The sequence below is a fragment of the Phyllostomus discolor genome, chromosome 2 (genome assembly GCF_004126475.2).
Source record: "Phyllostomus discolor isolate MPI-MPIP mPhyDis1 chromosome 2, mPhyDis1.pri.v3, whole genome shotgun sequence".
Taxonomy (NCBI): domain Eukaryota; kingdom Metazoa; phylum Chordata; class Mammalia; order Chiroptera; family Phyllostomidae; genus Phyllostomus; species Phyllostomus discolor.
Window position 1 is genome coordinate 106,870,756 of NC_040904.2, and position 1,153,433 is coordinate 108,024,188.

Consider the following 1,153,433-nt stretch of genomic DNA (forward strand, 5'->3'; position numbering starts at 1 on the left):
TCCTTTAGCACAAAAAACTGCTATGTTCTTCCAAAAGCTTTCTGTGCCAGTATTTAATTTTTGGGAAATGACACTCGCTAGAGCCATAATCTTCCTATTCCATATGTTGTATAACCCCAAATTCCTTTATTATTTCATTTTATTTTAAGCTCACAGAAAGAATGATAAAGGCAAAAATTATTTAAATATCATTTTCTACTTAAATTTCATTTAACTTAGATTAATTTCTTCCAAAAGATAATTTTACCAACTGGGATGAACTATTTGTAATTAAAACATCTGCAAAAAAATCCTCTTTTATAAAGTGGGCTAGAAACTTGCAAATATGCTTTTTTAAAACCCTGCAAAAATTCTCCAAGTTGGATATCATTTCAAATTGCTAATTACTGTGTGAATAAATAAATCCAAGCCCAAAGCAGGCAGAGGATAACAAAATAATAAGTACAAACACAAAAATAAAAGGGGGCATAATAAATTGCTAAGGAAGATGAATAAAATAATTTAAGAATAAGGGAGGAGCAAATATTTATTAAGAAATGCTACCATAATAATTTAAAGAAGCTTGGATTCAAGGGAGCAGAATAAAGTGTGTCTGTTCCTTTTTTCTCTCAGATAATCATCCCCAAGATATTAGACCAAGAAGAAATTTGTTCCTTCATCCTCAATGAAAATAAAAGTGCTTAGTAACCCCCAGCATGACAGGAAGTAGTTGTAGAGTTGGTCAAATTCAAGTGCCAACTTGAAGTTGGCATTTGGGGGCTGGAAGTTGGGAGAGTGGTAATACTCCTCCTTAAACAATGATACCAAAAAAAAAACCCCCAAACAACAACAACAACAACAAACTCAAAACCCCCCAAACTCCAACACAAAAACAAAATAAAAATAAGTAGGACAATACCTCCAACTTTGTTCTTCTTTCTTAAGGTTTCTGAGGCTATTTGGGGTCTTTTGTGGTTCCATATACATATTTGGAATATTTGTTCTAGTTCTGTGAGATATGCCATAGATATTTTAATAGGAATTGCTTTGAATCTATAGATTGCTTTGGGTATTATGGATATTTTAATAATGTGAATTCTTCTAATACATGAACATGGCATATGCTTTTGCTTATTTGTATCTTCCTCAATTTCTTTCTTCAGTATCTGACAATTTTCTGAATACACTTCTTTCATCTCAGTTAAATTTATTCTTAGGTACATTATTTTTTGTTGTTGCAACTGTAAATAAAACTTTTCTTAGTTTCTCTTTCTGGTAGTTCCTTATTGGTGTATAAAAATGCCACCAATTTCTGAATTTTAATTTTGTATCCCTCTGCTTTACTGAATTCATTGGTCAGTTCCAGTAGATTTTTGGTGGAGTCTTCAGGGCTTTCTGTATATAGTATCATGTCATCTGCAAACAAAGACGGCTTTACTTTGTTTTATTTCTTCCATTCCAATTTGGATGCCTTTTATTTCTTCTTTTTGTCTGATTACTGTGCCTAGGAATTCCAGTACTATGATGAATAAGAGTGATGAAAGAGGACATCCCTGTCTTGTTCCTGATCTTAAGGGAAATACTTTTAGTTTTTGTCCTTTGAGTATAATGTTGGTTATGGGTTTCTCATATATGGCCTTTATTATGTTTAGGTACGTTCCCTTTGTTCCACTTTGCTGACAATTTTTATCATAGGTGGATGCTGGACAAATGCTTTTTCTGCCTCTATTGGTATGATCCTGTGCTTTTTATTCTTCATTTCACTTATGTGGTATATCACATTTATTGATTTGCAAATATTGTACCAACCTTGCATCCCTGGTGTATAATCTTTTTAATGTATTGCCGGATCTGGTTTGCTAAAATTTTGTTGAGGATTTTAGCATATGTGTGCATCAGGGGTATTAGCCTATAATTGTCTTTCTTTGTAGTGTCTTTATCTTGTTTTGGAATTAGATTAATGCTGGCCTTCTAAAATGAGTGTGGTGATCTTCCCTCCTTTTGGATTTTTTGGAATAGTTTGGGAAGGAGAGGTGTTAGTTCTACTTTGAATGTTTAGTAAAATTCACCTGTGGAACCATCTGGTCCAGGACTTTTGTTTGCTGGGAGCTTTTTACTTACTGCTTCTATTTCATTAGTTGTAATTGGTCTATTCAGATTTTCTGATTCTTCCTGATTCAGTTTTGCATATGATTATATGTGGAATCTAATGAACAAAGTAAACTAACAAACAAACTATAAATAGACTCATAGATACAGAGATAACAGACTGACAGCTGTTAGAGGGGATGGGGGTTTGGGAGCTGGGTGAGAAAAAAAACAAACACAGTCAACAGTTTGGTGATTGCCAGAGGGAATGGGAAGTAGGGGGAGGTAGAGGAAGGTAAAGGGGAGATAAATGGTAGTGGAAGGAAGCTTGACTTGGGGAATGAATGCAAATACAATATACAGATGATGTATTATAGAGTTATACAGTTGAAACCTGTATAATTTTATTAACCATTGTCACCCCAATAAATTCAGTAAAAATAAAAAACACAAGTAGGGGAAAGAGAGAGACACGTTAACATGTGGTGAATACAAGATTGTTCTATTTATCCTCTATACTCTTGTGAATATTTGAAAATATTCCTTAATTAAAATTTTAAACTTAAAAAATAAAAGCAGGTGATTTGCTTGAAGAGCTCTAAAGAGCTAAAGAAATAGAGGCCTCAGATTCCACTGAAGATGAGGTGCAGCTAGATATGGTAAATGGGAACTGAAAACAAGAGTATGGTTAAGTACCCATACGGGTATAAAGAGAAGTTACATGCGTGTTCCCACACACTCAGATAGGTGTGGGAACCTTTTCCTATTCTCCAAAAAGACAAGAGTTTGTTTACTGGAGAAAAAGAGGCTTTGGATTTTGGGACAGAAGGCACAAAAGATGGTGGTGAGTTAAAGTATCCAAAACAGGAGAATGAGGGAAAATCTACACATTAAACAACAGAGATTCTTCCTCACCAGCCCCTTCCTTCTCCTAGATCCAGGAAAGCTTAATTGCCTGAGAAAAAAAAAAGATCAATAGAAACTTACAGTTGGGAGGTTCTCAACAAAAGTTAGGCTGAGTCATCAAAAAAATGCAAATCAAAACCACAGTGAGATACAACCCACTAAGTTGACTATAATCAAAAAGACATATTTGTTAACACATAACTTATTATAACAAGGACTATCTAGAATGTGCAGCAATCAGAACCATCATACATTGCTCATGGGAATGTAAAATGGTGCTGCCAATTTGAAAACATTATGGAAGTTTCTCAAATGGTTAAACGTACAATTATCATATAACACAATAATTCCATTCCTAGGCATACACCAAAAACAATTGAAACATATGTCCATACAGATGTACACAAATGTTCGTAGCAGTTGTATCCATAATAGTCAAAAGGGGAAACAACCTAACGGTCAATGAACTGATGAATGGATTAAAACTGTGAAATATCCATACAAATGTGAGATATCCGTACAATATAAAAATATAATGAATTATTATTCAAGAATAAAAACAAATGAAATATTGATATATATTACAACATAGTTGATCTTTGAAAACATTATTTTAAGTGAAAGAAACCTGTTACAAAGGACCACATATGATCCATTTATATGAAATGTGAGAACAGGCAAATCTATAGAGACAAGAAGTAGATTATTGGTTGTCTAGAGTTGAGGGGTATGAAGAGGCGAGGGGTTCATGGTAGAAGACTAAGGGTGAGGATTTTTTTGAGGTTAATAAAAATGTTCTTAAATTGATTGTGGTGATGGGTGCACAGCTCCGTGAATATACTAAAAGCCATTGAATTATACACTTTAAATGGGTGAATTGTATGGTATATAAATTATATCTTAATAAAACTATTTTTAAAAAGTCAAGTTAGCCAATTTATTGCTTTTCAAGAATGCTTTCCAGTCAACAAGCCTCTCCCATGCACACAGAACTTCCAATCAGCTCAGCTTTCAACAGGAGGAGGAAACCAAGGATCACCAGACATTTGGGGAATGCCTCCATCATGAAAGATGGAGACTAAAAATGGACAAAAAGGGGAAAATAAACCTCAAAGGAAACAGGAGATCAGAGTCAATGCAAGGAATATAGAAAAAATAAACAAATTATAATGAATATCCTCAGAGAAGACATAGAATCCATAAAGTGAAGACTATAAACAAAAAGGGGGAAAAAAGTCCTTTGAAATTAAAATTTTGAAAACAAAATGTAAAATTCAATAAAAAGTTGAAAGATAAAGTCAAGGAAACTTTCCAGAAGAAAAGAAAGAAGGAAGAAAAGAAAGAAGGATGGAAGGGAGGGAGGGAGGGAGCAGGGAAGGAAGCACAAAAAAAATGGGAAGGAAAATGAGAGGTTTGGTAAACAAGGGACATTAAATAACAGGTATTACAGGAAAGAGATTAGGAGAGGAAATTAACAAATAAATACTATAGGAAATTAATGAAAGGAGGAAAGGAAGTTAACAAGTAAATATATATAAGAAATTTAACAGAACCAAGAGATATGAATCTGTAAGTCAAAAAAAAAAAAAGAAAGAAAGAAGAGCTGAGCATCAGCAATAATGAATGTAAAAAGACCCACAGCAAAACCCATCATTGTGATATGGTAGAATACTAAAAATGCAATGTAGATTCTAAATGCTTCCAGAAAAAAAAACAACAGTTCACATACAAAGGACTGGAAATTAGGAAGGCATCAGAATTCTCAATACCATTGGGAGGTAAAAGATAGTAAAACAATGCATTTAAAATTCTAAGGAAAAAATACTTTTCCTCAGGATTATATGCCTAACCAGATTATCATGTGAGTACAATTAAAAAATTGTTTTTCAGTGTCTGAAAAAATTTATCTCCCATGCATGCTTTTTCAGAAGGATTCTAGATGGATGTGCTTCAGCAAAACAAGGCTGTAAATCAAAAGAGAAGGAGATGTGGATCCAAGGAACAGAATCCGAGAGGGACTAGGTAAAGGGAATTATCAGAATACTGGTTTAAGACAATTTTAAGATTACAACAGTGTAGTAGGACTTTGAGAGGAAACAGTGCAGATTGGAAGGTTGGAGTCTTCACTATTGATGTATCCAAGATAAATGTGGTATTGGTAAGTCAGCTGATAGTTTGATCATAAGGAAAAATGTATCAAAAAGAGTTTTTCAGAGTTGGTGTGTGTAGGACACCTTAAGATGTTGAAAGAAAACTAAAATAAAAAGCATCTAATTATTAACTTCAGAAAAATAAATTGTGTAAGGAAGAAAATATGATTGTTATAGGCTTTTTGGCTCAAAAATACAATATTTTTGTAGTACAGTAATTAAAACAATATAGTGATGGAAACTGATTAAACCAAAAAAGAGAGACATAATTAAAATAGGAGAATGAGAATCAGTAAACTTAAAGTTTCACCTCTCATAGTAGAAAATCAATTGATGATATCAGTTGCTGAACAGATGTATCAGTCCTTAATATTATTTAGTAATATAGAAGTAAATTCTAGAAAAAAATCTAAAAAATTGTAGGTTTCTCTATAGGATGGGAGCAGTGGGGAGAGGAGGAGAGAACAAGGAACTACTTTTTAATTTATGCTATAAGACTTTTGGCAATTTTTGACCTTTAAATTATATTTGCCTGCAATAAGTTGATTAAAGATAAAGATTCTTTTAAAATTTTTATAAACAGAAGGTAGGTGATACTTATTGACTTCCACTCCACACTGAATCCTTAATCAGAATTCCATTGCTTGCCCTGGCTGGTGTGGTTCAGTGGACTGAGTGCTTGCCCGAGGACTGAAAGGTTGCCAGTTCCATTCCCAGTGAGGGCACATGCTTGGGTTGTGGGCCAGGTCTCCAGCTGGGGGTGTGCAAGAGGCAGCTGATGGATGTTTCTCTTTCACATCAGTGATTCTCTCCCTCTTTCTCTCTCCCACCTCTCTAAAAATAAATAAATAAAATATATTCTTTAAAAAGAATTTCATTGTTAAATGTAGATTTAAAGGATCCAATTGCTACTGCCATCTAACGTTTCTGCTGCAGCCATCCCTCCTGCAGAATGAGCTTGCTGGAGGAAGAGGTCATCACAGGACCAGAATGACAAGGGTACAGAATCTTCTTTCTTAGGAGTCTTTCATGTTTGCTCTAGACAATTTTAAAATTGCTTCTCAGAAGTTTTCCAGCTTATTATGTGCAAAATTTCTAGAAATGACTAGAAGATCTTTTGAGAGTGAAAATTTTAAGTTTCTTCTGCTACCATAAAAACTCCAAATAAGATCACTCTGTTAGCATCCAGTATTAAAATATTAGTATGCCTTAGTTTATATTCTGGTGCTTTCTCTAAGGGTATATTTTAAAAGAAATGTACATTTAAAAAATTATATAGCTAATATCCATTTAGGTTAAAGAATAAAACTACATTTAGAAACAATATTTGTTCTCTCCATCCCCTCCCCCCACAACTCACACTCTTTAAGAGTGGCTTTTAATAACTTGGTAAATCACTTTGCATGCCACTGTATATTCTGAGATTTCAAGGGGGATGGAAGTGAGAAAGCAACTAAGGAAATTGACTGCTATATTGAGAGACTGAATATATACACAGAGATGGGCTAGACTGTATATGATAATAGATCTCCAACCCAGGAAACCAAACCACCATCTCTGCAGCAATTAGTCTAGAATTATTAGGACTTGGTCAATGACTGCCAGCTTCCCTTTTTCTTTCTCTTGCTTCTAACTCAGGATTAACCAGAGAAAACCAAATATGTTCTCCAAATCAGTCATACAAAATGCCCTGCTTCTAGTTATCTAGCCTCCAGCTTTCCCATTCCCCTGCCTGCCTTTAACCAAACACAAGTGATGATAGTTGACTTCTGACTCACAGCAAGCTCTGGATAAATAGCCACTGTTGTCATTCAGGTAGTCATCATTTATTTCCTCAATGACAAGAAAAAGTTCCCAATAAGAACAAAAATAATGTTAGAATAACTGTTTAGTCTATTACTTTAATAAAAGCTTCATTCATTAGGTTCAGCTAATATGTATTATGCTTGTATGAGTCAGGCACAAAAACAAATTTTATTTCTCTAGGACAAAACTTGTCTAAGAAGGAAACTACATAGTTGAATCACTTGGAGTTGAAAATTCAAATCTTGAATCATTGTTTTTGGTCTGTAGTAAACAAAGTACTTACTTCAAACTTCTCAAAGTTCCTTGGTTAAACATGAATGAAAAGAAGGTCTCAGCAATTAATGTAAGGGCAGAAAAAGAATGACTACTAATAATGTTTTTCCTGCTAGCCTTCTTATTTTTAAAAATCTCTTAGTACCCCCAAAAGTTTGCAACACTATCATTAGAGTTGTTTTTCAAAAAAAAATTATATAAATAATCACTTGTGTAAGGACTATTATCCCTACCTCCCTCAATTATGTTCAATTTATTATTCCAGAGCACAAAGTTTTTCATTAATAAAAAAGTTGGCAAACAAAGCATCTGAAAATATTTTGCTTCAGAGAATGATATTCTGGTTTTACTAAGTATGACATTTTCATTAGCACTGCTAATGAATTATACTTCTTCCTTTTGGGAGTCATGATTTATTAAAATAATTAAAAGTTTAAAAGAACACCAAAAGAATTACACTCATTCATGTTGGATATGACTAAAGTATTTGCAATAAAAAAATTACTCAGTATTCCCTAAAGTCATGGTGGCTTTTAAAACACTGAATAATTCTGGATATTACTGTCAGAAAAACGTTGTACTGTTGCTCATTAGAAGGACAATGTCATTATAATAGCTTTGCTCTAAAGCATAAACCAGTTAAATGAAGCACTAGAAAAAGAAAGGCAAAAGTTCATTTGTTGAATCATTCTTGTTCTACAGTTGGTTGACTCCACACTGAGCCAGAAGGAAATGCTCCAAGAGTATACAATTATTATAATGGGTCTCTAGGCTTCTTTATCTCTGTTCATGAAGCTGTCTGTTCACACTTAGCTTTAAAAGCTAAACATGAACAAATCAGGGGAGAATAATAACTCAAACATAATAAAGCATTTAGGAAGATCTCCTTGGGCCAGTGCTTTGGTTCCTTCTTTGCATTGTGATCTTATACTAGAAACTTGGGTGTGACAGTGCTGTTCTGGTCCAAAGTGCCAGGAAGTACAGATCAGGTCAAAGTCAAGCTCAAGGCAGGTGACTTTGGGGTCAGCCTATTCACAAGTCCTTTTTTAAGGAATCACTTGAGGAACAAAGGGTACTGGGGGTCAATAGAACCCTTCTCCAAAGCCAAACCAGTTGGCTTGTCAGCAAAATTGTCCAGTGTGTTGGGTCTGGACTCTTGAGCACAGAATCCTGTTCACAGAAAGTTCTTTCCCAGAATCCTCCATACTCAAAGAGGAGACTTCTTTACACTTTTTAACGATGGTCTTCTTTCAGTAAAAGATAGCTTTCTAGAGAAGGGATTAGTTTAGGAGCTTAAATTACAGTATAACAAAGCTTTACTCTATATAACAAAGATTTGAGCCAATTCAGAACTAGTTCTGGCAGAACTGCATTAGTTCTTTTGCCCAAATGCCCAAGGATTCTCTTGGGGATGGTGCTGAAGGAGATTGGGTCTCTGGCAGCACTAGAGGTTGGTCAGTGCACCAAGCTCAGTTGTCATGGAAAAGTTTGCTCACCTTCAAGTAGGAAATGTGAAAGCATTACCAATAAGGAAGGCTTAATTCTTCAATCAGGTCTATTCAGTTCAAGCAATATTTGATATCTCCTAGTATGTTCCGGGCACTGTGACTACAACGATAAATGTGACCCAGTTCTTGCCATCAAAGAGCTTATGTTTAAATGAAGGAATTCAATACAGATAACTTAAGTATAATGTGATGTGTGATAAGAAAGCAAACACTGGACTGAGTCCTGAAGGATAAATTAGCCAAAGGAAGAAAGGTGAAACAAATTTCCAAGCTGAGAAAAGGAGGATGAAAGGCAGCGATGAAGTCTGGGAAATTCAGAGGCAAGCTAGGCACAGTGAGGGACCTTCATAGTACAGATTTAGGATTCTAGGTTTTCTCTATTTTCTAAGAAGAGGAGTCTGATTCACTAGTTACATGTGATGGCACAGTGGCCTTCACAATCAGAGGCTGTATTCAGCATCTCATTGAAGTCCCTACTGAAGTATGTACTATGTCCTACACAGAGGGCTGGGATGTAGCCTTCACACTCCCCTCCTTCCTTCTTCCCCATATACATTTCTCTGATCTTTTGGCATTTCTCTGTCAATCTTATTTCCCTCCCTCTTCTTTGCTTCCCTCTGGAACTTCTCCAAAGTGACCTCATTTCATAAAGCGGGTTAATTTTGAGCTGAATTTAAGTCCCTAACATGGCCCCGTTTGTAAGAGACCTTGGGGTTCCCGACATACTTTGCTCCCGGAGTACTTAAGTACCCTTGTATCAGGTTATTTGGGGAATGATCCCTTCAAGCAACTTAATTGAGCAGGAGAGTAAAAGGGATTGATGGCCCTAGGAGGAAGTGAGGGAGGGAGAGAAGAACAGAGCTCTAAAGGCTAGGATCTTCCTGGGTTAGCAGCTGCTCTCTGACATTCCTAGTTCCTAAAGATCCAAGCCAACATCGCAGGAGCATTATTAGCTTCTGGGCTCAAAAAATTATGTTGACACAGTTACCAGAGAATTCTTGGAAAATTTGCCATCTGATGGAGTGAATCCTAGGATTGCTTTTTCTTCACTTACACTTTATTCTGGTTTATGTGCTCAGTAAAGTAACATTAGAAAATGGAAAAGTACTAGGAAAAAAACAAAAATTAACCAAAATCTCACAGCCCAAAGATAACTTTCAATATTTGCTGTATATATTTCTAGCATTTTTCAAAAAAGGTATCATACATGTTATTTTGAAGCATCCTTTTTAAAAACAGGAGTTACATTTATTTTTCAGCTCCAAAGAACTTAACTAGTAATAATGACAGAAATTTAAGGCTCTATCTGAGTGATATTTATTCCTTGGAAATGTGTGCTACAATTCAATTAATGGGTTAAATATTAAACATTGCAGTTTTGGTATTTCATATATATTTTTACCCATTTAAGATGATTATTAAACACATAGCATATATGTACTTGGAGGGGGGAGTAAAAAAAACCCTGGAATTTTTTTTAAATTGTGTATTCATTTTTACATGTTTAAACTTTAGTCACCTTGAAAATACTCTTCATTTGATGCAATACACCTACTGAGATGTTTTTTCCACTGCTCAAAATAGTTTTCGAACTTGTCAATTTTGATGCTTTTTTTCTTTTGTTAGTTTCTGCCATTTTTTGTTTCACCTCTTCCACATCTCACTAGGGGCAAGATCAGGTCAATAGGGAAGGTGGGGCACAGGGGTCATGCCATTTTTGGTCAAAAACTGCTGAACACTCAGCGTGGTGTGGGCAGATGTGCTCGTAAACCACCTACTGTGAAATGGCAAATGTACTGAAAGAGTCTTCAAAAAGAATGCACTGAAGCTGAATGTAACCTCTCACATACAGATGGGTTTCTAGAACACTCACCTAGTGGAGAAAGTCTGTACTACAAGGGGTCCACCCTCCAGAAGAGAATTCTGGGGTGTTTTGGTCCCCCCTCATATAAAAATATATTCTCTAGCCTGGGAATCAAGAGATCTGAATGATCCTGTCAACATTCTGCTCTTGACTCAATAAGCAATCTTAAGCAAATCAACTCAAATTCCTTTTCTAGATAAAGTCCAAATTCTTTTTATTTTTTAATATTTATTTATTTATTTTTAGAAGAGGATAAGAGAGGGAGAAAGAGAGGGAGAGAAATATTGATGGGAGAGGGAGAAACATCTATGAGTTGCCTCGTATACATGCACCTTTGGGGAATGAACCCGCAACGCAGGCATGTGCCCTGATGAGGAATCGAACTGGAGACCTTTTGCTTTGAGGTATAACACCCAACTGACTGAGCTACATTGGTCAGGGCTAAAGTCTAAATTCTTAAACATGTGTATGAGGTCCTATATTGTCAGGTCCATCCAGGCATATAAAATCAGATGCAGTTCCCAGAATGTACCATGTTCTCCTGTCCTTGCATATTTTAGTAACATGTTTTGTGTTTTGTTTTTTGTTTTTTTGCCTGAAGCACTACTTCCATATGCCTTTTTAAAATACTTAACTGTGGCCCTGGCTTGTGTGGCTCAATGGATTGAGCATTGGCCTGCAAACCAAAAGGTCACCAGTTCGGTTCCTGGTCAGCACACATGCCTGTGTTATGGGTCAGGCTTCCAGCTGGGGACACGAAAGAGGCAACCAGTAGATGTATTTGTCATGTGTGCATTGATGTTTCTCTCTCTATCTTTCTCTCTAAACATAAATAAATAAAATGTAAGAAATTAAATATTTAATTGTGGTAAAATATATAACATAAAACTTACCATCTTAGCTATTTTTAAGCATACAGTTCTTTGGTGTTAAGTACATTGACATTGCTGTGTAACCAATCCCCAGAACTCTTCATCTTGAGAAATTGAAACTCTATATCATTGAACAATAAGTCTCCATGCCTTCCTCCTAGCCTCTGTCAAACATCACCCTAATTTGTCTCTGTGAATTTAACTGCTGTAGGTGCTTCCTATAAACTGAGTCATACAGTACTTGTCTTTTTGTGACTGCCTTATTTCATGCAATATAATGTTCTCAAGGCTCATTTGTATTGTAGCGTGTGTTAAGATTTCTTTCCTTTTGAAGGCTATATAATACTCCATTCTGTGTACATACCACATTTACTTATCTATTCATCTGTTCATGGATGCTTGGGTGGCTGCTATCTTTTGGCTATTGTTAGTAATGCTGCTATAAATATGGACATACAAATACCTCTTCAACATCCTGCTTTCAATTGTTGGGGGGGTGTGCATTCAGATGTGGAATTGCTGGATTATATGGTAGTCTCTTTTTGTAACTTCCTTTTTAAACTTTACTTTTTTATGTTTGAATTTCCCAGATTAATAATAAGCCATGTCTTTACAGAATGGCTTTTACTATCCATAGAGTATTTTATCAAATGAATATAATTATTTAATTGGCTGCTTCAAATTTTTCATCATTAAAAACAGTGTCAGATAAATAAATATTCATTCATAAGGTGAATTCTGAGAAGTGGAATTGCTGAGTTAAGGGGTATACATTTTTAAGGTTTTGATATACAGTGTTCCAATGCATGCACAAACTTCTAAAGGCTTCTTTTTAAGGTATATGAGCCTCTGTTGCCTCATATAAGGGCTAGCAGTTTGATGTTCCTGTGATCTCTTCAAACTTTACCCCTAGGCCTGGCTGGTGTGGCTCAGCGGACTGAGTGCCCACTTGTGAACCAGCGGGTTGCCGGTTTGATTCCCAGCTGGCCACATGCCTAGGGCACAAGCCAGATCCCTGGTGAGGGCACATGAGTGGCAACCACACATTGATGTTTCTCTCCCTCTCTTTTTCCTCCCCTTTCCCTCTAAAAATAAATAAAATTAAAATAAATAAATAAATAAACTTTACCCCCAAAGAAAGTAAATATTTATATCAAAATTAATGTTCAGAAGTGGAAGGGATTATATAAGTCATCAGTCACAAGAAATAAAATAAATGATCAGAACTTGCTGCTTAATTTTTTAATTAATATAAGTGATAGAACCCAATTTTTTAGTTTTTGTTTTTTATTGTTATTGTTATTCTATTGCAGTTGTCCCAATTTTCCTCTCCTTGCCCTCCTCTTCCCAGCCCACCGCCCCCCACAACAGTGGGTTCTCCCTAAATAAATATTCAAATTCCCCTCAAGTTTGTATATTATATTTCAGTTTACAAACCACTTCCACTTTTGTTTTCTTACATATTTCTTATAATTAGTTTTTATTTCTTCTAATTTACATATGAAAATTGAGACCCACAAAGTGACTTGCCTGAAGTCACAGAGCTGATAATCAGTGTCTTGTGGCTCACAGTTCGTTGCTTTTCAAATTATAGATGATTCATTTATCAATCTTGAGATCTAATCATAATGAGTAAGTATTGTACAGACCTTTCCCCCCTGCCCCTTTGAGCTGGAAAGAGGTGGTAATGGTTTGACGGCAGTAGCTAAAAGCTGTGATTTAAACGGAAGCCATTTTGTGGTTGATGCATACTATAGAATTACAAAGAGCATTTTCTTTCACCTTTCCCCAAGCTTGGGTGAGGTCTTCCTGGTACTGGTCTAGACTGTTGTTAAGTATGATGGGCTCTGGGGTCACCTCACTTGGTTTTGAAACTTGGCTCTACAGCACAAATTATGTGATTTGAACAAGTTAACTTCTTTATATTTTTGTTTCTTCACCTATAAAGTGGGTAATAATAGCTCCCACCTCACTGGATTATTGTAAAGAATAGATGTATTAGGCAGTTAGCCTGGCACCTGCTAACTGCCCGGTACATTACAATTCTTATTGCTATTGTTGAGGACTTAGATAATACTGTTCTGTTTTTATCCTGAGGAGGAGGGTACATGGTAGGGGCTGCTCAGAAAATAGAAGCCTTCTATATTCACTGTTATTTAAAAAGAAAATTAAAAAGGCTTCTATAGTAGAGTATCACTGGTTTTCAGAAATTTGACTAGGATGTAGTCTACTGTAGTTTACTTTGTGTTTATTCTGTCTTATTGCTTGTTGAGCTTCATCTATCTGTGGGTTTGTAGTTTTCATCAAATTTGAAATACATTTGGTCATTATTTCTTCAATGACTTTCTGCCTTTGTCTCTGGAACTATAATTATAGGAATATTAAACAGTTTGATACCATCAGACAGATCACTAAGATTTGGTTCAATTTTTTCTTGTCTTTTTATCTCTCTGCGCTTTAGTTAGGAAAACTTGTTTGGAAATTTTTAAGTTCACTGACCTTCTATTTTGCAATTTCTAATCTACTAATAATCACATGAAATCATAATCATTTCATTTCAGATGTTGTATTTTTCAACTCCACAAACTTCCATTTAGTTCTTTACTATATCTTCAATTTCTCTCTTCATGTCATTCATTTTCCATTAACTCTTTGAGCACATTTATATTAGCTATTTTAAAGTTCTTGTCTGCTAATTCCATCACTGGTTATTTATGGGCCTGTCTCCATTTACTGATTTTTCCTACTTATTACAGTTTATATGCTCCTGCTTCTTCATATGTCATATGGATCGCACAGGAGTGGACTGACTCCCTGGAATCAAAGGCAAAAGGAGAGAGAAGGAGAACAAGTAAGAAGTGACACTGTCGGAGATAGGCCCAGAACAAGAAGATTCTGCCAGAGCAGAAGTGACAGCAACAGCACCTTGCATTCGTATGGCATTTTGGGGTGCACAAAGCACTTTCACCTTCATTATCCTCCATAATTTACGACATGTATTGGGACAGGTATGACTGGTAATTGGAACAGGTATTACTATCACCACTTTACAGATGAGAAAACTGATGCTCAGTTATGTTTAATTGACTTCTCCAGACTCATAAGTCTAAGGGCCATAGTTAACATTTTTACTGACCTAACACCATTAGGATGTTTAGGAAAAAAAAGTTTAGATTCTATGCTCAAGATATTTTAATGCACACACAGACCTGATAGACTTTCATAGTTCTTTAACCTGACTCCATCCCTTTGTTAAATTATTTATGGAAGACTAAAAGATCTTTTTAACCACTACCAATTTGTTAGTTTCTCTCAGAATATAAAAGTCTTTTATATTATATTCTGTCTCTTTATATTGTATGTCTTTTATATTATATTCTTTCTCTCAGAATATAAAAGGCATTGTGTAATGTATTGAGAGAATTCAATAGTGCTTTTCTCATAAACATACCAGCATTTACCCACAGGAAGTCCACTTATGTCTTAAGATGATTCTTGGACATTTGTCTCACCTCTATTCATTAATTAGCCTTTGCATCACTGCTATATTTTAGCCCTCTTTTCAACTTAGGGGAGTCTATTCTAAAAATGGTTGAGTGATTTATACCTACTATAGTATAAATTGAACTAGGATTCATTCTTTTAATTTTTTCCTTTTTCAAGGAATTACATCAGCAAATCAGTTTCTACATCAGTAGTTTTAGAACCTTTTATCTGTAGAATAACACATTTAAAAAATGAAATTTTATGTGGAGCCAACTATATAACACAGATAAAAGTGGAACTGATCTGGCTGAAGATGGATGGGGATGGGAGAGTTGGAGCTGCCAGAGTCTTGCCCACTTGGAAAGTCCCATAAATTCCCACATGGTAAACTTGAGGCCCTTCCATTGAACCCAGAGCTCAGAAGAACTTGGAAAAACATTGACCTGTATAATAAAATTAAAACATTCAAGGCTGGCTGGTGTGGCTCGGTTGGAACATTGTCCCATAGACCAAAAGGTTGCGTTTTGACTCCTGATAAGGGCACAGACCTAGGATGTAAGTTTGATTCCTGGTCTGGGCATGTGCCAGAGACAACTGATCATGGCTTCTCTCTTGCATTGATGTTCTTCTCCCTCATCATTTCCTCTCCCTCTCCCTCTCCCTCTCCCTCTCCTTCTCTGTTACTCTCTCTCTAAAAGCAATGACAAAATATCCTTGGGTGAGGATAAAAAAAATTAATTCATCCATCCATTCATCCTTCCTTCTATCCACACAACGTTAACTGGAGTATTTCACTATGTGTGAAATACTGTGTTGGATCTTGGGTGATGGTAAGGAATAGTGATGAGATTGTAAAGATGAGACAAAGACCCACACATTAAGGAGTTCACAATCTAGGACGAGTAAGTCCACAAGGGACTATAATGCATGGCAGCAGGGCTAAATGCCAGAAGAGAATTTCGGAGCAAAGGCCATGGAAGCATTCTCTGGGCTTGAGGGCACAGGTAAAGTTCAGGAAATCCTACAATAATAACAAAGACTATGAATGGAGGTGATTAACCTTGCCCTGGTAAAACTTACAAGAAAGATTTCAATGTGTGGCAGTTATCTCTGAGAGGAAGAATTATGGGCTGATTCTTTCATCATGATTTAAAAAAAATATTTTTCAAGTTTCTATACATTACATATATTCCTTTAGCTTTCAGAAAACCTTATGAAAAATGAGGGACCACAGTACAAATTTCATGAAGTGATATTATCTCTAATATTGAAGTAAAACAGCAGATGAAATGTGATTTTAACTTCACATGTATTATTTTAGTTTGGATGAGATTAAAAGAGATAAACAGGAAAGGTGATTGAAGTGTTAAGCCCTGTTTAGAGACACCTGTGGCTCCATTGCTAGGCCACAGCAATACTCTAAATATTCCACCATCTCCGTCCGTCATCATCCTCACTTCACTTCCCAGCCATAGCAACCTCCACCCACCCCAGTTCTTCCTATAAACTCTAAATTCTGGAAACAACAAGTGATATTCCTCTAGCAGACTCTGTACTTTCTCATTACATATCCTCTCTCATTGTTTTCTCTGCCACAACACCTTCTTTCCCTTCTCTCCACTTGTTAGAATCCTATCTATTTTTCCAAGTCCAGCTCACCTGCCACCTCCTCTGGGAAACCTTCAATATCTCTGTACCCCTCACTACCATCCTTCTCAACCCAGAATGATGCTCTGTTCTCTGTTGTCATACACATTGGTGCCTCTGTTACTAGATTTATCACAGTCTGCTGTGCAATGTTTGTTTGTTTCTTTATTTTGCATTTCAATGCTGTCACTAACATTGAAATAAGAGCACTTTGAAGGCATGGATGGTACTATTTTCATCAGTTTCTCCACAGTCCCTAACATAGCTTCTGGAACCTGGTAGGTGCTAAAGAAATGTTGTAGAGAAGAGGTGAAATAAGCCTGCGGAATTGAGGCTGAATACAAGAAGAATTCTGAGACTAGAACAAAAAAAAAAAGAAAGATCAAGAAAGCAGGCAGAGTCAGCAGGAATAATACCTTTCCTCAGGTATTTCCTCTTCAAAGAAGATGTCTTGTTGAACTTCCCTTTTGTCAAGATCTGTTGCCACCTCGTTTCCTGGGTTACCACAACTCTATTTCTCTTAACTTCACATAGTGGTGCAGAACTAGTTAAGGCTGTTTTGCCTTAAAGTAACAGAAACTTAATCTGCTAATAAAGATATAAAGTAAAAATGAGTTTGGGAAGAACTTTTATTGGAAGGATATTCGGGAAACTATTAAAACTTCATGATGAAAAAAACAAGCAACCCAATTTAAAAGGGTAAATATTTGAACAGGCAATTCACCAGAGAAGATGTATAGATGGAAAATAAGCACATGAAAAGATGCTCAATACCAGCAGTCATTAGGGAAGTGGGAATTAAAACCACAATGAAACACCACACCTCTTAGGATATCTACAGTTAGAAACACTGACTAAATCAAGTGTTGGCAATGATGTAGAACAAGTGGAACTCTCATATACTTCCAGTCAGAAGTATAAATGATATCATGACTTTGCAAAAATAGTTTGGCAGTTTCTTAAAAAGTTAAATACGCATCTACCACTTAACCCAACCATTCCATTCCTATGCATTTATACCCTAGAGAAATAAAAGCAGACTTACATTCACAGAGTTTTCACATCAATGTTCATGACAGCTTTAGTTGCAGTAACCAAAATCTGCAAATCACCTGTATGTTCACTAACAGAATGGGCAAACAAATTGAGTTGTATCCATAAATGGAATACTACCTGGCAATAAAAGGAAATTAATTATTGATAAATACAATAACAGCAATGAATATCAAAATGATTATGCTGAGTGAAAGAAGTCAGACAATGCCCTCACAAAGAACATGTTTTCATTTATATACAATTCTAGACAATGAAAACTACTGTGACAGAAAGCAGATCAGCAGTTTTCTCAGAATGGGTTGGAGGGCAGCTCAGGGCAGGAAGAAGGGATTACCAAGGGCCATGAGGAAACTTTTGGGGGTAAAAGATACATTCATTATCTTTATTATGTGATGGTTTCAGGGTATAAACTTTCATCAAAACATGAAATTGTACAAATTCAATACATGCAGTTTATTGTATGTCAATTAAACCTAAATAAAAGGTTTTTTTAAAGCTAATAAATAGGCAGTTTCTTTTAAAACTAAACATTCACTTATCATACTCGGCAGTTGTACTCTTGGACATTTATCCCAGAAAAAAATGAAAACTTACGTTTACACAGAAACCTCCACATGAATGTTTATAGCAGCTTTATTCATATTAGTAAATAAAACCTGGATACAATACAAATATCCTTCAGTGGGTGAATGGCTGAACAAATTCTGGTATATTCATCTAGTGGCATACTACTTTGTGGGATTCTCCATCCTGTGGAGCTCTCCTGGCTGCCTTGGATGAGAATAAGTGATCCCGGACACAATCTTGTTGTTCCAGTGGGAAAGGGGGTGGCGATTCCCTCTAGTGGGGAATTCCCCCAGTCCTTCTCTGAAACGGCTTTTATTAGGATCAGTAGGTGCAGCAGTATACAGTATGCAGGCATAGACCATCAATCAATGTCAAAAGGTATTATCTATAGATAACAATTGAAGAAACACAGAGATCTGCCTCAGGGTCTGAGAGACATGCTGACACCAGATGGTTGTAAAGGTGTATTTCATGATGCAAGGAGTTCACTCCGTATGCTTTGAACTTAATCATCTGGTTTAAATCAACAGGGCTATACCAAAGCAAAGCAAGCTTCAAAGGATACAATGTATTTATCATGTCTGATTGCCCACGGGTGCTCTAGGTGTTAGTGTTGGGTCATGCCTGCCACCTGTGTTTCTTGGCTTTCCAGTGAGACTTACTGGCCTCTTTCAAGGCCTGCTCTTGTGGGGCTACAGTTTCCAACACCACACTGAGTGGTCCCCAACACTACTCAGCAATAAAAAGGGACAAATTATTGATATATGCAACAACTTGGAAGATCTTAAGGGTATTATGCTGTGTGATAAAAGGCTACCTGAAAAGGTTATATACTATATGATTTCATTTATAATCATCCTCAAATGATAAAACTTTAGCAATGCAGAGAAGATTAGTGGTTGCCAGGAGCCAGGAATAGATTAGGGAGGTGTGACCCTAAGAGATACATGTGGGAGTTCCTTTGTAGTGATGGAGCAGTTCTGTAGCCTGACTTTTGTGTTGGTTATATAACCCAGATGAGAAATGAAATGACATACAACTACACACATGCACACACACAAATGGGGGCATATAAAACCATGTGAAAACTGAATGGGATCTGTAGTCTACCTAACATTATTGTACCAAATTCAATTTCCTAGTTTTTATATTGTACCACAGTCATATAAAATATCACCATTGGGAGAAGCTTGGTTCAAGGAGTTCTATGAGCTACTTTTGCAACATCCTGTGATCTATAACAATTTGAAAATAAAAAGTTTACAAACATGCATAATGGAAATAAGAAAACATTTTCTGGAAGCATCAGGTTGGGCTGGTGTAGTTAAAACTCTCTAAGACACATTTTTTCCCACTAGCTCTTTTTAAATGCCTTTAATTAAGGTTTCAGCATGGGACAAAGAACAAATGAACTTATATTCTTCCCCATACTAAGCAACAGGAAAAATCCAAAATTGTTAAACAAATCTTTGAACATGTAGTATTGGTTTTATTTCTTCAAGCCAGAAGGCACTAGAATATGAGTTTATAGAACAGAGACTGTGTCTTGATAATTCCAACCCCTAGCACAGAACTTAGTGCATAGGAGGAGCCAGCAAAGGCTTTTGGTAGAAAAGAAGATAGAGAGGAAGAGGGAAAAAAGGGGTAAAGAAAGGGAAATGACCTTGGATAGTCTTCTCTTTCATGTCAGTGGAGAAAGGCCATGTTTAGTTAATGACAGATCAGTGTATGGGACCAATTCCATGTGATGGAGGGAATTTGGACAAGAAGGGGGAAAAGGCCCACTGTATAAACATCTGCATCCTTATAAAATGAAAATTGTATCTCCTGGACTTCCCTTTTTCCAGGGGCAAAGGTGCCCATCTGAGGCTACATCTACCTAGGCTAGAGCCATGCTGGGAATGGGAAGGTCTGAGAGGGTCACTGAAGCAGTCTGCAGTGAAAGGGTTTAAGGGATGAATATGAGCTGAGGTCTTGACAGAGAGCCCAAATTCAGCCAAATATGAACAAATACTGAACACGGTTCAGAAATCTAGAGTGAAAGCCAAGGGGAACCTAGTCAGGAGTCAGAAGGGGATAGGACTGGTATGATCAAAGAAAAGTAGGCAACATCTCAACAGTGAGGTGGTGCTCCTTGCCCTCACCTGTCCTGGTCCCCTCGTGCTGGTGGATTTACAGACACTGTATAGGCTGGCTACTTCATTGTGACTTGTTTCATAAAGGGGTTACAAGAAGATAAAGCTTTCTAGAATATCTTAGACTCCACAAAATGTTTGGAAAATAATGAATATTTATTCAGATTCATAGTGCTCCTTTCTTCAACACTATTTTTTGGAGAGTGTGTAATTCAGCTTTGGTAAGTTCTTTGGGTTCAAAGTCAATAACATGACGAAATTGCCTCCTTGTTCTAGTTCATACATCCTTCTATCCCAGGACTCTACGGCTTTGTGTTTTAAGTAGTGTCAGCTTATTTGGGAGCCTCTTCCCACTCCATTATTTGGTTATACTGCCTCCCCCTATGCTATGAGACTCCAGCTTCCACATTTTCTCTTATAGTCCTTTACACTATGGCGTAACTAATCAGTTTTTATAGGGTTCATGGATATAGATTTAGCAGAAATATGGATATCCAGTTTTTCTAATACATTGAATGTAGTCGTGACTCTACATTTTCCTTCATGACAGCTTTTGACTTACACTTCTCATCCATCTTCTTAACCTTTCACATCATTTCCTGAAGCCATTTCATCTTCCTTCTAAAATGCCAACCTAAAAATAAGTAATCACACTGAAAAGGATCCAGATGGAAATAGAAAAACATGGACACACTCATTTGGTACGTGAAACATTTTCTATATTTGTCATTAGACTTAAGTTTGCTTCTCATCGTCATTTCTGCTTCATCAGAGGGGGGTATTTATTAGAGCTTAACAGAAATGTTTTGGCCCATTGAAACGAAATTCATTGTATAGCCCTTTTGACTTAGGTGGTAATAGTTGATTTTGGCACTGTGAAAGCTTAAGAAAAATGACCTGGAAATGAATGTGACTAATTTTTATCTTTTTATTTAACAAACTAAGACTTCAGAATATTGTATGTGTTCTTAAGAAGTATATTTTTGTTTGTGTCTTTCAATCAGTTGGGAAAAGAAGGCCATGTCAAGCTCAGAACTTGGCAAATCCTCTAATTTTTCTTGGTGTAGAACTATGGAAGACTTTCTGAGACAAGTCTTTAGCTTTTCAGACAAAGATAATCAAGACATTAGAGTCATAAAAACAAGATGAATGCTGTAGATTACAAACAAATATCAGACAGATCAGAATACCTAGTTAGCTATTATTAAAAGAATTATCTTGTCAAAAGAAGAGCAGTATATACACACAGAGAGATGAGAGGGGATTTAGTGAATAAGCTTTTTTTAATGTTGAACTTTTTTTTTACATTCAGTATTATTTTGTATTAGTTTCAGTTGTACAACATGGTGGTCAGACAATCATATAGTTTACAAAGTTTTCTGCCAGATATTTTTAGGACCCACCTGGTACCATACTTAGTTATTACAATATTATGCTGTACTTTACATTCCTGTTACTATTCTATAAATATCAACCTGTACTTCTCAATCTCTTTACCTTTTTCACTTAGTCCCCCAACCCCCTTACTCTCTGGCAATCATTAGTTTGGTGAGTAAACTTTTTTTTAAAGGAATCTTTTGGTATCAGTATACATTCACCTACATCTTTCTTATCTGCAGTCTTGTTCAATGGTGACTGGAATTCAGAATGAGAAATTTGAGACACCACAAGATATTGAATCACCAAAAAATAATTTATTACCAAAGCAAGAAATACTTCCATATCATATTAGAACATATATCAAAATAAAGAGTTGAAACAAAAAGTATTTACTAAATAACTATCTTTTAGTCAGGAGGGGTCTCATTTCTTAGACAGTGTAAGGAATCTTTATGAGATTGTATCAAAGAGTTATAAATTTTAGGACTAAGCTAACAATTTAAGCCATGGAGGTCTGCAAATTATTCCCCCATGATTTGAAGAAAAAAATAGCCCTTAAATTGTGTGGCTTTAGAAAATAGCCCAATTGTGAAACTCAGACTTACTATCAGTAGGTGTAATTCTACATGAATTATGGGCCACAATTTGATCATTTTTACATTCCAAAAGTGTTCCTAAATTTCAAAATACAGTGAAATGGTTGGTATGTACATCCTCCTGAAGAAGATGTTGAGCCAGAAAACCAAGAAAGCACACCCTTAATTGAAAATCCTGAAGGTGACAAAAGTACAACTACTGTATACTCCATATTCACATGTCCAATTTCTACCATTTAGGTCCTGCCCAGACACAGCCCTGGCCACAGATGGATATGGACTCTCCTGCTTTCGAGCTCTCTAAACTGTGAAAGTTACTGGCATGTGACTCCATGATGGCAATTCATTCCCTGGTCAGGGATTTCTTCTTTTTCTTGTGACATGCACCATATTCTATTTTGTAATGCAGTAATTTATCTACATACTTCATCACTTGTACTAGATTGTAAAATTTTGAGTGCATTCACCATATCTTTTTTATTTTTTATTTTTGAAATAACAACTTCCAGCCAAGATGGAGGCATAGGTAGATACACTGTGCCTCCTCCCACAACCAAGATAGAGACAACAACAATTTAGAAACAGAATAACAACTAGAACAGACAGAAAATTGATCTGAATGGAAGTCGGACAACCAAGAAGTTAAAATAGATACATTCATCCAGACCGGTAGGAGGGGCGGAGTCAGGCAGCTGGGCTTGGGTTGCAGTGAGGAGAGCAGAGAGTGTTGGGACCAGCGTGTAAGGTATCCAGGGTGTGTAAGACTGCAGCAGGTGGACTCTGAGTGCACAAGCAGCAGCTGGCAGACCCTGGCCAAGGGGTGCACCAGGGGTGGCAACAAGCAGACCCAGTGAAGTGACTATTGTGAAGCAAGGCACTGCACACAACCCAGGATCACAGCGCTGGGAAATAGAGCCTTGTGGCACTGACTGAAAACACCTCTGGGGGGTGAGGTGCAGGGAGAGACTCCCAGCCTCACAGGAGAGGTCCTTGGAAAGTCTCACGGCATGCACAAGCCCACCCACATGGGAATTGGCACCAGTTCCCAGTTTGCTGGGGAAGCAGCGGAAAGGACTAAGGTCCCACAAAGAGCAGAGCAAGTGCCATTGTTCCCTCTCAGACCCCGCCCTCACATACAACGTCACAACCCAGGCTGGGGTGCCCCACCCTGGTGAACACCTAAGGCTCCGCCCCTCATATGTAATAGGTGTGACCAGACCCAAGGGTGGGGGAAAATGGCTCAAACAGAATTGAAAGCTCCTCAACCAGTTTTTTTTAAACAACCGAGAGATAGCTAACCTATCAGATTTACAGTTCAAAGCACTGGTGATCAGGATGCTCACAGAGTTGGTTGATTTTGGTCACAAATTAGATGAACAAATGAAGGCTACAATAAGTAAAATGAAGAAAAATGCATAGGGAACCAATAGTGAAGGAATGAACACTGAGTCTCACATCAATGGAGTAGACCAGAAGGAAGAAAAAAAACATACAACCAGAAAAGAATGAAGAAATAAGAATTCAAAAAAATGAGGAGAGGCTTAGGAACCTCCAGGACATCTTTAAACGATCTAACATCTGAATATAGGGGTACCAGAAGGAGAAGAGGAAGAGTAACCAGTGGAAAAGTTATTTGAACAAATAGTAAAGGAGAACTTCCTCAATCTGGCAAAGGAAATAGACTTCCAGGAAGTCCAGGAAGCTCAGAGAGTCCCAAAGAAGTTGGACCCAAGGAGGAACACACCAAGGCACATCGTAATTACATTAGCCAAGGTAAAAATGAAGGAGAGAATCCTAGAATCAGAAAGAGATGAGGAGACAGTAACCTACAAAGGAGTTCCCATCAGACTGTCAGCTGATTTCTCAAAAGAGACCTTACAGGCAAGAAGAGGATGGAAAGAAGTATTCCAAGTCATGAAAGGCAAGGACCTACAACCAAGATTGCTCTATCCAGCAAAGCTTTCATTTAGCATGGAAGGGCAGATAAAGTGCTTCCCAGATAAGGTCAAGTTCAAGGAATTCATCATCACCAAGGCCTTATTATATGAAATGTTAAAGGGACTTATCTAAGAAAAAGAAGATAAAAAAACATGGATAGTAAAATGACAGCAAACTCACAATTATTAACAGTCACACCAAAAACAAAAACAAAAAGAAACTAAGCAAACAACTAGAAAAGGAACAGAACCACAGAAATGGAGATCACATGGAAGGTTATCAACAGGGGAGTGGGAGGATGAGAGAGGGGGAAAAGGTACAGAGAATAAGTAGCATAGATTGTAGGTTGAAAATAGATAGGGGGAGGGCCAGAATAGTATGGGAAACATAGAAGCTAAAGAACTTATGACACGTGGACATGAACTAAAGGAGGGGAATGTTGGTGGGAGAGGGTGTGCAGGGTGGAGGGGGGTGAAGGGAGGGAATGGGACAACTGTAATAACATAATCAATAAAATATTTTAAAAAAGAAATAACACAGATGAGAGCTCAGTGTAGACTTTGAGATACTTTTACAGGTCTAAGTTTCTATTATTGTAAAATGATTTGCATCTAGCAGTGCCTAACACATTGTAGATACCCAATAAACATTTGTTGACTGAGTGAATGAAGGAGTAAATACCTTCAATTATTTCCTTTAATGACCAGCTTTCCATGTGGTATTTAGTAGAGAGAGACACAGCAAACAGAAGGTCAACTCTCTAAAGAGCATTCATTGGAATGGAGCCTGGCAGGCCAAACTGCCATTCTCGGTTCACTGCCCATCAGACAACAGTGCCACCAACAATTCTTCCATTTCACACTATAGGATTTGGTTGCACCATGTGGCATCCTGGCAAGCTGTCCAGGAAAGTTTCTTCAGGAAAATGAGGATGTCTGACCCCAGGCTAAAAAGGTACTTCAGGGCTAGTGAGTTCAGTGGTTACCCCAAACTACTCCCACCATTTGGGTGTGCAAATAGCAATCATTAGCACAGCTCCTCCCCTAGGAAATAAGGGAAAACTGAAAAACTATTAACCCCAAAAGAGTACCTACAGGATCAGGCAGAAGTAACGCCTGCCTCAGTGTGGTTGGTAGGGTGACATCATGGGTGTATTGATTTATAGTTTTGATTTGAACATTTCACCTAAAATGTCATTTGGTGTGCTTGAGTGTGATATGGTTATGTTATAGAATTACATACTTATAATTTTATAATTAAAAAGGGATGTTATTTATGCTGGACCCTGTAGTCAAAGAAATCAACTTGCGCATTTTGCTTTGTTGTTGTCTTTATGCCAAATGCAAGTGACTAAATAAATGGAGAGAAAAATCTCCTGCTTTCAAAATGCTTCAGAATTTTGCAAGGCATTCTAAATTGTTTTTTCTATAATCATAAGCTGTCCTGGAACAGAGATGTTACCTTTAGGGGGAAAAGCATAAACTTGTGTATGTGGAAAAACTCTAAATAAATCATTTTCATTACAAGATACTTTTTAAATGTTTTATTGTTTATGCTATTGTAAATGTTCCATTTTACCCTCTTCACCAACCCCCACTTCCATAGTCAATCCCCACAACATTGTCTATGTCCATTGGTCCTTCATGTGGGTTCTTTGATTAATCCCTTCACCTTCTTTTAGTCAGTCCTCCCCTCTCCCCTCTCCTCTTACAGCTGTTAGTCTATTCTATGATTCCATGCATCTGGTTCTATTTTGTTCATTAGTTTACTTTGTTCATTAGATTCTTCTTTTAAGTGAGATCATATATTTGTCTTTCACTGACTGATTTATTTCACTTAACATGATAGTCTCCAGTTCCATCTGTGCTGTCGAAAAAGGCAAGAATTCCTTCTTTTTCTGCTGTGTAATATTCCCTTGTGTAAATGTGCCACAGTTTTTTATCCACTCATTTACTGATGGTCACTTAGGCTGTTTCCAAATCTTGGCTATTTTAAATAGTGCTGCTATGAACATAGGGGAGCATAGCTTCTTTTTAATTAGTGTTTCAGGATTCTTACAGTGTGATCCCAGTAGTGAAATCACTGGGTCAAGAGGCAGCTCAGTTTTTAATTTTTGAGGAAACTTCATATAATTTTCCACAGTGATGGCACCAGTCTACAATCCCACCAACAGTACATTAGGGTTCCCTTCTCTCCATATCCTCACCAGCACTTGTTTGTTGCTTTATTAACAATAGCCATTTGACAGGTGTGAGGTGATATCTCATTGTGGTTTTACTTGCATTTCTCTGACAGCTAGTAATGTTGAGCATGTTTTCCTGTGTCTACTGGCTATCTGTACACCCTCCTTGGAGAAATGTTTATTCAGGTCCTTTGCCCATTTTTTAATTGTATTGTTTGTCTTCCTATTATTGAGTCCTAAAAGTTCTTTATATATTTTGAAGATTAAACCCTTATCTGATATATCATTGGCAAATATGTTCTCCCATACAGTATGTTCCCTTTTCATTTTTATGATGGTTTCTTTAGCAAAGTAGAAGCTTTTTATTTTGATGTAGTCACATTTATTTATTTTTTTTCTTCATTTCCCTTGCCTTAAGAGATGTTTCACAAAAATGTTGCAGCAGGAGATATCTGAAATTTTGCTGCCTATGTTTCCTACTAGAATTTTTATGGTATCATGATTTGCATTTAAGTCTTTTATCCATCTTGAGTTTATTCTGGTGTATGGTGGTATAAGTTGGTGGTCTAGTTTCTTTTTTTTTTTTTTGCATGTACCAGTCCAGTTCTCCCAACACCATTTATGGAAGAGACTGTCTACTCCATTGTATGCTCATGCCCCCTTTGTCAATTATTAACTGAGCTTAGAGACATGGGTTTATTTCTGGGCTCTCTATTCTGTTCCATTGACCTATGTGTCATTGTTATGTTAGTACCAAACTGTCTGGATTACAGTAGCCTTGTAGTATAGTTTATATCAGGTATTGTGATCCCTCTGACTTTGTTCTTCTTTCTCAAGATTGTTGAGGCTATTCAGGGTCTCTTGTGGTTCTGTATAGATTGTTCTGGTTCTGTGAGATTTGCCATTGATATTTTAATAGGAATTGCTTTAAATCTGTAGATAGCTTTGAGTAGTAAGGACATTTTAATGAGGTTAGTTCTTCCAATCCATGAACAGGGTATATGGTTTCATTTATTTGTATCTTTCTTTCTTCAGTGTTCCATAGTTTTCTGAATGTAGGTCTTTTACCTCCTTAGTTAGATTTATTCCTAGGTACTTTTTTGTTGCTGTTGCTATAATAAGTGGTGTTTTTTCTTAGTTTCTCTTTCTGATAGTTCATTGTTGGTGTGAAAAAATGCCATCAATTTCTGAATATTAACATTGTATCTTGCTACTTTGCTAAATTCATTTATTAGGTCAGGTAGTTTTTTGGTGGAGACAATAGAGTTTTCTATGTACATTATTATGTTGTCTGTGAATAATCACAGTTTTACTTCTTCCTTTCCAATTCGAATGCCTTTTATTTCTTCTTGTCTGATCACTGTGGTTGGGACCTCCAGTACTACACTGAGTAAGAGAGGTGAAAGCAGATGCACTTGTCTTGCTCCTGATCTTTAGGAAAATGGTTTTAGTTTTTTCCCATTGAGTGTGATGTTGATGTTGGCAGCAGGGTTTTTTTTTTTTTTTTTTTTGCGGGGGGTGTATATGACCTTTATTTACTGCTCCTGTTTTAAAATTCAGGAGGAAAAAAAAGATTTTAGAATGGGCATTTTCTTTATTGAATTGATCATCTAGTGGCCCACTGGTCATCTGCTCATAGCCAGTCCCTAATTTTTAGCTCATCACAGGTGAAGTCAGAAGCACCCTGATTCAGTAACATAGTTTCAATGATTTGCTTAGAACATTTACCAAATGCTGTGGTGTTTTTTTTTTTTCACAGAGTCACACTATTTCACTACAAAGGCTAAAAGAACAGGCCTCTTGTTCTTGGACAAGAAAACACAGAAGCTGCATTTGTTTATTATTTTTAGCCACTATGCATTTTTGTGCTTTATAGCTTCTTGAGTGATTATCTAATTGTGAGTAGACTGGCATGTGATTTTAGGTCAGCTGTTTGTTCCCTGGGTGGTACAGTCAATCTATAATCCTGACAGGAAGAAATTTCAGTAAAATTCAAGCTTCAAATTCTATGCTATCAACATGTAATCTTCCGCTGTTCACATCCTCTCTCTCTCATGAAAATATTTGTTTGAATATTATTTAGAATGTAGTTTTTAAAGCATCTTCTCTTTTCTTTGTCGTTTTAAAAAATTTAGATTGGCATATAGAAAATTGCCTCCAATTGTCCCATCTGAATATAATGACAATGAATATTTTGGTGCATAGTCTTCTCAGATGATTGAGAGAGTTCTTTTAACAAGCACGGAAACAAACTCAGACTAAGCTTCACCAGTGTTGCCACATTTTTCAAATTTTTCTTTTAAAGCCAAAATCACATGAAGTAAGATTTTTTTCACTTAATGTTTTTAGTCTGCCACTAGTATATAGCTCAAATGGCCCATCAGTTTTGGAAAAATGGTCATTTTTAAGAAAAAGGTAGATTTCTGCTGTTTCAAAGCCCTTTACAAAAAGACCTTGAATGATTACATTTCACCCATTTTCTGCTCCTTTCAGATCAGCCCCACCCCAGCATTTCTTAAATACCTACTCTGGGGTCCCTTCATCTTGTTCTTTTGCTTCTACAATAGTTTTTTGTCTGAGGTGTGAGAATAGGATCAAAGTGATTAGATTAAAAATAAATACAATAAAATATTAATAATGATCAACACTAAGCAATTTGAATACAAGTGCTGGTTATTTTAGTTTTTATTCTTTCTTTTTGAGAGGGGGGGAGAGAGAGAGAGAGAGAGATCAATTTGTTGTTCCACTTATTCATGCATTCATTGGTTGACTCTTGTATGTGCTCTGACCAGAGATCAAACCTGCAACCTTGGAATACCAGGATTATGCTCTAACCAACTGAGCTACCCTGCCAGGGCCAGTTTCTATTCTTACAGATATTTTTAAAGTTCTAAATATTAACAAAACAAAATGGTTTTGTTTTGCTCCTGATCTTTAGGAAAATGGTTTTAGTTTTTTCCCATTGAGTGTGATGTTGATGTTGGCAGCAGGGGTTTTTTTTTGGGGGGGGGTGTGTATGACCTTTATTTACTTCTCCTGTAAGAAGTAAATAAGATATGGTCTCCAAAAGATATGGTTCTTGAGTTCAAGTAACTCAAGGTATGATGCAATGGGCAGACAATTACAATGCATTCAAGACTTGCAAACAGATCATTGCTCTAGAGAGCTTTCTAAGAGAGGTTAACACAATGTGCTAGACTTTAGCAGCAAGAGGAACATAGAACAAAGAGCACCCTCATCTTCCCTGCTGTAACTTCTTAGAGAATATAGGAAGGCTTCTTCAAGGAAGCAAATCTTGACTTGAGGCTGGGAGGATGCATAGGTTTCCATGGTTTCAAGTGTAAGAGTACATTGCAGAAAAAGCCATGACCTGTGTGAAATCAGACTCTGAGACCATTCTGTGTGCTTGGAGAAGAGAGTATGTTTTCAGTATGGCTGGGGTTGCTCTGTGTCACAGATGAGCTTGGAGAAGTGGGCATTTATCAGGTGAAGAGTCTCATATGACATGCTCCCCAGTGGTTGACGAGGAACCAATGAAGCAGCTGAAAGGTCTAGTGTAACTTTTCTGTTGGCAACATCCTTCAGGGGACAGCGTGGAAGATAGATGGGAAGGAGGCAGAAAAGAGGCAGGGAAGCCAATTAGGTGACTACTGGAATGATCTAGGTGAAAGATGATGCTCACCTGTAATAGGGCAATGGCAGAAAGGAGGAGGGGACAGATGGAAGTACTTAGATAGAAGTCAATCTGCATGGAGACAAATTAGATGGTGGAGGGCATGGCATGGAAGAAAGCAGACTCAAGAGTGACTGTTGGGTTTCTGATTGGGCAGTGACTTGGATGGTGATGTAAATTCACTGAAATTGGGAGGAGCAGGAAAGCAGAGGGACAGATGAGTAACATGCTGAGTTTGGGAAAGCTGTCATATAGCTTGGTGTTGCCCAAGATATCATAAAGTATAGAGATTTGGAGTCAGCACAGCATGCGCACTCTCTAGGTTAGAAGTAGACTCATCATGGGAATGCCATCATGGCTGAGGTCATGGTTGTACTGAAGGTGTTCTGGGAAGAGTGAAGGAGTGCAGATGAAAGCTGGAGCTCTTGGGGAGCTCAATGTTTAAAAGACTGAGAGGTGGTCCAAGGTGAAGGAGGAAAACCAGGAGAGAATGACATCAGTCAGTGTAACATCTGCTAAAGGAGGAGATCATTTTAAGAACAAAGGGACAGTTACTCAGTTAGAGCAGGCAGACAAGTCATTTAAGGCATCTTGTCCCCAAATAAAATACAGAATACCCAGTAATTTTTTAAATTTTCACCTAAGGAAACTTTTTCATTGCTTTTAGAGAGAGAGGAGGCAGAGGGAGAAACATCTATGTGAGAGAGAAACATCGATTGATTTCCTCCTGTATGTGCCTGGACCAGGGAGTGAATCCACAACGTAGGTATATACCATTACTGGGAATCAAAGACACAACCTTTTGGTTATGGGAGTTTACTTCAATTAACTTAGCCACACTGGCCAGGGCAGTAATTTCAGACATGAATAATTATTTTTAGTATAAGTATGTCCCCTATTTTTATTTGCTAAACATGGTAACTCTAGTAAGATAAAGACTAAAGTTTGCATGTGGATGTGTATGGTAGTTAAAGCAGACTCAGAGGACCACAGGGTGCAAATGCAGGAGGGAGCTGGGAGACAGTGCCTGTGAACCCATCTTGCTAGAAATCAGGCTGCAAAGCAATAGGGTAGGTAAGACAGGGAGGAGTTTCTTAATGAGAACAGGCATTGCATGTTGTATCATCTGCCCCATCATCTGTCCTTCTCAGGCAGAAACGACATGAGGTTCAAGACCATGTCTTATCTGTCTTTGTAATCAAAACGCTGACCTGTCCAGACCCTTATGTATCAGGAGGAACTCAATAAATGGTTGATAAATTAAATTCTTCAACTGGGTTTCTCCAAGTCTGTAGGAAAGAACTGAGATAAGCAAGGAGATGGGTTACCTTTGCTTCTATCTCAAAATTAGGACCCTGCATATTTTGGGCTAAAACTGCTTATATTTAATAATTTGAAATATGGCATTAGCCTTCCAATTCTATTTACTGGTGAATGTACATCTGAGAGGTCAAACATCCTTTCTCTCTGCCCTTGTTCATACACAGTAGCAGCAGTAGTACCTAGGAACCTCTGGACTGCCTGGTGCTTGTGAAGACTATACAACTTTCCAGGTGAGTAAAACAGATTCTAAATATTTGGCTGAGGGAAAAAAATAAAACACAGCTTGTACCAAACCAGCAGAGCTTGCCTGTGGGAAACTTCAGCATCCTTCAGCCTGATCTGATGTTTGCTGATCCACTTAGCTCACAGACTGTCTCTCCTCCTTTACACAGCTTAGTGAAATCTACTCGCCTTATCAGAGGAATAAACCAACCACAAAACCTTATGTGATTTAAAGCAGGCAGGCAAGCAAATGCACACGTGCTTTTAAGGACAAATCTTCCACCTTTCTGCCCCTAATACACTCTTGAGTTAGTACTGGAGATACTGTGGGCTTTGTTAGGCCAGGAGGGAGAAAGAGGAGCTAAAGTGAGGGCCCTGGGACTCTTGCATCTGCTGTGTTATAGAATGAAGGCCCCCAGATAAGTCTCGAAGGGGCAGGGTCTGAGGATGCTTTCTTCTGTGGAAGGAGAAAGAGAAAAATGGTTTAATGAAAAAGCTTGGATTTTGTGATTAGATTAGACCTGGGTTCAGGTCACAGACCTCCCCTAGTCTAGTTTTGTAGTGTTGGGTGGTTAAGAGCAAGGATTTAGAGTTGGACATTTTGATTGAATTCCTAGAGCTACAAGTGGAACAAGAATACTCTTTTTCAGAATACTTTCCTTACATATTCTTGCAGCCATTCTGCCATGATGGCTCTAAAAAAGGAAAAAAGATTCCGGAACTCTAGGAAGGACAGAATGTCCCTGTCAAATAGTGGGAGGGAAAGGAAGCCTTTTCAATATGAGGACAAAGGGTGGGAGGCAAAGTGAAAAGGGGAGGAGAGGGGCAAATGGCAAGAAGAGGAGCATTAGAAGCAATCAGGTCAGTTGAGGGGAATTCCAAAGCAGTTACCTGTACTCCTCTTCCTGCATAAGAGAGTCTGGGAGGACAGCCTTTAGAGGGCTCTGACTGACCTGGGTGGGCTCACAGAGCAAAGAGGGAACCTGAGGTTGTACTACCCCCTCAGCATGGTACCCCCCACCCTGAGCCAAAAGCTCCTGTGGCCCTCAATGGGGAACGAGAGCTGAGGACAGCAGGCCTGCCATGGGCCTCCCTGGCAAGGGGAAGGTGCCTCAAAGCAAAGACTGTGAAGAATGCTGACCATGCCACACGGATAGGGCTGGGGTGCCCCTGAGCCAGCAGCAGGAAGGAAAGAGGGAGGGGGCACCAGGCCTTGGCTGAGCCCTGCAGAACCCAACCAGGCCAAGAGAAAGGGCCACAAGCTTCCATGGCATGGACTTGGTTTGGGGCTCAGGTGTGGATAGGGCCCCTGTGAGCAAACGCAGAGGAATTCCTCTACTCTGCACAGTGAGAACCTAGAGAGGAGAATGAAGAGCAGCTTTACTGCTGAGGTACGCAAGAGACAAAACTTCAGAGGGGGAAACAACCTGGTAGGGAGTTTGAGCCATAAACTAGTCACATGCTTGTTTAAAAGAAACTGAGATAATTGGAAAAAAACAAGTTTTACTCCCATCCCTCACCCTCCCCAAAAATCTCCGATATCTTTGACTTGTTTTGTTTTGTTTTGGGGCTCTGGAGGACAAAGAAATTGGTTATTGAAAATAAAGAACCCGCTAATTATGCACATTTGAGGTACAGTATATAAATTTACAATCCCACCCCACTCCCAGATAAGCTTTGTAAACTTGAGTTATCTATATAACTTCTTTGAGTCTCAGTTTCTTCATCTAAAAAATGGGTATAATCCTACTTTAATAAGGGTTGTTGTGAATATTAAATGGAATGATGTATGCAAAGCCTTGGGAACAGTGCCCAACACATAGCTGTTAATTAATGATTACATAACATTATTACTTAGGTTCCCTGAGCTTCATTTTCTGCCTCTGTAAATTGGGGATTTCAATATCCATCTCATACAATGTATATACAAATAGTGTTAATTTCCCTTTCTACTCTGATCCTTTTTTCTGAGGAGCTATAATTTATTTTACCTTCTATGTCAAATAATCTCTATTCATTTATTCAATCAATAATGTTTTCTGAGTGTCTGCTCTATGCAAGCCCCTCTCCTGAGGGTTTCTAACATGATACCTGTACAGGATATGCCATTCATAATCTCCTGGGGGTGGGGGAAGAGCAATACTCTTAGTTCTTGAAAATAGAAGGAAAACATGATGAGCAAGGCAGCCAAAAAGTACTGTGGTAGCTCAGAAGAGGCAGTGTTGATTTTCAGTTAGAAGTCCGGGAATGTTTTCTGCATAACATGGCATTTAAACTGGACCTTGAAAAATGAGAAATACTTAGGCATGTGGAAATTGGAGAGGGCAGTCTAGGCAGAGGATTAGAAATCAAAGGCACAATGTAGGGCATCCCTTGAATAAGGGTGAATTGTTCTGTGTGACAAGTTCAGAGAAAATGAAAGATTGAGGAGTAATGATAGGCTGATATGATGGGCTCGTGATGCTATCAAGCTTACAGTTGTCAATTTTTCACTTTCTCTTTGTGAAAGGAAAAAGGAGAAGAAACTAAAATCTTTCCAGACACATGTGATCCACTGCACTGAGACCATTGTTCTACATATAGTATCCCTAAACCTCATGGCCATGTTAAGAGGTAGTTATACACACAGGAGGAAACTGAGGTTTCAGAGAGGTTAAGTAACTTACCCAAGGTCACACAGCTAGAAACAAATCCACTGAGAATCAAATCTAGGTTTGCCTGATCCAAAACTAGTGCTATGAGACAAGGCCTTCAGGCCTTACCTATTCTATGTTTCCTTGTGAAAGCACAACTTCTCTCCAGCTCCTATGTTTAAGGAAGTTCTGTTACCAATAAATTAGCAGAAAGGGTAGGCTGAAAGCAGCCTGAGGACTTTAGAACCAATGGGGAGATGTTTTGGTTTCAAGATTCAGGGTCATGGAAAACTGCCAAGAAGGAGTGTTCTGGCAATCTTGAGCCATCCAGAAAGAAGAGAATCAGGGATTAACACCCAGCTTAAGAGGGTAATGGGTATCTAAATGTAGGAAACCCCAGGATACCTGCATCTGCTGTGCATTTATGCTCCATTTAAGCCCCATGGGATTACATTTTGGGGTGGATTTCCACTCAGGATATATGATAGACTAATGTTTATTTGTGATGCAATGTCCAGAAGAGGAGGCTGTCTCATCAGTTGGAAATGACACAATGAGACTCAAGACATTTTTGGTTTTATACCACAAAGCTTCTCTCTGAGGACTGACAAACAAGGTCTGACTTTGTGATTCCTGGGGAAGAGACTGAGGCTCAGAGAGATATGCTGACTTATTCAAACTCACACAGATGGGAAGAGACAGTCAAGGTAAGAGTCCAAGCACTGTGGTCCTGGCTTTGTTACTGTGATGCTCAAAGGAGAATAAACTCATCTAATTGGAGGACTGAAAAGTGGTTTACTTAGGCTCTCAACAGTCTGTGATTGGTTTTATGAGAATCATAGAATTTTTACAACCGGAACAGTAACTGTTCCAGTTAACTCATTTATAGATTAGAACACTGAATGCAGTTCAGAATAGAAAATTGACTTGCCTAAGGTCACAACCACTGTAGTGGTGGAGCCTGGTCTAGATCACAGATTCACTGACTGTAGTCAGTGCTTTTTCCACTAATGTTTTAATATTATGTGCTCTTAGTTACCCTCCCTGCCATACCTCCTCCCTGCACATTTGCACGTGGAAAGCCATAGGTAATCAATCACTTCCTTACACTTAGACAAGCATATCTTTTCAGTGTTATGAAGGAGATAAAAATGTGTCTAAATTTCAAATCAACCAGTGAAAACAATTCCCAAGAATCTGGTGCTTTTCTGGTTTGAAAGCCTGTACATTTTTTCCCACATAAGTCTTAGAAAATCAAAGAAGAGAGTTGGCTTCCATGCTCCATCATATTTTTTCATGAAGCTCTGTAAATGCTAAGCAGATTTCTTACACTCTCAGTAACAAGAACCTCTTCTTGGGCCAAAATCCTGCCCCATTTTTTTCACCCCAGAAGTATGCCTGGCCTAACATGCATCTCTGCCTGTCTCCTGCCTAGGCAGCCAGTAAGCCTCCCAGGCTGTTTTGCCCTCTGGAACAAAAAGTCTGGAGTCCCCCTCTTTCCAAGGCTTCTTTTTCTAGGAGAGAGCCATGACTTGCTCCCATTTACCCAGCAGAGGCTATTCCCCAATACTTCCTGCATAAAATATTTCATAGAGATTGGGGGAAGAAAACCTGGTCTCTGTTCCCCTTGGGCATAGTGCTGTTCTGTCCCTCTGTTCTTCTAGAAGTCCCTTTCCCTAGGTCTGATATGACTCTTCTCCACGCCAGGCCCAGTGAGGGTCCATTTGTGTTCTTATCCTGCATTCGTGCAGAGCCCCTCAGGCACTGTGGCTGAAAATGATGTGTGCAGGGAACTCAGCCAGCCTCCCTTTTAATCACTCACATACTCACAGACACAGGAATCCCTCCCCACTCACCAGAGGATGGAAGGAACCTCTCTCATCTTGATAGGGTCTCCCTAAGTGGTGGCACAAACAGTGAGTCTACTTTTCAGGAAAGATGTTATAAAAAGCCTCATTCTCTGAGGCTTAATTATAAAATCAATTTCTTCAGGGGCTTCCCTAGAGTTTCTGTAAAGCAAACACTGCTCAAATACTGTTCTAGCATCCATTCACCTTACAGTGCTTCCTAAGTACCACTCTGACTGGGGAGGAGGTTGATATGAGCTCGGCCTGGAAGAATGGTTGGGATTTGCTTAGGAGAATCAGGGAAGAAGAGAGTGTAAACCTAAGCCTGGAGAATGAATGACCTGGGGTTGGGTGAGGATGAAAGAGACTCGGGGGGCAGCTGGAGAGGAACAGAGGTACTTGTTGGGGAGAAGGGAGTGATAACTAGTCAGGAAAGAGAGGGCACAACCAAAATGGGATAATTTGAGGAGGGTTTATTTGCAAAGGTGTGGGCATAAGGGAACCACAAAGAATAGTGCAGTAAACTGGCTCAGTAATCCAAGGTGGTAGACTGTAAGCACAGAGACAATGACCAGAACAGAGTCAGGCAGAACAGCTGCTTTAGAGGGAACAGAGGCAGCTCTAAATCAAGACAACCTTGTCAGGAAGAGATCCAGGCAGAGGTGGGTATACCCTGAAGCTTGAGAAGTTTAGGCTGTAGCATCCCACATTTGCAGAGGTTCCTTCTCAGGTATGGGGAGGAGCAATGTACTCATATGTCACATGTTTTTGTTAATTCTTTGCTACATTTTATAAAAGGAATTTTTAAGTATATTTTATTGATTATGCTATTACAGTTGTCCCATTTTTTTCTCCCATTTATCCCCCTTGGCCCAGTACTACCATTCCTTCCAGTATTCCCCACACTTAATTCATGTTCATGTATAGGGAACCTATCCATGTGGAATGGCAAATGTAGCCCAGCCCTACTGGAAAGCTGATAGGTGGGTGTTGGCACATAGGAAGCCAAACCCATGGATTGGCTTTCCCGTGGGAAACCAGGCCTGCATTATACCTAGGCTGCTTTGAGGCTTGCTCTTGCTAAAACGCCCTCACCCTGAGTTGAAGCGGCAAATATTTACTGCATATCTTTAAAGTAACTTCCTGAAGTCTGTGCTAATTCTCCCAAGGACTGAAGTGTAACAAGACAAATCACTCTTATCGTTCCCTTGCATTTGCAAAATTTTCCTTGTTAATCTGTAAGAAGTAATTAGTAACATCCTTTTCCTTTGTTATTTGTAAAAAGTAATCACCTAAAGCAAACCTGAGCATAGTGAATGAAAACCTTCTTTAATGTATGCTATTAGAAAGCAATAAAAGCCTGTCCAAACAAGGTTTGAGGCACTCTCCCCTTGAGAGAGTGGCCAAGACATTCTCCTTTGAGTGGCTGTGCCACCCCTTTTTCTCCACAGGACTTCAGTAGTCCGTGTGAATTTGTTTGCCGTATCCACAACAGACTCCACAGGACAGAGTCTGCATCATCCATGGGTTGTACGTATAAGTTCTTTGGCTTCTCCATTTTCTATACTATCCTTAACCTCCCTCTGTCTATTTTATACCTACCATTTATACTTCTTACTCCCTGTACGTTTTCCCCCATTTCCCCCCTCCCCTCTGATAACCCTTCATGTAATCTCCATTTCTGTGGTTCTGTTCCTATTCTAGTTGTTTGCTTAGTTGTTGTTTTTTTTTTAAGTTCAGTTGTGGATAGGTGTGTTTGTTGTCATTTACTGTTCATATTTTTGATCATCTTTTTCTTAGATAAGTTCTTTTAACATTTTGTATAATAAGGGCTTGGTCATGACGAACTCCTTGAACTTGAACTTATCTGGGAAGCACTTTATTTGCCCTTCCATTCTAAATGATAGCTTTGCTGGATAGAGTAATCTTGGATGCAGGTCCTTGCCTCTCATGATTTTGAATACTTCTTTCCAGCCCCTTCTTGCCTGAGAAATCAGCTGGTACTCTTATGGGAACTCCTTCGTAGGTAACTGTCTCCTTTTCTCTTGCTGCTTTTAAGATTCTCTCCTTCTCTTTAATCTTTGGCATTTTAATTTTGATGTGCATTTGTGTGGACCTCTTTGGGTCCAACTTTTTGGGATTCTCTGAGCTTCCTGGACTTGTATGTCTATCTCCCTTTCCATATTGGGGAAGTTTTTGTTCATTATTTTTTCACATAAGTTTTCTATTTCTTACTCTTCCTGTTCTCCTTCTGGCACCTAATATGATTCAGATGTTGGTAGGTTTAAACTTGTCCTAGAGGTTCTGAAATCTCTCCTTATTTTTTTTTTTTTGAATTCTTGTTTTTTCTTTTTGTTCCGGGTGAATGTTTATATCTTCCTTTTGTTCCGAATCATTGATTTGAGTCTTGGTTTCCTTCCCTTCACTGTTGGTTCCCTGTATATTTTTCTTCATTTCACTTTGTATAGCCTTCACTTCTTCCTTTATTTTGTGGCCATACTTAATCATTTCTATGAGCAACCTGATTATCAGTGTTTTGAACTCTGCATATGAGATTGTCTATCTCCTTGTCACTTAGTTCTTTTTCTGTAGTTTTGATCTGTTCTTTCATTTGGGCCATGTTTCTTTGTCTCAGAGCACCTGTTACACTGTAAGGGGCAGAGCCTTAAGTATTTGCCAGGTCTGGGCAAACTGCTTTGCAGCATTGTGATGGTAGATGTGGGGGGAGGGCGGTCAGAGAGGAAACAGTGGTGCTTGCTCAATTCTCACCCCCTTTCAGTCATTTCCCCCACTTCCTGCTAGCTACTGCCACCCTTCCAGTTGCTGCCATGGTGCTGATTCCATGAGTGGGTGGTCTTGTGTATGTTCTAGGACTTCATGGGCCCCTCAAATGGACTCTACTAAGAAACTGGCAGTTTCTTTCGCTGCTACAATCCCCACAGGTTTTGACAGCCAAGGTTCTGAGGCTTTATTTCTCAGCTGTGAACCCCTGGGTTGTGTGGTCTGTCTTTCTTTCCTGTTGTTCCTCCCAGTTTTTATCTGCACACAAATGTGGAGCTGCCTGGTCTGCTAGCTGCTGTCTCACTATACATCCATACTCTGTGCCCCAGTGGCTTGTCCCCACCTGTCCTACTAGTCTGGATGAATGTTTCTTTGTTAACTTCTTGGTTGTCAGACTTCCATATAGTTCGATTTTCTGGAAGTTCTGGTGTTTTTTTGTTTTTAATTTGCTGACATCCTTCTTTTGGTTGTGCGGGGAAGTGAAGTGTATCTACCTATGCCTCCATCTTGGCTGGAAGTCAAAAGTAAGACATTTTTGATCCCAGTTTCTCTCTGCCTCACACACACATTAGGTGACTTTGGAATTGTCATGAACATTTTTAGGATCTCCTTAAGAAGGAGATGAATTTGGGTTTGGTGGGATATATTTAAGCTACTCATAGTCACTTCTGTATATATGTGACTCATTGCTAGCTATCCGATTGTAGAAATGGCTTTCCAGGAATACTTTTACATCCAAATCACTAATATCACAACCTGAAGATGCATAGAGGTCATATAATATGAATGTTGCCTTTGGGGCCCAGCATGGAAGGATGTGGTAGTGAAAAGAATAGAGGTTTGTAATGCGTGAAACCAGAAGCTGGTCTGTGGCCTATCATCAGACTTATGAAATTTTAAGTATATATGTTTAGCAAAGTTGAGAACCATATATCTGCATCTACTTTTTTTGCACTACTATTAATAAGCTGATTTTCAAATGGCTGAAAAAGAACATACAATAAATGGGATCTATTTGAGAGAATCTGTAAGAATCAGTTGGGGAAGGTGGGGGAAGTTTGGTTATTCCTCTGGATGGTGCCATAGACATAGCATTATGCAGAACAAAGAAGAAACATACTGATCATTTTCCCAAAAGACTTTTTTCAAATACATAGGTTATGTACATTATGAACCATATACTTGTATTATCAATCTATGTGTTCTGTAACAGTGTGCACATCAAAAATTTTATATCATTATAAGAAACAAAAACAAAGAAACCCCCCAAAAGAAAATTCAGTTCTTATTGTCAGAAATAAAATGCAGTGCATGCAACTGTAAACACCTCATACTATTTACTTTTTGAATGGAATTTCACAAGTTGGTTTTTAGATTGCTATGTTTGTAGCAGCATAAAAATATGTCAAGATCACACCAAAATTAGTACTTTATTAAAAAAAGAAAATCCAAATAGAAGTAAAGAACCTTAGATTATTTAATAATTTTATTGATGAAGTGAAGTACAGCATATGAGCTCATTGGGAAAAATATTTAAATTTCTTGCTGCTTTGATACAAGATTCTGACATCTATGAAGATGTCTTAGATCGAGTTCCCTGGAAACTGCCTATGATATGGAAAGTTGCATGCAGGAGACTTACTGTAGAGAGCTCTCAGGAGACATACTTATAAGGAAATGAGGCTGGCAGGAGTGGAAAAAGCAGACCAGCACGTGAACTCAGCAGATCTGATATTCCTAGCAGCTGAGGTATGGCTGCAATGGCCCCAAAAGGGGATCTAGGCAGAGCCTCACAGCACCCTCTATGAAGATAACACAAAATTCATGACTGCCACTATATGTGGGCATGAAAGACAAGCTGGTTTATGTGTCAACAATTCAAAAAGTATTTAAGATCAGTTCCTGCACAAGGAAACTTGAAATGCCCCAGATCTTAGTTACTACAGAAGAACATGATAGAGGTCTTCCAAAATTGGACAATAATCTCACAATTTTACATGATATTACAAATGATGAGTTGTGAAACCAAAATGGTTCTACATCACCAATGATAAAACAAAATTTCAATCAAATCTACTAGAGGAAAGACTGGATTATATTTCCATTCTTTCTGTAGAAAATTGTGTTACAAACTTATCCCACAAAGAGGCAAAGAGTATGAAGCTAGAATATATAGGGAAAAAGTGTCAGAGAGGTTTTTCCAGGCAATTAATTAAGAAAAATAATGTCATTTTTCTGCATTTGTGATGTCTGTGGCATTTGTAAACTTTTAAAAATAGCTCTCTTTGATGGATCTGTGTGATGCTTTGTCCTCCACCCAGAAATGAGGATTCTGCTATTTCCAGCCACCTGGCCTCCTAAATTCCTTTGATCCAACTTCCTCTTTTATTCAACACTCCTCTGCTTGAGTGTCCCAAATCCTTTTGAGGTACTATATTAAAAATGAAGCCCTGGCTGGCGTAGCTCAGTGGATTGAACTCGGGCTGCAAACCAAAGTGTCGCAGGTTCGATTCCCAGTCAGGGTACATGCCTGGGTTGCAGGCTGTGACCCCCATCAACCGCACATTGATGTTTCTCTCTCTCTCTCTCTATCTCCCTCCCTTCCCTCTCTAAAAATAAATAAATAAAAATCTGGAAAAAAAAATGAAACTCATGAGATCCTGACAATTCTGCCTTCGTAATATTGCTCAGACCTGCTCTTCCCTCTTCTTTCTCCCTGTCACTCCCTATGTGTTGAGAACTGCCCTGCCTGGTTTCAGAAGCTTTAACTCTCCATGGCTAAGGCTGAGTAAGCAACGCTGAGACCATACTCCACTAAGGAGACAAAGCTTATCTCCCTGGCAGGGGTGCTGCCTATGCCCACTTTTACTTCACCCTGCTTGGCCCCAGGTGGATGACTGGTTAGCCAGTGATGGGTAAGATTCTTCAAGGCAGGGACCTAAGACAGGTGTGGTCAAGAAGGGGCCTTCAGGGAAGGATTTGGGGGGATATAGAAAAATGGGGTGATAGGCCCTTGCCCCTTGGCTTTGACATAGCCTGAGTCCTCATTCTGTCTTTGAGAATCTCCTAATCTCTTGACTGCCTTACTTCCCCTGCCCGATTTAAGCCTGAAACTATGCCAGAGGTGGGGGCAGCCCTGCGCTGGAAAGGGCAGGTTCCCCAGGGCAATCAGGCCTAAGAAAGAATGTATAAAATCCTGTGAAACCTGCTTTGCTAATACCCTCAATTTAAATGATAAGGGTTCAAGCATAAAATGAGTTTGTTTCCCCAAAGTTTTATGGCTCTTTAGCTATCTGACCTTGACTCAGAATAAGCCCTCTTTGAATGTTATCTATTGTTTGATCATTACTGCCTGACAATGATTGATGAGCTTTACTTATATTCCTATGCAAATTGAACCCAGTAAAAGCTCATTGAAGAACAGGCTCCTGGCCCTTCTCCTTTGAGAGATCAGCCACCTTTCCTCCCCAAGCAGATCAGGTCTTGGTAGGCTTATTCTCATCTGTGGTGGCCAAGGGAAGGGGATGGGAGCTCCCCCACACCTATGTAGGCTCTGATTACTTCTTCTCCAGACCATGGTAAGAACTAGTCATAATCCACCCACACACAGTGCCCTGGTGAGATTCCTAAATCTAATTCTATCACTTCTCTCCTCAAAAACCTTCTGTAGCTTCCTGTTGCTTCATAAATTGGATCCAAATCTCTCAGCCTGGACATCTTAATTCTGTGGCAGTTACTTTTAAAATAGATATTCATGTATTTGGCATTGTTTGCTCCAGACAACCCCACCCTCCCACCAGACAGTGAAATTTTTTGGCACTCAGGAAGTGTTAGCTCACTAAATGAACACTTTTGCCCTGGTTTCCTTTTCTAGATTATCCTGCCCTACTCACTCTCCCACCGTTAAGCTACTTAAACTCAACTTCTCCCTCCTACCCAAATTCTCCTCTCATCTGCACTTTTATACATAGGTTCCCCACTAGAGGTCTTTCTTTACTAGCCCTCTGGCCACTCCTTCCCAAAGTCTGTCAACATATGTGTATTTTGGGGCATTTGTACACACACACACGCAAGCTGCTTTCTCCATGAAGACTTTCTTGCTTCTTTCTCCTCTCCTCTTCTCTCCCCAGGAGCTAACCTCCTCTCAGAACTCCCTCAGCATTTGTGTGTTTGCCTCCTATGGCTCAGATCATATTTTGCTAGCACATTTCACTTACTGGTTTACAAGTCTTATCTCCTCTTCCAGACAGAGAGTGCCTCCAGAAATCAGCTGTTTATGATTCATTTTTTTCTCCCCAACAGCTACTGGCCTATAGTAGGCATTTATGAATGGATTAATGGACAATTGGCCTCCAAAGCATGAAAGTCCTTCTTCCTGTTATGGGTTAAATGTATATTTTAATTCAACACATATATGTATGATTACATTCTTGTTATAAACCACTCAAACAATACAGATAACATTAAAATTCCCTCTGCTTATCCCCAGCCTGTCCCCTCCCCATCTATATATCTATACAATAAAAGTATAGTATAGTTTTATGGGATTTTTTTTACAAAAGTGATATACTATATAAATTAATCTGTAGCTTGGTTCTTTCACTTTACAATGTGTCAAAGATATCTTCATTTTTCAATACATTAACTATATGGAATCCCATTCTTTCTAATAGCTGTGAGATAGATCCCACAGTTTGAGTGTGCCACAGCTTATTTAACCATTCCCTTATTAATGGGCATCCACATTATTCCCAATGTTTTGCTATGAACATGCCTCTTTGCATACAAGTGTCTTCTTTTAGAATAAAGATAAAGAAGTAGAATTTTTGAGTCAAAAGAAATGTACTTTTAAAATTCTAGTAGATTCAAGTTATGAAAAATTGTGTTAGATATTTCCAAATTGACTTCCAAAAAGGCTGTATTCACACACCCCCTTGCCAGTGCTCAATGTTATACATTTTTAACACTTTGGCCAGTCTGATAACAGAAAAATGACATTGTATTATATTAATGTGCAATTTCCTACTTACTCTAAGTAAGATTGAACATAATTTTATGGGTTTGTTGACCATTTGGCTTTTCTCTTCTGTGAAACATACATATCCTTTGCCTGTTGCTGCATTGGGTAGTTTGGTTTTTTCTTACTGATTTGTAGGATAGCTTTACAAATTCTGGATATTAATTCTTTGTTATGTATGTTGTAAATATTTTCTTTGAGTCTCTTGCTTGCCCGTTGACTTTTTTGAGGGTGCCTAGTTTGCTACAGATATTTTATTTTTGATCCAAATTTGAATTTTTCCAAATATATATTTTATTGTTCTAACACTCTTTATAAACTATCCATCTATTCCCTGATGATGTGCAATGTTGCTTTCGCCAGACAGTAAAATTTCCCATCTGCATGGTTCTGTTTCTGACGTTTAACTTTTCTTTATCACTTTGTTTAAGGCATATTTCTTTATGCAGCATGATGATAAATTTTCGGGCTTTTTAACCTAATCTATAGTTTCTGTCTTTTAAGCAAAGAATTTAGTTCATCCACACTTAGGATAACCACTGTTTACTTGATTTGATTTCTTCTGGCTTACTTTATATTTGTTATGAACATTTTTCTTTTTCCTTAATTTTGCTAGCTTTCTCAAATTTCTATTCCTTCACACCCTTGTTAATGTGGAAGTTCCAATGTACTTTTCCCATACCATTGATAGTTATCTCCCCCTGCCCTTTTTTTTCTGGTACTCATAATCAAACAATTTTTTTTACTATCACAGGAAAATGAGAAATTTCTCCCACTTAGATACTCCATTCCCTTATTACTTCTCTCATTTAGGTGCTGCTTCCTATGAGTTATTTAGAATACTTTTACTTTCCCTGTTTTCTTCTCCTTGCCTCAAGAGCCTTTGGGAAGATATTACTCTGCATGCCCTGTTCCCAACTCCTAAGTTTTGCTGAAATTGCATAGTACTTTTATTTCTAGATCTTATTAGAATTTTCTTTGCAGAAAAATTATGGACTTCTGGCCAATATGGAGGCATAGATAGATATACTTTGCCTCCTCGCACAACCAAAAGAAGAACAACAACAAATTAAAAAAAATAACCAGGACTGCCAGAAAATTGAACTGTATGCAAGTTGGACAAACAAGGAGTTAGAAAAGAAACATTCATTCAGACTGGCAGGAGGGGCAGAGACAGGTAGCAGGGGTAGACAGGACTCGTGGCAAGGTGGTGGCTGGTAGAGCAGGAGGTCCCACATTTGTATTCAGATAAACCAAGAGGAACAGCTAGGGAGTGAGACAGGCCATGCAAACCAGGGTTCCAGCAGGGGAGAAATAAAGTCTCAGAAACCTCTGACTGAAAAAAACTGTGGAGGTTGCAGCAGCAGGAGAAACTCCCAGCCTCACAGGAGAGTTCCGTGGAGAGACCTGCAGGGTCCTAGAACATATACAAGCCCATCTACTTGGGAATCAGCACCAGAAGGGCCCAATTTGCTTGTGGGTAGCAGAGGAAGTGACTGAAAGCCAGCCAAGAGCTGAGAAAGCAGCGTTATTCCCTCTCAGACCACTTCCCCACATACAGTGCCACAACACAGTGAGGTGGGTTGCCCCGCCCTAGAAAATACCTAAGGCTCCGTCCCTTACTATGTAATAGGCAGGCTGAGAACAAAAAAAAAAATTATTAATTAATTAAAAGGCCCAAATGAAAGAACAGATCAAAGCTCCAGAAAAAATACAACTAAACAATGAAGAGATGGCCAACCTATCAGATGCAGAGTTCAAAACACTGGTAATTAAGATGCACAGAAATGATTGAGTATAGTTGCAAAATTGAGGAAACAGTGAAGGCTATGAGAAGCGAAATAAAGGGAACCAACAGTGAAGGGAAGGAAACTGGGACTCAAATCAATGGTCTGGAAAAGAAGAAAGAAATAAACACTCAAACAGAACAGAATGAAGAAACAAGAATTCAAAAAAATGAAGAGAGGCTTAGGAACCTCCAGGACAACTTTAAACATTCCAACATCAGAATCATAGGGGTTCCAGAAAGAGAAGAGGAAGGGCAAGACATTGAAAACTTATTTGAACAAATAATGAAGGAGAACTTTCCCAATCTGGCAAAGGAAATAGACTTCCAGGATGTCCAAGAAGCCCAGGGAGTCCCAAAGAAGTTGGGCTCAAGGAAGCATACACCAAGGCACATTATAATTACATTATCCAAGATGAAAGATAAGGAGAGAATCTTAAAAGCAGCAAGAGGAAAGAAGACAATTACTCACAAAGGAGTTCCCAGAAAAGTATCAGCTGATTTCTCAAAAAAACCTTACAGGCAAGAAAGGGCTGGAAAGAAGTATTCCAAGTCATGAAGGGCAAGGACCTACATCCAAGATTACTCTATCCAGCAAAGCTATCATTTAGAATGGAAGGGCAGATAAAGTACTTCTCAGATAAGGTCAGGTTCAAGGAGTTCATCATCACCAAGCCCTTATTTTATGAAATGTTAAAGGGACTTATCTAAGAAAAAGAAGATGTTCAAGACTATGAATAGTAAAATGACAACAAACTCACAAGTATCAACAACTGCACCTAAAAAAACAAAAACAAAAGCAAAAACACACTAAGCAAACAACTACACCAGGAGCAGATTCACAGAAATAGAGGTCACATGGAGGGTTACCAGTTTGGTGGGGGGAGGGAGAATGGGGGAAAAGGTACAGGGAATAAGAAGCACAAATGGTAGGTAGAAAATAGACAAGGAGAGATTAAGAATATTATGGAACTGGAAAAGCCAAAGAACTTATATGTACAACCATGATACGAACTAAGGTGGGGAAATGATGGTGGGAGGAGGGGTACAGGGTGGACTGGAATAAAGGGGAGAAAAAATAGGACAACTATAATAGAATAATCAATAAAATATATTTTAAAAAGAAAGAATTTCCTTTGCAGTATTTCACTTAAATTTTAAGAATCCTTATTCAGCATTGCATACTGTCAGTCTATCATTATTCATTTATATTGAGCTATGTATATATGCACATATATAAATATATACATACATATGTAGGTAAACATGTATAGATACATGTGTATGTGAATACTGTGTATAGTTAAACATAATTTATGGTTCAGCCCTGTTTTCTTTCTGTTCAGAATTCATTTGATTTTGGTTATAGTCTTTTAAAAATTATTTTCTTCAGAAGGTGCTGTAAGTTTTTAATCCTTGTATATTTGTAATGATTATAAATTTTGAATCCTTGCATAAATGTAAGATAATTTTTTAAAACTCCTGTGGGTGAATGGCTACTGAACTGTAGTTCTTGATCCCAGGAGTCTGTACATGTTATTACTCCACTGACTTTTTTTGGCTTTTTGTCCTTTGGAACTTAGTTAGTCCCATGTTAGGTCTCCCAGGTCTGCCTTCAAAATCTCATACATTCTCCTATAAAGGACACATGGACAAAACCAAGGGGGAGGGTAGAAGCAAGGGAGGGAGGGGTTTTGGCTGAGATGGGGGTAGTGGTGGGGGAAAAATGCAGTAATTGAGCAACAATAAAATAATTTTTAAAAAATCTCATACATTCTCTCTTGATTTCAATTTCTTTGTATTTTTTCCTCTGTGGTTTGTGATACTTCCCATATTTTATCTTCTAAGACACTACCTCAAGTCTCATTCCTATCTTTTTCCCTAAACCATCCATTTCCTTTTTTGGTTAGATAAGGCATGTGTTTTAGTTTTAGGACAATTTCATTGGGCTTTTGTTGTTGTTATCCTCTCCTCTGGTGACCCTTTAGAAGCCTGTTCTGGATGTTTGGTATGTTCCTCCCCTTGTGGCTACCAGCCTCTTGAGTATGTTGTTTCCTTTCTTTGCCTGATCCCTGTGGCTAGGAAACTGACATGGTTATGGAAGAGATGGGTCAGAGCAGACAGACAGGTAGGCAGTCTTTTGTTAAGGCAGCAGGGAGAACTCTCTGCTCCCAGGTCGCAGAGCCCCAAAGGTGTAGTGCCCTATGCACCTGGTCAGTTCCTTCTTAGATTCCCAGGGTCCAAGAGATTTGAGTGTGTGCCCATGGCCAGAATTGTGTTTCTTTCAGAACCTCATCCTGGCTCTCTGAAAGGGAGAAAGCCCCACATCAACTATCCAGTCTGTTTCCTCCAGGCCCTTGCCTGCCTGTTGGCCTCAGTAGCTAGTTGGTTTAGGAATGGTGGGTAGGAACTGGTGTTGTATGTGGAGGGAAAGTAGACACATTAAGCTGCTCTTGTCCCAGGCTCCATTTTGTCACTCTCTGTTCAGTTTTTCTGATCTCTTTGTGCGTTCCTGTGCCACTACCTCAGGGTTTTAATTTCCATAGCATTAAAGTGAAACTTGCTCTTTAGTAATGCATATCTTCCCCATTTGTTTCTCTTTTCCAAATTTGCCTTGGCTCTTCCTACGTATTTCTCTTTCCTGATAAATATTAGAATCAGCCTATTGTTCTTTTGAATAGCTCTTTGTTGACTTCTTGGAAAGGACTGAACTGAATTTATAATAAATATGGAGAAGATGGACATCACTCCAGGATTACACCTTCTCCTCCAAGAACAGGATAAGCATTTATTCAAGACATTTTTTATATCCTTTCGTAAAGTTTTATGGTATTTTAAATCTAGACTTAACACATTTAAGTTTATTATTAGATGATTTTATAGTTTTGTGTATGGCACATGTTTAACTTTTTATTATAGAAAATCCCAAATGCATTCAGAAGTCAGAATAGGATAATGAACACTCATATGACCATAATTCAGCTTAAAAACTTTTAATTAAAAATTTTAATTGTATTAAAATATACATAGCATAAAATGTACCACATTAGCCATCTTAAGTGTACAATTTAGTAGTGTTGAGTAATTTGCATTGTTCTACAACCAGTCTTAAGGACTCTTCTCATCTTGCAAAACTGGAACTCCACCCATTTAACATCTCTCGATTCCCTTCTTTCCCCAGTCCCTGGCAACCACCATTCTAGTTTCTGTCTTGGCAGATTTGATTACTCTAGGTGGCTCTTGTAAGTGTCATCATACAACATTTGTCTTTTTGTGACTATCTTGTTTCACTTAGCATAATGTCCTCAAGGTTCATCTATGGTGTAGCATGCCAGAATTTTCTTACTTTGTAAGGCTAAATAGTATTCCATTGTATGTATGGACCACATTTTGTTTGCCCATTCATCTGTTGATGGACTTTAGATTGCTTCCACCTTTGGCTATTGTGAAAATGCCATCACCCAGCTTTAACAATTATCAAGTCAGAGGCAAATCTGTGTCATGTATAACCCCTCCATTTTCCCCTTCTATATTATTTTGAAGCAAATCTGAATGGGGTATTTTACAAATTATATTTTCTATTTGGTTGAAGATCATTCCAAGGGAGAATCAGAGTCTAGAAACCAATACTATTTCACCCCAAATAGCTTAAATCTCTTTGGCATGAAGATGAAGGGCAGATAAGGTGGGAAAACTGTCACAGAAAGGATGGATAAAGAAAAGTAGGTCAGTGAGTGGCTAAGGCTTACCATGTATACATGAGCTTCTGCTCTCCCTTACTGTCACCTCCTTTGCCCTCAAACCGCTTATTCCCAGGTATCTGAAGCTCACAAACAACTGCAACCATCCTGGTTTGGGGCCTCAGAGAAGGTTCTGCAAATCTCAGTCCACCTGCCTATAGCTGGGGTATTTTGCTTTGGTGGTGCTAGAGCTGGAGTCAGGCTATGCCCTGAACTTGCTGACACTACCTTGGGAGCCAAGGTCTATTCCTGGAGAAAGGATTAGTGGAAATTCCTTAGGAAGAAATTGGCTGCCTATGAGTGCCAGGAAGCATCACTAGATAACCTACCTAGAAACAAGTGTTCTGATGTTCATTTCATTTTAAAATTATGCTGAGCACCTGGATATGGCATAATTAAAGTAAATTCCCTTGGCCTCTGTTGAACCAACCCCCATAGCAGACAGAGGCTCTCTTCTGATATTTACTTTGGAGGGGATGGTGTCCCTTTGCCCTTGTTACCTTGAAAAATGGGACCTTGTGCTAAGGGAACATGGCATTAGCCATTTTGGAAAGGCCTGAGTTCATCTTCCCTGTGACCTTGGAAAAAACAAACAGAATCATTCTTACTCTTCATTAAAGGTCCCTTCACTTATGGTCCCTAGTTTTCTCTTCCACAGACTTTCAATATCATAAATGGCCCCTTAATATTTTCCCATAGGACTTCTGGCCAAGATGGAGGCATAGGCAGACACACTGTGCCTCCTTGCAAAACCAAGATAGGTACAACAACAATTTAGAAACAGAATAACAACCAGAACTGGCAGAAAATTGAACTGTATGGAAGTCAGACAACCAAGGAGTTAAAATAGACATGTTCATCCAGACCAGTAGGAGGGGTGGAGTCTGGCAGCTGGGTGCAGAGGGGTTGCAGAACAAAGAGTTTTGGGACCCAGTGCAGAAGGCAACCCCGGTCACCCAAGACCGCAGCAGGGGGACCCTGCGTACTCAAGCGGCGGCTGGCAGACCCTGGCCAAGAGGTGGCAACCGGCAGACTCAGCAAGGTGGCGATTATGAAGCAAGGCACTGCATGCAAGGCGGCTGGCTGACCGAATGGTCCCAGGGACTAAGTGCCTTGGGGCACTGATTGAAAATACCTGTGGGGGTTGAGGTGCAGGGAGAGACTCCCAGCCTCACAGGAGAGGTCATTGGAAAGTTCCACGGGGTGCACAAGCCCATCCACATGGTAATTAGCACCAGAAAGGCCAAGTTTGCTTCGAGGAAGGGGCAGAAGGGACTCTAGTCTGACAGAAAGCATAGCAAGTGCCATTGTTCCCTCTTGGACCCGTCCTCACATACAGCGTCACAACCCAGAGACTGGGTTGCCCCACCCTGGTGAACAACTAAGGTTCCGCCTCTCATATGTAACAGATGCGACCAGACCACCCCCCGCCAAGATGGCTCAAACAGAAGAAGAAATGAGAGCCTCAGAACCAATATTTTTAAGTGGCCGAGAGATAGCCAACCTATCAAGTGCACAGTTCAAAACACTGGTGATCAGGATGCTCACAGAATTGGTTGATTTTGGTCACAATTTAGATGAACAAATGAAGGCTACAATAAGTGAAATGAAGAAAAATGCACAGGGAACCAATAGTGACGGAAAGAAAGCTGGGTCTTGCATCAATGGAGTGGACCAGAAGGAAGAAAAAAAAACATACAATCAGAAAAGAATGAAGAAATAAGAATCCAGAAATGAGGAGAGGCTTAGGAACCTCCAGGACATCTTTAAATGTTTCAACACCTGAATTATAGGGGTACCAGAAGGAGAAAAGGAATAAGTGGAAAAGTTATTTGAACAAATAGTAAAGGAGAACTTCCTCAATCTGGCAAAGGAAATAGACTTCTAGGAATTCCAGGAAGCTCAGGAACACACGAAGGCACATCGTAATTACATTAGCCAAGGTAAAAATGAAGGAGAGAATCCTAGAAGCAGAAAGAGATAAGGAGACAGTCACCTATAAAGGAGTTCCCATCAGACTGTCAGCTGATTTCTCCAAAGAGACCTTACAGACAAGAAGAGGATGGAAAGAAGTATTCCAAGTCATGAAAGGCAAGGACCTACATCCAAGATTGCTCTATCCAGCAAAGCTTTCATTTAGCATGGAAGGGCAGATAAAGTGCTTCCCAGATAAGGTCAAGTTCAAGGAGTTCATCATCACCAAGCCCTTATTTTAAGAAATGTTAAAGGGACTTATCTAAGAAAAATAAGATGTTCAAAACTATGAATAGTAAAATGACAGCAAACTCACAATTATTAACAGCCACACCAAAAACAAAAACAAAAAGAAACTAAGCAAACAACTAGAACAGGAACAGAACCCCAGAAATGGAGATCACATGGAAGGTTATCAACAGGGGAGTGGGAGGAGGAGAGAGGGGGAAAAGATATAGAGAATAAGTAGCATAGACAATAGGTAGAAAATAGACAGGGGGAGGGCCAGAATAGTATGGGAAACGTAGAAGCTAAAGAACTTATGACACATGGACATGAACTAAAGAAGGGGAATGTGGGTGGGAGAGGGTGTGCAGGGTGGAGGGGGATGAAGGGGGGTAATGGGACAACTGTAATAGCATAATCAATACAATATATTAAAAAATATTTCCCCATGGACAACTCAAACCTGGACTGGCTTACATCCAAAGGAAATTCTTGTTGCTGTAGTAAATTTCATGGTCTCTTCCTAACCAGGCCAGTAGCCCTGTCTCCTCTTTTCTATTCCACTGGCCTGAGATGTCTCTCTACCCTTGTGAGGAGCATCAGTAAGTGTGGGTCAGTCCAGGGTTTGATCTTGAACATAGTCCAAAAGAAGCTGAAGCATCTGGGGCCAATTTGCCCCCCAAACAGTTAGTAGATGTGTATCTTGAGCTGGTGACATGATGTTTTTCTTGGATGTCAGAGAGGCAGTATCTTGTATTGCAGATTTAGCTCCACCCCATTCTCCCACCAACTCTCTAATGAACACACATGTATCACTTCTCCTTTCACCTCAGTTTTCCAATCAAATCAGGGTCCTGAAGTTTCCTTCTAGTTCTGAGTCTGTGAAAAAATCTTACAAAACCTGGAAATCAGAAACACCAGTGTGGCTCTAGGCCCTAATTCAGAAACCCTTAGAAGCCATCTAGGTCAAAGATGGAGCTGGGAAGGAAGTGGGAACTTCAGATGTGGCTTCCCAAGGTGAAATCTGGAAGGTGCTTTAGCATATATGAAAAAGAGACTTGAGAGAGTGGAATAGCCAGTGAGCTCTTCCAGCCTGGGGTAGGCCTGGGCCAGGCTACTTCATTTATCAAGGCCTGTTTCTGACATTGCATGGATAGGGTCTTGGGTCACCACAGGGTTTAGGTGGCTATCGACCTGAAGTCCAAGGTGGACTTGGGGCCACAGCAGAAAAGATTCCTTTTTCTTCATGCATAAAGGCAGCTGCAGTAGTATGCCAGCACTCCAAGATTTAGAACCCAAGGAGGGGTTTTATAGAAGCTTCAAAAATGAGTGTCCATAAGAGAGCAACAGAGGCTCTATATTCTAAAGCAGTGGTTTCCAGGCCTAACACATATCAGCATCTACTTTAGGGCTTGTTAAAACAGAGCACTGGCCCCACCCCTAGAATTTCTGATTCACTGGGTCTGAGGTGGGGATTGAGAATTGCATTTCTAACAAATTCCTGGGAGATGCTGTTGCTGCAGGTCTGGGGGCCACCCCTTGAGAATGAGTTCATTAAAGAGACTGGGAGGAAAAGTCATAGGGGTTGGTGATGAAGAGCACAGACAGCAGCAATGCTCTTTACCAGACGTGTGCAAGCCCCATAGCTTCTCCAAACCTGTTTCTTCATCTATAAAATGGGATTGATAATAAGTGAGGAGTAAGGACTTGATACTTGTAAATAACTCTGAATAGTGTCTGCAAAGTAAATGCTCCATAAATGTTAGCTCTTTGTTCCTCTCTATATGGTGGCTAATAAATGTGAAGCCTCTGGCACATGGAAAGTGCTCAGTAGTGTTAGTTTTTGTATTTATTAGGCTTGTGCTCAGATACAAGTAACAGAAACCCAACTAAGCAGCTTGAGCTATAAGGGAATCTTTTCCTCCAGTGACAATATACAAAGAAGGTGAGCAGCCCAGGAAGGTGTGGAAGCTCTGCAAGGGCCTCTCAGGGCCCAGGTTCTTGCTACCTGACTGCCTGGCTTGCTTGGCAAGTGGCTTTTGTCTTCATGGTTGGAGGATGGCTGCTGCACCTCCAGTCCTCATTCCAGGTAGGAAGGAGAGGAAGCCTAAAGGACAAAATGGAAAAACTTTCTCCTTATGCTATATATATTTGCTTTCATACTCTTGAAGAGTAGTCCTTCTTATATTATGTAGCTGCTGAGGAGGCTGGGAAGTTTTTAGTTTTCCAGATACTATGGCAGTACTACTTATGGTAGTATCTGGAAAGGGGAAGGAGGAAGGAGGTTGAAGGTTGGAGGTATTGAGAGAGCTAACCAAGGTTTCTGCTATTTGATGGTTCAAAGCTTAAAAACCATGGTAAGTTCAGTGAGTCACACAATTCATCCTATGCCCCCAATTGACTCTGTGTATGGGGTGGAGGAAGGGAAATTTACTATTTCTCTTAGAAAACTTATGTTACTCAGCATTGTAGCATAATTTGTGAGCACACCTTTTGGTCCTCTTCCTTTCTCCATTTTGTGGTCTACCCTCAGAACATAGGATCTTCCCCAGGTTCATAATTTTTAAATTTTTTTCATTTTTATGGTATTTTTTCATTGTCATTTAGTTCCCTTATAACCACCCTCCCCCCAGCAATCACCACACTGTTGTCCTTGTCCATGAGTCCTTTTTCCTTTTTGCTCAACACCCCCACTGTGTAACCTCCTGTTCCCCTGCTTCCCTGTCATCCTACTCTCTATTATGAGTCTGTTTCTGATATCCTTGTTAGTTCAGTTTATTAATTAGATTTCACATGAGTGAAATCACATGGTATTTGTCTTTCTCTGACTGACATTTCACTTAGCATAATGTTCTCCAGGTCCATCCATACTGCCACAAAGGGTAAAATTTTCTTCTTTTTACCATTGAGTAGTATTCCATTGTGTAAATGTCCCATAGTTTTGTTTTGTTTCTTTTTTTTTAATCTAGACATCTATTGATGGACACTTGGTTTGCTTCCATATCTTGGTGATTGTAAATAACACTGCAAAGAACATAGAGTTGCCTAAGTTCTTTCAAATTAGTGTTTTGGATTCCTTCAGATATATTCCCAGAAGTTGGATTGCTGGGTCAAAAGGCAGATGTATTTTTAATTTTTTGAGGTATCTCCATACTGCTTTCCACCATGGCTGCACCAGTCTGCATTCCCACCAACAGTGCAAAACAGTCCCCCTTTCTCCACATCCTTCTCAGCACTTGTTGTTTGTTGTTTTGTTGATGATGGCTATTCTGACAGGTGTGAGATGATATCTTATTGTGGTTTTAATTTGCATTTCTCTGATGATTAGTGATGTTGAACATTTTTTCATATGTCTATTGGCTATCTGTATGTCCTTTGAGAAGTGTCTATTCAGCTCCTTTGCCTATTTTTTAATTGGATTGTTTGATTTTTTGGTGCTGAGTTTTGTAAGTTCTTTATAAATTTTGGTTACTAACCCCTATCAGGTGTATCAGTGAATATGTTCTCCCATTCTGTGGGTTATCTTTTTATTTTGTCAATGTTTTACTTTGCTGTGCAAAACCTTTTTATTTTATTTTATTTTATTTTATGTATATTTATTGATTATGCTATGACAGTTGTCCTAATTTTTTTCTCCCTTTTCTCACCCTCTGCCCTGCACCCCCTGCACCTGCCAGTATTTCCCCCAGTTAGTTCATGTCCATGGGTCATACATATAAGTTCTTTGGCTTCTCCATTTCCAATACTATTCTTAACTTCCCCCTGTCTATTTTATACCTACCTATTATGCTTCTTATTACCTGTATCTTTCCCCCCATTTCCCCCCTCCCCTTCCCTACTGATAACCCTTCATGTGATCTCTATTTATGTGAATCTGCTCCTGTTGTAGTTATTTGCTTAGTTTGTTTTTGCTTTTGTTTTTGTGTTTTAGGTTCGGTTGTTGATAGTTGTGAGTTTGTTGTCATTTTACTGTTCATATTTTTGATCATCGTATTTTTCTTAGATAAGTTCCTTTAACACTTCATATAATAAGGGCTTGGTCATGATGAATTTCTTGAACTTGACCTTATCTGGGAAGCACTTTATCTGCCCTTCCAGTCTAAATGAAAGCTTTGCTGGATAGAGTAATCTTGGATGTAGGTCCTTGCCTTTCATGGCTTGGAATACTTCTTTCCAACCCCTTCTTGCCTGCAAGGTCTTTTTTTAGAAATCAGCTGACAGTCTTAAGGGAACTCCTTTGTAGGTTACTCTCTTCTTTCCTCTTGCTGCTTTTAAGATTCTCTTCTTATCTTTTAATCTTGGGTAACTTAATTATGATGTGCCTTGGTGTGTTCCTCCTTGGATCCAATTTGTTTTTGACTCTGCTGGACTTCCTGGAAGTCTATTTCCTTTGCCAGATTGGGAGGTTTTCCTTTGTTATTTGTTCAAATAAGTGTTCAATACTTTGCTCTTCCTCTTCTCTTTCTGACACCCACAAGATTCAGTTGTTGGAATGCTTACAGTTGTCCCAGAGGTTCCTAAGCCTCACCTCATTTTTTTGCATTCTTGCTTCTTCATTCTGTTCTGGTTGGATGTTTGTTTCTTCCTTTTGTTCCAAATCGTTGATTTTATTCCCTGTTTCCTTCCCTTCACTGTTGGTTCTCTGTATATTTTCCTTTATTTCACTTTGTGTAGCCTCCATTTCTTCCTTCACTTTGTGACCAAGCTCAATCAATTCTGTGAGCATCCTGATTACCAGTGTTTGGAATTGTGCATCTGATAGTTGGCTGTCTCCTCGTCACTTATTTCTTTTTCTGGAATTTTGATCTGTTCTTTCATTTGGGCCATATTTCTTTGTCTCAGCATACCTGTTATGTGGTAAGGGATGGAGCCTTAGGTATTCACCAGGGTGGGCAACTCTCTTTGCTGGGTTGTAGCACCGTCTGTGGTGGAGGGGTCAGAGAGAGAACAATGCCTCTTGCTTGGCTCTTGCCCCACTTTCTGTCACTTCCCTTGATTCCCACAAGTGGATCATGCCCTTTCAGGCAGGTGCTGATCCCAGGTGGGTGGATTTGTGTACATTCTAACCCTGTGGGCCTCTCCAATGGACTCTTCTGTGAGTTTGGAAGTTTCTCCCTCTTTGGCAACATCCATAGAATTTTACAGCCAGAGGTTTTGAGTCATTAGTTTCCTGTGCTGAAACCCTGGGTTGTGTGGTCTCTCTTGCTCCCCAGTTGTTCCTCTCAGCTTATCTGTATGTGAATGTGGGACTGCCTAGTCCACCAGCCCCTGCCTTGCCTACATGGTCTGCAGCCTTGCTGCATGTCCTGTCTGCCCCTCCTACCAGTCTGGATGAATGTTTCTTTAACTCCTTGGTTGCCAGAGCTCTTTGTAGTTTGGTTTTCTGGCAATTCTGGTTGTTTTTTGTTTTTACATTGGTTCTTGTCCTTCTTTTGATTGTGTGAGGAAGTAAAACATTTTTACTTATGCTTCCATCTTGGCTGGAACTCCCAAAACGTTTCAGTTTGGTGTAGTTTCATTAGTTTATTTTTTTCTTTTATTTCCCCTACCTGGGAGATAGATCTGATAAAATATTGCTATGAGCAATGTCCAAGATTTTGCTGCCTATGTTTTGTTCTATGATTTTTATGGTTTGAGGTCTGACATTTAAGTCTTTAATCCATTTTGAATTTATTCTTGTGTGTGGTGTAAGAAGGTGGTCTAGTTTTTATTCCTCTGCATGTATCTGTCCAATTTCCCCAGCACCATTTATTGAATAAACTATCTTTAGTCCATTATATGTGTTTGCACCCTCTGTCAAATATTAATTGACTCAAAAGGTGTGATTTTATTTCTGGGCCCTCTATTCTGTCCCATTGATCTATGTGTCTGTTTTTGTGCCAGTAGCAGGCTGTTTTGATTACCATGGCCTTATAGTATAGTTTGATAATAAGTAGTGTGATTCTTCCAACTTTCTTCTTTCTCCGATTTGCTGTTGCTGTGCAGGGCCTTTTGTGGTTCCATATAAACTTTAGAAATATTTGTTTTAGTTCTGTGAAATATTTCATTAGACTCTTGATAGGAATTGCATTGAATCTATAGATTGCTTTGAGTAGTATGGACATCTTAATAGATGTTAATTCTTCCTATCCATGAATATGGTATGTGCTTCCATTTATTTGTATCTTCTTCAGTTTCTTTCTTTGGTGTCTTATAATTTTCCAAGTAAGGTCTTTTACATCCTTGGTTAGGTTTATTCCAAGGTATTTTATTCTTTTTGTAGCAGTTGTGAATGCAATTGTTTCCTTAGTTTCCCTTTCTGTTACTTCATTATTGGCATATAAAAATGTAGCTACATAATTTCTGGATATTAATTTTGTACCCTGCTACTTTGCTGAATTAATTTCTGTTTTAGTAGTTTCTTGGTGGAATCTTTGGGTGGAATCTTTGGTGTTTCTTGGTGAAATCTCTGCAGTATCATGTCACCTGCAAATAAACACAGTTTTACTACTTGTTTTCCAATTTGGAATGCCATTGATTTTTTTTCTTTTTTTAATTACTGTGGCCAGGACTTCCAGTACTATGTTTAATAAGAGAAGTGAAATCAGACATCCCTGTCTTGTTTCTGATCTTAAGGGGAACACTCGGCAGTTTTTGCTTATTGAGTATGATGCAGGCAGTGGGTTTGTCATATATGGCCTTTATTATGTTAAGGTATGCTCCCCCTAATATCACTTTGCTGAGAGGTTTTGTCATAAATGGGTACTGGATTTTATCAAATGCCTTTTTGCATCCATTGTTATGATCAGGTGGTTTTTATTCTTCATTTTGTTTATGTGGTGAACCACATTAACTGATTTGTGAATGTTGTACCATCTTTGCATTACCAGAATAAATCCCACATGATCATGGTTAATGATATTTTTGATGCATTTCTGTGTTTGGTTTGCTAATATTTTGTTGAGAATATTAGTGTCTATGTCAGGGATATTGGCCTATAATATTCTTTCTTTGTTGTGTCTTTATCTGGTTTTGGAATTAGGACAATGCTGGCCTCATAAAATGAGTTTGGGAGTCTTCTCTCCTCTTGAATTTTATGAAATAGTTTGAGAAAGAGAGGTGTTATTTCTTATTTAAATGTTTGGTAAAATGCACCTGTGAAGCCATCTGGCCCAGGGCTTTTGTTTATTGGGAGTTTTTTGATTACTGCTTTAATTTCACTAGGTGTAATCTGTCTATTCAGATTCTCTGATTCTTCCTGATTTATTTTTGGAAGACTGTGTGTTTCTAGGAATTTATCCATTTTGTCCGAGTTGTCCAGTTTGTTGGCATATAGTTGTTCAAAAAGACTTTCTTATAATCCTTTGTATTTCTTTGGTGTCAGTTGTTGTTTCTCATCTTTCCTTTCTGATTTTAATTATTTGGGTCCTCTCCCTTTTTTTCTTGATGAGTCTGGGTAAAGTTTTGTCAATCTTGTTTATCTTTTGAAAGAACAAGCTCTTGGATTTATTGATTTTTAAATTTACTTTATTCATTCTTAAAAAGATTTTGTTTATTTATTTTTAGAGAGGGAAGGGAGGGAGTAAGAGAGAGAGAGAAACATCAATGTGCGGTTGCTGGAGGTCATGGCCTGCAACCCAGGCATGTACCCTGACCGGGAATTGAACCTGAGACACTTTGGTTTGCAGCCCACACTCAATCCACTGAGCTATGCCAGCCAGGACTTATTGATTTTTTAAAATCATTTTTAAAAACTCTATTCCATTTATTTTTGCTCTGATCTTTATTATTTCCTTCTTCTACACACTTTGGGCTTTGTTTGTTGTCCCTTTTCAAATTCCTTTAAGTGAGAAGTTAGATTGTTTATTTAGGCTTTTTCTCTTTCTTTCTTTCTTTCTTTTTTTTTTTTTTTTTTTGAGATAGGCCTATAACACTATATGTTTCCCTCTTAGCATTGCTTTCCCTTTGTCTCACAGGTTTTGGATTGTTGTGTCCTCATTTTCATTTGTTGCAAGGTATCTTTGGGTTTCTTCCTTGATCTCATTTTTTAACATTTCATTGCTTAATAACATGTTATTGATTTTCTATGTATTTGAGTGTTTTCCAGTGTTCTTGTGATTGATTTATGGTTTCATAGCATTGTTGTCAGAGAAGATGCTTGATATGATTTCAGTCTTCTTAAATTCATTGAGACTTGTTTTGTATCCTAGCATATGGTCTATCCTAGAAAATGTTCCATGTGCACTTGAAAATTATGTATATTCTGCTGCATTGGGGTGAAATGCTCTGAAGATATCAATTAAATCCATTTGATTTAGTGTGTGGTTTAAGGCTGCTGTCTCCTTGTTGATTTTCTGTCTGGAAGATCTATCCATTGAAGTTAATAGGGTGTTAACATCCCTGTCTATGACTGTATTTCTGTCTCTTTCTCCCTTTATGTCCATCAAGATTACCTTCACATATTTAGGTGCTCCTATGTTGGGAGCTTAGATGGTTCCTAGGGTTATATCTCTTGTTTGATTTTTCCCTTTGTCATTATGTAGTGTCCTTCTTTGTCTCTTACTGTAGGCTTGATTTTAATGTTGATTTTTTAAAATAAGAGGATATGATTTTTAAAAAGATTTAATTTAATTATTTTTAGAGAGAGGGGAAGGGAGAGAGAAAGAGAGGGAGAGAAACATCAATGTGTGGTTGCCTCTCACATGTCCTCCACTGGGGACCTGGCCCACAACCCAGACATGTGCCCTGACTGGGAATTGAACCAGCGACCCTTTGGTTTGCAGGCCAACACTCAATCCACTGAATCACACCAGCTGGGGCTTAAAGTCAATTTTGTCAGATATAAGTACTGCTATTCTAGCTCTCTTTTCTTTTCCATTTACATGAAATATCTTTTCCTATACCTTTACTTTTAGTCTGTGTGTATCTTTCTATCTGAGATGAGTCTCTCGGAGTCAGTATATAGGTGGGTCTTGTTTTTTTATCCATTCAGTTGCCCTCTGTCTTTTGGTTGGAGCATAAGTCATTTACATTTAAGGTGATTATTGATAGATATGTTTGTAGTGCCACTTTGTCGTTACACTGCTTTCCTCTGTTTTTTTTTTTCTTTTCCTTTTTCTTTTTCCTTTTCTTCTTAAAGCATACCTTATAACACTTGTTACACTACTGGTTTGGTGTTAACAAACTCCTTTAGGTTGTTCTTGTCTGGGAAACTCCTTATTTCTCCTATGATTTTAAATGATAGCTTTGCTGGGTAGAGTAGCCTTGATTGTAGGCCCTCACTTTTATCACCTTATTTCATGCCACTCCCTCTGGCCTGAAATGTGTCTGTTGAGAAATCAGAATACAGTCTAATTGGTGCTTTCTTTTATGTAACTGCCTGCTTTTCTCTTGTGGCTTTTAGGATTCTCTCCTTGTCTTTAAGCCTTGCCAATTTCATTATGATGTGTCTTGGTGTAGGCCTTTTTGGGTCCAACTTGTTTTGGACTCTCTGAGCTTCCTGAACTTGTGTCTTTTTCCTTCACCAGATTAGGGAGGTTTTCTCTCATTATATCTTCAAATAGGTTCTCAATCCCTTGCTCACTCTCTTCTTTTTCTGGTTTTCCCATGATGCAGATGTTGTTATGCTTCATGTTGTCCAAAATGTTTCTGAAGCTCTCCTCATTTTTTTTAAATAAAGATTTTATTGTATTTTTTAGAGAGAGGGGAAAAGACGGGGAAAAAGGAGAGAAACATCAATGTGCAAGAGGGAAACATCAATCAGTGGCCTCTCACACATCCCAACTGGGGACCTTGCCTGCAACCCAAGTATTTTGCCTCCCTGGGTATTGAACCTTCAAGCTTTTGATTTGCAGGCCAGTGCTAAAGCCACTGGGCCACACCAGCCAGGGCTCTTCTCATTAAAAAATTTTTTTTCTTTCTTTTTGATGCTCTGCTTGGGTGTTTTTTCTACCTTATCTTCCAAATCACTGATTCGATTCTCTGCTTCATCTAACCTATTATTTATTTCTTCCAGTGTGTATTTATTTCAGATATTGCATTCTTTATTTCTGACTGGTCCATTTTTATGGTTTCTCGGTCTTTTTTTCATGCTGTCGAGTATACTTATAATCATTACTCTAAACTCTGTATCTGATAAATTGCTTGCCTTCATTTCATCTAGTTCATATTCTTCTAGAGAATTCTCTTCTTTCATTTGTGGTCTCTTTCTTTGTCTTCCCATTTTGGCTGCTTCTTGGCTGTTTGTTTCTATGTATTGGGTAGAGCTGCAATAACTCTGGTGTAGACCTTTGTCAGATGCTGTTTGTGATTGGCCTTAGTCAATCTGTTAGGAACTCTCAGTGATCCACAGCTTGTGACTTCCTCTGCTGGGCCTGCTCGTGTACAGAAAGAACCAGGCTATATGCCAAGGCCAGTTTTTATCAGGACCACGCCTGGGGAGGCTCAAATGAAGTCTCAGAGCTCCCCAAGATCCACCTTAATTGTTAACTAATCAGTGATATAGCTTCAAGCTGTACTCAGCAGCCTAGCTTAAGCACCACAGGGTGGGGCAGAGTAATTCCTATGGGTGGAGCTAATGCTTTCCTGCAGGCTGATGCCATTCAGAGGGGAGTGCTCTGTCTGAGAGAGATGGCTCCTGCAGTATGGGGGGTGATTCAGCACAGGGATCCTAGAGGCTATTCCCTCAGTTGTCTCCCCAGAGCCACTAATACCAGACTCTTCTCAAGTGTCTCTAGTCCACTCTTCCCTCCCTTACCAGCACCAGGGCAAGTGGCTACAAAAAAAATTTGTGCTTTGGTCCTTTAAAAGGCTCTCTGCATCTCCAGCTGTATCTAATTGGCAGAAAGAAACCCTGTTGCTTTTCACAGTTGGATGTTACCTGGGTTCCTTTCCTGGATCTGGTGCTGTAGGCTGCAGACCCCAGCTTGCAGACCCCACACTTCTCCAGGGAGTCTCCCTGGCTGCTGAAATATCTCTCCAGCACTTCAGTTACTACCCATAAGAGTCCAGTCATGCCTCTCATGCCTCTTTTGCATTCCCTACCAGCCTTGTTGTGGTGAAGTGGCTTCTTCTGACTGTCTGTTGTAATCAGCAAACTTTTTTTTCATCATTTTCTTGACTGCTCACTAGACCAGAAACCATCTCATTGTTGGAGACAGATTATGCACAAGACTTTTCTCTAGCCCAGTCCCCATGAAGCTCAGTGTCTAGTAGGAAAGACATTAAAAATTAAAAATAAAATGCATTTAAAATCATTTTGATTGTCTCCAAAAGATGGGTACTTGTCCTGAAATTAAACAGAATCTGGTTCACTTGAAAACAAAACAAAACAAAACAAAAAACGAGTCAAACTTTGTCATCAGGCTTCCTCCATAAAATCTTCATAGTAATTCCTCTTTGTGAATGTCTGGTCCCTAGTAGATCCTCAAAAAAAAAAAAAAAAACAAACGTGCTGACTGTTGAGTGACCCTCCCTTTCTGAGTAATTAGTCAATCTCCCTTCCTAGAGTTGTAAGCTATTTTAGGTCAGAGGATATAGCTAATTTATATCTTTACTCTCATTCACTAGCTCAGTACCAGCACACAGTAGGAACTCAGCAAATATGTGTGGTATGGAATTGAGTTTATGTCATCAGTAAAGACTACCAAATTGATAATTGGGCCAAAATCAATGTGAGATGTGTTTTCTCTGGGTTGCTGTTGTATAATCAGAGTAATGAAAAAATTTTAAACCTCGTACCTTTTTTATGTGAAGCCACAGTCTCATCCTGGCACCATATTGTCATGAGGTCACTGCAGAGAGAAAGTAGGCTTGGCTGTTTTAAATATCCCTGAGCATGTGCAGCACAGTGCAGTGCCTGGCATGCTTTTGTATTACCCTTTCTTCCCTTGAATTTGTAGAAGTAAACGACTGTGAATGGAATTCTCTCTACTGAAGGAAGTAATGCAAATCTACAGATAGAATGACCAAGTGTTTTTTTCTACCTTCTTATTTCTGAAGTTCTCTCTAACCTGAGAACTATAAGGCACAAGAAGCCCTCCTAATCACTGCTGATCAGAGGAGAAGTTACAGTTGAAAGGAAGTCTCCAGAGAACCCTCCCTTCCCTTCTTAGACTTTGAAAATTAATCTTGGGGGGAAAAGTCTTTTGCCACAATAATGGGAATAATGTCAGGTTTATCCAGACTCAAAGAAAAGAAAAAAATTATAGTCAATTTAAAATTTTTCTTTCACACATTTTTCTTAAGCTTTTAATGACTGTTTTGTGTGTGTGTGTGTGTGTGTATGTGTCTGTTCTGGTTTTGTTTTGGCCACTGTGAGATGAAGGAAAAGCAAGTAGACTATTTCCCACAACTCTGTAGACATCACTGTTGGCCTTTGCTACCTGGACAAATTGAAACAGCACTGGTCCTGGACATGCTCAGGTCCTACCTGCTGCATGGAAGATAGGGAAGGGAGGTCAGCTTGACCTGGTACTTAATTGTGGCCAAATGTCTCTATGTTCTGATCCACTCATAGAAAAGACACTCAGGTATAAAAACAACCACCTCTACTTGACTGAAAGTTTTTCTTTGGTGTGACAGTGGGGCAAGTATGTGGTTTAAAGTTTGACTGTCCTGACTTCTAGCAAGATGGAGGCATAGGTGGATGCACCATACCTCCACGCCCAACCAAGATTAGAACAACAACAATTTAGAGGCAGAATAACACCCAGAACTGACAGAGAATTTATCTGAATGGAAGTCGGACAGCCAAGAAGTTGAAGTAGACTTGTTCCTCCAGACCAGTAGGAGAGGTGGAGAGGAGCAGCTGGGCGCAGGTTGCAGCATGGGTTGCGGCATGGAGAGCAGAGAGCAGTGGGCACATAAGGCAACCGGAGTGTGTAAGGCATCTGGGGCATGCAGAATTGCAGTGGGTGGACCCTGAGTATGCGAGCAGCAGCTGGCAGACCCAGTGAGGGAGTGATTGTGGACCAGGGCAGAGCACGCAACCCAGGATCCCAGGGAATGGACTGAGGTCCCAGGAGAGTGGAGCTACCACCATTGTTCCCTCCCATCCCCGCCCCCATCCCCACATACAACGTCACAATCTAGTGACTGGGGTGCCCAGCCCCGGTGAACACCTAAGGCTCCGCCCCTCACCATAACAGGAGTGACCAGACCAAAAAAAAAAAAAAAAAGAGAGAGAGAGAGAGAAAGAGACTGTCTCAAACAGAAAAACAGATCAATGCCCCAGGGCTCATCCTTTTGAGTGACTAAGAGATAGCCAATCTATCAGGTGCACAGTTCAAAACACTGGTGATCAGGAAGCTCACAGAATTGATTGATTTTGGGCTGAAATTACATGAAAAAATGCAGGTTACCATAAAAGAGATGAAGGAAGATGCATGGAGAACCAATAGTGATGGAAATGAAACTGGGACTCAAAACAATAGAGTGGACCAGAAGGAAGAAAAAAACAACCAAACAGGAAAGAATGAAGAAATAAGAATTCAAAAAAAAAAAAAAAACAAGGAGAAGCTTAGGAACCTCCTAGACATCTTTAAATGTTCCAACATCCGAATTATAGGAGCACCAGAAGGGGAAGAGGAAAAGCAACAGATTAAAAACATATTTGAACAAATAATAAAGGAGAACTTCCCCATTCTGGCAAAGGAAATAGACTTCCAGGAAGTCCAGGAAGCTCAGAGAGTCCCAAAGAAGTTGGACCCAAGAAGAAACACACCAAGGCACATCATAATTACATAAACCAAGGTAAAAATGAAGGAGAGAATCCTAGAAGCAGCAAGAGATAAGGGCACAGTCACCTACAAAGGAGTTCCCATCAGACTGTCAGCTAATTTCTCAAAAGAGATCTACAGGCAAGAAGGGGCTGGAAAGAAGTATTCCAAGTAATGAAAGACAAGGACCTACATCCCAGATTGCTCTATCCAGCAAAGCTTTCATTTAGAATGGAAGGGCAGATAAAGTGCTTTTCAGATAAGGTCAAGTTAAAGGAGTTCATCATCACCAAGGCCTTATTATATGAAATGTTAAAGGGACTTATCTAAGAAAAGAAGATAAAGAAAAAACATGTATAGTAGAAGGACAGCAAACTCACAATTATTAACAGCCACACCTAAAGCAAAACCAAAAGAAACTAAGCAAACAACTAGAACAGGAACAGAACCACAGAAATGGAGATCACATGGAGGGTTAGCAACAGGGGAGTGGGAGGAGGAGAGAGGGGGAAAAGGTACAGAGAATAAGTAGCATAGATTGTAGGTTGAAAATAGACAGGGGGAAGGCAAGAATAGTATGGGAAACATAGAAGCTAAAGAACTTATGACACATGGACATGAACTAAAGAAGGGGAATGTGGGTGGGAGAGGGTGTGCAGGGTGGAGGGGAGTGAAGGGGGGGACATGGGACAACTATAATAGCATAATCGATAAAATATATTAAAAAAGTTTGACTGTCCTGTGTTATACTCTTAGCTCTTCTATTCACTAATTGTATAAATTTTGGGCAAGTTACTTAACCTCTCTGAGTCTTAGTTTCTCCATCTGTAAAATGGAGAGATGACTACTTGTTTAGGATTTTTGGTAGAATTGACTAAGATAATATACAAAGAGGGGCCGACAATAACACTGAACCAAGAGAAATGGCCCTTATTATTATTCTGATTCATAGATTGGATGCTCGGTGGCTAATTTGGGGGTCGGTGTAAATTAGCCACAGTTGTATATAGTCAGAAACTCTGGATCCAGCCATCCTTTCATAAGCTTTCAGGTCATGGGGACCTGTGTTGTTTTTACCTATTATATCCTCATTAATTCTTTATCCACCCCTCAGCTCCAGCTCTGTTCCTTCCCACTTACTTAGACAAAGCAGAAACCTGTGATTTTCCTGCTGGTATTTTGTTCAGACTCTGGTTTCTAAAGGTCTTTCCTGGCACTTGGAAGAACCAGAGAATACAAGGAACGACAATGCTGACTACCTAGAGGCTTCACAGATTTGCTGACACAGCACATTTCTGCCTTTATGCTGTTGCTTAGGGCAAAAGGAGATGGTATTACTGTTGCTTGTGAAATGAGCACGAATGGAGTCTTGCTCTGCATACCCAGAATGCCTGTTGTGCCACGCTTTCTCTCCCTGACACTGGCTTCATGTGGCCAGAGGGAAAGATTCCCAGCAAAACTGTTGTTCTAACCTGACACATTGATTTAGTCCAGCAGTCCACCTTGCTCTGTTCTATGGAGCCCCAGAGAGGGCCTTGGTCCTACTGTATATTTTGTCTGGGCATCTTTATTCAAGGATGAGAGAGAGACAGAGAAACAAAGAGGTATGAGAGGAAGAGAGAGAGAGAAAGAACAGATCTAGGGAGGCAATAAGAGACAGAAAGACAGAGACAGGAGACTAAAAGGTAAAGAAAGAGAGAGACAGAGAAACCTAGGTAAGACAGAAATAGGCACATGCAGAGGAAGAGACAGGAGAGGAGACAAAAATATGGAGAAAAACACAGAGAGAGGCTTGCAGAGATGGAAAGAGCAGAACTATAGTGAGGGAAAGCTATGGAGTGAGAGACAAGAGACACTCAGAGGGTGAGAGAAACATGGTTTAGAGAGAGGTGAAACTAAAGAGGGATAGGCAGGATGAGCGGTGGCTAGGCTAGGGATGTGCAGTTTGCACTCAGGAGTCTTCAAACTGAAGTGGTTTCTTAGCTTTCAGCAGCCAGCTGAGTGTCATGTTCAGACTATATAATTCAGAAGGTGGGCTGGGCAGACTTAGAGGCTGGACAACAGGCTTTGGCTGTGGTTTACAGTGGCCAGCCCTTTAATCCATGGACTGGAGCTGCAGTCAAGGCCTGGGCACTCAGGGCAGGCTTTCCCCACAGTTCCCCACAGGACCAGACAAGGAGCTTTTGACCGCAGGCAGCTGGACTGACTGAGCTGAGGGAGGAGTGACCTCACCCACACTTAAGCGTCTCTTATTCAAGAACCTATAGGGGAATTGGGGCCTGCACCGTGCAGCTGCTGGCTCAGCCCTGGATGTGAGTACAGGCCTCTGCTGTCATCTCGGAATGTGGGGAGCTGCCAGTCCATTTCCTAAGCAAATCCCTCCCCCTCTGGCATGCATATACCCACATAGACCTATATGCTTTCTGATCTGCTGGGGGAGTGGATCCTCTTAAACAAAGAGAACTTGATGTTCAAAGTGAGCCATTGCAACATTTCCATATTTTTTCAATGCAGTGTGACAAAATCAGGTGACAACAGCTTCATCTAGGAAATCCTAGCTCATTTCAGTGAGGTACCCTCAAACACCTAAGATGCTAAGAGATCACTTGGGGGCCCTGTTCCCAGAACCTCTCCCTCACTCCAGCCCCATCCTCATTCCCTGACCTGTCTTGTGTTTCCCTAATTTCTCCCTGTTTGCCTTCATGCTCAAAGGGCTGCTGAAGCTTCTCTTCCTCCCTCCTTGCTCTCCTTCCCTCACAGTGTTTGCCCACTCCTTCTGCCCCAGACTCTTCTGAAGCTTGTCTCTGCCTCTAGAATCTACTGTGGGTGGCTGGCTCTCATGCTGGCCAGACCCACTCCTTGACAGGGGCATGAGGCATTGTCCTGAGGCTCCAAGAGATGTGCTACCATCTCCTTGTTGTGAAGGAAGGTGATACTTAAAACATGCTGCCACTGTGACCCTGGAACCTCAAAGTAGAAATGGCAATGTAAACAAAGCCCATCTATGGATTAGGAAACTAGGTCCAGTAACTAGTAGAAATATGTTCCTATGCCTGTTTTCAACTGCCCACATGAATCAAAAGGGGTTTGAAGCAACTCAGCATGGTCAGTTCACCAGAGTGTGAGGCCTGTGCAGGACTTCAGTGTAGTGTTACAGCTGGAACAAATGCACCATGGGGACCATCAGGTTGCTGGCACACCATGTGATTTGGTCAACAGGCTGGCTCAGAGCCCACATCAATACTAGCACTCATGCTTTCTTTCTATTATACTTTACTTCCCAAAGCAGTTTCTTACTCATTATCATATTGTATTCTCCTAACAGTCCTTAGGAGGTAGGCAAGCCCTTACCTCTTTTAGTAAATAAAGTGGTAATTGGAAAGGTGCATGTGCCAGAGCCACTGCCCAATCTCTAGATTCAAAAACCAGGGGCACCTCTCACCCTGTTCAGCTGCTTTTATGGTTCAGCCCCATCAGCATCCTGTGTTGTGTCCTTTATTTTCCCCTTAAAAGGAAAAACCAGAGTGGCAGGAGAGGCCTTGCCTGTCATTTCTCAGGCAATCCTGGAATCATACAGAAAACTTCTAGCCTGATGGTTTCCTTTGCAGTAGTCAGACCTCCCAGTCTTTGCCTGGGATACATTCAGACTGCCCTGCCCTGCCCTGAACATGGGCCAGAAAAAGGCACAAATGCTTGTTCACAGAAGGAGCACTGGCGACTTGTTCTAGGGTGGCACAAAAGGGCCAGGGGACAAGAGGAATTTGTTGTGTCTTGTCGCTGGTTATTGATGAGCTACAGGAAAGCTACTGCTCTGGCCTGTGTATCTTAAATCCAGCCCTCTACTTATTTCTTGTTAATACTGGTGTTTTCAGTTGATTCTGTGACATTTCCTAATAATAATTTTCTCTAATTTCCAATGATACTACTTCTTATTTCTATTTTATTGCATTCATTAATCATATTTTCCCAGTATTAAAGAAAAATAGTAACTGCAGAAATTTTTGTTCCTAGTTTTAGTGAGATTATGTCTAATGTTTCACAGTTAAGTTTATGTTTATGTTTGCTGTTGTCATGAGTTGCATTTAATGGTGTTAAGGAAGGACTTTCTATTCCTAGTTCAAAAATATTTTTTTCACAAGTCATGAATAAGTGTTAAATTTTTTGATAAAGATATAGTAGCTGAGACTAAAGATGGTGGTGAGGTAGGCGGGAGAGAATTCCACTTTCCCCTATACACGAGGGAAAAACCTAGCTGATTTATGGAGGAACAGAGCAAGCAGCCAACAGTGCCTCAGTATATATGAAGATAGGAGAACAAAAATTTTAGAGGACGTTGAAAAACCAGATGGTAAGGAAAGTGCTTCAGGAAAATAAAGTCCCTGGAACCAGCGCAGGGACCAGGGTGGCTGCAGTCCCAGGCCTGGTGCCTGCCGGGTCTGCCACAGGATTCTTGGGAGACAATGGGATCAATGGCTCACTTCCCTGCCAAACAAGGTTTGAGCAGCACCAGAAGAGACCTGGTTGCTTGAAGTCGCAGAGAGGGGAATAAGGACTAAGTGGCAAACACACAGGGGCTGTGAGCACTCATGGAGTCTGTGGACACTGACTGAGGAGAGTTGAGAGTTGGGCTGTGATGGGCCCTGACTCGGATGGTCCCTGGTCTGGTTGGAGAATTGGGCTGTGTGAAAGGCCAGGCCTCTGTGTGGAGTGGCAAGTTTGAGTAGGAGGAATTTCTCAAAAGGAAAAAGTGGAAAAAGAGACACTCAGAGACTGTTTGGAGAATTCACCTGCAGCAGGCACTCTGGCCTCCTCCCCACTCAGCCACAAGGTACTCCCTCCCAAAGTGGCAGTGGTACAGAAGGCCCTGTGCACACTCCTGCAGCTCAGAGGAAAGTGCATTCTGAGGAAACCCCCTAAGTCCACACCCAAAGTGAGGGAGAGGCACCCACACTCACGCCCATAGCCCCACACCTGTAGCCCTGGGAGACTGCACGCCTGAACATGTGGAACCTGTGGAGCCTGCTAGACCAAAGGCTCCTGGAAACTGGGCTGGAGGCTGACTGAGTGCTGATCAGGAAGGAGAAAAGCAAAATCTTGAAGTCAGCAAGAGGCTTTTTTTTCAAGTAATCCTTTTTTTAAAAAAAATTATTAATTTTTTTTATCTTTTAATTCCTTTTTCCTCTCTTTCCTTCTTCCTGTTTTATTCCTTCTTCCTTTCATTCCCATTTTATCTCTTCTTCCTTTCTTCCTTCTTCTTCTTTGTTTTTTAATTCCCACAAGTGAGACAAAAAAACCTGGAACTGTGAAAAGACCAGAGTTGGACCCAAAGAGAGGTCATCTCAACAGTTGAGACAATGAGACAAATTTCACTTTGCTACTACACAGAACTTGCAAGTTATTGTATATTTGCATTATTATTTTTTCATTATTCTTACATCTTTTATTTCATTAGTATTTTTGTATTTCTCTTCTTTCTGTTTAGTCTTCACTTCATTTGTTAAATTGCATTGTTTGACTGCTTACCCTTGTTCTCTCTTTCATTGTGTATTGCTAATTTACTGTCTTTCACTTCATTTGTGTTCCATTAGCACACTACTCTGGGTCCTATACTTCCTTCCTGTTCTTGTTATCCAGATCACATAGAGTCTGTCATATGATTGTTGCTCCATTATTACTGTAAATAATAGCTGTTCCATACAGTTGTAAATACTACACAGTCCCCTCCCAGATCTTAGCCCACTTCACAATTTCTTGAACTCTATTACTGTTGTGGTTAACTCTATTCCCTCACACACTGCACTTGCTTTCTATCCTTTACTATCACTTTACCTCATAATCTGAACTCCCACAAGCTCACTGCTTTCTAGATCTAACTCACAATCCTTCCCTCCCCAACAAGAGTCTTATCTTCTTTCCATCTTTTCTAAAAAGTGGCTAGTTGGTGGAATACCACTGTTAACACTATACATATCCAAAGGGTCTCCTATCTCTTTTCTATGGGCTGGTACTGTAAATATAGAATACACACTTGCTACCTTAAACCATTTTTCCTTCCCCCTGCAAATGATCACCAACAAGAGTAGGTGGAAGCTGTGAACACCAGCTGTGAACATCTGCTGGAAGAGGAAACCCACAACAAAGGAACCACCAACAGATAACAACAGAACAAGGTTAAGGAGGGAGTGGAAGCCACACTAACCTCAATCCAGGACCTATCTGGAAATACAATAAAATAGTTGAGAAATTACCCAGAACAAACAACTGAACAAGAGAAAGAGAGAATCCTCAAAACCTTGTACACCTGGAAAAAACAGCTTCAACAAACCTGCCCACACCAGCACAATAAAATACAAGAGGTGGTGGACAGAGTGACCCTCAAGTTAATCAGCTGGTGGGAAGGACCCACCAAAGAAAGCCCCAATAGCAATCAAAACCCAAAGACAAATGCAGAGCCAACATAAATGACAGCCCAAGACCAGGGAGCTCAGGAGGTCAAGGAGATAGCACCACTGAATCTCACAGGTATTCTACCATAGAAGTTCAAAAAATAAACCCAGGGAGTCAGAACAGATCAATTTAAGAAGCAGAGGCTAACAAGAAGAGTCTCACAAACAGTGGGAAGATAAAGAAACAATCCCCAAATGAAAGGAAAAGAGGGAGACTCAGAAAGAATGCTAAATGAAAAAGAGGCAACTCAACTATCAGATATTGAGTTCAAAGCAATGGTATCAGAAAGCTCAATGAGCTCACAGAGAATTACCAAAAGCTACAGGGAAACTACAATGAACTTACTGCAAACTATGTGAACATAAAAAAAGGAAATAGAAATTATCAAAAAGGGCCAAGAGGAGATGAAGACTACAATTCCTGAACTGAAGAACACAGTAGAAGGAATCAAAAGCAGGCTCTGTGAAGCAGAGGATCATATCAGTGAGCTTGACGACATGGTAGGAAAAAAAACACCCAGAATGAGCAAGACAAGGAAAAGAGGCTTAGAAAGAATGAAGAAGAGTTCAGGGAAATGCAGAACAACATGAAATGTAATAATATCTGTATAATAGGAATACCAGAAGGAGGAGGAGAGGAGCAAGAGATAGAAAACCTGTTTGAAAAAGTAATGATGAAAAACTTCCCTAATGTGATGAGAGAAAAAGTCACACAAATCCAGGAAACACAGAAAGTCCCAATCAAGAGGAACCCAAAGAGGCCCACTTTAAGACACATCATAGTTAAAATGGCAACATTCCAAGATAAAGAGAGAATCTTAAAGGCAGCAAGGGAGAAACAGGAAGTATAATATACAAGAAAGCCCTGATAAGACCAGCAGCTGACTTCTCAATGGAAACGCTCCACTCCAGAAAGGATGTCAAGAAATATTCCAAGTAATGAAAATCAGAGACCTGCAACCAAGACCACTTTATCCAGCAAGGCTCTCAATTAAAATGAAAGGCCACATAAGGAGTTTCCTGGACAAAAGGAGCCTCAAAAATATACCTACTCCAAACCAGCTCTGCAGGAGATTCTAAAGGGTTTGCTTTAAGAACAAAGGAAGAAGAACAGTGAAAGAGAGAGGAACACAGGTACTAAAAAATGACAATGAATAAGTACCTCTCAATAATAACCTAAATTGTAAATAGATTAAATGCCCCAATCAAAAGACACAGAATAGTTGGATAAGAAAACATGACCCATACATATGCTGCCCACAGGAGAACCACCTCAGAACAAAAGACTTACACAGACTGAAAGTGAAGGGCTGGAAACAAATATTCTAAGCAAATAGACAGGAAAAAAAAAAGCCAGGGTGTCAATACTCATATCAAACAAAATAGACTTCAATAAAAGACTACAAAGAGAGACCCAGAGGGTCACTTCATAATATTCAAGGGAAGAATCCATCAAGAAGACATAAACATAGTAAATATATATGCACTCAACATAGAAGCACCAAAAACATAAAGAAAATCTTGGAGGACTTCAAGAAAGATATCAACAGCAACACATTTATAGTAGGGGATTTTAACACGCCACTGTCAAAAATGGACACATCTTCCAAACAAACTATCAACAAAGATATTGTAGCATTGAACAATACCCTAGATGAAATGGGCTTAACCTATATATAGAGAGAGCCCTTCATCCCAAAGAAGCAAAATACACATTCTTTTCAAATGCACATGGAACATTTTCAAAAATAGACCACATGATAGGACACAAAACAAGCTTCAACAAATTCAAGAAAATTGAAAGCATATCAAGAATTTTCTCCAAATGCAAGGGACTGAACCTAGAAACCAACCCCAAGGAAAAAAACCCAAAACACTGAAACTCATGGAGATTGAATAGCATGCTATGAGACAATGAATCGGTCAAGAATGAGATCAAGGCAGAAATCAAAAGTTTCTGGAAACAAATGAAAATGAACTAACAACAATCCAAAACTTATGGGACACAGCAAAGGAAGTCCTGAGAGGAAAGTTCATAGTGATACAGGCCTACCTAAAAAAAAAAAAAAAAAAAAAAAAAAAAAGAAACATTGCAAACAAATGACCTAACCCTACACCTACAAGAACTGGAGGAACAAAAACAAAGACAACCCAGAAAAAGTAGAAGGAAGGAAATAACCAAGATCAGAGCAGAATTAAATGACATAGAGACTAAAAGCACAATTCTAAGGATCAATGAATTCGGGAGCTGGTTCTTTGAAAAGATAAACAAAATTGGCAAGCCTTTAAGCAGACTCATCAAGAAAAAAAGAGAGGACCCAAATAAACACATTCAGAAATGAAAGAGGAGAGATTACAACTGATACCACAGAAATACAAAGGATTGTAAGAAATTATGACAAAGAACTAGATGCCAAAAAATCTGAAAACCTAGATGAAATGGACAAATTTCTACAAAAATATAATCTACCAAAACTCAGTAAAGAAGAAGGAGAAAGCTTGGACAGACCAATAACAGCTGATGAAATTGAAACAGTAATTAAAAAGCTTCTGACACACAAAAGCCCTGGACCAGATGGTTTCACAGGAGAATTTTACAAAGCATGTAAGGGAGAGCTCACCCCCATCCTCCACAGATTATTTAAAAAAAGTCAAGACAATGGAAAACTCCCAAACTCTTTTTGTGAAGTCAACATCATCCTAATCCCAAAACCAGATAAAGACATAACAAAGAAAGAAAACTTCAGGCCAATATCACTGATGAACATAGATGCTAAAATCCTCAACAAAATACTGGCAAACTGCATACAGCAATACATTAAAAAGATCACACACCATGATCAAGCGGGATTCATCCCAGGGATGCAAGGATGGTACAATATTCACAAATCAATAAACGTAATACATCACCAACAAAATGAAATACAAAAATCACATGATCATATCAACAGAGGAGGAAAAAGCATTTGATAAAGTACAGCACCTGTTTGTGATAAAAACACTTAGCAAAGTGGGAATAGAGGGAGCATTCCTCAATATAATAAAGGCCATATATGAGAGACCTACAGCCAACATCATACCCAATGAACAAAAACATAGAGCTTTCCCACTAAGATCAGAAACAAGATAAGGATGACCGCTTTCACCACTTCTATTCAACATAGAATTGGAAGTCCTAGCCACAGGAATCAGACAAGAAAAAAAAAACAAATAAAAGGCATCCAAATTAGAAAGGAGGAAACAAAACTGTCATTGTTTGCAGATGACATGATAGGGTACATAGAAAATCCTATACACTCCACCAAAAAACTACTCAGCCTAATAAATGATTTGGCAAAACAGTGGGATACAAAGTCAGTATTTAGAAATCAAAGGCATTTTTGTATACCAACAATGAAACATCAGAAACAGAAATCAGGGGGGAAATCCCATTTGATATAGCAACAAGAAAAATTAAATACCTAGGAATAAGCCTAACCAAGGAGGTAAAAGACCTGTACTCAGAAAACTACACAGCACTGAAGAAAGAAATTAAGGAAGACACAAACAAATGAAAACATATACTGTATTCATGGATCAGAAGAATTAACATCATCAAAATGACCATACTACCCAAAGGGATTTATAGATTCAGTGCAATCCCTATTAAAGTACCAATGGCATATTTCAGACATAGAACAAATACTTCAAAAAGTTATATGGAATCATAAATGACCCTGAATAGCTGCTGCAATTTTGAGAAAGAAGAACAAAGCAGGAGGGATCACAATGCCTGATACCAAACTGTATTACAAGGCCACTGTAATCAAAACAGCTTGGTACTGGCATAAGAACAGACACATAGACCAATGGAACAGAACAGAGAGCCCAGGAACAAACCCAAGTCTCTATGGCCAGTTAATATTCAACAAAGGGGGCAGCAACATAAAATGGAGTAAAAACAGCCTCTTCAACAAATGGTGTTGGGAGAGCTGGATAGCTACATGCAAAAAAAAAAAAATGACACTCAACTACCAACTTACATCATGCATAAAAATAAATTCAAGGTGGATAAAAGACTTAAATATAAGTCTTGACACCATAAAAGTCCTAGAGGAAAACATTGGCAGGAAAGTCTCAGACATTTCCCACAGCAACATCTTCACTGATATGTCCCCTAAGGCAAAGGACATAAAGGAAAGAATAAACAAATCAAACCTCATCAAAGCAAAAAGCTTGTGCATGGCTAAAGAAAACAGCATTAAAACGAAAAGAGAGCCAACTGTAAAGGAAAACATTTGCCAATGACACCTTGGACCAGGGCTTGATCTCTAAAATATATAAAGAACTCACACAACTCCACTCTCTAAAAAGACAAGCAACCCAATTAAAAAGTGGGCAAAGGACCTGAACAGACACTTCTCCAAAGAGGACATACAGAGGGCTCAGAGACATGAAAAGATGATCAGCATCACTAGCCAACAGACAGATGCAATTAAAACCACAATGAGATACTACCTCACACCATTGAGAATGGCCATCATAAACAAGTCAACAAACAAGTGTTGGAGAAGATGTGGAGAAAAAGGAACCCTAGTGCACTGTTGGTGTGAATGCAGACTGGTACAACCACTGTTAAAAACAGTATGGAATTTCCTCAGAAAACTAAACATGGAACTGCCTTTTGATCCAGCAATTCTACTGCTGGGATTATAACCTAAGAACCCTGAAACACCAATCCAAAAGAACCTATGCACCCCAATGTTCATAGCAGCACAATAGTCAAGTGCTGGAAGCAACCTAAGTGCCCATCAGCAAATGAATGGATCAAAAACTTGTGGTACATTTACAGAATGGAATTGTATGTAGCAGAAAGAAAGAAAGAAAGAGCTTATGACCCTTGCAACAGCATGGATGGAACTGGAGGGCATTATACTAAGTGAAATAAGCCAGGTGGTGAGGGACAAGTACTGTATGATTTCACCTTTAACCAGAATATAATCAACAAAAGAAAAAAGCAAATGAAATATAAGCAGTCATTGAAAATAAGAACAATCTAACAATAGCCAGAGGGGAGGAGGGAGGGGACAGAGGGGAGAATGGTTTTCAGGAACTACTGTAAAGGACACATGGACAAAACCAAGGGGGAGGTGGAAGCAAGGGAAGGAGGTGGGCTTGGAGTTAGTGGGGGCAAGGGTAGGGGGAAAATGCAGACAACTAATTGAACAACAATAAAATAATTTTAAAAAGATGTAGTAGCTGCAAAATATCTGAGTCAAAGGGATGGATCAAAAAGAATGCCTGTTGGAGTGGTGTAGTGTAGTGGTTGTCAGTGCAACCCTGGAGGTCTTATAGCCTTTGATGGGAGACCTGGGGAGCCAAAGCTCTACTACTTGTCACCTGAGAGACCTTGGAAAGTCCCTGAACCTCTGTGAGCCTTAATCAGCTCACTCGTAAAAGGGGATAACAATGGCCTGTACTTGCTAGTTTTACAGGGATGAAGTGAGATTGTATGTGTCAAGTACTGAGATAGCCTGTTTCCAAGACGGCCCTCAATAATCTTCACCTCCTGATACTTACACCTTATGCATTAGGATTGGTCTGTGTGACCAACAGTAATGGCAGATGTAATGGTGTGTCACTTTCAAGGTGGGGTAATAAAAGGATATTGAGGCTTCTTGCTTGCTCAGTTTCTTTCTTCATGACTTGCTCTTGGGGTCGTCTGCCAGCTGCCATGTCATCAAGAGAGCTGTCATGAGGTTAGCATCCCTGTGGAAAGGCCCACACGGTAAGAAACTGAGGCCTGTTTCCAACACACTGCGTGTAAGCTGTTTTATAAGTGGTCCCTCCAGCCCTCAGACACTACAGCCCCAGTTGACACATTAACTGCAACTTCAGAGACCCTGTTAAAACCAGAACCACCCCACCAAGTCACTTCTTACTTCCTGACCCTCAGAAACTATGGGCCATAATAAATATTTATTGTTTTAAGATGCTGAGTTTGGGGATATTTTGTTACATAGCAGTAGATAACTAATGCAAGTACCTAGCATATAGTAAGTGTACAATCAAGGTTGTCTACTTTATCAGTATTAATATTAAGACTGATAATGAGCATCCAAGTAACTAAAAAATAGTCCAATTGACCCTACATTGAAAACTAATATAAAAATTGAACAAAACCTTCCATTCTTCAAAAGATCTTTTTTGTTATTCGGGCTTAAAATTCCAATCATGTCAGGGTTTCTTTCTATTAAGCACACTTGGCCTCAATTATACAGAAAGAGTTATATGAAAATGGAATTTTTGCAAATTAGCTTATATTTTGGACAAAATAATTTTGCTGAGACACTTTGTTGATTTCTTCACACATGAACTGAGAGGGTTGGAACAGATCTACCCTGTCCAGAACTGTAGCTACTGACTATATGCAACTATTTATATTCTTTAAATTAAATGTAAATAAAATTAAATCTTCTGCTTCTTAGTTGTATTAGCCACATTTCAAGTGCTTGATAGCCACATGAGGTTAGTAGCCACAGTGTTAGCACAAAGAGAGAACATTTTCATCATCACAGAAAGTTCTATTAGACAGCACTGGTTTAGATGTCTAGTAAATGGTAAGCAGCTGGTGTAGAGCAGTTGGCACAATTCCTAGAACATACTAGGTTCTCTGTCTTTCTGCCTCTTCCCAGCTCTGAGGCAGGCACAGCTGGGCCTTTGTCCTGACAGAAACTGTCAAGAGATGCTGAAACCAATCTTAGGAAGAGCTTTTCTAAGAACTTACCATCACGATTCACATTTCTGTTTTGATCATAGGTGTCTTGTCAATGATTGGGTCTTGCATCCTCAATAATCAGTTATATAGTTCCAACTTGTTGTCCAACTGGCACTTCAAAAATGAAGAAAACCAAACTCAACCTCACTCTCTCCTTCAGTCAGTCTGTCTTCTTGATGTCCATGTTTCATCCATGGCCACCTCCATCCTCTCTTGGAGGACCTCTCTTTGGCTCCTCTCATGACTTGCTGCCTTGGGTCTCTACTGATCACTCACCTAAGGTCAAGTTCTCTTGATTCACCCTTCAAACCGATTTTCGTTCCTGTTTCCTCTTCTTCATCTCTACTGCCAACACCCTATTTTGGGCCCTCATAATCTCGGTAGTGAGTGGTCTGACAGGTGTTTTGCTTTGTTAAAGATCCAGTGGAAAAGTAGGAAGGGAGCTTGGAAAGGAAGGCAGACTGGTCATGTGGGGGCAGAAATAGGGAATCTGCAAGAAGCCAGACACAGAAAAGTGACTTGGGAAACCAGTAAGTCAAAATGACTTTCATTTCTAATGACAAGTCATGTGAGCAATTGCCAGGGGAAAAGTGAAGTCCCTAAGAATGTCTAAAGCATGGAGTGTTGAGGCAATGCACATGTTCATCAGTTCCCTCCCTTCTCTTCCTGCTGCTCAAAAGCTCCCCTTTCATCCTAGCAATCAAATCCTATTCCCCATTACTCATTCATCCATTCAAGTAACACATCCTGAGCCTCCACCCTGACGAGGGCTCTGAATTGGACTTTGCTATTCAGGACCCAGAGATAAATAAGAAGTGTACTTTGCCCTCTGAGAGCTCACAATCCAATTGGGGAAAGTGAGTGGACAGTTTGAAGACAAAGGGGCTCCAGAGAATTATGCTTCATTTTCTTTTGTCTATATCTTTCCCCCTCAAAAGGGACTTAGTGAACTCAGCAGGGACACTCACTTCCACAGCAGGGACTTGAGGGAGTAGAGACAGAGTGTAGAGAGTGAGGTGCAGCAGAGCAATACACAACCTGTGCACTGTTCATGAAGGCTCTGGGACTGATTCAGGGCTGTATGTGTCACAGTGTACCAGGATAGTCAGAGGTCTGTTTAATAGTCTGAAGATAGGGCTGACTCAGTAGTTGCTTAGAGTATATGTTGGATTCTTCTTGGTTTTTTATTTATTTGAGTAAATATTTTCTCCTGCCCTTTCTCATCTCCAGCCTAATGAAGCATACAGTGAGCTGGGGTCCAGTGTGCAGAGCTGGATGACTGAAAGTCATCTCCATGCTGGCACATGGCCCAGGGCATCAGGCTGGAAGTGTTTCCCATGTACCATTGTGGGAGGTGGGGGAGTGGTAATGGTAAGGCTGGAGAGTGTTATATAGACAAGTTGTTTGGCCATATATTTGTCAGAATCATAAGCCAATAAAATACATTTGTGTGGATTAGAAAAAAACACTTCCTGCTCTGGGTGGACACAACCCCACAATCTTTTGATTTGGTGAGAGGAAGTCTGGATTTTAGCTCCCACTTATCCCTCCTGTGTCATGGATGACACATACCACTGTACTCAGAGGCCTCGATGCCTATCATCTGCCCCTTGAAGCTGTGTCTCCTGTGTACTGTGAGCTCAGGACTGGACATAGAAGAAAACTGGATGAATTAATGAGAATAAGTGGGAAGCTTGAGGAATAGTTCCACATCAGAAATCAGCCATCTGCCCTAGCTGGTGTGGCTCAGTGGATTGAGCACTGGCCTGTGAACCAAAGAGCTGCCAATTCAATTTCCAGTTAGGGCACATGCCTGGGTTGTGGCCAGGTCCCCAGTAGGGGTCATGTAAGAGGCAACCACACATTAATGTTTCTCTCCCTCTTTTTCTCCCTCCCTTCTCCTCTGTCTGAAAATAAATAAAGTCTTAAAAAAAAAAGAAATCAGCCATTTAGAAGACACTAAGCCAGTTTCTAATATTAAGACTAATGTCTCACTTCTTTGGGGGCATAGGAGAGGCTGAGGGCAGGGAGAGACCTTCCAGGAACAAATCCGCAGATACCTTCCTCCCTCACTAGTCCATTAAATGCACTTACTCCTTTTACTTGCACTTAAAGACTTATGTGTTAAATAGTTTATATTGTTTATATATACATATATATTTATGATTTATGTATATGTTTAATACATGCCTTCAATATCTGTCCATAATTTCATTCTCTATCTTGATTTCTAAGCTCCTCGAAAATGTAGATTCTGCATTACATAATTGATATTGCTCAGTAAAATGCCTGGCACATTGCCACCTGGTGCTTTTAGATGATAACAATGATGATAAAGTTCAAAGTCTTCACTCTGGCTTTCCAGACTTTCTATCGTCTGACTCCTCAACCTACTCCTCTCCCCACTCCCCAGTATTCTATACAACAGCCAAAATGGCCACATTTCTTGGGCATCCAATCTCCATGACTTATCTCAAGTTGTTTCCTTTCCCCTCTCTTATCCCTGAGTAACTACATCCAACCCATTTTTGGAAGGTTGTCTCTAATACTCTTCCTTATGATATTTATCCTGATTCCTTGAGCTTGAAAAATCTTGTATGTTTACTCTCCATGACACTTCATTTCAAATTTGTATGGATCTAATGAACATTATACTTTTTAAAAAGATGTTATTGATTTATTTTCAGAGAGAGGAAGAAGGAAGAAGAAAGAAAGGAAGAGAAAACTCAATGTGTGAGAGAAACATCCATTGGTTGCCTCTCACACACCCCCAGCTGAGGACCTTTTGGTTCATAGGCTGGTGCTCAAGTCACTGAGCAACACCAGCCAGGACTGAATGTTATACTTTGTATCATTGCTTCCCCTGCTAGTCTGGGACTTCTTGAGGGCAGAGGCTGTGTCCTATCCATCTTCTACTCCACAGGGATCACCCTAGGCGGAATACCTGGCATTTAGCTCTGCAATCTGACTGAACAAGTTCCATCTCAGCTCTGAGTCTCAGTTTTCTCATCAGTAAGTGAGCGGTTGGACAAGGTGACCATTAAGGAATATGGTAGCTCCGAGGCCTGTAGTCTATAGCCCACCAAAGGTTCATTGACTAGAGGTTACAAAGAGGGTGTCTCCTACCAGAAAAAGTGGTGCCCTGGGGACTTGCTGTTTGTGAAGGCCTAAACATTCTTGGATTGCCAAGAGGTTGGAAATTCAAACCTTATGAATCAGATTTCTCTCTTCCCATGAATGGGAATGACATTAAGTGACTCAGAGAATAGCTGGCACAAAGACTCAATCTCTCTTCTCCAAGTTGAAACTGAGGACTTTTTTTTAAAGAAATATTTTATTTATTTATTTTTACAGAGAGGGGAAGGGAGGAAGAAAAAGAGAGATAGCAACCTCGATGTGCAAGAGAAACATCGATCAGTTGCCTCTCATACATGCCCTGTCTGGGGACCAGACCCACAATTCAGACATTTTCCCTGACTAGGAATCAAACCAGTGACCTTTCAGTTTGTGATAGGACTCCCAACTCACATTGCCACACCTGTCAGGACAGCATTAAGGGCTTCTTTCTGCAATTCCTTTTCTTTCCCTCAAGAACCAAAGGTGGGGTTATGATAAACCTCCTGTGGTGGTTGGGTGTGCCCTAGTCACTGGGATCCAGGCTCCCCTTGTGGTGAGGTTTGGACTACACACAGGTTATTCAGGACCCTCATCAAAGGAGCTGCCACTACAGCCCTGGAGACCCTGAACCAATACCCCTTGCTAATAATTATCAAGCATTTTGTAAGAGCCTGGGTACATAAGCAAATCTTTTAAAAATAAGCCTGTATTGTTTCCCTGGATTCCTGGTGGTAACTCAGCACACTGTACAGTAGCTGTGATTCATGGAATGCATGGATCCTGAAGGCCTGAGGGTGAGTTTTGGCAGCTGTTCATCGCTCCCTCCTGGAACCCAAAGGGTTACAGTCAAGGAGAGGTGGTACACATACCCCATAGCCACAGTCTTTTGGAATGCCATTGTCACCACTAAACCACAGGTTTATCTTTGCTTTATAGATGTGGCCAACCATCAAAGCCAAGAGCATTTGGCTGGACAGCTCTAGAGCTAGGACAAGGTAGGGAGATGGGGACATACAGGGACTCTGATAACCAGTGTGGGGGCAGATGCCTCCCTATGGGCTGGGGAATGAGGAGAAGGGGTCCACAGGAGAGAGAGCGGGGAGGAGATGGGAAATACTCTAATACAGGGGCAGCCAAGAGTCTTGGGCTTTGAGCCCAGCTGAGCTGCTGACTCACCATGGGCTCTTAATCTCCTGTAGAGAACAGGCCCAGCTCCTGGAAGCCTAGAGGGCTTAGTGGTGTTTGTGTAGCTATAGAAGCAGAGCCTGTGGGCTGGCACAAAGCCCTTCCTGGCTATGGACAGGAGGGCAGGCAAGCAGGACAGAGTGGAAGACAGCAGTGGGAGGCAGGATGAGCTCTTAGGGAGGGAGAGGTGAGCCTGCACCAACCTGAGTCAGGAGTGTTTCCAGAAGGGACTCACAGACAGACAGAATGTGGGGGGTTTCGGTGGGAGTGGGGGAGATTCAGGGAAACCAACACTCATGAAGTCAGTCCAAACTGTCTACTCAGGTTTAAGAAGAATTAGATTATATCTTTTTCAGTTTTCATAGCTGAGTCAAAGACTCAACTTTTTCAAATACACTAGCTCTGCCTAATATGTTAAGTACATTCATAGAAACTGAGGTCTCACTTCATAACTCTTGTTTCTTTCCTTCTGGCCTCTCTACTGTACCTCCCGCCCTCTGAGGGCCCCAGTATTCACTTAATTCTCTCCTCTGCCTTATTGTACAAATATGAGATGGGAATAAAAATGCCCTGTTTCTACCTGTCTCTTCAAACACTGAGAATATGATGAATGAAGATCCAGGAAGAGGTCTGTGCTTCCCAAGGCTCTGTGTAAAATGCTGAATCTTGGCACAAAATGTGCAGAGTGGAGATGATGTTGTTCTGAAATATTTTCAGAAATGTTTCTATCTCCTATAAATCTTTTGCTTTGAGAGTGACAGTGTTTCAGAGGAAGGGCACATCTCTGCCATTGCTAAGGTTTCACTGTCAAATTACATTTTTGTGAGTCCCAAAATGGCAATAGGCTTGAAAGGCAGACCTAAAAGGCTGGAGGGTCACAGAGTTGTATCAGTGGGAGGTCACTACAAGGCAGGAAGAGAAAGGGGAGAAGCCCATCACTGTATTTCCAACAGATCACGGTACAGGGAGACAGGCAGGGCAGTCAAGTACTCAGATAGGTATGTGTCTATTTCTCCACCCCAGGTTCCAGTGTGGTGGGAGATGTTTTTGATAAGTGTAAGAGAACACTTTGTCCTCCTTCAGAGTCTACAAGGACCACCTCATACATTCTGTGCACCAACTTGGGGGTGTCTGCGGCCACATCAAAGGAAATGCAGCTAGAATCTCTGGTGCTCCTAGAGGCTGATAAGGAACTTAGCTACAAGTCTGGCTGGGGAGCTAGGGATGGGGATGTGCCTGGCACTGTAGTCAAATCAGACCTCCTGGCTAAGTCAGCCTAGGAGTCCAGCCAGACCTCAGGCCTTGGGGAACCCAGAGAGAATCCTTGAAGGGCCAACTCAGCACAGAAACAACTGAGCCCAAACCAAATTATAGCAAATATCAGCAAAACATCCATCCATTACCTGTGGCCCAATGTGAGCCCTCAGACTAGCAACTCTCAACCATAGCTGCATAAGCTGCACAAGAGGCTCACCTGGGATAAGTGAACCCAGACTCCACACCCAAAGATTCTGATTTCATTGGGGTGAGGCTGCAGGATTGCTATGTTTATAAAAAGCAACCTGGGCTTATGAACCAAGGAAGTTAATTGTTTTCTTCAGGGTTAGAATTATTCTCCACAACAAGGCCAGGACTATAGTGAGGCAAGTGAGGCACCTAGGATGCAAAATGGAGGGAGAAGCTCACTGCCAAGGTTGTGTAAGTACAGGGTGGGTGTCTGAGAGTGTCTTCTTCCATGTATGTTCCAAGTGCTATCTTGCCTCCTCCTAGCCCAGCTGTACCTCCTCTCCAGACAGGCTCCTTACCTGGCCCAGTCTGAAGAGGTGGCCCAGGCTATGAGTCCTTTTTCTCTGTAAGTCACCAGAAGGTTGCAAAAGTGTCATGTGGCCAAGAGACCTACTGGGGAAGGTGCATAAAACCAAAGAATGAAGCAGACTCAAAGCAGACTCAACTATTACCTTAAGTGCTTTGCTGGTTTCCGGGATGAGAATGACGTAACATGACTATTGGTTGCAAAATGCAGTTTAGTCATTTCTACCAGTCCTCTGAAGCCAGGATATTTTGGTTTAACTAATTATTGGGGGTGGTGGACAAGGTCCAGGGTTCTTCAGAAAGGGATTCAAGTTACATAAATCAATATGTGTCCGTGGTTGTTAGAGTCACAAAAACAAGGAGTATGTGCCTGTCTCCTACTAGTGTGTGGGCGAGACTTGGGGCACCCTGCACAGCTCTATGTTGTTCACCATTTGTCTCACCCAGACATTAGTCTCAGTGAATCAGAAATTGGCACCCCAGAAGGCAGATTCTTGAGGAGCATTTGGAACTGATTATATTGTTAGTGTGAGCTCAGGGCTCCAGTGAATGGCCCAGTACTGTGCAAAAGCACAGGGCTTTACACACTAAACAAATGCGTTCTTTGTGAATAATAAGTGACCTTTGTCTCCCTCTGCCTGGCCTCTTCCTCCTCCCTGCTTCATCCTGGCCTCAGCACAGATCCTGAATCCTCTAGCAGGAAAGCTGACCTCGCACTGCCCAAGGAATCTGGCACTCTGAGCCATGATACAACTGGGATGGGGGTGTAATTCTGTGTTTTAACCCGAAGTCCTTCCTACAGAGGTAGGAAGAAGGGCCCCAGCCTTCAGAGGCAGAGCTGTGCTCTGTTTCTAACATCTCCTGTCATCGTCTCAGCATTGAAAGCAGTGGGGAGAGCTTTCAGAGTCCACAGAGGAAGAGTAGGTAGGCAGGAGACTTAACTCCTGATCACAGCACTCCCAGTTGATGCTCGGGCCTTGTTACAGCCTCTGTTTCCAAGTCACAAACCTCCAAATCCTGAACCAATTTTCTTTAGAAAAAGAAATGAAAGACTGAGTTTCTTCAGATCTGATGGCTTGGCCAGATCTGCTGGTAGAGGGGACCTGCCTGCTCTTGGGGCTCTGGAGAGGATTAACATATGAGCAGCTGTTGAGGCTCTCTAATGAACTAGGCCACTTCAGCTCAAGTCCTTTCTCTCTCAATCTTGATTTCTGCTGAGAAAAGCAGTGTCAAAACCCCATAAAACTCGAGAGCTGTTTCCTTTACCCATTTGCTGAGATCTATTAATCACTTCCGATAGCCAGCAGCTCACCCATCTGCAGGACACATGGTCTTGATTTAATTAATGCGCTAAGCAAAAGAACATCAGGCAGGTAAAAATCCGTAATTAACAAGTCTTTCATGATTTTCTCTGTCAGTTCCCCCGTCCTCCACTTTCTAGGCAGTGGGAGGGGATGAGAAGAAGCCAAAGACAAATATGGTTTAATTCCATCTTGAGTAATTACTCTGGAAAGCCCTCTACAGAATTGCTGGCTGTTTAACTCAGCAATGTCAGCTTGCATTTGGGAATACCATCAAACTGTAAATGCTTTGATCCTTTTTATGCTCGTGTACATAAAGAAAACCAAGTACACCTAATTCTTATACCATGTTGCCATAAGCATTAGAAACTCGTGGCACATGGCCACAGCTGGGCTTGAAAGGGTCTGGCTTTGCTGGAGAAGAAAACAGTGGGATGCCTTGGAGCAAACATCAGAAGGGGAGCCAAGAGGTTGAGACTCTGGTCCCTGCTCCTTAGTGACTCATTAAATGACATTGGGCAGGTCATGCCCCATCCTGATCTCCATTTAAAATAAGGGGTAGGGAGAGATGATTTTTAAATTTCAAAGCCCTCCCTCCTTAACCCCCCAAACTCTGCCATTCTTTGCTTCTGAAAAACACATTTTTTTCCAACACCACAAACCCACAGATGAGGCAGGTTAGGCAGGGGCAAAGGTAACTTGGTAAAGAGACTTGCTATACAGGTTTGGTTATCAAAATATTAAGGAAAAGATGACCAATTGTGGATTATGAGATTCCTTTAAACAGGGGCATACTATGGATGTAGTGTAAAAACTATAGCCACAAAAAGAAAAAAATTTTATTTTTTTATTTGAATTGTTGTTCAAGTACGGTTTTCTGCCGTTTACTCCCATCCCAGCCAACCCCCCAACTCTCCCCACCTCCCTCCTCTTTCTACCCCCCTTTTTTTTGTCCATGTGTCTTTTATACTTGTTCCTGCAAACCCTTCCCCTTTTCCCCTGAAGTTTTCTCCCCTCTCCCCTCTGGTCACTGTCAGCCTGTTCTCTATTTCAGTGTCATTGATTATATTTTGCTTGTTTGTTTGTTTTGTTGATTAGGTTCCTGTTAAAGGTGAGATCATATGGTATTTGTCTTTCACCACCCAGCTTATTTCGCTTAGCATAATGCTTTCCAGTTCTACCCATGCTATCTGTCACAAAGGGTAGGAGCTCTTTCTTTCTTTGTGCTGCATAGAATTCCATTGTGCTGCATGGAATTCCAAATGTACCATAGTTTTCTGATCCATGCACTTACTGATGGGCACCTAGGTTGCTTCCAGCACTTGGCTATTATAAATTGTGCTGCTATGAACATTGGGGTGCATAGGTTCTTTTGGATTGGTGTTTCAGGGTTCTTAGGGTATAATCCAAGCAGTGGAATTGCCAGGTAAAAAGGCAATTCCATTTTCAGTTTTCTGAGGAAATTCCATATTGTTTTCCATAGTGGTTGTACCAGTCTGCAATCCCACCAACAGTGCACTAGTGTTTCTTTTTCTCCACAACCTCTCCAACACTTGTTTGTTGCTTTGTTTATGATGGCCATTCTCAATGGTGTGAGGTAGTATCTCATTGTGGTTTTAATTTGCCTCTCTCTGATAGCTAGTGATACTGAACATCTTTTCATGTGTCTCTTGACCCTCTGTATGTCCTCCTTGGAGAAGTGTCTGTTCAGGTCCTTTGCCCACTTTTTTTTTTTAAATTTTAATCATTGTTCAAATACAGTTTTCTCCCTTTTACTCCCAATCCACCACCCTTCCCAACCCTCCCCACTTCCCTCCCATTACCACCCCCCCTAGTTTTTGTCCATGTGTCCTTTAAGTTTGTTCCCATGAACCCTTCCCAATGTCCCCTGAAATTCCCTCTTCTCTCCCCTGTGGTCACTGTCAGCCTGTCCTCTATTTCAGTGTCTTTGGTTATATTTTGCTTATTTCTTTGTTTTTTTGTTTAGGTTCCTGTTAAAGGTGAGATCATATGGTATTTGTCTTTCACTGCCTGGCTTGTTTCGCTTAGCATAATGTTTTCCAGCTCCATCCAAGCTATTGTGAAGGGTAGGAGCTCCTTTCTTTCTGCTGCATAGAATTCCATTGTGTAAATGTACCATAGTTTTTTGATTCATTCATTTACTGATGCCTTTGCCCATTTTTTAATTGGATTCCTTGTCTTCTTAGTGCAGTTGTGTAAGTTCTTTATATATTTTGGAGATTAAACCCTTGTCTGAGGTATCATTGGCAAATATGTTTTCCCATACAGTTGGTTATCTTTTAATTTTGATACTGTTTTCCTTAGCTGTGCAGAAGCTTTTAATTTTGATGAGGTCCCATTTGTTTATTCTTTCTTATATGTCCCTTGCTCTAGGGGACAAGTCAGTAAAAAAGTTTCTGCGTGAAATATCTGAGATTTTCCTACCTATGTTCTCCTCTAGGACTTTAATAGTGTCACGTTTTATATTTAAGTCTTTTATCCACCTTGAATTTATTTTTGTATATGGTGTAAGTTGGTGCTCAAGTTTCACTTTTTTGCACGTGGCTGTCCAGTTCTCCCAACACCATTTGTTGAAGAGGCTATTTTTACTCCATTTTATGTTGCTGCCTCCTTTGTCAAATATTAATTGACCATAGAGACTTGGGTTTATTTCGGAGCTCTCTGTTCTGTTCCATTGGTCTATGTGCCTATTTTTATGCCAGTACCAGGCTGTTTTGATTACAGTGGCCTTGTAGTATAATTTAGTGTCAGGTATTGTGATCCTTCCTACTTTACTCTTCTTTCTCAAAATTGCAGCAGCTATTCGGGGTCGTTTATGATTCCATATAAATTTTTGAAGTGTTTGTTCTATGCCTGTGAAATATGCCATTGGTACTTTAATAGGAATTGCATTCAATGTGTAAATTGCTTTGGGTAGTATGGACATTTTGATGATATTAATTCTTCCAATCCATGAACACAGTATATGTTTCCATTTGTTTGTGTCTTCCTTGATTTCTTTCCTGAGTGTTATGTAGTTCTCTAAATACAGGTCTTTTACCTCTTTGGTTAGGTTTATTCCTAGATATTTTATTTTTCTTTTTGCTGTTTCAAATGGGATTTTTTTCCTTGATCTCTGCTTCTGCTGTTTCATTGTTGGTGTACAGAAATGCCATTGATTTCTGGATATTGACTTTGTATCCCACTGTTTTGCCAAATTCATTTATTAGGTCAAGCAGTTTTTTGGTGGAGTCTATAGGATTTTCTATGTATACTATCATGTCATCTGCAAAGAGTGACAGTTTTGTTTCCTCCTTTCCGATTTGGATGCCTTTTATTTCTTTTTCTTGTCTGATTGCTGTGGCTAAAACTTCCAGTACTATATTGAATAGAAGTGGTGAAAGTGGGCAGCCTTGTCTTGTTCTAACCTTAGTGGAAAATATTTTAATTTTTTCCCATTGAGTATGATGTTGGCTGTAGGTCTCTCATATATGGCCTTTATTTATGTTGAGGAATGCTCCCTCTATTCCCACTTTGCCTAGTGTTTTTATCATGAATGGGTGCTGTACCTTATCAAATGCTTTTTCTGCATCTATTGGTATGATCATGTGGTTTTTGTCTTTGCTTTTGTTTATGTGATGTATTACATTTACTGATTTGCGAATATTGTACCATCCTTGCATCCCTGGAATGAATCCCACTTGGTCGTGGTGTATGATCTTTTTAATGTATTGTTGGATGTGGTTTGCCAATATTTTGTTGAGGATTTTAGCGTCAATGTTCATCAGTGATATTGGCCTGAAGTTTTCTTTCTTTGTTGTGTCCTTATCTAGTTTTGGAATTAGAATGATGTTGGCCTCATAAAAAGAGTTTGGAAGACTCCCATATTTTTGGATTTTTTGGAATAGTCTGTGAAGGATAGGGGTTAGCTCTTCCTTAAATGCTTTGTAGAATTCTCCTGTGAAACCATCTGGTCCAGGGCTTTTGTGTGTTGGGAGTTTTTTTATTACTGATTCAGTTTCTTTTGTTGTTATTGGTTTGTTCAGGCTTTCTGCTTCTTTTTCATTGAGTTTTGGAAGATTATTTTTTCGAGAAATTTGTCCATTTCACCTAGGTTTTCAAATTTCTTGGCATATAGTTTTTCATAGTAATTTCTTACAATCCTTTGTATTTCTGTGGTATCTGTTGTAATCTTTCCTCTTTCATTTCTGATTGTGTTTATTTGGGTCTTCTCTTTTTTTTTTCTTGATGAGCCTGCTTAAAGGCTTGTCAATTTTGTTTATCTTTTCAGAGAACCAGCTCCTGGATTTATTGATCCTTAGAATTGTGCTTTTAGTCTCTACATTGTTGAATCCTGGTCTGATCTTGGTATTTCCTTCTACTTGCTCTGGGCTGCCTTTGTTATTTTTCTTTGAGTTCTTGTAGGCATAGGGCTAGGTTGTTTATTTGAAATGTTTCTTTCTCTCCCTCTCTCTCTCTCTTTTTTTTTTTAGATAGCCCTGTATCGCTCTGAACTTCCCTCTCAGGACTTCCTTTGCTGTGTCCCATAAGTTTTGGATTGTTGTTAGTTCATTTTCATTTGTTTCCAGGAACTTTTTATTTCTTCCTTGATCTTATTCTTGACCCATTCATTGTTTCATATTATGCTATTCAATCTCCATGAGTTTCAATGTTTTGTCATTTTCCCTTCAGGTTCAGTTCCTTGTGGTCAGAGAAAATGCTTGATATGTTTTTAATTTTCTTGAATTTGTTGAGGCTTGTTTTGTGTCTATCATGTGGTCTATCTTTGAAAATATTCCATGTGAATTTGAAAAGAATGTATATTTTGCTTCTTTGGGATGCAAGGCTCTCTCTATATCAGTTAAGTCCATTTGATCTAGGACATTGCTCAATGCCACAATATCTTTGTTGATATTTTGTTTAGAAGATGTGTCCATTTTTGACAGTGGGGTGCTGAAATCCCCTACTATAATTGTGTTGCTGTCAATGTCTTTCTTGAACTCCTCCAAGATTTTCTTTACTTATTTGGGTGTTCCTATGTTGAGTGCATATATATATTTACAATGTTTATGTCTTCTTGATAGATTCTTCCCTTGAGTATTATGAAATGACCTTTTGGGTACATTTTTATGGCCCCTTTTTTGAAGTCTATTTTGTCTGATATGATTATTTCTACCCTGGGTTTTTTTTCCCTTTTCGTTTACTTGGAATATTTGTTTCCACTCCTTGACTTTCAGTCTGTGTAGGTCTTTTGTCCTGAGGTGGGTCTCTTGTAGGCTGCATATGTGTGGGTCATGTTTTCTTATCCATTCAGCTACTCTATGTCTTTTGATTGGAGCATTTAATCCATTTATGTTTAAGGTTATTATTGATAGGTACTTATTCATTGTCATTTTTTAGTGCCTGTGTTTCTCTCTCTCCCTCTCTCTCTCCCTCTCTTTCTCTCTCTTTCTCCTTCCTTTTCTTAAATCAGTCCGTTTACCATCTCTTAAAGAGCTGGTTTGGTGTTTGGTGGAGGTGTATTCTTTTAGACCTTTTTTTGCCTGCGAAGCTCCTTATTTGGCCTTCCATCCTTAATGAGAGCCTTTCTGAGTAAAGTAGCCTTGGTGGCAGGCCTCTGGTTCTCATTACTTGGAATATTTCATGCCATTCTCTTCTGTCTTGGAGTGTTTCCATTGAGAAGTCAGCTGCTAGTCTTATTGGGACTCCCTTGTATGTTACTCCTGTTTCTTCCTTGCTGCTTTTAAGATTCTCTCTTTTTCTTGGAATTTTGCCATTTTAACTATGATGTATCTTGAAGTGGGCCTCTTTGGGTTCCTCTTGATTGGGACTCTTTCTGTTTCCTGGATTTGTGTGACTTTTTCTCTCATCAGATTTGGGAGGTTTTTCATCATCACTTTTTCAAACAGGTTTTCTATCTCTTGCTCTTCTTCTCCTTCTGGTATCCCTATTATACAGATATTATTATGTTTCATGTTGTCCTGCATTTCCCTTAACTCTTCTTCATTCCTTCTGAGCCTCTTTTCCTTTTCTTGCTCATTCTGTTTTTTTTTTTCTATCTTGTTGTCCAGCTTGCTGATCTGATCCTTTGTTTTATCAAGCCTGCTTTTGATTCCTTCTACTGTGTTCTTCAGTTCAGGAATTGTAGTCTTCATTTCCTCTTTGCCCTTGTTGGTAGTTTCTATTTCCTTTTTCATGCTGATATAATTTGCAATGAGTTCATTGTTGTTTCCTTGTAGTTTTGGTAATTCTATGTGAGCTCATTGAGCTTCCTGATAACCATTGCTTTGAACTCAATATCTGATAGTTGAGTTGCCTCTATTTCATTTAACATTCTTTCTGAGGCTTCCTCCTTTCCTTTCATTTGGGGATTGTTTCTTTATCTTCCCACTGTTTGTGAGACTCTTTTTGTTAGCCTCTACTTCTTAAATTGATCTGTTCTGACTCCCTGGGTTTATTTTTTGAATTTCTATGGTAGGAGACCTGTGAGATTCAGTGGTGCCGTCTCCTTGATCTCCCAAGCTCCCTGGTCTTTGGCTATCATTTATATTGGTTCTCCGTATATGTCATTGTGTTTTGACTGTTTCTTTGGTGGGTCCTTCTCTCCAGCTGGTTAACTGAGGATCACTCCATCCACCACCTCTTGTATTCTGTTGTGCAGGTGTGGACAGGTTGTGTTGAAGCTGATTCTTCTGTGTGTACAAGGTTTCAAGGCTTCTCTCTTTTTCTTGTTCAGTTGTTTGTTCTGGGTAATTTCTCCACTATTTAGTTGTATTTCCAGGTAGGTCCTGGGTTAAGGTAGTGTGGCTTCCAGTCTCTCCTTCACCTTCTTCTGTTGTTATCTGTTGGTGGTTCCTTTGTTGGTGGGTTTCCTCTTCCAGCAGATATCCTGGTGTTCACAGCTCCCACCTACTCAGGCTTGTATTGGGTACCCACAAGCTGAGATCTCCACTGTCCAGATTGCCAGGATCTTAAAAGTTTACACGACAGCCTAAATGGGGTTCAGTCATGTGCACTGTCCTGTTGGTCTGGACACCTGGCTCTCTCAAGGCTGTGTCTGGAAAATGGCTCCAGCTGGGGGCACACCAGGGGGAACCCAACCTCAGCCTTCATGAGTAACACATGCTGTCCTACAACACTGGAAAACCACATGGATTTTAGGCAATCATCCAAGTTAAACCAATCCCCCTACCTTTCAGGCTATTTCATGCTTTTCTCCTATTGGCAAATTAACGCAGATCAAGGGCAGAGATTTGTTTGTTCATTTCTTCACTCAGGCATCCCTTTAGCAGATGCTAAGTCCCTGTAATACATGGGGCCTTGGAAGGAAGTAGGAACTGAATTAAGCTTAGCCAGACGCTGCCAGAGAACTTCTCTCAACTTCTATGTTTACTTCTTTGGTAAGTTACAGTTATGTACTGTACTAGATTTGTAACAACACAAGTCATTCATAAGGAGACATCTTCTAGTTCTTAAATGCTTGGATGGCCACAGGTCCCAAACTAAGAATGCTAAACTCTTTTGAGTTCTTATTCTTTTTTCAAGGCCCAATTTTGTGCCAGCTCCCCTGGGAAGCCTTTCCTGGTATCTCTAGGTAGACGTGATTTCTTTTTCTTCTGGTCATCCGTGGCATTTAGTTGGTCCCACTCAATTGGTGGGTTTGGGTTTTATATCCAAACTTGCACTTTCTTTTGATTCTGTATATGTCTTATTTTCCTTTATACTGGTGTCTTATTCTCATTTTATCCTTCAAGGGTAGGTACAACTGAGGCACAGGAAGGGCATACTTTGTTGGAGTGGTCAATATGCTGGTTGTGAGATTGTACTGTAGTTCTGCAAGTCTTACCATTGAGGGAAACTGAGTAAAGTGTACATAAGATCTCTCTGTATTACATCTCATAACTGTATATATATTACAGTTATCTCCAAATAAAAAATTTAATTAAAAACAGAACACAGAGAATCATAACACCTTGGAGCTGGATGAAGAGTCCTGTCTTTACCCAATGTGTGAATTTTTGCCACAGCATCACACACAGATTTACCCAGGCTTTTTTCAAATTCCAGCAATGGAGAATTCACTGTCTCATGAGAGAACATTTTATTTGCAGACAATTCTGATTCTATCCTGAAATAATATTGTCAGGCTATAATTTCCACCTGAATTTCACACAGAACAATTTGCTCCCTTATCCCCGTGACAACTCTTTAGGTACATGAAGATGGTTGTTATATCTATTTGAGTTTTCTCCAGGCTGCAGGATTTCAGTTCTCTTATATGCATAGTTTTGTGATTTCATACCATTCTGTAGTCTTTTCTCTCAATATACCTCATATGCTACTCTGATCTGAAACAGGATTAACAACTTTCTTTGTTCTGGACAGTCCACTGGCTCCAATGTAGTTAAAGACCACGTTAGTACTTTTATGCTAACTCTATACCTTTGGCTCATCTTAAAGGTGGAGTTCACAAAAACCCTTCAACTTTTTTGTTACACCAGCTGCAGTTAAGCTTACTATACCCTATGTTGGCAACTATTGTTTTGTTTTGTTTTTTTTACTCAAAGGTAGGGCTTTATAGTTCCCTTTATCCAGCTGAAATTGTAATCATTCATCAGTTGGAAACTTGAAGGACATAGGAATTTGTAGGGAGATGTAGAAGACCATGAGTGAGTGCACTATTGTGCATGCTGCTATACATTGGCCAGCATCCTGTAGCAGTGTGCCCAGAGATATACAAGTATTTCTAGCATTGGCAACCCTAGGGTACTGCTCATTGTTGTTGAATAGCAAGATAGGTTTATTTTTATAACAAGCATTTACTGCAGAACAGCCTAGCAGAATCTCCTGGGTTTCAAAACTCTTCCAGCTCTATTACATATGCAGAATAATGCCAGCCTGGCTGCCATCCTCATTCCCCATTTCCATAGAGACATAACTGGGAACCAGAGCATCAGGTTAAGGCCCAGTGTCAAACATCTTTGTTCAGGACTCAGGGAGGCAGGGAGGATGCCTCCATGGGACATTAGAGGGCAGGGTCTCTCAGCTCCAATTAAATGAGAAGAGGAGGCAAGGCTTTTAGGCTACTCAGAACAGAGTGGCACAGAGCACCTGCTTATGTAAAATCAGTGAGGTCCAGCGCTTCTTGGGGAAGGATAAAATCAGTCTAGTGTCCACTGGCCCAAAGCTTCATCTTATCCTGTGTTCTCCTCTTTTGTGGGTCTTGGCATCAGAGCATTGTTGCATTGGCCCATGAGACACAAGGGGAAGCACATCTCCCTATCCCCCTTGTTCTAACATCGCCATTGACTCCTGTTATCATGAATTCCATTCCTGCTCTCTTCACACCACTGATGTGTCTTTTTAGTGTGCCCTTGCTCCCCATGTATTGTCAAGTCCCACCCATTCCTTTGGGACTAGGCTCAAATGCACTCTTACATGAAGCCTTCCTTAGTTCTTCCCATGATTGTAATCTCACTGTTCTCTGTGCTTGTCTCTTTTCACCGTCCTGGGAGAGTCATGGTCCTGACCAGATTCACAGAGTAGCTGCTGTGCTTAGTATCTGGACTTGCCTGACATGAACCCTATTTTGTCATGCTTCTATCTAGTCTTTGCCTGTGACAGAATCTGCTTGGTGTCCCCCAACACCTATTTTTCCTTTTTCCATGGCAGTAGAAATTTTAGCAGAACATATGATCACCCAAAATAATCATGACAATACTCCTCTGTAGCTACTCATTGCTGTCTGACCAAGTTCTGGCCAATGGGATGTGAGTGGAAATGGTGAGAGCAAACTCTTCTTCTTAAAAGAGAAGGAGGCTTCCCTCCCAAAGCTCCTCTCCCACTTTCCATTGGCTGGGATATGGATGTGGTGGTAAGCCATGCTGTGATGTGGACCTCAGCTTGTGGGGTCTGCCACATTGTGGATGGGGGAGAGACATTCACACGGACTACTGAGTCCTGTGGAGGAAAAGGGAGAGCATGGCTTTTCTCTCAAGGGGAGAAAAAACCACGGGCCTTGCTGTGACCAGCCTTTATTGGGTTTCTTGGCACATTACATGATATTCCTCATTTACTATGCACAGGTTGGCTTTAGGTGGTAACCTTTTACAGAAAACAAAGGAGCCAATGCCACTAATCACATCACAGAAGAAGGATATTTGCAAATGAAAAGGGAAAAGTAGTTGAACCAGTTACACTCATCCTTGGAAGGTTTAGCATGGATTTTAGGAAGTTGCTTTGCAGTAAATGTCCTCAATTCAGGGTGAGGGACTTTCAGCAAAAGCAAGTCTCAAAGTGGCCTTGGTACATTGCAGGCCTAATTCCCCATGGGAGAACCTATCAGTGGCATGGGTCCTGTGCACCTCTGAGTGGGAGCTGGGCCCATGCCATGCAGAATGGTCTCCTACAAAGCTGAACCATACAAATGAGGGCAACAACCTAGAGATGATAGAGCAAGAAGAGAAAAAAAAGCCTGTGCTTCTGATGATTCACTGAACAGAACCATTTTACCAGTTCAGAGTTTACCTGAGAAAAACTCCTCTATCTTTTTAAAACCACAGTTACTCTGGGTCTCTGTCCCATATAGCTAAGCCTACGTCCTCCCTAATATGGTGTCTTACCAGACTTAACTTTTGGTCTCTGTTCTGTTTCTACCCCCTCCCTGCTTTCTAACTTTCAGCCCACTGCTCATCTCCCAGCTTCTTGGCTTGCCTCCCCCAACATGGCCTAATCTGTTCTCTCAATGTAGCCTTGAATCCTTTCCCTGGCACCACCCTGATAGGCAAGTATGGGTGAAAGAGTGGTTGGAGCCAAGCTGACATTTCTAGATTCTGTTTGCTCTCTGGTTCCAGCCTCTGCTACTTGGATGTCAGACACCAAGCACTTAGTTCCTCCTGATCCCTTCTCTTGTTTACTTGTCTTTGAGTTGAATCCTTGCCATATTTTTCCTGTGACCAGACTGAGCTCCTTGAGGGTAGGCATTCTCTTGAAAGATATTCCAGTAACTTATGCATAGCAGGACCCCAATCTGTATGTGCAGATTCAAATATTAGGATTCTTAGAGCCTGGGCATGTGCAGAATACTGTGGGGAAAGTGCTAGATTTTTCTAGTCGGTGAAGCCTTCCTAGTTGGAAAAGGAAATTGGATGAATAAACCAATACACTAGATGCTTCTCCATTGGAGTTCTTCCAAGAAGTTTTTCTCTTCACCAAAAAATGAGAGGGTTATGGCATTAGCCCTACTCAATCCCCTAGAACTTCAGCCTCCTGAGACAAACTATGCCCACCCACTGCTGACTTGAAGTGTTAAGCAACAAACCCAGAGCAAGCTAAATCCTTGTCACTGAGCTGAGAAGAAAGAATTGGTCTGCACTGTAATTTTTGTAACACCAAAAAATAACTTCTCCCCCTGTACCTGAGTAGAGAAAATGACTGGAAAATGCAGTAGAACACCAGAATTAAGCAGCTGAAAAAAAGACAGGTATACCCTATACCGGACTTACCAAGGCTGAGGGAACTGGAAGACTTGGGCCTATGTACTGGAGGACATGTTAGATCAAATCGAAGATTTGAAGACAAGGAGGCCCATTGTGGTGGGGCTTTATTATTCTCTTATAGTGACTACTGTGGAGGAGATTCAGTGGGAAATTGGACGCTATTGGATGCAGAAGACAGAGTTTTGGCTTAGAAATGAGAAAATCAAGTCCCAAGTACCAGCTCTGTCACTTCTTGCTTCTCTAGGAGGGTGGTTCTGAACAAATCCCCAGAATTATCTGGACCCTTTTTTTTCAGTCTTCTAAATGGAAAAGTGGATGAGATGCTCTCCATGTCCTTTCCAGCCATAGCACTCTTGGAGTCTGGTTGTTTCTCATGGTTGGCTGCTTCATGGTTTCCTTCAGCCTCTCTCTGCCTGCTCTCTGCTTCCACCCTGTGCCTGGCCACCCACAGGCGCTGCTGCCTTTCCTCACTCCTCCCTGACATCTGCTCCTCCTGACATTGGATCAGAGTGTTGGGTACAATCAGAGTTTCCCCTAAACACAGACTCCCATGAACACAAAACTGAGGGATGAGGTTCTAAAGGCAGTGTGCAAGCCAGGCCCTGTGGAGCTCCCTTAGTGATTCCTGTTCTGTGTGCAGCCAGGGGCACAGAGGTAGTAGCATGTGGCAGCTTGGACCTCTCTATATATGTGAGGGATTTCTTTAGGGCTCTGACTTATTTTTGTTTTATTTTATTTTTCTGGCCTGTTCCAAAGTCTTACCATGTATCCTTACCACCTCATCTACTCATCAATATGTACCTTCTTTTATTCCCTCTTTTTCCTAGCCAAATGAATACTCATAAGCTGCAATTAGCTCCCAAGGGAAAGAGTACCAAAATAGTCAATATCTGGACCCTGCTTGCCATCTCCCAGCATACTTCCTAAAAAACTATGCTCTGTGACAACAACCCAGCCTTATTTAATTAAATTTCTGTAAACCCATGTGGCAAATGGCAAGGATAGCCACAATAGTTTGCAGTTCCTCTCATTAAAAGAGTAGTCTATTTTCCCCACTCTTTATTATGATAAGATATATATAACATAAAATTTATTACTTTAACCACTTAAAATGTACATTTCTGTGGCATTAACTACATTCACACTGTTGTGTAACCATCACCACCCTGCATCTCCAGAACTTTTCCATTGTCCCAAACTGAAACTCTGTAGCCACTGAACACTGACTCCCCATCCCTGACCCTTTTTAAGGATGAATAATACTCCATTGTATGCATACGCAACATTTTATTTAACCATTCATACTCTACTTACCCATTAAATACTTGGGCTGCTTTCATATTTTGCCTTTGTGAACAATAATGCTATGAACATATACATACAAATATCTATTTGAGTCTCTGCTTTCAATTTTTGGGGGTATCTACCCATAACTGGAATTACTGGATCCTATGGCAATTTTATTTTTAAGTTTTTGAGGAATCACCATATCATTTTCCATAGTGGCTGCACCACCCCCACCAGGAAACCACAAAGATTCCAATTGCTGCACATCCTTACCTACACTTCTTTTTCTGTGTTTTGGGGGATAATAATCATTCGAATGGGCACAAAGAGGTATCTCATTATGGTTTTGATTTGTCTTTTCCTAATGATTAGTGATATTGCACATCTTTCCATGTGTTTATTGGCCACTCATATATTTTCTTTGAAGAAATGTCTAGTCAAGTTCCCATGTTCTTTGAATCTTAACTGGCCATTATAGAGACCAACTGTCCTAGCTTGTTCAGAACTTTTCAGGCTCCTATTAAAGTACCAATGGCATATTTCACAGGCATAGAACAAATACTTCAAAAAGTTATATGGAATCATAAATGACCCTGAATAGCTGCTGCAATTTTGAGAAAGAACAACAAAGCAGGAGGGATCACAATGCCTGATACCAAACTGTATTACAAGGCCACTGTAATCAAAACAGCTTGGTACTGGCATAAGAACAGACACATAGACCAATGGAACAGAACAGAAAGCCCAGAAATAAACCCAAGTCTCTATGGCCAGTTAATATTCGACAAAGGGGGCAGCAACATAAAATGGAGTAAAAATAGCCTCTTCAACAAATGGTGTTGGGAGAGCTGGACAGCTACATGCAAAAAAATTAAACTTGACCACTAACATACACCATACACAAAAATAAATTCAAGGTGGATAAAAGACTTAAATATAAGCCTTGACACCATTAAAGTCCCAGAGGAGAACATAGGCAGGAAAATCTCAGATATTAAATGAAGCAACATTTTCACTGATATGTCCCCTAGAGCATGGGACCTAAAAGAAAGAATAAACAAATGGGGTCTCATCAAAATAAAAAGCTTCTGCATGGCTAAAGAAAACAGTATTAAAATGAAAAGAGAACCAAACGTATGGGAAAACATTTTTGCCAATGATACCTCAGGCAAGGGTTTAATCTCCAAAATACATAAAGAACTCACACAACTCCACTCTCTCAAAAGACAAGCAACCCAATTAAAAAGTGGGCAAAGGACCTGAACAGACACTTCTCCAAGGAGGATATACAGAGGGTCGAGAGACACATGAAAAGATGCTCAGTATCACTAGCTATCAGAGAGAGGCAAATTAAAACCACAATGAGATACTACCTCACACCATTGAGAATGGCCATCATAAACAAAGCAACAAACAACAAGTGTTGGAGAGGTTGTGGAGAAAAGGGAACCCTAGTGCACTGTTGGTGGGATTGCAGACTGGTACAACCACTTTGGAAAACAATACGGAATTTCCTCAGAAAACTAAAAATGGAATTGGCTTTTTACCTGGCAATTCCACTGCTTGGATTATACCCTAAGAACCCTGAAACACCAATCCAAAAGAACCTATGCACCCCAATATTCATAGCAACACAATTTACAATAGCCAAGTGCTGGAAGCAACCTAGGTGCCCATCAGTAAGTGCATGGATCAGAAAACTATGGTACATTTGGAATTCTATGGAATGGAATTCCATAGAATTCTATGCAGCACAATGGAATTCTATGCAGCACAAAGAAAGAAAGAGCTCCTACCCTTTGTGACAGATAGCATGGGTAGAACTGGAAAGCATTATGCTAAGCGAAATAAGCTGGGTGGTGAAAGACAAATACCATATGATCTCACCTTTAACAGGAACCTAATCAAGACAACAAATAAACAAGCAAAATATAACCAATGACACTGAAATAGAGAACAGGCTGACAGTGACCAGAGGGGAGAGGGGAGAAAACTTCAGGGGAAAAGGGGAAGGGTTTGCAGGAACAAGTATAAAAGACATATGGACAAAAACAAGAGGGGGGTAGAAAGAGGAGGGAGGTGGGGAGAGTTAGGGGGGTGGGCTGGTATGGTAGTAAAAGGCAGAAAACCGTACTTAAACAACAATTAAAATTTAGAAAAAGTAAAAATATATATTGAAAATTTAAAAAAAAGAACTTTTCAGGTTCCTGTCCTGGGAAACCCTTTAGTCCAGGGCATACAGTTGGTCACTCCAGCTGGCCTCATGTCTTGCTTTGATCAATTGAATGCTTTGGAAGTGACAATGTATAGGTTTCAACCTAGGCCTTAAGGGGCTTTGCAGCATCCTGTCTTGCTGCTCTTAAAAATCTGCTGCTGCATAAACAAACCTGTGTTAGCCAACTGGTTGATGAGAGGCATGTGGCCTAGGCACCTCATAACTCTTGCTAACAACCTGCTAGCCAGCAGACATGTTGAGTGAGGCCAACCTCAATCAACAACTGCCAGCCGATTCGCCAACTGACCACAGATGCATGAGCCTAGCAGAGTTCAGCCAAGCTGGCCCAGACCAGAATTGCCCACCCAGCCAGAAGAACTGGGATCTAAATAAACAGCTGTTGTTTTAAACCATATATATTCATTGTTTCTGTGAGATATTTGCTGTAGACAGGACACCCCTCTGCTCCCATGCCCTTATTCTTAGTGAGAAGAGTTTTACTTCTTTATTGCAGCCTGGTCACTGAAGCAGCCCAGGGGCCATTCATTGTCTTAGCCAAAAGCAGCAAAAGCTTTCTGCTCTTTGCACCCCTTTGTCATCCCCTCATCATCACTTTTCACTGCACAAAGAGAGATTTGCCCATTAGATTTAGAGACTGAAGTAGCCATAAGGATCCTCTGTATACCATAGATAGCCATGTTTTATTACAGTTTCTGTTTTTTCTTTCCAATCTTTTCTTCTTGATCACAGCATACACAGGAGAATTCTGACTTGCTTCCAGTGCTCTTTCTCCAGTTGACTGAAGCTTTGATGACTCACTTGTGTTCAGCTCGTTTGGTTCTCTGGGCAGTGACAGTGAGAGGAATGGTTTTCATGCCAGACTCTGATCATTGCCACCCATATATCTAAAGAAGCCCTGCTTCTTGCTGGAACTTCCTGGCTCTTAACCCTTTTAAAAAATAATGAACCATTATTGTTTAATGATGAAGGCCCAAAACAAGCAAATTTTTTTTCTTATAATCCTTGATGAACTTGTGTTCCTGCAGTGAGAGTGATCTACTTTGTTCTCCAGGGTTTCTAGGCAGCTGGCTTTCATGGCAGAGCTGATTCTTAGCCTCTGTGTCAGTAAAGACAGAACCATAGAAATGTCAGAACTTCAAAAACTTTAGAAATCACCTGGTCCAACATTGTCATTTTACAGATGAGTAAGCTGAGGCCCACAATTGCCCAAGACTGCCCAGCATGGTGGTGGCAAAGCCAGGGCTAGAGCTGTGACCCCTTGATTCTAGTTTGGTGACAACTCAACTAAGCATTGCTGCTGACAGATGTTCTCTAGGTGTTTTCCAATAGGCAATTTGCTTTGGTTGAGCTCTGAAAAACGAATTAGGAGGAGTGAAAAGAAGCAGAAGATTTTCTGTGGAGCAAACTGTTAGGTGGCAGAAACAGAGGGTGGAGGGTTGTGCCACCAAGGGGTGTGCCATCTTAGGCTGCTCCTGTCCTCTCCTTGAGATGAGAACTCCCGCAGGACAGAAATAAAACAAAGGAAAAGAAGCCAGTCTACTTACTCATGTCAGCATAGGAACACCTACCAGAGGTGAATGCCTTGTCCTCCCACATTTCTATTTTATTTAAGAAATGCTTTTCCTATGAATTTACTTTTCCAGAGGAAAAAGCCATTGTATATTAAATGTCTGTATTTCTGTTAATTCCCTTCTGATGCTTGTCAAGTTTGCACATTGTGCAATCAGTGTGAGTATAGCCTTCTTAGTGTTTTTTTCCTCTGATATTATTTCATATTCAGATAGTTTGTGTTAACAGAGTCCTCATGTTTATTTTAGTTGTAATATTGTGTCCATTATGTGGGTACATCATTATTTGCTTTCTAATTTGCCTCAGGTTGAATATTTGTATTTTTAGTTCACTAGTATTAATAATATCAATGTAGCAATTTTTGTTCTTTAATATTAATAACATCAACATGTTTTATTTGTTTGAAGTGTGCTTTCCTAGGTTAAATGAATGGGTCACAGCTATGACTCAGCTCTTGCTATTGCCAGACTACTTTCTGGAAAGATGCAACCAATTTGTAGGGCCACCAACCCCATTTAAATGTACAGAACTATGCTGTCGTTGAGTGTTGTCTTTTATATTCATTTTTGCCATGTCAAATTGGAGAGTACAGAATACGAATTAAGGGAGAGGATCTGCGATGAAGGCAAGAAGCAGAATTGTGCAGAAGCTAAGATAAATGCTCCAGGTGGGATGAAAAGAATTAGATTCATGTTTTATGGCCACTTGTTCCTAGGTAGGTTGTAGTCTGGCCTGGGTTGAAAATTCCAAGTCAGAGTGGACACCAATTTACCAAATGTATAGTGGGACCCAAAACCTATTTCTAGCTTTGCATTTCTTTCCTTTTTTGTGTGAGACTATACATTTTACTGTGGATAGTTACTACTGCAATATTTCTGTGTGTTATTTTTTATTTCTTATCCCGAGGGCTCTTTTGTCTATTTTTGCAAGCAAAAGTCAGAGTCCTTGAATCATAAAAGGATGTAAGTACCTTTCCTTCTAGCTTCTCCTTACTCATGGCCCCCATGGTTCACAAGAAGGCATAGCAGAGTGGTTTCCAAGTGTCATTTTCAGAAGAACAGCTCTTCCTAATTATGTTTGGTCTGGCCAGGTTGACAATAGCTGAACTGAACTTCTTGGAAGCTCCAGGGAGAAATTAGTAGCTCAGGGAGCAGAATTGGACAAGAGAGAGAATTTGGCCCATTCAGCCAATGGGAATTTGGGCCCATTTCTGTCTTTGCCCATTTTCTCACATACATACAACTTCTTTTCAGAATGGTTTAATACAGCCAAACCTTCAGAGGTTCTTTCAGCGACTAGTAGGCCAAGTTTAGAGCCCATATCAGGAAGTCTGTTGATGACATGGTCTGTGCTGAAGCCTACAACATGTGCAAAGTTATATTTACTTTCCATGGGAAAAACCAAATATAAGAAAGCTAACTTGTGGGGTGCAACTGCTATTTTTTGTAAGAAGCATCTCTTCCTAAGTATTTGGTGAACTCTAAGACCTTTAAAATTGGACTACAGAATCTCTAGTCTTAATTAGACATGTGGACAGCAGAGGCTTTAAGAGGTAGAACATTCTGGGGCCCTAGACAGCCCTAAGCAAGGTTGTTGTCATCCTGCTTGATCTGGACTTGACTGGCATGAGAGCAGACTGTGTGAACAACTCTCTCAGTCAGCCCAGCATCCTGTCCCATAGCCCTGACTATAATCCTCTTTATTTCCAGAAAGTCTGGAATTGATGAGGGAATAGACCAAATGGAGTTGATTCCCTTGGCCTTACAGTCCTTGGTGATGAGAAAATGGAAATTCACAGTACAACCCATGCCCATGTAGAACCCCAACACCATCAAAGGGTGGATTCTATGTTTGGAAATCCTTGGCTCTCTCACAGAACTCAGTTTTCAAGGTTTCGGCAATGAGTCACCTAATTCCCTCTCACCAGCTTCTATCTTTAACCGTGACCCCGACATGTCTGAATCTGTAAGCACCTCCAGAGCTGAAGCACCCATCATCTTCACATCAGATGACTCACTATGGCCTGTTCACAGTCTCTTAATTATCACAGAACAAAAATGCTACCTGCCTGCAAGCTGAGGTCCGTGAACAGTGGGTTTAAAGAGCAGAACAGACAAGAAACAACAGGGAAACAAGGTGGTAAAGAGCTAACCTTTGACAGGACTTTGCAGTCCTCAGGAGCACAGGCCAATCAACCAAGGATCCAGATAGGGTTTTCTCCTTGGCAGGGCTGTACTGTTAATATCATTCATTACTGCCTCTGATTAGGCTCCCAGGCTCATTAAGATCTGTGTGCCTTTGACTGTTTCTCTTGGATCAGATTGGATTCCACTTTGCAGAGAATTGTCAGGGCTTTCTAGTGTCCAGTGCAGGTCAGATATCATCTCTTGGCTTGACTGCTTCCTAAAGCTTCTCCCTTGTGCTCCTCTGTGTGTGCTGCTGATGACGCAAGCTATCATTCAGGCATACCGGCTAGCAGACTCACTGCTGCCAGCTGAACCAAGGGCTCTGATAAAGCTAACATAGAAAGTCCATAACACTTAAACTAAACTTACTCCAAAAGCTGTGGAGTTACAAGACAGGGAAACACACTTGGGTTGGACACAGAGAACTACAGCCAAGCAAACTTACAAAAAGTAAAGAGGGGCTCTTGCCCTTCCTGATACTAAGACATTATACAACCATAATGATAAAAACAGTAATTAAAAAAACCATACAAATAGACCAACAGAATAGAGAGCTCAGACTCTTGAATATGTTAGAACTTAATATAGATTAACTTGTTGGGGGAAGAACAGATTGTTTGGTAAATTTGGAAACTGGTTTACTACATGGAGAAAAAAAAAACTGGATCCTTATTTAATACCACATACAAAAGAGGGCTCTGTGTGGTTTAAGGACCTATGTGTAAAAGGTTAAAGAAAATTGTAGAAATAAAATTAGCAGAATTAAGTACAGCAAAATATCTCTGTGATTCAGGGTTGCCCTTTTAAAACAAAATTTCAAAAGCATAAATATAAGACAAAATTTTATGAACCTGGTTACATCAAAATTAAGGATATCTAGTCAACAAAAGAACCCAGGAAAAGAAAAGAGAAAATTAATAGATTATTATTTTTTTAAATTCCCACAAGGGAGACCATTTTTCACAGGGTAACAATCTCACAATGTCATTAGACCATGACTTTTTTTTTTTGATATACAAGTTGTCCTTTATTTACTTAATTTTTTGCAGAACAGCACTTATCTAGTACTGATATAATTAATATTTATTTTATTATTATTTTAAAAATTTAATTATAGTTGGTATGTAATATTAGTTTGAGGCATACAGTATAATGATTTGATATTGATATACCTTACAATGTGATCCCATGCTAAATCTAGTAGTCATCTGTCACTGTGAAAGTTTATCACCATATTATTAACTATATTCCCCTTTGCCTTTTTTCTTTTTAAAAAATTATATTTTATTGATTATGCTATTATAGTTTTCCCAAATTTTCCCCCTTTCTCCCCCCTCCACCCTGCGCCCCCAACCCTGCAGCATCCCCCACTTAGTTCATATCCTTGGGTTGTACGCATAAATTCTTTGAATTCTCTGTTTCCTATACCATTTTTGACCTCTCCCTGTCTATTTAATGCCTACCAATTATGCTTCTTCTTCCCTGTACCTTTCCCTTACTATTCCTCCCCCCTCCCCACAGAAAACCATCCATGCAATGTCCATTTCTCTTATTCTGTTCCTGTTCTAGTTTGCCTAGTGTTTGTTTTCATTGTTTTTCTTTCTTTTATTTTTTAGTTCATTTATTGATAGTTGTGAGTTTGCTGTCATTTTACTGTACATGTTTTTTATCTTCTTCTTCTTAGATAAGTCCCTTTAACATTTCATAAAATAAGGGCTTGGTGATGATGAACTCTTTTAAACTTGACCTTATCTGAGAAGCACTTTATCTGCCCTTCCATTCTAAATGATAGCTTTGCTGGATAGAGTATCTTGGATGTAGGTCCTTGCCTGTCATGACTTGGGATACTTCTTTCTAGCCCCTTCTTGCCCATAAGGTTTCTTTTGAGAAATCAGCTGATAGCCTTATGGGCACTCCTTTGTAGGGAACTCTTGACTTTTCTCTTGCTGCTTTTAAGATTGTCTCTTTGTCTTTAATTTTGGGTAACTCAATGATGATGTGCCTCTTTGTGTGTTCCTCCTTGGGTCCAACTTCTTTGGGACTCTCTGGGCTTCCTGGACTTCCTGAAAGTCTATTTCCATTACCAGATTGGGGAACTTTTCCTTCATTATTTGTTCAAATAAGTTTTCAAGTTCTCATTGTTCTTCTCCTTCTGGCACCCATATAATTTGGATATTGGAACATTTCAGGTTGTCTCAGAGATTCCTTAGCCTCTCTTCATTTTTTTTGGATTCTTGTTTCTTCATTCTGATCTGGTTGGATGTTTATTTCTTCCTATTGTTCCAAATTTTTGCTTTGAGTCCTGGTTTCCTTCCTGTCACTGTTGGTTCCCTGAATATTTTGCTTTATTTCATTTTGGGTATCTTTCATTCGTTCTTTCATTTTTTGACCAAGCTCAATCAGTTCTGTGAGCATTTTGATTACCAGGACTTTAAATTCTCCATCAGATAAGTTGGCTATCTCCTTGTTGCTTAGCTTTCTTTCTGAGGGTTTGCACTGTTCTTTCATTTTGGCCCTATTTTTTTGCTCAGAGCCCCAATAAGTTGTAAGGGGGCAGGGCCTTCTGTAATCACCCAGGTGGGGCAAACCTCCTTGCTGCACTAAGGTGCTGCCTGTGGGGGAGGGGCTGGAGAGGGAACGGTGTAGCTCACCTACTTGTCTCTAGGGCACTTTTCAATGAACTCTGAACTCTCATGTGAGACTGGAAGTTTCTCCTACTGTGGCAACCACCATAGGCCACCAAGTTAATAGATTCTTTAAGAAATAGGAGAATCTGTCTGTAACACCAAAAAACAATGAGGTATTACATATATAACAATGAAATATTATTCAGCCACAAAGAAGAATGAACTCTTGCCATTTTTGACAACATGGAAGGACCTGGAGGGCACTATGGTAAATGAATTAAGTCATAGAGAGAAAGGCAAATACCATATGATTTCACTTATGTGTGAACCTAAAAATCAAAATAAACAAAACAGAAACAAACACACAGATACAGAGAACAAATTAATGGTTGCCAGATGAGAGGAGCATTTGGAAGATGAGTGAAAAAGGTGAAGGGTTTAAGAAGTACAAATTGGCAATTTTAAAAAATAGTCACAAGGATGTAAAGTACAGCAAAAGGAATATAGTCAATAATATTGTAAAATATGTGCAGTGTCAGATGGGTACTGGACTTACCAGGGTGATCAGTTTGTAAGGCATATAAATGTCTAGTCACTATGTCATACACACAAAACTAATATAATATTGTATGTCAACTGTTATTGGCAAATAAATTTAAGTAAATAAACCCAATGGGGTATGCAAAGATATTGGACATTTATGACTGTAAAAAAAAATAGGGAAAGGATATAAACAGACATTATACAGAAGATGAAACTCCAAAAAACTAACAAGTTGATGTAGGTCAGTTTTCCTGAGAAGCAGATTCTAAGATGGAGAGTGGTGAGGAGGAGGATTATTCGAGAGTGGTTTTGGCAGCAATGCTGTGAGGGACGGAGGGGAGCAGGATTGGGTAGAGTAAGAATCTGAACTGCGACGCAGTTGCAGCATAGGCTGATCTCATGGGTGTCCTTTCAGAGATATCTGGAATTTATGCAAGGAGACCAGGCTCTATTCCCCAGCACTGACTAGTCATTGGATGGCTGCTGCCCCTAAGGAGGGCTCATAACCTTGGGTGAAGCAGCTTCCTTTGGCTAAGAGCAATAGCTGGGGAGGGTCACACCTGTGAGCCATCAGCAGCCAGCACTTCTGGCAGCTGGTATAATGAGGGCCTTGATCTAGGAGCAGGGATCTGAGCCTACCCTGGCAGATATGAAGGGAGACTTGAAAGCATTAGTAACACCAAAAAATGCAAATTGAAACAGCAAAGAGATATATCACTATGTGTCTTGTATATTAGCAAAATACAGAAAGAAGGTAATGCCAGCTATTGGCAGGGATGTGGGACACGACTACTTTCACACATTGCTGGTAAGAAGATGGGACATTCCAGCATTATGAGTCAAATTTAGTGTAGCACACTAGCTACACTAAATTCCTCTGCCAGGGATACATCCCAAGAAAATCTTACACATCTACATGAGGAGACATGTATGCAAATGTTTCCTGCACAGTTATTTGTGGTGGGAGTTGGGGGCCCCTCAGTTTCCATCACTGAGACCTAGAAATAAAAAATAATGAGTGCACATCAGGATGTACTATTCAGGAGGATTAAAGCAAATGATCAGATGTACGCATAGCAACATGGGTGGATCTTGAGAACGATGAAAAGAACAGGAGAAATAAACTATAATAAAAGGTAAGAAACCTAATGGGATAGATCATTTATATAAATTAAAAATACTGCAAACAAATAATGTTTGTATGAAAACATGCAAACAGAAGCATACACACTAAACATAAAAATCATTGCGGGTGAGAGAGGAGAGCAGAATTGTGGATTGGGGGAAAAGGAATAAGGAAGTAAATAAATCCAAGACAGGGGTCTCACAGGGACCAATAATGCTAATATCTGTGAACCAAGGAGTCAGATTAACTCAAGTCCCTACACATAATTTCTAAAACAAGCAGCAGTCAGTGACAACCACCACTTGAGCCTTGGGAAAGTGAGCCCATATTCTTCACCTTCTTTAACTCTTGAGATCTCTCCTGAAAGGTCACAGGCTTTATCACTGGGAAACCATAGGGCCCTACTGCACGCACTCCTTGCTCTTACCTGTGAATGAAATGACATCCACCCCTGATCTTCAGGGAGATGAACAGGTTGGCTCCTGGATAAAGATTCACACCTCTCTCAGGCAGAATGACTTTGCTCACAGGATGCCTTTTCGTTTTCTATCCCATGAGCATTCCCACCTTTGATTCCAATCAAAATCATCACCTTAACTGAAATACAATAGGCATAATCACCAATGCCCCCCCTTTGATCAGGACTGGTATGAAAGATAGAGGAAACAACCGGCTAGAAACAATGTCTTAGATCTTGCCCACTTGGGAGAGGGCCCAAAATAGCAAGATGCCATCCCACTGGGAAATAGGCATGCTTTGGCCCACTGTATGGCAAGCTCTTTCTGTTAGTGGGGAATGGGTGAGGTATGAGGTCCTCTTGTGAAATCCAACCTGCATGACCCATTAGTCCCAGAAATAGTGGAGATCCTGAGAGAGCCAGAAGGGCAATGAGGCTTATCAGTTGGTCTTGGGTCCTGTTCCCCATGTTGGTTATTTCAACTTTTGACTGTTGTCTTTGAAATCCCTAACTCTATCCCACAAGAAACTGAGAACCAAGATCAGGTTACCAGTCCAAAGTAAGGAACACAAAGGTTAAGATCCATGGAGGCAGAGGAGAGCAGAGCTGGGAAGACTGAGAGAAGCCCTGCCTCTTAGACTTATAAGGAGGAACAAGAAGGTCAAAGTACCCTAAATACTGCTCTTGAACTTCTTGGCTGGTATCAGGCCCTGACTCCCAGGTTAACCCTTACTTTCCCAGACTGCACCTTCCTCAGTCATCACTATATAAAAGGTTGCTTCTAGATAGCAACATTGTGTTCCACAAACATGTGTCTGTAATAAATAGAATCCCTAGGATGAAAACTATGCATCGATTCTCATTTTTGCATCCCTAGGATGTAAAAATGAGAAGCCTAAGGTACAGGGTGAGGGAGTTTGTATGCGTATCATTTTTATCATGTTTCCTTCTGGGTCCAGAAACTTCTGTGCCTGCTTTAAGGCTTCTAATTCTGGAAAACTCAGGGTAAAATAGATCTTGCAGTTTAAAGGCTTTCTAAAGGTAGATATTAGCTCATCAATGTATAAAATGCCTGTGCACAGTAGGCCTTCTGCAAGTGTGAATGCCCTCCACACTACTCTTTCTCCTTGTCCATGTGTTGAGGAGTCATAATGCACCCAGGAGATCTGCCTGACATCCTTTTACAGAATGATCTCAAGCAAAAGGTTATCCTTCCTCCCATCCCACTGCTTCCCTGACTCTAGTTTCTCACGTTTAGAAGTAGAGCTAATAAAAACTGTCTTGGTGGTGGCCAGGTTGGTCCCTGCCTCCTTTTCTCTAGCTTCTAAAAAATAAAAATATTGGATTTGAATTTTCAAATAGAAAACTATAAAGAAGAAGTAGAAAATTAGCCTAATTTCACAATCCAGGTAAATTTTATTGGCATTAAAAAGGGTTAGGAAATAGAGGCAATATAGAAACAGAGAAAATTAAAATTGAAAGTCATCTTCTCTCATTTCCACAATCCATAGTAAATGACTACTTCTCTAAAGTAAATAACTACTATTAACAGTTTCTTACAGTTCTATTCAGGAAAATTATGCATATATTCTTTCTAAAAGGTATGCAGAAGTGATCATACCTTATATGCTATTATCTAATTTGCTCTCTTTTAACTTAATATATCATATATCATATATATGCATATATCTATCAATCTACTTTATTCTTTATAACAGCTAAATAATACTTCATCAAATGAATGTATAACTCAGTCCAGGAGGATTGTAATTTTCTCTCCTTTTTTGAACACCAGCTCAGCCTCTTGTTTCTTGATTTCTTCCAAGGTTCAGAGTTGGCCAGGAGCTATGATTTAGCTGCCAACTGAGACTGAAAATGTTCATGGTGAAGTAGCTGTGAAACTCCATGGGTGACATGTTTGCTAGTTTCCCTTTCTGAAGAAATGTCTATGAGTCAGTGACCAATTTGCTACTTATGTTGATGGCTGAATATTTTGGGTAAACTTCAATGTTTTCAAATTATGAAATTTGAGATTTGCAAAGGACCCGGAGGTTATTCAGCTTACCTCCTTAAACCCATTATAGGAATCCCTTCTACAAATTTCTGTATTATTATTTAATTACCATCATTATATCACATCGTAGAACAGCTTTTACTAACAAAAATTTTTTCTAATTTTCCCAAACCAGCTCCTGGGCAATGTACCTACATTGGTCTTTAACCTGCCCTTTGAACAAATGTGTTTCCTCTTCCACTAGCTGTCCTCCAGAGCCTGACAAAAATGCTCAAATCCCCTGAGTCTACCTTCATTCACTTAACAAACATTCCTCCAAGCACTGTGTTAGGCACACTGTAAATTCCATGAAGGCAGAGAGTTTAGCCTGTATTATTTTGTGCCATCTCCATGACATCTAAAAAGTCTTGCATACAGTAGGCATTTAATAAATATTTGCTGGATGAATGACTACAAGATAAATAACAGTTTCTGATTCAAGGAACTCTTAGTCTAGTGGGAGGGGGGAACAGAACTATAGACAATTCAGGGGCAAGGATAGAATGTGGGTAGGAGAACCTCAAAGGAGAAGGTCCTTAGTCATTGTAATGTTGATCACATCATGTCTGATATGTCTGCATGTAGATCTTCCCCCCACTGGACTGTTAACTCTGTGAGGACAGAAACTGTGTGTCACCTAATTTCATATCCTTCATTCTTAGTACAGGGTCTGGCATAGAGGAGATATTTTGTATTTGTTAAATGATGTGACTAATTAATGGATGGCTAAATGAATTAGTATATTAATATTGCCAGGAAAAAAATTAAGGGAACTACTTTTATTGGCCTACATTAGTGTTACCTTAAGTTTTACCAATACAAGAAATTTGAGAAGTAGAAGTAACAGAAATCTTGGGAAGAAGTGACCACAATACCCTAGGGCTCCCTATAGCCTCATTGTTGCAACAAAGATTTAATGAGTACCTACTCTGTGCTAGGCACACTGACAGACTCTAGGACAAGAAAAACCAAGATATAGCTCCTGTCTTTAAGGAGATCCCAAAGTAGCTAGTGATGACTACTCTGACAATGTGCAGAGTTTGCTGTGAGAGGCTAGGGGGTCAGGAAGGATTTCTGAAAGAGGAGATGCCTAAACTGAGGGCTAAACTGTCCAGGTAAAGAGATGGAGAAAGGCCATTCTAGGCAGAGGGACAATGTGGGCAGAGGCCCAGAGGTGTGAGAACACAGCAGTTTGGGAGCGTTGTGTCTGTGGAGTGGGTGGGAGAGACAGAGATGTAGTCAGGGCCAGATCAAGAAGAGCCTCTTATGGCCCTGCTGAGGAATTCCAATTTTACCTCAAGAACATGAGGGAGCCACCAAAAGAATTTTAAAATCTCATAATGATCAGGTTTGCACTGTAGAAGATTATCCTTATAAGAGTGTAGAAATGGATTGGAGGAAGAAGAATGCTGTAAGCCATCAATTAGGAGACTATTTGGAACATACTTGGAAGGAGATGGAGAGAAGAATAGATATAAAAGGCAGTCAAGATTAGCTGCCAGAATCACTGGCCAGGTGGTTACTCTGACTCTCAGGCTTCAGACTTGGGTGACTGGGTGGGTAGAGATACTATCATCCAAGGAGGAGAAAGGATAAAGAGCAGGTTTGAGAATAAAGGCAATCAGTTCCTTTGGGGCAGGGGAGTTTGATGGGCCTGTGGGACACCCAGGCCGATCCACAAGAAAAGTGGACATATGGATCAGAAGTTCAAGGTGTAACAGGGGGATATGGCCAGATCACTGGGGAGCAGGGGAGAAACCCTGAGAGCCAGCACTTCCTCCCCAGAAGGGAGAGGGGCGCAGGAAGAACTGATGGCTGTAGATTGAAAAAGCAGCTGCATGTGACATGCCTTGGGCAACTGTAAACAAAGCAATGCTACTGTATGGGCTGAGAAGGTCACAACACATGTGCAGCAAAGTGATGCCCAACCCTGGGCAAACTGACACTGCACTCCTGCTCATGGGAGAAACTTCTGCCCCCTTCTGCAAAATGGTGGCTGGGAGAGGGTCAAAGACACTGAGGAGCTGACAAAAATGATGGACATTGGCACACATCAATGAAAAAGCCAGATGCTCTGTTGCACAGAGATTTCTGGGCCAAGTCTTTAACATACAATGCACAGGAAACACCGAGGTGGCTTTTCCTCCTCCGCTGGCTAGCCTGGTTGGCCACAGCAGGTGGGTTCTTGAGATCAGTGGACCCTGGGGGCTGTGTGGTCTGGGAACATTCTTGGAGCCCCTCCCACACAGAAAGCAGAGGCAGTGCTGGTTGCACTTCATGGGACTTCAGCAAGCACACACAGATTTGTGAGACATCCCTGGAGCTGAACTATGATCAGGAACCAGCTAAGCCACTTGAATAATCGTGCTGCAGACATCTGCATTTCTTAAAAGATGGTACTTTTAAATGGGAGAAAAGATTCCAGGCACATTCTGAAACTGGTCTGGGTTGGCAGGATTATTAGCCTTTGGGTGTTTTAAAGAGAGCAGGGGTCTGAGGTAAAATCCCTCCAAACCTACATTCCAAAACTATATAGCCTTTAAATAAACAGCCTCTTTCCTTTTTCACCAAACTTCTGACTCCATAGTTTTGCCTTTAGGTAGCAAACAGTAGAACCCCACTGCCTATTCTGGAATAGCACTGGCTGTTCTGTAACAAAGGGAGAGAACTGGGCATGACACACATCCAGGAGCCTCCAAGGGACATGGGCAGAGGGTGAAACTGTGCTAATGTGTGAATCAACCAGGAAGAAGGCATGGGATGGAAAGAAGAAAGGACCATCTGAGAGTCTCAACCATCTTTTGTGAATATTTCTAAGACATTTATAAAAATTGATTGGGTATCTCAGAAGTATTACCAGTTAAGAGCAGCCTTCTGTCCCAAATCAAACGTGACAATTCATGAGACAAGCAATTAGGAAAAAAACAGCAGTACTGACAGAGGAGCCTGATTTTCAGGTGTCCCTCTGTACATCGAAACAAAGGAGCATGAAGTGAGCTTCATGAGAGAAAAGAGGAAGGCAACTGGATAAGGCCTGCTTGAGCTATGTGGATTTTGCTTATTTGAGACATGCTCAGGGCATGCTGTACCCCACCCCACCCACAGGTCCAACATTAAGCTATAGCAGGGGTGTCAAACTCATTTTCATTGGGGGCCACATCAGCCTCGCAGTTGCCTTCAAAGGGCCGAATGTAATTTTAGGACTGTATAAATGTAACTACTCCTTAATAGTTTAAGTGAGAGCTTGGTGCTGCTGCCAAGTAGGAAGAAGGTGCTGGGCCAGATAAAACAAGGTGGAGGGCCAAATTCAGACCGTGGGCCTTGTGTTTGCCACCTGTGAGCTACAGGTTCCCCAGGTGTTTCTACCCAAGCCTGCAGCCTTGCTTCCTGGCTGCTTCAGTCTTCTGCAGACTGAAGGGCCCATCAGATCTTTACAGGTTACAGGCATCTGAAGCTCATGATGGCCTGATCATGCCAAATTCTTATTTAAAGCTGTCTCCTGACTGGGGGGAATAAAAATCAATATTTCAAAATCTGAATTATTCAGATGCTGTACTCCAGAGGTGATTCGTAACTTGAGGAGCGTCTCAGTAGGAGAACAGCAACTGAGGAGTTGTGTGAACACAGCTTAGCCCACAGTTTCCCATGCAATCAGCTAAAGGCCTGGCAAAAGATAAAATAATAGACTTGTTCTCACATGTATCCTGAGGGGAGCCCAGAGGAGCTAGGCTGCTCCTGCTAAGAAGTTGGATGGTCACAATATACAGCTCGCTCTAATGGATAAACAGAGGGTGGTCCCTGAGCTCACCAGTGCTGGTGTCTTAGAAAGGTCCTAGGGTGTTGTGTTTTTTTTTTGTTTCTTTGTTTTTTTGCACAAGGGAAGACTGGTTAAATTGGGGAGAGGGGATTATCTCAAATACTCTCTTTCAGAATACAATAAGAGCTTCTCTGAGAAAAGAGTCAATAGTTTTATATCCCTGACCTGAAGTTACCACATCGTGTAGGCAGTTAAACCTATTACTGGGACTGGTCAGTGCCTGTGTTACCAAGGTCATGAGTCCATGTCTGGACTGACATAGGAGAAGCGGAGGAAGCTGGAGTGTGGATGATTTGGTGAAAACTCACTTCATTAATGGAGAAAACACCAAAACCCATTCTGTAGAGAGGGAGGCAGTGTGGGCACAGTGAAGACTTGGAGGGATTAAGACCTGAGTTCTGAGTTTCTGGCTGCACCACTGTGTGACCTTGAACAAGACAATTCTCTTTCTCAGTCCAGTTTCTGTAACACTAAAATGCTGATAACAGCCCCCTGCTTACCGAGTTCTTGGGAAGATAAAATGAAGTTAAGATATTCAGAGGCACTGTGCTGTCCCCTCAGACTGAGTGTTAGTGAGAACATTGCTTTGGAGGCTGGAACAGAGGCCAAAATAACAATGACTTAAACAACAAAGACATTTCTTTCTCTCTCATATAAAGCTCTAAACTGGCATGGCAGCTTTGGTCTGAGAAGTCGTTAGAAACTCAGGATTCTTCTTTCTCATTGCCAAGGGTGTCACCTCCTTAGCTCCAAGAAGGCTCCCTGCCACAGCTGTCTTACAGCTCCAGAAGGAGCAAGGGGGAAAAGAAAGCCAAGTCTCTTCCCCAAATTCCAGAAGCTTATGCATCATTTCCTTTCATTTTCCATTGGCTAGAATGTGGTCACATAGTCACATGTGGGTGTAGGAGAGGCTGGGAAGTATAATCTTCTGCACATATTCAACTGAAAGTTCTGAGATTATGGGAGAGCAGGAGATGAACATTGAGAGACAATAATTCACAGTCCCTGACAATCCCTTTTTGTTGTCTGATTTTTTTTGTCCCCAGATCTCAGATTTATGTCACTTTTTGGGGGGGTCTGTTCCCCAATCCTCCTTAAAACTGTAGTTTCAGTTTTCTGTCTATTTTCTGAACCAGAATGTCAATTCCATGAACATAGGGCTGTGTCTGTCTTCTTCCCAGTACTCTTCTTGTTCCAGCCTAGAGCTAGACACAGAGTGGTTGCATAATATATCTGTGCTGACTGACTGACGAAGTCACCAAAGGGCCCTGGAAGTTCCTTAGGTGCAAATTTATAGCTCTGAGGTCATTAACCAGTACTCTTCAACCCAGGACTTGGTTGATGATGGAGGAGCTGTGGTAATGCAACAGAACAGAAATTGGGTTTTTGCTGCCTGCTGCTGCCCATAGGCAAACTCCAGAGGCAGAGGTTTGGTGAATAAGGAAAGAAGTCTTTTATTCAAAAATTGCACAATTTGGAAGAATGGCAGGCTTCTACATCAGAGCCCATCCCCTCCAGAACACCCAGAGAAAAATCCAGCCACCCTCTGCCAGATCAGTCCAAGGCTATGCCTGAAGTTCCTTCTCCCATTTAAAAATACCATCCTTTGAGAACTGCAGGCGGGTGCAGCACAATGATCCAGGTGGCTTAGCTTGTTCCCAGCTGCAGTCCGCTTCAGGCTTCTCCCTGGAGTCTGCGCACTTGGCCCATACTACCACACTGTCACTGCGGCTTCCTGGCTGGGGGCCTGGGACCACTGCCAACTACTGCAGCTGGCTGTGAAGGGGCTCCAGTGTGCCAGCAGGGAAGCCTGGCACCCAGTGCCCAGTCACGTGGCTCCCAGGACCCATTGGTCCCACAAGCATTCCAGCTCATGGCACGTCTGTACCATGGATCCCGAGAGGAAGAGAAAAGAGTCTCTGCCTTTTCTCCATTTAAATCTCCTGGCCCAAACTTCTGTGCACTCTAGAAGGGCTCAGCTCCCTCAGCCAATCCCATCCTTTGCCTGAGCTAGACTGACAGGTCTTAGTCCAGTGCAGCACCTCCCCTGCCACCATGTTGACCTTTACAGTACATGCGCCCGTATCCTCTGGTTTCCCCTTCAGTCAGGAACTGGAAGAGGGTGGGAGGGCTTTTCCCTTTGCCACTCACTCTCACTAGCCTTGCATAGACTCTGTGCAATGACTTCCTCCAGCCGAGTCTCTGCCGGGGGTAAGGAAATCAGTCATCAAACGCCTAGCTAGGTTAGTTACTGGGCAATGCAACAGCTGCCATGCACTGGACAGATAGAACTTTCCTTTCACACTGCAGTCCTCTCTTTTTGTAGGCCTTTATCACTGTCCTGTCATGCTAATTAGACAAAATGGGTGACTATTCTCTTTCATAAAAAGCATTTGCTTTGCAGCTCTTTTTTTTTTTTAGATCTGGGAATGAACAGAGTTTTGGGAAGAGTTTCCATAGCAGAGTAGCCTGAACTGAAAACACAAGTAGAGACTGGGATTCCCATTTTCTGCCTGATGCCTGCTGTTGAGGAAGAGGAAGGAACCTCCTTGGAGGATGTCCCCAGGCAGTCAGCCTGCACTGCTCATGGGGGCAAATGTCTGCCTAGAATGCGGGCCTTTGTAAACCCACTGTTCTGTCCCTCAGCTGCCCCCTGGGGCTCCGCTTTAGTGATGACTCCTTACTCTTGATTTGCCATAAACCTCACCATTTTCTTAAAAATATCCTTCTTAGCTCATTTGCTTTGCTAACAGGATACTTTTAGGGAATCCCATCAAACATGAATCTGGTTCCCATGTCACATGGGGGGCATACCCTAGGACTGATCAGTAGCCCATCAGACACATTCTTGTCATCCTCCTTTTTTTTTCTTTGAGTGGAATTTGAGGACAACCAGGCTTTGTCTCTGAACTTTTTGGCCATCTCTAGGGTCACAGAAGGGGGAGGTCACCAGAGACCAAGACCTGGGGGTTGCTAGGTGCTCAGGTTACACTGGCATACAAAATGAACCTATTCAAGGGCCAAGTTCAAACTTCTTGCTTGTATTTTTCCAGAGTGTAGGGGAGAGAGCAGCTATATCCTGCCAGCAGCCCCTCAGAACTCTTCCCCCCATGCCTGGCATCAAGGGAATATTTTCCCACTGGACTGAGGCATTTGACCAAGCTGGGAACAAACACAACTACAGCTTCATTCCAGTGGGTACCCCCCCGCCCCATATAATGGCAGTGTCCCTTTAAGTCCCTGCAGGTTTCCTCTCTTGGACTGGCTGTATGTTAAAGGAATCAACTGACCAGACTTTCTCACTGGGGGTTCTCGGCTGGAAATTCCTCCTACTTGCTTCAGTTTTTGTGCAGGAACAAAGAGTAGTTAAGAAGAGATTAACTTTTCCCTCTGTTGGTTTCTCTCTTCTTTTTCAGAATAATTCCATTTCTAATTCAGCCATTTAGTTTCCTCTGGGAACACTGCTTTTTTCCTGGTTCTTTCCTGGTCAATAAATTGACTGGAGAGCTACAGAACATTTCCTAGCTGCGCATTGGTCTTCCCTGCACCCACCATGGGTAACAAGTTTTCTCTTGTGCGGATTTCTCAGCCTGGCTTCTTACATCCCTGGCTTCTTGCATCTGTGATACTCTTTACCCATTTCCCTCCAGCACAAACCCTGGACTGGCCTTCTGTACAATCCGAATAACATTCTATTCATAATGTTATTGCCCTAAGTGGCCCCCTCTTCTGGGAAAAAATGTGTTGATCAACTTAAACACATATTCCCATTCTCATTAAAATTTGAAAGTAACGGGTGGTACAAAAAGCATTGTTTGGGAGTTGGGGTTTCTGGGTTATCATTCTGCCTCTGGTGTTAACTAGTATATGACTTTGAGAAAGTCGATTCTCTTGTCTGAGTCTTACCATCCCTTCCATAATGTAAGAGGTTCCTACTGGTGGTAACATTCTAACGTCTATATTAAATAGTTTTGCAATCCCTGTGACTCTGGACCATCATAAATATGCACAGATGAAGACTTGCCCAGGGGACAATGGTGATCCAATAATGAGCAGGATTCTGAAGCGCCTGGCCTCAGTGGCCGGTTACCCAGGTTAGATCTTGCTCTATCTGTGCCCTTTATAGAAAGGATCTAGTAGATTAATGGGAACCCAATGATAACTAGGAACAGACTCAGAATAAACACGGAATCAGACCAGAGGCCTGATATCCTGGGATCTATGCTGTTCCATTTTTATTTCCCAAAAGGTCACCAGGTGTTTCTGTAGTCCCATGCTGAGTAGAAGTCTGAACTAGAATCTGGTACCTGGGACATGATTGGGGTTAGGGTCATGGGTGGGGAGAGGGTTCAAGACCACCATTACCTTGTTCAGCTCTTCTCTTTGAGGTCTCTGCAGTCAGAAAAGTACCACTCCCAGCAGTCCCTGGGACTGTCCTATATCATACTTACTCCTCCTTGTCCTGAGCATGGCCTAAAAGGTAGGTTTGGCTGTGCTAGAAGCAAACGATGTTTGTAGTCAGCAACAATAATACTCAGCAACCATGTGTCAATGACTTCAGGTTTCTGAAAACCTGGAAAGAAATCTACACTCCAAACAAATGTGAAATATTTGTAAGTTTTCAAAAGGAGCTGGGTCTGTTTCTAAGGAGAGAAAAAGCAACTGTAAATGTAGTAATTAGAAGCAGACATTTCTTCCATTCTTTTAAAGCAATAAAGATGTTCTAAGGCTTGCTGATTGGACCTCATTGTGAGAAGGACCATTTGAGGACACATGAATTTGGCAAACAAATTCAGGAAAGCAGGTTCTGCCTCAGCAGGGAAACTGCAGACCTGCAGCAGCCAGGATGTCTTTTCCGGAGCATGGTTGTTCCCAGTAAACAACTTCAGGATTGGCTCAGGGTGTGTGTTTGCGGATGGGAGGGAGAAGTGGTATAGTAGGAAAACATCTTTGAGATAGATGCTTTCTATCTCAAAGGAAAACCACCTTCAGGTATTATGGAATTATCAAAAAGAAGATGCCACAGTCTTCTGTGGTCCCAATATCTATGAGAAAGTTGTGTCCTGGGTCTAATCTCATCCCCTGGTACAACAGCTAGACCTTTGGCTTTCACCCTGGCTCCCTCAGTTGAGAGAATGAAGGGTGAATCAGGACGACTTCCACATGCACACAGCCCTGGCCCTACTAAAAACATGACAAACAGGAAACCAGTTACTAAAACTTATTTGCCCAAATTTGTGATTATTTCACTGCCTCCAAAGATCTGGCTAATCTAGGTAGCATTGGAAGAAGTATCTGTGTTTTTCACTATATAGATATAGCTTCCTGTTGGTTTTATTTGACTTAAAGTGTGACTATGTTAAGTTTTATACAAATACTAAGTCAACAATTATGTGAGACCTATAATGCAAATTATATTATGCAAAACCTATCATTTTGGTAGTGTTTAAAATAGTGATTTGCTTCCATGGCTGCACATTGGTAAACCAGGGAAGCTTTATAAAAATTCCCAAGGCTGAGACCCACCCCAGATAAAATATTTTTATTGATTTGGAGTGGGGCCTGGGTATTGATTTTTTTTAAAGCTCCTCAGATGATACTAATTGCATCCAAGATTGAGAACCATTGTTCTGAATGATGCCTGAGAAATGTGCTAATTTAGTAGGAGGAAAGCAGTCAAATGGGATCTTAGCTTGAATTGGCTAGCTGTTTTGTCAGTGTTTGGCCTTGTATCTGGATAGGAACAAAGCCAAGGTTACATACAGTGCAGCTATGTAAAGTTTGGAGGGTACGCCACGTCTCCTAACACTGACTCATTACTGTATGTATATTTCTTCTAGAGCAATAATTTGGAAATATTGGGGGAGAACTTGATGTTTTGTGTATATATTAGAGCTCATTAATATTCAATAATAATCACCCTATACTCTGAATAGACAGGAGACAATAAAAAGGAACTCTCTCATTTAAACTAATCTGCACTAAAAATGTTTCTGTTAATACCAACTCATAATAAGCCAAATGGCACAGGTTTATATGGCCTTAAATTTCAACACATCACTCAGGGGGTTTAGATGACCAGAGGCTCAAATCACCATCTCTTGCCCCTGAAATGGATTTCTGGTTCACTGTGTCTGAAGGTGGAGCAGGGAAGACAATCAAGGAGCAGAGGAGACCTGAACAAAGGACAATTACTGAAAAGGTGAATTGTAAGGAATTTGAGTTGTTGGTGGGCTGGGACTGATTACTGCTCGGTGAGATTTTCAGAAACTGCAAATGGTTTGAACCTTTATTTTCCCTTCTCTGGGAAAAGCAAGTCCATTAGCTCTCCTGCTGCCTTAGAGTTTAATTTTTTTTTCTGACACTATGGAGGGGACAGTACATTCCAATAGTTAGAGGAAGCTAAGGGAGATTCCTCCTCTTTATAGCATATCGGGAAGCATATGGTGCCTCAGGGGGATGGGGAAGGCCATTAACAGACAGGAGCCAAGAGAGGGATTAGCTCATAGAAGAGATGGTGGTTGAGGGAAGCTGAATTATATACAAGAAGAGCTGCCAGGAAGAAACCCAAGTTTGGGCATTAAAGTTCAGGTCTAATTGTATGTTTTTTTAAAAAAATCCTTACCTGAGGACATTTTTCTTCATTGTTTTGAGAAAGAGAGAGAGAGAGAGAGGGAGAGAGAGAGAGAGAGAGAGACATTTCTGTGAGAGGGAAACATGGAAAACATGGATGGTTTGCCTTCTCATACATGCCCCAACCAGGGATCCAACCTACAACCTGGGTATGTACCTTACCAGAATTGAACCTGCAACCTTTTTGTTTTCAGGACAACACTCCAACCAAATGAGCCACACCAGCCAGGACCTAATTGTGTTTTGAAAGAGTTGCCATCTTTTGAATATACAAAATAAAGAGTTAGAAGCTACCCTTAGGAAGGAGATACATTACTCTCACGGAGGACAAAAGCCCCAAAACCTTCAGTAGGGTCATTTCCCTGGGGCTGATTCCAGAACAGGGTGTCTGGCTGCTCCCAGCTAATGTCAGGGAGCTCAAGTCCCAGTGTAAGAGTATAGGCTGAAGTAATACTCAGGGGGTTACCTGATCTCACGTTTGCACAGGCAAGAAACTGACATTTAAGGCTTGAATAGTGTTCCTTTTTCAAGTAAATGACAAGCTAGAGAAAGGACTAAGCCAGGTGCTTGACATTTTTAAAGTGACTTCTATTCAAGGAGACCCAGGAGATTAACTTTCACTCCCATCAGGCTCTTGCCTAGCCTCTTAATGAAAAGGGAATCCTCAGATGCATTGTGGTTCCTGAATGATGCTCAGTCATGCCATGCCTAGCCTACTCTCTTTAGTGGGATGAGAAAGACTTTGGCAGAGGCTTTTGAGCTAAGAAATAAGCCAAGAGCATCTGATTGGCAGTATAAACTGAACACAAAAAAAGATAAGGTGAGAAAGGGGCTGCATAAATTGCAGAGTGAGGCAAAACTTTATGAGACTGAATTGTGGGGAGGACCTGTTCTCATGGTCCTCATTTGATGGTTGAGAATTAAATATAAATACCTACCTAACACTATAGAATGAATTCACCTCCTTTACTGAACAAAAACCCAGTATCTATAAAGGTAGATCTCCTTCTGCTAAATTCTGCAATCCCTGACCTGCCCCAGACAGGGCAAACCACCTCTCCTCTGTGCTCCTCAAGCAGAGCCTTCCATGGATGTTACTGAGCTTGTAGCCTTGAACTGCAACTGGCTGAGGAAGTACATCTCCCAGGCTACAAAGGACCAGTGTGTTTCTCATCTTGCATCTTCAGCAGTGGAAGCCTCTTGGCAAATGTTCATTGAATGAACTGGTGGGTCTATGTCTTCTGTCCATTGCCCGTCATAAACATGGAAAACCAAAGGACAAGGAACAGAAAATGAGATATCGGGTAAAGTAGAAGTACATGTAGGATTGAAATATATTATTAAACCATTCTGAGTAAGTTAAATTCTCTCTTTCCCCATGTCACCTCATTCCCCACACCTGCAAAGGAGTAAGTGCAGTGGACAGGTCTTGGCTGAATGTCCAGGGGACCTGGATTCAGAGTCAGGAGAGCTGTCTTCTGTCTAACTAACTGTGTCCCTCTCCTTTTCTGGGCCTCAGTTTTCCCTCCTATGGAATGAGAATATTACACTAGATGATCTCTTAAGGTCCTTACACCACTGCATTTTGTAATTGTGTACACCTAACACCATAATATCAAAGTATTTTACACACACACACACACACACACACGGGGTAGGCCAAAGTAGATTTACAGTTGTAAGTACATAAAACACAGTTTATCCTTGTACTATTATTTATTTATTAATTATTACATTAATTATTATTATTAATTATTATTATTAACCTACTTTTGGTCACCCCTGTGTGTGTGTATATATATATGTACATCACAACTTTTTTCATTTAATTAAATTAATATATATATATATTTTTTTAACCTTTGACTCCAAGGTACTGAAGAAAAGGCTGTAACTGTGGTTTGAGGGCCAGAGGACACAGCACAGAATGCACTGGTCCTGCATTACCAACCAGCTCTCAGTTCTGGAGGACCCAAGTGAGGCTCAGCTTAAAAACACTCAGTGTCACAAATGCCAGACCACACAGCTGCACAGAATAGGGAAAATCTTGTTAGGAAATGACCATTGCCCCCTGGAACTGTGGAAAACATTGCCTCAGACCAAACAGGACTTTTCCAGTGGAAAAAAAATATTCAGCAGTATTGTGTCTGCTAACACTGACTGCCCAGGAGGTGCTCACTGAGTCCTGCCTCCTCAGGGCGTGGGCTCTGGGCAGTTCTTTTCCACCATGTTAGTCCGAATGATAAATGCAGACTCTCCCCTCTTCTGGCCCCAGCTGTGACAGGAATAAGACTTGGAAGTCATTTTTCTATTTATCTTTGGGTTGCCTGACTTTTAAATGCTCCCCCCAGAGGCAAAATCACAAAACACTTTCATTAGAATGGATCTTACAAATAATCCTGGGGTCCTAATTTAACCCCTGGAGAAACAAACATGCTCTTGGTAGGGCAGTGCCTTGCTCAAGGTGACATAGAGAGGTGGGGAAAGGAGTTGATGCCCACTTCAGAGTTCTTTTTATTCCCGCGCTGCCTCTAACCACAGGGTAAAATCTCCACTATTTTTTCATGGAAGCTGTTTCCAAAGCGACCAGCCAACTACCCCACCTGCAAGTCCTTCCTACAGGCCTAAGACTGTGCACTCTCTGCTGCAAATAGTTTTTGTTTTTTACTGTCCCAAAGTACAACAGCAAATACTCACATTTTAGTATAGAGAAGAGCTGGCATGCATCTTTGAATCTTCTTTTTATGTCTGCAACTGAAAGTTAGTGTTCTACTTGTTCCTTGAAAAACACCTAGAGTTGGTTAAAAAAAGTTTCCTGTTTTTGTGTGGGTCATACCCCAGTTCTGTGATGCTCAGGACCACACAAGAAGCAGCACCAGGCCAAGCAGCACCAATGGCTCCCTCAGCCAGCTCAGGGGCCCGCCCCAGTTCAGACCTCTCTGACTGCCACAGTCATGCCTCCTTTTTCTGAGGTTCTAAGGCTAGACCAAGGGTAGCCCAGGCAATGTTTTCTGGGCTCAATCACTCAAAATGGGAGTAGCTCCTTTCCTTCTAAAGCCACCATAGACAAGACTGAAATTTTTGACGAAATTTTTACTAAAATAAAATAAAAATAAACAAAACGTAGATACAATAATGTTTATAGACTTAAATTGTAAAATAAAATTTGAAACACATGTTTGTGGTAGATAGAAAACTTGAAAAATACTTTTTAAGAATCCACAATCCCATCACCTAGTAGAATGTTGTTTAATATGGTCACACTAGCCATATGTTGCTACTAAACATTTGAAATGTGAAAATCTGAATTGAGACATGATGCAGGTATAAAATATACATTGGCTTTCAAAGATTTAATACCAAAAAAGGGGTATAAATATATCATTAGTAATTTTAAAAATACTCATATGTTTGAAATTATAATATTTTAGACACATTGGGTTAAATAACATATTACTGAAATTAATTTCACCTGTTTCTTTTATTATGTAGCTGCCAGAACAGGGATGTCAAGCTCATTTTCACTGGTGGCCACATTGGCCTCACAGTTGCTTTCAAAGGGCCGAATGTAATTTTAGGGCTGTATAAATGTAGCTATTCCTTAATAGTTAAGCAAGAACTTAGCACTGCCATCAGTTAGAAACAAGGTGCTGGGCCGGATAAAACAAGGTGGAGGGCCGGATTCGGCCCATGGGGCTTGTGTTTGCCACCTGTGTGCTGGAAGCTATAAAAGTACATATGTGACCCACATTACATATCTATCTGATAGTTCTGATCTTGAGGAACCATTTTGGTGTATTTCCCCCACTTTGTCTCCTGTCTCCTGGTTAAAAACTTAGGTGTGTGTCCTGGCTGATGTGGCTCAGTGAGCACCGGACTGTGAAGTAGAGGATTGCTGGTTCAATTCCCAGTCAAGGCACATGCCTGGGTTGCAGGCCAGCTTCCCTGGTGGCAGAGCGTGCAAGAGGCAAACACATATTGATGTTTCTCTCCCTCTTTCTCCTTCCCTTCCCCTCTGTCTAAAAATAAATAAATGAAATCTTAAAAAATAAAAACCTAGGTGTGATTTTTCAGGCCTGATCCTAGAAGATTGCAAACCTGGTAGATCTCCATGGGAAAGCTGTCCTGCCCACACCAGACTTGGTGCACAGCCTCTGCATCACAGCTCTGGAGGAAGTTGCTGTCTAGGTCTTGGGCCCCTAGCCCATCGTGCTCTTTACATTCGCAGCTCCAGTGTCTTCATTCTTAGATCTCCATGTCGAAGGCCTTGGGCAGAGGTCTTCGGGTACCTCTGCTGAGACCTCCTTATGGAGGGAGGAGGGAAAACCTTAAAAAACACTTTATTCCACTGCGAATCAATACCTAGCACTTTTCTACCCCCGCGCCTCCCCCCTCTCTTTCCCACTGCAACCTCCATGAAGCTGCTGGCGCCTCTTATTCAGGGCTCCCTCAACAGTGAGACGACCCCGTGTCTGTGCCAGTCCACCTGACCCTCCACTGGTGCGCCACTACTTGGGGAAAGTGAAACAGAGGCAATGGTGTCTTCTGCAGTTTTAGCCTCTTGCTTATACTGTCACCGTAAATAATTAAAGGCTTCACTGTTACTTTCATTTTGGCTCATTGTTGCTTTAATCAGCTGTTGTGATACCTGAGAGCTCAGCTCTCTGTCCCAGCTGAGATGAGCTCCTAACAGTATTTTTTAAAACCACATGGGGATCTTACTGGAATACAGTTTTCTAGCTGTAGCAGTCAAAGTTCCAACAGGAGACAGATAGCAATGTCAGGTTAGAATAACTGAGGAGGTTATTTATAAAGAAGCAAACTATGAACAAAGATATGGTTGGACCATGGGAAAACCACAAAGGAGCATCAGAAACCCAGGTCCAGCAGCAGCGCCATTACTCTCCTTGAGTTCTAACGTACCAGGGGAGGGGTGAGTTCCCAGAACCATGAAAAAGACAGCTGTGTGGAGCTGGGATGCTTTGAAGAAAAGAAACAGCCAGACCAAGGCCATGCCATAGGAATGGAGCTGGGGGAATAAGTACCTGACATCCCTCTCCTTCCTTGTTGAGGCTCTTTCTTGGCTGAAACCAATTAGAAGTCAGAGGGCATGAACCCTGTGGCTGCAGTCCTTTCTTAGTGCAGAAAGCAGAGTGGAGAAGGTAAGAGTGAATCAAGGGGGGCAAATAGCTATCTGGCACTTTTCTCATGTAATATTGCCCTGCATCGTAGCCTAATAACGTGGCTTCTTTCTTAGCATAACCAGTGTTTAGTCTTAGTCCCTAGAGTCACTGGGTGGGCACAATTTACTGGACACTGAACCACAATACCTCAATTCTGTCTGAACTTCTCATCTGGAGTAGATGGAAAGGGTTCTGTTTGTTACTGTATGTGCCCATGTGTGCACAAATGTGTATGTGTTATAATCTCAGTCCCTCCCAGAACATGCTTCCTTTTATACTAGTCCTGGGTAGGAGCCCCCAGCATCTCTGTTCCTCTGGCCTTGCAGGGGTGACCCCCCCAGTGCAGCTGGTGGCCTCATTCCCTTGAATCTTGCCCTGGTTCCCACCCACCTCCACCTTTTCTTTCTTTACCTCATTCTGCACCTCCCACCTACCTTGTCCTGCTCCAATACTTTTTCTCCTTGATGGCCAACCACAAGCAACTGGTGCCCTCCTAGATAATCTACTAAAAGAAGAGTCTGGGAAGATGTTCAGAACTAAGTGAATTCCCCTGGGACAGCATGCAGAACTCCCTACTTCCTAATAAAAGATTCAATTGTCCAGTCCAACTTTGCTGTGAAATTGGATGAAAAAACTACCTAGGCTCAGCAAGTCTGGAGCTGTGGACCTGGGAAGGTGGCAGGCCAAGGATTGCATGTGAGAAAACAGGGTTGACCTTGCTCTTTTATCATCTACCACAAAGCCAAGGGATACTGAGTTGAGGCTATGTCCTACCAGATGCCCAGTAAGAGGTTCCAGGATCAGCTGTGGGGGGGGGGGGGCTGTACTGAGGCTTAGGAATAAGGGAGCTTATCTAAAAAGGAAGAAGGAGCCCAAGAGAGGCCTGTAGAAAACACGGAGAGAAGGTAATGCCATGAGGGGGATGTAGTGAGCAGATGGGAACCATTTAATAGAACAGGTAACAATCTGTTGTAGGAATTTTTATACCTCCAGAGGAAGAAAAGAATGTAAACAGATGATGATGCCATCTCAAGGAGCATTCATTCTGTGCTTGTGAAGGCCCTGAAAATGCAGGAGGACCCATATCTTACCAGGGGAAAACCCCAGGGGCAAAGAAGCCTTTCTGGCTTGAGGAAGGTAGGCAAACAGCAGTGGTGTCCTTCTAGCACCAACCTGGCACAAAGTAGGCCCCTGGCACACTGATACCAAATTCATTGTCTGTATCTGGCCAGTCACCTGACATGCATATCAGATGTACCTTTATGCTCCTTCATTCGGCCCCTCTTTCATCACTTGTCCAACAAATGTTTAATGGAGCACCTCTACTCAGTGCTGAGCATAGTGCTAGGCATTGAGAGAGAAAAAAGAAAAACAAGCCAGGGCCTTCACCCTCAGGGAGGCGAGAGTGTGGCAGAGCATACCAACAAACACACTCCCAAGTTCCCAACACAAGAGGGGGCTGTGTCAGGGAAACACTAAGTATGACTGGAAGAGTTAGAGAGGAGCTGAGGAAGACTCACCTAGAAATGCGGAGCTGAGGAAAGGGAGCAGGGACTGGGAGGAGGAGGAGAATGAGAAACAGCTTGTTAGGCAGGTGCTCAGGGACTATTTCTTGACCTCCTAATAAAAATGGAAAGCATACATTATAAGGATTTACTAATATGTATCGTGAATCCTGTCACAGATAGTGGTTTTGTCTTGGATTTACATAGCCAGGTGGAATTTACTCATTAAGTTTTCCATGGAGAAGGATGAGGGACCCTGAGATCCCTTTGAGTTCCTGACTCCTCCAGGGGCTGGTGCTTGGACAGCTGCTGCAAAGTGAACAGACCTGAGAAATTGCTAACAAGGGAGAGCTGTGAAAAAACCCCTGGGAGAGGATGGCAAGTTTCCAAACCAGGGGGCCTGAGAACCTAATAATGGCAGCTCAGAGCCTTTACAGTGTTTCTGGGTGAGAAGCTGAAAAGCTGATCCACTGAGCCACTAGGTTTGAAAGACCTCTTAGATGGGAGGCCTCTGCTTCTGTCTCCCTTGTCCAGCTGCACCCTAGGTTCACACTTAGTTTTGTCTCCTGCCTCTTGGAAGCCTGCTCTCCCTGGAATGTGACTCAGCTCACTTCTTGTTCCCAACCGGCCACCCCCACCACCCCATCCTGTCCCTGGATTTTGGCAAAGTATCTTCAGCTATGGCTGACCTTGCAGGACTCCAGGTTCCATTGTTATTAAGGCCAGGAAAGTCTGGACACAACAGAAATAACAGCACTCACTTTTTCTAGCTAACACTACCATTTTTTTCCTCACAGGACTGGACCTTCTGGCCTTTTCACTGTAAGTCACAACTGGCCCTTTGAGAGCCTCCCTTTCTGGAATGTGCTCTCCCAGCCACAGGCTTAAGATTACCAGTATCCTCAAGCAGGAAAAATTTAAAATAATGAAGCCCACATAGATCTTTTCACAATGAGAATGAGTGGAAATGATGCCTCATTTGCAAGTAGCCCAAACTGCCTGTATAACAGACACGAGCTGACCACCTGAGATAGCTGTGACAGAACCGAGGACCCTGAAAGAGGCTCTTGAAAGAGCCAAAGCAACAGCAAGAATGTGAGAAATCTGGTTAACCCACCAAAGGCATATCTACATGTCACCAAACAACAGTGTCTTGTTCTCCTCTGTGTTCCCTGGATGGTTGCTGGCACATGCAAGATGCTGAGGGTTTATTTTTCAGATGAACAAATGAATATGTGAATACTTAGGCTGATTCATCTCCAATTGCCTGAGGTTTTGACTACTCTGATTAGATATTTAGGGTCATGAAGACCCAAGCACTGAATATTTAAATACATCTGTATTTCAGATGTAAGCATCTGAAGTTCACAAATTTTCTTGTTTGCACACTAGGAAACGATGCACTACTGGGCAGAGGCAGGGGAAAAAATACTTGGTACTTGTTGATAATCATGAGGGAAAGAAGAAATTGTGAAACTGTGTGTGTGTGTGTGTGTGTGTGTTTAGCTGAGGGCAGGGAAGAGGAGAAAATTATTCAAAAAAGGAAAATTCAAATTTTAAATATTTTTCTTTATGAGGACACCCCCGATCAATTCTCTTGAAGAGGACCCCATCTTTGCTGTTCACATCTTTAGAGTGTGCTCTGATTTTGTAGTTGATGTCCGCTTTCCCAGATCTGGGGCCTTCCATGCAGATGTCAGGGCCTTGTGCAGGAACAGTGAGAGCATTTAATTTTGTGGCTCTGTCACTGCAAAGAAGAACGTCCTAACTGTCCATGAGGTGCTTAGCTTCCCCTTCCAGGGATAATGATGTGTTGGGTAATTTAATAATTAGGTGGAAGCCCTGTTTGAGCCCCAGGACTTACTATTGGCCAATGGAATAGTAGATTCGCCTTTCACTTAGTTGGGGGACCAAAGGTGCTGAGAAGGAGGCAGGCACCTAGAGTGGTATAACAAAGGAAGAGATTGTTCCAGTGGACTCAGAATGAGTCTGAGTAGCAACAAGGCATGGTGAGTGCCAGGGCAACCTGCCAGCTTCCCAGGGATCTGACTTCTGCCTCCCAGCTGATGCACAGGCAGGGGTATGCCACAGCTGCAACAGGAAATGGGATACTCCTGGGGTGCAGCTGCCACTGTGGTTGGGGAGGCTCACAGTCGTGCTGCCCTGGAGCCGGGCTCAGGAAGGAGAGCTGTGGCTAATAGGGTTAGAACAGGCCACATTTGAAACGTCTCTTCCTTTCCTCAAATCACAGACTTTCCCTAAACACTAACATGAAGCTGTTTATATTTCCTAGCAAAAGGTGATATATTTCACTGACCAGATTTGAAGAGATTGCAAACTTTCTTTCTCTTCAAGTGGCATCAAGGCGGGAGGGGATAGAGACATTCATAGAAACACACACAGACAGACACAGCCATGATGAATTAGTCTTTCTATGAAGTATTTGACCACACACATTAAATTAATTGGAAACCAGCAGTCAGACCTAATATCTCTTTATGCCCTAGTGAAAAAAGTCTGACTGTTAAGTTTCTGTTTTTCTGACATTTTAATAGCATGAAATAAAAATCCAACAGTGAGAGACAGCAAATGTTTGTTTCCTTTTGCTGTGAGATGGGGGAGTGGCGAATAAAAATATATTGCAAATCCTTGTCAGTTAATAGATTTTAGTGGAATTGCCAGGCCAGAGAGTATCCTATTGCATGGAAGGAAACAGACAGAGTTTCCAGTTTATTGCTAACTCAGGGACCAACTTCATGGTTTTGGCTGATATTTTCTTTTTCTTTCTCTTTTCATGAAAATTGAAGTCCTTTGAAGGACTTCAAAAGTTTAGAGAGATTGAAGTGCACAAGCTCTCTAAACTTTTAGAAAAATCTAATTGTTCTTAAGTCACATGTTTCCTGTGGGGACACACAAAGGGCACTTCTGAACCCATAACCCTAAACTATAAAAAGGATCTAGGGAGACTGATCAAAGGTGAACTGTCCATTTACAACCTCTTTCAAGACCTCTCCCCATCTCCCTGATGATTTTATAGATGTTTTTCTCTTTTGCTTCAACCAGATCAAAGATTGGGAAACAAGTGGTCTCCCTACCTTCCACCTGGTATGGAAGGAAGGGATTGCCCCAGGAATTAAAAACCCCAGTGAAGTGGGTTTACCCACCTCTGTAGGGGCTGGCGGGTGAGGCCTGGAGCCCTCCCTTTTTTTTTTTTTTTTGACCAAGTTTTGAGCAGAGCCAAACATAGGCAAATAAATTCAGGGAGCCCTCTCTGTCCTTGTAGCAAAGGAGATAAACTGTCTTCCAGCCTTCAAAGAAAAATTCTCTGATCTTTTGTATACAGTTTTAGTTAATATCTACAAGTTGCCCGAGTCATGTTTATTTATTGGTCAGTGACCTTCTCTTCCCTCCTACTCATAACAAACCCAAGCAACAGCCCCACCCAGGCTGTGGAAGTGTCCCCTAAACCCCGAGTCTGTGGTCTCAGTAAGCAGAGAGGAAAGTGGGAAAAAGCTGCAGCGCATATTGCATCGATTCAGGCCACCAACTCATCAATTTCATAATTTGTTTTCAATACGACATTCTACCTTTTCCTGGTACACTTGCATTTGCTTTAGCTCTTAATGGTTGAGATAAATTTCCTTGAGAGCAGGAACTGCCTCAGACCCTGGGAACTCAGCTCGTAATCCTGTAAAGAGGCACCAAGAGGTGGGAGCAGGAGAGCCATGAAGCTCCTCTTGATCTGGGGACCACCGGGTGACATTCCCCACTCCTCTTCAGCCCTGACACAGCACACTATGGTATGGTTAGTGCAGACCCTCATGGCCGCGGTGGAACACTTTGTGTGGTGTAGAACACGCAGCTTGACAGAGGTGGAACACACAGCTTCCTAAAACTGTGGAGTCTTTTTGTTTGAAGAGACTTGAGAGATCCTCTAAGATGCCATGTAGCATAGAGGAACCCTACAGAGAGGCAGGACAAAACTGGTTCACCCAGAGTCACCCACCCAAGCCAGACCCTGAAGCCAGATCTTCTAACTCAGACAGACCTCTGATACCCCACCCTGCTGCCCTAGAGGTCAACACAGGATGCCCCTCAAAGGAAGTTAAACTTCTCGAGTGTTTGGTCCCTTGGTCAGTGCTAGTTTGACTGCATGATCAGGGTGTAAATAGCAATGGGTATAAAAAATTGCTTTGGGCGATTTGTATCCCCAGCATACTCTCCAAAACTATTACTTCGAGGGAAACGTTCAAGCCTTCTGCATTCTGCATTCTGGTGCTGCCAGTCTCTCCTTCCTCAATGCCCTCTTCCCCAAGAAGAGCCTCTGCTCGGGCCAAATCCATCTACTCACTGTTCCTGCTACTTCTTCTCTTCCTTAGGATTCCTGAGGTGCAACCTACCCCTGTCTTCACTTAAGCAATTAAATTCCCATCCATGTACCCATCTCAAATCCCACCCCTCTTCCTCCTCTATTACTCATCATGTACTCTAGATCCATCTACTGTAGTCCATTACTGTAGACCCTTGCTAGTCAAAGTGCTTGCAAACCAGAAGTACCAATCCCACCCCAAAACTACTTAATCAGATTCTGCAATCTAACAAGATACCTTGATGATTTGCACCAGTGCTGCTCAAAGTGTAGGGCCAGGATCAGAAGCACCAGCATTACTTTAGGATTTGTTAGAAATGCAGATTCTTGAGCTCTGCCTCAGGCTTATTGAGTCAGAAATGTAGGGGGGTAGTATCCAATAATCTGTGCTTTTATAAGCATTCCACATGATTCTGATGCACACTCAGGTTCAGGAAACCACACACAATCATCTTATTTAGGGGCTTCATGGGTGCATGACCATGGTATAATGCTTCTTGTTGCTGTCTTGAAATTCTTGATTTTTATCTTTGAATTTGCGTTTTGCAAGTGAAATCTGATGAGGCACAGGAGTGCACACATGAACAGAGGAGTTACAGTGTTCACAAGGCCCATTAGTACAGAATTCCAGTGGACCCTCATGGAGTTCAGTCAGACTCAAAGTGAGTACAGGTGTGTTACATCCACGACTGAGTGAGTGGGGTGAGGACAGATCTGAGAAGCCACATTTTCCCTTAGAACCAGAACTTGCTTTGTACACAGAAGAAGACAATGGTATTTTTAAGAAATGCCAGTGACCAAGGCACTCGCACCCTTTCTTACTTGTGTTACTTCTCTGTTAGCTACTCACTTATGTTGATATTATGACATAGAAGAAAAAGGAAAAATAAGATAGCCCATAGTTCTTTTTCCTTTTGGTCTTCTCTTTCTCAATAAGCTGAAGGTAAAAAAGTATTGGCACAATGTGCACATGCTCAAAGGTTAAGTCAAAACTGTTGAGTCTCTTTTGTTCAATGTTAAGAATAAAATACATATACATGTATGAACAATGAAATATGAACTGTATAATTTTGGTGATTCCACATACAAGTTAAATGCTCTTGTTTTGTATTTAAAACTGGTATTATACAATACAAAGATGAAAAGTAAAATTCATGTTAATGATTCATATTTTTCTTTACTTGGAGCACCATAAAATAGCAAGTAAAAACCACAATGACAGGTCAAGAGAAAGTGCAGATGAAAGGAAAAAGTTTTATATTTTAGTACCTTTAATAGTACTTTATTTCTTACATTTTGAACAAGAGCCTCCACATTTTAATTTTGCACTGGGTCCAACAAATTATGCATCCATCTCTGTCCTATCTAGACCACTATGCAAAGTGAGACCCAGACTGAAAAGGATATGGAACACTATTAATTACATGTGAGCCACAGGTATAAACTGGGTCTATCCTAAGCAGCCTGGGATAGATGGTGATCCTAAATTTCAGCCAATAATGGTGAAGAAGAAAGCAAAATAGGAGTAAAGTTATTCTGCTTTCTTTCTATCAAGTGTAGGAAATTTTACAAAATGATATTTTTATGGTTTTCTTTTTTAATTATGCATTGTGTTAACTAGTTGTTTTAATAGACTATATGATACACTTAGAAATGGATTGTGTCTGTTTTTTCCGTATTCTTCAGTACATAGTCAGAAGAATCACTTGGCTATTTCTTTAGCTCCCTGCAACCCTTGAAAATTTAGGTTTTTATATGCTTTTTCTCTCTTCTGATATTCTTAAAAGTTAGTGAAATTCTTTTATATATGAGGTCTGTCTGGAAAAAGTCCAGCCATTGTTAATATAACAAGAATGGTTTGCACCTGGCAGCTGAGGAGAGTTGACTGGAATGCACATGCATGAACAATGATGACTTCAATGGGCTAGTCCATGGAGGTGGTAGACACCATTGAGTGAGCATGTGTGCTGTGTGCCGATCACATTCAAAATGGCTCACCTCTTTGCACAACCATATCAAGATTACAACTAAAATATAAAACAACCATCACTCAGGACCATCAGAAATTGAGTTGAATGGAAGTCTGACACCTATGCAATTAAAGAAACCACATCCATCTAGACAGAGCCGGCAGGCTGATGCCATATCTGAGATTCCATCAACAAGGCTAACACTGTTTGACTGGCCTTGGAGATCCCCAGAGACTTTGCCCCACCCAACTTATGAGCCCACCCCAGCTTCTTTTCCATGTGAATGACTGATCTTGACTCAGGCTTCACAACTTCCTAAATCCTATCGAACAAGCAACAGCTAGACTCATTGAGCCCCAGGCCCAGAACTAACGGAAGCCAGCCTGGATTCACGACTTGGCTTCATATGGGAATCTCCAAGCTCTGCACAAGTAGTGGCCATCTCAGATTGCTTTATAACCTAGGCAGGGTGACCCCAGGCAAAACACAGGTGGGGGCTGACCTTGGCCGGCACCACCTGGGAAACCCCAAGGTCAACATAACCAGTGGACAGCTACAGGCCATGTTGGAGTGCCACCACCCTGCCCCTGCACAGCTGATCCACCATGGAGGGCAGAGGTTTGTGGTCAGTGACAACAGCCAGTCCTTTCAGCTGACTGGCCTGGGTAGATCCCTCCCATTGATCTGCCAATAGCAACCAAGGCTCAACTACAAGAGAAAGGTATACTCAGCCCATACAAAGGGTGTACCTTGAGTACCCAGCTTGGGTGATAGAGGAGGATGTGCCACAGGACCTTGCAGGAAATCTACTACATTAGGCCACATATCCAAGATACAGAGTCAAAGCACTTCTATCTAATACATAGAAACAAACACAGGAAGGCTGCTGAAATAAGAATTTAAAGTAATGTGGCCCAAATAAAAGAACAGATCAAAACTCCAGAAAATGAATAAACAAAACAAAGATAAGCAATCTCTCAGATGCAGAGTTCAAACCACTGGTTATAAGCATGCACAAAGAACTTTGAGGACCTCAACAGCATAAAACAGATCCAGTCAGAAATGAAGGATATAAAGAATAATTCACAAGGAAACAACACTAGAGGGGATGAAGCTGAAAATCAACTCAATGATATGGAACATAAAGGAGCAAAAAACAACCATGCAGAACAATAAGAAGAAAAAAGAATCCAAAACAATGAGGATAGTATAAGCAGCCTCTGGGACAATTTCAAGCATTCCAATAATTGCACCATAGGGGTGCCAGAAGGAGAAGAGAAAGAGTAAGATTGGAAACCTATTTGGAAAAATAATGAAAGAAAACTTCCCTACTTTGGTGAAGGAAATAGACATGCAAGTTCAGTAAGCACAGAGAGTTCCAAACGAGATGGATGCAAAGAGGCCCACTCCAAGACACATAATAATTAAAATGCCAAAGGTTAAAGATAGAGAATCTTTAAAGCCACAGGAGAAAAGAAATTAGTTACCTACAGGGTAATTCCCATAAAACTGTCAGCTGATTTCTCAAAAGCAACTTTGCAGGCTAGAAGGGGGTTGGCAAGAAATGCTCAAAGTCGTGAAAAGCAGGGCCCTACAGCTAAGATTGTTCTAGCCAGCAAAGCAGATAAGGAGCTTTCCATACAGGAAAAAACTGCAGGAGTTCATCATCACCAAACCATTATTATATGAAATGTTGAAGGGACTTATTTAAGAAAAAGAAGAAGATCAAAACTATGAACAATAAAATGGCAATAAATACATATCTATCAACAGTTGAATCTAAAAAAACAAACTAAGCAAACATGAAGAACAGAGGCAGAATCATGGATGTGGAGAGCATTCTGATAGTTGCCAGATGGGAGGGGGATGTGGGGAATAGGCAAAGAGGTGAGGGGATTAAGAAATACAAATAGGTAGTGACAGGATAGCCAGGGGAATGTAAAGTACAGTACAGGAAATGGAGTAGACAAAGAACTTATATGCATGACCCATGGACATGAACAATGAACTTATATGCATGGCCCATGGACCCATGGACATGGTGGGGGGATTGGCTGAGGGAGCTGGAGATCCTGGGTGGAGGAAAGGAAGGCAGAGGGGAAAAATCAGGACAACTGTAATAGCATAGTCAGTAAAATATAATTTAAAAAATTAAATTTTAAAAAATGACTGAGCGAGTAGAGCAACGAATCTGCATCAAATTTTGCATTAAGCTTGAACATTCTTTCACAGAAATTATTTGGATGATTCAGAAGGCCACAGCTACGGACAAGTGGTGATTGGCAGCTTCATCTCCACAATGCACCTGCTTATGCATCATGTCTCATGCAGAGTTTTTTGGTGAAACATCAAATCATCCAGGTGACTCAGCCCCCTACAGCCTAGGTTGGCACCCTGTTACTTTTGGCTTCTCCCAAAACTAAAATTGCCTTTGAAAGGGAAGAAATTTCAGACCATTGATGAGATTCAGGAAAATATGATGAGGCAGCTGATGGTGATTGGGAGAACCGTGTGAAGTCCCAAGGTGCCTCCTTTGAAGAGGACTGAGGTGTCATTGTCATGTTCATAATGTTTCTTGTATCTTGTATCTTCTTCAATAGATGTCTCTATTTTTTATATTACATGGCTGAATACCTTCTGCACAGACCTCGTCTGTCCTTGGTTTTGTACCCCTCCTTCCATCTCCATGTGTGTTCTCTTACAATCAGAGCTCATTAGCAGACATGCTGATTTCTTTAGCTATCTCCTCTTTTTTTTCCTCATCAGGATTGTTAACAATTTTAGGTTCTGAATTTTATTTTTAGAGCCATCCTTTTTTAGCCATACTATCTTTCAGAGGTTCTCACCATGGTATCATCTGTTTTGAACTGTTTGAAGTTGATAAATCCTAAGGTACACATATGACTTGTCCAGTTTTAATAGGATGGGCACTTGGACTCTCAAGCTCTCAAGAGTTTCATATGATTAACAGTTCTTTGCAGACAGAATCAAGTCTGGAGTATCAGTTTTCCTTGCTGTAATCTGTTCTTTTCAAATGATGAAATTTTCAACCAGGCTACTTAAGAATTTACTAAATCCTCTGCTTTTAAGAAAAGTAGCAGATGTACAGACTTCCAAATATGTATGTTTAAACAAATCAACACTTGTCATTGTATTTTGTCTCTGTGCTAGATTTCCAAAAATGTTTCCCATTTGATTTAATACTCTTACTATGTGACTTTGACATATCTCCCCTCAAAAGGTGGGATTTGTGTTCCCATCTCTTAAGCTGGGTAGGCAGAAGGGATGCTATGTGAATTTGCAGTCTAGATCATAAAATGTGGTATGGATTCTACTTGGTTTTTCTCTGGAGATGTTCACTCCTTGGACCCAGCATCCATTTTGTGAGAAAGACCCAATTAGATCATGTGGAATAACCACACAGAGAAGTCTCATGTAAGTGTTCTGAACGAAAGGTGGAGCAAGGGACCAGCCAATAACCCAAAACAAGAGCCACACATATGAGTGAAGAAGCCTCCCAAATCAGATGATTAGAGACCCTGGTCACACCCAGACTTTATGTCTTCCTGACTGAGGTCTCAGACATTGAGGAACAAAGACAAGCCATCTCTGCTGTCTGAATTCCTGACCCACAGAAACCAAGAGAGAGAATGTGGATTTAAGGAACTGGGTTTTAGGGATGATTTGTAATTCAGCAATGGAGAACTCATGCAGTAATTAAAAACACGTATTACCTAGGAAACAAAAATTAAAACTAATTAAGAATGCGCCATCTAAAAAAAAAAGAACACATCACCTACCCTTTTTCTGACTGATCATTCCCATTCTTAAAAGCTATCTGTGCAATTTAAGTCCAATTTCACTAGGTAGAAGTGAAGTGTGATGGCACAGTTCCCAGTCACTGGGCATAGATTGCATTACCTTTTCTAAACCATACTTTTGTATGACTTTTAATCTTGGTTATTAAAGCAATTAGAATCATCCCTGCTTAGTATCCTATGTGAATTTAAGAAAGAGCACAATTAAGGATTTTTCACATACTTCTCTAGCTGATTAACACAATCCTATCTAATTTCAGACCTCCTGCTGGAAAATGTTCCCTCCTATCCCAATTTATTGAGTCAGAGATCATTTGGTTGCAAGGAATAGAACCCGTTCAAGCTGACTTAAGCAAAAAAGAAAATTTATTATAAATAGAGGGATCTGGTGGAAACCAAAGGCAGGAAATGAGGCCAAATTCATAGGGACTGATGCCAGAAATTGCAAAACTGGTAAGAGCCAGGTTGGCTTGTCTCTCCAAATTTCTTTCTCTCTAGAGCTATATTGTCCACTGTTTCTGACTCTTTAGGGAACATGCTTCTTCCCTCTCTCTCTCTCTCTCCCTCTTTCTCTCTCCCTCCCTCTCTCCCCTTCTCTCCCACCCACCTTCCAGAAAACAGTTCAACATAAGATTAAAGGCAATCTCTGGATTCAAAGGCTAGCTCCATCCCTTAGTTGCTCATGATCTTGGGCAAGCTCCTTATAACAGTGGCACTTACCTTGTAGGAGCTGTGGAATTGAGTGAATCAATACACATAAAGTTCTTCGAAGAGTGCCTGGAACTTTGCAAATGTTTGCTTTCATTATTATATTTCTCTGCTCACTTAACCATGTCCAAACATGAGTGTCTCAGTCCCAACTTCATATCCAACTTATAGTTCATGTGCCTAGTAGAAACTTACTATGTTTCTGAGACCCAGTTCCACATTCCCAGGAGAGAGCATCTGATAGATCCAGCTGGAGTCACATGTCTACACATGGTCAAATCATCTGAGCAGAAGGTAAAGGAGTAGGTGATGAGAGGTCTTAGCAGGGACAAGGGGAGTAGATTCTCTGAGAAGGGGTCATGGGTTGGTTCTCAGAAGAGAGCTTGAAATCCCAGTCTCCCATATACGTAACCACCTGTATTTTCAATATGGCAGCTCTGGCACTTTGAGCCTCAGCACTAGCTCTCTGTTCATCAGGGGCCATTCCTATTATTGACTGACACAACCAGCATGAAGAAAGTGCCTTCTGTAGCCAAAAGGTGTGTCCTTCTTCTGCATATGATTACCTCTTCTCTTTCTGCTTGGATCTTGTGCTCTGTGATGTCAAAATGTCTCTGCATATTAGAAAACAGTTCCTGCAAGTCTTTACCTCACCTAGATGTCTCCCTCTGAAGTGACAGTGAACTTTCCCTCTGACAGAGAGGACAAAAGGGAAGAATCACTTTAAATCCCTCCCATGTGGTATTGTGAGTTTAAGCTATTAAGCATGTGGTGGCTATTTGCTTGCTAAGAGTCCTACCGGTAATGGAAACTTTGAGAAACAATACTTAACATTTTTTAACTCACCATAAAGAAAAACAGAATTAAACAATTCTGAACAGAAAGCTAATTGATTTATCAAAAAGATAATAAGATTTAAGGAAATAACTGTTCAAGTTTCCTTTCATTTCTATATACCATTCTAATCACCATTAGATTTAATCATTTGGGGTAAAATGCTCTGAAACTGCATATTTCAAACCCTAATCTTCAGAAACACTTGAATGTCATGGACAAATCAATAGCATTTTAAATGAGGGAGTGGAGATCATTAGCAGTCCTCCCTGGGAGGGGGAGTGGCTGTATCTGCCTACTCAGTGCCAGGCCAGCCTCCACACTGGCATGAGCTGATTCCTTTCAAGCTCACTTGTTCTTGTATGGGTGATTCTTTTGTTAAAATCTCAGAAAACTGAGATTGCAAGGGATACAAAGGCTGACACTCTTATTGTTTTAGGGTATTACCATTTGACTTTTTCTTTGTGTCTGAAAATTGTGCCGTCTTAAGAGGAGGGTAGGGAAGCTAGCTAGCTTTTGGGAAAGCCAAAAGCAAATGTTTTTTTTATGAGTGTTCCATTCCATAGCAGTACTCTGTGAGTAAATCAGTTCAGCATCCCACTATTAACAGGAGATAACCACATTAAGGGATAAAAATAGCCACTTCAAACAATGGCCTGCATCAGTGTTCCTAGGTCTTGCTCAAGGCTCATATGTCATGGAAGGGCCATTCAGTTCCTGAATACCCCTTGGGAAATAGAAATGGAAGCTGAGGTACAAGCCTGTGGGCATGACAGGAGGCTCCGTGGTGAGCTCCTTAGTTTGGATGGAAGCAGTGGTTGAGACTTAAGTTGTGAGCCAGAAAGGGAAGTACCTCAGGCCCCAAATGAACTACAAAGTCCCCCATGGAAACCAGAAACTGATCAGATACCTGGTTGGCAATAGGAGCCCACAAGGGCTCTGAGGTCAGCACAGTACAATCAAGAGGTCCAAGGCCATTTCCCATACACCCTGCCACCATTGTGGGGTAGGATGGTGGGGTGGGGAGAACAGAACTTCTGAGCATTTACCCCAATAAGCTTCTCAAAACTGTAATAGACTGAGCTCCTATTGATTGGCAAGTTCCTGTTATCTTTACTCTGATTATAAAACAAGGACAAGATTCATGAGGAAGATTATGTCAATCACAGAATAAACCTACATTTTCTCTTCACCTCTGTGTAGTTATGTATAGATTTGCAACTGTTTTAAACATATTTATCAAGTATTTATTCTCTTTTCATCCAAAGATTCATTAAACAAATATATGGTCTAGTGTTACGACTACCAGTGATGCCAAAAACTGGGTATCTTTAGAACTCCTTTAGGAATTAATACCTAGCAAATGAATGTGCTTCCAAGATAATACCAAATTTGAAAGAGTACTTCAGTCTCTAGTCATTATGTTAGAGACATAGGACCTCTCTCTGTGTGGTTTGTACAAAGCCACAGTAGGGTCTTCATTTGTACTAAGATAAGTTCCAGCCTCCTCCCCTCCTCCCCTGTGAATGGCAGTGAGATTTGTTTTTGAGAGAAAAGGAAAGCAAGGTGGCATGGAAAGGGAGAAAGCTCTGACAAAAGAAGGAGGTTGATGACATGCCTGTTTATCACAGCATGAACTTCTGCCTTTTCATCTTATTAATGTTTGTGCTCTGCTGTGTATGCCACTCTGTCTAGGGGAATGAGTGTACTCGTTAGCAACCTGGCTACTGAGTGATGATGACTTAGGTAAAGAGCTTCAGACATAACCTTCCCTCACCTCAACCTGTGCTCTGGTCCCCAATCTTCTGGAAAGAGCATTATGTATAGCAGAAGGGGATGGGACCCATCTGTTGGTCTCCATCCTTTTTTTTTGTTTTAATATATTTTATTGATTATGTTATTACAGTTGTCCCATTTCCCCCTTTCACTCCCCGCCACCCTGATCCCCCTCCTACCCACACTCCCTCCCTTTAGTTCATGTCCATGTGTCATACTTATAAGTTCTTTAGCTTTTACATTCTCATACTATTCTTGCCCTCCCCCTGTCTATTTTCTACCTACCATCTATGCTACTTAATCTCTGTACCTTTTCCCCCTCTCTCTTCCTCCTCCCACTCCCCTGTTAATAACCCTCCATGTGATCTCCATTTCTGTGGTTCTGTTCCTGTTCTAGTTGTTTGCTTAGTTTGTTTTTGTTTTAGGTGTAGTTGTTAACAATTATGAGTTTGCTGTCATTTTACTGTACATGTTTTTTATCTTCTTTTTCTTAGATAAATCCCTTTAACATTTTATATAATAAGGGTTTGGTGATGATGAACTCCTTTAACCTGACCTTATCTGGGAAGCACTTTATCTGCCCTTCCATTCTAAATGAAAGCTTTGCTGGATAGAACAATCTCGGATGTAGGTCCTTGCCTTTCATGACTTGGAATGCTTCTTTTCAGCCCCTTCTTGCCTGTAAGGTCTCTTTTGAGAAATCAGCTGACAGTCTGATGGGAACTCCTTTGTAGGTTACTGCCTCCTTATCTCCTGCTGCTTCTAGGATTCTCTCCTTAATTTTAATCTTGGGTAATGTAATTATGATGTGCCTTGGTGTGTTCCTCCTTGGGTCCAACTTCTTTGGGACTCTCTGAGCTTCCTGGAATTCCTGGAAGTCTATTTCCTTTGCCAGATTGGGGAAGTTCTTTATTATTTGTTGAAATCACTTTTCCACTTGTTCTTCTTTCCCCTTCTGGTACTCCTATAATTCAGATGTTGGAATGTTTAAAGATGTCCTGGAGGTTCCTAAGCCTCTCCTAATATTTTTGAATTCTTGCTTCTTCATTCTTTTCTGATTGGATGTTTCTTTCTTCCTTCTGGTCCACTCTGCTGATTTGAGTTCCAGTTTCCTTCCGATCACTATTGGTTCCCTGTACATTTTCCTTTATTTCACTTAGCATAGCCTTCATGTTTTCATCTAATTTGTGACCAAATTCAACCAATTCTGTGAGCATCCTGATCACCAGTGTTTTGAATTGTGCACCTGATAGGTTGGCTATCTCTTCATTGCTTAGTTGTGTTTGTTCTGAAGCTTTGATCTGTTCCTTCAATTTGGCCTTTTTTTTTTTTTTTTTTTTTTTGGTCTCAGCGCACCTGTTATGTAGTGAGGAGCAGAGCCTTAGGTGTTCACCAGGCAGGGCAAATATCACTTCATTGTGACACTGTATGTGGGGAAGGGGTCCAAGAGGGAACAATGGTGCTTGCTCTGCTCTCTGCCAGATTTTAGTCACTTTCCCCACTTCCCACAAGCAAATTGGGCCTTTCTGGTTCTGATTCCCATGTGGGTGGGTTTGTGTGTGTTCTAGGACCCTGTGGGTCTCTCCAGTGAACTCTCCTGTGAGGCTGGGAGTTTCTCCCATCACCACAACCCCCCACAGGTGTTTCCAATAAGTGTTTTGAAGCTTTATTTCCCAGTGCTGGGAGCCTGGGTGGCATGGTCTGTCTTGCTCCCCAGTTTCACCTGGTTTATCTGCGCTTGAATGTGGGACCACCTGGTCTGCCAGCCACCTTGCGCCATGCCCCTCCACCATCTGCCACCTCACTGGGTCTGCCCACTGCTGCCTTGCATGCCTAGGGTCCGCCAACATCCACTTTGCCGAGAGCACTCTCTGCCCAGCCACCTGACTTCGCCCCTCCTGGAGTCTGGATGAAAGTGTCTACTTTAACTCCTTGGTTGTCGGACTTTCATACAGTTCAATTTTCTGTCGGTACTGTTTGGTTTTTGTTTCTAAATTGTTTTCCTTATTTTGGTTGTGCAAGGAGGCACAGTGTGTCTACCTATGCCTCCATCTTGGCCGGAAGTCCTCTCCATCCTTTATTATCTGTGTATTCCCTTCTACTGTGACCTCTGGAAGGTCATTTATCCATCTTAGCACCTTTGGGCTATTGCCTCCTATATTTAAAGAATGAGTGATGCCTGAAAGAATGCATGATTGAGTCTGAGTCAGGGTGATAGCCCAAAGGTCTCTTATAGGGCAGTGAATCTCTGTGGATTTACTTTGACTGGGGAAAGGCCAATAAGTGTACCAGTTTGCCACAGAGAAGGTTTATTTGTCCCTCTCTTCTCCACACCTAAGAAACAGGTCTGGGGATGCTACAGAGGATCCTGAGGTAGCCTGGATCCTGGCATGACTGTGAGAGCACCAGTGTAGTCCAGATTATGGCTGATCAAGAGGAGCCTCAAAATACTGGGGTAATTTTAGAGCTGTGTCTTCAAAGCACACTTGGCTTTCAGTTACATAACAAGAACCCCAGAGGGAATTATGGGACTGCATGGACTGTTGGGAAAGGAAAGAGAAACCCCACATATCTAGAGCAGTCATTTCAACCAGAGAGACGAGAGGTGGAAGGAAATTTCCTTGAGGAAAGCTTTCTGAGAAGAGCAGGGGAACAGAGGTGAGAAAAGGGGATGGTCTTAAGAAAGGGCTGAGGACTATAGAGGCAGGAGAGAATGATAAAGGGTTGGGATCACAAGGGCTGTGGTCCTCACTGTTTGAAGGTTTGGAGTCACAGCTGATGTGGGGAGGAAGAAGGAAAAAGATGCTGCATCTTGGAAATTCTAAGGAATCCTGAAACCTTAGTGAAATCATAGACATTGAGAGCCAGGGGGCCTCAACTGACCAATACTTCGCTTTTTTAAAAATGAACAAATGAACAAAAAACAAACACAAGGCCTTGAGAGGTCAAGCCACTAGATCAGAGTCACAAGCCAATAGCCCTGGGATATGGAGGCAGGGCCGGGGTCAAGGCCAGGCCCAATGGCTCCCTGTGCAATGCTCCTTGAATCTTGTGCAATACCCCTGCACACCAAGAAGAAACAGTTTAACTGAGAAAGTAGCCAGAGTAAAGAAGAAGGACAAGTAGGATAAGAGAAAAAGTCAGGCACTTCATAAAACATTGCCCAAGATTAATAAATAGCATGCAGTGAACAGTATTTAATTCTGTGAAAGCTTTGGGAAGAACTGGCAAACCACTGAGCTCTCCTTTAATAGAAGGGAATTACTAATGAAAGAATTGAATTCGAGGCAAATGTCCCTCCCCAAAGAACCCCAAATCTCCTCAATGTGACCCCAAGGGCAGGGTAAATGTGTTGCCAATGAAGGATACATTCATTATAGGTTTAGACTTTACTGTTTCTGAGGGGGGGAATTGTTTTCCTAGATGTACTTTCTTTAATTGGTCAACAACTGAAGGAAGAACTAGGTCAGATACAAAAATTCACATCAGAAGCTCCTATTGTGTAGGACCACAGGTCCACAGCCCCAACCCTTGGGGCCATGAGACAGGATGGTAAAAATATCTATGCATGTTCCTCTACCGCCTGGGTTTCTCTGTTGCCAGGGTCTTCATGACTCAAGAAGGATCCAGAGAGAGAGAGTTCGTTCTTTTTTTTTTTAATTTAATTTTTATTACTTTTTATTTTTTAAATATTTTTTGATTATGCTATTACAGTTGTCCCATTTTTTCACCTCTTTCTTCCCCTCTTCCCTGTACCCCCCTCCCAACAGTGCTTCTGCCCCCCCATTTAGTTCATGTCCATGGGTCATACCTATAAGTTCTTTGGCTTCTCCATTTCCTATACTATTCTTAACAACCCCCCCTCTATTTTGTACCTACAAATTATGCTTCTTATTCCCTGTACCTTTTCCCTGACTCCCCCTACTTCCCCTCCCCCTCCCCCTCCCTGCTAACCCTCCACATGATTTCCATTTCTGTGGTTCTGTTTCTGTTCTTCCATTTGCTTACTTAGTTTGCTTTTGTTTTTGTTTTTGTAGGTTCTGTTGTTCACGTGAGTTTGTTGACATTTTACTGTTTATGTTTTTGATCTCTTCTTTTCCTTAGATAAGTCCCTTTAACATTTCATATAATAAGGGCTTGATGATGATGAACTCCTTCAACTTGACCTTATCTGGGAAGCACTTTATCTGCCCTTCCATTATAAATAATAGCTTTGCTGAATAGAGAAATCTTGGATGTAGGTCCTTGACTTTCATGACTTGGAATACTTCTTTCCAGCTCCTTCTTGCCTGCAAGCTTTCTTTTGAGAAATCAGTTGATAGTCTTATGGGAACTCCTTTGTAGGTAACTATCTCCTTTTCTCTTGCTGCTTTTAAGATTCTCTCATCTTTAATCTTGCATAATGTTATTATTATGTGCCTTGGTGTGTATTTCTTTGGGTCCAACTTCTTTGGGACTATCTGAGCTTCTTGGTCTTCCTGGAAGTCTATTTCCTTTGCCAGATTGGGGAAGTTCTCCTTATGTTTTCAACTATGTTTTCAATTTCTTGGTCTTCCTCTTCTCCTTTCTGGCACCCCTATGATTTGGATTTTGGAATGTTTAAAGTCATCCTGGAGGTTCCTAAGCCTTTCCTCATGTTTTTTGAATTCTTATTTCTTCATTCTGTTCATGTTGAATGTTTAATTTATTTCTTCTGTTCCAAATCATTGATTTGAGGCCCAGTTGCCTTCCCTTCCTAGTTGGTTCCCTGTATATTTCCATTTATTTCACTTTGCATAGCCTTCACTTCTTCCTCTATTTTGTAACCATACTCAACCATTTCTTCAAACATCCTGATTACCAGTGTTTTCAATTCTGCATCTGATAGGTTGGTTATCTCTTCATGCTTAGTTCTATTTTTGGAGCTTTGATCTGTTCTTTCATTTTGGCCAATTTTTTTTGGCTCGGTGTGCCTGTTATGTTGTAAGGGCCAGAGCCTTAGATATTCACCCAGGTAGGGCAACTCACCTTGCTGTGTTTTGGTGCTGTATGTAGGGAGGGGGCCTGAGAGGAAACGATATTGCTTGCTCCACTCTGGGCTGGCTTTCAGTTACTTCACCCACTTCCCACAAGCAAATTGGGCCTGCCTGGTGCTGATCCCCAGGTGTATGGGCTTGTGTACATTCTAGAGCCCTGTATGTCTCTTCAACTAACTCTCCTATGAGGCTGGGAGTTTATTCTGCTGCCACAGTTCCCACAGGTTTTTACAGCCAGAGGTTTTGAAGCTTTCTTTTCCTGTACTGGAACCCTGGGCTGCATGGTCTTTCTTGATCCCCACTTGTTCCTCCTGGTTTATCTGCATGCAAATGTGGGACCACCCAGTCTGCTAGCTGCTGCCTTGCTGCGAGTCCCCTCCACCCTGGCTGCCCACTTCCACCCCTCCTATCAGTCTAGATGAAAGCTTCTTCTTTAACTCCTTGGTTATCGGACTTCCATGTAGCTTTATTTTCTGGCAGTTCTGTTTTTTTTTTTTTTTTAATTTGTTGTTGTCCTTCTTTTGGTTGTGCAAGGAGGCAAAGTGTATCTACCTACACCTCCACCTTGGCTGGAAGTCCCAAAGAAATTTATGAATTTTTGTTTTCAAAAGTTAGAGATTGTGTTGAAAAATCTGAGAGCAGGAATCAGGTTAGGAGAAGGAGGAAGTGCTGTCAGGAAAAGCTGACTGCATCATTGTTATATGTGGCAGGGAAGTTAAGGTCACCCAGAGTTCATTTGGGGAGGTGAAGGGGGAAATCTGTCTGGAAGTGTACACTGCAATATATGTGAATCTTAAAGGCATGGTTATGGGAGGAAGAAGGGAGAAGCAGAATGCACTATCTGACATAGCACCATTTACATAAGATAAAAACAAATCACACGAAATATACAAAATGTGCACATTAAATCCATGGTTCACTATAGGGAAGGAGAATGGGAGGGTGCATGCAGAAAAAAGTGAATAAATAACTAAGACAAGAGCAGGGCCTTGAACAGACCAAAGAGGACAGTGTGCCTCTGCACTTGAGGTCTGAAAAGAAAAAGAGAGAAGTGACACCCAAGTGTGCCCTCCCTAGGAAGAACAAAATCTTCCCTTGTGAGATCCAAGAATAAGGCAACATAAACTAGTGCTCTACCTTCTGTTCCTACTCCCTGGAGTTGCCCTAATTCTTAAGTAAAAAACAATCTGCATATGTATGCAGTGTGATCTTATGGAGGTTGAAGGGCCAGTGGGTCAGAAGAGGGGCCTCTTTCATTCAGTTGCCTGTTGGGTGCCAGGGAGACTTCGACTCAAAATTCCAGGTGCCTTTGGGATTACAGCAGGATGGCCCACAATGAGAGAGCAGCAGTAAAAAGAAGTGTTGCTATCACAAGAGAGGGTGAAGCCCATGACACTGATGAAAACTTCTAATTATCTCTGAAACAAATTTTATGCTCTGAGAGGAGAGGAAGTGGTGCCCAGAAAATCCTTGGGGTACATGTTATCATTAATTTGCAGAGAAGTAAGCTGAGGCTTAGAAAGTTTAGGCAGTTTGCCCAAGGTCACACAGCTAGTAAGTGGCAGAGGTGAGCTTTAAATCTAGGTGTGAATGATTCTAAAACTTGAGCTCTTAACCACCATGTTAGATATATCCAACATAAGTCTTTGTGCCACGTATACACATGTGCACACACTCTTACATAGGCATGTTACCAAAGTTACATATAGTGAAACAAATTTATACTCTGGGAGCTTCTTCCAACCTGGGCTCTTGAGAGCACCATGGAGAGGTATTTCTCAGGGGCAGAAATGTCATTTGAAATGATCACAGAGTTCTTTATGTCAAACCAACAAGAAGGATGACAAAAGGAAGGCAGGGTGGAAGGTTGAGCAGAGGGGAGAAAATAGTAGAGTCTCACAGTGTGTTATGTTGCTTGAGCAATAGCCATTGAAGACAGATTAGAGAAATGCTTTGCGGCAGATATGTCCTTGAGTGCAATTCCATCTGTGGCCAAGATAAGTGATGAAAAAAAAAATGTGCTTCATCTAAGTAGTTCTGATACACTAATCATACCTGAAGTACCTCTTGTTGCTGTTGAAAATGGTAGAACAGACAGTAGTATTTCAGGGTCTGAAGGGATATTTAGCAGTTATCTCAGTGGATGCTGGAGAAAACAGTGACTTGCAGCAGGCCACACAAGGACAAGAACATAGGCTTCTGGATCCCTGACCAGTGCTTGCCCACCTGTGTCATATTGCTGTCCTTTTCCAAGTCAGGTTGGAGGGGATGACTCCTTCTGGCCACCCACAGACTCTGCTCCTTCTCCGGCATTTCTACTCTTTCCAGAAGATGACTGCTTCTCAGGAAAAGTGTGAGGGTCAGGGAGGCCAAAGGATGCCTTTTGGGATCAGACGGCAAGCACTCAGGGTTGAAATTCTGGACAAATGAGCAGTTTGGCAATGTTTGGCCATAGCTGACTTCCCTCTATACATCCTTTCCAGCCTCTTCCTTATATCCTTGCACCTCTCCCAGACCCTTCTAAGCCCCTACTGTTACTTTTTAAACCTGGGGTGAGGGGCCATGACCTTAATCTTCAAAATTCTGGTCAGTTTATTTTTCAGAGAAAGGCCTGGGCCCTTATACAACCACAGCAGAAGCTTCCTCAGCAGGAAACTCAAGACCTTTCACAACACATTTTCTTTCTTTCCACCAAAGCAAGAGAAACTTCCTGAACACAAAAGATACTTAGAACCCTGTCTTCTTGGGGGAATTTAATTATTGCCATTAATTGCTCTTCTCTTCAGTGGTGGCATCTTCGCCTAACTGCTTCTAGAGAAGAGGGGCACAGAATTCCAATTCTTATCCAGGCTGGGTGGGAGAGAGTCCTACACAGGTGCACAGTGAGAGGAAAGATAAGTGGCCACCTACACAAGAGGCTTTCAAGCTCCCAAAATACAATGACCTTTTACTAGCTTACTCTCAAGACTACTATCAGAGTGCATTTCCTTAGCTTTGGAGTTCATTGGACAGTCAAAATTTGTATTTGCCTGGAAGGGCTGATGGCTATGACCAGCCATTTGCAACTTACTATGATTTTTTTTCACATCACACTCCAACACCATTTTTAAGAGTGAGAACGAAAACAAGATTGCCAAGGAAGAAAAGAAAGTGGAGGGAGAAAAGGACCCACAAATTAGAAAGAAAGGTAGGGCCCAAGAGTAGGCTGGGCACTGAAGGCAGACTGAGCCTGCCTCGCAGTTGGCCTAGAACTGTGGACCTCAGTGTGGGCCCAGCATCAGCAGCAGCATTTCACAGGTCCAGAATTAGACAAGCAGACTCTATGGCTCCATCCCAGACCTACGAAATCAGAAATTCTGGGGACAGGGCCCAGAAGTTTGTTTTAAAAACCTGCAGGTGACTCTGATGCATCACCAAGTTTGAGAACCACTGGCTGGCAGACTCTGTCCTCAGCCCTATCCCTCTGCTCACGAAGCTCCTTTCTCTGATTTGCCTTCTTCCCTCTACTCTGCAAGAATGAGGCATGAGAAACCACCGCTGAGTGTGGCAAAGACAGTGTTTGGCACATTGTAAAGCTCTATAGCCATAGGAGGTGGGATGGTGGCAGAGAGCAGGACTGCCTTTGTTCAGAAGGGCAAAGTGCTTGGGGTGGAGCCTGGGGAATTGCTGATGAAGTTTAGTGAGTGATTGTGAGTGATCAGCTGAAGAAAGTTCCCCAGAGTAGCCGTCTAGGCACCTGAGAAACTCAGGGATAATGTTGAGCGAGGAGACAGAAGCATGCTGAAAACAGCTCAAGCCCTGACTAGGGTTCCGTAGGGAGTGGGTTCTGGGTCATGAGGCTCAACAGGATGGGCAAGCTTACCTCCTTCCTTCCCTCAGCATGTCCTTATTTTGGGTCAATATGTTCAAGATGCATCTCTCAGGCCTGTTCATCTCCTGGTTATGCCCCAACATCCATTCTAGCTCCCAGCTCCCATCCCTGGCCAGGTCATCTGCCCTTTTGGCAGAGGCAAGGAGGAGCCCCAGGGAAGCTGATGGTGAAGCTCGGAACAACTCTCCATAATCTGGACATGTCTTTGAAATCACCTTCCCTGCTCTATTCTCCTCCATAGCACTTGTCAGTGGCTGAAATGCTAGAATATGAGCCCCATGAGGGGAGGGAATTTTTACTACTCAATCCCCAGGGCCTAGAGCAATGCCTGGCCCACAGTAGGCATTCAATCAGTATTTGTTAGAAGAAAATGAATGGATATTAAATCTGTTCAAATCTTAAAATTTACTCCATAATCTCTAAATATTTATTTTGAATATAAAAATGATTTTCCCTCAAATGTTTGAGTAGAAATCAATGTCTCATGTCTCCGACAAAGCTGGGGTGTCAGGTCCCTTGCACACACCACCGTGCTAGATCCACCACAGAGTGAAGCTTCACTGATGATCAGACAGCAAGGATGAGAGGACAGGGCTGTGATTGTCAGGGCCTCTTTGTGAAGAGAGAATCAGTGTATAAAGGCTGTGTCCCTGTGCCTTAGCCAGATCAGTGTTTCTGAGAGGTGGAAATATAGGAAAGTTATAACCAAGCAATAAGACAATGTGCACAAACTTATCTGTTCAGTGCCTGACACACAGTGGGGACCCAATAAAGTTAGAACAATCTCTGAATCTGAACTACAGTGAAATGTTGATGAACAAGACACTCAGAGAACAGTCCTTGCAAGCAAGACTCCTTAACCTCAGAAACAGGGTCTTTAGTCCCTTTGTTTTCCTAGTACTTTGCACAGTACATGCCTAGAAGACCCTAAATGAATACTCAATGAACAAAAAGTAGGGTGCCTCCATTCATTTTTCTGGATATTATATGTCAGAACTTGTGGTTGAAAATCATTTTAAAATGCATTCAGCAATATTTCTACATTAGCAAGAAAAGAGTAATGAACTTTCTTACATCTGCCTATGGAAAGTCTTAAATATGGTCATCAGCCAGTACCCTGACTGTCCTGACCACATGTTACAGTGGAACGGTTTGGGAGGAATTAATACAAAAGGAGTATGAGGTTGAATGGTTGAATTACCAAGAAATCATGGAGCATGGAAAGGATGCTCTGATATTTTTTCCTTGAATATCAGGGTTAATGTTTATGAGGGACTAAGGTCACCGAGCCCAATATCCTAATTTGGCAAGTGGAAAAACCAAGGCTGAAAAAGAGGGAGGGGCTTCCTGAGGGCATTCGCTATGTAAAGCGAATCCATAATGATGATGATAATGATGATGATGATGACAATTTTTAAAAAATATTTTATAAGTGTTGCAGGTTCGATTCCCAGTCAGGGTACATGCTTGGGTTGCAGGCCATGACCCCCAGCAACCACACATTGATGTTTCTGTCTCTCTCTATCTCCCTCCCTTCCCTCTCTAAAAATAAATAAATAAAATCTTTAAAAAAATATTTTATATATTTATTTTTAGAGAGAGGGGAGGGAGAAAGAGAGAGAAACATCAATGTGTGGTTGCCTCTCGCGCCCCCTACTGGGTAGCTGGCCTGCAACCCAGGCTTGTGTCCTGACTGGAGATTGAACTGGCGACCCTTTGGTTTGCAGGTCAGCACTCTATCCACTGAGCCACACCAGCCAGGGCATAAGTTTCAATTTTTGAATACCTGTTATGTACATACAAGCTTTGGATGCTTTACATATATGACCACAAGTCATTCTCCCAACAGCCTTATAAAATAGATTTCTATGTTGTCCCTCTGTGGTTTGCTCATGACAGAAACTGAACTCAAAACAAGCTTTCAAAAGTGAGGCATTATTTGCCTAAGTAAATGTAAATACCAGGAATTGTCTAGCTTCTGGCTAGGCTGGATCCATGTGCTCAAACAACGTTGTCAGAATCTCTCTCACCTACTATCTTCTCTGTTAGCTTTAGTTTCTATATCTTCTTTCCATGTGATGAAAAAGATGATCCCCAGTAGGTCTGGCTCCCAGGAACCTTATGTTATAGTTCCAGAAGAAGAGAGTTATGTTCTGAGTCAACATCCACATCAGTGCTCCTTAAGACCTTGACTGAGCCTCTTTGGGTCCTGCAAACACACCTACACCAGTCCTTAGGTATAGGAAAACGGGAAACTTTGGTCACTCCATATCTCTGTAGGGTGGAGGAGGAGAGCCTCTTTATCAGTAGAATGGAGGAGGGACAACTCAGCGACTCAGAGAACCATGCAATTGCCCAAGGCCACACAGCACCTGTTAGAGGCAGAGCTAGGACATACACTCAAAATATTTGCTTTCAAAGCCTGTGCTTTTTATTTTTCCTGGGCTTGGGGTTTTCTTTTTGGGGTAGGAGAAGGGAAGGGGAAATAATTCACATACCTTAAAATTCACCATAGTAAAAGTGTACAATTCAGTGAAAAGCCTATTTTAATCATCAGGCCAGGTGTTTTCACATTTCATGTGATCAGTGCCCAATTGTGAAATATGTGGTTAGCAATTTCTTTCTATTAATGGTTGAATTACCAAAATTACTGAACGATTTACTTTTAAAAATAGAAATCAGAATCAACGACTTCCCCTCTAATAATGCCATCCTCATTTCCTTGTACTCTGATGTACTCTTTTAGGTGTAGCCACCAAAACTCCTGCCGAAGAGGGTACTATCACCTGTTTGAGTGTTTCCAAAAGGGGGATGGTAGATATCTGCTACAACTTGTCATAAATATTGCTTTCCCCTTGTAAGACACCGCAAGAAAGATATGGCATATTCTAGGAATATGTAGAATGACAGATTTGTTCAGCAACATTGCAGAGTATAAAATTAAAATTTAAGCAACGCCATTTCTAGATTCCAGTGATGAAAATTAGAAAGAAATTGCATTAAAAAAAGAAAGAGAACCTCATTCCCTAAAGAATCCAAAACATTAAGAATTTTGGAATAAGGCCATGGCTGTGTAGCCCAGTTGGTTAGAGTTTGTCCTGATATGAATAAATAAGTGAAACAACAAACTGATGTCTCTCTCTCAAATCAATCAATCTATCTAACTATCTATCTATCAATAAGAATTTTGGAATTAACCTAAAAGGACACACACAAGTTATTAAAAGAAAATGAAAAACCTCTATTAGGGAAAAAATGACATTGGACAGAATAGAGCTTCTGGTTGGGGAGATTGTACTTGGTAGATGGCACAAAAGCCCACGCAATTTTGAGCCACAGTAATACTCTGCTTTTGAAGGAGGGAGGGGATGGCCCGGATCAGACTACACTCTCAGGGAAATCCAAACACACTAGAACATACCTTTGGCTGGGGTAGGGTGGGGGAGGTTGTTGTATGTGGCCAGGCTGGCAACAGGTTTAGAAACCATGACACACAAGGAACTAACTGAACAGGTTAATCTGGATGTTGGAGCACTGGGGGCATTTCCACTACATAAGAGGAAATCTAGGGGTGGGGTTGAAGCTCTGTGGGGCAGCAGTGAGTGAAGATTATTGGGAGAGAGATGTTGGCTGAGACAAGGTAGCAGCTTTTGAAAGTTAGAACTGTCATTGACCTAAATTAACTTTGCCAAGCGGGCAGGCTGATGACATTATCATCCCAACCAAAAAGATAAGGAAAAGGTCCAGCAAGCACAAAAGACTTGTCTATAATCACCTGGAGTAGGGTAGGGGGACACATGAGACAGAGGGCTCCCCGGTGCTGTGCCCACTGGCCCAGGCTACTTTCCAGCCCAGCATTAAGCTTGAAAAGATGCCACAAAATAGGTGGAAGCAGCCAGCAGTGAGGAAGTCACAGGAAAGCTATCAATGTCAAAGCACGACAAACAAGCCTGAATATCCTGTGGAGAGAAGGATCAGGCCAGGAGCAGCGGTTTCCCAGAGGAAAAGTAATGACTTTTGACAAGACACAGGGATCTCTTTCAGGAGAACAGGAGTTTCTGACAGGAGACCAGGGATTTTTGACAGGAGAGCAAGGATTTCTGAAAAGAGTGGTGATTTTTCACAGAACAGTGGTTTTTAAAAGAAGAGTGGTGATTTCTAACACAACAGTGATTTCTGACAGGAAAACTGTGATTGCTGATAGGAGAGCATGGATTTCTGAGAGAATAGTAGTGCCCACTACATAGCAGAGGAGTGATTTCTGGCAGGAGGTTTTATTCCTGAATGAGGGTTTTGGGAGGACATAACACAGCTGCACAGGAGATACTGGATGACAGAGAGAATCAGATTCCCTCAGGAAATAGCTGTTGGACCCAGGGGTGGAGGAAGTTACCAGCAATAAGAACAAGGGAACAACGTAGATGGCTGACTCAGGCAAGATCTTGGGTTCACTACCTCATTTAGCAGAGGGGGTAGAATGGGTTGGAGGAAGAGTGCCCAGGAGATTTCTATCACTGTGAGTGTAAAGGACTAGGAAATGCATTCCCATCAAAATACTCAGAGGAAATTGAAGAGAGGGAAATCTGCTGCATTTCCAGTCCCCCAAAACCCAGAAATAACACAGCTTTGGTTTTGATTCAGGAAATTCTAATGAAAGCTTTTGACCTTTTAATTAGTTACATATTCTTCGCAAGGGGAGCAGGACAAGAAAGATGTGTTCTTTCTAAAGTTGAAGCCCTGAAGTCATCCAGGAACCAGATCCTCGCCTGTGTGGAGAGAAGTCATTATTGTGGCAGCAAGAAAACTGAATTCACGGAGGAAGTATCAGTAACGAGCTTCTGATAGAAGTGGTAGCCTGGCAAAATCTTGGTCAGAAGGAAAAGTGATCCCCGGTGTCCCAGAAATCTAGCCTGGGTCATTCGCAGGATCCTTTTCCTGCAGGTAGTTAAGTTTGCTGTGAGCACAACTGCAGCAGGATATGTCTCAGAAGGGAGAAATGCTTTTTCTCTCAGACTGAGCTCTTATTGACCCCCACATCCATTATGTGACTGGATTCCTGTGGGCACTGAGCTCTAGGGGAATTCTAATTGTGCAGATCCCCAGAACAGCTGCAGCATCCCCAGCCAGGAGCTCCAGACTTGTACTTCTGACCATATGTGGGGCTCAGCCCTGCTCTCCACACACAGCCCTGCAGGCCTGAGGCAAAGATGAATACGCTAGGCCTCCTGCAATCACTCTCTCTTGGGGTCCCTACCACTTTCTTTCTACAGGCCCAGCGAAGATGGTCTGTTCTTTCCAGCTGCCACCACCTCTCCTCCCTCTTGGGGTTCCTTTCAACCCCAGACTGGATCCAGAGGACTCAGAATTCCCCAGCTTCTCTCCTCACCCCTGTTCCTCTGGATGGAGCTCAAGCCATTTTATCACTGCAAATGCCAACTGGGAAAAATACAATTACAGATGAGAAAGCAGATTTGAAATTTTTTATCCTAAAAAAATTTGCATTTCTTAAGAGAATGGTGACTTTTCTCAGGGGATGCTATGTGGCTGGTCCTTTCTCACTGTGATAACTACCATAACAGACCTCCCCAGGCAAAGCCCTTTCCTGCATTCCTGCCTGAGAAGACAGGTGAAAATCTCCCTTGTCCTCAGCAGCAATTCTTATTCTTTCATTGTCCAGGTCACTGCTTATCCACAACTTGTTGGGTAGAGTGGCGCTGGGTGAACTGGCTGGAGCCACCAGACCCCTTTCTGTGAAGACTTACTTACCAAGTTCTCACTGGGTGACTTTGAGCAAGTCACCTCATCTGTAACATGGGGATAAAAATGCCCATTTCACATGATTGTTGAGGTGATTAAGTGAAATTAACAAAGTATTAATAAAGTAACAATGCATCTGGCACCCAGCAGACTTAATCATTTTGGTACCCTTCACATTGTGGGAGAGCAGTACCCAGAAAAAAGGGCTACAGCAGGAAGGGCTGCACAGTTTTTGCCCTTCCAAAGGCACCCAGATGAGCAGCTGGGTAGAGACCTAAATACCACGGGGTGCTTCACTTGCAGTGTCAGGTGCTCTGGGTGAGGGTTTTCTGCACAAAGGCAGTCTCTCCTTTAGTCACAGGAGGGTAAGCAGCAGCTGCGGTTGTCTGTGATTGATTGCACCAAGCCCACCCTGCTGGGGAAAAAATGAATGGCACTTCCAAAGTGGCCATTAACATTACCTCCTTCCCCATAGTGAGACCAGGTTCCTCTCCTTTTCCTGTCATCAGAAGCCTTGGCAAGGTGAAGAGCAGCTGCTATTGCCATGGGTTCCCCTGTTCTTGTCAGAGGGGTCTCCTTGAGTGGGGACTAGCTTGCCTGTTTTGGGGGTTTGACAACCACTTGTCCTCCCAGTTGGCCTCCCATTGGATGATTTACAGGGTCTGACACATAAAACCTCCTACCTTTATATCCCAGGGCCCCCAAAGGGACTTTCTTTAATACTATGGCTAAAGAACCAAGCAAGGTTTTCTTTTTTCTTTTTCTTTTTCTTTTCCCTTTTCCCTAGCAGAAAAATTCTAAAAGTTGAAGTTCAAGGCCTCAGCCATCCTGAGATGTTGCATGTCTCAGTGTAATAGGGCGCAGCCAAGGGCCCCCAAACAAAGGATTTGAAACGAAGTCCAGAACTCGGGGTATCCAGAAAATATAAAAATATAGGATGTACCCATCCCCACAAGTCTGGACTGGAGGATGGGACACATGGAGTAGGGCCATTGAGAGTTATTTTGCATATCAACAGTTGGCCAGCTTCATAGTTGATATGCAAAAATGGTTATTTTACATATCTATAACCATTAAACATCTATAACCCTGATAGCTGGCTAGCTTCATATACATGTTAAGTAGCTGTGGCCAAGCTTTGAGCCAGGGAGGTGGGAGTGACATTGACCCATGACATAACTGGGAGGCAGCTCCCCGCCTGATTACAGTACCTATGGGACAGTTTGGAGATGGTTCGCTCTATGCCATAGGGCCACATCTGCCCATACTTACTATGGTAGCCCAGAAAGGCTGGAAAAATACAGGAGTGCTGGTGTCACAGGTGGGCACAGGTAACCAGGTTCTTAGTGATCGAGACAAAGAATTGAACCGAACACCCAGAGTTCATAGAAGAGAACATGGGAGCAGGCCAACTCCAAGCAGAGATTGACCTCATGGGCTGGAGGGACTCTATTCTCAGAGGGAGGATCCTTTCTGGCTAGTTTTGGTGGGCTTTTACTGAGTATGTACAAGTAGTTGCATTACTTTAAAGCTACTGCGCATGTGGTTTCCCATGATCCTCCCCGATTGGCCACCAGGGAAGAGGGTCCCACAATGCTATGGAATTAATCCCCGTTTCTCCTGGGGTCCCCTGTACTAGGTTCACCTTTCCCTTCACCAGAGAATTATAGCTCTCCATGCTAGAGATTGATGAAAAAGGGAAGAGTTATTTATTCAAGTTATACAGGCTAAAAGTAATGACTTAATGTCTTTGTCAAAGTCCCAAAGCCCCTTGAAACACCCACAAACACACACAGTCCTTCCTTCCCCGCTTTGCCCAGTGTGGGGTACCATATCTCAGGAGAAGAAATAGAAGTCCGTGGCTTAGGCAGCTCTCGGTTTTTCCTAGTAATTTGTGCTCATCTGGCAGGCCTTCCTTAGTTCCCAGCACCATTGGTTGTGTTGCCAGGATCTACAGCTAAAGCCTCGTGGTGATTCTTCTCATGGCTGCGGGGGGGCGGGGGGGGTGATCCCCCTTTCTGGGAGAGCGACAGCAGCAGCAGCAGCAGCAGCAGCACCAAGAGGGCCAGCGTGGAGCGCATGGTGTCCTGGCCAGAGCAGGTGGCTGCAAGGCTGGCTGAGCCTGAGCGGTGAGAATGCAGGCGCAGCATGCGGAGGCCTGGCGGTGGCTGCAGCAGCCAGGCAGTGACCCAGTGCTCCCAAGTCACTTACTGGTGGCCCCTTCTCACAGCTGCGGCTGCAGAGCTGGCTGGGGCTTGGAGCCAGGTGGTAGAGGAGCTGCAGGTGGCTGCATCGTGGACGGTGCTACGGGAGTCCCCACTCTGCTAAAGCCGCATGGTTCTCTCTTCAGTGACTGCGGTCCTCCCTGCACTGCCACAGCTGCACGGTTCTCTTCTCAATGGCCGCCAAGTCTGGGTTTTAAATCCCCGCGGCCAATCTTCCTCTGCAGCCCCATTTCCGACTCCTCCCACACTTGTCTTCACATGCCAGAACTCATATCCTTCCAGCTTTACTGGGCTGCCATCATGAGTATGGACAGGCATGGCCCCATGTCATGGAGCCAATCTTCTCTGAGCTCCTATGCAGGCGCTGTAACTCCGGGGACCTGCCCCCCAGTTACATCTGGGTGGGGAAGTTACTTCCATTCCCCTAGCTCAGAGCTGGTCACAGCTATTTAGCATATCTATGCAACCAGTTAAAGGTTATAGATATGTTAAATGACCACGCCAGAGGGTAGCTGCAAGGCTGTTGCTATGCGAAACAGCTCTCAATGGCCTTGCTTCATTTGTCCCTTCCCCTGGGGTGGAGGGTGAGGACATTCTACATATTTTTCTAATATTTCCTGGACACCTTGAGTTCTGAACTCCATTACAAATCCTTCTTTTGAGGACCCTTTGGCTGCACCCTCCTACACTGGTAGGTGTAGCTGATTGTGGGAGGAGTTGGAAATGGGGTTGCAGAGGAAGATTGGTACTTGGATTTAAACCCAGGCATGGCAGCCATGCAGAACTAACCACATGGTTTTGGGGCTCCCTTTACCACGCAGCTTAGGAAGCAGGAGAGCAAGATGTAGCAGACATGCAGGGCTCTCTCTTAGTGGTTTGGAAGAACGCAGGAAAGGCAATGGGGGACTAGGGACAGAGATAATTTGAGGCCTTGCAGGGAAGGAAAGTGGTGAAAGGACTCTTACTGGTAGGCCATGAGAAGGTGCCATGTAGTTTTGGATTAAGAAGTGGAGATCTCGCAATACAGCTGAAGGTGCTGGGGGCTGCGGGAGACCTGCCTAGTCCAGCATGGGTGACTGAGAGGAACCGGATAAGTGAGATGTGGGCTTCTGTTTGTTTTTTTTTTATTTCTGGAGGATGGTACTTCTGATTGGCATGTTCTGAGACTGGCCTGCCTGGGCAAAGAGGGGAAATGAAGGACTGTATGTGTTTGTGGGTGTTTTAAGGGACTTTGAGATTTTTAATGGTGACCTTCTGCCATTATTCTAAATCTGCATAACTTTTTGTAGGGTAAGTGGAGGCAGTCTGGCTTCCTCACCCAGGTATCTGGGTAACTAAGGGAAGGAGTGTTCCCACAGCCTTGGAGGGGCCTGATAAGTAGTGTACTTATAGCCTTGAGACTGGGTCCTATAAACTGTTCCCATAACATGAAATGGGCTCATATGCACAGGGTTATGTTATGTTATGTTATGTTATGTTATGTTATGCAATGTTCTGGCATTTTTCAGGTTTTGTTTGACTCCCTGCTGGGTGCCACAATGGGTGACATGCTGGGAAGCAAGGGCCACAATGTGTGACATGCAGGGAAACACATAGCTTGCAGCATGCATGGCTTACCCACACATGAATAAAGGCATGTCAGATATCCCAATGGCTGTGTGAATATTTTCCCTCTGTACAAATATCATGAACCTGCCTGGCCTTGAATGGTTGCAACACACCTTTGAATAAATAGTTACTTTCCTTTTCACCAAAGTCTGGCATTGAAGAGCCATAATTCCAATTCCCTGGTGGCAGGCAAAGATTTTACGGTGACAGAGGGACCCCATAACCCCCGGGTCCAGTCTATAACATCAGCAGTAGCTCTCATGAGAAGGGGCTTTCTGTGCAGGGCTGTTGTAACAGTTACCCCTTTCTATCTTCATTTCTGTCTCACATAGTTGGTAAGACAGAAGACAAGGTCATATCTCCAAGAGTCAATCTATGTGTTTTCCTTTCATTCTGCTCTCTCACTGGTAGCCACAGGTACCTTAGTCTGCACTGACCAGAAACACATACAAAAGCTGCAGAGGGTTTAGATGCAAGGCTCAAAGTACACTTGCAAAACCAGATTTTTCTCTCCCAAAGACTAGACAAAACCAGGCTTGGGGAACAGGCAGAGGTAGCTGGACCCTGACAAGAAGAGTGAAGGCACCTGTGTCCTTGAAGGGAGTGGGAGTGGGTGGAGTAAGATGGGAGCAGAGGGAAGGGCACTCATTGTGAGGCTCAGTGTGGACCCCCACCCACCTAGGGGCTTATAAGACCTGGAACAGCAAATGGTGGCTTGGGAACCAGGAGAAAGGATGAGGTCAAGAGAGAAAACCTCACTCCTGAAGAGAACCAGGTGGAAACTTCTCCAGAAGTAGGAGCATTGATGAACTCTACACTGCTGAGGGGTTTGACTGTGGTGAGAACCTCTTCTCAAATAAAAAAGTTTCCAATGAAAAAATTCTTTACAAAAAGCTGTAACCATTTTAGCAAAAATTCTCAATTAGCATCACAAAACTAATTGAATTTCTCAGGTAACTGGAATATCTTTTCATACCATTTTTAGAAAGAAGAGGTAAATAATAAGAAATCAAAAAAACAAATCAAGGATTTGTTTTTTAAAACAACAAAATATCAAAAACTTTGAGGAACTCCCTGGCCAGAGTAATCCATCTTATTGCACACTTTCAATAAGAACCATTGTTGTTCAGAAAGATGACACTTGAATCACTGGGTCATCAGAGGAAAGTTTCAGTTTATTCAGCTGCCAGAATCCCTATTTCCTTTGTGTTATAGTGAAATAGAGCCTGACCATATTTCTAAACTAACTACAAGCTTCTTGAAATTGGTTTTTCAAGAATTCTAACATCCTTTGGAAAAAGACGACACTGTATATAAATTGAATGTATTATGCATTCAGGAATGAGTTGGTCTTTGAGAGGAACCTAATATAGTTGCATCCTATAGATCATTTGACTGGAATAATCCATGCTAGTGGTTCTCACCTGGGGAAAGGGAGAGACTTTTCCCCTAGGAAATATTTGTCAATATATGCAGACATTTTTGGTTGTTATAACTGGGAGGTGGGAGTGGGGTTGGGTGCTACTAGCATCTAGTAGAGAGAGACCAGGGATGTTGTTCAAAATATTGCACCACAATAAACAAAACAGCCCTCAACAACAAAAGAGTATCAGACCCAAAATGTCAATAGTATTGAAGTTGAGAAAACACGGCTCACGGTGATGCAATAACAAGATATACTTGGCTGCCCCAAGCTATTTACAGGTCTCAAGGCCAGGCTCCAGAGGCCTTCCCTGTCAGCTATTGCTTGGGGCTGGTCTCACCTTACCTAAGCTCTTAGGGCGGTTATATGATCTAAAGCTGGGACATCCATCTGCAATGAAATACAACCATCAGAATGTCTGCCTGCTCTCTGCTGGCAACAAGGACACTCAGTTGAGCCTGGAGTAGAACATAAGGCATTAGTTGTGTTGTCCCAGCAGGAAATAAGGCTGAGTCCCTAGGTCAGTGTACATCTTTCTTGGGTAGGTCTGGGTGTGTGCCATGAGGATCACCTGGTGGAGCTACCTATTTTGGCTTTTATTGGCAACCAAGTCTTTTTGTGACCGAAATCTTATTTCTTTGGATGTGTTTATGTCATCAGTAAAATCTTTCTTCAACCTGGGGCCAGAGTCCACTTAATATAATTGCATTACTTGGCTGTGATTATTCATTATGTTTACATTTTACAGTTTAATAAAGGATTTCACTGATTTGAGAGTAGAGGAAATTATTTTGAGAAGCCAGCTAATCTGTGAGTTCCTGAAAGTTGTATAACTAACATATTGTAGTTTGCTCTGTCTAGTATTTGTCAAAAATATTAAGACCCTAAGATGGTGGCCGAGTATGTGGAAGATGAGTCCACTTGCTTGTGCCCCCAACTCAGATTTTCAGCTGATTTCACAACAATTAACCCAATCAATCAATGGAGTCTTAGCTGATACAAAGTTTTGAAGACAAGGAGTTCAGAAAACATTTCATATCATCTGCTAGCAGGGCAGAGCAGTGATGATCATCCCAGACTCAGCGAAACCTGAAGGAGAGAGCCACAGATTGTGGATCACTTATAGCCTTGAACAGGCAACCCCTAGATGGGGTTGGTATCTGATATTTCCAGAGTCACATCTAGAAGGAGAGGCCAGCAGGCAAGCACTGGACCCTGCTGAGATGAATTCTACCTCGTTCTTTTTCATTGTTTTTTCTTTTGTACACATTTTAACATTTTTTCTTTTCCTTCAACTTTGTTCCTATTATTTCACTATGTTTTTTTAAATTTCAAATCTCATATTTTACTCTTCCCTTTTCACCTTCTTCCTTTCCTTTCTTACTTTTGGTATAAATTTTACTTTTTTCCTTTCTTCACCTGTTTCCATTCCCTACTCTTATTATTTCTCCTCTCTCTACCCTCTCAAGATAACTTGAGTCATCTCATATTCTTTCCTTTAGTCATCTCATATTCTTTTTTATCTTTCTTATAATAATCTTATTCACTTTCCAACTTTATTAATCTGCTCATTTGTCACTGATGTTGCTGTTGTTGTGGAGTGAGTATTTTTGCTGGTGTGGGTTTTATCTTCTGTGTTGTTTTGTTTTGTTCTTTCAGCACTTGTATAACAGCACAGGAAATCAAGGATACTGCACAACTGAATCCCACAGGACTCCTAACACAGAAAGACACTCACGAAGACATGGGGTCAGAGCAGATAAATCTAATACAGAGAAACAAACAAAAAGTCACCTAAAATGGGGAGACAAAGAAACAACCCCCAGCTTAAAAGAAAGGAGGAATCCCCAGAAAAAGAACTAAATGAAATTGAGGCCAATTTACCAGACATAGCGTTCAAAGTAATGGTTATAAGGATACTCCAGGAACTTAGTGAGAACTACAAGGAAGTTTGTGGGTACTACAGGAAACTTCATGGGAACTACATAAGCATGAAAAAGGATATAGAAACCATTAATAAGAACCACATGGAAATGAAGAATGTATATCTGAAATGAACAGTACACTAGAAGGAATTAAAAGTGGGCTAGATGAAACAGAGGATCAAATCAGCAAGTTGGAAGACGAGGTAGAAAAGAAACACCCGGTGACAGCAACACAAGGAAAAAAGACTCAAAAAGAACGAGGATAGCTTAAGAGAGTTTTGGGACAACATGAAACAAACAATATTTGCATCATAGGGATACCAGAACGAGAAGAAATGGAGCAAGAGATAGAAAACCTGTTTGAAAAAAATAATGACAGAAAACTTCCCTCACTTGGTGAGAGAAAACATCATGCAAATTCAGGAAGCACAGAGAATCCCTCTCAAGATGAACCCAAAGAGGCCCACTCCAAGACACATCATAATTAAAATGGCAAAATTTAAAGACAAAGAATCTTAAAGGCAGCAAGAAATAAACTGCTAGCAACATACAAGGAAGCTCTGATAAGGCCATCAGCTGATTTCTCAACAGAAACCCTAAAAGCCAGAAGGGACTAGCAAGAAATATTCCAAGTATGAAAATTAAGGAGCTGCAACCAAGACTACCCTATCCAGCAAGGTGTTTATTTAAAATGGAAGGAAAAATAAAAAGCTTTCCAGATCACCCCCACCAAAAAGGCTAAAAGAGTACAGCTCCACCAAACCAGCATTGCAAGAGATGCTAAAGGGACCACTTCAAGAAGAAGAAGAAGATAGGAACACAGGTACAAAGGAAAAAATGGCAATTAAAATACATCAATACTAACCTTAAATGTAAATGGATTTACTGCCCCAACCAAAAGACATAGAGTAGCTGAATGGATAAGAAAACATGATCCACTTATGCTTTTTACAAGAGACTGACCTCAGAAAAAAAGATTCACACAGGCTAAAAGTTAAGGGATAGAAAAAAATATTCCATGCACATGGGCATGAAACAAAAGCTGGGGTAGCAATTCTTATATCAGACAAAATAAACTTCAAAACAAAGGCCACAGCAAGAGACAAAAGTCACCACATAATACTTAAGGGAGTAGTCCAACAAGAGGATATAACACTTGTAAACATATATGCACCCAATATAGGAACACCTAAATATATAAAGAAAATCCTGGAGGTCTTTAAGAAAGAGATTGACAGCAAAACAGTCATTGTAAAAGATATTAATACCCCATTGTTAACAAGGATAGATCTTCAAAAAATCAACAAGGATATCACAGAATTAAATGACACTCTAGATCAAATGGACCTAATTGATATGTACAGAACAATTCACCGCAAAGAAGCAAAATATATGCTTTTTTTTTTTCAAACTCACCTGGATCGTTGTCAAAGACAGGCCACACAAAATAAGTCTTAACAAATTCAAGATAATTGAAATCATATCAAGCCCCTTCCCAGATCATAATGGCTTGAAACCAACCTCAAGAAAAAAACTCAAAAACATTCAAGTACATGGAGACCTACTAGCATGTTATTAAATAATGACTGGGTTAACAAAGAGATCAAGGAAGAAATAAAAAAGAATCTGAAAATAAATGAAAACGAACACACAGCAATTCAAAACCTCTGGGACACAGCAAAAGCAGTACTGAGAGGGAAATTCATACTAATATAGGCCTACATAAAGAAAATAGAAAAATCTCAAATAAAAAACCTATCCCTACATCTAAAAGAATTAGAGGACCAACAACAAACAAAGCCCAAAGTAGGAGGAAAGAAATATTCAAGATTAGAACAGAATAAAATGACATAAAGGCTACAAAGTATTTTTAAGGATCAATGAATCCAGGAGCTGGCTCTTTGAAAAGATAAACAAAATTGACAAACCTTTAACCAGATTCATCAAGAAAAAAAAGAGAGAGGATCCAAATAATTAAATCAGAAATCAAAGAGTACGAGTAGAAACTGATACCACAGAAATACAAAGGATTGTAAGAAATTATGATGAAGAACTATATGCCAAGAAATTGGACAATCTGGGCAAAATGGGTACATTTCTAGAAACATAAAATCTTCCAAAACTGAATCAAGAAGAAGCAGAAAACTTGAATAGACTGATAACAACTAGTAAAATTGAAGTAGTAATCAAAAAACTCCTGACACACAAAAGCCCTGGACCAGATGGCTGCACAGGTGAATTTTCCTGGGAACATGCAAAGAAGAACTAACTCCTATCCTTCTCAAACTATTCCAAAAAAAAAAAAAAAGTCAAGAAAAGGGGAGATTCCCAAACTCTTTTTACAAAGCAGCATTATCCTGATTCCAAAACCAGGTAAAGACCCAACAAAGAAAGAAAATCACAGGCCAATATCTCTGATGAACATAGATACTAAAATCCTCAACAAAATATTGGCAAACTGGATCCAGTAATACATGAAAAAGATCACACACCATGATCGATTTGGATTCATTCCAGGGATGCAAGGATGGTACAATAGTCACAAATCAATAAACATAATACATCAGACAAACAAAATGAAGGGCAAAAATCACATGAGTGTATTAATAGATGCTGAAAAAGCATTTGATAAAATCCAGCACCCATTTATGATAAAAAACACTCAGCAAAGTGGGAATAGAGGGAGTGTACCTCAACATAATAAAGGCCATATATGAAAAACCTATAGCCAACATCATACTCAGTGGGTAAAAACTAAAATCTTTCCCCTTAAGACCATGAACAAGACAAGGGTGTCCTCTTTCACCTCTATTATTCACCATAGTACTGGAAGTCTAGACACAGCAATCAGACAAGAAGAAGAAATAGAAGGCATCAAAATTGGAAAGAGGAACTAAAACTGTCATTATTTGTAGATGACAAGATAGTGTACATAGAAAACCCTATAGACGCCACCAAAAAACTATTTGATTTAATAAGTGAATTAGGCAAAGTAGTGGGATACAAAGTCAATATTCAGAAATCCATAGCATTTTTGTATACCAACAATGAACTATCAAAAAGAGAAATGAAGAGAAAAATCCCATTTACCATATCAATGGTAACAACAAAAATTACCTAGGAATAAATTTAACCAAGGAGGTAAAAGACCTATACTTGGAAAACTATAAAACACTGAAGAAATAAACTGAGGAAGATACAAATAAATGGAAGCATATACCATGTTCACAGACTGGAAGAATTAACACTAATAAAATGTTCATACTACACAAAGCAATCTATAGATTCAGTGCAATTCCTATTAAAACACCAATGGCATATTTCACAGATCTAGAGCAAATATTCCAAAAATTTATATGGAACCACAAAAGAACTCAAAGAGCCTCAGCAATCTTGAGAAAGAAGAAAAAAGTCAGAGGGATCACAATACCTGATATCAAACTATTTTATAAGGTTCAGAACAGTCTGGTACTGGCATAAGAATAGACATGTAGATCAATGGAACAGAATAGATATCCCAGAAATAAACCCATGTCTCTATGGTCCATTAATATTTGACAAGGTGACAGGAGCATACAATGAAGTAAAAATAGTCTCTTCAATAAATGTTGTTGGGAGAACTGAACTGGTACATGCAAAAAAAAAAAATGAAACTAGACCACGAACTTACACCATACACAAAAGTATACTCAAAATGGACAAAAGACTTAAATATAAATTGTGATACCATAAAAATCCTAGCAGAAAACATAGGCAGTAAAATTTCAGATATCTCACATAGCAATATTTTTGCTGATATATCTCCTAGGGCAAGGGAAGTAAAAGAAAAAATACACAAATGGAACTACATCAAATCAAAAAGCTTTTGCACAGCTAAAGAAACCATCATCAAAATGAAAACAGAACCAACTGTATGGGAGAATATATTTGCCAATGATACATTAAACAAGGGCTTAATCTCAAAAATATGTAAAGAACCCATATGACTCAACACCAGAAAGACAAACAATGCAATTGAAAAATGGGCAGAGGACCTGAATAGACACTTCTCTAAGGAGGACATACAGAGGGCCCAGAGACATATGAAAAAATTCACATCACTAGCCATCAGAGAGATGCAAATGAAAACCACAAGGAGATAACACTTTGCACCTGCCAAAATGGTTATTGTTAATAAATCAACAATCATCAAGTGCTGGCAAGGATGTGGAGAAAAGGGAACCCTAATGCATTGTTGGTGAGAATGCAGACTGGTGCATACATTGTGGAAAGCAGTATGGAATTTCCTCAAAAAACTAAAAATAGAATACCTTTTGACCCAGCAATTCCACTGCTGGGTGTATACTTTAAGAATACAAAAATACAAATTCAAAAGAGCCTATGCAGCCCTATGTTCAAAGTAGTGCTATTTACAATAGCCAACAATTGGAAACAGCCTAAGTGCCCATCAGTAAATGAGTGGATCAAACAACTGGGATACATTTACACAATGGAATACTATACAGCAGAAAAAAGAAGGAATTCCTACCTTTTGTCACCACATGGATGGACCTGTAGAATATCATGCTAAGTGAAATAAGCCATTCAGAGGAAAACAAATACCATATGATCTCACTTGTAAGAGAAATGTAATGAACAAAATAAAATAATGAGCAAAATAGAACTTGAGGCATAGAATCACAGAATAGACTGATAGCAGAAAGAGGGGAGGAGGGAGGTAAAGACTGTTTGACAGGTGAAGAGATTAGTTAAGGAACATGTATGAAGGACCCATGGACAACGTGGTGAAGATTGACTATGAAAGTGGGGGGGCAGGCAAGGCAGAGGGCAGGTGAAGGGAGAAATAATTGGAACAACTGTAAAACATAAAAAAATAATAAAGACAGTCTGACCAAAAATAAATATTAATATGAGGTAGCAATTAATAAAATGTATACAATTTAAAGGGTGATCAAAATTCACAATAGCTTTTTAAATATGTATTTTCTCAATCAATAAATATAAGAGTATAACTAATATCATGTGGGAGCAGGCCTGGGAATATTGATGCTAAAAAAGACTTATACTGGAAAAAGCTGGGAACTAGTGATTTGTGTCTCTGAAGGTTAATTTCCCATATATCTTAGTTCTTGAGCAGGGAGGCATAGAACCCCAAGTTGGTTCCCCAACTCATGCAACTAATTTCTATAAGGGAATCAAGATCAAGTACAAAACACTGGTTTACAATTGATGCATTATAATTGTCTTACAATTGATGTTTTAAACCACTTTTGATGAAAAGTTAAGAGCTCTTCTACTGGAATGTAAAGTATGCAGGCTAAAAAAACGTCCTGCAAGTGACTCAAATTCTCTGAATTCTAAACAGACATTCAAATGGTATAGTGTTTACAGAAAACTAGTAATGGAACTCTTTGCCTTCAGTTCTTTGTGATGAGAATCGAAAATCCCATCAGAAAAACTTCAAAACATGTTCTAGTGCAACTATCGCAAGGGCAAGAAAAATATATTTGTTAGATTTAATCTAGAGTCTGGTATTGACTGCTATCCACTTAAGTGACTTTCTTCTTGTCATTAAAAATTTTTATACAGTAAAATCCTATTATTCATACAATATCTTCTTATTTGATCAAAAACTACATTGCATTTGTGAAGTGGTTGTAGAATGGATTTGGAAATGGAAACCATGGATATATTTCTATGGATATTTTTCCTTTCACTGTTACATGGAAGATGACAAAGTGAGGCAGGAAATTATGAAAGTCTGTGACACAAAGAAGGAAATTACTTGGTATCTGTGTAGAGAGGATACACCGAGGACACTGAGGAGGTAGGTGCTGCAGACAGATAGAGTGAGGGGCTCAGCAAGCTTTTCTTTTGTTCCTGAGCATCCCTGCCCACATCAATACCAGGTGCCATGCCCTGACTGGGGGCACTAAGATGGGTAATATGCTGTGCCTGTTATTGAGATGCTTGTAGTTTATTGGTGGGGGGGTGGGGAGAATAGGCCAAATAACTGGACAGTTCCAGCCCAGCGTGATCAGGACTCTCATGGGGCCAGAACTAGGATTGTGGGGTACACAGCAGGGGTCTCACTCCCAAGCTGGGGTTTCATGGGTGCTGCCATGTTAGGAGTCTCCCTAACATGCTTTTCAGGACTGATGTTTCACATGTTGCTTTGACGAGAAAAATAAGTACAGAATCACAAGAGGGTGCTCAGTATCTTTCAGAGGAAAACCCAGGATATGAAAATACTGTCAAATCTAAATTCCTTTTCTCATTTGCACTTGGAAAGAAGAGACAGGGAGACAGAGAGGCTCTGTAGTAAGCAACACTTTCCTCCAAGGTTTGCACAGGTTGTGAAGGAATCTCCAGGGACATCCACTCTTCCCATTAGCAATGAAGTGACCAGAGGATGCAGCACAGCTGCACCATTATTTGCTGTATTGGGTTACAAAGCCGAGTAATTGCCATTTAAGTTTCCAGTCATGGTGAGGGCATTCATCTGTGCTTTTGTTCATTTGGATGGCAATTAATTTGTACCTATATTAACACTAAAAATAGTTATGTGATCCAATAAAGTAGTAATGATAGCAGGAAAAAGGTAACCTAATCTGTGTTATCCCACTAGAAAGTGCAACTCACTGTTTTCCCTTTCCACTGTTGTTTGTCTCCCTGGAGAAGGTTGTTTTTAGGCGGGCAGAGCGGGAACCAGCATGTGTGCTGTCACCTGCCAGGGGTCCAGCCTCAAAGGCCATGGACAGGAAAAAGGGAAAAGGGATTTGTGTAATGAAAAGCGTTGTTGACTTGAAATGGTACACGCGGGTCACTATTGCAGCATGCTCCCCAGTAAGAACAGGAAACGGGCCCTCTGGAATTGTTCAAGGTAAAGATAGATACAGATTAACGCAGAAGAAGTTCGCAGAGAATTAGCAGACTGGGGATCTTGGGCAGCACTGGCTAGCAGACACATTTTGTTTAGCATGAAAGGGTTTTAAAGTTTTTAGATTTGTTTCCTATGTTTAAAGAGTAGGACATGTCACATGAAAACTCAGATTTCAAATTCTTTTGAAAAGTTGGAAGATTGTTCACATTACATCTACATTTTTGCCTGACAACACTTTTGTCTGGAGCAGAGTGTCACTGTCCCCTTGAGTCAGGCAGAGCTTGCGAACTTACTATAGTGCCCACCGCTCCCTACTGCCCTATCCTGTGCCTGCCTCTTCTGTTATTAGTTTGCTTGGCTTCTACAGGATCTGAGTGTGACCCCTGTCTTAGAATTTGCCTAGTCGCTTATAGAAGTAACCTGCTTTGGTTGCTGTTAATATTAACTTGATTTTTTAACTTCCTGAAGCTTTTTTTTTTTTTCAGTCTGAATGAATGTCTTGGGCATGGAGAGTACTCCCTGAACAGAACTTCTTTAGTTTTGGCATTGAACCTATTGCCATAGAAGTTATTCAAAGGGAAGTTAATTTGGAGAACCTGCCTCATTTAGGAACACAGGCTCAGGGAGGCTGAATTCGTTCAAGGTCACACAGCGATGTGGGCCAGAACCAAGACTAGAACCAATTCTAATACTATTCCCACTACATTTTGGCCCTTCTGGATACTCATTCATGATATTGCCTGTTTCAAAGCAAGAATATAATTTCCCAAGGTATTGTAGTATTCCTACCATGAAAAATTTGAACAGTATAGGCCTGTTGGGCATGGCTATCTGTTCTCTAAGATGACCCCTGGAGATGAGATGCAATGTTTAAAGCTTAGTTTCTAATTCAGTCTGTTAACTTCTGAGAGCCCTGGGCTGGGAGTGAGGCCAAGTGGGATCAAGTCCCAGCTCTCCCTCTTACCAGCTGTGTGATCTTGGGCAAGTGTCCTCACCTCTCTGAGTCAGAATTTCCCAAGGATAAGCCACAAACGCCTACCTCACAGGATGTTGTGACGATCATGGGACACAACACACACCAAAGTTCTCACAAAAATATAAAAAGTTAAACAAATGCAAGTTACTATTATAGGCTATTGAGAATCTCAGAACTCCCTTCCTTTAACGGTAAGGCAAGAGAAGCTCTGGGAACCAGACCATCCAGCCAGCTATGGACATTGTTCAGATTAGCAAGCAGGTCTCACATCTTCCCTGCCACGTTAGACTCTCAGATCTCAGTTAGAGCCATGTAGGTCCCAACACTTGGGCAGCAGAGGAAATATCAGCTGGCCGTGGGATGAAATAAAAATGCTTTAACCTCCGCTCATTAGGGTGTGTGGAAGCAGAGTCCCAACCTCAGAAATAGAATAATTCTAAGGGCTTTCATTCTAAGGGCAGAGGCAGAGAGGGAGGAAGAAGATGTTGGCACCCTCCCTCCTTAGCATCCCCAGGCTATGCTCTGGGTAGCACCACCTGACTCAGAGTAGGAGGCTCTGTGACCCTGGGGAGAAAAGCCCCACATTGGCTGGTGACTGAGTCCCTGTCCATGAGCATGGACTTGGGAGGTATTATGCTGTGCAAATAAACACCGATTTTGCAAATTTGTGGGACCCACCAGCTCTCAGTCACTAGCTTAACTCTAGTGGCACCCAAGCATATTCTGCATTAAATTGGAGCTGATAATTTCAGAGGGAAACTGCTCTGAAATGGTATGAAAGACAAAAATCTGTTCTTTGAAAAATGACACCATATGTGCCCGCATTGCTGCAGTTAGGGTAAAAGGCTTTTCCTCCCTTTGTTACTCATCAAGCTGCCAATGTTAATGTCAGATTTGTAACAGAACCATATACTAATGGAACCCAAATTAGCTCTAAAATGAGCTCTTACCAAGAAACTGGAGGCTAGCTCACAGCAAGCAGATTTCTCTGACTGTGGGAGACAGGAAGCATTTTAGCAAAGTAGCTGCATATTGATATTCTTGATCCTCAGAAAAGATCACTCTTTGCTCTGAGTGAATTGCCCAGGAAAAATTGTGGACAGCCTGTGTTTGCTGTGTGTCAGGAACTAGCAGCTCAATCTGCAGTTTCAAGAAAACCTTCCCCCAAACAAAGAAGCTATTGAGTGTCTGGAGTGTGGGTGAGAATGACAGAAGGATTGAAGGTGTCAAGTTTGGGTTGAGGACTGGATCTTGGGAGTGGCAGCATTCTGGATTTTAGAGCATATTCTGTTATCCCTGTTTATCTAACACCTTCAAAGGACCCAGAGACTACAGAGAAACCAGTGATGGCAGAAACTCATGTGGATGAACAATGTTGGGCATCTGAAATTGATCATTGTGAGTTGTCTTCTACCACTCTGAAAAACTATGAACCAAAAATTTTTTGAAGCACATCCTATCTGTACTAACATTTCTGCAATATTTAATACAGTGGTAAACTTCATGAACAAGCCAAATTTTTACTTCCCCTGGCCCCTCAATTGTCCCAGGTTGGAATTTGAAGATCAATAGGTCTACATTTTGAAGGTCATTTAAACATTTTTATCCTCACCTGTGGACATGTCTATTAATTCTAGAGAGAGGAGAAGGGGTGGGGGAGAAACATTAACGTGAGAGAGAAACATCTATCAGTTGCCTCTTGTACATGCCCCAACAGGGACCGAGCCCATGACCCAGGCATATGCCCTGACTGGGAATTGAACCCACAACATTTTGGTTTATGGGACAACATTCCAGTCAACTGAGCCACACCAGCCAGGGCTTGAAGGTCATTTTGATTTGGGAGTTCACTCCAGGTTTGTGGGACAGGGCTGGGGACAGAAGGAGGGTGTAGCAGGGAGGAAGGGTAAATAGAACCACTGAAACCTGCCCAAGGTAAAAACAAAAGAACTAGGAAAGCAAAGTATAGATGCAATCAGAGACTAGCAGAAAGATGGCATTAGTTTAGGTGCAGGGTGGTTTGAATTAGGTACACCTGTATCCAATTCCTTGACTGAGGCACCAACGTTCCCATCCACTTCCAGAAAGTAATGGATTCCTGTCTGGTCAAGGAGCACACTGAACCTCACATTTGGGGCATGTGAATTCAATTCAGCCTCACACCCCACACATGCATTGAGCACTGGGGTGGTTGGGCTAGGTAAGTTCTCCTCTCAGCTTTACAGAGCTCAGTCTATTGGGATGACAAGATAAGTACATAGATAACCAAAATATAAAAGAGAGGGGATGAGAGCTCTAGGAAGGGCCCAAGCTTGGGGCTACAGATGAAGGACCAATTAGGTCTGTGTTGTACTGGGGAGTCTGCACAGAAGAAGTGATATCAAACTGGGCCTGGAAGAAAGGATAGAAATTAGTTACAGGACTCTTAGACCATCAGAAGCCAAAATGCTAAGCCTATTTATGAAGAAAACAGATGGTGTCATAAAAAAAACTTTTGTCTGGGGTTGTAATCCCAGTGTAGCATTAAATATCACTGTGCATCTTAGACCAATTCATTTAACTTCTTGCATTTAACTCCTCTGGCAATTAAACAAGATGGAGTATATGAATGTGATTTGTGAAAGATAAAATACTACATAAATGCTAGTTAATAGAAATGACACATGCTCCACAGGGTTGTTATGGGACTTCTTTGAAAGTGCTATTCAAAAGAAAGTTATTATAAAAAATTGTAGAATCTTCTGGCCCCAGAAAGAACTGCAGATGTAATAAAGGTATGTCAAATTATTAACAACTGAAGGAAAAGTTAAAGCCTAGAACATACTGTGTTAGAGTAACTAGAATTATAACTGACAGAATCATATTTTTTATTAAATAAAAAGGGAGCCTTTTCAGTGAGACAAATATCAAGTTCTCTAACAATGATTATAAATCATTTTTTAAAGTAAAGAACTTGCTATAACTCGCTATCACAGTTGCTCATTTTCCCTGCCACTGCTTGGCAGGGCAAATCTCATAAACTCACAGTCTTTTGTGCTGACAGACCTATCTTCTCAGATTATCTCTACAGTTAGAATTCGAAGTGCAAAGGTACCAACACTGGTGAGCATGGGTTTGCATTTTGTCCTTTTATTTTTTTAAATATATATTTTAAGATTTTATTTATTTATTTTTAGAAAGAGGGGAAGGGAGAAAGAGAGGGAGGGAAACATCGATGTATGGTTGCCTCTTGCACATCTCCTACTGGTGACCTGGACCACAACCCAGGCATGTGTCCTGACTGGGGTCAAACCAGTGACCCTTTGGTTCATAGGCCCATGCTCAGTCCACTGAGCCACACCAGCCAGGGCCATTTTGTCCTTTTCTAAATCTGCCAAGAGCTTCATGAAGTGGTTTCTGATAACCTCACTCATAAATATAAAACGTTCTCTTTGAATGTATCCCTTAAAGTGAAGAAAAAGAGGAATTCCCAATTAAAAACATCAGACCACAAAACTTGACAGTACATAAGTGAGATATATTTTAGTTTGCTAGGGCTGCCATAATGAACTACCATAGACTGGGTGGTTCAAACAATAGAAACGTATTTTCTTGTGATCTAGAGGCTAGGAGTTCAAGGTCAAGGTCTTAGCAGCATTGGTTCCTTCTGAGGCCTTGCTTCTTGCCCTGTAGTTGGCCATCTTCTCCCTGTGTCTTCACATGTCTCTCTGTGACCACATTTCCTTCTTATAAGGACACCAGCCAAACTGGATTAGGACCCATTTATACAACTTCATTGTACTTTAATTAACTCTTTAAAGATCTTATCTCCAAGTATAGTGACATTCTGAGATACTGGGGGTTGTTCATGGAGGGAAGGGGTGTCATGATTCATCCTATAAGAGGAAGCCACTCAGTACCTCATGTAATCTCTGAAAAAGCAAAAAGCTCATAGATGACTTATACAATGCCAGTATAAGACAAAGACACTCATACCTTCTTCTGCACACATTGCACATGTCAATAACATGTGTTTTGTGTGGCCCAAGCAAGAGCACAAATTGTGCAATGTAGTACCTTTCCATTACAGCAGCCCCATGGGAATGGGCTGTGGGAGAGGAAATGGGACTTGCCTGTCAAGGTTAGCTGTGCTGGCATCTGAAGAGTAGTTGCAGGAGCAGTAGGGAGGAATGAGAGCCATGCAGTTTTTCCAAGAACCATGTTGGTTGTCCCTCCCCTGACAATGTTTTTTTTTTCCTAAAGGAATTCCTCGTAGCCAGTTAGGAAACCAGGTGAGCAGATCCTAAATCTCTAAAGATCTGATCCCCTTCCCCACCCCCAGGCCTAATAGACACCACCATCCGATGGGGAAGACACAGATGAAAAACACTCTCATTAACAATAAGCCCTGCCCTTTCGGATTTCCAAAGGAATCTGCAAAAAAAACAAGTGTGTTCAAACACCACTTCACCCCACCCTGCAGTCGGGGCCTGGGCCCATCGGTCCGGAAGCTTCCTGATTTTCCTATGGGAACAGTGAGTGTGCTCTAAGGCATGCTCCAGAATGCCTGTAATTTTTCACCTGTGGACTCCCTGACAGATACAAGCCTAAACAGGAGTGATAGGGAATCAGGGAAGCCCAGCTTCCAGTCTAATGAAATGGGATCACCCAGAGACACTTGGAATTAAATTGGTCAGAACAATGGCCAGAATTATTGAATGCCTCTTGTGTGCCAGGCATTTACATGTATGATACAATGCAATCCCCTCACTCTGAGGTAGATATTATTACCTTCATTTTACAGAGGAGGAGGCGCAGGTTCAACAAGGTTATTTCTCTAGGGCCAAGAACTGTAAGTTATAGCACTGGGGTTTGAACCAAAGCAGGGACAGCTGTTCACAGCACTGTGCTACCTTGCCCTGCACCCAAGCGACTGTTAACAGAACTCCCTGGGCCCTGTAGGCCTACTGTACTGCAGAGCCACAGTCCCTGGAGTCAGCACCAAATGGTCCTCCTTTCACCTCTGCCAAATGTAGACACACATGGCCACTCAGGGCGCTGCTCAGGAAAGCACATAGAAGGCCCATAATAAAGCGGTACTGAACTCAAGCATCACTAGGTCTTGACTGACGCCGCACTCAGTCATTGGGGTGAATGCCAGCACCCTGGCTGTGGACAAAGTTACCAGGAGGCCCAGGAGAGTCCTTGCTGAGTTAATGAAGTGCTGGCCTGTCAACCACAGATAAGTGCTCAGCTTTAGTCCTGCCAGGTGAGGTACAAAGAGAACAAACACAGATTTCCAGACCCTGAAGGAATGGTCCTCTGCCATCTATGGTGCTACTCTTCTTCCCCCTTTAAAATGTTGGTGCTTAATCCAGAGTCTTTACAGTGATTTCTAGTCAGAAACAACAATTCAACCAAGAAGACAGAAAATGGAGAACAGTTATGCCGAACACTGTCACCGTTTTCTCTTGGACAAATCATTTCCCCATCATGTGCTTTGCTTCTCTGACTGCCAAACTGGGCCAATAAAGCTGACTCCCCTTTCCCGGAGGGGAAAGGAGAAAGTGTTTACATTCAGCAGAGCTTGGAGCTCTTGAAGAAAAGTATTAGATAAACACGGTACCTTTCAAATGGGATCTGGGCTTGTTTTTCCTTCCTCTGCCAAACTGAAAGTAAGCAGCATTTCAAATGTGCCCTGTGGAGCTTTAAAACCTTTTTTATTTCCCAAGTGCTTTGAAAATGAAGGTACTTCTGTGTTTTAGAAAACTATGTATTTTCTCTTTTGAAATTTGGAAATTTTTGGATAGGTAAGGGAATATCAATCAGATTAAGAAATTAATCTAGTTGTTAATTTCTATTCCCACTCAGACACTCCTTGGCAGGTGTTGACCAAAGGTTTATAGAAACACTGTCAATCTAGGGGAAATCTTCCCTCAGTCTCTCATCCTCATGAAAAGCAAGTATTTATTTTTTCCTTTTTCTTTGGAAACCAGTTTCCAAAACTGGTTTCTTCTCCAAACCCTATCTTAAATAGCTATTGATTTTCCCTGGCTTGAATAGGCCCTTATTAACGCTGGGTCCTCAGGAACCCCTTTAACACCTGTTTTTGTTTGGGGTTACATTTGTTCGCTGAGGCCCTCTAGGGGTCTGCCTGCCAGTTGAGGTGAGCCCAAAATGGGCTTTCAGGGTGATTCACATCACAGTCACACCCCAACCTGGGTCAGAGGGTGAAGGAACGAGCTTGTCTGAGGCCCACTCTGCACCCAACACCTCCAGCTGCAGCCAGGTCCAATCAGCGCTTTGCCGGCAGGGAGGTACTTACTGCAGAGCTGACTGGTAACCAAGGCATGACCTGCATGACCTGCTAATGAAATGAAGGGCTGTCCCTGAACCAGATACCTTTTAGGCATCTCTAAAAACACTTTGGCATCTCTAAAGGCCACTTATTTCAGCCCCAGTCTTCACTGCAGTGACCAGCTCTGCGTGGGCCCCAACCACCTTCACCCGGCCAGTCCCCACAGTGCCTCACCTCCAGGCCGCAGACTCCGCCCACAGTCATGGGGTTTCCCCGTTGACCCTGACACAGGATGCCTCTGGCCTGCCTGGTGCTCTTAAATGTGCAGCGCAGAGGAGTGGGGCAATTCACACCTCATGGGCCAAATGTCTGTAGTAGTTGTGTTACTGAACAAAGAGGGGGATCCGAAGGGGGCCAAGGCAATAAACTATTACCAAAAGGAACCCCCCAGGTTGGTTATGGCCGCCTCCAGAGGAAAGACGTCTCCAATGCCAGAGATTCGTGAAAAGGAAAGAAAATGTTTATTTAATGCTATACAAACTTAAAGTAGTGACCTAATGTCTTCATCAAAATCCCAAAGTCCCTTAAAACACCCAAAAACACACATAGTCCTTTCTTCCCCACTTTGCCCAGTTTGGGGTACCATATTTCAGGAAAAGAAATATAAGTCCGTGGCTCAGGCAGCCCACAGTTCTTCCAAGTAATCCCTCTTAACTGGTAGGCCTCCCTCAGTTCCCGGCACTATCAGCGGTGTTGCCGGGATCTCTGCTAAAGCTGGGTGGTGGTTCCCCCTTCTAAAGCTGTGGGGGTCCCCACTCTGGCAAAGCCAAGAGGTTCTCTCTCCACTACCCCAGCCTCGTGGTCCTCTCTGCACAATGGCTGCGGGAGTCTCCACTCTGCCAAAGCTGTGTGGTTCTCCCTCCTCATTGGCTGCAAGGAGGGGGATCGCCACTCTGCCAAAGCTGAATGGCGGTTCTCTGCTAAAGCTGCATGGTGGTTCTCTCTCACAGGGCTATGGGTGTCCCCACTCAGCCAAAACTGCGTGGTTCTTCTCCCATGGCTGCCGCGTCTGGGTTTAAATCCTCACACCAATCCTCCTCTGCAGCCCCATTTCTGATTCCTCCCACTGTTGATCACACTTGCTAGCATTCCCATATCCTTCCAGCTTCACTGGGCTGCCATCGTGGGTCTGGGCAGGCATAGCCCCATGACATGGAGCCAATCTTCTCCAAGCTCCCAAGCAGGCGCTGTAACTCAGGGGATCTTCCCCCCCAGTTAGTCTTGGTAGGGAAGTTACTTCCATTCCTGTGGCTCAGAGCATGGCCACAGCTATTTAACATATCTATGGAACTGGTTAAAGGTTATATATATGTTAAATGACCACGCCAGAAGTTAGCTGCAAAGCTGTTGCTTTGCAAAACAGCTTTCTATGGCGCTGCTCCATTTGTCCCTTCCCCCAAGGACATCCTAATATTTCCTGAACATCTTGAATTCTGGACCCCATCCCAAATCCCTATTTGGGGTCCCCCCTCTTGTCTGCACCCTGTTACAGTTGGGATGCTGCAGGTACATTGTTCTCTTCTTCCTCCAGACTGAGAATCAATGTTGTATATGGTTGTTACGTGGCCTCAGAAGATGGTCTCATTAACAAGCAGTTGTAGTTTATTCAGGTTGTGTCCAGCTTGAAAAAAATGCCCTCCCTCGGCTTTCCTTCAGCTGCACTCCCTTTGCCCCTTACTCCTGCTCCTTGGGATTGCCCTCCCTTAATAGAGCAGATATAGATAAGCATTTACTTCAGGCTTCACTTTCTGAGGAATCCAAGGTGCACAGTCCTTCATAAGTATGTGAGCATTTTAAAAGAGGCATCTTGAAGGAGGAGCTATTAAGACTCAAAGGAAGGCATTCTAATGATGAAATCATGGACAGTGTGGTTGAAGGTTGGTGATGTCAATCCTGATTTTCAAAGACAGAGTGTGTGTTGGGGTGCGAAGACGAAAGGTTTCCTGACTCAGTATCAGCATATGTACGGAGGCTCCCCTACACCAACATGCAGTTCTCGAAACCAGCAGGGTTGTAACAGGGTGCAGCCAAGAGGGGGGCCCAAAATAGGGATTTGTAATGCGGTCCAGAACTCAAGGTGTCCAGGACATATTAGAAAAATACATAGGATGTCCTCATCCCCCCCATTAGGCTGAACTGGGGGATGGGACACATGGAGCAGGGCCATTGGGAGCTGTGTTGTATAGCAACAGCTTTGCAGCTAACCTCTGGCATGGTCATTTAACATATATATAACCTTTAACTGGTTCCATAGATATGTTAAATAGCTGTGGCCATGCTTTGAGCCAGTGGGATGGAAGTGACTTCCACCCAAGATATAACTGGGAGGCAGCTCCCCCTGGTTACAGCACCTGCGTGAGAGCTTGGAGCAGATTGGTTCCATGCCATGGGTCTCACAACTGCCCAGACTCACGATGGCAGCGCAGTAAAGCTGGAAGAATACAGGAATGCTGGCAGGTGTAACTGATTGCAGGAGGAGTCAGAAATGGGGCTACAGAGGAAGATTGGTACGGGGATTTAAACCCAGACGTGGCAGCCATAGGAGGAAGAACCTCTCGGCTTTGGGGTGCTCCCTTTTGCCACATGGCTTAGGCAGCAAGAGAAACTTTGCCTGGAAGAAAAAGGGTGAAAGGACTCTTGCTGGTAGGCCATGAGAAGGTGCCACATGGCTTTGGATTAACTAGAGATTGTGGTGGTGACACAGCTGATGGTGCCAGGAGCCCGAATGATAGACTTCTACTTCTTTTCCTGAGATACGGTACCACAGACTAGGGCAGAGGGAGAAGGAAGGACTGTGTGCTTCTGTGGGTATTCTAAAGGACTTTAGTATTTTAATGATGACATTAAGTCACTACTCTAAGTCTGTATAGTTTTTAAATAAATAATTCCTTTGCTTTTCACAAATCTCTGGCATCGAGAGACGTCTCTACTCTGGTGGCGGGCAAAGCGAACCTTAGTAAGGGCAGGGAGAACCCCTGGAGAAAAAGGAGGGGTCTTTTATGTCTTCCAGCCCCGTGCCCGGGTCATTCTGTAACAGGGTATCCAAGAATTCAACTCAGTTCTGACACTGTCTACCCAGAGACAGCATCAGACTCCACAGGTTGAGGGCTCAATCCTACAGGACTGCCCCTGCCTCCAACTTCACACCCCAGTTTCAAGCCCAGGCTGTTATCTGTATTTCTGACCAACTCACTATAAATCAGAGGTTCCATGACACCCTCCCTAGGTTTTATTAATGTGCTAAAACAGCTTACAGAACCCAGGGAATCCATTGACTCACTAGATTACTGATTTATTACAGAGAATAGTAAAGGATACAAATCAACAGTCAGATAACGAGACATGTAAGGTGAGGTGCTGAGCACAGAAGCACAGGAGCTCCTGTCCTGTCCTCTTGGAAGCTCTCAGAAAACAAGGACCCTCTTGCTGTCCTCCTGCATTTTTATGGAGGCTTCATAGTCTTGATCGACTAAGTCATAGGCCATTGGCAATTGCACTAAATCTCTAGTGCCTGTCCCCTCCCCGGAGGTCAGGGGGTGGGACTGAAAGTTCCAAACTTCTAATCACATGGTTGGTTCTCCTGGCAACCAGCCTCCACCCAAAGAAGGGGGTAAAATGACCTGATTAACATAACAAAGACAACTTGATCACTCTCAACCTAGGAAATTCTAAGGCTTTGGAGGACTCTGTGCCAAAAACAGGGAATAAGACTAAATATAATAGTGTATTTCTTATAAGTCACAGTCCTACCTTATCACCTCATGTCAACTAGTCAGTCTCCTCTTCCTTCTGCGCTTGCTTTGACCCAGGCTTCTCTGCCTGGCTGTGCTGTGACACACTTTTTTCCCACTTGTACCTTCTGCTGCCCAGCACAGATGCTTCATCCCAGAGAAACACCTGCTCCCTCTGAAGGAGGGAGCCTGAATGATCCTTTAACAGAGAAAGATATGCTTGAGAGGAAAAAGAAAAGCAGGTAAGTGAGTGGATCACAATGTTTCTCTGAGTATCTCAGGATGTTGTAAACTTTCCTTTCCCTTGGCCCCTTGTATGAACTCTGAAACCCTCAGGATGCTCTGCAATCATCTTGATCACCACTTCTTCATGCACTCTGGGCTTGTCCACCCCTATTCCTTCCTTTAACCTCTCTCCTCTGCTCATATGTGTTCCCTTTCCCCCTATCTCTACATGTCCAAATTTTATGTGTTTTTCAGTACTCAGAACATGATGCTAGCTCCTCCAGGAAGTTTTCCTGGGTTCACCAGTTGGGCTTAATGTCTCAGTCTCCAATCCTTTCCCTTCTTAACTTTCTTATCTCTGAAAGTAAACATCCTATTTGCGGAGCTCTACCTGATTCTCCTCTGTGAGTTGGTCAGGAAATAATGAGGAAAGGCAGGAGGGAAGGAGACTCGTGGGCACAGACAAGTACATCCTGAATCTGGGATATGCAGGGACAGTGAGAAATTTTTTTTTTTGCCTTGCTTTCTCTTTTGGGTGCACTTCTGGTACTGCTAATGACAAACTGCAGCAGAAAATCTCAAATTTGCTGCCCTGTGGTGAGGCATTGCCTTAGGTAATTGTCTCTTTCTGCTTCCCTTCACCTTGCTGAAAAGCCTGTGTGTCCAAAGCCCATTACTAACTCCAGTGTGTGCTGTGCAGAGAAAAGCTGCAAAAGGACATGGCAGATGCTGTGACAGGGTACCCAGTGCCCAGTCACTGGGGAAGGAGGCCATGCTGAGGGCTGGGAAGTCCCTGAACCTTACTTTCTCCTCAGTCCTTCTCCCCAGCTCACACTCTTGTTGTCCTCCATGAGTCTGGTCTCCTCTCCTTCCTTTAACACTGAAGTTTAAGTTCATGGGCACTAGATCTAGTGTCTCACACACTCAGACAATGCCCTTACACACACAGGGAGCTCTTGAATATATATATTTAGTTAGCAAAGACAGACTATCCTTAATCCAAATTGATTTAAGAGTAAGGAGACGTGGGTGAGGCATTCCAGAGATCCAAGTGACCTCCACACCTGCTGAATCCTTTGCTTGATGTGGCCCAGGTATCCTGTAGAGTTGCTGGATAAAATAAGATACTCCCCACCTCAAGCACAGGATAGGAAGGTGGACAATCACTATCATCATTTCATACATAGCGAGGGAACCTGAGGCCCATGTTGGTCAATGACTTGCTGACAGTCCTGGGAACAGTGCTGAGGGACCCAAAACAAGCCCTGAGTCTTAGGCTCCATGTGCAATTCTCCTTCCCCTAGTGTAGCCAGCCTCCACTCAGGCCACTGGGCTCCAAGTTAATTAGGCAGTAAAGAAGTCTTTGAAGGAAGCTGAAAGTGAGGAACTGGTGTGGGGAGAGCAAACCAGAGTGGCATGTTCAATTGATCTTTGATTGTGCCAACAACTGCCAGCTCCCCGGGCAAGCAGCTGCTATTTCTGAGTCAGCACCCTCGGGAGACTAGGCCTTCCCAGGGAGCAGGCATTTGTGGCTCTCCCCACCCCACCAAAGTTCTTTGGGTGGGAAGTGGGTCTGTGCAAAGCAACAGGTTTCTTCTACTTTCTTAATTAGCAAGCAGTTTGGACCCTGGAGTCTTGGGAATACCATCCAGGGTCACCTACAGCTTCTGCCCACCCTTCCACTCAGTTTATCTTGGAATCGCCCAGAGACTCAACTCTGCTGATAAAGGTAGACACAGCTTTGAAGATGCTGCAGGAAACTTTTGAAGCACAAATACTTTGTGAAGGAGTATGAAAACTTCCATGCTACTTAGCAAGTTTCTTAGCATTAGTAGTTATTCAGGGCCACCCAGGGTGCATTTCCCCAGGAGAAAGAAAAGGCTTCCAATAGGAAGAAAAAAATCTTTCTCCATCTCATCAGAGGCCTTGAGACAGTGTGAAGGACCCTGGGTTTGGGGGCCCTCTTGCCACTAAAGTCACATAGCTAATGGCTTGCCTGAGTCTCCACAAAGATGTTTAACAGGCATCTCAAACCTAACAGAACTCTTGGTTCCTTCCCTCTTTCCCCTATATGCACCTCCCCTAATCTCCATTTAAATAAACGGCCTTGCCACCTACCCCATAATAAATGTTTTTTCTTAAACCAAAAATCTGGGTTCACCCTTGATCCCTCATTTTCTCACATCTCCACAGCAAGATCTTTGGGTTCCATCATCATCACTACCATTCTCTTCCAAGCCACTGCCACCTGTCCACAGCCACCCTCGCTCCAGGACAATCCCTTTTCTCGTACATCATCCCAAGGCCCTACGTGATCAGGTTCCAGCCCACCTTCCCCACACTGGCTTTCTCCTCCTGCAAGTAAGACCTGAAATGTCACAGGACTCTGTTTAATCCCTTCAGCACTAGAATCTACCATTTTCATATGTATTTATCCATGACTATTGTCATGCCTTCTTAATCAAAATGTACATTCTATTAGGGCACACTCTTGTCTTATTCTCTGCTAGATTCCCAGTAAGCCACTGAATTAGTTTCCTAGGGCTGCTGTAACAAAGTACCACACAGTAAGTGGCTTAAAACAACAAAAATATATTCTCTTACAGTTCTGGATGCTGGACATCCAAAATCAAGACCTTGTTAGGGCCATTCTGCCTCCAAAGGCTCTGGGGAAGAATCCTTCCTCATCTCTAGATTCTAGTAGTTGCAGCCCTTCCTTGGCTGTGGCAGCATAACTCCAATCTCTGTCTCCATTTTCACATGGTAGTCTTTCCTCTGGGTCTGGGTCTGGGTCTCCTTTTCTGACAAACACACAAGCTGTATTGGAGTCTGGAAAGCCCACTCCATTATGGAGTATGATAGGGCTCATCCTTCTCCAATATGACCTCGATTGTATTTGCAAAGACCCCATATCCAAATAAGGTCACGTTCACAGATGCCTGGGGTTAAGACTTTAGCATATCTTTTCTTGGGGGAAAGGGAGCACGATGCAACTTATATCATGCTAGCATAGTAGATGTTCAAAAAATGTTTTGGACATAAATGAATTTTTCCAACTGGAGTCAGTAGACTACAGTGACGTGTGACAGACCTAGGCAGACCTAGGAGGAGTGGAAAATCAGCAGGTGGGAAACTGTACCGTGGGAAACTGTAGCCTGGGAAACTGCCTGCCGACCCTACCCAGGACAAACAGATGCCCGGCTAAGATTAGGGTCTAGGGCTGGCCTATCCATCATAACAGGATGCAGCTTTAACTTGAGCCTGACAAGATGTATCAAGAACAGGGTAACAGAAACGGCACCCAGCAACCAGCTCAAGCCAATCAGACTCTGACACCCTAACCAGTTATCCTTCACAAGTTTTTTGCACTTAAAAACCCTGCCCTAAGAACAACGGAGCAAGTCTTAACCTCCCTAGGATGGCTCCACTTTCCCCCATGAATCTTAACCTCCCTTGGTTGGCTCCCCAAGCTCCCTAGGTTGACTCCACTTTCCCTCTTATTCCCCGCTAATAAACCCTGCTCCTTGGCTTGCTTCATCTGTCCGGTTTTTTGAGTGACTCCAACCTCACAACTTGGCTTCCAGAGCAGCCAATACAAGGGCCTCAGAGCTGAACCTGTGAGTAGAAGGAAGCCTGTAACTGTACCAAGCCAAAGTAGCTCACTGGAAAGAGAACATTCAGATAAACCAGTTATTTGGTATTACACAATTTTTTTAAAACTTAAAACTGATTTTAAATTTTTTCCCCACTGATTTCAATAATCTGGCCAAGAAGGCAGCCTGCAGTTTCTAAATGCCTTTACATACACTCTGTATTTGCCTCTGCACGGAGGAGTGAGTATGGTATTGGCCAAAGGAGCAGAAGCTCTGAGGGAAAACTGAGTTGACTAGGAAAGAGCAGGGCTGGGACAGAGGCCCAGCTCACTTGGAGCCCTTGGCCAGTACCGACGAAAGCAGCTGTTGTGTTGGTTTCTCAGGCCCTGGTCAAGGTCCACCAGGAACAGTGTTCATGTGGAGCTGCGTGACATGCACTTGAAAATAAGGGCAAGGACAAAATGGGAGAAACTTTGTTTAGGTTTAAAAGAATCTAACTAGTCAGGACTCAGGTATTCAGATATGAGACTAATTTGGTACATCAATTCCATTAAAAAAAGACTGTACTTTAGAGTAACACCTTTGGAGATCAGAGCTTCATAGTATTTTAGAGCTGGAAGAACTGTGTTAGCTTCTTGGAAGAGACTTTGGCCTCAAGAAGAATAAAATCTCAGGAGTGGGATTAAGCCCTAAATGGCTGTAAGACAAGGCAGAACATCCTACGAATGTCACCAAAGTTTCCAGAAGCAAGTCTTTTTAGCCATGACCCTTAAGGAAGGCTTCATGGGGAAGGAATAGCCTTTTGACTTAGGTCTGGAGGAAAAAACTTGCAAGTTTCCCTGGCAGACATGCATTCTGAGAAGAGGGGAGAGCTTGAGCACAGGAGACTAGAAAGGATAGTGTGTGTTTATTAGTAATATGGGGAACGGTGGTAGACATGGCCAAGAAGTGAGTTGGCTCAATTGGCTCATTCTTCATCAGGACCCTTTAGTAGGAACGTGGCGGGCTCGGGGTTCGAGACCCAGCTCAGGCACTGATTCCCTGAGGGAACTTGCTCTGGACCTCTGGGCCTGTTTCCCATCTGTAATTACAAGGATTTTCCAAAGATGCTGAGTGAGGTTTCAAGTTCTACAAAGATGCCATGTTGTTAGGCTTTCATATTGAGCTGCCTGGTGAGACTTTATTTTAAGAATGGCTTTTGTGCTCAAAAAAGAAATTTAAAAGCCAGTAGTCTCAGTAAATGAGTTCCCTCTAACCGCACAAATCCATTTCTTTCTGCTGCAGGCTTGAGCATTCCTCTGGTTTGTATTCAAATGAAATATGACTCACTTAGGATTTACTAGGTCCCTCTGAATTGTATATGGCTATATTAAGTCATTTGACCTGTTTCTAGCAGAAAATCCATTTTTATTTATATCCTTAGGGGAAAAACCTAGTGTGGCTAAAAGAGTCTTAGGAAGAAAGTCAGCAGATCTGGCTGATTTCATGCTTTAATAACAAATATCATTCATAAATAATTATAAATAAAACAATGAATATTTGTTGAATAAATGCTCACTAGCAACACCTACTGAGCAAGTCTCCCTGCCTCTCTGACACTTGCTTTTACCATCTCTAAAATGCCTGCCTGGCCTGCCTCAGAGCACTTTTATGAAGATCGGATGACAGTATATGCTTGAAAGCTCTTTACAAACTGTAAAGAGCTGTGCAAGTGTAAGGTGCCTGGGGGTGCTAAGGGGCTTGAGACAGCAGCTCTCCTTGGTGTCTGTGGAAGAGTAGTTGGACTCTGAGACCTCAGGAAGTGACTTAGTGCCTTTCTCAGCTTGTTTGTTTGAAAAGATAAGCAAAAATAAATAAAAAATAAAAAAATAAATATCTGTGCTTCTCATTTTAGATGTTTCGTCTCACTCCAAGTCCCAGCTAGACTTCTTAGCCAGGAGGTAATGGAAACTAAGACGTCATGAAAACTGGCAGAAGCCTAGAGGGAGAAGCCTTGGCCAGACAAACCCCGGAGAACACAGAGGCAGAAGGTCTTATCTGGCTTCCACCGATATTTATCAGTTTTTTGCATTAGTTATGAGCTCAAGATAGAGCACTTTTTAGTTGTTTTTGGGTTCCTGATCAAAGCCATACCATTAGACAAATGAATTAATGGGCACATTTTTCTGTGTCAGTTTAAGGAAGCACTACTTTCATCAAACTTATTCACTGACAGTTCTTCTATTTACCAAAACCTCACCAATGATATCTGTTCCTCTTTGGCCCAAACCACCATCCCGCAAGTTTCTTTGGCCCTGCATTGCTGGAGCTGTTTCACAGATGATTCAAATATGCTAGTCTTCTCAATCAGGGGGTCGAAAGAACCATCGAGAAGCTGCAATGTAACATGGACTGTCAAACTAGAAGGCCAGAAAGACTGCCTTCGCCCAGACACACTCCGTGGCCTTCCATCTGGTGGAACTGACAGTTCTAGGCCTGGCTGAAGGTCTCTCCAGTCTGCCCCCATTTGGGATATAGTAAGGTTTACTGGCAAAAGTCCTGAGCTGGGGAGAGGAGATAGGCCTCAATTCTTGTCTCCCTCTGTTCCTGATAGCAAATGAACATTAGCATGTACCTTCTGTTGTCTGTGCCTCAGTTTCCCTGATGGTCCAGGAAGGAGGTTGAACTAGTCCAGGGTGGGAAGCTCCATTAATACTTGGGAGGGGGGAGCTAGCACTGGGGTAAGAAGGAAGCTGAGATAACAGAGCAGTTCTGTTTTTAGTATGTTGATGCATTCTGAGTAAAGTTTCCTTTGAGAATGATTCTGCTGCTAAAAAAAAAAGCTTTAAAAACACTGACCTTCATGCGTGACTCTGTGGCTATCCCTGCAAATTTCCTTCCCTCTGCCCCTGCAAGAATCCTATGTATTCTTGCCACAGTGACTGTACTCAAAACGCCCATTCCAATTTGTAATCCCAGTTCCAGCCTCACCTTCTCCAGGAAACCAACTTGTCAGCAAGGCTCTGTTTCTCCTAAACAACCTCTCTGGTGTGCGTGTAGCCATACTGTCTTGGAGTGCCCCATGCTGGGTGTCTCAATGTGCCTCACTCCCCCAACAAGATCTTAAAGAGTCCTGGGGATAGGGATCAAGGTCTGGTTCCAGCACCAATCTGGAGATACCAGAGATACTCAGGAAGTGTCTGTGGACGTTGTAGGAAGTGACATCACTGACAAGGCTTTGAGGTTGGAGGCTGCTTAGAAAAGGTCACTCCCATCTCTGGCCTTTCCCCACCCCTAAAGTGGGGGCAGTGAAAAGGACAGAGACCAGGCGGGTTCCCAGGGCTGGCAGAAAGTGAAGCAAGTCGGAGCCAGCACAGAGCCACCCAGACCCCCTCACTCCCTTACTACTTCCCTGCCCCACCCCACTTGGGACATGCCTTCAGTGAGGCTGCTGCCGCCCTATAATCAGACTGCAGCTGCACTACATTTCCTCAGGTCTTGCTACAGCTCCCTCTTCTCCACTCTGTTCTAAGCCCATCTCTCCCTCCTGTAAAGAGACCGACCCTACCTCTAATCCATGCGTGCTCTGACAGTGAACTTGAGTGGATCCCTTCTGTTTTCTGGACTTGTTTCCTAGGTCTTGCCTCACTGATTTTTCCAGAATTCTGTCATCCCTTTGCACATGCCTTGCTAGTCTCCATTTCGCCTGTGCCCTGGCGTCCTTACTCTAGGCTCTGCTTCAGCTCCAGCCTAGGGCCCTGCCAGACCATAGACACCAGCCTAAGTTGATGCCCCAGACCTAGCCCTTCCAGCAGGGGAGTTGGGATAAAGGCAGTTTTGTCTCCTCTGATGTTGTTGACATCAGAGATCAGGGGAATATCCCTGATCAGGGGAACATCCCCCACTGGGGCCCTGCTGTGGAACAGCAAATGCCTTGGGGTTTGAAGGTATCAGTGACACCTTCTGGGCAAGAGGGACAGCAAGCTGAACCTGTTGAGAGCATAGCCCAGGACTGGCAATGCTGAGAAGTGGTCTGAGGAGCGGCTCCCGGAGGCTGGGAGGCCTGCTGAGAGAGGCCCTTAGAGTGAGGTTCGGCTCTGCCACTGCTACCTTTGTGACCTCAGGCAAGTGCCCTCTCCCTCCCTTCCTTCCTTTCTTAATTTTACAAACATTTATGGAGCATATTCTATGGGCCAAGTCCTCTGTTCTGCTTCGAGGCTTCAAAAACGTAGTCCCAACTCCAGAGAACTTTGTGATCTAATCACAGAAGCAGAAATATGAATCAACAACTATATTATCCTCCCTGTGCTTCAGTTTCCTTATCTGTAAAATGAAGGAGTTCCAGCCCTTACACTCTGATCCTCGAAATTCAAATGCTACTTTGTGATGCTCTCATCACATTAGACCATCTGTTTCCACCAGTTTGGTGAAGTGGTATCCACAGTCAGCAGCTAATCCACAGTCAGCAGCTAATCCGCAAGTTAGTCATAAATGCTGACTTGAGCTGCACTGAAGGCAGTTTGCAGTGTGGCTTATTGTAGCCAACAGATTGCTATGGTGTGGTTCTTGCTCTGCAAATTTCCATTCTCTCAGCTACTTCAGCCAGCAAACAACCCTAAAGATGCCAAAGATTATTTCCAGCATGTCCAGGGAATGTAAGAGAGATCCTATGACAGACGTTATACAGTCAGTGTCTGAGCCAGCACCAAACTTAGGCTCCCTCTGATTGTTGGTCCAGGCTAGCTGCAAGCCCACCAGGTCCACATCCTTCCCTTCCTTGGCTAAGTACTAAGGAATATGAAATACCGGGACATGTCTGTGTGAGTAAGAGGCTATCAGGTGGGGAATGTTGCACAGGATTTCTGAGGGCCTTGAGTTGGGTGGCTCAGGGTAGGGCTTAACTAATGTTTTTCTGACTGGTGGTAGCTGGAGATATTAGCTGGAGAATTTCTTTCTTTCACATTCACATCTTTCTCTTGCAACACCATACACACACCAATCATCCTCTCTCTTCTCTGTGTCTCAAGATGGAACCCAACAAAGGGCAAAGAAGAGACCCAGGTTATCGGACACACCCAGGATATCTTCACAATCCAACAGAGGGCTTCAGCCTGGGATGAGAACCAGCTCTACAATGAGCTCCTCTGGGGAACAAGTGTCATTCCACCAATTCTGTGTTTATGCACCAGGCTTGGCCACTTGTCTTTCTTTTTCTCTACCTGTCTCTTCTTGATATCTTCTAGAATTTGGTTTTCAAGGTCCTTGCCTTACATTTGCTAGGACCACCTGCAAAAGAGGTGGTCCTAGCCAGCCCTAGCTTCCATTAGCTGGTAGTTCTAGTTCTCTGGCCAAGGAAGGCACACCTTTCAGGTACACAGAAATGCAGGGCTGCTGGAGCACTTCTCAGTGCATTGTTCAACTGGAGTATCAGGCCAGAGGCAGGGACTTCAGGGGTAGTTATGGAGCTATCAAAAGTGTTGTGATGAAAATAGGTGTAGAACTCTGGATGTTTTGGCTCAGCTGGTTGGGCATCATCCCACAAAGCAAAAGGTTGCCAGTTGGATTCCTGGCCAGGGCACACACTTGGTTTGCAGGCCTGGTCCTCATTTGGGGGCATGTGAGAGGTGATTGATTGATGTTTCTCACACATTGATGTTTCCTTCTTTCTCCCTCCTTTCCCCAATCTCTAAAAATAAATAAATAAAATCTTTAAAAAATGGGTGGATCCTTATTCTCATCCATTTAAAAAATAAAAATAAAAATAGGGCATATTACATAGTTATTGAATTATCAAGCTTCTGTCAACATCATTATTATTATCAAAATATGGCCCAGGTGTTCAACTGAGCAGATCCTCACACAAAGCAATTTAAAGGAATAAGCACACTTCCTTCTGTCCTTTGAGAATTCAGCTGAAAAGCAAAAAACAAAACTGGTGTGGATGAAAATGTGGAAAGACATGCAGACATGCACCATGTACACAAAATCTGAGCCTACAACATCATGAAGGAATGAAAGGGGAGACTGCCTAAACCTCAGTCAGACCCGTATCCATCTGATGGTTATCAGTTTGGGCTGCTGGAGAAAAAAGAGTTGATTTTAAGAGTCACTTTAAACTCTTTTGAGTCAAAATGACCCAGATTCAGAGCTCCTGAAGAAAGAGACCATGTCTCGTTTATGTTTGAATCCTCACCACCCAACACAGGGCCCAGCACTCAGACTGTAGTTTGATTATTAAGAATTATTTTATTGTAGCCCTGGCTGGCGTAGCTCAGTGGATTGAGCGCGGGCTGGGAACCACAGTGTCCCAGGTTCGATTCCCAGCCAGGGTACACTCCTGGGTTGCAGGCCATGACCCTCAGCAACCGCACATTGATGTTTCTCTCTCTCTCTCTCTATCTCCCTCCCTTCCCTCCCTAAAAAAATAAATAAATAAAATCTTAAAAAAAAAGAATTATTATTTTATTGTTATAATCTCTGTTGTGAAGCTCCCTGTATCACATATTAACTATCCTACCCGATGAGGCTGTCATAAGGGGCTGGGGAGTTCAGTCTGATCTCTTTTACAAGGGCACTAATCCCATTTGTAAGAGTTTTACCCTCATGACTTAAGCATCTCCCAAAGGCCTACCTCCTAATACATATCCTTCAGGGATTAAAATTTCAACACATGGATTTGGGGGGACATAAACATTCAGTCTATAACAGGCCCCCTCTCCACTCCTCTGTCTTTTCCTAAGACCTGACAAATCAATATGCAGGAGACACACCAAGGAGGACAGCTTGGCCAAGGGCAAGCTCAGCTTGAACCCAATGGCCTGTTTCTCCCACCAGCCCCCAGCCCCACTCCAGTCAGCCCCAACCCAGGCAGAGCAGACACCTACATGGCCAAATACCTGTCCTGTCTTGGAGGCTGAGGGCACAAGGCAAGACCTGGGAGTGGGAGCAGCAAGGTGAGAATCTAAAGGGATGGGTTTTGGGCTGGAGGGTGCTGAAAGGAGAGAGGGTCAAACGCAAGGTGCTCTCTGGCCTCACTTGAAGGACCTAGGGCTGGGGAAGGCACAGGATCCTCGACTGGAGTACAAGAGCCACTTTGACTCCTAATCTCAGAGCCTCTGACTGGGTCAGAAGATACAACTCACATCTAAGGAGCTGTTTTATACATTCTTCTGGACTCTATGGTATAAGGATAGGCAAAGAGTAAAGTTGTACAGGAAACTGAAAATAGCTCTTCCCTTTTACTCTGGACTTGTTTTATGTGCATTTTTCCCCTTTCTCCCTTAAAATAAAAAGAACCATATTGTCATCAGTTTTCAAAAGTTGGTGTTCTATTCCCTCCACTTTTCCTGTGTCTGATAGAGGCCAGTCAGTCACAGGGACCTCACCACACAAGTAAGATAGAGCTTTCTAAGTAGACAGGTGTGAAGCCTTGGGTGCTGGCTGGGCAGGAGAGTTTGGAGAAATGCATGGCACCCCAGGCACCAGCCTCTCCTCTCCCCTTCTCCCCAACTCTGGCCGTCTCCACCCGGAGTTGAAGGAGCCCCCTAACTGTTAGTGGAGATTTGCCCTGTTGGCCCATGTGGAGAGAAGGGAAGAGGCTTGGACTGGAGGTAATGCCCACTAAGTCATCATGCAGAAGGAAACAACAGAATATGGGCGGCTGCCTCTGCTGGTCAGATTTAAAGGAAAGGTGTCTCAGGGCCTGTGAGTTAGGTGGACAGCCAAGAAAAGGAGAGTCCATGGCCAGTCGAGATAACACTCTGGAAGTTATGCTTCCTGTACACTGGGGCAGGCTCTGGGCTAGCCAGAAGGGGCCTAGTCTGGGAAAAATGCATCTGAGGGACAGCCCACCAGATTCCAAGCAGAGATGGTATGGGGGCTGGGGAAACTAATGATAAGTAGATACTTTTGCAAACCTGGGGTTGGCCAGTAACCTGGAATTGGGTGGGGAGAAGGGGGACTACATGATATTAACCTAGCTAGTGAGTTGCACTTTACAAAGCATGGTCACAACCATCATGCCACAGCCTTAGGAAGGTATGTCCTCATCACGTCACACCAATTTTATGGACAAGGAAACTGAGAGGTGTGCCAGCACTTGCCTGCAGGGATGTTCCTCAAAGGGAGAGGACCACTGGTTGGTGCATGAGGTGATTTACTGGGGTAGGGTGAACATACTTCACTAGGCATGTACCTTTTTTACTGAGTCTTTAAAAATATAAATATAAATTTAAAATATAAATATATTTATAAAATATAAATATAAAATAAAAATATAAAAAATATAAATAAAACCATCAAACCTGAGATTTCATGAATACCGTTGCTTAGGAGGCACAAGTGAGTTTATTTAAAGTTAGTTTAAATATAGTATTAAATAAATAATATTACATATAATACTTTATTTTGATGCAAAAAAACCCCATGAAGGTGGGAGACCAAGTACTGATGATGACGAAGATGATGACAGCTATCCATTTTATAACACTTACTATGTGCCAAAAAGCCTTTACAAAGCCTCGCTGACAGCTCCATGGGGTTGGTACAGTCACCACCCTCATTCTACAAAGAGGATGGAGGGACGTGGGGGAGGACTGTATCCAGGTGCTCAGGTGAAAATACCTGGCTAGGGGCCATGGTGCGCATGTGGGCATTGAGACAGCCTGTTGGGATAGAGAGGGGTTGGTGGGCCCTCCCAACTTCCAATGCAGCACATAAGAAAATGGATTTCACAACAACATTACTTCCCAATGCAAATGAAGACAAGCCAGTGACAGCGAGGTGGTTTCATTACCGGCTCCAGACTGGCCTGTGTTCTGCATCGGGCTGTGGTTATGCCACATAGTGGATAAAGGTCTCAGGCAGAATCCTGGCTAACTCAGTAGCAAGCTGGCCTTCCTGTCTGCCTGCTAAACTCTTCCAGATGATTCTGGCTGGACTATCAGATAGGTAGTCTCTGCGTTAGAGGCGGGGAACTCTATGTGGAAAATGCCTGAAGAGAGGAAAGGAGAGAAGCTCTGAGCTCAAAGGCCTGCAGAATCAGTGTATCAGCATGGACATGGAGAGAGGAAAGTAGAAGCTAAGAAGCTAATAGGTCACAGGGATCTCTCAGCTAAGAGTATAGAAAACAGCTGTGCTTCTTTGCATTTCACATGGTGGTTAAAATCTTCCAGGTTAAAAATCTTCCAGTACATCCTCCAGTTCAGTGTAGTGCTCATGGGCAAAAGCTTTGGAAACTCAGATTCACCTCTCATTGGCCAGGTAGTCTTGTCTCTGGCCACTTAACCCCTCTGGGCCTCAGTGCCTCCAGGTATAAAGTGGAGATGATAAAAGTGCTCTCCCAGAGAGGACTGTGAACATCAAATGAGACAGCCTTGGCTGGGAGTATGGGACTTGTGTTAAGTGCTCAGTCATGGTAGTTGTTACTGTAACTATTGTTACCCCCAGGATGCTGTGAAGGCTCTCACCTCTCTGAGAACTTGCTGAGATCTAATGTCCAGGCTGATGTACCAAAGCAAAGCAAATTTTAGACGTTACTTATTTTGATGTAGTTAATGCCCTCAAGATTATACAAAAGAGGCACATAGGCAAGTACACTGATTCAATGGAACATTTTAGCTAAAGGTGAAAAATCAAAGTGGCCAGGAAAGAAAGCCAGAGTTGAACTAAATTCATGTTCTCTCTCCAGTGCTCCCTAGCTCAGTAAATTGACCTCTGAATATTCAGGCTGGGGGAAGGGGAGTCAAGAAAATGACACTCCTCTTCCATTCTCAGGTCTGAACCATGGTTCAGAGTTGGTTGGACTGGTTATGCCACCCTGAATTGAACTGGCCTCCCAAGCTGCATGCTTCTATCACTGGGATAGAGCCGACCCCGTTAAGCTCACTGCATGGCTAGACAACAAACTGGATCATACCTACAGGGAGAGGTGACTAGAAAACCTGGAAAGCTCTGAGCCACACTAACCCAGTTCCTTTTCCTTAATGCCCCAATCATATAAGAAGTCAGGGAGACAGGGCTTAGGAGTGTTACTCTCATCAGAGTCCCTCCATGTGGAAACACAGAGAGTGAGAAATGAGAGTTCTCCTGACATCACCCACCTGGTAGCACAAGTCGCAATCTCAGAGTCATCTTAGACATATAGTCTCTCTCACCCACCTCCCCATCCCATATTCTGCTCATCACCAAGTCCTGTCAATTTCACTTCCTAATTATGTCTTGAACCTGTCCTCTTTTCCATTCTATTGTCACTACTTTGTAGCACAAGGCACTACTGTCTCTCACCTGAATCTCACAAGCCCCCTCATCCACTTTTGCTGTCTCGTCTGTTTTCCACACTGCAGGCCCCAACTCCTTATATATATATTTTAAAACAGTTCCCGTTGGTTTGATAAAAACTAAAATCAGCAATGTGGGTCCAACATGACACTTCCTTTCACAGTAGGTGCTCCAGCCACCCTGCTTACTTTGACTTCCAGGAGGAGAAAAGCTTCATTCTGCTTCTGAATCCTTTTCCTATGCTTAGAATGCCCTTCCTTCCTTCCTTCCTTCCTTCCTTCCTTCCTTCCTTCCTTCCTTCCTTCCTTCCTTCCTTCCTCCCTCCCTCCCTCCCTCCCTCCCTCCCTCTTTTCCTTCCTTCCTTTTTTCCCTTCTTCTGGCTAACTCTTGTTCTTTCTTTTCATGTTAACTCAAATGCCATCTTTGCAGGAAAGCATCTGCTTTAGTAAGGAATGTAGGCCTCTTTACTAAAGCATTCAAGGTTTTTGTGAGCTCTTCCTTCATTCTATTTATCACAAGATATTGTATGATTCTTTGTTTAATACCTGTGTCCCCCACTATACCCTAAGCCCCATGAAGACAAGGAATCCTATCTCTCAGCATCCAGCACAGTCACTGGCGTATAGCAGATGGCCAGGAAACATTTGCTGATTGATTGGATGAGGGAGAGATTGACTGCAGAAAATGGTGCTATCTTAGTGGATGGTTTTGGAGATCAACTGCCCTTCTTCTGGGAATGTAGGGCAGCCTGGGGAAATATGGGATAAGGTGTTGTGTATGAGTGGGGACAAGGGGCACAAAGGTTGGTTTAGAATCAGGGGCAAGAAGCCAGGAGATCCACTAGGTGTATGTATGTCGCATCATGAGAGATACATAGGGTAGAGCAAAGGAGATGACATTCCTGGTAGGATCCTTCTCAGACAGGATACACACAGGATTTGAAATGTGGCTAGAAAAACAGAAAATGCAGTTATTGGCAACAACCACAGCAAAAATCACCAACAATATTTTTCTGGAATGTAGACTTTTACTGGTTTCTGTATCCACAGGTGAGTGAAGAATGTGTCATTTTATGGAATGCATAGCATCTAAATCCCCTTTTTAATTTTTAAGAATCCCCATGGCAAGGGTCTTTCTAGGAGGCAGCCAGCTCTGTTTCTACCCATTTCCCAGGCCTGGTTTTCTAACCTTCCTGGTGAGTTTCAATGCTTCCCCACATCCTTGAATAAATTCCTTTTCTGCTTCTATCAGCCAGAATTAGTTTCTGTTGTTTTCAGCCAAGAACCATAACTGGTAGATTCTGGGGCGAGGAGGGCAGTGACATCTGGCTTTTCTGTGTAGCCAAGCATATAGGTACCATGATGCAGACACCCCAGGAGTGGCAGGACTGCTTTGGCATCATGGAAGTTAGTGGCTCCTCAGGAACAAGGAGGAAAAGTGGCCATTTTCAGCAGGACATAGTCTTTGGGTAGAATCAGAGTCCCTACAAATCTGTGAGGAGAGGCCACATCAGAGAAATCGCCCAATTGTCAGGATACACCCATGGGTTTAGTTACCTAATACACCCCAGAGTGGTGGTCTGGGAAACACCTTGAAAAGTGGAGGCCCGGAGAACTCAAAGTTCATTCATGGCCTCGAGAAAATGCAAAATCCTGCCCCTCCTGGGCTTTCTCATAATTGTACTTTTCCTGGAAGAGACTGCACTCTGATAATCAGGTCAAGATATCTTCCACTTCTAGGATCCTGGGTTTACTATAAGGAATAAGACCTGGGAGGACATCAGCAGTGAGTCCAAGTGCAACTACCTCTTCCTGCTGCCTTGAATAATGGGATGTTGGAGCAGGACAGGCCCTTGAGACCATCCAGTCTTATGTCCTCAGGGGGCCTCAGAATCTCCCAGGGAACTAGCTAACAATGTAGGTTCCCACAGATTTCCCCAACCCCATGCCTGGCCCACTAGGCCTGGGTAAAGCCCCAAGATCAAAGTTTTGTACAGAATCTCCTAGGCAGTTCCAATATGAGATATTTCAGAATAGTGATTCTAGTCCTTTTTCCCATCTTACAGACTCCAAAAGAAATGTCTTCCTCACCATAGCCCGCCAGAGAATCTGCTGTTGAGTTGGGTACCAATTCCCAGACTTCTGACTCCCACTCCCCTGGGCTGGCCAGGGCTAGGATAGGGCATGGAAAAGATTTCTTTCCCAAGTCAGTTGTGTGACTTTTGTCCCCAAACAACCCCCACCCCCCTTTCAGATTGTAAGTGGAGCTGCTTGTTGTAGGGAAATGCCAGAAATGAGGGTGGATACTCTGGTCTTACCTTTGCTAGAGAGGCTGACAGGATTGACACAGTAAGGCCACCAGCCCAACACAGCAGCATCCCAGTTCCAGTTCTGGGTCTTCTAATGCCATATGTGACTTTGGACAAGTCATTCCTCTCCCTGAGTCTCTGTTTTGTCCAGTCTATAAAACAGGGATAAAGCTACTGTCTATTCTGCCTGTCTCCCAGGCCTCTGGTGTGAATGTGCTTTCTAAACCTCAAGTGCAGCCCAAGTGGGAGGGATTACAGACACCAGAGATGTGACTAGAATATTGATTTCCACTCAGTGTTCCTTGAGGACAAGCTGGGCCTGTCTTGGAAAACGTAGAAGAACCTAAGAAATTGCCAGTGGTGCTCATGGGAGATTCTCAGAGCCTTATGTGGTGGCTGGCAGGGAAAGCCCTTCAGCTAACAGTGCTCCAGTGCCAGGGAACTTTCCATGGATGAGGACCTCCTCATTGCCAGGTGTGTGTGTGTTAGGGGTGTGGGGAGTCACAGGATCAGGGCCCTCCTACCTGTGGCCTGGTCTAGCCAGTGCACTCTGTTTGTCTCTTACAGTGTCCTGGCTCAGGAGCCCTAGGAAGTGTTCAGAGGATCCTAGGGGATCAAGAGAAGTCACACCCCACACTTTCCTGCCTCAGCCTGTTTTGGCTATTAGAGCAGATTCAAGGGGGTGGCTTAGTTCAGCCAGAGGATATCTTCCCTCTCACCATATCACACCTCTCAGCACCATCCCCTGGCTGGCAGGAGTCCCGGCTCACCTAAAGTCATCAGGATGCTGGGATTCTTATACCATTTTCCCAAACACTTGCTTTGTCATTTTGCTCAATGCCTTCCTCTCTTTGACCCTGTTTTCTCATTTGTAAAGTGGGGAAAATCTTTCTTTTCCTCCCTCTGTTATAGGTTTGTTGTGTCCAATGAGAGTACGTTGCTGGTATCATTACTTGTAAGAGAAAAAGGCAGAGGAGGCCTGGAACAGGAGGGAGGGGTGGGAATAGAAAGACCTTCAACCTCAGGAGGCAGGAAAGCTTTGCAGAGTTATTTAATTCCTCTCCTTGCTTGGGGCTATCCCAAGGCAGTGGGTCCTTTGCATTACGATGCCCCTCAATTACCGGTGCCGTACTCAGCCTGGTCACCCCTGAAGAAGACATGTGAGAGTCAGGGACCTCGTGGTGACTAAGCCTAAAGAAAAGTTTCCAGTCAGAGACCTAAACAGATAATCCATTGACACAGGTGTGAAATCATCTAGGCCAGTGGTTTCCAAACTTTTTTTTTATTAGAACACTTTCTTCATAAGATCTTAAAGCAAACCCCTTATCAGCTACTTCTGAAGAATTGCTGAGACTCCAGGAAGAACCACTGATTTATTGTGCACATGGAAAAAGGAAGCTCGAAGAGAGGATGGAATGTGACCAAACCACACAATAAACCAATGGTTAAAACAAACAAATTCTACAAACCACCTTCAGCTCAGGCCTCTAACCCTCAGCACAGGTGTCTCTAGCTCAGCGGCACCTCAAAGGAAAATGGACAGTGTTTTCACTGCCATACTACTTACACATCCTGAAGAAGAAGGCTCAGAAAGGGGGCCTGGCGTAATAAATGGGGGCAATGGACTGACACAGTTGTAATACACAAATCTTACTGGGGCACTGGGGGCTGTAGTCTCCTTTGAAAACAAGAAGGTTTGGCAGGATGTTTCCAAGTGCTGAGCCCCTTGCTGAAATAAAGCAGAAGCAGGCCCTGAAAAACTACACAAAAGGGGATTCCTTCCAGCTGTCTTGGCTCTGCCTTCTCCCTTGCTCCTCTGAGACCTGGCAGCCAGGCTTTGTTGGTGGCCAATATAAGACTGACCCAGCTGCAGAAGAGCCCCAGATGTCTTCCACCAGTGGTTACACGGCATGTCATGAGCCATGAGGCAGAAAGCAACTTTTGGTGGGCTTCTTGGGTTGGCTTCCTGCCCTGGGAAACTGACAGCCTGGGGTGGGGAGTGGGCAGAGTTAACCCACAACCACTCCACATGGTAATAAGGGAGAGGTGGACAGGGACTGAAGACCAGGCACAGGGCGTTGTTACTAAGAGATTTAGAAATCTGACCTAGGTCCCAAAAGAGCTGAGGGAGGCAATTACTCTGATATCCATCCATGTGGCCCGGAGAGGAGGGAGGAATGCACCCCAGCTGCCCAGCTGGGAGGCAGGAAGAGGCAGGACTGGTAAGCATCAAGAGGAGACTCGTGGAACCAGCAGGGCTCCCAAGGCCACTGGGATGTGTTACCTCCTGTATGTGAATGGGTCCCCACTACTGGCACCTGTGGAGTTGTTGAGGAGGTGAGCCCGGCAGAGGACAGGTGCTACTGGGGGCTGACCAGGGAAGGCTGCAGAAGGTCCTGCGGCTGTGCACGCTGGCATCTGCCTGCCCAAATGACATGGCTGCTTCATTTCTCTGATCTAGGGAGTAGGTATTGCCACTAGTTTAAAGAACATTTGCTTTATTAAAGGAGTTGAGGTTGAGTGAGAGGTTCCTGAGCCTGATCTCTCCAGACGGAAATTTTGCTCACCTAGAAAAGAGACAGGTCATTTTGTAGAGGAACTCACAGACAGGTTCTGAGCAAACCCTTAACCCCAGCCTCTGCTGGGATCCGGCAGGCCACCACATCCTCTGTGTTCAGGGCCTTCCAAGCCCCAGCTATTTCTGGCTATGAGAAACCCTCAGAATGTTCCAGCTGGAGCGGCCTTCAGTGACTAAAGAGTTTTGTGGCTTTCTCAGTATTCTAGAACTAAGGAGAGGCCTCCACCATAGTGCAAGGGAGGCCAAGGGGTGAGAGCTTAGACTCTCCCCTATTCTACTCAGGACCCCAACTTTGATCTTCACTACATTGAGACTCTGTATGGGACCTATGTCCTCTTTAGAGTTTATTGTTCTCATTTTCACTTTGTAGTGCATGACCTTGAGCAACTTAAAGACCTCTGTGCCTCAGCTCCTTCATCTGTAAAATGAGAAGGATAACAGTATTGTCTTCATAGGGTCATTGTAAGGATTAAGTGAATTAGTGTATGTAATGCACTTAGAACATGTTGAGCCTAAGTTACAGTAAAAAAAAAATGTGTGTTTGAAGTGGTTGTTATTGTTATCCTTACTATTATTTTAAGATGAGGAGAGTGAGGCCCAGAGAGGAGAAGGGACTTGCCCAAGTGACAAGGGAACTTGGTAACAGAAAGGTGATGAGCACCAAGGTTTCCTGACTATCTAGTGCACAGGTGGCAAACATAAGGCCTGTGGGCTGAATGCAGCCCTCCACCTTGTTTTATCTGGCCCGGCACCTTGTTTCTACCTGGTGGCAGCGCCAAGCTCCTTGCCCCTAGTTAAGGAGTAGTTACATTTATATGGTCCTAAAATTACATTTCGCCCTTTGAAGGCAACTGTGAGGCTGATATGGCTCCCAGTGAACATAAATTTGACACCCTTGATCTAGTGGAATCCTTATGTCTTAGACATTTTGAGGTTGATCCTCCATGGAAATCTTTGAAGATAAACAAAAGCCCATTTAGGGGAGGCCATGCTGTCTAAGGGGCCTCTGGCACAACCTCTATGGTCCTCAGAAGAAGAGGAGGGGGAATGAGGGTCAGAAGAGGAAGAGGAGAGGAGAAGGAAGAAAGTAAAGAGGGAAGAAGAGGAGGAGGGGGTGGAAGAAGAGGAGTCTTGAGCTATCTAAGAAATGGTTTCTTAGCTTGGCCTGCTGTAACAAGGTACCACAGACTCGTGGCTTATAAGCAACAGAAATGTATATCTCATAGTTCCGAAGGCTGGGAAGTCCAGAAACAAGGCGCCAGTATGGTTCAGTGAGGGCCCTCTTCCTGGTTCATAATTGGCTCCTTTCATTGTGTCCTCCCATGCCTGGTAGAAGGGGCTGGGGAGTCCTCCGACTAAAGTACTATAAATTACTACTTTATAAGGTACTAATCCCATTTCTGAGGGCCATACCCTCATGACTTAAGCACCTTCCAAATGCCTCACCTCCTAATACTATCATTTTTGAGGGATAGAATTTCAATATCTGAATGGTGGCTGGGGAGGGAAAACAAACATTCAGCCCAAAGCAGATGATCTCCCTGGGGATGCTCTTCTTTTTCAAAGATTTTATTTATTTATTTTTAGAGAGACAGGAAGGGAAGGAGAAAGAGAAGGAGAGAAATATCGATGTGCAAGAGAAACATCAGTGGGTTGCTTCTCACACACCCTCAACCGGGAACCTGGCCTGTAACCCATGCATGTGCCCTGGACAGGGAATTGAACCAGCAACCTTTTGGTTTGCAGGCTGTCACTCAATCCACTGGCCCACACCCAGCCAGGGCCTGGGATGCTCTTGAGGGAACATCTTCATTAGGTAGAGGAACTAGACCTCAAAAATATTTCAAGTCTAAGAATTTTGTGTTGGGGGATAAGTACTACACTCTTGGTGGCCCAGGGTCTCAGCCTGATTTATGGCCAGTTTCAGTGCAGTCATAGCCTCCTTTCCATCTGAGCTGAGCCACAGCCCCCAGTGGTCCAAGACAGGTCAGAGAGGTTGCAGCCAGCTTGGCAGGAACCCTGCTCTTTGTCTGAGAAATAGTCAGTGCTTGTGCTCAGGAGTTAAAGAGAATCTGGTTCTGAATCCTGTCACTTTCTGACTGATTAGGTAAGGTATTTGAACCTAAGCCTCAGTTAAATCATCTATAAAACTGGGATTATAAATCTTGCCTCATAGCATTACTGGGAGGATCAAATGGGATAATGCGCATACTGGCACATAGGAAGTGCTCAGTAAATGCTTATGATTATTGTTATCAAATGTGGTTTCCTGCCCCTAGGTGTGTGCAATGGCTTCCCCATTCTTGGTCCAGCTGGGGCCTATGCTAGTTAGGATTTAGTTTGCCTAGAAAAAAATAATTCCAAAATAGTGGTAATATAGAAAAGACAGAAGTTTATTTCTTTTCACATAAAATCAAGATGGGTGGTCAAGAGTGGAAAGTAGTTCCCAGTGTCTGGCATCCAGACACTACTTTGTAATGTCCATACATGACCTTGACCTCATGGTCCAAGATGGCAGCATCCAAGTTTAAGGATGAAGGAGCCAAAGGGGGCTTATAGCTCTGTCTTAAGGAAGGTTCCCAAAGACTGTTGTACAACTATGCCTGCTTATACGCCAATGGCCAGAACATAGTCACATGATCACCTGCAAGGGAACCTGGGAAATGTAGTCTTTATTATGGATAGCTGTGGGCCCAGCCATATATTGATGTATATATTCCTATAGAAGGGAAGACTGGATATCAGAGACCTGTAGCAGTCTCTGCCCCCAAGCCTCTGGCTTGTCCAGGCCAGCTAGGCAGCTGGGAGCCAGATACCTGAGCACTAAAAAACTGAGAAATGAGCATCAGTCGATGGGATTATGCTGCTTCTACTCAGCCACCAACAGTGGCTCAGTCTGCACTAAGAATGTGGAACTGGAATTGGAACTCAGTCCTCCTGCCATGGGTCAGAGAAAGCTGACCCATTCTGTTTAACCACCCCCAGAACTCTCCCCAGCCTCAACTCTAAAGGCAGGAAGGATACTGGGGAGGCAGCTGACTGCTTCCTCCCAGCCAAGGAGAGGACACTGGACAAAGCACATGTTCTGAGGGCTCAGAGTGGCACAGGAAGTTGGTGGGCTTGGCACAGCTTGATGGCTTTGGCCACAGCAGAATGCATACCTGAAAATTGTGGGGAGATCAGGACACCAAGAAATGCCACAGTCCAAGTGGTAGAATGAACAGGCAAATCTGCAGAGGGTCTCTAGACTTCTTTTCCTGATAACAATAACAATCCAGCAGGCCACCTAGCCTCTGTCAGGGGTTCAGGGAATACTTCCCCCCCTCTCTCTTACCCTCTTTCACCACACAAAGGTCTTTGAAAAGGGAAGAAAAGTTCACCAGCATCTCCTTACCCTGGTGCTTCTGAAACAAGCCCCAGACCCTTTTTGTTTTAGGAGTTACCCCTACTAGTAGCTCCAAGAGGACAAGCAAACCCACTATGACAGATTTGCCAGCCCTCCCTTCATTTGTGTGCAGTAGAAGAGCATAGATGAGAGGAGGGACATCTAGTTTCTAGCCCCAGACCTGTCACTAATTCAGATGAGGGGTCCCCTCTTCTTTTACTGCCCCTTTCTTGGCTGTGCCTTAGAGATACCTCTTAGAAATAAGGTTTCTGGGCTCCACTCCAGACTCACTGGTTCTGTTTTAACCAGTTTCCCAGGAGTTACGCATGCAGTTAGTTTGGAAGACAAGGGGCTAGTGGCTTTTAAGGTCCAGCTTGGAGTGACTGTTCTGATGGTTCAGAGGGTCAGGTCTGTCCGAGATATCAACCCCTCCACCTCCCACCATCCTTTTATCCCAGGGACTGGAAATCTTCAAAATTATGCAAAGTCTTCAAAAGTCTGCAAAATTATGGCACTTTCCTTTCAAGAACTCTGTCCTTGCTGGATATTGGGCTTGTTCCATGCCACTCCCCTCAGTATGAATTGCCCTGTCAAGTGCCCTGCTCCTATTTCCACCTGTCAAAATCCTCTTCACTTGTTAAGGCTCCTCTGAAACATGACTTCTTTTAGGAGGCATCTGGAATCTTCCCAGTCAGAATTCCCTTCTCTGGGCTACCACAAATTGTTGTACATCCACTGCAGCTTGCTAGGTTGGGGCAGAGCCCACCTGCCCCACATGACAGGAAACCACTTGAGGCAGGGAGTCAAATCTTACTGCAGATCCCCTGCAGCCTGATTACAGGCAGCACTTACCCCTCAGTCTTTGGATGCTGAAAGAGAAAAGACAGAGAGGAAGGCAGGCCTGGCTAAGGCACAACTGAGAAATAATGGGAAGAGCCAACACAGACAGTGAGGTGGGAGGAGCTGGTTCATCCCCATCCAGGTGGAATGAATGGGCTGGATTCCTAGATAGTTTCAATGGTTTTTACTTCAGAAATACCCCCTTCTCTACTTGGGATGCACTTGTCTGGGCTTTGGGGCCTAAGCCCTTCTAGCCAATAATTCCTCAATCTACCTAGCATCCCCTTCAGGAATTTCCAGCAAGGAGGTGATGGAGGGATGTAGTTTATTCTGCATTTAAAATGCAGAAAGGGGCACCTGGAGGAGAAAAGTTCCTCCTCTGTACCAAGCCCCTGGAAGGAGAAGGGCAGGCAGAAAGGTGGTCTCTGGCTATTGTGGTTCAACCTTGACTGTTTCTCAGTTTCTGTCTCTGCCTCTGGAACAACCTTGCACTAAGGCTTATGCATGTCCAGAAAGGTTGGGTGGGGTTGGGTGGAGCCCTGGCTATGCTGGGTCATGCCCTGAGTCTCTCTCCCTGTGTCAGGCACAGTACTAGGGAGATTACACACTCACCTGATCTACAAAACAACCCTGCAAGGTACCCATTGTCATTCCTACTTCAGACATTTAAGAAACTGAGACTGGAAGAGACTAGATTACTTGACAGCATTATGCAGTCAGATTCAAAGTCATTTGGCTCCAAAACTGTGTTCTTTCTACTCAACCAGAATGAGATTTCCAGCAACTTGTTTCTTTCCCATCCCTCTGGTGGCAGGGTCTCCAGGGTCCTTCCATCTCTAACAGGGCATCACCAGTGGACTCCCCTCCCCAGGGGCTGACCCCTCAAGGGCCCCCAAGTTTTCCTCTTCTTTTTCTGCTGCAAAAACCCAGGAGCATCTTTCTAGTGTTCTATTGTATGTGTTTGTTGTATACGTAACCTCACAAAAAATAAACTGCAAAGCTAAAAACTTCAATTGGTCACACTCCTTGAGGTGGCATCCACTCTTCCATGTCTCTGCTCAGCCTGAGCATCTGGTCTGATTCTGCCTTCAGCCTTCAGATCACATGTGCAGCCCCAAATGTTGCAGAGGCCCCACCCAGTCATTCTGCAAGTGGTCCCACCACCATGTGCTTGGTCATCTCATATTGTAAGCTTCTGGGCAACGCCCAGAGTACTTTTTCAGGGACACTCACTTTTAATTTTTTCTTTGAGAAAGTGAGGAGACTCATCAAGTAGGGAATGACCCTTGCCCACTCATGCTCCTCACATACAAGGTTAGTCCGGAAGGTATCCAGCCATGTAATGTGAAAAATAAAGACATTCATTGAGGAAGATACAAAATACAAGAAACATTGTAAAGAGAACAATGACACCTCAGTCCCTTTCAAAGTAGGCATCTTAGGACCTCACACAGTTCTCCCAATTGCCATCAGCTGCCCCATCTTATTTTCCTGAATCTCATCAATGGTTTCTCCCCTTTCAAAGATGATTTTAGTTTTGGAAAAAGCCAGAAGTTGCAGAACACCAAATGTGGGTTGTAGTGGAGCTGAGTCACCCAGATGATTTGATGTTTGGCCAAAAAACTGCATAAGATGTGAAGCATGAAGCAGGCACATTGTCATGATGAAGATGCTGATCACCAGCTGCCCATAGCTGTGGCCTTCTGAATCATCCAAATAGTTTCCGTGGAGGAATGTTCAAGCTTAATGCAAAATTTGATGCAGATTCATTGCTCTACTCATTCAGTCATTTGAATACAATGGACGCACAGTACACATACTCACCCAATGGCATCTACCACCCTCACTGACAAGCACAGTGAAGTCGTCATTGTTCACACCTCCCAGTCCACTTTCCTTAGCTGCCAGGTTACATGATGTTGTGCAAACCATTCTCATTATATTAACAATGGTTTGACTTTTTCTGGACAGATGTTGGTATGCCATCGACCTAGAGCTCCAAGGCTGGGCAGGGAAGAAGACAAATTAAGTTGTGTGTAGCTTAAGTTTTATTTATTTCTGGTAGAATATAGCATTTCACTTCCTCCCCCAAATCATGGGTTAAACTTTCTGGCCTCCTGAGCTCTGGGAGGGCAGTGGATGCCTGCCATTGGACACGCCTGCTCAGGACAGGGCCTGGCACAAAGAAGAAACTCAAATAATAAAGGGAACAAGGAGTGGAAACAGATGCTACTAAGCACAGGGTTGACATATGAATATGGGAACACTGAGGGCACTTGGATTATCATCAGCAATTGCTCCTCCATTCCCATCAATACCCCCTGAAATCACATCATGCCTACTGCCAGTCTGTTCCATTGAAACAAGTCTGTTGACCCTGCCAGCCCACAGGAAAGTTTAAGATGCCCTTCATAATGTCATAGAACTTACATCAGGTCCTAGTGGTCTGTTGCTCTTTATGCTGTTTCCTTGAATGTGCCCTTGAGTCTCCCTAAATCATGTGCTTTCCATTCAAGACCATGCTCTTTCTTTTTTCCTTATGGCAAGTCCCACACCACTTTGTACACCTTTGGTCAAATATTTGGTCAAAACCTTTGGCCAGAATACAATATATGTCGGAGAGAGAGAGAGTAAACAACCCAGTAACAGAACTCACAGCCAGGGGCGCAGTAGAAGCCCACTGGCTGAGAGTGGTCCCAGCCAGGCGGTAGCCACAGAGCCCAGTGCAGTCTGTCAAGTCAGCTCACATCGTCTGAGAGCACCACTTAGCAGCACTGACACCCCAGGAAAATGGACAGTTCCTCTTGAAACAGGGTTGAGGTGGGGGTGGGGCTGACTACAGCTGAGGTTGGAAGAGCAGCCAGCTCACTGCTATTTCTGAAGGACCCCAATGTGGTTACTCAGGGAGCTGTGATTAAGCTCATCTATAAGTTGAGGAGTGGAAGCAGCCTCACATTTTATAGAATATTAAGTCTCACTGAGAGAACAGTACAAGGTGTTTTGGGGCCTCAGCATCCCCTAAGGTTGGTCCCCATTTACATTCTCTGCTCTAACATATGTCCATTGATGCCAAGGCCAGGATGGTCCTCAGCCACAGTACTGAGAATACTTTCTGGCTCTGCTTTCTACACCTCCAGCCCTCCAGAGTGCCCAGGCCACTGACAGATCTCACAGACACAATGGACACAGTTGCAGTGAGACACAGGAGACTCAGCCTCTTTTCTGTGCTGCTCTCTGCAAACTGTGGGCTAGGAAAGAGTTCAGTTTAATGCTCCCACACCTCATAGGCTACATGGTCAGCCTCTGAGTGAGCAGAGTCCATCCCAGCTCAAGGTCCCTGATGGGGAGACTGAGGTCAGCTGGGGGCTAGAGGAAGGGGTCCTAGGGAAGGCCTGGGATTCTTTCTTGGCTCTTCCACTTTCTGTATCTTGGGCAAGTAGCTTTACCTTCCTGAGACTCAGTTTCCTCATCTGTAAAATGGGAATATGGTCTTACCTAACTCATAAGCTGTGTATGAGGGTCATATGAAAGGTAAGTTGTAAACACACTTGATTAGTTGTGAAGGGACATGTGCATGTGAGGATTTGCCAACAGCTCCCCAAATGTATTCAAACCTGGGTCAAAGCTTTTGGCTGCTTGAGGGGACTCAGGTGGCCACTCAGCCTGGTGTGTGTCGTCAAGAATGAGGGCTGAGAAAACCACAGCTGCAACCTTCTGCTCAGACAGTGAGGAGTATGAAAACCTTGCAGAATGAGGGCCCTGGGCTCTGACCTGACTGGGCCATTTCCAAGTATCCAGTGGACTAGTTGAGATTTGAATTGTGGGTCTGAGTCAAGCCAAGTGTCAAAGGAGTTCAGTTAGAGGTGGTAGATTTCCACTCAGTCTTTGGATAAATTTTCCCCAACCAAGAAAACACCATCTGGGGAAGTGATGAGTTCTCTGTCACTGGAGGGTTTCAAATCCTGGCCAGCCCCCAGGAGGCCCCCAGGAAGTGGAGAGTCAGGCTTGATGAAGGCTGAGTCCCTTCTTTCCTTCTCTGAGTTTTGGGGGTCCTGGCAGCCTCTCCCAGCCCCAGCTCCTGGCCTGGTCCTTGGTGCTTACCCTATACCTCTAAAGTCACCACTCAGAAACCACCTCCTTTGGAGCCTATAAACCTGGGGAAGGCCTTATGGTGCTGGGGGTTTGTCTGTCAGGCTCCATGAGAGCACACAGCACCACGGCCCTCCTTGTTCCAGCTCCTCACCTGAGGGTTCTCAAGCTCTGTGCTCATTAACCCTCAAGCCCTTTGGGGGCAGCTCCAGAATCTCTCTGTCCAAGGTTTGGGTTTGGGTGTTCATGAAGCCCTCAGAAATGCCCCAGATAGGGGCAGTGTTAGCCCAGACAAGGCAGAGTTCCTGCTGGAGGGCTGCTGGTGAGCTCCTCCAGTACCTTCTCTCCTAGGTAGCGGCACCCAGAGCCCAGAAGGGAGGGAAGCAGCAGCTGGCTCACGTGGTGGCACACTGCAGTTGTTACTGGACATGTGTGTGCAGATTTTCCCAGTTACACATGGAGGTATTTTCCCCTTCTTATTTAGGATCCTGATGCCAGCTGCTCTGATTTTCATCACTCATAACCTCCAACCCAGAGCATCACTAGCTCTGGGTTGGAGGTTAAATCTGATTTGGCTGTCCAGCTGAATCCCTTACTTGCTGAGGGACTTGGAGTAGTCTGTTTCCTTAGGTATAAAATGAGATACTGACTCCACCCTGCCTACCTCCCAGGGCTGCTGCAAGAATCAGGAGAGAGAAAGGGGTGAACTGGCTGTGTAATGGGTCCAAACTATACAGATGTCTCTGGTTGTTACCTGGCATCCTGATCCTGGTGCCACCTGAGCTGGGAGAGCCTCTGCTTGCTCATATCAGCACCTATACCAGGTTTGCACAGCTTTGCAGAGCTGGGCACTGTTTGAAACAGGTAGTGAACAGGCCTCACAAGTGGGGACTCTTTGGCATGCCCCCTGCTGTGGGCAGCAGAGGCACAGCCCGAGCAGCTTGAGGTAGGCAGGGCCAGGCCAGCCTGTCACCTGCTCACAGCGCCTCTTGGCCCTGGGGTAGAAAGTTAAGCATAGCTCTGGAATAAGGCATTGTCAGGAACATCTTGCAAAAAAACCCCTCCACAAGCCTCCAGCCATCGAGGGAGGTTTAGTGCCTGCTGAAGGCAGCAGGCCATGGGTCTCACAGACAGATGTGCTACTGGGCAAAGTCCAGGGTGCAAGCTGAGCCTCTCCTGACACCTGTCTCACAAGTTCTAGGCTTTATCTACATGCTTCCCCTCCTCCAGCCTGAGGCTCCAAATGAGGCCCTGGACTGAGAGCCACCTGCTGAAGTTCACACCACAGTGGTGGCAGAGTGGGACCGGCAAGGGATGCTGGACCCTCTCCCCACCTCACAGGCTCTGGGGAAGATCAAATAAGATCAGGAATCCTTGGTCCCTGACCCAGGCACCTGCTGACTAGGAGATGGGTGTACATATCAAGGGCCCAGGCCCGTGCTACAGGCTCAGAGCGGGAGAAGTGTCTTCAAGCCTCCCTGACCCAGTGAATCCTTCCAAGGGGTAGATGCTGCAGATGGTGCTCCTGCCCAAGGCAGTGTCATTTGTTCCCAGTAGGACTGGATAGTGAGAGCCAGGTGACAGCCTCTGAAAAGTCTCCTCCTTCCTCTCAACCCCACAAGGAGGGGCAGCTCTCAGCTGACAATGAGTGAAGAAGGTTCCCAGGGCTGTTGGGGCCACAGGGTGAGTGAACAGCAGCACTCAGGAGCCTTTCATGTTGGTGCTGGGTCTGCCCTGATCCACTGTGATGCCAGAGGCATCGCTTCCCCTTTTGGGAACCGCCATCTCTTCTGTTCTGCCCACCTCAGCAGGCTCTTGTAAGGATCAAAACTAGACTCTGCACCTCCGTAGGCACTAAGCTGCCAAAAAATGAATGGTAAATATGAGGTTTTAACTAGTACTGAGATTATCTGGAAGGGGAGATTCTCTGGATTTTCAGTCATGAGGATAAAAATTAAAAATCAGGGCAGCCTGCAGGCCAGCCTAGCAGTTTTCTTTCTCCTGGAGACCCCAGCAGACTTGGAGGCAGGTTCTCCAGTGTTCAGCTTACTGCTGATCCCAACTCAGAGCGTGTGCCCATCTCTGCTTCCTGCTAGTTCCCAGCCATCCATGAATCTGTGTGACAAGTGTTACATTCATTTCCCTTTAATAAACTTAAGCGTGAAAACAGAAGATGTAAAAATGCAATTCTGAAAGGCAAGCTCTGTGAGACACACAAGGATCTTATTATTATATAAACATGATGGCCATCAAATGTCCCTCTCTGGGCTCTGGAGAATTGCAAGACCTGTCTGCCCTCCCTGTCATCCCTGCAGGCCCTCTTGGCCTTGCTTTGCAGAAGGGAGCTGGGACAGGGCATCCATGATTGAAGACAGGGGACTAAGGCCCAAGGGGCAGGGTGAATTTGCCCATTGTGAGATCTGCTTTTCCTTAAGCTCTGTCTGAGCCCCATGGCCAGTCTCAGCTACCCAGGAATGCTGTTTCTAAAGGGCCTTGCATATTTGTGCCAGTGGGGATCAGGAACCTCTGAGACCTCAGGCTTGAGTGGAAGCTCCCAGCGGGGAGCAGAGGCTGCGGAGGCAGCACACACTCTACCAGCAGGCCTGGCCCTCCCAAGGAGAATGGAAGGGCCCATTTTTGTGGGAGTGAGCACTCGGGAGCCTGTCCTAGGCCTGCAGCCACTTAGGATTGTGCCTGGTTTTGGTCCAAACTTCCAGACCCTGGAAAACTTCAAGGACAGCAGCCTTCAAACCCAAACCCTAGAAGCAATGACACAGGCTCTGCCTATTGGTGACCTTGCTTACTAATTAAAAATAAGGCCACAGCACGAAGGCTAGCCATCAACAAAGGCCACCTTGAGCTCTACAGAATACGTGTGTGAATGTGTGAGAATGTGTGTGAATGTGTGTGAGGGTGAGCACCACGTGAGACAGGAAGAGACTCCAGACCCACACCTGGAGGAGAAGGAGCCAGTGTCTGGCCTTTGTACCACAGCTCCTGCCAAGGATGCCCCATTAACGGAGTTTCCGCCCCAAGCAAGACTAAGTAGACTCAAACTAGAAACCACCCTCTTAGTCAAAGAGCACCTCCATAAGTCTGTCCTAAGTCTTAAGAGGTTGGAGAAATCTGCAAATAGAAATCTTCACAATGTCCCCACTCTCTCCACATAGTTCTGAATTGCCAGCCATGGTGGCACACAGCAGCAGCACCCACAGGCAGAGAGGTGAATGACGGGTACGTGGAGAGTAAGGCCCCGGCGAGGCTGCAGAGCTCTCAGGGGAGGCTCGGCCAGATCCAGAGCACCCTGTAACACAAAGTGTGAAGCAGTGCCACAGCAGGGACAGGAACACATGGCTTGGACCATTTATAAGCAATAAAAAGATTAATCACGTATCCAATTTGGGCTACAAATTCTTTGCGTACAAAAGAAAGAAATCAGTTCCCTTATTCATGAGGTTGGCTTAAGGATCAAATGAGATAAAATTTTTGAATGGGGATTTTGGCTTAAAAATCTAAAGGATCTGGACTCTATTTTATAATAAATTGGCTTTTAATATAAAGATGTTTCCCAAAAATCTTTGTATGAAATCAACTCTAGAAAGAAATGCAACATGTTTGCCCCGAGGAATAGGGGCCCCACTCACCATTCTGTAACCCTACTGAGGAGGCCTGGGCCGGCCACCCCCTTGGCTGACACTAAAACTGGTAGTGGGGTCCTCCAGGTACGGTGGATTACCCACAAGTGGGTAATGAAGAGGCGACTGTACAAGCTCCTTCCTCCCTCCCTTCTCACCCCTCCCACCAGGGCTCCTGGCAGGGGCCAGCTGGAAACTCTTCAGTGTATATAGATCCTGTCGGAGATTGCCCCAGGCAAGTGGGTCATGATCTGCATTCGCAGCCACCAGTAATAGTCCATGGGGTGGTAGCGGGTGTAAGGCTTGGCAGCAGTCAGGGCATGGGTGACAGCGTCGATAACAGGGGACGTGTCGGTGGAACCACTGTTACAGTAGGTATGCATGGTGGCGGTCTTCTCATCAAAGTACTTCTTGCCGTAGTCCTTGCGCACCACCTCAGGCAGCTCATTCCACATCTTATCAGCGATGGCCTGGATGCGCTCGGGGCTATAGAGGCTTGTGGCAGCGATGAAGTTGCCAGGTTCCACCACACAGACCTTCACACCCAGAGGATGCATCTCGTAGCGCAGGCAGTCAGAGAAAGCCTCCATCCCGAACTTGGTGATGCAGTATGGGGAGCGGGCTGGATTGGCCATGCGGCCCAGCATGCTGCTGATGTTGATGACGCGGCCTACAAGGAAGACAGTAAGCACCTACTCAGAACGCGCTGCCTGGTGGGGCAGAGGGCCTATGCCTGGCATGTTTCTAGACACCTGGCTAGACCCTGGTCTCCTGGCCCTTGATACTTATTTTGTTGCCTGCCAGGTAAGGGCCGGCCTTCTGCACCACCCAAGATCGGGGGGCTTTCTTGTTCATAGTCAAGGCCAGGTCAGGCCCACACACCAACATCAACATCCCTGACATTTTCCATGTAGCCAGCTGTACTGGGTAGAACAGGGGAGGAGAAATCAGTGAGAACCAGGCCTGCATATGAGGGGTACAGTGTAATGTGCAACACACAACTAAGTTGTGTCTCACCTCTCCCATTGTATCTTCCCCCCAAAATGTTATCACCTGGCAGCGCTCTCTCAGCCCGCAGGGATGTGCAAGGGCAGGGGCAGGGTCCCGAACCTGTCTTCAGGACTAGGATACGTGAGCAGAGTCTCAGGTGCTGGGAAAGAGGGATGACTTCAAGCAGCCCTCCCACAGGTCCAGCCTGGGTGTGCTGGGAGCTGACCACAGCTTCTCCCAGCCCTGGGGGTGGTGGAGTGGAGGTGGAGCCCATCCAGACAGACAGCCCAGGCAGACCTGGTGCCTGTTTACCCTAGGTGTACACCCAGGAAGTAAAGGCACAGCCCTATCCTGGGCCCTATGAGAGGCTCCTTTCAGAAACCTCTAAGTTGGAAGTCACTGAAGGGTTCTTCTAAAACCCTTAGCCCCCTGTGGGTTCATCCTATCATTGCTGGGACCTTGGGATAGATCACATGGATCTCCCCTTCTTGCCGTAACATTTGCTGTTCTAGGGAGAACATCTGAATTAGTGACTTCTTAGGTGGTTTGGTTACATTTGGTTACCTAACATGGTTTGGGCATTTTGCGCTCTCCAAATTTCTAATCTCATTATTGTTTACTGATTAGCACAATTGTCTCTCTTTCTTTTTTTAAGTATGGCATAGTAACACTAGAGTAGATATACCAATATTTACCTAACCATATCCTTACTGATACTATGATATATACAAAGCTCTGTACACAAGGGTGGTTATTTCTCTAGATCAGGTTCCCAGAGTAGGATCCTTTGCTGCATAGACTGCCTCTCACAGGCTGCATTGCTTGCCTCTCACCTGAAATACCTTCTTTTCTTTCCAAGATTTTATTTTTAGAGAGAGGAAGGGAGGGAGAAAGAGAGGGAGAGAAACATCCATGTGTGGTTGCCTCTCGCATACCCACTACTGGGGACCTGGTCCACAACCCAGGCCTGTACCTTGACTGGGAATTGAACTGGTGGCCCTTTGAATTGCAGGCCAGCACTCAACTACTGATCCATGCCAGCCAGGGAGAATCTGAAATACCTTATGAAAACCACACATCCCTTTCTGCCTGCCAAGTGACAGCTCCTCCACCCACCACCACCCACAGGTCCCACCAGCCCTTGGGAGTCATGTGCTCAGCCTCACTAGGGTACCCACTAGGCTGTGGGTATTGGATATGCTGAGACCTACTTCCATTCTGAGCAAAGATGAAATTGTGGGGCAGGTCCAGGGGGCAGAAGGGAGGTCCCTTTCCAACTCACCTTTGGCTCTTCGGATGAGGGGGAGAAAGGATTTTGTTACCCTCACTGTGCCCCAGAGGTTCACTTCTGCCACCTCCTTGTAGGTCTCCATGCTGGTGAACTCCACTTCCCCGAAAGTTGAGATGCCTGCATTGTTAACCAGGCCCCACATGCCTGGATGGGAGGGTGCAGAACCGAGGTCACCACATGTGCTACGTCACCCATCAGCCTGCTGCCCACTCTCCTCCCCACTTTCATCCTTTTTCCCTGACTTGCCAGCTTTGTTCCCAAGGCTCTGGGGATACCTTCTAGAATCACCAAAGAAAACAGGAGATAGATAGTGCTGGTAGTAACCCTCCCTTAGTCTAGACTGTCCAATCCTTATCTTTTTTCCTCCTTAAATGAGCTTCTGGGCCCACGATGACCCAGGCCTGCTGGTGCCCCTAGCCTGGAGTCCCACCTCACCTCACACACTTCCACTCTATTCCAGCCCCACGGGCTCAGCCCCACACTCCTCACCCAGGCAGCTGTGTGTTATCCCTGCCTCTGAACCTTTGCTGGTGTTCTCCCTCTTGCCAGAGGCCAGGGGAAACTCGGGAGCCTTCCCGGCCAAGCTCTTCTGGAAGACCAGAGAGCTGACCCAGCATCCAAAGTCACACAGCAAGTAAGAGGCTCAGCCAAGCCTTGATCTCAGGTTGGGCCCCCAATCCTACTTCACCCTGAGACCCACCTAACCATGGCTCCATGCTCTGACCTCCCTTCTCTGAACCATGCACTGTTGCTGGTTATCATGTGGTGAGCCCCTGTGATCCAGTAATCTGTTCATCACTAACTCATCTGTATTCACCTGGTCTTTGCAGGTATAGAACACCCCTCAGACTTGTGTGGTCCTGTGGGGCTGAGCACAGGGCAAGAGCAAATGCATAGTCTCCAAATATACCTGGGTTGATTGTCTCCAGTAAGACCAGCAGCTGGCCTTTACAGACACAGAACACTGGTGCTAGAAGGCTCCTTAAAGGTCACTTAGTCTGATAACTAATCTTACAAGTAGGGACACAGAAGCCCTGAGAGGAAAAGACTGGCTTCAGTGTGCCCAGTAAGTTAGAAGCAGAAGCTTGTTGGGGAAAGTGGTGGTGAGGAGGCAGCCATACAATACAGGGCCCCCTTTGAGTTTGGTTTTTTGGATTGCAAGGACAGGACGGGCCAGAGCCTCAGGACAGAACAGGGCCCTGCCACTATGGTGTGGAGACCCTCGGGGTTCAGTCTCCAGGGCCCATGAAAGCCCCTGTCTTGGTGCAGCAGCCTCAGGGCAGGGCTGCCCTCCCGGGGGCTGTCTAAGGGAGCTCTGGCCAGCTTGCTTCTGAGTTATTCATGGACTTTGTGTAAATGACAGAGTAATTGGTCTCAATCTGCTTCCCTTTCGTGTTACCCAAATTAAAGCCTTGTCAACTGACCTTTGGTGTCTTCTCCTTCAATTATGGAAAGTTAAGGACATTTATTAGGGAAAGGAAATTGCTGGTTAATATAGTGCTCGTGGAGTTCTCACTCCTACTCCCCAGCAAGAGCTAAAGCCTCTGTTCTCAGATTTCACTGGTGACCTTGCACTGACTCAGCTACTACAACCCCCACAGCTGCAGCCCAGCCCTGCATAATTCCCAGTCATCCCCCCGCCCCCTTTCTAGGAGGCATCTCTCACCACTTGGCGAGGCTGACGCTTTACCCTCCACCTTCCTAATGGTAAGCCATCAGTCCTCTCTCCTTTTTGCAACTTCAACTCTTCCATTGGTCCAATCTCCTTCCCTTCAACATTGTACACATTAGGTGCTTAATAAATGGTTGTCAAGTGAATGCAAATACAATGTCTTCATATCCTAAAGAACCTTCTCATAATCATGCTACTCCCTCAGATATCTGCTCCCTGTCCCTCAGCGGCCAGACTTCTGAGAACACAAACTAGCTCTCCAGTGCCCCACTTCACGGGCACCCTGGATCCCAGCCCTACCACTGCTCCGGTGACCCAGGGTGCTGCATGCTAAGGACACCAGACTCTGTCCTTGCTCTCAACTTCTCCACAGTATGGGTACTGCTCACTGTTCTTGATGCTCACTCCTCCCTTGGCACTAATAAAACCCACACGTCTCCTCCGCCCTCCTCGCCACCTTTCTTCTGCCTGCCCCACCAAGACACAGGTGTCTGGTCCTAGACTGCCTCCTCTGAAATCACACTCGGGGCTTAGGCAGCCCCTTCTCTTTATGTTCATGGAGTTTTCCAGCTGCTTTGTGTTTGATTTGTATGGGACAGTATCATACAACCCAAAATAAATCATCTTTTTTCCATCTAACGTTAATTACAGCCAGGAGCTGACACTGATATCCAAAAACGTTGAACTGCACTTGACCTGTGAAAGCACATTGCTCCTGGATGACAGCTCCATGGCCTTGATCAGAAGTGACAGTGTGTGGGCCCAGGAGCTTGCCCGAGTCCTTGGCCAACATTCTGGGTAAACCCATGACATTCCTGCTGGTCTGGGTTCCTGCAGTGACCCCCTTGCTCCTCTGAAGAGGGGCCCCATGTACCCCTCAGAGACGTGGCTCTCTCCTAACCCCAGCCTCCTCTTTCTGACAGTCAGTTTCACCCAAATGCCCCACCGGTCCCCAGCACACCCTAACCACACTGGTATATCCAGTTCCCAGCTGCCCAACCCCGCTCCTACTCCTTGTTCATAGTTCCACTTTCATTTCTGACTCCTCCAGCTCCTCTGTTTCTCCTCCCATCTAATGAGCACTGTTACCGTTACTGATAAAGATGAAAAAGCAGCTGCCAGGCCCTGACCTAAACATTTTGCATCTATTAATTCACCTGATCCTCACAACCAACCTATAAAGTAGATATTAAATTGTCCGATGTCTGAATGAAACAGCTGAGACTCAGAGAGGTGGAGTGCCCTGCTCATGTTGCCGACAGTGAGGGGACAGGGCAGAATGTGGATCCAGGCCTATGTGAGGACACAGTCCTTATGCTTAACCCTGTGCTGCTCTTGGCTTCCTCTGTGGTGTCACCAGAATCGATGTCTTCTTTCCTGTTTCCATGGCATGGCTTGGGTCCTTTATGCCTCCCTCCTGTATTACAGGAGAAGTTTCTCCTGTGTTTCCCTGTCTTAGTCTTTTCTCCACCTTCACCCTGATCCAACCTCTTTAACCAGAGGTGCCTCTGCCAGTCACTTCCTGCTCCGGAGGTTCCCTTCCGTAGTGGAGTGTGTCAAGTCTTTCCAGGCTTTTCCCACCCAGTCCCTTTCAAGTAGTCTGCCTTCATGAAGCCCCACCAGCCTGCTGCTCCTCAGACATCACGGCCCCTCCTGCCTCTGCTGCTTCCTGGCTCTGTGCAGCCTTCCCCCTCCTCGGCTTGAGAGCAGCAGACAGGTCTAGGTGTGAGTACTGGATGGCTAGCAAAGTACCTTTTCCACTTCACAGATGGGCAAGCAGAGGCCCACCACACAGGTGAATACACAATCCCAAGGTTACACTTCTAGTGAGAGGTGAAGCTCAGAGAAAAGCCAGTCTTCTCACTCCCAGACCAAGGGTATCACAGACAACATGGTCTTCCCTGCTCATGGCATAAGGTCTCCGTGCTACCACAGTTGCCTTGCAGGTTCTACCATGAACTGCCAGCTTCCACTTGGCTGCTGTCCAACTGCTAACTCCTCCTGCCAGGTCAAACCCCTGGTGCTCAGCAAGTACTCAATAAATGTTTACTGACTGTGAGGTGAGTGGTTTCAAGATTGGATCATGCCCAAAGCCTGTTGGTAGGCCCACTCACTCAGCCTTTCCCTGGGGTGGAGTCACATGCTCCAGATGTCCAGTCCCTCGGAGTCCTGCTGGGGAGCAAAGGGGCTGGTGGCAGCTGGCTCACAACTGTAGCAGACAATCCCCTTCATCTCACCCCTGAGACTGGCTCCCCTGGCTTTGGCAGCAACTGTTCCATTGAGCCAGGGTGAAGGACACCCAACTTGCCATCAAAATGTGCCCTCCACTTGCCTCCTGGGAGCTTCCTGCTCCTGCAGAGGTTGAGTCTGAAGCCGCCACCCCTTTAGGAACCAGGAGCTGGTCTGAAAACTCTTGGGGGGGCGCCACCTGGAGTTCAGAGACAGTACTGCCAGAGAAGGAGAGAATTAGAGCTGCTTTACCTACCAGGAAGACAGCCCTGGGAAAGAGGCAGGGAGCAGCTGGGAGGGAGGGAGACAGGGAGGTGGGAAGGGGTGATCTGTGCAAACATATACCTCACAGATTTATTTTCTTTTCAGACCTAGAAATCTTCAAATCTTTCCCCCCAAAATGGAGTTTTGGTTAAGTAAGCTCATGTTGATTGGTTTATCAACCTTCACTGAAATGGGTCATGAGGAAAAAGCAGGGAAAGGTTTTTGCATCACGGGTGGTACTGAGGTTTGGGCACCATCCAAGGACAGTGGTTTGAGCGCCTCGCTCCTGTGGCTCTGGATTCACTCTGCTCTTGCTGGTTAGGCTATCTGCTCAAACCAAAGCAGGGAATGGAGGTGGTTCTGCCCTGGTGGCAGGGGATAAGGACTAGAGCCCTGAGCAGCCCCCAGACTTGGTGCAACTCCATGTTATGCTCAGTTCTAGTGATGATTCCTTTACACGGGCATTTTAAACCACTACAAACCCACAGGCCAAAATGAAGTGGCTTTATGGTGCTGACTGCAGCTGTTTCCCTGCCTGGTAGTTTATGAAGGCAGCATCCCAGCTGCCAGGGAAGGCGGAGAGGAGGAGGATTTACCACGGAGAGTGGGCAAAGCAGAGGGGGCAAAGCAGGCTGCGCCGTCTGCACTGGTAATCATCCCAATGGATTTCCCATCCAGACTTTCTTAATGGGATAGGAGCTCTGGGCTGTCTGGTAACTACTAAACAGACATTCTGGAAGTCACAGGCCTCTGCTTAGAGAGCAGAGATGCCTGGGAATGCCTGCTGTGGGGTGGGGATGGCACTGGGCTGAGAAGGTGACACATCAGTGATAGGCTGGCCGCCAGAGCAACAGCTTCTCTAATATCCACACAGTGCAGGAGCTGCTAAGGTGGGTGCTGGGGACAATGGCATGCCCACCTGACTGATAATGCCCAGCAGAGTGCCCAGCACAGGTCCTGGTCACCTACTTTTTTCCCTCCCCACCCCCAGCAACTGAAGTCACTGCTCAGGAAAGCTCCCACCCCATTCTGGAGGAAAGCAGAGGGCTGAAGGAGGCATGCTATTTCCAGCTGGGCTGTCAGGAAGCTCAAAGGTAGATGTCATAGATGAAGTCAGCAGACCAAACTGGCTTCTCCAGGCAGCACCATCTCCCACTGCGCTGCGTTCTCCATGAACGGTGTCCCCTCCCCTCTGATGCACAATAGAGCCCTGCCCACCAGGGTCCTCCACCGGCTGAGCTGGGAGGACACTTGAGTAATTACATTACGGAAACTTTCTGTAGCATGTGCCCATGTTGGCTACTGCTTCCCAAACTTTATGTCCCTTTGGCTTCTGGGCCACGTCCCCAACCTCTCTGACAGTTGTCTCTTCCCCTTCTCTGGTACCTAATTGTTCATGTTCCCCAGTAGATCCTCCTTGCATCTCCCCCCTTCCTAGTCTGGCCTCCAACCTTGGGCACCCAATCTCCAGCCCAGATACTCTGCCCAGGGGCACTTGAGCATCTCCACATCCCTCGACCCTCCATGCGGGGGTACCAGGTGTCCAGGATAGAGGCCTTTTGTCTCTTCCTCATCCTCATGTGCATCAGTCACCAAGTCCAGCCAGCTATGTCTTCTCAGTACTTGCATCTGATCCTCCTCTTTCCCAGTACTCACTGCCCTCGTTCAGGACTCTTACACCTATATTGTCCCTTTAAATCCACTCCACACTGTCAGCACAGCCCCCAGAGCAAGCTTTCACAAGTCTGACCAGGTCATTCCCTTCAGGAAATCCCCTTTAGTGGCTCCCACTGCTCTCAAAAGAGTGGCTACTTCCCTTGCCTGGCACCCCAGGTCCTGGACAAGTTCCCTCCCAATCTAATTTGCTGCAATCACCTTCACCAGACTTGACCCCTGACTTGTACCCCCTGTCACACCTTGTGTGCTTCCCACCATTATTCATGGGCTCCCCTCCTCCTGGAACACCCTTCCCAGCACTCTGCCACAGTCTGCCCTAACTGACCCCTTTCCCACCTCACCCCGAGGTGTTCAGTCCCTCTGTCCTGTACTGCTCCCCAAGAAGGGACCTGGAAATCACCTGGTTTAGTCCCCCAGTGAATTGCGAGGTTCTCAAGGTCAGGGACTATGTCTTGGCCATCTGTGTTCCCAACCCTTAGGCCCAGAACCAGGCTCTGAGTGGGCAATCTATGGGTATTGGCTAAGCTGACCTGAACCAGCACATCCATTCATCAATCTTGTAGATTCTGAAATCACCTTTGGCTTTATTTCGCAAAGTGTGTGTCATTTAACCTACTGTGCAGGAGTTCGAACACTAAAGAAAACAGTCTTTGGCAGGAAACCTGCAAATAGAGGGTGGTGTTTAGAAAGGGCTCCTGTGAAGCACCTCGCTGCCCCAAGGTGCCCCCTACCTTTCTCAGGGTCCTCTAGGCTCGTGCGGACAATCTCCACCACTTTCTCTACCTCCTCACTTTTACAGACGTTGAGCTGAACAGTTCTCAGTCGATCACTTTTCAAGCTGTCCAATTCCTTGACTCCAACATCCCCTTTGTCCTGAGGAAGAGACAGAAGCTGCTTCACCCCCCTGCCTCCAGGCTGAGGACAAGGGCCAAGGCAGGGAGCTGGCCCCAAGTCCCTGCTGAAGTCAGGGCTACTGACAACTGAGGCAGTGGTCCATAGAGGCCCACTGCCTACTCCACCAGTTGGCGGGGGGGGGGGGGGGGGGGGGGGGGGGGCTGAAGATGTATCAAGCACGAAACTAAGTGCCATAGACATAACTATGAGCCCCTAAATCCTCACTGGCAGGACCATTTCTCTAAGCAGAGGTCGAAAATTCAATACCTACCAGTTCCAGACCTGTGGGTATCACATGGTAAGAAGGGGTGATACTCAGGAGTGGAGCACAAGTCTTGTCTCTCAGCGCCTGCCAGCTGTTATCCACATGTACATGCAAGCTCAGGATTAACAGACACTTGTAACTGGAATTTCTGTGTAAAATCTCTTAATTTTTTAAGTGTTCACAACTTATTTGTGTTTTCAAAAAAAAAAACAATACGTGGGCCAAAGCACATCCACAAGCCACATGTGACCAGCAAGCAGCATTTGCCACCTCTGTTCTAAGCCAAGGGCCTATCACCTGCCAGAGCCAGGCTCTGCTGCCAGCTTGGTCACTAACCAGGCTCTGCACACTCAGGTGCACCCTTTAACAGGTGCCCGGTTTTTCCAGCTACAGTTAGGCATAAGGACATTGCCACCTATCCTGACCTGCTCAGGTTAATGGAATGAGGAAACTGCTTTTTTAAAAGCCTGCTAAGTGATAAAGTACTATGCAAATTCAGGTAATATTACACATGACAAAAGTATCACTCACTCAGCAAACATTTCTTGGGCCTCTATCATATTCCAGCACTATGCTAAGTACTGGAGACACAGAAATAAATAACAGTGCCTGTTCTCAAAAGTCCACATTTTAGGGAAGGCAGCAGATGAGTAAGCAAACCGCACAAGGAGTATTTGCTGCAGAAAACCTTGTGGAAGGTGGGGGGCTGCATAGAAGGTGGGGTGGGCAGGCAAGGCTTTCCAAAAGCAGTGACAGCTCAGGACAGGGGCTCCTGAGGCAGCTGTGGGGTGTGAGGCTGGAGAGGTGGGCAGAATCTGTGTGGTGAGCTGCAGGAGGGTTCACATAAAAGCAGGTGTCATTTAGCGAGTGTTTACTGCACTTCCCATTGTGCTAAGCACTTGACATACATTTTCTCATTAGTCCTCACTCACATCATGAGACAGTTTGTATTATCATATTTCATCTCTTCTATGACATATTTTTTCACAATAGGGATGAGCTACACACAATGTGAAAATGAAACACTGGAGCCAGTATAATTGGCAGTGATTTTCTCAATGGTGATGGAACAGTAATGCATCTTACAAGAGGATAGGAGGAGCTACGGAGGATAAAGTGGTAAGAAGATTGCCTGCTCTCAGACCAGGGCTTGCCCGGGGCATGTACAACTGGTACTAAAGCAAGAGCTAGAGTAGAAGGCATAGGGATGGTCAATATGTCAGGGGAAAGTTCTCTGTGAGTTAGGCAGAGTCTTGCATAAGCAGTTTGAACCAGGAGGACCCACACCCCAGGACTGGAGCCAATGTCAGAGGGACACTGTCAGAAGAACTCAGAAGAGAACGGTGAGGGACCGTGTCCAATTGGGCCAAAGGTGATAGAGATTAATCATTCTGGAGAGAGAATTCAGAGAGAACATGGTGGCAAGAGACCAACCTGTGCTATGCAGCCCAGAAAACAGAACCAGGGCCAAGAAGTCAAATTCGGCTCAAAATGATGAGTGACTTTCACAGGCCAGAGGTGGCATGTACCACCTAGGAGGTGTTCAGACAATGAGGGTGGAGGTGGGGGTTGGGGCAAGGTGGGGAACATGGTGCAGAGAAAACCCAGGCATCAGACAGGAAGTCAGGCTGATCCCCCTCCTTTTAGGTATCTTCCACTCCTAAATTGCTATCCTCTCCAAGGAGTTCCCCACACCCCACCCTAGTGGCCCTACTGCAGACGCAACACACATGGCTCCTGAGGCCCAGTCTGGCACTGGGAATGGCAGCTACTCCCAAAATCCCCTCTGTACACAGCAGCCAGGTGTGGGGCTTGGTTCACTCAAGGCTTGGCTCTGAAAGACCTGGATGTGCCAGCCTTCCCAAATGACACGGCAGGTGTTCCATCCACAGGACAGACAGGCCTGGACTTTCTGCTGCCATTCCCATAGAGGGCTCACCAAAGAAGAATTCCCTGGCATGCCACCTTCAAGGCTGGAGGGGCTGGTGCCTGAGGCACCTCTCTTTTCCACACACAGCACACGGGCACCAGGAAAACACATCTTGTTTTAATGCAGTCTTCATATCATGGCTCCTCAAATGCCCCTCAGAGCTAAGCCCAAGAAATCTAAGTCTTCAAAGGAGTGCTGATGTCTACTTCTGATACGAGCGAGTCCAGCTGAGAGAAGCACCTGAGCATCCTTTCCTCTTCCTGGATTTGGCTAATCCTGCTGCCATTGTCAGCAACTCCTGGATGCCACCCCTGACCTCTCTTTGGGCCTGCCTCTAGCTAGCATGAAGCCAACGCTCCTGCAGCCCCCAGGGGAAGCCCCTCACCTCAGGTCAGGGTGTCCAGAAGAGGTTGGTATGGCAGCTTGGCAGCTAAGAGCTTACTCTCAAAGGAAACTGCCCACGGCCTCGAGTTCAGCATTCAGGCCCCCAGGAGAGAAATCCTACCCTCCCACCTTCACCTGACAGACTCCCCAGGAGTCCTCATCCACCTCTGAGCAGCTTCCACACCCTGCTCCTGACAGTCACCTTAACAGGGAAAGGGCCTCTGGTTTTGTCCCCAGCTGTTCCAAGGAGACCTTTCCCAACTGCCCTCAGCCTGCGAGCTACAGACAATGGTGGCTCATCCCCTTCCAGATCCACCTGTCCTCAGGCCACGGGCCGCATTGCCTGGGCCACAGTGCCTCCCTAGCTCCAAGGTTTCTGTCTTTGTCCACATCTGTCTTGATACTCAGAGACAAGCTTTCAGTCTTGCTGCATTGGTGCTGGTGTAACTAGTTTATTGGTAAACCCACTTCTTACACTATCCTCACTTTATACACTATCATATGTAAGCTATTTTTTCCACCCCAGATGAAATTTTAGGCAAGTCTTATAGCCTTTCTACTCATTCTCAGATAATAGAGAACCTCTTGTTTTGGAACAAAGAGTCCAGTTCAGTCTGGTAATCTAATAACTCCTCCCCAGCCTGGTTTGAAAACTCATACTCTCAAACTTGTATCCACTTTAGATCTTGTCTGTCTCAGGCCTGCAGGACTGACTGTGGGAAACCAGTGTGACACCAGGTAGAAGGGGTGGAGGTTGTCTTTCTCACTATGTTCCAGCTCCCTCTCCTCTCTCATTCCTTTGCCTCAGACCTTCTCAGGTTAAACCCAGGGGCTGACAAATGAGGGAGCAAGACTATAGTCTTCTGACTGGTACCATTGCTGTCTGTGGCTGGTACCCTGGGATGGCAGGTGCACTAGGGCTGGCCCTCCCTCCCTGGTGCACTTTGGTGGGTTCTGGAAGATCCCTCCACTGGAGACTCCTGTTCCCTTCCCTCCTCCAGCTAGGCATCTTCTTCCTCAGCCTGGGCTTTAGTGAGGCACCCCCTGGTCAGGTCACGTGGACCCCTGGGAGTTTCACAGGGCTGGTGCCCTTAAGATGACTCCAGGAGCTCTCCCCACTATTCATGTGGGGTTCAGGCAATGGTGTCTTGCTCAGGTAGGACAGCCCTTCCCCTATGCAGCTTTCTCTGCTCTGCTTCCAGACGAGTCACTCTGGCCTCTTTCTTAGGCCTTTAAACTTCTTTTGGTAAACATAACACTCCATTCTGTGGCCTCAGACTCCAGGGCACAAATGGTAAGCTCTTCAAGGAGTTTTCTTGAGACCCAATGGAAAATATCACAGCACATTAACATCTCTTTTCAATCTCTCAACATCCTCCACCTCAATTGATTACAATGGTGAGGCAGGTGATGAGCTAATCCTGGCAGAAAGATCCCACGGTCTCTCAGCATTTATTGTCAGTGATCTAGCACCTCAAGGCAGGATGGAACAACACTCAGCCTGTGTTACATGTGAGCATCTTTTCTAAAAAATATTTTATTTATTTATCTTTAGAGAGAGAAGAAGGGAGAAAGAAGGGGAGAGAAACATTGATGTGAGAGAGATACATTGATCAGCTGCCTCTCACATGCACCCCAGATGGGGACCTGGCAGCAACCCAGGCACATGCCCTGACTGGGAATTAAACTTGTGACCTATCACTCTGCAAGATGACACCCAACCAACTGAGCCAAGCCAGTCGGGTCACATATAAGCATCTTGTCACATGTATTAGAAATACTGTGACAAGAGAAGAGAGCCTGGGACATAGTAATAATTACCGGAAAAAGCGCAGGAGGAGCTAGCAGAGAAGATGGAGAGAAATCAAGGGAGCAGGGCGCCCACAAAGTCAAGAAATAAAGTTCTACAAACAAGAGCAGTTTGGCAAAGTCTGCTGATGGGTTGAGTGTGACACAGGCTGAGCAGTGAACAATGGATCTGGCAAAATGGGGACTTTTGGCCTCCTTGATAAAAGCCATGTCAGAGCCCCTCCTGGTCCAGCACTGCCCTCCTTTCCCAGCTCACGTCCTCTTCTTCCATGAGGACCACATCAGACTACTGGCAGTGCCTGGATATGCCACCTCCACTCATCACAGCGGACTCCTGCTTATCATTTCAGATGGTGATTACACACCACCTTGGCCCGTCAAGGCTTCCCTATGATCCCAGAGAGATGCAATCTGTTTCCTCTCTTATACAAAATCTTATATTCCCCTCCACACGCCCCTCCCACCCCCGCCATTCTCACCTCACACTCCTTCTCACTCACTTAGCTGCAACCACAGAGGCTTCCTGCTCTTTCCCTAACACACCAGGCATCTGCTCTCCCTAGAGCTTTGGCTTAGCTGTCCCCTCTTCCCCAGATATTTTTCAAGATTGCTCCCTTGCCTTCTTCCATTGTCACCTTCCTGGTAAGGTCTTTCTACCCTCTTTAAAACTGAACACCTCCTCTATCACATTCACCCCTCCATCTTTTCCTGCTTTATTTTTCTCCATAGCTTTTTACCAACCCACAGAGATGCAATTTACTTATTGTATTCCTTGTCTATTTCCCCACTATACCCGCCACGTAAAATCCACAAAGGTAAGAATTTTTCACTGAATTGTTATATGCACTATTGTCACAGAATTTTGTCAGCTCACAGTAAGTATGCAATAAATATTTGTTGAATGAATGAAAAAACAGAGTGGTACAGGCAAAAACCCAGTCCAGGCAGGTTGGAAAGAAAATTTAAAGTAAAAAGGTGAAAACATCTACTACAAACAAGCTGACAGGAATGCTTTTCCACAAAGACAAGCAGAAAAATGGGGCAGCAGTACACGTAGGGTGTGGGGAGTGGGGCACACACCTTCACCACAAAATGATCCAGTAGAAAGTGAGGAGTTAGCAATATATGAGGGTTAAGACATCTGCTATGGCCAAGTCCTTGAGGTGGCCTGATGCACTGAGATCTGAAGCATGAGAGGAGGGGAATCTCTAAGTAATGGCCACAGTGTCTGGGTGCAGAGGTAGCTGGAATCTGTCATGTGGCTTCACATCTCAGAAGCAGGCTGTAGACTAATCTCCCCATTTTTTAAAGCCCTAGTGACTTCTTCTTTCTCTAGTTTTTCCCCAGAAAAGATAGATCACAACACTGAAATAGTCAAGAGGTCGACACCAAGCTGACAGTGAGTGGAACGACCTAAGATTACCTAATCCAACCCTCTTACTATAACAAAGAGTAGACTGGGGCTCAGGGAAGTGTTTGCCAGTCCCTGGGTTAGTGACTGAACTGGAACTGGAACTCAAGGCCCTGACTCTGTCTCCAAGGCTCCTTCTTCTGCAGCACTGAGCAGCCTCTGCCCTGCACTCTGGAGTCAGGTTCAGCCCCTTGTATCACTGGACAAGCCAGCACAATGGTTTGATTCTATTATAATGCTGTGTTCAGCACAAAGGTACTGAACATATGGACAAAGGAATTTAAAAACACGAAACATTTTGTGGCATCATAGCTCCTGACAGGCCTGCTGGCAGGTCCACATTACACAGAGAACCCAGGTCCAAATCCATGCCATCACCATACCCCAAATCCCTCCCAAAACAAGTTCCTTCATGCACTGTCAGAGGGAGCAGGCATTGATATAGCCTTTTGGGAAACAACTGGGCAGATTTAAATAAAATCCAAAGTCTATAAACCTTTCCACCTAGCATTTTAACATCTAGAATTTTTTCTTAAGAATTACTAATGAAACTATGCAAAGATATGTGGCTTTGTTTATAATAGCAAAAGTCACAAATAATGTACATACATGCATTTTAATTCCTTTGGGGCAAGAAATTGAACTGAAAAGACTTCACTTTTTTACGTCATCTACTTCTGTATTGTTTGATTCTATTATAAATATGTATTACTTTCATAACACAAAAGAAGTAAAAATTAAAAGGACAAACTCTTCTCTGATCTAGAAATATGTTCAGATCACAGTAATGCAAATTACTTTATTATTTGTACATTTTTATATTATAGAAATTTTTACATTGAATAGATATTGTTTTTAAGATATTAAACCTAATATTTAAAAAATCCTTCCTTGGGTTACTATTACCTTCAAAATAAAGAAAAATGTCTTAACCACTGAGCAAAGGCAGTAAGTTGTCCCAAATGCCCATCTTTCCTTCTATCATAGTAAAACCTCTGACTTTAAACAGGGTACCCATTGTCTCAGAATACCCACTACATTTCCCAGCTTTCCTAGCAGTCAGTTAAGGCCATGTGACTAAGTCCTGGCCAATAGAGTGAGAAAGCAGGTGATATTTATGTAACTTCTGGGTCATGCCTTTAAAGAATAGGGGTGTAGGGAACAGGCTCACTGAGACCAAAAAATAAAAAATAAAAAAAATAAGGCCCAAATGAAAGAATAGTTCAAAGCTCCAGAAAAAATACAACTAAGGAATGAAGAGATACCCAGCCTATCAGATGCACAGTTCAAAAAACTGGTTATCAGGATGATCCAGGAACTCACTGTGTACTTCAACAGCATAAAAAAGACTCAGGCAGCAATGAAGGTTGCATTATGTGAAATAAAGAAAAGTCTACAGGGAACCAACAGTGATAGGAAGGAAACCAGGACTCAAATCAACAGTTTGGACCAGAAGGAAGAAATAAACATCCAACCAGAACAGAATGAAGAAGCAAGAATTCAAAAAAAAAAATGAGGAGAGGTTTAGGAACTCCCAGGACATCTTTAAATGTTCTAACATCTGAATAATAGGGGTGCCAGAAGGAGAAGAGGAAGACCAAGAAATTGAAAACTTATTTGAACAAATACTGAAGGAGAACTTCCCCCATCTGGCAAAGGAAATAGACTTTCAGGAAGTCCAAGAAGCTCAGAGAGTCCCAAAGAAGTTGGACCCAAAGAGGAACACACAAAGGCACATCATCATTAAGTTACCCAAGATTAAATATAAAGGGAGAATCCTAAAAGCAGCAAGAGAAAAGGAGACAGTTTCTACAAAGGAGTGCCCATAAGACTGTCAGCTGATTTCTCAAAAGAGACCTTGCAGGCAAGAAGGGGCTGGAAAGAAGTATTCCAAGTCATGAAAGACAACAACCTACATCCAAGATTGCTCTATCCAGCAAAGCTTTCATTTAGAATGGAAGGGCAGATAAAGTGCTTCCCAGACAAGGTCAAGTTAAAGGAATTCATCATCACCCAGACCTTATTATATGAAATGTTAAAGGGACTTACCTAAGGAAGAGAAGGTAAAAAATAGTAACAGTAAAATGACAACAAACTCACAGCTATTAACAACTGAACCTAAAACAAACAAACAAACAAACAAACAAAGCAAACAAGTAGAACAGGAACAGAATCACAGAAATGGAGATCACAGGGAAGGTTATCAGCAGGGGACGGGGAGGGGAGATAAGGGGAAAAGATAGAGAATAAGTAGCATCAATGGTAGGTAGAAAATAGACAGGGGGAGGTTAAGAATAGTATGGAATGTGTAGAAGCCAAAGAACTTATATGTATAACCCATGGATATGAACTAAAGGGGGGGAATGTGGGTGGGAGGGGGTTTGCAGGGCAGAGGGGAATAAAAGGAGGAAAATGGGACAACTGTGATAGCATAACCAATAACCTATATTAAAAAAAGAACAGGGGTGTAGACTCACAATAAGATAAATACAAACTACACTGAGATGTCTTTTTCACCTATCAGATCAGTAAATATCAAAAGCTTGATGCACACTCATTTGTTGAAACTGTGAAAAGAGGAATGCTCATACATTACTTATGGGAATATAAAATTACACAGGCCCTTTTATAGAAAATTTGGAAATATCTTTTAAAATGAGGACATATTTTTTAAGCCTTTGACCTAAGAGTAATCTCATTCCTAAGAATTTAACTTAAACATTAGCCCCTCAATAATATAAAAATATATATGTACAAGATTATTTATTGTAGCTTTATTTGTAATTGCAAAATATTGAAAAACAATGTTCATATGTAGAAGACTGGTGGAGTAAACTATAGTCCACCCACACAGTAGAGTACTGTAATGCTGTTTTAAAAAATGAGAAAGATCTCTATGAACTCATATGGAGTCATTTCCAAGATATATTAAGTGTATTTTTAATTGTAAAAGGCTATGTGCAGCATGCAAACATCCGTGTGAGAAGCAGAATGAAAGGACAGAGTGGCAAAGACAGGTGGGCAAGGAACACTGCTCAAAGCACAACTTTTTAAATAATTCTGATTTTAGAGCCTTGTTAATGTTTTACATATTCCAAAATTAAATTAAATCAACAAGAACAAAATACAAATAAATGAATCAAACTGTATTTCAAATAACTAATACAGTGATAAAGGCAAAAAAGAGTTAGTCCAAGTAAATTTTAAATACAGCACTTTGTATACCTTCAGTCAACAGATAAAAACACTCTAAAGAAATCTTAAGCTGTACCATGGTGACCATAATATGCCTCCTTCAGGACAATCTGCCGTGGGAGCAGCTGACGGAAGCTGTCCAGGTGCCACACCTTCAGAACCACCACAGCATGGATGCCACAGCCACAGCTATGCTTGCCAGGGCTTCTCTCAGCCAGTGGCTGTGCATGGCAGGTATACTGGGCCATTCCTGCCTGAGGCGGGTCTCCTTTAACAGGTAACCTTGGCTTGAAGACTCCCCATCACCCCAGCTAAGACTCTCAGATCACAGTTGAAAGTTCTGCCTACGTAATGCTCCTTCTTACCAATTTCTTTTCACAGACCTGCATTGCAATCTAAAGGGTTTCCCTGCCTCTACATGCCTCATTCTACTTTAGCCTCTACAGGCATTTCCCAAATCAACCTCTTACACATCGAATCCTATTTCAGTATTTGCTTCTAGAAAGATCCAATCTGAGACAACTACTTAGTAGGTTTGCTGTTTGTAATGTAATGGGATGAATGTAGCAATTCTGAAGCTATTGTGTAAATGTCATAGGATTAACCAAGTGAGTAAATATATTGATACAGTTGGGAATCAGGGTTCTAGCTGCAGGAGAAAAAAGAAACAAATATGGAATGAGGAAAGCAAGAAAGAATGCTGTTGTGTTGAAGTGAAATAGGAGGTCAACACAATCTCATAAATTAAGTGTGTGTGATATTTATAGGAAATGGAGATAGGAGATAAATAGATACAATATGTAGATATGTATATATATGTATGTGTATGTGTGTGTAATTATTTATACATCTTCTATTTCTGTCCACTGAGAGGGACAAAGAGCAGAAATGCCCCATTAGCAATGAGCACACTTAATGCCCAGATGTTGGTTTCTAAATTCCACTAAAAGGAAACAGGTAGAAACATATCTACATGGAAAAATGTATGTGAATGTTCATAGCAGCATTATTCTCAATGCCCCAAAATCTAAACATATATTAAAAATGAATGAATTTTTAAAATGTAATATATCCATACAACAGAACATTATCCAGCAAGTAAAGGAACAAACTACCTATACATTCTGCAACATGGATGAATCTCATAAATGTTATGCTAAGTGAAAGACATTTGGCACAAAAGCCTGTACATTATATGATTCCATTCATATGAATAGTCCAGAAATGACAAATCTAAAGAGATAGAAAAAAGTAGCTATTTAGGACAAGAGGAAGGTGTGGTAGTTGTGCAAATGCTCAAGAGGGAAATTTTTGAGAAATAGAAATGTTCTGAAAGTGAACTGTGGTAATAATCTCTAAATTGGGAAAACTGTCCCCTAATTACTCTTGCAACCTCATGCCCCAGTACTCTCCTTCATGCACCCTAAATTCCACTGACAAGAGTTTCAGGACCATTCGGTGGGGGAAAGGACAGTCTTTTCAGAAAATGTGCTGGGAAAACTGGATATCAACATGCAAAAGAATGAGGCTGGACCCTTACCTAACACCACATACAGAAACTCAAAATGGATTGAGGAACTAAATATATGAACCAAAACAATAAAACTCTTAGAAGAAAATGGTACAAAGGCTTCATGACATTGGATTTGGCAATGATTTCTTGGGGATGACACCAAAAGCATAGGAAATAAAAGAAAAATAGGCAAATTGGACTTAATAAAAATTTTTAAATTTTGTATATCAAAAGATACTACCTACAGAGTAAAATAATAACCCACAAAATGGGAGAAAATGTTTGCAAATCATACAACTTGTAAGGGACAAATATCCAGAATGTATAGAGAACCCCTAAAACTCAACAACAACAACAACAACAACAAAAAAAAAAAACCCAACCCAATTAAAAAATTGGCAAAGGGCTTGAATTGACATTTCTCCAAAGAAGATATATGAATGACCAATGAACACATGAAAAGATGCTCAACATCACTAACCATTAGGGAAATGTAAATCAAATCTATAAGATACCATGGGTATTGGGACCATACCCATTAGGATGGCCACTATCAAAAAACAGAAAACAAGTATTGGGGAGGATGTGGAGAAATTAGAACCCTTGTACACTGTTGGTGGGAAGGTAACATGGTACAGCTGCTGGGAAAGAGAGTTTGACTCAAAAATTAAAATAAAATTACCATATGATCGACAATTCTACATCTGGATATATACCTAAAAGAAACGAAAGCAGGGTCTTGAAGAGATATTTGTATACCTATGTTCATAGCAGCATTATTCACAGTAGCTAAAACATCGAAGCAACCCAAGTATCCATCAATAGATGAATGGATAAATAAAATGTATTATACACATACAATGCAATATTATTCAGCCTTGAAAAAAGAAATTCTGTAAATTGCTACAACATGGACAAACCTTGAAGACATTATGGTAAGTGAAATAAGCCAGTCACAAAAAGACAAGTACTGTATGATTCTACTTATATGAGATACTTAGACAATGTAAATATATTTAATACCACTGAGCAGTACACTTAAAATGGTTAAGATGGTAAATTTTATGTTATGTGTATTTTACTGCAATAAAAGCACCCCTACAAAACAATGACTATGTGTGAAGGACAACGGTGACGAAGATGACCCATCTCTTACCTTCATCAAGCAGCCAGCAAACACAAGGAAGCCTTTTGAATGCAGATGCTTGGCCAAGGAGAACCCAAATCCAGAGTCACAGCCGGTGACTAGCACAGCTTTGCTGCCAACCTATTTGAGAAGATGAGGCCCCATGTTAGGAACTAGGATCCTGAGGGCAAAGTGGCCAAGCCTCCTCTGGGCAATAACAACTAGTGCTTCCTGAGTGGACTAGGCCTGGCCCTTACTGCCTGGCTGTTTCTGTCTGGAGAAGCATCCTAGTATGGTGGGAAAAGCTTGGACTCAGAATCGGGAGACTGGGTTCTAACCCAGACTCTGCTGCCAGCTAATAATGTTGCTTGGGAAGTTACTTCCCCTTCCTGGGCCTCAGTTTTGTCACCTGCAATCACCTGTATCACCATCACCATCATCACTGTCATCTTCATCATCACTTACCACATGCACAGCACTGTGCATGCATTATTCTTAATTCTCACAATAACTCCATTTAGTAATTATGATTATTATACCATGTTATGAGTGAGGGAAAAGATAGTTTTTAAATGCCCAACATACTAAGTAATAGAACTAAAACTAAAACCAGGCCTGAGGGATTCTAGAGTCTGATCTCCTAACTTCTAAAACTCATTTGATGGGAGGTTTTTAGGGGGAGCAAGGTGGGGGTCAAGAATGCAAGAAAGTGGTTCTGAGTGTCCTGGAAGCTCTAAAGCCCTGCTCTGAAGGCGGCTCAGGGCCTGGGGGCTCTGACCACTTGACTGGTTCCCAGGTAGCTGGGCTGCCACTCACTGGGTTTACTGCATCGGCATAAGTACGATGACCCACAGGGACGAAGGACGCAGGATAAAACTGCAGTGTGTACCTGCAAGAGAAAAGGAAGCCATGAGCACAGGCTGAGGTCACACCTAGACCTTGTTCCTGGGGCAGAAGCAACTCAGAGTACCCTCAGCCACCAGTGAGCAGCATTGACTGTCTCCCCACGCTGAGCCCCTGGGGACAGCTGCTGGTACTACTGAGGAAGAGGTCCTCTTTCCTCCAAGGGCTGCTAGGCTGGTAGAAAGTGGGACATCCGTTGCAGTGACCATTTTTGCCACTGTGTAGGAAGAACATTCAGGTGATACAGCTTTGTTAACAAAACCTTTTGCAAATTCCATGATTTATCCCTTGAGTTTTATGTTGCTTTCTGATAGTTTGTTTAATTTAACATTTCATTTTGAAATAATTATAGACTCACATGCAGTTAAGAAATAGTATCAAGAGATATCCTGTACCTTTTACCCAATTTCCCCTCATGTTAACATCTTGCAAAACTACGTATGACACCACAACCGGGATACTGACATTGAGGCAGTAAAAATACAGAACATTTCTATCACCACAAGGATTCCTCAAGTTACCCTTTTATAGCCACACCCATCCTCCCTCCCACCCCACATCCTCTTTAACCCTAATCTGTTGTCTATCTCTATAATTTTGTCATTTTAAGAATGTTATATAAATGGAATTTTACACTATACAACCTTTAGGAATTGCTTTTTGCTTTTTAAAAATTATTAAATGGAATTTATTGGAGTGATATTAATAAAATTATATAGATTTCGGGTGTACAATTCTATAACACACCATCTGTATATTGTATTGTGTGTTCACCACCCAAAGTCAAGTCTCCTTCCATCACCATTTATTGGGGGGTTTTACTCTGTTCTACCTCCCTCCACCCCCTTTCCCACTGGATCACCATACTGTTGTCTGTCTATAAAGTTTATGAGGTTGTGAGGTTTGGTTTTTCCTTATTTCCTTCCCCTTTTCACACAGCCCCATGGTACTCACCTCAACAGCCATCAGTCTGTTCTCTGTATCTATGAGTCTGTCTCTATTTTATTTGTCAATTTATTTGTTCATTAGATTCCACATATAAGTGAAACCATATGGTATTTGTCTTTCTCTGACTGGCTTATTTCACTTAGCATAATGTTTTCCAGGTCTACCCATGCTGTTGCAAAAGGTAAGATTTCCATTTTTACAGCTGAGTAATAGTCCATTGTATATATGTACCACAAATTTTTTATCCACTCATCTACTGCTGGGCACTTGGGCTGCTACCAAATCTCAGCTACTGTAAATAATGCTGCAATGAGCAAAGGGTTGCTTATATTCTTCTGAATTGGTGTTTTGGGTTTCTTCAGATAAATACCCAGAAGTGAGATCACTGGATTATAAGGCAGCTCCATTTTTAATTTTTTGAAGTAATTCCATACTGCTTTGCACAGTGGCTGCAAAAACCCCCATTCCCACCAACAGTGCAAAAGTATTCCCTTTTCTCCACATTCTAACCGGCACTTACTATTTGTCGATTTATCAATGATGGCCATTCTGACAGGTGTGAGGTGATATCTCATTGTGGTTTTAATCCACATTTCTCTGATGATTAGTGACGCTGAGCATCTTTTCATATGCCTATAAGCCATGTGTATGTCCTCCTTGGAGATGTGTCTATTCAGGTCCTTTGCCTATTTTTTAATTGGATTGTTTGTTTTCTTGGTGTTGAGTTTTGTATGTTCTTTATTAATTTTGGATATTAATCCCTTATCAGAGGTATCAGCAAACATGTTCTTGGGATTGCTTTTTTCACTCAACATTATTCCTGGAGATTCTTTGAGATTGTTGTATGCATCAAAAATTTGTTTCTTTATATTGCTAAGTTGTATCTAAAGTTTGCCCACTATGCAGAGGCAGTAAGAAGAGCAGGTTTCAGGTGTCAGGGCTGGGACCACACCTAGACACTCCTGCGGAGGCTTTCATCTGGACAGGTGGTGTGTACTGGGTGACCACTGCCCTGAGGCAGACACACATGGGAAGGGGGGTGGTGCTCTGCTCAGGGTGCAACATCTCAAAAAGGTGCTCAGGCCGAAAGGACACATTCAGGTGGGAGACCTGGATACTGATTGGGGAAACCATAGGAGATGAGCAACAAGAAAACATGTAGGCGAATGAGAAGTCAGAGCGGTGGGGGATAGGGCTGAAGTGTCAGGGTATCCCTAGGGATAAACATTAACTTGTTCAGTGTGAATAGAGAGGGCAGACCCAGGAACAAGGGTTGGAATTTACAGGAGAAATTATTTCTGTTTGATATGAAGAAGGACTTTATGAGAGCACTACCCGAAGGCAGGAGGCCTGCTGTGAGAGGTACTGTACTGTTTGCCCCATAACTGGAGATACAGGGCTGTAAGGTCAGTTGTTAAGGATGCTATCACAGGACCCACCCACAGGTGGGGACAGAATTGTGAGGCCCTTGCCAACTGAGATTCAAGCAAAATGACCAGGCCATAGTTCTTCCCCACCCACAGTCCTTCTGTCTGATGCAGGCACAGTGACCCCTTCCATCCTCCTCACCCACCTGGGCCTCCCTCCTAGGCCTCTGCTGACACATTTGCCCTGAGGACAGCTAATGCTCTCTGACTCAGCTCTGTCCCCTGATCGCCCTGTGCCCAGCCCCTTCAGCCTAACCAGTTATTTCTACAGTCCTTCCCGAAGATTCAGAATCTCCCCATGACAGTTTTCTTTACCCTGAAATGAGCCAGAAGCTTGACCAATACCTCCTTCCCCTTTAATTTGAGGATAAAACCTTTGTAAAAGTATTTAATTTCTTTTGGGACTATTTTCTCCTCTATAAAAAATAATCTCTAGCAATCTCTCAAAGTCACATTTGAGACAGGATTTTGCCATTTCTTTTTTAAAATCATTTTTTTTATTGTTCAAATACAGTTGTCTCCATTTTCCCACCAGGATCTTGCCATTTATATGAATCACTCACTGAAAAAAAAAATTCAGTAATTCCCCTTTTCAAAAGCTTTTCAGTAGAGCCAGGCTATGTTCCCTCTTCAGAGGTGACAGGGTGTCATTTTAACTAGAAGGGCCATTTTAACTCTTGTTACACGGTGTCCTCTGTAGTTGAAGCCCCATCTCCCACCACGCTGCTGTGTCCTGAGGAAATGCTTTTAAGTGACTGTTCCTATAGGCCTAAATGCATGCTTTTCTCAACATATTAATTGGTATAGAAAATACCCATCAATTTTCTAGCTGCTGGGACTTTGAATTTAACCTAACACTTAATTTCATTGCTCTTAAACATAAAAGAAAAAGGTATTATTTTTTCTTGCTCTGGCTGTGACAGAGGAAAATGAGGTAGCAGAGTGCACCAAATCCCCTTGGAAAAGGCAACCCCAGAGCTCTCAAAGAAAAGCTGATCGTTTAATTCGCACTTATCTTTCTCTAAATCACATAAGCAGTTCAGTGAAGTCTCAGGACATTTTAGTTATCTGGCTTCATGTGTAAGGTTTGAAAAGGGCAGTTACCCAGGTGATCAAAGCAATGGCACACATCAGACAAAAAAGTCCTGGGCCTCACGATGCAGTGCACTGAGGTGACACCACCTCACATGGGTGGCACTTTCTAACCATGAATACCTAACTCTAAACAGGAGGACATCACACAAACACACATTGAGAGACTTTCTTCCAAAGGTCAAGTTCAAAAACAACAAAGACTCAGAAACTGTCCCTTAATAGGAAGAGAGTAAGGAGACAAAACAACTAAGTGCACTGTGGGACCCTGGTTTGTATCCTGGACCAGTAAAGGTCCATTAGTGGACCATTTGACATTTGACTCAAGTGTGTAGGTGTGTTAATAGCATATCATGGTAATTTCCTGCTTTTCATGACTGCACTGTGGTTTTGTAGGACACTTGTAAGACATTTGGGGAAGTTAGGTAAGGAAGATAGTAAAGGGTTTCCACCCTTTTACTATTTTGGCAACTTTTGTATCAGTGTAGTTATCTCAAAATAAAAAGCTTAAAAATCTGATGAAAGATATTCTTCTGTGCCCTGTGTGGGTCTCTGTCTTCTGAGGACACCTTTGCCGGTCATGGCAGGGACTGAGAGACATTGTTGAGAGTCAGGCTTTAGGACCACCTGTTATCCTTGTGTGAAGAGCTCTGCTTTGCCCAGAAAGTGTGTCCCTCGAGGCCAACTTCACCATTCAGTTTCTTACCTTGTTCCATTTTCTCTGTTAGGGAAACTCAGGGTTTTCCCTGGGAGCTTTGACAGGGGTCTAGAGAGGCGGGCAGTCAGCATTGTGGTTATACAAGATGGAATGACCAGCCTCCTCCTGGTGAATTCTGAAACACAAAATGCACTATCAGTATTGCCTTGTTGCCCTCAGAGGTTTAGGCAAGAGGGACCATTTTTCTTGCAGGTTGTGAAAGTCAAACTGAGCCCTGTCCATTCGACCCAGGTCTGATTAGGCAGGCCTTCCTGCACCTTCCTCTCAAGCTGCAGCCTTGTGTGATGTAAAGAGTCAGGAGGATGGGCCATCTAGAAACCTGGGTTCTGGTTCTGGCTGTGCCACCAACTCATTGGGCAACCCTGGACGAGTCATCACCCATTTATGCATGAGGAGGGTAGATCAGACCAGTGATCCTCAAAGGCCTATCCTCTCAGGGATTCCAACTCCATGAGCCTCTGTGTTCCTCATACCCAGCAAATCATCAATCTGTGTGACCCAGGACAACAACCTTCAGCCTCAGTTTCCCCACATGCCTCCTCAGACTGCTTTTCCAGCTCCGTATCCTGTATCATTTGACTTGGCTCCTCACCTCTCACTCCACCCCCACCAAACACAGGGCCTGGCTCTGAGGCTGGGTTCATCCATAACTCATTACTGCATGGGGACTGCAGTTATATTATAAAATGAGCACACTTTAATCAACCTAAATGAAAACACACACACACGCAGTCTCTCCCACCACCCTACCACTCCCTTTCAAGGTTAAATCAACCTTATTGCAACAAGGCAATGTAGACTGAGTGTCTCCTTAAGGTTACTCAGCACCATAACTACTTGTGTATTAACTGTTCATCATGGTGTGGCTTGGTTGCCTCCCTGTCCTAGTCACTTGTTATGACTCCTCCTGGCCTCAGAGAAAAAAGGGAGCCTGGGAGGGAGCTGAGCAAGGCAACCATAGCCAAAGAGAGATCGCCCTTTTCTTGGTGAACCTTCCTAGCCTCTGCTGTGCTTCTGCCTGGAGGCAGCTCCTATCCTGCCCTTTTGCCGTCTTCACTCAAACCTAACTTGGCCAAAAGGTCTGTAATAAGCTCATTAACTAGCCAACCACCGCAAGTTCACTGCAGGAAGCTGATGCGTGGGTCACTGGCCAGCAGTGATCACGGAATGCTGCGGATGGCTCATCGAAACTCAAGAAAAAACATGCACAGAAACAGACCAGTTTCTGTGGAGAAATAGGGGCGGAATGGCCACCCCCTCTAGTGGGGAGCACCTTGGCCACCCTCTCTCCTGGAGGGCGCCACTTCGGCCACCCTCCCTGGTAGGGAGAGTGAGCTGTTCCCCCTCCAGAGAGGCTTCTTATTGGTTTCGTTTGAATAAGAATTCAGGTAAAAGCTCATTACTCATTGCTAGGAAGTAAGGATCAAACAATAGATAACGAGGAACTCTGAGGGTCTATTTTGAGTCAGAGTCAAACAGCTGTAAAACTTTAAAGAACAAACTTACTTCTTCCTTGGACCCTTATCATTCAACTGAGAGCATTCTAAACAAAGCAGGTTTCACAGGATTTTACATATTCTTTCTTAGGCCTGATCACCCAGAGAACCCGCCCTTTTCAGCACAGACCTGCACCACCCTGTCATTGTTTCAGTCTTAGGTGGAGCAAGAGAACTAAGGCAACCAAGAGATAAGGAGATTTTCTCCCAGATGATGAGGACTCAGGCTATGTCAAAGCTGAGGAGCAAGGGTCCATCACCCCCTTTGGCTGTAGCCCCCAAAGTCCTTTCTTGGGGGCCTCCCACGTGATCGTGCCTGTCTTAAATCGTTCCCCCCTTGGGGAATCTTACCTGTCATTGGCTAACCGACCAAGCTTTGGGGTTCAGTTATGAATGAAGCAGCAGAAGCAGCGCTCCTGCCAGGGAGATAAGCTTTTGTCTCCTTGCTGGTTTATGGTCCAAGGCCACTCCCTCAGCCTTAGCCTTGGTGGGGTTACAGCTTCTGATACCAGGCAGGGCAGTTCCCAACAGGAAGCAAATAAGGTTTAATCTGTTTAATACTCACAAAAGGAAAACAAACAGGATCTCTTGGTTTATGTGATCTTTCCTGGATCAGGCAGTAGGCTCCTGCTTCCCCTTTGTCTCCTACTCTCCATACTCCATTGCCAGCACTGCAGTCAAGTTATGTGACTCCCTTACCTAAAATCCTCCTTCCCTTACCTGTTGGAACCGCCTCTGCCTCCCTTCCTAACCTTGTCTAGTACTGCACTCCCCTGGGCTCACTACATTGTAGCCACACTGACCTTCTGGAAGTTTCTTGTGTATGCAAAGCTCTTTCCAGCCTCAGGCCCTGGTTCCTACTCTTCCTCACTCTAGATGACTGAGTTCTTCTGGGCTTTCAGACTTCACAAAGCCTGTCCTCAACCCCCCATGCAAGACACAGAGGTGGTACTCTTTAAGATCACTCTTCAATCCAAAATTGATATCCTATTTCATTACTTTATCTTCTCCTTCTAGATCATAAGCTTGGTGAGTCCAGGCACCTTGTCCATCTTGTTCTTCACAGAATCTCCCACGCCCAGAAGAAACCTGGCACCAAGGAAGCACGCAGTGAGTCTCTGCTGAATGGGTATAATCTGTGTGCTCAGAGACCCCCGCCCCATCCAGACTGGCTCTCCATGGAAGGCCAATGCCCATCATGCCCATGCTGGACTCAGATTGTTTACCTGGGTGACCTCCACCCCACCCAAGCACAGACCAGCTGGCTGAGCACACACATCTTCACCTTCTCTCACCAGAATTGGAGTCTGAGGCCACCACCACTGGGTGTTTTCAAATCCAGTTGACTATAATTAAAGACCTTTCTATCCCTTATGTTCAATACTTGTGGCAGAGAATGCTTCAATATTATCTCCAAATAGAGGTCTGCTTTGAATTTTATTTTCCTCATAGTCAGCAATATCCAAAAGTGCTGGAGTCAAAATAAAGTGCACAAAAGCTCAGCCCCTTGAATAATGAATGCACTATTCACAATGCTGTCTCATATGAAGAATGGTAGACCTGTAAATCTTTTTCTTCTTTTTTAAGGTTTTTTAAAAACATTGCTATTTTCACTCCAAACAGTACTATAGGCAGTGGGATTCCCACATACTCTCCAGGGTTCTTTGCCATCTTAATGCCTTGAGCTGGGCTTCATTCTCTGTAAATATTAAATTCTCAAACTTGAAATGCTCCTCACTCACCTGTTGGTTTAGAATCAGAAATGACTGTGGGAAGTAGGTGCCAGAGAATGGCAGAGGAATTGTGGGGTTTGGGAGATAGTCTCCTTAGTTTTGAATTCAATGAGCTGTCCCAGGGAGACTTGACACAGGGGGTCTTGATTCCCAGCAACCAGATTTATAAGACACTGTGGCAAAATCAAAATTCTCTTATGTCAATTGTAATCTGGAATAAACTTCACTGAGAACACTTGCATCTGCTCTCAGGAGCACCTCCTTTCAATTTTTAATGCATAACCCATTGTAACCGGTGAGCACCCCTAACCAAAAATACAGTGTGCATCCTTGCCCTGATGCTGGGCTCCATTGATGCATTTGGACAGGATTATCTTACAGATGACATAGCTGGGTTTATTCCTGTGGGTCAGGGTCAAGGTGCCCCCTGCAATGGACAGACATTCCCAGTGCTGACATCCTTGAAAAAGGTGGGGCATCATCAAGAAACAAGTAACACAGAAGGCAGGCCTTAGGCAGGAAAGAGAACTCACTTATTTCTGGACAGGAAGTCTGAATGGGCCTTGGCACAACCAAGTGGGAAGGGAAGGCACTGTCCCACTGGGGTGGGCAATCTGGGTTTAGGCAGGAACCATACCATGTAGGAACCCCAAACTGAGGACCTTAAGACCAGCTACGGTGAGACCCCAAAGCCTAAAAACTGGCAGTCTCTATTATACTTAGCTGTTTCATTTGGTCAGCCTAGTGTTTTAGCTAGGCAGCTAAGTTATGCTTGAACTCAATACAAACAATTTTCACTTACTATCTTAAGCCTACCCAGATCACCACTGCTAACTGCCTGGACACCATGGGAATCTCAAACTCACCAGATTCCTCATCAGATAGATACATACTATCCTTTGGCTATCTCCCTTCTGATTGTTTATTATATATATAGTGTTGCCTAAAAGTTCCAGCTCAATTTAGCTATGCCTGCTAACTGCACAGTTAATGGGGGCTTCCTTGAGGCCCTGCAAAAGAGCACCCTGACAAGTTTCAAAGCCCTCATTCAAAAAGATGCCTGTTATTCCTTAGAAAAATAACTATTATGGAACAAAAGTCTAAAAGCATTATATAGGAACATCAAATGATATAGTAGACATTGTGCTCACCACCATTTTATCATAAATACAGCAATGACTCTTGTGTAGCTGTATTTAAGAGATGCTAATTTGGCAAACCTCATGCCGACATTTGGATTAGTCTGAGGCACTCCAGTCCCATTAGATTTGGGAGATGGCCAGTTCTCTCCAGTGAATACTTCACAAACACTCTCTGCAGTGGTCATCTTTTGGATGTCTGTCCTGATCACTTTATCCCTATTCTCAGACCTGCCTTTCACCCCCATGATTTGGCCTCTGCAGCTGTAGTTGCACAGTGAGACCTCCCCCCAACCATGACCTACTGGGTTGGGGAGAGACACCTGACCAAAGATGACTCCATCACTCTGTCCCCTGGCACTGATTGAGAAAGAATGCAAATCAGCCTCTGTGGGCAGGAACATGTGGAGAAAGGGGGCAGTTATGCTACATTGGGCCTAATGCCACAGAGAGATGGAGAAAGCCAATCTGTAGAGAAAGAAGAGCCAGGTACACATGCAGAAAGGAATGGAGTTGGAGGTGGAGAGAGAGAGAAAAAAACAACAGAGTGCCCTTCAGCATGTGGATCCTTAGAAAGAAAATGCCTACTAAGTAGGGCTCCTGGTGGCTAACTAGGCTCAAATTTAAAAAACAGAGCCTATCAGCCATTTCCACACAGAGGCCTCTCATACAAACTGCACTTCAGGGAGAAGCCTGCACTGAACTGCTTGCCTCTGCACTGAACTGACTGCCTGCACCGTGTTTCTGCCAACTGAGTCAGACCTTACATAGGAATTCCTGGAATCCCATTTCAACCAATAGGACTGAGGCTTTCCCCATCCCATTAGAACTGCACAGCTATATCTCCATCAGCACCTTCACCATCTAATCAGAGCAGCTTCATTGTGACAAATCAGGACCATGCCTTTTGGACCAAACTTATGAGGATTTGGAGTCCTCATTTGCATGAGGACAGTCCAATCAGGGGCCAGGGATAGGGACTTCTGCCTATATTAAAGTCAGCTCCCTTCTGGCTCTAGAAGCATACTTTCCCTTTCCACTGAAGACTGTCTCTCTGTTGGGGCTGAAACCCTAGAGATGTCTAACTGGAGCAGAGCAGACCAGACCAGGCTGGAACAGAGCAGAGCAGAGCTATTTAGCCAGAGAGGGGCTGGCCCCAGGGCTGCCTCATTCCAGTGCCTCCTAACAACTGTGCTGCTTCATAATTGAACTGTAATATCATTAAGCTGTTCTCACAGTGGTGCTGTTCTCATAGCCATGCTATATCACAATTGAGATGCTCGCACTGAATAAAATTTTTCTTCACCCCATCCCACACTGGGGATTCCTGTTGGTGTTGAATTGATGCCAACCACAGGTTGACAGGCAGATCTGCGTATGAAGCTGTGGTGCTCTCCTATCCCTCAGCTCTGTGTAGTATGCAAAGTCTTTATTCTCCATGTGGATTTAAGCAGCTTTGAGTTTCTGTTACTTGCAGCCAAAACAGTATTGGCTAAAACCCACTGAAAGCAAGTTCTTTCTCAGATTATTATTAATTCTTACACTTGTTCCACATTCTGAGAATGCCGCACTGTAGATTTTATAATGATAACAGGAACATGGGCCCCACCCTCTCTACTTCTTGGTTTGCTACTGGACTGAACCTCGTCCTCTACAGTTGCTAGCCAAAAGTAAACTCTGAGGTGATTTTATGAGAAGGAACAAATTTTATTTCCAGCTAGCAAGCAAGGACGCACCAGGAGTTCATTCCCAAAGTGGCACATCCATGAACAATTCATCTTTATTCTGGGAAATCATGCATACACTTCAAGGTGAGAATCGTCACCCCACATGTAGGTGGGGACATTCCTGTGCATGTACAGTTGGAAAACATGCCTATACACATGTCACATATTCAAAAATGGTAGATGATGTTAGTTTATAATGAGGGTATAATAAGAATAGTTCAGGAGGAGGTCAGTAGAGGGTCCTCCAGGCTACTTTGGCTGGGTTCAGGCAGTCTGAGCTGGATCAGGCCCCTGGTCTTGCAAGGCACCCTGGGCTTATTCCTACAAACCACTCTGGCAATCTTCAATGTCAGGGGTGGTGTACATATGGAACAAATGACTACTAAGCCTTTCTGTTAGATGCTTTGCAAATTACAAGATAACAGTCACACAAACCTTACAGGGGTGTCCAACCCATAGCCCGTGCCTGTGGGCCGCTCACAGCTGTGGATGGCTATGAATTTGGTCCAACACAAAATTGTAAATGTACTTACAACATCACTTTGTTTTATACTAAGTTTTATTATTTAGATATGTGCATTTTCTATATTAGTGATCACAAACTTGGGACTTGTTTGATTATTTTAAAAGATTATTGAAAGGGCTGCTGCATAATTAGGGTTATTATGGTGAGGACTTTTTTGCTTATCTGTGGTGGAAGATATCACAAAAATTTAGCACAATCTTTTTTTTCCATCAATTTTCATTAAGTGTTTGTGTATGTAACATGTGGCCCAAGATAACTCTTCTTCCAGTGTGGCCCAGAGATGCCAAAAGGTTGGACACTCCTGTCTTATGACATCCAGGGTGAACTAAGTGGGTTTACAGGTTAATCTAAGCAAAGTTATGGATTCTAAATAAAAATTAGTCTGTGTGTGTATTTATTTATTTATTTAAAGATTTTATTTATTTACTCTTAGAAAGAGGAGAAGGGAAGGAGAAAGAGAGGGACATAAACATCAATGTGTGGTTGCCTCTAGCGCACCCTTTAGAGGGGACCTGACCTGTAACCCAGGGATGGGCCCTGACTGAGAATTGAACCAGTAACCCTTGGGCTCACAGGCTGGTGCTTAATCCACTGAGCCACACCAGCCAGGGCTTATTTATATATACACATATGGTTACAAATTGGCCTCCCCTGGGGGAAAGTATTACCAGAGCTACCAAAATTACAATTGCCAGAGTAAGTAGGAATTCCATCTTTAGGAGAACAGGGCTTGCCTACCGAATTCAGGTCAGACCACTAAACGATGAAGTCTCAGGGCTGCAATCTTGGCCTCTTCTCACTACCATGGCAAGCTCTCACAGCATTAAATATGATCAACATCCTACCAACTCCCAAATGTTTATCTCTAACCAGGCTTTTCCTCTGAACTCCAGACTTATATATCCAATTGCCCACCCAAAATCTCCACTTAAATGTTGAATAGGTGTTGCAAATGTCACCCATCCAAACTGAGCTTGTGTTATGGCCCTTAGCATCTGCTCCTTTACATCCTCTTCATTCTTGACTCCTTTCCTTCTTACACACCCCACAGCCAAGCTATCATCAGCCAACCCTGACACCACCTTCACCATATGTCTAGGATCCTCTGCTACTATTTTTTTTTAGAGAATACAGTGCTTTACCACTTATAAATCTTTCACATACATTCCATTTGACCCTCACAACAACCCTGTGAGGTAGGCTGCACAGATATTACCATATTTTGCTGTGTATAATGCACTCCAGTGTGTAATGTGCACCTATATTTATGGCCCAAACTTTCAGGAAAAAAACCTTTTGATTTTTAATTTTTTTATTTTTATATAATCTTTATTATATTTTTCCATTACCATTTAGTCCCCTTATACTCCTACCCTCCAGTTGTTTTAATTTTTTAATTCAATGATTTATTTATTTATATTTAGAAACAAAACCAACTATCACATTCAAGGGTATTATTTTGCATACAGATAGCATTATCGCTTTCTAGAGTTACTTTTAATGCATAAGCATAAATAAAAGAATTAAAAACACTTATAGCTACAGAATTAGCATTACCCCTGTATAATGCACATCTTTATTTTTCCCTCAAAAATTTGGGCAAAAAAGTGCACCTTATACACAGCAAAATAAGATATTCTTCTCATTTAACAGATGAGGAAAGTGAATCTCAGAGCAGTTAACTGATGTGCCAAAGATTCTCAGTTAGTAAATAATTTCTGTTAATATCTGTCTTTGGCCTAAAAATTTAGCACCCAATCTTCTCCTCATACTCACCCTACCTACTTCACAGGGACAATGAAGATAAAATGAATTCAAGGCCAGAAAAATACTTTGGAAGAAAAGAAGCACTGTATAATTATACTTGCAAGCTATAATTTTCCACATCACTCTTTTCATTTCAAGTTGTATGTAAATCCAGAATTTAATGTTGTCTCTGTTCTGTGTTCAACTAATCAACTAAATAAGGCAGGGAAAAAGGGTGCTCCCGTTTAGTTATATAAATTACAATTAGGGTAACTTGTTATTATAGAAAATTGAAAAGCAGCATGAAAAGGCCAGTGTGTGAGTAGGACCCAATGAAGCACAGAGCAAGCAAGGCAACATTATCAGATAGGGCAAGCTTGCATAGAATGAAACTGTGATGTCAGAGTTCAAACTGGCACACACAATGGTTAATTAATGCTTGGTGGTGGCAAAGAAGAGTTATGTGTTCTATATTATATAAACAAGCAAAAGATTAAATGGGAACCCATGCAAAAGTATTTCACATCACACAGATCTCTCCAGCTGCCTATGTTACTGGACTTAAGGGGTTCACTGCTTGAGATGTTCTAGTCAAGTATGAAACATGGTTGTTGCAAGGTAGTTTTATTTACTTGCAGCAAGTAAAGGAGACAGAGGATTCATATCCAAAGCTGTCTCACTGAAAGGAGGGTTAGCCATTGCTTATATATACTACTTGATCATTACATGCTGATTTCTTCTTTGCAGTTGGCTTCACTTACCATGTTGGGTTTTTGTCAAGCTCATCCTGCTTCCAATTGGTCTGCACAATACTGTGCTACATTTTAACATTTAGCAAGCATAGTATTTAGTAAAAATGGCCCAGACCTTGAGACCCTGGTCCTATCTAACATCTACAGAAAATATAAACAACAGCATCATCTTCATTTTAAAGAAATGTGCTCATATCCTAAACTAACCAAGGAACGGCTCCATGCTAACCTTCCCTGGCTAAAACAAACTATGTAGTACCATAATTCCTAGTCAGACTAATACACAAAATATCTTTTCTTTCAGCCAAAGCATTTATCTCAACAGAATGTCTTTTAAGGTAATGAATTAGATGGCTGTTTAGGTTTATTTTTCAGGATACACTGTGGATTCTCTTGCTTTTAAGACCCAAAGAAAATTGAGTTTTTGTAGGGGGATCAGCCACTTTTCCTCCCCAAGCAGACCATGTCTTGGTAGACTTATTCTCATCCATGGCAGCTGGGAGGGCCCTGTATGTGGAGCCCCCCCACCCCAAAAGTTTTTATCGGTGATTCTAAGAACATGTGTTTGTAACATTTGATGTGTAATAGGTGAATCTCACATATTAAATGTTCTATAGCATGTGTTCAGAAGATTATACACTATATAAACTATTCAAGTCATATAAAACTATTTTTAGGGTCTTTTTAACTGAGAAGAATAATATTCAGCACATTTCTCCTCCTGTGATTCATACCGAGCAAGTTTTGTCCTGTTTTTTCTTTTCTTCTATAATAGTTTCATATTTCTCTTTCATTTCTGCCCATTCTAGGTGAAGCAGTTCTATTTCAAGATTTTCTGGGCTGGCAGCTCCTAAGTGATGCTTTAAAAAATCCAAAGCACTATTAGGTATCTCTGATTCTTCATATAAGGGCTACCAATACCTGTCAGCATGTCCAGCACCCTTGACTTCTTAAAGTAACTCCAGAACTGCTCATGCTTTGAGTCAGCAGCTTCATAATGGGCCATAATAATAGTGGCAGCTGCGTAGCTAGCTCCAGAGACTGTGGCTATTGAGCTCTGAGCAGTACTTCCCTCTGCTATCATCTTTGTCTAAGCCTTCATCCTTTCTTGCCTGGATTATTACAACAGTCTCCCAACTAGGCTCCCTGCTTTGAAGCATCCTTGCCCCACTTCAGACACTGTTCAACATTGCCTATATGATCCTGTGAAATAGAAATCAGACCATGTCAGAAGCTAGGGGACTGAGTGAAACAGATGTAAAGACTGAGAAATACAAATTGGTAATTACAAAATAGTCATGGGGATGGAAAGTGCAGCAGAGGGAATATAGTCAATAATACTGGAATAACCATGTGTGGTGGCAGGTGGGCACTGTAAATCCTGGAGGGAATACTTTGTAAAAGTGTGATTGTCTAATCACTATGCTGTACACCTGAAATCAATTCAAAATAATATTGAAAATAAACTGTAATTGAGAAAAATAAAAAATGCAGGAAAAGGGTGAAGGTGCAGAACGAAAGAAAGGAATCAGACCATGTCACTCCTGTACCAAATTCTTGCTCAGAATAAAAGTCAAAAATAGTATAGACTGCCTACAAGGCCCTACATGATCTGGGTCTCTGTGCCTCTCAGTTCTCACCACCCTTGTTCATAGCACCTCAGTCACAAAGCCCTTCTTGCTGTCTTTGGAACATGACAGGCAAGCTCCTGCTTCAGGGCCTTTGCCTGTACTTTTCCTTCTACCTGGAACATTCTTCCCCTCACTATCCACAGGGCTCATCCTCTCCCTTAGTCTTTTACTCAAATGTTTACTCAATACGACATCCCCTGGCCAACATATCAATCCCACCCTGACGTTTTGTATCCCCTCTCCCTACTTCCATTTTTTTCTTCCTTGGCAACTTACATCATAACATTACATGTATTGTGCTTATTTATCTTATTTGTCTTTTAGTCCTATTAGAATGTAAAATGTGAGACCAGGGGATTTTGTCTGTTTCATTTATCATTTTATCCCAATACCTAGCAGTGCCCTGTACACAGAAGGCACATAATATTTAAATGCATTAAGAGGTTTGAGCAGAAGGATACCATGATCAGAATTATATTTTAATATGATAACTCAGTGGGTTAAGAAGCTATGGCAGTAATCAGGGGCCACAGTGTACAACCATGCAGGTTGCATACTGCACAACTCAAGTGAAATGATGAAAGTTACTCACCTCTGGGGAGACATAAAGGGCTACTAGTCCTGGTGAAAACCTTGGAGGTAATTAGAAGTGGTCAGTCTGGCTATGTTTTGAAGGTAGAGCCTACTATGATTTGCTGGCAAATTAAATGTAAAATGTGGAAGAAGAAAGAATTACAGATATTTTCAAGATTTTGTTGCAGATCGGGTCAATCCAACTGGCAGATTAAACTAAGAAGACATTCTGTTTATAAGAGCTTACCACATTTTGAATCAGAGTATACACACTGAGAAACCTGATCCTTACCAGGGCCCCTTCAAATCCCATCTCCAGCTATACTTCTTCCATCTACTCATTATACCACTTGCTACACCATCCCTCGACAAGCCCTATACTTGTCCAGTTTACTGGTTTTGCTCATCCTATACGAAATATGACTTCTTCATCTGACCAAGTCCTACTGATTCAAATTAACACCTCCTTCAAGATGTCTTTCTTGATCTCTAAGTCAAAAAATCAATCTCTCCCCAAATTCACATTTCACTCCTTGCTTCTGTGCATCTGTAACAGCACTTACCTAGAGAGGGTACTATTAGAGTTATGTATTTCTGTTTACAACCATTCACAACCCCCATGTAACTACCAATCCCCACCTGGACTGTGAGTGCCCCACACAAAGGACCCACGTGTTGAACCACTGATTTCTGGCTCCTGCAAAGTATCTATTATGGTGCCTGATAGGAAGCAGAGGTTCTAGAAAAGTGTATAGGACAGACAGTATGAAAGCTACACACATTTCAGAAGTCAGCTTCCTTGCCCGCCACGGGTATATGCCCTGTACCGGACCGGAAGCCAACGCTTGGGTAGAAAGTACATTAGCTGCGTCATACAAGATCCAGGCAGCAAGAGGCTTGCAGGTGGCCATATACAATGAACTATTTGCCTGTGCACCCCCTCACAAGGTTAAACGGAGACTCTACATCAGCTGACTATGTTCAGAATTTGCATGACCAGCTGGAAAAAACAGCACAGAGCTCAACTACGCCAGCAGAGATCCGCGCCAGAGGCTCGCAGACCGCCCTAAACCGCTGGGTCTCAAGCCTTCTTCCAGCACGCTGCAGAGCGTGCGACGCCTGAAATGCGCAGACGCCGCTGCACGCTGTACCACGCAGCCAATCTGAGCCAACTTGCCTGGGCGGGCCTGAGGCGGGTAGCCGCAGGGGCTCGCCCAGAGCTGAGCTCCCATTGGCTGAAGCTGCATCGCGCGAGGAAGCTCCGCTGCATTCCCACCCTTGCGCCCCCTTGGCTCCCGTCTTCCCACCCCTACACTAGACTCCCAAGCCTGCCCCTCAGTGCTGCCACCTTGCTTGGTCCTCTTCCGTTCCCAGTCCTGTGACTCACCCAGTACTCCAGCAGCCGCCGGCTTGGCTAGTGCTCAAAACAGCTGTACCGGAGGCCTGACCTCTGTCTAGCATTCTTCCCAAGGCCACAGTACTAGGGAAGGGAGCATTCCTCACGTCCTTGAGAATAGAGCCTCCTGGAGGGCACCGGAGCGTTAGGCGCGGTGCGGGGCATTAAGAGGAGATATGGCGGAGAGGGGAGCAGTGCTCAGGGCCCGGGACTGGAAAGCAGCAGTACAGTGTGACCTCGGTCCGGTTCATTCCCTATTTGGGGTCGGGACCCCTTTCTGTAAAATGCAGCAGCAGGGAAGGATGAGTCCGGAGAGTTTTACGGGAGCCTTGGGACCGTTTTTTCCAACCTGGGCCTCCTCCTGCAGAGCACCGAATAATGGCGAGGCTCCAAGGCGGACAGAAGGCCCAGGAGGGCAGCGGGTGAGGACCATCAGAGGCTGAAACGGGTATGGGTGGGATCCGACCATTTTACTGCCTTGTCCACTCCGCAGCCGCCCGTCCCACTTACAACCCCCGGCAGGGAAGGGGCGGTGCGAGGTCAAACCAAACTAAGCAGAGGGCGCCGGCGCACAGCAACAGAGATACAGACCCCTCCTCTTACCCCAAACCAAATGGGCGGCTGCGGAGCGCTTTGCTGGTGCGCCCGCCTTAATCCGGCGCTTCACAGGTACCGGCGCTTCACAGGTACCAGCGCTCCTAGCTTGGTGGACGCACTGGGGGCACTGCAGCCGTTTCCTTCTCTAAGGCCCTTCACCTCTCCCGAGGCCTCAGATACCCGGATGCTCCTAGACACCTCGGGTGCTGGCGTTCTGGCTGCGCAGGCGGGTCGAGATGCGGGTGGCGATGGCGGACGTTGCCAGGGCGGGGGGTGCTCCTGTGCCACCTCCTGGGCTCTGGGGCATCCGGCCTGGCCCTGCTCCTACAGAGGTTCCCCCAATCGTTAAGCGCCCAAGCTACCCATCCTTGCTAGGCGCCCCCTGCTGCCAGTCCGTCTCGCAGCTAAGCTGGGCGCAGATCTCACCCCAGTCCGGCTCCTGCAATTGGCCGGGGAAGAGAAGTCACCGCTTCAGGAAATGAGGAAATGCTAGTGTGGAAGAGGCTCCTTCCAGGTCCTATGCATGTTTGCTGTCTTTAGAGCTCACCAGGGTTGGTTGATTGGTTGGTATTTATTATTTTAATATTTAGTATTTTTTTTAATTGGACATCTCGGCCAACAAATATCTTTGTAAAGATACAGTCTTAGTGGGGCTGGGGGGAGGGGAAAGGGGGAAAATTGGGACAACTGTAATAGCATAAACAATACAATATTTTTAAAGATACAGTCAAATATTTTTCTTCAAAATATAAGGCTATCAACATTATTTGTGTTCAATCCAACACGTGTATATATAACTAAAATAATAACAACATAGTAACACCAAAAATTGTAAGTTATGGGCTAAAGAGTCATTCTCACATTTGAGCTTTTTTTTTTCATAAAGGTGTGTCCCTGTTTTGCATGATAGGAATTGTTGTGAAATCTATATAGAGTCCAAAGAATATACCAATATAACCACATATAGTTTAGGACTAGATAATGCTTTTAAATTCCATTGTGTATAAAATAGATTTAATTATGTTGAAACTGATGTACAGAAGTAACTCAGTTACCAAGTGTAGCAAGCAAAATTTCAGCATTCAAATCCCATTATTGCATAACCATTGCTATGTATTCATAACAAATTCAGTAACTCTCAGGAAATTAAATTCTACTGAGTCTTGTATGAGTGTATAAACTACCACAGTATTCACAAATTTAGGAATCCACCAAGCTCCCAGAACATGTTTCAAAGGTACAACATGACCTTATACTCTAGTTCCCTAGTCAGCGTAATACTTAGAGACATCCCTTTCACTCTTGATAGGCTCTCTTTAGATGAGAGATTAAATGGTTTCCCTGCTTGGTTAGTTAGTTTTTAAATTTATATTTTAATCAGATGAAATTTATTTAAAGATTTGCTCTGAAGAGTCTTTAAAAATAGTTGAATAGCCCAGCTTCCCAGAGTTGCAGCAGTACAATGACAGAAGATGGTGGGCACAGATCAGGCTGCCTGACCTACAACAAGCCTCCAGAATAAGAAATAAGCTGAGGAGGAAAGGAAATTATTGGGGCAAATTATTGACAGAGAAGGACTGATTGGAAAGGGCCAGGCAGATAAAAATGGGGGAAGGGGCAGTGTTGCAGAGTTAACTGGCCTGGTGGGACTTTAAAGAAACTGTCAGCTCCATACCATGAGCTTCAGGGCCAAGGCTATGCCTTCTTTATTCCCATCTCTTGGCACACATAGCCTTGAAAACTGGCACAGTCATGGAAGGAGGATGCACTTGGTTCTCTGTACCCATTTCACAGACAGACTCAAGGCAGAGTAGTTGCTTCAGTGCTGTGTTTCAAAAGGGTTACTCTCTGTGTAACAGCCATAACAATGAATTGCTACTTTGAGCCAGCAGGTTACACTTTTAGGGTTAGATATTGCCGGAAAAGCAGTTAATTAAAGGGGAATTAATATCCCACCTAGGAAAACTGTAAGTCCTACTTTGGACTGAGAATTAAATGAAAATATAGTCCTATTGATAAAGACAGGAAAAGAATGTTTGACCTGCCTGTGGTTATATCAGACTCTTCCTGTGGCCAACCTCATCTTCCCAGTCTATCTTTTTATCCCAGCTTTGCTGTGACAACCAGCTTCATACAGGTGTAACCCAAGAGCATCTTGCCTCAGCTGCACCTGGTATCTTCTTGCCTTAGGGCTTCTCTGTCACTGTGGCCTGGGACTCCTCTAAGAAGAGACTTGCCATTCTGACATGTGCATAAACCCAAAAGTGCAAAGGAACTAACACCTCATGGGACAACCCTTGACCAAGGCAGACAGGAGCTGGTGGAGAAATCCTCTCCTTTTCTTCCTGAAGTGGGAAATTCTGCTCCTAAGATATACTCCAGTTGCCCATGGTAGTGCCCAACTTGAGCAACTCAATAATGCACCCTTGGATTGCCTTTTTCTCCCTCCACCCCTTGCCTGTTTGACTCTTCCCAGTCTTCCACTCCTGTTTCTTGGGATTCATTCCCAAAATAAACTACCTGGACCAAGTCCTTGTTCAGGGTCTTCTTGGGGGAAACTCAGATTAAGCCAAAAATTAACCCAAAATATATATCTCAGTCCACTTTCCAGAACTCATTCTCACCAGAGCTTTCCCAGCCTGCTAACAAGGAATTGATTTGTTCAGTTTGAGCTTTTGCTCCTTTTCTTTCCCAGTTGCCTTGCCCTCCAGGACATCACTAATAAGCTCTCAGAGACAGGCAAATCCCCTCAGAAGATCCCACCACCCAGAGAGTCACAATGTTTGCTCCTGTCCCTGTATCAGCAACAAAGACTCCCAGAAGAGAGGTCCCACTGAAGGGCTAGACTAGGTAAGAGTCTCACAAAGCCATTCTCAGCCCCACCTTAAACCTCTCCCCTCCTTTCATGGTCCTGGCTACTCACTTTGAAACTGCAAAAACTCAGCTCTGGAGTTGAACACGGATGCAGAAACGGTGTGGGACCCAGGTCACTCCCAACACAGCCTGTGCCAAGATGCTGTCCCCTTCCTACGGCCCCCTAGCCCACCCCCAAAAGCAATTCCTCTGCCTGGAAAAGAGGCCTCAGGCCAGGGTCTTAGGTACTTAGCACATTTTCATCTCATTTCAACACCAAGAGAGTGTTGTTGCTAATTATCAAGTTAGGTTTGGGAGAGAAAGAGCTCTTAGTCCCTGTCTTCAAAGAGGTAAACAAGATATGCATATAAGCTAAACAAACTATTAGAAGTTTCCTGTAAGTCTAAAAAAGGGACATGTCAGTGTAGTGGGAGTTCTGGCAGGTGTTCAGGACAGGCTTTGTAAAAGAGATAGCATCCTAAAAGACTTAGTAGGAATGAAGCACCCTTAGAAGATACCACTGGTCAGAGAGCCATAGTGGTTTCTCCTGTCCCTGTATCAGCTCCTAATTGCTTCCTAGCCCATGCCATTCTTGAGTCCTAGCTCAAGTTACCCATTGCCTCATCTTCCTAGGCCCCAGCCCTCACATGTTAGGTCTAGCCCTGCCCCATCTTTGAATACCCCTGGTCTTCTCTGCTTTCAGTGTTAAGCATTGAATGTCAGATGGTGCAGTGAAATCCTGCAGAAAGCCAGTCACCTCAAAGCCCTGCAGGACCCCATCCACATGTGCAGTGCTCTGTGTTTAGTTCTGCTGGAGGTAAAGAATAATATCGCCATCTCGTACTATCTCAAACCCACAGTCTTCTGTTTGTCTCAATGCAATTGAATTTTCCTTAAAAATTTTTTTTGGGGGGGCAGGAAATCTAACCCTTAACCTGAAGAATTTTTGAACTATCAAGCGGCTTTTTCTATAAATTGACAGTGAAGGAAAGAAAAGGCCCGACAGAGTATTCTAAAACAGCTGTGACGCTCAGAATCTAGTGTGCTGAAAAGAGCCCATGGTCTTCACATAACTGTAATACTGAATTCTACCAGTGAGTGAGAACTGGAGACCCAGTGTTTTCCCTGAAGTGAATAAGCAAGGAAGACAAGTTCTGGGACCTTAAGGGAGAAAGAGGAGCAGCATCAGTACCTGCATCCCAACACCCTTTCTGTCTCTTAACTTTTTTAGATTTAATTAATTAAAATGTTTGTTTAAGCCACAGAGTTGGGGGTCATAGACTGGAAATTTAAGCAAAATTCTTATGAGGTAATTGGGATCTTTAAAGAGGGTAAAACATAAGGAGATTAAAAAAACAACTGTGACCCCACCTCTGTTCATCCCACCCCAAGCTACAGCAACCGATAAATCTTCCTTCCTTCAGGCGATGTGTACTGAGCTCTTATTATATCCCAGGCATTGGGCTTTGTTCTTGGAACAAATGCCATGATAACCCAGTGTAGGTTCCTGTCTTCGGTAACGCAACTTGGCAGTCAGTGACCGATTGCTGTGTACCACACACTAGGCCAGGTGCCTTGTGTGCATTGCTTCACTTAATCTCTGCAACAGTCCCAAATGCAGCCAGATATTATCCTCATTTTGCAGCTGAGGAAGTTGAGGCTTCGAAAGGTTAAATAACTTGCCCACAGCAACACAGCCAGGAAGTGACAATGACAGATCCGACCCAAGTCTGTCCCACTAAGAGGACTTTTTTAAGCACACCACCAATTGTCTGAAGGTTTTTGCTTTGAAAGACAAGGATAAAAGTCCACATTTATATGCTATTTGGAGAACATAATTTTTTTAACCAGTTGGACATTGTTTCTGTGAGTAATTTAACAAGCTGGAATTACTTAGAAATTATATGGCAACTGCTTTTAGTGAGGATAATACAGGTGCCATGATCTGATACCCTCAATTAGGAAAAGTAATTATAGATCCTAACCGATCATATAAACTTTGAAAGATAAAAATATAGAACAAGATTCTTAACCCTTAAATCTGATTTAATTTTCTGAACTTCAAATTCTATTTTTTTTTCAAAGAATATGTTACAATAAACTGTTTTTAAAGCCAGGATACAAAATCATATGCTTACTTAATATATTTTCAATATTTTTCTAATGAATGTCTATTTCTGAGTTTATTTTCTGCTTATTCTACCAAGGACAGAGCCTGCTATTTCAGAAGGGAAATTGAATAGTGAAGCTGCTGCCTCTTGTTTTGGGGTTGCCAGTACTTCTTTCCAAAAGCCCATTGTCTCCTCAGCCAGTCCCCTCCCTTCACACCAGGCTTTTCCCAAGACTTGAAGGTTTTTCTTCTGCAGATAGTTCTCACATTCAGCATTCTCACCTTAGTGGGCAGTAGCAAGGGTCCCTCAGCACTATCAGCACACAGGATCTTCTCCAGGAAAGTTACAAGCCAGATACACCTATAATCCTCTTAATTTGCAGTTAATGGGGTATAAAAGACACCCCAACAGACCCTTCCAGGCTTTATATGTGTTATTTCAATGCTTGCCTTTAGCTAGGAAGGGAATTCTCATACCCATAATAACTGAAGCCAACTAATGATAAAATACAATTTGGAGTTTTGGATGTTTGTGTGTTTGTCATTGAGGCAAAGTTCAGCTTTGTAACTGTTTATTTTAAGATTAAAATGTCTGTGAGTTTGGCCTTCTGACAAGCAGAGAGGTCAAGGATAGATGCCTCTGCTTGGGGGCACATAAAAAACATTACACTAGGCCCTGGTTGGCATAGTTCAGTAGATTGAGCATGGGCTATGAACCAAGTGTCGCAGTTTCGATTCCCAGTCAGGGTACGTGCCTGGGTTGCAGGCCATGACCCCCAGCAACTGCACATTGATGTTTCTCTCTCTCTCCCTTCCCTCTCTAAAGAATAAATAAAATCTTTAAAAAAAACCCATTATGCTAAAGGGCAACTCTAACCAACTCCATCTGGAGCTCTCCCTGCCAAGTATGTGTGAACAAAAATGAGCACAGGAACTGGCCTGGACAGAAGGAGAGTGTCCCAAACATGACCCAGAATCAGGACGTGAGAAAAAATTCAAGATGGCTAAGTGACTTTGGACTGGCTCAGATGCAAGAAGGTGGGGCCAAAATATAGCCCTCGAACATCACAGTGGAGGTAAGGAGTATATCTGGAATACAGCTCCCTTAGGGCTTCTCTTAGTATTACCATGCTCTGTGATTAAAGTCAATGGGAAACTACAACAACTGAATTCAGGCAGGACTACTAATGGCCTAGATCCTTTGTGAATGAAGCTTTGGGTCACCCCACCAGGCTAAGAACCATGACCAGCTGAGAGCAAAGGGAAAATGGAATGAGCAGTGGAAAAAGGTAATTATAAAGACCAGCTACAACCATGTGACCAGTTACACAAACAAGGGCTATAATTGTCATGAGTATTTCTTCCTTATTTTGGGAAAGGAGAATGTGTGATATCTTTTTTTTTCTTTCTTTTCTAATCCCCTTATCATGTAACATAAAATGTTTTGACTTTATATTCTATCAATGAGGTTTTTCCGGAAAAAGTCCAGCCATTGTTAATATAATGAGAAGGGTTTGTGCAACATTGATGTAACCTGGCAGCCAAGGAGAGTGGACTGGAATGCACATGTATGAACAATGACAACTTCACTGCACTAGTCAGTGGGGGCAGTAGACACCCATTGAGTGAGCATGTGTACTGTGTGATTGTTGAATTCAAAATGAGCAAGCAGAGCAACAAATCTGCATCAGATTTTGCATCAAGCTTGAATATTCCTCCAAAAAAACTATTTGGATGGTACAGAAGGCTGCAGTTATGGGCAACTGATGATGAGCAGCTTCATCACAACAACTCACCTGCTCATGCATCATGTCTCATGCAGAGTTTTTGGTGACACATCAAATCATTCAGGTGACTCAGCCCCTCTACAGCTCAGATTTGGCACCCTGCAACTTCTGGCTGTTTCCAAAAGTAAAATCAACTTTGAAAGGGAAAAGATTTTGGACCATCAATGAGACTTAAGAAAATATGATGGGGCAGCTGATGGTGATTGGGAGAACTGTGTGAGGTCCCAAGTTGCCTACTTTGAAGGGGACTGAGGTATCATTGTCCTATGTACAATGTTTCTTGTATTTTGTATGTTCTTCAATAAATGTCTCTATTTTCCATATTACATGGCTGGATACCTTCTGGAAAGACCTCATATATCATAGTATTATTAATTTTACATCATAGCATTTAAGTTATGGGCTATCAAATAGAGTAAACTTCATAAGGGCTTTTCCTCCTCATCTGGGGAAAGGATTAGTGCTTTATCAGTTATTTACAGGATAGTTATATTAGGTGGAGTTATGAATTTATTATTGTCTTTATTTGGAGATTAAGTATTGTTAAGCTGATTTGCATAAGTGCCAAGTTGACAGGGAATGGACAGTGATTGTTAAATTTATAAGTCAACTTGGTTAGACAACAGTGCCCAGATATTTAGTCAAACCTTATTCTAAATGTTCCTGTGAAGGTGTTTCTGAATGTGATTAATATTTAAGTTGGTGGACTTTGAGTAAAGCAAATTAACTCCATAATGTGGTTGGACCTCATCCAACCACTTGAAGACTGTAATAGAAAAAGACTGACTTCCCAGAAGGAGAGGGAATTCTGCCTGCAGATGACCTTTGGACTTGAATTGCATCTCTTCCCTGGGTCTCTACCCAGCCAGCCTGCGGATTTTGGATTTGTAAAGCCTCTACAATCATGTCAGCCAATTCCTTAAAATTAATCTTTCTCCCTCTCTCTCTTCCTCTCTCCTCCTATTCCTCTCCCTCTCTTGCTCCTTCTCCTACTCTTCATCCATACACATCCTGCTGGTTCTGTTCCTTATGATAACCCTGACAAAAATACCCATTGTGGTCTGCTACTCTGATTGGAGCCTGACACAACATTGAAATAGATCCTTCTGCTCCAAAATTGGTTCATCTTTCTATGTAAGAGGGGAGGACCCAACAGCAGCAGGAAGAGCCCTTACTTAGAGGCCTGGAGCACAGGTCAGAGGCAGAAGGGTTGGTCCCAGGCCAAGGTGAGACATGGCAAGGCTTACTTTTCAACCTCTCCATCACCTGAGGTCTCTTTTGCCACTGCCCTCCAAGTGCTCACAGCCCAATGGGGCAATGCCAGGGATACAGACACCACTGCAGTTTATTCTTAAAGCAGAACTTAAAACAGAAGGCTAGAAACAAAAGGGGAGAAGCACTCACTGATTCAGCAGTCCTGAGCCCAGTATGGTAAGATTGCCAGGCATTCCAAACATTATAAGCAAGACTATGATAGTGCAGGAGAAGGGGAGCCCTTGAAATTCTGTGTGTATCATCTCTACTAGCTGGGAAATAAAGCCTTTATAATTGCCCCAATGTCTGAAAGGGAGAAGAGGAGGAAGAACCTAAAAACTGAGGAAAATATACAACCCCTGAACTTGAATAGTTGGCACTCAGATTAGCTGGGTGCCTGCTTGTAGCTTCTGGATCAAGTGTATAAAACAAACTTACTAACACACTTACTAACAACTTTATTTCCTCTATATGTGGGGTATTCAGATTAGCCAGATGCCTGCTTGCAGATCCATGCTTATATGTATTTCATAAATAAACATCTCATTTCCACTACACGTGCTGTCTCTTGTCTCAATTCTTCTCTTGCAAGCAAGGCAAGAACCAAAGAGGAGGATCCCCTGATTCAGGTCTCCCCAGTAACTTGGAGCTCACCCTTTGTCTCCAGTTGCCCAGAATGCAGTGATTATAGTACCACTGGCAATGTTTTATTGCCTGTTACACCTTTGGGGTTAAAAGCAAGATGCAGCAGTGAGAGGATGGGTTATTCAAACACTCAGGGCCTGTGTTTGGAGGCAGAAACAAGGATAAGATCTAAAATACATGCTCAGGTTTTCCTGGGCTCTGAAGACTGAAGAAGCACATCCTCCCTTCAGTTTGAGTTTTCAGGTGTCCCTATGTGAGTGGGGGACTCATGGAGGTGACTGGGGTCAATCCTTAAGACATGCAGGGGCCTCACAGGGAACCCTCATCACAGTAATGTAACTTTTGCTCCTCTGGGGATGTGCAAAATAACAGTTGGTGACCCAGCACTTCGAGCCCCCCTGGCTGTTTTGGAGGACCAGGGGAGAAATAGGCACATAAGAGAGCTGGGGATGACCAAAGGGGTAACAGCCTTAAGGAGCCCCTCTCACAAAACAGCCCACTCAGACCACTACTCAAAATTCCCTGGTCCTTTCTGCCTCTACACCATGGCCAGGGAACAATTAGTTTGAGTCATTAACCTGTTGCGAGCCTGCTACTTCTCTCCTCAGAGGGACAGTGTTGGTATTTGCCAGGCAAGTGTCTCGCTCTCTCCCTTTTGAGAAATAGCTGTGCGCCTTCTTAAACATAAACATTTTATTACTTCCTAAATTCTAAGGGTCCCAAGGGGACTTACAACCGGGGGAGCACTCTAATAAATAAATATTGTGCGAACCCCCTTCTCTGGTGGCCAATCAAGAAAAATCATGGGAAAACACATGCACAGTAGCTTTACAGTAACATAATTAATTGTTTATGTACAATAAAAGCCCACCAAAAGTACCCAGGAAATATCTGCCCTATAAGAATAGAATCCATTCAGCCCCTGAGGTCCATCTCTGCTCAATGTTGGCTCACTCCCATGTTCTGTGTAGTGTACTGTCACTTAATAAATCTGCTCTCCTTTCTGCTATAAATTCTCTGTGTGTTCGGTTCAGTTCTTTGTCCGTGATCACCAAGAACCTGGCTACCTGTGCCCACCTGTGATTTTCCTCAGTGACAGTTCTATATTTTACTTGTAATTTTGATGTAGTTGTGCAAAGAGGTGAGCCATGTCTACCTACACTGCCATCTTGACCAGAAATCCCCAAAACTGGTATTTTTAAAACTGAGGCAGCTGAAGGCCAGCCAACCCTGATATCTCCCCCTTCCTTCTCCAGCCTCCTTGCAGTTGTCACTAGATAATAAAACCATTCACTTTTAAGCACTGTAGCTGCCAGTGGTGAATAGAACTGAAACTGGGTTGATGATTTCTAGATGAATTAAAAAGGGACTAGGAAAGTTGAATGAGGATTGCTTACATTACAGAAGGTCCATGCAAATCATAGAGGGTATGTGCAAATTGGAAAGAGAAGGAACAAAAAGAAAGGATAAAGGAAAGAGACATACAGGAAGAAAGCTCATTGGAGTAGGAAAGTCAAGAAGGGAAATGGAAATGAGGAAACACTAATAATAAGAAAGAAAAGGAAAGGTACATAAACAAATGGCAAAGATAATTTGAATGGCAAGTGAAAAAGCCAAAGGCTCCCTTTAATTTTCAAAAGTCAATTTTATTTCCCAGAAACCCCAGGTACAATTAGATAGTGGGAAACAAATTAATTGATTCAAAATGTTGTTAGAAAAAAGTAAATTCCTTTCATACAGTAATCACTGACTTATGACCTAACTTAGAATGATTTGCAAATTATTCTCTCCTACTGTTGCCTGATCCTAACTGGGTCTATCAAACTAGGATAGATGAAGGACAAGAGGAAAAGAATAAAAATCCTGCCCTTTTCCAGGGAGAATTAACTGAAGCTTTACAAAACCACACAAACATCAGTCCTGAGTCTGCTGAGGGCTGAACACTTCTGGGGATATATTTCATCCAGCAGACAGCTGCAGACATCAGGAGAGAGTTACAAAAGCTAGCCTTGGGACCCCAGACCCCCACTGAGAAATTGGTAGAAATAACTTTCAGTGTTTTTAACAAAGTAGGGCAGAGGAAGAGCAAAAAGCCACCACCTGATGGAAACAAAAGGCTCACTTGTGTGCCATAGCTTTATGCCCTATGTCACCTCAGGGCCACCCAGCCCCCAGACTACCACTGAAATAAGAGGGAAAGTGCTATTCCTGCAGACAAGGAAGGCTACCCTAAGATTCACACCATACCCTAGACCACTAGCATTTCCTTACATTCTAAATTCTATCCTCTCCCTCTCTCTTTGGTTGAGCCTCTCTGGCTCCTGGAAGTGACCATTAAACTATGGAGATCTTGCTGATTGGTGAACTCCTTCTTATTGGTTGAAGTAAGGTAGGGATAAATGCTCTCATCCCCTGGAAGGAACCATCCATAATGGAGACATCAGTTCTGGAAGTGCAGGGTCTTGGGTCCTGGGACACCAAGCCCTCAGATTATACCCCAGGATGCTGGGTTCTCTAATCTCTTGGAGTTTTTTCCTTCCAGATGGGAGTCCATTCATTCCAGGCTGGATCCACTGGGCTATATCTTTCCAACTGGTCACAGTTTGATACCAAACTGTACAGAAGAAAAAACTGGTACACTTTTGCAACACTGCTTGGCTTCGATATCAATTACCTAATGGAATTCTGGCCACTACACAGAAGCTTAAATAACAAAACCATATTCCAATTTGATTTCTTTTGCAAATGCCTAGTCAGGTGGTCAGAAATCCCATGTTTGAGGGGCAGAGGGATTCTAAGCTAGAAATCTAAGCTAACTCCAACCACAGTACCATCCAGTAACCATTCCACACCCCTGCCTTTAGGAAAGATCCCTTTAGAACAGATGCCTTCAACATCCTCATCACTACTGCCATATATGGGACCTCTAACTCAATGAGCAACCTTCACACCTTCCAGCCCTAGGCCCTCTCTACCAACTAAGCTTTTACCATTAATTGAGGCTGCAGAAGAGCACACTTTCAGTAAATAACCCCTTCTCCCTCATAGAAATTAAATACATTGAGGCAGATTTGGTAAGCTACTCCAACAACCTAGATAAGTACATAAATGCATTCCAACATCTTACCCTAGCCTACGAATTAACCTAAAAGGACACTATAGTTGTCTTGAGGCAGCCTTTATCAGATCTTGAGCAGGAAAGGGTAATAAAGGAAGCCAGAATGATTACTAACAACTTACACCCATCTGATAGCAAACACCCTATAGGAGGGTCAGTCCCACTGGTAGACCATGAATAGGACTACAATAACTCCTCCCCCAAATGGGAAGGAAATCACTTTCTAATTTGCATTAAACTGGTTCTCAAGGCTACTAACTATTTCAAGGTCAATGCTGTCAGCCAAGGACCAGATGAGAATCCTACCACATTTTTGGAAAGGCTGTAAGAGGCACTTATCAAGCACACCAACCTAGATTTAGAATCACATGAAGGCCAGATCATGCTAAAACATAGGTTTCTAACACAATCTGCCTCTGATATTAGGGGAAAACTCCAGAAGCTTATCTAGAATCCTGGAATCTCCTTAGAGGAGGTTAACCACAGCCAATTTAGTCTTCTACAACTGGAATCAGCAGAGGCCCGAGCTCAGGAGAAGGAAAAAAGGGAGGAGGTTAGACACACCCAGATTTTAGCTGCCTTTGCAGGACAGCCATATCCCACTAGCCTTTCCAGGTCCATTACCAAGGACACTAAGTGCCTTATATGTCTAAATGCAGGGAACTGTGCCAAGGAATATCCAAACTGGGAAAAGCTACCTCAGGCACCGTACCATAAGTACAAGGGGGCAGGACACTGGTGACACTCTGTCCCTTGGGCCAAAGGGCCCCCTGGCTTGAGGCTGTGACTATCTTGCAAATGGTAACTCAGGACTGAAGTTGCCTGCACCAGTGGGCCCCTCCTCAAGACGTCACCATTACTGGACTGGAACTTAGGGTATTTGTACATGTGGCAGGTAGTATTGTAGATGGAGATGGGGTCCAGGCTCTTGGTGGTTGCAAACAAAGAATTAGACTGACCACACAGATCTTATAAAGCAAAGCAAGTGGAGAATTTATTAAGGAAAGTACACCTCCCAAGACATGGGAGTGGGCCATCTCTCACCAGAAAATGGCCCCCACAGAATGGTTTCCTTCTGTTGAATAATTACAGGCTTTATAATGTTTTCACTTAAGCTTCTACACATGTGCTTTCTCACAATCCTCCTTGATTGCCCTCTCTGGGGAGGAAAGTACAATGTTAATTATTATCAGGTATAACAAGGTGATTCTTGGAAATTGGATACTTACTGATGACAGCAGCAGTGTCTCACAGTTTCCTATTTCATTTCCTGCCTCAAATTCCCCCTAAGACAGGGATGTCAAACTCATTTTCACCGGGGGCCACATCAGCCTCGTGGTTGCCTTCAAAGGGCCGAATGTAATTTTAGGGCTGTATAAATATAACTACTCCTTAACAGTTAAGTGATTGCTCGGTGCTGCTGCTGGGTAGACACAAGGTGCTGGGCCAGATAAAACAAGGTGGGGGGGGGCCAAATTCAGTCTTCGGGCCCTGTGTTTGCCACCTGTGCCCTAAGAGACATGGTTTTCAAAAATTCTTTTTGGGGAGTTGCTGGAGAAGGATGGTCAATCTTCTGTATATACTTCCTGCTAAAATGGAACAGTAAACCCTGCCTGCTGAGAACCACAAATCTCTTGCCCTGTCTTATCTAGTGGTTGGGGAGGAATTCCTGAGACCGTCAGGGATGCTGGATGTTGGAAGGTGTTGGTATCACATTCCTTAGGGTTTGGCTAAAAACTCTGGAGCATTATCATTTGATGCGGTCAGTTGGGAAGATATGAATCTAACCAACAGGTTAAAGATTCAAGGGCGAGAGATTAAAAAGTCCCGACAGAGGTAGAAACAAAGTTACTGAGGGAATGTATCCCTTAATGTTTCCCAGATAGTTTCAGGGTTCCCAGGATACAATCCTTTTAGCCACGTTGCTTACTGTAATGATTTGCCAGCACTTGTTTCTATTTTCTCTGATGAGTTTATCAGGAATTATTAGCTAGAGCATAAACCCCACCCTCCTGGGCCAATAAGTTATCTGCTTAAAAGACCACTTGGGTTTCTGGGCTGTCAAGAGTACTTTGAAGCTCAGATTGTGTGTTAGTTTGTTTGGCCCAAAGTACTGTTAGGGATATTCCCCCTAATGCTGTCCAGATTTTCTGTCTTGACCCATGTCTGGATGCTGAAGTTGGCATAACTGACTTGTTTTTCAATCAGGTCACCCACTGTATTGTGGCCGATGATGGTAAACCCAGCAGTTGTTAAAAGTGTTGCCCCAGAGCAAATCCTTGGTAATTCGGAGAAGAGAATGATTGACCCAAGATGGAGTAGCAACAGTGCAGATTTTTAACAAGAAGTTTTATATTGACCTGTCTTTAAGGTTTCTTCTTCTTGAGCAGAAATTTGAGGTCTTCTAATGCTTCAAAGTCATAGATGGAGTCAGGATTCTTCTGCTGGTCCTGGAGAGGATCTGCTGGTTTTACTCTAGAAATATGGACCCAGCTATCTACCCTTAGCAGCTGGACAGCCATGGGGGTATTTAGGACAACCTGATAGGATCCCTTCAACTTACAGCTAAACTTATCTGTAGGGGACCCCTCTTTTCAAGTTTTGAGAAGTACTCAATCCTCTGGAGATCCAGTGGCCTGGAATTTTCCTCTGGGAGTAAAACCTTATTTCCATATTCCTGTAGTGATTTTTGTACTTGTCCTAAATGTGTAATATACCTAACTGCTTGATGGTCTCTGTATTAAATATAAGATCTAGAGTTGAGAAAGACCCAGCATATAGCACCTCAAATGGACTGAGTCTAGTATTGACCGAAGGGGAGTCCCTGATTCTCATGAGTGCTATAGGTAGTAATTTAACCCGACATTGAGAAGTTTCTTGAGAGAGCTTTGCCAATGCCCTTTTTTTGGCCTGATTTACCCATTCTACCTTCCCAGAGGGCTGAGGTCTCCAAGTGGAGTGAAGGTAATATTTTATGCCTCAGAGATTGTTTGAATGATCTTGGATGTAAAGGGCGGCCCATTATCACTTTGTAGGAAGGGAGCATGGGAGACCAAATTGGGGTATTATTTACTTTAGGAGGGTTTTTGCTACTTCTGTGGCTTTCTCCTTCCTTATTAGAAAAGCCACAGTTCATCCAGTAAAGGTGTCTATCAGAACAAATAAGTATTTATATCCTCTACAGGGAGGCATTTTGGCAAAGTCAATCTGCCAATCTTCTGAATAGGCCCCTCTTGACTGAATAGGCTCTAACAGCAGAGGAAGGGATGATTTTTTCCCCAGGGTTGGTGTAGGCACAAAGGGTGCAGGCCTGGCAAATATTCTGAATAGTAGTTGTTAGTCCTTCATCTACAAATAATTTGTTAACCATTACCATTGTGGCATCCCTTCCTATGTGGAAGGAGTCAGGCAAAGCCTTTAAAACTTTCCACTAGGGGGCCTGGGGTAGGAAGCATTTTTGGCCAATGTATATCCAAGGTCCTTCATGGATGCCCCCTTGCTCCAAAGCCCAAGATATCTCCCCAGATGTATATTTGGACTTGATATCTGAGCCATTCACACAGGGGAATCAGGCTAGTTGTTTGGCAGTCCCTAGTGCTTCCTTCTTTGTCTCTTGGTCTGCTCTTTTATTTCCCTGGGAGATAGGGGACATATCCTTCTGGAGACCTTTGTAGTGCATGCCTGCCACTTGCTCAGGGAATTTAACTGCTTCTAATAGATTTAGGATTTCTGGTCCTTGTTTAATGGGGGAATTTCAGTCAGCAAGGAGCCCCATTTCTTTCCATATGGCAGCATGAGCATGCAGAGCAAGGAAGGCATATTTGGAATCTATACAGATATTAATCCTTTTTCCTTGTCCTAGAATAAGGGACATAATTTCAGCCTGTTGGGCCAAGGTTGAGGGTGGAAGGGGTGGTGCCTCAATGATGCTATGTAAATTAACTACTGCATATCCCACATCTCACTGCCTGTTCTATGCAAAGCTGTTTCTGTCAGCGAACCACTCTTTATCAGGGCTTTCTAAGGGTTGGTCTAGAAAGTCAGTTCTACTGAAATAGGTAAGATAAATAATCTTTGAGCAGAAATGGGTCGAGTCTAGAGATGATTCTGTAGGCATTAAGGAGGCTGGATTTAAGGTATTACAGGTTTTTATAGCTACTTCAGGAATGTCCAGAGGAAGGGCCTGATATTTACTTATTTCCTGTTAGCCATAAATGCCCTTTCCTTTTTAGCACTCCTTGTATCTGATATGGAGTTAAGACCTCTAACCTGGGCCCAAGAGTTAACCTAGCAACTTCCTCTGTTAGTACAGCAGTGGCTGCAGCTGCTCTTAGAAATGGAGGCCATCTGGTTGCTACATTGTCTAGCTTTTAAGAGAAAAATGAAACTGGTTGAGATTCCTACACTAGTGTTTGGACTAAGATGCCTAAGGCTAGTCCCTGCTTCTTTGTTATTTATAAAGAGAAAGGCTTGTTTAAGTTACTAGGGCTGGGATCTCAACTAGGGCATGCTTGATTTTATTAAAAGCCTGATCATGGTCCTTTCCCCACATAGTGGATTTTGTGTCTGGTCCCTTGGTAGCTTTTTATAAAGGTTTTGAAATTAATGAAAAGCTTGGGATCCAAATTCTGCAATATCCATCCATTCCTGAAAAAAGCTTAATTGTTTGAGAGCGGGTGGTATTCATCAGCGATTGTTTTTATTCTTTCGTGTGATAGTTGTGTAGATTCTCGAGTTAGGATATCTCCTAAATAGTTTACTTTTTATTTAGTAATTTTAGCCTTTTTCTTAAAGACTCAATATTACTAGTCACCAAGGAAATTCAGAGTTTGGATAGTATTACAATCTGAGGCTACCTTTGAAAGGCTGCAGACTAGATTATCCACATAGTGTAAGACAGTTCCCTCTTGTAATTGTAATTCCCTTATATCTTTTTCTAATGCTCTTGAGGACAGGTTAAGGCTATCTCTGAACCCTTGTGGTAGTACCATCCAGGTATATTGCTGATGGGTCATTGGTTTGGGATCTGTCCACTCAAATGCAAACAGGTATTGGGAATCTGGGTGGACAGCGATGCCAAAGAAAGCATCTTTCAAATCTAAAACTGTATACCACTGAGAATAGTCCGGAACTTGAGTTAGCATGGTGTAAGTATTGGCTACAAGAGGATGGAGGGGAATGACAGCCTCATTAACTAGCCTTAAGTCCTGGACCAATCTGTACTCCCCCGTGAATTTAAGAATGGGGAGGGTTGGAGCACTGCAGGGGGACTGACAGGGTACTAGCAGCCCACGTGTTAAGGATTTCTCTATCATGGCCTGCAGACCCTCTAGTGTCTCCTGCTTGATGGGATATTATTTCCTATGGGGATGGGCTGTCCCAGGATTTAAGTGAATTTGAACTGGTTGGACAGTTTTTGCTTTTCAGGAACTCCATAGTCCCAAACTAGGGGATCTACATTCTGTAAAATTTTTTTCTGGAATGTCATTTTCTAATTTTATTTTACTGGCTAACATAATTGTAAAGATCTTAACTGGGACCTCCTCAAACTTCAAAATGGCCCTTAATTTGGCCAAGAGGTCTTGTCCTAGCAACAATATAGCACATTGAGGAATGATCAGAAAAGAATGTTTAAAAATTTGACAAATTTAACTAAAGTTGACAGGTAACAGGGGTTATGTAAAAACAAGTTTAAGATTTCCCTTCAAACCCCATAATGTTAAATGAACTAGAGGAGATTGCATAAGAATCAAGGACAGAGTAAGTGGCCCTCATATCAACAAGAAAGTTAATTTTCTTACCTGACAGATCAAGGGTTACCCAGGGTTCCTCCTTAGAGATCAAAATGCTGGTGCAGGCTGGAGCCAATCTGTTCCCTGGGCACCCTCAGTCCTCAAGTGCTGCCATTACCTTAGGTGATGGCCCCTTTCTTCTCTGGGAATGGGGGAAGTCTGCCTTCCAGTGCCAGGGGTCAGGGTTTGCACCTTTGCACATGGGACATGGCCCTGGGGGTGGCCTAGTGCAACCCAGTGTCCAGGGTGTTTGCATTCAAGGCATGTTTGATCTTTTTGCTGTTGGTGTTTTTGTGGCTTTCCTGGGTTACCTAAGGTGGCTGGACATTGCCAATGACGCTGCTAACAGCTAGAGCTATTAACTCAGTTTGCCTTTCTTCCCCCTTTTTCCTATACTGGATCTTTTCCTCCCTTTTCTCAAGGTCTCAGTTGTTAAAAACCAAGAAGGCAGTGTCTGTTAGTTGGGAATAGGAGTTTGTGGACCCATTTGTAATTTCTGAAGCTTTCTATGAATATCTGGTGCTGACTGGCTAATGAAATGCTTCCCCATTAATACTTGACCTGGAGAGGACGGATCTAGATTTGTATATTTCCTGAATGTCTCAATCAGGCTGTTAAAGGAGAGAGCAGGATTATCTTCCTTTCCTTGTGCTATTTCTCTGATTTGTCGTAATTTATAGGCTTCCTAATCCAATGTTTCATCTCAGCTAATGAACACTGAATCATGGTGTTCCTGTTTCAGTTTCCTCCCTGAGTATTATAGTCCCAGTTGGGCTCTTGATCAGAGACTGTTTGAGATGCTGGTCCTATATCATTGGTGTTTTGAGTATGTAATTGTTCTGCATGTTAGCAGGCCTCTTCCCAAACCCATTGCTTATCTTCTGGAGAGCAACAGGTAGTCAGGATTATTGTATTTTTCCATGTATAATGTATAATGTGCACTTTCTTGCCCAAGTTTTTGAGGGAAAAATAAGGATGTGCATTACACATGCATAGTACTAATTCCATATCTATAAATGTTTTTAATTCTTTATTTATGCTTATGCATTGAAGTATAACTCTAGAAGGTAATAATGATATCTGTATGCAAAATAATACCCTGGAATACAGTAATTGGTTTTGTTTCTAAATATAAATAAATAAATAATTGAATTAAAAAATTAAAACAAAAGATTTTTTTCCTGAAAATTTGGGTCAAAAATATGGATACGCATTACACAGAGAAACACATTATATACAGCAAAATATGGTATATAAAGTTCTCTCCAGGACATATCAAAGGCAACAACTAAGGTTTGGAAGTTACTAGTGAAGTGTGAGGGATCTTCACAGAAGTTTCCTAGTCTATCTTTGCATTGCTGCGGGTCAGCTACTGGAAAGGGCACATGTACCCAAATAGGGCCTTCTGTACCTGCTAAATACTTTCTTTGGGGGCAAGAGCACAGGAGCTGTAGGGACATATGAGCCTCCACTTCAAGTATGCCCCAGGTATCACTGAACTAGGTTTCTGGTGATGGAGTGGAGAAGAGGTTAATTCCTCTGAGGTGGGAGCAGAGGCTTGTGAACTGGGGCCTACTTGGTCCCCCCTGAGAGACAGGAGGGAAACTCAGAAGGGGGTCATCTAGGATGTCATTGTTGACCCCTAGAGAGGCTACCTCCCTTGTCTCAGAACAGAGGGCTTGATTGTGATACAGTGCCATGAAGGCTCGAACATATGGAACCTCTGACCATTTGCCCAACCTTTTACAAAACAGGTCTAACTGGATATGGACTTGTAATTGCTGCTCCCATTTTCAGGCCAAACTTCCCCATTTCCTAGTTTATACTAAAGCCTAGCCATGTTACAAAAGAAGATCAGCCTCTCTTTCTTGAGATTTTCAGGGTCAAATTTTTTTCAATTTCTAAGAATGCATCCCAACAGGGATCCTGAAGGAATGGAGGGGTATTACCCATCTTGTCCATGGTGTACCTGAAGGAGAAAAAGAGTGAAACTTCCTGGCTCCCTAGAGGCGTACCTCTTCATTTGTCCAAGGAGTTCCCTAGTGGGTTACAGGGCATCCCCAATCAACTATTCTGGTGGGTTACAGGACATCCCTCACTACCCCCCATTCTAAGCTACCAGGCATCTCTGGTGACACTAAGATAGAAAACAAACTAGAGTTGCCATGAACTAATTGCACCCTCTTTCCTGGTATGTAATTCAGAGGCTTTGGTAAGAAAATTAGTTTCTGCTAATTTCCTTTGCTCCTAATTCATTAACTTGGCTAGTTTTCTTTGCTACTTGATTATCTTGGGTTAGTTTAATTTGGGCTCGTTCCTTTGTTCTTCATAACTTGGGATAGTTTCCTAGTAATTGATTAATTTGGGAATTGATTCTTTAAGTTGGAACAATCTCTTCAAGAGGCAAAGGCAACTGGCTGTAGCACATGTGGTAAATAGAAAACTCACAATAAAATAATAAGCAAACCCAGAATGCAAATGGAGGAAGGGCTGACATTCTACAGGGGAGGTTTCAGGGTGAGGTGACTGTTGAGATGAATGGGGAGGAAAAGCATTTGTCAGGCAAACAGAATGAGGAGTGAGGATTCTTAATATCTGAGGTGGGGGGATGAATGGTAGAGGGCTAGGAGGTAGGATGCAGGGTGGACTTGGGCAGTGGAGAATGAGAGGTGGGAAATGAGGTTTAAAAGTCAGTTATGACCCCCCGTAACTCCCCAGAGCAGGATTAGACCTTGAACCCATGCCTGAAGATGTACACATGGCAGATACCTAGAGTTTATGGTGTAGTATTCCCTCACCTCTTTTAAGTTTTACTCAAGTGTCACCTATTTAGTGAGACCTCCCCTAAAAAATTTCAGTTCACCTCCCTGGTATTCTCAGCCCCCTTATCTATCTTTTCCTATAGTACTCATCATCTAATAACATGATATAATTAACTTATTAATTTAATATTTGTATTCCTTCACTAGAATGTAAAGCCTCATGATAGCAGAGAATTTCTTGTTTACCAATGTATCTAAAACAGTGACTCATGCATATTAAGTGCTCAGTAAATACTTGCTAAATGACTAAATGAATGAACAGAATGATGAGAGCATTCCCCCAGCTTTCATAACTTTACATTCTCACAGTTGTTCCTCAGGAGGTGTAATAGTTTTTCAGTGTTGGGTAACAAATTACCAACAATGTAGGAGTTTAAAATAACACACATGTCTTATCTGACAGTTGCTGTGGGTAAGTAGTCTGGGCAGAGCTTCATGGGGTCCTCTCTCTGGGGTCTCACATGTGTCCCAGCTGAAGCTCTAATGGAGAAGGGGCTACTTCCAAGCCCCTCACATCATTGGCAGAGTTCAGTTCCTATAGCTATGTAATGCAGGGCTTCAGTTTCTTCCTAGCTATTGGCTAGAGGCTGTCCTCAGTTCCCAAAGCCCACCTGAGTTCCCTGCCATGTGAGGTTTCCAAACATGGCCACTGCCAGAAAGGGAGACAGAGACTCCAGAAAGATGGTCACTACAACTGTATGTAACACCATAATGTAATCACATGCACATAATTATCCACATCCTATCAACACTGCTGTATTCTATTGATTAGAAGCAAGTCACATGTCCACCCACTCAACAGGTCGTGATCACACAAGGCATGAACATCAGGAATTGAGGTCAAAGAGGCCACATTAAGAGAAAGTCCACCATGGGGGATGACAGCTGGAGGTGATGCTTCTCCTTTGAACACCATCAGTCCCTTGGTCTTATGCATACCTCAACCTCTGCACAGGTTAGAGTTATTTACACATGTGTCTTGGGGGCAGGGACTGTTCTCATTTGTCTTTAGAGTCAGTTTCTAGTGCAGAACCTCGCATATAGTAAGACACCAGTTTTAGAGGAATGGGTAGAAGACTGGATGGATGGATGGATGGGTGGATGAATGGTTAGATGGCTAGCAAATGGATTTATTGATGCATAGATGGAAGAAAGGCAGAAAAGAAGGGAAAATGTGGTAATAAAACAAGGGTGAAGGCAAAAAATACCTGGACAGAAGGAATACAACCCTCACCTGGCAGTGAGACTAATCACTATGAAGTGCAAAGATATAAGCAATAAATTATACATGTGCTCCAAGTTATTCCTGGAACTTCCACTTGGAGTCTTTCCTTTCTTAAATTTATTTTACTGGATTGATATTGGTTAATACAATTATATAGGTTTTGAAGATCAAGATAGCAGAGGAGTGAGTGGAAGCTACATTAACCTCCTCTCAGGACAAGTATGGAATTACAAATAAATTGTAGAGAAATCATCCTGAATAGCCAACTGAACACCAGCTGGAGAGAAAATTCATGACCAAGGATAGACAGAAGAAAGCACTTAACCACAGCACTGGTAGGGAATGTGGAGGAGGCACGAGAGAGCAGCTGGGCTCCAACAGGCAGCAACTGAAGTTCTGGAGGGATATTTCAGTGGCCAGGGTGTTCCCTTTGAGAAGTGTGGGGTCTAAACCACAAGCAGGGTTCCTCAACCTACAGCACCAGAGCCAGAAAGGAACCCAGATAACACCTAGCTATGAAAAGCAGCACTTCTGTCTGCCAGGGAGAGACAGCTGGAGATGCAGGAAGGTCCTTAAAGGGCCAATGCACAAAATTCTGTTTGCAGCCACTTACCCTTGGCTCTGGTAGAGGGAGGGTAACATGGCCTAGAGATGCTTGAGTAGAGTCTAGGTGGATCTGGCGAGAGAACTGAAGTAACAGACACCCATTTCCCTGTGCTGAGTCATTCCCCATACAGCAGAAGCAATTTTTCTCAGGCAGACACTCTTCTCCAAGTGGCATCAGCCTGAGGGGAAGCAATAACCCTGCCCTGCCCTGTGGTGCTTAAGCTGCTGATTATAGCTTGAGGCTATATTACTGATCAGTTAAACAACTAAGACAGAAAATATAAAGGAACCAAAATGGAAAGACAAAGAAACAGACCCCAAATTAAAAACCAAGAGATTTCTCCAGAAGAACTAGACAAAATGGAGGCAAGGAGTTTATCAGATAGAGAGTTTAGAGTAATGATTATAAGGATACTAAACAGCATGAAAAAAGACATAGACACCATAAAAAAGGACCAGTCAGAAATAAAGAATGTAATATCTGAAATAAATAATACACTGGAAGGAATAAACAGTAGGTTAGATGAAGCAGAGGATTGAATCAGTGATTTGGAAAACAAGGTGGAAAAAAAACACCTAGGCAGAGCAGCAAAAAGAAGAAAAGAATTTTAAAAAAATGAGGAGAGCTTAAACATTTTGGACAACATGAGGTGTAACAATATATGCATCATGGGAATACCAGAAGGAAAAGAGAGCTCTAGAACACATTCAAAGAAATAATGACTGAAAATTTCCCTAATCTGGTGAAAGAAAAAAACCCACAAGTCCAGGAAGCTCAGAGAATCCCAAAGAGGCCTACACCAAGACACATCATAATTAAAATGACATGGCTTAAAGACAAGGATAGCATCCTAAAAGTCACAAAAGAAAAGCAGGTAGTTATATACAAGGGAGCACTAATTGATAGTCATCTGATTTCTCAACAGAAGCATTTCAGACCAAAAGGAGGCGGCATAAAATAATCAAGGTGATGAAAACCAAGGTTCTACAACCAAGGCTACTTAACCAAGCAAGGCTGTCATTTAAAATTGAAGGAGAATTAAGAAGTTTCCCAGGCAAGAAAAAGCTAAAGGTGTTTGTTAACACCAAACCAGTTGTAGGGTAAATGGAAACAGTCTGGCTTCCTCACCCAGGTGTCTGGGTAACTAAGAGAAGCAGTGTTCCCATAACTATGAATGGGCCTGATAAATAGTGTTCTCATAGCCTTGAGACAAGGTCTGAAAAACTGTTCCCATAACATGAAGTGGGTTGGCATGCACAGAATTATGCTATGTTATATAATTTTCTGGCTGGAAGCTGCTTTTGTTTGCCTCTAGAACTTAAGGCAGTATGGAGTTTCCTGCTGGGTGCCATGCTGGGGAGTAAGTGCCACCCTGCATGCCACACAGAGGGGACAGGTGACATGCAGAGACTTGCAGAGACATTCAGGGAGACACACAGCTTGCAGCATGTGTGGCTTGCCCACCCACAAATAAAGGCATGTCATGAATCCCCATGGTTCCACACATTTTTTGTCTCCCTGAAGCTGCAGTAGACCTGCCAGGCCTTGACAGGCTGCAAAACACCAATAGTGCAACAAATGTTAAAGTGCTTAATAAGAAGAAGAGCCCTGGCTGGTGTAGCTCAGTGGATTGAATGTGGGCCTGCAAACCAAAGGGTTGCTGGTTCGATTCCCAATTAGGGCACATGCCTGGGTTGTGGGCCAGGTCCCTAGTTGGGGGCACGTGAGGGGCAACTACACATTGATGTTTCTCTCCCTCTCTTTCTCCTTCCCTTTCCCTCTCTCTAAAAAATAGATAAATAAAATCTTTGGGAAAAGAGAGAGAGTTCAGTCACAAATGAAGGAAAAAATAAAGTTTACTCAAAGCAAAATAAATACAGGGAATCAACAGTGAAGGGAAGGAAATTGGGACTCAAATCAACTATTTGAAACAAAAGGAAGAAATAAACATCCAGCTGGAACAGAATGAAGAAACAAGAATTTGAAAAGCTGAGGAGAGGCTTAGGAACCTATTGGACAACTTTAAGCAATCTAACATCCATATCATAAGGGTACCAGAAGGACAACAGCAGCAAGAAATTGAAAACTTATTTAATCTGGTGAAAGAAATAGACTTCCAGGAAGTCCAAGAAGCCCGGAGAGTCCTAAAGCAACTGGACCCAAGGAGAAATACATCAAGACACATCATCATTAAGTTACCAAAGATTGAAGATAAAGAGAGAATCTTAAAAGCAGCAAGAGGAAAGGAGAGAGTTACATACAAAGGAGTTCCCATAAGACTATCAGCTGATTTCTCACAAGAGACCTTACAGGCAAGAAGGGGCTGGAAAGAAGTATTCCAAGTCATGAAAAGCAAGGACCTACATCCAAGAATACTCTATCCAGCAAAGCTATCATTTAAAATGGAAGGGCAGATAAAGTGCTTCTCAGATAAGGTCAAGTTCAAGGAGTTCATCATTACCAAGCCTTCATTATATGAAATATTAAAGCGACTTATCTAAGAAAGAGAGGATCAAAGATATGAACTGTAAAATGACAGCAAACTCACAAATATCAACAACTGAACCTAAAAAACAAAAACTAAGCAAACAACTAGAACAGGAAAAGAACCAGAGAAAAGGAGATCACATGGTGGTTTTCAGCAGGAAGAGGGAGGGGAAGAATGGGGAGGGAAAGGTACAGGGAACAAGAAGCATAATTGGTAGGCATAAAATAGATGGGAGGTTAAGAATAGTACTGGAAACAGGGAAGCGAAAGAACTTATATGTACAACCATGGGCATGAACTAAGTGGGGGAATGCTAGAGGGTAGGGGCATCCAGGGCAGAGCGGGGGATAAAGGGGAAAAAAAAATAGGAAAACTGTAATAGCATAATTAATAAAATATGCTTAATAAAGAAGGAAAAGAGAAAGAAAAAAAGATGCAAATAGCTTAAAAATAAAATGGCACTAAATATGTATCTATCAATAATCACCTTAAATATAAATGGCTTAAACGCTCCAACCAAAAGACAGAGGGTAGCTGAATTGATAAAACAAGACCCATACATATGCTGCTTCCAGGAAACCTATCTCAGATCAAAACATATACACAGACTAAAAGTAAAGGGATGGAAAAAGACAATTCATGCAAATGGAAAAGAAAAAAAAGCTGGGGTAGCAGTACTTATATACAACAAAATGGACTTTAAAATAAAGGTTTTAAAACCAATTAAGAGACAAAGAAGAACGCTACATAATGATAAAGGGAACAATCCAACAAGAGGATGTAACCCTAGCAAACATCTACACTCCCAATATTGGAGCATCTAAATGTGTGAAGCATTCTTGATGGACATAAAGGGAGAGATCGACAGAAATACAGTCATAGTAGGTAGGGATTTTAACACCCCATTGACTTCAATGGATACATCGTCCAGATATGAAATCAACAAAGAGACAGTGGCCTTAAATGGTACACTAGATCAAATGGAGTTAATTGATATCTTCAGAGCATTTCACCCCAAAGCAGCAGAATATACATACTTATCAAGTGCACATGGAACATTTTATAGGATAGACCACATGCTAGGACACAAAACTAGTCTCAATAAATTTAAGAAGATTGAAATCATATCAATACTATGAAACTAGAAATCAATCACAAGAAGAACACTGAAAAACATGCAGATGTGGAAGCTAAATAATATGTTATTAAATAATGAATGGGTCAAGGAGAAGATCAAGGACAAAATCAACAGATACCTGGAAAGAAATCAAAATGAGAACACAACAATACAAAGTCCATGGGAGACTGGGAAAGCAGTCCTAAGAGGGAAATGCATAGCATTACAGGCCTATCTCAAACAAACAAACAAACAAACAAAAACACAAAACAAGAAAAAGCTTAAATAAACAATCTAACTTCCTGCTTAAAGGAACTTGAAGAACAACAAACAAAGCTCAAAGTGAGTAGAAGGAAGGAAATAATAAAGATCAGAGCAGAAAATAACTAAATAAAGTCTAAAAAAGCTATACAAAAGAGCAATGAATCCAAGAGCTTGTTCTTTAAAAAGATTAAAAAGATTGACAAACCTTTAACCAGACTTTTAAAGAATAAAAGAGCAATGATCCAAATAAATAAAATCAGAAATGAAAGAGGAGAAATAACTGACACCTAAAAAATACAGAGGATTGTTAGAAATATTATGAACAACTATATGCCAACAAACGGGACAACCTGGATGAAATGGATAAATTCCTAGAAACATATGGTCTTCCATAACTAAATCAGGAAGAATGAGAGATCCTGAACAGACAGATTACACCTAGTGAAAGTAAAGCAGTAATCAAAAAAAACTCCCAAGAAATAAAAGCCCTGGACCAGATGTCTTCACAGGTGAATTTTACCGGACATTCCAAGAAGAACTAACACCTCTCCTCAAACTATTTCATAAAATTCAAGAGGTGGAAAGGCTCTCAAACTCATTTTGTGAGGCCAGCATTATCCTACTTTCAAAACCAGATAAAGATGTAACAGGTGTGTCAAGGCCAAAAAAAAAAAAAAAAAAAAAAAGCCCGAACAAAAGAACAGATCAAAGCTCCAGAAAATATACAACTAAGCAATGAAGAGGTCACCAACCTATCAGATGCACAGTTCAAAACACTGGTAATCAGGATGCTCAGAGAATTGGTTAAATTTTGTTACCAATTAGATGAAAAAATGAAGGCTACACTAAGTGAAATAAAGGAAAATGTACAGGGAACCAATAGTGATGGGAAGAAAACTGGGACTCAATTCAGTGGAGTGGACCAGAAGGAAGAAAGAAACATCCAATCAGAAAAGAATGAAAAAATAAGAATTAAAAAAAAAAGGAGGAGAGGTTTAGGAACCTCCAGGACATCTTTAAATGTTCCAACATCTGAATTATAGGGGTACCAGAAGGAGGAGAGGAAGAGCAACAAGTGGAAAAGTTATTTGAAAAAATAATAAAGGAGAACTTCCCCAATCTGGCAAAGGAAATAGATTTCCAGAAGTCCAGGAAGCTCAGAGAGTCCTAAAGAAGTTGAACTCAAGGAGGAACTCACCAAGGCACATCATAATTCCATTACCCAAGATTAAAGATAAGGAGAGAATCTTAAAAGCAGCAAGACAAAAAGAGAGTTACCTACAAAGGAGTTCCCATCAGACTGTCAGCTGATTTCTCAAAAGAGACCTTACAGGCAAGAAGGGGCTGGAAAGAAGTATTCCAAGTCATGAAAGGCAAAGACCTGCATCCAAGACTGCTCTAACCAGCAAAGCTTTCATTTAGAATGGAAGGGCAGATAAAGTGTTTCTCAGATAAGGTCAAGTTAAAGGAGTTCATCATCACCAAGCCCTTATTATATGAAATGTTAAAGGGACTTATCTAAGAAAAACATAAAAAATATGTACAGTAAAATGATAGCAAACTCACAATTATTAACAACCACACCTAAAACAAAAACAAAACCAAAACAAACTAAGCAAACAACTAAAACAGGAACAGAACCACAGAAATGGAGAACACATGGAAGGTTATCCACAGGGGAGTGGGAGGAGCAGAGAGGGAGAATAGGTACAGAGAATAAGTAGCATAGATGGTAGGTAGAAAATAGACAGGGGGAGGGTAAGAATAGTATGGAAAATGTAGAAGCCAAGAACTTACAAGTATGACACATGGACATGAACTAAAGGGGGGGGCGATGTGGGTGGGAGAGGGTGTGCAGGCTGGAGAGGAGTGTAGGGGAAAAACAGATAAAGACATTACAAATAAAGAAAATATAGGCCAATATCACTGATGAAAACAGACACTAAAATTCTCAACAAAATATTGGCAAACCAAACACAGCAATGCATGAAAAAGATTGCACACCATGATCAAGTTGGGTTTATTTCAGGAATATAAGGTTGGTACAACATTTGCAATGAATAAATGTGATTCACAGCATAAACAAAGTGAATGATAAAACCATGTGATATTACCTGGCTGGCAAAGCTCAGTGGATTGAGCGCAGGCTGGGAACCAAAGTGTCCCAGGTTCGATTCCCAGCCAGGGTACATTCCTGGGTTGCAGGCCATAACCCCCAGCAACCGCACATTGATGTCTCTCTCTCTCTCTCTCCCTCCCTTCCCTTCCTAAAAATAAATAAAATCTTAAAAAAAAAAACAAAAACCATGTGATATTATTGATAGATGCAGAAAAAGCATTTGATAAAATCCAGCACCCATTTATGATAAAAACTCTTAGCAAAGTGGATTAGAGGGAATATACCTAAACCTAATAAAGGCCATATATGACAAACTCACTGTCAGCATCATACTCAGTGGGCAATAACTACCAGCATTCCCCTTAAGTCTGGGAACAAGACAGGGATGTCCACTTTCACCTCTTTTATTCAACAGACTACTGGATTCCTAGCCACAGCAATCAGGCAAGAAGAAATAAAATGCATCCAAATTGGAAAGGAATAAGGAAAAAGTAAAATAGTCATTATCTGCAGATGACATGATACTGTACATAGAGAACTACAAAGATTCCACCAAGAAACTACTAGAACTCTGAGAAATGAATTCAGCAAAGTAGCAGCATAGAAAATTAATATGCAGAAACCAGTTGCATTTTTATATGCCAATAACTAACAGAAAGAGAAATTAAGAAAACAATCCCATTCACAATTGCTTCAAAAAGAATAAAATACCTAGGAATAAACCAAACCGAGGATATAAAAGACCTGTACTTGGAAACTTACAAGACACTGAAGAAAGAAATAGAAGATACAAAGAAGTGGAAGCACATGCTGTGTTCATGGATAGGAAGAATTAACATCATTAAAATGTCCATACTGACCAAAGCAATTTATAGATTCAATGTAATTCCTATCAAGATTCACAGAACGAGAACAAATATTTCAACAATTTATATGGACATACAAAAGGTCCCACATAGCAAAGCAATCCCGAGAAAGAACAAAGTTGGAGGAATCACACTGCCTATTATCAAACTATAATTGGACAGATGTATGCAGAATAATGAAACTAGACCACCTTCTTACACCACACATAAGAATAAATTAAAAATGGATCAAAAGCTTAAACGTTAGACCCCAAACCATAAAAATCATAGAAGAAAACATAGGCAGCAAAATATAGGACATTGGTTGTAGAAATTTTTTTATTGAATATATGTCCCCAGGCAAGGGACACAAAAGAAAAAATAAATGGACCATCTAGAGCTGTTTTGCATAGCAACAGCTTTGCAGCTAACCTCTGGCATGGTCATTTAACATATCTATAACCTTTAACTGGTTGCATAGATATGTTAAATAGCTGTGGCCATGCTCTGAGCCAGGGGAATGGAAGTAACTTCCCCCCAAGACATAACTGGGAAACAACTCCCCTTAGTTACAGCACCTGCATGAGAGCTTGGAGATGACTGGCTCCATGAGATGGGGCCACACCTGCCTAGACCCACTATGGCAGTCCAGTAAAGCTGGAAGGATATAGGAGTGCTGGCAAGTGTAGCCAATCGTGGGAGGAGTCAGAAATGGGGATGCAGAGGAGGACTGTAGTGGGGATTTAAACCCAGACGTGGCAGCCATTAGAAGAATCACTCGGTCTTTAGCAGAGTGGGGACTCCTGCAGCCCTGTGAGAATCACCATGAGGCTTTAGCAGAGAACCACCACTTGGCTTTGGCAGAGTGGCGAACCCCATCTTCACAGCCATTGTGGAGAGAGAACCACTCAGCTTTGCCAGAGTGGGGACCCCCATGGCCATTGTGCAGAAAGGACAATGCAGCTGTGGCAGTGCAGAGAGAGGACCACTCAGCTGTGGCAGTGAAGGAGAGCCATGCAGCTCTGGACAGGTAAGAGAGCCATGCGGCTTTGCTAGAGTGGGGACCCCCACAACTTTAGTAAGGGGAACCACAACCCAGCTTTAGCAGAGATCTTGGAGACACAGCTGATGGTGCCAGGAACCGAGGGAGGCCTCCCAGCTGAAATGGATTACTAGGAAGAACCGGGGGCTGCCTGACCCACGGACTTCTATTTCTTTTCCTGAGATACAGTACCTCAGACAGAGGCAAAGGGGGGAAGGAAGGACTGTGTGTGTTTGTGGGTGTTTTAAGGAACTTGGGGATTTAGATGAAGACATTAGATCACTACTTTAAGTCTGTATAGCATTAAATAAACATTTCCTTTCCTTTTCACAAATCTCTGGCATTGAGAGATGTTTTTCCTATAAGGCGGTGGACAATCGAGCCCGGTAGGGGGTCCTTTCCATAATAGTATATCGTGCCCCCCCACCCCCGTCTGTTCTGTAACAAGCTCACATTGTTTTTCCTAATAAGAGTCTTATCCCTTTTCACATTTTATAAAAAGTGGCTACTTGGGTGAAATATTATGGTTTTTGCTATACTTGCCCAAAGGATCTATCTGTTCACAACTTGTTAATACTTTACTTTTTTTATTGTTGTTCAAGTACAGTTGTCTCCACTTTTCCCCAACCACTCCCTGTTACCCCTATGTTCGCTTCCAACCCACAATCTTATCCCCTTTGACTTTGTCCATGTGTCCTTTACATATGTTCCTTGATGATCCTTTCCCTATTTTCCCCCATTATACCTCTCCACTTGCCCCTCTAGCTACTGTTTCTCCTTTATTTCAATGTCTCGTTGTTTTTTGCTTGTTTGTGTTCTTGATTAGGTTCCACTTATAGGTGAGATCATATGGTATTTGTCTTTCACTGCCTTATTGCACTGGCTTATTTCACTTACCATAATGCCCTCCAGTTCCATCCATGCTGTCACAAAGGCTAAGAGCTCCTTCGTTCTTTCTGCTGGGTAGTATTCCAATGTATAAATGTACCATAGTTTTGGATCCACTCATTTACTGAAGGGCACTTAGATTGCTTCCAGCAATTGGCTATAGTAAATTGTGCTGCAGTGAAAATTGGGGTGTCTAGGTTTTTTTTTGCTATTGTTTCAGGATTCTGAGGGTATAGTCCCAGCAGTGCAATTACTGGGTCAATAGGCAGTTCCATTTCTAGTTTTCTGAGGATATTCCATGCCATTTTCCACAGTGGCTGCACCAGTCTGCATTCCAACCAACAATGTACTAGGGTTCCGTTTTCCCCACAACCTCACAGGCACTTGTTTGTTGATTTGTTTATGATGACCATCCTGACCAGTGTAAAGTGGTTCTCATTGTGGTTCTAAATTTGCATCTCTCTGATAGCTAGTGTTGCTGAGCGTCCTTTCATATGTCTCTGTGTCCTCTGTATGTCTTTCTTGGAGAAGTACATGTTCAGGTCCTTTGCCCATTTTTAAATTGGATGGATTGTCTTCCTGGTGTGTAGTAGTGGGAGTTCTTTGTGTATTTTGGAGATCAAACCCTTGTCCAAGGTATAATGGGGAAATATATTTTTCTGAAATGGCTGGTTCCCATTTCATTATGCTGATATTTTCTTTAGCTGTACAGAAACTTTTATTTTGATGTAGTTCCATTTGTTTATTCTATCCTTTATGTTCCTTGCTCTAGGGCACATAACTGAAAATATTGCTGCGTGGAATATCTGAGATTTTCCTGCCTATGTTCTCCTCTAGGACTTTTATGGTGTCACGACTTATATTTAAGCCTTTTATCCATCTTGAGTTTACTTTTGCATATGGTGTATAGTGGTAGTTGAGTTTCATTTTTTAACATAGAGCTATCCAGGTCTCCCAACACCACTTGTTGAAGAGGCTATTTTTACTCCATTTTATGTTTCTGCCCCTTTGTCAATATTAATTGACTATAAAGATGTGGGTTTGTTTCTGGGCTCTCTGTTCTGTTCCACTGATCTATGTGTCTGTTCTTATGCCAGTACCAGATTGTTTCGACTACCATGATATTGTATTATAGTTTCATGTCAGGTATGGTGACACCTCCTACTTTGTTTTTCTTTCTCAAAATTGCTGTGGCTATTCAGAGTCATTGATGGTTCCATATAAGTTTTTGAAATGTTTGTTCTTTATCTGTGAAATGTCATTAGTATTAATGGCAGTATTAATATTAATAAGGATTGTGTTGAATGTATAAATTGCTTTTGGAAGTATGGACACTTTGATGAGGCAAATTCTTCCAATCCATAAACATGGTATATGCTTCCATTTATTTGTATCTTCCTTTCTTTCTTCAGTGTTGTGTAATTTTCTGAGTACAGGTCTTTTATCTCCTTGGTTAGATTTATTCCTAGGTACTTTATTTTTCCTGTTGCTATGGCAAATGGGATTCTTTTCCTGAATTCTGTCTCTGATATTTCATAGTTGGTATACAAAAATGCCCTCAATTTCTGAATATTGACTTTGTATCTCAGTTTTGCCAAATTCACTTATTGGGTAGGTTTTTTTTTTTTTTTTTGTGGAGTCTATAGAATTTTCTATGTACACTATCATGTCATCTGCAAACCGTCAGTTTTACTTTCTCCTTTCCAATTTGGATGCCTTTTGTTTCTTTCCCCTGTCTGATGGCTGTGGCTAAAACTTCCAGTACTATTTTGCATAGAAATGGTGAAAGAGGATGTCCTTGTCTTGCTCCTGATCTTAGTGGGAAAGCTTTTAGTTTTTGCACATTGAGTATGATGTTGGCTGTAGGTTTCTTGTATATGGCCTTTATTATGTTGAGGTATGCTCCCTCCTCTCACAGTTTGCTGAGTGTTTTAATCATACATGGATGCTGTACCTTATCAAATACTTTTTTCCAATCTATTGATATGATCATGTGATTTTAGTCTTTTGTTTATGTGATGTATTATGCATATTGATTGGTGAATACTGTAACATTCTTGCATCCCTGGGATGAATCTCTCTTTTATCATGGTTACATCATATTTTTCAATTAGCAATAATTGCACTTTATAAATAAACTTCATTGGCTATGATACTGCCACTGCGCAAAGCTGGTATGTATTTTTAATATACTGTTGGAAGCGGTTTGCCAATACTTTGTTGAGGATTTTAGTGTCTATTTCATCAGCAATATTAGCATGTAGTTTTCATTTCTGTTGTGTCTTTATCTGGTTTTGGGATTAGGATGATGTTGGCCTCATAAAGACTTTGGGAGGCTTCCATCTTCTTGGATATTTTGGAATAGTCTCAAGGATAGGGATGAGTTCTACCTTGAATGTTTTGTAAAATTTCCCTATGAAACTATCTGGTCCAGGGCTTTTGTGCACCTGGAGCTTTTTGATTACTGCCTCAGTTTCACTAGGTGTTGTCTCTTCAGGGTTTCTTTTCTTCTTGTTTCAATTTCAGATTATATATTTTTTAGAAATCTGTCCACTTCACTCAGGCTTCAAATTTCTTGGCATACACTTCACAGTAATTTCTTATAATCTTTTGTACTTCCATGGTATCAGTGGTAATCTCTCCTCTCTCATTTCTGATTTTGTTCATTTGGGTCCACTACTTTTCTTGATGAGTCTGTTTGAAGGCTTGTGGATTTTATTTTTTCAAAGAACTACCTCCTAGATTTACTGACCCTTTGAAATGTTCTTTTAGTCTCCATGTCATTTAATTCTGCTCTGATTTTGATCATTCCCTCCCTTTTACTTGCTCTTGGCTTTGTTGTTGTTCCTCCAGTTCTTGTATATGTAGGGTTAGGTTGTTTACTTGAAATGTTTCTATCTTTTTTGGAAGGCCTGTATTGCTAGAGACTTCTCTCTCAGGGCTGTCTTCACTGTGTCCCATAAGTTTTGAATTGTTGTGAGTTCATTTTCACTTGTTTCCAGAAACATTTTTTGTCTTCCTTGATATCATTATTAACCTATTCAATGTTTAATAGCATGCTATTCAATCTCCATGAAGTTGAGTGTTTTTTAGTTTTTTCCTTGAGCTTGGTTTCGTTTCAAGCCCTTGTAATCCAAGAAAATGCTTGATGTGTTTTCAATTTTCTTTAATTTGTTGAGTCTTGTTTTGTGTCCTATCATGTGGTCTGTCTTTCAAAATGTTCCATGTGTACTTAAAAGGAATGTGTATTTTGCTTCTTTGGGATGAAAGATTCTATATATATCAGTTCAGTCCATTTGATCTAGGGTATTGTTCTATGCTACAATATCCTTGTTGATATTTTGTTCAGAAAATCTATCCATTTTTGACAGTGGGGTGTTGAAATCACCTAATATAAGTGTGTTGCTCTTTATATCTTCCTTGAAGTCCTCCAAGATTTTCTTTATATATTTGGGTGCTCCTAGTTGGATGCATATATGTTTATAATGTTTATGTTCTTGAATTATTCCCTTGAGTATTATGAAGTGTTTTCATGTGTCTCTTTTTATGGTCTTTGTTTTGAAGTCTATATTGTCTAAGTATTACTACACCAGCTATTTTGTCCTGTCCAATTGCTTGGAATATTTTTTTTCCAACCCTTCACTTTGTGTAGGTCTTTTATTCTGAGGTGGGTCTTTTGTAGGCAGCATGTGTGCGGGTCATGTCTCCTTATCCATTCAGTTCCATTAACCCTGTGGAGCATTTAATCCATTAACATTTAAGGTTATTATTGATAAGTACTTATTCATTTTCTATCCTTTGTATGTGAGTTCCTCTCTTTCACTCCTCTTCTTCCTCTTATTACAGCAGTCTCTTTAGCATATCTTGTAGTACTGCTTTCGTGGAGGTATATTCTTTCAGCCTTCTTTTGTCTGGGAAGCTCCTTATTTTACTTGCCATTATAATTGATTGCCTTGCTGAGTAGAGTAGTCTTGGTTTTGTGCCTTTGCTTTTCATTACTTGGAATGTGACTTCTTCCAACAAGCTATTCCTTTCCACTTTGTAGGGTTTCTGTTGAGAAATGAGCTGCTAGCCTTATCAGATCTCCCTTGAATGTTACTTCTTGTTTCTCCCTTGCTACCTTTAAAGACTGTCTTTAAAACTTGGAAGTTTAATTTTGATGTGTCTTAGAGTATGACTTTTTGGGTTCATCTTGATTGGGCCCCTCTGTGCTTCTAAAGCTTGCATGGCTTTACCCCTCTCCAGGTTCAGGAAGTTTTGTGTCATTATTTTTTTTCAAAGTGTTTCTATCCCTTGCTCCTTCTTTTCTCCTTATAGTATTCTGATGATTTGAATGTTGTTGCATTTCATGTTTTCTTGCAGTTCCCTCTAGCTATCTTCATATATTTTGAGTCTTTTTTCATGCAGCTGCTCTACCTGCGTGCTTCAACCTTATCTTCCAGCTCACTACGTTGGTCTTCTGCTTCATCCTGCCTGCTTGCAGTTCCTTCTAGTGTATTTTTTATTTCACAAATTGTATTCTTCATTTCTTTCTAATTCTTGTTTATAGTTTCTATTTCCATTTTCATACTGTTGTAGTTCCCACTCAATTCCTTGCAGTTGAGTTCATTGAGCATCTTTACAACTATTCTTTTGAAATCTATATCTGATAGTTTGCTTGCCTCCATTTTATTTAACTCTTTTACTGGGAAGTCTTCCATTCCTTGATTGCAGGTTGTCTCCCCTTTTTAGATGACTCCTTTTGTTTGTTTCTGCAATTCCTAATGCTCTACTTTGCTAGCTGTCTTTATAGGGTGAACTTCTATGGTAGGAATTTTATAGGATTCAGTAGTGTGCTCTCTTTGATCTCCTTGTCTGGATGCTTTAGGGTTGCCCTTTCTTCCATTTGTGTGGGCTGTCTTGTTCTACTTGGGTTTTACCTATTGGTGGCTCCTTTGTTCATGGGTGATCCCCTTCAGTGGGTTTACTGGTGTTCACAACTCCCACCTTGTATTGTATGCTTCTGTACAGATGTTCATTAACAAAGCAGTATTACCAGACCACCGAACCTATGCCTACGGAAAGAACTCTCCTATCACATAAACAGTCTCAACTGCAATTGAACTAGGGTTAATAAAGGTGAAGAGAGATTATGGGTACCATAAGCTAGGACAAAGGGAATATGATATGACTAAAAGAAGGGGAAATGTTGCATGATAAGAAGGAGGAGAATTGATAAGAGTTGGGACAGAACCAAGGAGAAGAAAGAAAAAGAGCAAAATTCACAACATAAGTAAAACATGAAAGGGCTATGGGAACAATGGCGTAAGAAGAGAGAAGAGTATACCATGAGGTATACCAAGTATACCAAGTATACTTCAAACCATGAGGTTTGAAGTAAAATTGTAAAGGTACTGCACCAACGGGAACAAACTTGCAAAAAAACAGGTAGACAGTAATGACAGGTGAATAAAGTTTGATAAAGGTGGAACAAGAAAAAGAATATTGTAGAAAAGCAAAAAATGAATTGAGATCTCTATAGTTAAAAAAATGATTTTGAGAGGATGGGGTAGCAAACGAGTAAGAGTAAAGAGTAAAGTCCAGGTTGAGATGAGAGAAAGGAAAACAGAAAGAGAGGAAAAAAAGAAAGAAAAAAAGAAAGAGAGGAAACAGTGAGGTAAAATTCCTTACTCTACTGGTCAGGGTCAGGGAGAAAGCAAAATGAAGTAAGACAGCAGGAGAGTATTCTATGGGATTTAAAATAGTAACAAGCAGTCATCAAATAGGAGAACCTTTGGGGAAGTACAGCAATAACTGTGATATTTCACTCAACTAGCCACATTTTATAAAAGGTGGAAATGAGATAAGACTCTTATTATAAGGGGAAAAGAAAGTGAGCTGTTTTTAGAAAGCAGAGTACTTATACGAGTTAGGTGGAGGAGAAATAGTGAGAGTAAGGGATAAAAACTGGGCATAGTGTGTGAGAGAATACAGTTAACCACAACAGTAATAAAACTAAGGGATTTGGCAAAATGGATTAAGACCAGGGATGGTGCTATTGGGATCTGGAATAAAAATAGTATGATAAGAAATATATAATCTGAATAAAAAGAAGAAAAAGTAAAACACCAAGAATAGCAAATTATTTGTAATACAAGTGAAGTGAAAGAAGAAAAATTAAAATTCAATCTGAAATGAAGAATAAAAAAACAAACAGTAAAATCAAACTAAACAGAAAGACAAAAGAGAAATAAAAAAAACATGTTAAGTTCTGCTGAAGAACAAAGTGAAATTCTCAGCTCTTGGTGTTCATCTTCTGACTTGTTTCTGGATCTGTCTGTTTTTCCCTCAGCTCCAGATCCTACTGTCTTGTTTTTGAGGAAAGAAAAACAAAAACAAAATCCTGCCCAGACAGTTTTGCAGATCTTCCTGGTTCCTGCAGGCAGAGGGTGGCTGGGCTTCATTTTTTCCTTTTCTGTTGTTCTGCAACGATGGGGCTCAGTCTGGGCTACAATAATCACAGGTGCCCAGTCTCCAGCTGTGTTCTCAGAGCACTGGGTAGCCCACACTCTCCCCTCTATGCATTTTTTTCCCAGTAAGTGCCAATAAGCCACATTTCTTTTGACCTGTCCATGAGGTGGGCTGAGTGGGAGCAAACTGCATCCCTACTTCTCCTGCTTTGTTGGCCAGGCTGCCGCGTTAACAAAGTCCCTGCACTGAACACTTAGTTCCCCTTTTGAAAAAAATCTCTTCGTGAGCTGCTGCCAATCCAAGCCTCTGCCCAACTTTCCACACAGTCCAACGCTCTGGCAAGTCCAGAGTCTATCCAAGTCATGGCAAGTTGCTGCCCACCTCCTGTCCCAGTTCCAGGTGTCCCTGAGATCCCCCAAATTTTCTGGGAATATGCCAGCTGGTGACCACCACCCTAGCCTGGTACCATTTCAGCTATGTTGCTTGCCACCTTCCGCCCACCCCCGCCCCTGCAACAACTTTATGTGTTCAGGTCTCTCCTGATACGGGTCTGGGACAACTCTGACCTGGGAGGGGAGTGAGCCACTTGGCTATATCACCGACCCAGTTCTCCTCCTAGGTACCCACAGCATCCACAATCTCCAGCACTGGGCCCAGCGACTTTCCCGTAGGCCTATAGAACCTGCTTACTACACGCTTTGAAGCATCCTCTGCATGCTTTGGCTTCCAAACTTCATATGGGCTGAGATTCTGTTGGCTGTTCACTTTACTTTTCAGAAGACTGCCTAAGTGTCCCAGTTGGGTGCACCAGCAAGTGGACTCAGTTCTCACCTATATAACCACCATCTTTGACTACCAATTGTGGTTGTTTTTTAAGTCCTTCCTTACAAGGCTGTTATCTAGTCTTCAGTTGGTAATTAAGGATAATTTTACTATAATTTTGTTGTAATTTTAGTTTAGTCCTGGGAGAAGGTTAGTGTAGCTTCCACTTAATCCATCATCATTTTTGATTCAGTTATATTAATTTTAGAGAGTAGGTTTGGGTTGAAGTTATAATTCAAGTTAATGCTAGACTTCAGGTAGTTTATAGATTGATGTTAAAGATAGAGATAGTGTTGGTGTTATGGTTAAGCTGAGGGCCTTACATAGAAGCATATGTTAGAATTTGTTTTGGGTTACGATTTGTAAGAACATTATAATTACCTTTATGGTTCGGTTTGGTTTGAAGTTAAGATTTGGATAATTTGGACTTCCGGCAAGGTGGAGGCATAGGTGTATGCACCGTACCTCCATGCACAACCAACATTAGAACAACAACAATTTAGAGGCAGAATAAGACCCAGAACTGACAGAAAATTTATCTGAATGGAAGTCCGACAGCCAAGAAGTTGAAGTAGACCTGTTCATCCAGGCCAATAGGAGGGGCAGAGAGGAGCAGCCGGGCATGGGGTGCGGAGAACAGGGAGAACTGGGCGCATAAGGCAACCAGGAGTGCATAAGGCATCTGGGGTGCACAAGATTGCAGCGGGTGGACCCTGAGTATGCAAGCGGCAGCTGGCGGACCCAGTGAGGTGGCATTGTGGACCAGGGCAGAGCACACAACCCAGGATCGCAGAGAAGGGACTGAGGTCCCAGGAGAACGGAGCTACTGCCATTGTTCCCTCCCGCCCCCGCCCCCACATACAACGTCACAATCTAGCGACTGGGGTGCCCAGCCCCGGTGAACACCTAAGGCTCCGCCCCTCACCGTAATAGGAGTGACCAGACCAAAAAAAAAAAAAAAGAGAGAGACATGTCTCAAGCAGAAAAACAGATCAATGCCCCAGGGCTCATCCTTTTGAGAGACCAAGAGATTGCCAATCTATCAGATGCACAGTTCAAAACACTGGGGATCAGAAAGCTCACAGAATTGGTTGATTTTGGGTGCAAATTACATGAAAACATGCAGGTTACCATAAAAGAGATGAAGGAAGATGCACGGAGAACCAATAGTGATGGGAAGGAAACTGGGACTCAAAACAATAGAGTGGACCAGAAGGAAGAAAAAAACAACCAAACAGGAAAGAATAAAGAAATAAGAATTCAAAAAACTGAGGAGAAGCTTAGGAACCTCCACGACATCTTTAAATGATCCAACATCCGAATTATAGGGGTACCAGAAGGGGAAGAGGAAAAGCAACAGATTGAGCACGTATTTGAACAAATAATAAAGGAGAACTTCCCCAATCTGGCAAAGGAAATAGACTTCCAGGAAGTCCAGGAAGCTCAGAGAGTCCCAAAGAAGTTGGACCCAAGAAGAAACACACCAAGGCATATCATAATTACATTAGCCAAGATAAAAATGAAGGAGAGAATTCTAGAAGCAGCAAGAGATAAGGGGACAGTCACCTACAAAGGAGTTCCCATCAGACTGTCAGCTGATTTCTCACAAGAGACCTTACAGGCAAGAAGGGGCTGGAAAGAAGTATTCCAAGTCATAAAAGACAGGGACCTATATCCCAGATTACTCTATCCAGCAAAGCTCTCATTTAGAATGGAAGGGCAGATAGAGTGCTTCTCAGATAAGGTCAAGTTAAAGAAGTTCATCATCACCAAGCCCTTATTTTATGAAATGTTAAAGGGACTTATATAAGAAAAGAAGATAAAGAACAAACATGTATAGTAAAAGGACAGCAAACTCACTATTATTAACAACCACACCTAAAGCAAAACCGAAAGAAACTAAGCAAACAACTAGAATGGGAACAGAACCACAGAAATGGAGATCACATGGAGGGTTAGCAACAGGGGAGTGGGAGGAGGAGAGAGGGGGAAAAGGTACAGAGAATAAGTAGCACAGATTGTAGGTTGAAAATAGATAGGGGGAGGGTAAGAATAGTATGGGAAATGTAGAAGCTAAAGAACTTATGAGTATGACACATGGACATGAACTAAGGGGGGTGGATATGGGTGGGAGAGGGTGTACAGGGTAGAGGGGAGTGAAGGGGGGAAATGGGACAACAGTAATAGCATAATCAATAAAATATATTAAATTTAAAAAAGACTTGGATAATTTGATTAGTGTGAGGAGTAGAATTTATATAATCATTATATTTTAATGTAGCTTTTTTTTATGAGTTTCAGATTTGAATTTGTGGTATACTTAGTGGGTAGACCTGATATTAGTTTTTGGTATGAAATTAGGGTAGGTTTAGAATTAAGGTTTGTAAGCAGTCATTGCAAACCAACTTCAAAAAGTTTTCCAGTGAGTACGTGTAAGTAAGGAATAGTTTTTAAAAAAGCTATGTTTGCCATAATGCTGCCCCAGTAAATGGTATTGTATTATTATGGTATCTCAAAGAAGATTCCAGCATTCCCCACATTAATTTCAGCAAAGTACCTTTTTAAATTGTAAAACATTCAAACTAAAAAATTCATATATAGTTTATAACATAATCAATAGCTTTCTAAACTCTAGAAGCATCTACTTTTAATAGTAAATATGCTTTTCATTATGCAAAATACTTTAATTATGAAGTGTTCTAACACTTACAATTAATTTGTACTAAATGGATTTGGACAGCCTGTCTCCAGCTCAAAATATAATCATTGAATGAAACTCCTGCTAATTATGAATGTACCAACATGTAATGTCATTATATTTAAAATAAGATATCACCGAACAGCCAACAATTTTGGGAAAGAAGAACAAGTAGGAGGGATCACAATACCTGATATCAAAGTATATTACAAGGCCACTGTAATCAAAACAGTATGGTACTGCCACAGCAACAGACACACAGATCAATGGAATAGAATAAAGCCCAGAAATAAACTCATGTCTTTATGGTCAATTAATATTCGACCAAGGGGCAGAAGCATAAAATAAGTAAAAATAACCTCTTCAACAAATGGTGTTGGGACATCTCGACAGCTACAGGCAAAACGATGATACTTGACCATCAACTTATACCATACACAAAATAAATTCAAGGTGCATAAAAGACTTAAATATAAGTCATGACACAACAAAAGTCCTAGAGGAGAACATAGACAGGAAAATCTCAGATATTTCAATCAATAATATTTTCACTGATAGATCCCCTAGGCAAATATCCCCTATTTGCCTAGGTGGCAAACAGAAGGCCCGCAGGCCAAATTCAGCACTTCTCCTTGTTTGGCCTGGCACCTTGTTTCTACCTGGCACAGTGCCAAGCTCCTTGCCCCTAGTTAAGGAGTAGTTACATTTATATAGTCCTAAAATTACATTCAGCCCTTTGAAGGCAACCACAAGGCTGATGTGCCCCCTGTGAAAATGAGTTTGACACCCCTGCTCTAGAGCAAGAGACATACAGAAAAAATAAACCAATGGGATCTCATCAAAATAAAAAGCTTCTGCATGGCTAAAGAAAACAGCATTAAAATGAAAAGAGAACCAACTATATGGGAAAACATATTTGCCAATGATACCTTGGACAAGGATTTAATCTCCAAAATATATAAAGAAGTTACATGACTCTACTCCAGGAAGACAAACAACCCAATTAAAAAATGGGCAAAAGACTTGAACAGATACTTTTTCAAGGAGGACATACAGAGGGTCCAGAGACATATGGAAAGATGCTCAGCATCACTAGTCATTAGAGAGATGCAAATTGAAACCACAATGAGATACCACTTCACAGAGGTCAGAATGGCCCTCATATACAAATCAACAAACAAGTGCCTATGAGGCTGTGCAGAAAGGGGGAACCTTAGTGCACTGCTGGTGGGAATGCAGACTGGTACAGCCACTGTGCAAAACAGTATGGAATTTCCTCAGAAAACTAAAGATGGATCTGCCTTTTGATCCAGCAATCCCACTCCTAGGACTATACCCTAAGAATCTTGAGTCACCAATTCAAAAGAACCTATGCACCCCAATGTTCATAGCAGCACAATTTACAATAGCCAAGTGCTAGAAACACTCTAAGTGCCCATCAGTAATGAGTGCATTGGAAAACTGTGATACACTTACACAATGGAATACTACACAGCAGAAAGAAAGAACTCCTACCCTTTGTGATAGCATGGATAGAACTGAAGAGCATTATGCTAAGTGAAATAAGCCAGGCGGTAAAAGAGAAATACCATATGATCTCACCTATAAGTGGAACCTAATCAACAAAACAAACAAATGAGCAAAACAGAACTAGAGACGTGGAAATAAAGAACAAGTGGACAGTGACCAGAGGTGAAGGGGAAGAGAGAAAACTGGGGAAAGAAAGGAAAGGGGTAAGTATAGGAACACAAATAAAGGATGCAATGGCACAGACAATGGGGGGTGAGGGGTATTGACTGGGAGTATGGGGTATGGGTGTAGGAGTGAGCAACGGGGAAATAAGTGGGACAAGTGTAACCAAAAACAGTAAATTTAAAAAACAGAACAACAAAAAATAGCAAAATGAAAAAGTAAAAACTGGAAAATGGCAAGTGAGAAAGAAGAACTTGAACTGGTGATTCCAGCCTTTTGAACTCAACTGAACAAAGAGAACCTGTTGCTGACAAGGGACTTCTATGTCACAAGGCCTAGAGTGAAGCCCCTTTCCTAAAGGCTGCTCAAACGCGATGGGGTCAGCATGCTTTCCAAGCTTCCCCTTGCAAAGGAGTTCCATGCACCTCCTTCCCCCAACAGTGTGAGAAAATATGTACTCTCCATTTTCTTCAAGATGCCTCCTTGTCAATGTTTAGAACTTTTGAGTTTCACTGAAAAGTTATTTCCAAAGTTGCAATATTTGTAAACTTTCACCTTTTGAAGATCTGCTACGAAAACCCTGGCAGAATGTTCAGGCCAACCCCACTAAGCCAGTTCAGGTCTCAGCATTCCCAGTCTTTTCTTTGCCTTTTTCTCTCATCACAGGAGATTACAATTTATACTTGGGAAAAAGATAAGCTGCAATCTGGCTTTCTCCTCCCACCTCGAAGCAACATCTACAGTGGGTTTTTGTGGGGGAGAACCTCAAATCACCCAGAAACCAGACTAAAGTTTAAAACCTGCCAGCATGCATTACATCCAGCAAGTAGCAGAAGGAAACCTGGAGAAATGCAAAGGCCTGTTAGTGCCACCTAAAGACACTTTTTCCCCCCTCACTTCAAAAGTAGAGGGCAATCCTTGCAAAGAAAACAGGTGGAAAAGCTCAGGTGGAAAAAAGCATATGTCGTCAGGTAACAAGCAATGCTGTTTTCCACCCATCATCACCTGAGAGAGATAAAAAACAGGACTCGTAACCCCCATGGCTCTGCAGTGGCCACCTGCTCCTCAGGTTTCAGGGCCTTCTTCTTGCAGGGTGAGGACACAAGGGACTGGAAGCCATCACCAAAGAGTGGTTGTTAGGGTCATGCTGTCTTCCATTAAAGGCTGGTTCTGAGGACAAACATGACCAGAAGGGTAAATACAAACTGTGCCATTTTATATTCCCCTCTGTTAAATGTTTCCCAGTACATGTTTTTAGTGCACCTTGACCTAGTCTGAATGGCACACATACAGCTTTCAAGCTGTTTCTTGGGTAATGTGTAGTCTAGTAGAAATGGTCATCCATGCCTGAAACAGGCCCCACAGGCTCCTGCCACAGAGGTAGCAGCACAGGCCGCAGTTTCCATTGCAAGGTTTCCTAAACTGATAGCACATCCTCCAATCCCAGGTTTCAGAAACTCCATTCTCTCTCTCTTCATCTCTGTTTAGAACCTGGGATCATGTCAGGCAGCAGTGCCCAGAGGTCAGGTCTAGAAGAGGCTCCCTCAGGCCAGGAGAAAGACCTTCAGATGAAGACTGGGAAGCAATAGTTCAACTTGAAATAATTCCAGGTTCTACATCTTCTGGAAAAAATGAGAGTTGTTCAGCAATGTCCTGTGGCCTAGGGGATGGCAGCAGCAGAGAACACCGTCCCTCAGGATGTACGGTCCAGAGGATGGGCACAGATGTATGCTCGCCTCTCTAGGATCTGCTGAGACACTTTCTTGATCTGTTCATCTAGATTATCTGGAGAATCTGAGAGGGGAAAAGAGACACTAGATGATCTTTCTGCATTGTGACAGCAGAAATATTGCTGGGGCATTTTTTCCAGTAGTCAGCCTGGGAGTGACCACACCACTCCTCCCACTCATCCAAAGCCCCAGGAAGTGATTCTGAGCTAGAAAAGCTTCATTCCAAATAACAAAGAGCTCATCCTGTTAATCTCTAAAAACTCCAGATTTTGTGGGAGAAGGCACTTTCTCAATAAAAGACCCCTTTGTGATTCAAACCTATTATTGCAGAGGAAACTATTTCCTAGCTCTCCACAGCACATTAACAGTCAGGCCAGCACTGTGGAGGGTGCCTGGCCAGCAAGCAGAGCCAGGACCTACACAGAATTATGTGCCCCTCTCCACAATCCTTAGCAACAGGGCTGGTCTCTTCAGGGGAGCCTTGAAGACCAGCAGGACTGTAGGGTCAGAAAGAGAATTTAAGCTACATATTCTAAGATATGGCCATATGGCTATGAAAGAGGATGAGCATTCCAGACAAACTGAAAAGACTGAGCAGCAAAAACAAAATCCCTGCACAGTCTAGGGAAGCATCCTGAGACATCTGCAGGTAGGGCAGTTTCATTTCCACTGTAGTGCAGGGGTAAAAAAGCAGGAGAAACTCCTTCTTCTTTTGTGAATCTACCCTGGGCAGATGGCCTTCAGCAAGGCCTACTCAGAGACTCTGGCAGAGCTCTGAATTCCTCAGCACAAGTCTTACCCAGCCCTCACTCAAGGCAGAAGTTGTGAGCAGCCAGCAGGTCATGGGAGCCTGACAGGGTCCAGAAACAGCTCACTGGAATCAGTCGCCTGGAATCAGACCCTCTCTCCCGCCCCCTCCCAAGACAACCCTACTCACACTTGTCCAGCTGAGATAAAGTGAAGAGATTCTGGGAATAAGCTTCTGTGCAGAAGATGTTGGCCAGCAGAACCTGCCAGAACCAAGGTCAGAGAGAACCCTCTGTGGATCAAAGGGCAACCCCTGGCTGGTGACTGACCTCTAAGCTTCACAGTACTACTGGACAGCTTGGCTAGGGTCAAGAGGCCTGGCTCAAGAGTCACACTATTTTAGGTTCTAATTCTAGCCCTAAGCCAAACCAGCTCTGTCCAAAGGGCAAATCATTCAACATCTGAGTCTGTTTGCTCTGCTGAAAGAAAGACAACACAATTCCTATGGCCACCAGGTACATCAAGGCACATAAATACCAAATACACAGCAGGCACTCAGTGACTGCATCCACCCCCTCCAGCAGGATGAGGAGGACAGACAGGGTGAGGGAACTAGGTTTGAAACCCCACCATTCACCCATCTTTCTCTTTCAGGGAGGAAAATGAAAGGGAGTGGCTCTGTGTCCAGAGCAACAGAAACCCTCATACCCCATAGGAGCTTCAGTGCTCACAAAAGGCCACAGCCACAACTCGGCAAATCCATCTGCCTCCTGGTCAACTGCTACATGGATGCTGCACTTAACTCACGCTCTCTGGGACCACAATTGGGTGCCAAGGCCCTTGCTTTGTATAGGCCCTCCCACATAAGATTCTTCAACTGGGCCATATCACCAAATGACCCATAAACCCCAACTAATGGGCCTCAATAAAGTGCAGCAGGACCAAGTCAGTGGGAAGCTGCCTGTGTGGGGGCTAAGTAGGGCAGGGCCGGGAATGCTCACCTCATGGTCATGGTTCCGAAGTCCTGCTCGCATTGAGCGGCTGGCCCGAGACAGCACAGCTGTCATGCCATACAGGTTGATGAGGATGTTGGCCACACGCTTCAAGACCATCTGCTCTTCCACAATGGTCTGGGAACACAGATGCCCAGGTTGGAGTCTCATTACCTGGGACACACCCCCCACCCCCGACAGTCCCTTCCTGAGCATACCTTTACCCATCTCTAAGCCTCACTTTATGCCTCTGGTTAGAGGTGCTAAAGTTGCCTTTCCCCATGGAGTGAGAAGTTGGTTCATGGCTACCTTCTATTTTCCACTTACTCTGTCTAGATTTGGGGAAGGGTCAAGGCACGACTAGGTCCAGGAACCTGGCTGAGACCGGAGGCCGGGGCTTAATATACTGACAGAAGCAAGAGCCTCACAGATCAGGTCCTGAGATTCAGGCCCAGGCTGCCTCCACCAAATGCAGGGAGCTTCTGTTCACCTAGGGGGTGCTCACCCCAGCTAGCTGAGTGGTCCACAGGACAGGCAGCCACAGACAGCCCTGCCTCCCCACCCCACCTTCTCCAAGTGAGCAAAATTTCTTCCTGGCCCTATTTCTAAAGGTAAGTACTTGTAAAACATTTCACAGATGCTGGCCCCATATCCTTAACTCCAAAGTTGGAGGGCCTGCCACCCCAGGTCTGGCAGGGGACCAATACCTTGCCAAAGCGGAGCAGCAACGTCTCCACAGTGCGCCCAAAGTAATACACGTTCTCCTCGAGCTTTCTGGCGCTGTCCTGGTAGGTCAGAGGAAAGGACTCAGTGCAGTACCCCCTCCCCATGATGCCCATTCCGTCCCACTGGCACAGAGCATGGCAGGGGATGCGGGGTTAACATGCAGGCTGTTCTCCATCATGACAGTGTGGAGACAGGGTATCAGCTGTCCCTCAGACTGGATGGTCTATCCCAACGCCCCTGGTCACTTCCCTCTTGGGGAGGAGATATCCAACATGCTACACCCTCTGGGCTCACTCACCGCAACACTGGGGTGTACAGCTCCAAGATTCCCCGTCAGCCCCAAGTCCACGGTTCGACCCAAGGAGTCCCGAAGCCGCCGGCCAACAGTATCCAAGACAGTGGTCACATTACCCTGTTTAAGTTCACTGCAGAAAGCCCATGGACCCATGATCTGAGGCCCTACCATTCCTCCCACTGTCCAGCAACACAAACCCCCACTGATAGGTATCCCGGAGCTCTAGGGCACCCATTCCTTCTCCCTGACTATGCATAGCCATAAACGGCTAACTCAGGCCCTAACTATATGACCTTCCCCCAGCCTTGCTGGACACCTGGCTGCAGGATGAGCCCCTCCAGCCTGTCAAGACCAGCCAGTCTCCTCTGAGGTAGAGCTGCACTTGTGCTTCCTCCATAGAGAACTAAGTCACAGCCAGCTTTCAGGTCATTCTCTTACTATAAGTGCTCTGCAAAATGCTCGGCATAACCTGTTCATGGGGTCCGGCAGTGATTTCTAATTGCCCTAGCCCCAGGATAGGGACTGAGGAGAGAGCAAGAGACAGAGAACAAGGGAAAGAGAAAAGAAATAAATTGGTCTGCATTGGTCTTGACATTGGCATCTGTTTAAGGAGCACCTCTCATTCCCAGATTCTGAAAACACAGCTCCCTGCAGCATGGGAAACAAGAACTGTCAGGGGAATGGCCATAAGGACAGGGCACTGAGGGATTCCTGAAGCAGCGGGCCCCTCCTATCACCTTCAAGTAAAGGCTAAACTCTGGAGCCTGGCTTTCAAGGCCCAACAGTCACTGGCAAAGGCTCCTGCCCACCTTCCCTTTCTCCAGCCACCCAGTGAATGATTTCAGCTCTGCCAGGTGGGACCTGAGGAACAACGAGGGGAAAGGGCACCTACTTGATCCTTGCAGTCAGGATGCGGCCAGCATGCTGCAGGCCTGTCAGGGCAATGTGCATCCGGAGAATCTCATTGGTTCCCTGTGGTCAACAGTGGAAATGTCAAAGCTGCCCCATGAAGTTAGCCCCAGTGTACTGCATATGTGACCAGGCAGACCATGCCATTGTCCACTCACCTATCCTACAGAACTATTGCAAACAGAGCCATGACTTTTCATAATTTCTTGTCCTCAGAGTAAGATCCAAGGTCCTCTACAATGGGGCTACTTGTCTCCCCTTCCATCCTCTCCTCACCTACTCCATCACCTGCCCTAGTTCCACCAAGCAGGACTGACTACTTCTCCAATAAAATTTGCTTATTCTCTCTCCATTCACATAGAGCTGGCAGGTAAGGTCCTGTCTAGGCCTCCTAGCATGTTCTGTTTCCCTGTCCTTGGCCCATACAGCCCTCCCCAGGCCTGGTCAAAGTCCCCAAAGGGCCAAGTACATTTGCTTCATGAGACGTCAGTCCCCTTGGGAGAGATGCACCTCTGTCCCTTACTCCTTGCTATTCTGGTTTCCTCCTGGGTCGGTCAGTCCACACAACCAAGACAACTAGCACTCCAAAGATAGAATGGTGTCTGAGGTGTCTCTCTGGCCCCACCCCCCATTTGTTCCCCACCCAGATCCTCCTCAGCATGTTTACGCTTGTGAACTCACAGGGGAAAGCAATTAAAAAGTGAAAAGTGCTGGGCTAGGAAAGCCCTCAGAGATTATCCTCTTATGAGAAGATCTCTGCTTGTCCCACCACACCCAGCAGAAGTAACTTGGCAAAGACCTCTGGCGGGTTGCCAGGAGGTGGTAGGCTCAGCGGAAAGGGCCGTTGGGAGTGGGACCCTTGGTGAGCTGCTTGGCCTCTCAGCCTCAGCCTCTTCACTGCAGAACAGAGTCTAGGCTGTGCTGTGAGGAAGGTTAAACGAGAGAACGCACAAGCCAGCATGGAGCCAGAACCAGGAGGCTCAGGGGGTCCATGGTGAAACAAGATGGAGCTGGCAGCACAGCACCCACCTCAAAGATGAGCAGGATGCGGGCGTCACGCAGCATGCGCTCGTAGGGGTAGTCCCTCACGTAGCCTGAGCCTCCAAGGATCTGCAGGGCTTCACTCACACACTGCCAGGCAGCCTCTGAGCTGAACACCTACCACAAACCAGGAAGCAAGGTCAGCACAAGGTCGTCCTGACTCCCTTCCAAAAGGAGGACCTCAGAACAAAGGCAGAGTGGCTGGCGATGAATGATAGGCTCGAAGGAAAACTGGGCTTTGTGATGAGACCAAGACAAGCAGGAGCCCTGATAGTCTTGGTCTCACTGGGTAACCTCAGGCAAGTCCTTTTCCTTCCTTGACCACAATGACCAGCTGTAGCTAAGGAGCTTTGCTCAACTTCCCTCTGATGTGCTAGAATTACCTTCACCATGGCAGTCTCAATGGAGCAGTCAGGAAACCCTGGTTGATCCAGCATTCCGGCAGTGAGGTAGGCCATACTTTCCATTACATAAGTCTTCTGAGCCATCAAGGCAAATTTTTCCTGCAGTAGTCAGAAAAAAACACAATCAAGAAACATTTTAAATGTGCTAAGATCCAAATTTGCCAATAAACAGAAAATATAATTAAGCCCAAAGCCTCACACTGAACAAGAAAACCAAGTCCTAGCATTCACAAAAAACTATCATATTAAATAAAGCCTTGCCACTCTGGCTGGTTGGGCTCAGTAGACTGAGCACCAGCCTGTAAACCAAAGAGTTACTGGATCAATTCCCAGTCAGGGCACATGCCTGGGTTGTGGGCCACGTCCCTAGTGGGGGGCATGTGAGAGGCAACCTTACATTCACGTTTTGCTCCCTCCCTTTCTCCCTCCCTATGTCCATCCTGTATGTCTAAAAATATATAAATAAAGTCTTTTTAAAAAATCAAAAGGAGAATACTATTTTAAATAAATAAATAAATAAAGCCGCGTGGCATCCAAATTGGAAAGGAAGAAGTAAAGCTGTCATTGTTCCCAGATGACATGATAGTGTACATCGAAAACCCTACAGACTCTACCAAAAAACTACTCAATCTAATAAGTGAATGTGGCCAAATACGGGATACAAAGTCAATATTCAGAAATCAAAGGCATTTTTGTATACCAACAATGAAATATCAGAAACAGAAATTAGGAGAAAAAATCACATTTACTATAGCAACAAGAAAAATATAATACTTTGGAATAAACTTAACCAAGGAGGTAAAAGACCTGTACGCAGAAAACTACACAACACTGAAGAAAGAAATTAAGGAAGACACAAAGAAAAAGAAGCATACAACATGTTGATGGATGGGAAGAATTAACATCATCAAAATACTACCAAAAGCAATTCGTAGATACAATGCAATTCCTATCAAAATACCAATAACATATTTCACAGATATAAAACAAATATTTCAAAAATTAATATGAACCATAAACGTCCCCAAATAGCCGCAGCAATTCTGAAAAAGAAGAACAAAGTAGGAGGGATCGCAATACCTGATATCAAACTATATCACAAGGCCATTGTAATCAAAACAACCTAGTACTGGCATAAAAACAGGTACATAGACCAATGGAACAGAATAGAGACCCAGAAATAAACCTATGCCAATACGGTCAGTTAATATTTGACAAAGGGGGCAGGAACATAAATGGAGTAAAAATAGCCTCTTCAACAAATGGTGTTGGGACACATGGACAAGTACATGCAAAAAAATGAAACAAGACCACCAACTTACACCATACACAAGAATAAACTTAAGATGGATAAGAGGCTTAAATATAAGTCAAGACACTATAAAAGTGCTGGAGGAAAACATAGGCACTAAAATTTCAGAGATTCCACACAGCAATATTTTCACTGATACATTCTCTAAAGCAAGGGACGTAAAGGAATGAATAAACAAATGGGATCTCATCAAAATAAAAAGCTTCTGCACAGCTACAGAAAACATAAAGAGAACCAACCATATGGGAAAATATATTTGCCAATGATACCTCAGACAAGGGTTTGATCTCTGAAATATATAAAGAACTCATATGACTCCATACCAGGAAGACAAGCAATCCAATTAAAAAATGGGCAAAGGACCTGAACAGACATTTTTCCAAGGAGGACATACAGAGGACCCAGAGGCATGTGAAAGGATGCTTAGCATCACTAGCCACCAGAGAGATACAAATTAAAACCACAATAAGATTCTACCTCATACCGGTCAGAATGGCCATCATTAATAAATCAACTAAATGCTGGCAGGGTTGTAGAGAAAGGGAACGCTAGTGCACTGCTGGTGGGAATGCAGACTGGTACAGCCACTGTGCAAAACAGTATGGAATTTCCTCAGAAAACTAAAGATGGATGTGCCTTTTGATCCAGCAATCCCACCCCTGGGAATATACACCCTAAGAATCCTGAGTCACCAATTTAAAAGAACCTATACACCCCAATGTTCATAGCAGCACAATTTACAATAGCCAAGTGCTGGAAACAGCCTAAGTGCCCATCAGTAAATGAGTGGATCAAAAAACTGTGGCATATTTACATGATGGAATACTACACAGCAGAAAGAAAGAAGGAACTCCTACCTTTTGTGATAGCATGGATAGAATTGGAGAGCATTATGCTAAGTGAAATAAGCCAGGTGATGAAAGAGAAATACCATATGATCTCACTTATCCATGGAACCTAATCAACAAAACAAACAAATAAGCAAAAAAGAACCAGAGAGCTGGAAATAAAGAAATGGCCATTGACAAGAAGGGAGGTGGCAAGCAAAGGAATAAGAATAGAGAACTCATGGACATGGATAATGTGGGGGTAGTGACTGTGGGAGTGGGGATGGTGGGGGTGAGCAATGGGAAAGAGGCAAGATAACTATAAGTCAACAACAATAAAAAAATAAATTTACAAAAACAAACAAACAAACAAATAAAGCCTTGTCTTCTTCCTCAGTCACTGCATAGGAATCGTCAGTACAGACACCCCAAGCACACATATAATGCTTACACAGTGAAATCAACAGATGTACCAATGTACAACCATCAGTACCTGAATTAATCCAAATTCACTGAGGTTCCTGTTGAACTGTTTCCTCGTGCAGGCATATTCAGCAGTCATTTCTGAAAAAGAGCAGAGTTTTTAAAAAGAACAATTTTCTGGTTGTCCTAAGATGATTTCCTAAGTCTATCACCATTACCTTTCAAACACTCATGCAGGAACTATGTGAAACAGGTCTGCTGAGACCAAGTACCCCAAAAGGCAGAGCCCCTGCTTCCTAGTGAATCCAGACTGGAGGAGGGACTATCCACTCCTAGCGGTGTCTACGGCAGTGGACAGATGTGGAAGCAGAGATTGAAGTCAAACACAGGTTTGAATCTGGCACTCTTTCCTTACCAGTTGCTCACCCAGGCCAAAGAACTTTACTTCCCTGAACAATACCACCAACCTCACAGAGTTTTTAAGATTACATGAGATTCAGGTAGATGGCATCTAGGGTAAAGCTGGGGACCCAGAAACACCCTAGACAGAAGTAGGGTCTGGTTGACACCTGTCATAGCTGTTCATCACCGAAGCAAGGTGGTCTTTTGAAAACTTGGGCCTATGGCTTCTAAGTATATAGCTGTAAACATATACTGAGTCATCAGCCCAGCTTGGAAGTTACCTAACTGAATACAGCAGCATCCTACCCAGTCAGCAACACTCTGCTCCCTACACTCAGTGTTCTCCAAACACTTTCATACGTATGATCCAATCACAAATGCTCCCCATGGTGGGCCTGTAAGGTAAACAGGCACTCACATTCACACATTCCCGGAACTGAGGATCTCATCAGAGGTTCTATATCCTTTGGGGAGAGGCTGACCATGAGTGTCCCTGCAAAGTTCTTGTACTGAGAAATTTCCAGATGGGGAAGAAGTCCAGAGGGCTTTGGGGCCTTGGGAGCTTGGGAGCAGCTTGGCAGAGTGCGAGTAGCACTCTGAGCAGAGTGAGTTGGGAGATTGACAAGGTCAGCTTTGAGAGCCAGGTGCATGGCCTCAGGCAATGCTTACCCTCTCTGAGCATCAGTCTCTTCATCTATAAAATGGAGGTAAGAACCCAAAAAAAAGCCTTCTTGTCCACAACTTGCCCTGAACTTCGTAAGTACTCTGAGCAAACCCCAGGGCCCCCTGCATATCCCTCAGTCACTTCCACAAAGCTAACATAGTAATAATGTTCTGTGCCCAACACACCCTTATAGGGTAGCTAAGTTCACTGTCAAAGGAAAATCCAGATTTCAAGTATCCTAACAGAAAAAAACAAAGGGAAGATCAAGAGGCTAAGAGATCTGAGTTCCAAACCTGCTCCCATTCCTCACCCACTGTGAAAAGTCACCTACAAACAGGGGTCTTGTAAAAATCAGTGCTAATGTTTATGAGTGTCTGGCTCACGCTAGGATGTTCACTAAGGGTCTCCATTTGTAGTAGTCAGAGCAGCAACCTCTCTCCATCTCTAACAGAATGTCCACTCCTCCTCCCCACTTAGGTAAAACAGAGGAATATTAAAACATGAATACCCTTTGGGGACAGACTGAGTATATTCTTTGGTCTAAACAAAAACCCAGGTTCTAAACTTGAGTGGGACCATTTGTTCAGGTGGCCTGGCTCAGCACCAACTTGCCCTGAGGACATGTTAAAGCCTTGAGACTGGAGTACAGGCAGCAGGGACAAGGCTGTGCTGCATAGGGTTCCTGTCCCTGACTTACCTACCGATCAATTTCTTGAGCATCCCAGCCACAGAGCTGCCCATGCTGAACCGCCCACTGTTGAGGATGTTCATGGCCACCTGCAGAGAAAGCATAGGAGGCTCACTGTGGATTCTATTCCCTCAGAGGCCTGCTTACCCACGAAAAGCCCAAGGGCCCTGGAGGATCAGAGGTGACAATCACAACAGTACCGGCAGGTTTGAAAAAAAAAAAAAAAAGACAAGTCTCTGAAGACTTGGGCATCTGGGCCGAGTCAGTCCTCCTGCCAATCCTCACTGAGCAGGGAGAGAGTATACTCCCAACACTTCAAAACAAGGTCACTCCATCCTTGTTATGGCTCTCATAAACATCCTTGGAGTCACCACTCAAAAAGTAATTGGACAACCTCATTCCAAAAGGACAGACCATTTCTCTTAGTCCTTAGAGAAAGGAGTAGTAACTAAAATTTACTTCACGTTTCTGGGTACATGCTGCAAGCTATTTAGACTTTCCCAGTTAACGCTTCAGTATCAGGATCCTCATTTTACAGATCAGAACCTGAGGTTCAGACTGGAGAGAGGATTCTCTTAAGGTCACACAGCAAGCATCCTGTCTGACACACAGACCCATGCTCTCTCCACTAACATAACATGCTTCTCCTCCACTGAATTCCTACAATAATGACACACTTCTTAAGGAGCTTTGTCAGCTTCTCTCCTCTTTTCCAATGTTAACTTCCTACCTAATGCAGATGGTGAGCAGCTGGGGAAGAGAGACAGGCACACATTTGTGTATACACACTGCTTCCTGAGTACTAGACTATCGAGATTCATCGAGGTCCCTTAGACCACAAGGGGCAAAGAGGCAAACAGCGGACTAGGCAACAAGTGGTCAGCGGTATAATGGTAGAATAAAGAGCAGGCACACAAGTCCAGTGGGAAGGGGTGAGTGCATGTTTCTTTTGGTGTGGGGAGAGGGATGCTGGGTAGCAAAGGTTCTCAGCCAAGGAGATCCCTGAGCTGGGTCTACCCGGCCATCCCAGGGACAAGGGCATTCCAAGTCCAGCATCAACACATGGCCACCAGCACAAGCCTCCTAAAGGACGGTTGTGATATGTCAAGCCTCTGATCAAGCCCATGATGCCCAAAGGCATGGCTGAGGTCTGGGGGAGGGGAAGAAAGGTGTTTCTGAATTCTGTTAATTTCCTAACAGCTCAACTGCAAATGCAATGCTACTTTTTACAGATTGCTTGACTATGTGTGTCTTATATTAATCAAACATGCAAATTTATCTGCATTTATAATTACTTGTTAAAAAACCTAATGGGAGAATCCTTCAACAGATCCTGTGGGACTAGTGAGATTGGAAACAACTGCTCCAGCTACTAGGAAGGGCAAGTGTTGGTTTTAAACCACTCAGTCAAAGGCAGCTGGGACATGAGGAAGACAAGGCTAAACCCTGAGGGTCAGGCCCAGCCTGAATGAGAGGGCTTGGTTAAGTCACACCACTTTCTCAAGGGCCCTCTAATTTCTAATTTCAGGCTTCACGTGTCTCACTCAGGACACGGGAAGACACTGACCAGAACATGAAGAGGAACTAAATTCTCCCATCTGTATTCCCTTTCCTCTTTCCAAATGAGCTTTTAAAAGCCAGCTCCTAGTTTCATAAACAAAATTCACTTCACAGCCCCTTTATACTTTATTCTTAACCTCACTTAAAACAACAAACAAAAATAAAAGGAGGACTTCCGGCAAGATGGAGGAATAGGTGGACGCACCGTACCTCCTTGTACAACCAAGATTAGAAAACCAATAATTTACAACAATAATTTACTATCAGAATAACACCCAGATCCGGCAGAGGATTTATCTGAATGGAAGTCGGGCAGCCAAGAAGTTGAAGTAGACGCGTTCATCCGGACTGGTAGGAGAAGACGAGCCGGGTGGGCACGGGGTTGGCTCGGGTCGGCGGTGCGCGGAGGTCGGGGGAAGGTTTGGCGCGAAATCGGCGAAAAAGCCATCCGGCGCGCAAGAAGGAAGCGGTGATCCCTGAGTACGCAAGCTGCGGCTGGCAGACTCAGAGGGGTAACGATTGTGGACCAGGGCAGAACTCGCGGCCCAGAAGCCCAGACAAGGGTCTGAGTCCAGGGGAACGGAACTACCGCCATTGTTTTCTCCCGCCCCGCTCCCGCTCCTGCCCCACCCCCACGTATAATGTCACAATCTAGCGACTGGGGTGCCCAGCCCCGGTGAGCACCTAAGGCTTCGCCCCCCACCGTAACAAGAGCAACCAGACCGGAAAAAAAAAAGGAGGGATGGGGGGAAAAAAATGTTTTCAACAGGGCAGATCAGTCCCCCAGGACTCATCCTTTTGAGCGACCAAGAATTAGCCAATCTATCAGATGTGCAGTTCAAAACACTGGTGATCAGAAAGCTCACGGAACTGGTTGATTTTGGATGAAATTTAGATGAAAGAATGCAGATTACCATAAAACAGATGCAGGAAGACATGCGGAGGACAGCCAATAGTGAAAGGAAGGAATATGAGTCTCAAAACAATACAGTGGACCAGAAGGAAGACAGAATCAACCAAGCAGGAAACCATGATGAAATAAGAATTCAAAAAATTGAGGAAAAGATTAAGAGCATCCAAGACACCTTTAAACGTTCCAATATCCGAATTATAGGGTTACCAGAATCGGAAGGGGAAAAGCAACAGATTGAGCACGTATTTGAACAAATAATAAAGGAGAACTTCCCCAATCTGGCAAAGGGAACAGTCTTCCAAGAAGTCCAAGAAGCTCAGAGAGCCCCAAAGAAGTTGGACCCAAGAAGAAACACACCAAGGCACATCATAATTACATTAGCCAAGGTAAAAACGAAGGAGAGAATCCTAGAAGCAGCAAGAGGTAAGGGGACAGTCACCTACAAAGGAGTTCCCATCAGACTGTCAGCTGATTTCTCAAAAGAGACCTTACAGGCAAGAAGGGGCTGGAAAGAAATATTCCAAGTCATGAAAGACAGGGACCTACATCCCAGATTGCTCTATCCAGCAAAGCTCTCATTTAGAATGGAAGGGCAGATAAAGTGCTTCTCAGATAAGGTCAAGTTAAAGGAGTTCATCATCACCAAGCCCTTATTTTATGAAATGCTAAAGGGACTTATCTAAGAAAAGAAGATAAAGAAAAGACATGTATAGTAAAAGGACAGCAAACTCACAAATATTAACAACCACACCTAAAGCAAAACCAAAAGAAACTAAGTAAACAATTAGAACAGGAACAGAACCACAGAAATGGAGGGCACATGGAGGGTTAGCGGCAGAGGGGTGGGAAGAGGAGAGAGGGGGAAAAGGTATAGAGAATAAGTAGCATAGAATGTAGGTTGAAAATAGATAGGGGGAGGGCAAGAATAGTACGGGAAATGTAGAAACTAAAGAACTCATAAGTATGACACATGGACATGAACTAAAGGGGGAAATGTGGGTGGGAGGGAGGTACAGGGTGGAGGGGAGAGAAGGGGGGAAATGGGACAACTGTAATAGCATAATCAATAAAATATATTAAAAAAAAAATAAAAGAAAAAAAAATAAAAGGAGAAAAGGATTTGACACTAGGTCTCAATCCCTGTCATCAAACACCTGATGGGTTTAGCCATATCTGACAAGGGGCCCAAGAGCTTAAAGGCTGATCTTCCCATTTCATTCTCTCCTCCTGTGACTCTGCACTGGCATGCTTTATCACCTCTCTACTGCAAAATAGTTTCTTTTTGTAATTTCTACAACTACAGTCTAGATCTCAATTTTCCCAGATGCAAGATGCAAACCATTCCTTCAACAGCCCCTGTCATTTAACTGCCTCTATGCCCTAAGTAGTCTGGCCATTGACTAAACCTGACTACACCAGAGAAAGAAGTTTACTTTTGCCTCCCATCAGCCACTTAATTTTCACCTGACATCTGATCATTCCATGACCTCTGGAATCACCAAATGTATCACATTGTTTAGTACTTAAGCTAACTGTCAAGCAATCCAACTAATTAAAAAAAAGGGCTTTATAAATCTAGTTTTCTTGCATATTAAAATAACAATCACTTTCGCTAGAACAATGGGGGAAATTTTAATGCAGTGTTGGGAAGTATTGGGGACAGCAGCATCCTCAACAGTATTGAAGGACAGACATTGGTCCAACTTTCCAGCCGGCAACTGGGCAACATGGATCAAGGACTTGAAAACATTCACACCTTCAGACAGTGGCTTCACTACTGGTGTTTAAACTCACAAAATAATTAAGCAAGTGTGTAAAGGTATATACAAGGATATATGCCACATGATATATGGTGATAAGTAAAAAAGAAGTGAAAACAATGTTAAATTCCCAAATCTGAGAACCTGGTAAAAATTAAATTTGGCATCATGACACGAAGAAATGCAATGGAACATTAAAAACTTATAGCAACATATATTTACTGGCATAACGATTATCATGTGGACCTTAAGTAGAAAGTTTCATTTGATATGAGCCCCGAAAAGGAATTTACCTGCTAAGATGGAATCCCCATGCCCAACTCAGGACCCAAGTTTTATAAATAATAAAAGCCTAGCTGACATTTGTTGGCAGGGGCTCCTCACATACTCTTTATACTGGGAAGAATCTCAGACTGAACTCATGGCTTCCTGCACTCTGTCCCAACTGCTTATGCAAGCTGGTCAAACAGTACAGGGAAAACTGGGTTTCCTATTTCTACCAACTGACTGAGAACTGCCCTATTTAATCAGAATGGTAAAATTGGATATCTTATTTATATAAAACAGACCTGAGAACTTGGGTGAGAACATTTGCTATAAAAGGCAGCCTTCCCTGAAAGGGTCAGGCCAGTTTTCCAAACCCACCAGCTTGCCCATGACTCAGTTATCCCAACTCACTAGGTTGCCCAAAGCTTAATCAAAACTCTCTCCCACCACACACAATAGACATCTGGCACCAGCCACAATAGCCAGTGTTTAGACTAAACCTCCTGTACCTGGGAACAGCCCGGCCCTTTACTTAACCCATTGTCTGGGCTCACATCCCGGAACCCTGAAGCACCGGCCAAGAAGAACAAGAGACCAACCCCTTCCCTATCTATCTTCCCACAAGCTCCGTGCTTTTCCTTTTAAAAATCCCATTCCTGCCTCCCCACCAAGGCTGCAGTCAGTCCAGACTCAGCCTGCCTGTAAGCACAGCATCAAATAAAGGCACTTGATCAGTTCCTCTGGCTCCTCTAATCTCTATTTCTTGGGCATTTCTAACATCCCCTTTGTCTCTGTGCAACACAACTTAGTCACCTGAAACCATCTCCAGAACTGCAGTTCTTTTTGTTCTAATGAATGCTTTTGTTTCTTTATTACAGTCTAAAATTAATTTTGGATTATATTAGGATATACTGATAAATGCAAAAATGCAAGCCATATTACACACACACACCAAATATTTGTGAGGAATTGTCTTTATAAAGATCTAGAACAACATGGAAGAAAAGAGGTCACATTTGAAACATGACAAACTCAGTAGAGGCCTGTGTGGCAATTTTACAAACTCAAAGAGACTGAAAGTAACCACATGGGAAGGTCTGAAAATTAAAACTTTCTAACAAAAAGCCATTTATGGGAGGTAGTCCTAGGCCAGTATTTTTCCCAAACAAAGGTCAATCTTTACCTTAACTGAACCTGTCCTCTTTTGCATCTGTGATAACATACCTCTGGAATGTCAAATTTCCTTTTTCCAGAACCCTCAAAACACAGGCACCGCACCAGGGGGAGACCACTGATCCCCTCATTGTTATTGTTATCATTTTAATTGTAGACTGTTCACTATCCTTTATCTACCTCTGTAAAAAAATATGTCTATCATTTTACTTTTTATTTGATCCCAGAGTTTTCCTTGCTTTGCTTCTCCCTGCTTCCCTAATCTATCACTAATAGATTTTATGGAACCCACTTATGCCCTCCTCTTTTGATTTTAAGGTATAAAATAAAGGGCAAAACAGCCACATTATCTCAACTCACTGAGGTTTTGCTTCCTGACAACTGTTGTCAATTTGGCTCAAATAAACTCACAAGAATTCTCTATAGGTCCAAATGTTTCTTATGTTGACAAAAGCAAGCACCAAAATTGTGAACAATGAATGCCAACTGTCTTGGAGACAGGTTTCAGTGGGTTTCATTTTATTTTCTCTTTCGCTATATTCTCCAATGTGTGTATCTTCTGGGTTACCTGAATAACAAACAAGCCTATCACTGCACAAAGACTGCTGCTCCCTTGTTTGTCCTTCCACTTCTACAACCCTTTTTTCCACATTCACTGAGCAGCCTCTTTTTTTTCAATCCTCACCCAAAGACATGCTTATTGACTTTAGAGAGAAGGGAAGGGAAGGAGACAGAGAAAGAAACATGAATCCACTCTCATCTGTGCCCTAACCAGGGCACCAAACCTGCAACCCTGGCATGTGCTCTGACCAAGAATCAAACCTGCAACCTTTGGTTTACAGAATGACATTCCCACCAAATGAGCCACAGTGGCTAGGGTTCACTGAGCAGCCTCTTAACAAGAGCACTGGCTGACGGCATTTATCTGATTCTCATGATACCCAGGAGGGGAGGAAGGCAGGTGTCACTTTGTTCCTTGTTTCACAGCCAAAAGGGAGAGGGGACACACCAGAGTAAAGATACTTATCTAGGTGACCCAGTACATTAGGACAGGGAAGTAAAAAAAGGCAAAGAACCCAACTTGAAAATGAGCAAACGATTTGAAAAGATAATATTCCAAAGATATACAAATGGCAAATACACACATGAAAAGATATTAGTCATTAGGAAAATGTAAATCAAACCACAATGAGATACCACTTCACACACACTAAGTTAACTATAATTTTTATAATGGACAATAACGTGTCAATAAGGATGTGGAGAAATTAGAACCCTGTTACGCTGCTGATGGGAATATAAAGTGGTACAGACACGGTAAACACCCGGGCAGTTCCTCAAAAAGTTATACATGCAGTCACCACGTGACCCAGAAATTTCACCTCTAGGTAAATACCCATAAGAACTGAAAACATATTGTTCACATAAAAACTTGTACAAGAATGTTCAAATCAGCGTTACTGATAATGGCCAAGCAGTAGAAACAATACTAATGTCTATCAGCTGATATTATAAATGAATAAACAAAACATGGTTGGAATATTATTCAGCCTTTAAAAACAATGATAAAGGCTACAATTTGGATAAACTTTGAAAACATGCCAGTGAAAGAAGCCAAACACAAAAGGTCACACATAGATTTCATTTATATAAAATGTTCAAAATAGGCAGATCCAAAACAGAAATAAAAATAGTGATTGCCAAGAGATGAGGGAAAGGGCAAATTAAAGGAATGGCATTTTTTTCTGGGGGGGATGGAAATGTTCTGGAATTAGACCTCGGTGATGGCTGCACAACATAGCAAATATACTAAAAACAACCAACGTATACAATGAAAAGTGGTAAATTTTATGTTATATGAATTATTTGTCAATAAACATTACAATAAATCTTACCAAAAAAAAAAACAAACCCAAACCCAACAAACAAACTTAGGGACTCAGGATCCAGGGTTGTGCACTTAAAAGAACCTATGCTTCTCCAGCGCCTGCTGGCCTGCTTTCTTATGCTTTCAGGAGAGAGGGATAATGTCCCTACTCAAAGCAAACAATGCTCACAGATAAATGAAGAGACTCAGTTTTAACCACACACTCCCTCACCTGGGAGCCAATTTTTCCACTTTCCACTTGGCTGACTTCCCAACAGAGGACACATGGTCACTCGGCCAACAGAAACTGGTCTGCTACAAGCAGGGATGAGACAGAAGGCTGGTGCCAACAAACTGCACTATGAAACTGCACAGTAGTCACAGAAGCTGCTGCTGGCAACTCACCTTTAGCCCACCTCCAACTTCTCCTAGAACATTTTCAACAGGCACCTTGGTGTTTTCAAAATGGACTTCGCAAACTGAAACACACAAAATTGAAGACCTTAAATGCAAACTACTCTGCACTTGATGCACTGGCATGAAATGCAATTCATTCATTCATTCAGTCGGTCAGTTGGTCACTCAGTCACTCTACATCTATGGATAGGACAGTACAGAAAAACAAGGTTTCTGTCCCTGTGGAGTTCATACTTTAGTTAGGGAGATAAACTATAAACAAGATGTTATAACACTGTGTTAACTGCTATCGATGAAATAAATACAGCATGGTGACAGAAATGGAGGTTGGAAGGGGTGGGTAATACTGTTTTTACTAAGGGTTTATGTGAGACTTTTCTAAGGTGAAGTTTGAAGGATAAGAAAGAGCCAGAGACATTGTTAGGTGGTATTGCTCCTCCTAAGTTCCCCAGTGCAAATGGGAGTATTGGTTCTATCTCACTCTGCTTTAATGCAGCCAAACCCTGAACTGTGGCTCTGTGGGAGGAGCAGATTTGCCTTTCCTTACCAATAATGCCAGGTTTGGCCATGTGACTTGCCGTGGCTTCAGGGGCATGGAGCCAATCCAACAAGAGCAGACAGGTCTTAACTGTGTTAATCCAGTCTGGTTTGGCTCCTTGGGCACTTATAATCTGTGTGAGAACATGCTCCAGAACGTTCAAGCAAACATATGGCATGCCTGAACCCAACCCAGAGCACCTGGAAACCATGGAAGAGAAATAAATGGCAAGTTCTCAGGAGGGTTACTGCAGTTATGGATGACTAGCAGTCCTTAAAGTGAGGATGTACCTGGCATGTTGAAGGAAGTGGAGGTCAGCGTGATGCGAGCAGTTACAGTAAGCATGATGGGTGAGGGAAGAGGCAGGAAGGGACAGAAGCCTCTCAACTTTGTTCTTTATAATAGTGGTGGCTCCCAGCAACTAATGCCAGAGAAAAGGGAGGCTCAGGACAGGGAAGTCATGGCTCAAGTAGCCAAGCAGTAGCCAAACAAAGTGTGGGCAACCAGGGTCTGGTGACTTTTTCTTCTATTATTACAGCTGTGTCCAAATAGCCTGGTTATGAAATACAACAAAATACCCATGACTCTGGCCACTGGGTCCCATTTATGGTTTAAGTACATGGGCTGAGAGGCAAGGCCCTTCTCCTAACAGCTCTTGTTCCTTCACAGGCTGCTGGATGTGGAGAGGACCCTTCTTCCCTCTCTGATCTCATCTTATGCCGCACAAGCCCCTCTCACAGGACCATTACATAATCCCAGTGGGCACCACCTACCCAGACATCAGTATGGACAGTGCACCCATAGTGGTACACAGTGGCAGCCCTGTTCTCTCCTACCACTTCAGTCACTCTGGGTGCTTTTTCCCACCAGCACACCAGGATCTTTTTATCTCAGGGCCTTTGAGCCTGCTCCTTCATCTGTTGGAACATTCATCATGCAATAGGCAGCAGTACCAGTCATGGTGGTTAATACCAGTAACAGCACAAACATTATCAGCTTCCACATAAACTTAGCATTTTACATATGTTGTAACCCTCCCTTTTCATATCACCTCCACAATGTAGGTTCTATTATCATCTCTTTCTTGTAGGTGAGGAAACTGAAGAAAAGCCAACTAGCTTCTCAAGGTCACAAAGCTTCTATGTGCCAGAGCCAGGTTAGAGCTCGGGCCCTCTGTCAACCCTCGCCCCCACCAGGCTAAGCGTATGTAGTGGCAAATACCACTATCTAGAACACAGGGTCCCCAAAGACAGGGTGGCAAACAGAAGTGGGTCTGGAGGTGCCAGGGTGGTATACAGAATCCTGTAGCAGACTCTCCATGATCTGAATAGGAGGCCTATGAAAGAGAGCCCTCTGAGGACTCCACTGCAGCTCTGGAAGGGTTGAAGGCCACTCACAGGACCCAGCCTCAAATAAACTTAGTGCAGACCAAGGGCCACAAGCAGGCCTGGGTAGGCAGAAAGGGAAGCGGGAGAAGGGGGGGGTTCCAGGCTGGGAATACAGGGTTTCCTGTAATGGAATGTTAATAACCTAGGACACCCCACTGCCCTTTTTGGTGTCCACTATGCCTCCCTCACAAGGCTGAGAGCTCCACAAGACTGTGACTGTTTCACTAACCTTAAAATCACTGATGGTCATTACATGGAGAAGTGTAGTCACTGTGGCACTTTATTTTTAACTTTTTAAATTTAAGTACAGTTGGTATATAGTATTATATTGGTTATATTAGTTTCAGTTGGACAATATAAGTGATTCAACATTTTTAAAATTATAATGTAATCACCACACTAATTCTAATAACCATTTGTGCAAAATTATCACAATATTATTGACTATATTCCCCTTCCCCTTTTCATTCATTCTCCCATACTCTCCCTTCAGGTAAAACCCTTTTGGTCTCAGTTTAGGATTCTGATTCTGTTTTGTTTGTTCATTTGTTTCTTTTTTTTTTAGACTTCAATATAAGTGAAACCATATGGTATTTGTCTTTTCCTGCCCGACGTATTTCACTCAGCATTATAGCCTCTAGATCAATTTATGTTATTAGAAATGGCAAGCTTTCATTTTTATTGCTGCATAATATTCCAAATATGTAACATACCACATCTGTTTTTGCCCACCAACAGACACCTAGGTTGCTTCCATATCTTGGATATTGTAAATAATGCTGCAATGAATATAGTCATTCTTCCCAAAACTAGAACAAATAATCCTAAGATTTATATGAACAACAAAAAATCCTGAACAGTTGAAGCAATCTGAAGAAAGAAGAACAAAGTTGCTGGCATCATGCGCCCTCATCTCAAACTACACTGCAAAGCTATGATAATCAAAACAGCATGGTATTCACACACACACACACACACACAAAAGACACATAAATCAGTGGAACAGAACAGAGAGCCCAGGAATAAACACTCACTTATACAGTCAGCTCATCTATGACAAAGGAGATAAAAATATACAATGGACTGACCACAGTCTCTTCAACAACAGGTACTGGAAAAATTGCACACAACATGCAAAAAAATGAAACCAGACCACTCTCTTGCACCATATACAAGAATAAACTCAAAATGGGTTAAAGACTTAAATGTTAGGACTGAAACCATAAAACTCCTAGAATAAAACATAGGAAACAAACTATTTGACATCAGTCTGAGTAGTATCTTTTTGGACACATCCTATCAAGCAAGGGAAACAAAAGCAAGTTAAACAAATGGGACTACATCAAACTAAAATGCTTCTGCACAGTGACGAAAACTGCCAACAAACCAAACAACCATTTACTGAATGGGGAAATACACTGGCAAATTATAATGGGTTGATATCCAAAATATAAGAGACTCATATAATTTAATGACAAAAAATAAACAATCTAAGAGAAAAATGGGCAAGGAAATAAAAAGATATTTCTCTGAGGAAATAGAGAAAAGATGATATCACTAACCATCAAAAAATGCAAATCAAAACCACAATCAGCCATCACTTCACTCCAGTTAGAATAGTTATTATCAAAAACTCAACAAATTACATGTGTTGGCAAGGATATGGAAAACAGGGAACACTTGTGCATTGTTGGTGGGATGTAGTCCCTATAGAAAACAGTATGATGATTCCTCAAAAAACTGAAAATACCATATAACCCAGTAATTGTACTTCTGAGAACTTTTTCAAAGAAAATAAGAGCACAGATTTGAACAGATATAAGCGACCCTATGTTCGTTGCAGCATTATTTACAACAGTCATCTTGGCATTCTTAATTTGATTTTGCTAAAATGCTTAAGTACAATTAAAACTACTTTTTTAGAAAAGGACTTTATTTACTTATTTTTAGAGAGAGGGCAAGGAAGGGAGAAAGAGGGAGAGAAACATCAAGGTATCATTGCCTCTCACAAGCCCCCAACTGGAGACTTGGCCCGCAACCCAGGCATGTTCTGACTGGGAATGGAACCAGCGACCCTTGGTTCACAGGCTGGCACTCAATCCACTGAGCCATACCAGCCAGAGTCAATTAAAACTACTTCAACTTCACTGTATTTTGATGCTTGAATGGGGCTAAAGAGCTCGTGCACTCACTCATGCTCTGTCTGTCTGTCTCTCACACACACACACACGCGCGCACACACACAACTTACTGTTGGAGCCACGGATACCTAACTTATCCTCAGGTTTCCCGTTAGTTACTCCACCAAAGTCTCTCTCTACTATAAATGCTGTAATTTTGTCTTTTACTGAGCTGTCAGAATCAACGTTGGTTTTAGCAAACACGGTAAAAATATTGGCAAGTCCTCCATTGGTGATCCAGACCTGAAAGAAAAAGCAAAAGAACTTTGGAGAAAACTAAACTATTATGAGCCACTTCTAAGCCCCATCTTTTCCAGAAGAGACTCCAGCTTCCCATCAAACCTCAGGCTAGACTGTAAAGCCTTGGCCCTGGGGAAGCCAAGACTGCATAAACAGAGTACAGAATCCAGTCTCCCCATAGCAAGGATTTTCCCAAGAGACACAGGTGACCGTGAGTGTGAGTGTGTGGGGATGCTGTAGAACAGTATCCAATGGTACTAAGATAGTTCAAGCTCTAGCACTGAATGGTTTCCTCAGGAAAGGGCGATGGGGACAGAAAGGAGCGAGGAGACAGGTATAAGAAAGGAGTGAGGAAAGAAGAGATAAATATAGAAACTTGTCAACAAACTGCAATATATAGAACTTATATGGATCTCAATTCAAGCAAATGATTTGGAAAAAAAACGTTATAAGATAATCAGAGAAATTATGCTATCTAGAATGCTATCTAGATAGTAAGGAATTATCATTTTTTAAAAAATGTGATAATGGTATCATAACTTTTTTTATAAAATAGTCCTGTCTTTTAGAGGCATAAACTGAGACAGTTATGAACGCAAGCCAGAGGTGATGATGCTGACACAGAAACAATTGGCTAAGAGCTAGTAACTGCTGAAGCTGGGTGACAGGTACATTCAAGTTCACTATAGTGAACTTTGTATATGTTTCAATTTTTGCATAATAAAAACTTTTTGAAAACAAACACCCAACAGAAGCTCAAGGAGGTAGATGGTACAACAGAAGCACGTAAACTGTGGAGCCAGAACTCCTTGGTTCCAATCCTGGCTCTGCTACTAAGCATAGGACATGTGCTGAACTCTTTGAGGCCGTTTCTTCTTCCAAAGAAGGCAAGTAGCATCCACCCAAGAAGTGATGGTCAAAAGATGATGTGTATGCTCTTTGCAATCCCTGGTGTATGCAAAGTGGTCAATGAGTAGTAGTGAAGGTCATGACTGAGACCCCAGAGGAGCTGTACCTTGGAGCCGCTGAGGATGTAGTGCTTTTTATCTTCACTTAACGAGGCCCTGGTCTGGATGGAGGCAGCATCACTCCCACTGCAGGGACAGAAAGAGGCTATTGAAGAAAGTAATGTTGGGAATCAAGATGAATGGTTTGGAGGGCCCAAAAATAAAGGTTTTACTTTAATACAGGAGTTGGCACACTTTTAAAATAAAGGGCCAGATGATAAATATATTCAGCTTTTTGGGCTACAGCCCAACTCCTCGATTCTGCTATTGTGCATGAAGGCAGCCACAATTTGTAAACAAACAGGCATGTTCCAGTAACACTTTCATTACAAAAACAGGAGGCAGGCTGGACCTGGCCAACCCCTTATCACATCAGATAAAAAAGGTGGTGGTGAAAATTCAAACTTAGATTTAAACATGAAAATGTGTACTCAAAATAAACTCATCTAAACTCCTTTCAGGATGAGTTCAGGACCCCAAGTTCCCAGGCGGAGGGAAGTAAGGTGAAGTGTGGTCCAAGTAAGAGACCTCGGTGCCCTCCCTGTTATGTCCTAGCTGTGTGACCTTGGGCTTATCACACAACCTCACTTAACCTCAGTTCCTAATCTGTAAAACAGGGCTATTACCACCCACCCTCATACTCTGAAAGTTGCTTCAAAGCTTTGAAAGCACATGTCAGGTGTGTTGCAAACCACAAAATAATTATTTAATAGGCACTGTCAGGTGTGTTATTGCATTTATAAATCTCACTGGGACAGAAAAATAAAGATAAGAGAATTGGCAAGAAAAGTTGCTGATTTGACTCCTGGTGAAGATTTCAGAGAGGCAAGAAATAAAAGTCACCACCTATTCAGCACAAACTCTAGCCCTCTTTCCATGCCCCTGGGAGACGCTATTCCATGGCTGTTCGTGCCAAGGGCAGACCTGGCTGGCTCTGTCAGGCAGAAGGCGGCAATGTGCTCCCCAGATGCCAGTTTGGGCAGGTATCTGGCCTTCTGCTCCTCACTGCCGGCCAAGATGATTCCCTAAACAAGACACAAACAGGCTGATTTCAGCTGTGGGGGAAAAAGACTATGACAACTATGCTTGCAGAATATAGCTTCTAAAGGAAATACTTACGGTACTTCATGCAAGAGGAAACACCCTAAATCAGAGCTGGCAGCTTCAGGTAAAAAGTGGGGAGCCAGACTGCTAAGGACCCACCCTAAAGTGCACCATCAGGGTGGCCTGGGCCTGGAGTCCCAGCAGAACTTTGGGGTCAGACTCAGGGATGTTCATCACAGCTCCTGTTTCCTGGCTAGGTAATCTTCGGTAAGGGATGTCCCTTCTCTAAGCCTCCATATCCTCTTGTACATATAGGCGATAATCTTACCCATTGGAGGGGTGGTTTGAATGATAAAATGTGAAGAGGTGGGAATGCTGCACCCACACCTGACATAAAGAAGGTGTTCAGTCAATGTCAGAACTGTCCCACACTCCTTCTCAAGTTCCCTCTTTCCACTGAGTGAGTGTATGGAGCACAAAAGCTCTTGGAGGGAAGCCGAGTATGCATGCTGTGCACTCAGCTCACTCTGGTTTCTACATTGACCAGAAACAACACAAGTAATGGACTGTTGATTAAGAGTGGTGAATCTGGACCTGCCCTAAAATTCTCCAAGCCTGGTGGGGTGAGAAAGACAACAACAGTAGGGAGGACATGCTAAGGCCCCAACTGACTCAAGAGCACAGTGGGAGAGGCTCATATCCAGCCTGAAGTGGAGACAGGCTCCATGGAGGCAGCAGCATCAGAACTGGGCTTCCAAAGGATAGGTCAAAGGCAATGAGAACATGAGGAGGATTCAAAGGGAAGGAACAGCGTGATCAAACGGCTGCTGCTTACGTAGGAGCTGAGCACTATATGGTGTAGCTGAGAGAGGACGTGCACAAATGAGGCACTGCAGGGCAAAGATGCAGGAATAGGATAGGCTCTCCTCCAAGACCATGAGATAGCAAGCACAATTCACTTCCTGAAGGTCTTCCTGGAGTCACAGAAAGCATCCCCAGATACTTGACCTTGAGGCCTATAGCCTGGTGTGCTTCCAGGGTCATAGCGATCGACCCGTCCACGCTGACAATTTCCCGTAGCCGTGCATACATGGTGTTGGAAAGGCCCAGGCCACCTAGAGAATAAAGAGACCTGCTTTACTTATGGCCCAGCCCCACATTACTCCCATTAAAGGCAAATGGACTTACTAGTCTTTTCTGATTATAAAAGTAATGCCAGACCACCATTTTCATCACAATACAGAAAGGTACAAAGAAAATACACGTCACCCACAAACAGCAGTCAGACCATTTTTGTGCATATCCTTTCAAACTTTTCTAGGCATACGAGCATATACAGAGATATATGTTTTTAACATAAAAATATAATCCATAATACAAAAATATAAAAATACCTTTACATCATTTAATAGGTTGTATCTCCTGTCAAATATAGATCTTTATAAATGAAACAGCTTTTCCAGTGCCTCATTCTCAGTATCTAGTGGATTCTAGGACAGAGATTTTTCTGCAGTGGCACTACTCATATTTTAGGATCCAACATTTGTTGTCATGGGTGACTCTTCTGTACACTGTAGAATGTTTAGCAGCATCCTTGGCCTCCACCTACTTGATGCCAGAAGTACCCCCCAACACACACACAGTTTTGATAACTAAAAATTCTCTAGACATTGTCAAATGTCTCTTGGGGGACAAAATAACTCTAGTTGGAAATCACTCTTCTGCAGTAGAAAGACAAACATTAAAGAAACAAAAACAAAAAATCCACTGAACTTGTGTCTTCAACTTCGACAGATGGCTGGGTGACTGTATATGCATCATACAAACAATAAACTGAAGCCTAAGGTCACGTGACTAAAATGTAGGAGGGCTGGGTCTGAACTCAGGGTGTATGTATGGGTAAGGGCCCCAGAGCCACCATTCACACACAAAGGAAGGGATGAGTCCCTGCAGAGAAGTAGAGTGGCCTGCCTAGTAATGCAGTCCTGTGGGTTCAGGGGTGGTACCCAGGGAAGGCCAGGGCTCTGCAGTACCACTTTCCCCTTTCCACTTGTTTCAGTCAATACTTATTTCACATACTAAGGGAGTAAGTTTTGTTTGTTTTTAAAAAAAAATAAGTTCTGATGCTTTTCCCCCCAAGGAAGTTACCATTAGATCATGGGGACAGCAATCACATGGGAAAGGATGACAAGTGGGTGGAGACTGTTGGTGGAGTTAAAGCTGAAGGGCAGGAAGGAGCCACATCAACCAGCCATGGACATGCCATTGACAGGATACTGACAGGCTGGGTTGGCTGCAGGGAACCAGGAAGGAAATGCAGGCCCAGTTGGTAGAAAGGAGTTCATTCTCTGTGCCAGACTGGGAACAGTTCCCCAAACCATTTGGGTGCATGAATATAAGCTTGCTATTGCCTTAATTTCCCAAGGAAGGAAAAAGAACCAAACATGACTATTATCATCTCATGAAAAAAAGAGTATTTTTGAACATAATACATCACATAAACAAAAGACAAAAATCACATGATCGTATCAATAGATGTAGGAAAAGCCTTTAATAAGGTACAGCACCCATTTATGATAAAAACACTTAGCAAAGTGGGAATGGAGGAAGCATTCCTCAATATAATAAGGGTCATATACAAGAGACCTACAGCCAACATCTTACTCAATGGGCAAAAACTTAGAGCTTTCCCACTAAGATCTGGAACAAGACAAGGATGCCTGCTTTCACCACTCCTATTCAACATAGTAGTGGAAATCCTAGCCAAAGCCATCAGACAAGAAAAAGAAAGAAAATGAAATCCAAATTGGAAAGGAGGAAGTAAAACTGTCATTGTTTGCAGATGACATGATAGTATAGAGAGAAAATCCTATAGACTCCGCCAAAAAAACTATTCCACCTAATAAATGAATTTGGCAAAACACCAGGACACAAAGTCAATATTCAGAAATCTAAGGAATTTTTGTATACCAACAATAAAATATCAGAGAAACAGGAATCAGGAAAAAAAAACCCATTTGATATAGGAACAAGAAAAATAAAATACCTAGAAATAAACCTAAAGAAGGAGGTAAAAGACCTATACTCTATACAATAATGAAGAATGAAATTCAGGAAGACACAAACAAATGGAAGCATGTACCACGCTCATGGATTGGAAGAATTCACATCATCAAAATGTCCATACTACCCAAAGTGATTTACAGATTCAATGCAATCCCTATAAAGTACCTATGACATATTTCACAGATATAAAACAAACATTTCAGAAATTTATATGAAACCATTAATGACCCAGAATAGCTGCAGCAATTTGAGAAAGAAGAACAAAGCAGGAGGGATCATAAGACCTGATATCAAACTGTATTACAAAGCCGCTGTAATCAAAACAGCCTGGTACTGGCATAAGAACAGACACATGGACCAATGGAACAGAACAGAGAGCCCAGAAATAAACTCAAGTCTCTATGGTCAATTAATATTTCACAAAGGGGGAAGAAGCATACAATGGAGCAAAAATAGCCTCTTCAACAAATGGTTTTGGGAGATCTGGACAGACACATGCCAAAATATGAAACTCGATCACCAACTTACACCATACACAGAAATAAATCCAAGGGGGATAAAAGACTTAAATATAAGACGTGATACCATAAAAGTCCTAGAGGACAACATATGCAGGAAAATCCCAAACATTCCATGCAGCAACATCTTCACTGGTATGTCCCCTAAAGCAAGGGACATAAAGGAAAGAATAAACAAATGGGACCTCATCAAAATAAAAGGCTATGCATGGCTAAAGAAAACAGCATTAAGATGAAAAGTGAACAAAGTATATGGGAAAACATATTTGCCAATGATACTTCGGACAAGGGCTTGCTCTCCAAAATATATAAAGAACTCACACAACTCCACTCCAGGAAGACAAACAACTCAATTAAAAAATGGGCACAGGACTTGAACAGACACTTCTTCAAGGAGGACATACAGAAGGCTCAGAGACATATAAAAAGATGCTCAGCATCACTAGCCATCAGAGAGATGCAAATTAAAACCACAATGAGATACTACTTCACACCAGTGAGAATGGCCATCATAAACAAAGCAACAAACAAGTGTTGGAGAGGATGTGGAGAAAAAGGGAACCCTCGTACACTGTTGGTGGGAATGCAGACTGGCATAGCCACGTAAAAAACAGTATGGAATTTTCTCAGAAAACTAGAAATGGAACTGCCTTTTGACCCAGCAATGCCACTGCTGGGATTATATCCTAAGGGCCCTGAAACACTAATCCAAAAGCACCTATGCACCCCAGTGTTCACAGTGGCACAATTTACAATAGCCAAGTGCTAGAAGCAACCTAAGTGCCCATCAGCAAATGAGTGGATCAAAAATCTATAGTATATTTCCACAATGGAATATTACACAACAGAGAGAAAGAAGGAGCTCCTACCCTTTGAGACAGCATGGATGGAACTGGAGAGTATTATGGTAAATGAAAGAAGCCAGGAGGTGAGGGACCAATACCATATGATTTCACCTTTAACTGGAACATAATGAACAAAAGAAAAAAGCAAACAAAATATAACCAGAAACACTGAAATTAAGAACAATCTAACAATAGCCAGAGGGGAGGGGGAAGGAGACAATGGGGGGAAGGGTTTTTAGGAACTACTATAAAGGACACAGAAACAAAACCAAGGGGGAGGGTGGAAGCAAGGGAGGGAGGTGGGTTTGGCTGGGGTGGGGGGGAGTGGTGGGGGGAGGAAATGCAGACAACTATAATCGAACAACAATAAAACACTTTTTTTCAAAAAAGGCTACTTAATAACATTTATTTTAAAGATTTGGAAAAAAAAGAGAGTATTTTCATACCAGAAAATAGGACTTAAAACAAGAATAACTTATGGAAAGTTATGTAATCTCATATCAACTTAGGCATGCATGTGCACACACACACCCCTAATACATGCTGGCATATATGACATGTAGATATAAAAAGATATACCTCAATTTTACATGGAAATTGTTTTGGAGAAAAATTAAGCACTTTCATCAATTAGGAAATGAGTTTAAAGGATCTTGAAGGGTACCCTTTAAAGGAGAAACATACAATACTACCAACCTGGCTACATCTAGAGGCTTTCTCCTGGTATTCGTTTTACTCCAAGCACTCATGTTTTCATTGGATGAGAGATGAACTGTCACTCTCCAGCTCTATCTCCAATGGCTTCCTAGTCTCATATTCAATACAGCCCATGTGTTATGGCCAAGAATTCCCATCAATTTTAATACTGACAAGTCTCAGATGTCTGGGAAAGCTCAAGCTCCCGACACCTCACTCAGATGCTGCAGATTTCTGTTAAGAAACAGGATGTATAGCTTTTCCCTGCAGATATTTGTTCTATGCATTCCACCACTGAATTAGCAACATCACTGATTTTATGTCTTCTGCCTAAATGAAAAAATGTTTTTATACATTTGGAAATGTGATGAAAGGTATTTCATATAATGACAGTAAGATACACCATTTAATAGTTTAAAACAAAGCAAAAAAACATACACATAAACTAAGATTTAACCTGATTAAAATATGCTTCAGAATTAAGGAAATTTGGCATCAAACTAGTTTGTCCTAAATTTTCATATTTTGTCTCAAACTGTACCAGCTCCAGGCTGGGTACAAGTGGAAACTTATTCTACAAACATTGAGGGCCCCCCACTTGTGGCTGCCAAGGTTAGGGTACAGAGGTGGAAGTGGCCTAACTTTAGTGTCTTAGGTAGGAAGATAGAACATGAAGACAAGCTCCTGGCTTTTGTGACTTGCTGTGCAAAACCTAATTTGAAATCTAGCTGGGAAAATGCCCCAAATATTAAAAACCTCCAAATGACCAGCTCATACTGATGAAATATACCTAGCCATTAAAGCACCACTAATTCTCCCCTAAACTCCTGTCCCATAGCTGATCAAACCTGGAAGCAGCCTCAGACAGCAAAGGCTCTGGAAGAGGGCTCATAGAGGTTGGTGTAGGGCGAAGGCTGAGAACCTAGAGCCACACTTTTATGTCAAAAGGGTCCAAGAGTAAAAGTGATGTGTGGGTGTGCATTCACATGCATCAGCCTGTGTTCTGGCTCTTTGAGACATTTTCTATTCCTCTCCGCACAAACACTTCTTGCCTGTCCCCTTAACCCACAGAATTAGGATGGCCACCTCTGGATTAGGCAAAAGAAAAAAAAAGTGATCAGCCAAATCTGACAAGGCAGAATTACCCTGGGATGCTGAAGAGAAAGGCAAGGAAGGGCCTTCTACCTAAAGACTAAAAACATCACTACAATACTCTAAGAGTGATGTGCATAGTCCAAAGGACAAAGGGCCCTGCTCAAAGGTTCCCCCTAATTAAATCCCCATATCTACAGGTTTAACACCTATACATTCATTACAGTAAAACTGAACAATTACTAGCATTAGGTCTGTAAATGTACACTTCTGTATGGAGCAAGTTAGTGTTTTTTTAGATGCACCTTGTGTCCCACAGCCATATATGTCTTACTTGTTTGCACCAGGATGAGAAGCCAAACTTAGTGGAACCTGGCACCTGCGCTCTTACCACAGGAAGCACAAGTGGCTCCAGAACAACTTCTGAGCCTGAGAGACCAAAGGGCTGTGCAATGGAGATGACATTGAAATCAGCCAGTTTCACTCTGATTCACCCACCTCCTCCACCTCCACAGAGACCCAGCGAGCACAGCTCCTGTGATGGTTTTTGATCCATTTCAGAGAAAGAAGCGCAAAACTCCACAGCACAAGCACCTGAGATAGTGCACACACACTCACTAATCAGCCACCCCATAGTTAGCCAGTGATAGACGTTTTTATTATTTCCAGCAGTTTTACAGCTCGATTTTGGACATACTGCATTAAGGGCCATCCTTCCCAAACAGAACCCTTTTTTGAAGAAACACAGACTATTTTCTTAAAAGGCAACCAGCATGAGGGTGGTTTCCTTTACTCACCATATTCTTCTGGGACTTGCATGCCAAAAAGCCCCAGGCTCTTCAGCTTCTCTAAAGTTTCCTTTGGGATTTTTCCCTCTTGGTCAATTTTTCGAGAGTCCACTGCCAAGAAAAAATATCATGATTAAACAAAATAAGCTACCATTATACAAACAAAAATAAACAGAACAATTTTTGTATAGTATAAAATCCCAGTGTCAAAGACTTTAAAACTAGAAATTACCTAGTCATAATCATTCAGCATGTGTTCAATTTTATCTAATTATCCTGTAAAGAACTGTATTTTGAAAAATTACCAATACCAGGTTCTATTGTTTCTTCATCTGGGTGCTATTCACATCTGAGATGTATTCACTGTGTAAAACTGCAGCAAAATATATTATTTATTAGATGTAAACCTTTCTGCATACTAAATTTAAATGTTTAAATTTAGTATGCAAAAATTTAGTATGCATCTTCTAGAAAATTAGAGAATAAGTATGTAGCTCCCAGAGCTGCCCTAAAATGCTAGGCTAGATAGCCAAACTCGAAGCAACATCTGGGTCTAAAACTCCTCAGTTCTCAGAATCCAGGACTATTTCACCCTAGTCCACACATTCTGAAAACAGCTCAGTCTGTTTAACACCACTACTCACATTCATCAGAACAAAACCGAACAATGACTAGCATTAGGTCTGTAAATGTACACTTCTGTATGGAGCAAGTTAGTGTTTTCAAACTGCCAAGAAATTAAACATCACAATTATAAGTTTTAAAACTCACCATAACCTACACTAATACATTTTTATACACATGGGTCATCAATGAGAAATATCAGTTCCCCAAGTAGAGTCCAAACTCCTCATTTTATTTACTTTTATAATTTTATGGCATATATAATTGTCACATAATAAACTTCACATATTTAATATATGTTTTCAAATTCTGACATCTGTTCACCCATGAAATCATCCCCACAAACCAAAGGAAATATTTCCTTTCCCACCAAAAGTTTTCTTGTGCTCTTTTGTGATTAGTCCTTCTCTACATCTCATTCCCAGGCAGCCACTAATCTCCTTTTTATCTACAGACTAACCTGCATTTTTGAGTTTTCTATAAGTGGAATCATACACATGGTTTTTTTTTTTTTTTTGGTCTCGCTTCTCCAACTCAGCATAAGATTTCAAGACTTATCTATATTGTTGCATGTATAAATCCTTCATTACTTTTATCGTTCTACTGAATGGGTGTAAAATCATTTATCCATTCACCTCCTGATGGACATTTGGGTGGTTCCCAGTTTTTGGTTCTTAGAAATAAAGCTTCTACTATAAACATTCATATTCAAGTTTTTGTGTAGTTATATGTTTTCATTTCTCATGGGCCAATACTTTGGAGTGGAATGACTGGGCTGTATAGTAGGGTACGTTTAGCTTTTGAGAAACTGTCAGGATCTGGGGAGACTTCCACTTCCAGCCAAGATAAAGCAAAAAGGAACTGGTTGTGTCCTAGCCTTAAAATAGTAAAAATATAGGGCACTGGTCACTATACTCAGAAGAGTAACATTTTACTAATAGAGAAGAATTAGCATTAGACCATGTATTTCAACTGAGGTAGTATCACCCCCGAGTAAATAAAAGTTGTTTTCGGGGGGGGGGGGGGGTCAGAGGGTGTATAAAGCACAGAAATATAACACATAAGAATATATATAATAAAGCATAAAATTTCAAGGGGCACGATGGTGAACAGGAAAAAAGGATGTATAAAAAGGTTTGGAGGGAAAAGTACAATAATGGGGAAAAAAAGTTGCCCTACACACTGCTCTGGTCTTGCTCAACAATACTTAAAGGAAACTTTGAAAGGATCCAACTCTTCCTAGAAACTTAAAAGGATGGTACCAAAGGGAATATGATGGTACTTGAGAGAATGAAGATCAACAGAAACATTAACTAGATGTGACCTAGAACAAAGCTTAAGAACATATTAAATACATACACATAGACACACAAAATATCCAGAACCAATAATGTAAAATCTACAGTGTCTGGCATCCAAAAGAAAACTACCAGGCACATAAAGAGGCAGGAAAATATGATCTATACTGAGAAGAAAAATCAGTTAATTGAAAATGACCTAGACATAACACGGATGAGAGTAGACAAGCACATTAAATGACCTATTATAACCACATAATGAAGTATTAGCATGTTAAGACAAAATATGGAAGAAATAAAAAGATATAAATCAATTCCCAGAGATGAAAGACAAAACACTTGAGATGAAAAACACTGGATGAAATTAAGAGTAAACTATGGTAAATACCATAGAAAAGATTAGTGAACTTAAAGACGTAACAATAAAAACTACACAAAATGAGACAAAACACCAAATGAAAAAAATAACAGCATCAGTGAACTGTGGAAGAGGATAGAGTGGGGGATGTAGTGTAGTTGATGATAAAAATTTTTTTTTAAGAAATAATAACCAAAAAGAAGAGAGTAGAGTAACACCTATAAAGGGCTGAAGGACAAATAATGTCAACATAGATCTCTCTTAATGAAAAAGACATTTTCAGATACATAAAAGCAGAATTTACTCATCCCTTGCAAAGCTGCACTATAAGGAACATTAAAATAATTCTATCCCATGGAAGAATGATGGTACCAAAGGGAATCTGATACTACTTGAGAGAATGAAGGTCAATACAAACATTAATTAGATGAGTAAACATAAAATGATTTTTTCTCATTTTAAAAATTACACTAAAAACAAGAAAATTTACAGCATGATGAAAAAGTTTTGGAAATGGATAGTGGTGATGGCTATACAACATTGTAAGTATACTTAATGCCAGTGAATTGTACACTTAATAAGGATTAAAATGGTAAGTTTTATGTTTTGTATATTTTACCACGGAAAAAAAAAGAATAGCAAGGTACTGTAAGGTTTATACTGAATGTAGAAATAAAATGTATGAAACAACAGCAGTTGGGCTAGGAAAGCAGACACGTAGTAAGGCTCCTCCACATGAAGTGGTATCATATTGGTAAGCCAGAACTATAAACTCTAAAGCAACCACTGAAAAACAAAAGAGGTATAATTAATAAACCAACAAAAGAGATTAAATGGAATAAAACAATACTTGATTAATTCAAAAGAAGACAGAAAAAAGGAAAAAGGGAACAAAATAGAAATGGGACAAATTAAAAAAAAACAGCTAGATGACAGAGTTAAACCCAACTATTTCAATAATCACAATAGTTACATATGAAAGATCAATTAAAAGGCACAGACTGTCCAATTGTATTTAAAAAGACAACATTCAACTGCACTGCCCTGTAAGAAAACCACTTATTTTTCTTTTATACCTTTATTATGAAACAATATCAGTTTTAAAGTTGCAAAAATAGTACTGAGTTCCCATATGCACCCTGCCCAGCTTCCCCTAACAGGACCTTATAGAACCATGGAAAAATTATCTAAATTACGAAATTGACATTCATATAATATTAACTAAACTACAGGATTAATTTCAGTTTCATCAATTTTTCCATTAGTGTCTTTTTTATGTTCCAGGTTTCAATCCAGGATCCCACACTGTATTTTACTGAATGTCTCTTTATTGCCCTCCAGTCTGTGAGGGTTCTTCCGTCTTCCCTTGTCTTTCATGACCTTGACACTTAAAGCACTGTTACTTTGAAACATGTCTCTCAATTTAGGTTTGCCTATTTTCTAATGATTTGTTCAAAGTTACATGCTTTGGGAAAGACTTACATGTTTGGGGAAATACCCCAGAAGTGATTGCCCTTCTCAGTGTATTATATGAGAGGGTATGAGATATCACTAAGTCAGTCTTATAACTAGTGATGCTCACCTTGATCACTTGCTTAAGGTGGTGTTTGCCAAGATTCTCCACATAGTTACTTTTCCTTTGTAATTAATAAATATCACAGGATAGCTACTTCAAGATTACATGAATAAACTGTTTCTCCTCAAACTTCCACCCATTCATCCATTAGCAGAACCTGCCTACATGAAGTTTCACTATAGTGGGTGCTTATGATAACTTTGTATTCCACCTGTGTTCATTAGGTGGAAAAGAAATCCAAAGTGCTTTCAGTTTAAAAGCACAAATCAGTCAAGAAGATGAAAAAAGATATATCATGCTAACATTAATCAAAAGACAGTTGGAATAGCCACACTAGTATCCAAGTAGATTTTTAAGCAAAGACTACTCCCAGGGATAAGGAAAGTTATTTCATAATGACAGAGGGGTGAATGTATCATAAGGATCTAACAATCCTCAATAACAAACCTTCAAAACATATAAAGAAAAAACTGATAGTAATTAAAGAAAAAATATATAAATACACAATTATAGCTGGAAGTTTCAACATCTTTCAGTAATTGTTTAAAAAAGTAAATAAAAATTTGTAAAGATACATTAAATTTGAGTAACAGTATCAACCAATTAGCTCTAAATGACATTTGTAAAACACAACCAAACAACAGGAAAATATTTATTGTTTTCAGGTACACATGGAAAAACATTTACAAAAATAGGCCATATTATGAGCCATAAAAAAACTCTCAAAAAATTTAAGAGGATTCAAATTACATAAAGCACATTTTCTGATCACAAATGGAATACTTACTAGAAATTTTAAAAAATGGGCATATGACTACAAGATCCAACAGACTTTAAAAAGATAACAAATTAAGGGAAGATTATAAACACCATTAAGTCAATAAAACCAACAACTTTGATTAAATGGATGAATTCCTTAAACTATCAAAGTTCACAAACAAACTATCAAAACAAACTATCAAAGTTCACAAAGGAAATAGATAACCTGAATAGTACTCTATCTGTTAAAGAAATTGAAAAGTTAAAATTACCCCACTAAGAAAACTACAGACTTAAACGGCTTCACTGTTGAACTCTGTCAATCATTTAAGGAAAATGTAGTACCAACTTATACAAAGTTTTAAAAGAAATACTTTCCAACTCATTCTATGAGGCAAGAATTATCCTGATATATCATAGAAAATTAAACTACAGATCAACATCCATCAGAAAAACAGATACAAAAATTCTTAAAATTTCAGCAGATTGAATCCAACAATATAAAAAATGATAATATATCACAACCAGGGGGAATAATCCTAGGAATTAACAGTAGCTCAGCAGTCAAAAGACAATCAATGTAAGTTATCGGGTCAACAGAATAAAAATGAAAACCATAGTTATCTCAAGAGATGCAGAAAAACAATGGAAAAATTGTGATACAATTTATGATGAAAACTCTCAGCAAACTAGAAATAAAAGGAAACTTCCTAATGTAATAAAGAACATCTACAGAAAAAAAGATGTACAGCTAACATCATACTTAAAGTTGAAAGACTGATGTTTCCCTAAGATCAGGAATAAGAGAAGAGAGTCTGCTCTTACAACCCCCATTCAACACATCATATGGGAGATTTTAGGCACTGCAGTAAAATAGAGAAAAGAAAGGAAAACCAGAAAAAGAAACTGTCCTTATCACCAACAACACAAGTGTCTATGTAGAAAATCCTCCAAAATCTACCTAAAAAAAACCTCCTAGAACTAATACATGAGTTTAATAAAGGGTGCAGGATATGAGACCAATATACCAACTGTATTCACTAAACCAACTGTATTCACTAAAGAGAAAAACTAAAACATGAAAAAATGTTCATCATCACTAGCCATTAGTAAAATGCAAATTAAAACCACAATGAGGTATCGCTCCACAGGTATCAGAATGGCTAAATTAAAAAAAAAAATTTAACAGAGCACAATGACAACACCAAATCTTGGCAAAAAGGCACAAAAACTAGGAAAACTACACATTGATGGTGTAAATATTAAAGTGGTACAGCCATTTTGAAAATAATGTGAACCACATGATCACATCAATAGATGTAGAAAAAGCATTTGATGAGGTACAGCACCCATTTATGATAAAACCACTCAGCAAAGTGGGAGTAGAAAGAGCATTCCTCAATATAATAAAAGCCATATATGAGAGAGCTACAGCCAACATCATACTTGATGGGCAAAAACTAAGAGCTTTCCCACTAAGATCAGGAACAAGACAAGGATGTCCACTTTCACCACTTCTATTCAACATAGTATTGGAAGTCCTAGCCACAGCGATAAGACATGAAAGAGAAATAAAAGGCATCCAAATTGGAAAGGAGGAAATAAAACTGTCACTGTTTGTAGATGATACAACAGTCTACATAGAAACCCCTGTAAGCTCCACCCCAAAACTTCTCAACCTAATAAGCAAATCTGACAAACTAGCAGCATTCAAAGTCAATATTCAGATATCAAAGGCATTTTTATACACCAACAACGAGAGATCAGAATCAGAAATCAAGAAAAAAAATCCTATTTGCTATAGCAACGAGAAATACAAAGTACCTAAGAATAAACTTTACAAAGGTATGAAACATCTGTACTCAGGAAACTACACAATACTGAAGAAAAAAATTAAGGAAGACAAATAAATGGGAAAATATACCATCTTCTTGAATTGGAAGAATCAACACCATCAAAATGTCCAGATTACCCAATGATTTGCATGGAATTTATGGATTCCACACAAACCTATTAAAATATCAATGACATACTTCACAGATATAGAACAAACATTTTAAAAACTTACATGAACCATAAATGACCCCAAAGAGCCACAGCAATTTTGAGAAAGAAGAACAAAGTAGGAGGGATCACAATACCTGTTATAAAACTATATTAAAGGCCACAGTAAACAAAACAGCCTGGTACTGGCATAAGAACAGAGACATAGATCAATGGAACAGAATACAAAACCTAGAAATAAACCCAAGCCTCCATGGTCAATTAATATTTGACAAAGGGGGCAGAACCATAAAATGAAGTAAAAATAGCCTCTTCAACAAATGGTGTTGGGACATCTGGACAGCTACATGCAAGAAAAAGAAACCTGATTTCCAACTTACACCACACACAAAAATAAACTCAAGGTGAATAAAAGACTTAAATGTAAGTTGTGACACCATAAATATCCTACAGGAGGACATAGGCATAAAAATCCCAATTATTTCACAAAGCAATATTTTCACCAACATGTTCCCTAGAGCAAGGGACATAAAGGAAAGAATAGACAAATGGGACTTTATCAAAATAAGAAGCTTCTGAACTGCTAAAGAAAACATCAGCAAAATGAAAAGGGAACCAACTGTATGGGAAAATATATTTGCCAAAGATATCTCAGACAAGGGCTTGATCTCCAAAATATATAAAGAACTCACACAACTCCATTCCAGGAAGATAAACAATGCAATTAAAAAATGGACAAAGGACCTGAACAGACACTTCTCCAAGGAGGGTTTACAGAGGGTGCAGAGGAAAGGATGCTCAGAATCACTAGCCATCAGAGAGATGCAAATTAAAACCACAATGAGATACCACTCCACACTAGTAAGAATGGCCATCATAAACAAATCAACAAACCAGTGTTGGAGAGGTTGTGGAAAAAAGGGAACCCTAGTGCACTATTGGTGGGAATGCAGACAGGTGCAGCCACTGTGGAAAACAGTGTGGAGTAACCTCAGAAAACTAGAAATGGAACTTCCTTTTGACCCAGCAATACCACTACTGGGATTATACCCTAAGGATCCTGAAACAACAATTCAAAAGAACCTATGCACCCAGTGTTCACAGCAGCACAATGTACAATAGCCAAGTACTGGAAGCAACCTAGGTGCCCATCAGTAAGTGAATGGATCAAAAAACTATGGTACATTTACTTGGTGGAATACTATGCAGCAGAAAGAAAGAAGGAGCTCCTACTCTTTGCGACAGCAATGGATGGAACTGGAGAGCATTATACTAAGTGAAATAAGCCAGGCGGTGAATGACAAATACCACATGATCTCACCTATAATTGGAACCTAATCAACAAAACAAAGAAGCAAGCAAAATATAACCAGAGACATTGAAATTAAGAACAATCAGACAGTAACCAGAGGGGAGGTGGGAAGGGGTAATGTGGGGGGCAGGAAGGGTTTTCAGGAATATCTATAAAAGACACATGGACAAAACCAAGGTAGGGGTAGGTTCAAGCATGTGAAGTATAGATGGCTGGGTTGCAGCAGGAGTGGTGGAAGGAAAATGGAGACAACTATAGTTGAACAATAAAAAAAAATTAAAAAAAAAAAGAACAGTTCTGCTGAATAAGAGCTTCTTAGTTTTCTTTATTCTTCTAGCCTTTGAATATATTAGCCCACTGCCTTTTGGCCTCTTTTTGATGACAAATCCACTTATCTTATTGGAGACCCCTTATATATGATGAGTTGCTTCTCTGTGTCTGCTTTCAAAATTGTGTCTTTGGACAGTTTAATTATAATGTGTCATAGTGTGAGTGCCTATTTGTTTATCCTGTTTGCAGTTTATTGAACTTCTTGGATGTTTATATTCATGTCTTTCACAAAAGTTGGGACATTTTCAGCTATTATTTCTTCAAATATTCTGTCTGTCCTTTCTTCTCCTGCTGACACTTCACAATGTAAATGCTGGGGTGCCTGGTGGTGTCCCACAGGTCCCTTTTAGTTCACTTGAATCTTTTTTCTGTTTCTCGACTTGATAATTTCCATTGCTTTACCTTTAAGTATGCTGATTCTTTCTTCTACCTTTATATCTGCCTTTTAATTCTTTTAGTGAATGTTTCATTTTAGATATTGTACTTTTCAGCTCCAGAATTTTTATTCTTAGATTTTTCTCTTTATTAACATTTTCATTTTGTTAATATATCATTTTTTCTTACTTTCTCCACATCTTTTCTTAATTATTTGAGAATCATTAAGATAGCTATTTTAAAGTCTTTGTCTAGTAAATCCTTCCACAGGTCTTTCACAGGAAGTTTGCTTTGAATGGCCCACACATTCTTGCTTATTTGTGTGCTTTGTGATTTTTTTTTTGTTGAAAACTGGACATTTAAATCTAATAATGTGGTAACTCTAGAAATGAGATTTTCCTTCTTCCCCAAGATGTGCTGTTTTTGCTTTTGTATTTTTGTCTTTTAAATGGAAATGTATTTGACATATAACAGTGTGTAAGTGTAAGGTGTACAACATATTTATTTGATACATTTCTTTGTCACAATATAACTGTCTTTGTTGCCTTAACTAACACTTTTATCATGTCACACAATTATCATTTTTTTGTGATGGGAATAATTAAGATCTAGTCTATTAGCATGTTTGATGTTTATAATACAGCACTGTTACCTATAATCACTAAATTGTGCATTAGGTCTCTATCTACCAGTTGCAAATTTGTACCCTTTAAACAACATCTCTCCTATTCTCTCACCCCGCAGTTCCTGGTAACCACTATTCAACTCTGTTTTTACAAATTCAGCTTTTTCAGAGTCCACATATGAGCAATATCATACAGTATACATCTTTCTCTAACTTATCTCACTTAGCATAATGTCATCAAGGTCCCTGTATGTTGTCACAAATGGCAGGAATTTCTGCTTTCTCATGGCTAAATAATATTCTACTATATGTACATACATACACGTGGGCACACACACACACTTCCATTCACCTGTTGACAGGCACTTAGACTGTTTCCATGTCTTGGCTATTATGCAATAAACATGGAGTCCATATACCTCTTTGATATCCTGTTTTTACTTCTTTTGGGTATATATGCAAAAATGTAATTGCTGGATCTTGTGGTAGTTCTATTATTAATTTTTTTTATCTTTACCTGAGGACCTTTCTTCATTGCTTTTAGAAAGAAAGGAAGGAAGGGAGAGAGAGACACATCAATCAGTTGCCTCCTGCACTTGCCTGGACTGAGGATCATACACACTCATACCATGCACAGACTAGGCAGCAAACCTCCAACTCAGGCATGTGCACTGACTGAGAATCAAAACTGCAATCCTTCAGTTATGGGACGACACTCCAACCAACTGAGCCACACCAGCCAATGCTATTTTTAATTTTTTGAGGAATCTCCATACTGTTTTCCATAGTGTCTGTACCAATTCACATTCCCACCAATAGTGTATAACGGTTCCCTTTTCTCTATATCCTCTCCAACACCTGTTATCTTTTGCTTTCTTGATGATAACAGCCATTCTAACAAATGTGCAATATTATCTCATTATGGTTTTTAGTTGCATTTCTCTGATGATTCATTGAGTATCTTTTCATGTTCTTGTTGGCCATCTGAATGTCTTCTTTGGAAAAATGTCTATTTCATTCCTCTATTTTTAAGCAGTTTTTTGTTACTGAGTTGTATTGAGTTCTTTATATATTTTGGATATTAACCCCTTACTAATGTATGATTTGCAAATATTTTCTCCCATTCTATAAGTTGCCATTTCATTCTCTTAATTGGTTCCTTTGCTGTGTAGAAGCATTTAAGTTTTCTGCCATCCCACATAGTGATTTTTGGTTTGTTTGTAATTTTGGTTTTGTTTTGTTGTTGTTAATTATTGTGAGCTATGTCTATGCCAAGGATCAGCCTGAGATATAAATTTAAGGTCTTCTCAGGTCTTTTGAGTCTGTGCCTTTCCCTGGGAATGTGTGGTGATTTTCTAATTTCCTACATATATGTGGTTGCTTTTGAAAGTTCTAGTCTTCAATCTGGTTCCCAGAAGAGTGGAAAAAATGATGGAGGAGGTACAGTCTTTTAAGTCCCCTGGAAGTTATTTCAGCCAATAGGGGATGAACTTACAACAATGAGGAAAGGTACAAAAACAATGACTTCTGTCTCTTTGTCTGCACCTCTTGTGATAAAAGCAGCAATCAGAGCACAGATGCCCAGTACTTGATGGATAGAGTCCTTTTTGCCCACTGGGGCTCCCAGAAGCTGTGTTCAAACTGCTCCGAGAATAAATTTACAGGGCTAGAGTTAGCTGTGACTCTGCTCACAACTACAATGTATCCAAATTAACTGAAATTCACTGTTCAAGTCTTCCCCTAAAATTGTAAACCTTCAATAGAATCCAGAGTTCCAAAACAGATTTTTGCCAGTGCAATTGCTGTCTAGGTGGGGAGACAGATTTCTGGTGTTCCCTATACTATTGTCTTCCCAGAATCCTCTGGTCACTTGATTTTTGACAAAGGTACCAAGTCAATTAAATAGAAAAAGGACAATCTTTTTAATAAATGTTGCTGGAACAATTGCGCAGTTGTATGCAGAAAAAAATCATCCTCAAACTTTACCTCACATCATATACAAAATTAACTGGAAATGAATCATAAATCGAGAAGTTAAAAGTGAAAAATATAAACCTTCTGAAAGAAAATATAGATAAAAAATAACCATCATGACCTTGACTTCACAGATATCTTATATATAAAATACAAAAATCATGAATTAAGAAAGAAAAAAATATATTTAATCAACATTAAAAACTTTTGCTCCTTAAAAGATACTTAATAAAATAAAAAAGTCAAACCAGGAACTATGAAAAAATTTTGCTGAACATATATTAGACAAAATACTTGTATCTAAAATATAAAAAGACTTCTTACAACTCAATAATATAACATACCCAATATTTTTAATGCATAAAATATCTGAAGGACATTCACCAAAAAAAAGGAATTCAGATGGCAAATAAGCCTATGAAAAAAATTCCCAACATCATTAGTCAACATGCAAATCATAACCATAATGAGACAACACACCCACTAGAAGGGCTAAAACTAAAATGACAGATCATACCAAGTGTTGGTGAAAATGTAGAGCAACCAGAACTTTAATACACTGCTAGTGGGAATGTAAAGCAGTAATCAGTTTGGAAAATAGTTTGGCAGTTTCTTAAAGAGTTAAACACACACCAATCATATGGCTCAGACATTCCACTTATAGGTATTGTCTACACCAGACTCAGAAAAATGTTCATGACATCTTTTTTAATGATAGATGTATGTGGATACCAAATGTTAATGAACAAGTGAATGGATAAACGAAGTTTAATATATTCATACAAAGAAATACTACCCAGCATTAAAAAGGAATAAACCATTGGTATATGCAAATAGTGAAAATCAAAATTATGTTGAAAAAAGCTGGATAAAAACATACATAATGTATGATTCTATTTAAATAACATTCCAGAAAATGCAAACTAATGTACTGTGACAGAGAGCTGATTAGTGATGTGCTAGGGACAGGGAGGCAATGAAAAGGACACGAGAAAACGTTTAGGAATAATAGATATGTTTATTACCCTAATCGTGTTGATGATTCCTTGGAGGTACACATATGTCAAAATTTATCAAACTCTACACTTTAAATACCTCAGTAAGGCTTAAAAAATCCCTGACAAATCAGATAGTGAAAGTTTAAATAAAACAACAAGGGACTAAGGAACTGAAAAAAAAAAGATATAAATAAGAAGATAACTAAAACAAAAATAAAAATAAACATATCTAGATATCAAAAGATATATATACAACTAAGCAAATTTAAACTAACAACATACCATCAGTTAATGATATAGAGCACCAATTGTCAAAATGTGTCTGGGGGGGCCTAAGACACTTCCAAGGAGTCCAGTGTCGAACTATTTTAATTCAGATTCTGTCACAAGTGTACAGTGCAGTTTTCCAAAGAATTCATGATATGTACCACAGATTAAATGTATATACACAGATATGAGAATTCAGCTAGATTCCATCTAGTGCCAACTACAATTCTTATCTGTTGCTGCATATTACAGTAAGTCAAATGCTTAAAAGATTCAGAAAACTATAAAAAAACCACTATTCACTATTTTTTGTTTGGAGATATTCTTTTTTCATTAAAAATATTTGTTAATATATAATGGGTTTATTATTTTTTTTAAATAAATCTTTTTTTTAAGATTTTATTTGTTTATTTTTAGAGGGGAAGGGAGGGAGATAGACAGAGAGAGAGAGAAACATCAATGTGCAGTTGCTGGGGGTGATAGCCTGCAACCCAGGCATGTACCCTGGCTGGGAATCGAACCTGGGACACTTTGGTTCCCAGTCCGCGCTCAATCCACTGAGCTACGCCAGCCAGGGCGGTTTATTATTTTTAAATAAAGAAATAAATGAACACAGTATTTTTAAAATTTGTTTTAACTTCTCATAAGGCACATATTACTAGATAAAACCCACACAAACAAGAACTCTTTGGCGCCCTCAGTGTTGGAGAAGCCCTGCTGTCAATCTGCTATCACTGCTCCCCATTGAGCTCCTCAGGGTTGGCTGACCACTCTTAGGGCGGGATCCTACACCCTCACTTGTACCCTCAACCTGCAATCTGCAGCCTGCTGTTGGTCCACAAACTATTCCTGGTTCATAATAAGCTAAGTACAGAAATCGAGAGTAAGCTTTTTTTATTTCATTTTTCTAATTGTTTTTGTATTGATTTGTACAAAAATGTCAGTCTGCAACACTCTGGAAATGTTTAAGCGTGGTCCTTCACTAGATACTTTGAGAAACACTAAACTAGATGTCTTTAAATCAAATATAATTAAATAAACATTGAGACAATCCATAAAAAATATTGTCAACAGACACTATTTCCCCATGATTAATGGCACTCAAGAGAGCTTCCCCTCTGCATACAGCTTCTAATATAAACACCAAAGCATTGCCCTTAAAATGGAAATGGGTACTAGTAAAGAAAATCATACGTACCTTCTTCAGTGAAGAATTTTTCTACGGGTCCCACAAACTGATTGATTTCATTAAGTTCATCTTGGCTAACTTCTGGAAATGGGAAAACTTCTTTCTAAAAATGATAAACACTTAGTGAAAATGAATTTTTTGCAACTTTCTAAAGTGGTAATATTAGTCGAAAAGGAAACAGATTTGCTAGAATCCATATCTGGTAGGCAGAACATTACTGCTTGAAGGAATTAGAAAGCAAACCACAGAAGGTACTTTAGATGCAGGAATTGTATCTTGGTCTCCACCACCTAGATATATCCTCCTCCCCTATTCAAGCAGATTTAGTACTGAATTTGATTGCTTTCCCTAGCAATAACAAGTTATGATGACTTTCCCATAAAGTAAAGAGCCTTGGATTAACATTTCAAAGCCCTAGGTTCTGTTCTTTGATCTGCAGCTTACCAATTGTGCAGCCTTCACCAAATCTCTACCTCTCCACAATTCCATTTTCTCACCCATAATATGGTCATAACATTTACTCAGGGTCATTGTGAGAATCATGGAGGACAATTGGTGTAAAAACTCTTTATGAAAACGTAAAATTTTACATTAGTTATTTTGTGAGTTCAGAGATACTACAGCTGCTGTGGCTGGGTAGCTCAGTTTGTTAGTGTTGTTACATTATGCCAAGGTTGAGGGTTCAATCCCCAGTTAGGGCATACACAAGAAGCAACTAATGAATGCATAAATGAGTGAAACAGCAGACTGATGTTTCTCTCTCTCTTTCTTTCTCTTTCTCTCTCTCTCTCTCTATATATATATCTTTCTCAAATCAATAAACAGAAAAAGAAAATGCTGCTGCTGATTGGAACATACTGTGATTACAAAGTCTGATATCTTATCAGATTCTCATCCAGTTGCATACTCCAGACTCCATTCCCCATTTGATGACATCTGTTACTTAGGCTGAAAGTGTAAGGTAACAGGGTCACTGGAGGAGGCACAGCTGTTACAGCAGATCAACTCTGATTCATTCGGCCTTGGCTCTGCCCCTTCTTAGATGTGTGACTTGGATAAGTCTCACAGCCTTTGTTAGCGTTAGTTTTTCTTCTGTTACAGATATCTCAGAAGATAGCTGTGAGGCTCAAACCAGATGTGTCCTGGAAAATAAAGTGACTGTAATTATTTGTATCAGATACTGGCTCTTGCCTCAACCTCATAACTGGAAAACAAATTAGCTTTAAACTTCTATCTCAAACCAATGGGTGGCCAATATTTCTGATTGTGCCTACTCCCCAGTAGGCTATCATTACATATTACCTAAAATCATCCCACTGTGTTCTCAGTCCCTCCGGATTTTAGGGCTCCAGATACTCCTGCCTGCATGACATGAGTATTTGGATTGGGACCTACAGCTGCTGAGAAGTGATGTCCCAGATCATAAGCTGCCAGCCCCCAGAAGTGCAGCCTGCCTCTCCTCATGGCACCTCTCACCAAATGTCTCAAGACAAGGTCTTCAAAGCAGAGGAGTCTTCAGTCTTCCTCCTCTAGCCTTTAAATATCTAATCAGCCACAAAAGATTATATTTTTTAAAGCAGAAAAACAAATTTTTCAACTAAATCTGGTACAGAAACCAAACATATAAAATAGGTAAAAGTCAAGGTGCTCTGGTTATGACTTCAGATGGAGACAAAGGCCACCCAAATGTCTCCCACTCACCTTCCCACTGGTCCCAGCAGTAGCCCCAGAGACACCCTCCATGAATAGTGAGGGTTCAACTGAGGGAGAGTGTGACAACTACTGGCCTAGATGATCTTAAAGGTCACAGATTCTAAGCATTTCAGATGCCATGTTCCTGCTCAAACAACAGTAATGCGTAGGACATGACACTGACATGAATAAGGGTAAGAGTGGTGAAGGTGTTTAAAAGCAGTCAGATTCTAAATATAACCTTAAGGTAGAGAAAACAAGGTGACTTCAGGTATCTGGCCTAACAAGTTGAACAACAGAGTCACCACCATCTGTGATAAAGAAGACTGGTGCGAGGAGCAGGATTGAGTCGGGAGACCAGGAACTCAGTTTTGCATATACTAAGTTTGAAATGCTATCAGGCATCTAAGTGAAGCTTTTAGGAGAAAGGACTCTAGAGTTCAGGGGAGAAAACTGAGATGGAGAAATAAATATGCCACATCAGAATAACGATGGTATTAAAAGCAACAATACTGAGTTAAATCTTCCTAGGTAGGATTATAGATGAAAAGATCTACAGGCTGAGTCTTAGAGAACTCCAGTTCTTGTAGCCACCATTACTGGGAGGAGAACAAAGCCACAAATGCACAAACCAGCTTCTCCCAGTCCACCCGCCCTCACACATCACAGCAGTGCTCAATGGAAGCATCTGAGACACCTTACATAAGACAGCGCTGCTGTTAGCATCTAGTTGCAAAAGGCAGTGCTAGGATCTCAAGGGATGGGGACCTCTTCATTTACCATAATCCCTCATAGAAACGGTGCCCGGATACTGAGGCAACCTGATTACAGAGGAGGATGCCCACATCCCCAGGGAATACAGAGCATTTTCCACGGCCCAGGCAACAATGCCCCACAGAGATCCCTGAAGCACCAGACACACAAGAGAAAATGAAAATTTACACTTCAGTGCCACCTACTGGAAAAGAAAAGAAAGGTTTCTTATTACCAACCTGCTAAATACAAGTGTCAGAGACTTTTAAAGAGCAAATTTCATTCCCACAAATGTCTGGGCAGAGAAATAATTCATCAAATACCATGAACAACCAAGGTAGCTTAGAAAGAAAATGAAATATCTTCATAAAATAAACTTAAAAGCACAGAAATAAGTTATTTAAATGACAGAATTCAAGATTGCAGTTCTGGGGAAAAAAACAAGACACATGAAAACTCAGAAAGGCAGTGTAATGAACTCTGAAATAAAGTCAATGAAAAAAGGACTACTTTACCAAAAAGACTGAAATTACAGAAAAGAACCAAACAGAAATTCTGGAGCTGAAGAACTCAATCAAAGAAATAAAGTATGAACCAGTGAGCTTAGGAAATAGAGAGGAACAAGTGGAGAAAAGAATTAGGTATCAAAGACAGAAATCCAGAAATGACTCAGATGAAAGAAGAGATAGACTGGGGTCAAAAAAAAAAAAAGAAGAAGAATAAATGAACTCTATGAGAACTATCTGACTCCATCAGAAAAAACAATATAAGCATAATGAGTATACCAGAAGGAGAAGAAAAAAAAAAGGGAACAGAAAGCCTATTCAAACAAATAATCAATGAGAACTTCCCAAACCTATGGAAAGAACTAGATACTCAAATCTAAGAAGCAAATAGAACATCTAATTATCTTAATCCAAAAAGGCCTTCTGCAAGGTACATGATATTAAAAATGTAAAATATTAATGACAAAGAAAGAATTCTCAAGGCAGCCAGAAAAACAAAGCTGGTAAACTATAATGGAAATTCCATTAGATTATCATCAAAATTTCCAACATAAACCCTACCAGCTAGAAGACAGTGGAATCAAATATTCAAATTATTGAAAGAGAGAAATCACCAGCCAAAAATAATATATACAGCAAAATCATTCTCTAGATAATGAAGGAGAAATAGACTTCCAGACATAAAGAAGCTGAGAGAATTTACCAACACAAGACTTGCACTACAAGAAATACTAAATGGTGTTCTTCTACCTGGAATGAAAAGACAAAAAGATAAAAAACTATGAGTAAGACAACTAAAAGAAGAAAACTGCAAGACTTGTTCAGAATATGGCATTATACACTTAAATATAACACAGGATTAAAGGAGTTAAAAATACTTAAAAAATAAGACAATGGCTACCACAATTTGGAAATGAACACACAGCATTAAAAAAGGAGTAATTTATGACAAAAAACAATAAAAAGAGAGGGGGTGAAGCTGAATTTCCAAAAGGAAATGGATATAAGATGCAATGAGAAGAAAAAGAACTACTGTACGAGGTCTGTCTATAAGGCATCCAGCCTTGTAATATGAAACACAGAGGCATGTATTGAAGATACAAGTTACAAGAAACACTGTACATAGGACAATGATGCCTCAGTCCCCTTCAAAGTAGACACCTTTGGACCTCAGTTCTCCCAATCTCCATCAGCTGCCCCATCATATTTTCTTTTCAGTTATATTTTGATTATGCTATTATAGTTGTTCTGATTTGTCCCCCTTTAATCCCTCTACTCAGCACCCCTACTCCCTCAGGCAATCCCCCTACCATTATTCATGTCCATGGGTCACCTTATAAATTCTGTGGCTCCTCCATTTTCTATACTGTACATCCCCATGGCTATTCTGTAACTATTTGTACTTCTTAATCCCGTCACCTCTTCACCCATTTATCCCCTCCTCCTCCCCATCTGGCAACCTTCTGATAACTAACTTATTTTCTCTTGCTTTTAAAAGTCTCTCTCTATCTTTAACCTTTGGTCTTTTGATAATGATGTGTTTTGGAGTGGACTTTTTGCATCCATTATAATTGGGATTCTCTGCACTTCCAGGACTTGAATGTCTATTTCCTTCACCATATTATGGAAGTTTTTTTCAACTACTTTTTCAGATAGATTTCCAATTTCTCACTCTTTCTCTTCTTGTTCTGGCACCCCTATGAGGTGAATCTTGGACCTCTTAATGTTGCCCCAGAGACTGTTTATCCTATCTTCATCTTGGGGGATTCTTTTTGATTCTTGTTGTTCTGCATGGCTATTTATTTATTTATTCATTCATTTATTTATTTGCTTCCTTATGTTCCAAATACATTGATTTGATTCTCAGCTTTATCCATTCTGTTGTTTTCCTTTAAATTGTTCTTTATTTTAATTAGTGTGTCCTTCATTTCTGACTGGATCTTTTTTATGCTGCTGAGGTCCTCGCTAAATTACCTGAGTATCCTTACAAAGAGTGTTTTGAACTCAGCATCTAGTAGATTGCTTATCTCCATTGCACTTAGCTCTTTTTCTGGAGTTTTGATCTGTTCTTTCACTTGAACCATGTTTCTTTGTCTCTTCATTTTGGCAGCTTCCCTGCATTTATTTCTATGTCTTAGGTAGAGCTGCTTCAACTTGTGTCTTGGTCATGTGGCCTAATGTATCGGCTATCCAGTGGGGTCAAGTAGCATAGCCGGGAGGTGTCCCCACTATCACCCAAGCTGGGTATTCATGGTGCGCCCTTCATGTGGGCTGAGTACAATCTCCTCTTGTAGTTGAGCCTTGGTTGCTGTTGACAGATCAATGGGAGGGACTTACCTAGGTCAGTCAGCTGCATGCACTGGCTATCACCACTGACCACCAACCTCCAACCTCTGTGCAGAATCAGCTGTGCAGGGGTAGGGTGGTGGTGCTCCAATGTGGTCTGTAGCTACCCACTGTGTGCATCTGCCCTGGGGTTTCTCAGGTGGTGCAGTTCAAGGTCAACTTCCAATGGTGTTTTGCCCAGGGCACCCTGCCTGAGCTGTAAAGCAATCTGAGATAGCTGCTATTTGTGCTGGGCATTGAGATTCCCAAGTAAAGCCAAGCTGTGACTCTAATCTGGCTGCTGCTAGGGCTCACTGAAGCCATTTCTTGATTGTTTGATAGGACTTAGGAGCCAAGATGAGCCTTTCTTATAGAAAAGCAGCTCGGGTGGGCCTGTAAGTTGGGTGGGGTAGAGCCTCTGTGGATTGTGAAGGCGGGTCACACAGTGTTAGCCAGGTTGATGAAGTCCAGATACCGGCTCTGTCGGGGGAGAGCTCAGCAAAGGAACAATGGCCTCTGCTGGCCCAAATGCCAAACACTTCAGTCTCTTCCTGTATTCCACTGGTGCCCTTCAAGCTGCCACCCCAGTGCTGGAGATCAGAGGGAGCAAATCTGAGTAGATGAGTCTGTGTGTGGGCTGTCCAAGAGGAACTGTTTAAGACTACAGCAACCTCCTCCACTGACTCATTCCCCACTGGTTTTCGCAGCCATAAGTTGTGGGGACTTATCTTCCTGGCACTGGAATCCTGGGCTGGGGGCCCTTTTGTGGGTCTGGGACTTCTCACTTCTGAGATATCCCTCCCAAATTTTTATTTACACAGGTGTAGAGTCAGCCCGTTGCGTATCCACACCCCTCCTACCAGTCTGGAAGAATGTGGTTTCTTCAATTCCATAATTTTCAGACTTCCATTCAACTCAATTTCATAGCTGTCAAACTTCCATTCAACTTGATTTCTGATATTCCTGAGTGATGGTTGTTCTATATTTTAGTTGTAATTTTGATGTGGTTGTGGGAAGAGGTGAGCCATGTCTGCCTATGTCACCATCTTGACAGGAAGCTGAAACTGCCCCATTGTATTTTCCCCAATCTCATCAATGGTCTAAAATATCTTTCCTTTCAAAGGTGATTTTAGTCTTGGGAGAAGCCAGAGGTTGCAGGGCACCAAATCTGGGCTGTTGGAGGTGGAGGGGGGGGCAGTGAGTCACCAGGGTGATTTGATGTTTTGCCAAAAAACTCTGCATGAGATGTGATGTGTGAGCTGGCATGTTGTCGTGATGAAGCTGCCAATCACCAGTTACCCACAGCTGTGGCTTTCTGAACCAAAGAAATAGTTCCTGCAGTGGAATATTCAAGTTTAACGCAAAATTTGATGGAAATTCGTTGCTCTACTCATGTAGTCATTTTGAATACGATGTCCACACAGTACACATGCTCACTAAATGGTGTCTACCACCCCCACTGACTCGTACAGTGAAGTCATCATTGTTCACACATGCACATTGTAGTCCACTCTCCTTGGCTGCCAGGTTACAACAATATCATACAAACTATTCTTGTCTTATTAACAACAGTTGTACTTTTTCCAAACAAACCTCATATATATGAAACTTTCTTTTATATAAACCTAATGGTTCCCACAAAAAAAAATATCTAGAACTAAGACACTTTACATTAAAAAAAAAAAACAGGGGAAAAAATCATATAATACCACCAAACAAGTAACAGACAGAACATAAAGGAAAAGTAACAATGGATACACAGAGCTACCAGAAAACAAAAAGTAAAATGACTATATTATATGTCAATAATTAGCCTGAACATAAATAGACTGAACCCTCAAACAATGACAGAGTAGAAGGTTGGATTAAAAAAAAAAACCCAAAAACAAAACCCCAAACATGCAGCCTTCAGACAATATATCTCAGCTGCAAAAACACAGACTCGAAGTGAAAGAGTGAAAGATGATACTCCAAGCAAACAGCATCCAGAGAAAAGTAGATGTAGCTGCGCTTATATCTGACAAAATAGATTTTAAGATAAAAAAGGTAATAAAAGACAAAGATGGACATTTGATAATGATAAAGGGAACAATACATCAAGAAAGCATAACACATTAATATACATGTACCCAATCTGGGAGGACCAAACTATATAGAGTAACTAAGAACAAAAGGGAAAAACTGACAAAAAACAATTATAGTATGGGAACTAAATACCCCCCCATTACAGCTACAAATAGATCATTCAAACAGAAAATCAATAATATCAGCCTTAAATGACATAGTAGAGCAAATGGATATAATCAATGTTTACAGAGCCTTTTACCCCCAAACCCCAGATTACACATTCTTCTGTAGTGCACATGGATCATTCTCAAGGATAGACCATATATTGGGACACAATGAGCCTCAACAATTTAAGAAGACAGAAATCATACCAAGCATATTCTCCAACCACAATGCTTTGAAATTGGAAACCAACTGAAAAAAGAAAGGGGGAACAATCACAAATATGTGGATATTAAACAACATACCACTAAACAATGACTAGGTCAAAGTAGCAGTAAAAAAGATCAAAAGTTACAGAGACAAATGAGGATGACAATACAACACATCAAATTTGGGGGATACAGCAAAAGCATTAATAACAGGGAAGTGTACAGCTTCACAGCTTGCCTTAAAAAACAAGAAAAATCTTAAATAAAGAAACCCAACATTCAGCTTTAAAAACTAGAGAAAAAAAGAACAAAGCCCAAAGTCAGTAAAAGACAGAAATAATAAAAATTAAATAGGAAACAAAAAAGACAATAGAAAAAATATTAGAAAAAATTAATTAAACAAAGAAATTGTTCTTTAAAAGAATAAAATTCACAAACCTCAGGCTAGACTCACTAAGGAATAGAGAGAAAAGACTCAAATAAATAAAATTGGAAATGAATGAGAAGTCACTACAGATATCACAGAAATATAAAGGATTATATAAGAATTCTATGAGACAATATGCCACCAAATTCAATAACCTACAAGAAATGAACAAGCTTTTAGAAATAATATAACAATTTTAGTCTGAATCACAAATAACTGGAAATTCTAAATAGACAGCTCAACAGTGAGGAAATAGAAACAATCATAAAAAAATAAAACCCCAAAGAGTAAAGGTCCAGGACTACAACAATTCAGTAGTGACTTCTAGCACACCGTCAAATAAGATTTAATACCTGTCCTTCTCAAACTCTTCCAGAAAACTGAAGAGGCAATATTTCCTAACTGCTTTTATGAGGCCAAGATAACTGAAATACCAAAACCTGGCAAGGATAACACAAAAAAAGAAAATTATAGACTGGTATCTCTGATGAATACAGATGCAAATCCTAGACAAAATACTAGCAAATCAAATATACATTAAAGACAACACATAATGATCAAGTGTTTATTCCAGGGGCACAAGAATGGTTTAACATATTTAAATCAATCAATGTAATACACATTAACAAAATAAAGGATAAATGTCATATGATCATATCAATAATGGAGAAAAGCACTTGATAAGATACGACATCCATTTATGATAAAAACACTCAATAAAATGGGTATAGAATAAAAGTACCTCAACATAATAAAGGCCATATGTGACAAACCCTCAGCCAATATCATACTCAATGGAGAAAAAACAAAGAAAACTTTTCCTCTAAAGTCATGAACAAGACAAGGATGACCACTCTCACCACTGTTATTCAAAACTGTACTAGAAGTCCTGGCCACAGCAATCAGGCAAGAGAAAGAAATAAAAGGTATCCAAATTGGGACTAGGAAAGTAAAATTGTCACGTTTACTGATGATGTAATTGTTTATATAGAAAACCCTAAAACTCACTCCCAAAACTATTAGAAACAATATAAAAAAACAACCCAGTAAAGTTGCAGGATACAAAAGTCCATTGTGTTCCTATATACAAACAATGAAATTTCAGAAAAAAAATGTAAATAACAATTCTACTTGGAATTGCAACAAAAAAATACCTAAGACTAAACTTAACAAAGTAACTTCCAGCCAAGATGGAGACCTAAGCAGACATACTATATCTCCTTGTACAACCAAGAGAAGGACAACAACAACTCTAAAAACAAAAAACAACCAGAACTGCTAGAATATCAAACCATATGGAAGTCAAAAAACCAAGGACTTAAAGAAGAAACATTCATCCAAACTGGTAGGAGGAGTAAAGACAGGCAACCGGGGCACAGAGGACATGGAGCAAAGTGGCAGCTGGTGGTCCTACATTTACGTGCAGCTAAACCAGAAGACACAAATAGGGAGCAGGACAGACTGTGCAACCAAGGGTTCCAGTATGGGAAAAGAAAGCCTCAAAATCTCTGGCTGTAAAAACCTGTGCAGGTTGGGGCAGTGGGAGAAACTCCTAGTCACACAGGTGAGCTCACTGGAGAAACCCACAGGGTCCTAGAACATACTCAAAACCACCAACCCAGGAATCAGCACCAGAAGAGCCTAATTTGCTTGTGGGCAGCCGGAGAAGTGACTGAAAGCCAGAAGACAGCCAAGCAAGCAGCACTGTTCCCTTGCTGACCTCCTGCCCCATATACAGTGCCACAATACAGTGAAGTGGGTTGCCCTGCCCTGGTGAAAACCTAAACTCCACCCCTTACAATGTAACAGGAACAGAGACAAAGAAATATGGCTAGAATGAAAGAACAGATCAAAGCTCCAGAAAAAATACAACTAAGTGAAGAAGAGATAGCCAACCCATCAGATGCAAAGTTCAAAACCCTGGTAAATAGGGTGCTCACAGAAATGGTTGTATGGTCGAAAAATAAAGGGAAAACTGAAGGCTATGATAAGTGAAATGAAGGAAAATATACAGGGAACCAGAAGGGAAGGAAATCAGGACTCACATCAATGATTTGGACCAGAAGGAAGAAATAAACATTCAACTAGAACAGAATAAAGAAACAAGACTTCAAAAATATGAAGATAGGCTTAGGAACCTCCAGGACAACTTTAAATGTTCCAACATCCAAATTATAGGGGTACCAGAAGGAGAAGAGGAAGAGCAAGAAATTGAAAACCGACTTGAACAAATAATGAAGGAAAACTTCTCCAATGTGGCAAAAGAAATAAACTTTCAGAAAGTCCAGGAAGCTCAGAGAGTCCCAAAGAAGTTGAATCCAAGGAGACATATACCAAGGCATATCATAACTACACTATCCTAGATTAAAGATAAGGAGAGAATCTTAAAACTAGAAAGAGAAAAGAAGACAGTTACCTACAAAGGAGTTCCCATAAGACTCTCAGCTGACTTCTCACAAGAAGCCTTACAGGCAAGAAGGGGCTGGAAAGAAGTATTCCAAGTCATGAAAGGCAAGGACCTACATCCAAGATTACTCTATCCAGCAAAGCTGTCATTTAGAATGGAAGGGCAGATAAAGTGCTTCCCAGATAAGGTCAAATGAAAGGGGTTCATCATCACCAAGCCCTTATATGAAATGTTAAGGGGACTTATCTAAGAAAAAGAAGATAAAAATATGAACAGTAAAATGACAACAAACTCACAACTATGAACAACCAAACCTAAAAAAAAAACAAAACAAAAACAAACTAAGCAAACAACTAGAACAGGAACAGATTAACAGAAGTGGAGATCACATGCAGGGTCATCAGCGAGGAGGAGGAGGGAGGAGAATGGAAGAAAAGGTACAGGGAATAAGAAGCATAAATGGTATGCATAAAATAGACGGCGGGAGGTTAAGAATACTATAGGAAATGGAGATGCCAAAGAATTTATATGTACCGCCCATGGACATGAACTAAGGGGGGTGGGAGGGATGGCTGGTGGGAGGGGCCATGCAGGGTAGAGGGGAATAAAAGGGAGGAAAAAAATGGGACAGCTGTAATAACATAATCAATAAAATATATTTATAAAAAAAGTGAAGGGTCTATATATTGAAAACTATTAAGACATTATTAAAAGAAACTGCAGTCACAAAGAAATGGGAAAATATTCATGGATTGAAAGACTCAACAGTTATTTTATAATGGCCATATTTCCCAAAGCAATATACAGAATAAATGCAATACCCATTAAAATCCCAATGACTTTTTTTTTAAAGAAAGAGAACAAAGAGTCATGAAATTTATATGAAACCACAAAATACCCTGAATAGTCACAGCAATCCTGAGAAAAAAAGAACAAAACTAGCAGTATCCCACAACTTGACTTCAAATTATACTACAAAGTGACAACAATCAAAAAAGCATGGTATTGGCAGACAAAGACACTCAGACCAATGGAACATAATTGAGAGCTCAGAAATAAACCCACAAGCCTTGCCTGGTGTAGCTCAGTGGATTGAGCAGGGGCCGTGAACCAAAGTGTCACAGGTTCAATTCCCAGTAAGGGCACAATCTTGGGTTGCAAGCCACAGCCCCCAGCAACCGCAGATTGATGTTTCTCTCTCTCTCTTTCTCCCTCCCTTCCCTTTTTCTCCCTCCCTTCCCTCTCTAAAAATTAATGGATGAAATCTTAAAAAAAAAAAAGAAACCCACAGATATATAAGCAAATAATTTTCAACCAAGGAGCTAAAAACATACACTTTTGAAAAGTAAGCCTCTTCAGTAAATTGTGCTGGCAAAATTGGAAAACCATATACAAAATAATGAAAACAGACTGCTATTTTTACCATATACAAAAATTAACTTAAAATGTATCAAAGACCTAAAAATAAGACCTGAAATAATATACAGAAGAAAACATAGGTACAAAACTTATGGATGTTGGTCTCAGGGAGGATTTTATTAATTTAAACCCAAAGACAAGGAAGTAAAGGCAAAAATAAATGAATGGGACTATATCAAACTAAAAAGCTTCTGCATAGTAAAAGAAGCCATTAACAAAACAAAAAGGCTGCCAACTGGATGGGAGGAGATACTTGCAAATAATATCTCTGATAAAGAGCTAATACCCAAAATATGGATATTTAAAGATTCATACAGCTGAACGACAATAAAATCCAATTAAAAATGGGTGGAACCATGAACAGACATCTCTACCAAGAAGACATACAAAGGAGGATCCCAAAAACCCAGAATTATCGTCTAAAGGGCAGACCCCTTGAAGTATAGGCTTCCCCCCACTAAGTAAGTGTTCTAGGAACCCATCTGTAGCAGCGTGCCATCTGGTGTTGTTCTGAGAGGCTGCTTTTGACCTCAGTGAATTTTTTTTGAGGACTTTCAAGGTGTTTGCACATTTCATGAAGGGTGATTTACAAGCACACCTGCCCACACTGCACTGCGTGTTCAGCAGTTCTTGCCCAAAAATGGCATGACCTTTGTGACCTACCCTCCCTATTCACCCAATCTTGCCCCAAGTGACTGTTCCCCAGATGAAAAAAGTCCTCATAGGTAAACATTTTGCCAATGAAGAGGTCAAAAAAATGACAGAAGCACTAAAAAGCACCAAAACTGACAAGTTCAAAAACTGTTTTAAGCAGTAGAAAGAAGTCTTGACATGTGTTTTGCATCAAATGGAAAGTACTTTGAAGGTGACTAAAATTTAAACATGTAAGAATAAAGACAAATTTTTTATAAATAAATTTTGTGTTTTGAGCAGTTCTCCCCCTCATATATGAAAAGATGCTCAGCTCACTAGCTATTAGGGAAACACAAATCAAAACTACAATAGATAACTCCTCATACCTGTTAGAAGGGCTATAATCAACAAGAAAATAAATAAGTGTTGGAGAGGTGGTGGAGAAAAAGGAACCGTCATTCACTGCTGGTGGGAATATAAATTGGCACAGCCACTGTGAAAAACAATATGGAAGTTCCTCAAAAAATTAAGAATAACCTACCAATCCCTCTTCTGGGAATCTATCAGAAATATTTGGAAACACTTAGTTGTAAAGATATATGCACTCCCTTGTTCACTGCTACATTATTCACACTGCCCAAGACATGGAAACAAAATAGGTGTCCTTTGATAGAGGATTGGATAAAGAAAATGTGGTACATGTGTACAATGGAATACTACTCAGCCATAAGGAAAGATGAAATACTGCCATTTACAGAATGGAAGAATCTTGAGAATATCATGCTATGACAAATAAATCAGAGAGAAAAAAACAAGCACCATGATTTCACCCATATGTATGATATAAAACTGAAAGCAACAACTAAAGCAACTTCATAGACACCAACAACAGTATGGTGGTTGCAGGAAGGAAAGGGGTTGGGGGAAGTAGAAGAGTGGCGGAGATCTAATATACGGTAATGGAAGAAGAGACTGCACTTGGGTGGTGAGCACATAATGCAATATACAAATGATGTATTAGAGAGTTGTACTCTTGAAATTTATATCATCTTACTAGCTAACGTCACTCCAATAAATTTAATAAACTTTTTATATAAACTGTATTTAATAAAAATTTTATATAAAATGTATTTAATATAAATTTGTTATATTTACTAAAATACATAAAACTCAAGAGCCCACTGGGCTACCTGAAAACACTGGCTAATATTAGAGGTCAAGGAGCCAAGAAGAACCAGCAAAGACGATTAAAAAGGATTAGTCACTGAAGTAGATAGAAAAAGTAAGAGAGACTGGTTTTCCAGGAACGATAAACTGTGTCAGATGCTAGTGACGAGTCAACTAAGATAAGGACTGAGAATACACTTTTAGATTTGACCACACAAAGGTTACTACTGACTTTCTTGAGTTCAGTACAGGGGATTTTTAAAGACAAAAACCTGAATGATATGAGTTCAAGATACAGCAGAGAGGGAACAATTGGTGATGTAGAGGAGAAAGGAGAGAATTACTGGATCGATACCCTTGAGTAGGTGAGAAGACATGAGGTCTGGTGAGGCAGTTGGCTTTTGGTAGGAGAAGACAGTTTACCCATAGTAAGAGAATGTAGACTACATGGGTACAGGTGCAAGAAAAAGGAGGTAAATATGGTAGTGAGAGTTGTCATCTGATAGCATGTATTTTCTCCGTAAAATAGGAAGCAAAGCAGTCAACTGAGAGTGAGGGAGGCAGGTTCCAGAGTTTTGAAGAGAAGCATGAAAGACTTGTGTTCTTTCTTTATATGCTGCTGCAGGGTGTGAGGTCTCAAGATAATACACCACACAGACTCAGGCTGTGGGGAAAATAGTTTCCTAAACTTTAAAGACCTAGCTTTGCACTTCCTAGCAGGCCAAATCACTCTGAGTCTCTGTTTCTGCATTGGTAATGCCTGACAACCTTAGAGGAATGTTCTAAAGAGAAACCAGGGAATAACTCCTTAAGTGATAGAGTATGAGCCTAGAATTGAACCAATCTCAAAGCACTGTACACAAACTTTTTATTTGGTTTGTAGGGCACCTTTGGGTGGGGACAAGTACCGTTTTTACACGTATTTTGTAGATTATCACACCGAGGCACATGGAAGTGAAGTGACTAGCCCAAGACTAGTAAGTGCTGAAGCCAGTATTAACTACTTTATTCCAATTTCTTTTGCATCTGCACAGTTTAAAAAGCATTTCCATGCACTATGTGTCTCATTAGGGCTTTACAAAACAAATCCGTTGAAGCAGGCCCATTTTAAGGCTTAAGAACTGAGGCTTAGTCACAGAGCTAAAGTCAAATCCAAGTCTTCCTACTGTAAGAGGATTCTGAATGCTTTATAACCAAGCTGTAACTATTGGGTAAGAGCTGGGTTACTACTGGGTAGTAAGACCCGTGGAAGGCGGGGTGGTGTGGGGAAGCAGCCAGACTTCTGAGGAATCTGAATGGCAGGGTGAGGTAATGGGACTGAGCTGTGAATGCCTAAGGTCCGCTGGAAGCTGACTCCACACTGTATTTGGGATTCAGGAAGGAAGCCCCGCAAATCCGGGGTCCAGAACGCTGAATTCCGGGGTCCAGAACGCTGAATTGAGCGTTGCATCGCCTCTCTGTGTTTCCCAAAGTGACCTGACAAGAATTAGCTGTAACACTTGTCAAATTCACATTTTCTCAGATGCCCCTACACTAGAAAGATTCTTAATTTTCCCTGGAAAAAATCACAGGATCTAGTGGGACTCAGGAATCTGGAATTCCAGCATGCCCAGCCCCTCGGGTGTATTTGTCAAGCATGTGTAAAGACAAGGACAAAGCTCGAACCCAGTCTTTCCTAACAAGTGCAACGAGCGGCAGGGAGAGAGCAAGGGTCGGCCCACGTGCAAGGTTACCTTCTCGATTTTGCCCAGGAAGAGCTCCTTGGCGAAGGCTCGGGTTTGCAGACTGGTGCGCAGCGAGCGCCGGCTCACCGTGAAGGCCACGAGAGCCGGCCAGGCACGCACCGCTGCTGTGCGCAAGAAAAGCCCACAGCAGTTCATGCTGCCCGAAATCCCCGGACACTTCCACAGCGCCACCTCCTAGCGCCTCAGTCGTGTGCACCGAGTTGCGCCTGCCGATGACGCCACTAGTCTGCGCCGATCAGTTGGCCACCCGTGCGTCGGTGCGTCCCTCTCTCCTGCCCCGGCAAAACTGAGAGGCGAGATCGCCGCCATCTTGGTGGTTTCACCTTCAGAGTGGTGGTGGGGTCGTGTGTGTAGGATTTTGTTTTAAAATGCCCAGGGTGTTTGGGGAAATGCAAGCCAAAGGACATTTTCTGGAGCACTGGTACCTACGCGGCGGCTTCGCTACTTCTACTTACCGTCCTGTCTCCTGTGAAGAGGACGTGATAAAACTAAAGAAAAAGCAAAGGAATGAGGAAATTTCACAAAATTAGTTATCTCTGGAGGGGAACCTGCACATGGGTAATATCACGGTTTTGAAGTGGATTCTTGAGGATTCATTTTGTTTTGATTCATAGTTTACATATATGTTACATGATTTTTAGGAAGAAAAAAGAAAAGGGATGGTCTCCCAGAAAAAGGTCTGATAAGTGAGTTACAACTGTCCCTAGGGAACACCAGCTTCAAAGGGCAGGCAGGGGAACAAAAGCTACAGCGGGGACCAAGAAGAGTGAAGTCAGGAAAGGTGATAGGCAGGAGGAGGTCAGACGTGCCCTGGAGAAGTGGGCAACCTAGTGGTCTTAAGTCAGCCTCCTGCAGAAAGACTTTTCTCTCCTTTCCTTCCTTACCTGTCATTCTACTTGTTACTTGTACGTGTTACCTGTACTTGTTCCCTGCACTTGCACAACATACTGGAAAATGCTTTCTGCGTCCATCATGAACTGCTGGAGAACAGTGGGAACTTTCACCCCACTATGCCTGCCCACTAAAAAGTAAATACTTGACACGTGGGGAAGAACTCAAAACTTGACTGGTTGAAATTTATTTGCAAGCATCTTCTGCAACCTGTTTTTTTTTTTTTTAATTTTGTCTTGTTGTTTATAAAGGTTTGTCTCCTGATTTTTTAAAAGTTTTTTTTAAATGTCTTTTTAGACAGAGGGGAAGGAAGAAGGGGGAGAGAAACATCAGTGTGTGGTTGCCACTTGTGAGCCCCACTGCTGGGGACCTGGCCAGAACCCCAGCATGTGCCCTGACTGAGAATCAAACTGGCAACCCTTCGCTTCACAGGCCTGGGTCCAATGCACTGAGCCACACCAGCCAGGGCTATTTCCTAATTTCGTCATCAGCATTCAGCATTGCAAGAAGGCATTCAGAAATCACTGCCTTTTTGAAATAAGGTGGGGGTGGGGGAAGGTGGCAGGGGAGAAACAAGGAAAAATGGCATTGCAAGATGGGTTTCACTCTTGAGCTGGTGTACGTTTTTGCCAAAACGAACGCCAGGGCAATCGTCATCTAATGTGTCAGTTCCTGTTTAAGTTAGTCAAGTAAGACATTCAGTGGCACACAGTTTCCAAAACAAAAATTAGAAAATTTTAAGGCATAATTTCCAAGTACTCCCGTAGTGTGTACAGTGGAAAATGAGTTTTGGAGTTATACTACTCTGCCAGTTTCTAAGCTTAGTTTCCTCCTTTGTAAAAAGAACACTTATTTCACAGGATTTGGGTAAGAATTGAGTAAAGTCATCCATATGAAACAAGCACATTGACTGAGGAGTTTTTCCTTTATAAAAATGAAAAATGGATACCCTCTGAGGTTTCTATCTTGAGTATTAGCCTTGAAATAAAGGATACCATTTTTATTTTCTAATTATATTTTATTGATTATGCTATTACAGTTTTCCCAATTTTTCCCCCTTTGCCTCCCTCCACCCAGTACCCCCCTTCCCTCAGACAATCCCCACACCATTGTTCATGTCCATGGGTCATGTGTATAAGTTCTTTGGCTACTCCATTTCCTATACTGTACTGTACATCCCCCTGGCTATTCTGTAACTAACATTCATACTTCTTAATCCTCTCACCTCTTCACCCATTCCCCCACAACCCCTCCCATCTGACAATCATCAAATGTCCACCATATCCATGATTCTGTCTCTATTCTTGTTTAGTTTGTCATTTAGATCCAACTGTTGATACATATGTATTTATTACCATTTTATTGTTCATAGCTTTAATCTTTTTCTTACATAAGTCCCTTGAACATTTCATATTAAGAAAGTTTTGCTGGCCCTGGCTGGCGTAGCTCAGTGGATGGAGCGCGGGCTGGGAACCAAAGTGTCCCGGGTTCGATTCCCAGCCAGGGTACATTCCTGGTTTGCAGGCCATGACCCCCAGCAACCGCACATTGATGTTTCTCTCTCTCTCTATCTCTATCTCTATCTCTATCTCCCTCCCTTCCCTCCCTAAAAATAATAAATAAATAAAATCTTTAAAAAATATATGAAAAAAAAAAAAAGAAAGTTTTGCTGATGATGAACTCCTTTAGTTTTTCTGGTCTGGGAAGCTCTTTACCTGCCCTTCCATTCTAAATGATATCTTTGCTGGATAGAGCAATCCTGGCTGTAGTTCCCCTCCTTTGAATATTTCTTGCCAATCCCTTCTAACCTGCAGAGTTTCTTATGAGAAATCAACTGACAGTCTTATAGGGATGCCCCTGTAGATAACTAAGTGCTTTTCTCTTGCTGCATTTAAGATTCTCTTTATCTTTAACCTTTGGCATTTTAATTATGATGTGTTTTGGAGTGGGCCTCTTTGCATCCATCTTATTTGAGACATTCTGTGCTTCCTGGACTTGCATATCTATTTTCTTTAACAAATTAGGGAAGTTTTCCTTCATATTTTTTCAAATGGATTTCCAATTTCTTGCACTTTCTCTTCTTCTTGCAGCCCTATGGTGCAAATGTTTGAATACTCAAAAGTTGTCCCATAAGCTGCTTATACTATCTTTGGTTTTTTGTGTTTTTTTTTTATTCTTTTTTCTTCTTTGGAAAAAGAATTTTTTGTATTCTTTTGGATTCTTGTTCTGATTGCTTATGTTTTGCTTCCTTATGTTCTAAAACATTGATTTGGTTCTTGGCTTCATTCTAGTGTTGTTTTTCTATAACTTGTCCTATATTTCAGTTAGTATATCCTTTGATTGTGATTAGATTTTTTTTGTGTGTGTGCTGTTGAGGTCCTCACTAAGTTCCTTGAGCACCCTTATAACAAGTGTTTTGAACTCTGAATCTGATAGGTTGCTTATTTCTGTTTTGTTTAGTTCTTTTTCTGGAGTTTTGACCTGTTCCTTCATTTGGGTCATGTTTATTTTTCTCTTTATTTTGGCAGCCTCCCTATATTTGTTTCTATGTTTTTGGTAGAGCTGCTATGATTCCCTGTCTTGGTAGTGTGGCCTAATGTAGTAGGTGTCCTGTAGGGTCCGGTGGCACAGCCTCCCCTATCACCCCAGCTGGGTACTTGAGATACACCTTTTGTGTGGGCTGAGTATACCCTCCTCCCTTGATTGCTCTTGACAGGTCAATGGGAGGGATTTACCCAGGTCAGTCAGTTGTAAGGACTGGCTGTGGCCGCTGACCACTAACCTTCGCCCTCTATGGAGGATCAGCTGTGCAAGGGCAGGATGTAGTGTTCTGATGTGGTCTATAGCTGTACACTGGGTAAACAGGTTGTGGGGCCACTTGCATGAGCTGTGAAGCAATCTGAGATAGCTGCTACTTGTGCTGGTCTTGGTGATTCCCAGACAAAGCCTATCTATGAATCTAGGCTGGCTGCTGCTAGTGCCAGCCCTGGGACTACTTAGCTGTTGCTTGTTTGAAAGGATTTAGGAAGCTGTGAAGCATGAGCCAAGACCAGCCATTCATATGGAAAAGTCATGATTAACAGCTTGGGTGGGCATAAGCTGGGTGGGACAGAGTCTCAGGGAATGTCCAGGGCAGCACAAACAGTGTTAGCCAGGTTGATGGTGTCTCAGATACAGCACCTCCCTGATCTTTGGCTTTTGGTGGGAGATCTCAGAAATGTGACAATGGCTTCTGCCTGCCTGCCTGCCTGTCTAGGAGAAAGCTGTTCACCAACTCCCACCTTGGTGCCAGACACCTTAATTCCTCCATGTGTGCCACTGGTGCCTTTCAAGCTAGTATCCTGGTGGAGCTGGAGCTCAGAGGGAGTGCATCTGTGTAATTCTATTTGTGGGTTATTTAAGGGGACCTACTTGGGACTCCAGAAATTTCTTCCCCAACTCAATCCCCACTGGTGTTGCAGCCAGAAGTATGGGTACTTATCTTCCTGGAAGTGGATCTTTGGGCTTGGGGGCCTGGTGTGGGGCTGGGACTTCTCCCTCCCAAGATAACCCCTTCTGAAATTTTATCCACCACACATGGGTGTGAGACCAGCCCCTTCTACACTTCCACCACTCCTACTGAAACCAGAAAAAAAAAAACTTGTGCTCGTGCTGGCTGTCACATACCAAACCCAATAAGCAGAGACAGGCATTGAATCTTTATGGGTGCTTTGTTCAGATGGCTGGTGATCTGAGAAGACAGCAGGTTCATACCCTAAGAGACCATCTTACATTTTCTTCCAAGCCAGCCTTTTTATAACAGGGAACAAAGTATGGTGAGTGATTTTGAAATTCAGGAAAAATTAGATTTAAAAAACTGCAGTATTCTCGCCCTGGGCAGCTAGCTGTCCCCAGGCAGGCAGTCATCTGTCTCTCCCTGGAACACAATGGCTCAGATGCCTCCACTTGTTCCCCAGGTGGTAATCTTTAGCAGTGCTCCAGGAGGTCGGCTTTCTCTCCTGGGAGCCAGGATGGGCCTTACTGCAGTTTCTGAAACAATAGCTTTAACATATGCATTACCTACTAGGCTTGCTAGTTACAGTTATAATAAGTAATATTTACCTTAAACTAAAATTTTCCAACTCTTGAGTCACCTATCACTGCCTATTTGGATGGGCGTGGTTTCTTAATTCTGTTGTCTGACTTCCATTAAATTTGATTTCTGACAGTTCTGAGTGATGGTTGTTCTATATTTTAGTTGGAATTTTAATGTGTTGAGGAGGCAAGCTGTGTTTACCTATGCTGCCATCTAGGAAGCCATTTTTAAACAGTTTGCTGTAGAAATAGACTCTTTTCCATAGTGAATGTTTAAAATACCCTCACTTAGTACAGGCATGCTTCATTTTATTGCACTTCACAGATATTGCATTTTTTACAAATTAAAGATTTGAGGCAACCATGTGCTGTGTAAGTCTATTGGTGCTATTTTTCCAACAGCATTTGTTCACTTCGTGTCTTTGTCACATTTTGGTAATTCTCACAATATTTCAAATTTTATTACAGTTATATTTTGTTATGGTCCTATTATTTAGGAAATACAGGAATTCCGGCCAAGATGGAGGGGTAGGTAGAAACCCTTCACTTCCTCACACAACCAAAAGGAGGATCACAACCAATCTAAAATCAGTAAACAACCAGAAGTGCCAGAAAATCAAACTGCATGGAGCCCTGACACCAAGGAATTAAAGAAAATGTCAACCAGAACAACCAGACCAGTAAGAGCCCTCAGTGAGGTGGCAGACCATGCAGGCTGGTCTGTCTAAACAGGAAACTGAGACTCAGAGCTCACTGTGGACTACAGTGGTTCCTGGAGTGGGAGGAACTCCCAGTCTCACATTAGAGTTCATTGGAAAGTGAGGCTAGAATTAAGCAGGTGAGCTGCATCCGTTCCCTCTGTGGCTCCTCCCCCACAGGCAGCTCAGCTGCTGCAGCAAGGAGGGTTGTCCTGCCCATTTGAATACCTAGGGCCCCACCCCCGTACAACTTATCAGATGTGCCAAGACAATTAAATATGGCCCAAATGAAAGAACAGAGCAAACCTCAGAAATGGAACTAGGCTATGAGGAGATAGCCAACCTGTCTAATGGAGAATTTAAAGCTCTGGTAATCAAAATGCTCACAGAACTGATTGGGCTTTGTCAAAAAATGAAAAAAACAAATGAAAGATACCCAAAATGAAATAAAGCAAAATATTCAGGGAACCAACAATGATAGGAAGGAAACCAGGACTCAAAGCAATGATTTAGAACAAAAGGAAGAAATAAACATCCAACCACAACAGAATGCAGAAACAAGAATCCCAAAAAGAGAGCCTGAGGATCTCTGGGACAACCTGAAATGTTCCAATATCTGAATTATAGGGGTGCCAGAAAGAGAAGAACAACAGCAAGAAATTGAAAACTTATTTGAACAAATATGAAAGAAAACTTCCCCAATCTGGCAAAGGAAATAGACATCCAGGAAGTCCAGGAAGCCCTAAGAGTCCCAAAGAAGTTGGACCCAAAGAGAAACATACCAAGGCACATCATCATTAAGTTACCCAAGATTAAAAATAAAGCGAGAATCCTAAAAGCAGCAAGGGAAAGGAGAGAGTTACCTACAAAGGAGTGCCCATAAGACTATCAGCTGATTTCTCAAGAGAAACCTTGCAGGGAAGGAAGGGCTGGAAAGAAGTATTTGAAGTCATGAAAGGCAAGGACCTACATCCAAGTTTACTCTATCCAGCAAAGCTTTCATTTAGAATGAAGGGCAGATAAAATGCTCCCCAGATAAGGTCAAGTTAAAGGGGTTCATCATCACCAACTCTTATTATATGAAGTGTTAAAGAGACTTATCCAAGGGAAAAAAAGATGATCAAATCCATGAACAGTAAAATGACACCCAACTCACAACTGTCAACAAATGAACCTAAAAGAAAAGACAATGAAAACAAAAACTAAGCAAACAACTAGAACAGGAACAGAATCAGAGAAATGGACATCACATGGAGAGATTTCAGTAGAGAGGGGGAAGGGAGGAATGGGGAGGAAGGTACAGGGAAGAAGAAGCATAATTAGTAGGCATAAAATAGATGAGGAAAGATCCAAAATGGCATAGGAAACAGAGAACTCAAAGAACTTTTATGTACAACGCATGGACATGAACTAAGTGGGGGTGGGGGGATGCTGGAGGGTTGGAGGGTGCAGGACAGAAGAGAGATAAAGGGTGAGAAATTGGGAAAACTCTAATAGCATAATCAGTAAAATATACTTTAAAAAAAAGAAATACATTTTGTAAGGTTATGGCTGCCATAGTGATTCCTCTGATTAATATTTGCAAAGTGAATTGAAAACCTGGAGAGGATTCACCATTCTAGCTGCCATTAAAAACATTTGTGATTCATGGGAAGAGGCAAAACTATTAACATTAACGGGAGTTTGGAAGTAGTTGATTTCAACAATCAGGATGAGTTTGAATGGTATAAAACTTCAATGGAGAAGTGCAGATGTGATAGAAATAGCACCACATTGTTGTCTTATTTTAAGAAAGTGCCACAGTCACCCCAGCCTTCAGCAACCAGTACCCTGATCAGTCAGCAGCCATCAACATCCAGGCAAGACCCAGAAAATGACTACAACTTACTGAAGGCTAAGATGATGGTTAGCATTTTCTTAGCAATAAAGTACTTTTTTAAAAAAGAAGTTATTTAATTATTTTGAGAGGGGAGGAAAGGAGGGAGAAAGGGAGAGAAACATTAATATGTGGTTGCCTCTCGTGCACCCTCTACTGGCATTCTGGCCTGCAACCCAGGTATGTGCCCTCACTAGGAATTGAACCAGCGACCCTTTAGTTCGCAGGCCAGCACTCAATCCACTGAGCCACACAGCCACAGACAATAACATTTTCTTTTAATTAAGGTGTGTACATTGTATTTAGACATAATGCTATTGCGCACTTAATACGCTACAGTATAGTGTAAACAGCTTGTATATGCACTGGAAAACAAAAAAAAATTGTGTGACTTGCTTTATTGAGATATTCACTTTATGGCTACGGTCTGGAATGAAACCCACAATATCCAAGATCTGCCTGTATCTGTGAATGTCCTTCATATATGAGTCATGTCAGTACAACTGATTCCCATACAGAACTTACCAGCATATAAGCTGACACTATTACTTGGTTATAAACATACCAGGATGTTTGGTTTGGGATCTGAGTAGAAAACTATTAGATACCCCAGTGTTAGAGATGCAAAATCAGAAGGCGGTGGAGAAATTTACCTACAAAATTGGAGAAAAGAAAAAAGCTACAAGACCAATAATCAGTTTCATGAGAAATTAGTTAATTTAGTCAAGGGTCCTGCCTTATAGTAGTCAATATATTAAGAAAGATCACACAAATAAGTTGTGCAGCTATTATCACCAGTTTATTTCCTGCTGAGAGAATTTGGCTATCAATTCACTGTCTGGAAATCAAAGATCTGTGTGTAGAGGCATCCGTCAGAGAATCCTTTATCTTATACACTAAATTATGCTGTCTATTATTTCTTCTTTCCCTTTTGATTTGCATTTGTTCTCATTTGGGGTACATTAGTTATTATGGAATCATGGAAGTCACTGGCTTGTTGAAAGCCACAAAGGTAGTGGAGTGTATCAGCAAATGGTGTCAATCATGACAGATGGAATCCCCATTTTGAAGAAGAAAACTTTATTCAGTGTAAGTAGCTCAACCATGGTACAGCATAGCTACAGAAAAGCAGTTGTTAGACACCTCAATAGTGTTATAGCTCAAATGTGTTACAGCATGGCTGTGGAACAGCACAGTTGCTAGGTGGCTCTTGGGTGAGGTGGTCCTCCTCTTCCAGACATCTCTGTTTCACTTAATTCCAATTTGGCCCCATCCAGACCACCCCGCTCTGCTCTTCTGTGCTCTGATCTGTTCCATGTACTCTGGTCCACTCTGCTATAGTTTGGCAAGACATGTTAGGTGTTTCAGCTCCAGCTACAGCTTGGGAAACACAGTCTTCAGTCTTTAATGGAAGGGTAAAGTGCACTCCCCAAGCTAGAGGAGCCCTAAGGACTTATATAGAGAAGTTCCTCACTCCTGGTCCATGATTGGTTTACTCTCATGAAAATAACCCCAAATTTCCACAGTTTTGCCCATAAAGTGTGGTCCTAATTGGTCAGAGTGGAGCTACTCTAATTGGCTTGTGAAGATGCTAATAAGGATATAGCTGTACAACTTCTGTTGGATGGGGCAGCCTCAATCCTGTTGGTTAAAATAGGCCTCCAGGAACTCCTTTTTAAAGGCTGGCTCAGATGGCAGGAACACACTATAGGCAGGCAGTTCACTGCAGGCTTCCCCCCAAAGCATGGCTTTCATAAGAAGCCCCTGTTTAGAAATGGCTACTAGGCTCTGTTTTTAAATTCGAGCCCAGTTTGCCACAAGGAGACCTTCTTGGTATCTTCTTTCTCAGGTTTAACAATTGTTATGGATTGATTTATATACCCTCAAAATTCATTTGTAGAAGTCCTAGTCACCAGTAACTCCAAATGTGACCGTATGGGGATTCCATTCTATTGTAAATTTAATTACCTAAGGTTGGATGAGGCTATACTGGAGTAGAGTAGACCCCTAATCCAAAATGACTAGTGTCCTTATAAAAAGGGGAAATTTGGAGATAAATACCCACATAGGGAGAATGTTGTAAGGATAAAAGCAGAGATCAAGATAATAATTCTACAAGCCAAAGAACACCAGAGATTGTCAGAAATCCTAAGAAGCTAGGTCTGGAATAGATTCTCAGTAGGAACCAACCATGCCAACACTTTTATCTTGAACTTCTAGCCTCCAGAACTGTAAGGGAATAAATTGTTGTTTAAGTTGTCCAATCAGTGGTTCCTTGTTATAGCAGCCCTTGCAGACTAATACAGGACATGTTGTGGTTCTTAGCACACACTGTTTTTGAAAATAAATAGGGCTTAATAATGACCACAGAGCTGGGACAATGTCTTAGAATTGATACACCCAGTGTTCTTGATATGTTTTGGAAATAGTCTCCTAAAGGATAAGACCCTAGCACAGTTAAACATCTTTTGAAAAGTCCCTAGTCTACATAGCCTGTTCCATAGGTAGAAGATGGAGCAAGATGTAGGAAAGACCATGGAAAAAAGTCCTGCAAAGAGATCTACTCCCAATTCTGCCACTTGTCAGCTGTGTAATTCTAAGTGCCCTCACCTCTGAATCTCAACTGTATTATCTATGACTTGGAAGCAATATTGAAGCAAAGACAACGAGTAACCAAAGAAGTATGTCCATTCCATAGCGGGCAGTTGTAAGAGAAAAGAAACTGTTGGGTAGGGACTATGTTTGCCAGCCTCTTCTACATTCAGAACAATGTTCTCATCAACATAATGTGGGCCTAAGTAATATGCAAATTTTGTCCAGTTTTTAAGAAATTAGTGATCATTCTTTGCTATTTCCTATTTCACCAACTGTAAGCAGAGCACTCTGCACCTTACAGGCTGGCAGTACAGAAAAAAAGGTTACATGTGCAAGAAATATATATTGAATTAAGCCACTGACATTTTGAAATTTGTTACAGTAACCAATGTTAACTAATAAACCTTATTTCTTCAATGATACCTAAACTAATAATATCCTCTAAGTCTCAAAAAACACACTACGTAAGGTACAGTATAAATAAAAAGAATGGGATGGCTGAAGATGGTAGCGAGGTAGGTGACAGCAGAGCCCAGTTCTCCCTGTGCCCAGCTGGAACACCTAGCTGATCTTCTGAGGAACAGAGTGAACAGTCAACAGAACCCCAGCTTATATGAAGTTTGGAGGCCAAAGATTGTAGAGGACATTGAAAAACAGACAGTGAAGAGATTATGCTGGGATAGTAAGGTCCCTAGAATCTGCACAGGGACTGAGGCTGCTACAGCCCCTGGCCCGGTCCCTGCTGCAGGATATAGAGAGGAGAGTTGGATCACCACCTTCCTCCCATACCAGAGCAGGGAGGGCAGCCTGGCACCAGGAGGGACCTGGATGCTGGAAGTCACTGAGGGGAATGGAGATGAAGTGGGAAACACACAGAGGCAGTACACATCCACTGGGAAGGGGACATTAGCACCAGAGAAATTGAGGTGCTGGGTGACATCTGGAGAAGGGAGGATGGACCATGTCAGACCCTGACTCGGATAGTCTCCAGACTGGTTGGAAAGTTGGGCTGTGTGAAAAGCCATGCACTTTTTCCAGGAAAAAGCAGCAGCTGGCTCGCCCCAAGGGTGATTTGAGCTGTGCACCCAGAGACCAAGTGGCCAAGTGGAACTAAGCACCTGATCTGATCTTGTCTCACACTGCACACCCAGAGGTCCAGTGGCTGAGTGGAACCACACACCCGAGATTGTCTCATGCTGTGTGCCTAGAGGCGGAGTGGCTGATTTGAGCCTGGCAGCTTATGGAGGAACTGGGCCAGAGGCTGGGCAACTGTGAATATTGTGGCCCAGACCTGGTCCCCATCCTCTCAAAACCATAGGAAGGGACAAAAGTGAAGGCCAGCCCCTCTCTTCCTGTGGCATCTAGGAAGACCAGTGTAACTCACTGAACAGGTTTAAAGTCAGCAGGAGGTTTATTTTTTCCTTTTTGGTTACTCTCTCTTTTGTTTTTCCCCCTAAGTGAGATGATAACACGTGGAGTTACAAAGCATCCAGAGAAAGATCTAAAGGGGGAGGGAGGGCACAAGGCTAACACCAAAAACTGAGAAACTGAAACAAATGTCACTTTGCTATCCCATAGAGCTGGCATTTTATTGTTTATGTGCATTAGTATTATTATTACTTTTATTATTTATGCTATTTTTGTTTTATTAGTATTCTCTTTATTTCTCTTCCATACGTTTAGTTTTCCTCATTTTATTTATCTATTTAATTCCACTGTTTGACTGATTTTCCCTATTCTCTCTGTATTGTATTTTAATTTTCATTCTTTCACTTCACCCGTGTACCAATAACACACTACTTTTGATTAGATACTCTCTAGTTGGGTTATCCAAATCATATATTTCCTGTCATATTATTGTTGTTCCAGCACTATTGTAAATAATTGTTATTCCATACAATTGTACATACTACACAGCAACCCTCCCAGATCTTATCCCACTTCACTTTATTCCTGAGCATTATTACTGTTGTGGTTAACCCTATTCTCTCACACTCCATGCCTACTTTCTATCCTTTACTCTCACTATATCTCATCATCTAACCTTGCACAAATTTTCTGTTTTCTGGATTCGGCTCACAATCTTCCTCCCCCCTAACAAGAGTTTTATCTCTCTTTCCCCTTTTATAAAAAGTGGCTAGTTGGGTGAAATATCACAGTTAATGATATACTTATCCAAAGAATCTCCTATCTTTTCTCTACTTGCTGGAACTTTAAATCCCATAAAATACTCTCTTGCTCTCTTAATCCATTTTGCCTACTCCCTGCCACTGATCACATATGACAATAGGTGGGAGCTGCAAATATCAGTATACCACCTGGAGGAGAGAAACCACCAACAAAGGAAACACCAAAATGTAAAAACCCAAGTACAACAAGAGAGCCAACACAAACAGAAGAAAGGGCAAACCCAGAGTGTCCAGACAAGGAGATCAGAGACCACACCACTGAACCACATAGAATTCCTACAATAGAAGTTCACCCTACAAAGACAGCTAGCAAAGGGAAATATCAGGCAGCACAAAAACAAACAAAAACAGTCACTTTAAATGGAGAGACAAAAAAAAGAACATGCAATTAAAGGAATGGAAGATTCCCCACTAAAAGAGCTAAATGAAATGGAGGTAACCAAACTATCAGATATAGAATTCAAAATGATGGTTATAAAGATACTCAAGGAACTCAAAGACAACTACAAGGAACTGAGTGGGAAGTACAGCAGTATGAAAAAAGAAATAAAAACTATGAACAAAAACAGGAAGAAATAAGCAATAAAATGTCAGAAATAAAAAAAAAATAGAAGAAAAAACAAGCAGGCTGGATGAAACAAAGGATCGAATCAGTGAGCTGGAACACAAGGTAGAAAAAAACACCCAGAAAAGAAAAAGATACTTAGAAAGACAGAACAGGTGGTAAGGGAGCTACAAGACAACATGAAAAGTAATAATATTTATTTAATAAGGATACCAGAAGGAAAATAAAAAGAACAAGGATAAAAAAACCTGTTTGAAAAATAAATGATAGAAAACATCCCTAATTTGATGAGAGAAAAGGTCACAAAAATCCAGGAAACACAGAGAGTCCCAATCAATAGGACCACAAAGAGGCCTACTTCAAGGCACATCATAATTAAAATGGCAAAATTTCAACACAAAGAGAGAATCTTAAAGGCAGCAAGGGAGAAAGAGGAAGTAACATACAAGGGAGCCCCAATAAGACTAGCAGCTGACTTCTCAATGGAAATTCTCCAACCCAGAAGAGAATGGCAAGGGATATTTCAAGTAATGAAAACCAAAGGCCTACAACCAAGACTACTTTATCCAGCAAGACTCAATTAAAATGGAAGGCGGAAAAGGAGTTTCCCAGACAAAAGACATCTAAAAGAGTATACCTCATCAAACCAGCTCTGCAAGAGATGCAGAAGTGTCTGCTTTAAAAAAAGGAAGAAAAAGAGTTAGAGAAAGAGAGGACCAGTAGGAAAAAATAGCAATGAATAAATACCTATCAATAATACCCTTAAACATAAGTGGATTAAATGCTCCAATAAAAAGACATAGAATAGCTGAATAAATAAGAAATCATGACCCACACATATGCTGCCTACAAGAGACCCACCTCAGAACAAAAGACTTACACAGACTGTTAGTGAAGGGCTGGTAACAAATATCCCAAGCAATTGAACAGGAAAAAAAAAAAAAGCTGAGATAGCGATACTCATATCAGACCAAATAGACTTCAAAACAAGGGCCATGAAATGATCCAAAAGGTCACTTCATAATACTCAAGGGAAGAATCTATCAAGAAGACATAAACATTGTAAATATATAGGCACCCAACATAGGAGCACCCAAGTACATAAAGAAAATTTTTGAGGACTTCAAAAAAGATATTGACACTAACACAATTATAGTAGGGGATTTCAACACACCACTGTCAAAAATGGATAGATCTTCCAAACAAAATATCAACAAATATTGCAACATTTAACAATGGCCTAGATCAAATAAACTTAACTGATATATATAAAGCCTTTCATCCTAAAGAAGCAAAATACACATTCTTTCCAAATGCTCATGGGACATTTTCAAAGATAGACCACATGATAGGACACAAAACAAGCCTCAACAAATTGAAGAAAATTGAAATCATATCAAGCATTTTGTCTGAACACAAGGGACTGAAACTAGAAACCAACTTCAAAGAAAAAACTCAGAACACTAAAAATCATGGAAATTTAATAGTAAGCTATTAAAAAATGAATGGGTCAAGAATGAGATCAAAGAAGAAATCAAAAAGTTTCTGGAAACCAATCAAAATGAACTCACAACAATCCAAAACTTATAGGACACAGTGAAGGCAGTCCTGAGAGGGAAGTTCATAGCAGTATAGGCCTACCTAAAAAAAATAGAAACATTTCAAATAAACAATCTAATCCTATACCTACAAGAACTTTAAGAACAACAACAAAGACAGCCCAGAGCAAGTAGAAGGAAGGAAATGACCAAGATCAGAGCAGAAATAAATGTCATAGAGACTGAAAGCACAATTCTAAGGATCAATGAATCCAGGAGCTGGTTCTTTGAAAAGATAAACAAAATCGACAAGCCTTTAAGAAGACTCATCAAGAAAAAAAGAGAGAAGACCCAAATAAACACAATCAGAAATGAAAGAGGAGAGATTACAACTGATACCACAGATATACAGAGGATTGTAAGAAATTACTACAAAGAACTATATGCCAAGAAATTTGGAAATCTAGGTGAAATGGACAAATTTCTAGAAAACTACAATCTTCAAAACTCAGTGAAGAAGAAGCAGAAAGTCTGAACAGACCAATAACAACAAAAGAAATTGAAGCAGTAATCAAAAAACTCCTGACACACAAAAGCCCTGAACCAGATGGTTTCACAGGAGAATTCTACAAAGCATTTAAGGAAGAGCTAACCCCTATCCTTCACAGAATATTCCAAAAAATCCAAGAAGAAAGAAGCCTCCCAAACTCTTTTTATGAAGCCAGCATGATCCTAATCCCAAAACCAGATAAAGACACAACAAAGAAAGAAAGCCTCAGGCCAATATCACTGATGAACATAGATGCTAAAATCCTCAACAAAGTACTGGCAAACTGCATACAGCAATACATAAAAATGATCACACACCATGACCAAGTGGAATTCATTCCAGGGATGCAAGGATGATACAATATTTGCAAATCAATAAATGCAATACATCACATGCACACGCAAAAACATGATCATAGCAATAGATAAGGAAAAAGCAATTGATAATGTACAGCACCCATTTATGATAAAAACACTCAGCAAAGTGGGAATAGAGGGAGCATTCCTCAAACCTAATAAAGGCCATATTCAAGAGACCTACAGCCAACATCATACTTCATGGGTAAAAACTAAAAACTTTCTCACTAAGATCAGGAACAAGACAAGGTTGTCTACTTTCACCATTTCTATTCAATATAGTGTTGGAAGTCCTAGCCACAACAATCAGACAAGAAAGAGAAACAAAAGGCATCCAATTGGAAAGGAAAGAGTAAAACTGTCACTGTTTATAGGTGATATGATAGTGTATGTAGAAAACCCAAGTGACTCTACCAAAACACTACTCAGCCTAATAAGCAAATTTGGCATAGCAGCATGGTTTAAAGTCAGTATTCAGAAATCAAAGGAATTTTAATGCACCAATAACTATAGATCAGAATCAGAAATCAGGGGGGAAATCTCATTTCTCTAGCAGCAAGAAAAATAACGTACCTAGGAATAAACCTTACCAAGGAGATGAGAGATCTGTACTCAGAAAACTACACAATGCTGAAGAAAGGAATTAAGGAAGACACAGACAAATGCAAACATATACCATGTTCACGGATGGGAAGAATCAACATCATCAAAATGTCCATATGACCCAAACGAATTTATAGATTCCATGCAACCCCTAGTAAAATACCAATGACATATTTCACAGATGTAAAACAAACATTTCAAAAATTTATTTGAGCCAAAATGACCCAAAACAGCTGCAGCAATTTTGAGAAAGAAGAACAAAGTAGAAGGAATAAAAAGTATCGGATATCTAACTATATTAAAAGGACACAGTAATCAAAACAGCTTGGTACTGGCATAAGAGCAGACACATAATGGATGGAACAGAATAAAGAGCCCAGAAATAAACCCAACACTCTATGGTCAATTAATATTTGACAAAGGGGGCAGAAGCATAAAATGGAGTAAAAATAGCCTCTTCAACAAATGGTGTTGGGAAACCTGGACAAAATGAAACTCAGCCACCAACTTACACTATGCAAAAAATAAACTCAAGGTGGATGAAAGACTTAAATATAAGTCTTTCATATTTAAGACTTAAATAAAAGTTGCAACACCATAAAAGTTCCAGAGGGGAACATAGGCAGGAAAACCTCAGATATTTCACGCAGCACTATTTTTGCCAATATGTCCTGTAGAACAAGGGACATAAACAAAAGGGACCTCATCAAAATAAAAAGCTTCTGCACGGCTAAAGAAAACATCAGCAAAATGAAAAGGGAACCAACCATATGGGGAAATTTTTTGCAAATTATACCTCGGACAAGGGGTTTGGTCTCTAAAATATATACAAAACTCACACATTCCACTCCAAGAAGACAAACAACTCAATTTAAAAAATGGCAAAGGACCTGAACAGATACTTCTCCAAGGAAGACATACAAAAAAGCCCAGAGACATATGAAAGGATGCTGAGCATCACTAGCCATCAGAGAGATGTAAATTAAAACCACAATGAGATACCACTTTACACCAGTCAGAATGGCCATTATAAACAAATCAACAAACAAGTACTGGTGAGGATGGGGGGAAAGAGCCTAGTACACTCTTTGTAGGGGTGCATACTGGTGCAGCCACTGTGGAAAACAATGTGGGATTTCCTCAGAAAAGTGAAAATGGAACTGCCTCTTGACCCTGAAATACCACTGTTGGTATTATACCCTAAGGATCCTGAAACACCAATTCAGAAGAACCTATGCACCCCTATGTTCATAGCAGCACAATTTACAATAGCCAAGTGTTAGAAGCAGCCTAAGTTCCCCTCAGTAAATTAGTGGATCAAAAAACTGTGGTACATTTATACAGTGGAATACTATGCAGCAGAAAGAAAGGAGCTCCTACTGTTCACAAAAGTTGATGGAACTGGAGAGCATTATGCTGAGTGAAATAAGCCAGGCAGTGAAAGACGAACACCATATGATCTCACCTTTAAGTGGAACCTAATCAACAAAACAAACAAGCAAGCAAAATATAACCAGACACATGGAAATAAAGAACAAACTGACAGTAACCAGAGGAGGGAGGAGGGGGATCTCAGGGGAAAATAGAGGAAGGTCCATTAAAGAAGATGTATAGAAAGACACATGGACAAAGCCAAAGTAGGTAGCTTTGAGGGATGAGTGGGGCAGGGGGCCGTGTTGGGGTGAAAATGGAGACAACTGTACTAGAACAACAATAAAAAATAAATTAAAAAAATGAATAAATGGAAACATTTCTCAAGAGTCTACATATTCTAGAAGGGAACTCTTTCAGGAGTGGCTACTTCTTTGGAATAATCCAATACCATAAGGCCTCTGAAGCAAAAGGAAGGGGAAGAGAAAAGAAGCTGAAACACAAAGTTCACTTAGTAAGTTTTACATTAACCATTACAAGCTGGATGGTATAAGAATGTGGCTTCTTTCTGGGGATAGAGGTGGCTCAAAAATCTGAATATTGGTGTGGAAATGAGTACTTGGCTCTCTCACCACCGCTTTCTCACAGTGGGCCTCTCAGTGAAGTGTTGACTAGGGGTATGATTTGTTTCCCTATCAAGCCTAAATTTCCAGGTACTCAGTTCATTTTGGGCTTGCTCCAGTTCATCTTTAGTGTGTTTCACTTCACCTTTCACTTTTAGGAAAAACAAGTTGATTGATTGCTGGATCTACCATTATTGATTTCAGCTAGTCAGCAGTTGGGTGCTAGATTTGCAGAGATACTGAATTTGAGGAATATACTGTTGCTTCTCTTCTTGGTTGTTAGTTGCATTACAAACAGATTTTCTCTGCATGCAGACTCTTGTTGTTGCTTTAGTTTTTCTTCCATCTCCCATTAGAGTTAAGATCTGTGCACTTGTCCTCTGAAGCTTGTCCGTATGCCTCATATTGTTTCCATCTGAGAATTAACTCATGGTACCATAACTTTGAAGTCTGTTTCACTCAGTCCAACTTTTTGTGAAGATGTTTCTCATTGGTTATCTCCAATCTGACCAGTTGCCTCCCCTCCAGGCAGTGAGCACCAGCTTCCAAGCCTCCCCACCCAACCTCACCCAAGGTAGGAAAGATGAGGGACTGTGGAGGAGCTGTGCCTCTAAGGCAACCCTACAGTTACTGAAGCTGAAGCACAGCAAGCTGGCTAGGACAGAGAGACATGTCAAGATATGTGTTTTAATATCAGTTGTCCCATTCCTGATCACTTGATTAAGAGATCACCAGATCTCTTTACTGTAAAAGCTTGGAGTTTCCCCTCCCCCCCCCTTAATAATTAGCAAGTAATCTGTGTTTGGCAGTAGGTAAATACCCCATTCCCCATTTTCCAACTGATGCTCTTAATATCCATTGATGATGGTTGCCTGAAACAAACATTATTACTTGGCATTCTTTTGTTTAAAAGAAATAAAACAGCTTTCCTCATTAAGTGGGAATAAATTATAATTTCTTCAAAAGAGACAGGGCAATTAATTCTGTTCTCTTAATTACCAATTTTCAGAATAATAAATTGTTATAATCATCATCCCTATTGGGAAAGTGATTTTCCTCTTTCTGTGGAGCATCCTTATAGACTCATGAATTTTTTTTGTAAGTGCATATTATTTATTTATTTATTTATTCATTTATTTATTTTTAATATATTTTATTGATTATGCTATTACAGTTGTCCCATTTTTCCCCCTTCACTCTCCTCCACGCTGTACACCCTCTCCCACCCATATCCCCACCTTTAGTCATGTCCATGTGTCATACTTATAAGTTCTTTAGCTTCTACATTTCCCATACTATTCTTACCCTCCCCCTATCTATTTTCAACCTACCATCTATGCTACTTATTCTCTGTACTTTTTCCCCCTCTCTCCTCCTCCCACTCCCCTGTTGCTAACCCTCCATGTGATCTCCATTTCTGTGGTTCTGTTCCTGTTCTAGTTGTTTGCTTAGTTTCTTTCAGTTTTGCTTTAGGTGTGGTTGTTAATAATTAGGAGTTTGCTGTCCTTTTACTATACATGTCTGTTCTTTATCTTCTTTTCTTAGATAAGTCCCTTTAACATTTCATAAAATAAGGGCTTGGTGATGATGAACTCCTTTAACTTGGCCTTATCTGAGAAACACTTTATCTTCCCTTCCATTCTAAATGAGAGCTTTGCTGGATAGAGCAATATGGGATATAGCTCCTTGTCTTTCATGACTTGGAATATTTCTTTCCAGCCCCTTCTTGCCTGTAAGGTCTCTTTTGAGAAATCAGCTGACAGTCTGATGGGAACTCCTTTGTAGGTGACTGTCCCCTTATCCCTTGCTGCTTCTAGGATTCTCTCCTTCATTTTTACCTTGGCTAATGTAATTATGATGTGCCTTGGTGTGTTTCTTCTTGGGTCCAACTTTTTTCTGGGCTCTCTGAGCTTCCTGGATTTACTAGAAGTCTATTTCCTTTGCTAGAATGGGGAAGTTTTCCTTTATTATTTGTTCAAATATGTGCTCAATCTGTTGCTTTTCCTCTTCCCCTTCTGGTAACCCTATAATTCGGATGTTCAAACATTTAAAAATATCCTGGAGGTTCCTAAGCTTCTCCTCGTTTTTTTGAATTCTTATTTCTTCATTCTTTCTTGTTTGGTTGTTTTTTTCTTCCTTCTGGTCCATTCTATTGTTTTGAGTCCCAGTTTCCTTCCCATCACTATTGGTTCTCCGTGCATCTTCCTTCATCTCTTTGATGGTAACCTGCATTTTTTCATGTAATTTGTGCCCAAAATCAACCAATTCTGTGAGCTTTCTGATCATCAGTGTTTTGAACTGTGCATCTGATAGATTGGCAATCCCTTGGTCGCTCAAAAGGATGAGCCCTGGGGCATTGATCTGTTTTTCTGCTTGAGACATGTCTCTCTCTCTCTCTCCCTCACTCTCTCTCTTTTTTTGGCGGCGGGGGGGGGAGGTCTGGTCGCTCCTGTTATGGTGAGGGGTGGAGCCTTAGGTGTTCACCAGGGCTGGGCACCCCAGTCGCTAGATTGTGACGTTGTTTGTGGGGGTGGGGGTGGGGGCGGGGGGAACAATGGCGGTAGCTCCATTCTCCTGGGACCTCAGTCCCTTCCCTGGGATCCTGGGTTACGCGCTCTGCCCTGGTTCACAATCGCAGCCTCACTGGGTCCGCCAGTTGCCGCTTGCGTACTCAGAGTCCACCCGATGCGATATTGTGCACCCTGGATGGCTTATGCGCTCCCAGTTGCCTAATGCGCCCAGTTCACCCTGTTCTCCGCGCACCGTGCCCCACGCCCAGAAGCTCATCTCCGCCCCTCCTACTGGTCTGGATGAATGGGTCAACTTCAACCTCTTGGCTGTCCGACTTCCATTCAGATAAATTCCCTGTCAGTTCTGGGTGTTACTCTGCCTCTAAATTGTTGTTCTAATCTTGGTTGTGCATGGAGGTATGGTGCGTCCACCTATGCCTCCATCTTGCTGGAAGTCGTCTGACTCATGGATTTTAAAACGATTTTTTAAATTTATTTTTAGAGAGAGGGGAAGGGGGGGAGAAAGAAAGGGAAAGAAACATCAGTGTGTGGTTGCCACTCATACACCCCCTACTGGAGACCTTGTTTGCAACCCAGGCATGTGCCCTGGTTGAGAATCGAATCAGCAACCATTTGGTTTGCATCCCACACTGACTCCACTGAGCTACACCAGCCAGGGCAGTTTTACAGGATTTTTAGGTTATAATCCCAGCAGTGGTATTGCAGGGTTAAAATGCAATTGCATTTTTAGTTTTCTGAGGAAATTCCATACTGTTTTCCACAGTGGTTGCACCAGTATGTATTCCCACCAACAGTGAACTAGGGTTCCCTTTTCTACACAACCTTCTCAGTACTTGTTTGTTAATTAGTTTATGATGATAATTCTGACTGGTGTGAAGTGGTATCTTGTGGTTTTAAATTTGCATCTCTCTGATGGCTAGTGATGCCCAGCATCCTTTTATTGGTCTCTGGGCCCTCTGTATGTCCTCCTTGGAGAAATGTCTGTTCAAGTCCTTTGCTAATTTTTTAATTACATTGTTTGTCTTCCTGAAGTGGAGTCCTATGAGTTCCTTATATATTTTGGAGATCAAACCTTCGTCCAAGGTGCCATTTGCAAATATATTTTCCCATACAGTTGGTTCCCTTTTCATTTTGCTGTTTTCTTTAACCATGCAGAAGCTTTTTATTTTGATCAGGTTCTACTTGTTTATTCATTCCTTTATGTCACTTGTTCTACAGGACATATTGGCAAAAATATTGCTGCATGAATGAGATATTCCTGCCTATGTTCTACTCTAGGACTTTTATGTGTCACCACTTATATTTAAGTCTTTTATCCACCTTGAGTTTATTTTTGTGTATGGTGTAAGTTGATGGCTGAATTTCATTTTTTTGCATGTAGCTGTCCAGATCTCCTAACACCATTTTTGAAGAGGCCATTTTTACTTGATTTTATGCTTCTGCTCCCCCTTGTCAAATATTATTGACCACAGAGACTTGTTTTTATTTCTGAGCCCTATATTCTGTTCCATTGATCTATGTGTCTGCTCTTATGCCAGTACCAGGCTGTTTTGATTACTGTGGCCTTGTATTAGAGTTTTATATCAGATATGATGATCCCTCCTATTTTGTTCTTCTTTCTCAAAATTGCTGCAGCTAACCAGGGTCATTTATGGTTCATATAAGTTTTTGAAATGCTTGTTTTACATCTGTGAAATATGTCCTTGGTGTTTTAATAGGGATTGCATTGAATCTGTAAATTCCTTTGGGTAATATGGACATTTTGATGGTGTTAATTTTTCCAATCCATGAGCATAGTACATGCTTCCTTTTGTTTGTGTCTTCCTTAATTTCTTTCTTCAGTGTTGTGTAGTTTTCTGAGTACAGGTGTTTTACCACCTTTATTACATTTATCCTTAGGTACTTTCTTTTTATTTTTGCCATAATAAATAGAATTTATTTCCTAGTTTTAGTTTCTTTTTTTTTTTAAATTTTAATCATTGTTCAAGTACATTTTTCTCCCCCCTACTCCCATTCCAGCCCACCCACCCAACCCTCCCCCCTTCCCCCCATTACCCTCCACCCCTAGTTTTTGTCCATGTGTCCTCCAAATTTGTTCCTGTAATCCCTACCCATTCCCCCCTGGAATTCCCTCTTCTCTCCCCTCTGGCCACTGTCAGGCTATCCCCTATTTCAGTGTCTTTGGTTATATTTTGCTAGTTTTTTTTTTTTGTTTTGTTGTGTTGTTTAGATTCCTGTTAAAGGTGATATCATGTGGTATTTGTCTTTCACTGCCTGGCTTGTTTCACTTAGCATAATGCTTTCCAGCTCCATCCATGCTGTTGCAAAGGGTAGGAGCTCCTTCTTTCTTTCTGCTGCATAGAATTCCATTGTGTAAATGTACCATAGTTTTTTGATCCATTCATTTACTGATGGGCATCTAGGTTGCTTCCAGCACCTAGCTATTGTAAATTGTGCTGCTATGAACAACGGGGTGCAAAGGTTCTTTTGTATTGGTGTTTTAGTGTTCTTAGGATAGAGTCCCAGCAATGGAATTGCTGGGTCATAAGGCAGATCCATTTTTAGTTTTCTGAGGAAGTTCCAAACTGCTTTCCATAGTGGTTGTACCAGTCTGCAGTCCCACCAACAGTGCACTAGGGTAGTTTTAGTTTCTGATATTTCATTGTTTGTATACCAAAATGCATTTGGTATCTGAATATTGATTTTTATCCTGCTGTTTTTCAAAATTCACTTATTAAGTCAAGTACTTTTTTTGGTGTAGTGTATAGGGTTTTCTATGTACAATATCATGTCATCTGCAAACAATGACAATTTTACTTCCTCCTTTCCCATTTGGATGCCTTTTATTTCTTTTTCTTGTCTAATTGCTGTGGCTAGTACTTCCAATACTATGTTGAATAGAAGTGGTGACAGTGGACATCCTTGTCTTGTTCCTCATCTTAGTAGGAAAGATTTTAGTTTTTTTTTTTTTTTCATTTAGCCTGATGTTCGCTGTAGATTTCTCATATATGGCCTTTAATATGTTGAGGTATGCTCCCTCTACTCCCACTTTGCTAAGTGTTTTTCATCATAATTGGGTGCTGTACCTTATCAACTGCTTTTTCTGCATCTATTGATATGATCATGTTAGTTTTGTCTTTTCTTTTATGCGATGTATTTCTTTTTAATGTATTGCTGGATGCAGTTTGCCAGTACTTTGTTGAGGATTTTAGCATCAGTGTTCATCAGTGATATTAGTCCTAAGTTTTCTTTCTTTGCTGTGCTGTTGTCTGATTTTGGGATTAGGATGCTGCTGGCCTCATAAAAAGAGTTTGGGGACTTTCTGTCTTCTTGGACTTTTTGGAATAGTCTGTGAAGGATAGGGGTTAGCTTTTCTTTAAATGTTTTGTAAAAGTCTCCCATGAAACTGTCCAATCCAGCATTTTTGTGGATGGGAGGGGTTTTTTTTTAATTACTGCTTCATTTTACCAGCTGTTATTAGTCTTTTTAGGCTTTCTGCTGCTTCTTGGTTGAGTTTTGGAAGATTATATATTTTTTAGAAAGTTTTCCATTTCATGCAGTTTTGGACTTTATTTTGAAATCTATTTTGTCTGATATTAGTATTGCCACCCAGCTTTTTTTTCAACTCTATTGCTTGGAATATTGATTTCCATCTCTTCACTTTTAGTCTGTGTAGATCTTTTGTTCTGAGGTGGGTCTGTTGTAGACAGCATATATGCAGGTCATGTTCAGCTGTCCTATGTCTTTTGGTTAGAGCATTTAATCCATTTACATTAAGGGTTATTATTGATAGATAGTTATTCATTGCCAATTTTTCCCTTCATACCTGTGTCCCCCGCCCCTCTTCCTCTCTCTCTTCATCTTTTAAAAACAGTCCCATTAGCATCTCTTGCAATGCTGATTTGGTGGAGATGTATTTTTTTGGCTTTTTGTGTGTGTGTGTTTGTGTGGGGGGGGGAATTTTACCTTCCATTTAAAATGACAGTCTTGCTGGGTACTGTAGTTTGCAGCCTTTAGCTTTTCATTACTTGAAATATTTCTTGCCATTCCCTTCTGACTGTATGTTTCTGTTGAGAAATCAGCTGATATCCTTATTGGAGCTCCCTTGTATGTTCCTAGCTTTTTCTCTGTTTGCTTTTATATTCTCTCTTTTTGTTTAAATTTTGGCATTTTAATTATAGTGTGTCTTCGAGTGGACCTGTTTAGGTTCACCCTGGTTGGGACCCTCTGTTCTTCCTGAACTTCTATGCCTTTTTCTCTCATGAAATTAGGGAAGTTTTCTGTTATAACTCTTAAAACAGGTTTTCTATCTCATGCCCCTCTTTTTTTTCCTTCTGTATTTTTATGATATGAATGTTATTGCATTTCATGTTGTCCTGCAACTCCCTTACACATTCTTTATTCTTTAGGAAACTTTTTTTATTTTGTTGCTGTCTGGGAATTTTTTTCTATCTTGTACTCCAGCTTGCTGATTTTATCCTTTGCTTCATCTAGGCTGCTTTTAATTCTTTCTACTGTGTTCTTCATTTCAGATATTATATTCTTCATTTCCTCCTGGCTCTTATTGATAGTTTCAATGTCCATTTTTCATGCTGGTGTAGTTTGTGGTAAGTTCCTTGTACTTTACCTGAAGTTCTTTGTAGTTCTCACTGAGCTCCTTGAGTATCCTTATAACCATTATTTTGAACTTTATGTCTGATAGTTTGCTTGCCTCAATTTCATTCAACACTCCTTCTGGGACTTGCCCCTTTCCTTTAGATTGGGTTTTGTTTCTTTGTTTCCCCATTTTAGGTGACTCTTCTTATTTTTTTTCCTGCATATTAGATTGATCTCCTTTGAGTGCCTCTCTTCATGTTGTGAACTTTTGTGGTAGGAGACCTATGGAACTCAGTGGTTCAGTCTCTTTGATCTCCTGAGCTTGATGCACTTGGGATGCCATTTATGTAGGATCTCTTGTTGAAATTAAGTTGGGTTGTTTTTTTGGTCATCCTGTTGTGCATCCTTCCCTCCAGCTGGCTGACTAGGAGTCACCCTGCCCACTGCCCCTTGTATACTATTGTACAGGTGCTGTCAGAACAAAACCAAACAGCCCAGGAAACAAGCTCTCACCCACAAAAATAACCCTCACCCACAGCCTCACTATCAACAGCAAATGAACCAATATTTATAAAGGCATAATGAGAGTAAGACTATTACAGAAAGAAAAAGTATATGAGATAACTAACTGAAAGAAAAATGATTTTGAGAGGGTAGAGGGGTGAGAAACAATAAGAGTAGGGAATAGAAGTAAGGCAAATATAGAAAAAATAAATTTACATCATAAATAAAAAGGGAGAGAAGAACGTGGAATGGAGTAAGAGAAGGGAAGTGTATAGTATCTAAGTTTATAGTTTAAACAAAACTTTAAAAAATATAGTAAAAAATAAGAATCAAATTAGAGAAAGATACACTACAGCAAAATCAACAACAAATGAGCAAAGATTAGTACAGGTGGTATGGGAATAAGAGGGGAAAAAGAAAAAAAGAAAAACATAAGAGATGTCTAGAGGAAAGAGAAGTGATTTTGAGAGGACAGAGGGAGAAGGAATCTTGAGAGTGAGGGATGAAAACCAGGCTATGACAGGGAAAAATTACAATTTGAAATGAAAAAAAAAAGGGCAGGAGAAAGGCAAAATGGAGTAAGATAGAGGAGTGGTAAAATCTGATATTTAAAATACAAAAATAGTGAAGATCTCAAAATAATATTGAAGAAATGCAACAACAACCACTGCCCAGAACCAACAAGCAATGATTGATAAAGGTGGAGAGAAAATAAGAATATTTAAGAATGGTTAAAAGAATGTGAGATGACTAATGACAAGAAAAATTATTTTGAGAGGCTGGAGTGGGGAGAAATACTAAGCATGCAGAATAGAAACAAGTCATAGCAAAAGAAAATAAAATTTAAAAGAAAAATAAGAAGAGGAGGGAAGAGAGTAAAATGGAGTAAGAGAGGAGAGGAGCAAAATATGAGATTTGAAATAAACTATATTATTAAATCTAGTGACATAACAGGCACAAACTTGAAGGAAAAGAAATGAATGTTAAAAAGCTATGCAGGAAAGAAAATTACACAAATCATGAAGAAGACCACAGTGGTGTTTCTCTCAGTAGGTCTCAGTGTTCACAGCTGTCTTTTCTTTCTGCATCCACCCCTGGTGAGGTCAGATGGTATCCTAGTCTGGCCCTAGGCAAAATGTTCGAGGTCACAAGGGGTCCACAGTTTGAGGTTGTCTCCTTCAGGTTTGGCTGGACCCCACTGTTCTGCCCTACTGGGTTTCCATCAGCCCTGGGTTCAGGAGTGGTTCCTTTAATGATGTGAGAGGATTGTCATGTATCTTCTCCACCTACCTCCAGAGGGGGCAGCTGTTGCGATCCGGTGGGTGGGGAACCCTGGAACCCCACTATTCAGTCTTCCGAGAAGATAGTTGGAATATTTCCCCATCCTTTCGCCACATATCTTGGTCTGTCTCAGAGTCTTTCTAATAATATGGTTTTTCGAGAATTTGCTGACTGTTTCCTATGAGGGGCTTGTGTAAAAGGGGCAGCCCTTTCCTGCTTGGTGCAGGGATTAGCTCTGTCTAAACATCGAGGCTGCGTGGGGCCCTAAACCCCTCTTGTTTCACTTGTCTCTATTTTCTCTGCTCTACTGGGTTTAGTGGATTAGCACTTGAGGGTCAGTATAGCTGTAGTGTCTGGTTAAGGGCCCTTATAGAGCTTTTCTTGTTTCCCCTGCAGAAATGTACCCAGCAGGATGCTTCTAAGACTGGCCTCATTGATCTGCAGTGTCTATTATCCTGCAGGTGGGGGTTGGGCTCGTCTGTGAGGGGATCTGGCTGGCTGCAGCAAATCTCAGGTGTTCAGCTCCTGGCCTTCCACACCCCAGCTTCCCATTCTCTTGCATGAGGATTGGGCCCAAGTTCTACACTCTGAACAACCACCTGGTTGCCAGCCATACTGGATGGGACCCACAGTCCCTTAAGTGTGACTCTATCCTTCTGAGTTCTGTTAGCAGAGCTGCTATGCCCGCACACATTCGCATGCAAACTCCGGGTCCCTGCCAAGTCTCAGGTCTCGCCTTAGCGAGAAACTTTCAAAAGTTTCTATGTGTTCCCCATGCTGCAACACTGAGCCTGTTTTCCATGAGCTCCCCCTCCCCCAAAATATCAGTCTCTCACAGTCAGGGCTGGCCACCACCTGTCAGAGTCTTTGACAGTTTTAAATAAAGTTTCTCTCTGGATCTTTCTGAGGTGGCATTGGGAAAAGCCCCGCCCCCCCCAACTATACTGTAACACAAGGTGATGGCAGCATGCTTTCCCCACTGCCTCCAGAGATTTTCAGCCTTGGGTTGTCCTGCTCCCACTGTGCCATTTCTGGAGCCAGCACCTCTCTGGCTATCTCTTTCCACCAGCGGTGCTTGCTGCTCCTGCACCAGTCCACAGCCATCAAAATTTCTGCACAACCAAAGTGCTGGTTTGGGCTGCAGTAGTGGCAATTGTTCTGCTTGGAGAGCCTGGACCACCAGCTCCCAGGTGCCCTGCAGGCAGGCAGGCTCTTGCCCACTCCTACAAGCTCCCTGCACTCTCATCTGTGTATGTGCTCACTCAGTCAGCACTGGCTTTTTGATTTGATTTCTCTCTGTGGCTAGCCTGCAAGACTGGTCCAGGCCTGGGAGCAAGTGGACAGAGCCTCCAGCTACTCTGCAGCCATCTTGGATCTCTCTTCATTTCTTATTTTGCCTGTTTCTGCTTTCCTTTCATCATGATTTGGTTAAAAGTCTACTTTGTTTATTTTCCAAGAACCAGCTTTTTTAAATTAAAAGTTTATTATAAAGTACCTAATTTTCATTTTTTTACTTGATTTTTATCATCGACACTGCACAGATGTTCCCATTTCTCCCCCTTTGCTCACTCCAACCCAGTCCTCTCAGACCATTATGCACATACGTTCTTTGGCTTATCCCTTTGTTTTATGATTTCTCTGTTTTCTGATTAATTCTTGCTTTTCATTATTTACTTGTTTTTGCTTTGTTTACTTTGTTGATCCTTTTCTTTTAAAAATTACTTTACTGTTGTTGTTTACATGCAGTTGCCTGCATTTTCCCTTCACCACTGCTGCCCACCCCAGCCATCCCCACTTCCCTCCCCTGATTCCACCTCTTCTTGGTTTTGTCCATGTGTCCTTTTTTAAAGATTTTATTTATTTATTTTTAGAGAGGGGAAAGGGAGAGGAAGGGAGGGAGGAAGAGAAAGAGCAATCTGTGGTTGCTTCTCACTCGCCTCATACTGGGGACCTGGCCTACAACCCAGGCATGTGCCTTGACTAGGAGTCAACTGGCGACCCTTTGATTCCCAGCCTGTGCTCAATCCACTGAGCTACACCAGCCAGGGTTCCACGCGTCCTTTATAGTGGTTCCTCATAACCCTTCCTCCTTTCTCCCCATTATCCCCTCCCACCTCCCCTCTGGTTACTGTCAGATTGTTCTTAATTTCAATGTCTCTGGTTATATTTTGCTTGCTTGTTTGTTTTGTTGATTAGATTCCACTTAAAGGTGAGATCATATGGTATTTGTTCCTCATCACCTGGCCTATTTCACTTAGCATAATGCTCTCCAGTTCTATCTATGCTGTCCCAAAGGGTAGAAACTTCTTTCTTTCTGCTGCATAGTATTCCATTGTGTAAATGTACCATAGATTTTTGGTTCATTCATTTACTGATGGACACTTAGGTTACTTCCAGCTCTTGGCTATTGTAAATTGTGGTGCTATGAACATTGGAATGCATAGGTTCTTATGGATTAGTGTTTCAGGGTTCTTAGGATATAATCCCAGCAGTGCTGGGTCAAAAGGCAGTTCTATTTTTTAGTTTTTTGAAGAAATTGCATACTGTTTTCCGCAGTGGCTGCACCAATCTGCATTCCCACCAACAATGTACTAGGGTCTCCTTTTCTCTACTACCTTTCCAGCATTTGTTGTTTGTTGATTCATTAATGTTGATCCTTTCTTAATTTTGAGTTTAATATTTTTCTCATTCTATTAATATAAATTTTAGATCATTGCTTTAATTCTATCACAGATTCTTTTCTAAATTATATTTTATTGTTTATACTATTACAGTTCTCCCAAAATTTCTCCCTTTGTCCCCCTCCACCAAGCACTACCCATTCCCTCAGGCAATCCCCATAGTGTTATCCATGTCCATGGGTCCTGCATGTATGTTCTTTGGCTACTCTCTTCCCTATGCTGTACTTTACAACCCCATGACTATTCTGTAACTACCAACTTGTACTTCTTAATCCTGTCACTTTTTTCATGAATGCCCCAACCCCACTCCCATCTGGCAACTATCAAAATGTTCTTTTTATCTATGATTGTTTCTGTTCGGCTTGTTTATTTTTTTTTTTAAGATTCAATTGTTGATAGATATGTATTTATTGCCATTCTATTTTTCACTTTTTGATCTTCTTCTTAAAGAAGACTGTTTTATATTTCATAAAATGCTAGTTTGGAGATGATGAAGTCTTTTAGCTTTTTCTTGTCTGGGAAGCACTTTATTTGTCCTTCAGTTCTAAATGATAACTTTGCTGGGTAGACTAATCTTGGTTGTAAGTCCTTGCTTTTCATGACTTTGAATATTTCTTGCCAATCCCTTCTAGCCTACAAAATTTCTTTTGAGAAGTCAGCCTATGCTCTTATGGGGCTCTCTTGTAGGTAACTAGCTGCTTTTCTCTTGCTGCTTTTAAGATTTTTCTCTTTGTATTTAACCCTTGGCATTTTAATTTGATGTAACTTGGAGTAGGCCTCTTTGGTACTCATTCTTCTTTGGTATGCTCTGTGCTTCCTAGACTTATATGTCTATTTCCTTCACCAAGTTAGGGAAGTTTTCTTTCACTATTTTTTTTCAAATAGATTTCCAATTTCTTGATCTTTTTCTTCTCCTGGCACCTGTATAATGCAAATGTTGGTACACTTGAAGTTGTCTTAGAGGATCCTTACACTATCCTGATCTATTCTAATTGGTTTTTTCTTCTTGCCATTCTGATTGGTTGTTTTTTGCTTCCTTATGTTTTGATTCTTGGCTTCATCCACTCTATTATTGATTCCCTCTAAATTGTCCTTTATTTCAGTTATTGTATCCTTCATTTCTGTTTTTTATGGTTTTCATGCCCTTTTTCACACTGTTGAAATTCTAAGTTCACTGAACATCTTTATAAGCAGTGTTTTGAAGTCTGCATCTAGTAGCTTGCTTGTGTCCATTTTCTTTTCTTTTCTTTTTCTGGAGTTTTGATCTTTTTTTTTTTTTCATTTGTCTCCTCATTTTGGTAGCCTTCCTGTGTTCATTTTTTTTTTTTTTTAAGTAGAGCTGCTATGTCTCCTAGACTTGATAGAGTGGCCTAATGTAATAGGTGTTTTTTAGGGTCCAGTGACACAGCCTCCATTATTACTCAAGCTGGACACTCAAGGTGCTCTCACTGTGTGGGCTGTGTATACCCTCCGATTGTAGTTGAGCCTTGATTGCTGTTGGCACATCCAAGGTCACTTGTGTTCTGTCTGAGGTCACACAGCATTAGCTACAAAGTGATCTGCAGATGGCTGGTACTTGTACTGTGTTTGGAGGTGCCCAGGAGAGGTCAAGCTGTGAACCAAGAATAGCTGCTACTAGTGTCAAGCCTGGGACAACTTAAGAGGCACGAGGCTCTCTGAAGCTGCTTGCCTGAGGTAATTTAGGAAAATCTGAGTCATAAGCAAAGACAAGCCATTCATATGGAAAAACCACTGAAAACAGCTTGGGTGGGCCTGAAATTTGGGTGGGGAAGGGCCTCAGGGAATCACTAGGGTGGGTAAACAGTGTGAGCCAGGTTGATGGAGTCTAAGATATGGAGCCTGCTTGCTGGGTCTGTGAGGGGAAGTCTCAAAAAAGGAATAGAGGTCTCTGCCAGCATTTCTGTCTGGGAGAAATCTGTCCTGCAGCTCCTGCCCTGGTGCCAGAAAACTCATTTCCTTCCCATATGTTCCTGATGCATTTCAATCTGGTGCTTTGTCCTTGGAGCTCAGAGAGAGTGAGCCCAAGTAAGTTTGTGTGTGGGCACTTTAAGAGGAACTACCTGGGAGTCTAGAAGTTTTCTTCAACATCTTCATTCCCCACTGGTTTTTATAGCCAAAAGTTATGGACACTTATCCTCTTGGCACTGGAACCCTGGACTGGGGAGACTAGTGTGGGGCAGGATTCCTTGCTCCTGAGATATCCCTCCCAATTTTTATCTGCCACACAAGCGTATGGAACCAGCCTGTTTTACATCTTTCCCTCCTACTAGTCTTGATGTGGTTTTATCTTTAATTTCATAGTTGTAGGGATTCCATTCAACTCTATTTCTGATAGTTCTGAATAATATAAGGTATTATTATATTTTTTTAATTCTACAGTTTTTAAACATAGTTTATGTATTTATTTACCTTTAGAGAGAGGAGAAGGAAAGGAGAAAAGGAAGGAGAGAAACATAAATGTGCAAGAGAAACATCTGCCAGTTGCCTCTCACACATCCCCAACTGGGGTCCTGGCCTGTGACCCAGGCATGTGCCCTGACCAGGAATTGAACCAGAAACCTTTTGGTTCACAGTCCAGTGCTCAATTCACTGAGCCACACCAGCCAGGGAAGAAATTCTATAGTTTTAGTTTGAATTTGTCTTTTGACTTGAGTAATTTTAAAGAATTAATAACATTCCAGTTGTATGGTTTCTACCTTAAGGAATTTACTGAAATTTTCTCCATACCTTAATATATGGTCAGCTTTCATATTTGTCCTTTCATGTATGCTTGAAAATAAATGTCCCGTATTATTGGGGCATGAAGTTTGGTATGCATTCATAAGAAACTTTTCATTTTTGTCTTCTTAAACTGCTTTGGATTTAGAATGGTATGTTATTAATATGTTTTTATTTCTTTCTTGCAACTCCTATACTTTTTGCTTCTTGCAGATTGCTGCTGTCTTATTTGATGCATAGATATCCATTACTATTTATATGTCCATTGGGAATTGTAGCTTTTAGTATTATTGTGACTTTACCTCTTTACCTTATTTTATTGGTTTTAAGCTGAATTCTCCCTTATCAGATATCAAGACTATAACTGCTTCCCCACATTTCTCGCTTTGCATTTGCCCATACACATCTACCCATCTCTTCATTTTTCCTTTCTAAATTTTTATATTAAGTATGGAGTATATTGGCATAGAGTAGTTTTGGTTTTGCTTTGTGATCTTAGGTAGATTGAATGCGGTAAGTAGTTTTCTATACCTTTGCCATGACTTCATGAAAAGCAGGGTATAGTTTCAACCCTTTAACTTTGGGTTGGACATGGACTTGATTTGGTCAACAGAATCTTGGTGTAATGGCACAAGCAAAGGTTTGAAATGTGCTTGCAGTTGGGTTTGCCTTCTTTCATGCTAGAATTTTGCCCTGTATATGTTTGCCTCAAATAGGCACTGGTTCAAGGAGAATGAGGAACACATGGAGCCAACCTAAACCCAACCTGCAGCTCAGAGCAGAGCCCAGTCTGGATTAGCTGAACCCCAATTAACCTGCAGATGCTTATGAGAAATAAATGTTTATTGTTTAATGTTGCTGAGTTTTGGGGTCATAACATAGAATTACGAGGGCAATAACTCAATGATACATGAGTCAATCTTAATCTCTTTTAATAGGGGATCTAAAAACATTTACATTTATTGATACAACTGATATGTTTGGTATTCTCACTGTAATATGTTGCATATTTACTATGTGTATTATGGTATATTTACTGAGTATCTTTCACTCTAAAGTTTGCTCTCTCCTATCTCTTCCCCCACCATCTCTTTCTGCTTTGTTTTGCTCTTGTGTTTGGGAACATTAGGATTCTTGCTCTACAGGTTACCTTTATATTAACTTACATATAATGCTCTTACTCTACATTTTTCTTACTTAGTCTTTTACTATTGGGCTTTATCACATTTAATAATATCATTTGACTCTTACCTATTAAAAATATAGTAGCGAATAAGCTCATTCTACCCTTCTTCCTTCTTTCCCATTTAAAAGTTTGTTATTTTTACAAGGAATCCACTTAAAAAGTGGTCAAGGGACTTGAACAGACACTTCTCCAAGGAGGACATACAGAAAATCCAAAGACACATGAAACGATGTTCAATATCGCTAGCCATCAGAGAGATGCAAATTAAAACCACAATGAGATATCACTTCACACCAGTCAGAATGGCCATCATAAACAAAGCAACAAACAAGTGTTGGAGAGGTTGTGGAGAAAAGGGGTCCCTAGTGCACTGTTGGTGGGACTGCAGACTGGTACAACCACTATGGAAAGCAGTATGGAACTTCCTCAGAAAACTAAAAATGGATCTGCCTTTTGACCCAGCAATTCCACTGCTGGGACTCTATCCTAAGAACACTAAAACACCAATCCAAAAGAACTTGTGCATTCCAATGTTCGTAGCAGCACAATTTACAATAGCTAGATGCTGGAAGCAACCAAGATACCCATCAGTAAATGAATGGATCAAAAAACTATGATACATTTACACAATGGAATACTATGCAGCAGAAAGAAAGAAGGAGCTCCTACCCTTTGCAACAGCTTGGATGGAGCTGGAAAACATCATGCTAAGCGAAACAAGCCAGGCAGTGAAAGACAAATACCACATGATCTCACCTTTAACAGGAACCTAAACAACAGAACAAAGAAGCAAGCAAAATATAACCAAAGACACTGAAATAGAGGACAGGCTGACAGTGACCACATGGGAGAGTAGAGGAACATTTCAGGGGACAATTTCAGGGGACAGTGGGAAGGGTTCACAGGAACAAACTTAAAGGACACATGGTCAAAAACTAAGGGGAGGGTGGTAATGGGAGGGAAGTGGGGAAGGGTGGGAGGGGGGCTGGACTGGGAGTAAAAAGGAGAAAACTATTTGAACAATGATTAAAACAAAATTAAAAAAAATAAAAGTTTGCTATTTTTATTTTGTCTGAACATATAACATTGTACAGTATTCTTCCATTTTTATTCCCACTAATGTTTTGTCTTAGATCTATATAATTTATGTATCTGGTGCTCATCATCAATGGTTTTGACAAATTTTATCAAATGTCTCGGTTGGTTTGTCCTGGGATGGATTCCTCAGAAAGGACTCATAAGGAGTATGTTCACCACATTTTTATAGGTCCAAAAGCTGCTTTTCTATAAATTTAATATCTGAAGTCTAGAGGATTTATCTTCTATCCAAGTTCATTAATTTTACTAGGATATGTCTCAGTGTTGATAATTCTGGGTTAGTGGGAACTTTCAGGATGCAGGTTCAGCTCTTCTTTTTTATAGACCAATTTCTTTAATTATAGTTTTACATCTTATTCTTATTTCAGTTTACATGTATGTTATATGCTCTTTTTCCATCTGCTACATCTCTACTTTCTCTCTGATCTTTTTTTATCCCCTTACATTTTATTTTTTTGCATCCTTTTATTTCCATCCTCAATGACCATTTCTAAACTTTCAGTTGTATCTATTCTCCTCTAGGCACCTGAGGTAACTTTGTATTTTTCTTCAATTTCCCCCCCTGGTGGTTGGCAAGCTCTCATTGCACATCTTAATTGTTTGCTTTTATTTTGAGTTCTGGGTTTATGATTTGTGGTGTTCTTTCACATCTCACTGGTTGTTTAATTATTATATTTAATTAATGATGTGAAGTGTTAAATTTTCTTCCTGCTTTTGGCTTTTTATCCTGTTTGCATTTATGTGTTTTTATTTGCCAAAAAGTTATCTCATTTTTCTCCCCTTAAAGTGCTTTTGTATGAAGACTTTGTGTTTATTTGTATTGGGTTTTCTGGCACTGACAGCAGCAGTGATGTTATGAGGAAAGGATCAGGTCTTGGGGAGTTTACTTGATTTCGTAGTCCAAAAATGTCCTATACAGTGAACTGCAGTTCCTTTAATAAAAGACACTTCATTTTTTAATGTCTATCTTCTGATTCTTTGACAGCATCTTATTTTAATAGGGACCTTTCTTTAAGCTGCTTCCTTCTTTCCCTTCACCACCAAGCCTCCAAGGGAAATCTCCCTTTCCCTGGATGCTTCCCTCTTCTTCAGTAGCAGTGCCTTCTGCCACCTCTTGTCCAATGAACTTGCCAAGTCTTCTTTTGATTCCACCAGCTCTTACTTCTCCTCTCAGCATATTTACACTCAGGGTTGGTCTCTGCCTTTACAGGTGTGAACCCTAGTTGATGACACCTGTGTCCTACCACCATTAGGTATGCCATTTCCCCTTTCCCATGCAGTCCTTCCCTTGATCTATATTCTGGTATGAGATTTGATGTCAGCTCTGCCAGTGTAAGATGTTTATTTTCCCGCTGACATTTCACTAAAATTTGTGGGTTTTGCTCTATCCTGGTTACAGTGTAGGTCTGAACGATAGGTGATTTTATTTGTTCTTTCTCTTAATAGCTTTTCAAGGGTGTGAGAAGAGATTCAATTTGGCTGATCTCAATAATCGTCTGGTGTTTTCATTTTTAGAATGCTTTCTTTCCTGTTAATTCTGTGGAAGATGACTAAAGCACTTCAGTTCCTACCTTTCAGATTTAATTCAAACTTTCTTTTCTTATAGGACACTGGTCACATTATGGAGGTGGGCTGGGAGTAACAAAGGTAAGAAAAAATTTCCTTAAAACAACCTTAAAAGTCATGAAGCTACACACTAGAAATGGGGATAAGTAACCTTCACATTATACTTGCCACCAGCCAGCCAATAAATCTTTATCACAGGTCCAATCTGTGATAAAAAGTGAGTTGGATTCCCTTGGAAAGTGATTGTTGAGTTAAACACGCTGAACAGAGAGGCATCTCAGGCAACATGTAGCTACCCAGAGTTGCCTAAATGGTATGAATGTGCACACCAGGAACTGAGTACTAAGTTAGATTCTGTAGTGTCTATCTCTCTAGATCCTAAACTCTCACCAGAATCACCAGATCCACGTAGTAACTCTACTCCTTTTGTTTGTTCCTTGTTCAACAAAATAATACTGTTTGCATGGCAAGTACATGATGGGACATCCATATAATGAGCCACTATGCAGATGTTACAAACTACTGAGTCTTTCATAACGTCAGAATATGTTAAAGAAAAAATAAAACTCGCACACATAAACTTTTACTAAACTGTATGCTGTAGAGTTCAAAGAGTTCCAAAGCCAAGTATGTTGGGGAAACAGACCATCTTTCAGAGATTCACAATGCACATCATCTTTTTAAAAGGGTCCAAGAAGTCCTGCAGTAAAGAAACTAACTTAACTTTGTCTAACTCAGCATTTCCTAGAGGTTTTTTATTGTGAAAACTCCTTTTTCCCCACAAGGGGGACCAAATAACACTTATAAACCTTTTGGTACACACTCAAAAATCTGACATAGGTAACTGAGAAATATGTGTGAAGAAAAAAATGGAATGAAAATAGACCAAATAATTATAACTCTTTAAGGGTTGGTGGGATTGTAAGTGATGATTTCCCCTGCTTTTTAGAAATATAGTCATTCCAAATGCTCTACATTTGATGAGAGCTAAACACAATTATTAAAACCCTTGCACCATTGCCCTAATTATTCCTTGAACTACAGGAATGTCAGCAGAACCTAGTTTCTTCCCAGCACTCTGGCCCATGGTGCTTATCTATTTCAAACCTCTGGATTCCATCATGCATTTCAGCACTGAATTTTCATCATTTGGTTCTGTTGTCTTCATCTCTTCATTCAACAAACATTTATGAAAGTTCTGCTTTGTGCCACATGTTGCAATTGCAGCAGTGTGCAAGAACAGCCACTGTCCTGATCTTGTGACATTTATTGTAACAAATTATCATACTATTTAACATATAACTACAGATAACATCTCAGAGGGGATAGTGGCCAAGCTAAAATTTGACTGATGAAATAGGAGCTAACTGAACACAGAAGCAAGAGGGGGTATACTTGCACAGGCTCAGTAGCAGGAGGAAACACAGCTTGTTTGGGAATCTGAAAGGCTCATGTGGCTGGAGTGCAAGGGGAAAGTGAAGGTAAGTGGTAGGCAAAGGCTGGCTCATGCAAGCCTCATGAAGGCCATGTTAAGAATTTTGTCTTTTTAATCATAGGAGCAACAGGAAGCCATTGACATGGCTCTAAACAGCTTGCACCTTTAAAAGATTTCCCTGATACTATGTGGAGAATGGATCTGAGGGACCCACTATGGTGGCTGAGAGATCAGTTACGGAAGAGGTAATGGTCTAAAGTGGAGTGACAGATGTGAAGAAATGGATGGATTCAAGAACATGTAGGAGGTAGAAATCAAAAGGGTTTGGTGACAGAATGGAGTTGGAGAGTCAAGGAAAAGGCAGGTGTCAAGAACAATTCCTAAGTTCTGGTTTATATAACTCTGTGGTGATGCCATTTTCCAAAATAGGGAACAGAGCAGAGGCCCATTTTGTGCATGTTTGTGTGTGATCATAAATCTGGTCATGGAGACAAGTTTGAGGTACTACTGAAAGATCCAAAGGAACGTGGGTGCTCAGAGTAGAGGTCTGGGCTGGAGATTCAAGTTTGGAAGCCATAGGTATATAGAAAGTAGGCTGAAAATTTGTTCTTGCATGAAAATACCTAGAAAAAAAGTAAAGAAAGGAAGAAGGCTTGGACCTGATCCTTAAACCAACACTTAATGTCAACATGGAGGTGTGCTGGCCACAAAGGAGGCAGTGAAGGCATTCCAAGAGAGAAAGAAGAGTGTAGGATCAAAGATGCTGAGGATACACTGTTTTGGGAAGGAATGGTGATGGTATATCAGAAGCTGCTGCAAGGTCAAGTAAAATGAGGCTAAAAAATGTGCCATTGTGTGGGGCATGGAAATAGTCTGCACATTAACCACGTTTGTAGAAGTTTCACAATGTCATGTGTCCCCAGCTAGACTTCTCAATGTCTGCCCTAGCAAAGGGCAGAGCAAATAAACTTTCATAAAATTTTGATGATGATTAACACACACTAAAATAACCAGTGGTTTTGCTGTGACCTCCTCCTCCTACCATCCATCATTTTTCAGATGCATTTTGACAAGACCAGTCCTGTTCTGGTCACTGGACACAGAAAAGGGGATCAATGCATCCCTTGCCTCCAAGGAGTTCACAGTCTGGTGGGGTAGACAAGCACAAACCCAGAGAATCATCACATTAAAGCATTGGTTAGCAGCTTACCTACACTGAGCTGATGGTGGCATACAGTTCAATGTGCTATAGACTCAAATGCTGAAGTAGAGCTAACCACTTCAAGGAATTTTAATAAGCAGCTTCTCTATGTTGAAGAACCCCTGAATGGCCTGAAAAAGGAATGTTTACCCACGTCCACAACTCTGATAACATCTTTCAATCAAAATTCACTTCTTTATGAAGGGTGAGACACAGTTAATTTTGGTCACTAAAATTAACCCCCCCCCCCACCCCATAAATTAGACCTACCAGTTTTACTTCACTTTATGGTAGGTACTGAGAGAGGTTAAGGCAGGTTTGCTGGAACTGAATTCGGTTCTAGGAAATGAGATAGCACAAATCAATAATGTTCTCACAGAACTCTTTCAGTAGAATCAGAATTCATCTTCCTGCCTTTTGCCCATCAAATTAACCAGCATGAGAAAACAGATAACTTTGACCTCATTAAACAACCTCTCTTTAAGCATTTGAGGACCGGGCCACTGCAGTTTCTTCCCTCCCTAAGTCATACCCAATCTACCTCAGCACTTCATAGGACCCACCTCCTCTAACTTGATGAAAGCACTAAAACCAGCTTAAAGTTGCTAGAAATTATAAACGCTTTTGATGTCTTCCATATGAGGTTGTGATATACACCTTTATCTTAAGCATTCTCAAGTCAGTCCAATGCCTTCCAGGAAACCCAGTGCCCATGATCATGACAAAGAACGGGCAAGCTTGTCAGCCTGAAATCTCTCTGTGGCCAACAGGGAAACATCTGGACTCTTCAGAAAAAGTGAGAATCTGATCATTTTAAAGGGTTTATTTGATTTCTCCACATGATCACAGCTATGGTTTTTCACATCAATAGAGTCTGTTACTACTCACAAACAGAATGCATATTAAAAGAAAACACTCCTTTCCTCCTCACAGTTACTGAGGGGGTGTCAGCCTTCCTGTGAGTGAGGAGTCCCTTGAAGTCTGCATTCCAGACCTGATTCTAGTCATTTAAAACAACTCGAAGGTGAATGACAGTTCTCAAGAGGAGACAGATATTGCACACAACCTCAGCATGACCGCAGACAGAACAGCGACACTGACATGTACAGGAGGTACAAGTGATCTCAAGCAGGCTCTTCCTGCTTGTCCCTTTTCACCACCCCCACTTACATTGATTCATTGTGCAATCTGTTTCCTTGATTATTGTTGTTATTTAAAATAGGTACAAAATTACTCATTTTTCAGGCAGGAAGGGTGATGATATTTTTACAACAAAACTGTAAGATGCATGCTTAACCTGTAGAGACAAAGTTTCATATGGAACACTGAGTCAATACCGAGGGTCATGTTTAAATATCTGCTGTCTTTTCAGCTCATTTTTTTTAAAAAAGAAGAGGCTTCTGCTGCATGCAGTACATGGTGGAAAACTCACACTACACTAGAAGACTGAAGACATTTTTAAGCAAGATGTGCACATCATATTAGGATAAACTTTATTTTTACAGTGTTGTACAATTCATTAATAAACTTAAAAAAATACAAATACATGATTTAATTGTTGTCCCAGAAAAGATTTTTGTGATATTACCAGCTGCTTCCTCTAAGGGTTGCCTGTTCCTGTCAGAAATTATGTAATTGAAATAATTTGTGCGACTTGAGAAAAATGTCCCAAGAGTGTCCTGACAGATTACACAAACACCGTGGTGGCACTCAGCCTACTGAGGGCACGAAGGGCTCTGTGAACAATAGGTCCCCACAGCTGTGACTCTGACAGGTTGAGATCCAGAGAGCACAGCCCCATGAAAGCAACATGGGAATCACATTTGGCTCCAGTCTCTTCAACAGAACAATGTACTTCTGGAAACACTTCCTATGATAGGCTTGCAAACAAAACACAGAGAATGAGAAAACCTCATTGAACACAATGCACTGTATAAAGTTGGAAACACTGTATAAAGTTGGAAACTGCATTTGTTCAAGAAGCCACCTTTCACTAGACCTAGCCCTGTGGCACCTGACAAACTCAGCATATCAGTAACAGTTTTGGAGGTGAGGGTCCCAAGTGGCCCTTGGAGCACTGCAGACACAATGATGAGAGAGCCCTCCCACAGGCCTCCACCACTGAATTTATTGTTGGTTCTTTTTGCTTTGCTTCTCACTAGTGCCTGTCCCTTCAAAAAGAGCATCCTTGTACCAAACAGCCTGTATCTTTTCTGGAACAACCTATAGTTTACAGTTGAACTCTACCATTGGTACAGAAGAGTAAAAAAAGCAGACATATTTAATATGTTATAACTTTAACTATTTGTCAATAGTAACACTGATATATTTTGCAAATATACAATACATAGATGTGGCTTCACACGATCAACATCTATGACACACAGTATTTGACTTCCTTGTCAAAACAATATCCTTTAAACTGCACAACAGAGAATGCCTCGGGGAGCCTGGGTCTGAAGAAAAACCACAGAATTCAGGAGTCAGTGGGACTGGGGAGCCTCCCCTCAGCTGGGCCTGGACCAGGTCAAGTGCCTGTGCTCTTTGCCTCTCTCTTTTTGAGTGGATGCCCAAGAGAGAGATGCTGGACCAATGAGAAGGTAAAGGAAGGCAAGTTCAAGTCACACTTCTTTTTAAAAAAGGCTAAATTCTAGACTGTTGTATTTGCTCTCTGTGGAGATTAACAAAGTGCTCAGTTTGCAGATTTGCTGGTATGATGACCTCAATGATATGGCAAAGAGGTGATGGGGAGTGAAATGGACAGACACCCAGCCGGGTGGCTAAGGTGGGCTCCCCTCTGTCGTCTGCAGTCCGGCCACGGCTCACCATGACTTCCAGGAGCACGAAGCCCCACAGCCCACAGTCCCGTGTTTGCTTCGCCCTTTCTGAAAGGGCTCTCCACCTGGGCAGGTGCCGTGGGGCAGTCCTCGGGTCCCATGGCTTAGGAACACAGCACTGGTGGCTGCAGTGGCTCGAAAGGCTGAAACTACAAAGTATGGCCCATGGGTGACTCAGGCACAGAACCGGACGCGTGCAGCGCCCGGCCCCAGGGGAGCAGATGGTGTCACCACAACACGGAAGCAACAAGAGCACAGCTGAGAGTCATATGATGCCCTGGCAGCTAACTGGACCATGAGAAGGCAGCGGGAGCCTCACCGGTGAGGGCTGGGCACTTCTCAGCTGGGGTTAGAGGGGCCACAGTGATGACACAGGGGTTATGCTAGCACATGGCTACATGAAATTACAATGATCACGGCTACCACTCAGAAAATAAAATGGGAAACACACACACTGCCCTGGTTGCTAAATGCTAAAATCAGCCTGCAGGTTTGAAAGAGGTTCCTGGTGAAACCATGCTCAGGGGCTTCTGCCTGTTGCAGCTGGAAACAGGATGAAAAAGTTATGGCGCTGAGGGAGACGAGGATGAGAGTTGGTCGTTCCATGTTGGAGATGCTACGTCTGCAGTGTATGGGTGCCCCTCTCAGAGGACTCTGAGTGAGTGTGCATCAAATCATATGCATACAAAAGAAATATGGATCATGGAAATTCACAGTTATCACAGCCGTTCAAATGTCTATGAATCTGTTTAACCAATATTCTAAGACAACCAGTTCTTAACTAGTTATCCTGAGCTGCTACTGTAGTTTACTGCATTTTATCTATTTGCTTACCTGAAATAACAGAGCATTAATAATACTGATTATTTATGATAGTATTCTGTTAATAAAATAAGGATTTATATAAAGCAACATTGGACTTTTTAAACAGTTAGATCTATGTTACTTGGCACAGTTAGTAATGATTGCGTAAGTAATGATTTAGTCCTAGAGGGACTTCTTTGCTTTTTATGAAAATATGAAAGTATCTGAGTTTGTTCCTAGCATTTAGGTTTTCAGTCTACTCTCTCACACATTCATCTAAGGTACTGTCTTTCTATCAGGTAAGTGGAGCTCCTTGTAAAGTCTATATTGCTAATTTTGTGGACTGAAATGTTTGCCTTTCACACACAAATACTACCTATACAGTATATATATATATATTTATTTATATTTATATATTTATATATTTATATTATATAAAGTTTACTTACGTATTTTCATCAACCATATCAGGTCTACTTAATTTTGCCCATTGTCAATAAAAGAGCAATAATGCAGCAAGTTTTGGGTTTTCTGTTTTGTTCTGTTCTGGTTTTTGTGTCTTGTTTCTTCTTTTTCTAGGCTTTTCATATGCATGTACAACTAGGGAGGAAAGAGTTCAGGGCTGCGTGGGGGTGGAGAGGTGGGCAGTTCAACATCATCTTGGCCAGAGGAACCATTTCAAAGCTGATGGTGGCTGAGGCCCACCCCTTGGGTTGAAGAAGACGGAGCCCAGGGCTCCAACGCTAAATTAAATCAGGAGCTTTGTTTCCTACAACACAAGCCCATAGGCTTGGGAGGTTCCATCCAGGCTGTGGGGAGCAGGGGGCAGAGATGGAAACAGAAGTGCCCTGGGTCTGGTCTGAGGCTGGCTGTCCCCAGGCGTGTCTCTGTGTGGTATGCGCTTGTTCCAGGGGGTCTGGGATCCCCTTTCAGGCTATCTACACAATTGTGCTGATGACACTGGGTTTCGCCTTGCTGTTGGTGGGGGGCGGTGGAACAGGGGACTGCCCGTGGTGGTGTGCTGCATGGCTTGAGTGGCCGGGATGGCTGGCATGGGCCAAGGGCAGTGGTGGGTGGCTGTGCATGTGGGCCCCGTAGGGCAGGTGTCCCCCGGGGGGTCCATGGTGGTATGGGTGTGTGTGCTGGATGTGCTGCGGGGGGTGGTAGTGGTGGTGGTGGTGGTAAGGGGGCGGGTTCTGCTGCATATGGCAGTACTGGCTATGGTGCCCATGCATCTGGGGTTGTGGGGGGCCCTCTGCAGGCCCCTGGTGATGGCTTGCCACAGAGTGCTGAGGATGGGGCAGGCTTGGCAGGTATGGGGGTGGCTGGGGAGGGGCTGAAGGCAGGTAAGCCTGAGGAGGGGGCTTCCCTCTCTTACTCCCAAATAAGGAGCCCAGGAGGGAGGATGAATTAGGCATTGTCTGGTGTGGGCGAGATGGACACTCTCGTGTTGATGGAGCTCTCCGGCGCATGTGAGGGCTGCTAATGATGGACCCCTAAAAAGGAAATTCATAGAAATCAAAATTAAAGCACTTATCTTAAAGCACAATCTTAAAGCACTTATGTCAGAATGAAATTTTTTTAATGTAAAAAGTTCACCCACTGACTGCTAAGCCTTAGTTCAACTCACTGGCCACAGAGGGCGGGGCTGGGTGAGGCTGGACTCTGGTGCCACTTCTTACACTACCGTGGCAGGTCAGCTGGGGGGTGAGAAGTGGCCTTCCAGTGAGAAAGGTAGGAGTTGGGCAAGAGAGGAGGGAACCTCCTGTCTAGTCAACCACAGCAGCAGCACAAGTTTGGGCTCTCAGCCTGACAAGCACCCTGTCACGACAGGTGGCCTGAGCTTCCAGATCAAAACAATTTATTTGGGGGTGTCTGTGAGCAGTGTGTGCGAGGGGAGTGGGGCAGGCTGGTGTGCATGAAGAGGAACCCTGTTCCTGCTGAAATCTCACCCTCAGCTCTCCTGAGTCCTCTCAAAGGGTCCAAGAGCATTTGCTCTATCTGTGTGGAACCCAGGGTTTCTGAGAAGGTGGTCAAGGGACAGGAGAGGCTTGGGAAATCTTGTCCTGGGGCTGGGGACTGCCTAGGCATTTCACTGCAGCTGTCTACTGCAAACCAAATAAGGAAAAAGAAAGAAACAAAAAGGCCTGCAAGCTGAGGTTAAGATGTGAACAGTAATATAGAGATGGCTGGAGGATGAATGAAATCTCATGAAATCCACAATGTTTTTCTTTCTGTCATGGCTCTCCTGCTCCCCCAAGCTAGCTAAGCAAGTCCATGGTACCCTACCTGCAGACACACAGCAAGTGAAACTCCAGGAAGGAAGCAATGGGGATGGTGGAGCATGGAAGTCAGGAGACTGGCAAAGGGGGAGGTTGCAGGGGTGCTCCGCAGCTGTTGCTTCTGCCCAGAAGCAATGCTGGTTGGTGGGTGGAGACGGGGAAGTGCCCAGAAGCCGGGGGGGTGAGGGGGGGTGTTAATCATGCTGGGAGGCCACAGGGGACAGGGGTTAAGTGGGAACTAAAAAAAAATAAAATCAGAACCAGCCCCCACCATTCCAGCCCAAACAAGCAGTGAGATTCTAGGCAGAAGGGATTCTGGCATGCACTGGGCTGAGGCAGGCATGGGGGGTGGGGGTGTGTTTGCACCTCTGTGCAGTAGGGAAAGCACACACACACAAAAGACAACAGGTATAAACCCAGGATTGGGGAGGCAACACACGACAGCCAGCTGAACGTAGGTGCTTCCTACTTACTTCCACAGTGCTCTCTAGCGATCCCGCACTGCTGCGACGCCCTCGCTTCCCTGCCCAGAACATGCAATACCAGAGGTTAGACGCGGACATGAGGCCAGGGCACTGTGCCGCTGCCACCACCACCAGGCTCAGGTATGGGGCCCACCTGATGCATGTCAGGGTAGGAGGAGGGGCTTAGGGGGGAAGCTGGTGGCAGGGCGGAAACTAGTTAATAAAAAAAGGGGGGCGTTAAACAAATAAAAGTAAAATTAGTTTTCAACCAGCCCCTTCTCCTGGATCAGCAGTCTGTGGGGAGGGGCCTCGGGGCAGGCTAAGGCAGGTACACAGGTGGGGCCCAAAGCCCCATGGCTCAAGTTGGCCCAGGCCAGCTGCTGAGGCGACAGGGTAAGATAACTTCTCCAATGGCTAAAAACAAACAAAATGTGGTCCACAGGCCTGACTTTCAGTGGATTTCATGTATGTATAGTATGTATCTGCATATACATATACATACATATATATCCCCCTCCTTCAGGCAGGGTGAGAATCATGGTTAGGAGAAAACTAAACTAGACATCCTTTTCTTCTTGGGTAAGTTAAAAGAGCTGGTGCCTCCAGGCGTGTTTGGTTTGTGCAGGGCCCTGGCCAGGGGCAGGAGATAGGGTCAGAGGCTGCTAAGAGGGACCTGGAGTCCCGCTCCCTTCTGTGGGCACCACCCCCAGGATGCCATTAGCATTCCCTTGGAGCTCACTGCCAATGCCTTTTTATGTCCCCAGAGAACGGAATGTGGTGGGCACTCCATATGTGTCAGCCATATTAAAGGAAAGCTGAGTTTTCCTCTTGGTTCTGGATGTCCAGTGCCTAGCCTGGCCTGCAGAGTCCCTCTGAGGACTTCTTCATGGGTTCCTGCAGGGCATCCAGGCCAGTGGGAACAGTGGTACATAAACTTAGAGGCCCAGCCTCCGTCTCATCTCTGGGAATGCAGATGGGTAGGGGTCACAGAGAAGGGGCCTCCCACTTGACATTTTCTAGGCTTCCATCTGTGCAGCCCTGGGCATGAGTTGAGCACCATGCTGGTTCCTGCTCAAGCCCCTAACAATGCAGGACAGGTGTCACTCTGTCCTGCCAAGGAGGAGGAAATGGAGGCTTTGGCTGATGGCCTGACCAGCTCAATTCCCATAGTGAGCAGGGTTCACTCCCAGGTCTGCCTGCCCACCTGAGGCTGGAAATCTTGGCCAAGCTGCCTTCTGAGCTGGACCCAGGCCAGGCCCAGGAGCCAGCAAGGTGGGATAGATTACCATATGCCTCTCTGTGGTCTGCACCTCTGTGGAGAGGATGTACCTGTGGGTCTTTGGGTCTCACAGCAGCACCTGAGCATGCTGGGTCATGCCCAGGCCAAAGCTTCAGTCCTAGGCAGACAATAGCAGGCTCAGGTAAGGTCCAGTCCCTTTGCCTTGAGTGCTGACCCTCCGCTCCTTCCCCAGCCTGAGTTTCAACTGGAAACCTGAGGTCTACAGAATGCCTTGCTGGACTTTGGCATCTGTGAGAGGGCCTCAGAGCCCACTCGGGACAGGGTCACACAATGGATGAGGGCAAGAGTGTTTTCCACCAGTTCCTGAGGACCAGGAAAAACCCTTAATCCCAGGCAGAAGAAAGATGATGGTCACATTTCCTCATCTTCCAGCTGGTGTGAGAAGACGAGTAACCTTCTCAAGGCTCTCCTCCCCCTACCCAATGTGGGTCAAGACTTAGGAGAGCTTTAACTTGGATATCTTTGAGCCATGTTACATTTCTTAGAGCTCACCTTTTCCACTTCTCAGATCAGCATGAGATGTGGGGTGTCCCTACAGCAGCTCTCTGGACTCCAGTCCCAGAGCCCCACTCACAGGCACACCCACAGCCAACTGCCCACTACACACCTGTGTCCAGATGTGTGCACACATACACACTATTAATAGAGGCAAAGCATTCCAGAACAGAGTCTCACATCCACATAACCATACCACCCCTCATCTGCACTTTTTCCAGATAACCTTCCCTAGACCCTGCCCTAGCTTCAGGTGAACCCCTCCCCAGCCAGCACCTCTTAGAACCAGCCTGATCAGAAATTATGTGTGGAAGGGGCTCCCACAATGGCTGTTCAGAGCTTTCCCCTGCCTCTTAGAGTCATGACAGAATGTGAGCTCTCTGCCTAGAGGGTTGGCCCTGCGACCTTAGCAATGCTGGAGGCCACGCAAGTGCACTTACTCAGTGACAACAGCCACACATTGTGCCAGGCTCTGTTCTAAATGCTTGGCATGCATCAGCTGTGTCACAGAGATGCTTAGAGGGAAGTACTAGGGAAGTTCAGTTAGAGGGAAACTGAAACCCAAAGATATTATTTGGCCGGGGCCTGATAGCTAATAAGCAACAGAAGGGGGGCGGAGGGGAGAAAAGATCTTATCAGTGTGACTCTGCAATCAGTGTGCTGTGTGCCCTCTGCTGGGCTCTGGGTGGCCATCCCAAGCGCACTCCTGAGCACAGCCTCTGTCCCAGGAGAGGCACTACAGGCCATTTGTGTGCAGAATGCCCCTCTTGGGGCAGCAGGTGCTGCTTTGGAAACTGGCCACCAGGAGCCGCCAAGTCTCCCCAGATAGGACTGCCCTGGTGTAGGACACAGCAGGTCTCCAGCTCTGCTCCTGGAGTGATGATGGGTGCAGGTCCTATGTCTCCATGGAGACTGGTGTTGAGCAGCTCGGCAGGAAGGGGGCAGAAGGACCTCAGGGACCCACAGACAGTGTCCACCATGACCTAACTGATCTAGGGGAAGGGTTAAGGCCTAGTTACACTGTGTTCAAGGTCCTTGCCAATCCTTGATCGCAAGCCAGCAGGGCTCTGGTGCCACTGAAATGCACAGAGGACCCTGACTGAAGGAAGACCACGTGGAGGGACATGGGGTGAATGCCTCATAGCTTAGTGGGGATCTTGGGCTGGAGCCCAGGCCCCTCTGCCTACCTCTCAGAATATCAGGGGCTCCTGGAGGTATCTGCTGCCAGTTCTGGGCCATCAAACCAAGACTGTCTCTTGGGCCCCATAAAGGGCTGAGGCCATATTCCTGGTAGGCTGTCTCCTAGATAGCTATGTAAGCGCAGGTCTGGGGCAGCTGTTCTTAGACAAGTAGTTGGACTTGCCAACCACTAAGTGTTGGGTTTCCTGAGGGGGCAGACTGCCCAAGGCCTTGCCTCTTTTTAACAAGGTCATCTCAGTGAAGACCACGATGGGTGGGAGGATGTTGCATCTGGAGAACTATGCCATGGCCTAGTGCAGAGCACCCAATTCCACATCTCTGGTGGCTGAGCCCAGCATCTTCTGGAAGGCTGCTGGCATTGGCCTGTCTCCTTCTGGAAGTCACAGGTGGCCTGCTCCTAGTCTGGGGCCCTGGTGGCTGCCAGAACTTAAACACCCACTTCACCTCACCTCACCTTCCAACCTTCCTGGGGTCAGGGCACTTTCTTTCCTGGGAATCTGTTTCATTGTAGCTTCAGCCTCTGAGAAGACACAATCCCTAGAATCTTTCTCAGCTCAGAATCCCTAAATGAGAGTGGCAAGAGTAACAATAAATGAAAATCAGCCAAATTTTGGAGCTCCATCCCTCCCATGCCCGTGTGTCTGGGCACGTGGCTCTGTCTGACCTCTAAGCTCTGGGAGAGTTGGACATATTCATCACCTGGACAGAAGTGAATGTGTCTGGACATGCTAAGAACCTCAGTTTGAACAGAACCACTGCTACCTGAGGCAGCTGGACAGGGTCCTCTGGCCCTCCAAGGAACAGAGGCCAGAGCCTGCTCTACTGCACAAACTCAAACACAAGCTCCAGGCCCCCAGCCTGGAGGCCCATGGTAGTCCAGTTACATTTAGCTGGGTTCAGAAGCCACAGGGAAAATCAGTGGTTCTTGACCAGGGGTGATTTTGCACTGCAGAGAACACCTGGCAATTTCTGGAGACATTACTAATTGTTATAACTGGGAAGTAGAGGCCAGGGATGCTGTTAAACCTCTTCTGCAGCACTGTCACCATAGCAAGGAATTATCAGGCAAAAAATGCCAACAGGGATGGGGTTGAGAAGCCCTGGGTTAACCCTCATGCTGGCAATGGATTTCTGATTTTCACTATGGGAAAAAAAAATGACAAGACAAAAGCAAAGGAAAAAAATCCAACTAAAAAAAAAAGAAACCAAAAAAGAAGTAAAGAAAAAAGTTCTGAGACATGAATAAGCCAAACAAAGGGAGGTGAGCTGCTGGCAGGGCAGGTACCAGATGGCATCATGAGCAGGCTCTCACAGGGGGGCCAGCATCTGGCCACTTGGTGATGCCTGAGGCAGGGTGGATGGGCCAGCCCCTAGAAGGGGCAGGGCCACTGGTCCTCTGGAGAAGAGGAGGCTGGCCTCAGCCTGCGGATCTTCCCCAACAAAGCGGGGGCTCCTGGGACCAGGATACCTGGGGCCTCAGGGCAGGTAGAGCCTGGGGTCCCAGGATCCTATAGTGCTGGGCATAGCCCCATGCCCACTGTGCAGTGCCCTGCAACCCCCACTGCACTGCAGACCCTGAGCCTCCTCCCAGGAGAAGCTGACTGGTTAGATATGACTAGCGGGAGGCTAAGGACACTGTCGGGGTATACCCCTTCATTCCATAGCGCCTCGGATAGGGCAGCAGGCAAACTAGGTTGGAGTAGCACTCACAGGCAGTTAGCAGGGGTCTGCTCCCATAACTCTCTGCTTCACCTGCCCCAGCCATGAGGACCCAGCCATGTACGGGCTGCTGCCAGCAGAAGCTCCCTGCTCCCTGATATTCCCTGCTCCCTGATACCCCATACCCGTGCTCTAGGAAAGCTGGGAGGTTTGAGAGGTGCTGCTTGCTTAGGGGTTAAGAGGCTGGCAGCAAATTAAACACACACAGAAACAGAGAACAACAAATATCACAGTTTCCACCAGGGCTTTCCCCTGATTCCCAGGGCCAGCTATGGCAGCTGCTTCTGCGCTGGATAGAGGCCCAGAAGGGAGACCTCTGGGGAGAAAGCAAGACCAGGGACAGCGGGAAAGGGCGTTTTCAGACAGTTTAGAGAGCTGTACTCCATTTCATTCATCAGCATAAAACACAGGGTCATGGCAGCACAGAGGACACAGGACACATCCATCAGCGGGCCTGGCTTACTCTTTGTGAGAACCATTTTCAGAAAATAAATAAAATAAATAAATAAAACCCTGAAACAAGAAAGGGAGAATGGAGGAAACTTCCTTGCTTTTCTGCCTTTGACAATTTAGTCCTGGGTTTTGTTTTGTTTTGTTGTTTTTGCCTTTTGGTGACATTCTCTCAGTGTGCTGTTATGCTGCTATGGTTTGGGGATGATCAACGGAAAATCAGTGGTGTGCAACCTGAGCCCTCCACCACCAGCCATACTGCAGTGCCTTCCTGGCGCACAATGCATGCCCCAACCACTGGTGTGCCCGGTCTGAGTCCTAGGCTCAGCTCTTACCAGCTTCTGAAAGGTCCCTCAGGGAGCTGCTGAGGGCACTGCGCTTGAGGCCCTCGCTGCTGGCATAGCTGTCGTCCAGGCAGGCCCGGTTAAGTGTCCCATTGCCTGACTCCTTTTTGAGGCTGGAGCACTGGGACATGCTGGGCCGCACAACACCCTTCTGTTTCTCAAGCTCCGCTGAAATAGAGGAGCAATGGTTCAGTGAGAGGAGCATAGCCTGGGGAGAACAAGGTTGGGAGCGGGGCAGGGCTAGGACCCCCCCACCAGGAGGAAATAAAGAGGACCACTGCCCTCTGTTATTGGCACTGTGACCAAGTCTCTGTCTACCTGAAATGGGGAAAAAGTAAGGGGGCAGGTGTTGTGTTGGGAAAGAAGTGTGATGGCTACCTTCAATGAAAGGAAGACAAAACCAGACTCTAGAAGGGACATTGGAGAGGCCAAAATGCCTTGTGGCCTGCATGAAGGATAGTCACTTTCCAGGGTGAGGATCAACAAGGAGAGAGAGAGTTACTAGGTCTGGAGATAAGCTAAGTGTTGATTGGCCTTTTGTGGAAGGGCGAGACATAGGCACATGTGAGCCTCTGGGGAGTGAGGCTTTGAGCCAGGAGAAGCAGGGGTTGTAACCAACTCCAAAAGAACCCAGGTGATGGGCATGGCTGTGACCTCAGCAGTCTTCTGTGCCCTGATGCAGAAAATGACTAAACAGCAACTACAGTGAAATGCAAAGAGCTCAGCTTCAGAACTCTGGGAGCTCTCGACCCTCGGGGTAACCAGGAACCAGGGGGCTCTCTCCAGTCAGGACAGTCCTGGGCCTCTGAAGCCCTGGCTTCACCAGGAAGCCTCTGCCACCCCCTCCTTCTTCTGTGCCACCTTCTGTGGCCTGGTCATGTGGGCTGCCAGTCACATGGACATGAGAAGGCCAGAAAAGACTGGGGTATCTCATTTCTGTGGGCTCACAGTCACTGCCACCACAGAGGAGCCAATGCCTGTGTCCAGTGAGTCCTAAAAGATGCTGAGGTTGCTGGCTCTTCCTCCCCAGGAGGTTTACAACTTACACTCTATCCTGTGCTTCTCCATCTCCTGCACCTCTGCAATAGATTCCCGCAGGTCATCGCTGAATTTCTTCCGGTCTTGAGGATTGGGAGCATTAAAGTTTATTAACACTTTTATGTCTGCTCCAGGGACTGCAGATGTGAGCCGGATGCCATTGGGGTAGTCTGCAAAGGAGAAGAGAACAAATGGGCCCCTGCATTGTCTGCCATCTTCCTCCTGGTCAAGAAAACGCTAGTAAGTCTGAATTCAGGATGGGCATGAGAGAAGTGGTTAGAGTGCAGGCTTTCAGCAGACATGTCTGATGGAGAAAAAGGCTTCTGTAGTGCAGCCTGGTAGAACCACCAGACAACCTCCATCTGCTAACTTGGGCCCATGTTGCTTGATATAGAGTCAGGGGAAGATTTGGCTCATCTTGAGAGGAAGCCAGGGCTCTCTTCTTCTCCAACCTGAAGGTCATGTAACCCAGGTCCTTCATTTCCAGTCCCTTGGCCTCTAGGAGTTAGTGGCCAGACACTGAGTCCAGGCAGAGACAAAGGCAGCATCCTATGCTAGATGGAGTGTCTTACACAGTCACCTCAGATAACTGTGAGGCTAGATTGAGCTCTGTTCTCTCCCAAATGGCCTCTAGAACCTCAGCAACTTTGGGGTACACTGTGGGTGCCCCCACACCTAGTGCACTCTGTGCTGAGTGCAGCGTCTTTCTACTCAGACCTGCCTCGTGCCACTGTCGAGCTCAAGGGTTCTCTAGGTCATTGGTCTCTTGGAAGCACCTCTCCCGTCAGTGGAAATCAAACATTAATTACTGAGTGTTTGAAGTATCTTGAGGCAAACACCAATCTCACCTTTGACCCATGTCAAGGCTGAAAACTTAAACACTTATAAGCCCAAGAGATTCTTCTGAGTGCAGGTGAGACTGAGAGCAACCGAGAGTGCTGGGGATGGAGTGTGCAGCTCAGGACCCCTGCCACTCAGGAGTGCGGGCCCAGGGATGCCAATATTTCTCGTTTTTCACGAGAAACCAAAAATATTAATGTGAAGATTTAAATATCAACTCAACAAATTTTTAAAAGTATATAAACTAAATATAATGTAACTGAGCCAGACTACCCTAGCCCCCTGTGATCTACTTACACCCAAAGAAGGCCTTCCAATTGCACTTCAGAATATATCCTGACCGAGTGCTTCCTCTGTGCCAGGGGGCAGTTTGAGAACCCTGGCATGAAGGCATGGCCTACAGTACAGGTGGCAAACACAAGGCCTGCAAGCCAAATCCGGCCCTCCACCTTGTTTCTACCCAGCAGCAGCACTGAACTCTCAGTTAACTGTTAAGGAGTAGTTACATTTATACAGTCCTAAAATTACATTTGGCCCTTTGAAGGCAACTACAAGGCTGATGTGGCCCCTGATGAAAATGAGTTTGACACCCCTGGCCTATAGGACATAAGGTCAGCTCTTATTAGGATCTGTGTCTAGGATCAAGGGCCAAGCCCCCGGAGTCTAAAAATGATCCAGTCACAGCCTCTGTCTGAGGATTCAGTCTGGTCAGGCTGCTGTTGGGAGCATCACTGCCCCCTTGGGAGGGGGGGCTTCCTGCTTTGGACAGTGTGGGTGGCACCAACCTCCATGGTGTCACTTGGTGGAAACCAAGGCAAGGCAGGCTTCTGGCCTTGGGTAGGGCACACAGGTCAGGAAGTGGGGAAACTGCATAGCTGGCATCCTGGGCCTCTTGTGGACATGTGAGAAAGGAGAGGGTATAGCAGGTGCTGGTCTCATTTAGGACACAGAAGAGGTAAAGAGCCCCAAATCCAGGTCCCTGGCACTTTCAACTTGCAGAATTGAAGGCTCATCAGACAGCACCTGTTTCAGAAGATGAGGGCATCCCTGCTGTTGGAGACACCATAATGCCCCATTGGGGTGGTCCTACCCTTGGGCCACTCCAGAATATGTGGGGCAGCAGGACTGTCCCCCGATCCCATCTCAGGGATCTTCAACAGAGAGAGAGGAAAAGAAAAGGGCATGGAACATGAGAAGCAAGATGAAAAGACAAGGTCAGTGGGGGTGTCCTGGTTAGGAGTCAACTACCCTAGGCCTCTGTGATCCACTTACACCCAAAGAAGGCCTTCTAGTTGCACTTCAGAATATACCCTGACCGAGTACTTCCTCTGTGTCAGGAGTGCTTCACATGTATGCAATCCTACGATGTGGGCACTGGCACCATCCCATTTTACAGACAAAGGAAAAACAGCTCAGAGAGGTTAAGCAGTCAGGCCACATAGCTGCTAACCATAAGAGCTGGGGTTTGAACACTGGCTATCAGCTCCAGGACTCAGTCCTGGACCTGTACATTCCTGTATTTCCTGTTTGTCCACATGTGCACATCATTTATGCCATTTACTTCATGTTTTCCTATTAACATTTTACTTAAATAAATTCACTCTGCCCTAAATTAAAATATCACCTCTAAGAAGTAACAGTAAGAGGAAACCCAATGAGCACTATGTATAATGTTATTAAATTCTTTCTAATCTCTGCTGCGTATCAGTGAGCACTGGAGAAGCTACCCTGGGCCTCTGTCCTTGATGGCACAGGAAGAAAGGACAGAAAATGGAAAGAGGAGTGCTTTCTGACTATGAACTTAGAGTTGTGTGATAGGTCACAGCCATGTGTGGGCAAGTGCCCAGTACACACACACACAACCAGGCTGAGGAAGGGCCCTAGCACAGACTTACACTGGTTCTCGAAGAGCAGGACCTGCATGCCGTAGAGGGAGAAGGATTGTCGGAAGTTGTATGTCACTGAGTTCTTCTTCTTCTGAAAGATCTTGGTAACCTGGGGGCAGCCAGACAGAGAGGCTAAGCTACATCATCTGTCCTGCCCTGGAGTAGCTCTGGGAGCTCAAGATTGAAAATGTATCTGATGGTGACCATGTTCTCCTGTAAGAATTATTCTGCAGTTCAGAAGTCTGAAGGCCCCTGTAGCAGGAGAGAACTGACATGGGGAGGAAGGCACACCCATTCATACCCTGATGTGGACACTGCTTTCTGTGTCTGTGAGACCCTGGTGCCATCCTGGCTGGCCAAAAAGCCCCTCAACCCAGAAGAGGCGGCAGACATGTTACCTCATGTGGCACTGAAGACATCATGTAAAGGTCTTATGTCCAGGACCCCATCTGACCACTGTAACTCTCAGAGACTAATTTTACAAGGGAAACAGATTCAGAGGTTTGAAGTGACTTGCTCAAGGTCAGGGATGCTTAATAAAGAACTTGAGCCCACACATCTGGATGCCCACCTCAGGAATCATACAAGTGCAGCCGATCCTTAAGCAGGTAGGGTCTAGGGACATGGACCTTCAGCAAGGAAGTCTGTGGCACACAGTGGGACAGAGACCTGAGAACAGGTTCCCCCTGCTCTCTGCAAGGGCATCTTCATCCCCACTGGCTCCCATCCATGCTGCCTTTTTGGAGGGCAAGCATGCCTCAATCTCCCTTTAGGAATCACCCCCCTACCTCCTTCAGTCAATTAGTCCTGGGGACTGTGACCCAGGCGTAGCCACTGAGACAGCACCACACCTGCCTGACCCCATGATTAGCTCAGGCTCGGGCACAGGATGTAAGACCTTTGCTGGGATTCTTAGGAAGAGAATCCCACTGGTGGCCAAGGAGACAGCATTAAGCCTGGAGCTGCGGAGGCTGACTTCCCTTCTTGCACAGAGCCTACCTGAGAAGGTAGCCCACACAGAGGAGAAGCCTACAAAGCTGAGAGATGGAGATTATTCAAAGGAGTCCTGCTGACATGTCTTAGCTTCTAAAACAGCTAAGGATGAGGCTCCAAAATCCCTTCTGGACTTTTACGTAAGCCAATGAAACCCCATTTTCAATGGTAGCAGTTTGTGTTAGATTCTGCCCCTGGTGACCCAAAGAGATGGGCTAATTCCACCCCCTCACCTCCACCCCACACCCTTGTGGGTATCTTCCCACATGCGGGCACAGAGCCAGATGTCCCTGTGCAGCAGGTGTCGGCCACAAATGCCATGAGGGAACCACATACCACCAGGAGGTCATTAAACAGGAAGATTTCTCGCTGGTGCAGTCCAAGTTTCTGGGGCTTATTTGGGTCTGGAACCTCGAAGAGCCGGCAGTAGCAGACCAGCCGCCGGTGAGGCAGAGAGAGAACCTGTGTGGGGAGGGGAAACACTGTCCTCAGCAGCCTGCCCAGCTCTGGGGCCTGGGCAGCACAGGAGTCTAGCATGAGTGCAAGTTACCTAGCCATTGGGCCTTGTGTTCAAAACCACATTTTCTTATAAACCGTGCAGAGTGGACCACGTTTTTTGGCTTGTGGCCATTTTCTTACTTTGCCCTGTCAGACCATGGTTAGTGCCCCACTTCTGGTGAGACTTGTTTGATTCTTTCAGGCAAGTACTAGGCTTCTTAGAGGACCACACTCACATGTAAGCCCCCAGCCATAGGGAAATCCATGTTTCCTCAGTCCCCACAAAGCCCCCATTAGTGCCTGCAAACATTTTTCTAGAGAATCTACTCTAGATGAGGAAGCTGAGGCACAGAGAGATTGAGCAAGTTTTCTCAACCACACAACCAGGAACTCTGCAGACTCTCAGAGTCTTCCCATTCTCCCAGGCCCCTCCTAAAGGACTTTAACATTCTGAAGCCTGAGAGACCCTATCCAAACTCTTGAGCCCTCAGTCACCGCTCTGTGGGGCCTGGTCTGACCCTTTGCTATGCACGCTTGTCTCTGAACACACTTGCCACAGGTTCAAAGACCCCCCAGCCTTGCCCCAGTCCAAGCTGCTATCAAGGCCTGGTATGACAGACCATCATGGAGGCCCAGTTGTGGCTCTAATAGAACCCCACATCCTGCAGGAGACAGACAAGTTAGTGAAGAGATGGCACATCCCCAGAAAAAACCCTCAGAGGGTAACATGTTCACAGGTAGGGGGGACTCTGCAAGGGGCACCCTGGTAGAGGGGTATCTGAGCTCAGCATATCAGAAAGATAAGCTAAGGGGGACGAATGTGTGGCCCAGCCTGACACACTCAGGGGACAGTGTTGTCTGGAGTAAAAGTACAAAGGAAAGAGGATGGTGGGATGTGGGGCTAGAGAGGTGGATGAGGGCAGGCCAAGAAAGCATCCAGGAATGCTGGTCTCTCTGTAGGGAAACTGAGAAGTGGGGGGTAGTCAGAGGGTTTTGTGACGCTGACTTGGCTGACCAGCGAGGGGCAAAGACGTACAGGAGGAATGTGTCATGGGACTGCAAGGCTAGCAGTATACATGTGTGCTCCAGGGACATGCAGGCAATTTCCTCAAGGCTGTGGCAGCAGAGAGGATCCTCATGTAGGAGCATGTGGTTGGGGGCAAAGCCTGGGCAGGGCAGAGAAAGAGAAGGCCCTCCAGTGCACACCAACGTCATCTGTTTCAGGTACAGTGTCTCAGGGTCTGGGGACAAACCTTGGTCTCTGAGCTCAATGGGGCCCAGAAGAGAGCGAAGGGGAGTATCTGCTCTCAGCCTGATTGCACAGCCCTTCCTGTGTGGCTGTAATCTCTAGACTTGCAGAGATTTGAGGCTGGGCTGGGTTAATTATGGAAATCAAATTTCTTACTGCTCCAGAAATTAACTCAAGCAACCAGAACTATGGATCTAGGGGCAGGGAGATGTGCCCGTATTGGGCACCCTCAGGGTGGGATACAAGCCAGAATGCGAAAGGAGAGGGATACTTACACAGCCAAGCCCATGATGCAGGGATCCAATCTACATGGGGAAATAGCAAAGAAAAAAAAGACATCAATATTCCAAAAGATATAGCTGGGCCCTGAGTAAATTAATAAGCCATGCAATCCTCTCTTAAGGCACTTTCCCTTAGCTCCACCAGCTACACCAGGGGGAGAGGTTGGGGAGGCCCTCTCACTGGTAGGCTCTGAGGGTATTCCCAAGTCACAAAGGAACTGTACAACCCTGCCCATCCGTTTAATAAGAGCCTCAGATTCTCTTCCACTTTAACCCTGAGTAAATGGTTGTTATTCCCAAATATTACAAGCCACTTAAAGAAACCCAAACCCTGAAAGAAATAACCAGCCTTGCCCAGAAGGGGCACCTGGGCCACTGGCAGCAGCTGAGGCCAGCAGGTGGCCTTGGTGGGAAGGGGGATGTGACCACCTCAGGTCCCCTCTAGCAGCTCTTCTGGGACACAGGGCCACCACATACCGGCTTCTTCCCCACAATGAGCTTCTCCACCTTCTGCACCTGGGACACATGGTCCTCATTGGTTTTTAGCTCCCGCTTGCGGATCCGCTCGTAGATACCGATCAGCATCTCCCGGGGAATGTCCTCGCCATCATCTACACCTGTGCAGGAGACAGTGGTCAGGCATCAGTTGGGCTGGGGCCTGGGTGGCCCAGTTAGCCTTGGACGCCAAGCATACTCTGACTTACCAGTTTCTAAACCAAATCAGAATACCGATCCTTTTTACCACTCCCAGCAGAACCACAGACCTCCCAGACCCACAGCTATTAAACATCCTTGGTCAATCATAAATTCCTCAGAGTCCTTCCATCAGGGACAAGGCCAGCACAGCTACCTAACCAAGCATAGGGGGGCTGCTCAGATGGCTTTATAAATATTACCTTGCTGATCCACAGTCCCATGGGGTGGGCATACTGCCCCATTCCACAGATGAGAAAGCCAAGGACCAGGGAAGGGGTTGGGGTTGAGGTGAGGGGAGGCTATATAGATAGGATTTGTAAGTTCAGGCTCCAAAACTGGGCCCAAGTCCTCACTTCACCTCTTGTTAGCCTTGTGACCCAGTGTTTCTGAGCTGGGCATCTGTGAAACAGGCCATCAAGAGCACAGGTGACTTCAGAGGGCTGTTGTGAGGAAGTGTGAGCAGCTCATGGTATGTCCCACAAAGTGAGAGCTCAGTACATCTAACCAGTTTGCCAGCTGTTGCCCCATGGGCAGTAACTGGGGGGGCCAGGACTTGAACCCAGATTGCTCTGATAACAAGTGCATACCTTCTGCTGCACCTCCTGCAAATTGCTGTGAGAAAAGAAACTCAGCCCTACTCACAAAAGAAACACAAACCCACATCCATCCTCAGACAGTAGACCGGCACAAGTTCAGAGGTTTGAGAACATGCTCTGTTGGAGAGGCTTATGGGGAGGGGCTTACAAAGCTCTTCAGACCTAGCAGCAGCCCTCACACAGTACATGCTCCGTGTAGGGAATGACTATCTGAGTGCTCTGAACTAAGCTTCTGTGTCCCCTCAGGGGCCAGTCAAGCTAGGGAAGGGGGTGATCTCACCATCTCCTGGTGGCCTCTATTCTCTCTAGCCTTCCTGTTATGGCAGTGCCCACCACCAGGGGATATGCTAGAATGGTTCAAATCCCAGGAGAGGTGACAGAACAGCCTTTGTTACAAAAATAAAGAAGAGTAGAAATTTTAAACTGCTCAACAAGCTCACCATTGGATTTGATTTATACCAGCCTTTTTTCACTTAAAAAAAAAATATGATACCTCCTCCCTGGCTGCTTGAAGATCAGCCACCATCATGAACGGCACAGTAACTATCCAGACCGACTAACAGACTGCTTCAGCGGAAACAAATGGTCATTGACATCCTTCATCCTGGGAAGGACAGAAATTCGGGAAAAAGTAGCCAAAAGATATGACATCACACCAGATGTCATCTGCGTATTTGGATTCAGAACCCATCTTGGTGGTAGCAAGACAACTGGCTTTGGCAAGATTACACAAAGAAAAATGAACCTAGACACAGACTTGAAAGACATGGCCTATAGGAGAAAAAGACCTCAAGAAAATACCAAGAGGAATGCAGGAACAGAATGAAGAGAGTTGGTGAAACTGCAGAGACCAATGGTGGTGCTGCAAAAAGTGAGCTAGAGATTAGACAACAAAAGGAGTAAAGATTCTTCAGTGACCTTCTCTGTGGTAATTGTACAGATTTTCATGAGAGGATTAATAAACTAAGAACTTTTATGTGAAAAAAATTAAATACAATTTTTAACAATGATACCATTTCTAAGGGGACCTCAGTCCGCTATAGCTGGTATTTCCCAAGGAGAGGGATACAGTTCCTTCTCCCCTTCCTTCCAGGACTCCAGCTACAAAAGGCACATGCCAACAGCTAACATGGAGTCACCTGGAAAACAGTTGTTCCCATTTCGATTCCTTCCCTATCTGATGCCAGGAGAAGGCCCCCCTCTTTCTGCCTACCTCATCGGCACCTGTCTAACATGGAGCCACCTGCCAAGGACGGAAGGGCAGCCTCAGCCTCAGGGCCTAGCCAGAAACAGCTCCTGCTGGAATCAGCAGCGGTACTTTCTTTTCATTGTATGCATTTTATAATGACTGCCTATGTGTGGCAAATGCTACTGGTTTCCCATTTACGATGATATAAGGCTCCTTTTAAAGATATATTTAGACTTCCGGCAAGATGGAGGAATAGGTGGACACACCGTACCTCCTCGCACAACCAAGATTAGAACAACAATAATTTACAACAATAATTTACAGTCAGAATAACACCCAGATCCGGCAGAGGATTTATCTGAATGGAAGTCGGGCAGCCAAGAAGTTGAAGTAGACGTGTTCATCTGAACTGGTAGGAGAAGACGAGCAGGGCGGGCGCGGGGCTGGCTCGGGTTGGCAGTGCGCGGAGGTCGGGGGAAGGTTTGGTGCGAACCCGGCGCAAAAGCCATCCGGCACGCAAGAAGGCAGCGGTGATCCCTGAGTACGCAAGCTGCGGCTGGCAGACCCAGAGGGGTAGTGATTGTGGACCAGGGCAGAACTTGCGGCCGGAAGCCCAGACAAGGGTCTGAGTCCAGGAAAACGGAACTACTGCCATTGTTTTCTCCCCGCCCCGCTCCCGCCCCGCCCCCACATATAACGTCACAATCTAGCGACTGGGGTGCCCAGCCCCGGTGAGCATCTAAGGCTCCGCCCCCCACCGTAAAAAGAGCAACCAGACCGAAAAAAAAAAAAAAAAAAAAAAAGGAGAGACAGGGGAAAAAAAAATATGTTTTCAACAGAGCAGATCAGTCCCCCAGGACTCATCCTTATGAGCGACCAAGAATTAGCCAATCTATCAGATGCGCAGTTCAAAACGCTGGTGATCAGAAAGCTCACGGAACTGGTTGATTTTGGACGAAATCTAGATGAAAGAATGCAGATTACCATAAAACAGATGCAGGAAGACATGCGGAGGACAGCCAATAGTGAAAGGAAGGAATCTGAGTCTCAAAACAATACAGTGGACCAGAAGGAAGATAGAATCAACCAAGCAGGGAAGCATGATGAAATAAGAATTCAAAAAATTGAGGAAAAGATTAAGAGCATCCAAGACACCTTTAAACGTTCCAATATCCGAATTATAGGGGTACCAGAATCAGAAGGGGAAAAGCAACAGATTGAGCATGTATTTGAACAAATAATAAAGGAGAACTTCCCCGATCTGGCAAAGGGAGCAGTCTTCCAAGAAATCCAAGAAGCTCAGAGAGCCCCAAAGAAGTTGGACCCAAGAAGAAACACACCAAGGCACATCATCATTACATTAGCCAAGGTAAAAATGAAGGAGAGAATCCTAGAAGCAGCAAGAGGTAAGGGGACAGTCACCTACAAAGGAGTTCCCATCAGACTGTCAGCTGATTTCTCCAAAGAGACCTTACAGGCAAGAAGGGGCTGGAAAGAAATATTCCAAGTCATGAAAGAGAAGGACCTACATCCCAGATTGCTCTATCCAGCAAAGCTTTCATTTAGAATGGAAGGGCAGATAAAGTGCTTCTCAGATAAGGTCAAGTTAAAGGAGTTCATCATCACCAAGCCCTTATTTTATGAAATGCTAAAGGGACTTATCTAAGAAAAGAAGATAAAGAAAAGACATGTATAGTAAAAGGACAGCAAACTCACAAATATTAACAACCACACCTAAAGCAAAACCAAAAGAAACTAAGTAAACAATTAGAACAGGAACAGAACCACAGAAATGGAGGACACATGGAGGGTTAGCAGCCCGGGGGTGGGAAGAGGAGAGAGGGGGAAAAGGTATAGAGAATAAGTAGCATAGAATGTAGGTTGAAAATAGATAGGGGGAGGGCAAGAATAGTACAGGAAATGTAGAAACTAAAGAACTCATAAGTATGACACATGGACATGAACTAAAGGGGGAAATGTGGGTGGGAGGGGGGTACAGGGTGGAGGGGAGAGAAGGGGGGAAATGGGACAACTGTAATAGTATAATCAATAAAATATATTAAAAAAAAAATAAAGATATATTTAGGACTTCCAGCCAAGATGGAGGTGTAGGTAGACACACTGTGCCTCCTCGCACAACCAAAAGAAGGATAACAACAAATTAAAAAAAAAAAAGACAACCAGAGCTGACAGAAAATCAAACTGTATGAAAGTCTGACAACCAAGGAACTAAAGAAACATTCATCCAGACTGGTAGGAGGGGTGGAGATGGGCAGCTGGGTGGAGAGGACTCCCAGCGAGGCAGTGGCTGGAGGACTGGGGTTGGGCAAGGCAGCAGCTTGAGGACTGGGCATTCCCATATTCGTGTGCAGATAAACCAGAAGGAACAACTGGGTAGCGTGATAGACCTTGAAACCCAGGGTTCCAGCTCGGGGAAATAAAGCCTCAAAGCCTCTGACTGAAAACACCTGTGGGGGTTGACATGGCAGTTGGAGAAACTCCCAGACTCACAGGAGAGTTCATTGGAGAGACCCACAGGGTACTAGAACATACACAAACCACCAACCCAGGAATCAGCACTAGAAGTGCCCAATTTGATTGTGGATAGTAAGGGAAATGACTGAAAACTGGCAGAGAGTGGAGCAAGTGTCACTGTTCCCTCTCTGACTCTTCCCCCACATATAACATCACAACGAATCAAGGTGGGTAGCTTCACCCTGATGAACACCTAAGGCTCAACCCCTTACTACATAACAGGTGCGCCAATACAAAAAAAAAAAAGGCCCAAATGAAAGAACAGATCAAAGCTCCAGAGAAAATACAACTAAGCGATGAAGAGACAGCCAACCTATCAGATGCACAGTTCAAAACACTGGTAATCAGGATGCTCACAGAATTGGTTGAATATGGTTGCAAATTAGAGGAAAAAATGAAGGCTATGAGACGTGAAATAAAGAAAAATGTACAGGGAACCAACAGTGATGGGAAGGAAACCAGGATTTAAATCAACAGTTTGGAGAAGAAGGAAGAAATAAACATTTAACCAGAACTGAATGAAGAAAGAAGAGTTAAAAAAAATGAAGAGAGGCTTAGGGACCTCCAGGACACCTTTAAACATTCCAACATCTGAATCATAGGGCTGCCAGAAGGAGAAGAGGAAGAGCAAGAAATTGAAAACTTATTTGAAAAAATAATGAAGGAAAACTTCCCCAATATGGCAAAGGAAATAGACTTCCAGGAAGTCCTGGAAGCTCAGAGAGTCCCAAAGAAGTTGGACTCAAGGAGGAACACACCAAGACACATCATAATTATATTACCCAAGATTAAAGATAAGGAGAGAATCTTAAAAGCAGCAAGAGAAAAGGAGACAGTTACCTACAAAGGAGTTCCCATAAGACTCTCAGCTGATTTCTCACAAGAAACCTTGCAGGCAAGAAGGGGCTGGAAAGAAGTATTCCAAGTCATGAAAGGCAAGGACCTACATCCAAGATGACTCTATCCAGCAAAGCTTTCATTTAGAATGGAAGGGCAGATAAAGTGCTTCCCAGATAAGGTCAAGTTAAAGGAGTTCATCATCACCAAGCCCTTATATATGAAATGTTAAAGGTACTTATCTAAGAAAAAGAAGATAAAAAATATGAACAGTAAAATGAGAACTCACAGCTAAACTAAGCAAACAACTAGAACAGGAACAGAACCACAGAAATGGAGATCACATGTAGGGTTATCATCAGGGGAGTGAGAGAGGGGGAGAGGGGGAAAAGATACAGAAAATAAGCAGCATAGATGGTAGGTAGAAGATAGATAGGGGGAGGGTAAGAGTAGTGTAGGAAATGTAAAAGCCAAAGAACTTATATGTATGATCCATGGACATGAACTAAAGAGGGGGAATGTGGGTGGGAGTTGGTGTTCAGGGCAGAGGGGAATGGGGGGGTGGGACAATGGTAATAGCATAATCAAAAATATATATTCAAATATATATATTTAAATAAAAAGACAAAAACAAAAGGGCAAAGTGGTTTCGAGAAGAACATTAAGTGTCAAGGAGGGATGGGTTGGGCAGACACAGTGAGGGGTGCAGCAGTGACAGCCAGTGCTGGTCTGTTTGGCTGCCGCCTGCTGGAGGCTCCAGGACTCTCAACACCCAGACTCCATTCTGTTCTCCTGTATGTCCTCCTAACCAGGACTTGCTTGACCCGTGTCTGGCCTGGCCCTCTGGTACTACAATGAGCTGGTCTCTCCAGCCTCTGCCCCTCATAATCAACTCCCCTCCACCTCAACTTGTCAAACCCCTATGCATCCTCTAACAACAAGCTAAAAACATCACTTACTCCAGGGGTTAGGCTCCCTACATCCTAAGACCCAGGCATGTCACCCAGTCTGTGCTCCTACTAGGGGCACCCCTAAGAAAGCACTTGCTCTTTACAGTAATTTGTGCTGTGTCTGCCAGTTCTTGGGACCAACACTCCTCAAAGGCCCCTCTGAGCAAGAACTGCAGGTGCTGAAGCCAAGGCCCCCTTGCTCTCCCATGTACCCAGCATGAGGCTGTGTCGCATTCACCTCTCAGCCCCACACATGGCTGGGCGCTCATGCTCAGAGGGCATTTATGGGAGACTGTGCATCTGAGCCCAGGGCCAGAATAGCTCACCTCGGAGGTTCTTGACGAAGTCCTCCAGCTTCATCTTGCGCTCAGGCTTGACGTTGGGGCTATACATGTCTGTGTTGAGCAGGATGATGGCGAAGGCCAGGATGAAGATGGTGTCTGGGTTCCGGAACTGTCGCACCACCCCAGGGTTGCAGATGCAGTACCGCTGGCTGGGAGCCGTGGAGATGGAAGAGGGTCAGGGCTATCTCAGTCAGGGAAGGGAGGGAGTCTTGCCTATCACTCATGAGTGGCTGCCTAGCTCTAAACAGCTGAGGCTGGTCACTGCCCTTGGAGCCTCACCTTCTGCACCTGGTAAAGAGGGATAATACTTGCCTGGCAGAGAGTGGGTCCTGACTATCCACTCGCCCCTTCTCACTTTAGTTTTATCCCTGAACAGTAGGCAATGGCTTTCAGGGTGAAGACCACATTTCCTAGGCTCCCTATGATGGGTACAGGCACGTGATTAAGTTATGGACAAGGGGATATGTGCCCCTTCAAGGCTGTGCCTTAGAAAGCAGGAATGTGACGGTGGGTATTGGATTGAGGTTAAAGAGCCTGGCCTCCACACCAGTGAAGGTGGAGATACACTTCCATCTTGTTTCAGTCTTGGCTTCTGGGGAATCTTGTTAAGGTACCTAAGCTCACAGCCTCAAATACACCCCCCTGGGGCAACAGCCTTTGTGGGGAAACTTACAGAGGCAGGAGCCACATTATACTATCTGCCCCCACCTCCAAGAGGCCTCTCCATTGGTAACCTCATGGAGGCATGGTAAGAGTGGTAGAAACAGAGAAGAGGAACTAGGTGGGGCATTGTTTCTGAAGCAGTAGCCACCATCGCTCAGACAATGTAGGCTTCAATTCTGTCTTCCCCATTAGGGCCACCCCCTTCAAGAAGCCCTCCTGAAAGGAAGTGGCTGAATATCCCCCCTACCCAAGGCCCTAGGACTGCCCTCCTCCTGTGTCCACATTCCACCTTGCCCCACCACTTATGGTGAGCCCAAAGTGCTTCATCAGCAGTTGACTGTGTCTATCATGCTCAGCAAGGAGCAGAGGCCCCTGCACCACAGTGTGCACAGGGTTCCAGGATGAAAGACTGTGTAGTGACCTCCAATGCAGGCTGTCTGTTGTGCCAGGTGTTGGGCTAAGTGTGCCCACACATCCTAAGTGGTTTAAACCTTCCAATCTGTCTAGGGTAGTGCTTTTGTTATTCCTACTCTACAGGCAAGAATGTGAGGCACAGAGAGGTTAACAAGCACAAGGTCACACAGCTGGTAAGTGGTGGAGTAGGGTGTTAGAATCAGGCCATCTGGCTCTGCAGCTTGTGCTCTGAGTCACTATGAAAGAGTGGCTGTCCCTGTAAAAGGGCAAACAAATGAAAACACAGATGGACTCATGAATAGATGAGGCTCATGAGGACTTGGAGGAAGACAAAGACAATTCAAAAACCCTGGCTCTAGCACTGACCAGCACAGTGCCTGGCACCCAGGAGAGGCTTCTACCCCACCTCCCAGGCGAGTTCAGGGCCACCTAATCCTGCATAGGAAAGGGGGCCTAAGGGGTTCTGCCCTTGAACTAGGAACCTTCCTTTCCCTGACACCCTCCCCCTGCCCTGCCATGGCCCAACCTGAAGGCCTCAATGAGCCGCTCCACCTTCTGAGCCTCCCCCTGGACCCGAATGTGTGCTTGGAACTTCCTGAGGGCTTCGTCCAGCTCCATGGCAGAGAAGTCCATCTCGTCCACCACGCAGCTGAAACAAGACAAGGCCACATCAGAGTCCTCTTCCCACACAGCCCCTGCTGCCTTCCCATCCGTAGGGTGGGCACATGCTTGCAAAGGATGCACAGAGGGGTGGTGCAGGAGAGTCACGGAGCTGCCCTCGGGGCCATAGGGACAGTGCTGCCACTGGTCTGGGAGGACACCTGCTCAGCTTCTCCCATCAGCAGACAATTGAGATTATGGCCAAAGATCCCTATGCTTCTGGGGGGTCCATAAAGCCCTGAAACTGTAGGACAATGTTGGTGCCTATGTCTATGTGTGCAATTTTCTATAGACATACAGGCAGCCAGAGCATATAAGGACCCTTCATACAGAAACAAACGTTTTCAAGCCTGTGTGTTATACCAGGCATGTAGCAGACTTAGTGCATGAATCTTCTCATGTTCTGTGAGAGAGACGAGAAGCATACTCCCATCTTCACAAGGAGGAAATGGAGACTGGGGCACTAACTCTCCATAAGCCATCTTACGCAGAGCCTATCCTGCCACATAAAGGATATGGGGAGAGGTGGCTAGGTTTGGCCAGTGTTTTTGAGACCCTCTTGTCTGCCAGTCAGAAGAATGGGGAGTGGAGCCTGGGGAGGCCTCTGGTTCTTATCAGAGACAGGCTCTCGCCTTACAGCCTGCTTTGTCTTCTGATCAGGACTCCTGAACAGACGGAGAGGTCTGCACCAAGGACCCAAACAGCGTAAACTGGTGTCTGTTTTATGTCTGTAATAAGGCCATGGCCACCCTTGCTGGGACTGCAGAGGCCTTGGCAATGGGGGAACCTAATCCCACTCCTAGAGCACAAACTTCACTGGGGGCAATGGTCTTAGGATAAGATGTTTGTGTCCCCCGTACTTTTCCGAGCACTTGGGGCAACAGCCTTTGTGGGGAAAGTTAGGGGGCAGGGGCCACATGGTACTATCTGCTGACCAGCACCTGAGTAGGATGCTGGTGTGGAGGGAAGAACCTCACTACTTCCTGTGGCCACTGCTATTTTCTGATCCAAGGAGAACAATGCACGGATTTCCTATGGACCAGAAGCCAGTGTGGAAGCGGGCACAGAGGGGAGTGCAGGAATGGCTATAGGGGAGTGGGGGCTGGACCCAACTGGTCTTAGGCCCAATTCACTAAGGAGCTAATCTGCTTTTCCCTGAACCATTTCCTCATACTGGTTTGATAGGGGGAGAGAGTGGCATTAACCATACTGCGAAGGCAGCAGGCCTTTCCCAAAGAGGCCAGGACTTAAACACTGAGCAGGAAGAAAGTTGCCCCGATGGGCACATCTGGCTAAAAAAGGACACAAGACTCCATTCTGGTGGGTACTGGCCACATACCAGCAATGGCCAAAGTCCCTGGCTCAAGTACTTCCTGTGTGTGCATCTGTGTGTGTCCATGTGTGTGATTGAATGAGTATGTGCATATGTATGTGCATGTATGTGTAGGGTGCACCCAGGCCAGTCCCTCCCCCTCTGACCCTGGGTTTCCTTATCTGTGAAACAGAGGCCACAGCACCCATCCACCTTCCCCCAGGGAAGAATCAGAGGTAGCAGGCACACATGTGGCCATGCCCCTTGATTGTCCTTTTCCTTGATGAGGCAGGGGCTGGACAGATGTAAGCCGCTGCCATTGTTACTCATGGTTGGCTCTTTACCTGGCTCTGATTTCTGTTTCTGGGTGATCTGTCCTAGGACAGCATATCGACTCCTAGCTGCCTGAGTCAGAAAAATCCTCAACAATAAGCATGGGGAAAACCCCTCAGGACACAGCAAAAGATGGGCAGGACACGTACAGAGCCATCCCATTCTGCTGGCTTTGGCTCCTCACCTGTGAAAGGGTGTCACTGATATCTGACACCCACCCCCACAGGTGAGATAAGGACACAGGGCCTGAACATAGTAAACACAAGGGTCCAAAAGCGGGTGCCTTTCTACTCAGGACAGTCTGAAAGAGGAAAGGAGAGATTTAGGATACATGCTGTGCATACTTATCAAAATTGCCAGCAGCTACCAGGGAGCTGGAAACCCATTTTTCTGCAGCATTCCAAGTAGCTGAGTGCCCTGGCCTCCAGCTCTCTGGGCTAGGGGTGGGGGTGGAGTGAGGAGGTAGGGGTTGGACTCTTACCCCCTGATCTTCCATCCAGGAAAGGCAAGAGAGAGAGGTAGAGGCGGAGACCTGGGTGTGGTGCTGCCTTTCTTGGAGAGGCTGGAGTCTCTGTGGGCTGGCTCCCCTCACTCCATCAGAGGGCATATGTCAAGGCCCTGACCTCCCACACCTCTGTCCCACCGAGTGCTGGGTGGCTCAGCTGCCTGAAGGGGAGCTGTAGTACCAAGGGTGCAGGGGGGCACCCAAGGGTGAATGCCCACATACATGTCTGGCAAGGTATGTGTAAAATGGTGTGGGGGTGTCTAGGAGCTAGATAAAGGTAAGGGGAGGTTTTGCTATATGTCCCAGCAAGCAGGGCAAGCCTGACAAATCAAGGAGTCTGCCACATGAACGTGTCCATGTGGCCCAAGCCCCAGCCCCAGAACTCACTCCAGCACATCGCGGTTGAACTGCTTCTGCCTGTTGCCCAGGAACTCGCCAATCATCTGCCGGCTCAGGCCCTTGCGCTGCAACAGGAAGTGGGCTACTCCCACTGGTGTGTCCGGCACAAAGCCACGCTCAATGAGGTACTGGATGCCCTTCTCAGGCTTCCTGGTGGGTGGGACAAAAGACAGGCTCAGCCCTGGCAACTCTGGCCCTTTCAGGCTTGCTTTCTACCTCTGTGGGCACTCAAGGCACCCCAGCTGTCCCTGGGAGACCCCGTGTTCTCGGCACCATGTCCTGTCCTATCCCCAGCCTGCAACATGTGGGAACCCAGAACTGCTCAGACCCTGCACCAAGAATAGGTAAGACTGGGCCAGACACAGGAACATAGCCATGGGTGCTGGAGCAGAGACCCTCCCCAGCTGCCCTGAGCTGACCCAAACACTGGCCCCATACAGAACCGGCCCCCACCCACCCAGCTCTATGCTCCCCACTGAGTAGAAGCTGGTGCCCCATGCTGCACTTTCCAGGGAGATTAGAACCCCTCACCTGGCACATGCTGGCATGTTGGTCTCCCCTCCACCCACCCACAGAGAATAAACAATCTCTAACCCTGTGCATCACTATCTAAGCACCCTATACCCTAACTAACTTACTTCTTACACTTCTCTTTGGGGTCAGCACTCTTGTTACCTGGGCTGTTTAGGAGCCCCACAACCTTGTGACCTTGCCTTGTTGTAAGGACTTGCTAACAGTGCCTGGAATGATGCCCACAATAAGCACCAGGAGAGGATCTTAGGATTAGCCACAATTTACAAAAGAAATGAAGATGCATATGCCCTCCCTGAGCAGTCGACAAGGGCTTTGGAGACCTTTGGAGACAGGCTGAGCACATCCACCTGCACAGGGAGCTGTGGGGCAGGGAGGCCCCCTTGGGCTCAGCTGTGACCTCTGGTAGGCCCCTCCACCCCTGAGTCTCCATCCTCCTGCCTGTTGTATGGGATGACATGAGCTTGACTGACCTCACAGGGCGGTCCTGATGGTCCAAGGAGACAGAGTAAGGTGAGGGGGCCACACATGAGACCCTGACAACCCCAGAACCTGAGAACTATGGAGCCCTTAGGGTGCACCCAGGGGCCGGCGGTACTCCTTGCCCAGTGGGCAGAGATCAGTGTTCTGCTGTCCCCTGAGGACATGGAGATGAGGCCATTGTCAACCTGCCCCATCAGTGCTGCAGCTCCTGGACGACAGCAGTGTCCTGCAGGTACTAGATTTCCCCATGTAAGCAAAAGTGAGCCTTCTGCTACAAGGTGACCCTTCTATTTATATCCTGGGATGACCATACACCCTGACCTCACCCTCAGGAGCTTGGCAGGAAACAGCTGCTAGCCAGATGGTTCTTGGCACTACTGTGGTGACAGAGTGGCCTTGTTCCCTCACCCCTGCCAGGGCTCTCAACATCCCCCATTCTTCCCCATGACTCTAGAATCTTTAACCAAGAACCCCCCACACTGCAGGCCTCTCCAGCCACTCCACAGCTAATACTATGTCCAGGACAGGTCATGTCTCCTCACTGACCCACTCCATGCTGACCCCCATGGGACCCTAGCCCATGCCCACCTCCCCTCCCTCAACATCTACCTTTTTTTAAATTTTACTGTTGTTCTATTACAGTTGTCCCAATTTTAACCCCCTGTTGCTCTCCACTGCCCTGCCCACCATGCCCCCCCAGTCAATCCCTACCCTGTTGTCTGTGTCAATTGGTCACTTAAACACGTTCCTTGATTGGACCCTTCCCCTTCTTTCCACCATTACCTCCCTCCCCCCACACCTCTCTGGTCACTGTCAGTCTGTTCCTTGTTTCCGTGCCTCTAGTTCTATTTTGCTGGTTCATTTGTTTTGTTCATTAGTTTCCTGTTATATGTGAGATCATAAGTTATGCCTTTCACTCCCTGGCTTATTTCATTTAGCAGAATGCTCTCCAGTTCCATCCACACTGTCCTGAAAGGTAGGAGCGCCTTCTTTCTTTCTGCTGTGTAGTATTACATTGTGTAAATGTACCATTGTTTTTTGATCCACTCATTTACTGATGGGCACTTGAGCTGTTTCCAGCACTTGGCTATTGTAAATAATGCCTCTATGAGCACTGGAGTGCATAGGTTCTTTTGAATTGGTATTTCAGGATTCTTAGGGTATAATCCCAGCAGTGGAACTGCTGGGTCAAAAGGCAGCTCCATTTTTAGTTTTCTGAGGAAATTCCACACTTTTTTCCACAGTGACTGCACTTGTCTGAATTCCCACCAACAGTGCACTAGGGTTCCCTTTTCTCCACAACCCCCCCAACACTTGTTTGTTTGTTGATTTGTTTATGATGGCCATTCTGACTGGTATGAGGTGGTGCCTCATTGTGGTTTTCAAAGATCTTATTTATTTATTTATTTATTTTTAGAGACGGGAAGGGAGAAAGAAGGAGAGAAACAGCAATGTGTGGTTGCCTCACATTCCCGCTACTGGGGATGTGGCCTACAACCCAGGCATGTGCCCTAACTGGGAATTGAACCAGCGACCCTTTCGTTTGCAGTTCATTTCCCTGAGCCACACCAGTAAGGGTTCATTGTGGTTTTAATTTGCATCTCTCTGATGACTAGTGATGTCGAGCAGCCTTTCATATGTTCTTGGGCCCTCTGTATGTCCTCCTTGGAGAGGTATCTTTTCAGGTCTTTTGCCCACCCTCCTTCAACTTCTAGACGAGGGGTCATCCATGGGCCTGTGCAACTGTGCGGCGATGACTGGATGGCTGGGCCAGGCCTCTCCTACTCAGACAGATGCCTTGAATCACCTACCCACCCCTGGCCTGCTTGGCCCCTTGATGGCCCTGATATGGTGCCCAGGTCAGGCCCAGCCAGTTCCTGCTTCCCAGGAGGATGGCTTCTCTCCCTTCTCTGCTCCCACACACACCTTCCTCTGCTTACATACAATGTCATGCAGCATCATGGACTTCCAGGAAATGGGCTCTTCCACCTTAGGGAAGCTCAAATGGAAGAGTGGACACACTGCAGGAAGGAGTAGCTTGCAAGGGCCCCTGGCTAGTGGTGTTGAGCAGCCTTTCATGTCTAGGTTCTTCCTAGATTATGCACCATGTGTCTCCTCCAGGCCAGACACTATTTGGGACCATAGCGGGGAGCAGGGCCAGCCATAATTGCCCAGTGCAATGGTAGGCTGCATTCCAGTCTGAAGAGCAAAGGGACTGAGAGATAGCCAGAGGACATGGGGAGGGGCTCCTGCAAGTGAAGCAGAGGCCTTCTCTGAACAGGTGACACTCAATGACCAAAGTGATTAAGAAGCTTTCTGGTGGAGGTAAAAGCAAATATGAAGGCCCTGGGGTGGGCATGGGTTCTGCAGGAGGATCAAGACCTGGGGTGGGCACGGGTTCTGCAGGAGGATCAAGAGGCGGATCCAGGGTGGCTGAGAATAGAAGAATAGGGGCTCTGGGGGAGGGGGTGACTGTGTAGTCAGGAATGGGTGGGGGGTGGACCACATAGGACTGTGTAGGCTGTATAGAGTGTCTGGTTTTCCTCTGAGTGGGATGAGAAGTCCCTGTATGTTCTGAATAGGGCAATAATGGGACCTGATGCCCATGTTTAAGAAGCTCCCTCTGGCTGCTCTGTAGGGAGCAAGGCCAGGCCCAAGCTGGGAACCCAGCTAGAAGACTCCTGCAGGTATCCAGGCAATGGTGCACCGGGTGGGGAGACACAGTTGATTTAGGACATAATTTGAGGGTAGAAATGACAATATCTGCCAGCAGATCTGTGTGTGAACCTGATGGCTCCAGCTTTTAGTATTTGGGAGGGACTCATTCCACCCAGCAGGTTCCACAGAGATGCTGCAAGAAAGGAATCAGAACTGACTGGGCCTTGGCCAGTGATCAGGAGCTCTACAAGAAATTGAGAGGAAAGGCATGGTGGCAGAAGGTACAGATGAGGAGCTGAGTAAGGTGGAGGGGTCAGGCCAGGCTGAGGGTTCCAGGGTCCTGATGAATACAGCTGGTGAAGGGAGTCTCTGAATGGCTATACACCGGGGAGTGAGCAGCCTTGGGTGACCTCTCTGACAGCAATCAGCCAGTACACCGCACATCTGCTGATGCTGAGTCCCCTGCCTATTGGGACTTTGCTGGCCCCCTGGCCACACTCAGTAGTGCAGTCAGGCCCTTCCTGCCTTCAGTCTGCCCTGCATCGCTGTCTGTCAACAGCCTGGATCGGCTGCTCCAAGTCAGCTGCTGATTCAGTCTCAGCTGTAATAGGTGAGCACATGCAGACCACACCAGTGATTTCCCTTACAGCATCTCTCACCCTTGGGCTGTGAGCAGTCAGTTGCGATGCCAAGCTTGTGGGGCTTTCATGAAGGCAGTGAACTTAAGGGTCACTGATCTGCTGTAACCAAATGCTAAGTGCTTTGCCTGCTTTTTTTCCAGCAGGGTCCTGGAGGGTCAAAAGCAGGCTTCTCTTGTCCTTTTTAGCTGCTTGAGCTGCTGAAGAGAAGCAGAAGTAGGTGGCTGGCTGCATAGCACCTCCCTGCCAGGCATTGGTAGGCTTCCAGATTTTCCACCCTACCTTGAGCTCTGGCTACCAGACCTAACAAGCTAACCTCACTCCCAGCCTGGCCAGTCAGAGCCCACCATAGCAAGTGGTTCAGAGAGAGCCAGCAGGAGTCAATGAAGGACGAGGGGCTCCCTCCCGGCCTTGAGGTTGGACCATAAGCCGGGGCCCACTGGTGGCCCTTCTGCCCCAGTGGGGAGACCAGCAAGGGATGGGGCTGAGTCTGGGGAAGATGACTAAGAGATGATCAACAGCTTTTCAGGTGCATTAACCAGTAGGGCCTCTATGCTTAAACCAGTTTCATTGGGCTCCTGTCACTTGTGTCTCTGACTGACACAGAGACCAACATAAGGGTCTGTACACCTGCAGTGTCTAAGGATCCTCCAAGGTCAGGAGGCTGGGCCACCCTGGTGATGGCTCTCAGACTGGCCACAGGGGTGGGATGGGCTCACCAAGTATGGCAGGAGAATCCCTGCATGCCTGGAAGTGCCCTGCAATTTGGTAACCCAGTCTTGAAGCCTTCCAATGTCCTGCAGAGGAGTGACCACCTTCTATCTGCTCACATACCTCCCTAACCAGCAAGGTCACCAACTCCTTGATTGCCTATTTTATTCAGCTCTGATATTTACAAAGGTCTTTTTGATATTGAGAACCCAAGACACAAGCTGAACCTGGTTGCTGAGGTTTTCCTTGCATTTATCCTGGACAGAAGGTAGAAGAATGGCCCACTACCATGGCTAGGACAACCTGTTAGGGCTTGCCTTGGCACTGTCTTCCTCTCTGAGGGACTCGGCACAAGCACCACAGACCCAGGACACAGGTAAGGATCCTTGGGGCTCTGAGGGCAATGAGGGCCAAAGGCTGAAGGAGTGGCTCATGTAGAGGGGAATGGGACCCCAATTTCCTTAGTAGCTCAAAGTGCTTCTAAGAGAGCCGATTGTTTAAACTGTCAGCACTATCAGCAATGACAAAGAGCCTGAAACAGGCTCAGGGGCCGATCAGAATCTTGGAGCCAGCACTTCTGGTTCTGTGGCCTTGAGCTGGTACCTGGACCTCTCTGAGCCCTGGCTTCCTAGAGCCTAGCTTCACAGGATTACTGTGAGGATTCAACGAGATGACACACATGAAGTGTTCAGCACAGTGCCTGGCATTTAGTACATATTTATACAGGTTGGCTATCATCATTGTTATTTTAATTAATCACAATAAACATGTTACATGCAAAGAGCAGAACTGGAGTTAGATCAAGAGCCCCATCCCAGCTCTGCTGCTTACAGAGAGGCTGGTCAAGCTCTGTACCCTCTGGGCCTGCTCCTCCTCTCAGGCAGAGTGCAGCTGCCCCAGTGGATGTTGGAAGGGTGAAATCTCAGAACAACCCCTAGACTCTCAGCAGTGCTCTCTGCCTTCTTCCTGAGCAGCTTCAGCAGGCAGCAGGCAGGGTGACACCTGGCAGCTGGCAAGCCCCAGGGGTTGGATGTGGGTAGAGGGGAAGCCTGCATCCCAATGCAGGTCCTGGGCTAGAAGGTACCTCAGAGGACCTCAGGGATAGCTCCCAGCCCATGCAGGAGTCCCAGCACTGTCACATCACACAGTTGCTGAGGCCCTGCTTCATGCTCCTCACAGACAAGGTGCTTGCTCCCTTATGAGGACTTCTGATTCATCACAGGGCAGCTCTGGGGAGAGGACTTTGAGTTTGGAGAGGTCTGGCCTGGTCTACCTACGGCAAAACTGGCTTGGACTATGATCACATGGACCTTTGCCAGAGAGTAAGTGGGAGGGGTATGAGAGAGGGGAAAGGGATGCAGTGAGGCCTGCACCCTGGAGCACAGGAGCTGGGGACCCTGGGGTGGGATGAAAATGCCTTCCATGGGCGAGCTGGTGACAGGCTGAGTAGCTGTCCTGCTAGGTGCTGTGGGACACTAACCCTAGCTCCTGCCACTCTGGCCAGTAGGCAGGTAGAGGTGCAGAGGGCTACACATGTGGTAGCAGTTCCTACACTGGATTTTAAGAGGAGGTGTTCAGAAGCCAGGTGGCAGGGGTGTGAATTCCAGTCTGGCTACCTACCATCTAAGTGACTCTCAGAGCCTCAGTTCTCCCATCCATAAAATAAGATTAATAATAGTCCCTACACTACAAAAGAACATCACATAAAGCATGACAAGACTCATAGAACAGTGCCTGGCACACTAACAGTACATTTAAGTACTAGCCATTCTTATTATTTATGATTGCTATGTCCACCAAACCGCCAGTTGGGTCCTCCTAAAGCTTGAGGCCCTGAAAGTCCCCTCCCCTTGACATCAGTTCTGGGTGCATCCTCAGCTACTACCCTAAAACACCTCCAGGTAAAGGCTCTTGGTTCCACTGTCTCTAATCCTTGCTAGGTCTCTGACAACAGGGATCCTGTACCATTTTCCAGGTGTGGCCAGGGAGGCTCAAAGGGTACAAGGAGATGATGATATCCTGCAGCTGGTATGTGGCAGCGCTGGGGCCAAAACCCTCTTGCCTCTGGCTCCTGGACTCCAACCCTTTTCTCTAGTGCTATGAGACAGAATCTCAGAGGAATACTCAGATGTCAGGCTTGACAGCCCCAGCCTCTCCTAGCAGGCTGCGATGGGCCCTGCCTGACAATCTGCATCACTTTCTCAGGTTTCCTTTGTTTTCCTTTTCTTCCTGCTCATGGGCTCACTCACTTTGGATACATCATTTGGACCCTCCGTATTCCCCTGAAGATGGAAGGCTCACTGCTGGAACTGGGTGGGAACTAAGGGTCATCTGAAAGGCCTGGTCAGCAGAGGAGGCAGTCAGGGGTGTGGATAAGTGTGAGGACCTGGGGAGGGAGAAAGATAAGATAGGAGACAAGTGACCCTCAGGGAAAGCCACGGAAAGCAGAGGTAGGTCATGGAAAGGTGGAGTGTGGTGAGGAACGGTAGGTAGGTGGTGGAAAGGTGGGGTGTAGTGGGGACCTTCTCAGGAGGGACCCTGACCTTGGGCAATAGGGTACTCAGTGTTCACTAGAATCTCCTGTCCTCAATCATCCTCAGCCTGAAGCTCCTCAGCCTGCAGCTCCAGGGAGCTGTGACAGCACTGCCTGGCTCTCAAAGGCCTCAAGCTCCCAGCTCTTGCCTTGGTCTTTGCAGAGGGTCCTGGGGCTCCTTCTACTTAAGAGTGGAACCACCAGCCCTCTGGGTTCCAGGGGAGCTAGCCAGTAGGCACACACCTGTGGAAGGGCTTTATGAATCAAAAAGCTCTGAATCTGAATAAGAAAGGTGCTTGCTTGTTAAATAATACAGTTTGGAAAAGTGGTTTCTCCTTCAATTGCCCAACCAAGTGTGCTGAGATGATAAACCAAGGCTGGGAGGCCTGAAGGCTGTGCTTGGAGGAAGGCTGTGCCCTGTAATGTGCACACTTGATGGGCAGAAGGCATGTTTCACAAGGACTTCAAGGGCTCTTGGCAGAAAGGAGGGGGCTGCTCACACAGCTTAGCCCCACACCTCACATGCAACCAATATCACCGTGTTTGTCTCTCTCAGCACTCCAACCATCACTATCTGCCAGCGTGCTCTGCAGCCATGAAGCTATTCTAGACCCACACTGCCAGGTACCATGGCCATGAAACTATACATAGCCCATGGACACCTGCTTTGCAGCTAGTACACCTGAAAAACTGGGTTAATTTTAATGAGCTTTAATTTCAATTTTCAATAGCCCCCTATGGTTGGATCTCAGTGTTGTGAAGGTTCAAGTTATTCCAAGTTAAACCCTGAGCTGAAGGTGACTTCAATGAAAAGTCCATCAAGATTTTTCATGGATCATGACAAGCTGATCCTAAAATTCATGTACAAGAATACCTACTAAGAAGAGCCAAGGCAATTCTTAAAAAGAACAAAAAGGGGTTTGTTCTAATAAGAAGACATAAAAGTCTGATGTTGGCACAGCAATAAAAAACATCCTCTAACCATTAGTGTGGAGCTTCACAAGTATCTTTAGCCTGTTTAATGAATGTCCCAGGTCCCTAAAACAGTGCCTGGAATGTAGTAGGTGTGTAATAGGGTTTAGGCTTAACAAGGTGCAGGCTGAGAGGCCCCAGGGACCCCCACAAGCCTAGATTGGGGGCTGGGAAAACAGCTGCACAGCAATCTAGATTTTTTGCATATCAATTAACAGCAGGCTACCTTCATAGCCTGTGTGGGGCCAGGGAGATATGCATGACTTTGTCCCCTGGTGTAACTGGAAGGCAGTTACCCCCCCACCCCTTTTCAGCACCTGCTTGAGAGCTTAGAGATGGTTCACTCTGGTTCACTCTGGGCCATGCCTGCCCAGAGTAATGGCAGTGGAGAAAGGCAGAAAAATAAGGCAGTACTAGCAGGTGTAGCCGATTGTGGGAGGAGTCGGAAATGGGGTTACAGAGGAGGTTTCCAGACCAAGGTACATTGTGTTGACAAGTACGTGAGGGAAAAAGAATGCTCAGGTCCAGGTGCAGAGACAGGAAATGGATAAGCCCCTCTTTAAAGAGAAAATTATAGTTACTATTTCAATAAAAACATGCCTAAGCCCTGGCAATTCCACTTCTAGCTATCTTCCCTGGAGAGTGTATGTAAAGGTTGGATCCACACTATCCTTTTGATGACTGTGAAAAAGTAAAAGCAACTGGCCACATAAATATGGATAACCACACATGTACCCTACACAGCTCCAAGCAGAGTCGAGGTGGTCCATGGTACTAACAGGGAAGATCTCCATACCATGCATCCTTGTCACATTAAGATGATCCCCATAACTGCAGAACCAGATGATGTCAGCAAAGCCACAGTAACAGCAGCTAATACTTGGGCAGGGCTGACTCTGTGTCAGGAACTGCTCTGAGAACTTTGCACATCCCCTCCTCACATCCTCTGAAGTGGATGCTATTGGCCTCAGCCCCCTTGTACAGACAAGGCCACTGTGGCACAGGGCTGCACTGTCCAAGGATATATAGAAGGAAGTAAAAGGGCTAGGCTTGAACCCTGGTAGCCTGGCATAGAGCTGCGTTCTGTACCAGTGGTCTACAATTCCTAACAGGACATACATATGCACAGAAAAGGGACCTGGGAGAAGAGACTCCAAAATGCCAAGAGTCCAGGGGGATGCTATCGTAATCAAAAGGCTTTCATTTTCTTTTTTGGGGGGAACACATTTCACGTACTACACATGTAGTTAAAAACTAATACAGAATTATAGTCAAGATGGCAGCATAGGTAAACACAGCTTGCCTCCTCACACAACCACATCAAAATTAAAATCTAGAACAACCATCACTTAGAACTGTCAGAAATCGAGGTGAACAAAAGTCTGAAATTAAAGAAACCACATCCACCCAGACTGGTAGGAGAGGCAGAGAGGTGGGGACAGGCTGATGCCACACCCACGTGTGGTGGATGATAATTTGGGAGGAATATTTTGAAGTGAGGGGTCCCAGACTCCCCAGCCCAGTGTTCCAATGACAGGAAGATAAGTCCCCATAACTTCTGGCTGCAAAAAGCAGTAGGGAATTAATCAGTGGAAGAACTTAAACTTCTGGAGTCCCAAGCAGTTCCCCTTAAAGAAGGGGATTTACACAGATTTACTCAGGTTCACTTTCTGTGAGCTCCAGCACCAGGATAGCAGCTTGAAAGGTACCGGTAGCATATGGGGAAGAATTGAAGTATCTGGCATCAAGGTGAGAGCTAGGGGACAGTTTTTTGTCAGACAGAAAGAGGGGAAGAGGCCACTGTCCCTTTCTGAGTTCTTCCCCCACAGAGCCACAGAGCCACAGAACCACAGGACTACAGAGCCGGCAGGCAGCAGCTGTATCTGAGGCTCCATCAACCTGGCTCACACTGTTTGTCCTGACCTGAAGATCCCCTGAGACTCTGTCCTGCCCAACTTACAGGCTTACCCAAGCTGTTAACAGTGACTTTTGCACATGAATGGTCAGTCTTGGCTCATGCTTCACAACTTCCTAAATCCTATCAAACAAGCAACAGCTAACCTCAGTGAGTCTCCAGCTCCCATACCTCTTGCTAAGTGGCTCCAGTTCTGGCACTAGCAGCAGCCAGCCAAGATTCACGGTTTAGCATCACCTGGAAATCTCCAAGCCTAGCACAAGTAGCACATATCTCAGACTGCTTTATAGCTCACACAGAGTGGCCCCAGGCAGAACACAGATAGGGGCTGACCTAAGCCTGCACCACTCAGGAAATCCCAGACCCAAGGTACCCAGTGGACAATTACAGACCAGGTAAGAGAACCACCACCCCACCCCTGCACAGCTGATCCTCCATGGAGGGTGGAGGTTGGTGGTCAGTGGTCACAGCCAGTCCTTACAGCTGACTAGCCTGGGTAAATCCTTCTCATTGATCAGCCAACAGCAACCAAGGCTCAACTACAAGAGGCGGGTGTACTCGGCCCACACAAAGAACACATTGCAAGTACCCAGCTTGGATGATAGGGGAGGCCATGCCACTAGACCCTATGGGACACCTACTACATTAGGCAACAATACCAAGACACAGAATCAAAGCAGCTCTAACCTAATACACACAGAGAGGCTGCCAAAATAAGGACACAAAGAAACATGACCCAAATTAAAGAACAGAGTAAAACTGCAGAAAAAGAGCTAAATATAATGGAGATAAGCAATCTATCAGACGCAGAGTTCAAAACACTGGTTATAAGGATGCTTGGGGAACTTAGTGAGGACCTCGACAGCATACAACAGATCTAGTCAGAAATGAAAGATACACTAATTGAAATAAAGAACATTTTACAGGCAAACAAACAACAGTAGACTGAATGAAGCTGAGAATCAAATCAATGAATTGGAACATAAGGAAGACAAAAACAACCAATCAGAACAACAAGAAGAAAAAAATCCATGCCCCCCCAAAACAAAAATGAAGATAGTGTAGGCAGCTTGTGGGAAACTTCAAGCCTTCCAACATTTGCATCAGAGTAGTGCCAGAAGGAGAAGAGAAAAGGCAAGAGATTGGAAGCCTATTTGGAAAACATACTGAAAGAAAATTTCCCTAATTTGGTGAAGGAAATAGACATGCAAGTCCAGGAAGCACAGAAAGTTCCAAACAACATGAAGGCAAAGAGGCCCACTCCAAAACATATCACAATTAAAATGCCAAAGGTTAAAGATAAGGAGAGAATCTCAAAAGCAGCAAGAGAAAAGCAGTTAGTTACATAGAGGGGCACACCCATAAGACTGCCAGCTGATTTCTCAAAGGAAACTTTGCAGGCTAGAAGGGATTGACAAGAAATATTCAAAGTCATGAAAAGCAGGGACCTACAGACAGGATTGCTCTATCCAGCAAAGCTGTCATTTAGAACTGAAGGGCAGATAAAGAGCTTCCCAGACAACAAAAAACTAAAGGAGTTCATCATCACCAAACCTTTCTTATATAAAATGTTAAAGGGACTTATTTAAGAAAAAGAAGGTCAAACTACGAATAATAAAATGGCAATAAAGACACATCTATCAACAACTGAAGCTAAAAAACAAACTAACAAACAAGAAGAACAGAGACAGAATCATGGATATGGAGAACATTTTGATGGTTGACAATGGGATGGGGGTGTGGGGGAATGAGTGAAGACGTGAGGGGATTAGGATGTACAAATAGGTAGTTACAGAATAGCCAGGGGGTGTAAAGTACAGTATAGAAAATGGAGCAGTCCAAGAACTTTTACGCATGACCCATGGATGTGAACAATGGTGTGGGGATTGCCTGAGGAAGGTAGGGGGTGCTGGATGGAGGGGGGCAAAGGGGGAAAATTGGGAAAACTGTATAGCATAATCAATAAAAATAATTAAAAAAACTAATACAAATAGAAGAGGATCAAGGGGGGCATAAATGATGATGGAAGATTTGACTTAGGGTGGTGGGTGTGTAACCAAAATACAGCCAAACTCATAAGACAGGTGCTGGTGGAAAAATAAAACAAAACAAAAAAACCCAATGTTTATTTAGGGCCAAGACTTGGGAGAATGTTGAATTCCTGTCCTGAAGACCATCCCCCTTTCCCGTTCAAGCCCAAGGTTCTTAAGGGATAGGGAAGGGAGGGATTTTTTTCTATCCAATTATGTTGGTAGCTTTTAGTGCACTTGGGTCCTGTCTGTTCATCTTTCTAGCTTTTGGCACACTGGACTCTGTCCATTCATTTTCTAGCTTTTAGTACGCTCCATGTAAGAACCTCCCCCTGCTGCCATCTTGGCCAATGGGGTTGACTCCCCATTGCTCCTTGACTCTGTTGTATCAGAGTCAGTGGGATGGGGATCGGGGGAATGCTGCAGGACCCACTAACAGGAAGCCTGGAGATGCTGAACCCTTCAGCCCACCTTCTGATGCTGGACTTCCAGGGGAGCTGGGTGGAATCCGTGGGACTTTCCTGGATCCTGGCACACCCACACATCCCCTGCACAGCCCCCATGGGGTCCACCCCTCCAAAGTAGCCAGACCAACCTGCATTCACCCTGCTGCCGGCTGCCCACACTCTGACTGTCTATGGTATTAATCATATAATACGATGAAATATACAGATGACATATTATAGAATGTATACCTGAAACCTATGTAATTTTTTAACTAATGTCAGCTCAATAAATTCAATAAAAAGTAAAAAAATAAAACCTAATAGATCTAGAAATAATGGGTGGCTGAGGGAGACTTTTTTCTGGCCTCCACCTGTCCACTCAGCTGGGACTCCCACATCAGAATATAGTATCTGCCAGGGACCAGGTAGGCGTTTGGGAGCTGAGGAAATCCCCAGGTTATCTTGATCTTCCCCAGGAAGGCACAGGCCTGGATCTAAGTTGATCTAAGTTGATCTAGGAGCTAGCTGTGCCCTGCAGCAGCATAGACAGACTTTTTAGACAGAGCTTAGGATGAGCTCAGCAATACATGACCTTCCCTGTCCAGCGTGCTGTTCCAGATCACAACCTGCACAGTGGCACAGTGACAGGGCTGATCCTTATATGCAGCAGGCCACAGGCAGATGGGAGTCTCAGGAAAGAGCAGCCCTGGCAGATGTCAAGTGTCCAAGACTTGGTTCTTAGGTGAGGAAGGACTAACAACCCCCGGCCCCCTGACTGTTCCCACAGGAATGCGACACTCCCTATTCCCACTTTCTGGGATAGGCCTCTCTGAATCCCCCAGAAAGCACTTCCACTACCACCAAGGATGGCTCAGAAGTGCTGACAAGAATCCCGCAACTTAGGAGATGAGGAAGCAGGGAAGCATAGTGACTGGGTGTCAGTAACCACTAGGCAGGTTGACAATGTCCTCAACCCTGGAGAGGTCAGAACCAGGCTGGTGTCTGGTGACCCCAAATCCTGGAGGCCCCATGGAGAGAAATGATGTGAAAACCAAGGTTTAATAACCAGAGCTGGCCAACATCTCCTCCAAGGGAGTGTCCAGCCCCTTCCCCTTTCGCTACTTTTGGCAACAGTAAGAATAGCCTGCCTCTAAATATCAGTCACCCTTCTTAGATTTTCTCTCAGGAATGCCTCTATATCACCTTTCTAGAACCCATGGCAGCTAGTGGCCATTCAACAGACCCAGTTCACATACCTCCCAAAGGGCCTTCCAGCTAGCTGAGACTTCCACTAACATAGGTTTACCTGTGTTCTGCTTCCCCCAATACGTGCCTCCAAGTACAGACCACATTACGTCCCTTCTCAAAGATCTTCCCGCTTCATATCACCCAGAGAAAAATATCCAAACACTGGAGCCCGACGTACACAGCCAGGCATGGTATTACACACTGCATCAGCCTTTACATAGTAAAGTCTCCTGAGCACCTACTGTGTACTAGTCACTATTCTAGGTGCTGACAGGGCCCCAAAGTCATGTTGCTAAAGCACAGAGAAGCCCCTGATTCTGCTCCTGCTCAGCCTGTTAGTGCCTGCTCTCTCCACAACACTGCTCACCAGGCTCCAATACCCCCTACCAATAGCACTGGTTATGCCAGGTACTGCTGTAGGGGCACGCTCACAGGTGCTCACAAAGGCACTGGGGCATGAACAGGAGGCCTTGGTCGAGGTCCCCTGGGTGTCACTGCCATGCCCTACACTCTCTTGCAGGGCCGGTGGGCACTCACTTGTTGAAAAGGTTGAGGCCAATGCGATAATGCCTCTTGCGGATGATGTCATTGCTGAAGGCAGGTGAGTCCCAGCTGTTGCGGGTCTCCTTGTGATAGGTCTGTTTGCTGAGTGTCTGCTCCCGTAGGCTGTCACGGGATGATGACTCAGAGCTGCAGTTGATGGTGTCATTGGAGTTGGAAGTGCTATTGATGCTGTCGTTGTCCCCATCTGAGTAGTCTGACTCAGATTTGCTCTGCCTGTTGGCTGAGCCATTGATGGCCAAGTGGCCATCAAGGGGCCTGGAAGGCTGAGGCCGCAACTCTGGCTCCTCCCGGGGCAGGCCCTTAGGGGGGCCACTTTGGGGGCCATGCTTGGGGCTGCCCTGCTGTCCACCAAGACTGCGCTCATAGGTGCTCTGCCTCTTGAGCGAGCCACGGTCTGAGCGGTCGCTGAGGTCCACAGAGCTATCACTGGGAGGCTCGATGGTGAGCAGCGGGAGGTGCTCCACCCGCAGCCGCTGCTCCTGCTGCTCAAGAGATGGTGTGCTCTGGCAGCTAGTGTCTGTGTCCCCCTTGTCGTCCTTGTGAGCCAGGGCCCAGTAGTCCTGAGTGGCACCTCCAGCCCTTATTTGCAGGTCTAATTCAGCATTGGATGGCCGGTGCCCTGCCTGAGAGAGGGGCAGGGGTGGTGACAGTTCCTCCTCATCGATGTACAGGGTGACATCACTATATGAGGCTGTCATCTCATCCAGTTTGTGGCGGTCCATGGTTTGCAGGGCTGTCTGGGGGTCCGTGTCCTGGGCTCGCCCTGTGTTGGTGACTGACGCCTCTTCAGCATGAAGGCTGCGGCAGTTGAGGGCATCATCGATGGACTCGGCCAGAGATTTTACCTGCCGGGAGAAGGCATCCTCCAGCTCAGTGATGGCATCTGCGAAGTCACTAGATGGGGCTGAAGACTTGAGGGAAGGCGGCTCAACAAACTCACTGCACTCAGATGGCACCAGGGTCCCCAACTGAGAGCCATCACCGGTCACTGAGACCTGTTTCCCTTCAAAGTAAGAGCTGTGCATCTTCTCAGGCCCCTCAAAGGAGAACTGCATTCTCATGTTGGACAGCACAATCCGGCGGGACATGCGGTTCTCTGACATGGAGCTACGCAGGCGCTCAAAGTTCTTGTTCATCTGGTACTGGCGGAAGGCTGTCTGGATGGTGCGGGCTGCATGGCGGGTCACGAGGCGTCCCCCATACTTCCGTTCTAGCATCTCCACCTGGAAGGGAAAGGAAGGGAGAATGAAGATATTCCTGAGTGCTGGAGCAGCACAATACCTACCAGCAGTCATTCTTGCTCCCCAGCCCAATAGCAGCACCATCTGGGATGGCTTCAGCACATTCCGAAGCTGCTTAAAACAACCACTGGGGAATGCTTATATGCAAAATCTGGGTTCCAGGTAACATAAGATGGAGAAACACCATGTTAAATGAAAGCAAGTGTGTTCCCTACAGGACTTCTCAGAACCTTTAAAAAGTGATGCTGTTCCAAACTTTGGCCATAGAAGCCGTGGTCCTCATGCATCTTAGAGTATGCAGTTCAACACAATTTTGGAGATATTGGAAAAAGTGAAGGCAGCACCCCCACCCCAAGAGATGAGGAACTGATCATGTACAGGTTAAGAGACCTGCCAAAGATCTCAGCAAGATCCTGGGTGCTGAGCATCAGCTGCAGACTTCCAGGTTTGTTTTGTCTCTATGGCACCAACTGCATTCTTGCTGGCCAAGGGAGTCACTAAATTTTAGGGAGGTCTGAAAGAATCACCAAACTGAGGAGCAGGCTTCAAGGCCAGATGCCTTGGTTTTAACTCCAGCCCTGCTCAGAGACTATGCTGGTCTGGTCACTCAGCACATGCCAAGCTCAGAGACAACTGGGGCTGCAAGACCCTCCAGTGTATTCCTGGAAGGTGTTGACAGATTATGGGGTTCCCAAGTCCCCTCACTGTACAAATGAGAAAACTGAGGCCCAGAGAAGAGACCTAACACCCAGAGTCAGGAGCCAACTCTCACTCTCTAACACAGGTCCTGATAGCCCTTCTCCTTGTGTTTGGAGATGGGGCAAGGCTGCAGGCAGGCAAGAAGGAGTGGAACTCCCCAATGTGACACATGGGTTTCCTGAAGTCCTAAGGCCCACGTCAGCCCTCTTGTGAGCAAGGACAGCCCTGAAGGCTGCTCCTCATACCTCGATCCTGAGTTAAAAACAAATAGATGCTTGGAGCTGGGGCCTGCTTGGTGGGAATCCAAGAGAAGAAATTGTCTTCTCTCAGGTGGCCAGGCAAAATGGGCAGCTGATGTGGGGCCAAGAGATCTCTCAGATCCTTGGGAGCAAGTCACACTGCTTGGGGAGGCAAAGCACTCAACCCTGTTCATGTATGTCCCACCTGCCTACTCCATGCTGGGCATCACGCCAAAGTTGGCAGCACAGAGAAACCAGGTCCCTGCTCTCAAGAACTGAAGAGTCTGCCAAGGAGAACAGATAGGCACAGATGTCACTGAAATAAAGTCAAATAGATGCTGAAGTCAGGGGAGAGGGTTGCTCAGAACTGCTGTGGTGACTGGGAAGGAAGGGCTCACAGCTTCATACATCCAAGTATGGGTACTGGTCCCTCACTTGCTAGTTGGTGGCCTGTTCACCTCTCTGGACAGTGAGAGCATGCCCAGCTCCATGAGCAACCCATCTCAGGGATGCCAGCTCCCTGCAAGTGCAATGCACCAGCTCTCTAGGGTCCACAAGAGAGGGAGCAGCAGGCTGGGAAGAGCAGCTCTCTTAGCAGAATGAAGAAGGGGAATGGGTGGGGTGGGGGGGGGTAGTGGCACACATGTGGCTTCAGCTGCTTTTTCAAAGCCTGGCCAGACCCAGAGTGAGCCAGGGTAAGTCTATTTTTTCTTTCATTCTGAAGGTGACTTCACTTCCACATCTGTAAGCAGAATTGTTTTTTTTTGTTGTTGTTGTTGGTTTTGAACGGAGCTCTGAAAGCCCACAGGGCCAATAAAAGGCTCAAGGCTGAACTCCAGGAAGCCCTCTCTTCTCTGCCCTCCCAGGCCTGAAGTCCTAAAGCCCTTATGTTAGCTTGGTGGGGGATGGGGGCAGGATAGAGGTCATGATGCCAGGGTCACCAGCTCAGGCCCAGAGCTCACTCCAGCACCTATTTTTTCTTGCTGACTCTGGACCTCACAAACCAAGCAGCAACCTTCTTTGTCTGAGACCAGCTTCCCAAACCTGACAGTACAGGGGAGGGAGAAAAAAGGGACTTCAGGAAGGCAGAAATGGGCTCTATGTTTTGTCATCAAAGCCCCCCTCAGTCCCTCCTACTTGGCTTCCCCCAGAGAACACACACTGAGCCAGGCCGGCTCTTACCCATCGCCAAGGCTCATGGTGGCCATTCTTCCCTAGGCCAGAACCCACCCAAGGCCTGCTCTGAAATTTTATTGGGGCACAGGGGAGGAGATCCAATCAGTGTGTGCTCACCTGATACTCACAATGATGCACAGTCTTCAGATGCTTACAAGGACGCACACTTCTCAGAGGAGGCTCAACGAATTAGTGTGACAAGGAGCCAACCCCAGCCAGGTCTTTCCCATCAAACCCTCACTCTGCCTTTAAAGGGGCACTTCTTCACAGTGGGGAAGAAAAACTAGGAAGAAACACCCTTCCTTAAAGCAGAACTACCACATTTCAAAGACCTTTTCCTCTGGCTCTCACTGACAGGAAACTACCAGGAGGTGCAGTGGCCCCGGGGCCAGATGGAAAAGCCATGGCTTTCCATTGGGCTTCTTCCACTTAAATGGGACTTTGTTGTAATACACAGACTTGAACTTCTCTTGGAATCAGGTACCCTACATTCATCTGGCAATTCTCGTGTAGCCTGTCCTAGTCCAACTTTTGTCTTAATTGCCAGGAAGAGCTCAGTGCAGAGTCAAATGCTCACTGGTCCTCAATGTCACTTCCTCATTCTCACTTTTTACTACCTCTTCCCTGACACGTTCTCTCCCAAGTTTGTTTTGCTTCTACTTCTTGCTGAAAAGCCCCTTCCACGAAAACCCAGTTCTAATGCCACCTTAGAGAGGTCTTCTCCACTACCCTTATCCAATGCTGTCACCTCCCACAATCACTCAATTTATTTCCCCTACTTCTTAATCTCTAACGTTTATATCACTTTTGGAATTAAACTGTATTTTTATTGCTAACTTATCCATGGTCTATCTCCTGGACCACAGTGTCAGGTCAAGAGCTAGGACATGACCTTGTTCTACTGTAGACTCCCCAACATCCAGTACACTGGCACAGATGGACATTTGATTAACATGTATGGATAAAAATGAATATCTGTGGCCATATTAAGGCTATATAAAGCACATGATTGTCTCTGTAGGCTTCTATTAAGTCTTAACCTTTCTCAATTCTATTTTAATGGTCCTGCTGCACATGTCCTTTACTATAAATTGTTTCTGATTCACTCTGGATCTAGATGTAACTGATAAATGGAACAGGAGCTCCCTCCCCAGACTTGCCCCCTGCTATGGACCTATTCATGGGGCCAAATACCACAGGGGCAGGGGATTATTTGCTTCCACAGACTGAGAAGGGGCCATCTGCTATTAGACTCTGGCCACTTGCTATCTCCCCACTCAATACCAACTCACAGGTAGAAGAATTAACAGAGATCAGGGCTGACTGAGGTGGGCAGGGATGTCCAAAGTCAGAGGGCAATACCAAGAGCAGGAGAACAGGTCCTGGTGGGGAAAGGCCCACCTTGGGCAGTTACCACACTGCTCCCCAGAGAAGTCAGGGCCATACTAGGCCCAGACCTCTGCTCTAAAAAAGACACATAGGAAGACTGAAAGTCGACAGAGGACAGCCAGCCCATGGGGTACATATGGGCAGGAGGGAAGGGCAAGATGGTTTCTACAGCCTGGAGTCTGAAGGACTACGGTCCTGGGGCCAGGCAAGTGCAGAGGTGGCTGCTAAGGACTCATACGAGACAGCCCAAAGCCGAGTGTCCAGGAGCTAGGGAGACTGAGTCAGAGACAACACCTAGTCCTGTATGCTTGCACAACTGCTTCCCAGGAGGAGCCTGGGACTTCTCCTGAAGCCTGGAACTTTTCCTCAGAGTTTCACACTTAAATTCTTGTTAAAGTGCCTACCTTGTGTCTGCACTCTGAGGTCCTGAAAGTAAGAATTCTCTGCCCCTCAATGACCTCCTGCTCTCTGCTCCCCGCACCCACCACCACCCAGCTGTGACAGGCCTTTCCCCTTTTCCCTCCTTCCTGGAACTCAGCCAGGTGGTGCATCAGCCTCACACAGTACAGAGGTGCTGACCTCACAGTGTGGGTGTGGTCCAAAGCCCATCAAGGCAGAACTGCAGCCTTCAATGAGGTGACTTCCCACAAGACTGTTAATTTGCAAACTGGAAAGGATATACTAAACAACTTCTCCTCACTGGCTGTGGTTGGATTTGATGTTCTTTTCAGAGCAAGAACTATTTCTGTTGTAAATCGACCCTCCTTTTTCTCCAGGGTCTCCCTGATTAGACTTCCCAAGGGTCAGACTTCTCCTGGGGACTTAGAAACTCAGTAGCTGGACACACAATCTGTGTGTCCTTGTGGTGTCAGGCCTTGATATCTGGACCCTCATTATAGCCTGGGCCCCAGGCATTAGGGCTGGGAACAGGGTAGAGGCAAAGGCCTGACAGAAGAAATGCCCACAGTCCAGTCCCTTCACTCTGAATCCCTCCATGCCTCAGGAGGGGCAAGTTAGCTCATGCTAAGGCAAAGGCCGCATTCTTAAGGAGCATGAACCTTACTCACACTTCCTTGTGTTGGAGAATGCAGAACACCAGCATTAAAGTTGACAGGTTCCTGCTACTCCAGCAAAGGGCCACATGATTACTGGGAAGACACATAGCAGGCAGAGCAGCTCTGCTGCCTGTCCCCAGTGGCTAAGAGACTGGATCCACCTACCTGCTTGTCCTGCAGGTCTGAGGAGAGCTCATAGCTTTCAGAGAGAGAGCGTGAGCGCTTGATGGCCTCCTCCTCAGCCTGCTTGCGTAGGATGGAAGTCGAGTGCTGTAGCTTGGGCCTCCGTGTGCGCTGCTGCTGCCCCAGCGGCCCAGAGTATAGCCCATAGGTGCCCCCAGACGTGTGCTCGTAGTGGTCCGGGCTCAGGCTGGAGCCAGGCACTAAGGGACCCTGGCGATAGGCTGAAGGGCTGTCCAATGATGTGCAGGTCTCGCTGCTGGGGGCTTCACCCTCCACGCTGCAGAAGAGAGAGGAGAGAGGCCTCCTATGAGTGAAAAATTTAGAACCCAGGGCCTTTCAGTACACCAGGAGATAGGAGGGGAGGTGACAGTCAAGAGGTGGCCTACTGAGTTGAAGTAGGGGTCCATAACGCCCAGTCTTCCTACTTCCTCCTCACCCTCCACAGTTGATCAACCACATGCAGCTGGAGGGCCTCTGCCAAGACTCTCTGCTCCACATCTTCCTGAGGCTCACCTGCCTCAGGTTTCATTTTCTCTGTAAAACTCACCAGCTTCTAACCTCTGACACATTACTAATTGATTTTGCTTATTATCCATCTCCTACTCAAAAATGTCAACTTGTTAGGACAGAAGTTAGCCCGTTGATCCACTGAGGATTCCAATGCCAAGAGCCAGGCCTGTACAAAGTAGGTGCTCAGTAAATATTTACTCAGTGACTGAATGGATCCTTTCTCACAATGACCACCTACATTAAGTAAACCACTGATTTCTGTACTTTAAAAAAATCAGTAATTAACAAAAGTGACTCTTTACTGCACACCTACTCAGGGTTCATGCACTGTGCTGGTGTTTGTTAGGAGCTGAATTGTGCCTCCTTCAAATCTATATGTTGAACTGTAACCCCCAGAGTACTTCAGAATATGTCTGTGTTTCAAGGTAGGGTCTTTAAGAGATAATTAAGTTAAAATGAGGTCATTAGGCTCCTAATCCAATATGACTAGAATCCTTATAAGATCAGGACACAGATACACACAGAGGGATGACCATGTGAGGACATGGCAAGAAAGCAGCCATCTACATACTAAGGAGAGAGGTCTCAAAGTAATCAACCCTGCCTACACCTTGATCTCAGGCTTTCAACCTCAGGAACTCAAAGTGAGGAACAAATGTCTGTTGTTAAAGACACCTAGCCTGTGGCACTTGTTCCCATACAGGGACTTGCCCGAGGTTGCACAGATAGAATTAAACCAAGTTGATGGGACTTCCAAGACTGGGTGCTCCTTTCCACCTCACTGCCCCTCATCCCCAGGATGTGTACACATCCTCCCAATGTTCCAAGCACCAAGTAGGAGTGCTACGGTAGAATAAGCAGCCAGAGGGGAAATAAAGGCAGGGCCATCACCATTGCAATCTAACAAAAAACTTAATACAGGAGGATAAAAGCAAAGGCACCTGTTGATCCAGCAGTCCTGAGCCTGGTCCTAAATAAGGCTGCCAGGCATTCCAAATAATAAGGTAGTGTGGGAGGGGGGAAGCCCTTGAAAGTCTGTGTGTATCATTTCCACTAGCTGGGAAAAGGAAAACCTTGAGATTGTATTCATCCAAAGGCCTAGAAGGGGGAAGGAGGAAGGGATCCACAGAGAAGCCATAAAACAACTTTGGTTAACTGCCTGCCTCCCGTCACATATGCAAAATGAATAGATAGATAGAATCTGGATCGAGATAAGGATTTGGGCTAACAGTCCCCCATACATACCTATGTTTGGGTAGTCACTTCTCCCTGGGGGGAAGCTGGAACCACCTTTACCCACCAATCAATATGTCAATATGTAGCTCCCTCACCCACATCCCTCTGCTTGTTTTGCCACACGGGCTGGGGGTGGGAGGCCTGGCCACTCGGCCTCTTGGGGGTGGAGGAGGTAGAGGGAGGGTCTGGCCTCCCTTTTTGACCACCCTGCTCCAGCCCCCTTTGCTCATGCTTTCCTACTAGAACTTAGCATTAATAAACATTGCTTGTATGCTAGTAGGCTTGCTGATCTCTAATTCTTTACTGTCAGCAAGGAGAACCAAGTTTCTGGGAGTTTCTCTGTGACAGGAGCAGGGCTGACAAACTTACTCATCCCAAACTCATGAATTTAGCTGACATTGGTTCCCACTGCAGATTGCTTTATAGCATAGGACAAGAGAGAAGGGAGAAATTTATACAAGACATTCCTAACACAACTTCTGGGACCCCCTCTAGCCATGCCTTTTCATTTGCATGTCCCTGTAGTATATCACTCAGCCTTTAAAAGCCCCTGGGGCCAGGGCAGGGTCTCTCTGGAAGTGGTGCAGCACTTCCAGAGCATGAAGACAGGCCCTACCTACGCTGCAGTCCTTCCTCAGTGGCCTCATCTTCAGATCAATGGGAAAGCCTTACATTCAAGAGCCTCAGGGCCAAATGGTTTACCCCCTAACCACCTCTGCTTCCACTGCCTCCACTCGTCACAGGGACTGGCAGGGCCTCATTGCCAAGTGTACAATGTCAGAGTGTTCACTGACTCCTAGGTGAGACTTGAAGTAGGGGCTTAGGGAAGGAGGCCCTGGAGCAGAGAGGACCAAGACAAATGGAGCAGACCCACCCAGCAGGAAGGGAAGCAACCTGCCTGCTTGCAATTCTGCCTTAAGACACAGGGATGGGTGCAAATCCAACTCATAGTTTAAGAATAGGATAAGAGTTCAGTTCTACCAACTGGCTCTGACCTCCAGGAACATGCAGTGTCTCTCCTGTGACAAAAGGACATCACAATCTGCTCCCCAGAGGCTAAAGTGTGACAAAGGTCATCCTTCCCTTGGGGTAGAAATTAAGAAACTAGGTGCTTTGCCTTGATCCGACTGTGGATCAGGGTAGGTCAGCTCTCATTTCAAGGCCTGCTTCCCTATCTACAATACATGTGGGCTGGCTTAGATGCCTTCAAGGTGTCAGAGGAGTACCACCCTACAGGAGTCTCCAGACATCAGTCACCCAACAGCAGCTTCCTTTGTGCCTGATGTGTATGTGTTAGGTAGGGGAAGGGATGGAGACAGGCAGAACTTAAAATTCTAGTACTGCCTTGTGGACAAAAAAGGGACTCTAACAAATCTAAACAAAAGCAAACTCACAGGGTGATCTGATCATAAATTCCTAACCGGTTGGTCATGGTGAGTACTCACCAACCAATAAAAGCTTTACCTTTGCCTTAAGCAAGCCCTGTCCGTTGTTTTTTGTGCATCTCGGTTAACACACCTTTGAAATGCCTTTATTTCAGAGCCCTCAGAAGTAATCATTCTCAAGGGAGCATAATTTTAACTATCCTGTACCTTTTTTTCTCTCACCTTCATATAACCTTCCTTATGTTCCCTCCTTAATTCCAAATGTATAAAAGAAACTGCAAAACTGTTATTCTCCAGAGCATCTGAAATCTTGCTTCCCAGCATGTTATTAGTTTGGCTCAAATAAACATTTACAAAAAATCTCTACAGATTTGGACATTTCTTACATTAACATTTACTTGGAATACTCTGCAGCATTCTGAAGAAGCCCCCATTCTCCCCCCACCCCTCTGCAGACCTGTACCCAAGTGCTAGATACCAGCAGAGGCTCATTGTGCCCCATTGGCTCCCTGCTTCACATTGGGTAAACTTGAATAAGTTGTTTCTTAAAATCCCAGACTTACCTGCTTTAGGTAGCAGGTGCTGACTTTAGCTGTTCTTAGAAAATTCTTGAAGTGGAAAAGGGTTGGGATAACCCAGGGAAAGGAAGGGAAAATGGTTTGCTGCTTTTACTTTTTTTTAAATTGGATTGCTTACTGAGAGTCTGAACATAATCTTTGCTGGTTAAATGAAAGATAGAACTCTCCTTAGCTTCGAAAGAGAAAGAACACTTGCTTCCCCAACCTAAATCTCAGGTATTCTTAGGTGTCTAAGAATCTTTGTGGAATTGCCAGAGGAAACATTTCCTCTAGGGTATGATGTAGTTCATCTGGAGATGTGCACTTAGAGGCTGGTTTTCTCTAGAAGTTTATTCAGACTTGACAGATATCAAAGGACAACTAAAATTAACATGGAAAATTCTGTCTCTGAGGCCAAAAAGCCTCACAACCATCAGCCTCCCATGAATACTCCTGCAGGATCCTTCATTACTTTTGATCATTTCCACACACAATTAGAAAAAAACTGGTTATAAAATTAGGCAGAATAAGTGAAAAATGTTTAATTGGTCTTTCAAAGCTTCAAAAAGAAGATTTAATAAATGGACCAACCTATGATGTAGTTTAAGTGGTGACCCAATTCTTTTGAGGTATTAAAAATAGATGCCCATATTTTTAAAAATAATTTTATTTCAACGAAACATGATGAGGGTTTAACAAAAGAGGAAAGCTTTCACTTTTCCAGAACCCTTAACATGAATCAATATAGTGGCATCAAGTAACTGTACCAGTAGCCACTGTATTCTTCAATACCACACACTACTAGGCTGCGTTCCATCTTAAAATTTTCAAAAAAAAAAAAAATTAGCCTCTTTTGCATCCAATAGGCATTTTTCTCTACAATATTACTCAGGTGCTTAAAAATGAGTTGTGTGCAATGCAAAAGGTTTCAGACTAGGACACCTGAGACAGCTGCAAGGCTACCCCAAGCAGGTGAAGGGGCTCAAGATGGGGACCTTGTGACCCAAGGGAAGGGCACCAAGGAAGGAACAGTCCATAAGGGTGTGGTAGGTTGGTTTCCACCATCAAGGGCTGGGTCGCATGCCCCAGCAGCATTAACTGCCCCCATAGACCTCGCTCTTCTAGCTGGAATGCACCAGACAAATTCAGACCCTGAAGGCTCTTCCAGTGGCAATCCTAAGCCCCAACCCCACACTAGATGTCCTTATTTTAAAAGAAAAACTTGACTTGTCAAGGACAGATACAAATTTTAAGTTCTTATCTCAAATGCCAAAACCAGATTTGGATCCAAATGTCCTTTCATAAACTACTGCGTTTTGTTGTTGTTGTTTAGAAACTTGAGTCCATAATTTTAATCAAAGAGTTTAACATACCTAAGTTAAATTTACGTGTAAAGTAGACCCAATTAAGGATATGGAGTATTTTTTTTATTGTTGTCCAAGTACAGTTGTCTCCATTTTCTCCCCACTACTCCCCCATACCCCAGCCATCCCCACCTCCCACCCTTGATCCTACCCCATCTTTGGTTTTGTCCATGTGTCCTTTACACATATGCCTCGACAACTCTTCCCCCTTTCCTCCCCATTATCCCCTCCTACCTCTCCTCTGTTTACTGTCAGTTTGTTTTTAATTTCAATGTCTCTGGTTATATTTTGTTTGCTTGTTTTAAACTACTAAGTTTTTTTTTTTTTTCATGGCTAAAGGTCTCCTTGGCTGTCTGTGTGTTTCTATATATGTATGTTGTAAATGTGAAATAACTTTCTACCTCCAGATGATATTAAAATTAATTTAATACATTAAAATTAATTGATTTTGAAGGCAAGCGCTTATAATAATTGGGTATTCCAAAATTCTCAGAAATATAAAAACTATGCCAAATGCTTTTCAAGTTCACATGATCTAAAATTAATATTTAGTAAATACAGTTAAAGTTTGTTGGCTTATGGAACAGAAATGTCTTTCAAGCAATTGGTATTAAATATAATATTTATATTTATCCAGTTTTACAAAAATAATCCGTGGTAATAATTGACTTTGATTTGACACCTATGAAATATCTCTAGAGGTTATAAAATGTCTTCATAAATTTGACTTCTTAATTTTCATTAGAAATTGAGGTTTTACGGGTTAAAAATCTTATATATATAGGAATGACTTTGTGGTACTTAAGAAAGACCCTTGGAATATCTAAAAAGATTTGGTTTTTAGTTTTTTTTTTTTTAATGCTAAACTGCATGGAAGGCATTGTAAAATCAGTGATTAAAAAAAGGACTCAGGGACATGGACAACAGTGTCGTCATTAAGAGGGGAAGGGGGTGGGTGGAGGTGGAAGAGGGTATAAAGGGGAAAAATGGTAATGGAAAAATACAATAACAATGTAAATAAATAAGTAAATAAATAGAAAGGTTTTCCAGAAAAAAATAAAAACAACAAATAGTTGGGGTGATGAGAAACCCAAGGTGGCCACTTGATTCTTCCCTGCCCCCTGGCTCTCCATTTTTGGGGTTTTGCATTCCTTCATGCATTACAGTACATTTAAGCTAGACTTAAATCAGATGAAGTAACTTATGAGCTGACATTATTGAAAGGAGACATCTTACACTATTTCCAAGGTTCAGTAAAATCACTTCAAGAAAATGCCGAGTAGGTAACCACTTCCTTTCATAGAGAGCTCCCACAATACAAAGACTTCAAGATCACTGACTGCCAACCTGGAGATTTTGTTTATTGGAAAGAAAATCAGGCCTTTTGGGTAGTGGGAAGCGTGTGTTGCCTTTGCCTCGGAGCCTTGCATCAAGGAAGTCCATGGGGAGGAGCATAGAGAGAGCATCGAGCTGGGGGGGATGAGTGACCATGTGGTGGACTTGGCCTGGTCTGAACCTGAAGTTCTCCCAAACTTGTGGCTTGCAGAAGGACCCCCTTCTGAGGTGCATTTCTCCTCATTTTAGTAAAGAATATTGCTTTGGAGACCAAGCCCTGTACAAGAGACACTGAGGAACACTTGAGCCCTTGACATAAACATCCTCAGGAGAAAAGAGGAGGCAAGAATCAACAGACAGCTCCAGTGACAAGGACATGCCCACTTGTGTGTCAAGAGAAGGAAATTGACAGCATCTGTTTCCTCAGGGAGGCAAGATGGCAGAAGAGTGAATGGAAGCCGCACTAACTTCCTCCCAAGACCAATTTGTAATTACAACTAAATTGTGGAGAAATGGATGACAACAAACAACTGCATAGTGAGAGAGAAGCCTTACAACCTTAGGCAGAAAGAAAAATCAGCTTCAGCACTAACTGCCTGCACCTGCACAATAGCATGCATGACGCTGTGGGTGGAGTGACCCTCAGTCAACCAGGTGGAGGGAAGGGCCCACCAACAAACGACCCAACAACAATCAAAACCCAATTATATCAAGAGAGCCAACATACATGGCATCCCAAGAGCATCAAGTTTAGGAGATCAAGGAGACAGCACCACTGAATCTCACAGGTCTTCTACCATAGAAGTTCACACCACAAACTCAGGGGGTCAGAACAGATAAATCTAAGAAGCAGAGGCAAACAAGAAAAGTCTCACAAACAATGGGGAGACAAAGGAACAGTCACAAAATGAAAGGAAAGGAGGATTCCTCAGAAAGAATGCTGAATGAAATAGACACAAGCCAACTATCAGATATTGAGTTCAAAGCAGTAGTTATAAGGAAGCTCAATGAGCTCAGTGAGAACTACCAAAGACTACAGGGAACCTATGAGGAACTTATTGCAAACTATATCAACATAGAAAAGGAAACAGAAACTATCAACAAGAGTCAAGAGGAAATGAAGAATACAATTTCTGAATTGAAGAACACAGTAGAAGGAATCAAAAGCAGACTACATGAAGCAGAGGATCGAATCAGTGAGCTGGAGGACAAGGTGGAAAAAATTGCGACAATGAGCAAGAAAAGGAAAAAAGACTCAAAAAAATGAAGAGGGGTTAAGGCAACTGCAGGACAACATGAAATGTAATAATATCTGTATAATAGGGATACTGGAAGAAGAGCAAGGGATAGAAAACTTAATTTAAAAAGTAATGATGGAAAACTTCCCTAATATGATGAAAGAAAAGGTTACAAAAATCCAGGAAACAGAGTCCCAAACAAGAGGAACCTAGAGAGGCACACTCAAAGACACATCATAATTAAAATAGCAAAATTCCAAGACAAAGACAGAATCTTAAGACAGCAAGGGAGAAACAGGAAGTAACATACAAGGGAGCCCAGATAAGGCTAGCAGTTGACTTCTCAATGGAAAAACCAAAAGCCAGAAGGGAATGTCAAGGAATAGTCCAAGTAATGAAAAGCTGAGGACTGAAACCAAGACTACTCTACCCAGCAAGGCTCTCAATTAAAACGGAAAGTGAAATAAGGAGTTCTCCAGACAAGAGGCAGCTGAAAGAACACATTGCCATCAAGCCAGCACTGCAAGGTATGTGAAAGGGACAGCTTTAAAGAGAGTAACACAGGTACGAAGGGAGTATAATGGCAAAGAATAAGTACCTGCCAATTACACCCTTAAATGTAAATGGATTAAATGCTTCAATCAAAAGACACAGGGTAGTTGAATGGATAAAAAATTAGACCCACAGATATGCTGCCTACAAGAAACCCACCTCAGAACAAAAGACCAACACAGACTGAAACTGAAGGGTTGGGAAAAAATATTCCAAGCAAATAGATAGGGAAAAAACAGCTGGGGTAGCAATATACATATCAGACAAATAGACTTGAAAACAAAGGCCATAAAAAGAGACCCAAAAGGACACTGCATGATACTCACGGGAAGAATACATCAAGAAGACATAAACATTATAAACATATATGCACCCAACAGTGGAGCACCCAATCACATAAGGAAAATCTTAGAGGACTTTAAGAAAGATATAGACAGCAACACAATTATAATAGGGAATTTCAACACCCCACTGTTAAAAATGCATAGATCTTCCAAACAAAATATCAACAAAGATATTGCGACATTGAACAATGTCCTAGATCAAGTGGACTTAACTGATATATACAGAATCTTTCATCCCAAAGAAGCAAAATACACATTCTTTTCAAATGCACATAAAACATTTTCAAAGATAGACCCCATGATATGACACAAAACAGGTGTCAACAAATTCAAGAAAATTGAAATCATATCAACCATTTTCAGACCTCAAGGGCCTGAAACTAGAAACCAACCTCAAGGAAAAAACTTAAAAAAACTCAAACTCATGGATATTTAAGAGCATCCTAGTAAACAATGAATAGGTTAAGAATGAGATCAAGGAACAAATCAAAAAGTTTCAGGAAACCAATGAAAATGAACTCACAACAGTCCACAGCTTATGGGACACAGCGAAGGCAGTCATGAGAAGGAAGTTCATAGCAATACAGGCCTACTTAAAAAAGACAGAAACATTTTAATTCATCAACCTAACCCTACATCTACAAAAACTGGAAGAACAACAACAAACAAAGCCTACAGTAAGTACAAGGAAGGAAATGACCAAGAGCAGAGCAGAATTAAACGACATAGAGACTAAAAGAGCAATTCAGAGGATCAACAAATCCAGGAGCTGGTTCTTTGAAAAGATAAAAAAAATCAACAAGCCTTTGAGCAAACTCATTGAGAAAAAAAGAGAGAGGACCCAAATAAACACAATCAGAAATGAAAGGGGAGAGATTACAACTGATATTACAGAAATGCAAAGGAGTGTAAGAAATTTCTATGAAGAACTATATGACAAAAAAATTGAAATTCTGGGTGAAATGGACAAATTTCTAGAAAAATATAATCTCCCAAAGCTTAATGAAGAAGAAGCAGAAAGCCTGAACAGACCAATAACAGCTGGTGAAATTGAAGCAGTAATCAAAAAGCTCCCAGCACACAAAGGCCCCAGACCAGATGGTTTCACAGGAGAATTTTATAAAACATTTAAGGATGAGCTAACCCCTATCCTTCACAGACTACTTCAAAAAACCCAAAAGGAGGCTCCCAAACTCTTTTTATGAAGTAAGCATCATCCAATCCCCAAACCAGATAAAGACACAACAAAGAAAGTAAATTACAGGTCAGTGTCACTGATGAGCATAGATGCTAAAATACTCAACAAAATATTGGCAAACCACACCCAGCAATACATTAAAAAGATCATACACCATGATCAAGTGGGATTCATCCCAGGATGCAAGGATGGTACAATATTTGCAAATCAATATACATAATATAACACATAAACAAAAGGAAAGGCGAACATTACATGATTATATCAAAAGATGCAGCAACAGCATTTGATAAGGTACAGAGCCCATTTATGATAAAAAACACTCAGCAAATTGGGAATAGAGAGAGCATACCTCAGCATAATAATGGACATATATGAGAAACCTACAGTCAATATCGTATTCAATGGGCAAAATCTAAAAGATTTCCCACTAAGATTAGGAACAAGACAAGTATGTACACTTGCACCACTCCTATTCAACATAGCATTGGAAGTCCTAGCCACAGCAATCAGACAAGAAAAAGAAATAAAAGGCATCCAAATTGGAAAGGAGGAAACAAAACTAATTGTTTGCAGATGACATGATAGTATACACAGAAAATCCTGTAGACTCTACCAAAAAACTACTCAACCTAATAAGTGAATTTGGCAAAGAGAGTGGGATACAAAGTCAATATTCAGAAATTGAAGGCACTTTTGTACACCAACAATGAAATATCAGAAACAGAAATCGGGAAAAAAAATCCCATTTGTTATAGCTACAAGAAAAGTAAAATACCTAGGAATAAACCTTACCGAGTAGGTAAAAGACTCAGAAAACTATACAACACTGAAGAAAGAAATTAAGAAAGACACAAACAAATGGAAGCATGTACTGTGTTCATGGATTGGAAGAATTAACATCATCAAAATGTCCATACTATGCAAAGCAATTTATAGAGTTAATGCAATCCCTATTAAAATCAGTAACATATTTCATAGATATAGAACAAACATTTCAAAAATTTATTTGAACCATAAATGACTCTGAATAGCCTCAACAATTCTGAGAAAGAAGAACAAAGTAGGAGCAATCACAATACCTAATATCAAACTATTACAAGGCCACTGTAATCAAAACAGCCTGGTACTGGCATAAGAACAGACACATAGATCAATGGAACAGAATAAAGAGCTCAGAAATAAGCCCAAGTCTCTATGGTCAATTAATATTCAACAAATGGGACAGAAGCATAAAATTGAGTAAAAATAGCTTCTTCCACAAATGGTTTTGGGAGATCTGGATAGCTACATACAAAAAAACTGAAACTTGAACACCAGCTTACACCATATACAAAAATAAACTCAAGATGGATAAAAGACTTAAATATAAGTCATGATACATAAAAGTCCTAGAGGAGAATATAGGTAGGAAAATCTCAGATATTCCATGCAGCAATATTTTCAATGATATGTTCCCTAGAGCAAGGGATATAAAGGAAAAAAATAAACATATGGGACTTCATCAAAATAAAGAGCTTTTGTGCAGCTAAAAAAACATCAACAAAATGAAAAGGGAACCAACTGTATGGAAAAACATATATATAAAAAACTCACAGGACTCTACTCCAGGGAGACATAAAATCTAATTAAAAAATGGGCAAAGAACCTGAACACACGCTTCTCCAAGGAGAACATACAGGGGGCCCAGAGACATAAGAAAGGATGCTCAGCATCACTAGCCAGCAAATTAAAACCACAATGAGATACCACTTCACACCAATCAGAATGGCCAACATAACCAATTCAACAAACAACTAGTGCTGGGAAGGCTGTGGAGAAAAGGGAACCCTCGTATACTGTTGGTGGGAATGCAGACTGGTATAACCACAGTATGCAATTCCCTCACAAATCTAAAAATGGAACTCCCTTTTGACCTAGCAATTCCACTGCTGGAACTATACCCTAAGAATCCTGAAACACCAATCCAAAAGAATCTATGCACCCCAATATTCATAGGAGCACAATTCACAAAAGCCAAGTATTGGAAAGAACCTAAGTGCCCATCAGTAAATGAGCGGATCAAAAAACTATGATACATTTACACAATGGAATTCTATGCAGCAGAGAGAAAGAAGGAGCTCCTACCCTTTGCAACAGCATGGATGGAACTGGAGAGCATTATGTTAAGTGAAATAAGCCAGGCAGTGAAAGACAAATACCATATGATCTCACCTATAAGTGGAACCTAATCAACAAAACAAACAAGCAAAATATAACCAGAGACATTGAAATAAAAAAACATACTGACAGTTACCAGAGGGAAGGTGGGGATGGCTGGGGTGGGGTGAAGTGGTAAGGGGGAAAATAGACACAACTGTATTTGATCAACAATAAAAAAAATTCAAAATTAAAAAAAAAAGAAAGAAAGAACATCAAATAAAAACATTCTTCAACCTCAATGGAAGGGAAGCTACCAGGAGCCTAACCACTAATGAACACCCACCCCTGTCTCTGACACTTGCTTCTGCCTAGAAGGGACACTAAAGACTCCTCCAGGATAAAAAGCCACTGATATTAGAGGCAGACAGCTACCCAAAGATATTAATAAGGTCTATATACTGACAAATTGATCTTTAAATCAGAATCCATTTTTATTGTTTTTGCCTGTCTGCTAATAGTATTTGTCATAATAGTAGTTATAATTGTTCTTTGGGATCCTCTATATAGTCCAACTCTTTAGGGTTACTGAAAATGTGTAAGATAACTGTTAATACTCTTTTCATGACTTATGTGATTGTTAAACTACATGCAAAATACAGAAAAGTGAGACAGAAGGCAAAACTTGGATCATGATTATTCAAGGGATAGAAATAATCCAGTGCTTTTTCACAATGTAGACCATAAGACCTGACTACCTTCCATTTAACTGCCCTTCCCTTTTGGAAAATTTAGCCTCAACTCACGTCCCATGGTTATGGTATTTCCCATCCCCAATAGTTCACTGTTTCAACAAGACATTGTTGATACCGAGACTTCTAGGAATGAGCCTTCCTAGAGCTGTGAGAACACACTATCCAACCAAAAGGGTGGTCATCAATACAATCTTCGGATTGATTTATGACTATAAAAGGAACTGTGAACAAAAAAGGGGGTTTTGTGGAATGTAACTTCACAGGGTGATCTGATCATAAATTGGTAATTAGACAGGTCATAGTGGGAAATGGGTAGTCACACCCCAGGCGTGTAACTTTTTCAGTAAAAGGTTTATTTTTGCCTTAAGCCCTGTCCATTGTTTCTGTGCACCCAGGTTAACATACTTTTGAAATAAGCTTTATCCACCCTCAAGAGAGAAGATGATCTTTGCTATATTGTAATCCAATCCCCATCTTGCTTTTTCCCACCTCCATGTAATCTTCTTGAAGTTTTCTCCTTCATTTAAAATGTACAAAAGAAACTTCAAAACTGCCCTTCTCTGAAACATTTGAGATTTTGCTTTCCAGCATGTCAGTTTGGCTCAAATAAACTTGTAAAAATTCTCTATAGGTTTGAACATTTCTTACATCAACAGTTCTGATAAAGCTTCAAACAGTGCCTCATAACAAACAGTGTGTAGAAGAATGAAAGGGTCCCCATGTCACACACACTGGCAGTTGATGCCAACTTATCCATGAGCAGATACTCTCCAGTGGAAAAGCCTACCCAGCTGTGTGGCTGAAATCTCCACACTCCTCCCTCCATCTTGCCTTCTCTTTGGCAACCTGTGAGTACCTCACAAGGAACCCTTTACACACACACACACACACACACACAGCTGGAAACGTGCAGTAAGAGCTCTGCTCATACGGATTTAAAATTGTCTGGTCACCTTGAGTTTGCTGAAACACACAGAGACAGAGGGAGGTTTCTGTGCAGTCCCCAGAAGCAGACACCCCATGTGTCTCGTGGGCACTTTTGAGCTGCTGGTGGCTCTGCCAGGGAGTGCCAGGCCTGGACCTTCCCCACACTGCCCAATGCTCCATGGTGCATTCCACGTAAGCGATGGATTCGACTCTGCCTAGTCCAGGGGTATCAAACTCATTTTCACTGGGGGCCACATCAGCCTCACAGTTGCCTTTGAAGGGCTGAAATAATTTTAGGACTATATAAATGTAACTACTCCTTAACGGTTAAGGAGTTGAAATTACATTCAGCCCTTTGAAGGCAAGCACGATGCTGATGTGACCCCCAGTGAAAATGAGTTTGACACCCCTGTCCTAGCTCTTGCTGATGTGGCCTCGAAACAAATGTGAGCAGGTGAAACAGGGCATCCTCCCTTAGAGAAGGGAGAGGAGTGCAGCCTGGGCCTGCTTGTGAATTTGTGAAGTCGTCCTCATTCCCATTGCCCATGGTTTGGGGCAGAGGAGGCTAAGAAAAGGCAAGCAGGCGAGGGGTATTGAACTAAGGGCAAGGGCCTGCCTGGTGGCCTGAATGGCTTGGCTCACAGGCAGGACATCAGCATGGTTTATCACTCTGAAGGGAGGCTTGGGACCAGCAGGAGAGGCACTCTTCATCTCTGATAGGAAGGAGATGGTTGGAGGCAGTCAAGAAATTTCTGGGGCTTTGCCAACCCAGGATTTCTGCATTATTAGGCTCCTAATGCCTGGGCCAGCAGGTTCTGGAACATGCTTGGGAGAAAGGGCTGGACGTCCACTCAAGGCCAAGGGGAGGGGTCTGACAGGCACCCACAGACTTTCCCTTCAGAATGGCAACTCCAGCTTCCCCTCCTCTCTCAAGGAAATATACCTTTGAAATATACCCAGATTCTGCCAACTTCTCAGGAGGTAGTCCAGGCCAGCTCCCTGGACTATCACAACAGCCTCCTCACCGGTCTCCCTGCCTCTCTTCTCCACACGGGAGTCAGAGCAAGTCTGACAAAATAAAACATGGATCAGATAAAGTGCCTCCTCTGCTCCACATCACATTTAGAAGACACTGTCCTTGTCATGTCCTTCAAGGTCTGTCCTCAGCTGACTTCATCTTGGCACCTCTTCCCCTTATTCATTTTCTTCCAGCCTCACTAGCTTCCTGTCTTCTCAAAAGGGTCAGGCACAGTCCTGGATCAGGGCTATTGCACTGGCTATTCCCTCTGCCTAGAATAATCTCCCCCAATCTCAGCATGGACCTAGCCCTCATCTTCTTCAGGTCTTTACTCAGTGTCACTTTCTGAGGACCACCCTACTCATCAAATGTAAAACCACACCTCCCTCCCCTCAACATTCCTAATCCTTACTCTTTTTTTTCCCTCCTCTCCATGACGATCATCACCTTGGGACACAGTGTATAATGTATTCACTGTATTTTTTGATTTGTTGCCTTGTCTCCCATATTAGTATGTGAGCTCCATGAAAGCAAAGGTACTTTGTCTGTTTAGCTTACTGATATTCCCCAAGTGCCAACACATGTGCTCAACTAAAAGTGCTCAGTAAGTGCTTGCTGAATGAGTGAAGGCATTTCCCCATGCCTGCTGTGTGCAGGGCCCTAAAACATGTGTTTTCTTACATTATCCCTGCTGCATGTCCTGCGTGCTACAAACCTCACTCATGATCTTTCCCTCATCACCATGAAGTGACACAGTGACTGGAGCCAGAGTCCTGGATGTCATCACTTTAGTCCCTCCTCACAGCCAATCCCCACCCCTGCCCCAGTCCATATGTCACCAAGTCCCGTGGAATCTACGTGAATGGTGTCCCCTTGAGTTGTGCAATGTAGCAGCCCTTCCATGCCCCCCAAATCAAACCAACCTCAAACTATCCTGATAAGAAAAGAAAGGGCCAGGCTATCCTACTGCAACCACCACAGCGCCACAACCAGCACTGTCCTCCAGTAAAATGAGTGGACAAAAGTGAGCACATCATGAATGTAGATATGTACCTTAAGAACACATCTTGAACCAGAGAACATTAATTTTTATTGGTTCTGATCAGAAGCTAGCTACACAATATTAGACATCAGGGGATGGTATTTTTCTTACTAGCTAACAGAAATAGAATTTTTAAGTGAAAATGCCCAGGGTTCACAAGTATGTGCAGCAACAGGCATTCTCAGAAGAAGGCAGAACTTTTTCAGAATAGTAGCTAAAAATAATTATCAAGTTAAATTATGTAGATACTTGACTGGCTGAACCAATAACGATGTTTTATTTATAGCAACACCCTAAAACTCAGAGATTTAAGCCCCTGTCCCAATTAGTACTCAGTTCTAACCCCAGTTCTTTCCTGGGGGAGGGAAAGTGACAAATGAGAGCATAACAGTTATCTTTTCCCTCCCCAAAGCAGATTGCCCTAGGGACAAAGATCTTTGCTTTTGACCTAAGTTCGTAAGTGAGACTTTTGGGTCAGAGGACTGCCAGGCCCACCTCCACCTCCACTCCACACTTACCTCCCCCTGCTCCCACTGCTGCCTCCTCCCTCTTAAGTCTCCAGGCCTCCTGAACCATGCCTTGGACCCCACTTCTTTGCCACAGTTATCTTCTACATGGAGTTTGGCGTCTTGCCGTCCAGGTCTGCTCCTTTTGGGAAGCTTCTCCCACAAACTAAGTTCATCAGCCAGGACTGAATATTCTGCAGTCAGTCCTCAATTCCACACTGGGATTCACTATCTGTTAAGACTCCTGGGCCACATGCAAATCAAGGAAGGAGGTGGGCACCTGTTCCAGGTTCCTGACATTCCCTGACAGTTTAGAGTTTCTGGAACATTCTATGACAATCAGGTGGCTCCTGCCTACAATCTCAGAAGAAGCTCCTGGTCCAGAAATTCCTTTTCTAGAAATTCACACTAAGAAAAGGTCAACATGAAAAGAAATACAAAAAATTTCACAGCAGTATTGTTTCTAGTTATAAAAATTTGGAAATAACGAATGTCTGTCAACAAGGGATTGATTCAAATTAATTATAAATCTATATAATGGAAACAATATCAAGATGGGGAAAGATCTGGTTTGATGGCTGTTCTTACGAAAAAGACTGGGGGACTTTTTTTGGCTGACCACCAATTTAATATGAACTGATATCATGATGCGGTTGAGAAGCCTGTCACTAATAAGAAGCCAGAAGCTAAATCAGCCCTGCTGTCCACTGCCAGTGTCAGATCACAGCAGAAGACCGTGTACTAGTGCTGCACTGACCAACTGTCCAGGGTCCCAAAATGAGGATCGCAAACCTGGGGCACATGCTCTCCCCTCCTTCTGCTTGCCTGCATTAGGCAGACACTGCTAATTGACCATAGACTCCCTTCCAAAACATCTTTCAACACAGAACTCCACGAAACTGGCCCCAGCTGTCATGTGAGATACACTCTATTTGAGAGCCCCCAATCATAGTATGCCAGGGGGAAAAATCTGAGGTCTGGAGATCACCTCCTACCAAGAGCTGGGACTGCTTGATAAAGAGAAAAGCAGCAAAAGGAAGATATCTTGCCTGTCATCAAGCCTATAATGGGTTGACAAGTAAAGAAAGGAGCAGATTTCTCCTGCAGACAGAACCATGTTGCCCTGCCTGAGAAAAAATGCTTTCCCATGGGTAGGGCTGCTCTCTGCCACTAGAAATGTGCAAGCTGCAGCAGCGCAGAAACCAGTCAGAGGTGTGGCAAAAAGACTCCTGGACTGGCCAGAAGCTGCTATGGACTGTCTGGATCTGCATCCCAACCCATGTCTCCCCACTGCTCATTACTTGTATTTCTTGGCCTCTGAAGGGCCACACCCAGGTCTGAGCTCAAATACTACTTCCTCCATGAGGCCACCACCATCTACTGCAGCCACCCACTCCCACATTCCTCCTTACTGTGTGGATGACCTGAAGAAAGAAATCGACCTATCCCTTGGGAGTCCTGCTCTGTGAGGGCTGGGTTCCTGAAAGCTCTGGTCTCCAGCAAAGACAGGGACCCTAGACTGGCTCCTTGCCAAGACACAAGATCCACATGTGCAAAATGGGACCCCACAGGTGGGACTAGCGAGAAAGGGGTGGAGAACAGACAAGACTGCAGCTACACAAGAACCCATACACACTGGGCTCCACAGCCCCGCCCCTCTGCCCACTGGGCCAGGGCCTCCAAGCTCTGAGTCACTGGACAGTTACCCTAAGCTGCTCCTCTCTCTCCCCTCTCCTTTCCAGTTTTCCAAACACTCCTTCCTCTGTGGGAAGCCAGTCTGTGTTATTTTTATGTGGGGAAATGGCTGGATCACTACAGAATACCATCCAGAGTTTCTGACTGCCCTAGAACAGGGAAAACACGTAAGAACAGAGAACACAGTTTGAAATGCCCTCTCACCATGTCCTCCCTCCTTTCTCCCAAATGGGGGGCTCAGTGGGCTCCTTGCTGTGGCCTCTGAGCCAGATGTCTAGGCTGGAGTTCTGGTTATATCACTTACCTGCTGTGTGATGTAACAGGCAGGAGGCTTCTATGCCTCAGTTTCCTTTCCTATACAATGGGGGCAATTAGAGTACTGATTTCATATGACTGTTGTGAGGCTTAAGAACTTGATGAAGGTGAAGTCCTTAAAAGGCTGTTCAGTTCATAAAAGGTCCTTTCTAACTTCTGTCTTTGGGAATTCTTTGACTGAGAGGGCCCGACTCACACTTCTAAGCAGTTAGAGAAGGGATGGGCAGACAGACCCAGTGCAGAAGCCAGGGTCACCTGCCCCTAACTGCTGTGGGGCCTCTCTCTCTGAGGATACCTACCTCTAGCTGTGGGCTGCAGACACTGGTGATGAGGGAGGGCAGCAGAGTCCTGGAAAGGAACCCAGACACCATGACCCAGACACCATGTCCTGATCCTAGCCGGGGAGTGAGTCAGGGTGTGTGTTTTGGGGGAAGAGGGGGCCTCAGGCTCTAGGCCACAGGGGTCACTAATTACAACCTGTGAAGTCATAACTGACTTTTCTGAAGAAAAATGTTAGTCAGAGGTGGCTATGGACACAGGCAAGAAGGCATAGCAGAAGCTGAGACCCACCGTTAGGGTGTTCACTATTCACCTCTAACATCAATGATGATGGTAATGATAATAACAGCTAATAGCAGTGCTGTAAGCTTTTCATCCTTTCCACCACGAAGAGGACAAGCCCATTACCACGATCACACAGCTAGTGAGTGAAATCAAAACCCAGTCTGACTTCAGAGCCTTCACACTTAACTCACTGTGCTTATATGACTTAGACACACACACACACACACACACACACACACACACACACAGAGGCTGGGGTTATGCTGTAGCAACTCTCCCCCATAAACCTGCCAGGTACAGGGGCTGTGATGGGTGTTTAAATTACATGGCTCGTAACCCAAACACCAACCCTCAGAGCTAGCAGGGAGCCAGGTCACTGTCCCTTCTGAAGATGAATCTGGGCTTGGTGAAGCTGAGACACAGGGCTGAGGTCACCCACGTAGGGAAGAATGGGGCTGAGATTTGGCCCCAAACTGGCATATCTACCATTGGACTGCCCAGAGGAAGAGCATGCAGTACCTAGAGCCTTGAGGTCTTGGGGTGCTGCATGGTCATGAGATAAATAAGCCTGGGCCAACTGCAGTCATATCACATGGTAAGGCCATACCTTCAGAGTGGGCTGGGCTCCACGCTGGAGGAAGCAGCAATCTCAAAGTGTGCCTGTAGATAATGTCCACACCAGGAGCCTCATTCCAGATTCCTGGCAGTCTTCACAGGCCAGAGCAAAACAGCCTCCTGAAATGTGCATGTCCCTCATGCCTCCAGGCCTTATGGTCTTCCCTATGTACTACTTTCAGGGTTTCTGATTTCCAGAAAGGGAATCTAGGCAGGACCTACTAATTCCCAGCCCTCACAAGCTCCCTTGTGGGGCTTTCTGCAGCTCTTTGCTGCCTGGGCTATATGAATCAGGTTTGTCACCAGGACAGGGGACGAGGTAGCCTTGCTCGGCTCCAGGTCTTGGGAGAGGGACTCAGACTGACCAGGAAAAGGTCTGGGTAGGAGGTAAGGATGGGAAGAAACTGGAGGTCTTGTCCTCTGCATAAGAGCAGGGATGGCTCAGCTGGAGTAGGGCAGCCTCAGGACCAGCTGTGCCACCCTAGGTCTCTGTGAAGCTGGCAGGGCCATGGGACCAGAAGTAAGGTGAAGGCAGCCTGGGGGCTACAGAGAGTTTTTAGCAGTGCAGCTACTGGAGAAGGGGCTGCCTTGTGTGGGCGTTACAGGAGGGAATGCTGTGGCTTGGGGTGCACCACCACCGCACTCAGCCACTATGCCATGTGGAAGCCCTGGCACAAACTGAGTCCATGTATTTAATCCCTGCAATGATCCCATCAGAAAGGATTCATGGCTTGCCCAAGATTGCAGAACTCAGAGCAGAGCCAGGATTCAAGTGCATGTCATTCTCCTAGTCCTTCCCATTTGGTGAAAAGTTCCAGGCCCTGCAGGCATCCCTGAAGGGCTGGCCTCGCCCCAAGGAACAGAGTACAAGGACACAGAGGGGCAGATTTCAAAAGAAGACACAGTGTGTAAAGGGTCATAATGTGTAAAGGGACACAGTGTGCCTAGCAACAAGGGGACAGAGAGGGCTTCCTCAAGGGATTTGGGGAGGCTATTTCTATGCAGGTCATCTACATCCTCCTCCCTCATCTTGGGGAGGCAGCTTCTCTAAGGATGCCTTGAGCTTTACAGCTTGGCCCACAGCTGAAAAGTGGTTCTTGGAGAGGACACATGCCCAGGTGGCAACCTAATGGACTTATGGATTCCTAGGAACACCCAAGCTCAGCCCCTCTTAGGGAGAAGGAACTGAGGACCTCTGGACCAAGGCCAGGTAATGCTGGGCATCTCCCCTGGTGAGCAGGGGTGGGATAAATGTGACCTAGAAGGAAAGGTCCTCAGGAGAAGTGATGAGCATGAGAGAATGCAGGTCAGCCTGCAGGGCCCAGTGGAAGGCTAGGGTGGGTGGACAGAGAGGCAGTGAGGGTGAGCCCAAGGACAGCACACGCTTGGGCACAGATGTTGACCCCTGCATTCAAAGCCTCCAGATGCTGCCATGGCCTGGACCAGAGGGGCAGGGAGGCCTGCCATCCCCACAAATGCTGAAAAGATTTAGGGCATGAGTCCATGAGAGGCACAGACACAATATGATATCCACCTAAACCTACAAAGTGACTTTTGGCTAGTTAACCGGGAGCACCATATCCAAAATAAGGGAGGTAATGGATGAGCTTTCTGGACAATCCAGAAGGTACCCCTAAAAGGGTATGTGGGAGTTGGAGGGAGTCAGGAGGGTTTCTGTTTGTACTCAGTTCCCAATTTGCTTTAATGAAGATAGACAGTAATCACAAAGGAATCAAACCCAACATCCAACTGCCCAGGCACTTCCCCTTTGATGATCAGTAGACGTCTCAAATGCAGGCTCGAAACGGAGCTCCTACACTCCCTCCACCTGCTGCCCAAGCCAGCAACTCTGGCAGCCTAGCCCATTTCTGGCTGATAGCAACTCTGCTGCTCAGGCCAATAATCTGAGAGTCACTCTTGGCAACTCTTTTTCTCTCACACCCTACTTACCATCTATCATCAAATCATGCTGCACCACCTTCAAAATAGAGCCAGAATGTGATCACTTGGCCTGTCCCCACCCACACCTACCAGCCTAGTCTGCATCACCCTTACCCTTTCCCTGCATTACTGCCACAGCTTCTCCAGTGGGCTCTTTAGGCATCTCTTGCCACACCTTCCATTCAGCAGCTGGCACCCTATTAAAACACACCTTTGACCAGGTCCCTCCTCTGTTTCTACCTCCTGGGATTTAGAGCCCAAGTCCTCATAGTGACCCAGAAGACTCTGAAGGACCTGGTCATCCCACCTAAGCCCCATGAGCCCCTGGATGTTCCTCTACACTCCTGACACATTCCTAATGAAGGACGTTTGCACATGCTATTCCCTCTGCCTGATGTTCTTCTCCCAGATATCCACTTGGCTCACTCCTTCATTCAGATCTTTGTTCAAAAGTCACCTGAGTTTCAGTGAGGCTTTCGTGACCTAAAACTACACCTTTCCCTCCCAGTCCTCCTTTATTTTTCCCTGCTCCATTTCTGTCTATAGCACTTATACCGCCACCATATCACTATATATGGGAATACACGTGTGTGGCTTCCCCACTAGGATGTCTGTCCTGTGAGAACTAGGGCTCCAGAACAGCATCTGGCACATAGAAGGCACATTCACACTGAACTAATCCTCTCAAGCCAGACTTCTGAAGAATGCTTTGTCTGCCACAGGGACTGTAAGGTCTGTGGGAGCCAGAATCCTGGGCCAGGGCGGCAACCAAATTACAACAGCCACTGCCAGACCATCAAGTGATGTTTCAGATCCTGGTTGGGGAGAGCAGGATAGGGAACCCTAGACACACACTCAAAGTTAGCATTTCAGTGAAGAAAATACAAACAAGCATTACTTGGAATTGTCTAAGGAACAGGTTTTTAAAAGAAACATTAGAAGTTTTTATACCCCCTATCCCCAACTCTGGGGCTTGAAAGCTACAAAGGCCAGGCACTAACATCCTTCCCTTAGGACAGTGGTAACCAGACACGAGGTGACTCCCAGACCAGAAGACCCTCAGAGGGGCTAGGGCCATGGTGCTTACACTGGCTGATCCCTAGACTTACCTGGGGAGACTTCACAGCCTATTCCTGCTCAAGCTTGGGAAGTCCCAAGAACTCAGAGGGCCAGTCAGCAGTGGGGCTCCCAGAAATGGTACTTTGAAAGGAGCCCTGAGTGATTGTGACATGCAACCTGTCTGGAATCCCACGAATGCTAAGCCCCTCCATCACACAAATGAGGAAAAGGAGGCCCCCAAAGAAGTAGAGAACGGACCAAGCTCTGCTAGGCACCCAGTGGCAGAGCCCAGTTCCTCCACCTCCCAATGCTGCACACCTGTGGCCAAGGGCCTGGGTCCAGCCCACATGACTGTTTGGTCTACACAGAGCAGTGATTGCCTTTATTTTCTTTTTCTTTCTTAAATTAGAACAGGGACCAGGAATGTTCACTCAAAATCCAGATTTCTGGCTTCTCTTAAAAACTGGCTTCAGTTCCCTGAACCCCCAGCTGGGTGCCCCACAAGATGCCAGACACTGGCTGCTGTGGCGAGGTACTGGCTTGCCTGGCCCAGCCTGCCTCGCTAGTGCAGAGAGCACAGACCTGCAGCCACAGCTCTGCCACGGGCTGTGTGTCTCATGCAACTTGCCCCAGTTGGACCTCAGCTTCCCGCCAGTAAATGGTCCTCAATTCACCTGGCTCACAAGGCTGTCTGAAGCGTGGCTGAACACCATGCTATGCTCACAGAAAGTGCTCAGGAAATCACTGTGTGCTCAAATTCAGAGGCCCAGGCAAGCCAGTACCTCGCCACAGCAGCCAGAGAGCTTAGGCTCCTCTTGGGCCCCCACAGGACAACTAGGTCCCCAGACCAAAGCCTTTGAAAGGTCAACCTGACCAGGCTCCCTTCCTTAGGCTTAAAACATCGTTAATAAGAAAACTTGTGTTTTTAAAAACGGAAGGTGAATTAAAAATCTCACTGGTTTTATTCTGTCTTGAGATTTTTCTCTGGACCTTAAAAGTCTTACTCATCAAACCTTGGACTGGGGCAGCCAGGGTGCACAGGGACCAAATGCAGACACAAAACAAGTCGCCCACTGCAAGGCCTGTCCTTTCTCAGGCATCTCCCTCCAACCCCTCTGTTTTCTGGCCAGTCGCTTCACTCCTTAAACATCTACTGAACAGCAACTATGTGACAGACCTGTGTCCACCACTGGGGACATGCCAGTGAACACACAGACACGACCCCCTCCTCATGGGGACACTGGGGGACACAGTTAGATAATGATGATAGCCTGTGTTAGGAACAGTTAATTGGAGAAGCATCAGGCCCTATAGGTTGGCAAGCAGAGCTCCAGAGCCAGAGGCCGGAGGGGTTCCTGGAAGGTGCTCACCATCAGCCAGGACTCAGGGAGAGTCAGCCATGTAGTAGGTTAGGGGTGCTACCACCTGAGGATACCTCTCTGTGCAGGCTAAGCAGACAGCGGTGGGAGTACATGGTGTGTATAGGAATAGAGAAGTTCAGTGTGGCAAGATCATGAATAGGGGGAGTAGCAGGATTAGAATTTTCAGAAGACTTGTTAAGGAGTTTGCACTTGACCTCAGGATCAGGGCAAGGTCGAAGAAGGGTCCAGGGTTTAACTGGGGTGGACAGGACAGCAGTGGGATTCTAGAAAGGCAACTCTAATTACAGGGTGGAGGATGTTAGCAGCGGAAGGATGGCGGGAGCGGTGGCAGTGAGTCTGGGGAACAGCAGGGCCTGTGCTAGGCTATGCCAGCGGGATAGAGAAGAGGACCAATTTGAGGGATAGTGACAGGCCTGAGCAGCAAGACAGCTGTGGGAGGAGCGGAAGGAAGAACAGCAGTTCTCAAGGTCCTAAAAGCCAGGCTGCTGAGGCCAGATGTCATCAAGAAACTGAGGAAGCTAAGGACAGGGACATGGTCACAAGTGGTTGGCTAGGAGCTGGGGCAGAAGTTGGGCTGTATGGGGTAAGAGTCAGAGCTGTGGCAGGAGAATGGGAGTTGAAAATAACTTTAGCGGTCCGTGGCTGAGAAGAAAGTAGAGATGGGGTGGCATCTGAAGGGGCACATGGGCTCCAGGCTTGTAATTTTAAAGCTGGAAGACACCAGGGTACTTCTGAATGGTGGGAGGGACTACCAGAAGGAAAGGGTCCTGCACATGAGGATAAACTTAGTGGGTGGGGATACAGCCAAGGGGAGCTCTTCCCTTTGGAGGGGCTCAGTTTTCTCTGGGGGGAAGGGACATGGGTCAGTGGTACTGATACCCTCCCCCAATAAGCCAGGGCTAAGGCAGGGCCAATTTCAGGAGCCCAAGGTTTCAATTAGGCAAACCATGAGAAAATGAGTTCATTTTGAACCTGTGTCCAGTTGCAAAGACTGGGCCCACAGACCCCACCCCTGGCCACTATCTCTATCCCCACACCTCTTGACCTCTTGGATGGCAGAATGCTATCCCCCACCTTTAGGGAGAGGGTCTTGCTGACCTCCCAACCTGCCAAGTCTGACTGACAGGCTTACTTCTCTAATCACCAGGCACTGAGGCCTCTAGAAGTGGCTTTTATATACCTACAAAAATACAGGACTTCAAACAATAAACTTCTCAGAGCACGAGGCTATTTTTAGAGCTTTGCTTACTGACCAACATCCAGCATTTCCCCATGTGTCAGTTGCTGTTGGTGAGACGAGCAGGCCACAGGAGGCAATGAGGAGAGTAGGTAGGAGCCAAAGGGGACTTCTCAGGCCATTCAAGCATATCAGAAGAGGTACAGTTTTCTTGGATGTCCAAGCTGGAGAAGGGTTCCGGTAAGCATGGCAGTGGCAGCTGACTCATGCTCCCTGCCCTCCGGTCCCAAATGCTCTGCATGGATCTGCAAGGCACTCACCACCCTAATGTTGCAATGACATGACTGAAAGCAGAGTCTGGGCTGGACTCTGAACCTGGGTTCTAGCCCAACTTCTCTGAGCCTCATTTCCCATTTGCACATCAGGGATCAAGCTGCTGCTTGGTGGCATCACGGTGGAGTTAGGGAACTGGTGTCTGACTAGCCCTGCAGACAGCTAATGCTAAGCCTAATTAGACAGGAATCATTCCAGGATGGGCTGAGACAGTGCCCTTCCTCAGATAGGGCTTGTTCTCATCAGTGTATAGTTACAGGGATGAAAGAAGTCTCGTGTCCTGTGCACCCAGCACACAAAATTAGGCCCTTGCCCCATTCTGTCAACAACACGTTTGCCAAGGTTGGCTTTCAGGCACTGCTGAGGTGGCAGCCCCAGCCTCCTCAGTGCAGGCCTTACTCCCAAACTGAAAGGACATGTGTCTGCCTGCCTGCGGAGCTAGGCTAGACCTTCCCACCACAGAGCCTTCTTATCACTGAGTCACTCCCTCTCTCTCTTTTTAAAAGATTTTATTTATTTATTTTTAGAGAGGGAAAGGGAGGGAGAAAGGGAGGGACAGAAACATCAATGTGTGGTTGCTTCTTGCGCGGCCCCTACTTAGGACCAGGCCTGCAACCCAGGCATGTGTCCTGACTGGGAATCCAACCAGGGACCCTTTGGTTCGCAGGCCGGTGCTCAATCCACTGAACCACAACAGCCAGGTGAGCCACTCTCATTAAAACAGCTCGGACATCCAAGGTTACAGTATCCAGCAGAACTATCATTTAGAAAGGAAGGGCAGATAAAGTGCTTCCCAGATAAGGTCAAGTTAAAGGAGTTCATCATCACCAAGCCCTTATTATATGAACTGTTAAAGGGACTTATCTAAGAAAAGAAGAAGATAAAAAATACGAACAGTAAAATGACAACAAACTCACAGCTATCAACAACTGAACCTAAAAACAAACAAAAAAAAAAACAAAAAAAAAACAAAAAAACTAAGCAGACAACTAGAACAGGAACAGAATCACAGAAATGGAGATCACATGGAGGGTTATCAGTGGGGGAGTGGGGGGGGAGAGAGGGGGGAAAAGGTACATGGAATAAGAAGCATAAATGATAGGTACAAAATAGACAGGGGGAGGTTAAGAATAGTATAGGAAATGGAGAAGCCAAAGAACTTATATATACGACTCATGGACATGAACTAAGGTGGTGGGGGGTGGGGGGATGCTGGGGGGAGGGGGGTGCAAGGCAGAGGGGAATGAAGGGGAGAAAAAAATTGGGACAACTGTAATAGCATAATAAATAAAATACATTAAAACACACACACACACACTAGAGGGCCAGAGTGGGATTTGGAGATTAAAATTCAGGGTCCCATAGACAAGAAGGGGTTGGAAGTCAGCCTCAAGAACCTGCAATCAGATCTCCCCTGTGTGTTTACAACTTCAGGGGTTCCCATCAGAGAGGGCCGAGGGTCTTGGCTGTGCATAAACACAGCACCCATTGCAGGGCTTAGGGGCGGTCCCTCATGGCATGTGGGTACCAGAGCATGGTGTTCCAAGCCACTCAGAGCATGGAATAGGTGGAGAAAGGGGTCATCAGGCAGAAAGAAGGAAAAAGGGTGTTCTGGATCTCCACTGTCTCCATTAACAAGGAGTTCTTGGGTTTCTTCATACCACACCTCCTTATCTGACTACTTCTCATTCATTCTGATTTATAAGTCTGTCTCTTGACATTAGATGCAGGAGTGTCAAACTCATTTTCACCAGGGGCCACATCAGCCTTGCAGTTGCCTTCATAGGGCCCAATGTAGAGCTTCTTTCCCCTAGTTAGGAGTAGTTACATTTATACAGTCCTAAAATTATATTTGGCCCTTTGAAATTACATTCAGCCCATATGAGGCTGATGTGGCCCCCGGTGAAAATGAGTTTGACACCCCTGCATTAGAGAGTCAATTCTGGAGAAGCAGAGAGGTGGCTGCCTATTTAGCCTGTTCCTTGCTCAGGTGTCCCCCGTGAGAGAACAGGGTTTGGAATGAGTGGATGCTACCAGTGACTAAGGAACAAGAGCAAACCTGGAAAACCATTCATCCGTTTGTTCATTCATTCATTCATTCAACAAATAAAGAGATGGGAACAACAATGCCCAATGAATACTCAGGCTCCAAAGCCTCTCAGAGCTACTGAGCACATCCTCCCCAGTGGTGGCTGCATGCCTCAGCATTTTCCTAGCCAGAAGCCTTGAGGACCACAACCCTCTCTTCTTCCTCTAAGACCTTCAGGTGGTACCACCCTCATCGCAGCCTCCCCTGGCATTTCACCTAGGCCACCTCATTCACTCCCCACAAGAGGGAGGATCAAGGCCTGGAGGGCAGAGAGACTTAACCAGATCACACAAGTGACACTCAGGGCACAGCTGTGATGGGACCTGGGTCCACACTCACTCCTTTGCCCTACAGCTGGTCCTTGGAAATTCTAAACAGTTGCAGAAACTGTCAAATTTCTCTAAGGTACGAACATACATTCTACACCCAGAACACAATTTCCCAGGTCTCTAGTCACAAAGGAATAGAGGATGCATGCAGTCCCATCCCTCAGGGACACTTGGCTCAGGTTTGTTGGCCCACCTCTGTTCTGTGCCCACCTCCCCAAACCCTGGGAAGCTGGCTGGGCAGCACTGGTGAAGACTCAGACAGGAATCAGAAAGAGACTCACCCGTAAGGCTGGCAAACATGCACTTTTATTTGAGCTCAAAGCCAGCTGCCAAAAGGCCCTGGGGAGGGGGGAGGTGGCCTATGCAAACATCCTACAATTGAGTCCAACTAGGACCTCTGCTTGAGGAGGTGCCACTCATGGTGGCATTACTGTCTGAGGGCTTTAACCTGCCTGAGGATCCCACTCCACATCCTGGGACCAAAGCACCAAAACAGGGGATAGGCCTAGCCCAAGAGGAAAATCAGGCCTCTAATGCCAGTCCTGCAGCCTTTCCAGAGAGGTTGTGAAAAAGCCCTTTATCCTCCCTGAGCCATCTGAGTAAGGACCAAGGCAAAGGTCAGGCACATCCATCCAGGACCCTGGGCCTCAGCCCTGGGACAGCTGGCTGGAAGGCCTGGAGCCACTGAACAGCCAGGCCCAGTGCTCACTCTGCCACTGCTTGTTTTTCAATATTACTATTATTATTTTTAAAATCCTCACTCAAGGATATATTTACTGATTTTAGAGAGAGAGGAAGGAGGAGAGAGAGAAAGAAAAAAAATATAGATGTGAAAGAGAAACATCGATTGGTTACCCCTGACTGGGGATCAAACTTGCAACCTGGGTATGTGCTCTGACTGGGAATTGAAGCCACGACCTTTTGTTGTATGGGATGACGCTCCAACTTAGCCACCCAGCCAGTGTGTCCCTGCCTCTCCTTACATGGACTCTTTTTTTTTTAAGATTTTATTCGTCCATTTTTAGGGAGGGAAGGGAGTGGGGGGCGGGGAGAGAGAGAGAGAGAGAGGGAGAGAAACAGAAACATCAATGTGCGGTTGCTGGGGGTTATGGCCTGCAACCCAGGAATGTACCCTGGCTGGGAATACACGGACTCTTTAGACAGCACAAAACTATCTAAGAGACAGGCCCTCTGTGCAAGGAGCTCAACAGGTCTCAACCCAGAGCTCCCAACTGACTGTCCCTGGACCAAACAGCATTTTGGGGGAAGAAACCTAAAATGAATCACCTGAACTTTAACATCTAGAGATCTTATTTGAAAATCCAGTCTTCTGACTTCCCTCTGAGGGGGAGCAGTAAGCATATGGTCACACTGGGTCTGTATACCTGCTTGATAACAGTCAGAGGGAATGATGGCAGCCTCACGCATCAGACTCACATGCTGTGCCATCACCACAGTCCTGACCACACCTGCCTTCTCCTCTCCCTCACATCACCTTCCTGCCTATCAAGGGCAGCTGTATTTCCTTCCAATGCTTGCAAAAGTAACAAACAACAATAACAACAACAAAAAACCAACAACAACAAAACAAGAAAACAAAACTCAAGATCCAACTCAAAGAGCAGAAGTCAGATCTATAGCTCTGGGGTCAGTCATTCCCAAGGAACCTGATGTAGACACCAAGTCCCAAGGGACAGTGTTCAAGAAATCCCACAGCTCTGTACAGCTGGTGGGAATGCCAAGCCCTTTCACTCTGCTGCACCCTTTCAGTATTTGATCTTTACAAGACTCTACCAAAGTAATGCCACCACACTGACCGCAATCCACAATCATATGGTTGGCAGAGCCACTAAGCTGCAATGCACCAGATGGCCTCCTTCCTCAGTTTCATAGAGTCAAGATATAATTTAAAAGGTACCTGATACCTGGTGTTTATTTCAAAACTAGACTCTCAGGTGATATCCTAGGGTTTGAACCCCAGCTCTGCCCACCTTCAGCAGACCCTTTACCTGTGTATGTTCCGAATGATGCCCCTGTGGCTCCAGACACACCCACATGGTGGGGAAGCTCTGCTTAGAGATTAGACCAGGTCAAATCCAGCTTCCCCACCTCTGGGTTGAGCGACCTGGAGCAGGTTACCTCACCTCTCGGGGCCTCCATCTTGCAATGGGTATCATTCCTGCCCCACTTACCCCACAGCAATGTGGGAACTGAACAAGGACACACTTTGCTGACTGCAAATCCCTGTGCAAACATGTGGGGCTATTTCTGCTCTGCATCATTGATCAGCAAACTCAACCGAGAGGCTTTGCCTGGATTGTCAAGGCCAGAAGAAGGACATTCGGAGAAGCGTTCTCCAACCCTACACCAAATTAAGCACTCGCTGCTCAGAAAGCCAGAAACATCTCTGATATGTCCATATAGACCTTTATACTTTGAAAAGCCCCTTTCCTTTCATTCTTATTCACAGCTTATCCGGTGTGGAGCAACAAGGTTTATAAAACTGCTTCCCTCGTCATGATCTCCTCTGCTACTAGCGTCACCTCTGTCCTTTTTGTACTTTTTTATTAGCCATTTTCTATAGCCTGCCCTCTGCCAGACCCTCACCCCTGGCTAAGCCAGGACAGTTCTCATTGGTTTTGACTGCATAAAGATGACCAGAGCTTCCAACCCCTGGGCTTGCTCGTCAAGATTTTCAATATGTATGCACAGAACCAAAAATCTTCTCAGCTGAGCCAAAATAAACACAGAGGCCTCTCGTTGTTTCCATATACACAAAATGGACTTAAATAAAGCAGCTCTCTGTGGAAGGCTCCAGCCAATAGGGCTGGGCCAGGCCCCAGGGATTTCCCCAGGGGTGCTGGAAATGAGGCACAGGCCGTGCCCAGAGAAGGAGAAAAATGCCTGTCTTACAGGCCTCTCTGCCTCTGGCCCACTCTGTTGGCCAGAGCCAGGCATGTGGCCCTCTCAGAGCCCAGGACAATCTTGACCCCAGCTCTCCAGTCTCATCTGAGACTGCCACCACCACCAACCTGCCCTCATGGCTCCCCACTACTAACCTGCCCACTCCTGGCTGCCAGAAAACACTTTCTAAAATGCAAATTGCCCAAGTCCTTATTGGCTTAAATTTTTTGTCATGGTACAAACTGCTCAGTGTGGCACCAACACCCCAACTCTGTCCACCTCCCAGCCCATGGAATGTTGTGCTGACCCATGTTACTCTGAAGCTCCGTCCATGTGGGCCTGGCAGGGGCAGTCTGGCAGCTATGTGCTGCTGTGCTGGTTCACCAATACTGTTCCTCTTCTTGGGACACTTGGTACCCCCATACTAGAGGAAGCATAGCCCATGAGTGCTCACAAGACTCCTCTGCCCAACTGAGAACTGACCCAGGATGGGAGTGATCTATATATGTGTGGCTTCAGTGCCAGCACGGTGGTCAAAAAAGCAAGTTGTAGAGCCCTGGCCAGGTGGCTCAGTTGATTGGAGCATCATCTCATGCACCAAAAGGCTGAGGGTTCAATTCCTGGTCAGGGCACATATCTAGGTTGCAGGTTTGATCCCTGGTCAGGGTGCACAAAGGGGACAGAGGGGGGGTCAACTGATGGATGTTTCTCTCTCACATCAATGTTTCTCTTGTCTTTCTTCCTCTCTCCCTCTCTCAGAAAAAAAGCACGGTATAGAATAAATGAACTGATAATGGTGGAAAGAATAACAACACAACGGCAGGTAACAGCTGCTCTGCCAGGCACTGCTCTGACACTTCGCGTGGGACTAATACACAGCATCCCATGACAACTTTTTAAAATAGAGCTTTATTTTTTAAAGTAGTTTTTAGATTCCCTGCAAAGATGAACAGGAAGTACAGAGTTCTTATACAGCTCTCACCCCCCACATGCACAGCTTCCCCCACCATCAACCTCCTGACAGTTGATGAACCTACATACACATGTCATTATCACCCAAAGTCTATAGTTTACATGAGGGCTCATTCTTGGTGTTGTATAAAACAATCTTTTCAGGTAGATGTTATATCATCTTCTCATTTCATAGATGGAGAAACTGAGCCACAGAGAGGCCGCATAATTCACACAGAGGGTGAAGAGGGTGGAGGCTGACTGGGGCACTGGTCCACCGGCAGATGCAGCAAAGCTACTTTCCACCCTCACCTTCGTCATACTCCTTCTGTGAGCAAAGCCCATCTGCCTTGTCTGCCCACCAAACTCCTCCTGCCCTTGTAGGACATGGGCCTGTAGCCACAAGGGTCCACAGCATGTCAACATCTGACTGACTGGCCCCCATCTGTTCATGGTGCCCAGAGTAGGTGTGCAGACAGGGTGTAGGGCACAGGTGGCAAACATAAGGCCTGCGGGCCGAATCCGGCCCTCCACCTTGTTTTACCCGGCCCAGCACCTTGTTTCTACCTGGTGGCAGTGCCAAGCTCCTTGCCCCTAGTTAAGGAGTAGTTACATTTGTACAGTCCTAAAATTATATTTGGCCCTTTGAAGGCAACTGCATGGCTGATGTGGCCCCCGGTGAAAATGAGTCTGACACCCCTGATGTAGTGGGTAAGAATGACGTCTCAGGGTAGGGAATGCTGTCTCTCTTAATCTCCTGCAACTGTAATATTGCCACACAGAGCCCTTCCCTGGAGACTATCTCGTACCTGGCAGGCAGGAATGTGTGACTCTGGGCAAGTGACTTGGCCTCTCTGTGCCTCAGTTTCTTAGCCATAAAATGGGGATACTATATACCTCCCAGCCAAATAACACACACACAAATCCTCAGCCTGGGGCCTGTCACCAAGGAAGTGTTTGGGGAAGCTGTTGTCAATATCACAACATAGGATTGTTAGGATTTCCCCACATCACAGGGGCATCATGAGGACTAAGTGGGGGGCTATCAGAAAATGAACAGGCAACAGTAGGAAGAGGCCTTCAGGAGCAGCCTTAGCTCAACTTAGCTCAGAAATAGGCACCAGACCATCTGATACAACAGCAGCATCCGCATCTGAAAGCAAGGGGTGATGTGATTGGGGGTGGTCACTGGTACAGAGCAGAACTCAGGCCTACTATTTGTTTTTTTTACCTCAACTTGGTTGAGGGCCCTCCATGTGCCAAGCACTGTGTTAGACACTAGGGGTATTAACAATAATATACTCATAAGAATGATAGCAACTAAAATTTCTTGAGCATCTACTATATGCCAGGCTCCCAATGCAGCACCATGGGAGGGCCCAGTGCTGAGTGATGATGGGCATGCCTTGGTGAAAGGTGAAAATGGGGTTAGGGTAACTCCAGCTTTCTGGGCAGAGGCTGAGGAGGTGGATGAAGACATGGAGAAGCAGATTAGAAAAGTGAAAGTTAATAAGGAGCCAGGTTAGAAGCCATAGGATGAAGGAGACTGTGGCGAGGAGAAGAGGGCCTGGCAGGGGCCTGGGAAAACCTAGTGCTGACACCAGCACAAGGTGGGAGAGGAGCTGGCCCAGTGCACTGGGAAGGGGCTGCAGAGTGGTTGGAGGAAACCCTTAGAGGGCTGATCTCTTAAGCCAGAAAGAAGAGTCATTGAAGGTGGTATGTCAGTCTGCCCAGAGGCCAATATGTCTGGGGGTAGGAAGGGAGGCAGGTGCCACTTCCCAGCTCTACCACCTGCCAAGGGGCAACCCAGGGACAGCAGGAAGGACCCTGTGGGGACATTGAGCAGAGAGTCCCAGTCTTGCTGGGGGAGCCAAGGCATGAAGGCAAGTGCCTCGGGTAACCCTTCCCCCAGGGAAAACCCTATCTGATACTCTGGACTCACAGGCTTGCTTCCCCCAATCACTTCTAGACACAGGGCCTCCCGCAGAGATTTCCCCAAATGGGGCAGGCATCACTTGGTCTTCTAGGCTGGGAAACTGGCCCAGGCAACCGACACAGCCAAGGGCTGTTGGGGAAATGCCCTGCTTTAAAGGCCCACCCAGCAACATGACACCTCCACTGCCAGAAATGAGGCTGGCCAAGCAGCAGGTCCTTGATGTAAATTTAACAAAATGTCTGGTATTTGCTTCAAAATAATCTGGGGGCAACAAAATAAAATTGCCCATGGGGGTCATTGTGCCATTCTACTTCTGTGTATGTTTAAACCTTTCTGTAAGAAAAAGTTCGAAATAGTGCTAAGAATTTGCTATCCACATCAAGGCCTATTATATTCCTGAGCCACTGTGGGATTTTTATTAGGTGGAGGGAAAAAAACAAAACCCTGCACGTTTACATTATGACTCTGAGAAGGGTCAAGGGCCCCAGAGGGAACAGAGAATTCACCTTTGCATGCCTACACCTCCCCTCCTCTAATAGCAGAGAAAAGAGCTACTTCCCCAAACACTTACTCTCCAACTCACACCCAGAACTCACTGCACTTCAGGGTCCTGTCCAGGGCTTGCACAGTAACTGTGGTAGATACACTAATTAGTAACAACCACAGAGTGTCTGGCATTCACTGAACACCTACTGTGAACCTGTACCCCTCCAGCCCCTTCTCTTCTATCATCTCTCATTCAGCGTCATCCCAATACCAACAGGGAATTCGGAGACCAGTTACTACAGCCACATGGCCTCCTGGGGATGGCAAACATGTTTTTGAGATTCCAGGGTACTAGTCAAAGCTTCAAAGGGTGCTGTGTGGCTCTGCAAAGTGAGATGCAACTCTGTGTCCATCCACAGCGCTGAGGTCCTTTGGGGGTCCTGTAGCTTCCTGTCTCCCCACTCCCCTACCCCTTTCTGCCCCTGCCTCACCCTCCATTCTGGTAAGCCCAAGGCCCAACAACAACGTCAGACAACCAAATAAATCTATATTCTACAAAGTTTGAATATGCTAGTTGAGTTTTTTCTTATCTCAGTATTCTTGTCTGTAAAATGAGAACAAGAACAGCTACTTCACAGGACTCTTGGGAGGTTGAAATAAAATATGTATATGTAAAATCAAAAGCCCACCCAAATGTCAGGTGCTACCATATTGCAGGCCATTTGCCCATCTTTGTCTAAGAAATCTTCACCCCAGCTGAGTTGAACGTTTTCTAATCCACAGGCAAAACACCTTTAACTATCCGCTCTCAGTGGGCTGTTTAAATCTAGGGAATCCTGGGGACAGTGGGCTATAAGCACACACAGCTTTAGTCCCATCTCACCAACACCAAGTCCGCGATCTGACTCACCCCCGGTTGCCACAGCTGCTGTCACACCATGAATAGCCCTGGCCCTTCAACTGCTTCCCTCATCACCATCTCTCTGCCTCTCTCTCTCTTAAACCTGGCCTTGTCCATAGCTAAAAAGAGAGACATTCACTCACTCCCATCTAGCAACACATCTCCCCTAAACAAGTCACACAATCTAGTTCCAGCACAGTTGAACCTCTCAACTATGAAATACTCACTAAAAGCCACCACCTATCTGGTGTTTCCTTTGTGCTATTTATACACTTGCTGTGTATTAACCCAATCTTTACCACAACTCCATGAGCTGCTAGCGGCACCTCATGCTACAAATAGAGAAACTGGGGCATGGAGAGGCTCAGGAACATGCCCAAGATCACAGAGCATGTGAGGATCAGAGCTGGGGTCAAGGTTATTATAGACAGCCTGGCTACAGGATCTGCTCCCTTAACCATCCTCCCTCAGCAAATGATCACAAAAGTCATGAAGGGTCAAGGTTCATCTACCTTCATAGATGTGGAAACTGAGGCCCAGAAAGGAGATGTGAGGAGATGACTGACGCCAGAACTTCTGGGGAAGCCAAATGTCAACAGTTCATCATAGCTAGCTCTGCCCTCTCTGGGAGGTCTCCTGTCTCGAGGAAGAGACCCTTCTATGCTTAGTAATAATCAGGATAAATAAGAACAATTACAATGGTTATAATGAACATTTATTCAGTGCTTACTATAATACAATAAAGCAGCATTTTAAATGTTTTACACATATTAATGCATTTAATCCTTATATCACCTAATATTCCAGCCAGAAACAGAAAAGCAAACATTATTTGGGGAGAAAGCATTCACATTGGCAGACTCCAACCCAGTCTAGGAGATAAGTGATTTCAAGGAACCCAAATGAGGAGGCCACCCACTAATTAGCAGGTGATTTTCCAAATTCTCCAGTTTATTAATGGTCCCTCTCTCTTCCCATGGGTTCAAGTTCAGCATCCCACATACATGTATGTCCCCCAGTGATGTCAAAGGCCCTGGCCTTGGGTTTCCTCACCACGAAAAGCCATTTGCACTGGTCTCACAGTGTGTCAGCTTTTGTCCCCAAGACCCTGCTCCAATACCGAGGTTGGCCTGACGCAAGCGTGCTGCCCTCAAAATGCCACAAGTGTTCAGGGTCAAAGGGCACTGTCTCAGAATCCCACTGGAGTGTTTGGGAAAGCAGGTCTTGGGGTATGTGGGTTCTTATAAGACACCAGGAGAGCCCAGAGAGCTCAGGGGATACCATATTGGGGAAATATTTTGGGAATCTTGACATCGGGGGATACCGAACACCTGTTCTGTGGCTTGGAAAAGATGCAAAAGGCTCCATGTGCAATGGTGACATATTTTGCTGAAGATTATTTAACTCCAGAGGAAGCAGAGCCTGGCTATGAAGAGCACAGGCCCCAAAACCAGGCAGATTGAATCCCAGCTTCAGCACTTGGTGGTTGGTGACTCTGGGCAAGTCATGCAACCTTCTTCCATCTGAAAAACTGAGAACAGCAGAAGCCCTTACTCATAATTGCTTTGAAAATTAGGTATTTACTTCACACAGAGTTCATTAAATGGCAACCTTTGCTATTATTATCATTATTACTCCAACCTTTGCACAAAGAGGAAAAAATAATACTGGCATAGTCCCACATATATACACAGGGAGGGAGGTCTTGCTATTGGTGCCACATCTGGGCCTTAAGTTCAAATTAAATTAAGTCACCAGGTTAGGAAGCCATAAACCAAGAAAATAAAATGGAAAGAATGATCCTTTCCATCAAGGAGCACAGAAGCCACAGCCACATATGAATAAAGCATAAAGATATTAAAGTCAGAGCAACTAGGACCAGGCATCAGCCCTTCAAGAAAAGATTTCACAAAAACCATGTAGGCTCTACAAACCAGTCTTCAAACCCAGAAACTAGCAAATTGAGAAAGTGTGAAGAATCACTTCCAGCAGAAATTTCACAAACAGGAAAAGGTGGTAGTAGTAATGATAGTGACAACAGCTGCCATTTGCTGGTGGGGGGGGGGGCATCTAATATGTGCCAGTTAGGAGGCAAAGCTGCACATCCTCTCAAGAGGTAACTTTGGCCCCATTTCATTGATGACAAAAATCATGGCCCAGATAGGGCAGGCAACATACCTGAAGTCAGCTGGGAAGAGGTGGAATCAGGGTTTTGTGTGACCTCAAGGCCCGTGTTCTGTGATGCACAGTTTCACATTATTCACCTTAGTTCCTTTACATCTATCCCAGAGCCTAGCACAATGTAGCACAAACTGTTTGGTGAGTAAATAAAGAAACATAGGAAAGTGCAACATTGGGTGCCCTTGGGTCACATATGTCTTCCCAGAGAACAAAGCACTCCTCCGGGCGCAGGAGGGCATGCCTGCCATGGGCCTACGGCTTGGAGGGGCACACTCAACCAACTAGGAGTTTAGCCATGGCAGCCAGAAGAGCGGCAGGCCCAGGTGGAACCATGCCACGTTTTCCACCATAATCGCCATCAATTTTCTCTCGGCCGCAGCTCATGCAGGAGGAGCAGCAGCCAGATTCTGTAAGGCCGCACCAATGAATTCTTCAGGAGACTTAATGGCCTTTAAACTCATTATGATGTGCTTTTGAGGACAAATAATAAATCACATTCAGCCTCTGAGCATCCTCCTCTGCCACACAAACACACTTCCACAGGGCACCCGGGCCACCTCTGTGGAACTCTCCCCAGGCCTGGCTGGATCTAAGCCCATCAGAGCTGTGCTGTCCTCTTGCCACTGTACTTGGTGGACGGATATTCCACTCCTCATCATAATTCAAAGGAAACTTACAAAACAGGAAGGAAGAAAATCCAAAGGGTTAGTGGCAGTGGGAAGAGAAGAATGCTGACTTGAATGATCACAGCATCTGACTGAAGGCTTGGAGCCGGCCAGCTGGGCAAGGGCTTTTAGACGCCCACTCTCAGACACCTCTGTGAGACAGCATTATTACTGCCTTCCACGGATAAAGGGACTGAGGCCCAGAGGGGTGTAGTAACTGTACAAACTCACAAAGCTGAGCTGAGATTTAAAACAAAGTCTGTTTGCCTCTTACCGCTACCCTAAACTCACAGATTCTCCTGGCAAACCATGATCCCATGCTCCACAAAGTCCAGCCAGATCACACCGGTGCACACACACACACACACACACACACAGCTCCCATAGTCCAGGGAGCCCTGTCCAATCCCTTCCAGAAACACCTATTTGCCCAGTCACCTCACTGTTTGTGCAGATGTCAGTTCTGTCCATGTTTTTGAACTGAAGCTATGTAAATATTAACAGAACTAGTTCATAGTCAAACTTTGAGCAAAAGCCTGAAAATCCCAGCAGGGCTGCCAGGGGCCCTACAGAGGCCCAGCATCAAAATGTCTGGGTTTTACTTCAGGCTCCGCTTGCAATATTCTGCTCAAGTTACTGGATTCCCTATCTTAATTCCTCCATTTAGAAAGGGAGGTAGGGAAAGACTGGGGCTGCCACAAGGCTCAAACAGCAAAGCATTAGGCACCATACACAAGGGCTGTTAGAAAAGCCTGCACTTGCAGGGTGTACCAAGGCAGGGTGTCTTGGACTGTTATAGAATGGGGTTCTCCCAAGGTCTCTGCAGCATGCTGCATCCTTCCAGAGTTTAGAGAGGAGGAGATGGCCAGCTGGAAAGACTCTGGGTAGGGGCAAGGTGGCCAGTGCAAGGACCTCCTGGCTGAGCTTCCCTCTGCAGGCCAGAAGCTGAGCTGATTCTCTCCAGCCCTCTCTCCCAGGCTTCCTTCAGAACCACATCCCAGGCACTGGGGAGCAAATGTGACCCACCTGCTCTGAGGCTGAAGGGTGAGCAAATACAGCCTAGAGCAGAGGCTGTATACAGCAGGCTCTCAATAAACCAGAGAGCCTTGGTGCTGACAAGACTGAACACTCAAACTCAGTTTTCTCTCCTGCGATATAGGAATGCCAGTAACACAAGAACAAGAATGTAAACACAATACTAGGTGGGACAGCTGCTTAAGGCAGTGGCGCATGTGGGATATGAATATCAGGACCCTCATTCTCAGACTGATCCACTCATTCCAGGCAGCTGGTGCTGCAGCTGTGGCTTGCTCGGCCTCCACCCCAGATGCAAGGAGCAATGGGTCCTTGGGAACTGCTCCCTCACCACCACACATGAAGCCTCAGGCCCACAGCCTCAGGCCCCTGGGGTGAGGAGGGGGCAGAGGGGACATATGCATGTTTTCAGTGCAACTGCCAGACATAGGCTGCAGAATTTTTGAACTCAAAGATCAACTGGTTGCTGGTGGGCCTCCCCCCAGGGGCCCTGACACAGTCAAATCACTTGTCAACAAATCCCCTCCACTCCACAGCCCTGCTCCTAGGAGGGGCCTGCAGACAGCTCGGGGAGCAGCTGTTCTGGCTAGCGGAGCAAGGATATCAATATTCCTAGCACATACACACTCTCTTTCTCCCTCTCTGGCCATAAATATGGGTGGGCCCTTTGATGCTCAGCCAGCCAGCCACAGGCCCTGAAGCAGAAAAGGATTGGTCTCTGGGACAGGAGTTCATCCCTGCTATCCCCAGCCTCCATACTCCATTCCTGACTACACCAGGTGTACATAAACAAACACCCCCAATCCCACCAGCAGCCCCCTCACAGCCACAACAGGAGCCACACAGAATTCAACTTCCCTCGGCTCCAGGTGCCCTAGTGCACTCCCAGGGGCCTTCACCTGGAGTACACCTATCACAGCACTTTAACGGGTCCCTCAGCCTTGCACACACTCTATGACAGAGCACACACATGATCCCAAACACAGGACTCAGGTCTTGCATAAACAGGACTGCAGGAGGACTTCCTATCAGCCTCTGGCCCACCTGCAACCCGTCACAAGCACAGTGGCCCACTGGACACGCTCCATCTCACAAACTCCCAACCACTTGTCCCGCCTCCCACCACATAACAACTCCTATCAGTTTCCAGTCACTCATGAGCACGAACACACGCTTCCCATCGAGACAGTATCTTTTACTCACACGCACACACTCAGGGCCTGGGTCTGGTTCACACACACTAATACACACTGCACCCTGTCACAGTCCTCCCTCTCTCACACTCAGGCACGGGTCCTGACAGTCTCACAACTCTCGCAACACCCATTCCCGAAGCCTCTCTTGGGTACACACACTCACCTCCCGGGCACTCTCTAACAAACCATCGCACAACAGAACACAGCGACTAGCTCTCACAAACCTTCAACACACTGCACTCAAGTGAACTGTGGTTGGGGCACTGCGGGAACCCCACCCCACCCAGGGCCCTGCCTACCAGCGGATCTGAGTCCAGCCCCTCCCCTCCGCCCTCTCGCCGGAGCTCCCGCGCCTGGCCCCCCTTCCCGCGCCACCCCCCCCCACCCCGCCGGCCTCGGCCCTGCCCGGTGTGCCCTTACCCGCAGTCAAGCTCTAGCTCCAACAGGGACTGGGTCCGCTCCGAGTTGCAGTGTAGGCACCACATTGTGGCTGCAGTGGGAGCTGACGGGGCCGGCCGCCAGCGGCCCAGGCCGGGCAGAGAGCCGCCTACTCCCGCCAGGGGCGGCCGGATCCCAGGGCCTTTACCCGACCACCAAAAGACTTGATCACCCGCCACACGATTACCCTGGAGACCACCAACGCCTGCCAGTTCCCACCGCTCCGGGTCCCAAATCCGACCCCTACCCCACCTAATCCCACCCCCCTCCCCCTCCTTCTCAGCCGTCGCCGCCCCGCCCGCCGGGCGCTAACCTAGGCCCAGCCGGAGGAATGTGGCCCGGGAGGGGGAGGAGCTAGGGGGCGTGGCCAGGAAGAGGGGCCGCAGGGAAGGAGCACTGTGGCCTGGCAGAAAGGGGCAGGGCTTCATAAAGAGGAGGGACTGGCAGATCCAGGGAGCTAGAAGGGTGACTAGAGCAGCGGCGGGATTCTCAGACTGGCCCTTTTCTGGGAGGACAGTGCACTTCTCCAACACAGATATCCCTAATTTCTCTGTCCACTTCCCCAACGTGCAAGGACAACAAATACAATAGCTCAGACCAGAAATCTGTAGGCATGCTCTGCTGATGGTGCCAATGTCTGCCAATCCTGACTTTGGCTGCAGTTCTTAAAACGGGGCTTTGGCTGTCCCGGATGGTGTAATTTTGGAGCTCTGATGCTCTTGCCCTAGAGAAAGGAGTGGGTCCTGAGGCTGGGGACACCCTTTTGGGGACTTTTTGGTGGGAATCTAATGGAAGCAGCTTTTCTCCCTAAGTCCATCCAAGCCCCTGAACTTTCCTCACTCAGAGACAAGTTTCAGACCCCCATGGCAGGCTTAAAGTAATACTAATTAGTATTTTAGAACTCTTTACTGATATTTGGTCCTCAAGACAACACTATGATATTGTGGAGTTACTATAGGTCCCATTTTCCAGAAGAGGAAACTGAAGTTCAGCTTAATTGGGTTAACTAAGGGGCTTCCTCACACCTTCTCCTCTCCCAGGCTGCTCAGCCCAGCTTACCCTACTATATAAAGCAATCATGGCTTGCTGTTCTTAATTTGCATATTTATTTGTTTATTATCCATCCATTTGTCCTTGGGCTTCAGGAAGGCACACACAGTGCCCTGCACCCACATTTGTGGAATGCCCAAATGTGGTTGGCAGATACCAAGCTGGCAGAGATATAATCAAAACCTGACCTGTCTTAGGCCACCCCACCTGTCCTGGGCTACCCCACCTGTAATTCTATTTCTTGGAGGGCCAGGCAGCTAGCAGTTCTGTGGGAGACAGGAAGTGTAGGCCCACTAAAGTAGTGTCAGCCATCTTGCGTCCTTTTAAATCTTTCATTTGGAGGGGGTGGTGCAAAGGGCCTGTTGATGAGTGTTATTCCCAGATAAGCAAACTGGGCTGGTGTAGGGGACAGTGAAAGAAGAGGGCTGAGCTAGCTCAGCTTGCAGCATGAAATGGAGAAGTCCCTGGAGCCAATTAAGTGTGCTAGGGTACCCAGACAAGAGACTGAGCAGGGATCCAGTGGCCCTCATTGCCCATCTCCACATTCTTCTTCTTTGCTTCTGTTTTCTTTTCTACATTATAAATACATATATACATATACAGAATGGGAGAAAATACTTGCAAATCATGTATCTGATTAAGTCTAGTATCAGTACTATATAACGAACTCTTACAACTCAATAATAAAAAGGCAAATAGCCCTGGCTGGTGTGGCTCAGTGGACTTAGTGTCAGCCTGGGAACTGATAGGTCACTGGTTTGATTTCCGGTCAGGGCACACGCCTGGGTTGCAGGCCAGGTCCCCAGTTGGGGGCACATGAGAAGCAACTGACTGATGTTTCTCTCCCTCTTTTACTACCTCCCTTCCCCTCTCTAAAAATAAATAAATAAAATCCTAATAAAAAGACAAATAAATGGTTTTAAAAATGGGCACAGGATCTGAATAGACATTTCTCCCCAGAAAGTATCTGAATGGCCACTGACACATGAAAAGATGCTCAACATCACTAGGCATCAGGGAAATAAAGATCAAAACCACAATGAGATATCACCTCACACCTACTAGGATGTCTAGAATCAAGAAGATGGACAAAAGCACCCACACACAGAGGGGTGAAAGGAGCTGGGAGGAAATAGGGTTGATATAGTCTTGTTGGGGTGGGTGAACTCCAGCCCAGCTTGAACTGCTCTCTAAAATTAGCCTGCAATAAACTCAGAGCCAAGAGAATTCCCCAATACAGCTGCCTAGAGCACTCCAGACAGGCTCCAACAGCCTTCAGACCTGATTCTTTAAGAATTCCAAGCACTTCTTCAGGCCCAGGGCCTCACCACTCACTCACTCACCAGACACTGTTCCAGCTGGGATTTAGAAGAGGGTTGAATTTCCTTGTTAGCATTTGGAACACCACAGGATGGAGTGCTGGGAATTCAAATGTCTCTTAATTCTCTCATCTTGTTTGATCTTCCTGTTAAGTGTGCCTATTGCTTCTGCTCAGTTAATTACTTCAAAGACTAATAATTTAGCAAATTACAAGGTGAGCAAGAAAAGTTACAGCATAAAAAGGCAGAGAGAGCCAATTTTTTCCACTGAAATGACAAGACTGGAAGAATTCATACATGTACCATTTGGGCAAATTGCTTTGCTTTCTGAGTATCAGTTTCTTCAACTGTAAAGTGCAGGTCATCAGCCACCTCTACCCTGGCTAATTCACCCTGCCATTGGATTTAATTTATCAAGCATTTAGTAGTGCTTATTCTTTGCCTGTCTTCTGAGACCTCAATAGGGAGATACTGCTGTGACAAGTGTCCCCCAGTATAATGGCATGATAGTCTAGAAGAAGAAGCCTATAACTCTGCTCCTCTAGAGCCTTCCAAGGTAAAGGGACATTTGGACTGGGCCTTGAGGGATGAGTGGGGCTGTAGGATGCAAGAAAATCATGAAAATGCTAACTTCCACTTTATTGTCCTGGGTTTCATTACTGAGCTGCTTGTTTTGGCCCATTTCACATGCCACAATCCAGCTTCATCCCTTCCCCTCAGCTTCTGAAAGCCTCCCAATTTCCACAGCCGCCTTGATGTCCTTGGGCCAGATATGTGGCACTCCCTCAAAGGTCAACCTTTGCAGTCCCTCTCTCAGAGCTGTTGGGATGAAGGCCATCCCCTCCACATGGCTAGCCCCAAGGCCTGTGTGTCCTGGTTCTGGTTCATCCCTCCAGCCCTTGCCCTTCATCATGCCCCCGCCATGCATGGCACACCTCCAGAAATGCTTAACTTCTATCAGACCCCCAAACTCCCCACTGTGCCTGGCTCATGGCTAGGACTATGGGTTTCAGCTTTTGATGCCACTTCTTTCAGAAGACAACCCCTGACTGACTTCTAGTCCAAATTAGAAGATCCTCTTGTACAATAAACTTTCATGTTTCTTTGCAGCTGCTCTTTCCTCACACCGATGACCTATATTGTCATTGCCAGGTGAGTTGGGCCTGCATCCTTCCCTATAGCATCCCCTATGCCTACTATGAGGCCAGGGACACAGAGGTGCCCAGCAACTGAATAAGTCAAAGGTTGTCAAACTAAGGCTTGAAAGCCAAATTTAGACCACTGTCTGGTTTTTAAAAATAAAGTTTTATTGGAACAGACTCATACCCACTCACTTACGTATTGTCCATGGATACCTTTGTGCTGCAACAGAGTTGAACAGTTACAACAGAATCGTATGGCTTGCAAAGCCTAAAATATTTCTCTAAAATAGCTCTCCACAGAAAAACTTTGTCAACCCTGAAATAAATGAAACTACCCTGAAGAAGTTTTATGTTGGCTCCAGCTACCCCAGAGAATGCCTTGCCCTTTCATCTAGACCCCTGATGCCTTGGCTCAGGCCCTGTGGACAAAATCTGGAAGAGCAGAATCCAAACATCATGGGGGAAGACAGTGATTAAAATAACAGGGTCAAGCCAGGTAACCTTCAGACAAGATGGCCGGCCACAGGATAGGACAATTCACTGTTAGGAACGAACCCTACAAACTAGCTAGCCATGTGCACAAACACTTAGGTCCAAGGATGTTAGCTGTTTGTAACAGCAGAACACAGAGGAGAGAACACACAATGTCTCAGTGGGACCTGTTAAGCAGTCTGTGGTGTGCCCACCGGTGGGGTCTTATGTGCAAATGATGGCAGCGGCGCCATGCCCCCTTATAGGAAAAGATCTGAGATATAACACCAACATTAAAAGTCCAGAAAAATGTGAAATTTATTTACAGTAAAGCATATAGACCACTAGTGTGCTTATATAAGATAAGCATAGACTATTTCTTTTTTTTTAGAACAGTTTGTTGTTTTTTTTTAATTATTTGCCCACTTTTTTTTTAAGATTTTATTTATTTATTTATTTTTAGAGAGGGAAGGGAGAGAGAAAGAGAGAGAGAGAGAGAGAGAGAGAGAGAGAGAGAGAGAGATATCAATGTGCGGTTGCTGGGGGCCATGGCCCACAACCCAGGCATGTGCCCTGACTGGGAACCGAACCTGTGATGCCTGGTTCGCAGCCCGCGCTCAAGCCACTGAGCTACGCCAGCCAGGGCAGCATAGACTATTTCTTAAAGGAGACCCAAGAAACAGGTACCAGCAGTAGCATCTGGGAAGGGAAACTAGGGATTCCAGAGATTCCTGGAGACAGGCCTCTGCCCTCTAAGTTGGAGGTCTTGTTGGGACAGAGGTGGGAAAGAGAATGGAAGACTTTTCACTCTATGCCTTTGCATAGTTTTTAAATTTTTAAATAAGTATTTATTACCATAAGAAAAAAAGACCAGTGAAATAAATAAATCAATAAAAGATATAGTAACCCATGGGGTTGGAAGTCTTCTGACATCTTCTAGGAGACTCTGAAACCTGCCACAGCCAATCCACAAAGACCCCAATTCCAGACTGTATTTAGGCAGTCTGTGGCCAATCCAGTTCTCTTGTCTTTTGAGCAGGCTGTGTCTTGCTGGCAGCCATAAAATTTAATTATGTTTGCCATATAAGCCCATTCCAGCTTCCCTCTTACTGTCTACAGGTCATTATAATATGTCACTCTTCATAACATTGAAATAAACATCCCTATATCACAGCCAGAATGCTGGGTCTAGGAGGAAGCTCTGTGGTCACCCCCCCCAGCCCAACCCCTTATTTGACAGACAGGGAAAGTGAGGCCCAGAGAAATGAAGGGAATAACACTGACACTGGCCCAGGTGACCTGCCTCTCAGGCCACAGTGCTCCACTGCTGGGATGGCACAGCAGGCGCATGGACAGTCCAGCACACAGCCCGGGCATGGGTACGTTGTAGGGAGCTGTGGGTTCTAAACAGAATGGAACTTATTTGTATGAATGTTGGATTCCATAAAAAAAGCGACAGCTGCACAGAACATAGAATTCTCTAACGTGACATCTTAACAAAGCTAGTCAGTCCCCAGAAGAGAAAGTATCCATATAAATAAAGCTGTTCTTTTTAAGTGCCAAGTTACTTTTTCAGTTTTAATCATTTTTAATAGAAATTACTTGTAAATCATGGACTTCTCTGATCTTACTAAGCAAAATAAACTAAACGACTTTGGGATAATTTACTTTAGGAGGCTGAGGGTTGTTTATGTGGAACTAGACAATATGGCCATTTACCAGCTCAGGCACTCACTTGGGTGTCATCCAGCCCATGACTCTCTTTCTGGCCTCACTCCCAACTACTATCTCTGCTAGCTAGCTCCTCCCAGAATACACCATGCACTTCCCCTTTGCTTATGCTGTTCCCAGTTCCTGGGTTGCTCTCTTCATCTGCTTGGCAACCTCCTACTCAACCTTCAAAGATCAGCCTAAATGTCACCTTCTCTTTGAGCTGCCTCTTCTCCTGTCCAACCCTACCAGGCAGAGTGAGAACTCCTCACCCAGACAGTAGGCACCTCAAGGGCAGGGGCCAAGGCTCTCCATCCATTCTCCACCCACTCATCCGACTGGGGCTCATCCGACTGGGGCTTTGCCACTGCTTCATATCACTGGCCTGATTCCAGACACCTGTCACAGAACCTGGGGGATTGAGTCCCAACAACAAAAAACTCAATAACACTTGGGTTGGCCAGGACCTGGACCATGACAGTGAGATCAAAAGTGCCCTTAATGTTAGCATATCCTAGAGCTTTAAAGCCATAAGGAGTCACCACTAGCCACTGCTGCCTTCCCATTATATAGATGAAGAACCTGAGGCTTAGAGAGTGGGGAGCCCTTCCTCAAGTTATACTGGGACACAGCCAAGAAGTGGTCATCTGACTTCCTTTACATAGCTCTTTCTCCACTGCTCTGACAAATGAACCATCATGATTTCAGATGAAAGGAGGATGTTTTCCTGTGGTCTTTAAAGATTTTCTTTATTTACTCCTACAGAGAGGGGAAGGGAGAGAGAGAGGGAGAGAAACATCAATGTGCGAGAGAGACATAGATCGGTTGCCTATCACACACCCCCAAAAGGGGTCCTGGCCCGCAATCCAGGCCAGTTGACAAATGGATTAATATAGCCTGTGAGGGCATGGGGAAGACCCTCAGAGAGAGGGTGCTATAGGTATAGGGTGGTCCTGTGGGAGTTCTGAAAAACAGCATGTGACTGACCAAGTGAACATCAGATTAAAAAATGATCACCTCCTACAAGAAGCCCTCCTAGCCTAGATCCCCAGAGCACTCCATGCTTCAAGAAACCCACTGCCCATGGTGACCCATGCCACATACAGGGTGTTGGTTTGTTGCAAAAGTAAAGGAAGATGGTGGAGGCAGCCTCAGGTCAGAATGTGCTCACCACATCCCTTCCTAGTCTGGCTATTCCTGTAGGCATACCTCATCCCTTAGGGTCCCTCTACTGGGCCCAGCCAGGTGAGCTAGACTGCTTATTCAGGGGTCTAGTGGGCAGGGCCTATGGAGAACAGACCTGTGGCTTTTGAAATGTGGCTACTTGAGCTATGAGTCTACTAAAATGAATGGGAAATGTTCATTTGCAGGTCTTACAGGATTCAAGGGGCTTGTCAACATCAGGAAGAAATGTAGAAACAAAAAACTGAGCTGCTGCCTTCATCAGTGAAGGGCTCTTCCCTGACCCCCACCCTCCCCAAATCACACTGTTCGTCACACTTGCCATCCAGGTACCTGCCGGTCCCAAGATACAATCAAAAGTGCCCCCATTTCAGCCTCTCATACTCAACCCTCCTTTCTCTGGCTGGTGACACAAGGAAGCCATTGCCAGATCCTCAGGATATGAGAGGTAACACCCTCAGTGCTTACACTCAGTGGGTTCAGCCCTCCCTCAGGGACAGCTGAAGGAAAATGGCTCCAGGCTATTCCAGGTCTTCCCTTCTGTGCCCATTCCCTCTATCTGAGATGGAACCCAGGCTGCCCCAGTTCTCTGTCCCAAATGAAAGAGGCACGCCTATGCTCAGAAGTCCTCAACAGACATCCTCCCCTACCCAACATTTGACCTCAGGCAAGTTACCCAGCTTCCCGGGGCCTCCATGCTTCTTCACCCACAGAGGGAGCACAGACTTTCATCGTAGGAGTGGTGTGAAGCTTGGCAATGACACTTGTAACTGCCTAGCCAGGGCTGGGCACCCAGGAGGCCTTCAGAGTATGGCAGGCCTTTTGCCTGCTCCACTTGCCCCTGCACCTCACACCAGAGCTAACACACAAGCAAGCCAGTGTTTGTTGAATTAAGTGCCTTTCCAGCCCTAGAGTGAGGCTGCTTGACGAAGATAGTATCAAATCCCATCTTCCTTGCACCTGTGTGAACTTCCATCTTGGCGAAATGCACTGGTCTTTCTGGGCCTTCTTTCTCACCTCCCTGCCTCTTCTTGCCTCCTCTAACCCCAGGGGGTGTTACCTTTCTCACAGAGTCATGATCATCTCTCAAAAGGCAGATACTCTGAATCAGACACTTTACTATGATCCTTAGCCTTATCATCCAGAAAGAAAGGGGGGTCCTTCACTATGCACTCTGACCCCCACTGCCCACACTTGGGCAGCTCCTAGGACCCCGGTCACAAATCCTGACTCCCTTTCTTGGGAATGCCCTGATTCCCCTCTGGAATGCAGTGCATCCTGGGGGAAGCAGGGTGGGGACAGCAGGCGCCACCGGGAAAGGACAAGAGTCTTCTGCCAGCTCCGCTGAGGCTGCCTTAGAGGCCCAGGTTGGGTTAAATCAGGGAGGCAGTCCTTGCCTTTGCCCCTTCTTTTTCCTAGCTGTCGGCGCTCGCTTCTCCATTCCTCCCTCAATAAATCAGTCCCAGGGCTGAGCCCACACTGAAAGGGTCTCTACCTATAAACCCCTTTGGGAGTTTGGGACCAGGGATGAATTAAGTTCTATGGTTCCAGCCCTACCCCACCCCCCACATCTATAGTCTGGGAGGGAGACAGACCCCACACTTAAGAGCTGGAGACAGTGCATACGTTTCACCATACGAGTCACCTATTCACTGTCACTTCCTCCAAGGGACCTCCCCAGACCCCCCAGGTAAGGTACACCCCCATTCTCTTGGTCTCTTTTTATTCCCTTTAAAGCCCATCTCACAGCCTACATTTTATAGAATCTTGCTTAATTACTTATTAATTTATTTACTGTCTGTCTCTTCTACCAAAATGAAGTTCTGTGAAGGAAGGGGCTTTCTTCACCACTGTATCCCAGCATCCAGTGGGTGCTCAATAAATGTCAGATAAATGAATGAATCATGTTGAACTAGATTCATTCTGGCTCAGAAACAGCCACAGGGGTGGTGTAAGACTCCTGAGCATGGAAGGGAACAAAAGACCCCCTTCCTGATCCCCATTCTTACCCTTGTCTTATTCAGTCTGAGCCAACACCCCTCTTTATACACCACAGATTCTGAAAAGTCCAGGTGACATTGTTTTTCAAAAACACTGATTCTTATTTTTAGTATGTCCAGTACTTAAAGAAAACTGTTAGGTGAAGATTTTATTTTTAAAAATGGGTATCCTTTTGGCAAAGTGAATGACCATCCTTAATATATTTGGGTTTCTTTTCTAATAGCTTTGCTTAAACTGGGGCCCATCTGCATTAAAGAGGTTGGGGAAATTGAGGAAACCTAGAAAAAATATAGAGAAAAAGCTACATGCTCTGGTACAGAACATCCCGTATGGCTGTCACTGATTCAGTCATCTGGCAGGGCCAGCTTCACATTCTACAGGGCTGTTAGGGAAGTATCTTGCTTACTCTTAAGTAGTGCCTTTATACCACAGAACACCTACCAAGGGGGTGCCAAGCCACAGCCCCAGTGGCTTCTACTTTAATAAATAGTTGTTTTCACTTATAACAAGTGCTGGGGATACCTGTTTTGCAAATGGATGCTACTAAGAGCTTCTCTTAAGTGGGTTAAACATCCTCTGTGCAGTCTTTTTTATGTGATTGATTTAAACAACAGCTTCTTTTGTCCCAATGGGAGGAAGGCTTCAAGCAGCTTGACCTGATTCCCCTGATTTGGAACTAATGGAGGCGGGGTACACGTGACATCTGATTTATTATTTAAATAAATCTATAACAGAGAACATGCATGTTCCTAAATGTGTTCAACAACTCCCCACATTTATTACCAACCACTATGAGTCAGGCCTTGACTAGATATCTCAGAGAATGCAGAGAGAAATCAGATGTGGGTCCTAAGCTCGGGAAGCTCAGTGGGTAAGGGGATTGAAGACAGTTCAAAACTAATGGTGCCAGCCCTGTGGTGCACAAGTTCACATAATCCTGACAGCAGCTCTACAAGGTGGTTTTCATTTCAGTTTATCATGGGGGCCCTGAAGCCCAGAGAGGTTATGTATTTGCCCAAAGACATACAACACATTAATGATGAAGCCAGAATTACAACTCAGGAACATTGACGTTCAGTCTACGTTCTTTCCACTCCACCAGCGGTTCTTAAAGCCTGGTCCCAGGAATACCAGCAGCCACAGTCCCAGCTGGGAATCATTAGAAATGCAAATTCTGACCCTCCAGGTCTGATGCCTGCCACAGTTTGAAAATCTCTGCACTATGCCAGGGCACCAAAGTGGGTGATCAAAGCAATCATGGGAGCAACCCAGCATAGAGGCAGGAATGACTGAGAGGTGATGGGTGGCAATCAGGGAAGGCTTCCTGGAAGAGGTGACTCCTGTTTTAGTATTTGTGGCATGAATGAGAATTCTCTGGGGGGACTAGCAGGAGAAAGGTACTGCAGGCACAGAGAATGGCAGGGGAATGGCATGGGAATAGCATGGGCAAAGGTTTCGGGAGCTTGGAAAAATATAATCATAGTTCTGGAAATATGTGGAGTATGACATGTGAGGCCAGAGAATGAAGTAGAAGCTTCATCCTGTGGGTCTGTATGTAGGGGGTAGCAGTTGGAAGAAGTGGCTTGGACTTATCCAGAGATTAGTTTTCCCAAGCAAGGACCACATAGCACTGTATATCAATTACTTAATGCCATTCTTTCTACCAGGGAGACTTTATATCTGCTACATCTGAAAAACCAGGTTCATTGAGCATAAGTTAAATTTTCCCATAAATATAAATCACCAAAAGCAAAACACTGTTGGAAAACACTGCTTGGATTCTGTTATCAGCAGAAAGCCTGTGCTTGAAGGCCTGTTGGTTTAAAACAGAGATTACAAGTGTAAAGAATCCCTATTACAGAAAGCAGCATAAAACAGAAGGATGCTTCATACGAAATGATATAGGTGTATTGCTAAGTGAGAAAAATAAGGTGGAGAATCCTGTATTTGGATTAAAAAAAGATAGGGGAAGAGTACACACACACACATATGATGATACATGTATAAAATATCTCTGGACAGCAGTTGCCTCTGGGTGAACAGGAGGGTGGCTTCCTGTTCACTGTGTGCCCTTTTATGCATTTAGCTATTAAACCATGTGATGATATTACTTCCTATAGAATAATGAAATATAATTAAGCCTTTTTTTTTTCAGTGATAAAAAGTCATTAAAGACACGTTAGCACCAACTACCATCTTGATGTGGATGCAATCAGAAGGGCTGATACAGCACTGGGAGGGAAACGGCTTTCTCCCGGCTTCCAAGTGATGTATTCCACATCACTGAACACTGAACTGATGGCTCACCTGGAGTCAGTTCATACCCTACCTGGGGCCTGGGTCACATACTTCTAGAAACCCTGCTTGGTGGGTAACAGGGATCTGATAACACACTTTTTACAGAAAGAAAATAAAACACCCTCAAGCATGTAATGTCTTCACTGTCACCTAAGGCTGAGGAAGACTGCCCTGGTACAGCACCAGGGGGACTGAGAGGTAGGAAAGGGTGAAAGATAGCTGTCACGACCCTGTCCCCCTCCTCTTGGAAATAAGACTGTACACCTCCTGCTTTGGAAGAGCAAAAGACAGGTCCCCAGGGAACACTTCCTGCACAAGAGACAGGTGTCTGCAGCCATGTCATGGAGTCAGTTATCAAGTCCCATGGTTTAGCCCATAAGGAAATCATGACCCAGAGAGGTTAAATGGCATACCTCAAGGCCACTCAACTGGTCATGGCAAAACTGGGATTCCCACCTGTAGATCTATCCTTGAAAGGTCTAGAACTTCTGTATCACTGAGTCTTGGTAAAAGAACCCACCCCACAAAACAAATGTAAACCTTGAGACCCAGAGTGGGCCCTCCAGGTTCCTGGAGTGGACCCACAATGAGCAACAAAATCACTTATGCAACCAAACCACAGACAATTTTGGTCTCTTTCACAATTTGCATAAATGACTGCCATTTAGGTATTAATAGCAAAGACATCAAGGTTTGCAAACCCCTGGAGTGTTAGAAACACAACTTGTGTTTACAAGCACACAGCAATCTGTTCAACATGTCCACTATGTCTGCAGTAATTATTACCCCGGTTAAAGGTAATCCATATTTAACACACCACCACAAGTGGGGATTGAAAGCAGGAGTGAGGGTGCTGGGCTTGGACTTCAGTTATTTTCCTCCAGGTCATTTCCTCCTCTTGGGTCCCTCCCAGAGTGGGACTCATCCTCATGGCAGTCATACCTGATGGACTTCTCATGGGGCTCAACCCTCCTTGAGGCACCCAAGTAGGAAACAAGTGCACACTCCTTCCTGGAGGCATTCCTAGTAGATTCTGTCTCCTGTCCTAAGGAGGGGCCCTGTTCTAGGCTTCCATTTTTCCTGGATGGTCTGGGGACAATGCTACCTTCTAGTAAATTCCCTCTTCCTGTGCTGCTCGCAGTTGAGGTTCTAGCTTCTGCTCCTTGGTCTCTCTTAGTTCCAGGGAAGGACGGTTAGCTACATTAGCAGCAGCAGTGACTGCCATTTCACAGCACCAATTCAGTGTCAGGGACTCCATGTGGTTCACACAGGGTGTCTGCAACCCTCCCAAACACAGATATGGCACTGTCCACATCTTACAGAAGGAATGGGGTTCAGAAGGGCCAGACCACTTGCCCAAGATGCAAGATTGCTCACAGAATGCAGGGAGCTAGGATCTGATACCAACATATGGCACAAGCCATGAGCAATCCCACCTGGGGACTCAGCCTCTGGTTGGGAAGGTGCTTCTTCATTCAACACACACTTGCATCTCTGTGCTTTAGCTGTGGAGCAGGGGAAGGGACTGCCAGGCTCGGAAGGCCTCCTGAGTGTCTGGCCCTGGCTAGGCTAATATTTGTTGGGCATTCACTGTGTGATTTACACGTAACTCACTGACTCCCTGCCCACCCTGCATGGCCAGGACTTCATTAGCTGCATTTCACTGACCTGAGGCTGCAGGGAAGATCTGGACCCAAGCACTCCCCTGCAAAGAGTGGTTTCACCCAGCTGTCACCAGGTTAGACTTAGTGGCAAATTTAGATAGACTTGAAAAGACAGGGCCAGCTGATGGAATGACTCCTTAGAGAGGATGAAAGATGGGGTGGTGGCAGTTGAAGGCTGGAGCCATGGACCAGCAGTCTGGGGGCCAGCTCATGGTACAGGTGAAAAACAGGGGGAAGCTTCATCAGGCCTTGGCCTGACCAGAGAAGTCCCCATCCACCCCTCACCCCGCTGGTCCAGCCCTCCTGCCACCACTGGGATGCTGGTGCCACCTGTGGCCCTGCTAAAGAACTGCAGTTTGGCCATTGCAGGCCCAAGCCCTCCAGCAGACTGGGTGGTGGGTCAGCCTAGGGGCAGAGGCCCTAGGGCAGTGGCTGAGACAGCTTCTGTATCCCACCCTAAGCTTCCTCATTCAAACTTCCCTCTTCCTGCCTACACAATCTAAAGCACCCTCCTCTCTATCCCTCCTAGAGGGAGGGCAGGTGGGTCAGGAGGCAGAGGCAGGATTTAAACCATTTTCATGGACATTACAATCTAACAATGAACATGTCACTGCCCTGCTTCAAACCCTGGCTCTTCACTGATTAAGAAATAAGCACCAAATTCCTTGCCATGCCCACAAGCCCCTGTGGATTGGCCTCTGCCTGTCTCTGCCTTTCCCAACCTGTGCTAGCCTCCTCATACCCAGGAAGTTGGGTCCTGCCCCTGGGCCTTTGCTGTACTATTTTCTCTGCCTGGTATACTCGTCTCTCTCTTTTCATCTACTTAACCCTGACTTTACCTTCATGCCTCGGCTCCTTCAGGGAACCCTTGCCTGACCTTCGCAGGCACCACTGAGCAATTCGTCCCAGCATATGGTTGATACTGTCCATGTGAGCATTTCCCTCTCCTTCACTGGACAGCTCTGTGAGGGTAAGGGTCATGTCTGTTATACTCACCATTCATTTCCAGCCCAAGGGCAGTGCCTGGCACATACTAGGTGTTCAAGAAATATTTGTGGGTGAAATGAATGTGTGTAGTTTGTGGGGGTCATTGTCCTAAAATCAACATGCCTTCATAAATACAGTGTTCACTTTTCAAGGTGCCGGGCACTAAGGTGAGGGTCCTTCATACTTGAGCTTGGGGTATATTAACAGATGATAAAGTGCAGAGGTATCCTGACCAGGAGTAAACAGCCAGGCAGAGCTGGAGCTGAGATGTGGAGGTAAGTATGATTTAAGCCAAGCCATTCTATAGTGCTAAGGCCAGGCTTATAGCCTGATTCCTTTTAAGGATTCACTGGGCAGGGTCTACTTAAGCTGCTCCCACAGGTGGAGGAGGGTGTTTAAATTCCATTTTTCATGGGATTATCAGCATGGTCCTAGAAGGAGATTCTGGAAAACTGAGCACAGGGAGGCAGCATAAGTGGGAAGGAGACCCCCATGCCCAGGCACCTCTCCTTTGCCACTGAGGACTCAAGGCTGTTTCCACCGCTAGCATGCAGGGCCCTTGCTTGTGAATTGGTCAAAGGTGCCCTCGTCTGGTGAACACAGCCTTTCAGGTCCACAGCTTGGTAAGAATGCACAATTCTTTGTCCACTGCTCATGTAAGTATGCAACCTGAACTGTACACCGGAAGCATCTGGAGCTCTGGCCCACTGGGTGACTGTGACCCTTGGTCCCAGCCATCCTCCTGACATCAGCAGTGGGTTCTGATCTTCCTTCAAGGGGGTAGGGAGTCCTAAATGAGGCCTTGCAGTCATGCATGCAGAACATGTGGCCACATGTAGCCACCGGCCACTTTATTTTCTCAGACCCTGGGAGAGATGAAGTCCTGCCTTCAGCCCTCTAGGAGATTTTTGTGACAGAGATAAGACACCAGTAGGTCCAGGAGTCACAAGGCCTACAAAGAAATGTTAACGGAACTTAGAACTGACTTTAGTTGCCTCACAGAGAACCATCAAAGCTTAATAGGAAGGTGGTGAAAATCCTGTCCTGTCATGGGTTTTAGTCCAGGTGAGATGAGTGATGTGTGGCTTGCCTGGGTCCTCAAAGAGCCAGGCCTTCAGTCCTCTTACTGAGGTTACCACATACCCTGGGCTTCTGTACTGAGTCAGGAGCTAGGAAGAGGTCGGGGCTGGCTCAAGGTTACCCAATGGCCAGTCTGGGCCTGAGCCAGGTCCCCAGGCTCTACCCTCAATCCCAAACCAGAGCTGCTGGAGTGGGGAGGAGGGGGAGCTCGTCTTCAACTTGGGCCTTCAGTGGGCACAGAGTAACTGTTCTTTGCTGCTCAACAGTCTTCCTATTTGCCGCGTGCCAGGCTGCAGCCTCCCTCAAATCCTGCTAATGAGGAAAATCTGGTGCCAGCATCCACAAATATGTGTGCCTTCTGGAAGGAGGCAGTAGGTCAGGCTCAATCCCAGTGGTTGGGTTTAAAGGCCCAGAGGGAAGTCACAGGGTGGTGGTGGGGTGGGGGGGGGCAGGGGTATACACATGCCCTGAATATTTCTGACAAGATATCCCAAAAATGCTTTTCATGTTTGTTCTGGGTTGGGGTGGGAAAAAATGTAGTTTTCACTGTATGCTCTTATAATGTTGAACATTTTTACCAGGTACCCGTATTTCCAAGCAAATATTGACATATAAACATATAAATAAAAAGCCCAGGAAGAAAGGAAACAGACAGGAGCTTGGAATTTCAGAGGAGGAAGGGAACTCAGGTATTGATCTCCCCTATGAAAACAAAAGCTACGATTTCCTGGGTGCTTGCTGAGAGCTGGCTGTGTTTGAAGCCCTGCTGGGCAGGTTGAATTTAAGCCTCAGAGTGATCTCAAGGAGTGGGTACTATTATTGTTACCCCCCACTACACAAATGAGGAGACAGAGCCTAAGTCCTAAGCACTAGCCAAAGTTGAGCTGGGCCTGGAAGTACTGGCTCTTGCTCCTGGCCCCTCAGGGACTAGAGTTCTAACACAGCCCCTGCTCTGGAAGGAATTGGTTAGGAGGTGTGCCATAGCCTGCAACTTCTGGGGTCATGTAAACAGGCCGCTGAGACCCCAGGCGTCCATCTGCCCTCCTGAGCCAGACCCAGCTGGACCACAGCCCTGCCCCGAGCCTCAGTTTCCTCATCTAATAAATGGGCGAATCTTCCCTTCCTTGCAAGGCAGGAGTAAAGATTACCCAAGGGGAGGTGCCTGGCACATGGTAAGTGCCCAGTACACACCCATTCCCTCCCCTCTCTTCCCTGCCCTGATGACTCTAGGAACAGGAAGGCTGTCCTGCCAAGCCAGGTACTGCCCACTTCCTGAGTAAAGGTACTAGGTCTGGAAGGCAGACTGGAGGGTGGCAGGGACCCTCCACCACCCAGTGGCAGGCCCTAGATGCTGATATGAAAAGCCCCTCAGGAAACTGGTGGACAGAGTGCCAGTGGATGTGTATGAGTTCCCATGGGCTTGCATGGGGTCCAGAGACCTGGCATGTCCTTGCTACAGACTGTGGCCTTCCCCAGAGGACCATCTCCTGGCTCTTGGCTGCCCCAAACAGACCAAGATGGAAAGAAGAACTGGGAGGAAACATTTTATTTTCTAGACAGAACTGGTCAGGGAACATGCCAGAACATGACCAGAGACCATTCTGGCCCTCTCTTACCTTGCTCCAGTGCCCTGGGTGGGGGCCTCCTGCCACAAACAAAGCCACCTCACTGGCTTCCAAAGACCTCTTCCGTGGCCCATGGAGATGAGCTCCCTCTTCCTCCCCCACCCCCGGACTGTGCAGTGGTCAGCTCAGGTCATGAATCCTGAGCCCCTGCTCAATCCTCTGAAGCCCATGTCAGCACCAGCCAGACATGTGACAGGCCACAGCCCCACAGACCTGTTTGACCACAGCAGCAACCGGTCCATTAAGGGAAGGCTGTCCTCCTTGCCCTGAGGGGCTATCACTGATCACCAAACTCCTGCAGGGTCTCCCAGCCCAGAGCCTTCAGTTTTGGCCTCTTTCCTGCCCGGGACAGGTATGAATACATGCAGTGATGGAGGTAGGATGGTTGGGTGGCTGATAAGGAAAAAAGAACACACTTCTCACCAAACTGTGCTGGGCTGCCTTGGTAATGGTGTATGAATGTGTGTGTGTGTGTGTGTGTGTGTGTGTGTGTATGTGTGAGAAATGGGTCCCTTATCTCACATTGTAAGCAAATATCAATTCCAAGTAGATTAAAGACCTAATAAAAAAGGTGAATACAGGAGATTCATGACCATAAAGCAGGAGAAAATTTCTTATAATACACAAAGTAATAATAAAGTGAAACATAGATCTGACTATGTAAATTAGGAACACTGAAATTATAATGTTCATCTCATGATACCACTTATCACTTCATGATAAGTGAAAAAGGCAAGATATTTTACAACATAAGTAATTGACAAAGGATTAAAATCTGGAACACCTAAAGAATCCTCCAAGTGAACGGGAGAATTAAAAAAATAAATCCCAAGATGAACAAAGACTTGAAGAGGCACTTGAGCAAAAAGGAAATCCCAATGGCCAGTAAGTGTACAAATATGTCCAACCTCATCAGCAATCAAGGAAATGCAAATGAAAACCATAGTGAATTAAAGTATCCATGACATATTTCACAGATATAGAACAAACATTTCAGAAATTTATATGGAACCATAAACGACCCCAAATAACTGCAGCAATTTTGAGAAAGAGGAACAAAGTAGGAGGGATCACAATACCTGATATCAGACTGTATTACAAAGCCACTGTAATCAAAACAGCCTGGCACTGGCATAAGAACAGATACATAGAAGCCCTGGCTGGTGTAGCGCAGTGGATTGAGCACGGGCTGCAAACCAAAGTGTCGCGGGTTTGATTCCCAGTCAGGGTACATGCCTGGGTTGCAAGCCATGACCCCCAGGAACCACTCATTGATGTTTCTCTCTCTCTCTCTTTCTCCCTCCCTTCCTTCTCTAAAAATAAATAAATAAAATTTTTTTAAAAATTTAAAAAAAGAACAGATACATAGACCAATGGAACAGAACAGAGAGCCCAGATGTAAACCCAAGTCTCTATGATTTATTTGACAAAGGGGGAAGAAGCATAAAATGGAGTAAAAATAGCCTCTTCAACAAATGGTGTTGGGAGATCAGGACAGCTAAATGCAAGAAAATTAAACTTGGTCACCAACTTACACCATACACAAAAATAAATTCAAGGTGGATAAAAGACTTAAATATAAGTTGTGACACCATAAAAGTCCTAGAGGAAAACATCAGCAGGAAAATCTCAGACATTCCATGCAGCAACATCTTCACTGATATGTCCCCTAAAGCAAGGGACATAAAGAAAAGAATAAACAAATGGGACCTCATCAAAATAAAAAGCTTCTGCATGGCTAAAGAAAACAGCATTAAAATGAAAAGAAAACCAACTATATGGGAAAATATATTTGCCAGTGGTACCTCAGACAAGGGCTTGATCTCCAAAATATATAAAGAATTCACAGGACTCCACTCCAGGAAGACATAAAATCCAATTAAAAAATGGAGAAAGAACTTGAACAGACACTTCTCCAAGGAGGACATACAAAGGGCCCAGAAACATATGAAAAGATGCTCAGCATCACTAGCCATCAGAGAGGTGCAAATTAAAACCACAATGAGATACCACTTCAAACCAGTCAGAATGGCCAACATAAACAAGTCAACAAACAAGTGTTGGAGAGGATGTAGAGAAAAGGGAACCCTAGTTCACTGTTGGTGGGAATGCAGACTGGTGCAGCCACTGTAGAAAACAGTATGGAATTTCCTCAGCAAACTAAAAATGGAACTGCCTTTTGACCCAGCTATTCTACTGCTGGGATTATATCCTAAGAACCCTGAAACACCAATCCAAAAGAACCTATGCACCCCAATGTCCATAGCAGCACAATTTACAATAGCCAAGTGCTGGAAGCAACTTAAGTGTCTATCAGTAAATGAATGGATCAAAAAACTATGGTACATTTACACAATAGAATACTATGCAGCAGAGAGAAAGAAGGAGCTCCCACTCTTTGAGACAGCATGGATGGAACTGGAGAGCTTTGTGCTAAGTGAAAAAGTGAGATGGTGAGGGTCCAATACCATATGATCTCACCTTTAACCTGAACATAATCAACAAAAGAAAAAAGCAAACAAAACATAACCAAAGACATTGAAATTAAGAACAATCTAACAATAGCCAGAGGGGAAGGGAACATAAGGGGAAGGGTTTTCAGGAACTACTATAAAGGACACATGGACATAACCAAGGGGAGGATGGAAGCAAGGGAGGAAGGTGGGTTTGGCTGGGGTAGGGGGGAGTGGTGGGGGGAAATGCAGACAACTGTAATTGAACAATAATAAAATAATAATAATAAAAAGAAAACCACAGTGAGAAATCACTACACATCCACCAGGTGAGTAGAAATGACAAAGACTGACAATAGGGAGTGCCAGAGTGAGGAGGGGTGCAGCGGCAGTGAATGACTGACTACACAGTGTGGCACTGTTTTGTGAAGCTGAACATGTATATACTTCACCACCCAGTTTGAGGTGTACACCTAGAAAAGTTCATACCATGTGTACTTGGACTCAGGTTCAAGAACACCCCCAAACTGAAGACAACCGTCATGCCTATCACAGTATGCTAGTTAAATAATCTGTGTGCTAGTGATACAATGGAAATCTATTCAGCAGTGACAACGACAAACTACAGCTACTCATAACTGGATGAGTTACAAGTTACACAGCCACAACTTAGAGCCAAAATAGTCAGACCCAAATGTTGGGGACCACTTCGTGTGGTATCGGAGACTGTAGGCCCTCACAAGCTAGGCCCTGAAAGAGGCCTGTAAAATTTGATGAGAAAACCGGGAATGCATGTGGCAGGTATGACCTGATGCTAGCACCGAGGGTTCCCATGGGAAATCAGGCCTGAAGAATGCATTGTACCCTTTGAAGCTTGCTTTGCTTTGTATAGCCTGTTGGTACAAACCAGATGTTTAAGCTCAAAGCATATGGGAGTGAACTCCTAATCTCACGAACCAAGTCTTACCACCATCTGGCATCAGCATGACTAACAGACCCTGACCTGAGGCAGTGTTTCTTCAATTGTTATCTATATAAAATACCTGTTTTCTATAACTATAGCCTTTGGACATTGACTGATGAGTTATGCATGCATGCTGTACACCCCTACACATACCAATCCCAATAAAAGCCATTTCAGAGAAGGGTTCGGGGCATTCTCCACTAGAGGGAATCGGCAGCCCCTTTCCCCTGCAGACAGATTGTGTCCAGGCCAGCTCATTTCATCCAACACCAGGAGGACTCCACGGGATGGGGGTCCCTTCACCCAAACAAATATCTACAGCTGAAGCCTATTTATACAGAATTTAAAAATAAGAAAACCATATTGTGAAAAGTTGTTCAGATAGGTGGTAAGACAATGAGAACAAGAATGACAATATGTCTTTCCATTTTTTGGGGGGGGACAGGTTACATATCACATTTTGGTATGTGTATGTATGGTATAGGGAGGTAGGGACAAGCAGGCATCCCAAGCTATGACTGTGATACCACCAGGTGGTGTAGCTTGAACATGATAGCCAACACAGACACACAGGGCTTCAGAGTTGAAAGGGCTCCTGCCACTCTCTCATTTTAAGAACATCGGATCAGAGACAGAAAGGAACTTGCCCAAAGTTGAACAGCAAGTCAGAAGCCAGCAGAGACAGCACTGGAATTTAGGTTTTATGGAGACTGAATCAGGGTTCTTCTCCTCTTCCATGCAGAAGAGTTGTTCCATTGCAAAACATCTTTACCACCACCTAGAGCAGACCTTTTCTTTTTAGCACTTAAAATTCTTTGAAATTCTTTTATTTGTTCACTTATTTACTGTTGGTCTCCTGCTGCTAGAATAAATGCTCCTAGAGAGAAGTGTTTTTGTCTGGCTGGCTCCTGTGGTATGATAGTTGGCACTCCATAATTATTTGTTGAATGAGTAAATGAATGAAGCCAACATTTGTATTTGGACTTTGAGGTCCTAGAAATACTTACTGGCTTCTACAATATCCCCAAAGGAGAAAATAAAAAAACAACTGTATAACATTGACATGCTTCCATAGAATTATTTTCAAAATTAACTTAGGAGGTTGGCACTACCATCAGCAGCATTTTAAAGAGGAGAAAACCGAGGCTCAAGAAGGTCTGGTGACTTGTCTAAGGTCACAAAGCAAGGAAGTCAAGAGCTGGGATTTGAACCTAGTTCCAGAGGCAGGCTGGCTGTCAGCCAGTCCATACACCTGAAACTATCAGGATCTGCACACTTCAGCCCTTCCTGTCTGCACACATACCCCAGCCCTTTTGGGTGCTGATTACAACTTACAAAGTATTTTCTGGTCTCTTCCAAACCTGTTCAGCTCAGGGAGGGAAAGGGATTTGTGGAAATCACATGAAGTCCAGCTCTCTGATCTCCAAGCTTCCCAAGTTGGTGTGTAGGACAGTGACTACAGCAGCTGCTCATGGAATTGCCACTGCACACTACATTTCCTTTCCACTTCGCTTCATACCAAATCCTCAGGACCCTTGGCTAAGTCCAAAATGTGGCCCTAATTCAGCATCTGCATGAGCTGAATAATGAAATGTTCTCATTATACTTGCAGGCAATTGGCTTTATTAAAACATGCTGACACTTAGCATCTTTTGTTGTTGTTGTTTTGTTTACAAAGATATAATTTACTAAATTGCTGTAAGTCACAAATAGTTTAAGAGAAAAAATTTGTATCTTGAACACAAAGGTCAACGACCAGTAATACTTAATATAAAAATTATAAACATTATACTCATTCTTATGAGTTCATTTAGTCCCATGTTATTAATACTTTCTGACCTTGATCATTTTGTTGGCAGTTTAACAAATCCAGTTTTGTTTTGTTTTTATGTTTGTTCAAGTACAGTGTCTCCATTTTTACCCCATGACACACCCCAACCCCACCAATCCCCATGTCCCACCCTCGAACCTACTCCCTTTGGCTTTTTCCTTGTGTCCTTTACATGTTCCGTAATGGCCCTTCCCCATGTTCCCCATTATCACCTCCCCCTTCCCCTCTGGTTCCTGTCAGTTGGTTCTTTATTTCAATGTCTCTAGTTATACTTTGCTTGCTTGTTTGTTTTGTTGATTAGATTTCACTTATAGGTGAGATCATATGGTATTTGTCTTTCACCACCTAGCTTATTTCACTTAGCATAATACTCTCCCATTCCATCCATGTTGTCACAAAGGGTAGGAGCTCCTTTTTTCTTTGTGCTATACAGTATTCCATTGTATAAATGTACCATAGTTTTTTTATCCACTCATTTACTTGTGAGCACTTAGGTTGCTTCCAGCATGTGGATATTGTAAATTGTGCTGCTATGAGCATTGGGGTACACAGGTTCTTTCAAATGGTCTTTCAGGATTCTTGGGGTATAATCCCAGCAGTGGTATTCTTAGGTTAAAAGGCAGTTCCATTTTTAGATTTCTGAGGAAATTCCACACTGTTTTCCACAGTGGCTGTACCAGTCTGTGTTCTCATTAACAGTGTACTAGGGTTCCCTTTTCTCCACAACCTCGCCAGACTTGTTTGTTGAATTGGTTATGATGGCCATTCTCACTGGTGTGAAGTGGTATCTCATTGTGGTTTTAATTTACATCTCTCTGATGGCTAGTGATGCTGAGCATCCTGTCATGTGTCTCTGGACCCTCTGTATGTCCTCCTTGGAGAAGTGTCTGTTCAAGTCCTTTGCCCATTTTTTAATTGGGTTGTTTGTCTTCCTGGAGTGGCATTGTGTGAGTTCTTTATATATTTTGGAGATCAAACTCTTGTCTGAGGTATCACAGGCAAATATATTTTCCCATATAGTTGGTTCTCTTTTCATTTTAATGCTGTTTTCTTTAGACATGTAGAAGCTTGTTATTTAGATCAAGACTCATTTGTTTATTCTTTCCTTTATGTCCCTTGCTCTAGGGGATATATCAGTGAAAATATTACTGCATACAATATCTGAGATTTTCCTGCCTATGTTCTCCTCTAGGACTTTTATGGTGTCACGACTTATATTAAGTCTTTTATCCACCTGGAGTTTATACTTGTGTATGGTGTAAGTTGGTGGTCAAGTTTCATTTGTTTTGGAATGTAGTTGTCCAGGTATCCCAAAACCATTTGTCAAAGAAACTATTTTTACTCCATTTTATGCTTCTGTCCCCTTGGTCCAATATTAATTAACCATAGAGAATTTGGTTTGTTTCTGGGCTTTCTATTCTGTTCCATTGGTCTATGTGACTGTTCTTATGCCACTGCCATACTGTTTTGATTACAGTGGCCTTGTAATATAGTTTGATATCAGGTATTGTGATCCCTCCTACTTTGTTCTTTCTCAAAATTGTTGAGGCTATTCAGAGTCATTTATGATTCCATATACATTTTGAAATGTTAGTTCTATATCTGTGAAGTATGTCATTGGTATTTTAATAGGGATTGTTAGGGATTTAATAGGGATTTAATAGGGATTTAATAGGGATTGATTATTTTAATTCTTTCAATCTGTGAGCATGGTCCATAGTTCCATTTGTTTGTGTCTTCCTGAATTTCTTTCTTCAGTGTTGTATAGTTTCTGAGGACAGGTCTTTTATCTCCGTGGTTAGGTTTATTAGTAGGTATTTAATTTTTTTGTTGCCATGTCAAATGGGATTTTCCCCCCGATTCCTGTTTCTGATATTTCATTGTTGCTGTACAAAAATGCCTTCAATTTCTGAATACTGACTTTGTATTCTGCTGTTTTGCCAAATTCATTCATTAGGTTGAGTAATTTTTTGGTGGAGTCTGTAAGGTTTTCTGTGTACACTATCATATCATCTGTAAACAATGAAGTTTTACTTCTTTTCCAATTTTACTTGTCTTATCACTGTGGGTATGAAAACCAATACTTTATTGAATAGAAGTGGTGAAAGTGGACATCCTTGTCTTGTTCCTGATCTTAGTGGGAAAGCTTTTAGTTTTTGCCTATTGGGTATGATATTGGCTAGAGGTTTTTCATATATGGCATTTATTATCTTGAGGTATGCTACCTCTGCTCCCATTTCATGAATATTTTTATCATAAATGGGTGCTGTACCTTATCAAATGCTTTTTCTGCACCTATTGATATGATCATGTAATTTCTGTCTTTCCTTTTGATTGTGTGATGTATTATGTTTGTAGAATTGCAAATATTGTACCATTCTTGCATCCCTGGGATGAATCCCACTTGATCGTGGTGTATGATCTATTTAATGTATTGCTGGATGTGGTTTGCCAATATTTTGTTGAGGATTTTAGTGTCTATGTTCATCAGCAATATTGGCCTGTAGTTTTCTTTCTTTGTTGTGTCTTTATCTGGTTTTGGAATTAGGATGCTGCTGGCTTTATAAAAAGAGTTTGGGAGACTTCCCTCTTCTTGTTTTTTTTTGCAATAGTCTGAGAAGGATAGGAGTTAGCTCTTCCTTAAATGTTTTGTAAAATTCTCTTGTGAAAATGTCCGGTCCAGGGTTTTTGTGTGCCAGGAGTTTTTTGATCACTGCTTCAATTTTGTCAGCTGTTACTGGTCTGTTCAGGCTCTCTGCTTCTTCATTCAGTTTTGGGAGATTATATTTTTCTAGAAATTTGTCCATTTCACCAAGGTTTTCAAATTTCTTGGCTTTTACTACAAATATAGTTCTTCACAGTAATTTCTTAGAATCCTTTGTATCTCTGTGGTATGAGTTGTAATCTTCCCTCTTTCATACCTGATTGTGTTTATTTGGGTCCTCTCTCTTTTTTTCTTGATGAGTCTGCTTAGAGGCTTGCTGATTTTGTTTATCTTTTCAAAGAATCAGCTCCTGGATTTATTTATATTTTGGATTTTTCTTTTAGTCTCTATGTCATTTAATTCTGCTCTGATCTTGGCTATTTCCTTCCTTCTACTCGCTCAGGGCTTTGTTTGTTGTTGTTCCTCCAGTTCTTGTAGATGTAGGGTTAGGATGATTATTTGAAATGTTTCTATCTTTTTTAGGTAGGCCTGTATCACTATGAACTTCCCTCTTAGGACTGCCTTTGCTGTGCCTCATAAGTTTTGGACTGTTGTGTGTTCATTTTCATTGGTCTCCAGAAACTTTTTGATTTATTCCCTGATCTTATTATTAACCCATTCATTGTTTAGTAGCATGCTATTCAATTTCCATGAATTTGTTTTCCTTGAGGTTGGTTTCTAATTTCAGGCCCTTGTAGCCTGAGAAAATGCTTGATATGATTTAAATTTTCGTGAATTTGTTGAGGCATTTGTGTCATATTATATGGTCTATCTTTGAAGAAGCTCCATGTGCATTTGAAAAGAATGGGTATTTTGCCTCTTGGGAAGAAAGTTTCTATATATGTCAGTTAAGTCCATTTGATCTAGAGCACTGTTCAATGCTACAATATCCTTGATGATATTTTGTTTGTAAGATGTACCCATTTTTGACAGTGGAGTGTTAAAATCCCCTAATCTAAGTGACACTTAGCATTTTTATGAAACTATATTACTATCCTATAAGCTGGACAGAGAAAGTCAAATACCATATGATTTTACTTATAGTAGAATCTGAAGAACAAATTAGAAAGAGACTCATAGATACAGAGAACAAACTGACAGTTGTCAGAGAGGAGGGAGGTTGGGATGCTGGGTGAAAAAGGTAAAGAGATTAAGTATAAATTGGTAGTTACAGAATAGTTATGGGGATATAAAGTACAGCATAGAGAAAATAGTCAGTAATACTGTAATAACTCATGGGTACTTGATGAGTACCCATGACCCTGTAACCATGACCATGATATTGGTGAGACCACCCTGTAAAGTACATGACTATCTAACTACTATGGTGTATATCAGAAACTTATATATGATAATATTGAATGTAAACTGTAATTTAAAAATATAAAAATGTTAAAAAGAACCTATATTACCATTCTGATAGCTTTTACCAAGTCCCCAGGTAATAATTTTTAAAAGTTCATTTAGCTCTGGGATTCCTGGAGCTAAAATAACCCTCCAGGGCATCTAAACAAAAATCCTCTGGGCCTCAGTTTGCATACCTCCAGTGAGAGAGAACTCATTACATTATAAGGCAGCTTATTTCTGGCAGTATTCAGCTAAGTTGAGCACAAAGGAAACTCGTATTAGCCCCTGGTGCTAAGGGACCGGGAGGTACCTCAGCCACTCTTTGATCCTGAGGGAGTTCACAGTCTTGCAGAAGAGACGGTGTCATCCCAACAATGGGACACAGTACAGGCTGGAATTACCTTCTAAGGAGGCATTATATGAGGCCTAGGATCCTGTACAAGATTACAAGTTCCACTGCAGGCACTGTGGATTTATGTGGGTCAGACCAGACTCTATGCTTACTTGAGTCTGAGTACTCCTCCCAGAGAAATTACCCCTCTGAGGATGGATGTCTGAGCACAAAATGCAAACTCAAAACTGTTGGTACCCTAGAGCAACTGAGTAGCTCCGAAAGGACTATCAACAGTGGTGGGTGGGACGGTGCACTGCTGGCTTGTGGGGCTGACATTGTTGTTTTAATATTATGCCTCTAGGACCTTTATACACATTAATGGGTGAGTTTGTGGTTTTGCAGATGAAATGAATAATGTATGTGAGAGCCACCCATGACAGGGTCTGGCAACAAGGAGTACAGGCTTTCAAAAATGTTTGCTGGGGCCCTGACCTGTATGGCTCAGTTGGTTGGACATCATCCCACAAGGCAAAGGGTCACCAGTTTGATGCTGGTAAGGGCACATGCCTGGGTTGCAAGTTGGTCCCTGGTCTGGGCATGTGCTAGAGGGAACCAATCAATGTTTCTGTTGCACATTGATGTTTCTCTCCCTCTCTTTCTCTCCCTTCCCCTCTCTATAAATAAACAAACAAACAAAAATAAAAGTTTTAAGAATATTTGCTGGGTTTGAAATACAAACATGCTAGATCACAAGACCACATTCACACTGTTCTTCAAAGAGTCAACAAGAACGAGGCTGCTTGCATCCTGCTTTTCCAACTTGGGATTTGCTGTGGTAGCTCCACTGAATAGCCCAGGGAGGAGGGTGTGAAAGAAAAGGAGCCACAAGCAAAACTTGACAAGCTCAGGAGAGGCCTGTGTGGCAGCCTTACAAACTCAGACATAAAGTAACCACATAGGATGGTCTGAAATTAAAACTTTCTAACTAAAAACAGTTCATGGCTGGTAGTCCTGGGCTAGAATCTTCCCTGACAAGTCAGTCTTTACCTTAACTGAGCCTGTCTTGTTGTCTCTTTGCATCTGTTATAATATACCTTTGGAATGTCAAATTTCTTTTTTCAGAACCCCTCAAAGCACAGGCACTGCATCAGGGAGAGAAAGCAAACCCCCTCATTGCTATTGTTATCATGTTAATTGACTGTTAACTATCCTGTACTCACCTGTGTAAAAGTAAGTGTCTATAATTTCACATCTTATCCAATCCCAGAGATCCAACCCCCAATGCTTTGTGTCCTTCCTCCTCCCTAATCTACCACCAATGGATTTTGTGTAACCCCCTTATGCCTCCTCTTTTGATTGTAATGTATAAAATAAGGTGCTATACTGCCATTTTCCAGAGCCTGATCTCAGCTCATTGAGGTTTTGCTTCCTGGCAATTGTCATCAGTTTGGCTAAAATAAACTCATAAAAATTCTTACAGGCTTGGATGTTTCTTACGTTGACAAAGGGGATCTTGAAGACTACCATCTCACCAGGGGTCTAAAGTCAGTCCTGCCTGTGCTCCTGCACACTGCTCCCCTTTTCAGTGATAGTGGTACCCTGAGGGAATGATGCGGGGATGAGAGGGATTAGGATGAATGGAGGTTTCAGGTGGCAGGATGGGGCATACCTTTTTGTAGGAACCAAGACATGGCAAGGCTGGGTCCAGTGGGAAGGTGGTGGGCACTAGAAGATGCTGCTCCAGAAGCAGGTTTGAGTCACACTTCATGGTGGCCATGAACACCATGGCTGAGCAATGGCAATGCATGAAACCCCAGTACAGAGAGACCTCACCAACAGAATAGGCCTTCATCCAGTCTTGTTCATGTAAGAAATACCTCTGGATAGGAATGAGAACCCCATTCCCTACCCCCTAATTATGAAGGATCATTGGGAAATGATGAGATATCTGGTCAATCTTCCAGATTCATAGCCTCCTGACCAGTGAGTATTCACCTCCAACTTGCTTACCCCAGTGACAGAGATCTTGCCACAAGAACAAAGGATGGCTGTGCTCTTCTTGGCCAGGGATGCTTAGATACTTAGCTTACACCTTGCCCCAGTAATTAGGGCACTAATGTGGAGGAGAGCTTTGGATACAATAGGTCCTAGTTCTGGCTTCACCTTGGCACTCCCCTGTGCATAATGGGGAAGAGACATGACTAAAACCATGAGGGCTGTTGTGGGGCCAGCAAGAATGGGGTTAGTCAGAACAGTGGCTGGAAGGGCAAGCAACCATGACCCCCTCTAAGCAGCCTTGAGAGAGAGAGTGGCAATTCTGGTCATTAAGACCCAGAATTACTTAGGGTTTGCAAACTGTGCAGGAGCTAGCATCACCTGCAGAGTAAGATGCCAGTTCTCTTCCTTGCCCATCCACTGCATGGACCTCTGTGAGGAAAACGCAGTCCTCTGAGTATTCCCCAGTGGGTAACTGCCCAAGGATGGCTGGATTGCTGGAGAACTGAAAACAGTATGATGTTGTGTGACCTTAGACTTGTCCCTACCTCAGTTTCTCCATCTCTAACAAGGGATTGGCCCCAGGATCCTCCCTCCAGTGCTAATGTTCAATGGCTGGGCTTGGCATTTTGGCACCTAAGTATCTCTTAGCTCATCTTTTCCTGCTTCCTGGGGCATCTGGGTTGTTCCTCTTCTCTCCTTTCGAACCCAGCTGTTGGGCTCTGGCTGCCACACATGGGTGCAAAGGATTGGCCACCTTGCCAGCATAAGTGAAAAGCCAAACATAATGTTGGGGGCAGGGGAGGGTGATCATGGTGCCATTCCTGTGTCACCTCAGTTCAGAGTTGCTCTGAGGTGGTTGCATAGGCCAACAGGTGCACTGTCTGGTGGGGACTGACCACAGAGTGAAGGGGTAGTGGCTATTCAAAGTGCATAACCAGACTCCTGTTTCTGGTGCAGAACAAGTGCCCACCCCGCCAATTACAGAGCATGCCCAGAGCAAAATGCACAAGTTGACCAGGCAGAGCGGGCTGCTTTCCCTGTGAATCTGCTCCTGTGGACAAACCTGGGAGAGGGGACACTGTTCTGTCTGTTCTGTTTGCTTCAGGGGCAGATCAGCTGTGATAACAGTTGAAAGCATGGCGATTTAAAGTGGCAATTGCCTGGCAAAAGAATGAGAAGGAGGCTTTCCCTGTGACTGGGTGGGGAGAAGACAGCCTTAACTCATCTCTGCCAAACTATTCCTGCCCCATCACAGCCAAAGAATAGCCAGTTGTGGGCAGGATGGGGTTTTCCCATACTCTAAGCCCCTGGTCCAGGAGGATCCCAACTCAGGCTGGCAGGTATGATAGTCCTGACATTTGAGAACCTTTTGGGACAGGGTCAGGAGATTGCCATGGTTGTTTCAGCCCCAGCACCATTTCCTAAACCAATTCCCAGCCTCCTAGGGGTATGACCCAGAGTGCCCCCTCAAGACTAGGAACCAGCCTCTGGCCCACGCGATAGCAGGAGGGACTGCCCAAGGTCACACAGGGAGTCAGGGGTAGGTCGTAATAGGATCCTGCCCCTCCAGAGCAGACGAAGCTCCTGATTCCCCTCCCTGAATCCTCTGTCAGACTCCCAGCGATTTCCTGAGATGCCTCATCGTCCTGCCTGCAGGATCCAAACCTCGGACAAGGGCTGCAGGATTTCTCCGCAGGAAGGCGGGAGCAGGGTGGGAGTGCCCAGGAGAAGAGAGGCTTCTCCCGGCAACCCTCCGGGATGGATTCCGGATTCCCCTCCCCGGGGAAGCACAGATGCGGAGGTGAGAACCCTGATCCCCCCTTCCTCAAGACTGCGCTTTCAGCGTTTCATATAACCACGGAGGCTAAATTGCCCGCATACTCACCGCAGAGCGACATCTGCAGAGCCCCAGCTCAGAAAGACCGGCAGTTGCCGCCCCCAGGCCAGCGTAGCCCGAGCCCCCGTACCCGAGAGCCCGACGTCCTCTTACCCCCATTTCTACAACCCAGCAAACGACTTCGTCCCCGCGACTGCGGCCTCGGTACCTCCTCCGGGGCTCAGCTCAACTGCCAGCTATCCCCCACCCCCTCCCGAGTGGCCGATAGCTTCTCCCGCGTCCTGCAGCGGCGGCCTCCTGCGCGGAGCAATAGCCCAGGCTCTCAACGAAGGAGATCTCCCACCACAGCCCCAGTTAGCCCCCGCCCGCAGCCCCCACCCGCCACCCCGGCTTGCTTGCGTTCATCCCCGTCCACCTCCTACCTCTGCGGGGACCGTCAGCAGCAGCCGAAGCCGCGCAGTCCCAGCAGCGGGCGCGGCCCCAGCGCCTTGGGCAGCAGCGGGGCGTGGGGGAAGGGGCGCAGTAACGCTGGGGAGCTCCAGACTGCTCCCGGCTTTCCTGCGGGCTCCACTACCGGTGTGTTGTAACCTTGGCTGTGGCCTCCCTAGCCCTGCCTCAGTTTATCCCCTTCGAAGGACAGGGGTGGGGGGGACAGTACGGAAAGGAGGGGTGGAATGGGAAGGTAGGTTCCGCCCCAGCTGCGGACGTCACAAGAGTCCGTGCAAGTTGACAGCGTTGGGGGTCGGTGGGGCAGCTGCATGAAAGGGCCCCAGGAGGTGGGTACGTACAATCCATGTGTGTTGGAGGTGGTAATGTGGCCCCAGCATTTCCCTCAGACTCCCCAATACCCCTAAGTAAACACCTAGTAAACGCAGCCTCAGGCCAAGTGCCCTGACCCCTCCTACAGAAAACTGCAAACCGGGCTGGTAATGTCCAACCCCCTCGCCCCAAGCCTCCCCTGGTCACAGATCAGAAGATTGAGGCTAAGAGGTGGGCAGCCATTGGCCCAGAGTCAACAGTATGTGGGGGCTGCGTGCATCCACCCTTAGCACTATGTCCCTCTGAGTTCCTACTCAGGACCCGCGCTCCTTACATTTTTGGGAGGAGGATCCGGGACTGCGGGCAGCACCTCTCATCCTGCAGCGAACATTGACTCAGCACCAACTGAATGCTGGGGAAGGGACTCAGTGACCTGGCAACTGTCCTAGAGAATGGGGTAGCACCTTCTTAGAGACCCAAACCCTGGGGAAGAAGTAGCGGAGATAGGAGATAGGAGAGGCTGGGCCTAGAAGGGGTAGGAAAGGAAGGGTGCTCCAGGATGGGTGCACCTAAGTAAAAAGCAAGGCTGGGAATGCGCATTGCCGGGTTTGTAGGAGAGAGCCCTGAACACCGGACAGAAAAGAAAGGGCTTCCTTTCGTACACAGCACGGAGCTGCCGACCGAGAGCTTCAGTAGCTTGGGATGTATTTAAGAAGCGCCCCCTGGTGGCCAGAGGTGAGAAACGGAAGGTCAGAAGAGCATGGCTGGTCCCACTGAGAGGAAACTGGGCAAGTGATGTAATGAGTCAAGAGACTGGAGTCTCGGTGAGCCCTGGTGCGGATGAGCTGTGTGACCTTGGGCAAGGCACTTCTCTCTCTGTGCTTTTGAGAGAGAGGGAAATTGATTTTTCAGCTCTGATGCCTCATGACCCTGGACATCAGGGCCAAATGGATCAGTGGATCCAGTAAGGAACTTTATGAGGTTTATTTCATTTATTTGAGGTAGCAACTACTATCCCAATTTTGCAGGCAGGGTCACTATAGCACATAAAGGGAAAGTCACCTGCTCACACTCACACAGCTGGCCCTTGAACACAGGCCTGTGAGGCTTCATAGTCTAAGCAGAGTGACCACCTCAGTCTCCTGTCTTGAAGCATTTTTCAAGCATCTAAGGTGTTCCTGGAGTGCTCTGGAAGATGAAAATGGAATGTCCAGCTCCTGGCAGGCCTTCCTCACCTCCTGGCAAGAGTGAGCCCATGGAATCTATTTGGCATTCATAGCAGACTTGACCATAGTCACTGGATGGATGGGCTTATGGGGCAAAGCAGAGACCTCATGTCAAACCCCATGTTTCATTCTTGTGTATTGTTGGAGCTTTTGTTTTTGAGAACTATTAATTTTATAATTTCAAAAATATTTTTAAAAAGAGCACTTAGAGGAAGAAAAGATGCTTAAAGTTTGAATAATCAAAACTACTTACTAGAGAAGCCACGACATTTTGTTATCAGTGCCAGGAGTGAGTTACTTGGCTGGTAAAAGGTAGGCGAGGGAAGCGAGAGCAAGGTTTTTAGAATCTGTTCAGCCTGAGCAAGTCCCACTGTCTTTCTCAGCCTCATTGCATTCATTTGTGAAACAGAACTGATGGTTAAAGCTCTGCCTTGCCTCCCTTCAAAGATTGCTGTGAGGATCAAGTGTGATGTGTAAAAAGTTTGTATAAAATGCACTGTGTAAATATTTTTATTCCCAGAAGCTATGAAGGGAAATACTGATTAATTTAACTATATAAAAGTTAAAACTTCTAAATTGAATAAAAACAACACAAAAAAATTAAAAAGACAAATGGGAAACTTAAAAATATCTGCAGCACATAACAGAAGCTAATTGAGGAAGATAAGCTGAAAGTTAATTTATTTCTCTGATACATAATGAGCTCTTTCAAATCACTAGGAAAAAGATGACCAATGAAAAAATGAAAGCAAAGTATATGAACAAGCAGTTCACGGAGAGATATTCAATCTCACTTATATTTAAAGACATACAAATCAGCCCTGGCTGGTGTGGCTCAGTGGACTGAGTGGCTACCTGTGAACCAAAGGGTGGCTGATCCAATTCCCAGTCAGAGCACAAGCCTGGATTGAGGGCCAGGTGTCCAGTAGGGGGCGCGCGAGAGGCAACCACACATGGATGTTTCTCTGCCTCTCTCTCTCCCTTCCCCCTCTCTAAAAACAAATAAAATCTTAAAAGAAAGAAAGACATACAAATCAAAGCACAACATGCTTGCCATTTTAAAAACTCTTCCAAGTTGGCAAAAATGAACAAATTTGAGAATATTTATGCTGTTGAGGATGAAAAGAAGTGAGTGCATTTAAAACACTGTCAGGTGAGGCTCAAGATTACCCTTTTCTTAAAAGTAATTTGGCAACACTGTGAAGCCTGCTGATACACATGCAAATCCAAGGACAGGCAACACAGCATTCCAAGTACAAGTGAAGCAAACAAAGAGAAACACCTCTGGTGTGCAATAGGGAAGGAGACATATCCATATGCTGGGACTTTGTCCCAGGACAGAAAGGCCTCTGAAATGCATTTGTAGTGAAAATAGAAGGGACAGAAGATTTTGTATATTACTATCCCTTTTGCATACATTATAAAGAGTTTCACATATATGGAATTTCCTCATTTTCCCCCTAGAGTATATACACATATCAAAACAGTTATTGGTGGCTACCTTTTGAAAGGACAGTTGGGGGGTGGAGTGCATATGTGATGAGTTTTCATTTTTCATTTTATACTTTTCTGAAGATTATTTCATTTTTTAAAAAAGTCACCAGGTATTATCTAGTGTATAGGTACAGGTTCATGGGTCAATTAAGTCTTCTTTATATGCACTAAAAAATTAAGTAACTATTTTTAAAGTGAATAAATACTGTTGAAATATTCTTATTACTTAAAGTGCACAAATGAGGGACTGGTTCCCCAGGTGTTATTATGATCATCTATTTTAAAAATGTGCCTTCTGCTCATGGACTGGTAGGGAAAAGTCTTCAAGATATTTGATTGGCAGAAAGAAAAAGTGTGTGGCATGTTATTTTTTATGTAAAAAAAGTGGGTAAAGAATACATGCTGATACATGCATATATTGTCTCTGACAAAGATGCTTAAGAAACTACTGGTACAGTGGTGCCCTGTGGAAGGGAATGGAAAATTGAGGAACAGGGTAGGAAGGAGATTGGCTTTTCAAATGAAATATTCCATTTAAATATTTTCTTGCACATACTTCTGTATGTACATACTACTGTTCTTATTTTCAAATTATCTTTTAAAAAATAATAATTTCTGAGACTGGATATGGAGTTGGGAGGTCTGGTTTCTAAGGCCCGCTCTGACATGAACTGGGGGTAATTCCTTTTGTGACCTAGGGGAGAGTCACCTCTGTTCTGAGCCTTGAGATCCTCTCCGTTTAGTGGACAGGAAGCATGGGGTACAATGAATGTCAAGGCTCCTTTCAACCCTGACTCCATGCCAGCCTAAGAATCTTCTCTCTGGGAGAGCCAACTAGATATGAAAAGGGGACTAGATATGAAAACAGAGGCCAAGGGTCAGTGGCCTTGGGAATGCTGACTTGCATAACTTCGAAGATCATTCCTGACTTGCCAATATGCTGTTCCTTTTTCCTTCTCCACTCTAGGTGTCCCACCTGGAAACTTGGTTCATATTTCTTCTGGGACAGATGACACAACACTGGGCAACTATGTGGGGCTGAGATGTCAGTGGAGGCCAAAGCTTCATGTTGGGAAACAGAACTATTCACCCCACCCTGAGATCAACCTTGGCTTCAATCCTGCTCCTTTTCCCCACCACAGGGAGCTCTCCATCCCCATGGCTATTCTGGTTCACCTTCCCATCCCCTATACCACATAAGTCATCACTCAGAACCTTCTGTGGCTCCCCTTTACCACAGCAATCAGACAAGAAAAAGAAATAAATGACATTTGAGGCATTTTCCTGACTTCTGGCCAAGATAGAGGCATAAGTAGACACACTGTGCCTCCTTGCACAACCAAAGGCAGGACAACAATAAAAAATAACCAAAACTGCCAGAAAATTGAACTGTATGAAAGCCTGACAACCAAGGAGTTAAAGACAAAACATTCATGCAGGCTGGTAGGAGGGGCAGAGATGGGCAGCTGGGACAGAGAGGACATGCAGCACGGCTATGGCTGGCAGACCTGGAGGCCCCACATTTGTGTGCAAGACAGACCGTGCAACCTAGGGTTCCAGTGCAGGAAAAGAAAGCCCCAAAACCTCTGGCTGTAAAAATCTGTGGGGGTTGTAGTGGTGGGAGAAAAACTCCCAGCCTCACAGGAGAGTGCTGGAGAGACCGAGAGGGTCCTAGAATGTACACCAACCCACCCACCTGGGAATCAGCACCAGAAGGGTCCAATTTGCTTGTAGGGGAAGTGAGGGCAAGAGCCAAGCAAGTGGCATTGTTCTCTCTCTGACCTCTCCTCCACATACAATGCCACAATGCAGCAATGTAGGTTGCCCTGTTCTGTCAAAGCATCAACTATTTCAAAAAATTCAAGAGGAGGGAAGACTACCAAGCTTATTTTATAAGGCCAGCATTATCCTGATTCCAAAACCAGATAAAGGTACTCCAAAGAAAGAAAATTATAGGCCAGTATTCCTGATAAACCTGGATGCAAAAATCTTCAACAAAATATTAGCAAACTGAATTCAGCAATCTATTAAAAAGATCATATACCATAAGCAAGTGGGATTTATTTCTGGAATGTAATGTTGATTTGCAAATTAATGTGGTACACCACATAAATAAAATAAATAATAAAAATCATATGAGCATATTACCAGATGGCAGAGAAAGCACTAGACAAAATGCAGCATACATTTATGATGTATGACAAAAAACAAAACCTCTCAGCAAAGTGGGAACAAAGGGAACATACCTCAACATCATAAACCCACATCATACTCAATGGGAAAAAACTAAAAGCACTTTTCTTAAGATCAGAAACATGACAAGGATGTCCACTTTCACTACTTTTATTCAGCATAGTATTGGAAGTCATTGCCACAACAATCAGACAAGAAGAAATAAGAGGTATATAAATTGAAAAGGAAGGGATAAAACTGTCATTATTTGCAAATGACATGATAGTGTATATAGAGAACCCTAAAGATTTCACCAAAAAACTAGAACTGATATGTGAATTCAATAAAGTAGCAAGATGCAAAGTAAGTATTCAGAAATTGGCTGCATTTTTATACACCAATCATAAACTATCAGAGAGAAAAACTAAGAAAACAATCCCATTTATAATTTAATAAGAAAATAAAATACCTAGGAATGAACTTAACCAAGGAGGCAAAAGATTTATACTGAGAAAATGACAAGACACTGAAGAAAAAAATGGAAAAAGATGCAAATAAATGGAAGTATACAAGGTCATTCCAGAAGGTATCCAGCCATGTAATATGAAAAACAGAGACATTTATTCAAGAAGACAAAAGATACAAGAAACATTGTACATAGGACAATGATGCCTCAGTTCCTTGCAGAGCAGGCACCTTGGAACCTCACACAATTCTCCCAATCACCTTCAGCTGCCACATCATATTTTCCTGAATCTCATCTGTGGTCTGAAATCTCTTCCCTTTTGAAGGTGATTTTAGTCTGGGGAGAAGCCAGAAGTTGCAGGGCACCAAATCTGGGCTGTAGTGGGGCTGAATTACCTGGGTGATTTGACGTTTTGTCAAAAAACTCTGCATGAGACATGATGCATGAGCAGGGGCATTGTTATGATGAAGCTGTCGATAGCTGCAGCCTTCTGAATCATCTGAATAGTTTCCAAGAAGGAATATTCAAGCTTAACACAATATTTCATATATTCATTGCTCTACTCACTCATTCATTTTGAATCCAATGGCCACACAAGTATACATGCTCACTCAACACCTTCACTGACTAGTAAAGTCATCATTGTTTACGTGTACGCATTCCAGTCCCCTCTCATTGGCTTCCAGGTCACATCAATGTCATGAAAATGGTTCTTGTTATATTAACAGTGGCTGGACTTCTTCTGGACATAGCTCATATACCATGCTCATGAATAAGAAGACTTAACATCATTAAAATGTCCACAGTACTCAAAGCAATCTATAGGTTCAATGCAATTTCTATAAAATACCAATGATGTATTCCACAGAACTAGAACAAATAATCCAAAAATTTGTTTGGAAACACAAAAGACCCAGAATAGTGACTGAAACCTTGAAAAGTAAGGACAAAGTGGGAGGTATCACACTACCTGATATCAAACAATACTTCAAGTCTATGGTAATCAAATCAGCACAGTGGTGGCATAAAAACGGATGCATAGATCATGGAACCAATTAGAGTCCAGAGATAAACCCATGCCTATATACTTGATTAATCTATGACAAAGGAAGCAAGAACATACAATGAGATAAAAATTTAATAAATGGTGTTGGAAAAGTTGGACAGATACATGCAAAAAAAAAAGAAACTATATCACCTTCTAACACCAAATACAAGAATAAACTCAAAATGAATTAAAGACATAAATGGAAGACCTGAAACCATAAAAGTCCTAGAAGAAAACCTAGAGAGTAAACTCTTTAACATTACCCTTAGTGAAGCTCTGGCCAAGATGGAGGCTTAGGTAGAAACGCTTTGCTTCCTTGTACAACCCAAAGGAGGATAACAACAAATCTAAAAACAATAAACAATCAGAAGTGCCAGAATATAAACCTGCATGGAACTCCGACAACCAAGGAATTAAAGAAACAGTCAACTAGACCAACCAGACTGGTAAGATGGGCGCATGGAGAGAACCCACTGCAAGACAGCAGACAGCATGGGTGGGGCTGGCTGAAAGGACCAGCAGTGAGGTGGTGGACCATGTGAGAGGGGTTTACTGAACAAGAAACTGAACTCAGCTGACTGTGGACTACGACGGGGGTTGCCATGGTGGGAGAAACTCCCAGCCTCACATGACAGTTTGTTGGAAAGTGGGGCCAGAGCCAAGCAAGCGAGCTGCATTGTTCCCTCTCTGACTCCTCCCCCACAGACACTGCCCACCAAAACAGCAAAGAAGGTTGACCCACCCTGGTGAATACCTAAGGTCCTGCCCCCTTACAACTTAACAGGTGCACTGAGACAAAGAAATGTGGCCTAAATGAAAGAACAGAGCAACACTCCAGAAAGAGAGCTAAGTGATGAGGAAATGGCCAACCTATCTGATAGAGAGTTCAAAATCCTAATAATCAAAATGCTCACAGAACTGATAGAGCTTGGTTGAAAAATGAAAGAACAAATGAAGGTCACCCAAAGAGAAATAAAGCAAAATATTCAGGGAACCAACAGTGAAGGGAAGAAAACCAGGACTCAAAGCAACGATTTGTAACAAAAGGAAAAAATAAACATCAAACTGGAACAAAATAAAGAAATAAGAATTTGAAAAAGTGAAGAGAGTCTTACAAATCTCTGAGACAACCTGAAACATTCAAATATCCGTATTACAGGACAAATATGCCAGAAGGAGAAAAGGAAAACCAAGAAATTGAAAACTTATTTGAACAAATAATGAAGGAAAATTTCTCCAATCTGGTAAAGGAAACCAGGAAATCCAGGAAGCCCAGAGAGTCCCCTAAAAGTTGGACCTAAAGAAGAACCCACCAAGGCACATCATCATTAGGTTATGCAAGATTAAAGATAAAGAGAGAATCCTAAAAACAACAAGAGAAAAGGAGACAGTTACCTACAAAAGAGTTCCCATTAGACTATCAGCTGATTTCTCAAAAGAAACCTTGCAGGCAAGAAGGGGCTGGAAAGAAGTATTTGAAGTCATGAAAGGCAAGGACCTACATCTAAGATTAATCGACCCAGCAAAGCTCTCATTTAGAATGGAAGGGCAGATAAAGTGCTTCCCAGATAAGGTCAAGTTAAAGGAATTCATCATCACCAAGCCCTTGAAATGTTAAAGGGACTTACCTAAAAAAAAGATCAAAAGTATGAACAATAGAATGACAACAAACTCACAACTATCAACAACTGAACCTAAAAAAAGAGAAAAAAAAAACAAAAATTAAGCAAACAACTAGAATAGGGACAGAATCAGAAACATGGACATCACATGGAAGGTTTTCAGTGGGGAGGGGGAGGGGAGGAATGGTGGGGGAAAGGTACAGGGAAGAAGAAGCATAATTGGTAGGCAATTGGTAGAATAGGGAGAAGTTAAGGATGGTATAGGAAACAGAATTTAAAGAACTTATATGTACAACCCATGGGCATGAACTAAGGCAGGGAATGCTGGATGGTTGGGGGGTGAAGGGTGGAGGGGGAATAAACAGGGAAAATTGGGAAAACTTTAATAGTATAATCAATAAAATATATTTAAAAATTACTCTTAGCAATATTTTTTCTGACATATTTCCTTGGGCAGTGGAAACAATGGAAAAAATAAACAAATGGGCTACATCAAACTAGTTTTTTGCACAGCAAAGCAAACCATCAACAAAAGAAAAGATAACCTACTAAATGAAATAAGATATTCCCCAATGATACATTCAATATGGGTTTAATATCCAAAATTCATAAAGGAACTCAGACAACTCAACTCCAAAAAGCCAAACAACCAATATAAAAAAAAAATGAGCAGAGGACCTGAATAGACACTTCTCCAAGGAAGACACAGATAGCCAATAGACATATGAAGAGATGCCAATTATCACAAATCATCAGAAAAATTCAACTTAAAACCAAAATAAGATACTACCTTATACCTGTCGGAATAACTATTACCAATAAATCAACAAACAGTAAGTGCTGGTGAGGATGTGGAAGGAAGGGAATCCTCTGCACTGTTGGTGGGAATGCAGACCGGGGCAGCCACTATGGATAATAGTGTGCAGTTTCCTCAAAAAATTCAAAATAGAACTGCCTTATGACATAGCAGTTCCACTTCTGGGAATATATCAGAAAAATCTAAAACACTAATTCAAAAATATATGCACCCCACATTCAATGCAGTGTTGTTAGGAACTGCCCTGCTTGGTTTCAGAAGCTGTAAGCCCCAATGGCTAAGGCTGAGTAAAAAGACCTTGGGGCTGTAAGCCACTAAGGAGACAAAGCTTATTTTCCTGGCAGGGGCACAGCCTCTGCCCCCTTTACTTCACCATGCTTGGCTCCGGGCAGATGACTGGTTAGCCAATGACAAGTAAGATTCCTCAAGGGAGGGACAACTTAAGACAGGCATGGTCATGAAGGGGCCATCAGGGATGGATTTTAAAAGGGGTGATGGACCCTCACCCCTCGGCTCTGTCATAGCCTGAGTCCTCATTCTATCTGTAAAAACTCTCCTAATCTCTTGGCTATCTGTAGCCCCCACCTGGCTTAAGCTTAAAACAATGCCAGAGGTGGGTGTGCCCTTGTGCTGGAATGGGCAGTTTCCTGGGCAATCAGGCAAAATAAAGAATGCATAAAATCCTGTGAAACTTGCTTTGCTAAGAATACCCTCAATTTAAATGATAAGGGCCCAAGCATAAAATGAGTTTGTTTCCCAAAGTTTTAAAAAAAGATTTTATTTATTTATTTTTAGACAGGGAAGGGAGGGAGAAAGAGAGAGAGAGAGAAATATCAATGTGTGGTTGCTGGGGGTCATGGCCTGCAACCCAGACATGCACCCTGACTGGGAATCGAACCTGTGACACTTTGGTTCACAGCTCATGCTCAATCCACTCAGCTATGCCAGCCAGGTGTTACCCAAAGTTTTATGGCCCTTTGGCTATCTGACCCTGACTCAGAATAAGACCTCATAATTCTTTCAATTTTATCTATTGCTTGATCATTACTGCCTGACAATGATTGATAAGGTTTATGTATATGCCCTGTGTCATTATGCAAATTAAACCCAATAAAAGCCCATTGAGAAATAGGCTCAAGGCCCTTCTCCTTTGAGAGATTGGCCACCTTACCTCCCCAAGCAGATCATGTCTTTTTTTTAATATATTTTATTGATTATGCTATTACAGCTGTCCCATTTCCCCCACTTGACTTGCCTCCCCCCTGCATAACCCCTCCCACCCACATCCCCCCCCCTTTAGTTCATGTCCATGTGTCATAAGTTCTTTGGCTTCTACATTTCCCATACTATTCTTGCCCTTCCCCTGACTATTTTCTACCTACCATCTATGCTACTTATTCTCTGCACCTTTTCCCGCCTCTCTCCTCCTCCCACTCCCCTGTTGCTATCCCCCCATGTGATCTCCATTTCTGTGGTTCTGTTCCTGTTCTAGTTGTTTGTTTAGTTTGTTTTTGTTTTGGGTGTGGTTGTTAATAACTGTGAGTTTGCTGTGTTTTTACTGTTCATGTTTTTTATTTTCTTTTTCTTAGATAAGTCCCTTTAACATTTCATATAATAAGGGCTTGGTGATGATGGACTCATTTAACTTGATCTTATCTGAGAAGGGCTTTATCTGCCCTTTCATTCTAAATGAAAGCTTTGCTGGATAGAGCAATCTTGGATGTAGGTCCTTGCCTTTCATGACTTGGAATACTTCTTTTGCAGCCTCTTCTTGCTTGAGAGGTCTATTTTGAGAAACCAGCTGACAGCCTGATGGGAACTCCTTTGTAGGTAACTGTCTCCTTTTCTCTTGCTTCTTTTAAGATTCTCTCTTTATCTTTAATCTTGCATAACTTAATGATGATGTGCATTGATGTGCTCCTCCTTGGGTCCAATTTTTTTGGGACCCTCTGGGCTTCCTGGACTTCCTGGAAGTCTATTTCCTTTGCCAGATTGAGGAAGTTCTTTATTATTTGTTCAAATAAGTTTTCAGTTTGTTGCTCTTTCTCTTCTCCTTCTGGTACCCCTATAATTCAGATGTTGGAATGTTTCAAGATGTCCTGGAGGTTCCTAAGCCTCTCTTCATTTTTTCTGAATTCTTATTTCTTCATTCTTTTTTGATTGTATGTTTTTTTCTTCCTTCTGGTCCACTCCATTGGTATGAGACCCAGTTTTCTTTCCATCACTATTGGTTCCCTGTGCATTTTTCTTCATTTCACTTAGTATAGCCTTCATTTTTTCATCTAATTTGTGACCAAAATCAACCAATCCTGTGAGCCACCCGATCACCAGTGCTTTGAACTGTGCATCTGATAGGCAGGCTATCTCTTGGTTGCCTAGAAGTATTGGCTGTGAGGCTTTGATTTGTTCTTCCATTTGAGCCACTTTTTTTTTTTTTTTTGTCTGTTCGCGCCTGTTATATATGAGGGGTGGAGCCTTAGGTGTTCACCCGTGCAGGGCAACCCCATGCCCATGCCCAACCCCTTGCTGGGTTGTGACGCTGCATGTGGGGGCAGTGTCAGAGAGGGAACAATGGCATTTGCTCCACTCTCCGTCAGATTTCAGTCCCCTCTGCCATTTCCCATAAGCAAATTAGGCCCTTCTGGTTCTGGTTCCCAGATGGGTGGGCTTGTGTATGTTCTAGGGCCCTGTGGGTCTCTCCAACAAACTCTCCTGTGAGGCTAGGAGTCTCTCCCAGAACCTCAACCTCCACAAGTGTTTTCAATCAGTGCTTTTAGGTTTTATTTCCTGGCACCGGGTCCCTGGGTTGCGTGGTCTGTCCCTCTGCCCGTTTTCATCTGGTTTATTTGTGCACGAATGTGTGACTGTAGACAGCCAGCTGCCTTGCGCGCCTCACTGGGTCTGCTCGTTGCCTCCCCGTATCCGTGCCTGGGGTCTGCCACCAGGGTCTGCTAGTGGCCACCTGGGCCCTGCACACCCGGGCCTGCCAGCCACTGCTTTTTCCTGCCACGACCCCTCTCTGCCAGCCGCTGACTCCACCCCTCTTACTAGTCTGGATGAATGGTTGTCAGGACTTCCGTACAGTTCAATTTTCTGTCTGTTCTGGTTATTTTTTTGATTCTAAATTTTTCTTGTCCTTAATTTGGGTTGTGTGAGTAGGCACAGTGTGTCCACCTATGCCTCCCTCTTGGCCAGAGGTCAGATCATGTCTTAATAGACTTATTCTCATCCAAAATGGCTGGGCAGGGAGGGGGGTCTGCACATGGAGCCCCCCAGCCCCCAGCATTATTTACAACAGCCAAGATATTGAGGCAATCCAAATGTCCACCATAAGATGAGTAGATAAAAAGCAATGGTATAGCCCTGGCTAGTGTGGCTCAGTGGATTGAGCACCAGCCTGCTAACCAAAGGGTTGCCAGTTCAATTCTCAGTATAGGGCACAAGCCTAGGTTGCAGGCCAAGTCCCCAGTAGGGGGCCCGCAAGAAGCAACCACACGTTGATGTTTCTCTCCCTCCCTCCCTTCCCCTCTCTAAGAATAAATAAATAAAATCTTTTTTAAAAAGCAATGGTATAGGAGGAAGGACCAAGATGGAAGTGTAGGCAGAAATGCTTCACTTTCTCGCACAACCAAAAGAACAAAAACAACAAATTAAAAAGCAGGGAACAACCACAACTGCCAGAAAAGCATTTGCGTAGAAGTCCAATAACCAAGGAGTTGAAGAAACATCCAACCACATGGTAGGAGGTGCAAAGATGGGCAGCAGGGTGGAGAGGACCTGGAAAGGCAGCGGCTGGCAGACCTCATGGGCAATCCCACACTTGTGTGCAGACAAGCCCGGGGGGCAAGTGGGGGAGCAAGATAGGCCACAAAACCCTGGGTTTCAGTGTGGGAAACTAAAGACTCAAAACCACAGGCTGTGGAAAAGATTTGTGGGGATTGTGGCAGTGGGAGAAACTCTCAGCCTTACAGGAGAGTATGTTGGAGAGACCCACAGAGTCCTAAAACACACACAAACCCACCCACCTGCAAATAAGCACCTAAAGGGCACAAACTGCTTGTGGGAAGTGAGGGAACTGATGGAAAGTGGGATGAGAACAAAGCAAGCAGCATTATTCCTTCTCTGACTCCTCCCTCACAGACAGCACTACAATGCAGCAAACAGGGTTGCCCCAACCTGGAGAATACCTAAAGCTCTGCCCCTTACATGTAGCAGGTGCGTCAAGACAAAGAAATATAGCCCAAATGAAAGAACAGATCAAAACTCCAGAAAAATAACTAAGTGATGAGGAGATAGCCAACATGTCTAATGCAGAGTTCAAAACACTGATAATCAGGATGCTCACAGAACTGATTGAGCTTGGTCACAAAATGAAGGAAGAAATGAAGGCTACACAAAGTGAAATAAAGGAAAATATACATGGAACCAACGGTGAAGGGAAGGGAACTGGGGCTCAGATCAATGATTTGGAAGAAAAGGAAAAAATAAGCATCCAGCTGGGACAGAATGAAGAAACAAGAATTCAAAAAAAATGAAGAGAGGCTTAGGAACCTCTGAGACAACTTAAACATTCCAACATCTGAATCATGGGAATGCCAGAAAGAGAAGAGGAAGAGCAACAAATTGAAAACTTATTTGAACAAATAATGAAGGAAAACTTCCCCAATCTGGCAATGGAAATAGATTTTCAGGAAGTCCAAGAAGCCCAGAGAGTCTCAAAAAAATTAGACCCAAGGAGGAGCACACCAAGGCACATCATCATTAAGTTATAAATCCTAGAAGCAGCAAGAGATAAGAGGACAGTCACCTACAAAGGAGTTCCCATCAGACTATCAGCTGATTTCTCAAAAGAAACCTTGAAGGCAAGAAGAGGCTAGAAAGAAGTATTCAAAGTCATGAAGGGCAAGGACCTGCATCCAAGATTGCTCTATCCAGCAAAGCTTTCATTTAGAATGGAAGGGCAGATAATGTGATTTCCACATAAGGTCAAGTTAAAGGAGTTCACCACTGCCAAGCCATTACTATATGAAATGTTAAAGGGACTTATCTAAGAAGAAGAAGATAAAAAACTTTGAACAGTAAAATGACAACAAACCTACAACTGTCAACAACTGAGCCTAAAAAAACAAAAACAAAAACTAAGTAAACAACTAGGACAGGAACAGAATCACAGAAATGGATATCACATGGAAGGTTACCAGTGGGGAGGGAGAGGGGCAGAATGTGAGGAAAAGGTACAGGGAATAAGAAGCTGAATAGGTATGCACAAAATAGTCAGGGGGAGGTTAAGAATAGTATAGGAAACACAGAAGCCAAAAGGCTTAAATGTACAACCCATGGACATGAAGTGTGTGTGGCGGAATGCTGGAGGGTGAGTTGGGTGGTACAGGGAGGAGGGGGTTAAAGGGGAGAAAAGAAATGGGGACAACTGTAATAGCATCATCAATATTTTAAGAAAAGCAATGGTGTATATACAATGGAATATTACTTGGCCATAGAAAAGAATGAAATCTTATTATTTGCAACAGTTTGGATGGACCTAGAGGGTATTTTGCTAAGTGAAATAAAGAAGACAGAGAAAGGCAAATACTATATGATCTCACTTACACGTGGAATATAAAGAACAAAATAAACAAACAAAATAGAAACAGACTCATGGATACAGAGAACAAACTGAGAGAGGAGTAGTGTTGAGCATGGGTGAAAAACGGTGATAGGATTAAGTACTAATTGGTAGTTACAAAATAGGCATGGGGGTGTTAGGTAAAACTTAGGGAACATAGTTAACAACAATGTAATAACTATCTACAATACCAGGTGGGCACTTGAATTATAAGAGGGAACACTTTGTAATCTATATGAATGTCTATCCATTGTGCTGTACACCTGAAACTAATACAAAATAGTATTGAATGCAAGCTGTAATTGAAAATAAAATAAAATTTAAAATAACTAAATAAATAAAATTGTAGTGATATCCTAGTAATCATGAAACCATGCACTTAAAATGAGTGGATTTTATGGTAGATAAATGATACCTTAATAAAGCTTTAAGATAATGCATGATGACTAAATTCAACACAAGATCCTATACTGGGATGAAAATATAAATGAAGGATGTTATTGGGACAACTGGTAAAATTTGACTATAAATTGTATGTAAATTCTAGTATCATGCCAATGTTAAACTTCCCAAATTTGGCTTTAGAACATGGTTATATAAGAAAATGTCTTTACTCTTAAGAAATACAAGGTGGGGGGTGGGGGTCAGTTGGCAGGGAACAAAAAAATCCCAAAATTTATTTTAAAAAATTGTGTATTTATTCTTACATGTTTAAACTTCAGTCACCTTCAAAGAACTCTCTATTTGATGCAATACACCTGTCAAGATGTTTTTTCCATTGCTCAAAACAGTTTTTGAACTTGTCAATTTTGATGCCTTTTAGTGATTCTGCCATTTTTTGTTTCACCTCTTTCGTGTCAACAAAACGTTTCCCTTTGAGGGTGTTTTTCACTGGGGGAAACAAACAAACAAAAAAGTCGCTCATGGCAAGATCCAGTAAATAGGGAGGGTGGGGCACAGGGGTCATGCCGTTTTGGGTCAAAAACTGCTGAACACTCAGCATAGTGTGGGCAGATGAACTCATAAATCACTCATCATGAAACGGGCAAACTCATTGAAACAGTCTTCAAAATGAATTCACCATGCTAAATGCAGGCTCTCACAAATAGGGCAGTTGGTACACTGATTCAGAAGAGTTCCTAGAACACTCACCTCGTGGGGGAAGCCTGCACTACAAGGGACCTGCCCTCCAGAGGATAATTTTGGTTTTGGGGGGTTTCCTCTTGTATATGCTGAAGTATTACTCAGGAGTAAAAGTCATCATGTTGCATGTTTGTGACTGCCTCTCAAATAGCTCTAGGAGAGGAAAATGAGAGAGCAAAATTCAGTAAAATGTTACTGATGATGAATTTGGGTGAAGGGTACATGGAAGGTTGGTTCTGTATTATTTTTATAAGTCTTATTGAAAATAGGAATTACCATGTTATAAAATAACTCTAACAACTCGTTATTAATGCACACATAAAAAAATGCCCTGGCTGGTGTGGCTTAGTGGATTGAGGGCTGGTCTGTGAACCAAAAGGTCACTGGTTCAATTCCCAATCAGGACACATGCCTGTGTTGTGGGCCAGCTCCCCAGCAGGGAGCATATGAGAGGCAACTGATCAATATTTCTCTCCCTCTCTCCTCCCTTCCTCCCTCTCTAAAAATAAATAAAATTGAATTTAAATTAAAAGCTATAACCACAAAAGGAGAAAAAGCACTGACTTAGTTTTGAACGTAGGTCTCATAGGTGGTGCCCCATCTCATCACATATCTGTGGGACCCCCAAAAGAAGACACAGCCAGAAGCCAGAGATCAGAGTTGGGATACAAAACTTTGTTCCCCATAGTACCCATCCATCCATCCATCCATCCATCCATTCATTCATTCATCTAGCAAATATTAACTGAGTGCCTACTATGTGCAAGGGCTCAACTGTGAACCAGAAACACAACAGGAGAGGGAAGAGAAACCTCTCAGCTGCACCTGGGCTCCAGCTTCCACCAGACATGGTGGCCTGGAGTGTAAGGATCAGTGTCTGAATCATCTCTGTTCCCTAAATTATAAAAAAAGTCAACTTCTGTACTCACACAACAAAGAGGGTCACAGCTTTCGATTGTGAGGCTTATGGCCTAGAGGGAACAGGCAAATATGCTGGGTCACTTAAGATCAGCCAGAGTTCAGAACCTAAGTAGCAGGAGTGAGGGGTAGGGAGGAGAGTTTTGTGCTGTGCATGGGAAGGGAGGCATGGAGGCAGGCACCTCACTCTCTCTCATCTCAGAAACCAGTGTGAAGCTATCCAAAGAGCTGGCACAAGAAGATCCTATAGGTGGCCTTTCCCACCCCCACATCCCAACCCACCCTACCTCTTACCCCTCAAGCTCAGAGATTCCTGCTCTTGGAGGTTTTAGAGATTCCCAAGCCAGGAGCCCTGAATTACTTTAGGGGATCTTGCATCCCATATGTATACCGAGTGTTAGTTACTGCTAGACAAAACAGTTACTATGTTTCACACATTAACATCTTTCAAATCAAAATAGATGTTGCTGCAATGGATAAAAGTTATAGATTTCAAGTTCACCTGAAATGGGTTCTTAGTGGCTTATTATCATATTTTGGTCATGGATACTCACTCTCAGGTGTATGTGTTGCAGCATAGGGCTGAAGAAGTTTCTCATAATTTTTAGTGATGACAAGGCACCCTTCCATTACTGGGGAGTATATATGGAGCCCCTCACTAGTGGTAGGGAAGGACAGGGTTGGAATCAGAGGCTCCAGAAAGTGAGGCCCTAGGGCTCCATATCAGCACATGTCCCTGTCCTGTCTGCACTGAGGTCAGGGTGAGTCAGAGCCAGACCCTTTGGAGGGGCACCCAGCCCCACTGGCCCTGTTCATACTCTGGCACCACGTGTTATCAGCCCACCTGCCCACAGCAAGGGCAGTGACTGAGATGAGGCTGAGTCACTCCTGTGTCCCAAGCAGCCTGCTCAGGGCCTGGGTGACCTTGAAGGTGAGTGGCTGCACTGAGAGGGCTGAGCTGGTCTCAGATCAGCTGACTCCTGGCTCTCCACTTCTTAGCTCTGAGGCCACTAACCACTCAAAATATGGTTAGTGCAAATGGAGAACTGAATTTTAAATTAACATTGGCATTTAATTTTAACTAGTTGAATTTTAAATAGCTCCTGTGGATGGTGGCTTCTGTCCTGGGAAGTGATGCTCTAGAGGTTTAGTGGGACACAGAAGGCAGCGACACTGAAGGGGAGCAGCTGATTTAGAGCCCCCTCCATTCACAGCTAGGATTTGGGGTCCCCTTCTCACCACTGAGCCTGAAATGCCTTGCTTTGTGTCCCTCATCTGGACTCAAAGACTCATACGCTTACATGAGCATGGAGCCACCTGCACAGTGGGGCATATAAGCCAGGGACTCTGTGTGACGGGCAACAGAGGGACACAAAGGGTAATTTCACCAGAGTAGTTTTTGGCTTTGTGCACAATTTTAGACCCACTCCCCTCACCCCAACTTTGTAAGATAGGAACTCAGTAAAATCCTAATGATTACATACTTTGCGGTTGCAAAATATGGCCACAGATTCCCCTCATCCTGGTACCTAGGCCCCTCCACAGTGGGACTTGTCCCATCCTCCTCCCACCCATAGATGGGGTCATTTCTCCTCCCCTTGGCCACATGACTTTGTTTGCACAATAGAACATGACAGAAGTGATGGTGGAGACAGTCCCGAGGCTGTGTTCAAGAGGCCTTGTTGCCCCACCTTGGTGCCCTTGCTGTGCTGCCTTCAGACTGCCATGGATGGAAGCTGACCTATCCATTGAGGGGTCACTGTACCATGTGAGTGGGGCCATCTCAGACCTTCCAGGTCAGCTGACCCTCTAGAGAAGTGCAGCAAATGAGTGAGCCCTGGAGACCAGCATATCTGCCCAGATTTTCCAACAAGCATAATCATGAACAACAAGAAATCACTGCTCCTGTAAGCCTCTGCATTTTGAGTGGTTTCTTATACAGCAAAAGATAAATGAAACAAATACACCACATTCATCACTCAAGAAACTGCCTGGGGGTGTCACAGCTTGGCCCCAAGAAGTAGAAGCAGGTCTCAGAAGTGTTCCCTGGATCCAGGGTGGGGGTTGTCCAAGAGCAGTCTCCACAGCTACCAGGAGAACAGAGACCCAAATCGGGCAGGAGAGAAGCAGCTTTTGGGAGATGCCCTAGGTCTGAGTCAGGCAGGTTCTGATTAACAGTGAGCAGGACTAGATGAGCCAGAGCACAGAGTGTTGCTGGATCTGCAGCCCCGGCACCCAGCCTCTCCTGGCGCATTTACATGATGGGATACGGAATCCTTGCCCTTGGTGAGTATATTTCTCACCTTTCGCAGGTGAGGAAGCAGACTCAGAAGCACAGACACTTGCCAAAATCACCCTTGCCAGGCCCTGCCCTCATCAAGATCCAGCTTCTTAGTCCTCCTGGCCATCCAGAGGTCCTCCACCCTGCAGGCAGCAGACTCCCCTGCAGACACTCTTCCCACCCCCCAACTGCGGTCATGAGAGAATGCCAGTCGGAAGCTACCACAGCATGGTAGGCCTCATGTATCTTCATGCAGTGAGGATGGGGGACACAGACCCCCAGAAGAGGGATGGAGAGCTATCAGCAAAAGACTCTGCCTTCAGGAGACACCCAGTGTCCATATGCACCAGGTGGAGTCTTTGCCCCATAACTGGCCCAACAGCCATTTCAATTGTCCTAATGATGAAGTAGGGGCACCAGCTGGGGGCCAGTTGCCACCTGGGAGGAGGGTGAATGCCAGAGTTAGGAGCATACTCTATTTGCTACACTGATCAACCCAAAAATCCCAAAGGAGAGCTCAGTCCCCATTCTTTTTTTTTTTTTTAACATTTTATTTATTTACTTTTAGAGAGTGGGGAAGGGAAGAAAAAAGAGGGAGACAAACATCAATGTGTGGTTGCCTCTTGCGTGCCTCCTACTGGGGACTTGGCCTGCAACCCAGGCATGTGCCCTATGCTGAGAATCGAACCCACGACCCTTTGGTTTGCAGGCCCATACTCAGTCCACTCAGCCACATCAGCCAGGGCTCAGTCCTCATTCTGATGCTGCCACTTTCCAACTGGCAAGAAATGGGGGAAAGTCACTTGGCTTGTCTCAGTTTCCTCATATGCAAGATAGAGAGGATGTTCTTACTTGACAGGATTGCTGTGATAATTAAATGGACATACAGTTTGGCTGGATGCACAGAGAATGGCACATCACTGAAAAGCCCACCATGGGGGAAGGGTCTGACAGTGCCCAGCACACAGATGCTCCACAAACAACAGCTCTAACAGCGGAAGCTAGAGCCCAGGGAGGGGCAGTGGCCTACCATGGGCACATGGAGTAGGGATAGTGCTGGGACTGTGTCTGTACTGCAGATGTACAACAAATTCATCACCAGTGAGGCTGCCTGGGGGGGGAGTCACAGCTCATGCCTATGTGGTCACTTATGTGCTTCCTAGTGGTTCTGAAGTTTGGGGCTGAATGCAGCTTGCTGTCTCTGCTGTGTCCCTCCACCACCACCACTCAACACCCTCCTCAGTCTGGGGCTCCAAGGCCAATCAGGATAGGTGGCTTGTGACCACCAGGCTGCTGGACACCTCCTTTCCCCCATCACCACTCGGATGTGGATCTCAGCTGGCCTTGCCTCCAGCAAATGTTTAATGAATGAGATAAAGCATCCCCCAACAGGGACCTTCACCCTCTCGGGCCTGGTAGGGGCAGGGCCCAATCTACTCAGATGTCCTCCCTTGAGAGTGGGAGCTAAAAGCTTCTGGCCCCTTTTGCCTGTGACCCTGAATTCCTAGGCAGTTGTCTACTGTGCTCCTCCCTCTATAACCAGGCCCATCCCTCATTTTTGCTACCTACCTCTTATTTTCCTGGCCTTCAGCTGAACTGGCCTCTGCCAAGTCATTCCTCATCCTATCCACGGTCTCGATCTTCCTCACTGCATGTCTGAAAACATCTTGTTCTATTGTTTGCTTATTTCCTGTCTGTCTCCTCTAGCTCCTACTATCAGGTCTGATGAGGGAGGATCTTGGTATGACTTCCTTACTGCTTTGAGCAGTACCTGGCACATGGTAGGCACTCGGTGGGTATTAGCTGGAGGGTTTACTAGAATAACTTGATGTACCCCCAGGGCAGGAAGGGGAGCCCCATGGAGGGAAGGGTTTGTCCAACTGTCTAGTGGAAACATGACGTGCCAGAAAATCCCATCCCATGGACTCACCCCAGAGGTGATGACTAGTAATCCACTTCCCAGATAAGCTAACTGAGGCCCAGAAAAGTAAAGTGACCTGCTCAAGGCCACACAGCTTGTACACAAGAGAGCTGGATTTTGGGGACAGCTTTCTGAGAGTTGACCACACAAAGGGAGGAACTGTAACAGCTAACATTTACTGACACCTGAGAGGCACCAGGCACTGGGTCAGGTACTTTCCAAGGTTTGTTCATTTGCCCACTCTGTGAGGGAATTATACATCCGTTTTGCAGATGTAAAACTGAGGCCCAGATTACCCCTGTAATTTGCCAACAAGACAGCATCCTGCCTAGGACTGGTACCCAGGCCCCCAGACTTTCCCATGTGGTAACAGCAAAGAAGGTATGCTATGCTCTCACTGCCTCAGTTTCCCCTTTGAGGGCAGGATGTACTGTGCCATGGTGTGATATCATCAGAGATTCCTGCCTCGGAAGTTATAGGGCTGAAAAGGAAGTGAGGAGTAGCTGTTTTCCCACCCAGTCTGCTCCCTACTCTGGCTCTGAACCAGGTGGGTGGTCACCTTCCTTTGAATACTTCTTTCAGAAATTCCCTAGCAAATACCCCTGTCCCCATAGCCTAAGCATAAGTCCAACCTACAGGCCCAGGAGCCTCACACTTCATATCCTCCTAAGGTCATCTCAAGCAAAAACCAGTAGGCACAATAATTATTGTAGATATATATTTGTGTATGCATGGATATGTATGTACATATACATTTTGCTGGGTGTGTGTATGTATATATACTGCTGATCAGATAACAAATACATTTATCTATATAAGAAAATGACAACAAAAGCTAACCTGACAATGTGTAGAGAATAAGGGGCTATGGTGTACGACAGCTATATCTCTTAGGGCCCTCCTCCTCTCTACAGGCCTGGTGCCAGCCTCCTGCCCCACTGCCCTCTTCCTCTAGTCTCCACCCTACCAGTCAGTCTGCCATTCAAGCTCTGGAGGCAAACTCAGATCTGATTACTGAAAGGCAGTGGGGCAGTTGGCTAAGAGCTTGGGCTCTGGGGCAAGCAGATCTGGAGTTTGAGGCCATTTGCTAATGTGACTGCACCTCCTTAGCTTTGGTTTTCTTATCTGCAAAATTGGCATCATAAAGAACCCTACCTGATGGGGCTAACAGGATGGGATGACACATGTCAAGTCACCTACCACTGAACCTGGCAGGTCTTGTCAGATCACAGTGGTGGATACTGGATATATCTGCCTGCCCAGCTTCCATTCTCACTTGAGTGAGGCACCAGATTTTCTTTTTTGAACCCCCTCCTCCACTCTTAGTCTATGTAGTTTTTGTGATCTGACTCCCCCTAACTGCAGAATATTCTGCCCTTTCACCAAAGTTATTAATCAAGAGATGGGCCCATGACCAAAGTTAACCCATTGGCAGTATGTCTTGAAAGTCCTGTTGGAACCATTCCTGCTGGCATCATCAACTATAAGACTATTGTAAACCTGCAGCAGCTGGAGCTGCCCCAGGGAGTGAAGTCATTAGACATGAAAGAAGAGAAAAAGAAACCAGTGTCTGGAGAGACAGTTTAAGCCCTTGAATCAAACTGTACTAGAAGCCCTGTCTATTTCAAAATCTGAAGGCAATAAATCCAGCTGTTGGCTTAGACCAGTCTGGGTTTTCTTACTTTTTTTTTTTTTAAATCACTTGCAACCAAAAAAGTACTGGTTAATACAGCCTCCCTGCTCAAATCCCCTGATAGCTCCTCTGTATCCACACACAGAGTCCAGCACTTGGCTCTGGGCTCCACCTGCCTTCCTTTTTGGCCTCAACTCTGGCTGGCTTCATGCCACCCTAATCTGATAGCTGTTCCCTAAACACACCACGGGAACTCAAACTATAGGTTCTACCCAAAGTCTCTTCCACTCTGTCCACTTGGTCAGTTCCTAATCATATCCAGACCCAGGTCAGATGTTGCCTTCCCTGGAGTCCTCCCCTATAAACTTCTCTCCACCACTCTGAATTATCAATGACATCTACCTCTGGCCTCCCACCACTCTTTAATTATATCCCTGAGGTTAAGTTGACTAGTTTTTTTTCCTCTCCAAAAATCATTGTCTCACTGTATCATTTAAGAAATGAACATCTGGAGAATTCCAGCCAAGATGGAGGCATAGGTAGAAACATTTTGCTTCCTCATACAACGAAAAGAAGGATAACAACCAATTTAAAAACAAAAAACAACCAGAACTCCCAGGAGATCAAACTGCATAGAACTCCAGCAACTAAGGAGTTAAAGAAGAAATATTCATCCAGACTGACAGAAGGGGCAGACAGAGATGGGCAGCCTGATGGAGAGGACCATGGGTGAGGTAGGAGCTGGCTGATGGGAAAACCAGTGATTCAAAACCTCTGGCTGTAAAATCCTATGGGGATTTTGAAAGCAGGAGAAACTCCCCGTCTCACAGGAGAGTCCACTGGAGATGACCATGGGGTTAGAATGGGCACAAATCCACCTACCTGTGAATCAGCACCTAAAAGGGCACAACCCACTTGTGGGAAGTGAGGGAAGTGACAGAAAGTGGGGCAAGCAAGAGGCATTGTTCCTTCTCTGACCCCTCCCTCACAGACAACACCACAACCCAGCAAAGACGGTTGCCCCGCCCTGGCACATATCTAAGGCTCCACCCCTTACTATGTAACAGGCACTCCAAGACAAAGAAATATGGCCCAAATGAAAGAACAGATCAAAGCTCCAAAAACAGAACTAAGTGAGTTCTGTATGAAGCAATAGCCAACCTATCAGATGCAGAGTTCAAAACACTGGTAATCAGGATGCTCACAGAAATGGTTGAGATGGCTGCAAAATAGAGGAAAAAATGAAGGCTATGCAAAGTGAAATAAAGGAAAATGTACAGGGAACCAACAGTAACAGGAAAGAAACTGGGACTCAAACCAACAGTTTGGAGCAGAAGGAAGAAAGAAATAGTCAACTAGAACAGAATGAAGAAACAAGATTTTGAAAAATTGAGGAGAGGCTTAGGAACCTCCAGGACAACTTTAAATTTTTTTTAAGTATTCTTATTTACTTATTTTTAGAGAGAGAGGAAGGGAGGGAGAAAGAGAGGGAGAGAAACATCAATGTGTGGTTGCCTCTCACATGGCCCCCACTGGGGGACTTGGCCCACAGCCCAGACATGTGCCCTGACTGAGAATCAAACCGGCAATCCTTTGGTTCATAGCCCATGCTCAATCCACTGATCTACACCAGCCAGGGCTAAATATTCTAACATACAAATCATAGGGGTGCCAGAAGGAGAAGAGGAAGAACAAGATATTGAACAGTTATTTGAAAAAATAATGAAGGAAAACTTCCCCAATTTGGCAAAGGAAATAGACTTCCAGGAAGTCCAGGAAGCTCAGAGAGTCCCAAACAAGTTGGACCCAAGGAGGACACACCAAGGCACGTCAGAATTACATTGCCCAAGATTAAAGATAAGGAGAGAATCTTAAAAGCAGAGAGAAAAGGAGACAGTTGCCTACAAAGGAGTGCCCGTAAGACTCTTGGCTGATTTCTCGAAAGAAACCTTGCAGCCAAGAAGGGGCTGGAAAGAATTATTTGAAGTCATGAAAGGCAAAGACCTACATCCAACATTACTCCATCCAGCAAAACTATCATTTAGAATGGAAGGACAGATAAAGTGCTCCCTACATACGGTAAAGTTAAAGGAGTTAACCACTGTCAAGCCCTTATTACATGAAATGTTAAAGGGACTTATCTAAGAAAAAGAAGATCAAAAACTATGAACAGTAGAATGACAACAAATTCACAACTGTCAACAACTGAACCTAAAAAAAAAGAAAGAAACTAAGCAAACAACTAGAACAGGATTAGAGTCACAGAAATAGAGACCACATGGAGGGTTAGTAGCAGGGAGGGGGATGGGGACAATGGGGGGAAAAGGTATAACAGGGTGCAGCCGAGATGGGGGAAAATGGGGATTTGTAAGGAGGTCCAGAACTCAGTATCCAGGAAATATTAGAAAAAATATACATACATAGGATGTCCTCACACCCACAAGTCTGAGCTGGGGGATGGGACACATGGAGTAGGGCCATTGAGAGTTGTTTTGGATAGAAACAGTTTTGCAGCTAACCTCTGGAACAGTCTTTAACATATCTATAAATTTTAACTGGTTTCATAGATATGTTCAACAGCTGTGGCCATGCTTTGAGTCAGGGGGATGGGAGTGATTTCAACCTAGGATGTAGCAGAGGCAACTCCCCCTGGTTACAGAGCCTACATAAGAGCTTCGAGATGATTGGCTCCACACCACAGGACCACACCCACCCAGACTTACTATGGCAACCTATAAAACCTGGAAAAACACGGGAGTACTGACAGCTGTGGCCAATTGTGGGAGGAGTCAGAAATGGTGCAGCAGAGGAAGACTGGCGCTGGAACTTAAACCCAGGAGTGGCAGCCATGCAGCGTCTTTTGGGACCATGTGGCTTGGGCGGAGAAGAACCACAAACTTCTATTTCTTTTTTTGAGATACAGTACCCCGGGCTGGGCAGAGGGGGAAGGAAGGACTGTGCATTTGTGGGTATTCTAAAGGCCTTTGGAATCTCAATGGAGACATTAAGTCATTATTCTTAAATTTGTATAACTCTTTAAATAAATAATCCCTTTCCATTTCATCAATCTCTGACATTGAGAGACATCTTTCCCTGGTGGCAGGTAAGGCGAACCTAGTATGAGGTGGGTGGGGGAGGGGGGTCCTGGAGGACAAGGGTGGGCCCATTCAGTGACAGTATATAATTCACCCACTGGGTCTCTTCTGTAACAAAGGTACAGGGAATAAGAAGCATAATTGGTAGGCACAAAATAGACAGGAGTGGCTAAGAACAGTTTAGGAAATAGAGAAGACAAAGAACTTCTAGTACAATCCGTGGACATGATCTAAGGTGGGGGAATGCTGGAGGGTGGGGGTGCAGGGTGGAGGGGCATAAAGGGGAGAAAAAAATTGGGACAACTGTAATAGCATAATCAATAAAATATGCTTAAAAAAGAAAGAAATGAACATCTTGACTTGGGATTCAACTAATTCAAACTTTGGGTTTGATTCATCAAGTGCATCTCCTGAACCCCAGGCCTTGCTGGTGTGCACACAAGGCCAAAAGACCCAGCACACACCCTTGGGGCTTATCATATGATCCAAAGATGACAATTTTTAAAATGTTATAATCAAACCAAGAACATTCATTTTACTTGAGGATAATTACTGACATTTATCGAGCCACTGGTTCATCACTGCACATGGGCAAGTTCATGAGTATGTTACTTAATCCTCACCCTGTGAAATACTATCCTCACCTTACAGATAAGGAAACTGAGGCTCAAAGAGGTATCCCCAAGGGATTACAGGACAAAATGGGGAGCTAGGATCTGACCTCCATCTTCCTGCTCCAACCCATCGCTGTTCTCCCCCTGCCAATCTCAGCAATACATAAACACACTATTTGGGGGCAGCTTGGAAGTGGTTTAAAAATATACCACTTAAAGCTCAGAACCAAGCTGGTTACCCCTGGTTGCTTATGACCAGGTGGTATGCATACCCACTTCTACACAGGGGTCTTTGTCTTCCCAATTCATACCCAGCCTCTGGCTATGACATGTCCCCTGTTTTGCAGGCATTGGGTTTTAGGTTTACTGTGTTTGTTTCCGGCTACCAGTGTGATCAGAGTCTGGGTGGTTAGTCTGCTGGGAAGGTGTTTCAACACACAACTGTTTTGAATACAGTGACTTCCCCATATGTCCCTGTCATGACTGGCATCCCAGTAGCCTCTTGATTAAAGATCAGAAGCCACTGAATATGGCTAATGGGTGAGTCCCAAATTCTAAGTTTATGGGGAAATATGCTTCACTGACTTAGAAAAAGCCTTCTGTTCTAGCACCTGTTTCATTCCCTGCAAAGTGGAGATGAAGAACCTCCAGGGGCAGTTGTATGGCTGGAGAAAGGCATCATTTGGATAGTTACAGGCATATACTAGGTACTCGCTATGTGTTCATTCTTTCTTGTCCTCTCAGCCTTGAAGCTGGGCCATCTTTAACCCACATGTGGCCCCTGGCTCACTGGAGTCCTCAGAAGTCAACGCATGGATCAGAGGTGCCATTGCTGACTGAGCTCGGAGAGCAGCCCTGGGAGCTATCACACCTGAAGCTGAGTTTCCCCTACCCCACCCCAATTCTTGAGAGCTGATGGGGAGGACAACCCCTTCCTTAGCACTGGAGTCCAACCCATTCCTGAAGGAAAACCTGAGACCCAGTGATGAGGAAGTCATGAGCTCATTCACCCCTGCCCCCTGCAACCAAGACAGAGACCACACAATAGACTAAGGGGCTTGGAATCACTCTGGGTTCAAATCCCAGCTCCCCAACTTACACTCATTGTGGGATATGGCATGGACACCCTAATATCTCTGGGCCTGGGTTTCCACATAACCAACAGTGGTAGTTGTTCTCCTTTTCAGGTTGTTGTGCCAGTTAAATGGAGAAGCAGGACCCAGTGGGGAATCTCCCTGAAGGGACAGGTGGCCCCAGGTCCCCCATCTCATCAAAGGGGACTTTCCAAGCGATACTGCCAAAGAGCCTCACAGAATCTCTCATTCTGTGTCCAAAACTGCCTACCCACCCCGAGACCATCTCCCGAGTCCCTCCCAGCCTTGAGGATCTGAATGTCCTCAAAGTTCTACTCTGGATTTTTTCAGAAAGAAGCTGAAGTTAGTTGTCAGCAAGTCATGGGGGTTCCACAGGACACTGCACCGATGAGGAAATGGCCGTGGGAGCACTGATAGAGTGACCCGTTAAAGGCAGTGTCCTCTCAGCACAAAGCCAATCCCGATGGACTGACAGATGGCAGGAGCCACAGGCCCTGGGTGTTGGAGAACCCCCCATGTGCTCAAAGCTTATGCTCTGGGGAGTAAGGGGTGAGCAGCTGAGGAAGGAAACTTCACCAACCACACTTGAGGGGCCCTGGGCATCTGTGTGGCCTCTGCAGTCCCCAGTTTACTCAGCTGTAAAATGAGGTTGTTAAGAGCCTATCTTTCTTAAGGTGGGTGTGAGTACCCCAGACAGAACCAACCAGAGCCTGGGGCTGGTCTAATGCACAGGGGTGTGAAACAACTTAGCTGAGGTCACCTTTCCAGGCAGCTGTGGGGCAACAGCTGGGGTTCCTGAACCTGAGTGCCATCCAGGTAGTGAGAAGAGGTCGCAGAAAAGAGTTCCAAGAAATAACATAAACCCTGACAAGAACCCAGAGACCCTAACCACAGAAGTCAACCCTGACAGTCAGCAGCCCCTCACAGGTTTCTCTGGCAGCCAAGATCCCCCTCCGTGCCCTGGGCCAGGCAGCAGGTACTCACAGTGTCACAGGGGTGGAGGTCTTCCTGGAGCCCCAGCACCCTGTCTGACTCCACGGCCCCTGGGGACAAGCTGTGGGCCCTCCCCACTGCTGGGCCTGACATCTGACTTCCTCTCTGCTCAGCCAGGCCAGCATCCAGGAAACCACACCCCGGGGAGAGAGTGTCATGCACCCTGGGGCCTCGGTCTGCCCTCCCACTGGGTCACAGGCACTGCCCAGGCAGCTCCTTCAAGGTCTGGCCAGTCTAAATGGCCTCACCAGCAGGCCCCAGAGGCTCTGGGCAATAAATAATACAGCTCCCTCCTTGACCAGTCTCTCGTGGCTGCTCATGTTTCAGGGCCACTCTAGTTTCCTGAAGCTGCTTTGTTCAGAGCACCGGGCCACACTGGGTCTCTGGCCATGTGAGTGCTAACACTCTCGCTGAGGGCCAGCCTGAGCATGCAGGACAAAGGCAGCCCTGGAGAAAGACTGCCCTACTTACTCTGAAAGCAGCTCCAGCCCAAAGGGGACCCGAGGTCAGCAGAGGCCTCCAATGTACTCAGCTCTCACCCTGGTGGTACCACCAGGAGGGAGAGCCCTTTCATCACTGCCGCTCTGCCTAACTCACCCCCCTATTCCTGGAGGCCATGCCCTAGTCCCTCCTCCAGGAAGCCTCTTCTTCCCTCTGAATTACCACTCCCAGTCTGCCAGTCTGTCTCCTTTGGGTATCAATCATAATCTCTCTGGAAGCGCCACTGCCTCCTTATTAGTCTCTTCATCCTCCCAGTCCCTGCTCCTCCCTCTCCACATTTCCACACAGCGACCTGGATGATTGTTTTAAAACAGAAAGCACATCACATCATTAACCTGCTTAAAACTCTGCCCAGTCTTCCCAATGTGCCTCAGGGCCTTTGCACCTGCAGTTCATTTTGCCTAGAATGCTTTTCTCCAAGTCTTTGCAAGGTCACTCCTTCCTGCTTCTCTCAACTCAAGACTACCTTCTCAGACAGGCTTTTTTCTTCTTTTTTAATAAAAAGGATGTTTTATCGAGATATAATTCACATTCCATAAAATTCACCCCATTTAATGTGTACAGTTCAATGATTTCAGTATATTCCAATTGTTCAAACATCACCATAATTTAGAACATTTTCAGTATCCTCCCAAAAACCCCATACCAATTAAGCAGTCATTGCTCCCTGCTCCCAGCCCTAATTCCTGCTAATCTCCTGTCTCTATTGCAGACATTTACTCTGTGGTCTTTTATGACTGGCTCATTTCACTCAGCAAAATGTTTTTAAGGTTTATCCATGTCATAACACATGTCAATACTTCATTCCTTCTAATGGCTGCATAACATTCCATTGTATGAACAGACCACATTCAGTTTATTCACTCACCAGTTACGGGAGTTGGGAGAGGCCGTTCTTGACCACCCCAGGTCACATGGGCTCTTCTGTTGCTCTAGCACCTCTTCCAGTTTTATCCACTTGCCTCCCTGTCTGAACATCTTCATTTATTTGTTTTGTTTATTGTTTCTCTCCTGTCTGAATGTCAGCCCCATGAGGCCAAGGCCATCCACATTACTTGGCGCTGTCCCCCAGGGTCTAGCACAGGCCTGGTACACAGTAATTGCTAAGCCTTTTCCACCATCTGCTGCAGTTGACTATGCCTATGAAACCTCCCTGCCCACTCTGAGCTCTGGGAGGACAAGTGCTGTACCCACCAAGGAGGCCTCACCAGTAACCATGGCAGGAAACTAATAATGCAAGGCACTCAAGCCCTAGGTTCCTTGTCCAGTGGGATGTATCCCTCACAGGTGATGTCAGTTAGTGGATGTTAGAATGTCCATTGAGCACATGACTCAGTGCCGGATGCAGAGTGAGGTCCTCAACCTTGCGGAGAGATTATCCATGTGGGGGCAGGCAATGGAGCAGCATGGAGGGGATGGAGAGGGAGGGCAGGCCTGCAGTGCTGACACAGCCATAAGTCCCATGGATGCAAAAGTAGAACAGCCACAGGAAGGATCCATGTGTGATTTTGGTAGTGCCCAGAGCAAGAGGGTGCAGTTCAATCTCTGCCCTGTGCTACACTCAGCTCTGAGCCCTGCCCAGAGAGAGGGAGGAATAGCCAGGTTGTGTTCAGTAGGAAAAGGAGGTGAGGAAGATACTGAAGACCGGACCTCTGCCTCAGGGAGTCCTAAGCCCCTAAAAGTTGTACCAGGACAGTGGAGCAGATGGGTAGGGGACTTGGGGTACAAGACTGGGTGTTGTTGTGTGGCGGGAGGCATCCTGGGAAGAGAGGTGTAAACTCTAAGTAGGAGAGACTTTCCCTGTGTCAGAGCTGCCCAGACACAGCCCAGGCTGGGAGCCTGGGAGCTCTGGTCCCAGGAGGTACATGCACATGTCCTCCTGCTGAGGGGCATCAGATGGCTCACTGTCTGGGAAGCCCCCTGGAAGCTCCCAGACCCTGGCTGCCAGCTGCTCTCCACTTCTCCCTAGATGCACCACAGAGCTGGAGGGACCAGGGGGCAGGGTCTGCTCAGCTGAGGCCCCACCCTATCCCTACCTAGCTTCCCAAGTGGGCTGCCCCTGACCACCAGGCAGCTCAAATACCCCATTAGCCCTCAAGGCACCAAAAAATGACTTTTATTCCCAAACTAAGGCCAGGTGCAAAAGAGATTTTCCCATCTGACCCCAGAGGCTAAGGATTACTAGTATCACACACTAGGGCTTGTGACAGACAGGGGCCTAGAGGTTTGTGCTTAGAGACAAGGCCACAGTGCAGCACCCACCCTGCTCTGGGCAGGCTCATGGTGTCAATTCATTTGATCTCAGATCAACCCTAAAAGGCTTTTATGCAGTATGAAGGAGCTGAGCCAAGTTTCAAACTCAGGAAGGCCTGACTGCCAAGTCTATGTTCTCCCCACTTCATCACTCTGCCTCCCCCAGTGCTGAGACTCAGCAGGAAGAAGGGGACAGGGATTCCAGGGTTGCCTTCCACTGTGTGCTGAGCCAACTGAACCATTTAGAATCGTCCCCGAAATTCCACCCAGCTGGCACTGCTTTCCTCACTTTACAGCAAGGAAACAGGTTCAGAGAAGTTTAGCAACTTGCCCACCACCGCACGTCTTACAACCTACCGTTGCTGCCTTTGGACCTGGAGTGTCCAACTCCTAAGCTGTTCTGTTCAATAGATGACCCAGAGCCAGAGGATCCCCTCTCAGGGACCTCAGGCCAAAGACCCAGAGTCCCTGCCCCTGGCTTCTTGGCTGCAGTTACCAAACCTCTAGGCAGAGGGCCAGGGCTAGACGGAGGGTAGCTGCTCCCCACTCACACTTCACGCGTTTCCAGATGTGAGCGGGACCCTGCCTGGGGCGACAGGCTCATGTAGAGGGGAATCTGAAGATGCAAGAGGAAAACTGTGTGCTGTCCAATCGCACCCTCCAATTTGTTCCTGTGGCTGCTGCCAACCCTGCCTCAGGCCACAGACTGCTGACTCAGGTCTCCCCTGGCAGCTGAAGGGGCTAGGATCCTGGCAAAGGCCAGATCTGCCTGTCTGACTCAGGGAGTGGTCTTAGCCCTCTTGGGGGGGCCCAACAAAGTGGGGTCGGGATCTACAGAGCAGAGTGTGTTTCCTGGAGCCCCTTAAGGCCTATCTTCTCCAACTCACCTTGAACGTGCCTTGTACTTACAGGTGCTAAGTAGGGGTTTGGGGCAAACCCAGTGCCAATTATGGTTCCCACACCCACTCTGACTGATGGTAAGGCATCTGCCCTGCCAATGCTCACAGTAGCCTTTTGGTGCAGGTCTTCCCATCATCACCGTGTAGCTAGCAGTGGCCACAAAATTCTGCCAGCATTTACCATGAACCACACAAGGCTCTACCCCACAGCCCTATTGAGTAGCTCTGCAGTGGTCCTCACTCTGGAGATGAGGAAACTGAGGCATGGAGAGGCCAGATGGTGGGCTCCATGAGGCTGTGCTACTCCTTGTCAGAGAGGGGTGAGGCCCTGGCAGAGCACAGTGGGGCCTCCCAGTGTCAGACCCACTGGTTGTTGTAAACATCCCCTGAGGTTTTTAAAGTGCCAATCCCCAGAAACTATGGAAAAGAATGCAGTGTGGGAAAATCCAGCATGGCTAGAGAGAAAGACACGTGGGGTACTTGTCCAAGGCCCAGGGACTCATCCCCTGCCTATTCTGGCCTCCAAGAGGTCTTTCCCAGGGACTAAGGGGGGCAGGCAGCTGCTGACTCACTCCAGGGTGAGCTTTTCTCTCTCCATTCCCACAGCCAGCCAGCATCTCCACCCAAGAGAACCCCCTTAGCCCTCACTTTCTGCCCTGTTCCCCTAAAGCATGCTCAGGCCTGGGGCCTGTTCCTGCAGTGTCTCCCATCCTCACCCACTCATCCATCCAGGCAGAGGCCAGGGTCCCAGACACTCCCACCCAGATGCAGAGACAGCTGTGGCCATTGTAACAACGGCTATATCATAGTGAGAGTGAGACACATGGCTGGGTTTCTCCTTTCCCTTTGGCTGCCAGGAAGCTTGGCAATTTTCACAACAGAAGGCACTCAGGATGCTACGTATATCTATTCTGTTCTATTATTCCCCCTGGGTCATGACATCCTATTCTAAATTGTAATTTTCCTGGTCCTGATGTTTCATTATTTAATTTATTATAGGTATTTCCTATAAACTGTCACAAATATTTTGGGAAGGAAGGAAAGATGGAGGGAAGGAAGGAAGGAAGGAAGGAAGGAAGGAAGGAAGGAAGGAAGGAAGGAGAAAGATATAGTTTATACCAAGTAATGAGGGTGAGAAGAAAGAAGGAGAATCTTCTAATTCCTTAAGCTTCATAAAACTCCCTTTTAAGTAAAAAATATGCTCTTTGGTGGTATCCAGATAGGCATCTTCCAAACAGGAGGCTTCCTTTAAGTCCCTTCTCAATATCAATCCTGGCACCCCCCAAAACTCCTTCAGAGCTGAGACTGAGACCCTAGCCTTGCCTGAGATCACACAGGCCCCGCCTTCTTGCTCCCTGGTCTGAATCCTGTCAGCCAGCGCAGAGGCTGGAGCCACCCTCAGGGCTCTGCTCTACCTTCCGTCTCCACAGGGGCTCCCTCCAGTCATTCCTTCCATTGATCCAGCATAGGGGGAAGTACACCAACCACAGCAGCTGTAATCAGAACTCACACTGACCCAGCACTTGAGGTGTGTCAGGCCCTGTCCTTTGTGCATTACCTCATTTAATCCTCACTAATCCTACAGGGATCTTCAGGTGAAAAACTGACCAGATAGGTGAAGCCACCTCACACTGCTGATAATGCCACAGCCAATTTTAAACTTGGGCAACCAGGAGCCCCAGTCTGCCACTGACAGTCATATAAAACAGTCTTGCATTGTGCTCTAAAGGAAAGAGTGCAAACCCCATTTCACTGATGGGTAAGGCTCAGAGAGGGTAAATCACAGAGCTGTGCCCAGTAACCCTGTGTTATGTAGCTAATTCCAAACTATGCGCACTTGGAGTTTGCCAACCATACCGTGTTTGCCACTGGCACCCTCCAGTAGGCACACAGGGTCACAGCCAAGTGCCAGTGCACTCCCTGACCATCCACACTTTCCCTTCCTTCCCTCCCCATTAAAGGTTCTGAGTTTCTCCAGAGAGTGCCTGCCATCCACCCCTGCCCCCCCCCGGGGGGGCTGCCCTGGACCTCCTAGAGCCTATGGAAACTGGCCAGCCTGGTGGCCACTTGCTCCCACCCAACGAGCAGTAGCGGGCAGTGTGCTAGCCACACACATCCCCGTACCTGAGGGTCCTCACAGAGACGCAGTGCTTCCACATAAGGCTCCACACGGCACTGCCACCACCCTTCATGCCTGGGCAGGAGGGGAAGTGAGTGACCAAGAGACTCACAGCCACTGCCCTCTGCGCTTGGTTTCCTCCAAACCAGGTCCTGGTTCTTCTTGTTGGCTGCCAGGTCACTCACTTCTTCATGGCAGGAAAACGAAAGAAAAGACCCAAAAGCCAGGGGAGAAGGTGAGGCGCTGGCTTCTTCAGGCCCTGCAGGGCCCAGCCTCTGTGTCTGACCGTCCCCTGCTCGAGACCCCCCAGGCTGAGCTGCCCTCGTACACCAGACTCTGTGGCTTCTGCACAACCTTGTGCCTGCCTCTTGCCAGGAGACAGCAGTGGCGGGGGCGGGGGCAGGGCAGCAGTGAATCACTAGGGGTGGGATGGGCAAGGGGCATCCACCTGTGAGGGAAAACCCACAGCTGGGCCGCATGAAGCTCAGGGGCCTGTCCTGTGTCCAGAGGCTGGCCTAGGAGGGGAGAGGCTGAGCCTGGAAGGAGGAAGATGGGCGGGGAATGAGAGGGCGGGCACACATCCTCCCCCATTTCCCCAGAGGCCTAAACCCAACACCCGCCTGCCTGCCCACAGCCCAGCCCACCAGAAGCACTGGCCAGGACAGAAAAGGACTGTCTGCCTTCTTGGCTCCTGGAGGACGCTTGAGGTAGAAAGAAAAAAAAAAGACAAAATCAGGGCTGCTTCCTGGGACAGTGGCCAGCCCATGAGGGTCTCCCTCTAGTGAGAGAGATGACGCTTCCAGCCCTGGCTAGGTCACCTCTTTACTGTGTAAGAATGCAGGATGACGCTGACTCCTCTTTGGCCTCACCACCTCAGGCTCACAGAGCCCTGGACATAGGTCCAGACCAACTCATCTAATTCTCCCAACAGCTTATGAAATGGATTTTATTACCAGTCCACTTTACATGTGACAAAACTGAGGCACAGATAGGGGAAGTCACAGGCCTAGTGATGGGGATGGGATTTGAACCATGGTAGTCCAGCTGCAAGCCAGCTCTTGTGTAGAGATAGGCTGAGGGCTGAAGCCTCTTTGTTCAGGCTTGGGGTCTGGGCCTGAGATGGGTTTGGGTGTTTCCAGATTGGGGCACCAGATGGAGTCCCCACCCCCACACCCACCAGCTGCTCCGAGGCCTGGCCCAGGGCAAGCAGCTGGGGCTTCCCAGGCAGAGCCCCCAGGGACAATGACTCACAGCTCAACATCAGTGCTCATAGAACCTACTTATCCCGACCCACAGCCCACCCAAAGGAAGTCCCCCAGAGCACAGGTGGGCCCAGATCCAGGCACCCTGCAGGGCCCTGGGCGTCACGTACGGCTGCCAATGCCATCATGTCCTCATTTCACCCATGAAGAAACCAAGACTCAGGGGCATCACCTGCTTACAGAGGGGTCTCCAGGTCAAAGTCTGGCTCTGTCCCCAGGCCCCCTGCCATGGCCTGTGCGGGATGGGAATTCCATCCCAGATTCCATCCTAGTTCCTGCAGCAGGGAGCATCAGCTGCATGCTCATCTATCCCCTAAGGCAGGAAAGGACTTTTTATCGAAAAGCAAGATGGGTTTCTACAAAGACTGTGGTCTCCTCGGGGACCTCAGAACCTCAAATTCTCTCTCTGCATCATCAAAAGCCACCACAGTGGGTTTCTATCTGCCAAAGGCAACCCTCTACAGCACCCTGGAGAAATAGATACATAGATGTTCATCCTCAGCTTGAACACCCTCAGTGTTGGGAGGCTTACTACCTATCAAGACCCATTACATAATGGGTCTCTACTGACCTAAAGAAACTCCCTTGGATAGAACCTCCCTGTCATTTTTCATACTGGCCTCACTTCCTTATACCACACAGAGTAAGGTCTTTATTCAAGTTTATCTGGTCTGTCCTCCCACTAGTGAAAGTTTTCCCAACATCTTTTGTGGGTGGAGGCAGCATCTGCTTACACACCTCTACCCACTCATTCCTATATTCACACATCCATCCACCCTCCCCACCTCTCTAACCAACCATCCGTGGATTCATTCATTCATTCACGTATACAAACACATTTTCTCCTTTCCCTCTCTCCCTTCTTCCCTCCCTCCCTCTCTCTCATCATCTATCTATTTATCCCCTCATCAAACTTTCCATCCATCTGTCCATCCACTCATCCACCCCTCACTCACTCCCCTCTGGCCTGAGCTGGCCCTCTGTCCATACAGGGTCAAGAAGGAGGTTGTAACAACCTCTTTGTCTTCCTGAGGCATATTCCTGAGGCCAACCCCCAGCATCCCTGTCAGTCCTCTGCCTTTCACTTGGGCCCTCAGGTTTCCATCCATGGCCTGTCACAACCCCAGAAAATTTGAGCTTTTCATATGCGGGTCCCTTTCAAATTCCTCTCCTGGAAGATACCCCATCACCAAAACTTCTTTAGGGCCTGGGACCTCACTTCTTTGTTCTTGCACTTGGCTGCATCCACTTGTGTTCAATATCTTTCTTTTCTTTTTTAATCCTCACTTGAGGATATGATAATTGAGTTTAGAGAGAAGGAAGAGAGAGAGAAAGAGAGAGGGAGAAATAGAGAGGGAGAAACACTGATCGGCTACCTCCCATACACGCCCCAAGCAGAGATCAAACCTGCAGCCTAGCACAACCCCAGAAAGCCCCCACCCAGCACTCTTCAGTGTGACAACCTTTGCTGCCATCAGCACCCTGGGACATAGTAGGGCTCTCATCATGTCCTCTTTCATTCTCTTAACACTCCTGAGGAATGTGTCATTATCCCCACGTTATGGATGAGGAGACAGAGGCTCCCAGTGCTCTGAGGTCTCCTGAATGTCAACTGTCACACTCCATCTGTCTTCACCACTGACAGTGGCTTATGCTTGAGAATGGGGCAGATTCCTTATTCATCACTGACTCCCTCACCCCTACACAAATCATCTCATCTATCTAAGCCTCAGTTGATCCCTATCCTCCTGGGTGTGGTGAGGAGTAAGTGATCCCAGGCCTGCAGAATGGTGTGACCCTGGATGCAAGACCACCTATCAGGGTCATCTTCTGTAGAACAGCGGGACCTAACATCAGCTGTCAGTTCAAAAGCACCTGGCACTGCTGGGTATATGTTAGGTGCTCAGTGACTGGCTGTCCTTCCTCCTGTAGGGGGACCAACAGCAGGAAGGCCAGAGTGGGCCATCAGAAGGAGGTGAGTCTGCTTGAAACATTCACACCCTTGTCTGTTCCTTTCCCCAGCTATACAGACAAAGCCAGGCTCTCCAGAGAGCTGGCCAGCTCTCCACCCTCAGACCAGTGACTCACACAGCCCACAAGGGATGAAGTCACTGCCGCTTAGGCAAAGAAAAGAATACGTTTGTTCCCCAGGAGATGCCAACACTATGGTGAACTTGGCCAGCTCAGGGCTTGTGGTCACCTGAGGGTGGCAGCAGTTTCAGGATGGGCAGCAATGGATGAGGACTCCAATCAGGAGGACATGGCCTGGGGGTGTGCAACTCCTCTGGGGGCGTGCAACTCCTCTGGGGGCCAAATGAGGGATTATGAGCCTTGGGCCAGCCTCCAGGCCTAGCTAGATTTGTCCCCTCTCCTTGTCTGTGGAGAGTATCTGTGGTCCTTAGGGCTTTGAAACACCTCTACTCTGCTTTGTATCTGCCTGTCTCATCCACAAAATAGATGCACTCTACTCCTTTCCCACCCTGTGAGCTGGAGGTGATGGCAGGGCTTTGAGGCCTGCGCAGCCCCCTACCTGCTCATTGGGTCTCTATGTGTCCTTTCCAGTAGTCTCCTTGCCTCTGACCCATAACCCACTGTACATCATAGATCAAGCCTTGGCCAGGCACACAAGGCCCTTTGCCATATACCATCTGTACTGAGCTTCTGAATACCTGTAAGCTGCTCTCTTGTAGCCACAGAATGAGCACTCATTGGCCTCCAGGTCTGCCTACTCAGGACCAGAAATTCTGCACATCTGGACCAGTTTCTCTCCACATGCCCTGCAGACTGATTCTCCATTTTGCCCTGGGCACATGGACAGCATAACTAGGACCCTGTGCCCTCCCTCTCCTGCTGGGTGTGGCCATTAGGAAGCCCAGGCAGGAGAGCAGGAGGCAGAGGAGAAACAGGTCAGTGAGGGTATTCACTGCCCCAGTCCTTGTCCTCTCCTGTGCTTCTCTGTAGCCACAGTACCTGGTGGTCAGTCCTTTGCATACCACTCTTTCTCTTTCTGGGTTCATGTAACAGTGTCCTCCCCTGTCCTCAGGACTGTGGCTGGTAGGGCCTCCCCACTGCTGCCAGCCTAGGTGCCACACCTTTTCTTGCAAGTTCCATTAACCACCCCTACCCACCTCTGCATGATGAAGCCCCAAAACAGCCAGCACTGCAAACTCTTTCAGTGGGCATAATGTATTCTGCCATGACCCAGTACACTACCCTTGAAGATGCAACTCAAAGGCCATCACATCTAAGAAGCTGATTATTTGTTTGTTTGTTCCTTCATTAACTTCACATAATATATATTTAGACTGCCTCACTCTGTGCCAGATAGTACGTGAGGGCTTGGTGAAGAAGGCAGTAGACCCTACGAGGGCTGACATTCTGGTAGAAGAAACAACAAGCGCCAAGTGAGAAAATAAATAAAGATGGCTTTCTATTGTAATCTGTGTTATGAAGAAGACAAAGCAGAGAATTTCTTTTGATGATAAGCTTCCCCTGGCACCCTTCTTTTCCACCCCATATCATCCCTGTTCCCTGAGCCTGGGCTGCAACTGTTTCTCTCCCTCCACACATATTACCTGTGTCTGGGTCCCTCCCCTTTACTGCTCTGAGAACCATGGAAGGTGGAAGAGAATTTCCATGCAACTTAGGTCTTGGTGCACATTATCTGAACTAGCCTCTACACTGACCTTGGGTAGTAGCAGTCCTTATCATCTGTTTTTATAGATTAGCAGGATGAGGATACCTTGCCCAGGATGATCTCTAAATCCAGCAGTGCCTATCTGGCTCTGAAGAACAAGCTCTCTCTCTTGCTTCAGGCTAAGAACAAAATGAATCACCATTGTTTATATTTGTAGTCTTCCAGTGGTGCCCAGAGCAGGGCCAGGCTAAAGGTGGACACTTGAAACATACACCAAGGTGGCCGTACATCAAAACCCTTAATCTTCCTGTTCCTTAAATAGCATTTGCCTTGTGAGGAGGGGATACCAGGATGGCCCTATTTTCCAGATGGGAAAATCGAGGTGCATGGCTAAGAGAATTGGGTCATGTGGGACCACTGGTGGGTAGCCTGAGTTCTGCCATCTTGTCTCAGGCCTAGGAGACCACTAACACTTTTCTCAGGCCACTAGAAGGCTCAGGGAGCAGAAGGGCAGGCCACTGACTCAGGCCAGGCATTTGGGAAGAAGCCAAAGAAGTCATCTTGGGGAGCACACAAGCCAGCATCCAAGCCCCTGACTGGCCATGCAGAAAAGAGGTGGTAGGGGGAAGGGCAGGAGCAAGGACCAGGGACAAGGTGATGCTTGCTTGGCCTGGGGGATAGCCCTGGAGGGGGGTCCAAGAGACTATATTCTGTTTTTTAAATTGACGCTATTGGGGTGATATTGGTTAATCCAATTACACAGGTGTACAATTCTATAATACACCATCTATATATTGTATTGTGTGTTTACCACCCTTTCATCACCATTTATCCCCCATTTACCCTCTCCTACCTCCCCCTATTCCTTTCTCCCTCTGGTAATCACTATACTATTGTCTGTTTGTGTCTATGAGTTTTAGGTGTTTTGGTTTTTTTTCTTAATCCCTTCATCCTTTTCACCTAGTCCCCCAACCTCCTCTCCTCAGACTGTATTATAGAAATATTCTCAAAACACAGCTAGTAGGATTTGCTGACGGGTAAATGAGGAAGGCAGAGGAAAAGAGGAATAGGAGACGGGTTTATGACCTGAGCAGCTGGGAGAACAGATGTCCCATCGATGGAGATGGGGAAATGGGGACAGCTAGTGGGGAGCAAGTGTGTGGGGGGTGATCAGGTGGAGGCTATGCCTGGTCTAAAGAAACTGGTTGCTCTGTGTGAGTGAAACCTCTGGTTTTTCATAAGTCAGAAATCCAGATTTTTGCATAAAAGCCCTTGAATTTTAGATATTTGGAATAAATTCAAGTTCAAAATGTCATGTGGACTAATCCCACACAGTCCACATGAAATCCTACACAGTCCACATGAAAAGCACATCTGTTTTTTTTTTTTACCCCCATCCTTTGCAGAAAGGCGTAAATTCTTTGGACCTTGGTTCCCAGTTACCTGGGTTCTGGCATGCAGGTCAAGACACCCTGAACAGTAACTCTCCCCCTGGCTGTGTGTGTATGCACACACACACACACACACACACACACACCCCTCCTTCAAAGAGGACTGGTAAGGATGCACCATGCAGGCTAGGACATTACCTCCTCACTGGCCTCCCTGCTTCCTTTCTTTTTCACCCCTGGCTCAGGGGTGTTTCCCAACACCTAAACCTGTCCGGGTCAGACCCTGCCTGACTCTTCTCCAGTGCTTTCTCCATGCACAGACAGGCCCCATGCTCATCTTCACCCCACTTTTATGGTGCAGACTTGCTCTGTGGACATTCTAAGGTTTCATTTAATACTACTTAATATTTTCTATTAAAAGCAACTAGCTTAAAAAATTGGACCCAAGTCTAAACAAGCCTCCTGATCTAACTCCTAGTTAGTAGGAACAGGTTAAATGACACCACTGGGAGAGATGATCAGCCCAAAATTGATTGTCCAGAATGGATTGTGGGACAGGCCAAAGGCAAATGCTCAATTTCTTCATCAAATAAATGGCAAGGATGAACGGAGGGGGGACTTCTGATAAAAGGACACTTAAGAGACACAGGAAGTGTTTGGGTCCCATTAGAATACTGGTTTGAAGAAACTGACTGTAAAAATACATTTTTGGAGTGCATTTAAGAAAGCTGAACATAAAAAATATTGTGGAGTGGGTGGAGGAAGGATGAAATACGCCCCACGAAGCAGCTACCTGTGGGGTAGCTCTGGGTTCATGGCGGCACCCTGATTAGTCATTCTCTCTGCTTCCAAATGTATTTCAAATTTAAAACAACAAGAAGTTAAAAACAATGCACAAAATGCCAAATTAACTGGTTTTCACCCTGGAATATGTTTGTTTTAAAAGGAAACTTTGTATCACTCTTCCAAATGGAAAACTGGTATCATTTGCTGTAAGTAGAAGGTTACCATGAAAACAAGATAATGTTACTCAATTTCAGGCAGATACTGTTTCTTGCCAAAGGTGCTGGGCTTAAAACCTGCCTTGTCTTTGTTCTGAAGAAGCTCTGGGAGAGGAGTGAACTTCCTCTCACGGCCCCACCTGTTGCACAGTAACACAGAGTTGTAAATCAGACAATAACAAACAGCCTGTCTTTCTATACAATTTTGACTTTTGTTTAATTGATTGCTGAGATTGTTGATGCCCACTTAAATTCTGCACTTAAGATGCACCCCTCACTCACTGCACCCTAATCCCAGTGCTGACCATTATACACCAGACACGTTGGGTCTGCTGAGTGTACAGAGCACATACTTTGTGCTCAACAGAGTCTCATGGTGAGCCTGAGAATGGGTCCTTGTACCACTTCACAGATGACAAAAAGGAGGTCCTATGATAGTCTGTTAGGGCTGCCATAACAACATAGCACAGGCTGGGTGGCTTAAACAATAGAAAAAATTCTTTTCACAATTCTGGAGGCTAGAAGACTGACATCAAGTTGTGTTCAGGGTTGATTTCTTCTGAGGCCTCTTCCCTTGGTGTGCAGACAGTCATCTTCTCACTGTGTCCTCACAAGGCATGTCAGTCAGGGTTCTCAAGAGAAAGAGAGCCAAAAGGATGTATGTGTATATGTGTATACAGACACACACATACCTTTGTGTATGTGTGCACACACGTAGGTACGTATGCATTTATGTATATACATATGTATGTTATGTATGCCTGCATTTACTTATTATAAGAAATTGGCTCACGTGATTATGGAGGCTGACAAGTCCCAAGATCTACAGTTGGCAAACTGGAGATCCTGAACTCCAGAACTTCTAGAAAAGCTGGTATTTTGTGCCCAAATACCATGAGACCCGAGGCCCAGGAGAGCCAATGTTTTGTCAGAGTCTAGATGCAGGAAAATACTGACAGCCCAGTTTGAGGGCAGCCAGGCAGGGGACGTTCCCTCTTGTGCAGCCCTTTTGTTCTACTCAGGGCTTTAACTAACTGGATAAGGCTCATCCACATTGGGGAGGGCAATTTGTTTTGCTCAGTCTACCAATTTAAATGTTAATCTCATTCAGAAACATTGACACACACACAGAATAATGTTTAGCCAAATACCTGGGCATCCCTGGCCCAGTCGAGTTGACATATAAACCTAACATTCAGACCTATGTGTGACTGTGTCCCTAATCTCCTCTTCCAATAAGGATACAGTCATACTGGAATAGGGTCGCCTTAGTGACCTCATTTCATCATAATCTCCTCTTTAAAGGCCCTATCTCCAAATACAGTCATATTCTAATGTGCCGAGAGTTAGAACATCAAAATATGAATTCTGGGGGACACAACTCACCCCATAATAGGAGAAGGGACTTGGTTCATAAGTACTTGGGCCCACATCTTTCCCTTCCTAAATTGGCTAGGCATTTGGAACTCCTCAGGTTGGCATGTCCCTCCCAAGGCCGGCTGACCCAGTCATCCACTGCCAAGATATGGCTGAGGTGCTGACAGTAGCTCAGTGTGGATTAATCTCAGATGCAAAGTCTGACAACTACTGAAGGCAGTAAGTGTTTGCTGGGGACAGCCCAGTGATGCCTTGCCCCCAAAAGAATATTCTCATAAATAAAATCTTCATGATCTTAACGTCGATTCCCTCCCTCCTCACCCATCCTTTGGCCATCACGGGGATCTTGCTAAGACACAAGGCTGTCAGGAGAGAAGAGGTCATACGAAGAAGATCTAAGCCTTGGGGGCTACCCATGCCTGCTGTGCCTGCCGTAAACACTCCCTAGATGCACCTGGCAAGAACATGACAATGCAGGCAGGCACCTTGTCCCACTCAAGAACATGAATTCCACTCTCTACACTTGGGCCAGGTTCAGCTCTGGCTGCTTGATTCTTAAACTTTCACTGATAATTCTGTTGAAGACAATTCTCCAGACCCCTAACAATTTGGACAAACCGAGCCTCTGGCATAGATTTCACCCCTGCCACACTCTGGTCTGGCAGAAGTGCCTGAATGAGGAAGACATGCTTTCTGGGGACACAAGGCATTTTGCACTGCCTAGCACATGGACTCCTTTCTGACAGCCCTCTCATGTTGCTGCAAGAATAGCCTCCCCCACACAGAGTGAAGTGTTGGTGGGGCGGAAGTGCAGAGGCCTGTGTTTTGGGTAGAAGCCAAGGGTTTCTGGGGCCCCTTCCTATAGACCTCCCAGCATAGTCAGGGGGCAGGACATGACCCAAGTTCAGCCAGTCAGACCGTCCTCTGAGATTTGCATCCTGAGTGGAGCACATGGCTGTGGTCTCCCTTGGTGTGTGGACCACGTCAGCATTCTGCACAGCTGGAGGCCTAAACCTGCTCAGGCCCTGGTCCATTTCTCCAGCACATTGCTGATCCTCTGAATTCCCAAGAGTGGTGTAGGAAGCTCCCTTTTGCTCTAGTTGGTGACTTCTGTTGCTCACCACCAGACTACTGGATACAATGTTCACAACCACACCATTCTCACATTGTTTTCATGCCTTTTCTACCAAGATCACTAACTGTCCTGGGTTGACAGGAAACTCCTAATCCCTTAAGACCGGTTTCAGCTCTACAAAAATCTTTTCCAGCTTTCCCAGTGGAAATGATGCCTCCTTTTCTTGAATAATAACCACACTTTCTTTAAATTTACTTCATTAATAAAAAGGAAACCACCATTTACTGAGTGCCAGCTGTGTCCCAGGTGGCCATGTGCCCCATTAAGGTGCTTTTCCTAAGCTCATTTTGGCTCAGAACATAAGGGTCAGAGTGAAGTGATCTGGATGGTCACTGGTAGACTCTTTCCTGAGAAAGCCATCATGCATCCCCTGTCCCATTGGTTTTACCTCCCCTTCCCATTCCTCATAGGAGCTGAAGTCTTAAGTTGCCTATCCTTGAACCTGGGAAGAACTTTGTGATATCCCAATGAACAGAATGCAAGGGTATTGATACTGTGCAACTTCTGAGGGCTGATCATGAAAAGTGACATGCCTTCTCTCTCCCTCCCTCTCTCTCTCTCTTCCTCTCTCTCTTTCTCCCTGCTCTCCTCTCCCCCTCCCTCTCTCTCTCTCCTTGCTCTGGGAACCCAGCCACCACAATGTAAGAAAGCCCAGGCCACGTGGGGGCGGGGGAGGGGCTGATGTAGGTGTTCCAGCAGACAGCCAGCAGCAACTATAAGGTGAATGGATGGGTGTATGAATGGACAGATGAGTGGGTAAAACAGCCCCACCTGATACCAAGGGGAACAGGCCCCACTCAAATTGCAGATCCATGCGGAAAACAAACAGTTCATTGTTTTAAACTGCTAACGTGTAGGATAATTTGTTACACAGCCACAGCAAGTGGAGCAGTTACACATCACCAGAAAGTGTTCAATAGTGTGAACAGCCAGTGAGGCAGGACAGCTGAGTGGAACTGATCACTCAGAAGGGACTGACCACATTTAATCACTGTGGTCTTAAGCAGGTCACTTATGCTCTCTGGGCCTCTGTTTCCTTCTCTGAAATATGGTGGAAAATAATAGTATCTACTTCATAAAACTGTTGTGAGGAATAATGGAGACAACACATGAAGCATTTAGCACATATGAACACTCAATGAAAGTGAAAAGTAATAGTAATGATTATCATCGATGGGATTAGCTTGACTGGATTCCCAGTCAGCCTGACTGCAGAGTTTGCACTGTCCCCTGCACTGTCACAAAGTGGGCCAGTGCACTGGCCCAGTGCTGAGCCAGACTGAACCTCCCACCTGAGAGCTGGGGCCTGGGGCATGGGTGTGTATCGAGGGCATCCTTGCAGCAGCTCCTAACCAGCCCTGGAATTGCCGCCTGTCCAGTTTCCTGAGCTGTGTGCTCAGAGCTGCCAGTCCACTGAGTTCACTTAATGTGGCTGTGGTCTGGGGAGCTCTTCTCAAACTGAGTTTTCTCGCATTGCATTTTAGATACACCTAGCCTTGGTTATTTCCAACAGAAATGGTCTATGAAAGTTGCCCTTCAGGAAATAAATTGACAACTGGTATAGTTTGAGCTAGTCCTACATCTTAAATAAGACAGTGGCATGCACAGCATGCTTGCAGGTAAGGATTCAAAGTCAGCTTGTGGAGCAAGAGAAAATGCAGAGCTCCAATCACCCTTGAAAATTCCTCCTGTGGTGAACGTAGAACTATGCAGACTAAGGGGACAGCAGAAGCTTGTCTCCCCTTCCACTTCCGGATGCTTAATACTGAGTAGAGTTGCAGGTGGAGTCTCACACTATTTACACCATTCTCTTTTCACCTTTCTCTCTTTCCTTTATACATTAAATATATCATCTGGATTTTAATACCAAGTGTAGGTAAGCATGTAGAGACACAGGGACTCCCACCCACTGCTGGTGAGGACACACACTGCTACAACCACTTTGGAAAACAATTTAGAAAAGGCCAGTACTGTTAAGCATTTGCAAAGTGCCCTAGTACAAACCCTACAGAAACACCACACACAACATAAGTGCAAGGTGCTCACTGCAGGCCCCCCTCATAGTTTCAAAAAATAGGAAAGCACCTAGGCATATATAAGCAGCAGAAGAAATGTATAATTATGCACCTTATCCTCCCTTTGCCTGTAGTTTCACTTCCTATGGTTTCAGTTACCTATAGTCCAAAAATATTAAATGGAAAATTCCAGAAATAAACAATTCATAAGTGTTCAATTGAGCACTGTTCTGAGTAGCATGATGAAATCTCACCCTGTCCACTCTGTCCTGCCCAGTGTATCATCCCCTTGTTGAGAAAAGCCATGTGATACACTGTATACATTCCCCACCCATTGCTTCGTTAGTCACTGAGCAGCCGCAGGTTATCAGATTGACTGTTGAGGTGTCTCAGCGCTTGTGTGTAAGTTACCCTTATTTTACTTAATAGCCCCAAAGCCATTTGCATATCTTATTGCAGTGTATTGTGACAATTGTTCTGTTTTATTATTAGTTATTATTGATAATTTCTTATGGTGCCTAGTTTAGAAATTAAACTTTATCAAAGGTACAGGAAAAATATAGTATTTCTAGGGTTCAGTACTATCCTAGGTTTCAGGCATCCACTGGCGGGTCTTGTAACAACCCACCACAGATAAGGGGAGATTATTAAGAAATATTATTGAGGAGTCAAGATGGTGGAGGAGTGAATGGAAGCCACATTAACCTCCTCCCAGGACCAATATAGAATTATGACTAAATTGTGAAGAAATCACCCAAAACAAACAAATGAACAATAGCAAGAGAGATGACTCATAACCTCAGAATGACAGAAGAATCACCTTCAGCACTAACTGACCGGACGTGTACAACAGCATATAAAATGTGGTGGGCAGAGTGACCCTCAGTCAACCAACTATAGGAAAGTACCCACCAAAGAATGACCTACCAACAATCAAAACACAATTACACCCAGAGAGCCAGCATAAACGGCATCCCAAGAGCATCAAGTTCAGGAGATCAAGGAGACTGCACCATTGAATCTCACAGGTCTCCTACCATAGAAGTTCACACCACAAACTCTGGGAGTCAAAACAGACCAATTTAAGAGGCAGAAGCAAACAAGAAAAGTCTCTAAAACAATGGGGAGACAAAAAAACAAACCCTAAAGGAAAGGAAATGAGGAAGCCTCAGAAAAAATACTAAATGAAATAGACACAAGTCAACTATCAGATACTGAGTTCAAAGCAATGGTTATAAGGAAGCACAATGAGCTTTACCAAAAACCACAGGGACACTACGAGGAACTTCCTATGAACTATTTCATCATGAAAAAGGAAATAGAAACTATCAACAAAGGCCAAGAAGAGATAAAGAATACAATTTCTGAATTAAAGAACACAGAAGGAATCAAAAGCAGGCTAGATGAAGTAGAGGATCAAATCAGGGAGCTCGAGGACAAGGTAGAAAAAAAATCCCAGAAGGAACAACAAAAGGGAAGAAGGCTCAAAAAAATTAAGATGTGTTGAGGGAAATGCAGAACAACATGAAACATAATAATATCTGTATAATAGTGATACCAGTAGAAGAGGAGGAGTAAAGGACAGAAAACCTGTTTGAAAAAACAATGATGGAAAAATTCCCTAATTTGAGGAGAGAAAAAGTCACACAAATCCAGGAAACACAGAGAGTCCCGGTCAAGAGGAACCCAGAGAGCCCCACTCAAGGCACATCATAATTAAAATAGCAAAATTCTAAGACAAAGAGAGAATCTTAAAGGTAGAAAGGGAGAAACAGGAAGTAACATACAAGGGAGCCCTGTAAGACTAGTAGCTGACTTCTCAATGGAAATGCACCAAGCCAGAGGAGAATGGCAAGAAATATTTCAGCTAATGAAAACCAAAGCCCTGCAACCGAGACAACTCTATCCAGCAAGGGTCTCAATTAAAAGGGAAGGCCAAATAGGGAGCTTCCCAGACAAAAGAAGGTTAAAAGAGTACATAACTACCAAACTATCACTGCAAGATATGCTAAAGGGACTGCTTTAAGAAGAGAAAGAAAAAGATAGAGAAACATAGGTACAAAGGGGATAAAATGAATAAGTACCAATGAATAATGACCTTAATGTAAATGGATTAAATACTCCAAACAAAAGACATAAGGTATCTGAATGGATAAGATATCATGATCCACACATATGCTGCCTACAAGAGACCTACCTCAGAACAAAAGATCTAGACAGACTGAAAGTGAAGGGCTGGAAAAAAAAAATTCCAAGCAAATGGACAGGAAAAAAGAAACTGGGGTAGTAATACTCACATCAGACAAAACAGACTTCAAAACGAAGGCCACAAAGAGACACATAAGGACACTCTATAATACATCAAGAAGACATAAACATTATAAACATATATGCACCCAACATAGGAGCACCCAGATATATAAGGAAAATCTTGGAGTACTTCAAGAAAGATACAGACAGCAACATACTTATACTAGGGGATTTCAACACCCCACTGTCAAAAATTGATAGATCTTCCAAACAAAATATCAACAAAGATACTGCAGCATTGAACAATGCCCTAGGTTAAATGGACTTAACTGATATGTATCAAACCTTTCTTCCCAAAGAAGCAAAATACACATTCTTTTCAAATGCACATGGAACATTTTCAAAGATAGAACACATGATAGAACACAAAACAAGCCTCAATGAATTCAAGAAAATTGAAATCACATCAAGCATTTTCTCAGACCAGAAGGGCCTGAAACTAGAAACCCGCCAAAGGAAAAAACTCAAAAATCATCAAATACATGGAGATTGAATACCCTGCTATTAAACAATGAATGAGTCAATAGTGAGATCAAGGAAGAAATCAAAAAGTTTCTGGAAACAAATGAAAATGAACACAAAAGTCAAAAACTTACAGGACACAGCAAAGGTAGTCCTGAGAGGGAAGTTCATAGCGATATAAGCCTACCTAAAAAAAGATAGAAACATTTCAAATAAACAACCTAACCCTACACATACAAGAACTGGAGGAAGAACAACAAACGAAGCCCAGAGTGAGTAGAAGGAAAAACATAACCAAGATCAGAGCAGAAATAAATGACATAGAGACTAAAAGGACAATTCAAAGAATCAGTAAATCCAGGAGCTGTTTCTTTGAAAAGATAAACAAAATCAGCAAGCCTTTAAGCAGACTCATCAAGGAAAAAAGGAGAGGACCCAAATAAACACAATCAGAAATGAAAGAGGAAAGATTGTAACTGATACCACAGAAATGCAAGGGATTGTAAGAAATTACTATGAACAACTATATGCCAAGAAATTTGAAAACCAGAGTGAAATGGACAGTTTTATAGAAAAATATAATCTTCCAAAACTGAATCAAGAAGAATCAGAGAGCCTGAACAGACCAATAGCAGCTGGTGAAATTGAAGCAGTAATCAAAAAACTCCTGGCACACAAAAGCTCTGGACTGGACAGTTTCACAGGAGAAGTTTACAAAACATTTAAGGAAGAGCTAAACCCTATCCTTCTCAGACTATCATAAAAAATCCAAGAAGAGGGAAGACTCCTGTTATAAAGCCAGCATCATCCTAATCCAACACCAGATAAAGACACAACAAAGAAAGAAAACTACAGGCCAGAATCACTGATGAACATAGACGCTAAAATCCTCAACAAAATATTGGCAAACTGCATCCAGCATTACATTAAAAAGATCATACTCCATGGTCAAGTGTGATTCATCTCAGGGATGCAAGGATGGTACAATATTTGCAAATCAATACATGTAATACATCACATAAACAAAAGGAAAGACAAAAATCACATGACCATATCGATAGATGAGGGAAAACCATTTGAGAAGGTACAGCACCCATTTATGATAAAAACACTTGGCAAAGTGGGAGTTTAAGGAGCTTACCTCAACATAACAAAGGCCATACATTAGCAACCTACAGCCAACATCATACTCAATGGGAAAAACTAAAAACTTTCCCACTAAGATCAGAAACAAGACAAGGTTGTCCACTTTCACCACTTCTATTCAACATAGTATTGGAAGTCCTAGCCACAGTAATCAGACAAGAAAAGGAAATAAAAGGCATCCAAATTGGAAAACAGGAAACAAAGTCATCATTGTTTGAAGATGACATGATAGTGTACACAGAAAATCCCATCAACTCCGCCAAAATATTACTCAAACTTCTAAGTGAATTTGGCAAAACAGCAGAATACAAAGTCAATATTCAGAAATCAAAGGCATTTTTGTACACTAACAATGAAATATCAGAAACAGAAATCGGGAAAAAAATCCCATTTGATATAGCAACAAGAGAAGTAAAGTACTTAGGAATAAACTCAACCAAAGAGGTAAAATACCTATACTCAGAAAACTAAACAACACTGAAGAAGAAAATTAAGAAAGGCACCAACAAATGAAAGCATATACCATCTTCATGGATTGGAAAAAGTAACCTCAAAATATCTATGCTACCCAAAGCAATTTATAGATTCAATGCAATCCCTATTAAAGTACCAATGACATAGTTCACAGATATAGAACAAACATTTCAAAAATTTATATGGAACCATAAATGACCCTGAATAGCTGCAACAATTTTGAAAAAGAACAAAGTAGGAGGGATCACAATACTTGATACCAAACGGTATTACAAGACCATGATAATCAAAACAGCCTAATAATGGCATAAGAAGACACATAGACCAATGGAATAGAATAGAGAGCCCAGAAATAAACTCAAGTCTCTAAGGTCAATTAATATTTGACAAAGAGGCAGAATCACAAAATGTAGTAAAAATAACTTCTTCTACAAATGGTGTTAAGAAACCTGGACAGCTATGTGTAAAAAAAAAAAAATGAAATCCCACTACCAACCTACACTATACACAAAAATAAACTCAAAACGAATAAAAGATTTAAATATAAGTTGTGACATCACAGAAGTCCTAGAACAGAACATAGGAAGGAAAATCTCCAATACTGCATGCAGCAATATTTTCACTGATATGTCCCCTAGAACAAGAGACATAAAGGAAAGAATAAACAAATAGGACTTCATCAAATTAAAAAGTATTTTTATGACTAAGAAAATATCAACAAAATGAAAGGGAAACAATTGTATGAGAAAATATGTTTGCTAATGATACCTCGTACAAGGGTTTGACCTCCAAAATATATAAAGAACTCACATGACTCCACTCCAGGAAGAAAAACAACCCAATTAAAAAATGGGCAAAGGACATGAACAGACACTTCTCCAAGGAGGACATATAGAGGGCCCAGAGACATATGAAAGGATGCTCAGGTTCACCAGCCATCAGAGAGATGCAAATTAAAATCACAGTGAGGTACCACTTCACACCTATCAGAATGGTCATCATAAGAAAATCAGCAAGCAACAAGTGCTGACAAACTTGTGGAGAAAAGAACCCTAGTGCGCTGTTGGTGGGAATTCAGACTTGTATAGCCACTGTGGAAAATAGTATAGGATTTCCTCAGAAAACTAAAAATGGAACTGCCTTTTGACCTGGAAATTTCTATGCTGGCATTATACCCTAACAACCCTGAAACACCAATCCAAAAGAACCCATGCACCCCAGTGTTCATAGGAGCACAATTTACAATAGCCAAGTGCTAGAAGCAATGTAAGTGCTCATTGGTAAATGAGTGGACCAAAAATCCATGGTACATTTACACAATGAAATACTATGCAGTAGAAAGAAAAAAGGAGCTCCCATCCTTTGTGACAGCATGGATGGTACTGGAGAACATAATGCTACGTGAAATAAGCCAGGTGGTGAAAGACAACTACCATATGATCTCACCTATAAGTGGAACCTAATCAACAAAACATACAAGCAAGCAAAATATAACCAGAGACATTGAAATTATAAACAAACTGACAGTAACCAGAGGGGAGGTAGGAGGGAACAATGGGGGGAAAATGGGGAAGGGTTTTCAGAAACATCTATAAAGGACACATGGACAGAGCCAAGTGGGGGTGGGATCCAGGGTGGGAGGTGAGGATCAGTGTGGCAATGGGGAGTGGTGGGGGGAAAATGGATACAACTATACTTGAACAACAACAACAAAATAAAAAAACAAAATTGAACCTGCACATCATCATAGAAAAAAAATAAACTGGGGCATAATTATACAATGGAATACTATATACTACTAAAAATTAATAAGAACTACATACAGCAACATGAACTAATCTCACTGATAAAATGTTAAGTGAAAAAATCAAGTTGCGTCTTGAAGAGATGTTCACACATCCATGTTCTAACAGAATCATTCACTACAGTCAAAAGGCAGAAACCGACTGTTCCCTGACGGGCAACTGGATAAACAAAATGTAGTCTATACATACCATGACATATTATTCTGCTTTACAAAGGAAGGAAATTCTGACATATGTTATAACATAGATAAACCTCAAGGACATTATGCTAGTTGAAATAAGCCAGTCACAAAAGGACAAATACTTATATGAAGTATTTATAGTATTATTTGAAGTATTATTTCAAACTTCTCTTATATGAGAAGTCAAATTCATAGAGACAGACACTAGAAAGGTGGTTGCCAGGGGCTGGGGAAGGGTGAACAAGGGAATGGAGAGTTAATTTTTTATGGTGACAGAGTTTCAGTTTGGGAAGATGAAAAAGTTCTGGTGACAGATGGTGGTCAGAGCTTCACAACAATGTGAATGTACTTAATGCCACTGAACTAGACACTTAAGAAATGGTTAAGATGGTCAGTTTTACATAATGTGTCTTTCACCACAATTGAAAATTTTAGAAAAACAAGTTTAGATTATAATTTCATGTATTTAAAGTTCAAAAAGATGAACAATGTTTTATGCTAGCGAACTTATGAACACATGCATGGGAAATATGCATGGCAAACGGGGTGGACCTACAGCTTAGGTTTATCTCGGGGGAGCAGAGGTGGAATGGATTTTGAGGGAGTTCCACAGGGCCGTTTACCACATTGGTAACAGTTTATTGCTGAAGCTGGGTAGTGGGTTCATATGCTATCAAAATTATTAAAAGATTTTATTTATTTATTTTTAGTGAGAGGGGAAGGGAGGAAAAAAGAGAAAGAAACATCAATGTGTGGTTGCCTCTCACACGCCCTCTACTGGTGACCTGACCTGACCTGCAACACAGGCATGTACCCTCACTGGGAATCCAACCAGTGAGCCCTATGCTTCGCAGGCCAGCACTCATCCACTGAGCCACACCAGCCAGGGCCACTCTCAATTTTTATTTTTTTGCTCCTGAACTATATCATTAATGAGAGAACCCTGAAGCCTGTGGGCCTCTGGGAACTTGGGAGAGGGTTCTGTGCCCCCTCACAATGGCAGTGCCGCTCCCCTCCCCACCTCCAGCGAGAGCGTAAGGATTATTTTACATTAATTTAAGATCACTAATAAAGAATAATTAACAGCCTCAAGGGAGCCTGGCACACCCTGTGTTTAGAAGCAGTGGTTAATTATGCATTGTCTGAAAAATACCCTTTTCAAACTATAATGTTTCAGGTCACTGTTTTAAACAGCAGAATGTGGTATCAGGAAACAAGCCAAGTAGTTCCATCTGCAAAGCCTTCCTGGGGTTAGATTTGCTTGCATGAGGACAGCCACCAATTCTTAAGCCTCTACTAAGTGTGGTGCATTAAGTGCTTTCTTGGCAATGGCTCTGTTAGTCCCCATAGGAGCCAAGAGAGGAGGGCTAGCACCCCTACCCCATTGTATAGGGGAGCCATGGGAAGCTTGGAGGGAAAGTGATATTCTGAGCTCCCTGCCAGAATGGGGTCTGACCATAAAGCCAGAGTTCTCACCCACCTGACTGACATGTCACTTGATTTATGGGCACTAGTCAACAAAAAGAGGATTGACCCCAGCCTCCAGAATCTCATTTGCCTGCAGCTGAAGCTCCTCAGCTGGCAACATGGGGGCTCTGTAGCTGGACTACCTGGTGCACTCCCAGTGGTTCCACTGACAGGCCAGGTGACTCTGGGCAAGCTACTCTCCCTCTTGTGTCTCAGTTTCTTCACCTGGAAAATGGGATAATCACACCCCACATTTCTTGGGATTGGTACAGAGTCAGAGTTTAGATGGTGCCTCACACTTAGCAGGTGCTCAGTGAGCCTCAGAATTGTCCTTGCCTGCCCCACTTTCTTCCCAGTCTCACCAGACATGTACCCTATGCCTCAGCCTCAACTCAACTCATTTCTAAATCACACCTGGCTCTATCCCCCCTCCATACATTGGTTCATGCCATACTCTGCCTACAGTGCCCTTTCCTATCTGGAAATTTCCCACTCCTATGTCTAGACCCAGATCAGATCACACCTCCTGTAGGAAGCCTTCCTTGATTTTTCCTAGGTGGCCTTCCTTATGCTGCTGGTATCTTGGTGCTACCTCTATTTATACCTCATTCTTAACTTTGATGGCTTATTAGTGGTTCCCTTTTTCCTTGTAGGCTGGGACCTTATTGAGAAAAGAGCGCCTGCTCTGAATAGGAACCTCCCACAGTACATGGAGGCCAAGGGGAGCCCTGCTGATTCCCCTGGGAGGCTGAGTCAGGACTCTGACATGGGACTGTGTCATTATCAGTTGTGACTCTCAATTTGCCACTCCCTAAGGCCCTTCCTTCATAGGCTCCCTACTATGCAGCATAAAGCCTGGTCCCTGGTCCTGGGGTCCAGTCTCCAGTGCCCCTCCTAAATCCATGGCTGGCCTCTCACTACCACCTGAATGCACCTGCCCTTTGAAAACCTCGGGTTTTTTCCCCCATGCTTTTCCCTCTGCTTGCAACACCCATCTGCCCCTTCTCCACTCAGAGAATGCCAGATGCTTCACCACCAGCTTAGATGTTGTCACCTCCTCCATGAAGTCCCCACATTTAGACCCACTTGTCTCTCAAGGTTCTGATCATGATTCCCACCTTACCCAGATAAGCCCTCATGGATTGGCTGTGTCTCATTTGTCCCTCCTGCCTCAGAACCCTGAAGCTGTGGAATGGTCAAGGGAGATTACATATTGGACCAAGAAGGAAATGAGTCTAAATCCTGTGGCCAAACTTACTTGTCTGCCTGCTCTTGGGTCTCCATTCACCTACTAAATGTGGGATGTCGCTTTTGCAGTGGGTATTAACAATCAGGTAAAATGCCCCATTCTAGGCAGACACTTAATAGCAGCTAGAATATTTCAGGTGCCCATGGGCTGTAAGAACAAACAATAAAGGTTGGTTACCTGACTGGTGCTTCAATGTGCTGGTGCTCATCAGAGATATGGGATGGCCTCCCTCCTTGGCACCCACCCAGCAGTGGACACTTCCTTTCTGAGACTGTCCTGAGACCTTCAGTGCCTGCCCCCTTCAGAAAAAGCCTACTGGAAGAGAAGATAAAGGCTCCCTACACTTTCCCAGACCTGCTCCAACACTAATAGCTGTGGACTTCACAGAAATTAGCTGTGAAATCAGGAAAAACCAATTCCCTCAGAATAGCTGGTATTCTAATTCCCTCTGCCAAGGTCTTTCATCACATGCCCTTGGAGGTAGCCATGGTGACGGTTCCATCATGCCCCTCCTGATGACCTCCAAGATGTATCTTGATCAACTTGTGTACATGGAGAGAACACACATGCAGGAAGATATTATCAGGTTTCTTAATATTTGGGTGGGGAAGTCTGGGCCCACATCATTTCAGGGAGTAGTACCCCAGTGCTACCACCAATCACCAGGTCCAACTCCCTAAGGATGGGGACACTGGGGCACAGAGAGGGAAAGTGACCTGGCCAAAGTCACAGAGAGAGGAGACTTGAATTCTGGTCTCCTGACCTTCAGACTGAGGATCCCCACTATACCTCCCCAAATAAGTCCCAATTCCCTACTTAGGGTTCAGTCAAACCCGTTAGGCACTAGAGCTGTCAGTGAGGTAGGAGGGAGTCCATATGCTGCAGTGGGGTCACGCCAGGACCTCCTGTGGGGTCAGACCTACTTGGGAGCAAATCCACGGCAGGGATAATCCCAGAAGCAAGAAACAATGAAACTCAGCATTTGTCCAGAGCACTTGGGGGGTGAACACTTCTCTGCAGAAATCCTACCAATTCAGGGCTGGAGGGAGAGGAGGGTACAATTAAGCAGAGTTGCAAAGTGACCTGCAGCAAATGCTGCTGCCCTTCTTGGGCAGTTGCCGCAACCCTGTGCTTCTCCTAACCAGGCCCTGGGGCTCCTGGTGTCCACACCAGCACCTGGCTAGGCAATCAACCACCTGCCTGCCTGGCCTGGAGTGGCTGAGACCATAAAGACCCGGGAGAGTGCAGGAAGGGAGGGGGCAAGATGACAGACAAATGTAGCATTGTTTGTGATTATGTCTGATGGAATCCCGGTTTGGCCTACATGAGAGAAAACTCCTTACATAGCTACATGGTGTGGGTGGGAGCAGCTCTGCTCTGAAAGGCAGTGGAGAAAGATTGACAGAGCTGCCCTGCACGGTTGCCCCAGTGACAGGGACACAGTAATAAAATCTAAAATGGAACCTGGATTATAGCCCTTCTTTGGCTGCTGGAAGGTGACTCCTATGGCTATTGAGGAAGGGAGGGGAGCTGCTGGGCTGAGGGATGTGTTGGGCAGGGACATTGTTGGGCAGGGACAGAGGAACCCCAGGCACAATGGGTGGCTCTCTGGCTCCAGGTCTGGCAGTGACAGATGACTGGAACAGGGCCACTGGGCACAGCCCCTGTCTCCCCATCCATTCTGGCAGGTCCCCAGCTTCTCTTCTGGCTGCCCTTGGTCACTCCCTGCACATCAGCTGCAGAAACCTGAAAATGTCACTTATGCTCCACACCCTCACGTGGAGGCCCCCTGTTGCTCTCAGAATAAAAAACAAACTCCTGACCCATCACTGGCCTGTCATGACCTGGCTCCTGCTGACCATCTGACCTCTCCGAGGCGCCCAATGCCTAGACTTCCAGCCCCCTTCACATCCCTTAATTTACCATACCCTTTGGGGCTTCCTCAAAGTCCCTCTGCCAGAGGGGCCTATAATCATCCATCCAATTGTTCCTCAAAGCCTTCCCTGATTCTCTGAGCCCCTGATCCCCACCCCATGTGATTTTCCCCATGGGACATGCCATTCCCTGACATAACCCTGATCATGTACTTATTCACTGCCCCTACCCTGGCCCTCAACACAGCACAAGCCCCTCTAGAATGCGGCTCCACATCTCTCTTCTACACCCCATCCCTGCACTCAGTACAATGACTGGCCCACTGCAGGTCCCCAGTAATAACTTGTTAAAAGAATGAGAACTTTGGAGAGAAGAATGGAAATGTCTTAGAGCACTCATCCCCTCTGCTACTTCAGGTCCCTCATCTGCTTATCATCATTGACAAAGTTATGGTCCCACTGAACCCTTAGCAGGAGGCCTCGCTAACACTCCCCCGATCGTAGATGAGGAAACAGAGGCTCGAAAAAAACCCATATCCTCATGTGTAAGGAATGATATCCAGAAGACACGGGCCTCACATAGGAGCTGGTGCTAAGCTTCCAAGGGTGGGTGCAGAACCAGGGGCCTGATCCCAGGCCGAAGCTCTGGCAAAGCCAAACAACAAAGTTACCAGCTTTAGGCAGGTGTTTCCTCAGTCTGTCATGGGCATACATGCTGCTTCTAGGGCAGTAGTTCTCAACCAGGGGTAATTCTCCCACCATCCCTCCTTGCCAGGGGACATTTGGCAATGTCTGGAGAGATTGTGGGTCGCCATAACTGGGGAGGAAGCTGCTTCTGGCATCTAGTGACATTTAGATGTTGCTAAACATCCTACAGTGCACCGGTTGGCCCCCACCACAAAGAATGCTCTCATGTCAGTAGTCCCGAGAATGCAAATGTAAGTAGTGCTGAGGCCAAGAAACCCTGCTCTAGACAGTAATTTTTTCCTTGGAAAACCCTGTCAGGGACAGCCGGAACTGGAAAGGCTTTCAAAATGGCTCATTCCCAGTCTCCTTTATACAATAGAGATCATGAAGCCCAGTGAGAGGAAAGGGCAGGTCCAGTGGTGTTAGGATGGGCCAGGCTGGACACCTGCTGCTCCACACTGGGGCGAGATGAGCCACCAGATAACTCAGCTGAGAATCACTTGGAAGGTGGAGAAGTGGGTGATAGAGGCTGTCTTTCAAGGGTGATGGGCCTCTTTGCCCAGTAGCAGAGACTGGGCCAGCCACACCTGAAGTGCCGCACTGCCCCTCTCCCCAGACAAGGACACTAGCTGTCCTGTCATGGCTGTGGTGGAGGAAACTGGCTAAGTCTTTGAAAGGAGGCAATTACTAATTGGGATCTCCTTTGTTTCTGAATTCCCAAGCTATGAATAGGGCCTCTGGAACCTTCTCGGGATGGGCCCAGCCACATGGCACCACTGTCACCAGAGCTTGAGGGCTGGGTTTCTCAGATACCCACCACCATCCTTTCATTTCAGAGCTTTCTTCAGCCTGGCCCCAAGCAGGGCACCCACACTAAAGGCTGGCAGAGTGGACCGCTATCTGCAGCATGGATGGGTTTCAGAAGCCAGTGGCTCAGCTACTTCCAGGAGTTTCCTGAACTTGGCTATAAAATGGGTTAATAATCGTTCTGTCTCACTGTGTAATAGGGAAGAAGCAGGGCACTGCCATGTTTTATCGAACACGTGTGACTACTATTACATGTGGCTGTGGAGTGTCCACGTACAGGCTTATATGAGTGTCAGTACATATGTGTACAACCCAGCTCTCTCTGCACTAGCCTTGAGGTGGCTTAGGGAGGCAGTGCCCAGATAACTACTCCCTTGACCCTTCTCACAGCCTTATGCAGCCTCAGGGTTTCAGAGCTGGTCTTCCTGACCCTGTATAGCGTTCACTGCACCCAACACGTGGGGCTCAGGCCCTGCTTGACATTTCCTCTGCTTTGTGAATCTCCTTTCAGGCTAGTTCAGAAGCTCCTCTCTGCTTGACCATCTACCGCCCTGGTCCTTGCTCTCCATGTGCTGGCCATGTCCATTCTTTGTAGGTCCTCACAAAGTACACCCCTTCCGGGGGTGCAGGGGGGTGCTTATCTTCCACCCCATCCAACCACCAGTCACCTCTGCACTGCAGCACAGACAGTCCTTTCTCCCTGATTCACACTGCAGCGCCAACCTGGCCCCCAGTTGACTTTCCTGCCCACTAGACTGTAAGCAGAGGCCTTTTACTTCCATCCAGGGGCCTTCCTCTATGCTGCAGCCTCCAACCCTTTCTTGTGAAAATAGAGAATGCATTCCTCTGAAGACATCTTATGGATACATCAAGATAAAAGATACATGAGGGCAGAGACCTTCAGACATCCCCTGCTTCCATCAAGTACAGTCAGAAAGCCAGTAGAACCCACAGGCTTCACCTTCTGGCAGCTCCAGGCCAGCTATTTGAGGACCACCAACCTGAAATGTCAGAGGAACTATCAGCTGAGCCCTGGTCCGCAGGGCACCTTCAGCTGAGCCTTGGCCTTTGGGGGAGCTCTCTTAGCCATACTTGTTCTTGAAGGGTGTGTCAGCAGTACCTCTGGTCCCTGGGGGAATTTTAGGGCCAAATGGTGGGGCCCATCCTAGGTGCAGATGGGAAGGGTGGGCCCAGAGATCACCTGGAGGTGAAGGAACAAACCGTACCTGCAGTGGTCAGTGGAGAGGCTGCTTCCAGTCTCCCAGGGAGCTCCTAAGGTGGCAAAAGTGAGACAGGGTTACTAATGTCCCTACAGACAATAAACGCCCCAGGCCATGCCAGCTTAGGCCATACTGGGTAGTCCCAGGACAAGTCCTGGGGTGGGCAGGCAGCCCTAGGAAGCAAGAAACCATGACCTTTCTTTTCTTCTCATGCGTCAACCAAAAAGCTGCCCTGTCTTCACCCCATAAGCAGTTCAGGGGACTCCATCACAAGGGGCTCTGGGCCACATGGAGTCCAAATGTTCTCTTTTCAATGAGGAAGCTCGGGCCCAAGGTTCCACAGGGAATCTTCAGAAGATTTTTGCACTCAGAGCTGATGGACGCACCCTGTGGTAAACAGCCTGGACCCAACTGAAGCCAGGGCCTGACAGCCCACAGCTCTGCCCTTGGGTTCCTCTGCCCCAGAGAACCCCTTCCCATGAGTGAGCTGTTCTTTGACTTCTCCCCCTTCTCTCATGCTACTCACCACCACCACCACCCTGGCTGTCTCACTGTTCCTGTAACACGCCAATCTCATCCCCACCCCAGGGCCTTTGCACTTGCTGTTCGCTCTGTGTGGAAAGCTAAGCCCCAATCACCACATCTAAAATTCACTTTCCATCTCTCAGCACCTCCTTCCAAGTCCCTCAACAGTCTCACCTCAGCACACCATCTTTTGTTTCAGAACCCATGCGAAAGGAGACGAACCATGTATCTGTTTACTCGTTCACTGCCTGTCTTCCCATCAGTGTCTCCAACCCGAAGGCAGGGCCTTGTGTGTCCAGGTCACTTGCTGGCCCACTGACACAACCAGTCACAGCTGTGAAGGTACCTTTGATCCTTTCCCTACTACAAACTATGGGCCAGAGGTGGTAAGTGCAGTCAGAAGAGGGGACGGAGTGCTCGCCTTGCCCTCATAGGTGATAGAATTGAGGTTCAGAGGGGAAGCATCTCGGTGGAGTCTAATAGCTCTGAGAGGTGCACAGGGATTGTAACTCAGGAGTGTTTGGCTTGAAACCACCATGCTCCTTCCCCAAAGAGGACCTGGAATCCTCAGCACAGGCAGGGCCAACACCTCCACACTGAGGAACCTGGAGCCCCAGCTGAGAGACTGTGAATCCAGCTCTAGATCTGGCCAGGAGCCAGCCCCCAGGGGTCAGCCACAGGGAATCAGGCCACCCCCAACTAGCCAAAGACTTGGTACAAATCCCTTCACCTCCTTGTGCCTCAGTTTTCTCATCTGTAAAATGGAAACAGGTAACAGTATATCACTGACAGGCATGAATAATGGATCTGGAACTACTGTGAAGAAACAAGAGTTTCTGTTTGCTATGCCTGGCAGCATCCCTGGCATCCAAAGCCTTGGGGCTGGGGCATATCTTCCACTAGGCAGGGGTCTTGCTACCCCAGTGCTGCCTGCCCCTGCCCCTCTGGAAAGCAGCTGCCAGGACACAGGACACCCCGAGAGGCCATGTCATTGAACCATACCTCTGCTTCTGCTTTCTTGAATGGGACACAACCCCTCCCCACTGTAGCTGCCAACATACTCTCCCCTACCCAAAGCCTCAGAGGTCAGGGCACCTGCTCTGTGTCCTGTGCTTGGCACTGCAGGCTTTGCCATTCTGAGCCAACTCTGGGTGCCTGCTATGGACCCTCTGAGAGTCAGCCTGTGTTTTTCTACTTCCCCTCACTGGAGCCTTGATGGAGACTCCTACTACACTCCACGCTGACCTGCTATTCTGCAACTTCCCATTCAGCTCCAGCAGGACTGGTTCCTGCACCCCATGTTCAGCAGATTGGATTCCACAGAACCAAACCCTGCCCCAGCTGAAGAAGCCACAGCCAGTCTCTCCACTCCGGCAGCCAGAGTGTACTACCACATGCCCACACATGTGGGCTCAGCAACTCTGCCTGTATATCAACCTTGCCAAAGACCAAGAAGAAAAGAGGATTGAAGGAGGGTGTCAGGATGTTCTTTAGTCCCTTCCCTGACAGCTGGACATGGGGATCTGACTATTAAATCTCCCTGCCTGGCCACTCAGGTGCAGATGTGCCATGTGAGGAATACCAATATGATGTAAGGATACAGCAACATGGTGCCAGGGCTGCCAGAGCCCATTCTGCCCAGGCCTAAGGCTGCCTTACCACAAGCACGGGATCTAGGTCCCCAGCTCCAGGTCTGTCTCACAATAACACACAATGTCTTGGCCTGCCTCAGGGAGCCCACGTCCTGCTAGGTGTTTTTTTATAAATTCTCCCTCATCTGGCTCTTGCATGAACCTCACAAGGCACATGGGGTAATGTCTTTCTTGCTCCCCAACCCCACCCTTTACAAATGCTGAAAATGTAGAGCTCAGGAGCACCTGTATCTGGAACACCATCCCATTCTCTGTTTTTATCCTGCAGCAAACTCCAATTCACCCTAAAAACCCAGATCAAATATCAAGCCCTTTGTGCAGCTATCTTTGCCTACCTTTCTAGGCAGACTCCCTTCCTCCCTCCCTCCCTTCTTTCCCTTTCCCCTTTCTTCTTCTTTTCCTTCTCTCTCCTACTTCCCTAACAATAGTGAATATTTTTTGAGCAGTTTCTATGTGCTAGACATTGGTGTTACCACTTCACAGATATCAACTGATTCAGTGCTCACTGCAGCCCATGAAGTATTGAGGGGTACACAATATTTTTTAACCAGATGGTCCTGTCACCAAAATACACATATGAAGAAGGAGACTCCATACGTAGACTCGATTTCACATAATCTTCCCCCTCAGGACGGAAGAGCCTCGGCAATGATGTGGTCCAGCCCTGAGCCCCATTGTAGGCCCCAGGGGCCCCTGCCTGGGCCCTCTACTCCTCACCTACTTCCTTACTCACCACTGGGAATTCCTTGGTGGCCTCAACCCCAAAGTCCCCCTTCCTGACATCTCTGACCCCCTGAAAGCCCAGATAGGACTGGCTCTGAATGAAGACCACCCTTCCTCTGCCTGCTCCCTCCCCACTGGGTCCATGCAGCCTTGTCAGCACTGGCTGAGGCCCTGTTATTCCAACCACCTTTCTTCAATGCTCAGCCTGGCTGTGAACAAGAGAGGCACGAGCCCAGGAGGAAAAGCCCAGAGTGATTTGTCCGAGAGGCTGCCTGGCCAGGCATGCTTGAAACTCAGAACCAACCATCTGAGCTTAAACCTCAGTCCCAGCTGGGACGTCACAGAATCTCCCTAAGTCTCAGTCTCATCTGGAACATGGGGTGACAATAACAACTCCACTTCATGCAGATATTGTGAAGAAAGATAAGATATTGTTCACAAAAAAAGTGTTTTATGAACCAAAAATGCTAGTGCATGCATATTTGAGATACATACCTATTATTACATATAATAGTGTACATTGAGATGTTAGAGCTGAAAAGTTAAGGCATGAGTTGTAGAGACAAAGAGGGTCAGGCTTCAGATCCAGGCTTTGCCACGTACTGTGTGACCTTTAGCAAATTAATGACACTCTCTGTGCCTTGTCTGTAGTGTTTTGAGAAGATGACAGGCAGAGTCAGCATTCCATAAATGCCAATGTGACTAATACAGAATTCAAAAGGTTAGTATATTATTCACTATAGCTTATATTATATTACATAGACAATATAGACCATATTAATGTATGATACCGACAGTCTATAAATGAAATATTAATGTGTTCCATTAGCACATTAACTCTATATTAATAGATACTTGTTTTATTCACATACATAAAATCCTCACTTTATATACAGGGAAACTGCTGCTCTCAGAGGTGACGTTCTCAATGCTGCCCAATCTTTCTTAAGGCTTGCTAACCCCAGGTCCAGCTTCCTGTGAAGTCCAACTTCCTTCCTCTGTCCCCTGTGCTGGAGCTGCTTCACCTCTCCCTCCCTAGAGACCTCGGGATGTGTGAAGGATCCTGGACCAGGTTCCTTCACACAACGCTCTTGGCCAGCTGGGCAGGGCTCCAGCTCCTCCTCCAGCCTTCAGCTCAGGCTCAGAGAAAAAACAGCCCATTCCAGCCACCCCAGACAAGTCCTTTCTTTGAAGGTCCTTTCGGACCCTGGCTCCCCAACTCCTAGTCCTATTTTATCAGGCTTCTGGGAGGACATTTCTTTTTCCTTCAGAATAAACTGCCTGCTCCAGTCCTACACCCTGGCACAGCTTCTAACCAGCACTCAACCATATATACAAAGTGCAAGAGCAGGAAAAAGTGCTCTGTGATGTAGGAAGTCAGGAGGGGTCGGGGCTGTGATTAGCAGAGGCTCCTGAGGGGCTAGCCATCTTCTGGGTCTGACTGGTTACACCAGTGTATTTAGTTTGTGACAATTCAACAAGCTGGACACTAATTCAGTAAAAATTTACATTATAACAACAACAACAACAACAACAAAAACCCACCTTCCTATTCAACCCAAGCCTTCAACCCCAGCCTGGAGCAGCAAGCAAAACCAAGGCCTTAGACTCAGTGGAGCTGGTCAACTGTAGTACCTGCACAGTCACCCTTCCTCCTGTAGTAGCTGTGTGGCCTTGGGAAATGCTTCTCCTCTCTGGCCTGTTTCCCTCTTTTGAATGTGAATGATAGAATGGTCAGTGCTTCTCTCACTGGCTATATGGTAGACACATGGGGCACTGTTAAGATATAATGATGCGTGGGCCCTACCTGAGACTAAGCCAGAAACTCTGGGTATGTTCCTGCATCTTGGCTTGTTATTGGGTTTAACTCTTTACTTTGAATTAAACATATTCACAAGAAGTTGAAAAATAAAATGTATAGGGAGGTCCCATGCACCCCTTCCCATCCTCCCCCTAGGATAACATCTTTCACAACTATTGTCTACCATCCAAACTAGAAACTAGGATGCTACCAAACATTGGTGCAATCCACCAAGGTTATTCAGATTTCATCAGTTTGCAAGCACGTGAATGTGCATATTTGTGTGTGTATGTGTCTCTATGTAATTTTATCACATGTGGAGCTTTACATAACACTCCCCACCATGATCAAGTTACAGAAGGATCCCATCACCATGCTCTTGTACTACCCTTCCCTCTATAGCTGCACCCACCTCGCCTTCCAATCCCTCACCCCTGACAACCAAAAATTTGTTCCCTGAGTCCATAATTTTGCCATTTCAAGAACGTTACAGAAATGGAATTGTACAGTATGTAACTTTTTAAGACTGGCTTTTTTCAGCCATCATAATCTGCTGGAGGTTCAACCAACTTATTGCATGTATTAATGGTTCCTTCTTTTTATGGCTAAATAATATTCCATATTGTGGATGGGTAAGTTTCTTTATCCATTCTCCCATAGAAGGACATCTGGGCAGTTTCCAGTTTGGCGGCTATTATGAACTGCTATGAACATTATCATACAAGGTTTTGCATAAACATAAGCCTTCCTTTCTCACAATAAATGCCCAAGGATACAGGAGCTGTCATAGGGTAAGCACACGTTTACTTTGAGAAGAAACTATGAACTGCCTTCCAGAGTGGCTGTACCATTTTACATTCCTCACAGTAATGTATGAGTGATCCAGCTTCTGAGCATCTTTGCTAGCATTTTGCATTGTCATTATTTTTTATTTAGCTATTCTGAAAGATATGTGATCTCTCATTGTGGTTTTAGTTTGCATTTCACTGACAGCTAATGATATTGTTCTTGTGTTTATCTGTCATCTGCAAATTTTTTATGGTGACACTTGTTTTTAAAAGTTTGCTGATTTATTGATGACAGCCATCCTGACAGATGTGAGGTGATATCTCATTGTGGTTTTAATTTGCATTTCTCCTATGATTAGTGACATTGAGCATCTTTTCATATGTCTATGGACCATCTGTATGTCCTGTTTGGAGGAATGTCTACTCAGGTTTACAGCCCATTTTTTAACGGAATTATTTGTTTCTTTGGTGTTAAGTTGTATTAATTTCTTATATATTTTTTATATTAACCCCTTATCTGATGCATCATTGGCAAATATCTCCTCATGTTCAGTATATGTCTTTTTGTTTTGTTCATGGGTTCTTCTCTGTAGTCTGATGTAGTGTCATTGGTTTATTTTTTCTTTTGTTTCTCTCACCCAAGGTGAAATATCCAAAAAATATTGCTAAGAGTGATGCTAAAGAGTTTACTGCCTATGTTTCTGTCTAGGAATTTTATGATTTCAGGTCTTCCATTTAAGTCTTTAATCCATTTTGTGTTTATGTTTATATGTAGTTTAAGAAAGTGGTCTGAGGGTATAATTCCAATAGTGAAACTGCCAAGTCAAAAGGCAGTTCCATTTTTAGTTTTCTGAGGAAATTCCATACTGCTTTCCACAGTGGCTAAACCAGTCTGCATTCCCACCAACAGTGCACTAAGGTTCCCTTTTCTCCACAACCTCTCCAACACTTATTGTTTGTTGATTTGTATATAATGGTCATTCTGACCAGTGTGAAGTGGTATCCAATTGTGGTTTTAATTTGCATCTCTCTGATGGCTAGTGATGCTGAGCATCCTTTCATATGTCTCTGGGCTCTCTATATGCCCTCCTTAAAGAAGTGTCTAAGAATCCTGAAACACCAATTCAAAAGAACCTATGCACCCCAATGTTCATAACAGCATTATTTACAATAACCAAGTGCTGGAAACAGCCTGAGTGCCCATCAGTAAATGAGTGGATCAAAAAACGGTGGTACATTTACACAATGGAATTCTACAGAGCAGACAGAAAGAAGGAACTCTTACCCTTTGCAACAGCATGGATGGAACTGGAAAGCATTATGTTAAGTGAAATAAGCCAGGCAGTGAAAGAGAAATACCATATGATCTCACCTAATCAACAAAACAAACAAAAGCAAAATACAACCAAAGACATTGAAAGTAAGAGCAAACTGACAGTGACCAGAGTGGAGGGAAGAAGGGGATAAGGGGAAGAGAAGGGTAAGGGTCAAGGAACGAGTATGAAGGACACTTGTACAAGGACAATAGGGGGGCGGACTGAATGTGGGAGAGGGGAGTAGGCAGAGCAGGGGAGAGCAATGGGGGGGGGAATGGGGACAATGGTAATTGAACAGAAGTTTAATAAAGTAAAAAAAAAAAGAAAGTGGTCTGGTTTCATTTTTTTGCTTCTTATCTGTCCAGTTTTTCCAACACCATTTATTGAAGAGACCTTCAATCAGGTCTTTACCTGATGGCATATTCTTGCTTCCTTTGTCATAGATTAATTGGCCACAAAGTCATGGGTTTACTTCTGAGGTTTCTATTCTATTCCATTGTCTATGTCTGTTTTTATGCCAGTACCATGCTATTTTGATTTATTATGGCCTTTTAGTATAGTTTGATAAAAGATACTTCCAACTTTGTTCTTCTTTCTCAATGTTGCTTTGACTATTCAGTGTCTTGTGCTTCCACATTAGGATTATTTGTTTTAATTCTGAAAAGAATGCCACTGGTATTTAGATAAGGATTGCATTAAATGTATAGATCACTTTGGGTAAGGTGGACTTTTTAACGAGACTAATTCTTCCTATTCATGAGTGCTGTGTAGCTTTCCATTTATTTGTCTTCCTCTTTTTCTTTCTTAAACATCTTACAGTTTTTCAAGTACAGGTCTTTTATCTCCTTGTTTAAATTAATTTAAGTATTTTATTCTTAATATTCTTGATACACTTATAAATGAGATTTTATTCTTAATTTCTCCTCCTGATAGTTTATTACTGGTGTATAAAAATTCAACTGGCTTCTGAATATAAATTTTGTATCCTGCTACTTTACTCAGTTCACTTATTAGTTCTAAAAGCTTTTTAGTGGAATCTGTAGGGTTCTCTATATTTAGTATGTCATCTGCAAATAATGATAGTTTTACTTTTCCTTTCCACCTCAAATGTCATCTTTTAAAATATAGATTTATTGATTATGCTATTACAGCTGTCCTATTTTCCTCCCCTTTATTCCCCACTGAACTGTATCCCCCTCCCACCAGCATTCCCCCCCTTAGTTCATGTCCATGGGTCATACATATAAGTTCTTTGGCTTCTCCATTTCCCATACTATTCTTAATCTCCCCCAGACTATTTTGTACTTACCATTTATGCTTCTTATTCCCTGTACCACTTCCCTCATTCACTCCCCCCCTCCCCAGTGATAACCCTCCTTATGATCTCTGTTTCTCTGAATCTGTTCCTGTTCTAGTTGTTTGCTTAGTTAGTTTTTGTTTTTGTTTTTTTAAGTTCAGTTGTTGATAGTTGTGAGTTTGTTGTCATTTTACTTTCATATTTTTTATTTTCTTTTTCTTAGACAAGTCCCTTTAACATTTCATAGAATAAGGGCTTGGTCATGGTGAACTCCTTTAACTTGACCTTATCTGGGAAGCACTTCATCTGCCCTCCCATTCTAAATGATAACTTTGCTGGATGGAGTAATCTTGGATGTAGGTCCTTGCCTTTCATGACTTGAAATACTTCTGTCCAGCCCCTTCTTGCCTGAAAGATTTGAGAAATCGGCTGACAGTCTTATGGGAACTTCTTTGTAGGTAACTGTCTCCTTTTGTATTGCTGCTTTTAAGATTCTCTCCTCTGTCATCTTGGATAATGTAATGATGATGTGCCTTGGTATGTGCTTCCTTGGGTCCAACTTCTTGGGGACTCTCTGAGCTTCCTGGACTTCCTGGAAGTCTATTTCCTTTGCCAGATTGGGGAAGTTCTCTTTCATTATTTGTTCGAATAAGTTTTCAATTTTTTGCTCTTCCTTTTCTCCTTGTGGCACTCCTATGATTGGATGTTGGAACATTTAAAATTGTCCCAGAGGTTCCCAAGACTCTCATTTTTTTTGAATTCTTGTTTCTTCATTCTGTTCTAATTGAATGTTTCTTTCCTCCTTCTGCTCCAAATTGTTGATTTGAGTCCCAGTTTCCTTTCCATCCCTCTTGGTTCCCTGTATATTTTGTTTTATTTCACTTTCCATAGCCTTCACCTTTTCCTCTATTTTTCAACCATACTCAATCATTTCTGTAAGCATCCTGATTACCAGTGTTTTCAACTGTGCATCTGATAGGCTGGCTATCTCTTCATCGCTTAGTTGTATTTTTCCTGGAGTTTTGATCTGTTCTTTCATTTGGGCCATAAGTTTTTGTGTCAGGGCACCTGTTACATAGTAAGCCTTAGGTAGTCGCCAGGGTGGGGCAACCCTGTCACTGTGTTGTGGTGTGGTATGTGGGAGAGTGGTCTAGGAGGGAACAATGTTGCTTGCTTAGCTCTCCGTCAGCTTTCAGTCACTTCCTCTGCTACCCACAAGGCCCTTCTGGTGCTGATTCCTGAGGCTGCGGGTGGTTCTAGGACCCTTTGGGCATCTCCAATGAACTCTCCTATGTGGCTGGGAGTTTCTCCTGCCACCTCAACCCCCACCAGTTTTTCAGTCAAAAGTTTTAAGGCTTTATTTCCCCATGCTGGAACCTGAGTTGCACAGTCTGTCTTGTTCCCCAGTTGTTCCTCCCAGTTTATTTGCACACAAATGTGGGACCACCCAATTTGCCAGCTGCCACCTTGCCTGACTCTCCAGCCACCACTCTGGCTGTCCATCTCTGCCCTTCCTACTGGTCTGAGTGAGTGTTTAACACCTTGGTTGTTGGACTTCCATACAGTTCTATTTTTCTGGCAATTCTGGTTATTTTTTGTTTTCAAATTTGTTGTTGTCCTTCTTTTGGTTGTGAAAGGAGGCAAAATTATCTGCCTATGCCTCCATCTTGGCCAGAGTCAGGAAAATGCCTCAAATGTCAGGGCACCTGTCATTTTTTTTTTCTGGTGTCTGTGGACAGGACTTCCAATACTATGTTGAATAAAAGTGGTGAATGTGACATCCTTGTCTTGTTCCTTATCATAAACTTTCAGCTTTACATCATTGAGTATGACATTAGCTATTGGTTGTCATATATGTCTTTATTATGGTAAGGTATGTTACCCCATCCCTACTTTGCTAAGAGGTTCTCTTTTATCATAAGTGGATGTTGAATTTTGTGAAATGCTTTTCTGCATCTATTGGTATGATCAGATAATTTTTATCATTTATCATGTTAATTGATTTGCACATATTGAGCTAAACCTGCATCCCAGGAATAAATCCCACTTGATCATGTTGTATGATCTCTTTAATGTGTTGCTGAATTCAGTTTGCTAATATTCTCTTGAGAATTTTTGCATGTATGTTCATCAGAAATACTGGCCTATAACTTTTCTTTTCTGTAATGTCTTTCTCTGGTTTGGTATCAAGGTAATGCTGGCCTTGTATAATAAGTTAGAAAACCTTCCATTCACTTTCTTTTATTGGAATAGTTTAAGAAGAATATGTGTTAAATCTTCTTTGAATTTGGTAAAGTTCACCTGTGAAGGTATCTGGTCCAGGATTTCTGTTGATTTGGCATTTTTTGCTTAATGATTTGATTTCATTAGTAGTTATCAGTCTGTTCAGTTTTGGAGGATTGCATATTTCTAGGAATTTATCCATTTTTACAAATTGTCCAGCTTGTTGGCATAGTATTTTCTTAAAATTCTTTCTAATTCTGAGGTGTTGGTTGTCACCTCTTCTCTTTCATTTCTGATTTTATTTATTTGGACCTACTCTCTTTTTCTTCTTGATGAGCCTAGCTACAAGTGTTTCAATTTTACAGTATTTATCTTTTCAAAGAACCAGCTTTTGATTTCATTGACTTTTTCTATTTTTCTTTTTTTAATGTTTATACATATTTATTTTACTGCTCAAGTACAGTTGTTTCCATTTTTCCTCCAGCCCTCCCCACCATCCACCCATCTCCACCTCTCACCCTTGATCCTACCCACTTTGGCTTTGTGAATGTGCCCTTCACACATGTTCCTTGATGACCCTTCCCATATTTTCCCCCATTATCCCTCTCCCCACTCCCATCTGGTTACTGTCAGTTTGTTCTTTATTTCAATGTGTTTGGTTACATTTTCCTTAGTCTCTATTTATTTCTGCTCTGTTCTTTATTATTTCCTTCCTTCTATTCACTTTGGACTGTCATTTTTCTAGTTCCCTTAAGTGTAAGTTTAGAATGTTTAAGCTTTATGTTTTTTGTTTGTTTGTTTGTTTTGAGGAAGGTCTGAATCACTACAAATTTCTCTCTAAGAACTTTGAGGGAACAGCCTTGGCTGTGTCCCATAGATTTTTTTTTTTGATCATTGTGTTTTCATTTTCGTTTGTTTCAAGGTATTTTATTTTCTTCCTTAATCTCATTGTTAGACCATTCATTGTTTAGCAGCGTGTTATTTAGCCTTGGTGTGGTTCTGTGATTTTGAGTTTTCTTCTTGTAATTGATTTCTAGTTTCATACCCTTAGGATCAGAGGAGATACCTGATATGATTTCAATCTTAAATTTACTGGTGACCTAACATATTCTATCTGTAATGTGTTCCATGCACACTTAAAAAAATGTACATTCTGCTGCTTTTGTGTGAAATGCTCTAAAAATATCAATTAAATCCATCTGGCTTAATGTGCCATTGAAGGCCACTATTTCCTTGTTGATGTTGTCTGGATGATCTATCCATTGATGTCAGTAAGATGTTCAAGTCATGTAGTATTATTGTTTCACTGTCAATCTTTTCCTTTATGTTCATCAATATTTGATTTATATATTTAGGTGTTCTTATCTTGGATGCAGAGATGTTTTCAATAATTATATGCTCTTATTGGATTAACCTCTTTATCATTATAAAATCCTCTTCTTTGTCTCTTATTCTACAGCCTTTGTTTTAAAGTGTACTTTGCCTTATATAAGTATTGCATGAAATATTTTTTCACCCCTTTTCTTTTAGTCTGTGTGTGCCTTTTGATCTGAAGTCGGTCTCAAGTAGGCAGCATATGTATTTGTCTTGTTTTTTAAATCCATTCAGCTACCCTATGTCTTTTGGAGCACTTAGCATGTTTACACTTACAGTAATTATTGATAGGTATGTAGTTATTTTCATTTATTATTTTCTGATCATATTGTTAGTTCTCTGTTCCTTTCTTTTTCTTTTGGTCTCTTATATGCTGATGGCTTTCTATAACGTTATGTTTAAATTCCTTTCTCTTTATTTCTTGTATATATGTTATCAATTTTTGGTCTATAATTACCATGTGCTTCAGATACATCAAGTTGTGTTTTATAGCAGGCTAAGTTGATGGTTAAGTTTGAACACATTCTGAAATCACCACAATTTTAACTCACCCTTTCTACATTTATATTTTGTCATTCTTTTTTTTACTTCTTTGGTATGTGTTTCTGTGTATCCCTTAATTTATTGTTGTAATTACACATGCTTTTCTTACCTTTGTCTTTTAACATTTGAAGTAGCTTTATAATCAGTTGATCTATTGCTTTTACTATTTGCTTTTTTCAGTGAGATTTTTCTTGTCTGCATAGTTTGACAGGTACTACTATAACTCCTACCTTGCAGAGGAGTGAGCTGGGCAGAGAGAGAAGAAGGGACTCGTGCCCAGTCACACAGCAAGTGAGGGCCTTGGGCACTGTCCTTGACTGCAGGCCAGACTGGAGGGAGGAGTGGGTGTGACAGAAAGAATAGGAAGGGGAGCTGGGTTTGCACAGCTGATGAGGAACCTCAGTCTGCAACAATAGGAGGCAGCCCTCAGCTGTGTGCTGGGACCACTTTCTTGAGGACTACAGATGAGCCTGAAGCCTTAGGAGGAGAGGCAGAGCTCTTGGTGACTCGAAGCCCTTGGGTCCAGGGGTATAGTGATCTCTGGAAAAATGGGAGCCCTAATACCCCTACCCTGGAGAGGAAAGAAGCTCAGCCTAAAGGCCATAGTGTGGGGCTTCTATTTCAGGGGTGGCGATGCTTTGTCCCCATGTTGTCTAGCCTCCACTTGGGACATGGAATATTCTCCTAGCAGATGGCTGCAGCTGTGGCAAAAGGCTTTGCTTGCTCTCACCCCACAGGGTGGGCAGTGGCTGCAGCAGTAGCAGGAAAAGTCTTCCCTTGGCCAGCTGAGCAGAGCTGAGCATAAGACTGGGGGTCCATTCCAGTCTCTGACCTCCCCTCATCCCAATCTACAGAATACTGAGCTAGATGTTGTCCAGCTCCTCCCTGGATGACTCTCAGACATCTTCCTGCACCAGTAGTCCACACACTAGGGCCTTTCTCAGCAATAACACTGCCACCTATCAACCCCCAGGATCAGGCCAGCCATCCATGGGCACCCTTGTCATTCTGCTCCATCAGCTTCAGTGGCTTCTCCATCAGACTATCTCTGGCTTTTCCCATCAGACCCCCCACACACAGCCCAGGCTGGCATGAGGTGTCTGCCCTTGGGACAGTGCTTTCTGGATGAAAGAAAGAGACAGAAAACACTCAGGCTGAAGAAGATACCTTTCACTCACCCAGAAAACATTGAGGGCTGCTCGGTGTCCAGAGAGCTCTGGTCTCTCACTAAGTTCTGGCTCAAATACTACCTCCTCTATGCAGCACCCGAGGGTCTCTGGTCCCATAGTCAGTACAGAGGTAGGTGTGGAGCAGCTACTGTCTTCAGGCACTGCTTCAGGCCTGGACACCCAGTGGTGGTTCATGAAGAGCCAGGCTGGTTACAGTCTGGTGGGAAAGCTGGAACTAAAAGACCAGGAGGTGGATATAAAATGGGCATGTCAGCCACAGAAATAAGGAGCTATGGCTATGGACAGGGGCAGGGCCTGGTCCAAACACCTTGTGTCCCACATGTGTGCAGTGTCACTAGGAAAGGGGGTAAGCAGTCCTGCCATCCTCAAGCCTGACTCCATGCCCTAGCTTTCTACTGATAGGCTGGCAACCCTGGGAAGAGCCTCACCCTCTCTGAGATCATGTCCTATCTAGACCTGGGGCTCCCTGCCAGAGACACCTGTCAGAGGCCTGATGATAGGCCAAGGGCATGTCTAAGGAAGAAGGACAGAAAAGAGGTAAAGTCGCAGGCACAACTTGACTCTGAAAGGCTGCTAAGAGGGAGGGGGCCCCATGTGTGTGGTCAGAGCAGCACCTGCCTACCCTACAGGCCCTAGGGTTGTCAGAAGCCTCATCCATAGGTTTCAAGAGGAGATGTCAGTCCTGAGAACAGGAAGGAGGGCAATCAAAAAGCACTACATAGTCCAGGGAGCACATTGCTGAGCCAAGGACCTAGACCCAGACCCAGGTCTGAATCTTCCTTAAGCCCAGAGGGTCCTTGATATGAGCTACATGCCTCCTAGATCCTTAGTCTCCTCTTGTACAGATGAGCCTCTGCACCCCACACTACCTCCAGGGCTCTGTAAACTGGTAAGTGTGGAGGGCAAATGTGAGGGTGCTATTCGTTCTGGCTGTAGAATCCCAGGCTATCAGTGGCTCTCACTGTTGCTGAGAAATTGCTCTTGCCCAAGCACCCATGTCATCTCTGTGAATCCTCACCCTGGCTTTGGGCCACAGCCAGCAGCTCTGGTGTGCCTGCTTCACAATATTCTCTCTGCCTCTCCCTACACTCCTCCCAGGGAGGCTCACCACAGCCAGGAAGGAGACCCCCTCCCTGAAGTGCTGGTAAGAAGGATGTGAGCTCAGTCTGAAAAAAAGATGATGCATTTCCTGGGTAATACATTGCTCTTTTTAAAAAAAACATACACTACTGGGAAAAAAAGAAAAATGAAATGGCAAGAAAAATGGTTCTTGTTTATATGTCCCAGGTGGTAAGAAAAGAGGGAGGTATGTAGCTCATGGGTAAGTAGCTTGATTCCAAGCATCAGGAGTCCTGTGAACATACACAGACACAACTGGCTGCAAACCCTCTCCTCCTGGCCACAGAGCAAAGCCCCTGTGCTAAGTCAATGCATCCATGCTCTGCACTGGGGCCAGAGGCCAGCCCCTTCAGAGTTCTGAGGAGGCCAGAGCCCCAACATGGGAACATGACTTGGTTGGGGGGAGGCAAGTGCAAGATGGTGATAAGGGTGTGGGAGCCCCTGGCCTAGTCACACTGAAGCCCAACCCCTGGGCTGTTCACTGACAGGAACCATTAAAATCCCTTTGGACTTGAATGTCTTTATAACATGAAGACTTCTAATTAATACATTCCCTCAGCCTTTGCCTGGCTTCTTTCTCTTTCCCAGATGTCCCTGTTTCTTCAGTCCCAGTAGGTCCTCAAGCCTATCTGGGTGAAGAAAGAGACAAAAGTATTTACAGGTTACTGTTCCACCATGTGCTTTGTTACCTCACTGAATCCTTACAGACACCCTGAAAAGTTAACATTATTGGCCCCATTTTACCGAGAAGGAATCTGAAGGCAAGTTGTCTGCCCCACGTCACACAGCCTCCAGGTGGCAGATAAGGGGTTCCATCTGAGCAGCCTCTTGGAGGGTGACTGGGCCCTGCAGCAGGGGGAGGAACTGGAAAAGACCCAAACTAGTAGAAAAGACCTCAATGCGTTGGCCTCCACCTCTGCTGGGCCCACCAGGTCTCAAGAAGCTCTTCCAAGGTGCTCTGATCACTCAGTGGCCCATCAGATGGTTAGGGACTGAAGCCCAACCAAAGATGAGGGATCTGAGAGGCTCAGGAGGTGCCTGGAGCCATCCTCACAGGCTAAGTAAAGTCAGCACTTCTCTTATTTGATAATGAAGAACAAGTGTGAGGAAAATGTTCCACATTATCTCAGGGTTGGTAGTGCTGGGACATTTGGGCTGCAAACTTCAGGAAGGGTTATGGTGATTAAAAATGCAAACCTTCCCTTATTAATAATTTCAAACAGATGCCAGGATCATCCTGACAAGGAATGAAACCAAAGCAGGCAGTAAAACAACTTGCAATTAGCCACACTCTGATTGGCCACCCACTGAGCTGATGGGACCCTCTTATAATGGTGAGAATTCATTCTTGTGAGGTTAGGCCAGTGTACCAGGGTCCAATAAGATAGCATGTGACCAGAGATGGGGGAGACTTGGGGTGTCTCTGGCCCAGGCCCAGTTCCTTGGAGCCTTGGCATCCCCACCCCATCCCAGGAAATCAGATAAACAGAGAAAGGAAGGCCAAAACCATTCAGCTGGGGTGTCTACTGAGCCTGGCCTTCGAGAACCCTGAGCTGACACAGCACCCAGTCTGGCTCCGACCCCACTGTCTCCAGCCTCACTGGCCTTCTCCTGGCTTTCTTGGAATGTATGATGAGCCAAATGGTCAAATGCCAATTCACTGAATAGTTAATTTTCAGGATGACAAACTTATCAAAAGTACATGTCAATTTTTAATTTTTGTCTTTAAAATGGCATTAGAATGTTCAGTTTGTATCTGTTCTAACTCCCTGCTGTTGGGTGACAGGCAGAGACTGAGGGACTGCAAGGCAGGGAAGAAGGAAATGACACATCATCACTCAAGTAGCCCTGGGCAGAGGCTGGGTCAGGAGGCACAGGGGAGCAGGCAGCCCCCCACAGGTGCCCCTGGGTGGAATTGGGCCCTGGCTCCAGCTGGGACTCTGGGGAGAGTGGGCGAGACCCTGCTTCAGGGTCTCAAACTCATCACTGGGGGTCAACCAGCCCCCAGTTGGCAGCAAAGGTGGCTTATGCTGCCTTTCTTGGGAATAGAGGCCAGTCCCAGTGCCCCTGGTAGGGTTTAGCCTTGGGGAGAAGGGGTCAAGGGGTCTCAACTATCAGGGAGGGGAAGACAGCAGAGGTTGGTGACCACACAGGCAGTCCACGGAACGACTGAGATTGGGGGTGGAGGTCACTGGTCTTCCTGTGCCACAGTCACTAGGGCTCTAGCCCATCAGATCCAACCACCACCCCTGGCTTTTTTTTAATTCAACTTTTTATTTTGAGGTAGTTTTAGATCCACCTGTAGTTGTTGAAAATACTACAGAGAGACCCTGTGTACACTTTACTCCATACTCTCTAATGGTAACATATTGCAATTTGTGTACCAAAAGGGATGGTGCCCTCGGTAATGTGATGCTCTGAATAGTGACAGCTCTTGGCAGAGCTCTGAACGTGTCAAAGTCTAATCTCCCCTTGACTTCAAGAAGCACAGTTGTATTTTTGGAAAGCTCAATGTATTTTAAAATCATATGAAATGCAGTTGTGGTTTTGATGTCAAATAGAGTGAGGTCCTAGGCTCAGGTTACTATGCATGGATTTTCACTTTCATCAATACCTGATGAGATATTTGCAAGTTCTTGGCACTACAGGTCTATCTCCCAGATTGTAGGGTGTTAGCTTCTCTGGCCCCCTGCCAATCATACACCAGTCCTTGAACTCCCCAAGAATGCCCGCCCACATCTCTAATGGCCCCCAAGGGGACAGTGTTGCCCTGTGGAAAGCTCTCAAAACGCACCCTCAGATCCTCACACTGGCAGCTTGACACTGGCAGCTCCACCTGAACCTGTCCCACCATGGGCACCAGCCACTGTTTCCCAGGATCCAGCCTAGGCCCAGTACCCAACTGGAACTAAATAACGTGCCTAAAAGAACTGTTCTGGATGGAGAGTCAGCCAAGGTGATGTGGTGAAGCCAGCCGCAAATAGGCTCCCAGGAGGCCTGGTGAGATCTTAATCTTGGGACACTCCAGGACCAGTCCCAACAGCCTCCCCTTTCCTGCCATGGCTTTGCTTCCTTCTTGGAGACCCCACTGCAAGCAATGGGTCACAGCTTCCCACCAGAGGGAGACTGTCCCCTCTGAGGCAAGCTAGTCACCATGTCCTTCAAATTGAGCCTTTAATTGTCTCAAATTCAGAACTATAAAGCAGTGATTGGAGACAAAACTTCTTTGTGTAACTAAATGGCTGAGGGGTTGAGGCACTTTCATAATAAGTGTATGTGTAAGTGCACAGGACTGCTCCAGAGGACCCAGAGAAACTACACACAGTGTGGCCTCTGGAAGAGAGATGGGGAGGGAGGGAGGAGACTTTGCACTATGTACAGACATTTTTATACATGTGGATAAATTACTTCTCAATTAAGTGAATAAATAAAGAATAACAAAAAAGGAAGGAAGTGAGTATTACTTGTGTGGTTAAAATTTTTTGAGCACTTACTGCATGCCAGGTACCCCCAAGGACCCAACTCCATGGGCGACTTATGTCCTGGAGGACTGTGTTCTGGGTGGAGGGCCCAGAGCCTCCTTTTGCTCCTGCCCCTGCCCCAGTACAAAAATTCTGACCGTGGAGGCATCGTCAGGTTCCCATCCCCCCAGAGTCGATGCCAGAGGTCCTTAGGAGCCAGTGGTCGGTCCATCAGGAGAGAGGGAGGCTGAACTTTATCAGTCACACTTCAGAAAAGGGTAAATAAAACCATAATGAGATGACATTTGACACCATGAGGATTATGACTGTAAAAGACCCCCACACACGCCCCCCCCAAAAAAAAAAAACCAAAATGGTGTTGGCAAGGATGTAGAGAAATTAAAACCCTGTGCACTGCTGGTGAGAATGTAAAATGGTACAGTTTCTGTAGAAAACAGTAGGTAGTTCCTCAAAAAGTTAAATTTAGAACTATCAGATAACCCAGAAGTCCCACTTTTGGATATATATCCAAAGGAATTGAAAGCAGGTACATGAAGAGATATTTCCACACCCATGCTCATAAAAGCATTATTCACAGTCTACAAGAAGTGGAAGTAACCCAAGTGTCCATGAAAAGACAAATGGACAGACAAAATGTGGCCTGTACACACAATGAAATATTCGGCCTTCTGAAGGAAGGAAATTCTGGCACATGCTGCAACAGGGATGAATCTTGAGGACAGTCTACTCAGTGAAATAAGCCAGTCACAAAAGGACAAGTACTGTAAGATTCCACTTATATGAGGTCCCTGGAAAGGTCAAATTCATAGAGACAGAAACTATTGATAGAATGGTGGGTGCCAGTGTTGGGGGATGGGAGGGAATGGGGAGTTAGTGTTTGATGGGGACAGAGTTTTAGTTTGGGAAGGCGAACAGAGTTCTGGAAATGGATGGTAGTGATGGTCACATAACTGCTAGTGAACTAGAGACTTAAAAATGGTTAAAATGGTAAATGTTATGCTACATGTATTTTACCACAGTTGGGGGAAAAAAAAAGGTGTCTGGCCAGGCCAAGGCCAGAAGGATGCCAGGAAGCAAAGGCAGAACCTCACCTGGGAAGCTCCCAGTCTGGGGTGGACATGAAAAGCAGGCAGTTGGTGACAACAGAAGGGTCTGCACTATGGCAAAAAGGGAGGACCAGTGATGCAGGAGCTCAGCAGGGGACCAATTCACCTGGGGGAGTCAAAAACAGGGCCTAAGTTGGATCCAGAGGCCTGCAGTGAGGAGGAGAAAGGGCATCCCTAGCAGAGGAACTAGCATGGACATGAGTGTGGCGGTATGAGCTCTCCTGAATGGGTAGGCCAGGGTTGGTGTATAGTGGCCTCTGTGGCCTTATTTATTATGTCCCTTCTCTAGACTGTCAGTTCCATGTGGACAGGGCCTGGTCTGTCTCACTTATAGACCCGTCAGGCCTGGCACAAACCCTGGTAACCACTGTAGGTTGAGTGAATGAATGAAGGCCAAGGACCCATGGTGGCTACAAGTAAAAGAGCCAGAAGAACTTAAGTTCAGATTCTGCTTTTGACCACCCTGACTCCTCTCCCTGAAGCCTCCTGTGTGTTTCAGCATGATGAGAACTGACAAGAGCTGACCCTGCCATCTTGGCTCCAGATGAGGTCACGGGCCCAGAGAAGGCAAGAGGCTGACCTAGGGTCACACAGCAAAGCAAGGGCACTTTGAGTGGAGTACACTTGTCCGTGAGCTTCTGCAAGGGCTGGATCTGAGAGATGAAGGGGCAGGAATGAGTGGAAGGAGAGAGGGAGAGAGAGAGAAACAGAAGACAGGAGATGCTCAATCCCCAGGCATTCAAGGGAAAGCCTCAGGGCCTCAAGCTGAGCCTGGTGGTTACTCAGAGCCCAGAAACAATATCTCTTAGTCTCTGATGGCAGTGACAAAACTGGTCTCATCCTTAGACCCCAAGTGCTGAGCTCCTACCTGCTGCCAGACAAGGCACCCTTAGTGCTGAGGATGAGGGGTTGAGCTATGGCCATGTTCTAGTTATAGAAAGTGCGTGCATGAGAGGAAGAGGACAGAACTGTCTTGAGGCCTGCTCTGGGGAATCAGGGTCCCCATTATCTGGACCTGCCTGGCCACCCCAGCCCTTTTCATCTGTCCACCTGCCATGCACCTAGACCCTCTCCTGAGGAGAGACTGAATGGAACTGGTAGAGAGGCATCTGGGGAGTATGGGCAGACCCTTCCCCATTGGACTACTGCCAGAAGGGCAAGAGAAGGTGCAGGAAAGCACTTTGTCAAGGGTGGGGCAAGGGTGAACTCCCACCCAGATCCCAGCAAAGCACTGACCCATTATTACCTTTGGTAATATCTTTAACAGGAAGCTGTGGGTCCCTGTCCAGGCCATCCGGCACCAACCTAGACTGGACCTGACTTAAGTGTGGAGGTCAGATGAAGGTTGAGAGGTGAAGGGACGTTCTCAGACTAGGGCACAAAGCTACCTTATTGACCATGACGGGGCATTCTCAGAAGCACCCTGGCTCCCAGCCATGCCCTTAGCAGACCTACAGGAGACGAGCCACACTCCTCCTCACCCAACCTACAGGCAGCAAGCTCCTGCCTCCCCTGTAGTTTTTCTGACTGTCCAGTATAGGGTGTGGAGGGCCAAGGCCCTGGGAAGGAATGTTGTTGCTTTCCAGGGACACATGCCCTGCTATGGGTATGGGAAAATGATGGTCCAGACTCTCTCCCCTCCAACTTCCCTCTGTGACGCAACAATGTAACCATGGCCCCCACCCTGATCAGAACACTCAGTGGCTCCGCATGGCCTACTGCCCCCAGGGAGAGCCTCCTCTTAGCACTCCAGACCACTGCTGCCTTGAGTTCTGCCCACACCTCCAGTCTCATCTTTTACTTCCCTCACACTTTCAACAAGAGCCTTCAGTCCAGCAGAGCATTACAGCTGGGCTTTGAGGATGGGCTGTCTGAGTTTCAGTCCAGCCTCTATCTCTCACTGGGTGTTGCCTGGCAGAAGTTATTCTGGTGACTCAGTTGCATTGTCTAAACAATGGGGATAATTAGCTCTACCTCCTGGGGTCACTATGAAGGTGAAATAAGCTAATTTCTGCACAGTGCTTGGACCTAAGGCCTGACTTTTGCACACCTGGAGTGCTCCTCCCTCCTTGACCACCTGGCAAACCCCCATTCACAGTACATGCATGCTGTACTCTGTGGCAACCCCCCCATCACTGGGTCCGGCACTTTACATCGACACTGTCTGCTACATCTGCCTCCCCCACTGGCCTGCAGGCTCCCAGAAGGCAGAAACCATTTCTTACTTGGCTCTGTGCCTTACTGTTTAGGGCAATGCCCACAAAGGATCCATAATTCATTCATTCAACACACATTTACTGAGCAATTACTATATCCCCAGTATTTTTCTATGTGCTAGAGATAGCAGCAGCTAACACAATGTCAACCCTTGTGCCCTGGTACAGATGACAATGTAGTGGCAAAGATGGACCAATCAACCAAGTTCTGACACAGCGGTGAGCAGACAAAGACACAGGGAAAGGGTAAGAGAATGTCAGGGTGTGATCTGCAAGCTAGACTTGGCTAGAGCAAAGGCCTGAGGATTGGAGAGAGGGGCCATGGAGGTTCCAGGCAGAGTGAATGAATGAATGAGCAAGTGTTCGAGGGAGGCAGGAGACTGCTTTGCTTCAGCCCCCACATCCCATCCCAGAAGCTCCGGATTTCATACTCAATGCAAATTTCCTTCAGCCCAACTTCCTGTGCTCAAGTACCAGGATGTGCTGTGCCCGGTAAGATTGTGCTTACAATAGTGAGTGTAGTTTCAGTCAGAAGAGGACTAAACTTAATTAAGACATAATTAATTAAGCTGTTGGAATAGTAATGACCTTGGTTGTTAGCCAGTTTGATTAAGGCTGATTCTCCAACTGATTCTCGGAGGCTTCATGATTTCCCCCCATTTCATGAATAAACCTCATACTTTCCTTATCATCCTTTATCCTGTTCACTGTGCCACCTCTGTAAGTACTGTCTCCTCTCAACAACACAGCCTAGATTCCATAAAACCATCTTGGGACCCACACCAAGGAGTCCACAGGGTGGAGGGGAAGAAAGTGGCAAAGAGGGAGGCAGGAAAGGGGTGGGTAGAGCCTGCAGGCAGGGGTCCTCCTGGTCCTGCCATGCACGGTGACAACAGAGCAAATCTGTCCAGGTCTCGCATATGGCATACTGGGGAGAAATAGCATTGCCAAGTGTACATCAGGAAATAGTCACGTGACTCCACCCTCAGTTTCCTCCTCTGTAAAGTGGGATCAATGAGAATCAATGAGACAACCACGCATGAGAAGGTTCTGCAGCCAGTATAACTCTTCTGTTGGCTATGATGATACTGTGCTTGACTTTCCAACTGCCAGGTAAGTTAGACATCTAGAGATATTCAACTCCCTGTCCATTCTCCATGTTAAGAGCCCTCATAAAAATGGGGTTTGAGCAGCAGATGCTGGAAGGGCTCTGGGCTTTGGAGTCAGCCCCACCACTGGCTCTGGATGAGGGTAACATGGTGAGCAAATATATGTTTAAAAAGTGCTCCTGTGCAATCTCAAGCAAGGCCTACTCTACATCTAAACATCTTTCTATAAAAACATAGGTAATCCCCCCTTTCCAGCCACCCTTCCCCCCAGTCTCTTTGCAAACCTATGGTGGCTGGAGGTTTGGTGGCTGCATGTGGAGGGCTGGCCTGGATGTCACAATGCCAGCCTGAGAGCTAGAGAAGCATGAAAAGACCCACAGGAATGGGAGGCAGGGAATATGGAGCCCCTGATAGGTCCAACCCCCTCACCAGCCCACCCCTTCTCCCAAGCAAGCAAACAAGACAGTTTTAGTCCATTGGGCAATGCACCTGCCAGGAGCCATTTGTTAAAATGCAGGTCCCTGAGCCCCCAGCAGATCTGTACTGATGTTGTAAGGGACACTGAAATTTGTATGGTAGCCATGTCTCTGGCAATATCATAATCAGCCAGGCTTGGGCAGCACGCGACCATGGGAAGCAACTGCACACATGAACATCAACCACAGCTGTACATTAAAATCACATGGAGAACTAACAAGATCCTGATGCTTGACCTCTACCCCGGGCCCATAAACCAGAATCTCTGGAGGTGGGACCCAGGCATAAGCAGTTTTAAAAATTCTCAGGTGAGTCCAGTATTCAGCCTGGGCTAAAACTCCCAGCACCAGCTAGCAAAATCCAAGTTGCCAGGAGAATCTTGCTGAGCCTCAGTTTTCTCATCTCTAAAATGGGAATCTTAGTGCCCGCCCAGATAAGGCTGTTGAAAAGATCTCATCACTCAGCATCGGTGGCCAGGCACAGGGCAAAGTGCACACATCAGAGATCGTCACATTTCACCCTAATAACATCTTCCCTGCCCCAGTGTTTGACAACCTCTGAATCCTGAGAATTGCTCTGACATCGGCTCCTGGGCCCAGGCAGGAAGGAGCTGCTTCGGGAGGGCCTATTCCTGGAGACAGTGGCAGAAGTTCCACCCTGGGTAAGGATTCATTATTTGTCTTCAAAAATACCACCAGGGTCTTATTACAGGGAGTGAGAACTCCAGCATGTTCTGTTCACAACAACAAACCAACCTGTGGGCTTTTCCACTAAAAGAGCAGATGAATATCACAGCAAACCATATACATAGGCCACCTCCATCACCCATTACATTCCTTAACTCTCCATTAATGAGAGAGCTTTCCCCTTAGTGGAGGGGAGTGGGTACTGCTTACTTAGGGGATCCACAGGCCCTTGTCATGATAAAGGGGGCTGTGAAGCCTTGAAGTAGCCTCCCACGTATCCCCTTACATATTGCTCCAGGGCTCCCCTTCCTTGTCCTGGGGACTGAGTTCAGCTCCCAGGGGCCACCTTTGCTCTAACTGACAAGGTCTGGTCACTGAACAGCCCCACATGGCCCAGGTAGTGGTCAAGCTGCATACGGCTGATGGAGATGTGCAGCTGGGTCTCAAACCCTATGATCTCGAGTCCCAGAGGAGGGGTCCTGTAAGGCCAGAAACCAAAGGTTGCTCAGCCCAGAAGAGCACAGTGCAGAGGCCCAGAGAGCTTCGAGGAAAGCTGGTATTCCAATCCCGATGCCCCAGAGAAGCCTGACGTAACAGGCAAAGGCTTCAGTTTCCATAAATACCCAGTCCCATGATGTCACCACCCCCTGCAGACTTTAACAGCCTCTGCCACTGGCATTAGATCCAACAGACAGGTACGCTGTCTCTGGTCCATAGAACACCTGGGTGGCACAGGGGGACTCCGCTGCCTCCTGCTCAGTGGCTGACCCTTTCTGTGCCACCCCAACCCTTCAGCCAACCTTCTATCAGGCATGGCTGAAGTGCCAGTCATGAATCAGCTGGGCACAAGAGGCTTTTTCCAAATAGACACGCTGAGGACTATACCAAATGCCAAACTGGTAGCAGGGGGTCTAGGGACCGTGTATATGGATTTAGGGGGACAGGATTACCCACCCTTAGAGATAGGGAATTTTGCAACCTGATAGACCCCTGATGACTGAACAGCCTTTTTCTCATCATCAGCACCAACAGACAAACACATCTGCTGTTGGTGACAAACACTGGCATCTCTCTGGGATGGCCAGCTCCCTCTGCAAGGCAACCTGCTCACCCCTCCCCCAACGAGCACCTCACTCCAGCTCCAAGCTTAGCGGGGTCTCCTCTGTCCTCTTGCCTCAAAGTTTCAGGCATAAACCTGCACATATACTCACAAATAGCGTCTTCTGCAAGCCATCCTGCCTGGGGGCAGTTTTTTTCCCTCTCCCTTTCCAGCTGGGAAGGTTCAACGTGGTTAGAGGAGGAGCTGGACGCTCAGGCGAGTAGAAGGGAATAAAATTAAATCACATTCCCGGGGGTGGCAGGCTCCTCCAACGGGGTGGGAAGAGGAGGGCAGCAGTAGTGGGCTCCAAGGGGCCCCAGCACGCAGGGCTCACACCACTTCCAGGAGACAGCGAGGATGTCGAGTCATCATAGCCGCCAAGTTGGGCGGGGGCATCGGCCTTTCTGCTGCCTGGGACCACTTTGGGTTTTTCCCCTCCCGCACGTCTAGGTAGGGGAGAGGAGGGGGGTGGGCTCGGAGAGTCTGGGCTCCGTGAGTCTGCGCCGGGTTTGCTCTTGCAGCATCCGGAGGAGGGGCGGGAGCTCGGTAGCCATTCCCTCAGCGCTCAAAGAGCAACGTAGTGCGGCCGCCCTGGACCAATCGCAGAGGTGCTCGTCGCCATGGCAACTGCAGCATCAGGAGCGGTCCAGGGGCACCTTCGCTGCAAAAAGTCACCCACCAGGTGGAAAGCACCTAGCGTGCGCTGTAGCTCAGGGGTCCCCGACCCCCTGTTAGGAACCCGGGGCCGCAAGCAACGCTCTCCTGAGCTCCACCTCCTGCAAACCCGCCCCTACTACCCTCCCACCCCGCCCACCCCATGTAGGAGTCCTTGGTGCCAAAAAGGTTGGGGACCGCTGCTGTAGAGTGCACAGCATTGGCGCCCTGGAGTCAGGCAGACCATTCCAAAACTGGCTCTGCCGCCTGAGGACCGTGAGATCTTGGGCTTGACCTTGGGAGCCTTGATTTATGCTGCTGTAAAGTGTGATCATAATAGCTATGTTACAGAATTTCAGGAGGGCTTACCACACACTAGCTGTACAGATGCACAGCTGTTATCATTTATGTTGACCATGTCCTGGGGGTGGGGGAATTTCTGATATAGCTCTGGTGCCCATTCGTTCATTCACCCACTAACTCATTCTACAAACACCCACAAGTAACTTCCACTATCAGGCACTGATTTGGACTGGCAACAGAGTGGTGAATAGGGCAGAGTATTTGTTTTCACAGTGTTCCCATTCTAAGGGAAAAATAGGAGATCGACATGTAGTCAAGTATATAATTTTGCACGATAATAAGGAACAGAATAAAAATAAAGCAGAAGGAGGAAGGGAGGGAGAAGGAAGAGGTTGTAGAGGGAAGCATTTACATTGCTGGGAGTGGTCAGGAGAGGCTTCTCTAAGAGGGCACAAGGGGGCTGAGACCCGACTAATAAAACATGTGCGGGAGGAACATTACAGACAGAGGAGACAACGAGTGTCAAGGCCCTGAGGCAGAAATAAGCTAAGTGCATTTCAGTACCATTGAGGACACAGCGTGGGAGAACCCCGGGGAGGTGAAGGAGAGGTCACATGCATCCTCTCTGAGATTCACTCTGTGTTCATACACAGATCTCTCTCTCTCCCTCTCTCCCTCCCTCTCGCTCCTCCTTCTCCCTCTCCCTCTTCTTATCTCATGCTTAGCTGATTGGAGTCTGTTCCTTCATCTATAAATCAGGAATTCTACACCTATCTCACATACATATACGTGTGTGTGTGTGTGTGTGTGTAATTGTCACATGCATTGTAATCTTCAGGACAATTCCAATGTGTAAGATTATTATTGTGGTTTACAGAGGAGAAAAGTAAAACCAGAGGTTAGCAACTGGCCCAAGGTCACACAACTGGTGGGTGGCACACCAGGGCAGTCTGGCTCCGGAGTCTTGGCTCTTAAATGCTTGCAAAGCTTTGGGAAGATTACATGAGAGAATAGGGATGAATGCCCCAGCCCCTGGCTGGCAGCTCAGACAGCCATTACCCCACCCCCTTTTTCCATTCTCTCTGGACTCTCAGGCCCTCTGAATTTAAGGGAAGAAGGGATGCTGCATCATTGAGTTTTGTTCCTTCCCTGACAGTGGAAGAAATGGAGCTCAGAGAGGCAGCAACAAGTAGCAGAAGTGAGACTGGGATCCAGTTCTTCCAGCTCCATGTTTTCATATGCAGCTGGGGTGGAGCTGAGGCAGCTAGCTGGGTGGCCATGATGAACGGCATTGGAACGACATCATGCTTCCTGATTTGCCCTCCTGAAGTGAATCGCTAAATGACCACCCTTCCTACAGCATAGACTTCTCTCCAGAGATGAATGCTGTCACAGAGGTGGGCTTAACATGTTGCACAGCCTGCTCCACCTCTCTCCTCACTGGAGTCGCACAAGCTTTTAATAACAACACAAAAATAACTACAACCATGAGGGCTTCACAAGACTTGTTTTGTTTCAAGTCCAATGTTTAGTGAATCCTCACCCTATGAAGTAGGTTTATTATGACTCCCATTCAGAGAGGTCTGATCTCTATGCAGTGATGGAGCCGAGACTTGAAGACTTGAACCCTATCTCTGTGGCTTCCCAGCCTGGACCTTAACAACTCCCCTCATAACCTCCTCAAAGCAGGGATGATTTTATTATGTCTGTTTTCCAGAGGAGGAAGCTGAGACTCAGAGAAAAGTGGGCCACTGCTGACTGCAGTGTCCCTTCCCTAGGTGTCCCCTCTGGTTGCAGGGAACCTTGCAGGTGACCATTGCACCCATCTACACATCCATTGATTTTGGCAGTTCCCCCTCATAAGCTTACAAGTACTTGTATGTTATGCTGTTATTTCAAAATAGGGCAAATGGCAAAGACCTGGCATTCAGAAACAAAAGCCTAGAGTGCAGGTGTTTACAGGGCACCTGGACGATGTTTGCAGCACACCTGGGCTGCTTTGGTTTCTGATATTGAGTGCCTAGGGTCAGGCACAAAGAAGGCTCCAAAAATTGTGGAGCTAAGGCAATAACTCTGGACCTGACTCCAGAACCCTTAGGCTTGTCCCTTCAGAAAGTGACAGAAGTTAGAGGATCATCAGCAAAGGAGAGAGCCCACATAAGCTGGGCCTGTGTGGGGCCTCACCTGCATCACACCAAGCCCTCACCATCACTTCCCACTTTCCGGTTTCTGAGGGTTGGGTTTGTTAGCCCAGCTCCACTTTCCTGAAGCCTGAGGTCATGAGAGGGTACTGGGGCACACAGCAGCAAGTGATGCTGCAGGACTTTGAACTAAATGGTGAGACTCTCACAACTGTAATCAGATGCCTGAGGTAGGTAGAGGGTGGCAGCCAGCCTTTCAGGGTTGTAGGTGAAGGCCTGAAACTGGCACAGAGATAATCAGTTTTGGCACAGCCCTTTACCCCAACAGTCACTCACTGTATGGGTTGCCCTGGAATTGCTGCCAATCATTTCATGCCCTCACATTGTCACTGTGGACCTCTGGAAGCAACCCAGACTGAAAGGAGAAAGCAGCTGCCAAAGGGTGGGTGGAAACATCCCACATCATGGACTCGCCTCCCAACAGGAAGATTCCAGCCTGCAGGCTGACAGGCACACTCACGCAGGAAGCCTCTCCCTCTTGCAACCTGCAGCTGATGCGCTCCCATCTGTTCCCAGCATGAAAGCAGCATGACAGCATTTGGGCAGAGGAAAGATGGAGAAGGTTGGAGCTCAAGTCATGGACCTGCCAGACCACAGCCATGGAGTCCCAAGGATAGAGCCCATTCCTATGGGGATGGACCTAAGCCCCCATCTTGCTCCTTAAGTTGTTGGTTATTACAATTGTGGAAATGCAGAACCAACCATCAATATTTTTGACTCTTCAAATCTCAGAATCACAAATCCTTCAAGTCCTGGATTTTTTTTTCCTTTTTGCTTAAGCTTTACATTTTAAAGAAACAAATCTTAATTGCACAAATAACATTAAAATCTCTTTTCCTTAACCCTGGCAGGTGTGGCTCAGTTGGTTGGAGCATTGTCCCATAACTGAAAGGTTGTGGGTTCAATCCCCAGCCAGGGCACATACCTAAGTTGAGGTTTTATCCCCAACCCAGGCAGATACGATTCCCAGTTCAGGCCCATATGGAGGCAACCAAATTGATGCTCTCACATTGATGTTTCTCCCTCTCCCTTCCTCTCTACCTTAAAGCAATGACTGCAGTGTCTCTTCCTCAGGTGAGGATAAAAGAAATCTCTTTTCCTTAAACAAACAAAAAATCTCTTTTGACACCATTCCCCTCAATCTTATGAGGGGAATTGTACTCCCCTCTCCCATCTGTGCAGAGGTAACCAGCTGTTACCTGTTTGAAGCCCATCCTTCCAGAACTTTTTCTATTCATTTAGCTACACATATACAAGGTCAGTCCAAAGGTATCCAGCCATGTAATATGAAAAATAGAGACATTTATTGAAGAAAGAACAAGATTCAAGAAACACTGTGCATAGGACAATGACACCTCAGTCCCCTTCAAAGTAGGCACCTTGGGACCTCACATAGTCCTCCCAATTGCCATCAGCTGCCCCATACTATTTTTCTGAATCTCGTTGATGGTCTAGAATCTCTTCCCTTTCAAAGGTGACTTTAGTTTTGGGAGAAGCCACAGGGCACCAAATCTGGGTTGTAGGTAGGCTGAGTCACCTGTGTGATTTGATGTTTTGCCAAAAGACTCTGCATGAGACATGATGCATGAGAGGACAAGTTGTCATGACAAAGCTGCCAATCACCAGTTGCCCATAGCTGCGGCCTTCTGAATCATCTGAATAGTTTCCATGGAGGAATGTGCAAGCTTAATGCAAAATCTGATGCAGATTAATTGCTCTACTTGCTCAGTCATTTTGAATGTGACAGCCACAAAGCACGCATGTTCACACAATGCATCTACTGCCCCCACTGACTAGTACAGTGATGTCATCATTGTTCACACATGTACATTCCAGTCCACTCTCCTTGGGTGCCAGGTGATGTTGATGATACACAAACCATTCTCTTTGTATTAATAATAGCTGGACTTTTTCTGTATAAACTATATATATATGTGTGTGTGTGTGTGTATAGACATATATATATAGTCTATACTATATACACACACATATAGTATAGACTATATGTATGTATATACATACACATATGCATATACATATATACATACATGCTTATAGAAAACATAAAGTATTACATGGACCCTAAAAAAAGGTATCATATCAAGTGATGAAATTAAGCAAAATTGAGTACAATGAACTGATGTGCCCCCCACACCCAATACAAGAATTGTAACATTGTGTATCTGATGGGAGTCTCATTACCACCTCTTTCTGCCCCCTCACCACCCTTCTGTTTCCACATAGCCACAGTGAATTTGCTTCCATAGTTAACTATCCAATGTTGTTTTCCTCTGTAGATAGGTACTGTCAAACTGCATAAACACTTGCATATGTCTTTAAACTTTACATAAGTTGAATCACACTGCATGTCATTTTCTGCAAGTCTCTTTCCCCACTCATTATTGGTCTTGGGACAATGAATCAGGGACTCTCTAAAGCACAGAGTTCCAGGGCGAGGCTCCAGATTGCAGACTTTTTCTAATCACAGGTATGGGACTGGACCAGCTTTCCACATCCCTGCACCCTCACTGTTCATGTGCTGTCTGCTGAGGAAGGGAAACACTCTTTGAAGTGCACAAGTACCACCAAGGTGCCCTGTCTCTTCTCCTGGGGGAGAAAACCAGACTTTGGTCCCAGGACAGCTAAGCAGGCGTGCTGCTGAAATGCCAAGGCTGCTGCTTCTCCATGCTATTTTGGAGCCCTGGCTGATGGAGCTCTGGAAACCCCAGTGCTGGCATCAGCCCCCACTCTCCCTGCACTGTGCCAGGCTTACTGAGTTCACCAAGGCACAGAAGTGGAGGAGCTACAGTTCACAGATGCTCCCTACAGAAGCTCCTGCTGCACTGGGGCTACACTACCAGGGAAGGAGGCAGGTTGGACTAGTGCTGCTGATGTGTCTGCTTCTGCGAGACTGGAACTCTACCTCCTGCTCACCCAGAGGGTGAGAAACAGCAGGGGCAGATGGAGCAGTCCCAGTCTTTCTGAGCCTCTACTCATGAGCCTGTGAGCTGGCCCCTGTGAGATAGAGGAGAGGCATGAACATGAGTGAGAGGTCTCATTAGTGGTCCTGAGGCCTGTGTGGGGCGTGGAAGGGCAGGATGGACCAGCCACAGACACTAAGCCATAGAGAATGGGTCTGAGTGTACCCTAGGGTGTAGGCTCCCTCCATCATCCAATAAATGCTGTATTTCCTTCTCACTTCCCCCACTCTCCTCCAACCCCCTGCACCTTTTCAGCAGGCAGTGTAGCCTGGTGGTCAAGACAGAGAGCTCCCTCTACCACCAGCTGTGTGACTCAGAAGGATAACCAAACCTCAGCCTCCTCCAAAAGTATTAGCTAGTATGCTTGTTGTTGTTCTTGCAGAGCCAGGCTGGACTGCTAGAATATTCACAGAACTGAAATTTGCTGGGCACCGGGGTGAAGAGGCCTGGGCTAATGCTCCCCATCCACAAGCTCAGGTATGAGGCTGCAGTGAAAGTAGGCAGTGTATCCCAAAGCTCCATGTTCTGTATGACCCCACAGTAGCTCCCATTTCTCACCTTTTCTGAATTAATATTTGCCTAATACTTTTCTTTAAATCTAAAATAATTTTTATTTAAAAGCTAACCTTTCTGTCACTATTGTAAAGCCTGTACTTGACAAACTAATTACTTCCTTCCACCAATCAACATTCAAATACATAAGGTTATGAAAGAAAAACTGTTCACCTGAGGCCTTCCCTGGGAGCCCCATCCTGGGAAACCGCATGCTGGTACTGGGGACACTGGACAGGGTAGGCTCAGGGCAGTGCTAGTGTGGGCAGCAGGATGGCCTTGTTCACGAGCTGGGTCACGGTGGACCAGGGACCTCCGTGGCAGTGCTCTGAGAATGTCACAGGGTTGCTCATAGTCACTGCTCGGCTGATAACTACTAATTCAGCCCCCAGAACCCACCTTCCCTCCTTAGCTGGAAGGGGGTGTGTGTGTGTGTGTGTGTGTGTGTGTGTGTTGTCTTCGGTGTTCTGCTTTGCTCCTTGGAAAAAAGGGTTGAAGAGGCCTCTGAGATCTCTGTGAAGAGAACAGCCATTCCCTACTGCTACCATATATCACCCTGAGGGCTGGTCAGCAAGATTTGTCTCCTCCTGGGTCTTCACAGGAATCAACAAAGCTGCATTTGGGCTGTGTGTGTTGCTGGGGACCAGCTAGCATAGGCCATCCACTGCCCAGCCCCTAGTCCCCGGCCACGTGTGCTCCCCAACCAAAAAGCAGCACTAATTCTCCATCTACTCTTCCTTCATGTGTAAAATGCTGAGGAGTGCTTGCTTTGGACCAGGCCCAGCCTAGGCAGTGGTGGTACTAAGGTGAGAAAAAGCCATATCCCCTGCCTAGAAGAAGAGAACCCTCTGTCTTGAGGCCTGTAATGGACAATAAGCACTTCCCTCCTGGCATTTACCCCTGCCCCTCTCAGTGCTTGGGGCTCAGGTAGGGTTGTCTCTACCTACTGCTAGCCCAGGACCAGGCATGGGACTCAGGATGAGCCTGGGAAAGGCAGGCCCAGATTTCACTGGCTTTGTTGAGATTCAATCTGAAAGACATGAGCAGGTTTTGTACACAAGGCCCCTTGAGAAGGAAGCTGATACGGGAGGAAGCCAACTGAAAGCAGAAAATAGGCAGGTCCTGGTGCCATCATCAGACTCTGGGTTCAGCCATGCCTGAGCACTTAGAGTTTGCGTGTACTGATAATTCTATTTCATTTAGGCTGGTTTGAAATGGGCTCTCTCTCACTTGTAACCCAAAGTCCTTAATACATATGTCCTCTAACAGTTATAATTCTGTGTGACTATTGTATATAATATGGAGTAATTGTGTCAATAGAAATGTACACAGAATATTTTGTGAGTGTGAGAGAAGGAGGGGTAAGTTCTGTGGAGAAGAGGGATATAGGAAGGAGAAATACAAGCTTCCTGAGGAACAGGATGTTAGGGCTGAGTCTTAAAGGATGAATAGATGTTTGTCAGAAGACAGTGCATGGATAGGCATTACCTGCAGGTAGAAAAGCATGTGCAAAGGTCTGGAGGTGAGAAGCAAAGAGTAGAGGCTCAACCTACTGAGGGGCTTGGCCTTCATTTTCAGGGTCATGGGGAGTCCTCACAGGTTTCTGAGCAGAATAGGGACATGTGACTAAATGTGATTAAATAGATCCCTTCCTGGAGGATGGATTGCAAGGGGAGAAATTAGAGGTGGGGGAACATTAACTCTGAAGGGAGGTGGAGCAGGAGGCCTGAATACAACATAGGACAATGGGGGAGAAGAGGTGTTTTGGAGAGAAGTGTAAGTATGAAGAAGAGGCAGGGACAAGGTCAACAGCCAGGTTTCTAGCCTGTACATTGTGTTAATGGTGGCTCCATTTACCTACACAGGGACACAGAACAAGGTGCAGAGTGGAAGAAGAAATGATCCATCTCTTTTAGGATGTGTTGAGGTGCAATGCATGGGGGGACACGCAGGGAAGGTGTTAGGAGGCTATAAGGGTCTGGCTGGAGGCTTAGCCTTGGAAGAGAGGAGAGGGAAGAGTGTGAGGGGTGAAGTGGGAAGGTCAAGCAGAGCCCCAGGGATGTGAACATTTAAGGGGAAAACCAAAAGCCAGCAAAAGAGATTGAGAAGCCCAGTGACCCCCTTGCCCACAGGTACATACTCTCACAGCTTCCACCTCATGGCCCTGGGCTAGGCAAGCATGCTCACTGCCAGTGCCATGGCCCTTCCTGGGGACCACCCCCTGCCTGTCCTGTCACATTGAATCAGCCCCTGGCCCTACTCCTGAGGATATGAGAAAACACAAGAATGATATTTTTTAGCAAAAAAGAATCCAAAACAAACACTAAGCTTTATGCTCAAAGATGTTCATTCATCACAGCATTATTTACAACAATAAATGAGCTAGAACTCCAAACAAATATTATAGTAAGTGCCCCATAGTGGGAGATGGTTAAATACATGGTTACAGCATGTGATCAGGTGTTTTGTACCCTCGAAAAAGGGATGTTTGCAAGCAATGATGTTGACAATTGTGAATAAAAGAAAACTAGGTCATCAAGGTGTATATTTGGTATGAGTAACACGACTGAAAAAGATCCTGGAGAACACATGTCAGTGTGCCACTAACAGCTGGCACCTCTGAGTGGTGGAGTTACAGGTCAACTTTATTTCCCTTTTTCTTTTTTCTATTATTATATTCCCTTTTTCTATTATTTTTTTCTTATTTCTATTTATTTCTCAAATTTTCTATAACATTCTTAACTATAATAAGAGAAAATATTGAAAATCATTATTCAGTCATCTAAAAATAACTACAAACACCAATGAACTAATTTTTAAGGAAAGAGGAGATTAGGACTGTGCAGGGCCAAAGCATAGGTTTGTAGTTAGATGTGGGTTTGAATCTGGCTCCCTCTGCCACCTGCTGTCACTCCTCTCTCAGCCTGGTTCTCCCTCCAAGGACCAGTTCCCACCCACCCCCTCACAGAGGCTGCTGGGAATTCTGACTGAGTGGATGTATATGTGGCATGCCTGGGAGAGTTGGTGCCCCTGACAGGTGTTTCACAAGAGTGACCAGAACCCCTAGGGGTCAGAAAATCAGGATGCTATAAAGACAGCTGGCTGGGCACTTGGCTGCAGCCCTGAGTAGGTCCTTATTGGACTGAGTGCCTGAGGTTGGCAGCAGTGCCACCTTCAGAGCTCCATTTATTGTTTTCAAAGTTGTACTGTAGTCATTATCAAAGTGAGACCCCCCTGCAGCCTCTGCAATGACTCACAAGCCCCCACCTGCCTCCCACCAGTCTCTTGCCCCTCTCCTCCTTGCTCAGTCTGCCCCAGACATAATGGCCTCTTCTTTTCTCCAGCCTTCCAGGCCCTCTCCTGCCCCAGGGCCTTTGCATGTGCTGTGCTTTTTGCCCAGGGGGTATTTAAAATATATAACAATTGACACTGACACTCACCACTCACAAATACCTCCCTGCCAAGCTTCAGAGCTGGAGGCCAGGCCAGGCCTACAGAGAACACCATAAGCAGGGCTGACCTGGGGGACCCAGGCCCTGTGGTATCCTCACCCCTCACCTCCAGTCAGTCACCTGCTCATGCTTACCCTGGGAAGGGATTTGGGAAGTGCCTCTTCTCTGGGCCAGCCTGGGGTGGTCTGGCCTATGCTGGAGGGCTAGGGTCCCAGGTCACCTAGAAAGGCACAGCACCTTTTGGTCCCAAGAGGGCTATTCCTGGGCTGAGGTGGGGTAGGTTGAAGGCACAGCAGGCATGGACTCTGCCCTCAGGCCTCAGCTCAGTTTTCAACCCACCCTTCACCTGCTGTGAGACCTGCGGCAATTAACTGCCCATATCTGAGCCTCAGTTCCTACCCTGGGAAATGGGAAAAGCAGAGCCCTCACAGGAAACAGACATAAGGAGTATTATAGGAGATGAGCCTGCTGCAGCATACTTTCTGTGAGGGTATACCCAAAAACAGCATCCTGGGTCTTGAGAAGCCTGTCTCTGTGTCTGTGCCAGTGCTGCCCTTGCAAAGATCTAGGAGAAGCTGAGCACACAGGGACAAAAGTGGATCTTTTTCCTGGAAGAGCCAAGGTCTTTCTCCATCCTAGTTGGGGTTATTGCCTATTAGTACTGTGGCACATCATCTTGCACAAATGCAAATTAGATTCATCCCTCTCTGGCTTTGCACATTGCTCAGAATAAAATCCACATGCCTGGACTGGCACCATGGCTCTGTTAGCCTCTTCACTGGCTGACAATCATCCCTTCATCTGCTCCATTGCATGCCAACCTTGGCCTACCTCAGGGCCTTTGCACATGTGGTCAGAACACCCCTCCCCCAGTCCTCTTCAGGGCTCATTCTCTTTAGGTCTCAGCACAGAGTTCACGTCTTTGGAAGGCATTTCCTGAGCACCCTTGCTAAAATGCCTTCCCCCTCCCCAGGAGCCCATTTATTTCATCCAGAGCATTTTAAATCACCCTGTTTAGTTGGGGTTTTTTAACATCTGTCTCCTCTCCACAGAATCTTAGGTCCACAAGGCAGGTCCACCTGTCTTGAGCATCACAGCATTCCCCATATGCTGCTGGGCCCTGGCACTCAGTAGGCATTCCAAAATTGAATGTGGTGAAGGCTGTGCAACTCAATAAATATACTAAAATTGTACACTTAAAAATCATATTTGTAGTTATGTATTTTTTTTTTTGGTTTGTCTCTCCTCCTCATTACTGTGTTAGCTCCATGAAGATAAGAACTTTTATCTGTTTTGTTGACCGCTGTATTCCCAGTGTTAGGGACACAGTAGGTGCTCAGCAAAATGTCGAATGAATGGAATTTGAGCTCAAGATACAGCTTCGCAGTGAGTCCCACTGCTCAACTGCTCAGGCGCATCCCCCTTAGTGACCATATTGGCCTCCCCTGGTGGCAATGAGCCCCGTGCAGGCTGTGCCTAAAAGGTATGGAAGGTGAAAATGCCACAGGCTTCTTGAAGCAGTGAGTCCTGGCATGGACCGCAGATACTCATCAGGGTCACCACAACCTGTCAGACATTCATTCAACACACATTTACCAGGTGACTGCTGGGCATGAGGGGGACTCACTAAAGGATATCACATCCTATGGCTACTATGGGCTTGGTGGAGATCTCCAGTTTAGACCCCTGTCCCCAGGAGACCCATGCCCTGCAAGTCTTGGCCAAGGACACTCAAACACAAGAAGGCTAAGACCCCAGTCCATAGGCCCTTTGGCTGCCTTGACCAAGAACCTTGGTCACAGGAGCAACATGTGGGGACCTCACTGTCCTCCCCTGACACTACCTCCTGATGATTCATTCTGCGCTTAATTCCTATTGCCTTCCTCCAAAGTGGTTTTGGTATGACATTTAGCTGAGAGGTATAGCGGGGTCATGAGCCTAAAGTAGGAGAAAAATCGAGAGCCCTCCTGGCTGAGTCAGTGACCCAGGTAAGGACCTCGGGTGAGGGGTGAGGGAGACCACCACTTACCTGACCCCAGGCAAGGGCCAAAAAGGGGCTTCTCTAAATGAGCTTTGGATATTTGCTTCAAGGGACTGCTGAGGGCTGACTTGATACAGTTATTTTTTCAAATTTACTTTTTAAATGCGTACTTTCATAGTACATTAGTAGGATTCAAAAGCAAAAAATGTAGAAGGTTTATGGTGAAAAGTTTGGTTCCTTACCTCTACTCCTACTGCCTCAGCTCTGTGGCTCTCATCCATAAAGACAAGCAGTTCTATTAAACTTTTCTGTAACCTTCTTGTGTAAAAATGGACTTTTGTTTTAAAAAGTAAGCAAATATGGGGCAGAGTCCGAGTAGACAGTTCTCCAAAGAAGATATATAAATGGCAAATAAGCACTTGAAGAGATGCTCAATATTTTTTTTAAAATATATATTTTATTGATTATGCTATTACAGTTGTCCCATTTCCCCCCTTCACTCCCCTCCACCCTGCACACCCCCTCCCACCTACATTCCCCCCCTTTAGTTCATGTCCATGGGCCGTACATATAAGTTCTTTGGCTTCTACATTTCCTATACTATTCTTACCCTGCCCCTGTCTATTTTCTACCTACCATCTATGCTACTTATTCTCTGTACCCTTTCCCCCTCTCTCCTCTTCCCACTCCCCTGCTGATAACCCTCCATGTGATCTCTATTTTTGTGGTTCTGTTCCTGTCTAGTTGTTTGCTTGGTTTGTTTTTGTTTTTGTTTTAGGTGTGGTTGCTAATAATTGTGAATTTGCTGTCATTTTACTGTACATGTTTTTTTATCTTCTTTTTCTTAGATAACTCCCTTTAACATTTCATATAATAAGGGCTTGGTGATGATGAACTCCTTTAACTTGACCTTATCTGAGAAGGGCTTGATCTGCCCCTCCATTCTAAATGAAATCTTTGCTGGATAGAGCAATCTTGGATGTAGGCCCTTGCCTTTCATGACTTGGAATAATACTTCTTTCCAGCCCCTTCTGGCCTGTAAGGTTTCTTGTGAGAAATCAGCTGACAGTCTGATGGGAACTCCTTTATAAGTAACTGCCTTCTTATTGCTTGCTGCTTCTAGGATGCTCTCCTTCATTTTAATCTTGGATAATGTAATTATGATGTGCCTTGGTGTGTTTCTTCTTGGGTCCAACTTCTTTGGGACTCTCTGAGCTTCCTGGACTTCCTGGAAGTCTATTTCCTTTGCCAGATTGGGGAAGTTCTCCTTCATTATTTGTTCAAATAACTTCTCCACTTGTTGCTCTTCCTCTTCTCCTTCTGGTATCCCTACAATTCAGATGTTGGAACATTTAAAGATGTCCTGGAGGTGTCTGAGCCTCTCCTCATGTTTTTGAATTCTTATTTCTTCATTGTTTTCTGATTGGATGTTTCTTTCTTCCTTCTGGTCCACTCATTGATCTGAGTCCCTGTTTCCTTCCCATCACTATTGGTTCCATGTACATTTTCCTTTATTTCACTTAGCACAGCCTTCATTTTATCATCCAATTTGTGACCAATTTCAACCAATTCTGTGAGCATCCTGATCACCAGTGTTTTGAACTGTGCATCTGATAGGTTGGCTACCTCTTTGTCACTTAGTTGTATTTTTTCTGGAGCTTTGATCTCTTCTTTTGTTTGGGCCATTTTTTTTTTTTTTTGGTCTTGTCTCACCTGTTATGTAGTGAGGGGCAGAGTCTTAGGTGTTCACCAGGGTAGGGCAACCGGTAGCTGGGTTGTGATGCTGTACATGGGGCCGGGGTCCGAGAGGGAATAATGGTGCTTGCTCCACTCTCTGCTGGATTTCAGTCACTTCCTCCACTTCCCACAAGCAAATTGGGCCCTTCTGGTGCTGATTCCCAGGTGGGTGGGTTTGTGTACATCCCAGTACCCTGTGGGTCTCTCTAACAAACTCTCTTGTGAGGCTGGGAGTTTCTTCCAGCACCTCAACCCCCATGGGTGTTTTCAGTTGGTGTTTTGAGGCTTTATTTCCTGGTGCTGGGACCCTGGGTTGCTCCGTCTGTCTCAATCCCTAGTTTTGCCTGGTTTATCTGCACATGAATGTGGAACTGCCTGGTTCCACAAGGTGCTTTGCATGCTGTGCTCCTCCACAATCCACTGCCTCACTAGGTCTTCCTGCTGCCACTTTACATGCCCAGGGTCTGCCCACTGCTGCCTTGTACACCTGGGGTCTGCCAGCCACCCTGCCGCAAGTCCTCTCCATCCCAGCTCCCCGACTCCCCCCTCCTACTGGTCTGCATGAATGTGTCTACTATAACTCCTCGGTTGTTGGACTTCCATACAGTTTAATTTTCTGTCAGTCCTAGTTGTTTTTTGTTTCTAAATTGTTGTTGTACTTATTTTGGTTGTGTGAGGAAGCAGTGTGTTTACCTATGCCTCCATCTTGGCTGGAAGTCCCTCAATATCTCTTGTCATTAGGGAAATGCAAACCCAAACCACTGTGAGATACCACTTGATATCCACTAGCATGGCTACATCAGAAATGGACAGCAGCAAGTGCTGGCGAGGATGTGGAACAATAAGAATGTTCATGCACTGCTGGCAGGAATGTGAAATGGAGGAGACACATTGGAAACTAGTTTGCCATGTGACCCAGCAATTTCACTCTTAGGTATATGCCCATGAGAACTGGAAACACACACCCACACAAAAACCTGTACATGAATGTTCACAAAAGCATTATTGATGGTCGCCAAAAGTGGAAAGAACCTAAATGTCCATGAACTGACGAACAGATAAACAAAATGTGTCACATACTACAGTGGAATATAATTTGGCCATAAAAAAGGAATGAAGTACTGGAAGATGCTACAACATGGATGAGCCTTAAAAACACTATGTTGTGGAAGAATCCAGTCACAAAAGACCAGGTACTATACGATTCCATTTATGTGATGTGTCCAGAGGAAGCAAATCCAAAGAGATAGAAAATAGATTCATGGTTACCAGGGCTAGGGGAAGACTGGGTTTGGGGGATGACTGCTAGTGGATATGTGTTTCTTTTTGGGTTGCTAAAAATGTTGTAAAATTGATTGTGATTATGGTCACACACTTCTGTGAATATACTAAAAACCACTGAACTGTGCACCTTAAATGGTTGAAATCTATGTTATATGAATCTCTTTAGCTGTTAAAAAAATCAGCAAATGCATAATATATTCCTCTGGATTTTCAGCTGGCTTCTCTTCTCATCATTCAGGTCTCTTCTCAGAGAGGCTGCTCCTGCCCACAAGTCCCCTGCCATTCTCTACCCACTCACTCTCAAGCTGTTATCTTCAATACATTTATCACTCCCTGAAAGCAACTTCCTTGTTTGTTTGCTGATTATCTGTCTTCCATTAAAGTGTAGCCACCATGAGGGCCAGGCAGTCCTCAAAGCTTAGGACTATGCCTAGAAAATAGTAGGTACTCCAAACATATTTGATAAATGAATGAACAAATGAATGGATGAATGAATGAATGAATCTTCTTACCTGACAGTTAAAAATGCTGGGCTCTTTTCTCAAATAATGGGTCCTTTCCCCCTGCCACCAAGCCTGCCAACTCCCCTCCTCTCTTCTCTTTTCCTTCTGGCCTTCCTGAGAATGCCCTCCTTTGCAGCTACTGAAGAAGCAGGGACTGGGACCATTGGAAGGTCCTGGAAGTCCATATGCTCCAGAGAAGCCCCAGGTCCTGGCTGTGCTGCAGCTTCATCCCAGCTGGACTCTCACTCCATCGCTTGGCCCTCTATTCACATTTCCCAAGACCAGGCCCACTGTCAACCCCCCTTCAGTTTCTGGGGAATCAAGAGGAACACATGGCTCTGACAGACACAGGCAGGTTCAGAATGTCTGCAGGGATTTTCCTGAGAAAGCCACATCCTCCATGGGGGTGGGCCTTGGCTGTTCAGACCTTCCATTAGGTCTCTTTGGTCAGGGGCTCCCATATGAAAGACTGACAGGTATAAGGCAGCTTGAGTGGCGCTAGGATGGACAGGGCCTAGAGGAACTGGCATCCAGCCTAGATAGAGCAGGGAAAACATGTTTGTGTGTGGGGTGGGGAAGAGTCAGTGACCCCAGGCCCTGCAGGCAATCCTGAGACTCGGAGAGCAGAGTAGAGATCAAGAGGAAGCCAGGTACAATTCCTTCTGGGGTCAAGCTGATCTCATGTACTGCAAAACACAGTCTCAAAAGGACATGAGCTCCCTCTCCCTAGCGGTAAGCAAACAAGGGTCTATCAGGGGCAAGAGAGGAAGACTTTGGGAGTCCTTGCCAGCTCCCAGGACCTTGGATCTCAGGGACATTTCCTCGAAATTCTCAGGGAATTCTGGGGTTGTTCCAGCCAAATGTCACCAGATGTAATGCTCAGACATCCCAGCAGAGGACAGCGCTTGGTTGCTACAAAGTCCTGCAAAGAGTCGCCTGCAAAACCCCAAAACTCTGGTTTCCATGGTGCTCCAGAAAGGCCTGATGGACCTGACTTGTCACAGGGCTGCCTGCGAGACCACACCCTCCATGCCTGCACCCAGGCCTTATTCCCTGGCTGTAATGACCTGCCCCAGGCTCTGTCACTGACAACCCAAATTCCTTCACACTCCTAAAGAGTCAGTGGCTCCTTGTCTGCTCCCCATACCCACACACAAGTATAACATAGTCTGCTAACACTACCTTCAGGCCCTGCACACTCAGCCCCAGCCCACCTCTCTGGAATTACTTCCCGACACATGGCCCCTCTCCCTTAGCTTCAGGCATGCTGTCCTTGTTACGGTACAGACAGTGAATTTCAAGCTTCGGGACCTTCATACTTGTTCCCTCGGCTTGAAACAGCCTTCCTGACCCCATCATTGAGTTCTTGGCTCAAAAGTCACCTGCTCAGAGGCCTTCCCCAAACACCTAGGCAATGTCCTTCCCACTGGTCAGGGTCTTATCACTGGGTTAGCCTTTTGGTAACAGCTTAGTACTTGGGATTATTCTACCCCACCCAGATCTGAGCTCACCACCCCTCGGTGACCCACCCAGGTCCTAGTTCCCGCTGCATCCCTCTGCAGCCTCTCTCAGAGCCTGGGGAAGCGGGCTGAGCTGCACTCACCCTGAGGACACTTAATTCAGCATTTACTGATTTCCATTTCACTCTTTTTCTTGTATATTTTAACCAAGACATTTAGAGGCCTGTCTCCCCCATCCCTATACAGGCCAGGTCCTACCCTTTCTGTGCTTGGGGAGGCCCCAGCCCAGGTTTGACCCTAGAGCCCCATGTTCAGGGTAAATGCAACAGACACCATCCCCAAAGAGGCCACTGCGCCCCACCCCCCAAATCTCCGTTTCCAAAGTAAATGTCTCAGAATGGGGACTGCCACTGTGTGGCCCTGGGGAATCACCTCACCCTGACCCTCATGCCCCTCGTGTGCTAAAATGGCACAGGGCAGTGCCGATCCTGTTCTGAGTGTGCCATGAGGGGGTGCCAGAAGAGGAGCAACTTGGTCCACAGATGGGGGTTGAGGGCGAGTTATGGCAGCCTCTTCCTTCTCCTCAGGCCCATAGCAGAGATGCAGAGATGCAGGAGCTGAGGACAGAGAAGTTAGGGGCCCACCCAAGGCCACACTGTTGGTCTGAGGGGTGCAAGGACAAAGTCCAGGTCAAATGACTCCAGCAACTATAGGCTCCAGGGCCTCCTCTCAATGAGTGCTGCACCGCTAAGCTGCGTGACCTGGGGTAGAGTGTGTGAACTCTCAGGGTCTCCATCGGAAATTTAGGGAGGGCCGGGGGTTGAGTTCTGTCATTAGGTCCCCAGGTAGGGAATGCATTTAGATGGCACATGAACATACCTCAGAGACATAAAATCATATACTAGAGAAGCATTTGGGGACTGGTGTACAACAGGGGCTCGGAGGGGTGCAGCTGCTGCTGTTTGAAGAGGCTGAAGACTACAATGGTTGGTTTGAGCTGGGACCAGGGTCAGGCCTTTCTCTCTGAGCACATTTCCTTCTCTCCACCTTGCTCCTGGCTTATTCAGCTCAATAAAGATACTCCACAGTAACTGAGACAGAAGTTACCTCCATCCCTGCCCCTGAGTACTCCCCCCACTTCCTCAGCAGTTGAGCCTAATGTGGTGTGTCCCCACCCTTTCTGAAGTTCCTTCATGGTCCCCAACCACAACCAAAAGCATTGAAAGGGAACTAGTGAAAATGGGACCCTCTTACCTCATTCCAGATCTACTGAACCAGAACCCAGGGTGGGCCCAGCCCTCAAAGTGTTAACAATCTCCCTCGTGACATCAGTTCCACCCCACTGGGGAGACACTACTTCTAGGGGATAGAAACACAGGCTTTTGGTATGCAAAGAGCAAAGGACATTTTAGAAATGTGTTTCCCACTCAATGCATAACAGGAGCCTTCTCAGAAGCTGAGCCCACTTCCCGCCCAGTGATAACAGTTGACAAGTCCCTCCCTCCCCAGCCATTTGGGTTTTTTCCTGGCACAACAAGGCTCTGGAAAGGGGACACTGAGGATGCAATCATCATCCTCTTAGGAACTGATGCTTGTGTACAGCTTCTTGCTGAGGATGTTTGGTGAGCCCTTTGAGACTGGCAATTTGCAGGGCACTCCACATGTGGCAGGACAATGAAGGTCTGATTGGCAGGAGAGGGAGCAGGAAGGGCCAGCAGCTGTGGCTTCAGAGCAGGGAAAGGTAGGGATACAGAGGGCCAAACAGGAAAATCTGGGGGATCTTGCAGAAGTATTGGGAGGGGAGAGGAAGGTCTCATTCTATAGCGCCAAATAAAGGTGCTGGGCCAGCTGCAAAGGAAAGAGGCCAGGGCAGGGGGCAAAGGGACTAGAGTGAGACAGAGAAAGGAGGCTGCAAGATTCCCATGAGAACTCAGTCATTTGTTCATACATTTGTTCACTCCTTCATTCACATGTGCAGCATTAACTCCACTGGAAGGCGTCATGATGAAAGTGGCAAGAGCTCTTAGAAGCACCCAGACCCCAAGGTTTAAATTCTGCCTCCTGCACATACTTAGTTTCCTTTGCCTCAGTATCCACATATGTGAAATGACCTTAGTATAAGGTAAAGAAGAATTTCATGGGTGAAAATGCCCAGCACCATCCCTGGTTCCTCGTAGTTGCATACTAAACATGGGCACAGTTTTCCTGACCCCTCTTTTCCTTCGCAGGCATTCTGACATGTCCTGAGTGCCTACTGTGCACCAGGAACTGACATGGCCAGTGGGGTACAGACATAGACAAGATTCCCAGGCCAGGGCCTGGTTCTCACTGAGTTCACAGTCTTGGAAGCAGTGGGTAGTAAGAGACAAGCCTCTAAGTGATCTTAGGCAGGGGTATGCATTGTGAAAGCTACTAATACATTTACTTGCTCATTCTTTCACTTATTCATCCAACACAACTTATTATATCACTGCATAGTAGTCTGCATAAGGCACAGTCCCTTTCCAAAAGAGATTCACAGCCTAGCAAGAATCAAGTATTTTCAGAGCACAGAAGGCAAGAAGCTGACTCAGCACTGAGCAAGCACCCCAGAGGAGGTGCCATGCATAGTGTGTTTTGATGTATGCACAGGAGTTTCCTGGAGGGAGAAGATAAGTGAGGAAAGCACATTCCCAGAGAGGGAACAATATGAATAAAGGCATAGCAGTCTCCTGGTGCTTTGAAAGACTGTCCTTGGAGAGGGCAAACTCGCTTGGCCTCAAACCCAGAATACTGTCTTTATGCCTCAGTGAGGTATAGAAGCTACCTCAGCTGCCTGCTGGGACTAGTTCTGGCCATTCAGACTATTGGGAAGATAGGTATTATATGGAGCATCTACTTCATTTGGAAGGTACCCACCCAGGCCTTTGCATACATGACCTCCCTTCATCTTTGCAAACCTTTGAGAGGGCTCTGATTTTCTCCTGACTCAGGAGGAAACTGAGGCTAAGAGAAGAAAAGTGGCTTGTCCCCAGTACCATTGGTTGGGAAAAGAGCTAGGATTTGAACCCTGATCTGCCTGACCCCTAAATAATGCTCTATCTTTGCCCTGCATTCAGATATGGCACCAACGCCCTCAGCCACTAAGTCCTCTGTGTGGGATCTAGACTCTGCCTATCTGCCCAATACGTCCACCTCCAGGTTCTGCCTCTAGGGCTCCCAGGGGTGTGGCCAGGGTGTCACTGCCCTGTATTAGCCTCACTCTTGCCCCACCTATGAGATGGGGCCTGCACACCACCCCCCTGCCCCTCCCAGCTCTACTTTCCTGGCATCCTTCCCCCACTTTCTCCATCCATATCTGCAAAATCCTGATAAACCATCTCTGGGCCTTTAAGGGCCTTTAATTTCTCCAACTATGCTGTTCTCCATATTTTAATAAGCTGGTGGCAAAATCGTTGATTGATCAGTAAGAATGAGGAGGATGTGGGGCCCAACTTTTTTTTTCTTGGAATCTTCTGGCTGTGTACTCAACTTTAAATTGATGAATGGTGTGTAGGCCCAACATTAATTATCAGCCATTTGTCACTTGGGCAGCCTGGAATTCACACCCTGTTTACAGACATTTCCTTCATGACCAAATCGATGGCATCCTAGGAGATGCCCATCTGCCCAACATGGCACAAACACCTTGGCTGGCCTCAGCCCCTGTGCCCCAAGCACTGTGGGGGCTCCTAGAAGCCAATACAAAGCATCCCAGGGTGATGGTGCCACAGACATGTACTGCCCCAAGGTGGCTCACGGCCTTACCTGACCCTGGGCTGGGCCTGAATAAGCTAAGGGGATCCCTAGAAGACCTGAGAATTTCTTCATTCAACGAATAAACATTGATTGAGCAACTATGATGTGTAGCCATCTTTCTGAACACTGAGCATACAGCAGAGACCAAGACAAGGTCCCTGACTTTTGGGGGAGGCTGATAACAGAATAACAGTGAAGTGAAAAAATATCAGAGCGAGTTAAGGTCTCTGAAGAAAATAGAACTGGTAAGAGAGAAGGGTGACAGTTACTCACTTACATGGGGGCAGGGACAACCTTGCTCAGGAGGGGAGTGAAGCAGGGGAGCCACAGAGCATCTGGAAAAGAATGTTTGCAGCAGAGGGAGAAGCAGTGCATAGGCCCTGAGGTAGGGGAAAATGGATAATGAAACACAGTACTTTGCAACATGAAAGAAGTTAATCACAAAATACCAGAGTTTATGGTTCCATGTATATGAATGTCAAAATAAGCAAGCCCATAGTTATTCACAGGGGCTTGGCAGAGAGGGGGAATGAGGACTGATTGTTAACTGGTACAGGGCTTCTTTTAAGATAATGAAAATATTTTGAAATTAGATAACGATGATAGTTCAACAACTTTGTGAATATACTAAATCCACTGAATTGTATATTTTAAATGCATGAACTTTATAGTATGTACATTATACATCAATAAAGCTGTTACAAAATACTTAGTCATGTCAGAGAGTGATCAGGGCCATGAAGAAAAAGAAGTTGGAGTAAAGAGTAGAATCGGGGAGTCAGGAACAGTGCCCCAAGGAGGTGATATTTGAGCAGAGACCTAAGTGGACCTCTGGGTCAAGGAGCAGAGTGACAAGTAGACTAAACCGTACCACATACAACTCTGACCATCTCTAAAAACTGCTGTGTGCAGCCCTGGGAGGCGTGGGCAGGAGTGGGACCCAAGCAAGCCGTTTGGGGAAGTTAAGACCCCAGCTGAGCAGGTAGGCCATATCAGACTCCACTTTGGGATGCTGTAAAGGGCTTGGTGAGGTGTGAGAAGACAAGGTTTCAGGTGTGCAGCATTGCATTTTATGAGAATGTGAGACTTTAAAAATGGTAAGAATTGTGTCATATCAAAACTGGTGGAGCACCAAAAAGCAGCCACCAACAAGCAAAACACAAGTACAACAAGAGAACCCACAAAAACAGAAGAAAGGGCAATCCTAGAGCATCCAGACAAGGAGATCAAAAAGACCGCACTACTGAGCTACACAGAACTCCTACCACAGAAGACCAGCCCACAAAGACAGGCATGCAAAGCAGAGCATTCTCAGATGCAGAAACAAAAAGAGGCACATAAAATGAGGAGACAAAGAATCCCCAGTTGAAAGGAATGGAAGAATCCTCAGAAAAAGAGCTAAATGAAATTGAGGCAAACAATATATTAGACATAGAATTAAAAAAAATAGTTATAAGTATGCTCAAGGAACTCAATGAAAACAATGAGGAACTGAGTGGGACTGAGAAACTACAACAGTATGAATAAGGAAATAGAAACTATAAATAAGAACCAGGAAGAAATTAAGAATACAATATCTGAAATAAAAAATGCACTAGAAAGAATTACAAGCAGGTTGGATGAAGCAGAGGAACAAATCAGCGAGCTGGAAGAAAAGGTAGAAAGAAATACACAGGTAAAGCAACAAAATGAAAAAAGACTCAAGAAGCATGAGGATAGTTTAAGGGAACTTCAGGACAACATGAAATGTAACAACATACAAATCACAGGATTACCAGAAGGAGAAGAAAAGGAGGAAGGGGTAGAAAAACTGTTTGAAAAAAATAATGACAGAAAACTTTCCAAACCTGGAGAGGGAAAAAGCCATGCAAGTTCAGGAAGCACAGAGGGTACCAATCAAGATGAACCCAAGAAGGCCTACTCTAAGACACATCAAAATTAAAATAGCAAGTTTTAAAGACAGAGAGAAAATCTTAAAGGCAGCAAGGGAGAAACAGGAAGTAACATTCAAGGGAGCCCCTATAAGGCCTGCAGCTGACTTCTCAATGGAAATGCTCCAAGCCAGAAGGGAATGGCAAGAAATATTCCAAGTAATGAGAACCAGAGGCCTGCAACCAAGACTACTCTACCCAGCAAGGCTCTCAGTTAAAATGGAAGGTGAAATAAGAAGTTTCCCGGACAAAAGAAGTCTAAAAGAATACACCTCCACCAAACCAGCTCTACAAGAGATGCTAAAAGGACTGCTTCAATAAAAGGAAAAAAAAGTGAGAGAGAGAGGAACACAGGTATGAAAAAATGGCAATGAATAAGTACCTTAACCTTAAGTGTAAATGGACTAAATGCTCCAATCAAAAGACAGAGAGTAGCTGAATAGATAAGAAAACACACCACACTCCACACCATTGGAAGACAAGCAGTCCAATTAAAAAATGGGCAAAGAACCTGAACAGACACTTCTCTGAGGAAGAAATACAGAGGGCCCACAGACACACAAAACAATGCTCAACATCACTAGCCATCAGAGAAATGCAAATTAAAACCACTATGACAGGGATGTCAAACTCATTTTCACTGGGACCACATCAGCCTCGTAGTTGCCTTAAAAGGGCCAAATGTAATTTTAGGACTGTATAAATGTAACCACTCCTTAACACTTAAGCGAGAGCTCAGTGTTGCCGCAAGGTAGAAGCAAGATGCCAGGCTGAATAAAACAGGTGGAGGGCCGATTCAGCCCATGGGCCTTGTGTTTGCCACCTGTGCACTATGAAATACCACTTCACACCTGTCAGATGGCCATCATTAACAAATCAACAAACAACAAGTGCTGGCAAGGATGTGAAGAAAAGGGAACCCTAGTACATTATTGGTGGGAATGCAGACTGGTGCAGCCACTGGAAAACAGTATGAAATTTCCTCAGAAAACTAAAGATGTAACATTTTAAATTTAAAATATAAAAACTAAATTGCCTTTTGATCCAGCAAGTCTGCTGCTGGGACTATATCCTAAGAACCCTGAAACATCAATCCAAAAGAACCTATGTACCCCAGTGTTCATAGCAGCACAATTTACAATAGCCAAGTACTGGAAACAGCCTAATTGCCCATCAGTAAATGAATGGATTAAAAAACCATGGTACATTTACACCATGGAACACTATGCAGCAGAAAGAAAGGAGCTCTTACCCTTGTGACAGCATGGATGGAACTGGAGAGCATTACGCTAAGTGAAATAAGCCAGGAGGTGAAAGACAAATACCTTGTGATCTCACCTATAAGTGGAACATAATCAACAAAACACACAAATAAGAAAAATAGAACTAAAGACATGCAAATAGAGAACAAACTGACAGTGACAAGAGGGGAGGGAGATAATGGGAAAAAGGAGGGGAAGAGGCAAATCAAAGAACATGAATAGAGCACTTAGGGGCATGAACAATGGGGGGATTGACTGTAAGAGTGGTGGGTGATGGGCAGGGGAGAGCAATGGGGAGAAAGGTGGAACAACTGTAACTCTAATAGTTATAAGAATAGCACTAGAATAGAATAGAATAACAATAGAACAACAATAAAAAATGGGAATCCTTATTTGAAAAAGAAAGCTGGTGGGACAAACAGTTTTCAGGCATAGGTCACCTGGGTGCTTACGGAGATCACAACCATACTCTGCTCAGAAACAGTGAAGACAGCACTATTTAGGGTCTACAGGTAGCAGTGATTCCTCATCTGAGTGCCTATTCATGCATCCATAGCCCTTAGGAACCATGGCTTAACTCATGTCCACAGCAGAGCTCAATATCCTAGGATGCAAAGGCCAAGGTGAATATACTCTATCAGATCACCCCAGGACTCCATTTCTGGGAGGGCTCCTTGGCCTCAGTTTTGGAAAACAGCCACCATTGTTTCCCAAAAGATTACCCCTGGGGTAGCTTCACATGCTAGGAATGACCCCTCTACCTCAGAGCGTTCACCATTCATGCCTCCACACACCTGCTGTCCCCACACAAGCAGAACCATCAGTGAAGGAGGTGGTTGTATCCTAGGGCTCCTGGTAGAGGGCTTAGTATGTGCAAAGGCCCTAAGGTGGCTATGTGCCTAGCTGTTCCAGGGAGAGCAAGGAGGCCAGTGTGGCTAGCACAGAGGGTGTGACGGGACACGGTGAGAGAGGATGTCAGAGGTAACAGGGACCATCTTGGTGCAGGCCTTGGATGTCATCCCCAGAAGGCAACCTTTGAGCAGAGACCTGAACAGTAACAAGGTATCAGCCTTGTGAAGACCTGGCACATGTGTGGTCTAGACAGGAAGCATCAAGTGCAAAGACACTAAGGCCAGAGAACAGCCCCTGTGCTGAAAAGGTGCAAGGAGTGCAAGTGTCTGGAGAGGGGCACATCAGGGAAGAGGAGGGGGAGGGGGACGGGGAAGCAGGACTGGTGTGGTTGGAGAGGCTGGATTTTATGCTAAGTTCAGTGAGAAGCCATTAGAGGGTTTCCAGCCAGTAACAGGATGTGGTTCACGTTTCTTTAAAGTCCCCCCCACCCCCGCCCCCCACCACACTATCAGCTGCTAAAACGTTAAAAGGAAGTAGGGAGAGCTGAGAGGCTGCGGCCCCTCCCTAACATACCCATGTCCCTTGGCAGGTCAGCTCAGGAAGGGGCTGAATTGATTCCTGCTGCCTCCCTGAACCAGAGCTGTCTGCTTACTCGGATACCACTGGCTTCACATTTATAAGATCAATAGCTTCTACTGGCTTGCAAATTGTGTTTCCAGAAATTCATCTTCCAGTCACCTTTTTAATTAACCTCCCTCCAACACACCTGAGGTATCAATAGATCACCCTTTACCACCAGCCTTTCAACACCACAGACCAAGAGGTTCTAAGAGATTTGTGGGAGCTGCAGGTGTGTTCAAAGTTGACCAGCTGCAGTTTCTGTCACTGGAGGAGCTGACCATGCCGCTTGGGTACCCTTCATGCCTGCCCCCTGCTTTTCTCCATAGCCCCAAGGAAGAGACTTGGTCACAAACAGAGGGAAATCAGAGGTTCAGAGAGGTCAAGGCAGTGCCCTAAGGCCCCTTAGTTGACAAGAGCCAGGCTGAATGTGCCTGTTGAGGCAATTTGCCAAAGCTCTCCAGATGCTGCAGAACAATGGCGACTGATTGGCAGAGGCACGGAAAGGCCCCAGTAGCTAGGGCTTCCAAGCAGGGAAAGGTAGGGGGCCATGACCCTAGGAGGGGCTGCCTCTGGCACCTGGGGGCTCCTCAGTATTCAACATTGCTGCTTACAGGGTACCCCTGTGGGGCCTGCTGTCCCTCACGGGAGGAGCTAGTAGTGCCTGCCTCTGTCACTGCTCTATCCTCCATGCTCAGCACACGGGAGGTGCTCAGTGAATTGTTGCCAAATAAACGGTAATACTCGCCAATACTTAGAACACTACCTTTGCACTGGACATTGCTCTAACATCTTCACTAAATTATCTTTTTAATTTCAACAGCCATCCCTTAATTGGGCATTACCAGTGTCTTCATTTATAGGGAGTAAAACTGATGCATAGGGGGGTTGAATGACTTGCCCAAGGTCACACAGCTGGTAAGTGGCAGAGCAGAGACTCCAGTTTAGGCCATCTGACTGGGGCTCCACTCCATTCTCCCTTCCCTGCTCTCCCTCTCCTGTCAGCTCTGAAGGTCAGGGATTGGCTCCTGTGCCTCTTACAACTTCTGTGATACACACCAATACAAAGATGTATTCCTGAGTAAATAAATGAGACTTCTTCACTCCTCGCTTTCTTGGAAACAAAGTCAAGCAGTCTTTTGGGGCAAATCTGGAGTGCTTCTGGCTGGGGATGAATAGTAGAGAAAGGGTGAATGCCTTTGTGGGGACCCTGAGGTGACAAGCCACCCTGCGAAGGCACACTTGAGGGCATTACTAGGAAACCTCCTATTCAACCCCATCTTCCTTCTCACCAGTCTCTATATCTGGGATCTCTGTAATCTATAAAGCAGGTTCAGAGCCATGATTTCATTTGTATGTGGAGTCTTAAATTTTCTAGAGAGGTAAGTGATTTATCACTGTTGACCTAGCGCCTGAGCAGAGACTACCCTGGGTATTGCACACTCTCCTTGTGCACTCTAGGGTCCAAATCTTAGCCACAGGAGCTCCCAAGTCTCCTTACCTTATCCTCTCCCCTCCTTCCAGCCCCTTTCCTGGGCCCTGGCCCTAAATACAGTGGCTCTGAATGGGACCACAGGCACAGGGTCCATCATGACCCCCTCCTGTTCATTCCTCACTTTGGTCACTGGCAGACACTAACTCAGACAACTGACTAGGTTCTCCTGGCCTTCAAACCTTTTAAAGTGCCTCTGCCACATGTGACAGGACTGGACTTACAGGAATTGGTCTGGTGGGGATGAGATGGGTGAGGTGGGTGGGTGGGGGCCAGGGGCAGGCTGGAGATAACCTGCTGTGTGTGTGTGTGTGTGTGTGTGTGTGTGTGTGTGTAGGGGGAAGGGCATGGGGCATGACCCTGGGGGTGAGGGGCTCCAGCCCATGGTTGCCAGAAGGACATCAAATCCAGGTTGCCAGGATTTCTGAGCTAAGAGAAGATAGAAACCCAGAGTTGCACCTGAAATCTTCTGATTTTCAAATTTCAATAGATAATCACATTACAAATTTTAAAAACGAAATAATTTTAGCCCATATTCTGCAGGCCAGAGGCAGTTTGTCCGGCGCCAGCTTGTGACTTTTGCCACACTCAAGGCAAACTCTCTGCTTAATATTTGAAGCCTTTCATGGATTGGCCCCTTTGAGTCCAGAGTGAGCTTCTAGATGTGATGATGCTTCTCTGTCCCTTTACCCTGAAGGATGCTGCCTCCTCAAGAAAGCCACCCCTGATTTCTCCCCTACCCTGGCCTGGGCAGAATCCACAGAACAGTCTCTCCTGCACATCAGATTATCTTGCCCAGGCCTCACGAACACCCAGGGGCAGAGCCTGGTCTGGAGCCCAGGATCCATGCCCCCGATTCCTTTTGCTCAGGAGACAAGATGCTACTCAGAGACAACCCACCCCCCTTTCCCCATATCCCCTCCCCACCAGTAAGGAGCAGAGAAGATGGAAGAAAGTAACTTCGGAAGCATCCTGAATACCTTAAAACACTTGTTCAAGTTGGCCTAAATATCACCCGGTTAGCAAAAACTACAACCCACCCCACAACAAATATGCACTCTTTTACCTGCCATTTTGTCTCCATCCCCTCCCTCTCTGTTTCCATTTGCCAATTCACCAGTTTCAGTAAAGCATGGGGCTCACTAGTGAAGTGTGGCCATGTGACTGAATTCTGGCAAAGGAAATGTTCAGATTCTTTGCCACAGCTTCTCTCCCCTCCCCCTGGGGGAGGGTAGAAGTCAGCCACCACCCCAGGGAATAGCAGAGCCAAGATGATGGGGCTTGGTTTCTAGAGCATCCGTGGAGCAGAGCATCACTCCCCAGCACTGTCAGAACTCCTGTGGACTCTTAACAGAGAGAAATGAACATTTATCAACCACCTAGCACCTATCCCTCACCGTTACTTGGGGGGCCCAAACCAAACTCCTATAGGAAGCCCCTAGCCCTCATGGTTCCCACTACCTTCATTCCACTGAGATCCTGCCAGGCCTCCCACTGCCCACACTCCACTGTGACTCCGCCTCCTTCAGCCCCCGCTCCCATGCCAGGTCCTCAAGCATGGCACCCTGTTACCTCCCCCCTTTTCCCTCCAGAACCCAGCATTCGGCCTGAGATAATCAGAGTGTCATTTTTTTGAGTGCTTACCATGTATCAGGTATAGTTATTAGTTCTTTATCTCATTTATTCCCAAGAACAACTCCATTAAATTGTACAGATGAGGAAACAGGCCAACTACCTTGCCCTAAATCATACAGTAATAAGAGGCAGGGCGGTGAGTCAAACCTTAACCACTCTACACCCTTAATCACCAGAAGCACTACTTCTGGCTGGAGTGTGAGCAGTGTGTGATTGTGTGGATGAGTGAATGCTGGGATGGATGACTGGGCAGTGAAGAATAGGTACATATGCCCTGTCTGTTATGTCCTGTAGACCATGGGACTTACCCTTTTCTACCCCTGCAGGTTAGCTCAAGAGTGGCTGAACAAACCTTCTGTGGACAAACATTTTTGGAAATTACAGTATCTTGAAGTTTACCCCCTTAAAATCCCAACTATCCATCTCCACCCCGCCAAACATATCATTTCGAGTCTGCTAGAGAAAGAACACCAAATTCCAGCTCCATGGCCCATTAAAGTTAACCAGACATGAGGAGTTAGCAGGAATTATCAAAATAGTAAAAGACTTGGTGATTCCATGAAAATGATTAAATGTTAATGAAATGCCAACCCAAAGTAACAATGAACATGTGAAACACCACACACCTGGCAGACCCCTGGCTGTTTCTCGTTGCTTAAACCTTCTTTGATGTGAAGAAGGTGTGGCTCGTCTCTAGTGACCACCAGGAAGAGAGGCCTAGAGGCCTCCGTGCATTCCCTGAGTATCTAAAGGCTAATAGTATCTGGCCCAGAGGTCATCAAGGAACCTGAAGAAAGACTAGGTAGAACTGGCCTTACCAGTGGCTAGAAAAAAATTAAGCTGTTTCCCACATCCAACCTTGTGATCCAGACTCCTAGAAATCACTTCAGTAAGTAAAGGCCGCGAACATCACCAACATGACCACCGTTCCCGAGGCTGCTGCAACGAATTGAGAGCCTACTACATGGCCAGCACAGCTAAACACTTTTTATGTGTTCAATCTTTCCAGTAACCAATTCAGGTAGGTGTTGTCATCTCCATTTTATGCATGAAAAAACTAAACTGGAGCTCAGAGAAGTTGAATCATTTGCCAAATATCACACAGCTGGTGACAGATATCACAGGATTAGGACCAAGGCTGGTTGCAACACACATATTCTAAGAGGAAGCTTTGCTTAGACCCAAGAACCCAACATATGGCAACTGGTATAATATCTGCTTGCATCATGGTGGTCTGTACTTCTTTATTGGTCAGCATTGTTTTGCCAGGACCTCCAGTCACGGTCTATCACCTTGCTGCTGACTTCCTGAGCCCCGCCAAATGCCGGGCCACCAGGTCTGACACTCCAAGTAAGCCTCAGTGGGCATAACCATGGTGATGAAGTCCTTGCCTCCCTGACAGCTGGCCTCAGAATTTGGGTGGCGTGACACAGGAGGGACCCGCACACCCTCATGGTGTGTACCAGCTTGGCTTGCCATGGTCCTGAGCTGAGCTCCCTGATCCCACACCCAGCAGGCATTGGAGGACCAACCCTGCATGCGGCCTCTAATATCTCAAGGCCTTTTAGATCTATAAGTACAGAAGTACAAAAGAAACAAAAGTCCCCCCGTAATCCCACCACCTGGAACAAACTACTCGGTCTGCGTTTGCGTTTTCTCCCAGTCGTTTCCTCGAGGCATTTGCTTTAACTGATGTCCTGCGGGAGTTGTGAGTTTGCCTTCTGTTTTTTAGTGGCTGATTTCATGAGCATCCTCCTACCTCATTTTTAAAAACCTTTCTTATCACCATAGAGGTAGCAGTAATATCAATTACAAATGAAACTTTTATTTTTAGATGTGACTGTTATTGCTAATATTTTGCAATTATGAAAGCAACTTGGTGAGGCATTTCCTTGTTTTTATCTATGACAAGTTCCTTCAGAAGTGTTCCAAGAAGCAGACTTATGGGTCAAAATGTAGAGACAACTTGGGAACCCTCAATACAAATGCCTGCATTGTCTTCCAGTCTGCCATGAATGTGCTCTTTCTGCTTTCTTCATCCAGTCATATGCATCCCCTCTCATGAAAATTCTCCTTTTGAGAGAATGTCTTCACTCCCATTGTAAGTTGGTCTTGATGGGAATTTCCTTTGCTAGCTCAGAGTATCCAGCTTTTCCCTTTGAGTCCAGAATCCTGAGCTGAATGGCTCCAAGGTGGAGAACACACCAGGGACATCTTTGCACATGATCACTTGTACTTCAGGTCTGAGCACAGACAAAGCTTGAAAGTGATTGAAATGGGGCCTGTTGCAAAGAGATAAGCACCATCTGACAGAATTTGTATGCATCTCACAAATAAAACAGCAGCCTATGGACTACACAGTCCCTCTGCTAGGATGGGCTAGGGGGGCCTGCAGGTTATGGCTCCCAAGTCAGGAAATGACTTGCCAGTAAATGTGAGGGACAGTGGACAGGATATGGGTGAGGAAGGTGTGGCTTCCTCCAAGTTCAATGTTACACAGCCAATATGTTCACTTGGGGCCCAGATCTTGGGTACAGACCTACAGACAGGAAGGGCACATCCAGCACCTGGGCAGTAGAGGGGATACAGAGAAGGTTTACCAAGATCCTCCCATGCACTGGACTCTGTGGCCAATGCACACACATCCACAAAGGACTGTCCACCCTGAGAGGGGCAGGGGCAGTTTTGAACAGTAGCTTCTTCTCCTTCCTTTCCTCTTTCTCTCCTATCTACCCTTAAAGTCAAAATATAACCACCAGATAGGGGTGTCCAACCTTTTGGCGTCTCTGGGCCACACTGGAAGAAGAGTTATCTTAGGCCACACATTAAATACACAAACACTAATGAAAACTGATGAGCAAAAATGAGGTTTTAAGTAAATTTACAGTTTTGTGTTGGGCTGCGTTCATAGCCATCCTGGGCTGTCTGCGGCCCGTGGGCTGCAGGTTGAACACCCAGATTAGCTGTGTGACCGTAGAGAGCTCTCTATCCACACTGCTAGGTTTGATTTGGACTCTGCTACTTCCCAAGGAGCTCACCCAGGTGACAGCTCTGTGCCTTAGTTTTGCTTGCCTCAAAAGGTCATTATGAGATTAAAGGAGTTTTTGTTTATTAAATGCTTAGAATGGCTTTGGGCACATAAGAGATGCAAGATAAGTGTAGTATATTACTTTCATTTTTCCTAGGTTTGAAATAGAATTGGCTCTCTGTATCCCGAGTTTTTGCATCTGCAAATTCAGCCAACTGTGGATCAGAAGTATTTTTTAAAAATCTCAGAAAGTTCTGAAAAACAAATCTTGAATTTGACACATGCTGAGCACTACGCTGGATCATGGAAATGAAGTGATGTGTAGGCACACCTGCTGCAGCCTATGTGCAAATATAGGTTGTGTGCAAATAGTACTTCGTTTTATGTAAGGGACTTGAGCATCTGCAGATTCTGGTATTTGCCAGTGGGGGTGGACAGCACTGGGATTATCGCCTCCAGATAATCATGGACCACTATACTTTGTAATCTGAAAAACTCATATAATTGGAGCTGATTCCAATAGGGTATCTCAAAAAGCCTGTGCACTAGTTCCTGCTCCTGAGCCTCTGGTCCTCACCAAGCTGCCATGGCTCTGGCTTCTACAGGCCTGGTTCTATGCCCACCACACCCCAACCTTCTGAGCACTGTCCTCTGGCCCCATATCTAATTCTCTTTGGCTTGACTTTAGCCAAAGTCAGTTTCTGTCTCTTGCCCTATTCAATACGTGTGACACAAAAATGCCTGTGACACAAAAGCCCTATTCAATACTTGGGTCACAGGCATTTTCTAGGCTGCTTAGCATCTGACACAAATGCAGAGCATGCCGCTGTTCCAGCCTCTAACACCTCAGAGAGTTTGCAGAGTTTGCACTCTGCACTTACTGCCCTGGGTTTAGAGATTTACACTTGGCAGGGAAGGGCACCAATTAAAGGGGCAAATCAAATGAACCCCATCTTAAAGAGCTTACACGGGAAGACACAGGCACTACAATAAACAAGTGTTGACCTGGGGGGAAATACTGTGCCCACTAAGAGGAAAACATGGGAGCTGGAGGAATGTGAAGAGGGTCCAGGAAGCAGGAAAGAAACAAAAAGGGAAGGCTGGGGCCTCAGTCCCCTGGAGAGGTGTGCTGGACAGCATCTGCCCCAACTGCCTGCCAGCTCTACACAGGCTGTATTGCTCAGTCTGCAGCTAGGGCTGTAGATGTCCTGACCTGGGCTTTCTGGCCCCTGGAGGCCTGCCAAAAGCTTGTGTCTCCAGACTCTCCAATGATGTGGGTAAGCACCAGTCTCCTGTATTAAAACACTTTCTGCTTAAATTAGGTGTGCATTATGGACTGAATGTGTCCCTCAAAATTCAGATGTTGAAGTCCCAACCTCTAATGTGATAGTATTTGAAGGTGGGGCCTGATGAGGTCATTAGAGTGAACTCCTTTACATAAGTCTCTCTGATAAGAAGAGAGAGGCCAGTGGTCCCTGTGGCCTTCCCCTTCACCCAGGCATGTGAGTACACAGCAAGAAGGTGGCCCTTTGCAAGCCAGGAAGACAGCTCTCACCAGGAATAGAATCCATTGGCATCTCCATCTGGGACTTGCAGCCTCCAGAATTGTGAGAAATAAATGTCAGGTGCTTAAGCCACCCAGCCTGTGGTATTTTGTTATAGCAGTCTGAGCTGACTAATACACTGAGTGACTTTGTTTTTTCCCCAGCCTTTATACTGGGCAGCTCTCCTCGTCTCCCCTTACTGTCCCACCCCCTCCACCTTCATCAGAGTTCCCTATACTTGTCATGCCTTCCCATATGCTGTCCCCTTTGCCAGGGCTTTCTTTCTTCCACTAATTTGCCAGCTGGACTCTTGCTCATCCTCCAAGGCATAGCTAATTTTGCTTTCCTCCTGCAGTGTCATTACTGACATCTTTTCCCACATGCCGATGCACACATGGCAGCTCTTCACAGGCCCTGCCCATGGATGGTATTCTTAAGTGTGAGAGTCATGAAATACTGAGTGAGAACTCACTACTCATGCAGCAGTGCTCTTGCACTGAAACTGTGTGGTGATGTGCACGGACAGGCCAGCAATGCACATAAGCTGGGTAACCTGGAGTAGTTCCTAGACTTCCGTGTGCCCCATATGAAAAGTGAGCCTGTTTGGGACTGTTGGCACCTGTAAGCAGCTTTGCACAGTCCCAGGTGGAGTGCTACAGAGATGCCAGTGAGCACTCTCCATGGGAAGGACAAGTGACAAGTAGACAGACATGCAGAATGCTCCCCTAGTCTGAGAGCTACAAAGAGAACAATCTGTCTAGGGTGGTCAGAGAGGGTTTCCCTGAGGAGGCAACACTTAAGTGATGAGACTTGGACACCTCTGAGCATCTGTTCTCACTAATATAGAATCTTTCTAAGGCTGTCATTCTCACTAGTAGCAGACCAGGCAGTCCATCTAGCAGAAGAGAGTGGGGTGGTGGGCCAGGGGGCCACCTGCTGGCCCAGGGCCAGGTGCTGCTGGTGCTGCTTGGAGGAAGGGAGCAGAGAGCAAATGGCCTTGGGGCAGCAAGTCAGGAGATTCCTACCACACCCATCCCAGGCTCCTCTCCCTAACTTACAACAAAGGTTGGGCCTGGCACACAGTAGGCATGGGGGAGGTAGAAGAAACATTAGCAACTTGGGGTCTCCAAAGAGCTGAAGTCTCCCACCTATCCACCACATCCCCACTGAGGCCAGGGAATGTCAAGTGAGACTTCAGAGACAATACTGTCATATAAATCAGCATTTGAATCTGCCAAATTTCATCTTGCTGTGATTAAAAACCAGCCAAAGCATTATAAACTCACTCTGGCTTCAGGCTGCAGCTGAACATCAGGTACTTTGTAGGCAGCTGGGCCCCTCAGCTGCTCTGGGAAGGAGAGGGGCAGTCACACTCACTTATTAGGCTCCTACTGTGCACCTGGCATTGTGTTGTGGGGCATTCCGATGTCATTCTCCACAAGAAGGGTTCTGCTACCAGTCTCTCTCGTGGCGAGAAAACAGGATCAGTGAAGGCAAGTAATCAGCTGAGGTCACACAACCTTGGAGGAAATGGCAGATTTAAAATTAAACCCTGGTCTGCTGCCCCATCGCCTAGGTCCAGTGAGGCAAGAAGACAGGTGCTAGTAATGAAAGGGCTGTCGCTAAAGCTGGCCGCTGTGCTGTGGCAGGTGCAGTCAATTCACTTGGGCCTGTTCAATATTGAAGAGGCAGCGAGTAGTAAAGGGCACAACCTGAAGCCAATCTGCATGCCCCTTGCTGCCATGTGACCTTGACCAACTCTGCGACCTCTCAGGCCACAGCTTGTGCATCTGTTAAATGAAGATTACACTTGCCCACTCGGAAGGGTGCTGTGAGGATTACAGAAATTCCAGCAGGCACAACACCCAGCCAAGCTGGGCACATAGCCAGGGCCCTACAGATGTTGCCTGTCAGTTTTTACTGATGGGGACACTGTCCTAGGCATGGGGTGTGTGGGTGGCTTGGAGTCTCCTAAGGGAGCTACAGGAATGTGAGGATTGGGTAATAGTGGGAAGGGGCCCTCCAAGCCACCCACACTGCCAGTGGGACAGGGGCTAATCAAATAAAAGAAAAGCAGAAGAGGAATGTCACGTGTATACCCCTCCATGGGAGCCTAAGATGAGCTGTGGTGCATTCTGGGCTGAGGTTACAGATACCAAGGAAGCACAAAGCAAGCTGCACAACTCTGTATGCAATGTGATTCTGCTCACGAGAAAAGACACATACACTGAACACTGCCCCCTCAATATGTGCGTACCTGAAAAAATGCACATTCTGCACACTCCAAACAGATGACAGCAGGAACCTGTGGGAGAAGCAGGCCACTTCAGCCTCCTTCCAGCCTTTATTAATGAGTCAGAAAGAGAATGTGTTCATGTGTTGTTAATTAAGCATGGATGCAGTGAATGAAGTTGCTGAATTAGTGTTGTTTTTGTCAGCCGTGATTCCCTAAGACAATGTCTCTGTTCTCTGGGGGATGTGTGCTCAAGTGTTGGGGTGGACATCCGAAACCTGCAGGCTGGCAAAAGGAGGGACAGAGGTGCATATACCCAAAAAGAGATGGAATGGCCTCAGAAAATACTAGTAGTCAGGGAACCCAAGGAAGGTATATAGGGTTATTTGCTATATTGCTTCAACTTTTTCATGGGTTTGACATTTTTCATAATAAAAAATTTAAGAATATGTAACCTAGAAGAGATGGTACTGAGTGCCAAAGAGGAGGGCCAACCTCCAGGAAGATTCAGAGAGGAGGTAGCAACAGCCAGCGGGTATGGACCTCATAGCCACAGCTGCAGGAGAGGCCAGGAAGTGGCACAAGACGGGAGAAGCAGCAACAGCTAGGCTGAGCAGCATGGTGAGCCCCTGGGGATGATGGGCAGGAGGGCTTCAGGGACTAGATAGCTCTGGTAGGGCTTTTAATGTAGGCCAGGTGTTTGGCTTTCCTTCTGTTGTCCATAGGGAGCCATAGATAATTTTTGAGCTGGGGTGTGCCATGGCTGAGTGACAATGAAATACCCAGAGCTTCTGGTGTAACTTATCAAGTTTTCTCCCTGCAGTTCAGAGGCAGTTCCCTGCCCCCATATCTCCTCCACTGTTCCCCGATCCGAACCCTCCTCCTCCCACCTTTTGGGTGTCCTTTCTTACAAGGTGCTCAGCAGACCCCAATTTCAGCATGAGAACGGGTGCTGAGTCAGTGTTCCTTAGAGGTCTCTGCCCCAAAGATGTCCCCTGGTGGGGTGTCCCATCCCCTCTGTGACTGTGGATAAGTCTTACCCTCCAACTCCAGAACTCATTTAGTTTTCTGTACAGCAGAGATACTAACGTGTTCATTCCTTTGTTCAGAGTGGTGCATGCTGGCAGCTAGACTTGAGGCTGTCAGAACATTTAGCCTCTATTACTGCATCCTTGGCCCCAAGTGCTCAGAGCCAGCTTCCTGCAGTGGGAACTTACCATGGCCCATAGCCTGCCCTCAGGCCATTTCACCAGAGGAGATCAGTACTATTACTAAGGGCTGATGCCTGCTATCAAACAGTAAAACACTCTCACCCTGTTGGTAAGTAGCTGTTGCCTGAAGTCCCTCCCACTGCTTGGCCCCACCTGCCTTGACCTGCTTCCCAGTTTTTCATAATTCAGCAACTAAAAGGTTAATGTCTGGTGTAGCAGGGAGCCTCTCCAGGATACCCTGAAGTGGTTCTCTCTCTTTCTCTCTTCCAATTAATACGGAAGCAGGGGCCTTCAGGGAATGAATGAGGGGACCTTATGGAATGAATGAAGCCTCTTATAGTACTTGAACCCCTTTGCCAGTTTATTCTCAGAGGATGAACCAAGCCAGAGACAATTGGAAATCCTCCTGGTTCAAAAGAGGACAAAAACCCAACAAGGTTGGCTGAACACCTCTGTTCTTGGCTTTGTGCTGTCTGACAGGTGGGGAAATGGGGGTGGGGAGTGGGGAGAAAGAGAAATGCATGAAACCAGCCTGGGAGCTCATAGCCCAGGGAGGGTTGATGGGACTGGACGAGGGTGTGTGTCAGAGAAGAGTTATACGCATCAAAAGACTCCATTAATAGAATAAAAAGAAAATCCACAGAATGAGAAAAAAATGTCAAATAATAAATATGACAAGGAACTGATATACAGAATATACAGAGAATTCCTAAAACTCAACAACAAAGAATTCCTAAAACTCTGCCCAATTGAAAAAATGGGCAAAAGGATTGAATAAATACATATACAAATGGAAAAATGTTCAACATGACTGGACATTAGGGAAATGCAAATCCTGAGCACTTCATACCATTATAAATCCCATACCCCAGCCCAAAATAAAATAAAACAAACACAAAAAATGTGGTGGTGAGGACACTGAGAAATTAAAATCCTATGCACTGCTGTTGCAGCTGCTGTGGAAAGCGGTATGATGGTTCATCAAAAAACTAAACATAGAATTACCCTCCAATCCAGCAGTTTTACTTCTGGGTAGATAACCAAAAGAACTGAAAGCAGGGTTTTGAAGAGATATTCGCACATCCATGTTCACATAATTCAGTCCATCCAATCCCAGACTTAAAAAGGGACCCAGGAATCCCTTTTTATAGATAAAGCTTCTTTATTTGTAAATCTGCTTCAGCCTACACACTTTTAAAGACAGTTTTATGGTGATGGAAGCACAGTCAAGAGCTGGTTGTAGAGTCTAAGATGGTTCAATACTGTCTCCATTTTCTATATCATGATGGAGATATTATTAAATGCAAAATAGGCAGAAGAAAGGCCAATACAATTCTAGGGGTTTTCTGGTTTTTTGTTTGTTTGTTTGTTTTTTGTTTTTTTACTTTTGAGGCTGCAAAGCAAGAGATTCAGAAGTGTGGATGGCGGCGAGATAGGTGGGAGTGGAGTCCACTCCCCCTGCACACAGGTGGAACACCTAGCCGATCTTCTGAGGAACAGTGAACAGCCAATGGTATCCCAGCATATATGAGGGCTGAAGGCCAAAATTGTAGAGGACATTGAAAAATCAGACCATAAGGAGAGTGCTTTGGGACGATAAGGTCCCTGGAACCAGGGGGACTGCAGCCCCAGACCCAGCACCCGCTGGGTTTACCACAAGATTCTTGGCAGAGAGCCAGGTCAACAGCTCCCTCCCCTGCCAAACAGGGAGGTCAGAGCAGCACCAAGAGGGACCTGGATGCTTGAAGTAGCTGGGGGGAATAGAGGAAGTGGCAAACATACAGGGGCAGTGTGCACACAGGGACAGTGTGCACCCGCTGAGACTGAGGACACCGGCTGGGTCATTACCAGAGAAATTGGGGAGCCAGGTGATGCCTGGAGAAGAGAGAAGAGTAGGGCCGTGTCTGACCCGGACCCAGAGAGTCTCCAGTCTGGTTGGAAAGCTGGGCTGTGTGAGAGGCGGGGGGGCACTTGTTAGGAGAGGCAGGCGTGAACAGGAGGAATTTGTTTTTAAAAAAAGGCTCTCAGTGGCTGTTTAGGGAATTCTCCTGCAGTGGCCACCCCTGCCTCCCCCAGCTGCAGCCCAGACTTCAGGCCAGCCCCTGCCACCACAACCCCTGGTGTGCCCCTAACCTCCCTGGCCACAGCAGCAGAGGGTACCTGATGCCCCAGAGGAGCATCCTCAACCCCGCCACCCCCTCCCAGAGGTGTGCACCCACACCAACCTCTACAGCCACGGGTGGCACCACCACTCTGCAGGGGGCAGGGGGGCAAGGGGGCAGGGAGGGCAAACTGGAAGGCTAAGAAGAAGGAGGAGGTACCCCCCACAGAGGAGAGCAGCAGGGCTCAGGGAGTTAGCAGTCCCCAGAAAGATTTAACTCAGTGGGGAAGCTGTACTACCCTGAAGACACTTTGAGAGTCCCTGGCACCTACGACAGCAAAGAGCAGAAAGGAGATGTATGAGTTGCCCCTAATTGGTACACCTCAAGGGCAGCACAACTGGTGGACCGAAGGCATAGGCCTGGCGTAGAAGGGCACTGGGGGCCTGGCAGTGAACTGAGGAACTGGGCTGGAGGCTGGGCAACTGTGAAGAGTGCTATCCAGACCTGGCCCTGATCCTCATCCTTGCAAAACCATAGGACAGGAGTAAAGCGAAGCCCAACCCACCTCAGCCTGCTGTAGCCAGGAAGACCAGCAGAGCTCCCTTGGCCTGTATAAAGCCAGAAGGAGGCCTTTTCTTTTTTTTCTTTCTTTTCTTTTCTTTCTTTTCTTTTCTTTTCTTTTCTTTTCTTTTCTTTCTTTTCCTTTCCTTTTCTTTCTTTTTTTCTTTTTTTTCCCTTTTTCCTTTTCCCTTTTCCCCTTTCCCCTTTTCCCCTTCCCTTTCCTTTTTTTCTTGTCCCACAAGTGAGACAATAAGACCTGGGGCTGTGAAAGGACCAGAGTCAGATCCAAATAGGGATCATCCCAACAACTGAGAAAGTGAGACAAATTTTACTTTGCTATTCCAGAGAACTTGCAGGTGATTGTTTATTTGTATTTTTATTATTTTTACTTCTTTTATTAGTATTTTTAAAATTTCTATTCTTTGTTTAGTTTTCTTCATTTTGTTTGTTTAATTGCATTGTTTGACTGGTTTTCCTTGTTCTCTCCTTCATAGTGTATTTTTAATTTTCCTTCTTTCAGTTTAATTGTAGTCCAATAGCACACTACTCTAGGTTCTGTACTTCCTATTCTTGTTATTCAGACCACATGGATTCTGTCATATTATTATTGTTCCAGTATTATTGTAAACAACTGTTGTTCCATACAATTGCAGATACAACACAGCAACCCTCCTGGATCTTAGCCCAGTTCACTGTTTCCCAGAACTTTATTCTGTTGTGGTTAACTCTATTCTCCAGCACACTGGGCCTATTTCTATCCTTTGCTCTCACTATATCTCATAATCTGACCTCCAACAAGCTCACTGTTTTCTGGATTCAACACAAAATACTTTCCCCCTCTAACAAGAGTCTTATCTTTCTTCTGCCCTTTCTAAAAAGAGGCTAGTTGGGTGAAATATCATGGTTAATACTATACTTATTCTCCTGTCTCTTCTTTACATGTTGGCACTTTAAATCCCATAGAATACACTCCAGCTATCTTAATCCATTTTACCTTTACCCTCCAACTGACCACATAAAAGAGCAGGTGGGAGCTTGAGAACACCAGTACACCTGCTGGAAAAGAGAACCCACCAACAAGGGAACCACCAACAGATAATAAAGGAAGATGGTGAAGGAGTGAGTGGATGCTACACTAACCTCCACCCAGGAACAATCTGGAAATACAACTAAGTGGTGGAGAAATTACCCAGAATAAACAACTAAGAAATAGCAAGAGAGAAACCTCAAAACCTCCAGACAGCAGAACCAGCTTCAACACAACCTGCCCACACCTGCACAACAACCTGCAAAACATGGTGGATGGAATGACCCTCAGTTAACCAGCTGGAGGGAAGGACCCACCAAAGAAAGACCAAACAACAATCAAAACCCAAATATATCCAGAGAGGCAACATAAATGACAGCCCAAAAACAGCAAGTTTGGGAGACAAGGAGACTGCACCATTGAATCTCACAGGCCTCCTAACATAGAAGTTCACACCATAAACCTAGGGAGTCAAAACAGATCAATTTAAGAAGCAGAGGCTAACAAAAAGAGTTTCACAAACAATGGGAAGACAAAGAAACAATCCCCAAATGAAAGGAAAGGAGGAAGCCTCAGAGAGAATGCTAAATGAAACAGAGGCAAGTCAGCTATCACATACTGAGTTCAAAGCATTTGTTATCAGGAAGCTCAATGAGCTCACAGAGAATTACCAAAACTACAGGGAAACTACAATGAACTCACTGCAAACTATATCAACATGAAAAAGGAAATAGAAACTATCAACAAGGGCCAAGAGGAAATGAAGAATACAATCTCTGACTTGAAGAACACAACAGAAGGAATCAAAAGCAGGGTAGATAGAGCAGAAAACAGAATCAGCGAGCTGGAGGACAAGGTAGGAAAAAAAACACCCAGAAGGAATAAGAAAAGGAAAAAAGACTCAGAAAGAATGAAGGGGTGTTAAGGAAAATTCAGGACAACATGAAACATAATAATATCCATATAATAGGGATACCAGAAAGAGAAGAAGAAGAGCAAGGAAGAGAAAGCCTGTTTGAAAAGGTAATGGTGGCAAACTTCCCTAATTTGATGAGAGAAAAGTCACACAAATCCAGGAAATACAGAGGGTCCCAATCAAGAGAAACCCAAAAAGGCCCACTGCAAGATACATCATCATTAAAATGGCAAAATTCCAAGACAAAGAGAGAATCTTAAGAGTAGCAAGGGAGAAACAGGAAGTAACATACAAGGAAGCCCCTGATAAGACTAAGTTGACTTCTTAATGGAAATACTACAAACCAGAAGAAAATGGCAAGAAATATTCCAAGTAATGAAAATCAAAGGCCTGCAACCAATATTACTCTATCCAGCAAGGCTCTCAATGAAAATGGAAGGCCAAATAAGGAGCTTCCCAGACAAAAGAAGCCTCCAAGAATACACCTCCTCCAAACCAGCACTGCAAGATATGCTAAAGGGTATGCTTTAAGAAAAGGAAAAATAAGAGTGAGAGAGAGAGAAACACAGGTATAAAGGGAGTAAAATGGCAATGAATAAATACCTATCAATAATAATCTTAAATGTATATGGATTAAATGCCCCAATCAAAAGACATAGAATAGCTGAATGAATAAGAAATCATAACCCATACATATGCTACCTACAAGAGACCCACCTCAGAACAAAAGACCTACATAGACTGAAACTGAAGGGCTGGAAACAAATATTCCAAGCAAATGGATAGGATAAAAAAAGTGGGGGTAGCAATATTCATCTCAGACAAATATACTCCAAAAAAAGGGCCATAAAGAGAGACCTAGAAGGTCACTTCAAAATACTGAAGGGAAGAATTCATCAAGAAGCCATAAACATTGTAAAATATATATGCACCAAACATAGGAGCACCCAAATACATAAAGAAAATATTAGAGGACTTCAAGAAAGATATTGATAGCAACACAATTATAGTAGGGGATTTCAACATCCCACTGTAAAAACATAGATAGATCTTCCAAACAAAATATCAATAAAGGTATTGCAACATTGAACAATGTCCTAGATCAAATAAACTTAACTGATATATATAGAGCCTTTCATCCCAAAGAAGCAAAATACATATTCTTTTCAAATACACATGGAACATTTTCAAAGATAGACCACATGATAGGACACAAAACAAGCCTCAATAAATTCAAGAAAATTAAAATTACATCAAGTATTTTCTCTGACCACAGGAACTGAAACTAGAAACCAACCTCAACAAAAAAACTCAAAAAACTCATTGAGAATGAATAGCATGCTAGTAAACAATGAATGGGCTAAGAACGAGATTAAGGAAGAAATCAAAAACTTTCTGGAAACAAATGAGAATGAACTCACAACAATCCAAAACTTATGGGACACAATGAAGGCAATCCTGAGAGGTAAGTTTATAGCAACACTGGCCTACCTAAAGAAGATAGAAACATTTCAAATAAACAATGTAACTCTGTATCTACAAGAACTCAGGAACAACAAAGACAGCCCAGAGCAAGTAGAAGGAAGGAAATAACCAAGATCGGAGCAGATTTAAATGGCATAGAGACTAAAAGCATGATTCTAAGGACCAATAAATCCAGGAGCTGGTTCTTTGAAAAGATAGAACAAAATCAACAAGCCTTTAAGCAGGCTAATCAAGAAAAAAAGAGAGAGGACCTAAATAAACACAATCAGGTATGAAAAAGGAGAGATTATAACTGATACCACAGAAATACAAAGGATTTTAAGAAATTACTATGAAGAGCTATATGCCAAGAAATTTGAAAACCTAGGTGAAATGGACAAATTTCTAGAAAAATATAATCTTCCAAAACTCCACGAAGAAGAAGCAGAAAGCCTTATAAGACTAATTGGAGTGGACGAAATTGAAGCAGTAATAAAACAAAACAAAACAAAACAAAACAAAAAAACAAAAAAACTCCTGGTACACAAAAGCCCTGGACTAGACTGTTTATAGGAGAATTTTACAAAACATTTAAAGAAGAGCTAGTCCCTATCCTTCACAGACTATTCCAAGGAATCTAAGAAGATTGAAGACTCCTGGCTGGCGTAGCTCAGTGGATTGAGCGCGGGCTGGGAACCAAAGTGTCCCAGGTTCGATTCCCAGCCAGGGTACATTCCTGGGTTGCAGGCCATAACCCCCAGCAACCACACATTGATGTCTCTCTCTCTCTTTCTCTTTCTCCCTCCATTCCCTCTCTAAAAATAAATAAATAAAATCTTTAAAAAAAAAAAAAAAGAAGATTGAAGACTCCCAAGCTCTTTTTATGAAGCCAGCATCATCCTAATCCCAAAATTGGAAAAAGATATAACAAAGAAAGCAAACTTCTGGCTAATATCGCTGATTAACATAAACACTAAAATCCTCAACAAAATATTGGCAAACTGCATCCAGCAGTAAATTAAAAAGATCATGCATCATGATCAAGTGGGATTCACTCCAGGGATGCAAGGATGGTACAATATCTGCAAATCAATAAACATAATACATCACATAAAACAAAAGGAAAGACAAAAACCACATCATCATATCAATAGATGTGGGAAAACCATTTGAAGGTCCAGCACCCATTTATGATAAGAACAGTCAACAAAGTGGGAATAGAAGGAGAATTCCTCAACATAGTAAAGGCCATATACAAGAGACCTACAGCCAATGTCATACCCAATGCACAAAAACTAAAAGCTTTCCTACCAAGATCAGGAACAAGACAATGATGCCCAATTTCATCACTTCTATTCAACATAGTATTGGAAGTCCTAGACACAGTGATCAGCCAAATAAAAGAAATGAAAGGCATCCAAATTGGAAAGGAGAAGATAAAACTGTTTGCAGGTGGCATGATAGTGTACAGAGAATCCTATAGGCTCCACCAAAAAACCACTCAACCTAATAAGTGAATTTGGTGAAACAGCGGTATATGAACTCAATATTCAGAATTGAAGGCATTTTTGGACACCAACAAGGAAATATCAGAAACAGAAATCAGGACAAAAACCCCATTTGATACAGCAACAAGAACAATAAAGTACCTAGGAATAAACCTAACCAAGGAGGTAAATGACTGTACTCAGAAAACTACACAACACTGAAGAAAGAAATTAAGGAAGACACAAACAAATGGAAACATGTATGATGCTCATGGATTGGAAGAATTAACATCATCAAAATACCCACACTATGCAAAGCAACTTATACATTCAACACAATCTCTATTAAAGAACCAATGACATATTTCACAGATATATAACAAGCATTTCAAAAATTTATATGGAACCATGAATGACCCCAAATAGCTATAGCAATTTTGAGAAAGAAGAACAAAGTAGGAGTGATCATAATACCTGATATCAAACTGTGTTAAAAGGCCACTGCAAGCAAAACAGCCTGGTTCTGGCACAAGAAAAGACACATAGACCAAGGAAACAGAATAGAGAGCCCAGAAATAAACCCAAGTCTGTATGGTCAATTAATATTTGACAAAGGGTGCAGAAGTATAAAAGGGAGTAAAAATAGCCTCTTCAATAAATGGTGTTGGGAGATCTTGATGACCACTTGCAAAAAAATAAAACCTAATCGCCAACTTACACCATACACAAAAATAAATTCAAGGTGGATAAAAGACTTAAATATAAGTCATGACATCATAAAAGTCCTAGAGGAAAACATCAGCAGGAAAATCTCAGATATTCCACGCAGTAATTTTTTCACCGATATGCCTCTTAGAGCAAGGGACATAAAGGAAAGAATAAACAAATGGGATCTCATCAAATTCAAAAGCTTCTGCACGGCTAAAGAAAAGAGCATTAAGATGAAAAGTGAACCAAGTATATGGGAAAACATATTTGCCAATGATACCTCAGATAAGGGTTTGGTCTCCAAAATATATAATGAACTCACACAAATCCACTTCAGTAAGACAAACAACCCAACTAAAAAGTGGGCAAAAGACTTGAACAGACACTTCTCCAAGGAGGACATACAGAGGGTCCAGACATGCATGAAAAGATGCTCAGCCATCACTAACCCTAGGAGAGATGCAAATTAAAACCACAATGAGATACCACTTCACATCGGTCAGAATGGCCATCATAAACAAATCAACAAACAAAAAGTTTTGGAGAGGATGTGGAGGAAAGGATAGTGCACTGTTGGTGGGAATGCAGACTGGTGCAGCCACTGTGGATAATAGTACAGAATTTCCTCAGAAAACAAAAAATGGAACTCCCTTTTGACTTGGCAATTCCACTGCTAGAATATATCCAAGAACCCTGAAACACCAATCCAAAAGTACCTATGCACCCCAGTGTTCATGGCAGCACAATTTACAATAGCCAAGTGCTGCAAGCAACATAAGTGCCCATCAGTAAATGAGTGGATAAAAAAAACTATGGAACATTGACATGACAAAATACTATGCGGCAGAAGATAGAGAAGGAGCTCCTACCCTTTGCGACAGCATGGATGTTAGAGAGCATTACGCTAAGTGAAATAAGCCAGGTGGTGAAATACATATACCATATGATCTCACCCATAAGTGGAATCTAATCAACAAAACAAACAAGCAAGCAAAGTATAACCAGAAACATTGAAATTAAGAACAATGTGACAGTAACCAGAGGCAACGTGAGAGGTGATAATGGGGTGAGGGGGGAAGGGTTTTCAGGAACAACTATGAAGGACAGATGGACAAAGCCAAGAGGGATGGAAGCAGGGGAGGCAGGTGGGGATGGCTGGGGTGGGGGTAATGGTGGGGGGGGTAGATGCAGACAACTGTAATTGAACAACAATAACATAATTTTTTTTAAAAAAGAAGTGTGTGTGCTCACAGACCCACATGTCAAAGACAAACCCACAGGATATCTGCACTCAGCACTTAGAAAAACACTGGTCACTATCTCAATAAAGTCTGATTCTTTAGGCTCCTAACTCCCAGACTTGACATTTAAATTTGATAAATATACAGCCTATCCCTTGGGTATTTTCTCAAGTCTCAGTGACTTGAAGGAGTGTGGTGGGTGAGGGTTAAGGAAGCCCAATCGAACAGTTAAACCATGTTTACACTTTAGGCAAACAGCAAGAATATAATTTTTTAAAATCCTTTAATTTACCTGTCAAAGAAAGTATAAGAAAAAATGCAAATAATCCCATCTGTTGTCACAGCTAAAAGAGAGGACCATGTGGCCCAGCCGTCTGTGGTCAGTGAATAAGTTTTAAACAGATTTTAAAATAAAGTATATGCTGGCTTGGTTTTTTTTGTTTTGTTGAGCCTCCTCAGCTCCCCTTGGCCCTGCCTGGGAGGCAGTCAAGGACTGAGATGGGGGAACGGGATGGACCCCAAGCTGTTCTCTGCTCTCCAGGAAGGCTTTGAAAGCTCTTTTTGGCCACAGTGGCATGTTCCTCAGAAGGCATTCCCTTGGAACAGGGACAGTGTGGGAGCTAATGCACACAGGCCTGCTGCCAGCCCCTCCAGCTTACTACTGATGGGGGTGTGTGCAGGGCAGCCTGGGTAGTCTATGGTAGGAGTAACTTTTAGGCCCCAAGAGATAGGACAAGGACTCTCTGTCCTTCTCGCCTTCCTTCTCTGCAGCCTCACCAGATCCTTGGGGCCACTCTGTGAGGTGGTGATTGTCACTGTGCACAGTTTACAGATGACCAAACTCAGGCTTGATGAGACAGCGGGACTCTCCAGTCAGGTTTCTCTGACTCTAGCCTATGGTCCCCATGCCTGTCCTCTCCCACAAGGATGAGACACAAGGCAGACAGGGCACAAGATCAAGGAAGGGTCTCGAATCCAGATCCCAGCTCTTTGACTCTTAACACTGTGTGCCCTCAGGTAGGCATGTAACTTCTCAGGGCTACCGGTACTCCTCCCCGAAGTCTCAAATGGCATATAATCAATGTTAATTTTTCCGCTTCCCTTCCCAAAGGAGGAGCTGCTTGCAGTCCAGAGAGAGAAGGCAAACATTTAATTATGAAAAACTATGCAATCTGAGATGGAGTTGAATAGACTGATGAGCAGAGGGGTCTCAGAGCACCAGGGAGAGAGCCAGCAAGGACAGGACCAGCAGAGGAGTCTCAAGGGCACTGAAGCGGGATTCCAATGGATCCACCAGGACTGGGCCCTAAGCCATCCTGCAGAACACCTGGCTCTCATAAGCAAGGGGAAAGATCAGGTTTGCCTCTTGAGCTGTCTGTGCACAATGGAGAATGATCCTTCGAAACTGGCCCCAGGCTCAGGGCACTGCTGAGGCAATAGGAAACTGAAAGGGGCCCTCCATCTAAATTAAAGGCCAACTCTCTCACAGCTGGGTTGAAGTAATTAAGGTCAGCCAGGGGCAGACAAAAAGAATTCTCAGCACCTGCTCTGAATCAGGCCTGCCAACAGTGCACTTACTTTTTAGCAGGGGAGAGGATGATGAAGCAAACCCAATACACAGTGACATTCACTGGAAACAGCAATACCAACCTCCAGAGAAAGGCCCAATGCTGCAGATACAGACAGGCTTGTCGGGGAAGGCCTCCATGAGACAAAACTGTGCAGAGACCAGGAGGTGAGGGGACCGCACAGGCATCTGGGGGACAACTGAGCTAGGCTGAAAGCACAGCAGTACAAAGACACTGGGGCGGGAGTGTGTCTAGAGCCTAGTGAGTGACAGGGAGCCCAGGAAGAGCTAAGGGCAGAAAGATGACAGGTTAGGTAACCAGGACCATGAACATTCTTAGGGGGCCTTGTCTCTGATTGTGAACCGGGGGAAGCCTGGCAGGGATGAAGACAGGAGGGGCTTGGACAGACTTGGGTTTTGTCAGGATCTCTCTGGCTGTTCAGTGGGGAATGGATTGACTATGGGAACAAACAAATGAATAAAGCAAGAGACCAGTGAATGAATAAATATGGAGAGAGAAGGCCTTGGGAACCAGGAGCCAGCCAAGCTCCACCCTGAAAAGACACCCAGAGGTGAGGGCAGTGTTTGGTTTGTGAGCTGCTGACCATGTCCTGCAGGTGCCTGCCTGATGCCTCAGAGACAGAGCTCAGCACAGTCCCCTCAGGAGCACATCCCACCACGTGACTGGTACTGGCTTCACTGGATGCCAAGGACCCTGAAGCTCAGAGAGTGGCAGACCTAGCCAAAGTCACAGATGAAATTACCTGATACATCATTATGTGAATCCACGTCCTGACCACAAAAGCAGACTCTTGAGCCCCCTAAGGTGGCAGCATCCCCTCATCTCTGACCCTCCAGGAGCTCCTTCTGCATCAGTCTAATGGAAAAGGAGGTCTGGGAGAACCTCAGTGACACAGGCTGTGGTCCCGCTATGCAGGAGGAGAATTTTCCTGCATGCTCCCTGTGTAGGTGTGCGGATGCCCCCAAGCCCCTGAGCAGGCCTGTGTGTCACTACTCTATTTTAATAAACCATTGAAGACCCTGAAAATTAATTTCTCCTAGAAAGATAATTACATGTCAAATAATACACCCACAGAGCAAATAAGGAAAAAAAAAAACAGCCAAGGAGGATCTGTGCAGGCTGACTCTGTGATAAGCGAGCTGAACACAGAGGACTTGGAAGGTCATTACCAGATGGTAATGAACATGGGCGTGCAGGCCAGGGGAGGGAGTTCATTTCTAATTTCTGGGCCTCCTCACAATTTATTTCAAATCTATAGACAGTATCTGTGGGCAAGCCTGGCTTCTCATCTTCCAGTAGAACATTCCCAGAATCACCATGCACCAGCATGGGAGGAGTCAGGCATCTCTGAGCTGCAGGGACACAGGGGCATGTGGCCTGTGGCTGCTGTTGGCTCCACACAGGTGAGGCTGGCCTGTGTTCACACCAAAACGTGGGCAGGTGACTTCTGAAATGTTGAGGGCCAGCATCAACACTGGCAAGGATCAGTGGAAACGAAGCCAGCTGAGTCCTTAGCCTGGCCTAAGTCTCCCTGCCAGCCAGCCTTTCTCAATCAAAGGACTCCTGTGAGCCCTGGGTTTTTACTCCCCATTGAGCGTTCAGGTATGGTGAGGCCCAGAGAGGTTAAGCAAGTTGCTTGGGGTCACACTGAGAAGTGTAACAATAAAGACTCAGACATAGCTCTGCTCCCCCAAGCCCAGAGCCTTGCTCTGGCCCATGGCCCCAGACCAGGGCTGCAGCTTATCCAGGGGTCAGACTGACAGATTTGGGTTAGCACGGGGTTTGGTGTATGTGAAACAAGGGTTGGCCAGCTATGATTCTGCAGCCAAATTTGGCCAGCTGCCTGCTTTTGTAAAGAGTTTTATTGGAGCACGGCCCTGCCCTCCTATCTGTATTAAGGTACGGCAGCTTGAGGACAACAGTGGCCCAAGAAATGCTGCCCATTCAAGGCTCAGTGTGGGTCTGCACCCCCTTTTTCCCCAGGGAAGCTCACATAAGGGTGCAGGGCCTCTTTGCAAGGCTGTAGGATGGGCAGCCTGTAGAGGGCAGGTGAGGGGAATGGCAGTGACAGCAGAGATTCAGGATCCTACTTAGAAACCAGGTGATCCTGGTTGTTCAGCGAGCCATGACTGCTAGGGGATTGGCCAGCTTCCTGGGGGTCACAACAGTTCCCACAGAACTCACCAAATTGTTTGTGCCTCCAAAACAGGGAATGCTAGGGCTCCAGAATGTTAAGCATGGTAGAGTGATGCTCTACCCCTAAGCCTCAGTTTATCTGCCGGTAAGGGGGTTTGATCAAATGACTTCTGAAATCCTACTCTGCCAGGACATCCTGTGGACTGCAATAAAGACCTGCAGGGCTCTGAGCCCCTACTGTGACAACTAAAACAACTGAGGCAGAAACTAGTAGCTTCTCTGTAAAATGGAGATGTCGATGGCATGTCCCCCTACTTCCCATGTGCACTGAGAAGTGCAATTGCAGTTGTGCACATTAAAGAGCTACCCAAGCTGTGATGGGCTAGACGGGGCTGACAAGTTAAGAGCTCAAGAAAGTGCATTAGTGGGACTGCCATTATAGGTATAACTGGCCGAGGTTGGGGACAGTGACCCCACCTACCTGACCCCATGACCAGAGGGGCTCTCCGGCATACCTCCCATAGGAGCTCCTGCCCTCCCCCAAGCTTTTCCCAGCTCAGTCACAGCCCCCTCCTTTCAGTGGCTGCTTCAGTTCACACTTAATCTTCCAACAATCCTTCAGCACCAATTCGAGGGCAGATCCCAAATTCAAATCCACAACGTACCACCTCCACACTACCATGTGACTTGGCTAAAACCAAGTCTGCCCCTGGCTATACAGGAAGACCTCCTTAGGGATCCCCTTGACCAGCTCCTATTCCACCCACCAGCCAAAGGGACATTTTTAACACAAAATCTAGATGTCACCCCCTACACAGAACGGTCATCAGTTACCAATGCACTTAGAATAACTTTTACACCTTGGCTTCTGCTTTCCCATCTAGCCTTGCCCTTTACTACCAAATTCTCCTGCTATTCTTTCCTCTACTTATTAGACATGCTGAGTATATTCCCACCTCAGAGCCCTTGCTCTTGCTATTCCTTTTGCCCCAAATATTGCTCCTCAAGGCTCTTTTTGTGACTATTGACTTCCTTCTACCTATACTTCTAATCATTCTTCCCTGACCACCCCCCTCAACCCCCAGGTGAGGCTCCTTCTGTGCCCTGGAATGGCCCTCCTCACTTTCTGGCAGTGATACTCATATGGCAGGTGCCTAATATTTACGGGTTCACTCATGAGTGTCTCTCCTCCACCTGACAGAGTCTGGCCACTCATTGCTGTATCTCCAGCACCCAGAACAGATCCCAGTTCCGATCGGGACTTAACACATATTTGTTGAATTAGTGAATAAAAAAGAAGGCGTTAAATATATTTTAAGTTAGGAAGTCCTCAGGTGTTTGAGGAGGGATGAGTGCATTGTGAATTTTGTTTTAAGCATATAGTGTCAGAGGTGACTGAGTGGGGAGGGCAGGCCCTGCATGTCCCAGGAAAAGGAGGTGATGTGGGCAGGGGAAAGAGACAGCCAGGAGCCGGAGGAGTGGGAGACAGACAGAGGAGGGCAGTACAGTGCGTGGTCAAAAGTAAGGACAATGGCGCTGGGCAGCACAAATCAAGTCCCACACAAATCTCTTAGAAGATTGTGTTCTCCAACAGCCATTCTAGGCCTCAGTTTCCAGATCTGTAAAATGGAGATAATGGTATCTCTCCTGTAGGAATTGGTATTGCATAAAGGTTCTCTACATGCTGGCATTTCTTGTTACAAAAAGAAGCCAGACTCCAGACATCTCCCCCCTACTATGCCCTGGCCAAGAAAACAAATAGAACAAGGATGTTCAAAGGGCACCAGCTGTGCACCCAAGGAGGACTTAAAGCAATCTATGGGAGAGATGCTGTCCTAATACTAGGCCTGGTACATCCTGTCAGTGTGGTTCTTTTGTAAGGTACTTGGCCATTGGGAAATGCTCTGATACTTGTCTCATTGGGACAGTTTGGTCTGGTCATTCTCAAACAAAATTATGAGAGGAAGAAGATTAACTTCATTCCTGCACAAATTCTCAAGGTTCTTGTTCTTTAAATTTAATTATTTTAATTCCTCTCTCTCAACTGCACCACCTCCCTTTTGGCAACCATCAGACTCATATCTATGGGTCTGTTTCTATTTTGTTTTATTTACCTGTTTTTTTTTTTCGATTTCACACATAAGTGAAATCATACAGTATTTGTCTTTGGCTTATTTCACTTATAACAACTTCTAGGTACATCCATGTTGTTGCTAAAGGCAAGATTTTCTTCTTTTATATTGCTAAATAATATTTCATCATATGTCTATATCACATCTTTTTTAAATTTTAATTATTGTTCAAGTACAATTTTCTATCCTTTACTCCCATCACAACCTTCCCTCCCAGCGCTCCCCACCTCCCTCCCATTTCCACTCACCCCTAGTTTTTGTCCATATGTCCTTTATACTTGTTCCTGTAAACCCTTCCCCTTTCCCCTGAAATTCCCCTGAAATTCCCTCCCTTCTTCCCTCTGAATACTGTCAGCCTGTTCTCTATTTCAGTGTCTTTGGTTATATTTTGCATGTTTCTTTGTTTTGTTGATTAGGTTCCTGTTAAAGGTGAGATCACATGGTATTTGTCTTTCACCACATGGCTTATTTTACTTAGCATAATGCTTTCCAGTTCCATCCATGCTGTTGCAAAGGGTAGGAGCCCCCTCCCTCTTTCTGCTGCATAGAATTCCATTGTGTAAATGTACCACAGTTTTTTGATCCATTCATTTACTGATGGACACCTAAGTTGCTTCCAGCATTTGGCTATTGTAAATTGTGCTGCTGTGAACATTGGGGTGCACAGGTTCTTTTGGATTGGTGTTTCAGTGTTCTTAGGATAGAGTCCCAGCAGTGGAATTGCTGGGTCAAAAGGCAGATCCATTTTTAGTTTTCTGAGAAATTCCATACTGTTTTCATAGTGGTTGTACCAGTCTGCAATCCTACCAAGAGTGCACTAGGGTCCCCTTTTCTCCACAACCTCTCCAACACTTGTTATTTGTTGCTTTGTTTATGATGGCCATTCTGACCAGTGTAAAGTGGTATCTCATTGTGGTTTTAATTTGCATCTCTCTGATAGCTAGCAATACTGAGCATCTTTTCATGTGTCTCTGGATTTTCTGTATGTCCTCCTTGGAGAAGTGTCTGTTCAAGTCCCTTGCCCATTTTTTTTACATCTTCTTTATCTATTTATCTATCAATGAACACCTAAGTGGTTTCCATATCTTGACTATTACTAGTAATGTTCTAATGAACACAGGAGTGAATATATCTTTTCAAATTAGGGGCTTGGGGTTTCATCAAATAACTACCCAGAAAGGGAATTGCTGGGTAATATGATAGTCTATTTTTAATTTTTTGAGAAAACTTCATACTGTTTTCCATAGTGGCTATACAAATTTACAATCCCATCAACAGTGCACCAGGGTTTCCTTTTCTCCACATCCTCCCCAACACTTGTTTTTTATGTGTTTATTTATTTTTCTATCTTATATTTCTTCATTACCATTTAATACCCTTATGACCCCACTACAATTACCACACTGTTGTCCATGACCATAAGTCCTTTTTCCTTTTTGCTCAATCCCTCCATCCCTTAACCACCTCCTACCCCTTAGCTGTCATCTTGCTCCCTATCTATGAGTCTGTCTCTATTTTTCTTGTTAGTTCAGTTTGTTCATTAGATTCCACATATGAGTGAAATCATATGGTATTTGCCTTTCTCTGATTAGCTTCTTTCATTTAATTTAATGTTTTCTAGGTCCATTCATACTGTTGTGAAGGGTAAATTTTTCTTCTTTATTATGGCCAAATAGCATTCCATTGTGTAAATGTTCCATGATTGTTTTATCTACTCATCTCCTGATGGACACTTAGGCTACTTCCATATTTTGGCAATTGTTAAAAACAACAGCAGTGAGCATAGATGTATTTATGTTCTTTCGAATCAATGTTTTGGATTCCTTTGAATATATTCCCAGAAGTGAAATCACTGAGTCAAAAGGCATATACAGTTTTAATTCTATGAGGTATTTCCATATTGCTTCCCATAGTGGGTGTACCAGTCTGCATTCCCTCAACAGTGCAAAAGTAGTCCCCTTTATCCACATCCTCACCAGCACTTGTTGTTTGTTGATTTACTGATGATAGCCATTCTGACAGGTATGAGGTGATATCTCATTCTGGTTTCAATTTGCATTTCTCTGATGATTAGTGGGGTTGAGCATCCCTTCATATGTCTCCAAAATATGTGGGAGACTGCTGGGTAGAGAGAAACCAGGGCTGACTTGGGTTTTATCTGGATCCCTATGGCAGAGGGCAGAGCAGGGGGACCATTTATGAGGCTGCAATCTAAGTGAGAAGTGGTGGTGGTATGGTCCAGGTGGGGGCAGCAAAGGGGTGTGGCACAGTGGGATTCTGGGTCAATTCTCAAGGAGGAGCCACTAGAGCCTGCTGATTAACAAGACAAGTGTGTGGGCAATGAAGAGCTGTCAAGAACACAGAGGACTAACTAAGGTAGGATGTGAACAGCACATAGGCAGGGCCAGCATGCAAATAGCTCCCTGCAAGTGGTAGAACAACATTTAGTGAGTGCATGCTATGCCAGGCCCTCTGCTAAGTGAAGAACTGCAGAACTCAAAGAACTGCCATCCCGAAGCAAATGGAAGGTGTCTGAGCAGGCTGTGATGTGGGCACAGCTCCAAGCACAACCAGCAGGCTGAGACAGAATCACAGGCAGGCCAGGCAGTGTCCATAGGAACTCTTGGCAGTGGCATTTCACAGGAGAAAGTCCACATATGGTGAGCAGGAGCAGTGTACAGCAAGGCCAGAAGCCTCAAGGGTACAGTGCCAGGCAGCTTGGATCCTTACACATGCACCCAGGCCCAGGAGAGGGAAGCACATGCTGTGGATCACTGATAGCTCCAACAGGATGCCTGGGGCCAGTCCCAGCAGTGTCTGACACAGGGCTGCACCAGAGTGTTTGTACATCTATCTAATACATAGGAGCAAACACAAAGAGGCAGAGAATATGGGAAGACAAAGAAATGGGCCCCAAATAAGAACAAGAGAATTCTCCAGAAAAAGAACTAGATGAAATAGAGGCAAGCAATTTACCAGATATAGACTTCATACTAATGATTATAAGGATACCCAACAGCATTAAACAAGATATAAAAACCATAAAAAAGTACTGGTTAGAAATAAAGAATGCAGTATCTGAATAATACATTGGAGGAATAAACAGTAAGGCAGATGAAGCAAAGGATCAAATCAGCAATTTAGAAGACAAGGTAGGAAAAAAATCAAACCAGAGCAGAAAAGAAAAATAAAGAATTAAATAAAAAATAAGGAGAGTTTAAGACACCTTTGGGCTTTGGGACCACATGAAGCATAAAAGCTTACACATGATGGGAGTACCACAAAGAGAAGAGAGTGAGCAAGGGACAGAGAACCGACTTGAAGAATAAAGACCCAAAACTACCCTAACCAAGTGAAGGAAAAAACACCAAGTCCAGGAAGCACATACAGTCCCATACAAGATGGATCCAAAGAGGACACATGGAGACACATCATAATTAAAATGACAAGGCTTAAAGACGAGAGAATACTAGAAGTCACAAGGGTAAAGCAGTTAGTTACCTACAAGGGATCTCCCATTAGACTGTGATCTGATTTCTCAACAGAAACATTGCAAGAAACAGGGATTGGCATAAAATATTCAAACTGATGAAAAGAAAGGACCTATAATCAAGGCTACTTTACCCAGCAAGGCTATCATTTAAAACTGAAGGAGAAATAGGAGCTTCCTAGACAAGAAAAAGTGCAAGGAGTTTGTTCATATCAAACCAGTACTACAACAAACATTAAAGGGCTTGCTTTAAGAAGAAGAGGAAGAGGAGGACAAGGAGGAGGAGGAAGAAGAAGAAGAAAGAAGAAGAAGGAGGAGAAGAAGAAACAAAGGAAAATAGTTAAAAAATAAAATGGCAATAAATATGTATCTATCAATAATCACTTTAAATGTAAATGGCTCAAATGCTCCAAGACAAGACATATTGTTGCTGAACGGTAAGAAAACAGCCCTGGCTGGTGTGGCTCAGTGGACTGAGCACCTGCCTGCAAAACACAGGGTCGCTGGTTGAATTCCCAGTCAGAGCACATGCCTGGGTTGTGGGCCAGGACCCCAGTAGCAGGCACACAAGAGGCAACCACACATTAAAATTTCTCTTCCTCTCTTTCTCCCTTCCTTTCCCTTTGTTTAAAAATAAAATAAATAACTTTGCACAGTAGCAATGTAAACTTCATATGTAAGTATGAAGTTCATTGACTACTTCATACATACATACAATGTATATATGTATGAAGTAGCTACGTATCGTAGCCAATGAAGTTTATATGAGGCATGATTATTGTATGCTAATTAAAAATAAAATAAATAAAATCTCTCAAAAGAAAGTAAGACCCATATATACATACTGTCTCCAAGAGAACACCTCAAACAAAAGACTCGCACACACTAAAAGTAAAGGAATGGAAAAAGATATTTCATGCAAATGGAAAGGAAAAAAAGGCTGGGGTAGCAATACTTACATCCAACAAAATGACTTTAAAACCAAGGCTATAGTCAGAGATGAAGGACACTACATAATGATAAAAGGAACAATGCAACAAGAGGATATAACCTAGTACAATTTACGCACCCAACATAGGAGCACTTAAATATGTAAAGCAAATCTTTATGAACATAAAGGGAAAGATTGATAGAAATACAGCCACATTAGGGGATTTCAACACCCCGTTGACTTCAATGGATAGATCTTCCAGACAGAAAATCAACAAGGAGACAGTGGACTGACACACTAGATCAAATGAATTGATATCTTTGGAGCATTTCACTGCAAAGCAGCAGAATATACATTCCTTTCAAGTGCACGTGGAACATTTTCTAGGATAGACCACATGAAAGGACACAAAACAATTCTCAATAAATTTAAGAAGACTGAAATCACATCAAGCATCTTCTCTGAACACAAGACTATGAAACTAGAAATCAATCACAAGAAGAAAATTGAAAAATATACAGACATGAAAGCTAAATAACATGTTATTAAATAATAAATGGGTCAACAATGAGATCAAAGAAGAAGTCAACAGACCGCTTGAAAAAAATGAAAATGAGGACACAACAATCCAAAATCTGTGGGACAATGGGAAAGCAATCCTAAGAGGGAAATGCATAGCATTACAGGCCTATCTCAAAAAACAAAAGCAAAACAAAACAAAACATAAAAAACAACCAAAAATGAAACCAAAAACCAGCAGCTCAAATATACAATCTCATTCACATTTAAAGGAGTTGGAAAAAGGACAATAAACAGAGACCAAAGGGAGTAGATACAAGGAAATGATAAAGATCAGAGCACAAATAAATGAAATAGGGTCTAAAAAAGTGATACAAAAGATCAATGAATCCAAGAGCTGGTTTTTTGAAAAGATAAACAAGATTGACAAATCTTTAACCAGATTCATCAAGAAAAAAAGTTAGGACCCAAAGAAATAAAATCAGAAGTGAAAGAGGAGAAATAACAACTGACACCAAAGAAATACAAAGGATTGCAAAAAATATTATGAACAACTGTAGGCCAACAAACTGGACTACCAGGCCAAAAAGGATAAATTCTTAGAAACATACAATCTTCCAAAACTAAATCAAGAAGAATCAGAGTATCTGAATAGACAGATTACCCCTAGTGAAATTTAAGCAGTAATCAAAAAACTCGCAACAAACAAAAGCCCTGGACCAGATGGCTTCCCAGGGTAATTTTATCAAATATTCTGAGAATAATTATTACCTCTCCTTCTTAAACTATTTCATAAAATTCAAGAGGTTGGAAGACCCCCAAGTTCATTTTATGAGGCTAGCAACATCACAATTCCAAAATCAGATAAAAACACTACAAGAAAGAAAATTATAGGCCAATAACACTGATGAACATAGATGGTAAAATACTCAACAAAATATTAGCAAATTTAATAGAGCAAAGCATAAAAAGCATCATACACCATGGTCAAGTGGGATTTATTCTGGGAATGCAAGGATGGTACAACATTTGCAAATCAATAAATGTGATACACTACACAAACAAATGAAGGATAAAAACCACATGATCATGTCAATAGATGAAGAAAAAGCATTTGGTGGAGTCCAGCACCCATTTATGACAAAAACTCTCAGCATAGTGGGAATAGAGAGAGGATACCTAAACAAAATAAATGCCATATATGACAAACCCACTGCCAACATCATATCCAATGAGCAAAAACTACAAGTGTTTCCCCTTAAGATCAGGAACAAGACAGGCATGTCTGCTTTCACCTCTCTTATTCAACATACTACTGGGAGTCCTAGCCACAGCAATCAGACAAGAAGAATTATAAGGTATCCAAATTGGAAAGGAAGAAGTAAAACTGTCATTATTTATAGATGACATAATACTATATATGTGTGTATATATATATATATATATATATATATATATATAAAGAATCCCAAAGATTCCACCAAGCACCTACTAGAATTGATAAATTAATTTGGCAAAGTTCCAGGATACAAAATTAGTATCCAGAAATCAGTTGCATTTTTATATGCCAATAATGAACAAACAGAAAGGAATATTAAGAAAACAATCCCATTCACAATTGCTTCAAAAAGAATAAAATACATAGGAATAAACTTAACCAAGGATGTAAAAGGCCCATACTTGGAAAATTGTAAGATACTGAAGAATGGAATTGAAGAAGATGGAAATAAGTTGTTTGTTGATTTACTTATGACAGTAATTCTGACAGGCATGAGGTGATATCTCATTGTGGTTTTAATTTGCATATTCCTGGAAATTAGTGACACTGAGCATTTTTCATATGTCTCTTGGCTGTGTATGTCCTTGATGGAGAAGTATTTATTCAGGTCATCTGCTCATTTAGTCAATGGATTATTTGGGGGGTTTTTGGTGTGAGGTTGTACAAGTTCCTTACATATTTTGGACAATAACTCCTTATCATATGTATTGAGGCCAACCATTTTCTCTCATTCAGTAGGTTATCCATTTGTTTTATTGAGTGTTTCCTTTGCTGTGCAAAAACTTTTTATTTTGATGTAGTCCATTTCTTTATTTTTCTTTTCTTTCTCTCACTCAAGGAGACATATCCAAAAAAATATTGCTAAGAGAGGTGTCAAAGAGTTTACTGACTGTTTTCTTCTAGTTTTTATACTTTCAGGTTTTATATTTAAGTTTTTACTACATTTTGAATTTATTATTGTATGAGGTTTAAGAAAGTGGTTTAGTTTCTGGGCAGCTGTGAATATTGTAGCCAAGACCGAGTTGCCATCCTGTCAAAACCACAAGAAAGGGGGAAAAAAAAAGACCAGACCACATCTGCCTGCAGCATCCAAGAAGAACAGCAGAACCCCTTTGGCAGGTTTAAAGTCAGCAGAAGGTGACCTGGAGCTGTGAGAAGACCAAGGACAGAACCAGAAAGAAGTCAAAAGGTTAATACCAACAGCTGAGACAAATTTCACTTTACTATCCTTTAGAATATGCATTTTACTTTTATTTGATATTTTTATTTATCTTCTTACTGTTTAGTTTTTTTTGGTTTGGTTTGGTTTTATGTGTTTGATTTCATTGTTTGATTTATTTTCTTTGTTTTCCCTTTCATATTGCCTTTTTCTTCCTTCACTTCATTCATATTCCAATAACACACTACCTTTGGTGTTTTACTTTTTATTCTTTTATTCACATTATATATTCCTTATCATATTATTGTTATTCCAAGTTCCACACAGCACCCTTTCCTAGTTGTAATCCATTTTGCCATCTTCCTGAGCTTTATAACTGTTGTGGTTAAGTTTATTCTCTCACACACTACACCAAGTTTCTATCCCTTACTCCCACTATATCTTACCATAAAAACTTGCATAAGAGCTTCCAAAGTCAGCTCACATTCTTTCTCCCTTCTAACAAGAGTCTTATCTCCTTTTCACCTTTTAAAACAGTGACTGGTCGGGTGAAATATCATGGTTATTGATGTACTTCTTCAAAGGATCACCTATCTGTTGTCTACTTGCTAGTACTTAAATCCCACAGAATACTCTCACACTCTCTTACTCCATTTCACCTTCACCCTGCCCCTGATCACATACAAGACAAGGTGGGAGTTGTCAATACCAGTGAACCCACTGGAGGGGAGAACCCACCAACAAAAGAGCCACCAACAGGTAAAGCCCAAGTACAACAAGAGAGCCCATATGAACAGAAGAAAGGGTAATTCCAGAGCATCCAGACAAGGGGATCAAAGAGACCACACCACTGAGTCCCACAGAACTCCTACCACAGACTTTTACCCTATGAAGACATCTAGCAAAGCAGAGCATCAGGAATCACAGAAACAAACAAGAGGAGTTACCTAAAACCAGAAGACAAAGAAAGAACCCACAATCAAAAGGAATGGAAGACTCCCCAGTAAAAGACCTAAATGAAAGGGAGGCAAGCAAACTATCAGACATACAGTTCAAAAGAATGGTTATAAGGATGCTCAAGGAATTCATGGACAACTACAAGGACCTGAATGGGAAATACAATAGTGTGAAAAAAGAAACAGAATCTATAATCGGAAACAAGGAAAAAATGAAGAAAAAATTTTCTAAAATAAAAAAAATACATGAGAAGGAATTACAGGCATGCTGGATGAAGTAGAGGACCAAGTTAGTGAGCTGGAAGACAAGGTATAAATACCCAAGTAGAGCAGCTATATGAAAAAAGACTCAAATAATATAAACATAGCTTAAGGGAACTGCAAGACAGCCTGAAACTCAACAACATTTGAATCATAGGAATACCAGAAGGAGAAGAAAAGTAGCAGAGGACAGGAACTTTGTTTGAAAATATAATGGCAGAAAACTTCCCAAATTTGGAGGGGAAAAGTGACACAAATTCAAGAACCACAGAAGGTCCTAATCAAGATGAACCCAAATAGGCCTACTGCAAGACACATCATAATTAAAATGACAAGTTTTTTTTTAAAAAGAGACCATCTTCAAAGCAGCAAGAGAGAAACAAGTAAGATACATGGGAACTCCCATAAGGCCAGCAGCTGACTTCTCAACAGAAATGCTCCATGCCAGAAGAGAATTGCAAGAAATATTCCAAGTAATGAAAACCAAAGGCCTGCAACAGAGACAGCTCTATCCAGTGAGGCTCTCAATTAAAATGGAAGGCCAAATAAGGAGTTTCCCAGGCAAAAGAAGCCTCCAAGAACACACCTCCTCCAAACCAGCTCTGCAGGAGATGCTAAGGGGACTGCTTTAAGAGGAAGAAAAAGTGTGAGGGAGAGAGGAACACAGGTATGAAGGGAGTAAGATGACAATGAATAAGTACCTATCAATAATAACCTTAAATATAAATGGAGTAAAAGCTCAAATCAAAAGACAGAGTATCTGAATGGATAAGAAAACATGACCCACACATATGCTGCCTACAAGAGACCCACCTCAGAACAAAAGACCTACACAGACAGAAACTGAAGGGTTGGAAACACATATTCCAAGCAATGGGCAGGAAAGAAAAGCTGGTGTAGCAGTACTTATATCAGACAAATAGACTTCAAAAGAAGGCCATAAAAAGAGACCCAGAAGGTCACTTCATAATACTCAAGGGAAGAATCCATCAAGAAGTCAGAAACATTATAAACACATATGCATCCAACATAGCAGCACCAAAATATATCAGGAAAATCCTGGAGAAGTTCAAGAAGGATATAGATAGCAACACACCTATACTAGGAGATTTTAACATCCCACTGTCAAAAATGGATAGACAGTCAAACAAAATATCAACAAGGACATTTAGGCATTGAACAATGCCCTAGATCAAATGGACTTAACTGATATATATACATAGAACCTTTCATCCCAAAGAAGCAAAATACTTATTTTTTTCAAATGCACATGGAATATTTTCAAAGGTAGGCAACATGCTAGGACACAGAACAAGCTTCACCAAATTTAAAAAATAAAAATAAAAACAAAAAAGAAATCATATCAAGCACTTTCTCACACTGGAAAGGCCTGAAACTACAAACCAACCTCAAGGAAAAACTTAAAAACACTCAAACTCATGGACATTGAATAGCTTTGTATTAAACCATGAATGGGTTAAGAATGACAACAAAAAAGAAATAAAAAAGTTTCTGGAAACAAATAAAAATGAACTCACAACAGTACAAACTTATGGGACTCAACAAAGGCAGTCCTGGGAGGGAAGTGCATAGCACTACAGGCCTACCTATAAGAGAAACATTTGAAATAAACACCCTAACCCTACACCTACAAGAACTGGAAGAACAACAACAAAGTCCAGAGCAAGTAGAAGGAAGGAAATAACCAAGATCAGAGCATAATTAAATGACTAAAGGAACAATCCAAATAATCAATAAATCTAGGGGCTGGTTCTTTGAAAAGATAAACAAAATTGATAAGCCTTTAAGCAGACTCATCAAGAAAAAAAGAGAGAGGGCCCAAGTGAATAAAATCAGAAATGAAAGAGGAGAGATTACGACTGATACCACAGAAATATAAAGGAGTATAAGAAATTACTATGAACAGCTATATGAAAGAAATTGGAAAACCTGGGTGAAATGGACAGAGTTCTAGAAAAATAAAATCTTCCAAAACTGAATGAAGAGGAAGCAGAAAGCCTGAACAGACCTATAACAGATGGTAAAATCCAAACAGTAATAAAAAAACTCCCACCATACAAAAGCTGTGGGCTGGATGGTTTCACAAGAGAATTTTACAAAACATTTAAAGAAGAGCTAATCCTTATCCTTCTCAGAATATTCTAAAATACATAAGAAGACAGAATACTCCCAAACATTTTTTTGTGAAGCCAGCATCATCCTAATCCCAAAACCAGATAAAGACACAACAAAGAAGAAAACTAAAGGCCAATATCTCTGCAAACATACATGCTAATCTCCTCAACAAAATATTGGAAACCGTATCCAGCAATACATTAAAAAGATCATACACCATGATCAAGTGGGATTCATCCCAGGGATGCAAGGATGGTACAATATTTGCAATTCAATAAACATAATATATCACATAAACAAAAGGAAAGGCATAAATCACATGATCTTATCACTAGTTGTGAAGAAAGCATTTGATAATGTACAGTACCCATTTATGATAATAACACTCAGCAAAGTAGGAATAGAGTGAGCATGCCTCAACATAATAAAGGCCATATACAAGAAACCTATAGCCAACACACTCAGTGGGCAAAAACTAAAAGCTTTCATGCTAATATCAGGAACAAGACAAGGATGTCTGCATTCACCACTTCCATTCAACATAGTATTGGAAGTCCTAGCCACAGCAATCAGACAAGAAAAAGAAAAAAAGGCATCCAAATTGGAAAAGAAAAGGCAAAACTGTCATTGTTTGTACATGACATGGTAGTGTACATTGAAAATCCTATAGACTCCATCAAAAAACTACTCAACATAATAAGTGAATTTAGCATAACAGCAGGATACAAACTCAAAATTCAGAAATCAAAGGCATTTTTGGACACCAACAAGGAAATATCAGAAACAGAAATCAGGACAAAAACCCCATTTGATATAGTAACAAGAAAAATAAAGTAGCTAGGAATAAACCTAATCAAGGTGGTAAAAGACTTGTACTCAGAATACTACACAACACTGAAGAAAGAAAATAAGGAAGATAAAAACAAATCAAAGCATGTACGATGTTCACAGATCAGAAGAATTAACATCACTAAAATGTCCACACCACCCAAAGCAATTTATAGATTCAACACAATCCCTAATAAAATACCAATGACATATTCTACAGATATAGAACAAGAATTTCAAAAATTTATATGGAAAAATAAATGACCCTGAAAAGTAGCAGCAATTTTGAGAAAGAACAACAAAGTAGGAGGGATCACAATACCTGATATCAAACTATATTACAAGGCCATAGTAATCAAAACAGTCTGTTTACTGGCATAAGAACAGACACATAGATGAATGGAACACATTAGAGAGTCCAGAAATAAACCCAAGTCTCTATGGTCAATTAGTATTTGATAAAGGGGGCAGAAGCATAAAATGGAGTAAAAAGAGCCTCTTCAACAAATGGTGTTGGGAGATCTCGACAGCTAGAGGCAAAAAAAAAAGAAAGAAAGAAAGAAAGAAACTCAATCACCAACATATACAATACACAAAAATAAACTCAAGGTGTATATAAGACTTAAACATAAGACACAACAGTATAAAAGTCCTCAAAGAGAACATAGGCAGGAAAATCTCATATTCCGTGCAGTAATATTTTCACTGATACATCACCTAGAGCAAGGAACATAAAGGAAAAAATAAGCAAATGGGAGTTTATCAACATAAAAAAGCTTCTGCACGGCTAAAGAAAACATCAGCAAAATGAGAAGGGAACCAACTGTATGGGAAAATATATTTGCAAATGATACCTCACACAAGGGTTTGATCTCCAAAATATACAAAGAACTCACAACTGTACTCAGGAACACAAACAACCCAAATCAAAAAATCAGCAAAGGACGTAAATAGACACTTCTCCAAGGAGGACATACAGAGGGCCCAGAGACATATGTAAGGATGCTCAGCATCACTAGCCATCAGAGAGATGCAACTTAACACCACAATGAGATTCCACTTCACACCAGTCAAAATGGTCACCATAACCAAATCAACAAATAATTGCTGGCAAAATTGTGGAGAAAAGGGAACCCTAGTACACTGTTACTGGCAATGCAGAGTGGTGCAGTCACTGTGGAAAACAGTATAGGATTTCCTCAAAAACCTAAAAATGGAATTCCCTTTTGACCTGACAATTCCACTACTGTAACTATACCCTAAGAATCCTATAACACCAATTCAAAAGTACCTATGCACTCCAGTGTTCCCAGCAGCACAATTTACAATAGTCAAGTGTTGGAAGCAGCTTACATGCCCATCAGTAAAGGAGTGGATAAAAAAATTATGGTTCATTTGCACAGTGGAATACTATGGCAGGAAGATAGAAGGAGCTCCTACCATTCACAATAGCATGGATGGATCTGGACAGCATTATGTTATGTGAAATAAGCCAGGTTGGTGAAAGACAAGTAGTATATGATCTCATGGGTAAGTAGAATCTAATCAACTAAACAAACGAGGAAGGAAAATATAACCAGTGACACTAAAATAAAGAACAAACTGACAGTAACCAGTGGGGAGGTGGGAGGGGATAATGGGGGAAAATAGGGGAAGGGTCGTTAAGGAACACATATAAAGGACAGATGGACAAAGCTATAGGGTGTAGGATTGAGGGTGGGAGGTGGGGATGGGTGGGGGAGGGGGAGTGGTTGTGGGAAAATGCAGACAACTATACTTGAAAAACAATAAAAAACAAAATAATGTGATGTAGTTTCATTCTTTCACATGTATTTAGCCAGTTTTCCAAACACCATGCATTGAAGACACTCTCTTTACCATATTGTATATTCTTGCCTTCTTTGTCATAGATTAATTGACCATAGAAGAGTGAGTTTTCTTCAGGGCTATCTGTTCTGTTCCATTGACCTATGTGTCTGTTTTTATGCCAGTACCATGCTGTTTAAATTAGTATAGCCTTGTAGTATAGTTTGATATCAGGTAGTGTGATACCTCCAGCTTACTTCTTTTTCAAGGTTTCTTTGGCTTTTTGAGATCTTTTGTGTTTTAGTTCTGTGAAACATGCCATTGGGATTCCAAGAGTCATTGCATTGAATTTATATATAACTTTGGGTAGTGTGGACATTTTAATGGTGTCAACTGTTCTTAATCATTGTAGAGCCTTACATTCATTTGCATCTTCTTCAATTTCTTTCTTCCATGTCTTACAGTTTTCTGATTGTCAGTCTTTTACCTCCTTCATTAAATTTATTCCTAGGTATTTTGTTCTTTTTAATGCAATTTTAAGTGGGATTGTTTAATTAATTTTTTTACTGACAGTCATTATGGGTGTATAAAAATGCAATTGATTTCTGAATATATGTTATCTTGATACTTTACCGAACTCATTTATTAGTTCTAATAGACTTTTGATGGAATCTTTAGTGAGCTCTCTATATAGTATCATGTTGTCTGCAGATGGCAGTTTTACTTCTTCCTTTTCAATTTGGATGTCTTTTCTTTTTTTTTTTCTTATCTTGTCTCATTGCTGTGGCCAGGATTTCCAATGCTATGTTGAAGAAAAGTGGTGACAGTAACAACCTTGTCTTGTCCCTGATCTTTCACAAAAAAAAGATGCTCAGCTTTTCATAATTGAGTGTGGTGTTAGCTGTGGGTTTGTTATGTTTGGCCTTTATTTTGTTGAGGTATGCTCCCTTATCCCCACTTTGCTGACTGTTTTTTTTAAAATATTTTATTTATTTATTTTTAGAGAGAGGAGAAGGGAGAGAGAAAGAGAGGGGGAGAAACACAATGTGTGGTTGCCTCTCATTTGCCTCCTACTGGGGACCTGGCCCACAACTCAGGCAGGTGCCCTGACTAGGAACTGAAGGGGCAATCCTTTGGTTTGAAGTTCTGTGCTCAATACACTGAGCTATCCCAGCCAGGGTTGCTGAGACTTTTTATCATAAATGGATTTTGGATTTTGTTAAATGCTTTTTCTGCATCTATTAACATGATCGCATGATTTTTAGCCTTCATTGTGTTTCTATGGTGTATTGTGTTGTTTTGCAGATATTGAACTAATCTTGTATTCCAGGAATAAATCCCACTTGATCATGGTGAATGGTTTTTTTAATGCTGAATTTCATCTGTTAATATTTTGTTGCAGATTTCTGCATCTATGTTCATCAAAGATATTGGCCTATAACTTTCTATTTTTTTTTGGAGAGCCTTTGTCTGGTTTTGGTATCAGGGTAAGTCTTAACAGGTAAAATTAGTTTGGGATCCTTTCTTCATCTTCCATTTTTGAGAACTATTTGCCAATGACACTATTAAGTCTTTGAATATTTGGTAAATACCCTGTGAAGCCATCTGGCCTAGGAAGTTTGTTTGTCAGAAGTTTTTTGATTACTAATCTGATTTTGTTAGTACTTAATGGTTTGTTCAGATTTTCTTTTTTCCTGATTCAGTGTTGAAAGATTGTATGTTTCTAGGAATTTACCCATTTCTCCCCAGTTGTCCAATTCGTTGGCATATAGTTGTTCACAGTATTTTCCTACAGTTATCTGTATTTCTGTGTTGTCAGTAGTTACTTCTCCACTTTCATTTCTGATTTTATTTATTTGGAGCCTCTCTGTTTTTAATGAGTCTGGCTAAAGATTTAATTTTGTTTATGTTTTAAAGATTCCGCTCTTGGTTTCATTAATCTTTTTAAAAGCTCTATTTCACTTATTTTTGCTCTGACATTTATAATTTCCTTTCTTCTAGTTTAGGTTTTGTTTTTTACTTCTTTTTCTAGTTCCTTTTGTTGCAAAGTTACATTGAATATTTGAGGTTTTTCTTTTCCTTAAGATCAGCATAAATTGTTATGAACTTCCCTGTTAGAACTGCTTTGGCTTTGTCCCATAGATTTTGGGGTCACTGTGCTTTTATTTTCATTTGTCCCAACATATCTTTTGATTTCTTCCTTGATCTTGTTAATCCATTCATTGACTAGGAACATATATAGCCTCTGAGTGCTTGTGTATTTTTCAGTTTTTATTTGTTCTTAATTTCTAATTTCATATGACTGTGATAGGAAAATTTCCCTGATATGGTTTTAATCTTCTCAAATTTGATACTTCTTTTGTGGCCTAACATGTACTCTATCCTGGAAAATATTCCATGTACACTTGAAAAGAATATATATTCTACTGCTTTGGGGTGAAGTGCCTAAAAAATATCAAGTAAATTCACCTGGTGTAATGTTCCATTTAAGGCCACTGCTGCCTGTTTATTTTCTGTCTATTCTATGATCTATTCATTGATGTCAGTGGGGACATCAAAGTCTCGTCCTATTATTGTCTTCCAAATGCTCTATCACTTTATGTCTGTCAATATTTTCTTCATATGTTTAGGTGCTGCTACTTTGAGTGCCTAGACAATTACAAGAATTGTGTTTCTTGTTGGATTGGTCTCTTTATTATTATGAAATGCCTTTCTTTGTCTTTTGTTATAGCCTTTGCTTAAGGTCTATTTTGTCTTATATAAGTATTGCTACCCCTGCTTTTCACTCTTACCACTTGCATGAAATATCTTTTTCTATCTCTTTACTTTCAGTCTTTGTGTGGCTTTCTATCTGAAGTGGGTCTCTTGGAAGCAGCATATGTACAGGTCTTTTTTTTTTTTTTTTGTACAGGAAGACAGGTCTTCCATGTCTTTACCCTATGTCTTTTGATTAGAACACTTAGTCTATGTACATTTAATTATTGATAGCTTATGTAGTTATTTCCAATTCATTGTTTTCTGAATTGTTTTTATGGTTACCCTGTTCCTTATTTATTCTCTTGTTCTCTTATATGTTGATGACTTATTATAGCGTTGTTTAGATTCCTTTTTCTGCATTTCTTGTATAAAGTTTTGTTTGTGAATACCATGTGCTCCATGTACATCAAACTATGATTATAGCAGTCTATTTTATGTTTATGGTTGCTTAAGTTTGAGCACATATAAAGTCACTTCAATATTTGTGCACGCTCTCCACATTTATGTTTTTGTTATTTTATACTTACTGTGTTTGTGTGTGCCCCTTGATTTATTGTTGCAATTACATATGCTCTCCCAACTTTTGTCTTTTAACCTTTGTAGTAGCTTTATAATTAGTTGATTCACTGCATTTACTGTTTGTCTTCATCAGTGAGAATTTTTCTTTCCTGCATTTTCTTATTTATATTTGGGGTCTTTCTTTTCCTCTTAAAGAAATCTCTTTAACATTTCTTGTAATACTGGCTTAGTAGTGATTAACTTTTAGCTTTTGTTGTGTGAGAATCTCTATTTCTCCTTTGATTCTAAATAATAACTTTGCTGGACAGATCAATCTTGATAGCAGAACCTTGCTTTTCATCACTTCAAATATATCATGATAATCCCTCTGGTCTGTAAAATTTCTATTGATAAATCAGCAGATAATCTTATGGAAGCTCCCTCATATGTAACTAATTGCTCTTGTCTTGCTGGTTTTACAAGTAGATTCTTTGTCTTTGGCATTTTAATTATGGTATGTCTTGGTGTGGGCTTCTTTGGGTTCTTCTTGTTTGGGTCTTTCTACACTTCCTGGACTCTGTTGATTTCCTTTGCAGGTTAGGGAAAGTTTCAGTCAGTATTTTTTTAAATGATTTTGGACCCCTTTCTCTCTCACTTCATGTTCTGGTATCCCTATGATGTACGTGTTGGTGTGCTTGATGTTGTCCAAGAGGTTCCTTGTATTATCCTCATTTTTTAAAAAATAATTTCTTTTAGCAGCCCCAATTGGGTATTTTCTACTACCTTTTCTTCCAGATCACTGATTTGATCCTCTGCTTCATCTAATCTACTGTTGATTCCCTCTAGTATATTCTTCATTTCTGACTATTTTTCATTTTTCCTCTTTTTTTCTCATTTTTTTTATTTTAGTCATTGTTCAAATACAGTTTTCTCCTTTTTACTCTCTATCCAGTCCCCCCTCCCACCCTCCCCACTTCCCTCCCATTACCACCCTCCCCTTAGCTTATGACCATGTGTCCTTTAAGTTTGTTCCTGTGAACCCTTCCCACTGTCCCCTTAAATTCACTCTTCTCTCCCCTCCAGTCACTGTCAGCCTGTCCTCTATTTCAGTGTCTTTGGTTATATTTTTCTTATTTCTTTGTTTTGTTATTTAGGTTCCTGTTAAAGGTGAGATCATATGGTATTTGTCTTTCACTGCCTGGCTTGTTTCGCTAAGCATAATGTTTTCCAGCTCCATCCACGCTGTTGCAAAGGGTAGGAGCTCCTTCTTTCTTTCTGCTGCATAGAATTCCATTGTGTAAATGTACCATAGTTTTTTTATCCATTCATTTACTGATGGGCATCTTGGTTGCTTCCAGCATCTAGCTATTGTAAATTGTGCTGCTATGAACATTGGGATGCATAGGTTCTTTTGAATTGGTGTTTTAGTATTCTTAGGATAGAGTCCCAGCAGTGGAATTGCTGGGTCAAAAGGCAGATCCATTTTCAGTTTTCTGAGGAAGTTTCATACTGCTTTCCATAGTGGTTGTACCAGTCTGCAGTTCCACCAGCAGTGCACCAGCAGTGCAGTGTCCCCTTTTCTCCACAACCTCTCCAACACTTGTTGTTTGTTGCTTTGTTTATGATGGCCATTCTGTCTGGTGTGAAGTGGTATCTCATTGTAGTTTTAATTTGCATCTCTCTGATAGCTAGCGATATTGAACATCGTTTCATGTGTCTTTGGATTTTCTGTATGTCCTCCTTGGAGAAGTGTCTGTTCAAGTCCTTTGCCCACTTTTTAATTGGGTTGCTTGTCTTCTTAGAGTGGAGTCATGTAAGTTCTTTATATATTTTGGAGATTAAACCCTTGTCTGAGGTATCATTGGCAAATAGGTTTTCCCATACAGTTGGTTCTCTTTTAATTTTGATACTGTTTTCTTTAGCTGTGCAGAAGCTTTTAATTTTGATGCGGTCCCATTTGTTTATTCTTTCCTTTATGTCCCTTGCTCTAGGGGACATGTCAGCAAAAAAATTTCTTCATGAAATATCTGAGATTTTCCTACCTACGTTCTCCTCTAGGACTTTAATGGTGTCACGTTTTATATTGAAGTCTTTTATCCACCTTGAATTTATTTTTGTATATGGTGTAAGTTGGTGCTCAAGTTTCATTTTTTTGCACGTGGCTGTCCAGTTCTCCCAACATCATTTGTTGAAGAGGCTATTTTTATTCCATTTAATGTTGCTGCCTCCTTTGTCAAATATTGACCATAGAGACTTGGGGTTATTTCTGGGCTCTCTGTTCTGTTCCACTGGCCTATGTGCCTGTTTTTATGCCAGTACCAGGCTGTTTTCATTACAGTGGCCTTGTAGTATAGTTTAGTGTTGGATATTGTGATCCCTCCTACTTTACTCTTCTTTCTCAAAATTGCAGCAGCTATTCGGGGTTGTTTATAATTCCATATAAATTTTTGAAGTGTTTGTTCTATGTCTGTGAAATAAGCCATTGGTACTTGAATAGGTATTGCATTGAATGTGTAAATTGCTTTGGGTAGTATGGACATTTTGATGATATTAATTCTTCCAATCCATGAACACAGTATATGTTTCCATTTGTTTGTGTCTTCCTTGATTTCTTTCTTCAGTGTTGTGTAGTTTTCTGAATACAGGTCTTTTACCTCTTTGGTTAGGTTTATTCCTAGATATTTCATTTTTCTTTTTGCTATTTTGAATGGGATTTTTTCCTTGATCTCTGTTTCTGCTGTTTCATTGTTGGTGTACAGAAATGCCTTTGATTTCTGGATATTGACTTTGTATCCCGCTGTTTTGCCAAATTCATTGATTAGGTCAAGCAGTTTTTTGGTAGAGTCTATAGGATTTTCTATGTATACTATCATGTCATCTGCAAACAGTGACAGTTTTGTTTCCTCCTTTCCGATTTGAATGCCTTTTATTTCTTTTTCTTGTCTGATTGCTGTGGCTAAAACTTCCAGTACTATATTGAATAGAAGTGGTGAAAGTGGACAGCCTTGTCTTGTTCCTGATCTTAGTGGAAAAGATTTTAATTTTTGGCCATTGAGTATGATGTTGGCTGAAGGTCTCTCATATATGGCCTTTATTATGTTGAGGAATGCTCCCTCTATTCCCACTTTGCCGAGTGTTTTTATCATGAATGGGTTCTGTACCTTATCAAATGCTTTTTCTGCATCAATTGATATGATCATGTGGTTTTTGTCTTTGCTTTTGTTTATGTGATGTATTACATTTACTGACCTGTGAATATTGAACCATCCTTGCATCCCTGGAATGAATCCCACTTGGTCATGGTGCATGATCCTTTTAATGTATTGTTGGATGCGGTTTGCCAGGATTTTGTTGAGGATTTTAGCGTCAATGTTCATCAGTGATATTGCCCTGAAGTTTTCTTTCTTTGTTGTGTCTTTATCTGGTTTTGGAATTAGGATGATGTTGGCCTCATAAAAAGAGTTTGGGAGATTCCCATCTTTTTGGATTTTTTGGAATAGTTTGTGAAGGATAGGGGTAAGCTCTTCCTTAAATGCTTTGTAGAATTCTCCTGTGAAACCATCTGGTCCCGGGCTTTTGTGTGTTGGGAGTTTTTTGATTATTGCTTCAATTTCTTTTGTTGTTATGGGTCTGTTCAGGCTTTCTGCTTCTTTTTCATTGAGTTTTGGAAGATTATATTTTTCTAGAAAGTTGTCCATTTCACCTAGGTTTTTCAAATTTCTTGGCATACAGTTCTTTGTAGTAATTTCTTACAGTCCTTTGTATTTCTGTGGTATCTGTTGTAACCTCTCCTCTTTCATTTCTGATTGTGTTTATTTGGGTCTTCTCTCTTTTTTTCTTGATGAGTCTGCTTAAAGGCTTGTCGATTTTGTTTACCTTTTCAAAGAACCAGCTCTTGGATTCATTGATCCTTAGAATTGTGCTTTTAGTCTCTATGTCATTTAATTCTGCTTTGATCTTGGTTATTTCCTTCCTTCTGCTTGCTCTGGGCTGCCTTTGTTGTTGTTCCTCGAGTTCTTGTAGACGTAGGGTTAGGTTGTTTGTTTGGAGTGTTTCTAACCTTTTTAGGTGGGCCTGTATCGCTATGAACTTCCCTCTCAGGACTGCCTTGGCTGTGTCCCATAAGTTTTGGGTTGTTGTGAGTTCGTTTTCATTTGTTTCCAGAAACCTTTTGATTTCTTCCCTAATATCATTCTTGACCCATTCATTGTTTAATAGCATGCTATTTAATCTCTATGATTTTGAGTGTTTTTGGTTTTTTTCCTTGGGATTGGTTTCTAGCTTCAGTCCCTTGTGTTCTGAGAAAATGCTTGGTATGATTTCAATTTTCTTGAAATTGTTGAGGCTTGTTTTGTGTCCTATCATGTGGTCTATCTTTGAGAATGTTCCGTGTACATTTGAAAAGAATGTATATTTAGCTTCTTTTGGGTGGAGGGCTCTGTATATATCAGTAAGGTACATTTCATCAAGGGTATTGTTCAATGCCACAATATCTTTGTTGATATTTTGTTTAGAAGATCTGTCCATTTTTGATAGTGGGGTGTTAAAATCTCCCACTATAATTGTGTTGCTGTCCATTTCTTTCTTGAAGTCCTCTAAGATTTTCTTTATGTATTTCGGTGCTCCTATGTTGGGTGCATATATATTTACAATATTTATGTCTTCTTGATGTATTCTTCCCTTGAGTATTATGAAGTGACCTTCTGGGTCTCTCTTTATGGACCTTTTTTGGAAATCTATTTTGTCTGATATGAGTATTGCTACACCAGCTTTTTTTTCCTGTCCATTTGCTTGGAAGATTTGTTTCCAGCCCTTCACCCTCAGCCTGTGTAGGTCTTTTATCCTGAGGTGGGTCTCTTGTAGACAGCAGATATGTGGGTCATTTTTCCTTATCCAATCAGCTATTCTATGTCTTTTGATTGGAGCATTTAATCCATTTACATTTAAGGTTATTATTGATAGGTACTTATTCATTGTCTTTTATGTACGTGTGTTTCTCTCTCTCTCTCTCTCTCTCTCTCTCTCTCCCTCTCTGTCTCTGTCTCTCTTTCCCCCCCCTTCCTTAAAGCAGTCCTTTTAGAATCTCTTGCAGAGCTGGTTTGGTCGAGGTGTATTCTTTTAGACTTCTTTTGTCTGGGAAGCTTCTTATTTGGCCTTCTATCTTGATCGAGAGCCTTGCTGGATATAGTAGCCTTGGTTGCAGCCCTCTGGTTCTCATTACCTGGAGTATTTCTTGCCATTCTCTTCTGGCTTGAAGTGTTTCCATTGAGAAGTCAGCTGTCAGCCTTATTGGGGCTCCCTTGTATGTTACTTCCTTTTTCTCCCTTTCTGCCTTTAAGATTCTCTCTTTGTCTTGAAATTTTGTCATTTTAATTATGATGTGCCTTGGGGTGGGTCTCTTTGGGTTCCTCTTGATTGGGACTCTCTGTGTTTCCTGGATTTGTGTGACTTTTTCTCTCATCAAATTAGGGAAATTCTCCTTCATTACTTGTTCAACTAGTTTGTTGATCCCTTGCTTTTCTTCTTCTCCTTCTGGTATCCCTATTATACGGATATACGTTTCATATTGTCTTGCATTTCTCTTAATCCCTCTTCATTCTTTCTGAGCCTCTTTTCCTTTTCTTGCTCTTTCTGGATGCTGTTTTCTACTTTGTCCTCCAGCTTGCTAATCCATTCTTCTGCTGCATCAAGCCTGCTTTTCATTCCTTCTACTGTGTTCTTCAGTTCAGAAATTGTATTCTTCATTTCCTCTTGACCTTTGTTGAGAGTTTCTATTTCTTTTTTCATGTTTATATAGTTTGCAGTGAGATTGATGTAGTTTCCCTCTAATTTCTGAAAGCTCATTGTGAGTTCATTGAACTTCCTGGTAATCATTGTTTTGAACTCACTATCTGATAGTTGAGTTGCCTCTATTTCATTTAGCATTTTTCCTGAGGCTTCCTCGTTTCCCTTCAATTGGGGGTTGTTTCTTTGTTTTCTCATTGTTTGTGGGTTTCTTCTTTTTTCTTCTTGTTTGTTAATTTGATCTGTTCTAATTCTCTTTAATTATGGTGTGAACTTCTGTGGTAGAATATTTGTGAGATTCAGTGGTGCAATCTCCTTTGTGTATCCTGGTTCTCACAGCTTCCCCCATCTGGTTTTCCGGCGAGCGCAATAATTTTTGATGTCCTGCTTTCAAAAATGATTTGGTAACCTGGCCCACTTGCTCTGTTTCTCCACCGATCTGTGAGTTTCCCCCCTCTTCACAGAAGCCGAGAAAAACGCTGCCTAGAGTAAAGCCGCCATCTTCCCTCTCCTATTTTTCATTTTTAAGCTCCTTTTTGTTTTCTATCTCTTGATTGAAGTTCTCAATGAGTTCATCTATTCTTCCCCTAAGTTCATTGAGCATCCTTATAACCAGTGTTTCAAACTCTGTATCTAGTACACTTCTTGTCTGTTTCTTTTAGTTCTTTTTTTTTGGAGTTTTGTTCTGTTTGTACATTTGGGTGAGTTTCTTTCTCTCCTCACTTTGGCTGACTTTCTGTGTTTGTTTCTTTTTATTAGGTAGATCTTTTATGTCACTACATCTACCGGTTTTTGCAGAGTGGCCTATATAAAAAATGTCCTGTGGTGCCCAGTGGTGCAGCCCATGGTCACCTGAGCTGGTACTCCAGAGTGGCCCTGTGTGGATTGTGTGTGCCTTCCTCTTGTAGTCAAGCCTTAATTTTTGTTGGCACCTCAGTGAGTGGAGTCAACCCTTGGGCTTACTGGCTGTCATGGCTGACTGTGAATACAGAGGACAAGGTGCTGTGTGGGGGCTGTTCCTATAGAGTAGAAGTTGCTTTAGTGGGGTTTTCTGTCAAACAAGTCTGCCATTGGATATGTCGTTTGTGGTGCTGGTTGGGTGGTGATCTGGTATGGCCTGAAGTTGGCCCCTGGGTGTGTTGGTTCTAGAGGCTCTTCAAACGTGCTTTGGTGTAGACCAGTGATTTTCAACCTTTTTCATCTTAGGGTGCACATAAACTAATTACTAAAATTCTGAGGCACACACGAAATATATATTTTTGCTGATCTGACAAAAATAGGTATAATTTTTATTCATTCACATTGGATGGCTATTGTTGTTAGCTGTTGTCATTTTGTTGTTGTTTAATGATCTAAGGCAGCAATTTTCAACCTTTTTTATCTTATGGTACACATAAACTAATTACTAAAATTCTGCATATGTATATATATGCAGAATTCTATATGTATATAGTATATATACACATATATATGTATATGTATATACACACACACACTATATATGTTTGTGTGTGTGTGGTTATGAGTTTTTTGCCAACCTGACAAAAAAATTAGGTATAACTTTGATTTATTCACACTGGACAGCTATTGTTGTGTGTTGTCATTTTTTATTTAACAATATAAGGGAAAAGAGGCCAGTGTGCTGACTAAACAGTCAAGTATTACATGTTTTTAAAATTGGCGTGGCACATCTGTTGAAAATCACTGGTGTGGAGGGTGATGTCAGTGGTTGCTTGTGCTGGACTTGGATCCACTTAACAGGTGCTAAAAAGTGACTTGGTTTGTTGCTTTTTAGGCTTGGAGGTGTGTGGGAGAGGCTATGCTGTGAATTGAGGCCAGCTGTCACTTGTGCCAGACTTGGGCTCCTTTGGTGGACACCACACAATATGAGCTGAGGCCAGCTGCCAATTGTACCAGGCTTATGGCTGCTTAGTTGAAGCTATGTTCCAGGCCAAGACAGGCTACTGCTTATGTCAGGCTTGGGGCTATCTGATGGGAGAGATAATGCAATGAGATCAGTCACTACTTGTACTGAGCTTGGATCCACATAGCAAAAGCCATAGTGAATGTTGGAAGAGGCTTGGACCCATTTGGTGTTTTGAGTGGCATAGGGTCTCAGGGAAAGACTAGGATGCGACAAATAGTAAGAACCAGGTTTATGAAGAGTACAGACTTTGCATCCACCAACACTGAGCTTGCTAAGTGGGGGAAGATCTCAACAAAGGGACAATGGTGCCTATCAGCACTTCTGCCCAAAAAGGGAGTTGCTCTGAATGCTGCTCCTCATACCTCACCCTGAAATTAGTTGATTTTTTCCTTCCTTGTACATCCCTAGTGATTTTCCAACTGCTGTCCTCATACTAGAGCTCAGAGCCAGTGAGTTTGTGAGTGAGGGATTCTGGGCTCCTTAAGAGATTTGCCTCAGTCTCCAGCAGCCCTCTGTCCTTCTTGGTTGTAAACCCTTCTGGTTTTCACAGTCAGATGTTATGGGAATTCCTCAACCTGGAACTGGTGCCTCAGGCTAGTGAGCCTGGTGTGGTGTTAGGGCCCCTATTCCTCAAGGGTACCTGTGCACTTAGATACCCTTTCCAATTCTTAATTGCCACACCATGTGTGTGGAAGTAGCCCAGTCCATGCTTCTACCCTTCCTGTCAGTCTCAAAGTGGCTTCTTTATAACCTTAGTTATAGGAATTCTGTTCAAATAATCTTCACTGGTTCTCAGTGATGGTTACCCTATAACACAGTTTGAATTTTGATGTGGTTGTGGGAGGAGGTGAGCACATTTTTACTGGAAGGCCAGAGGGTTTTTTAAATCATAAATTTACTGGATTTATCTGACACTGGATTTTTCTCCATCATTGCTATGATCATATGGTTTCTTTCTTTAGCTTGTTGAGATGGTGGATTACATTCATTGCATATTGAACCAGCCCTTTCAAATAACCCATTTCAAATGGGAGATCTGAAATAAATCCCACTTAGTCATGGTGTAAATAATTTTATATATTACTGGATTAGATTTGCTAGTATATTTTAGAGACTTTTTACATCTATGTTAATAAGAAATTCAGGTCTGTAGTTTTCTTTTGTTTTAATACCATCAATTTTGGTATCAGATAACACAGGTATCATAAAATGACTTAAAAATATCTCATATTCACTATTCTGAAAGAATTTGTGTAGAACTGGTATTATTTCTTATTAAATGTTTGGTAGCGTTCACCAATATAACCATATAGGCCTAGAGTTATTTTTGTGAGATTTTAAAGTACAATTTCAATTTCTTTGGTAGATAGAGAGCTATTTAGTTTATGTATTTCTTCTTGAGTGAGATTTCTTGATTTGTGTCTTTCATGAAATTTATACAGTTCAGTTAAAATTTTAAACTATTGGCATTAAGTTATTCATAGTAGTTTCTTATTGTCCTTTAAATATCTTTCAAATCTGTACCGATGTAATTGTTTTTATCAGTAAGTGTTGTATTAGGATTTCTGTCTTTTCTCTTTTATCCCCGAATTAGTCTGTCTTAGGTTTACTATTTTATTGATCTTCTCAAAGAACCAAATTTTGGTTTCATTTATTTTCTCTATTGTTTTTCTGTTTCAGGGGTTATTGATTGCTACTCTGATATTCTTGCTGCCTTCTTTCTACTTAATTTACTTTTAATTTATTCTTTTTCTTTATTAAATATATTTTAATAACTTCTATTTTTTGTTTATTCCAAACGTTCCATTTTCTCCCTTCAATCTCCTTCACCCAGCCCACACCCCAACTTCCATAGTCAATCCCCACACTGTTCTCCATGCCTGTGGGTCCTTTGCCTGTATGTTCTTTGACTAATCCCTTCCCTTTCTTTCGATCAATCCCCATTTCTCCCCTCCCTTCTTACATCTGTCAGTCTATTCTGTGATTTCATGCCTCTGGTTTATTTTGCTCATTAGTTTATTGTGTTTATTAGATCCCTCTTATAATAGAAATCATATCATATTTGTCTTCCACCAACTCACATTTCACTTAGCATAATAGTCTCCATTTCCATCCATGCTGTTGCAAAGGGCAGGTATTCTTTCTTTCTGCTGCCTAGTACCCCATTGTGTACATGTAACATGGTTTTTTTGATCCACTCATCTAATGATGGGCATGTAGGCTGTTTCCAAATCATGGTTATTGTAAATATTGTTATGAAGATAGGGGTACATAGACACCTTTAAAGTGGTATTTCAGGATTCTTAGGGTATATTCCCAGCAGTGTAATTGCTAGGTCAAAAGACAGTTCCATTTTTAATTTTTGAAGAAACTCCACAGTTTTCCACAGTGGCTGCACCAGTCTGCATTCCCATAAACAGTGCACTGGGGTTCCTGTTTCTCCACATCCCCTCTAGTACTTGTTGTTGATTGATTTATTAATGATAGCCATTTTGGCAGGTGAGGTAGTATCTCATTGCGGTTTTAATTTGCATATCTGATGGCTAGTGATAAGCATTTTTTCAGGTGTCCATGAGCTACCTGTATGTCCTCCTTGGAGAAGTGTCTATTCAGGTCCTTCACCCATTTTTTAATTGGATTGTCTCCCTGGTGTTGAATTATGTGGGTTCTTTATATATTTTGGAGATTAAAACCTTGTCTGATGTGTCATTGGCAAATATGTGCTCCCATACAGCCAGTTCCCTTTTCATTTAGATGATGGTTTCTTTAACCCCTCAGAATCTTTTTAATTTGATGTAGTTCCATTTCTTTATTTTTCCTTTACTTCCCTTGCCCTAGGAGATATATTGGGAAAATATTGCTATACTAGTTATCTGAATTTTTCCTGCCTATATTTTCCAATAGGATTTTAATTGTATCCTAACCTATATTTTAAGCCTTTAATCCATTTTTGAGTTATTCTGGTGGGTGGTGTAAGTTAGTGGTCTAGTTTCTTTTTTTTTTTTTGCATGTACCAGTCCAATTCTCCCAATACCACTCATTGAAGAGACTATCTTTACTCCATTATATGCTCATGCCCCCTGTGTTAAATATTAATTGACCATAAAGAAATGGATTTATTTCTGTGCTCTCTATTCTATTCCATTAGCCTGTGTATATGTTCTTATGCCACTACCAGATTGTTTTGATTACAGTGGCCTTGTAGTATAGTTTGATATCAGTACGGTGATCCCTCCAACTTTGTTCTTCTTTCTCAAGATGCTGAGGCTATTTGTGTGGGTTTTTTTGTTTGTTTCCACATGAATTTTTGTTCTAGATCTGTGAAGTATACCATTGATATTTTAATATGAATTGCATGAATCTATAGATTGCTTTGGATAGTATGGACATTTTAATTATGTCCCAATCCATGAAGAGGGTATATGCTTCCATTTATTTGTATCTTCCTCAATTTCTTCCTTCAGTGTTCTATAGTTTTCCAAATACCTCCTCTGTTAAGTTTATTCCTAGATACTTTATTTTGTTGCTATAGTAAATGAATTTTTTTCTTAGTTTCTCTTCCTGTTGGTCCATTGCTGGTGCACAAAAATGCTATAGATATGTCAAAGTTAGGCTGTATATGTGTATACTCACTTTACACCCTGCTACTTCGCTGAATTCACTTATTAGGTTGGGTAGTGTTTTGGTGGAGCCTATAGGGTTTTCTATGTACACTATCATGTCATCTGCAAACAGGGACTGTTATACTTCTTCCTTTCCAGTATGGATGCCTTTTATTTCTTCTTCTTGTCCGATCACTGTGGCTAGGACATCCAGTACTATACTGAATAACAATGGTGAAGGTGGACATCCTTGTATTGTTCCTGATCTTAAGGGAAACGTTTTAGTGTTTGCCCACTGAGTATGATGTTGGCAGTAGGTTTCTCGTTTATGGACTTTAATATATTGAGGTATCCTCCCTCTACTCCCACTTTGCTGAGTTTTTTATAATAAATGGGTGATGTACCTTATCAAATGCTTTTTCTGCATCTATTGATATGATCATGTGATTTTCTCTTTCCCTTTGTTTATGTGATGTATCACATTTATTGATTTGCAAATATTGTACCATCCTTGCATCCCTGGGATGAATCCCACTGATTTTGGTGTATGATCTTTATAATGTATTGCTGGATCTGGTTTGCTAGTATTTTGTTGTGGATTTTAGCATCTACGTTCATCAGAGATACTGGCCTATAGTTTTCTTTCTTTGTTGTTTCTTTACCTGGTTTGAGGATTAGGATAATACTGCCTTGTAAAAAGAGTTTGAGAATCTACTTTGTTCTCTGGAATAGTTTGAGAAGGAATAGTTTGAGAAGGATAGGTGTTAGTTCTTTGAATGTTTGGTAAATTCTCTGGTGAAGCCATCTGGTCCAGAGCTTTTGTGTACTGGGAGTTTTTTTTTTATTACTGCCTCCATTTCACTAGTTGTTATTGATCTATTCAGGTTATCTGCTTCTTCCAGATTCAGTTTGGAAGATTACATGTCTCTAGAAATCTATCCATTTCAACCAGGTTGTCCAATATCTTGGCTTATAGGTGTTCTTGTTAATTTCTAATAATCCTTTGTGTATCTGTGGTATCAGTTGTTACTTCTCCACTTTTTCTTCTGATTTTATTTATTTAGGTCCTCTTGTTTTCTTTAGGAGTCTGGATAATGGTTTGTTAAGAACCGGCCCCTGGATTCATTGATCCTTTGAACTGTCTTTTTAGTCTCTCTGTCATTTGATTCTACTATGATCTTGATTATTTCCATCCTTCTACTTGCTCTGGGCTTTGTTGTTGTTCCTCTAGTTCTTTTAGATGAAAAGTTAGGTTGTATATTTGAGCTCTTTCTGTATACTTTAGGTAAGCATATATTGCTATGAACTTCCTTCTCAGAACTGCCTTCGCTGTGTCCCATAGGTTTTGAATTGTTTTGTGTTCATTTTAATTTGCTTCCAGATACTTCTTGATTTCTCCCTAGACTTCATTGTTAATCCATTCATTATTTAATAACATGTTATTCAGTCTCCATGTATTTGAATGTTTTTGAGGTTTTCTTTCTTGAGGTTAGTTTCTAGTTTCAAGCCATTGTGATCTGAGAAGATGTTTGATATGATTTCAATTTTCTTGAATTTGTTAAGGCTTTTTTGTGTGTTGTACCAAGTGGTTTATATTTGAAAATCATCCATGTGCATTTGAGAAGAATGTATATTTTGCTTCTTTGGGGTGCAAAGTTCTATAAATAAAAATTAAGTTCACTTGATCTAGAGTATCATTCAATATCATAATACCCTTGTTTGTATGTTTACAAATGTGTATGTAAACAATGATACATTTGTATCATTGGGGGGCCAATAGAAGAGAAATATTAAGACATTGAAAATGTATTTGAAGTCCTGGCTGGCATAGCTCAGTGGATTGAGCATGGGCTGGGAACCAAAGTGTCCCAGGTTTGATTCCCAGCTAGGGTACATTCCTGGGTTGCAGGCCATAACCCCCAGCAACCGCACATTGATGTCTCTCTCTCTCTCTCTCTCTCTCTCTCTCTCTCTCTCTCTCTCTTTCCCTCCCCCCTTCCCTCCCTAAGAAAAATAAATAAATAAATAAAATCTTAAAAAAAAAAAAAGAAAATGTATTTGAAAAAATAATGAAAGAAAGCTTCCCCAATTTGGTGAAGGAAATAGACCTGCAAGTCCAGGAAGCACAAAGAGTTTCAATGAAGTAGGACCCAAAGAGGGCCACACCAAGATACATCATAATTAAAATGCCAAGGGTTAAAGATAAAGAGAGAACCTTATACGTAGTGAGAGAAAAGCAGAGAGTTACCTACAAAGAAGTTCCCATAAGACTGTCAGTGGATTTCTCAAAAACAAGCAAAACAAAACAAAAAAACAAAACTTTGCAGGCAAGAAGGGGATGGAAAGAAGTATTCAAAGTCATGAAAGGCAAGGACCTACAACCAAGATTATTCTATTCAGCAAAACCATCATTTAGGCAGATAAAGTGCTTCCCAGACAAGGTAAAGCTAAAGGGATTCATCATCACCAAGTCATTATTTCATGAAATATTAAAGGGACACATTTAAGAAAAAGAAGATCAAAACTATGAACAGTAAAATGACAACAAACTCACAACTATCAACAACTGAATCTAAAAAATAAAAGCAAAAACAAACTAAGCAAACAATCAGAACAGGAACAGAATTATAGGTATGGGGATCATTTGGAGGGTTATCAGCTGTGAGGGGCAAGGGGGAGAAAGGGAGAAATGGTGCAGGGATCAAGAAGTATAATTGGGAGGACCTAAATAGACAGAAGAAGGTTAAGAATAGAATAGGAAAGGGAGAAGCCAAAGAACTGTTATGCATGACCCAGGGACATGAACCAAAAGGGAGGATTGCTGGAGGGAAAGGGGGTTCTGGGTAGAGGGGGTGAATGGGAAAAAATGGGAACAACTGTAACAGCATAATCAATGAAATATACTTAATAAATAGATAAGTAATGCAAAAATAGTTATGGGGATGTAAAGTGCAGCACAGGAAATATAGTCAATTAATATTGTGATAATTATGTATGGTACCAGCCATTACTAGGAATAGCAGGGGGAAACTGTAATATTTAATTGTCTAACCATTCTGTTGCATACCTAAAGTTAATACAAAATAATATAGAAGGCACACTGTAATTTAAAATTTTTTAAAATATATAAAACTTCAGGACAATTGATTAATATAAAAATAGAGTGATTTTTAAACACATTTTACAATATCATGAATTAAAATAAATTGACTTTATTCTTATAAAAAACCCCTCTAATCTGACAATCTGACAATTACTGCTTTTTGATTGGGATATTTAGACCACTTTAGAGTTAATGTGATTACTGTAATGGTTAGGTTTAAATCTATTTCTTGGGGGGTCCCATTGGTTCTTTGTACCATTTTCTTCTTTCCTCTTTTTGACTTATTTCAATATTTTTATGATTGAATTAGTTTTAATGTCTACAAGTTTTTTTTAAATCTTTCATCACTACACATAACCTGAACATGTAAAATACAATTATAATAACTATTCTAATGGCCTTTTCTGCTAATTCTAACATCAGTGTGTTTTGGGTCAGTTTTGATTAATTTTTCTTTTCACATGGATCATATTTTTGTGTTTCTTTTCATGCCTAAAAACTTTTCATTGAATGGCAGACATTGTGAACTTTTCCTTTAATGGTCTTGAGCTTTGTTCTAGGATGTGGTTATGTGGAAACAGTTTAAGCCTTTAGGCCTTGATTTTAAGGCGGTTGAATAGAATCTGAACAGTGCTCAGTTTAGGATTAATCATTTCCTGCTACTGGGGCAACTCAGTTCAGAATACTTGGGACAAAGTCCTATGCATCACAAGATTTTCTAGTCTGGCTTGTGAGAATAGGTGTTTTCTTATCTATGTGAGCTATCTCTGATTTCTTTTGGATAGTTAATTCCCCAGTCTCTAGCAGTTTTCTCACACACACACATGCTATTTAGTACTCAGCTGAATACCCAAGGGGCACCCTCTGCAGATTTCCTGAGTTGTCTATCTGTGCAGTGCAGTCAGATCTAGTACTTTTGGGGGGATGCATTCTAGCTGCCTTGGTCTTCCCAGACTTTCAGCTGCGTCTCCTCAACTCAGGGAGTTCTCTGGGTTCTGCCTGCTGGCCACACCCCTCCTGGGAGCTGTGCTGGGGACACTCTCCCAAGGCAGATGCTCAACACCACAGAGACCACTTTGTTTCCCTTCTTGCAGGGATCACTGTCCTTTACCGCCTGATGTTCAGTGCCTCCAAAACTGTTTCCATGTGTTTGGTACATTTCTTAGGTGTTTTAGGTGCCCCATTCTGTTTGAAACCTGGTTTTAAACATCAAATAGTTTTTTTCCTCCAAAAAAATTCAGGGATCGTCGGGGCATACTGGAAATTGAACTCATGTTACAAGCAGAGACTCCCTTCACATCTGAACCTCCTCCTCATGGCCCCAAATGCATGAATCATCTCTTTGATATCTGAATACAGAAATGGGGAGGGTGCCGAAGGTCTGTTTAAAGGTAGGAAAATGAGACGTGTTTCCTTGCTATAATTTGATATTAAGATTTGATGTTATCATTGCCCAGATGACATTTCAGCACAGAAGTAACACTCTATCTAACTAGCTAGTTCTGTAAGTGCCTCTTATGCCCAGAAGGGCTGTGGCCATGGAGGAAAGGCTAGAGAAGCCACAATGGCTGGCCTCAAGTTCTGTCACTGCCTCCCATTCTGTCCAGGCAGTCTCAGGCATAGATTCAGATGTGTCCCCAGGAAAAAGAGCTGGAATTGGCAGGAAGTTAACCTCCTGTCACTGTGAAATGTCTCAGTTGGCGATAAGCTCCCCATCCTTAGAAGGATGCAAGCGGGAGCTGGATGATCAGCTAACAAGGATATCACAGGTGGTGCTGAACCAGATGGTGCTCTCTGCTCCTTCATGTAGCAAATCCCATGACCATCCTCTGGTAGTGAGAATCTAGCCTCATTAATTCGTAAACCCTGGCTCCTTGCTGGAAGTGTGTTTCCATGGAAATGCCAGTGAAGTACATGTACCTGTAGCATCTCTCTGCATTGGCCCCTGTGGTCCTAGGTGGCCAGTACCCTCACCAGGTCTGGCTTTAGCCTGCCTTTCTGAGTGCACCATTAACTGGTTGCCTTTGAAGAGCTGCTGCACCAAGTCACAAGGGTTAGCAAACTATTTCAAAGTAATTTATGTCTCTGGGATGCTTGGGTTTCTAAATATGACAGGCAACCACTAACTCCAAAGGATTCAAACTCTTTCCCCAAAGGAAGGCTGCCCAGCCCAGCCCAAGGAGTGGTCCTGATACCAGGTAGGCAGGGAGGGTGTTACAGTAGCAAGCCAAGTCTAGCCCACCCCACATCCTAGCAGAGGCCTACCTCACCCCACCGTCTTTCTTTCTGTCATCTGTGGTGTGCATGAGGTGAGGAAGACTTCTCCTGTACTATGACACTGTGGAAACAACACTGCATTCACAGTTGCCACATCCGTTGTTGTTTTTTAATGCTAAATTATTTATTTCAGATAAGTCAGAATTCAGACAACAGAAACTCCAGTACTGGAAACTAAGTATTGTCAGGGGTTGCCGACATTTCTCCTATCCTCAGGGGCAGCAGGCCTTGCCCAACTTCCCATTTGCTCAGTGCTGCCCTTGAGAACTGAACTGGGTCTTTGCATGCTCTCCTGCGAGTTGTCTTCCTGACCCAATGTCATGGCTGGAGTTTCAGACCTGCTTCCAACTGTCTGTAAGGGGACTGTGGCATCTACCTTTACCCCCAGGACTCCTGCTGCTGCCCTGTGTCCAGTGCCCATTCCCAGCAGCTCATGTCTCTGCTGAGCTCAGCTGGTGTCCACAGCTCAGTACAGTGACCCTCTCCTTCCCCTTGCAGAATCAGAGCGGCAGTCACACCAAACTGCAGGTCTCAGTATCTACAATACACCCCACTGGCCTCATTTTCCATGCATCTCCCTGCTACAGGACTAGTAGGACACAGCCCCATCCTCAAGCCCTGGCCTTTCTGACTCAGGAGGCTGACACAAACATGTACCAGTGATGACCACACAGTGTACCAGTTGCTGTGACAGATGACAGCAGGTGGTGGCTGAGGGAGACCAGAGGAAGCCTGGGGAGCCAGAGATCTTTCTACAGGGGGTGACACTAAAAGTGTGCTTCATTCCATGAGATCTCTGTGGTCCCTGGAGATGGGTATCCCAGAGAATGATAGCTCCATCAGGACTGTTGAGTCTACCCCTATCACCTGGTTGGCAATACCAAAGAGTGGCATTAAGTGGCAAGGTAACAAATGATCCAAGCACCTTCAGCTTGGTCCTGAAGTGTCAGGGGTCTCCTTCCTCAGGACAGCAGAGACCAGCTACAACTGACTGTCCAGGCACCCTGGATCCTGCCTTACTCCTCTCTTACAAACCAGGTACACTGTGATTGCTCCATAAACAGCCCCATTTCTCCACCTCCCTGTTCTCATACCCTTTGCACTGTGACTGAGTAGCTCTTTCCATCGAGAGGTGGGTTCCCCACCTTGAATCTGCACTGGCTCCATGACTTGCTCTGGCCAACGGATTGTGATGGAAACGACACTGTGCCAGTTCCAGGTATAGGCCTCAGGGCACTTGTGTGTCCACCCTCTTGGAACCATGATACCTCCATGTGCAGAAACCCAACTAACCTCTTGGAAAGAGAGAGGTGTAGCCCAGTTACCACCAACCCAGGTGGTGTCAGCAAACCCACAGCAGCAGATCAGCTCAGCTGTGCTGATGTTGACCACATTCCCAGCCAGCTAACTACTCAAGACCTGGCCTGCCAGCTAGCTATCAGCTAAGTAAACAGGTGTTGTAAGCTACTACATTTGGGAGTGGTTGTTATGTAGCAGATGCCAACTGATATAGGCACTCTGGGATTCAGGCTACGCAGAGCTCAGGGTACACAGGCTGCAGGATTTACAGGAGGAAGCCTGGCTGCAGACAGATGAGCTGGCTAGTCTCAGGGCTCATACCTAGCCCTGTTTTCCATCACCTGGACTCACCTTGAGCTACTGAAGGGCTCAAGAGTCAGAGCTAGAGGCCTGGTCAAGGTCCAAAGTTACCATGTTGCATCACAGTTATGAGCATGGAGTTTGGAGACTGACAGCTGGGGTTAAAATCCCAGCTCAGAGTGTGCCCCCAAACCTGAGGGACAGGAGTCACTGGGCCAAGCGTGCATGCTCACAGCCTGGGTAGAGTGCACTCTGCAGAAGGCCCCCAGCCCACACCTGAAGCCCCAGTAGAATGCGCACCGCAGAAGGCCCAGAACCCACACCCAAAGCCCTGGAGAGTGTGCACTGTGGAAGCCCCTGCCCCACACCAGCCCACACCCATAGCTCTGGGGACAGTGCGCACAGAATCAGCAGGACCAGAGGCTGCTGGAGAACTGGGCTAGAGGCTGACTGAGGGCTCATTAGGAAGGGAAAAAGGCAAAATCTACCACCCCTCGGCCTGCTGCCACCAGGAAAGACCAACAAAACTGGCTTGGCCAGTCTGAAGCCAGCAGGGAGCTTTTTTTTTTTTAAGTAATTCTTTGGTTGTTTATTATTATTATTATTATTATTATTATTTTATCTTTTAACTCCTTCTTCCTTGTTTTATTCCTTCTTCTTTTTTTCCCTTTTTATGTCTTCTTCCTTCCTTCCTTCCTTCTTTTTTTTTTTAAATTCCCACAAGTGAGACCAAAAAATGTGGAACTGTCAAAGACCAGAGTTGGACCCAAACAGGGGGCATCCCAACAGCTGAGACAGTGAGACAAATTTCACTTTGCTACTACAGAGAAATTGCAAGTTATTGCATATCTATATTATTACCTTTTTCATTATTCTTACATCTTTTATTTTATTAGTATTTTTGTATCTCTCTTCTTTCTGTTTAATATCATTCACTTGGCTGGTAAATTGCATTGTTTGACTGGTTTCCCTTGTTCTGTCTTTCATAGTGTATTGTTCATTTACTGTCCTTCACGTCACTTGTGTTCCATAAGTACACTACTCCAGGTCCCATACTTCCTATTTTGGTTATCAAGATCACATAGAGTCTGTCATATGATTGCGGCCCCATTATTATTCTAAATAATTGCTGTTTCATAGAATTATAAACACTACACAGCACCCCTTCTGGATATTAGCTTTCTTCACTGTTTCTGGAACTTTATTACTATTGTGGTTAACTCTATTCTCTCACACACTACAACTGTTTTCTATCCTTTACTCGCACCTTACCTCATAATCTGACCTCCCACAACCTCACTGCTTTCTAGATCGAACTCATAATCCTTTCCCCCCAACAAGAGTCTTATCTTCTTTCCACCCTTTCTAAAAAGTGACTAGTTGGGTGAAATACCATGTTTAAAGCTATACATATCCAAAGGATCTTCTATCTCTTCTCTACAAGTTGGTACTCTAAATACCATAAAATGCACGCCTGATATCTTAAACCATTTTGCCTCTCCCCTCCAAATGATCACAAAAAAAGAATAGGTGGAAGCTGTGAACACCAGGATACCTTCTGGAGGAGGGAATGTACCAACAAATGAACCACCAACAGATAACAACAGAACAAGGTGAAGGAGGGAGTGGAAGCCACACTAACCACTACCCAGGAACAATCTGGAAATACAACTAAATGGTGAATAAATTACTCAGAACAAACAACTGAACAAGAGCAAGACAGAATCCTCAAAACCTTGTTCACATGGAAGAACCACCTTCAATACAACCTGCCCTCACATGCACAACACAATACAAGATGTGCTGGACAGAGTGATGCTCAGTTAACCAGCTGGTGGGAAGGCCCACCAAAGAAAGACCTAACAGCAATCAAAACCCAAAGACACACAGAGAGCCAACAAAAATGACAGCCCAAGCACAGTGAGCTCAGGAGATCAAGGAGACTGCACCACTGAATCTCACAGGTATTCTACCACAAAAGTTCACACCATAAACCCAGGGAGTCAAAACTGATTAATCTAAAAAGCAGAGGTTAACAAGAAGAGTCTCACAACCAATGGGAAGACAAAGAAACAATCCCCAAATGAAAGGAAAGGAGGAAGCCTCAGAAAGAATGCTAAATGAAATAGAGTCAAGTCAACTATCACATATTGAATTCAAAGCAATGGTTATAAGGAAGCTCAATGAGCTCACAGAGAATTACCAAAAAACTACAGGGAAACTACAATGAACTCACTGCAAACTATATCAACATGAAAAAGGAAATAAAAACTATCAAAAAAGGCCAAGAGGAAATGAAGAATACAATTTCTGACTTGAAGAGCACAATAGAAGGAATCGAAAGCAGGGCAGATAAAGCAGAAGATAGAATCAGCGAACTGGAGGACAAGGTAGAAAAAAACACCCAGAATGAGCGAGGGAAGGCAAAGAGGCTCAGAAAGAATTAAGAAGGGTTAAGGAAAATTCAGGACAACATAAAACATAATAATATCTGTATAATAGGGATACCAGAAAGAGAAGAAGGAGAGCAAAAGATAAAACACCTGTTTGAAAAAGTAATGATGGAAAACCTCCCTAATTTGATGAGAGAAAAAGTCACACAAATCCAGGAAACACAGAGAGTCCCAATCAAAGGAACTCAAAGAGGCCCACTTCAAGACACATCATAATTAAAATGGAAAATTTTCAAGACAGAGAATCTTAAAGACAGCAAGGGAAAAACAGGAAGTAACATACAAGGGAGCCCTGATAAGATTAGCAGCTGACTTCTCAAAGAAAATGCTGCAGGCCAGAAGGGAATGGCAAGAAATATCCCAATTAATGAAAACCAGAGGCCTGCAACTAAGACTACTTTATCCAGCAAGGCTCTCGATTAAAGTGGAAGGCCAAATAAGGAAATTCCCAGACAAAAGAAGCCTCAAAGAATATGCCTCCTCCAAACCAGCTCTGCAGGAGATGCTAAAAAGGTTTCCTTGAAAAATGGGAAGAAAAACAGTGAAAGAGAGAGGAACGCAGGTATGAAAAAATGGCAATAAATAAGTACCTATCAATAATAACCTTAAATGTAAATGGATTAAATGCCCCATCAAAAGACACAGAATAGCAGAATGAATAAGGAAACATGACCCATACATATGCTGCCTACAAGACACCCACCTCAGAACAAAAGACGTACACAGACTGAAAGTGAAGGGCTAGAAACAAATATTCCAAGCAAATGGACAAGAAAAAAAAGGTGGGGTAGCAATACTCATATCAGACAAAATACACTTCAAATACAGAGTCATAAGAAGAGACCAAGATGGTCACATCATAATACTCAAGGGAAGAATCCATCAAAAACACAGACACATAGTAAATATATATGCACCCAACATAGGAGCACCCAAATACATAAAGAAATCTTGAAGGACTTCAAGAAAGATATTGACAGCAACATAATTATAGTAAGAGTTTTTAACATCCCACTGTCAAAAGTGGACAGATCTTCTAAGCAAAATATCAACAAAGATATTGTCGCATATTGAACAATGCCTTAGATGAAATGGACTTAATTGATATATATAGAGCCCTTCATCCCAAAGAAACAAAATACACATTCTTTCCAAATGCACATGAAACATTTTCAAAGACAGACCACATGACAAGACACAAAACAATCCTCAACAAATTCAAGAAAATTGAAATCATATCAAGCATTTTCTCTGACCACAAGGGATTGAAACTATACACCAACCTCAAGGAAAAAAAACCAAAACACTCAAACTCTTGGAGATTGAATAGCAAGCCATTAAACACTGAATGGGTCAAGAATGAAATTAGGGAAGAAATCAAAAAGTTTCTGGAAAAAAATGAAAATGAACTCACAACCACCCAAAACTTATGGGACACAGTGAAGGCAGTCCTGAGAGGGAAGTTTGTAGTGATATAGGCCTACTTAAAAAAGATAGAAACATTTCAAATAAACAACCTAACCCTACACCTACAAGAACTGGAAGAACAACAACAGAGACAGCCTAGAGCAAGTAGAAGGAAGGAAATAACCAAGATCAGAGTAAATTTAAATGGCATAGAGACTAAAAACACAATTCTAAGATCAATAAATCCAGGAGCTAGTTCTTGGAAAAAATAAACAAAATCGACAAGCCTTCAAGCAGGCTCATCAAGAAAAAAGGAGAGAGGACCCAAATAAACACAATCAGAAATGAAAAAGGAGAGATTACAACTGATACCACAGAAATATAAAGGATTGTAAGAAATTACTATAAAGAACTGTGTGCCAAGAACTTTGAAAACCTAGGTGAAATGGACAAATTTCTAAAAATATATAATCTACAAAAACTCAATGAAGAAGAAGCAGAAAGCCTGAACAGACCAATACCACCTGATGAAATTGAAACAGTAATTAAAAAGCTTCTGATACACAAAAGTCCTGCACCAGATGGTTTTACAGGAGAATTTTACAAAGCATTTAAGGGAGAGCTAACCCCCATCCTCCACAGATTGTTTCAAAAAATTCAAGAAGATGGAAGACTCCCAAATCCTTTTTATGAAGCCAAAATCATCCTAATACCAAAACCAGATAAAGACATAAAAAGGAAGAAAACTTCAGGCCAATACTGCTAATGAACATAGATGCTAAACTCCTCAACAAAATATTGGCAAACTGCATCCAGCAATACGTTAAAAGGATCATACACCATGACCAGTGGGATTCATCCCAGGGATGCAAAAATGGTACAATATTCACAAATCAATAAACATAATACACCACACAAACAAAAGATAGAAATAACATGATCTTATCAATAGATTTGGAAAAAGTATTTGATAAGGTACAGCACTCATTTTTGATAAAAATACTCAGGAAAGTGGGAATAGAGGGAACATTCCTCAGCATAATAAAGGCCATACATGAGAGACCTACAGCCAACATCATATTCAATGGACAAAAACTTAGAGCTTTCCCACTAAGATCAGGAACAAGACAAGGATGCCCACTTTCACCACTCCTATTCAACATAGTATTAAAAATCCTAGCCGCAGCAATCAGACAAGAAATAAAAGGCATCCAAATTGGAAAGGAGGAAACAAAACTGTCACTGTTTGCAGATAACAGGATAGTGTACATAGAAAATCCTATAGACTCCACCAAAAAACTGGTTGACCTGATAGATGAATTTGGCAAAATAGCTGGACACAAAGTCAATACTCAGAAATCAAAGGCATTTTTGGACACCAACAATGAAAAACCAGAAACGGAAGTCAGGAAAGAAATCCCATTTGATATAGCAACAAGAAAAATAAAATACCTAGGAATTAACCTAACCAAGGGGTAAAAGACCTGTACTGAGAAAACTACACAACACTGAAGAAATTAAGGAAGACATAAAGAAATGGTAGCATGTACCATGCTCATGGATTGGAAGAATTAACATCATCAAAATGGCCATACTACTGAAAGCAATTTATAGATTCAATGCAATCCCTATTAAAGTACCAATGGTATATTTCACAGATATAGAACAAACATTTTAGAAATTTATATGGAACCATAAATGACCCTGAATAGCTGCAGCAATTTTGAGAAAGAAGAACAAAGCAGGAGGGATCACAATACATGATATCAAACTGTATTACAAGGCCACTGTAATCAAAACAGCCTGGTACTGGCAATAAAAACAGCCACATAGATCAATGGAACAGAACAGAGAGCCCAGAAATAAACTCAAGTCTCTACAGTCAACTAATATCTGACAAAGGGGCAAGAAGCATAAAATGTAGTAAAAATAGCCTGTTCAACAAATGCTGTTGGGAGATCTGGACAGCTACATGCAAAAAAATGAAAGTTGACCACCAACTTACATTATACACAAAAATAAATTCACAGTGGATAAAAGACTGAAATATAAGTAGCAATACCATAAAAGTCCTAGAGGAAAACATTGGCAGGAAAATCTCAGACATTCTACACAACAACATCTTCACAGATATGTCCCCTAAAGCAAGGGCCATAGATAAAAGAATAAACAAATGGGACCTCATCAAATTAAAAAGCTTCTGCATGGCTAAAGAAAACAGCATTAAGATGAAAAGAGAGCCAACCATATGGGAAACATATTTGCCAATGATACCTCGGACAAGGGGTTGATCTCCAAAATATATAAAGAACTCACACAAAGGCACTCCAAGAAGACAAAAAAATTAAAAATGGGCACAGGGCTTGAACAGACACTTCTCCAAGGAGGACATACAGAGGGCCCAGAGACACATGAAAAGATGCTCAGCATCACTAGCCATCAGAGAGATGCAAATTAAAACCACAAAGAGATACCACCTCACACCCATCAGAATGGCCAACATAAACAAATCAACAATCAAGTGTTGGAAAGGATGCGGAGAAAAAGAAACCCTAGTGCAATGTTGGTGGGAATGCAGACTGGTGCAGCCACTGTGGAAAACAGTATGGAATTTTCTCAGAAAACTAAAAATGGAACTGCCTTTTTACCCAGCAATTCTGCTGCTGGGATTATACCCTAAGAGCCCTGAAACATCAATCCAAAAGAACCTATGCACCCCAATGTTCAAAGTGGCACAATTCATAATAGCCAGTTACTAGAAGCAACCTAAGTTCCCATCAGTAAATGAGTGGATCAAAAAACTATGGTACATTTACACAATGGAATTCTACACAGCAGAGAGAAAGAAGGAGATTATCCCCTTTGGGGCAGCATGGATGGAACTGGAGAGCATTATGCTAAGTGAAATAAGCCAGGCAGGAGGGACAAATATGATATGATGTCACCTTTAACTGGAACATAATCAACAAAAGAAAAAAGCAAACAAAATATAACCAGAATCACTGAAATTAAGAACAATCTAACAATAGCCAGAGAAATCTGGTGCAATCTTGAACCGAGCTGTCAGAAGGTCACAGGGTGATTTTTCTTTAAGTGTCTTAGAGGGAATGGGCTTTGAGGCAGAAACTTGATGTTATTTCCAAAGACCTTGGTGATAATGGTCAGCACTGTGAACAGACTTGTTCTTGGGTTATTTTTAGTTCTTGAACCTATGTAGTAGTAGTAATGACAAATATTTAAATAGCTCTTTTTGATGTCATACTCTGACTTTTCCTTTCCCCTCACTTTTGTTACCCAGGTATTTTAGGCAGAAACTTGCCATTAAATAAAACATTCCTTTCTTTTTCACTGAACTCTGTGTCTTTGGAGATTTGCCTGATAGGTGGTGAGCAGTAGGACCCCCCATACTGGTTGTGTTTGGTACATACCAGAAATCACAATGGCAAAAAGAAGGAGAAGGGGACAAGATAGACAGGAGACATGACTGCAGGGTGCTCTAAGAATTACCAAAGATCTGAGAGCCTCAACACTTAAGATATTTATAAAGGTTTCTTAAAATGTGACTCAAGAAAGAAGGCCCATTTAGTGAATGGAGCTGGGACAACTGGGTATCTGTATGCAAAAATGAAGGTGAATACCTACCTCACACCACATTGCCAAACCAATTCCAGACACATTAAAAACCTACATTTGAAAGGGAAAACTTTAAGAAGAATTTTCTATAAAGGACTATCTTTCCAAATGTGGGTCTGGGAATGATTTCTTAAATAAGAAACAAAAAGCTAACTAAGCATAAACACTGGTAGATTTGGCTGCAGTAAAATGAAGAATTACTTTCTACCAAAAGACAGGTAAAAAGATAAGCCACACATGGCAAGAAAACATCTATAATATGCAGACCAGCAAAGACTTAGTATCCAGAATATACAAAAATCTACAAATTCATAGGAAAAAGAAGCAATGAGTAAAAAGAATAGAGTAGGCATTTCTTAGGGGAGAGAGTAGACACATAAATGAACATAGGAAGAAATGCTCAAATTCACTAGTACACAGAGGAAGTTGAATTAAGATCCCAATTAGGTATCATTTTATGCCCACTAGGTTGGAAAAAGTAATATCTGACAGTGCCAAGGATCTGAGAGGTTACATATCAAATGGAATATGTATGTACTGTTGATGAGAGTGTTAACTGCTACCACCACTTTGTAAATCACTTGGGTTGACCATTCACATACCTTTTAATCTGCAAGTCCACTCCTAGGCATCACAGAAGGCAAGTCAAAAAAGAGCCCATAGCAGTATTATTAATAATAGAAGATAAACAGAAATGATCCAAATACTCAGTGACAGGAAAGTGCAAAAATAAACTGTGGAATAGTCACACCAGTGAAAGTAAACTATAGTTATAGTTGAGAAACAGTAAAATACTGAGTAAAAAACACAAGTCTTGGAAGTTCACACATAGTATAGCATTTTCATAAAGCTCAAAAACAGAGAACAATATATTGTTTAGATATATGAGCAAGAGCATTACAAACAAACACAGATTCAGGAGAGTGGTGATGTCTAAGGTAGGACAAGATACAAACACACAGATTCAAATTATTAAGAAGATTCTAGTTGTCTAATTGAGTGCTTATTATTGTATTGTTTTTTATAATGTATAAAACAGGTTGAATACTAAAAAGATATAAGCAAAAGAGAAAAAAGAGGAAGAACATAATGTGAATCCAGACAGATCCAGACAGTTTGCTGCTTTCACTTTGTGTCACAGGGTACTCAGTGGTACTGGGGGGTGGAGCAGACAAGTAGGCTAAAGGAATGGAAACTAGATGAGGGCATTTCTGTCCTGGGCCTCAGTTTCTCCATATGCAAAATAAGGGGTGTTTCAGGAATGACACAGAGCTGGCATGCATGATAAAGGCCTCCAATTCCTCACCCATTGCACACATTACTAATGGATTACAGTACTCTTTCACGCTGAGCACATACTATAGGGCTTTGGACTCAGCTTGGCACTGCAGGCTGCCAGGGATGGTCAACCAGAGACAGCACAGTAAGTGAGACATACTTGCTGATCTGGAGAGTCCATCCAGCTCTGGCCTGGGAGTTTTGAAGCCCAGCTGGCAGGTACTAGCTACTCTGAAAGGCACTGCCTATCAGGGGGCAGCCCACTGGCTTTGCAACTGGTGTGGCTGGACCCTGGCAATGTGGAACCTCAGTTTCTACAGCTCCCACTCCTGTGGCTTCCAGTTTCTTATGCTGTCCTCCCACCATCCTACCAGAGCTCCGTTCTCCCACCTGTCTAGTAAGCAGGCTCATGACTATCCCATGCTGGTGAGCTTCAAGGGACTGGAAACCAGCTGGATTAGCAGAGGCAGGCAGGGCTCATCATCACTAAAACAGCAGACAGCACTAGCAAGAGTCCCTCTCGTGTCTTATCTGACCAGCCTCCCTGAGGCAGAAGGATGGCATTCCTTCACCGCCTTGCCTACTCAGACCAGCAGGCCTTTGCTCTGGGCTTCCCACTGCCTGGAGGGTCCCACTTTTTGGTCCCCTCATACTCCCATCTTGCAAGAGTCCTCCACGTTTGCACTGCCCCAGCTCCTTTCTCCCAAGCAGGAGTTAATATCCCCTCTTCTAGAATTCAATGTTGTCATGGAGAACTTGTGCACTGGATCTGGGTCCAGGTTCTGTGGGTATCTGTTCCCCCATCATCTTTTAAATGGCATGAAAAAAATAATATCTTCAGAAACAACAATTTATTGGAATAAATAGGCTTTTCCAAGCACTGTCCACTTACTGCATCTGCCTCACAACAAATAAAGTCAGCAGTAAGGATAACACCCACTATAACAAGGGAATCAAGGGCCACAAAGGAAGTGACATTTCAGTGTCACTGCCTACCTTCCTTGAACCTTCTGGGAGGCTGGGCAGCTATTCTGCCACATTCCATCAGGGTCTTGAAACCCCAGTCCTGAGTGGGCAGGATACACCTCCCCTCCTCAGAGCAGGGGACTGCTGAATAACCACAGTCCCTAATCACTAAGCAGTGGGACTCATCCACTCTTACCCTGCCACCTTCGGATTATTTTAATAATGAGATAATATTGAAAGATTATATTTAGTGACATGGTGTTTTTGGTGTTTCATCTCTCCTCTGTTTTATTCACCTTAAGCAAATTTTAAATGTCTGCTGAGGCTGTCTGCACAGAAAGTCTTGATCTACCAGAAAGAACTGACTGTGGTGGGTTCTTAGAAAACAAGGACAGGAACTTAAGGCATAAAACATCTCCAGTGAGCAGAGTGGAGACAAAGGTGTCTCCAGCTGCTTTGTTCTAGAACAAAAGTGCCCACATGCACCCAAAGTTAGCCCATCAAACTCCCAGATCAGAGTCTGCCACTGATGCCCATTGTGCGAAGGGCCTGGAACCTGCTATAACCATCACTCTCCATAAATTCTGAGAAGCAAACACCACATGTCACTTTTCACTTGCAAAGGCAATGAAACAATGATGACTGTGTTCACAGGAATACAGATATAAAATGTTCACTTCTAGTCCTTGCTGCTCCTGGGCTCATCCTCTTTCAAACCTTGAAAACTTTGGGCACATTGCTTCTTGCCCAATAATCTCCCCACCACACTTTCCCAGCAAGCCCCTTCCAACTGGGCAGAATCTATTCATCCTCAAAACCCACTCTGATGCCTCAGGCAGTCTCCCTTGCTTTCCCTCCAGCCTCTTTTTTTTTTAAAGATGTTATTTATTTATTTTTAGAGAGAGGGGAAGGGAAATAGAAAGAGAGAGAGAGAAACATCAATATGTGGTTGACTCTTGTGTGCTCCATACTGGGGACCTGGCCTGCAACCCAGGCATGTGCCTTGACTGGGAATTGAACTGGTGACCCTTTGGTTCACAGGCTGGCACTCAGTCCACTGAGTCACACCAGCCATGGCCTCCAGCCTCTTTTATGTTGATTTCCTACTCGAATGCTCATAGTGGGCTCAAATGCTACTGCTTCATGTCTCCCTCTCCTACCACAGGGCAGGTTTGTGAGAGCCAGGTTCATGGCTGAGCCATACACCCCCTTACCTTCAGCCCCTCAGCATGGGCCCTGAACATAATGGGGATGGAGCAGGGCTCATTTTTAGCCCAAAAAATGAGCTAAATTTCTGGGCTCTGTCTTTGTGGAACTTCCAGTTTAATGAAAGAATCTATTGACAAAGAAAGTAAACTCAAGGTAACTGAGCACTGGTCAGGCAGTCCTTTCCTCAATATTTCACATTTAAGGTGAGAGCTCACTTGTGAGTACAAATTAACAAAGGAGGGTATAAATACCTTTGTGAGGAGAGAGAATAAGAGACAAATGCTGCAAGATGGGAGGGACAGCTTGTATAAGTACTGAATAGCCACTAGGGCCTTGCAAAGGCAGGGCAATGAGCAAGCGCCCTGGGCCATGTGTGTCAGTGGGATAGGCTGGCCATGCTGAGTATCATGGTCCACAGCACAGGGCCTCAGAGGTGTGTTTATTGCTCATGCTTCCTGCGTGATAAACGGCTCTGCTCTGCATCACCTCAGGCTGCCTGAACTATCGCCATTGCCATGGAAAGAAAGAGAAGAAAGTGGTCAATCATACACTGGTTCTTCAAGTGTGTCTCACATTTTCGTCACTGTTCATCAGCCCCTGTGCCATGCCTGAGAGCAGCAGGGGAAGGGTTGTGTGATTCCAACGAAAGATGTGCCACAGCACAGGGCACTCAGTGGGGTGAATCATAACTCAGTTCCACACTGAGCTCAAGATTTGGGTTTACTCTCAAAGCAATAGAAAACCATTTAGGAAACTTTCCACTTTCAATAAATAACTCTGGCTATAGTAAGAACAATAGGTAGGAAATGGGCAAGAGTGGATTTAAAGAGAAAAAGTGGGAGGCCACTTCAGTTTTCCAGGCCAAAAAAAAAAAAAGGATAGTACTTAAAACTAGAGTCATGACTGTGGAATTCAGAGAGAAACTGACAGGAGAATCCAATGATATGCAAAGAGAAGAGGTGAGCGGCTCTGTGGTCCCCAGTGGTGAGGAAACGTAGCAGACTTCATATCTTACCATGTCTTACCAGTTGCTGACTATAGTTGTTTGAGAAGTCCAGCTACTCTAGGCTCTGTTTGTTTGGCAGTGCCCTCTCTTTCCTAATAAAGCTCCCCTCTTACTTAAAAAGAAAAGCATGAGCTCAGTAAAGGAAGGAACAAATGAATTTATAATAAGGTATGGGGCTGAGTGAACTGATAGATGAGCAATGGTGTGACCAGGGGAATTAATTCATGTCCCCCAAGTGTTCAAATAGTGAAGAGAAACTAGACTCAATCAGAAGAAAAAGAAAGGGCTCCCCACTGAGCATGCCTCAGAGGGAACCCACCCCCTCCAACACTTCAAGGGTCTCTATAGTTCCAGAATCTAGGGCCAATTTCAGCTACAACAGAGAAAGGGATAGGTGTGAAAGGAAAGGGAGAGGTGGAGGATGGATGGGCTCTGTGGAACGTCTACATCATCCTCTCCTCCCCTCCATGAGGCCTCCCTCCTCACACTTCCCTTTCAGGGTCCCAAACTTGACTTCAGTGGTAGGAGGCCTTGAAATTCACAAACAGCCCAAAAGAGACTTTGTAATAGCAGGAGCAGTGATAGGGAACTCAAGAGTTGGAAAATTTCAGCTTAAGGTAAAAAGTTATAAGCCTAGCAAGTAATGTATTATGTTAAAGGTTTTGTTTCTACCAGAAACTACAGGTAGATAAGGCCCATCCTGGCTCCTGGAAAAACAGCCGGACCTCCTGGGGCACCGCAGAAGATTACCACCTGGGGACAAGTGGAGGCATCAGGGCCTTTGCGTTCCAGGGAGAGATAGAGGACTACCTGCCCCAAGGAACAGCTAACTACCCAGGACAAGAATGTTGCAATTTCTTTCACCTAAGCCTCCCTGAACTTCAAACCTTGTTTATTCCCTGCTATAAAAACCTTGGCCTGGAAAGAAAAGGCAAGATGACCTGTAAGGGTGTAAATCCACCATCTTCTCAGATCGCTGGCCATCTGAATAAAGCACCCATAAAGATTCAATCACTGTCATTGCTTATTGAGTTTGGTAGTAACAAGCAGCCCAAACACCATTGTCTTTTCCGGTTTCAGCAGCATTGGGCAAACTCACAGGAACTTGAAGACTGGGGCCCCAGAAAGCCCCAGAAAGCCCCAGATCCTCCTCTACCCTGAACTGACTCACAGCCAGAGAGATGTTTTAAGACAGAATCACAGTATGTAAGAGCTGAGGGAAGTTCCAGGATCTCATTTTCCCCAATGCCTCATTTTTCAGATGAGAAAGTAGAATCCCAGAGAAAGGAAGGAATTCCCGTAGGGCCACACACAGAGTGGCAGATGCTTACTCAGATAAAACTCACTTTCTTTGGAAGACTCCCAGGTGATGCCCACTCTCAGGCAATTAAGAGTCCTGAAAACTCATAGTAGCACAAAGTATATACTCAGTAAACATCTGTTGACTAAATAAATGATTATAATGGGGCACTTTAAAAATCAGGCCTTGAAGCTGGGAGGGGACCCCAAATTCTGTCTTCAAACAGGAGGTTTCACTCCTTTTTGCTCTGGGTGAAATGGAGCTTGGGAAGGGAAGAGACACAGCAATGAATTCTTTTGTAAACAGAAGACAATGGGGTGTGGGAAGAGCTATGAGGAGGTATATCCTAGGAAATTAAGCCCAGTGGAAGGCAGCAGCTGGACACTTAGCCCTGTACTCTCAGGCATCACACTGTGTCCCACCCCAGAAACAAGGTGAACTGCACAAGTTTCCTTGGAGATGGTGATCACATGACCTCGAACTGGCCAATGAGCATATTTCATCCTCCTTGGCCACACTGATTGGCTCAGGGCTAAGCATGTGACCAATCAGGTCTCAGGGGTCAGTTCTTAGTGCTGCCATCTCAGGACAAGAGAAGGTCTATTTCTGCTACAGTGCTAAGGAGATACATGTCAGCCTGTGGCTGCGAGTGACCATCTTGCTTTCACAAAGGAAAAGCCCGCCTATGAATGACATTGATGTCGCTGAGCACCTACGTATAGCCTTGCCTGAACCTATTTCCCTTTAGACTTCTAAGTTTCATAAATTATTTCCTCCTGCTTTGGGTTTAAATCACTTTGGGTTTTCTGTCAGTGACTATCAAAAAATTCTGACAGTTCCTTCCTGCTGGCTAAATGGAGAAGCACCCTAGAAATACAACATGATGAATTTATTAGCTTCAAGAACTTCCAGATAACTCCAGCCTAATCTGGAGATCCAAATGGATTCAAGCAATATCTGTTGAGGGCCAGCTATAGACTAGACCACTCAGGCTACACAAATTAATCCTCATGGGATTAACCCTGTTAAGATAGCAACTGAGGTCCCTTTGCATTTTACAGTGCAAGACTGAAGATCAGAGAAGGGAGGTGGCTGGGCCAGAGTGGGGAAGTGTGGAGCCAGATGGCAAACCCAGAGTCTGCTGCTTGTACTCTGGGAATCCACATGGTGTGGCTTATCCATGTGAGGACTAAGGCACCCAGCCCCATGCCTGGCAACTCGTGTGTGCCAAAAACTCGGTAACTGCCATGTGACCTTCCTTCACCAACACCACCACACCTCCCCAGCCCCTCCAAGCCCAGTCTTCTCTTATTTTGCTTGGCAGTTATAGTCATGCTCATGTGACCACACAGGCAGTCACCCCATTCACAGGCCAACACCTGGGGCTCTTACAGGGGACACCAAGAGCATTTACCCCCACCATACCTGGGGACATCTTTTTCACTTGGGCCTTGGGGCACTCTGCTCCCCACTTACACACCAGAGGTCTTTCTCAGAACATAAAGAACCTCACTTAGTATGGAAATGCCCTTCCCATACCTCCCTTGACACTCAACTCATATATTCCTTTCTCTGCACCGTGGCCTCCTGTGTCTGCCACAGGGCATCAAGTTGACAATAAATCACCAGCTCAGCACTTGAAGGCACATGTGAGGTGAGATCTGACAGTTGGGACCTCACACTTTATGCTGAAGAGGCTGCAGAAGCCCCCAAGGTCCAGAAACAGTGGTTGGACCAAAAAATATCTGCCAGCTTTTTGATGGCTAAAAGCTTTGGTCGTGGCTTTTAGCTCACGATGGCTGTGAGAAGTCCCTGAGGTGTCCTGAAGACCACTGGGCACGGGCTCAGAGTGTACAGAACATAAAAGGCAGAAGCCTGGCTCAGAGGTATTCACAGACCAAATACAGATAAACCAGCCAGAGAGACAGAACACCATAGCTCATGAGCTATGTTCATGGGTAAAAGGTTAGGCAACAGGGGCTAGAACGCAAGTCTGCTGGGGAACTAGATAAGGGCAGAGAATTTTCAACTGAGACTTCAAGGCTGCATTAGTTAGATATGTGTTTCAACAAAGTAACAAAAAAACCCCTACTAAGAGTGGCTTATACTACAAAGGCATCTAACATTTAATGTCTAAATATGATGTGAAAAATGGGAGGTCCAGAGGTGGTCTGATGTCATCAATGACTCACATGTCGCCTTCTACTTCATGATTAACAGAACGCTGGTGTGATTCTGTCATGGTTGTGCTATGGCTGCCTCCACTGCAGCTCTCACATCCACATAGTCAAGGTGCTCAAGCTGGAGGTAAAGTGACACCTTCTTCCCCACCCAGTGCCTTTTTCAGGGAAAAAAATCTCTCACAGAAGCTCCTGTAAACCTCCTCTAATATCTCATTGGTCAAAACTTGTTCACAAGTTCTTGCCCCAACCAATCAGGAGCAAGGGGAAAGCAGCTGTCATGACCAGCTTGGACCAATCATGAGTCCCTCAAATTAGGTATCCACAGGAATAAGGAGGTGGAGTGGGCAAAGGCTGCAGTGGGAACAACTAACACCATCCTGCCATAAAGGAAAAAGGAACAAGGGAGCTGAGGATTCAAAGCCAAGAGAACAGATGAGCAGGGGAGCAACACATACAAAGGGATTACTGGTGTAGAAACACAACACAGGTGGCAAAAGGTAGGCAAGGCCTCATAGCACGTTTTATGCCTGGAGTGAAGCAGGCACTAGGAAGTGGGGAGCTACTGAGAAACCCTGAGCAAGAGAGTGAGTGCAGGAGCAGATGAAACATGGAAGGTGTGTGGAGGTCACTGTCATTTAGGAACTGAGTGGAGCCATCCTGTGATAGGCAATAATGTCGTTAATAAACTCTGTGTGCTTCTGTTCATAGATGATTATAATTCACAACAATGTAAATGACATTCATTAATGAATTTGCTAATGGCAGCTACCTGTTTCTGGATATTAGAACACACACGTTCAGCCCAGTTCTTTAGACAACTACGCTGTCACATCTGTGACACTGCACTTCACCTGTCCCTGGCTCCTGCTTTCCAACCCCCACAACCCCAGAGAACCCAGAACCTTTGTGTTGTGCTTTTGTAGGATCCCTCTACCTCTGAGGGTGAGGGTGACTCTGTCCCAATTTACAGATGAGAAAGTGGGCTGAAAGTGGGTATGGGGCTTGTTGGAGTTGTGGGGGTGGGATTCAAACCCAGAGCCTGTCTTTCCCAATCCATCATGCCACTTTATGACTTCAGAGGGGGCACCCCTCCCAGTCTCCCACCCCAGGATGATTACTAAACCTGAGGAGGCTCAGAACTCCTGCTTTCTCCAGCACTTCCCCAGGGGTTGAGGTGGGAAGGAGAGGGCTGTTCTGTACTAGATGCTTACCCATGCATATGTGAACCCACAGCCATGTATGACCTGGGGCCTCCTGGGCCAAGCACAAGAGGTACCCTGCACCATGGGGACCTCAGTTCATGGGGTGCACAGGTGTGCTCCAGGTGAGGCCCTCATGGTCCCATCCATGGCTGAGAGGACAGCACTCCCAGCTCAGGCACCCCATGCCCAGACAATTGCATCCTGAATTTGAGGAGCACCTATCGGTCAAACTGGCCAGTTTAGGCCTTAAAGGGCTAACTGTTATCATCCAAGAGGCTGATTTTTAAAAATTAAATCACACATTTACAACCCAATAGTCAACCCCTTTTCCCTGCTCCCTTTTAGTCCTCAATCTCAGCTTTTATTTCTCTCTGGGACCAAATTTTTAGCTTTAAATTGTGTCCCATTGTGGACATAAATACTGTCCCTTCATGTGTCAACTTCAGTGTAAGAGGCCACCACAAACTCTTCCTTCCTTCTCATTGTTGATCCCTCGGCACTCGGTGAGCAGGGCTCTTTTAATATAGTTCAGTTCTGCAGACTTAAGGGCTAAGGTAGAACAAGGAAGCTAGGAATGGCCAGGCCCAGATGGTACGGTAGGTAGGTGGTAAAGTGCCAGGTAGCAAAGGGAGCTACATTAAGGGCCCAGTGCTTTCAGAACAAGTCCAGTAAATGTGTTAATCCAGGGGCGTACAGCACAGCTGTAAATGTGAAAAAATGGAGGGTTCTGAGTCCCTGGACCCCCACCTTCCAAGAAACAGGGGTTGGCATTTGAGGGCTTTGAAATCAGAACATTGGGATTCAAAGCAGGCTCCACCACCTGGTTAGTTACTAAGAGCAAAATGAGCTTCGTTGTATTGAAATCTCTGCTGTTGCAGAGGGTGGGGGGGAGGAATTAAATGAGGTAACAGGCAAAGCAGGGAGCTAGCTCAGGCTGAGCACTGCACCCAGGCACACTGTGGCTACTGTTTTGATTCCTCTCTTCTAGGGCTGGGTTAGCACACATTCTCCATAAAGGCTGGAGAGTAAATATTTTAGGCTTTGAGGGACTATGGTCTCTGTCACAACCACTGGACTCTGCTGCTGTCATGCAAAAGCATAACTTACAACAGGTGATACATGCTCTTAACCCTGCTGGCTGGATGATGGGGGTCCAGGCACTTGGGACCCTCGTCTTACACACATGTGCCTTCCCAATAGTGGGTAGGTCTGTGCCAATAAAAATCAAAGTTGGACCTGGACTGCTAACACTGTTCCGGAGGCTGGCTAAAGAAGAGTGGGGGATCAATGGGATCCCCCATAACATATGGCATGCATAATATATGGCACGCATGCTTTGCTTCTGAGCACTTAAGAAAGAGTAGGTTCTTCTGGGAGAAGTGGCTTTTGCCCTTTGAATGAAGGCCTCCTGTAGTTTCACAGTAACCCTGTGAGCCAGGACTGAAAAGTTGGGCACAGAGAAGTTGGGGGAAAGTTTCCAGGTCACAAGTTGACAAGAGCAGAGCTGGAGTCTGATACAGACCTAATGCCCAGGCCAGTGCCCTCTCTACCTACCCACAAGCTATGGCAACCCCACGTGTCAGTGTCCCTCAAAGTGGCACCAGACATGGTCACCTGGAGCCTGCCCTGCTTAACAAGCCAGGATGCCAGGGGCATTGCCTGTGAGTCCACGACACCCAGGAGGCTACTCTCAGGTAGGGGCCCAGAAGACACACTTGGGTGCCAGGCTGGGTTTGAATCCTGGCTCTGGGCAAGTCACTGAGTCCTCTGTGCTTCAGTTCTCCTGTCCATGTAGCGCTGGAATCAGTCACTACTTCACAAGGTTTCAAGGAAGATTAAATGTGGTAATAGGTACAGAACTGTTGAGGGGGGTCAGCTGTACTTGTTTTCTTATCTTGTCTTCTCCCCTTTGCTAGATGAGGGGGAGACCCAAGGGGCAGGGCTTGTTCCAATTCTTACCACCACTTGGTGGCAGACAGGGCAGTGCCCAGGCTGGACTCTGTTCTCTGCCCCTCCTGGGCATCCTCATCCCCCTTGGAAACTTAGGTGGGTCCTCTGTACCTCTCCCCTGCCTTCCCCACACCTCCCCCAGAGGCAGTTCCAGCACCCTGTGCCCCTTGGCCCCTCAGACCCTCTGTCATTTGAGTATAAGTGAGGCTATGGACAGTCTGGAGGAGCTCGATATCCCAGTCCAGCCCACAGCCCTGAGAACCCATGGTGGGGAGTACAGTTAGAGTCTCCATTCAGACACTCATTTCTTCAGCAACTCTTAGCACGTGCTTTGCTGGGTGGTTACTGGAGATAGAGAGATGAGGTGAACACAGGCTAGCTGGGCAGAAAGGGGACACATGGATATTCACAGTGCTGATGAGGAGGGAGTGACCAAGGGCCAATCTCCTAAGTCTTTGCAGCATCAGTTTTCTTATCTTTAAAATAGAGACAGGAAACTGGACCTTACAGGGCTGTTGTTGAGGTAAGCAGCAGCCTAATCCACTGCCAGACACTGTGCCGAGCACTTTAAATATATAAACTCACTTAATCCTCATGAAAATTGATGAGGTAGGTACCAGTATTATCACCCCTTTTTATTAAAGAGGAGGAAACTGAAACAGAGAGGTAAAACGGCTGCTTTAGACCACAGAGCCCGTGCCGTCCAGTTCCATCATCCCAGCTCTTAGCATCCTCACTGGGTGTGCCCTGACTCCCTTCACTCTTCCCTGTGACCAGAGCCACAGCCTCACATCAGCATGTTTATTCATGGGGGGCAGGGCAGGTGACATTGTTTTCCCATGAGATGGGACACCCAGGCTACATCGGTCATATTGCAAGGCCAGAATGGATGTTTCCTGAGTGAATATGTGAATGCCTGCATGTGCTGTGCACTGTGCTCACCATTTCCTCGTCTCCATTGCACTCTTGGCTGTGTGGCTGTCCCCTCCATCAGGCCCTCTGCCAGCGACAGTCGAGGGCACCCACCCAAGCTGCTCAGCCGGGACATGAAGGCTTGGGGCCCCATGGCTGCACCTGACCCCCCACAAGCTTCTCCTGGGCTGTCCCAGGTCAATTTGTAGGGAAGCCCAGCCAGCTTCCAAGAAAGGCAATAAGCTCCCTGTGCCTGGGGGTGTGCAAGAAGGTGTTGAGGTATGTTTCCAGAGGACGACTCAGCAACCAATGGGGCAGTGGGTCAGACTGCTTTCAAAGTCTATACCAAGCCTGCACCCCTGCCAGAAGCACAGAGCAGTAGTTAAGGACATGGGCCATGGGCCTGAGCTACATACAACAAGGTTCCTTACTTTGTGATCCTGGGCAAGCTGCTTCCCTCTCTGTGCCTCCGTGTCCTCATCCGTAATAGAGATCTAACTATAGGCCTCCAGGAGTGCTCACTAGGAGCTGCTAAATTCATCATCCCCATCATCACAAAGGGAAGACAGAGGCCTGGGACAGGGCAGGGTAAAATTATGGAGCCTCAGTCACACCAGCTTCACTCCTCACACCCTAAGCGTCTTGCCCCTGAGACACGCTGTTCCACCAAGTACACCCACATCCTTTCCCTGTCCCCACTGGACCAAATCGTGGTGATGCTCTAAAGTCCCCCAGATCTCCACTCCTCTTGCCCATTAGATGTGCCTTTCCCTCATTGACCCTCTGTGTCCCTGACTCTTCATCTGACATGATTTGGTCTCTTGTGAACTGATGCCAGACTTCCTCTGCCCCATCCCCTGGCTCCCAACTTAGGACCAAGTACGCAGCAAGTGCTCAATATACATTTAAGGCTCACCATCCTCCAACATAACAGAATACTCACTCTTCTTCCTCGGTTGCCCCCTGAGATGTCGGCACCCAGAGCAAGCCTAGTCAGGCTCCTCAAGGGCTGGACCAAAGCTCTTGGTGTGAGTGGGGAGGTGTAGGTGGGCCCCATAGGTCCACCTGCTTCAGAGCTACTAAAGGAATGGGCAGGGCCCCAAAGCCCAGGCCCCCGGTGTGGGAGTGACCTAGCAGCCCATAGGCCACTATACCCTGTCCTGGTGGTATGAAGCTGTCCCTGAACACCCATGAGGAAGTACACGGGTGGGGGCTATGTAGTGACCAGAGCATCCAGAGCCTGAACCTTGCCCCGGGGTGACCGCTCCTGAGTCCTCCCTGGTCGCACATCTTATACCAAGGGCCTCAAACTAGGACCCAGGGGTAAATCAAGGTGGGGGGGCAGGGTGGATCAATTCTAATATTTACATTCTTTCCATTGACTTTTAGAGAGGGAGAGAGACAGAAACATTGATTTATTGTTCCACTTATTTATGCATTCATTGTTTGCTTCTTGTATGTGCCCTGACCAGGGATGGAACCTATAACCTTGGCTCACTGGGATGACGCTCCAACCAACTGAGCTACCTGGCCAGGGCTAATTGTAATATTTAGAAACTGGAATATTTCAGACAAAAATCCAGGTGTCTAGCTTGAGAAGATCCAGCTACCTGGGTCACAGTCCCTCAAGGCAACACTCTTCTGGAACTGAGTTGAAGCTACCCTCTGAACAGAGCCTGTATCCTCAGCTCATCACAGTCCCTGCTGCTCCCTCAGCTTTCCTCAGGGAACAGGGAGAGAAGGCAGCCAGGAAGGGGTGGCAGTGGGTCAGGCCAGGGGCCAGGGTCTCTAGGAAGTGTCCCCCCCAAAAGCTATGTCTTCTGACTTCCAAAGCTGCAACTTGAACTCTTTTCCTTCTCCCACTGCTCTCTGCATCCCAAACCTAGGTATTCTGCTAACTCGGTCATGTGGTGGTCACAATCCCAGCTTTAGCATCAAGGGCACAGACACAGGTACCTGGCCCAGGGCCCTCCTCCAGCAGCTCATCCGGCACAGCTTCTGTGAGAGAGTTGCCGCCAAATCTACCTACAGTGAGAAGCTGAGGTTCCAAAGGAACAAGGGACTTACCCAATGTCATGAAGACTCAGAGGGCTTAGCTGGTGTCTCAAGCTGTGCCCTGCAGAGTAGCCATCTTCCCAGGAAACAGGTCCTGGTCAGCAATGACAATCCAATGAGCTAGTATAGAGCAGGGGGAATGTGTCATGTTGGGGTGGGGGCACTGGATGGGAGAGTGAGGAACAAATCCCCCCAAGGAACAGAGCCCTAAAGGGTGAGGGGGTTGCTTACTGGTGAGTAAAGGAGTTCCTGGTGGAGTCCCCACCTTGTACAAAGTCCAGGAGGTGTGAGTCAGCACAGAAAACAGGGCTTCCAACATGGGCAGGAGCAGCAGGATCAGGCAGAAGCTGACAACAGAAACCCCACCCAGACCCCCGTGTGAAAGCCCCTAGACTCCCCCTCTTCCTCCTGTGGTGCAGACCCTGCAGCTCTGCCTCCATTCCTCTCTGTCTCTCCTCTTCCTGCCACCCCGAGGGCCAGCCCTTGGTCACCGTCTCCTCAACATCCTGCACTTCCATACTGTCCAGTCTTGACTTAGACACAGCAGATGGGTTTCTGCTCTGAAGTGATAATTAAGTTTCTCATTACTGACGTGTCTTCAAAGTTTAAAAAATAATGAATGTGGAAAAATATAATCCAGACTGTCAGTGTTCTAAATGAGCATGAGGGTCAGGGAAGTTCTCTCAGGCCTCTGTTAATGATGGAGCCTTGGTCCTAGGAGGGAGGGAAGGATGAAGGTAAGGAAGGAGAAGGTGAACTTGACTGACACATGGCCCATGTCTAATCCTTTCATCTATTCAGTGTTTTATCCATCACCACATTTTTCTGAGCCCTTTTCTGCACCTGCCCCAGAGCAAACACAGAGCTCATGGCTAACAAGGTAATTATGAGTGTGATGACAGGAGAGGCCGAGGGAGCTGCAAGAGAGGATGGGGATCAAGAAGTGCTTCTTGGAGAAGGTGGCATCTGAGCTGGGTCTCCAAGGATGAGCCATTATCTAGCCAGTGTCTGGCACAGAGCAGGAACCAAATTCATGAAGAAATGAGTGAATGAATAAATGAATGGGCATCTACCTAATAGCTCATCCAGGCCAAAGCTTATAGCAGGACGCGCAGGGTGTGTTGATCCACTTGGGCTGCTGTAACAGCATGGGGGTCATCTTGCTGCCACAAGAGCCTGCACTCAGGCCATTCGGGAGCCCTCATCTGCCTTCTGCTCCTGGATACTGCTTGTTGTTCCCAGAAACACCCACCCCATGGCCTCAGTGTCCCCATACACTTGTATAACCGTACATGCTTCTTGAGAGTTTGTGAAGAGGGGGACATTGGTGTGTGCCCAAAACTGAGGATCACGGGGTGGGACAGATGGGAAGGGTAGGAAGAGGGAGGGCCCTTCCTGGAATTCAAGGACCCAGCTGTGGTGGAGTTCATGAACAGAAGGCAGTTATGGAGCAAGGGCTGAACTCAGTTTGGGACATGTGGAGTTTGAGAAGCTTGGGGACACCAGGACAGAGATATCCAGGAAAGGCTGGACCCAGGAAACAAAGGTGTGACAGAAGGTCAGGGTCTGAGCTCCAGATCCAGGCAAGACAGGACAGGAGTGCGGTAGAAGGGGCCTCGGGATATATCTAGGACAACCATTAACTGGTGTGGCAAGGTGACCATTGTATTCATTTCACAGGCCTCTGGTGCCTAACTCAGCTGGGCCCAGGGAAGCCACTCAATAAATGTGTGTTAACTTGACCCAAATTCACTCATTTTCACTTTAAATTGCTGGGATTGAATTTGTTGATTCAAAAATATGGATTATGCAGGGTCAGGTTAGTTAGCTAGAAAGGTTGGCCAGAAAGGATTACAAATCCAAAAGCAAAATACAGACCCAAGACAAAACCAAAAATTAAGCCCTGGCTGGTGTGGCTCAGTGGACTGAGTCCTGGCCTGTGAACCAAAGGGCTTCCAGTTTGATTCCCAGCCAGGGCGCATGCCTGACTTGCAGGCCAGGTCCTCAGTAGGGGGCACGTAAGAAGCAATCACAAATTGATCTTTTTCTCCCTCCGTTACCCTCTCTAAAATTTTTTTTTAAAAAAACCTAAGAATTAAGACTCGACATGCATCCCACTGTGGCCTCAGGCCTTAGCACTTGCAGTTCTAGCCTGGAACACAGCCCTCTCTACATGGCCTGCTCTAGAAATACCTTCAGGAATTCGCTCAAATAGCCTTCCTGACTTCATTATTCTCCATGGTGCATAGGGGTATATTTTACTTATTTTTTTTTTCTGGCTCCGCCATTAGGATGTCAGCTGCTGAGAATGGAGACCTCTGCCTGCTCCACCCACTGCTGTGCCCTGGTTTCTAGAACCTGCCTGCATACAGTAGTACGTCAGTGCATGGGCACTGAGTGAGGGAACACTGGAGGCCACAGACAAGAATGTTTCAGATAGTGATAAGTTGTTCATTCACTGTTTACAGAGCTACTACAATGTGCCTGGCACTGACGTAGGCTGTAGGCACAACAGTAAATTAGACAAAAACAAACAAATAAAAACCCAATTCTGCTGTTCCTGTGGAACTGGCATTGTGAAGGGTAGACAGTGAGCACAACATGTTAGAAGGGTCAGTGCTATGGAGAAAAGCGAGCTCAGGGAAATCAAGAGGGCAGGGGAGGGCGCTGGAGGCTCGAGTGGGCCGAGCCATCATCTAGCCAGGACCTGGCTCAGAGAGGGAACCAAATATATCACGAATAAATGACTGAATGAATAAATGAATAAACAGACCAGCTTTTCAATGGCAGTCATCTGAGTGGAGTGGGAGTCAGGGAAGGGAGGGGAGGGGAGGGGAGGTGGGGGGCCCAGAATGTGCATGGCCTGGTGGCCCTATAAGGACTCTTCCTCTCAGTGTGGGGAGTCACAGCTGGGTGTTGAGCACCAGGGCTGAGCCCAGAACTCTATGAAGGAAATGAAGAGGGTAATGTCTGGGGAGACTTGAGGCTGTAACTGTAGATTGCATAGGCAGGGAAGGCTCCTCTGAGGAGGAGAGATCTGAGCAGAGCCCTTGTATGGACCATGTTTCTAGCTTCTCTAAACTAAATGCTTTAACATCTGCCCTGCATGTACATGCTGGACATACCTTCTAAGTCACCTCAACTTGGCCTCCTGCCTCCCTTGTCTCCCGCTCTCCCACCCCCAGGAAGAATTCTCCTTCTAGGTATCCACTTTTTGAATACAAACCAGCCAATCCAGTGACCACTGCCCACCGCACCTGCCACCTCCTCTATTGGATGCTCATACTCCTGACCACTATCCTCCTACCCCAACCATGAAGGGTCAGGTACCAGGCAACTCAGGATAGTCACTATGCCGCAAAACCCATTAAATTACTCAAACCAGAAAATCCCAAGCCTGCTTACCCTGCCTCACCGGCTCCCTCTGAGACAGGACAATGAAAAACTAGGAAAATCTCTTGGCAAATGGAATAGGGACACTGAGACAGATAGCTGAATACAATGGCCAAGCAATTTACAGCCAGGTGCAGATTGTCACCAGGGCTGAAGGCCCAGAATCCTTGGCAGAGGGCAAAATTGGGAAAATAAGAACCACACTTCCAGGATAACCTTTCCTCGCCTGGCCTGTCCTCCCTGGAGATAATATCTAGGGCTCCTTGTATTTCAGCTCCAGGTCCAGAAAAGCAGCAACCCCAGGTGGGTGATGCCAAAACCAACAGCAATGACTAAAGACCTCCACCTCCTGCCCTGCCACTGACCCTGAAAGGGCCCACCTGGAGAAGTGGTGCATATTCTGCTGAAACCCTCCTCTGAGACCTCCCCTAAGATTCCTACCTACAAGAAAGAAGTAAAAGCCTCAAAACAAAGGACCCAGTTCAAGCTCTCCCTTTGGGGAGCAGCATGTGCCATTCCCCAGAGACATTCCTGTCACTTCTTCTATGCTAAGCCTTTCCTTGTTTCATTGTCCCCAGCTTTAATAAATGTATCCTTATAGTCACCTGGACTGGTGCTGTGAAATTCTGCCTACACAAAGTCAAGAACCCACATACTACAGTTGGTCTCAGACAGACCCACTCAGCACCAGCCCCCTGTCCAGTAACACCTGCAGAAATCCCAATAAAAGCTCCTATCCAGAGTTCCCTCCATTCCCTCTGCCTTCTGACCAACCCTGCATGGTGTGGTGTACGCCCCCTCCTCTGGGAACTGTGAGTAACAGACTCTCTTTTCAAAGGCAGTCATCTCTTGATTGGGTGGCCTTACTGCACCTCAAATTTTCTGTTAATACATTCTATCTTAAACCAAGCCAACAAGATACTTTGCAGACATGTAAACGAATGAAAAAACATGAACAATATACCTTTTTACAATGTCCTCAACAAGTTTAATATACATATTAGAATTTCTTTTTGCCATAAAATTTCAGGCTCCATAAGAGTAGAGGCAATATAGGGAATTATACAGATAAGACCAGACCCCTGGGGAGTTCTAAATATCTGCCTCCCCCGACTGAAAGCTTAGGCTAAGGCTTGACCAAGTCCCAGTCTCTGTCTTCACACTGCAGTGGAATTTGGTTGGTTTTTTCCAATTAACAGGGAGCTTGTAAGTTGCAAACTCATCTTTCTAGCAATAACCAAGTTACACCACGTATGTGACAGCCTGTTCCTTGAATTATTTAATTAGAATCTGTGGATGTTAGCAGGAAAGAATCAGCACAGCATATTTCAAAACAAGTTGTGTCTCCCGGGGTGTGGGGGGAAGTGAGGGAGGAAAGAACGAGGCGATGCCCTGGAGGATATTTGCTCCAGACTCATTAGTCAGGAGCATTTATCTTCACACATTAGTTTCCCTGAAAAGTGCCAGCAGAGGCCAATGGGTTGGAGCTGAGCTTGGCTGTCACTCCATGGAAGGAAGGGTTGAAAACTTCAGACAGCTGTGGCTCTTGGAGCAGCCTGACCCAAAGGAACCACATAGCAAAGTCCCCTCCAAGACTGCTATCCTGGTTAGGATAAGAACCAGCGTCTGTAACGAAGGGCCCCACAGAAGAGTGGCAAATAGATGTTTGCATCTCTTTGCCACTCATCTGGAGGCCAACAGTCCAGGTCTGGCTGGTCTGCAGGGCTGCTCCCTGATGCCATCCATCATCCTGGGGAGTTACCCTCATCCGCACCAGCTAGGATGGAGCTCCAGCCTCAGAGTTCATCTTCCCAGCAGCAAGACAGAGGAAGAAGGTCCTGCTTTTTTCTCCTAGGAAATATTCTAGGAGTTGCACAAATTCCCATGCTAGAGGGAGAACTCATTCACACACCCCAGTGTAGCTGCAGAAGAGGTTGGGATCTCTGTCATCTTGGGCCCTGCTGTAAGTCGAGTGTTCAGTTGCTCTGAGAGAGGGGTAGACAAGGCTATTACCAGCCATCTGGACATCTCTGCCACACCCCTTTTAATGCTCCCTCCCACCGCCCAACCACTCCTGCCCTGAGTTCGTATTTTATGAAAGACAGTACATCAGACAAACTCATAATTCAGGAACCAGCTGAAAATCATGGGCCAGTGGGCGTTTTTCATTAGATTTGTTGGCAAATCACTGGTAGAGACTCCATTACTGACTCAGGCTCTCTCCCACTCAAAGCCCACTGTGCACATGCAGCCTGAGGAATCCTGTCCAATAGATGTCGATCATGTCCCTCCCTGCTCAGGATCCCCTGCTATTCAGAACTAAACCCAAAGCCCTTCCTCTGGAACTGCACTGGAACTAATAAGGGAGGTCAGAGGCATCTGCTGGCCCGATCAGCTAAGGTCAGAGCTCACAGGAGAAAAGTCTCCTTAGCAGAGTGTTCTGTCATCAGAGCTGACTGCTGTATAGGCCCTGAGCTGCAGGATGTTTAAATGTGGACATAGAAAGCAAATGTACCAGTGGGAGCAGTCTTGGAAACAAGGGGTGCTGGCCTACATCCCCTACCCTTGCCCCTCACCTCTGTCCTGTATGCACCTAATATTCCAGCTTTCTTCTGCCTTCACACCTCCTCTCCATTTCCTTTGGTCAAAACCAGGCATCGAGCCCCTCCCTCCTGGGGCAAGGGGAAGGTCGAACTCCTGCCTTATCATCAGGAAATGCAGCTGCACAGGTAAGTAACCCCTATGCAATTCTGGGACCATACCCATGCCACTTCTCTAACCCCTGCCCCCAGGCTGTGTCACAGGACACTATTATCCTATTATGGATCTTTTGGTTGTAATTACCACAGGTAACACAGGCCAGAGGACCAAAAGTCCCCTCTCCGTCCTTCTGCAAATATTAGGTAATGTTGAGTGCAGGAAGGTAACAAAATTTCTGCCTTTCTGTCCTGCAGTATGGCTCACAGCCATTTCCCTTCGGCAGCATATTTGTTGCTACTGGGAACTCAAGGGATAATTCTCTTCAGTCATTTTTCCATTAGTTGTTCCAATTAAGTGCAACTACTACAACACGACATGCTTCTCAAATGGGAGGATGCAAAGCCCTAGTTTTGTGCCAGGTAGATGCAAAACAGAGTACCAGATACATCTTTCTGGAAGAACCAAATACTTTAATAAGAATTGCATCTCTCCTCCACAAACATGTAAGAAAAGACAGAGGAGGGTAGCAGAGGGAGAAGGGCAGGGGAGGGGATAAGAGCCCCAAGAACAACAGTCTAGCCTCTTAAGTTTCACCAGGGTGGATGGTCAAAGAATGGATAGCCTCTCCTCTCCAGGGAGCTCCAGACTGCCCTCTAAACTCACCAGGTATATTGGATACAATGCTTCTGAAGTCCATAAAGATGTCTGATATCCTCTTGATGTGAATTCCATGAAAAGAAGGCCACAGCAGTCTGCACACCTCCATCATTCACTAGGCCAACTCCTGTCACCTGGGAGTCCTTCATGCACAGCATGTACTTCTTGCACAGCTCTCAGCCACAGCTGTTTGTGTCCAGTCTCTATCCAATTGCCCACACCATACTGTTGGCCTCCCTGGAGCTCAGCATCTTTGACTTAAGAATTTAAAATGCAGGGAGCATAACTTGACCTCCCCAAAGTCTTTGATTATGGCTCTGCCTTGGCCATGCACAATTTAAATTGGATTTATCCTGTCCCATTTGTCATGTTGGATCCTGCTGGACAGCCTAAAGCAAAGGTTTCTTTCAAGAACTTTCAAGAGTTCAAGAACTTTCCAGCCACTCCTTACCAGCCCTGGCTATGGCCACAGAGAGAGGCTGGGGTCACACCACCAAGCTCTTCAGTATGACGGGAGTTGTCCTTAAAGGACACATCCTGGGAGCAGCTGGTTTCCTCTGGGGTTCCACTGCTGCTGCTGCTGGGTGGAAGGGGAGGCCCCAGGACCAGGCGGGGGACTGAACTGGGTGGGGGAGCAGCAGGCTTTTTGGCCTTCTGCTCTGACTCCTGGTCCTCAGACCACTGGTTTTCTTCCCTGGCCAATGGTGTTAAGATCCAAGGGGGATGGAAGCTCACTGTAGTTGTATTTCCCTGGGTGTGCAGAGGCCTCTGACCGAGCCTCCTGGGTTGGGGAGGGACCACCGTTGTTGGGGTCAGTGGAAGAGGAGGACTTTACTGTGACAGTGTGGCCCTCCACCTTAGATTTCTTGGTGCTCAGGATCAGGTACGTGTCCCAACCAAAGCCCATGGTCATCATCACCTCTGTCACTCAGGTGTCCTTGTCGTCAGTTCCTCCTCTTGGCCCATGTTTAGCCTGGTTCCCTCATTATTTCTTCTAAAGTTCCCCTGTTAGGGTCAAAGGTCATCAATATTTTTGCAAGAGATTTACACACTCAAAAGACATGAAAAATGGGATATGGTATTGCCTGCCCAGTGTCTACTGCTGCAGCTTCTAGAAGTCCTCTCCTGTGAAAGGCAAGGTCCTGGTGACCATAGAACACAGAACTCCCAGGGTCTACACATCCACTGTAGGGCCGTTGCAGTTTTGGCCCAGGAAGACTTCTGGGGAGGCATAAAGGGGGCTGCCACAGAACATGTTCAGCTTATGGACAGTAAAATTGTTACTGTGGCCAAAGCCTACAACTGTTATACTACTCATCTGAGCATCCAACAGCAGGTTCTCTGGCTTCAGGTCTCTGTGGATGACACCTTTCTGGTGGATGGCAGCTCCCAGAATTTACTTCAGGCTTCATTTTCAGTCTGCTAATGAGGAACAATGTTCCAATCACCTCAAATAACTTTATGATATCAGGGTGACTCAAGGCCTTCATGCAAAATTTCCTGGAGGCTAGAGGAGCCCTGCTGACTCTAATAATCTTGACAGTCACCTCTGTCCTGGTCAGTATGTGCCAAGACAACTTCATCTTGATGAAGTTTCCTGGCCAATAGTGTTCAGCAGTTTGTAATGGTGAATAGGGGGCTCCTTGTCAGCAGATAGAGCCACAAGGTGCTGCAACATGATGATGATCTATCTGTTAAGTACACTGACAATACTAACAATGCTAACAATGCTCACTAACTATACTCACTATGCTAACTCTATTAACTATACCAACAACACTAACTGTAATAAAAATACAACCTAAAAAATTTTTAGAGAAAAAAAACAAAGAAAATAAAGAAAAAAATGAGAAAAGAACAAAGAAAAATTGAGAAAAGAAAAATGAAAAGTGAGAAAAATTTAAAAAGTAAAGCAAAAAGGGCAAAAATAAAGAAAAATGAAAGAAGAAAAGAAAATAGTAATGAAAAATATGAGAAAAAGCAAAGAAGAGTAAATGAAAAAGAAAAAAATAAACAAAATGGAATAAAAAAGGAGAAACCAAGCTAACTGGTCCAAGTCCATCACATTACCACTTATCAGCTTCCTGAGATAAAGACAAAAACCTCAGCCCAACAAGAGCTCTAACAGGAGATGTTTGTAATTCCATCACAATGGTACCTTATCAGGTCAGAGCAAGAATCAGAGCAATCATGGCTGGGGATAAATCACAGTGGTTTTCTCACTTTTGTCTCTAAATACTTTTGTTTATATGGGATATTAAAGAATGATATTTACTTTATTAAATATTAAAATATATAGAACACTTCAGTGGCCTTTTCATTTAAAATTTGAAAATCTGCAATAATTTTTGGCATTTTAAGATCTTAAAGTGTTGCCCTGGCTGGTGTGGCTCAATGGGTTGAGCACTGGCCTGTGAACCAAAGGGTTGCCAGTTCTATTGCCAGGCAGGGCATATGCATGGGTTGTGGGCCAGGTCCCCACTAGGGGGCATGTGAAAGGCAACCACACACTGATGTTTCTCTCCCTCCCTTCCCCTCTGTCTAAAAATAAAATAAATAAAAACTAAAAATAAATAAAGATCTTAAAGTGTCTACACTTAAAATGCTAAATTATTTTCCCTTAAACTCTGATTGCTCTCAAAGTGATGCTACAATTTAATTGATATCATGAAATTATAGGAAAATGTTTGCTATATAAGACAAGATAAGGCACATTATTAACATCTATAAAGCTGAGAGGAAGAGAGCTTTCTTTATGTTTTCACTAATAAGATTATGAATAGATTTCTCATCAGAAACCTTAGAGGTTAGAGGGCAGTGGGTTGATATACTTTCCTCAAAGTATTGGAGGAAAATGCTGTCAACTAAGAATTCTATATCTGGCAAAACTACCCTTCAAAAGTGAGGGAGAAATGAAGACATTCCTAGATAAATCAAAGGTGAGAGAGTCCTTTACCACTAGACCTACCTGCCAAGCATGAACAGAGTCCTTCAGGTTGCACTGAATGTACATTGGACAGCAACTCACAGCCTTAGGAAGAAATAAAGATCACTGACAAAAGTAAATACACAAATACTTATAAAAGCTAATACTATTGTAACTTTGGTTTGTAGCTCCATTTTTGTTACCTACTTGATTTAAGAGACTAATATGTTTAAAAGGAGACTAATATATTAAAATTATTACTCTATGTTTTTGGATATACAACACATAAAGATATAATTTTGTGACATCAACAATGGAAAAGAGGTGTGGTCAGAGGTGTGTGGGAGCAGAATTTTTATACATTCTTGAAGTTAGGCTGATATAAATTCACATTAGAGTGTTATAAATGTTAGAGTGTTATAACATTACTTTATGTAATCCCAGAAAGGCAAGCAGAAAGAAAACAGCTATAGAATATACACAAAAGTAAGTGAGAAGGGAATTAAATGTTTCACCATAAAAAAATCAACTAAATGTAAAAATGACAGTCACACAAGACAAATGGAAGAAATGCAAGACAAAAAGCTATAAGACATATAGAAAACAACAGCAAAATGACAGATGTAAGTCTTATCAGTAATTACATTAAATATAAATGAATTAAATTTTCTATTCAAAACACAGATTGGAACGATGGATAAACACACATAAACCAACTAATTGCTGTCTATAAGAGATTCACTTTAGATCCAAAGACACAAAAATTTGAACATGAAAGGGTAGAAAAATGTAGTCCAGGCTGACAGTCAACAAAAGAGAATGTGCTGATGGTATTAATATCAGACAAAATAGACCTTAAGTCAAAAAAGGTTATAAGATATAAAGAAGGACATGATATATTAATAAGAAGTTTAATACAGTAAGAAGATAAAATGATAAACATTCACATACCTACTGACAGACCATAAAAATATATGAAGCAAAATCAATAGAACTGAAGGAAATATAGTTCTACAAAATAATAGTTGAAGTGTCTAGTACCCCACTCACAATAATGGGCAGAAGAATCAGACAGAATATAAGTGAGAAAATCAAAGACTTAAGCAACAAAATAAATCAATTAAATCTAACACAAATACACAGGACACCATCAAATAACAGTATACACATTCTTCTCAAGTGGACTGGGATATTCTCCAGGATAGACCATATGTTAGGCCACAATTTAAATTTCAATAGATTTTAAAAGAAGGATATACAAACCATCTTTTCAGACTGCAATGGGATGAAGTTAGAAATCAGGAACAAAAGGAAAGGTGGAAAATTCTCAAATTTGTGGAAATTGAACATCATACTCTTAAAGAATCAATGTGTCAAAGAAGAATTCACAAGGCAAATTAGAAAATATTTAGACAAAGAAAAGCAAAACACAGCTTATCAAAACTTATGGGAAATAAAGCAATGCTAAGGGGAGATTTATAAATCCATTTTAAAAAACAAGAAAGTTCTAAAAAAAAATACAAAACCTCTTACATTAAAAAAAGATCTTGATTTTTTTTCTCATATCAGAGAAGATGGTAGCGAGGTAGGTGGGAGCTGAACCCAGTTCTCCCTGTGCCCAGCTGAAACACCTAGCCAATCTTCTGAGGAACAGAGTGAATAGCCAACAGAATCCCAGCTTATATAAGGTTTGGAGGCCAAAAATTGTAAAGGACATTGAAAAACAGATACTGAGGAGATTGCGCTGGGACAGTAAGGTCCCTGGGATCTGCCCAGGGTCCTAGGCCACTATGACCCCCCAGCCTGGCACCTGCCACAGGATACAAGGAGGGGAATTAGATCACCAGCTCCCTCCCCTACCAGAGCAGGGAGGGCAGCCAGGCACCAGCAGGGACCCAGATGCTGGAAGTCACTGAGGGGAATAGAAGTGATGTGGGAGACACACATAGAAGGTATACTTCCACTGGTACTGTGGATGCTAGCACCAGAGAAATTGAGGCTCCAGGTGACACCTGGAGAAGGGAGGAGTTGGGCTGTGTGGGAACCTGACTCGGATAGTTTCCGGACTGGCTGGAAAGCTGGGTTGTGTGAAAAGCCGTGCGCTTGTTAAGGACAGTGGGCAGCTGCTTTGTAAGGAACTCTAGAGCAGTGGCTGGCTTGCCCTGATGGTGATTTGAGCTGAGTGTGCCCAGAGACTGAGTGGCTAAGAGGAACTATGTGCCTGAGCTGGTCCCACATTGCGCACACAGAGACCAAGTAGCTGAATGGAATCATGCCCCCGAGCTTGTCTCCCACTGCACTCCCAGGGACTGAGTGGCTAATTGGAGCTGCGTACATGAGACTGAGTGGCTGATTTCAGCCTAGCAGCTCATGGATGACCTGGGATGGAGGCTGGGCAACTGGCCCAGACCTTGTTCCCATCCTCTCAAAATCATAGGAAGGGAGAAAAGCTAAGCCCAGCCCTCCGCCAATTTGGTGACATCTAGGAAGACCAGCAGAACTTGCTAAACAGGTTTAAAGTCAGAAGGAGGCTTATTTTTGTTTGTTTGTTTCTTTCTCTTTTTTCCCCTTTTATTCTTCCCCAAAGTGAGACAATAAGGCATGGAGTTACAAAGGGTTCAGGGACAGATACAAAGGGGGAGCACATGGCTAACTCCCAAAATTGAGAAACTGAGACAAATGTTACTTTGCTATCCCACAGAGATGGCATTTTATTGTTTATGTGTATTATTATTTTTCATTATTTTTACCACTTTTATTTCATTACCACTTTTTTTATTTCTCTTATGTTTAGTTTTCCTTGTTTTGTTTCTCTGTTTAATTGCATTGTTTGACTGGTTTTCCTTATTCTGTCTGTATTTCAATTTTTTTTTCTTACACTTCACTAGTGTAACAATAACGCACTACTCTTGACTGGGTACTTTCTATTCTGGTTATCCAAATCATATATTTCTTCTCATATTATTGTTGTTCCAGTACTATTGTAAATAATTGTTCTTCCATTCAATTGTACATACTACACAGCAACCCTCCCTAATGTTACCCACTTCACTTTATTCCTGGGCATTATTGTTGTGGTTAACTCTATTCTCTCTCACACTACGTCTACTTTCTGTCCTTTACTCTCACTATATCTCTTCATCTAACCTTACACAAGCACTCTGTTTTATGGATTCAGCTAACAATCCTCCTCCCCTCTAACAAGAGTCTTATCTTTCTTTCACCTTTTATAAAAAGTGGCTAGTTGGATGAAATATCACCGTCAACGCTACACTTATCCAAAGAATCTCCTATCTCTTCTCTACTTACTGGTACTTTAAACCCATAAAATACTCTCCTGCTGTCAATCCATTTTGCCTACTCCCTGCCACTGATCATATACAAGAACAGGTAGGAGCTGGGAACATCAGTATACCTGCTGAAGGAGAGAAACCACCAAAAAAAGGAACCACCAAAAATTAAAAACTCAAGTACAACAAGAGAGCCCACACAAACAGAAGAAAGGGCAAACCCAGAGTGTCCAGAGAAGGAGGTCAAAGAGACCATACCACTGAACACCATAGAATTCCTACCATACAAGTTCACCCTACAAAGACAACTAGCAAAGAGAAGCATCAGGAAGTGCAGAAACAAACATAAAGAGTCACCTAAAATAGGGAGACAAAAAAAGAACCTGCAATCCAAAGGAATGGAAGACTCCCCACTAAAAGAGCTAAATGAAATGGAGGTAAGCAAACCATCAAACATAGAATTCAAAATAATGGTTATAAAGATGCTCAAGTAAATCACAAACAACTACAAGCAACTGGGTGAGAACTACAACAGTAAGAAAAAGGAATCAGAAACTATAAACAAAAAAAAACAGGAAGAAATGAACAATAAAATCTCAGAAATAAAAAAAAAATACTACAAGGAATTACAAGCAAGCTGGATGAAGTAGAGGATCAAATCGGCAAGCTGGAGGACAAGGTAGAAAAAAATACCCAGAAGGAGCAAGAAAAAAAATAAGAGATTCAGAAAGAAAGAACAGGGGTAAAGGAGCTGCAAGACAACATGAAACATAATAATATTTGTATAATAGGGATACCAGAAAGAGAAGAAGAAGAGCAAGGGGGTGAAAACCTGTTTGAAAAGTAATGATGGAAAACTTCCCTAATTTGATGAAAGAAAAAGTTACACAAACCGAAGAAACCCAGAAAGTCCCAATCTCTGTGTTTCCAAAGAGGCCCACTTCAAGACACATCATTATTAAAATAGAAAAATTTAAAGACAAAAAGAGAATCTTAAAGGCAGCAAGGGAGAAATAAAGTAACATACAAGTGAGTCCCAATTGGACTACTAGCTGACTTCTCAATGGAAACACTCTAAGTCAAATGGGAATGGCAAGAAATATTCCAAGTAATGAAAATCAAGGGCCTGCAACTGAGACTACTCTATCCAGCAAGGCTCTCAATTAAAATGGAAGGCCAAATAAGGAGTTTCCCAGAAAAAAGAAGCCTCAAAGAATACACCTCCAACAAACCAGCTCTGCAAGAGATGCTAAAGGGTCGGCTTTAACAAAAGGAAGAAAAACAGTGAAAGAGACAGGAACACAGGTATGAAAACATGGTAATCAATAAATACCTATCAATAACAACATTAAACATAAACAGAATAAATGCTCAACTTAAAGATATAGAATAGCTGAATGGATAAGAAATCATGACCTCCACATATGCTGCCTACAAGAGACCCACCTCAGAACAAAAGACCAACACCGACTGAAAGTGAAGGGCTGGAAACAAATATTCCAAGCAAATGGACAGGAAAAAGGAGCGGGGGTAGCAATAATCATATCAGACAAAATAGACTTCAAAAAAAGGGCTATAAAAAGAGACCCAGAAGGTCACTTCATGATACTCAAGGAAAGAATCCATCCAGAAGACATAAATATTGTAAATATATATGCACCCAACATAGGAGTACCCAAATACATAAAGAAATTTTCGAGGACTTCAAGAAAGATATTGACACTAACACAATTACAGTTGGGGATTTGAACACCCCACTGTCAAAAATAGATAGATCTTTCAAACAAAATATCAACAAAGATATTGCAGCATTGAACAATGTCCTAGATCAAATGTAGTTAACTGATATACACAGAGCCTTTCAAACCAAAGAAGCAAAATACACATTCTTTTCAAATGCACAAGGATCATTTTCAAAGATAGACCATTTGACAGGCCACAAAACAAGCCTCAACAAATTCAAGAACATTGAAATCATATCAAGCATTTTCTCTGACCACAAGGGACTGAAACTAGAAACCAACCTCAAAAACACTCAAACTCTTGGAGATTGGATAGCATGCTATTAAACAAAAATGGGTAAAGAATGAGATTAGGGAGGAAATCAAAAAGTCTCTGGAAAGAACTGAAAATGGACTCACAACAACCCAAAACTTATGGGACACAGAGAAGGCAGTCCTGAGAGGGAATTTTGTAGCAATATAGGCCCACCTAAAAAACATAGAAACATTTTGAATAAACAACCTAACCCTACGTCTACAAGAACTCGAGGAACAACAACAAAGACAGCCCAGAGCAAGCAGAAGGAAGGAAATAACCATGATCAGAGCAGAATTAAATGACATACAGATTAAAAGGACAATTCTAAGGATCAATGAATCCAGAAGCTGTTTCTTCCAAAAGATAAACAAAATTGAAAAGCCTTTATGCAGAAACATCATGGAAAAAAGAAGACCAAACTAAACACAATCAGAAATGAAAGAGGAGAGATTACAACTGATACCACAGAAATACAAATGATGGTTAGAAATTACTACGAAGAACTAGATGCCAAGACATTTGGAAACCTAGGTGAAATGGATAAATTTCTAGAAAAATATAATCTTCCAAAATGCAATGAAGATGCAGAAAACCTGAACAGACCAATAACACCTGATGAAATTGAAGCAGTAATCAAAAAACTGGCAACACACGAGAGCCCTGGACCAGATGGTTTTACAGGAGAGTTTTACAAAGCATTTAAAGAGACAGCTAACCTTTATCATTTACAGATTATTCCAAAAATTCAAGAAGATGGGAGACTCCCAAACTCTTTGTATGAAGCCAGCATCATCCGAATCCCAAAGCCAGATAAAGACACAGCAAAGAAAGAAGACTTCAGGCCAATATTGCTGATGAACATAGATGCTAAAATCCTCAATAAAATATTGGCAAACCGCATCCAGCAATAAGTTAAAAAGTTCACACACCATGATTAAGTGAGATTCATTCCAGAATGCAAGGATGGTACAATAGTTGCAAATCAATAAATGTAAGCTATCACATAAACCAAAGAAAACACAAAAATCACATGATCAATAGATGTGAAAAAAGCATTTGATAAGGTACAACACCCGTGTATGATAAAAACACTCAGCAAAGTGGGAATAGAGGGAGCATTCTTCAACATAATAAAGGCCATATATGAGAGACCTACAGCCAACATCATGTTCAATGGACAAGAACTTAGAGCTTTCCCACTAAGATCAGGAACAAGACAAGACTGTCCACTTTCACTACTTCTATTCAACATAGTACTGGAAGTCCTAGACACAGCAATCAAACAAGAAAAGGAAATAAAAGGCATCCAAATTGGAAAAGAAGAAATAAAAGTGTCATTGTTTGCAGATGACATGATAGTATACACAGAAAATCCTATAGACTCCACAAAAAACTGATTGACCTAATAAATGAATTTGGCAAAGCAGAGGGATACAAAGTCAATATTCAGAAATCAAAGGCATTTTTGTACACTAACAAGGAAATCTCAGAAACAGAAATCAGGAAAGAAATCCCATTTGATATAGCAACAAGAAAAATAAAATACCTAGGAATTAACCTAACCAAGTAGGTAAAATATCTATACTCCAAAAACTACATAACACTGAAGAAAGCATTTAAGAAAAACACAAATAAATGGAAACATATACCGTGTTCATGGATCAGAAAAATTAACATCATCAAAATGTCCATACTACCCAAAGCAATTTATAGATTCAACATAATACCTATTAAAGTACCAATGGTATATTTCACATATATAGAACAAACATTTCAAAAATTTATGTAAAAACATAAATGATCCCAAATAGGCGCAGCAATTTTGAGAAATAAGAACAAAGTAGGAGGGCTACACAATATCTGATATAAAATTGTATTAAAAGGCCACTGTAATAAAAAGAACCCTGGTACTGGCATAAGAACAGAAACATAGACCAATGGAACAGAACAGAGAGCTCAGAAATAAACCCAAGTCTGTATGGTCAATTAATATTTTACAAAGGGGGTAGGAGCATAAAATGGAACAAAAATAGCCTCTTCAACAAATGTTGTTGGGAGAGCTGGATAGCTACATGTAGAAAAATGAAACTTGACCACCAACTTACATCATACACAAAAATAAATTCAAGGTGGATAAAAGACTTAAATATAAGTTGTGACACCATAAAAGTCCTTTAGGGGAACACAGACAGGAAAACTTCAGATATTCCACACAGAAATATTTTCACTGATATGTCCCCTAGAGCAAGGGACATAAAGGAAAGAATACACAAATGGGACCTTATCAAATTAAAAAACTTCTGCATGGCTAAAGAAAACAGTCTTAAAATGAAAAGAGAAACAACTATATGGGAAAACATATTTGCCAATGATACTTCAGACAAGGGTTTGATCTTCAAAATACAGAAAGAACTCACACAACTCCACACCTGGAAGACAAACAATCCAATTAAAAAATGGGCACAGGACTTGAACAGACACTTCTCCAAGGAGGACATACAGAGGGCCCAGAGACATATGAAAAGATGCTCAGAATCACTAGCCATCAGATGCAAATTAAAACCACAATGAGATGCCACTTCACAATGTTCAGAATGGCAATCATAAACAAAGCAACAAACAACCAGTGTTGGAGAGGTTGTGGAGAAAAGGGAACCCTAGTGAAGTGTTGGTGAGATTGCAGACTGGTGCAACCACTATGGAAAATAGTATGGAATTTCCTCAGAAAACTAAAAATGTATCTGCCTTTGGCCTGGCAATTTCACTGCTGGAATTATGTCCTAAGAACCCTGAAACACCAATCCAAAAGAACCCATGCACTCCAATGTTCATAGCAGCACAATTGACAATAACCATGTGGTGGAAGCAATCTAAGTGCCCATCAGTAAATTAGTGGATCAATAAACTGAGGTACATTTACATGATGGAATACTACGCAGCAGAAAGAAAGAGGGAGCTCCTACCCTTTGCGACAGCATGGATGGATCTGGAGAGCATTCTGTTAAGTGAAATTTGTGCTTCACCAGGCAGTGAAGGACAAATGTCATGTGATCTCACCTATAACTGGAACATAATTAACAAAAGAAACAAGCAAGCAAAGTATAACCAGAGACACTGAAATTAAGAACAAACTGACAGTAACCAGAGAGGAGGGGAGAGTGAAGTACCATGGGAAAGAAGGGAAACATTTGTAAATGAACATGAATAAGGGACCCATGGACAAAGCCAAAGGGGGGTAGAATTGAGGGTGGGTGGTGGGGGAGGGGAGGGTGGGAAAAGTGGTGCTGGGAAAATGGAGACAACTGTATTCAAACATCAATAAAAACAATAAATGAAAAAAAGAAATTTAAAAATGAAAAGAAAGGAAATTTAAAAAAAGAAATGAAAGTGTGCCATTACTACTAACTCTATAGAATTAAATAATTATGAAAGAGAGCTATGAATAATTAATCATACTCTATGAAATGGGGAAACTAGATAAAATGGACAAATTTCTAGAAACACAAAACCTATCAAGACTAACCACAAAGAAACAGAAAATTCAAGAGACTCATAACTAATAAGAAGATTACATCAGTAATCAAAACCCTCTTGACAAAAATAAATAAATAAATAAGCAAGCTCTGCACCTATGGCTTTACTGGTGAATTCTACCAAACATTTAAAGAAGAACTAAAAGCAATCCTCAAATTCTTTAAAAAAATGCAGCAGAAAGGACACTTCCTAACTCATTCTATGAGGCTGGTATTGCCCCAATAACCCCAAATATCTCTGGCCAAGTCACCAAGGATTTTTCTAAAATATCCATACAGATGGGTTCTTGCCCAGTGACATCAACCTGGCTTCCATAAGATGTTTCTACTTCCTGTCTAAAAACAGGAGCAGTGGTGCCTCCAGAATCAGTCTGGTCGCATAGGGACCCCATCCAAGAACCTCAGCCCATAATGGATGAGCCACACAGCAGACTGGACACAGCTGAGAGAAGTATCAGTGAACTGAAAGATGACCGTGCGGAAATTGCTCAGGATGTGGTACAGAGAGCCAAAGAGATAGAAAAGCAAAAGGCAGGCTCTGAAAGAAGGGAAGGCCCACAAATTTTACACAGAATCCCAGGGGAGAAGGAGAATGGAAGAGAGTGGAAACGTAGTATTCTCCAAGTTGGGGCTATCACTTCCTGCTCAAACATGAGTTTGTCTCTGACCCTCCCTCAAGATTCCAAGGAGGTGAGTCTCCACAGATTGTGGTGGAAGGATAAGAAAGAAAAGGAGAAGGAAGTGGGCATTAATTGAATGCTATTACATGTCACACACTATCCCATCTACAGCCTCCTTTAATAGGTCATTGGGTATGAGAGGCTGAGATCTTTGCTCCCATTTTCACTATATCTTATTGGTCATCATGCCCTTAGTGATTAGTCCCAAAACATGCATATAGTACACGTTAATAAAGACTGTTGAATGAGCGTGACATATGAGGATTGGAGGTTCAGTGGTCCATTGTGACACAGAGGACAAGTCAAGGAGAAAGGATTTGAATTCAGAATGGTGTGACCCCATTCCACAGTGCTAAGAAATATCTGCTCACTCAGCGCTTAGTCCAATAACTCCAGACATGGCCATAGGAGAAGACTCCCAGCCCATCTCTCTGATTTGAAGCCAGCTCCCATTCTGTCTTGGGGGAAGAGAGTTCAGCTGTCTATCTGGCATAGCAAACAACAGTTCCAGCTTCGTCTGCCACCTTTGGCAATTTTTATACTTTCTTGTGCACAAAATAAATTGTACATTCTCACTTTAGGTTTTGGGGAAAAGGCCAAATTAATTACAAAGGCTATCTTGCCTTGATGCAGAATGAGAGGAGATGTTCACCGGAAAAAGGATTAATTTTGACTAATTATTTCGCTTATACATCTTGGTTCCAATTGAGACATTTGTAACAGTACAACTTCTCCAGAAGTAGCTCCCACGTACCCCAAATTGATAATTCTGGGGTTTTATGGGCTGCTCCCAGCCTGAGCCATTTGCTGATGCCTTTGGAAAAATGCCAGTCAATATTTTAGAAGCTCACACAAGGGAGATGACAAATGGGAAACCACTTCATTCGCTGTTTTTCTGAGAGTCAATCAACTCACACTTGTGAAATGAGCATAGTCGACACAAGCCTGCCTGCAGCAGCCGTATATTCAAGCTGCCTGTTAGAATCAGGCAGAACGTTGTTTAAAATTAAGGCCCCTGGGTCCTACCCTGGACCTATGAAGTCAGATATAAAAATGGGGTCTGGAAATCTACATGGTCTGGCAGAAGTAAGGCTTGCTTGAGTATGGTTGGTAAGGTACATAAATGTCTTGCACAAGATGGACAGCAATTTGAACATTTTACCTAAAATGTCATATGGTGTGCTTGAGTGTGATATTGTTATGTCACAGAATTGCATGCTTATGATCTTGTAATAAAAGATTTTGTAATAAAAAAAGGGTGTTTTTTGTGCCAGACCCTGTATAATTTCAACACGGAAGATTTTGACTTGGAAAGGCTTTGGTGTTCTATGTCCCAACTCTGTATTTAAAAGTTGTGTTATTCTAGGGAAGCTGTTTAGTATTTCTCGGACTCAGTTTCCCAGAGCTGAATAAAGGGGGCTCATAATAACTCTCTTGAAGGGGTAGAGTTGGTTGTGCAGATGAACTGAGGCCTCAATCCATAATGAAGGCTCATTAAATGGTACCTATTCCTATTAGTGAATGTACCTGAGTCCCTTTCAAGGGGTTGATAAAAGCCAGGAAAAAAAATTATAATGCTTTTACCCTGCAGAAAGTCCTTGCATCTCGAGCGCTATATCAGCACTCTTTCTGGGCCCTCTTCACACAGGTCTTCACTTTTTTCAAACTCCAAACTCTGCAAACCTCTTCTCTTCCTGTGGTCGTCCCCTAAATAAACCATTAGACAATTCAAACTTGGAGGCTTCCAGAGCCTCCCTGTGGAAAGCAGACACATACTTCTGGGGAACAAGGAGCAAAGTCCTATTTTGGCAAAATGGTAAAAAATGAGTCATTTTATTTGTGGAAAATGAATACATATGATACTGCAAATGTTTCATCTGGGGGAAAACAGCACACACAAACTCTCTAACAGGCTTCTCCTGGCCAAAACAGTTCCCAGGTGTTCTGGGAAGCTGAAATGGCCAGTTAGAAAGGTAGCAGCTGGGATTATTTGGGTCTAGAGAAAAATCCCCTCACCCAGCAGGGATCCAGGTAGAGTGGGTACAGGAGGGTCTCTGAGGGTTCATTTCCATAACATTTAGCAAAGATCATCAATTCTTGGCATCCATTATACCTTATTTAGTCAGGCTATTGAAATCCAGTCTTTCTGAGTCACCAAATGTAGCCCCTCTGCCCACTATTTTTGGTGAGGTTTTGTTGTAGAAGGAGGAGATGAAGGGGTTTGGTTTCTCCACTGAGCAGCTGGATGGTCCACTTTTTTCTTTCCTTTTCATTTATGCCCTGAAAATATTTATGAGTCCTGAATCCATGTAAACAAACATTAATTTGTGTTTGTTCTGTGCAAAGCATTGTGCCTGGGCCTCCTGACTATATCAAGGTGAATTCATTCCCCTAAGGTCTGTTGGTGTCTGCTCTGTGCCTAGCTGGTGCTGTCCCACCTGTAGACGGAGACCCAGGCACCTCATCCTGAGTAACTTTCTCTACCCCAGGGAAATAAGTGCTCAAGTCACTAAGACACAAAGCACAATGAACTTGGATATCAAAAGCAAGCACTAAAAGGCAGAGTGCAAGCAGGAGGAACAGCACCTCAGCTGTAGCCCCTTCAAACTTCAGATGGGTTCTGAGAAAGGCTGAGTTTGCTAAGTAGAGGGGGCAGGGAAACAGCACAGTCACACAAGCCAGAGGTAGGCGGGGAATCAAAAGATGCCTTTAGAAGGGCCAGCAGCATTGTTTGGTGGGAGCAGCAGGTGCCCAGGGGTATGGAACAGAACTGGGCTGTACAGGTAAGAGGTGCCAGGTAGAGAGATCTCAATGAGCTGCAGCAACAGCAGGATAGGCAACAGGGATCCTTGGGGTCAGAAGCAGAGGGTCACTGTAGGACGTGAATGTAGAATACTGCCTCCGGTGCACTTGCGAGGGCAGAGATGCCATGGAGAGCACTTGAGACCTCATGGACACTTCCCTGAAAAGCAAATTTTGCAACTGTCCAGGGGCTGAAGCATGGAGAGGGGGTGTGGGTCCCTCCAGGAGTCAGATCTGAATGGTGTGCCCCTGTGCCCATGCTCATGAGCACAGGATGAGATGTGTGACTGTGGCCTGACACCCGTGGAGACAGCTCCCTGGGGTTGAAACTCAAAGTCCAGCACAGGACAGAGATGTGTGGTCAAGCCCTGACAAGAGGATCTTAAAGTTCTAGTGATGTTTTTACCAGTTCCCACCAAAAATCCACACAGGGAAGTAGGCTAGAACTTAAATTCAGCCTTCTCTGCTTGAACCTACACTAGCTTTTTTTTCCTTTGCCCAGCTCCTCATCTGCATGAGTTCTGCTGAAACTATTTGGCCTGAGCCGCAAACATATGTTCATCTTTGCATACCAGCCTCTCAGTGTCCCAAAGTCACACAGGTCCAAGCACACATGGTTCTCCCCACTGTTATGTCTTTCCCACACTTCTCCTATGAGGAGAATCATTCACCTTCTTCAGGGCTGAGTTCCAACATTGCCCCTCTTACAAACACACTTTCCTGACAACCTACCACACAGAATGCTGAGGTGAGAGTGTGGGTGAAGGGGTGGGGCATGGCACTCAAACTCTCTTCAGGGCTGAAACCTTGACACTCCATGGATTCATTCACCCCACACACATCTCCCAGCACCATTCAAGGGACGGACCTGGCTGGAAGCCTGTATTTCCACCAAACATCCAAAAGACTTGCCCCCATCCTGCCCTGCCTGGCCCCAGAAGCTATCTGAGCTAAAAAAAAACCTTCTGATCCTGGATGGGTCACAGCCTAGGAACCCAGGTCACAACCCACTCCAATAGAAAGGAACAATCACCAAGCTGGCAAGAACCTGTCAGAAATCAAAGCACGTGGTTGTGTTACTGTCAGCATTTAGCTAGTTTTTAATAAAGGAAAGGGGAGCAAAGAGAATTAAACATGGAGTTTAATACAGTGGGGAGCATGAGCATGTTGCTTCACCAGGAAGCTGCATCACACTCCAGGAGATCACAGCATGGCTCAGCCAAGGGGATTAACACTCCTCCCCTCCTTGCTCTGGTACCAGATGACCAGGTAAAACCAGGGGAGGACAGGCACAGGTGCAACAGAAGTCAAAATGGCACAGGGGGAGGTGCTTGACCAAAGAGGCCATCAGTCCAGCCTGGGAAAAGAAGGAATTGGTTGGAAGATGGACCTATCAAAAGCCCATGAATGCCTGAGAAATTGATTGGTCATGTTGAAAAACCACTTGGTCCATCCCAAAACCAAGCTAATTTAGTCCCAGAAAAACAAAGAATCTCTCTCTTTCTCTCTCCCTCCCTCCCTCCCTCTCCTGGGAACCCACACTTCCCCCATTCATTCACATATTCTCTTTCCATAGTCATGTGCCCTAAGCATCTGTATGGACAATGGTCAAGTAGACTCCACATGCAGGCTCCAGGATGAAGACTGCAGTGGAAACACAGGCACAGCTGGCCAGATACTGGACTGGACTGGATTTCAATACAGAGCAGAAACTCAGGACAGTGACCTATATTCTGGTCCTACTGAAGACAAGACTGGACCTTTTCCATGGCAAGATGGATCAAGATGGGACACTGAGAAGTCAGGAGGGGAATCCCCTTAATTTTACATTATCAGTAAAGATTACTATGGAACCCCATCATCCTGTGCAGGTCTCAGGAAATTCTTTCCCTTGTGACACAAGAACACCACTTCCACAGATAACACTTTCTTTGAAGCCCAGGACACAGATGCAGTAACAGAGGCTGGTGACACATACCTGATGCTCTGGGAGCATTCTCCTTCAGACCTGCAATGAGAGAGAACACATGCTTACAATGCTGGTACTCTCTGCTCCTGGAAACCCACACTAGGATGTTAAATGTGCAGATCTTGAGGTACCCAGCTACCTCAGTGTCCAATCTTTTCTCTAGCCTCAGGCAGACAACCTCCAGGCCCAGGCCTGAGTTCCATGTTGCCTTCCTTTTGATCCAGATTTCTACCCTGAAAGTCACCTCCTCCTGGAAGTCTTAGGGTTTGTTTCCCACCCCCTCACCTTGACTGCAATTGTTTGCCCAGGATCTGAACGTCCCAAGAGTTGGGGAATAACCCCAGAGGCATGGGCTATGATTCCAGAACTATGTGCCTGGACTCTACAAGGCAAAAACTTAATGAATAAAACAGGGAAGGAGGGCTGTGCTGCTGGTCTCACTACATCCCCTAGATCAGGGGCCCCTGACCTCCAGGCTGTGGACTGGTACTGGTCTGGGCCTGTTAGTGTAACAAGGTGCAGCCAAAAGGGGAGCCCCAAATAGGGATTTGGAATGGGGTCCAGAACTCAAGGTGCTCAGGAAATATTAGGATGTCCTCACCCCTTCCCCCAACAGGTGTGAGTTGGGAGAAGGGACACATGGAGCAGGAACATGCAGAGCTGTTTTGTACAGCCACAGCTTTGCAGCTCACCTCTGGCATGGTCATTTAACATATCTATAACCTTCAACTGGTTTCATAGATATGCTAAACAGCTGTGGCCATGCTTTGAGCCAGGAGGATGGGAGTGACTTCCACCCAAGATGTAACTGGGGGGCAAGTCCCCCTGATTACAGCACCTGCGTGATAGCTTGGAGATGATTGGCTCCATGCCATGAGGCCATACCTGCCCAGACTCACTATGGCAGCCCAGTAAAACTGGAAGGATATGGGAGTGTTGGCACGTGTAACCGATTGTAGGAGGAGTTGGAAATGGGGCTGCAGAGGAAGATTGGAGCGGGGATTTAAACCCAGATGCGGCAGCCATTAAGGGAGAGAACCATGCGGCTGTGGCAATAGAAAGGAGAACCACTCAGCTTTGGCTAGAGTGGGGACCCCCCCACAGCCATGTGAGAGAGAGGACCACACTGCTGTGGCAATAGAAGGGAGAGGCATGCGTTTTTGGCCACAGTGGGGACTCCCACAGCCACGTGAGGGAGAATTGACATACAGCTTTAGCAGAGAACTGCCACTCGACTTCAGCAGAGTGGTAACATCCCCCCCACCCTGCTCCCCGCAGCTTTGCCGAGAAGAACCATGTGGTTTTGGCCAGAGTGGGGACCCCTGCAGCTTTGGTAGAAGACCACATGGCTTTGGGGTGCTCCCTTGGCCACGTGGCCTAGAAAGCAATAGAAACTTTGCCTGGAAAGTGGGTACAAAGAACTCTTGCCAGTAGGCCATGAGAAGGTGCCACATGGCTTTGGATTAATTAGAGATCCTGCCTGAAGCAACAGAGCTGATGGTGCCTGTGGCCGGAATCACGAACGTCTACTTCTTTTCCTGAGATACGGTACCCCAAATTAGGGCAGGGGGAGGAGGAAGCACTGTGGGCATCTGTGGGTATCTGAAAGGACTTTGATATTTTAATGAAGACATTAGGTCACTACTTTAAGTTTATATAGCTTTAAATAAACATTTCCTTTCTTCTTCACAAATCTTTGGCATTGAAAGATGTCTTTGGGCGTGGAAATGGGAGGGAGGTGAGAGGGAGGGGTGGGTGGGCTGGGATGGGAGTAAAGGACAGAAAACTATACTTGAACAATGATTAAAATAAAATTAGGAAAAAAAGACGTCTTTCCTAAGGTGGCAGACAATCAAACCTAGTGGGGGTTCCTTTCGGTAATAGTATATCATACCCCCCTTGGCCCTGTGTGTGTGTGTTCTATAACATTAGGAACTGGGCCACATACCAAAAGGTGAGCTTGAATGTAATGAGCTTGAATCATCCTGAAACCATCCCTCCTCCCCCGTCCATGGAAAAGTTGTCTTCCACGAAACAGGTCCCTGGTGCCAGAAAGGTCAGGGACCACTGCCCCAGGTGGTGTTTGCAGTATATTTCCCCGTTACCAGCTCTATTTTTGTGGTAGGCAGTTATATAGACATGAGCAAAGCAAGGACAATGGGCCAGGTACAGAAGGTCACCAGGGCCGAAAGCCCTGGATGCCCAGCAAGAGGCAAAACCGGGAAAACAAAGACCTCACCCCCAGGGCAACCTTTCCTCTCCTAGTATATCATTGGTCTTGAAGTTTGGACCCCAACCTTTCATATGGCTGGTCATGAGCTTTAGACCCCTAACCTTTCTTCCCTAAGGATAATATCTAGGCCTCAGTTATGTTTCAGCTCCAGACCCAGAAAAGCAACAAAACCAAATGAGTGATGCCATGGCTGCCAAAGGACCAGCTGCACTGACTAATGATCCCCTGCCCTGGCACCAACCAATCAGTGGAGACCACAACCCTGAAAGGCTATACCTGGAAAACTGATGAATATTCTATTGAAATCCTCCACTGGGACCACCCCTAAAATCCCCATCCTTAAAAGCTCTTAGGATGGAGGACCCAGCATGCTCTCTGTCCCAGGAACACACTCCTGTTTCCTCCACCCCCAGCCAGGCACATCCCCCTGCCTCCCCCATAAGTTCCTGGGGCCTCTTCTTTGCCTCTGTAACTTGTTTCCTGAGGCCATTTCTTCTACTGGTCACTTCTTCTACCTCTGTGACTTTCTAAAATAAAATTTCTCTTATAGTTTGAGTCCTGGCTCTGAATTCTTTCCTAGTCAGTACTCAAGCACTGAGGTTGCTGAACCGAGATCTGGTCTGAATCCACTGGTCTAACACCTGGTGCCATTCTCACTGCCACCAAAATTTTCAAGTACCCCAAAATCAATTACACCACTTTACAAAGGAAACAAGGCTTAATGTCAAGGAACTGAACAATTAGATTGTATCAGGCACTCTTAAATTTTCACAGAAATTGAAAAATACCTGGCATGCATGCACAGCAATGCCCTACCACTCTGCAAAGCAAGGAAAGGGACTTTAGGATTAAATTACACACAGCTGATCGCTAAAGCCTTCGTGGGGCTTCCAGGGTCTGGAGGAGCCAAGGAGCAAACACACTTGGGAATCTAATCCTTGGACACCTGAAACTGGATTTTATGCCAGAGAGCTTGACAAATAAAAACACACAACCCACAGTCAGACAACTGTCTTTCGGTACATCGCCTTTTTGGTAATTTTGCAGACTGCATGGCCCTGTCAGCACATACATTTCAGGGAATGGTTTCTGCCATGGAACTAACCTTGCTGATCTCAGGAGACCATCCTGTGCCCCCTTCCTACATCTGCCATTGTAGTGACAGATGTTATCCAGGCTGCACAAGTGCCAAGTCACCTTTTGAACTCAGATTTGCCAACTCCACCCACTCCACTTACTCCCACGTATGCCATCCTCCTGTCACAGCCTCAGTAACCAGCTAGCAAACCAGACCCCATCTGTCCTGTTAGAAGTCAGGACAGAGGGGACACACGGGCTTCCAGGTGCTGCTAACATCTGGCTCCTGATCTTGGTACTGGTTACTCAGGTATGTTTGTGAATTATAAGAAATCTATATTCCATAAATCTATATCATTCAGATGACTAAAATATATTTCTCGTATATATTTGGTCTTCATCCATGATTTCAACTAAAACTGGCACTCTTGGAATTTCCGGAGTGTTAAGAGCAAGGGAACATCTTTTGTTACAATACATGGTCTCTTGTCTTCAGTTCCTGAAAACCCTTACAGCCACAAAGGTGAAATGGGTGTCTTGTCATATATAACAAGCCCCTTTCCACCACAGCTGGGTTTATGTTGACAAGGTGACTTTTGGAAAGCACCTAAGGACTGGGCTGGTTGCCACGGGAACACACGAACTGAGAGTTGGAACTTTCAGTTCTACCCCTTGCAAAGGGTAAGGGAAGGGGAGAGGGGCTGAAAGTAGATTTGTTCACCAATGGCCATGAGTTAATCCAGCAATTTTCAACCTTTTTCATCTCATGGCACACATAAACTAATTACTAAAATTTTGTGGCATACCAGTTAACAATGGCTGAGTTAATCCATCAGGTCTACATAATGAAGCCTCCATAAAACCCAGATGGATGTGGTTCAGAGCTTTCTTCTTGGGGAGCCAGACCACTTCCACTTGGCATCCTGCAGCACCCCAGGCTCTACAGGGACAGAGGCTCCTGGGTATGGGGCCTTGTCCTGTGTATTTCTTCATCTGGCTGCTGGCTTGTATCCTATAATATCGTTTGTAATCAACTCGTAATCTAGTGGGCAAATGGGTTTCCCAAGTCCTGAGAGCTGCCTTAGAAAATTAATCAAACCCAAGGAGGAGGTTGTGGGAACCTCTGATTTAGTGCCAGTCTGTTACAGGTGGTAACGTGGTCTTGGGACTGGTGTCTGAAGTGGGGGCAGCCTTGTGGGACTGAACCCTGAAGCTGTGGCGACTGAGCTATCACCAGGGAGACGGTGTCAGAAATGGATTAAATTGTGGAACACCCAGCAGGTGTCTGAGAACTGCTTGGTGGTGTGGGAAGCCCTCAACAGGTCAGAATTAGATACCAGAATCTTAATCAGGTGAGCTCACAGTGTAAATACTCACCTTGCCACACACTTAGGACACCAGCACTTTTTAGTATGTGTGCTCTTCTATTTAAAAAAAAGGTGAAAAAATATGAAAGGTGGGAGAAGGTGGAATAGATGAGGTAAATTAGCTAAGAGCTGATAACTGTTGATGTTGGATACATGGGAGGGGTGCCATTATACTGTTTTCCTTCCTTCTGTGTACATTTGAAGTTTCCACAAGACACAGTTTTTAAAAATAAAACACAAGAATGAATTTGGATACATGCATTACTGCTGTGGCAGGTGGTGAACAGGGCATGTGATCAACTGTGGCTTGTCTGAGGCAGACCCTGAGCGGCTGAGCAAACTGTCCACCTCCCACACCCGTGTTCTGGAGATAGACTTAACTCAGATCTATTGCCATGATTATGGTGCCACCTATCTGGGTGAGAGACTCTTCAGAGAATAAGATCAAAGCAAGGACTTCACTCCCGAAAAATGTATACACTCAGCTGCAAACCCAGTCATGGGGCCCCTGTGCACTAGCCACAAAGGAACAAATCACAGATGGTGGCACTGGGACAGCTGACCCCAACTTGCACAGCTTGTGTCTATTTGGGGTTGTGCTGGTTGGGGACAGACCTGGGCAATGTGCAGCTCAAGGGCAAAGAGATAGATATATAGCCTACAAATGGTGCCAAGCTTAAAAGGTGGCAGGGTTTACTGTAGCACCTGGCCTAGAGAAAATAGGATCTGTGTGGTGACTGGGGCCAGGAGGTGGGGGAAATGCTGGGCTGTTGGTCAGAGGGCACAACGTTACATAGGATGAACAAGTCTAGAGACCTAACGTACAGCATGGTGACTACAGTTAACAACATCATACAGTACACTGGAAATCTGCTGAGAGTAGATGTCAGGTACTTGGATGCACACACACACACATTGTAAATGAGGAGATGGCATGCTTGACCGTAAAATTCATTTCACTATGTGTATTTATACAAAAACATCATGTTGTAACCTTAAATACATATCACTTTTATTTTAAAAAAAGGATAAGAGCTGGTATGTGAGTGGTCAGTAGCTGTACCTAAACTCTGTGACTTCTACAATGGCAGAAATGACACTTTTGCCAGACTCGGGACTAAACCTTAAAAGATTGGCATCTTGCCCTGACTGGTGTGGCTCAGTGTATTGAGTGCCAGCCTGCGAACCAAGGGGTCACTGGTTCGATTCCCAGTCAGGGCACATGCCTGGGTTGCAGGCCAGGTCCCCAGTATGGTGCATGTGAGAGGCAACCACACACTGATGTTTCTCTCCCTCTTTTTCTCTCTCTCTTCCCCTCTAAAAATAAGTTCTAAAAAATAAAATATTAAAAAAAAAAGACTGGCATCTTTTCCATCTGACTCTTAGAAACTAGTTGCCGTGCTGAAGGAAGCCCACACAGCTACAAGGGAGGACCAAGGCCCTTGGCCATCAGCCCAGCTGAGCTCCCAGCTGTCGGCCATTGTGAGAAAGGCCTGAGCTGATGGCACATGGGGCTGAGAAGGCTATCACCATGAGCCCTGCCCACACTGTGAAATCCAGAGTAAATAAATGATGATTACTGTTTTAAATCACTAAATTTAGGGGTGGTTTGCTACCCAACAGATAACCCAAACAGTCTCACCCCTCACCGCATGCGTGCTCCAATCCCTCCAACTCCCCTTACCCCATGTAATGGATGGAATATTTGTGTCTCCCCAAAACCCGTATCTTGAAGTCTTAATTCCCAGAGTGGCTGTATTTGAGATGGGGCCTGCGAGGAGATGCCAAAGGTTAAATGAGGTCAGAAGGCTGGCAGCCTGATCTGGCAGGACTGGTGCCCTTATAAAAAGAGGGAGAGACACTCGCTCTCTCCACCACACAAGAACACAGTGAGAATGCAGCCGGCTGCAAACCAGGAAGGAAGTCCAAACCAGAAACCAACCTGGCGCACTTTAATCTAGGACTTCCAGCCTCCAGAACTGTGAGAAAATAAACTTGTATGATTTAAGCTGCCCATCTACAGTATTTTGTTATAGCAGCCAGAGCTGGCTAATACACCCTCTGCAGCCTCAAAGCCTTTGTATACCCTTTCCTCCTACCTGAAACGCTTTCTATAGTTAACACCTCCTGACCATTGATCATTCTCAGCAACTATGTCCCTAACTAATGGGGCATTTCTGACCACCCTCTGAAAACTCAGGAAGCCCTCCATCCCTGTTCACCCCTCTCAAAGCAGCCTGCCTATCCCCCACCATACAAGCCAGTTTGCAGCTTAGATTTCTGTGAAATATCACTGGTCCTAGAACAGAAGGAGCAATGAATGATGCAGGGGAAGAGGCAGAGAGGGGTTGGGCAGAACTGAGGCGGATGACACCTGTCTGTGTCTGTGGTCACGAGGTCAGTGTGGGCAAGGTAGCAGGCATCAGGGAGTGTCCTGGAGCCCTTTGGTTCCTGCTGATGAAAAAGAAAACCAGGAACAGGATGACTTTCCAAACTGGCAGGAACAAATGTGAGGTCACAGAAGCGGCCCTCACATCCATTAACCCACTACCCTGGGAACTGTCCCTAGCAGGTCTTCCAGAGCCAGGATAAGACTTTACATGTTTGCATGCTTAGGCCATGGTACCTTAGTGTGGGTGGCCCCAGACACACCTGGAGATAAGGATTCTGGTGCAGGAGTTTATGAGAGAGATAAAGGCAGGAGGATAGGGAAGTGAGAGAAGGAGGAAAAGGTGGCTAATACTGGCAGTGATCAAGCTGCCCACCATGATGGGAGCCCATCACTGACAGAGCCATCAATGTGGAAACCTGCACTGTGGGCTACAGGAGCTATGTCCACCAGGGAGCCCTGAGAGACAGTGCAGAGCAGCACCGAGCTCTCCCACCCAACCATCGAGACTGCTGGGGTACTGGCTGCAGCTGCTCACAGGGGGGTGGTAAGTCTCTACACTTCAGCCTGCATAATCACCTAACTCAACCCAAAACTGTTGCCATGGAAACCCCATTGCTTGTGACTCTCAGGCCTGAACACTGGATTGTGCTGCTGTGGGAAAACCAGACCTCTCTGTTCCCTGTCCCTCCATCACACTGTATTGCTCACTTCCACCTTTTAAATCTTGGGCAGGGATATGACCAGAAGAGCTGAGGCCACCTACAGAACCCTAGCTGCAAGGGAATCTGGGAAATAAAGATTTCAGTTTTTCCAGAGGCTAGAGTACAGCAAGACCCAGACAAAGGGGGTTGGTACACATGTTGAATGAGTCAGTCTGCAAGATACGCCAGATTGTACAGGCTGTGTTGTCTCTGGCTATGGGTCATTCAAGCTTGGCGTGCTGAAATCTCAGTCCTAACACCCTGCTCTTTCCTATCCATGTCAGGGCTCTACCAGGGGTGACCCCCCAGAAAACTGGAATTATCTTCTGGAGAGTGGACCCCTTATAGCACAGACTTTCCCCACTAGCTGGGTGTTCTAGGAACCCATCTGTATCAGTGTACCAGCTGGCATGGTTGTGAGAGGCTGCATTTGGCTTCAGTGAATTTTTTTTGAAGACTCTTTCAATGTGTTTGCCCATTTCATGATGGGTGATTTACGAGTGCACCTGTCCACACCATGCTGAGTGTTCAGCAGTTTTTGACAAAAAAAAAAGCGTGATCCCCGTGATCCACCCTCCCTATTCACCTGTTCTCACCCCAAGCGACTTTTTTGTTTGTTTCCCTGGATGAAAAAAGTCCTCAAAGGGAAATATTTTGTTGATGTGGAAGAGGCAAAACAAATAACAACAGAAACACTAACAGGCATCAAAGTTGACAAGTTCAAAAACTGTTTTGAGAAGTGGGAAAAGTCTCGACGGGTGTATTGTATCAAATGGAGAGTAATTTGAAGGTGACCATAGTTTCAACATGTAAGAATAAATACACAATTTTTAATAAATAATTCCACTTTTTGGGGTCCCCCCTCATATACTGACATAGCCCCAGGCACCTGTGCCTCTGCATAGAATCCAGCCCCCAAGGCCAGCAGCCCCAGCAGGAAAGCCTGTACTCCTTTATATTCTTCTTAGTCCCTCTCTCCATTTGGCTCTCAATTCTAGGCTCTGCAACCCCTGATGTCCTGGGTGGGGTTGTAGCATCTGTGGTTACTTTCCCTGCCTGCATTCTATAATATGTCCTCATCTTATACGAACAGTATCTTTCTCCTTTGAAGATCCCTCCAGCTTTTCCAAATCCATGTGGTTGGGGTGGGGGGATGGGGGAATTAACCCTCTATAATATCAGAATCAAAGGGTGAGCATATAACCTAAATGTGGCCAATTCATATATTTCATCCCCTTTGTTTCTGTAACAGGTTTGAAGATAGACATGTGTTCTAAGCCCAGCAAATCCACGCCAAGATTTGCAACAGAACTAGTGCTGTAATAGAGTAAAATAATCAGTCTTTCTGACTCCATCTTGTTCAAGCTTGCCCAGTTCCCATGTCATGCTGGTTAGCAGCTTCTGCTTAGTCCTGTAGGTAGACAGGTTAGTAAACAAAGGAATCTAACCTGCAGCCTAGGAATTATAGAAACAACCTCCCTGCTCAAAACTACCTCCTCAAGGAGATAAGAAAAATATGTACAATATTAATGATCAAAATATTTATAGGAAATCATGACTAGGACCATAGCTACCATAGTTGGTTGACAGAAAGCAAGAGCTTTCACCATCATCCTTGGACATTTGCTGGCATCCAGATGTCTGTGGTCATCAATTACCTCCTGACCTCACATCCCTCCTGTTTCCCCCTTCCCATGACATAAAAAAAGCCTGAATTCTGTACTTTCTAAAGATCGTTCTTTAGGACACTAGTCTTCCATCTTCTAGGCTTGCTGGCTTACCAAATAGTCAATTCCCCTTGTCCCAACCCCTTGTCACTCGACTTCTGGCTATTATGTGGTGTGCAGTACAAGCTTTTACTCAGTTACATTGTCAGTGGGAAACTCTCTCCTTTGGAGGGCTGCCAGGGCTACCACATGCAGCAAACTGACTGACAGTGAGGCCAACATGGAAAACAAAGATAAGGTAACTGCTGATGACATACTTTGTGCCCCCCCGGGCCAACCCTGACCTGAGGCTGATTGCATCTGGATGGAGGTAGGGCCGAATAGAGCCAGGAACAGAGCGAGCAAATGAAAGCACTAGCCTGGGCACTAATGCTTGTGCATGTCAGTGTGTTCAGCACAAACTAAAAGGGAAAAAGACTCCAGAAAGAGAACCCCAAGAGTGTGCATGCACACACATGCATGTAGATGCACACATTTCAAGCCAGAATAATACAGAGCATGGTGCAGGGGACTTGCATCCAAAAGAGAGGAGGTTTTGCCACATTTTTGGCATCTTTGTATGAAACATAATTAGCTCTGAAGAATAAAAATAGATGCATTAGGCAGTGATTAAATAGATTAATGGGTATTTAAGTTTGAACAGCATTTCAATATGGCACTAGCCTATGTGGAGTCTTTAACAGGCCTCCTGCCATTCATCTCTTCCTGAGGAGGACATCCTCAGTGCTGTCATTGTACTTTTCTTATGCGTGTACAGGGCCTTCAAATGCATCATCTCCTGGGATCCATGGAGGTAAGAAGGCCAAGTCAAGGTCACACAGCTTGTGGGGCAGAGCAGACACTCTGATAAAAAGGTTTTCCTGCTAAAACCCTGTATGTGACTCAATACCAGAGGTAGCTTTCCTGGGAAGCTATGGAAGCTGAAACAAGAGACTTCTCACTTGTATGGGCCCTTCTTAGATCCTACACATAGTTATAGGTTCTTTTTAAAAAGCGCCACCCAGCCCAGGTTTTTTTTATATATATATAATTGATTATGCTATTACAGTTGTCCCATTATTTCTCCCCTTTATTCCCCTCTGCCCTGAACCACCCCCACCCGTATTTCCCCACTTTAGTTCATGTCGATGGGTCATACATATAAGTTCTTTGGCTTCTTCATTTCCCATTCTATTATTCTTAACCTCCCCTGTCTATTTTGTACCTACCAATTATGCTTCTTATTCCCTATACCTTTTCCCCCACTCTCTCTCCTTCTCCTCCCCACTGATAACCCTCCATGTGATCTCCATTTCTGTGACTCTGTTTCTATTCTAGTTGTTTGCTTAGTTTATTGTTTTTTTTAAAGTTCAGTTGTTGACAATTGTGAGTTTGTTGTCATTTTACTGTTCATATTTTTTACCTTCTTTTACTTAGATAAGTCCCTTTAACATTTCATAGAGTCATAGAATAAGGGCTTGGTGATGATGAACTCCTTTAACTTAACCTTATTTGGGAAGCACTTTATCTGCCCTTCCATTCTAAATTATAGCTTTGCTCGATAGAGTAATCTTGGATGTAGGTCCTTGCCTTTCATGACTTCAAATACTTTTTCCAGCCCTTTGTTGCTGTAAGGTTTCTTTTGAGATATCAGCTGACAGTCATGGGAACTCCTTTGTAGGTAACTGTCTCCTTTCCTCTTGATGCTTTTAAGATTCTCTCCTTCTCTTTCATCTTGGGTAATGTAATTATGATGTGTCTTAGTGCGTGCCTCCTTGGGTCCAACTTTTTTGGGACTCTCTTTTTTGAGCTTTCTGAACTTCCTGCAAGTCTATTTCCTTTGCCAGATTATGAAAGTTCTCCTTCATTCTTTGTTCAAATAAGTTTGATTTCTTGCTCTTCCTTTTCTCCTTCTGGCACTCCTATGATTCGGTTGTTGGAACATTTAAAGTTGTCCTGGAGGTCCTAAGCCTCTCCTTGTTTTGTTTGGTTTTTGTTTTTGTTTTTAATTCTTGTTTCTTCATTCTGTTCTGGTTGACTGTTTATTTCTTCCTTCTAGTCCAAACAGTTGATTTGAATCCTGGTTTCTTTCCCTTCACTCTTGGTTCCCTGTACATTTTCCTTTATTTCACTTTTCATAGCCTTCATCTTTTCCTCTATTTTTCAACCATACTCAATCATTTCTGTGAGCATCATGATTACCAGTGTTTTGAACTCTGCATCTGATAGGTTGGCTATCTCTTCATCACTTAGTTGTATTTTCCTAGAGCTTTGATCTGTTCTTTCATTTGGGCCATATTTTTTTGTCTCTCCACGCCTGTTATGTAGTAAGGGGTGGAGTCTTAAGTATTCGGTAGAGCAGGGCAACTCTCTTCCCTGTTGTGGTACTGTCTGTGGGGGAGGGATCTGAGAGTTAACAGTGCCACTTCTCAGCTCTTGGCCAGCTTTCAGTCACTTCCTCTGCTATACATAAGCAAATTGGGCCCTTCTGCTGCTGATTCAGTGTGGGGTGTGGTAGGGGGAGGTTGTGTACATTCTAGGACCCTGTGGGCCTGTCCAGCTAACTCTCCTGTGAGGCTGAGAGTTTCTCCTGCTACCTCAACCCCAACAGATTTTTTTTAGTCAGAGGTTTTGAGACTTTATTTCCCCGACTGTAACCCTGGGTTGAGAGGTCTGTCCCACTCCACAGTTGTTCCTCCCAGTTCATCTGCAAGCAAATATGGGACCACCTGCTCTACCACCCACCACCTTGCCCCATCCTCCAGCCACCACCTTGCTGTGAGTCCTCTCCACCCAGATGTGTGTCTCCACCCCTCCTACCAGTCTGGATGAATGCTTATTCTTTAACTCCTTGGTTGTCAGACTTCCATCCAGTTTGATTTTCTGGCAGTTCTGGTTATTTTTTGTTTTTAAATTTGTTGTTTTCCTTCTTTTGGCTGTGCGATGAGGCTGAGTGTGTCTACCTATGCCTCCATCTTGGCCAGAAGTCCCACCCAGCCCAGACTGAATGGTTCAGTTGGTTGAAGAATTGCCCAATACACCAAAAGGATATGGGTTCTATCCATGGTTAGGGCACATACCTAGGTTGTGGGTTAGATCCCCACTTGGGAGTGTACTGGAGGTAACCAATTGATGTTTGGTTCTCACACTGTTGCTTCTCTCTCTCTCTCTCTCTCTCTCTCTCTCTCTCTCTCTCTCAAAAATCAATAAACATATCCTTGAGCAATGATTTTTTAAAAAGTGCCCCCCAAAACTATATAAGTTCTATGCTTTATACCCCAAAAGGTGTGGATTAGCTGCCACCCAACACCACACCCGAGGTTGTTTCCCATGTCCTCTCTGGCCTTTCAAAGAACAGACCCCCAAACCCAAGGCCAGGGGAACTCAAGTGTTAAAGATTTTAGTCTTAGTTATAATTGATAGGCTTAAGTGATTAATGCATGTGGAAAGCTGTTATTCCAGATACTGGAACACATGCCTTACAGTGACTCCAGGGGGTTGACAAGCAGTTCAACCTTTGTGTCCCAGGGGGTCTGCGTGGAGATGGTATCTGAGCCATTATGTTCCAGGGAGTGAATGTCCCTGACACAGATAAAGAGATGTTGATCAGCAGATAAATACTAGGAAAATCACCAGGACTCTTATCCGATTAACCTTCTTTCCAAACCCCTTACCCACACTTTCCTTCTCCTTATAAAAAGGTTTGCTTGTGATGAGGTGTTAAGACAGTTTTTGAGGGTACATAACCCACTGCCTTCTCAGATCGCTGGCATCTGAAAGCACCCATAAAGATTCAATCCTTCTCTCTACTTATTGGTTCTGGTAGTGACAGGCAGCATGAATAGTGAATTTTCCAGTTTCAGTGTTGTCATCAACTTGAAATAGGTCCTCAAAGGCTTCCACTCACAGAGGTTCTCTGCTCCTCCTCATTTGCAGTTTCTTCCCTATTTCTGATGATTTAGATACTTGTTATGCAAATGACATCTACAGAGATCCATTCTGCAAAATGCTTACATGCTTCTTTAAGGTCTTCTTCATCTTAAAAATAAAACCAAATCCTCCTGCTTCTCCTAGGAGGTGCTTGGAATACCAGCCTATAGAAAGGGAGAAGTACCAAGAGAAGCCCTCCAGCCAACCACCTCATGGTCTATAAGAACAGCTCTCACCTCCTGGCCTCAGGGACTTCTGCCCCCTCCTTTCTAATCTGTCAAGGTTGGATGACAGCTGGAAGTCACAGCTGCGTGTTCTATTCCTTGGCCCTGACTCAGTTTCCAGACAGACATTCCCTCCCTACCTCTCTGGCCTTCTCAGGCTTTCAAAAGCACCCCAGTCACAACGCTAAAGAGACATACCTGCACTTCCCACCCTAGTACAGAGGAGCTCCCAAAGCTGGTAACAATAGACAAGAGCCTTGGGGTTGCCCAGGGGGTTAGCGCCCTGCCCAGAACCACCATGGGGCTCTCACTTTACTATTTGGAATAGGTGACTCTCAGCATCTCTGGATCTCCAGATTCCCCATACCCCCTGCACTAAAAGGAACCAGTGTTTCTCTTCCAGTTACAGGACAGATGTTAATGACTTTTCATAGCTGCTTGAAAAGTAATGGTGATAGTGTCAGGAGTCAGAAACAATCACCCAAGATGTGCCTCAGTGATATGCAGATTGTTGTGAGCTAAAGGCAACTTTAGCAGCAGGCTCAAGAGAAACTTTTGCCCTACCTTTAATAACTGGAATTAGTGGCCTTGCCCGTAATAGACTATCAGAGATAACTGTTACAGAAAAGACCCAGTGGGGGGTGGGGGGGGTGGCAAATGATATACTATTACCGAATGGACCCACCCTTTTGCTCTGGGGGTCCCCCACCTCATACTAGGTTCGCCTTGCCCACCACCAGGGAAAGATGTCTCTCAATGCCAGAGATTGGTGAAACGGAAAGGGATTATTTATTTCAAAAGTTATACAGACTTACAGTAATGACTTCATGTCTTCATTAAAAATACTAATAAAGTCCTTTAGAATACCCACAAACTCACGGTCCTTCCTTCTCCCTTTTGCCCAGTCCGGGGTACTGTATCTCAGGAAAAGAAGTAGAAGTCCGGGTTCAGACAGTCCCTCAGTTCTGGCACCATCAGCTGTGTCACCACCTTGATTTCCAGTTAACACAAAACCATGTGACACCTCCACATGGCCCATCAGCAAGAATCCTTTCAACCATTTTCTTCTAGGCAAAGTCTCTCCTGCTTCCTAAGCCACATGGCAAAAAGGGAGCACCCCAAAGCCATATGGTCCCAACCAGGCATGGCTGCTGTGCTTGGATTTAAATCCCAGCACCAATCTACCTCTGCAGCCCCATTTCCAATTCCTCCCACAATCAGTTACACTTGCCAGCATCCATATTTTTCCAGCTTTACTGGGCTGCCAGAGTAAGTCTGGGCAGGCATGGTCCCATGGCATGGAGCCAATCATCTGCAAGCTCTCAAGCAAGGGCTGTAACCAGAGGGAGGTGCTTCCCAGTTACATCCTGGGTGGAAGTCACTTCCATCTCCCTGTCTCAAAGCATGGCCACAGCTATCTAACATATCCATGAAACCAGTTAAAGGTTATAGATATGTTAAATGACCATGTCAGAGGTTAGCTGCAAAGCTGTTGCTATGCAAAACAGCTCTCAATGGCCCTGCTCCATGTGTCTCATCCCCCAGCTCAGACTTGTGGGGGTGAGGACATGATATATAAACATTTTTCCTAATATTTCCTGCACACCCTGAGTTCTGGACCCCGTTACAAATCCCCATGTGCCCCCACCCCCGGCTGCACCCTGTTACATAACATCTTTTGACTAATTTTACGGCAAGACCAACTTCTATTCACTATGCATCTACTATCATCCTACAATGACCCTTTGAAGCCCCCAAGGTGCATTACCTCATCCCTAGCTCAGGATGTCTTATACACCCATGTTCCCTTTCTGTCTCTGAACCTCTCCTGCATGGGGGGTCTCTGATTCTCCCATGTATGGTTAAATTTGGTTATTTTCTCTTGCTAATCTGTCCCATATCTACCTGATTATTAGACCAGCTGGAAGAACCTTGAGGGGAGAGGAAAGTTTGTTCCTCACAACAGAATCACAGAAATGGAGATCACATGGTGGTTATCAGTGAGGAAGGGGAGGGAAGAATGGGGGAAAAGGTACAGGGAATAAGTAGCATAAATGGTAGGTAGAAAACAGACAGGGGGAGGTTAAGAATCATATGGGAAATGTAGAAGCCAAAGAACTTATATGTATGACCCATGGACATCGATGGGGCAGGGAATGCAAGTGGGAGGGAGTATGTAGGGTGGAGAGGAATAAAGCGGGGAAAATGGGACAACTGTAATAGGATAATCAATAAAATATATTTTAAAAAGTAGAAAAAAAAGAAAAGGAAAAAAAGGAAAGCTTGTTCCTCACCTACAACAGTAATCATAATATAATAATTATATTCATTATTACAACAACTAACATTTACTCAGTACTTACCACATACCAGGATCTATGCTAACCACTTTACATGTATTAACTCATTTAATCCTCATTTTATCTCATTTAACTTTCACATTTTCTGGAGCTTCTTTGTTTTAATTGCAAGAGGAATGCATGTTTATTGGGGCAAATCAACAAGTCTGGAGGTGCGTAAAGAGCAAGTTCACAGTCTCCTGCTCTTTTCCTGTCCATCCCTGCTCATTCCCACTCTCCTGGTGCAACTAAGGCATGCAGTCTCATGTATAGAGTCTTTCCTTTATGCCAACACATGCAAAAACATATCAGAAGACCCTCTTAGAATTCTGTCAATTCTATGGATAAAGAAAATGCAGCTCACAGAGGTTAAGTGACTTGCCCAGGATACACAGCAGGCAACTGAGGGAGCTGGCACTTATTTGACCTCCAAGTTTAATGGCAAAGCCTGTGACCTTACCCACTAGCCTACACTGCCCCTGTAAGTCATGTCAGCTTTGAACAGAAGGAAAAATAATAACCATAACAAGAGACAACAGCAGTGCACATTAATTAAATATTGATTGTGGTGGCATTTCAGGTATGTTATACATAATCATCTAGACTTCCCCAAAGCTTTGAGAGTCGGTCTTATTATTTGCACGGCCTCCCTCCCATTTCATAGATGAGAGAACTGAGGCTTCATGAGGGGAAACCATTGGCCCAGGCACAGAACTATAAGCAGCGACAGAACCGGGATTCAGACTTAAGCTGACTAAAGTCACCCCAGGAAGAAAGCTGGATGGGAAAGGGCAGGATTTGGTCCTGAGTCAATGGGCAGGATGGCCACTGTCTCCTTTTTGAACTTGCACTGAATTCTTACTGTTCCTCAAACTAGACACCTTAGGGCCTTTGCCCACATGGATCTTCCCCTCACTTGGCCTAGATAATGCCTACTCCTCCTGAAGCTCTCTGCTTAGTCAGTGATGAGGCCCTGGAGCCTCTGGATAAACTTCAGTGCTCATCATTGTATTTCTGAAGCCCAGCTGAGCATCTGTGCACAGCAGATGCTGGATAAATGTGTTCAGGAAATGGAGGTAAGAAGTCTGTGACAAGCTAAGGAACTTTCATGTGTGAAGGGACAGAGAGCAGGGTGTACCAGGGGAGGGCAGAAGACTCAACAGGCCTGGACCTGAGGGGTGGGGAACTTGGCAGGACAGGAGGCAGGGCCCATCAGGATGAATACCCATGGAAGATAACAAGGAGCCAGGAAGGATGACAAGAGTTTGTTGTCTGAGTTTAGAGCCAGACCTTGAAATTCCAAACCACAGCAGACACAGCACCACAAAAGCAGGGCCAAACACCTCTGTAGAAGATGTTGCTTTCTGCCACCCAGAGTCCACTGATGTAGGGGAAAGCCTGAGGTAATAATACCTGTCATTGTGCATCTGTTGGGTCACCAGGGGCAGGGTAGATTATCACATCCTGTCCCTGTGTCTGCAGGAGAATCCCCTACCCACAGACTCTGAAGGCAGTGCCAGTGCTGGGCATGGGCATTCAACCTGACAGGATGACGCCCACCATCCCTCCCTGTTGTGTGACTTTAACAAACCCTACCCACTGCAGTTCCCTGTCTGCAAAACAGGGATATTAAAAACAAGAGAAAGAATGAAAAAGGGGCTCTGGAATAAGACAGGAATAAGTGAAAAATAATCAAGTCTCCATTTCTGGGTTTGATACCAATTCGGTAGTAAAATCATGTTTTGAATGAAGAAGTAGATGAATGGGTGCGAATGGACAGCCTTTTCCTTCTTTTACATCATGTTATGAGACTCAAGTTTAATGAGTCTAGATGGTGTCTATGGCCCTTGTTAAAAATGTTCTCCAAAGAGCTCCCACTCCCCAAGGATAGGAGAGGGGCATTCTGGGGAAGCTGCATCAGGATAGCAGTAGAGGGAAGGACCTTCTATCTCACACAACCACTGCCAGCATCCAGATTACATAATCAGCAGGCTGCCTGCACTAGTGGGAAGGAACCCCAAAGGTTTCCTTTTGTAAATGTTCGCCAGAAAATTAAGAAAAAGTCTCTAGTTAAGCTTCCACCCTAAGAAATTAGCAAAGTAAAAGCAAATTAAACCCAAAGCAAGCAGAAGGAAGTAAATAACAAAGATAGGAGCAGAAATGAATGGAATCAAGAGTGGAAAAACAATAGAGTAAATAAGTGAAGCTAAATTGAAAAAAAATAAAACTGATACACCTGTAGACCAGAGATCAGAAAACTTCTCCTGTAAAGGGCTGGATAGAAAATGTTTTAGACTTTGCTGCTACATGTAGTCCCTGTCACATATTCCTCACTGTGTTTTATTTTCTTCTTCTTCTTTTTTTTTCCAAATCTTTAAAATGGCTATGGGCTGGGTTTGGCCATCAAGCTATAGCTTGCTGACCCCTGCTCTAGACAGACAGACCAATAAAAAAAAGAGAAAAAACATTACTTACAAACAAAGAAATACTAGGAACAACTCTACATCTGTAAATGTGACTACTTAGACAATACGGGCTAATTTCTTAGGAGACACAAACTAAGTTCACTCGAAATGAAATAGATAACATGAATAGTCCAATATCTTAATTCTGGTGAATTTTTATCAAACATGTATGGACAAAATAATACCAATTCTACACAATCTCTTCTGGAATAAAGGGAGGGATCACTCCCCAATTCATTTTATGAGGCTAACATTTACCCTAATGCCCAAACTACATAAAGATATTACAAGAAAGAAAACTACTAACCAATATTCCTTATGAACATTGACACTAAAATCCTCAATGAAATACTAGTGAATAAAAGTCAACAATAAGGTTGGTTCAACATTTGAAAATTAATCAGTGTACTTCACCATGTTGACAACCTGAAGAAGAAAAAGTATATGATCACATTTGCAAGATAAAACTCTATGCCAACCAAGAACAGAAGCAAACAACCTCACCCTGATAAAGGATGTCTACAAAAACCTACAGCTAACATCACAATAGTGAAAGAGTGAATATTTCCCCCAAAACCAAGAATAAGGTGAGCTGTCCACTCTCACCTCTCCTGTTCAACACAATCCTGGTGACCTAGCCAGTGCAATAAAGCAGGGAAAATAAACAGAATGCATGCAGGTTGGAATGGAAGAAATAAAACTGTCTATCCAGAGATGACACATTATTTAAGTAAAACCCTGAAAAGAATCCAAAGAAAGGCCACTAGAATTAGTAAGTAAGTTTAGCAAGGTCACAAGACACAAGTTAAAAGTACAAAAGTCAATAGTTTTTTACATGCAAGCAATGACCTACTAGGAATTGAAATTAAAAGCAAAGGAATGAGAAATACAAAATCTAGTTTGGAAATGCTGCGTGACAGAAGTTGGAGATGGGAGAAACTCAGAGAGGGAGATGCAACTTCATTGGTAATGTTTCAATTCCATAGTACGACAATGTGGTCACAGTTGTTTGCAGCTCAGGAGAGACACATAAATGGACATGCAAGTGAAATCAGGGAGGAAGAAAAAGATCCAGCCCCACTGGGAGACACTTCAGAAAAAAATAATGCACAATGGTCTCTGACATCATAACTCCCTTATGGCTTATACACGTCTTTTGCCAAGTTTGACACATTCTACAGGATTTATTTATAACAGGGGATGAGCAAGTCTTGTTAGTACTAATGGGAGAGGATTTATTGCTCTGTTCTCCTCATCTCCGATGGCATAGGAAGGAAAATCACTCCTTCTTTGAAAACTTCCTGCAGTTGCATTAACCAGACAGGTTGCCTAAAGAGGCCTGAGGACAGTCAGGCCCTGAACACTGAGCTTCCACCCAGAGCCCACCTCAGGGCTAGAGAGTGAAGCCTCAGTCAAACTATTTCTGGAAAGTTCACGTGGCAATACGTTCTGATTATCAGAACCTGTTTGGAGAATGTGAGTATTGTTTCCTAAGAATAATACTCATTTGTCCCTAAACATGACTTTAAGAAGTAACTACTAATAACAAATTATTTAAAGTATTAAAAAAAAGTAGCTACTTTCTTAAATGTGAATCATCACATCAAGGGATCAAATTTGCCCTCTCTCCTTAGATGCTCTCTTTCTTCCTTCTTTAGAGAAGGACCTCACTTTCATGGGGGATTTACTTTGCACTGTGGCCCTGGCCTTGGGCTTTCAGAGAGGTAGTCTAACCTACATGTCTAAAATGCATTATTTGGGATGCCAGTGACCCTGCAATTAGGACTATGAGGAACTGAGGCTCACAGCTGTCCTCTCTTAAGTGCTGTCTCCAGGCCCCAGCATGAGGTAGTGACAAGGGCCAACTTCAGCCTGAATCTATGGGACATGAAGTATTTGTGTAAATCGAACTACAGAAGCCATTCCTATACCCAGATGTATAACACATCTCACACATCTTTGCATTCTTTTTTTAATAAAGTTTGTTAATGTTTTTTCTTTTTAAGTATATTTTATTGATTATGCTATTATAGTTGTCCCATTTTTTCCTCAGTTGTCCCATTTTTTCTCCCCATTGTCCCTCTCCACCCTGCACCCCCCTCCCACCAGCATCCCCCCCCTTAGTTCATGTCCATAGGCCATACATATAAATTCTTTCCCTTCTACATTTCTCATATGATTCTTAACCACCCCTGTCTATTTTGTACCTACCATTTATGCTACTTATTCTCTGTACCTTCCCCTCTCTCTCCCCTCCCCATGCCCACTGATAACTCTCCATATGATCTTCATTTCTGTGATTCTATTCCTGTTCTAGTTGTTGCTTCATTTATTGTTGTTTTTTTTAAAGGTTTGGTTGTTGATAGTTGTGATTTTGTTGTCATTTTACTGTTCATATTTTTTATCTTCTTTTACTTAGATAAGTCCCTTTAAATTTCAAAGAATAAGGGCTTGGTGATGATGAACTCCTTTAACTTGACCTTATCTGGGAAGCACTTTATCTGCCTTTCCATTCTAAATGATAGCATTGCTGGATGGAGTAATCTTGAATGTAGGTCCTTGCCTTTCATGACTTAGAATACTTCTTTCTAGCCCCTTGTTACCTGTAAGGTTTTTTGTGGTTTTTATTTTTTTTTTTTTTTTGAGAAATCAGCTGAGAGTCTTATGGGAACTCCTTTGTAGATAATTGTCTCCTATCCTCTTGCTGCTTTTAAGATTCTCTCCTTGTCTTTGATCTTGGATAAGGTAATTATGATATGCCTTGGTGTGTACTTCCTTGGGTCCCACTTCTTTGGGGCTCTCTGAACTTCCTGGACTTCCTGGAAGTCTATTTCCTTTGCCGGATCAGGAAAGTTCTCCTTCATTATTTGTTCAAATAAGTTTTCAATTTCTTGTTCTTCCTCTTCTCCTTCTGGCACCCCTATGATTCAGATGTTGGAACATTTAAAGTTGCCCCAGAGGTTCCTAAGCCTCTCCTCATTGATTCTTGTTTCTTCATTCTGTTCTGGTTGTTTATTTCTTCCTTCTAGTCCAAACTATTGATCTGAGTCCCAGTTTCCTTCCCTTCACGGTTGGTCCCCTGTATATTTTGTTTTATTTCACTTTCCATAGCTTTCACTTTTTCCTCTATTTTGTGACCATAGTCAACCATTTCTGTGAGTATCCTGATTACCAGTGTTTTGAACTGTGTACCTGATAGTTTGGCTATCTCTTCATCACTTAGTTGTATTTTTGGAGCTTTGATCTGTTCTTTCATTTAAGCGATAACTTTTTGTCTCAGCACACCTTTTACATAGTAAGGTGCGGAGCCTTAGGTATTCGCTAGGGTGGGGCTACCCGGTGGTTGTGTTGTAGCTCTGTATGTGGGGGAGGGGTCAGAGAGAAAACAATGCCACTTGCTCGGCTCTTGGTCAGTTTTCAGTCACTTACCCCGCTACCCATAAGCAAATTGGGCCCTTCTGGTGCTGATTCTGGGTGTGAGGTTTTGTGTATATTCTGGGATCTCATGCGTCTCTCCAATGAACTCTCCTGTGAGGCTGGGAGTTTCTTCTGCCACCACAATCCCCACACACTTTTATAGCCAGAGGTTTTGAGGCTTTCTTTTTCTGTGCTGGAACCCTTGGTTGTCTCATTCCCCAGTTGTTCCTCCCAGTTTATCTTCACACAAATGTGGGACTGCCCAGTCCTCCAGCCGCTACCTTGCTGGACATCCTCTCTGCCCTAGCTGCTCAGTAAACATTTATATGTTAAATAAACTTTTCTTCTGGTTCCTGACCCTGACTTTGTCTCCTGTCTTCAGCCATTCTCTTTGCCTTGGACACATCAAACACTCTTGGTCTGCAGATCTGTCTATCAGAGCTTTTGCAAGATCTCTCCTTCCATGCCCCACCACATGCCTCTGTTGACTTTGCCCAACCAGTTTTTATTCCTCGCCTTTGTGTAACTGTATCCTGACCATTTTCCTTACTTCTGCATTGAGGTTCACATGGAGACTGAGCCTCTCCTCCTCTCCATGCCAGGCCCATCAGAGACCTGCACTACTAAGTCACTGGTACTGGTTCTGGGATACACACAGTAAGAGTAGCAAAAGCTTCAATTAAAGTCAGGCACTGCTTTAAAATGAGCTATTATTATCCTCATTTCACAAATGAGGCAACTGAGACCCAGAAAGGTTAAGTGACTTGCCCAAGGTCACACAGCTCATACGTGGCAATGGTAGGATTTGAACCCCGCTATCTGCCTCCAAAGTTCATACTCTGAATTTCCTATATCTTTTCAGCAAAGGCCAAAGCCACACATACAATAGTTAGTCCCTAGACTTGGGCTCAATTTACTGAACAAGAGGTGTCCCCCTTCCACTGCAAGCCTGGAGCTATCAGACCACCACAAAGTAAAAAGGCTCCAGAAGAGGAAGCTGACTAGAAGCAAGCGAACTGAGAGAGGGAGAGCCAGTGTCTGAGCCCTTGGACCTGTCCATTCCTAAAGGTTGTTTGGATTTTTTATTTTAATGGGCCCCAAATTCCTTTACTGGAATTTTAGTGGCCCTGAAGTACATCTGACTTGAGTTTCTGTGCAGACTGATTTGAAGGGTGGTTTCCCACTTGCTTAAAGCCTGGGACCCAGGCCAGCCCCCACCCCTCAGAAGCAGTTTAAACTTTGCATGGCAACTTGTGTCCAGGCACTCACCTGCATACCCAAACTCTTCCCCTTTGTTAGGCCACCTGTAGCAACCGCACCCCTGCCCCAAGTAAGCTGGGGGCAGTGCTATATATTCCTGAACTGCCAAGCAGGAACCCCAGGAGCCCACTAGCTGTCCACACTGCCATCTCCCTGCCTATGCCCCACCAGCTCACTCTGTGCTAATGACCTTCTGCTTCAGTTCCCCTTGCAGCCTTACTCTGTACCCCTTGGGGCCACTTGCTGGTATGCCCTGGGGTTGGCCCTATTGCCCCACTCCCACAACACTGGCTGGAGTCCTGCTCCAAGCCAATGGCCTACCTGCCCCCCTTCCCAACAGCCTGGCCTAGAGACTTCTGAAGGCCAGTTCCTCCTTCCTCTGCCCAGTCAGGACCTTCCTCCCTGTTTCCCTCTCCTTTGCCAAAACAAGCCTCCAAAGACCTTCCCAGGGCACATCCCCTATGCTCTCCTCTGCAACCCTCAGAGGGACAGCAAAGCACAGGCAGCTCAGAGGATGGGCTGCACTAGCCCTTCTTCTGTCACATGATCACAGGGCCATATCAGTGCCCACCCCCAGTCCTGTTGTCCCTCTGCTGCATTTCCCCCATGCTCTCCCCCTAGATCTCTACCAAAAGGCCACCTCCTCAGAGGCCCTGCCCTGCTGGTCCTTCCAGACCCTGCCTGATTTTCCTCAGGGTGCTTCTACCCTGCTAGAAGCACCTTCTTTGTAACCATGCTGATGGCTGTAACTGCTAGTGCCCTTGAGGACAGGAAGATTTTCTGCTCTGCTCACAGCCTTATCCCAGCATTGGGACACAGTCAGAACTCAGTAACATCTGCTGAATGAAGGCACACTCTGAGCCTGCTGCAATGGGAGACTGAGGGGTGCCCAAGCTGGGGTTGGGTGTCTACTCCTGGGCAGACACCTGAGCCCAGCATCTTGGCTCATATTCTGAAACATACAACTATCCAGGGCTGCCCAGAGCTCCCTGAGAGTGGCACAAACCATGTCAACCACCCAGACAGGCTCAGGAGCCCAGCAGACAGCTCAGGGACAGCAAAGCACACATAGAATGAATCCCAAGCACCATGCACTGAAAACACCCCAGGAACTTGACATTGTGCTGGGCACATGTTCTCCTCAGCAGTCCCAGTGGAGGGGCCACCATCATTCACATTTACAGAGATGGAAGGTGGTGTGACTTGCCGGGATCACACCGCTAGGGAGCCCTGGATTGGGAAGAGGTGGCAAAAAAGCCCATGGAGCAAAGTCGAGTCTCTCTTTCAAGTACCCTAAGTTGATCTTCACAGTGCTTCTTGTTAGAAGCATCCAAGTGACCCTTTGTCACCTCATGTACAGTGGCCAGAGCACTGAGGAAACCAAAAGTGAGCCCACACAGCAGGCCATTAATTCTGAAGGAACCCATTCTCAGGAAAGCAACACCACCATCCCAGGGAGGATGGGATAACAGGAGCAGCACTTCAAAGGCAGAAGGCTGACCCACAGCCCTGCCTATAGCCCCCAACCAGCACCCAAAAGCGTGAGTCCAACCACAAGTGCATAGTTGTAGCTGCCTACCTCCCACAGTGGGCGACCCAACCTGAGGACCTGATCATGCTCCTCTTAGTCCATTTCTGAGGCCCTCACCCCAGTGGTAACTCCTGACTCCTTTTACTTCAGTTCTTTTCTGCACTTGATGACCCCTGAGCCATCCTGAGAGCAAGCTCTGAAACTGCCCAGGTGGCACAGAGACCCACATGCCCTGAGACACCTTGAGTCCAGACAGTTTCCTAGATCCCCATCTCAGAGCCTCCAGTGCACACACAGATGCACTTCTGTCCCTGGGCAGTCTGTCTGGAACCAAGGTGCCTCCCAGCACCAGGCTGGGCACTCCTGCATGCCCCGCCACGAAAGTCCCTGCACCTGCAGTAAGGGACTCCAAGGTGGTGAGGAAAAAGCCAGACACACTCTGGTTCTCTTTCAGCTCCTCTCCTTCAGGAGAGCACCTCTGTGGTGACAGTGTGGTGCTCACATCCCTATAACTCCCCAGTGTCCCTTTCTACCAGGCCACAGACAGAACAAGCTAGCACTGAACACCATTTAATAGTTCACCTTACTGTCTCAATAGGAAGGGAATATAGGATTTTCACGTCCTAAAACAAATTAAAGTTTTCCCTTCTAATTATTTATATAAATAAAAAAATGCAAGTTACTTTAAAGTAAACCATAAATTAAATGACAGTTCAGGCAAATACCTAAAAGGACGAAAGTCATCAAGGGGCCCCATTGATGGAAGACATAGATCTGGGCTGTCTCGCTCTGCCCAGCTGAGTCCTTGTCCCCTCCAGCCCTGCTGACGGAGATGTATCTGAACCCCTCTCCACTGCACCCAGAGTAAGCAGTGTATGGTCCAAGATGTATGCTCGGCAGACTGATGCCCACCTGCCCACATCCCGGTGGCAGTTTTTGCTCCAGCTCACCCTGTGTCTATCTCCAGAGAAAAAAACGCTCCAGTCTCCTCATATTTCCAACTCAGACATGAAACCTCCCTAACATTGGACCCCAGACCTTTCTGGAACAGGTGCAATCTGGGACTGCCTTCCTCACACTCCCACAGCAGCGGCTCATGGTATTTGTTTGTTTTGCCTTGTGTGAGCCCCAGGGCACATGTTTATTTAGTGCCCTCAAGGCCTTTGTCCCAGGATAGGCCCCACACTCCAGAACCACAGTTTTGGTTGTTAAAATCCAGAAACACACTTTATTCTTTGATAAAAAAAACAGCTGCCTCATGGCCCCCACACCCACTCAGCAGGACCCCAGGACATCCCCATGATTCAAAATTATCTCCAGGTGCAGAGTCATAGCCAGCTGCTTTGTGAACGGTTTTTCAGAAAAGAAAAGTTGTTAAAAAAAAAAACAGACTGGAAAAATGTTAACAAAAAAATGTGAACAGAATTTGCTTCAGCTTAGTAGACACCTGTAACATTTTTCTTCTTTCTGCTTTCCTGGACTTTCTAAATCTAAAAGATGATAACATATTACTTTTGTAGCCACAAACAACTTTTTAAAAAAATTATATTTTATCGATTACGCTCTTACAGTTGCCCTGACTTTTCTCCCTTTGCTACCCCTCTACCCAGAACCCCCCACTCCCTCAGGCAATCCCCCCACAACTGTTCATCCCCATGGGTCATGTGTATTAAATTATTTGGCTACTCCATTTCCTATACTGTACCTTACATCCCTCTGGCTATTCTGAAACTACCTAATTGTACTTCATAATCCAACTCACCTCTTCACCCATCCCCCATCCCCCACTCCCATCTGGCAACCATCAAAAAGTTCTCTGTATCCATTATTCTGTCTGTTATTCTTGTTTGCTTAGTTTGTTTTTTATATTCAATTATTCATATAATATTTGTATTTTTTGCCATTTTATTGTTCATAGTCTTGATCTTCTTTTTCCTAAATAAGTCTGTTTAACATTTCATATAATAATGGTTTGCTGATGATGAGCTCCTTTAGTTTTTTCTTGTCTGGGAAGCTCCTTATCTGCCCTCCTATTCTAAATGATAACTTTGCTGGGTAGAGCAATCTTGGCTTTGGGTTCTTGCCTCTCATGACTTTGAATATTTTTTTTGCCAATTCCTTCTAGCCTGCAAAGTGTCTTTTGAGAAATCAGCCTATAGTCTTATGGGAAGTCCCCTGCAGGTGACAATCTACTTTTCTCTTGCTCCTTTTAAGATCCTCTCTTTATCTTAACCATTGGCATTTTAATTATGATGTGTCTTGGAGTGGGCCTCTTTGCATCCATCTTGTTTGGGCCTCTCTGTGCTTCCTGGACTTGCATGTCTATTTCCTTTGTCAAATTAGGGAAGTTTTCTTTCAGTATTTTTTCAGATAGGTTTCCAGTTTTTTGCTCTTTCTCTTCTCCTTCTGGTACCCCTATGATGAGAATGTCAGACCTCTTGAGGTTACCCCAGAGGCTGCTTATATTACCCTAAATGTTTTTATTCTTTTTTCTTCCTGTTGTTCTGATTGGTTGTTTTTTGCTTCCTTATGTTCCATATCATTGATTTGATTCTCAGCTTCATCCACTCTACTGTTGTTTCCCTGTAAATTGTTTATTCCAATTAGTGTATCCTTTGTTTCTGACTGGATCTTTTTTAGGCTGCTGAGGTCCTCACTAAGTTCCTTGAGCATTCTCATAACCAGTGTTTTGAACTCTGCATCTGATAGATTGCTTATCTCCATTGTATTTAGCTCTTTTTCTGGAGTTTTGATCTGTCCTTTGATTTGTTTCTTTGAGCCATGTTTGTCTCCTCATTTCGGCAGCCTCCCTGTGTTTGTTTGTATGTATTAGGTAGAACTGCTTTGACTCTGTGTCTTGGTAGAGTGCCCTAATGTTGTAGCACAGCCTCCCCTATCGTCCAAGCTGGGCAATCGAGGTGTGCCCTTCATGTGGGCTGAGTACACCCTCCTTTTGTAATTGAGACTTGACTGCTGTTGACAAATCAATGGGAGGGATTTACTCAAGCCAGTCAGCTGCAAGGATTGGCTATAAACACAACCACCAACCCCCACCCTCTGTGGAGTATCAACTGTGCAGGGACAGGGTGGTAGTGCTCCAACATGGTCTGTAGCTGTCTACTGGGTGTACTGGCCCTTGGGTTTCCTGGGTGGTTCAGGCCCAGGTCAGCCCCTACCCCAATGGCAACCTTTAAAAAAAGGACTTTTATTACACTTCAAGGTTAGGGCCTGTTTCAGATAAGGATGTTGACATGGTCAACTAAGTGACCAAGGTCTGGGATGATGGCCAGCAGAGAAAGGATTGAACCCAAAGTTTGTCTGACTTCTGACTGACAGGTTACTGTGAGGTAGAGATGAGAGTAAAAACTGCTCTCTTCCACTCTCAAGGACTGGAACTGCTTTCAGGGGTGATGGTAGAATAAGGAGAGAGATCAGTATGTAGGGCCTCCACCTCAAAAGCCAGCCCAATATCAACACTTTACACCTTCACACACATGTTGCACTGTTTTCATTTCATTTGCTCTTGGCAATTACTGCCTTGCTGTGTGAATTGTGGGTGAGTCCCTAGATCTCTCTGTGCTTTCATGTCCTCATTTCTAAGTTAGAGATGAGGATTTCTTAGGACAATCAAATGATATTGTGAGTGTGAGAAAGCTGAATTGACTGTAGAAGGGTGTAACATGTACCAGAAAACAAAGTATGTGCAAATGAGGAAACTGAGTCAAGGCCACACTCTAGATTTCCTGAGTCCTACCTACTACACCACTTCAGTAACAAGAAACCACAATTTGACTCACCTTTGGGGGAACGATCTACTACTATCTCATTTAATCTTCACAACAGACCTGTAAGGTGGGTTGTATCATCCCATTGTGCAGTAGAGGGAACTGGTGGTCTTCAAAGAAACAGAAATCAGTTTGCCCAGGGCACACAGCTAGGGCAAGTGACTAAAGGGAGGTGACTAAACTCAAACTCAGGGCCCTGAACTTCCCCATGCACCCACCAACTGCCCCCACCCCCATGCTCCTGTGGGCCATAATGTCTTCCTTTCAAAGCTGGGTGGGAGTCCAGGGGAGGGACAGAGGGAAGGTCTGAGTGTAGAGGATCTCACCTGTGACGGGCAGACATTCGTGGTCATGGGCAGCACCCTGAACAGAGACACCAAGCTTTTTCCTAAGGACGACTTTGGACCAAAGTTTTCTCTATAGGGGAAACATTTTCATTTCCAGGATTCAAGTAAGAAGGGGTGTGCTCTAAAAAGTTCAGCAGTGCACACCCACTAATTTAGCCTCAGTGCCAGGCATCTGTGTTACTGTCAGATCATTTGTAGTCACAAACACTGTGGCTTTTGGACAGCACTGTTACATCAAAATACTGTTAGGACAAATGGGGAAAGAAGGTGGGGACATTACTACAGAGCCCTTTAAAAGAAATATATTATTTTTCAGTCCACACAGGCACTCTAGTCAACTGGTAGCCAAGTGCTGCCAATAAGAACTTTGATGAAAAGACACTGTCAGCACCGATCCCTCCACCCATCCACTCTTACTATGTACAAATGTCCGTTGGAACCTCACACCCATTAGGATGGCTACCATAAGAAACACAAATCAACTAGGGTTGGTAAGAAATTGGAACCCTTGTGCACAGCTGGTGTGAATACAAAATAGTGTGGTGTGGCTTCTGTGGAAAACAGTATGGCAGTTCCTCAAAAGGTTAAACATAGAATTACCATGTGATCCAGCAATCCCACTTCTGAGAATGTTGTAAAAAGAATTGGAAGAAGGATCCACAAGAGATATTTGCACACTTATGTTCCCAGCAGCATTAGTCACAATAACCAAGAGGTGGAAATAATCCGTGTCCATCCAGATATTTTCCCTAGTGATGGATGGATAGACAAAATGTGGTCTATACATACAGCCGAATATTATTTACCCTTAAAAAGGCAATTCTGACACATGTTGCAACACAGAAGAATCTTGAAGACATTTTTCTCAGTGAAATAAGCCAGTCACAGAAGAAAAATTATTGTATGATTCCACTTATTTGAGGTCTCTAAAGAAGTCAAATTGATAGAGACAGAAAGTAGAAGGGTGGTTGCAGGGTCTGGCAGAGGGGGCTAGGGAGTTTCAGTTTGGGAAGATGGAAAAAGTTCTGGAGATGGGTGGTGGTGGTGGTTGCCTAATTGCCACTGAACTGAACACTAAAAATGGTTAGAATGGTAAACTTTGCTACATGTATTTTACCAGACAAAATGTCTATGCTGAATCCTTACTATGAGGGGGAGAAAAAAACATATAATAATAATAACGACCATTTATGAAAGTGCTCGGTGGGTGCCAGACACCATTCTGAGCACTTTATACACAACCCCTCATTCCTTCCCCACAGTGCCCTATAAGTACGGACTCTAATTATGCTGTTGCACAGATGCCTTCTCTGCCCAGCTCTGTGTCCTGGTGGTTTGACTTCCCCAAGCCCCATTAGCCAGGCTCCCCTGCACTCTTAGCTGAACTCTTTAGTCAGTAGGAGGCCCAGGCCTGAGACTGGAAGGATGGAGGAGGGAGGCAAGGATGTTGATCCTCTGCTCCTTTCCTGCTAGCCTGGAGCTATGGTCCTCTCCCTTGGCACAAGGCCCTGTTGAGTGACCATCTCTTGAAGCTACAGTGCTCACCAGGTTCCAGTAACACCACACACACACCCATGCCTGTGCACACATGTCCCTGCAGGCTAAGGGTAGTAACTGCTCCCTGCTGTTGCTTGTCTCTGGGTACTACACTAGCCCTGTTGGTTTCCTTTACCTCACTCATACCTCTGCAAACCATCCCTTCATTAAATCTCCCTGTAAGTTTGTCTCAGTCTCCCCAGCACCCCCATACACCCATCTTTCTGCCCACGTACAAAGGGTAAATGCCTAGTAGGGATGCCCACAGGTTGTAGAGACTCCTATCCTACCCTGGCCATGCCATACTGCAGGCCTGCCAGGGAATGGGGTGTGGACATAGTGAGCATGCAGGCATGTAAGGTCATTTGTCCAAGAATGAACAAACCTCACCTCCACAGTGGCAACAAAAGTGCACTTCACATGCCAGTTAGTAAGGTGCACAGACACAACCTGGCAGGCTGAAAGCCAAATCAGGGAACCATGTGCTGGCAAATGGTAAGTGAATGACAAGGGATTCCTAGTAAACTGACAGGCAGACTCTTCCCATCAGCTGAGAAAGACTTAGTCTTGTGGCCCCAAGTCCAAGAACAAAGTCTTCCTTCTTCCATCCTTTCTTCCTCTCACATTCACTCAGCACCCACCTGTGTTGGGCCCTGTGTGAGGTGTCAGAAATATGCCTGTGAACAGGCAGGGGCTCAGGAGGGTGTCTGGGGTGGGTGGTGGAGGTTCTGGGCACCCCTTGCCCCCATGCTTGTCTTTCCTGCCCTAGTTCCCTGGCCTGTGTGTAGGTCACCCTGACAGTGGAACTGAGCTCCCCCTCAGAGCAGTCCAGCCCCACCTAGCCCATCCATCTGTGGAACCCCTTCCAGGGTGAGTATTGTCCAGTCTTCAAAAGTGAGGAGCTAAGCATTTTCCACTGAAATGGGCCACAATGATAAGTCCCTGCTGGTCAGGGAAGATTACAAATCCACATAAAGCTCATGCAGAGCTGCAGGGGCTTGGGGCAGCTGCCAGCATCTCCCAGGGCCTTCGGGTGTAATTCTGACAAGGCAAACCCTCGGCAAGCAGTTCTAACGGCAGAGCCATCAAGTCAAAAGGAATCAGGAATTACAGTGAGCAGCTGTGCCCACCCACTGCATTGGAACTCCAAGCCAGAAAAGACTGTCGTGACGGCAGCATCCGCATCTGGCTGTGCAATCTGCAAAGCTCTTTCACAACTATTGTCGCATTTCGGCCTCCCACAATCCTAACAGGCAGGCACTATTTTTGTGCTCCATTTACAGATGAGAAAAATGAGGTTCCAAGAAGTGAGGTGACTCACCCAGACTGCCTGAAGCTAATAAGAGGTGGTTAATGCTGAGCCTTAGTTTTCTCATCTCCAAAATGGGGACGGTGATGCTTGGCTTTCAGAGGCTTTGTGAGGACTGCATGGGATAAAGGGACATAAAACCCCTCAGCAACATGCCTGGCACCTACTTAGCAGGAGCTCAGCTCAGCTCAGCAGGGCCAGTTCCCTGCCCCCTTTCCTACTATTTTGTGCTGCACAATTTTCCACTTCCACCCAAGTCACAAATTTTACACAGAAAATGTTTTCTTGCTCCTACTGGCCACTTTCCCCTGTCCCCATCTAGTTCAAAATTAGACCCTGTGAAACACGAGGGACCATTCTCTGCCACAAGTATATCTCTAGGGAGGATATACCAGACTAGGTCAGCCACTCTACCCATCACAGAACCACTGGACTGATTATAAAACTCACCTGCACCATACTCCAAGACTATGACATTGCCACTGCACAGCCTAAACATGCCGGATATTCATAAACAAGATGTTTCCTAGACAACCAACTACCCATCCCTCAATCCTGCCATCCGTCCATGATTCTCCTCATCTACCCTTTCCTCCCTCCTTCCTTCCCTGTAGCTATCCCTCCATTCAGCATCTTATGAGCCCATCACTGTTCTAAGGCAGTGGGAACCCAGCAGTGAGGACAGAAAAGAATCCCCTCCCTAGGGAGCTGATGGAGTCCTGGAGGAATATAATAAATTAATTAAAACATCAGCACACCGATGTCAGGCAGTGGCTCAAGAAGGACATGCAACTAATGTAACGGGGTGGGGTCAGGCAGGTGGGAGATCAGGACATTTGCACCATCCCATTCTACTCCCTTCCTCCTCCCCTGCCTCCTGGTTTTCATGAGCTCCATCATTACCGTTATAGCATTCAGGTGTTCAAATTCACATCTTGTTAGTAACTGGATTTCCCATTCCTTTTCCTTTTGTGTTTAAGTGAATTAAATGTTTACCATGAGTCCTTTATCATATCATAGCATCCAGGAATGGTCCTGGATGCTTCACTCTGATTCATGTGCAAACCTAATTCATTTCACCTGGACAGCTACCTTTGAGGAGGTCTGATTGTTGCATCATCACCAACAGCAACGCTGTGTGATATTCTGCAGAACACCCCTCAGAACCTGCGGACATATCTCTATTACTCTCTGGCACTGACATTTCCGCCCTTGAAGGTGATGTGTCCTTTCTGCCTAGGTGCCTGGAAAAGTCTCCCTTTTTTCTGAACTGGGCTATATCTTGGCATTGAGGATTCTGGTCAGATGTTTCCAGAGCACTGTGGGTTAGTCCACACTACTGGAGCAGTTCTTCACGTCTCCTGCAGTGAGCACATGAAGGACTCATCTCCTGTGTGACTGACAGCCGCCCTGCTTCCAGAGAGTCGACCACGCTTATGGTACATAGTCACATATGAGAACAGTCGTTGCTGTTCTCTTCATCACCAGCTGGTTCTCTTCTAGAGCTTTTAATCTCTTCCTCTTTTTTAACTGCAGTTCACTCTGGTAAAGTCTTCCCTTCTTGAGATTTTCTCCACTCAGCAGTGTATCTTTGAACCCTAACAATTTCTAATTTACTTGTTCATTCCTTAACAACACTGCTGTGATCTTTCATCTCCCTTTTCAGCTCATCCTGATTTTCAATCTAATTCCAAGCTCTTCAACTGCAGCTTGTAGTAAGTTATTTTACAGTATCAAGCAATCATGAGAAAATTTTGTTATAGCCTTGAGTTACTTCTCTTTTTGAGCTGGGATCCTTTTTTCTCCTAACATATTACAAAAATTTTCATAAAAAGAGTAACTGAAAAATAGTTTTAGGTTGAACCATATAAAGTTGCTAATAGATGATAATCTTTGTGTAATAAAACAACAATTTCATAATCCAATTTAATACTATGAACACTCAGTTATATACTTATTTACACATCATTTTTTTCCAAAAAACATTACCAGGATTGTGATAGTTCACTGCTAAGGATTTCAGCATACATCTCCTAAGAACACTGTCCTGTGAGACCACAATTCTACAATTCTATGCTGTTATTTATCTGCGTCCCTCTTTCTGTCTTCCTCGCTTTGTTTTATGTTTGAATGTGTTAGGACAGACCGCCTCATCTCACACGTGCTTGGGCAGCTCTGTGCAGGTGTTCCCTTGGCTTTGATGTGTTGGGCGTGAACCCTTGGCTCCCTCTCCAGTGGTCTGTTGCCCTCTCCTCAGCACAGCATAAGAGGTGAGTACCTGGGTGTCCCACCATTGTTCCTAAGCCTAAAAGGCTGCCGGCAGTAAGCACAGAACTCAGGGGAACTGTGTGCAGTTCTTGTGAGGTCATCTAAGCTTCACTCTGTCTGCAGCAAGAGGTGGGAACCAAATTCTTAAGTCACACGTCTGGCCCAGGGCAGCAACCCTGAGTCATCCTGATGCTGCCTGCAAAGCACCGGAACAGGCAGGGAAATGGAGAAAGGGCATTCCAGACATCTCTACCCTTCACATAAGTGATTCCTTCTGCCTGAACCCTTCTTTCCTCTCAAGATCTTTGCCTCCTAACCTCATTCTATACTTTAGGGCTCAGCTGCGATGTCACTGCCTCAAAGCCATCCTCATTCACCCAGACTGGCTAGAAGATCCTCCTCTATATGCTCACTGCCCTAAGAGTTTTCCCCATCACTCTCCTTTTTGCCTGGAGATGTTCAGTGATGAACCCTGAAACTATCTTCTGTATCTGTGAGTCTGTGGGTGTCTTCATAGCTCAGACTGAGTCTTCACCTCCCATGCCTAGCAGAGTGCCTGACGCATACTTCAAAATATGTTTTGACATAAATTCAGAAGTAGGTGCTGTCAAAAGAAAGCTGCATCACCAACAAAGCATGTGTATCAAGATTATGTAAAGTCATAAATTAAATTCTAGTAAAATTAAGAAATTCTGTCCACCATAGCATAAATAGAATCCAAAGACAACAGAGTGAAAGAAGATATTCACACTACATAAATCTCACAGAGGATTGCATCCATAGTACACACCTTAGAGCCTCCTATGAACTCAATAATAAAAAAGTCAGACAGCACAATAAAAGAATGAGAGAACGACTTCGGCATATACTTCAAAAGGAGGAAATTCTAGTGACTGGGAAGCCTCTGACAAGATGCTCAGTATCCTCAGTCACTGGGAAAACACACATGAAAACTCTGAGACCCCACTGCAAACCTATCGGGTGGCTACAGATAAAAAGACAAACGGCAACACCAAATGTTGCTGACACTACAGGACAACAGAACCCTCATTTTTTGTTGGTGGGAATGCAAAAAGCTACTGGGAAAATTGTTTCTATGAAAGCCCTTTGCAACGCCACTCCTATGTACATACACAGCAGACAGGTACACATGCATCCACCAAGACACATAATATTAAACAGCAGTGAAAATGAACTAGTTGCAATGATACACATAAGTATGTGTGTTTCATATCATGCTGAGTGAAAGCAGCCAGATGCAAAGGAGTGATACTGTGTGACTCCATTTATAACAAGTACAAAAACACTACAAACTAATCTATAACTGGTGGAAGTCAGGATAGTGTTTGGCAGCTAATGGTTGCAAAGGGGCACGAGGAGGTATTCTGGGCAACTGGACATGGTAAGCAAATCAGTGTATATGAACATAAAAATTCAACAAGTGTGCAACTGAGATGTGTGCCCTTTGCTTTATGTAAGTATACCTTAGTAAAAAGTTTTCAAATTATAGTAAAAAATAAAAAAGTATACTTTTTAGTTTATGCATTATGTAATAAAACACTTGGGTGTGTGAGTGGGGCAGACATGGGGCTGGGATCACGGAGGAGCACACAGGTAGATGTGACTTACTGATGATATTCTCAGTAACTCCCGGCAGCCCAGCCATGCTGTCACATGCCTGCACGTTCTCATAGCCTGCATCGTCATCCCCCGCTTGGCCTGACTTTACTTCCTGGTTGTTGGCACCACTTTCTCCCCACTAGAACACATGCATTAGGAGACAACAGATCACTGCCACTACTGTTCCCCTAGCCTGACACACAGGTCCTCAATAAATATCTTGAATGAATGAATAAAGCACTGAATATTGAAGGACATCTTTCTCTGAGTCACTAAACAGTTTGCCAAATAACACAGCTTTAAAATTCAGGTTTTAAAAGTATGTAGTAGTTCACCAGGCTGATGTGGCTCAGTGGACTGAGCGCAGGCCTGTGAACCAAAAGGTCGCTGGTTTGATTCCCAGTCAGGGCACATGCCTGGGTTTCGGGCTAGGTCCCCAGTGGCGGGGGTGGGGGTGGGGCACACGAGAAGCAATCACATATTGATTTTTCTCCCCCCCACCTCTCCCTTACCCTCTCTCTAAAAATAAATATTAAAAAAAAATTTTTAAGTATGTGGTAATTCAGAATCTACTGATATCTGGGTGGGTGGATGGCCAGGCAGATACATGAACAAAATAAAGAGTGACTGACACAGAACTTTAACTAAATCTGGAACAACCACTCGAGGCTTAAATGAACAGGTCCAGCTAGAGAATAACTTGAAGGATAAATCCTTCTCAGTTTTAGAGTCTCAAATAACCTCCCTGGAACACATCCTTCAGGGCTTCCTGTTGCTACAGGGAGAAGCACTAATTCCAAGGGCACACAGGGCCCTTCAGGACCTGGCCACCAGCATCTTCACCCACCTACCCCCAGTCCCCAGAACTCATTTCAGACCCTAACCTCCTATTCACGGTTCCATGCTGTCCTCTCCACTCATCCTTTGTCTACCAGGTAAACTGCTATTCACCCCTATCAACCTAGGCTCAGGAACCCACTCTCAGGTGCCTCCTTTCATCTCTCTCAGTGCAAGCTCTTCAAACACACCTCTGCTAAGTGCCCCCATACATGCTTTCTTGCATGGATTCATTTACCTGTCTGTCTCCCTGTTCAGCTCATGCCTAACTCACAGCCAGGGCTGGCTAAATGACTTTAAGGGAACAAATGACCAGTTTCTGAAATGAAGTGGTGGTTGAGCTTTCTCTGCAGTCGACCAACATGCTGATTTAATACAAGCCCCTGACTTCTCTCATGTTCTACCTGCCCCTCTCCCAGGCTGCCTGCACAAATTGCAAACTGGTTTTAACTTGCGTCATGCCTCCCTCCTGGAGGATGATCTAGCAGCATTCTCCCCTCAAGTCCTTACTGCCCTGCCATGGAGCACCTGGGGGGGCAGTTCCAGGAGGCAAGGCCACATCTTAAGTCAGGCACAGCAGCTGGACCAGGTCCACACTGAGGTCACACCTCACCAAACCAACACCCTATGGAGACAGTGTGTGAATAACCATAAATAGCAGATTCCCAGAATGGAGCTCACATCCTTGAGCACAACCTACACCCAGTAGCCAGATAGCTCCAGTGCCATTCGTCATTAGAAGACCTGGCTGCTGTCTCTGTCTGGGCCCAGATGAAGCAACCAGCTGTACCCAGGCACCAGAGCAGGTGTCCTCAAACTGGACCCACACACACACTCTGCAGGTGAGATGTCTGAAGCACAGGTATCTGAAAATAAAGACCCCCACTTTTCAACTCTCCATGCAAGCATATGCTAGAAGAACTGAAAGGCACATAGTCATGCACTATTTAGTAATTTTGTTTCTCTCCCTTCCCCCCTTCTCTCCAATCTGGTTAAATTAGCATGGATTCTGTGTGCCTGTGCTGCAGTTCCTCCTAATGTATTCCTTTCCTTGAGTTCAGGTAAGCAGCCAGCCAATATCTGCTGGCCAGTTGAGAACTTGTTCCCCAGACATCTGTGCAGGGGCCAGCCTGCTGGTCAGGACTAGGTGGAGGCCTCCAGATCAGTACAATTAGGGTGTTTCTGGCTGGGCATTAGCTCTGACTAGCCTGGGTCCATCCTGACATCCTCCCATCCCCATCCCTGACTCTGGTCTTGGGCTCTTCCTGCAGATCACTCCTGTCCCCACGTCCTCTCAGGGGAACCACAGAAGGATATCCAGTAAGCTTGGATTTTGAATTTCTAATTCCAGTAGCCGGGGCTAAGGGCCTTTCCCAGTCCACAGCTCCCTCCTCCTGACAGCCCAAGGAGGATGGGTTTGTTCTGTGTGCAGCTGTGTTTGCTTCACCAAGAATTCTCCTTCTCACTTTCTTGATATCCCGCACTGAAGTCACTTCCCTCTCTTGTGAAAGCCACAGCTCCCATCCTTCTTCCATCTCAGGGCAAGGGAGTGGAGCAGGGATACCATCCAGGCTTCACTTAATATCCTGCAGTGGAAGTTCACTGAGCAAGGGCATTGCTCTGTGACCTTGAGCAGGTCACTTCATCCCTCTGAGCATCAAATACCAGTCCTTGGCCCAGGTAGGGGTAGGCCAGGTAGGGGTAGCACAGCTTGGCCAGTGAACATTAACCTTGCTGGGTTTCAAATCCCAGCCCCGTCAGTTGCCAGGGATGCAACTTGGGTGGAATGGCTTTACCTTCACAGTCCTCACTTTCCCCGGGAGTGAAATGGGGGTTTTAATACCATCCCCCAACTGGGGGAGCCAATGACATAGCATGTGTAGCAAGTGCCTGACACACAGTAGGTCCTCAATGAAGGAAGATGCCCTTATCCCAGGCGACCTGTGAGGACCTCAGTTCTGCCCGTCTAGTCTCCCAACATGCTCATTGTGAAAGAGGCGGGGGCACCTTCCTGTGTTGCCCTAGAAGGGGACCCTGAACTTCAACCCCCTCCCCAACACTTCAGGGGCATCAAACTGTCAGACCCCAGTTCCCTGGGGAACAGGAGGCTAATCAGTGCTGAGGGGAGATTAACCCCTTGAGCCCCAGCAGCTACTCTAGAAAATTTCAGTTTACACAGATCACTCAACACACATTACCATTCTGTCACCAGTGCCCACGGGGTTGGCCTGAGGCTGGACACTGGGGACAGAAAGACAAGAACACCCTATACTGTAGGGCTCTTGTGTGCTGTGCTCCCTGTTGTAGCTTCAATGTCTAGCGTACTCCCTGGCACATAGTAGGTATGTAGTAGCTGGTATGACTGAGTGAGGCCTAAGCTCAATAGCTCACAGTCTGAGGACCTCCATGTGGCCACCGTGCACTGGAAAAGCACAGCCTGGAGACTGAGAAGCCAGCCTGCTTTCACCCCTGTGGTGACAGGGTCTCACTGCCTTCTGGACAGCGCTGGCCAAGAAGAGTCTTCGCAGCAGTGAGCTCTTCATCCTTTTGTTCCTGAACCCAGTATTTCCAATAATATGTGTTCCATAAAAATTACTGAATTAGGAAAGAGGGAGGAAGATCCCTGACCGATATCCCTCCTCAGCAATCTGGGTCCCTGCAGACCCCACCTGCTCCTTGACCCAGGTCACCTTACCAGTACCCCAAGTCAGGGTCTGGGGCCCCTCAGGTGGCCATCATCCAATTTCCTTTCAGGAAGAAGCTCTTCAGCCATCTCCCTTGACCTGTCCCTCTCCTGGGGTAGGAGCCCACAGGGCTGGTGGATGAGTCACTCTCTTTGGGTCCCAGGAGAAGGTCTAATCCCTTTAGCACATCCCTGAGGACCACCACTCAAGCCCTGCTGAGTAGGCACACACAATTCAAATTGAGCTGCCCAACCTCCAGGGCTTTGCCCTTGAACTTTCCTCTTCCTGGAATGCCTGCCCTCACTGCCATATCCTCAAAGCCACAATCCCCCCACTGCCATTGCATGTTCTCACATCCTTTCACAGGCCCGGCCTTATCTGAGAGCCTGTGAGCTTCCAGTGGGCATGTATGCGCAACCTCTTCGACGGGCGCAGGTAGGTGGCTGAGGGGGCTGGCTTTGGAATCATGCCATATAGAACTTGAATGCCACCTCTACCACATTTGTGCTGTGTGACTCAGGGACTGATTCCTTAACCTCTCTGAGCCTCAGTTTTTGCATCTGTTAAATAGGGATATTTATACCTTCTTGCTAAAGTTACTGCAAAGATTAAATGAGATAATGTTGTTAGATTGGATAGATAGCAAACAAAGGCAGGCAGAGGGGATACTTGTCCCGCCCACTGACTCAGCAGTCCTTGAAATTCCATGTATCTTTTCCATTATCTGGGAAAGAAAGCCTTAGAAACTCTGCTGTGATCCCAGGGCCTGAAAGGCTGAAAAGGGCCCAAAAGGCTGAAAAGGGCCCATAGCGCCTAAAGGAAGAAGCCCATTAATACCTTTGGGTATTCTCGCCCCATCCTGGAAAGCTAGCACCACCTTTACCTGTCAATTGATATATAACTTTTTCACCCTCCCCCATCCCACCAACTAAGTCCTCAGGACAAAAGCCTTGGCTTGTCTCTCTTGGATCTCTGGCCACCAGGCCTCAGGCCACCTGGCTCTCACCCTGGCTTTTTGCCACCCTTACCTTCACCAGCCTTACCCTCACCAGCCTTACCCTGCTTCATTCTGAACCTATACCTTTCAGCTCCCACCCTCACTTTAGCTAAGCCCGGTAGTGTGCTTAGAACAGAACGGATCACCAATAAACCTTGCCTGCATGCTAATAAACTCGCTGATCTTTAATTCTTTACTGCATTGGCAAGAAAAACTGAGTTTCTGGGAGTTTCCCCTGTAGCAATATAAAACAAACTCCTGGAACAGAACCCTGCACACATGAGGTTCTGATAAATAGTGGCTATTAATAACAATAACTATACAATAATAACAACATAATTCTATATGCATGTGGTAAATCTTAATGAATGTAAGTGAATCACACAGCTTAGGAAAAATCTTGAGGCAGCAGCTCAGGCAAACTCATGTCTGCGATGAAAATGTTACAGAACAAAGGGACCAAGGGCGGTATACTATTTTACCGAAAGGAACCCCCCAGGTTCATTATGTCCACTGCCTCATAGGAAAGACATCTCTCAATGTCAGAGATTTGTGAAAAGGAAAGAAAATGTTTATTTAATGGTATACAGACTTAAAGTAGTGACCTAATGTCTTCATTAAAATATCCAAGTCCTTTAGGACACCCACAGACTCACACAGTGCTTCCTTCTCCCCCTGTCCTAATTTGGGGCCCTAACTCCGAAAAAGAAGCAAATGTCTGTGCTTCAGGCCACTGGCACCATCAGCTGTGTCACCGTCCAGGCAGGATCTCCAATTAATCCAAAGCCATGTGGCACCTTTTCGTGGCCTCACCTTGCCATGGCTGGCAAGAGTCCTTTCACCCTTCTTCCAGGCAAAGTCTCTCCTGCTTCCCAAGCCACGTGGTCAAAGGGAGCACCCCAAAGCCTTGTGGTCCTCTTCTACCAAAGCTGCCAGAGGTCTGTACTCTGGTGAAACCTCATGGTTCCTTTTTCACCTAAGCTGCGGGGAGGGGGTGGCCACTCTGGCAAAGCCACGTGGTACTCTCTCCTCAATGGCTGCCGTGTCTGGGTTTAAATCCCCGGGCCAATCTTTATCTGTACCCCCATTTCTGACTCCTCCTACAATCAGTTACACCTTCCAGCATTCCTGTAGTATTCCAAGTTTACTGGGCTGCCATCGTGAGTCTGGGCAGGGGCGGCCCCCTGTTATGGAGCCAATCTTCTCTAAGCTCCCACACAGGTGCTGTAACAGGCGCTATAACTTGGGGACCTGCCCCCCAGTTACATCTTGGGGGAAAGTTCCTTCCATCCCCCTGGCTCAGAGCATGCCCACAGCTATTTAACGTATCTAAGCAACCAGCCAAAGGCTACAGATATGTTAAATGACCGTGCCATGGATTAGCTGCAAAGCTGTGGCTGTACAAAACAGCCCTGCATGTTCCTGCTCCATGTATCCCTTCCCCCAACTCACACCTGTCGGGGAAGGGGTGAGGACATCTTATATGTCTAATATTTTCTAGACACCTTGAGTTCTGGACCCCATTCTAAATCCCTTTTTGGGCTCCCTTCTTGGCTGCACCCTGTATCAAATAGGCCACCCAGCCAGGGGAGACAAGTGGGGCCCGCTGTTCTAGGCACATCCATTCTAGACGAGCCCTGGCCAGTGCATGTGGCATGCAGAGGAGACGAGGAGCCCTGTCCCTCAGCCCATTGGAGTCAGGACACAGGAGTTGTACAAACAGCCCCCACCCTAGCAGTTCCACCAAGAGTCAAGATATGTTACAAGTGGCTGAATGAAAAACAGACAGATGCTTGGGCCTTTCGAAAATGACTGCCACCTGACCAGTCACCCAAACAGAGACCAGCAACTTCATGGACTACCACACTCCCAATCGGTCCAAACCTTGACAATTCTAGCTCCCCCAAATTTCATACAAGACTCTCCCTTCATCCACACCTGGGATCCCAGCAACTCTCCCACGGGCCTCCTCCCCACCATGTCACCGTGATCTGTCTACACTGTCACTCCCCACAGTGTGTGGGGAAGATCCAGCCCCATCCCACCAGGTGGTATCAGCCCACCAAATTTTTACTATGCTGGTCTCTCTGCTCCAATGTCCCTCTCCCTACTCCAAATAGTCCTGTCGGGGCTGGACTGGACTGACAAATGCCTTTCTCAGAGGCATTTTTCTCTTCCTCGTTCTATATTTTCTCCCTCACTTTATTGCAGGCACACCTTGGAGAAATTGTGGGTTGGGGTCCACAGTAAAGCAAACATTGCAACAAAGCGAGCCATAATCTTTTTGCTGGAGGAGGGTCTTGCTTTCAGTTTGTAAAAAAAATGCAACATCTCTGTAGCATAAGAAAGCCAAGTATACCTGTATATATCTTGAAAGTCCTTCCATACACTTCACTGAACTATTATTTATGGAATGCCTATGTCAGGTACAGGAAGGACTGGGGATAGAGTAGTGAAAAAGTACTTCAACCTTCATGGTTATATTCTGGTAAGAAAGACAGCTAACAAGTAAGCATAGGAACTCAGGGAGTGGAATTGCTAGGACATAGAATAGCCATAAATTTAACGAGATATTCTGAGAGAGGGAAGATGGCAGTGAGATAGGTGGGAGCAGAGTCCACTTCCCACTGCACACAGGTGAAATGTCTAACCAATCTTCTGAGTGAACAGCCAATGGTATCATAGCTTATGAAGGTTGGAGACCAAAAATTGTAGAGGACATTAAAAAATCAGACAGCAAGGAGAGTGCTTCAGGACAATAAGGTCCCTGGGACAGGCACAGGGACCAGGCAGCTACAGCCCCAGGTCCGCTGCCATCCAGATCTGCCACAGGGTTCTTGGGAGAGAGCCAGGTCAATGTCTCCCTCCCCTGCCAAACAAGGTTTGAGCAGCACCAGGGTGGACCTAGATGCTTGAAGTCAGAGGGAGGATAAGGACAAAGTGGCAAGCACACAGGGGCAGTGGGCACTCACTGAGACTCTGGACACCAGCTGGGAAGAATTGGGCCATGACAGACCCTGACCCAGATAGTCCCTGATCTCGTTGGAGAGTTGGGTTGTGTGAGAGGCCAGGCACTTGTTTGGAGCAGCAAGCTTGAATGGGAGGAACTTTTTAAAAGGAAAAAAAAAAGAGGCACTCAATGGCTGTTGAGGGAATTCTCCCCCAGCAGCCACACCTGCCTTCTGCACCCCTACTCTCCCCCCACAATACCCCACCCTCTACTGCAGTGGCTGTGCTCCTGCTACAACAGCAGAGGCCAGCAGAGGCAGAGTGCTCACACCAGCAGCCAGGGGCTGCTGACCCCTCTGCCCCAGCAGCAGCAGCAGCCACAGCGGAGACTGAGCACTCACACCTAAAGCGCCTATGCCCGCAGCCCCTGGGATGGAGCCCACCTTGCCCCCACCACCCAGAAGCACCTCTCATTCAACCCAGCACCAAACCCCAGCACCTGGGATGCAGCAGCAGAGGAGGCGCATGCCTGCATCCACAGAGGCAGCCACAGCAGTACCCTGACCTTGCAGGGCCAACTGGTTCTCTATGAGGAAAGTGGAGATGCCCCCACAGAGAAGAGCTGCAGGGCTCAAGGAGTCAGCAATCCCCAGAAAGACTTAACTCAGTGGGAGGGTTGAACTACCCTGAAGAGACTCTGAGAGTCCCTACCATCTAGGACAGCAAATAATGAGAAGATAGTGTGTGAGCTGCTCCTAATTGGTGTACCTCAAGGACAGTGCAACTGAACTGTCCTTGAGGTGAACTGAAGGCTAGGCTGGGTGCAGAAAGGGACTGGGGGCCCTGCAGGGAACTGCGGAAGGGGGCTGGAGGCTGGGCAACTGTGAAGATTGAGAAGATTGCCACTCAGGAAGGGAAAAAAGAGAAACCAATCCCACTCAGCCTGCTGCAGCCAAGAAGACCAGCAGAACCGGCTTGGCTGTTTAAAGCCAGCAGAAAGTGTTTTGTTTCTTTTTTAATTCCCTCTTCCTTTTTTTCCTTCTTCCTTTTTTTATTCCCTTTTCTTTCTTTCTTTTTTATTCTTCTTTCCTTCCTTTTTTTTTTTTTAATTCCCACAAGTGAGACAATAAAACCTGGAGCTGTGAAAGGACCAGAGTTAGACCCAAAGAGGGGTCATCCCAACAACTGAGACAGTGAGACAAATTCCACTTTGCTACTCCAGAGAACATGCAAGTTATTGTATATTTGGGGTTTTTTTTTTTCATTATTCTTACATATTTTATTAGTATTTTTGTGTTTCTTTCCTTTCTGTTCAGTCTTCTTCTCTTGGTTTTTTAAGTTGCATTGTTTGACTGGTTTCCCTTGTTCTCTCTTTCATAGTGTATTGTTAATTTTCCATCTTTCACTTCACTTGTATTCTACTGGCACACTACTCAGTTCCTGTATTTCTAATTCCTGTTATCCAGAACACATAGGTTCTGTCATATGATTGTTGCTCCATTACTATTGTAAATAATTGCTGCTCCATAAAATTCTAAATACTACACAGCATCCTTCCCAGATCCTAGTTCACTTCACTGTTTCCTGAACTTTATTACTGTTGTGGTTAACTCTATTCTCTCTCACAACTACACCTATTTTCTATTTACTCTCACTTTACCTCATACTCTGACCTCCCACAAGCTCACTGCTTTCTAGATCCAACTCAAAGCGCTTCTCCTTTCTAACAAGAGTCTTACCTTTTTTGCACCCTTTCTAAAAAGCTGCTAGTGGGGTGAAATATCACAGTTAACACTATACATATCCAAAGGATTTCCTATCTCTTCTCTTCAAGTTGGTACTTTAAATACCATAGAATACACTCCCACTGTCTTAAACCATTTGCCTTCCCCCACCAACTGATCACAAAAAGAGTGGGTGGGAACTGTGAACACCAGCATACCTGCTGGAAGAGGAAACCCACCAACAAAGGAACCACCAACAGATAACAACAGAAGAAGGTGAAGGAGAGAGTGGAAGCCACACTAACCTCTACCCAGGAACAATCTGGAAATGCAACTAAATGGTGGATAAATTACTCAGAACAAACAACTACAGAAGAGTGATAGAGAAGCCTCAAAACCTCGTACAAACAGAAGAACCAGCTTCGACAGAACCTGCCCACACCTGCACAACAGAATACAAGACGTGGTGGACAGAGTGACCCTAAGTCAACCAGCTGGAGGGAGGAACCCACCAAAGACAGACCCAACAACAATCAAAACCCAAAGACATACACAGAGCCAACATAAACAACAGCCCAACACCAGAGAGTTCAGGAAATCAAGGAGACTGCATGACTAAATCTCACAGGTCTTCTACCATAGAAGTTCACACCAAAAACCCAGGGAGTCAGAACAGATCAATTTAAGAAGCAGAGGCTAATAAGAAAAGTCTCACAAACAATGGGAAGACAAAAAAAAATGAAAGGAAAGGAGGAAGCCTCAGAAAGAATGCTAAATGAAATAGAGGCAAGTCAGCTACCACATACTGAGTTCAAAGCAATGGTTATAAGGAAGCTCAGTGAGCTCGCAGAGAATTACCAAAACTACAGGGAAACTACAATGAACTCACTGCAAACTATATCAACATGAAAAAGGAAATAGAAACTATCAACAAGGGCAAAGAGGAAATGAAGAATACAATTTCTGACTTGAAGAACACAATAGAAGGAATCAAAAGCAGGGTAGTAAAGCAGAAGATAGAATCGGTCAGCTGGAGGACAAGGTAGAAAACAACACCCAGAATGAATGAGAGAAGGAAAAGAGGCTCAGAAAGAATGAAGGGGTGTTAAGGAAAATTCGGGACAACATGAAACGTAATAATATCTGTATAATAGGAATACCAGAAGGAGAAGGAGAAGAGCAAGGGATAGAAAACCTGTTGGAAAAAGTAATGATGAAAAACTTCCCTAATTTGATGAGAGAAAAAGTCACACAAACCCAGGAAACACAGAGAGTCCCAATCAAGAGGAACCCAAAGAGGCCCACTTCAAGACACATCATAATTAAAATGGAAAAATTTAAAGACAAAGAGAGAATCTTAAAGGCAGCAAGGGAAAAACAGGAAGTAACATACAAGGGAGCCCCGATAAGACTAGCAGCTGACTTCTCAGTGGAAACACTCCAAGTCAGAAGGGAATGGAAAGAAATATCCCAAATAATGAAAACCAGAGGCCTACAACTAAGACTACTTTATCCAGCAAGCCTCTCATTTAAAATGGAAGGCCAAATAAGGAGGTTCCCAGGCAAAAGAAGCCTCAAAGAATATGCCTCCTCCAAACCAGCCCTGCAAGAGATGCTAAAGCATCTACTTTAAGAAAAGGAGAAAAAGAATGAGAGAGAAACAAAGGTATGAAAAATGGCAATGAATAAATACCTATCAATAATAACCTTAAACATAAATAGATTAAATGCCCCAATCAAAAGACATAGAATAGCTGAATGGATAAGAAATCATGACCCACATGTTACAGAACAAACCTGGGGGGGAGGGTGAATGATATACTATTACTGAATGAACCCAACATTGTGCTCTGGGGACCACCCCCATACTAGGTTCACCTTGCCAGCCACCAGGGAAAGATGTCTCTCAATGCCGTATTTTTATGTCTTCATTAAAAATACTAAAGTCCTTTAGAATACCCACAAACTCACAGTCCTTCCTTCTCCCCTTTGCCCAGTCTAGGGTACCATATCTCAGGAAAGAAGTAGAAGTCTGTGGTTCAGATAGCCCCTTGGTTCCAGCACCATCAGCTGTGTTGCTGCCACGATCTCTAATTGATCCAAAACCATTTGGCACCTTCTCATGGGCCATCAGCAAGAATCTTTTCACCCCTTTTCTTCCTGCAGCATCTCTTCTGCATTCATCCAAACTAAAAGAGAGCTCTGAATTGCTGCTACATCTTGCCTTCTGGCTTCCTAAGTTATGTGGCAAAGGGAGACCAAAAATCACATGGTTCTTCTCTGCCAAAGACGCATGGTGCTTCCTCTAATGGCTGCCATGCCTGGGTTTAAATCCCAGAGCCAATCCTCCACTGCAGCCCCACCTCCAACTGCTCCCACAATCGCCCAACACTGCCAGCATTCCCGTATTTTTCCAGTTTTACTGGGCTGCCATAGTAAGTCCGGGCAAACGTGGTCCCGTGGCATAGAATGAATCATCTGCAAGCTCTCACACAGGTACTGTAGCCAGAAGGATTTGCCTCCCAGTTACATCCTGGATGGAAGTCACTCCAATCTCCCTTCTCAAAGCATGACCACAGCTATTTAATGTATCTATGAAACCAGTTAAAAGTTGTAGATATGTTAAATGACCATTTTAGAGGTTATCTGCAAAACTATTGCTATTCAAGTCAACTCTCAATGGCCCTGTTCCATGTGTCCCATCCCCCAACTCAGAAATGTGGGGGTGAGGACATTGTGTGTGTGTGTGTGTGTGTGTACACATTTTTCTAATATTTCCTGGACACCCTGAGTTCTGGACCCCATTACAAATCCCCATGTGGGCTCCCCCACTTGGCTGCACTGTTACACACACATATGCTGCCTACAAGAGACCCACCTCAGGACAAAAGACCTACACAGACTGAGAGTGAAGGGCTGGGAACAAATATTACAAGCAAATGGACAGGAAAGAAAAGTCGGGGTGGTAATACTCATATCAGACAAAATGGACTTCAAAAGTAGGGCCATAAAAACAGACCCAGAAGGTCACTTCATAATACTCTAGGGTAGATCCATCAAGAAGACAGAAACATTGTAAATATGCATGCACCCAAATAGGAGCACCCAAATACATAAAGAAACTTTTCAAGGACTTCAAGAAAGATATTGACACTAACACAATTATACTAGGGGATTTCAACACCCCACTGTCAAAAATAGATAGATCTTCCAAACAAAATATCAACAAAGATATTGCAGCATTGAACAATGTCCTAGATCTAATGTACTTAACTGATATACACAGAGCCTTTCAACCCTAAGAAGCAAAATACACATTCTTTTCAAATGCACAAGGATTATTTTCAAAGATAAGACCATTTGACAGGCCACAAAACAAGCCTCAACAAATTCAAGAACATTGAAATCATACCAAGCATTTTCTCTGACCACAAGGGACTGAAACTAGAAACCAACCTCAAAAACACTCAAACTCTTGGAGATTGAATAGCAGGCTATGAAAGAATGAATGGGTAAAGAATGAGATTAGGGAGGAAATCAAAAAGATTCTGGAAAGAACTGAAAATGGACTCACAACAACCCAAAACTTATGGGACACAGCAAAGGCAGTCCTGAGGGAATTTTGTAGTGATAAAGGCCTACCTAAAAAAGATAGAAACATTTTGAATAAACAACCTAACCCTACATCTACAAGAACTCGAGGAACAACAACAAAGACAGCCAAGAGCAAGTAGAAGAAAAGAAATAACCAAGATGAGAGCAGAATTAAATGACATGGAGACTAAAAGTACAATTCTAAGGATCAATAAATCCGGAAGCTGTTTTTTTGGAAAGACATACAAAATTGACAAAACTTTAAGCAGGCTCATCAAGAAAAAAAAAAGACAGACGACCCAAATAAACACAATCAGAAATGAAAGAGGGGAGATTACAACTGATACTACAGAGGTACAAAGGATTGTAAGAAATTACTATGAAAAACTATATGCCAAGAAATTTGAAAACCTAGGTGAAATAGGTAAATTTCTAGAAAAATATAATCTTCCAAAACTCAATGAAGAAGAAAGAGAAAGCCTGAACAGACCAATAACACCTGATGAAACTGAAGCAATAATCAAAGAGCTTCCGACTCACAAAAGCCCTGGGCCAGATGGTTTTACAGGAGAATTTTATAAAGCATTTAAAGGGAGACCTAACCCCTATCCTTCACAGATTATTCCAAAAAATTCAAGAAGATGGGAGACTCCCAAACTCTTTTTATGAAGCCAGCATCATCCTAATTCCCAAACCAGATAAAGGCACAACAAAAACAGGAAACTTCAGGCCAATATTGCTGATGAAAATAGACATGAAAATCCTCAACAAAATATTGGCAAACCACATCCAGCAATATGTTAAAAAGATCATACACCATGATCAGGTAGGATTCACCTCAGGGATGCAAGGATGGTACAACATTCACAAATCAATAAATGTAAGACATCACGTAAACAAAAGACAAAATCACATGATTGTATCAATAGATGTGGAAAAAGCTTTTGATAAGGTACAGCACCCATTTATGATAAAAAAAAAACACTTAGCAAAGTGGGAATAGAAGGAGCGTTCCTCAACATAATAAAGGCCATATATGAGAGACCTACAGCCAACATCATACTCGATGGGCAAAAACTTAGAGCTTTCCCACTAAGATCAGAGTAAGACAAGGATGTCTGCTTTCACCACTCCTATTCAACATAATATTGGAAGCTCTAGCTACAGCAATCAGACAAGAAAAAGAAATAAAAGGCATCCAAATTGGAAAGGAGAAGATAAAACTGTCATTGTTTGCAGATGGCATGATAGTGTATGTAGAGAATCCTATAGACTCCACAAAAAAACTACTCAATCTAATAAGTGAATCTGGCAAAACAGCGGGATACAAAGTCAATATCCAAAAATTGAAGGCATTTCTGTACACCAACAAGGAAATCTCAGAAACAGAAATCAGGACAAAAACCCCATTTGATATAGCAACAAGAAAAATAAAGTACCTAGGAATAAACCTAACCAAAGAGGTTAAAGACTTGTACTCAGAAAACTACACAACACTGAAGAAAGAAATTAAGAAAGACAGAAACAAATGGAAGCATGTACCATGTTCATGGATTGGAAGAATTAACATCATCAAAATGTCCATACTACCCAAAGCAATTTATAGATTCAATGCAATCCCCATTAAAATACCAATGGTATATTTCACAGATATAGAACAAACATTTTAGAAATTTATATGGAGCCATAAATGACCCTGAATAGCTGCAGCAATTTTGAGAAATAAGAGCAAAGTAGGAGGGATCACAATACCTGATATCAAACTATATTAAAAGGCCACTGTAATCAAAATAGCCTGGTACTGGTATAAGAACAGACACATGGATCAATGGACAGAGAGTCCAGAAATAAACCCAAGTCTCTATGGTCAATTAATATTTGACAAAGGGGGCAGAAGCATAAAATGGACTAAAAATAGTCTCTATAACAAATGGTGTTGGGAGATCTTGATAGCTACATGCATAAAAATGAAACTCAAGCACCAACTTACACCATACACAAAAATAAATTCAAGGTAGATAAAAGACTTAAATATAATTCATGACACCATAAAGTCCTAGAGGAGAACATAGGCAGGAAAATCTCACCATGCAGCAACATCTTCACTGATATGTCCCCTAAAGCAAGGGACATAGAGGAAAGAATAAACAAGTGGGACATAAAGACAAGAATGAACCAATGGTACTTCATCAAATTAAAAAGCTTCTGTGTGGCTAAAGAAAACAGCATTAAAATGAAAGTAAACCAACTATATGGGAAAACATATTTGCCAATGATACCTCGGACAAGGGCTTGATCTCCAAAATATATAAAGAATTCATACAACTCCACTCCAGGAAGATAAACAATGCAATTAAAAAATGGGTAAAAGACTTGAACAGATACTTCTCCAAGGAGGACATACAGAGGGCTCAGAGACATATGAAAAGATGCCCAGCATCACTAGCCATCAGAGAAATGCAAATTAAAACCACAATGAGATACCACTTCACACTGGTGAAAATGGCCATCATAAACAAATCAACAAACAAGTGTTGGAGAGGATGTGAAGGGAACCCTAGTGTATTGTTGGTGTGAATGCAGACTGGTGCAGCCACTGTTGAAAACAGCATAGAATTTCCTCAGCAAACTAAAAATGGAACTGCCTTTTGACCCAGCAATTCCACTGCTGGGATTATATCCTAAGGGCCCTGAAACACCAATCCAAAAGAACCTATGCACCCCTATTTTCATACAGCACAATTTACAATAGTCAAATGCTACAAACAACCTAAGTGCCCATCAGTAAATGAGTGGATCGAAAAACCATGGTACATTAACACAATGGAACACTACATAGCAGAGAGAAAGAAGAAACTGTTCTACCCTTTGCAACAGCATGGATGGAACTGGAGAGCATTATGCTAAGTGAAATAAGCCAGGCAGTGAGAGACAAATACCATATGATCTCTCCTATAAGCGGAACCTAATGAACAAAACAAACAAGCAAGGAAAATATATCCAGAGACATTGAAATTAAGGACAATCTAAGAGTAACCAAAGGGGAGGGGGCAAGGGACAATGGGAGGAAGGGTTTTCAGCAACTACTATAAAGGACACCTGGACAAAACCAAGGGGGAGGGCAGAAGCAAGAGAGGGAGGTGGGTTTGGCTGGGGTAGGGGAGAGTGGTGGAAGGAAAATGCAGACAACTGTAATTGTGCAACAATAAAATAATTTTTTTAAAAAAATGAGGAAAAAATTTAACTTGAGTAGGTAATGCCAAACAATCTCCCCAGTGGTTATATAATTTATATCACCCTTACAGAGCAAGGGAGTCTCCACGGCTCCATATCCTCATCATAGTTGATATGGTCAGTCAATAGCCTTATTGATTACAAATGAATTTAAGTACCTTTTTGTTTGTTGATTAAACATTTGGAGATCTCCTTTTGCAAAGCACCACCCTCCTCTGGCCACAGATAAGACTGAGCAAGTTGTGCTCTGCACCCTACATCATCTACATCAACCTTCCTCAGAGGTCTCAGAGCACTTCTTAGAGCAGTGCCCACCTGGCTCTCTGCTGCTCACAACATGCTTGTCCAAGAGCCATTCACGGGCTATTCATCACCTCCAAGCCCTGTAAGCCAGTATAGGGAGGCAATCAGCAAGACTACAGCAGACTTCAGTGGTGACCACCATGACCCCCTTGCTGAGTTTGAGGAACTTCTCTCCTCATCAGCCTCCCCGCTGCAGCTCAATGCAACACAGGCCTCACTCTGCCTGTCAGGTGCAGCTGAGCAGGAATTCTGCCAGAAGCTTACAAAGTGAGGAGGCGACCCCCTGGGTGATCTGTCCCAGCAAGAGGGCAGACTGGCAGGAAGACAGCAGTATCCAGGAGCTCCGCAGCACACACCTGAGTCCAGAGGAGCAGGATCCCCAAGGAGCAAACTTGAGATCTCATTTGGGTGCTGCTTCTGACCTCCCAGCTGGTACAAAGTACCTGACATCATTTAACAAATTATTCCTCCGATGAAACTCATGAGAACAGATTCTGTCATTTGCAATTGAGTTCTAAGACTGACACAGGATTAAAATAAACACTGGTTGAATGAGTGAGTGAGTGAATGAAAGAGTGAATGAGTATCTTACTACATTGTGGCCTCAGTGCCTGGCACAGAGTGGGCCCTAGGATGTGCTTGAGGTCAGCAGAATGAATGAGTGAGCACCTACTGAATTTCCTAGCTGCTGATGCTGGGTACGCTCTGCAAGGCTGAGGAGAAGTGAGATGCAGATGGCAGGGATGCAGCTCCTCATTTACCATCTGGCAATAGAAGAGAAGGTGACTCCTGACTCGCTCACCACCTCCTCCCATTCCGGCAAGGCAGGTATAGTGACGTTCATCACCAAGAGACAATCCTAAAGAAAGGCTCCCACAGCAAAGAAAGTATGTGTATGACTGCAGAGAAAGATAAAACAAGCCCTCAACCTGAAAATGAAAGAGATTCCAAAATCAACTGTAAGCAGAATGGTGACATGGTGACTGCCCGGAGGACACAGTGTGCCACGCACTGGCTGCCTGATGAACTCATGAAGGACACACCAATTAAATTGGCAAGAATAATCAGCTCACAACCAAAATAGCTGTCCAGGGCCTACAGCAACAATGGTCTCACCAGGCAGCTTCACAATAATTGTGAAGATCACCCTCAGGCTCCCTCAGAAAAGTAAAGGACAATGACAGCAAGATTTTTATTTTAAAAAATATTTCAAGCCTAGATGGCTCCTGAGTCATAAGTAGTAGGCAGAGCACTCTGTACATGTGAAGACATTAATAAAAGCTTCTTTGGGGCTGGAGTAGAAGGAAGCAAAGCTACAGAGATAATAAAAAGCCAAGCTACCATAAAACATTCTCAGGAGAGATGTGTGGACATGTCCATGGAGGTCGGGGAAGATGGTGATGCAATCTGTCCTGTGCTGGGTGCAACTGAGTTAATGGTGCCGCATCAGATTTTTCTCCACTGATTCCACAACTCCGCAAGGCTCAGAGCTCCGAGAAACCCCCTGATGGTTGATATCACACCAGCTGGGAGGCAAACCAGTTTCTACCAAGGCTTCATCAGACTTCTCAAAAACAGGTCATGGTTTCCGGCCCAGGACACTGGTGGCAGGGCCTGCTTGCAAACCTCACAGAACAAGTGTCGTCATCAAGGCTCCAAAATATGCCATCCCTCAAACCAAATGGCTGTTTCCAGCTCTCATAGCCACAGCCTGTTGTCTTAATACTGGGTCCAGGAAACTGTGCCTTGAACTGGCGGAGCCATACCCCTGGAGCTGGGCACTCTCAAGAGCTGTTTAATCTCTACTGGAAATACATTGAAGTGGGCATGCCTTTGGACACAATCATTGCACAAAGATGCAAAAAATATTGGCAGTGACCAATTCTCAGAAGCAGAAGTTTAATTTATGATGATGCCATACATGTAGCATGGGAAATCACAAAGCCATGGAAAATGTTGCTGTGGGACGATCTCTCCTAAACAAGAGTCCCACGTGTGACCTCCATGAGAAACACGAGGTCAGACACATTTAGGGCCCACTACCTGGAGGGAACAGAATGCCCTCAAAGTGGGTCATCAGAGTGAGCTATATGAAAGGGGCTACTACAGGTGTGGGTAGGATTGGGGGAACAAACCAGAAATGCTGAAGCTCCCAGGGCTGGCAAAAGAGGGGAGCTACTAATCCTCTAGTCCTAAGAGGCAGGGGAAGGGGAAGAAGTGTTTACAGAACTTGAAAGGTTTTCACGGGAGAGTCACTCACCGGGAGATATGCCTGGAAACAGGGGAACACAGCCACTGCCCACCTCTAGCACAGCAGGGAAGGGGCTGGAGGAATGAATGAATACTCAGCCTTTCTCCATTCAGCCCACTGATCTTGTTGTGTCATGCCCCTCATGAGTGAGCCCAACAGGAAGCTAGATGGTAGAGGGGAGCAACCAGAGAACACATCCCAGATACATTCTCTTCCTCTTGGGGAAGTAAAATGCACATTCCACATACACGTTTAACTTTATTTACTCCTGCCCCTTCCCAAAGTTATTGATCTTTTCTGACTTTGGGTCACATTGACCCATGAATAGTTCATGACACAATATATCATTAAGTAGGTAAAATTGTTGCCAGTGGAAGTGGGGTCCTTGTGGTACTGCAAGGAAAACATTCCAGGAGATCCACAAGGGACGATGCGGTCTGGTGATAAGATTTATTTGTAGGTCAGATGCAAAATTAAGAGTGCTCCTCCTGGTTGCCCAATGTTCCACTTCTGTCCATCCCACTACGGAAAATCAGGGCCAGAAACAGGGTCAATGTCCAGAGATTCTGTGCCATATTAAGGCTTAGTCCTTCAGAGCCCAGGCAGCTCCTAAGTGGTCTCAATCCCCATCCAGGTAGCTTAGCACTGCTTCTGGCTGTGATCCATTGCTGTGGTTGCTGTCCCCAGGCTCCCACCTGTGGCCTGCATTTGGAGTCCACACTGCATTTTGGAGGCCCTGCCATATCACTGCTAGGGCCACATGCTCACTATGGAAAGAGAACATGCAAACAAACAGAGAACACGCAAATGAACAGGACAAGCACAGCTGAGAGAGAGGCTTTGTTCCCTCGGATTATATTATCAAGCACTTGGGAAGGACCAAGAGCTTTTTCAAAACAACCAATTGACTTTCCAAGCTTTCTCAGGCTTCCGATGGGTCCACCCCCTGACCAATCCATTCTTTTTCCAGGCTACACTGACAGAGCTCTATGGCCACCAACCTGGCTCCTCCTGCACCTGTGCTCACCTTCCCTTTCATCATTCTATCCCTTGCCCCAGTGACCTGCTGGATGGATTGGTGGTTCCCCATGGCGTGTGTGTGAAGCTGTAACTTCCTGGTAAAATAATGTCTGATTCCTCTTGCTTTCCTCCTTTATTAATATCTAGCTACTATACTAACAAAATGAACAAACTCCAAAACTTCACTGACAAGCTCAATATGAAGAAGTATTTATGTATGAAGAAAGGCCCAAACAGAAGTTCTTTCGCGGGTTATGGATGACCAAAGATAGTTTTCATTTTGTTCTTAGTGCTTTCCTTCATTTTCCAAACAAACAGGGTAAATATGATTCAGGTTTTTTAGCTTGTTGGTTTATTTTGTTTCATAATCCAATGGTTTTTAGTTTATTGCATGGTACAACTACCCCCACAAATTAGTTTTAAAACATTTTCTTCCCCTAGTAAGACCCCCCCCATGCCTTGTTACATAAAGTCCACCCCTTTCCCATTATCAGTCCCTAGCAACTACTCATCTACTTCTATCCTATGGATTTGCCTATTCTGGACTTGCATATGATGAAATACTACAATATGTGGTCTTTTGTGACTGATTTCTTTCACTAAGCATCATGTTTTCAAGACTCATCCATGATAGAATGACACAGTAGTCCATTCCTTCTTTAGGGCTGAGTAGTATTCCATCGTGTAGATGGAACACATTTCATCAATGCACTCACACTGCTTTCCAGAGCATTTCCACCCAGAAGTCCCCGAGAGGAATCCCAATCTCCACAAAGAAGGCAGAACAGACCCCTCAAGCCTGTGTTGGCAGCCTTGCACCCAACTGGTATAAAATGTTTCCAACCTTACTCATTCAACCTCCTTTCCCCATCTTATGCTTTATCACTATTGTCGACTCAGTATTTTCCTTTAAATTGCCTTACTTTCTAACTTAAATACATTTATTTTGAAAAGAAAATTCATATTTATTTATATTCACACTTTAAACATAAACATACTATCACTTGCCTGAAAAAGGAAAGGATCCCAAAAATGAATATAAAGAAAACAAAATAATCTGGCTCCACACTCTCCTCACCTGTTCTCCTTCATGGAACCAGGAGGGTTGGAAAAGCTGGCCTGGAGCAACCTTCTCACATGGGGTGTGATGCCTCTAGAAAAAATACAACTGCTCAGCCACCACCTGCATGGAAGGTGCAGCCCTCACTTCTGAGGCCTAGTCCTGCCAGCTCTGAAATCCCCACATTTCAGGATTCCCAGGCACAGAGGCTCTGAACCTTCACAAACGCAGTGTTGGGGAACACAGTGGAGTATACCAGCACTCCCTGACGAATTCCTTCCACATCTGCCATGGCCCTCTGAGGTGTGAAGGCTAAGAGAGACATTCCAGGCAGAGCAAGGGCAGGACGGGACCTTGCTCTGACTTTCAGGTCCTCTAAAGCTGGGATCATTCCTTATTCCCATTAGTCACCCCAGGGTCAGGCTCAGTGCTTAGTATACAGCAGGTGCCGATTAGATGTAGAATGATGCATGTGTGAATGAGCCAGTTGGCAAGAGAGATAAGACAGACTAAAATAACTGTAATAACTGAACACTACTCAAACCATAAGAAAGAGTTTATTTTCCAGAAAAATGGGGTCTTTGGGCAAGATGGCTCTAACATCTAGTAGTGGTAGGAAAAATGGTATTTTAAAGACACAAAAGCTGAAAGAAGAGGTTCCCTAGTTCTGTTTGTTCCTGCTCAGGTTGAGGTGAGGGGAGGTAAAGAGCATTCTGTCTGGGAAGGTCCCAAAAGCTTCCTCAAGGGTGTGCATTGAGTCCTGATGGCTACCATCCGGGAGCCACTGAAAATTCTTGAGTAAAAGAGGACTGATCAGACTGAGCTCTCCCATGACTTGCATGGCAGCAGGCAGGCAGAAGAGGGAAACTGCACCTCCAGCCCAGTGATGCCTACACTTGTCCAAACCCTCTCAAATCACCTGCAGTGCCTCCATATCCCTTGCCCATCACTTGCAGTCCTCAGAACCCAGCTGGGAATGCCTTCAAAAGTGTACCGAAAATCACCAGCTCTTCCCTACTGCCCTACACCCTGGTTCAGGCCAGCTAGCAGCACCTCTCCCTGGCCAACCACATCAGCCTCCCTGCCAGTCTGGCCATCTTCCTCCAGGCCTTCTACAATGAGTTCAGCAGGAGGACAGGCTTTATAAACATTGTCATACTACATCACCCCCAAGCTCCTGTGTAAACCCTCCAAAGGCTCTGTCAGTAACCCTGGCTTAGAGGCCCCACAGGGTCCTGCACTGCCCCTCTCCACCCAAGGGCTTCCTGCCCCTCCTCCTCCCTCTGGCCCCTTCACCTCCTGCCAAGCTCATGCCTGTCTCCCGTTTCACCACTCACACCAACTATCCCTCCATCTGGAACAGTCTTCATGCGGTCTTCGCAGCTCCTTCTCTCCATTCTATCCTAGGTTTGTGGGACACCTCCCCACCCCACTCCCATCACCTGGCTTGTTTCCATCAGAGCACTTCTGTGCTTCTGTAACATCAGTGATTTGTTCACTTTCTGTCTTCTCCCAGGAGACAGAGACAGCCCCTACCTGGACACCAGGCCCTTGCTCAAGCCCACTCTTCTGACACAACAGTGGGAATACTCAGAACACCTGCTTCCAAGTTCTACAGAAAGAGGAAGCTAAGGGTCAGCCGACCTGGGAACAAATCATTTAGCACATCTGAAACACAGTACGACACCTACTTTGAACAGGTGCAGGAATCCCTCCCTGGAGTCACTCACAGTGATATAAGCTCCCTGTGACCTTTAGGGCCCCATATATACTCCAGGGCCCTGGCAGCCCCCAAGTGGAATGGCCACCTGCCCCATCCTGGTGAGAAGAAATATTAAGCAGACACAGCAAACAGAATGCTGCCTCATTAATATTAATTACAACCTCACTAGCTGCCCATCCTCCTGGCAGGTCCTAAGGGAACCAGTGGAAGATGTGAAAAATTGACTCATTAAGATTTTAAATAATTCAACAGCAAGCAGGTCCTGCCAAATGCCCCGTGAGCTTTCTGCTCAGGCAGTGGCACCAGTGCTCACCCGAGGACTGGCCACCTCTGCAGGGCCTGCTCAGCCTGGGGGACTGAGGAGGGTGATGGCATCTCTTCATCTGACAATCAGCATCGCTCGTTTCAGTGAGGCCCCTGGAAGTGCTCCGGGCTTATTTCAATAATGCTAATGCTACTCCAAACAGCTGGGGAATCGACTTTGGAATGTGAGTTTGTATGTGGATAAGAGGAACAAGCCAGGTGGAGCCCCAGACAAACTGGCCCCCGAAGGGACAGGCTGCCTGGCTCAAGAGCCATGTCCTCCCATCATCCCAAATTTCAAACTTGGAACACATCAGTAGGGCAATGGTAGCTTCACATCAACAGCTGGGTGACCAGGAAAGAGGGTGCCCTAATAATTATTCATTGAATCAAATCACTAATGAATAACCAAGCCTATTTCTGGCCCAAAGCAAGGTATAGCCATAAAACAAAAACTGACTTACTCCTCTGGTTTATTTGTCATCTTAGAGGCAGTTCCCTAAGAAAAATCACCTGAAATGTTCTGAAGCACATTTCAACCCTTGCAGAGAACAACCTGCCCACTCCCAGGTGTGAAGGGTTTGCCATTTGCACGCCCCCATCTTGGGACATGTGTCTAAATCAGTCTTGTTAATAGTCTGGCTCCTCACATGGTCTCTTTCCTCTAGATTCACATGGATGGGGTTTTGCTGCCAAACTGTGTTACTATTAATAGCTACCAGCTATGGAAGTGCTCCACAGGCATTTATTCCACTTATTTCTCATCACAAGCAGCTTACCCCATACTTCAGTTGGGAAAGAAGGTACAGAGAGGGGTAGTGATGAATCTGAGGGAGGCAGGGAGGCTAATGAGCAGACGGAGCCAGATGAGCCCAGAGTACTTGGCTCTGAGGCCACACTCTTAACCATCCCCTAGGGTCAGCCACTAGAAGGGCACTATAATGTCAACACCACAGGAAGGCTTCAAACAAAGAGACCCCAAAGGTGAAAGAAGTGGTGGGGTTTCTGCCCTGGGTGGCTGCCCCAGGCAGAGGGCCAGGCCTTCTGTGGGCAGAGGCCAGGCCTTCCCACCAGCCAACGTAGAATCACCTCAGGGGCAGTACCCAGAGGGTTGTTTCCGCCTGGCAGTGGCCCCTGGGGGGCGCCCTCAGGCTTGCCTGTTTCCTGGCCCACTGCCCTGTGTGAGCCCCTCTGGCTCCACGAGGAAGATGTCAGTCCTGCAACAGGCCCAGGACCTGCTGGTGCTGCCAAAGAAAGGGCAAAGGACAGACAAAGACTAGGGACACAGACCACATCCTTCACCCTGCACAGCATCTCAGGCACCTGAAAAGCCTTCTGGGCAAGACCTTGTGGAGGCCCCTCCCTGGAAAATAGCACAACTGGGGTTCCACCCCTGCTGGTCCACCTAACTGCAAGGTTGGGTCCAGGGACCCTCTGAGCTCATAACATGCAGGCTCCAAGGGCCTCCAGGAACAGATCCCTAGAGCAAGTTGTGGCTCTCCCGAGACCTGTGGCACCACAACAGCTGCAATTGGAGCAGCATACGCAAATCAAAGGTGTCAGGCCTCCCCTGCATAGAGCAGCCAGCACCAGCATCTGCCACAGGCCATGATGTTCAACTGCAATGAGAGACCTGGAAAACAAGGCTTGGTGCCCATGGTGACCAGGTTTGTAAGGGTCCCAGGGCCAGGCAGTTGCCTGAGCTTGAAATGTAGTGTATTCTAGAGTTTCCTCAGCCAGGCCCAGACCCTGCTGGGGAATGGAGCCCCAGAATAAAAGGGGCAGAAGAAAGAAGGAGTCCCTTGCCCAGCCTGGTACCCTTGTGTTGGGAACTGTCCTGCCTGATTTCAAGAGCTGTAACCCCACCGACAGGCAAAAAGGCCCCACAGCTAGGGGACCTTGAGACCATAAGCCACTAAGGAAACAAAACTTATCCTCCCAGCAGGGGCACAGCCTCTGCCCCCTTTGCTTCACCCTGCTTGGCCCCTGGAGGATGGCTGGTTAGTCAATGATGGATAAGATTCCTCAAGGAAGGAACAACCTAAGACAGGCACAGTAGTGAAGGGGCCATCAGGGAAGGACTTAGGGGACTATAGAGAAGGGACAAAAGACCCTCACCTCTCAGCTTTATCATAGCCTGAGTCGAAATTCTATCTGTAAAAAGTCTTCTAATCTCTTGGCTTCCTTGCTTCCCCTGCCTGATTCAGGCCTGAAACAATGCTGAAAGGGGTACAGCCCTGTGCTGGAACCGGGAGTTCCCGGTGGCGGGTAATCAGGCCTAAAAAAGAATGCATAAAGTCCTGTGAAACCTGCCTCACTAAAAATATCGTCAATTTAAATGTTAAGGGTCCAAGCACAAAATAACTTTGTTTCCCAAGGTTTTACAGCCGATTGGCGTCACCCTGTCTACCAGACCCTGACCCAAAAGGACCCCCATGATCCCAGAAATGTTATCTGTAAACCATACCTCCTTTCTTTGATATGCATCCCTATGCAAACTAAACTCAATAAAAGCCCACTGGGAGAGGGGCTTGACACCTTTCTCCTCTGAGGGACTGGTCAGCCTTTTCTCCCCAAGCAGATCATGTCTTGGTAGACTTATTCTCATCCACGGCGGCCAGGGAAGCTGTGAGGGACAGAGTCCTCCTCCCCCTACCACACACACCCTTGCAACCTGAGAGGAGTTTTTGTCTTTTTTAAATTGGGATAAAAGATGGTTAACATACAATGAGCCATTTTAAGCAAGCAGTTCAGTTGCATTAAGTACACTCACACTGTTGTGCCACCATCATGACCATTAGTCTCCAGAACTTTTCCTCTCCCAAAACTGAAACTTTGTCCCCATCAAACACTAACTCCCCGCACCCCTCCCCAGCCCCTGCAACCACCATTCTGATTTCTGGGTCTATGAACTTGACTACTCCAGTGACCTCATATAAGTGTATCATATAGTATTTGGCCTTTTGTGTATCTCTTATTTCACTTATTACAATACTTTCAAGGTTCCTCCATGTGGTAGCATGTGTCAGAATGCTGTTCCTTTTTATGGCTAAATAATATTCTGCTGTATGTACAAACCATCCTTTGCCTATCCCATCATCTGTCCATGAACACTTGGGTTGTTTCTACCTCTTGGTTATCATGAATAATGCTGCAATGAATATGGGTGTGCAAATATCTCTTTGAGACCCTGCTTTCAACTCTTTTGGGTATAAACCCAGAAGTGGAGTACCCAGGTCATAAGGTAGGTCTATGTTTAACTTTGTAACTCCCTCCATTGTTTTCCACAATGACTGCACCATTTTGCATTTCCCTCAGCAGTGCACAAGGGTTCCAATTTCCTCACATCCTTAGCCACTGGAGAATGTTTCTCAAAGCCTACTCTACAGTACAAGGTCTACGGCAGGCCATAAAAAAATGTCAAGATCAAACAGGTTTGGAAACCAGTGAGCAAGCTTCCTTCCCACAGGACTTGTAAAACTGTTGATACACCAGTGAGCTCAGAGACCAGACAATAGACAATGTAAGTGGAGCTGCTCCAACTTCAGAGTTGCTGAGAAAACCTTGCTTTGAAAGGACCATCCAGGGACTGGCCTGTCCCCCATGTTGCAGGACCACAGCAGAGGAAATACAGACCCAGGGCATCAGCATTCAGAAAACGTTTACAGCTAATTTACCTTGCTCTAACATCCAAGGCACAATTTAGTATTTTACCAAAGTATCAATAGCAATGGATTGGAAATAACAAAAAACGGTCTTTTCTCAGAGAGTGTTCTAGAACACCCTGTTACAAAGGTTTGGAGAGAGCTTGGATTTCCCTGCTGCATGTTGTGGACTGATCTTCCTGACCCTCCATATTTTGTAAATAACACTCAGAATATTATCTCTTAATGGAAAAATAAATGTTTCATTGCCTGTCTTCTTCTGAGTTAGACACACAGTTGCAGGAGGAAACTCTGGGAGAGAAGCTCAGGTTCAGAAGTGACCCTAAAGGCTCAAATCCTCCCACAAAGAGGAAAGATCCTCCAGGCTGTAGCCAAGTGGCCACCCCATCTCTGTTACCCCACCTATCCCCTGGGGCAGGTTTCTTCAGCCCTGGTAAGTGAGAAGGCTTTTCCACATATTAAGCAGAACTCTCTCCATGCACAAGGACTGCTTGTGGTCAAATTCCTCAGAGCTGACAGACCTGCCATGTTAGAGAGAAGCTAGGAATGGGCTTGCCCCAGCCATGCCACCTTGCCTGTCAGGCTATGACTGAGAATCCAAGCTTCTCCCTACAAGAGCTGTGCCCAGGACACCAGGGAGCCGGTGGCTGTCTGCAGAAGAAGTCAAGCAAAGGCATTAGAGGGAAGAGGAAAAGCTTATTAATTTTTGGGCCCCAGTCCAGATTTTACACTTGACCCACTGCAACGTTTTCTGAACTGACAGATTCAAGCAGAAGGAGGGAAGGAAGGGGAACATCTTGTGCCCTAGAAATTCACTGCCCAGAGCCACCTACTCAGGCAGAGTTGATATAGAATCACAAGACATTAATTAGCTTTGGAATGGGACGAGAGGTCACTACAATGTAGTGATTCACAACTGGGTTCTGGGCTGGTAGGTCAGGACTGAGTCCTCACTTGGCCACATACCTACTGGGCAACCTTGAGCAAGTTACTTAACCTCTCTGAACCTCCAGTTCTTTATCTGAAAAAATGGAGACAAATTAAGAATGTCTACATCCCAAGATATTAGGAGGCTTAAGTGGGGAAAGGCAGGAAGACAATGTAGTCCAGGCCAGCATGGAGCAAGAGGGGGTGACTGGGGCCATTACAACTAGGATCCCTAAATGCTCACCCTGGCTGGGAGTCTCCTCCATAGCCCTGTCCAGCCGGAAGGAGGGAAAAAACAGAGGACTACCCTGAGCCCCTTGAGATTTAGTAGGAAGAAAGATGCTCACCACAACTAATTATCAGGCCCCAAGAGGAGTAGGAGAAAGGCTGGAAAAAATTATTTCTGCCTTGTGGGTCAATACTAAAACTTCTCACAAGTTCTCGCCTTAGGCTCAGCCAAGGCCAGGACTGCCTGCTGTCCAGGTTGCAGTGGGAGAATGGGTGCTGGACACAGCCTTGAGACTTCCATTCAGCCAAAATGCTTTCTTATTTAGTCTTCTAAGTATTGTATAAAGCACCATTTACTTACTTTCTGGTCCTGTACTGGACAAATATTATATCCAACTTCTGCAGTGCCCACCAAACTATGTTTCAGAGCTCAGCTCAAAATTCAGATTCACACAACTATCTCAGGCAACCATCTACTAAAAGGGACACAGGACAAGAACACTGCTTGCTAGTACCTTATCTGCAAGAGTTCCTCCTCTGCAGAATCCCAGCCACCTGAGGGCTTATCTCTATCATCACCCCCACGTCTAAGTGACCAGTCATGTGCAAGGATGTGACACATGTCAGACAGGTGTGGGAGCTGCCCTGGCATCAAAGCTTCATGCCCCATGATGCCAACACCTCTAGGAATAATTCCATCAGCAAAGTGTCCAGGCTCCCCACCAGGGATGCAGCCAGCACAAGAACCACTGTGCTCATCAAAGCCCAAGCATGGAGGCCCATCCAGCATTCAAAGCCTCAACCCATTCACATGCAGTTTACTAACCAGGAGGCATTTATCATGAGCAATGCTGCCCAGCTACAAATGAGACCATTTATTTGGTTCCTAAGGAAACAGAGGTTTTGCTACCACGATTCCACACCTGTGACCTTTGGTCAACAACTTTGCATAGAAGCTAATGCACTTTATAACCACCACCATCTGTCTTACTGCAATGGGACATTAATGTCCCTTTTATCCCCTAACCAAGTGGACTTTTCAATAACTTTTGATCCTGGGGCTCTAATGTAACTTTATATCAGATAACATTACATGTTTCTATTTAATACACCAAAGGCAGAAAGTATTTTACCAGAAGCATTTTCCTCTAAATGAATGCTATAAAGAGTCATCACTAGATATGATTTTATTAGATTTTGTTATGATTTTTCTCTCTAGGAACATATGGGCAATGTTCAAATGGAAGTTCATCCTAAATAGGATTCAATATGCACATATTCGTATTTGGCAGGTGGTAAGTGCCAAGAACACTTCAAGCCATGCATGCATGTGTTAGACACAACTAGCAGAGAAAAAAAAAATCAAATCAAATCAAACAAGTATCCTGCCATCAAGAGACTCAAAGTAAGTAAGTAGTTTGTAAAGAATCTGACCACGGTATGTCTGCAAGACAATAAAAACAAGAAAAAGAGAGAAATTAATTGCCTGGTGGAAGAGGAATTTAGCTTGGGTTTTAAAGAATGAAAAGTTCTCTGTCTGAATGGGCATTCTAGTAAGAGGAAACAGCATGTGCAATGGAAGAGACACAGAAAAGAGACTAAAAAGTGAAAAAAGGTTTGATGATCTAGTACACCTGATACAAGACTCTTGAAAGTCTATTTGATTCACTAATTCATCAAGTTTTAATGAGACAGGCAGTTAAGCTTAGGAATTAAGAAAACAGATTCTGAAACCAGTTTGCCAGGGTTTGAAACCCAAGTCTGCCATTTAATACCTGTGTGACCCTTGGTTAGTTAATTTCTTTGTGCCTCAATTTACTCACCTGTAAAATGGTACTAATTGTATGTACCTCAGATCATTATTCATTCATTCATCAAATAATTACTGAGTACCTACTAAATACAAGGAATTGTTCTAGGCACTGGGGACAAGTCAGGCAACAAAACAAAGATTCAGGCCCCATTGGAGCTCTCATTCTAATGTGGGACAATAGAGGAGCAAAGGGAAGGGCAGTAAAACATAGAGTCTGGGGGTACAGGGTCAGGCTGTGGCAAGAGCTGGGGGACAGAGCTGGGTAGAGAGAAACCAGGGCTGATTTGGGTTTTATCTGGATCCCTATGGCCAAGGGCAAAGCATGGAGACCATTTATGAGACTGAAAGCTAAGTAAGAAGTGGTGGTGGTATGGTCCAGGTGGGGGCAGCAAAGGGGTGTGGCACAGTGGGATTCTGGGTCAGTTCTCAAGGAGGAGCCACTAGAGCCTGCTGATTAACAAGACAAGTATGTGGGCAATGAAGAGCTGTCGAGAACACAGAGGACTAACTAAGGTAGGATGTGAACAGCACATAGGCAGGGCCAGCATGCAAATAGCTCCCTGCAAGTGGTAGGACAATATTTAGTGAGTGCGTGCTATGCCAGGTCCTCTGCTAGGTGAAGAACTGGAGAACTCAGAGGACTGCCATCCCGAAGCAAATGGAAGATGTCTAAGCAGGCTGTGATGTGGGCACAGCTCCAAGCACAACCAGCAGGCTGAGACGGGATCACAGGCAGGCCAGGCAGTGTCCATAGGAACTCTTGGCAGTGGCATTTCACAAGAGAAAGTCCACATATGGTGAGCAGGAGCAGTGTACAGCAAGGCCAGAAGCCTCAAGGGTACAGTGCCAGGCAGCTTGGTTCCTTACACATGCACCCAGGCCCAGGAGAGGGAAGCACATGCTGTGGATCACTGATAGCTCCAACAGAATGCCCAGGGCCAGTCCCAGCAGTGTCTGACACAGGGCTGCACCAGAGTGTTTGTACATCTATCTAATACATAGAAGCAAACACAAAGAGGCAGAGACTATGGGAAGACAAAGAAACAGGCCCCAAATAAGAATAAGAGAATTCTCCAGAAAAAGAACTAAATGAAATGGAGGCAAGCAATTTACCAGATATAGACTTCATACTAATAATTATAAGGATACCCAACAGCATTAAACAAGATATAAAAACCATAAAAAATTACTGGTCAGAAATAAAGAATGCAGTATCTGAAATAAATAATACACTGGAAGGAATAAACAGTAAGGGAGATGAAGTAAGATTATCCAAGTGGCTCATGGGTATATTACCCAAGATTAAAGAGAAGTAGAGAATCTTAAAAGCAGCAAGAGAAAAGGAGACAGTTACCTACAAAGGAGTTCCCATAAGGCTATCAGCTGATTTCTCCAAAGAAACCTTGCAGGCAAGAAGGGGCTGGAAAGAAGTATTCCAAGTCATGAATGGCAAGAACCTACATCCAAGATTACTCTATCCAGCAAAGCCTTCATTTAGAAGGGAAGGGCAGACAAAGTGCTTCTCAGATAAGGTCAAGTGAAAGGAGTTCATCATCACCAAGCCCTTATTATATGAAATGTTAAAGGGACTTATCTAAGAAAAAGAAGATGATCAAATATATGAACAGTGAAATGACAACAAACTCTCAACTACCAAAAACTGAACCTAAAACAAAACAAAAACAAACTAAGCAAACAACTAGGAAAGGAGCAGAATCACAGAAATGGAGGGTTATCAGCAGGAAGGGGGAGCGGGGACAATGAGGGAAAAGGTATAGGGAATGAGATGAGTAATTGGTAGGTACAAAGTAGATGGGGTGTGGGGGTTAAGAAAAGTATAGGAAATGGAGAAGCCAGAGACCTTATAAGTACAACCCATAAATATGAACTAAGGGGTGGCAGGGAATGGTGGAAGGTGGGACACTGCAGAGGGGGAGAAAGGGGAGAAAAAATTGGGACAACTGTAATAGCATAATCAACAAAATATATTTAAAAAGGAAAAGGAAAAATAAAACCAGACCATCCTCACACACCACACATAAGAACAAATTCAAAATGGATTAAAGACTTAAATGTTAGACTCGAAGCCATAAAAATCATACAAGAATACGTACGCAGTAAAATCTCAGAAATTGCTCACAGCAATTATTTTATGTGATATATTGCTTCAGGCAAGGGAAAGAAAAAGAAAAATTAACAAACGGGACTCCATCAAACTAAAAATTTTTTGCACAGCAAAGTAACCATCAACAAAATGAAAACACGACCCACTGAATAGGAAAACATATTCGCTGATAAATCTGATAAGGGGTTGATATCCAAACTTTATAAAGAACTTAGAAAAATCAACACCAAAAAAGCAAACAATCCAATTAAAAAAATGGGCAAAGCACCTGAATATTTTTCCAAAGAGGACACACAGATGGCCAATAGACATATGGAAAGATGCTCTAAGTCACTAATCATCAGAGAAATGCAAATTAAACCATAATGAGATAAAACCTCACACCTGTCCGAATGGCTATCATTATTAAATAAAAAAACAAGTGCTGGTGAGGATGTGGAAAAAAGGGAACACTTTTGCACTGTTGGTGGGAATGCACATTGGTGCAGCCACTGTGGAAAGCGGTATGGAGATACCTCAAGAAAATAAAAGTGGTTCTGCCTTTTGACCCACTTCTGGGAATTATCCAAAGAAACCTGAAACATTAATTCAAAAGACTATAGCATCCCTATGTTCACTGGAGCATTATAATTGCCAAGATATGGAAACAGCCCAAGTGTCTGTCAGTAGTGAATGGATAAAACAACTATGGGACATTTACATACTGGAATACCACTCAGCCATAAAAAAGAAAATTTTACCCTTTGTGACAGTATGGATGAGCCTGGAAAGCATTATGCTAAGTGAAATAACCCAGTCAGAGAAAGACAAATAACATATGATGTCAATCATATGTGGAATCTAATGAACAAACTTATCTAACAAGCAAAATAGAGACAGACTCATAGACAGAGAGCAGGCTGACAGCTCTGGGCTGGGGAAGGGGGTTAAGGGGTGGAGAGATCAAGCAAAAAGGAAAAGGACTCATGAAGCTGGACAACAGTGTGGTGATTGCAGGAGGAGAGTGGTATAAGGGGAATAAATGGTAATGGACAAATACAATGAAAAGCAAATTTAAATAAATAAAATTAAAATAATAGAATAAAATAAAAATCTTAAAAATAAAAAAAGACGTGTAAGGCATCTTAGGCCTCCAGGTGTGCGTCTCCCACAGCCTGGCCATGCTGGACTGGAAAGCGCTCTGACACCATGATCTTCCAGTTTTCCCAATGAAACTGGCCACCCTGTCTGCTCAGATGGTATTTCTAAGGGCTGGGCCCTCTGCTGGGGATGAGGCCTGAGTCTCTGCCTTGCTTTCATTTGTGGGGAAACCATGGTTCCAGGTGTCCATAAGCAGTCACAACTTGCCCTCCAACCTCAGCGTCACCAATGCTGCAAGTTTTCAGACTAGAAGAAAGCCTTGTGCATATTAATTTACTCCACTCTTACATGGGCCCTGTAAGATGGGTTCCACATTTACCCCATTGTTAGAGAAGGAAATAAAAACCACACAGGAAAGAGTGGTGATGGGACTGGCACTCAGGTTGTCTGGCTCCAGACCCACATTCTGAATCACCACTATACATGGTCTCCTGAGAGGAGCTGGGTGGAGAACGTGAAGGAGAGATACAGTCCAGCAAAGCCTCATGAGCCTTTGCTCAAGCAAACCCTCTCCAAGCTTCCATTCCTCACCCACTCTGTGCCAGGGACACACAGCCACTCCAGTGAAAAGAAGTCACTACCTTACAAAGGCCCATCTTTAGGCACTTCCTAATCACAGAACTCTCTCCACTGAGCTGATACCCACCCCCAGATTCTCAAGGTGAGAACCTCTATCTCTCTCTGCCCATGACACCTTGCAGAGACCCGTGAAGGTGCCAACGCCATGCAGGGCCTGGGCTGGGGTTGGGGATGCAGGGGAAGGGGCAGGGTTGCTCCTATCAGCCCTCTGGGCCAGCTCTCTGTACCTGGTAGCCCATGCTACCATGTACTCCTGCCGACCGGGCCTGGAGTATTCCAGGGATTTTGGGGAGGGTTATTCTTGTGAAAACCTCCAAATGCCCCAGACCAGGTTGTGAGCTGAGCACTGCTCTGCTTGTCTGTGGCCCTGGGCCAGGTCTGTGGGACCCTGGGTTGTTCTCACTGCTGATACTCCTGCACAGGTGGGAGCTTCCTGATGGTGGAGGGATGTGTCTTGGTGTTCCCCTCACCTGGACACCTGGTGCCGAGGTGGGGCCGCCTGTCTGCTTTTCTCTGACTATATATCCTCATTCCATGCAGAAGGTTTCCTTTGGAAAAACATTTTAAACACCAATACAAAAAATAAAAATTAAAAAAAATAAACATTCCTATGGGGCGGGACTGCCCTGAGTCAACGGTGCCCCAGAAGAGTTGCTGGGTCGACAGCGACAGCCCCCTAAAGGACAGTGATAGCATCCTTCCATGCTTCTGGCCTGAACTCCCACCTTCCTAACACTGAGTGCCACTGGTCTTCCCCACAAAGTCAGGACACTCAGAGCAAACACAAGCCATTCCCCCATTCTGAATGTTCCTCCAACAATCTTCGATCGCCCTCTGGTCCTCTGCCACCAGTCATCTCTGAGTAAGTACACCCAGATGACAAAACCTTCAAGCCAGGAAAATGGGGGGGGGCGTGTTTTGGAATGGCCCCAGGGCCTGGACCACAAGTTTGGCGAACACAGTGGACATGGCAGTCGCATTATCTGGGGCAAAATGGGTTGCAGGACTAAAGTTGACAGAAAAGCACAGGATTTCACATTAGCAGAGCCACATCTGGGTCCTAGCCCTGCCTTTGGAGATGTGTATACCTGGGGAAGTCATTGAGCTCTGGGTCAGTTTTCTCACCTCTAAGATGAGGTTGTACCTGCCCCCAACACAAAGGCGCTCTGTAGAAATTAGGTCAAAGACAGCCCCTCCCACTGGTTTCTGAGCCAACCCCCAGCTCAGCTTTTAGAAGGAGACCAGGAGCTCAACAGGGGCCCCTAGAGCTGGGAGCAGCCCTGTCACAGCTAGACCAGTCCCCACACCCTTCCTCAGTCACACCCAGACCTACATGGGGAACACTGAGCTGATGAGGCCTTGCCGCTCCTGTCTGGTTCATTGAACTGCATGTCCAGATGTGACAGGACACCACGGTCTGAGACCAGGCAGGTGTGCATCAACCTTGCTCCCACTGCATGGCCTGAACAACTGGCCAGACCTCTGGCACCTCCACCTGTTCATCCGGAAAACCATGTACTGACCCAGCCTCAACAGCTGTTGTGACAGGCATTGCCCATGACCTGGTTTGCCCTCCTGGTCCTTTCAAGGCACACATAGGAGCCCATCACTCCTCCCTGCACTGGTGATGGCTCCTTGCCTCAGGCAGGCAAACCCCAGTGTACAAATCATGCACTGTAGACCTTTGAGCCCAGCCCTGGTTTCCTCCCCTTGCACAGGTGCCTGCAGTCTGGGATCTTACCTCTGGGCCTTTGTGCTCGCCATTCCCTCTGCCAGGAACACTCTCCCTGACGTGCCTACAGCTCACCTCTCACCTCCTCCAGGTCTTTTCTCAGAAAGGATCCTCCACCTCTGTCCCTAACTTAGATCTTCACAACACTTGTCACTTGTAGTGGGTTAGATATTTCTCATCTGTCCCTCTCACCTCACAGGGCAGGACTGTACTTGTCTCACTGGCCTGAGGGCCTACAGCAGAGCCTGGCTGGCATGTGGCTGGGTCACATCATCAGGGACATAAGTTGTCATGTGCCCCAGTCTTACTCTCCTAGGAAGAATGAGCTCCTGCCTCTGTTTCCCACTTAGTCCAGTCCAGGCAGGGCTCTCTCACTCAAGCTGCCCACCCAGCTGGACATACACACCAGCCCAGCCTGAGGCCCAGGGCACCTCAAGGATCCTCATGCTCCTGCCCTGCTTCCAGAGTGCTCTGGTCTTATTCAGGGTTAGGCTGGGTGTAAAAAGTCCAACACCCCATTACTTCCAATTCTATTAGGTGAGGGGACAACGGGTTACAAAGAGCCCTCAAGCCCAACCTGGGACCGCCAACCTAGCCCTCCAGCCTTTCTTATGTCTGTGTTCACCTAAGGGTGCTGAGCTCTCTGTGGGAGGCCATCTACTCCCCTGCTGGGATGAAGACAGACAGCATAATTAGTGTCTCTAAGGAACAGCAGCAGAGTAATGAATCACAATACATTAAATTGCAAAGTTCTCTTAGAACCTTGTTGCCTTCAAGAGATGGTCTGGCTTACAGGTAAAGACAAAGGTTGGCCCCAGCAGGATGGGGCCACTTGAAAGAAAATGGCCACCCACAGCACAGGCATAAAGGGCAGAAGCAACCAGGGGACTTGGGGGACTCACTTCAAGGTGCCTGTCCTCACTGCTCGGGGTCTGCTCACCTTCCCCTTCCATTCAGGCATCAGAGCCACAGGTCTCACCAACCAGAAAATTCTGGGTCCCCCTGGCAACTAGGTCTCTGAGCACACCAAGGTCTCTCGGGGGCTTAGCCAGTGTCTACCCAAGCTACCCACCTCTCCCACACATAGCTGAGACCTGTAGGGAATCTGGATGCGCACGCTGGCAAGGCCCCAGAGGCAATGCCACCCACTACCCAGGACAGTCCTTCAGATTGCAGCGGGCAGAGCTGAGCCAAGGGACTCACACTATCATGTGGACAAACCCTGGCCTTAGTGAGTTCAGATTACAATGCACATTGCTGAGCCCCCCGCCCCGCCCCCTGCCCTGTGCAGTGGGCTTGGCTAATGCCCTCCCTCCCACAGGATTGGCCATGAGAAACCTGAGGATAGAAACTGTCACTCTTCTATCTCAACATCCCTGTCAGGTAACCTAGGGCCCAGCACTAAAGAAGCACTCACAAACAAACTGAACGTAGTACATGCTCCGCAGACAACCCAGGAAAGTGCAGGTCCAAACTGCAGGAACAAGGCCCACTGAAGCAATAAGCAAATATTTTTTAAAGCTGGACATACTTTGTCTGGGAGTGGCCTTCATATTCATCACATTCTGGAAGAGCAGATGTGAAGGCTGATGCCCCACAGAAATGAAGTCATCCAGCAGTGCAGTTCTAGGAGACAGGCGTGTGCCTGGCCTGTAAGAAAGAAGCCCTGGCAGCAGCACCTCGCAGTTTCTGCTTAGCAGCACAAGTAGTGCCCCAGGACACGATCCTACCTTCAGACAAAGCACTAGGTGGTCAGAGGAGACCAGAACCTACTGCAGAGCCCAACTTTACTTTGTCCATCAACTTTACCTGCACGTCTATCAACTCACTAAAGGCTCTGAGAAGTACTCCATAAAGGAAGCTGATACACTCAGCATTCCCCAAACTTCACTGACCATGAAACATTTTGTTTCCTGACTCTTAAAACGTTTACTGACTCTTACAGATGTTTGAGTTTGGAAAGTGTTTAATTCTAGGGCCTTGTTACACAAAGAGGCCAGATATCAGCAGGTTGAAGCAGCTGACATGGTGTGCATCTGAGCCCACTACTGGGCCAGACCACAGGCTCCTCCAGAACAGTTTCCCTTCTCTTATCAGCGCTCACAAGCAGGTGCATCAGGTTTGATGTGCTCTAATAACAACACTGTGGCTATACCTTGAACGCCACACCTGGAACCACCATGCCCAGCACTTGAGGCGACAACCTCTTCCCTCTGGTTGGTCCAGGTACATGGGTGCTTTGGCAGGTGGTCTTCTTCTTCTGAAATGGGAAAAGCACTGGTTGAGTCCGAAATCTCCCCACTGTTCATGACAAATGGCATCTGCTGGATTCAGTACAGAGTGACTGGCACATTCTTACTCAGTTCCTATGGCTCCACATTTCAGAAATGAGTATGTAGCTCCCTTTAACCAGTTGGGCTCACCAAGAAGGGGATAGCACCTCAGGTGATTGCCCACCTGCCCAATTAAGACCCCTCTCTCTTACACAAGTTAAGAGCTTCTGACACTTTCAGCCAGAATAGAGGCGTAGGCAGACACGCTGTGCCTCCTCCCACAACCAAAAGAAGGACAACAACAAATTTAAAAACAAAAAATAACCAGAAATGACAGAAAATCGAACTGTATGTAAGTTTGACAACAAAGGAGTTAAAGAAGACACACTCATCCAGACCGATAGAAGGGACGGAGATGGGCAGCCAGGCGGAGAGGGCTCTTAACAAGGCGGTGGTTGGAGGACTGGGGCGGACAAGGCAGCAGCTGGCAAGCCCTGTAAGGTGATAGATTGTGGACTGGGCGGCCCAACATTCGCATGCAGACAAACTAGAAGAAACAACTGGGGAGCAAGACAGACCAGGCAACCCAGGATTCCAACATGGAGAAACAAAGCCACAAAACCTCTGACTGAAAACACCTGTGGGGGTTGAGGCAGCAGCAGGAGAAACTCCCAGGCTCACAGGAGAGTTCATTGGAGAGACCCACAGGGTCCTAGAACATACACAAACCCACCCACTCGGGAATCAGCACCAGAAGAGCCCAACTTGTTTATGGGTAGCGGGGAAAGTGACTGAAAACTGGCAGACAGCAGAGCAAGTGTCATTGTTCCCTCTCCACCCCTCCCCCACAGACAGCGTCACAACACAGCAACCTGGGTTGCCCCACCCTGGTGAACACCTAAGGCTCTGCTCCTTACTATGTAACAGGTGCACCCAGACCAAAAAAAAAAAAAAATGGCCCAAACGAAAGAACAGATCAAAGCTCCAGAAAAAAACCAACTAAGCAATGAAGACATTGCCAACTTATCAGATGCACAGTTCAAAACACTGGTAATCAGGATGCTCACAGATTTAGTTGTATATGGTTGCAAATTAGATGAAAAAATGAAGGCCTATGCTCAGTGAAATACAAGAAAATGTACAGGGAACCGACAATGAAGGGAAGGAAACCGGGACTCAAATGAACAGTGTGGACCAGAAGGATGAAAGAAACATTCAACGAGGACAGAATGAAGAAACACAAATTAAAAAACATGAGGAGAGGCTTAGGAACCTCTGGGACAACTTTAAACGTCCCAACATCCAAATCATACGGGTGCCAGAAGGAAAAGAGGAAGCGTAAGAAACTGAGAACTTATTTGAAAAAATAATGAAGGAGAACTTCCCCAATTTGGCAAAGGAAATAGACTTCTAGGAAGTCCAGGAAGCTCAGAGAGTCCCAAAGAAGTTGGACCCAAGGAGGAACACACCAAGGCACATCATAATTACATTCCCCAAGATTAAAGATAAGGAGAGAGTCTTAGAAGCAGCAAGAGAAAAGAAGACAGGGAGTTACCTACAAAGGAGTTCCCATAAGATTGTCAGCTGATTTCTCACAAGAAACCTTACAGGCAAGAAGGGGCTTAAAAGAGGTATTTGAAATCATGAAAGGCAAGGACTTAATCCAAGATTACTCTATCCAGCGAAGCTGTCATTTAGAATGGGAGGGCAGATAAAGTGCTTCCCAGATAAGGTCAAGTTAAAAGAATTCATCATCACCAAGCCCTTATTATATGAAACATTAAAGGGACTTATCTAAGAAAAAGAAGATAAAAAATATGAACAGTAAAATGACAACAAACTCACAGTTATTAACAATCAAAACCAAACCAAAACCAAAACCAAAACAAACTAAGCAAACAACTAGAACAGGAACAGAATCACAGAAATGAAGATCACATGGAGGGTTATCAGCGAGGGAGTGGGAAGGGGAGAAAGGGGGAAAACATACAGAGAATAAGTAGCATAAATGGTAGGTAGAAGATAGACAAGGGAAGTTAAGAGTAGTATAGGAAATGTAGAAGCCAAAGAACTTATAAGTATGACCCATGGACATGAACTAAAGCGGGAGAATGCAAGTGAGAGGAGATGTGCAGGGTGAAGGGGAATAAAGGGGGGGAAATGGGACAACTATAATAGTGTAATCAATAAAACATATTTTTAAAAAAGAGCTTCTGAGACTTTCAACATGTAAGAGGCAGTTGTGGAGGCTCACTTTCATGACTGAATCCAGAACAGAGGTCCAGTTTGGGAAGATGGAGAAGTTCTAGAGATGGCAGTAATGATGGTGGCACAACAGTGTCAATATACTTAATGCCACTGACCTAGACACTTACAAATGGTTAAGACAGTCAAGTTTATTCCATGTGTATTTCACCTCAATAAAAAATATGTGTGTGGGTGTATATGTATACAAATGAACAACCTATGGCAAAGAGACAGCCCCTATGTGCTTCCACATCCACTGTGACAGCCCCAGGCCCAGAGTGAGACGGAGCACTTGGGTACACAAAAAACATCTGTGGAAGAAAGAAAAGTCAGGAGGCACTGGATTCATGCCAGGCTCCCATTTCCCATGATTTGGCCTTCCTGAAGCCCTGACCTGCAAACTGTGGGAGACAGGCTGGTCCTGGAAAAGGCTCTCTGCAGGTGACCTGCATCATGCCCCTGGGAGTACAGAGTCTCCTGTGCAGCTCAGAGACGGAAGAAACTTGCCCTGATCAGAGGTCCAACAAGGCACAGCCAGGCCTCTGCTGCACATCTGCAGGTCTCCCACCACACCGAGCTCTGGTGGCCCAACCACTGCAGGGAGCTGTCCAGGGACAGAGGCGTGCTGGTTGTGCTCTCCCCTTGCCCTGGCGAGTCACAGCCAGGTCCCCTTGTGACAGCCCCTGGCTGCACTCCTGAGACTGGTGCTCAGGCAGCCAAATGGACATCCTACTCTAATCGAGTATCTCATTTTAAAAATTTAGCATTTGGTCTTTGTAAAGCTTTTCATGGGCTTTATTTCAGAGACTGAACTGGAATTTCATCTTACACGGAAGCCAAGTTTAATGTCGTGCATAAGGTGAAAACTGTACAGGCAAAGAACCCTTGAAAGTTGCTTCAGTTACCTGCAGACAACGTGTTCTGGGCTTGGGAAGACAGCCCCATAACTGATCCTGCACACAGGAAAGTGTGAGAACCACTGGACTAGACAGAATGGAGGGAAGATAGGAGAGAGGGAAGATTTATCTCTGGGCAGCTGCTTGGGCCTTATGGGAAACTCTTTAGATCCCTGCAGTAATGTGAGAGAATGAAAGTATTGCAAGTTTGACTCCTTCTGGGTAAGTTAGGTCTCAGAACTGTCCTGAATATAAGCTGAGAGCTAAGTACATGGTTGTGAGGAACATGAAAAGAAAAGATGGGTGAGAGTCCCTAGCACAAGCCTGGGCACGAAGAGGTGCTCAAAATGCCTTCTAATTCACATCTGCATCTCACTGGACCAAGCTGACCTCAGAGGCCTTCCTGCCTTCCCAGTGGCACTCCCTGAGCTGGCCCTGACTGCCGAGTGGCCCTCAACCCTCCTTGGGCAGGGGACTCATAACCACTGTGAGGTTCCTAGCCTAGAACTTACTGAAGGGCCCTCAGCCATAGGCTGCCCCTGCCCCAAGACAGATAAGAGCCTCTTTGAGAGCATACTTCAGACAGACCCTTCTGGAGTGATGCCTTCATCCTTTTGGGTGGTTCTCAGCTTCAAATGACTAGAAGAAGAGGCTGCTGGCCTCAGGCCCACCCTTGTCTCTCTGCCTCTCACAGGGCCATTCAAACCAGTGGAAGCTGAGGTCAAACAGATGTGCTCAGCTGGGAGACAGCTGGGGGCTGACAACCAGCAACCCCACTTTCTGTGCACTGAGGTACCTTAAGACCAAGGAGAAGTTCTAAGAACAGATCGCCTATGCTCACTCCACTTCCCGGGTTTCCCTCTCAGAAGCATCTGAACTTGCACCTGTTTTGGGGCATTCTCTGTACTTCTGGGGAGGCAGCCTGGCAGAGTATGACATAGTCAAGAGCACAAGTTTCCATTCTGCTTCTCTGCATCCTCACTGTGTGAACCTTGCATGGCTCTGTTATCCCTCTGGGCCAGAGTTCCCTCATCTACAAAGTGGAGACAATGGTGTCTGCATCACAGACAGCCACACACAGCCACTGGGAAAATCAATGTCCTTCCATTTGCTCTGCACATACCTGTGGAATGCCTGCTCCATGCCAGGCACTGTTACAATTGCTGGGGATACTGTTGAGCCAGGTAAGAGGGGTGTCTCCAATTTGTGACCAGAGCTGAAGGCAAACATCTGGCCTGTCTGACTTCTATAACACACTGTTGCTTTCTAAAATAGCAGCTGGCAAAAAACAAACAAACAAACAAAACTGATAATTAAATACAATGCCACCTATTTTTCAACACCAAGAAATAGCTCCTCTATCAAAGTGCAGAAACAGCTGAAATTGCAAGACTTATACACCAAGATCTTAAAAGTAAGGTCTCAAGTGATGAATGGTAAATGTAATGCACCTATGATTGACACATCAGGCCCTGGGCATGGCATACAGTGGTGCTAAATAAATGTCTGCTGCACAGGTGAATGGAGAGGCCCAGTGTTACAGCATAATACAACCCGAACATTACAGCGAGCCCACTGACTCCAGCCAATGTGTGACCCAGGCTTTGACCAGCCATTGTGAGCAGCCCACTTAGACTTAGACCCACATAGAATCCTCATCTATGTTCCTGAGCTCAATCATGTGACAAACCATTGGCAAAGGACTCCCAAGGAGTAAGCAGAGGGCTTTGGGAAATACTTTCATTTCCTCTGGAATTCCCCACCATTGAGTCTACCAAGCAAACATTGAAACAGACCAATGACTCTAAAATAATGCAACATGGAGCAGACCATTTGTTCTGCAGAGCTGAAAGAGAGTTGAGTGAGCCTCTACCAGCTGGGAGTCCCAGCTTCACAAACTACTGAAATGTCCTAAGAACTCCAGTGGGGACATACCAACAAAGTCCATAGTTTTGGGGAGCACAGTGTATCAATTATCTATTGCTACAGCAATGCCTCCAAACAAACCGCCTCAAAGTTTCATGCCTTGAAACAACCATTTATCATCTTTCATGAGTCCACAGTTGGCTGGGTGTCTTAGGCTGGATCTTGTTGTGTGTCTGTGGCCAGCTTAGTATGGGCCAGACAGGCCTGAGATAGCTAAGGTTCCATGACTTGTGGTCAAGTTCATAGAGACAGAAATCAGAAGGGTGATTGCAGGGGCTGGAGGAGAGGGTTAGGGAGTTAGTGTGTGATGGGGACAGTTTCAGTTTTGCAAGATGAGAGAGTTCTGGAGACGGATGGTGGTGATGGCTGAACAACAGTGAGAGTACATGTAATGCCAATGAACTGAACCCTTAAAAATGGTTAAAATGGTAAACTTTGTTTTGTGTATTTTATCACAATTAAAACTAATAAAAAATAAAATAGTAGTGCAGAAGAAATACAAACATGGTCAAGACTGCAATAGCAGCTTTGCCTGGCAGACTGGCTTTGCCTGGGTCCACACACTTCCTAGACATCCCCAGAATGTTTGGGTCTTCAATCCTTTCCCCTCAGATGGCATAATGAACTGACTGCCTGTCCCCCTGTTACTTCCTCCACTAACCACAGCCCTTCTTCTGGACCTCCCTGATCAAGTCCCCACCTTCTATCCAGGGACAGCCCAACGCACAACTTAGGCCCTAGAATGAGCATTTTGGTTTTGATTCATGTGGCCTCAGAAGCCTTGGTGGCCCCTGTCAGCCTCATCTGCACTCAGCGTGCTCTCACTGACCCTGTAATCTTTTGTCCACGGTCACAGGCCATCTGCCTAACAATCCTTTCCAGCGTCCTGCTCAAGGTCAAGTCCCAGCTTATGCTAGCATAGCTTGTGATGTCCTAATACCCAAGGTGGGAGAAATAATCAGCCTGGAGTCACCAGGGTTGGGGGACCCCCCTTTCCATCTGCCTTTCAAAAGTGCAGGGAGGAAATTGCTTTGGACTTAGAAACTGAGGCTCTTTCCAAGGTTCCCACTGTCTCTTCCTGGCCACTGGAAATTCAGACTCTGCACTGGTGCAAGAGGAAACCTGGGCTTCTTCCCTTGAACTTCTTAAAGATAATTCTCACCACATCACTGCCTGCTAACCAAAGCTAGAATTCCCCATGGGCATTCAAGGCTGCCCATGCTCTGGCCTTCCAGCCCATATTCCCACCTGTGCCCACACCCTAGGCCATCTGGCCCCAGCACATTTCCAATCAGGCTCACATGTTTATATCCCCTCGCTCCCAGACCTCCCCCCACCATGGAATGGCCACCCCCTCTCTGCTGAGGTCCTCCTCACACTTCAAGACCCATACTTACCGTCCTCTTCTCCAGGGGATCTTTTATTTCCTCTTTTTCCTTTTCTTTTTTATTGTTGACCAAGTACAGTTGTCTCCATTTTCCCCCCAACTTCCCCCGATCCCAGCCAATCCCAATCTCCCACCCTCGATCCTACCCACCTTTGACTTTGTCCATGTGTCCTTTATACATGTTCTTTAATGATCCTTCCTCCTTTTCCCCCCATTATCCTGTCCCACCTCCCCTCTGTCCCCAACTGGTTACTGTCAGTTGGTTCTTTATTTCAATGCCTCTGGTTATATTTTGCTCGCTTGTTTGTTTTGTTGACTAGGTTCCACTTATAGGTGAAATCATATGGTATTTCTCTTTCACCATCTGGCTTATTTCACTTAGCATAATGCTCTCCAGATCCATCCATGCTGTTGCAAAGGGTAGGAGCTCCTTCTTTCTGCTGCATAGAATTTCATTGTGTAAATGTACCATAGTTTTCTAATCCACTCATTTATTAATGGGCACTTAGGTTGTTTCCAACACTTGGCTATTGTAAGTAACACTGCTGTTGTAATAACATTGGGGTGCATAGGTTCTGTTGAATTGGTGTTTCGGGATTCTTAGGGTATAGTTCCAGCAGTGGAATTGCCAGGTCAAAAGGCAGTTCCGTTTTTAGTTTTCTGAGGAAATTCCATACTGTTTTCCACAGTGGCTGTGCCATCTGCATTCCCACCAACAGTGCACAAGGGTGCCCTTTTCTCCACAACCTCACCCACACTTGTTGTTCATTGATTTGTTTATGACGGCCATTCTCACTGGTGTGAAGTGGTATCTCACAGTGGTTTTAATTTGCATCTCTCTGATGGCTAGTGATACTGAGCATCCTTTCATGTCTCTGGGCTGCAAGAGGCCTTTCTTGCAGACTATAAACCACACACCATGTTCTCTCCCTCAGAGCTCTTCTGACCCTGGAAATAGTGATTGCTAATAGTTACTGAGAGCTTAGTATGTACCAGGCACTGTTCTGAGCATTTTACTTATAGTACTTTATTTAATCTTCACCATGACTCTACATTTTAAGTACTGTCCTTTCATAATGTCCATGTTTAGATGAGGAAACTGAAGCACAGTGAGATTAAGTAACTTGCTGGAGGTCACATGGCTGGTCACTACAGAGTTAGGGCTGAACCCAGTTGCTTTGACCCCAGAGTCCACACTCCTGACTCTTCCCCCTCCTCTAAGAAAGGCTCCCCCTCCTATGTCACACTGTGAGCAGGAGCTCTCACTCATCACTGAAATTACTTGTTGGGTCTCTAACTCCACCTGCCAGAGGGCAGGACGTCAATGCATGGTTGTAAGAAAGGAAGGACATCTCCTCTGGGGAACATCCTCATTAGGATGTTCCATAAGGTTTCATCCTAATTTCACTAAACAGAGTTTACTTTACTTATCTTCCTCAGTCATTTTCATCAGCTTATGTGTGCTTACTTCGGGTGACTATAGGAACCAGGGATGAAGGAGCCAGTCAGCCTTATTGTATGACCTCAGCAAATTATTCTAGGAGATAGAGTGGGAACAGGTACGTTACAGGAGAAGCGAGGACAGGATGAGATATGGCACAAGCACAGACCTGGGTCTGAGCAGCACGGATGGAGCAGTTATCACCACCGCTACCGTCCTTCTCTCAGGTCAGGGAGAAGACTTCCAGGTGTCTAGGGCAGCTTGGCCCCAACAAGCCTTATTCCTCCAGGCTGAAAGCTAACCTGTCTAGGGCTCAGTTCCTCCATCTGTGCAGTGAGATCCCTCTCAGCTAACACCTCCTCCTGCACATCTGAGGTCCTCAGATTCTGCTTTGATGTGGATATGCATCATGTCTGCTGCTGCCGCAAACACTGTTTCACAGCATGGCTCCACAGTGCCAAACAAGGCACAGGTAGCCCATTTCCTTCTAGGCCTTCCTAGGGCCTATCACATGCTTTTGTTAAGTAGCAGCTAGGAAGGAGCAGCCAGAGGGGAAATAAAGGCAGGGCCCTCACCATGACAACCTAACAAAGAACTTAATACAGGAGGCTGGAAGCAAAAGGAAGACATGTCTCATCAATTAACTCAGCAGTCCTGAGCTTGGATTGATAAGATTGCTGGCTGTCCCAAGCATCAAAAGCAAAGTAGCACGGAAGGAGGGGAGAGCCCTTGGGCCACTGCTCTGCCCCAGTGTAACAATCTTCTAAGATTGCCTGGTGTTCTGAACATCACAAGGCGGGAACTGCATGGAAGGAAGAGAAGGGCCTATGCTGGGAAACAGGGCCTCGGTAACAATTTCAGTGAGACAAAGAACTTTCACTAACTGAGAAAGAAAGCCTTTGTAGCTGTACATTATTTCCAAGATTTAGAAGGGGAAAAAAAGGGGAACCTAGAAGCTGACTAAGGTACATAACCCCTGAACCCCAAGTCGGCATACTTAGAGTACCTAAGTACCTACTTGCAGCCTCTGCTCAAGTGAATAAAACAAATCACTAATTTACTAACAAACTGACTATCAACTTTCTTTCACCTAAATGTGGGGCATTTAGACTTGCCAGGTGCCTGCCTGCAGCTCTATGCTTGTATGAGTTTCGTAAATAAACTTGCTACTTCATTTCCACTATATGCGTTTGTCTCTTGATTGAATTGTTCTCTTGCCAGCAAGATAAGAACCAAGGCAGGGGATGGGGGCCTCCTGACTCAGGTCTCTCTCCCCTCTGTAACACTTTCAGGGGGCAAAAGGTCTGTGGACCCACAGAAGACAAGATAGGTCCTCCGCTTTGGACCAGCCCTGGAGGGGATGTCCCTCCCTCCTCCCCCAGTCTCTGCCCAGACAGCATCCGAAGTGACCCAGATCCAGATCATGTCCCCCTGCTCAGAAACTTCCATGGTTGTCCCCTCCCTGGGGTAAGAGCTAGAGAGACCTACAGAACCCCACATGGACTATCCCTCCCTTAACCTCTCACTCTCCCTCATCCTCAGCCACATCGGCCTCCTCACCATTCCTCCAACCAGGTGCCAGGTTTATGCCTGCCTTGGGGCCTTTGCACAAGCTGTGCCCTGCATCAGGCTTGCTCTCCCCAAATAGGCATGTAGCTCATTTCCTCATTTCCGTTGGGTCTTTGCTGCTCACTCAATCTAAAATGCCAGCAATATCCCAACCCATCCCCCAGTTCTCCCTGACTCTTTCTTTTTCTCCTAATCATATTTCCTGTCTAACACACTAAATACTGTCCATATTTATCTCAATTATTATCTGTTTCTCTCCATTAAAATATAAGCCCATGAGGACAGGGATTGTCTTATTTTGTATACTACTACAACTGCTCAGCAACTGGAATGATGTCTGACACATGTAGTAGATGCTCATGAAACATTCATTATTGAATGAATAAATGATGTTTACTGAAAGAACATAAGCATTCAGGAATATTTTAAATGTTGCTATGAATCTCACAGAGCAAAATACAGACAAAAACCAAGAAGCTGACTATTACAGACAGAATCCAGAGGAGGGAAACCACAGTTTATACACTAGTTACTCAAAGGGTAAAATACACCAGATCAGAGCTGGAGCCTGGGTATGGAAGACAAAGATCCTGATAAGAACTGCAAGAGATTCCTAATCAAGGGGCCAAGCTACAGCAATCTTGCCAGCTCTTGAGCAACAACTCTTGCACCTCATGCCAGAATTAGAAGCCAGCCAGGAGATTCAACAAAGGTACCCCCTCAGTGCTGAGTGCTGAGAACCAATGCCCAAAAATGGGGGTTTCAGACCTCAGTAGGCATAGCTTAATAAGCATAACAGCAGCAAACACAAAACCCAGTGCTCACTGTAGACCAGATATTATTTTTAGTGCTTTGTAAATATTAACTCATTTAGGCTCCAAATAATCCTGTGAGCTATGTACCATTTTTAGTCCCCATTTTACAGATGTGCACACTGAGGCACAGAGAGGGATGCTTGCCAAGGGGCACAGAAGCTAACACTGACTGTAAGTGGAAGTCTCAGGATTCAAACCCAGAATGTCAGATTCCATAGAGAGTACTCGGGTGTCCAGAGAAGGAGCATGCCACCTTTTGGACAGCTGACTCCTCCCTGTGAGCAATCACCTGACTCCAGAACAGGGTCAGATGCAGCTCTGTCCAGCTCAGCTTGGATGGTGGCTATGGGTGGTACAATGACACTGAGGAGGTGAGATGTGGATTCGCATCGAAGTCAAATGAAGTCTCTATGTAATACTTCATTATTAACACATTTCAATGCTGCCATATAGAAAACTAAATTGAGCACCATTTTAATTAAAAGTCCATCTATCAAAATATTAGATAAGGAACAGTCAGCATTTGATTCCTAAAATGCAAAACTGCAAGTGCACACAGGGCAATAAATGTAATGATACTCTTAAGCAACTCTATTTCTGAAGTATCGATAACCTAATTTTCTAGAGGGATTATTGGGGTGGGGGGTTGGGGGGAATGCAGTCTCCCAGAACTAGGCTGTGGGACAAGAGCTAAATGACAGGGAATAAAAGACCAGGACATATTAGACTGAATGATAACCCAATACCTGCGCCTTCCCATGTTGAACAGCTTGGCCCTGGAACCCCTGGAAATGGAACGCCACCCCAACACTGGGCTGAGGCACTCATAAGCCTCCCACCACCTGGTGATCCAAGGGACCACAGCAGTTGTCCAACACATGGCTGCAGTCCAAGCCTCAGCTTTGTCTGAAGGATGGGCTTCATCTGACTGTGATCTCCATGCCTGCCTACCTATAGGGCCAACTGGGTTTTTGGGCTTCGGGCTGCTTGTGTTCATTCTTCCCCCAGTCGTCTCCTAACTTGCCTGCACCGAAGTATGCCCCCAACCTTTGCACTTGCATGCTCAGCAAACTCAGACCCTGTGCTCCTGATGGGCAAGTAGAGGCTCAGCAGAGATGCTGGTGGCCCCCCATGGAGAGCCTGGCAAGACTAAGAGATGAAAACACCTGGCAGTGCCCTGGTGTGATGTGGACCCCGCCCCACAGCCCTCTTCTTGGCTCCATAGAGCCTGCAGTGGTTCTGAGCAGAGGCTATCCAAGTCCCTCTGAAAAAAAGGTTTTTGTGAGGTATAACAGCAAGAGGGGAAAAAAACAGAGGTGGGACTCCATGACACCAAGCTCCCACCGGGGGCTAGGAAGGACAGCCTCCAGCCCTGTGCCATGAGAGGCGTGAGGGTGGGAGTAAAACACACGCTCGCTCAGGGAGCCCATACTTTATGACACCCCTCTCCTAACAACTACCACAAACTTTCCTTCTTCCTCCTCCATCAACTCAGGTGAAGGTTCTACTAGCTTGTACTGACCCCATGTATAAAAGTGCTCCCGTGGGCTCTGCTGGGCCATCCTGGGCAACTCCCGCTTGCCCCACATTAGAGACAAGGAAACTGACCCCACAGCTGCTCGGCTTTCCCAGACTACAGACTTTCCCTGTGTGGCCTGCTTAGCTCTGAATCCAAGCCCTTGACAATTCCACAGGGCTCTCTTCAGATCACCCCAACATCCCAAAGGAGTTCCATGTGGCATTCACACTCACGCAGCCCTCAACCTGGCTCCACTCTCGATTACCCAGAACAAGCAGAGAAACTGGGCCTAGAGAGCTGATGCACTTCAGAAACCTAGGCAAAGGCTTTGTCAAACCTCCATGTCCAGCAGCTCTATAAGCTGCATTTGTTTCAATTAAAGGCCAATTTTCTGGTACCAAGGAAGGAACAAACTAGGGGCAAGGTGAGTTTCATGAGAGAGCAGGCAGGCTGCAGGGAGGCACACATGTCTGGCCTGCCTGTCCCTGAGGTGGCGGTGGTCCGGAGAGGGTCACTCCATCCTGAGGCAATGTCGATGGGACGTGGGTGGGGGCTGGCTCGCCCATACACAGAGCCTGTGTTGGTATTTCAAAGGCAGAATTTGTGCTGGAATTTGAATAGTTCCATGGGCCAATATGCCATCTTAGTATATGGTTGTCTCAAGGTGAAAACCTTCAGCTAATGTAGGAGAAAGTCTGCTTAAAGGGACAAATGGTTTGGGGACCTAAACATTAAGAAGGGGCTCTTCTGCCCTGGCAGATATGGCTCAGTGGTTGAGTGTTGGCCTGCAAATCAAAGGGTCACCAGTTCAATTCCCAGTCTAGGGCACATGCCTGGGTTGCAGGCTGGGTCCCCAGTAGGGGGCACACGAGAGGCAATCACACACTGATGTTTCTCTCCCTCTTTCTCCCCTCCCCTCTATAAAAAATAAAGTAAATAAAATCTTAAAAAAACAAAGAAGGGGCTCTTCTTGGTGACTGAAAAAGCTTCACAGTGTTTCAGTGATTGATTTGATCCCCCAAAATGGGGTGTCTGGTTTTCCAAGTAGCTTCAAACTTAACCAGTGATTCCCAACCAAAGGCAATTTCCAATCCAACCCAGTGAGCACTGGTCAACGTCTGGAAAATTTTTTTGTTCATTTTATACACATTTTTAATAAAAACCTGAAATCTATTCTTTTTGCACATTTGTAGTATTCAATACAGTGATAGTAAATACAGTCACCATGCTGTGCACTAGACCTCTAGACCTGCTCACCCTCCACTCCTGCAACTCTGTACCTGACTACAGGGCCTGCTGCTGTCGCCTAGCAGGCTGGGATAACAGAGACGCCACTCAACAACCTCTAGTGCAGAGGACAGATCCCACAACAGGGACGGATGTGGTCCAAAATGTCTATGGTGCCAAGATTGAGAAATTCTTTTCTTAAACAGGTAGACCCTTAGCTAAAGCTGCCTCAGGAAAAAAAATAATAGTGGACTATTATAACACAAGATATAATAATGTTCGTTTAATGGGTACTGAGTTTCAGGTTAAGACCTAAGGATTCCGGAGAGGGATAGTGGTGATGGTGGCACAACAGCGTGAGTGTCCTTAATGCCACTGTATGAACATTAAAAGAAAGGTTAAAATGGTATACTTTATGTTACATATACTTCACCACAACAAGAAAATCTATTTGCTATTTAATTACATTATATAATTACATATTACATATTATTACATAATCATAACTGTGTCATAAATTCAAGCGTTTCCCATACTCCAGCTCCTATTATAACCAGGACATTAGTCCCATCCTTACCCCCCACTGGACAGGTGAGCAAACAAAAGCAGAGGCGGGTGCAGGGACTTGTCTATGGCCACTGAGTGGGAGTGCTTGGGCAGGGCATCGAACCTGCCCTTTCCTGCTGCTTGGGGAAAAGACCTGTATTGCTGGGGCTCTGTTCTCAATGAACTCAACTCACCAACCCCAACACAGCCTTCAGGATAGTTCACGTAGCAAACAGTCACTGGGTACTGGCTATGGCCAGGCACTGAAGAGTTAGAAGGAAGTGGGCAGACAGAAAGCCCATCCCTCAGGGAGCCAGTTCGTGGTAGGAAAACAGAACATGGCCCAGGAACAAAGTCCAAGAGACACACTGTAAGGCATGTTAGACGGTAAAGGCATTGGGGGGAAGCAGAGCACACAGAGGTGAGTGACAGAGAACCGTGGGGACAGGGCACACTGGAAAGGCAACCTCAGTGTCAAGAGCTGCAGGAGGTGAGAGAGCCCCACCTTACCACCAAGGAAGTGGCCGCTTGCTCTGCTCTGCTCCCCACAGCAACGCTACTGTAACACTGGTGCTCTGCACAAGACCCCAGCCGACCTGCTGTGTGTTCCCAGGCAATGTCCTCACCTCTCTGTGGCCAGTTTTCTGTTCTATAAAATGGGGGTGATACAGCTAACAAGAAGAAGATTGCTGATGTTCTACCCTTGAAGGCACAGCCCCACAGAGGCTGGGAACCTGGGACAACATCCCCACAAGGTTAGCCTCATATCAAATTTATATACAAGCTGTCCATGAGAAACTTCCCCTGTGAGTGTGTATAAGAGACACACAGACAGAGAGACATGCAACAAAAGACATATTTCGGCAAGGCCAGGCGTTTCCAAGGACACCCAGCCCGTTTCTCAGACCTTATTGAGCAACCACGCTGTGTCTTACACAGCCATTAACTGAGTCAAGCACATTATTAGCCTTGCCTCCAAACGAGACTGAACTCCACCAGTGCTCACTTAGTTCCCTCCCGCCTTCTCTGCTCCCAGCCACTGTGGTCCAAGAGAATTCAGGGATTTCAGGAACATTTCCTTGTTTCTGCTCACTAGAGACCATAACTTTCTGGAGACCACAACTTTTGGTCGCCTGGACCGAGACAGCCGGGGAAACAGGATCACGGCTTGGGTGCAGGGAGTGTGCTTGGGCCTGTGAAATTCTCTGAACCCACAGCCCCTTCAAAACCTAGAACTTCAGGAATACAGATGGTGCAGTCACGTTGGGGAACAGCTTGCTGGTTTCTTACAAAACTACACACACTTTTCTGTATGCCCCAGATATCCTGCTCCCTGGTATTTAACCAAAGGAGTTAAAAACTTTTGCCCACAAAAAACCTGCACATGGGTATTTATAGCAGCTTCATTCACAATTGCCAAACCTTGGAAGCAACCAGAATGTCCTTCAGCAGGTGAATGGATAAATAAACTATTACATCTAAATAATGGAATATTAGCACTAAAAAGAAACGAACTACCAAGCCATGAAAATACATGGAGGAATTTTGAATTCATATGACTAAGTCAAAGTCAATCTGAAAAGGCTACATATTGTCTGGTCCCAACTACAGACATTCTGGAAAAGGCAAAACTATAGAGACAGTAAAAACCGAACCAGAACAATGCGTGGCTGACAGGGGTTAGGGGAAAGGGAGGTATGAACAGGTGCAGCACAGACGATCTTAGGGCAGTGAAGCTACTCGGCGTGACACCACAACGACAGACACATCATTATGCATTTGTCCAAACCCACAGACCACATGACACCAGAGTGAGCCCTCACGTAAACTACAGGCTTTAGTCACTAACGGTGTAGCAATACCGGCTCCTCAGCTGCAGCGGATGCACCACATTGATGCAGAATGTTAATAACAGGGGAAACTGGAGGGGGCAGGGGACGTGTAAATTCTCTTTACTCACTGCTGACTTTTTCTATAAACCTAAAGTGTTCTAAACAGTAAAGTCTATTTTGGAAAAACTTTAAAATCTGGAACCCAGAGAAGATAACAGAGGCAGGGAAATCCAGTGAGGAAGAAGCACGGCCAGGAGGGAAACTGAGGCACCTCACACCCACAGCCTCTGAACCGCAACCCCCACCTGCCAGAAATAGTTCTCAAGCCAGAAACCTGAGGGGTCTTCTGTGATTCCACAACTTTACCCCCCAATCCATCTGTGAGTCTTGTGGACTCTGCCTCAAAACAGCCCCCAGATGTGGGCTTCTGACCACCTCCAGCTCACCTACTCACACAAGACCATCATCCGTCCCGGGCCAAGACTGCAGCCCCCGCCCCTCCGCCTCCCCATGGCGGGTTTCCCACCACAGCCAGGGAGGCCTTCTAAAATGAGCACTCGTGACTTGCACCTCATCACTCCACAGCAACCAGAGCGAAGTCGCTGCCCTCCGCCCCCCGCCCCAGGCCCTGCCAAACCTCTCTGCCTCGCTCCACTGGCCTCAGCCATGCAGGCACCGGCACAGGACATTTCCCCCCAGAGCAGGACCTGGCACAGAGTGGGTGCTTCATAAATACTGCAGGCTGCAGTGAGGAGTCAACGAACCCACAATGTGCTGGGCAGATGTTTGCTGTCATCTGATCCTCTTAATGGGGAGTCAGGGAAGCACACCTGGACTCGGAGGCTGCTGATGAAAGGAATGTTTAAGTCACAGCTGTTTTATTCCGATGACTGCAGAAGACCACACTACACTTTCCTGCTGCCATTCAAAACTTGCCACTCCCCAGGTCCAGGGTATCCCACCCCACCTTTGCTCTTTCCCTCCTGTGGGAAAACTCCATCACTCACTTCCACATACTGCCCCCTCTATTGATAGAGGCTGGAGGGATGAGCCAGATACCACTGTCCAGCTGAGACCACCCAAGAGGTGGTCAACAGGGTCCATCTATGGTGCTCCCCAAGAGGAGTTTCTGCATACAGTTACTAACAACTTGATCTATATACCAGAATTAAACAGTGTCTGCACTTGAGCAGATCTGCTTTCCGAATGTGACGAATCAGAGCGGTCATACTGCAGAAAGACTTCTGCACAGCACGCACAGAGTTCCAGCAAAAGCTGCCCCGACAGAAACAAAACTAGGTGCCGCATCTCAGGCCTCTGCACTCCTGGGGGACCCTAGCAGGGTCACAGGAGGAACAGGAGAGGCAAGGAGGGGAGGACAAGAGAAGCACGCAGGAGGAGGAAGACAGAAGCGGAGGGAAAAAAAGTTGTAATCCTCAACCCAGAAGCCTTAGTTTGTATCATGCTACTGTGTTCTCTGGCCTGATGTGTTCTGCCAGTTGGAAGCCACAGAAAGCGACGGGCTGCTGAATCCCCAGGGCCGACATCCAAGAGGAGGGTAGCCTGTGCAGGGATGCAGACACCTAGATCAGTATGGGTTCATGTGGGAAACTGGCCATTAATCACGATGGGCTTCTGCCCACAACACCATCGCTGATGGCCATTGATAAAGGGGCAAGACTTTCTCTCTGATTTTTCACTGAGTGACCATTTTTGGTCAAAACAGGTGCAAAGGTGCTAAAAGCCCAAATTCCTAAGTGCAGCATTACAAGGATGCCACAGGCCTGGAGGGGTGTCTCTACATCATTGCGTCTACCCAACTCACAGCTGCCTTTGTCCTAATGTCCAGCTTAGGTCCCTATTCTGTGCCAGGCTAAACCTTGACCTTAACTCCAACCCCAAGATCTTCCAGGTGAGTGACTTGGGTATGTCAAGCTGACAACCACACTGCTTTGTAGCCAGGGGGACAGGGCCAGATAAGGAGGCCTCCTAAAGGAGGAGGCTCAAAGCTAAGCAGAGGTGCATCCTCTGGGCCAAGCAAGCACATGGCAGCACAAAGCTGCATGGTGAGTGCAAGGAGCCTCCAGAGTGGGCAGGCCCTGGTCCCCAGCAGCCAGCTGCTGGGAACAGTGGGGACCACCTGACCTCCATGTCTCTCTAAGCCTCAACTTCTACTGTCTCTGTTCAAGTGCTTCCCTGACCATATTGACTAAAACTGTGCCCCATCACTTTCCACCTCCTTGTCCTGCTTAGTTTTTCTGTCCAGTGCCCACCTCCGCTGCACATTTCAATCCACGTTGACCGGCTTATCTCTTTATTGCCTATCCCTCCCACACACACTGGAATGTAAGCTCTCCAGGACAGGGGCACCCAGGCAACAGTACAGAGCCTGATAGCCAGTCAGATCCCCCACAAAGTGCACTAAAACAATGAGTGAGCCCAGGCCTGCTGAGAGCTGGAGGGGCTACCAGAGGAGGTGACATCTGGGCTCAGTCACTGACCTGCAGACAAGAGGAAAGGCAGGGGTACCTCCAAAAAGAGCTTTAAAGCTGGGAAGGGTGTGAGAAGCAACTAAATGCCATGGATGACAACTGCCCGGCTTGGGCACGGACACGGAGGCAGGGCCCTGCTGCTGTAGGAGTGGAGGCTGGGGCCACCTTTCTGAAAACAATCCTGCCCTTCTCAGGAGAGCATCCTCACTGTGAGCAGCAGTTCCTCTTGGGTGTCCACCCCAAAGGAACACTTGTGCGGGTCCCTGGGGTTACACACAGGAGGATGCTGCTCACTGAAGTGGAGGGAGCTTGGGAGCCCATCCCCAAGGTGGTAGAAGGTGGATCACAGAAGACACCATGCTCCCCACCCCCAGAAGATTCTGGTCAGGAAGAAGCAACCAGCTGAGTGCATATCTGTGTCACCTTACACTTTGAAAACACAGAACTGAATGACCCAAGGAAGAAAAATGCAGTGGCCCTGGGCAGGTTTCTAACAGAAGAGGCAATGGTGAACTGAGGGGAGCCTGCTGGAGAGGTGGGGGAGGCAAGAGCCTACAGAAGGTCTGTCCCCTTCTGGTCCAAGGGGTCTGGAGAGTGAACTCAGCAGAGATGTCCTGCATCGCAGGTCGCTGGTGCCCGCGGTGGAAGTATGAGCTGGGAGCCTCTCTGGGTGAGGCCTGTGAGCTAAGGGGCCAGCCCTGGTGGCAGCTGTGGGAGTGGTGGTCACAAAGTGGATCTGCACACAATGAGCCATGTACACAAATGACTCCACATGCTGAGGGAGGACACAGAGGCACAAGGACCTGGAAAAGCCAGGGATGGGGGTAGGGAACAGGTTGGACATAGAGTCAAGGAAGTAATGAATGGAGGAAGGTGGAGAAAGACTTTGGCTGGACAGTGACGACAAATGCACCAGGCCTGTGATTGTGACTGACTCATCCTGCCCCACCCTCCACAAGAGAGGTCATAAGTAGGAGGGGTAGGGCTACAGCCACAGTCACTGTGCAGTGTGGATGGGGAGGGGACACCTGCACACTGCGGCTGAGGGCACTGCAGTTGAGAAGTGCCAACACCAAACAACACTCCTGAGTGGGGAGCAGCAGCAAGAGCCCCGCGGAATCCAGGTTAATAACTGAAGGATGGAGGGACACTCATCACTGTCAGCCCTGAGTGCAGGGCTGAGCAGGATGGAGAAAGAGCTCCCTGTGGGGGCAAAGCTGGCTGGGCAGGGCTGAGAGCAGAACCAGCAGGAAAATGAGAGGACACCCAGTCAAGTGGTCACTCAAGCAGTACTTCCTGAGGGCCCACTGCATGCCAGGTGCCAGGGCTTCAGGAGTGAGCAGAAAGACAAAACCCTGCCCTCGTGTAGCCAAGATCTTGTGGGGAGGCTGCTCATACGCACACACACGCAGCAGGCTGTGCAGGGATTTGTGCTGAGAAGGGAAACCCAGCGGGGAAGGAGGTGGCCGTGAGAGCACGCACCTCACAGTGGGTGGTCAGGGAAGGCCCTGGCCAGAGACCCTCCTTAGCAGAGACCCCAAAAGGAAAGGAGGGAGTGGGCCACGGAATTGTCGTGTGGTGGCTCCACTACTCCTGTCTCAGTTTCCTCAGCCATCAAACAGAAACACTAACACCTACTTCGGCAGGTTATGGGAGAACTGAGTTCATGTATGTAAAAGTCTCTGGCACATCACCGTTCTATCCAATAGTCCCATTGCTGGGGAGGCACCCAAAAGAACTGAAAGCAGGGTTTCAAAGAAATATTTGCACACCCATGCTCATTATTCATAAGTTGTCAAGAGGCGACTGTAACCCAAGTGTCCACAGACAGATGAGCAGACTGACAAAGTGTGGTCTGCCCATACAAAGGAATATTAATTCTCAGCCTGAATAAGGAGAGAAATTCTAACACATGCTAACCATGAATGAACCATGAGGTTCATTCATGCTCAGTGAAATAAGCCAGACACAACAGGACGCATACTGTGGTTCCACTCATATGAGGTCCCTAGAGTAGTCAGATTCATAGAGACAGAAAGTAGAAGGGGAGATGCCGGGGGCTGGAGGAGGGGGAATGGGGAGATAGTGTTTGATGGGGACAGAGTTTCAGTTTGGGAAGATAAAAATGATCTAGAGACGGATGGTGGTGATGGTTACACAAATGCCACTGAACTGGACACTTAAAAATGGTTAAATTGGTCAATTTTGTGTTATTATGTATTTACCACAATTTTGAAAAATAAACAGCCCTCTTTTATAAAAACAAGTATCTAGCACATAGTAAGTGTTCATCTAATGCCTATCCCCTGCCAGCCTCACCCTTACCCTCAGGGCAGAGAAACAACCTACAAGAGCCAGGAGCACAGGGCTCAGGGCTCGCTAGCCAGTGACACTGGCTAAGCTCTCAGCCTCTCTAAGTAGGATGTGGACAAGGAGGTTCTTCTAGCCCAGTTGTTCTCTGGATTCAGTCCTTGTCCCTAAGCCTGTTGACTTGGGACACCAGCAGGCAACAGCTACCATGACACAGGCTTTGCACAGGATCATTAAGATCCAAAGATTTGCTGGAGTGGATATAAATAGCCCCTAAGCTTCTGGCCTCCACTGCTGAGCCTGGTTTCGTAAGACAAATGGGCCAGGAGACCCCCAGCAAGCCTGGCTCCAAATGCCCCGTCCTCCAGGAGTCACTCTGCAAGCCCAACAGCAGAGACTACATCCTCCTCTGTTCTCCAGGCCTCGGGTTCTGGCTTTATTTCCAAACCCCTACCTCATTGCCTGTCACAATTTCTCTTTTAAAACTCAACTTGGTTTTTAAATTAAAACAGAATCATCAGCAGGTTCCTTTCCTGCCTGTAAAGACATCTGGTTTGCTATATAAGCACTTGACTGAGGACACAGGGGCAGTAGGCACAGCCAAGGCACAAGAGAAGGGGCAGAACAGGGAGCAAACAGTAAAAACATGCCCCCTTGTCTGCACTCCTGACCTGGGCCTGGGTCTTAGTCTTGCTTTCACCAGATTCCTCCAATGATTCTTGTTAGTCTCAAAATCAACCTGCACACACCTCCAAAACAAGTGGCAGAGACATTTTCTGGTAGGTGCATGGCACCTCCTACTCCCCTTTCCACTGACTGGCATTCCCCTGAGGGCTGACCCTGGCCTCTCCCTGCTGCAGCATCCCTTAGCTGACCACTGGCGCTTCAGGGATTGACAAGTGCTGGTTAAGTAAATGAACAAATGAATAAATCTATTACTAATTCAACACACGGGAGAAAAAAGGAAGGGAGGGGCGGACAGGTCCCATGCATGCAGTTGTCAGCACCTCTCTCAGTCTCTACCTCCCTCTGCCCCTGGGTCTCCCTCTGCCCCTCTGTCTCCATCGGCTCCTCCCTGCAGCTCTGCTCTGGCTGTGTCTGTGTGTCTCCCTCACAGCAGTGGGCTGAGAGCGGAAGGAGCAGAGGGCTGTAGGGTATAACTGTGCTGTCCTGTCTACCTCTAGGAAGGGGGCAGGAACACCAATTCCAGACTCCAAAAGAGTGACCCAGACCCAGAAGGTCTGGCCAGGTGTCCATTGTCCCACTGTCCAAAACATCGGCATCTTGCCCTCTCCCTTTTCCTAGAGAGCTGCTTGGAGACTGCAGTTCCCCACAGAGGACACTGCCGCCCCTGTGACTCCCTGGGGGGCAGGAGATCTGCCCCAGATGGTACTCTCTGTCACAAGGCACCCATCATCCCCTGAGGGTAAGGGCCCAGGGGTCTCAGCTGACACCTCCACCTCTGTATCTGACACTGTGTGAAGTAAATGCTCATCAACAGCTGAGTGATTAAATTCAGCAACTACCCCAATACCAAAGGCCCTAGGCCACGCACCTCCACTCCCACTGATTCACACACTGAGGCCCCAGGCTCCCAGAGATGTATGGTCAAATATCTTCAAATCACAGGTATAAAACCACCCTCATTGTAACCTTAGGATTGTCTAATAGGGGTCAAAACCAAATCTACCAATAGGGACTTAAACACATGGCTTTATTCTCTCTTGTAAGTCTGGAAGTAGGCAGCTGGAGCTCCCCAGGGTAGTTTCCACAAATTATCAGGAACCCGGGGCTCCTGCCAGCTTACCATAAGCCTGGTAAGGGGTCAGCTCACTCTCCTTAACTCTTCCCACCACATGTCCCTGCCTTCCCAGGGACTCATCTGAGGTCCCCTGGCAGGAAGGGAGTGAGACTGTGGGATACCTACCCCTTCCTGCAGGATGACTCCCTCCCCTGGGCAGGTGTGAAGCTCACACTATCTGTAATGTAGTGAGAGAAGGCAGAAATGAGACTGCAGTATTATTTACTGCTCTTAATCACCGCAGTGATCAAAAATGCATTAGGGATCATGATTTCCTCTCCTCCAGCTCCCCTTTCTCCTCCCTGGATGTTTTGGCTGCTTTGCCATATGGCAAGAGGTCAAAACACAGCTCAGAGAAGAGGGATAAAGAGATCAAGTGTTCCCCGAGCAAGTCCCCCCACCCAGCCCCCGGTCAGCTCACAGGCCTGGGATGTGTTCCTAGTTCCATGACACTGGTCTCCTCATGAACCGTGGGATGAGAATTCCTTTCACACACACAGCCACCCGCTGAAAGTTACCTGACACCAACAGGTCACCACAAAGCGGGAGGACAGGCTACCACATTCCACACAGAGATAAAGGCAAAAAATGGGCTCCACCTTTGGGTAAGCCGCACCTGAGACTCTGCCAGCCTTAAGCAAGGGAAGTAACACAGGGCCTGTGGTGGATTAAAGACAGCTGCAAATCCTCACACCTCCTTCCACTGAGAATGGGGTCTAACTCTATTTCCTTGAACCTAGCCTTGGGATCTGCTTGACCAACAGGATGTGGCAGAAGTGACACTCAAGTCTTCCAAGGTCAAGTCATGAGAAGTCTCACATCTCCCACTAGACTTTTTGGATCACTAGCTCTGGGGTCCCTGGGCCACCATGTAAGAAGCTCGATGTCCTTGAGACCTCCCATACAGGAAAGGCCACATATAGACACTCCAGTAGCAGTCCCAGCTGAGCCCAGCCTTCCAGACATGTCCACAACTTCTCAGCTGTGAAGTACATGAAGTCATTTTGGATCCTCCAGACCAGCCTATCCACTATTTGAATACCACTGAGTAACTTCCACTGACAACATAAAGAAGACCTCACCTGCTCAATGCCTGCCCTGCAGAATCTGGAAATATAAAAGGGTGGTTGGTTTCAGGGTTTGTTACACAGCCACAGAGTACCAGAGAATTTAGAGTGATTGACAGATTGAGTCAGTCAGTTAGTCATTCAACACATATGCATTGAAACCTACCCTGGAGCATGGCCCCTTACAGGAACAAAGAATTCATTCACCCTGTCCTTGAGGAAGATTCAGGGTTGGTTCCTCAGTGTTTACTCAGCTTGTCTGGGTCCATACCCATGTACCCATCATCCTGTTTAGCAGCTTTCTCCCTAGGGCTGCCACTTTTGGCTCCACGGCCAACATCCTCCTGTCCAGTTCCTGCTCCTGCCTTCATCCTCTCTGGGTGAGGAGAGGATATGTGGGATATTCTGCCTCTTGGACAGGTTTTATTATACTCTAAAAAGTTCCCTGTACACTAATACAGCAAGGGGACAAAAACCTGGCACTAGAAAATATCTATTTAATACAAAGAAGGTAGAAAGCAAGGAACAGAGGAAGAATTAAACAGAATATATACAACAAAATTGCAGCTATAAATCCTACCGTATCAAATTATATTAAATTGCCCTGGCTGGTGTGGCTCAGTGGATTGAGCACCGGACTGTGAACCAAAGGGTCACCGGTTCAATGCCTTGTCAGGGCACACGCCTGGGTTGTGGGCCAGGTCCCCAGTGGGTGTTGGGAGGCACTGGAGAGGTAACCACACATTGATGTTTCTCTCCTTCTCTCTCTCCCTCCCTTCCCCTCTCTAAAAACAAATTAAAATACTTTTAATTATATTAAATATAAGTAGATTAAACACTCCAATCAAAAGGCAAAAACTGGCAGAATAGATTTAAAAAACATATTATTCAACTATATGCTGTGCACAAGAGACACTTGAGACTCAAAGACACAAATAGGTTGACAATAAAAGTGTGGGAAAACGTACACCATGCACACAGTAGCCAAAAGACAGGTGGAGTAGCTGTACTAATATTGGACAAAATAGACTTTAAGACAAAAACTGTTACTAGAGACAAAGAAGGACATTTTATAAGGGTAAAAGAGTCAGTCCATCAAGAAAAATAATAATTACACATACACCAAACAACAGAACACTGAAATACAGGGGTGGGCAAAAGTAGATTTACAGTTGTGAAACCCAGAGTTTATTTTGCATTATTATTTATCTAGTAATGATTGTGTTGTCCATTGCCATATAAACAACTATAAATCTGCACTTGCCCACCCCTGTATGTAAAGCAAAACAGACACAAGTAAAGGAAGAAGCAGATGATTCAACAATAATAACTGGAGACATCAATACCCCACTTTCAATGGACGGCACAGCTAGACAGAGTATCAACAAGAAAACTGAGGATGTGAACAACACTGTAAATCAAGCAGACCTGACAGGCACCTACAGGGCACTTCACTCAGCAACAGCACATTCTTCCCTAGTGCACTTGGATCACATCTTAGACCTTAAAATGAGGCTCAGTACATTTAAAAGGACTGTAATCATACAAAGTGTTTTCTCTGAATACAATGGACTAAAATGTAAAGGGTCCTCCAAAAATGTCTAGACAACAGTTCTCATGGGAATGTGTGAGGCTTACGCTTGCCCGAACTCCACCTTTCCCTGCCACCCCTGCCTCTCTGTGCCTGTTTCCCCATCTGTACACTGGGGATGATAACTGTACTTGCCTCACGGAGTTGCAGCAAGTGTTTACAACAAACTAGTCATTTGTCAGTTATTATCGCTCGTTACTGATGAAGGGCAGTCAAGACAATCCCTCACGTTTCATTCTCTGGGTGAGGAGACATTCGTTCTTACAGTGGGATAAGACTTTCAAAACACCTTTGCTCTAACTATTTACTCAGTCCTCACTGCCACCCTGCAGGGTCACCTGCTCAGTGGCGGTAAGACTCCAGGACAACGGCACCAACTGAGTCCTTAGACCACTGCCTGGCTCACAACAGATGCCAGAGAGGGAGCAAGTCAACCGGTAGGTGGGAAATGAATGGGGTGGTCAGAGCTACCGTGGACACCCCTTTCAGTGTCTGCCATGATGAGATAACTGCTTGAGCTAAAGCTGACCCTGGACATCCCTTTCAGACAGAGGATTTTTACACACCTCAAAGTTTGAGAACTACTGAACTGGGTGAAAGGAAAGCCTCAAAGGAGTCTGGACAGAAGTGTGAGCAGGTAATGGGCTGGGGGAGGAGGGCAGGATATTCCAGATGCCTCTGCTTTATTGTGGGGAGTCCTCCATTCTAGTTTGAACAACATTAAATTGCCACAACTCTCATACACGTGAAGAGGCTGTAATTAAAGTTTAAAGAGATCATGGCAGCACATTACAAGGGTTGATTAAAAATCAGCTGCATCAGATGTGCAGATGGATGAATGGTAGATACCAGGTATATGCTGAAACCCAAGTCAGAATCTAAATCTTATGGCTTTTCTCTATCATCAAATTTCTTCTCAACCTAGAAGGAGGGCATAGTGGTAGAAGTTAGTAAAAATGAGGTGTACTCTGCATACATGTAAAGGATTTAATCCTCACAACACCTCTATGAGGAAAGTGATGTTTTATAGGTGAGAAAACTGAGACACAGAGAGGCTAACTGACCAGAGGAGACAGAGCAGGTACGTGGTGGAGGGAGCATCCTGGCCCCACAGTGCTCGTCCTGACCATTGCTGCTGACCACATACTGCAGACATGTGTGCCCTGACCATCTAGAACCCCCAGCCATCATGGGGGAAGTGGGCATCCCTGCTTGGGCTGCCCCTCCAGAAGGGTGAGTAAGTGGGAGGAGCCAGAGGCAGGGTCCAGGGATGTCAGACGGCCCCCACCCACTCTCCAGCCTACAACACTGCCAGTGACAAAGACCAGCAGCACTCTTCCACACAGAGCCTTTCCTCTGCTTGAGCATGCTCTCTCCTTCCCCTCTGGACAGGCAGTGGCTGGGGGGAAAGATCAAATGGGGCCCTGTTCCTTTTACCTAGAACCCATTTGCTCCAGCCTGCTTCCACCAGAACTCTTGGAGCCAAGGTCCCAGCATCACCCAAGTCACAGCATCTCCTGCAACCTTCTACTTGCTTGTCCCCACGTCTCAGGAACCAGGTGTCCTGTTCACAGCTGTTCACAAGTGTCATCACAGCCCTCTTCTGCACAATACCCCACAGGGACTCCTGTCTCCCAAAGACCCTCTGGGCCTCCACGGCCCTGCTTATGCTGTCCACAGCCACCCCTGGGTCCCCTCCCCCTCCTCTCCCACACTGTTCCCTCATTCACTCTGCTCCACACGCACTGGTCTGCTTGCTGTGTCTCAACCATACCAGGCACACACCCTACTCATGGCAGCCCCAAAACAGAGATCCAGTCATCCCTGTCCCCCTGTTAGAGACAATAAGGCTGAGGCTCAGGGAGGTTCATTTCACAGGCCAAGGAGAGGAAGAAGGGCCGAGTTACCAGGCCAGGAACCCAGCCAGAGTCTTAGCCCTGGGCTGACCACACAGGCCAACCACCTGTTTGCATCCAACTTCAGGCTATCTAGGGACCCCTGGATCCCATCCCTGAACCTCATCCACATACATGCATGCCCCTAGAGGTCGGACACTGAGCAACAAGGCCATCCGGGAAGAGAGTGGGGTCTATCCAGCACCTTGTCCCAGCCCTGCCATGTCAGACATTTCATAGGCAGGTTACAAAGGACTGGATCCACCAGACCTGCAATCCAGCACCCCCCACGGCAACTCCATCTTCTACCCTTGGTCAGCCCTGCTCACTGAGGTTCAGATGAGGAGGGCAAGATCCAGATGTCTTGATTCTCTGCAAGTTCTAACAATCTTCATGCAAGGGTGCATGCAGAGCAAACAGGCCATTCAACCAACAAGCGGGAACAAAGCCATAGATGGGCACGAATGCTAGTCCTCCCGAACAATCAGAATTTCCAATGTGTCCTACTGAATGAACACATGTAGAAGGTCCCTGGGTTGTTTCATCCACAGCTTTCTAGGTGGCTCACATGTTTGAAGTGGGGAAATGGGGCAACTCAAAGTGGGATGCCTGGTACTGGGATGCCAGGAGCTTGAGGCTGTACGGAGTCCCTTCCCCTCCCCGCACATGCACTCCTACTGCACGTGACCACCTCATTTGCCAAAAAGGGACTCAGGTACCTGGCAGTAAAAATAACTTCTCCAACATGACCCAGGGGGTGAGAAGCCAAATATGATACTCACAAGGAAAAACCATAGCTTGCTTGAGGATCACGGTGGGGTCACGGTACTAAAGTTAATTCTGGTTCCTGAGCCAAAAGTCTGGGTGAGCTGATCAAACCACATCCAAAATGGTTCCTAATGTTTCACAAAACATTTTAAACATCTCTGAAGCAGCAGAGTGTGGCAGTGAACAGCATGGGCTATGTAGGCACATACGTGGGTGCAAATCCTGCCTCTGCCATTAGGTGACTGTGGGCAAATTGCTTAACCTCTCTGAGCCTCAGTTTTCATATCTGCAAAATGGGATGATACCAGTTAGGATGTCAATGGAGACACTGAGGAGAATGTGCTCAGAACATGGCACTGAAGTTGGTTCAACTTATTGTGGTTTGATTATAATCTAACTATTGTAAGTTTTGGTGCAAAAAAAAATTAAAAAACAAAACAAAACAGGATGTCTGTCCTTGTTCCTTTGTGACTCTTGCCCCTCCAAGAAGAAAGACTGAACATTGCACAATCAGGAATCAGACAAAGCACAACTTCAAAGGGGTGAGCCTGTCTTGTGCACCACCCTGTCCCCTAGGCTGAAATATGGGCTCTAAGCAAGCACCCCAGGCTGGTCCATACCTGCCTGGACCTCATCTGGCCCAATCATCTCTACTCACAGGCCTGGCATGACCACAGCAGCACCAGCACCTGCCTATGTCACACACCTAGCTTTCACAGGTGCTGTCTTGCCAGCTTTGATATCATCCTCCTCCTCCTCCTCTTGTTCTTTGAGCCCTGGCTCAAATGTCACCTCCTCCAGGAAGCCTCTGTTGACACCTGAGGGCATCATCCTCTTCCTGCTCTGGGCTGCACCCCACTTGGTCCCACTTCCTATCCTGGCCCAGTTATCTGTCCAACCTTCTATGTACAGGCCTATGTTCCTGTCACGTATTTCCAAGTAGAGGCACTGGGGCCATTGACCTGATCAGGGACAACAATCAGGTGTGCATCTTCCAGGAACAGTGACTACAAGGACATGGGGACAGTGTGTCTGCAGTGCGCAGCCCAGTTCCTTGGACACAAGGGGCACTCCATGAATGTTAGCCTCCCCTCACCCACATTGATGTGGGCCCAAACACCCTCAAGGACAGACAGACATGAAATAATACAAATATTGTAAAACCTTCATTATGTGCATGATGACACACCCCAGAGGGTGTTCCACCATGCAGAGTTCTTTCACCATTTTCATATGTTTGAAAATGCTCGAGACTTCCGGCAAGATGGAGGCATAGGTGGACGCACCGTACCTCTGCGCACAACCAAGATTAGAACAACAACAATTTAGAGGCAGAATAACACCCAGAACTGACAGAGAATTTATCTGAATAGAAGTCGGACAGCCAAGAAGTTGAGGTGGACCCGTTCATCCAGACAGGTAGGAGGGGCGGAGACAAGCAGCCGGGCATGGGTTGCAGCGTGGGTCGAGGCGTGGAGAGCGGAGAGCAATGGGTGCATAAGGCAACCGGAGCGCATAGGGCATCGGGGGCGATCAAGATCACAGCAGGTCAACCCTGTGTGCACGAGCCGTGGCTGGCGGACCCAGTGAGGCGGCAATTGTGGACCGGGACAGAGCTCGAGGCCCAGGACCCCAGAGAAGGGACTGAGGTCCCAGGAGAAAGGAGCTACCGCCATTGTTTCCCCCTGCCCCCACATACAACGTCACAATCTAGCGACTGGGGAGCCCAGTCCCGGTGAACACCTAAGGCTCCGCCCCTCACCGTAACAGGAGTGACCAGACCAAAAAGAGAACGAGAGAGAGAGAGAGAGAGAGAGAGAGAGAGAGAGAGAGGGAGAGAGAGACATGTCTCAAACAGAAAAACAAATCAATGCCCCAGGGCTCATCCTTTTGAGCGACGAAGAGATAGCCAATCTATCAGATGCACAGTTCAAAACACTGGTGATCAGGAAACTCACAGAATTGATTGATTTTGGGCACAAATTACATGAAAAAATTCAGGTTACCATAAAAGAGATGAAGGAAGATGCACAGAGAACCAATAGTGATGGGAAGGAAACTGGGACTCAAAACAATAGAATGGACCAGAAGGAAGAAAAAAAACAACCAAGCAGGAAAGAATGAAGAAATAAGAATTCAAAAAAACGAGGAGAAGCTTAGGAACCTCCACGACATCTTTAAATGTTCCAACATCCGAATTATAGGGGTACCAGAAGGGGAAGAGGAAAAGCAACAGATTGAACATGTATTTGAACAAATAATAAAGGAGAACTTCCCCATTCTGGCATAGGAAATCGACTTCCAGGAAATCCAGGAAACTCAGAGAGCCCCAAAGTAGTTGGACCCAAGAAGAAAAGGCACATCATAATTACATTAGCCAAGGTAAAAATGAAGGAGAGAATCCTAGAAGCAGCAAGAGATAAGGGGACAGTAACCTACAAAGGTGCTCCCATCAGACTGTCAGCTGATTTCTCCAAAGAGACCTTACAGGCAAGAAGGGGCTGGAAAGAAATATTCCAAGTCATGAAAGACAAGGACCTATATCCCAGATTACTCTATCCAGCAAAGCTCTCATTTAGAATGGAAGGGCAGATAAAGTGCTTCTGAGATAAGGTCAAGTTAAAGAAGTTCATCATCACCAAGCCCTTATTTTATGAAATGTTAAAGGGACTTATATAAGAAAAGAAGATAAAGAAAAACCATGTATAGTAAAAGGACAGCAAACTCACAATTATTAACAACCACACCTAAAGCGAAACCAAAAGAAACTAAGCAAACAACTAGAACAGGAACAGAACCACAGAAATGGAGATCACATGGAGGGTTAGCAACAGGGGAGTGGGAGGAGGAGAGAGGGGGAAAAGGTACAGAGAATAAGTAGCATAGATTGTAGGTTGAAAATAGATAGGGGGAGGGTAAGAATAGTATGGGAAATGTAGAAGCTAAAGAACTTATAAGTATGACACATGGACATGAATAAAGGGGGGGATATGGGTGGGAGAGGGTGTACAGGGTGGAGGGGAGTGAAGGGGGGAAATGGGACAACTGTAATAGCATAATCAATAAAATATATTTAAAAAAAAAGAAAATGCTCATTGAAAAACAATCCTCAAAAGTATTCTCAATACCCTAGCTATTTCTGGCCCTGGAGCTGCTATTCACTGTGTCCTAAAAACCAGGCACCCCACAAAATTCATCCACCCGCTCTTCCCAAAAAGAAGGAGCCCTCTCCATTTTACAATAGGAAACTTGGCTTCAGGGAGCCAAGGGTGACACCGGGTCTTATTTCTGAAGTCCACACTGCCGGGAAGTGGCTGAGGCAGCAGGGGACCCTGCAAACACATTGCTGGGGCAGGGCTTAACTGCTCAGGTGTCAGTCATCAGGTGGCGTGGAAGGTCCCCAGAGCAAGGCCAGGGCAGTCAGGGTGGAGGAAGACATTTGAAAAACTCAAGGCTATAACTCTTTACCAATCGAAGCAGAAGCACTGAGCATTTGTAGCAACTGGTCTGCTGGGTCCTACAGAAAGAACAACCCGCAGAGGGGCCAGCATTCAAACTTCAAAGGCTCAGAATTCCTATCAATGTTGTCACTCAGCCAAGCCTAGTTCACAGTTGGGGCAATTTCAGCTATAGCTTGGCCTTCATCCTCACTGGGTAGGGGTGGCAAGTTCAAGACTCACAGAATTTCCAGACCATGAGTGGCCCTGAGCTGCCTCATGGCCTCATCTGCAGCTTCTGCTAGTTTCAAGTAGGTCAGTTCACTTTCCCCCACTCCAGTTCTTCCCATACTCCCAGGTCATCCATATTGCTTTTTTCAGCGGTGCTGTGGCAATTATACAGATAACACCACGACAAGCTCAGACCAGTGCCCTTCCCAAGTCAGGCAAAGCATTGCTTTTTCTTAAAGACAGAAAGCAAGGAACAAAAAACACAATCAGCTGTCAAAACAATTTCTTAAACAAAACAGCTGACACATAGCCACCCAGCTGACAAAAAAAAAAATGCTGATGGCCAAAACTCACAACTCTGGGACTCTTCATTAGATCTAAGTGCTCGGTTCACACTGCCCCCAAGATGGCACAGCCCCCAGATCGCCTCAGGCACCATGGGTTTGAACCCAAAGGTGAGGGCGAAAACACACCATGGAAACAGGAACAGGTCTTGACTTCATTTCACACACAGTACTGCTCCCTGTTTTTCTCAACCTGAGCTAGATAAAGAAGCATTTCATGATTTATTTTGCAGGTTGTAAAATAATAATTTGCCTAGTTTGTCAGATGGCTAGGAGAAATACTCTCATCTTTCTGTGGATTCTACCATCTGCTGGAAAAATAAGAACTGCCCAACCTACTTCCTTGGAGCTGAATACATTTTGTCCAAGCAGGACAAGCCTCCAGGAGCACGCTGCATCTCATTCCTGGCTGAGGGACACCCTCTCGGCCTTGGATACGAGGCTTTATCTTGGCTAGGAGAACAAGATCATTATTTCATGAAAATATGAACATAGTATCTCCTTTGCCTCCCTCACAGAGCAGCCTCTCTTGGCCTGCACACAGTCCTGCTTTTTGCTAAGAAGGGCACAAGGAGACAAGAATGTAAGAGCTCCCATGTCTTCAGACCCTGGACCACAGGTTTAGTACTTCCCAGTTACTGTGAAGAATAACACGCTTTCGAGGGCCAGGACCCTCCGAAGGACAGCTTCTTGCACCATCAGGTCTGGCCAGCCCCTCTCTTCACTGGCGTCCTTGAGCTCTTCACCAAGCTGGTACACAGTCGTCATAGTTAATGTCAACACAGACCCAGGAAGAGAGTTTATTCAGTAAGTCAACAGAGACTGAATACCACTGGAAACCTCTCCCAGAGTGAGTCAGCACCTCAGAACTTCAGAAAATTATCCTCTGAGTGATGTGACAGCAATTGAGGGCCAGAGGGGACGAGAGAGCAAGGGAGGCTGTTCCACAGAGTCCTTCTCTGTGACCTCTGTAGGCCACTATCAACTTCTGTCAGAAACTTCAAAGGATCAAAGTCTAGAAGGGATCATTGGTTCAGTCCTTGCCCTACACACAGCTAACTCCAGTGAAGCCTGGGCCTGGCCTTGGTAACAACATCCCACGTGGCAAGACAAAAGCCATGCACCATGGGAGTCCTCCAATACTAGAGGCTGGGAGTCAGCCAGGACCCTGAGAAGTCGTCTGATCATTTCTCAGCATAGTAGGTAGATTAGTGATTAGGGGCCTGCTGCTCCACCACCTGAGTCTCACTCCTGGTGAGTCTCCCACTAGTCAGGTGGAAGAACTTGAGCAACTCACAGTACTTCTCTGAGCTTCAGTTTCCACATCTGTAAAGTCAGAGTGTTCCTGCCTCACAGGAGTGACGTGACCGTGATGAGCTGATCCATGCAAAAGACTGGAGCAGAGCCCGCACACAGAAGGATATCCTCGGTGCGTGTGGCCGTAACACACTTGCTCTGCTTCCTGGAAGTTTGCTTCTGTATGTTCCTTAACCAGCTGTGCCTGCTGAAGCTCACGCTGACTTTCTACAGAATGTCTTTCTCTACAGTGGTCCTAATCAATCACTCCCTACTGCCTCAACCCATTAACAAGTATCTACTGAGCACCTATCATGTGTCTAAACCCCTAGTGGGAGGGGGGCAGTTTCAGAAACATCATTAGAAGGTAGCCCACTAAACACTGAAAATGAATTCAATAGCCCAATGTGATCAAAGGCACCCTATTTCTTTCCTGTTACCATCCTGTTTTTCCCGAAGCTGAGAAACTCATGATGATATCTTTCAGTAGTGGTTGAAAGAAGACTTTCTGAGAAAGGGTTTAAAGCTTTCTGGGCTTAAACATTCCCACCATGCCCATTAATTTCACCCAAGCAATGCTTGGGTGAGGTGGTACCAAGATGCCTGTTGCCCCAGTGTGAGCCTGTTCAATTGCACCTGTCCATCCTCTAGAAGGACACTCTACCTTTCAGACATGGAGGGGCGTCCTGTCCAGTGGTAGCAGGGAGCAGGGAACCCCTGTTTCAAGCTGGAGCAGTGAGGCTGCTTAGGAAAAGGAAAGCTGGGCCTAGTTTAGCCTGACATGCCCCCTAGGCTCTGACCTATAAGGGCGCCTGTCTGTAGGTAGAAGGGGCTAGGAGAGGGCACTGGCAGTGTCCGATTGGGGGCTGCCTGTCACCTTGGTGGGCTCATGCACAGACTTTCCTGTTTCAATCACAGATGGTCAACCCCAACCCCACCTCAACTTCTGGACAGTAGTTCTTCATGGTGTCACATTCCCCGCTCCCCATCTCCTGCACCAGATCCCCAGAGATATCTCCAGGCTGTTGGGAAGTTCACTCACCTCCTGCCTGTGCTCATTTGGCCCAAAAGAAATGAAAAACTGATTGACAAGGGAAGAATCTGAAATGCATTAAGCACCTGTGTTCCTGTTCCCTCAATACCCATTATCTTCACTTAATCCTTAGAAAAGTATGGGAAGCAGCTATGATCATCCCCATTTTGCGGGCATTTTTACAAACTTGAAGCTAACACAGGTGGTGTAATGATCACCTGCTAGCAAGTGCCAAGCTGGCCATCAGACCCAGTCTGCCTGCCCGTGTCCCTTTCTCCATTCAGAGTTGCATTCTTTTCCTCTCTTCTCTGCTCTTCCTTTCACATCACCACGCACATCACTAACAGCTTTGCAAACGGAAGGCAGTTAATAAAAGCTGGCTGCTCTCAGGGGAGTGGGTTATCCCATGTTCCTTAGGCATAAACTATCTTGCTCCACATATGAGCAGTAGCTATCTCAAATCTGGGTGTGGGAAAGCAGTCCTCAACTCACTACCCTCAGGCTCAGTGACCCAGACCTCACTGGACCCCTGAGAGTCTCCTGTGAAGGAAAAAAATGTGGATGCAAGAAGATGGGATCTCAGATGACCTGGTAATATGCTGGTGATCCAGGGCCTTTGATCTAACAGCACCTGCCTCTCCCAGGAGCTTGTTAGAAATCAAGGCTCTCCAGCCTGCCCCAGACCTATGGCCAGAATCTGCATTCTAGTACAATCCCCAAGTACCTGGTGTACACATTCAAGTTTGATGAGCTCCCCTGACCTACAACTTGGGTTAGGGGCTGTGTTGCCACCGTTTCTCTTAAAGGGGGTGCTATCATGGGTTCTGGCTGTGTCTCAACTAAGTGAAGTCAGGCTGACACAGAGCTGGGGACTTGTGCAACAAACCCTGCCTGTAAGGCCACCGCTGGGATGCAGTACTGTGAGGATTCCCTGCAGCGGGCAGCATTCACTGCCTTTCGGAATCTTCCCATCCCCACACTTGGTCACCATGGGTGACTCTGAAGGGAAAAAAGAACCCATCCCCTCTGACAGTGCTATGAGGCATTGGCCAATAGTTTGTGTCACTGTTTCCTTTGAAACAGGGGCTCTCATTTCTGCCCTGGTGTGTTACCTCCCTTGGCTACTGAAGACTTCACCTAGCAGCCCCAGCTTCTTTTCTCAGTCCTTGCCTGGGGAATAAGGACACAGACCCCTGAAAGTAGCACCAGGTGACCCACAACCACTATGGTAGGGACCCGGAGACAAAAAGGGTCTCAAAGACATCAGAGCCAGGGGCAGAGCACAGGAAGGCAGTAGGGAGTCTATTCTTTCTTTCAGCGACACCATCTAGGAGCTCTCCACAGGCCTCACTCTTCGTCCCAGGAAAAACAGAAAGCAGGAGTTGGGGACAGGGCGCTGCCTGGCACAGAGCCTGGAGACTCTCTCACACCCAGACCCCTCCCTCACATCAGTCTCCTCCAGAGCCCACCAGAGCCCAGGCAGCAGTGTGAGAGGCAGGGACTCTCTATAGCCTGAAAGAGCCTCTCTTGAGGTGGAGGAGACATGGGATCCCAGATGACCTTACCTGGACTCCAGAGGAGCACCTCCCCTACCCCTCACCCACGCAGGATTTTGGGGTCAGGGTTAACTCCTCCCGATCATTTCTACCCACACCCAGGAAACCTTTCCTGAAGCTACAGACCGCCACCTCTCCCCTCTCCAACGCACACAAACTGTTTTTTCTCCTTGGGCTAGGCAGTCCCAAAGACACAGGAACAGAACAGGTACACAGGGCACAGAGCATGCAGGAAACTCACCCCAGCGTCACCCAAAGCCCCCCAACCCCGACCCCCTCCCGGACTTCTGCGGAGAGGGGCCGTGCACTACTCTGGCACTCAAGGGACAGTGAATCGGCAGCCAACCCACGGGCTGCCAGGCTAGGGGGCCTAAGGACTGGCCAGTCCCGCACCGTTCCTGCTTAATCCTAGGTCCGAAATAGCCCCGGGTAATCCCGGGATTGGGCAGGAGGGGTATTAACCCGGAACTGGGAAGGAAGACAGGGAAGTATCCAAAGGGAGGAGGTCTCGGCGTGTCCCGGGCTGAAGGCAGCTCAGAGTCGCTTGGAGTTGGAGGCGGGGAGGGGGGCGGGGGTTGCCGAAACCCAAAAAGTAACCCAGGCCAGTTCAAGAGCTGTTTCTGTGCCCACCGGGGCCACTCTCCACCGGGTCCCAGGTCTCCGGGTCAGGAGTTCTGGCCCCAATACCCAGAGCCCTAGCTCTGCGCCCTAAACAGTCCCCCGCCCCGCCCCTGTGGCGAGGTCGACCCTGCATCTGAGCGCCCTGGATTGCTGAGCCCGAGTCCCGAGCCGTCTGACAGCGGAGAGCCGGGCCAGTAGGAGCGCTGGGAAGCGCCCTAGAGTCCCCTTCCGAGGGAGTCCAGTCCCTGCCTGAAATGGAGCCCCAGGTCAGGGCCGCGACCCTGCGAGAGGGTCCTCGGTTGCGCCTCAGGGTCTCGGAGCCGGCGGGGTGCTGGCCGGAAAAGCACCCTCCCTGCCCGGCTCGGAAAGGAAAGGGGCCCCTCAAGTAGTTCGCGCGCCCCCGACACGCCCGTCGCCCCCGGTCCCTGCTTACTTCTCGCGGAGCCCGCTGACCTCCGAGCTGGCGCCGAGAGGCTGAGCACCGAGGCCCGGGTCAGGGAGGCGGGCGCACGCGGCCAGGTGCCGCCGGTGCCACTCCTGCAGGCCAGCGTTCTCGCGGCTCAGCCGCGCCACTTGGCGCTCCAGCTCCTCGATGCGCCGTCCCCGGCGCGCCAGCAGCTCTTGCTGCGCCGCGACGATCCGGGTCAGCTCCCGCAGGTACTCGGCCGCCTTGCCTGGGGGTTCGGCGGCGCTGGCCATGGTCCCTGCCCGGTGGCCGGCCGCGCCTCAGGCGAGCGGGAGGCGGGGCGGCGTCGGAGGCGGCGGTGGGGCGGCCATGGCTGCGCGGCGGGTACAGTCCCTCGGCGCAGCGCGGAGCTCAGCACGGGGCTGGCACGGCTCCTCCTCGGCTCCCACCTCCGCCGGTGCCCACCCCCGGCGTCTCCGCACCTCCAGCACCGCGCGTAGCGGCGCTCCGCTGCCCCACGGACGCGCCGGGGCTGGGAGAGCAAGAAGCTGTGGCCACCGGGGGCAGGCGAGGAGTTTGCAAAGTGCCGGCTGCGAGGCAGAGCGGGAGTCTGGAGCGGCCGGAGCGGGAGGAGGTGGGAGGCAGGAAGGGAGGGAGAGTCGGAGGGAGGGCGCCGCCTGCCGGCCCTGCATCCCCCGACCTGCTCTGGGCTCGCCGGGAGCTGTTATCTCATCACCACCACTCCTAGCCACTCTGATAAATAAATTTAATAAAAAAAGAAATTCGGCAAAAATATATCCTCACAATAATATCAGCCTTGCGTGTGCATAGAAAAATGACTAATAAATTCGTGAGGACTTGGATATTTTTAATTGACCTAAGTCTACCCAAATGAAGGTATGTTTTGTAGATTCATACACATGACAACTGTATTCTAGACTGGCCTTTATACATTCTAAGCAGATGGTAGCCCTAAAGCCTCCAAGAGGTCCAGGTGAACCAGTTGCTAAGGCCCCGGCATCGACCTTCCAAAATTTACACCCTGGATTCTGGGAACTGATCAGCTTGTAGGACAAGGACCCCAGCTACCTCCACACTGGCATTGAGGCCTTTGGCATTTTATTTTGTCTCTAAGCTTCAGTTTCCTCAGCAATATATTTTCTATTTCTTAACTTTTAAAACATCTTTATAATTTTCATACTCAAATGTCTTTGGTACTAAACTTTATTTTTTTGCCTTCTTGACTTGCAAAGTTAGGTATTCCATTGTTTCTTGTTTTATAGCAAATTCATTTTAAGGCTATAAATTTACCTCTGGGTGAAGCTCTAGGTACACCTCATAAGTTTCTAAAGCTTTGTAATGTACATTTTCATGATAGCTTTTCTTTGTTAAGGCTGGCATTACACTGGCTCGGATGATACATGGTATACCATACCCATATTTATTGACATTCCTGCCCCCCACCCCCACCAGGAGAGGATAAGCCCTACATGCTGAGACCTCAGACCTGACAGGGGCCCTAAACCCTTATTGACTGTCCCCTGGGCAGCACCTATGGGGAGCGAGAGAATGGTAACGGGACCATTTGGTGGTGTCCTCAAATTCACTAAGAACTCTTTCATCAGGATGAGATTAAACCAACATCATGCTAAACAAAAACTCTTAACATTTAACTCTAAACTTCTCCCTCATCACTAAGCCAATAATAGTGCTCTAGAAATTAATATTATTTTTATAAATCCTGTAATTATCTTGTGAGGGCAAAATTACATTACGTCTTATTTGTGTGTATATGTATAAAGGTGTTTATCAGTTCAGTTTATAAATTTAAAGTATGCCAACATCTTTGCAACCCTATACTAATATTTCCTCATTATATAAATATACCAGGAGCCTCCCAAAAAGGGATGTAGTAAAGGCTTCTTTCAATTTTGGGGGGACACCTGAACCTGAAGTCACAAGTGGGCTCTCTGCCAATGTTTGGGAGTGAAGGAAATTCAGTTCTTAATCCTGGCCCATGTCAGTGAGGATGGTGGGGAGAGGAGCTGACTGAATGAAGAGAAGGAACAGCAGATCCTCCCCTCCTGGGGGGGATTTGCCTATCCCTCACCTCCATCACAGACTCCGCTCCAGCAGTTCCAGGTTGAAGCTGACCTCACATTTCCATCTCCTTTCTTTCTGAGACTTGCCACATCTCCAAGCAGCAGACAAAGAGCTCAGTTGATGGCAGGTCTATGTGAGTACAGGAGACCTGGATGGGAAGGCTTTATCCCTGTGTCCCAAGAGCAGCCACAACAAGACAGGACAGAAGATGGCAATGGACAGACAGATATTATGGCAGCCTCAGAGGAACTATACCTACACCCTAGGACTGAGCAGGACCCTTTATGATCTATTTCTCTGCTCCTTCCAGCTCCTGTCATCTTAGGCAATGGGAGAGGTGAGGGGAATGAACCTCCACCGACTTGCCATCTGCCTCCTGTCTTATTTATTTTCCTTGACCTCCATTCCTGGCACTCTGGGGTGTTCCACTTACAGTCAAATTCCCACAGCTGGAGGTTATAAGAGAGTCTGCCACCAGCAACGAGATCATATACACCAGCCTTCCTGGCTCACACACTGAGGCATACCCCAGAACAAAAGTTGACACTTTCCCCAGAAAAGGGAAGTCTCCTCCACAAAGAGCATCAGCCAGTCACTCACTGAGAAAATGTGACTGAGCATCAGCTGAGCCAGGCTCTGAGGACATTGTTCTCTTGGGGTCCTTCTGAGGAGACATACTCTGAAGGACTGCTCAGAGGCCCCGCTCTTGTGTTAATGCTCTCCTGTCACCATCTTGATTCTTTTAATTTGTGGACAAGAGGTCCGCACTTTCATTTTATACTGTGCTCCCCAAATCATGAGGCTAGTCCCAGAAAGTGTGCTAGTAAGCACTGAAAAACCAGAAGGAAAAAAAAAACACCACACATAGCATTTGCCAATTTCCTAGGTGTAAATATTGAATACCATATTTTTCAGGCCATAAGATGCACCTAGGTTTTAGAGGAGGAAAATAGGGAAAAAATTTTGAAGCAAAAAATGTGGTAAAATATTTAATAACATAAATAACATAATATTTCACCAATGTAAATGTAAACAGAACTCAACAGCAGCATTAACAACCATTATTCCTCTCCAATTTGGGGGGAAAATAATTTTTTTAAAAAAAAGTGCATCTTATAGTCTGAAAAATGCGGTACTTCCCACCCTGGTTGACACAGTGAGACCTCAGTGACTGTGGAGCTAGGCCTAGCTGCATGTGGTGGCGCAGACAGGGATAAGGTGGGGCAGTGGCACATAACAGGTGCTTCGCCTGTTTGAGATTCAATGCAAACCAAACAGTAATAATAATAGCATCTGCAGCAGAGTTTCACTTTTGGGTCAAAGAAGTTGAGAACTGGGATCAAAGCTTCCCACAGGCTAGAGAGCACTTTCCACACCAGCACTCACCATATGGGGAAAGAGGAGTACTGAAATGCCTGCATACCTCTGCCCCACAGGCCAGACTTTGAAAGATGGTACAGTACAACCTGCCTTTCACCAAACTCTGTTGCCACATATTGAAGTCTCCCTGGCTTTGATCCCCACTCCTATCCTTCAGATGTGATAACTGATCTCTCTTCTGTACAACTGAAATCTTAGCCACCCAGATATCCCTTATGGTCTCCCCACATTAGCCCATGACAAGAACACTGATAGTCTGAGTGGCAGAGGTGGACAGGGAGGGATAAAACAGGATGATTTAATGTGACTGACAAAACAAAGCAGTCAACACAAATTTAGATAGTCCAATGGAGACACTGTCTCTTGTCTAAATTCCACAGTGTATGATGAAGGAATTAGAACTCTGTAGCAGATGCTGTGGTGGCTGACCAGACTCCCACTTCAGGATGAGGCTCTCATCCTCCATGGAGCAGGCACATTAGCATCTGACAGCTCACAACCAAAACCAAGTCCCTCTTGGGAAATTGCCCTGTGCTGATGGCATCGCTCCCCCTAAATGTTATGCCACCACCTTCCTAGGGAAGCCCTCATCTGTGACTGATACATGCAGGATCTTGTACAAGAGCTGATCCCCCTCGACTAAGCTTGGACAGCTCTGCAGCAGCATCCCAACTCTGGAGGTCTTGAGAGGAGCCCCTGAGACTTCTGTTGGGATTACACCACAGCCCAACTCTTCTCTCTGCCCAGTCCTGCTTCTTCCCTCCTCCACTGGTGCTGGCCCCAAGAGCACTCTCCAATAACATTCCTGCATGCAAACCTCCATCTCGGAATGTTTCCCTGGAAACAGCCCCACACCCTCTTCCCCTGACCCTGTCTTCACATCAAGGCTTTTACCTTATCAGGATCTATGGGTTTACATGCTGTTATATAACTAGTTAGAGTCTCCCTGCTTGGTATGTAAATAAATTCTTGGCCCTAAAAAACCAATAATTAGCTCTTCCAATATTATAATTACATAAATACAAGGCCAAGCAGTTTAAATTGAACTGCAGAGTAAAAAGATGTAACTACACATTCAAAAGGAAATAAAAATAAAAAATTTGGAGAAGGGGAAGAAGAAACACAATCACTTATTAATATTTACTATTATTATCCACATTCAGCTTCTCAATAAAATAATCTATCTTTATAGTATCATTTTTTGTACAATATTCAATTTTTTTCTTAAAAACCTTCCTCTGAGAGCTCTTTGACTCATTGGTATAGTTTGGGCTGTCTGCTTCCTTGGCCAGCTACACCACTATCATTGGAGATTTCTTGGCATTACACTTCAGGTTTGGATCCACAATTTCTCAGATTTTATGAATCTCTTTTCTTGGATTCATTTTGTATTTTGCCATGTACATCCTCCAGCAGTTCTACCCAGAGATAGCCTGAGGAAAGACCCTTGAGTCCTGTGTATCTGAAAGAATTTATTTCTCCCCCACACCTGATGGGCAGTTTAGCTGGACATAGAATCCTAGATTAAAAGTTAATTTCCTTGGGACCTGGCAGGGTTTGCTCCATTTTTCTCTGTCACCCAGTGCTGTTTATGCTAATCTGATTCTTGTTCCTTTGAAGAGGAGATTTTTTTGGGTCAGGTGGTAAAGGTACTTCTCCCAATCAGGACATTTAGAGATATGGTGAGAGGCATTTTTGATCATCACAATGACTGGGTACTCTCTGGTATTCAATGGGCAAAAGTCTGGAATACAATGGGCAGGAAAGTCCCACCCAACCAAAATTTTCCTACTTAACTTGCCAAAAAGAATAACTAAGTTAGAGGACTCACACTACCTGATTTCAAAACTTAATATAAACTAAGAGTAATCAAAACAAGTGGTGCAGTGTAAAGATAGACATAAAGATCAATAGAATAAGAGATCCCAGAAACAGACTCACAAACGTATTGTCAATTGATTTTCAACAAAGATTCCAAAGCAATTGAATGAGGGAAAGTACTGTATAGTCTTTTAACAAGTGTTGCTGGAACAATAGGAGAGCCACATGCAAAAGAATGAACTTCACAGCATCTACAAATATAAACTTGGAGTAGGTAGTAGAACTAAATGTAGAAGCAAATTATATAAAATTTCTGGGGAAAAAACATAGGAGAAAATATTAATGGCCTTAGTTTGGCAAGTATTTGTTAAATATGAAACCTAAAACATGAACACTAAAAGAAAAAAATTCAATAAATTGTACCTCATCACAATGAAAAACTTACTCTTCAAAAGATACTGTTAAGAAAAGAAAAGGCAAGTTACGGTATGGGAGAAAATATTTACAACATATATATTCAGCAAGGGACTTCTGTGAAAAATATATAAAGAACTCTTAAAACTTAACAGTAAAACAAATAACCCAATTAAAAATAGGCAAAAAATTCAAACAGGAATTTTACCAAAGAAGATATACAAAAAGAAAATAAGCACATAAAAAATGCTCAATATCATTAGCCATTAGGGAAATGCAAATTAAAACCACAATGACTTATAAATGACACCAAAACCATAGGCAATAACAGAAAAACTAGATCAGTTGGACATCACCAAAATTAAAAATGTTTGCTCCACAAAGAATACCAATTAAGAAACTAAAAATACAACCCACAAAATGGTACAAAAAAGTTTGCTAATCATGTATTTGATTTGAGACTTGTATCTAGAATATTTAAATAATTTTTACAACTCACTAATTAAAAACACAAATAACCCAATGTAAAATGAACAAAGGGTCTGACAGACATTTCCCCAAAGAAGATATAATAAACATATGAAAATATGCCCAACATCCTTAGCCATTTGGAAAATGCAAATCAAAACCACAATGAGCTGCCACTTTACACTCCCTAGGATGGCTAGAATTAAAAATACAAAAAATAATAAGAGTTGGAAAGCGTGTAGAGAAATTGGACCTACATTGCTGGTGGAAATGCAAAATGATGCAGCTGCATTGGAAACTAATCTGGCAGTTCCTAAAATATTTAGACGTTAAAACTAGATGACCCAGAAATGCTACTCCTAGGTATATAACTAAGAGAATTAGAACAATGTATCCATGCAAAAACTTGTGTACAAATGTTCACAGCAGCATTATTCATATATGTAAAATGAGGAAGACTTCTGGTCAAGATGGCAGCATAGGTAAACATGGCTCACCTCCTCACACAACCACATCAAAATTACAACTAAATTATAGATCAGCCATCACTCAGGACCATCAGAAATAGAGCTGAATGAAAGTCTGACAACTACAGAATGAAAGAAACCACATCTATCCAGACTGGTAAGAGGGGTGGAGACACTGAACAGGCTGGCACCACACCAATGTGTGGCAGGTAAAAATTCGAAAGGGGTATCTCAGGAGCAAGGAGTCCCAACCCCACACCAAGCTACCCCAGTCCAGGAGTCTAGTGCCAAGGAAGATTATGCCCCCATAATTTCTGGCTGCAAACACCAGCGGGGAGAGTTGGTGGAGGAACTTCTGGAATCCCAAGCAATTGCCCTTAAAGATCCCACACATGGACTCACTTACTCAGACTCAGTCCCTCTGAGCTCCAGCACTGTGGTAGTAGCTTGGAAAGCACCAGTGGCATACAGGGAGAAAGTAGGGAGAAAGTAAAGGGTCTGGTATCAAAGCAAGAGCTAGGGGGAAAGCTTTCTCCCAGACAGAAAGGCCATTATCCCCTTTCTGAACCATCCCCACACTTACAGAACCAGCAGGCAGCTGCTGTATCTCCATGAACCTGGATAACACTGTTTGCCCCACCCTGGAGATCCCCTGAGACTCTTTTCCACCCAACTTGTGGGCCACCCAAGCTGTGAATAGAGACTTTTCCATTTGAATGACTGATATTGGCTCATGCTTCACAACTTCCTAAATCCTCTCAAACAAGCAACAGCTGACCTCAGTGAACCCCCAAACTACCCCCCATACATCTTGCTAAGCGTTGTCAGGCTCAGCACTAGCAGCAGTCAGCCCCGATTCACAATTTGGCTTTGCCTAGGAATCTCCAAGTCCAAGTAGCAAGCACCTCAGATTGCTTATAGGCTAGGCAGGGTGGCCTCCAGCAAAGCACAGGTGGGGACTGACCTTGACCTCCACCACCTAGGAAACTGAAGAGCCTGTGTGCACAGTGGACAGCAACAGACCATGTTGGAGCATCATCACTCTGCCCCTGCACAGCTAATTCTCCACAAACAGTGGAGGTTTGTGGTCAGTGGTCACAGCCAGTCCTTGCAGCTGACTGGCCTGGGTAAATACCTCCCATTGATCTGCCAACAGCAATCAAGTCTCAAGTACAAGAGGAGGGTGTACTCAACCTACACAAAGGGTGGATCTCAAATACCCAACTTGGGTGATAGGGGAGGCTTTGCTACTTGATCCTATTAGACAGTTACTATATAGGGTCATGCTACCAAGATGGGGAGATATAGCAGCTCTACATAATACATGGAAACAAACACAGGGAGGCTGCCAAAATGAGGAGACAAAGAAACATGGTCCAAATGAAAGAACAAATCAAAACTCCAAAAAAAAAAAAAAAGAACTAAACAAAATGGAGATGAATGACCTATCAGACGCAGAGTTCAAAACACTTGTTATAAGGGTGCTCAAGGAACTTAGTGAGGACCTCAACAGCATAAAACAGATCCAGTCAGAAAACAAGGACACACTAATTGAAAAAAAGAACAATTTACAGGGGAACAACAGTAGAGTAGATGAAGCTGAGAATCAAATCAATGATTTGGAACATAAGGAAGCAAAACAAGCCATCAGAACGAAAAGAAAAAAGAATCCAAAAAAATGAGGATAATATAAGCGGCCTCTGAGACAACCTCAAGAAGTCTGACATTCTCATCATAGGGGTGCCAGAAGAAGAAGAGAAAGAGCAAGAAATTGAAAATCTATTTGAAATAATACTGAAAGAAAATCTCCCTAATTTGGTGAAGAAAACAGGCATGCAAGTCCAGAAAGCACAGAGTCCCATACAAGATGGATGCAAAGAGGCCCACTGCAAGACATATCAATTAAAATGCCAAAGGTTAAAGATAAAGAGAGAATCTTAAAAGCAACAAGAGAAAAGCTGTTAATTACCTACAGCGGAGTTCCCATAAGGCTGTCAGCTGATTTCTCAAAGGAAACTTTGCAGGCTAGAAGGGATTGGCAAGAAATACTCAAAGTCATGAAGGCAAGGACCTAAAACCAAGATAGCTCTACCCAGCAAAGATACCAATTAGAATAGGAGAGCAGATAAAGAGCTTCCCAGACAAGAAAAAACTAAAGGAGCTCATCATCAGCAAACCATTATTATATGAAATGTTAAAGAGATTTATTTAAGAAAAAGATATCAAAACTATGAACAATAAATAGCAATAAATACATATCTGTCAACAACTGAATCTAAACAACAAACTAAGCAAACAAGAACAGAAACAGAACCCTAGACATGGAGAGGGTTTTGATGATTGCCAGATAGGAGGAGAGTGTGGGTAGGAGGGTGAAGAGGTGAGGGGATTAAGAAATACAGATATGTATTTACAGAATAGCCAGAGGGATGTAAGGTACAGATGCAAGGAAATGGAGTAGCTGAAGAACTTATACACATGACCATGAACAATGGTGTGGGGATTGCCTAAGGAAGTGGGGTGTGTTGGATAAAGAGGAGCAAAGGGGAAAATTTGGGACAACTGTAATAGCAAAATCAATAAAATATAATTTAAAAATAAATAAATAAAAATAGGAAACAACCCAAGTGTCAATCAATTGATCAATAGATAAACACAATGTGGTATATCTATATAATGAATATTATTTGGCAATAAAAAGGAATAAAATACTGACACCTGCTACAACATGAATGGATCTTAAAAACATGCTAAGTGAAAGAAGGCAGCCCATGATTTCATGTACTCAAAATGTCCAGAATAGGCAATCTGTGGAAACAGAAAGTAGATTAGTGGCTGCCTGGGGTTGGGAGCATGAGGTTGCTTGGTTGGTAGGATTAGAGGGTGAATATTCCTTTATGAGGTAATGGAAGTGTTCTGAAATTGATAGTTGTAATGGTTTTCAAACTCTGTCAATATACTGAAAGTATGTTAATTATATCTCAGGCTATTTTTTAAAAAATCTCAATATCTAGCACAATAGCTTCAATTAAGAAGACTGACTATTCTTCTTCCAGTGTCCACATCAGAGCTCACCTGGAATGGGGCAATGAGGGTTGGTGGGGTGGGGGGTGGTGAAGAAGTTGAGTAACCAGTTCCTTCAGGCTCTGCATGAAGACTTCCCAGAAGCTTCCTGCTGGTTTGGAGCCATTTGTGTAACTGCCAGAAGAGCCTTGCCTATCTCTCACCTTGGCTCTCCTCTCTGCAACCTCCAGTCAAGGCCCAGCCCAGGGAAGTCACAGATCATTGTATTTTTGTTGAAAGGACAGCTGTGTGAATTACTGTGATGAGTGCAGTTGAGACATGGTTTGGACCCCAGGACAAAGCTTGCAATGGAGCAGCAGACCACTCCAGCCCAACATGGGCAGTGCATTAAATAATGGCTATCAGGCTCTGGCTGGTGTGGTTCAGTGGATTGAGTGCCAGCCTGCAAACCAAAGGATCCCTGGATAGATTCTCAGTTAGAGCACTTGCCTGGTTGCAGGCCAGCTCTCCAGTAGGGGGCGTGCGAGAAACAACCACACAGTGATGGTACTCTCCTTCTCTTTTTCCTTCCCTTCCCCTCGCTCTAAAAATAAATAAATAAAATATTTTTTAAATAATGGGTATCAGTTGCCAACATTTTAAGGGTGGGGGATTTCATGTAGAAAATCCAGTTTGGGGCTTCCTCTTTGTTGCAGTTGTCTCAGGTGGATGATAGCTGCCTCCCCTTAGGTGATCATACACACTCTGGGCTGTCCCCTCCATGTCGTCACAACACACACTTGTCCTAGGAGCATTCCAGCCCAGTTTTCCATGAGCCTGTGAGACCCTGGTGTTGGGGCTTCAACCAGTCCTGGCACTCAGTCAGCCATTCGTTCATTCATGTGGTGTGAGTGGGCAACACAACACTCTCTGAGACTCAGGTGCAGAACTGGCCCAACACCACTTCTTTCCATTCTGTTGGCCAAAGCAGGTCATGAGGCCAGCCAGGCTTAAAGAGAAGGCAATAGATTCCACTTCTGGATGGGAACAGCTACAAAGCCACATCGCAAATGGTATAAAGATAGGAAGGGGACAGAAGTCAGGCCATTTTTGTAATCATGGCTTACATGGTACTAGGCGCACAGTAGGGGTTCAGAAAACACTGACTTGTACTTCAGGGGCACATCCATCACCTCCTGCCACCATCCTCCTGGCTTGGAGCCAGGAAGATGGAGAGATGAGGGAAAGGTTCAACCTCAGGACACCCCAACTATCAGGGCCCTTTGGAGCAGTTATAATTATTCCTCCACTGTTCCATGCACCACAAATGCACTCTCTTGATGATGACAATGATTATAATGTCACGTTTATGATCCCAGGAGGACACTGTGCCACAGAGGTTCTGCCCTGTCTCTGCACTCCTAGTGAATGTGAAGAGCCTAGTTCAGTGAGCAGCCTTGCTGAAACACAGTGTCTGCTTGGCACATCGGGTGTTGCTGTAGAACACAGAGCCATGATGCTGTAAAAGTGCATAGGGGAAAACAAAAGGCCCCAGTGTGGGGGGATAAGAAGAGATGTCCAGGTGAGAGTAGGAGACCCCACATGCTAGGGCAATGATTGTGAGCTAAACCCCCTGAACTGAAGCAGCCATCTTTCCCTCACTGCTTCACCTGCATGTAGAGGCCCCTCCCTACAACCCAGGGTGTAGATTGTTGGTTGCACCCTACAAATAAGGAAGTTGAGACCAAAGCCTGGAGTGACTTTCCCATGGTCACTCAGTGAGTTTAAGGCAATGGGGATCTTAACCTTGTATTCCAGGCTCAATCTGTGTTGCTTCACCCCACCCTGCACCATTTCAAATGATTTAGTGATTATTCCACTATAAATGAAGGTTGGTGTCATACCCTATCATGGAGGTGCAGAGGAGAAAAGGGGTAAAAGGCACAGTCACCAGTGCCCCTAATTATGGGCACCCTCATTCCCTCCTCTCTGATGTTAGCACTCTGCATTTTCTTGCCTTTGACATATCACATACTCCCACATCTCTGCACTTTTGTACATGCTGCTCTGTAGGGAACAGTTCGGTGTATTGTGGGAATGTAGTTCAGCCTCCACATGGAAAACCAGTGGGGAGCAAATGGCACACAGGACCATGCCCCCAGAGAGGTTTTCCCGTGGGGAATCAGGCCTGCATTGTACCTAGACTGCTATGAGACTTGCTTTTGCTAAAACTCCTTCACCCTCAATTGAGGCAGCCAGTGCTTACTGTAGCTTCCTAAAGTTTGTGCTAAACCTCCTCAGTATGGAGTGTAACTGGTTCAACCACTTTTCCCTTTGCATTTGCAAATATCCTTCTTCTATGATGTGATTAGCGGCACCCTCTCCTTTGTTATCTGTAAAATGTAGTCCCCTGCAGTGAACCTGTGCATAGTAAATGAGGACTACCCTCCATGTAATGTACCCAGAGAAGCAATAAAAGCTGTCCAGGCAGGGGCTTGGCTTGCTGACCCTCTCACCCTCTCTCTCAGACAGTGGCCATTCTGTCCCTTTTCCTCCACAGGACTTCTGTTGTCCAAGTGTATTTGTTCCCTAGTGTATGTGTTCACTAGCAGCCACACCATACACAGATCCTGCAGGCCAGGATCCACCTCACTGCTCCTTCCTCCAGATACTCCTTCTCCACAATCCTCAGACTGGCAAACTCCTATGCATCCTACAAGACCAAATCCAAGTGGGTCCTCCTTTCAGGAACCATTCTTGGCTCTCCCAGCCCAACAGGGGACTCCTCTTGTCTCCCAAGGCTCTTACTCCTGCTGTTTTAAGAAGATGATTTTACCAGTGTGCTGGTGCTGGGGAAAATAAGCACTAGCTCTCAGTTACTGCTGGAGTGATGACTGGCACAAGTTCCTCACAAGACAACTGGAAAATCAAAACTGTCCTCCAGATTTCAAATGCATACCCTTTGACCCAACAATTCCAATATTAGAAATTTATTCTCCAATAAACTCCCTCTTAGGCTCAAAGGAGTCACAGAAAGTCTATTCTCTGGAACATCTACTGTATTAGTCTATTGGCTAAGGGATAAAAGCAAAAAAAGTCAGGCACAAACAGTAGACATGGACAGTATGTATAAACTATTTTCAGGAGGGGACATTCCAAATAATGCGAAAAGTGGGTGCCTGTGAACTTTTTTATTTTTTTATTTTTGGGGGGAATTTTAAGTATAGTTTATTTATTATGCTATCCCAGTTGTCCCAATTTTCTCCCTTTGTCCCCTCTTCACCCAGCACCCCCATTCCCTCCAGCAATGTCCCCCCAGTTCATGTCCATGCATCATGCACATAAGTTCTTTAGCTTCCCTAATTCCTGCACTATTCGTAACCTCCCCCTGTCTACCTTTCACCTACAATTTATGCTACTTATCCTCTGTACCTTCCCCCCACCCCACGCTGATAACCCTCCATGTGATCCCCATTTCTATGATTCTGTTCCTGTTCTAGTTGTTTGCTTAGTTTGTTTTGTTTTGTTTTTAGGTGTGATTGTTAATAATTGTGAGTTTGCTGTCATTTTTCTGTTCATATTTTTTATCTTTTTCCTGGATAAATCCCTTTAACATTTCACATAATAAAAGCTTGGTGATGATGAGCTCCTTTAACTTGACCTTATCTGGGAAGCACTTTATCTGCCCTTCCATTTTAAATGGTGGTTTTGCTGGACAGAGTAATCTTGGATGCAGACCTTTGCCTTTCATGACTTTGAATACTTCTTTCCAGCCCCTTCTTGCCTATAAGGTTTCGTTGGAGAAATCAGCTGATAGTTGTATGGGAACTCCTTTGTAGGTAACTCCTCTGTCTTCTTTCTCTTGCTGCTTCTAAGACTCTCTCCTTATCTTTAATCTTGACTAGTGTAATTATGATGTGCCTTGGCATGTTCCTCCTTGGGTCCAACTTCTTTGGAACTCTCTGAGCTTCCTGGACTTCCTGGAAGTCTATTTCCTTTGTCAAATTAGGGAAGTTCTCCTTTATTATTTGTTCAAATAAGTTTTCAATTTCTTGCTCTTCCTCTTCTCCTTCTGGCACCCCTATGATTCAGATGTTGGAATATTTAAAGTTATCCCAGAGCTTCCTAAGCCTCTCCTCATTTTTTCAAATTCTCATTTCTTCATTTTGTTCTGATTGAATGTTTCTTTCTTCCTTCTAGTCCACACTGTTGATAGGAGTCCCTGTTTCCTTCCCATCACTATTGGTTTCCTGTATTTTTTCTTTATTTCACTTAGCATAGGCTTCATTTTTTCATCTAATTTGTGACCAAATTCAACCAATTCTATGAGCATCCTGATTACCAGTGTTTTGAACTGTGCATTTGATAGGCTGGCTATCTCTTCATTGCTTACTCATATTTTTTTCTGGAGTTTTGATCCATTCTTTCATTTTGACCATTTTTGTGTGTGTGTCTTGACATGCCTGTTACGTATGAAGGGAGGAGCCTTAGGTATTCATCTGGGAGGGGCAACCCACTTAGCTGCATTGTGATGCTGTATGTGAGGAAAGGGTCTGAGAGGGAACAATGGCACTTGCTCTGTTCTGTGCTGGTTTTCAGTCACTTCCCCAGCTACCAACAAGCAAATTGACCCTTCTGGTGCTGATTCCCAGGTGGGTGGGTTTGTGTACATTCTAGGACCCTGTGGGTCTCTCCAACAAACTCTCCTGTGAGCCTGGGAGTTTTCTCCCACTGCTGCCTCAACTGCCACAGGTGTTTTCAATCAGAGGTTTAAGGCTTTATTTCCCTGCACTAGAGCTCTGGGTTGCACAATCTGTCTCACTCCCAAATTGTTCCTCCCCGTTTATCTGTGCATGAATGTGGGACCACCTGCTCTACCACTTGCTGCTGTAGCCTTACCAGGCAGCTGCAGCCTTGCGCACCCTGCTCCACAATCCAGTGCTGAGTCCACCAGCTGCAGCCTTGCCTGCCCCGTCCTCCAGCCACCACCTTACCGGGAGTCCTCGCCATGCACCTGTGTCCCCCCTCTTACCAGTCTGAATGAGTATGTCTTCTTTAACTCCTTGGTTGTCGGACTTCTATACAATTCAATTTGCTGTCAATTCTGGTTGTTTTTTTGTTTTTAAATTGTTGATGTCCTTCTTTTGGTTGTGTGTGGAGGCACAGTGTGTCTACCTACGCCCCCATCTTCCACACTTTTATAGTAGACCACAGGGTCTTCTGTTCAGCATGTGAGAGGCAATGGTGTAGCCACTGGGCTACTTCTCTTCCTGACAGGCCAATAGGCACCATTTCTAGCCACTGCACCTTGGATAGAGTGTCAGCCTCATCATTCCTGGGGGAAGCAAGAGGTGCATGCTTGGTCACATGACATATTGATTTGTTTCTGGTGCCCTAATTCCCAGAGGTCTTGCCACAAGGCCTGTCCTAATGGCCTATGCATGAGCATCCATCTATTTGCATGCCATGTACAGATCCATAATGTTAGCCCCCAGTACCTCGCCCAACTCTCTGTACAAATAGCAGGGACAGTGCTTCATTGTCAGTCATGAGCCACACAGCCTGAAGTTCTGCCCACTGGCTACCATCACCTACTTCAGTGTCAAACCAGATTGCATCTGTTTCTGGTTGAACTGCTACAGTAGTCCACATGGTGAGCTGGCCCCAGCTGGATACATCAGTATACCAGACATCTGAGGGAATAGCTGCCTGCCCTTCATAAAAGGAGCTAGCTCCCAGTTCTTCTATTGTGGCAGGGGCAGTAGAGTGTTCATCTACATAGGTAATAGGGCACAGAAGTTCCTGCACCATGGTCCATAGGGGGCTAGTTGACAGAGTACTTCTTTGTTACAGATAAGCCCCCCACTTAGCCAATGTGGACGTCTGAGCCATCCCACTGTGAAGCTTGGCCATCCAGTCTTGGACCCACCCAGCAATGGGATAAGTGGTTCTCACAGTTACTAGGGCAGTTCCTGTTATAGACTCCATGGCCCACAGGGCAGCATACAATGCAGCCAGTTGCTTTTCAGTCAGGGAGTACTGTACCTCTGCTTCCCTCCATAGTTGGGACCAGAATCCCAGAGTTGACATAGCCATTCCAGTCACTGCCACAGACCGCACCCAAAGCCTTTTTGTGTCACATGTACACCTAGCTCACAGGATCTAGTGGGACCCAGAGCATGCAAGGCCTCAGAATACTTAATTATGTGCTTCATGCCTTGGAACACTTGTTGGGGTCTAAGTCCCAGCTTGCTCCATTTTTTACCAGGGCATACAAGGGGCAAACAACTTGAGGGAGGTGGGGCACAAACACTCTCCATTACCTTAGCAGGCCCCAAAATGTTTGGAGCTGTTTCATAACAGTAGGGGTAGGATACACCTGAATCCATCACCACATCAGGGATTACTTTTATCTCACCTGGCCAGACAACCCCTAAGAATTTGACAGACAATCTAGCCCATGCAGCTTGGCCTCATTGACTGTCCAGCCACATGACTTCAGGTGAAACAGCACTTGCAGCACTGCTTTCTCTAATTCTGCAAGAGTATCACTGGTTAGCAAAATGTCATCAATGTGGTGGAAAAGGCACATTTCAGCAGGCCATGTCCACTTAGCCAGGTCTTCTGCCACAGGCCCAGGACAGGTAGTCAAGCTGTGCAAATACCCTTGAGGGAGCACTGTGAAGGTCCACTTTTGGCCTTCCCATGTGAAGGCAAACTGATCTTGACTCTCTGGAGCAATATCAATGGAGGAAAAGGCATTTGCTAGATCAGCCACAAAGTGGTAACCATTAGTTACCCAGTCCATCAAGTCCACCATAGAAGGGACTGCTGCAGAGATTGGGAGAATGAACTTATTGAGCTCCCAGTAATCTACTTTCATTCTCCACATGCCATCCGGCTTCCACACTGGCCACATGGGAGAGTTGAAGGGACTACAGGCAGCCCTAATTATCCCTGCCTTTTCCAACTCTCCTAAAGTAGCTATCATATCCTCACGGGTTCTGGGCAGCCAGTACTGCTTAACTGCCATCACCAGTCATAGGGGAAGCAACTGAACAGGAAGATGCTTAGCATGCCCCCATAGAACAACTTTTACTACTCGCATTCTTAGTTGAAACTCCTGCTGTGGTTCGCAGCCACAATCCTTGAAGCACATCAATGCTCAGGATATGCTCAGGAATAGGGGATACATACACTGTGTATTCACAGGGGAGCAAATGACCAATGCCCAGGTAGAGCTGCATGGCCTTCACCTTTACACTATGCCCTACGAAGCCATCAATAAAGAACTTACACCCCAGAAACTTCTCAGGGTTTCCATACAGGACAGCACTTTATTCCCTTGTGTCTACTATAGCCAGGACCCGCTGAACATTTGTAGGGGACCAGTGGATAGCCAGTTGCACATGCAGCTTCCAGTCCCCATCTGTCCTCTATAGATGGGTTCCTTGGCCCTCTCCCTATTCAAACTGCCAAAGGATATCCCCTCCATCTTCTTGGGAAATTGGCACAGCCAGGTGTCTTCCAGCTGGACAGGATGGGCCTCTTGAGTCATATCCCTGAGTTTCCTCCTCACCACTTTCTTTTCCTGGGGCTGCAGGAAATATTGGTGAGTTCGCAACTGTTTCCAGAGTTCTAATATGTAAGCATTCAGTTTCCTATTAATCTTATTTTGATCTACTCCAGCCCCTAAAAGGTCTGACCACATCTGGGTCCTGGTTACCCACACGGGGCTACTCTTTAACTGCAAGACACCATCTGCACTCCTTTCTGCTGCTGCTGAGTCTTTGCCTCTCTAAGACTTGCCACCACTGTGGTGACATCATTAATGCGATGCCCAAAATACGAGGCCAAGATCACCATGAGGGATCCAAAGGAAGCAGAAGGAGTGTGCATCAGATCCCTCATCCTTGCCATAAAGCATTCATCATTGGGACCATGAGTATTGGGATTAAACATGGCCTGGAGCATGCCCAACTCCCGTAGGATCTGTAGTAAGTCCTCATAGGACTGCCATTTGCTCACAGTGCCTGGCACGGTTCCTGCATCCACCAAGACAGAACGAGTTGCAGCCATGACCCATTCCAACAGAGAATGAGATCTCTTCTCCCATCATGTTTGGCTGGCTCTTTTGCAGCTGCTGTCACAGGAAGGGGCGAGTCATGATGGAAGCCAACTTTTCCATCTCGTTATCAGTGTACATAGCACTAGCCACCTCTAAATCCCAAAGGCAGAGGAACCACACTGCCAAGGACTCCCCAGCCTGCTGCTGAAACTGCTTTCCCAAGTCAACTCTTTTGGCCTCCATATAAGGGTGATATGTGGCATGCTCAACCATCTGGGCAGGGCCAGCCAGATTCCCCCCAGGTGCCATGGGTTGCTGCGACTTCATCTTCTGTATCACTATTGGCTGGGCCCTCAAGGAACTCTGTGTTTCCACCTTCCCCAACTTCTGCCTCATCCACTACAAAGGGGAGGGGGACTGCCATGGCTCCCCTGTTTGGAGGTCTTCCTCCAGTGCTCAGATTTTGCCCTCCAAGTCTTCCTCTCTTACTTGGAGTTCACGTAACTTCACTGCATTGCTTAGTGCAGTGTCTGTCTCAGCTCACAAAGCTGAAAGAAACACCCAGCCCATGGCCCCTGTGGCCACCCGAGTGTTCAGCTTCTCCAGGGTCTCCCTTACCACCTGCAGGGCTTTTTCTACCATGCTGGGGGTGGCACTAACATCGGGCCAGTTTTTGGGGGGGCCCAAACCTCCAGGAGAGGAGACCAATTGCCACCAGATACTGCAGGTCACCCTTCCAAGCCCCCTCCAGGAGTGCTGATGGCTCCTCCACACCTACTGTGACAACCCTGCTGACGGCGCCAATGGTCTTGCAGCTGTTCAAGGCTGGGCAGGTTCACCTGGGATTTGAGCAGACGGAAGAAAATTCGAGAATCCATCAGGATGTCTGGGGTGGGGTGAACCACGTGTGCCAAAAGCCATGTACTGCGCCACAGGAAGTCCCGACTCCCTTATATACTAAATATACACAAAGCCGGCCAGGTGCCAAAATATTATATAACAGAGCTTGATTCTGTGCACGCGGGCCCATGCTCAAGGTTATATGAATACTGCTAAGTCATAGTTGTCCAAACATTTGGGTGAGGGACTCCATTTTCCCTATAACTGGGGACAAGCCTGGAAGAGTGAGATGACAGTCTTGTTTAACAAGGTCATAGACCTGCTAGGCAAACGGTGCCTCACAGCAAATGGGGCTGGCTTTGTCCTCTCAGGAGAGACACAGCAAGCCCACGGCAGCCCTCTCCACATGTAATCCCAAACTTGTTCACTTACGTGCTGCCTACTCAAATTTTGCTATCACTGGGTACACACTAAATGCATATCTGTTTTTTTCTTTGCTTTTTTTAAAGCAAAAATATCTTCAGTTAAAATATTTTCTACCAAAATATATGTATGTCACTTGCCATAATCAGAAGATAATTCATAAAATAAAACAGAATAAAAAATGGTCATTTCTAGTTAGAAATGGTGGTCATTCTACACTGTGATTTTGAAGCCTAATCTTCCTAGATGAGCAAGTGCTAGAGAGGTGCTGAAGACCTATCACCATGCAGCCAAGCTCTTCTACTTCATCTAATAGAAATATTGAAATAGAGATGAAGGGAGGGGGTCGTCTCCCTGATATTCCACATTGTTTAACTTGCTCCTATTCACAATCCTGAAATGACCATGGGGATTTAGTCTCAGGTGTGTTAGGGCCCCACAGGACTTGTCCAAACTCCTCACCCCCAGTCTCTGCCTTTTAATCTGTAAAATGGGGATAAGGATATAAACTGAGGAGGGATGTTGGAGACCCTGAAATTCAGTGCGGCGACATGTAAATCACCCAGCACAGCTCCTCCTCTGAGGGAGTTACAACTATTATCACTAAAATTACTCTGAAAGAGGGGATAGCGTTAGCAATGAAAGGAACATGCACAGTAGGGGGCACCTCTTCCAAACTTCTTTTTTTGAAGATGGGGAGTCTCAGGCCCCACAGACAAGGTCTTCTCCCTTAGACCCTGGGGGTACAGCATATGCAGCCAGGAGCCTGTCAGGGACCATGAAGCTGTTTAAGATGGGAAGGAGGGGAAGGAGGAAAAAAAAGCACAATATGTCAAAATGAATAAATGTGTAATTAAATGTCCATAGAACATAACATTAGACAATTAGTCAATTGCATCTCAGCTCAGCTCCTGTGTGGTTATATATAAATTCTATTTAATGGGGCATGTGTGTGCTTTTTCATGTATTTGATGTGATGTGGTATGGATATGCCAAAACAGAATCTAGCAAGAAGTCTTAAAATAGTCCTGGCCACAAAAAGGCAGGAGTTTGCCAGAGTCCACTTTCAATGGTTGACTGGTTCATTCATTCATTATTCATTCACCCATTCATTTTTTCATTCAACAAGGACTTCACAGAGTGAAGTCAGCAGAGCCCACGTGCAAGGCCCTGATTCTACCCAAGGGGCAGCTCAGGGTCTTCGCCTCCCTTTAGCTCTCATCTCTTGGTATCATGTCCTGAACTTGATTCTTTTATCCATCTCCTGCAGGGCAGGTTCCCTCCTGTACAGATGGGAGAAACCAAAGTTCAGAGCAGGCATAACGGTGCTGATGTCACAGAAATTCACCTATAGTTAGTAGCAGAGCAGGGATTTGCACCCAGCCCTCCCTGCTGTACCTCTTTTGGGAGTGAGCTAGCCTGCATCCCCTGCTCCCAGCTCATGAATATTTACACAGATGACCTAGACCTCTTCTCTCCCAGAAGTCTGCAAGGAAGTCCATTACAGATTCATGTGGCACTGAATGTACTTCTAATTAAGAGAACACAGTTGTTCTAATTTTAACATCACTGCACATCACATACTACCTCCGTCTGCCTCTCCTCCTTCTCATTTCTGTTAAAGGATGTTTGCACCTCCTGAGAGCATGCCACATCCCCAGCTCTCTTGCCTGTTACTTGGGATGAGTCATCTTTTTGGAGGGCTTCATAACCTGGGAGACTCAAATACTTCTTCTGGGGACCCTGATAAGATTTCTCCCATTGTAACAGGGTGCAGCCAAGAGGGGGGCCCCAAACAGGAATTTGTAATGGGGTCCAGAACTCAAGGTGTCCAGAAAATATTAGAAAAATATATAGGATGTCCTCACCCCCACAAGTCTGAGCTGGGGGATGGGACGCATGGAGCAGGGCCATTCAGAGCTGTGTTGTATAGCAACAGCTTTGCAGCTAACCTCCAGCATGATCATTTAACATATCTATAACCTTTAACTGGTTGGATAGATATGTTAAATAGCTGTGGCTTTGCTTTAAGCCAGGGAGATAGGAGTGACTTCCACCCAAGATGTAACTGAGAGGCAACTCCCCCTGGTTACACTGCCTGCGTGAGAGCTTGGAGATTGGCTCCGTGCCATGGGGCCACACCTGCCCAGACTTACTACTACGGCAGCCCAGAAAAACTGGAAGAATACAAGAATGCTGGCAGGTGTAACTGATTGTAGGAGGAGTTGGAAATGGGGCTGTAGAGGAAGGTTGGCACAGGGATTTAAACCCAGGTGCAGCAGCCATACCAGGGAAAGCCATGAGGCTTTGGCAGAGTGGGGACCCTGCAGCTTTGGGGGTGCTCCCTTCTGTCACATGGTTTAGGCAGCAGGAGAGACTTTGCCTGGAAGAAGAGGGGTGAAAGGACTCTTGCTGATGGGCCATGAGAAGGTGCCACATGGCTTTGGATTAACTGGAGATCCTGGAGGTGACACAGCCAGTGGTGCCAGGAGCCCGAATCACAGACTTCTACTTCTTTTCCTGAAATATGATACCCCAGACTAAGGCAAAGGGGGAAGGAAGGGCTGTGTGCATCTGTGGGTATTCTAAAGGACTTTAGTATTTTAGTGAAGACATGGGTCACTACTTTAAGTCTGTATAGCTTTAAATAAACATTTCCTTTCCTTTTCATAAATCTCTGGCACTGAGAGACTTTCCTCTGGCAGCGGGCATAGCAAATCTAGTGGGGGGTATCCCCAGAGGAAAAAAGGAGGGTCCTTTTGTTAACAGTATATTGTACATCCACCCCCCGGGTCTGTTTTGTAACATCATTAAGCAAAGAATGCTCACCCAGTTAGCACCTGGACCAGGCTGGAGGTTGGCGGCCTTAGCCTCTGTTGTCTGTGACTCTTAGAATAAAATTCATCTGCCTCTTGAAGCCTGTCAAGCATCTGCCCTGTTGCTAATTTCCCCTACCTTTCCTCTCCCTCCTCTCTAGCTTAGGATTCCCAGATAAAATAGAGGATGCCCACTTATATCAAAATGTCAGATAAACAATGAATCATTTTTTAGCATAAATATATCCCATGCAACATCTGGGACATAGTTACACTAAAAAGGTATTCACTCTTTAGCTAAAATTTTAATTTCAGAAATTTAACTGGATTTCCTATATATACAGGGTAGGGCAAAAATAGGTTTACAGTTGTGAGTACTTGAAACCAAGTTTAGTCTTGTATTATTATTTATTAATTATTATATTATTTTTCATATGAACAGTGTCAACTTACTTTTGCCCCACCCTGTATATTATTTTTATGTAAACACGTAATGTTTTTTTAATATTTTTCAATTACAGTTGACATACAATATAATGTTATTTTCAGGTATACAACATAGCAATATGTGACAGGGAATATCAGGCTCCCAAAAATGCTTAAGTTCTCCCAATAACATGGCTGGGGGAGGGGGAAGCAGAGCAGAGCCATGGACAGTCACTTTGCATATCTAAAGAACTTGGCCAGTGTTTTAGTCAAGTTAAGTAGCTGTGCCTGCTGTGCTTGGAACCAGGGGGTGGGTATAACTTTACCCCTTGATGCAGCTGGGAGGCCATCCCCTGGTTGCTTGGAGGCAGTTCCTAACTCAAGGGGCCCCGCCTGCCTGGAATAACAAGGGCTGCTGAGAAAGGCAGAAGAGATAAGACTACAGGCAGGTGTAACCCAGTGTGGGAGGAGTTGGAAATGGAATTACGGAGGAAAGTCTGGCCTAGGATTTAAACACAAGTGTGGCAGCCATGCAGGAGTTCTGGACCATGTGGGAAGGAGAGTAGGAGAGCCATGAGAGGCGTGCACTCTCTCCCTCTCTGGACCACACAGCTTAGAAAGGAGCAGAACAGCAGGATGCAGCAGCCATGCAGGGTCGTGGACACATGGTTTGAAAACATGCAGAAGGACACCCACTAGACCACCAGGAGAAGAGGTTTTAGATTAAGAGCAGGAGCCTAACCAAGCACAGACCACTGGAAGAAGCCAGAATGCAGACAGGAATCTGCCCAGCTATGCCACAGGCTTCTGTTTCTTTTCCTGAGAGACAGTACCTCTGACTGTCCTAGTTTGGCAAGGAGAAGCAGGACTGTATGTTTTGGGGTGTTTTTGTTTCTAAAGAGTATGGGATTTAATGGCAGAATTCTGACAGTATTCTAAACCTGTATAACTTTTGAATAAATAGTTCCTTTCCTTTTCATAAGATTCTGGCATTGGGAGTCACAGTTCTTATCAGTGGTGGGCAATAGAACCCAGTGGTTCTGTTAGAGTTACACATGTACATAACTTTTGAAGTGATGACCCCAATAAGTCCAGTTACCCATCTGACACCATACATAGTACAATGTTATTGACTGTATTCCCTATGTTGTACTCTACATCCCCATGGCTTTTTGTTAACAACCAATTTGTACTTTGTAATCCTTTCCCCTTTTTCACCCATCCACCCACTCCCCTCCCCTTTGGCAATCAGCATTTCAATGTTCTCTTGAGTGCCCTATATTTTTATTTGCTATATCTCCCAACCCTACTTCAGCCACATTGCCCTCTTGCTGTTTCACAATTACTAATAGCATTCCCACCTCAGGGCCTTTGCATGTGCTGTTCCTTCAGCTGGAACACACCTCCTGCCCCTTCTTTGCTGATTCCTTGCCACTGAAATGTTGCTCAACTCAAATGTTGCCACTGCAGCACAGTTTTTCCTGACCAACAAACTGAAGCAGCATCCGCACCACCACTATTATTCTCTCTCCTGTGATCATGTTTTATGTTTCTCATGGCACTTAACACTATCTCTGAAATAATCTTTTCTATTTATGATTTTTCCATATCCCCCACTACAAAGTCAGCTGCATAGGAGAGGCTGAGTCTATCTAACAGAGTTTACTCACATGTATATTTGTTGGGTGTTGTTAAACATCTGTCTAAAAGTGCTCCTGCAAGCCTTGACCAGTGTGGCTCAGTTGGTTGTGTGTCATCCCGCAAAATGAAAGGTCACCAGTTTGATTCCTGGTCAAGGCACATGCCTGGGTTTCATCCCAGATCAGGGCATGAACAAGAGCCAACTGATCGATGTTTCTTCCTTACACTGGCGTTTTTCCCCTCTCTTCCTGCCTTCCCCGCTCTCTAAATATAAAAAAATAAAAACTAAAAATTAAATAAATAAACAAAAGGGCCTCTGCAAGAGAGGTTTCATTTTGTCCATACCATAGCTGGGGAAACCAAGGATCAAACAGGCAGGTGACCCTTCCTTGGTCTCCAGTTGGCCTTTTATATACCAGGACCTCTTTCCAGTATTTTGTATTAAGTTATTTCCTCCCAAATCAGCCCAATGATGGAGGTACTATTATGGAGGTACTCAGCCAAAGTAAAGAAACTGAGGCACAGAGAGTTTAACAACTTGTTCATGATCACATAGCTCATTAGAAGTGGAGTCAGAATTTGAACTCAGGCCTCTGTCCCCAGAGCCTATGTGTAGAAAACAGTGATCTGGTTCAACCTCTCACTTTACTCATTTAAATGTTAACAGATCCACAGAAACCCTGACCAGTCACATAACCTCAACCCTCTCCTGACCTTAGCCATGCCCTTCTTTGCCACCACCACTAGCTACCTATCACACACAGCTCCATGCCCTCTCCTTGGTCATTTTTGTAGGTGCTACCTCCTCTACTTGGGAATCCCTCCCTCTTTTTCTTGTCCATCAGATAAACCTTTTATTACTGCATCAAAGTCACTAAGCAAGTGTCCCCTCTTCTAGGCAGATCTCCCTGACCATTCCCTCTCCTACACCAGGCTTGGACTTCCTTCAAGCTTCCTCAGGACTGCTCCCACTCTGGCCCTAGCCTAAGCCTGGGCCATCTCCACATTGGACTGGGAGATCTGGGAGGCACAGATGGGTCAGAGGCCTTTCAGGTCCCCAGTGCCCAGTGCCCAGTACCCAGTGCAGGCAGAGCTGAGAAGATGGGACAAGTTCAGGATTACAAGGGAACCTCAGCTCCCATCAGCAAAGAACCATCAGCAGAGAACCTCAGTTGCTCTTGTTATTTCTGTCCTCAGCAGAACTTTGGTCTGCATCCCAGACTGTTGGTGGACAACCGGAGCTGACTCCTCTGGAGTGCCTAGGGCAGGGACACCCAGAGCTGGGGTGGCTGGTTCGAGGAGAGACTTCCAGGAAATTAAATCCAGTGTGGGATTTTGGCTCAGTACTTCTCAAGATCCACACAGAGGAAAGCAAATGACTATATCTAGGAAGTTGTTATAAGGAGATAATCAGACAAGCACACAGAGTTGTATGCATGAGGATGTTTATCCAGTGTTGTTTATGACACTAAAACACTGGAAACAAAATAAGTGCTGTGGACTTCTGGCCAAGGTGAAGGCATAGGTAGATACACTTTGCCTCCTTGCATAACCAAAAGAAGAATAACAAATTTAAAAACAAAAAATAACCAGAATTGCCAGAAAATCAAACTTTACGGAAGTCTGACAACCAAGGAGTTAAAGAAGAAACATTCATTGAGACTGGTAGAAGGAGTGGAGACGGGCAACTGATGCAGAGAAGATATATGCCAAGGCAGCGGCTCACAGACCAGGCGGTCCCACATTTTCATGCACAATAGACAGTGCAACCCAGGTGTCCAGTGCAGGAAAAGAAAGCCTCAAAATCTCTAGCTGTAAAACCCTGTGGGAGTTGTGGTTGTAGGAGAAATTTGGAGCCTCACAGGAAAGTTCATGGGAGAGATCCACAGAATCCTAGAATGTACACAAAACCACCCACCCAGGAATCAGCTTCAGAAGGGCCCAATTTGCTTATGGGTAGCAGGGTAAGTGACTGAAAACTGGCCAAGAGGAGAGCAAGCAGCATTGTCCCCTCTCAGACCGTCCCCCAAATACACTGCTACAACACAGAGACATGGGTTGCCCCCCGCCTGGTGAATACCCAAGGCTCCGCCCCTTACTACATAACAGGCTCCCTGAGACAATAAAATATGGCCCAAATGAAAGAACAGATCAAAGCCCCCAAAACAGAACTAAGCAATGAGGCAATAGCCAACCTATCAGATGCAGAGTTCAAAAACACTGGTAATCAGGATGCTCATAGAAATGGTTGAGTATGGTTGAAAAATAGAGGAAAATGTGAAGGCTATCCAAAGTGAAATAAAGCAAATTATACAGGGAACCAACAGTGACAGGAAGAAAACCAGCACTCAAATCAACATTTTGGAGTGGAAGGAAGAAAGAAACATTCAACCAGAACAGAATGAAGAAAGAATGAGGAGAGGATTAGGAACATCCAGGACAGCTTTAAACATTCCAACAACTGAGTCATAGGGATGCCAGAAGGAGAAGAGGAAGAGCAAGAAATTGAAAACTTATTTGAACAAATAATTAAGGAGAACTTCCCAAATCTGGCAAAAGAAGTAGATTTCCAGGAATTCCAGAAAGCTCAGAGTCCCAAAGACGTAGGACCCAAGGAAGCTCACACCAAGGCACATCATAATTGCATAATCCAAGATTAAAGATAAGGAGAGACTATTAAAAGAAGGAAGAGGAAAGGAGACAGTAACCTACAAAGGAGTGCCCGTAAGACTGTCAGCTGATTTCGCAAAAGAAACCTTGTAGGCAATACTAGAAAGAAGTATTCAAAATCATGAAAGGCAAGGACCTACATCACAGATGACTCTATCCAGCAAAACTATCATTTAGAATGGAAGGGCAGATGAAGTGCTTCCCAGATAAGGTCAGGTTAAAGGAGTTCATCATCACCAAGCCCTTATTTTGTGAAATGTTAAAGGGACTCATCTAAGAAAAAGAAGATGATCAAACCTATGAACAGTAAAATGACAACAAACTCACAACTATCAACAACTGAACCTAAAATATAAAAAACAAACTAAGCAAACAAATGGAAGAACAGAAACAGAACCACAGAAATTGAGATGACATGGAGAGTTATCAGTGGGGAGGGGGAAGGGAAGAATTGGGAAAAAGGTACAGGGAAAAGAAGCATAAATGGTATGTAGAAAATAGACAGGGGGAGGTTGAGAATAGTGTAGGAAATGGGCAAGCCAAAGAACTTACATGTATGACCCAAGGACATAAACTAAAAGGGGGGGAATGCTGGTGGGAGGTGTGGTCCAGGGTGGAAGGGAATAAAGGGGAGAAAAAAATGGGACAATTGTAATAGCATAATCAATAAAATATACTTTAAAAAAAGAAACAAGGTAAGTGCCCTTTTCACTAGGAATTGTGTTAGTGACCTATGCTGCATCTATGCTAGGCGGCTGGCCTCTTGCACCATTCTCCCCCTGCTCTCTGCCCATCAGCCACAATAGTCACATTCTCTCCCTCTTAGAGCCTTTGCACACACTGTTCCCACTGCCTGAATCACTGTCCCCTTGCCTGCTTAAGTGGTTAACTACCAATCACTCTCCCAAGAGACCAATCATCACTTCCTATCCCCTCTTTTGGTCAGATCAAATCCCCCAATAATATGGATCTTCTAGGAGCCTGTTGTATTTGTCAGAGACCCGCTATCAGTGTTTATCTTTTTGTCCAATTGGACTGTAAGCTCCACAAATGTAGGAATTGATCTATTTTTGTTTCCAAGTATAAACCCAGATCCTAGCATTGTGCCCGGCACACATTAGGCACTTGATATTTGTTGAATGGATGTATAAATTAATGAAGAGCTAATGGATATAAACCAATACTCATATTCATGGCAAGATGTCCATGATATAGTTACATACATGAAGAATGTTATAAAATCTCTGCAGCTTGCTGACATTTCTGCAAGAAAATTCATGTGTGTGTGTATGTGAGAGAAAGTCTTAAAAGAAAGAACAGAAAATCTAAAACAGAGTTAACAGCAGGAGGTGATGTTTCTTTTCTTCTTACTTATCTATATTTTCTACTTCAATTAACTCAGATTACTCTGTAATTGGAAAAGTGCATACAAGTCACTTGGGGGTCTTATTGAAATGCAGGCTCTGATCCAGCCAGTCTGGGGTGATGCCCGAGAGTCTGCATTTCTAGGCCTGTGCTGCTGATCTGAGGACCAGAGTTGAAGTAGCCAGGTTGTAGAGTATTGCATGAGAAGAAGAGAGGATGGAGAGGAGAGGTGCAGGAGGAGGACAGAATGAAGAGAAATTGTAAAAGAGGTGAGACATCTGTCCCTGGTTGAGAAGCCAGGCAGCTGGAGAGGGGAGAAAAGACAAAGGGAAGAACAAACATTTGGGCCAGGGGCTGAGAGGGAGCATCCCCAGGGTAGAAGAGACTTGGCGGAGGGAGGGGCAATGAGGTCTGGCCAGTGGGGTGAAGAGATAGCCAGAGGGGTGTAGTACTGCCATGATGGGTGGGCAGGCATAATTCAGGGGTCCAGTGTTTGGAGGAGCCCTCTCCTTGGGCTGAGCATTTCCTGGTGATGAGTGCTCTCCGTGGGCCTGCTTCTGTCAGTCTCTCAGATGTCCGTAGTCAAGCAGGGACAGACAGGGGCTGCTTGCTGTGTCCTTCCGACCCTCACTGTGCATGTTGACCAAGTTGGGCTGCAGTTTGCAGAGGGTCTTCCCTACTGTTGCACCCAGCACAGCTAAGCTGTGGCCTCTGATGTCTCTCTCCCTACTGCCAAGGAGAGCACACCCCCTCGAGCAAAGCGGGTGTTCCTTGAGGGCTCAACGTTGGTGGGCAGACTGGGCTCAGGACTTCAGTCTTCTCCTTTCCTGGTTCTCAGCTCCTTGGAGCTGGGGCAGGGCCTGATCAGAGCCAAAGATGACACTAAGGGGAGGGGAAGGGACTAGCAGGACTATAGGCAGAAGCCTGTGAGAGCCTGGTTAAAGGACAAAGGGGCAGAGAAGAGGGGAGGACACACATTTTCTCTAAATACAGCCTGTCCACTCCCTTCAGACAGACTAGTCATTCTATTGGTTAACACTAAAGGGGATTCTACCAACACACACGTTTAGCCTCAGGATGTCCCTTCTACCCCATCTCCAGTCATGCCACACTCCCACTCAAGCACCATCCATGGCTCCCCATACCTCAGGAGAGGTTTACAACCTTTGGGTTGCTTCCTCAAAGAACTTTGGCAAGCTTATACCCCCCCACAGCCTTTCTAAGTTGACATCTATAATTTTTCACCCTATGTTTAAAGGTATACTTTTATTAATAGAAAATAAAACACATTAAATATTTGACAAGATAAAATACACTGAGGCTCAACTAATTAGAATATTTTATGACATGATTTGATTAAATAGGTCTTAATTATCAAATTAAATAGCCCACTCAGAACCTGAAATTATGTGAAATTTTATTAAGTAGATTTTATCCATTTCATAACTCAAAATGTGAAAGGAGTCTCATTAGATTGAGAAGAATTAACTTTGCTAACTTAGTTTCTGGCTGTGCTGCATCCAAACATCTCACCCTGCACGTGTTCCCTCTGAGAATGTTGTAAGAGTGCAGAGACAGGAAGCCTGCAGTTTGAATGTGGTGATCCAAGGCATCCAAAATCAGGACCTCCCGTCATTCCCTTAGTATAGGGGCCCTGGGGCTTTTTACACCCAGCACAATATGCCATAACTTTGTTCCAAATGTATGAAGATTTAAACCCAGGCCACTGCCCATTCCTTCTCAGTGCTCAACACTGCCCCCACATGGGGTTAGAAATTTCTGACCTTGGGCCCAAACCTGCCCTTTCCGGAGATGTGCATTGTTCCAGGCCTTGGTCTGACTCATCTCCTCCCAGGCACAGTCCCTTCTCCTAGGCTTCAGCCCCTCCCATCCCATCGAAGGTCCTTTGGACCTGTCTGCCTCCCACTCTGCCTCTCTATTTGGCTCATCTCTCTGCCCCCACCCCGCCAGCACATACCTTGAGCTCATAAATGGTTGGAGGCAATAAATGCATGGCAAGAAGGGCACTGACAAAGGGTACCAGCATCCCTTGGAGGTGATAGCAGGAACTCAACTTTCCTGGCTTTGGAAACAAAATGATCAACCTGGCAACAGACATGAATCTGCCTCCATCTCTGGTGCCCAAGAAATAGCACTTAATAATTTTCTTCTGATTTGACAGTGAGTCCCCATTCCCCTCCCTGATATGAATGGAAAATGTCATTTCAATGGTTTCTGAAAACACAATGAAATAACTACATTTACACATTGAAGACAACCCCCCCCCCCAAAATCCCTTTCTCTGCTGTTTCTGAGACCCTGGGGGCAGTAGAAGCAGGTGGTTGGGGGAGTAGTTGCCTGCTGGAGCTTTCTAGGTGAGGTCGTGCACTCCAGGTCTCTATCTCCACCCCCAACCCCTCACATGCTGGGGGTTTCAACATAGGAGCTAATTAAACCACATAGCAAACTTACAGAGGAGGTCCTGCTATAATAACATTTTTGTAGGCAGGGCATCTGAGGCTCAGAGAGGTGATGTGAGGTATCCAAGGTCAAAGTCATCCACTGGTAAGTAGCAGAGGCAGGGGCGTTAGGTGCCTGGGCCCTGTCTACCAGCCTCACTGGCCACTGCTCCTTGCCGCCATGGAGAAGGACCTAGAGGAAGGGAGTGCCCGCTGCCCTGGAACTGTTGTGCCTTAAAGCAGAAAAGCAACGCATCTTTCAGATTCTATTTTCCTGTTTTTTTATAAATTATGCTATTTTTCTTTCAGTAAATACTGCCCAGATGAAAGTGGTCCCTTGATAGGCATCCAGTGAAATCCTCCACAGAATTTTATTTATTAATTACGTATAACATAAAACTTAACAAAATAATAGATGGTCACCAAACTTATAGTCTCATGTTTTGCTCTCTCTCTTTTTCTCACTCTTTAACTCAGCTTGCTCACTTTATCTGCTGTTAAAATTGTAGATGTAGAGCAGCTCCTTTAGCGTTAATCACAGAGTGATGCGCTGACAGTGACTTGTTGACACACCCACGTGGTCAGTTGGGAAACTTGCATGTGTGGATGAAAAAAAAGGTTCTCTGGAAAGTAACTCACAGGGTGATCTGATCATAAATTCCTAACCGGGTGGGTCATGGTGGATAGTCACTCCCCAGGCACATAACATTTTAGGAAAAGATCTATTTTTGCCATAAGCCCTGTCCACTGTTTCTGTGCATCTAGGTTAACACCCTTTTGAAATAAGCCATCCACTGGGGGTGTTGGAACAGAGCCCCCTAGGATAAGGGGGAACTACTATAGACGGATGACATTATTTTGTGTTGGCAAGGATAGGGGAAACGGACTCTCTCATTTCCAGCTGGTGGGTGTGAAAATGGACATAATGTTTTGGAAAATAATTTAGCACTATGTAGCCAGACTGATGAGGGGCACAGCCTATGCCCCAGAAACTGCATTCCTTGATATCCAGCCCAGAGAAGCTCTGGCCCCTCGGCCCATGGAGCCCTGCACAGGAACATTTGCCACAGCCCTGTTCAGTATGGCGAAAATCTAAAAACACCTTCTGCCCAACAATTGGAGAATAAAAAATTAAGTCGAAATGAAGCTATCTGACGAAATAGTACAGTATACCTAAGACAAAAAAATGTGGGTGAGGGATTTCTCCTTTCAAGTTTCTTCCAGCTGGTCTAATAATGAGGTGGATATCAGATAGATTAGCAAGAGAAAATAACCAAATTTAATATATATGTATGTATGTATGTGAGTATACATGAAGGAATCAGAGACCCAAGCATGCAGGAGAGGTTTAGAGACAGAAAGGGAGCGTGGATATGCAAGACACCCTGAGCTGGGGATGAGGTAATGCACCTTGGGGGCTTCAAAGGGTCATTGTTCAAAAAGAACAACTATTTAGTAAATAGAAGTTTGCCTTGCCCTATAGGTGGGTCAAAAATGATATTGCTGATAATCTCTTATTATGGGCAAGTCCCCTAATTTAAGTTATTCTAGTAGTTAAAGGGTGGGGCAGAGGTTTCTCTTGAGCCTGAAGCAAAAATTGTTCAAAACAATTGCATGCCTCTGAGGCACATCTTGGGGTGACTTGTTCTAAACTCCCTCAATTCACTGTGATGAATGTGATCCCAGTACAAGGGTAGGAGCAAAAAGCATTATTTACTGGATGCTTATTAATAACAACAAAAGTTGCTTTGGAAGGATATGATGCAAATTTATAAAGGTAGTTGCCTCCAAGAAGGAAGGTGAAGGGATGGAAGGCAGAGGTTGAATGAAACTTAAGTCCTATTTGTATTTTGTGTGTGTATGCTGTTTTTTTTTTAAAAAAAAACAGCCCCATCGCTCTAGCCTAGAAACCTGAAACAACATGCTAACATGTGCCTGTGCTGAGTAGAAGGGGGGATTGTTATATCATTCTTTATACTTTTCTATATTCAATTTGTTTTCTTTATGAAAAATGACGCATGTGACAGCCTTCTTCTCCTGGGTGTGTTCCCCAGCCGCACGTTCCAGGTGTGCAGGGGCAAGAATTGCTGTGGACAACAAAACACTGCCAGCAGTCTGCATGGATCCAGACCCTGGTTCTGGCATTTGCCAGTTGTGTGATGCCAGAGGGGTGGCTTATCCTTGCATACCTGTTTCCCTATCTGTAAATAGTTGTACCTACCTCATAGGACGAGGCAAGGATGCAGCAAACTAGAGATTGGAAAGTGCTCAGCATGTGCCTCACAGAGTAGTGTGGTAAATGTCAGCTGCCCTGTTTGCTCGCCCTGCTGCAAGGCCTCTTCTCACAGTCCACCCTGGCCCAGGGCACCGTGTCTGGCTGCGGGAGCTGGGGGCTACTCTGCAGAGCTGCCTTCTATTGGCCCTGATCCGGGGGCTTCCGTGGCTCCAGGCTGCTGGGGGGCAGGTTGTGACAGCCTTCTCTGACCCATGGGCATTTGGGGTGAAATGAACCTGCTCCTCTCACTGCCCCAAAGCTCAGAAACTAGCCACGATGGAGGAAAATCTACCATCATTTACTCCTTCATGGGTCCCATGCTGATCTTCATTCGACAAACATCCTTCCTTGTGTTGTCCCTACCACAAGGGATACAGTGGAGGGCGAGATTGGGGCAGGGATGGTTTGAGTTTGGGATGGGGCCCAGTCTGATGGAGCAAGGTGTTTTTCAGAACCACATTTCCATCAGCCCTCACAGCTGCCTCAAGAGTGCCCCTCCCCAAGAAGGAGGAAACCAGAGCTAAGGGACAGGAAGGCCCTGCATCAGGCAGCGCTCCTGTGCCCTTTGTCCTCCAAGGAGGCCCTTGACTGAGTGCTGGCCTGGGCTCTGAGTGCCCAGTGCCCTTCCAGCCTCTGCTAGGGCCACTCAGGAAACCCTGTCCCAGCGGGATGGACTGAGGCAGCGTTGTACGGCGGGCCCAGGAGAGAACAGGCTGACGGGCTCACACTAGGGCCCAGCTATGCCAGTCAGATTCCATGACAAGTGGCAGAAAACTTGCCTTTAGTGGGTTTAGACAGAGAGGAATCCATATTATGCTTGTCACCTACGGCCAGCATAACACTGCCAAACAGTCCCCAAAGGCAGGGTTTTGTAACAACTGTCATTATTCTCACAGTCAGTTGATCTGGGATGGGCAAGGACCATTTCAGGGCCCTCAGGTGTCTTTCCTCCTCCTTGGGCCAGCAGCCACCTGGGCTTTATATTTATTGTCAGTGGCAGGAGCACAAGAAGGGTGAGCAAAAATTCGTGAGGCCTCTTGAAGCCTAGGCTCTGAACTGACATGGTGTGACTTCCATCCACATTCTTTTGGCCAAAGCAAGTGGCACGACCACAGCCGACTTCCACAGTGGGGGTGGGGGAGGGAGTGCACTCGGCCTCGGGCAGGAAGCACTGGGGAGTCCTGTGCAAGAGTGCCTGCATGCAGGGGGGATGAGGGCTGGGTAACACCGGACCTGCTCCCCTCTGGCGGCCAGTCTGGGTGGGGGGCAGGACAGATGTTAGGATGGCCACTTTGCAAATGAGGGAACTACTATGGCCCAGAGAGTAAAGTGATTTCCATTTCCCATCAGACTAGACCTTCACCATCCGTCCTGAATGTCCCAGGCTCTGGACTCTGTCCTAGCTGGTACATCTGATTTTGAGATATCACGTTTCCAGAATGCACAACACATACACACACACACAGAGGGAGGGACAGATACAAAGAGTTAATTTTTGGCCAAATTTAGGAATTCTGGCAAAGAAAAAATCCATATGCAATAGTATATGTTTAGCACTAAATGATGCTAAAAGCACTTTTTGGCACCCATTAGAGAGTGAAAGGTGCTTGGTTAGTCTGGGAGCAGAAAGCTGACCTTTGCTGTGTGTCACCTGGTTTTGTACATGCACTCATCTGGGAAGCTTTGGCTGCCCCTGGCAGCACGTGCATTTGTCATCCCAAAATGTGCTGTAAAACGGTGGTCACCTCTGGGGAGAAGAAAGCCCAGACCTCTCACCTGTGTCTGGTTATCCAGCTCTGTCAGGCTCCAGGGTATCCGAGATGGGTATAGGGGAGAAAACCAACCTGGCAGGTGCTGAGACCTTTCTATTTTTGCTGAAAGAAGTTTAGAAAGGTGATATCCTGACATCCAGCCAACCCTGAAGGATTACCATACATGAACGTAATCACCAGCCATGGGATAGAAATGGCCATGAAAGCCAACCCCAGCTATGGATATGATGGGAGCTGTCTGCTAAGGAACCTTCCAGGAAAGAAGTCTTTAGTACTCGGGTGGGGACAGCGAGAGCTTGGCTCTCTGCTCTTCTTATGAACGCTGCCATGTCTGGATGTGATGTAACACCTGGCTCCTGGCAGCCATCTTGTGTCACTGAGGGGGCCTGCCTGAGAGCAAGGTTGACATTTATTGAGTGTGAACTGTGCAGTCTGCATGGAGTCATTAAAGACGTTTGCTTACCTTGGTTCAGTTATCAATTCAAAAGGAGACTGAAACCAGGAAATAAACAGAAGTCTGAGATTCAAAATGGGAACAATGGAAAAATTAGAAAAGATCATCAAAAGTAAAAATGTGTCATTAGAGACCAAAGCCAAGATCATCCTCACCTTCATGTTTTCAATTACTGTATATGGATGCAAAAGTTGGCCAGTAAAGAAGGCTGATAGGAGAAAAATAATAATCCACCTGAACCATGGTGTGAGAGGAGACCTCTGTGGGGTACCCTGGACTACCAGGAAGATGACCCAGTGGGTCCTGAGCAGGGCCGTTGAACAGGACGTATGGACATCATTAATTCAGGGCTGCCAGGAGCTGGAGCTGACACCAGGGCATGAAACATAACTGGTGCAGGACCTGTGCTGAATACATGACATCAGGTGAATGCTTTCTAGGTCTTTCTGTGTCCCATGTCCTGGGAACAGAGTTGAATCAGGCTTGTTCCCACACTCAAGGAGGTCCCAGCTGGGAAGGGGAAGAGGGTCAGATGATGGCAGCACAGCTGGAGAATAGCAGCTGAAGTCCGGGGGCTGGAGTAATTTGTGAACAAACAGTCCTTCTACACAGGGCTCCTCACAGGCCCCGTGTGCCGACTTTCCCCAACAACAGCAACAGTGGTACATGTGGACACAGCACCTACAACACCTTCTGTTTATTAGCTCAGGGGCTCTGGGGTCCCTTCCTGCCACACACACACACAGCAGGCAATGAGCAGCAGGCAAGTGAGCTAGCCAAGCTTCCCTCACATTACCACCTGAGCTCCACCTCTGGAAGTAATTTTCTTCCATGAAGACATCCCTGGTGCCAAAATGGTTGGGGACTGCTGTAAATTAGCTCATTTTGTCCTCACAGAATCCTCATGAGGAAAGTATCTGTCCTCCTGTTTCCAGTCAGGGAAAGCAGGACCAGGGCAGGGACAGTGCCTGCAGGAGCTTTTAGATTCTGCATTTACCTTCCTGGCATGGGCAGGCCACCTACAACAAAGGCTTAACCTGCTCTAGAGTTACCACTTGTGCCCGTCAGTCTGCACCCAGGCATCCCCCGTCCTTCAGGGCCCTTGGTGTGGGCCCTGAGCTCCTCCTTGCTCCATGGAGCCTTCCACATGGTGCTGAAGCCTCTTCCTCACCTTCCCATCTCCTGCCTGCCACCTCCTCCAGAAGACACCCCCACTCACCCACTCATTGCCCAAATGAAGGCTTCACACATGGTATCTTGTTTATTTTTGCAATAACTTTGTAGGCATTGTGCCCATTTCACAGAAGAGAAAGACAAAGCCCAGAAAGGAGAGAGACTAGAACAGGAAGGAAGGAGTGGACCCAAGCTCTGTCTGATCTCAGAGATGAGTGGGAGGTGAGGAGGATGGGTTTGGTCTGGTAGGCAGTTTCCAAATGAGGGCAGAGCAGAGGTGAAGGGACCAGAGTCTATTCGGGAAGCTGCAGTTTAACGAATGTGTACAAAGGAGCTGAGGGCTCTGGGTGGGGGAGGGAGCCTCTTCCCTTAGGGAGGGTCCCTGGACTGAGAAGTGGGCCATGGGAAGCCAGACAGATGAGACAAGGATGGACTCATGGCAGCTTAGAGACTGGCTGGATACCGGGGGATGTGATGAGGGCCTGAGGAGGGGACCTCATTAGTTACAGGGGCAAGTGTGTCCATTGTGGCTAAAGGAGAGCGCTGGCCAGGGGGTGACTAGACATGTGGTGTGGCCTCAGGACTGGGGGTACAGAGCAAGGAGAGCTGGGACTTCCAGGCTTACATGTGGGTGCTGCCATGGAATCTGAGGAATCAGTTTTGGCTGTGAATGAAGACCACCTTGATCATGAAGCTGATGGGTGTCAAAGGAGGCCTTCCTGTGTTGGGATGCAGCACCATGGTCTTGATGGCCCAGTGACTCTGGTGGCTGTACTGGCCTTGTTACGTGGAAGCCCCGCCTGCTCTGCTCAGCCAGGGGAGGGGACCATGAGGCCAGGAGGCCATTTCTGTGCCCGAAACACAGTGGTATGTTGGCTCCTGCATATGCCGGCTGCTCTTTTCCCTGCTCTCAATCAGGGGTTTGGGTCCTAAGGAAGAAGACGAAGTGACATTGGGGACAACAGGTCTTCATCAGAGGCACCTGTGGGTGGCCTGTGACCTTGGGCAGCTACCTCATTTCTCTTAGCATCTGGTCTCATGCCTGTGACCTGCCTCATGGGGCTCTCAGAAGCCTGTGTGCGTGCTCTGTGAAGGCAGAGGGGGGCCCTGGGGGCCGAGTGGGGTGGGGAGGTGGTTGAGGAAAGGCTGACAGAGGACCAGTCCTGAAGGGCACAAACAATCCAACAGGCAGACGGTGAGGGTCAGGGGAGGCAAGGTGGGGCAGATGAGAAGTTGCCCACAAGGCAGGGAGAGTCAGTGGGGAAGTATTCAGACTGTAGAGGTCAGTGAGAGGGCTGGCTGAGCAGAGGTGCTGGTAGCCCTGGGAAGATCAGCCTTCGAGGAGAGCAGAGGTGGAAACTAGAGTGGCAGGGAGGAAGGAATGGCTGGCAGAGGGAACGACACCAGGGAGAGAAGGCTGAGCTGACACTCGGTAACATGTGGGTGTGTGGGCAGGGCTGCCACATTCTCCTACAGGGAAGGCACCTATGGGCACCCTGGGCTGCCAGCTGTGGGAAGACACTATGGCCTTGTGCCCTGGCCACTGGCTAGTCTTTTGGAGGTGGGAGGAAGGCCTTAGTGGTCAGCCCGATGATGGAGATGTAGTACAGAGGGATCAAGGGCAGCAAAACAGACCTTTTCCCCAAATCCACATAATCAGAGGCAGTCACCAGGGCCTGGGCAACTTCTCGGCAGGACTCATGCAATTCCAGCAATGATCACGCTCCTCTTAAGAAATTATATTGAGCTTTATTAAATAAACCAAGTAGAAATACGTCAGTTTGAGCTCAAGTAATATGCAAGGCACAATTCTTCCTGTCTCCAGCTTTACCAAAATAAATCACACAGACCAGCCCCACAGGACTGAAGTGCATTCACACTGCAACTCAGAATCCAACGAGACTTCACACACAGCATCCGTGTGTGACTGGCCCTGGGGTGTGCCTCTAGGCCTGGCCCTAGTGCCCGGGGCAGACCATTGGAGGCCTCAGTTGCTGAAGAAGCAGGAGCTGGGAAGGAGGGAGGCTTTTCCCATTGGTCTTCTCCCCAGCCTCTGCATTGGCCCTGCTGGACTCTGCACCTGCTGGGAAGCTGCCTGGAAGGCAGGGAGGCATCTTCCATTTGCAGCAACACGGAGGCTCAGATCTGCTGAGGTGTGGCTGTTGTACAAAAGGAGGGACAAATAACACTGGGTCTCTGTGCTTGGGCGGGACACAGAGGCTTCTCCAAGGGAACAGACAAGGACGTTTTCCTAATGATGCTTCCACTGTCCCCATGTCGACAGAGAGCTGGGATGTCCTCATAGAGTTGAGGCTGAAGCCACGAGATGTTTCCACAGGTTAGGAAACAAAGAACCCCAAAGGCCAGCAGTCTATTCACAGTAGCCCCAAGTAGGGTGAGAAGCAGCCTGGCTGGTAGTTCCTGCAGTGTCTCACATCTCTGTGAGGCTGAGCTGGCTCAGGGGCCCAGCTGCTGCAGTCGCGAGGCTTCTTGTGCAGCGACGGGGCAGGCGCAGGACACTTGCCATTCACACTCCTCATCTTCTAGCAGGAGCCGGATTAGGGGAAAAGTCGTTTCCACAGGGAAGACATCCCACACAAATGAAAAAGTAATTAAAAAGTCCTTTCCCTGAGACCAATGCAGTAATATCTTCTACAGTCAACTTCTAAACAGAGCTCTGCCTGCTCAGAGTCCTGAGAAGGGAGTGATTTTAGAGAGTCTAGGAAAACTAAAGCATCATCACAAACCCTTGATAACCAGGCATAAAGGAATGAGTCAGAAAGTCATAGCCTTTGCAAGACTGAAGTAAAATAAACTGCGATAGATAAGAATAAGCTAATGAGCAAAGCCTAACTAAATATGTATGAGAACAGAGGCTTCAGTGAGAGTGGGCCTGCCAGGCTCAGTCCTCAGGGGCTAGCTCCAGGCTGGACGCCACAGGCTGCCCCTCTCTGCAGCCACAGGAGTGTCAGGGCCTTGAAGGGGGCTGAGACTAGTGGGAGGTGTAGGCAGGGCTCCACAGCCCTGAGGGAGGGCTAGCTCTTCGACCAGGAGGCAGTGCATTGCAAGGCATCAGTGATGAGGCAGCAAAATCTAGGGTGAAAAGAGAGACCAGTGAGCAACAGAGCACAAGCGGAGGGGCATTCCTCAGAGACTCCTCTGAATAAAGTTTACCAGGTGCTTTCCTAAGTATGCCCCCAGGCATCTCTGGGCCACACACAAATCTACTGGGGGCTTGCTGAGCTGGCCCTAAAAGGGAAAAAGCAACAGCTGGACATGAATAGAGTTCTGGACCATGACTCCTAACCTCCTGGAACTCAAATAAAGAGTCTCAGAGTGACTGAGAAGCATCCAGTCCACGGTGCATGCAGGGAGGGGCCATCCAACTAGGCGGGAACAGCTTCTTGGGCAGAGAAAGCTGTATGATCAAAGACTCTAAGGTGTGCAGAAGGGTCTGGAGTATTGGGGAGACCGTGCAAAGGCCCCAATGTGAATTCAACAAACACAGGGAGGGGTGAATAGCGGAGATGTGGTCAGGGTGAGTGCCTCTGTGAGGACAGATGGTTAACATACCCGAGTTACAAAGCAAGTGAGCTGTTCAACACTGCATGCCTTTCACTGGGTGAGTTCACAGGCCTAAAAGGCACCTGGTAAAAGACTATGATTCTAGGGATCCAGGATGCATGTGGGAACTTCTTGCTCTACAAAATGCATCTATACAAAACTGCATCCTCTTTCAAAAAATTTATGGACTCTTTGAAACCTAGAAATATCCCCCACCCCTAGCCCCACCAAAGTCAGTAGACATCAGCTCAAGGATTTCTTAGGGAGGGAGGGAACACTTAAATGGAATAAGGAGACACAGGGCTGCTGTGTACAGCTGTGCACATTGGGTACTATTTCAGGGAATACCACGTACAGAGAGAGGTGCCCCCTGAAATTGTGTCGAGTTGCCAGGGCCTTGGTGCCACCAGAGACAATGGACTGTTAAGAGGGATGAGCCTTGGCATTCTAATTTTTTTATCAGGACTCCCAGAACCCTTGCCTCTGAGTCAACCAGCCCAGCCCCAGCTCAGAGCCCACTGCAGTCACCTAGCAGACTCGAGCCAGGTCCAGTGTGCACATCTGCAGGCACGCAGATCCCTGCCACTGTCCCTCTACTCCACACGGGTCTGTTTGGGAGAGCTGTCCTTGCCCATGGCCAGGACCAGCCTTGGAGCTGTGGGGCTGCCTCACACCAGCTCCCAGCTCTGCCCTCGGTTTAGGGTCTCGACCACCATTTCTTCCCAAAGCTCCTCCTTTTCCTCCCAGTTCTGCCTGGCTGTGCTCAGGGTGGCTACTCACAGTGGGGGCTGTGCTGAGGACTAGCTCGGTGGGACAGAGCTGGCGGTGTGCTGAGCTCTCGTGGGGCACAGACCATGTGGTAAGCTGCAAGATCAAATATATGGCTGGTAAGAACAGCAAGGGTGGGGAAGCAATCCAAGGGACACAATGTAGTTGGCCTCACCTATGATCATGACAGCAGTCCCAGCCAGCAGGGCAAAAAGTGTGAAGAACATGACTTGATAGGAATCCAGGAAGTGCTGGAAGAGGCTGGCTCCATCTGTGATCAATGGAAATATAACTTACTAAATGCCACATGGAGTCCTTTCGTGTCCATGTGCATGCATGGTCAGAGCGTGAGATGGCCTGCTTGAGGCCAGGGACAATGTCTGGTCCCAGGGAGCTGTCACCTCAGAACTCTGTCACCTTCCACTTGTTCTGCCTGATCTGACCCTGTACTGCCTGACAGTCTGCTTCCTTGGAGCAGACACCTCATGGAAAGGCTTGACACTGCTCAGCAAGAAGGTTTGGTTTCCTTACAGTTCAGCTTGAGGGTAGAATAGACCTACCTGGGGGAGTATGGAGGGTGTGGGCTGCTTGGGAGTCAGCCATACTGCCTCAAAAGCAGTGTTGAAAAAGCCAAGTCGAGAGTTAGGACCACAGAAATGGAGGTCAGGGGCAAGGCACTGTACAGCCACCCCACTGTTCTCAGAGGTGAGGATGAGTGTGTCAAGGAACCTAGCACCTTCTGCATCAAAGCCTCTCTTCCTCTGAGGCCCTCCTCGGCATGGCCAAAGCCTCATCTCCAACCTTTGTCAAGGACCCCCCTCTACCTCACTGGGCTGTCCTAAGCTCAGCAGGAAGGTAGTGGCTTCCTCAAGTGTTCCTGACAGTGGTCGCACCCCTTCAGTCCACTCCCAACCAGGCCTGACCAGGTCACTTCCCTCCCCTCAGGAAAAAACCCAAGTCCCCAGGCTGGCATTTCAGGTCCCTGGCCCAGGCCCATACCCTGCACATCACCCCAGAGGCTTTCTGACTGTACCACCCTGCTCCCCACCCCCTCTCATCCTTCCAGACCCAGCTGAAGCAGCCCATTGCAACTGCAGCCCCTCCCAACAGAGGTGAAACTACCCCTCTGTATGCTGCACCCATCTCAACCACGTCTCTAGAGCCATTCCTTTCTTTCTGCAGCTGTGGATCCATGCCTCTCCATTGGGGATTACAGGGGGAGGTTGTGGGGGGTGCTTCTCAGGCATCTGCCTAGCACAGGGTCTGGCACACAACAGGTACTGATCCATGATGAGAAAATAAATAAATTCATTCATTATTGAGCACCCTAACTATATGTTAGGGAGGCCCTGTGCTAAGTGCTATCCTCATATACTTAACTTCTAGTTGGGGAAGACCAGCAGAAATCATAATTTCTGCAGACAGCTTAATGATATTAATTATTGCACAGGCTGGTAATTGGAAGCAGTGCTCTAGAAGAAGTGTAAGGGTGAGAATGCTTGGACTGAGGCTTGTATTTTCAGATTCAAGAAGGAAACATCTGAAGGAAGCTTAAAGGAGTTGGGAGTTTTGGGCAAGGGGCTACCAAGAGCTCTAGTTGGGGGCTGCACATGTTTCAGAAACAGGAAGGAGGCCCATCTGGCTGGAGCAGGGTACACAAGGGGGAAACGAGTCATAAATTGGTCAGCAGGCAAGACCATGTGGGGGGCTTTTTGGGACCTTGGAGGGACTTGGGCTTTATCTCCCAAGGGAGGTGGGAGCCATGGCAGAATGCTGAGCATAGAAGAGGTGCAATCTAGTCACATTTTAACAGGCTCCCTATGGCTGCCATGTTGAGAGTGAACTAGGGGGAGCAAAGTGTGCAAGATGGGTTAAATGGGCAATTTTCACTTTGTGGTACATTCTGCATTTCTGATTTTTCCAGTTCCCACGCTCCCAGGTTTCCATGAACACCCATGACTACTCCGGTCCATCTTTCCACACCCAGGTCCAGCCCAGCTAGTGTCCCAGCCCACGACTCACAAGGACCAGGCCCTCGGCGATCCATCACAAAGGCCACAGTTACTGGGATGGTGATGGCTTGGCTAGTCAAAGGGCTGGAGAAGGTCAGAGCGGTAGACAGAGGCCCCTGGCTGCCAGCTGCAGGGTCTGAGAGGCTGACTGTGTATGTGACAAAGCTGGGCAGCCCCAGAGACTTTTCCTTCTCAAAGGCCAGCACAGCTGGGGATCTTGATTTCACCTGGGAGAGAAATAAGGGCTGTAGGTAAGTGCCCTCACCGCTGCTGAACACGCTGTGCTTCCCTCCTATGCCTGGGAGCCAGAGGCCGGGACCCCTCCCAGGACCCTCCACATGCTGGGCGGGTGAAGATGGCTGAGTACTTTCAACTGACAGCATGCCATCTGCTGCATCCAGGAAGGAGCACACTGTCTACATTAGAGCTGTTTTTAAGGAAAGGTCAAATCAGTATCGTTGAATTGTAATCAAGTGCTCTTTTAAAAATGCTAAACTGACATGAACTATCACCAAACACTAAATTTCAAGGAGAGTAGCCTGAAGCTCCATTAATGGTGGATCACCAGCAGCCCCATCCCAGGGCCTGGCAGACCCTCCATTACCAACAAGCCACTCATCCCTTTCTCTCACCTCAGCCACCTCTGTAGCCGTGAGACCAAAAAAGGAGCCGGCAGAGAAGCCAATAGCTCCTGCACACATTCCCCTGGTCTCTTACCAGCCTGCCGGACTCCAGGACATTGTTTACCCACCATTCAGCAGATGAGACACAGAGAAAGGGGACTTGTTCCCAGTTGTACATGAGTCAGTGACAGGTTACAGATTAGGGCATTTCTTCCTGCCCCATGTCAGCAGCATTCCTGCACTGAACCCATTCACTCAATTTACTAAATGCTCACTAAGCCCTGGCTCGTGTGGCTCAGTCGATTGAGTGCCAGCCTGCAAACCAAAGGGTCACTGGTTTGATTCCCAGTCGGGGCACATGCCTGGGTTGCAGGCCAGGTCCCTGGTTGGGGGTGTGAGAGAGGGAACCGCACATTGATGTTTCTCTCCCTCTCTTTCTCCCTCCCTTTCCCCTCTCTAAAAATAAATAAATAAAATCTTTAAAAAAAATGTTCACTGAGCACTGACTGTTAGAGACCCTGTACTAAGTGCTGCCCTTGCATACTTAAACTTCTACTTGGGGAAGACCAGCAGAAATCATAATAGTGCTATGGGGAGAAAAGGGTTAAGAGTATTAAAATGTTTTTTGTTTTTAATTTTAGAAAGAGGTGATCTAGGATTTCCATATTCCTTCTAGCCTTCTCTGCCTTCTGGTCCTTTCTCATGCCCTAGGCTTGTATACCGATGCCACTTACCTCCAGGTTCTCCAGAATCTCCACGGCGCCAAAGACTTTGACCTCAGAACTGGTGTAATGGTTGCTCAGAAGGATTTCAGCCTGGTCGGTGTACAGTCCTGGGCTGAAGGGCACCTCGGCCCCAACCTGTTCTCCAGAGAAGTGGCTGCCCAGGAGGGAGGCAGTGACCAGCAGCACTGTCTTCTTCATGCTGAGGTGCTTCAGCTGCTTGTCCGTCAGTCTGTGCATCATGACTGAGCAGAGGTACTGACCTGTGCAGACAAGGGTGTTCTACTTTGTCCTCTTTCCCACCCATGCCCTCATGCTATTCCTTCTCCCTGCTTTTCTTTCTTTTTTTTTTAAAAGAACATCTTAGATTTTTAATCCTTTCTTTACAGGTTACCTAGAACAGTTTTGACTAAGAAAAGTGTAGAAAGTTATTAATGCCACTAATGGTGGCATGTGTCACATGTGTCTGTGTTCCAGAGTCCTGCTTTGCAGGTGTCGATGCATTGCTGGGGTCTCTGCCCCCACTCGCTGGAATCAAGTGCAGCAGAGTTTAGTCCATAGGTTGCTTTACCTTGTATTTCTTTGTAAGTGCTTCAGTGTTCTTACAGAAGTTAAGGTCCCCAGAGTATTCTTCAGCTAGGTCTGCCCAAAGGTGGTGCTTGGGCTGGGGGTCGTTCACCAGTGCTCTGAGGGACTGGATCACTTGGTCGGTTTGGGTTACTGGTTTCATTTTCAGCCCTAATTACTGGCAGACAGATCTTTCCCCTTTCATCGATGTTGGGGCTGATAGATATTCATTTGAAATGTGACCTTCAGCAGTTTAAATGGACACTCAGCTAGAAAGTTGATTTAAATGCTCAAGGTCCCTTTATCATAAGGGCGGTCAGGGACAACAAGCCCTTGCCAAGTCAATAAGTTTGTGTCATCAACCTGGATGTTTTGGAAGTTTTTAATTCCACATCTGCAGATTTCTTCAAGCTCCTTCGTCAGCCACCTGCCAGCCACCACCTTGGATCTGCCACTGCTGATTTCCCAGTCTTTCTCTGCTGTTCTGTTGGAGAACTCCTACTCATTCCTCAGAGCCCAGGTTAGGTGTCACCTCCTTCAGGGGCTTCCTGAGAAGTCCTTCGTCCGTGTCTCCAGCCCACTAAATACCAGCACTCTCCCTCACTGTCTCAGAATGCTCTGTTCACCAGATCCTCATTGGATTCATGCTCTCTGAGGCAGGAACATGGGTCCAGCCAACCTGGCTCAGAACAAGGCTGAGGAAATGGTAAATAGCAGACTCCATGACCTAACACTGGGTTGCAAATCAAGCTGTAGCTGATTCAGGGTATAGCCTGTGGGCCCGGACGCAGTAAGAAGTTCTGTAAAGGCACGAGTTAGGACTATTTTGATGTCTCATGTCCGCCATGCCTGACCCAGAGTAGACAAATGAGCTGAACAAACACTTTTGTGTGATGTCTTGGAAAGCTCCCTAAATCTAAAACCAGATGCCTGGGTAGGGTCTCTTCGACGCCCATGCCAACCAAGTGCCCTACCATGCTTTTGCCCACCAGGCAGGCCTTGAGTTCCACAGCTCTAGTTATTGGTACCTTGTGTGGCCCTTAACTAATTAATATGGAAGGACCTTGCACCCCTCTCTGGCTTGCTCTTCTCAGAGCCCAGACCTGCAGGAAGAGTAAGGTACCACCCACCCCATTTCACTGAGGGATGCAGTCTCAATACCCACAGGCTCGGAGCTGGAAAGAACAAAAGAGTAATCAAGCCCATGGTTTCCAACTCTGAATCATGTCCCTTCTGCTGGGGTAGGTGGTTGCTGAAAATGGCCATGACCCATCACAGGAATGCCCACTCCATCTGGAGGACACAACGAACCACAGAGCCAGAGTGACACAATCAATCCCCAGGCTTGGCTCCGGACAGACTATGCCTCTGGATAGATACCCATTGTGAGTGCAATGCACTGAAGGCAAACCCTCCATGAAAGTCAGTTTCCACTTTCAAACCCCTGCAGACTTACCTAGTACAGCATCAAACGCTGGTTCTGCACTGAACACGTCATGTGCTGGGAAATCAAAGACATTTTGCTTGAACTGGACCTGGCAGCTGATGAGGGATTCTGGATGCAGGGTCTTGATAACTTCCAGCTGAGCTAGGGAGCACTCACCTAGAGATGGGGAGAGGTGGAGATGGGTGTGGGCCAGGCCTGTGGGCCACCACACTAAGGCCTGGCAAGGTCTCTACACCTGCCTGAAGAGCCCCAAAACGAAGGAACAGGGACAGGCTACATGGAGGCTGGCCGGGCCACAAAATGGCACCTGCACCCCAAATTCCTTCCATGTGGAGCCCCCAGGGTTGCCAAAAGATTCATGATGGTGCCATAGTTTATTGAAGCTGAGGACAAACTTTATGGGGGCAGGGGGGGGTCATTCTGAAGCCCAGACCATTTCAGATCAGATTTCCAGCATCTGTTCTAGAGCTTGTGTCCAGGGGCATGGCAGATGGGTCAGTCAGGCCCATAAAGCATGTTGTCTCTTCCTGTCAGCAGGGGGGAAATGGGCAATTTATTTCTGGACATGAGGAGGGCAACAGTTCTGCATCGATGTGCTGAATATCTTGTGTGTAGCAGCACAGTATTGTTCACTTGCACTGAGGTAGGAAAACAGGTTATCATGAGGAAATAAAGCTGCCTGCTTACTCAGAATGAAAATAGTGGTATTTAATCCTACCAGTTTAAGTAGCCTTTCAATTAAAAAAAAAAGCCCGAGTTGATATAGTTCTTTCTGGCAGCTGCTGTCTAGGGCTGTCATGGGCATGACCTGGGAGAGGTAATTACAAAGCCAACATCCGCAGTGAGGCCTGTTAACTCATTACGTTCTGGGATTGACAGTGTTTGGCCGGCTTTCTTTACTCTGCTGCCCTAAAGCTAAAGTCACATTAATAGCTCAGAAACAGTTTTTGGCTGCCACACTCTGTTAGGAAGAGTCCTTTCATGGCTTCTACTTGTGTATGACTCAAATTTCTAAGAAGATATAAGGAACAGGCTGGCTGGGGTTAAATGTTCTCTCTGGAGTGGGCATGAGTTTGAGTAGGAAAACCATACAAAACCCCATTAGAAGGGCACAGGAAGCTGCCCTCCCACTTCCCCGAGCCTGGCAAGACCTCCACCTGGACAACCTGCATCTTGCTCACTCTCTACCTCTCAGATTAGAGCTTCTGTCTCCCATGGTGATCATCACTTTGGAAGTTGTAACATCCTGGAAGTTGGTCTGGACAGGGTGGATGTGACGAGCTATGATCCTTTGAGGGACTCCAATCAGTATCTGGAAGGAAGCCAAGGAAACTTTATTGAGTGCTGTGTGCCAGCCTATACATTTTTTATCTTCACCTGTGGCCTGGGACACAGGAATTGCCCATCTCACAACTGACAAAACTGAGAGGCTCAAAGCCTAAATGATGTGCTGGAACATGGCAGAGTAGGGGTTAGACTCCTTGGCTGGTCAGACTCCATAGCCCAGTGGTCTCCCACTGAACAAGAACTGAACAGCAGGTCTGGATTCATTCACTGGTCTGGGGTGGGCTGTGGGTTTGGCTCCTATGATAGTTATCATCACTTCTATGTTCATCAATTGGGTTAATTAACCTTTCAGCAAAGAGAAAAGAATATATTTTACTTTACTGTCATTTAGTCAAAATAAATTAACCCAGCCAAACACATACTCACACAGCTTTGGCAGTGAAGGCCCCTAGACTCCAGTCTTCCCAGATTTCTCCTGCTCATGCCCTTTGCCCATCGTACAATCCCAGATGCACGCCTTCACCTCCTCTGCAAAGCCCAACCCTGTCTGCCCTGCAGGCCCAGCTCCAGAGCAGCCTTCTTCAGCTGGAAAACAGCCTGCCCAACTCTGTGCAGGCACTGAACACTTCCTGCCTCCTCCAGATGTGATTTCTACCAGAACTCGATCTCCTGGAGAATGGGGATAGCGTCCCACTTTCCCAGAAGTGCTCACCGCTCCCAGGACCATGGCAATCAGAGCTGTAGGCAGGGCCCAGGTCGCCTAGTGGTCACCCACACCCCTGTGCTGGTACCTCCCACATTCTCCAGTCTTTTCTTTCCCCGACTTCCCTGTGGTCGTCCTTTCCTGGCTTCTTCCTTCCTCCTCCACACTTCAGGGAGAGGGTCAGGGCCTTGACCCCACTCCCTTCTTGCTCTGGTGTGCCTTCCAAGAACCAGGTCTTCAGGAACCATCTCTGTGCTGTAAACCCCTACCCTCTCTCCAGCTTTTTTTCCTGGAACTCCAGGCACACCTGCCTAGCTGCATTACCACCAGCCTCACCTAGAGGAGCTCAAACTCACCATGTCCCAAAGTCACTCATCATCTTCCCCTGAAACTGGCCTCCTTTTCTGTGCTTTCTTTTCATAGCAAAGGGCCAACATCTACCTCGTCACCCAAGCCAGACCATGGGGAGTCATCCTTCTCCCTCACCCCCTACTTCTAAATGGTCATCAAGCTTTGATGACTTCTCCTGAATCTCTTCCAAAGTCACCCTTACTTTCTACCCACCTAAAGGTGCCAGCTGAGGGCCCACCACCCTCGGTCTCCTGGCTGCTTGCTTTGCAGCTATTCCTCCTCTCCTGGGTTCTTAAACTCTTCTGGGCATCAGGTGACTGTTCCAAAACATACCTCTGATTCATATTACTATTTGATTAAAAAAATCCCTGATGAACTCCTATTACATCTAGCATAAGCTTCCACCTTTTTACCCTGGAGTAGTAACAGTACAGTTAATACTTACTGAGCATTTGCTATGTGCTGAGTACCCTTCTAAGTGCTTTGAACATGTTAAGCCATTATTCTGCATAGCACTATCATCCCCATTTTGTAGGTAAGAAAACTGAGGCACAGGGAGATTTAGTAAATTATCCAAGGTTACCCAGCCTCTAAGCTGGGTGGTACAGCTGGGATTTAAACTCAGGAAGCCTGGTTCATGGAACTACCTGCAAATCAAAGCATTTCATGATCTGATCACCAAACAAACCCCCACTTCCCCACACCCTATATTCCAGCCACCACGACTGGGCTCTTGAACCCTGCACACCTTTGCCCATGCCATGCTCCCTCTGTCAGCAACCACCCCCCCCCCCCAGGTCCTTGCCCCTGACCACTCTAGGAGCTCATTCCAGGAAAGCACAGCTTTATTAGTCACAAGGTGCTTCTCTCTGCGATGCGCTAGTGCAAACTGCATTGCTACAGCACTAAACATGCAAGCTCCTGGCTGATACTGCTGGATCCACTAAGAGCAGGCTGTCTCTAGGAATGAGACACACTGGGATGCAGCCAGACTTGCTCAGTGATTCATTCTCGGCTGCAGGTAGAAGACAGAGTTTTGTTTGCCTCCAGAAAGACTCAAAAGCTGACTTGCTGGGGGAGTTTTAACTTTGCCAGTGATGCCAAGTCACTGTGCTGGCCTGCCCACAGCCACAACTCCCAAGGAATGCCCACGCGGGGCATTCCTGCCCTTTCAGGCACAACTTGAGTGGAGTGGGAGCTGAAACCAACCCTAGGAGATTGCCTCTCATCATCACACCATTTGAACATGGGGAGATAGAGGCTGGAAATAAAAGGGCACTTGTCCCAATCCTAGAGGTAAGTGGGTGGCAGACCCCAGACTCATGACTCCTAGATCCTGATTGTCGTGCAAGGCACTGACACTTATTTCTTAAAAAGAATCATTCAGTATCATAAATTGAAAGTTTTGCCCCAAGAATTTCAGCCATGTCTCTCAGGCCATTGAACCATATATGTCCCCAAGCTCACCTCCTTGTAGGTCCTCAGATGCCCAGTGACCTCATAGTAAACTGTCACAGATCCAGCATCCCGGGCCACAGCCACTCCCGTCTTGGGGTCTACCTGAAGGATGTTGTTGGCTGAGGAGCTCCAGGTTCCAGAGAGACCTGAGAGAGAAAGCCCAAAAGTCACCCATCTTTCCCACATCTGACACACCTGCCAAACCCCATCTTACCTGGTAACCATGCCAGCCTTCTCGCTCTCCCATCCCCACTCGCCACATGGCTGCCCAAGGGAGCTCACTCATCTCTCTCAGGACAGAATTTATGCTCTGCCTGCCTCTGCAGCCTGGTTGGCCCACTCCCCTCACATTCCTGGCTGGAGCCCCCAGACCACCTGCAGCTCTACCACACCTGCTTAGTGCAGAGCTATAGCCCCGGGAAGAAGGAGCCTCTGGTCACTCCCATCCCCAACACCTCCCTACTTATTGCCTCCCAGTCACTCCCTGTTCTGAGATGACCTGGGTGTTGTCCCTCCCAGGCCCCAACCTTACATGCTGTTCCCTACAGCAGTGCCCGATACATTAGTTGCCCACATGTCAATAATAACCTTAAATGTCAATGGATTAAATGCTCCAATTGAAAGACATAGAGTAGCTGAATAGATAAGAAATCGTGACCTGCGGATATGCTGTCTATAAGTGGCCCACCTCAGGCAAAAGACCTACACACACTGAAAGTGAAGGATTGAAAAAAAATATTCCAAGCAAATGAACAGGAAAAAAAGAGCTGGGGTAGCAATACTCATATCAGACAAAACAGGCTTCAAAAGAAGGGCCATAAAAAGAGACTCAGACAGATACTACATAATACTCAAGGGAAGAATACATCAAGAAGACAAAAACATTGTAAATATATATGCACCCAACATGAGTAGCACCCAAATACATAAAAAAAATCTTGGAGGACTTCAGGAAAGATATTGACAGCAACACAATTATAGGAGGGGATTTTAACACCCCACTGTCAAAAATGGATAGATTTTCCAAACAAAATATCAACAAAGATATTGTAGCATTGAACAATGCCCTAGATCAAATGGACTTAACTGATATATGTAGAACCTATCCTCCCACAGAAGGAAAATACACATTCTTTTCAAATGCACATGGAACATTTTCAAAGATAGACCACATGACAGGACACAAAACAAGCCTCAACAAATTCAAGAAAATTGAAATTGTATCAGGCATCTTCTCAGACCATAAGGGCCTGAAACTAAAAGCCAAACTCAAGGAAAAAACTCAAAACACTCAAACTCATGGAGATTGAATAGCATGCTATTAAACAACGAATGGGTTAAAAATGAGATCAAGGAAAAAATAAAAAAGTTTCTGGAAACAATTGAACATGAATACACAACAGTCCAAAACTTATGGGACATAGTGAAGGCAGTTCTGAGAGGGAAGTTCATACCAATACAGGCCTACTTTAAAAAGATAGAAACATTTCAAATAAACAACCTAACCCTACATCTACAAGAACTGGAGGAACCACAATAAACAAAGCCCAGAGCAAATAGAAGGAAGGAAATAACCAAGATCAGAACAGAATTAAACAACATAGGGACTAAAAGCACAATTCTAAGGATCAGTAAATGCAGATGCTGGTTCTTTGAAGAGATAAACAAAATCGACAAGCCTTTAGGCAGACTCATCAAGAAAAAAAGAGAGAGAGGGCCCAAATGAACACAATCAGAAATGAAAGAGGAGAGATTACAACTTATACCACAGAAATACAAGGATTTTAAGAAATTACTATGGAGAACTATATGCCAAGAAATTTTAAAATCAGGGTAAAATGGACAAATTTCTAGAAAAATATAATCTCCCAAAACTGAATGAAGAAGCAGAAAGTCTGAACAGTACAATAACAGCTGATGAAATTGAAGCAGTAATAAAAAAAACTCCCGGGACACAAAAGCCTTGGACCAGACAGTTTCACAGGAGAATTCTACAAAGCATTTAAGGAAGAGCTAACCCCTATCCTTCACAGACTATTCTAAAAAATCCAAGAAGAGGGAAGACTCCCAAACTCTTTTTATGAAGCCAGCATCATCCTAATCCCAAAACCAGATAAAGACACAAGAAAGAAAGAAAACTACAAGCCCAAATCACTGATGAACATAGATGCTAAAAAGTCTCAACAAAATATTGGCAAACCACATCAAGCAATACATTAAAAAGATCACACACCATGACCAATGTGATTCACCCCAGGGACACAAGGATGGTACAATATTCACAAATTAGTAAGTGTAACACATCACATAAACAAAAGGAAAGACAAAAATCACATGATCCTATCAATAGATGCAGAAGAAGCATTTGATAAGGTACAGCACCTATTTATGATAAAAACACTCAGCAAAACCCCTGACAACAAGTAAATAAATGAGCGTGGCTGAGTTCTAGTAAAATTTTATTTGCAAAAAATAGGCAGCAGGCTGGATGTGGTCCAGTATGGTAGTCTTTTGACTCCTGTTACAGAACATCAACAATATTCTATTTGTACATCTCCCACAACAGGAAGCTGAGCACTTCCCCTGGGAGTCCACTCAGCTTTTTGAGGGCCCATATCTCACAAGGGAGGGTTCCTTTGGCCAGTGTCTCTCTTACCTTCCAGGCTGACCAGGACAGAGGCCAGACAGAGGACGTCCCCCACTACCACTGTGCCAGACAGCTCCGGAGAGATGGTGTGTAGTACGGGCAATGGGACGAAGTCAAAAAGGCCCACGTGTTCTGTGTCCCACACGCTGAGCAGTGTCAGGCCCACGCTGATGGTGCGGATGACGCAAGTGTTGTTGGTTGTGCCCTTCCCGATTTGCACAAACTCATCTCTAGGCACAGGAGGAATATAAGGGCTCTCGGTAAGTATCAGGAAAGAGCCCCCAACTCCAGAGGGAGAAATGCAGCATGAGTCCTCTGCTGGGCAACACTTTTTGCTGACTGCAGCCCCAGATGTTGCCAGGCTCATGGCCACCCAGCAGGTGCTCCCAATAAGAAAGCACCACAGGCTGATAAGCTTGCCCTCACCTCATCTTCCAGAGGAGCCCGTGGCCTTCGGCCAGGGATAGCCCACACTGCCACCCCCATACTGCAAATGGGGAGGCTGAGGACCAGAGAGAAAAGTGACCTACAGAGTGTTTTCAAATAGGGAACAAGTGTGTCCTGGGGAGGCAGACTGCCCTTCGTGGTGTGCCCTGAACAAGCAAAGTAGTCTCCGTACACTTCCTCATCTGCAAGATGAGTATAAGAATGAACACTTGTTGCCCTGCCTTGTGTGCACTGAGCACCGGCCTGTGAACCAAGATTGCCAGTTCAATTCCTGGTCAGGGCACATGCCTGGTTGTGGGCTAGGTCCCCAGTTGGGGGTGTGCAAGAGGCAACCAATTGATGTTTCTCTCACACATTGATATTTCTCTCCCTGTCTTTCTCCCTCCCTTCCCCTCTCTCTGAAAAAAGTAAATAAATAAAATTAAAAAAAAAAGAAAAACCCTTGCCACAGACTTGATATGAACAGTGAACCAGATCAGCGGTTGTAAGTGCTGAGACTAGTACTTGGCATGCAGGAACAGCTCAATCCACACCAGCTAGTGTTGTCCAGTGAAAAGGCCTGGTCTAGGCAGGCTAAGCATTAGGGTCCCAGCTTCATCACTTCCCTCCACCATGCCTTCTGACTCCTGAGCCCTGACTGGTCTCTTTGAGAGAGATTCTTACCACAAAAGGGCCAGTGTGACTTCTGCAAAATAGCTGACAGGATGCAACAACCCAGCCCCATTCCCTCCAGGGCAGCCTACATCCCTGACTGACAGATGGCCAGTACTGTGTGCACAGAGCTCCACAGCTGGCCAGAGGACCTCACAACCACAGTCCCAGTTCATGACTGAGGACTAGGCCATGTTCCCCATGTGACAGACGAGAAAACAGAGGTCTGGAGAGGTGACCTGCCTTGCTCAAGTTCACAGGCTTCATAAAGGGCAGAGCTGGGCTTGAACCAGGTGTCACTGCAAACCAGGGTCCTTCTATCATGACATGCCCCTAGCATCTGGCCTTGACTGTTTCAGTAAGAGGGGCCATATCTGTTGCAGGGATCCTGGGAAGGCCAGGTTACAATGGTCATCAGCACTTGGACACACTGTTCTGTGCTCCTATGCCAGCGCTGCCTAGACAACTCTCCCAGCCCTACTCCTTCCTCCTGGTCTGATGCTTCTCTCTCCTCCTCCTCTGAGCTTGGACTGCATCCCCCTGGGGCAGTGGTTCTCAAAGTAATGTGGAAGCCTTATTAAAAGACAAATTGTTGGGCCTTGTGAATGTGCACTTCTAAGAGGTTCCCAGTGATGCTGATGATGTTGGTCTGGGGAGCACACTTTGAGAACCACCTCTCCAGCAGACTCAGAATTTCAGCAGGCCCAGACTGATGCTATGGCTATCTTCTGTGCTCTGGAGACCACCCCCTGTCACCTCACATTAGGCCTGAGGCTGCAGTTGTATTTCAGGAGAGTCATCCAAAAAGAACTGCACTTGGAGCTGGGTGGGACCTGGTATTAAAACCCCACTTCTGGGTTGGGTGGCCCTAGACACATGGCTTGACCTCTCTGGGCCCCAACGTATGGGCTACAGTAAAGAGTGAGATGTAATGCAGAAGGGCCTGCACACAGCACTAGCGAGCACCTGAGCGTTAGGAGGTGTACCTTGCTCTGACCAATTCCTGTAGAGTCCGTAATTGATGATTTGCACCCACAGAGTACAGGGCCAGGGCAATGGCCAGAGTTGTTTGTATCTCCCCTGCCATCCAGCTTTCGAAGGTACACTGAAGTCTTATTACGAACACTCCAACATCTATGTTTTGCTTTCTGACCCTCAGGATATGTCCCCACCAAACATCCTGCCATACAGCAAACATAGCCTTCCAGCCACGCTTTCCCCTCACTCCTCCTGCCTTCGGACCAAACCTGGTGCTTCCTCTGGTGGCCCTGTGAGTGTGGCATGCCTCTCCTCCTAGAAACTCGAAGTGACAAAACTCTTCTTTCAATGGCATTTGCCTCTTTGTGTTGTCATCAGTCACCTCCATAAATTAAATCTAGTTACAAACTAGACACCTTCATGTGAGAAATGTACATCACCCACAACCTACCTGTTTGTTGCAAAGTTGAGGACTGAATTGTGAGCATGGAAGATGTCTCCAGAGTTGTCATGGAAGTGGACAGTGAAGGTCACAGTCATTCCCAAAGGGAGGGCCATCAGAGCCTCCTTGTTCTGGGTGTGCAGAGTAGGGCTCATGGAGATCCTCAGGTAAGACACAGGAGACACCTGAAGGATGACGAGCAGATATGGAAATGACTGTGTTGGGAAATGGCTGCCCCCAAAACCTGCCTCCCAAGTAGGAGATGCTTGCTCCTAGCTGGTCCCCATCCCAGGAAGGACCAGGGACTGGACCAACAAAGAGCAAAGGCCTCACTCCCCAGTGTTCCAACCTAGTGTCAAAACTGCCACCTCCCTACACAGTGAGCCAACCCAATCCACAAGAGGCAAAATCCATGACTTGGAAAAATTAGATCATTATTCACATTGCAAAAGTATCCCTGGGCTTTGACTGTTCAGAGTCTTCAAAGGCTCTCCAGGCATTTGAATTAGAAATGCTGCATGCTTGGACTGCAGAGGCAGCACGAACTAGGGGCTGCTGCACAGCTGCAGCTGCGCCAGGGAAAGCAGACAGGGAAAGGAGAGGACGATGGGCTCTGGGAGCCCGAGGACCCACGCTCCATAAAGATCAGCCTTGGTTCTCTATCCAGGTAAAGTCTACCCTGAACAAAAAGCTAAGTCCCCAAATCCCTACTTTCTTTGACAAAATTCAGTGATGCAGTGACTGGTACACAACTGGTACTCAGGACATATTTGCTGACATCAGATGAGAAGCAGTCACTTTCACTCACTCACAAGCTATGGTGGAGGTTCCCTGCCAGGCACTCACCTTGAAATAAAAAGACATTACTTAAGGAAATAGGCTTGCAACCCAGGGAAAATCTGAAAATGAAAGTGGTCATGTATTCTGTCATCTAGGATTCAGAAGGTGGCTGTAATGAGATATGGAATATCTCACGTTTAGAATAAACCCTAGCACCCAACCTAGGGATGCCCAAGAAGAAAGGTCCCCTCACTAAGAAGGGACATGGGAAGCACCATGTTATGACCAGAGGACACAAGCTTGAGCTAGGCCAATGCAGGTACCAATGTTAGTACCCAGACTCTCTCAATTGCTGTGACCTTGAGCAATTTACTTCCACTCTGAATCTTGTTTGTTTTCTTGCCTATAAAATGGGTCAGCTACTCCTTCAGGCTGCTGTGGGTGTGGTGTGATGATCTGCAGGTCAGGTAACTAGCACATGCATTCAATGGTGCCCATTCATGTTCCAGGTACCAGCTAGCTGGTCAGGATCCTGGGGTGCCAGTTCCAGCAAATCATGGACTTTGCTGGACCTTAGTTTCCCCAACTATGAAAAAGGTCATTGTAATCTATAATCTCCAAAGATCTTTGGCTCTGACAGCCAGAAAATGCTGTAGCTTTTTATCTAGGATCTTTGCCCCTGGTTACTCTGATATAAATTCTTAGAGCTGAGAGGTAAATATATTCACTTTTATACATGCAAGGGGAAAAATATCACCTTGGCACTACTGCCTTTGTTATTCTAAAAAGGAACAAACCAAGCCCTGGCTGGCGTAGCTCAGTGGAATGAGCATGGGCTGCGAACCAAAGTGTTGCAGGTTCGATTCCCAGTCAGGATATATGCCTGGGTTGTAGGCCATGACTCCCAGCAACCGCACATTGATGTTTCTCTCTCTCTCTCTCTTTCTCTTTCTCTCTCTCTCCCCCCCACCCACTCCCTTCCCTCTCTAAAAAATAAATAAATAAAATATTTAGAAAAAAAAGGAACAAACCATGATCCTACCTTTACTGCGACGATGATACTTTGGTTGGCCCCAAAAGGCTCTTGGGCAGTCACTTCAATTGTAGCAGTCCCAACTGTGGACCCCGACACCAGAAAGCCTTTCTCATTAATGTGTACTATGGGAACTTTCTCGGGCCCGTTCAGGATGCGGTAGCTCAGAGATGCTGTGCCATCCCTTTGGAAAACAAAGCAAAGCTGTTTTTCACACAGAAATGGGGGTCTCGGGGGAAGGCCCAATGTTAGCTCCACTGTGCACACATGGGAGCCTGCCTCTTCAGTCAACCACAGGGAACAACTGTGAAAACCAAAAGTTCCAAGGAAAGCATTTCTTCTTCCCTTCCTAGAACAGCACTGGCCCACCTAGCTAGCTGGTCAGTGGGGAGGGAAAGACCACGAGGGCTGATCTTCTTTCATCATGGGGCACTTGTTGTAAAATATCGTTTCTGAGGCAAACTGTTTTCAATTTACTGAAATCAGGAAGCCTGGTGTAGTGCAGAGAAGATGAGGCTTTGGGTCGGACAGACCCAAAGGCAGTCCCAAAGCCCCGGAAACAGCTGTGTGCCTTGAGGCACATCACATCCCCTCTAAGTCCCCTAAGCTGTGAATGGGGAGCAATGCCCTATTCCAAGGGCTGCTAACAGGGGAAAAATGAGCTACTTGCTCAGAAAGTGATCTGCAAAACTACTCACACTGTACACTGTGCTAAAGACAAACTATGCAGTATTTTATGTCTCTTACATATTCATTAATATCATAAAGTAACAGGAAGGCTTTGTGCCCCAGCCCTACAGGCCCGCTCCTCAGAGGACTTTAAACAAATGCTATCTTCTCTGCCTCAACATTCAACCCCATCATCAACCTCTTCTCTTGACCTAAAGAACGCCTATGCATCCTTCATCCTTCAAGAACCAGTCAAGCATCTCTATCTGTGATATGCCTTCCCTAACCCCTCACATGAAAGGCCCTTCTTTGGGCTATGGCTTGAATATTACATTTCGTTTCATTATAGCTCTTATCATGCTATCTATCTTCCTCTTTCCCCCCACCAGGTTCCTTAAGGGCACCATGTGTTATTCACCTCTTTTCCTGAAGCCAGGCACACAGCCCAGCATTTAGACAATTTGGCTTAATGAACCATGTGTGTGTTTCATGACCATGTAAGTGCTCCTATGGTCCTTACAGTCCCCATTTTGCAACTGCAGTTCAAGTGCAAGTCATCCCCTGGAATGCAAGGTAGGAATTAGGTTTGCAGATATGCTTTAACACGGTGTTTCTCAAACATGAATGTGCATTTCCATCACCAGGGGACCTTGTTAAAGTCCAAGGTTGGCATTTTCATGTGCTCCCATGGGATGCTCACGCACTTTGAATGGCAAGTTTGAAGACACACAGGCACTGGGAAAATTTAGCACTTCTAAGATGGTACTTTTCCCCTTTTGAAGTATTGGATTTTAGCAGCAGGTATTAAACAGTTTCTAGGCTACAGAGAGGAGAAGAGGGCCCTACAGGCCTAAGTGATGAAGAAGAGCAGGGATGTCCACCCAAAGAAAAAAGAATGCAAAGACCACAACCATTTTAAAGGCAACACCAAGCCCTGGCTGGTGTAGCTCATGGGTTGAGCACTGGCCTGAGAACCAAAGAGTCGCTGGTTTGACTCCCAGTCAGGGCACATGCCTGGGTTGCAGGCCAGGTCCCCAGTGAGGGGTACACGTGAGAGGCAACCACACATTGATGTTTCTCCCCCTCTCTTTCTCCCTCCCATCCTCTCTCTCTAAAAATTAATAAATAAAATCTTTAAAAAAAACTTAAAAAAATTAAAGGCAACACCAAGAAAGATGCTCAGTTCACCTAAAGCAGTCATAGTTGCTGACAGCTTTTTAAAAAATGTTATTTTTTATCTTCATCTGAGGACTTTAAAAAAGATTTTATTTATTTATTTTTAGAGAGAGGGAGAAAGAGAAAGAAACATCAATGTGTGGTTGCATCTTGTGTGCCACCCACTGGGGTCTGGCCAGCAACCTAGGCATGTGCCCTGACTGGGAATTGAATGGGCATCTCTTTGGTTTGCAAGCCAGTGCTCAATCCACTGAACCACACCAGCCAGGACCACCTGAGGAGATTTTTTTCATTGCTTTTATTGAAAAAGAATGGGGGGGGCGGAGAAAGAGAGAGAGAGAGAGAGAGAGAGAGAGAGAGAGGGAGAATGACAGCAAGACAGAGAAACATTGATGTGAGAGAAACATCAAATTGGTTACCTTCTTGTACATGCCCCAGAAGGGATAGAACCTACAACCTGGGCATGTGCCCTGACCAGGAATCAAACCCACAACCTTTTGGTCTACTGGACAACATTCAAACCATCTGAGCCACAACAGCTAAGGCAGCTGCTGATGACTTTGACAAATGAATCCTAGATGCGAGTGCAGATTCATGACCTTGCTAAAAAATGACTCACATACCTGTTTGTCTGAAGTTTTATAAACGAGTTGGGTGACATTAATATCTGTTCTGCTTCTATTTCAGGGTTCAGCAGCAGCAGCTTCTCAAACACCTGGAACAGGGGCACATTTTATTTCATATGATACACTGGAATCACGTCCAGGTATCTGTTCTCTCTCGGCAGGGACAGCCAGAGGGGCTCACAGATGAGAAACAGTTGTAAGCAAGCACCTGCCAAGTAGCTGATGATGTGCTGGTAAGGGCTGGACACTGAGAGGCCAGAGGCATGATGAAGAGAAACAGGCAGGTGCACGCTATGTACCCTGATGGGAGCTGCTCCCAGAGCCAGGCAGCATGAGTCTCTGCCTCAGTTCTGAGGCTGGGAACACAGGTGAGGGGAGGTGAGTTGTTCGCCAGGATGTACGCACAAAAGGCAGCACGCAGAATTATAGGGCCTAGGTGGGGTCTTGCTCAACTGTAAGTCTGCCGAAACTGAGCTTGCAGAAAGCACCATCTAAACTCTTCCTCTCAGCAAGACCTTTTGCCCCTCACCATGACCACCTCAAAACAACCCGTCTCACCCCTTGGTCCTTACGTTGTTCCTTATCCTGCCAGGCTCTCTCTGGACCCAGAGAGGGAGAGTGGGTATGGGGGCATGTTGGTGACCTCGGGCCAGCACAGGATAATAAACCTGATAATGTTGGATTGGATCCAATCCTGTCACTCCCCAGGGGCCGAGGCCCGTGATGGCTACAGGGTTTCCAACAGGAAACCAACCTGACTCCCTTCCAACGCCACTATGTTTTGAGTGTATAATCCTTACGCCTAGATATATTTTGCCTGTGAAATATGTTTAAAATAATCCTTGCCATGCCTGTCTCAAAGAGCTTTGGGATTCACTTGATACAATGTGAGTGGCAGTGCTTCCTAAATGGGGAAGAACAAATAGCCTTTGACAGCTGCATGGGGATCTGATGTCAGGTGAGAGTCCTTCTGCAAGGCAGGTGGCGTTCAGTGAAGTGGCCTCGCTGACTTCAACTCAGACACACATCCTGTGCAGGAAACAGATACAAATATGTTTCCCTCTATTTTTCTCAACATGTATTCTGTGTCGTTCCCCTTTACATGGAGGTGAAGGTACACGAAATCTCACTTTCCTGTTAACTGTGCAAGTACCACAGTAAACGGCAACAGGCACTCCGCCTGCCGGGCAGAGAGCAGAGAGGGGAGGCCTGCGGCAAACCGGAGCCCAGCTCCACTGGAGGGGAGGCCGCTGCTCATCCCCCGCGGACTGTGCCATGTGGCAAATGCATGTCTTATGGACAATATTGGATTTTTATACAAAATCTTCCTATTTTTAAATGTTGGCAACAAAGAAAAACTGTTTCAAAGCATTAAGTGAACCAAATGAAACACATATGTGGACCCAGCTTCTCTAAGTTTCAATGTTCTCAAAACTCCACACGCCCTCAATGAGGGAAACCGAGGCACAGAGACCTGCAGGGACCCAGCTGAGGTTACAGAATATGGAAGCTGAGATGCCCCATCTGCAATTCCATGAGGTGCTGGAACTTAATTTTTAACCAGAAAGAACTCGTATTTGTGTTTATCTGTTTATGTGTGCATACATGCGTGTCTGTGTACCCAAGTTGGTCTGTGTGTCTTCTGGCACAGACGCGTGTGCTGGTGTCTGGGGATGATGCTCATGTGAGGTGGCATCGAGGGCTGCTGGCAAACAGGCATTTCCTTCTTTGAAAATCTGCTTCTTTACCCCTATTGGACTATGTGCCTGGGTTACAAATGGTTTATTTCTTTTTGAAGAGGAGCTTGAACCCATTTCTTTTCTCCTGATAGGGGGTGCTTTCAGTTTTTCTCGTAATTTAGGGGGACCCAAAGGTTACTGAGTTCCAGATCAGCCAAACAGGGTCGTTGAAGCTAAAAATGTACTTCAGAGCAACTTGTCAACTCCCTAGTTTGACAGAGGGGCCCGGAAAGGCAGAGGAGGCAGGAGGGCAGGCTGCAGAGATATAGGAAGCTGAGCCGAGGGCAGGAGGAGGACTGCTGGGCTCTGGGGCTTGAGTCAGTACTGTGCCCTCCAGTGGCTGTGAGCAGGCGACCTCTCTCTCGGAGCATTCGTTTCCATCTATGAATTGATAGGTCGCACCATCTCCCAGACCACCCACAGGGCCACCACCTGTCTACTGAGACATGGAGGGGCCGCTTCCCCTCCACACCTTCCTGTGGGGCCACGGGCTCATTGTCAGGCAGCAGCACCTGCAGCTCCTGCTCCTCAGGCCTCACAGGGGCACTGGGAAATGGGGAAAACATGTCTGCCTGTTGGGTCTTCTATGAGGGTTTGTAAAATAAACTCGATTACATTAACACCCAGAGCATTAATGCTCAGAAAAGGCTCAGAGCATTTTCCAGCCTCTTCCTTCCACAAAAGCACCCCACATTCCAAGCTCAGAAATGTTTTCTACTTTGGAAACACATCAAGCTATTTCAGACCTCTAGGCCTTTGCACCTGGCATCCAGCCAATTCCTCCCCCCTGAAGTGTCACCCCTCTGCGAAGCTTTTGGTCAGTGCATCTCAAGGCTCCCACAGCATCTGGCACGCCCCCGACCCCCGACCCTCCAGACTGAGAACTCCTCAGGGGCAGGGCAGTGGGAATGAATACTCAGGTGCGCCTGCATGGCCCCGAGAGGAGGAGGGCACTGGGCTGGCCCTTTCTCTCTCATGTGTGGTTCTAGCCCACCTGTCCTTTACCTGGATTTGGATCTCATCAGAGAGTTCTTCGGCGAGGCCATGCAGCTGCCCAGCTTTGGGGTCCAGAGCCTTGACTACCACCCTCAGCCCGGTCCGGCCTTTTACCCGACCATGCACGGTCATGGCAAAGTTGTACTGTGACGGGAGCCGAAGCGACGCCTGGGACAGACACCAAATATGTTTTCAGGGAGAACCCTGGGGCCCCAGAACCCCCAGAAGGGCAGTCAGTCAGAAGCCCCAGACTGTTCTCAAAGGCTGCTGCCTTCCTGCCCTGGTCAAGGCCGGCTAACCCCAAAGTATGCAGACTGCGTCACCCCAGAATGAGCACAGCACACCCCGTGCCATTTCATTATGTTCTCAGGTGAATGCAAAAAAGGCTGGGCCCACCCACCACTGCCAGCATTTTTACAGCAGGACTCCTCAGAGCCTTCAGTGTGTGGAAGTGGTTATAAATCAAGAGGGATGCTAGACTTAGAAGTGTTTCCCCGCAGAGCCCCTATGTTATGGGATATCTGGGAATAAGTCACTGCCCATGTACTACAAAGTCTGAGGAAGCCCCTGGCACTGGGAACAGGACCCTGGCTCCACTGGGTTGGCTGGGGAAGGCATTTGCATTATACCAGACAAGCTTGGAGCAGCCTCTGGGAAACTCCATCCTTGTGACTGGCCCCTCCCCTTGACAACCACTCTCCCCTCACTACTCATGCATGGGGTAAGAAGGCATATCATGGAACCACCTCCCACTCAGGTCCTGTGTGCCCAAGGCTACCTGGGGTGATAGCCTGGAGTCACCAGGCCTGGCACCCAGTCCCTTCTCCCTGCTGGCTTGTGGGGCAGTCCTAAGGTGCATCCCTTCCCATATATAAGCTCCAGTTAATATGAAGAAAGGTTTTAAGTAAGTTATTTCCAACACTTTCCAGCCCTGAGGTCTGAGGAAGGGTAGGGGTCCACCCCATGGGGGGCTAAGGAAGGGGACCTTGGCCTCTGCCATAAACCAGGAGAAAACCCCAGGTCTGCCAGGCATCATTTCAAAAAGGGAGTAGAAGTTACAGATTAGGGACCCTCTGGAACTTTTGTGACTTCCCCACAAAGTTGTCATTTTTCCCACCTTGTGTTTGGTAGGTTATCTATAACCTACCCTATTGTGGTTAGCAAGAATGTGCTTAAGACAAAAAGGGCTGGGGACAGTCTTTTAGCACTATGAAAATAATTGCTGGGAGACCATGTACCCAGATGCAAGGACTCAGAGGAAGGACAAAAGGGGATAGGGAGTGGTGGCAGTGTCTGGGAGGGGTCCCGATGAGCCTGGAAAGAAAGCAGGAAGGAGTTAGGACTGGCCTAGTGTGAAGATGCAGACCTAGTGTGTGGAGAGTTGGGGGGAACCCTCCCCACCCCGGACTCTGGCCTGGGATGGAGCAGAGGAGGCTCTGGGCAGGTGATTACCTCGTGGTGCCGCCCCCGGATGTCCAGGATATCCCGCTTGGTGACTGACCAGTGGAAGGTCAAGCCTGGCACAGCATTACCAAAGGAGAAAGGGTTCTGGTTGTTGGTGATTCCAGTGATGTACACGGGCATCTGTGGGGGGAAAGCCAGGCTCGTGACAAGCAGAGTCCAACTGACAGGAGTGTTCCCAGAAGCCTGGGGGTGCTGCCCAGCTTCCTCTCCACTGCCTGGTGACTTTTGTGTCTCCTTTGTGCAGCATGAGCTGTGTCCACTCTGCCCTCACCAGAGATGGGTATGGTACGGGATTGGGAAGATGTGATAAAAAAGCAAATGATGGAGCCAAAGGCAGAACTAGGCCCTCTCCACCCTGTCCTTGGGCCGTGGGTTGTATTTCACTTTGGCTGAAAGGCTCCATTCCTGAAATGACTCCCTCAAGCTCTAGGACAAATGCAGCCCCCAGCAGCACGGCACACTCTGCCCAGTCGCTGCCTGGGCTCCTCTTTCTCAGTCTAACGGGGGCCCTGCTTGGGTGGGCGCAGGTGGGATCACAGCCTTCTCCAGCCCGCACTCACTGAGTGTCTACCAGAGGGCACATGGGGGGCCATGCAGCAAAAGGTAATAACATACTCTGAGCCGGGCTGCTGAGCCAGCTCCCAGCTCCATCATTTACTAGCTGTGTGACTTTGGGCAGAGCTTTAAGCTTTCCATGTGTTCACTTCTGGGTCTATAACATGGAGATGACACTGGTGGCTACCTCATGGGGTTGTGATAAACACCAAATGAATTAATACACAGGAAGCACTTAGTACTGAGTACACGCTATACAGTTGTTAGTTCCTAGGTGTGGAAAGGCCAGGCATTATGTCAGTAAGTGCACCAACACAGGACTAGAAGGGGATAAATGCTGTGAATAAAAGGAGCTTTGCCCTGTGGGAGAGAGCACAGGGAGTGCTGGTGTGGTATGGAGCAGAAAATTCAAGGAAGGTTCCCCTTAGGACAGGGTGTCAAACTCATATTCACTGGGGGCCACATTAGCCTCACGGTTGCCTTCAAAGAGCAGAATGTAATTTAGGGCCATATAAATGTAATTACTCCTTAATACTTAAGCAAGAGCTCAGTGCTGCCACTGGGTAGAGACATGGTGCTAACCGGATAAAACAAGGTGGAGGGCCGGATTCAGTCCGTGGGCCTCGTGTTTGCCACCTGTGCTCTAGGAAGTAGAGCTGAACCCTGTAGGGACAGAGGGTGATGCAGATAAAGGGAGAAGTGCTCTAGTGAAAGGTATAGTGCCCTAGCAGTGGCTCCCCTCACCTCATCCTGAACCAGAACCTGCTCAAAGGCTGCTCACACAGCACAGACAGGAAGGGCTGGAGAGGAGCCCGCCTCACCTGGGTCCCTGTCCTCATCCGCGTGATGGGGGCTCGGATCCTCACGGCCTGAAGAAGCAGCACCTCCACCTCCACGAGATCCTAGAAAAAGGGCTTTGGAGCTCAGGCTGGTTGACGGTATGTGAACTGTGAACATGCTGGCAACTGGGGTTTCAGGAAGGGATCCCTCTAAGGAAGAAGGCTTCTGCCAAGGCCTGCTCATTCCTATGGCCAGAAAGCACCCACAGGATGTCGCTCAAGGCTTCTCTTCCAGAGGCAACCTGGCTTGTGGCTGTCTCCCCGATTCCCTAGGGTGGGGTCAGGGGAAGGGAGGGCAGGTCCCACCCTGGGGCTCCAGGTAGCACTGTAGAGATGGGGTCAGTGACTAGGGACTGTTCTTCTCTAGGCTGGGATGCCCTCACAGGACAGGTTTCCAGGCCCTTCCAACCTCAAATCCAGAGCCTGTAGATCTCTCTGACTAAGCAGAGTAAATGGACAAATGCAGGAGCCAGTCAGAGACTGATGAGAGCAGACCTCATACCTTCCTTCATTCTGAACCCTATACTCCTTTAATCCTGGCCAAAGACAAATTTGAAGACAAACCTGAAGAAGTCTCTTCATAGTCCTGTTGAGTCACTCGGAACATAGGCTAATGAGACTCTTAAACCTTTTTTACATATCCTGACACTGAGCCCATCTCCTGTGTCTTGTGATCTGGGCTATTGCCTGGCACATAGTAGGTCCTCAATAAGCATTTATTCCCTTCCTTTCCTTTACCCTTTTCACTGCTCAGTCTCCTCCTGCCAGTCCTGGTCCACCTCTTGACCTTAGGTGCTGATTCTTAAATGGATAGAACTGGAAGCTTATGACCAGAATCACACACCCTTCATATGGAGCTGGTCATACAGCCTCAACGTCTTCCAAGGGGCATCAGGCCCTTCTCCTGGCACCTCCCTCAGCCTGCCAGAGGGGAGACACTGAGAGAGAGGTGGCCCAGCAAAGTCATATTACAAAGAATAGCAATGGCCAGGAGGGAAAGGTGGGCTGTGTGCCCCTTTGGCCAAATTTCTAGTCAGCTGCCATTTTCAGCCACCTGGACCCCCAAGAGGGGAATAATAAGCCAGTTCCTGAAGTCACAATCTTTAGAGAGAAAAAAAGGGCAGAACCTCTTTGGTCCTTCATTTTACTCTCGAGGACATTTATCTGAGCCCTGCTGTATATGCCACAGCATAGACTTTTACATTCCCAATGCTTTCTTGTCATTAGAAAATTGATAGGCAGAATCAGAGTGTCACCTCCATGATTCAGGAGGACAGTGCAGTTTAACTAGGATACTTAGACAGACAACTGAAACTAATGGAGAAAGGCGTAAATAAATGAACTCAGTGTCAGCTCAAGGTCAGACTCAGGGAAGCCTCCTTCCCAGGGTGACACATGCACAGCTCGCTCCCTGGGGCACTCTGTGTTCCTCCAGGGTCCCGATTCTGGACAAGGAACAGGATGACTGGGTTCTGAAAAGTTCTTGTCCTGTCATGTTATGCCGAACAAAATGCTCTTCCTAAGCCCAGATTTCCAGCCCAGCTGTACCTGTGCAGCAGCCTCCCCTGAGAGGCTTCTGCAGGTCACTGCAGGCCAAGGGTGTCAGGGAGAGTCCAAGCACCCTGAGCCCTTCTCAGGAGGTGGAAACAACCTTTCATCTCCTTGCTAGAGGCCCTAAGAGGTACCTACTCCCTGGGAAGAAGGGAAATTATCAGATTTGGGACATCAACTTCCATGTGTTGATGTCAGTCCCACTGACATGGAGCAGGGGTTTCTCCTAGCAGAGAGGACTCCCCTAACTTGGCCATCCAGCACGTTGCATGTTGATCCAGAAAAGCAATCAGGACATGTCCCGACTCTAGCAAAGAGGCTTGGGAGATAAGCCTAGTAGAGCCAAAGATATTAGTGGATGATTCAGGTTTTCTGCTTCTCCTAGAAACATAAACCCAGGCCTCTTGGTATCCAATTATTTATGCTTATAAGAGCCAAGCCAGTGCACACCTCTGAAAACTCACACTGTAGTTCACGGAGTGTGACAGCGTCAACAGCACCCACTTCTTTTCTCTCAGAACACCTCCTGCCCTGCTTGAAGTGAATGAACAAAAGGAACGAGAATTCTGCTATCAGCTGTCCCAGGTCAGGCCCTAGAACTGCTTTGTAGGAGCTGACTAAATGGAGAGTGACAAAACACACAGGTGCTAAGGGCTAAAGGAGGGATATAGAACACTCTGGGCAGTGTCTGCCATCACAGCGGCTACCATCACCAGGCCCTGGAATGTCCCCATGGCAGGAGGCTGGAGACACTGTCGCTTTAAAAGCAGCTGCAGAGACTCAATCTGGAAAAGCATCCAGGTGCTCCCACGTTGGCAGGGCTGACCCAGGTGACAGGCAGGGCTTCAGACTCAGAGGGCAGAAGCAAAAATCTCAGAGAGGGGTGCTCCTGGTCCTCAAGAGCAGGGCCCAAACTGGATAAACAGGGCTTCCTCCCCTTCACCGCTGACCGCCCCAGCAGCTGCTGAGGGGAGCAGGATGCCCCATCACAACAAAGGATTCAGAAGGCAACTATCTCTGTTACCTGAGACACAATGACGAGCTTGCCGGTCTCAGCATCCACGGCCTGGACAACCCCTGAGACGGTGCTGTTGCCAATGGCAAGCCCCCGAACCAGCCCAGCAGAGTTCACCACTGCCACGCTCTCATTGCTGATGGAGAAGAGGATGTTGGACTGAGGCTGGGGGCCTCCCTCAGAGGTGATCTGGAGTGGGGAGAAACAGCAGTGCCCATCAGCCCTTATCCTCCTGGCCAGTCCAAGCCTCGCCTCTGAGGGCAAGGGTGTCAACACCCCAGAGCATCCCACTTTAGCCTGTCTGAGATCCAAGGCAGATGGACATGCCTGAAGCCAAGGGCAGTGTAGGTGGCTACTTCCTTGCAGGTGTCTGGCCATGGAGAGGAGTGGAGCAAGAATGTGGCCTTTGGCTCCTACCTGTATCATGGCCCCAATAATCAGCGTCACCTTCCTGGGTATTAGCCTAAATGGTGGGAAGACCTGGGTGTGGAGACAAAAGAGAGAAGGGAGACCGTTGCATTACAAGCTCATGATGCTGGGCGTAGTTCACACTTAATATTTTCAGGGAGAGGGGAACACAGTGCATGGACATCACTCCTCTTGAAGAGGCAGCAGGGAGAGCCTGGGTCTTGCGCCAACCCTGAAGGAGCCTGAGTTGCCTGCACAGAATCTCATCCTACCCACAGGCCCAAGAATCTGTGGTTGGGAAGGGCATATTCTACTCTTTGGGAATGTCTCCTGGGAACCATTACAGGTGCACTTTTTCCAGCCCAGACCTGCAGAATCAGGTGGGGTCCTGTGATTTGGGTCTTCAGACCTCCAAGAAGATTCTGATGCATGTCAGTCTCTAATCCACTGCCTTTGCTATTTCCCCAACTGTTTTGAAAGGTTGCCTTTCACTAAATTTCTCCTGACAAATTGCTGTAGAAGTTCTCTACTCCAATGCCCTGCAAACTTTTCAGAAAGTGGGCCCAAGGGTAGATATGAGGATGCCCAGTCTCTGCAGCAGGGCGAAGCTCCACATCCTCCTCTTGCACCCCCTAATCCCAGACTAGCGAGAGCATGAGGAGAGCTTAAGGGAGAGAGAAAGTGCCAGTTGGCCAAGGGGATGCTTTGTGCATGAAGATTAGTCTCTTAGAGCTGTGCTATTTACAGGCAGAAATAAATTCTGCTTTACCAAGAGACAGGTGCACTTCCATGTAGGGATATAATCCACATCCTTCAGAACACAGATTGATTAACACAAAGCCTGCCAGCCTATGGCTGAGACCCCTGGAGGATGCCGGCGGGAGCCAGACAGTTTAGTGCTGCTGCTGAAGGAGGAAGCTCAATACTTCTTGGCTCCTTGTGACTGTGGGGCTCTGGCCAAACCTCATAGTATGAGAAAGCACCAAGTCACTTGCTGAGTTGATGCTGGGGGACCTCAGAGCTCCCACATCCAGGAATTGTTCACTCCAGGTGCTCCCATTCCAAAAGCTCACCCCTTCCAGGGGTCTGTTCTGAAGTTCAGACTGACTTTCATGAAGAGCTTTCATACATGGACCCACAACTGTCTGTAGCTTTTGCCCATCCATCACTTTCTGGAACTTCCACAGTTTAAAGAATGTCCTGCTATGACCCTGACAACTGAGAAGTCACTTCCCTTCTCTGAGCCATATCAATGCCCCTTACGATCCAGAGAGAGATTAAAGTAACGCAGCCCCATTTCTCTGGGGCTGACCCCAGATCCCTGGGACTGGTAGTCAGAGCACACAGCTGGGCACAGATATTAAAAATGTCTCTTCACAGTAGCTTCCTGGACTTTCCTTGAAATTTCCACCCTATCACAAAAAAGACATACTCCCTTATCCACCCATGGTCCCATAGTGGCTGGGCTCATCCCATGTGGCGTGAAGAGAAACAGCTTTACCTCAATCTGTTGTGGGGCCGAGTTGATTCTCTGTCCAGCTTTATTGGTCACAACTGCAGTGAGACTGGTCTGGCCGATGGCCACACCATGGATGTGGAATGTGGCAGTATAGTTGTCAAGGGCCTCGTCAAGGGAGCTGGAACAGAGGGAAGGGCTGGCACTTCTCTCCGCAAAGAGACCTGTCAGCACTGACCCCAAGATGCCCTGTCCTGACCCCTGGGGGACTCACACCAATGTGACAATCTGGGAGGCTGCTTGGAGCTTCAGGTCCATGAAGGCAAAGTACTTGGCCAGGAAAGGTTTCTTGTGAGAGTCCAGCACACGGACATATGCCTTGACTGTCTTCCCAATCTCCACCTACATCACAGGGACAGACACTCAGGGGGGCCTCTGAATGACCCATTCCACCACCTATGACAACCTTCCACTTTCTGAGAAATGTCACCAACCTCAAACCCACAGACCTGAAAATTAGGGACAGTTTACCTAGGTTGACCAGTCCTTAATTTCCAACTATTAGCTAATCAACAAATAAAAATCAATTGAGTATTTGCTGTATACAAAGGACCTTGGCGATACTTAGATGCATAAATTACACTCCCTACTCTTAAAGAACTAGCATTCTAGTTAGACTGATAAGGCACAGCTTAGAATGGCAGCCAGTATACAGTAGGGGTTCAATAAGTGCACCAATGACCAAATATCTCACATCTGGCAGCATATAATACATACAGTAAGAACTTTAGGAAATGGGAGCCAGAACTGCTTAGTGAAGAAATAAGTCTGGTCAGCGGATTACCAGTGGAAGTCAGACCATGGGAGGAATATTGGGACTGTAAGAGAACATTGGCTTTTTCAGTTGTCTAAGCTGCTCAAACACCCCTTTTAACTACCCTTGGCTGAGGGTAGTTAACTACCCTTTACCACTCTGGAAAATAGGAAGTGACAGTAACCCTCTATAAACCTGGCTATAGTTACTTTAGGTATTTGAAGTATAAACATTTCCTATTTATATTTTTAAAAAGCCTATATCTATTAGGTGTTTACTCGCAAAAGACTTGGCATTAATGAGCTTCATTCATTTGCCATTTAAATTCCTGAGAATCCAAAAACCTAAATAATGGGGAGAAAAAAATGTTCAGCAAGGTGTGCATCTGGTTGGTTAGTACCTACACCAGCTAGAGGATAGAAATTCCCAAGTCAGGGATGATAATGGAGTCAACTTCAAGTGGGATTTGCAGCCAAACTTTATGGATGTCAACTGGGCTGAAGAAGGATAACCTCAGAGGTTATTCTGCATCATGTACACAGAACAGCAGAGATAAGAGACAGCACTGCAAGCTCGCTGCAACTTAAGAGCAGGGTGGGGGACTGCAGAAACCACAGGAAAAAAATCAAAGAACATGAGAAAATATCTCCCACAGCCACAGCATTTTCCTGGTTTTTGTGAATCAGCAGAGAGGGAGCCACATGAGGAAGTTGACACTGACCTTGTCTACCACTCGGACGTACAGCTCCTGAATGTCTGAGACATAAACGACAGCCTTTGCTGGGGCTGGGAAGGCGAGGCACAAATCGTGGATCATGATGGTTGACGTGCCTGGGAGTAAAGGGTGGACCTGCAGGGTTGAAGGTGGGCTGCTCAGTTATAGCTGCTCACAGCAGCAACCTATCCACCATGGAATGCCATTTCCCAGAGACCTCTGGGGCAGAGGTCAACATTAGTGAACAAGAAACATCCTAACCCAAGTGTTGCCCTGCTCATCCCTCATCATGAGCCCCCACTGCCAGCCAAACGATGAGCTGAAATGTAAAATGTTAGTGCTGGGATGGATCTCAGAGAGCATTTGTTCCCTTGGTACATTTTACAAAGAAAACAGAAGGTGCTCAAAGTGGGGCAATCAGTGGCCTTGGGGCACATAGCCATACCTCCCATCTGGGCAGCCTGCCACTGCAACACCAGTAATAGAAAAGCATCTGGTAAGTCAGGGGCTGGAGGGCATGAGGCAGCTGCTTCTCACTCACAAATCTCACCTGAACTCACAGAATCACAGAACCTGGGAATAGACCGTGGAGCCCCCGTGGTCTTAAGTGTGAGCTCTTTGAGTCTCACTCATCTCCACATTCATTTCTAGCACAGCTCCATTTGAAGCAGAGACCGCTTAAAATTTTCTGAGTTAGTGAACTCCTCTGAGCTATTGTTTTCCAGCCTTTCACTGACAAAGACCACCCCCCTTGTTAAATCTTCTCTCTCTACCCACTTTCATGGATCCCATCTCAAAAGAACCTCTCCCCAAACTACACCCAATCACTCTCCCATGCTACAGGTGGATTTTGAGCAGCTTGTCATATTACTTATGCGTATATTTCAGTGACGTAGTGTGGAGGCTGGACAAGCACAGGCAAGTCTTGAATCGAGTGGTGAGCCCAGTGGGGTCCATGCCTCCCATCTCTATCTGGCTCTGGCTTTGAGGTCTGGTACTCTTTAGGGGCTGTCTTCTCCCCTGCTGCAGCCTCAGGGCTGAGCCTACCTGTGGTACTGACTATCCCTAATAAACTTCGCTTGATTAGATCAATAGCCAGGGGCATTCAGTTAAAAAGAAACCTAGTGCTTCAGCCTGCTTACTTAGCTTTACTTTTAGCTTTGTTAAGACCTGGAAATTCTGGGGGAAAAGTCTGCAAACCCAATGTAACCTCATCTATTTGGTAATGGCTGTTTCTGGTCCAACTCCTTCAATGTACATATGGGGAAACTGAGGCTCACACAGGCTGACAGCACAGTCTGAAGGGGCCGCACTGGGAGGGAACACAGGTGCCTGAGTGCCCAGTGCCGGGCTCCCTCTACCATACTCTTCCACTTCCAGAGCTAACATGTCTGGGGCCTAGAATGGAACTGGGAGCAAGACAGGGAGTGGGGTATACAATCTGAGCCATCACCAGGCCAAGGAAGGGGTCTGGGAGCACCAGGTCTCCTGCTTCACACAGCACAACTCATCCTGGTTTATTATATTTCCCCAGAGAGAACTCATTTACAAATGGGAGAAAAACAAAAGCTTTCTTTGAGAACATAATGCAAGGATCTGATGCAACCCTCCTGAAAAAGTTACTGCCGGCAGTAGCTGGCATACTTCACAATGTGAAGAAATTACACATAGTACCAACTGCTGATGGAAGGCTTTTTCTTTTTCATTTTTTTTCTCTCCTTCAAAAGGACCATTTTGCACATTTTAAACAAAGACAAAGTAGTGGTGGGGAAATTCATTCCTCTTCCACTTGATTTCACAGAGGTGGGATGTCAAGCCACCTTCCAGGTGACATGAGAGGAAGACAGTGTCATGCTGCCATTGATGGAGAGGCTGTGTGGTTTCCTGCTCCGTGTGCTTGAACACATGAGCTCACTTCATGCCCACATGACAATGATTTAAAGAAACCACTCTTGGGGAAGTAAGAGGAGTTGCCAGCTAGCTGATGGCAAAGTGGGGACCTCTCTCTACTAACTCTAGACTGTGCACATTTGTTATACCCCCCTGCTTCTCCAGGTGTTTCAGACTCCCTTGCCTCTTGATTGACATAAAGGAGGTGTGTGAAGGAGAGGAGGTAGGGGAAATCCATGCCTGGAATGAATGCTAATTTCTTTTTTTTTAAGATTTATTTATTTATTCTTAGAGAGGGAAAGGAGGGAGAAAGAGAGAGAGAAACATGAATGTGCGGTTGCTGGCGGCCATGGCCTGCAACCCTGGCATGTGCCCTGACTGGTAATTGAACCTGCGATACTTTGGTTCGCAGCCCGCGCTCAATCCACTGAGCTATGCCAGCCAGGGCGAATTCTAATTTCTAAGTGTTGAGAATTTCAGCAAGTACTAGCCAAGGGGAAAGTCCTGTCATCTCTTCAGAGATGATGAATGCATTACTGCTCATTAAGATTCTGTAAGCAGACCCAGAGGCAGCTTTGTTCACAAGTAGGCTAAAGTTGTGATGTCCACTTGTGCCCACCAGGCACCAAGGTCCTGCTTATACCATCTCAGCTCCTTGTTTTCTTTGGCCCCATCATGCTTTAGACTTGTCCTTTGCCAGGCATTTGCAGAAGAATAAGGATCCTACAAATTTCTGAATATCACTGGGGCCAATAGCTCTTATTTCCTACAGTGTGCCCATCAATACCATGTGGTGGGCCAGGTAGTGCCATGCAAGAGTGTTGGGATCCGTGCCCCTGAGTAGATGCCCTCAGGGCTCATGGGGATGACCAGGATCACATGAAAATCACAGGCACTGAGAAGGTCCTGGCTTAGACACAGGATGAGACTTTATCCAGGGATTCTGGCCAGCTCTGAGCTTCCCACAGGGTCAGGGCTGAGGACTTGTGCTTCTGTCTACAGGTCACTCTCAGAGGAAAAGCAGGACACACCCAAGTCCAAGCCCTGCAACTGCCATATGCTGCCAGCTTCACCTCAAGCACCCTCCTTGGATACACAATATCGTCATAATGGGGTACGTGTCACAGGACCAAGGAGATGGGGAAACCACTGCAGCTCTTGAGAGCTGTGCCTCCATCTGACTTGTTCCCACTGAGTCCTCAGCGCTGGGACCAGAGCCTGGCACAGGATGGGCCCCGCTATTTGCCTTAATAAAGGTGTGAAGAGCTCAGCCCACAGCAAGATATGCTTCCCCTGCTCTTATAATCCATGGGTTCTCCTTGGAGGTCTTATTTTGGAATGCAAAGAATTGCTGGGAAGAAAGAAAACCTAAGCTTAAATCAGGTAATCACTCCAGTGTGCAAGCCAGCCAAAAATGAAATAAAGGCCCCCTGCAGAGTTTCGGGGGCTGTGTGAGCAAAATGGAGCCCAGTCCAGCGCAGCCTCCGGAGCACTGTGTGGGCACTGGAGCTTTCACAATGGCACTGGTGCGAGATCCACAGCTCCTGCCACAGACACTCAGAAGCCAAAACACACCCAGGAGCCATTTCTGCATCCCAAAATGTGTGTCAACAGGGAAAGAAAGAAGCTTTTCCTATGACTAACTAAAGAACTGTTGTGGGCTTTGTCTCTGCGATTAAGGGAAATGAGAATGCTACTAATTAACAGCTGGAAAATTCCAAAGAAGCACAAATGTCCTTCAGAAATAGCCATCTGAGAACAACTGCTAGGACCTATCACAGATAGACAGCACTCTACGAAAAATTCATCTGCTGCTCACAGAAGAGGTAAAGGAAACTAGAATCTGATTTGTACCTAGAGTTGCAATGGTCTCTGTGATTTGTACCTACAGGTCTAAGATGATGGGGAGCAGAGACCCTAGTGGTCAAAATTTCCCCTTCTTGAGCCAAAGTAATCCTTGTAGGGCCTGCACATGGGGTGCTCCTGGCACTCCCACAGTGCTAGACTTGTCCTGGGGGTGCTGCCTGCAATGAATACTCTGCGCCACTTGAGAGAGCCATGAAAGAGATGAGAGACCATGAGCAGAGGCTAATCCACAACTCGAAAAGAGAACTGCTTGAGCTCTATTGGAACCATCCACAAAATGGGAACATCAACTCTTGTCAAGACTAAGAGACTCCTAGAATCTGCTGCTGAGAGGCACTGCATAGGGCACGGGTGTCAAACTCATCTTCACTAGGGGCCACATCAGCCTCACAGTTGCCTTCAAAGAGCTGGATGTAATTTCAACTCCTTAACAGTTAAGGAGTAGTTACGTTTATACAGTCCTGAAATTATTTTGGCCCTTTGAAGGCAACCTCAAGGCTGATATGGCCCACGGTGAAAATGAGTTTGACAGCTCTGGTGTAGGGTAACCCTAGAATTGCAGCCCTGTAGAACTGAGCAGGGGTTCATAGGTCTCCTGGGAAAGTTTCACTCTGATGCTGGAACCCCATGTTGTGTCTTTCAGATAAGCATCCCAGTTTCGGTTCCAATATACCGCCAGAGGCAGATGTTCATTGCCTACAGAGGCAACCTAGTCCACCACAGACTCTTAGATGTGTTCCTTCTTGGAGGAAATGTCTCTCTCTGGTCACAGGTTAACCTCAGGGCTTATGCAAAATGTGAGGTGGCAGGTAAATGTGAGTAAAAGTGTTTCCAAGTATAGTTGGCACTGTACACATTTTTCCCAACTTGAAACTTCCTCTTCTTGAAAACAGAAGAGCTACTTTTAACCTCTAAAAGTAAAGCAAACAGGCATATTTCAAGTAGTTGGGATTATTTAAAATTTGAGGTTTTCCTTTTAATGTAAAGGATGTGACTGACAATGGACACTCATTTATGTGACAGGAGGAATGGTCTAGAGAGTTACTCTTTCTTTTATAAAGGGAATAAAAATGCTAGGGGAAAACTTCAGATATGATCTCAGGCTTCCAGCAACCCTCAAGCTTCCTCTAAAAACTCACGTTCATGCCCAGGTGCTGAGAGACAGTTTTCCTCACTCTGATTTACAGCAATAAACCTACAGTCCTGCCAACTGTGATTCTGTTTTGAGAAGAACAGGAATATTAAGACTTGCTTCCCTACCCTTCACCAAGAGACTGCACTGTGGAAAAGCATCCTCTCCACAAGACAGCTAAAGACCCGGGTTGACCACTGGGCGAATGTAAAAAATGTTAAAAAAAAAAAGCAAACCCAAATAACAAAAAGATCTGAATTGTCCTAAGACACAGGCTGGCAAAACTGATGGAAAGAAACAATCCAAACAGACCTATAACAGGTGAAAGATTGAACTGGTTATCAAAAAACTACCCACAAAGAAAAGCCTGTGTCCAGGCGGCTTCACTGGTTAACTCTACAAAATATTTAAGAGTAACTGTTACTAATTCTCCACAAACTTTTCCAAAAATTAGAAGAGCAAGCACTTCTAAGTCAACCCATGAAGCCAATATCACCCTTATACCCAAATCAAACACATCACAGAAAAAAAAACCTACAGACCAACATCTCTTATGAATATGAGCATAAACTCCTCAATAAAATATTAGCAAACTGAACCCAGTTACATGTAAAATGAATTATATATCATAACCAAGTAGCTGTTTTCCTAGGAATGCAAGGTTGGTTTAATATCTGAAAGTCAATTACTGTAAGACACCGTATCAAAAGAATAAAGAACAAAAAACCACATGATTATCTCAAGAGATACGGAAAAGCATCTGACTGGATCCAGGACCCTTTCATGAGTATGTGTATGAGTGCACAGAGTTGACAGCTAAAGTGTGTGTGTGGGGTTTCTTTCTGAAGTGAGGCAAATACTCTAAAACTGACTGTGGTGATGGCTGTCCATATGTCTGTGTGAATATACTAACAACAAGTAAGCTGTACATTTTAAATGGTTCATTTGTATGGTATCTAAATTATATCTTGATAAAGCTGTTATTAAAAATATCAACAAAAGATGGAAAGTGGCTTTTCCTTAGACATAACCTGTGCTCTCCAGCTTACCACGCCCCCCCCCCCCCGCCACTGCCTATTACTCCCCCGCTCAAGCTAAGCATCAGGTGACAGCATAGCAGGCCCCAAACACATTTCTCACCCTGCTGACTTAACTCACTCACTTTATACCTGTCCCACCTCACAGGCAGTTCAGTGTCATCACTGTTTGTGTTTTTGGCTGCCTGTATTTACGGTTTATGGGAGTGGTTTGACACATTCAGTAGTGAGAGTTTCCCTTTAAAAAAAGTTCAGTTGTCATTGGTGTTTGTTTTTACTCTTTGCTTTAATTATAGGGTTACTGAAAAACAAAAACAAAAACACTTAAACTACCCAAACGATCCACAAGGAGAAAATGGCTGAGTACAAATGGTTGCACAGAAATAAACAGCCAGCCTACACAGCAACATGGGGAAAAAACTTAGGATAAAATAATTGAAAAAGTAGAATGCTAAACTCTTCCATGCAGTGGACAAAGATGCCAAATTTGCAAGAATAGGGAGAGGATCAAGAAAGGAATGTGGAAAAAGTAGAAAAAGCTAACACATCTTTTAAAGGCAACTTTATGGTTGTTATAGTGGTGCTTTATATAAGGGTATTTAATCTTAATAAAAATTGAAAGGAAATCATTAGTTAACTAATAGTGTAGGTAATTTGTGGATATGAAATAAAATCACAAAAGTGAGCAAATGACTAACGTTTATCACCAGTGAATCAGAGAATTCAAAGATCTCACAAACTGCAGCTGATATGATCAAGTGCCAGCTTTTAAATCAATCATGAACCCACAGCCATCCGGACCGTGGAGATGAGAGCCCACACTCACCATGGCACTGCCCTTGGCTTCCTGGTAGGCCACTTTGACAACATCTGCGGTGCTGGTGTTGAGGAAGAAGTAGCCGGAGCCTTCTCTGATGTGCAGCTCTGCCTGCAAGGAGGGTCAGGCTGGGAGGCCAGAACTGCCAACCCAATGGGCCATGTCCAGGCAGCAAGGTGGCAGGGGAAGGGCTGTACCTGTATTCCAGGGTAGTTGTAGATGGTTATCTCTTCCGGACTCACCCTCACATCCTCCACCAGGATGAGTTCTATGGAGGCCGACACAGGCACAAGAGGGTCGTGCTGAAGAGCAAGGCCAGCACCATCAGATCCAGGAGGCAACAGGTCAACCCTGTGCAGCCCACAGGCCTACTACCTCCCACCCCCTGGGAAGAGCGGGACAGAGGCCCCAGGTCCTGGTGTCACCACAGAGCCCTTGTTATGTCTGGGACACAAGCCCCAGTGAAGCCATGCAGGAGCCCAGCTGAGAGGCCATATTTCTTTGAGGCATCTCATAATCCTACTAAGGAAAGTACCCCCATCCTACCTGCCAGGCTCCATGTAAGGGGCAGTTCACACACACAGCTGGAAAGCAGGGGGCACACAGCAAATGGCCAGCTGTAGTCCCACATGTCAGGGACAGGTGCCTGATCAGCCTAAGCATAGGTGGTACTGTGCAGGTGTCCTCAGATTACACTCACAAGGGAGCAAGCTCAGCCCTCACTCCTTAGGCCATGTGCATATTTAAGTATCTCTATTTCCTGCCACATGTCATTTCAGGGAGACTGCTGGACCAGACTCAGTTCCAACCCACTCATATGTTCACACATATGAATACCTACCATGTGCTAGGCACTGTGTTAGGCACTAGAGGGACAGTAGCCTGCTTCTGGGAGATGTATTCTAGCACAAGGACTAAAGAGAAAAAGTAAAAGGCTGACAAAGATGTGAGCGTGGTGGAGGCTGAAGGGGCCTTGATAGGTACTAGAGGGGGAAGGATTCTCAGGTGAGCAGAGACTCAGGAAGTGAAGGTATGAATGCTGTCAATAAAAGCCCATAGGGCAAAGAGTATAAGAGCAGAGGCCCTGAAGAGGGTACCTGCTTGGGCATAGGCACCCCATCAAGGAGGTACATGAAGCCACCACCAGCCGAGGAACCCCTGGTGCTAGTGGGATGACTGAGGACCTAAGCCATCAGGAACAGGCACAGGTGTGCTCCTCAGGTCTACCCACTCCAGGCCAGCCTCCTAGTGTTGCTCCCACTAGGGTGACACCATCTTCCAAAGTGTCCCCTGCTCCCCACGACCCAGGAGACAATTCAAGTTCCTCATCCTGGCATTTAGGGTTTCTTGGAGTTGGACCCCACATTCTCTTCATAGTTGTTATCTGCTGCCTCCGCCCTACTCAAAATCTAAGTTGATTGCCACCCCTCTTCCACGAAAGGGTGGGTGTTATCCAGGCAGCACCGTTCTGGGGGAACCCATCTGCCACTCACTGGCAGCGCCTCTGCTGGGGCCTGGTGAGATGCTGCTTTGTTGAGGTGTGGTCTAGTAGATGGGCCACATGTGCATGCAGATGGTGGCAACAGTGTATACGTGTGTGTCAGGGTGGGGAGGGATCTGTACCACGAGAGCAGGGAGCCCGAGGGGCTCTGAGACCTGGGGCAAAAGCAGCTGCTCTGTGACCTAAGCTCAGGGAACTTTCTACATGGGGTTTCATACTGTGGATGGAACTAAAAGAATAGGAAGCCACCTGCTAGAGAAGAGTAAAAGGAGGGAGGGAATAGCATTCCAAGCAGCAGGAACTGTGGGTTCAAAGGCATGACAACCTGAACCACCCAGGCATGCCAGGTGGGGTAAGCCAGGTCCATCAAGGACAAGAGTCTGGGTAGGCAAGTCCTGCCTGAGAATGAAGACAGCTTCAGCCAGAAGGTCTGAGGGCTCCCAAAGCTGTGTGCTGCAGCCGAAAGGTGGCACCAGATCCCTCTAAGTCACCTGAGTGCAAGGAATGTGGAGTGGGGGAGACTGGAGGCAGGAGCCCAGCAGGGAGGATCACTAATTCAGGTGAACCCACCATACCCAGTTCAGGAATGGGGGTAGTAAACTGGGGGATGTGGCCCAATGAGGCGGCTCAGGACATTAGGACACAGGGAGAACGTGGGCAGAGCAGAAGGATCCCCGACCACCAGTGTGCCCTGAGAGATACCGGCTGCTTCACATTGGCTGCACGGAGGTGGGACTGCTGATAGCCAGTCACAGTGGCAGAGATGGCTGTGGTTCCGGATGCCTTGTGAACTGAAATGGCCTGCAAACCTGAGTCCAGGAAGAGGGGAAGCTCATGTCATTTTTTTGCACCATTGCTGCCTCTGAAACACCCCCTCCCTCCTTTTACTTGTAGTTTTAAACCTTCCACAGTCCTAAAAATAGCTGTTTATTGAAACTGTATGTACCATAAGGGTTAACAGGCCCTGAGCAAGGTTCCACAAAGCAGCTTAAGATGCTTTGGAGAAGATGGGCTTAACTCTTGGCTGTGGGGTTTGTGAAGGCAGCATATACAGCACAGCCCTAGAGACAGGATGATATGCTGTACAACCTGGGACTTGTGGGTCACCTCTGATGTGCCCTGAGCCTGTTTCCCCATCTCTGAAACAGAATATCACAGGATTAAAGAAAACTAGTGAGTTCACATGCTCCTTAAGTTTTTGTCCTAGATAAAGGGAGGCTCAGACAACAGCTCCCAACAGCCTCCAGCACTCCTCAGGACACATCTCATCTGTAGGGTTTCACTGCTCTGTCCTCCTGTCCTGGGCCAGTGGGCTCACCACCCCAGCTTACCGTGCAACTTCTTCTGGCCACTCCCATCATCTTGGGACACCAGCTGCATGGGCAGATCAAGCTCAATGCTGGCCAGCAATGGCCTCGTAGATTCCCACTGGATGCTCAGAGAGCTGAAGTTGTTGAATCTGCGGCCCTGCTGGTCATAGGCAACCAGGTCCAGGAGGGGGTTGCGGTGGCTGGAGACTGGGACCTGCAAGAAACCAAGGTCAGGTGCCATGGCCATGCCCAGGCCACAATTGGTACAACGTTCAGAGTGAACACTGAAGACCAAATTGGCATAGCCACCTGTGACCACATGATGTACCCTGAATCTGGCTGGCTGCCTTATGCGCTCATGAGGGTGTTGGTGAGGAACTTGGAGTGAGCCACTAACCAACCCTCAGTACTGCCTGGCGATCAGAGTGCCTGCCCATAGTCATGTCCAACCTGGCCTCTTACGCTAGTACACTGTCTTCAATGGGGGCAAAGGGCTTTGACAATGTCTAAAAGCATTTCTTTTAGTGGGTGGAAGTCAAGGGTGCTGCTGAACACCCTACAGTGCACAGGTCAACACCACAAGACTACAGAATCTGATCCAAAATGTCAACAGTGCCAAAGTTGGGAGACTCTGTCCTGGACTTCCCCACACCAGCCAGGCTGCTGTCCTTCCTCTCAGCCCTCACCTTTCCAAATCCTTTTCACTTCCTCTCTGCCCCCCACACACCTCCACCCCTCCAGGATATGTCCCCTAGTGGTTTAAAAGGAATGCCAATTCCAACCCTGAAAATGCCCCAGAGCCACTGAGTTTGCAAGGCTCTTGCAAAGCTCTTTGCTCCTGAAATGTCCCAGGGATGTTAGGAGCTGTCACACACATATTAAGGGAGAGGAAACAGGGTCCCACAAAAGGGAAGGAACATTCAAAGGCAACTCAGCAGCCAAGTGGCACACCTATAGGATTCAGTTCCAAACCCTGAATTCTACCACCTACCCTCACCTCTCCATCCCGGAGAAACCTGTACCTTGGAACCCATGCTGAATTAGCCCCACCTCCCACCGCCCCCCAGCAGCTGGTTCATCCTTTTCCCTCCCTACCCAAAGAACATGAGGACAGGTGGGGTGAGCAGCAAAGCAGGGACCCTAAGCACCTAGACATCTGGGTCCCACAGCTTGGACTTGAACCCCAGTTCCACTTCTTTCCACCCAGGCAAGCTGCAGACTTTCTGGAACCTTGGTTTCAACATCTGTGAAATGAGAATCACAACAAAACCCACCTCCTAGGACTGTGTTTTAAAAGGGTTTCATGTGCGATCACTTTAAAGGGCCTGGCTCACTGTAACTAATGCATACATAGGGAAACATGTCAGTTCTCAGCAATGGCCACAAATGTGTCCAGTGCACTTTCAGGCACGGGTTCAGAAGGAAAGACTGTATTTCTCTGGCCTGTGTGCTTAGGAGTGACCATGTCATTTACTTTGGCTAGTGAAGTGTGACAAGTATTGTGAGGCAATTCCAGGAGGCAGAGCTTTAGTAGCCAGAATAGAATCTGCTAAGCTTTCCTAGTTAGCACAGTGCCACCTGGCCATGTTCAACTTGGCAATGCTCACATTTAAGTCTGGGAAGGAAGACCACAATACACACAGCAGGGTCCCCCAGCCCACCTGGATGCAAAGGCAGTGTGAGCAGAAGTAAACCTGTACTATGTGAAGCCACTGGGACTTGGGGCTGCTTGTCACTGCAGCCTCACGTCTGCCCTGACTGATGCAGCCCCCAGACAACCACCTCCCCAGCATGGCTCCTCCACCAATCCTAGCTCTCTTGCCCCTGGAGTACACCAAACCAAAAACCATGTTGCAAACTGTTAATGCCACTCAGCACAACTACCTGAGAATGCAAAGGATTTCTTAAGTATATGCAAGTCAGGACCTATGACAGGGGCATGTTCTGGGTGCCCTACTCCTTTCCCTAGATGCAATCCTGGGTGAAACACGACTGCCGTTCCCTTCTTCCTGCTCTCCCAGGGAAGGACATTATTACTGTGTGTCAAGCATGCTCACAAGCTTACTAGATCCTCCCAATGGCCATTTTAGGCAACAATATCATCCCTATTTTACAGATGGGGAGGGTGAGGCTCAGATACATTAGTAACTGGCCCAAGGTCACACAAGCTTAGGGGCAGAACTCTGTTGGTCTGCTTTTAAAGCCCACAGGCCTCACCTGACAGTGTGCAGCCTCTTCCTGGTACAAGAGTGAGGCTCGGATGGCTCATTAGTCTCCTTGTATGTGACTGGTGCTCAGCTGCAGTGACCTGAACATGGGACGATCTGCTCAAAGTACCAGGGTCAGGCCAGAGTGTGGTTCTGTTCTGTCACTCCAACTGTTTTTGGTTAGCTCCATTCTAGCATCTGGCCTTGCCAATCATTTACTCTGCAAATGTGTCTTGGGCAGCCTCCAGCTTTGGAGAGGTGTAAAATAGTTAAATTGATACTGCACCCAGGATGCATGGCAAGGATATAACTTTCTCAAGGTCCCCTAATGATACCATAAGTCACAGGGGCCACGTCTAATTGGCTCTCGGCTCTAGAACCCCAGGACTGATGACTACATGGCAAGTTCACGTTCAAAGTCCATTATTTCCTTGTGAGCAAGGTCTATGACACATGCAATCCAATGCAGAGCTGTGCTCCACTGCCTGGCCAGCATCTTTCAGTCAAGAGAGACAACTCTGTGTAGACCCTGAGGGTGCAGACTATGGAGAGTCAGGCTCCGCTCCCTAGGAGAAAAGCTGATGTTTAAAGTCAGGGAAGCTGTACTTAGTCTGATTGGTTTTCATTTTGAAAATGAGGTTAGGCCAGTCTGGGGTTGAATGGGCTGGAGCCGAGTGAGAGGCTGTCCTCCAAAGGGCACCTGCTCTCCAGGTCGGCACCATCCCCTCTGCCCTTTCCTTAGCAGAGTCCCCACTTGGCTTCTCGAGCATCTGCACTATCAAGAGTCATGGGCAGAAGACAACAGGGACACAAGCACGGTGAGCCCTTCTCCACGCTGATTCACCCATCACATTCACTGAGCTCCTGAGCAGGCCTCCCTCATAGAGGGTCACAAAGAAGAAAGGAAATGTGTACATTTTACAACATTCAATAACATTTAGTGCTTGGGGGTAGGGAGGAGAAGGGAACAGAAATATTGTAATAAGGGTCCACGTCCCATCCAGAAATGGGAGAGGGTTTTGGGAAATGCCAAGGATGGCACATGAGAGGCAGCTGCACTGTGGCAGCCAAACCAGCTACATTACCTCAGCAACCAGGGCAACTGCACAGGTAGGCCACACAGGGGGTTCTGGGGACGGACTTAGAAAGGAGAGTGCAGACACACCACACACTTCTTTGCAGCCCTCTCTCCTCTCTGGTCTGGTTGGCCAGCAGAAGCTCAGGTTCCCAGAGGTTGCCAGTGCCACTACCCCAGCACTCCAGGGCCTGCTTGGAGTACAGCCAGGGCAGCAGGAACAAAGAAGGAGAGAAGGCCTAAGCAGGTAGACCCAAGTGCCACAGCTGGGAGGCAAGCCCCATGCTCCACCCCTACATGGGAAGCGGCCTCCCACCCAGAGCCCAGCAGCCCACAGGAGCTCCTCCAGTGCTGGCCGTCAGTGGAGCTGCTGCTGCAGCCGCTATTGCTGTTCCTGCTGCCAGCCTGTGCTCTGCGGGCCAGAGGAGAGACCTGAACCGGTGAAGAGGAGTGTCACTTATATGGGGGGGGGTCTCCCAGTTTTTGGTCACCAACCACTCTAGCACCTTGAAGAGAAGGAACAGCACCCATAGACCCCTATGATGCCCAGAGCAGACTGTGACCAGATAGCTGCTGCGAGGTGATGGCAATTTTAGTACCAGAGAGCCTGAGTAACAATGCTGGGCTGCAGATAAGCAATAATGGGACTTGTGGGCATGGTTTTGGAATTTAATCTTCCTGGGGGTGGCTGGTTTTCTGTGCTCTGTGGATGAGGGCAGTTCAGAGCAGGAATGCTCCCAGCCTCTTAAAATGGGTACCCTGTTAATTAAAACCACCTTCCCTCCACGCATCATGCACACGCATAACCCAACATGCATAAGTCAGAGACCCAAGCAGGGACCATTCCAGCGTGCTCATGGGTGACAGGGCTCCCACGCAAGGATGAAGTGGGTGACAGAGAAAGAGTGACGTGGAGGACTCAGCCCTGCAGTCACAGGAGACAGGGCTCTTCCTCTGAGTGAGTGGGAAGTCATAGGCAGGCTCAAACAGAGAACAATGTAAAAAGCGTCACAGTTACCGCTCCGAACACCTTACATCCAGTCATATTTTTCTCCTACTACAACTCCAGGAAGCCACTGTCCCCCATGATCATTCAGACGAGGCGAACCCGCATAGAGGGCACTGCTTGGCCCCTAACGCTCAGACTATAGATGTGCGCAGCCTCACACCCTGTGGACCCTGCAGGCCAGGTTTTCCCAGAGTCTAGAATTAATGTAATTTTCTTCTTTCATCAAAGGATAATTTACCAAATACATAAGAGTGATTTAAAATGTAAAACTTTCAGGACATTCACCTCAATGGTCATCAAAGTCAGGGAAATAAAAATTTCTTTTCCTGAACACACACAATTTCAGTTAGGAAAGATGGCCATCCACTCCGTGCCACAAACGCCCTGGCCTGACCTTGGGGTCAATGCTGGCTTCTCAGGGCTCTGAGCCCCACTCTTCTCACTTGTCCAGAGGGCACAGGAGTGGGATATTCCTCGCCCAGTCCTTGCAGGAGTAGGTTGGAGAGTGCTCTGAGGCTGAGGACAAAAAATCCCCACTTTTAAGTGATGTCATCAAGGTACCAACACTTATGGGACCCATGTCCAGGAACAGTGGAGAAGCTCACACACCCATCTGTCTCAGAGCTGAGTAAGCAGTAACATCCAAGAGAAGGCAAAAACCCACCCACTGATTGCGGAACAGTGGGAGGAAAAGTTGAACTCAATGTGCAGGAGACATGGAGGCTGAGAGTCACATGTCAGATGGCAGAACTGTTCACAAGTCCCAGACATGGGAGGCAGGTGCCTTCCCTGGAGCTTTGAAGAGATTCACAACTATAAAGCCACCCTGACCTTCACCCAGTAGCAATGTAACTCCCAAATCCTGAAGACTGCCAGTGCAGGGAGAGGCTACTGATATAAAGAGCTTCAGACAGGTTCCCTTAGGCATGAAGAAGACCCACACTGAGTGTTCTCTGGAGAACTGCAGAAAGCCAAGAGTCCCATCTTGATGCCACTAAGGCAGAGTACAGAGGACACAGAGCTGGGGCTGGGAGAAGAGAAGCAGCTTCAGAGGCCACTGAGGAGGCAATGAGCTTGGAGCTGGGCAGATCTGTTCTGCCTTTGGGACCCTGCCCATCTCTGGGTCCCGTGGGCAAACCTGGGAAGGGGTGCGAGGAACTTGGTCCTGATGATGGTCAAGGAGGCATAGAGGTCAAAATTCTTGGCACAAATAACTTTTCTGATTATTGTGTGGGCACAGGGACACAGAGAACCTTGTCTGGCCTCCTGGCCTCCGGATCTTTGCACTTGCTGTTCTACCTGCCTGGGACACCCTTACCTCAGCTCTTCTCAGCCGAGGGGCCCGAAGGGGTATGTACCCTCTGCTCCGAGGCCTTTCTGAGCTACATCTGAGGCAGCTTCCCCTGGCAACTGCCCCACACTCTATTTCACTTCCTCCACAGTGCTTCCCACTCGCTGCCCCATCGTGTCTCTCATTAGCTCTGTGAGGCAGGTGCCTCACACGTCTGATTACCTGTGTTCCAGAACCTAGAACTGTGTCTGGCACAGAAGAGGTGCTCAACAAACAAATAAATGTCAAAAGAATGGTTGAAAAGAAGCCGACTCTCCATCTCTGAAAGGGGGCTGGGGCTAGCTGCAGCATGCTCATACACCTGAACAGGGGGACTTCCAAATCCTCTATTTAGTTACCTGGTCTCTGAGTGTCTTAGAGAAAGGGGGTTGGTTGGCTGCAACCCCAAAAGGACCAGATCTGTGATTTCACCTTACACCCTTGCTGTCAGAGTAACCTCCAAGTGACTTTCTTCTCTCTCCTGACATTTATGTTTGAAACACTGTTCCTATGTCTCTCAGACCTGTGAAGAATACTATAGCTTGTCACCTGTTTTTGGCAGTTCCCACTCTGACCACACACACTGTTCACCAGCAACAGACCCTCAACCTTAACATCCTTGAGACACAGTAAAAAAAGATTTCTATAAACTGCCAAGTGCTGTGCAGAGACAGGCAGCTCAGTCCAGGGTCAGAGGCTCTCTACTTTCACCTGGTGCTTCCACTAACAGCTGGGACTTGAGTCTTGTCATTTCTCCAGGTCTTGGGACCATCCATATGTAAAACTTACATAAAAGCACCCGTGGTGCAGGGCTGGCTGAGTGTAGAGATCAAGGTGGCATGCACTGAGCCATTACTATCATTGAGCAGTGTTCACTCACCACTTGTTTGTTCTGCTGCAGCAGTGGACACGACAGTCCCAGCTGGGGGCTGGCGTAGACAGGCATCAGGGTGATCCTGGAGGGTGAGGCACACACGAATTTCACCACGGCAGGCTCCAGCGCAGGAAAGGGGTTGGTGATGCTGGGCTTGTTCCCCACCGAGAGGGCAATGACCTGGTGGGGTAACAGGAGCAGTGAGAAGGAACAGTGCTCTATTGTGCACCTTGCCCGACCACCCAGCTCCATGGGGCAGTTTGCTTTTCTGCAGAATGGAAATGATGACAATATCTACATCTCATAGGGGTCACAAAGGTCCAGTGACATGTGCTGGGAGATGGGAGCCCCTAGTGCCCTCTGCAGACATCAGCCAGAACCACTGCTTGCTCCTTGGCCCAGGGAGGAGGTGGATCAGTAGTACCATGTGGCTTCCCAGCACCCTATGAAAATCCCACTGTTGCATGAGCAAATTCCTAAGTTTGAAGGGTCCACACTGACTTGAAAACCTTCATCACAGTGAGGTGCAGGTATGAGGGAATGTCTGCCAACAGACTGAGACTGTGGAGTGGGTGAGAAAAGGAAGCGGCCCTGGCCCCTCACTGACACACTTTCTGCAGGAAGGAATGGTCTGATCTAGAAGCCCCTCACCCTTCCTGACCTTGAGGCAGGACAAAGGGCAGTTTCCACCCTGACATGCAGGGTTTCTGCCTCCAGCCTGACAAGCCAAGGAAGCAACACAGAGACCAATGCAGTGGGAGTGGCACTGGAGGGTCCGACTCTGACAGCCTGGGGGTGGGGAGGGGGGCAGATGACCAAGCCAGGGATAAGAAACTTCTCTAACGTAGTTCTTGATTACATTTATTCTTATCATGTTATTATTTATTATTACCTATTTATTTTTCTTATTCTTCTTTTTAAACAAAGCCAGTGGGAAGGAGGACCTTTCACTGTGCATGTTGTCTGCTCACACCCAGGCAGTCTCAGTGTGGCCGACTTCACGAGGGCGCCTTGACATGCATGTGTTTGTGTGTTTTAACATCAACTGCCATTCTTTGCCCTGTTAAACACACAAGAATACTCTTCACTTCTCCAAAGAAATGGGTTCTCTCTCCTTTTGATCTATGCTGGCCTCCTACCTTGCTCCCTATTTTCCAGCTTCCCGGCACCCTGAGCATGCAGTGGTGTGGCCATACTGCGAGCCAGACGAGAGCAGGGTCCTGAGAATAGGGACCTCTAGGCACAGGGCCCTGAACTGCAAGCTGCCCCTTGATCCAGGTGATCCCAGCCCTGAGGGTGTTCAGATCACAGACATCTATTGTTCAGCCTAGCTAGTCTCCTAATTTCTTGGTTTCCAGGATTAAAGAAATAAAAATTAAGAGATTTTACAGAAAAAATATTGGCATTCCCAGATTATCCTGAAACACCAAGAGATCTGCCATACCCGGCCCTGAACTTCACCTTTTACAAGACCTGCCTGCTCTGGAGGCATCTGACTATGTGCCCCTAACCTTGGCTCACTCCTGATCTGGTGGTGGGGAGTGCTGAAGCCTGGAGAGAGAACAGGTCACCAGGTTGCTGAAAGGGAGCCAGGGCAAACTAGCTCTATCAAAGCCGGCATGTGTGGAACGGGGTGGGGTGTGTCCCAACTGCCACACCCTGCTTGGCCTGCTGTGTTCACTAAGTCATTCCACCTCACTGACCTGCCGTTTGTCTATGAAATGAGTATAGCAGCAGCAGCCGCTCTCTCTCAGGGTTACTTCAAAGATTAAATAAAATGATGCTGGGAGTACAGCAGGGTACTCAAGGGGTACTTGAGAGAGGGGACTTTCCACGCCTCTCTCTGGGCAAGATGGGTGTGGGGGGTAGCTGCCTTCTCACCTGTTCACCCAAGGCTTGGCAGGTCACAAGGATCCAGTGTTGCTGATAATTACGGGAGGCAGGGGGCCCAAAGAGAGCCAGGCTGATGCTGTGTGTGTCCTCAGAGGTGACGTTTCGAAAGAACTTGGATGGCTCGAGGACCCAGGGCCTGGGACCTCCTTCCAATAGCATCTCTTTTGAGGAGCCGAGGGTCACCAAGGCAACAGAGGAGGGGTCCACAGCCTGTGGGAGCAAAAAGGAGAAGAGTCAGCACCTTCCTCTGGGAGGCACATGCCACACACTGGAGGCCTGGGCCCGCCACCTGTACAGGTCACGCAAGCTGCCACTCCTGGTGCTCATCAGCAATGCTCCCAGGGGTATGGGTGCAAAAGTGCTCTGGGTAGAATTCTGTCCTCCTCTGATATACTGCTGGAGGGAGGGGGCCATAAATTGATCTGCTTCTTTTGTAAAACAATCCAGTAAAAGCCTTGAAAATACCCATAGACCCTGAAATAGGCACCCTGCATCTGGAATCTAGCCTGAGAACAGAACAGGAAGGAGAGAAATAAGTTTGTGTACAGAGATGTTCCACACACTGTCATTTACTACAGCCAATCGCCAGCTACAGTCTACAGCCCCTAGTGCGCGGCTGTGTAAGTACAGGGTACATGCATGACAAGGCCTGTGTGGGTCTCTAAGGCGGTATTTACAAAGAGCTGGGCACACAACTGACTGAACAGTTTGATCCCAACCATGTTGTTTTAAAAAGCATAAACAAGCCTAAAAAGAAATACACTGATGATCAAGGGAGACACAGACTGCGTGTCCTTGATGGCATCATTACTGGTAGTTTGTTTCCCTTTTTACTCCACAGCAACCCCCCCTCTTTCTACAATGTTTACATAAGTTTTGGGGAACAAGCCTCTTTACTTGTTTCATTCCCAGCATTTAGAATAGTACCTGACATGGAGGATGTGCTCAATCATTATTTATTAAGTAAACGAATGAATATTAAGCCCTGAAAAGACCCAATAAAAATGATGAATTAAAACATTTTTTTACAAAAAGCTCTCATCTGTTCTCCCAGCCTAGGGTGACCATTGTACTGAGGGCCCCAGGGGTTCCCTTGTGGACAATGGCAGTGCTTAGGGTCTGTGGAAAAGGATGTCATCCTCACCCCACAGCATGGGGAGGAACAGCATCTGCAGGAGGATGTGGTTTGCTCCATGGGAGGGCACCTCCCTTTACAGACCCAGCTGGGTGCAGGGAATAATGGAGGGCCCCCTGAGGGCCCTGCTCCCTGACTCCCTGCTGCGGCTGCACTGACCTCCCGCTCCAGAGGGTCCCAAAGAGGTTAGCTCCAAGTCCTGACTTGTGAACCTTCTTCCCTGCTAGTCACTCCACTCTACTCTCTAAGAGCTACCAGTGTCCCTTCCTAAAACACAGACAATATCCCCTCTACATTAAATGATTCCACAGTGCCAGCTGCCCCAGGAAGAAAGGCCGAGTCAGCATTTTATCCTGGGATTTGGGCTCTCCCAGTCCAGCCCTGGCCTCATCTCTCCTTAGTCCTACCTTCAGACTAGTCTGTCCCCAGGTTGTCCTGGCCCCCTGATCACACCTTCCTCCAAGCCCTCACTTCCTCTCTCATCAGGTGACCTTCAACCTTCCAGGCAGATGGTGGCTCAATCATATTGGGAGGAAATTATTTGTTTGGTACCTGTCTCCTGATCAGGACATGAGCTCAATGAGAGTATGGAGGGTGTATCTTTTCCTTCTGTATCCACAGAATGATCTCAACCACACAAAAAAATGAAACACTGTATAGCAGGGTCCCCAACACCAAGACCAGTACCAGTCCGTGGCCTGCTAGGAACCAGGCCACCCAGCAGGAGGTGAGCGGTGGGTGAGCCAGAGAAGTGTCACTCACATGAGCTCCGCTTCCTGTCTACCCAGCTCCCCACAAAACCAGTCCCTGGTGCCAAAAAGATTGGGGACTGCTGCCATATAGGAAAAATTAAAACATTTTAAGATATTTTAATTTTAAAATTAAAATATTTTAATTTAGACAAGAACTTACAACTATACTGTGATATTATTAGCCATCTGATTAGCAAAAATCCAAAAGTTTGCTGGTGGATCTATAAATAAAGATGTGTTTTTTTTCCCTAAACTTAATCCATTTTGGTCCAACACATGTGCCTTCCACTGCGGTGTGTCAGCCTGTCTCTGCATTGCCCCCAGGTCTGAGGTGTGTGCCAACCACACAGAGCCTCTGACTTCTTTCAGCTCTGCCCGTGCTCTTGCACCCATGGGGGCAGTATCTGAACCTGCCAACAGCCTGGAGTCCCTACAGACTCAGGCTGATAATCACTCAGCTGTCACCACAGTTCTAGACCCACAGCAGAGCCCCAAAGAGATGCTACTTGAAAATGGAAATAAACTCTCACCTGAGTGACAGCTTTAGATGCACACATCAAGAATAGGGTGGGGCAAGGGGCTAAGGCGATGATCCCATGAGGCCTAAGGGCACAGGTTCTCTTGGTTGGGTACTTACACTAAACCCTTAGCAAAAAAGAACATTACTTTACAATGAGAATTCTGTCCTTTTGACTTACTTTTTGCAATATGAACATTTCTGAATTTGCCACCAGCAATCAACTCTCCATGTACCCCTCCCTGCACACACGCACAGGTGTGTACACTCATAGTTCCAAGAAGCCTGCATTGCCCTCACTGACATCTACCTCGATTCTACCTTGCTATACACACCCAGACTTTGAAAGCATCAAAGGCCCTTTTCACCTTGGCCAGGTGGGTCAGTTAGTTGGAGCATTGCCCCATACACCAAAAGGTTGTGGGTTCAATTCCCAGTCATGGCACACACCGAGGTTGTGGTTTGTATCCCTGGTCAGAGTGCATACAGGAGGCAACCGATGTTTCTCTTCTACACTGATGTTTCTCTCTCTTTCTCCCTTCTCCCTCTCTTTTAAAAAAGTCCTTTTTTTAATTGTTATTCAATTACAGCTGTCCCCACTTTCCCCCATTACTCTCCCCTGCCCTACCCATTTCCCACATTCAATCCTCCCCACAACACTGTCTTTGTCCATGGGTTCTTTATATGTCTTCCTTGTCTTGACCCTTCCCCTTCTGTCCCATTCCCCTCCACACCCCATCTGGTCACTGTCAGTTTGCTCTCAATTTCAATATCTCTGGTTATATTTTGCTTGCTTTTTGTTTTGTTGATTAGATTCCACTTAAAGGTGAGATCATATGGTGTTTGTCTTCCACCACCTGGCTTATTTTTCTTAGCATAATGCTCTCCAGTTCCATCCATGCTGTTGCAAAGGGTAAGAGCTCCTTCTTTCGTTCTGCTGTGTAGTGTTCCATTGTGTAAATGTACCACAGTTTTTTATCCACTCATTTACCAATGGACATTTACGTTGCTTCCAGCACTTGACTATTGTAAATTGTGCTGCTATGAACATTGAGATGCATAGGTTCTTTTGAATTGGTGTTTTGGGATTCTTATAGTATAATCCCAGCAGTGGAATTGCTGGGCCAAAAGGCAGGTCCATTTTTTGTTTTTTGATGAAATTCCATACTGTTTTTCCCAGTAGCTGCACCAGTCTGCATTCTTACCAACAGTGCACTAGGGTTCCCTTTTCTCCACATCCTCACTGGCACTTGTTTGTTGATTTGGTTGTGATGGCCGTTCTGACTGGTGAGAAGTGGTATCGAATTAGGTTTTTAATTTGCACCTCTCTGATGGCTAGTGATGCTGAGCATCCTTTCACATGTCTCTGGATCCTCTGTATGTCCCCCTTGGAAATGTCTGTTCAGGTCCTTTGCCCATTTTTTAATTGGGTTGTTTGTCTTCCAGGTGTGATGTCATGTGAGTTCTTTATATATTTTGGAGATCAAACCCTTGTCTAAGGTATCATTGGCAAATACACTTTCCCATATGGTAGATTCCCTTTTCATTTTGCTGATTTTTCATTAGCTGTGCAGATGCTTTTTAATATGGTGTAGTCCCATTTGTTTATTCTTTTCTTTATATCTGTTGCTCTAGGTGACATATTGGTGAAAATATTGCTGTGTGAGATATATGAAATTTCCCTGTCTATGTTCTCCTCTAGCACTCTTATGGTGTCATGACTTATATTTAAGTACTTTATTCATCTTCAGTTTATTTTTGTGTATGGTGTAAGTTGGTGGTTGAGTTTCATTTTTTTGCATGTAGCTGTCCAGTTCTCCCAACACCATTTGTTGAAGAGGCTATTTTTACTCCATTTATGCTCCTGCCCCCTTTGTCAAATATTAACTGACCATAGCAACATGGGCTTAGTTCTAGGCTCTCTGTTCTGTTCCATTGATCTATTGTCTGTGCTTATGCCAGTACCAGACTTTTGATTACAGTATCTTTGTAATAGTTTAAAATCAGGCATTGTGATCCCTCCTACTTTGTTCTTTCTAAAAGTTACTGAGGCTACTCAGGGTCATTTATGGTTCCACATAAATTTTTGAAATATTTGTTCTGTATCTGTGAAATGTGTCACTGGCATTTTAATAAGGATTGCATTGAATCTATATATTGCTTTGGGTAGTGTGGACATTTTGATGATGTTAATTCTTGCAATCCATGATTCACATGGTATATGCTTGTATTTGTTTGTGTCTTCATTAATTTTTTTCTTCAGTGTTGTATAGTTTTATGAGTATAGGTCTTTTGTTTTACCAAACCAAAGCTTCCTTGGTTAGGTTTATTCCTAGGTACTTTATTTTCCTTGTTGTTATAGCATATGGGATTTTTTTCCTGATTTCTGTTTCCAATAGTTTGTTGTTGGTGTACAAAAATGCGTTCAATTTCTGGATATTGACTTTGTATCCAGCTGTTTTGCCAAATTCACTTACTAGGTTGACAAGTTTTTTGTGTGTAGTTTATAGGATTCTCTATGCACACTATTATGTCATCATGTCATCTGCAAACAATGACAATTTTACTTCCTCCTTTCCAATTTGGATGCCTTTTATTTCTTTTCTTTTCTGATTGCTATGGCTAGGACTTCCAATACTATGTTGACTAGAAGTGGTGAAAGCAGACACCTTATCTTGTTCCTGATCTTAGTGAGAAGGCTTTTAGTTTTTGCCCATTGAGTGTGATGCTGCTGTAGGTCTCTCATATATGGCCTTTATTATGTTGAGGAATGTTCCCTCTATTCCCACTTTGCTGAGTGTTTTTATCATAAATGGGTGCTGTACCTTATAAAATGCTTTTTCCGCATTTATTGATATGATCATGTGATTTTTGTCTTTGCTTTGGTTTATATGATGTATTATGTTTATTGATTTGAAAATGTTGTACCATCCTTGCATCCCTGGGATGAACCCCACTTGGTCATGGTGTATGATCTTTTTAATGTATTGTTGGATGCAGTCTGCCAGTACTTTGTTGAGAATTTTAACATCTATGTTCATCAGCAATATTGGCCTGAAGTTTTCTTTCTTTGTTATGTCTTTATCTGGTTTTTGGATTAGGATGGTATTGGCCTCATAAAAAGAGTTTGGGAGACTTCCCTGGTCTTGGATTTTTTGGAATAGTTGAAAAAAATAGGGTTTAGCTCTTCTTTAAATGTTTTGTAAAATTCCCCTATGAAACTGCCAAGTCCAGGACTTGTGTGACAGGAGCTTTTTAATTACTACTTCAATTTCGGCAACTGTTATAGGTCTGTTCGGGCTTTCTGCTTCTTCTTCATTCAGTTTTGGAAGATTGTATGTTTCTAGCCTTCCCGCCTCTCTTAAACATATCGATGTCAATGAACATATCCTCAAGTGAGGATTAAAAAACAAGAGGGCCCATTTCCTGCACATGAACTGCTAAGCATGCTCAGGGCCTTTGGCTTTCCCTCCATGCACCTCTCTTCAACAGAGTTGTACAGGAAGCTCCTGTGCTTCAATGAGGCCTCTGTTCAAATGTTACAGCCTCAGAGAGGCCTTTTCTGAGACCATCTACAGCAGGACCTCCCAATGCTTGTTACTGCCCTCACCAGTTCAACCACCTTATCAGTACCTGCCACCATTTTCTATATGCTCATTTGTCCATTTGCTTCTGTGTTCTCACAACTAGAATGAAGCTGCTAGCTGCTCAGTCTCCCATCCCATAAAATGGGTATAAGAAGTAGATTCAAGGAAGCAGGAATGAAAGTCCTGAATGCATACCCAGTAGTGTCATTGCTATCCACTGTCACCCTCATTTTATAGATGGAAAATGAGAATCCCAGCAAAGTGAAGCAATTGATCCAAATTTACCTAGCTGGTAGGCACAGGTCTATTCTCACTTCAGATGCCCTGACTTGCCCATGTATCAATGTCACAGCCAGCAAAACCCAGCTTTGGGTATAGCAGGTCACTGTAAACCTCACCAAAGGATGTTTTTCACGCACCCTAAAGGGAAAGGTTGTGGAAAGGCACCACACGTCCTATAATTAACAACTGGAGAACTAGGAATGATCACCTTAACATGTTATTCCCTTCTCATTTGGGCATTAAAGTGTCACAGAACTCTATGCCAGGGAGATAGGTCAATAATCAACATCACTAATGAGGGACACTCATAAATCACACAAGCTCATCAGCGGGCATTAGAGTGCAAGTATTCAAACAGGCAAAGCCAGACAGGAGAGTGCCTTTTTGGCTCAGACAAGGTCTCCTTGCTGGGCATCCATTTCCTGGCTTGTAAAACAGGAGGATGGGTCTGGTCATCAACAGTCCCTTAGCACTGGAAGTATATGTTTCTAGGAGATGGAATTGTGCCTCTTTGCAGGGATACTCACACTCAGTCTAGAACCAATAGACAGATGGCAAGGGGCAGGGCAGTAGGAGGTTAAGGCCCCAGCATACCTGGTTGGCCCAGAGACTCCAGGGTCAACCCATTCAGTATGCTAACATTGCCAAAATGTAGGAGCACGGTGGCCTGTCCAGATCCAGGCACTTAGTGGCTTCCAGAGGGTAACTTGCAGGTGGGACAAGGCACTCTAATATCCTGCAGCAGACAAGGGCTGAAAAATAATTGGGATGTTAACTATGGGGGGAATTAGGTCACTGGCAAGCATGAGCCCCTCCATGATCCATGCATAGAGAGAAGATGACATGTAAGCTGGGGGGAGGAGAAAAGGGCTGAGCAGTACCCATGAGATCTGGACAGGGGCTTTCTTCTGTGGATGGGAAGAGTCCTTACACTGTGTTTCCAGAATACGTCTATTCCCAGACCTTCACCAACTGCCCACTACAAGATGAGAATATCCAGATCCTAACCAGATTTCAGAAACCTCCTTGTTCTGACCCACCACAGCCTCATATCTCACCCCAAGATATACCATCCTACTTCTAGTGCTCCCACCAGCCACACTTCCTGTCTCCTCCTCCTTCTATTTCTGTGTTTATTGGTGATCTGTCCTCCCAGGGACCCTTTGATAGCTCTACTATCAATTATCTGAGTGTCTGTCTTCCCTATACACTGACAGCCTCCCAAGGCACAGAGTGTGTGATTTCTCCCTAGATATCTGTCTTCCCGGCCTGGGCCTGTACCAACAAAGTGTCCTACAACTATCTGCAAAGTAAACTGATGGATGGACCAGCAAACACAGGTTAGAGCAATGACTATTTGCTGCCTTCCCAGTTTCCACACTCCTTTCTTCCTTAGAGAAAGAATCCCAATTTTATCAGAGTAGTATAGAGCCCAGCTAAAATACTTCCCTGGATGTGACCGACAGATTGAGTTATGGCCTGTGTGATACAGGTGGAAACTGCTGTTTTAAACTTATGCCAAGGCTACTACAGGAAACTAACTCAGCTGAGAAGTGAGCTCTTTCCCATTCTGGCTATGTGGAATGCAGATATGATGGCTGGAGCTTCAGTAGCCATTTTAGACTATGAGGCAACCTTGAAGATGAAAGCCATATACTGAGATGATGAAGTGGACAGACAGAAACCTGGGGTCCCTGATGACCATGAAGCTGCCACACTAGCCCTGTGTGAGAGCTCTTGTGTGAAAGAAAAATAAACTTTCTATTGGTTAAGCCACTATTTGAGTTTCATTACCTTTCTTAACTTATATGAAGGCATAAGAAAAATAAAAGGAGAAGAGACTCATATTCTTCTATATTGTCTAGTCAGGAAGCCACCTTGATTGGGGTACCATATCTTTACCCCTAATCTCACACTGGGACAGTGAGCTCTGTTACTGGCCTCTGATGTTCCAGACAAATACCCCAATAATCAGACTTTCCAGTCACCTGGAGAAGCACTCATGAAGGGTCCTATAGAACCTTTTTGAAGGGTCCTGGCCAAACATCCCACCTCGTGGAAGGCTATGGCAGGGCTTTTTCAAGAATGACCACCTCCATCTTAGAAATACCAGTTCTCTCCAACGCTGTTCTCTGAGCCCTCTCACCTCATCTGGTACCCTGGTCAGTGAGAGGAGTCTGACCTCCTATACTTAAGATGCCACCCTCCCTTCCCCCATGCTCTCTACCATCCTCTCACACTTGCCTTTTTCCATGGCATGCATATACAAAAATACATTACTTACGTGTTTTATTCACTGTCTGTCTCTGTTATAATGTCAGTTCATCAGGACAAGGATTTCTATGGATTTTTTTTTTCAATGTGGTATTCCTCAGGTTAAAAGCATGGACTGGTACAGAGTAAGTATTCATATATTTGTTAAATAAATGGATGAATGGAGTAAGAGGAGCAGGGATGGGCCATTCTTCCCTAATAAACATCTAGAAGTATCTGCTATTTTAGGTCTGGGGGTTAGGAGACCTTGGTTTCAATCCTGGTTGGTTAACTCTAAACACATTTCACCTACTTATTCATTTAAATTTTTTAAAGATTTTATTCATTTATTTTTAGAGAGACAGGGAGGGAGGAAGAAAGAGAGTGAGAGAAACATTGATGTGCAAGAGAAACATCATTTGGTTACCTCTCCCACACCCCCAATCGGGGACCAGGCCCACAACCCAGGCATGTGCCCTGATTGGGAATCAAACCAGCGACCTTTCATTTTGCAGGGTGGCACTCAGTCCATTGAGCCACACCAGCCAGGGTCCCTTACTTATTCATTTAAAATAAAGCAACCTTTTCAAATAATTAAAACCCTTGTCATATAGTAGTTCCAGCTGGAACTATTATTTGAAAAGGGTTGTTTTATTTAAAATAATAATAATAATAAATGCAAATATAATAATAATATAGCAGCTGGAACTACTATATGACCCAGCAATTCTACTTCGGGATATTTTCTTCCCTTCAGAAAATGAAGGGAACAAAAACACTAACTTGAAAAGATTTCTGCACCCCATGTTCATTGTAGCATTATTTACAATAGCCAAGACACAAAAACAACCTCAATGTCCATTGGTGAATGAATGGATAAAGAAAATATGGCACATATACACAATGAAATATTATTCAGGCATAAAAAGGAAATATTGCCATTTCCAATAACACGGATGGACTTGAAGGCATTATGCTGTGAAATAAGTCAGACAGAGAAAGACATACAGTATATGATCTCACTCATATGTGGAATCTAAAAAACAAACAAAAAACTCATGAATACAGAGCACATTGGTGGCTGCAAGGCAAGGAAGAAGTTGGGGGAGGAATGGGTAAAGGTGGTCTAAAGACACAAACTTCCAGTATAAAATAAATAAGTTCTGGGGATGTAATGTATATCAAGGTGACAATAGTTAACAACACTATATTGCATATTTTTAAAGACAGTAGAACTTAAATGTTCACATCACAGAAAAAAATTGTAACTATGGGTGATTACAGATGTTAACTAGACTTATTGTGGTGATCATTTCCCAATACATACAAACACTGAATCATTACATTGTACACCTGAAACTAATATAATGTTGTATGTCAATTATACCTTAATAAAAAAAAAACAACCAAACAACCTTTGGTTGTTGTCTGCTCTCCATAGGCACCATGTCCAGGGTTAGGGGTTCAGAAATGAAAAGATTCTAATGTTACTGAGCTTGCTTTAATGGATAAGAGTCACAGAGCAAGGACACCAGAAGTGTCACAAAGGTTGATGCTTGGATGTCAGGGAAATGCGGTGCTGACTGGCCTAGCCCAGGAGGCTGAGGAAGAGCCTCCCCCAGGCCAAGACTTGAGCCCTCCCCTAAAGAAGGAGCCAACTTACCCCTCTCTGGGCCTCCTGTGTGAGGAGCACATTTCAAAGTAATTACATTCACCATCCTGCTGCACGATAGCTATTGTGTAAAGCCTTCACAACCATCCTTCATAGAAGGTCCAGTCCTTTTTTATTAGTATTTTAAGTTAACCCCCATTGAGCCCTTACTACCTCTTAGGCACTGTTTTAAGCCCAGTTTTGCTCATAGCTTAGGTAATTCTTATAACCCTATGAAGTGGGTACTATATTAGCCCCATTTTACAGGCAGGGAAACAGGCCCAGAGAAATTAAATTAGCCAAAGTCACAGAGTTGGTGTTAGATCTAGATTTATACTCAGGGGTTGGTGTCAAAGCTGTGATCTCAAGTACTGGAACAATACACAAAGCTGTGTGCTTCCTGACCACAGCTGGGCACGTGAGGACTCAGACACTTCATGGTTACCTGACATTAGGCAGGGAGAGAATCCAAACCTGCTCCCAAGGCCTCAGAGGGTTTCCAGGTCTCAAGTTCCCAAGGCCCCAGAATGTGCACCCTCACTGCAAGGCCACTGTCCCCATTCTAGGATTCTAGGGAGACCCTGCAGGGTAACTCTGGAGTTCACCAGAATTACCCCTCTGTTGTAATCCCTGCAGGCCCCAAAGGGTAACATTTCATCCATATGGATATCAGGAATCATTGCCTATCATCGGGGGGCTCTGCTCCTTCTACATCTTTCCTAATTTCAGTTCAAAAATCATAGAAAGAGATTGCTGTCCTAAAAGCCATTCTGAATAATCAGGATTTTAACACAAATTCACCAGAACAAATGAATAATTCACATCAGGGAAGCAGATGGAGGGCAAGGGCCCCAGACTCACCTTGAGGGGCAGGTAGGCAGCAATGGTGATCTGGGCACTCAGGTGGACGTGGCCATGTTTGTAGCTCACGAGGAGCGCGGTGTACCCCTGGGCCTCGGCTCTCACCCTGACACCACTGCAGTGCTCAGACCCTGGCTGTAGCCTCCCTGCAAGAAGAGGAGAGCAAACGGTCACTGTAAACTTGCCTTTGCCGGAAAGACATGATAGGCTGGCAGTCCTTTCATCCAGGGCTTGATACACAATCTAATTTTTTAACATAAAAATTTAATTCCCATGCCAAAAAGTACACTTGTCAGGAACAGTGTTTGTTTTCCCTCATAAACTGAGCACATGCAGCACCCAGGACTGGGATCCCCAAACAATCTGACCTGTACCCTGGAATCGCCCATGGACCCCCGAGTCACTAACTCCTCCCCTAAGGAGAACCACTGTGAGCTGCCTTCCAACAGTGCAGCATAATTTTGTGGGCTTCCATATTTTACATGAAAGGAACCACTGAGCATAAACTCCTTTGTGTCTGCCCTTTTCAATTCAGGGCTAACAGTGAGATGTCTCCTTATATTTTGTAGGTTATACATCTTTTATCCATATTTGCATATATTATTTTGTTGTGTGAAGAGTCTGCAAGCCAATTTCTTCATAATACTGCAAAGACCCGGGATGTTCCCAAAGCAGGGCAATGATACACAGTGCTGCTGAGAACAAGTCTTTTGGTACATAGTTCTTGTACACATTTCAGCCTTTCTGTTGGGTGTGTCCATAAGAGTGCCATACGTGCACCCCTAGTCCCTACTGTCTAGGGGCATGCATATGTTCAGCTTTCATCATTACTGCCAAACAGCTTTCCCAAAATGGTTGTATCAAGTTTTACTATTTTTTAAGTTTATTTTTAGATAGAGGGGAAGGGAGGAAAAAAGAGAGGGAGAGAAACGTCAATGTGTGGATGTCTCTCAAGCACCTGCTACTGAGGACCTGGCCTGCAACCCAGACATGTGCTCTGACTGGGAATCAAACCGGCGACCCTTTGGTTCACAGGCCAGCGCTCAATCCACTGAGCCACATCAGTAAGGGCAAGTTATACTACTTCTAATGGCTACACTATATCCCTGCCAGTGCATAATATATTCCACCCTTTGATAAAAAAAAGCCATTATAGTGACAGTATGTTGTTTTCTTTCTAAACATTTAGAAAAAATTATACTGTGAAACCCCACATTCCTACCCCTTACATTCCATAATTATCATTTTGTTCTATTTCTCTTACTGCATTATCTATCCATCTCCTACCCATCTATCAATTGATCTTATTTTTTAATGAACTTGAAACTAAGTTGCAGGCACCAGTACACTTCATTCTAAATGTTTTAGTAAATACATAATTATCTCAATGTTTCTTTATGGTTCTTTTTACTTCTTAAGGTCCAACTTACCCATAGTGAAATGCATGGGCCATGTGGCTGCTGTGAAACCCCAGCCCACCATGATGCAGAACACTGCCCCCCAGCCCCAACCCAGGTCCCTCACCCTTCTTCCCAGGTACTCATCTCCTGGAGGCCATCATTGCACCATTCTGATTTTTCCACCATAGTTTGGTTTTCTTTCTTAATAGTAGTTTTACCGAAATATATAATCCACATGCTGCAGAATCATCCATTTGAAGTGCATGTGCAAATTGGTGGTTTTTAACATATTCACAGAGTTGTGCAACTATCACCACTAAGTTTAGAACATTTCACTATGCAGAAAGGAAACCTGTACCCATGAACCATCACTGTCCTTTCCCCACCCTGGTTAAAGGACTGGTGCCGGCAGCCCCTGCTCCACATTCAGTCTCAGCATAGATTGGTTTGCCTCACACTACTCATCAATGAACTGGCTTGTCTCACACAGTGTGTTTTTGAAACTCAGCTCTGCTCCTGTGTGATCAGTGGTTGCTTCCTTCGGATGCTAAGAAGTATTCCATTGCCAAGATGTTCCACATTTTGCTTATGCATTCACCAGTTGATGGGTATTTTGATTGCTTCTAGTTTGGGGCAATTAGTAAAAGAGCTGCTGTGGATATTCAAAAACAATCTCCTCCACACTCTGCCCTTGGTAGAAGTCCTTATGCCACCAAGAAGGGTAGGCCAGAGTCCAGAGGCAGAGCCCAAGAGCTCTGGAAAACTGATATTGGGTCCACAATTACACAAACAAAAAGAATGGAGAAATGACAGGTCTGAGCATGGACCCTGCTATCTTCCACCCTGGTATAGGGAGTCTACACAAATGCTTATCTGGACATGACCCTAAATTATGAGAAGGGAGGTGGGTCCTTTGTAGAGCTGGGAAGAGATGCTGAGGACCTGAGCCCTGAGTGGCACATGCAAGTTCCATGGCCCTGCCCTGGGAATGGGAGGCCCCCCGTTCCAACCTGGCCAGAAACTGAAGCATGCCACACCCTTTCTTGTCTCTACGAGGCTTACGACAATCTTCCTGCTCCTCGGAATACTCTTCCCCTATTTTCTCCTACTCCCATCCTTCAGTCCCAGTTATTGCTTCCTCTAAACAGCCTTCCCACATGCCCCTAAACTACCTTAGACACCCATCTTCAGCACATTTCTTCTGGGGCACATGTTTAGGCATTTCAAGTGAGCACAGGTCCAAGAGTGAAAGAGAACTCACAGGACCATGCTACTCTGTTGGTGCACTCAGTCCCACCACCACGCCTGTGTGCTGTACCATCTGTCTGATGAGACTGTCAGAGCTGTGAAGGTGAAACTACATCTCTGGTGTTTACCAGGGAGCCCCAGAGCATAGCACATAGGTGCTCAATAAACAGGGGGCTGAAAAACAGCCAAGGCTTACAGCAGAAAAAGGGCCAGGATAGAGTAAGAGCTGATGTACTGCCATCCCCAGAGGGTGAGCCTGGTCAATCCAGCAACTCCATGGAGTTCACAGTAACACTCAGAAGCCATGAGGCTTTTAAGGGTGCTTCAATGATGAGGACAAGGCAGAAATGGGATCCCAGCAGCCAAGTTCAGTAGGAAGAGGAGGAGGCCCTAAAATAGCCCAAATGTGCTGGCAGGGGTGGTGCCTGGGACTGCGGTTACCAAGGGAACCCAGTAGTTCATTTCCAAGAACCATGACCTGAGTTTCATGTGTGCTCTTAACTTGGTCAAGATCAATGACTTGGGCTTAAGGGGGAGATGGAAAAAGAGAAGGAAACCATTAACCTAACATAGGATCACATCTGCCCTCATGTTTCTATTCCATGAGTTTCATGTGTCCTAGGGGCAGGTGTCAATCAGCTGATCCCATTTGGTCTTAAGTCCCATGGATTTCCATGACACCGGTGTCTCTCTACCCTGACTAGACTTCTCATATAATCTGGGCCCCACCACAAGCCTTCACAAAGCCATATATACTCTTTAGTAGGGAACACTTAAGGAGCTTGCTAAGGGAATTTCAATGCCATAACATTCTGTCTCAGCTGCTGTCTTCAAAACCAAGCCTGGCACTAGGCTTAGGGACATTCATTTGTACCCTTACAGCAAGCAAGGGGCCAGTATTTCCACTTTATACATGAAGAATCCAAGACTCAGAGAAGTTAGACAACTTGCCTGACATCACACAGCCAATATGTTGAAGAAGGAGAATTCAGACCCAGGAGTGTGGAATTCCAAACCCTATTCTTTATTCCTGGGACTTCCTGGATGCAGACCCATTGCCTGGGCTGAAGCCTGCAACTCCTCTCCAGGATGGGGAGGGGCGGGCAGTGCTGGGGAAGCAGGCTCCTCTCCTGCCACCAGTGGGGCTCTCTCCCACATGCTAATGTTTTTCTCCATCCTAAATGGTTGCCTTGCTGAGGACTCTTAAGATATCTTAAAGCTCAGTTTCTCCTGTGTGGTCGGAGAGGACACAGCAATGCCTTCCAGGGAAGGATACACATATGGTTTGCTTGGTGATGTCTCAGACACACTGCCTCCACACAGCTTCACATCCAAGTGGCTCCGTGGGTCACCACAACCACAGCAGTGGTGTGTAAAGCTGCCTGACATCTCAGGCCAACCTACAAACACCCTGCCAATTAGGCTTCTTCCTAAACTCACCAGGATCAAGTCATCACTCCTCTGCTCACAAACCGTCAGTAGCTCCCACTGGCTGAAGGGCTCCCAAGCCCTCCAGTGCCCCACCATGACTCAGGACCGAACAGGTTCAATCATTCCAGGTCCACTGTGTGTCCATATCCCCGGACATGCTCACCTCAGGGCCGTGTCTCTAGAGCTCCACTGAGTGCCATTCTGGTTCCCCGTTACTTCTACCCCTGCCCAAACCTCATTCCTCCCTCACTAGCTCAACAGTTCTTGCTTCTCTTCATCTGAAAATTAGAGAGGAACTCCTCTGCTGTCCTTGACTGACTTCCCTGGTAGGGAGCATTCCTAGAGGACTCAGGCTCCAGAACAGTAGTCCAGACATAGTCTGATGTGTATTCCATCCTGCCCTGTGCTCCTGTGAGAGTCTGGGTGGCTACACAGCCTCAGTCTCTACCTGACATGTGGCCCAGCCACAGCTCCTCCTCCCATGGTAGTTGCAAAGTCTGAAGCGGTCACACACACAAGGTACTTACTTACCCTGCACCTGGCAGGGCCGACACTCCATAAACTAACTTCCACCATCACTGTCAAAATCCTGCAAGCGATGCTACAGAGAAAAAGGTCAATGTGCACGGCTTCGATGGCTCCAGAGGGAAGGACCTCACATGTCACAAAGGTGTTGCAATTCCATCACTAACCAAATCCCCCATCAACATCATATTCTGAGCACCTACTGCATTCCAGGCACTGCAATGGGCACTGTGACATGCAATTCTGTTTAGAATGAAACCCGTTTTAGAGAAGTGGAAACTGAGGGCTCAGTGAGCCATGACACAGTGGGTCACCTGGCAGGTAAGATCCAAACTGCAGACACAGGACAAAGGGACAAACACCATTTCTCATGCTGTGACCCCCTGTGGCCTCAGGCCCTCTATTTAGGAATGTGAGGCAGCACATGTTGAACGTCCAGGCAGTCTGGCTCAACCCGCGCCCCCCTGCACCATCTTGTGCCTGCTCATCAATGCTAGTTTACCTGGAAGCAGCTGGAACACACCCTGGTTCTCCACCTCAACCTCCAAGTAGAAGTGGGAGCAGTCGCTAAGAGTAACCACCTCGTTGGCCCCACCGGGCATTAGGCCGTTTATCCTTAGGGGCAGCTCCAGGGTCTGGCCCACTCGTGCCTCCACCTGGCATGGGGCAAACTCCATGCCCCTGGGCTCGATCACATACACCTGGAAGACAAGGCATGGACTAGGGTCATCAGGTTCCATGGGAGAGAAAAGGCCCGCTGCTTGAATTTTTACTAAACGTACTGTGTGCTAGGCACTGAATATATGTCAGTGAGAAGACTAAAGCTTGAGGGACATGAGGGACTGGTGCTGGGGACTGAGGTGCTGTTCAGGGATGAGCTGTCAGGGAAGGCCCCTCTGAGAAGTGATGTAGGAGCTTAGACCTGAGAACCACATCAGAGGCAACCAGACAAAAGTCTGGGGGAAACACTTTCTGGGGAGAAGAGACAACTGTGCAAAGTCCTGAGCCATGTACCTGCTCAGCACACTGAAGAAATACAAAGAAGGTAGGATACAGGGTGAGAGAGACATTATCAACAACAAATATCTGTACTAAGACAAAACTTACCAGACTTCAGGTTCTGTTCTAAAAACCCTGCTAACTCATTGAATCCTCTCAGTCTCCTCGTTAAGGTTCTGTTACCAACCTCATTACTTGATGAAGAAACTGGCATGGGAGGTTCGAGAGCCTAAATGAGCTGAAGCATGGTGAAGTCTGGCCTAAGCAGTCCAGTCTTGCAAGCCAGGCTGTAACCATCACACACACTGCCTGTCAGGGAATTGTCCTCTGGATTTTGGCTGAGCAACCAGATGGATGGTGGCATGTTTACTTAGATGAAACTTGGGAAATGAGCAGGGGGAAAGGTGGTTATAATTTATACAAATACTTGACAATATGCTGTAGCTAAAGGGTCTCCATTATGACCCTATTCATATGAAACAGATCAATCTTAAGAGAGATGTGTGTGTGTGTGTGTGTGTGTGTGTGTGTCAACAAAAAGACAAAATAACCCATCATCTAAATGAGTGGAAAAAACAGCTACAGTACATTTACACAGTGGAATACTACTTGGCTATAAAAAGGAAGAATATTTTACTCTTTTTTGACAGCACGGATGGACCTGGAGAACATTTTTAAGTATATCTTATTGATCATGCTATTATAGTTGTCCCATTTTTTTTCCTTTATTCCCCTCCGCCCTTCATCCCCCACTCCTTAATTCATGTCCATGGGTCATACATATAGGTTCTTCAACTTCTCCATTCCCTAGACTATTCTTAACCTCCCCGTATCTATTTTGTACCTACCATTTATGCTTCTTATTCCCTGTACTTTTCCCCCAGTCTCCCTCCTCCCACTTCCCACTAGAATCCTCCATGTGATCTCCATTCCTGTGATTCTGTTTCTGTTCTGGTTGTTTGCTTAGTTTGTTTTTGTTTTTGTTCTTTTTAGGTTCAGTTGTTGACAGTTGTGGGTTTGTTATCATTTTACTGTTCATAGGTTTGATGATCTTCTTTTTCTTAGATAAGTCCCTTTAACATTGCATAGAATAAGGGCTTGGTGATGATGAATCCCTTTAACCTGACCTTATCTGGGAAGCACTTTATCTGACCTTCCATTCTAAATGATAGCTTTGCTGCACAGAGTAATCTTGGATGTAAGTCCTTGCCTTTCATGACTTCAAACACTTCTTTCTAGCCCCTTCTTGCCTGCAAGGTTTCTTTTGAGAAATGCACTGATAGTCTTATGGGAACTCCTTTGTAGGTATCTCCTTTCCTCTTGCTGCTTTTAAGATTCTCTCCTTCTCTTCCATCCTGGGTAATGTAGTGATGATATGCCTTGGTTTGTGCTTCTTTGGGTCCCACTTCTTTGGGACTCTCTGAGCTTACTGGACTTCCTGGAAACCTATTTCCTTTGTGAGATTGGGGAAATTCTTCATTATTTGTTCAAATAAGTTTTCAATTTCTTGCTCTTCCTCTTCTCCTTCTGGCACCCCTATGATTCGGATGTTGGAATGTTTCAAGTTATCTCAGAGGTTCCTAAGCCTCTCCTCATTTTTATGAATTCTTATTTCTTCATTCTGTTCTGATTGAATGTTTATTTCTTCCTTCTGCTCCACATTGTTCATTTGAGTCCCGGTTTCCTCCCCTTCACTGTTGGTTCCCTGTACATTTTTCTTTATTTCACTTTGCATAGCCTTCACTTTTTCCTCTATTTTGCGATCACACTCAACCATTTCTGTGAGCATCCTGATTATTAGTGTTTTGAACTCTTCATCTGAAAGGTTGGCTATCTCTTTATTACTTAGTTCTGTTTCTAGAGTTTTCATCAGTTCTTTCATTTGAGCCGCATTTCTTTGTCTCAGTGCACCTGTTACATTGTAAGTGGCAGAGCCTTAGGTATTCACCAGGGTGGGGCAACTCAGGTCACTCACAGCATAGTAGCACTGTGTGTCAGGGAGGGGTCAGAGAGGGAACAATGCCGCTAACCCACAAGCCAGTTGGGCCCTTCTGGTGCTGATTCCTCAGTGGGTGGGTTTGTGTATGTTCTAGGATCCTGTGGGTATCTCCAATGAACACCCTTGTGAGGCTGGGAGTTTCTCCCATTACTGCAACCCCCACAGATTTTTACAGCCAGAGATTTTGAGACTTTTTTTGCCCTGCACCAGAACCCTCGGTTGTGTGGTCTGTCTCACTCCCCGGTTGTTCCTCCTGGTTTATCCACATGCAAATGTGGTACCACCTGGTCCTCTAGCCACTGACTTGCCTGCCCCATGGGCCTGGAGAACACTATGGTAAGTGAAATAAGCCAGTTGGAAAAAGACAATTACCATGTGATTTCACTGGTATGTGGGATCTAATGAACAAAATGAAGTAGTAAGTAAAACAGAGACAGACTCATAGATGGAGAGCAGACTACAGTGCTGGGTGGTGGTTATAGAGGGATCGAGCAAAAAAGAAAAAAGAGGAAGAACTCACAGACATGGACAACAGTGTGGTGGGTGGGGGGCATTGGGGAGCGTACAGGTAGAAAGGGTTTGGGGAGGATAAATGGTAATGAAAAAAATACAGTTAAAAAAAACCTATCATCAATATCCCAAATCATGTAAGAGAAGGTCAGGATTAGACACACAATGTATGGACTTTCGATTTCTGCCCTTAATGATGTAATAAAAGGGACTGTTGTCAGGGTCAGGCAGTAAGGAAGGAGGAGGGGTCAGGAAGCCACCAGGCTCAGCTGCAGGTGACCACTCCCACATGTGGCCTTTGCTCAGTAAGTTGATCCCACATTACCTGAGGTCATAAGCCAGGTGTTGAGCCCTAGTGCAGGGAAGTCCTCACTATATCTGAACAAGAGTCAGATGAAAGGAATTGGAGCTGAGCCCCTTGGAGTCTTGGGCCTTCCCTTCATTGTGAATTTACAACTCAACTTTCAGTGACCCTTTCCATTTGGAGAATCATGTCTTTGAGGTCTGGCAAATTTCCTAGAACAATTCTTTAGATTATCTCATGTCTTCCGTGTTTTCTGGGATCCATTCCAGAAACTCCAGCTGTGTTGACCCTGGCCCTCCTGGTTCCATCCCCTGCCTGGTGTGGGATGTCATTTCCATCACCCTGATATGGCTGTGAGCTCCTCATGGGCAGGGCTGGGGAGTGACCCACCACTGCCTTGCCTGTTGCCAACACCAAGTATAAGACAAGCAAGGACCAAAGGGTGGTTTTGAATCAAACCTAAGGGCTGGTTAAGAAGGAGGTAGCTAGACACCACCCCCTGGACTCATATGACCCCTGAGGTCTCACCTTCATCTCCCCAAAATGCAGTGGGTTCTGAACATCATGCGCCTGGATCACACTGAATCCTGTGTCACTGCCTGTGGTCATCACACCCTTGACGGTGACTGTTGCAACCATGTGGTTTGACGAAGTCCAGCTGAAGTTCCCACTCCCACCATGGGCCTAGGGAAAAAATCATTGTCTCATCAGCCCACCTGCCTGGTCTCTGTTTCACACACACACCCACTCACACTCATTCTCTCTCACACACAGGTCAGCATCAAGCCAACATCTGAGTGGAGGCTGCCTCCACCCATCACTTTCTCTACCCCACCTTGTTTCTAGTCCTCACATTCTATAGACCTTGGGGCTAACGTACACATACACACACATTCATGACAGTGGTCCAGAACCCTGGGCACCTCCCAGAGCTCAGGCTCAATAGAAAGACCCTTGGCCAAAGAGCCAGGTGTAGGATGCTGCTTCCCTGACCAGACAACACTCCCGTTCTGCACACACCCCTGCCCACCCTTAGTCATTTGCCCTGAAGTAAAGGACAGTCCTGCAGCTTCCAAGAAAAGGACCATCATCCCAGAACCCAAGAGGGTCAGGAAGATGACATGGCTGGTAGTGGGGACCAGTGACCACACAGGACACCTGGTCACCACTGCCAGAGAAGCAGGGACTGACAGGGACCATGTGGGCCACAAAGGCTTGAGCCACAAAGGAGTCAACCCATGCTGACAAATGCCAGAGGGGCACATGAATATCAAAGACAAAGAACACGTGGTATAAGACAGGGTTGGAGACATTTTCTCTTGAATTTCAAAAGTTCCTCTAAGGATGTTTACACAGCTTTGGGAAAACAATTTTTTACAAAAACAGATGCATATGGAAGTTACGCCTGTATTCCAGGTTTTCTTTTCCTTGCTTTATTTTCTGCTTTTCAGGTTTTTTTCTCATTATTAAAATACGTTACTATGATAGAAACCTCAGAAAATATAGAAAGCATAAAGACTCTCTGGTTTTAAATTCTCTCCAGTCCCTAGAAGGTAATATTAGAAGAAAGAAAAGGGCCAAAAAGTCCTAATCCCATGGAAACACCTGAAGGAGTGCAGCCAGACATAGGGGCTCCCACTTACCTTGATCATGTACTGATAGGCACCTGTCTTTGGTTGCCATGGAAACGTCAAGATGCTGGGATAGAGGGTGATGGGAATGTGAATTTCCACCTCTTGCTGGTTCCACACAGGCACTTGTAACATGTGGACCCCTCCATCCTACAAGAGCATGAGGAGGCCCCACATCACCATGACAACCAAGTTGTCAGCAGTTTTCCCAGTCAAGCAAACCCCTACCCTTCCCTGGGGATCAGCCACAAAGGTAGATTTTGTGGTTATAGGGAGTGGGAAGGAAGACGACACATAACCTGCAGTCTCTCTGTCTCCATGGAGATGGCTTTCCGAGTCAACACGCTTGACTTCATCCTCAGGGACCCCCTAACACGATGGGTGTGGATATCCCCACTTTATGATGGGAAGCTGAGGTGTGGGATGCTAAAGCAACTCATCCAAAGCCTCCAGAGCTACAGTGCAGACTTTGGTAGGAATCACAGTGTGGTTTATAGGCCACTGCTTTCTGCTGCCTCTTATAGGTAGGTCAGTGCAGGGTAGGAAAATGAGAACACTCCTGCCAATGTTCTAATCAGTTAAGAACTGCTCCCACCTAAAACTGACTGGCTTTCTAAATATAGGGGAAAATTAAAAGACTTTGAAGGGCCCACAGCCAAAACAGCCAAAGGGATGCTGGTGGCTCTTGGCTGGTGCATAGCTGGACACAGAGGGCCCAACACTGTTCCCCAGCAAGCATTCCAGCCCCCATTCCAGAAGGTGTAAACTCACCTTTACACGGGTTGGCAGAAGAGGGGCTCTGGCCTGGTGTGGGGACAAGTGACAGAAACAGCCCAAAGCCTGCCCCCCACCCTTGGATATCCTCTGTAAGCCCAGAGAAAGAGGACCCTCAGAGCACCTGTAAGAGCAACACACAGGCCGAGGTTGGGACCCCAACTTCCCAGGGCTCATATGCAGCCCGGATGACATTCTATCTGTGGGGTGGATAAGGGAGATGCCAACTTGCCTGGTCCACCACGGAAGTGAGGGCTGCCTCGATAGTTGTTTGGCCTCTCTTTATTGCCTTGACATGATGGAACGACCCGTTCTGGGAAGAAGAGAGCACCTCGAAGAACTCAGAGGGAAGCACCGTTTCAATGCGGATGTTCTGGAAGGTGAGGCAGAATGGGTAAGAGGTACTTCTCAGACAGCCCAGGAAAGTCAGGACAGAAGCAATGTGACCAGAAAGCAGAAGTTAGGCCAGGCCAGGGTGCCTCTGAGGCTCACAGGCCTCCAAAGGCCAGCAGATAAGCTGGATGAAGCTCTGGAACTGAGCCCTGACCACTCTGGCTTTTGACCCCTCCCGGGCTCCCATCCCTGCATCCCCGATGGTCCTGTGCTCCTGTTGTAGTTATCTGTGTGGCACTCATGGGAGATCAGAGACTACAGTCAGCTTTCTTAGGCCCTGAGGTCCCAACAAGGAAACCACCAAATAAAATAAGAGACATCAAAATTCCTTACAGCTAATTACAGTTGGCAGACACCACTTCGCCATCACCGTGTCCTTGAAACCTGCTGCCTACAGCTTCCTCTCCCTGCCCCAGCCTTGTAGGGAGTGGGCCTGTGGTGTGTAGATGCACAGGTCTACTGGGTCTTGACATGTCCCAGGGATCCCATAACAGTGCCTCCTCTGGACCCGCAGCACCACTAGGAAGTTCCTGAAATCAGCCTGCCTGCATGGGGACCCCTGTCCCTTTGGGGGCACCTCACTGAGCAGCTATTCCAGGAGACACATTCCACCTCGCCACCCCACCAGGACCCTAGGCAGGCACTCACATCTGATGGGTAGACCTTGTTCCCAGATTTGTCGAGCACTTCAATGGTAATTTCATATAGGCGTCCAGTCTCAAGCACCCACCTGTCACCAGGGTGTACTGTGAACCCTATAAAATAGGCAAGTGGCAGTGCCTGACAACTCAGGCCACAGAGGGATACAGGTAAGGAACAGGATGGTGCCAAGTACCATCAGCATGAGAGCTCCACACTGTTTACCTGCAGGCCCCACAACCACCTATCTGGAAGGGCTCAGACCACTTACCTAAAGAGACATAAAACTACTCAACTTAAAGATACTTATAACCACTCACCTGAAAGACCCACTGTAACCTGGAGGGCCCCAAAACCACTACCAAGAAGTGCTGATACCACTCAACTAGAAAGACCTGTAACTGCTTACCAGAAGGGCCCCATAATTTTTCACCTACAGTCTACAACTGCTCACCTGTGTTTCTCCATGGAAAAAGACCAGTTGTTAATTGACTGTGAGATCTAATGCTGGTCAACAGCGCTAAAACCTAAAAACCTGAGCTGATCTCCAAGATTCCCAAGAACTAAACATTAACAATCCCACGTTGACTGCTCAAGACTGAAACTTGATTCTGTCTACAGCAGGTCTCTGCTCAAAATCCATACCGGTGTATATTCTGAACACACAGTAGGCCTACTCTGGATCCATGTGAGTCTACACTCTGATTCCAAAGTGGGTCTATGCTTTGAATCCAGAGTGGGTCAATGTTCTAAATCCACAGTGAATCTATGCTCTGAATCCATAGTAAGTCTATGCCCTGAGTCCACAGAGGTTCTATCCTATAAACCACAATGAATCTATGCTCAGAATCCATAGTGAGTCTACACTCTGAATCCACAGTAGGTCTAAATCCTGAATACAGAGAGTGTCTGCTCTATCTAAGAATCACAATGAATCTATGCTCTGAATATAGAGTAAGACTATGCTCTGAATCCATAGTAGGTATACGTTCTGAGTCTACAATGAGAATACACTGTCATTTCACAGTAGGTCTACACTCTGAATCCACAGTGAGGCTAAGCTAAATGCATATAAGGTTACACTCTCACTCCACAGTGACTACACTCTAATTCACAGAAAATCTACACTCTGAATCCACAATAAACCTAAGCACCAGTCCACAGTGAGGCTACACTCTGAATCCACAGTAGGTCTGTACTCAGAATTCAGTGTTCCTATGCTCTGACTCCACAGTGAGTCTAAACTCTGAATCCACAGGGGATCTAAGCCCTCAAACACAGTGAGGCTATGCTCTGAATCCACAGTAGGTCTACGCTGTAATCCACATTGGGTCTACCCTCTGAGTTTACAGTAAGTTCACATTCTTAATCACAATGGGTCTATGCTCTAATCCACAGTAGGTCCATACTCTGAATACACAGTAAATGTACATTCTAAATTCACAGTGAATCTACACTTTAATCCACAGAAGGTCTACACTCTGAATGCACAGTGAAGCTATGCTCTGAACCCACACTGTGTCTACATTATGAATGCACAGTAGGTTTACATGTGAGGCCTGGCACTGAGCACTCTCTCTGTGTGAGCCTGTACTACTTCCAGGCCTCTTGCTCTGTTCTCATAGGAGAAGCCACACCAGCTGCTTGCTGACCCCTGTGATATCATGTACTTTCTCACCTCCACATCATTACCCAAGTGGTTCCCTGTGCCATGACGACATATCAGCAAAAGAGCAGCTTCCTACAAAAGACCTACCTCAATTATAATCTACCTGAAGCCTTTCTCTGCACTCACATTTATTGACCCTTCCCACTATCCTGCCACCGCCTGCTGTGCTGGTCTCTCCCCACAAAACCAAGCACCAAGGACCCTGTCTTGCTTCTCCTGGAACTCTAGTGGTCAGCAAAGGCCAAACAGATGGAAGGTACCAAAGACACATTTCTGAATAAATGGAGCTCCTAAGACACACGGGGTCATCCTGCCTGCTGTTACCATATTGTCCAAAGAACAATCTGATATGGCAGCATACAGGAGGACCTTGGGGTTTGCTGCATATCAAATGTTGTCTTTTCTGAATCACATTGTTGCACTGAACAGGTGAGTAAATTCAGACCAACAGAAGCATGGCATCAGTGACACAGGGTGTGTTCCAGACATCTCTCAGGTGGTCATCTGTTATTGCAGCTCCCAGGCACTGACTGTGCCCCTCTAGGTCCTCCATGGCTGTGGGTTCCTCCCCTCTCCTCTCAGACAAATGCCTCCCCTTCCTCCCCGAGGAGACATCTACCAGCTGTCATGTTACCTTAGGGGCCCCCCTAACTGAGCAGGCCCCTACCACCGAACATCCATGGCCATGTTCAGGTCTGGACAGAGTGCTGGTATAAAAGCGGGAGACAAAGCCCTTTCCCATTCTACTCATCTCCCTCCCTGGCCACCTGCCATCTGATCCTGTCTAGCCTCTGATTGTTTCTGGGTTCTGACAGGGGAAGGAATGGGGAGCAGCCCTGGCAAGGGCAGGTGAGTGTTGATGGCCCTGGGCCTCCCAGCTGGTAGAGCTGGCCAAAGTGTAGCATTTTCTGGGGGGAACTGTTACTTGTACTTTACTTCTAACTCACATAATCAAACAAAAGCAGCACAGAGGACCCGGAATGCCCACACTCACCCAGGTATCCGGGTTCCACCACATAGACCGTGCTATTAGGTAACCTGGAAGCACCCTGCATAAGAATACCTGAATTCTTCATTAAGGAACAAAACACAAATAGTAAATAAACCAGCTGTCAGACTTCTTCATGGCTATGATGGTATATCAATACATCACATGGGTGGAGGAGGGGAGGAAGACTCCTTGCCTGATGTCAAGTAGGACAGAGGTGTCTGCAGAATTAGAGCTACCTTGTGTTTCCTACATTAGCAAAGGGAGGAGGGATTCTCTACAAAGGACACTGGAGGCCACACAGGGCACACCAACATGTCTGAGACAAAGAGATAAGCCATATGCCGTGTGGAAACAGCCTCAGTCAGGCCCTCAGGTGAGACCACAAACACCACAGGTTCCACAGGCAGGGTAAGATTGCCTGCCCACCACTACCTCCCACCCCTGCAGCCTCTCCAGTGAGTCACCTAGAGAGGTGAGCAACCTTTCAGATTTTCAGACCTGGAGGAGAAATGGCTATTTTGAGCCTAGCCCAGCTTCCGGGAGAAAAATGATATGACTTCCAAACAGCAGATCTGCACACAGAACATGCATATGGAGTGTACACTGGCCTGAGAAAAGGATATTCCTATGTCCGAGGACCAGGTTGCTCTGTCCCAGCTGCACAGCGGTGACCGTTGATGTGTCCTGAGCCAAGACAGCCACAGGCCGGCTTGGGTCTCCAGCGGGGCCCTGGATGTTGTTCTGAAGCTGCAGCTGGTACTGATCTGAAGGCATTGAGAGTTCTGGCCACCCGAATCCCAGACAGCCAGGTGGGAAAGAGAGAGAAGATGGAAACATTAGGAGCCAGTGTGTCAACTGCTCCCGAATCACTGCTACCGGTATAGATGTGTGATGTTTTTTGCACTTAATTTTTTTCAACACTTTAAATTTTAACATTATTTCCACACCTGTGGATAAAGCTGACACTCTCCATTAATTTTCAGAGGCAATCAGTTTTTTTGTGACTCCCGTATGCTACCTTTTAAAATTAAGTACAGTCTTGGACTCGAATTACTGCCTGCTTGTAGAATACATTCTATATCAACATTATACCCTTTTGTACTCATAGGAGAAGTAAATTCTGCTTCCACACTGAGGGGTCCAGAATGGGGGCTCTCTGGGTCTGGGAAACCTCTAGAAGTTTCCAAAAAATCTGCTGGTCCATGATGTCCCACATGGTTTTGTGAGCTGAGTCTAGAATATGCAAAGAATCTTCTCTGTTGCTATCCTGAGCATCCATCAATACTTCCCTGCTCTGAGTCATGTTGTGCAAGAGGCTCGCTCAACTGGGGCCAGGATGAAAAATAACAGGCTGACAGAATCTACCCCCTCCACCAATCTCCCACACCCTGTAGGTCAAGACTATAAGCATTTTAATATAAGTGGCTGCTGCGGACCAGCAGACCAAGATGTGGCTGAACTGTGCTAATGTTCTATGTGCACATCACTCCATTTTGTCCCCCAGCAACCCGTGAAACATCAGGTACTCCTGATGTCCACATCTTGGAGATGAGAGAACTGTGGAAATGAGGATGAGAAGCTTGTGAGTGGTACCAGAGTGGGTGAACAGCAGAGCTGGGACTCAGACCAAAGAGAGCTTGACCACTGACATGCCCTCTCCCCAGCCAGTTCACCGTCACAAAACCCAGTCACCAAGCCCACAGGTGTGGCCCCATTCCAGCCCTCCAGCAAGAACCACTGACAACTTCCCTGCTCAACATGGGAGGAGTTTCAGCTGGAGCAACCTTCAGAATTCTCAGGGATTCTGAGGAGAATTCCAAAAGGGAGAGAACACGCCCATTTCCTGTCTTAGGGCACCTTTTCTGTGTTCTAATTAGTCTCCAAGAACGTGCCCTGGAGCAGAGTGTTCTCAATGTGCGGTCCCTGGACCAGCAGCATCACCTGGACTGCACATAACTGGGCCTGACCCAGGTCTGCTGACTCCAAACCAGGGCGTGGGCCATGTGTGAACAGGCCCTCCAGGTGATTCTGATGAACACTAGGACTGAGAATCATTTCCTTGTCTCTCACTGTGGGGAGTCCAGCCAAGCTGGGCTGTGATTCTTGTAGATCATGTACCCAGTGTTTAAAGTATGGCAGCAGTGAGTCAAGGATACATGTCATAATAAAATAATGCCACTGCTCAGTTAAGCAGCATTACTTTATGCTGCTTTATGAAGCACTAGCCTCCTCCCTTGTTTAAAGTTCTCCAAATGAATAAGGCCCTGTTAGTAAATGAATATACTGACTCTTGAAGGATCTTGCAAAATTCAAATGTAACCACACAGGTGGGGCAAACGTAGGTTTACAGCTATGAGTATGTGGAACACAGAGTTTGTTCCCATATTATTATTTATTAATTATTGTATTATTTGCATACCAACAATTGTAAACCTACTCTGTCTATACAAAACACTAAAATAATGAAAATGAGGAGCTTCTTTGGATCCTTAAATACCTCTTGTAACACAGAACACACTACTTTTCAAAGGCACTGAATATGGAAGGCTTTGCAGATGTTCAGGGTCACTGCCCACAGACAGGGGAAGACTGCTCCTGGGGGTCCCAGACCAGCTGTCGGCAGAGAGTAGATGACCATCCCCAAGGCTGCCCTTACGCTCTTCTTGGAGACATGGTCTCTGACCCCTCCTGACCCTGGCTGACTCCCCAGATATGCTTCTAACTGTCAAGAGTCTCCTGACCCCCCATGTCACAGAGTCCAGGGATAACCAAGCAGCTCCTGAGGTAGATGGGCCTGAGCCCAGGATGGCAGGGAGCTCACTCCACTGCCTCTGACTCCAGCCCCTGCTCATGCAGCCCAGTGTGCTTTAGTTCTGAGCAGCCATGGTTCAAAGATATATTAGGTTCCAAGTCCCTTCCACATTTGGGTCTTTGACACAGGACTCCAGCACACATCCAACCATGCAGTTGGTTTCCCAAACCTCAGCACATTTTATGTCAGTAATTTCCACCATTCCAATTGCTCAGGTTCTTTTCAGATACGAATTCCTTCAGCCAGCATGTCCTTCCCACTTCTGTTCTAATAATTTGGTTACTGTGCCTGCCATGTCTGCAAGTCATCCAAATGCCAACAGGACTGAAAATTGAGGAGAGAGACCTGTGGCCCCCACCAGAAACATTGTCCTGTAAGCAACACAGATAAGCCTCTACAAGCACCAAGAACCCCTCTCCTCCCTCACTGTGGGTCCCTACTTGTGGAGATGTTTATAGAGTCCTCACTGGATTGACCACTTTCCTCCCGCACTGGGCTGTGCATGCTGGGAGGGCAGGGATCTGGGCAACCCTGCTGGCCACTGCACACTCAGCCTCAGCAAAGCACTGGCACAGAGTAGGTGTTCAGTTAAAGGGACTGACAAGAAAGCAAGCAGCCACATAAAGGAAGGGAAATATGGAGGAAAAAAGAAAAATTATATTTTAAGAAAACTGAAATTAAAAAATCATAAAAATTAATGTGGAGTTATAATTATCTGCATGTTAATAGGTCCATGTAACTGTCCTCTAGCCTATAATTTCCCTCTGCAGGATGCTGTGTAAGGCAGGTCCTTGCTGAAATTCATGTCCTCTCTAATGATACTGTTCCCCTGACTTTCCTGGCTAGTAAGCATGTTAAAAATGACGATGATGTAAGTTATATCTCAATGGAAAGAAACCCAATCCATCTTTAAAAATACTGGACAGTGAATTTCCATTTGTATTGCTTGTTCATGTGGACATTTGCTGGCTCAGTTCTCCCAAAGCATCCTTCTGGAATGCACTCAAGCCCCAGGCCTGCCAGTACTTTCACGGCACAGTTTGTTTTTAGAGGAATTTTCCATCTCATTACCCCACTGACGAAAGGGAGGCAACCTGCCCATCTGCTGTCAGGGATCTTTCACGTGCTCTAATTCTTTGACTTGTATGTCAGGTCAGTGACCAAACCCACAACTTTTCTTGATACCTTGGGATGTTTTTCCTCTGGGCCATGATACATGAATTATAACCCTGAATTAATATAGGGTTAGCTCCTAAGAGTCTTTATTAAATCACTGCCATTTAACCATGCTGGTTCTGCCCTCTCCAGCTGGGGCACAGGTCTCAGCCCTTGTCCAGCCCACAAACAGGGGCTGTCCCCACATCGCCCCTGGGAGAACTGCGAAGCCCTGTGTCACCCTTAGCAGTTGTTCTCATTTTCCTTTGGGAGGACAGGGCCATGTGATCCCACAGGAGTAATTAAGGCCAAGGAGCCTGACAGCTTGTGACCCTCAGAGGTTCTATGCCTCAGTTTTCTCGTCTATAAAATGAGGCACTCCTCACAGAGTTAATAAAATCCACCTCACAGAACTGCTGGGTCACAACATGAATGGCACAGCACTTACACAATGCTCAGTCATAGTCAGATATTGCTGCTAATGACTGGGCTTTCCATACTGTCTTCTTCATGTTGCAATGCCACTTCTTGTCAGTGTTCGAGTATAAGCTCATATTTCCATTTTCAAGGAGTCTCTGTTGGTGCCCCAGGGCACTGGGACCAGAGGCCCAAGAACTCCACCTCTGACTGCCTTCCCTTCTAAAGTCTCAGAAAGCCAAGGCCAGGACTGTCCCTGTGTGTTTAAGATCTGCTTCCCTAAGGTCTGGGGTAAACATGGGCTCTGGCTAGGACTGCCAGCGAGCTTCCTGTGCATCCTGCTTCAACACATCCTCGCTGTTTCCACCTGGACACGTGGCAGAAGAGCTGGATGCTGCCTGCCCAGCATATGTGGACACTCAGGAGCCACCAGCCCAAGGCCCTCCAACTCACACACACACATCGGCGAGAACTAGGCCCAGAGGCAAGAAGGTCCACTTTTGCCTTCTGTGGCCTTCTGAGGGGCAAAAGGCTCTTCCACACAGTCATGACTGACCACACTACTCCTGTCAGTGAAGGGGGCATCCCTTCAACCAAGCTGACTGAAAGCTGAGGCATCTACAGCTTCTTAAACAATACTTTGCCCCACAGGCGTCCAATCTGGCCCTCAGACTGAAGGACCCGAGTGCAACACTCATGTTCCAGAAACCCTTGATGCCCTGTGCTCTGACCATAAAATGTGTAAAGGTTAAACAAAACAATAATAATAATAATTCTTATTAGGATTAGTGCTGCATTAAGAACACTCACCATATGAAATGTGTCACATGTACACGGACAGCACTTCAGAATTTCCAGAACAAATCCACATCCATTAATTCAATTTGTCCTCCCAGCACAAGCAGAAAGGCCTTGAGAGTTCTGATGCAGACACTGAGCCCCCAAAGGGGGGCATGACTTGCAAAGACTGCCCCGCAGTCAGTGGTTAATCAAGGGTAAAACCCAGTCTGATGTAAAGCCCATGGCTCCTGGAATTCTTACAACAATGGCATATATACCCAAAAAGATTGAAAGCAGGGTCTCAAATTGATATTTGCATATCCATGTTCATAGCAGCATTATTCATAGCTAAGAGGTAGAAACAACCCAGGCATCTATCCATGGATGAACAGATAAACAAAATGTGGTGTGTCCATACAACAGAATATTACTCAGCCTTAAAAAGAAAAGAAATCCTCCACATGCTACCATGTGGAGGTACCTACAGGGCATTGTACTACATGAAATAAGCCTGTCACACAATGACAATCACTGTATGATCGCACTTATTTGAAATACTTACAGAATTCATTTCACAGGGAAGGAAAGTAGAATGGTGGCTACAGGGGTGGGGGAGGAGGATGGCAGTTTCAGTCCCACCAGATGAGAAGCGTTCTGAAGACGGACGGTGGTGACGGCTGCACAACAGTGTGAACATACCCGCTGCCTCTGAACTGCACACTTACAAAATGGTTAAGTGGTAAGTGTCATATGATGTATGTTGTACCTGACTCAGTGACTTACCTGTAATCTTTCCTTGCCTGATCTTCTGCACTTTGTAGCGAATGGAGGTTCCCACCATCAGGTAAACATCATAAGCTGGGTTCAGAAGGATGTTCTCCAAAATCAGCAGCCTGACCTCTGCAGGGTGGACATTCTTGGCATAAAGAAAAGCACAGAAAAAGTGAGGAGGGGTGGAGGAACAGGAATGGGGGTGTGGGCAAGGGAAAGGGAATCATTAGAACTTTTTACTATGTTCATGTGGGTATAGGACATTTAGGGGTAAAAACACAAGGCAACACCTTCAGACCCCAAAGCCCCAGGGTAGCTGTGCATGTATGGCAGGCATGCATCCACTGGTCACTTTAAGTGTGTTATAGGTCAGTTAACAATAATTAAACAGAAAGAAAAATGAGGAGCCAGGAGTGATATCTATGAATACTGTGGTCACCAGGGGCTCAGGGGGTCTCCCCAAAGAAGTCCTAAAGGCCAGCAAGGTTGGGAAACCTCAGGCAAACCTGGAAAGGGAGAGGTGTGTGTCCCTGTGACCACCAGTCCCTGCTTCCTGGCCCCTCCCTGCCCACCTCTCATCTCTCCCTCTGCACTGAGACCTCCTCATCAGAGACCTGAAGTGGGGGAAAGACTGCCTGTACAGACTCCAGTGCACCTTCATCACCAGGTTCTGTAGAGCCTGCTCCTTTTACTGCATCAAACCACCCCACTGCTCTGCAAGCTGGAGAAAACTGATCACAAAGCAAATGATCCCCGTCCACAGATGTGCAGACCCACTTTCTCTGGTGGAGTGTGGTCGATGACCACCCAGTGAATACTGACCAGCTCTCCATCTATTCATAAATTATTTGGGTTCTCCTTTAACCTGGTTGTAACATCTTACAGGTTTCCTGGCTTAACAATAAGTTAAATAATATCTTTAACTCACTAAAAAAGAAAAAAAATACACAGAGCCCCTACGTTGGGCCAGTCTCTATGGTGAGCACTTTCCAGCAAGGCAGGCAAGGAAGCCATGGCCCTTGTCCAGCCCTGCACCCCACTCAGGGGCCCAGAATCCTAAGAAGCAAACTGTCTCCATATACTAACTCCAGAGGGCTGTAGGGTCAGCCCTGAGACATGGCACCTCCCATGTTTCCAAAACTCTCTGGGACTCCCAAACTACTGGCTAATCCACCAAAGAGACTGAATCTGGAGGTTTCTCTCATCTGACAGTTTAAAAATTAAACAGCACATAACGTACCACAACCTTCCTGCCTGTGTTCCAGGAATCAGGCAAACAAAAGGAAGAGCTCAGGTTTGCAGTTCAAAAGAAGGCATGGTCAGGGTGGACATCTGGCCACAAGAACCAGAAAAGAACCAGGACCATGACTAAACCCATTCTTTTCCTCTGCTGTAACCCTCTCAAAAGAGGGCATTGATGGGGAAGTAGATGCTGGTGACATCAGGTTGACACTGGGGGTGAAGGGAGGCTGAGGAGCACCAGCCCCCCACAAATGGGACCCCCTGTATTAGGGCCAATGCTGGGAGCAGGAAGAGACAGCATGGAGGGCACCTCAGGATTGTTCACAGAGCCCCAGATGTGTGATGTGTCCCTATACTGGGACAGTGGAGTAGTTGTTGGAAATAACCCAGTGAAAATCCCACTGCTCCTGAACCTCCCTCAAAACTAAGAATAGAACAAATGCTTTGTGACTCTAGATGGTACACTCAGGTGCCCCAACCATCTTGGTAAGCTATGGCCCCCCAAAATAAAACCAAACAAACGAAAACATGGAATCACACCCTGAAGTCCCCCTTTCATGAATAGTGAAACTTTCTCGGTAGGGGACCTCATTTACACTATTTAATGTGTGCATGGTTCTACCCAGGAAGCCCGGCATCCCCCAGGACCCAGGGCCTACCTTGTACACAGCCTCCTGGATGCGCGCCTTGAGCTTAGAGCTCCCAGTCTTCATCCCTGACACCAGGATGGTGTCCCCCTGCTTGGACGCCTTCTCCATCTCCAATATGTAGGAAGGAGGTATGTACGTAGACTCCGAGAATGGGAGGATTCTGGAAGAGCACATGTCATCAGACCTGATGTGTGGGACTAAGAACGAAAGAACCTAGCATATTCATTATCTATCAGGACCTCCGGGTGGGTGCCAGACGCTGAAATAACTGGTGTTGCCCCAGTTGATGCTGCTTAGAAATGTGTCCCGGAAACTTCCTACATGAGAACTGCCTCCTTGTGAAAGTGCAGATTCTTGGCCTCTGATCCAGGCCTTTATCTGCATGAAGCCTGGCAGCCTGCATTTTATCAAAATCTACACATGATAATGACAAATGCTGAAATTTCAGAATCACGCACTTAGAAATGTTTTACTCTTATAGATGTGAAAGATGAGGCCCATGGAAACTAAGAAATAGGCCCCAGACTACCCACTCAGCTGGGGTGGTGTCAAAAATGCCCACCAGGCTCCCCAGGGCCACCTGCCATGTTCCAGCCCACCCCTGGGCTGGCTCCTGCCTCTGGGGAATGAGTCTCAATGACCAACCTCCAAGCACCTGGGCAAGGGAACCACATCACATTTTATTCTTCCTGGGGATAGGCTGTGGGGAGAAGCCCCAGGCAGGGAGAGAAATCAAGATGTGTGGGGCCTTTTAAGAGTGTGTGTTGGCAAGCACAGCTAGTTTGAGGGACCCTTTTGAAACAGTTTCTTACTTGCAGCCTATGACTTACAAATTACAAGAGCCATCCACTAGACATGCTTTCATTCTCCCCAAGGTCTGTTGGGTACTGTATTGCAATGGTTTATCTCCTTTTCCTATCTTTCTAGTTGTCATATGCTGAGTTTAATGAAAATCCAATGCACCTGGGATTTGTGTTGACAGCTGGCTCAGATTCAGAGTGACTGGAAGCTCAGGGGCCTGTCATGGCAGGAAGCGGGCCTGATGGTGCAGAAAGGGGCAGGGAACCAGCATCCCCTGAATATCTAGTGTGTTTCAGACCCAGAAAGGGCTCTGAACACAGTCCATGTGCTGACCACATGGCCACCCTGAGGAAACACAGCAATTACTTCTGTGTGATAGAAGAGGAAGCTGATGCCCAGATGGATTACATTTCTTGACTAGGGCCACAGGCAGGAAGGGATGAGGCCTGGACTGGAATCCAGATCTCTTTGACAAAGCCCACGTTCCTGCCTTTATGAGACACCAGCAATTCCAGGGCTCTTCCAAGAAACACAGATGGAAGCCTGAGCCCCATAAAGAGCTCTGACCCAGGAGGGTGCCTCAGTGCACACAGTGTCAGGACGTGAGGACGTCTGCCAGAGAGATGCTGTGAGCCAAGCCTGGATGTTTCCTACAGCCTTCAGCTGGACTTTTAAAAGTGTAAATACCAGACTCATAACTCCCCACAAAATACTTACTAACTGCAAGGAGATAAGAAAGTGACTTTATAAAGAGGCTCCCTAGGAGATACCCTACCCAAGTGATGACAGTGATGGACCAACAAAATCACAGTAAGATGCAATTAGCATAGGGAATCTCACCTTTGTGATATTCCTGACAAAGATGCAAAGTTTGAATCTAACTGGGAGGGAACATCAGATAAAGCCAGAATGAGAGACCTTCTACAAAAATAACTGGACTATAATCTTCACAAGTGCCAAGGTTCCAAAAGTCAAAGTCCATGACACTGCTCCAGGCTGACGGAGACTGAGTAACGACAGAACAACATATGGGAACTCTGGGCTGGGGTTTGCCACAAAGGATTTTGACTGCTATCCTGTGGAGATGCAGGAAAATGCTCTTCATGGTCATAAATACATATTAAAGTCATCAGGGTGATGGTGCAACAGGCTGACAACCTGCTCTTAAATGGCTTAGGGAACCTACTTTTTGCACTGTACTTGCAAGATGGCTGCAAAACTTTTACAAAATTTTCCTCCCCCTCAAAGGGACTATATTCTTTAAAAGCTTACTTGATAAAGCATGAGGCAATGCAGTATAACAGGGTTAGGTCTGTGCCCACACTGGCCCACAAACCTTGTGGCAGTGATGGATATTCTCCACACCTGCTCTGTCTACGAGACAACCACTACCACACAGTGAATGAGCTGCAAATGCAGCTAATGCATCTCAGGGACTGAGCTCATTATTCTAACCCATTTAAATGCAAATAGCCAGGAGGGGGTGGCAGCTACCATACTGCACAAAGTGAAGATTTATACAGGTCTGAGTTCAAGCCTAGCTCCATAGTTTACCAATCTGAGACAAATGGCTTAAAACTAGGCCTGCATGGCTGTTGGGAGGAGTGACTGAGTCAAGATGAGTCAGGAGTCCATCTGTATCCTGTATCCCTTATGCTGGGAATGCAGCCCCCTGCACCTGTGAAGGGCTGTCACTGCTGCAAGGTCCTCTTAGTCAGAAACTATCTCCCTATTTACTGGCCCCCTGATAGGAGGGCTGCCCTCTGGGACTACACACAACCCTTCTCCCGCACCCCATTACCTGGAACAAGTTTTCTCTTCTGCAAAATACATTCCAGCCTCCTTGACAATTTCCCACAGAACATACCCAGTGGCCTGCAAAAGCACCAAAATTCCTGCACAACTGTGTGGGGAGAAATGTTTTCTCCTAATCCAGTCAGGGGAATGTTGGCCAGCACACTGGGAACCATCCTGGGTCCCACCCCTCGCTGGCAGTGATGATGACCGGGATGAAAGCCCCCAGCCCACTCAGAGTCCAGTGACATCCCCTTCCCTTCACAGGAGAGGCATCTCTCACCGCAATGCATTGTGGGAGTCTGAAAACCGGCTGGCTTCCGTGTCCTTCATGATTGTCCAGTCAAAGACCAGTCCAGCCAGGGTGCTGAATGTGTTCCCTATGAGAGCAGATGGGGAAGGAAGGCAAAAATGCACGAGTTAAGTCCCTGGGGTCAAGAGAAGGGAAAGCGCTTGGCATGATGGCAAAGGAGGCATCGTGCCTCCATTTGGGAGGGGGAAAGTAAGGTTTAAAGGATCAGGGCCACACGTCCATAAGGGGCTGAGCTGGGATGTGAACTCAGGGTTGTCTCAGATGAACACTCATGTCTTTCCACTGCACCTCTGCCTTTGCTAACAGGTTCACTGTAGTGTGTAACACTATCACCTCTGGCACCTGTAAGCACTTTACAGTTTAGACAGCAGCTCCTGAGGCCTGATTCATTTATGCCTCCTACCACCTCCCCATGCAGAATTTCAGGTGAGGGGGCAGAATACCCAACCACCAGGCTTCCCATGACTATTCTTGTCTCTTCACCTGGACACTGAGACTCCCAGGGTCCCAAGGTGGAGAAGACAGAAAGCCATGTGCAGCTGGCCTTGGCTCTGAAGTCATGGCTTGCGTCTGTGCACCTTTGGACAGGGAGTCAGAATAAGCAGAGCCTAGTGGATGACTGGGCAATGATTCTCAGAGGAACGGGGCTCTCAGTCAGTCTTAAACACTTAAACACTCTGTAAAGACATTCTTAGTGTAGCTATTAGCACCTATTATGTGGGGCAGACAGAGCCAGTGACCTTGCAGCCTCAGAGCCAAGTTAATATTGAGGAGGAAAACCCAGGGTCCAGTCTCCATAGGACACACCTTCTCTGTCCTGGTCCAGGGGGCAGCAGAAAAACATTAAGCAATTCAGTTGAACAAACACCTGCCAAATGTCTGCTGGTTCCAAAATCCAGTGTCAAACAGAAAAGTCCAGAAGAATAGAGTCCCTGTTCTGCCCTCCAAGTGTTGTCTGTGCTTGACAACAGTGAGTAAATAATGGAGGGACAGATTTTCCTTGGAAGTCAGGGAGAGGTCCCTGGAGAACAGAATGTCTGGAAGGAAATGCTCAAGGGAACCAGGACTTTTGAAAGCAGAGACAGCAAGGAATGGCGGAAGGTGGTCTGAGCAGAACACACAGTATAAGGAAAGGAGAAGGGAAAAGGAGGGGCATCTCTGCTGTATACGAGGTGTCTGTGGGCTGGAAAATACTATGAAAAATGTCAACTCAGTGCAGGCACTTTGCAGACAGCCTCAGGACAAAAAGATGAACCTCAGTGCTGTGCAGGGACCCTATGCGGCAGGAAACAGGCGATGTGCCGTGGGGGACAAGAGCTCAGGCAACAAAGTCAGACATCCTGAGTTCCACCCCCTACTCTGCCACCTATGAGCTGTGTGACCTTGGGCAAGTTACTTAAGCTCTCTGGGCCTCAGCTTCCTTGTCTATGCAAGCAGCACTGTCCACTGGGAGTAAAGAATTGCACATGTAGAGGGCCTGGCACAGTGCATAGCACACACAGGGTACCTAGCAGTGCTTCTTAAGCCAGAAGCAGAGTCTTTTCTGACAAACACCCACCAATCTAGACAAGATGTATCCCCTCTGAGACTGCTACATCCTCAAAGATTACAAGAGTCAAACTCATCTTCACAATGGAGTCTGTACCCAATAAAAAGGACACAGGCTCAGGGAAAACAGAGAAGAGATCATGGAGGTTCTAATCTAATGATTTCTGGGCAAGAATTATCAACTAGGAAGTGAGACACCCTCCCAGGAAATAATGAGGAAGGGAGTGAACCACCTGCTTACTGCAAAGGTGGGGCCTTAATTTGGGAGATTTATGAATGATCTGGTGTTTGTAAGTCAGCTGGTGAACCTAAATTTCCTATCCTTGAACTGTCCTCATGTGCCACTGAAACCTTAGGAGTGGGAAAGGCAACTGTCACAGGCCACTGGGCATCTGTCCTGCATGGGTAGGCCAGGAACAACCACCTCCCCGCTCCTGACATTGCCAGTAACGGCCTGAGGGAAAGGACGCACAGCTAGGAGAAAAATAATAGTGACTTGAAAATGACTTAACTAGAACAAAAAAGATGAATAGTAACAAGTGTTGGTGAGGACGTGGAAACACTGGAAGCTTCATACACTGTTGGTGAGAATGTAAAATAGTATAGCTGCTGTGGGAAAAAGTCTGGTGGTTTCTCAAAAAAAATAAAATTAAACATAGGCACTGCCCAATGGGCCAGCAATTCTACTCCTAGGACTGTACCCAAGAGGCATTTCCTAGGTATATCTCAAATGGGTGTCACACAAAGACTTGCACACGAATGTTCACAGCAGCACTATTCACAGTAGCCAAAAACATAAAACAACCCAAATGTCCATCAAAAGATAAATGAATAAACCAACTGGTCTGGCCACATAATGGAATATTCTTCAGCCATGAAAAAATGAAGTACTGACACATGCTCAGTAAAAGCCAGTAACAAAAGGCCACGTATTGCCTAACTTTATCCTTACGAAATTGTGGCAGGAGACAGTACAGGATGAACTCTTGAGACTGCGCTGCTGTTGCTGGCCAGAGGCTAGCATGTCCTGGTTGCCAGGCAATACCTTTTAACCCTTAGGTAGTAGCTAGGAATGAGTGGCCAGAGAGGAAATAAAGGCAGGGTCCTCACCATTGCAATCTAACAAAGAACTTAATACAGGAGGCTAAAAGTAAGGCTCACCCATTGACCCAGAAGTCCTGAGCCTAGTTCAATAAGACTGCCAGGAATTCCGAACAACACAAGTAAACTATGATAGTGCTAGGGGGGAAGCCCTTGCAAGTCTGTGTGCATCATCTCCACTAGTTGGGTAAAGGAAACCTTGAGACTGTGTATTCATCCCAAGGCCTAGAAGGGGGAAGGAGAAAGGGATCCACAGTGGAACCCATAAAACAACTTTGGGTAACTGCCTGCCTCCCATCACATATACAAAATGAACAAATACAGCCTGGAGCAAGACAAGGATTCAGGCTAACAGACCCCCCACCCACACTTACGTTTGGGTGGTCACATCTCCCTGGGGGAAGCTGGCACCACCTTTACCTGTCAAGCAATATGTAACTTCTTCACTCCCACCCCACCAACTATATAAGTTGTCAGAACAAAGAACTTGTTCTCTTGGCCTCTTTGCTATTTCACCACATGGGGGGGAGGAAGGGCCTCTGGCCCCTTTTGCTCTTGCTCTCTTATTGCAAAACTGAGCACTAATAAACTGTTTGTATGCCAGCAGACTTCCTGATCTCTAATTCTTTACTGCATTGACAAGAAGAACCAGGGTTTCTCTGGTACAAAATGTCTACAATAAGCAAATCTATATACACAGGAAGTAGATCGGTGGTTGTCAGGGGCTAGAGAAAGGAAAGAATGAGACGTTACTAACGGAGATAGGGCTTCTTTTTCATAGTGATGAAAACTCTACAATTAGTGGTAGTGGTTGCATGATTTTTTGAATATATTAAAAACCACTAAATTATACATTTCAAACAGGTGAATTTCATGATATAAAATAGTGATAAAAATTAAAAAATCTTTTAAAAACATATAACTTTAAAAAATGTGACTTAAGATGGGGAATAGAACAGAGTGGTCAAAAGCATGGATGGGTAAACTAAATTATGGCCCCTGGGACAAATATGGCCACCTGCCAGTTTTTCCAAACAAAGTTTTATTACAGCATAGCCATGCCCATTCATTTATGCATCATCTAAGACTGCTTTAGGGCAACAATGGCAGAACTAAGTAACTGCAGCAGACCATATGGACAGCAAAGCCTAAAATGTTTACTATCTGGCTCTTCACAAAGTTTGCTAACTCCTGGCAAACGGAGTGAACTCTGGGGCCAGGCTGGAGCTCAGACTCTGGATCTGCTAAACACTAACTACATATCTATGTGCTTGTGTGCATGTTCACGTTCACTCTCTGTGCCACAGTCTCATCACCTGGGCACGAAATGAGTTAGAAAATGTAAAGTGTACAGGAGAGTGCCTGGCTCCAACTTTGGTTTTCTGTTCCCAAGAAGACCACATGAATACTCCCTCCCCCTGAGTCCTGCAGATGAGCTCCTATCCCCTCACTGCACAAACCCCTTTCTCAGCTTCCAAATCCCAAATCTGGTACACAGGATCCTGCATCTCACCTCTGTCTGAACTTCACTCTCTTCAAGATAAAATGGCCTTCCCTCCTTTGCACACTCCATATCCTCAAGGCTCAGTCAACCATCATGTCTTCTAAGAAACTGTTCTGCCCTCTGTCCTCCACACCCCACCTGCAACCTTCCCAGGGGTTGGCTCTCCCTAACTCTGTGGTCCATTCACACTTGCCCTCTAGTTTGACTCTAAACAGCACCTACTGAGATGCATGTGGGCATTTATTTACACACAAACCCCTCTCAAAGCTGGAGGCTATGGGAGCAGAGGCCAAGCCCTTCCTTCCCTGGAAGCACCCCCAGGACCTGGCAAAATGCCCAGTAGGTAGAAGGTGGTCAGATGCTACCTGCCTTACTGAGTACCCACTATGCACCATGCAGCACTAAACCCTTTACATGCTTCTTACCAACTCCTTCCAGCCCTCAGGTAATCATCACTATCTCACTTTCTCAGACCAGAAAACAGAGCAGTTAGGCAGCTGACTTTCCATAATGAACACATGGAGGAAGGGAAGATTGGACAGATGCCCCAGAACAATAATTCTGCCCCCTCCAAGGGAAATCTGGTGCTGGTTAGAGATATGTTTCATTGTCACACTTTGGGGAGTTCTGCTAGCATCTAGTGGGTAGAGGCCAGGTATGCTGCTAAACACCCTATAACGCACTGGAGAGCTTTTCACCACAAAGAATCATCTTCCCCCAATGTCAATACTCCCTAGGCTGAGAAACCCTGATCAGAAATTTTTTTAAAAGGAGGGTTTTGGGGCAGGTGTTGAGTGGTCAGGGAAGATTTCAAAGGCAAGGTGAGACTTGGTTTGAATTTGAAGTTTTGGAAGATCCTCCATCTTAAAGGCATCTTTTGCCTGACGTACTTTCTTCAGTAAGAATCTTAACCTACATACTAGATTTATTACAGTGATCACTTCATAAGATATATAAATGTCTATTCAATATGTTGTACAACTAAAACTAATGTTTTTTAATTTTATTTTTAAATTAAAATTTACATTCAGTATTATTTTGTGTTAGTTGCAGGTGTATAGCATAGTGGTTAAACAGTTACATACTTTGCAGTTTTCAGTTTTCTCCTTGATATTTCCACCACCTACCTGGCACCATGCACAGTTACTGCAACATTCCTCACTACATTCTCTTTGCTGTACTTAATATCCTGCGACTACTTTGTAACTGCGAATTTGTACTTCTTAATCCCCTCAGCTTTTTACCCAACCCCCAACCCCCTCCACTTGAAACTAATATAGTATTATATGTGGATTTCCGGCAAGATGGAGGACTAGGTGGACGCACCGGGCCTCCTCACACAACCAAGATTAGAACAACAAAGATTTGCAGACAGAATATCACTCAGAACTGACAGAGGATTTATCTGAATGGAAGTCGGACAGCCAAGAAGTTGAAGTGGACCCGTACATCCATGCTGGTAGGAGATGACAAGCCGGGCCAGCGCTGGGCTGGCGCGGGTCGGCGGCGCGCGCGGAGGTCGGGGAAAATTTGGCGTGAAATCTGCGCAACAGCCATCAGGGGCGAAAGAATGCAGCGGTGATCCCTGAGTACGCAAGCTGCGGCTGGCAGACCCAGTGGGGCAGCGATTGTGGACCAGGGCAGAGCTCGCAGCCCAGAATCCCAGAGAAGGGTCTGAACCCAGGAGAACGTAACTACCGCCATTGTTCGCCCCCGCCCCCATATATAACGTCACAATCTAGCGACCGGAGTGCCCAGCCCCGGTGAACACCTAAGGCTCCGCCCCCCACCGTAACAAGAGCGACCAGACCGGAAAAAAAAAAAAAAAAAGGAGGAGAGACAGAGAAAGACATAAGACATGTTTCCAACAAAACAGATCAGTCCCCCAGGACTCATCCTTTTGAGCAACCAACAAATAGCCAATCGATCAGATGCACAGTTCAAAACACTGGTGATCAGAAAGCTCACGGAATTGGTTGATTTTGGGCCCAATTTAGATGAAAGGATGCAGGTTACCATAAAAGAGATGCAGGAAGATACTCGGAGGAGAGCCTATAGTGAAAGGAAGGAATCTGAGTCTCAAAACAATACAGTGGACCAGAAGGAAGATAGAATCAACCAAGCAGGAAAGCATGATGAAATAAGAATTCAAAAAATTGAGGAAAAGCTTAAGAGCATCCAGGACACCTTTAAACGTTCCAACATCCGAATTATAGGGGTACCAGAATGTGAAGGAGAAAAGCAACAGATTGAGCACGTATTTGAACAAATAATAAAGGAGAACTTCCCCAAGCTGGCAAAGGGAACAGCCTTCCAAGAAATCCAAGAAGCTCAGAGAGCCCCAAAGAAGTTGGACCCAAGAAGAAACACACCAAGGCACATCATAATTACATTACCCAAGGTAAAAACGAAGGAGAGAATCCTAGAAGCAGCAAGAGATAAGGGGACAGTAACCTACAAAGGAGTTCCCATCAGACTGTCAGCTGATTTCTCCAAAGAGACCTTACAGGCAAGAAGGGGCTGGAAGGAAATATTCCAAGTCATGAAAGACAAGGACCTACATCCCAGATTGCTCTATCCAGCAAGGCTCTCATTTAGAATGGAAGGGAAGATAAAGTGCTTTTCAGATAAGGTCAAGTTAAAGGAGTTCATCATCACCAAGCCCTTATTTTATGAAATGCTAAAGGGACTTATCTAAGAAAAGAAGATAAAGAAAAGACATGTATAGTAAAAGGACAGCAAACTCACAATTATTAACAATCACACCTAAAGCAAAACCAAAAGAAACTAAGTAAACAACTAGAACAGGAACAGAACCACAGAAATGGAGGGCACATGGAGGGCTAGCAGCAGGGAGGTGGGAGGAGGAGAGAGGGGGAAAAGGTATAGAGAATAAGTAGCATAGAATGTAGGTTGAAAATAGATAGGGGGAGGGCAAGAATAGTACGGGAAATGTAGAAGCTAAAGAACTCATAAGTATGACACATGGACATGAACTAAAGGGGGGGAATGTGGGTGGGAGAGGGGGTACAGGGTGGAGGGGAGAGAAGGGGGGAAATGGGACAACTGTAATAGCATAATCAATAAAATACATTAAAAAATAAAAAAACTAATATAGTATTATATGTCAAATGTAATTGAGAAATAAATTTTAAAAATAAATTGATTAAATGTAATTTAAAAAGAGAAGAAAAAGAATCTTAACCTACAAATTTTCCCTCCATTCCTTTACCACTAGGGTCAGGCTACACCCAGGACAGTCTGCCTACGCATAACAGATATCCTAAGAAGAGCCCAAGTCCAGGCAAGTTGGTGCTCAACTCTGGTGCAGGGAAATGAGAAGGATGGGGCATGGAGCCAGCAGCATAGCCGTGTCCCAGCTGCACTCACACACACACACACGCACACACACACTCACAAATGCACACAGTGGTTAACAGTGCATTTAACCACTGCACTGGTTACCCCCATACACACTCACACATGTACACATTCATAAACACACTCACACACTCTGCATTCTGGACCAGGAACCAATACCATCACCAAACACCTTCCCCTGTTCACACCATGCTGACCCAGGAGCAGGAGCCTCTTCTGGCTTCCCATCACCCAGATATCACTTCCCAAAAAGGCGCCTTTACTAAACACAATCCCTGTGCACAGGCATGGAGTCAGCCTCCAAGAAATGCAAAAGCTCTCAACTCACTGGCCCTACCATATAGAGACCAGTGTACACCAGAAGTAGCCATGGCCCCCTGCCAATAAGGGCTTAGGGTCTGGACCTCTTCAAGCCTCCTCTGGTGCTACCCCAGCACCAACTTTAATTTCCTGGTTGGAGCAGCCTTCTGTGGGGAACGGTAGGGCCGTTACAAGGGAAGAAGGAAACAAAGATGGCCAGAGGGGCATCCTCACCTTCAGAGTCCAAAGCCTGGATCTTCAGTTCCAGGGGAGAGTCCTCCAGGTAGAGTTCGCGGGTCGTGGAGACGATCTGAATGCCATGGATGAGGTCAACAATGGCATCACAGCGCAGAACCTGTCCTGTGGCTGAAGGCACAGGGCCAAGGGGTCAGATGGGTCAGTGCCATGACTGCCACCCTACCTATATGGCCTTGCAAGCCAAGTGGTCTTACACTTTGGCAAAGACTAGAGCAACCAACAAACTAAGCACCACAAAATGGGGCTGGAAGAACCAAACTAAGCCTCAGAAGCCAAGCAGGTTTGTTCAAATATAACCATTAAGTTAAATGACAAGGGCTCCAGTGTGAGTGAGCACCCAAAAACATAGTACTGTTCTGATGCCTGTCCCTAACTACTGACTTTAGGAATGCCACCTGGTGGTGTTTATTTACCTACACTGGTATTTTTACATGAGACTATCAACTATACCATGGAAGAAAAGGGGTGTGTTTGCATGCATATAGATTTTTTAATTGTTCCACAAATGAGACACACAAATAGCATGTGTCTTATCTGAAGAACTCCCTAGTGCAAAAATAACAGCATGTGACACAAAATCATCCTGATCATTCTCCAGGCACCATACCTGGAAAAAAGTCCCTGTGCACTATCAATGGTACTTTGTTAGAAAGCAATACAGCCCCACTTACCAAAAACCTCAAAAATATTCATATGCTGCCCTGGCTGGTATGGCTCAGTGGATTGAGTGCCAGCCTGTGAGCCAAAGGGTCACTGGTTCAATTCCCAGTCAGAGCACATGCCTGGGTTGTGGGCCAGGTCCCCAGTAGGGAGCATGCATGAGGTAAGCACACACTGATGTTTCTTTCCCTCCCTTTCTCCCCCCCTTCCTCTCTCTCTAAAAATAAGTAAATAAAAATCTTAAAAAATATTCATATGCTGTGTGACTCAGTAAAACTGGGAATCTATTGTTAGCTGGAAATGGCCTAAAAGAACCCAAAATTGTTCTCTGAACAAGAATTTTTCTTTTTCTATATAATACTGAAACAAACATCTGAAAACAATGTAAATGTCCAATGTAGGGAATGCTGATAGGACAAGCTCCTATGAAGAATATTACTCAGCCATTAATAACAATTCTATAATAGGAGAGAAAACTTTTCATATCATGTTAGATAGAAGGAAAACATGACAGAAAATTACAATAATTGTTTTCTAAACATTTTACAACCATAATATAGTAAATTAAATAGGAGGAAGTGAAAGGATTGCAACAACTTTCCTCATTTTGACTCAATACCCATGAAGAGTTATTTGCATAATAAACATTGAGAAATGAAAGTCAGCCTCTATGAGGGGAAAACAGTACAAAATGCTGGCAGAAGGAAGCAAGGTGGGTATTGCTTGCTCAGCATCCCTGTCCTCTCTGGGTGTCCGCTGACCCAACAAGAGAAACAGCACTGCCACCACGTGCTCTGGTGGCGTCTATGGCTGGGGGTCTCAATGCGGTAATTTTCACATCATTCTCCCAGGGACTGCACAGGGCATTCAAACCCTTACTGATGTCCTCTGCAAAGATGATGCTTGTCAGGCGGGCGGGCTGGGACAGACGAGCCTGCACCACTGCCTTCTGGGAACACTGCTGCTCGTCCAGATCCAGGGGCTCTATGCTGGCCACCTCTGGCCGGCTCGATGACCTGTGGTAAGAAGACAAGAATTTACTCCCTAGAGCCACCCCACAAAGCACAGCTGGGACTGGAAGCAAAGCCTTGGCTCCCCATCCAGGCTCTGTTCCAGGCTCATACACAGACTAGAGAAGGGCAGTCTCCACAAGCTTCAAACCCAGAGGAGAAATGGGGCCCAGCCATGACCACTCTGATAGGAGGATGACAATGGGAGGACATGCACCTCTGTACACATTCCTCCACTGAAATATTGAAATAGGAGACTAAAGACTTGGAAGGCACTTCAGTGTTCAGTAGGTAAGTCACCTTATAAGCCTATTCTCTGGAATTGGAAATAATGCTACACTAGGAGGAAAACTGCCTATGGTGTCTGGTAAGAAGAAGACACGGTATATTTCTGTTGATTATGCTGGCCCTGGCAGACAGCTGGTTCCAACATTAGGTTTCATTGCCAAATGGGTCCTACCAAACCTGGAGATGACCAACCATAATGACCACAATGACATATAGTCCCCATATGATGGTGCTGACATCATGGTGATGTGGTAAGAAAGGCAAATCAACAAACAAACAAATGAACCAGCAAAATCTGTGACATGGCTCCCAAGGAGAGACGGGCTTCTGGAACACAAGGATGAAGGGGAAGCACGACTCTGGGAGGCATCCAGGGTCAGCGCCATGGTTTCTCACCTACGACATGTGGTAACAACTGTTCCGAGTTGAGGTGAGATGGGAGTGGGTGGGCATGAGCAGAGTGGACACCGCATGGAGAGTGCAGAATGAGCACTGCCCTTCAGCTGTCTGTAGGCAGAGTGCTCAGGGAAGCCTCTCTGAGGCGGCCTCTCAGTGACAGGGCTCATGCGCTGGTGTACCAGTCAGGGACCAGTCAGTGAAGGCCCTGCGGTGGAAAGCAACTAGGCATGCTCCAAGAATAAGAGGGCCAGGGCAGTCCAAGCCCCAGGGCTCCAGAAGATAAAGAGATGCTGAACACAAGGAGATGGGCAGCTGCTGAGGTCAGCGCTGTGGTCAAGGGGAGAAGAGGTTTTGAAGTCAAAGGCAAGAGGTCAAGTGAAGGGGATGGCTGGGGCTCTGGTCAAGGAGATAGGAAGGGCTGAAGTCAAGGAGCTAGGTTTTGAGGTCAAGGAGATTACAGAGGCTGAAGTCAAGGAGATGGAAGGTGCAGAAGTCAAGAACAAGGGAGGTGATGAGGCTGGAGAGGCACTGAAAGCCACAGTAAGGAGCTTAGATTTATTCAAAGGGCAATGACAAGTCACTGGGAATCTTATGCAAGTGAACATTCTAATCCAATGTACCTTTACAGAATGGAGAGTAAGATGCTGCCCTCAGGGAGCCCACAGTGTGACAGAGGACCCAGGGAAGGGGTACCGACTGCACAGAGCATCCAAGGCTCATTCCTAGGGCTGCACTCAGTACAACACCCAGCAGAGCAGGCACATCACGTCTTTGCTTCCTTCCCCGCCCTTCGCTTAAATTCACTGAAACATCAATGTTCTAGGATAGTCTGGAGGAAACTTGTAAAAACTGTCTGGTGTTAAAAAGCAATGATGTGAATTACATTCAAACAGACAGGTCCAAGCCCTCCAGCTTGAAGCCGAGTGTCTCCCTGTGAGCCAAGCAGCACAGCAGTGACTGCAAACATGCCTACAGATGCTTTGATCACACCAACATCACAGGCGGCTGAGCTGCTGGCAGGGCGCCTGGAGTGGGTCAATACCTTTACTGAAAGTACTCTGAAAATGAAGGCCACCCACAGTTAAGGAAAGAAGTCTAAGTCTCTGAGGAAATGCAACTGTGGTCCCCTCACTGAGAGACTTCTGAGGAAAGAGAATTTCAGAGACTAAGGGCAGACAACAAAGTGGACACCTGCGAGGTAAGAAAAGGTACCCGTGTCAAAACGCTCACACTGTGCTAGAAACACACCCCATTTAACTAGTCGCAGATTTGGAACTCTCACAGCATTTTCAAAGGACATTAAATCTTCTATACACATACGTACACACACAACACTTGCCGTGGAAACGAGAGAACAAATTGGAAAACACACAGATCAAAGGAGGCAGGACAAATAAATGCAATGCAGAATCCTGGATTTGGTCCAGGAACAGAAAAGAAACTTAGTGGAAAAACTGGTTAAATCCAAACAGCCTAGAGTTTAGTGAACTGTCAGGTACCAATGTCAATGTCTTCATTTTGACAAGTGTTCCTCGTTATGGAAGATGTCAACATTTGGGGAAGTTGGGAAAAAAGTTTATAGGAACTCTGTCTTATCTTTGTAACTCCCCTGTAAACCTAAAATTATCCCAAGTTTTAAATTCTTAAAAAAGATGGGAGGGAGGGGAGAATAGGAAGAATGTAGAGGATTTTTAGGGCAGTGCGAGTATTCTATATGAGGCTCTAATAATACAAGCCATCATACATTTGCCCAAACCCATAGAATTTACAACACCAAGTATAAACTGTGATATAAACTATGGACTCTGGAAACTAATGTGTCAGCGTAGCTTCATCACTTATAATAAATGCACTACTCTAGTGTGGGATATTAATAATGGGGGGTGCTATGAGGAGTGCTATACGCGAAATCTGTAATTTGGTTCAATTTTTTATGAACCTACAACTGCTCTAAGAAATCAAGGCTGTTGGAGGGAAAAAAGGCAATCCATCATTTCCTGCTTCTACCTTGAGAAACAGTGTAGTTTGTCTTATTTAACAGTCCCTGGGAACTAGGGATCTGGACTCCCGCTCTGGGTTATAAATCCCACCCCACTCTCTGAGCCTTACTCTCCTCAAGAATAAACTAGGAACAGCACCTTTTTTCTCACTCCCTCACAGCACTGAGTTAATCTCAGGCAGAGCTCCAATAAATAAATTAATAAGAACAGAGTTATTCTAGTTCAAGTTGAAGACCTGAAATCTCCATCCCACCTCCCTCAGCCCTTCCATGGTCTGCTACTGAGATGCCCAGGCAGTCATGAAAGCCTGACTGGAAACACCGTACCTTTCACTTTGTACCTGCTGTTTGCAGGACTTTGTTAAGTACAAGTATGGTCCCTAAAGCAGGGGTCCCCCACCTCTGGGCCACAGACTGGTACCAATCCGGGCCTGTTAGGAACTGGGCCACAGAGCAGGAGGTGAGCTTGAATGAATGTGCTTGAATCGTCCCAAAACCATCCCTCCTCCACCCTAAGCTGTGGGAAAATTCTCCCCCACAAAACCAGTCCCTGGTGCCAAAAAGGTTGGGGACCTCTGCCCTAAAGCATCTGTATCCAGTGAAATATGAGGTGAATCACACTTAAAATTGTCTAATTGACCTATGAAAAGAAGTAATAGGTAAAATTAATTTAATAAACTCTTTTTTAGAGTAGTTTTAGGTTCACAGCAACATTGAGTGGAAAGTACAGACATTTCCCTATGCTCCCTGCCCACAAGTGCACAGCCATCCCCACTATCAACCTCCCCCACCAGATGGCGCATCTGTTATAGATGATGAACCTACACGGATACATCATCATCACCCCAAGTCCAGTTTACACAAGGGTTCACTCTTGTTGTTGTACATTCTATGGATTTGGACAAACATATAATGACATATGTCCACCACTGTGGTATCAAACAGAGTAGTTTCACTGCCCTTAAATCCTCTCTGCCAATTCATCCTTTTTTTTCATGTTGTCAAAATTTTATTTTTGTTAGTGTAATGGTTGAAAATATTATATCTAGTTTTTTGTATATTTTGTTGATTATGCTATTACAATTGTCCCATTTTTCCTACTCTTTATTCCCCTCCATGCTGCACTCCCTCCCACCAGCATTCCCCCTCCTTAGTTCATGTCCATGGGTTGTACATGTAAGTCCTTTGGCTTCTCCATTTCCTATACTGTTCTTAACCTCCCCCTGTCTATTTTGTACCTACCACTTATGCTACTTATTCACTGTACCTTTTTCCCCAGTCTTCCCCCTCCCACTCCCTGCTGATACCCTCCATGTGATCTTCATTTCTGTGATTCTGTTTCTGTTCTGGTTGTTTGCTTAGTCTGTTTTTGTTTTTGCTCTTTCTGGTTCACTTGTTGATAGTTCTGGGTTCATTGTCATTTTCCTATTCATAGTTTTTTAAAATATATTTTATTGATTATGCTATTACAGTTGTCCCATTTTCCCCCTTCACTCCCCTCCACCCTGCACACCCCCTCCCACCCACATTCCCCCCTTTGAATGTTCATGTCCATGTGTTGTAAGTTCTTTAGCTTCTATATTTCCCATACTATTCTTGCCCTCCCCCTGTCTATTTTCTACCTACCATCTATGCTACTTATTCTCCATACCTTCCCCCCCCCTCCTCCTCCCACTCCCTTGTTGCTAACCTTCCATGTGATCTCCATTTCTGTGGTTCTGTCCTGTTCTATTTGTTTGCTTAGTTTGCTTTTGTTTTAGATGTGGTTGGTACTAACTGTGAGTTTGATGTAATTTTTTACTGTTCATATATTTTATCTTCTTTTTCTTAGATAAGTCCCTTTAACATTTCATATTATAAGGGCTGGGTGATGACGAACTCCTTTAACTTGGCCTTATCTGAGAAGTGCTTTATCTGCCCTTCCATTCTAAATGAAAGTTTAGCTGGATAGAGCAATCTTGCATGTAAGTCCTTGCCTTTCATGACTTGGAATACTTCTTTCCAGCCCCTTCTTGCCTGAAAGATCTCTTTTGAGAAATCAGCTGACATTCTAATGGGAACTCCTTTGTAGGTAACTGTCCCCTTATCTCTTGCTGCTTCTAGGATTCTCTCCTTCATTTTTACCTTGGGTAATGTAATTATGATGTGCCTTGGTGTGTTCCTCCTTGGCTCCAACCTGTTTGGGACTCTCTGAGCTTCCTGGACTTCCTAGAAGTCTATTTCCTTTCCCAGATTGGGGAAGTTCTCCTTTATTATTTGTTCAAATAACTTTTCCACTTGTTGCTCTTCCTCTTCCCCTTCTGGTACCCCTATAATTTGGATGTTGGAACATTTAAAGACGTCCTGGAGGTTCCTAAGCCTCTCCTCATTTTTTTTGAATTCTTGTTTCTTCATTCTTTTCTGTTTGGTTGTTTCTTTCTTCCTTCTGGTCCACTCTATTGATTTGAAACCCAGTTTCTTTCCGTTGGTTCTGTGTGCATTTTTCTTCATTTCACTTATTGTAGCCTTCGTTTTTTTACCTAATTTGAGACCAAAACCAACCAATTCTGTGAGCATCCTGATCACCAGTGCTTTGAACTGTGCATCTGATAGGTTGGCCATCTCTCAGTTGCTTAAAAGTACTGGCCGCAGGGCTTTCAATTCTGTTTGAGCCATCTTTTCTTTTCCTTTGGTCCGGTCGTGCCTGTTATGTATGAGAGGCAGAGCCTTAGGTATTCACCAGGGCAGGGCACCCCAGTTGCTGGGTTGTGATGCTGTATGTGGGGGTGGGGTCCAAGAGGGAACAATGTCACCTGCTCCACTCTCTCTAGGACTTCAGTCCCCTCAGCCACTTCCCACAACTAGATTGGGCCCTTCTGGTGCTGGCTCCCAGGTGGGTGGGCTTGTGTACTTCCTAGGACTCTGTGGGTCTCCCTAAGGAGCTCTCCCATGAGGCTGGGAGATTCTCTGGTCCTCAACCCCCACAGGTGTTTTCAATTGGTACTTTTAGGCTTTATTTCCCAGCGCTGGGTCCCTGGGTTACGGGGTCTGTGTCACTACCCATTTTCACCTGGTTTATCTGTGCGTGAATATGTGACTGCAGACAGCCAGCTGCCTTGCGCACCTCACTGGGTCTGCTTGTTGCCTCCCGCGCCCAGGGTCTGCAACTGGGTCCGTCAGCTGCCCCTGCACATCTGGGGTCTGCCAACTGCCACCTGCGCCTTGTGTGCCCGAGTCTGCCAGCCACTGCTTTTTCCTGCCGGTACCCCTCAACCCCTCTCTATAGGCCTCTGACTCCACCCCTCCTTACCAGTCGGGATGAATGGTTGTCAGACTTCCGTTCAGTTCATTTCTCTCTGTTCTGGTTGTTTTTTTTGCTTCTAAATTTTTGTTGTCCTTAGTTTTGGTTGTGCAAGGAAACACAATGTGTCTACCTATGCCTCCATCTTGGCCAGAAGTCCTACTGTTCATAGTTTTGATCATCTTCTTTTTCTTAGATAAGTCCTTTTAACGTTTCATAGAATGAGGGCTTGGTGATGATGACTTCAAGGTCCTTTAACTTGACCTTATCTGGGAAGTGCTTTGGTGGGGACTGCCCTGCCTGGTCTCAGGAAGCTATAATCCCCTGTGACTTAGGCTGAGTGAAAGACCTCAGAACCAGAAGCCACTAAGGAGACAAAACTTATTTCCCTGGCATGAACGCTGCCTGTTCTAATGCCTGGCTCTCATTGCATGATCGGCAGTCAATGACAGGTAACAATTCTCTAAGAAAGAGACTGAATCTAAGACAGATGCGATCATGTGGGAATGCCCTAAGGGAAGAGACTCGGGGCTGTGGCTATTAAGGGGTGATGGGCATCAACCCGACCCCTCAGCTTTGTCAAAGCCTGAGTCCTTGTGAGAAATCCAAGTCTCCTGGCTGCCTTTGTCTTCTGTTAACTCAGACCTGCGGAAATAGCAAGGGTGGTGCAGCCCAGACCAGAAACCGTGGACCTCTGGGGTAATCGGGCCTGGGACATAGAATATGCAAGATCCTGTGAGATCTATTTGCTGGAGGATGTTATTAACTTGGAATTTAAAGGAACCTGTAGTCCTTTCATATGTTAAAACCCCAAACTTTGCCCAGAATCACAGTGGGGGTTCTGTCTGCACCTTTGTAAGTCACCTACTTCTTTTGATCTTTTCTGCCAGACTGTGAATCCACAAACTAAGTCTGTATTCTCAATAAAAATCTGCTTGGGAATGGATACGAGGCACTCTCCACTAGAGAGAGTGGCCCTTCTGTCCCTATTTCCCCACAGGACCTGATTGTCTCTGTGTATGTTTTTCTCGTGTTTCAACGAGCATCCACAGCAGAGATGGATACTGCTGGCCGGTATCCGCCACAGCACTTTATCTGCCCTTCCATTCTAAATGATAGCTTTGCTGGATAGAGTAATCTTGGATGTAGGTCCTTGCATTTCATGACTTTAAATACTTCTTTCCAGCCCCTTCTTGCCTGCAAGGTTTCTTTTGAGAAATCAGCTGATAGTCTTATGGGAACTTCTTTGTAGATAACTGTCTCCTTTTTTCTTGCTGCTTTTAAGATTCTCTCCTTCTCTTTCATCCTGGGTAATGTAATGATGATGTGCCTTGGTCTACGCTTCCTTGGGACCCACTTCTTTGGGAATCTCTGGGCTTCCTGAACTTTCCGAAAGTCTATTTCCTTTGCCAGATTGGGGAAGTTCTCCTTCATTATTCATTCAAATAAGTTTCAATTTCTTGTTCTTCCTCTTCTCCTTCTGGCACTCCTATGATTTGGACGTTGGAATGTTTGAAGTTACCCCCAGAGGTTCCTAAGCTTCTCCTCATTTTTTAAAATTCTTGTTTCTTCATTCTGTTCTGATTGAATGTTTGTTTCTTTCTTCTGCTCCAAATTGTTGAGTCCCAGTTTCCTTCCCTTCACTGTTGGTTCCCTGTGTATTTTTCCTATTTATAAAAATATTTTTATTAGTTTCACTTTTGTTTTTTTTTAAGATTTTATTTATTTATTTTTAGAGAGAGAGGAAGGGGGCAGAGAGAAAGAAACATCAATGTGTGGTTGCCTCTCACACATTCCCCACAGGGGACCTGGCCCACAACCCAGGCATGTGCCCCAACTGGGAATCAAACAGGCAACCCTTTGGTTCATAGGCCAGCACTCGATCCACTGGGCCACACAAGCCAGGGCTGTATATTTTTGTTTATTTCACTCTGTATAGCCTTCACTTTCTCCTCTGTTTTGTGACTGTCTCAGTCACTTCTGTGAGCATCCTGATTACCAGTGCTTTGAACTCTGCATCTGATAGGTTGGCTGTCTCTTTATCACTTAGTTCTATTTTTGGAGTTTTGATCTGTTCTTTCATTTGTGCCATATTTCTTTGTCTCGGCACACCTGTTACATTGTAAGGGGCAGAGCCGTAAGTATTTGCCAAGGCAGGTCAACCCAGGTCACTGTGTTGTGGCTCTGTATGTGGGGGAGGGTTTAGAGAGGGAACAGTGCTGCTATTGCACAAGCAAATTGGGCCCTTCTGGTGCTGACTCCCAGGTAGGTAGTTTTGTGTACACTCTTGGACCCTGTGTTCTCTCCAGCGAAGTCTCCTGTGAGGCTGGGAGTTTCTCCTGTAGCCACAACGTTGACATGTTTTTACAGCCAGAGGTTTTAAGGCTTTCTTTTTCCATGCTGGAGTCCTAGGTTATGCGGTCTGTCTCATTTCCCAGTTGGTCCTCCAGTTTATCTGCACCCAAATGTGGTACCACCTAGTCTTCCAGCCGCCGCCTTGTTGCACATCCTCTCCACCCCTCCTATCAGTCTGAGTGAATGTTTCTTCTTTAACTCCTTGGTTGTTGGACTTATATACAGTTCAATTTTCTGGCAGTTCTGGTTATTTTTTGTTTTTAAGTTTGTTGTCCTTTTGGTTGTACAAGGAGGCAAAGTGTATCTACCTATGCCTCCATCTTGGCCAGAAGTCCATTTATCCCTATTTTTTAAAGTCCCTATTAAAAAGCCTTATTAAAGAAAAATAACAGGTAAAATCAATTTTAATAACACATATTATTTAACCCAACATACCCCAAATATCACCATTCAACATGTGGCCCCGGTGGCATGTCAAGCACTCAGAAGTCACAAGTAGCAAGTGACTATGGGATTCGACAGCCAGCTCTGGAGACTGGACTCAGGTGGAGAGCCAGCCAGGTGGTGCTCTTCATTCACCACTCCCTGTAGGCATCTTCTGATCCTTGCCAAAGGTTGGCTGGGTGTGGGGGGTGGGATGGCAGGTGCTGAGCCTTCCTGTCATCTCTTCAGAAAGGCTCTTGGCACTGAGGGCTTACCCAAGGGCAGTAAGTGCAGCCTGGAGATGAGACAAATTAGTAGGCCTTACCACCAGCAGCTTGGGAAGGAAGCACCCACCCTGACACAGGCTTGCAGCAGGGTGGCTGTTCCAGCCTAAAGACAGCGAGATCCTTTGTAGGCGGAAGAGCCCTAACACGAGCCTGCAGCAGTCTAGAATCCCTGCCCCTAATCAATTTGGGCTGAGCTCCATACAATAGGAGCCAGGCTGATCCTCACAGGGCTGGTAGGAGGGCTGGAAACACTTTATAGTAAATGTTAAAGTGCTGAAAAAAGTCAGCAGCAGACACGGCAAACTACCAGGGTGTGGACAACCACACACCCACTTTTACTTGGGAATCTCCTCTGGGCTCCAGATCACTCCATCTGAAGCTGGAAGGGCTCATCCCAATATCACAGGAGGTTTATGACAGCCTAGGTAATGTTTCTACAACCAGCAAAAGGTTCTTTTTAGTTATCTGACTTTCTTGGATATTCTGAAGCCATGTGCTTTGGCTACACTTTTAAGGGGCACAAAAAACACATAGCCATGATGTGTCCTTGGGCCTCGCTGTCCCCCTCCCAGTGAGGTTCTGGTGGGTCCACACTGTAATATGCCACCACCAAAGCCAGGCCCCTGCTCCAACAGCCTAATCCACTTGGATGCAGCATCATGTTCTGCCAAAGAAAGAGGTCCTGGCTCATATGACTTTTCTGCTGAAGAGTCTTTGTGTGCCCCACAGTTTAAATTGACCACCACTCTTCAAAAAAGATGTGTTCTGTTCCAACTTGCATACACTTGGCTCTTCCATGCATCTCAACTGCTGGTCTGTCCCACCACCTCAAACTCAACAATACACCCTATGGGCACATGAAAGTGTTAAGGTCTTTCTCTGGGTCCCTTGTGTTTTGGATAACATTATCATTTGCACTAGTAGACTGAGTTAAGCAGATTGCCCTCTCTAATGTGGTGGGTATTGCCCAATCAGTTGAAGGCCTGATGCTGAGTGGTGAAGTAGCACTCTGTGATAGCAACATGGCTTGCTCAGTTCTCTACTGATAACTGCTCGATGGTGAAGTCCTTAAAACAGTAGGTTACTGCCGCTAACTCACCAGCTGTGGGACTTTGAGCAAATAATTTAACTTCTTTGGGCCTCCATTCCTCTTCTATAAAATGAGAATAAAAATAGTACCTGCTGCAAAGAGTTGGAGTGGTTTAAATACATTACAAAGCTCTTATCACAGGGCTTTGCACATAGTAAGCTCTCAAGTTTGGAAAACAAGAGGAGGCTCCCAAATAAAGGGCTTGTTGCCCTGCAGTATTTGGTATGATTCCAAGCACAGGAACTTTGCTCTTTAAACAAATTAAGAAAATGTAAGCCCTTCTATACTGTGATCCCTGCCCATCCCCTTCTCTTAATGGAGCCTCACCCTGATCCCTGTTGCCAGGGTCCCAACAACAACTTCCTCAACCCCTCATCCCCACCCCACCCTCCTCAGAGCCATGAGCAAAAATCCAGTCCCAAAAGAGGGTTCCTGATCCAAAGTCACATTCCTGGCAAGAGCCCAAAGCTTCTGACTTCAAGTCTAAACTCTGCTGAGAAGCCTCTCCCTTCCTTTTAGCTTTCTCACCTCCCTGCCTCAATTCCTTTGCTTATGTTGTTCCCTCCATTTCACATGCCCTTCTCACCCACCCTGATGTTGCCCAACTTCTATGGCTCATGGCAAACAGCAACTCTTCCATGGACACATTCCTGAGCCTTCTCACCTACCCTCTTCTCAGTTCCCTGAATATCCCTGGTCTACCCTGAAGTCCCTAATTCATTTATTCATTCACTGAATCCATATTCACTGGGTTATGTGCAATGTCCCAGTTACCATTCTAAGTGCTGGGGATACAACAAAGTACTAAATATCCATTAATCTTCACCTTCACAGAGCTTACATTTTAGTGGGAAGAGAACAGAATAAACACAACGAATGCATGTGGAATCTTGGGAAATGGAGCTATGGAAAACATAAAGCAGGGAAGGTAAAGGTAATTTTCAGTAGCACGGTGAGAACTTGGAGACGGGGACATGGGAGCAAAGATCCACACATCTGCAAAGGAGAGGCAGGCATGGACTCTTGGACATCTGGAAGAGGAGTCTGGGGATCAACAAGTTCAAAGGCTCCAAGACAATGGCATGGTGATAACGATCTTTCCTGTCCAACTTCCTCCAGACAAGGACAGCAAGGACAGAGCCGATAGCTGGTTCATTTCTTGCTCCACTGCACTAGCACATGACTCTGGCATAAGAGTTTGTAGATGTCCTTTATCAGGTTATAGACTCATTCTCTTCTATTTCTCATTTGCTGCAAATTTTTACCATGAATGGGCATTGAATGCTCTGCACCTATGGAGATGATTATATGACTTTTCTTCTTCATTTTGTTGATGCAGTAAATTACACTGATAGTTTTGTTAATGTTAAACCGGCCTTGCACTACTGGTCTTTTAACCCAGATGGTCATGATACATTATCCTTTTAATATTTTCCTGAAATAGATTTGCTAGTATTTTATTAAGGAATTTTGTGCTTTTGGTCTATGGATTTCTTCTATTTGTAATGTTTTTGTCAGGTCTGCAATCAGTGTAATGTTGGCCTTATAAAAATGAGCTAGGAAATGATCATTCGCTCTCTTTCCTGAAACAGTTTATAAAGGACTTGTATATTTCCTCCTTAAATGTTCACTGAATTTATAGGCAGAGCCATCTGGAATTAGAGTTTTCTTTACAAGAAGGTTTGTAATTATAAACTTAATTTTACCAAGTGTCCTTAATGGATGAGAAGGCTCTACGCCTTTCCAAGTGTTTTCAGAACCAGCCCCAAAGTCCTACACAGGAGGTGGGTCCAAGGCACCCCTCTTAAAGCTGGGGAAACTGAGGCTCAGTGCTGGCCACATAGTCATGTTGCCTCCTTTCCTCTCAGCATTCTCACTCACAACCCACCATGACCTCCTTCCAGATCACGACAGCTCCCCTCAAGCACCCTAGGAGAGCCCATGGTATATCTGCTATCTTGATCTCTATCTCTGTCTCTCTCCCTTTCTCTCTCTCTCACACACACACACGCACACACACACACCTCTACACCTAAACAGCTCAATGAACAGGTGAGTGATGCCGACGCACACACCTGGGTGTCACTCCTGTAGGGTACCTGTGCTGGGTTTGGAGGACCAGCCTCCACCAACCTCTTTCAGTAATAGCACTCAGCCTTTCTGTGGGTGCCACCTCTTCTCCACTGGTGGCTCCAGAATCCTTACACTCCTGTGGACACTGGGAAACAGGTGACCAGGGCCTGGCCAATCAGCTGTGTGTTCTATTAGCTGGACAAGAGTTCAGACCTCAGCATGTTCCTCACTAGACTTGACTCCAAGAGCAGCAGGGCTGGAAGTGTTATCTTGCTACCCCAGGAGAGACCTTGCCAAAGTCAAGACATAAGGACTAAGAGGCCAGTCCCTGCTAACGAGACACTGCGACACAGAAGCCCAAACAAAAATCCTACTTGGCTCTCAGGGTGATGAGCCAGAACAACTTCATTGTTTTATTAAACTACTGTGGTTTGAGTTTCTTGTCACATATAATCAGAAGAAGTTGCACAAATAGAATCCCCCGACTGAATTCTTTTGAGGCTTATTGCCTTATTTCACTCAAACAATTGATGATGTATTTTTTAAAAAAGAAAAAAGTTTCATTTATTATGTGTCAGGTACAGACATTTCATTTGCATCCCAACAATTCTATTAAAATTGGTCTGGTATATCAGGAAACCTCTGCATGGATGTTGAGGAATCTGCCCATGTTCATACTCCTAGAAAAATGACTCAGTCCAGCCTAGCTCCAAACCCTTGGTCTGGACACACGGTTTGTTCAAAATAAGGACAAAGGCTTTCCACCCACCATACCTGGGCTGCCCACAGGAAGGGACTGGGCTCCCAGATCTGGGCAGAAGATGGCCTCAACCTCCTCCTCAAACGCCCCACTACCATAAATGCTTTTAAAGTGTCACTAACTTTTCTAAAACCCTCTTGAAGGAACTAGGTGAACCAACCATGAGCTGAGAAGTGCTGTCTCACTTCCTCTTGCCTCCCAGGTCTGAGCTGCCTCTAAAGCCAGTGACCTGCTTTTGAAAGCAGTTCTGCTACTGTCTGTGAGGTTCCCGATCTCTGGCTCCCCATCTGTGTAGTGGTCATCATTCCTACCAAAAAGGGTTAAGTTTTGTTTTTAGAATTAAGTGGGGAATAACATGCTAAGGGATTAGCAGAAAAACTGGTTCTGTTATTTTGGTTCCCTCTGCCACACACCCTCTACAACAGGGGTGTCAAACTCATTTTCACTGGGGGCCACATCAGCCTCAAGGTTGCCTTCAAAGGGCCAAATGTAACTTTAGGACTGTATAAATGCAACTACTCCTTAACTGTTAAGTGAGAGCTTGGCACTGCCACCAGGTAGAAACAAGGTGCCGGGCTGGATAAAACAAGGTGGAGGGCCCTCAGGCCATGTGTTTGCCACCTGTGCTCTACAACATTCCAAGCCCCTGCCTCTGGACATGTGCCTCTGACTGCAGGGGCAGCTGCCCAGACACCTGCACCTGTGCCAGCCCTCCCCCACCTTTGGGCCTCTCTCTGTACGCTGTCCTCCTGCATCCACTCACATCCAGGTAGCCCTCATATCCTATTCTTATCTTTTTCCTTTGAATTGATTCTTCTTTACAGAAACAGTACATTAAAGGAAACCTTACATCATTATGGTAAATAGAAAGCTCCTATCATTTGCCATACATCTGCAGTAACCATAAAAACAAATGTGAATCAAAACAATGTTACTTGATTCTGGGAAGGGGTTCTGAGCCATCTGCCTGCTCTCCCTGGAGACAAGCAAAGGAATTAAGGAAAGCAGGATGATGGTTGCAGGGGCTGAAGGAGGGGATGAGGAGTTAGCATTTGATGAGGGCAGAATTTCAATTAGGGATCAATAAAAGAGTTCTGGAGATGGACGGTGGTGATGGTTGCACAAATGTATGAATGTACTTAATGCCACTGAACCAATCACTTAAACATGCTTAAGAAGGTAAATTTTATGAAATGTATATTTTAGCACAATTTTTAAAGAAAAAAGTGTAAACAGCATATTGGTACCAGAAGTAAATGTATCTCAAAGAACTCTAAAAGACTGATACTGAATTTTGAAAGGGTAAAGCTTTAACACCACATAAAGCCCACTGGCACACAGAGTATGTCTGGGGCACCAGTTCTGCACTCTTCACAACACAGGAACAGGAGCTAAGCAGAGAACAGGAGGCCAGAAAATGACATTTAGAAAGTGAGAGATGTGAAAAGAATGGGGGTGGGTGGGGCAGTGGAAGTGAGAGTCCACTCTCCATCTACCTGCAGGGCCCAGCCCCTCCTGGGCAGAGTCAGGGCCTGCAGGCAGGGCAGAGTGAGGAACCGAGGAAGGAAGCAGGAGGTAAACAACCCAGGCACCAGGTCAACTGAAGGCAACACACACTTCAAGGCACCTCCCTCTGTGGGTGGGTCTCATGAAGTGAGTTGAGCAAGGCCCTACCAGTCCTGCGGAACCAAAGCCGCAAGCAGCCCACAGGGCCGGATGCAGAGGGGAGGGCAAGGGGCAGACAACCAGTCCCAGGCGAACCCCACCCAACTCCTGACCCTGGCAACCCCCTCCTGTCTCCTAACCATAGGCCACAAGATCCCACATGGCCTGGCCTCTCCCTACTTCTCTAACCTCATGTCTTAACACCCTTCCCCTCACCAAACCTGCTCTGGTTGTGCTCTTCCAACAAGCTCAGTCCCTCTCCAGGGCCTCTGCACTTGCTGTTCACTCCGGCTGGTGCCCACTCAGGTCCCAGTTCAGCTCCAAAGAGGATTCTCCTGACCACCCTCAGCTGCACTGACCACCTTCAGCCCTTATCTGCCACAGCACACTGTCATGTCCTCACAGCCATATCACCCTAAGAAATGTAGCCATGTACTTCATCTTAGCTTATTATCTAACTCCCACAATCACCTATATGCCCCAGGAAAGTAGGGTTTCATCTGTTTGCTCACTGTCACATGCCCAGGACCTGGAATGGTGCCTGGCTCATAGTGACAGTCACAAGTATTCATCACCTATCTGTTAAGTGAATCCCCAACCCTCATCTGTGAACTATGGTTGTCATCATGCTTGTCCCTAGGGCATTCGGGCAGGATGGCTCTTCACTGTGAGCACTGTCCTGGGCACGGCATCTTTGCCAGAAATAACACCAAACATGACCCCCAGGTAAGAACACACAACCATGGTTTACCATTCCAAGACTCCTGAAGAAGAGAGCAGAAGAGAGATTGGTCTAGGTATATAAGGATGAATAGTCCCTACAAATGGAGTGTCAAGGGAAAAACACTCCAGACTAGGAGAACAAAAGTAGTTACGGACCAGAGAAGGCCCAATGAATGGGTATAGAAGTTGCAAACTGGTGGGCCTCCAGCTGAATTAAACCTATTTTTTTTTGTTAAGCTTCTACATTGTAAATTTTTAATTTTAATGTCAGAGCCTAATTATCCAGTTTCCCTCAGGTCCTGTCACCTCACCTGTCCAGCTTCCAACACGTGACTGCCTCTGTCCTGCAGGCTGAGTCTATGAACCCAGCAGAAGGCATGGGGGCTGGAGGATGTTCCAACTTGGCTCAGTATGTAGATGGGCCTTAGGAGGAGCCAAAGAAACCTTCACCTCACCCTCTCTCCCCCACCTTCACCCTGCAGAGTGCTACAATGTGATTAGCTGCTGCTGCTTCCGGCTGAGGTCAGGCAGAAGAACCCCCAAAGTGCATAGTCCAGGGTTGTGCTGGACTCTTTTTACCCATGGTCATGGGTCAGCAAGATCAAAGGGACTTTCATGCCCACTGATCCTCAAAGGATCACAGAATACTCCAAGGACAAGCTCCATTGTACAGGGCCCATGCAGCAGAAAGAGCTCCTGTTTGCCTCCCCCCAAATCCTTATACTTGTGGCTGGGAAGTACCCAGGCCATGATGAGAGGATGCAACCTGGTTCAGGACCAAGCCTGGTAAATCCAGGTTGCCCCAGCAAGAACTTCCGGCAGGAGAGAGAAGGAAAAGTCTGTGCACAGCTTGGTTTGGGGTTTAGTGCACACTGTGTATGCCCTGCCTTGTGCTCTTTACCAGACAGATGCGGGGGGTACTGGTGCTCAAAATTTACACCTGTAACTTTGTCCAAACACCCTTAGCCATAGGAGTGCTTCACCGAGAGGCCTGCGAGGCTGCATACACACCCCTTCTCCCAGAAGCAGCCAATAGGTAAAAAACTTGGTCTTCCCCCATCAAACCACCCTCCCCCCAACCTTCTTCCTCCCACCCCCACCCAAGGGAGGACAACCTGTGGTGCAATTCAACTCCAGGGGCATCACATGGATCACCCCAAGGCTAGACTTTCTCAGAGACCACATCTTCACTCATCTTCCCTTCCCACTTCTCAGCAGAGCATCCTCTTAATAAACCTCACACACTGAATCCTTGTCTTAAGCTCTACTTCTGGGAAGCCAACCTAAAACACTCACTTTCTCCAAGACAAGGCAGCCCACTGAAGACTCCAGAAACCATGGGACTTCAACAGCAAGGAAAAGAATAAGCAGATAATACAACATCTACCCAAAAGAACACTGCCCCAGACACTGAACACTTAGGAAGATTCTGAAACAACACAGAAAAATACTTGGGCTTTCATTTTAGCTGGTGGTTAGAAAAGAAACAGGTTACCAGGTGGCCTAAATATCAGGTTTGAACTTTGAGGAAAAAAATAAGTCATTAAAAGGAAACCAAAATGGTGACTGATTGACTATATTACAGTTAAAGAATTATGATCTATTTTTCTTTTTCTCTATTTTCTCAATTTTCTATATAATGTCATTTTTATATAAAGGATTCATTAAAAAGGCCCTAATGAAATATGCTTTATGGAGTACTTTCAATAACACAAAATATAAAAAAAAGAATCCGGAACTTGTTACATAACCATAATGCTGATACAAATGGAAGGATTCAATTAGTCTGGCAAATTGGCCACAGGCTGTAAGCTCCTGAATGGGGTGGGACAGAAGGAGTCCTAGGGGTTCTTTCTCAATTCACAGACCCTCATAGGTTATAGGAGACCTCATACAGCATGTCCCTCCCTGAGGCTTAGACTAAAGGCAGTTTAGACTGGATGATCTCCATGGTTCCTCTGGCTCTAAAACTGTCCAATTATTAGATGCTATGAAATCAAGAAACAGCAAAAGTAAACATTCTTGGCTCAGGCATGTGGTGAGTTCTGTAAACTTGGAGCTTGGCCACATATTCAAAGAATGAGCAAAAACAACCCCAAGTTCAACAGCATCAATACTTTTTTATGTTTTATCACAGACAGAATCTTAAAAATGAACTCCTTGGATGCAGAGGATATTTTCTTCCCAGGTGTAGATTACTGAAGACATACAGCTTGTCTGCACATCAACTAAGCCAGTAATTCATCGCTGCTGTGTTGCAAGAATTTTTAAAACATGCAAACCTGACTCCTTAGTCAGGTGCACTGACCTCTTTTCCCTTAGATTGTCAAATTTTAAAAAATGACAACAGCTAACACACAATAGTCATCCATTGTGAATGAATCAAAATTATACCTATTTTTTGGTCAGATCAGCAAAAATTATAATTTTTGGTGTGCCACAAGATTTTAGTCATTTGTTCATGTGTGCCATAAGATGAAAAAGGTTAAAAACAGCTGAACTAAACAATAGATGATGAAAATAGGAAAAGCATTACTAAAAATTAAAAAAAAAATAGTATTTAATTGATAGAAGATTTTTCTGTGAAGTTAAGGGGAAAATCACAACCACCAAACATCTCTGAGGAGACACATAAGATGAGTAGTCACACACTTTCAATAAACACTATAGATCAGATGCAAAACAAGTTATTTAATATAATGCACTTAATGCTTCTCTGATGCATCAGAGACTAAGAATGTTTTTTCCTCTTCCTCATAAGAAGCTGTACAAGTAAATTAAAATCTTCTGGTCCATCAGCTCCTTTCAGAAGAAAATGCAATTAGGTAAAAAAAAAAGATTGTTACTTCAGGGGAAAGAAATACAGATACAGAATCTCAAAGGAAGTAGCATACAAATACACCCAAATGGATGTATTCATTTCAAGCCAGCTGTTTTTAATAACCAGCTTCCTCTTTCTTGCCCATATATTAAGAGAACTGACAACTTCAACCAGAAAGTGAGCATGTATCTCCTGCAAAGGATGGACTAACAGCTGGTCTTCCCATACAAGACAAGGCCCTAGACGGGGATACAGAAAACTTCAAGCCACAGATGAGCCTCTGAAGCAAGCCAGAAATAAGACGCTGCAGGCACAGAAGACACTAAACCCAAAATGAAAATGGCTGACATAGCATGTCCTTAATATAGGAGGTCGACTTTCAGAAAATAAAAAGGAGGAGCAAGTAAGAAAGAATGCTGCTCTGGGCAACATACTTGCATAGACAAATATTCAAACAAACAAAACACACACACACACACACACACACACACACACACACACTTCTCTGTAATGAGATCCCCATCTTGTTGAGCCTCAACTCTGACCCAGCTTTGAGACTGGGAAAGAAAGGGAGGAGCAAAAGTGTATCTTGGGGGATGCCTGGGTGGGGACTGCCTCCTCCTTTTTATCTCTGGCAAGCTCTGCCTATGAAGTGTGAGTGGGGACCTCAGTCACACCGGGGGCTGGCTCCACTCTGCTAGTAGAAGCCGCATTCTTTTCCAGCTGCAGGATGAAAAGGCTGGACCACATCACCCTGCTCAGCCAGGAGCCTAGCCAGGTCTCCCTGATGTGGAGAAGGGGAACAGAGCCCTCTAGTTTCATTAGTATCTGGTGTTTCTCAGATAATACTCCCTACACTAAGTGTAGAATTACTGAGTTCCTCTGGGAAGTCAGGAAGGGAGGCGTGGAACAAGGATTGAGTTTGAGGCATCAGGGCTAACTCCACTCTGGGAAACCTGGGAGTGAATCACCAACCACTCCCTTGTGTCTCAATTCTCGTCTGTCAAATGAATCCCTGATATTTTCTCCTAAAGACCTTTCATCATAGGTTTATGTTCCTCCCAAAGATGCTGCAGGAATATGATTTGACTCCCACACATGCCTTATACACTTCTCCACAAACCCAATTCCCACACCAATGTGGCGCCAGGGATGAGTCTACTGTCACAAGACAATCTCACGAGACTTTTGTCTCCTGACTAGAGCTTGGCAGGGCCTTGTCCACCTGCTCCCTGGAGTCCAAAACAAGAAGACTACGGGAAGCCAATCCCGAGCCCAGCAGCTCCGGTATCTTCCATTCCCTATGAGGTGAGTCCTGAGAATCCCTGTCCCAGAGTCAGGCCGCCTGGTTGAGATGCGTGACACCCCTCCTACCAAACAAGCCACAAACACGCAGGTCACGACCAGCCAGGCCCAGGCAGCTCGGTTCCCGCGAGGCGGCGCAGAGACCCGGTGGCGCCATGCGCAGTGGCGGCGACCCGCGTGCACGCCGCCAGGTCACGCTCAACCAGCCGCCGAGGCCCGGTGGCGGCCGGGCTGTCCCTCCGCCCGCCCGCCGCACCTGCTGCCCGAGCGCCTGCTAAGGAGCGCCCGACCGCCCCGCCGACCCTCCCTCCGGCGCCAGTCCCAGCCCCAGCCCAAAGGCTAAGCGCTCTCAGGCCACACGGGACTAGCCCCGGCCGCCTCCCCCGCAGGGCACACCTGCAGCGCGCCCGCCAGCCTCCCCGCCGCGGGCCGCGGCCGCTCCTCACCAGCGGTAGCAGCCCTCCGAGGCCTCCAGCGTGAAGTTCACGCGTGTGGCCCGCGTGAAGGGCAGCAGAACTTTGGGGATGTTGAGCTTGGCCGCCGCCGCGGCGATGGGGCCCAGAGTCAGCAGCATGGAGAGCGCGAGCAGCAGCTGCGGCAGCCCCTGTGCAAGCGCCGCCATCCTCGCCCCGCTTCACCTCCGGCGACCCAGTAGCCCGCTTGCTCCCCCTCGCGTCCACGGTCCCCGCCCAAGCGCTCGGCCAGCAGGTGAAGAGCGCGGGAGCGAGAGGGGCGGGGCGAGGGCCGAGGCCTCGGGCTACTTCCTGGGCCTTGATGGGGCCCGAGCGCGGGAACGCAGGGAGCTGAGCTCCCGGCGACCTCACTCGTGGTACTGCCGAGCGTAGGTAGGCGCTGGGGTGCTCGCCTACGACAACGCAGTGCGGGTATGAGATGATGCGCGCTCCCCGGGATCCGGTGGCGGGACGCGGAGCGTGCCTGAGACACCCTAAGGAATAGAAGCTATGGAGCGCGTGCCCACGTGGGAAGAGCTTGTACGCGCGCAGGCCTGCGGGACACCCTGGGCGACGCGGGAAGCCTTGACCAGTTTTCTGGCTTTCAAATTCACACCTTGTGATTTCACGCTCTGTAGCTGTATTGCATGTCAATGTGGAGCCTTCCAGCCATTCCCACCGTTGTTCTTGGGCTCTGTTCAGCGCCTCTGGGCCTCTGCGGAGCTCAGAGGAGGCTGCCAGTTCCTTACCGCGCCCCCCCGCCCCCCAACTTCCTAACCTTGAGCTCAGTCAACAGGAAAAAGGACAGGCACCCAGGAAATCTGGGATGGAGAGGGCCAGAGTGTGCCTCATCCAGGTCCCTGCTTTCCAGAAGGGGGACTGGGTTCTTGCAAGGAGAGGAAGACATGTCGGAGCACTGAGGGCCCTATGTATGCTTCCTCCCCTTCACAGTTTTGCCAGAAAGTCCTTATGATCCCTATTTCTCCAGGAGGAAATGGAGATTAAATAGTCCGAAGGTTACTCACCCAATAAGGCCGGCAATGGGGCTCTCTGATCCTAAAGTCCTTGTTTTATGAGTTGCACCCACTGTCTTCCCGAAGCGGTACCGAGGTTACCCAAACGGCAGATTAAGGGCATCAGCACTCCCAGAGTTCACTCTTACCTTCATCCCGCTGAGAGAGGGTGAGGGGTTGAGGGAGGCAGGGGGAGGACAGTTCAGCATTACTGAATTCGTATGCACACAGAAATCCCGGATCCTAAATTTAACATCCTTTTTATGCTTTGTGGTTTGTAGTCGTTCTTGTAATGAATTGCATGAGGGTGGGTTCAGCAGGCCCCAGGTGTACCATTGTCTTTAAAGTGTTAATCTGTTGCAGGGAGGGTTCAGCCTAGTGGGTGGTCAGAAAGGAGGCCGGGTGTGCAGGCACAGGCTCAATTTGTGTAGCTTCCAGGAGGTGTGCACTGAATTGTAACCAGGAAGGCACACAATGATGCCACCGCCTGACAAAGCTGGGAGAAGCTGGATTTCAATCATGCTCTGGAAGGAGTGACTCCTGAGCTGGGCATAGACATCTTACTGGTCTTCAGAGGGGCCCAGATGGGTCTAAGCCTGCCCCTCCAGAATCATTGGGCTTTTGAATGGTGATGAGGCATGCCTTAGGGTCACCCTCAAAGCCGGAAGGTGTGGGTTGGGAGAACCTCTAGGCATCTCAGAGCGGGGAGATCTTCCCTGGGTGGAACCAGGTGCTCTGGGAGGGGGAATCCCAATGTGTTATCTTCTCTGAAAAAGTGGAAGAGTTGTATGGAAAAGTAGCCAGCCCCAGAGGGTTATCTGTGAGGAAATTTTTTTGTTCTTGTTTGTATATTTTATTGATTCATTTTACAGTCAGATGGCCTAAATTAATAAAGCTCAAAAGGGCTCATAGCCCTGTTTGAAAGTGATTTCCGGGCCTGGCTGGCGTAGCTCAGTGGATGGAGCGCGGGCTGGGAACCAAAGTGTCCCAGGTTCGATTCCCAACCAGGGTACATGCCTGGGTTGCAGGCCATAACCCCCAGCAACGACACATTGATGTTTCTCTCTCTCTCTCCCTCTCTCTCTCTCTCTCTCTCTCTCTCTCTCTCTCTCCCTCCCTTCCCTCTCTAAAAATAAATAAATAAATAAATCTTAAAAAAAAAAGAAAGTGATTTCCCCTAGCAGTCCCATCACCAAGTACCTTCTGATGAGCAGTGTTTTCTCCTTGAGTACACTTCTAGAGAAAGTTTATGCACATACAAATGCATGTACATTTAAAAGCCAAGATATAACTCATTATGTTCCAGTTCTGCCCACTTAAATCGGCAAACCAGGAGCCTCACCAAGCATGTAAATAAATAAGTAAAAGGCACTAAGCAGGACATTAGGGGACTGAAGCACCCTCTCTAGCCCACTAGGATCATGAGTTCCTGTGGTCCCATCTTCCCAGATCTTCTAATCATTAAGGAAAAATCAGTAACATGGGTTTATGAGTGAAATATCCTGATTGTAAATAAAGGAGATTAATTTATTAGAAACAAACATATACAGTCTTGGATATTTAATCCAGAGAAATGAAAACTCATGTTCACACAGAACCACGTATGTAAAATGTTCATAGTAGCTTCAGTTGTAATAACCCAAAGCTGGAAACAGCACAGAGGTCCTTTAGTGGGTGATAATTAAACACCTTGGACACTACTTGGTGGTAAAGGAAGGATCTGGTGATATACACAGCAACTCAGGTGAATCTTCAGGGAAATATGCTGAGTGAAAAAAGAAAGCCAGCTTCAAAATGTTATATACTATACAATTCCATTCAAATAATATTCTTGAAATGGCAAAATTTTAGAGAGGGGGAGCAGATGAGAGATTGATGAGGGAAGACCAGGCCTGTGGAGGTGGGGGGTGATGTATTTATGATGGACAACATGAGAAATCCTTGTGGTGGTGGAAATGCTCTGCACCTTGACTATGTTGATGTCAATGTCCTTGTGGTTGTGGTATTGTCCTGTGGGTTTTGCAAGATGTTACCATTAGGGAAACCTGGATAAAACTAGCTGGGCCTACTAGCTGAGCCCAGATGAATGGAGGAAGCCAGGATAGAGACGAGACGGGTATCTGCCCAGCTAAGCTAGACTTCTATTTCTCTTCTGAGAGACAGTACCTCTGATTGGCCTGGTTTTGGCAAGAGTGGGCGGGACTGTGTGTTTGTGGGTGTTTCTTTGTTTTTAAAGGGAGTGAGATTTAACAGCAGAATTCTGCCGTTATTCTAAACCTGTATAACTTTTGAATAAATAGTTCCTTTCCTTCTTACCAAACTCTGGCATTGAGAGCCACAGTTCTTATCAGCGGCAAGCAAAAATAAAAAATAAAAAATACTTTAAAAACCAGAGTAATAGAACCCACAAATTATGTTACATTCTGGCCTGCAAGATTTCTTTTGAGAAATCAGCTGACAGTCTTATGGAAGCTCCCATGTAGGTAACTGACTGGTTTTCTCCTGCTGCTTTTAAGATTCTCTCTTTGTCTTTAACCCTTTGTATTTTAAATATGATGTGTCTTGCTGTGGGCCTCTTTGAGTTCATCTTGTTTGGGACTCTCTGTGCTTCCTGCAAATGTCTATTTCCTTCACCAAGAAAGGGAAGTTACCTATAATTTTTTCAAATAGGTTTTCTTTTCTTTACATTACTTTTATTGTATTTTTTATATTATGATTTATCCCCCTACACCCTCTTCCACCTCCAAGTACCTCCCTCCCCTGTGCAATCACCACATTGCTGTCCCTGTCCATGAGTTCTTTCTCTCCTTTCCCCTTTTCCTCAGTCCCTCCACCCCCACAAACCTCTGAGAGCTCTCAGCCTATCTCTATCTATGAATCTGTCTCTATTTTGCATATTAGTTTTGCTTTGTTCATTAGATCCCACATGTGAATAAAATCATATGGCAATTGTGTTTTCCTGACTGGCTTATTCCACTTAACATAATGTTCTCCAGGTCCATCCATGCTGTCACAAAGGGTAAAATTTTCTCCATTTTTATGGCCAAGTAATATTCAATTGTATAAATGTGCCATGGCTATTTTATCCACTCATCTACTGATGGACACTTGGGTAGCTTCTAAATGTAGACTATTGTAAAGAATGCTACAATGAACATACAGGTCCATATATTCTTGTGAACTAGTGTTTTGGGATCTTTGGATAAATTCCCAAAAGTGGAATCACTGAGACATAATGCACTTCCATTATTAATTTTTTTTGTGGTAACTCCATACCGTTTTCCACAGTGGCTGCATCAATCTGTATTCCAACAACAGTGCATGAGGGTTCCCCTGTCTCCACATCCTCACCAACACTTGTTGTTGATTTATTGATGATACGCATTCTAATAGGTGTAAGGTAATATCTTGTTGTGGTTTTAATTTGCACTTCTCTGATGATAAGTGACATTGAGCATCTTTTCATATGTCTATTGGCCATCTGAATATCCCCTTGGAGAAGTGTCTGTTCTGGTCCTTTGACCATTTTTTAATTGGGTTGTTTGGTTTTTTGATGTTGATTTTTGTAATTCCTTTATAAATTTTGTATATTAACCTCTTGTCAGATGCATTGGCAAATATATCCTTCCATTCAGTGTGTTATCTTTTCATTTTGTTGATGGTTTCCTTGCTGTGAAAAACATTTTTATTTGATATAGTCCCATTTGTTTATTTTTCCTTTGATTCCCTTCCCCAAGGAGATATATAAAAAAATGTTGCTTGAGAAATGTCTGAGATTTTACTGCATATGTTTTCTTGGGATTTTTATGTTTTCAAGTATAACATTTAAGTCCTTAATCCGCACACAAATAAATTTTGAGTTTATTCTTGTGTGTGGCATAAGAAGGTGATCTAGTTTCATTTTTCTGCACATATCTGTTCAATTTTCCCATCACCATTTTTTGAATAAACTATCTTTAGCCCATTGTATGCTTTTGCCTCCTTTGTCAAATACTAATTGACTATAAAGGCATGCGTTTATACCTGTGCTGTCTATTCTGTTCCATTGATCTATGTGTCTGTGTGCCAGTATGTTGCTATTGTGATTACTATGGCCTTATAGTATAATTTGATAGCAGATAGTGAGATTCCTCCAACTCTGTTCTTCTTTCTCCAGATTGCTGTTGCTATTTGGGGTCTTTTGTGATTCCATATACATTATTGGAATATTTGTGAAATATTGTGACCTGTGAAATACACTGTTGGTATTTTGATAAGAATTGTGTTGAACCTGTAGATTACTTTGGGTAGTATGGACATTTTAATTATGTTACTTTTTTCTATCTGTGAATGGTGCACACTTCCAGTTATTTCTATATTCTTCAATTTATTCTTCAGTGACTTATAATTTACTGAGTACAGGGCTCTTACATTCTTGCTTAAATTTATTCCTCGGTATTTTATTCTTTGTGAAGAATAGTTTTGTTGTCTTAATTTCCCTATCTGATTATTTGTTATTGGTGTATAAAAATGCAACTGATTTCTGGATATTTTGTATTCTGCTACTGTACTGAATTTATTTATCAGTTCTTGTAATTTTTTGGCAGAATCTTAAGGGTTTTCTATGTACAGTATTATGTTATCTGCAAACAAAGATAGTTTTACTTCTTCTTTTCCACTTTGGATGCCTTTTATTTTTTCTTCTCATCTGTTTGCTATGGCTAGGATTTCCAGTACTATGTTGAATAAAAGAGGTGAAAAGGACATTCCTCATCTTAAGGGGAATGCTTGTAGTTTTTACCCATTGACTATGATGTTGGCTGTGGATTTATGAGGTATGTTCCCTCTATTTCCTCTTTACTGAGGGTTTTACCATAAATGGGTGCTGGATTTTATCAACTGCTTTTTATGCATCTGTTGATATGATTATGTTGGTTTTATCCTTCAATTTGTTTATGTGGTGTCTCACATTTATTGATTTGTGAATGTTGTACCAACCTTGCATTCCCAGGATAAATCCCACTTGATGATGGTGTATGATCTTTTTAATGTATTACTATATTAGGTTTGCTAATATTTTGTTGAGGATTTTAGCATTTATGTTCAGCAGGATATTGGCCTATTATTTTCTTGCTCTATGGGGTCTTTATCTGGCTTCAGAAACAGGATAATGCTGGCCTCACAAAATGAGCTTAGTAGTCTCCCCTTCTCTAGAATTTCTTTTGCAATAGTTTAAGAAGGAGAGGTGTTAGATCTCCTTTGAAAGTTTGCTAGAATTCACCCAGGAACCCATCCAATCCAGGGCTTTTGTTTGTTGGAATATTTTTTTATTACTGCTTTAATTTCACTAGGTATAATCCATCTATTCAGAATGTAGGTTTCTTCCTGATTTATTTTAGAAGATTGTATGTTTCTAGGAATTTATCCATTTCATCCAGATTGTCCAATTTGTTCACATATGGTTGTAATATTTTCTTACAATCCTTTGTATTTCTAGGTGTCTGTTGTTATTTCTCCTCTTTCATATCTGATTGTATTTATTTGGATCATTTTTCTTTTTTTCTTTATGAGTATGATTAAAGGTTTGTCAATCTTGTTTATCCTTTCAAAGAATCAGTTCTTGAATGTTTTATAATTTTTATTTTTTAGACTATATTTTGTTTATTTCTGTTCTGATCTTTTTTTAAAAACATTTTTTATTGATTAGCAAAGCAGGTTTCACAGGATTATATGCAATCTTTCTTACTCCTAATTGCCCCAGGTAAACATCCGTTCCCACCCAGGGCTGCATTGTTTCAGGCTTAAGTCAGGCAGGGGAAGTAAGGCAGCCAAAAGATTAGGAGACTTCTTGCAGACAGAATGAGGACTCAGGCTATGTCAAAGCTGAGAGGGGAGGGTCCATCACCCCCTTTCTCTGTAGCCCCCCAAGTCCTTCCCTGAGAGCCCCTTCATGACTGTGCCTATCTTAGGTCGTCCCTCCCTTGAGGAATCTTACTTGTCATTGGCTAACCATTCATCCACCTGGGGCCAAGCAGGGTGAAGTAAAAGAGAGCAGAGGTGGTGCCCTTGCCAGGAAGATAAGCTTTGTCCCCTTGTGGCTTATGGTCCTAAGGTCGCTTACTCAGCCTTAGCCATGGGGGGTGGTTACAGCCTCTGAAACCAGGAAGGGCAGTTCTCAAAAAATATAAATATACATATATATTTTTAAGTATTTTTATTGATTATGCTATTACAGTTTTCCCAATTTCTCCACCTTTATCCCCGCTCTGTCCTGACCCCACAACCCTCCAGCATTCCCCCCGTTCTTAGTTCATGTCCATGGATTGTACATATAAGTTCTTTGAGTCCTCTGTTTCCTATACCTTTTTTATTTCTCCCCATCTATCTTATGCCTACTAATTATGCTTTTTCTTCCCTGTGCCTTCCTCCCCATTCCTCTCTTCCCCCTGCTGACGGAAATACCTCCATGTGATGTCCGTTTCTCTTATTCTGTTCCTGTTCTGGTTGTTTGCTTAGTTTTTGTTTTCACTGTTTTTCTTTTCTCTTAGGTTCATTTGTTGATAGTTGTGAGTTTGTTGTCATTTTATTGTTCATATTTTTTATCTTCTTTTTCTTAGATAAGTCCCTTTAACGTTTCATAGAATAAGGGCTTGGTGTTGATGAATCCCTTTAACTTGACCTTATCTGGGAAGCACTTTATCTGCCCTTCCATTCTAAATGAAAGTTTTGCTAGATAGAGTAATCTTGGATGTAGGTCCTCACCTTTCGTGACTCGGAATACTTCTTTCCAGCCCCTCCTTGCCTGCAAGATTTCTTCTGAGAAATCAGCTGATAGTTGTATGGGAACTCCTTTGTAGGTAATTCTCTCCTTTCTTCTCGCTTCTTTTAAGATTCTCTTATTATATTTAATCTTGGGTAACTTAATGATGATGTGTCTTGGTGTGTTCCTCTTTGGGTCCAACTTCTTTGGGACTTTCTGAGCTTCCTGGACTTCCCGGAAGTCTATTGCCTTCACCAGATTAGGGAAGTTTTCCTTCATTATTTGTTCAAATAACTTCAATCTCTTGGTCTTCCTCTTCTCCTTCTGGTACCCCTATAATTCAGATATTGTTTCAGGTTGTCCCAGAAGTTTGTAAGACTCTCTTCACTTTTTAAAATTCTTGTTTCTTCATTTTGTTCCAGTTGAATGTTTATTTTTTCCTTTTGGTCCAAATCGTTGCTTTGAGTCCTGGTTTCCTTCCTGTCACTGTTGGTTCCCTAAATATTTTGTTTTATTTCACTTTGGGTATCCTTCATTTGTTTTTCATTTTTCAACCAAGCTCAATGATATCTGTGAACATTTTGATTACTAGGGCTTTAAATTCTCCATCAGATAGGTTGGCTCCCTCTTCATTGCTTAGTTCTCTTTCTGAGGTTTTGCTCTGTTCTTTCATTTGGGCCATATTTCTTTGTCTTGGCACACCTGGTAAGTTGTAAGGGGGCGGGGCCTTAGGTATTCACCTGGGCAGGGCAACCCTCTTTGTTGCACTGTGGCACTTCCGTGGGGGAGGGGCCAAGAGATGGAACAGCGCAGCTTGCCTGCTTGTCCTAGTGCACTTTCCAATGGACTCTCATGAAAGACTGGGAGTTTCTCCCACTGCAGCAACTACCATAGTCCACAGTCAACTCTTGAGTCTCAGGTTTACCTTAAGCTGGCCCCACCTGCCTGGTCCCCCACCTCACCATGGTTTTTCTGAGTCAGCCCACACAGTCTACCGCCTTACCAGTCTGGTTGTTTTGGTTGATTTTTTCTTTAATTCCTTTGTTCTCAGAGTTCCATTCAGTTTGATTTTCTGGCACTTTTGGTTTATTGATTTTAGATTGGTTTTTATCCTCTTTTTGGTTGTGTGAGGAAGTGAAGGGTTTCTACCTATGCCTCCATCTTGGATGGGACTCCTAGCATCGTGTCTTTATTTCTCCTTCAATTTATAATATAGCTTGTGGACTTCCATTCAGTATGGTGGCATAGGTAAACATGGCTCGCTTCCTTGCACAACCACATAAAAATAAGAAGTAAACTATAGAACAACCATCATTCAAAACTGTCATAAATTGAGCTGAGTGCGAGTCCTACAACTACAGAATTAATGAAGAAAAACACTGACCTGGTAAGAGGGGTGGAGATGAGAATCAGGGTGGTCCCACACCCACATGTGGCAGATAAAAATGGGCATGGACATGGGCACTGGGAGGGACATTTAAGGAGTGAAGGGTCCCAGGCCCCCCAGCCCAGGATTCCAGTGCCAGGGAGATTCATATCCATAACTTCTGGCTATAAAAACCACCAAGGATTGATGCTGTGGAAAAGAAACTGCTGAAATCCCTGCTGATCCTTTTAAAGGGTCCATGCCCAGACTTACTCAGACTCTGAGCTCCAGTGCCAGGGAAGTAGATTGAAAGGCATTAGAGACAATGAGGAAAAACTGAATTGTCCGACATCAGGGCAAGAGCAGGGGTGCACCATTCTCCCAGACAGAAGTGCTGGTAGAAACCATTGTTCCTTTTCTGAACACTCCCCACAGAGCCAGCAGGCAGGGACCATATGTAGAACTCCATCAACTTGGCTCACACTGTTTGCCCCACCCTGGTAATTCCCAGAGCCCTGGTCCACCCAACTTTTGGACCTACTGTAGCTGTTTGCAGTAGCTTTTCCATATGGATGTCTTGTCTTGGCCCATGCTTCAGATTTTCCTAAAGTCTCTCAAATAAGCACTATGGCTTCAGTGAGTCTTGTACCTCTCACTAAGTTGCCCCAGGCCAAAAACTAATAGCTAATGCCCTTGGTTTACAGATTGGCCTCTTCTGAACACCTCCAAACCAGCACAAGTAGCAGCCATCTGCAAATTATTTTGTACCTAATGCTGTGTGACCCCAGACAGAACACAAGTGGTGGCTGAGCTGACCCTGGATGTGCCAACAGCAATCAAGGCTCAATTATAACAGAAGGGTGTACATAGCCCACATGGTGGGTGCCCTTTGAGTACCCAGCTTGGGCAATATGGGAGTCTGTGTCATTGGATTCTACAAGACAGTTACTATATGAGGCCATCCTACCAAGCCTGGGAGATGTAGTAGCCCCACTTAATACATAAAAACAAACACAGGAGGGTTGCCAAAATGAAGAGACAAAGAAATATGGCCCAAATGAAAGAACAGAACAAAACTACAGAAAAATAACTAAAAAAAATAGAGAAAAGCAATCTATCAGATGCAGAGTTCAAAACACTGATTATAAGGATGCTCAAGGAATTTAGTAAGGACCTCAGCATCATAAAAAATACAGTCAGAAATGAAGACTATACTAATTGAAATAAAGAAAAATTTACAGTGAATCCACAGTAAAGCAGACGAAGCTGAGAATCCAATCTCAATTTGGAGCATATGGAAACAAAAAACAACCAATCAGAACAGCAAGAAGAAAATCCAAAATAAAATGTAGATACTCTAAGGAGTCTGTGGGACAACTTCATGTGTACCAATGTTTGCATTATAGGGTGCTGGAAGGTGAAGAGAAAGAGCAAGAAATTAGAAACCTATTTGAAAAAATAATGAAAGAAAACTTCCCTTGCTTGGAGAAAGAAAGAAATATGCAAGTCCAGGAAGCACAGAGAGTCCCTAAAAAGATAGACTCAAAGAACCCCACTTTAAGACACATCCTAATTAAAATGCCAAAGGTGAAAGACAGAATCTTAAAAGCAGCAGCAGAAAAGCAGTTAGTTACCAACAAGGTAGCCCTGATAAGACTTTCAGCTGATTTCTCAAAAGAAGTTTTGCAGGATACAAGAGATTGGCAAGAAATATGCAAAGTGATGAAAAGCAAGGGCCTACAACCACAATTACTCTACCGGGCAAAGCTATCATTTAGAATCAAAGAACAGATAAAGAACTTCCCAGACCAAGGAGAAGCTAAAGAAGTTCATCATACCAAGCTAGTATTGTATGAAATGTTAAAGTGTCTTCTGTAAGATAAAAATACGAATAATAAAATGGCAATAAATACATATCTATCAACAATTGAATCTAAAAATAAATAAATAAACAAACAAGCAGAACAGAAACAGAATCATAGATATAGAGAAAGTTTTGATGGTTGCCAGATGGGAGGAGGGTCTGGATGATGGGTGAAAAATGTGAAGAGATTAAGAAGTACAAATTGGTAGTTACAAAATAATCATGGGAATGTAAAGTACAGCATAGGGAATAGATGTATGACACATGGACATGGACAACATTGTGCAGCTTGCCTGAGGGAGTGGGTGACTGGGTGAGGGCGGACACAGGAAAAATTTGGGACAACAGTAATAGCATAAGGGATAATTACAATTTTTTTTAAAGTGGCTTTGTTAGTAAAGTAGCCCTGCTTGTAAATCCTTGCTTTTCATCATTTTGAATATTTCATGTAAATCCCTTCTGGCCTGAAATGTTTCTGTAGAGAAATTTGATTGCAGTCCTATGGGAGCTTCCTTATAAGAGACTGCCTTTTTCTTGCAGATTTAAAGATTCTCTCCCTGTCTTTAAGTTTTTCTGTTTTAATTATGATGTGTCTAGGTGTGGGCCTCTTTGTGCTCATCTTGTTTGGGACTCTCCGAGCTTCCTGGACTTGTGTGTCTTTTTTTTTCACCATTTTAGGGAAGTTTTTGATTATTATTTCTTCAAGTAGGTTACTGATCCCTTGAATTCTCTATGCTCCTTCTGGTTCCCCTATGATGTGGATGTTGTTATGCTTCATATTGTCCCAAAGGTCTCTCAAAACCTCCTCATTTTTTAAAAAATTCCCTTTCCATTTTGCTTCTCTGTTTGGGTGTTTTATTCTACCTTGTCTTATAAATCACTGATTTGATCCTCTGCTTCATCTGACCTCTGTCCACTGAGCACTGAGGATCAGCTGTGCAGGAACTCACCCCACAGAGCAGGACTTATTTCAGTGGGACTCTGGTGCCTGCAGAGTTCACCTCTTGAGAGTGTTGCTTGTGGAGATGGCTGAATGGTCATGATTTGATGTGGTTTGGTGCTGTCCACCAGGTTCACTGGCCCTAGGTCCTCCTGGAAAGTGCAGGTTAATGTGGCAGACTCTGGTCCTCAGAGTCCACATGTTGTGACTGAAGATGAAAACAAATGCACAGGCTATGGCAGTCCTGTGAGGGAAAAGGGATGGTACAGGTATTCTCTTAAGATGAGAGTCCTACGGCTACTTCTCTCAAGGGGAGAGCACACCAACCCTTGCCTGGACAGGCTTTTATTGTTTTCCTCAGGTCTTAATCAAAGAAGGATTTATTTTCTATTACATAGAATACTGTTGTCTACATTTTATGTACAATCAAGGAAATGAAAATAACAAATGCAGGAGGGAAAGGCAGTGAGCTCATTACCTCTGTCCTTGGGGAAATTCACACAAGCTTTGGAAACTCCCTTGAAGATAGGCAATAAACATCTGCTCTTTCAGACCAGGGTGAGGGAGTTTTAGCAAGAGCAAGCTGTAACAGTCTGTATGCATTTTCTAGGCCTGATTCCCATGGGAAAACCTGATTTGAGGGTCTGGCTCCTGCCTACCACATGACTTCTGTAGGTTTTTCATACAGAGCTAAGTCACATTTGCCTGACCAAAACAAACTAGTTCCCTACAGGTTAAGGTCAGACATAACCTGTGTTCTGTCCAGGGCTACCTGACATGAGCTATAAAGCAATCTCCAGATGACTTCTACTTGTTTTGTTTTGGGGTTTTTAAAACATTTTTAATTGTTGTTCAAGTACAGTTTTATGCCTTTTCCTCCCACCCCTTCCCATCACCCCAGCTCTCCCTACCTCCCCTGTTTCCACCCCCCTTGTTATTGTCCATGTGTACTTTATAATTGTTCCTGCAAACCCTTCACCCTTTTCCTCTATAATCCCCTCACCTGTGCCCTCTGGTCACTGTCAGCCTATTCTCAATTTCAGTGTCTTTGGTTATATTTTGCATTCTCATTCATTTTGTTGATTAGGTTCCTATTAAAGGTGAGATCATATGGTATTTGTGCCTCATTACCTGGCTTATTTCACTTAGCGTAATGCTCTCCAGTTTCATCCATGCTCTTGTAAAGGGTAGGAGCTCCTTCCTTCTTTCTGCTGCATAGAATTCCATTGTGTAAATGTACCATAGTGTTTTGATCCATTCATTTACTGATGGGCACTTAGGTTGCTTCCAGCCCTTGGCTATTGTAAATTGTGCTGCTATGAACATTGGGTGCATAGGTTCTTTTGGATTGGTGTTTCAGGGTTCTTAGAATATAATCCTAGCAGTGAAATTGCTGGGTGAAAAGGCAATTCCATTTTTAGTTTTTCTGAGAAAATTCCATACTGTTTTCCAAAGTGCTTGCACCAGTCTGCAATCCCACCAACAGTGCACTAGGTTCCCTTTTCTCCACATCCTCTCCAACACTTGTTTGTTGCTTTGTTTATGATGGCCATTCTTACTGGTGTGAAGTGGTATCTCATTGTGGTGTTAAATTGCATCTCTCTGATGGCTAGTGATACTGAGCATCTTTTCATGTGTCTCTGGGTCCTCTGTATGTCCTCCTTGGAGAAGTGTCTGTTCAAGTCCTTTGCCCATTTTTCAATTGGGTTGCTTGTCTTCTTAGAGTGGAGTCATGTGAGTTCTTCATGTATTTTGGAGATTAAACCCTTGTCTGAGGTATCATTGGCATAAAAATTAAAATATTTTATACAAAATCTGGATTTATATTTTTTCTTGAAATATCAGAATCTCTAGCAAGACTGGGTCCATATTCCTACATGAAAGCAATATATTAGAGATCAGTGGAAGCCACCTTGAAAAGGATTTGTGATGTCTTCAGTTTGCCACAATCCCCACCACTCCATATTGTAACCCCAGGCAACTTCAGTTACCTGCCAGTTTCAATTACCATTCAGATCAGTAGGTCTTTGAGTGCATGGCCCTGTGTGGGGGCCATCTATAACTTATCCTAATGCCTATCCCCCAGCTCTGCCCCTTAGTTGAATTAAATAAAAATCACTTATTCTCTCAGAGCCTGGCTTTTCCATACTGACAAAGGGACCAACAATTTTCACTTCACTGGGGGTAAATGAAAATATCAAAGAATATCTTTAATATAAAAGCATTTCATAACAACAAAGGGTACTTTAGGTATAAATGATTATTTATTCCAATTAAGACGGGATTAGGATATTCAGTTCATTACATTTGGAGTGTTCTTTCCATCAGAATGAATGATTACATGTAAGCATCAGAGTATACAAGATATAAATAAAACTTTGCATTCATATAACCAAACAAAAATGGAGGTTCAACAGTCTTCCATCACACACACACAAAAAAAAACTTGTGAAGATGGAGGCATAGGTAGATATGCTTCACTTCCTCACACAACAAAAAGAACAGTAACAACCAATTTAAAAACAAACAAGAAACAGCCCAGAACTGTGAGAAAATCGAATTGTATGGAAGTCTAACAACCAAGGAGATAAAGAAGAAATATTCATCCAGACTGGTAGCAGGGGTAGAGAGGATACACAGCAAGGCAGCAGATGGCAGACCAGGCAGGCAAGGCGTGGGGTTAGTGAACTAGGTGGTTCTACATTCTCATGCAGATAAGCTGGGAGGAAAAACTCAAGAGTGGGACAGACCGTGTAACTGAAGGATCCAGTGTGGGAAAATAAAGCCACAAATCCTGTGACTATAAAACCTATGTGGGTTGTAAACTGCCAGTCTATCAGAAGAGTCCACTGGAGGAGCCCACAGGGTCCTAGAACATACACAAGCCTGTGTACCTGTGAATCAGCACCTAAAGGGTGAAATTCATTTGAGGATAGCAGGGGAAATACTTGAAAGCAGGACAAGAGCCAAGCAAGTGGTATTGTTCTCTCTCTGAACCCTCCTCAACATGCACAGCGAAGTGGGTTACCTTGCCCTGGTTAATACCTGAGGCTCCACCACTTACTACATAACAGGTGGACCAAGAGAAAAAAATATGGCCCAAGTGAAAGAACAGATAAAAACCTCAACAGAAGAACTAAGTGACAAGGAGATAGCCAACCTATCAGATGCAGAGTTCAGACACTGGTAATCAGGATTCTCCCAGAAATGGTTGAGTATGGTTGCAAAGTAGAGGAAAAGGTGAAGGCTATGCAAAGTGAAATAAAGAAAAAATAAAGAGAACCAACATTGAAGAGAAGGAAACCAGGACTCATATCAATGATTTGCAATAGAAGGAAGAAATAAACATTCAGCCAGAACAGAATGAAGAAATAAGAATTCAAAAAAAATGAGGAGAGGCTTAGGAACCTCTGAGATAACTTTAAACATTCCAACATCTGAATCATAGGGGTGCCAGAAGGAGAAGAGGAAGAGCAAGAAATTGAAACCTTATTTGAAAAAATAATGAAGGAGAATTTCCCCAATTTGCCAAAGGAAATAGACTTCCAGGAAATCCAGTAAGCTCAGAGAGTCCCAAAGAAGTTCGACCCAAGGAAGCATACGACAAGGTACATCATCATTACATTACCCAGGGTGAAAGAGAAGGAGAGAATCTTAAAAGCAGCAAGAGAAAAGGAGATAGTTACCTACAAAGGAGTTCCCATATGACTATCAGCAGATTTCTCAAAAGAAATCTTGCAGGCAAGAAGGGGCTGGAAAGAAGTATTCAAAGTCATGAAAGGCAAGGACCTACATCCAAGATTACTCTATCCAGCAAAGCTTTCATTTATAATGGAAGGGCAGATGAGGTGCTTCCCAAATAAGGTCAAGTTAAAGGAGTTCATTATCAAAGCCCTTCTTCTATGAAATGTTAAAGGGACTTATCTAAGAAAAAGAAGATGATCAAATATATGAACAGTGAAATGACAACAAACTCAGAACTATCAACAACTGAACCTAAAACAAAAACAAAAACTAAGCAAACAACTAAAACAGGAAAAGAAACACAGAAATGGAGATCACATAGAGGGTTACCAGCAGGGAGGGGGAGGAGGAAGACTGGGGGAAAAGTTACAGAGAATTAAAAGCATAAATAATAGTTACAAAATAGACAGGGGGAGGTTGAGAATTGTATAGAAAACGGAGAAGAGAGAAAACTTGTATGTATGACCCATGGACATGAACTAAGGGGGTGATTGCTGGTGGGAGGGCAGTGCATGGCAGAGGGGAATAAAGAGGAGAAAGAATTGGGACAACTGTAATAGCATAATAAAATGTACTTAGATAGCTGGCCCTCTGATAGTGGAACAATGCATTCTCAGTTGCTATAGCCTTGAACTTCGGCAGGTGTTGCACTAGCCCCACCTAGTACAGGCTACAGAGCCTGTACTAGGAACCCCTAAACCAAATGGAGGTTATGCTGCTTGGCTTCATTCTGGTTCCACCACTCTCAATCTTGATAATTCTTGGGTGTGAAGTGTAATGATTTCATATTTGTATATATTGTAAAGTTTTTTAGGTATAAAAAGCAAATAGTGAATGTGTGGGAAGAAGGTGGAGGAGTGAATGGAAGTCACACTGACCTCCCAGGACCAATCTGGAATTACAACTCAGTTGTGGAGAAACCACCTGGAACAAAAAACTGAGCAATAATGAGAGAGAAGCCGTATAGCTTTAGACAGAAGAACCAGTTTGACACAACCTCTCTGAAATTGCACAACAGCACACAAGACATGGTGGGTGGAGTGACCTTCAGTCAACTAGGTGGGGGGATGGACCCACCAAAGAAAGACCCAACAATGATCAAAACCCAATTACATCCAGAGAACCAGCATAAAAGGCATAAAGGGCATCCCAGGAGCATCAAGGTCAGGTGATTAAGGAGATTGCACCACTGAATTTCACAGGCCTTCTACCATAGAAATTGATGCCACAAAGTAAGAAAGTCTAAATAGATCAATTTAAGAAGCAGAATCAAACAAGAAGAGTCCCAAAAATAATGGGAAGACAAAGAACCCCCAATCAAAAGTAAAGGAGGAATCCTCAGAAAGAAAGCTAAATGAAATAGAGGTAAGTCAACTATCAGACAGTGAGTTCAAAACAATGGTTATAAGGAAGCTCAATGAGCTCAGTGTAAATTTCCCAAAACTACAGGGAAACAACAAGGAACTTAGTGCAAACTATACCAGCATAAAAAGGACATCAAAACAATCAACAAAGGCCAAGGGGAAATGAAGCATACAATTCCTGAATTAAAGAACACAGTAGAAGGAATCAAAAACAGGCTAGATGAAGTGGAGTATCAAATCAGTGAACTGGAAGACAAGATAGAAAACTTTGAAAAAGAGCAAGAAAAGGGAAAAAACTTGAAAAGAATGAAGAGGGGCCAAGGAAAATGCAAGACAACATGAAATTTAATAATATGCATATAATAAGGATACCAGAAGGAGAAAAACAAGAGCAAGGACAGAAAACCTGTTTGAAAAAGTAATGATGTAAAACTCACTAATTGGATGATAGAAAATGTAACACAAATCTAGGAAGCACAGAGGGTCCCACTCAAGAGGAATCCAGAAAGGCCCCCTGCAAGACATATAATTAAAATAGCAAAATTCCAAGACAAAGAGAGAATCTTAAAGGCAGCAAGGGAGAAACAGGAAGTAACATACAAGGGAGCCCTGAGAAGACTAGCAGCTGACTTCTCAACAGAAACACTCCAAACCAGAAGGAAATGACAAGAAATATTCCAAGTAATGAAAAACAAAGGCCTGCAACCAAGACTACTCTATCCAGCAAGGCTCATTTGAATGTAAGGCCAAATATAGAGCTTGCCGGGCAAAAGAAGGCTCAAGGAATACATTTCCACTAAACCAGTATTGCAAGATATGATAAAGGGACTGCTTTAAGAGGAAGGAAACAGTGAGAGAAAAAGAAACAAATATTCAAAGGGAGTAAAATAGATAAGTACCTATCAATAATAACAATTACAGTTCATTAAATGTAAATGAATTAAATGATCCAATGAAAAGATGTAGCGTAGCTGAATGGATAAGAAAACATGACCCACACATATGGTGCCTACAAGAGACCCACCTCAGAACAAAACACCTACACAGAGTGAAAATGAAGGTTTGGAAAAAAAGTATTGCAAGCAAATGGACAGTAAAAAAGAGCTGGAGTAGCCATACTTATATCTGGCAAAATAGACTTCAAAACAAAGGCCATAAAATGAGACTAAGAAGGACACTTCATAATACACAAGGGTAGAATCCATCAAGAAGACATAAACATTATAAAGATATATGCACCCAACATAGGAACACCCATATATATAAGGAAAATCTTAGAGGATTTCAAGAAAGATATAGACAGCAACACATTTATAGTAGAGGATTTTAATATCCCACTGTCAAAAATGGACAAATCTTCCAAACAAAATATCAACAAAAATATTGCTGCATTGAACAATGCCCTAGATGAAATGGACTTAACTGATATATATAGAGCCTTTCATCCCCAAAAAGCAAAATACATATTCTTTTCAAATGCACATGGAACATTTTCAAAGATAGACCACATGATAGGACACAAAACAATCCTCAACAAATTCAAGAAAATTGAAACCATATCAAGCATCTTCTCTGACCACAGGGCCTGAAACTAGAAACCAACCCCAAGGAAAAAACTCAAAAACACTCAAACTCATGGAAATTGAGTAGCACACTGTTAAACAATGAATTGGTTAAAAATGTGATCAAGGAAGAAATCAAAGTTTCTGGAAACAAATGACAGTGAACTCTCAACAGTCCAAAACTTATGGGACATAGTGAAGGCAGTTCTGAGAGGGAAGTTTATAGTGATACAGGCCTACCTAAAAAAGATAGAAACATTTTGAATAAACAACCTAACCCTACACCTACAAGAACTCAAGGAACAACAACAAAGACAACCCATAGCAAGTAGAAAGAAGGAAATAACCACGATCAAAGCAGAATTAAATGACATAGAGAATAAAAGAACAATTCCAAGGGTCCATAAGTCCAGGAGCTGGTTCTTTGAAAAGATAAATAAAATCAAAGAGCCTTTAAGCAGAGCCATCAAGAAAAAGAGAGAGGACCCAAATAACCACAATCAGAAATGAAAGAGGAGAGATTACAACTGATACTACAGAAGTACAAAGGATTGTAAGAAATCAATATGAAGAACTATGTGCCAAGACATTTGAAAACCTAGGTAAAAGTGACAGATGTATAGAAAAATGTAATCTCCCAAAATGGAATCAAGAAGAAACAGAAAGCCTAAGCAGACCAATAACACCTAACGGATTTGAGGCAGTAATCAAAAAACTTCCAGCACACAAAAGCCCTGGACCAGACTGTTTCAGGAGAATTTTACAAAATATTTAAGAAAAAATTAACCCCTGTACTTCTCAGACTATTCCAAAGAATCCAAAAAGATGGAAGACTCCCAAACTTTTTATGAAGCCAGCATCATCCTAATTCCCAAACCAGACAAAGACACAACAAAGAAAGAAAACTACAAGCCAACATCGCTGATGAACATAGATGCTAAAATCTTCAATAAAGTACCAGCAAACTACATCCAGCGATACATTAAAAAGATCATACACTATGACCAAGTGGGATTCATCCCAAGGATGCAAGGATGGTACAATAGTCACAAATCAATAAAGGTCATATATCGCATAAACAAAAGGAAAGATAAAATTCACATGATCATATCAATAGATGTGGAAAAAGCATTTGATAAGGTACAGCAACCATTTATAGTAAAAACTTTCAACAAACTGTGAGTAGAGGGAACATTTCTCAATGTAATAAAGGCCATATATGAGAGACCTACAGCCAACATCATAATCAATGGACAAAAACTAAAATCTTTCCCACTAAGATCAGGAACAAGACATGGATGTCTGCTTTCACCACTTCTATTTAACATAGTACTAGAAGTCCTAGCCACAGCAATCAGACAAGAAGAAGAAATGAAAGGCATACACAAATTGGAAAGGAAGAAGTAAAGCTGTCACTGTTTGCAGATGACATGATAGTGTACATAGGAAACCCTATAGTCTTCACCAAAAAACTACTCAACCTAATAAGTGAAATTGGCAAAACAGTGGGATACAAAGTCAATATTCAGAAATCAAAGGTATTTTGGTACACCAACAATGAAATATCAGAAACAGAAATCAGGGGGGAAAATCCCATTTGATATAGCAACCAAAAAATTAAGTACCTAGGAATAAACTTAACCAGGGAGGTAAAAGACTGTACTCAGAAAACTACACAAAACTGTAAAAAGAAATTTAGGAATACACAAATAAATGGAAGCATATACCATGTTTCTGGATTTGAAGAATTAACATAATCAAAATGTCCATACTACCAAAAACAATTTATAGATTCAACACAATACTTATTAAAATACCAATGACATATTTCACAGATATAGAACAAACATTTTAAAAAATTATATGGAACCATAAACCACCCAGAATAGCTTCAGCAATTTTCAGAAAGAAGAACAAAGTAGGAGGAATCATCACACTTGATATCAAACTATATTACACAGCATGGTAATCAAAACAGCCTGGTACTGGCATAAGAATAGACACATAAACCAATGGAACAGAATAGAGAACCAATAAATGAACCCAAGTCTCTATGGTCAATTAATATTTGACAAAGGGGACAGAAGCATAAATGGAGTAAAAGTAGCCTCTTCAACAAATGGCGTTGGGAGATCTGCACAGCTACATGCAAAAATTGAAACTTGATCACCAACTTACACCACACACAAAAATAAATTCAAGATGAATAAAACACTTAAATACAAGTCATAATAACATAAAAGTCCTAGAGGAGAACATAGGCAGGAAAATCTCAGATACTGCATGAAGCAATATTTTCACTGGTATGTCCCCTGGAGCAAGGAACAAAGGAAAAAATAAACAAATGGGACTTCATCAAAATAAATAGCTTCTACTGGCTAAAGAAAACATTAGCAAAATGAAATGGGAACCAACTGTATGGGAAAGTATATTTGCCAATGATATCTTGGACAAGAGTTTGATCTCCAAAATATATAAAGAACTCACACGACTCCACATCAGGAATACAGTCAATCCAATTTAGAAATAGGCAAAGGGTCTGAACAGACACTTCCCCAAGGGGGACATACAGAGGCCCAGAGACATATGAAAGGATGCTCAGCATCACTAGAGATGTAAATTAAAACCACAATGAGATACAACCTCACACCTGTGAGAATGACCATCATAACCAAATCAACAAACAATAAGTGCTGGCAAGGTTGAGGAGAAGAGGGAACCCTAGTACATTGTTGGTGGAAATGCAGACTGGTGCAGCCACTGTGGAAAAACTATGGAATTTCCTCAAGAAACTAAAAAAGAAATTGCCTTGTGACCTAGGAATCCCATTGCTTGGACTATGAACCCTGAGGTTCTTGAAACACTAATTCAAAAGAACCTATGTACCCCAATGTTCATAGCAACACAATTTACAATAGCCAAGTGCTGCAAACAACCTAAGTGCCCTTCAGTAAATGAGTGGATCAAAAACTATGGTACATTTACACAATGGAATACTACGAAGCAGAAGGAAAGAAGGAGTTGCTACCCTTTGTGACAGTATGGATGGAAATGGAGAGCATTTGCTAGGTGAAGTAAGCCAAGTGGTGAAAGACAAATACCATATGATCTCTCCTACAAGTGGAACCTAATTAATGAAACAAACAAGCAAGCAAAATATAACCAGAAACATTGAAATTAAAAACAAAGTGACAGTAATCAGAGGGTAGTGGGGAGGGAAATAATGGGGGAAAGAAGGGAAAGATTTATCAATGAGCATGTATAGAGGATCCATTGACAAAGCCAAAGTAGGACTAGGATTAAGGGTGGGAGGTTGTAGTGGGTGAGGTGGGGGAAAGTGATGGTTGGAAAATGGAGACAACTGTATTCAAAAATTAATTTTAAAAAAGCAAAAAAAATTCTTCAGAAAAAAGGAAATGACTACAGACTCACAACTATGAACAACTGAACCTAAAAACAAAACAAAACAAAAACAAAGATAAACTAATGGAGCAACTAGACGAGGAACAGAATCACAGAAACAGATATCACATGGCAGGTTATCAGTGGGGAGTGGGAGTATGGACAATGGGGAAAAAGGTACAGGGAATAAAAAGCATAATCGATAGGTACAAAATAAGACAGGGGGAGGTTAAGAAAAGTATGGGAAATGGAGAAGCCAAAGAACTTATCTGTACCTCTCATGGACATGAACTAAGGGCAGAGATGGAATGCTGGAGGGGGCAGGGCAGGGCAGAGGGGGATAAAGAGAAGGAAAAATATGACAACTGTAACAGTATAATAAAATATACTAAGAAAAATCAGCAGAGGACCTCAATAGACATGTCTCCAAAGAGAACATACAGATAGCCAACCAACATGAAAAAATGCTCATCACCAATCATCAGAGTAATGCAAACTATAACCACAATGAGATATCATGTCATGCCTGTCAAAATGGCTATCATCAATAAATCAACAAACGACAAGTGCTGGTGAGGATGTGGACAAAAGGGAACCCTCATGCACTGGGGGTTGTAAACTGGTGCAGCCACTACAGTAATCAGTATGGATGTTTCAAAAATCTAAATAATAAAACTCCCATATGACCCAGTAATTCCATGTTCTGGGTACTTACCCAAAGAAATCCAAAACATTGATTTGAAAATATATGTGCATCCCTGTGTTCATTGTAGTATTATTTATAATAGCAACATTAGGAAGCAACTAAGTGTTCATCAGTAGACGATTGCACAAAGAAGGTGTGGTACATATTTAAAATGGAATACTGCTTGTCCATAAAAAAGAATGAAATCTTGCTATTTGCAACAACACAATGGACTTGAGATGTTATGCTAAGTGACATAAGTTAGACAAAGACAAATACCATATGAGTTCACTTTTAAGTAGAATCTAAAAAACAAAATAAACAAAACAGAAACAGACTCAGAGAACAAATAAAAGGTTGCTAGCTGAGATGGAGTGTGGAGAGCAGGTGAAAAGGTGAAGGGATTAGTAAACACAAATTGGCAGTTTCTAGATTGTCACAGGGATGTAAAGTTCAGCATAGGGAATATAGTCAATAATATAGTAATAGCTATGTATGGTGTTAGGTAGGTACTAGACTTATCAGGATAATCTCTTTGTGAGTTATATAAATGTCTAACCACTATGCTGTACACATGAAACTAATATAATATTTAACATCAGTTGTAATTTGATAAATAAAAATTAAAAAATGCGAAGAGCCTGAATAGGCATTTTTCTGAAGAATATATACAAATGGCCAATAAACACATGGAAATCTGTTCAACATCATTAGTCATCAGGGTAATGCAAATAAAAACAACAGTAACATGCCACTTCACATCTACTAGGATGGCTATAATAAAAAGATGGGCAATAGTAAGTATTGACAAGGATATGGGGAAATTGAAACTTTGAGGGAAAAAACTTTTCCTTTGCCCTCTTATGTTTAGTGTTTGAGCCCTGTGAGCTAAACTGACAAAGGCAGGTTAGCAAGAGAAAATACCAATTTTTATTCACATATGTACATGGAATTCACAGAGAAATGTGATTCTTCAAACAGCTAAAGCGAAGGTTTTATAAACACTTGATAGGGGAGAGGAATGGGGAAAATAGCTTCTATGGAAAGAACAAATGGGTTTCCAGAGAAACAAATGAGACACTAATAAAAAGTGTGATTGTGCCCTGGCTGGTGTGGCTCAGTGGATTGAGTGCCAGCCTGCAAACCAAAGGGTTGCTGGTTCAATTCCCAGTCAAGGCATGTGCCTTGGTTGTGGGCCAGGTCCCCAGTAGGGAGCATGCATGAGGCAACCACACATTGATGCTTCTCTCCCTCTCTTTCTCCCTCCCTTCCATCTCTCTAAAAATAAGTGAAATCTTTAAAAATATATTTTTTGAAGTGTGATAGCCCTGGCCAGGAGGCTCAGTTAGTTGGGGCATCAGGAGAAAAGCAGTTAGTTACCTACAGCTAGTTACTTAAGGGAGCTCCCATAAGATTGTCAGCTGATTTCTCAAAAGAAACTTTGCAGGCTAGCAAGGTTTAGCAAGAAATGTTCAAAGTGATGAAAAGCAAGGACCTACAATCAAGATTACTCTACCCAGAAAAGCTATCATTCAGAATCAAAGGACAGATAAAGAACCTCCCAAACAAACAAGCAAAAAAAGCTAAAGGACTTCCTCATCACCAAACTAGCATTGTATAAAATGCTAAAGGGTGTTCTTTAACAAGAAGAATAAAATCAACAATATGAACAATAAAATGGCAGTAAATACATATCTATCAACAATTGAATCTAAAAGACAAAATAAGCAAACAAGCAGAACAGAAATAGACTCTTAGAGACAGAGAACATTTTGATGGTTGTCATATGGGAAGGAGGTCAAGGGGATGGGTGAAAGAGGTGCAGGGGTTAAGAAATACAAATTGGGAGTTATAGAATAGTCATGGGGATGTAAAGTATAGCATAGGGAATAGAGTAGCCAAAGAACATATATGCATGACCCATGGACATGGACAATGGTGTGGGATATCCTGAGAAAATGGGGGTTAGGGAGCTGGGTAGTAGGCTACAAAGGGAGAAAAACTTGGACAACTATAATAGAAACAATAAAATATAATTTTTAAAAAATTACTGGGAGAATCTTTTGTAATAATATTTTGTCCTGTCTGAGTTACTGAAAGCACTTTGAAGCCATAAAGGTAAAATGGGTATCTTCTCATACATAACAAGCTGCCTTCCACCAAGCTGAGTTTATGCTAATGAGGTGATTTGGGAGAAGAACTTGATGTTATATGCTTGTTGACAGGGAAACCCACTAGCAAATTAATCAAACCCAAGGAGGGGGTTGTAGGAACTTCTGATTTATAGCCATTTAGTGAAGAGCACAGGTGACAATCTAGACTTGGGTTTGGTGTCTGAAGTGGGGGCAGTCTTGTGGGACTGAACTCTTTACCTGTGGAATCTGATATCTCTAGGTAGACAGTATCAGAATTGGATTGAATTTTAGAACACCTAGTGAGTGTCTGAGAATTGCTTGGTGGTGTGTATGGAACACACATTTTCTACCTCCCATCTGAACTGGTGACCAGAACTTTTCACAGTCTAGTGGGCAAGACTGACAAACAAAAAAGGTTACATCTGGGATATGGAACAGCAAGGGAGCTTTTGTTTTTGCCTATATATTTTTGTAGAGTTTGGATTTTTACAAGAATATGTCTAACTACTATAAACAACAACAACAAAAAGTTTAAAGTAATAGAATGCAAACTATTGGAGTATAGTGGGAAATACAGAATGTTTAGTGTGAAGTGGGGCTAGGGTAAGATTGGACAAAAATCAAGCCACATACCAAACGTGCTAAGCTCAAGGGAGGCCTGCATGGTGGCCTTACAAACTCAGAGACCAAAAGTAATCGCATAAGACAGTCTGAACAAAAAAAAATTACTAAAAGCAAGTCATGGTGGGTAGTCACATCCTAGGTCTGTAGCTTCTTTGACAAAGGTTACCTTAAGTGAGCCTGTCTATTGTTTTTGTTTTTGCTTTTTTGCATCTAAGAAAACATACTGGTGAAATGTCAGAGTAATATTTTCCATACTCCACAGGGCACAATCTTCCACCAGAGGAAGAGACCACAGAACTCCTCATTGCTTCTTCCCTAAATACCATTTCTGTGTGCTGTAAATGTTCATTGTTAACTAACCTGTGCCCTCCAGTGTAAAAGAAGTATGTGTCTCTCCGTTTACTCATTAAAGAATCCCAGAGAGATCCCTGTTTGCTTTTTTACCACTTCCTTAATCTACCATCAATGTATTTCATGTAACCCTCCTTACCTCTCCTCCTTTCATTCTACTGTATAAAATAAGCTGCAAAACTGCTATTCTCTCAGTCTCTTGAGATTTTGTTTCCTGGCAATTGTCATCAGCTTGGCTCAAATAAACTCATAAAAATTCTCCTCAGGTTTGGATGTTTCTTACATTGACAATGTCACAAGGTATACTTCTAAAGAAGTGTGAAATTTTTCTGCCAGGTGAAGAATTTTTTACAGTTATAATTATTTTTTTCCTTTAACAATTTTTTAAAAAATTTATTTACAGAGAGAGGGGAATGGAGGGAGAAAGAGAGGGACAGAAACATTGCTGTATGTGATACCTCAATTAGTTGTCTCTCACACACCCCCAACTGGGGACCTGACCCACAATCCAGGCATGTGCCCTGACTGGGAATAGAACTGGCGACCTTTCTGTTCACAGGCCAGCGCTCATCCACCGAGCCACACCAGCCAGGGCTGTTTTTATCTAATATAACTTTTTCCTTACAGCTACGTAGGTGTATAGTGTAGCCATGCAGAAACTTCATTTCTTTAATGTGATCTTTTATCCTTTTTGTCCCTTTGATTCAAACTGGTGTCATCCAGCACCCCAACTTACCTGCCTCCTTCTCCCATGCACCATTGCTTCCTTAATCATTAAGCCCTGGGACAATGAGATTCTGGTCTGCATCAAATAATTTTAGAAAACAAAGCCTCAGGTCTATTAACCACAGAGACAAAGTTTCAGTCAAGGTAGAAGTAATATCTAGGCCACAGTCGTGTTTCAGCTACAGGTCCAGAAAGTAGCAAAAACAGATGAAGTGATGCCATGGCTTCCTCAAGACCAGATCAATGACCCCCTCCTCTGGTGCTGACCAGTCAGTAGAGACCATGACTCTGACCACAACCCTAACTCCTTCAGTCACCATGGTGAAGGATTTTTGCCCTATAAAACCCATCCCCTGGAAGCCATCAGGGAGCCAGGTCTTTGAGCATTAGCTCACTTGCATCTCTGTGTGTGCACCACTTCTTGGAGACAAACCTTTATTTTTTTTTTTGCTGCAAATTCCTGCTTGCATCTTGTTGGGCTTTAATGAGTGCAGGCAAATGGACCCCTTTAATCCAATCATAATAGGAAAAACACTCCTGTTTTTTGTCTTTATTCTGACACTACTGCCATTCTTCACTTCAGTACTGATACCAGATGTGTGGGTTTTCCACACATCAAGCTCTTCTTCACCAGCAGCTGGGTGCTCTACAGTTCAACTCAGTTTTGACACTGTTAATTTGAAAACAGTGTCAAAGCCTACAAGCTAAGAGCTCAGTCCCATCATATTGTCCTCACTTCAGATGCCAATCATAAATCCAGGTTGTCACCTTGTTACTGAGCAAGGGTTTGCTGCCCAACATATATCGAACCCAATACTATGACATAGGCTTTTGAGAAAAGATGGAGTGATTTATTTAATGCTCAGTCAGCTGGCACTGCTCAAATTTGTCTGCTCAATCCAGGGCTCAGGTGTTCAGAGGTGGGGGGTAAGTTTTGATTGGAAGACCTTGGAACTTGGCAGTTTATCGTTAGGGACATCAAAACTGATCTTCCTGGAAACAGATTCTTTGCTTCTCAACGTGTTCTCATGTTTAAGTTCCTGTTATGTCCAGGTTCTTTGGTTCCTGGGTGAAGGGGGTAAGACTTTGGTTCCGGGTGTGGCAGGAGTTCCAAGTTTTCTCCTTTGCATATGCTTTAGCTGCATGTCTTGCGGCTTTGGTCTGTTGTCTTTGAAAGTCAACTCATTATCTTTGTTAGGACCATTTTGAGCTGGTTCCACAGTTACAATATGTACTTCTGACCACCCAGGTCTAAACCGAGGTTCTCAACACCCATTTCTGGGGGTAGATAATTTGTTAGACTGGCTCAATGAACTCAGGGAAATACTTACATTCACTAGTTTATTATAAAGGATATTATAAAGGATACAGATATTGTTAGATCAAGTGATACATAGACTGAAGTTTGTCAGGACTCCAAGCATAGGAGCTCTCTCTCTGCAATTAGGATGTGCCATCTTCTTGGCATTGTGGATGTGTTCATCAACCCAGAAGCTCTCTAAATTCTGTATTTTCGGGATTTTTATGAAGGCTTCATCATGAAAACATTGTTATTCATTAACTCAATCTCCAGATCCTCTCCATTTCCAGAGGATAAGGGTGGAGGCCAAAAGTTCCAAGTTTCTAATCATGGCTTGGTCTTTCTGGGGCAGGTTAGGAAGAAACTAGGAAAATTCCCTGGTAAGTGGAAGGAGGAAACTAAAACAAATGGTTGAACAAATGGCTGGAACAGCTGAGCAATTAACAGCCAGCTGATAAATGACAAGGATTTACTCTTCCTAAACCAAAGATATTTAAGAGCAGATGGTTTAAATCATCATTGTTAGGGAAGTAAATAACAAAAACCAATTATAGCCAGACTAAGCCAAAGTGAAACTAACTAGACAAAGATCCCAAAGCTCATTATGCCATCATTATAAGGAAAATTGACACCATGAGTAGAAAGGGGCTAAGGGGGACAAATGCCATGACACTTCCAGAATAGACCATCTTAGGAACCAAGCCCCCTTCCGACTAGAAGGTAGAATTGGAATTTGGCTCCACAAAGCTTGGAGACAATCCCTTCTTGGAAACCCATAAAATGCCAACAACTAACTGACCATATACAACTTACTCTCGAGTTCACCTGCATTTATTCAATAGGTACTTTTTCCATCGTTAATAGTGGGGCCTGACCCCTGGTCCTTTTTTTTTCTCTTTGCCTAAATAATTGCTTTGTTTTCACTTTCACCTGGACTCCTGTCTTGAAATTTTTCCTGCCTGAGTCAAGAAACTGGAGGTCACCTGACACATGAAAGATTCTGGACTGTGCTGGGTCAGGGCCAGCCCCTAGCACAAAAGTGGTCCAGTAACATTCCTGTGACCAGCCCTGATCTGAGGCTCTCTAGGAGCCCATTGAGTCACCTCATTAAGACAAAAGACACTTTTGTCGCTCAGGAAATTCCAAGGGATTTAGGAGCTCTATGTCAAGAACTAAAGTCAAAGACCAAATATTAGAACAAAAGATGTTCCCAGTGGACAAAAAAGGGGCCACATACTAACCCTGACAAACTGAGAGGAGGCCTGTGTTATGGCCTTAAAACCAGAGACCTAAAGTAACCATATAACATTGTCTGAAATTCAAACTTTCTAACTAAAAGCGGGTCATGATGGCAGTCATGTGGCAGGCTAGAATCTTCCTGATAAAAGTCAGTCTTAGCCCTGGCTGGCATAGCTCAGTGGATTGAGCGCGGGCTGGGAACCAAAGTGTCCCAGGTTTGATTCCCAGCCAGGGTACATTCCTGGGTTGCAGGCCATAACCCCCAGCAACCACACATTGATGTTTCTCTCTCTCTCTCTCTATCTCCCTTCCCTCTCTAAAAAAATAAATAAATAAAATATTTTTTAAAAAGTCAATCTTTTCCTTAATTGAGCCTATTGTCTTTTTGCAATTACCATAACATACCTTTGGAATGTCAAATTTCCTTTTTCCAGACCCCTTAAAGCACAAGCACCACACCAGAGTGGAGACCACAAATTCCTTGCATCATGTTAATTATTTACTGTTAACTATCCTGTATCGACCTATGTTAAAGAAGTGTGTCTATCATTTTAATTTTTATTCAGTCTCAGAGGTTTCCACCTCTTTGCTTTCTCCTGCCTCCCTAATTTATTAGCAGTGGATTTCATGTAACCCACTTACGTCTTCTCTTTGCCATACATTGTAATGTATTTTAAAGGGTGCAAACTGCCATTTTTCCAGAGCATTTTCTCAATCTGTTGAGGTTTTGCTTCCTGGCAATTGTGGTCATTTTGGCTCAAACTCATAACAATTCACACAGGTTTAGATATGTTGACAGCAATTAGGAAATAACAAGAGTTTTAGGAGCTCTGTGCCAGGAACTGGGGACAGAGATCAATATATATTTTTTCTATTATTTTACAGTAGGTAAGTAAAACAAACTTCATTTTACAGATGTGTAATGTAGCTTCTAAAAGGTAACATGACCACTTGGCTGATATCAAGGATATTGCTAAGAATATTCCCAATGTAATATTGGGATTATTCAATGTTTATGTATTTAATTTAGAGAGAGGGGAAGGGTGGGAGAAAGAGAGGAAGAGAAACATCAGTGTGTAGTTGCCTTTCATGCAGCCCCTATTGGGGACCTGGCCCACAACCCAGGTATGTGCCCTGACTGGGAATCGAATCAGCAACCTTTTGGTTCACAGCCCACGCTCAATCCACTGAACTACACCAGCCAGGGCCCAATGACAAATCTTTTAAAAATCAATTCTTTTTTTGCCTTCATTCTCACTTTGAGTGTGAGATATCCATGAAAACAGGACTAGACCCATTTGTATTACCTTTTCTACACTAATCAGTCTCAGTTTTTCTTGCTAGGGTCAGCTCAGGGATACTCTGACCCATGGATATGAGTCATTAAAAAAATGTAAAGACTTTGTCCAGGAGCTGCTATGCAGCAGTTTTTGTTCTTAAATGCCAACCTTGGAACCCCGTGATGGGATGAAATGTTTGACTATCACAGAACTGAATGTGTATTTCAGCAAAAATGGGCTGCCCTTGAATGCTAAAGAGGTGATATACTGCAAAGTTTAGACTTTAAAGATCAGATTCTTTCCCTTCCAAGCAGGAGAAAATTATACCCTCTGTGTACACTCAGCCTTTAACTGTTCAGATGCTGTTTTCATCTGTGACCTTTACATACTCACTAAAAATCAAAACACAAGACATAGCAATTGGGAAAGTGTTTTCAAGAAGCTCAGTGGATACATGATTTTTCTATCGTTCCTGTCTTGCAGATGAGGACACTGAAACCCAGGGAAGTAGGGTAACATGCCCATGATCTCACAGAGTCAGACCGAGATCTTGGGCCCAGTGTGTTCTGTATTTGGGGGCTGAGTTGGGGTGCAATTAGAACACCTTCTCCATATTCCTGAGAACAAGATGGTTATGTTAGTTGGTTTAATTACTTTTTCAGACATGGAAATGGATTATATTCCTATTTAAAGGAATGGTCTTGGTCTTTATGCCAATGGGCATGGTCTTTAGGCCAATGTCCAGAAAGTCATGGTTTGTGATAAATAATTATTTTTTAAAAAAACATGATAGCTTAGGTAGAACAAGACAGCTTCTTGAAATGTGTCTATTAAATGCTGCTTTGAGCATGAATTATTGGGTTTGCCTGTGAGTACAGCCAAGTTGTTGTGCTGACTTTGTCTTGTGCACCTCCAGAGTCAAAGGATTCATTACAATCTAAGCCAGTTTGTTCACTCATTCTGCTCTATGTCAATCCAAAATCTGCCTTCCTGGAGCTTTTCTCCATCCCATGCAGGGCCATCCCTCCCTCTGTCCTCTACAGCACTGCTTGTTCTCTGCAAGCTGAGTACATGCCTATGGTAAGAGCAGGTGCCCAGTCACAGCACAGACTCTGGGACCAGGCTGTCTGCATTCAGGTCTTCGTTCATTTACTTACTGACTGCAGGACATCAACCAAGTACAATAATCTCAACTTGCTTTCGGGCCTTAGAGTGTTGATTATGCACCTTTATTTTTTTCTCATATAACTGTTTAGAGCTGTCAGAGTTCTCTGTAGAAGCAGAAACAGTAGGATACACATCTGCGTGGGTACATACATATGTATGTGTGTATGTATGTATATATGTGTATGTATCAATATGTATAAGAGATCTATTATAAGGGATAACTCACATTATTATGGAGGCTTGCAAATCCCAATATCTGAGGTCAGTAGGCTAGAGACTCAGGGAGTGTCAACAGCATAGTTCCTGTCTAAGGCCGAGGGCTGAGAAACAGGAGAGCCCATGGATGTAAGTTCTAGTCTGAAGCTGATTTCTCAGCCCTAGCAGTAAGGCAAACAAAATTTCCTCTTACTTCGCCTTTTTGTTCTACTGGGTTGTTCATTTATTGGACACACATTAAGGAGGGAAATCTTTGCTCAGTCTATTGATTCACATGTTAATTTTATCCACAAACACCCTCAAAGACAATAGAACAATGATGCTAAAACTTTAATGTCAAGCAGACATTAATAATTAACCATCATAAAACCTACCAAGAGGGGTTGCAAGATGGCAGGAGAATAGGAGGGTCTTTCTTACACCTCCTCCCAGAACCAAATTAGAATTAAAACTAAATAAGGGAATGATCACCAAGAATTACCAACCAGACTATCAAAAGATGAGAGTTTTAACCAGGGACAGGCAGAAACTATCACAAGACCAGTAGGAAAAGCAGGGTCATGAAAAGGGCTGGCCCTGCTCCCACAGGCAGCAGGCCAGGGTTGTGGAGAGATAGCACAGCTGTGGGAACTTCCCCCTGAGAGGAGTGAAGCCTGGACCCCAGATTGCGCTCCCCAGCACAGAGCACCAGAGCCAGGATCAGCCACCCACATAGCATCCAGCAGTGAAAGGTGGTGGGGTTTCTATCTGCTGGTGAGATATGGAGTCTGCTGAAGACAAAGCCATTGTTTTTAGGGGCCAAGCACAAGTTTTTTGTTCACAGCCACTCACCCAGGGCTCTAGTGAAAGAAGGGCAGTGTGGACTGGAGTCACTTGAGGAGAATTTAGAGTGGGAGGCATTGGGATGAGACATGGGGGAATGGCTGCCAAGATCCTTGTGCACAGTCATTGCCTAATATCACAGCAGCAATTTTTCTTGAGAAGAGCCAGCACCCCCCTGGCTGGTGTAGCTCAGTGGGTTGAGTGTGGGCTGCGAACCAAAGTGTCGCAGGTTCAATTCCCAGTCAGGGTACATGCCTGGGTTGCAGGCCATGACCCCCAGCAACCACACATTGATGTTTCTCTCTCTCTCTTTCTCCCTCCCTTCCCTCTCTAAAAACAAACAAACAAACAAACAAAAAGAGCCAGCGCCTCCCAGAATAATCAATCTGGAGAAAAGCAATTGCTCCACCCTCTGGAACCCTGGTTGCCCCAACATTCATCTCAACCCCAGCTGAGGAGACAGCAACACAGGCAGATTCAGGGTGTGTCAGAGAGAGGCTTTGGGTTATGGCTATTCCCTACAATTTCCCAGGAATCATACTGGTTTTTCCACCTCAAAGGAAAGCTGATAGGAATGCCTTATAGAAACACTCTCCTGGTTTCAGGCAGACCCAAACTCTGGGCTCCAGAGGCCTCACCCCCCTGTCTACTATGGACTCTCTTCTGCCAACTTCAAAGAAACAATCTGGGACAGACTCAGATGTGTGGCTCTGGTGTGGGGAAACACACCAACCATCCTCCCTGAAGTCTAAAGAGCATCTCTCCATCATGGGAGAGTCCAAGGATCACATCCTCCCAATTCTGCCAAAAGCCGTTTCAGAAACAGCTGTTTCAGTGGCTAAGAATGATAGCTGACAAGCAAGCAGAGGCAGATGGAGGCAGGTCCTGCAGTGTCTTGATATTTGCTGACCCACTTCTGGGCCCTGTGCTGGTAAAAAGTGGCCTTGGAGTGCAGCTTGGCCCCTCCAATGCACAACCATCCTTGTTGTTATTTTTGCTATTATTTGGGGAGTTTTCTTTTTTGTTTCTGTTTTATTTTTTTATGTTTTGTTTTGTTCTGTTTTGTCAACACCTGTACAACAAGATGTTATTGGGGTTGAGCCTCTCAGTCAGCCAGCCTAAAAGGATATTCCCAGCTATGAATGTGCCAACAACAATAAAGGCCCATTTACAACATAACCTACACAAGGGACATTCCTAGAGCACCCAGTCCAGGAGATCAAGAAGACTGCACCACTGGGCCCTACAGGACTCCTACCACATAAGACCACCCCATGAAGACTGGGAGTCAAAGCAGACCAATCTAGTATTTAGAAACAAACACAAAAAAGACAACTAAAATAAGAAGACAATGAAACAACTCCTAAATGAAAGGAAAGGAAGAATCTCCAGAAAAAGAGCTAAATGAAATCGAGGCAAGCAATTTTTCAGACTTTGAGTTCAAAGTAACGGTTATAAGGGTGCTCAAGGAACTTAGTGAGTACTACAAGGAACTTAGTGGAAACTACATCAGCATGAAAAGGACATAGAAACTATAAATAAGAACCAGAAAAATGAAGACTACAATATCTGAAATGAAGAATACACTAAAAAAATAAAATTAAGCTAGATGAAGCAGAGGATCAAATCAGTGCAACAAAAAGAAAAAAGGCTTAAAAATGAGGATAGTTTAAAGGAACTTTGGGAAAACATGAAATGTAATAATATACACATCACAGGGGTACCAGAAGGAAAAGAAAACGAGCGAAGGATAGAAAACCTGTTTGAAGCAATAATGACAGAAAGCTTTCCTAACATGGTGAAGTCATACAAGACCAAGAAGCACAGAGTCCCATTCAAGACAAACCCAAAGAGACCTACATCAAGACACATTGTAGTTAAAATGGCAAATTTGAAAGACAAAGACAGAATCTTTTTAAAATTTTCATACTACCCAAAGCAATTTACACATTCAATGCAATACCTATTAAAGTACCAATGGCTTATTTCACAGACATAGAACAAACATTTCAAAAATTTATGTGGAACCATAAATGACCCTGAATAGCTGCTGCAATTTTGAGAAAGAAGATTAAAGCAGGAGGGATCAAAATACCTGACACTAAACTATACTACAAGGCCACTGTAATCAAAACAGCCTGGTACTGGCATAAAAACAGGCACATAGACCAATGGAACAGAACAGAGAGCTCAGAAATAAACCCAAGTCTCTATGGTCAATTAATATTTGACAAAGGAGGCAGCAACATAAAATGGAGTAAAAATAGCCTCTTCAACAAATGGTGTGGGGAGAACTGGACAGCTACATGCAAAAAAATGAAATTAGAGCACCAACTTACACCTTATACAAAAATAAATCCAAGGTGGATAAAAGACTTAAATATAAACTGTGACACCATTAAAGTCCTAGAGAAGAACGTAGGTAGGAAAATCTCAGATATTTCACGCAGAAACTTTTTTACTGACATGTCCCCTAGAGCAAGGGACATAAAGGAAAGAATAAACAAATGGGACCTCATCAAAATAAAAAGCTTCTGCACAGCTAAAGAAAACAGTATCCAAATAAAAAGAGAACCAACTGTATGGGAAAACATATTTGCCAATGATACCTCAGACAAGGGTTTAATCTCCAAAATATATAAAGAACTCACACAACTCCACTCTAAGAAGACAAGCAACCCAATTAAAAAATGGGCAAAGGACTTGAACAGACACTTCTCCAAGGAGGACATACAGAGGATCCAAAGACACATGAAACGATATTCAATATTGCTAGTTATCAGAGAGATGCAAATTAAGACCACAGTGAGATACCACTTCACACCAGTCAGAATGGCCATCATAAACAAAGCAACAAACAACAAGTATTGGAGAGGTTGTGGAGAAAAGGGGACCCTAGTGCACTGTTGGTGGGACTGCAGACTGGTACAACCACTATAGAAAGCAGTATGAAACTTCCTCAGAAAGCTAAAAATGGATCTTCCTTTTGATCCAGCAATTCCACTACTGGAACTCTATCCTAAGAACCCTAAAACACCAATCCAAAAGAACCTTTGCACCCCGATGTTCACAGCAGCACAATTTACAATAACTAAGTGCTGGAAGCAACCTAGATGCCCATCAGTAAATGAATGGATCAAAAAACTATGGTACATTTACACAATGGAATTCTATGCAGCAGAAAGAAAGAAGGAGCTCCTACCCTTTGCAACAGCTTGGATGGAGCTGGAAAGCATTATGCTAAGCGAAATAAGCTAGGCAGTGAAAGACAAATACCACATGATCTCACCTGTAACAGGAAGCTAATCAACAAACAAAGAACAAGCAAAATATAACCAAAGACACTGAATAGAGGACAGGCTGACAGTGACCAGAGGGGAGAGAAGAGGGAATTTTAGGGGAGAATGGGAAGGGTTTACAGGAACAACTTTAAAGGACACATGGACAAAAACTAGGAGGAGGGGTGGTAATGGGAGGGAAGTGGGGAGGATAGGTGGGTGGGGCTGGAATGGGAGTAAAAGGGAGAAAACTGTACTTGAACAATGATTAAAATTTTTAAAAAGTACTGGAAAAATAGAGTGAGACATATTATTATTGATAATATGTTTTTGTATTTTAATAAATTTAAATAATCTTTTTTGTGGTATAATTTACATAGAATAAAAGTACATGTATTTAAAAGGTACAAAAAAAATTTTATCTTTATTGTATTTTTTTCATTACCATTTTGTCCCCATATACCTCTCTCCCCTCAGCAATCACGACACCGTTGTCCATGCCCATGAGTCCATTTTTCTTTTGCTCAATCTCTCCACCCCTAACCTCCCCCCACACCAGCTGTCATCCTGCTCTGCAACTAGGAGTCTGTCTCTATTTTTCTTGTTAGTTCAGTTTGTTTATTAGATCCCACATGAGTGAAAACATTAGATCCCACATGAGAGAATTTTTGTCTTCTCTGACTGGCTTACTTCATTTAGCATAATGTCCTCCAGGTCCATCCACATTGTTGCAGAGAAATAAATTTTTCTTCTCTTCATGGCCCAGTAGTATCCCATTGTGTAAATGTCCCATAGTTGTTTCATCTATTCATTTACTGATGGTCACATGGGCTGCTTCTATACCTTGGTGATGGTAAATAATGCTGCAATAAACAGAGAGGTGCTTAGCTTCTTTTGAATTAGTGTTTGGGCTCCTTCAGATATTCCCAGAAGTAGGATCACTGGTCAAAAGGCATATACATTTTTAATTTTTGAGCTATCTCCATACTGCTTTCCCAGTGGCTGCACCAGTCTGCATTTCCACCAACAGTGCAAAAGTATTCCCTTTTCTCCACATCCTCGCTAGCACTTGTTTTTTGATTTATTGATGGCAGCTGTTCTGACAGGTGTGAGATTGTATCTCATTGTGGTTTTAATGTACATCTCTCTGATGATTAGTGATGTTGAGCATCCCTTCATATTGCCCTCTGTATGTCTATTGCCCCTCTGTATGTCCTCTTTGGAAAAGTGTTTATTCACATCCAAAAAACCCACAGTTTTTAATTGGTTTGTTTGTGGTTTGTTTGTGTTGCATTTTGTAAGTTCTTTTAATAAATTATGGATATTAACCCCTTATCAAATGTATCAGCAAATATGTTCTGCCATTCTGTGGGTTGTCTTTTTATTTTGTTGATGTTTTCCTTTGCTGTGCAAAAACATTTTAGTCCACTGTAGTCCCATTTGTTTATTTTTTTCTTCTGTTTCTCTTGCCTGGGAGATATAAAATATTGCTATGAGCAATGCCCAAGATTTTGCTTCCTATGTTTTCTTCTAGGATTTTTATGATTTGGGGTCTAACATTAAGTCTTTGATGAATTTGAATTTATTTGTGTGTGTGTTGTAAGAAGGTGATCTAGTCTTATTTTCCTGCACATATCTGTCCAATTTTGTTAATACCATTTATTGAATAAACTATCTTTAGCCCATTAAATGTGCTTGCTTCCTATGTCGAGTATTAATTTACTTTTAAGGTGTGGGTTTATTTCTGGCTTTCTATTCTGTTCCATTTATCTATGTGTCTGTTTTTATACAAGTACCGTTCTGTTTTGATTACTATGGCCTTAAACTATAGCTTGATATTGGGTAGCATGATTCCTCCAACTTGGTTCTTCTTTCTCAGGATCACTGTTACTGTGCAGGGCCTTTTGTGATTCCATATGAATTTTTGAAATATTTGTACTAGTTCTGTGAAAATACATCATTGGAATCTTAACAAGAATTGTGTTGAATTTAAGATTGTTTTGGGGAGTATGGCTATTTTAATGATGTTAATTCTTCCTATGCATGAACACAGTATGTGCTTCCACATTTTTTATCTTTTTCAATTTCTTTCTTCAGTATCTTATAATTTCCAAATGTAGGTCTTTTGCATCTTTGGTTAGGTTAATTCCTAGGTATTTTATTCTTTCTGTAGCAAGTGTGAATGGCATTGCTCTCTTAATTTCCTTTCCCTTAGCTTGTTGTTGACATATAAAATGCAACTGATTCTGGATATTAATTTTGTTCCCTGCTACTCTGCTGAATTCATTTATAGTTCTAGAGGTTTCTTGCTGGAATCTTTGGGGTTCTCTATGTACACTATCATGTCATCTGCTAATAATGACAGTTTTACTTCTTCCCTTCTAATTTGGATGCATTTTACTTCTTTTTCCTGTCTGAATACTGTTGCTAGTACTTCCAATAGTATGTTGAATAAGAGAGGTGAAAGTGAACATACCTGTCTTGTTTCCAGTCTTAGGGGAGACACATGCAATTTTTGCTCGAGTATGATGCTGGCAGTGGGTTTGTCATATATGGCCTTTATTATGTTTTGGTATGTTCCCTCTAATTCCAATTTGCTAAAGTTTTTATCATAAATGGGTGCTGAATCTATCAAATACTTTTTTTTGCATCTATTGATATGATCATGTGTCTTTTATATTTTATTTTGTTTATGTGGTGTATCACATTCATTAAGTTGCAAATGTTGTGCCAACCTTGCACTCTGAGAATAAATCCCACTTGATTGTGGTGTATGACATTTTTGATGCATTGCTGTATTCAATTTGCTAATATTTTGTTGAGTATTTTAGCATCTATGTTCATCAGGGATATTGGCTTATACTTTTCTTTCTTTGTAGTGTCTTTATCTGGTTTTGAAATTAGGATAATGTTGGCCTTGTAAAATAAGTTTGAGAGCCATCCCTTCTCTTAAATTTTATGAAATAGTTTGAGAAGGAGAGGTGTTAGTTCTTTTCAGAATGTTTGGTAAAATTCACTTGTGGAGCCATCAGGTCCAGGGCTTTCATTTGTTGGGAGTCTTTTTTATTATTGCTTCAATTTCAGTAGGTGTAATCTGTCTATTCAGATACTCTGATTCTTCTCAATTTAATTTTGGAAGATTATGTTTTTCTAGGAACGTATCCGTTTTTCCCAGGTTGTCCATTTTTTTGACATAGAGTTGTTCATAATATTTTTTACAATCCTTTGTATCCTTGGTTGTTATTTCTCTTCTTTCATTTCTGGTTTTATTTATTTGGGGCCTCTCTCTTCTTTTCTTGATGAGTTTGGCTAAAGATTTGTCAATCTTGTTATCTTTACAAAAAATAGTTCTTGGATTCACTGATATTTTTTAGACTCTATTTCATTTTTTTCTGCTCTGATATTTACTATTTCTTTCCTTCTACTCACTTTGGGCTTTTTTTGTTGTTGTTCTTTTTCAAGTCCTTTAAGTGTGGAGTTAAATTGTTTATTTGAGCTTTTTTGTTTGTTTGTTTGTTTTTTTGAGATAGGCCTGTCATGCTATGAATTTTATTCTTAAGATTGCTTTCCCAGTGTCCCACAGAGTTTGGATTGTTGTGTCCTCATTTTCATTTGTTTCAAGGTATCTTTAGATCTCTTCCTTAATCTCATTGTTAAAACATTCATTGTTTAATAACATGTCATTGAGTTTCTGTGTCTTTGCATGTTTTTCAGTGTTCTTCCTGTCTAATTTTTAGTTTCAAAGCATTGTGGTCAGAGAACATTCATTATATGATTTCAGTCTCTTAAATTTATTGAGACTTGTGTCCTAACATATGGTCTATACTAGAAAACACTGCATGTGCTTTTGAAAATATGTATATTCTGCTGGTGTGGAGTGAAATGCTCTGAAGATATCAATTAAATCCATTTGAGTCACTTAGAGGCATTTTCTCCTTGTTGGTTTTCTGCCTGGAAGATCTATCTATTGAATCAACGGGGTGTTCAAATCCCCAACTATGACTGTGTTTCTGTCCATCTCTTCCTTTATGTCTATTAAGATTTACTTCACATAATGGGATGCTCCTATGTTGGGTGGGTAAATGTTTACTAGGGTTAACAATCCCTCTTCTTGGATTGTTTCCTTTATCATTATGCAGTGTCCTTCTTTGTCTCTTACATTGGTTTTAACATCTATTTTGTCAGATATAAGTAGTTACCTAGCTTTTATTTTTCCTTTCCATTTGCATGAAATATTTTTTTCATTCCTTTACTCTTAGCCTATGTGTATCTTTTGATATGAAATAAGTCTCTTGGAGGCAGCATATATATGGGTCTTCTCTCATCCATTCATCTGCTCTGTGTCTTTTGGAGCATTTAAGCCATTTACATTTAAGGTGATTATTGATAGATACATTTGTAGTGCAATTTTATTGTTGACTATATTCTTCTGTTTTTTTTCTTTCTCTTCTTCTGCTTCTTTTTAAAGCAAGCCCTTTAACATTTGTTGTAATACTGGTTTTATGTTAACAAATTTATTTAGCTTTTTCTTTTTTCTTCTTTTTTTTGGGGGGGGGGGTCTGGGAAGCTCCTTATTTCTCCTTCAATTTTAAATGATAACCTTGCTGCATAAAGTAACGTTGGTTGTAGGTCATTGCTTTTAAATTACCTTGAATATTTCATGCCTCTTCCTCCTGGCCTGAAATGTTTCTCTTCAGTAATAAGATGACAGTCCAATTGATACTCCCTTTTATGCAACTATCTTCTTTTCTCTGGTAGCTTTTAGGATTCTCATCTTGTCATTTTAATTGTGATGTGTTTCGGTGTAGGCCTCTTTGGGTCCAACTTATTTGGGACTCTCTGAGCTCCCTGGACTTATGTGTCTTTTTCTTCACCAGATTAGGGAAGTTTGGCTCATTATTTCTTCAAATAGATTCTCTATCCCCTGCTTTTTCTCTTCTCTTTCTGGTATTCTCATGATGCAATGTTAATATGCTTTATGTTGTCTAAAATGTTCTAAGGCTCTTCTACTTTTAAAAATCTTTTCCCCCTATTTTCTCCCCTTTATTCCTCTCTGCCCTGTACCCCTCTTCCCACTGTCTTTCCCCCAACTTAGTTCATGTCCATGGGTCTTACATATAAATTCTTTGGCTTCCCCATTTCCCATATTATTCTTAACCTCCCCATATCTATTTTGTACCTACTATTTATGCTTCTTACTCCGTTTTTTTTTTTCACCCAGTCTCCCCACTCCTCCTCCCCACTGATAACCCTCCATATGATCTTCATTTTTGTGGATCTGCTTCTGTTCTAGTTGTTTGCTTAGTTCATTTTTGCTTTTGTTTTTAGGTTCAGTTGTTGATAGTTGTGAGTTTGTTGTCATTTTATCATTCATAGTTTTGATCTTCTTCTTTTTCTTAGATAAGTCCCTTTAACATTTCATAAAATAAGGGCTTGGTGATGATAAACTCCTTTAACTTGACCTTACATGGAAGCACTTTATCTGCCCTTCCATTCTAAATGATAGCTTTGCTGGATAGGTAATCTTGGATGTAGGTCCCTGCCTTTCATGACTTTGAATATTTCTGTCCAGCCCCTTCTTGCCTGCAAAGTTTCTTTTGAGAAATCAGCTGATAGTCTCATGGGAACTCCTTTTAGGTTAACTGTCTCCTTTTCTCTTGCCACTTTTAAGATTATCTCCTTCTTTTAATCTTGGGTAATACAATTATGATATGTCTTGGTCTGTGCTTCCTTGGGTCCAATTCTTTGGGACTCTCTGAGCTTCCTGGACTTCCTGGAAGTATATTTCTTTTGCCAGATTTGGAAAGTTCTCCTTCATTATTTGTTCAAATAAGTTTCCATTTCTTCCTCTTCCTCTTCTCCTCATGCCACCTGTATAATTCAGATGTCGGAAGATTTAAAATTGTCCCAGAGGTTCCTAAGCTCCTCCTCATTGTTTTGAATTCTTGTTTCTTCATTCTGTTTTGGTTGAATGTTTCTTTCTTCCTTCTGCTCCAAACCATTGATTTGAGTCCCAGTTTCCTTCCTGTCACTGTTGATTCCCACATTTTCTTTTATTTAACTTTTTATAATCTTCACTTTTTCCTCTATTTTGTGACCATACTCAACCAACTCTGTGAACAACCAGTGTTTTGAACTCTGCATCTGATAGGCTGGCTATCTCTTAGTCGCTTAGTTGTACTTTTGGAGCTTTTACCTGTTCTTTCATTTAGGCCATATTTTTTTCATCTCCACACACCTGTTACATAGCAAGTGGTGGAACCTTAGGTATTTGCCAGGACAGGACAACCCACATCACTGCATGGTGGGGCAGTATATGGGTGAGACATCTGAAAGGGAACAATGCCACTTGCTCAGCTCTCAGTTGACTTTCAGTCATGTCCTCTGCTACCCATAAGCAAATTGGGCCCTTCTGGTGCTGATTTCTGGGTGGGTGGTTTTGTGTATGTTCTAGGACCCTGTGGGTCTCTCCAGTGAATTCTCCTGTGAGGCAGGAGCTTCTCCTGTTGCTTCAACCCCACAGGCTTTTTCAGTCAGGGGTTTTGAGGCTTTATTTCCCCACACTGGAATCCTGGGTTATGTGGTCTGTCTCACTCACCAGTTTATCTGCATGCAAATTGTTCCTCCCAGTTTATCTGCATGTAAATCTAGGACTGCCTGCTCCGCCAGCAGCCTTCTCACTCAGTCTGCAAGCCACCACCTTGCTGTGAGTCCTCTCTACCCTGGCTACCCATCTTTGCCTCTCTTACCTGTCTGGATGAATGTTTCTTCTTTAACTCTTTGGTTTTGGGACTTCCATACAGTTCAATTTTCTGGCAGTTCTGGTTATTTTTTGTTTTTAAATTTGCTATTGTTCTTCTTTTGGTTGTGCAAAGAGGTAAAGTTATCTATGCCTCCATCTTGATTGGAAGTCCTAAAATCTTTTTTCTTTCTGCTGCTCTGCCTGGGTATTTTTTTTTCCTACCTTGTCTTCCAAATCACTGATTCAACTCTCTGCTTCATTTAACTTACTCTTTATTCCTTCAAGTGTTTTTAGTTCAGATATTGCATTCTCTATTTCTAACTGGTTCTTTTTTGTGGTTTCTATGTCTTTTTTTTTTTTTTCATCCTGTTGAGGATCCTTATATTGTTAGTCTAAGATCTCTATCTGTTAAACTTTTGCTTCCATTTCATCTAGCCCTTCTGGAGAATGCTCTTTTTTTTTCCATTAGGGATCTCTTGTATTATCTCCCAATTTTGGCTGCTTCTTTGTATTTGTTTCTATGTATTAGGTAGATCTGCAAAGGTTCTGGTGTAGGTCTTTGTCAGATGCTGCTTGCACCTGGCCCTGGTCTACCTGTTTGGAGCTTTCAGTGATCCACAGCATGTGGCTCCCTTTGCTGAGCCTGTATGTGTACAGAGAGAACCATGCTGCACACCAAGACTGACTTTTATCAGACTGGGCCCTGGGGAGGGTCAGCTGAAGTCTCATAGAGCTCCCAGAGATCTTTCTGAGTTGTTGAATTAATCAATGATATAGACTCAAACTGTAACCAGCAGCCTGGCTTAAGTTGCACAGGGTGGTGTAGAGTAATTTCTGTGGGTGAGGCTATTGCTTTCCTCAGGCTGATGCCACTTGGAGAGGAGTGACCTGCCTCAGAAAAACGGCTCCTGCATTATGAGAAATGACTCAGCAGAAGGATCCTGGCAGCTATTCCTTCAGTTCTTTCCCAAGAGCCACCAACCCCAAGTTCTCCTCAAGTGCTTCTAGTCCACATTGCCCTCCCTCTGCTGGATCCCATGGTAAGTGGCTGCAAATGCAATTTTTTGCACTGGCCTTTTAAGAGACTATCTGAGTCTCCAGCCATCTCTGCCTGACAGACAGAAACCTTGCTGCTTTTCATAGCTAGATGTTATCTGAGTTCCTTGTTGGCTCTGGTGCTATAGTCTGGGGAGTCCAGCTTGGGGTTTAGACCCTACACTTCTCAGGGGGAACCCCCCTAGCCACTGAAATAGCCCTCTGGAACATCAGATGCTGCCTATGGAAGCCTAGTCAGCCCTCTCACACTTCCTCTACATTCCCTACCAGTCTTGTTGTGGTGAAGTGGTTTCTTCTGACTGTGCTTCATTAGAAGGCTTCTTTCCAGCTAGTGTTCAATTGGTTATTCAGGATGACTTCTTTACAGTTTAGTTGCAATTCCAGATTTGTCCTGAGAGGAGGCTAGTGTAGCTTCCACTTACTCCTCTGCAATCATAGGTCTACCAAAGAGAGAAACTTAAAGGCAGCAAGAGAGAAGTAATTATTCATATACAAGGGAGCTCCTAGAAGGCTGTCAGATGATTTCACAACAGAAACATTTCAGGCCAGGAATAACTGTCAGGAAGTATTCAAAATAATGAAAAGCAAGGATCTGCAACCAAAACTACTATATGCAGCCAGGCTATCATTTAAAGTTGAAGGTGATATAGAAAGCTCCTTAGACTAAAACAAAGGCTAAAGGAGTTCATTGCTACCAAACCAGCATTGCAAGAAATGTTAAAGGGACTACTTAAGAAGAGGAGAGAGAGAGAACATAGGTATAAAGAAAAAATGGCAATGAATAAGTACCTACCAATGATAACCTTAAATGTAAATGTATTAAATGCTCTAATCAAAAGACATAGGGTAGCTAAATGAATAATAAAACATGACCCATATATGTGCTGTCTACAAGAGACCCACCTCAGAACAGAAGATTTATGCAGGCTGAAAGTGAAGGCATGGGAAAATATTCCAATCAAATGGAGATAGAAATAACACTGAGTTGCTGATACTTATATCTGACAAAAATAGACTTCAAAACAAAGACCATAACAAAAGACAAAGAAGGCCACTATATAATACTAAAATGAGCAATCCAACAAGAGGGCATAAGACTAGTAAACATATATGCATCCAGTATAGGAGCAACTAAATATATAAAGAAAACTTTGGTAGACGTTAAAGAAGGGATCGACAGCAATGCAGTCATGGTATGGGATTTTAACACATCAATTTCACCAATGGAGAGATTTTCCAGACAAATATTCAACAAGAAAATGGCATCATAACCAAATCAACAAACTAGTGCTGGTGAGGCTGTGGAGAAAAGGGAACCCTAGTGAAATGTTGGTGGGAATGCAGACTGATAGAGCCACTGTGGAAAACAGTATGGAATTTCCTCAGAAAACTAAAAATGTAACTGCCTTTTGACTCAGAAATTCCACTGCTGGATTATAACCTAAGATCCTGAAACACCAATTCAAAAGAACCAATGTTCATAGCAGCACAATTTATCATAGTCAGGTACTGGAAGCAACCTAAATGCCCATCAGTAAATGAATGGATAAAAAAACAACTATGGTACATTTACACAATGGAATACTATACAGCAGAAAGAAGGAGCTCCTACCCTTTGTAACATCATGGATGGATTTGGAGAGCATTATACTAAGTGAAATAAGCCAGGTCATTAAAGACAAATACCACATGATCTCACCTATAAGTGGAACCTAAGAAATAAACAAAGAAGCAAGCAAAATATAACCAGAGACATTGAAATTAAAAACAAACTGACAACAACCAGAGGGGAGGTAGTTAGGGATAATGGGAAAATGTGGAAGGGTTGTCAGGAGCATGTATAAAGGACACATGGACAAAGCCTAAGAAGGGTAGGATGAAGGGTGCAAGGTTGGGATGGCTGGGGTGGGGAGGAGTGGTGGGGGGAAAATTGAGACAACTGTATTTGAACGACAATTAAAAGAAAATGGCAAACCTTAAATAACACACTAGATCAAATGGATTTAATTGATATTTATGGGTCATTTCATACAAAGCAGCAGAATACACATTCTTTTCAAGTGCATGTGGATCATTTGCAAAGATAGACCATGTGATAGGACACAAAAAAGTCAACATATTCATAAAGATTAAATCATATTAATCAATTTCTCAAATCTCAATCGCATGAAACTAGAAAACCACCTCAATTAAAAAGAACTAAAAAACAATGACAGATATCACAGATCTAGACCAAATATTTCAAAAATTTATGTGGAACCAAAAATGACCCCAACTATCCTCAGCAGTCTTGAGAAAGAAGAATAAAGTAGGAAGGATCACAATACCCAATGTCAAACTATACTACAAGGCCACTGTAATCAAGGCCACAGTCTGGTACTGGCATGAGAACAGATATATAGATCAATGGAACAGAATAGAGGACCAAGAAATAAACCCAAGTTTTCGGTGGTCAATTAATATTTGATAAATAAGGCATGAACATACGATGGAGTAAAGATAGCCTCTTCAATAAATGGTGTTGGGAAAACTGAACTGGTACACGCAAAAAAATGAAACTAGACCACCAACTTACACCATACACTTGAATCAACTCAAAATGGATAAACGACCTAAATATAAGTAGTGACAACATAAAATTCCTAGAGGAAAACATGGGCAGGAAGATTGCAGATATCCCACATAGCAATACTTTCCTGATATATTTCCTGGGGAAAGGGGAATAAAGGAAAAAATACCAAATGGGGCTACCTCAAACTAAAAAGCTTCTGCACAGCTAAAGAAACCATAATTAAAGTGTAAAGGGAACCAACTTTATGGGAGAACATATTTGCCAATGATATATCAAACAGGGTTTCAATCTCCAAAATATATAAAGAACTCATATGACTCAACACCAGGAAGACAAACAACCCAATTTAAAAAATGGGCAAAGAACCTGAATAGATACTTTTCCAAGGAGGACATACAAAGGGCCCACAGACACATGAAAAAAATTCTCAAAATCACTAGCCATCAGAGAGATGAAAATTAAGACCCAAGTGATTACGTAAGGCTCCATACCATGCAATCTACAGGTGCCTTTTCCAAGACAGGGAGTCGAAGCAGCTCTACCTAATACACAGAGACAAACACAGGAAGGCTGCTGAATTGAGGAAACAAAGAAATATGGCACAAACGATGTAACAGAATAAAATCCCAGAAAAAGAACTAAATGAAACAGAGATAATCAACCTATCCAATGCAGAGTTCAAAACACTGGTGGTCAGAAACTGCAAGAACTCACTGAGTACAGCAAAAACTTAAAGTAAGAAATGAAGGTTACAAGTGAAATAAAGAAAACTCTATAGGGACCCAACAGTAAAGAGAATGAGGCCAAGAATCAAATTTGGAACACAAGAAAGGAAAAACCATTAAATCAGAGCAGCAGAAAGAAAAAAGAATTTTAAAAAATGAGGGTAGGGTAAGAAACACCTGGGGCAACTTTAAAGGTACCAATATCTGAATCATAGGGGTGCCAGAAGGAGAAGAGGAAGAGCAAGAGATTGAAAACTTATTTGAAAAAACAATAAAGGAAAAGCTTCCCCAATCTGGCAAAAGAAATAGACTTCTAGGAAGTCCAGGAAGCTCAGAGAGTCCCAAAGAAGTTGGATCCAAGGAGAAACACAGCAAGACACATCATAATTAAAATGCCAAGGGTTAAAGATAAAGAGACAATTTTAAAAGCAGCAAGAGAAAAGCAGAGAGTTGCCTACAAAGGAGTTTCTATAAGACTATCAGCTGATTTCTCAAAAGAAACTTTGTAGGCAAGAAGGGACTTGCAAGAAGTATTCAAAGTGATAAAAGCAAGGACCTACAACCTAGATTACTCCATCTAGCAAAACTGTCATTTAGAATTGAAGGACAGATAAAGTGCTTCCCAGGCAAGGTAAAGCTAAAGGAATTCCTCATCACCAACCCATTATTACATGAAATGTTAAAGAGACTTATTAAAGAAAAAGATCAAAACTATGAACATTTAAAAGGCAACAAATTCACAACTATCAACAACTTAATCTAAAACAGAACAACAACAAAAAAAACCACAACTAAGCAAACAACCAGAACAGGAACAGGATAGATATGGAGATCATTGGGATGGTTATCAGCTGGGAGGGGAAAGGGAGGGAATGGGAAGAAAGGTGCAGGGATTAAGAAGCATAAATGGTAGTTACAAAATAGACACAGCGGGGTGGGTTAAGAACAGTATAGGAAATGGAGAAGCCAAAGAAATTATATGCACAACCAATTTACATGAACTAAGGAAGAGATTTCTAGAGGGAAGTGGGATAGCATGTGGTGTTACAGAACAGACCTGGGGGTGGGGGAATGATATACTATTACTGAAAGGACCCCCTTTTTCTCTGGGGGTTCCCCGCCAGTACTAGGTTCACTTTGCCCACTGCCAGAGGAAAGATGTCTCTCAATGCCAGAGATTGGTGAAAAGGAAAGGAATTATTTATTTAGAAGTTATACAGACTAAAAGTAATGACTTAAATGTACTCATTAAAATACTAAAGTTCTTTAGGATACCCACAAAAGCACACAATCCTTCCTTCTCCCCTTTGCTCAGTCTGGGGTACTGTATCTCAGGAAAAGAAGTAGAAGTCCATGACTCAGGCTCCTGGCACCATCTTCTGTGTCACTGCCATGATCTCCAGTTAATACAAAGCTAGGTGGCACCTTCTCATGGCCCACCAGAAAGAGTCCTTTCACCCTTTTTCTTCCAAGCAGTCTGTCCTTCTTCCCAAGCCACCTGGCAAAAGGGAGCAACCCAAAGCCACATGGTCCAAACTTTCACCCAAGCTGCATGGTGATTCTCAACCCCCTGCCAAAGCCACGTGGTGATCCCCCTCGTAGCTGCTGCATCTGAGTTAAAATCCCCAAGCTTATCTTCCTCTGCAGCCCCATTTCTGACTCCTCCCACTATCAGTTACACCTGCCAGCATTCCCATATTCATCCAACTTTACTGGGCTGCCATAGTAAATCTGAGCAGACATGGCTCCGTGGTGTGGAGCCAATCATCTTGATGCTGTCACTCAGGTGCTGTAACCAGAGGAAGTTGCCTCCCAGTTACATCCTGGGTTGAAGCCATTCCCATCCTCCTGGCTCAAAGCATGGTCACAGAAATTTAACACACCTATGAAACCAGTTAAAGGCTATAGATATGTTAAATGATTATGCCAGAGGTTAGCTGCAAAGTTGTTGCTATGCAAAACAGCTCTCAATGGCCCTGCTCCATATGTTCCATCTCCCGGCTCAGACTGGTGGGGGTGAGAACATTATGTATATATTTGTCTCTAATATTTCCTGGACACCCTGAGTTCTGGACCCCATTACAAATCTTTATTTGGGCCCCCTCTTGGCTGCACCCTATTACAGAGGGGGACAAAAGGGGAGAAACTGGGACAATTGTAACAGCATAATCAAGAAAATATATTTTTAAAAAAGAAAATTACAGGCCAATATCTCTGATGAATATAGATGCTAAATCCTCAACAAAATATTAGCAAACCACATCCAGCAATACATTAAAAAATCATACACCACGATCAAGTGGGATTTATCCCAGGGATACAAGGTTGATACAATATTTGCTAAAATAAATATGATATACCACATAAACAAAATGAAAGATAAAAACCACATGCTCATATCAATAGATGTATAAAAAGCTTTGCCACCACCCATATATGATAAAAACTCTCAGCAAATAGGGGGTAGAGAGATCGATCACACCTTAACATAATAAAGGTCATATATGAAAAACCTACAGCCAACATCATACTCAATGGGCAAAAACTAAAAGCATTTCCCTTATGATTAGGAACAAGACAAGGATGTTTGCTTTCCCCATTCTTGTTCAACATAGTACTGGAAGTACTAGCCATAGCAATCAGAAAAGAAGAAAAATAAAAGGCATACAAATTGGAAAGAGGAATTAAAACTCATTTTCCACAGATGACATAGAAAACCCAAAAGATTCCATCAAAAAATACCAAACCTAATAAATGAATTTGGCGAAGTTTAGGATACAAAATTAATGTTCAGAAATTGATGGCATTTTTATACACCAGTAATGAACTATCAAAAAGGAAACTAATAAAAAGATCCCATTTACTATTGCAAAAAATATATAAGGTATGTAGGAATAAATTAAACCAAGTAGGTTAAAGACCTGTACTTGGAAAACTTTAGGACACTGAGGAAGATACAAATAAGCAGAAGCATATACCATATTCATGGATTAGAACTAACATAATTAAAATTTACAGTACCCAAAGCAATCTATAGATTCAATGCAATTCCTATTAAAATACCAATGGCACTTCACAGATCTAGAACACATATTTAAAAAATTCATATGGAACTTAAAAGGATCCCAACTGGCCACAGCAATCTTTAGAAAGAAGAACAAAACTGAAGGAATCAAGCTACCTGATATCAAACTATACTATAATGTCACTGTAACCAAAACAGACTTGTGCTGGCAGGAGAAGAGGAATACAGATCAATGAAACAGAACAGAGAGCCTGGAAATAAACCCAAACTTTACAGTCAATAATATTTGAAAAGGAGGCAGGAGCACACAATGGAGTAAAGATAGCTTTTTCAATAAATGGTGTTGGGAAAACAGGACCGATATGTGCAAAAAAAAAAAAAAACTAAACTAAACCACCAACTTACACTGTACACCAGAATAAAATCAAAATAGATGAAAGACTTAAATGTAACTCATGATACTGCAAAAGTCCTAGAGAAAAACATAGGCAGTAAAATTTTAGTTATCTCGCATACCAATATTTTTTCCAATATATCTCCTAAGGCAAAGGAAACAAAGGAAAAAATAAACAAATAGGACCATATCAAATTTAAAAGCTTCTGCACAGCTAAAGAAACCATCATGAAAAAAAAAAAAGGGAATCCACTTTACAGGAAAACATATTTATCAATAATACATCTGATAATGGTTTAATTTCCAAAATATGTAAAGAACTTCTATGACTCAGCATGAGGAATGCAATCCAATTGAAAAATGGGCAAAGGACCTGAACAGACACTTCTCAAGGAGGACATACAGAGGGCCAACAGACATATGAAAAAAGTGTTCAACATCACCAATAATCAGAGAGATGCAAATTAAAACCACAGTGAGATATTACCTCATACCTGTCAAAATAGTTATCATTGCCCTGGCTGGCGTAGCTCAGTGGATTGAGCACGGGCTGGGAACCAAAGTGTCCCAGGTTCGATTCCCAGCCAGGGTATATTCCTGGGTTGCAGACCATAACCCCCAGCAACCGCACATTGATGTTTCTCTCTCTCTCTCTCCCTCCCTTCCTTCTCGCTCTAAAAATAAATAAATAAAATCTTAAAAAAATAGTTATCATTAATAAATCAACAAACAATAAGTGCTGGTGAGGTTGTGGAGAAAAGGGAACCCTTATACACTGTTAGTGGGAATGGGGACCAATACAGCCACTGTGGAAAACAGTATGGAGTTACCTCAAAAAATTAAAAATGGAACTGCCTTTTGACCCAGAAATTCCACTTCTGGAAATATATCCTAAGAATCATGAAACACCAATTCAAAGAATAGGTACACCTATGTTGATGGCTGCATTATTTTCAATAGCCAAGATTAGAAATGGCCTAAGTGCCCAGAAGTAGATGAATGGATAAAAAAGCTGTGGTACATTTACACAATGGAATACTACTAAGCTGCCAAAAACAAAAAAGAAATCTTACCTTTTGCATCAACATGGATGGACCTGGAAACTATTCTGCTAAGTGAAATAAGCCAGTCAGTGAAAGAAAAATACTATATGATCTCACTTGTATGTTGTATCTAATGAATAAAATAAACTAAGAAGCAAAACAGAATTAAAGGTTTAGAAACATGAAATGGACTGACAGCTGTCAGAGGACAGGGAAGAGGTGAAGACTGGTTGAAGGAAGGTGCAGGGACTAGGTTAAGAGCATATATGCATGACCCATGGGCATGGAGAACGGTGTGGGTATCGCCTGAGGGAGTGAGGGGGAGAGGTGGAGTGGGGCAAACAGGGAAAAATTGGGACAACTGTAATAGCATGAACAATAAAATATAATCTAAATTTTAAGGAAGAGTTACTGATTTCCTCTAAGCACTGCTTTTTTCTTCTCTGGGGAAAGTCTATCAAACATTTATGGGAAAAATAATACTAATTTACTCTATTTCTTCAGCACACAGAGGAGGTGGAAATGCTTCCCTACTCATTTTGGTACTAAACTTTAACAAACACATTACAAGAAAAGAAAGTTACAGACCAATATCCTTCTTAAGTATAAACACAAAAATCTTTAACAAAGTATTAGCAAACAGAATCCAGACGCTTATCCCAGGAACACAAGACTGGCTTAACATTCAAAACCCACTATATATCATCACTATTAACAAGATAAGGAGGAAAAAATCATAGGACCATCTTATTAAGGCAGAAAAGCATTTGAAAACATTCAATACCCACTCATAGTAACAACTTTCAGGAAAGTAGGAAGAGAAGGGGTCTTCAACCTAATAAAGTGCATATATAAAATACATATAGTCAATAACATGGCTTAATAGTGAAACTTGGAGAGTGTGAGTGTTCTTTATCACAGCAACAAGGCAAGGTTGTCTAATCTTACCACTTCTATTCAACATTGTATGGGCAAATTTAGCCAGTGCAGCAAGGTAACAGACAAATCAAAAGAATACATATGGGAAGGAAGAAATAAAGCTGTTTCTTCCTTCAAAGACAACATGATCCTATATATATATATATAGAAAATCCAAAAAATCTTAAAAAACAAAAAGCCTACAAAAACTAATAAGTAAACTTAGCAAAGTTTCATGATACAAGGTCAATATATTAAACGTGTATGTATATAGCTCTGGCTGGTGTGGCTCAGTGGATTGAGCTCCAGCCTGTGAACCAAAGGGTCATGGGTTCGATTCCCAGTCAGGGCACATGTCTGGGTTGTAGGCCAGGCCTCCGGTGGGGGGAGGGGTGCATGAGAGGCAACCCGATATTGATGTTTATCTTCCTCTCTTTCTCTCTCCCTTTCCCTCTGTCAAAAAATAAATAAATAAAATCTTTTTAAAAAACTTGTGTGTCTAGGAACAAGCAATTGGAGAAGAATTTAAAAGGACACCATTAATAGTGATATGAAAACAGCAAATATTTAGAAAGAAATTTAATCAAATAAGTTCATGGTTTCTACACTGACAAGTACAAAACAATACTGAGGGAAATTAAAGATTTAAATAAATGTCAAGACACGTTAAGTTCATGGATTAGAGGAATGAAACATTTTTATGATGTCTATTTTCCCTAAATTCACCTATAATTTCAACACAAATAAGAAAAAAATCCAGCAGGCTATTTAAGTAGAAATTGACAAGCTGATCCTAAAATTTATATGAAAATGCAAAGGGTCTAGAATAGCCAAAACAATTCTGAGGAAAAACAAATTCAGAGGACTTATACTTTTAAATTTCATAAAAAGCGATAGTAATCAAGCTTTTATGGTACTGACATAAGAATAGACAGATTTATGAAACAAAATAAAGTCCAGAAATAGACACTCACATATATAGTCAGTTGATTTTTCACAAAGGGGATAAAGTAATCAGTTGGAAAATGAAATCTTTTTAATAAGTGCTGCTACAACCAATGGAAAATCAAATCTATACATAACAGTAATTTAAGATCCTATCTGAAACCTAGAATAAAACATAAGTCTAGAAGAAAAAATAAGAGAATTTCTTTGTGACCTTGGGACAGTCAGAGATTTCTGTATAGTAACAAAACTATACAAGAAAAAAATGGATAAATTTTACTTCATCAAAATTTAAAATTTTTTTAAAGATTCGATTTATTTATTTTTAGAGAGGGAAGGGAGGGAGATAGAGAGAGAGAGAGAAACATCAATGTGCGGTTGCTGGGAGTTACGGCCTGCAACCCAGGCATGTACCCTGGCTGGGAATCGAACCTGGGACACTTTGGTTCGCAGCCCATGCTCAATCCACTGAGCTACGCCAGCCAGGGCTTACTTCATCAAAATTTTAAATTTCTCCTCTTTGAAAACAGTGGTAAGAGAATGAAAAGACAAGCCACAGACTGGAAGAAGATGTTTGTAAATCATACATCTGAGGAAGGACTTATTCAGAATACAGAAAGACTTTCAGAACTCAATGAAAAAAAAACAAAGAATCCAATAAAAATACACAACAGATTTAAACAATCACTGCACCAAAGGTGTATGTGTGGCAAATAAGTACACAAACAGATAGATACTCAACATCACTAGTCATTAAAAAGTGCAAATTAAAACCACAGTGATACACCTGTTGGAAAAGGCAGAATGAAAAAAGGCTGACCATACCAAATGTTGATGCCAATGTGGTGGAATTAGAACCCTCATACATTGCTGGTGGGAATGTAAAATTGATACAATCACTTTGGAAATCAGTTTTGCAGGTATTTTTTTAAGTTAAACATATACATACCATGGGATCCAGCAATCCCACTCTTAGGTATTTATTTATCCAGAGAAATGAAAGCATATGCCCCACGAAGACTTGTGTACAAATGTTCATAGTGACTTCAGTCAATATAGCCAAAAACTGAAAACTAATGTCCATCAACTGATGAGTGGATAAACAAACTGCAGAAGAGCCATAGAATGGAATACACATCAGCAATAAAATGAATGAGGTATTCATATATAGTATAACATGGGTGGATTCAGACATAAAAAGAGTAATACTATGTGATTCCATTTATATGAAAATCTAGGCAATGAAAACTCATCTATAGAAACAAAAAGCAGGCCAGTGGGTGCCTGAGGATGGATGACAGGAGATAGAAGGGTGCCAGAGGGATGAGTCACAAAGGGGCACCAGGAAACTTTTGAGGGTGATGGATATGTTTAGTATCTTGATTGTGGTGTTGCCTTTCATGGTGCATGTGCACATATGCCAAAACATAACTGATTGTACACTTTAAATATGTGCGATTTATTGTATGTCAATTATACCCCAAAGCAATTTTAAAAAACAAAAAAATAAATAAGCAAGACATAAACTAGGAGAAAATTTTCACAATACTTACATCTGACAAAGGAATTGCTTCCAGAACATTTTTGTTGAAAAAACTCCAACAAATTAATACTGAAGAGACCAACATTTCTTGATAAAAGAAAAAGTAGGTAAAAATTAACAGACACTTCACAAAAGATAGACAAACAGACAATTGGTACATCAAAAAGTGCCCACAATCATTAGTCATCAGAGAAATGCAAAGTAGTACCATGAGACACCATTTCCCATCCACTAGAACAGCTGAAAAAAAGAGTGACAACCCCAGATGCATCCAAGGCCATGGAACCACTGCAACTCTCATGCACTGCTGGTGGGAAATGAAATGGCACAGCTGCTTTGAACTGTTTGGCAGTTTCTTATAAAATTGAACTCTATGACCCAGCAATTCCACTGGTAGTATTTACCCCAATAAAATGAGATGCGCACACACACACAAAGCTTGTACACAAATGTTCATAGGAGACTTATCCATAATAGCTTTAAACTGCAGGTAACCCAAACATCTATTATCAATTGTGGTGTATTTTATTTATTTATTTATCTTTAAAGATTTTGTTTATTTATTTTTAGAGAGTGGAAGAGAGGAAGAAAGAGAGGGAAAGAAACAGTGACGTGTGAGAGATACATCGATTGGTTGCCTTTTCCATACCCCCAACCCAAGACCTGGCCCCTAACCTAGGCATATGCCCTGACCAGGAGTCAAACTGGCTACCTCTTGGTTCACAGGCTAGGGCTCAATGCTTTGAGCCACACCAGCCAGGGGTGATTGTGGTGTATTTATTTATAAAATGGAATATCAGTCAGCAATAAAAAGGCACATGTCACTGATAAATATGAAGACAGAAACAATCCCATTAGCATAATGTTGAATGAAAGAAGCCAGACATAAAATGAAGCCAGATGTAAAACATTCATACTGTATGATTCCATTTACTTGAAGTTCAACAAGTAAAATTAATCTATCCTTCTTAAAACTTTCATCAGAAGGAAAAATTTTTACCATGTGTGCTGATGAATGTTAACTAGATTTAACGTTGTAATAATCCTGCAATGTATACAAATATCAAATCAACTATATTGTACACCCGAAACCAATATGTTATATATCAATTATACCTCAATTTAAAAAATTATCCTGTTAGAAATCAGTGCAGTGGTGACCTCTAGTGGGGAGGGAAATTAATTAGAAAAGGTGAATGCATTTCCGTAATGCAGAGGTTCTGTATTTTGATTTGATGAATCAGTGCGTGCATACGGTAGGGACCAAAAAACCCCAGAATTTATTTATAAAAAATTGTGTATTTATTCTTACACATTTAAACTTCAGTCACCTTCAAAGTACTCTCTGTTTGATGCAATATATCTATCGAGACATTTTTTCCCACTGCTCAAAACAGTTTTGACTCATCAATTTTAATGCCTTTTAGAGCTCCTGCCATTTTTCTTTCACCTCTTCTGCACTGGCAAAACATTTTCCTTTCAGGACTTGTTTCATCCGGAGAAACAATAATAACAAAAAGTCACTTGGGGAGAGATCAGGTGAATAGGGAGGGTGGGGCACAGTGGATCATGCCATTTTTGGTCAAACACTGCTGAACACTCAGCATAGGTATACTCATAAATCACCCATCATGAAATGGGAAAATGTATTGAAAGAGTCTTCAAAACAAATTCACTGAAGCTGAACGCAGCCTCCCACAACAACACCAGCAGGTACACTGATACAGATTAGTTCCTAGAACACTCACCTAGCAGAGGAAGCCTGTACTACAAGGGGCCCACCCCCCAGAAGATAATTCCAGATTTTAGGGGGTCCCCCCTCATATATACTTAAGATCTGTGACTATACCTGAATTAAATTATAGTTTTTAAATTTCAAATTTCATTTTAATAATTTTTTAAAACACTCAGATGCCCAATGTGCTCTAATTTATTGTTTCCTGCATGCAGCCATCACTAAATCTTGTGGAGCAGGTACTGTTACTAATCTTACTTTATAGATGAGAAAACACAAATGCAGAACAGCTGGACTTACAAGTTGGGAAGTCAGGTAAGGACACTGAACCCTAAAGTCTGATTGAGGTTTGTGCCCTTAATTACCATGTTTCCCTGTTCTAGGCCCTATACTGGCCACTGAGACCCCTCTCTGAGCCTCTGGCTGGTGGAGAAGAGGGTGCACATGTGGGTGATGACTCTGGAGTGTGCCAAGGATCTGTGGGGGCTGGGCAGGAACAAGGCCTGACTCCACCTCGGAAACACAGTGAAGGGATGGGCTGAGGTGGGCAAACCAGTGAGCATGATTGCCACCAGGGAGATAAGACTAAATCAGACATCTGTGACCTGCTTGAGCCTGTTCACAAGCCCCCTGGTCCTTCCAGCCAGGTTCTCAGACCCAGCTGAGTCCTTGGATCCAGCTGGTGAGCACAGTAATGGTAAAAATTCCCAGGCCTCAGTGGAGAGTCCCAACATGAGAAGGAGGAGCCTCCAAGGGGATTGTGCCAGACGGACATGGAGCTCCCTTTCCTCATTTGCATTCATCTTCTGGGAAAGAGGAACACAGACGTTGGTACGGACCTCATTCACGTCTGGTTAATTTCTACCTGCCTCCTGGAAAGAAAGTGAAGAGTGGTGCATGATGGGTATCAGAGGGTCTCCAGGCCCACATGAGGACTGAACCAAAGGCATCTTATTAACAGCAATAATGAAGACTGGGATTCCAGGAGAGTCCTTCTACCTCTGTGTCCTATAGGCCAGGTAAAGTGTTGGTCTGCTTCTCCAGGAATCAGGTTAGAGTTTCACCTGCCCTGTCCTATATAAGGAGAGTCCATGGAATGTGGGAAGCAAAACCCTGGAGTAGGAGCTGCTGCTTCATAACAAGTCAATCCCAAACTTAGTAGCTTAAAACACAATAATTCACTCTTGTTCACAACTCTGTCAGTCAGCTGGGCAGTTCTGATGTGGGCCAGGTTTGGTTGATCCTAGCTACAGTCAACTGGCAGCTCAGCTGGGCTGACAGATGTAGGATTATGTTTGATAGCTGACCAGCTCCTTGCTGGGGCAGTGGGAGCGACGGGGCCTCATGTCTCTCACCATCCAGCACACCAGCCTGGGCTTGTTCACATAGCAGCTGTGCAGATTCCCCTGAGGGACAGAGTATGAAGGGCCTTTTTAGGTCCAGGCTTGCAACTGACGCAGCTTCAGTCCAGACGAGAGCAGGAAATGGCTTTATAAAGACCTCGCCTCAGAAGTAGATCCTTTAGCCTTCCTCTCAGTCATGCGGCATTTTAGCTTGCCCCAGAATGACACCTATGGACACTGGAGACAACCACTTGCAGTTTGCAAAGGTAGTTTGTATCCCTCATTTCAAGAATTCTTTTCACAGCCCTCACCTTGTATACCTTCTTTCATCCTTCAGGCCCCAGCTCAGACATCACTCTGTTCCTGATCACTGTGGGAAAAGTACACCCTCAACCCCACTCAGACCTCAGCACAGTCCTATTTCATCTTTTTCAAAGCAGTGATAGCATATTTACATCTTTGCTTAGTGTCTTCTGTGTCTGTCCCACTTAGAACATAAATTCCCCAAAGGCAAGAAGCAGTCCATTATTTTTGTTCATTTCCGTACCCCCAGTAGATAGAAAATGCTCACAAAGTATTTGGGAAATAAAGGTATTTAGTCCCTGAAATTCTGTGATAGAGATATATACCTTCATTTAAAAAATGAAAAAAATGGAGTCTCAGGCCAACTAACATCCTAGAATGACACAACAGGTAAATGAAGAATCTGGGCTGAAAGGCAGACCACGCAAAACCATATGCCTCGATTCCCAGCCAGGGTACATTCCTGGGTTGCAGGCCACAACCCCCAGCAACCGCACATTGATGTTTCTCTCTCTCTCTATCTCCCTCCCTTCCCTCTCTAAAAATAAATAAATAAAATATTTTTAAAAAACAAACAAACCATATGCCATAACCACCATGGTGGAAATGTTTTAACTTGGTTTTCTATAGGGAGGGGGTACATTACCAATAAAATAGTCCCCCAATTCAGATGCATGTGAATGGTGTGTTCACTGGGTGTCAGGAGAGAGCAGGCTAAGCATCAAACAGTAACATGCCCCATCTGCCACTGCTGTGTTACACCTGGGAAGTTGCTTACGCTCTCTGGTGACAGGTCTGGGAGAAGGAAGAGTTGCTAAGTCACCCATGTGGAGTGGATTTTGGGTGGGTGTACATGAAACTGCCCACTGAAGAAGACAAAGCACCACATTTTCTATTGCAGGTTGGCTTCCCAACAAAACTGTCTCTAAGAGAGACTTACGTGTGCGAGGTTTATTCAGGAATGCCCTGGGAGCAACACCCAGGAGGACTCCAAGGACTAAGGAAGCAAGACTGGACACTGGGAAAAATTTAATTGCCATACAGTGAAAAGGCCTCAAGGGATTCCAGGGTTGAGGGAGAACGTGGTAGAGGGGACTCTGGAACTGGGATGGTCCTTCAAAGGTGAGCTGAACTGGAGAGGGAGGGGGGGCAATGGCCTTTGTAAACACTCCTCCATTCACTGGTACATTGGATGTGGACTGTCCCCAGGAAGGAAGATACAACCTTGGGTGAAGCAACTCTCCTGTGCCCAGGACAGCACTTTGAGGGACCCAGCTAGGAAAATAGCACATGAGTACAAGAAGGGCCTTCTGGACATGGACCTAGAGCATCCATTACTTACATCCTCTTTTTCTTCCCACCAGCCTGGCCAGTGGGGCATAGAAAGGCACATGATATAGGTTTGGCCAATGATTAGGAATGGTATCACCCGGGATTGGATCCTGCAGTAGGGAGTGATGGTCAGGGACAGCTGAAGGCAACACTGATCATCATGGATAGGGTGACCCATTCCTACAGCAGGACCTCTACTTAAAGATCCCAATTGCCTAACACCAGCACCCTGGGTCCCAGCCCATTTTACAAGCTTCTTCCTTCAGATTCCCAACCATCCTTTCAGATTAAGTCAGCCAAGTCAGTATATGGTTTTCACAACCCCAAAGCCTACCCATTCCAGACCATTTCCAAGATGGGTTGGAAGAAGAATGTCAGAGTGAGTGGGTTTTGAACACCATTGTGTAACTCAGTAGGTAGGATATAAATAAGCAGGAAACAGCTCTATTCTTTCTCCCATTTTCCCCTTTCCAACCTGCTCTGGAGACCTGTTTCCTCATCCTTTGGAGAGCTCTCGTGGTTTTGGGTCACTTTCTAGTTATATTCCAGCCTGACAATCACATACATCTGCAGCCCTTTCTGCTGAGGTCACTGTACTTTTGTAAGGAAACTCTTCTGGGAAAGGTCTTTACAACAACAGTGCATGGCCTGGCCCTGCTAGAGGAGCCATACCTAGTCCACAGGGAACATACCTTGCCTTTACCAAGCTAAGGAAGGGCAGGCCCTCCTGACACCACTGGTAAACTGGTGTCTGCACTGCCTTCACTCAGGGCCATTAAACCTCCAGGTCTCTCCTTTAGATTCTGTAAGAATGAGTAGTAAGGTACATATCCCCTTTGGTAGTGAGGTTTGCCGCAGGTCATCAGAGCATACCCTGCTTCCACTTTGTGAGGCCCAGGGAGCCAAAGGGTCACCTTGGTATCAGGGAGATAAGCTTCTAGTCAGGAAGTGATTTGCAGCCCAGGTATTGCTCACTCACAAGTAAACAAGAAGCAGGTCTCTAGAAAAGGCAAAAGAAATTGGAGAACCTAAAGTGGACCTCCAGGGCATCTTCAGAGGCTGGTCTCTCCTCCCATTGGCTCCTTATCATATAGCTCCTCCTGCCTTCTGAATAGACCCACGGCATTTTAGTTGAGCCACATCTCCCAGACTCTCTTGCAGCCACAGCCATAAGATTGAGTTCCGGCCAATAGGATGTGAGCAGAGTCATGCGACCCACTCCTGTCAAGCAGAGCATAGCTTCTGGACTGTGCCCTTAGAAGGAAGGAACTTGCCTTGCCCTTCTGCTTTTCCCATTACCACAAAGAGCAGAGGGCATGCTATGCTGGTGGATGTGGGAGTTCTTTTGGACCCCAAGAGCCATGCACATGATGATGGAGCAATGCTTAGGGCCTGAATTATTCCAGAGCCTGTCCTGGATTGCCCACACTGTCTTTTATGAAAGAAGGAAATAAAATTGTAGCTAATTTAAGCTATTTCTGGTGTCTCTGTTGAAGCAGCAAATTTTTATCCTAATCAACACAGAGGATTCTATAAAAGAAACACTGGCTATTGAAAGGACAGTAGATGAAGTGGAGGACTCCAACACATGCAACAATACAACTTGGTCCTTTAAGCCCTCTGTGAGCCATCACCTCTCTGCCAGCTCCGGATCTCAATTTTCCCTCCCCCTGCATAAAGTTCCAGCACAAGCAAAGCTTCTTTGAAAAGAGGGAGTTCAGAAGCACTGACAAAGTAATAAGGCTCTGGCAGGATGTGGAGCCTGGGACAAATTGGGAATGAGTTATTTCAGATGTGTGCCTCGCCTGCTTGCTTCTTTCCATTTTAAGTGGGAGGCAATTAAACTTTATCTCAATAACATCAAGTCCAAGATTTTTCAGTCACATGTACAGATCTAGAATAAACAAGAAAAGAAACGAGAAACCTCAGGTAGGGACTGAGACTAAGGGGTGGAGGACTCAAAAATTTTAATAACAAAATTAAGGATAACTTGTGTTGTGCTTTAGTATCTTGAAGATACAAATTGAGTTCACCTCTGATTTTTTGAATTAAGGCATACCTGAATTTGCACATGCTAGATTAGTAGTTTCTCTTCTTGAGAAAACTTTGAAGGGTTACTTAGTTCAGCAATTCAAAAGTATTCTTGAAAAGAGAACTGGACCAGGTACCTAGCAGGGCTCAGGTTTTGGTTGGATTAACCTGTCCCTGCCACATAGTATTTCAGTTGAATATTAGCCTTGTGCAACCTTGTCCTAGGCTGATGTGCTCTGCTCAATGGTCTGGATCCTTCAACTGACCACAGCACTGTTCCACACTGTTTAAGGCTTTGGTTTATAATCTCATGTTAAGCCATTGTCCTCAAATCATGTGCACCATTCCAGAGCTTCTAGCTTGGGCCCAATATTTGGGTCCCTTCCACCCATAAAACATAGACCTGGCATTGAGCAGGAGTCACTATGCCCCAATGGTGATTTCTTCATTGGTGGCTCTACATGTGCATCCTTGCAAGGGGTTTTTAGTCAGGAACACCTAATATGTCAGACACTTTTTTAAAAAATATTTTAAGTAGATTTAAATTTATTTTTTAGAGAGCGGAGAAGGGAAAAAAACAGCAATGTGTGGTTGCCTCTCGTGTATTCCCAACTTGGGACCTGGCCCCCGACCCAGGTAAGTGCACCAACTGAGAATCAAACTGGCAACCCTTTGGTTTATAGGCCGGCACTCAATCCACTGAGCCACACCAACCAGGGCCATACAGTTTTAGCATAGTGGAATCTCTAAAGAGGATTGGCTGGGATCTTGACTACTTTGTTCCTAAGAGGTAATTTGATCCTAATGCAAAATTTCCTGACTTTTTTCCTACCACTAGTTTTGACTAGCTAGTAGGTCCCATTATAATCTCCTCTTAAGGCAATGGGTGACTCTCCACACTTGCTGTTTAGGTAAACTAACTTAGTAATTTAGTTAGGTAAACTAACTAAGAGGAGGTACTTAATAATTCTTCTCAAAATACCAATTTGCTCTAAAATGACTTTTTAAATTCATCTAGACTAGGAAGTAAAATATAACTTCTGCAAAGCAACTTTTGTTATTCTGAAACAGAATAAAAAACTCAAGTAAGTGAGCACCTGCCACACCAAGTAAATGACCACCCATTATCATAGCACCCAACAAATGATGTCTTTGGCCACCACATGCAAACTTACCTTTACAGAGCTGGTCCAGCATTTGGCCAGAAGAGAATCACCAGGCAGAAAACAAGCTTCCACTGGACTTTGCAGTGCTGGTGTTCCACAGTGACACTTACGGCATCAACTTAAGCAGAAAGGCTAGAAAGGGGACTCTTTGCCTGGTGTTAGCCACCAGGACTGAAGGCTTTGGACTAGGTCAACCTCCAAGGCCCTAGGTAAGTGGTTGGGAGGAGGAGTCTCAAAGAAGATATAAAGGGACTTAAGATCTCACCTACAAGTGGAACCTAATCAACAAAACAAACAAGCAAGAAAAAGACAACCAGAGACATTGAAATAAAGAACAAGCTAACAGTAATCAGAGAGGAGGGGGGAGGGAGATAATAGGGGAAGGAACATCAAGGAATATGTGTAAAGGACACATGGACAAAGCCAAAATGGGGTAGGTTCAAGCATGGGAGGTGGAGATTGGTGGGGCTGGGGGGCATAGTGGGGTGAAAATGGAGACACTGTATGTAAACAGCAATAAAAAAGGGGGACTTCTGCCTTCTGTGGAGATTAGGTTCTGAAGCTTGCGTATAAGACTTGAAATACATTATAGTCAAGTTACCCTTGAAAATTCCATAAACTAACAGAATTTAAGGCCCTTGAAAGCTCAGAAGCTAATGGTTAACTATTTTCCCGTCTTCATTTTTGTTATGGGCTTGGTTTCTTTAGGACAGTGAAGACAAGGTCTAATATGAATGGGGTAGAAACTAGGGAAGGGATAAGAGGTTAATAAGAGCTATTTCTCTCATTAAACTGTAATGTGGGATATGTAGTAGTCACAGATATATTATGTCATTTAATTTCATAACAACTGTGTGAAGCATTATTTCCCATCCACCCTTTATAGACACGAAAATGGAAGCTCAGAGAGGGCCAGTATGCAGCCTCACATGTAGCCTTGTGCCTAGACCACTCTGAACCCAGGGCAAGCTCAGTGTAGGCTCAGGCTGGGACCCTGACACCTGAGACATCACTGAATGCTCTTGGCTCTTGGTTCCAACCAATGTCTCTTGGAAGCTGTTGGAGTGGGGTGTGTCAATCAGGGGGATAGGAATCAGGGACATGTCTCTGAGGGGTGGCAGTATACTTTGTTTAGGCAGATCCTCAATTAGTAAACTATGGAGCATGAACAGAGCAGAAGGGCTGTCAGGCAGAGGAGTAGTGTGGAGGCTGGGAAGCAGAGCCTGTGTCCTACAGATTAGAGAGTGTGGCTCAGTGCGAAGTAAGTGGGGCTGTTCTGGGCTAGAAAGCTAACAGGTACCAAATTAGGGTGAGACTTGAGTGCCACCATGAGGGGTGAGCTTGGGGGATAGGTAGACATGGGAAACAGCCCACCCCCTAAAGTCCTATTGGGGTGCCCACGAAGTGTGGCCATTCGATCCCAAACACAGGTGGAAATTGTCTGTCTTGATGCCTGGCTATTAGAGGCATCAAGGAGGCAGGTGTTCCATGTACAGGAATTGAGTGTGAAGGCATCAGAAACAGAGGCCTGAAGCACTGGGGGGCTTTGTCTTCATTTGAAGCCCTACTTTCTGTGCATCTTAGCAGACGAGAGCAGTGTGCCCATAGTTGGCAGGTGACAGAAAATCCAGTTCAAACCAGCACAAAGTGGGCTTCCAGACACAGCGAACTGTGGAGGCATTGAATTGGCTTCAGACTTGGCTCAGACAATACCAGGACCTCAGCTCTCTCAGGCTCCCTACTTTGCTTCCAAATGACTTGGCCTCACTCTCACTCTGGGTTCTTCTGACTTGACAGCAAAGTGATCACCAGCAGCTCCTGACATAGATTCCTTATCATTTTAGTGGAAAAGCTGCCTTTTACAAGAGCTACATCAACAGTCTCAGGGTTTTCCTTGATTCAGCTCAAGTCATATGCATGATTCTGACCAACCACAGGCATGTGTGAATTAAATGTTGACCATTGGAGGACCTCATAGACTAGTAAAGAGGAGGGCCAGCTCCCCAGTAAGGACAGATGAACTTTTTTTTAAACCTGTTTAGATCACTTTTTTATCCTCATTTTTTTTATTGTGGTAAAAAACACATAACAATTTATCACTATAACCATTTTTAAAGGTACAGTTCAGTGTCATTAAGCATATTTATGCTGTTTTACAACCATCACCACTATCACCAGAATAGTTCAGCATCTCACGTGAAAGTCTGACCCCATTATACATGAACTCCCCATATCTCACTTTCCGCACAACCCCTGGCTACCACCATTCTACCATCTCTATACACTTAACTACTCTAAGTAGCTCGTATAGGTAGGATCATACAATATTTGTGTGTGGTTTTTTGTGCCTGGTTTATTTCCATTAGTACAATGTTTTTAAGGTCCATCTATGTTGTAGTGTGTGTTGGAATTTCCTTCCCTTTTAAGGCTGAATGATATTCCATTGTGTGGATTGGCCACACTTTGTTTACCCATTCATTAATAGGTATGGATTACTTCCACCTTTTCACTATAGCAGCTAATAATGCTGTGAATATGGATGTGCAAATATCTCTTTGAGAGACCCTGATTTTAGTTCTTTTGGGTATCTACTCAGCTATTAAATTGCTGGATCATATGGTAATTCTACATTTAATTTTTTTGAGAAAGCTCTATACTGTTTTCTACAGTGGATGCATCATTTTATATTCCCACCATCAGTGTACAATTGTTCCAATTTCTCCACATCCTCACCAGCATTTGTCACATTCTGTTTTCCTTTTCTTTTTTTAATTATACTCATTCTAATGGATATGAAGTGGTAGCTCATTGTCATTTTTATTTGCATCTCTCTAATGACTAGTGATGTTGAATGTCTTTTCAGGTGCCCCTTGGTCATTTGTTTATCTTATTTGGAGAAATACCTATTCAGGTTCTTTGCCCATTTTTTTAATTGGGTTGATTTGTTGCTGTTGTTGAGTTGTAGGAATTCTTTATATATGCTAGACATGAATCCCTTATCAATATATGATTTGCAAATATTTTCTCCTATTCTCTGGGGGGGATGAGACTGGTCCTTTTAACAAGAGAGGGTGCTGGGTAGGTATTTCCACAGATGTTCAGCCCATTAATCTAGAATTTTGGGAGGATTTTGGGAATCAAATGAATTCTGCTCTTCCCTGACAGCAGAGGCATATCCAGGGCCCAGAAAATATGGGAAAGATTCTGCTCAAACTGATGAATTTGATTGTCCTAGATTAGTCAGGTTCTCTCACAAATGGGAATCTCAAAACCTAGCTTGTCAAAAAAAAAAAAACCCTCAAAAAAGAGAACAGAAATGACTCTTTTCCAGGATTGCACGGACTTCTTTTTCCCTAAAATGTCAAATTCCTTTTCAGTTCAAGCAGTCCTAATTCAAATTCCTAATGGACTTTTACTTTATAGAAGGATTCTGTGAAAAATAGTTTTATACTGAAAAAGCTGGTCCTATCCTATTTTTAACAAGAGCTGGAACCAAAGTCTAAACCTTTGTTACTCACAAAGTCTACCATTTGTGAGTAACACTTATTAAACATCGCTTGGAAGTAACACTTGTGAACTACTACCCTTTAAAACCCCAACCCATATCCTGGATCAAGGAAGACAGCTCTGAGCCTTGCCTCCTGTGTACTTACAATCAACACAAATAAAGCTCCCTTCTTTTCTCAAAAGCAAGGGCCATAGTACTGGCTTCCATGTTCATTGGGGTTTTGTTTTCATAACAAATGTCTTCCCACTTGCACTGTATTTCTATTTCTCATGTTTGGTAGAATGTGTCACTTACAGTAGACTTTTTTTAAAAAATTATTTTTTTGAGTGAGGAGAAGGAAAAGACAAAGAGAAAAAGAGAAACATCGATGTGAGAGAGATACATCAATCAATTGCCTCTCATACCAACCTTGACCAAGGACCAAACCTGTAACCCAGGCATGTGCCCAGACTGGAAAATGAGCCGACAACCTTTTGCTTTGTGGGATGACTCCCAACCCACTGAGCCACACCAGTCAGGGCTGTAGGTTCTTAATAAATGTCAGAGGTTGTAGCACATTGTCAGCCTATAAAGGGATTTTAATTGGGTCTTTTCATTTGTGCTCACATCAGTCCTAAGAGATAACCAATCAGGAATTAACATGTCCATTTTATAAGTCAGGAAACGGGCTCAGAGAGATGATGTGACTTGCCTAAGATTACACTAGAGTGAGTGCATTTTGAGATTCACAGCCAGCTCTGCCTTCCCCACACCGGCCCTGCTAACCTCCACCCACCTCTGCCCTGAGTGCTGCATCAGTCTGCCTCTATAGAGCAGAATGGGACAGAATTTTCCATCTAGGTTAGAGTTGTCAGATAAAATATAAGATGATCAGTTAAATGTGAATTTCAGATAAACAACAACAAAAAAATTTAGTCTACACACTTCCGATATTGCATACACATACTTAAATGAAAATATTCTTTGTTATTTACTGAAATTCAAATGTAAATGAACATCTTGTATTTTTATTTACTAAACCTAGTAATCCTACTCTGGGGGAGACTTTTACTGTCACCCCCAGGATCACACTGAGAGTTAGTGGCAAACTCAGGGTTGAATCCAGTGAAGTACTCTGAAATCCCTAGAACAGGGACTGATGGTGAGAGCAGCAGTGCTCTTTCTCCAAATGCTGCCTGTAAGCCCCCAGCTTCTCCCAAGCTGTCCTATTGGGCAAAACCATGAGACAAATCTCAGAGGACATGAGAAGAGCAAGTTTCCACCATTTTATAGAAGATGGTGTTAATAGAGATTTTTGAGCAGGAAGCATGGGCTGCTCAGGAAGCAGCTAATTAAGCAGGGAACTCCAATCAAGAAGCAATATGAGTGTTTGCAACAAACCCAGGCAGCAGCCCAAACCAGCAGAGAATCACAGGGGTTGGTTCTTGCCTCCTATACCAGCTCAATGTGAGACCTCAAACAAGGTATTTAACCTCCCTGGGCTTCTGTTTTCTAGGCTATGAAATGAGGGGATTATGCTGGTTGATATGTAAAGAACCTGATGGACCAAAAATGGGCTTTTCCAAGGGAGTGGGAGGATTCCTTCCATTCAACATTGAACATTGTTTTCACAGCATTCTGGTGTTCTATTGCCCTCTCTCCATTTCACCTAACCTAAGGCCAATTATTCTTTCATCTGCAATGGACTCAAATTCCAGTCTATACGCTCAGGTGTGCAAGAATTATACCAAAAAAATTGTACCTTTCTTGATTTTTTCATATCCCAAATTAATTCCTTTCTCCAGATCCCATTCCTCTCGGGTAGCAATTCAAAGCTTCCCTTCTTCCTTTCCCAGGCAGCCCCTACATTCCAACAGGATTAAATGTGGTGCCAAGTCATGTGTTGGGGGCAGGTCAGTAGCCACTATTGAGATAACATCATGGTATTATTTGGGCTTCAGGAGTGGTCCTGGTGTTTGCTATGGAAGTCATGTTCTCATCTGGTGAGGATGCAGCTTCCCAAAATTCACAATATTTGTTAGTACTACACTAGCTATAGGACCGATTGTGTGGCTTTTTTTGGCAAATGGACTAGAGGGACACAATGCAAGCAGAAGTTTGAAAAAGTCCTTGATCATTGTGCCTTTCTCTTGCAATCTTTCCACTGCCATGATAACACATATGGGCTAGCTAGTTGGAATTATGAAAGAAATGCACCTAGAAAGTTAATGGTGGACTAACTCAGAAGGCTGAGTCAATCCAGTCAAGGCATCCTAGCCCAACCCCAAGATCAGCAAAGCTCTACCCAGAAGAGCAGAACCACCTAACCTAGAGACATATAAAAAATAATAAATATTTGTTGTCTTAAGCCTTTAAATTGTGGGGCAATATATTATACAGCAATAGATAACTGATACATGGATTTTTCCTGTAATTCTGAGTCACCCAGGATATGAGCCTTTTTTCCTAGACCTACCTGGATTGTTGATATTTTATGTCAAGCATAGGAGCAGTTCTCCCATTCGTTAAAGAACTTTATAATCCAAGGCACAGGAGGTCCCACCAGGTAGTGATCATCAAGGTCATCTTATGAGGCTGTGGGGAGTATAAATAGGTCCATTATTTGTAGAATGTAATTTGATAATGTATACCAAAAACCTTTAACTTGTTCACAACTGTGGTTTAATTTAGTTAAGGAAGTAATGTGACATTCAGGAGGAAAAAAAATCAAGAGTTTAATTATAGTGTTATTTATACTAGCAAAAAATAAATAAATAAAGCATTTAAATGTACAGCAATATAGTACATCCAGTTGATTATATATTATGCATAGCCATTTAAATAAAGGTTTAAAAGGAATTACTAAACAACATGGGAAAGTCTTGTGCTGTTAGCTGAAAAACAGATTATAAAATTTATAGGATACAATCTTCCATATTTTTTAATTAATTTTATTATTGTTCAATTATAATTGTCTGCATTTTCCTCCCACTACTACCTTGAGACTCAAGCCAAACCCCCCTTCCTCCCTTGCTCCCACCTTCCCCCTTGGTTTTGTCCATGTGTCCTTTATAGTAGTTCCTGAAAACCCTTCCCTCCATTATCCCCTCCCACCTCCCCTCTGGTTACTGTCAGATGGTTCTTACTTTCAGTGTCTCTGGTTATATTTTGCTTGCTTTTTTCTTTTGTCTATTATGTTCCAGTTAAAGGTGAGGTCATGTGGTATTTGTCCCTCACAGCCTGGTTTATTTCACTCAGCACAATGCTCTCCAGTTCCATCCATGCTGTCCCAAAGGGCATAAGCTCCTTCTTTCTCTCTGCTACATAGTATTACATTGTGTTAATGTACCATGGTTTTTTGATCCACTCATTTACTGATGGGCATTTAGGTCTCTTCCAGCACTTGGCTATTGTAAATTGTGCTGCTATGAACATTGGGGATCATAGGTTCTTTTGGATTGGTGTTTCAGGTTTCTTAGGATATAATCCCATCAGTGGAATTGCTGGGTCAAAAGGCAGTTCCATTTTTAGTTTTCTGAGGAAATTCCATGCTGTTTTCCACAGTGGCTGCACCAGTCTGCACTCCCACCAATAGTGCACTAGTGTTCCCTTTTCTCCACATCCTCTCCAACACTTGTTTGTTGGTTTGTTTATGTTGGCCATTCTGATTGGTGTGAAGTGGTATCTCATTGTGGTTTTAATTTGCATCTCTCTGATGGCTAGTGATGCTGAGCATCTTTTCATATGTCTCTGGGCCATCCGTATGTCCTCCTGGGAGAAATGTCTGTTCAAGTCTTTTGCCCATTTTTTTTTGTCTTCCTGGAGTGGCATCATGTGAGTTCTTTATATATTTTGGAGATCAAACCTTTGTCTCAGGTATCATTGGCAAGTATATTTTCCCATATGGTTGGTTCTCTTTTCATTTTAATACTGCTTTCTTTAGCCATGCAGAAGATTTTTAATTTAATAAAGTCCCATATGTATATTCTTTCTTTTATGTCCCTTGCTTTAGGGGATATATCAGTTTAGATATTGCTGCATGGAATGTCTGAGATTTTCCTGCCTATGTTCTTCTCTAGGATTTTTATGGTGTCACAACTTATATTTAAGTCTTTTAAGCAACCTTGAATTTATTTTTGTGTATGGTGTAAGTTGGTGATTGAGTTTCATTTTTTTGCATGTAGCTGTCCAGGTTTCCCAACACCATTTGTTAAAGAGGCTATTTTTACTCCATTTTATGTTGCTGCCCCCTTTGTCAAATATTAAGTGACCATAGAGACTTTAATTTATTTCTGGGCTCTTTATTCTGTTTCATTGGCCTGTGTGTCTGTTCTTATGCCAGTACCAGGCTGTTTTGATTACAATGGCCTTGTAGTACAGTTTGATATCAGGTATTACGATCCCTCCTGCTTTGTTCTTCTTTCTCAAAATTGCTGCAGCTATTTGGTGTCATTTATAGTTCCATATAAATTTCTGAAATGTTTGTTCTATATCTGTGAAATATGTCATGGGTACTTTAATAGGTATTGCATTGAATCTATAAATTGCTTTGGGTAGTATGGACATTTTGATGATGTTAATTCTTTCAATCCATGAGCATGGTACATGCTTCCATTTGTTTGTGTCTTCCTGAATTTCTTTCTTCAGTGTTGTATAGTTTTCTGAGTACAGGTCTTTTACCTCCTTGGTTAGGTTTATTCCTAGGTACTTTATTTTTCTTGTTGCTGTAGCAAATGAGATTATTTTCCTGACTTCTGTTTCTGATGTTTCATTGTTGGTATACAACAATGCCTTTGATTTCTGAATATTGACTTTGTGTCTGGCTGTTTTGCCACATTCATTTATTAGGTCAAGTAGTTTCTTGGTGCAGTCTATAGGATTTTCTATGTACACTATCATGTCATCTGCAAACAGTGACAGTTTTGTTTTCTCCCTTCCAATTTGGATGCTTTTTGTTTCTTTTTCTTGTCTGATTGCTGTGGCTAAAACTTCCAGTGCTATATTGAATAGAAGTGGTGAAAGTGGACAGTCTTGTCTTGTTCCTGATCTTAGTGGAAAAGATTTTAATTTTTGCCCATTGAGTATGATGTTGGCTGTAAGTCTCTCATATATGGCCTTTATTATGTTGAGGAATGCTCCCTCTATTCCCACTTTGCTGAGTGTCTTTATCATAAATGGGTGCTGTACCTTATCAAATGCTTTTCTGCATGTATTGATATGATCATGTGATTTTGGTCTTTTGTTTTGTTTATGTGGTGTATTATGTTTATTGATTTGTGAATATGGTACCATCCTTGCATCCCTGGGATGAATCACGCTTGGTCGTGGTGTATGATCTTTTTAATGTATTGCTGGGTGTGGTTTGCCAGTATTTTGTTGAGGATTTTAGCATCTATGTTCATCAGTGATATTGGCCTGAAGTTTTCTTTCTTTGTTGTGTCTTTATCTGGTTTTGGGATTAGGATGATGTTGGCTTCATAGAAAGAGTTTGGGAGTCTTCCATCTTCTTGAATTTTTTGAAATAATCTGTGGAGGATAGGGGTTAGCTCTCCCTTAAATGCTTTGTAAGATTCTCCTGTAAAACCATCTAGTCCAGGCCATTTGTGTGTCAGAAGCTTTTTAATTACTGTTTCAGTTTCATCAGGTATTATTGGTCTGTTCAGGCTTTCTGCTTCTTCTTTATTGAGTTTTGGTAGATTATATTTTTCTAGAAATTTGTCCATTTCCTCTAGGTTTTTAGATTTTTGGGCATATAGTTTTTCATAGTAATTTCTCACAACTCTTTGTATTTCTGTGGCATCAGTTGTAATCTCTCCTCTTTCATTTCTGATTGTGTTTATTTGGGTCCTCTCAGATTGTCAGATGATTTCTTAAAAGAAACTTTGCAGGCAAGAAGGGGCTGGACAGAAATATTCAAAGTCATGAAAGGCAAGGATCTATATCCAAGATTACTCTATCCAGCAAAGCTCTCATTTAGAATGGAAGGGCAGATAAAGTGCTTCCCAGATAAGGCCAAGTTAAAGGAATTCATCATCACCCAGCCCTTATTCTGTGAAATGTTAAAGGGACTTATCTAAGAAGATCAAAACTGTGAATGATAAAATGACAACAAACTCACAACTATCAACAACTGAACCTAAAACAAAACCAAAAATGAACTAAGCAAACAACTAGAACAGGAACAGAATCACAGAAATGGAGATCATATGGGAGGTAATCAGTGGGCAGGAGGAGGGGGAGGATGGGGGAATAAGAAGCATAAATGGTAGGTACAAATTAGACAGGAGGAAATTAAGAATAGTATAGAAAATACTATACTTTCAGGGATAACTTCTATAGTTCGTTACTAGAGAAGTTTCTCTAAACAAGCAGAGCACCTGAGACTATAAGGAGGAGGTGCAGTGTTTTCTCCTGAGGATGAAGCCGGCTTTTGGTGTTGCTTAGTGTTGCTTTTGGTGTTGCTTAGATATTGTGACTGCAAATATCTACTGATGATCGTTCTTCTCTTCCTTTGGAAGAGGAAGAGGGAGAGAACGCAGTCTGAGTGGTTAAAAAAAAAGAATAGTATAGGTAATGCAGAAGCCATGGACATGAACTAAGGTGGGGGAATGCTAGTGAGAGGGGGTTGCAGGGCAGAGGCAAATAAAGGGGAGAAAAAATGGGGCAACTGTAATATCATAAGCAATAAAACATATTTAAAACAAAACAAAGAATGCAATTAAAATACAGGCAGAAAATCTCAATGGACATTTCTCCAAAGAGAACATACAGATGGCCAATAGGCATATGAAAGGACGCTCACCATCACTAATCATCATGGAAATCCAAATTAACACCACAGTGAGATATCTCCTCAAATGTATCACACTGGCTATCATCAATACATCAACAAACAAGCGTTGGATAGGATGTGGAGCACAGGAAACCCTCATGCATTGTTTATAAGAATGTGGATTGGTGCAGCTACTGTGGGAAACAATGTGGTGGTTCCTTTAAAAACTAATAATAGCCCTGGCTGGCGTAGCTCAGTGGATTGAGCGCAGTCTGCAAACCAAAGCATCATGGGTTCGATTCCCAGTCAGGGCACATGCCTGGGTTGCTGGCCACGGCCCCCAGCAACCGCACGTTGATGTCTCTCTCTCTCTTTCTCCCTCGCTTCCCTCTCTAAAAAAAGTTTTTAAAAATTTTAAAAAACACTGAAAAATAGACCCAGCTATTCCATTTCTGGGATAAATCCAAAACATTAATTTCAAAAGATATCTGCACCTCTGTGTTCATTGCAGTATTATTTACATTAGCCAAACTATGGAAGCAACATGTGTCCAATGATAGAATCTGGATAAAGAATATGTAGTACATATAAACAATGGAGTGTTAGTCACAAACAAGAATGAAGTCTTGCTGTTTGCAACAACATTGATGGTATTATGCTAAATGAAATAAGAATGACAAATATATGATTTCACTTATATATGGAATCTAATAAAATAAATAAACAATAAATCAGAAAGACTCATAGTTTTATGGTAGTCAGATGGGAGGGGTGTTGGAGGGATGGGTGAAAATGGTGAAGGGAATTAAAAAGTACAAATTGCCAGTTATAAAAATAGTCACGGAGATTTAGAGTATAGCATAAGAAATATAGTCAATAATATTGTAACAACTATGTATGGTGTTAGATGGGTAACAGACTAATCAGGGAGATCACTTCTTAAGGTATAGACATGGCTGAAGTATGTTGTACACCTGAAAGTATTGTAATATATTGTATGTCAACTGCAACTGAAACATAAATGTTTTTTAAAGGTTTCCAAGGGCTGGTGAGACAAAGGAAATGTGACAGAGACTGTTAGTGGGTATAGGATTTCTTTGGGGGTGTGGTATGATGAAGGGATGGAAGTTCTAAAATCGTGATGATGGTTGCACAACTCTAAATATATTAAAAACTGTTGACACACCTACTTCAAATGATTGATTAATAGTATGTAAATTATATCTCAATAAAGTTGTTAAAAAACCACCAAGATATGACTTTTTACTCCTCAGATTGGCAAAATTAATGCAAGTTAGGGGACAGACTCTCTTATATATTGTTGATAGAAGTGTAAATAGTGCCAGCTGTTTTTGAAGAGCATTTTGGCAATTTCTACCAGAATTTAAAAAGCATATACCCTTTGACCTTGCTTCCATTTCTGAGTCTATGGCAGCAATTTTTAACATTTTTCACCTCATGGCACATATAAATTGACTACTAAAATTCTGCAGAACACCAAAAAATATGTTTTTTGCCAATCTGACAAAAAACAGGTATGATTTTGATTCATTCACACCAGACAGCTGTTATTGAATTGCTGTTGTCATTTTTTAAATTTGACAATCTAAGGGAAAAAAAGTCAGTGCTCCTGACTAAATAGTCAGGTATTGCATGTTTTTAAAATTCTTGTGGCACACTGGTGTGCATACCAGTTGAAAATTGCTCATCTGTGAAAATACTCAATAGTATACTGAGTTGTTTGCTGGAGCATTATAAGAACAAAGAAACTGGACACAGCTCTGGCTGGTGTGACTCAGTTGGTTGCAGTGTCTCCCATAACCAAACTTTGTGGATTTGATTCCCAGTCAGGGTACATAACCTAGGTTACAGATTTGATTCCTGGTCTGAGCATATATACTCACTAGTTTGGATGCATTTGGAGGCAACCAATCGATGCTTCTCTTTTGCATTGGTGTTTCTCTATCTCCCATCCTGTCTCTCTAGAAGCAATATCCTTGGGTGAGGATTTAAATTTTTAAAAAATAAATAAATAGTTTTTAAAAAGAAACTGGACATAAAAACATTGTTAGAGAATGCAATCATGCAATGGAGCAAAACACAGCCATTAAAAAGAACATGATAGATTAGACTCTATTGACATGGAAAGACCCATGGATATGTGTTTTAGGTAGAAGAAATTTGCAAGGTACAAAATAGTGGGCAGAGTGTGATTCTCTTTTTATCATTGAAAATGCTGGTATATCAAAGTGTTCTGAAATGAAATGCAAAGAGTGGTCCTCAACTGTGAAAGGGACTGATAAAGAAAAGAAGATTTTAGTTTTTATTTTATCTTTTGGAACTGTTCAAATTTTCTAAACATGTGCTTATGTTAACTTTCTTTTTAAAATGTTGCTGGAATTACCTGCATGGTGGCATTACAAACCATTTTCATTTTCTTTATGCTTTTCTATATTGAAAAAGAAAACCTTTTAAAATTTCCTGGATTCCAGAAGAATGAGATGATTCTGTGTGTATGTTATACTATGGTTCCCTAAGAGGACCTATATAGAGCCCATACCCTCCCTCTTTGGGCCTGGGTTTCTCATCCTCAGGAAAAAGCAGTAGAATGGGCTGGGGTGTTTGCTGGCTTTCATAGCCAGAGGCCAACATTTTACTGAGTGTTTGCCTGAATGTTCCTCTAGAGGCAGCTCTCACCTCTACCCAACTCTTCTTTGTCCTGCTAATTTGGTGCAAAGCCAGCTCATATTGGGCAGGGAGTAGGGTTTGAGGGTCTGGATGAGGAGACAGGAACAGGGTCTACTCCTCAGAAACAGCAAAGTGCACATTCAGGGAATTGTCCCAGAGGGTGCTCTGTGGGTGTGCAAGCAGCTGGCTAAAGCCTACTTTCTAAGTAGGGCTGCGGGGGTCTTGAAGATTGGTGCCGGGTGGACCCAGGCCCTGATACCAATTGAGTCCTGGAGCCACATACGTGTGTGTCTGGGAGTTGGTTGGGGTCACCTGTGTCCGTGCTTCCACATGTGTTTGTGATTTACAGGTCTGTGTTGCATGTATGTGAAAAGCAGCTTTAGTATTAAGCTCCAGGGACCTCACATATTCCCTTTCCAAGGCTCTGCCTTCAATTTGTATTTAGTTTCAATCTTCTGATTTGGAAAAACTCCCCCTCCCCACTGAGTAAACATCAGGCCAAACCTGCTCCTGACATATATCATGCTGTCACATGTTTATCACGTCCATGTATGTTCTTTCCTTCTTCCTTCCTTTCTTCTTTCCATATTTGTGTTTCAGGAACTCAGGAACTTCCCTTTCTGGAAAAGAGGCACAATAATGGGGAAGACACTCAATTCCAAAGAGGTTCAGCGATCCACACGAGCATATTATGGGGCATCCAACCTTGAACCTGGGACAATCAGGAAAAATACTGGAAGAACGGAAGAATTGGCAGGGTGGCCAGACCTGAATGGATGTGGTGGAAAATACTGTGGGTGCATGACTATCTGTATCTGTGTGCACCTGTACCTGTCTTGCATTTGTGTGTGTGTCTGGGTGTGATGAGGTGGGTGTGTGCCTGTGGCTGTGGGTTATTTTTGTCTCTCTCCATGAGTGCAGCTGAGGGAAAATCTGAGGGCATGTGTGCTATTGGCCTCCAGTGGCAGAAGCTAGGCAGTGCTGTGGGCTAACGAGGAATTCATTAGCTATGGAATTCCCTCTGGGCCAGTCCTCCGAGTGGAGCAAAATGCTAAGAGTCCAGAGGTGGGAGTGATGATTTCATTCGTCCCAGGGGATCCAAACATCCCCAGTGGTCTTGGGAGGCCCTGCCAACCTCTTTTAAGGCTGAGGCTGGGTGCTCTAACAGTTGCAACAATTTCTCATCCTTTGGATACCACCTGGTCACAGGCTGGATTAGTCTTTTTGATTTGGGGTATGGTATGAATGGTAGGCAAAAGTGGCCAAGCCTGAATATCAGGTTTCCACGGTGACAGGCCCTCTGAGTGCTCTATGTCAATAAGATGTTTGCAGGCAGTACTGAGTACAGGGTCAGTTTTGAAGCCCAATTCACTTCTGTTACAGAGTTGGCTCAGAAAGGGCTGTTGAAATATCCAAGGTCACCTAAAACATGAGGGTTTATTCTCTACTTACTCTCTGCTCCCCAGATTTACTTGCCACAGTTTTCCACCTTGCTTTGTGTCCCCTAATGAAGTTGACCCCTGTGGACACCATTACCTGGGCTTGCTTGGTGTTGCCCCCAGGCTGGCTTCTGCCTATGGGAGGTGCCTGTGGGATTAGACAGCATGAGGAGAGAAAAAGCTGGGATATTTTCCCCACCTACCCCCATTTTTGGCAGTGGCTGTGTTTCTCTATAGCCACTGGGCTTCTCAGGGGACCCCTGACCCATAGCTGCAGCTCTCCCTGGTTCCAGGAAACCATACTTCCCCTCCTCCCTTCACGTTTAGTGGGTGGTCTCCCACTACTGCCAGCCCAGGTAATGCACCATCATCTGTTGATTCCCTTAACCTCTATGCAAACCTCGGGTAAATTGCCTTTTTATGTAACTGTTTTCAGTAAACCCTACCAAATGGGTCCTCCTGCTAGAACCCAGTGCAGTTTCCCATGTGGTAAGGAGAAAATACACAGCTCCTTTTTCTGCTTCTTGATCACAAGCTCCTTCTGACCTCAAGACCTTTGCGCTTGCAGTTTTTTCTGCTTATTTAAAAGTCATGTATTCATCAGTAAGATAATGTGAGAGCCAAGCAGGATAATGCGTGCCAAGGGAGTTGGAAGCAGGCCTTAGGTCAGCACAGCTGCCCTAGGCCACAGAAGACTGCCTGATAGATTGTTGCAAGAAAAGAATGACTTGGCTGCTGCTATATCACTGTACCAAGAAGGAGCAGCAAATGTTCTTAAAAAATAAAACATACCTAGGCTTGCAATTTGTCTTTCTCACATTATGCTTTAAAGCTGGCTCAATATATACAGCCTCAGTTCACCAATAAACAGTTCCCTCCTCTGCATCCCAGAGAAGGGACTCCACCTGACCCCACTTTGACTCTCTCTTCATTTCTCAGTCCCCCGTCGCCTTCCCTCAGGACCTGACTGATCCAGCTGCTCCAGTCGCAGCAGATAACAAAACACATTTTATGTATTTAGCAGTGTTTGTCACTCGCTAAGTGTTTAATGAATACTAGTTAATATTGTTATTGTTGCTGCTAAATATGTTGTGTTAAATATGTGTGAAATTGCTAGGTACCAGAATGGACACCGTGTTTACTTGAAGATCATGGTTTTAATACTGTGTCAGTTTAATATTGAAATATTGCATCTGTGCCAATTATTATTCATTTTTGGTGCATTTCTATAGTTAATATTGTCCTTTGCATGCCTGTATTTCTCAGAAGAAGAGTTATGGTTTGGGAGGTTTCTGATTCATTTTAAGTTCAATTATATCCTAAGGTTGCATAAAAGGGGGAAATAATGACTACACAGTATCTTCTTTTATTGCAATGACATTTAAAAATAACACATAAGGTCTGTCCAGAAGGTATCCAACTATGTATAGAGACATTTATTGAAGAAGATGTAAGGTACAAGAAACATTGTGCATCAGACAATGATGCCTCAGTCCCCTTCAAAGTAGACACCTTGGGACCTCACACACTTCTCCCAGTCACCATCAGCTGCCCTGTTGTATTTTCTTGAATCTTATCAATGGTCTGAAATCTCTTCCCTTTCAAAGGTGATTTTAGTTTTGAGAAAAGCCAGAAGTCACAGGGCGCCAAATCTGGGCCATAGAGGGGCTGAGTCACCTGGGTGATTTGATGTTTCTCTAAAAAACTCTGCATGAGCCATCACATTGTCCTGATGAAGCTGCCAGTCACCAGTTGCCCATAGCTGCTGCCTTCTGAATCATCCGAACAGTTTCTGCAGAGGAATGTTCAAGCTTAACACAAAATTTGATGCAGATTTATTGCTCTACTCACTCAGTCATTTTGAATGCAATGGCCACACAGTACACATACTCACTCAACTGCATCTGACTAGTACAGTGAGGTTGTCATTGTTCACTCATGTGCATTACAGTCCACTCGCCTTAGCTACCAGGTTACATCATAGTCACACAACTGTTCTTGTTACAGTAACAATGGCTGGACCTTCTCTGGACAGACCTTGTATATACGAATTTTAAAATAAATTAAATTTAACTAAATAAGATATACATAATTAAAAAATTAAAACAATTCTCTCTTCAAAGGGACTTCCTGACCACTGTCTAAATCAGGGGGCCCCATCATGCTCTCTCACCATCTTACCTTGTGCCTATCACAGCACTTACCACATTTTGTAACTATGATCGTTTCCTAGTTTAATGTTTGTTTCTCCCACTAAACTGTGAGCTTGACAAAGGATTTTGGATCTGGCCTGCTGAGTTCACTGCCTATGTCCCAGTGGAGTCAGTGAGCAGACATGCTAGGATTCTATAACAAAGAGGCCCCAAACACACAGCCTGAATAAAACGGTTTATTTCTCCCAAGGTGATACTGTTGTAATGGGGGATGCCCCCCCACTGGCCCCCAAATGGGGGAGGGGTTGGGGAACACCAAAAACAGCGCATTAGCAGCAGGTACATTGCAGCTGCCTAACCTGCATATGTCACCCTTGCTACAGAACAGACCCGGGTGGGGGTGTGGTGAATGATATACTATTACCAAATGGACCCCCTTGTGCTCCAGGAATCCCCCACACCCGGCACTAGGTTCATCTTGCTGTCCAAAAGGGAAAGACACCTCTCAATGCCAGAGATTGGTGAAAAGGAAAGGAATTATTTATTTAAAATTTATACAGACTGAGAGTAATGACTTAATGTCTTCACTAAAATACTAAAGTCCTTTAGGATACCCACAGATGCATACAGTCCTTCCTTCTCCCTCTGCCCAGTCCAGGGTACCACATCTCAGGTAAAGAAATAGAAGTCTGTGGCTCAGGTTCCTGTCACCATCAGCTGTGTTGCTGCCATGATCTCCAGTTAATCCAAAACCATGTGGCACCTTCTCATGGCCCACCAGCAACAGTCCTTTCACCCCTTTTCTTCCCAGCAAGGTCTCTCCTGCTTCCTAAGCCACATGGCAAAAGGGAGCACCCGAAAGCCACATGGTCCTGACGCTCACCAAAGCCACATAGTCTCCCCTTCCATGGCTGCTGTACCTGGATTTAAATCCCAGTACCAAGCTTCCTCTGCAGCCCCATTTCCGACTCCTCCCACAATCAGTTACACCTGCCAGCATTCCCATATTCATCCAGCTTTACTGGGCTGCCATAGTAAGTCCAGGTAGGCATGGCCCCACAGCATGGAGCCAGTCATCTCCAAACTCTCACTCAGATGCAGTAACCAGAGGGAGTTGCCTCCCAGTTACACCCTGGGTTGAAGTCACTCCCATCCTCCAAGCTCAAAGCATAGCCACAGCTATCTAACATATCCATGAAACTAGTTAAAGGTTATAGATATGTTAAATGACCATGCCAGAGGGTAGCTGCAAATCTATTGCTATGCAAAACAGCTCTCAATAGCCCTGTTCAACATGTCCCAACCTCCAGTTCAGACTTGTGGGGGTGAAGACATCCTATATATATATTTTCTAATATTTCCTGGACACCCTGAGTTGTGGACCCCATTACAGATCCCTATTTGGGGACCCCTGGCTGCACTCTGTATCACTATGGGAACCAGGGCAACAACACAGGATTCTGGAGGAAGCCTTTCAATAGGAGGGTATGAAGAAATGCAGCCCTCCTTGGATCTCCCTTTTTTTCTGGCAGGCCACTTGGGGGCTAGAGTTCCTGGGCTGCAGGCCTGCACAGTCCTAGAATGTTCACAGGGCTGCACCCTAAGCACTCCAAGGCCTGCCAGGAACACAACGGGCACTAGGCTGGTAAGAGGAGAGGGGAAGAGACTCTGGCCAGTGGGCACAGGGAGCATGGATGGGCAGCAAGCCCTGCACCCCTCCCCTGCATGGGAAGCCTCAGTGGCATTTGCTCACCTGCCACCTCCCTCCTACAGGGCAGGCCTGTCAGTGACAGTTTTCCACCACTGTTGCTGCTCTACCTGCTCCAGCCTGGGCAGGCTGAGTGGACTGGTCAGTGCCAGTCCTGAAAGTACTGCAACAGGAAGAGATGTGAAAGGGGAGGAGTCCCAGGCCGATGGATGTGGAGCATCACAAAGCTGGGTGACAAGTCCTACACCCTCCCCCCCAACCCCCCACCCCCACCACCCCCCACACGATGTCTCAGCAGCAACTGGAACTGTGCTGCACGGGACACACTGAGGGGCAGCAGCCAGAGGTAGAGGACAGCACACCATGAACAGGACGCCTGGATGCACAGACTCTGAAAGATGCCTGAAGCCAGACAATGACTGGAAACCAGCTAAGCCACTACATTTCTTAAAAGATGATACTTTCAGGTGAAAGAAGAGGTTTCTGGGGCAAACATGAACTGAGCCAGCAGATGGTGGCAGGGTGATTTTCTTTGGGCATCTTAGAGGAAATGGGCTTGAGTCAGAAACCTGCCATTATTTCAAACTGTAGAGACTTTGAATAGAAGATTCCTTTCCTTTCCACTGAACTCTGCCTCCAGAGTTTTTGCATGTTGACAATGACTAGTAGGACCCTACTGGTTGTTCAGCAACAGTGTGGGTAGGTGGTCCAAGTTGTCTTAGTGGTTTGAAGGTGTTTCCAAACCCCTGGGGCTCTCTAAAACACCTCCTCCTCAGCCATGCCAGATACAACTTAAAATATCCTTTTACACAGAGCACTCCTACTCTCTTTGGCCTCAGCTCCCTGATCCAGCCTGCCCAGACTCTGGTTCTCCCAACAAGAGCCTCATTTGTTTGCTTTCCCAAACCACAGGGCAAGTTTCCTGAGATAATCTTGACCTCTCACAGTGATATGGGGCCAATGTAGGCACTTTCTTGTTTATGATTGTCATTAAATATTACTTTTTCCTTTCTGTGGCTATAGTTTACATCTGGCCACATCCCTGACCTTTTGGCAAACTAAATCTGTGCCTCAGTTTCTATCTGTAAAATGGGGAGAATCGTGGTTTGTTTCCTAGGGTGTGCCCTAAGGATTCAAAGAACATAAAGCTTTTAGAATTGAGCCTAACACATGCTATGTACTCTTTAAACAATTATCAGCATTATTATCTCTTCCAATTCTGTTAACTTCCCCATGAGATAGATGGGCAGGCATCATCTCATTTGCAGATGCAGAAAGGAAGGGCCATATAGCTAAAACAAGTTGCCAAGACCACTGGGCTGGTTGGTGGGGGAATATGGATTGCATCCACACCTGAACCTCAGTTTCCTCATGATAAAATTGGGGTGTGATAGCACCCCCTGATAGGATTATGTTGTGAGAATCCAATGTCATCACACAATCAAGTGACCCTGTCACCCCAATACCCTCATGCAGCCACCAGGGATCCCAGCTGCTCTGCTCCTGGCAGTCCTAGGGTCAGCTGCTTCTTTGGTTGGCAGGGACAGATGAGCCCACAGAGAGGTCTATTGTCCCTGGCCTTTGGGGCTCTATTGTTGGGGCCTCTGCCCAGGGTCCAGCCCCAAGAAACTATCAGCTGCCACTGAGTAGTCTTGGCTTCCTACAGTGAGGAGGGGGGACGAGGGACTGTACCTTGAGGACTGAATCATCAACCGGTTCTGTTGATGAAACAGCTGAGACTCAGAGAGCCTATGTGACTTGTGTGGGTAACGCTTATGTAAAATCAGAGCCGCCAAAGATGGGGCTGGGGGCTTTATTCCGGTAGGGGGCGCATGTGACCTCAAGTCAGAGAGGTGACGGGTCTCCAGCCCGAGCACACAGCCCCACCCTCCCATTTTACTCGCAGAAGCAGCGACCCCAGAGCAATGACGTTAGCCCAAGGTCACACAGCGACTCCATCTCAGCGTCAGCGCCGGGAATATCAGCGTGAGGAACTCCTAGGTTCTCTTGCCTTGAGAGATTGCAGAAATGGGGAGCGACCACGTACTAGGTTTCAGATGGCCCCTCCCCGGGGGCGGGCGAAGCAGCAAGCAGGGTCCAACCCTGTGATGAACGGCGATAAAATCTCGCTGGGGCTGTCCCCCCTCCCCACACCATTCTCAAAGGGCGTGGCTTTACGCTCAGGCACGAATCCACTGGGTATTTGCTTGAGGAAGGCGGGATTTGGCGCTTGATGGGCGCTGAGGGCGTGGCCTTCTTCCGTGGTTGTCCTCAGCGTAGGGCTCCGACCTTATGTGACGCAAACGAAGGCTGGGTGGAGCTAAGCCTGAGAGAGCCCCGCCCCCAGCGGAGGTAGCGGAGGCTGGGGGCGTGTCCTGGGCGGGGCTGTGCCCCGTGCCGCCCGGTAGTGGAGCGGTGGCCAGCGCTGGGATTACCCGGCCGCGGGATGTGAGTGTGGCCGGGGTTGGGGCACGGGGTGGGGCGCCTAAGTCCCCGGCGTTCCCAGGGGTCCCTCTTGGAGGCAGCACAGTGTGCAGGCGGCCGGACGGGGCCGCCAGGTGCGGGCCCAGGTATGGCAGGCGAGGGGTCGTTTGGTCCGGTTCTCCCAGGCCAACCCAGCGTTTTCGGTCACCCCCGGCCATTTCTCTGCAGCCGAAGGGACGGGAGCCCGTGGCCAGGCCGCGACCCGGGCGGGGGCCCGCGACATGCGCGGGTGTTACGTCTGCTCTCGGGCCCCAACAGCCTTGCGGAGGCCCCTGCAGTGGCAGCAGCTAGAGCCGCCCCTGTGTGGCAGCGGCGGAGGTTTGATGGATTGGGGAGGGGGCTGAGCTGCGCTGTGGGCCGGAGGTGACCAGCATCCCTAGCTCTGGGTTGGGCCACAATCTGCGGGAGCCCCTACCGGCTGTTTCTGGGACCCCAGCTCTCATGACCAGGACGCTTTCTTTGCTCATCTGATGAGATGCATAATCTGGATCCTTGCAACAGGTACATGATTTTTAGGAAACTGAGGCCTAGGGCCATTCAGCTGTTCCGTGTAATTGTTATAACGTGCAAGTGAGATGCCAAGGCCTTGCATTCAGACACACCTTGGTGTACATCTGCTGCTCCACAGACCCCCTGTGAGACTCCCTCCCCAAGCCTTTGATGAGATGGTGGTGCCTACTTCCCAGGACTGCTATCAGGATTGGGTTGGATAGTGCAGGGAAAGAGCCAATGCTCAGCGAGGAACTGCTATTATTGTTGCTGTTGCTAAGTGGCCCCTTTTCTGCTGCTGAAGGAGCTAGTGGTACCAGGTCAGGGCTATTTGGTAAATCAAAGCCGACTGGCACAGGGTGAGGCTGCTTCCCACACTGAGACCATCCCTATCTGTGTATTCTGTCCCTATGCACTCGGAAGGCCACATACAAGCCAGCTGTACCAGCATGTGCCCGAGACACGGTGGCCCATCGTGTACTCGCCCCGCTACAACATAACCTTCATGGGCCTGGAGAAGCTGCACCCCTTCGATGCAGGAAAATGGGGCAAGGTGATCAGCTTCCTAAAAGGTATGGAAAGCCCTTCCTTGGACCCTACATCTGCTTCTTTACCCTCTCCACTACCTTTCCCTAGAACAAACTTCAGACTCTCCTGCCAAAAGTCTTAGCCCTCAGACTGCCTTCCACCCATACTGTCAAAAGGATCTTTGCAACACAGACTTCTAAGCATGATATGTCCCTGTCTCAAGCCTTCCCTGCATCCGCATTGCTCTGGGCCTAAGTCCAGTGTCTTCCCCTGGAAGCCCAGAAGAAAGGGAGCTAAATAACAATAGACACAGGAAGCTGAAGTTTGGAGGAATCCAGTGCCCATCCCCCACAAGTTCAGAGAGTCCAAGAGGAAGAGAACTTTTGCTTCAACCCCATTGATTACCAATGGAGGAAATGTGTCCCAGAAAAGTTAGGAAACATGCCCACAGTCACATAGCTATTAAATGGCAGAGGGGGAGTCTGGAACTCAGAGCTCCAGCCTCCCCCGCTTCCTGGCTTATCCCACGGAGCAAGGTGATGCTTGCACTATTTCAGTGTGGGAAATTCAGGCATCACAGTAGGCTAGTGCAAGGATAATTCCCCTTTTTCCCTCTGTCAAGAGTGGTCTGAGAAAAGTAGGAAATATTACCTTAAGTGTTACCTGATGTAGGATGACTTATCCTTCTGATCACACCGTGGAGAAAGTCTCACTTTGGGGTTAGCCCATTTTTAACACTAAGCCCATCTCCCTTTTTAACAAATCCAGAGCAAGCCTGAGGCTCTGTGCCTTGCAGAAAATAGAATCAAATTACAAATTACAACACTGTTCTTTTTGTACTTGTTTTTTATTTCTTGTTAAATTCTATTTATGGCAAGTGATACTAATATTCTGTTTGTAGTAGTGACTAGAGTGAGTGTTCACAGAAAATATTAAGTAGAAAAGAATATAAGTCATGTGCAGTGATGGCAAGTGAGTGAAGTGAGCAGTTCTCTTGCCTTCCTGAATGCTCTATTTCCAGTTTGAGTCACTCTCCCCATTTCCCTTTCTTGGGCTCCTGTGTCACCTAATAGCCCTACAGAATGGTTCCTTGTCTTCCACACCTGGAGGCAACAGTCCTCCTGAGTTCCCTCCTTTCTCCTATGAGGATATAAATAGAAAGGAAACAGGGGCCACATGTGAAGGGTCTTGGGTATCTCTAAGAAAAGAGCTGTCCCTTGGCCTGAAAGCAGTGGGGAGCCATGGAATGGTCTGGGGTACAGTTAGGGGAGCACCTGCTGTATGTGGAACTATATGTGAGAAATGTATGTAATTAGCTGGTTTCTTTGAGGGTTGGTTTCTAAGGTTAATATTTTAAAACAGGTCCCCTAGATTCTGACCTTGTTTGTCCCTTTGATTTCCCTAAAACTCAAAGCATCATGGGCCTGTTCTCACTGCTCTAGAGCACTTTGAGCTCTTGACCTCAGTTTCTTTTTCTTTTTTTGCCACATAGAGCAAATTTTGTCTGATGTATGTGAGGGGTAGTGAAATAATGCAGTGTTTTCTAAACGTTGATCATTTACAAACCACACTTGGGACCTTGCTGTCTCTTCATATCACCTCTTCCATTATTTACTTCATATTTTTTATTGACTTAGACTTCATTTTAAAAAACTTAAACTTGTTTTAAAAGAAAACATTTCCCTGGCTGGTGTGGCTCAGTAGATTGAGTGCCAATCTGCAAACTGAAACATCGCTGGTTCAGTTCCTAATTACTTGCCTGGGTTACAGGCAGGGTCCCCAGTTGGGGGCGTGCGAGTGGCAACCTATTGATGTGTCTCTCACGCATCGATGTTTCTCTCCCTCTCTTTCTTCCTTCCTTCCCCTCTCTCTAAAAATCAAGAAATACAACTTTTTTTTTAAGGAAACATATGTCATCTAAATAGGAAAAGCAAGTTTTACTTGCCCTGAATAGAAAGTCATGGTAAAATATAAATACATTGAAAATAAGAGTATAATTCAGTTCAGGCTGATTATTGTTGCTGCAGGCTGTGAGACTGATTTTTGAGGGGTTAAAAAAGGAGATGATAATGGGTCAGGTGGGTGTTAAAGAACGGCCACACCACACTGAGCCCCCCATGATGCTATCAGAAGGTGCAGGGAGAATTGATCAGAGAGCTTGTCTCACCTTGAGAGTCAACATCATTGACCCTGTGTCATTTGCCTCTAAAAGTTGTCCAGGCACACCTGAGCTTACCTCATAACTATCAGTGACTTGGGAAGGATTGCTGTCTGCACAATGTCCAAAGTCCCCTGGCCTAAGTGCCTTGCCATTGTTCACACTGGCCTGGCAGGTGGCCCCTTCTCAGAATGCCCATAAATCAACAGCACCCACATTCTTCTAGGGCAGGGCTGACAGAGGCCAAGTCTGTAGCCTATGGGAAGGTCTGGGACTGGGCTGGGACTGGGCTGGGCCTGGCCCTCCCAGCAGGGAAGCATGGTACCTGCTTTATGGTTTCAGAAGAGAAGCTTCTGTCAGACAGCATGCTGGTAGAGGCACGGGAAGCCTCGGATGAGGACCTGCTGGTGGTGCACACAAGACGCTATCTCAACGAGCTGAAGGTACAAGGCCAAGGGCCTGGGGCTGCCACAGGCCAGGGGGGCTGCCAGCCTGTAGGAGTGGCCATGGGAGGGGCAGCTAAGCCTGGAGAAGTACAGCTCAATGGGGTTCAATTCCTGTTCATAGTTCAGGGGAAGCATGGAGTCTGTGGTCCACAAGAGAGGGAGCGAGGTGTCAGAAAAAGGCAGATACTAGGAATGGGCTAGACTGCGCTGGGGGTGGTGAGTTCCCATCGCGGAGTATGGAAGAAGGGATGTCCACTTGGTGGAGAGTGAGACTTTACAAGGATTGGGGCTTCTACATTAGTGACTTTCAGTCTGTGTTCTATGAACAGGCCTCAAAGACCCCTGCTGGAATGAGAGTCAGCTGGAGCCCAGCCCTGTCCCCATCCAATCAAAGCTGCCCTATTCTGGCTTACTTTTTACTGGACTGAAGTTTACGGTTTTGTTCTAAGACCTTCTGCTAATGACTCGTTGAAAACTGTGGGGCTAAAAACAAGTTTGAAACCCCCCAGGGCCCAGCAGGACACATAAAGAAATGGTCAGGCAGGTGGTGGTGGTTTGTGGGTGAACTGGAAAGCTGCTGGCCTTCCCAAGTAGGTGGTTGCTACTCGGCTCCACTGTAGGCCCAGCATGGCCATAATGCCTGAAGCAGAGCCAGAAACCCAGATTATTAAGTGACATTTCCTGATATCTTATTGTGACAGTTCATTTAGGATTTTAAAATCCTACCCGAAGACCAAACTGGGCCTACAGGCTACATGCTCATGACCTCTTTCTATAGGATCCCATAGCTCTCATCAGTAACTGAGGTTCTGAGGGTGGAGGCCTTCAGTCATTGTCCTTTGTGGGAGCAGAGGGGAGGCTGCATGGGAGGTCGCATGAGAGCTCGGTGCTGTTAGCCTGCCCTGGTTGGATCAGGGATGCAACAGGTTCTTTGTCCCCAAGAGATGGGAGTCCTATACACCTGAAACTATACAATGTCACTAACCAATGTCACCTTAATAAATTTAATTTAAAAAAAAATTTTAAAAGAGTGTGGGACCCCTGACCCCCAGGCTTCCCAGCTGGACTCATTTTAGCCTCAGAGCCATAGTAGATGCCAGAGGTCACCAGGACCCTTCCCGCCATACATGTTAAAGCCTGGGCCCAGAAAGAGGCCACTGCCACTCAAGGTCAACCTGGAAGGCAGGCAGGCCTGGGGGAGACACCAGGTAAAGCATCCAGTCCTGTTTTCCTAGTTCCTGGTCACAGCTACTGCTTTCCCTTCTCCCAGACTCTGGCCCAGATGTGAGAATTCTAGATGGAGTTGTGACAGCATTAACTCATGAAACAGTACCAGGAAGAAGTTGAAACCCAGCTCTTGGGAGAGAGAGCTGTGCAAGGCCTTGGCAGAAAATCCAGCACTTGGCTGCCCTGGTTTCCTGGGGCCTGGACAGGCATGATCATAGTCCATAGCCCAGGGGGTGGGCCAGGAGGACATGCCTGCCAGGGTCCAGAGAGTGAGGACTGGGTGCAAGGACAGGAGGCATTGAGTTGGGGCAAGAAGAGACCAGAACAGAGTGGGGCCAGAGTGGGATAAGGCTGGCACTTCAAGGCCCCACCCATTTTAAGGGACCCTTATAGGGTAACTATGTAGGGCCTACTCGATGCCTGGCCTTGGACTCCCAAAAGCCTGAGGGTAGTTTACTATATGATAAGTAATAATTAAATTATTCACAAGTAGATTCCCAAGTAGAAAATTGAGGTCAAGGGCAGGGGGAGAATTCAGATGCACAACTGGAAGGATTAACCAAGATGGTACGATTGAGTTCCATGTTTGACTTGGAGCTCCCTGACAGTGACAACAAAAGGAGAAACATGATGAATTCCATAGCACCTACTAAAGTGAAGTATTGTCATTCAACATCTATATCGAATACTGACTGTGTACTAGGTACAGAAAAGAAAGATAGAGTAAACAAGTTTTCCTGGTGCCATGGATTTGCATTTTCATTATGGAAGACTGAAAAATAAAGAAGTAACCACACAAAAGCACTTCAGAGAGCACCAAGGTCTATGAAGGAAGAAAAAAGGGAGGGTAACTGGATGGAGGTAAGCTCATTTAGACTGAGTGGTCATGGACGGCCTCACAGAGGAGGTAAGGTTTGAGCTGGGATTAAATGAGTAGGTGGTACAGGTGGAGCTTTGAAAAAAGAATGCAGTGTCCCAGGTTCGATTCCCAGCCAGGGTACATTCCTGGGTTGCAGGCCATAACCCCCAGCAACCACACATTGATGTTTCTCTCTCTCTCTCTCTCTCTCTCTCTCTCTCTCTCTCTCCCCCCCCTTCCCTCTCCAAAAATAAATAAATAAAATCTTTAAAAAAAAACTTTAAAAAAAAAAAAAGAAAGAAAAAAGAATGCTCCAGAGTCTCAGGCCTGAGTGGGAGGGGACTTTGCCTCCTGAAAGGGAGAAGGATGTTTTTTGAGTAGCTCGGCTGAAGGGACTGAAATACCAAAGAGGCATATGATGTGCTCAGAGAGCCCAGCAGGACCAGGCTACACCAGGTTTTGCAAGCTATGGGAGGAGTTTGGATTCTGTGGAAGAGTGATATGGTGCTATGTGCCCTTGATGCTCAGGGCATTATCTGACATCTAGGTGTTGCAGTGCTGGGGCACATAGCACCATTCACCCCACAGACATGTGCAATATTTCTTTTCTCCTTTCTGTGCTGCAGATAGCTGGGACAGTGCCCTGGAGAGTTCCTGCAGGCTTCCTAGGGCTGCTTTTTGTTGGCTGTTCTATGTGCACTGTGGAACATCCACCTTCTCCCCTGCCCCATCCTTGCTCTGTCCCCCCATCTGTGTTTCAGGCTCCATTCCTGGCCCTGCACTGGTGTGGCCTTCTGTGCTTAATAAACAGGACATTGAGGGAGACGCTGTAGTCTGATGTTTGACAGATGATATCCATTCATGGAAGCAAATGTCTTTTTAGCACCTACTGTGTACAAGGCCCAGAGGTGGCCCCACTAAAGGTGGTGGTTGAATCAGGTCAGTGCAGGGCTCTTGCCTCCTCCTGCTGACCCCAGTGACTGGTTTCCATAGGTTGTCATGTAGACTTGACATCTTGTCCTTGTGCATCTTGAGCTGGACAGTGCTTGGGACATATTTGGCCAGCATTTAGTGAACACCATACTCTGTTCTAGGTGCAGGGAGAGGGATGGAACAAAAGAGACCAAGTCCCCCTTCCATGGAGCTGGCATTTAGGTGGGGAGTCAGCTAATGACATTAAAATCAAGTCGATATAGTATCTTAGTGCACTAAGAAAGTTCTGCAGGAAACGGGGGTGGGGGAGGACTGCAGTTTGAAATAGGGGGTCATGGAGGATCTTACTGACACGTGGTCATGAACTGAGGGCAGTGAGGAAGTAGGCTATGTGCTCATCCAGGGGGACATTCCAAGCAGAAGAATGAGCAAGTGCAAAGGCCACAAGGCGGTGGTATCTCCAGCAATGGTAGGGAAGCCAATGTGGCTGGACTGGAGGGGATGGGAGGGAGACTGGTAAGAGATGGGGTCAGAAAAGGATCAGGGCCAGACCACATGGGCTTTGCATGTTGCTGTGGCTTTGCTCTGAGGGAGAAGAGAGCCAAGGAGTGTTTTAGGCAGAGGGACATGATCTGATCTCGGTTTTAACTGAATTGCTTAGCAGCTGTAATAAGAATAGTCTGTCAGACAAAAGCAGGGAGACCAGTGAGGAAGGAGGCAGTAATCATTGGGGGAGATCCTGGGCTCTCAGGCTAGGCTGGAAGCAGTGGATGAAACTACAGGATTTTCTGCTGTTCAGACTGAGTATGGGGCATGCCAGAGAAAGAAGACACGGATGCCTCAGAAATTTTGCCCTCAGTCCCGGGAAGCTTGGCCACAAATTAGGCCTAGTCACTGCCCTTATGGTGCTCTCAGTCCTGTGGGAGAAGGGGAAGCCTAGTGCCTGAAGGCAGCTGTCTCAGGAGAGTCTCTGGGGAAACAGGACCCCCAGTGTCTCTGATTCTCTCTTTATCTTACTTTTCTTCCCTGAGGGGGGCCCTCTCTCCACCCCCACCTTTTTTTTTATTGTGGTAAAGTTCATATAACATAAAATTAATCATTAACCATCTTAAAGTGTACATTTAGTGGCATTTAGTACATTTACAATGTGGTGCAACCATCACTTCTCTCTAGTTCCAAAACATGTTCATCATCCCAAAAAGAAACCCTATACCCACTAGGCAGTTGCTCCCTGTTCCTTCCTATCCTGTGGCGGGGGGACCACCATGTCACAAAAAGGTTTTGCCTTTCTGGATGTTTTATGTAGTGTACCTGAATTCATACAATATGAGATCTGTGTCTGGCTTCTTTCACTGAGCATAGTGTTTTCCAGAATCATCTACCTTGTAGCATGTGTCAGTACTCCATTCCTTATTAAGGCTGAATAACATTGCATTGTGTGGATAGGCTACATTTTGTTTATCCATTTATCAGCTAATGGACGCTTGAGTTACTTCCAGCTTTTGGCTTTTGTGCAGTATTACTATGAACATTCAGATACAAGTATTTGTTTGAGTACCTGTTTTCAATTGTTTTGGTTGTATACCTAGGAGTAGAATTGCTGAGTCATATGGTGATTCTGTTTAACTTTTTTTGTTATTAGTCTATAGGGGTTTGTTTTTTAAGTATATTTTATTGATTATGCTATTATAGCTGTCCCATATTTTCCTCCCCTTTGTACCCCTCTGCCCAGCACACTCCCCAACTCCAGCATTCCCCCACCCTTTACTTTGTGTCCATGCATTATATGTGTAAGTTCTTTGGCTTCTCCCATTTCCTATACTATTCTTAACCTCCCCCTGTCTATTTTATGCCTACCATTTATGCTTCTTATGCCCTGTACCTTATCTCCCCATTCCCCCACCCCCTGCCTCCCCAGTGATAACCCTCCATATGACCTCCATTTCTGCGGTTCTGTTCCTGTTCTAATTGTTTGCTTAGTTTTGTTTTTTTAGGTTCAGTTGTTAATAGTTGTGAGTTTTTTGTCATTTTACTGTTCATAGTTTTTGATCTTTTATTTCTTAGATAAGTCCCTTTGATATTTCATAGAATAAGGGCTTGGCAATGATGAACTCCTTTAACTTGGCCTTACCTGGGAAGCAATTTATCTGCCCTTCCATTCTAAATTATTGCTTTGCTAGATAGAGTAATCTTGGATGTAGGTCCTTGCCTTTCATGACTTTGAATATTTCTTTCCAGTCCCTTCTTGTCTGCAAGGTTTCTTTTGAGAAATCAGCTGATAGTCTTATGGGAACTCCTTTGTAAGTAATTCTTTCTTTTCCTCTTGATGCTTTGAAGATTCTCACCTTCTCTTTAATCTTAGGTAAGGTAATTAAGGTGCCTTGGAGTGCTCCTCCTTGGGTCCAACTTGTTTGGAATCTCTGAGCTTCCTGGACTTCCTGGAAGTCTATTTCTTTTGCCAGATTGGAGAAGTTTTCCTTCATTATTTGTTCAAATAAGTTTTCAACATCTTGCTCTTCCTCTTCTTCTGGCACCCATATGATTCGGATGTTGGAACGTTTCAAGTTGTCCCAGAAGTCCCTAAGCCTCTCCTAATTTTTTTGAATTCTTGTATCTTCACTCTGTTCCGGCTGGATGTTTATTTCTTCCTTCTGCTTCAAATCGTTGATTTGAGTCCCAGTTTCCTTCTCTAACACTGTTGGTTCCTTGTATATTTTTCTTTATTTACTTTGTATAGCTTTCATTTCTTCCTTCATTTTGCAACCAAACTCAATCAATTCTGTGAGCATCCACATTACCAGTCTTTTGAACTCTTCATCTGACAGATTGTCTATCTCCTTGTCACTTAGTTCTTTTTTTGGAGTTTTGATCTGTTCTTTCGTTTGGGCCATATTTCTTTGTCTTGGCACACATGATAAGTTGTAAGGGATGGAGACTTAGGTATTCACCAGGGTGGGGCAACTCTCTTTACTGTGTTGTGGTGCTGTCCTTTGATCCATTTTGAGTTAATTGTTGTACATGGTCTTAAGGTAAGCATCCAACTTCATTCTTATGCATGTCGATATCCAGTCTCCCAGCACCAGTTGGTTGAGGAGACTGTTCTTTCTCCATTGACTGGTTTTAGTACTCTTATAGATAATCAGTTGGCCATAGATGTATGTATTTATTTCTGGACTCTCAATTCTATTTAATTGATCTACCTGTGCCAATACCACAGTGTTCTGATTACTGAAGCTTTGTAGTAAGTTTTGAAATTGAAAAATGTGAGTCCTCCAACTTTGTTGTTTTTCAAGATTGTTTTCACTATTTAGGGTCCCTTGAAATTCCATACAAATTACAAGATCAGCTTCCCTGTTTCTGCAAAAAAAAAAAAAAGTGGGGGTGGCATTGGGATTTTGATAGGGATTGTGTTGAATCTTCAGATGAATTTGGAAAAGTATTGCCATTTTTACAATATTAATTAGGTCAATCCATGAACACAGAATACTTTTTCCATTTACTTAAATCTTCTTTAAGTTTTTTCATAAACAATGTTTTAGAGTTTTCATTGTGTAAGTTTTGCATCTTCTTGGTTAAGTTTATTTGCAAATATTTTAATTTTTGATGTTGTAAATGGAATTATGTTCATGATTTTGTTTCTTTTTATGATAATTATTTTATTAATAAAAGAAATATACTTTAAAGTGACTAGAGTTGCCAGACACCAAAACATTAAAAAGACATCTATACATACAGAGGACAGTCACAAAAAGTTAATTGCAAACTTCTTGCATGGCGCAGTCATTCCTGTTTTACTCCAAAATGAAAAGTGTGAACAATTTTATTTTATTTTTTTTACTTTTTTTTATTATTGTTGTTCAGTTTCAATTGTCCCCATTATTCTCCCCTGCCCTACCCACCCCCACATCCCAAATTCAATCCCCCCCACCCCCCTCCCGTTGTCTTTGTCCATTGGTCCTTCGTGCATGTTCCTTGACAACCCTTCCCCTTCTTCCGTTATCCCCCTCCCCTTGCCCCTGGGGTCACTGTCACTTTGTTCTTCATTTCAATGACTCTGATTATATTTTGCTCACTTGTTTGTTTTGTTGATTAAGTTCCACTTATGGGTGAGATCACAGTTTTTGTCTTTCACCACCTGGTTTACTTCACCTAGCGTAATGTTCTGCAGTTCCATCCATGCTGTCCCAAAGGGTAGGAGCTCCTTTTTTTCTTTCTGCTGCATAGTGTTCCATTGTGTAAATGTATCAGAGTTTTTTGATCCACTCATTTACTGGTGGGCACTTAGGCTGTTTCCAACACTTGGCTATTGTAAATTGTGCTGCTATGAACATTGGGGTGCACAGGTTCTTTTGAATTGGTGTTTCAGGATTCTTAGGGTATAATCCTAGCAGTGGAACTGCTGGGTCAAAAAGCAGTTCCATTTTTAGTTTTTTTGAGGAAATTCCATGCTGTTTTCCACAGTGGCTGCATCAGTCTGCATTCCCACCAACAGTACACTAGGGTTCCCTTTTTGTCACAGTCTCACCAGCACTTGTTGTTTGTTGATTTGTTAGTGGTGACCATTCTGACTATTGTGAAGTGGTATCTCATTGTGGTTTTAATTTGCATCTCTCTGATGGCTAGTGATGCTGAGCATCCTTTCATGTCTGTGGGCCCTCTGTATGTCCTCCTTGGAGACGTGTCTGTTCAGATCCTTTGCCCATTTGTTAATTGGGTTGTTTGTCTTCCAGGTGTGGAATTGTGTGAGTTCTTTATACATTTTGGAGATCAAACCCTCGTCTGAGGTTTCATTGGCAAATATATTTTCCCATACAGTTGGTTCCCCTTTCACTTTGCTGATGTTTTCATTAGCTGTGCAGAAGCTTTTTAATTTGATGAAGTCCCATTTTTTAGTTCTTCCTTTATACCCCTTGCTCTAGGGGACATATCTGTAAAAATATTGTTGTATGGAATATCTTCATAATTTTATTTTTGAATTGTTTGTTGTTAGTGTGTAGAAATACAGCTGCTTTTTTGTGTGCTGATCTTATGTCCTGCAACTTTGCTGAATGTATTTCTTAAGTTTAATTGGGGGGGGGGGGTGGTGTTCATGTTTGTTCTTTAGAATCTCCTATATAAAACATTGTGCCACCTGTGAATAGAGATAAATTCTACTTCTTCCTTTCCAATTGTTTCTTTGTATTTTTTTTTCTTTGTATTTCCTCATTGCTCTGGTTGGAACTTCCAGTTGAACAGAAGTGGCAAAAGTGGCAAAAGCAGTCATCTTTGCCTTGTTTCTGATCTTAGGTGGGAAAGGCTTTCCACTGAGTATGGTGTTAGCTGTGGGATTGTATGTATGTGAGAGACAAATGCCCTTTGTCATGTGGAGGGAGTTCCCTTGTATTCCTAACTTGTTGATTGATTTTATGAAAGCGTTGGATTTTGTCAGAGGCTTTTTTTTTTTTTCATTAACTAAGATGATAATGTGGGATTTTTTTCCCTTCTCTCCTTTTGCTCCCACTTCCACTGCTGGAAAGTCTGGATCCAAACCAAGCAGTTGGGGTTCTGAGTAGGGTTGCAGCCAGTCTCTTCCCTGAGAGCCGTTGTTGGCCTGGACCTCTGAGGGTGGGGGTCCACCTGAGGAAATCAGGCAGCGGGAGAGCAGTGCAGTGTTTTGGTGTTCCCACAAGGCTGCCTGGGCATGAAGCCTCTGACATATGACCATGCTCTGGAATGGGGAAGCTCCTGGGCCATGCCCTTTGGTAGGCAGTGGGTATCAGGCTGGGATAAACCTCACAGATTCACTGTAGCTCATTCATTCATTTGTTCAACACTGAGGTCAAGTTCCCTTAAGCATCAAATTCTCTGGAGGGCTTGTCATGACACAGATTGCTGGACTCCACTTCCAGTGTTTCTGATTCAGGGGGTCTGGGTTGGGCCTGAGAATGTGCATTTCTAACAAGCTCTCAGGGACCACTGTTGTTGCTGTTCTAGGAACCACACTTGGAGAAGTACAGCCCTAGAAACAGAGCCTGCAGCAGGGATTTATGTGGTACAAGGTTCCAGGTGAAACCTGTAAGAGAGTGTGGGAGGCAGAGAAGGCAAGGGAAGAAACTGGGCCTACACGTGGATTCACCAGAAGTGTGGCCTCAGCCTGACCCCATGGGGTGTGTCCTAGGAGCAGGAGGCCAGGCTCTTACAGGCTCTCCTGGGATAAAACAGTTAAGGTGGCCTTTTGAGGCGAGGGTGCAGGTAGGGATCTGGGGGGTATTGCAGGTATGAGCAACAAGCACCTACTTTGTTCCAGGCATCATATGCAGCAGGAACAAACATGTGCCTGCCCTGCCAGAGCTGGTGTCCTGTTGGGAGAGCTGACATAGAAGTATTGCTATTGTCAGGTAGAGACAAGTGCTGTTGTGCACAAAGATGAAACAAAGGCAGGGGTCAAGGGAGCTCAGGCTGGGGTACTTTACACTGGGCAGTGAGTACAGACCTCTCTAGTGTCTTCTAAAGCTCTCATTCCAGACCTAGTTGGGAGGAGTTCCTGTTTCATAGAGGAGGAGACAGGAGGCACAGGCAAGTAGAGGGCCATGCCCAAATTCATGCAGCAGTGGCAGAGCCCAGAGTTGAACCAGTGTGATTGAGGAAGACTTATGAGCCCTGTCCCTATCCTGCTCTGATCCAGCCTGTACCTCCATGCCGTTGCCTGGGGCCAGGCTGCAGGCAGATCTGGGTGGGCCCAATCCAGCCTACTGCACCTCCCAGATAAAGTGTCTGCTCCTGGCGCTGGAGCATCTATCACCCCCCAGTTTGCCCCACTCCCTCCATTTATGTCTCACTGTGGCCACTGATGGTTTTTTTCTAGAGCAGCTATATCCAACAGAACTTTCTGCAATGATGGAAATGTTCTAGAAGGATTCTGTCAGTCTAGCAGTCACTAGCCATGTGTGGCCATTAAGCACTTAAAATATTGCTTGTGTGACTGAGGAACAAAATTTTAATTTAAAAAAACTTAAAAAATTTTTTAAGTAACTTAAAATTATATGTAAGTAGCTATGTGTGGCTGGCAGTTTTTGGATTGGCTAGCTCCGGTCTAGAGTGTTGGTAAGCCACAGCACTACCTTGCACAGAAACCACGTCTGGGCTGAGAAGAAGGCCTAGCCCTGTCTTTCATGGCCAGAAGTCAAGAAATACGGACAGATGGGTGCCTTGTCCTGTGGGAGCTGGTCCCTGTGGTTGAATCCCACATGTGCTTCTGCTGACTTTATGTTTGGCCCATGTAAAATTCAGTCTCTAGCTTAGAAGTCCTCACATCTTGTCTCACAACACTGCAGCTTCACAAATATGAACCCACAATCCATATACACAGGGGTGGGTCTTGCAGCTTTCCAGCGTGCCCTAGCTCTACCACCCACCCCCTCTGGGCCCATGGTACCTCCATGTTACAGCCAGAGGGCCAGGACTTGCAGTAGGCTGGGTGGACGCCTCTCATTCAAGATAAATAATTCAGGTCCTGTAGGCCCTGCTTGTTTGAATGAGGGAGCTGAGCAAGCTTGCCCAGCCTTCAGCTATCCTCAGCCTTGCCAGCCTGGAAGGGGTGGCCACACAGGTGTTCAGTGGCAGTGCAGGCAGTCTGACAAGTATCTCCCATGTTGGCCATGTTGGCCTAACCCACAGTAGCCCATTTGTGGGCTGTTTTGTCCTGCCCTCCTGCCCCAGCCTCTCATGAGTTCCCTCCCCCACTGCCACCATACCTTCCTGGCCCTTTCCAGGCACATGCTTTTTCTGCAGGCCTCTCCAGGCCTAAATCTATAATTCTTTCCTGATTGGTGATCACAGTGGCCACACCTCCCCCCTAGTTCTCTGTCATTGGATGCCTTGGCTGTCTCAGCACCCAACTTTGCTCACTCCTTCCTGAAACCTTCTTAGTGGCTGGCCTCCTGAGCACCTGCTATCCCCCACCACCCATTCCCCATCACCCTTCTGGTCCCCAGACAGCCCTTTTTCATCCCAGTGAACTCCAGCCTGGCCTTTGCCCTTCAGTGTTGGAGTGCTGGGGTTCTGACTGTGCATCCAGATACCTCCATTCATCTGTTGTCTGTTAACTATCCCCATCTCACCTTCCCCACACCCTCATTATCTCTCACTTCCTTCCCGGGGCTGCTGCTGCTCTTCTTGATCCCCTACCTGGTTCTCCTGTTATAACTGCAGCAGTATGGGAAGTGCTATCTGAGGCTCCCTACTGCTCTGACATGACTGAGAGCCTTCGCTGGCAGACCAGCCCTATATGTCCCAGCTATACCCAGCTTCCATTGAACATGGGGACTCACTTCTCTTCCACCAGCAATAACTTTTTTACCTTGACCCCTACTGCTGGCTAACTGTTGTTCACCTTCAGTCTCTGCTTTCATGTATGTTAGTTAGTACCTCTGGAAAGCCTATATGCCCCCACCCCCGCTCAGGCCATGTTCTTCTCCATTGCAGGGCTTGTCACATTGCATATAAGCACTTTCATAGTAGGCTACAAAAAGCACCCTGACAGGAGAAGTGGTCTAGCCCCCATCTCAGAGCCTGACACCTAGAAGAAACCTGGGCCTTCTTGGCCTCCACCTGCAGTCAGTAGGAGCAGGGAGCCTGGGCCTAGATGCATTCTCAGCCAGGCAGGAGATGGTTCGGGAACTGGGTACATGGACATTTGCCAGGGACCTGGGAGGTCACTGGAATAAAGTCACAGGAAAAGCTGTGTCCTTATTTCGGTGCATATGCCTTTTAGGTTCCCCAGCTCCTCCTGCCTCAGTAACTGGAGAGGGGGCAGGATGCCTGTTTTGAAAGGAGGTCCAGTTCTCAGTGGATAAAGAGGCCATGCTTTGCTGGGGGAGCAGGACACCTGGACTCTGTCAGTGAGGCAACATGTGACCTCAGCAAGAAAGATCCTCTCTGTCCTCTTCTGTACAGTGAGTGGGAGGGGCCTGTCGGAGTCCTCAGCTCTTGTTTGGGGCACAAGAGGGCAGCCAAGGGCTTTGGAGCACTGAGGGATGTGTTCCAACTGAGCTTTAAGAGAACATGCTGTGTAAAATGTTCTTTATTGAGCCCAAAGCTTGGTGGGATTCAGACCTGTGGGGGGTTCTTGTTTCTTACCAAAGTAACTGCACTTGACCCAGAGTTTGCCCAAGGCACTTTGAAGTTGGCATTAGAGGAAATCTGATTTCCCAGCTGCTGCCTCCTAGCTTTGGGCGTGGCAGTGGAAGGCCAATGGTCTGCGTCTCTTTCCACAGTGGTCCTTTGCTGTTGCCACCATCACAGAAATACCCCCTCTCATCTTTCTCCCCAACTTCCTTGTTCAGAGGAAGGTGCTGAAGCCCCTTCGGATCCAGACAGGAGGAACCATAATGGTAGGTGAGGAGGCAAGTGGGATGCAGGCTGGGCTGGGGACCCTTCCACCTGCTTCCTTCCCACCTCTGGGCCTTTGCCCATCCTGACCTCTCCATCTGGAATGCCCTCCTCTCACGTAGTAGTTGAACAAAATCCTAAATATTCCTCAAAGCCCAGCAATAATGACTGTTTCTCAAAGCTTTCCCCATCCCAGGACATTGGAATTCATTGTTTTTTTCCCCCAGGGAACTCCTGGTTGAGTTACTGTATTTGCAGGTATATAAGATATATCCCATCCCCCAGAGATATATCCTAAAAGAATTGCTCCAATGTATCAGATTTAAGATGGAAAAGCAAACCTCCGTGACTTCAGTGATGGATGGAGCTCCCTCTCTCCCCATCATGGGTGTGGCAATGAACACTCCTGGCAAAATTAGGTTTCCTGTCCTCTGTGTAGTTTTCTTTAAAATTAGCCACAGGAACATTTCAGATTTCAATGGTCAATGGTCTAATTCAGACCTGGATAAATACCTGTTGATCCCTATAGTTTTCCTTTTAGCTTGCAAATTTATATGTTTTTTAGTTTATTAGCGTATTACTGCACACCCCAAAACTTTGATTTCCTATGGGATTTCAGTATTCAGTCTACTCTATTTCCATGAGCAAAAACTTGTCTGTTTTCTCTTTGAAAACCTCATTAAAGTCATTGTCAGTTTATGATTCTTCTAGTTCCCTCACAAAATTGCAAAGGGGATTATGCGCTGCGCGTCCTAAATGCCAACCCATCTGGCACTGGCTACTGGGACTGCATTTGCCCCAGGGGTGGGTGCCTCCTGTAGCCTCACCTCAGAGCTGGCTAGAAGCACCATTTATGGGATGAATAAGCAAGTCAGTGAATGAGTGAGGAGTGAGTGGAGAGGGTTGCCTTGCCCTTTACCCTGTGCTTATCTCCCAGGCAGGGAAGCTGGCAGTGGAGCGAGGCTGGGCCATCAATGTGGGTAAGTGCCCCGTCTGGGGAAGCTGGCCTGTTAGGGCCTGGGGGCTGGGAGGGCCCAAAGGGACCTGGAGGAAGCAGCTGTGAGCTCAGAAGCTCTGGTGCCTGGGAGGGACCAATCAATGCCTCCGTCTGGCACGGAATCTTTGTCTAAAAGAGTTCTCCAGGTTGCTTCCCAGTCCCACTTTTGCATACTTCCAGTGATGGGGAACTCACTCTCCCAGAAAGCCTGTGCCATCCGTGGGCAGCTCTGCATGGGACTGAAACCTGCAGAGGTTTCAGCAGCTACCCCAAAAGGCTCCATCAACCTCTGGGGGCCAGGATAGTCTGCAGGGGCTTGGTCATGTCATGGTGGGTGGACAGGCCCAAGATCAATATCACTTTGTTCTCAGGGGCCTTGAGGGCCATCATTCCTCAGTCCCCTGGCCTTTCCCACAAGATTGGCTCAAGGGATGGCTGCACCCATGGTCTTCTTCACCCTTATCAGTGTCCCTCATGGAGGCTTGGCATGTCACAGTTTGTGAAGCCCTGTTCTTGTCCAGCCTCTTGTCTGAGCTGGGTGTTATCGTTCAGTCCAATTTTTTTCGATGAGAACATGGACCTTGAGAGAGGACTAGTAGCTTGCTCAGAGCCCCATTGCTTCTCCCCCAACCCCCACCTTGGGCTGTGAGCACTGGAAGGCCAGGGGCTGGATCTCTTCCACCTTGGTATGTCCAGGTACCCATCATTAGGCCTGGCTTAACCATGATGTTATGATGCTCTGCTGAACAAATGAATGAATGACACTTGCCATGGGTTTCTGTAGGGTTCCCAAGAGGACCCAGGCCCTTCCCTCATGGAAGGTGTTATGGCCTGGAAGAGGTTAAGAGCCCAGATCCTGGTCTATCCCTTGGTTTGAATCTTCATTTGGCCATTAGCTAGCTGTGTGACACAGGGCAAGTTGCTGACCCTCTCTGTGCCTCAGGTTCTGAATCTAAAATGGAGATGATGACAATAATGCTACCTGCTAGGGCTATACAGAGACTTCAGTGAACTTAGTGCCTGGTTAGGAGTTCACTGTTGACTGTTATCTCATCATTATGACCCAATGACCGCCTCTTAAGTGGTGCAAGAGGCAAGTCCCAGCATCTGTGGGCCCTGGCTTTACACTGCCAGCTGAGACAGTGTGGGCTCAACTTCAGAAGCTCTGCAGCTCAGGTTCTTATAGGGGTTGCAGGGGAATGGTTTCCATGGTCACTGAGACTCTGAGGCTATGGTCTTGGGGTTGAGGGGTAAAGGAGGCTGGATCCCAGCTTCCAGGACCCTCACCGTTGCCATGGGCAGCCATGACCAGCAGACTGTGCCCTGTCTGATGTCCCCTTCTACCATCCTGCAGAATCTAGGTGGTCCCAAAGTAAACCTGCCCCCAGAGCCCCACCATCCTTTTTTGGCAGGAGGACTCATGTGTGGGCAGGCCCAGCTCTGTGGTGACTCACTACCTTAGGAAGGATGAGCTCCCTTCCCCTGAGGGGTGTGAGTGGGCATTGGGGCCAACTTATTGGGACAACCTAAGGGGTTTCTTTCTCTGACATGGGTGGCTGTGATGGCAAAGCTGCCTCCTGACCTAGGGAGGGGGGGGTGACATATCTAGGCACAAAGTTCACTTTTCCAACTTGGAGTCCCAGGAGATCTTCCTGGGAGCTGAGCAGGAAGGGACCCTTGGGAGGCCAGGGGGCGGGCATGCACCTGGGTCTAGCCTTAAGCCTGGCCCTGACCATACCACGTCTGTCCTTTTGTAGGTGGTGGCTTCCATCACTGTTCCAGTGACCGGGGCGGGGGCTTCTGTGCCTATGCGGACATCACACTCACCATCAAGGTGCGCAGGAGAGCACCTGGGGACTTACCTTCAAGAGCCCTTCCTGGAATCCCCCTGCCATTCCCGGTTTTGTGTTCTCACCCTACATTATAAAGAAAGCAACTGAGCCTCAGAAGGGGAGGAAGCTCCTACATTGCTCAGCCAGGCTTGGGCTCAAACCCAGACCTGACACTCTCTTCTGTGGGGTTATATTATAGTAGCCCCACAGGAGGGAGGTATTATAGCCTTCAACAATGGCAGGGGATGGAGGGAGCAGCAGCCATATAAGAAGGGAATTGTTGAAGAAGAGTGAGAAGGAGATAGAAATAATAATGACCACAATAATACTGATGGCATTAACTACAGGCTCAAGCTTATGCCAGCCACTGTTCTCCATGGCTCACTTCAATTTATCCTCATATATTACAGATGAGGAAACTGAGGCCCAGAGAGGTGAGTTCACACAGCCAGAAGGTGCAGAGCTGGCCTTGGCCTCCATGTCTATAGGACCCTAGAGCTCCCCCTGACCACCCTGTGCCTGACCTTGGGCTGGGTGTCAGGAACAGGCCATCATGGTCCCTGTTCTCACAGGGCACACAGACTAATGGGGGTGGGGGGGCAGGTCAGCAGACCCTGGCTGTCAGAGGAGGAGACACATAGCAGACCTTCCTAGAGGCTGGAGGGAGGGGAAGGAGGCATGAGGACATGGAGTTGCAGGAAGGCAAATATTGTAGAATAAAGTTCCAGACCCAGTTTTGAGGGGAGGTCCCCCCTTGTCTAGCCCCCACATATTTCCTCAGGATTCCTGGGCTGTCATTGGGGGCCAGCCTCACTCCCCTGCTTACCTACCTCCTGACTTCCAGCCCTTCATGGCACAGAACAGGCCCCTTCCTCCAGGGAGCCTTCCTGACCATGCAGACATGCTTCCCTGGAGCTACAAGTCCTGCTGGGCATGTGATGGGTTAGCCCAGTTCTGAAAGCCCACAGCATATATGGCCTCCTGCCCTGGCCCCTCACCAATTGGGAGTCCTGAGGGGCCATGTCTTCTGTGGGTCCTTACATCTTCCCTCTCCTCCCCTGGGCAGTTTCTGTTTGAGCGAGTGGAGGGCATCGCCAAGGCCACCATTGTGGATCTCGATGCCCATCAGGTGAGTGCCCTGTGGGGACTGGGTTCTCATGGGTCCCCCTCCTCAGGCCCCCTTTGCATGCTCCCCGTCAACATCTCTCATGCAGCCCTGCACTGTGGAACCCCCGCCCCCCCCAACCCTGGGAACAGCCCTGAGCCCCAAGGCAGACTTCTGCCACCTTCGTCCTGATCCATCCCACTCCCTGTGTCTGGACAGAGAGGCTGGAAGCAAAGGGCCCTTCTTTCTCCTTCTGCAACCCTCTCAGCCCAGTCAGGGTGGCTGGTCCTCTTCAATGCTCCTATCAAACCTGAAGGTGCTCCCTCCCTTCTCCTGACTGTCCCCGAAAGGCAGGCTTAGGGTTCTTCCTAAACCCAGTTTGGCAGTGCTGTTCTTGCACTCTAAACCCCTCAGTGGCTTCCACAGTCACTTTGCACAGGGCTGAGAAGTACTGCAGACCAGCCCCTCAGGGAAATGCTCAATCATACCAGTTCAGGGTTCCTTGGCTCCAAGGCAACTGCCTGCAGGGAAAGCATCAGGACTTGAAACTCAGGTCTGGCTCCTCTGGTGAAAGACAAGTCAGGGCATCCATAGGCTCTTGAAGGCCCCTCCCACACCTGTGCTGCTGTAGCTTTGTGAAGGTCCTGCACCCTGCTTCAAGGTCATGTGACACTGAGCTTCTGAACCAAGTCACATGAGTACAGCTTTTTGCAGTTTGTTTCACATCCCTGATCCCAGCCAATTCTGCTACAGACTTGAGAGGGTGGTAGAGCCAGGTTTCCTGCCTTGTTTCCTGGAGAAGAAAATGACAGGGCCAGGGCTTGCTTAAGGTCACACTGGAAGGTCATGGGGCCAGGTTTTGAGGTTGAATCCCAGCTTTGTCACTTAACAGCCATGAGATCCTCTGCTCCAAGGACAAACCACACTGCTCAGGCATGGGGTCAGGGGGTCAGGGAGGGTGGGTCCTGGGTGGGGTGGTCTTGGCTTTGCTGAGGGCACCTACCTGCAAGTGGCTTTCACGTTCTCCCCACAGGGCAATGGGCACGAGCGGGACTTCATGGGTGACAAGCGTGTGTACATCATGGACGTCTACAATCGCCATATCTACCCTGGGGATCGCTTTGCCAAGCGTAAGCTGCTCCCCACCCCCCAGTCCTAAGTGCACTCTCGAATGGATGGGACTCTCCCTCCTGAGTATTTCCTGTGTGCTGGGCCCTGCAGAATTCACTTCGTGTATTCTCAGCATCTCTGCAAGTTGGGAATTGTTCCCATTGCACAGATGAGGAAACAGACCGAAAGAAGGCACTTGACCCACACAAGATCGCATTAGCCTGTCTAATAAACATATGTGTGGGTCCTTATATTGGGGGTAGCCATCAGGAGGATAAAAATCTTAGGTATGTGTCTGTCTGTCAGTGGAAGAGATGAGAAAGAAACAAAGGGGATAATACGATAAATAGGGTATTCCAAATAAGACAGCAGAAATTAGTTCAAATATAATAGTTGTTAAAATAAGTGCAGGCAGGTTAAAGTTGACAATCTAAAGGCAGAGATGCTCAGATCAGCTGTGAAAGTACAGGGACCTGCTCACTTTGTGAGTAGGGGGCACTTTTGCTGGTAGGGCTAGTGAGTGAGTCTGCTTTGAGTAGTCAGCGGCCGGTGTGGCCCAAGGGACCAGTTTCTGAGCTGAATCCTGAAGGTGTTGGATTTGGACCTGGGGGCACAACATGGCATCCATGTGTCTGGGCACGGGCTCCAGGAAGCAGTGAGAGCAGATGTCTGACACCCGTCTCTGAGTCTGCAGGGCAAAGTGTTTTATCTTCAGTTCCCCTTCTCTCCTTTGGGCCCCTGCTTTGCAGCTATTGGTGCTCTTTTTAGCTTACTTGGGGTGAAAGGAGAGCCTGAGCAGTGCTGGAGTCAGACCATTGTTTAGGCCTGCCTGGGGCGCTCACAGGGACCCAGGCCATCTTTGCCCTCTTGAGTCTCAGTTTCTCTTCTCTGCACATTGGGGGTACTCCTGTATCCCTCTTAGAGGCCATCAGGCGGAAGGTGGAGCTGGAGTGGGGCACAGAAGATGATGAGTACCTGGGTAAAGTGGAGAGGAACCTTGAGAAAGCCCTTCAGGAGCATCCTCCCGATGTGGTGGTGTACAACGCGGGCACTGACGTCCTCGAGGGTGACCGCCTTGGGGGACTGTCCATTAGCCCACAGGTATGTCCTGACCCTGGAGGGCAGGGGAGGGTCAGCTCTGCAGACTCTGCAGCAGCAGGACAGGTGGACCACACTGGTGTTTCTCCTGATATCAGAGAGGGGGTGGGTGTAAGTAGCAGGACTCTCAATACCACGAGGATCAAGGTGTGTCTGAGCCAGCCTTCCCAATCTCCCCACAGGGCATCGTGAAGCGAGATGAACTGGTGTTCCGGGTGGTCCGTGCCCACCAGGTGCCCATCCTCATGGTGACCTCAGGCGGGTACCAGAAGCGTACAGCCCGCATCATTGCTGACTCCATCCTTAATTTGTATGCCCTGGGGTTCATTGGTCCTGAGTCACCCAGTGTCTCAGCACAGAACTCAGACACGCCTCTGCTACTCCAGGAGGTGCCCTGACTGCACTGCCCTTCTGAGTGGCTCCCTGACTGCCTCCCACCCGCCGCCCTCCTCAGTGCTTCTTCGTTTCTAACCACACGGGATGGTAGGGGCAGCTGCCAGGGGCCCAGGGCCTGTCCCTGATTGGGCCTGCCTTAGGGGCCTGGTAGGCTGCTCCTCTGCTCTCCCCACGGGATGTCGGAGGATCTCCAGGCCCCTCTGTGGGAGGGAGCAGAAGGCAGTCCCTGGAAGACAGCCCACGGGATCACAGCTCTGACCAAGCCCTGGGGAAGCAGGTAGCTCACCCAAGGGAAGAGGAGGGTAGGTGAGTCTCTGGGGGCTGCAGGGAGGGCTCCTGGGGGTCAGGGTACTTTGGTTGTCAAAAATGTCAGATCCATGTCAGACCAAGGAAGCTTCCATCTCTACCATGGTTGAGCCTCTCCCTCTTAAGACCTGCAATTTGCTCCCCTTCTTGTCTCAGGCAGGGCATGAGGAGCTGGGGACAACATGTGGGTGGGACTGAGAGCTGGGTATGGAGGCCAGGACTCTTGGAGGGATCCTGAATTCCTGGCCAGTAGGCAGGAGCCCTGGTTCTAGATGTGAGGGGTGGCAGGGAAGGGGGTTCAGGTGGGTTTTTCCCTTCTGGCATTTCCTTTCGATAACACAAGGACTGGGCCTGCCCTCTGAGCCCCTCAGTGATGATAAGTGATAGAGAGGCCTGAGGAGCCCCAAATCCCTGCTTCCACAGTGGTCTCACCTGTTCAGGGGGTGGGGCAGTTTCAGGAAGAACACTTGGCCCAGGGCCTCAGCAACAGAGGCATAATGGGGCTGTTGACCCCAATGTGGAGGGGGCAGAGGAAAATGAGGCCCGGACAGGGAAATTTTGGATGGGGCAGGTGGCCAAGGTAGGTCCTGCAGGGACTGAGGCCCCAGGTAGGGACTGAAGCATTGGCGAGGCCACACTGGGATTTCTGGACAGAGAGCAGAGGGCTTCCACCCTGGCCTACAGGTTACATGGCAAGGGGCTGGGGCAGGGCCCTGGGTAGAGCTGCAGCCTCCACTGGCCTCACCCAAATTCCCCGAGGCCCTGATCACGCACTGTGTCCATGGTCCCGCGGCTCTGCTCTGAAGGGGCCTCGTAGGCCTCACAGGAAGCTGGGCTGGGGGAGCATCCACTCCTCCATTTCCTGGGTGTGTTCCTAGTGGACAAAGGTGGGGCTAGAGAGGTGTCTCAGTCCCAGATCAAGTCCACATATGGGACTCGGATTCATTATCACCTGGGGGTGTTCCTGCAGTCTCCCACTTTCTCCCTCACACTCCCTTGCCACTCCCTCTGCTGGAGCAGGGGTGAGGTGGGGTAAAAGTTCCAAGATCACGGACTGTCAAAAATGCTGACCTTCTGGACAAGACCTGAGGTGTTATGCACTCGGACCTCCCGCCTTTGTCATTGGTTTCTCTGTATCTGACTTGAGAGCCCTAAATTCCCGTCATCTCCAATGCAGCCTCTGACATCTGGGGAAAGGTTGTGATGTGGCTCATCACTGTTGAGCTCCTGTTTGTAGAGAACCATAAAGGCTTTTGATTGGACCTAGTCACTGTGTGTTCTTGAGATGAAGAATCCCTCCCTCCTAAGAATTAAAGGGGATAAAAATTTAACATGCACATAGCACAAGGCATGGCATGAGGCAGCTGCCCAAGAAATGATAGTATTTTATTTCATCCACCAAGTCCTATAAAGTAGGTCATTATTCCCATTTTAATATGACACAACTGAGAGTCAGTGAGCAATTAAACCCAATCCGCATGCACATCTAGTGAGTGTAGCACCAAGTTTAAGCCTAGCTCTGGTGGATTGCAAAGTGTGTATCTCAGCTGCCTTGAATATAGCAGGAGTGAAGGGGGTGGGGGGTGCTCGTTGCTGTCCAAGCAGAGGAGAGTCCAGGGTCTGGGAAAGTATGGGATGGGAAGGCAGGCAGGGTTGGGCTCCGGCTGTGATGGTGGCTCTGCACAGTGTGGGAGGCAGCAGGCGCATGGGGGGTGGTTCTAGCTCTGGGCTTCAGTTAAAACACTTGTGGGGATGGTGTGGGTCAGGCAGAAAGGTCCAGGCAGGTGGGGAGCAGGACCTTGTCCGCAGCCTGGCAGAGCAACCAGGCCATCCCCAGGGTTAGTGGCACGGCCTGGATGAGGGGAGCAGTGTGACTACACAAGGGTTGGTACCAGGGACAAGGACATCAGATGAAGATATCGGGGGTAGGGAGGTGGCAAGCAGGGGTCTAGGGTGGCCCTGTGCTAGCTGCGAGGAGAATGAAGGCTGGCAGGTGTCAGGCCCTGTTCCAGGTCCTTGGTGGGAATTACTTGTTGAACCTCACCGCACTATGAGGTGAGGACTACTGTGTTTTTGTTGTGCAGATACAGACACAAAGGCATAAACTGGGTTAGTTACTCAAAGCCCACAGCTAGTAAGTGGAGGAGCAGAATTTGTAGCAAGTCCTCAGCTCCACTATCTACAAGCTGTTTCATCATCTGTGATGAGCTTTTAAGGAGACTTTCCTAAAGGGAGGTTCCATGGTTAAATGCCTTAATGCATGGAACTCGCAGAGGACGTGTTGCATTTTTTTTGGCACCGAGTAAATGCTAGCAATAAGGGTGTTGATTCTCCTGTAGGTCTCACTGAAGAATCAGGGATAGTTGAGGTGAAATGTTTGGGATCTGTTCTTAAGAGCTGTGCATTTTGCTTTTTGCAAATTATACCCTAAGATATAAAAATCCTAGGGGAACTCATCAACATTTGTGAGGTGGCTGAGGGACCAGCCCTGGCTGATGTGCTGGGTGCTGCAGCCCAGGGTGAGAGTGGGGATGGGCTGAGGGAGGCCTGGAGGTGACCCATGCTACGGTGAGAACTTGGGGGCAGACCAGTTACCATGGACCAGCCCTGATGCCCGATGGAGGTGGGGTTTCTGTAAGAGGCCCCTTGCCACAGCGTGAACTTTTGACCTGGGAGGTGGAATCCCCCTAAGTGCTATGAAGTGGGCAGGCCTTGGAGCCCAGGCCCACCATGTGGGGAGTTTTGCTCTGCTTGGGCCTGAGTGAGGACCCTTGGGCAAATGACAGCCTCTCAGAGTCACCTTCCTGAGCCACCCTAGGAGGTCATAGTCCTAACCTTGTGGGGCTGGAGCAGGTGTGTAGGGTGTGACACTGGTGACACTCAGGTGTGGCACCAAGTAGACGCTGTATGAAAGCAGCCACCCTCCACTCCCCTCCTCACAGACCCTAGCACATGCCTGCCTGAGGCCTGGGGACAGGGGTTTCTTCTCCCAGAGTCACAGCTCTGCTCTCTACTTGCTCCCAGTGGAGGGGTTCTCAGGCAAGCATGGGAAACAGCAGCTACCTTCCACCCCACAGAGACCACACCTGAGGTAACAGCCTGGTGGGCAGCAGAGGCAGGAATGAAGGTTCCCAGCCTGCTGCCTTGGGTGTAAACAAAGGCAGCTGCTGGCACAGTGCCTCCTAGCCAAGAGTGCTCCTCGGCAGATTTTAAGGAGACTTTTATGACACTTCCCTGGCTCCTCAGCCAAATACTTGCGGTTTAAGGCCAGGAACTCCTCTAGGGCAGCCTGCCCTTGAGTTGGTTTCATTTAGCTCAGCCAACACTGGCAGTGGACACCCTGCTCCAGGCCCAGGGCCTACATGGGGAGGCTCAGTGACACCCCATGAGCGATATTGTCCTGGGACTTATGTGAGGCTGTGGGGTGCAGACTCTTGCCAGCCTGGCTTTGAGTCCCACCTCCTCCCCTTGTTAGTGGGATACTCTGCCTTAGTTTACTCATCTGTAAAATGGGGATGATAGCACCTACCTCACAGAGTTCTCAGAATGAAATGAGTTAATGTGTAAAGTGCTTAAAGCAGTGTCTAGCACTTAGTACATGTTACCCATCATAATCATCACCTTTTACACAAGAGGAGACAGAGAGGTGGAGAGAGACAAGCGTATTGCCCAAGAGCACACAGGCAATGGAAAAGCCAGGAAATAGATCCAGATCCATCCAACTCCAAAACAAGTACACTTTTCCTGCAACCAGCCCCTCTCTGCACATGTTTAAAATGAGAGTACCTTAGCAAAGATTACATCTCACATACCACCTGGACCTCTCAGCCCTCCGCAGTGCACACCTTCACCCGCAGTCCTGGGACAGGCAGGTGTCAGCACCCAAAGCCTAGATGAGATGGGACCCAGAGGCTCAGTCCCTCAGTGGTGGTGGCAGGGCCAGTGGAGGGAAGTGTGGCAGTTTTAAGTGGGTGGGTGAGTGTCTGCTTGAGCTGGGCTTTCAGAGAAAGGCAGCATCCATTTCCTGCCCTTGAAACACTCTTGAGCTGGAAGACACATCGCGCTTTCTGAAGGGCCATCCAACTTGCAGCCCAACTTTTGCAAGCACAAAGTGAATTTTTGACAATAAAACAGAGCAGGCAGCTGAGAAGTGCTTTATGGGTTGGCATATGAACAGTCAGAGCTGAAGGTAAATAGCACATAGAGGCCTAGCCTCCTGGCACTGCCGCTGGATGGGGCGTGCTGAGGTGGAGGAGACAGAAGGCTGTCTTTCTCATGGGCCCTCCTAGGATCCTGGCTTAGTGCTGGTGGTCACTGTGGCTGGTTTGTAGATGGGGAAAGTAAGACCCAGGGAGGGCTATTAAGGAAACTGACACCTCTGGCAAGCCCAGCCTCCTGGCTTCCCTATCAGCCTTCCTATTGAGTGAGGGGGGGTGGGGCTCAGGGGGAGAGGAACGGTGGCCTGTACTGCCCTGGCATCAGTGAGAGGACCTCAGAAAGCCCTCCGCATCAACAGCCAAACCACCCTTCATGCTCCCACTTTTTCTTCACCCTCATAGTGGCCTTCCTGGGCAGGGACCGGGAGCCTCATTTTATTGATGGAAACAAGGCTCAGTCAGAGATGCACACAGCACTCACCCAAGGCTATATCAGACTGAGTGGCAGAGCACTGTCTCTGAATTTTCTTGCTGCTATGAAGGCGCTGACCGTGCCTTCATGGAGGAGCCATGATTTCCACTGGAGGTGGAGGGGGCTGGAGAAAGGACACAGATTTTCAAGTTGGCCAGCCTCCATTCAAACCTTTGTCAGTGGCCTGAGTAGTGACTCTGGGCAGATGGCAGCCCCTCTCTGAGGCTTGCTGCTCCCTCTACAGAGGACTGTGTGAGTCAGTGGAAGTGGGGCTGCCATGTGGTCTCTGAGTCATATGAGGACAAAATTAGGGTTCAGAGGGTGAGTGTGGGAAGGACCCTCATGGTTCACTGTCCAATCTCTTATTGCACAGATAGGGAAACAGAGGCCTGGACAGAGAGGGGGCATTGCTCCACACAGGAGCTAGGCCCATGGGGAGGCAATGTCTCACAATAGTTACAGCTAGATTTGCTGTGAGGCCTTGATTGAAGCCCTGAGCCTCAGTCTTTCCCCCATAAGATGTCCTGGCACAGGCAAGTGCTCAATTGGTATGAGGTGGGAATGAGGGTATTCTCATCATAATTGTGACTGACACAGTGCCGTGCTTCCAGGTTCAAGTACAGTTCAAGCACCAGCAATATGAAATGGCTTCATTCTTATACAACTGTGTTTGCATGCAATGATAGAGGGCACGGCACGGGGAAGGTGCCCTTGGGTGTCGCCTCCCCCTAAGAGGGCTCGTGTATCAGGGAGCAATCTGGCCAGGTAGCTTCTGGGACTTCACATCCCTTTCTGACTCTGAGTGTGAGATTCTTGGTGTGTGCCCTGACCTTGGAGCTCCGGGGAAGGTGCCAGAAGTGAGGCGGGTTCCTGCTGGGCCAGGGGCGGTGGCCAGGGGCCCAGCCAGAGGCCCACTCCATTCTGGCCAGTGTGTGTAGCCCACCGGTCGTCTCAGTAACTGATACCCAGGAGGCCAAAGTTATGGTGTGTGGCTGGGAGGCTATTTTGTCTAATACACTAAAACGGCTTTGGAAATTCCTGAAGCCCATCTGGTCCTCGTTACACCATAATATTGCTGTCTCTTTAGCTCGCAGACAAGGGAACACTTATTTCTCCTTTCAGAGCTCAGGAATGTGCCTGAAAGGCAGTCCCACAGACATCCATGTGGTTCCACAAGTTTCTTGCTCACATGCTGGAACCATCATCTCTTTAAAGGCCCACTGCTCCTCCCCCTAGGCTTCCCCGCCCCAGACAACCCCCAGGACTCCTGAGGGTGCCAGGGGGAAGCCCCAGGCTTTGGAGCTGGGCCTGCCTAGCTTTGCAATGTGCCCCAACCTCTGTGCTTCCTTGCTCCTGTAACAGAGACAGGAAATCCTGAGAAGTGAACAGAAACTTGGCATGCAGTAAGTCCTTAGTAAATGCAGGTTTCCTTGAATTGCTCCATGAATTTGAGAAAATTCCTTAATAAGTCCAAGTACTGATAGTCCCTGTAAAATGGGGTCTAAAACTCTAAGGGATGTTAATAATCATTCTTATTCACTTGGTACCTCTGCCTATCCACAGACAAACAAGAACCAGAAAGTAAAACATAGACAGAGGCTCCACATCTGAAACATCTCTGTGGAGTCCAGGCTGGGCCCCTCATGCATTATTCCCTGAGCTGGAATATGCGTGTGTTTCTTCCTGGAGTTCTGGGCCCTGCGGGTCCCTCAGGGCTCCTTCTGACTGCATTGTGCTGCAGCTGGGTGTGGCTGCCCTGGGCTCACACATGGCCCTTCCACCCTGGGATGACTGACTCTTAGCTACTTTACCTAGATAGTTGTTTGGGACAGCTGGCACCTTCCTCTCTTCCTTGAGGAACTCTTATCCCTCAATCCCAGCTGTAACAGTCATGGTACCCTACCTACCCGCAGCTCATCCCCCACTGCCCCAAGAGTAGAATGTGATTCAAGTTCAGATCAGTATGGTTCAGACCCTCTTTCCAGGCCAGAACAGGGCTACACCTATCTGCCCTCTGAAGTTAGGTGTGGCCACAGACTTGCTTTATGAACTCTGAGCTCAATGGCTTGTGTATCTCCCAGGTGGATACTTTTGAAGTCAGTGGGTTATTCTTTATGTACCTCACTGTATTGCCACCCTTCAAGACCAGGCAGGTCCATGGTATTTGTGCAGACAGAAAAATATTTGTGGAGCCGTTGGGATGTCTGGCATGTCTTTATTCACAGGTGGGCCAGCCACGCACGCTGCAAGCTGTGTGTCTGTCTGCCTGTCTCCTGTCATGGCCCCTGCTTCCCAGCGTGGCACCCATCGTGGCACCTGTCCTCTTGCATGTCTCTTATCATCATCACCCCCAGCAGAGAGTCCCTACCTGTTTAAGTGCTAGAGGGGAACAAAGCCAGCAAGATGCCAGAAATTATATAAATAACACAATTCTGCGCATGTGAGCCCACTTCATGTTATGGGAACAGTTTATCAGACCCAGTCTCAAGGCTATGAGAACACTAGTTATCAGGCCCCTCCCAGCCTATGGGAACACTACTTCCCTTGGTTACCCAGACACCTGGGTGAGGAAGCCAGGCTGCCTCCATTTACGCTACAATCCACCCCTTCTGGGTTTTTCACCTTATAATCTACACGAGGATGTCTTCCATGTGGTTCCTTGGTGAGGAGGGCAGAGCCCTGCACCCATAACCCACAACAGCAGTACATACAGGCTACAGCAGCAAGCAAGCAAAAGACAAGCACTGCCGCAGCAGCAGTGCAAGCTTCAACAGCACACAGCCGTAACACAGGCAATCAGGCCACCCCTAGGTACAATGGCCAGTCCAGTTTCCATACACGTAAGGCCACTCATGTTGTCCCCCAACCCAGAGGGTCCCAGTAGGAATTGCAGTCCATGCACCATTCTGTGCCTCCCAGCAATGTCCAAGAATCTGGGTCTGACACAGATTTGTTAGAGTCCAGCTCACCTGGGCTTTTCCTTTGGGGTTCTCAGTGCAAAAGGGAGCTGGTTCAGCCAGTCTCATGGCCTCAGCCGTGAGTCACCCTGAGCCGTCCCATATGGGCTAGCCACTTAAGGGCTTAGGCCAGTCATACTGCCACTTCGCCCCAGCATAGATATCGGTCCAGGTAACATTCCACAAGGGATGTTCGCAGTTCCACTGGTTCTGAAGCCAAGTCCAATTTGAGACAGAAGCAGGACAAATGCACCATGGGAGGCCGGACAATGTGCTCAGAGGGAGTTGAGTACAGACCCAGCATGCTGGTTGGTCAGCCACTAAGGCGTAGGTATAAACCTAGTCCACTAAGGTGTTACTTTGAACCCTAAGGGCAAAAAGACAGAGCAGGTACAAGCACAAGTAGAGACAAGTTAGGACCCTCAGGCAATATACAAACAAGCTTCTGATCAGCTGATAAGTCAGTGGCTGGCAGAGGGGCTTTTCCTGGATGTGAATACCAGGTCTTTTGTGCCTCACCTGGGGGTTCAGCATCTACTTGCAATAACAGGGGAGAACTCATAATGGGCCATAGGGAAATCACAAGGGTACCATGAAGAAGCATTTCATGGTCTTCTGGCCCTGGATATGTCACCTTTAAGACTGAGGCAGTGTTCCAGTCACCCAGGGCACTATTTGTAAGTTTCTCTCCACCCCTTAGCACCAAGGGACAACAAAAGCCACCGAACCCATGTGAGGGGCATTTATTTCCCAAGGGCCATGTCCAAGTGGCTGTTCACCCTTGTTCCAGGCCCTCCGGAGCAAGCAAGAGAATATTCCCATGTTTTCCCATGCCTGGTTTCAGCAAGGCATCCTTAGTTTGTACCTGTGGCTGAAATGGAGCTGCAATCTGGTGAAGCAAGGCTTCCACCGGAGCTGGGCTCCACCTCTGACTCCTCTCAGAGTATGGAGGACAGTCCAGAAGCATTTCACCCAACCCTTCAGCATAGGGGTGGCAGTTACAGCTCACAGGCCCTGCTTTAAGAGACCATTGTACTCTTTAGTCATTCCATCAGCTTGGGGAAGATAGGCCACATGGAATTTCCAGTCAATCTGCAAGTCCCAAGCCCACTGTTGTACCCAAGGCCCCAGTAAAACTCGTCCTCTGATCACTTCCAATGATTAGGGGTTACCCATAAGCAGCACATAACTGCTCCAGCACAGCAACCACTGCTTTCTGATCTGGGTGCTGTGTGGGGTAAGCAGCTAAAAGTCCTGTGGCCATGTCCACATCTGTGATAGCATACTTATATCCCTCTGAACTAGATAGGGGCCTGATTACATCCACCTGCCACTGGGTCAGCGGTGCCCATCCCCACACTACCTGTCTAGAAGTTCCCACAGGCCTTTAGGGATGCTCTCACGAGCAGACAACACAGGTCTCACAGGCTTCTTATGCCTCTGTCAATGTAACAGGTGACCCCCAAGTTTTGATAGTGGACCACATGGTCTTCTGCCCAGCATGTAAGAAGTGACAGTGTAGCCACTGGGCTACTTCCCTTCCTGAGGGACTGGCAGGTACCGTTTCTAGCCACTGCATCTTGGGTAGAGTATCAGCCGCATCATTCCCAGAGAAAGCAAGAGGTGCATGTCCAGTAACATGATTTATAGTGATTTGTTTTGGTGGCCTAACTCCCATAAGTCTTGCCATGAAGCCTGTCCCCACAATGGTCTATGCATAACCATCCATTTATTTGTATGCCGGGTAGCGATCCATAACGTCAGCCCCCAGTACACTGCCCAAGTGTGCAAATAGTCAGGGGTGGGGTTTCATTGACCACCACAAGCCAAATCGCTCAGAGTTCAGCCCACTGGCTGCTCTGCCCCACACAAGTGTCAAACCAGATCATCTCTGTCTCTGGATGAATTCCTATGGCAGTCCACAGAGCAGGCTGGCCCCTGCTGGACCCATCAGTGCACCACACATCTGAGGGAATAGGTGTCTGCCCTTCCTGGAAGGAGCTAGCTTCCATCTCTTCTATAGGGACAGGAACAGTGGATTTCTCATCTACATAAATAACTGGACTAACACTTTCTGTAGCTCAGCCCACAAAAGGCTAGTGGACAGAGTACTTACTCCTTTGTTGCAGATAAGCCCCCCACTTAGCCATGTGGGCATCTCAGCCGTCCCACTACAAGGCTTGGCTATCTGGTCCTGGACCCACCCTGCAATAGGATAGGTGGTCCTAACTGTCATGGGGGCAGTTCCTGTTATGGCCTTTGTGGCCAGCAGGGTAGCATATACTGCAACCAACTGCCCTTCAGTTAAGGAGGACCGTACCTCTGCTCCCTTCCATAGTTGGGACCAGAAACCCAGGAGTTGATGAAGCCGTTCCAATCACTGCCCCAAATCCCATCCAAAGCCTTCCTGTGCCATGCACATGTAGCTCACAGGGTCTAGCAGGATATTTCCTCCCTCTTCTTGGGAGACTGGCATAGTCAAATGGCCCTTTAGACACACAGGATGGACATTTTTGGGTCACACCCCCTGGAATTTGGACAGATAATTTAGGCCTACTCTGGATGCTGGTGTGCAGGCACCAGGAGCAGCACTTGTGCAGCACCAGTGCATGCTGCCCAGGTGGGCACAGGTTGGCACCACCACTGCGTCCCTCAGGTCACTGGGCCACTGTTTCTGCGACTCAGGTGACTGCTGTCTCTGTGGCTCCAGGTGCCGCTGTCATCTTCTGGGGCCTCTCTGACAGGCCCTGAGCTTGCCTGCTGCCACCTCGGCTCTCTGGCCCACTCCCTATCAGTGAGCTTCCCAGGTGCCAGCACCTGCTTCCCTATCTCATGACAGCTCTAGCCTGCTTTTTCACAGCCTCCCGAGTCACATGGCCAGCTCGAACAGCTCCCACAGCTGCCCCTTGTACTGGAACACTGCGGCAAAGCTCTGAGCATTCAGCCTTGACCCACAGGCACAGCAGCCCCTGCTGCTCGCCCGCAGCGGTCTCTGCCTCTTCTGATCAGCATGCTGGGAGCCGAACTTTCCTGGTGCTGGCACCCCGCTGCCAGAACACCCAGTCCGGCTGGCCCTCTGGCTGGTCACTCTCAGCAACTGTGTTCCAGGTCTGTGTGGGGCAGAGGAGGGAAGGGGATGCCCAGACCCAAAGTTCCCCCGGGTGCCACAGGCTGCTTTCCTCAGGGAACTCAGTTCCTGTCCCCCCCCCCACCCCCGCCTTTTTCCCCTTGAATCACTCACTATGAGTGGGAAGGGGGATTGCAGCAGCTCAGCTGCTCAGAGGCTTTTTACCAGGGCACAGACTCAAGCCTTCAAGGCTTTTTTTTCTTTTCCTGCCTCTGTGTTCACGTAACTTTGCTGCATCAGGAAGTGCGGTCTCCTTTTCTTTAGCCTTCAGGGCTTCTGCTCCTTCTCAGGGCTCTTGCAACTTCACTGTCTCAAAGCATAGCCTCCATCTCAGCTGGTGAAGCTGAAAGAAACACCCTGCCTACAGTTTCCACAGCCACAGAGTCACTGGGCTTTTCTAGGGTCTTCCCCATCACCCATAGGGCTTTCTCTTCTGTGTCCATGCACCACTGACATAGGGACAGTCATGGGGTGGGAGGCCAAGCTGCCAGGAGCCCAGCTACCGAATACTACTTGCCAGTGATCAGCCACTCCAAGCCCTCCTCTGGGGGTGCTGGCTCCATAGCATTCTGTGATGAATCCTGCCAGCTACGCCAATTGTATTGCCACCCTTCAAGGCCAGGCAGGTTCATGGTATTTGTGCTGATGGAAAAATATTCATGGAACCATTGGGATGTCTGGCATGTCTTTATTCACGGATGGGTGAGCCACTCATACTGCAAGCTGCATGTATATCTGCATGTCTCCTGTCACGGCCCTTGTTTTCCAGCATGGCACCCAATGTGGCACCTGTCCTTGTGTATCTCTCATCATCTTCACCCCCAGCAGGGAGTCCCTACCTGTTTAAGTGCTAGTGGGGAACAAAGCTGGCAAGATGCCAGAAATTATATAAATAACACAATTCTGTGCGTGCAAGCCCACTTCATGCTATGGGAACAGTTTATCAGACCCAGTCTCAAGGCTATGAGAACACTAGTTATCAGGCCCCTCCCTACTGCTTCCCTTGGTTACCCAGACACCTGGGTGAGGAAGTCAGGCTGCCTCCACTTACCCTAGAATACCCCCCTCCCCATGCCACCTTTGCAACAGTAATGTCAGGAGGACAATTTGACCCACAGCATTTGTTAGTCTGGATCCCTGTAAGTCCAAGGTGTGTAGAGTTCCCAGTCAAGCTGGAATAGACATTCAGTATGAGCAAGAAATTTTTGTTTTTTAAGCTACTGAGGTTTCAGATGGCTTGTTGCATACGTCAACCCCGAGAAATAAAATACCTACCAAGGAGGGATCCTGGTGGCTAACTGGGCTCAAAAGTTTCAAAAGAAGAAAAACAGCATAGCAGCCATTGCTAAACAGTGCCTCTCATACAGACTGTGGTTAATGGGGAAGCCTACACAAAATTGCCTGTTGTCTGCACTGCACTGTCTGCCTGTGCTTGGTTCTTGGCCAGCTGAGCCAGCCTTTATAAAGGAGTTCCTGGAATCTTATTTTAACCAATAGGACTGAGACTTTCCCCATTCAGTTAGAGCTGCAAAGCTAGATCCTCATTAGCATTTCCACTCACCAATCAGAGCAGCTCTATTCCGATGAATCTGGACAGTGCTTTTTGGACCAATCACACAGCAAGGATTTGGAGTCCTCTTTTGTAAGAGAATGGGCCAATCAGAGACCTGGGGCAAAGGTTTCTTTCTGTATAAGTCACCTCACCTTTGACTTGGAAAGTGCACTTTCCAGGAAGACTTTCTTTCCCAAATTGGAGTTGTAACACAGAAAAGCTAAGCAGTGAAGCTGAGCAGAGCTGTCTTGGTGGACCAGAGCAGAGAACAGAAGGGAGCTTGCTGTCTAGCTGCCAATACTGGGGCCAGGGCCTCCTCATGCCCATAGCCACCTCACAGCCTTCCTGCTCAACAATGGTGCTGTTTCATAATTGAGCTATAACACTATTGAGCTGTTCCACAGCCATGCTGCTCTGCAGCCCTGCTGTATCACAGTTGAACTGTTTGTACTGAATAAAGTCTTCTCCTTCACTGCACCCCAATCTGGGGATTCTGATTGACATTGAATTGGCACCAATGACGATCAGTTGACACACAGCGTAATCTTGCCTATTTTTTAACACCTTTAAAAAATTTTATTTATTTTTAGGAAAAGGGAAAGGGAGGGAGAAAGAGAGGGAGAGAAACATCAATGTGCCGTTGCCTCTCACACACCCCCAACTGGGGACCTGGCCCGTAACCCAGGTATGTGCCCTGACTGGGAACTAGTGACCCAACTAGTGACCCTTTGGTTAGCAGGCTAGCACTCAATCCACTGCGCCACACCGGCCAGGGCTATCTTGCCTATTTTGACTAATACACATCCTCTTTTCCTGATCACAGATGGTTTAGTGGTACAATGTGACTCAAGTTTGGCCAAAGTCATTACCTAGACTTTTTTATTTTGGGGTGGGAGAGGGAGTGACCTTGTCTCACGAGTTCTAAAGCCATATTTTGATCACAAAGATAAAGCCTGAATAAGGTATGAATGAGTAAATAGGAGGGGAAAAAGATAAAGCATGATGGTGAATGAGGGAATTCTGGCGACATCCAGAAGGACTGACATGAGTGGATGTATAGGTTGTGCACACACAATTCTAAAGAGTGCTACTCACACAGTAAACACAGTACATTTGTGTGTTTATCAGGATCGTTTTCTAGCAGATGTTAGTCAAGTGTCTTGAGGAAAGGGAACCTTTCTCTACTTGGCACAACCTTGCTGTACAGGCTAATAACTACCCTGTACCAAATCGCTGAGCTCCATTCTGGAGTCCCCAGAGCTCCCTGAACTTGAGCAGTACTTGGTGGACTTTATTTTCATAGCAAAGTCCCTTTGTTGCTAAGTGGCACCAAGCTTGTTTGCCACTTTCCAAAGGAAACCCTACGTGCCTTTAGAAATAATAGTCTGACTATGAGAGAAGAGATAGAACAACCATTAATAACTGACACGAGAAAAACAACAAAATATCAGTTTGGGGCCATTTGTTTAGGCGCAGATAACCTTTCTTGTCTCAATGAGCACCTAGATCCTTACTCTACTGTACTGTGCCTGAAAAATGGTTGGCGATTAGAATTTTTCTTTAACAACACAAAGAAGACATTGTGTGGATTTCATTTCCTCTCAAATGGTTAAATTATAACTGTGTTATTGCTTGAAATAACAGACCAAAATTATCAAGAGAGTTCGCACAGGTAGGGCTGAAGCTAGTAAATAATGTGTCATTGTAAAAGAAAGGATGGCATCAGCTGAGGTCCATCCCCACAGCTGTCCCAGTGCAGGAAGGAGGAGTCTGCCTGCTGGCTGGAGCCCTGACGCCACTCTGCCCTGCTCAGGATAGCTCCCTCCTATGACTCCAAACACCAGTAGTTCCCAAGAGAGATCTGAGGGAGGCCATGAGCTCTGGTGTCAATGATCTGCGGTGGGGTCTTGGTGCTACCTTTTCCAACTAGATGACCCTGGCAAATGCTCCCCCATTCAGAGCCTTGCCACATCTGGAAAATGGGAATGTTGACACCCACCTGAGGGGGGTTGTTGAGAGGGTCATGTGGGTAGGGGAATGACCCATCGCAAAATAGTTCCTCAATGCACAGAGACTGGCACCAGGGGTGGTTGCTGGCTGGGTTCAGAATACCGTCACAAAGGCTGAACACCCCCAGTTGTGAATCTCACCACAGCCTTGCTGAGTGTCTGTGACAAGTCACTCCATCTCTTCCGAAAGTGTTTGGAAACAGGTACTTTCCTTATTACTGCTTTGTATCATATGCTCTCCCTGCCAGACGGGAAGGAGCAGGGATTGGGTGTGCCCCCTCCACACCACCCCCAGAATGGGGTCTGTTGGCACTCAGTAGGTGCTCCATAAATACTCTGTTATTGTTCCAGTTGCGAGGGAAATTGGCCAGTGGCTGTTGAGACTGTGTTGCCCTCCTGTCCTGGTTCTGGGAGACCAGGCCAGGGTGGAGACCACTTTCTCCATCCCACTTCTGGGAGGGGTGGGCCCCACTTACCCTCTGATTGCATGGAGGCCCAGTCCCACTCCTGAGCATGTGCTTTCCCATTCCCTACCTCCGCCAGGAGCTTCCCAGTTCTCTCAGTCAGGGGTGCAGGATAGGAGAAGGAAGGTCCTGGCCCCTCCAGCAGCCCTGGACCAACACTACAATTGTTTTTCCACCTACAGCTTCCAAGCAGCTGCTGGCAGCCAAATGGGGGACATTTGTGAGATGGCAGTGGTGAGAGGAATCAAGCTTCACCCTTTCCTTCCACTTAATGAGCTCTGAAGTAAACTGGGTGGTGCTGGCTGCCCCAGTCCACTTTCCTCTGACCTTAGGTGAGGGATTTAACCTCCCTGGTCTCAATTTCTTCATCTGTAAAATGGGGATAATAACAGTACCTACCTCTGTGCTATACACCTGAAACTAATATAGGATAGTATTGAATGCAAGCTATAATAGAAAACAATGATATATAAAAGTCTTTTTTTTTTAATTAAGGACTGAGTAAGTCAGCCCTTGCAAAGGACTTAGAATAATGCCTGGCACATAGTGGACACTCCAGAAATGAGTTGCCAGGCTAGGATTCCAGCCTTCACTTTGACAGTCACAGCTGCAATGAAGCAGGTCTGTCACTTCCCGTCTCCCAGTCTCAGTGCACCTGTGTGTGGATGGAAGCAGAGACAGACTGCCAGAAGGAGACTCTGAGTAGGGAGACATTCTCTCCCTCCTCCCACACTGCTCTCCATCCCTTCTTTCTTCCTCCAGCCTGGTGATTGCCCTTAGAGGTAGGGGCCATCACCTGATCTCTGGGAGGGCCTGCCAGCTTCACCAGACACAGAAACAGAGGACCGATGGGCCCCATGATGTTGCTATGTCCCATCCACTGTGCACAGAATTAAAATTAAGGACTGAGCAGGGACAAGGCCAGCTGCTGAGCAGATGTTAGTTCCAAAAGAGCTGAGTCATAGTCAGCCAGGTTCCCTTGGGTCCAGATGTGGGAACAAGCTGTCCCAACCCATCTGGCTGCCACCTCTTGCTATTCTTTGGAAGATAAACAGTCATCAGCCTAAGCCCAATAGCCCCATCCACCCCTCAACTCCCCAGGCTCCTTGGCCTGGGACAGCCCCTGGAATAGGCCCTGATGCTCTACGGCCTCCATCCATTGTCTCCACCTGAAAACCAGGGGATGGAGGTATTGGTCTTTGAGTGCCCTCTGACTCTAGGCCTCTAAGGAGGACAGGAGGCACAACAGTGGGGCACATGGGGTAGCAGCCAACATTTGATGAGCACCTATTAGGTACCAGGAGCCACTCAGGACTTTGCATTATTTTCCATTTGGGGGAAAAAGATGCCCAGGAAAGTGTGTGCATGCAGTGGTGGGAGGGTCCCTCCCAAGTCCCAGCCTTCCTACCTCTTCACCATTACCCCCACCACCCACTCAGGAGGTCTGTGCCAACAAGAGCAGCTTCTGAGCAGTGGATGGATCATGCTCCCCAGAATGTGACAGGAGCCTTGGCAAAGAGAAGGAGACTGATTACAGCCTTGGGACCTGTCCTGGGCTGGGCAGATCCTGGAGAGGGTATGGGGCCCAAATGAGGCCTCAATATTGTTTGCTGGAACAAGGAGGAGCAGCAGGGCCCAGGCTCCAAGGCAGCAAGGGAAACTGATGCAGGAGCCCAGTTATAGGGATTGATAAACATGACCCAGGGGGGAGGTGGCAACTGTGTGGACACTTGGGTCCCAGAGGGAAGCTGATGCTGCTCTTTCCCCTGCCAGGTCAGGCCCAGGCTCCAAGCAGGAGAGGTCAGCTTTAGGGGCATTGGAGACTGGATCTTGGGTTCAAATCCTGCCTGTGCCACTTTCTGGCTGTGTGACCTTGATCAAGGCACTTCTCCTCTCTGAGTCCCCACGTCCTCTTCTACAAAGCAGGAAAGTAATGCCCCCAACATGTGAAATTTGGCCTTATGTACATCAATGGCACAATATGCAGTTGATGCTCCATGCCTCTGCCACCATGCTTTCTTTGGCCAGGGGCCCTGAGGAAGCAGGCGTGGGCAGTGTTTACTCTGGCACTGGTTTCCAAGTCCCTGGAAAACTTCAGGCCAGGACTCTGCTGCTTCTCTCAGATGATGCCAGCCCAGGGACAGAGTTTCTGCTCATGGGAACTTAGGTTTATCCCAAGAACGAGAGGAGAGAGGTCAGGGTGGAGGCTTGGCCAGGGCTCTGCCAAATTCTCCTGGACCTGAGACAGAAAGTGGCATGGCCTGCAGAGTTCAGAGCCAGGAGATGGCTGCTGGGGTCCAGTGCAAACAGTGGTGTTCCCCACTAAGGGCTGGAAACGGAAGCACAGGGAAGCCTGCAAGCAGTGAGCAAGTATTTTCCCAGAGGGTGCTTGGAGCAAAGCTAGCTTAGGGAGCTCCCTATGACAGTGGACACTTGGACTACTGGGTCAGAGGAGGGAGGCAGCACCTGCTGAGCCAGGGGGCTGAAACCAGGTGTCTGGGTCTGGGGCCAAGACTTCAGGGTTCAGAGCTCTAACCCCAGAAGAGCTGGCCAAACTCAGCAAGCCCCTACCCAGGGCTTCACAGATCAAGGCTGGAGCTCAGCATGCCTTTGAACTTGTTAGACACTGCTGGCACACTCAGGCTTGGTGAGGGGCATGGGCTCCCCACACCCAGGTGTCCTCCTGTCATTAGACATGGTGGCTCTGAAACATCCTCAGGAGTGGTGCTTCCCTTCCCCAGGCTGGTCCTGGAAGGGCGGCCTCCTTGGTGGAGAAGCTAGATCACAGTGCCTCCAATGACCTTGATCCCAAGTCCTTTCTTCCCTTCACCAGAGACTTCAGGCCTTGTGGTGGGGGGTCAGGGAGCCAGGTGACCTTTCTCTCTTCAACACCCAGGCCCCAGCATGCTGGAGTTCCTGCCCTAGGGCCCTATAGTACCAGAGTTGGACTGTTTAGAAAATCTTGTGAAGCCCTGGCTGATGTGGCTCAGTTGGTTGGAGCGTTGTCCCATAACCGAAAGGTTGCAAGTTAGATTTCAGGCTAGGACACATGCACACATGCCTAGGTTACAGGTTTGATCCCTGGTCTGGGCATGTATGATCCTCTATCCAGGAATGTACCCTCTGATGCTTCTCTGTTGCATTGATGTTTCTCTCTCTCCCTTCCCCTCTCCCTTCTTCTCTCTCTGAAAGCAATGAAAAAAAAAAAATGTCCTCGGTGAGGAAAGAAAGGGAGGGAGGAAGGAAAAAAAGCAAAGCAAAGAGTCAAAGAGTGATAGGATCAAGGGTGGGAGGTAGGGATGGCTGGGGTTGGGGGAATGCCGGGAGGGCAGAAATGGAGACAACTGTACTTGAACAATAAAAAATAAAATTAAAAAATTTAAAAGAGAAACAATTTTTAAAAAGAAAAAATATAAATAAATAAAACAGAATAGACTGCTGGAGAGAAATAATGAGACCACTCTTTCCAGCCAGAAGGTGATGTGCTTGAGCCATAAACCCAGGCTGACCACAGTCGCGGTCTAGAGACTGGACTCTTCAACACTCGTCCTCTGTTGCTACCTACCTAGCAAATCCGTGAAACTCTTGTCAAAACTCTAGCTGAGAGAGACTCTGCAACAGACATAGTATAAATCTATGTTTCTTAGGTTTCTGGGGTATGTTTGCTTCTCTGATTATGTTTCTTGTATCTCTGTGGTTGTATGTTCCCTAGTCTGAGAACATACTATGTTTCTCCAAAGATTATATTATGACATAGAATAAATATTGACATGCCTCAAAAAAAAGAAAAGAAAATCTTGTGAATCCCTGGCTGGTGTGTCTCAGTGGGTTGAGAGCAGACCTGTGAACCAAAATGTCGCTGGTTCGATTCCCAGTCAGGGCACATGCCTGGGTTATGGGCCAGGTCCCCAGTTGGGGGTACGTGAGAGGCAATAGATCGATGTTTCTCTCACACATCTATGTTTCTCTCCCTCCTCCCTCCCTCCCTCCCTTCCCCTCTCTCTAAAAATAAATAAATAAAATCTTTTTAAAAAATTTAATTAAAAAGAAAAGAAAATCTTGTGAAAACTTAGGGACAAGTGGGAAGTATACATGGAGAGTCAGAGTTATAGGACTGAGACCATGCAGCTCCCTGGGATGAGCTTCAGGCCCCCCACTCCTACAACCCCAATACCTACAGGTTTTGGCTCAGACTGCATTCCTCCCGCAGCCGCATTTTTGCCCACCTCCCTCCACTGCCCCACATCCCAGGCAGTGGGACTGAGATGGCCAGCCTTTCCTCTTTGGCCTCTCTCAGGAGCCAGCAGAGTCTCTGAGAGGCATCTGCCCCCTGTGCAGCCTGAGCTTTGTGGAGATGTGGGTGTTGTCCCCCACTTCTCTGGGCCTCTGTTTCCCCAGCTGTAGCTCTTTCCAGGCTGGTCCTGGAACTTCTTATTAGATAGAGGGGCTTATAGGGCCAGGGGCAGGGAAGGCTGAGTGGGAGGAAGTGTGGCCAGCTGCCCCTGGGAGGACAGTTTTACCTCAAAGAGGCACTGCCTGCAGAGCATTCCTTCCAGCCCAGACAGCTCCACAGGGAAAGTATCAGTCTGGAGATAATGCTGCCTGATCTCAGCCAATATCTTTAAGGGGTTGAGGCAGGGAGTTGACATTTGACCAGGGGCATCTGGGCAGTAGGTCAGCTGGACAGGTCCCTCAGGAGGGCCTAGTGCCAGTACCCCTTCCTGACAGCCCTGCAGGGCACTGAGCAGAGGGCTCTCAGGGTGGGAGCCTCTTGGTGTGCACCTGGTGGGAGCATTACACCAAGGTCTCTAGTTCTGCTGGAGTTTCTGTGATAAAAAGTCACCAAAAAAATTGTAAAGAATAATATGTCCTGACTAGTGTGGCTCAGTGGGTTGGGTGTCATCCCCAAAACTGAAAGATCTCTGGTTTGATTCATAGTCAGGGAACATGTCTGGGTTGCAGGCCTGGTCCCTTGCTGGGGGTGTGAGAGGCAACAATAGAGTGATGTTTCTCACCATCTTTTTCTCTCTCCCTCCCCCACTCTAAAATAAATAAATAAAGTCTTTTTTAAAATCTTAAAGAATAATAAAATTATTTGTTCACTATGGCATGAAATCTCTCACTTGAAGACCTCAGCTCAGGCTATTTTACTTATGACTATAGTAAGGAACTTATTTGCCTTCACATGAGGGTGAACATGGCGATATGGTTTGTAGTTTTGTGCAAATAAATGTGTGCCAAAAAGTGGAAATGGCTCGAATGTCCACTCATGGGTGAATAGATAAGCAGAATGTGGTCCATCCACACAATGCAACCTTACTCGGCCATAAAAAGGACAAAGTGCTGACACATTCTACTATGTGGATGGACCTTGAAAGCATGATGCTCAGTGACAGAAGCCACAAAAAAGACCACATATTGTACAATTCCATTTACACAAAATGTTTAGAATAGGCAAATCTATGGCAATGGAAAGTAGATTAGTTGTTGTCAGGGGCTGGAGGGAAGAAGGAAATGGGTATTGACTGCTAGTGGGCATGGGATTTTGTTTTGCAAGGTGATAAAAATGTTTTAAATTAACTGTCATGGTTGTGTAACTTTGTAAATATATTAAAAACAACCAAATTGTACACTTTAAATGGCTAAATTATATGGCAAATGAGTTATAGCTCAATAAAGATGTTAAAAATATCTACATCGATCTTGACCCTTGAGCACACATCTTTTTAACGTTGTGTGTGGTAAAGTGGCAGTGCACACACACCCCCTCACTTGATGGCTGTTGCAGGGAAAAGCACACATGTGGTGTGTGAGTTGTTAGCTCAACTAGCCTCTTTGTGTTGAACTCCCACTTTTTACCTGAAAGGCAACAAAAAATTTTTAACAATTTTTCCATTTTAGTTTCTAATAACATAATTGTCATTATTCATAATTCACATAAACTAAAGCTCTTTGAGGTTCTCAATTTCAAGAATGTAAAAGATAAGATTGCCAAATAAAATATAAGTATGTCCTATACAATATTTGGAACATAGTTATACTAAAAATTTCTCATTTATCTGAAATTCAAATTAAACAAGTTATTCTGTATTTTTACTTATGTACTAACCCTGACATTCCCAGTAAAGGACCCTGGGAACAGAATATCTGAGGACTGCTGGTGCGGTGCCCCGGTAAGTGTCACACAGCGGAAGAGTTTGGAGTTAGGGAGATTGCTGTTTGTTCTGAGTTATCAGAGACACGGTGACACTGGAGCAAGCCTTGTGGGGGAGGAAGGCCCAGACAGACTGCTCTGTGAGCACCAGGGCCTGGTGTCCAGAATTGGCTTTGGGTTTGGAGACACAGCAAGGAGAGAGGGACACATGGTCCCTGTGCCTTCAGGTCTGCTCTGTGAGGCAGAACATCTCTATGTTTGAGGAGTGGGGCTCAGAGAGACCCAGGAATGAGCCCAGGTTTGTGCAGATGCTGTGTGGCCATTAGGAGCAAACCCCCTTGAGCATGACAATTAAGCCCACGCTTGACCTTTCTAGTATCTTCCCCAGATGCAGGATATGGGTGGGAAGCACAGGGCCTGGCAGTGATAGATGCTGGGCAGAAAGCCTTCTTCCTCACTAGCCAGTGAGAGAAGGTCTTTCTCCTGATTGGGGTCAGGGGTGAGCAGCAGCAGAACAAAAGACTTTTATGAGAGGGAGGCTGGCTTTATCTGCATATGGGGTTAGGGTCAGCAGTCTGGCAGAGCAAGGCTGGGATTGGAAGGGGTGTGCTGAGGCACAGCTTGAGTAGAAGAGGGTCAGAGGTCCCAAACTAAGGCTGTAGATGGCCCAGCTCCAGGTGGGACCATATAGGGCAGGGGCAACTGTGGCTGGGAAGAAGAGTTTGCTAAAAACCACCTAAAACTCCCACTTTCTCCATGTCATATCTCTATTAACTCGACTATTTGCTGCTTCTGTGTGGTGGACAGCCCTGCCGCTCTGTTGCTGCAGATGATGACTATTCTACTCAAGCCCCATCTCCTTTATCTGTGTCTGCAAGCATTTGTCTCACTCAAAAGGCCAGAGAGCATGAAGGAGAAGCCTAAGGACAGGGAACAAACTCTAACTGAATACCTACCATGTGCCTTCCTCACTACCCGCTGTGGATTGGATTTCTCTGGGGCTTCCCTCCAACCCCTTCCCTCCGGTTTCTTCCTGGTTGGCTATACTCTCCTGTCCTAAGGCCCTGCTTCTATCCTCTTAATTTTTCCACCGAGATTTCCTGGAAAGTTCTCTCAATCCCACATGCTCCTTCAGCCTGTCTCTGTTAGAAACCCTACCCAGGTCTGGTCAAGAGGACTCTCTTGAGCTTCATCCCTGCCCCTGGACAATTCCTCAATGGACCATCCTCATTCTCAGCACATTCAACTCTGGTTACCACTGTTTCCTACTTCAGGGACATAAACCCCTCTTCTCCTCCTTAATGCCCCTGATCACCAAGCCCAGCTAGTTCTGCCTCCATCACAGCTGTCCAGGATCTCACTTCTCCCAACCCCTACCCTTGCCTTGGGCCTGGCACAATTTTCCCTCAGGACTGCCCAATCAACTGCACCTATTGGCCCCATTTCTCACCTTAAACACCACTTCCATCGTATTCCATATTTGGCTCATTGTTAGTTTACTGAGCTCCTGCTGCACACTCACCCTTTTGCTGGGCTCTGTGGAGGACCCACAGGGCAAATAAAGAACCCTCTTACCTCCCCAAGGGCCTACCCCCCACAATGGGGTAAAGAGAGCCATTGCATCCCATCCCTCTCTTCACCAGTAGAGGGATTTTCCCTTGTTCCATCTATCTCTCCATCTGTGTTTGTATCCATCTCTTTGTCCCTCTGCCTTTCCCCCTCCCTCTATCTGTCTTTCCCCCATCCGCCCATCCCTCTATCTCCCCCTCCATCCAACCCTTCATGTTTTCACCCATTTCCTCTCCATCTTTTCCTCCATTCATTTATTTATTTATTTTGCTTCACTTTGTGTCAGGCCCTAGGCTGGGTGTAGGGACTCAAACATGACTCAGATGTGGTCTCAATCTAATGGGAGAGGGACAATAGGAATATGTGATAATCAGAGCTGTAATGGCATAAGCATAGGGGTAGGGCCGATGCCTGATCCAGGTTCTGGAGGATGAGCAGGGGTGAACTTGGAGAAAAAGTGAGGAAGGGCATTGGGACAGAGGAACCACTATCAGCAAAGGCACAGAGGTGTGAATGGTGTGGTGTACCCATCAGCTCAGTCTGGCTGGAGGGGCAGATTTGTGGGAGGTGAGACAGAGTGTGGAGGACAGCTGAGCTGGCTCACAGGGGCCTTGAAGGCCAGGCTGATACATTCAGATCTCATACTGAAGGCACTGGGGCAGAGCAGAGCTTCTAGGTAGGGGAGTACCACCAGCAGATGCATATTTCCAGGAAAGCCTTTCTGCAGCATGGCAGATTGCAGGAGCACCTGGCAGTGGCTGGATAAAATGAGGGCAGGTACAGGTGAATAAAGGAGGAGGTGGCAGGATAGAAGAATGAAGAGACAGATAAAAGGGCAGCAGTCCTTCCATTGGCAAAGGAAGCTGGACAGACAGTGATGGAGTCTGAGAGCACAGAGGATGGGAGTGGGGTGTTTGAGTGATTCACCACATTGTTCCTGAAGTATCCAGCACCCACCTACATAGTCAAGTTTCCACTCAGCGTCTGCTACATAGCTCAAGAGTCTGAGTTTCAATTAGAGTTTAGCCACTTAGTCTCTCAGAGCCTTATTCCTCAGCTGAAAAATGGGAAGATTTATTCCCAGTCAATGGCTCACAAACTTAAATGCTTATGGAGGCCAGGGAGGGAAGAGCTGTAGAAAACTGTGGAGACCTGGGGAGCCCTGGCTCTGTCTGAGGGTGCTAAGAGTACCAAGGGTGCCACTTGGACCCAGCTATGGTAATGAAGACCAAACTAGATTCTTTGACTCTTCCAGAGAAGCCAGAAATAGAGATCTTGAAATATCCTAATTTTTAAAAAAATATATTTATTTATTTATTTATTCTTAATATATTTTATTGATTGTGCTATTACAGTTGTCCCATTTTCCCCCTTCATTCCCTGCCACCCTGCACACCCTCTCCCACACACATTCCCCCGCTTTAGTTCATGTCCATGTGTCATAAGTGCTTTAGCTTCTACATTTCCCATACTATTCTTACCCTCCCCCTGTCTATTTTCTACCTACCTTCTATGCTACTTATTCTCTGGACCTTTTCCCCCTCTCTCCTCCTCCCACTCCCCTGTCGCCAACCCTCCATGTGATCTCCATTCTGTGGTTCTGTTCCTGTTCTAGTTGTTTGTTTAGTTTCTTTTTGTTTTTATTTTAGATGTGGTTGTTAATAACTGTAAGTTTGCTGTCATTTTACTGTACATGTTTTTCATCTTCTTCTTAGATAAGTCCCTTTTACATTTCATAAAATAAGGGCTTGGTGATGATGAAGTCCTTTAACTTGACCCTATCTGAGAAGCACTTTATTTGCCTTTCCATTCTAAAAGAAAGCTTTGCTGGATAGAGCAATCTGGGATGTGGGTCCTTGCCTTTCATGACTTGGAATACTTCTTTCTAGCCCCTTCTTGCCTGCAAGGTCTCTTTTGAGAAATCAGCTGACAGTCTGATGGGAACTCCTTCATAGGTAACTGTCTCCTTTTCTCTTGCTGCTTTTAAGATTCTCTCCTTATCTCTAATCTTGGGTAATGTAATTATGATGTGCCTCGGTGTGTTTCTCCTTGGGTCCAACTTCTTTGGGACTCTCTGAGTTTCCTGGATGTCCTGGAAGTCTATTTCCTTTGTCAGATTGGGGAAGTTCTCCTTTCTTATTTGTTCAAATAACTTTTCCACTTGTTGCTCTTCCTCTTCTCCTTCTGGTACCCCTATAATTCAGATGTTGGAACATTTAAAGATGTCTTTCTTGGAGGTTCCTAAGCCTCTCCTCATTTTTTTGAATTCTTCTTTCTTCATTCTTTTCTGTTTGGTTGTTTCTTTCTTCCTTCTGGTCCACTCCATTGATTTGAGTCCCAGTTTCCTTCCCATCACTATTAGTTCCCTGTGCATTTTCCTTCATTTCACTTAGTGTAGCCTTCATTTTTTCATCTAATTTGTGACCAAATTCAACCAATTCTGTGAGCATCCTGATCACCAGTGCTTTGAACTGTGCATCTGATAGGTTGGCTATCTCTTCGTCACTTAGTTATATTTTTTCTGAACCTTTGATCTGTTCTTTCATTTGGGCCTTTTTTTTTTTTTTTTTTTTTTTGTCTTGTTGAGCCTGTTACGCATGAGGGGCAGAGCCTTAGGTGTTCATCAGGGTGGGGCAACCCAGTGGCTAGGTTGTGACATTGTATGTGGGGGAGGGGCCAAGAGGGAACAGTAGTGCTTGCTCTGCTCTCTGTCAGATTTCAGTCCCTTCCTCTGCTTCCTCCAAACAAACGGCCTTTCTGGTTTTGATTCCTGTGTGTGTGGGCTTGTGTACATTCTAGGACCCTGTGAGTCTCTCCAGTGAGCTCTCCTGTGAGGCTGGGAGTCTCTCCCTGCACCTCAACCCCCACAGGTATTTTCAATCAGTGTTTTGAGGGTTTTTTTCTGGCGCTGGGACCCCGGGTTGCACCATCTGTCTCACTCCCCAGTTTTGCCTGGTTTATCTGTGCACGAATGTGGGACCACCCAGTTAGCCAGTCACCTTGCACACTGTACCCCGCTTCACAATTGCTGCCTCGCTGGGTCTGCTTTTGTCACCCTGTGCCCAGAGTCTGCCCGCTGCTGTCTGCGCGCCTGGGTTGTGTTGCACGCCCAGTGTCACCGCTGTTTGTGCTGTGACCCCTCTCTGCCCGCTGCCCATCTCTGCCCCACCTACTGGTCTATTTTACTCCTTGGTTGTTGGACTTCCATACAGTTTAATTTTCTGTCAGTTCTGGTTGCTATTTTGTTTCTGAATTGTTGTGTCCTTATTTTGGTTGTGTGAAGAGGCACAGTGTGTCTACCTACACCTCCATCTTGGCCTGAAGTCATATTTATTTATTTTTAAAGAGAGGGGAAGGGAGGGAGGAAGAGAGGGAGAGAAGCATCAGTGTTGTTTCCTCTTGCATGCCTCCTACTGGGAACCTGGCCCTCAACCCAGGCATGTGCCTTAACTGGGAATCAAACCAGTGACACTTTGGTTCACAGGCCAGCACTGAAATATCCTGATTTTTAAAACTATCTTGAGCAAGCAAAAGGCCTTTGTGGCCCACATCTGTGTTGCTGTGAGGATTACCTGAGATGGCATATGTAGGTAATATCAACAAATTATTCCCTGTGCCTCCTCTACCCACCCCAAGTCCTTCCTCTTCTGGAATACTGGTGTCAGTTCTTCAGCAAGTATTCGCCCCGATCCCAACATCGGAGCTGGGAGGTGAACGGCTTGATACGTTAAAGTTTGAGGCAGTGTTTCTTTGTGCACATAGTAGGAAAGATATAAATAACCAAAAGAATTGAAAGCAGGGCTTCAGACAGATATTTGCACACCCATGTTCATAGCAGTACCATTCACAACAGGCAAAGGGTGGAAATAACTTAACTGTCTATCTACACATGAATGGGTAAACAAAATGTACTCTATCCATACAATGGAATATTGTTCTGTTGTGGAAAATCACTCACTCACGGAGAGATGACGAAGCACAAACTTTATTACCTGGGGGCTCAGAGGGGAGTTAACCATCCAAATCCTCTGAGCCAAGAGTCCAAGCTGGAGTTTCCTTTAAATACTTGTTACAAGGCAAAAAGGAGGAGGGGGTGAGTCATCTGCTAAAGCAAGCATACAGAAGCAGGAGCGAAGTGAAGGTCAGTGTTTTGGCCTTGAGATAACTGTTACCTTGGTAACGTCTGCTAGTCAGCTCCTCGTCATATAAAAATGAAGGCGTTGTGACATTTTGCAAGTGTTACAGAGAGCACTGCTTATCAAAGAAGCTACAGAGCATAGAAACTTTTTCATGGGGTTTTCTTTTCCTGCCACAGTTCAACCTTAAAAAGGAAGGAAATTCTGACAGATATGGATGAAATCTGAGCACATTTTGCTCAGTGTAACAAGCCTGTGACCGTAGGACATATATTGTAAGATCTCACTCATATGAGGTCCCCTAGGGTAGTCAAATTTGTAAAGACACAAAGTAGAAGGGTGTTGCTAAGGGCTAGAAGGAGAACAAAACAAGTTGTTGTTTAATGAGGACAGAATTTCAGTTTAGAAAGATGAACAAGTTCTGGAGGTATATATTGGTGATGGCTGCACAACTATGTGAGTATACTAACTGGCACTGAACTGTACACTTAAAAATGGTCAACATGGTAAATTTTGTGATGTGAATTTTACTACAATTTTTTTTCAAAAGTTAAGAAAAGATGGTTATGACCAAGCTACCTAGAATGGCTCTCCTCATGTCATGGTCCTTAATCACATCTGCGAAGATCTTTCTTTATAAGCTTAAATGTCACTTTTTCTGAGAAACCTCCAATTCAGGAAACCACAAGTTTCAATCAAGATGGCAGAGTAGGTAAAAGCTAGCTCACCTCTTCCCATGACCACACCAAAATTACAACAAAATTATAGAAACAATTGACCTGGAGAACCATTTCAAGGCTAGCTGAACAGAACTGCTGTAAGTAAAGATATACAGAAGAAGCCACCTAAGACTGATAGAAAGGGGTGGAGATGCAAAGTGGGCTGGCCCCAGACCCACATGTGGCCATTGAGAACTGGGAGGAATATCTCAACTGCAGAGGTCTTGTAGCAGGGTTCAGAGGATATTCCCATAAACTGGGCTTGGGAGATGGGAAAAGCCAAGCATGGCTATTGGGAGATTTTGCATATCCATGGCAACTTGCTTAGCTTCCCAATTATGCTAAATAGCCATGCCTGCTACACTGGGGGCTAGGGAGATGGGTGTAACTTTAACCCATGGTGGGGAGTTACAGGGGGGCTTGCTACACATGCACAAGAGCTTGGAGGTAGTTCACTCTGCATCATGGGGCCATGCCTGCCTGCACTAACAATGACAGCTGGAGAAAGGCGGAAGATACAGGGAATGGGCAGATGTAGACCACTGTGGGAGGAATCAGAAATGGGGCTGCACAGGAAGCTCTGGGCCAGGATTTAAACTAGGCATGGCAGGCATTTGCCCTCTTGGCCATGCAGGTTGAAAGGGTACAGAAGAACTCCCACCGCCCACCATAAGGAGGTGCCACGCATTTTGAATTAAGAGCTGAAGAACACTGTGACATGGCTGATGGCGGCTGATTGTGGGACGTGCCTAACCAAGCATGGATTACTGGATGAAGCTGAAAATGCTGAACTAAGATGGAGGGACTGTTAAGCAGCAGATTTTTCTTTCCCTGAAAGATGATACCTCTGGACTGGCATATTCTGAAACTGGCCTGATTTGGCAAAAAGGTGGCAGGGGTGTGTATGTGTGCGTTCATGGGTGTTTTAAAGGGATTGTGACTTATGACAGAAGTCTGCCATTATTCTAAATCTGTATAACTTTTAAATAAACAATTCCTTTCTTTTTCACTAAACTCAGGCATGGGGAGTCATGCTTCTTGGCGGTGGGCAATTGGACCTACACTTCTGTTTCAGAACTGTGTAGGCTGAGATTCTGTAATAGACTCCCCTGAGAATACAGGGGTCCCTACCCCACAATGGGCTCTACAGCCCAGAGTTTCAGTGCTGGGAAAAAGAGCTCACATAACATTAGTGGGGATTTCATCTATCCATGGGAGAGAGAGGACTACTAGAAAACCAAGTGTTCTTTTAAAGGGCTATTCACAGACTCTCACCTGCAGGCTCTCACCCTGGGCTGTGGCTCTGCAGGTCCTGGAAACACACAGAAAGAAACTGAGTGGATGGCTTCAGCGCAGGGCTAGAGGGATAGCTGCCGTTTTCCTTGGGTTGAGCCCTCCTTCAACATAGCTGGCAGGTGGGTGACATCTTTCTTGTGTTGAGCCCTTGCCCCACATGACAAAATCTGAAGCTGCATTAGCCTGGTGAACACCACTTACCCCACTGTGACAATTACCCAAGGCCCTGCCCCACCAGATTTGAGCACCACCAGAGGTTCTTTCAGGCAGGTAGCCAGACATGGCCCACAATGCAGTTTTTCTTAACAAGTCTCAAAGGACTGAAGTCTTCAGAAAGATGGGCTGCTGGACTCAGTGTGTCTGTGCCTTTTGCTGAGTCACCCTAGGCTTGGAACTGGCAACAAATCTGTACCTTCAATAACCTGGTGAACACCATTTGCTCCACCTTGGTTTGTCTCTGAAACCCCACCCAAACCAACTCACATAGCAAGGAGGCTCTTTCAGTGACTGAGCCTTATGAGCAGCTCTCAGGCAGCAGCAGGCTTTGGGGGGCCCTATACCTTCTACTGAGCAATTCTAAGCCCCATTACTCATGACAGCTTCAACATGCAGCATGGCCTCTTCCACATTCTTCCAGGCCCAAGCAAGCAGCAGCTAACACCCACAGCTCACTTTATAGCTCTTACCAGTTAGTTCCAGGACAGTCCGGGCAGCAGCTGACCTTGGCTTACCAAGAACCCCCCCACCCATCCAAGAGGCCCGGGAACCAACACATGTTCTGGCCAGCATTGCACAAAAACAGAGCACCATCCAATGAACTCCACAAGTGGTACACCTAAAGGGAGATCTCAGCAGGTACCAGAGCCCACTGGGGTGAATCCTGCTCTATGGGGTCAGCCTCTACAGTGTAGCTTGTATGCTGTGGTCCTGGCCAACTCTCACAGACAGTCAGCCTGAGAGTCAACCTCACACAGTAAAACGTCAGCAGCAATCAAGGCTCAACTACATGAGGAAGGCACTTAAAACACACACAAGAAAACTCCTGGAGTGCTTGGCTCAGGTGACACGGGAGGCTGTGGCTCAAGACCCCACAAGTCACCTACTACATAAGGCCACTCTACCAAGAATGGGAGACAAAGCAGCTCCACCTAGTACATAGAAACAAACACAGGGAGGCTGCCAACATGAAGAGACAAAGAAACATGGTCCAAATGAAAAAAGAATGAAACTCTAGAAAAGGAACTAAATGAAATGGAGGCAAACAATCTGTCAGATACAAAGTTCGAAACATTGTTTTTAAGGATGCTCAAGGAACTTAGTGAGAACTTCAACAAAAAGATATCACACATTAAAAAAGGACTTAGAAACCATGAAAAAAACTGATCAGAAATGAATAACACAATAACTTAAATGAAGACTATAGTAGAAGGAATCAACATCAGACTATATGAAGCAGAGGATCAAATCACTGATTTGGAAGACAAGGCAGCAAAAAAAACACTCATTTGGAGCAGCAAAAAGAACAAAGAATTTTGAAAATGAGGATAGTTTAAGGGACCTCTGAAACAATATCAAGCATAACAATATTTGCATTATAGAGGTAGCCGAAGGAAAATAGAGAGCACAAGGGATTGAGGACCTATTGAAGACATAATGAATGAAAACTTCCCTAAACTGGCAAAGGAAATAGACATACAAGTCCAGGGAGCTCAGAGAGTCCCAAACAATATAAACCTAAAGAGGTCTACACCAAGACACATCATAATCAAAATGCCAAAAGTTAAAGACAGGAGAAAATCTTAAAAGCAGCAAGAGAAAAACAGTTAGCTATGTAAAAGTGATCTTCCACAAGACTTTCAATTGATTTCTCAACAGAAACTTTTCAGAGCAAAAGGGATTGGCACTTAATATTCAAAGTGATGAAAAGCAAGGAACAACAACCAAGACTATTCTATTCAGCAGGTCATCATTTATGATCAAAGGACAGATAGCTTCCCAGACAAGAAGAAACTAAAGGAGTTCATGACCAGCAAATCAGTATGTCAAGCAATGTTAAGGAACTACTTTAAGAAGAGAAAAAGAAAGAACATAAATGTAAATAATAAAATGGCAGTAACTATGTATCTATTAAGAATCACTTTAAATGTAAATGGATTAAATACTCCAAGCAAAAGACATAGGGTAGCTGAATGGACAAGAAACAAGACCCACACATTGACTTTAGATCAAAAGACACACACAGACTGAAAGTAAAAGGAAAAAAATAATAGTTTGTGCAAATGGAAACAAACAAAGTTGGTGTAACAATATTTATATCAGACAAAATAGACTTCAAACCAAAGGTTACAATAAGAGACAAAAAGGGACATTTCATAACAATAAAGGGATCAATGCAGCAAGAGGGTTATGTTTAAAACACATAAACATTTATGCACCTAAATATATACAGCAAATATTGATGAACATAAAGATAGAGCATAACAATAATATAGTTATAGTAGAGGACTTTAACATCCCAATTGACATCAATGGATAGATTATCCAGACAGAAAATAAATAAGGAAACAGTAGTCTTAAGTGACACATTAGACCAAATAATTGAATTAATTTTAGAGCATTTCATTCCAAAGCATGAAAATATACATTCTTTTCAAGCATACATGAAACATTTTTCAAGATAGGCCATAAAACAAGTCTCAACAAACTTAGGAAGATTAAACCCATATCAAGCATCTTCTCCAGCCAAAATGGTATGAAACTAAAAATCAGTTACAATTTTAAAAAGGCAGAAAACATACAAACACATGGAGGCTAAATAACATGCTACTAAACAATGAATGGGTTATCAATGAGATGAAGGAAAAAAATCAAAAGATACCTAGACACTCATAGAAAATCCTATAGACTCCATCAAAAAACTATTTGACCTAATAAGTGAATTTGGCAAAAGAGCAGGATACAAAGTCAATACTCAGAAATGGAACATACTTTCGCACACCAATGATGAAATGTCAGAAACAAAAATCAGGGGAAAAAAATCCCATTTGCTATAGCAACAAGAAAATAAACTACCTAGGAATAAACCTAACCATGCAGGTGAAAGACCTGTACTCAGAACACTGAAGAAAGAAATTAAGGAAGACACAAACAATGGAAGCATGTACGATGTTTGTGGATTGGAAGAATTAACATCATCAGAATTTCTATGCTACCCAAAGCAATTTATAGATTCAAAGAAATCCCTATTAAAATACCAATGACATATTTCACAGATATAGAACAAATATTTCAAAAATTCATATGGAGCCATAAACAACCCTAAATAGCCACAGCAACTTTGAGAAAGAAGAACAAAGTAGGAGGGATCACAATACCTGATATCAAACTATTACAAGGCCACTGTAATCAAAACAGCATGGTACTGGCATAAGAACAGTCACATAGATCAATGGAACAGAATAGAGAGCCCAGAAATATACCCATGTCTCCATGGTCATTTAATATTTGACAAAAGAGGAAGAAGCATAAAACAGAGTAAAAATGGCCTCTTCAACATGGTTTTCGGAGATCCTGACAGCTACATGCAAAAAAAAAAAAAAAAAGAAATTCAACCACCAACTTACACTATACACAAAAATAAACTCAAGGTGGATAAAAGATTTAAATATAAGTTGCGACACCATAAAAGTCCTAGAGGAGAACATAGGCAGGGAAATCTCAGATGTTCTATGCAGCAATAATTTCACCAGTATGTCCCTTAGAGCAAGGGACATAAAGGAAAGAATAAACAAATGGGACTTCATCAAAATGAAAAGCTTCTGCATGGCTAAAGAAAACATCAGAAAAATGAAAAGGAAACCAACCATATGAGAAAATAAATTTGCCAATGATACCTCAGACAAGGGTTTGATCTCCAAAATACATAAAGAACACCTAGAAGACAAACAATCCAGTTAAAAAATGGGCAAAGGTCCTGAACAGACACTTTTCCAAGGAAGACATACAGAGGGCCCATAGACATATGAAAGGGTGCTCAGCATCACTAGCCATCAGAGAGATGCAAATTAAAACCACAATGAGATACAACCTCACACTGGTCCAAATGGCCATCGTTAACAAATCAATAAATAAGTACTGTTATGGAGAAAAGGGAACCTCAGTGCTCTGTTGGTGGAAATGTAGACTGATGCAGCCACTGTGGAAAACACTATGCAATTTCCTCAAAAGACTAAAAATAGAACTGCCTTTTGACCCAGCAATTCCACTGCTGGGATTATACCCTAAGAATCCTGAAACACCAATTCAGAAGAACCTTGGCATCCCAGTTTTCATAGCAACATTATTTACAATAGCCAACCAAGCGTTAGAAACTGCCCAAGACCCCATCCATACCTGAGTGGATTAAAAAACTGTGATACCTTTACATGATGGAATACTATGAGCAGAAAGAACTCCTACCCTTTGCGACAGTATGGATGGATCTGGAGAGCACTATGCTAAGTGAAGTAAGCCAGGCAGAGAAAGACAAATACTATATGATCTCACCTATAAGTGGAACTTAATTAACAAAACGAACAAGCAAGCAAAATATAGCCAGAGAGATTCAAATTAAGAACAAACTGACAGTAACAAAAGAGGAGGTAGGAGGGGATAATGAGGGGGGGAGGGGAAGGGGTGTCAAGGAACATGTATAAAGGACTCATGAACAAAGCCAAAAGGGAGTAGGATCAAGGGCGGGAGGTGGGGATGGCTGGTGTGGGGCCCAGCGGTGGGAGGAAAATGGAGACAACTGTACTTGAACAACAATAAAAAGTGAAAAAATAATAATACAGTAATTAGTAAATAATTTTAAAAAGATGCCTAGACACAAATGAAAATGAAAACAGTGACCCAAACTCTGTGGGACGCAGCAAAAGCAGTCTTAAGAGGGAAATTTATAGCAATACAAGCCTACCTAAAGAAACAAGACAAATTTCAAATAAACAATCTAACCTTACACCTGGAGGATCTAGAAAAAAATAGAAGCAAAGCCCAAAGTGAGTAGAAGGAATGAGATAATAAAGATCAGAGTGGAAATAAATGATACAGCCTTTAAAAACTATACAAAAGATCAATGACTCTAAGAGCCATTTCTTTGAAAAGATAAACAAAATTGATAAACCTGTAACCAGACTCATCAAGAAAGAATCCAAATAAATAAAATCAGAAATGAAAGGGAACTCATAACTGATACCACAGAAATACAAAAGACTATAAGAAAATACTGCAAAAAATTATATGCCAACAAATTGGACAACCTGGGAGAAATGGGTAAATGCCTAGGAGAAGACAATCTTTCAAGACTGAATCAAGAAGAAACACAAAATCCAAAAAGACCTATTACCACTAACAAAATCAAATCAGTAATAAAAAATTCACAACAAACACAAATCCTAAACCAAATGGCTTTCTCAGGTGAATTTTATGCAACAGTCAAAGAAAAATTAACACCTATTCTTCTCATGGTATTCCAAAAAAGTTGAAGGAGAGAAAAGGCTCCCAAGCTCATTTATGAAGACAACATTAGCCTAATTCCAAACCCAGACAAGGACATTAAAAAACAAAACAAAACATAGGCAGCTATTTGTAATGAACACAGATGCAAAAATTCTTAACAAAATACTAGCAAACTGAATTCAGCAATACATTAAAAAGATCATATACCATAATCAAGTGGCATTTGTTCCTCAGATACAAGGTTGGTACAATGTCTGCAAATCAATTAAAGTGATATACCACATGAACAAAATGAAGAACAAAAAACATACAATCATATCAACAGATATAGGAAAAGCACTTGAGAAAATCTAGCATCAATTTATGATAAAAACTCTCAGTAAAGTGGAATAAAGGGAAAATACCTCAACATAGTAACGACCACATAGGACAAACCCAGAGCTAACACCATATACTGTATTTATGCACCTAGGTTTTAGAGGAGGAAAATAGGAAAAAACATTTTGAAGCAAAAAATGTGGTAAAATATTTAATAACATAAGTAACATAATATTTCACCAATGTAAATGTAAACAGAACTCAACAGCAGTGTTAACAACCATTATTTCTCCCAAATTTGGGGGGCGGATAGGGTAGAGGGGGGGTGAAAAGTGCATCTAATAGTCTGGAAAATATGGTATGAACAGTGAAAATATAAAAATGTCTTTCCCACGATCAGAAATAAGACAAGGATGTCCACTTTTATTACTCTTATTCAACATAGTACTGAAAGTTCTAGTTACAGCAGGCATAAAAGATGAAGAAATAAAAGGCATCCAAATAGGAAGGAAGAAGTAAAACTGTCATTATTTGCAGATGACATGATACTACACAAAGAGAACCCTAAAGGTCCACCAAAAAAATATTAGAACTGGTAAATTAATTTAGTTAAGTAGCAGGATACAAAATTAATATTCAGAAATCAATTGCATTTTTACATACCTAATGAACTATCACAGAGAGAAATTAAGAAAACAATTCCATTTACAATTGCATCAAAAAATGAAATACCTAAAATAAATTTAACCAAGGAGGTAGAAGATTTGTACTTGGAAAATTATAAGACATTGAAGAAAGAAATTGAAATAGATGCAAATTAACAGAAGCATATACTGTGCTCATGAATAGGAGGAATTGACATTGTTAAAATGTCCATACTACCCAAAGCAATCTATAAATTTAAGGCAATCCCTATCAGAATACCAAAGACATTTTTCACAGAACTATATCAAATAATTCCAAAATTTATATGGAACTACAAAAGACCCAAATAGCTACTGCTATCTGGAGACAGAACAAACTTGGATATATTGTGGCACTTGATATCAAACTATACTACAGGCTATAAAAATCCAATCAGTATGATACTGGCATAAAAACAGATTCTTAGATCAATGGAAGAGAATAGACAGCTCAGAAATAAATTCAAGCCTATACGGTCAATTAATTTATGACAAAGGAAAGAAGAATGTACAGTGGGATAAAGACAGTTTATTATATAAATGGTGTTGGGGAAACCAGATAGATACAAGGAGAGAGAGAGAGAGAGAGAGAGAGAGAGAGAGAGAGAGAAATTAATGCACCTTCTTACACCATATGCAAGAATAAAGTCAAATGGATTCAAGAACTAAATTTAAGACCTGAAACCGCAAAACCCCTAGAAGGAAACATAGGGAGTCAACTCTCTGACTATTGCTCTCGGTAATATTTTTCCTGATATATCTCCTCAGGCAAAGGAAAGAAAAGAAAAAATAAATAAATGAAATTACATCAAACTAATTTTTTTTTTCATGCAAAAGAAACCATCAACACCACCAAAAGACAATCTACTGATTGGAAGAATATATTCACCAATGATATATCCCATAAGGGATTACTATCCAAAATTTATAAAGAACTCATATCTTGGCCCTGATTGGTGTGGCTCAGTGGATTGAGTACTGGCCTGCAAAATGAAAGGTCACCAGATTGATTTTCAGTCAGGGCACATGTTTGGGTTGGGGGCCAGGTCCCCAGTTGTGGGTGTGTGAGAGGCAACCTCGATGTTTCTCTTCCTCTTTTTCACTCCCTCATTCTCTCTCTCTAAAAATAAATAAATAAAATCTTTTTAAAAACCTCATATCTGAACACTAAATAGCTGAATACCATGAAAACAAACAATCCAATTAAAAAATCAGCAGAGGACCTGAATAGATGTTTCTTCAAAGAAGACATGCTGATGACCAATAGACACATGAAAAGATGCTCAGCATCACTAATCACCAGAGAAAAGCAGATTAAAACCACCATGACAGACCACCTCACACAAGCGTTGGCCTGGATGTGGAGAAAAGGGAATGTTTGTTCATTGTTGGTAGGAATGGAAATAGGTGTAGCCATTATGCAAAACAGTATGGAATTTCTTCAAAAAATTAAAAATATAGCTACCATACATCCCAGCAATTCCACTTCTGGGTATTTACCTGAAGAAATCCAAACCATTAATTCAAGAAGATATATCCACCCTTACGCTCATTGCAACATTATTTACAATAGCCGAGCTATGAAAGCAATGTATCCATTGATAGATGATTGGGTAGAGAAGAGGTGGTACATGTATACAATAAAATATTTCTCAGCCATAAAAAAAGAAAAGATCTTACTATTTACACAACATGGATGGACCTAGAAGGCATTTTTCTAAGTGAAATGTCATACAGAGAACAACAAATGTCATACTGTATCATTTCACTTATATGTGGAATCTAAAGAACAAAAACCAACAAACAAGAAAGAAACAGATTCGTAGATACAGAGAACAAAGTGATGGTTGCCAGATGGGACAGGGTTTTGGGGAGCTGGGTGAAAAAGCACTACTTGGTAGTCACAGAAAAGTCACAGGGATGTCAAGTTCAGCATAGGGAATATAGTCAGTAATACTCTAATAACTATGTATGGTGCCAGGTGGGTACTAGACTCATCAGGGGGATCACTTTGTAAATTATATAAAAGCCTAACCACTATGCTATACACCTGAAACTATTATAAAATAATATTTAATATCAACTATAATTGAAAAAAACCTTTTTAATTGCAAAGCTGTTCACAGAGGAAGGGGCAAGGCAAGCTGTAGAAGTTGGCATGGTGGCACCAGGGCTCATCCTGCCTGTCCTCCAACCTCTGGGAAAGCTACCTCTGCAAAAAGATGATGGTTTGGCATGTTCAGTTCCATGAGGGCAGGGACCCTGTGCTACTCTGTGAGCTCAGTGTGCAGCGGGTCTAGCACAGGAGGTTCTGAGGAACACTTGTCTGCAAGAGGGAGTTGGCATTTAAATGACAGGTTGGCTTTATCAAACACTTTCTGATACCTATTCAGATGATTGAATGGTTTTTCTTCCTTCGTTTGCTAATGCGGTGAGCCAAATGACTTGCCCTTCCATGGTTAAGCCAAAGGTACATTTCTGGATAAATCATATTTACATGTGATGCATTATCTTTTAGAAATGGCTGAGTTTGGTTTGCTCATATTTGCTTAGGATGTTTGATCTGTATCCCTGGATGAGATTGGTCTGTGCTTTCCTTTCTCATAGGGAAAACATTGGGAGAAATGTTCTATTTCTCAGCCTCATCTCCACCCCACCCCCACCCAGAACCCTGCCTCTGCTCACCAGCTCAGCCATCTAAGCTGGCCAGGGCTGAGGGAAGAGCTTCTTGAGCCCTGGCTGGGCATTAGTCCACCTGTGCAGCCTGGGGTGACCTGGAGACTGATGTCTGCTGGCAAAGTCATGGAATAGGTGGAGACCTTTGGTGTGCATAGTGGGTGGGGCCTTGGTGTGCTGGATGGGGCTGGGAGCCCTTCCCCATAAACCTGCATCCTTACTTTATGCAGCACAGCTTCCCAATTCAAGTGCCACCTGAGTAACCTGGACTTGCTGGGAGAACAGAGGGTAAGCAGTTTTCTTCTCCTTCTATGGGTGCTATCCCTCAAGCTCTGTGGACCCCACTATTCCATGATAGCCATCTCTGGCAAATCCCAAAGTATTGGGGCCACTGTAGACTGTGAATTCTCTCCCCTTCGTTCCCAGTGTTGGAAGTGGTCCATAGCCCAGGGACGGGTGGAAAGGGGCTAGCTTGTCTTACCCTGCTCTTTGTGCCTCTTTTGCATCTAGTATGGGGAGGCCAGAGGTTGCAGGGAAGAGGCTAGCATCAGACTCTACTGCCCTCTCACTATCAGTCTCTATAGCCTCTGGGGCTGCACTGACACGTCATGATATCAGCGGTGTCCTTGGTGTGACTTCCATCCCCAGCAGCTCATTTTTAGGCAGGTGTGATTCTTCAGGAAATGCTGTTAGGGAGAGGCCCCTGTGCAGAGGGCCATGACCTGGGACACCTGGCCCCAGCTGGATCCCTTCCCATCTGCTCAGCTCCTGCCCGCAGCCAGATTCCCTGCTGGTGTGGTCTTGGGCAAGGAGTGTCCCGATTAATCAGAAATTGGTTTCCTGGCCTCTTAATTCCCAGATAAGGCAAATCCCACACCCTCCACCATTTCTTCTTGTTTAGACATTTAGGGACACAAAAGTCAACCTAGGGCAAGGGTTTGGGTGCCAAAGGTTTATTTGGGAGGTAATGAAAGAGAGCACAGAGTGAGTGAGGCAGGGGAAGTGTGTGTTCACTGAGTCACCAGTGGGGACTTGTAGGTTGTTCACATGTACTGTGTTCTTCTGGCTTCTGTGTTCTTCTGACACACAGGCCTCATGCACAGTTCACAGACAGCTTCAAAAGGTAAGCCGATTGCCCTATGGCACACAGCTTGCAGGTGGCAGGGTGGGGACTGAAGCCAGATTCTCTGCAGAACATCTTCTGCTGCTGGCACATGTGGATGGACAGCCATGGGTACGTGCTCAGCAGATCTCCAGATGCTAAGTAGAGTGGCGTTGAGGCCTGCTCCTCCCCTTGAAGCTCTCCAGGCCAGCTGATGACATCTGTCCTCGTCCAGTTTCAGATTTGCTGAGGGAAGGCTGCACTGAAACCTGTCTTTTCATGGAAAAGCCAGGGTGGGGTTTGGTGAAAAAAGAACTCCCACCTCCAGCACTTGAGAACTCTGGAGGCACTGTGGAGTGGCCCCAGGTGGGGAGGCTCAGACGAGTGCAGTAGTGGAGTCAGGCTGCCTATGTGTGGCCCAGTCTCTGGCAATCCTGGCGGAGTCTAAGGGCTCCTGACCATAACCTCCAAGCCTCTCAGGTTTCTCACCTGTTAAATGGACCTGGTGACAATGCTTGTCCGGAGCGTGACATGAGCCTTGCATGAGGCAAGAAGGGAACATGCTTTGACTGGCTCCCTCAGCCCTGTGAGAAACTCAGATGAAGGCCTGGTGCGGCTGGGTGGGGGTGGGGCAGGGGCAGTAGGAGAACATTCTTCAGAGTGAATCCCCGGCATCTGGCATTTGGGTGCAGCCTGGACATTGAGAGGAGTACTGGGATGCTGTCTGCCCAACCCTCCCACCCCACTTCCTCCTACTTGTTGGCATATTGTTTTGTTCAGCTGGAGCCAAGCTATTGCAGGAGAAGTTTCCATGAAAGAGCCTTGGGGAACAAGGCCCCTTTGTTTGATTAGGGGTCTGCCTGCTCCCTGGGCCTGAACTGTGGTCAGACCTCAGGCCAGCCTTACAGGGCACTATCCACAATGGGAAGAAGGCCAAGGCTCTCCTCTGTTAGCTGGGGAAAACAGAGAGGACAGGAGACTTGTCCAGAGATCTTGGTAAGTCTGCAGTGGAGGCAGGACTAGAACCTAGCTCCCTGACTCCCAGTGCAGTGCCCCCTCCTCCTCCACCCCAATATTAATTCCTAGTGCTCCCAGGGTCTGTGTTAGTCAAAGAGTTTATATGGGAGGTGATCTCAGAAATCTTATTATGTGCTCTAACAGCCCCATCTGGCCCCTGTCCATCTGTCTGTTCTTCCCACCCTTCCATAGAGAGTTTTGGAGAGGTGACTGTGCAGCCACATTCTCAACTACAAGGAATATACAATAAGTGTGAGCAAAGCATTCACCGTCTTGTCCCTCATACTCTTTGTCCAGTGGCAAAGACTTGATGAACCTGCAGACAATTATGGTACAGGAGCAATGTCCTGAGACAGAATACTTAGGCACTCTAGCCCTGCAGTCTGGGTGGGAAGAAGCCAGGAGGTCTCCCTGGAGGAAGTGACATTTTAGCTGAGATCTGAAGGCTGAGAAAGAAGCAGCCACAATACACAGATGATGGATTATAGAATTGTACCCCTGTAACTTAATATAATTTTATTAACCAGTGTCACTCCAATAAATTCAATGAAATAAAATTAATGGAAGGAAGGATGGGAGGGAGTGAGGGAGGGAGGGAGGGAGGGAGGGAAAGAAAAGAAAGGAAAGGAAAAGAAAAGAAAAGAAAAGAAAAGAAAAGAAAAGAAAAGAAAAGAAAAGAAAAGAAAAGAAAAGAAAGCAGCCAGACAAGGATATAGGGTCAGTGGGGAGAAGGAGGGTTTTGCTGGCAAGTGCCCACAGCACAAGCAGGAGCTGAAGGTTGCACAGAGCAGATACAAGTGGAGGAAGCAAGTGGAGGAAGCCCTATGGGAGCTGAGGGGAGGGGAGAGTGTGGGAAGAGTCAGGAAATGCTCCTATTGAGAATGGAGATATAGACTAGACCCAAACCACTGTTGGACCTTGCTGGCCAGGTCAACAGGTGTGGGTTTTGCTCTGAGGCCCCCACAGAGCCATGAAAGGGCTTAAAGGCAGAGAGTCGCAGGGCCAGACTGTGCTTTACAAATCAGTGATTGGGCTCTGACTGGTGTGGCTCAGTGGATTGGGCGTCATTCTGCAAACCGAAGGTCGCCGGTTATATCTGATTGGTGTTTGTTCACACATCATCGATGTTTCTCTCCCTTCCCCCTCTCTAAAAATAAGTAAATAAGTAAATAAATAAATTTTTTTAAGAAAAAGAAATCGGTGATTGCAAATTAAAAAGCAAGGGGCAAAAGAACAGGAGCCGAAATTTCACCAAAGAGGAAATGTAGGTAGCTGATAAACATATGTCCAGCTTATCTTCATTAGTGACAAGGGACATTAAACTGAAACCACACAAACACATTTATGTGCTCTACAGCCCTCCCTGGCCCCTGTCCATCTGTCTGTTGTGTGCCTCAATAAGGGTTAGCGAGGAGGTACAGTCTTCACCAGCAGCTGGAGGGGAATGCACATTGGTATGAACACTCTGAAATAACAATTTGGTGTGAGTTGGTCAACTTGAATGTCTGTACACCCCATGACTCGGCACTCCCCCCCTGGATGTTCATCCTAGAGGGCTAGTGCAAATGTCACTGGAAGACTGGCACAAGGATAGTTACAGCAGCATCATTTGTAATAGAAAAAAAACAACAACCCAGAAAACAACTTAAGTATTCATAGACAAGAGAATGGATCAGTGTGTTGAGGCAGTCAGTGCTACAGAGATAAGAGCAGCTACAGGCACTGACATATATGCTCCTCATCAATGCAGTAGGAATGTTTAGAGGATGTCTGTTTATACCGAGTTCAAAAACAGCACACATTAAATAACAGTTTGGGGATGCATACAGAGGTGGTCGTGCTTTTAAGGAAACTTCGGATTTCTAGATCTTGTAACCTCTGTCTTTCACAGACTCACTTTCTGCTATTTTCACAGAACTGGAATCAAGCACTGGGCTCCTGTCACATTCTCTCTGGCTTAACATTTTTGCAATGGGTGTAACCTACTTGTTTTATTAGTCACCAACCCCAGGCAACGACTTTCCCATCAGACCCACGTTTGTTTGCCTGGCTTCTGTGAGCCAATGATATTGTGAGATTTGGGAATCTTGGGTTCTCATTGGCTGGACTGGCTGGAGCTTCTTCAGCTGAGGGCCAGTCACTGACAAAGTTTATGAAGTCACCTTGTGCCTGTTGGGAATTTCACAGAGAACATGTTTTTAAAATGTGTGCTATTATCTGGCAATATGTGAATCTAGTGTAGAAGAAATTGACTTCAAATGCAGGGCTACTAACTCGCTCCCTCAGGAACATCCGCAGATTTCTCTCCAGCATCTGTCGGCAGCCTCCAGTTTCCATTTGGAGGTTCACTGCCTCCCCCCGCACCTCCCCCCCACCCCCCACTTGGGCTTTCAGAGAGCAGATGACCTGGGCTAAGCTAATCAGCCAGCCCATTCACCTAGCTGCAATGACTTAAGCCCTTACAGTGGGAGAGAACCTTAAGATTAGTAGGCTAGTGTTTCATTTTGTCTGGACTTGAAGGGTTAGTGGGCTGGAGCTGCTGAGAATTTTGGTCACAGAAGAGGTGCTTTTGATGGAAAATGGAGAAGAGGGGGAGAGAGCTGAGGGACAAGAGGGGAGAAACTTGTTCCTGGAAACATTTGAACACCTAGATCCAGCTACGCCTGTAGTCAACCTCTCTTCTCTACTCTCTCATTATGGAATTCAATATTTCCCTTTTTTTACGTAAGACTCTTTGAGTCAAGTTTACCATGACTTGCTGTAGAGAGCCTAGACCAGCTCTCCTTCCCAACTCATCAGTAACACCTTCTGAGCCAGAAACCAGAGTCATCTTTGCCCCTCCCTCTCCCTGCCTCCCCACATCATACCAGTCTGCATAGTCTCTCTACTTAGTACCTCTCTAATGCTATCATTTCTCCATGCAGCCACGCTTGTCAGAACTCCATTAACTCCACCTGTACTCTAGTACCAGCCTCCTCTGTTAAAAACCCTATAGTTGCTCTCAGAATAAACACCAAATTCATCCTGCAGTCCACCGGGTCTCCCAAGTCATCTCTTCACTTAAATTTTCCTTCAGAGGATTCCTTAGCTTCCGTATCACTAACTTAACTTTCCTTGAGAACTTACAGTACGTCAGGCCCTACCAAATTCCTTCCCATCTGTTACTCATTTATCCCTCATGAAACCCAATGAGATAAGCACTATCATCCCTATTTGTGGAGGAGGAAATGAGGCCCAGGGAAGTTAGGAGCCTCCTCGAGCCATCATGCAGCTAGAACTCAGGCATTCTGGCTCTGGCCTCCATAGGCTAACCACTGCACTATATTGCATTCCTGCACCTTCTCTTTAGGGCAGTTCTTCCTGTTTGCTTTCAATTTATATCTGTCTCCTGTTAGACTGTGGGCTCCCTGTGGGGGGTGACTCTGCCCTTGACTCTGCCCTCCTGCTGGACCCCCAGTGGGTTGCACAGTGCCTGGCCCAGCTTGGGTGTCCAGAAAATATTTCTTGAGTGAGTAATATTAGCTAAAATTCATTGAGATGAATTTGGCATGCACAAGCAGCTCCCTAAGCACTTTCCATATATTAGCTCACTAAGCCCTCACAATTGCATGTTGAGGTTAACTGTTATTTTATAGCTGGGAACACTGAGACACAGAGAGGGGACTTCCCTCAGGTCACATGGCTAGTAAGTGGCAAAGCTAACATGCAAACCCAGACAGCTTGGATCCAGAGTCTGTGCTTGTCACCACATCATCCCTGCGTGGGTGAGTGGATCATGGACGGGCACAGACTTCATGTTCCAACAAGGGTCAGGGTGAGAGGAGATCAGGGGTGTGGAGCCCAGCCTCAACCCATATTCTGAGCATGTCAGGAGACTGGGGCTGAACAGATGGTGATGTAGGATAAGGACACACCTCACTGGGAAATGTCTCTGCTTTCTGGGGCTCAAGCCAGCTGGTTGGTGTGCTGCAGAGGGTGTGGGTTTCCCATAAGCTGCCCTTAGCAGGGCTTTGTTGAAGAGGCTAGAAGGGAGAAGAGGCTGAGGTAGGCTCCAGGGAGAGCTGGATGGGCTGGATAGAGATCAGAGGGCAAATCAGTGCAGATGCCCAGACAGATGGGCCAGCCTGCCCATGGGGTCCCAAACCTGGGTGGGTTAGGAAAGAGTAGCAGCTCTGCATGTTCATTGGGCAGCTGAGGGACCCTAGAACCAGTGTGTGTTGGCACTTGAATACAGTCACCCCAAAGAACTAACTCCAGCTTGGGTCACATTACCTGAAGTTAAGGTTGGAACACAGAAGGTGAAACTTCTCTCTGGACTGTGCACACTACCCCAAGGTCATGTGCTTAGTCCTGGCCCAGTCTTGGGACAGTGACAGGTTGAATTGGCTACAGGGCACTGGAGGAGCTGGGGAGGGCCAGCCTGGAAAAGAGCAACCTTGGGGCCCCTGACTGAGGAGAGCAGGATGGCCTGGAGGGCCAAAGGGCAAGGCCAGAACCCAAGAAGAGAGTCACCTCTCTGTGTAAAGGAGACTTTTCTCTCAGCATATGGAGTGGCCCAGGAACGGAAGGTGCTGCCCCAACCCCAAAGCTGAGTTCCTGGTTCCTTCCTCTGGGTTCAGCTTGGGCAGAGGGACCTGGGCTCCTTCCATGCAGGGCAAGGAGTTCTAGCCTCTGTCCCCTGGTATTGCTATAGCCCAGTGGGGACCAAGGGTCTCAGAGTTTGATGAGAAAATGCAGCCTACTGAGTTGAGTGGCCGGGGCAAATGCTTTGGACTGAGAGGCCTGTGCTGAAGAGTTGTGGGTGGGGCAGGGTAGGGGGCACAGAACTCACACAAGCTGCCTAGAGAAGCAGAGAGAGCCTGGGTTTGGACCCAAGTTTTCCCAACTGTAAAGTGGGACACATAATATTTACCCTCCATTATGGTAGAAAGGGATGCAAGAGAGATGGTTGCACCATAGCTTTATAAACCGTAGAGCTTAGTGACTATTTTAGTTACTATCTTTTTACATTGTTTTATTTATTGATGTTTTAGAGAGAGAGGGGAGAGCAGGAGATTCAGTTTGCTGTTCCACTTATTTATGCATTCATTGCTTGATTCTTGTATGTGCCCTGACCAGGGGTTGAATTTACAAACTTGGCATATCAAATGACTCTAACCAATTGAGCTACCCCGCAGGGCTTTAGTTAATATCTTTATCATTGCAGTAGTTTGGGTCTGTCAAGAAGCCCAAACTAATTTTGCCAAGATGGGAATAGGTATGCAAGGAAATCCTTGGGGGAGGGAACAGGAGAAGGCAGGGAGAAACTCAGACCAGTGAAGCTCAGACACACAATTTCGACAGGAGAAGATGAAGGAAAGAGGATTGGGGAGGAAGAGTCTTAGAATGTGGCACAATTCCAAAAACCTTCAGCCAGGACTACAGGGGGCCCTCAGCCACATTTCTGCTGAGGAGTCCTGAGACTGTCTGTAATGTCCTTAGCATTGTGGGTGGGGGTAGGGGCAGAAAGGAGGTCCTATGGAAAGTAACCTCACAGCATGATCTGATCATAAATTCCTAACTGGGTAGGTCATGGCAGGGAGTCACACCCTAGGCATATAACTTCTTTACTAAAAATCTTATCTTTGCCTTAAGCTAAACCTTGCCCATTGTTTCTGTGCATCTAGGTGAGCATGCTCCCTTTGAAATGCTCCCTTTCAGACCCCTCCTTTTAATAACACCCTTTGAAGTGTGTCAGACAAGTATTTAATACATAATCGTAACTATCTTATAATCCAATCTTACTTTCTCCCACCCTCGTGCTATCTTCCTTACAGTCCCTCCTTATTTCCAAATGCATAAAATAAGCTGCAAAACTGTTATTCTCCAGAGTGTTTGAGATCTTACTCCTCAGCATACATCATTAGTTTGGCTCAAATAAACTCACAAAAATTTTCTGCAAGTTTGGATGTTTCTTAGGGCAGCAGCAGCTATTGTGCTCTGTTCTTGGTGAATGGGGAGTGGAGGGGAAGCGGCTGAGCTTAAGGTGGCAGGTCCAGAGTGGGGGAAAGCCACTCACGCACTCTGCCTGGAGCAGATCTGAGTGGTGCATTATTCTCATGCCACCATGATCATCGTTATCCTAAAATCCTCAATACTCAAGGACTGGTTGGGTGTAGCCTTGCCAGGTCACCAGAGGTTATTTTGAGTCTCAGAGGCCAAAGTTTGTTTTTTAAACAGGAATATGTTTTCCCTTCCCACATTCCTAGAAGGGGAAACTTTCAGAAATTACTGTAAATTCCTTCCCCACAAGAAGGCAATGTGTAAAGACCCAGCCACCAACTGTATGTGATGGGGTAGCCAGAAGGCTTGGGGTTGAATTCAAGGGCAAAAATAAATGAAGGATGGATGAATGAATGAAAGAAAAATGAATGAAAAAAGAGCTGGAAGAAAATACATATGTAGCTTACTATGGCTATCTCAGAATGGGGAAAGTCTAAGTACAAAGAAAAATACTGGTAAGTTTTTCTACATCAAGGTTTTAAGTTTTATGTAAAAAAATACATAACCAATACATAAAACAGATACCTCTGTTTTAACCAAAGTTAAAACCAAAGTTAAAATGGAGGTATCAGCAGCATGTACTTAGACAAAAGGCCAAGAGTCCTGCTATACAAAGAACATTTTAAAATTATTAAAAGAAAGATGAACACCTCAATAGTAAAAATGAATGAAGATCATGTACACTGAGTTCTCAGGAGAAACGCATACAGCTAATGAACACTTAAAAAGACAATCAACTTCAAATAATGCACACCATCTTCACCTAACAGATTGACAAAACTAGGAAGGCTGGTGGTACCTGGTGGTGTGGTCACTGTGTGAGAAACATGCCCTCTCACTTATTCTTGATGGGAGGCGATTTGTACAACTTTATGGGGGCCCTGCTAAAAAGCATTTAAAAATGCACATGCCCTTTGTCCTTGTAATTTCTTGAAAGTAGACAGGTACCTAAGAATATTGATTCAAAGATATTCTTCAAGTCATTTTTTATACTAAAGAAATTAGAAAATGATCAATGGAGGATCAGATAGATAAACTGCTATTATAGCAGACAGTGAGAGACTGGACAGCTATTGACTGTTATTATGTAGGTATATGTTTTGATGTAGAAAATGGCCAATATATATATCTCATAAAAATGTAGCAGAAAAATGTTCATTAGAATTTCATTGTGAGTGTACTTAAATGCATATAGGACAGAAGTAGTTAGTTATAAGAGATTCTTTTGTGAATGTAGATTTGCTGATGTTGAATGTTTCATTATTGTATTTTCTAACTTATTTATTAAAGTCAGTGATAGCCTTTCCCATTTCACAGATGGGAAAACCAAGGCTCAGAGTAAGCAAGAGGCTGGCTGGGATGAGGCCTCCTGTTTCTGGGCTGCCATTGCTGTCTGAGGGGCCCCTCTAAGCTCCTTAGGGCTTCAGTGTGTGGCCATAAGCAGATCCTTTCCTTCTCTGGGATGTTCAGTAGGGAAGGTACTCTGAGACCTTTCAGCCTAATACTTTTCCAGCCCACTAGGGAGGTTCCAGCCCCTCAGCTCAGCACCCCTGACCCTGTTGCTTTCCCCGCTTCCAGGAAAGCTGGACTGAGCAGCAAGGCTGGGCCAAGTCTTATACTGGGTGACCAGAACTTTTCTGAACTGCCAGAAATTTCATCACACCAGGCAAGGGATGGGCTGGGGGTGAGTCACAAATGCGCTGGGCTTTAGAAGGTAGGAGCTAATCATTCCCAGATGGGAGGCATCAGGCTGGGCAGCTCTCCCAGAATAAGCAGACAGCTTGGGAAAGTGTAGAGAAGCCCCAGTGTGAAAAAAATTGTAATTCCTCCTACCTCCTCTCTCCATACAATGTACTTCAGTTCCTCCAACCATCTGCCAAGGGGTATCCCAGTCCCTGTTTACAAACCCAGGGGGTGGGGAATACACTGTCTCCTACAGTGTGTTCCACTCCTTCTGCTGCAAGGGCAGGGAAAAGCGTGCAGACTCTGCAGGCACACTGCTCTGGGCTGGAGCCCTCTATGCCACTGAACCTCAGTTTCTTTGGCTGTAAAATGGGGTAATAATATCTAGCACCTTCTAGGATTCTTTTGAGAATCAAATGGATTAATGTAGAGTGCCTACTAAAATGCTTTGGCACATAGTGTATGGCTAACAAACAAGAGTTCATTCTTCATTCCCATCATTGTCCCATCATTTATTTGAGGCAAATCACTTTTGGGGAGGGTCTGGGCATCATGAAATGCTAATCCCTGATACCTAACCTCAGTGTCCAAAGAGGGCCTGGGAAGTGCAGGCTCCAGGCTTGGTAGGTAATGTTGCATCAATGAACAAATTAGCAAAGATTCTTGAGTGTGAATTAAAAAATCAGCTCAAATTGGTTATAGCCCCAAAGGGAATTTATTGACCTTTGTAACTGAAAAATACAGGGGTGGGTGGCTTCCAGCCAAGCTATAATTAGGTGCTTAAATGTTACATCATCAGAAAGCTCTCTTTTGATTTCTCCTTCTCCTCATTCTTCTCCTCCTCCCTTTCTCTCAGCCTTGCTTTCCTTTGAGTTGGCTTTGGTCTCAGCAAGTTTCCATGAGAGGTGGCCTACATGTCACAGCTCATATCCACAGCTGGGCAATGCAGTAAGAAGAGTGGTACTTAAATAAAGATGTCCCCTCCCTTGAGTCACAAGCTCTTCTCTGGATGGAATATGCTAGCAGGCCACAACTGAACTAAGTGCCCACCCAGGGGGAGGAGAAGATAAGTTCCATCGAAGGAACCACATGGACTCAGAATGGAGAGAAGAGGGTTCTACAGAGGCGACTCAGGAGCTGGTAGCTGCAGCAGGGGACATGGATGGGTAGAAGCTGCAGGTGTAGAGTACACCAGTCTTCTTAAGGGCTCTGAATTCCTGTGCAGAGGGGTGCACACAGTGTACTTTGGCTTCTTAGAACATTTGAGCTAGCTACTGAAGTGGGATAGTGGTTAGTAGTTAGGTATAGTTTAAGCTGCTGTAACAAAGGGGCCCTAAAAGATGATGGCTTAGCATATTTGAAAGCTTATTTCTCTTTCCTGTGCAGGTCCAGGTGAAGTATGATGGTTCTATGATGATTAGGGACTCCTCCCACCCAATGTATTCAGGTGGCTACTCCAGCTCCATGTCCACCACCAGGTCCTTGCTTTAGCCCGTGGGAAGGGGAAAGCAAAGGGCAGAGTACATCACTTCTGCTCCCATTCAATGGCTTTAAACTTTTATTGCCCTACCTGGCTGCCAGGGAGACTGGGAATGAAGTCTCTAGCCAGGCAGTCATGGGTCTGTGTAAAGTTTCTTTAATTATAGTTCTGACACAAAGAGAGGGGGTGACTAGTAGTTTCTGCCCAGGTAGAACAGCATTCAGGGTAGGTGGAAAGGCAGGGAGATGGGAAGTTCCTGGTATATAATCAGCTTCTTATTGGGTTGAAGAGTAGGATGCTGGGGGGTGAGGACAGGAGTATGTGTGGATACAGAGGCTGGAGATGCAGGTGGGGTTCAGATCAGAGAGGGCCAGAACTGGGTTCCAAGGACTGTGTGCCCACATGTCTGAGCTCCACTCACACCACTAGCCAGCAGTTGTCCTTGGCCACTCCTCAGGCCTGGGGTTTGTCCACTGGTGGTGCAGCCCACTCCTGAGAAGAAGGAAGGAAGGAAGGAAGGAAGGAAGGAAGGAAGGAAGGAAGGAAGGAAGGAAGGAAGGAAGGAAGGAAGGAAGGAAAAGGAAAGGACCGCATAGACGACCCTGAGGCCCAGGGCAGTTTGAGCAGTGTCAATGTAAGGAACATAAGAAATGTCCAAACCTATAGAGAATTTTTAGGAGGTTTTTTTTTTTTTGAGCTAAACAGATGACACATGCTAGGGAACAAGGTCTCAAATACTTCTCACAATGACAGTTTGCAGTTTCTTTTATGCATTTAGAATTTAGGAAGTAACTAAGACTACGTGGAGGTGGAAGAAAGCAAGGTGGGGACTGGATTACAGGATAGTTAACGAGACTGTGTGCTCTTTTGAGGGTGGTTGTGGTTGTGAGGGATCTGAAAAAGTGGCATGTCAAGTGTGTGTTAACCTAGATCCACAGAAACAATGGACAAGGCTTGTGTAAGGCACAGACTAGACTTTTACTAAAGAAGTTATATGTCTGGGTTGTGACTACCCACCATCACCTGCCCAACTGGGAATTTATGATGAGATCACCCTGTGAGATTGCTTTCAGGCACTGAGCTTGCCATTTTCATTATAGATCCCTTTTTTCTTCCATAGTAGGGAATCCAGGGACTGGCATGAGGTAT

The 1,153,433-nt window shown here is 44.3% G+C and overlaps 5 protein-coding genes, 2 long non-coding RNA genes and 4 pseudogenes across 25 annotated transcripts; 4 read left to right on the forward strand and 7 right to left on the reverse strand.

Annotated features, from left to right (window-relative positions):
* Positions 1-212,553: 212,553 nt before the first annotated feature.
* Positions 212,554-252,515, reverse strand: BDH1 (3-hydroxybutyrate dehydrogenase 1). Of its 2 annotated transcripts, XM_028504676.2 has the most exons (7): positions 251,886-252,515; positions 238,552-238,678; positions 234,292-234,364; positions 233,506-233,616; positions 221,680-221,821; positions 215,098-215,250; positions 212,554-213,495 (listed from the first exon to the last, which is right to left on the reverse strand). In XM_028504676.2, the coding sequence occupies exons 2-7, from the start codon at positions 238,632-238,634 to the stop codon at positions 213,026-213,028; spliced, it is 1,032 nt and encodes a 343-aa protein (XP_028360477.1). In that variant the 5' UTR covers positions 238,635-238,678; positions 251,886-252,515; the 3' UTR covers positions 212,554-213,025. The 2 variants fall into 2 exon arrangements, with proteins under 2 accessions (XP_028360477.1, XP_035874195.1); XM_036018302.1 differs by lacking the exon at positions 215,098-215,250 and having other exon boundaries at positions 251,886-252,132.
* Positions 248,223-250,920, reverse strand: LOC118498918 (annotated as a pseudogene).
* Positions 252,516-287,624: 35,109 nt separating the features above from the next.
* LOC118498919 lies at positions 287,625-288,270 on the forward strand. Its single transcript, XR_004901409.1, has 2 exons — positions 287,625-288,186; positions 288,224-288,270. It is a non-coding gene; the product is annotated as an uncharacterized LOC118498919 (long non-coding RNA).
* Positions 288,271-295,715: 7,445 nt separating this feature from the next.
* Positions 295,716-356,434, reverse strand: ACAD9 (acyl-CoA dehydrogenase family member 9). The gene is made up of 18 exons (XM_028504924.2): positions 356,225-356,434; positions 340,734-340,827; positions 327,045-327,146; positions 321,039-321,145; positions 319,911-320,011; positions 318,995-319,073; positions 317,811-317,982; positions 313,622-313,695; positions 305,690-305,765; positions 303,993-304,063; positions 301,340-301,459; positions 300,945-301,073; positions 299,899-299,978; positions 299,010-299,136; positions 298,693-298,770; positions 297,995-298,123; positions 297,184-297,256; positions 295,716-296,310 (listed from the first exon to the last, which is right to left on the reverse strand). Exons 1-18 carry the CDS (start codon positions 356,369-356,371, stop codon positions 296,210-296,212), a joined length of 1,860 nt encoding a protein of 619 aa, XP_028360725.1. The 5' UTR covers positions 356,372-356,434; the 3' UTR covers positions 295,716-296,209.
* A 17,508-nt stretch (positions 356,435-373,942) lies between these two features.
* On the reverse strand, positions 373,943-383,180 carry LOC114488899 (annotated as a pseudogene).
* A 12,611-nt stretch (positions 383,181-395,791) lies between these two features.
* IQSEC1 (IQ motif and Sec7 domain ArfGEF 1) lies at positions 395,792-843,076 on the reverse strand. Of its 15 annotated transcripts, XR_004901410.1 has the most exons (16): positions 842,479-843,075; positions 733,540-733,569; positions 445,790-446,084; positions 439,799-441,048; positions 425,085-425,246; positions 422,414-422,536; positions 420,793-420,959; positions 414,141-414,280; positions 413,658-413,687; positions 411,972-412,097; positions 410,652-410,751; positions 407,925-408,086; positions 406,870-407,046; positions 401,380-401,429; positions 399,074-400,120; positions 397,864-397,969 (listed from the first exon to the last, which is right to left on the reverse strand). XR_004901410.1 is itself a non-coding variant. In XM_036018303.1 (15 exons), the coding sequence occupies exons 1-15, from the start codon at positions 842,742-842,744 to the stop codon at positions 399,563-399,565; spliced, it is 3,636 nt and encodes a 1,211-aa protein (XP_035874196.1). In that variant the 5' UTR covers positions 842,745-843,075; the 3' UTR covers positions 395,792-399,562. The 15 variants fall into 15 exon arrangements, 14 of the variants coding, with proteins under 14 accessions (XP_035874196.1, XP_035874201.1, XP_035874198.1 ...); XM_036018303.1 differs by having other exon boundaries at positions 395,792-400,120; XM_036018308.1 differs by lacking the exon at positions 399,074-400,120 and having other exon boundaries at positions 395,792-397,969; positions 842,479-843,074.
* Positions 843,077-880,218: 37,142 nt separating this feature from the next.
* On the reverse strand, positions 880,219-997,266 carry NUP210 (nucleoporin 210). The gene is made up of 40 exons (XM_028504539.2): positions 996,896-997,266; positions 976,851-976,987; positions 975,288-975,419; positions 967,190-967,286; positions 964,321-964,471; positions 962,432-962,564; positions 957,108-957,266; positions 956,488-956,556; positions 953,834-953,940; positions 953,025-953,165; positions 952,031-952,168; positions 950,916-951,071; positions 947,078-947,276; positions 941,972-942,117; positions 930,922-931,143; positions 929,047-929,220; positions 922,567-922,759; positions 921,938-922,044; positions 919,932-920,036; positions 919,744-919,845; positions 912,999-913,127; positions 911,738-911,865; positions 911,509-911,644; positions 910,017-910,079; positions 909,609-909,788; positions 907,016-907,096; positions 905,628-905,759; positions 904,185-904,343; positions 901,438-901,529; positions 898,979-899,153; positions 897,166-897,341; positions 894,648-894,868; positions 892,001-892,137; positions 889,381-889,504; positions 888,202-888,348; positions 886,191-886,441; positions 884,844-885,060; positions 882,997-883,092; positions 882,834-882,917; positions 880,219-881,582 (listed from the first exon to the last, which is right to left on the reverse strand). Exons 1-40 carry the CDS (start codon positions 997,069-997,071, stop codon positions 881,482-881,484), a joined length of 5,673 nt encoding a protein of 1,890 aa, XP_028360340.1. The 5' UTR covers positions 997,072-997,266; the 3' UTR covers positions 880,219-881,481.
* Positions 886,454-887,469, reverse strand: LOC114490693 (annotated as a pseudogene).
* Positions 956,379-970,407, forward strand: LOC118498920. The gene is made up of 3 exons (XR_004901411.1): positions 956,379-956,389; positions 964,849-964,853; positions 970,193-970,407. It is a non-coding gene; the product is annotated as an uncharacterized LOC118498920 (long non-coding RNA).
* Positions 997,267-1,069,386: 72,120 nt separating the features above from the next.
* LOC114491287 lies at positions 1,069,387-1,069,627 on the forward strand (annotated as a pseudogene).
* Positions 1,069,628-1,080,182: 10,555 nt separating this feature from the next.
* Positions 1,080,183-1,104,441, forward strand: HDAC11 (histone deacetylase 11). 4 transcript variants are annotated; one of them, XM_028505019.2, is made up of 10 exons: positions 1,080,183-1,080,286; positions 1,081,235-1,081,383; positions 1,083,840-1,083,940; positions 1,096,217-1,096,333; positions 1,097,269-1,097,311; positions 1,099,086-1,099,162; positions 1,100,227-1,100,289; positions 1,101,299-1,101,395; positions 1,102,298-1,102,476; positions 1,102,656-1,104,441. In XM_028505019.2, coding segments are annotated over exons 1-10 (1,044 nt in total). In that variant the 5' UTR covers positions 1,080,183-1,080,284; the 3' UTR covers positions 1,102,872-1,104,441. The 4 variants fall into 4 exon arrangements, with proteins under 4 accessions (XP_028360820.1, XP_028360822.1, XP_035874204.1 ...); XM_028505021.2 differs by having other exon boundaries at positions 1,080,192-1,080,408; XM_028505018.2 differs by lacking the exon at positions 1,080,183-1,080,286 and adding an exon at positions 1,080,441-1,080,823.
* The last annotated feature ends 48,992 nt before the right edge of the window (positions 1,104,442-1,153,433 follow it).

Bases quoted from the DNA above. Each gene is read 5' to 3' on its own strand.
- BDH1 (XM_028504676.2), bottom strand. From the start codon at position 238,634: ATGCTGACTGCCCGCCTCTCTAGACCCCTGTCAAAGCTCCCAGGGAAA. The intron at 234,365-238,551 runs GTAAGAAACTGA...TTTCTCTTGCAG, and splicing joins AACAGAGAAAATGGAACAAG to GTACACACTGCAGTTTTATC. The intron at 233,617-234,291 runs GTGAGTGGCAGC...CTTCTCAAATAG, and splicing joins ATGCCGATGCAGTAAACCCA to GTTGGCAGCAAAGCTGTGCT.
- ACAD9 (XM_028504924.2), bottom strand. From the start codon at position 356,371: ATGAACTGCTGTGGGCTTTTCTTGCGCACAGCAGCGGTGCGTGCCTGG. The intron at 327,147-340,733 runs GTACGTATGATT...TTTTCTTGGCAG, and splicing joins AAAATTCTTCACTGAAGAAG to TGGACTCTCGAAAAATTGAC. The intron at 299,137-299,898 runs GTAGGTGCCCTT...GGCTTTCTGCAG, and splicing joins ATCCTGACTGCAAGGATCAA to TGAACTTAAACAGGGTAATG.
- IQSEC1 (XM_036018303.1), bottom strand. From the start codon at position 842,744: ATGGCCAGCGCCGCCGAACCCCCAGGCAAGGCGGCCGAGTACCTGCGG. The intron at 441,049-445,789 runs GTAGGTGGATCC...TTTCCCTTCCAG, and splicing joins CAGACCTGCAGGACAAGCAG to GTGGAGATGCTAGAACGGAA. The intron at 414,281-420,792 runs GTGAGCTATTCT...TCTCCTGCACAG, and splicing joins CTTCGTCAAGAACCTCCGAG to GTGTAGATGATGGCGAGGAC.
- NUP210 (XM_028504539.2), bottom strand. From the start codon at position 997,071: ATGGCGGCGCTTGCACAGGGGCTGCCGCAGCTGCTGCTCGCGCTCTCC. The intron at 953,166-953,833 runs GTGAGTGCCTGC...CTCACCTTCCAG, and splicing joins ACAAGGTCTACCCATCAGAT to AACATCCGCATTGAAACGGT. The intron at 883,093-884,843 runs GTGAGTCGTGGG...CATTGATCACAG, and splicing joins TCGCCGAGGGCCTGGTCCTT to ATGGAGCCAGCCTCTTCCAG.
- HDAC11 (XM_028505018.2), top strand. From the start codon at position 1,080,798: ATGCATAATCTGGATCCTTGCAACAG. The intron at 1,080,824-1,081,234 runs GTACATGATTTT...TGCACTCGGAAG, and splicing joins AATCTGGATCCTTGCAACAG to GCCACATACAAGCCAGCTGT. The intron at 1,097,312-1,099,085 runs GTAAGTGCCCCG...GTCCTTTTGTAG, and splicing joins AGGCTGGGCCATCAATGTGG to GTGGTGGCTTCCATCACTGT.